Genomic DNA, 1,055,707 nt, shown 5'->3' on the forward strand with positions numbered 1-1,055,707 from the left:
TAGAGAAGCAGTTAAAGCGACCTCAAAAAAAACCAGCAGATCTATATAGTTAGCTTATAATCATAAGCTAGTATATAATTTAACTTTATAATTCTACTGTCAAAGTAACCATCATGGTAGAAAATGATGGAACCGAGGGTCGATCTAGCCCGAGAGCACGGAAGAATAGTTTCGTCTGTTCTTTTGCGAGGTTACGCCAATTGTACATCTCAAGTGCGGAAAGGTCGCATGCAATTGGTCCTTCCATTGGATGGCGCGTAATTTTTTTTCGTCGACAAAGATCGTCGCTCGAAATTAGTTTCTCAATTGCCTACCGATCCCAAAGAAGCATCTTTTGGCAAGCGTTATTCTGGACTTGAGCTCCAGTCCTACGTTATTGGTGGAATTCATGGTGGTTCCAAGATATACGAAACCCTTAACTTAATCGAATTTATAGCTGTCAACAGAGACATAGCTCCCAAGATGCGAAGAATCTTTGTATTTGGCCTCCAAGTACTTTGTCTTACCCTCATTCGCCACAAGACCAACCACTTTTGCTTGCTTTTTACGTTTGAAAAGGCTGCGCTGTCTGCCCTTTTGTTCAGGCTTACGATTTCAGTATCATCTGCGTATGTCAGTATCCTTTCTTTATTGGTGTATACACCGAATACCGGTTTTTGTGGCCAGTTTATAACTGCGCGTCAGTCGTTCTATTTTTTCACAATTTGGCGCTAATTGGTGAGTCCAAGTGTAGCCAGCATTTCTTTCATCTGGTATTTCCAACGGAGTAGAGGTCTTCTTCACCCTTTACTTGCCTCAGCGGGTCTGCGTCGAATACTCTTAGAGCAGAAGTGTTTTTATTCATTCGATCGACTTGGAGACGCTGTCTCTTATTTCGCTGAACTTAGTCAATGTATGTCTCGTACATCGTTCCTTTGATAGAGATATTCGCCGTGTCCAACGCGCAAAGGATCATAAATCTTCCGCAGAACCTTTCTTTCGAAAACTCGTAACGTCACCTCATCAGATGTTGTCATCGTCCCTGCCTCTGCACCATATAGCACGACAGGGATGATGAGCGACTTGGACAGTTTGATCTTCGAGTTCGTCGAGTGAACTCCTCTTTACTTCTCAATCGCTTACTCAGTCTAAAGTGGCACCTGCTAGCAAGAGTTATTCTGCGTTGGATTTCGAGGCTGACGTTAATGCTGGTTCCAAGATAGGCAAAATTTTGTACGACTTCAAGGTCAACAGTGACGTGAGAGCGAAATCGACGACTGTTTGTTTGATGACAGAAGATATTTTGTCTTGCCGTCGTTCACTACCAGACTCATTTGCTTCGCTTCTTTGTTCAAACTAGAGAAAACAGAACTAACGGAGTGGATGGTATGATCAATGGTATCGATGTCATTGGCGTACGACAGCAGATGTACTCTTGTAGAAGATTGTACCTTCTCTATCAAGTTCTGCAGCTCGAATTATTTTCTCCAGCGGTAGATGAAATAAGTCTCACGATAGGGAGTCGCCTTGTCTGAAGCCTCGTTTGGTATCGAACGACTCGGAGATGTACTTCCCAGGGGGATACCAAATTCAGACATCGCGGCATAAAGGCAGCTCTTTTTCGTGCTATCAGAACCAGATTTAACGTCGACGAAGAGTGGGTGAATGTCGATCCTCTTATCACGAGTTTTTTCCAAGATTTGGCATATGATGAATATCTGGTCACTCACTCTAAATGAGTTTATGAAAAAAAGCACAGTTTTTCAACATGTCAGTGAATTCGCATAGTTGGCTAAAAATTAGACTAAATATTCCGGTTTCAAATAAAATATGTATTTATAAACAATGGATGCATTGTCTAATCGGGGGCATGAACTTAAAACGTCAGTTTTTTCCGCTTTTGCTTCATATGTGTAATACATAAACAAATTTAAGAACAACAAAAACTACTGTTAAACAAAACTGACGCTTATAAATATTTTCCACCAACTTTCGTAAACAAATGCAAGACAAGAAAGCGTGAAGTCAGAGTATGTATGAGTGTAGAAAGCGAACAAAGCGAAGTAAATAAAATTTGTAAATTAAGGCGAAGCGCAAAGAAAGCAAATAAACAAAAGCGAATGGCGAAAGCAATGAAGAAATTATGTCAATATTCAAAAGCAATAAAGAACTACACAATCAAGCGACGCGGCGGCGGCAATGCGCTTGAAATTTCTCAATGAGCCGATACGAATATACTTATGTACCTATATATAACATATATTTATATTTGTAGGTACATATATACAATATTTTATATACATACGCACATATCCAATGAGAAAGCTCAATATGTGTACTAATTGCTGGCAAGAGTCTTATAGACGCAAAACAAACTTAATTTGCAGTTAACTTCAAAGAACACCATTGCAGCCAACTTCTCTGCCAGCAATTCGCATTAAAAGACAAATTTCATTTTTAACAAAACTAATTGAATTTCGTTTAAATTCGCATTGCAATTTCCATTTAAAACCGGCTCAGCTTATAAGCTTATTCAATTATTCCCGTTGTTTTTCTATGGCAAACAATTGAATTTCATTTTTCATTAAAATAATTCAAACCATAAACATTGCGCTCGTTCTTTTAATGCAATTTCCATAAACGGCAAAACAGCAAGTCACTTTGTTATTATTAATTAATATAATAGCATAAATGCGGGCAACAACAAAACAAATGGCATTTTCAACCATCAAAACTAAAATCAACATGTGAAGTCGACTAATTTCATTTTGTTGCCGCTTAAATTTAATTTAGGCAATTTGATTTTTATCAATCGACTGACAGTTTTGGCCTGCCATTCATGCCCCAATCACCGCCCAATTGTGGTGGCGCTTCCTTTGTTGTGGGGTACTTCACGCAAATACTGTCACATGACAAGTAATTGTCAATCGTTGCGCTGATAATCATGGCTACAGGGGTAAAGTGTGGCTAATTTAAATTTATTTTATTTAACTGGAATAGTTTTTCCATATTGTGGCAAGTTTGATGACAAATGAAATTTGAACTCAATTAATTGATACTCGTTGGATTGCGTATCCTTCAACGACGTCTAACTCTTTTTGGCAAAGAAACTTATTATGAAATCGAAATTCCTCATTTTTCTAATTCCTATCTTCCTTCATCTTTCAACTCAATAATACTTATTCGTCAGTTCTCTGTATCATTAGTTTTTTTTTCTAATTAGACCACAAATCAATCTTATATTCATTTAATCGAGATTAAAGCATAAAACTCTCTGATTGAGACGCTGCTCTCCGTTCTTCCCCTGAAAGAGCACAAATATTATATTTAACAATAATTCATAGCTAGTCGATTGTCTCTTGAAATATACCTCAGCGATATATCTTATAGATAGGTTAGATTATGTTGGAGTTAGCTTAAATGGTCACCTCTAAAAAGGGCATCTTACTTGGGTGGTCCATTATGATACTTAAAATTTTTACAAAAATTTGTCTTAAAAACCCTCATTGCGCCATAAACAAAGCTCTTTGAACCGATCAGAAATTTGCTGAGACGGCTAATGTCTTCCGGTTCTTCGAAGGTAAGAGTACAGAGCTTTTTCAGTCTCAGTCTTGCAAGGGCTACACTATTGTGGAGAAGTGACTGAATTTTCCGCCTCATCTTCTTTCAAACAACTCTGCTAATTTGCATCCGAATAGATTTTTATTATTATTGGACAGTGTACAGTTAGAACTCTTACCATTGCTGCAAAAGGTACTTTGTTTATCCCTTACATTCTGCTCTAGATCAGAAAGATCTGGCAGTCGCTTAGGAGTTGGTTATAGATGAACGCCTGCGAAGCGCACGTGAGGTCCTCAGGACCAGTGCTAGAGCGCAAGTTGACAACGGAGATCCGACTCATTCCCACTCGGAAGAGAGCTAGGTATGGATATCATGCTAGCGCATCGGCCATGCTGTTTCCAGCGAATCCGCTATGATCATGCACCGAAACAAGTGTAATGATGAGGAGGCATGATGCTATCATATTTCCGGTGAGGACAAACTCTCCTGGACTGACTTCGAGCGCATAATTAGCCAGCTCATTGCTGATATCGCCGTTCTGCTGTACACCACGACACGCTCACCTTCCTGAAAGAAACTCACTGCAAAGCAGTAAATCTACTGCTACCTTAATAGCTGCTACTTCTGCCTAAAAAATACTTCAGTAGTCCAGTAGTCTAAAGCTCCTTTTTACAAAAGACTCGCCCTTCAACTTTGCCTCAACACAGAGTATAGCATGAAATCATATAACTTTGGTGGTGAATTACCAAGTCCACCTACATAAGATCGTTAAATTATGTACGTTAAGTTAAGTAAGTTCCAGACCAGAGGTCGAAGACCAGTTTTGGTCCTTTGCGATACCAGACGGAGATCACTAGCTAAGTCCAAGAGAAGTAATCATCGTTTAGAATGCCTGCGCTTGACGCGAATTGTAACAGAGTCTACGCCCTACTCCAGTGTGTCATACTGTGGAGACCCCAGATGCTTACAATGTAGCTTTGCCAATGCGGGACAAGTGCACAAGAGATGTTCCATTGTTTCCCTGGCGCCCTGCTCTAAGAATTTCCTGCAGTCTTCTCGAACTGTCAGCCCCAGACTGTGACCAGTTAGTGTTCCGATCATGTTCCTATAGTCTTTTCCATCGAGTACCAATTGGATCGTTGAATTAAGTCAACAGTTTCAATGGATACTTTTAACCATTGAACACATAAACAATAGTTATTTTTAAAAGTGTTCGATTGTAATTTTTTGCGCAATAATTTGCAAAATTACACTGAATGTCAAGCGAATTCGTTTACTTTGACAGCTGATTTGACGGCTATCTCTCTAGGACACACCATACCTCAAAGCACACTATATTTTGTATGAGCCCTAAATACAGTTGTATGTACATAAATAATGAATTTTAATTATATACTTAGTACATATAAGTATATATTATCTATAAACTTTTAACTGCCTATTAACCGTCATAATGAATGTCAATTTTGTTTGTCTGTAAATCAATTGTTTTTGACAGCTATCTGTCATTGCAAACTGGCAATTTTAAGTTCGCCCTCAAGTTAATGAAGCAAATGTTACCTAAATTTGGTATATTTTTATAACTATTTACAGCAAATCTAATACCATTCAATCAGTTGTAAATGCTCATTTAAATAGTTTTTTTCGTTTACGAGCAATTTTGAACCCACGCAACGCGTAATAAAGAAACCTTTTATTATTTAGCGTGTGATTTACGTTCCACGGACAATTGAAACAAATTAAAAACTGGTTTGACTTACATAAGCTCATTTGACGAGCATTTCATATGCAAAGAAGACACTTGCGGTTGCGCTTATTATAGAGCGTGTAAAGAGCAACTAGTTTGTAATGAAAATAAAAACAACAACTGCAAAAAATAATGCTACAAACAAGCTTTCGTAACTGGTTTGCTTTAGCGTTAATCACATCAATGTGTGCGATGTGTCAGGTAATGATCATAATTCTAGCGAAAAGGGAAGCGAAAGTGTTTCATTGCTTGCTTCTTACTAAGCTGCTTCAACTACTTTACTTACTATGTTATGTTAATTTACATAATGTTTGTAACATACAAGTAATTACTTCTAGCAACATAATTGCGCAGCACTAAACATCATTAGTGTAACATACTATTACAATTTTTTGATTTTTTTTGTTCTATGAATATATACATACACACTTCCGGATTTGAGTCGCATTTTCCTCCATTCGCCATTTATTTTGTGGAATTAAAATTCGACTCATGTCCCATCAGTTACGCTGTTGTTAAACTACTGTGTAACTAATTCTTCTTCATAAGCGTATTAAATGAAGAAGGCCGGCAAATCACCTGTGTTCTTATGTATAGACAGACATACTCGTGTATACTTTTAAGATTATATTTGGCGCGAAAAAGCAATTAAAGCTATAAATTTATACATATGAAGGCAGTTTTTGTGAGGTGTGTCGTACAATTTGTTAAAATTTTGGAGCAAAATATTTATTTCTGAGTTTCTTATTTCCTAATAATATTTTTTTGCTATGAAAAATGCTGGAAGCTTCTAAGAGTTCGCTAGATTAATAAAATAGACAAAAAAGATTCAAATACCAACCGAAAAGGCTTTAATGAAAATATATCAAATTTTAGATTATATTGAAGATCCAGAATTGAGAATATTAGAGCATACTAAGAGTAGCAATTGCGAAAAATAATATCCTGCTTCTATTAACACCGTCTTTACGAGACAACTTCTTCTTTATTGGCGTAAACTTACGCGGATATAGACGAGTTTACAAAAGCGCGCCAGTCGACCTTCCCTTTCGTTGTTTGACGCCTTCCAACGGAATGCATCCCTCCGCAGGCACTGCGTCGAATACTATGAGGGCTGGAGTATTTTCATCCAATCGGATGATAAGACCCAGCAAGCGTACCCACTGTCTCTTACTTCGCTGAACTGACTTGTAGAATTTCGCCTTTAATAGTCGAGAGAGGACTTTATTTCTCAATTGTCTACTCAGTCTGAAGTAGCACCTATTGGCAAGAGTTACTTGGCTTTGGATTTCGAGGCTGACATTGTTTTTGCTGTTAATATTGGTTCGAAGATAAACGAAATTATCTACGACTTCGAAGTTATAACTGTCAACAGTGACGTGGGAGCCAAGTCGAGAGTGCAATGACTGTTTGTTGATAACAGGAGATATTTCGTCTTGTCCTAGTTCACTAACAGACGCATTTGCTTCGCTAATTTGTCCAATCTTAATAGAGCAGAACTAACGGCACGATTGTTATGGCCAATGATATCGATATAATCGGCATACGACAGCAGTTGTACATACTTGTAGCAGATTGTGACTTCTCTGTTCAGATCTACAGAACGAATTATTTACTCCATGAGCAGATTCAAGAAGTCGCACCATATAAAAACGCCTGGTCTGAAACCTCGTTTGGTATCGAGCGGTTCGGGGAGGTCATTTCCGATGCCGACAGAGATTTCGGTGTTGCTCAACGTCAGTTTACGCAGCCGTTTTCTGGTGATACCAAATTCAACGCGACATAAAGGCAGCTCCTTTTCATGCTATCAAAAACAGCTTTGCAATCGACGAAGAGTGGTGTGCATCGATCTTCCTTTCACGAGTCTTTTCCTAAATTTGGCGCATGATGAATGTTTAGTCGGTTTTCGATTTTCTAGGCCTGAAGGCACACGAATAAGGTCCAATCAGTTGATTGACGATGGGTTTCAGTCTTCCACACAACACGCTTGAAGAACCTTAAATATGACGTTGTGGAAGCTTATTTCCCAGTAATTGGCGGAGATTGTGGTGGCTCCCTTTATGTCGATTGGGCAGAGCTCACTTAAATTCCAATCGTTGGGCATGCTTTCAGCCGACCATATTGACCAAAGATGCTTATGCATGCTCCTTATCAGTTCTTCGCCGCCGTACTCGAATAGATTAGCCGGCTCCGCCGCTTTGGTATTCTTCGGACGGTAATTGCATGAGACATTATGTTTCGATAATCAGAAGTAAAGGTTTGATGTCGAGACATTTAATTTATTACACGGAAGCATAGATCTTTGAGTCTCTTACATATAAAAACGGTTTAGTAAGAAAGTGTTAATAACTTCATGCTCATTAAAAGTATGTTGTGGTCTAGTGTTAACCGGACATTATATTTGTAATCAAAAATTAATAATATGAGCTTGAATATTGACCTACATACAATTTTGCTGCAATGATTCCGAGTTTGTCGAAAATATTCGAAGAAAGGTATGAGCATAAACAGTAAAACAGCAAGCCAAAAATAGCGGTATAATGCGCAGGCACACGACTTTCGAAACACATCTGCTACACACATGGCCCGTTATACTTCTTAATAATAATTTTATCTTCGGAAGCGTCATGCCACTTTTAGCAGCGAGTGCATACGTTTTGCGCTGAGCGCAGCTTTCTACCTAACCACAAGGAAAAATATATTAAAAATGCGTATGAGACCCCATTTGCAAATATCTGCGATCCTGGCTGCCATTGAACCCAAACGAACTTTAAAAGCTAAATAAAAACTTTGTGAAATATTATAACAAAAGAGAAAAGTTGCTAAATAAAAATAACTAATAAACTCCGCGGAAGGCGACAGCATCAAAAGCGCCAACAAAAGCACGCATATAAGAAGTGAAGAAATATAAAAATGATTATACATACATACATGTACCGCAATAAAAAGCAGAAATTATCAAAGCGACTGGAACTGTAGTGAATTTAACCGCAGCGAAACGCTCGTAAAAAGGGCAATTAACCAAGTGAGTCACGCGCGCTGCCGACAAAACACCAATCAGACGAACTTGCAGCGCGCGCGTCGCGGCGCACAGTCGCGCTGTGGCAAGTGTGCGGTCGCGCTCGCCTTAATGAGCAAGCAGCATAAGCGCAGATAACTGAAATGTATTAATGTGTATTTGTACGTGCACAAACAGGCGCAGTTAGCTTTCGCGCTGATGGCGGTTACGCATCACACTCGCCAAAGCGCCGCGTCGCCGCGCGCGTGAACGCGCAACATGAAAAACGTATTACAAAGCGCATGCAGCGCGCAGTGACAAAGTGTCGCGAATGCGCGGTGGTTTTGTATATTTTTTTTATTTTTCTTCTTCTCTTTCTTCTTCCACTGACACTGATGCACTATAAAATAACAAACGCTTCCGGTCGGCGTTCCGCGTTTGCTTTATCGTTTTTTATTATTATTTAAATATTGTGTATAATTTAGTTTGTGTATATCAACATTACAGTTGCAAGCAGAAAGCCGGCAGTAAATATTTACATATATACATATATGTAATTGCATAAAAACACAGTGAAATATATCAAATAATTCCTAGAGATCAAACTCAAGTGAAGTTTAAGTGCAAAATGATACGTTACTAAAAACGCAACGAATTCAACGAGTGCTTACAACGAGCAGCGTGCGCATTCGAACCGCAAACACGCCAACACCATCACTCACACCCACACCATCGCAATCGTCACAACCTGCAACGAAGGCACAAGCTCAAGCGCCCACCCAACAAACGCCACATTAGACGCACACCAAACCGCCAGCCATTCAGCCAGCAATTAAGCATTTCAACATGCCACGCCCACGTTATGCTGCGCGCCTACGCCTACTACTCAATTCGTTGCTCTTCGCCGCCATTATCGCCGAACATCGCGGCGCCAACGCTGCAGGCATCGCCATCGACCCAGAACTGTCGTCACCATCACCATTCACCGTCGCACCCACCGCTGCGCTACCAACGGCAGCACCGACACCAGCATCAACAACACCCAATACAGTGCCAAATGCCAGCATTGCTGACAGCAAACTAGCTTACGAGGACGGCAGCACAACGACCGTCAGCAATATTTTGGATGTGAATGCTTATGCCGTGAATGGCGTCGGCTTGGACGCCAAGAATGTGCTCGCCGCTGTCGCCGATGATGATAGCGAAACCGTTGATACTGATTATCAACTTCCAGCTGCTGCGCCCACCTCGCCCGCTTCCGTGGAGCAGCAGGACCAACCGCTTGTGCCACCCACTACGCTGTCTTTTGCCAATATTGCGCCCGCCAGCGGTTTGGATAGCGATTTATATAGCGGTGCTGGCGGTGGTGGTGGTGGCAGCATTACCGGCTTTGAGTTTAGCGATGGGGATGGTAAGACGGCCACCACGTCAGGTGATGCAACACCGCCATATGCGGCTGTGGATGATAAATACGGTAAATATGCAAATTCACATGCAAAGCGCAACAATTTATCAATAAAGCTTTAATTTTTTATATGGGCAGGAATGTAACTAGTTACCTAGATATATATAAAATTCTTGCTTACAATATATATAAAGTGGTTGTGTGAAATAACCACGCAGTACTTATAACATTTTAGAATTTTAAGCATTGAAATATTGTTCGTAAACCTCGTAATGATGCTTATGAGACAGAAAGTAGCGGCAGAAAAGATGTCACTATAAATTTTTATAGATTTTACGGTCACCAGAAATGGTTCTTGAAGGAATTTTTTGGAAAGAGGTTTTATATTGGAGAGAAAATTGGTAAACTATAAAGAATATTAACCAAAAAGCTCTCCAGTCGCTAACCAATGGTCACTTCATTTTTTTTTTTCCAATTTGCTTCAATTTTCCAAGCTTCAAGAGCTTCAGCTTTTAGTCGGCTTTAAACTGAGGGAACCAGGATTTTCAGGCAGTAAACTATATTTTTTTCAGTATTTTTTATTTCAGTTTTTTATTGCTAATGAAGCTTCCGCTTTTTCACATATAACCAATATATAACTAATATGTAACATATATATAACTAATATGTAACCTATATGTAACTAATATGTAACCTATATATAACTAATATATAACCAATACATAACCATTTTATAACCAAAACCCAAATTTTATTTTAACATGCGCGCTTTTTAGTATATTGTTTTCCTTTCGCCTGTAAACTTATAAAAAATGATGTTACATTATTTTGCATTTTAAGTGACGATAGACGTATGTTTATGGTATACAGACCCTCATGTCATTCAGCAGCTGCCACCATAAAGAGTTCTAGAATTTGTATTATACTCAATTGATTATTATAATTTATTTTTCCATAAGCTTTGTTGCATTAAAATATACCATTATATACATACAAACATACATACATACATACATAAGTACCTATGTGCACACAATGTTTGTTCTGAGTTGAAAAATATGTACATTCAAAGTGCATTCGCTGCCTTTCAATGTACAATAAATCGTCGCATTTGTAATCGCTCTGTTGTTGCTTAACAAAACAACAATTGTTGATAGAATTACTGAGTCACTCAATTTCACTGGCGGATGCAAGTCTACTATCTACAATTTATTTGATTGACTTTAAGCTTATACACAATGGAGAATATTGATAAAGCCGCTTTATGCCTACCTAGTAGATTCTTCAACAGATTATACTTACTTTCCTTACTTGCTTAGCTTGCTTATATAAGCATATAATTCTTTTTATAATTAATAATACTTAATTATTTTCTCGCAATTTTTATGACAGCTATTACAAGTAATCCTCTCTACACTCAAATAATTACTTTTCACCAAGATCTCTCAGAACTTCCTGCTCTATTGACTGAATATACTACAAAAATACATAGGCAGTGTATTCGATAATTTTTCTACAACATATTTTATCAGTATTCTTTTCTATAACATATTGTCACCGAACTGTCAATGACCACTTTACTAACATAACAGCAGCCCTTTTATTCTGTTAGACGAATATTTGGTCCAAAAAAGGCACTAGAACTCTCAAAAAGTCATCTCTTTGTGCTACCAGAATTTTTAATTAATCCTTTAAATCAATTGAAACGAAATATATTAACAATTGTAGGTTAAGTTTACTATCTGAACACGCATGTGGAACGGGATGAGTTCTTAATGAAAACTGTTTTAGAATAACGATAATTTAAAAGTCAACAAAAAGCAAAGCTGTCGCAATTTCTTATGGATTATACTAAAAGTCAACTCAGAGAACTCCTTTTAAAAATGTAGATTATTTTAGAATTGTTCCAGTAATCAGATCTATGGTTTCTAGCATTTTTCCGTCCAAACATTTTTAAATATGGTCCTTAGTTCTGTAATATACTATTATTAAGCAACTGCAAAAGCAATCCAAATGATTAAATTATAGTTGGCTGCTTCAGTGAAATTACATTTTCACTGTCAGTTATTATTTTCATAATTGTCACTCCAACAATTATAACATTTTCTACATGGTTTGTTCTATACAAGAATAGGACCGTCGAAACAACCTCCGCTTTGAACAGGTAGCCATCTAGAAGCCTACTGATCTGAAGTGATTGCAAGTTTTCTTTTCCTTTGTCAACTTGATACCATCAGACAATTGGATTGTCCTATCCGTCTTCAAAGGGTTTATGGCTCTTATGAGAATATAGTTTTTTATATATTAGTTCTTATAATCGGTTGTACATTGCGATATCGTTCGGGAACTGGAATAGAGTTCAAGTTTTACAAAACCACTTTACGTAAAACTAACTTCGTTACAATTTCGAAACTAGGTTCGTTAAAAATAACTGGAGCGCTTGAACACTCAACATAACTGATACTACGATTATGAAATATCACACCTAACTGGCATTATCAAGGGCAGAAAATATTGCTCTGTCATCACGAATACTGTACTGTCATCTGGAAAATACACAATAGTGTTGTGAGACAGTTAACTGAATGCTTTTCCAGAAAGACGTTTCGATGTAATATGCATCAGAAAGAGCTTTGAATGATAGCAAAGTCACCATATGAAGTTGGTAATATGTTGGTAAAACGTGGGATACCCTATAAAGTATGTATATCGGTAAAAAATTATCAGCATGACAGCATGACAAGCTGAATCGGCTAGGCCATGTCTGTCTTCCTGTATATGTACGAACTAGTCCTTCAATTTTGAGATAGATAGATAGATTAATGAGGTAATGCACCGCGACCTAGGGTCTACTTTGCCCTCTCCTATATCACATGTCTTCCCAGAGTTCCAGCAGCCTGAATAGTTCCAGGAGCTTGCGGGCGCTACTGAGGTGATAACCTTCTAAAATTTTTCTTTCGTAATTTTCTCTTCAAAATACTGCTCATTTGTCGGAACCGCCGATATCGGATCACTATAGTATATAGCTGTCACCAAGGTCAGCTGTAGTGAAAACAATTGGTGGGAGAATTATTGAGAGATATGGAAAATTACTAATTTTGCACCAAACATCCAAATCTTCAAGAATAACCCAAATTGTTTTGTTTATAGATTAGCAAATCCGCTACTTTAGCGCACTAATATGTGGTGAACCCCACATTCGCCCGGTTTACTCAATTCAAGGCTCAAAATGCGTCGAGCAGCGAGATAAGCTTTATTGCGACCACAAAAGGCAATTTAACTAATTTACACGCTACTAAAAATATAAACACTTAAATAAATATGTATATCTATATGCATGCAAGTGTGGATGTTCGCGTGAGCATTGACTTGCGACTTAATATGTCAGCAACTAAATAAATAAATGTAGTGTAGTCTAGTGTTGTGATTCACTGATACAACTCACCAGCTCAGCCTTTCGGATGCACTCAATTCAATTTCATGCTGCTGGCTGTGGTCGGGTCGTAATGTGTGGCAGGAGTGGCGTGTGCGACACGATAGACCCACTTTTTTATATACCCACTATATATATGAGAGCGTACATATAGTACCGTTTATATATTTGTTTGTGAGCGCGCCTATGAAGTCATTAGGTTTAAGTGCTTAATGTCATCGCACAGCCATCGACAGCGCGTTTTATTTATTGTACGAGCGGCTTAGGGTCTTCCAAGCAATTAAATTTTAGTGGCGCGTTTACAAATCGAAAGCAGAAACAACAAAAACAAATAAAAATGGGCAAAAAAACTTGTACAGATGTGGCCAGTAGGCCGAAGCACAAAAACAGTCTATATACTCGTATGTACAATCTCAACTCTGCTGCACTAAACTCAAGCGAAACAGCCGTTGCACTTAGGCTGCGCAATTTGTGTAAAATTTTTAGTCATTTTTATTGTTTAGACATATGAATTATTAACGTTTATTTCTTTGTATTTTTGTTTATCTTTATTTTTTTTTCTTTTGTGGTTTTGGTTTTACAAATTGGTAGCGTGATTTATAGCCAATTAAACAAAGTTGTATTACAAAGTGATTGCCCACCAACATATGCACGCATAAAATGCATTAAAAATGCATCAATATACTTACACATACATACATATATCTGTGTATATACATATATCACATTCAGAGTCAATTACTTAGCCACCAATAACTTTTTTCCATTTATAAAGCTTAATTCGTTTGGAGTAGAGGTCAAGTTTATTGCCGCAACGATTTTAATTACAAGCAACTGCATACACACATATAACGCATGCTGAGAATTTTTGACGAGGCATTTCTGTCATAAAATACATTAATTGAATACATATAATTTCGACTGAAAAATTTTATCCGTTTTAACTTGTTTAAAAGTGTACTAAGGCAACTTTTTGAGATGACAACACACTCGAACTCTTTAACTAAATTGGCAGATTTGGACTCTAAATTATAATATAATTTCATAGTGAATTTTATACAGGGTAGGCCATTTAAAGTTGACCCATTTGTTTCTAAAAAAAAAGAACAAAAGAAAACAATGTTTTTTGTTCATTTCAAAAATAATTTATTTTGGTCCAAGGGGATTTGTTTCAGCTAATATTTAAAAATTAGATCGCGTAAATGGGCACCTTTAGCTTTGACAGCTAAATGCACTCTTTTTTCGACATTTTCCATGACTTTGGCCAATGTTTCGGATGATATGGCGGCTGTTTCACGTCGAATGTTGGCTTTCAGTTGAGCTAAGGTCTTTGGCTTATTAGCGTATACCTTGGATTTCAAATAACCCCACAAATAAAAGTCTGGTGGCGTCAAATCTGGTGATCTCGGTGGCCAGTCAACATCACCATTTTTCGATATCAATCGCCCGATGGCCCATTTGCCAAAATTAAGGCGTCGCGGATAATCAGCTGGGTTTAGTTTTTGTGCCATTTGAATTTTATATGGAAACATCTTCAAATCGTTATGAATTATGCGTCGGAGAGTGGTGCGAGAGATGTCTAATTCCTGAGAGCGGCGATAACTCGATGTCGATGGAGTCTCCTCAATACTGGCTCGTACAGCTTCGATATTTTCATCAGAACGTCTTGTGCGTTGTCTGGATGCATGACCGGCATTACTGAGATTACCGGTGTTCACAAATTTTGCGTATAAAGACTTAATTGTGTTCTTAACTGGAGCACTTTTCACTTTATTTTTTTGCGAAACGCACGTTGAGTTAACACAATTGAAAAGTTATTTTGAATATAAAGCTGAACAATTTCAGCGCGTTCTTTTGGAGTGTACTGTTCCATGGTATAAATTGTCTTCGAATGACGCTTCTAACGCGGTATGACATTAGCCGATTTGTCAGCGCTGTTAAAAGTTACAGCGTTGCCAGATGGGTCAACTTTAAATGGCCTACCCTGTATGTTTTAAGTACGAACAATAAGCCCATATTCTAAGCCAAATTCTTGAAAAAATAGTAAAATATAGAAAATAATTATGAGTAATAATTCAACAAACAGAGTCCAACTTATGGACCTTGTGAATGTTGGTCTACATTTTGATCGCTAAAATGTATATTGGTTTCAAATTGTGGTCACTACAAAGAAACATACTAATTATGCTCTTAACCTTGCCATACAAACATGCTTATCTAAATCATTATCTTATCGTTCTAACACGTAACACTAAGTACACACTTATTTAAAAATAAAAAAAAGTAACACTCACTACTTTAATAGATTTTACTAAAAGTCAACTCAGAGAATTCCTTTGAAAAATGTGCATTATTTAAGAATTCTTCCAATAATCAGAAAAATATATGGTCTCTAAGATCACTGAATTAAAACTAGAACTAATACTAAGTACAAAATAGCTCCATTATTCCTACTCTTTGCCTTGCTGCAAGCTTAAGTTAACTGAGCTTGCAACCTATCAAAATGAAAAACTATAATGAGATTCAAACGATTCAGTGACCTCCTTCTCTTAGCGCCACTAATAGATATCAATCGTCCACCTGTTAAAGCTGCATCCCGAAAACCATTAATTGATTACTTGTTAAATAGTTGATTGCTATCCGCTGTCAGTATACTATCCGCTGGATAAGTAATTGGACTTTTTAAAGATTTATAAATGCGTTTATACGCCGTAATATTTGACGGCATGTCTTCATATGTCTAGCTGTGTAATTCTTTTACTTCCTTTCTTCAAAGAAAAATATAATGTGGCTATGCCACAAGCCGTCTGGGCATAGCCGTGCCTTACTAACCCACCAGCTGGCTGCAATTTAAGCTTTCAAAGCACGTTTTGATGATCGAAATGAAGAAAAACATTTCGATTTTATATTTACTACATATATACATACATACAGACATGTATGCGTGTATGCGTGAATGCGTGTGTGTGTGTCATGCATGTCGCGTAATTTACTTTGCCGTCGCGCTTGGCGGCCACGTTAACAGATGAGCAAACGCAACGTTTATTGACAAACGCTGATGAATTGCCCAAAATGTTAAAACAAAAACAACAACAACTGCAAATTTTACACACATCAAAAAGGCAAGAAAAAGGCAAACAAGCAATTATTTGAATTAACAGTCTACGTAAAAAGTGTAAACACGTAATACGCTCGAATAATAAAAATTTCAATTGCATAAATTTACAATCAAGTTCAAGGCTATGAGCGCGACGGGCTTGTAATGCGAATTTTTTCAAAGGTTTTCAACATTTTTCTGTGAACGCTGTTATTTGTATATTTTTTTCTTGGTCTAAACTACGTGTCAAGCTGCAAAGCGTCATTAATAAGTTTTTTCCCTAAATTTATTGGATTTTTATTTTTATTACACATTTGTGTTTAGTTGGAAGCAACAAAGAGCGTTTACTTCCCTAAATTAATTAAATTTGATGCTTCGCTGTCATAAATGATAGTTGAAAAATATATAGTTGTTGTTGCGTAATAACAACTTTTATATCCCTTACCATGACAATCAGTTTTATAAAATCGAAACCGACCCAAATACATACCGCCAAGTCCATGTACAGACTGCTACATGTCCGAAGGAGAGCTTTCATCTCGCCAGTATCCTTCCAAAATATCTTGAGATGGTTTTAAGTCGCTATGATAACAAAAATAAGAGCTTTCAAGAGCTTTCACATCTCCAGTATCCTCTTAAAATATTTAGAGATGACTTTAAGCCGCTAAAACAACAAAAATAAGAGCTTTCAAGAGCTTAGAGATAATTTCAAACCGCTGAAGCAACAAAAAATAAGAGATTTCAAGAGCTTTCAACTCACCAGTATCCTGCTAAAATAATTAGAAAAGATTTTAAGCCGCTCCAACGACAAACAATCAGAGATTTCAAGAGCTTTCACATCTCCAGTATCCTCTTAAAATATTTAGAGATGACTTTAAGCCGCTAAAACAACAAAAATAAGAGCTTTCAAGAGCTTAGAGATAATTTCAAACCACTGAAGCAACAAAAAATAAGAGCTTTCACCTCACCATTATCCTCTTAAAATATTTAGAGTTGGCTTTCAGCCGCTAAAACAGCAAAAATAAGAGCTTTCAACTCACCAGTATTCTGCTAAAATAATTAGAAAAGATTTTAAGCCGCTCCAACGACAAACAATCAGAGATTTCAAGAGCTTTCACCTCACCAGTATCCTCTTAAAATATTTAGAGATGATTTTAGGCCGCTAAAACAACAACAACAACGGCTTTCGATATTTTTCTAGACCTCACACGCTAAAATCGTTGATATACATACATATGTATGTATATCCTTACATAAACAAAAAAAAAAAAGTAAATTTGTTGTTGTTTTTTTTTTCTTAATACTACGTAAACAAAATTATAGCTAAATATTAAAAAATATATTATTAGTAATTACGAAAGCAACAATTTTCTAAAAGCTTTTTGAACTTTGAGCTTTAAATTTTGAGCATCGATCTTTTTTATTTATAATTTTATATATACTTGTACTCGTATATATATTTCAATAGTTACATAATCTTATATATATGTGCACGTAAATACTCTATGAAATTACCATCGAATATCTTACGTAAAGTACAGCTTACAATTAAACCGCCTTCGGAATCATTACAACATCGCCTTTGATCTCCGAAGTGCACTTGAAGCTGTCAGTTGTTTATGAAATCTGTTACATGCATTTACCATTTGCACATTACACATTTATATAGATAAGTATGTAAGCGTATATAATATATATATATAAATAATTTTCACTCTACTCCTGTATAAACAAGCACACAAACATATTAACATGTAGTCAGCAAACGAGTATTGATTTATGCACTTTAGATGGATTGCCAATAAAGCTCGTCAACTCAAAACGCATATAAAATAGCTGCGACGCGCGCAACAATAGAGATTCTCAAGCGTTTCGAATTGCTGCCGCGCTTCTAATTTGCATAACAAATGAAGTGTATAAAATAAATATATTTTTATGTATTTTTTTTATATAAAAACTTCGACTTGAGCACACAACCCATTTGAGATTCTTGTGCACCCGACAGTCAATCCAACGAGTAATAAATTACTTTAGAACTAGTATTAGTTTCCAACTGAACTGCAAGTGCAACTAATCAACTGACTTCATTATTTCATTCACTACATAGCATAGCATATAACACGGTGTAGCATAATTTAATATAAAATCAAAGAGCACAACATGCCATGATGCTTTATAGCCCAACATAATTTAATATACAAAGACATAATACAACACAATATTACATGACATAACATAGCGTAACAGAACATGACAGAGTTAACATAACATACATTACATATGAGACAATTGTTTTACTTAAGTTGGCATATGGGAGCACCGATCCACTCCCATTCTAGCGATAACACCTCTAGGATGCCTTTTCTTGTTAACTCAACATCTCTACGATTTCGTGCGATTACGCTGTGGCCTATACCAATCTTATAACAAATACACTCAATACTATTGATAGCGAGGTTAGGCACTCATTAACAGTGCATTCAATACTGGTCGGTCTGATATCTGAGTGGATGGTCACTACTATGAAAGAAACTGCACTCCGGAGCACTAAATCTACTGCTACCTTAATGACTGCAAACTCGGCTTGGAAAACACTGCAATAGTCAGAAAGTCTGAAGCTGAAGTTGATAGAGTAAACCCCTCCACCAAGCTACATTCGCTACTATATATCGAATATTTAAATTGTTTCGGTATAATAGTTCACAGAAGAGACTGAATTACTCGATTTGAAATTTCCGCACGATCTTCTTAGAGAGATTTCTCAGGTTGTTCGTGGAATAAGATTTTCAATAAAAATTTCGTTTTGAAGCCACTCAGCAGTAAGTGAGTGGCTTACGTTTTAATTATAATTTTTACCAGTGCCTCTAATGTTTCCCGTATTCATCTACATATAATAATAATAAATTTTGTTGACTCATGGTTTGGGATAGAATTATAAGCAAAAAATTCTTACACTTGCCGAAAAACCTTTTTTGGAGATCGACTGTGGTCTTTAAGAAATCCAAATTTAAAAAAATCGTCGATTAATGAAATTCTTTAAATTATTCATTAATTTACATTATTTTTACTTATTTATTAAATAATATGCCTCTTTAGAAAAAATTTAGCAAAAAACGCATTTTTTCTGATTTATAAGTTATGCCCGACGACGGTGTTGAGTGCTTAATATCTAAATAACTCATTTACTATACATCTAAACTAAGTTAGCAATGTAAAAACCCTTAATTTCACAAAAAAAAATATATACGCAACTCATTTGCGTGCAATTAATATCTTATCAAGCACAAAAATACCAACCAACAGCTGAGCGCCCTCGGATAATGCTTACACTCATTTCATCGATTTTTTTCTATTTATCTATTATTCCATTTCACAATAACTATTTTCTAATTGCTGTTTCAAAAATATTCAACGCAATATAATGTATTATTTTTTATTTCAGTTAATTTGTTAAATATATATTTTTTTATTCTTTTTGCCATTTTTGTTAGTGAACTTTCCTAGAGTGTTGAGTGCCGTTGTGAGCTTCAGTCGCGGTGTCCATAATCGCGTTGTGATTTGTTTTTGTTGCTTATTTGTTCACCATTTGTTTATGCAAATATTTGGCTTGCCTTTTGAGAAACAACGGCGGTATATTTGTATACAAACTCGCGGTTACATATATATATACATTTCCGTTTATAGCGCTCATTTGCTTTATTGAGGAACTACCGCTTCTTTCACACTTTTTGTTCACACATTTGCCAATCAAAGCAAATTTTTTAATCACTATACTTAATTATTGTTATTACTTTTTTAATATGCGGTGTGACGATTAGCGCTTGTTTATGAAATAAATTTTTGATTGAAAGTGTGATTAAACAAAATAAAAATTTAGAATATTACTTGAAGAAAAATAGAAACGGCGTTAAATTTTTGCTTCTGTGATCATTATACATTTATAATGCGATTATGGTAATTCTATGGAAACGCTAGAGACTAGGTAAAGTTTGAAATGGCTGTGGAAGTTAGGTGCGCATTTAGATTTGCATCAACTATTCAACGTCAAGAGCTGCGGTTTCAGTAAAAACCAAAATTTCAGTAAAAACCAAAAATTTCAGCAAAAAAACAATTGTAAATCAATGGAAACAGTTTTTTATCAAACATTCCCATTTTCCTGTTACTTCACGTCGTATATGTTGTCACAAACTGCCAGAAATCGCTGGATTTTGCTTTAAAGTGACACCTGCCGAAGTTTGCTGCCAAATGTGTATATTGTGACTTTATCGATAGACATCAAGTCCTCATCTCAACTATTTTTTCTTAAAACTCATTGTTATAAGATACCTATTTGACTGTATTTTGCTCTACCTCCATTTGAATGACTTTTACTTCTAGTTAGAACAAAGTAGAACAATCGATTTGTCCTAAACTTTACCGAAACATTCTTGCAAATATGTAGCAGCCTCACTCAAGCAAATCAACTAAGTAGTTTCGAATTTAACGGAAGTGGAATTACTAGATGTTTAAATCTGGAATGGTCTTTGGGGACATACTCTTTATATCAATTATATATGTACAATAAATATATATAAATCAGTTTTATATGACTGTTATTCCCTATTTTAATTTTATTAAACAAAATTTATTGCTTTTGCTGATGAAAAATTGAGACGAATGTTGGATTTTTATGATATTTTCAACATTTTTTCTTTTTCAAATTTTACAATTTTTATAATGTTGCCAACACAATGCCTTAAAATTCGCCAACAGCGCAACTTTTACACAAATAAAAGTCAGTCACTATATCTAAAAATCAAAAAACATTGCCTACATTTAGGCGCATTTAAAAAATGTATGCAAGTAAAAAACTTTTTTATCCAATTCCAAATCCAATTTTATCCAAGTCGCACACTAAAACAAATTTATCATAGTTTGGTAAAATATATATTTAGGCTAAATATACTACCACATATCATCAGGAGAGGATTCTCCCTGAATTCCAATTGTACATCTCATCTATGTATATATTTACCGATATTTTCGATGAAAAGTCAATTATAGATACTAAGGGCCACATACTCGATACCTAAGGGCTTGAGCAGTTTTGGTTGGATTTGAAAATTTTTTAGTTATAAGTTGGGAAACTTTTAAGAAATTATTTGGGCCAATTTTTATACCGTCAAATTAATTACTTCTTGATTTGCATAAATTTGAAATTATTAAATGGAATATAAAATTGTGTTATACGGAAAGTAGGCGTGGTTTTAGTCCGATTCTGCCCTTTCTTGTACTGTGACATAAGTATGCGAGAGGAAGGGCACGACTAAATGTAGTTGAAATTGGTCAATTGAATCCGGAGATATGTGATTTCATCTAAAAGTGAGTAGTACGAGTAGCACGCCTATTGGCCACTTTTACCTCGGCTCCCATAAAGCCTTCTCATTTCTTCTCGGTAGTAAAATTTAATGTCTCTGGCATATTTAGTTATTGATTTTTCGCGCTTTTGGTACTGTATCGTTATATAAGGGGTAAGCAGAGTTATCATCTGAGTTCATCCCTTTTCACACTGTCGGTAGTAGTTCTTATAATTTGTGATGGGCGAATTTTGTTGTTGTAGCTTTAATGGCTTAGCAGATATGTACATTAAGCTGATTAGAGGGTGGAACCACGCCTACTTTTTCAACAAATTTTTGTCCGCAGATACCCTTAGTACCGCGATCCCATCTTGATCATTTATATACATATATAACTCTATATCTATCCCGCTTAATCTTAGATGATACAGCCGTACAACCGTTGGGTGAACAAAACTATATTACTCTATAGCAACAGGTTGCAAGAGTATAAAAAGTAAAATACGCGAAATTTCATTTTATTTTTCTTAAAAAATCCCTTTCGTTTCAACGTTTTCTTTAATCTATGCTTAACTACACACCATATTCCTTCCAAGCGCCTATTTGTATGCTAATTTGCCTGGCGCGAGCGGCATGCAGGTACACATTTCCGTAAATCAAATTTACACCAAACCAAAATATTTGCATGTTCAGCAAGAAAGTTGCGGCAGCGCATAAACCAAGCAAGCAACTTTGAAAACTAAACAACGCTTATGCCTGCGCCAACTACAATAATAATTCCCACAAATAAAGCGCAAATTTAAAGGGTAAACAGAAAGTTGCGGCGCACCCACACACAAGTACTACATGCATGTGTATAACGGTAAATAACGCCACTAACTAGCTAATATGCATGAGAAAAAGCGAAAGCAAACAAACGTATAACGTTGTTGTGCGCGCCGGCGGAAGAAAACCTCCACATACAGCAAAATATAACATAATTTTAGGCTTGTTAACAACTTTTCGCTGAAGTGTATGCATCTGTGCGTGTATATATGTGTGTATAGGTGAGTTTATTATAGCGCACGCCACCTCCACCTCTATCATGTTGATTTTTCGGGCTGAAAAGTTCGCTTATAATATGGTAAATGCAAAACAAACCCGCGCCCTAAAGTATGCTACATTCAAATGTGTGTATTGCTATGTATGTGTGAGTTGTGGTATGCCAAATATTTATCAGCTGCCACAACTCAAAAGCAGCCTGGGCTACCGCACTGCTACCACGCTAGCGCTTTCCACGCAAATCGCATGATTCACGACGAGCGACACTTAATTAACGGTTTCGCCCGCCGAACGGTGCGCCAATTAACAGCCGCAAATGCGACCAACAAATGTCGGTGAAATAATCGTAAGTTCTGCGTGCACCGCTTTGTAATGCCAGCAAAATATTTGCGTAAATGATTTGACATTCTGTCATAGTGGCAACGGCAACTAAACCATATGCCGCGCCGCGTCGGGCTGTGACATTCTCTATAGTCGTTGCATACTTGTGGGCGCGAAATGCGTAAAAGTTCGCTACAACATGTTAAAGTTAACAAAGTCTGAGTTAAAACAGCAACACGCGTCACATAAAATATGATTTTGACAGCGTTGACAAACTTTGGAGTCCTAGCGTACGCTCCAACACGCTAACACACGCCGAGCACCGCGCGGCTGGCTGCGCTATCAGGTGTAAGCGATCGCGATGAACCTGTCAGCAGTAACAACAACACCAATCGTATTATTTATTTATGTACTTGCCTATAACGGCAGTTGCTCTTTGTTCTTACACTTCTCGTGTGCTTTTGTTGAGCTTTTTTCTCGGTTTTCGCCTCGCTTAATTCATGTTGACATTCGCACAAAGCAATTAACGAAATGTCTACCCGCTTTCGTGTTTGCAGCGTTTTATTTACGGAAAGTGTTACTCAAATAGCAATTACTTATTTTTAATCACTCTTTTATGTTCCTTTGCTTTTGCTCCTAATTAACAGTTGCGGGTTGCTTGAATGGTTGAATGGTTGAGGGTTTAACGAAGGTTGAATTTATATAGATACATATATGCATGGATGAAAGCTACTTTTAAATCAGAAATAGAATTTTGAAAACCGCTTACAGTTACTTACAGTTACTTACAGTTACTTAAATTACTAAATTTAGGCATGTTTTGAAAGTGAAGTGAAACTTGAAACCATTTCATTATATAAAATCATTACATTATATAAAATTATACTATAATATATAATATGGGTTCTAAACAACGGATGTTAGCGGAAGCCTTTACGTTAGCATTGCCAACTGTTTAAAAATCTCCATTCACTGAAATAGTTATGATAAATGAGTTATTACCTAACAATATAACAAAATAAAAAGATTCAGATGCAAGCATTTGAAATACGAAGGCTGCTATATATATTTCTGGCCTAATAATGAAAATCGGAATATTTATCAACGAAAATGGTTTTATTGTTTTTCAAAATATTCTCCTTCAAGACTTATACACTTTTGCATGCGCTCAAACCAATTTTCGAAGAACTTTTTCCACTACGATTGAGACACCTCCAAAATATGGTTTTTGAATGCTTCAACAGCATCTTCTGGTGACGAAAATCGTTGACCACGCATTATTTTCTTGATGTGTGGGAATAAAAAGAAGTCATTGGTTGCCAAGTCAGGGCTGTACGGCGGATGACCCATCAATTCGACGTTTTGGGCGGTCAAAAAGGCGCTGGTTTGAGCCGATGTGTGAGAGCTCGCATTGTCATGGTGCACAATGATTCGTCTTCTCTTGTTCGTTTTTCGAATTTCTCCGAAGACTTCAGGCAAACAAATGGTGGTGTACCACTCAGAATTGACCGTCCTACGTTGCTCAAGCGGAACAGTTGCCACATGACCAGTTTTGCCGAAGAAACAGGCGACCATTTGCTTCGAAGTGCTTCTTCCACGAACAACTCAACTTTCGTTGGATTTGGCTCCTCTTGGAAGACCCACACGGTCGATTGCTATTTTGTTTCGGGCTCATATGCATAGATCCATGATTCGTCAGCTGTGACGATCTTATAAACGTCTTTTGAAGCACCGCGATCGTATTTTTTCAGCATTTCTTTACACCAATCCACACAAGCCTTTTTTTGAGCGATTGTCAAATTGTGCGGAATCCAACGAGAACAAACCTTTTTTACGGCCAGGTGTTCATGCAATATCGAATGTATACTGGTGGGAGAAATGCATAGGCATGCCTCTATCTGAAGGTATGTTACATGACGGTCTTGGATTATCAGTTCACTTACGGCATCGATGTTTTCCGGCACAACGGCTGTTTTTGGACGACCTTCACGGAATTCGATTCACGGATAGGATGGTGCTTCATAGCCATACAAAGATTTGAAAATATTGAAAATTAACGTCGAAAGTTGTGAAAAATGGTCGCACGAAAATGTTCACGAGTTAATTCCATTTTTTGGCCGAGATGAATTTTTTAATTCCCTGTAAATAAAACAATTCACGATTAAATGACAAAACGTGCTGAGTGAAGTTATGCTAAAAAATGTCAGACTTTCCAATGGAAATGTCAGATTGCACCTGGCAACACTTAGTGTTGCCTAGGCCAGAAATATATAAAGCAGCCCTCGTAATGCTTACAAGGGTTACCACCTATTTCAAAATTATAATTCAAAGATTTTCAAATGATATTTTAATTAAATCTATATGAATATCATGCTAAAAACCTTAAAACATTATAAATTTTAACGAATTTTTAGAAGTGTTACCACTTACTTACAAATTCCAATTCATAGAAATAAATTGCTAGTTTCAATTTGTATATTATTACAGCTTAATATAAAGAGTTTAGAATGTTTGAAAATATTTGAAAAGACTTTGGCGAAAGGTTGCCACCTGTTGAAATATTATAATTCCTTAATAATGTATGAGAAATGAATTATTACAGATGGCTTTAAAATTAAATTTGTTTAAAAATGCCTGCAATTACTCACATTTTTGGGAGGGGTTGCCACCTTTAAATTTTTTTCATTCAATAATTTCAATAATCCAATATAAAATTTGAGTTATATACATACATAAATATTTATAGTATGAGTAACAAATAAGGAATTTTTCCACAAGCTTACTCTTAAAAATACCTTTGAGAAGGGCTGCCACCTTTTCAAAAATTTAATATACATCATGTTGGATAAGTTAAGTAATTATTACGTATGGATTTAAAATTAAAATTTTGTGAAAATGAAAAATTTTTTGGGAGGGGTTGCCACCTCAATAATTCGATATAATATATGAGTTACTAAAGTAAGAATAACAAATTATATTTTAAAATACCTTTGAGAAGGGCTGCCACCTGTTCAAAAAAATTTAAGCCGTTAATACCATTAATAAATTAACATTGCTGCGCTTATTGGCTAAAGCGATTCAAGAGACTTTCAGCTCAAAATACTTTTGAAAAGTGTTGCCACCTATTTACATTTTTTACCGATTAAATATACAGATTTTTTTATTTTTAGTTGGCCGATTTAAATAACAAAAGACTCCTAAACCACAATTTTTCTTTAATTTTCCAAATTTTTCCGATTTTGGAATTTTAACTTACATGATGTGTTGCCAAATTAAATACAACAACAAATAATTATAACGAAAGGCGGAAATGTATCGAGATCTAACATCTGCAGATGTGCTTGTATATATACAATATAACATTTGTTGTTGCTGTTTATTGGTAAAAAGTCATATAATTACAAAAACAACAAACGACGGCTGTGACTGGCAAATCGCTGTGTTGTTGCGCTTTTCGTCACAAACACTTAAGATGCAGTTAATTAAATTGGCATTACTTCCCAATTGCATTGCGGAAAGCACACAAAAAAATGCGCACACACACATATACACACAAACAGCTGCAGCTGTAGCTGCGATAATTTTATTTCTCTCATGCTATTTTTACTAATTTTCAAGCGTTCGTCGAAGCAGCTTTTGTTTATATAAAGTGGCAAGTGGCAGAAAAAATGTAGAAAAACAAAAACAGCACAAAGCATAAGCGATTATGTCAAACACATACATACACACGTATATATGTATGCATCTATGATATGAAACTATTTGCTTGCATTAAAAAGCGCGCCAAAGCGAAGCGTTGTGACATAAAATTGAGACAAATATTTGATTTTTACAGCTATTTTCATAATTACATACATAAATACAAATGATACAGTGGAAAGCCAGTTGCACGAAGCTTAGACTCCAACTGTAAATAGTGACATAGAGAAAATCAAATGTCGACTTAAGGCAACGCAGCTGATTTGTCTCAAAAAAAATTTTGTAATGGTCATTAACAGCACAAATTTACACGCACACTTACTCATACAATACTTATATGTACATATATAACATGTCCACGCAGTGTTTGCGGTGCCACCATGACGGCAGCTTTGCCCCACACCGCTACGTGCTTTATTTAATTTTTTTTCCTTATTTTAAGCATTACTTTTCCTTTGGTTTCTGCCGGTTATTTGCCGCCACACACACTCTTACCATATATATATACACGCACAGGTGGCTGTGTGTATTTGTCTGCAATATTTTGAAAAATGGTGTTGACACTTCAGCGCTGATGGTCCGGCAAAACTGTGACTGCCTTGGTGGCAAGTTCATGCCTGGTAGTGCATGAGTACATGTGCGTATGTGTCTGCAGTTGCCAAATTTTCATTACTCCCACTTAGTTGCTACATGTGGCTGACGCTTATGGCACTTCAGTACTGACAACTTTCGTTCGCCGCCACTTTGCTTGTGTTTTTTCGGCACTCGTCAGTTTTTTCTCTCTCCTTTTTTAGCTTTTTTTATATTTTTTTCTTTTATTTTTGTACCTTTTTTTAGTTTTATTTTGGCCGGCATCTACTTGAAAAGTAACATGTTGCCATTGCAGTTGACAGCGAAATGTTTGTCCACAACAGTTGTTGGGTGCAATCAGCGATTTACTTGGCTTCACTTGAAGTGCAGATGAAGTTGCGAGACACTTGTGACAACGCTGTAAGCTGTAACGGTGTAACGGTGTATTTTGGTAACATTTTTTTATTTATTTGTTGTTTTTAAAGAGTGGTCAATTTTGTCTGTTATGAGTGTGCGAAAGCGGGCTTAGTCCACACTTTGAGCAACATCAACATACATTTATTTATTTATATCAGTGTTCTCGTGCGCTTAGTGTCACAATACATCAATTTCAATATGTTTACTGAATCGCAACAGTGGCACAGAAATGTAGGCAGCGAATGAAGAATATTTTTGGAAACTCTAATATCTAAAATATTATATAATTTCACTAATTTTTCTACTTCCCGTTGAGTTACATACATCCATTGTTCTCAAAGTACGAATTACTATTCCAATAATTTTTTATCGTTCGAATATTAAAGAGGAAAGTCGATTATTTTATCGATTAATTTTTATATTGTTTGAACCTTCCGTTTAACATGTATTTTTATATTAACATGCTTTCTCTATGGAATATTTGAAGTTGATTATTTCATCGATAAATTTAACAAAAATTTCCATTCAAAAATGTTTTTCTTTCGAATATACTATAAGAGAAAAGTCGATTATTTTATCTATAATTTTTTTTAAGATTATATTAATTTTCAATTTAACAAGAATTTCCATTCCAATATTTTTTTAATTTTTCGCATATTTAAGAGAAGACCTGTTTATTTAATCGATAATTTTTATATTGTTTGAACTTTTAGCTTAACATGAATTTTCAATTCAATATTTTTATCGTTCGATTACTCTGAGAAAAGTATATTATTTTTTCGAAAATTCTTTATATTATGTGAAAATTCAGTTTTCATGAATTTTTATCGCAAAATTTTTCTCTTTCGATTATTTAAATAAAAGTCGATTGTTTTATCGATTAATTTTTTAAATTTTTTGAACTTTCAGTTTAACATGACATGCCATTCCAGTATTTACTCTCTTTTGATTATTTAAATAAAAGTCGATTGTTTTATCGATTAATTTTTTAAATTTTTTGAACTTTCAGTTTAACGTAATTTTTTATTTTATATTTCCTCTTCCGATAATTCAAAGTCGATTATTTTTATCGATATTTTTTTTTAATGTATTATCGAAATGTTTTTCTCTGTCTACGGCTTGAGAGTTATATTTTCAAATAAATAACATGTGTAATATTTCTCATCATTGCGAAATATTCGCAAACGCTCAATTTGTTAAAAATATCAAGTAAAATTATTTACAGAAATCAATAGTAAATATCAAGTGTATTATTTGTATATCACTATTGATTATTTTCACAAGTTGTGCTTAAATAATTTTTCATATCCATTTATTTTCCTTAGTCATAGTATAAGGTAAATAATTTTAAATAAATCGTGGAAATTTGCCAATAACTCATAGATATTTCTTATAGTTATACACCAATATACGTTGTTCATTCTTGTCATTTCAATAGTTATCGATTTCGATACAATTCTTTTGTAATTTCTATGCAATCGTGTATAAAGTTGGTTCTTACAGAATGCTCGGCTTACTGTCTGCGAAAAAATGTATTTAGTGCGATTATTTATTTTGCAATAATTATCGATATTAAATCTTCGCTATGTTAGCCATCCATTGTTTGTGGACAGCGTTAGAGGTTCTAGAATTAAATTTTGTTACATTTTCTTGTCGTCTAAACAAAAAATATGCCATTACAATATATTACGAAAACAATCGATTTATATTTATAATCGATAAAAAATATATATCGATTAATTTTTGCGTATATATACATATGTTCATACACATATCAAGCAGATATTAAGTTTTCGAGAGTTTAAAATCGATAACAAATAAATATCGATTAATTTTTGTGTGCATGTGCATATCTATATACAAATCAAACAGATAATAAATGTTAAATTTCTAAATAATTTTGGGAAACGATTTTTACGGACTGATTTCAGAGCTATTTTCACTTCATTTTACATATGTATACCTACTTACTTGTACATAATATGTATATATATATGTATGTGCCTTAATGACCATGTTCCGCATAAATACATAAATTGTCACATTTAGAACTGTGAAAAAAAAACTCAAGTACACAAAAGAACAAACTTTGAGAGACTCATCTGCGTTGTCAACAACAAACTGTGCTAAATATTTGACAAATGATTGCCACAGCAACAACGCCTTGGATGGAGGATTTAGCAAGGAGATTAAGAAACTTAGGCGTTGGCTGGGGTGAGAGTGCTAGAAAGGCGCAGAACCAACATACAAAAGTACAGAAGGACCACCAAAGCTTTCGCCTGATCCTAATCAAAAAGAATAAAAATTCCTAAAAAAAAAGTTAAGACTAAAGTTGGTAACAACCGCTGCTGGGGCACTGAGGCAAAAATTCTGCAAAATAACAAACTGAAAAATATTAAAAAAGTTCCAAAAGTAAGCGTATAGTGGAAAAATAAAAAGTTATGCTGGCAACTCTATTCTGTTTATCACTTTCTGTGGAAGTGTGCAAACGATTATGGAAAGTTTTCGTTCAACATTTTTGTTGTTGTTTTGTTCTTTTGATATTTCACTTAGAAGAATGAATAATGAAGAGAATGCTAGCGTGTCAGAAATTAAGTTACTCGACTCATTCATGCAATGCCAGCTCGACAACACGTCAACACAAGCGATTCAGGTCAAATGGCAAGGACTAGGAGTGGAAATAAATGGAAATAGTTGTCGAAATTCGCACAAAAAAATAACAAATTTCTAATTTTAATAAAATTTTATTTCTAGAATTTTTCGCACACTTTTCTTGAGCGCTTTGTCGGCGTAGCTATTTGCCCCATCATCGCTGTATAATTGTGTTTGCAATCAATCTTTTTTTCCGTCCATTCTCCAGCTGCGCGCTGACAGTTTTAAGCAAAAAGTATGCCAACAAAATAAAGTGCTTAGCAACTAATTTATGAAGAACGCACATGTTGGAAGGCGTGTCAGAAAAATATGTGCGGAAATTATGAATTTCACCAAAAAGCGAAAAATTTAATTAAATGCTGCATTTTCAATTTGTTGTTACTTTAAAGTTTAGTATCGAACGCCAGTCAGCCGTGGCAGCTGGCGAGCAATGCGGGCAACCGAGCAGATGCTAATTCTTCTGATGGGCAGTCAGTTAGCCGCCAGTTTAGTAGCAAAAACTTTAACATCTCTCTCCATAGCTGGTGGGATTTTCAGTATTTGATTGTGTTTGTGTGTTTGCATATACTTGTGTATTTGAATGTGTTTGTGTGTTTGTGTATGTTTGTGTGTTTGCTTGTGTTGGTGTTGTCTTCAGCAGACGATCGTTGAAGTAGTTGACTTCGTAAGTCCAGCCATTCTTCTTCGCAGTGTCTAAGCATGTGCTATGTTTCGAAGAAAAAACGGCTTTTCAAAGATTTGCGGCAAGTTGTTGTACGTGTTGAAGTTGCAATTGTGGCCGATGCAGTGTCATGGCAAGTTACACTCCGTAAATTGCATAACAAAGTCGAAGCATAAAGTTAAAAAGACATTTCATGAGTTGCCTATTACAACGGAGCTGCATACAATGGAACGAATGGCATAAAATATTAATACAAATAAATAAGTAGAGTTGAAGTTAGTCGCCTGAGTAAGTGGGTTTTTTAGCTTTGACTTCGAAATTTTATAGCATAAATCGATTAAATCAATTTCTTTAACGATAATTTTTGCACTATATGTATATCGATTAAATCAAAGAACTTATTATTTTTATCGATTATATGCATTGCCTTTTTACGAGAAAATTAAATTGAAATTTTGGTGTTTTTCATTAAATTGAGAGATAAAAGTTTTTCGGTTATCGATTAATTTAGATTTATATTATTGAAACTTTCAATTTAACATAAATTTCCCTATCACTTAAAAAAAATCGATAATTTATATCGATTATTTATATCTCATTACATACTCTTTCAGTTTAACATTATCATTAAACAATATTCTTTCTGTATATATTGTTTTAGAGACATATTTTCCACCAACGGTTTATCGATTACCGATTTATTTATTTTTGGTTTCAGGAACTTTCAGTACATCATGAATTTCAATAGCAATACTCCTTCGATAATTAAAAAAAATCGATTATTCAAGAAAAAAATCGATTATTGTATCGATACTTTTTTGCGTATTATTTACATTTATGTATATATCCGATTTAACATAAGTTCTGATACAAAATTTTTTCTTTTCCTATTTTTTAAAACATATTTTTTTTGCGGAAAAATCACTCGACACTGTGATACTCGTATATTCGAAAAAAATAAATTTAAGAATAATTATTAAAAAAATAAACGAAGACAAGTGAAATGTTAGAACTGAGAACCCGAACGTAAAATATTTTGAATTTTTAAACTTTTTTATAAACTCAGCAATGCTTTTTATGAGCCCATTAACAAATCTTCTGAAATATACAATCTACTTTTAGGCGCATAAATTGACAACCACAAGCAATTCACTTGAATAACACTCTAGCTTCCCACAAATGTCAGCACACAGACAATTAATCAAAAATTTGTTTGCTGTAGCAACACTGTGCTCGAACGCCTTAAAGTGTGCTTCATGTGAAAATGCTACATCAACACTGATAAGCATGTGTCTTATGCCACATCTGCAGCATGCAACTCGAAAGTTATGAATCGACTTGCCAGCTTGTTTGCCGGCTTGTATCTCATTTTCAGTGAACGCATCACTTCACACGTAGAAGTTATCACCCACACACGCACACACTTACACCCACTTAGTGGCACTTGGTCAGCCATTGCGCTTTTGCAAACGTTCACAACAGAGCATACGCCAGCAAAACTCTCCACCCACAAGTCATGTCATCATTTCCTCATTTATTTCACTGTCATTTGCAGCCATTGCTAAAACTCAACTTTCCACAATGCTTATTATTTTACAACAACACGCATACACACACACGCGTATAATATAGAAACTTTTAAATTTTCAAAAAATTTTCGCTTAATCTGGCATCGCTGCTTCTATGCCGTAGTCTGTGGTTTTGAATACAAGCGGCAGCTATCTGCAAGAGACATCTTTTGAGGATTTGATGTTTACGTTGGAGGTATATATATATATACATATATATATTGTACATATAATACATATGACTATATGTATCATATACATATGTAAATTTGTTTGTATACAAATCATACACCATTTATGTCTGCGGTTTCAACTGCTGCTGATGAGTATTTGCCGAGTCAATTTCCTCGAATGTGTTCGCCTCGCTTCTACGAATCCTTATATAGTATGTTGCTTTCAACATATCATTTAAGTGGAATTCAAATATTCTTCCTAGCGTCTTCTAATAAATTGCGAAGAATTCATTTCATTCGAATTATTACTAAAATTCACCTTTTCGCATATTTCTTTGAAACTTCAAGGGCAGCTTTGAGGTTTTAAATTTCCACAGAATACCATGACGATTTATATGCATGACATGCATAACCCAGGGAAAATTTCTATTCTATGAAAATACAAAAATGTTATATTACATAACAGACTACATATTATATATTAAATAATCCTAAATGAAAAGCCATCATCAAGAAGCGAAAAATGTTACAGGTGAAGTCAAAACATCAAATAAAGCTATCAATTATCCTCCATTCGTAGGTATTTATATTAGAAAGTAAGCCGATACAGGCGCTACTAGAGTAAATTTAAAAGCACAGACCTTCCTTTTAAGGTAAATACTTTGGTTCGAAAAAACTTCATAATAAACTCTGCAGTAAATTTTATAATTTTCAGAAAAATTAACGTTTTTATAAAACCAAAAACTACTCGAAATATCATTATTATCGCTTTGGTATGTGTCCTTGATACTTAATTATTGAAATGCGCCTAATTGTATACTACATTTTTTCAAGTTACATTATAATGGGAAGTACTCTATCTTCTAAACTAGCACATACGTGAATTAGAGGCTCAGGTTTTAAAACATCAACCTGGAATTTTGCTCATGACTTTTTCTCATCAAGTAGCTGTTCATTTGTCGAAACCGCCGTTATTGGGCCATTATGGCATAGAGCTGCCATACAAAATGAACGATCAAAATTGAATTTGTGTGTGGAGAACTTTTTCATTTGACAAGATATCTTCTCGAAATTTGGCATGGATTATTAGAGAAAGCAACGGTGCAATCTGAAAAGAAATTGTTCAGATCGGACCACTAAAGAGGACATACAAAGTGACCTATCAACACATGGATAAAGAGCTGTTTATACCTATACATATATAATAATTATACAAAATGTACCTGTAAAAGTTATTAAAGCTTCAGCCTAACCGAAAATAGCTTTTTTGTCATGCTATTGTTTAATTTTTTCTTAGATATTGAAAAATAATGACTCCCATGACCATGAAAGTAAATCTTTATATATATAAATCTTCTGACCGTGTGTTTGCATTTGAACTGCTCCTAAACGGATGGACCGATTTTGATGAAATTTTGTGTGTATGTTCAAGGAGATTCGGGAATGGTTTAGATTTACAATTTGGTCCACTGGAAAATGTTTTTTAAATTATTTTTTTCATTTTTAATCAATTGTTAATTTTGGAATGTTTGACCGATAGATGGCGCTACCATCGCAGTGTCCAATATTCTAACCTTAAATTGGCGTTAACGTGCATTAAAGAAAACGATGCCAAAGTAAAAAGCGACATCTGTGGATCAAGTTTTTATATTGTGGACAGAGTTGTTCGTTCTTAAGTAATAAATTGGGTGATTCAATACATCTATGGGTAGCTATAACATTTTTTTCATACCTGCTAACTATTGGAGGGGGTATCTTGACAGGCAATTTAAAATTGCAAAAGGTCTGGCATAAAAAAATAGCGGCATAACTGAATTGTTGATAAAAAATTTGAGATATACAGAAATCTTTTCGAAGCATTGCACAGAGCAATGCAATATTTAAACGGGAACGATGAATACATATGTATATGCGTACAATTTCAAATTGATCCTTCCTGAAAAATAATTAAATTGCTAAATATTGGGAATGGTAGAATAGAACTGCAATCAAATACACAATGCAATGAATTAAAACTGGCTCATTTATCATTCGATGAATAATATACTACGGGCATCCCAAAAGACTGATGCCATAACCTTGCCAGCCGATTTTTTTGTCTTTCCACGCTTGAGAACCGTTTCTTAATATGCAGTCCACCAGGCTGACAATCGATTGGACTCGATTGATTTCACTGATGCACAGCCCAAATTCAATAGTATTTTTACCCCAAAAACCAATTCTTTCTTAACGCACGAAATGCTTTTTCATTCATTTTTGTTGCTTCATCAAAAATGCGATTATTCCTTAAATAATACTTATAATCTAACTAATAGAAATCATATAGATGGTATTAGTAGTACTACCTATGTATCAGCCACAGTAAAACGTAGGCGGGTCCTCTAGTTAAATTATATAATTTCTTCCACAAAAAATACTTTTAAATATTATAAATTTTATCAGAATATCGTTCACTGCTTTCGTTCACTCTGTCAGTCTTAAAGAAACATAAAATGTTAACAATAACTGAGTGACCATGTGCCTTTACGTCTTAAATATTGCACTTACTTCCCCCTCTTCAACTCTCGAAAATGTTTTTTTAGATTAATGTTCCAAAATACATTTACCCTTCTAATAAAATCAAAAGCAATTATTTTGATACCCAAAATGAACCTCTCACAATTTTCGCAGAATAAAAATAAATTTAAAAACAACAAAGCGCTGCAACTTTGCAAAGGTCCACTTGAGTCAGCTAGCGACGTAATTGCTTGAAAATATGTACAGGATGTTTTAGCAAGTACATACATGTGTGTGTGTGTGTGAGTAAGCATGCTTTATTGTCTATACTGCTTTCAACAACAATCAACGAATTTGTCACAACGACAGCACACATGCGCGCATATACAAACACACACATGTATACACATATATAATATATAAACGAGTTGAAAGCACCATATCGCCACCTACAACGGACACTGACTGTTGGCAATAAAGTGAATTGTTTTTGTTGTTGTTGCAGTTTCAACTCATGTTGATTGAAAAACAGCGCCCACATTGTCAACGCTTACCACGCCTACGCTAGCGCTGTTGTTGCTGATGCTGCCGCGGCTGCTGTCGGGGCTTAAGGATCATGACATATCCGTTACATACAAATTCAGTGACATCTTGATGGAAATAACTTCCGCCCGAGCTGCTAGCCAGCTAGCGCTGCACATACACTACAACTACATACACATGCACACACATATATTACAACTCACACCCAAATATTTTACAACAAAGTAAAGCTCTCTCCCTCACACCTTCCGAGTTGCGCTAACCCTCCACGCATGCTTGCCTCAAAGTAAACAAATAATGACAACAAAAACAATGCCACTAGCGACAACAATAACAAAAGTCGCTGTAAAAATATAGTAAAAGTCCGGAAAAAGGACAAATCCCACACCAGCGCGTCGCAGCCGGCAGCAGAGGGCGACAGCAATCAGCAGGCAAATGTGGCGACGTCAGCTGGTGTTTGGCTCAGCGCTTTGCTGTGCTCACTATTTACGAGCATGCGGTGCTGTTTAGTCACCGAGACTTGTTAAGTTTGCATGAAGCCACCAGCCAAACAGAGCAATAGTCAAAGAGCAAGCCAGACGGACGGACGGACGGACGGTGAGCCAGCAACTCGAGACTGTGTAGCCAGCCGGTTAGTTAGTGGCAGACTTTTTGTTTGCCGCCTCGTTTGCATCAGCGCACAAACACAACAAACACGCACACTGCTGAAATTTCGCAAGTATTTTATGCGTGTGTGTGAGTGTGTAAACTTGTCAACCGAGCTCAGCATGTCACACTCGACTGCCGCCAGGACATATGCTCCTGCAGGAGTGCTTTTTCGTTAGAAAAAACAACACACAGAAAAACACTCTTTCAATTCGGCATTTGCATGTGTGTTTGTGTATGTGTGTGAGTGTGTTTATGGCCGCTGGTGCAACGTACGTGACATTGATGAAATTTAATGCTGCCAGTGATATCCGGCGCATATCCTCTACACGCACACACACACACAGACACAAATGCTAAGCACTCCAGCAAACATTCACTTACACGAATTTGTATGTGTGATGTGTATGTTTGTGCAACAAAGGCCGCCTGCACTTGTTTGTATGTAATTACTTGTGTATACTGTTGGTTTGGCGCTTCCGCATCTTCTCTGTGCCATTGTGCCGTTTGTCTTGACGCTTGCCACCTTGAAGCGTAAAATGTTGCATGCTGCATCCTTGCTGCGCTGGCTTTGCATCTTTGTGCTTAAGATTACTCGGAATTTTTGAATATGTTTTTGAAGCACACTTACTGTTTGCAGATAGATCATAGCTGTTTGCACATATGGCGTCTTTGCTCTTAAAATTGCAAATAAATCATGGCTTTTTGTTGATGTGAATGCTCTTGCAGTGGAATTTGTCTTACCGACATGGCTATGTGTGCGTATATGTGATTTATGAATAGTACAAAATTTCAAAATTTCTATTTTTGAGAAATTGGCTTATATGAAAAGCGCAAGGTTGAAACAGTTGTAAACTTTCCCGAGTTTAATATTTTTTTTTAGTTAAATGAAGCTTGAAGTCTCACCTTTCCAACATTATATTGTATGATAGAATATGGTTGGCAACACTGGAGATATACGACTGCAAAGACATCAATTGACAAAATACGAAAATACTTTTTCGACTACCCAATATTTTATGAATACAGAATGACGTTAGCAGGTCGCTTGCACCGAAACTATAATACCCTTAACATATATAGAAGTTTCGCATAAGAACTTAATTTTTATCAGGTAATTTGTACCGCAGCTATATACCATAGTGATCCGATCAGAAACACACCTACACCCGCACTCCTCAAAGCTATCAAAATAGCAATTCGTAGTAAAAACCAAAAAAATCAAAAGGAGCGTAAAAAAAGACATAAACTATAGTAAACAAATTCACAAAGAAATAAAAAGAACGCGTATCTTCTTCTTATTTAAGAACACAATAATAAAAGAATCGCGCATACAAATATTTTTTGACTTAATATATAAAGTGATTTTTTAAGAGCTTGATAACTTTTTTTAAAAAAAAAACGCATAAAATTTGCAAAATCTCATCGGTTCTTTATTTGAAACGTTAGATTGGTTCATGACATTTACTTTTTGAAGATAATTTCATTTAAATGTTGACCGCGGCTGCGTCTTAGGTGGTCCATTCGGAAAGTCCAATTTTGGGCAACTTTTTCGAGCATTTCGGCCGGAATAGCCCGAATTTCTTCGGAAATGTTGTCTTCCAAAGCTGGAATAGTTGCTGGCTTATTTCTGTAGACTTTAGACTTGACGTAGCCCCACAAAAAATAGTCTAAAGGCGTTAAATCGCATGATCTTGGTGGCCAACTTACGGGTCCATTTCTTGAGATGAATTGTTGTCCGAAGTTTTCCCTCAAAATGGCCATAGAATCGCGAGCTGTGTGGCATGTAGCGCCATCTTGTTGAAACCACATGTCAACCAAGTTCAGTTCTTCCATTTTTGGCAACAAAAAGTTTGTTAGCATCGAACGATAGCGATCGCCATTCACCGTAACGTTGCGTCCAACAGCATCTTTGAAAAAATACGGTCCAATGATTCCACCAGCGTACAAACCACACCAAACAGTGCATTTTTCGGGATGCATGGGCAGTTCTTGAACGGCTTCTGGTTGCTCTTCACCCCAAATGCGGCAATTTTGCTTATTTACGTAGCCATTCAACCAGAAATGAGCCTCATCGCTGAACAAAATTTGTCGATAAAACACATTTCGAACCGAACACTGATTTTGGTAATAAAATTCAATGATTTGCAAGCGTTGCTCGTTAGTAAGTCTATTCATGATGAAATGTCAAAGCATACTGAGCATCTTTCTCTTTGACACCATGTCTGAAATCCCACGTGATCTGTCAAATACTAATGCATGAAAATCCTAACCTCAAAAAAATCACCCGTTACAAGTAAATTGGGCCATTTCTCGATTATACATATGAGAAATTCAAAAGAAATGCGGTAGTCATCTACATGAACAGAAAAATTGTTGCTTGGAGACAGCTAATTGCCAAAGCAAATCTAAAATATAATAAATACACATAACAACCAGCTATGGACACGCACACACGCACATATACACTTGAGTCAAGCGTTAAGGAATTCCATGACAACCATGACAGTGGCTATTGCCAAGGGATAAGGTGTTGCCATAAGATTCACGCGAACAAAAGCAGTATGAGCATAAGTAAAAGAGAGCAAAAATAAAAAAAGAAACAAAAAAAAGAACAAAAACAACAAACGTGTAACGTAAAAACACGCGACTTATCGGTTGAGCGAGCTAAAGAAAATACAAATCTAATTAGTCTTGAGCACAAACAAGCCTTCTCAGCTTGTCAAGTGTTATGTACAATACAGTTGGAAGTAGGCATGTGTGTGCATACGTATATGTATGGATGTGTGGCCACGCTGATAAGCAGTAACTTTATTGTGAACGCTTGGAAAGGTCGTCTGTCGTGTTTTTTGTAGATTTATTCAAACGAAGTGGAAACGCGTTGTCATAAGTGCCTCGTTAAATAACAGGAAAAGGCAAAGGTAAAGACTAAAGTATGTTGTCCAAAAAGGAGATAAGCAAGATGACAGTTTGTACTTTTATAACGTCACCTAAAATGCAAAATAACGTAACATCACTTTCCATAAGTTTACAGGTGAAGAAAAAACGATATAATAGAAAACGCTCATATTGAAAAAAAGTTTTAGTTATGGGTATAAAATGGTTATATATTGGTTATATATGAGAGCGGGAGCTGAAAATTATATGCTACATATATGTGACGTGATTTAGTGAATCGTAAGCTATAAAAAACTCGATTTCGATTTTTTTGTTGAGACGTTGTTTTCCATTTTTACGATATATACATATAAAAAATGTGTATTTTCAAGGAACAAAATGACGGTTGGTTAGTAATATAAGTATCTTAAGTAAAATTATAAGAAAGTGTTCGTTTTATATTTTTCTTCAGGAAAATATAAAAAAATCGAATGCATTTGCCATGAAAAAAATTTGCAAAAAATATAGTTTTATAAAATATATTTTAAAGAGTACTCATACCGATCCTGGAAGCTTGTTAAGTCAATAAATATGTAATGCTTCAGTATTAGCCAATTTGTTGTTGCTTTTCTCTTAAAAATTGTGTGTTTATAAACTTTAAATAGATTCCGCCAACAAGGTGTCATTGGTCTGAATACTTCAGCTATCTGAATTGTTATAGTGTTCCACAAACCTTGTCCATACCAAGTGCTTCCACCAATAATACCTATTTAGCTACTATAAAAAATCACTTACTTACTCTTAACTATTTGAGACCAGTTAGCATAATGTAGGTTGTTAGTATACTTGCTTATATTATTCCTTCTCCCCTTTTTTCAGATAAGATGCAATAAGAAAGTATTTTCAATAACTCGAAAATTAGTCATGAAATCTGTTCTACTATAATATGTTCTAGCGAGTTCTTACTGCATCCGTATTTCACCAAGCTCATATTGTTTTTATTTCCCAAAGCCTATCTTCTTCACCATAATTTACTGAGCAGTCTATAATTACCCTTTTTACCTTTTTAATACCTTTCTCTTTAATTTTAACACATTTGGCCATCGAAGGTTTGTGCTTACGGGAATCTGTGATTTACCTCACTGAATTATGAACGCCTAAATGTAGACTATATTTGCTTATGAATTTAATTCCTATATATGAAAAGTTACTCATACGCCTAGTAGCTTCCATTTTAAGCTTTAAACAAAATTCGTTGACGGCTTCATTTTATTAAATTTTCGTCTTAAGTAAGGCGATGTCGATATAAAGAACATAGATATAAAGATACAACGCCTAAATGTATACTAAATTTTATTATTAATTTGTATAATATATATAAAAAGTTATTCAGCTTTAGATTTTTTATACTCTCTTCTGAGATTTAAACGTCTGAGATACTATATTATATATATTTATGTAAATAATAAGTGTGACAAACCGAATCGATATAACCACGGCCATCGATCTGACTGCATATACGTGAACTAGGCCCTCAGTTTTTGAGATATCGATCTGAAAATTTTCACAAGTTCTTTTCTATCCAAATAGCTGCTTATTAGGTAGAACCGCCGATATCGGTTCACTATAGCATACAGTTGTCATAAAAGTTGACCGATTAAAATCAAGTCGTTGTATGGAAAACTTTTTCTTTGACAAGATATCTTCACGTAATTAGTTTTATTAGTTCCATAGGTTAATTAAATCTATCATTTAGTTTAATTACTTTAGAAACTATTTTATTTCGCAATTTCTAATGAAACTGTAAATCTCAGTAGAAATTTCAGTCTCTTGCAGCTCTTTGTGCCCACTCCATCGTTCAGCTTTCGCCATCAAACCCTTTTCGCTGCTCGTTAATTTATTTGCTCTTTTGTAAAGTCATAACTTCTGTCATTTATGTGAGACAGCTAACCAAAGCTGTTTGACTGCTAAGCTCACCCACCCACACACACACACACACACACATACACAGGTACACACAACCACTGTGCAGTGCAATAGCAAAGCAAATTGTACAATGACAATGTAACAAGCCCTAAGTGTAATTGTCATTCCTATTACCAGTGCATCAACCACCGACAACTCTCGCTTCACTCGCATGTCCTCGTAACTTTATACACGTATTTCCCCTCCAGCGGCAGCTTTGTCCAGCCACAATACTGCTCGCATTGCCATAGCTTGTCGCAGGCAAATTAAAAGCATCTCTACAACAATGACAATGTGTCATGACAGTCGAGAGTCAGTTGAGAGTTGCCAGTTGGGAGGCGAACAAATGTCACCGTGGCATCAACTGCAGTTGCCATGGACTACTGTTTGATGCGTTGCTTGCAATGTGCGTGCTTTGTATGAGCTGGAGTTGTTACTACCTAGCTACCGTTAGCCGTTAGCAGTCAGTTACCGCTGCATACATATAAGCTTATCATTTTGCTGTTGTACTTCTCAACCGTTTAACAATGTATTTCCTTTATTTTCCTACCAACAGCCATACTCTCTTACATTGCATGCATTTATTGTATGCTTATGTACCGTTATTTCATTTCTTAATATTACCGTTAGTTGCTACAAGTAGCTGTGTATTAATGTTTTTATGCACTTTTTGCTCACTTCTCGGCGATTAAAATGTTGCCATTGTTCTTATTGTTCGAATTTATTTGCTCAACTCAATGCCCCGCTTTTCTTTTTACTTCTTCTACCTCTCTCTCCCTGTTCCGCCGTGGTATTATTTGATTGCGATCATCCTGCTACGCTGCGTGTCAGCCGCTGTGACATTAATAGCGAAGCAACACTTTAAAATGTCACGTAAAACGCTTGCCGTCAGCCGAGCGGACAAAGAAAAATGCGTACAACAAGCGAAAGCAATGTCTGAGTGTGTGTGCGTACATATTACACCATATATAAATTAAGGCGGCGTGGTCTAAATAAATGCTGGTGCAAACTGAGTGACACTTTGTTGAGTTGTCAGCCTTGTTGTTAGCTTGTTAGCTTTTTATTTGATTGCTTAAATGACAGCTAATTGTTGTTATTGTTCTTATTGTTGCTTCTGTGGCTGTTTCTTTATTATTTGAGCGCATTATCGGCGTAATTGTGTTGTTACACTCACATTCGTTGAAGTATTCATATTAATTCAGATAAATTCAATGCAAACGCATTTACACACTCACATATACACATATGTATAAATATACTAGTATGCATATACATATGTACATTAGGGTATAAATTATTTTCTAAGTTGGTCTTTTGTTTTACAGTCGATCCGTAAAGTTTCAGGCTTTATTTTCTATTTAAATCATATTTCTCTTTCCATAGATGTATATAACATGGGTTTTTTATTATTTTTCATTAGGGAAGAAACTCGCCAACTTTGAAATTCTTCTTCGTTCTACATAACATAATTTGGTGATTTGTCCCATAAAAACATTACTTTAAAAGTTATACTCAGTCAAAGTTATGTATCAAATGTACTGACCGTTCATACAAATGGCTTATAAATGTTGTGTTACTCATACGACATATTGTACCGTATAAATTCTCCGTTACTTAATTACTAACCCTCAGCGCATATGACGTATAACTTTTACCGCGTATAACTTTTAAATGTACTGAGCACTCATTCAAGTGACTTATAAATATTGTGTTGCTCATACGACATGGTGTACTGGGTGAGTTCTCAGTTGATGATTTACTGAGACGCAGTGCATTTGATGTACAACTTTCAAAGGCATATTTTATATGGAAAAAATCATTTAGACCTTGTTTGTAGAGCAGAGAATTATTAATAGAATATCATTTTTCAGGGTTTCAGATTTATTTGCTTTGAAGTTAAAAAATTTATTGCAAAACATCAAAAAATTTCCATGTCAAATATATATTTTACATTAAAAACGGTTTGAATTGAAAAAAGTGGAGAATAATCAACTTGGGAAATAACGGACACCCTAATGTACATACAAACACATATATAATTATGTAATATATATCAATCATGTGTTTGTTTTTTACGATTCTGTTAAATTAATTGCCTTCAAAATTTATTAAAAATCAAATCGAAGTTATAACTTTTAATTATTAATTAAAAAACCAATTAAAACCAAATAATTAATAAATTAAAAGTTAATTAGAATTGTATATTATGAAAATTAATAGTATGCTTAGCTCAAACTGTAGGTTCACCAATAATATTTCTGTATGAAAATTTGTAATTTTTGCAACATTTTCACGTTTCTTTTTTCCTTGCAAACATTTGCTTTGGTATGTAATTATAATATAATTATTAGTTATTAGTTCACTACATTGAGCTTCAATTATTTGCTCTGAAACAGTTTTTTCGATAGCAATAAACTTCTTAGTCAATAATTAAAAATACTTTATAATTTTTATACTCTCGCAACAAAGTTGCTAAGGAGAGTATTATAGTTTTGTTCACATAACGGTTGTTTGTAAATCCTAAAACTAAAAGAGTCAGATATAGGGTTATGTATACCAAAGTGATCAGGGTGACGAGTAGAGTTGAAATCCGGATGTCTGTCTGTCCGTCCGTCCGTCCGTGCAAGCTGTAACTTGAGTAAAAATTGAGATATCATGATGAAACTTGGTACACGTATTTCTTGGCTACATAAGAAGGTTAAGTTCGAATATGGGCAAAATCGGCCCACTGCCACGCCCACAAAATGGCGAAAACCGAAAACCTATAAAGTGTCATAACTAAGCCATAAATAAAGAAATAAAGATATTTTATATATGAAATTTGGCATAAAGGATCACATTAGGGAGGGGCATATTTGGACGTAATTCTTTTGGAAAAGTGGGCGTGGCCCCGCCCCCTACTAAATTTTTTATACATATCTCGGAAACTACTATAGCCATGTCAACCAAACTCTATAGAGTCGTTTCTTTCAGGTATTTCCATATACAGTTCAAAAATGGAAAAAATCGGATAATAACCACGCCCACCTCCCATACAAAGGTTATGTTGAAAATCACTAAAAGTGCGTTAACCGACTAACAAAAAACGTCAGAAATACAAATTTTTACGGAAGAAATAGTAGAAGGAAGCTGCACCCAGACTTTTTTTTTAAATTGAAAATGGGTGTGGCGTTACCCACTTATGGACCAAAAACCATATCTCAGGAACTACTTGAGCGATTTCAATGAAATTCGGTATATAATATTTTCTTAACACCCTGATGACATGTACGAAATATGGGTGAAATCGGTTTACAACCACGCCTTCTTCCAATATAACGCTATTTTGAATTCCATCTGATGCCTTCTCTGTATATATTATACATTATATATATATATTATACATTAGGAACCAATGATGATAGCGGAATAAAACTTTACACAAATACGGTATTTGAGCTGAGGTATCCCTGGCGGAAAAATTGTCGTGATCGGACTATAACTTTTCAAGGTCCCTGATATCGAACACGAAGAACTCAGTGCCTAACCTAACCTAACCTAATTTTTCACCGAAAATGTCGGTAAATCTCTCAGAATTTAATTCTAATTAATTTTACAACAAAATAAAAAAATATGTAAATGACGGATAATGAAATCTCGATTATCACTTTATCATGCGAGAGTATAAAATGTTCGGTGACACCCGAACTTAGCCCTTCCTTACTTGTTCTAGATTAGGTTAGATTAAGCTGGTTAGCCAATGAGTCACGCATATACCACTCTTAGTCTTCTGCGATACCAGATGGAGTTCAGTTACTTGGTTCATAAGGAATAGTCATACCTTAGGATGCCTGCGCTTGACGCGAATTTCAAAAAACTCTGTGTCCTCACTATCGAATCCTTCTCCAGTGTATCATACCGTCCTTTTTTAAGTTGTTCAATAAAAATTATTTCATGTGCATTCCAAAATATAGACGACATAACCTTGCCAGGGAACTGCTACGATATTTCACTCTTTGAAGCGGGTTCATCGTGTGCAGTCCACTCAGATAACCCTCGATTGACTTCGGAGTGAAATTATGGAGTCATGTTTCATTCATTTTTACGTATCAATGCAAAAACTCGGTTTATTCCATCAGAACATCACCAAACCAGCTCAAGCGGCACCCACTTTCCACAGACTTTTCTCTTACCCAAATATTCATGAATAATATGATGTACAGGTTGAGTTATTATGTCTAGAACAACTTCACTTTATGGTTATTTTACAACAATCTCTTTGGGGCGGTCATTGGGTTCACCGTTATTGGTGCTCATTTCACTTTTTTTACCTTGATGATTAGTTTCCTTGGAGCAGTGTTCGGAAACTCGTCACAATTCAAGTTTTTGCTTCCATTATATTTTCTTCGCAAGTTCTTTTTCACAACAACAAAAGTTGCTTCCCTCAATATGATTTAATTTATAAAATAATGATCCGACAGCTATCAACGCGCCTTTTGAAGGTTAGGGCTAACTAAAACTCATATGAGTTTAATTCTTGCAGTGCTATCTATGTATGTGCCAGCCCGGGACTTTCTATTGACCAGCTATCGTCAAATAGCATACATAATTTCTTATATCAAAACTGTTAACTAAAAGTAATAAAAAATTTGGCGATTGACAATTCTTTAAATTTTTTGCTTTAAATAGCACTTAATTTAATTAAAAGCTATGAAATAGTACAATAATGAAATTAAAAAAAAAAAAAATTTATTGCCAATAGCAATTCGAAAATATTTATGAGAAACTGAGATAAATGATCAACTAACAGGAGCATAAAGAGAGATAACAGTAAAGAATAAAGAAATTAATGAAAAAGCACCGAGGATATCCTTGCTGCCACAACGCATTGAATTTTAAAATAATAAAAAAAATCGCTTGCGCTTACTCGTTTGCTACAAACAGATAGAGCTTGCCACAGCAGCGCAAGAGTAAGTCACAAAACATATGCATAATCTTATATGTACGAGTATCTGTGTGAGTAGTTTTGCTACTTGAGGTCAGCGCTTATTGCCTGCAATTGATTGGTTGAATGGCCAAGTCGTAATCGCCGTTAGTAATGCATGCGATTGTTGTGGCATGTGGGGCAACTGAAATTAAGTTGCCCGTATTTTTGCGATTTTTTCCCACAATGCTTTCGCCGCCATATGAAAGTATGCATGTATGTTTGTTCTAAGAGTGGTTATCAAATAGAAGGCAATGGCGGAGCAAGAAAACAGCAAATGAAACGAAGAAGTGCAGCAAAAACATACAAAAACACAAATGGCTGGGGCGGGAGGGTAAGTAGTGTATGCGGCATGTGCAGCATTCAAATGTGCTTCATTTATTGCTTAATTGATTTTAATTTCAATTTTTCTTTCCCCAACGCTCCAAAGAACCAACACAAACATACACATATGAATGTATGTGTGTAACGGCAGCCAGGTAAATATAGCTGTCATTTGTTGCAACGCCAATGTTTATTTGACTGTATCAATACACATGCAAACAAACACACACACTCTCATATATATGTATACACGCTCGTTGGTGTATAAAGGTGTGTTACCTTCTCTTGTGTGTATGAGTGTGTGCGTCCGCATCGTTACGATTGCTTAAGCATGTGTGCGAGTGTGCCAAGGATGCCGCTGAGTGCCTGACCGTTAGCCAGCTCGAGACCAACAACAGCAGCGGCAGTTATATACATACATTGATACATTTTTCATTGGTCGTTCCACGTACGAACGCCACGTATGCGCCACTTGCCGCACACCGCATGCCACACGCTGCCACACGAGCTGTAAGCTACGAGCAAACAGCCACTTTGCTGCAACACTTGTGGACAAATGACGCGCTGATTCAATACCATTTCCTGTTGCCGTTATAAATTTGCACATCCGTTTCCGTTCCATTCAAGCGCAAACGAGTAGAAGCAAACACCCGCGTGCATATATTGTATGTTCATGTATGTGTGGGTGTGTGTGTGCTGCATTTATAACGTGTTTGCCACTGCTTTCGCCATCGCTGACGCCGAGCCGAGCTAAGCTGCCGTTGCTTTGCAGTTTTTGCCACTTTTTTTCATTCCTTCTGTGCTAAATTAATTCTTTTCTTTTTCTTTCATCCTGTTCTTTCAATTGCTCTCGCATTCGTTGTGTGTTGTGGATTTATTGAATTGCATATAAAAAATGCATTTCTTTTATTTCTGTGCGATCAACCGACTGTGCGCTGCCATTGCTCGTTTATTCTGCGCTTCCTTAGATTACTCACAATGGCAGTTTATTGAAAGTTGTCCATACCAGTTCGCGCACAGTGGGCGGAGAATAGGCAACATTTAAGCAAATTTTTATTTAAATATGAATAAAAAAATTTAAATGAGGTAACTTAAAAATAAATTAGTAAAAAAAATAAAGTAAGATAAATTAATTTAAATTAAAGTAAATTAAATCAAATTAAATGAAAATTAAAATAAATTACATTAAATTATATTAAATTAAATTAAATTAAATGATATTAAATTAAAATAAATTAAATCAAATTAAATTAAATGATATTAAATTAAAATAAATTAAATCAAATTAAATGAAAATTAAATTAAATTATAGTAAATTAAAATACATTAAATTAAATTAAATTAAATCAAATTAAATGAAAATTAAATTAAAATAAATTAAATTAAAGTAAATTAAATTAAATTAAAATAAATTAAAAAACCTAATTAATCTAAATTAAAAAAAAACAAAGTGTTAACTTGGGTTCCACCTATAGTAAGCTATAAAACAAAAATTTCCTTAAAGAACTTAATTTAGGCCGATAAGCTTGTATGGCAGCTATAGCCTATAGTGATCCAATCTGAACAGTTTCTTCGGAGATTGCGCCGATACTTTTGATAATAGATATATTCTCAAAGAAATAGCTGTCCATACAAGCACTTAGTTCTGATCGTTCAGTTTGTATGACAGCTATATGCTATAGTAATCCGATCACAACAATTTCTTCAGAGATTACGCCGCTATCTTTGATAATTCCGGCCAACTTTCGTAGAGATCCCTCTTCAATTGATTCCAATCGTTCAGTTTGAATTGCAACTATATGCTATATTGGTCCGATATCTTCGATTCTGACAAATGCGCAGCTTTTTGGCGACTCAAAAAATGAGGCCCGGTAACGGAGTAAAAGGTAATCAAAAGAGTCTGGGCTATAAGGCGGGTGAGGCACAGCTTCCCAATGGCTGCTTTCCAAAGAGTTTTTAACTGTTTTTATAACATAAGGCCGATCGTTATCATGATGGAGAATTTTTGCCTCGCATCTGTTCGCAAATTCCGGTCATGTTTCGGCAATCGCTCGCTTCAATATGATGAATTAGTATCGGTAGCGTTTCTCATTAATGGTTTTACCCAGTTTTTTTTGGGTCTCTCCAGCAGCCCTTGCTGATCCCACTAAATACAGAGCATTGCCTTGGCGTTTTAGTTACTCAGCTTTGTCTTAGATTTGGTAGGTTGGCGAGGTTTCACATATGATTTTTTGCATTTAGGGTTAGGACCCTTGCAAGACCCAATCTTCATCACCATTACAGCAACATTACAGATATGCAAAATCGGTTTTCAAAGTGTCTTTACTTAAATCCATATGGCATCCGAACGTTAGATAGCCTGTTATACGACAATGCTTTAATTACAGTTCACAATTGTGGAAAAACCAGAAATTGAATCATAATACTATTACGTATACCTAACCACTCCTGGTTGGCATACTTTTTCCTCCTTTTATCAGCTGCCGCCCATGTAAGCGCTCCAACGAACAGCGGATAGGTTCTTTATACCCTTTTTACATGCATAATCGAAACAAATATCTCATGAACATACAAACACACCTACATGCTAATGGCTATTGGTGTTTCAGAAACTATGTGTGTGTGTTGGTGCACTGACCCGCCTACAGAACGGCTACGGAGCAGCGCTCATTTGTCATATGAATGAAATTCAAGCGGCTGCCGCCGTGGCATGGTGCCAATACAGCGGTACACAACCACAAACGCGAGCTTATAAATGAATTTGGCTATATATATATATATATAGTATATATAGAACGCAGAAATCCAATATTTATGTATAGGTGTATATTCCGTTCAAAGGAATTGGATTTGCACTCAGAGTTTTACATCTACACATCCTACACATATGTAGATGCGCATACAATGAATGCGCACATATATGTGTGTGTCAACGTGCTCACAGGCATAAGCTTGCATACAGACTATAAAAAAAACACTAGCGCTCTTGTTGTTTTTGCATTGAAATCGTTAGCTTTAGTTTTTCCATGTCGAATGCTTGCTTGCTTCACACGTCGCTTCCGTTCAATTTTGTAAAAACGTATTTTATCCTTTACGATATTGTCCACTGATCACGGCCAAGCGCTGACTCAAGTACATGAGGCTTCAATATGCATGTGTGTATATATGTATGAGTGTGTGCTTGCTCATGTGCACAATAACATATTGATTAAAATCCCCTTTTCCTCTTATATAACATATTCTGTTTCCTGCCACACTCCCTGCGTCCCCCTCCACGCCCCTTCTCTACAGTAGCCTCTTGCTGTAAATGATGACCACTTCGATTATTTGACTTCGTTTGATCCTTGCACAAAGGAAATATAATTGGCCATTTCCATTTGAGCCATTTCAGCCAGGGCTTACAACTCTTCACGTTGCTGCTTTTCATCAATTTCGTTGAAAGAAGTGCGCTTGCAAGTAAAGCCGTGTTGCCAAACCTTGCCTTGGCTTCATAAACACACACACACACACTTAAGCTTATGCATATCCCTGAGCATTTATCTATTTAAATATTTGTTGTAGCAGCACTTGCTCCCTCACTTCGCCTCGACGCCGACGCCTTCTGCTAAGCATTCGTTGCAGTTGACTGGAATTTAATTTGAAAATTGCACACTATACACTATTCACACTCATACTCTTGCTCTTGCTCACACTCACACTCACGTTGAACTGATTAAATATTTGATAGCTTACTAAGCAAACTCGTTGTGTCGTGGCCGGAAAAAAATTCAATTCTGATTTCCAACTACGAAATGTGTCCAAAGCTCATTGTCGGCCTTCAAATATACAATAGTTGCTGCTGCTGCTTCGTTTTGTGATCGCCGCCTTATGCGCAATTTCATTTGAGCAAACACACCGTCACATACACAAGCACTACTTGCGAGCGCTTGCCTCGCTTAAACGCCACAAAATATGCAATGGCATTCAGTAATATTTTATTATGCCATTCGCTCATCAATTCAACTGGCTGTTTGCTTGACTGCTTGCCAGCCTACACGAACACACATATATATAACTGTATATATGTACATAAGTGGCTTCAGGCCGTATATTCTTCTCTACAAACCGTGTATATAACCTTGTGCCGCTACGCTTTCTAACCCTACGCCTACACAATTCCTTAGCAGTTTCCCTCAACCACTCTGCACGCTGCCTTCCTGCCTGCCGCACTACGCTTCCCCGCCTCACTTCATTATTATTCCTTTGGCAACAGCCTTTTCCATGTCAACTCAATGATTTTTCCACTCGTTCTCAAAATGAAATCGTTGTTGTTGCTGGGCGTGTTCTATTTAACCAGTCACCAAATAGTAGCTCACAAGCTCACATCTATAGTAACAGCTTCCCGAAATACTAGCGACGGAAAGAATTGAATTCAAAGCATATAAAGTGAATTGTTTAAAATTCTCTTGTAATTTTGCTTTTCTTTCTCTTTCTCTTTTTTGCCTTCAAATATTTTAGTCACTTGTCAGTGCTTTGTTATCTTTGGCCGCTTTATTCGTTTACTTAAGGCTTTTGGAAATGACTTTGCTGCACACATTGGTGTGCGTTCGTGTATGTGTGTGTGGCTTTAACCTTTTAACTCAATAGTCAAGTGCGTTCTTATCTTGTTTACAATGCTCTATAACCTCTACAGCCGCTGACCTTAAGCAAATGCTATTGACTTTTATTGCGATGCAGTCAAACTAAATTGAAGAGGAAGCAGCTCTAACAGTCACACTCATACATACATATATAAACGAATACATGTATATTGTCATATTCGTACGAAAGGACACTTGTTTAAATTTTGTTATTGTTTTTTTTTCACGAAGCCTTTTAAGTATTTTTAGTCAAGCCTTCTTTTTCGTTTGTTGTTCAAAGGCCTAAAGCACTCAAAAGTCACAAATTTGAAGCTTTTTGAAGCTGCTTTGTTTTTGTTGGAAGCATAAACAAATGTTATCAAGATATTGTATATGAGCTTGGGTACTTAAATATTTATATACATACATATATACAACGTGCAGAAAATATTTTCTTTTTCTGTTTTAAAGCGTACCCTCATAGGGTGTGCAACCAATAAAAAAACTTTATTACCAAACTCTTACATTTACTCTGTATTTTTAACCAAATATTAGAAGGTCTGCTTAATATATGACATTATTTTCTTAAAGCTTAAGAAAAGTAAAATAAATTAATATTTACGGTTACAGTAATCGAACTTTGGGCAATTGCTGAAAGCTTTAAAAGCTTCTGCTGACAATCAAAAAACATAACTTGTAAAATGCCATCAAGCCTTCACATAAATATACTCTGCACTTTTAGCTGAAAATGTAAAGCTCGGCTAAATATATAATACTGTTCGGTTAAAAGCTCTTAAAAGTCATTTAATGTATTATTCACAGCGACAATAATCAATCTTCGGACAATCGTTGAAAGCTTAAAAAAAGTCATCCAGTGATCGAAACACCAAATAAAAATCATAAGAAGAATATGCTCGCAAGCTTTTGCACAAAATAAATACATGAGTTCAAAAAGTTAGAGAATAATTAATATGATACCTTATTTCAAATAAAAAAAATTTAAATTCCATCTGAATTGAAAAATCGTAAAAGCTTTCCATGCTACCAAATGTACTTACGAAGCACAATTTTTGAGAATAGTGCTTTTATAAGCTTTTCACTAGATTATTAAAAATTATGTGGCATATTTCAGCAAATATTGAAAGTTCCTAAAGATGTCCCCCTGAAAGCTTTCCCACAAAACCTATCCTATTACAAATAAAAACTTCGAAATTTCAGTTGAATTAAAAAATAGTGAAAGCTTCTCACGCTGTCAAAGAAACGTCGCAGTGCTTTTATTAGCTTTTCATTAGATACAAATTGGTACGTAAATTTGAGCAAAATTAAAAAAAAATTTTAAGATGTTCCCTACCAACAGCTCAAACCTGAGCCAGAGACTTTAGGTCGGATCTGAAAAAGATTGTGAATACTATATACAATATGAACGTTTCAAAAAAAAGGAATTCGATGGTCATGAATGAACTTCATATTTTACTGAATTATGAAAGTTTTTCTGAACAAAAAGCTATGAGTGTATTTTATGACAATATTTATCCTAAAGCACATTTCGCTTGGGATTTTGTATACTTCAACTTTAATAAAATAATATTACCCTCAAAAAATCTACTTTTTAACATATTATTTACCACAAATATTTTGTTTTTTTTTTCATTCCAGTGCCAAGTAAACCATTGAATTTAACCGTTTTGAATGTAACATCGACCAGCATCACTATGTCATGGTATCCACCAAAAAATCAAAATGGCGCCATTGCTGGCTACCACGTCTTTCATATACACGATAATCAGACTGGTGTGGAAATTATGAAGAACTCACGCAACTCGCAGGACTCCCTCATCATTTTCGAGCTGCCTAACTTAAGTAAGTGATTTTTAAATTGTAAATAATATTTGATGACTTTTACGTTGAAATGGATATTATTTACTTAATGCAATTTGCATTTTTCATTTGCAAGAAATTTGCAACCCCAAAAAACTAATAACCTACATAGTAAAGGTTTCAGCAAGCGCTGAATGTAATTCAGCTTTACTTCTTATTCGTCTTCATAGTCTCAAGACTAGTATTTAACAACTAAAAATAAATAAAAATAATAATAACACTAATTCAGCAAGCGCTGAATATAATTAATTCTTACTTATTAGCACCAATTTATTCTAAATTTTGGAAAAGCTATTTACCTGTATTTATAACTACAGAAATGCCGAATATTATTATTTAGGAACAAATATCATACAAGAGCATTAAATAACTTAAATTTTCCAGTGTAGCATTCAAATACCGTGCCAAATTCCCAATTCAGCATGCGCTGCATATTACTTAGCAGTACTTTTTTACTATAGAAATTCCGAATATTATTACTTAGAAACAAAAATCATGCAAGGACATCAAAAATACTTTATTTTGCAATATAACATTCAAATTCCGTGCCAAACGACCAATTCAGCAAGCGCTGAATATAATTCAGCATTACTTTTGGCCAAGTTTCTTACTGAAAATGTAAATAGTTGTATTTTTATGAGTGAATATTATGCGCTGAATATCTAATGCAAGTGATATTAAGTAAAATAGTAAGAAAGTATCATCATATTTAACCATTCCGCAGCCATATTATAATTTTGTGACTTAAAAAGATTAGATCTACGGAAAAATTCTCATTGCGTTCCCGTGCATATAATAAATATATTTACTTTGCTAACAATATACTACAGTTTTTGGGGCTTAATCTGCAATATTAAATATAATAGTAGAGCTCATATGAATGATGCCACAAAGTAAGTGGAGCACTTATGCAGCAAGTGGCTTATGTTAATAACAGATTATCACAGCAATTCCACATTCAGCGTTAATACCGCATATAATAACACTTTAAGCATTCTCTATGTTCATTTCAACAGCAATTTCGAATATATTGAGATACATTACCCAAATGGTAATTGAGTTTAAGCGCTTGAACCAACCGACTTCTTAAAAATCGCTCAACAACCAACGTTTAAACTTTATAAAATATTCTTCGCCAAAATTTAACTTTTCACTCACTAGTCACAAAAGCTTTGCGCTATGGTGGCTCTTAGTCAACTTTGACTGCCTGTAAAGAACTTTTCCCTAAACTTTCACTGTTAATTACCAATATTTCACTTCGATTTGCTATTATTTCCGCCCACAATCCACAACTCAAGTAGGCAATTATGTGATGAATTGTTAATGACGCTAGAAATGCCACGAATTTCAAATTGTGAATAGCGGCACCCCCCAACAGCACCCTCTCCAGCCATCAAGCTTTGAAAGTTCGGGACAAAATATGTAAAATAGCAAGCGAAAGCCGCATACTTAATACTCGTACTTATAACTTTTCGGATATTGTTGACGCTTTAGGTGTTCTACTGTAGTTGTTGTTGCTTTTGTTATTGTTGGAAGCCTCTACTACTATACTCGTGCATTGTATTATTGTATTGCCATGTCGAAGTGCCTACTTTTAGGCGTGCTAAGTTTTGCAATTATTGCTTGAAGTGACATTGAAGGCGACATTTTGGCTCTTTAATTGCCGTTTTTTGCTTTTCTGCTGTTATTTCGGGATTTTATTGACATTAATGTAATTATAACTTGGTATAGGAAAAGTCTACATTAAGTCGATTAGCGTTTGCGCCTAATTGACTCTAAGTCGATCTGGATATTATTGCTTGTATTACTCTTGAATGTTAGCGTAGACGTTTATGGAACAAGTGTGATATAAAACGAAGTGTGATATAAAAGCCCAATGGAGTAACCCTTAGATTCATTTGGAATGCGAAGTCGAGCTTAAATATTTTTCTGACTTAATTGCTCCTTGCATTAAATTTTGACTCATAAAATAAAGTAATTTGAAATTTGAGTAAAGTTCTTTGCTCTAAGAAGACACTTTGAGGCATTCATTTAAATATTTAATTTAATTAGACAATTAAACTAATTTAAATTAAATTTAAGCAATAGCTCTTGCAGAGCATGATTAAAATCTAGTTTGTGAGAGGACAATATTATCTGCCAAAATCTCTTAAAAATTAATATTTCATTAAAGAGAGGAAAAAGAAATTTATTACTAGCAACGGAGTTTAAAATTTACAGAATAGCTTAGACCCCTGCTTTTAAAGGAGCCTAAAACTGTCTAAACCGTATTCACCACCTGGACAAAGAATTCATCTCAACAATTGTTTCGTTGGCGTTAAATCCAGACACTAAACAACGTCAAAAATTTGTGTGTTACGTTTGATAAGTCTACACTCTTTCATTCCCAATACGATCGCGGTCATTAGCCAATTACTAAGGCGCAACAAGATTCTTAAGTCGCTAGACTAGCGTAGCTTTGCTCAGAACACTGTGGCATGTTGAACTCCTACCTTTGCAGAGTACACCCCGACATACTAAACATTTGTTTCACGTATGACACTAACCATACGATATTTCTACATTCCCATTAAGCCCACACACTTAATCAATGAATTCTATTTCATCCGTCCTCTTCGACACAGCTCTTTTCCTGCTCTACGACTAAGTGATTCGTTGACAGTTGATTTTGCACTGACCCCCAAACAGGGCTTAAATACACGCTACAACAACAGCAAGAAAATACCCTAGGAATTACTTTTGCACTTCGAACTCTCCAAAAGCCCTGCCCAGCTATCAGTATCGCTATGAGTATACTTATTCCAGAATATGAGCTCTACTGAAAGCAGATGAGATCTGCTTCTTCAAACAGCTCATCCCATTAAGCTTACATTCTATCATATATAGACCAGGACACATCAGTTTCTTTCAGTATCAATTCCTTACTATCTTTATATATATAAATCTTCTGACCGTGTGTTTGCATTTGAACTGCTCCTAAACGGATGGACCAATTTTGATGAAATTTTGTGTGTATGTTCAAGGAGATTCGAGAATGGTTTAGATTTACAATTTGGTCCTCTGGAAAATGTTTTTTTAAATTATTTTTTTCATTTTTAATCAATTGTTAATTTTGGAATGTTTGACCGATAGATGGCGCTACCATCGCAGTATCCAATATTCAAACCTTAAATTGGCGTAAACGTGCATTAAAGAAAATGATGCCAAAGTAAAAGGCGACATCTGTGGATCAAGATTTTATATTGTGGACAGAGCTGTTCATTCTTAAGTAATAAATTGGGTGATTCAATACATCTATGGGTAGCTATAACATTTTTTTCATACCTGCTAACTATTGGAGGGGGTATCTTGACAGGCAATTTAGAATTACAAAAGGTCTGGCATAAAAAATATCGGCATAACTGAGGTGTTGATAAAAAATTTGAGATTTTCAAAGCATTGTACAGAGCAATGCAATATTTCAACGGGAACGATGAATACATATATGAGTACAATTTCAAACTTATCCTTCCTGAAAAATAATAAAATTGCTAAATATTGGGAATGGTAGAATAGAACTGCAATCAAATACACAATGCAATGAATTAAAACTGGCTCATTTATCATTCGATTAATAATATACTACGGACATCCCGAAAGACTGATGCCATAACCTTGCCAGCCGATTTTTTTGTCTTTCCACGCTTGAGAACCGTTTCTTAATATGCTGTCCACCAGGCTGACAATCGATTGGACTCGATTGATTTCACTGATGCACAGCCCAAATTCAATAGTATTTTTACCCCAAAAACCAATTCTTTCTTAACGCACGAAATGCTTTTTGATTCATTTTTGTTGCTTCATCAAAAATGCGATTATTCCTTAACTAATACTTATAATCTAACTAATACAAATCATATAGATGGTATTAGTAGTACTACCTATGTATCAGCCACAGTAAAACGTAAGCGGGTCCTCTAGTTTTTATATATTTTTTTATTACTTCTTACTATTTTTACAAATTTCGTGTATCGAAAAGTTCATCCGATTATCTATGCACTCATTGAAGAGGAAATTGGAGGTTATAAATTTGGCTTCGATACGATGTTTTGGTGCTCGAAGGAGTTCGAGTTAGTACTCTTATAGAACTCTAGACAGTCCGAACAAGCTAATATTTTTTTTTTGTTTTGTCATATTCTTCAATTTCAAAAACTCTCTTCATACACATGCCTTTTGATGCAACTCTTCGTCGGACAAAGCAAAACATATTGCTCCAGGCTCGGCCGGGTCATCAAACTGTATCCATTAATAGCATTGACAGACGGCAGACGGTAATACTCCTGATCTGGTACCATGGGATATGGCTTGATACTTCGAACTCTATTTCATAAATTTTTCTCCCACGAGCAAGAAGGTGCTTTAGACAGGGTTTTTGTGGAGAATCTATATGGTCTTACAGCTCCAACTGCTGAAACGGTTGCAGAACTATAATTCCGCTGCTAGACTTTTGAGACTTTATTAGTTAGCTTGCAAGATTTTCATAATGAGGCTCATGCAATTTTAAATGAAAACCTCGAATATAATTAATGCCACCCAACGAAATGCTACCCCAAGCGCCCAAAAGCCGACTACAGCTGGCGCAACTTTTCGTCATGCCACCAACTTCGCACATTGCAACAGCAGCAGCAACAACAAAGCTGGCGTCATTCAACACCACCGGCAGCCGTCAGTCTTCTCAGCCGTTTTAATTTACTTTCATGTGAAAGAAAAATAAAATTAATTTGCAACTGACAAATTTGCATGCACAACAGCATGCGACGCAGCACATCCACGCACACACACATACACACACGTACACAAGTGAGTATGCAGCTCGTGCTGCGCCCACTTGTCAAAGCATATTTGCATAAGTGATGTACATATCCGCTGTCAGCCGGCGCGCGATGCTAGTAATTAATTTGCCTCGCCAGAAAGCGCAAAAATAAGCAAAGAAAGCGCTTATAAAGAAAAGTCACGCTGCATGCATTGTTACTGGGCGGTTGCGTCTGCATCTACGTGTGTGTGTGTGTGCGTGTGGGTGCCGAAAAATATGCAATTTCATGCAGCTGCAAGACAGCAGCGCGGCAGCGGAGAAAACGGGAGTTTAAAAAATTGCTAACGAAATTTGTGACAAAGCAAAGATGCTGGAAAGTTCAACAAGGAAACAAAAGCGGTGTGAGTGACAGTGGTGGGGGCGGGGGTTTGGCGCGTTGGCTGTAGTGGCGGCTGTGAAGGCGCTCAAGTGCAACTATTGTGAAAAGGCAAGCACTTATGTAATTTGCATATAAGGAGTTGGGGGCGTGGTCGTAGTGTGCATAAAACCGTCTGTATGTGTAAATTTGTATATGCTTGTGTGTATGTGTTTGTCTCCCTTGTATGTGAGGGTATGCTTTTGTATATTTTCCATGTATCTGTGTGTGTAGTCTTTTGTATATTTTCTATGTATGTGTGTGTATGCTTTTGTATATAAATATGTTTGCATACGTGTGTTTGTGCCCAGCAAACGCTGATGCAATGTGAATGCATTACTAACGGCATGCCTTTGCATTCATCAAGACAGCATATACTTGCGCGCACACATACACGCATGCGGGCACACATTATGCGTGGCAAACAAGCAAACACAAACTTGCCACATGCACTTATGCTGCAACGCAATTTTATAATTTCAACATTGCCAACTTTTTCCGCCTGCAATTTAATAAAATATTACCACTCCTCTTTCATTTTGCCTTGCTTGTGCGGCTTTAGTCTGCTTTTCGGCGCTATCAAAATTAATTACGCCCAGCGCTGTCATGTATGCGCGCACACAAGCGTCAATGTGTACGCGTTATATAATATATGTATGTAAATATGCATATTCGCGTTTGTAATTGAAATTGAAACTATCTTTGCCGCAATGCACAGAGATTTTTTAATTATTAAATGCTACCTTTTTAAAATTAAAATACTTCATTTAAATATTTTCACATCTATTGTCTGTGTTGTTTTTGCTTTATGTATATTTTTGCGTACGCTGTACTTTGTCAGCTTTCGCATGTTCGCCCGATTTTATAGGTGACAAACCGCGCGCGCATATTTTAATTACATTAAGTTGCATGTGGCAACGTTGGCACTCCAATAGTGCAATAACATGCATTTCGCAAACGCGCGCAAACACACACATATACATACATGCGCATACTCGGCAACAACTTTTAAATATTTCTGTCATGCAAACATTGCTTGAGTTGAGTTATTTGCGCATGCAACACTTTATCTTCATTGACAACTGCACTCATACACTGCCATAATTAACAGGACATGGTATTGTTTACACGACGCGAACACGCAGGCACGCGCACTCATACATGTAGCCATATTTCCGCGCGCTGGTTGTTGGCATTGCGCGCTATGCACTTTAATTTGACTACCTTTTTGCATTTGCTGCAAAGCTGTCAGTCCACATTGGCAGCTCGTATGGCGCGGGCATCGCTTTATTGAGCAATAAATGCAATGGCATACACATATACAAACATATAAATGTATACATGCATTCATACATATATATACATACACACACATGCATATATATACATACACACACACACCGTTCGCTGCAGCAACAATTGCAAATTCTCCGCATAAATTATTAAAAAAATCGCTCATACGCCCTGTCGTACATTGACACTCATTGCCCGTACGCCTGTTCCGTGCGCGTCCATCGACTGACTTACCTTTAGCCACATCCACTTAGCCACTCAATGCTTACTTGTTTGGCTACTTAACATAAACACTTATTAAACGAGTGACATTTTTCAACATTAAATTAATTGCGACTTGTTATTATCGCTGACATTTTCACCGGTACGAGTAATTGTTGTAATTGTTGTTGTTGTTGCTTTTGAACGCATGAGGAATTCCATTGACCGCTGTGTTGACTGTTGAGTCGAAATTGCAGGCGGTATGCTTGCAACCGCATTAACTGTTATGTTGTTAAAATTTTCATTTAATTAAAAAACAAATGGGAAAAATTAGTGGGAAATGGGGAAATACCGGCAACAACAATAGCAGGTGCAAAAGTTGTACAATAATAATAGCAAATGCATATTTAAGCATAACAACAATTCATATAGTTGACGGTTAACCCAAAATACGACATTTTCTGAATTTATTGCTTTTTAATAATTCATTGTACTCACACTCTCTCTCTCCGAGTAAATGAAATTCATGTGTAGACATATATGCACAGTTACACAAATTGTCATGTCCGACTCTTTGAGAGAGCAGTAGTTTTCATGGTTGAGAGAAAATTCCTACACACCGCATATAAATCAAGTCCGAACTCAAGTGTACCTCAATATGCTTCAAATTGATTGTGACATTCGCTGTGTGGCTTGTGTCGCTATCTAATTGGAACCACATATTGTCCAAGTCCATATCATCCTATTTGGGCCTAACACAGTCCGTTATCATTGAGCGGTTGCGATTCCCGTTCACGGTAACGTGGCGGTCTTGATCATTAGGGAAGAAGTACGGCCCAATGACGCCGCCGGCCGATTAACCGCACCAAATCGTAATTTTTTCGAGATGCAATGGTGACTCATGGACTACGCGTGGATTACTGCTTGATGAAAAACGCATATTTTGCTTATTGACGAAGCCATTCAGCCAGAAATGAACGTTATTGCTTAAGATATGTAATTTTTCGTTGAAAATCCGAATAATTTTCAAGTTGTTGCTCAGCCCAATTCATGAACATCTGACAATTCTGGTGGTCAAGCGGCTTCAGTTCTTTCGTCTGTTTGATCTTGTAAGGATGTAGGCCAAAGTCTTTACGCAGAATTCGTCACAATGACGTCACAGAGATGCCCAGTGCTTGAGAACGACGTGTGAGTGGGTCTTCTTCAATTGATGCGCTAGCGGCAGCAATATTCTTGACACAATAGGCAATTCTTTGTCTCACTGTCTCGTGAACATTTTGTACTGAGTCTGTGAATTCAAATTTTTCCACTGACTTCGAATTTCGATAGTAAATTTTAATAATTTCGACTCGTTATTGGAACGTATATCTTTCCGGGATGAAATGGCAAACTTTACTGAATAGAAATGTCAAAAGAGCGCGAACAACTATAGCGTCCTTTGCTGTCCTTCTTGAAACATCCATTATATAATTAAAAAAAAATATATATATGTATATATTTCAAAAAAGCTTCGAAACTGATGTGAGCGACAGAAATAAAGTTAAAAAAAAATATATTTCAAAGTTTGCAAATAAATATTTCCTCTACGGCAGCCACTTATAACAGCAAGCCACAACCGAAGTTGAAAAACCACGATTCAGTGCTAACACAGCTTTTTTAGAAACTATGTATTATACCAAGATATATGTTTAAATTTAATTTAAGCTTAACTAAATACAAGAAATCAGTTCCAATATACATTGTGACAAAAGCATCCAGAAATTGTAATTAAATTCCTCGGGTAAACAATATTTCAAAAAAAGGATATTTTACAAAGTTGGTAAATTAATTCGGGGAAGTCGAAAAAAAGTTATAGCTGTTCAAAAATGCGTGACATTATTGAAGAAATTCGCTATATTTTGAAATTTTTGGGTCGATGCTGTATCAGTTCGTGTAGCACATAGTGATAAGCGATATTTCACTACCGGTGATTTTTTCACTGTGATTGAAAAATCGCAAATCGCAACTGCGATCACTTTTTATAAATAGCAGTTCGCTTCTATGAACTGCGATTGCGATCGCAGTTCGAAACTGTGATCGCAGTTCGAACCAGTGAATTGCGATCGCAGTTCGAAACTGTGATCGCAGTTCGAACCTGTGAATTACGATCACAATAGCAAATAGCAGAAAAGTAACAACTTTCTTCAGGGTAAGTATATATATATGCGTATATATGCTATTTTTCATCATAGCGGTTTGAAGTTTTAAGTGCAACGTTCTAGTTTAGAGTACAAATTAAAACTCTTTTCATGGTTGCAATATTCATAAATATTTAATTTAAGTTTTTAATAACACTTATTAATAAATTATATGAATTTTAATAAAAATGGAGTTACTTTTACTGTTGTATATTTATTTATTCTTTTATTAAGAAGCTCTTATAATTATTTCGTTTAACCGAATATAAATTAATTTAAAACAAGAATTGTAATTAATTAATTTCAGAAAAAATTATGGAATAAAAAAATTACGGGTTTTTAATATTTTCCCAAAAATTAGGAAATTCCCGTTATTAATTTGGTCTTGAAAATATTAAAAGTGGGTATTCTAAGCAAACAAATGATCAACCACACTAATGGTAATCCCTTCTAAAAAATGTGTGAAACCATCATACCAACATACAAATGAACTATACAATACACTCTACGGGTCAGGTAGCCGAACCGCTCCAACATTTGCGAAAATGTTGTGCAAGGAAAGGCGGAAAAACTTGACTCGAGTTACAGGAGCTAAAAGAAAATTTACCGCCAATAACGACAAAATGTTTCCGTCGTTCCCACGACAGTCGGGTCTACGTAAGTGGAACGAACCCAGACGATCTGCCGCTACAACAACAACAACAAAAGGTCTCCGTTTGAACGTCGACTTAGTTGCGATCGCAATAGCAATTTAAAATCACAGTGATTTAAAAATAGCAATCACTGAAATCACAGTGATTTAAAAATCGCAATATCGCTCATCTCTAGTAGCACAACAATGGTTTGCTCGCTTCCGTTCTGGAAATTTCGATATGAATGATGCACCTCCCTGTGGTCAACTTAACGTTAAAAAAGCCCATAAAATTATAGGAAAGTTTGACCAGGACCATCACATAAGCAACTTTGGCATCGCTAAGGAACTTAACATTCATCACCAAACGGTTTTAAACTATTTAAAAAAGGGTGACTACAAAAAGAAGCTCGATATTTGGGTACCACTTGTATTGTTTGTGATAAACTGAATGGACCGAATTAACATTTGCGATTCTTTGCTGAAACGAAATGAAATCGAAGCATATCTGAAGCGAATGGTAATAAGAGACGAAAAGTGGATCAAATACGACAATAATGCACGAAAAAGATAATGGTCCAAGCGTGGTGAAGCTCAACAAATGATCGCAAAGCCATGATTGACGCCTTGAAAGGTTATGCAGAGTGTTTGGTGGGATTGGAAAGGAATCATCCACCATGAGCTGCTCCAGCCTGATCGAACGATTGATTCTACATTTTACTGTCAACAAGTGATGAGATTAAGGCAAGCAATAGAAAAAAGCCGTCGGAACTGACCTTGCACCGTCGGATTACCATTTGTTTCGGTCAATGCAGAACTCGCTTAATGGAGTAAAGTTGGCTTCAACAGAAGCCTGAATGAACCAAAAGAAAAAAAAATTGTCGGAAAATAGTAATTATTTACATTTAAATCATCTACATTTTTATTGCTCTAAAACGCACGAAAAAAACAAATCCCTTCTGAGCACTTACTTTATTTGTAACATTTTACTCTCTTTCCATTGACTGAAATAAATTGGCAACCGCGCATCCATACAAAAAAGTTAAAATTTACACAGCAAATACGGAAATTATTCGTTACTGCATTGCTTGCAATGAAAATATGAAAAATATTTTAATATCAATTTAATAATAATGGCTTTTCAACCATTTACATATTCCCCTTGTAATTGTAATTATATAATTTTTTTAACGCTTTTCTTTTTCCCTTCGTGTCGTTTCATTGCAGAGCCATTCACCGATTACCGTGTCATTGTCCAGGCGTTCACCATGAAAAACGAAGGCAACCCCTCCGACCAAATTGTACAGCGCACCGATGTCGCCGGCCCGAGTCCACCGTATGTGGTTAACCTGACGTGTCACTCGCAGGACGCCATTGCCATACGCTGGCGGCGACCGCACGAATTTTACAACACCATCGATTTTTATATAATTAAAACACGTGTGGTGGGCCAAGACAACCATCGCGACATACGCATCAATGCGTCGGCAAAGGAGCTGGAAACAGCGGTAAGTCAATGGTGTTGAGTTAAATGCGTCAAATGTGATACATTATGTGCCGATAGTGATACAGTTGTCTTAAGCAGGGCGATGGATAGTCGAAAAGTAGGGAGTTTATTGAAATTATTCTTGAAAAAATATAGGAAAGGAAAGGAAATGTCGTTTTTTTCATGAAGCAAGCGTTTTGTGAATTTTTACATTTTTGTTAACAGTTTTTTAAAGAATTTAAGTTATTTTAAGTTGTTATATTTGAGTTCCTAAAAGACTGGCACGAATATTCATTACTATCTAAATGGTGATCCATTTCGAGGTACCAATTGATCAACTCAAAGCGTGAAATTTTTATGCTCACCGAAATGTTTCCTCAATAAATCAATTAATTGAAGCGATGTGAAGGAAGTGGTGCCGTGTTGTTGAAACCAAATGTCGCCGAGATCACAGGCTTCAATTTCAGGCATCAAATAGTCGGTAATCTTGGCGCGTTAATGGTTCTCATCGGTACTCACCGGCTGCTATATTTTCATATATGCTGGGCGTGGTCTATTTGGTCGAATATTATCCAATAATGAATGCTGGGTCTCAAGATGGCTGATGGTGTTGGGAATAGTACGCTCGGTAGGCTAATTACGTCGACCATAAGTAGAGTGAAACACACTCTTTACAGAACATGAATTTTTATAATAAAATTGATCGATTTGTAAACGTTGTTCAGCCGTAAGTCTTTCCATGATGAAAATGCAACGAGAACTAACTTCGGAAATAAAAAAGAAATTCTCTTTTTTCCTGTTTTTTACTACAGCAAGCACCATCTATTATGTCCCTATGTAAGCAGTGAATAAATTTGAAATTTCAGTTGTTTAAAAATGTTATGGAAACCGCGTCCCAGTGTAGTTATGATTACGAACCACTGAAGTGGAGCTGTCCAACTGCATGCTACCTTTGATCATACCACAGGAGTGCCTTTCTGCTGCTGCACTGTACTGCTCTGTTCCCTCTTGATTTGACTTTCTTGGCAGAGTTGCCATCGCTTTATTCCGTAAGCGATCTCTTTTCTTTCCATTTCAGGAAGCTTTCATACTCTTTCACTATCTGCTTCTGGCGCTTTAATTTCTCATCGTCAATTGAGGTTTCGATAGTTTGGTCTTTAGCAATCTTACCCAATATAAAGACTTTTCTCTGGTACCGGCTATTCTTCACCTGATTTAGGGGTTCATTTCTTTGCTTACATTGATCCTCTCCATTAGCAGCCACTGTTTTTTTGGTGGGTACTCAAGGCAGATTTAGAGATGGAGTGTTCCATAATAGTGCTATGGGTACTTCGGTTGCTATCCGCTGTATTCACTACCGTGGTATCTAGCTCTCATCCAAGAGCACCGTTCGCGATTCGCTATTCTAATACCACCCGTTAACCATTCTGACATCAGCAGGTATACCTCGACACTTTTGCTTAGCGTCGTATTGGTGCACTTATAACGGTGCCACAGTTCGACCATCCTGACTTGTAATCGTCCCGACAACGCTTTCATTAGAAAGACTATGTTTAACCAAGACTTCACGCTTGCTGCTTGCCATATTCCTTCATATGGAATTTGGCTAAGTTGAAATCGCTCGACATCTCCAAGTAAATACCTCTCATTAGGAAGTATTTTGCAAACTCTGTGAGGACCTTAAAACTTGAAGGCAATTTTTTTACATACACCTGGTATACTTATATAATTTTTTACCACAACAGAATTTCCTTCCATATACTTTCTTCGCGTACGATATTTATTTTTCAGCAATTTATTATGATTTTGAGACTTTCAAGCATTTTCTTCTTCCTTATCTCTTATTTCTGCTAAGTCACGTTCATTTTAATTTAAGAATTTTCTTCTAGACTTTCTCTAAGAAAGTCAACGATGACTACTAAGCTGAATTTTAATTTATTTATTTCTTAAAAAAATATATATAAAAATACATAACCATTTTCATTGTCATCGTTATTGATGACTTGAACGTACATTATTGATGCAATATCCACAGAAATACATAAATTTCCATTACAAAAAAGGTACCAAAAATGTTTAATTAAAGAAATCAGAGAATATACAATGTAATATTATTTGTCTCTTTCAATGTCTTTATGTTTATATATACATAGCTTGACAACAATTAAAGCTTACCATTACAACAAAAACCATATTATTTTACACAAACATGAACTTGAAGAAACATCGATCTTAGAAAATCCTTTTTCCTAATCCTACAAAAATAAATAAACAATTTATTTGCTGCCACAAAAATCACAAAACAGATTTATATTTGCTAAAAATATGACTCTAGACTGAATTGAAGCTTTATAAACACAAAATTTATTTTTACTAACGTCAATAAGCGAGCATAACTCACTATATCAGTGTGTGAAGAATAAATATAATATTTTGGCCGAGTTTTCCACTCAATTTGGCAGGAGCAAATCGCTTTTCTATAAAATTTAATATCATAACTTCAGCCGAGAGTTGAGACTCAGAGTAAATATCAAAAATGATTTCAATTCGACTCGCTTTATGCAAGTATATCAAAACGACACGTATTTATATACAGGTATATACATATATGTATATAAATTCAGAATTATAGTGAGTCACTTAAATTCTGGAAATCTTTTGCGGTTAAATTTTAAGCCACAACCAGACACACACACGCATAGAAAGTTATACTGATTGCATGCACACATCGGTATATTTATTTGTGATTGTGTGAAGATCATTGCATATTTTTCGGCGCAGAAACCAAATAACTGCTTTATTCACAGAATTTCGTATGTATATCATATTTATTTATTTTTCCTAAGCAAATAAAAGTAATAAAATAAAAATAAAATAAGTCTCACCAATGTTGACGACTATCTCTCTTACTGCGGTTGCAGCAAAAGCAGTGAATATGCCAAAAATATAAGTATTACAATATATATTGTAAGTTTATACACGCTATGCAGCCTCAAAATACATATACACACATACACACAAGTAAAGAGCGATACTTTACTTGTAACTCTTCACTGCGCCACCGACTCACATTTCACAAGTTCTATGTGCACACACACAACCATATCTTGCGAAGAGTTCAACTCATATTTTCTGATTTACTGATACTTCTTCTTCTTTCTTTTTGGATTTACTTTGCAGATGATACTACAAAATATAACAACACACACGGAATATGAAGTCAGAGTTGCAGCTGCAACTCTAAGCATAATAAATCCAAAGAAAATCGTACTGGGCAAATATTCCGAACCGAGAAAGGTAAGTACTATGAAAAACTAGCAAAAAAGAACAGTTATGAATAAATATAATATACAGCCGTAGCCATGTTTACACGTTTGTTACGGCACTTAGAAGAGTTCACAATGTCAGGCACAACGAAATGCTGAAACTTAACTTATACGAGCTTACCTTATAACTTGCAAAAGCAAAAAAGGAAGCCAAAAAAAATATATAAAAGAATGCGCCACAAATATTTCCATTTGCCACACCAAGGCTCCATCTTTCTCGCCACTTTTTGGTATTGTTTTTGTTTTTCTACTCACATGCTCCGACATATTGCTATCTCTCTGAGATATCAGCTGCTTGTCTAAAATAAATTTCATCGAAAAGCTCCGCTAACAGTGTGTGGATATGAAAAAGTTGCACAATTTCTAGAGTTGCAAGAAAAAAGTGTGAGAAAAATGTGCACGAAAGCGCCAAATAAAGGATGAAAGTGTAAAACTGCAACTCGGGCGGCATAAAGTTGGCAAAAATATGGATAAAATGTCACGCCAACTAAACTTCGTTTGGCTTTGTTTGTAACCGTTATAACTTGTGTGCTTTCCTTGGATTATGTCGCAAAAAAATGTGATCTACGGAATGGTCGGTGAATGGTGCAAAATATCTGAATTTCATATGGTAAAAAAGAATTTGTTATTGCACACTCACGAAACCTGTCAACATATTTGGGTCAGCGGGCGTAAGCTTTCGATAAATATTTCAATTTCGTACAGAGGCAAATATTCGGAGACAAGTATGGTTAAGTTATAAGATTTTTACTCAAACTACTGAAATATGTGTCGGAATATATATTTCAGATAAATATTTGGGAAGTTTTTCTTTTATTTTATGCAATTTAGACAAAATGATGATAATTGACTATCTAAGAACTTAACATTTAAAGCTTATCAAAGTTACTCTTTAATCAAGTGTTCAGAAGACAGATGGCGCTGTGATCGAAAAAATTTATAGTTTTGCTCTATTTTATCCAAAGCTCTCAGTTATTAACAAAAATCTGGTTCATTCTATAACAACCTGACAAATAGTATCGCTGGCGATCAATCCTAACGTTTGAGAGAAATTTCCCTTATCGACTCTGAAAACAGCGTTCGAAAAACCCGATTATACAAAGTTAAAAAAAATTAAAAAAAATACACATTAACTTCAAATGTCCGCAGAATATATTTAGATATGTATACATATATTTATATATAATATCCTATACCTCAGCGCACGCATATGCTAGTATGTTCATAGGTGTTTCCAACAATTTGTGTGTATCCCATAATGCTCGTATTTACTCAGGTATGAAAGTCGAAAAATTTGAATGGCAATAAACTTCCGCTAGCTCCACAACATGTCATCATAACACATCACATCAATCATCAAACTATTCCACACACTTAAACGCTTTTTTCTGAGGAAATTGCGGCAATGGCAGTCGCTTAAGTTGTCGCTTATGTGTTGACGCTAATAAAGCGTACAATCAAGCAGCCAACGCTAAAAGAGTCATCAGCAATAAGCTTTCAAAAAAATCATACATAAAAACCGGGACATTTTACGGAAATAAGCAAAGAAGAGAGTGGTTATATAATATAGATGTATTAACAACTTCTTATACACAAATTATCAAATTCATAGAAAAGTTTAGAAAATGAATATAAAATAAATTAAAGCAGTTAAGATTTACTAGGGGTGGAAAAAGCTCATTACGGACTGGTGTCATGACGGAAGGAATTATTTTTATGGCAAAGACTGACCAATTTATTCCACTTAGTAAAGCGCAGGAGCTGCAGACAAATATTAAGTGCAGTTGATTTAATAAAAATATTTGTTTTTTTTTGTTGCGCACAGCAGCAAATGAGCAAATTTACCTGTTGTTGGTCGCATTAGCTTTCAACAGAAAAGCTGACAGGCACTCATTATGATGCGATTTAACCTCTATGCGGACTAAGCGCATTAGGGTGGTCGTTCCATATAGTTAAAATATTTTATACATTGAATTTTTTATCTCAAACGCTTCGCCGATATCACTTAAGGGCGTATTCTAGTCTAGGGGCTCGAATTTCGAGCTTTTTTCAACAATTAAGAAAAAAGAAGCACTAGATATTTTTATCATACGTTTTTTTTTATTATTTCTTTATTAAACTTAGAAGAGTACACAAAATAAATAAAAAAAAAAAAAAATCAACGAGTTATGTGTCTTTAAAGAAAAGGGGGAAAAAAGAGACCGTGACCTCATCGCCATGATTTCTACACTTGTCGTCATCTGAAAAATAAAAATAGGACAGATTCTTAATGAGTATGAATGTCGCTATGTCATGAAGCAAAAAAAAATTTTTTTTCATAAACAGGCGGCTACTCAAAAAAAAGGTCGATTTTTTCACTAATTTTTCAATTTTGTCGATTTTCTTAAAAATATTATAGATTTCCATTTTTTTATTGCTTCTAGTGATAGAGATATATTTAAACCATATTCATGCCAAATTTTAAATAAATCGACTGATTAGTAGAAACTCCCCTCCCTATTTGCGTAGAACTCGGACAGCCACTTTTCACAAGCCTCGTTTGAATTCAACTTTACACCAACAAGGGCGTTCGCCATGACAGGAACAGGTGATAATCACTTGACGCTTTGTCCGGGCTATATGGTGGATGCCATAAAATCTCCCATTCGTGCTCCCGTAGCCTCTAACGAGTCATAAACGAAGTGTGTGGTCTGGCGTTGTTCTAGTGGAACACTACACCCTTCCTATTGGCCAATTCTGAACCCTTCTGGTCGATCGCCTGCTTCAAGTGGTCCAATTGTTCACAGTAGATGGTAGAATTCAGCGTCTGGTCATATGGGAGCAGCTCTTAGTGGATGATTCCCTTCTATTCCCACCAAAAACACAGCAAAACCTTCCTAGTCGTCAATCCCGGCTTGGCCACTGTTTGGGACGATTCACCGGCCTTCTACCACGGCCGTTTTCGCTTGATATTGCCGTATGTGATCTATTTTTTGTCACCAGTCACCATCCGCTTAAAAATGGGTCGAGTTCGTTCCATTTCAGCAGCATATCGCAGGTGTTGATTCGGTCTAGAAGGTTTTTTTGCATCAAATCATGCGGCACATCAAGCTTTTTTGTGTATCCAGCCTTCTGCAGATAGTTTAACATGGTTTGGTGACTAACTCCCATCTTCTGGGCGATGTCACGAGATGTCACATGCCGGTCTAACTCGATGTTTTCCATGATTTGATCGGTATTCGTCGTCACAGGTCTTCCGCCGGCTGGCTTATCCATGGTGTCGTTTTTACCCGCTCTGAATCGTCGAAACCATTCCTCTGCAGTTCGAAGTGATAGAGTACCATCCACCAAAACACAGTCCTTTAACGAAGGAAAACTTTAAAATAGCGCGAATCTCAGCGTTAGTGAACTCCATGTTTACTCGTCTATAACTGTTGAACGTAATATCCAAACTAATCATGCATAGCGTCGTTTTGTAGGTTATGTCAAGACCTTTCTAAGATGTATGGTTTTGTCAGATACGAGCTCTGTAGCGCTTTATACATAGTCGCGAAATTCAAATGACAAAAAGGCGGAAAGGAGATATATATATAACTCTAATGGTTTTTCAGATCGAATCACTATATCATATAGCTGTCACACAAACTGAAACATAGGTATCAAGTACTTGTATGGGTATTGTTTTTATTTGACGAGATATCTTCATGAAATGTTTCATGGATTATTGCCTAGATAACGGTATAGTCTACGAAAAACTTATTCCTATCTGATCACTAAAAAACAATTCTTACATACAAACCTACACACCAACATCAACTTCTTGTATAAAAAAATTGTTTAATTGTGATTTTTCGGGGTTTTTCATACTCTTATTACCACCCTAATGATGTATATATAAATCTATTTTTGCAAAACAGTTACATACAAAGCCTTAAATCCACGATCATACAACTTTTTCATTTATTTATTCATTTCATATATGTTTTTTTTTAAGTTCTCCACAGTTGTCTTACATCAGCACTCTGCACCGCATCTCTGCCGCTGACAACTTATGAACATGCAATATATTTTGAAGCGTAATTTTCCACATTTTTCACATTTATTTTATTTCAACCCACGTAGCGGTTACCGTAACGATGTAGCACTCCTCCCACGCACACACACACACACACACACCTTTACAGTTATGCTCATGAAGCGAGCAATTTTTATAACCGCTACAACAACATTCATATCCTGTTAGCTGTGCCGCAGTTGGGCTTCCACTCCGCCTTGCAAATATGTAATATGCTTGTTGTATATTTTTGTAGTTGTTGTTTTGGTTTTTTTTGCGACCAAAAGTTCATCATAATCCTTCAGCATACCTGACGCGACCGTCTGCTACTGCCACTTGTACAAATTTATACAGTTTTGTTGCAGTTGTTACCGTTATTGCTGTCAGCGCGCGGTAAGCTATGGCCGGGATGCGTTGCGCTTGTAGTTATTGTTCTTCGCCTTTTTGCATTTGCTTGTTTTATTGCCCATTTGTGTGGCACGTCATTTCCTACGCGCTACTGCCATATCTATTTGCTTTCTCTACTGGCGCTAAGCCACGGCTCAGCCAACAGCACATCGCCTACAACTGCTTTAGCGCTTTCGTGGAAGTTGCCATAGTTTCAGCCGCAGCTGCTGTAACCGTTAGCGCTTGCCAACTGCCGGGATGATCGCTGGCTGCTGGTCGGTTGCGTCCGCAGTCTAATGGTCGTAGTAATATTTTCTCTTTCGTATGACTCGTACATCTAACGGAATAAATGGTAAAACCACAACATGTTCCGCTAAAAAGCCAAATAATATGCCTTAATGATGTTTATATGGGAGCAGTTGCGCTCCTGCTTCGTTGCTAATAGCGAGCTGGGTTCTTCCTCGGCATCACACGTGCAGCTATATTTATTTAATTTTTTATGGTTTTTTGTTGGCAACCTTCTTGCGCATAAATCTCTGCCGCTTCCGGTCATGGTAGCCTTCCGCCGCCGTGTTGTGTTTCCGTTTCACTTAGTAACCGCCATTGAAGCCAGCAAAAACAGCAGCTAACTCACTCGCCGACTGCGCTCGCGCTCATTTAATTTATTCTTTTGCATTTACAACAACAATTTCGTACTTTAAATAGCGCTCTCGGCTTAGTGTTCGGCTGGTTGTTGTGGTGACAGTTTGCTGGCAGATTCAAATTTGTGGCAGTTGTGTTGACATTTGCGATTAACCTGGAATTGCTTTAAGCGCCTTCATGAGAACAACGAAAATAGTGGAGGCGAATTTATTTGATTACCAGATCATAGATAATTAGTTGTCATATTTAGAATATCAGTCCATGTGGTTGTTTTTGTTCTCTTTAAGCATTTATGTTATCTTTTTAGATCTACATCAAGAACTATTTCTGTTTTTAAGTTTTGCATTTTTTGCTAACCAGGGACTCTGGTCTAAAGAAAGGCGTGAAAGCTTTCGATATCGAAACCATAGAATTCATCACCTCGGTTCCACAAAATTTAGTCATCAGTGAGTTACCGATCAGAAAATGTTTACTTATGAAAATAATGCAAAAGTGGCGACCTAAATTGTTCCTTACTCTAAGCAGATCTATTCTAGTTCAATAAAATATCTCGAATTAACCACGGTTAAACTATAAAATTTTCAATATTATTAGTAATGGATTTTATAAAAATACAAAATAATTACAAAGTGCGAATTTAACATTTTCCAATTTTAAAAAATTCAAAATAAATTTTTTCTTTTCAGATTTCCTTACATCCCAACTGTGAAAAGATTCAATCACTACTACGTCAATCCCACAATGATTATAATCTCGCTGTACTTGTCGGCATCATATTCAGCTGCTTCGGCATTGTGCTCATCGTAATGGCATTCTTCTTGTGGAGGTAAGTGGTGCTCCTGTATATGTATATTCCATACATACATATTTATATAAATAATTCACTAAAAGTGATAAGTAATTAAATAATGCAGAGAGACGTTTTGACATTTAGCGCTAATTTTGATCGTGAGAATGATGGCTGAATAAAGTGCTGAATTTTAGCTGAATAAAGTGCTGAATTTTAACTGAATAAAGTGCTGAATTCAGCTGAATAAAGTGCTAAACGTCAGTTATCATTCTCATTAACTGAATAGAACTACAAATGTCAAAGTGTTGGTAAAGTCATACTTAAAATTTTAATGGGTTTAATTTAATATTCTAATTTGGATTACTAAATGTCAGAAAGTTTCAATTTTTGTTCCACCGCTAAAACCAAATTTTATTGATAATTTCCATTTAATTTTGGAGATTGTAATGCACAGCAAAATAGTTGCATTTATCATTAGCAAAACGCTTAAAGAAGTAATGTTATAGCATATTGAAAATAAATTTAAGTTGAAGAGCAACTTTAATTAAATTTTATCAAGATCAAGGTGAAAAAGTACTTTTTTCCAGTCGATATTGAATCCCAATAATCCCTATAGTTATCTCAACTTCATGAGGAGTCACATGATAATATTTCAATACCAGTTTGCGCACAGAATCAATAGTTTCCGGAACCGCAACTTATTACGGACGACCTTCACGAAAATCGTCTTGGAGTGATCTAAAACCTCGACTGAATTCACCATAACACATACAAACACTGGTCTTTGATGCAGCTTCTTCGCCAAAAATTGATTTTATTTCCTCGATGCACTGTTGATGAGTTAAGATTATAAAAATTAATCGCAAGCAAATTTTCGCATTTTGATTCAATTTTTTTAACCGAGATGAATATTTTTAGTTACTGTAAACAGCACAAATAGCGCTCGTATGTCAAAACATTACGAATATGTACTATATAACATCAAAAAGGTCAAACTTTAATAAGTAAAGTTTTGAGATTGTGAGTTGCCATATTGCAACACTAATGTTGCCAATTCACGAAATATAAAAAGCAGTATACCATTTCAAGGTTCTCTACTTTCTTTAAAGAAAAAAAGCAGAAACTTCAACTTTAATTCCCCATGTTTATTAGCATTCGAAAGAACATTCTTTGGCATTTATTTCTCAAAGACTATCTCTTTCAAATGTTGGCCGCGGCTACTTCACAGATGGTCTATTCGTTGAGTCCAATTTTCGATGACTCGTTCCAGTATTTCGACTGGTAACTGGCGAATGACACGCGTGATATTTTACACCAAGGCCTGAATCGATGATTCCACCGGCCCACAATCCATACCAAACTATTATCTTTTTCTGGATAAAATAGCAACTCTTGAATCTCTTCCGATTGCTCTTTGTCCCCAATGTTGCATTTTTTCTTGTTCTCAAACCCATTGAACTAGAAATGGACCTCATGGCTGAACAAAATTTGGATCGGAAACGTCGGATCTTCTTGGAAATTTCAAGAGCCCATAGAGGGAAGCGATGTCGAATGAGAAGGTTGATCAGCTTCAGTTTTGTACGCTTTCAGTTTAAGATTTCGACGTAAAATGCGTCAAGCCATTCCATACGTCAATCCGATATGCTGCGAACGCCGCCGAATCGATTCACCACGGTCTCTGTGTACACTCTCAGCTACGGCTGCTATATTTTCTTCACTGCGTGCTGGACGTGGTCTACTCGGTCAAAGATTATTCAATTATGAATGTTTGGTCTCAAGATGGATAATGATGTTTCAAATAGTACGCTCAGTAGGACGATTATGTTGACCATAAGTTGAGCGAACCGCACGAAACACATTCTTTATATAACGTGAATTGTCGTAATAAAGTTAAAAGATTTGTAATCGTCTCTCCATGATAAAATGGCAAGCAAGACTGAATAAAAATAACATGACAGCTTGACACGATTCATGCGTGATCAGTCAAAAAAAGGCTATTGAAAAAAGTATAGAAAAAAAGTATAAAAAATCAATTTTTTTTTTTGATATTCAGATATTCATAAATTTTTAATAATAACTATATTCTCGATATGTAGTGCCTAATATTATTATTATTAATTATTTTTTCAAATACTTATCATTTACAAAATTAATTTATTTCCTAAAAATCAGTAAACTTAACTTTGTTAACCGCACAAATTATTCTCCCCCAAATGTAACCGTAACCGAAGACTTCCTTTGTACACTGCACTTTCGCCGACAAAGCCAAAGCGTTCAGGCAAAACCAGTGCACTCACTTCAACAATTCAAGTGCTATTTGTATTTATGGCAACTTTCTCAAAAACTTGCTTGTTTATTACAGTTTCATTATTTTTATTGCACTCCAACGTGGCAGTTCAAAGTGACTAAATGCGTTTTCGTAAAATATTAGAAAAAAAATATGAAATCAAGAAAAGGCGCAGCATGGAAAATAATAAAAAAAATATTTCATTTAACTCTTTAGTTCGAAGAAGCGCTTTCGACAAAATTTCAAAGCTGCAGCTCGTCGATTGCTGTGTAAATTGGTGGACGTGGCAAAGAAAACGCAAAAGCATCAACTAATTGCATTACTCCTACTGATTAAATGCTTTACAATTACAATATTTCAATACATATATATAGACGTTTATATATAAAATATAGAATATAGGCAGTAAAATGTACATATGTATATAGTACATAGGTATGTTATATACATATACATAAGTGAGTTTTTCAAAAGGATATAATAAGAAAATTAAGCTCGCCTTAGAAGTGTACTGTAAATAGACAGCTGCTCCAGCGAAAGGTTAAACAAAAGCAAGTGGCTGCTGGTCAGCAAAGAGGTTGGGAAAATATTGCATAAGCTTTGAAAATGCGGGAATTTACATTAAAGGCTTCTTCGAGAAAAGGCAATTGCGTACTTACGTTTGTGTAGCTAAAATACACTTAAGTTTTAATGAAAGCCACTTCTGTAAATATTAAATGGGAAATCTGTATATTCTGTTATGCGGGTAGTCGTCTAATTAGTGATTTGAAGCCGGAATTGTTATACAACTCAAGTGAAAGTAGACAAAAATATAGCAGTTTAATATTTTAGTTTAGATTATTTAATATTAGCAATGAAAGCAATATGGTCTGCGTTTGGTTAAGTCAGGTTAGGTTCTGTGGTTAACCCTGAAGTTGGAGAACGCACTTGGAGCATTTTATACCGATGTAACAGATCTTATAAGTCGACAAGGCACCTTGAGGTCATTATAAATCTGTTTATACGTTCTTTTTGTGTTCCCACTGACCCACGGTGATGTCTGCAAGAGTTCTATGCCTTATTCTGAATTTGGAGAACGCACAAGGTCTGTAATATGCGGATATATATGAGATCTTAAAAGTCGGCAAACTATTACACAACTGCCTAAACGATTTATTCGTATTCTCACTAGTTTTCGCATAGATCGAAGAACTCACAAAAAGATCTTGCGACGACGCATGAAATAATAGTCGCCCAATGCTAAGCAATTTCCCTGAAGACCAGCTATACAGTAGGAGAAGTCATAAGAGAGATATCTCCTATCCCTTACTATATCCCCAGGATGTCTATCAGCTCCAACTCGTTTAAATGATAATTTCGCATAGGCATAATAATAAAAAATAAAATATACCTAGCAGGCATAAGATTTTCAAACCGACCGCATGCACACCAATGTGGCAATGACTAGTTATAATCTTAAAAGAACCTAAAGTTGCTAAGAGTGAAGAGCTCACTAGTAGATATTGCGATATTGCATGAAATAATAGTCGCGCAGCTCTAACCCATCTATCCTAAACCCAGCTAGCCAGCAGTAGAAGTCCCAAGAGAACGAACCTCCGACCTCTGACTATAGCCAACCTAAGGTGCCTTTTTTGGCAGCTAGTCCATCTTTGCAGTTTCCTGCGATTCCACTAGACGAAGTTTAGAAATTTTTTAACACGCCTTGACCGCAAGGCTAATGATTTCAAATCTAATATTGACGTACTTTCAAGGGATGCGAAATTTTAAAATTATGTGAGCAAAACTGTATGCCGCTTAAATAGTAACAAAAACAATGGTTCTAGATAAAGACTGTTTCAATCTACATATTATCTCATTCTATTATATTTACGTACACTCGGCCGGTATAACGTCCACTTTAGCACCAGTCTTTGCGTTGAGCTCCTCAACTAACCAAATATTGATCGATTATACATTGATTTTCAAATTACCTAACATAAAGATGTTAGAGGAAGTAAATATAGAGATTTGGGTAGGCAGTCAAAGCCATCTATTTTTGCTATCAGACGATCAATGCCTATGTGATCATAAGTCAAGTGACTTCGACGTGCGGTCCACAATGTACTTGTTGTGAAATTCACTTTGTATAGAATATTAACTTTATATAAAAAAAATTGGATACGTTAACATCAAAGCCCGCATTTTGCAAAACTTTTTTTCTAATTCGAAAATTTTAAAAATTTTACAAAATTTTACTTATATTTATAAAATAGAGTCATTTCGTTTTAATATGCCAATATCCGAACAAATTTCAAAAAACATACATTCATACACACATTTCCACATGCCTATAACGGTAACCACTTCATCAAGCACATTACATTTAAAGTTATTTACCTCAAAACCAAAAACAAAAACAAAACCCAATCAACTTTATTTTCTTCACGTCATTGCACAAAAATGGCTACTGCCAACTTTTTCATTTCCATTTCAGGTGGTAAATATTAAATTTTTTCACAGTCCCAACTTTTATCAAAGAAGTTTGTCATATACATATTTTTCCTTTTTTGAGGTACTTTTAGTATTCTTGCTTTGAGATAAGCGCGCCAAAAAAGTTGCGAAAGTTGGGAACTCAAAGTAGCACACATGTGCACTCACACATATAAACGCACATATTCGTGAGTGTGCGTGTCTGCATATGAAAAAAATGTTGGCGAAAAGTTAAAGAACTGTGTGAAAATACGAATATCTGAAAAATTTCTGTTTGGTCCAAATTTACAAGCAAAAGACTTTACACAGATTGACATTGACATCTTCAGTTAAGAAGAAGAAAAAGCGTGTAAATGAAACAAATATAGTAGAATTTGTAATGAAAGAATGTCAATGAAACAAGAAAATGATAACATAATAAAGAATTCAAAAGAGAATAACTGTTTACTGTGCTAAATCTCACAAAAGGAATTAGCTAGCAAATTTAAGATATTTGCTGGAGAATTAAGCTTGACTTACATTTTCTACATTTTGAAGAATGAAAGTTGGTTTAAGGTGTTGCTTAAAGTTTTGAAACTTAGGAAATTCGATTTTAGGCAATACCTATTCATACATATAGCAATACTTCTCGTTAGATCGGACTTCTCATATCTGTTTGTCAAACTCAAAAATCGTCACCCTATATGGCATAAATGTATAAAGTTAAACTATAACGTTAAGCTATAATATATGTAGTCCCTAAAATTACCTACGGTCGAAAATAAAGTCAAGTGTCCGATTGCACTTTGGAAGCCCGTAGCTCAAAAACTGTTTGAGATATCGATTTGAAATTTTAAAGAGTGATCCATTTCAAGATTCCCTACTTTTTTAAAGAAAAAATACAGAAACTTCAATTTCATCATTAATTCCCCATGCTTATTATAATTCCAAAGAACATTCAAGCGTTGGTGGTCCATCCAAGAGTCCAATTATCGATGGCTCATTCGAGCATTTCGACTGGTAATAGGCGAATGACACGCTTGATGTTTTTATCAAGGCCTGCATCAAAGCGGGATTGTCCGTATAGACTTCAAACTTTACCAGTCCCCACAGGAAAAACTCTGACGATTTCATATCACATGATCTTCGTGGTCAATCGATTGGACTTCGGTGAAGCGTTTTCTCAATAAATCCATTGATTCATGTGATGTATTGAAAGTCATGACGTCTTGTTGAAACTAATTATCGTTGAGATAACGAGCTTCAATTTCAGATATCAAATAGTCGGTTATCATGGCGCAATAACGGTCGCCATTGATGATTACGTTCTCACCGCCATCATTTTTGAACAAATGTAGACCGATGTTTTCACAAGCCACACCGAACCGTTGTTTTTTCTGTATGAAATCCCAGCTCTTGAACTCTTCAAGTTGCTCTTCGTCTCAAATGCGGATATTTTGATTGTTTACATATCCATTGAGCCTACAATGATGAAATGTCGATCTTCTTGGAATTTTTCAAGAGCCCATAAAGCGAAGCGATATCGCTTAAGAACGTCAAGCGGCTTTAGTTCTTGCACAAGCTGTATTTTGTAAGCTTTCAATTTAAGATTTCCACGTAAAATGCGCAAAGTCGTTCTATACGTCTCTACGTCACTTTTAACTGCGGCTGTCATATTTTCTTTACTGCGTTCGAAACGTGGTCTGTTCGGTAGAATAAAATCCAATAATGAATGCTGGATCTCAAGATGGGTGATGGTGTTACGAATAGTATGCTCAGTAGGCCGATTATTTTGTCTATAAGTTGAGCGAAGTGAGCGAAACACATTCTTTACAGAACATGAATTTTCGTAATAAGGTTGAACGATTTGTAAACGTTGTTCAAGTCTTTCAATGATGAAATACCCAACGCAACCCGCGATCGATCTGTCGAAAACAACTATTGAAAAAAGTAACTCTACTTGGATCACCCATTAGCATGATATGTTTAAAGGCACAACGTATCGACATATGAAAATTTATTTCCAACTAGGTATGCCTCTTAACTACTAAAGGCACCAAATTCTCCCTTCTTACTGAAAGGTTATTTGAATCAACAACTTTTTTTTGGAATTTTCACTTAAACTTCGAGTATTTTCGTGTTAATTAAAACCGTTTATGTTGTCTTTTGTCAGAATTAGTTGGTACGTCTTTTAACTGAAGAAACTTTAAGTTGTCACCGAGATCATCAAGCCATATTCCCAGGAAACGTACTGTTTCGACGGGGTCAGACCATAGGGAGAAGGGTGTCAGTTGTGTAGGGTTAGCTTCGTAAGCGAAGAGGTGATTAATGTCATCCGGGGACTCTGGACAAATGTATATTTGATATGTCATCCTGCTAATACCCCATTCACTGAGAAAGAGCCGATGAAGGTGTTTATGGCTCCACAGTGATTGGCGGTCAGTGCATATCTGAAGCTTGTTGCGTCCGAAGTCTGGTCGGCGTATTGTTTTATGTCGTCGTCGTAGTTGAGGAAGGACCTCTTGATGGTCCTAAGAGACGTTTCCGCTACAGGCGGGGATGATTTTTCATGAAGCATTCCAGCAGAAACTGCTGGAGAGAAGTTCATTATGCTCCTTAACTGAGAGCATGCGGGCTTCACTGTGCAGGTGTTCGATGGGAGACATCAAGAAGCATCCTATTATAGTCCGAAGTGCAGTGTTCTGACATGTCTGAAGCTTACTCGTCTGCATTTTCCTGCATTCAGGCGAACATATTGGTGCGCCATAACTAAGCAGCGGCCGATTGCCAACAACGTTTCTTTGTTGAAGTGAAGGAGCACCGGTTATTAAATGACACACCTAAATCTTAGACAGTCGATATTTTAACGCCATGGACTGCAATATTGAGGCCAAATCTGTACTCCTTCGCCCAGTTAGTGAAAATGGTCGCTGTGAATTTAGTGGGGGAGAGTGTTGGATTTTTAGTCTGTATACACTCGAACTAATCGCTCTGTTTTTAAAGTATCGATTTGAAATTTTGTGCATGTCCTTTTCTCTTCGAGAAGCTACTTATACATATGGTGTATATATAAACTGAATGATCGGTATGAACTGCTGGTGTGGAAAATTTTTTTTTGACAAGATGTCTACACGAAATTTGGCATGGATTTCTGTCTAAGGCAGCGAGGCAACATCGGAAGAAATTCTTCAGATCGTGTTACTATTGCCTGTTTATTCAGTTTGTGCTATAAAAAATGCGCCTGCAAAGGGTGTTATAGCTTCGGTGCACATTTTTATTTATTTATTATTAAAACTAATTATTACTTTATTGTTTCGTCCCCAATTCGGTTTTAAATGAATATTAGTTTATCTTTCTTTTACTCTTACTCTTACTAGTTAACCTTTCTTTTATATGTCTTCATTCTCTTAACCATTGCTTCCCCAAAATAGCACATGTACTTATTAAATTTCATTCTCCACAATAACTATTATTAAACGTTTCAAGTAAACGAAAAAAAAAACAAACAAGTCGGCAGCATTGTTTACGGATTGCCCTCCATTCGCTTGAAACAGCTGATCTTACTAGCCGCCCGAGCGCCTACAGTTCGCCTCACATGCTACTGACGTCATTCATATTAACTTACATGAGTATACAAGCAAACGAGAACACTCTTACACTTAGCAAGCCGACAAGCAAAGCATTTTTTCACGCCGCCAAGCAGAAACAAAGAGCACCAAACGCTTTCGCGAGAGTGATGAAATGTATGTACGTCAGTACGGGAATAAGAGCGTTTGCCACTCGTGCACTTGGATACTTGTATAAATATTTCTAGCACCTTTGTAGTAAAGTAATTGAATAGTCTTATTGGTATAACAAACTTCTTCAATTAGTTTGCCACAGTTCCCCACACCTGCCGCCTGCCTCCAGATCTATATTAATTTTATATATATGTATATATACATATATTAGTATTTTGGAGTAATCATTTCGTTGTACTTATTTCTTAATGCTCCAATATAGGGAGCATACTGAGTGGCGCACTTTTCTCACAAGCTCCCAGCCGGTCCGCTCTTTTCTTCAGCAATTTTCTGGTCCGCTGATAGTCAGCCAGCGAGACACCCAGCCGCTGGTGATCGTTTCTCAAATCTTTATCGTGCTTATTAGTTAACAATTGAAATTTGCGCCGTGTGCACTATCAAAATTTCTGCGCTTAATAATACCTTTCGTGCGCGCCACTTGACACTGTGTTATGACTCTACCTGACCAACTGTCTGAGTGACGTTTGTAGTGACACTTGAATACGCGAGTGAGAGCGTGCTAGTGCTGTGTTGATTTTTGTAATAAATGACACACTTTTCGTCATATATACGAACAAAGAAACGGCGCAAATTGTAGGACCGCCGCTTGAAGCCACCCACAGTGGTCCGCGCCCAACTTGGCGTCGAAAGTCAAAATTGTTGTTGTAAAAAGTGTGTACGCACATTTCCTTTTTGACGTGCATCTGTTTATTATGTATTATTATATTGACTTTTTGTTGTATTTGTTGGTTTATTGCGTGTTCTGCGGCTTTTGTTTATATCTTTTTCCTGTTTTATTTTTTTTTGGGTGGATTTTTTCGCTCACATGCAACGAAACTGAATGTGACTTTTCGCTTTCGCTCGCCGAATGCCAGCCAGCATTTAGAATTGCGAACGCGTCGTGTAAACTTTGCTGTTTATTTATTGTTTATACGAGCGCTGCGAGTTGCCTGGGTTTTTCACTACCCACTGTTATTGTTATTGTTAGTGTTTGCTGGGCGTGCAACGTTGTGCGAATGACGCAATGTTTCACTGTAAAAATACACAAAATTTCCGAAGAAAATTGTTCTAAATTTTGAATGCAAGTGCAATAGAAAACCAAAAATAATATATACATATGTATATATATGTACATATATATATAAAGAAGCAAATATCAGTTGGAAAAGTGTTATGCAAGGTAAAATGCATAAAAAAAACTTCAAAAGTGAAGTGAAAAATGAGAAAAAATAATAATAAATTAATTATAAAAAAATTTAATTAATTTAATTTAAAATAAAAGTTGTTACAACTAGTTTATACAGTGCAGGCAAAAAATGTGCCACTAATTTAAAACAAAAAATAACATAAAAAAATTAACTAAACATCAAAAGTGCAGTGAAAATTTCAGTAAATAAAAAAAAAATATTGAAAATCCAAAAAACGTAAAAGTACTTATCAAAAATGTATACAGTGCATACAAAAAATATGCAGTCAAATTCAAATTACAAAATATACAAAAATATGCATTAGACCTCAAATAATTTACTCTCGGAAAACTAAATATTTTTGCACCCATATGCCCTTACATACATACATGCGTGTATATGTAAATTGCTGTTTTTGTGCATCGCAAGTGCAGTCGGCGTAAGACACTCATTCAAATCTTTGCAATTTACTTGCTGCTGCCGCGAAATGACGGAGAAACGTGCGTCTGTTTTAGAAGCTACGCAGCATAAAAAGAAAAAGAAGCGCGGAAATTGGTTCACGTAAGTGTGTCGTTCGTTGCCCGCCTGAGTGCGCATGTACTCATAAATTTAAATATTTATTTTTTGCCCAATTTTTTATTCTTACATACAATTTGCTTTTGTTGTTTCTTTTTTTTATTTTCTGCCTTTTTAGTTTTCCTGTTAGCTTTTGAATTTTCTTTTTGTTTGTTTTTACCCAATTTTATATTTTTACATACAATTAGGCTTTTGTTGTTTTTTTATATTTTTGCTTTTTTAATTTTTTCTTAGTTTTTTTTGTTTTGTTTTCCGTTTTTTTTTTTTTGCTTTTTTTGATGTGTCTGGCGCTCTAGCCATATTTTGATACTCAAGGGTCATAATGCGCTTATTAGAGCATAAAACTATAACATTGTCGTCGCTCAGCCGTAGAATTTTGATTTAATTTATGTCATCAATTACTATTATTATGTATTATGTAAATGCCATGACTGCTCACTAAACCTACAAACATAGCTATGCAAATTTTACTAGACTAAACAAAGATAAGAGATTACAAAAAGCGAGAAAAAAGAGTAGATTAAAAAAAAAATAAAATTTATTTTATAAATTTATAGCTAAATGAGAATTTGCTTCAGGTAAATTATTTATAGTTATCGAATTAACTAGCCTCTTTCTGTTTTTTTAACAAACTTATAAAAAAAATATTAAAATTTGTACTTAATGAATCGGCGTTTTTATGTCAACGCAGATGTGTACAAAAAACTTATAAGGGGGCGGGGCCACGCCCACTTTTCCAAAAAAAATACGTCCAAATATGCCCCTCCCTAATGCGATCTTTTGTGCCAAATTTCACTTTAATATCTTTATTTATGGCTTAGTTATGACACTTTATAGGTTTTCGGTTTTCGCCATTTTGTGGGCGTGGCAGTAGGCCGATTTTACCCATCTTCGAACTTAACCTTCTTATGCCAAGAAATACGTGTACCAAGTTTCATCATAATATCTCAATTTTTACTCAAGTTACAGCTTGCACGGACTCAAGTTTCATCATGATATCTCAATTTTTACTCAAGTTACAGCTTGCACGGACGGACGGACGGACAGACAGACATCCGGATTTCAACTCTACTCGTTTTAGGACTTACACACAACCGTTATGTGAACAAAACTATAATACTCTCCTAGCAACTATGTTGCGAGAGTATAATAAACATAAGGTTCTAATATGTTTTGAACAAAAGTTACAATCATATTACCAAGATTATTCAATTGCCAGATTTTATAAATGTCAACCTAAAAGTATACAAAGTATTTTTTATTTCCATATCTTTATATATATAAATCTTCTGACCGTGTGTTTGCATTTGAACTGCTCCTAAACGGATGGACCGATTTTGATGAAATTTTGTGTGTATGTTCAAGGAGATTCGAGAATGCTTTAGATTTACAATTTGGTCCACTGAAAAATGTTTTTAAAATTATTTTTTCATTTTTAATCAATTGTTAATTTTGGAATGTTTGACCGATAGATGGCGCTACCATCACAGTATTCAATATTCAAATCTTAAATTGGCGTAAACGTGCATTAAAGAAAACGATGTCAAAGTGAAAGGCGACATCTGTGAATCAAGTTTTTATATTGTGGACAGAGTTCATTCTTAAGTAATAAATTGGGTGATTCAATACATCTATGGGTAGCTATAAAATTTGTTTCATACCTGCTAACTATTGGAAGGGGTATCTTGACAGGCAATTTAAAATTGCAAAAGGTCTGGCATAAAAAAATAGTGACATAACGGAAGTGTTGATAAAAAAATTTGAGATATACAGAAATCTTTTCGAAGCATTGCAGGGAGCAATACAATATTTAAACGGGAACGATGAATACATACATGCGTACAATTTCAAACTGATCCTTCCTGAAAAATAATAAAATTGCTAAATATTGGGAATGGTAGAATAGAACTGCAATCAAATACACAATGCAATGAATTAAAACTGGTTCATTTATCATTCGATGAATAATATACCACGGGCATCCCAAAAGACTGATGCCATAACCTTGCCAGCCGATTTTTTTGTCTTTCCATGCTTGAGAACCGTTTCTTAATATGCAGTCCACCAGGCTGACAATCGATTGGACTCGATTAATTTCACTGATGCACAGCCCAAATTCAATAGTATTTTTACCCCAAAAACCAATTCTTTCTTAACGCACAAAATGCTTTTTCATTCATTTTTGTTGCTTCATCAAAAATGCGATTATTCCTTAACTAATACTTATAATCTAACTAATAGAAATCATATAGATGGTATTAGTAGTACTACCTACATATGTATCAGCCACAGTATTAACATACTTTTAGGATTAAACACCAATTTGGAAAATTGTCAATCACTGGCTTATCAAACACTCACATGAGTTATATTACAATACGCTTACTTCAACATTCTTTAATCAAAATAAAACTATGGCACCAATTTTTTTAAAAAATTATATAATCATTTTCAATTATACATAGCATACCTTTAGGGTTGTATTTAATTGTCATATATATTACTACTTTTTTAGCCAAAAATATTTGAAAAAATTGTATTAGAATATGAATTATGTAGAACTTGTGAGTAAAGTTTATATTTTTTCACATAATTTCAGCCAAAATGTAGGCTAAATTATAGTATTTTTTTTTAAATGCTTTAATTAAATAAAATTTCTTGACATTTCGTCTTGATAAATTTTTTGACTTCATTTTTAAAATTCAAATTTCTTTTGTAATTACCTAATAAAGGCGTTCAAGTGCAACAATTGCTTCTGTAAGCTCAATTATAAGCCGGTTAACGCCCTAAAATGATCTTGCTTTACTGTCGACCGCTTTAAGTTGCGCTGATCGCTTTTAAATGGCGCTCCATCTGTGCTTATTAATGATTGTGCCTGTCATATATAACACGATACGATCTGCTGCGCACCCTTTAATAGCCATAATTCATCATTAAGTTATTAACACCAAACGAAAGTCATTGAAAATTCACTTTCCGATATCAGGGCGAACTAATAATTTTATAATTATTTTTCATACTATCTATCATACAAAAAAAAATATTTAGTATTTAAAAAATATTTAAGTCTCAATCGATATCAGCACTGACATACATTTCGTAATTGGCACTTGAAAATATATTCAACATATAAAAATACGCAAGTATTCATACATATACATACATATGTGTAATGTATATGCATTTGTCTATAGTTTTTCAAAGCAATAAGTCTTTTATATATAATTATAAAAAAGCGAATTGATATGACTTTTATATGCAGCAGCATATTATAAAAAAAAACTGAAAGTTTTTCCCGCTAAAAATAGAGTATATATTTACATACATACATATGTATATACCTGTCTGCGTACGCGTATAACTCCACCTTTCCCTCTAGGGGGATTCCAGACAGAATTAGTTATCGTTTACTTATACATTCTCTACCAAGTTTTTTACAATTTCCTATGGTCATTCAAAATATCCGCTCCTAAGGTAATAAATCGCACAGTTGTATGTACTTTTGGCTGACTCATATCCACTACAAGCGCTGCTTACATATGGTACAATATTAACTTGTGTCACGTGACAGCGAAGCGGCCAATAATGTGCTGCTTAACTACGCTATTTCAGCTAGCATGCCGATATTAAAGCTTCAGCTAAATATTGTTATATGAAAAAATAAAATTTCCATGGCAACATTTTGCCAGGTGTGGGGCTAACTCATATTGAATACAGCGAGTTAAGGCGAGGGTGCGCGCTAAGTAGGGTTAGAGAGTTGTAATATTAATTAAGGCAACTCAAGCAGATATGATAAGCTATTTATTTTTTTAATTCGCTAGAAAAAATCGCATATGTTTCACTTACATTCGCACACACACACACACGCGCTTAGTCGTTATCGCTGCTTGGCGATAACAAACTAAATAAATACTCGCACACAAATACTTGCATACATATGTATATATATATTTGCGAAAATGCGCATTTTTCGAAAATTGTTATGTACAGATATATGCATGGTGATGTATATATGTATGTAATTATATATATATATGTATGTATATGTGTATCTGAATCTTCTACTCATTGCATATTGTTGTCAGGTACAAATGTACTATGCATACATATGTATGTATGTATATGTATGTATGTATATGTATGTATGTATATACTTATGTATTGACGTTTGAAAATTATATTCTTATTTGCTTGTCATTAGCACTATTTACGTAATTCTGTTTTTGCAATTAATTATTTTTCTAAGAATAAAACAACAACTTTAATGCGCAGTAACTTAAAAAAAATGTGATAGCAAAACAAGACATTTAAAAGCATAGCTGGTGAAATAAGTTTGTAATTTATGAAATTTTTAAGCATATATGTACATAATATATATACTATATAATTACACTAACTAAAATATTATGTCAATATTTTGAGGGTTTTGTTATCAAATACGCATTTGAAAAATCACACGGTGTCTCCCTCCATACTATTTGTTATTTCTCCATATAATTTGCATATACTATATACATATATATGCATGCATGTGTGTGCACATATTATAAAATAACAGACAAAAATAAACAACAAATAGCAGACAATATGCGTAGATAAAAGTTTACGGCTGGCTTGTATGTAGGTGTGAATGTTGAACATATAAAAATATATTAACATCGGAGATATCAACACACACACACCGTTGTGCTATCTCACTTTCATCTATACATACATATATACCAGATATAATAAAAATACTCATAAGGAAATGTATATGTATGTTTGTTCCAACGCTTACCTTGCCCGGCGCTGATAACGATAACAATTGTTATTATTTTTTTGTCGTATCTTCTGGGGAAGTTTTCTTGTAAAAATTTAATTAAAGGGCTTTTTAATGTGTTTTTGTAATTCTTCGGAAATGATTACTGGAGAGTATGTATTTTTAATGTAAATAAAAAATACTTTTAATTGTAAATAAATCCGGAAAAAGTTTGATGAACTTAGTGTGCTCATTATTAGCTATTTTTATGGAATTAATAAAAAAAATAATACTCTTCTCAGTTGCATTTCTTATAGTATAAGAGAGTATAAAAGTATTTGATGTTTCAGTTTGTATGTCAGCTGTATGCTACAGTGGTCTGAATTGAACAATATTTTTGGAAATTGTAACGTTGGCTAGGAAAATTGTCTGCACAAAATTCTGTGAAGATATCGCGTTAAATAAGAAAGTTTTTTATACAAAGATTATGTGAATAGTGTCCGATATCGGCGGTTCCGATAAATGAGCAGCTTCAGAGATCGGTAGACGGACATGACTAAATTGACTCAGCTCTTCACGTTGAAAGTTTATATACACATATACATATATTTTTTATCCGGCACCGACAGGGTTTCCCTTTGTCATTTACAAGCTACATACTTACGTGAAAAAATTCTAAGCTCAAATTCCTCCCGAAGATTTTCGTTTTTACTTTTCCTATATAACATACGTACATATATAAACTTAAAAATAACTTGAGCGCTCAACAGCATTTTTTCCATAATTATCTTTGTAAAGTTTAACTAAATTCATTTTTTCTCAACAAAATGTGCCTAATAAAATATAAAAAATTGGTTATTTAACCTTTAGAAACAACAATAAATATTGATGTCCACGCAAACTGCCAATTTTATTTGGCACCATTTTTCCTTTTTGGCGCATGTCATTGCATACTTTCGGGATGAAATGCTTATGAAAATGTTAGATTTATTAGCATTTAATAGTAAATGTCTTATACTATGTTCGGACCGACATTGAAAACATTTTGAAAACACATTTGTATCTTGTGGAATGTAAGTCGTTCGGACCGACAATTTATGTTTTCGCTGAGTTTCCACTGACAACTATCAATACGGGTATTCTCTTGCTCTTGCAAGATTGCACGATGACACAAAATGCAAAAATCCTATACCAAAATATGCAAGGCCAAAAGAGCACCCATTGCAGAATCTAGTGATATATGACGGTACGAAAATAAACATGGGTTTTGGTCTGACATATTTTACGGCTATTGCAAACAAATTTTTGCGTGTGTTTGTTGTGCCGTTGCACCAAGAAGAAAATTCTGCAATTGATGCACCATGCAATGGTTTTTCAAGAACAAGAGAATCCCCTTAACAGTGAGCAGCTGTATTTTTATATGGAATGTAAACAAATATATAGTAGCAATTTAGGGGCAGCAAAATATGTCTTCCAAAAAAATCGATTAAACTAGAGCAGGCACCGATTATAGTGAGTGGAATGTAAGTTTTCAAGTAGTTTTCAGCGAAAACTGTGTTTTCGTTTGACAGATTTTACATGGACGAAAACACAAGTTTTCATGAGAAAACCACTTTTTCCCCCGAAAACATGTTTTCAATGTCGGTCCGAACATAGCATTAAAAAGATTCAAATGCATCTTAATTTGTCATAAATTTGTGATGTGTGGGATGGGATTTGGTGTTAATTAAGAAATTATTTAATACAATATATGACAGCCAAAAAGTATACTACAAAGGTTTAGTTTTAATATTTTCTGTTTGAAATATTTCAATATTCAAAAGATATCAGCTGTTTTACATTCTCCCACCAAGATTGTTATAATTCTTTTTTATTCTATTATGACTATAAAAAACTCCTATAAATATCAGCTATCGCTACCAGTAACGTAATCTAAGATAATTGTTATTTTAATTACTTTTATAATATTTAATTTTTCTTAATTTTTGCAATTTTTAAATAATGAAAAAAAAACATTATAAAAAATGCTTTTGTTTTTCCTACAGGGAAATTAAAAAAAAATAATAATTTAATTTTCACTTTTATCGTATTTTTTTTTAATTAATTAAGTAGTTAATTATTTTTGATTTTTTTTTAATATTTCGAATCGAAATAACGAAAAAAAATTAATAAAAAAACTAAAATAATGAAAAAAAGTAAATTATTAAAAAAAAATTATTTTATTAAATTTTTCCGTTTTCACTTTTTCTTTTTCTTAATTTCCTAGCTTCTTAATTAATATTTATTATTTTTTTAAGTTTTGGAATATTTAAATTATGAAAAAAAATTAGTTCTGAATTTTTTTTAAAATAATTAAAAAAAAAAAAATAATTATACAAAATAATTTAGGTAAACTTTTAAAAATTAATATTTAAAATTTATTTTATTAAATTTATTTTTAATTTTTTTTCTATTTTTTTTTTAATTAATTAATTATTTAACATTAAAAGATGAACTAATATTTTTCATCCCATATACATATATCAGTATAGGAAATAATTCAGCTTTATTACGCTCTGCGACCCACACTTATTCCCTATAACTATCAACTTAAAGCTAATAGCAAAAAACCATAAACTAGTTAAGAATTGCAGACAAATATGAACGAATTTATGCGCAAAGTACGTTTCTTACTTTTGTACATGCACATACACACATACATATAAACAAAATCAAATATTATATCTCCAAAACTTATGGCTGACATGTATGATTTCCTTAAGTACTCCCCAGCCGCAGAACAATTTCTTTAAATACCACACCTAAATACTTGAAACCCACTCTTTTACTTTTCCGGCAACTGGTAGTATCTAAAAACAACTACATTGACGCTTTCCTGCACAAGAACCGCAAACTGCGGCAGATTACTACTTTGATTTGCGTTTGAATTCATATACATACTATATATGTATGTATTTATATATTTGCTGTAGTACCGAAGAACCTCAACTCTAACCGAAATATGCATTTTCATATACTTTCGGTTGGCAACAGTAAATGGCTTTAAGTTTTCCACCTAACCCTGTGTTTTCTCATACATTTCCTCCCGCACAGTCACTAACCGCTAGCCAACCGCTTGCGCTTGCCTTCTAAGCCAGCTGTTCTTATCTTTTTCATAATTCTTATATAAATATTTATGTAAAAACTTTGCTTCCTTAAGAAACTTTAAGCCAAATGGTGCGAAGTAAAAGTTTAGATTCCATTGTTAAACAGCTTAACAGTTATTAGTTCATCAATTGTTGAGCTTAAAAGATTATAAGCTTACTACAGCTTTGGGTTTAAGCAGCAAAATAATAAAACTTAGACACGCTAATATGACTGCAAATGAAACAATGTTGCTAACGGTATCTTAGTGCACTTTTACTAAGTAAACTGAAACACCTAATAAGAGAAGATATGAGCTTTTTATTTGCACTTCAAGCGTGTGTTTTTTTAATTTTTGAGATGTAAAAGTAATTCGATAGATCAGTTGGCTGATTTTAGTTTTTTTTTTTTGTGATTTTTTTAATTTTTTTTCTAATAGCTTGCTTTATTCCATGTTAAGAGATATACTGAATTTAAGTTAAAAATATTTTAAAAAATATTTAAAAATTAATGAAAAAAAAATTAAGAAGTAAACAAAATACCAAAAAAATTAATAAAATAACCAAAAAAATATTTTTAAGAATTACGAAAAAACTTTCATTATAATAATTTTAAAAAATTAAAATATTATTAATTTAAAGAAAAACTTCTATAATTTAACTAAAAGTGTATTATTACACATTTTTCTATTATTTAAAAAGCTAAAATAATAGAATTATTAAAAAATGTAAAATTGCGAATTTTTGATTTTTTTTAATAATAATAACATTTATCTCAAAGCTTTCAATCGCCGATTTACACACGAAACCCAGTTTAAAATTATGAATGTCACTTTTCCGAGAAAAATTTATAAAAGTAAATCAGTAAGGCAACAAATTATAATAAATTTACATAACAACTATATATATTTAACGGGTATAACCAAATGAGTGCCGCAATCAAGCTAATGATATTTATAAATGAGTATTTCTTCATAATTGAAAAATCACTTGCGAGCTGTACTGTATATTTCCCAGAACTAATTTGTATGATAAAATGATTTCATCATTAATCTGAGGTAACGCTGAAATAGCTGCTATATTTCTTAACACAAGTTGCATTTACTGTGTTCTTATCTGTCAAACTAAAGTGCAACGAGTTGAGGGTCAAAGTAAGCCGTGTAGGAAATAAGAGACACAAAAAGTAATTAGCTATAAATATGAATACAATAATATTATAAATTAAATAACGGGTGATTTTTTTGAGGTTAGGATTTTCATGCATTAGTATTTGACAGATCACGTGGGATTTCAGACATGGTGTCAAAGAGAAAGATGCTCAGTATGCTTTGACATTTCATCATGAATAGACTTACTAACGAGCAACGCTTGCAAATCATTGAATTTTATTACCAAAATCAGTGTTCGGTTCGAAATGTGTTTCGCGCGCGTGTTTTGTTCAGCGATGAGGCTCATTTCTGGTTGAATGGCTACGTAAATAAGCAAAATTGCCGCATTTGGGGTGAAGAGCAACCAGAAGCCGTTCAAGAACTGCCCATGCATCCCGAAAAATGCACTGTTTGGTGTGGTTTGTACGCTGGTGGAATCATTGGACCGTATTTTTTCAAAGATGCTGTTGGACGCAACGTTACGGTGAATGGCGATCGCTATCGTTCGATGCTAACAAACTTTTTGTTGCCAAAAATGGAAGAACTGAACTTGGTTGACATGTGGTTTCAACAAGATGGCGCTACATGCCACACAGCTCGCGATTCTATGGCCATTTTGAGGGAAAACTTCGGACAACAATTCATCTCAAGAAATGGACCCGTAAGTTGGCCACCAAGATCATGCGATTTAACGCCTTTAGACTATTTTTTGTGGGGCTACGTCAAGTCTAAAGTCTACAGAAATAAGCCAGCAACTATTCCAGCTTTGGAAGACAACATTTCCGAAGAAATTCGGGCTATTCCGGCCGAAATGCTCGAAAAAGTTGCCCAAAATTGGACTTTCCGAATGGACCACCTAAGACGCAGCCGCGGTCAACATTTAAATGAAATTATCTTCAAAAAGTAAATGTCATGAACCAATCTAACGTTTCAAATAAAGAACCGATGAGATTTTGCAAATTTTATGCGTTTTTTTAAAAAAAAAAGTTATCAAGCTCTTAAAAAATCACCCTTTATATGAAGTAGATATGTATAACATTAAATTATAATCAACGATGAAAAATTATTTGACAGATAACCTGAAAAATTCCTAAATAAGTTGTAGAGTGGAGTAAAAAAATTGATTATTTTTTTATTTTTTTAAAAGAAACTTTTTTCTTTAAAAACAAGAAAAAACTTTAAATGAAGCTATAATATTGCCCACAACTTTTTTTTTCAATATTATTTTATTTATTGGATTTTTTTTTGTTTAATGAAAAAGTTTCCATAAATGAACTTGATTTTGATGGGTCAGCGGGTATGGCAGCCATATGGTATAGGGATCCGGTCTGAAAAATTTTATATATGTATATATATATTTTATATAAATTATACCGTTTCTTTGGAAAATAATATAAGTAAATTTTCGTGAAGATATCTTTTCAAATAAAAAAGTTTGCCATACAAGGACTTGGTTTTCATCGTTCAGTTTGTTTGACAGCTAAATGCTCTAGTGGTCCGATACGGGCGGTTTGGACAAATGGGCTGCTTCTTGGCGAGAAAATTATGTATGCAAAATTTGAGTTCGATATCTCAAAAACTGAGGGATGAACAGACAGACATGGCTAAAGCGACTCAGCTTATATACATATATACATATAAACATATATTTATATTTATCAGACGTTTCCTTCTATGTGTTACAAACTTGGTTGTACATTTAATGTAGAGAATTCAATTTCCTAATAGAAATATAAGAGAAAATATATATAATTTTTTTCAAATAATCGATACTGGGATATGAAAATTTCATTCCAATAATAAGGATAAAAAAGGAAACAGAAAAACCAAAACTATTAATATTTAGAAAGCATACTTAAAGAGCATTTTTTTGAGGAGTCTAGCCACCAATTTTCCAGAGCGTTCAATGAAGAAATAGTAATCGATTATTTTAACCCCTCTCTAGTAAAGTCCAATATGTATGTATTATCTAAAATTTCCAATTCTCTCTCCCCTTTTTGTTACTTACAATTTTTTGTTGCCCAATTTTGAGTACAACATAATTTTTGGAATAAAAATGCTAATGGCAAAAATTCACCAACCAGCACACACACACACAGCCAAGCGCATTGATGAACGACTTTACCCGTCAGCCAGCGCTACATTGCAAGCAGCCATACACATATATACACACACATACGCATACAGGTATAATATTTTTTAAGCGCACAATAATGGCGCAAATTAAAATGCAAAATATGAATGAAAGTATATTCAGCGGAGACGAGCACCACACAAAAGCAAATTGCTATGAAAACTCATATTCACGTGTGCGTGTGTGTGTGAGTGAAGATAAAACGTTGCGCTGCAGTGGCAAGTGGTGGGGAAAAAGTAAATGAAAGCGATTTTTATGCTAAATTACAACTTGGCAAACTGATATGCAGATCAGCGTGTGGAAGTGGATTTTTTGCGCTCGTTTATATGCACATGCAAATACAGCAACAACATATGCAAAAATATTCATAGCCACCTACACACACACACACACAAGCAATGAGAGAAACTTTCACATGTGTGTTTGTGTGTGTGTGTGTGTGTGTGTACCTGCGATTTTATATGCACATTATCCTTTCATTTTTCGGCGTGCATAACTGTATGCACATATAGAGCGATTTAAATGCGAAATTTGCCACATTGCAAAGACCCTGTGCGTGTATGTGTGCGCTTGTAACGCACATTTGGTTGTTGAGTCAAGCTATGCATTATTTAAACGCTTCCGAAAAAACAGCTATCACACAACTCTAGCGCTCGAGCTTAGTCATAGTATTACCAACTTTTAAATATGAAATGTTTCGTAAGTACTTGAACATGTAGCTTGACAATGAGTTAATACAGTAGCCAAAGCACGAGTTGCAGACCAGTTGGAAGAAGAAGCATCTCTTTTATTGGCGCAGACATCGCTTACGCAGAACCTTTCTCTGCTATATAGCAGGTTGGGAATGATACGTAATTTTTATTTCTTTATTCGTCGAAAGAGGACTTTTACTTCTCAATTGCCTACTAAGAACAAAGTAGCACCTGTTGGCAAGAGTTATTCTGCGAGGCTGACGTTGTTGTTGATGTTAATGCTGGTTCCAAGATAGACGAAACTATCTACGAGTTCGAATCTATGACTGCCAACAGTGCGACTACTACCAAACCCATTTGCTTCGCTTACTTATCCAGTTTAGAAAAAGCAGTCTCAGAGCGATCCTTCCCGATCCTAACGAAACTTTTGGTATTGCTCAACGTCAGTTTATACAGCCGCAGTAGTTTTTCGGCGTTAGCAAATTCAGACATATCGGCATAAAGGCAGCTCCTTTTCATGTTGTCAAAGTCAGCTTTGAAATCACCAAGAGGTGGTGTATGTCGATCCTCTTTTCACGGGTCTCATCCCAGATTTGGCGCATGATGAATATGTGGTCAGTCACTGACAAGGTCCAATCAGTTTGTAGACGGTGAACTTAAATCTTTCACACAATACACTTGATAGAGCCTTATATGCGATGTTGAGGAGTCTTATCCCACGGTAGTTGGCGCAGTTTGGGGGGTCTCCTTTTTTGTGAGTTGAACTGAGGAAGTGTTCTTTCTATAATTTCGGTATGTTCGTGGCAACAGTCACTAGACCACCTCTGGGGGTTCTACAAGAGTAAGCTCCGGTCTTGAAACCCGCTGTTAGTTGCCGCATCTTTTCATTACTCATACGCCATGTAGGTCACCTACATAAATATATTGTGTACTAAATGCGATAATATTGAAAAAAGCTAATCAGTTTTGATTTAATTGATTATTTTTAAATTTAAAGTATAACACTATAAATAATTATTAAATAATAATTATTAAAAATTATTAAATTAATTAATAAATAATTATTAATAAAGGAAATACGAAATATTAGTAGAAGGTGAGCCATGTCGTATGAGCAACATTCAGTCAACGACAACTATAAAACATAAACACCGTGCTAAAAATATTAAACTTAAGACTATTAATGCCTTGCAAACACCATTAAAAATAATATAAATTAACTGTGAAAACTTTGAAGCACAATTTAAACCTGAACTCCACTATAAACTAACGGAATACATTCGTGATTTATGCATATGCGCCACCTTTAGAGCATTTCTCAAATTTTATTTGACAGACAAACACATATAATTATCCTGCAGAAACACCTAACAAAAGAGAAGTAATTATTTATATATAACAAGTATCATTATATATTTTAAGTATATATGCCTGCACCGGAAGTCAGCAAGAACCATTATGTATGCCTGTCAAATTAGTGTACTCTCTCAGGTTTAACAAGCCCGCTTTGGTGCTTGTAATGAGCTAAAAATTTAATGGCTGCTCTACATTTAGTAATTTTTATTACTTAATTACAATGAGTATAGCAAAAATGGCTGCTTGGAAAACGTCAACCCATAATTAACATAACCAAATTGTCAAACCCAAAAAACGGCTGCAACTCGCCTTACATTGCACACACACACACGCAAATACAAACAATGACATGAGGAATTAGGCAAATTTTAAGCAGCACAATAAATCAGCAATATTAATTTGAGCATTTTGTTGGTGGCGGCAGTGGCTGGTTATTACTCTGGCGCACCCTGTCTGAATCCTCGCGAGTCCTATTTCGTTCTGGTCTAATTTGCAGCTTACACCGTTACACCATTTTAGCGCATAATGACTTTTACATGAATGGGAAATATAATGCGCATTGTGGGCATTATAAAAATTGAACTACACTAATTGCAACTATTTTTTATTATTTTTTCTTTCATTTCTATACTATGCGCTTGCTAAAAAAAATTATTAAAAAAATATGAAACGCCATTCAATCCACTTTCCACATTATCAGCGCTTTTCTCCCTCATTTAATTGAGTGCTTGGGGAGCGCTTACCCAATAATTGCATTTATACATTTTTATTCAGCTTTTTGTTGTTGCTTTTTGTTTTGTTCCTTGTTTTCGCTCATCTCTTGTATCTCAACGCTGCTATTTCAATTCACATTATAAAAAATTACACTTCATTTGCTAAAAGCGCATTTATTCAGCCAGCTTTGTATGCTAGTAACTCACCACAACTCAATATATACAAACCGTTATGCTTACATACATTTATATTTATACAGTTATATGCATTCAGCTACTACTTAGATGCCCAAGTATGATTTTTAATATTTTTTTGCGTGCGTTTGTCCATCATTAGCGCGCTGGCAAACAGGTGGCAGCACAAACACCGTTACACACACAAACACATGCACTCCATTACGTATACATATATATATTATTTTATGATATTTCGCTGAATGGCAGCATTTGTTGAGGCGCACTTGCAGCTCTACAGGCAATTTAATGTCATTTAATCTGCTCTAAGTACAGCTATCAAAGTCTGTTAGTGTGTATGCTTGCGCAAATACATATGTACCGCGTCACTTTTTTATAAATATTACGGTTAATAAACTAAGTCAAGCCTTTATTGGTTCATTGCTTTATTGGCTACTTATGAAGTTGCACGAGGCACTCATTGCCTTTCAGTCGCAATATAAATATTTGCATAAATGCGCGCACTTTGATGTTGCATTCATCATGTTGCCATTGCGCAAGCCATTAAATGCGCTACATTAACCTCGCGCATAAGCAATCAATTAAAAAAGAATCATATAATATAAATCGATTTGAGTGCAAAAACAAACACAATTACTCACATAAAGAAATCCCAGACACAGCGAGAATTATCAATCAATTTATCGTATTTACATATTGTGAGTATATAACCATGAGTAGAGGTTACTCACTTCAGGAGTGCGTTGAGTGCAGGCTGTTGGCTATTGTGTGCGAAGGCAACACTCCAATATTTTTAAGCCAAATTTCTGGAATGATCGAGGTAAGGCCAAGAGATGAAAACTCGGTCTTAAATAGGAGACTGGTCTCATAATTATTCAGCTTACAAATGAAGTCGAAAATGTTTGAAAGATGCGGATATATTTTCTCAACAAAGTGTCTTCTTAGATCGTTAGGTTAGGTTAATTTGGCAGGCTAATAAGCCCCGCATACATAAGTTTGGTCGTTTGCGATAACAGATGGTGTTCACTTGCTAAGGCCAAAAGTAGTAGTCATCGTTTGCGCTTCACGCGAATTTGAACAGACACTGCGGTCTCACTGCCGATATCTCCTCTGTGCGGACCACAAATGCTTACAGCGTAGTCTTGCAGAAGAGATGCTGGTGCCCTGCTCTAGGCATTTCCTAAAGTCTTCTCGGTCTGTCAGCCCTATCTTGTGGGTATGTGTCGCCATCAGACAGTGTTCGGTTGATACTCCCATCTTGTTCCTGCAGTCTGTTCTATCGTGCACAAATAGGAATTTTGTGTACTTCAGATTTATATCGTTAGATTTAACTCAGAGATTCTGCAACAACAGTTTTTAACTGGTCTAAGAGATATGTTTTCTGTAGATTTTTAAAGTAAGCCGTGGTGGCAAAAACTTTCTTGTTTGACTCATATTTCTTACCGGTGAATGACTTTTTCAAGAGTAACGCGAATAAGATAGCAGTTCATAGGCTAGTTCGAGCTATTCGGTAGTGGCAATGGTGGAAGTGTAAAAGAGTACGTTTTTATTCGCCAAATGGAACGGTGTTTCTGCAATTCTGCACCTAAATTAACTCAAAGTTTTTACGTAATAGAGCGCTGTGTCAGTTTTGGCCTTGTACAAGTAAAAGTAAAAGGTTACCATGCACTTTCGGGCTTATAGGCTACTATTCGTCTTTTTTCGATGAACTTTTGTTCGGTGAAGTCCATTGTTTCGACTGTTCCTTGTTATTTGATGTGAGCCGGAGAATCCCTATTTGGTCAGTGATAACAAAACCATGCAGTCATAAAAATTCGACTTGCGATCATGTTAGAGTTCCGCAGCTAGGTATCTAAAATTTTCGGATCACTTAATAGATGCTATAAGCTTACATTATAAGCATCAGTAACCCGCTTAGGGTTCCCAGGAACATGGCAATCAGCTAAAATGTATTTTGCTAGATACTTGTGGCTCGCTTTGGCGGCCATTAGCGTACGAACCGGGTACACAAGATAACTGAAACTTCCTTATTTATATTGTAGGCGGTAAAGCGATTTCTTTTCCGCAAGCTAGGCAAAGTATTTTTTGGACAGCAGTATGATACTAAATTATCTTTTCATTCTTTTTAAAGCAGTTTTTCAAAAGCAGCCATGATATTCGGTTTGAATATCCTACTTTCTCAACCAATTCATTTTTAAGCGTTCTTCTTTACTATTATTATAACCTTTTCGCACAGCCAAATTAATTTAGTACATTAAGACTATAATTGATTAACAATTAACGATAGGCTCGATTAACAATCATTTTGTATTTTTTATAATCTTTAAAGTTCATCAGTTGATTCGTATTTTATCACTGCTCTAAACCAAATTTACAGCTTGGACAACAACCGACAGAGTTCTTATTTCTTGTGTTGAAATGTTTCAACCGCTACAAAATGTAATAAAATATTTAAAATAAATATGTAATACTTAATAAAACTTAAGTAATTAATAATTACTTTTACATTAGATTCGCCGAAATAATTGAAATAATTTTTAACACTTTCTCTCTTCCCGCCATTTTCTTTCTTCCAGCAGGAAATGCTTCCATGCCGCCTACTACTACTTGGACGACCCGCCACACCATCCTAACTTGCCGCAAGTCGACTGGGAGGCACCCGTCGAGGTGGCCGGTGAGATACGCGCCGCTGTGCCGGTCAACGAATTCGCCAAGCATGTGGCCTCGTTGCATGCCGACGGCGATATCGGCTTTAGTCGCGAGTACGAGGCGATCCAAAACGAGTCGATTGATGATTTACCCTGTGAACATTCCCAGCATCCAGAGAACAAGCGCAAAAATCGCTATCTCAATATAACAGCCTGTAAGTCGCAATATTTAATAATTATGAAGTAAACAAAGCTATATACTTATTTTTAACACACAGACGATCACAGTCGCGTACACCTGCATCCCACGCCCGGACAGAAAAAGAATCTTGACTACATTAATGCCAATTTCATTGATGGCTATCAGAAATCGCGCGCCTTCATCGGCACGCAGGGTCCACTGCCAGACACGTTCGACTGCTTCTGGCGCATGATTTGGGAGCAGCGTGTGTCCATAATTGTAATGATTACCAATTTGGTGGAGCGCGGTCGTCGAAAATGCGATATGTATTGGCCGAAGGATGGCGTCGAGACTTATGGTGTTATACAAGTGAAAATGGTCGATGAGGAGGTTATGTCCACCTACACAGTGCGTACGCTACAAATCAAGCACTTGAAGGTAAAACAGGTATGAACACAACGCTTGAAAGTCCATTCTCTCAAATTAGATTTTAATATATTCTATAGTTAAAGAAAAAGAAGCAATGCAATGCGGAGAAAATCGTCTATCAGTACCACTACACAAATTGGCCCGATCACGGCACACCCGATCATCCACTGCCAGTGTTGGACTTTGTGAAGAAATCCTCCGCTGCGAATCCCGACGATGCGGGTCCCATTGTGGTGCACTGCAGGTGAGTACGCTTCTACATAAAACCAATCGAAATCTACTACAATTTCTATTATTTGTTTCGATTGCGCGCTCGTAGTGCCGGTGTTGGTCGTACGGGCACCTACATCGTCTTGGACGCCATGCTTAAGCAAATACAACAGAAATTAGTCGTAAACGTATTCGGTTTCTTACGACACATACGCATACAGCGTAATTTCCTCGTACAAACCGAGGAGCAATATATATTCATACACGATGCGCTCGTCGAGGCGATTGCCTCGGGCGAAACAAATTTGCGTACCGAGCAAATCGAAGAACTGAAGAACTGCACACCATATCTGGAGCAGCAGTACAAAAATATTATACAATTCCAAACGAAAGACATACACATTGCATCTGCGATGAAGCAGGTGAATTCGGTGAAAAATCGTGGTGCCATATTCCCCATTGAGAGTAGTCGTGTCCATCTGACGCCCAAACCGGGCGAGGAGGGTAGCGATTATATAAATGCGTCGTGGCTGCACGGTTTTCGGCGTTTACGTGACTTTATCGTCACACAACATCCGATGTCGCATACCATGAAAGATTTCTGGCAAATGGTGTGGGACCATAATGCGCAGACCATTGTACTGCTGTCGTCGCTCGATGAGATTGTAAGTTGTTAGCCGAATTTTCTTTTGTTGTTTTACTATACTAACGGGTTTTTTTCCCCATCTCCCGCTTTGCAGAATTTCGCACAATTTTGGCCAGATGACACGCAACCCATCGAAAGCGATTACTATCGCGTCAAATTTCTACGTAAAACGAACAAAAGCGATTATGTTAGTCGTGATTTTGTCATACAATCGATACAAGATGACTACGAGCTAAATGTGAAAATGCTACACTGTCCCAGTTGGCCGGAGATGTCGAACCCGAAGAGTATTTACGATTTCATTGTTGATGTACACGAACGTTGTGCCGATTACCGCAATGGACCAATCGTCGTTGTGGATAGGTAAGATTTCAATAAGCGCAGTATATTTATATAAATTCGATGAAGCCTTTTGGGCACACTATGTCACAGAAATAAATGTAGAATCACTCTTCAGCCAATCTTTAGGTATATTTATGCCCGTAAAACTCTAGTATAGTGAGAAATTACAAATTGCAGTTGAATTATTGAACTTGCTTTAGTAATATGGGCGCAACAGGTGGCTTAACCACAAAACCTTTAAGCTTTTGATATTTACATAACTCTCTTCAGTCTGTTTCGGTAACGTAACACCCTGAAAAATTAGTTATTGCTGAGGTATTGAGCCAGCGTACCACAAAACAAAAAAAGCTTTCAAAATTTCACACCAGGTGTGCGCCTTAAACAATAGTGAATAATAAATGTTTTATACTTTTTCGAAATCGAATTTCTGAGATGAAAGAATATCAATTATTTTATATATACATATTATTATTTTATTAAAATCGATTTCTCCTTCTTTTCCGATTGCGCCGAATTCATCTTAACTTTGCCAAATATCGCACACCAAACTCACCACGAACACCATGAAATTCAACACAAACAGATATGGCGGCGCACAGGCGTGCACCTTCTGCGCTATCTCGTCCCTGGCGATGGAAATGGAATACTGCAGCACGGCGAGCATTTACCAGTACGCGAAGCTGTACCACAACAAGCGGCCGGGCGTTTGGACCTCCAGCGAGGACATACGCCTAATTTACAATATACTCTCGTTTTTGCCACGCAACCTGCAACTGCTCGAACGCACAGCGTTGCGCACGGAATTCGAGGATGTGACAACGGCCACGCCGGATCTCTACAGTAAAATCTGTAGCAATGGTAATATAAATGCCCAACAAAATTGTAATAATTTGGTCTATCATAATCATAGTAGTAGCGTAAACCATAGTAATAGTATTAGTAATACAAATGTGCTAAATGCAAATGCTTGTAACAATACCAACAACACCACCACAAACAATCTGAATACAAATTATACAACAAACACTATAACAACAACAACGACGACTGCTACAGCAACTACACCAACAACGATTGATACTAGTGGTGGCAACATAACACCACCAGCAACGCTGACGCCCACCACGAGTGCAAATAGTTTACAATATCAACAACAACAACACCAACAATCACCACAGCAACAACCTCATTATGCATCACAACACATGCAGTCGCTCAATTCAGTACAGTCACCAACAACAACAACAAACAACACACCAGCAACATCCAACTCAAAGACAGCAACACCATTACCACCACCATCATCATCATCATCAACCACAACACCAACAATCTCAACATCACCAGCCGCACCACTAGCATCAATAACGTCAAACAATAATAGTACGGCTATGTTTACAACAACAACATCCGATTTGACCAATCTGACGACCAACAGCAACATCAGCAACAACACTAACAATTGTAATGCTAATCTAATTGGTAATGCTAATTATAATGAAAATTTCGCTAATACTAATACTACTACTAATGCCTACACTACTGCCACCACCAACACCAACACCACTAACCAACATAATACAATACCCTATTGTGTAACCCCCAATATGAATGCAAACACCAACACCAACACCAATACCACTTTCACCACCAACACCGAATCCGTTTCCACAAATCATTATATAACAAATACAACAACACCCACTTCCATTGCTGCTATTTCCACTAATGGTGAACGGTTTTCTCTTGTAAATAATTTGGAACAACAACAACAACACCAACACCTTAATGAACAACTACAACAACAACCACACCAATATGAACCAACTCATCTGCACCATCACCATAACCAACAACAACAACAACAACAACCATCACAACTAACTTCGTTAACTGACGCCGTCGGCGAACTGCAATTGCATGGCACAAATGGTAATTCAAACCTTACAACACCAACAACAACAACTAATGGCATCGATTGTTACGCAACAACAATGGCGCTACCGCCACCACCACCCGCTTTCGACAATGAACCGGATTTGGCTCTACAACAACAACAACGACAACAAATGCATCAACATCTGCAACAACTACAACACGACCACCAACTGGATCCGCTAAATTCGAACGCTGACGCGAACGCTTCAATGATATCAACGCCCTGTTCGGATGACATAATTGATGGCCTAACACCACTGTTACCCCCGCCACCGCCACAATACCCCAACAACGCCTATGCAAATAACACTTGCAACATGGCTGTTGTTAACGCCACCACGCCGTTAACAAAATCCTCTTCCAACACTTCTTTATCTTCTGCAAACGCAACGATTAATTTCAATGGTAATGGTTACGGTAATGGTAACGGGAATAATAATCAAATCCAATTGCATGGTAATGGTAACGGTTTATTAAATGCTACTAATACTAATACGAAACAAATGACAAATCTAACAACAACTAAAGCAGCGACTGTTACAGATGCTCAAAGTTTAGATATTGTAGGTTAGAATTACAAAAAGTAAACAAACAAAACAAAAATTAAATATAAATATATATGTATAAATATATTAAATTAAACGTACATACGTATAAATATGCGTAGCAGTTAAGGGTAGCTATTAAGGAACAAGTGAAATTTATAAATAGACTAACAAATTATTTTTATGCAAATTACAATTAAAAAAGAATAAAAACAGCAAAGAGAATGAAAATGAAAATGAAAAAGAAAATTCGCAAATGCTCGCGAGCCTATGTAGGCGTGATTGTAAATTTTTCAACGAAAACGGCAGTCAACTGCTGATTAAATAACAGTATATACAATTGCACTCCACATGAGCAACACTGTTGCGTAAGCGAGCAGTAAACCTTTACTGAATATTTATTTTGAGTAATATTTTTAAGTAATTACTGTTTATGTATAAGCATTTGTTTATGCTAGAAATTTTCTAAAAATATTTTTATGCTATATTTATTACAATTAACTGTCTAACTGTCATATATTTATGTATAAAATAAATTAATTTAGTTTCAGTAATTTATTATGTACGCATTGGGATTGTCCTACAAGTTTGTCGCAAACTTTTCAATATTCTTTCGCCATGTAAATGGTTAAAAAAAATAAAGTAACTAAGCCCATTTATACCACGTATTTATAATTGTCTTTAAATATATTGTTTAAATTTTAAATATAATGTAAGCAAAGCATGTGTTAAAATTATGTTTTGTCAAGAATATTTTCTTACAAATGATTTTTATCCCGTATCTTCGTACACACACCCAGTCTTAGTCTTATGAGCGAATGTATACCGAGCAAAATACAAAAGAGAAATTATTAAAAAATAAATTAATATATTTATATTTAATTATCAACATCACAAGCGTTTGAACGCCTACCATTGTATAGTCATAATTCACAAACAAAAAACACAAACAAAAATAAAATAAAATCCATCTCATATGTTAAATAAATAATAATACGAAAAATATATATATGCAAATTAAAAAAATGATTATCCAACAACTTTAAATGCATGCACTTTATTGATTTCTGTGTGTTAAGTACTCGTAAGTAACCACCAAATACATACACATACAAATGTTGCATTTTATATGAATGTGTTTCTGAATATTATAATTTCTTCGATTTCTCTTAGCGCTTTCGTGAACTTTCATATGATTATGTATAATAAATTTATAAAATATTGCTGGCATGTGAAAATTTTTGTTAAAAAAAAACGCAAACATGATATGTTAGTAAATGTTGCTAGCAACGTGTTGCAGAAAATACTTGCATTTAATTATGTGTAGTAAAATGGTCAAATATTGCTGACATATTTAAAGTTTTATGCAAAGAAACCGCAAACAAATATTAGTAAATGTTGCTAGCAGCATGTTGCACCAACAATTTTTGGTATGTGTTACACATAGACAGATATTTCTGGCATATGAAAAATTATGTTTACAAAAACCGCAAAACAAATATTAGTAAATGTTGCTAGCAGCATGTTGCACCAACAAATTTTTTAATGTGTTATATATAATCAGATATTCCTGGCATGTGAAAATTTTGTTTAAAAAAACCACAAGCGTATATTAGTAAATGTTGCTAGCAACATGTTGCAAAAAAAATTTTATTATAATGCAATAAATAGTCATTTGAATTTTGGAAATTGGAAAATTTGATTCAAAGAAACTGCAAACAAAAATTACTTAATGTTGCTAGCAACATTTTGCATAAAAAAATTTCATTATGTGTTACACATAGACAAATATTGCTGGCATATGGAGGATTTCATTCAAAGAAACTGCAAACAAAAATTACTTAATGTTGCTAGCAGCATGTTGCACAAATAACTTCAATTATTTGTAATAAATATCAAAATACTGTTGGTAGATTTTGTTCAAATAAACTTCTGATAGAAATAGATAGATGTTTCTAGCAGCATGTTGCAGAAAATACTTTAATTATTTGTAATAAATAATCAAAATATTGCTGGCTTGTGAGGGATCGCGTTTTAAAATATTTAAGACAAATATAGCTAAATGTAGCTAGGAAACAAGTGACAAATTGTATTCAAAGCATCCGCCAAAAAATATGAGTAGATTTTGCTAGCAACAAGTTTCACAAAAATTTGTATCGACATCATTTATTAATAATCTATTTACAGTTTTTTGCTGTTAACTGCAACATGTTGCACTGAAATTTTGCGCAACATTTACCAATAATATTTACTAAAGAAACACCATAGTTTTTACGGTTGTTTGAGCTATTGGATTTTTTTTTTAACCAGAATGAGAATTATTTTCATCAATATCGCCAAAAGATTGCAGTAACAAATGTTGCACAACATGTTTTTGGCAAAAAATCTTGCTTAATTGTAAACAAATTTCAATTCAATTGCGGTATGCCAACTAACTTTTAGTTTAAATATTATAAGAATATACTGCAGTAATAGATATTGCTGCGAAAAATATTGCGCAATACTTTTTACGATTTTCTTTACAGAAACGACAGTGGATTATATCTTGAAAAAAGAGCAAACACAAATATGTTTGTTGCGGTGCCAGCAAAAAAAATATTTCAGTAAATTGTTGCACAACAATGTTGCCAGCATTTCGAAAATTTCTGCTTATATGCGTAGCCAAACATTTGAAGTTTTTTTTTAGCGTCGAGCAGTTTTAGCTTAAAATATTCCGGTTTTCGGTTGGTCATAAAAATTGCTTTAAAATGAACTGTGTTAGTAAGCTCTACATAGGTTGGACCATGATAAGGAGACGAGTACTTTATGCTAGCCTCCGGCTTTTCATTCTGCGTGATGTAATCTCTATATAGAATCACAGTATGAAAAGCCGAACCTGAAAACTTATTGAAATAAAATGAAAGGCATAACCTCAATCAAGCTCTGCTGAAGTGAATTAAAGCTCAAATTTAGACGACATCTTTTATTGCTAAATATAGAATGACGCAAAATTACAATTTAATTATTTTAATTAATTTATATTTTTTAATTATTTTTTTTTTATTTATTTTTTTTATTTTATTTATTTATTTTTTTTAATTAATTAATTTAATTTTAATTATTTTTTTTAATTAGTTAATTTATTTTTTAAATTACGTTTTTTAATAAGTTAATTTTTTTAATTAATTAATTTTTTTTCTAATTTTTATATTTCCGTAATTGGGAGTTAACTTCAGGTGTTATTTATGCCATAACTATGCTAATAAATATATTTATATTTTCCAAAGGCTTCAATAATTAAAGAATAACTGATTTCGTTTTGTTTTAATTTAAATTTTACGAGATAACTAAATAATTTACTTATTTCATTTTGTGCATATATTTTTGTGTTACTTTTATTTATTTTTTAGATATGAAAAAAGAAATAATTATTGATTATAAGTAATTATTAAAAATATTTATATTTAATGAAAATAATAATTTATAATTATTAATAGTTAAAATAAAAATTAAAATTGCTAATATAAAGACAAAAAAAATCATAATTATTATATTATATTATTATTTTTGTATTTTTTTTTAATAATTATAATAATTTTACTTTTGTGTGGTTTTATATAAAAAATTTTAATTTTTTTTTCAATTATTGATTAATAGTAGTTATTATTATAACAAAATTATTACTTATTTTATAATAAAATTATATTAATAATTAATTAAAATAATAAAATTTTATTATAATAATTATTTTCTATCAAATTTTTTTCTATCTACTTTGTATAAGTTCTAGCCGTTTTAAAAATGACAATTGTTTCTTTTTGTGCAAAAATTATAAATAATAATTTATTATTAAATAATTATTTGTTATCAAATAATAATTTATGAGCTTGTTGAGAAATTCATGTCAATATATTTTACATTTTTTCAAGAATTTCATTAAAAAAATTAAAACAAAAATTGGTTTTATATTAAAAAAATCTAAATTTTTAATATGTTTTTGTTGTTTTTTTTTTTACTTTGTGTGTGTTGAAAATATTATAGTAATAACTTTAACAAAAAGTAATAAAAATGAGGAACACATGCCAGCAATAAAAATTTATTGCAACAAAAATTATTTTCACAATTTATACTTTTTTCACCTGGAACTATGCATAAAGAAGCATAAATATTTTCTACTTAAAAAAAAAATAAAATAAAAACTAAAAAAAAAATCTATTTTGCATAACAAACATAAATGTCAAACTACTGAGTGTCCTTGTCTTGTTTCTCATTTGTGTATATTCGTCCGTCCTCATACTTTTCCTTTCAACACAAAGGCATATTTACAAAGAGAAAAATGAAAACAAAAACAAAAAATTCGAAAAGTAGTGTTTCTCAATGCACAAAAAAGTCACGCAAAACTAGCAAATACTAAAAGAAAAAATTAGAGGAAAAGTAAAACTAGACGATAAAAGCTGTAAACAGACAGATATTTAGTATAAGTAAATTATTTATAAAGAGAGCGAAGACGGAATCATGTGTACAATTGTAAATTTGACCACTGTAAACTAGAAACTACTAAGGAAATATACATATAAGCAGACATACACGCTATGTACTATACATATATGTACTATATACTATACATATGTATATGTATGTATAAATATACATATATATAAATATATATGCATGTATATGTGTGCACAGACACAATTACACAACTGCAGCAGTTTGCTGCTTAAATAATAAACACTAATGCATAGGTTAAGCATTAATGTAATTAACGTGTATGTATGTATGTAAGTGTAGTGCGCAAAATGTAGTGAGTAATGAAGCGTTGACATAAGGAATAATGAGCGATTGCATTTTTGTAGTTTTGCACAAGAGAAATAAACAAACACCATAAAACATTAAGAAATGTAAAAGAAAATTTAAAAAAAAAGTAAAATAAATTAAATAAATTAAATATTTAAATAGTAATTGCACAAGAAGAAATATGAAATTAAATAAATTTAATCAACTCGCGGTAAGCATCCAATCACGCGTGCGTGCCGTAATTGTAGTTGCACCTATACATACATACATTACTAAATGGCATAAATGCAAATCACCACTGTAAATACATACATACATACCATAGCTATAGCCGACACTTAGCTATATACGTAGATATGTATATGCGCGTAAATACCGTAACGTAACGAATGGTGTGAATTCAATTTCAATTAACGAATTTGTAAAAAGTTTAATAATTACACTAAAAAAAATAAAGAATGCAATTAGCAGAGTAATTGTGTATGTATTGTAAAATGGAGTATAAAAACTAAAAAAAATGTTAAGCTAAGTGCAAGGAAAACTGAAAATGTGCAGGCTATTAATTATAGTTGGCAAGTCGCAAGTGTGCAGCAAGCTTGAAGATGCACACATACATACATATATATGGCAATGTACGGTCAGCATTTGTATGTATGTAATGATAACAGCGAATTTTAGCAAGCAGGCGTTAAAAATTAATTAAATATTAAAGCTAATTGCGGCTCATTTTCGCTTGAGAAAATTATAAACCACTGCAGAGCAAGTATTATTAATAGTTAATTAATTTAATTTAATAATTTTTATTTCTGTTTTTTTTATTTTTTGTTTTATACAGGCGCGAAATTTTTAAATAGAAATAAATTTAAAAATATGTTTAAATTAAATATAAAAAATTATTTTATTTTTTAATTATAAATAAAAAAAAATTAAAAAATTTTAATTATAAATTATAAAATAATTTAAGAATTTTATATATTCTTAACCAGCAGTTGAAGCAAAAACAAAAAAATCAATTTTAAATAAAAAAACAAAGCAAGATAAAGGGTAATCCATTTCGAGGTTCCATATTTTTTTTTTAATAAAAAACAAAGAAACTACAAATTTAGTGAGGAACGTTTATTTTCATTTGAAGGAACATTTTTTGGCATTTATTTTTCGAAGATTATCTCTTTTAAATGTTGCCCACAACTACGTCTCAGATAGTCCATCCGTCGAGTCCAATTAGTCGATGACTCGTTCGAGCATTTCGACGTAAAACTGACGAATGACGCGCCTGTTGTTTTGCTACAAGGCCTGAATCGAAGCGATATTGTCCACATAAACTTAAGACTTTACATATTCCCACAGGAAAAAGTCGAATGGTGTGATATCACATGATCTTGGTGGCCAATCGACCGGCCCAAAACGTGAAATTAACTGCTCAACGAAGTGTTCTCTCAATAAATCCATTGTTTTATGCGGTGTGTGGGAAGTGGTGCCATCTCGCTGAAACCAAATGTCGCTGAGTTCACGAGCTTCAAATTCAGGCATTAAATAGTCGGTTAACAACAGCATCTTTTGCTAACGAAAATATACAACAGTAAGTTCTTAACGCTCTAGTGGTCAAAAATTTGATCCTAAATGTATGCTAAGTTTCTTAAAAGCTTAATATTTAAAAATAAATTTACATTAAAGGGCTGCTGAACCCAGATTTTTATCAACTTGGCAAAATAAAGTTTTTTAACCAAATATTTTTTATAAAAACTCACTTTGAAATTTTTACAACAACAACATTAAAGCTTAATAACGGTCAAAAAATAAAACTTTCGTCTCATTTATGAAAATAATAACATACAGGTGTACATACATACATAAGTGTTAAGTGTTCGCAAATGACAGTAAAAAACAAAACAGAAAACACATTTTTATTTAGCAGATAATACAAATAAATTTCATATACGGATGAGATTACTAAAAAAAGGTTATTCAACGTAATTAAAAAATTGAGAAAATGTGATCTACATGTCGATGTAAAATACATGCATACAAACATATATATGTATAGGCTAAGCGATTTAGTAGCATAAAGCATATTCATAATACAACAACAAAAACAACTGCGACTGTCACAATTACTTTCAGTTACAATTAGAATGTTTCTTGTGTGCGCACCAAAACTTGTAAAATATTGAAAAAATTTATAAAAATCATAATAAATAATAAAAATTCTGCACAAACACATTTACAATGCAATGCCTATATTTCTGTACTGACTGGCGAAGCAAAGCAAAGCTTTTAAAGCTGTTGCAACTATTCAGCTTCTAACTATGTATAACCATATACATACATACATACATGCAACACATATGTATTTATGTATTGATGTGAAATAGTTTGTAAATTGTGCGAAAATGCATAATTGAATTCACACATACATATACACATAACTAAACAAAATGCAGGCGACATAATTATAAAGCGATGGAAAAGGGAACAGAAATGAAATATGAAATTATTTAGCTGCTAAGCATAAGGAGATAAGATTTATGAAAATATATACATACATTATAAATATAGTATATATACAAATATATTATATTAATGAAAACAGAACATGAATTGAAATGAATAAAAATATGAAATAAACTAAAAAAGAATAAATCAGAAAAGTTTCGTGATTTTTATTTAAAACATTTAAAACAGGAAAAAAATCTTAACTTCGGCTGCAGCGCAGCTTTAATACCCTTCACAGGTGCATTTCTTAGAAAATAAAATTAAAAAAAAAGATTATTATCCTCATTTTGGGGGGTCAATTTGTATGGCAGCTATATGTTATAGTAGCTCGGTCTGAACAATATCTTCGTAGATTGTAGCGCTGTCTTGGAGAAGAATCCATGCCAAATTTAGTGAAGGTATACTGTCAAATAAAAAAGTTTTCCATACAAGAACTGGATATGGATAATTGAATTTGTATGACAGCTATATGCTATAGTTAGCCTAACTGGAAAATTTCTTCGAAGATTGAATTGTTGCTTTAAAAATTATCCATTACAAGTTTCGTAAAGATTTCTACTCAAATAAAACAGTTTTTCATAGAATTTTTAGAAAGAAGGATGTGTTAAAATTTTTGGGTCGTTATTTCAAGAACTGAGGGACAAGTTCGCGTATAGACAGGATTGCATATGTATATGTATTCAATAAATAAAAAAAATATATATACATATGTATATGAAAACCACTTCTACTAAAGTTAAAAAAAAAAAACTCTGAAAACCATTTTGTATAAGAAAGGCATCCCCCTATAGGAACTCCTTATAAACGTATTTTTTTAATAATTAATCATTAATTTTTAATATCTTCTTTATTTTGAATGTCTTTAAAATTTTAAGTTCTTCACGCTTAAATATAAATATTATAAATTAACAATAACATTTACTAAGAACGCAATTTGCTTAATTCAATTACAAAAGGAAATTATATGATCAATGTTAGCAGCGAAATTAATTAAATGATATTGATAAATAACGAGCTATAAAAAATGATTAACTTTTATTTTAGTATTTTTCACTCAGTTTAATACACTATATACATATATAGAAGTAAGAGTATCACGTGACTTATCAGCTTGCTATGCTGAGGTATTTATTTAACTCTTTCCGCAATCGCTCTTTGCATTTCCTCTGGATCCTGTACACGCACTGTGAATTCCAGTTTCAGTATGCCATGGTGACTCTTTGGAAATGCACTGGGTAGCCACTCAAGTTTAAAACTATTTTTATATTCCTGAAATAAAGTAAACGAACATTTTATTGAAACCAGTAGACTAAAGACTTTATGAAAACATTGGAAACTTACGCTGCTGCCACTTTCAAACCAAATATGTGTCTTATATAGCGACATTTTGGGATACACCCGCTTGTATTTGCCGTCGGTAGTGGGCACAATAGGTTTTATGACATATGGCACAAATTCGCCATCGGAGTTGTATTCAAAAATGCGTTCCGTCTCTAGCGAAATCTGCAAATGTGGGCACAAAAAAAATTTAATGTGTGAAAACAAAATTTATTTGGATAATCGTAAAAACACTATTTCATTTTCTTTCATTGCTATCAGCGGCGCTTACATTTTTGGTGGTGAAAATGCGACGCACAGTCGATGCACTTGTAAAGTACCAAACGTACTTTATAAGTCCTTTGTATTTTCCCGTTTTTATGACCGTTGTGCTGCTAGGCATGCGCAACTTTACGCCGGTACAGAAGGTTTTGCTAAAGTGTGCAAATATTTCCTACAAAATGTAAAATCCCCGAATTAAAACATAATTTGAGTTGCATATGCGGTTAACAAACCTCATGTACATGGAACGTATGCTCTACACTCCTCTCTTCTACAATACCAACACTGTCATTGATTACTTCAATGACATAGTCCAACCACGATGAAAAGGCTAGCGATGGTTCGTCGCCACTTGAAACTATACTTTCCACATGTGCTGAATGCTGTTCTAAAGTCTTTACACCGTTAACAATTATCGATCTCTTTTCCGGTAGTGGTGGAAATTTACGCGTATGTACACTATTCACCAAATCGGAAGCTTTAACTGGACATTTCTTGACCACGGCAATGGTGGGTAACTCGATTGGTGGTGCCTCGACCACATTATTGGACTTTAATAACGAATTATTATCGTAAATGGTTGTAGAATGCGTTAGATTTGCGGTTTCCAGAGTTGTCGACTCTGTAGCGCAGCTATCGATCGGTGTGGTATTATTAAGTATTGGCGCTTCCAATATACTTATACCATTACCTAGCCATGTATGGTCCTGCTGCAACGTGATGTCATCAGTTGTCGATAGGTCAATTTGATCGGTTAGTTCAAATTGGTCCATTAGCTCGATTTTGCAATCACTCAGTTCCAAATGTGCAGTAGTAACATTGTTGGGTAGTGCTGAAGATGACAGAGATTTAACGCCATTGATGTATGGAGCATCATGAAATTTGATATCTTCTATGTCCTCTGCAGTAATAGCAAAGCTTAAACCTAAATTCGGATCACCAGGATGTAGTATATCGTTGTGATTGGTAGTAGAATTTATTGCTATAGAATTATCCATTATATTATGTTTATGTAGTTGTTCTATAGGGTTTGTTGGATTACTCAGAATAATGTCTTCGAAGTCCGGAATATTCTGCCGTGATAGTTAAAGAAATTTAAAAATTTTAATTTAATTATACATATCCATGGTATTGTGTTTTGACTCACCTCACCAGACATGAAATCATTATTATAAATAAAAATGTCATCGCCTGGTCGACTATCACCACCGCCCATGTCAAAGTTTCCACCGATATCTATGCTCAAACCAAATAGCGCATCCTCCTGTGTTGAATCAACGATTGGCGTCTCAATATAAGTCGGCATCCAATACGATTTCAATGCGCTTGCGAAATTTCCAAATAACGCTTTTCCTTTGCGGTTACTTAAAACCGCTACCAGAACTAACAAGATGTGATCGCACACCTCTTCCTGCATTACAACCGAATTATCAGGTTCAACAATGATTTTCAGTTTTTTGCATGAACAGGAATATATTCCTTTTTTTGTTGAACAGCCATTACTGATAGCTGTGACATGTAATCTACCAGCTGGAAATACTTTTGATACATCACACTTGACTACAAATAAGGAATTGGAAATTCGTTGCACTGCAGGCACATTATTCTCTTCTTGTTGATATGTATTCCACAAACGTTCTTTATGCTCATTATCTAAGCCATTCAAGTTCCATAACACATCGCGGGAAATACTAAAGACTTCCGCTTTCTGGAGCGAATCTGGCTTGGTTGTACAGGCTAAAATATGCTTGCAAAGATCTGACGTAGTTGGTACACCTGGGCTGCAGGTGTAACATTCGTATTTTGTCGCATTGCTTTTGCTTGTCGCTGTAAGTAACACAAAGTTGCGAGGTTGTGCATTTTGTTCCTTTTTACGTAGGGAGTATAGTGACTTTTGTTTATTCAGACATTCCAGCTGCACTGGATCTAAAGGTATATGCGTACGAAGCGCCTCTTTTCGTAATTTACAAAATTGATTTCGACAAATAGAACTGCGTACACCATTAAGCTGTCCACAGCCGGCGCACCGCCTCACCCCACGTAGTGATCCCCTAGAAATTGGCGTTGTTAAGAATTCAAACTTCTTTGGTAAATTACTTAAACCCGCGCGCACTTGATCCGTCATTATGCTAAATTCAACGAAATTTTCCCTAATCTTTATGTTTGTTGTGGTCTACATATTTTGCAAAAAACGAAGAAAAAACATATGTCGCAGTGTTGTACAAGGTTTTAAAACATTGCTCAGACAATATTTCATAGTCCTGTTTCCAAAATAATCGCAATCATAATTTTAAACAACTTTTCAGGATTTATGCAATCCATTAGTGAGTGCTGGATATAATTACAATCAAAATATTATTAAAAAAAACTTGTTTTGGATTTCCTTTTAAATATAAAAAAAATTTACCAAACAAAATTATTACAGTATGGCAACATTCATTAAATTTTCGTGACCAAAACAGAAATAAGAGCTGACAAAAGAGAATATTCAACATTTTTTTAAGAATCACGTTTATTAATTAAATAATAACAGTACAACGGTCTTTACCCACCTGGCCATAAACGCTATCTGTCCAAAGCATTCAAAACCATAAATTGTTATAATGTTCCTCTTCGTAACCATTGCTGTACTGTGCCTGTTGTTGACCATTGTAGGCGACCTGGTTAAATTGGTGAGTAACCAAGTGCCACCGGCATTGAATCAGCAATATATTGTACATCAAATAAGACTATATTTCTATATTACAGTTACAACTGTCGAAAATTTTCCGATGCGTTTCTGGTTCTGCCTCCAGTGATGAGTTGCAACAGCAGCTAAAAGAGGCCCGTGAAAAGGTTGAACGCATTCGCCAAGGTTCGGCTGGAACAAGTCACTACACTTACACTGTGAAATTAATGCGTGCCGAAAATGAATTAAAAACTATTCAGGCCAAATTGCGCAGTGAAGACAATATGCTGCGTTTAAAAGGTGCCTCCGTTGAACTTGTGGTGGGCTATCTACTGAAAGGTATCCTTTCACTGGCACTCTTCATTATTACAGTACGCAATCGTTACGCACCGGTTATAGTGTTTAATGAAAATATTAGCTTTGAACCACTTGGAGGGCTATTGAGCTTCCCAACAGGTGTTCCCAATGCAATATCTGTGCCGTTTTGGGCATTATCCTGCAATAGCGCATTCCGATTGATCCTCAACGCACTCAAGGGAAAGTGATTGTACTGGTTTTGGCAATATCATTGGCATTTGTTTCGGTAGCAGTGAATTAGAAAATAATATAAGATTGTTTATATGTGTATGTACATATGTATATGACTAGAAATTGTTTTAGCTTTATTGTGGTACAAAGCAGATCATTGTACTTTTGTCCCAATATAAATAGAACGTGGAGAAGATCTGAACTGCCATAAAAATATTGCATTTCATACGTTTTCATTAATTTAAAGGGTATAAGTTTATTTATTGTGAAATAGTTTGCAGTCCAATAGAAAATATTTTTATCGAACAAAATAAAATAAACTGATTAAAGTTTTCTAAAAAAACTAACTTTATTTGTTGTTGAGTAGCACAAAAAACTGACAAAAAGTGAAAACTTTAAATTAATGGAGATAAAAATAAGCACATAAATTATTTTGTACTCAATTTTGATTAAGTTTTTTAAAATGTTTTTAAGAAAAAGAATATTTTAGATTTTATTATCAAAGCTTTTACAAAGTTCATTATTCAACAAGCGTACTGAGTTTGTAGAAGTTATTGTCGGTAATGTTGTGCCACTAGACAGCTTAATAACAAAATGAAACTCTGCACATGTGGGTTACAAGGACGAGGTGGCCGAGTGGTTAAGGCGTTGGACTGCTAATCCAATGTGCTCTGCACGCGTGGGTTCGAATCCCATCCTCGTCGAACAATTTTTTATTCACCATATATTTTATTTATTAAATATTTTAATGTTAAATGAATTATTACTATTAGTTTAGTATTTGTAAAACTCTATATCGTTCCAATTAGAAAAAGCCGACCGTCGTGTACTTGAAATTGTGATAAAATTTTACAACAAACATTAATAATTGCTGATTACTGTTGTCATTAATGCAACAATTGGAGTTACCACGTTTGATTAAGATGTACCGATTTTTTGGTATAGTGTTTTAAACCGTATTTTCATTTTTAATTATTTCAAAATAACAAATATTTCAACAGGTTCGATTCTTTTCAACGCTTTGGAAGGAACTAGTTTGGTTCATAAGTGGATTTTGATTCTATAAAAGTTCTGCGCTATACTAAAATTAAATTTATTTATTTTTCAGTTCGTCCTTACTTTCCAAAGACACGTCTAACACGACACGTCTGGTGGAAAATATGTAACATTTGAAGAAACGCAAGTTTTGGTATTAAAAAGTGATTGAAACGAAAATTCTTGATGATGTTCCATAGTCTCCACTCCTTCTACCTCTTAGCAGCTTCTACAATAGTCATTGTACGTAAGGTGTTCTCAGAATGCTGCGCATATTATAAAGAAATTAGATGAGTATTACCTTTTCTCTGCGACAGACGAAGCAATAAGTACGTAACTGGAACGAAACGCTACAAAAAGAGCATGAACCAAATAGACTCAGATTATCATGACACTTAAATACGAGTATTTCATGAATATTTGGAATTGCGACAAAATGGTTGCCGTGTGAACTCAACGAGCGATCGATGATCGGTTTTACAAAGGAGCTTCGCATAGCGTAGTCATTTACTATATGCCCTCCATTTCTACCCCTACATATATATTTTTTCCAGTTCCCACAACTCGAGACAATAGTGGCTGAAACTGAATTTTGTATCCAAACACAAGAGTACCTAAAAATTGGAACATCGTCATGTCTGTTATGTAAAAATATGTCTCCCAATTTATTTTTTTCTTGTAACTTCCGAAGGCCAGTAAATTCCAATTATTCCGACTGTATATAAAAAAAAACAGATTATAAGCATTAAGCTAAGGTGCAGTTCTAGTGTGACAGTTTAAGCAACTTCAATTTTGGGAAATTAAAAAAAATACTTTCTCGATTGTTTTGAACTTTTTTGAGTATACTTATACATGTTTCATGAATACACAGTTAAAGTAAAAAAAAAATTATCTACTTTTTAAGATATCTCCGACGATCTCTCCATCCACTTCTGCAGTGATTCCGGCCGTGAATGAAACATTAAAATTAAAAATTCTCGCTAAACTAGAAGATATCTTCCATACAATAACTTAAAATTAAAAAAAAAGTAAAAAATTTACAAAATTGCCTTGTTTTAAAAATTAAAAAAAAATTAATTTTAGCCCACATGTGGGTCGTTTTTGCCCTGACAATATTCGATTTTTGATCCCATCAAAAAACGAAGGTCAACAGTAAGAAATGAATTGAATAATGAACGGAATATTTGTCTTGCCGTTATCACTGCAGAAAATTTAATAAAAACTGTTTCGAGTAAAACGTCCTTAAAACTGTTAAAGCTGATAGAACTGAACGGCTACACTTCGGAAGGCTGTAATTCAAAAAATGTTTGAAATATTCATGTAAGATTTTAGTATGGTATTTTTAAATATGTAAACTATCGAAATGTGCAAAAATTAGAAAACATTTTTTTTTTTTTTCAATTTTACACTACATAGGTGTGCTCTATGTTAACTTTATGATTCTCATAATTCACTCATATGCGTGAATCTATGTCTCTCTTTCTCTTCTTTTGCACGCAGACGCAGCAGGTCCGGGTTGGACTCAATACTACCACGAGTCAGGAGGATACGGAGTAACTCTACTGCAACGAGTTGCTACACTGATGACAAACTTAATCTAAAACTCATGATCCAAATGGGGTTAGATCTCTGAAAAACAGCTTTTGGCGGGATAAAATTAGAATCAATTCCAGTAACGTAGAACAAGTTGTAGTGGGAATTGATGCTTCTCTCGCTTTGTCTTTACTACCAAGCTTTACACTCCTGAATTATTAAAACTATGGCAATGTCGCGGTCTATACGTAGTAGTCACAAAAATTCATATGAAACGACAAATATACATACATATGTACATATGTCGGGTAATTAATATAATATACGTTACTTTCTTAAAGTTATGATAAATTTCAGTGACGAAGTCATTGTTGTTTTTAAAATATAGAAACTTTAATAAAGCGTTCTTATGATCCGCTTAACACATATTATACTACGGTGCAACCAGAGAACTTAGAAGTTTAAGTTTGTTTTTAAGCTCCATGATACAACTTGGATAAACTTAAAACCTTGAATCCCATAAGGTATCAATAATCGCTGATTTTAACACTTTTGCGCATAAATAACACTAACTAAGAAATTATGCTTTATAAACATGTATGTATGTAACTATAGTTTTATACTATAACCGATATAAAAATGCTTATTTGCTTTGAAAGTAATAATATAAACGATCTCTTCCACTTTTACCGACTCTTTGATGGTAAAGCAGTGCTTGCTGTGAAATAATCACACGAGTCAAATAGTATACAACGACGAGGTGGCCGAGTGGTTAAGGCGTTGGACTGCTAATCCAATGTGCTCTGCACGCGTGGGTTCGAATCCCATCCTCGTCGAATAATTTTTATTTAACTTTGAGAATTAAAAATTTAAGAGAAAAGTTTTCTAAAACAAACTTTAATGCCGTTGAAGTAATATAATGCTGATAAAAGTTCGAAAGTTTTATACAATGGAGATCTAGTTGCTGTATTGCATATACCAAATGTACATATGTGTATGTATGTACTTGAATGTTTGCAGTTAAAACAAAACTCAATACAACACATCACAGTGCATTTGAATGTGGTGATAACTTTAAAGCTATTTCGTGGTAAAACACAGATTTTGAATGCTTTTTAATAAAAAAATAACTTGCCTATAGTGATATTTATAATATATTAGTGCATGTATAAGTTTTCTATAAGTTCAAAGTTGCCTCATTATGACATAAATTACTGATTTTCGATTTGCATAATTTAAATAGAGAAATTACTGTTAAATATATTTTTTTTTATATATTATGCATATTGTTTAATTAACTAAGCAAAAAAACAATATTCGACGAGGATGGGATTCGAACCCACGCGTGCAGAGCACATTGGATTAGCAGTCCAACGCCTTAACCACTCGGCCACCTCGTCTTCTTGGAAAACTTTCGCCGGCAAACCGTTTCACAATCTATGCACCCTACAATCAGTAAACAACAAATTATAACAACAATTAATAAACAAAAAGCTAGAAGATATTTTGTTTTAAACTTCAATTTGCTTTTGCATTTGCTGATCTTTGCCCAAGTAGATGGATGCACGGTGTTATCAAGTGTTCTAGTTAACTGATAATAAGAAGAAGATAATAAGATTATATTTAATTTTGTATGAACATCTCGACGAGTTAAAGACTTGAACTTAATTAATATTATATACAAAAACAATCCACCCATATATACAAACATACATGTATGTATGTATGTATGTGGTTTGTCAAGTACTTATTTTCGCAAGCAATTACTACTCTGCTCGGCATAACTGTTCTAAATGCTTTTTAAAGCAACAAATCACATTAAGCGTAACTTTCGGAGGTTTTGACATGAACTGTTTTCTGTTATTTATTTTCTGCTTTTATTTCTTTACTTTTTTATTTAACATTTGCGTCAGCTATTTGCATTTTGTTACTTTCTTATATCTCTGTCAAAATATGTAAGTTCAATGGGTATTGTACTTGCTTATTATCACATACATATGTATATAGTATATAAAAATCTCTCTATATATACATAAATTCATACATAATTGTTGATCTGTCTGTAATTGTTCAAAAGTGTTTACACAAACATTTAAAAACCCATTGAGTTCAATAAGCGCCGGTAGCTGCTGGTAAATGAACTAATAAAAATATTATAAGCACACATACATACATATGTATATTTGGTGGTTCTCATTTCAGCTGACCTATTTCCGATTTCGTTTTCATGCAGTCCGAAGAGTGACCCTTGAAAAACTCATCGAGTCAAGTTGGCGATTTCTCAAAGCATTGAGAAATTAATTATTTATTTTTTCTGGTTTTAAATTCAACTGAAACTTGTATTGATTGCACTCCCTCTTGATTCTTAAGGCACAATAGAAAAAAATACGAGGGTGGATCAACGAATATTATAAATAAATAATAAATATCCCCCCACCGCCAGATGGCGCCGCTATCGCTGGAGGAATTTACTATCGTACAATATATAATAAAGGGTGATTTTTTAAGAGCTTGATAACTTTTTTTTAAAAAAAAACGCATAAAATTTGCAAAATCTCATCGGTTCTTTATTTGAAACGTTAGATTGGTTCATGACATTTACTTTTTGAAGATAATTTCATTTAAATGTTGACCGCGGCTGCGTCTTAGGTGGTCCATTCGGAAAGTCCAATTTTGGGCAACTTTTTCGAGCATTTCGGCCGGAATAGCCCGAATTTCTTCGGAAATGTTGTCTTCCAAAGCTGGAATAGTTGCTGGCTTATTTCTGTAGACTTTAGACTTGACGTAGCCCCACAAAAAATAGTCTAAAGGCGTTAAATCGCATGATCTTGGTGGCCAACTTACGGGTCCATTTCTTGAGATGAATTGTTGTCCGAAGTTTTCCCTCAAAATGGCCATAGAATCGCGAGCTGTGTGGCATGTAGCGCCATTTTGTTGAAACCACATGTCAACCAAGTTCAGTTCTTCCATTTTTGGCAACAAAAAGTTTGTTAGCATCGAACGATAGCGATCGCCATTCACCGTAACGTTGCGTCCAACAGCATCTTTGAAAAAATACGGTCCAATGATTCCACCAGCGTACAAACCACACCAAACAGTGCATTTTTCGGGATGCATGGGCAGTTCTTGAACGGCTTCTGGTTGCTCTTCACCCCAAATGCGGCAATTTTGCTTATTTACGTAGCCATTCAACCAGAAATGAGCCTCATCGCTGAACAAAATTTGTCGGACGTAAAGCGCGAAACACATTTCGAACCGAACACTGATTTTGGTAATAAAATTCAATGATTTGCAAGCGTTGCTCGTTAGTAAGTCTATTCATGATGAAATGTCAAAGCATACTGAGCATCTTTCTCTTTGACACCATGTCTGAAATCCCACGTGATCTGTCAAATACTAATGCATGAAAATCCTAACCTCAAAAAAATCACCCGTTACTATCATTGTTGCTGTAGCGGAAGAATTCTGACGAGTTGACTGTCTTTGGGCAGATAAAAATACGAGTCCTTTTCGGTTACGTACACCCGACTGCCGTGGGAACTGCAATATACTATATTATCTTAGACTGTTACGGTCAAAATTTCAGCCTAAGAGGACTTGTCGTTGTGCTTTGACCAAGTGCGGAAGCCGCTGATGATTTTAAAAGTATGCAAAAATATCAATTTAGGTTGGTGATTCGATTCCTGTTATGGGTGCCCTGAAAACGGCATCCTTGTATGTAGGTAACATAACAAAGGTCCACAATATCGTATTAGCAGACCGCGGATCTAAGGTGCTATAGGCATCTACGATGACTGCGAAGATGGAACATCGTTCGGACTAGTGTAAAACAAGACTATAATGAAAAATTAACAGCAAGTTTTTCTAAGATTGTTTATTTATTTTTTTAGACTAAAGATTCAGAACTACAACAGACACAGATCCCAATAAAACGATATTCTTTTAATAAGATGGATACATTTTGGGATACACCAAAAGAACTGGTTAGAACAAGATGAGTTTGGCGAAGTCACGCCAGGATTTTCACCTACTACAGTAAATACTTAGGTTGAAAAAGCAAATTACCGATATGAAGAAAAAATTTGTCAAAGCATTTTTGGGGATTAACATTGACAATGACAAATATCGCATAAAATGGAACTTGTGGTTGTAGATGAACAAATACGTCACATCCATGTTGAAAAAATCAGAAGAATTCTCCTTGAATAGTAAGAATTTGGAAAGCGAAGAAACGACTATCGATTTTAATTGATCTTAGCACCAGTCACTTAATTGTCTAGGTAGGATGCTCCAATTTTTTTCCTCAAGTGTTGTATTCTAGAAGCCTGAATTTTGAGCGTTTTTGGCAATTGGAAAAAATCAATTGATTATTTTATTACTCCTTTTTATACTCTTGCAACATGTTATCGTAATAAGCTTGCCACGATGATTATAACACCAAAAAAAACGTCAAAGTCGCTCTAAAGTGAACGAGGTTTGACAATTAAGTAATGAGACTGATTTTATTGCCGCGCTTGTGGTAAACCTGTGACCTTGAAATTCTATCTTCTTTCTCTTTTTCCGACATCCTTCCCCCTCTCCATTGATATATGTAACATCGCTCTAGCTTCTCATTGTCTCAGCGCGCCCCCCGCCCGAAAAAAGCTTTTTTGATAGCCGTGGAATCGGCCACAAAGAATTCGTTCCACCAGGGAAAACTGTGAATCAAGTCTACTATTGCCAAGTACTCGCAAGATTGCGAAAACGAGTCAACAGGCTGCGCCCAGACATCGCTCGTTACTGGATCCTTCATCACGACAACGCGCCGTGCCACACCGCCCTCAGCGTGTCCCAGTATTTAGCCTCTAAAGGGATCGCCGTGTTGCAACAGCCGTCTTATTCGCCCGACATGCCATCCTGTGACTTTTTTTGTTTCCTAAAACAAAATTGGTGGTCAAAGGAATCCATTTTGAGTCGATTACGGACATCCAGGTGGCCGTGACGAGGGTACTCGCGGACAAAACGCGCTGGAATCGCTGTATAGCTGCCCAAGGAGACTACTTTGAAGGGGATGGCGGAGTTGTAAAATAATTTTCAAATATACGGTTTTTATGGAATCAGTCTCATTACTTAATTGTCATACCTCGTATATACTATAAACTATCATCGTGACGAGCTGAGTCGATTTAGCCATGTCTGTATTTACTTAAACATATGTTACTAGTACATATATCAGTTTTTAATATTTAAATTTTGCACCCGTACGATATGAATTGAATGATTGGAATTAAGTGCTTATATGCACAACTTTTTCTTTTGACATTATGTACGGAACACGATTTGTTTTGCCTGGGCTACCACGGGTATGCCTACAGAAGTGCCGACGCTGAACCCAAATTTCGCCTTGGTTTTCAATAAATCGACTGTGGCAAAAGTGGTCGACCAAAATGGTACATATTTGGTTCATTAAAGTTCATTATAAATATAAAAAAAAAAATAAGTTGAAGTTTGATGAGAAATACGAAAAGATTTTTTCGACTATCCAATAATTTACGTTTTTTTAACAAACCGTATGTCGAATATGTCGGGCAGTGCATAAGTTGTTTGTTTATTTAAGTGCTGGGATTCCGATCTTCTAGTTGACGTTTTGCACCTAAAGGTATTTCCCTGGCTTTAACTTAGTCCCTCATTACTTTTGTTCCGCTTTTGCCCATTTGCAAAAACAATCTCTGAAAAGAACAAGGATCTGGTTTACAAAGTTTTATCAATTCATCAACACTTTTACTCAGGTCATCACTTATACGAACAGACTACCGTAAGTGACAGGCACGCAGTTTTACTATAGGTGCTACAAACTACCGTTAGATGAACAAAGGTATTATACATTTTGCAATAAGTTGCGAGGGTATAACAATTGTACAAAAATGCTTGTAGTGTACTGATATAAGTACTAAAGTAAATTGTATACTCACTGCTAAATACTCCAATTAATAAAACCTATCAAATACGATGGACTTCCAACAAACTTGTGATATAATAACGCATTCATAGAAACCAGATAAGATTGTGCAATGAATTATGCATATGATTACGTAAAAATCAACTACAAATATATGTATGTATGTACATATGTATATGCATAAGTACCATGGAAATTTGCGTGTTGCGCCGCAATTTAGCGCAACTCTTCCAAGTAATTACAAATAATACTCACATCCAGAATATTTTCGCAGCTTCTTAATGAGAGAAGGACAAATAGGGCCAACGGTCAATTAATCATTCGCTTATGGAATTTAGACAATTACTTTATTTAATTAAAGCAACAGATGTTTCATTCATTATTGAGCGGCCGACCTGTCAGAGAGTCCAAGCGTTAGGTAGAAGGACAGGATAAGGTGTTGGCGTAGCACTACTTACATATGTATGTATATACATACATGCTTTATAGTACTTATGGCATATACTCTTACCATATGTGGGCCGCTGGGCTAGCGAGGGGCACAGTGAGGGCTTGAAAAAAGAACTTGAACGATCTGTGTGAACTTGTTTACAAAACAGGATAATTGAAATTCTTCGCGATGAATGCTACACGTGCGAAGGTTTCTGCTTAGAAAAGTGTTCTTTCACTAAGTGTCCGTACTCCCGGCTATGTAGTTAGAATGTTGGTGATATATGTATGTACCATATATACAAATGTTCGTGTGTGTTTGAATGTGACTTGACAGAAGTGCCACAAATAGCTGGCACTCCAAACGACTTGTTATTTTTAGATTGTTAACTGTGCGGGAATTTAGGTGCAATTATGTGTGTTTAAGGGCATCGAACGTTGACTATAAACAATAGCATACATACATACAAATATGCCAAGTAGCTTTTTAACACTATAACAAGGACAAGGACATTCTACGACTAATTACACTGAGCGGAGCGTTGACACATCGTAAGCATTGCATTTTATTTTTATCTAGTGTGAGGAGAGATGTGGTGAACACTGAGACCTAGAGTCGAGTGTTCTTCTAATGGTTGGAAATTATTTATTGTTAATTATTTTATTTTTTTTTACTTTAAGAAATGGTTTACTTAAAGGAAAGACAATTTCTGCCAGTCCATATAAAAACGACTGGATTCGAAGAAAAAGTTGTTCGTAGTAGTCCCGTTTCGATGGGACCTTGAGTTTAGTTCTAGAGCATAATCTTACAACAGCGACTGGTAAGTACTTAGTCTCACCACCCGATAGGACAGATAACAGAAAACAAATTTACTGTCGTGCACTACAGTCTCGTAGACGGGTGATTCCTACCGAATCGGACTCATAACTAAATTAAGACCATGTGTGCATGGAACCATGTTGGTGAATTTTAGAAAAATAGAAAAATGTCAACGGAGATGTGTAATTTGATTCTTGTTTTCGGTGATTCAACGAGATCGTACCTCGTATTTGATTATTGACGCCTAGATGTCCCTAAAACTTTGGGAAAAAACCTAACAAAAGTAAAATAGCGAAATATTGGATACGTGAAAGGCGTCGGCGCGTTGGATATCGAGTTTACTCACTCCGAATAACAAGCGCAACCGTGAGACCACTTCACAGTAGTTCGTGACGCTGTTTAAGCGCAATCTGAAGGAGTTTCTTGACCGTCGACGAAATATAAACCCTCTGAAATACACCAGAGACCGAACAAAAGCTTAACAAGCGGACCTCACACGGCGAACTTGCTCCGAAAAAACTAGGAACGTATTGGCTACCATATTCAGCGACTCAAATGGACATAGAAATCCTCTCAAAGGCAAAACGATTAGGGAGATATACTGTACCGAATAATTAGATTTACATGCCATTTGAAAAACAAATCAAGTTCTCTGACAACGCATCAACCTCACCTCGAACGTTGCTACTGCCAAATTGGCCAAATTACAATATGAGCTGCTGTCCTATATTCTCCAGATTTCGATCTTTTGATTGTCAAGCTTGAAAAATTTCTTATTGACAAAGCCATTCAGCCAGAAATGAGCCTCATCGCTTAAGATGATTTTTCTATGAAAATCCGGATAATTTTTATGTTGTTACTCAGCCTAATTCACGAACACGCAACGATTATGGTGATCAAGCGGCTTCAGTTCTTGCGTCAATTTGATCTTATAAGGATGTAGGCCAAGATCTCTTCACAAAATTCGCACAACGACAGAGATGCCCAACGTTTGAGAAGGACGTGATATGGATTTTCCTCAATTGATGCCTTAGCGGCAGCAATATTCTTGACACTATGGGCGCTTCTTTGTCTCACTGGCACGGGAACATTTTTTACTGTGCTTGTGAATTAAAATTTTTCCATTAGACGCTCAATTGTTGATCTGACAAGATGATAATGACGACCATAAATTCGACGTAGGGCTCTTAAAGTTGAGGCCACTAACTTCGAATTTTGGTGAAAATTTTTATAATTTTGACTCATTGTTGGCTCGTATATCTTTCCATGATGAAATGGCAAGCCTTACTGAATAGAAATGTCAAAAGAGCGGAAGAAAATATGGCGTCGTTTGCTGTCCCCATTGATCTACTTTTGTAGCGTTCCTATTGAAAAACTGCTTATTTAACAACACACCTCTTTGATTTAGTGTGTGAAAAGGATTCCTGTAATTAAAAAAAAAAACCCTAAAATATATTTTTAACATTATCAAAAGTGATTTCACATTGCCATTACTAATTCAACTAAATCTGGAGTTGGATGATCTAACTCAAAGCAATAGCGCCACCCAAGAAAGGCAAACTCCTCAACCAATTTTCATAATAAATGCAAAAACTTAATAATAATGATAAAAATGAGGAATTTGCGAACAATTTAACTTAATTTGTGAGAATCACAGAATAAAAATTACTACCAGAAAATCTTCTTAAATAATAAAAATATGACCAGGCTTGCATTTCTACACCAATTAAAAACAAATTATGCCAATTATGTTGGCAATATGCATTATATACGTGCACTCTTACTTTAATCCCACACTGAACTGAATACCTTGGGAGCCCTAGTTCTAATGGCAGAGCCAATGACCTTCAGCTCATTAGCGCCAACAACATCTTAAATTTTTTTAGTGCACTTAAGGCTTAGACTACACGAATGTCATGTGCATACTAAGATCTAATAAAGATGGCATGATAATCTAACGAAATCGTAGATACTCCACTTGCTCAAATCTGTATACATAGATATGCTATGTTGATATGCACAAAAGTATCGCGGCAATAAAAGACTTTACACCTTCGTGACAGATAATTGCTTTTCACTAATTCCACATTTTGAATAACAAGAAGAGGCTTAGAGATCATTTGCTGTCACACCCTTTGATTTGAAATATTATCATATTGCATTTTTAATCAGAAAAGAGGCGGAACACAGTAGCGCCATCAGCAGTCAGAAAATATACGAGGGCTGTTTGATATATGTACATATAAGGTTTCCTTATAGATTGGAAAAGCACGACGGCGATCGAAGCAATTTGAAGAAAAGATGTACGTTCAAACCGAGCGCCTGAATATATATTTTACTAATATGTAGCTATACTAAGTTCGACAGCGCTGTCGGTGGGGAATTTCGCAAAGATTTACAATAAATGTCTTAAATATTCAACAGAAAGAAAACAATATTAATTTTGCAATAATCAAGCGGAATCAGAACAGAAAAATATTGTGTAATATATCTGTAATCAGATATACGCATGACATTCAATTAACTGTAAGTAGCTGTCTTTTATAGAATTTTCTACCTTATACTTACCAGTATAACCACCCAATTCCTCATAATTGACCACCACAAGCCACTCTTTCTGCCTTTAAAAACATGTAAATGAGCTTTTGATTGGCCTGTTTATTTGTGTTTACAAGAATACGCGTCTTAATATCAAAGTGGGCACATCTTACGGCCAGCTGTTTTCCTTTCGTGCTAACACGATGACGTTGCGCATGCGCCTCTGCGCAAATATAAAGAACTGTCTCAGCGCCAATGTGAAGTCATTTTAATTTCGCGGTTTGCAGTGCGCAGTACTTTCGAGTGTACAAATAAGTGTTGAAAGTTGGAATATTTTTCTTTACAAGAAAGGTGAACACAATTTTACAATTAATTCAATGAAAATTAAGAATATTCGAAGAGAAATGAATAATGTGTTTTATAACTTTATTTGAAATATAAAATAATTTTTTTTATTTTAAAAATAAAATAATTTAACATGTTTGAAAAGTTGAAAAAATTAAATTAACATTTTACTGCAATTTGTAAAATATGGATTTTACAAAAATATTTCACTGTGAGAATTTGCACAAAGTTTTATTAAATATTAAACAATTTAAAGAAACTTAATAATTTTTTATCTAACGAAACGTTTTTTGCAAATGTTATGTTTTGAAATAAATTTTTTCATTCGAAGAAAAATACATTTTCATGACTTTTGCTTTTAAACTTCTTCTAAAATTATTTTTTATAGTTAAAGGTTTTATATAACGTCACCTAAAATGCAAAACATCGTGTCAACAAAAAATCAAATTTGAGCTTTTTCCGCTATCGGATACAACCAATATTTAATCAATATATGTATAACCAATTTATAACCAAAATTGAAATTTTTTCAATATAAGTGCTATCTATTGTATCATTTTTCCTTCGCCTATAATCCTATGAAGAGTGATGTTACGTTTTTTTTGCATTTTAGTTGACAATGTGTCTAAATTTTTAACTTTAAAGATTATTTTATTAAGTATACGATAAAAGTTAATAATTAAGAAAAAAACATTGACTTCGCTGGCACCTTGCATAAGCAATATATTGCATAATAATAATACCCTTCGTAAATAGACAAGTTTTCCAAGGACTTCATTTGGGTCGTTCTGTTTTTGTGACAACCAAATGCTATAACAGTGTGATCTAAACAATTTGTTCGGAGATTAAACCGTTGTCTTACAATATTATCTTACCCAAATTTCTTGAAGATATTTCGTAATTAAAAATCGCTTTCGTTCCCTCGGGTAATAATATGTACCAACTTTTGGTTTCATGGTTGATCAATGGTATTCATTGACTTGTTTCTGACTTTAAATTCGGTCACAATCGTGGCTCGATTATCATCGCCTAAAACCCATGAATTGTTCTTCCCAATTATGGCCGTTTTCGACGGATGTTCTGAAACGCCTCAATGCGACCAAATAGAACTCCTTATTCACCATTTGTCCCTCCGAAACAAATTCATGATGCACCAAACCACGAATGTCGAAAAAAAAGAGCATCACCTTGATTTTGGAGCGGTATTGACGTGTTTTTTTTTGTTTAATTGTTGACTTGTTTGCAAACTCATAAACCCATGTCTCATCTTCAGTTATAATGCTCTCCTGGAATAAGGGATCGGAATTCGCACGACCAAGCGTGTCCAAAGAGACCCGTTTGCGGTACTCTTTTTGAAAAAAAATTCAACTTTATCGAGACGAGTTGAGCAATAACGCATTTCATACCCGAAATATACGCCAAAATCATTCGAACGGAGTCATCTCTCGGGGACGAACTCTCTTGCCATCTCTCTAACATTTGTCTGCCCATTTTCAAGCACCATATCCTTCACTTTTTTAATATATATTTTCATCAGTTAAGAGGTTGGAGATCGTCTGGAACGGGGCATGTCTTCAACGATCTCTTGAACGTCTTTGAAGGCTTTGTACCACTGGAGGATTGGAGCGCTATATAACAATTTCGAAAAAGATTTAATCAAAGTGAAAACGTCAGGAAACATTATTAATGATTTAAAAACAAAGCACAGAGCATATTTCCAATCGCAAGTTTTTAGATGCACGATGGTCTCTAGGTGCGGCCCTCTAGATTTTCTGATATCAAATTCCGCAAACTAGTGTATGTATGTAATTATATGAGGATATCGCACAATATGTAGTGTGCTCCCAAATGTTGTCTTTCAAATGGAAAGACCTACAAGTTTTAAGTCGATTTGGAATAGTTTTAGCTATTTCCTGGCACGTACATGAGCTGTAAAGAGTGAGTTAGTAAATATCATTGGCATCTCAAGTAACGTTTAGCTGCTATCATTGAAGAATTTTTTTCAAATGAAATAAAAACTTTGCTGCATTGCTCATTTGACCAAGTCCAGCCTCCGACTTATCCAGCATTTAACACGACCTATAAGCAAATGGAATTGATATGAAAATTATACTCACGCATAGCTTTAAGCGACTATTTCTTCGTTCTTATACTTTAGAATTTCTTACTAAAATAAGGTCTCGACTTTCGCAAAAGCTTATTTTGAAGACCACGAAACTTCACGCAGTTCAAAGCGCATCGATATATTGGAAAAAGTTACAAAAAAAAAAGCATTACTCTAGTAGGAGATGATTTTGTTGTATAAAGTCATATTTTTGGGTCAAAGGCTTTTCAACCCTTGTCGTAATAAGTAGTAGTACACACATCTAACCATTATAACGAAACGAAGGTTAGTATTATTATTATTATGAAGCTTAGATATACCAAATATACATATATACAAAAATAGCAATACATACATACATATCGTTATCAAAAATGCAGAAATCAAAAAAAAATCGAAATCGAGTTTTTTATAGTTTACGATCGAATACATCATATTACTTATACTACTTGTATGTATATGTACGTCGCAAAAAATTTTCAGCTTCCGTTGTCAATTATAACCAAAGCTCAAATTTAATTCCATTGTGAGTGGTTTCTATTACATTATACTATTGTATATCGTTTTTCGTTCGCTTGAAAATGTATGAAAAGTGATGTGACAATGTACATACATATGTTATGGATTGCTCAAAAGTAATTTTCACTGTTTATTAAAAAAAGAAAATTGTATTTAAAAATAAATGAATTTGTTACATAGCTTTCCAAGAAATGACATGCAGTTGATGTTATGTCATACTGTGCAATATGTTGCATGCATGCAAGTTATTTTGCACTGTTCGTATACCTTGATTTTTAAGTGCATTGGGGGTGCACATATGCCGCCGAAGTGTTTTTTTTTTATTCGCAAATAATTCTGCTTATCGAATTGTTTGCAATATACTAATATTAATAATAAAACACTTTCGTTAAGAGCTTATATGCACTTGCAAGTCAGAAAAAATGCCTTTTTGCTGATTTTTTTTTTTAATGGGTATTTTTTAATAGGTATTTTATTTAACAAAAAATAAAAGACATCGAATTTACAAAATTTCCTAAACTTTTATAATGGGAGATTAATTTTAAATAATTTTGAATACGCTCGCATACTTAGCTGATCTTCGAAAGGACCTCTGAAAAAGGCATCTGTCGGCGAACGAGCATTTTTTACTTAAAATTGTCTCAAAGCCAAAAACCAAAAAGAAAATATTATATTGTATCTATAGATGAATACAAGTAATGTTTGAGCAACTATTGAAATTTTACATTTTATTGACAAATTTTGGTTTCTAAAAAAAGTAATTTTTTTAGGAAAAAATTAAAAAAATCCTAATTATAGTTAAAGTATTATTTTTTTTTATTGCCTGAAAAATAGATCAAAAATGGTGGTTTCCATTTTGGAGAAATAGTATTTATGTATGTACATTCGATATCGATCTAGTAAGTTTATGGAAAACTCTTCCGTATATACCATGACTAACAGATATATGAAGAATAGTTATTCGGGAAATGAAAGAGATATTTGGTAATTTTAAATAATCATAATTAATCATTTATTCTGTATAGTAGGTTTCAATTTAGCAAGAAAGGTCTACAACTTTGCTTCCGCCGTTTTCCAATAGATGTCTCTAGGGTCAAGCACTGGTCGATTAAATCGTTTTATATCGATCTTAGACATTTGTGTCAACATTAACTCAACAAAATATTGTTTGAGATCTGTTTGCATCTCAAACTTATTCTCAACTGAAAATGTCACTTTTTGAGCCGAATTCTCGACATTTGATATCAAACATTTAATGCAGGAACAACCCTAGTGCACAAATGATAAGTTTGCTGCTCATATAACAGCATTAGTTTTAAGCAGGTGACAACACTTGTCACTGTATGAGGTAATTTCGAGAATAGCTGGCGCTAAAAATAATCACAAAACCATAAAAACGTAAGGGGAATCAAGCAAATATTACAGCAAGCATTTATGAACGCATAGCCCACATTTGCTTATAGTCAAAGAAAAACATAGAAAAAGAAAAAGAAACGCGTAAAGAGGCAGAGGAAAGTTGCGGGTCTACTAGAGCAATGGATTTTGTACCGGTAAAGAATGAACTGTTAGCTAATAACTACATATGTATGTACACATGTAGTCGCCGTATTATCTCATGGCTGATATGAAACATACACACTCATATATAGTAAGTATAAATGGTTAGTTGTCTTAACACGAATACTAGACAGCGTATCTATGTAAATAAAGGTAACGTTCGTAAGTATTAATCGGCCGACTTACGCGATTTAAGCATCGAGGATTACTCTACTTGCACTGATGGGCCGTTTGAAGTGCTAAGTCACGGTCGGGCCATTGAAATGCTGACTTGCCTGCACTGACGTAGTAACGGGTGATTTTTTTGAGGTTAGGATTTTCATGCATTAGTATTTGACAGATCACGTGGGATTTCAGACATGGTGTCAAAGAGAAAGATGCTCAGTATGCTTTGACATTTCATCATGAATAGACTTACTAACGAGCAACGCTTGCAAATCATTGAATTTTATTACCAAAATCAGTGTTCGGTTCGAAATGTGTTTCGCGCTTTACGTCCGATTTATGGTTATTTCAGCGATGAGGCTCATTTCTGGTTGAATGGCTACGTAAATAAGCAAAATTGCCGCATTTGGGGTGAAGAGCAACCAGAAGCCGTTCAAGAACTGCCCATGCTGGTGGAATCATTGGACCGTATTTTTTCAAAGATGCTGTTGGACGCAACGTTACGGTGAATGGCGATCGCTATCGTTCGATGCTAACAAACTTTTTGTTGCCAAAAATGGAAGAACTGAACTTGGTTGACATGTGGTTTCAACAAGATGGCGCTACATGCCACACAGCTCGCGATTCTATGGCCATTTTGAGGGAAAACTTCGGACAACAATTCATCTCAAGAAATGGACCCGTAAGTTGGCCACCAAGATCATGCGATTTAACGCCTTTAGACTATTTTTTGTGGGGCTACGTCAAGTCTAAAGTCTACAGAAATAAGCCAGCAACTATTCCAGCTTTGGAAGACAACATTTCCGAAGAAATTCGGGCTATTCCGGCCGAAATGCTCGAAAAAGTTGCCCAAAATTGGACTTTCCGAATGGACCACCTAAGACGCAGCCGCGGTCAACATTTAAATGAAATTATCTTCAAAAAGTAAATGTCATGAACCAATCTAACGTTTCAAATAAAGAACCGATGAGATTTTGCTAATTTTATGCGTTTTTTTTTTAAAAAAAGTTATCAAGCTCTTAAAAAATCACCCTTTATAAGCAATGGCTAATCGAAATGAGCTCGCAGATTCATTGTTTACGGTTATCGCTGCAGATGCATTCGTCACGTGACGAGATTACTTAATAAGCAATTTTGCAAACCGCAATGCTGCTATCGCATTAAAAGATGGGTTTAATTTTTGTATGGTTTATCTGGGGATATGGTCATCAATATATTGTATAACTATAGATTGAGATTGACATGCATTTACATATATTTCATTTAAGTTAAAACTGTAAACATAATAATAAAAAAAAGCTAAGGGGGTATTTTTACTATTAGTATTGTATGGAAATTCTGTACAACTTTTTTCTGGGGCGGACCTGAGCCACAATCAGATGTGTTTTAAGTAATATGTGGAATTTGCCTGTAGATAATATACTTTAACTGGGTTATAGGGTCCTAAAAATAGTATTCATTTGGTGATTGTTTTTGCCTCTTCAATCCGTTTTAGATCAATCATCTTCGACGCGTAAAACTTTAAACCTTAAAACCATTACAAATTTTAACTTTATCTCCACACTAGCATTATCTGCCAATGCGCAAAGGATCATAAATCTTTCGCAGAACTTTTCTCTCGAAAACTCGTAACGTCGACTCATCAGATGTTATCATCGTCAATGCCTCTGCACCATATAGCATACGGATAGGAATGATTTATAGAGTTTGATCTCTGTTCGTCGAGAGAGGACTTTACTTCTCAATTGCCTACTCAGTCTGTAGTAGTATATTTTAGGAAGAGTTATTCTGCGATGGAGGCTGACATTGTTGTTGGTGTCAATACTGGTTCCAAGATAGACGAAATTATCTACGATTTCGAAGTTATGACTGTCAACAGTAACGTGAGAGCCAAGTCGCTAGTGCGACGTTTGTTTGTTGACAGGTGATATTTTGTCTTACAAACACCGTGATTGTTGAGGCCAATGATATCAATATCATCGGCTTACGCCAGCAGCCGTACACTCTTATAAAAGATGGTAATTTCCCTATTTCATTCTGCAGCTCGAATTATTTTCTCCAAGAGTAGTCGCACGATAGGGTCTCCTTGCCTGAAACATCGTTTGGTATTGAACGGCTCGGAGAGGTCCTTTCCGATCCTGACGGAGCTTTTGGTATTGCTAAACGTCAATTCACACAGCTGTAATATTTTTTCGCAAACTAGTCCTTCAGTTTTTGAAATATCGATCTGAAGTTTTGCAAACGTTCTTTTGGCCTTAAGCAGCCACGCATTTCTCATAACCGCCAATATCGCACCACTATAATAAAGATCTGTCATATAAATTCACCGATCAAAATCAAGTTCTATATGGAATACTTATTATGTAATAAAGAAGGTTCATGAAATTGGGTATGGGTCCTTTTCCGCATTTGTATTCAAGGCAATTCAGCAATTTTCGAATACATTGAAGCGCGAGTTCTTAGAATGACCGTCGTCTATAGATGTCATCTTGTAAAACTCCCCAATTAAATATAAGCCTGAGCCGAGCTCGAGCCCGCTTTCCTTTCTCCCAATATAAATTCTCAGAGTAAGAACTTTTTTCAGCGACTGACCTAACCGCTTTAATTTTCCGTGTAAGGAAATTTTGATCGGCATCACCTTTCGATATTTTTAATTAAATCAATTTAATTTTAAAAAACAAATTTTGACAACAACAAATTTTATTTTTCTTCCAGCTACTTGGGAATTTGACAAAATGTTACTGCAACTTAATAGAAACAGTTATAGGCTGAGAGCACTGCTCTTCATATCCTTCACCTTGCTTTCACTGCTCAATCCAACGAAGGTTGCTGGCGGTAGTATACCATCAACACATAAAAATCCAGCACAACAACAGCAAATAGTCGCACAACAACAACAAGCACATATGCAACAACAACAACATCCACTGCAACAGCAGCAACAACAACAACAAGCAGCAGAAATTCATCACAGCATGAATCAACAGAACACCAACCCACAGCTGCGTCCACACGAACAACCGGAACAAATGTTGTCAACACTATCACAACTATCAACAATAACAACAAGTGGCAGCAATAATCCAGTCAATCATGAGTACATCATGAAAGACGTTGGCGTAGATGAGGAGCTGAATGATCCTTATCAATATTTGAGTGACTTAAAGGCAGAACCACGTTTGACCACTGGCAATAACTTGCCATGGAATCCATATGTGGCTACCAATCCGCCATTCGCCCATATGCCAGGGATGTTGACTAATTTTCCTTACAACCCTTATGGTGCAATCGGTGGTGGTGGCGCACTACCACCATTGGTGACACCACGACTTATGCCGTTCTTCAGCTATCCGCAGCCAGTTTTCATACCGTTTCCGATGTATTTCGCACCCACAGACCTGCTCTATTCAGGTTATGCCGGCCCTAGTGGTAATGAAATCGAAGAACCAATGCCCCGTGCAGCTGGTGATCACAGAGCACAATCTACACATTTCGACACCACACCGTCAAGTGGTCCCAGTGCAGCTACCGCTCGTAATTCACAAATCTACTTCATGCGTTTCGCTCCAATGCCTTACATGCTCATGCCAGGCCTAGGCTTTACATCGGCTCAACCTGACCTGCCCCCTTTCCAACCATTTACGGTACCAGCTATTAGCCCGGTTTTGAATATACCACTGAATTTTGTGGCGAATGGTAAACCTACAAATATTTATCAAATGGGTGGCACCCCAAATGATTTTCAAAACTCCGCTAACTTTAATAATGTTAATCCGTTCGGTATGCGCCCTCCGTCACCGTTATCCTCAGCGTTTGCTTTTGTCGGCGCTCATAGACCGACGGCTGCGAATATTGCGAGCAGTTATTCGTCACATGGCGCGTTTGGCCCATCGACATCACCTCAGTCTGCTTTGCAGTCGCTTCAGCAGGACTCGAAAATGACGTTACTAAAGCGACCCTTCCTTTTCAACGGACGTCCGGATGAGATATACACATTGCCGAACAATTTTAATCCACTCTACTCAAATTCGGCATATTACTAGGAGCAAAACCGTTAAGTGCAGCATTGGAACTGATTTTTAAAAGTATTATGAGCGAATTTAGAGAAACTAAAAGACTATACAAGTATTTTAATAAAATGATCAAATATTTCTATAAATTAACTTGTATTTATAATGTTGGAGAATTGTTATTCACATTGAAGGTGATATAAAACTGCTTTAGGTATTAATAATTAAACCAACGAATACTCCCCTCCCGCCGAACCGACGTGAGAGATGTAAACCGTTACGAACGGAAATTACCGAGTGTCGATATGTTGGCATTTCGTAGGTAGGGTTCTATATTACGGAAATAGATTCCAATATAGATCAAAGTGCTAAAAAGAACTTTAGTAATATACGGATCTATAAATTGTTTACCAACTTTTCCCTAAAAACATTGAATAATTAAATCTTTTGTGTTGAAGACTTTGATAACGCATAGCAAAAACAATCAAATATTGTCGGGCGAAAATCAAATTAAAATAACAATCTTTAGAGTTTACTCAATTATCCGGGGTTTTCCCTAAACGAACTTTTGTGGTATCACACGAAATTCTACCATTAATTTTTAGAGAAGTTAGATCTTGACATATTTAGAAATTATACATTCCTGCCGCTAGCTCTCAAATATATGTATTATTTATAAATCTTGGCTAATCTATTTCACTTAATGTTCGCTACAAATTCTAAATTTTCAAGTCGAAACTAACCTGGAAAAAGCTTTATGATATACATAACTAATAAATAAATGATTCAGCCTATAGTCGAGGATCCGCCATGGCGAGCACTATAGCCATCCACTTTATGAAAGATTTTACGGAAGGATCTCGTGCAAAAAATTATACCGAATGGCCTTTAAGGCTCAAAACGAGCTGACCTGCGATTTCTATTTTTACCAAAAATTTTTAATCAATGATGAAACTCACTTCTGGTTGAAAAGGTTCGTTAATAAACATAATTGACGCATTTGTCGTGATAATAATTCAGCCATTGTTGAGACGCTGTTACATCCTCAAAAAGTCACTGTGCGGTGTGCTTATAGAGAGAGAGAATCATTGGTCAATATTTCTTTAAAAAAAAATGCAGTGGGGAAAGCTCCATTATCAATGACTTCTTCGTAGCTGCATTGATGTTGATGTGAACGATCTTTGGTTTCTACAAGACGGATTTATTGAAGTAAAATTTTTATGTGCGCATTTTTCGTGGGATTGCATGGTCGTTTATCCATATAGTCCAATACGATTGACGTCATGGAAGAATATGGCAAACCCTTATGTTTATAAAAAAAGCTAGGTTCATGGCCATAATATTAAATTACTTTTGATTTATTTCTTTTTAAAAAACATTATTCTTCTTTAATGGCGTAGTCACCGCTTACGCAGTTGCGCAGCAACAGCGCTCCAGTCGTTCTTTCTTTTCGCTGTTTTGCGCAAATTGGGTATTCCAAGTGTAGCCAGGTCCTTCTCCACCTGGATTTTCGACGGCGTGGAGGTCTTCCTCTTTTTCTGCTTCCCCCGGCGAATACTGCGTGGAATAATATCAGAGCTGGAGTGTTTTCATACTTTCGGACAACATGACCTATCCAGGGTATCCGATGTGTCTAATTCGTGAACTCCATCGAATGCGATATTCGCCGTTGCAAATGCGCCAAGGACCATGAATCTTCCGCAGAACCTTCTCTCGAAAACTCGTGTTTGATGTTGTCATCGTCCATGCCTTTTTACAAAAATAATGAGTAATTTATAGAGTTTGGTCTTTGTTCATTGTTTTCAGTGGGCTTTAATCTTTCACACAATACGCTCGATAGAACCTTATATGCGTAGTTGAGGAAGCTTATTCCACGATAGTTGGCGCAGATTGGGGGGTTTCCATTTTTGTGGATTGGACAGAGCACACTTAAATTTCATTCGACAGGCATGCTTTCGTCCGTTCATACTCTAATCAGTCCTTCGAATACCACAACCCCGAAAAATCTTAAAATTTATCACATTGTGTTCTAAGAAATGGTCTTAACTTTAAAATTGGGATTATATAGGAACAGTATACTCTACATATATATACTTATATTTTATAAAAAAAATAGATGCATATTTATTTTTAAGTGTGTTTTAAGCCTAGTCCTCGAAAAATGCTAAAAAAAATCTAAAAATATACCACTACACAAAAAATACCAGTATTTTCAAAGATGGATCCATTCGTTTCATTTAGCACTAACTCTCAAGCGAGCCCTTCAACATTGGATTCAGTTCTTGAAATTCAGATTTTCGGATACTTATGTATATGTACATAAAAATTGATTCATTGAGTCGAAAATTGAAAAGTTTTTTTTAGAGAATTATTTATTAAATTATTAACAGAAGCAAAAAATTATTAGCTAACATAAAGCACCCTACTGCACCTGCAGTCTAACTACCACGAACAAATTAACAGAAGAAAGTTAAATATTTGCAAAAACGCATCAAAACAAAAGTTTATCCACCCACCACAATTTCTGGCAAGCATTCGATGGCTTCCAGCCAATTTATTGTTGACGCCCTTTGAATAACAATTTGCTTTACCGTTGCATACAACTACAGAGCGGCTCATACATGGAGCGCATGGCAAGGCAGGTGTAAAGTCACGCCGAAATTGATCATAAAACTAATTGCGCTTGACCGTAGCATTGGAGCACACGTGAGTTGCGGTAAATAAAATTGAATTGCAAATAGTAATTACAATTGTAATGAATACATCAATAACAAGGATTCAATAAAGACACACATAAAAGTGAAAGAAACCAACGCATGTAAGTCGCTAAAATTTAGTGCAAATTTCTAACAATATCACGAAAACAAGGAGTAAGATGAATTGCCAACGAAGGTCACTCCTACTGTTGCTCCTTCTTGTATTGCTTTGCATTTGCGCGGAGTGCGATGCCAAAAAGTGGCGATCGCACATTAAGAAGAAGAGTAATGCACCCAAAATATCAGCGACCTTCCGCACAGGTGAGTTAAACACGACAACATTTGTTACTGTATTCATAAATATCCTATCTAATATTTAGTGCCACCGAAACGCAAGTCAACAATGCCAAAACATCACGCAGCACCACATAAACGTAACCCGAAAATGAACTACTATCATCCGTTGCCCACAAAGTGGCCCACGCATATGTCCAGCGCATTGCCATCGAACTACTACTTGGCCTCGTCGTATTACCCACGCTGGCGTTCCTACCACACAGCACCGTCGAAGACGGCTCTCAAGAAAATCGATTTGACGCCACCATTTACGCCTCTGCCCTTTGGTGGCTATTCAATGCCACTGCGGCGCTCGGATGATTTTGATGTTTCGGATAGCAGCAGCGATGCTTTGCCGTCCACCACTTTGGTGGACATGAGTGCCTTCAATGCTGCAATGTCTGATGGTTTCTTCGATACTGACTTACCACATTCTACCACTAGTGGTGAGTTTATGGCACCGGAAATATCGTTAGGCGGCTGGACACCGGTGGATTACAAGTCATTTATGGCCGATGCCGATTTAAGTCTCTGGAACGAGCAGTTGGGTCTGAATCGTCGGCTCGATATGGATGAACTTATGTACAGTAATCCTTATGAAATGCATTTTATTTGATTACAGTTATTTAGAATATCCAAATCTTTACCTATGATGTCTCAAATAATTACCCCTTAAAATATTAACTTTAGATTTAATTAAACCAATGACGCAGAATTTGTTGCAATAAAAAAAAAAAACAAAAAAATGTATTGAAATAATATTTAAGTACAATTGTATTTCTTCTTTAATCAAAGTATTACATACAAGTCAGATTGTTTTGTTGCATGAGAATTACTCGATTGGGCACTCGAATATTCAGTTCTCAAAGTAATTATCAGCCTTTCCGGTATCTTCCATCAGCTCCTGTTTTTTGGCATCTTAACTTCGTTCAACGATTTAACGCATTCAACGACTTCTTTTTGTAGGGAACTCCTAAATGTGTTTCGAAATTTGATATTTTTAGCTATGACTTTTAAATTGCATTTATTAAGTTGCGTCGCCATTGCTGTTGACGTTAGGCCATCAAACCATGGGGATATGCCGTTGGCATCTGCTAACAAAGCTCTGAATCTTTGAAGTAAGTCGGTAAGGTGGTTATTTAACCAATATTTCTTTAGCAGACTTCACTTTCACTTTTTTAATATTTAAAAATTATAATTTTCAAACAAATTTGTTGTTGGGAAATAGATAACTAAGAAAATTATAAAATAGTATGACACTTCCGTCGGTTCACAGTTTAAATTTTGTAAACTTCATTTTGTATACCATATATTTACTTATTAGTAACTCCATGATTGGTGAAACATAGCATACTCGTAGGCGTATTAAAATTTCTACTTACCTTATATAGACATATGTATATACACAGATGATCAAAGTTTGTTTACCGTTTTTAGTTAAGAACAAATAAGGAAGGGCTAAGTTAGGGTGCAACCGAACACATGTATGTATTATACTTTTGCAACTTACACGAATCAAAGCCAGGGAAACACTATTAACATGCCGCATACTAAACAAAATAATCATATAGAGTAAAGTCAGCGGGATTTTCGAAAATCCCGACATTAGTTATATGGGGGGTAACTCAAGTTTTCGCTCAAATTTATCTATTTTAGACACAAAGATACAATCTTATGAGTAAAACATGCTCTGTAATTTTTATTGAGATAGCTCAAATATTGGCCGATATCATTACATTAGGTATATGGGAGCTCAGGGAAGTATTGACGCGATTCAACCCATTTTTGATACACAGACATACCATTGTCAGAGAAGTACTGCCCCTGAATTTGAATTATATATCTCACACATTGACCGATATTTTCGATCAAAAGTCAACTATAGATGTTCGAACTTCCGGGTGACTTTGCTCTATATGATTATTTTTTTGTATGTGGCATGTTAATAAATAGTATGTGGTATTGGGAGAAATAGATAAAGTCTAGTCGATACTAACCCAACTCCCATATAGTACATAAAATAATTTTCGTTCTTCAAATAAATTTTATGTGTCTGTCAGTGTACTATATGAGTTATATAAAGTATATGTACATAAAATTGCTTGGATTTCGGTCCTCAGGTTGACATTTTACATCTTAAAGTGTTTCCCTGTCTTTGATTTTGCAAGAGTATAAAATGTTCGGTTGCACCTTGTCCTATCCTTACTTGCTTGGTATACATTTCACAGAAGAATGTTTTAATTCGTGACGTCATGAACAACAGAACAGACAGAATTTGACAGATTGTTCGGCTCATGAAATAGTGCGTTGTAATTTCTTGACTTTCCGTATACTTATAATTGTACATACATATATGTATAATAATAAAAATCACTCAGCTCGAATATGAAACAAACAATTTCTCATCATAATCATAAGAAAAGTACATATGTTGAACCCGTTCACTCAAAATTTCACGAAACTTTAAATAAAATAAGATTGCTACCATGAAAAAGTGGTTAAGGGTATGCTAAAAGTACTGCTGGACCTTGGTTGGAACCCAATTTCCAGCTAACACCAAAAGCACAATGGACCTTTTGATGGGCGCGCGTGGAGCTCTTGTTCTTCCTTTTTCAAACAACCAACCACCACTAAAATATATTAAAGACCTACTTTACTAAATTAATGATGATATTCTAACATAAAATAACAATTTTGAAGCAGCTTAACGCTTCAGCGAATTCAAGTTTTAGGGCATTTACAATATATAATTAATTTTCATAGAAACAGAGGATAAGCTATAATACTCGTATAATATTTTTTTAATGATATGAAATTTGTATAAATATATTATGATATAAGAAGTAGTATAAATATAATATGACTTCACAGTAACTGCATAAATATGATTACAGCAACTCATACTTCTCATATTGAGTGAGAGGGCGACGTAATGCCTCATGGCCTAAAGTCAAACATACTGGACTGTCTCTGTACACACCCTGTGCCTCCAGAACTGCATGTGGCGCACAACGCCAAGGATCCGCCGTATTCACTTGCCACTTAAATAAACGAGCACTTAACTCCTCGAATACGCGCTGATATTTGGATTTACCGAATAAATTGTAGCGCTCCAAGGGATCCGCTTTAACGTCGTACAACTCCCATTCCGGTCGTTCATAATATGTTAGCAGCGTCTTATACCATGGATATGATTGTTTGGCGATTGTTGCGTTTAAAAGTTGCTGAAAGGAGGGCGATGTGTATAGATCTTGATCGATGGGGAAGTATGACCAAAAGTTTAAATTGTGTATTAGTTTATAACGACGCGTGCGTATCATGCGCATTGGATAGGTCATTGTGACCTCGTGGAAATTCTGACTACCAAACACTGCATCACTCTCAACCGGTTGCGGTTCTTTGTAAAGTATTGGCAATAACGATTTCGTAGCATCATCTTTGGACGTATTTGCCGTAGGTGTATAATAGTGGAACACATCCAGCACTGTATTGAAGACATCCAATAGACTAGACATAGCACCAGTAGTCTCATGTCGACGCGCCTGGTCGGTTGGCGCCGCAATGATCATTGGTTCACGCACGCCATGCTCGTAGAAATTCGTACGTCCGCCCGGAAATGGTGGTCCATTATCGGATGTGTAAATAACTAAAGTATTGGCGTCAAATCCATGAGCTGCGAGCTCTTTCAGCACGACACCCACACCTTGATCCAAGCGCGATGTGGTCATATACTGCGCGGCCAACTCCTGACGTACCATATCCGTGTCCGGCAAATGCGGTGGCACTTCCAAGTTGCGCCAATCATAGTAAATCGGTTTCCAATCGGGTATAATGCCCATACCCTCCTCACCGGAACCCCAACGCTCACAGAACTCACCATATTGCGGCGTTATATGTCCACAACGATGTGGATCGTGAAAGCCGACAAGCAAGAAGAACGGACGCGCCTCCTCGCTCGCCTTGGCAAAGAACTCACGCGCATAATGTCTTATTCTCGTTATGTTGCGTCCAATTTGATTGATTGAATGCTGTTCCTCGGTCTGCTCAAAGTCAAATTGGAAATTAGCGTTAGCGCCAACATGTTTCTTACCGATGATGCCGCTAAGTATCCGTCCCTGGGACTTTTCGCGCAGCACATTCGGCAGCGATGTGATGCCGGGCAACACATTGAAGTTATGCACGCCCTGGTGCAATCCATACATGCCATTGCTGTGACTCGCCTGACCGGTTAAAAGTTGTGCGCGGCTGGGCGAACAGCTGCTCACCGAAGTGAAAGCGTTATTGAACAGCAAGCCGCGTTCGGCCAGAGCGTCCAGATTCGGCGTCTGACAGAACTTGTTTAGATAAGCGCCCGACTCGAAGCCCGCGTCATCCGCTAGCAGTATTAGAACATTCTTTATTTCATCATTCGCCGTCGCGCTTACACTTAGCATTAGGCACGAGGCGTTGATAAGCGCCAGCAATGTGATTACACGCCGTGTGGTCAGCGACATTTTGCATACGTAATCGCCCGGTTGTTTTGTTTGTTTTAGTTGTTGCACTTTGTTGTTGAATAAAGATAATTGATTTCTAGTTTTGTAAGTGAAAATTTTAGCAATTTTATAAATTTTAATTACAAATTTAATAACAACTATTGCAGAGCGACACTGGCCATCTGCAACAAGAGTCGCCGGCGTACTAACTCAAGTCCATTTATCCAGCTATGACTTAAAGCTGAGTTTCACACATTCACACAGTCATATGTGCATACATACATATGTATTTGCTTGCAAGCTAGTGCACAGGGGTCACGTTTCTTATCCCGTTTGCTCTATTATTCGTAGCTGAAGTCAATCTCCAGCTGCGCCAGTTAAACTAAATGGCAAACAATGCCAAGCTGTACTCAATGAAAAGCGCTTTCGTGAAAGAGAATGTTTTACAGTGGCATGAGTACCATCAGTTATTGGTGAAATGTGCTTTTTTTCTTTCTTTCTAATGCAGTATGCCACTTTATTGAAATATTTATAATATTATTATTTATTTTCGTTTTTTTGTATTATTTTTTATTTATTTTATTTCATTATATATTTAAATTCTGTAATAAAGCGTTTCTTACTATTCCTCAAAATATGAAGCCTTGATTATTTTCATAGAATAATATGAGTAGAAAAGCAATCTAATCTTTCAAAATCTCAATAGCGGGAAGATCTATTATCAACAATTCCAAGCAAAAGTAAACAAAAGCTTTTTCCACCATAATAAAATCCCAAAAGCAAGCCTATAAATCTCAATTTCTTCTTCTTCTTTACTGGCGTAGACACCGCTTACACGATTATAGCCGAGTCAACAACAGTGCGCCAGTCGTTTCTTCAATCTCAATTTATTATCAAATAATTTAATAAATTTTTTCTAAGTTTTTTAGACTATCCTTAATTACTATGCCCAAAATGAGCATGATATGTCTCCACGTTTATTTATAGCAGCTGCTTAAGTCGGAACACGACAGTAGTACGATGGATAAAAACATCGAACAAAGAATTTGTCTCAAATATTATTTTCAAACCAAATTTCGTGTGCGGAATGTTGGAAAAGGTTTTCGATGATTCAGTTTTATAAAAGCCTACGAGTGGTACAAAGCCTTCAAAAACGGTCAAGAAATCGTGAATTTTTTTTAAAAAGAGTAACTTTAACAAGTCTTTTTGGACATGCATGGAATAAACAACCCGAATCAAAAAAAAAAAAAAAAAAAAAAAAAAAAAAAACAAAAAAAAATCACGCCAGAGCCACTCAAAAATCAAGGGGATGCTCATTGCTTTTTTCGATATTCGTAGTTTGGTACATCATGAATTTGTTTCGGAGTGACAGACGGTCAATTCTATTTTGCCGTATTGAGCGTTTGCGTGATAACACCCGTCGAAAGTAGCCGCAATTGTGGAAGAACAATTCATGGACTTTACACGATGATATTGTAACATCGCATCGAGCCATGATTGTGACCGAATTTAAAGTCAAAAGCGCAATGAATACCATCGATGAACCACCGTATTAACCAGATTTGGCTCCGCGTGATTTTTCCTTGTTTCCCAAACTAAAATTTCCTATCCGTCAAACCTGTTTTCAATCAATCGAAGAGTTAAAACAAAATGCGCTGAAGGAGCTGAAGGCCATCCCAAAAAGGGATTATGAGTATTGTTTCGAGGACTGGAAAAATCTTTGGCATAAATTGTAATACATTTGATTACATCTGGTGATGATTACTTTGAAGGCGACCAAATAAATATTGATGAGTAATAAAATATTTTGCGTTTCCGGATAACTTTTTTGTATTATTGTTTTTTGAGTTGAGTAATTACATGTGAATGTTTATTTTTACTAAAACATTATACTATTTGACGTAGAGGTGAAATGAATTTTGCTGATTTTTACAAATTTTCGCCGGAAAACAGTAAATTTTTTCTGTTTTAACACCATATCATTTCTGTATTTATTTAATGTTTATACTTTAATATAATCAATAATATATAACCATTTTTCAATTCTCTTTCAGCGCGCATTAAAATTCACCACATAAAATTCTAGAAATATTTATTACTCTCCTGGCCCACTGTTTTATTACAAAGCGTTTGCTGACTAATTTTGGCGATTGTGCGTTTTAACTTAAAAGTTGTAGCTTGCTTTCAAGCAGAGAAGGTAGAAAGTCAAAAACAAAAACACAAAAGATACCACGACATACAACTCATTATCTTGCGAGCTAATAAAGTTGAAACTTAACCCTTCACTGTATGAAATTTTAGAAAGAAAAACAAATTGGCAAAAATTGTGGAGTTATATTATATAATAAGTAAAAATATTTTTTAATGAAATTTTGGTCAATTACCTCAATGGAAATAAGACGGCATGATATATTGTTAATGTAAATATAAGTAAGAAGTATATAAGTGTTAGAAGTACTTTATCGCTTAACCTTTAATTTAACCAAAAACATAAAAATTATTGATGAAATTCAAAACCAACAATATAACAAAGCTCAGAATTCACTTTCTCACTGTATGGCGATTAGCAGAAAGTAGTAATAAGTAGTAAGTATTACATTTGACTTGAAAAAAGGTATCGTTATGATTAGAATATTTTATTTTTGAAGGAAAACAAATATTATATAGAATTATTTGAAGTATTCGTATAAATTGCTATTTTAATCAATCAATCCGTCATCAAAAAACCAAAGCCATCTACCATCAATACTCGAGGGATTAGTTACAATATTAATATATTAAATATTAAAAAATATATTTCCTTATAAAAAAAAGTTATATACAAGTTATTACATCAAAAATACTTATTAAAATTAATGACTTTATTTTAACTTTCATTTTCGAGTTCAAGAATTATTTTTCAGAAATTTGTTAAGACACGAGCAATATCAACCATACCGACTGAAACTCTTAAGCTAGCTTTACTCTACGTACAAAATTTAAATATATATTGCAAAAAAATCGGTTTGAAAATTTCCATCGAACTATAAAAACCTGTTCTCTCCAAACTATTAATTAATTTCAGTGGTTGGCCGCCGTCTGTTTTCTAGAACACTTTTTTCTCATACTATTTGCTTATGGCTGTGTGAGCATCAAACATTTTGAGTTTCAATTTAAACCCACGTGAGTTCGGTACGAATGCATATCGTATACATATGTATGTATGTGTATGTAAGTATTACGTTGCCGTCATTTGACAATTCCAATATTTGCAATGTCTGCAACAATAATGCGACGGATTGTCGCTCGGCTTTTAATGCAGCGCTTGAAAAACGCAACGAAGCAAAGTGACTCATGGGTAGTCAGCTGACAGAGAATGTAATATAACATTTTGGCTACATTTTTAACAGGTCTTGTGTAATGAAGTAAACGATTTCATCATCAATTTACTATACTTTATCCGCTGACAGCCGAATAGTGCGAATTTTCTCATTCTCCATATATGCATGTACGGGCAGCTGCCAAAACAAGAATACTCGTATCGATATTTTACGAAGACAAAACTTTGAATTTCTCAAGTTAAACAATTTGAAAAAACTTAAAAGCGTGAAGCGCAAAGATTTCGCACAGCAACACGAGTACGCCAAAGCGGTGTACGAAAGTAGCAAGTCAATATTCCAATTCGCACTTTTACACTCTCAGTGGAGAGAAACACTTAGGCAGTGTTTGGCATAAACATTTTTGTGCTGGTATTAAGTAGTGAGAAGACAAATACGTAATGATGTTGCCACATTAATATAGAAATATAAAGAAAAGTATTTTCTTTAATAAAAAACTTATCAAAATTTTTTTTTCTTCATTTTAATACATTTTTTTTTCAACGGATAGAATCACTTTTTTTTTTACTTTTCATAGCATAATATTCGATTTATTCTCAACAATTATACTTAGTGTAACCATTCTGTTCAAATTATGTGAATTCTGAAATACTAAATACTAATATTGTTAGATAGTACTTGTTGTCAATTTTAACAGTTTTAATAAATTATTAATTAATAATGGAAACAATTCAGTAGATTAACGAAATTCCACGAAATTTTTATAAAACACGCGGGTTCCGAATTGTAAAACTACTTCCACTACAAAGACAGTATTTATGTTTAAAACATGTTTCTAAGTTCCCTCTAAACTATAACTTAAGCACATATGTATGTACATATATTGCAAAAATCCACCTGTTTTCGAGTTTTTAAAACTTTTGAAAAATTAATTTAGCTGGCAACATTGAAAATATTCCATAAGGTGCCAAGGTCAACCAATTACAGCTTATCCAGATTTGCATTTTTTTGTGGTTATCTTTGTTGGTTATTCATTAAAGTATGTCCTTAGCCTTTACAAAGGAATAAATATGGGTTACTGAAAAAAAAATATCAGGTAATCAGCTCTCCGGCATCGATATACTATATACCACAAACATAGATTGCAATTGGATAGTAAAGTGCGAACTTCACAGATATTGAAGTGTGTCTGCTCAAACAATGACATTGCTAATGCAAGTCATGTACTTTTGTACTATGTACTCAGAGAATATTTGAAGAACTACATATGATAGCTCTACTTAAGTTAGAAAAACTATATTATGTAATACTGTAATCGTAAAAAATACAGAAGGAAAATGTTAAAAAATAAATTGTATATAAAATGAAATTGCCAAAAATATTGGCAATCCGGATTTTCTAATAGCAGACGCAATTCTGTCGGTATTATCTAAGCTTAGATTTCTTATATAATATTTTATTATCTTGAAATTTAAAAAAAAAGTATTAATAGCTTAAAAACAATTTTAAAATACAGCTGAACTTCCAAAATTTGAACTTCTGTAACTCGAAGCTCTCCGTAGCTCAAACTCTTGAACTGACAATACAAGTCAAATTTCATACAAATTTACTTTCATAATTTGAAGTTTGTTGTGGATTATGGTGATTAGAGTTAAGAAAGTTCAATTGTATATCTTTTTAAAATTTAAATAACTTTCTCTAGAGCTGAACCTAAATTACCGAACTACTAATTAGAAAACCTTTCAAAGAAAATGACGTCTCCACAAGAGCAAGCTCATCGGTTTTGTTGATTCTGAATCTTCTGTACGAAGGAGCATGTTAAAAGACTTGTGATGTGTTTCTTCCCTTGATAGAGAGCTAGAAGACTTAGGAAGGTTTTTTTCTTTGATATACATATGTCTAAAAGACATATGACGTCTTTCTTTTATCGAAAGGAACTTTTTTCTCCCGATTTGCATCCAGTTTAAAATAGAATCTACAGCAAGAACTGATTTCATATGATTTAAATTAATTTTAGATATTTGTCATGGTTCCAAGATAAACTAAATTATCTAAAACTTCAAATTTTGACTGTAAACTAAGGTTTGTGTGCTAAGCCTTAAATGCTATTACTATTTATTTGAATATAGGCGAAGTTTTCTATTTGAAAATGTCAAAATATATCAAATATTTGAATAAAAGATTTTCCAAGCAACAAAGTTTGAATCAAGGCCAGCTTAAAACAAATGCTCTTCCAAAAACTACGTTTTTAGAATTGACAAGTATAAATTTCATTCGTGTGGCACACCATTCGCCAATATTTAAAAAACTTATATGTATGCATGTAACTATGTATATACTCGTATATTTCCACATACAAGCCTCTACTTGAATGAGAGCGTGTCTACTGACTCTCACATAATTCCTTTACTCTTTGCGACCTTAATCACACACACACACACACACTGAAGCACAAACATGCCTTACCTGCCTTCAGCCCCACCACTTTGTTGTCTATGGCATAACTACAAATACCCAGTGACGACAGCAAACCCACTTTCATATTCACGCGCAATATTCGGAATTCGGAATTCGTATTTCACTATCACCAGCCAGCCATTGGCAGCGAGTACGTTCCCAGCAATATTCTTAGTATCATATTTACGTTCAAAGTGTTCAAATCGCAAAAGGCAAATCATACGCAAGCTCGCTCGCTTCTTACAATAATAAAAAATCGTTCAACCAAAGGCAACGTGGATCAATCAGAAATAAATGCTAAATATCTAAATAAAAAAATTCAAAAATCAAACGCGAAGTTTAGTTCATACAAAGGTCGTCGACAACTGCAGTGTCAATTGCAGTAAAAAAAAAAGTTTGTTTTCGTGGAATATTCGGATCAGCTGTGCTGTGCATTTGCTGAGTTCGTCTAATATTACATCGAATAAAAGCGCAACCGTTTTCCAAAGTGAAATTCTTGAAATTAATCCAATCAATCGCTACAGCAATAAAAGCTAGATAACAAATCTCATGCCCTCACAGCGTCATAAAGCTCTCTGAATCGCGTAAAAAAATTCCATGTGATCTTAATGCTCGAATAACAATATTAAAGTGTTTAACTGAAAGCCTTTTAGTGTTTATTTTAACAATTTTTGTGTGTGGCAATAATTACCACACCCCGCGTTGTCTTTAAGAATATATACCAAGTGAATCTCCAGTAATAAATCCAAAGTCTCAATGGCATCACCGGCCTGTGAACATCGCTACAAGGATTTCATTTTCATAAGTTATTAGATTTTGTCTTTATACCCGTTTATAAAAACAAGAACAAAACTCTCAATATATATTGAGAGCCCAGTTACAAGTGTTATATATTGAAACGTGTTTTAAACTCTGCGATAGACGCATTTTAATGTCAAATTTTGTTTGTGCTGAAGCAAGTATCTCAGATAAAAATACCTAGATGCATAAAAGCTACAAATCAAGCTCGTAACAATATTTTCTGTACCGAAATTGAGTGTTAAGCCCACTGTCGCACACACATATACATATATATATATATACGTTAGTGAAAAACATTAGCAGCGCAAAATTTTAGCATACTTTTTGGCTGCAAACACTATAGACGCGCCTACAAACACACTATAACGCGACACACTGGACGTGCGTAAAAAGTTAACGGCACTTACCGTGAACTTGTCATCTGATTATAACAACCACACACACGTAAAGGTTTGCTAAACAACTGCAGCCCACAGTTCGATTGGGTTCCGCTGTAACTGTAATTCGCATCTACGTTAGTGCTATGCACCATTCGCGTTCGGTGGCGCAACTAAAACAACAACAACACCGTATTTGGCAGCGCGACTATCGCGCCTACATTCGTATGTGTGCATACTATCGGCATCGTTCCGTAGTAGGCATAACCGGCGGCGGCGGCGGCGGTACGTACACGCCCACCCACACACCCACCATACAAGCGCATACGCAATATTTTATGTTGAACATTCAAAAGCACTTGCTAAAACGTATGAACATTTATTGTCGCAATATAGCGGTAATTATTCACAAGGTGAATACGATCAATAAGTTTAAGTTCGACAAGTTTAGCAAGAAGAAAAACTCTCGTATGCTACAGGGTGTAATGGGTTTACGTGTGACGTCATCAATGATGCGACATTGCATCATGATGCTCGGTAAGTAGATATACACTCTTACATGTATACATATCTACATATATAATACAGATTAAAATTATACCTCTCTATATGTACTTGACTCTCTTTTCGAACCTATGTTTATATGTATTTGATGTTGCCAGATCTGCAAAAAAACTAAGTTTTTCACAAAATTATCTTTAAGTATTATTTTACTGAATTTTGTAAGGTAAATTAGGTAGTGATTACTTAAATACATTGCATTACTTAATTATATAAGCCATACTAACTTTTAAAAACACATAAGTGGAAAAATCAATACTGAGGCAAAATGCATGATGCAATCTATGTATTTATGTATAAAGCCATTTTGCATCCTTGACCTACATACGTGTACTTCAAATAACAAATTTGGCAACAATGCCAGCTCTCTCATCTTCAAGTTTCTAACAAACAGCTTGTGATTTTAGCATTGGATGAGTACCAAGAAATGGATGAACATAGAAACATTAGAAAAGAACAATTCTTTAAATTCTTACCGTGAGCCACCCAGATGCTTAAAACGTAGTTTCCCCAATGCAGGACAAATGCACAAAAGATGCTCCATTGTTTTCGTAGTGCCTTGCTCTTGACATTTCCTGCAATCTTCTCGATTTGTCAGCCCTATTTTATCCGTTCCTATAGCTCCTTCTATCGAGTGCCAGTAGGAACTTTGTATGTTTCCGATCCACACATGACTTTTGGCGCTTTGCACCCGGGTATACCCAATTGAAAAGTGGGATCATATAGACGGTGCTTGCCAAATCACCATCCATTACCAAGCGAGCTACGCCAGAATGTTCCATGTGTAAATTCTCCTGCAGCCAATTGTCGCCACGGCAATTTGGTCCTGCAGATTTAACACTAGTACTTATACGTTGCGCGGGGAGCCTTTGATTGTCTCGAGCTTCTGCCCACACGCATGTTAGGCATTGCTGGCCTTTCTCAAATTGTGCTTCATCAGTTTGCTATTCAAGACTAAGACTAAGACTAAGACTAAGGTATTTGGTGGGGTTCTGGTGGGAGATTTCTGCCCCCTTTTGTCGAAAGGAGCCTCCATGGGTGGATTTTAAACTTCCTAGTGAAAACAAGCAGATCATTTTTTTCTGGATTTAACCCCAGACTTGCTTGAGTTGTCCAATTCTGGACTGTATTGAGGGTTTTGCTCATAATACTGCTACAGATGTGTAGGCATTTTTCCGTTATTAAGATGGCGATGTCGTCTGCATATGTCACTATCTAATTACTTTAACAGTTTATTTTAACCCATCTTGCGGAATGCCTCTACAGCCTTCCTTGGTCATTTTAGCGTCGTTCCCATCTGCTCTATTCTTCTTATTCTTCTATATCCGACATAACGTTGTACGAGCATTCATTGGGAAGGAAGTTAAGCTCATAGGCCTCTGTCGAGTAGGTTGGGTTGTTTCTACCTGCCTCCGGTATGAAAACTACTCTAACTTCTCTTAATGAATATTGGCTGTGTACCCCAGCCACGGCACGGATAAGCATAGCGCATTTGGCAACATGGCTGGAATGATTCCATCTGTTGAATACTGTATAGTTTAATATGAAAACCTATCATAATATTCACTAGAATATTAGACATTTTCGATGTCATATTCATAAACCGGCGTCTCATCAGCAGTCGTAATGTGTTTGATGATAGCGAGGTCCTCAGCTACGTTGTCAGGCATCCCTTTCAAGATCTCTACTCGACACCGTGGATTCTGCTCTTTGATACTAGTCTATCGTTCTTCTCCACTATCTTTCTGATGTCAACATGACGATTTTCAAACATTTTCTTTTACATTTTCAATGTTATCATCACAGACAGATGGATGGATAACTCGCATGAGTCAAGTTTTCGATGACTCCACGACCTGTCACACAAATATTTATGTTCGTGATGAAGAATACTCTCCAAAAACCTTCTGCAATATTTTCAAGCCTTGTTTTGGAAACATAAAACAAACCTTTCGGATCGTAAACAAAAAGCCGCCAAACGCATACTAATTGACATGTACATATGTATGTATGTAGATCAAACTTCACACGAGGAAACTTCGCAACGAGGTCTACACACCTATTGTTTCCAATGTTGAAGAATTTTTAGGCCACCCTGTATTACAAGTATCCAGAATATTCTGACTTTCTGACTGTATGAATGGATATGTTTGCAATTTGCAATAGTTGAAAAAAAGCTTTGCTTTTTTATTAAATTTAATACTTCGGCGCTAGTTTCTTCTCTTTAAAGTAATTAAATAAGCTTTCACAATAAATAAGCTTATATGTACATATTTTTTATTACGACTTAATTATACATTTATTCACATTTTGCTCATTTTTTATCAAATTATATCTCGCATATATAATTATATTTAATTATACGACGTGTATGTAAATTGACGTGTATTTCTAGCTTCATTTCATGCTTCGAATGCGTGGCTACTAAGCTTTTTATAATGTTTTTACAATTATATACATACATACATATGTATTTATACAAAAACTCTTATCTACATCATACATACATACAAAACAACTACTCAACAATATATTTACTATATACAAACATACCTTTGTACATATATTTAATGGCACTTATACATGTAATCGTATATACTTGTAGCCAAATGAAAACTGCGCTGATAAAGATCTCAAACTTTTTGTAACAATCATACAATATTAAAAAAAAAAACTCTTATCTGTTTACAAAGCATTTATTGTTTTAAAGGCAAACATTAATTTAGACGTCAAGTTATGTATACATATGTATGTACATATATTTGTGTGTTTCGTATGCTCATAAATTAGAGTACTGACTTGGCAAAAACTGAATGTCATGGTAAAGGTTATATGGTAATTAGACTCTATGTCTAACACTGCAAACATGCAAATTTTTTTAATTAACGAAATTTTGTTTTAGATTTCTTATTTTACGTACAGTGTTCACTGTTTAACTGTAACAAATCGCTTATAGATTTCAATAGTAGCCTTCAATGAGCCACTCTTCGGCGAGGATACCAAGTTCACACAAATCGGCATAGAGGTATGGTGAAAATCTGGTCAGTAGAAGACTTTACAGGTCTAAAGCCACACTGATAAGGTCCAATTAGTTTGTTTATATTAAGCAGGCTTATCTTCTCAAAAAATTTGCGGGTGAAAACAAAAAAGAGTTGTACCAGCCATCATCGATTCGCAATTTCTCTGCTCGCTATATTTGAACGCAAGTAAAAGCGACAATAAAGTTAGAGAGTTAAATTCAACACAAGCGACTAGTTGTTACTCGTACTCCATTATTGTGGCACATTCTAATGGATTATATCGCTATTAGTATATTAGATTATGTCAGTCTATGGCAAATTATACCAGTGATTTCCTATTTCTCTTAGAGTATGTTATTTTATAAAATTTATACCAATTGTTTGTTCGATTCGACACTGTTCAAGTTATGATAAGCAGGGTTAAAGTATTTTAAACTGAAAACGATTTGTACTAGGTTTAGCAGCACATATAGGTAGTTTATACTTGTGTCGAAGATTGTTCGTTGTAGGTTAGGACGTCTCATACGTGTATATGTATATCTAATCGTAATCACTGTTAATAGTAAATTATTTTTTCAAATTTATTAATTTACTTTATCATTCATTATCCGCATTTTACCAAAGTTATTAAATATGTTTAATTAATAACTTAAACTTTTTAATTGCGAGAAGAAAATATGGTAATCTTCCAAAATAAGGTCATGTACTCATGGCTTGTTTTTTCGAAATTATTTTTTATAAGTATTACGAGTAAACTTTATTGTATAATAGAATGCTGGTAATTCTTTAGAAGTTTAGAAATAGAATTCTTGAAAAACGAAGCAATGAAACTTTCGATCATTAAAAAAACAATTACAAAAAACAAAAATGGTAAATTCGTTTTCACCGAATTATTATATTCACAAACACAATGAATCCCATTGAAGAACTTGGGTTTAGCATTTAACATATAGCTGTCGCTGACTAACCATCAGTTTCGGTTATAGTGGTCTGATCTAAACAATTTGTTCGGAGATTGTACCACTAAATGAAGATATCTCGTTAAATGCAAAAGATTTCCATATAAGGACTTGAGTGTGATCGATTAGTTAGTATGACAGCTATATGTTACATTAGTCCGTTATCGGCGGTTCTGACAAATGAGTAAGTTCTGGGGATAAAAAAGCCTTATGCAAAATTTCGGATCGATACTTCAGAAACTGGGAAGACAGACGCACAGACGTCTTGACGATCATTTATACTATGTGTATATACATATGTATGTATATTTCATATTGTCCCCGATGTGTCATTCTGGGTGTTACAAACTTCGTGTAAAATTTACCCTGTTCAGGGTATAAAAACGAAAATATCCGGAAATGATTACAATTCGTTTAATGACATATACATTGTATAGGGTGGGCCATCTAACGTTTTAAATTTGAATTATCTATATTTCGACATTGGAAACGTCAAATACCATTCGGAAGGTGACAGATATTCAGTAAAAAGTCTAAAATTTACGAAATGGGTCGCTATTCACTATTCTACAGTTTGTAGATTGGGCAGACGATCGTTTGACCGAGGATGGCCAATTTTACCGAAAAATCATCTTTTCGGACGAGGCTCATTTCCACCTCGATGGTTACGTTAACATGCCGAATTGTCGCATTTAGGGCACAGAAAGCCCGCACGTAATCGTCGAGAAGCCAATGCACCCAGCACGAATCGCTGTATGGTGCGAATTTTGGTTTGGTGGAATCATCGGCCCATTTTTCCATCAATGGTGAACGATATCGCGAACCGAACCGAATTTTTCTTCAATCAAATTGAAGAGGAAGACTTGGACAACATTTGGTTCCAGCAGGACGGCGCTACGTGCCATACAGCAAACGCTCACTCAATCTTTTACGCCCTACTTTCGAAATTTAAATTTTTATATGACCCACCCTATATATAACTGATCGACTTCCGGTCGACCTGACTTCCTATTAAAACTTTTCGAAAATATGCTGATTGAGCCAGTCTTTTGGATTGAGTGCATAAAAAATGATTTCCAACAGGCATAACTCCTCGAGAGGCAATGAAAATGAACCGCCTTTATTTTCTAAACAGTAAAAGTTTATAGTCTATATTTACATGTACATATCTACTTTTAGGACATTTGTCGAACAGGGTATCGAAAACATGGAATAGCGGTTGCTGTCCAACTAACATTGATGGTGGTTTATAGGCTCTCTCTTATTATTCATACTACATTCCTCTATTGTGCATTGACTATTTAATTGCGATTAATAAAAATGGCGTGCACAAACAAATATGTATGTATTTGCACGTAAATACAAAAATTTATACCAGGGGAAGTACCATACGTACACCATATAAAAATTCTCAAGTTTGCTTTAACACATTAACGTTAAACTAAGTCGATATCCCTATATACAAGTTCGTATATAGTAAGAAGAGCCAAATACGTGGCACATTGTAGAGATATATTTGCAGTTTTGTATCAATTAAAGCTCCCAACATGACTCCTCTCCCTCAATGGCGGCAACTTTTGCACTTTGGCACTTGTGTGGCCGACGATCGTGTGTATAAAAAGGGCAGCTGCTTGCATGCCGAGCACATTTGAAAACTTATTTTCAGAGTGAATGCAACAACGGCGAGCTGAATTCTTCCAAAGTTGAAAGATTTTACTGTTATACTCATACTTACATATTTGGTTGCAGATAAACGTCAGCTCATTAGTGCTTTATGTACATACAAACTTATTAATATACTACATATTGACTTATCTATGTAAATGCTTGAGTAAAGCGAGCATACAGAATTGATTACTTCAGCTGAATTCTGAATTTCACCACAAGGCAATTTGTTTTGCCCAAAAGCCTTATAAATTATATTAATTTTTTTTAGAGATTTTCTTATTGAAGTTTTTAAACATGGAAAAATTCTACGTATTACAAGTAAGCATTTATTTTTAATTATACTTTCATATATGATATTTGAATATAAAAAAATTGTATGATTTCATATGGGAATTATTCAAAATGAAAATATTGCACAGTTAATCTTAAGCATACTCAAGGGCTCGGTGTTTAAATATTGGCTACCTTATGTGTTATGCCCTAAATAACGTTCCTTCGATCTACAAAATTTATAGAAATTTACAATATACTTAACGCTCTGCCTTTATGTATGACGTTATGTTTGAAGTTGGAAAAATTTTTCATTTTTATTCTTAACATTTTTAAATTTACTAAATAATTTGTTTTTAAATTTGGCTACGTAAACGTTCTTCCGAAATTAGATTCTATTAGTGTTATTTCAAAAAAAAATTTCAAACAAATTAACAGTAAATATATATATATTCTATATATTATTATTTCAAAAAAAAATTCAAACAAATTAACAGTACATACATGTTGTACATAAAAACAATTTAATTTTGAAAAATTCGCAGCATGACATGGCTATTTGTTTGCGAGACGCCATTTTATACGCTTGACGAAAGTGCAAATGATCGTCTCTCAAAATAAGTAGCGCACACATATGCATATGTACATATGTATGTACATTAACACATTTATATTTCTAAGAAAATTCCGTTATTCGCTTCAGTACAGTTCAAATTGGCGTACACTTGTCATATATTTTATAATTAAAATTATTTTTAGTATATTTAAAACTAAAAATATTTTCTTCAAACAAATATGCCACATATTATTTCTAGTATAAGTAATTAGAAAAATAAATATTTTCTTCAAACAAATGCCACACGTTACACTTGCCCACTTATAGCGAATATTATTTTCCAAGTAAAAGCTTCCCTCCTCCCCTGACACTAATACATACATACATACATTGTAATATGGTATTTTTCGATCGTTATTAAACCGAATATCCAAGTACTCATTATATTTTATGTATGTACATACATACATACTATGTAATCTGCCGTCACATGACGTGTACTCAGCGAGTCGAGACCGAGAGCAACGTTTGTTTCTGTTCTTTGGTAGTAAGATGACTCATCCGCTGAAATTGCGTTTCGCTCACCAATACTTGCGCGCATACAAGTGTGCTGATGTGGTGGTGCATAAATTTCCCTATTTTAATTAAAAGCTTTGGCAAAGCTTTCTCTGCTTCCGACGCACTTTTGCGCATGTGTTGGCGAAAGCTTTTTTCAAAGCACCATTGTTCTTATTGTTGTTAACATATTTTGCCATGAAAAATTCCCCACTAAATTTTAGTGTAGTGAAACTTGGCATATTCGGATTCGTTTTAGAAATACCGTTGCGAAAGTAGGAGTATTTGCTAAAAGCAAAGCATATTTTAACATTTCCCGAGTATATATGTAGTATGTGAAAAGAATGTTGAAAAAAATTAAAAAAAATCAAAAATTTTGGTATTTAAAAAAAATCATGAAAACTTTATATTTGGTAACTCATTTTTTTCAATTTCTCTCTTTCTAAAGTTACGAATTACTTCTCAATTCGTTTATAGCACCTTATTGAAGTTAGGAAACTTGAGTGTTGCTTTTAAAATTGTCATAATAATAAGAAGTAATAGCTTCTTTTAATTTTTTATTGCTTTATTATTGATACGTGCGTTCTTTACGCTTGAAAATATATTCTTTACATCAAGTTTATAACTACATGCTCACCGCTTTATTAAAGCTATATTTTTTACTTCAATATTGGGAATGTCAATGTATGAATATGCAGTTATCATGTACCCACCCATTCGACGCCGGCCATTATAAGCCCTTAGATTATACTACTCTACTCAAAAGAACTTACTTACATAGATAAAATTTGACTCGGCACTTGCACTCGTGTGAAGGTGTTTATTTGAATGTATTATCGATTAGCGATGGGAAAAAATTAATGAATTATATTTTTTTAAATAAATAGTAACCCGTAACCGAATTGGCTCTGGTTATAAGTTGATATACGAGTATTCTGCATTGAGAAAAAATTATTGAATTTATAAGTATTAGTTACCTAAAACCGAATTGGCTCTGGTTACAAGCCGATTTATTGCGCATTAGCGATGGTGAAAAGTATTAAATTCAACTTTTTACAATTAAGTAGAGAGCTATCATCAAAAGGGTTCGTATTATAAGCCACTTTATGCAGTCTTTGTATAAGTTCTTTCGATTTTGTACTTTTTGTTACAAAACATACCTTTTGCTATAACTGTTTTGGTTTAGAGAAACCCAAAAACGTATTATCAAATTAATTTTTAATTATGAAAAACTTGTTCAACTTTTTCCGGAAAAGAAAAGAAAATCTGTATTCATACCTACAATTATTAATTTTCCAGAGTTATTATTAAATAACCACATTTATCTATGTTTAGTTTTTTTAGAACTTTCCTTCTTCTTAAATATTTTTCTATCCATAAATATAGGTACATTAGATCATGCAAAAATTTCTGTACTTATTTAATAACATTCAGTATGTATCATAGAAATGACTTCTTGCTTTGGCTTGACTTCTGGTTTTCTTCGCCAAAAACTTCGTTCGTTGCCGGTTTTGTTCAGCTTTTGCATTTTATCCCATCACCGGCACTTGCAGGGAATTTATTGTACACACACAATATAGAAGAATAAAAACCGGTTTACCACCAGCCATAATTTCGCTTTGGCTCTTCAAAACATACACGCATATGCCTTCACATATACGGTGGTAATTTTGCTGAGTATCTATGTGTGAGGCATATGTCTGTGTATCACACTCGTGTAGGGGGCCTATGTATGTAGTGTTATCATTGTGAATGTTTTGTAAATACGACGAGCACTTTGACTACGTTCAGCGAGTGTCGATTTTGAATTTCACAACAGATTCGTGGAGTAAAGCAACTTGACGTGCCGACGGTCTTTTATTCCGTGTGTTATTTAGGTGACTTGGCTAGCAGCGGTGATATTTTGTGTCATTTTCCATATAATAGCTAAAGCCAACGTTTGGTGTTTGCTCAGCAAAAACTGAGTTGTGAAATCTACAGAAAATTGTGTAGATTAAAAGGCGAATAGACGGCACTTTATTGGGTGCACGCCGCCAATAGTGCACAAGGCTCTAGCGTAAAGCAGTGAAAGCTAAAGAAAAAAATATAAGTGTGGCATAAAGTTATAAATTAAAAAAAAAAGAAAAAAAGTCAAGCACAAATCGCGCATAAGTCGCAAATTTTGCAAAAGAAATAACGTAGTAAAGTTTTTCGTATTTGGTGGAATCGTCGGATTTCCGCCGATCTTATAGACATATAAACGAAGTAAAGTAAATTCGGTTGACGTAGTTCCTGCGTCTGCCGAACCGCGTTTTTTTCGCGACAACAACAACAACACCCACCGATTGGTTTCTGAACAGTTTATGTAAGTTTCCATTTTACCATACACCAAATAGTATCTAAGACCACATATAGTATATACCTACATATGTAGGTATATTATACCATATATAGTATATGTATATCTAAGTATTTTTATACATCTAAAGTAAAAATTGACAAAAATTTACATACAGTAAAACCCGCTGAAGTACCTCTCGCTTAAATACCGATCCCGCTTAAATATCCAACATTTTCGCGCTTAATACTCACTTCGAAAGACTTAAGCGGGTCTTTTAAGCACCCTACCCACCTAAGAACCTCAAAAACATGGAATTTTTGCGAGGCACTTAAGCGTGTTTTACTGTATTGGACAAAAGGAAGGCGGGCAGCATGCCATTGGAGGGCGAAGCTATGATAACCGAAAGTACTGTGTACTCCAGGGTCACAGTTGGACCTTGTATGTTATATAATATAAAGAAAAAAATATTTTTTTCTAATCGGAATAATATGATTGAGGGTTATGTTTAGCACATGACTACCATGTGGCTACCATATGATAGTACTTACATACTTATGTACATATGTATGTATATCTAATAGTACTTCTATTAGTACTCGAAAGTTCTAATGATCGCTCAAATTGCATGGCAAATCTAGCGTGGGTGGTTGAATTTTATAGAAAAGCTATTAGAACAACAGGTATAATAACGCAAAGTCAATTTTCGAAAACCGTTTTAAGGAAGTTAAACTCTGAATTGGATAATATATGTATAACTGTCGAACTTTTATGAAAATCCTTGCAATGCTAGAATTATATACATATGTACTCTTGAAGAAGAAAACATACATATATATATTGAATCGAATTTATACTAAATTTGTATGGTTTCCTACCGCACATACTTATGTACATATGTATGTAATTTCAGCGCTTAGAATCAAGCTAAATCATACTTATTACAAGCGAGATTTTTAAGTGTTTTAACCTTATAAGAAGAATGACATCATGCCTCAAAACGTAAAATCAAGCTGCATAAGTTAGTAACAAGGTACATACATATGTACACATTATATATACATAGGTACAGCTTAGCATCATCGTTATTTTCCAAAATAAAATATTTGGTCAACAAGAGCAGCGCTGTGTTGGCACGAATCCATACATTTACTACTTATGCCTATACTTTATGACATATACATACATATGTATAGTTAACCAAGGTACTTAAGATGGTGTTTTCCCACACCTTCCCGCTTGCCTCCAACCCTAGGTCAACACCTACTGTAAGTGTACGCAACTAAAACGTAAGCAAACGTTTGCTGGTCTCACCAATTTTTCTTAGAATTGCCATTACCATTTGCCATGCATACACACTTATAATTATTTATTTGTATCTGCCATACCTACCATATGCTACCTACACGCATGCAATGAACTTGCGCTTTACTCTTTCGATGAGTAATATCAGCAAAAAAATGGCCATGTCGTGCCATGCACGAACATGCACAATCTTGCTTCGATCGTTGTTGTTATACAAAAAGCCAAACGAAAGCTCGACATCAACTCTTTGCCCTCCCAGGGGGCGTTGGGGGCCAAGCATACATATATACATACATATGTATGTATGTATGCCTGTTCGTGCATAGCGAGCTTTTTCTGACGCAAATGGAGTGCTGTTGGTCGTTTGTACATTGAAACGCAAAACAAGTAAACACCTATAATTCCTGGAACTGATAAAGATATTTATTTGTCTGCTTGTAATTGAAATTTTTACAATACCATTTTATCTAACGTACATACATACATACATACATACATACATATAATGTGAGTCGAATGGTATCTGCAATCAACACGACCCATACAAATTGCTTCGTGTAAATGCCAACACCAATAAGCACTTGTACGCTTACTAGTTGTGTTTGTATTGTTTGGTGTGTTTATTTATTTTGTTGTGTGCGTCAAAAAAGCACACACTTAAGTTTCCAGCTTTCGGCCGATTGTTGTGAAATTCATTTTTGCTGAAGCAGTGAAAACTTTTGCCAACAAACGAGTACGTTGGCCGCGCCGCCATCACCTTTAACTACATTTGTATGCACACACACTCATACGCACTTACTACGATAATTAGGTGGGGATTTTTCTGCTCACTTCAGTTCGTTTTTTTATTTTTTTGGTGGGCTACTAATTATCTGATTGCTTTTATAAGCACGCACATAATTACAAATAATTATATTTTATACGTATGGATTTATGTACATATGTACATACATAAGTACACATGTGCATGTATGTATGTATGTATATATTGAAGCACGTCAGTCCACTCGCTGACAGATGTTATCAAATAGTTTAATATTTGTTCTAAGCGTTATATAAATTCCCAACTGTGCGAACTTAAGCACATGCACACAAACACATTTTCATATATACACATGTACAAATGTACATATGCTTGCATGCAATTATCAAAATTGAAAGTCACGACTTAATCGTATACATACATACATATATGTACATATACAGGTACATGTGTATGTATGTAAATTGTATATCAAAATAATAAATGCGCATGCAGGCGGCAATTAGTCCAACACAACAACAATATTAGTTTAGATAATTTTGATGGAAAACACGCGCTGTACTGCTGCTATCACCACGTATGCAGATATTTTCAATTTTATTAGCTTTTGTAATAATGTAGATCCACTTAGATTTTTGCAAATGGCGAACGCCATTTTGTAAGCTAAAGGTTTGGTGAAATTCATGTACATACATATTTGTATTAACATATACATTCATATGTATGTACTTACTTATGTATTTAGCTATGTATATGAAAAAAAAATTTATGACTTCATTAGAAGGCTAATATCACATTCAGCTATAGCAGCCTAAATTTCTGATATAATGATATTAATATCACATATTATATAATAATATGAAAAATTGACACATGTACATACATACTTATGTATGTATGCATGTCTTCAATAGTCTCGAAAATTTTAAGTAATTTATGATTATTTCTGTCATTAACTACAATATTTTTTTCACTTTTAATTAACATAATTTAAGTATCATTCAAAATAAAGCATTATAAATAATTATGTTGTTATTCTCTCTCTTCTCTTTACAGTCTGAAGGGAAACTACATCTAAGGCTCTATTCAGAGACCGTTTAGAGGTTCCCCTACAATTTCTTTATTTCTTTATAACAGTGAGTTAAAAGTAAGTAAACCGAATTAAATAATAAATATTATCATAAATATTCCATATGCCATATGAATAATTAAATGTTATACTTAAAAATGTAAAAAAATACTTATGAATTTGAATAATTATATTTAATAAAAATCGAAACAGTAAAAATGTTTCTACACTTTGAAAGTCATGAACAAATACAATTTAAATGACACAGTGCTGTTAAATGCGTCTTAAATATCAAATACCTTAATCTAACTCCACTTCTGCAAAAAATACGTTCTAAATCTATAAACAGTTTTGTGAGTCAATAAACATACAATCATGAGATGAGCGCCTTCTCTGCATTGTTAGCAGTATTGGCTAGAAACTGTTCATTTTTATTAACAGAAAATTCAAATTCTTATTTACACTCTATATTTAACAAAAATATAATTATTTTATTTTTACAAAAACAATTTAAATTCTTTCATATCCTAACGTAACGTAACGTAAAATGTAAAATAACGTACCATCACTTTTCATGAGTTCACAAGTGAAGGATAAAAAATTTAATAAAAACTGTTTTTGTTATAAACTGGTTATATATTGGATATTGTTTTGGTTATATATTGGATATATTGGACAGCGGAAGATTAAAAGTTTATGATATTCCAATTTCGAATTTTTGATGTTACGTTGTTTTGCATTTTAATTGACGATATACATTATTTAAACTTTTTACTATATATTATTAATACGTGGATACAAAATATGGTAAAAACTGAAGCAGACTTTATAACCAGTTATTATATATTATGAGACTGAAAAATATGGAGACTGTTTGAAATTTTGCTCTCCCAACTAATGGAGATTATTTCTTTAGCTAACGGAAAATGAAGTTATAAAACCTGGTTAATAATAATAACCAGGATAAAGGATATAAATAGTCTATATTTAAATAACTATATGTAGAGTTTATAAATATAGTGTTAAGCGCTTTTTGTTAAAAAAAAAATAACACAAAAGTACTCTAATTTTTCTTGAAATTAAAAATTTATGTTTTCTTTCTGGAAACTCGTATTTAGGGACTTTAAACTTGGAATTTTTTGTCAATTCTAAAAATTAAAAAAAAAAAAGAAATCTGTATACAATTGAACTTCCTTAACTCGCATCACCATACTAAAGAAAAAATTTCTAGTTAGAAAGACTTCGAGTTATAGAAGAAAATTTGGACGAAAGTTGACTTTTATTGCCAAGACAAGAGTTCGAGTTATGGGGAAAATGTTGGTATCGAAAAGTTGAAAAAAATTTAGTTAGTCCGAATTTTAAATATATTAAAAAAAAAAAATTACAACGAACAATATGTATTTTTGTAATGACTATCATTATAATATCCGACAAATTCTGCTTTATTTATTTTACATATCCATGTATATATGTATGTATTACAGCTGTATATAGTATACACATACTCACACCAGTCCCTTTGTTCCATACTTCATCGTAAGCCATGTTCATCGTATGGAATGAATATGTTTATAAAACATTATGTTTTGTTTTACTCTGTTCGCATTTTCGAATTTTTATTAATACTATTTTTCTCTTTTATCTATTTTTCTTCCACATCGAATTTGCGTTCGCTCCACTCATATGAAATATAATAAAAACTCTCTGTCGAAACTTGGTGTTAATTTGCGCACACAAAAACAAAAATAAAACAAAAAACTGAATCCCAACGAATCAATTTATGCACATGGATAATAAACTGATGAATGAAATTTTTTTTAAATGAAAAATTTGAAAACTAAAAAATCTAATTGAAAATTTATTGCGTTTTGCCGCCGATCTTTGTTGTTGCTACTATTATTATAACCTCAACGAAAAAAATAAATAGCCCTGTTCAAAATGGCATCATTCAACGCCGCCCAGTCTAGCCAAACACGGCCCACAAGCGAATCCAACAACAACAACAACTGCAACAACCAGAAGAACAATTGTACTACCGAGGACAACAACCAGAGCTACGGCATTACCAAGAAGGATTACGAATACGTCAAATTCAAACAAGATAATATTGATCCGGGAGCAACAACAACAAGAGCAACAACCAACATTAGTGCAAACGAATTTGTGTTCCCTGAACGAGACAGAGGATCACCAAACCATAGCGATACAATTGAAGCCATCGCAAAGATTATTGGTGATAACTTCAGCGCCCACTACTGGCCAACCGAAAATCTATCAAGTTCGCAAGCAAACGCCACAGTTGCAACAGTCGCAACTGTCGCCACAAACGCAACAGCAAAGACAAAGGAAGAGTATAAGCTTACAACAGCTGCAAAGAGCACGCTTAATAGCGAAGCAAAACAGAATAGCATCGTCGAGTGCCTCAGCAATCAGGGTACCCTTTTTACCAGGCTCGCCATCAACGCTGCCTATACTGAAACAGAGTTCGCCAATAAGGAAAAACTCAAACTTGCTGGCCTCAACGTCCCCGACATTGATAGGAGATCCAATAGCAAGCAATCCAAATACGATTACGCAATTAACGCAAACGCAAAGGCAAACGCCAGCGGTGAATACGTTGACCGACACCGTCTACTATACGACTGTGTTGGATTCAACCAATCTGACCCAGGTTCAGGAGCAAAACAAGAATTCGGAGATAATATTGACACACTCCGACAATATTATAGACAATTATACGAATTTGTGTGCGCCGTCACAGCAACAGCAACAACTACAACAGCAACAATCGTCGCATTCATCTGTGCAATTTACGCAACCGCAAACGCAAACGCAACCACCAAGAACACTGGCCGCCATGGCTGGGATTCAGTTGACAGGTGCCGACGAGCACATGTCGCCCGCGTTCATGAGTGGAGCAACGCCTACTGCTACAGTTGAAGAGATAAATGTTCCGGTATTCATAGATGGTGAGTACTGTGTTTGTGTGATGTTTATGACGATGTTAACCGTGTACGCATACCGATATGAACCGTTGCAAGTGCAAATCAAAAATATATATTTTATATGCAAAAAGCAAATGAGTAATCATTTTACCTAGAAACATGCTAACTGGTATTTTCGTAAAAACAAAAACAACCATAACATACAGATATACTCTTATGTAAATACCATGTGTCAGTGTGTAGGTATGTAATGACTCGCTTGGTTCAGTGGCATGGTTGGTGGATGAAACGCCTGTGCCCAGCCGAGCTGGCGCTGCGGCGTTGACTTCTCCGACCCAAATGCCGATTTAGGTGGTACGCGATGTTAGAGCACAGTGCAATGACCCAGGAAGAAAACCTTGGAACAGTGTCGGCGCAAGAGATGTGAGTGCGGAGGCGCAGAGAAGAGCAGTACGACACCGACTACAAGTTGGTTGTTGTCTAATTAGCAGAAATTTGTTTTTTTTCTTATTAATTTTATCATAATTATTATTATATATTTTTTGCTGCATTGCAATTGAAGAATGCAAATCTTTACATAGATATGTACTTACTAATAATCGAAATGTGATTTAAATGTATATATGTTCCAAAATTAAAAAAAGAAGCAAAAAAACTACTTTTCCAAAAAATGTTTAGCGCCCTTTTCTCAATGTCTGGGTAACAGCCATCTATCAGTTAAGTTCTGGTTAACTTAACCACGACTCCATCTTTTAGTTAAGAGCATTTTTCTTAACCAGAATTTAACTGACAACTGGCTGTTCATCGGTCATTGAGAAAACGGCCCTTTGTGGTCTGTTGGTAATATTTATCTCGAATAAATATTACTGCAAGGACATACATAACTCTAAAGAGAAACTAATTTAAAAATATGCTCTTCTTTGGCGGTGTTTTTTCTATAAAAAAAAGGTCTATAAAATTAGCTTATCCAGCAGTTATACTTATGTACTTGTAATTCAAAACATGTTAAACAACCACTTTAAAGTGTGAGCTTATACTTTTGCATATTGGTTGCCATTGGTGGTCTAATAATGCCCCAAGGGTGACCCCCTGTAGTCCAACGCTTATGTGCTTGTCTTTTCAAACAACCAAAATTAAAAAGTAAAATCAAAAGATCTTTCATTTTAATATTTTAAACGCAAAAAAGGTACTCGAAAATTTGGATTAATGTCAAAAATCTACGACAATTTCAAGTTTTAGAATTTATTTCTTAAGTTGGTGGCAAAAAAAAAACAAATATTATTAAATTAATTTTCATGTCAAGACACAACAACAAAATAACACTGCGTAGTTAGTGAAAATATCTTGTTTTTGCAAAAAAAGAAACAAGAGAAATTCAAGTTTTCGAACAAAAACTGGGAGAGTTTGGCTGGGATGTTTTCATGCATCCACCATATAGCCCTGATCTTGCACCATCGGACTACCATTTGTTTCGGTCACTGTAGAACTCTCTTAATGGAGTAAAGTTGGCTTTGCATCAGAAGGCTGTGAAAATTACTTTTCGCAGTTTTTCGCCGAAAAACCAGAAAAGTTTTACACTGATGGAATAATGTCTCTAGCGGAAAAATGGCAAAAGTGGTCTACCAAAATGGTACATACATATGTACATATATGGTTCATTGAAGTTGATTATAAATATGTATATATACATATGTACAAAAAAAAGTTGAAGTTTAATTAGAAATGCGAAATGACTTTTTCGACTACCTAATATATTATATTATATGTATATACATATATTAATATTTTAAAGTAAACACTGTAAATATATATAAAATATTAATAAAAAATACGTTCCAAGTTCTGATCATCAAAAGATCTCCCTTACCTTTTCTTAACTGAAAACGCTAAATCAGTCATAACTTTCGCCACATTTTCAATCGTTGACGTGTCTTCCAACAAATAAATCACGTGCACATGCAAATTTACATATACTGTATATACAGTGTTTATACATACATACTATGTATGTATGTAGATACATAGTATGATAGATACATAGTATGTATGTATATGTATGTATAAAGTAACTCAAGTAATTTCAAAGCTACGTGCGTAAACAGAAGTACTTTTATAATAAACTAATGACTGGGCAAGTTTTTAGTTTATCTACTAGATTCTTTATATAATCAAACATATAAGCATACATATGTATGTATGTATGTAATTATGTTAAAAAATCACATCTACACTCATACATATGTAATTGTGGAATTCAATCTAATGTTTTAGTGACAATGATCACGTTCTCCATCACTTCACCACTCTATTTCGCGCTCCACCTGTTTAATCGATTTTAGTCACATGTGCAACAGATGACTCATGGCCTTTGTCTATCGTGCACCGATGGGCCAATTAAAAATACACAAAAACTGTCAACAGTAGGCACAAACACGCATCTGTGTGCATATCCATACGTGCATATGTACATATATACATACATATGTATGTACATACTTATGTACATATCTACTCTTCTTCATACAGACTTATCTACTTGCATGCCTATATTTGTATATTGGTTATTTTCAATACTCAATTTGCACCTGCAATCAGCTAAAATATTGCCAGTCAACTGCTTAAAAATGGATTACATTTTGTTTGCATAATAACTGTCTCCTCGTTACGAGTGTTATGACGTGTCGTATACGTACTTACAAGCACGAAGCTCATACGCCTAGTAGAGCGACATATCAACGACAATTTGTGTAGGCACTTGTACGCATGTAAGTACATGCACAAACAAACTAAAATATCTGCGCAATTTATTAAAAATTTAAATATATAATATATATTCATACAAACTAAAGTTTACTATTTACTACAAAAATGACTTTGGCAAAATTTCTACAAAACTAAAATATTAAAAAGAAATTTATTTTTTTTTTAATCGAAATTTCGTTATTGAATTATTGAACATACATATGTATGTACATATGTACTTATATGTATATGTATATATGTACATATGCTATAAATGTAAATTAGCGTTTGGTAAATGCAACGTAATTAAAATGTTAAAAAAGTGCATACTATATATGTATGTATGTATGTATCTAACCAAAAAAAATTAAATAAAAATAATAAGCATAATATTTCAAGATAACATAACATTAATAGTTCAAGTACATGCATAAATACATAAATATAATTTACTAATTTACCTACATACATAAATATTTCAAGTATTTATAATATAAAACAAATATTTTCCTACATATGTACACATGTACATATGTATGTAAGTACTTCAAGTATTCACTCATATTAAGTTAAAAAAAAACACAAAAATTCTTACAATGACAATGAAATCGAATCTAACCTCAAAATTTTGCAAATCCCTTCTTGTGAAATTCACTTACCCTTCAAACACCTTCGCTCCTGTTTCACATCAACACATAATCACGCTCTGCTCTCGTTTTTGGATAACAAAAATACAAGCCGAAAGAAGAGCTGTTGGTAATCGCCTTCATTCACGCATATCTATAAAAATATATACATACATACATCTCTTTCGTGTATGCGTATTTACTTCCCCATTTACGGAGACCATGAGCGCCTTCAACTCTTAATTAATTACATATGTATGTATGTAATGTGTGTCTTTGTCTCGCAACACTTGTATTTTGATATGTTAACATGAAGTGAGTCCAGACCATGATCAGCAAGAGTTACTGCTGTTTCACACTAACAACTAAGAATGTAGGTCAGTAAAAACGGAAGAGAACTACAACCGAAAGAGCCAAGTATAGCCCCAATAACATTAACAGACTACCCCAACTCACAAATACATATACTAAGTATTTTTGTTTGCTAGACTTTTTTGCTTGAAAAGTACTTTGTTGAAGAAATTTTTATCTTTTTTTGATATTTGAATGTCTTATGAAAACCAATATGATTTCTTAAAACTTTTGTGTAGACCACAGATGAAAAATCTAAATGATCTAAAATTTGGCATATAAATGTTCGCAAAAATATATGTACGTAAATAACTGCATATATTTGTGTATTTGTATGTATGTATGTATGTGAACAACAGATATGTCTGCACATGTGTAGATTCTATTTTTAATCAAATGTACATACATACATATTTACGTACAGTATTTTATATTTTCCAAGAATCTCGAAAAATTCGCCATTTTCCGCAAACCGCCATTTTGTAGTAAACACTAAGTGTACTGGCAAAATGCATTAAAACCAAGATGGCTAAACGGATGCTTATTTTCCGCCATTTTATGTGCCCACAGAAACAAAGAAGCTTAGATATTTTGCAACTCAAAACCTAGGCAGCGAGGATGAGCATCTTAATATGATATTTTATATATGTACATACATACATAAAATGTAACAACGCTTCTGTAAGAAAATTGTTCGCATTATTTTTAAAAGTCAGACTTTTGTGTATTATTTATACAGGCATAAAATTCCTTAATAGAATTTCATAACTAACGCAGATCAATAGACACAAATATTGCCCCTGATAAAAATGCAACAGATAGCTGTCAGCCAAAATTACGCTTCCCCAACTGCCTACCCCTTTCAGAGTGCTGTTAGAAGCATTGATTTCTCACCACGCTGTTAAACACGTCACATTTGCTATTTCCTATACACCTCTGCATACATCTTTTTCACGCCTATTGACAACAATTAGCAATACAATTTAGAAAGGGATGTGAAAAGTAGCTTAACATAATACAACATAACAGTAATTCACTCATAATTCGGGTCCCCTTCTACTGCTGACAATGTCAACAGCTGATAGCGCTGCAAAAAGGCACGTCCATTGAACTAAAAACACAAACAAACACATAAGTCAATGAATATGTATGTATGTGTGTGTATGTTTGGTGGAAAAATCACTTTCAAGATCACCACCTGATATTGTACCCACTCGCTCTTAAACACCTCCACGTTGTTGAAGGGGGCACAACAAATACGCAAGCAGTGACAGCTATATCAACAACAGCCCCAACTCTCTCGCTCTCTATCTCTCTCTCTCTATTTCTCTTAACCTTCATTCGCTATACATTTGGAGCTCTCCCCTTTAAAATTTGCGCGCGCCGGCATGCATTTGTATTGTACAAGCACCATAGCCACGAACGTGTTCATTCTTGTTCGCACGTGAACGATTTCTCCTTCCAATTGCTCTGCCAGCCAGCCACTCTGCTTATCGTTGACGTGAACGAATGCCATATATTTGTTTACGATTCTTCACTTGCTGTTCAAAGTTATTTCAGCAGCCAAGGAAGTAACATCGTTTGCAGCAGCGCACAGCTCAAGGTATTTACACATTCAAATATATTTTGAAATTGGCTGCAACGGGTTACAATATAATAAAATGCAACATTGAAAACATACATAACTTTTATGTATGAAATGTAAAAACATATTTACATTTATGTACATACATATTTATATTGTGGCTGGTTGATTCTAAGTTTGACTTATTTTTGTTTTACAGCATGACTTGTGATTTTTTGTGCGTCCGAAATGTTAAATACAAAACAAAAAATTTTATATTCAAATGTACAAACACACAGCACATACAATAATGTGTGTAGTTTGTTCATGCCTAAATTTTTTGCATATCATCCTATTAGGTTAGAAATGTTTTTTTTTAGTTCGAAAAAATTAGAACTTAAAGAAAAAAACTTATTATGCCCTTGATCTGCGTCTTTAGGTTATTTTTTCTGTTTGCCAACATTTCTGACCTTTTCTAATTAAAATAAAAATATTTTTAAAAAATATTTGCAAAAATTTTCGAATTGGATTATTTGAAAACGAAAGCTGCAAAGCAAAATTTAAACATTTTGATTTTTGTGTTTTATGTTGCAAGTGACTCAAATTTTTTTTCTTACATGCATACCGTGTACATAATACATTTATGTATTTAGTGACATACTAAGTGCATACACACATACATATGTATGTATTTAAAATGTGAAGAATGGCTTTTGTCTATAAATTGAAAAGAAGAAGTTTGTTTCTTTTCAAGAAAGGCTCAATGCGTTGGATGTAATTAAATGTATGTACATATGTATATATGTATTTGAAATTAGATAATATGCAAGCACATATATATGTATGTATGTACATAAGGACATACTTATGTTTATGCGCAATATACTTAAGTATGTATGTATGTATATTTATACATATACTTATGTATGTGGATATGTGTGAGTGACATTTGATGTTTCCTACCGGTAAATCGCATGCAATATTTTCAAATAAACCATTTTCCGATACTATTTTGAATATACATAAATATAAATGTATGTGCTTATGTACATATGTATGTAAGAATATAACTTTGTTTGCATATTTAAATACATGTACATACATACATAAATGTAAGCCACGTAATTTTTACTTCCCCTAAAGGCCAAACATTATCCAAAGCCATCAGCTGTTGCGCACCTTTTCGCAAACATTTTTACTCCGCATGTTTAAAATCAAAACAAAACATGTTTTAACGTGCTCAACTCGCAAGCAATTTTCACACGCACACCTTAATACATGTCAATATATGGAGTCAATTATTCTGGAACAATTTCTGTGTTATGAATGAGCTTTCCTAGCAAGAGGCTGGTGGCGATGACTCACGTTTGTTCGTGTGCCAGAGAAAGCCCTGAGAACCAGCAGTGTTATTTGCAAAAATTTTGAGAGAGCAACAGCGAAATTGCGTTGAAAAGAGTGTAATAATTAAGAGCAGAAAGAGCACATGAAAGCACAATGGCAAGCATGTGCCAAAATGTGCTACACATACCCACATACATAAAGGTAAATTTGTTGCATCGCCAATAATTTTGCAGTGAAACACTTTTTTATTACAGATGTACATATGTATGAACCTTTTACATTTTTTTACTAAAAAAATTTAATTCGATTTTACAAAAAATCACGAAAATCTTAAATAAATATTTTTCGCTTCAACAAGTTGCATATTGTTGCTGTCAATTTCACAACAAAAGTATGTATGTACATATCTTCGTGTGCGCGTAGGAGAGTTACTGCAAAAACTGCACTCTTCGTAATAAAAAAGAGCGACTTTGTATAAGAGAGTGATAACAAGAGCATGTATTTGCCGGTTATTTTTTATTGATGTATGTATGCGTTCTCTGCAAGGTAAGATCGAACACCCACAAATGGCTTTGCTGCCCATTGCCCAACTTTATTAAGTGCCATACTCTTCTATTGAACGGATTGTAATTGATTTGCTTATAAAGGTGCGCTTAAAACTATGCTGCAATATTTTGAATTACTTGTGTGTTTTAAAAATATTTAATTATGTTTGAAAAGAAATATAATTTTAAAAAATATTGATTGTTCGAAAATAAAAAAAATACTGCCTTTTTAAATATGTACTTCGCGATAAATTTTCTTGTCTAAACAAATGTGTGTGCGTGTGCACAAACAAGCCAGCATTGAAAAATTACAATTTATGTAATTACATATTTGTAACAAAAAATATATGGTTTTAAATAAAATAATTTAATAATTATTAATAATAATAATAACAATAATAAAAGAATTTAAATTAAAAAAGTGGCCAATTTAATTTAGGAACTGACCAAAGAGTCAAATGCAAATAGTATAGCAATAATTTTTTCATTGGCCTACTTCGAATATTAAACATCAGAATTTAATTATTCGTAACAAAAAATATATTTTTAATAAAACAATTACTTTAAAAAAGCGAGCTGAATAAAAAGTCAAATGTATATATATTTGCCCTTTAACTCATCTACTTCTAAACCTAATTTAAAAACAAAAGAATATTTTTTTTGTAATTTGGGAATTTGAAAAATAGTTAGCTACGTGGCAAACGCAAGCTGGAATCAGTACCTTGGGTTAAACGAGGATTATAGTTTCTTTTGCGCAATGCCAAAAATATATTTTTTTGAAGTTTCGTACTTGGTTTTCTTAAAGCAACAATGCACCTAAATATACTACGTACCTAAAAGGTACATAAGTACATAAATATGTACATATATGCTTGTAATATACATGTAAATGTATATTTGTGTATATATGTATGTTGTACATTTTCACAGAATTCAAGATTTTATTATTTTTTTATTTATATGTAATGTTTCAATATTATAAAGGATTTTGCTGTGTACATCGATCAGTCGGTTGTCATGTCAAAGTGTGCGTACACAAAATAATAAAATAATGTAAATAAATATTGGCTACACAGATTATCTATAACTAACGCTTAAAATATCTTATCTCCCATAAAATTTTGTAGAATATCTACAGCAGCCAGCGGCTACGCATACTGAAGCAGCAACCAATATCAACAACTACAGCCAAATCAGCAGCAATAGCAGCAACAGCAGCAGCAACAGCAGCAATATTTGCCATAGCATCAGTAGCGGCAACGGCAGCAACGCCAACAACAATATCATAAACGGCAACGGATTTGTAGATTTTGAATTTGACATTGATATGTTTCTGGACGGCAGTGACGCAGAAACTTATAACTACGGCAACAGCAACAATAACAACAAAAATAACTCTAATACCACCAGCATGAGTAACAATAACTTGAACAACAACGGCAACGTCATGGCCGACTCCGATGACACCTTTTTAAGCTTTTTTAATAATACCAACAACAACAACTATATTATTAATAATAATAGCAACGCCAATAATAACCAGTGGCAACAACCCATCAACATTAAATATGAGAATTCCGAAAATTTATCAGAATTTGATTTGAGCAATGATCTCTTACTGAGCACGGATATTTCGACAGCTATTGATGATTTGAAATCTTTTGAATGCAGTGAGCAGGCGATCAATATCAATGGTTTGGATTTGGGCAATCTGTTGAACAATTCACAGGATCCAATGTTGCCTTGCACCAGCAGCACACCGAGCAACAGTCAACAATTGTCCGTCAATCGTTTGGAGCCCATAGTTCCGAAAATCGAGGAACGCGACGAAATACCATGTGACGATGATAATATGCTTGTAGAAATAGAGGATATGAATATAGTACCACCAATCATAATACCGTCATTATCATCACTGCCATCAAATAGTAGTCGTATGCAACAAAAGCGTTTAAAATTGCATCTACCATCTGCGCATATAGCAGATCCACTCTCAACACCTACCGTACTCGGTGGTATTGCGGATTTACAGGTACGTTCATTATTATTATCTACTTTTCGTTTTTTTTTCTTTTCGTATAATACGTTCGTGTTTCGTTTGGTTTCCTTCTTCAATACGAACACCGATCGACTGACTTGAGAGTTTTCAGCTTTGCCATTATAGATTGCGTCATGCTTTTCGCTTAGTTACCGTGTCATGTTGGCTAACTCGGTTTGTAGCTTGCGATTGCTTACTAGGCGCAGAACGTTAATTTCACAATAGGCGTTCACGAGTGCATTACTTAGCAACTTCTTTTTATTATAATTCGGAATCTCCTTTATTAAATGTAATATGGTATATACGATTTTTTTACTTTTAATATTTGATAATATATTTCTTTTAGTTTTAATAATGGCTACATTTTTTCTTTTTTAATTTCGAAATTTCTTTTTTTAAATTTTATTAATTGTTAATAACTTTTTTTAACTTTAATAATTGTTAACAATTCCTTTTTTTAATTTTAATAATGGTTAATTTTTTTTAATTGTAATAACTGTTTAAATTTTTTTAATATTAATAATGGTTAAAACATTTTTTATTTATAATTAGAACATTGTTAAATTTTATTGTTTTCATTTTATTATATTTACATTTTGTATTTCTCTTTAATTGCAGGTCGAACAAATGGCTATTGGTTCTACAAATTACGGTGAAACTACCATCGATGACATTGTAGAAGTCTTACAAGATCCCAGCAGCCATCCGCTCATATACAATGAAGAAGATTTGCCACCAACGCCGCGCAGTTACACCTCCACATCCACATATACCAATGAATATACGCCCAGCTCACCATCACCATCCAACATTTCATCCAATCAGCAAATGAGCAGCAACAAAAAGAAACGCGGACGTCCTGCTAAAGAGCGCAGCGATCAACCAGATCCCTCAACATTGTTGAAAATGTCCGAGGCTGAACGTAAGAAGCTGATGGATCGTGCCAAAAATAATGAAGCGAGTCGTGTATCGCGCCGAAAGAACAAATTGCGCGAGGAGAGGGAAATACGACTGGAAAACGAACTGCTTGAAGCAAACAATCTGAGGCAGGCAGAGCTGAAGAAACTAAATAAGATCAAGGATAAGCTGAAACGCGCTCTGAAGCGTGGACTGTCCAACACTAGACCACGTAGCTTCAAATAATCATCTAACGAGATCTATACATTTATTACATTTGTTAATTGTTAATTGTTTCAAATTTTAAGCAGCAAATTATCGTATACCTGTATTAAGTATAAGTATATTAAGGTGTCATTCTTAAGTTGTTCCAATTGTAAACAATTGCATGTGTGGAAAATACTCCACGTTTAATGTTGTTTGAAGAGATATGATAAAAACAAGTGGAGATTTATATTTTGTAATCAATTAAATATATATTATTTTAAATTCTTACAATACATATACATATATATTTTTAAGTTTATATGGAAAACAAGATTATCTTAAACATAGTTTACAAAGAATACATATAGTAGTTTTAAATAAATGGAATAAAAAATAGATCGCAAGATCATGAAACCAACAAAAAACGAAATATTTTTATTGCGCGGGGGAAACATTGTGAGTAATTAAAACAAAAAACAACAACGCATTTGATATTTATATATTAATGACATTTCTACAGATTTCAATTCGACTTGGCGGTGTTAAGCAAAAGCGAAGAGTTAAATAAACCTTCTGTGTTTGCAACAACAAAACCTAGCGATAAGCATGGAAAATGTTTATGAAATTGAAATTTATTTTAAATAATTAAAATCATTAATTTCTTGTAGCAATTAATTAATTGAAAATCTAGACAGTTTTTAAACCCGTAAAACAAAACGTTGAAAATTGTTTTAAAAAAAACGAAACGAGTAGAACATAAATTAACATTGTTTCTATATCCATTAACGAAAACGCATAAACGTACATAAAATTGAGTATATTAGACGATTTTAGAAAATTTTTATACAAAAAAAAAATATGCAAAGCAATTTACGATATTTGCCCCCTGTTAAGATGTAACTTCAGAAAACAAACACTCCAAGTATATTACGTACATATGTATGTATGTATACTAAATATAGTAACTACTTCGCGTATTGCTATGCGCTAGTTACATACATATATATGTATGTATGTGTGCGTTATGGCACGAATTTAATATAACAAACTAAAAGAAAACGAAACTAGAATATAACTCTAGCAACATGTTGCAAGAGTATAAAAATTAAGCGTACGAATTTCACAATAATGCGATCAAAAGCATTTGCTTCGGGATGAAGATTTACTGCGATTATTATTGACGTTGGTAGAGGCTACACTCTCGCTGGTGGTAGCTGATTCATCTTCATCTAATACTGTTTCGTCAACACTATCATCGTCCGGTATGTCTTCCTCGCTATCGTGTTCTCGTGCGCCACTGTCGAGTGTGTTCTGTAAAATACAAAGTTACAATTTATAAAACTATGGGAAGAGCACACACAGAGGTAATGTATACATGTATATATAGATATATACTAGTTCAAAATCAAACAACAATTAGTGAATAAAGAAGTTAGGTTATAATTCACAGATATGAGGTGCTACAGTGCATTCACTAAAATTTTCGTGAATGAAAATGTCTTTTTTTTGTAGTTTTGAAGATATGTTTTAAGTGTTAACACAAAAGTTGTAAATTTTTTATTACCTACAACTTTGCGATTTAATTTTTTTCATAGGACTCGTAGTTTTGTCGCAAACCGAGATAAACCGTTTTTAACTCTTGAAAAATAAATCGACCTCAGATCGACTGTAAACTATTTTTCTAATAGGTTTTATTATACTTTAATTTTTTACTTTTTACCACTTTCAAAGGCTGCAGCACTGGCTTATAACAAATTTTTTCGTTAGTAAAATATTATTTAACTGATACATGACTAACAAAATGTATAATTTATTTTATATGATGTCCAGTTGTCAGGCTCAAAATATGTAGAAGCGGAGGGTTGATTTTTATGTTTAAATATTGTTAAATATTAATAAAGAGCCAGATCCTGAAAACTTGTCACGGAGACTAACGAATACGGCCGGCGGCTGTATTCCTTTTTTTTTTGAAAATTTTCAATTTTGAAAAATTTATTTATTTGTACTACATAGTGCTAGCTTTCAGTTGTGTGAACTCAACGGACATATTAGAAATAAAATGTTGATCTATACACTATATTTCTTGTTGGGTGTGATTTTCGATCGAGTACGGGATAGGAAGCGATCGTCAAAGTCCCCTAACGATCCCAACTAGTTGAATGAGTAAGCAAGAAGTGATTCTAAATCTGAGAATTACAACGATATTTAGACTATTTGGCAATTTACATATTAGTATAAAATAAAGTCGGTGTTATATGTATTTACATAAATAGGTATGTCTATATATGAGTCTTTAGGTGAATAGTATTTCACTGTATTTAATTAAAATGTTTGGTTGGTTAAATTCAGGATAGTTAAAATGTGCAGTTAGTATATTACAGTAGGTATGACTTCTTACCTCAGACAAGATTACATCGCCATGAAGATCCTTATTCTTCAAATTGCCCATTGTAAATACTGAAGAACATTTATTAGATGTCATGAGCGCTTTCACGCGGAAAACTATGGTTTCAACGGTTTCACGTAGTGCGGGAATTTGGCCAACTATTGCGGTATTTTGAAGCGCCTAGAAGAGCGTTAAAAATTATTTTCACATTGAATTAGCAGCAGCTGTTTTTATTAGTGACATATTTTGATACACTTTTATAGTATTAATAATTACAAAAAAAGCTCTAATCATTTATAACGGTATTTTTTATAAATATTCCAAATATTAAAATATTTCTGAAACTATAAAGACTGCGAAGAACAATAAGAGTGATTTGATTCTAGAATTATTGATAACTTTAAAATTGATGCCACGGCATTTAAAAAAAGATACAAACATACATTGAATTCTGGTTACTAATAGTAGGGTAATTTGATATCAAAAATTTATACACTCGGTCAACAACTTTGTATATAATATATAAGAACTTTCTCTCTTGTCGGAACCGTAGATATCGGGTCGTTAAAGAATATAACTGCCATACAAACTGATCAATCAAACCCAAATGCTTATATTGAAAACTTTTTTATTTAACGAAATATCTTCTCGATATTTGGCATGGGTTATTATAAAAGAGGCACAACTTCCGAAGTAATTGCTCAGATCGGACCACTGTAGCATATAGCTGACATACAAACTGAACCATCAAAATCAAGATAAAGATATATTAAAAATTACAGTTAGCATTTCAAATCTCTGATATGCATATATTACTATAGTTTACCTTGGAATGGCAGCATAAATTATGTAAAAATCGAGTGACAGTTTGTAAATTTTTCAAAAATTCGCTGACACGTGCTGGCTCCTCGCGCAACAAGTTATCGATCACACGTAAGCCATGCTGCAGGAATAGTTTCAAGTATACATGGGCAGACTGAAATAGAAAGAGAGAAAATACCACAAAATATATAATAACAAAGCATTAATTTAAAAATAAATGGTATATAAAAAATACGAAGTATGCAAAAAAATCATAAATTAAATTAGAAACAAATATATATGCTAACCTTTAAAAATAATTGAAAATTTCTTGGCACCTCCAGCGATTTTACAATGTCAAGCAACACATTGAAGAGCTCACAACTTTTCTCCCACATCTTCATTTTGTCAGACTTTTGATTGGTGCCCTGGTTTATCGATTCACATAGATAAGAAACCGTCGTCTCACACAACGCTCGAAACAGTAAAGGAAAATTCGCTCTAAATGGATGTAAATATGTTTAAAAAAAATGATCTAAAGCATTTGTGCCACTTACTTTTTGAAATTTGGAAACGATTTCAGTGCATTATCCTTGCCCTTAAGTTGTTTAGACTCTTCCAGTAAAGCCCATAAAATATTACGTAAACGATCGAAATCGGAATTCTTAACAAACTCTTTTACCAAAATATTCAAATATATATTGCATGAGGCACCCTTCTCCGCAATACCTTCATAACTAAACCACTTCCTTTGTAAGAATTTCTTACACATAGCACCTTGAAAATGTTTTATATTAAAAAATTAGCATTTAGCATTTAAATTGGAGAATCTGTTTCAAAATACTAACGTATATCTTTGTCATGCCTTTCAGACAATGTTTTGCGTTGCTCGAGTTCATTGCTCTTATTGGTGGTACATTTACTGGAGAAGCGTTTTAAAACTTTCAACAAATCGTGTAAATACACAGCGGTTTTCAAATCAATTACAGAGCTTTCAAATGTAAGCATAGTGTCGAAAGCCGCGGCGGCAACATCAGCAGCTGGTTTTTTATAAAAGCTCTTCCGCTTGGAATCGTCTAACAGCACAAGCAACGATTCTATATAGAAACATTGAATATGAGTATTTGAAAGTGTCAGGATAAAAATACATCGTACTTGAATTACCTTTCAAGAGCGTATCCGCAGAATTACCATCACTGAATTGCGGCCAGGAGAAGAACATTGCCAACAAGCGTACACATAAATTAAAGCAAACTTTTATGTAACTAAAATCGGTGGAAAAGAGGTCTCCATTACTGTAGACATGCTTAACAAGATCCAATTGTGCATTGATCTCTTTCGAAAGCTGAAATATTGTCAAATAGTATAATAGCGAATTAAAATGTTGCATTTGCTCACCTTTGTCATGTTCTGTAAAATGGTTTGCAAAAACTTCGATAAATCGGACATGAAATACTCGGGTTTCGCAACATGTTGTAGCGGCAGCTCAATTTGTAGCTTTTGCGCATTATTGATCGACTCCAATTTACACACCAAATCATATAAAATAAAACGAAATTCAAGCAAACCAATTCGCTTGCCAATATCCTCGCTTGGTAATGGGTATTTGATTACTATTTCCTCACGTAGGATTAACATAATATCGGAATCCATTTGCCTAACCATAATGTTGTACAACCAGAAGTAAAGAATCAATAATTAATAATTTTTTAGTATTTACATATACATTATACCTGTATATTTCACGTGGTCTATATAGAACATCAAACTTATTTTTATGTTCTGTGCTTTTCGAGCGCCCAATGTTTGCCAATTTGGTGGTAACATCGCCCGCGTTTGTTACATTGCCGCAATGTGTATCATTGAACACTATAGATTCAGAGTCTAGAGATTTGTCTTCCTGTTCTTTGGCTTGCTCACCTTTGGTTGATGCAGCAGGTCCGCTGCGAGCTGGGGAGTAAATTATAAGTATATAAAAAAGAAAAGATAAAATAAAAATTGTACTAGAAAAATATATATACCTATTTATAATTACAATAAATAATATTAGCAATCAAAACAGAATATAAATGTAAATAAAATATAGAATATATAATACATAAAAAACATTAATAATATTACAACCAAAATACAAAATTTAATTATTATTAAAAATAAATAAATAATATTTATATTTCGTCTTGTTCATCATTTATACATAAATACACATTTTTACAGGGTCTCTGACGTTTTCTTCTAGGTATTACGAACTTCATGGTAAACTGAATATACCCTACTCCGGGTAAAAATAATAATAACAATTAAATTAAAAAATAATACCAATATAAAAAAACAGAAATTATATTGCTTCCACATAAAAGGAAAAAAAATAACAAATAAAAAAAATAAAAGTATATTAAAATTAAAAAATATATGTATAAAGAGTAAAAATAATATTAATGAATTATACAATTAAAAAGTATGTTTTGGAAATTAAATAAAATTCAAAAATTACCAACCGTCAGAATTATCTGTTGCATGCCACTTATTCGAAGTTATAAATTGTGCTTGCGGCGGTAAATAACCATGTGGTGCTTTATCCAACAACAAACGCAATTTATCTTCGGTCGCAATTAGTTCGCTTAGACGGTGCAGCACCTAACACAAGATTATTGGAGGTAAACACAAAGCCATATAAATAACAAATGATAACTACCTTAGAGCGTATCATCGGTTCCTGCTGCGTTGAAAATGAGCTGACTGTTTCGCGCATCCAGTTTACACAATGGAAATAAATGTCTAAAATGAGTTTTTGCAATTGTTCGTCGTAATCATAGAATATTGCATCGCTATTGGACTCATCGAAAAACGTAGGCAATACTATAGCACAACCAAGTAATGCATTTATTTGCTCCAAACTACCTTGATACCGTTGCAAATGCAATGAACGCACTAAATTGAAGAGTGGAGCAAGTACCACAATCGAAGATGAAGAGCTGCAATGCAAACATATAAATCAATTTTATACTCATAGCATATTATTTCGAAATGTTACATACACAGAGCCCGGCTTCAGCACCAATTCTGCTATATTAATCGCAATTGATGGTATCTCACTTTCCTCCATATTAGCTGTGTCATCGATTGTATTAATGCATTTCTGGTAAGTCAATTCAATACCACTAAAGTTAACAGTAAATAAGTATAATTTTTAGACGAAGTTAGATGTGTAGCTAAGCAGACTTACAATGGTTTGGTGGGTGAGTGTTCGGCAACAAAATTATTCTGAAAATAGAATGTCATAACATCGCATAACCAAATCAAATACGGTTTGTCAAGTTGTGTGGATGTTTCGCGTTCGCTGGGCATACACATGCAGCTACTTGCAAGTTCGTCATAGAATAGTGCTAAGGATTCCGAACAATGCACACAGGCCGTTTCCACAAGCACTACAATTGGATATTAAATTAAATTGTGAAGAAATCATAAAATTTATTTATTTTTTATAAAAATATTTACTTATAAAATTTGCTGCCGTTTTGCCACGTCCATCAGGCAGCGCACTAGCGGTTGAATATGAAGTGTCGAAATCGTCATGTTCTATAATAGTATCCTCAATACGCGCCATACAATCGATAAGTTGTACAGCGCCAATGATGCCTTGCTTTCTCACACTTTTAAATAACAAGCATTATTATTTTATCATAGTATGTGCGTTATTTGCTATAAACTTACTACTTATCAAGGTTTATTATTTGCTTTTTCAAAACCATATCTAGCTGGTCCTGCAGCACAGTACATTCCGAAAGCGGTGGTGGAGGATAGGCTATTGAACAAAGTACCTCCATCGCCAACCGGGTTTGTGAAAGTGACAAATCGCTAAGCCGGTCTAAAAGAGGCTTTAAAAATGTGCATTGTGTAAACAAAAACAGGAAAAAAGTAATTTTAGTTGAACTGAAGCTATAACACTCTCCACAAAAACAGAAGATTCCACACAAGAACTTGATTTTGAACGATCAGTTTGGAAGGCAGCTATATGCTATAGTAGCCAGATCTGAACAATTTTTTCGGAAAGTGTTCGAAAGCCTTGGGCAACAATCCTCACCAAGTTTCGTGAAGATATCACGTCAAATAAAAAAAAAAACCTTACAAGGACTGGATTTTGATCGTTCAGTTTATATGTAAGTCAACTTTATGTTATGCTAGTCCAATAACTATGGTTCCGAAAAATGTGCAACTTCTTGAGGAGAAAAGGATGTGCGCAAAATTTCAAATACAGACAGACGGACAGATCAATTCCCACAACAGCCGGCTCTACTTTACCGGAATTGACCCGAATTTTATCCGGCAAAAGCTGTTTTCTCGGCGATCTAACCCCGTTTGGAAAATATGCAGACGGACAAATGGTGAGACGGAAAGATGGACGGACAGACGTAATAGCTAATAATTTAATTATATATTTTAAAGTGTTACAAACTTCGTGTCAAACCTAATATACGCTATGATATTTCCATTTACCATCAGGAGAGTTCCCCAATTTTGTATTTCAGGACGATATTTTCTTTGTAATTCTCGAAGTAGTTCCAAAGATAGAGTTGCTAATTTAAGCGTTGATTTGTCACAGGTTAACTGCAGCAGCCGCTTGAGTATGGTGCGTTGAATAGACTCACAAGTCTTAAACAATACACTGAAAGTAAGTTAAAAGGTAGCAAAGTTAAAAAATACATAACATCTCTAGATTATGTACATTACCCAAATGATGATATGGCGAAGCCTCTAACCACATTATGATTTTCTCTTAAAAAATCATACATCAACTCCATAAGAGTGTGCGTGTGCTGCTCTAAAATTGCAGCATAGTTAGACTTCATTTCAGCAAATATATCCACAGTTATATGCTCTAATTTTATGTGTCGACGTAGCTAGTAATAAAATACTGTATGTTGATCTGTATTTTGGCAGAAGAATTTCATTTTACTTACAATATTTGCAATAAACAAATAATTATCTTCTTTAATATATAGTAGAAGTAGAAGTATGATAAAATCCACAGATCTAAAAAGTACGTAAAATATATTATAGAGAATTCCCGTTTAATAGGGAAAACATTTTATTGTACAAACCTGAATTGACTGCCTGGCAAAGAAGCCAACAATTTTTGCCAAGTAGTATAGAACTTCTTGGAACGCACAAAGGCCTGTTCAATAAAAGTGAAAAGGTCTTGCTGTGTTGGGCAATCCATGGGCGTATTCAAACGCCATACCAGAATTTGACGTGTTGTTGTAACTAGCTACACAAGTATATATTTGTTAAAAATTAAACAACTCGAACCATACCGAACACTACCTCAATGACATTCTCATCGCTGCTATCATTTAATGCCTTAAAAAGAAAATTCACTAATAACGGTAAAACCTGAAAAAATTGTAAACATTAATAACGCCATATACATACATATACATATATTATGTAAAAAGAAAAATAACAATCCAAAGAAAAAGAAAAGAGAAAAAACTGCCGCATACCGTGTTATTAAAACCATCTTCTTTTATATAATCTAATACACGATGGCGTAGCTCTGACTGCATGCTGCGGCCTAAATTCAGATTTGTCAAGGATTTAATTGAAATGGAGTTAAACAAGTCTTTGCTCGTGGGTAGATTCTCTCTAAGAACGTAACATAAATATATTAATATATATTAGTAGTTATACTAATAGTTAGTAGTAAACGGCGCTTACAATAACATTTGTACAAAATCATCATGTTTGCTTTCGTCCAAAACGAGCTCGGCGTTAACTATGATATCCTGTCTAGCTGATTCACTGGCATCTTTAAATGCGCTTGAGATTCGCTCGAATATTAAAGTACTATGCGACTGCGCGACATAACGCAACTGCACCATAAGCAGTGGTAGTAAAGGAACGGTACCATTTCCGAGAAACAAAGGTGTTCTGAAAAATTTCAAAAGTATAATTGTGTAATTCACAATGTAATAGAATTGTTAAATTTAATTATTAATTACCTTTGGCTTGCAGCTTCCGTTATTTTCTGAAGCAAAACTTCTACAACGGCATCTTGTAAAAAGTCAACCATTAAAAAGTTCAAAATCATACTCTCCTGTGATTGATATTCAGAATTATGGTCAGGCACCTTGATTGTACAACCGCTTAACAATTTCAAACTGTATTTACATTTCGGCGACAATGCATCATTTAAACCTGTTTTGAACATGTCCACATTTTCCATATAATTTGCACATTTCATGAATACTTCACGGAATTTATTAACAAACGTAATATGATCGCAAGCTAATTTTTAAATATAAAAGATTAATTATATTTTCATATATGTATGCATTTTATTATACAAACATACATAAAACAAAATTGTCTGCTTCGTCCAAAAGCACACCAGATTTAATTAGTACCAATTCAAAGTAACTTTTGGGTGGACGAACACTTGTGTTACGTGATTGTGTACGACTTAGTGACGAAGCGATCGTGCTACGTTGTGATAAGTAACGCTGTGTAGCCTCTTGGGAGGCTGGTATATTTTCTTCGCTACTGCCACCAGCACTACAAATCTCAGCTGCAACAACAATCTTTGTCGATGGCTGTGTCTTCCGTTGACTATGGCCGAGATTTAAGGAAGTACGCTGTGATATTGAATTTTTACATTTTGATTTTGAAGTGCGATTTTGAAGTGCGATTTTGTTTAATCCACTGCCAATTGAAACCAGCTTAGGTATACTTACTGCGAATTTGACCGATGCATTTTCATCTATTGAATCTAAATGCCTTTTGTTTTCACTAGACCCAGACGCATTTGTATCTTTGAGGGTAATTTTATTTTTACCAAATTTTCGGTTTTTGTACATTTTACCTATTATTTAAAAAATACCACTGAACAATTGTAAAAGACCGGGAGAATTAAATTAGATTTCACAAACCTACACAGAGTTGCATTTTCGGCATTTCATTTGGCAAGTGATTACACTGACGGCCGAAAGATTGCGAATATTTTTGGTGATATACTGATTAATAAAAATAGGGACAGTTACGTGCGATTTTTTCTGTTTAACAAAAAGTATCGATGAAAATAATCGAAAGATTATGTTTTTGTTTACATTACTGTGAAATTGTGACAGCTTCTCTGTGCTTCCTTTTTATTTTTGAAAAACCCGCATATGTATAAACAACAATATTCCTTTTGTTAATATATATTAGAAAATTATGATTACTTGGTTTTCATGTCAACCCAAAATGTAAGACCTTCTTTAAAACATCCAATAGCAAGTACGGTCAGTGTTTATTAATCATTTAATTTTTATTAAATATTGTATCTACAACTACAAGCTTATTCTATTATTGCTTTATCATCTTAAAGATGTTTTTAATTTAAAATGGCTATGTATCTGACTATTCTTTTTTTATATTGCTCAATGTTTTATAGTTTAATTTAGCCATAGTTAAATACGGTTTCAAATGTGTATTTTTCATATGTATCATGATATAAAGTGTGTATTGTTAATTAATGTTTAAATTGACGATGTGCTTAGTCCAAGTTATATAAATGTATTTTTTTTTTGTGTTATTGGAAAGTTTTGATAATAAGTGTTGTACAATACATACATATATGACATTTGGGTTTTAATTGATAATTTTTACTTAGTTCCACATATTGAACCTACTTTTACAAGTTTTTAAATACTAAAAAATTTAAATGTTTTGCCAACACAATATTAAGTGGTTAATATAACTATTTACATACATGTAAATTAATCTTGAATAATTCGTGCTCTTAAAACCATACTAGATTTTAGTTGTTCAAACTAATACTGTAATGTAACTTTTTAAATGTTTTTTTAATTTTTTTTATACTGATAATCATATTTAAAAAATTCCGTTAAAGTGCTTCTAAATTTTTTGTATTCATGAAAATATCACTCTAATATATTTGGTTTTTAATTTTTTTCTAAATTTTATATTTGTTTTTTCGTGCGGCGTCGTTTGAAACCAGTCATTTGCTTCAGTAATTGCGAGTTTTCATCGTCCATATCTGAGCTGGGCTCCCACAAGCGTAAACGCCTAGGTATATAAATGAGTCCAATTAATGTAATTGCTGGAATGGATAAAAGCATATGATGTAGTATTACAATCCGATATATTTGAAATCTTAAAATATATACATATGCATAAATATTCATTCATATGATTGTTATCGACCTGTACTTACAATTTAGAACGCAGGGGAAGATCACATAAAAGTTCAATGTACTCGAACGAAAGTATAAAGCTTCGGAAGCATAAAGAACCATGGTTAAAGCCAATGAGCAGCCACCCATGCTAACGACTCTGTAAGAAATGTAATTGAGAATATTTGTATGTAGACTATGGCATGCAGAAGCCATATCAAAATAATTTTACAAAAATTAATTATATTATGGAGTAAGTTGAACTTTCTCATAGTATATATTTTAGACCAATTTTAATTCTACTTCAATTATAGTTCAACACTTACTAACTGCTATTAACAGGGTCATAAGATAATTAACGGACAAATTTTATATTGATATAAAAATAGCCACGAAAGTAGTACCATCTAATCAAATACTCTTTACGAGTATTATTGGCGTAAAAACTTGCCAGATTTTCAGGTACTTACGGTCTGTAGTGAATGTAGAGCGTGCAATGAACTAAAGCAATCGCTTTAAGCAAACAATACATGCCAATTATGCGGGATATTGTGTAATCGCCTGAAAATATGCAATATACAAATTATTATATAGAATTATATTATTAATAATAAAAAATAGTTATTTAATATATCAATAACTTAGAGTTGTTAATAAATAATGTTAAACTAATATTCATTACAAATTCACGCAAATAAATAGAAAATTATAAAAATCTTAAATTAGTGGAATTAGTCTTTCTCACCTTCGATAAATTGAGTATCCGTATGATCCCCAAGGAAGCTCCGCCTTTCTATATAACTACGAAATGCCGTTCCCAAATCCATAAAAGCAACAAATGCTATCCAGCCCCGAAAGGCGTATAGCAATTTGCGCTCCATTTTCGTTTGGTACGGCGTTTTGACGATTTTTTAACCTCACAACAATGTAATATATTTATATTAGGTTTATATAGAATTCTGAGCTGAAATAAAAATTAATTAATTAAAGAGATTGTAATTATTTCAGGTTATTAAGAGTTAAGCTGTGTTATGTCAGTACACTGTTTTTGGAAAGTTGAGTTTGTTGTTTTCGTAAATATTTCAAACTTTTCATTGTTCCTTTTTTAACACGTAGGTCTTGATTTTCCACCATGTTTCTTAAATATTTGTGATTTGAAATTATTCACATATTCTGTCCACAAAGTTAGTGGACCACTCCACTAAGTAGAAATTTAGTTTAACGTCATACCGGAACACATTTAATATTTCCTTTCATAATTTTTATGGTTACCGTAATATACGGCGGAAATAATTAATACACATTCAGGGTGCACAACAAACCACACATGCATACACACGTTAAGGACTTGAAACAATAAATAGCTGTACGAGTATAGCTTCAAATGGCAAATAAAATCAATAAAATGAACCCTTTTGCAATTTAGTAGCGAATAGACTAGGTAGCAAGCGATATTTATGCCACAGGTACACATCCGCCAATAAATCGCGTGACATATCCGATTTTCTGCTCCATCGCAAGCGTAGAAAAATCCATAAAACGCTGATCCATCCCGATAGCAATGTGCAACTTGCAAACATTCCAAGCAATTTAAGGTTTATACACGACTTTACATCAATATCACCTTTGATTTCAATTTCATTTCTACATTAATAAATATGAATAATATTATTTAAAATATATTCTCTTACCTTCTACTTTCGTTTGTTTCTTTTCACTTTTTAGCTTAATAAGTATTCTTAATCAAACTGTGGATGCACTTGCCGAGTACCCGTGCATTCAAAATATGTAGATTTTCTTGCTTTAATTGTTTTATTTTATTTTTAATTTTTATGTTAATTTTAGATGTGTTTCCCAGGCTAACTTCATGAACTGTTTGCTTGTATTTTTTTTAATGAATTGTCTGCGTATTTGGTTTTCCGGCTTTTCCACGCTCTCGAAATTTGTTTATATACGTCGAAGAGAAAAGTTTGACTGTCTGACTGCATTCTCTACAGATGCCAATGTACCATGCCGAATGCTGATTGTTTGCTGGCTGTTTAGCAATTTTTTTTCCGCCGGCACATGTGACGGACTTGCGCATTGAGTTGTTTATAAATATATGGGTATTCCCTGAGAATTTATGCAATATACCGTAAACTTGACTAGCTTTGGTTAGAAATGCTGAATGTTATTTAACTTTGTAGGCTTAGTATTTGTAAGCTGAAATTTTAACAATTATGATTTGAATAAAAACAAACCTTTTGTACTAAATAAAGTTAAAAAATTTTATTTAAAGAATCAACAAATGTCTACACACGTTAAAAAATTTTATGGCTTCTTTTTATCATCACTAGATTGAGCATCCTCACTTTTTCGGTACTCTGCGTAATCGACATAGCCATCATTATTCAAATCCATTTGCTTTAGCACATAATCAACTATGTCAGTCAATTGTTCATCGGAGTAAATTTTGCCTTTTTCCTCTTCCTCAGTCCCATGATGCTCATCCGCTTTGTGGTGCGCGCCTTGAACTATGGTTGAATGAAAATTTAATGCAAAATGTGGTGTTATTTTACTTTTATTACTAAAGCAACATTTTGAAATGTATGATGAAACCATGCTTTTTAATCAATTTAAGCTCACCAAACACCAAACCCAGCATAGGCACCAATTTTAAGTACCATGTGTCAGCATTTATGTTGTGCTATCTACTACTAAGCAGTGTAGACAAAAACAATGAAAACTTAGAAATATTTAAAAATATACCTTTGGTTGAAAAAATTCGAGTAATATAAAAAAAAACATTTTAGATCACAAAGCCAATATTAATATTTCATAATTTTAGTTACATAAATTGTCTAACAAGTTCTATATTACTGCAATTGTTACGGATTTTATTCAATTTAGGACTTCTTGTAGAAAAATCGTAATTCTAACCCACTTGAGCTGGCATGCCTTGTCGGTACAGATTTACTAACGAAATAAAAAAAAAAATATATATTTTCACAGGTAGGTGTTTTTTGTGACATTGTGTCACAATCAGTCAATTTTCGAACATGTATTTCTGATATTTGCATTAAAAGGTTAAGTAAACATTTTTCTTTTTATAATTTTTGTCATTCTTTTTTTCGTTGAATATTTATTTAATTTAAATTTTTGTAGAAAATCTAACTTTGTTCACATTTTATGTAGTTGTAATGAGCACAGTTCTAAAATACCTACATACAAATAAATTTACCTAAGATAATTAAATAAATTAGGTATCCAAAGAAGAAAGAGATTCGAGAAGGAACGGCGAAATTAATTTGCTAAATACTTATATAATTTGTTCATGCGCACAGCTATATCTAATAGAAAAGTTTCCTTTTGTTTGGAATGACGAAAATGAAAAATTGTAAGCAAAAAATAGAAGAACTAAAGAAATTGCAAACAAATTGAATTCAAATCACAATTTTGCGCCAAAAAATTATGTCATGGAATCATAAGAATCCTTAAGTAGAATAGGAATAACCTAACAACAAATAATAAGAAACATGTTTCATTGCATCTCTTATTTTCCACTTTGCGGCTGTTGCTGTTGTTGCTGCTGCTGTTGCTGTTGTTTTTGTTGTGATGCTGCCACAGCCTTTTGTTGTGCCTTTATAAATTCTGGATAGTCAATATAACCGTCGCGTGACGTATCATCCATTTGAAGAATGGGATCGATCAATGCCACTAGCTCTTCATCAGAGAAGATCTTTTCTTCCACATGTGGCGTCTGTTCGTTGTGCGGTTGCTCTTTGCTTCCTTGCTCTATTAGTTAAAATCATTCAAATCAAAATACCGTAAGATTTCCGAACATGCGATTATGCGTTTGATTGAATGAAATGAAAGCATTTATTTTTTTCCAAAACCAATCCATTCACAGAGAATTATGGTTGTTAATGATGAAAGTAATGTACGAGTATAGTTTGATGTATGTTTGTTGATAACAAATTCACGGTTCACATGTAAATAAAAAATAAAATATGATTAAATGATTAGATTAAAAATTAACTGTACTTGGCATTTTTTGTCTTTTTTAAATAAACTGTTTATATTAGCCACACGAGCTTTATGTATCTACAGTTTAGGTCATATTTTTTAACAATATTTTTTATTGCAAAATACATATGTATACATATGTACATATGTATATACATTAATATTTTTAAAACATCAACGAATTGACTTTTGAATTTGATATACATACAAGTTATATGCATATGAATTTAATATTTTAAATATTCAGTTTTCCATATTCCGCATAAGTAACAGAAGAAAATTACTAAAGCTCTATATCATTTTTCATTAACATAAGTTTATAACTTTTTTTGCAAATTGAAAAACGAGAGGATTCGCACAAATGTTTTTTTTTTTTCGTAGTATATACAAACACAATTGTTATGGAACTTTACATAAAGTGTGTATGTGATGTCAGTGTAGAAAATATAAAATATTGCATATGTGGGAATGTTCCGACACCGTATCAACAAGCATACACACAAAAATCCATATGTAATATAAACAATTGAAACAACATACCATGCCAATGAATAAGTGATTTTATGAGCTCACAACCGTCCAATTTGTTGTTGTTATCAGAATCGTGCATTTTGAAGTAATGGAATTGCAGCTCTGCCTCAGACATTTTGCTCGTATCAATCGGAACCTGCATATGTTCCTGAATGTGACTAAAATTATATTATGATAAAATTAGTTTTGAAATAGTTCTTGCTTGTATATTCCAATCAGTAATATTATAATTCCTACGTTACTTACGCTCTCTCATCTTGTATGTTGCCTGCGTTCAACACTTGCTGCTGGCCATGATGAGCTTGATGAGGTGTATGTGGCGCTTGTTGTTGTACCGGTTGTGGAGGCTGTTGTTGGAATTGTTGTTGTTGTTGAGGTGGTTGCTGTTGTTGAAATTGCGGCTGTTGTTGTTGTTGATACTGCTGTTGCTGTTGTTGCTGTTGCACGGGCACCTGCTGATATTGCACTTGCTGTTGCTATATTTCAATACAAAATATTTCATTATATTAATCGGTTCTAATTGCTTTTTAACATTTTCGCTCACATAATGCTGAGGATTGACATTTGGCGCATGGTGTATTTGTTGCTGTTGTTGTTGTTGATATTGTGGCTGCTGATTATGCTGCACCGGAACTTGTTGCTATATATCGTCCAAATCCATGTTTATCATAATTTTGTTTTATATTTTGATTAATGTAGGTAGTTTTACTTACATAGTGTTGTGGAGGAACTCCTGGAGCAACCCGTTGAGCGGATGTGAATCCAAATAACATTAACGATAACAGCATCAGCGAAAAAGCTGGTAACTGTTTTCGGTGGAAAGACTTGATTTCAGGACGCATATTGGCACACCTACGTCAGGTAGGCTGGGAAGAACGGCAGTGTAATAAATCTTTTTAATTCTTGACTGAGACTTAATTTTTATATTAATGCAGCTTAAATAATACGAAGGGAATCGAACAACCACGTCAAACAAAAAAACCAGAGAAATTCACACGTATACACGTATACAACTTTGAAATGTCAAAACACTAGAGCTGTGATACTATACGATAGGTAAGAACAGAAACTAGTGTTATCGACTATAACTCTGTAACTGGGATACAACCGCTTACACAGGGCCTAAGTTATTAACCATATGTAAATATCACTTAAGCTTTCGCCAAATGTCTAGATGAGCTTTTATATGATTTTTCTCTGTATGATTAATAACATTGACCAGTTATAAAAAAATCCATGTTATCGATAATCTAGCATTTCTGGACTTTTGAGATTTATTTATATTTATTTATTTATTTTATTATTTTTGAAAACTAATAATATACTTAAAAAAATCGATATTTCATTTCTACACCGCAAATTACTTATTATTTTTCACTCACTAAATATTTTATTAGTTGCCTAAAAAATGTTTTCACTCACTGAACACCCTCTTAAAAGAAACGTCACGGTAGAATGGAGAACTCTCCAATGTGAAACTTTTTTGTCACAGTTTTTACTTGAGTATTTTGTTTTGTTTCACATATTTTCATTTTATATTTTCATAAACCTATCAAATAACTATAACTGTATAGATTCTGAAATTTCCTGCTCAAGATTTTCAAGTGTTTTTAGAAAATTTCAGTAATTAATATTTAAATAATACTTAAATGGTAAGAAAAAGTTTTTATGTAAATATTAAAAAAAAATAATTACAAAGCTTCACTAATTTCGAATAATTGTTTATAAATTCGTAGGCTCGTTATTTCAAGGAACAGGATATTGATGGTATGGAAATAACTTATTTTACTTTAATAAGGTTGAGTTTACTACACTTCAGCCATATTTGGAAGTTGATACTTTCTAATTGCTTAATCCGTATACTTTCGATGAGTAACCTAATTTATCTTATCATTGCTAGAATTCCGTGAATGTTTTTATCTATTTGCCCGATCGGGACAGATAACTTCCCTCGATGAATTGACAGTAATTATGCGATCTCTTGGTTTATCTCCAACCATCCAAGAACTGATTGCTTATTTAAAAAAGAAAGGAGGAAAAATGAGCTTTGCAGACTTTTTAGAAATTATGCATCAACATTCCAAAGTCGAAAAAATCCCTGACGAAGTCATTGCTGCATTCAAAGCGGCCGATCCGCAAAATACGGGAACTATATCTGCAAGGCAACTAAGAAATCTATTGCAAAACTGGGGAGAGGGTTTGTCAGTCCGTGAGGTAAATAGAAAATGATTACTTTGTAGACAATTTGTATTTAATTGAAAATCTTTCCCAGGTTGATAACATTTTCCGTGAAGCAAATGTGAACAACAATAGTATGGTCCGATATGCCGATTTTATAAAAATCGCTTGCGCTCCAGTTCCAGACTACTATTAAAAAATCCATGTTATTTTAACTTGATTAAAAGTAACTGCTTACGAAATATATGCATTCCTTAACTTCAAATATCATTCAAGATTAAAACAAATAAAGCTCAATTTTATATACAATAGAAAACTGTATATTTTACTATTGTTTCAAAAAATGCATTGTATAAAAAGTTATACACGTTCTTTTTTAGTTGGCAATTGTAACCTCAACTTCTACGCCAGCTTCAATGTTGATTGAGGTGATCTTCTTTACAATCTCAGATGGTGAATGCAAATCGATGATACGCTTATGGATTCTCATCTGAAGAAGATAAATAAGTATAAGAATTAGTATATGGCGTGTAGAACAGTTGAGCTAAATATTATTTATGGATATTTGTAAAACTCAGAGAGCCATTTAGAATGAGCAATATTTTAAATGGACTATGTGAGTGCGTTTTTTATGGGCAAGTACATTAATACTGAACGAAGTGTGATACATACATCTAAGCTCTATATTATATTTGCCATGCATTATTATTATGATATATTATAATAAATTACCTGGAAGCGATCCCAAGTTTTGGAACCTTCACCACAAGGTGTTTTACGTGTGGTGATGCGTAGAGTCTTGGTTGGCATGCGTACTGGACCCTGAAATAAAAAAATAATTGATTTGTTTTAAAAACTTGATTAAACAACGGAAAACACGTGTAGCTTGAACATAAATATCTTTCTCTGCACAAAAACACATAGAGAGATAATGTCCAATTCAAGCCGAATATATTATAGCACTAAAATAAAGACTAGGCTAAGCTCATTATTGTAAGCAAAACCTCCAGGAAAGTGCATATACAATTAACTATAAAACATACGGCATGCTTACCTTGACACGCAGATTCTGGTTCTTGGCACTATTGATTAAATCACGGCACACATTTTCCAAAGAACGTACGTTCCTAGAAGTTAAAGTGATGCGAATGCGGTGAACTGATGCAGAATCAGCGCCTTGGGGCTTTTCGATATCCTTAGGTACGGCAGACTGAAATAAACGAATTGAGGTTATGCTAGTTTAGTTACACGTGCCCACTTTTACATCGGAAATCTTAACCGTTTTATTGTAATAAATGCATATTATTGTCAAGTATGCATTATGTTAACAAAAGCGGATGAATGCAATATTAAATACATACCATTTTAATAAAAAATCCTGGTCGAGATATTCAAATCTTTGACTATTGAACAGCGCTGAACCAGAGCTGAGAACGGAGTGAACGAGAAATAGGTTAGCAATCGTTGTGAACGAGACACAGCGAATTGGAGAGATATCGATAAGTCGATTATAATAATAATAATAGTAATAATCACAATCGCGATATTGGCATACGCCTTATTTTGTTGTTACAATTGTAATTAATTAATTCTGATGGTATGTGCGTTTTTAAATAAAAGAAAATCCCTATGATTTTAAGACGTTAAGATGTTATGAAATAACGTCGATTAGTGAGTGGTTATTCTCAAAAATTGTCCGAAGTAATTTCGATTTTATCGATAAAAATGTAGAATATTCCCAGTATTACGTGGTTCGTTTGCAAGTTTTATAATACATATTTGTTTTAATTACTTTCTAAACTTTTTAAATTAGACATTGTATGTTACTTAAATATGCATTAATTATTTTTACTTCCAGAGAAGAAGGTGATATCTTTGGTTAAAAAAAACAGTATTTTGCAAAATACTTGCTTTGTTTTGTGCACACACACACAAATGCATACAAGTAAACAGGACTTTTTGAATCTAGCGCCCTTGTAGCGCCATCTATATGTCGTCTTGTACGTTAGAATCTGCTATCTTTATCGATTGTCCAGTGAGAATTTCACGACATTTCCTCAATTCGAAGTGAAGTTATTGCGTTTTAATGCCAGTATGTTTGTGTTATCGGCGTGAAAATTAGCTTCGAACAAAGAGCCAACATTAAATTTTGTTTTAAAATTGGTAAAACTTTTACCGAAACGATTCAATTTATGAAACAAGTTTATGGCGATGATTGCCTATCCCGCAGCAGAGTGCACGAGTGGTTTCAACGTTTTCAAAGTGGCCGTGAGGACATAAATAACGATCAACATGTGGGCCAATCTAAATCCGTGATCATCGGAAATTTCATCGAAACTGTACGTGAATTCACAAAAAATCAGCCGAAATCATCATTGAAATTCATGGAAATGGAATTGAACACCTCCAAAACATCGATTTAAAATATTTTGACCGAACATTTGGGCTTACAAAAGCTGTGTGCACGGTTTGTTTCGCAAAATTGCTCAGAATCCAACATTCGAAGGACATCATTAAAGAGGTCAAAAAGGATAAAAACTTCCTTTACAATATTGTGACTGGTGGCGAAATGTGGTGTTTCCAATATGATCCCGAAACGAAACGCCAGAGTGCTGAATGGAAGGCACCGGACGAGCCGAAACCCAAAAAATCGCGCATGGAGAAGTCAAAAGTGAAGACAATGCTGATTTGTTTTTATGAATCCAATGGTATTGTCCACAAAGGATTTGTTCCACCCAGTCAAAACGTTAATGCGGTATTCCACCTTGGAGTTTTGTAGCGTTTGGTGCGCCCTATTCGACGTGTTCCGCCCAAATATCGCGAAGAAGTGTTCAAAGCCAGGACCATAGCATTAGTCAGGATTGAAATCAACTGAGCCTGTACCGACGTAGCGTCGAACGTACTTGAAGCCCTGACGGAGGCGCCTATGACATTACACTGAAAGCCATTTCCGCAAGATGTCACTCTTGCATACTGAGGTAACAGAATGCCACAGCCGGAAATTCCATCGAAACTGTGCGTGAATCCATCAAAAATCAGCCGAAATCTTCATTGAAATTCATGAAAATGGAATTGAACATCTTCAAAACATCGATTTAGCGCATTTTGACTGACGATCAAAAATTGCTCTCATCGATCGACGCTTGTGACGGATTATTTGATCAAAAATCATATTTTAGCCAGTAACCTGTATTCACCTGATATGGCACCGTGCGACTTCTTCCTTTTCGGAAAAATGCATTTGCCCATGAAAGGAAAGCGTTATGCAGACGTAGAGGCCATTCAAAAGGCTTGCACCGGCATACTGGAGGCCATACCGGCCAACGAGCTAAAACACTCGTTCGACATGCTTTTGGACTGTGCAAAAAGCTGTATTGAAGCAGAAGGAGACTAACCATTTGTTCTGTTTTTATACCCTGAACAAGGTATATGAAGTTTGTTCCGAGGTTTGTAACACCCAGGAGAAAGCGTCGGAGCCCTATAAAGTATATATATAAATGATCAATATGTTGAGGTGAGTCGATTTAGCCATGTCCGTCTGTCTGTCTGTATATATGCGAACTAGTCCCTCAGTTTTTAAGAAATCGTTTTGAAATTTTGCAAACGTCATTTCCTCTTCAAGAAGCTGCTTATTTGCTGGACTGCCGATATCAGACCACTATAACATATAGCTGCCATTCAAACTGATCGATCGGAATCAAGTTCTTATATGGAAAACTTTCGCATTTGACAATGTATCTTCATCAAACACAAACAGGTTATTTTCTAAGATAATAATGTAATATACGAAGATGGGCTTACTATAGCATATATCTGTTGCATGGGAACTTGCTCATTTGACGATATATCTTCACGAAATTTGGTATGAGATATTGTTCACAGAAATAATGTAATTTTGGAAGAAATTGTTCAGATCGGCTCACTATAGCATATACATAGTTGCCATACAAACCGAACGATCGGAATCAAGGGCTTGTATGGAAAACTTTCGCATTTGACGTGGTATCTTCACGAAATTTGACATGGAATACTGCTTAAGGTAATAACATAATCTCCGACAAAATTGTTCAGATCGGATTACTATAGCACATAGCTTCCATACAAACTGGACACATAGTTACTAAAAGAAATGCACCTGTGAAGGGTATATTGGCTTCGGTGCAGCCGAAGTTAACGTTTTTTCGTGTTTCTTTTTTTGTAAGTCCTGTTTACTTTGGAAGGCACCTTGTATATCTATTTCACGGGACTTTTCATACGATTCCTTCTTTACACTTCGCAGTATTTCCTGTTTGATGTACCCGTATATTACTGAAATGCTTTTATGTTAAAGACTATAATTAAAAAGTGACAAATTGAAAGAAAAATAATGTTTTATCTTTAATGTTTATCTCATATATGTATGTGTAGGCAGGATATGAGCAGAATAAGTTGTTAAGTGCTTTGAGTGCTGTTTTCTACAACAATAAACTTGATAATCTTATACATATATGTATGTATTTACACCCAACCCGATAATAAGTTATGAACTAAGAATTAATTCAGACAAGTATTTGTATTATTTTATATTTATATGTATTTTTTACAAACAATAATACATTTAAAATATTATAGTACAACTTTTGATTTCGCATCTGTTAAGGCTCGTTATGATAAATTATAAAAAAGCACATTTCTTAATTAATTTCAAATACACTAAAGACTTTTAACATTACACTTTGTAGTTCGCTCTATTGCATCTGCTTTTCTTGAGTTTCGACTTTTGTGGGTTAGTATATAATAAATTTCTAAGTTTAAAGTGATAATATAAGTATGTATATCAAGTAAAACTCAAAACAAAATATATTTTTATTAACATAATCCTTAAAATTCATTAAAGTACACAATCGAAGTTTCTGTGCAGTTGACAAAGCCAATTATGCAAAAACACAAGTTTCGTGTTAAAATTAATGGATGTTAATTATGGACTCACGACCTTTGCCAACTCCAACCCATTGTACTGGTACACTCAGCTCACTTTCTAGGAAACGTACATACTTTTGTGCATTTTCAGGCAACTCCTTAAAGTTGCGTATATTTTCAGTGCTCTCTTGCCATCCGGGCAGTGTTGCGTATTCAACAACAATTTCGCCCAATTCGGCAATTGTGCCTGGGAAATGATCCAAAGTTTCCCCATTAGCGCGTTTGTAACTATAAAAAAAAATGTTTAAAAAATTTGTTACCCATTTGTAATGCAAGCTAAATCGTTGTGTACTTACGCAACAGCCACCTTGATCTCTGGTAAAGTATCAAGTATATCAAGTTTCGTCAAGCAAATGCTTGTATAACCGTTTACAAGTGAGGTATATTTAAGTAACGGAATATCTAACCAACCACAGCGACGTTTTCGCTTTGTTGTAACACCAATTTCGCCACCCTTTGTCTGGAGCAGCTCACCAATTTCCTAAGTACAAAAAAACGGGAAATAAAAATTAAATCCATACGATATATTGTTAATACCTACATTAATTTGTTCGGTGGGGAACGGACCATCGCCTACACGTGTAGTATAGGCTTTAACGACTCCAATAACATCACCAATAGTCTGAGGTGGTAGACCCAGACCAGTAAGTACGCCACCTATACTGCAATTGCTGCTCGTCACATATGGATAAGTGCCAAAATCAATATCCAACATAGCGGCATTGGCACCCTCTACCAGTATCTTCTTGCCTTGGCGCAATGCAGTGTGAAGGAAACAAATGGTGTCTTTTACATAGGGCCGAATCTTTTCCGCATACTCCTTGTATCGCGCTAACTCAGCTTCAACGTCGATATTAATAGAAGGGAAAAGACGCAAATGTGTTGCAACAATCGATTTAAACCTGAAATTGCATTTTTTTATAACACAAAGAATATAAATAGTAAAAATTTGCGGTACTACAATTGCAGATATACACTTACTTATCAGTGAAGATATTGAAATCCCCCAACAATTCGCCTACGCGAATGCCATTACGTGTAGCCTTGCTGGAATAAGCCGGACCAATGCCTTTCTTGGTGGTACCAAGCGATTTGCCACCCTTTTCGGCCTCCTGCATACCATCCACCAATTGATGGAAGTCAAAAACCAAATGCGCGCGATCCGAAATAATCAAGCGATGTTCGAGCTTTTGCAAACCCTTTGCCTCATTTTTAGACAATTCTTCGAAGAGTGATGGTAAGTGGATGACAACACCGTTACCTATAAGTAATTAATAAAATTAGCATTATAAATACATACATATAAATGAAATTAGTGAGAAGAAGTTTATGAGAATATTATATAACTCAATAAGCTAAGTTTAAAAGCCAAACAGTCCGCGGCAGCAGAACTTAGAATTCTGTAGTGCTGGTAAATGTTTATCTCTTACAAATAAAAAACATGCCGAGATGACCATATATCGCTCATTTGCTGCAAGACCGGCTTAAATCAAAAAACGTGATTTTTGAGTTAATGCTGCAGAATTGTTCGTTATATCATACTTCATGTTGAGTGAAAAATTCATATGAAAACCTCTTATATGCTCCGCTTGAGAAGAGGTGTAAGGTTGGGGTCACCGTGTAACGTTCTTGTCAGTTGAAAACTTTAAACGCGTTTTCTGGAAAATCGATTTTTTTGACTTATGCCAGTCTTGCGGCAAATGAGCGATATGTATGTTGGAAAAAGTTTACGGTGATTCAGTTTTATCAAATACACAAGTCTACGTGTGGCACAAAGCCTTCAAAGACAATGGAGTAGTCGTTGAAGACATGTCTCGTCCTGGACGATCAGCTGATGAAAATTTTAAAAAGTGAAGGATATGGTTGTTGTTGTTGTTTTTAATATCTAAACCCCGTTAGGATGGTAAGGGTCACTTGTGTTGTCGTCGACGTGATCTAACGGGAGGCCCAAGAGACGTGCTGTTTCGACGGGGTTCGGACCAGAGGGAGCAGGGTGTTAGATGAGTAGGGTTCGTAGGGCAAGCAAAGAGATGGCCACTGTCATGCTGAGACTCGTTGCATGCAGGACATACATTGGGTATGTCAGGGTTTATTCTGGATAAGTAGGAGTTTAACCTGCTACAGTATCCAGAACGAAGTTGCGCTAGGGTCACTCGCGGCAGCTGGAGCTCTTCGTCTGCTATGGGTGGAGATTTGACTCCAAGAACGCCGTTTACGGGAAGGGAGTCGGTGAAGGTGTTGAGATGGCTGCAGGGGTGATTTCTACGAAAACATCCCAGCAGGAACTGCTTGGAGAGGAGTTCATTATGCGCTTTAACTGGGAGCATAAGCGTCTCACTGTGGAGGTGTTCGATGAGAGACATCAAAAGGCATCCCGTCGTGGTCCGGAGTGCAGTATTTTGACAGGTCTGAAGTTTTCTCATCTGCGTGCCACTACATACCATATAGGTGCTGCGTAGTTAAGGACCGGCCGGCCGATTGCCTTGTATGTTGCCAACAACGTTTCTTTGTCTTTTACGCATGTGCTGCCGGCTAGCGTCTTGAGGATTTTGTTGCGGCTCTGTACCTTACCTCTGTACAATTCCCACGACAGCCGGTTCTACGCACCGGAATTGACTCGGATTTTATCCGACCAAGGGTGAGTACTAATTTGTGTTTAAAGGATATGGTGCTTGAAAATTGTAAGGCAAATGTTAGAGAGATGGCAAGAGTGCTCGAATTTCATATCATATCTGAAAAAGCCTAGTCGCTCTGCTTTTTCAGATATATATTACGCGTATATAAAGATAGATATACAGACATGTTTAAATCGACTCATTCACGTTATTTGTATAACATTATATACCTTTTTCTGGGCATAAAAAATTATTAATAATCATTAAAATAGTAACAGGGTGGCGAAGGGTGGTGAATCACTACAATTTTAATTATGACATAGTCTTGTGACATTCGCCGACAGCGCCGCTTTAAGTTAAATAAAACATTGATTAAACATTTTGAAAATGAAGTGCTTAATCTTGCGAACAATTACTCATGCAAAGATCATAAATATACAAACACATGTACATACAATATATGTATATAGTATATGTATAAACGTGTTGTTGTTTGCATTTTTCTGCGTTGTAAGTCCCACAAATTCAAATCAATGCTGATTCCTTTGCGTGTCAAATGATAATTTGTCGTTGCGAAAAATGATTTGGTTGCCGAAATAACTACCGTAATTATGAAATTATCCCTAACTATGCTTTATTATAAATATTTATATATGAATAAATTAAAGTGGCAATAAACGCATTTATAGTATTTGTGTAGTTAAATCCGATATGTGTTATCTTCTACAAATTTCTTAAGAAAAGATAAAAACACTGATAGCTCGTATTGCTGAAACAAGAATAAGAATATGTACATCCATATGTATGTATAAAAGGTTCACTTTGTCCTACAATTTCGTGATTACCCTTCAAAAGCTGTAAATATGTACGTACGTATACATGTTTTCGTTTATTAGATAAAAAAAAAGTGCATTTCGGCAAAAAATGTGCTCGTTTTGGCCGTGACCGTAAACTAATAGAATAACTGACACAACTCAGAATCACTCTTGAGATACTACATTCACCTAGACACTATGTTGGCCACATAGTACACACACATTTAAGTGTAGATGTATATTTATTTTTGCTTTCCATTGAAGTAACGTATGCAAAATGAGTGTGTGACTAGAAGAGGCTCTTGCCAACTTTTTTCAAGAGCAAATTTTATAAGAGGGATGTACGAAAGTGGCGATGTTTTTCTTATATACATATCTTATATTAGTTACAAATACTAATTATTATTCTTTTACATCCTCGATAATTTACTTACCAATCACAGATATACACTTCTCATTTACAATTCCACTAGGCAGCAAATGAAAATCAAATTCGGTGCCATTAGCTACAACGGTGTGTCCAGCATTATTTCCGCCCTACAATAGATAGATATGAATTTATATTAAGAAATATACTCGTATATTATATTATGTATAATTTAAAGACTATGACGTGCATATGTATATAAACGATTGTTGTATGTATGTTCCCATACAAAACGTGAAAATAAAATAGTAAAATTATTTATCTTAAGTGTTTGCGGATTGTTAGCAGGAAAGTGCATATACATACATATGTAGTATTTATGATCAACATACATATGAATGTCTAGCAGTATAATTCAAAGGTTTAATATATACACAAATTAAACCCGTCACTAAGTTTTCATTTACCTCTTAGTAGAAATACTAGGATTAAGCAATGCAGAAACTCATATTCCTATTATATTTGACCAAATGGAGGAGTATAAATATGTGAACCGAATTATGTGGACAATTTGTTGAGTAGAAAAAATCTTAAAATTTGAAATTAGACGGAACTTAATATAATATAATGCGACATAAGTTTGCCGTTGAGGCAATGTGCTCCCTACTTGGATCTATGGATTCAAGGACCGTATACCGGAATTTATAATTCGTTTAAACCTTACAAGGTTATAACCTTGCAGTACAGCTTTGCCTGGCGCTGACATGTAGTTTACCAGTATTTATTTCCGTCCTCTTTTCTTGACGACGCATCGTGGCAGAAAACTACCTTAATTTTGGGAATTTCGCCGTGTTGACATGAATGTTGTGTAGAAATGAATCCGGATGAGATCCGGTTACGTAGATTCTATTGATTTGTGAACGGCAACAAATATAACAACAATAGTAGATGAATGTTATATGTGGAGATAGTCCTTGAAGGGAGTTCCTCCAAATGTTACTGGATCACGGAACTTTTGTGCACTCAAATATACTATGCCTATTAGCGCTCGCCCGGAAATAGTCTAATCTACTACAGGGAGAGATAAAATATATGTATACACATGTATATTAAACTAATGTATATACCTATATGATGGATATGTGCATATAAAAGCATACATAAACATTGTTTGGCAAAAGTGCAAAAAGTACTAAAATTTGTAGTTTGTATATACATACATATATGTACACATTTTAACAAACCATGAATATCACATAAGTATATGCTTACGTATCACACATTATATGAATATAATATGAATATAATACATGTTTATATATTTATATATATCTGAAAAAAAAAATTATATTTTCTATCCAATCGTAGTGATTGACATGTATGTTTAAGCAACTACAACTACATTTACTATAAAAATCCGTTCTCACGACAGTCGGGTCTAAGTAACCGGAACGGACGCAGATTTTTATCCCCTCAAGGACTGTCAACTCAGTACCATGCCTCGAAATTGTTTCAGGAATATTTTCGGCAGCTACAACAACGACAACTATATTTAATATAATCCCTAAAGGAGCAACTCAATAAAATGTCTTGGAACAAATTGTATTACCAAATAACTAAATGAAAAATCTGCTTTTTTCGCACTGAACTGCTATTATGCTTATATTGTTGTATCATTTAGTTATCAGTCGTAGACGGAGTAGTAATGTATGTATAGAGATCGTGCATTCACCCGTGAACCGACTCTAAAGTTTAATTCTTCAAGTTGACACATAAAATGTATGCATACATACTAGCCCACTTGTCTTACGACATTTTCAGTTTTAACCGCTTATTTATTGTCGGTAAATGTGTGTACATACATATGTATATATATAAATGGTTACAGAAATTTCCATACAGTTTACAAAGGTACAGAATATGTACGTATTTATATGCACATGTATGAACAAATATATATAGGAATATGGCTAGATAAGATAAATGGTGTTAATTATTTACTCGCCCCTAAATGTGTGTTAACGATCAGTTTTATGTAAGAACACTCCTGCACTTTAAAACTTGTAATCATTCGGAAGCAACATAGTTTCCAAAGAAATATGCTCTATAATTAATTAGAACTAATTAATTATAAACAAGTACATAAATTTAGTGTAATAACTAAAAATGTAAACAAGACATACTAGTTTTAAGCAATTACTAGCGCGGTAATATATACATATATATAGGTATGTACATTGCTTTCATATGTAGAAGTAATTAATAAGAAGAAATGCGAATATTTGTGTGTGCTTACCGTCCAGGCGAGCTACGCGACAAAATGGAATCACAATTGTCGGTTATTCACCAACTCAAAGTCAAATAGAACGCAAAACTATATGTTATGTAAACATTAAAACGCCAAAAACACAAGTATAGAAAAATTTGCTGAAGTAATCATGCGTATCCAATTTGTGTATGTGTTTCATGAATGAATGCTGCGGCAGCCTGTGAACAGATTGCCACACACAAGGAATAGCGGGAATTATTTCATCAGAATTAACAAATATTACTCGGTGAATTCTCAAGTATGGGTTTGATAATATTCCAATTGAACAACTGACAATTATTTTACTTTTATTATCGTTTTCCGCGTGACTTGTATGCCGCTGCTCAAGTACAATGTGTATTACTCACCTGACACCTGCAAACAATGTCCACTTCCAGCGCTAGCATATCGACAACTTTGCCCTTGCCTTCATCGCCCCATTGAGCTCCTAGCACAACTCCAACCTTGGATTTGTACATGTTGAGACGTCCTTGATGTAATGTCTCATAGTTACTCCCATTCACAACACTGCTACTGGACTCCGTCATCTTCACACGTTTGGTCGGCGTCGGTGGCGCTATTTTGGTAGATATTCTGCAAACGACCAAAAATACACAAATCCCGATCACTGTCACGAACGTACCCTAAGTACTTTTCTCGACACAAGCAAAACTTGTAAAGAAATCACAGGGAATAGAAAAGCACATTTATCGGTCCATTCAGAATGTGTGTGTCAGATGTCAGCTGTCATTTGTCAAGCATAAGCATGCGTACTTGACTTTTTTTAGCAGAGTTGTCAACACTTATTACTAGAGAACTGCCTTCGTTAGCAGCAATTTTGCAAGGCGTTTTTTGTGGGAGACAAAGTAATCAATATATTATCATTATACCTAACAATTTATGGTAACAATCATAAGAGCTATTCAGTATAATAAAAATAGCTAGCGGTAAAACACATAACATTGCATTTTAATATGTTTTATCGTTCACTATTAAAACCTTTATCATTTTCGATATCTTAATACATTACTTTTAGAACATATATATAATTATTTTTCATTTTTATACATACATACAGCAGCTTTGATTACCCATTTCAACTATATTCCATATTTTATATGTATATTAATTGTATGTCTTGCTACTTTCGAAATCACGTCATAAAATATTGCACCATAACATTTCTAACTGGCAATAATTATGGCAATAACAGCTTTTTTAAAGGAGTCTTCAATAGCAACTTGTATATACATAGAAATTAATTTCATTTTAATGTGTTAACGTCGGCTCTTTGAAATTTATTTATTTAATAATTAGAAATGAACATTTCACTTTCATTTGCCAAAAGCTTCAATTTTGTGCCTATTGGCACACAGCCCACAGCATAGAAAAACGCTTGGCATCCCTGCAAAAATTAAACATATGTGTTTAACCATTAGAAGTCGCTCTTGACCAAACCTATTTGGGTTATGCCAATAATAAAAATAAGAATTATATAGTCGCGTCTGGTTTTGTTATTTATTTTATTTGGTGCAGTTTCCATTAGTTTAATATGGATTCACCTTATACAGTTTGTCAATTGTAAGTATTTATGTATACTTTATAAATTTTCTAGTTTTAATTTCTACTTTGTTTTTAGCTGTGAAAAGGTTGCATTTAAATATACATGTCCAAAATGCAATGCGCTGTATTGTTCTATCGCTTGCTATAAGACTCCAGAGCACTTGAAATGTACAGAAGCATTTTATAAATCCTGTATACAAGAAGAATTATCATCAGATGATCGCAATGACATGAAGAAAATATATGAAATATTAAAAAGCATACATGAGACAGATGCTGGAATAGAGCATGATTTTAATGCAGAAAAAACAGAAAGTGATTTAGATGAGGATGATATTTCTGATGGTGATGGTGATAACAATGGCAATGACGATTACGATGAGGAAGATCTTGAAGATATTGCTACACGTATGCAAAATGTTGATATAAATGACGCGGATGAGGTCTGGGAACATTTGTCAATGAGTGAGCGTGCTGAATTTAAAAAGTTAATTGAGAACAATAAAATAATGGATTTGGTACCAGAGCACAAACCGTGGTGGTCTTTAAAGAAAACAAAAATAATAGACATAAATAACACCAATAATGATACTCTCGTACCTGAAATTGAAAAAAATATACCAAAACTTTCAAGTATTTTTAGTAAAGCGCCATCACCGTGTTTGCATTATAATTTATGGAATATATTGTGCTCATATGCAGCGATGGTGCGTCACTTCAATGGCGAACACTCTACAACACCAATTGAAGCTGTTGCGCATTTGGTAAATTTAAGTTTAACTTTAAAATTTGGAACGAATTTTGAGAGTGTTGACAATGCTCTAACAACTGTGGAAATTGAAGCGCTTAATACGAAAGATGTTGGCCTAGGCAGGTCAGAAAGTTTCGAACCAACTTATTCGGTGGCATTATGTTCTCTTTTAAAACATGATACTGAATCCTTAATGTCGTCCTGTCATAACAAATTAGCAGCACTTAGCGACATATACCATTTAATAAAGAAGGCCACAAATCAGTTAAAAATAAGTGATTCTAAAAAAGACGGTGATTTTTTCAAATTATTCGCCGTATGTAATGGAAGTGTTATGCTGGACCGAAAAAAATTATTACATTTATCAAAAAAAATTCAGTTTCTACTATCTTACGTTAATATTGACAATGAAGAACTACTTGAAAAGAACAAAAACTGATCTGTATAATTATAAATATAAAATTTTGAGTAACTTTGATTTGTAAATAGGTGTGAATGGAAAACTAAGATTTTAATCCTAATTTTTTTATTAACTACTAGTAATGCATCACGTAAGTTGATTGTGTAAATTAAAGTGCTGAAAATATAATAAATAAATGTTTTTAATTTTTCCAACTAAGTATCCGGGCAGACAATAGATGTTCCGATAATTTTATTGCTGCCAATAAAACGTTGCATCTCAGCAGGCAATAACTATATCCACCAATCAACTCACCAAATCTAAATTGGGCAATAATTTTGTGTAGGCATTTGTTATCCGGATAAAACCATTTGTCATATGACGTTGGACAGGTATGTTTGAGATGCTATTGAAACATTTTAGCATCCCATATTGAATCAAAGCTATCTATTATATCCATTAGAGGGCGCAATGTAGTTTTAAGCGAAATATATCCATATTGTGTATTTATGGCATTTTATAAAGTTGTTTACAAGTCAAAACATTTTTTATTTTGTGATTTATTTAATTTGGTTCATACTTCGCTTGGAAAAGTTAACTTTAGTTAAATATGGATTTAGCTCACTCAGTTTGTCAATTGTAAGTATTTGTGCTTTGTAAATTGTTTAGTTTAAATTGCTACTTTACTTTCAGCTGTAAAAAGGTTGAATTCAAATATACTTGCCCAAAATGCAGTGCATTGTATTGTTCTAAGAGCTGCTTTAGGAAGCCAGTGCACAAGAAATGTACCAGTTCATTTTACAACATCTTTCGCCAATCTTCATCATATAGTAAAAAGGAACGTAGTGAAATAATGATGAGATATATGATTTTGAGAAAAATACTTGAGATACAGAATGGAACCATGAAGAAAGACAGAATAAGTGAGAGTAGTAACGAAAGTGAACGTAGTGTCTGGACTGGGGATATTGGTAATATTGGTGAAGATGGTTTCTATTCTCATATTGGTGATGATTCTTTTGATATTTGTGAAGAATGTAATGATGATGCTGATGATTCCAATATTAATAACTTAAATGAAGGTGGCGGGCACGTTGAATTTGGTGATGATAGTGATAATGATGATAATGGTGATGATGATGATATTGATGAAGATGATGATAATGATGATACTGATGATGACAATGATAACGATGGTGATGACGATGATGTTGATGTTGATGATGATGATGTTGATGATGAAGACGATGACGATGAAGATGATGCCGGTGATTCTAATTATGAGAGTGGGATTTCTAGTGATAACGATTTTGATGACGTTCATGATGCTTCTAATAATGATGGCGATAAATATAGTGGTAATGACGATGGTGACGGCTTTAATGATGATGGTGATAACAAGGGCAATGTTGATGATGGTGATAACGACGGCGATGACGATGATGATGATGATGATGATGATGATGATGATGATAATGATGCTGATGATAATGATGATGATGATGATGATAGCGATGAAGATGATGATGATGACGACGATGATGATGATGATGATGATGACGACGATGATGATGATGATGATGATGATGATGACGATGACATTGATGATGAAGATGGTGAAGACGATGATGATAGTGATAACGACGCCTATGGCGACGATGATGATGACTATAATAATGATGATGGTGATGACGTTGATATTGGTGATTTTGATTACTTTGGTGATTTTAATAATTTATGTAATTATATTGTTAGCGATGATCTACTTGAACTTACAAGGCAATTTTGCTATTCGCTGAAAGCGCGGATATTAGAAAGACGATCGAAATCATTAAAAGCAAAGTTCGATTATTACAACATACCCTACTGATTAAATGCAACATAATAGTTTTTGGTGTGCATTATGTATTATCATCTCATATTATATTAACAGATATTTTATTTTCTAGGCAATGGTCAATACCGGTTCAGTATTATATCTTTGGAGTGTGAATACCCTAATAACTTGAGTTTTGATTTTTTTTTTAAAACGATTCCGTATTTGAACTAGTTGCCCGTTCATCAGAAATTTTTTTCTGTACAACAAGTGAAATGTTGGTTAAAAACTTGCCGCAACAATGATTATTTTGTGCCTGCAATTTTACAAAGCCACTGCAACTTTGACACTAATACGAGCGTACCTAGTCCTATAGGTATATCAAAAAGTTTCGTATAACTTAATATGGTTCTGTTAAAAAATAAGAAGCACTGTGTGCATATGTCGCCTATTAGTTAAAACCACAACTCATAATATATTATTTTTATTATTTGTCATTTAGGTTGTAGGACTACTGTGTAGATAAATAAGTAAATAAATATATCGAATATTTATTATTATAGTTTAATATTGATAACACTATACATTGTGTTTGTAGCTGAAAATCTAAAGATAATATACATATGTACAAAATACGTTTTAATGACAAATAAAGACTGACCTACATTTTAAAGGCTTTATTTTTATTGCACTTGTAAACAGGATTTTGTGGATACTTTTAAAATTTTGTTTACGTTTCTTTATAAAAAATATGTATGTCATTTTAATATTGAATTTCTTGTTAAATAACAGATTTTGTATGCCAGTAATTCACAATTTGAAGAAAGCGGATTTAATTCATTTACCTTGTTCTTTTTTTTACACGTAAAAGTGTTGACAAGTGTTGGCGGCTAAAATGTCTAGGTTACTTCGCTAATATGAACCATTTAAATAAACATAATAAATAGTCCGAGCAACTTTTAATCGTGAAAGAATGCCGTTACCAGGTCGTTTTAAGGCCTGGCCGTTCAGTTGGAATTCACTGCATATTTTCGTGAGAGTAGGTCTTTAAATTATGTATATCTGTTCTAGACTTCAGCCGTTATGGATTGTCTGTTCGAAGGAAACATTGGAAATCCTGTAAAATAGTTTCAGTTCAGTTCCTGAGATATGAATCTGAAATTTGTCAGTCCCCGTTAGGATGGTAAGGGTTACCCAGGTTGCCGTCGACGTCATCTAGCGGGAGGCCCAGGAAACGTGCTATTTCGACGGGGTCGGACCAAAAGGAAAGGGATGCTAGATGAGTGGGGTTGGCGGGGCATGCAAAGAGGTGGCCAGTATCATTGTTAATTGAGTATTATCATTGCCTATGACGACAATATCCGAAAAATATTTTCAGTTTCGAGTATTAAAGCTTAAAGCTGCTATACGAAATGACCGATCAAAATCTAACTTCTGTGCAATTGAAATGAACATTTTTTTTTTGAGAAAGCAAAATGGAGATTCTTTTCTTGCAAAACCTTTAGACAGATTGCAAGTATTGAAAATGCAATCATTGCAGACTGAAAATTGCTTTAATGACACTACAAAACACACGCAAGAGAAAATATGCAATAGCTGCAAAATATACTACACCAAAACTCATGCTAAATTTCATGCAATGAATCGTAGCAAAATAATTGCAACCCTGTGCCAGCTGCTATATTACAAATACATATGTACATATATTAATTTCGCTGCTATTTTATTGAGAAAGGTAAGTTGTACACAATTTTAAATACTTGTATTTATATAAAGCTTGATTTAACATTTTAGATAAAAATGACTGAAGAAGGCGAACCCCCCACAAAAAAGAAAAGGCAACAGCCAAACAAAAAATGGAAGGAGCGCGAGGTGCTCCTGATAATTGACTACCTAAAGCAGGAACTAGAATTTGAGGTAAGTTTATAAATTTGTTTAAATTTTTAGTCTAATTAATTTTTCTTTCTTCTCAGGCGCCAACTGCACGATTTTACTATAATCGGTTTTTGGAAAAGTCGCAGTTAGATGCCTCTTGGGAACTCGTGCGGTGGAAGGTGCGACATTTGAAGGCGCAGTATAGCAAAGTTAATGACTGGCTGGCTTCAAATGGTGCAGGTCTTATGGACAAAACTTATGAAAGAACCATTGCAGGTTGGTTTTAATGTTTTAACTTATACATACATATGTATGTGTGTAATGACTTTTTAATAATTTCAGCCAAAATATCTAAAATGTGCCCATATTTCAAACAGCTCAGGGAAATTTTTGGCAAGCGCGTATCTACTATTGAGTCGTTAATAATCACGCCAGAAGTTGTTGACTCGCCTTCTTCTCAGCTGTGTTCAGCAAGCCCTGTACCTATTAAAGTAGAAGCTGAAGCTGAAAAATTAGAAACTACATGTGTTTCGCTCACAAATGTCGCAACTTCTTCTGTGCCAGATTCCACCCCATCATCCGCATTTCAGAGGACAATTTCGCGAGTGCCAAAAGCCTCCATAGGGCAGATGGCAGCTGTGCAGAAGCAAAGAATCGCAATCGAGGAAAAAAAGCTGCAATTTGAGAAGGAAAAATTTGAACACGATAAGAAAGTGCAAGAAAAAAATTTAGACCTAGAAATAAAAAAATTAGAAATGGAATATAAGTGGAAGACATTAGAATTAGAAATGAGGGAAAGAGTAGCTAAATACGAAATTGACAAAAAATATGAAAATAAATCTTAATTAAATATATTTAATGTAGGTTTGTATTTATGGTAGTTAGGTTGCATGTTTAGTTTTAGTAAATATGATCTTTTGGTAGCGTCAAGAAATATGGTATTGGTTTACTTAATACCACGTATGTATGTATATATGTATGGACATATGTTATGTACCTATCTACGTTTTATACCATGTACCTATATATATTGTAGAGAAAGTTTCCGGCTGTTCAAAAGGGCTGTAGTAAAAAAAAAATAAATCAGTCAAATATTGTTGATTGCAAAAGTAGGAAAAAAAGTTCAGCCGATTCCTCGTTATAGACAATAACATAATGTCTGCATATTCCATATCATAAGCAGTAGCTCGTATGATGTTATGTAATATGCATCAAACAATAAATCAATTTGAACATGGTTTAGGATTTCTTCGTCCTTATTAGGTGTTTTTATTTAATTTTGTTTACAATGAATAAAGTTAATTTTGTGTTTTTATAAATCATGATTTTCTGATGGAAAAAACGTCGTTGATTCAAAGCAATAATCTGATAAGTGTTACGGTAAATTTTTCCTAGCTTACTCAACGGTCAAATACTAATTTGCTAAATTTCGTCTCAGTCACGAATACGAAAATCAGTCCAGCTCATCCAGCTTGTCGATTTACTAGAAGATATTTCAAATTTGACTTTAAAAAATGTTTTTTGAAGCTTCACACTATTAATCCGCTATCGAAACGTTACTCTAGATTACTCCGATAATTGAACTTTTGGTTGTTAGCAAAATCAATCTCGCCGCAATTTAGGTGCTCTGATTGGACATTGTTCAAGAGGTTCACCCGTTCCGCGGCAAAATTTTTTTGTACGCCTTTTGCCGAATGTATGCAGGAATGCGACTTGGAATCATTTTGTCACTTTCTTCTATTTAGTAATGAACGAGAGCAAGACGAATATCTCCTGTCATCAAATAAACAGTCGTCGCATTCGTAATTTTTTCCCTAAGAAGTATGTGTCGGAAACGCCGATGTTGGATCACTATGGTATAGTATTTTCAAGAAACTTTTTTTATTTGTGAAATGTATTATAACTTCGAACTTTTTTCGTGTTAAAACTTCAATTAGACCAAATATTATTTCATTTATTATTTTTATTTTTATATGGAATGAAAATATATACATATATGAACAAGTATTTCTAATAAAATTTAAATAATTCTTAACTTAAATCACACAATACATATGTATATTGTATATGTAATTTTATTACCTTTTATTAATACTTAAAGTATGTTAATCCATCATTCTTTGTCTTTTAAGTACTTTTGTTTCAAACATTATCGACAATGCCATAATACTATTTCTTATCACAGATTATGTTTAATGATAATTCGTTTTCGTTGAGTGATCTGTTTCAACATAGTATTACCTACGCTTATAATAGTCAAAATTTATACTAAAATTAAAATTAAATTTAAAATATACATATGAACATTATCATTCTTTGCAAATGCAATATTTCTTAGCCTCTTTTAAATTAATACAGCCTGCGGTGCTTTCATATGAATCAAGTCGAGATATATCTTCAACATTGATCGAGATCGCCTTTGAATTCATATTGTAAATAGCTGTCGCTTGAAATGACGGCTCTTTTGGCAGTGCTTCGAAGGTGAGTCGGTACGTTGACTGATTTGGTACATCAAACATCTTCAATTCAGCTGAATTTAAATATTTTAAAGTCAAATTAGCGCATTTATCGCTAATATTTTTATTAACCAAATATTGATTGATTTCCTTAAACACCAGGCTGGTAATATTACTTATGAGTTCATCATTTTTATCTACTGTTTCGTATGGTACGCAAGTACACCAATGCTCCGGAATGCCGGCATCATTGCAGTTGCGATTCTCTGGTATTTCACGAAAAATGCTAGCTCCACGTATGGTGCCATTTAGGTAAGGAAATTCGTTTTCCGGTTCGGCCACCTCAAGTATATGTCTCATGGTCGCATAAATGTCGTATGGCGATGTCAAACGCCGCTGATTTATTTGTAGGTTTCTCATAAAATCCGGATGTTCGTTTTGATACCACGACGGTATCGATATAAACATTGTGGGTAATCGTTCTTCTAAAAATCCAGATTTTAACCATAGTAATGAGCCCCAACGCATTCCATGGTCTGAAAAAAATATCACGATTGAACGTTCCAGAATGCCGTCACTCTTCATTCTCGTAAGATATTCCAATATTTTCGTATCCATTGTTGCTGGCATCTCAAACGCATTATGACTAAATGAGTTGGCCCAGAATAGTCCAAAAAGCGGATCCGCAGGAAAAATATTCCCAAATTGTAGCATTAAATCAAACACATATTCAGCATGATGTTTACGACCAACACAATATTCCAGACCGGCCTCTTCCACAATATCTAAATTTCTGGTGAGGGCCATCAACATGGGCCTGAGGTAATAATCGGTCGGCTGTTGAAGAAAACCGCATTTTATATAATTAAATGTACTCATGCCATTACAATCTTCTGCATATGCTGTTTTATAACCGTAATTTTTAAAATTATTCCAAATTAAATTACAAATTGGGTCATTCAAACCACCCACAGTTGTTGGGCGACATTTTTCTTCACCTGTGGTTAAATTGTACGAAGTTAACACAGCCAGCAAATTGGGGAAAGTATTATCGCCTATCTGAAAAAAACACATGTTAAATAAGTTTATAGTAAATAGCGCTAAATTGCGTTATATTTTTATAGAAATAAATTATAACAAAAAAGGAAAACGTTTTAACTTCGATTGCACCGAAGCTTTAATACTCTTCACAGGCCCATAAAACGATTTATCAGTTTGCATGACAGTTATATGCTATAGTGGTGCGATCTGAACAATGTGTTTGGAGCTTGTAGCGCTGCTTTGGATAATTATTTATACCAAATTTCGTTAATATATATTAGGTCTAATCATGGAACCCTTTTGATCCGAAAACTGGCCGATGGGATCGAATCAAATTACGTTAAAATTATTGAAACCGTATCGAAAACAAATTTCTCGATAAAATAAATTCTGTAGAGATGGAGGAAAATGTTTAAAAAATGCTAAATATGCTTATTTCCGATTGAAAATTCTTTCCTCATCGAATTCGATTTTGGTGTGGAATGAATGATTAGACTAATTATCAAATAAAACGATTTTCCATACAAGAACTCCGTCATTTGGCAGCTAAGTATAGAGCGGGTGATCCAAGTAAAAGTACTTTTTTCATTTTCGACCGAAAAGACTACGTCCATCACGCAGTCTGGAAAATATAGCAGCCGTAGCTGAGTAGTGTACGCTCAGACCGTGGAGAGTCGATTCGGCGCAACAACTCGGACTGACGTATAAAACAACTTTAACAAGAGCTGAAGCCGTTCGACCTTACCAAGCGACGTCGTTAAAATGTTCCAAGAAGATCCGACATTTTCTAATAAAATTTTGTTCAGCGATGGGGTCGCATCAATCAATGTAATTCTTGAGAGAACACTTCGGTTAGCAGATATTTTCACGTTTGGGCCGGTCGATTGGCCACCAAAACCGTGTGATATCACATCGTTACACTTTTTACTGTGAGGATATGTAAAGTCTAAAGTTTATCCGGATAATTCCGCTCGATTCAGGCCTTGGAGCAAAACATGACGTGTGTCATTCGCAGGTTACCAGTCGAAATGCTTGAACGAGTCATCGAAAATTTGACTCAACGAATAGACCATTTGAGACGTAGCTGCGGCCAATATTTGAACAAAAAATTAATGCCAAAGAGTGTTCTTTCGAATAATAATAAACATTCCCCATTAAATTTGAAGTTTCTGTTATTTTTCTTAAAACAAGTAGAGAACTTTGAAAGCGCTGACGTGAGTGTAAAACATTAAATGGGTACTATTTTCAATTAATACACATATTTCTTCCAAAAAAATATAAACAAAAAGGCTCGTTATTTGGCGTGCAATTTTCTGGAAGTTTGTAAAGAGGCAGCTGTTTTTATATATTTTCTCGTTTTCGGCCAACTTAGTACTTTGAATCTGTGTGGTAAAATTTTCAGATAAATTTAGTTAGGTGCATACTCATATAGTATGAAAATTCGATTTTTGAAACTTTTACAGGTATTGCTAATAATCTTGAAATAAAATTTATTTAATAAAAAGATTATCTTAAAAAGTTGTGTAGTTAAGACTTACAGTAACTGCTGCGTATTTTCGAGCTCATTTAAGTTATGAGGTGACTCAAGTAGTTTCAAATTATTTGAAATTCTCAATTCTCATAAGAGCTTTATAGTTCTTTTGAGTTTTGTGTGCCTTTGCATTAATCTGAGTACTCATTGTAGATGAATTTTATGATGTGATTTTGTAGAGTATATTAAGATGCACTTTCGGAGTACTCTGAGTGTGATACTCATGAATACTGTATAAGTATATATCATTGTAAAGAACGTAACTATTAAATTTATTTTATTCATAAGTGCACCTGTTGCATAAAAACTGCATTTGAATGTGTGATAAACTGTTTTAACTTGTTTTTGCTTGTTCATGCTTATCGAAGATACTAAATCTTCTATACTCATAAAAGAAATATACATAAGTATGTAAATATGCGCAGTCACTGTTCCTCTGTTAGCGCTTTTGTGTTTAAAACCACTTGAAAGTCATCGCTTGGGCACGTTTTCTTTACTGAAAGTCAAAAAGCTTAGTTAACCTGATCTGAATATCCATGAAATTAAAAACGGAAATGATTTATAGTTAAGTATAAGAGCACATAGAGCAATACAATTTACTTAGAGCTTTTGACATTTCGAAATTTAGTTGTCCAGCCGCGATATCAATAAACTCGTAATTTGAGGAAGAAGGACTAGCATTTAAAAGACTAAATATACGCTTTAAATAACTCATTATAGAACCCGTAGTACGAGTAATACTAAAAGGAATCTAAAGAACGAAATAATTTTCGCAGGGAAGTTTTCGCTATAAAAAAGAGAAGATATTTTCGGTAAGACACTTTTGCGCAATACCGAAGAATTATATATTTTTTTAAACTTAACTGGTAATATGAAGTGTCCGACGAAGTTTGCAAGAGAGAATCGTCAGAGACCCTATAGAATGTATACCATGTAGCCATGACCGTTAGTTTTTCCCTCAGTTTTTGAAATATTGAACTGAAATTTCGCACATGTACTTTTCCCGTAAAAGCTGTTCATTTGTCGGAACTGTCGATATGGAAGCATTAGCAGCTATAGTTATGCCAAACAAACTGAATAATAAAAATCAAGTTTTTGTAAGGAAAACTATTTTTTCTGAAAAGTTATAGCTTCTGTGTAACCAAAGTAAACGTTTTTCCGTTTTGTTTTCAAAATCATATGGTTACAAGGTTACAACTTTTAGCAATTGTAAGGCAACTCAGCCGATGTGTAGCACGGATTTTCTGTTGGCGTTGGGCTAAAACTAAAACATTAGACTTTCATCTGTTTTAAACTAAAGTAAAGGGCGCGGCCGCTTTGTACTACTTTGACCAGCAATTATTTATTTTATAACAAGTTGCTGCCAGCAACCAAGCATACCGCTTTCAACGACTATTTTCAGCTTCACTAATGCGGCAAAAATTTAAATTTCATATCGTCAACTGCATTTTCATAAAACAACTCACTTTATTATAGCCTTGTAACTCGAACCAATTATTCATCTGCAAATGTTTAAAGGTCTCCGGCATGGTACGTCGTAAGTTTATACGGGAAACACTATCTATGCCCAATAATAATACATTGGGCTTCTTGCGTGAGCTTGTTGTGTGCTTATCACTCGAGTTAGTGGCACTGTTATTTTTTTGTTGAACGAATGAGAAAGCATCCTTTTGAATGATGGTAGTATTTGCATCCTTGCTCAATGAACATTCGGTAATTATATACTCAATGTGTAGAGGCACCATAAAATCCTGATGAAATGTAGAGCATGGCAGTATCCTAAATAGTTAAAATAGAGTAATAAAATAGTGTGGATATAATTTAAATGTAAGTACCATTTTTCGTTAATATATACTATAATTTAAATATCGTTAACAAAACTAAATCCAAAACCATTAAGAGCTCGTTAAAATTTGTATATTACTAGGGAATACCTTGATATAAATATTAGAGAGGTTAACAAAGAAATATGGCTGATATTAAAAACTCCACAAAAGCAAATTTTTCGAATTTCTTCGAACGCCATTGCCATCTATGTATAGGGTGATTTTTTAAGAGCTTGATAACTTTTTTAAAAAAAAAAACGCATAAAATTTGCAAAATCTCATCGGTTCTTTATTTGAAACGTTAGATTGGTTCATGACATTTACTTTTTGAAGATAATTTCATTTAAATGTTGACCGCGGCTGCGTCTTAGGTGGTCCATTCGGAAAGTCCAATTTTGGGCAACTTTTTCGAGCATTTCGGCCGGAATAGCCCGAATTTCTTCGGAAATGTTGTCTTCCAAAGCTGGAATAGTTGCTGGCTTATTTCTGTAGACTTTAGACTTGACGTAGCCCCACAAAAAATAGTCTAAAGGCGTTAAATCGCATGATCTTGGTGGCCAACTTACGGGTCCATTTCTTGAGATGAATTGTTGTCCGAAGTTTTCCCTCAAAATGGCCATAGAATCGCGAGCTGTGTGGCATGTAGCGCCATCTTGTTGAAACCACATGTCAACCAAGTTCAGTTCTTCCATTTTTGGCAACAAAAAGTTTGTTAGCATCGAACGATAGCGATCGCCATTCACCGTAACGTTGCGTCCAACAGCATCTTTGAAAAAATACGGTCCAATGATTCCACCAGCGTACAAACCACACCAAACAGTGCATTTTTCGGGATGCATGGGCAGTTCTTGAACGGCTTCTGGTTGCTCTTCACCCCAAATGCGGCAATTTTGCTTATTTACGTAGCCATTCAACCAGAAATGAGCCTCATCGCTGAACAAAATTTGTCGATAAAACACATTTCGAACCGAACACTGATTTTGGTAATAAAATTCAATGATTTGCAAGCGTTGCTCGTTAGTAAGTCTATTCATGATGAAATGTCAAAGCATACTGAGCATCTTTCTCTTTGACACCATGTCTGAAATCCCACGTGATCTGTCAAATACTAATGCATGAAAATCCTAACCTCAAAAAAATCACCCGTTATATGTATTTCTGTGAATTGGAAGGCGGGAATCAGTTTTTTTTTCATAGAAGAAGAGGACAAATATACAGGCTAAGATTCCTCTTATTGGTTAAGCTATCCCTTGTTAAGTTATTTTTTCAGATGAAAGATTAATGTTAACGTTATACAAAGATGAAATTTTACAGTGATTCAAAATGTGTGGTTATGTAGAGACTTTGTGTAAAAGTTGGTCACTATTTACCTTAAGAGGAAAGTTGAAGTTTCATAAAATAGTGTTTCAATATTCGGCATTAAATTATATTATATCAAGTATTATACATTCACTTAATTTTGCTAAGATATCTTACATACTAACCGACTTTCTTTAACCTACGTATATAGAGGCTAAGGAAGTATTGAGTATCTGATTTATTCAATTTTGGTATTACGACTAAAAAGATTATCTGTTAGTTTCATTAACGTACATTATGGAATGAACAATATCTAAGGTATACAGTTAACGAGATATGCGGTGTCGGGTGGATTTCACCTATTTTCGCACCGGAAGGAGCTGCCGAAACTAATGGGTAAGTTTGGTTAATACCGCTTTAGTGGTTTGTTTGATATGTACATTAAACAGTTTGAGGTGTCGCTGTGACGTCCACTTTTTGACACGGTTAAATCACCGTTTAATTACCCAATAGCGGCACTAAATATTTTTGTTAAAGTTTCTATAAGTTTTAAAAGGGCAAATTCTAAACGAAACTGTTGTGTAAGTGTGATTGTTCAGCTGTTTCTTACGCAAAGGCCTTATGGGTTGCACGATGTGCATGGGTTAGTTTTCGCGTTAATTCTAACGGGTGATTTTTTTGAGGTTAGGATTTTCATGCATTAGTATTTGACAGATCAAGTGGGATTTCAGACATGGTGTCAAAGAGAAAGATGCTCAGTATGCTTTGACATTTCATCATGAATAGACTTACTAACGAGCAACGCTTGCAAATCATTGAATTTTATTACCAAAATCAGTGTTCGGTTCGAAATGTGTTTCGCGCGCGTGTTTTGTTCAGCGATGAGGCTCATTTCTGGTTGAATGGCTACGTAAATAAGCAAAATTGCCGCATTTGGGGTGAAGAGCAACCAGAAGCCGTTCAAGAACTGCCCATGCATCCCGAAAAATGCACTGTTTGGTGTGGTTTGTACGCTGGTGGAATCATTGGACCGTATTTTTTCAAAGATGCTGTTGGACGCAACGTTACGGTGAATGGCGATCGCTATCGTTCGATGCTAACAAACTTTTTGTTGCCAAAAATGGAAGAACTGAACTTGGTTGACATGTGGTTTCAACAAGATGGCGCTACATGCCACACAGCTCGCGATTCTATGGCCATTTTGAGGGAAAACTTCGGACAACAATTCATCTCAAGAAATGGACCCGTAAGTTGGCCACCAAGATCATGCGATTTAACGCCTTTAGACTATTTTTTGTGGGGCTACGTCAAGTCTAAAGTCTACAGAAATAAGCCAGCAACTATTCCAGCTTTGGAAGACAACATTTCCGAAGAAATTCGGGCTATTCCGGCCGAAATGCTCGAAAAAGTTGCCCAAAATTGGACTTTCCGAATGGACCACCTAAGACGCAGCCGCGGTCAACATTTAAATGAAATTATCTTCAAAAAGTAAATGTCATGAACCAATCTAACGTTTCAAATAAAGAACCGATGAGATTTTGCAAATTTTATGCGTTTTTTTTTAAAAAAAAGTTATCAAGCTCTTAAAAAATCACCCTTTATTAATGTATTAGTCGGTAGCCGACTTGACTTGTTGGGATATGAGTTTGATGCTCGCTTGAAGTCCCATTCCAACGACTGCTGAATTTTGTCTTGAGTACATGTCAAAGCAGAGAAGTTCACTTCGCTCCCGAACTCAAGGCGTGGATATAGTTGTTCTAAAACATTATTATTTTACGATAAATTTAATACAGACATTCTGTCTACCAAAACTAGTTTCTTGCATAGTAAACAAACAATATGTGCCGATATCGTATTATCTAAATTCAACGGCCAACAACAAGCACTTCAATTCATTATTAACTCACTCAAATTCATTATCAGCATTTCCACCGCTGCCACTTCGCACAATTTGCCGATAACAACAGCCGACATCCATAGCGCTGGCATTTAGAGGTTTAACAGCTCGTTCAATGGCCTCCACATTCATATGTAGAAAGTATTGTCGTGCGTTTAGCTGATAGTTGAGTGTTATGAATGATTCGTCGTTTGTACAACTGGTGTAGTTAAAATCTCGTCGATTGAAGAGTTCCGACACACCTTTTTCGAAAGGATCCACAAATGGCACACGACATTGCGAAGTATAAATAAAATATTTTTGCAGCTCTTGTGTTGGTGATGAGGACTTTGTTGAAAATCTTGTTATTGCTGATGATGTCGCTTCGGTTATTGCTGCTGGGATTGCTGTTGATACACGTATATTAATGGAGTTAGTTGGGAACAATTAATTAGTTATGATTTTCACTTAATGAATAGTTATCAGCAATATTTTTATACCCTGAACATAGTGTATTGGCAGAGATTCTCATACTCAGATGGAAATGTAGGAGATCCTATAAAATATGCAAATAACGGGTTTTTCAATAAAGACGCTACAAAAGTAGACCGATAGGGACAACTTACGACGCAATTTTTCCCACTCTTTAGGCATTTCTCTTCAGTAATTTTTGCCATTTCATCATGGAGAGATATACGATCCAATAATGAGTCAAACTTTACTACCGAAAATCGTAGTCAGTGGCCTTAACTTTAAGAGCGCTACGTCCAATTTATGGCCGTCATAATCGTCCTGTTAGATCAACAATTGCACGTCTAGTGGAAAATTTTGAATCCACATGCACATGGAACATGTTACCGCGTCAGTGGGTTTTTCACACGTCGTTCTCAAGATTTGGACATCTCTGTGACGTTGTTGTGGCGAATTATGCATAAAGATCTTGGCCTACATCCTTACAAGATCAAACTGACGCAAGAACTGAAGCCGCTTGACCCACCAGAATCGTCGGTGTTTCGTGAATTGGACTGATCAACAACTTGAAAATTATCCAAATTTTCATCGAAAAATCATCTTAAGCGATGACGTTCATTTCTGGGTGAATGGCTTCGTTAATAAGCAAAATATGCGTTTTCGTCAGACAGCATTCCATGCGTAATCCATGAGTCATCCTGAAAAAATTACGGTTTGGTGCGGTTTATGATGATCAAGACCGGCACGTTACTGTGAATGGGAAACACTACCGCTCAATGATAACCGAATATTTTTAGTCCTAATTCGATGATATGGACGTGGACAATATGTGATTCCAACAAGACGGCGCCACCAGCCACACAGCGAATATCACAATCGATTATTGAAAACCAAGGTGAACGTGTTATTTCACGAAATGATCCAGTCAATTGGCCGTCTCGGTCGTGCTGCGTCAAGTCTATGGTCTATGCAACAAGTCAGCGACGATTTATGAACTTTGTATGAATATCGAGCGTGAAATTGCAGCAGCATCGGCCGATTTATGCTTGAAAACCGTCGAAAATTGGGCTCAGCTTTTGGACTTCTGCAAGCGTGCCCGTGATGGCCATACAAAAGAAATCAAGTTCCATACATAATGGGATCGAATGTACTTTCACAGGAATAAATAATTTCACTACCTTTGTTGTGTTCTTATTGAAAACCCCGTTACGTTAAAAGATTAGCGTGATGAGTTGAGTTGATTTAGTTATGTATGTATTATCGGATCACTATAGCATATAGTTGCCATATAAACCGAACCATCGGAATCAAGCGCTTGTATGGAAAGCTTTTTCATTTGTCGAGATATCTTCACGAATTTCGGCATGTGTTATTGTAATCTACAATCTCCAAAGAAATTGTTCAGCTCGAGTCACTACAGCATATAGCTGCCCTACCAACTGATCGAGAAAAATTTAGTTTTTTTACGAAATATTTTGTATTTGTGAAGGATATTAAGCTTCGGTGTAACAGCGTAAACGTTTTTTTTTTCACAATAAAAATTATTATCAACATAACGGTAATTGGTACACACAAATTTTTGCATTTAATATTTTCGTCAATGATATTTGCATATTACTTACATTTTTGTAATTTTTTATTATTAACTTTTGCACTGTTATCCACAAAATTAATGTTGTCTATGTCGCTAGAGGATTGCCAATAAAGCAAGTGTAGTATAAAAATGATCATACAAAATATTATTATATATTTCGATTGAATTTTTTGCGCTTTGTATGCATTATTATGTAGTAATTTATATTTTATTTTCGACATGATTGCAAGTATTTTTTAATAAGATACCTAAGCATATATTTTTGTTTAGAAGACTTTTGTTAGCATTTCGATTTGTAATATGATTTCTCACGAACTTAGTTTTCGGCACTAAAGCCCTACTTGACTTCACACTTACCTATTTATATGTCAACATCATTGCAATTTTTTATTTTTTTTTATCTCGATAACTCGGCTTTTACTGTTCGCTATTGGCTGAGTTCGCGGTTCGTTAGAAATTACATATACTTCTTATCGCTCATATTTTTTATACTAGCGGGCAATTGTGTTGCACACAAGTTTAGTGTATAATTTAAAAGTTGTGAACCGAATTGCTTGGACTTAAACTAGTCAATAAAGTAAAACCTCCAAAATCTGGAAGGGCGTTCTAGATATGTATGTATGGAACTCGGTTTCTTTTGCATGACCACCACTTAACCCAATTTTCGACCGTTTTCAAGCATAAATCGGCCGATACTGCAGCAATTTCACGCTCGATATTCGCTGGCTTGTTGGCATAGACCATAGACTTGACATAGTCTGACAATTGACTGGGCTATTTCGTGAGATAACACGTTCACCAAACTTAGTTTTCAATAAATCGATTGTGACATTTGCTGTGTGGCGCCGTCCTGTTGGAAACACATATTTGTGCCTCATCGCTGAAGATAATTTTTAGATGAAAATCCAGAGCATTTTCAAGTTGCTGCTCAGCCCAATTCACGAACATACGACGATTTTGGTGGTCAATCGACTTCAGTTGTTGCGGTAATTTGATCTTGTAAGATCCTTTCGCAAAATTCTCCACAATGACGTCACAGGGATGCACAACGCTTGAGAGACTGATTTGGGTTTTCCTCAATTGATGTGTTGGCGGCAGCAATATTCTGGATACTACAGGCACTTCTTTGTTTCACTGGCATGGTAACATTTTGTACTGTGCTTGTGGATTCAAATTTTCCTACTTGGCGCTCAATTGTTGACCTGGCAGGACGATTATGACGACCATAAATTGGACGTAGCGCTCTTAAAGTTGAGGGCACTGACTCCGAATTTGGGTAGTAAATTTTAATAATTTCGACTCGTTGTTGGATCGTATATCTTTCTATGATGAAATGGTATACCTTACTGAAGAAAAATGTCGAAAGAGCGGGAAAAATAGGACGTCGTATACTGTCCGTATCGGTTTACTTTTGTAGCGTTCCTATTGAAAAATCCGTTAATTTCCTAATAACGCATTGCACACAGGTACAAATAAAACTCAGAATTTACTCTTGGGGTTCATGGACCTCTTAATAATTTTGTTCACAGTTCTTGGAAAAAATATGCAAACATCCCAGCAAAAATCAAATACATTTGTAGCATGTCATTTATAAGTAATAATATAAAAAACTGCAACCGTTTCTCGTTTACTCTAAATATAAACATATGTTTTTAAAGCATTTTTATTATTGTTGTTTTTTTGTTCACTTATTGCAAAATGACAAAGTTTCTGGAAACTCTATTACGTAAAATTAATTTTAGTTAAAATTTAAAAGTTTTTAAATTGTTTCTGAAAGAGTCTGTAACGAGTTTTTCTATGTTGCCGCTATATGTACACACATAGCTTTTCGAAAGTAAACAAGGCGGCATTCTCAGAAGAAACTAGAAACAATTACGAGAGTTACATGTTTTAATAATTGTGCAAAAACACTTGATGGTGCACTATATAAATATCGTGAAATGTTACGCAAATTGCAATATAAAACCACTTCCGGCTTCTTGGTAAAATTATTTGTAAAACAAGAAAAAACGTTAACTTCGAAGCCATAAAAATTTTCACTGGTGCATTTTTTGCAGCGCAAAAGGGTATACAAAGAATTTTTTGTCTTAAAATTGTTCGATCAGTTCGTATATCTCCAAAACTGAGGGACTAGTTCGCGTATATACAGTCAGATAGACGGATATGGCTAAATCGGCTCAACTCCTTACAATGATTAGTCATTTATACATACAATAAGTATGTATAACATTTATAAGGTCTCCGACATTTCTTTCTGTATACTAAAAATTTCGTGGCACAATCATAATGGCGGGTATAAGAAAAAAACCCTACAAAATATATACATATTGGACATGTGGAGTCGCACTGTGGCCGGGTGCCAGGTCCACAGCACATCAAAGGTTTTACATCGGCCTCGAAGCCGACCAAGTTGGAAAAGTTGTCGGTTCCACCTGATGCATTTTGCAGAGTGATTAGGGCCTCGGACGCCCTACTGTCCGCAACATATGCATATCATGGCTTGTTTGTGGCCTGTGCCACTTATTGGACCGCGATATGGTGAGAAACAGCGATGACGGTCTCTGGTTACCGAAAAATCTTCGCGATGCTACGTTGTGTGATGCTTAACACGTCGCACCGAATCGACGTATGATTGTTATAAAGCGTGCTGTTGCATTTAGGCTTAAAAGAGGCTTGAGAGTGTAATTGCTGCGGAATGATTGGAGATCCGATGATGACGCGGAGATGGAGGTATATCCAGGGAGCAAGAGGCTTCTGGATGATAGCGTCAGGTGTAGGTGGCAAAATCGTTGGGACAATAGCCCTAACAGTCGGGTGACTTACGAGTACATCCAGGATGTTAGGGTTGTTGAGGGTAACCGAGTCTTCAGATTCTGTCTGGGTCAATGTTTTTTGCTTACAGTTCGTGGGCCTCTAAATGCATTTTTGCATCAGAGATACCTATCTGATAGATCGGGGTACTTGTGTGATTCTAGGATTGGGTGCACGTTATTCCAGAGTGAAAGATGTACTCGGACATTAGGGATCTGCGTAGTATAGGAATTAGATAGACTGATGGACGTTTAGATATTAGCGGAGTGATGTCTACTAGTCGGAATGTCGAACAGTTAGGGCCGTTTGCGCGTGAATTATTTAGACGGCGAAGGCATTTCCACTCCCATGGAGTTCGCCGCAACATACTCATGAGGACTGGTGATCGTAGTGATTGTGTTTAAAACGTGATGGGTTTCGAAAGTTACCAAGGTGTTTAGTGTGTCCATTCCACAATGCCCATTGGTATTGAAAAATGCCTGGCATTTTGTACGCTGTGCTTTTGAGCGCTGCTATAAACAGGTGCTTTGGATATCTTAGGAGGTTTTGATGCTTTCAAGTATCCAGATTACGTTCTTATTCATGAAAATATTGAATATTTAACAAAAATTTTCTCCAGTCTACAAAATTTCTTGCTGTATTCAATAGAAATATGGTTTTCGTTTCAGAAGTTATTCGCATCGATTATAAAGGGTGATTTTTTAAGAGCTTGATAACTTTTTTTAAAAAAAAAACGCATAAAATTTGCAAAATCTCATCGGTTCTTTATTTGAAACGTTAGATTGGTTCATGACATTTACTTTTTGAAGATAATTTCATTTAAATGTTGACCGCGGCTGCGTCTTAGGTGGTCCATTCGGAAAGTCCAATTTTGGGCAACTTTTTCGAGCATTTCGGCCGGAATAGCCCGAATTTCTTCGGAAATGTTGTCTTCCAAAGCTGGAATAGTTGCTGGCTTATTTCTGTAGACTTTAGACTTGACGTAGCCCCACAAAAAATAGTCTAAAGGCGTTAAATCGCATGATCTTGGTGGCCAACTTACGGGTCCATTTCTTGAGATGAATTGTTGTCCGAAGTTTTCCCTCAAAATGGCCATAGAATCGCGAGCTGTGTGGCATGTAGCGCCATCTTGTTGAAACCACATGTCAACCAAGTTCAGTTCTTCCATTTTTGGCAACAAAAAGTTTGTTAGCATCGAACGATAGCGATCGCCATTCACCGTAACGTTGCGTCCAACAGCATCTTTGAAAAAATACGGTCCAATGATTCCACCAGCGTACAAACCACACCAAACAGTGCATTTTTCGGGATGCATGGGCAGTTCTTGAACGGCTTCTGGTTGCTCTTCACCCCAAATGCGGCAATTTTGCTTATTTACGTAGCCATTCAACCAGAAATGAGCCTCATCGCTGAACAAAACACGCGCGCGAAACACATTTCGAACCGAACACTGATTTTGGTAATAAAATTCAATGATTTGCAAGCGTTGCTCGTTAGTAAGTCTATTCATGATGAAATGTCAAAGCATACTGAGCATCTTTCTCTTTGACACCATGTCTGAAATCCCACGTGATCTGTCAAATACTAATGCATGAAAATCCTAACCTCAAAAAAATCACCCGTTAGAGTGGAAGAATATAGTTTTGGTGGCATTTGTATATAATTTCCGAACTTAGTATGGAAAAGCTGAAAGGTGGAAAATGCGATGGTCCTCAAATGCAGAAATTAATGGAAGATAAAGATTATAACAAAATTATCAAAGTTCTGGAAATTGAATCGTGTACAAGCTTTGTGTTGCTAGTCGAAAATTTTGTACATACCATAAGTACCGAATTATGAAGAAATTGTGCAAAATATGCTGGCAAAATTGAGTAAGAAGTTCGACTATCTGCGCAATCATCAGGATACATTGTGAGGTGCACCAACTATTAATTATTTTAAAACTTTTTTGCTATAATTTGTTATCGGTTATTCGAGCCATGTAAAATTTGAGTGCAACAAGTGAAATTAAGTGTCGAAGCGGCTCCTTTAAAAAGTCGGAAATTGCAGATATCAGTAACTACATACATGTGTCATAAAATACTATACATATTAACTGTGTGCTCTACATATGTTTTTATACTTTGTATAATTTAAAAATATCGCTATTCTAAAAATAACTGATATTTTGAAGTGGTAATATTGCGAATGCACACAGTTGTTAGCCTTTATCAGCGCCAAATTATGTTTCTTTCTTCGATCACTTTATATGTATGATCACGATGACTGGAAAAGATGATTTTCGGGAGAAACTTGAAAGTGTTAAAAAAGCTGCCAAAGAAACGAATTATGCGAGAAACTTAAAATTGAACGAACATCAATACCAAAGGGATATATATTTTAAGAAAGATATCGAAATTAAACACAGATAGTATCTCTATTGTGTAAATTTTTGGACAAGGTTTAGTCTCAAATTTTGTACTCATAACCAAATTTCGTGTGCGGAATTGTTGCGAATGTTGGAAAACTCTTTCTGTGATTCAGTTTTATCAAAAACACTAGCCTACGAGTTGTACAAAGCCTTCAAAACCTTTCGATCTCTTCAACTGTTGAAAATATTACAAAAGTGAAAAGCGTAAATGGGAAAACCATACGAAATATTGCAAAATTGAATTTCGAATTACTAAACGTAGTAGATATTTTTAGTGTGACAATTTCGTATTTAATAAAAGAGTATTAAATAATTATAATAATAAAGGATTATTTGCGACAAATGCAGTATTTTTTCGCTTCTTTCATATCGATACAGTATGCTGTCTGCTCATAGGAATCTAGACGTGAGATATCCTCCACATTAATTTCAATTTTATTTGCAGTCCTATTAAAATTAACCGTTGCTTGGAAATCCTTAAATCCTGGCCGTACAAAGTACCACAATCGGTACGTCAGTTCATTATAACTGTTATTGTCTTTTCTGCTTGTTTTTCGCAAGGCTTGATAAATATTGTTTAACTTGAGAACAGCACATTTTGTTTCAATATTTTTACTAACGAGATATTTATTCATCTCATCAATTAATAAATGAGCAACATTTTTCACCTCTTTATCATTAATCGAAACAATTTCATATAACAAACATGTACACCAGTGATCGGCAATGCCTGCCTTGAGACAAGTACGATTCTTGGGAATTTCACGAAATATGCTGATGCCTTTGGTAGTGCCGTTTAGATAGGGGAATTCTATTACGGGATTAGTCAATTCCAGTATATGCTTCAGTGTTGCATATATATCAAATGGTGATGTAAGACGATTCTTATTCACCAGTAAGGCTTTCACAAATTCGGGATGCTCATTGCGATACCACTGTGGCAATGATATAAACATCATTGGTAAACGTTCTTCTAAGAAACCTGATTTTAATTTCAATAGTGGACCAAAACGCATGCCATGATCAGCAAAAAGGAATACAATAGTACGTTCTAAAATGTTCTCATCTTTCATTCTCACCAGATATTCCAAAATTTTCATATCCATTGTCGCTGGCATGTCGAAGGAATTATGACTAAACGAATTCATCCAGAAAAGTCCGAAAATGGGTTCATCGGTATAGGTAATCGAAAACTGTAGCGCATAGTCGAGTATGTATTGGGCATAATGTTTGCGGCCGATGCAGTCGGGTAGACCGTCTATTTTCTCAACGTGCATATTATTTTCGATACATATTGCAAAAGGTCGTAGATAATAATCGGTTGGTTGTTCCACAAATCCATACCGTCCATAATTAAACGTACTAATTATTGGTACATCTTCGGCGTAAGCGGTTCGATAGCCATAATCTCTGAAATTATTCCAAATTAGATTGCACATACGTTGATTGTAGCCACCGAGTGTTTTGCATTGACACTTCTTCTCGGCTGTAGGTTGATTGTATGAGGTTAAGGCTGCCATTAAATTTGGAAACGTATTATCAGCGATCTAATGGTGAAAATTAAATTTTTATTCGATACGAATTAATGAAGGTTGCTTGAATTTACCTTATTGAAACCCTTCAGCTCAAACCAATCATTTTTCTGCAAATGCGTAAAGGTTTTGGGCATCGTGCGGCGCAGGTTTATGCGGGAGAGGCTATCAATGCCCAATAAAAGCACACTTGGCCGTTTTATTCCAAGTTTCGAAAAATTTTTAGCATTAAATGAATCAGTTAATTTACGATATTGTATAAATGTAAAGGCATCTTTTTGGGTTGCCACTTTCGTTTCGTTACCGATATAGCACTCGGTTATTAAGTAATCGATATGGCGTGGCACCAAAAAATCTTGTTGAAATCGTTGGCAAGATGAAAGTCTACAATGAAGTAAATAATAAAGACTTTAGAGGGTTAGAAAATTGGGAATTAAGCAAGTATGGAAGTATAAAATTTTAAAACTACTTACTAAACTACTTAAATCCACTTTTATGATTTTATGGTATACTACTGTGCCCAAAAAATAAGGTGACATTGTATTTATTTTGAAAATTCTTTATTTATTCTTCCAAATCAATTTCATCCCCTTCAAAGTAATCCCCTCCCGATGCAATGCACTTATACCGACGGATTTTCCAATCTTCGAAACACTGGTTGTAGTCACTTTTCGGGATGGCCTTCAGTTCCGTCTACGCTGCGGCTTGAATCTCCTCGATCGTATAAAAACGGTGTTCCCGGAGCGGTCTTTTGAACTTAGTGAACAGCAAGAAGTCGCACGGCGCCAGATCAGGTTAATACGGTGGTTGCGGAACGATATGGGTTCAGTTTTTGGCGCAATGATCACGAATTACGAGGGCAGTATGGGAGGGTGCATTATCGTGGTGTAAAAACCAAGAATTGTCTTTCCACAATTCCGGCCTTTTTAGGCGGATAGCATTACGCAAATGACGCAAAACGTTCAAATAATATTCCTTGTTAGCTGTTTGACCGGTTTGAAGGAATTCATAATGCACAACACCACGATAATCGAAGAAAACAGTCAACATGACCTTGATTTTTGAGCGACTTTGGCGAGATTTTTTTGGTCTCGGCTCTCTTTTGGCACGATATTCGCTCGATTGATCGGTTCTTTCGGGGTCGTAGGCATAGATCCAAGTCTCATCGCCAGTTATAATGCATTTCATGACACCCTGGTAGTCGGAAAGCATCGTTTCACACACTTCAACGCGACGCCTTTTTTCCAAAAAATTCAATGTTTTCGGTACCAGTCGAGATTTGACGCGCTTGAGGCTCAAAACATCCTTCAAAATGGTATTGGCTGAGCCTTTCGATATGCCAACTTCATCAGCAAGGTCTCTAGTTGTTAATCGACGGTATTTCAACACCAAATCTTTGATTTGTTGAACGTGAGCTTCGTCGGTTGAGGTTGATGGTCGCCCTGGACACTCTTCGTCTTCGACACGTTCACGGCCGGCTTGGAACTCACTAAACCACTTGTAAAAATTTTTTTTAGACATAGCCTTATCACTAAAGGCTTTCTGCACCATCCTCAATGTATCCGCAGCAGAAAATTGATTCCGTAAAAAAAATTGACTATAAGTGAGCTGGAATAATGGAATTTTAGCACCACGAATGAAGAAAACAAACCCACAATGCCGAAAATGTTTCAAGTTATACTTGGAAAAAGTGTAGACGGATTAATTCGAAGAGTATATATTATATTATTGTTGCAGTCGTACGTATATCTCCAGTGCTACCGATCACATTGTGTCATACCATATTGTGTTGGAAAGGTGAGATATTTCATATCGTTCCGTTGAATACTTTCGAAGTTACATACAAATTTGAAAAGCTGAAGAGTGCTTGTAAGTACAAGACCAAACTTTAAACGCGTGTTTCTCAAAATGGTCGGCGACCAACATTACTCGAAAACGGTTAAACCGATTAGTTTCAAATTTCAACACGAGCTTCTTAAATATATTTTTTAGTAATTAATCGAGGAATTTTTCTCACCGATAAATATTTTTTTATAAACAATTTCAGTCCGAAGTTTGGGAAAAAATCGATTTTTTTTAGAAACCGTAATTTCGTCAAATAATTTTATTTTGCTTATTACTTTAGTTTGCTTTTTTAGATTTAACATTACTATAACGAATTTTGTTTTTTTTTTAGATTTAATTTCGGATGATTCAGTTCAGAGATATAGTAGTCACCGTAAAATGTCTTTTTGAGAGGGGCTTCCGGAGGTCAGCAGTAGTTCCTTTCTAAATAAATATTTTTACTAATACTAAGTCTTAAAATACCGATAATATGTGTAAAAAATTGTTCATCAATAAATTTAAAAGTTTTCTCAGAAAAAGTTCTGATTTTCAGCCTTCTAACTTTATTAAACCCTTAAAGTTGCAGACATATGTTTTCCAAGGAGGTACGCTTGTTTTTATTGATATCTTTCATTATCTTGGTCAAAATTAATCGATAGGTAAAACATCCGTTTTTATATTTTCTGCTTAAGTTTGTGAAATATTTGAAAGCTCTGAACTGGTATTTGTGTAAGTTTATGTTGGGGCCAAACAGAAGCTAAATATACTGTGAGTGTAATCAATAGCAAAAGAACATTTGAATATTAGTAAAATTATCTCTTCACCCAAACAAACACTTACTCATAACCTGAGGTGGTGAACTCATATATTCCTGACCGCTTTATTTCCCTATAACAGCAGTACATATCCTCAATATTGTCATCATTTGTATTCGAAACTTCGGCCATTGCCGACAAATTCATATGTAGCTTATACTGCTTGGTTTCGTGTAGATAAATTTGCTGGACGAGAGCTACATCATTTGTACAACTCACATATGTAAACTTTTTGGGATCAAAAATTTCAAGTGCTTCAGAAGAAAATGGATCCACGTAAGGTATTTGGCACTCAGATGTGAGTACGAAATATTCTGTTGGCGCTATGTCGGTTGCAGTGCGATAAAAGTGGCGAGCATCGAGCGTATATAGTATTCGTATAAACAGAATTATCAAACCAATCACTATGATCTGCATTGAGTTCATGATTATTGCCTTAATATGTGTCCTTCGTGATATGTTGCTATTAATTGGTAAATATTTCGATTTCAACATTTTGTTTATTTATTTATGTTACGTGTAGGAACAACTGAGAAGTATCTATAACAAACAAATAATAAAAGTATTTTTTCCAAAACTTTTTGTCATTGAAGTCAAAGAAATTTTCCCTTAAAGTGTTGCCAACTAGCATTTCCGATCAAATGCCTTTAGCTAGATTTAGGATGAAAAAAACGAGTTTTACGCGCTGAAGCTAACTGACCCGAGGACTTTTATGTTACAGCGTTTTGGACGAAGAAAGCTTTTTTGTTTTCATCAAAAAAGGAAAAAAATGTTCGATATTTTCAAAATACTAGAGTGTTCGAATCCATTAAAAATTTAATTTCTTTCATTACCCCCTTAATGAAAGAACTGGTCCAGACTCATGAATTTTAGGCAGTTTTTAAACTAAGATAAAAAAATTAAAAACATTTTTACTATCCATTTTTTTATATGTTTTTTATTGACATTTTAATAATAAAAAAAAATTGTAAGAAAAAAAACAAATTCGTCGAGATACGGGCCGGTGGAGAGGGGGCTTCAAAACAAAAACGGTGCGTCCTGGTTGACGTGATTTCAACCTTTGTAGAGATCTAAAACACAAAAAACAAGAAGATTCTACATTAGTAAGAATGTCGTTATCAGGTTGATCATTTACAAAAAAAAAATAAAAAAATGGCGTCGACTTGAAAAAAAAAATTTTGGCTCTTTTCGAATTTTTTAAAAATATTTCAAATCAAAATTTTTGGAAATCCAAAGCAGACACGATAGAACATTGCATACAGAAGATATATGCCAAATTTCAAAGGAATCGGTTCAGTAGAACTTGAGATATAATGTCAATCACCTCAAAAAAAGTAGTTTCGAGAAAAACGCGTTTAAAGTTTAGGAGACAATTCTAGTGAACACGGACGCCACGTCACAAAATCGGCTGTATCTCCGAAAATAATTCGAATTTTGAAAAATCCTTCCAAGGTCATATTTTTGAAAGTCTAAACTTTCAAAATATGCAAAAAAAAAATCGTTTGTTTTTTTTTTCAAAATCCTAGACCAAAAATCCTAGAGAAATCTTAAAAGTTCATACAATTGAATGTGACCATAGTCGGTTCGGTGTTGCACGGCGGCATTACGAAATGCAAGAGTAGTCAATTAAACACTAATTATATTTCTTTAAAGTGTAATGTTGGCATAAACTATCTATTCCTATCGAACTCAAGTCAGCACTTTCTTTGATTGACTTCATTTCTGTTCATTTCTGTTAAAATGTATTTGTGAACTTAACAAATGAATCGATATTATTATTACTTCCGCTTAGTGATTGAATTCGTCCTCGAGTATTACCATATACAGGTACATTGTATTTACTATCATGATAACAGAATTTAGTAGTTTCTTTTTAGTTAACATTTGACAGATAAGTTAGTTGTAGAGTGACGACTGTTCAAAACCTTAAAATACAGTACAGACGCAATGCAATTTGATCGAAGAGATACTGACCAAAAAAGCGTGTAAAATTTTGATTTGATTGAATGTACAAAAATGAAAAAATGAAAAAAAATGAAAAATGAAAATGTTATCTCTTTGTACTAAGGAATATATCTCAATTTTTACTCAAGTTGCAGCTTGAATGGACGGACAGTCATCCTGATCTTTTATATATAGCCCTATAGCTATCTCGCTTAGTTTTAGGAGATACGTACAACCGATTGCAAGAGTATAAAATGTAATTTGCTTATTACATATGTATGTGTATACTATACTTGTTTATAAAAAAATTAGTTAAAGCTTAAAATTAGTTACTAATATAAATAAGTAATAACAAAAAATTCACGAGTCATAGAGCATGTCCTCAACAGATTTATTCACAACTTCTATACCCAATACCAGGTCCTTCTCCACCAGGCCTTTCCAACGGAGTGGAGAAAGTTATGACTGTCAACAGTGACGCGGGAGCCTAGTCGCAAATGCAACGACTGTTTGTTTCATGACAGGAGATATTTTGTTTTGCCCTCGTTCACTACCAGACCCATTTTCTTCGTTTTTTATCCATTCTGGAGAAAACAGAGCTAACGGCGCGGTTGTTGAGGCGTACGCCAGCAGTTGTATACTCGTATAGAAGATGGTATCTTCTCTATTTAGTTCTGCAGCCTCCTTGTTCGGTATCGGTCAGCTGGGTGAGGTCCTTCCCGATCCTGACGGAGCTGGTTTTGCTCAAAGTCAATTTACATAGCCGTGTTAATTTTGGTGCCAAAAGCAGTTTTAAATCGACGAAGAGGTGGTGTATATTGATCCTATTTACACGGGTCTTTTCCAAGACTTGGCACATGGCTAAAAAAAAAAAGAAGAAAGCCACGCTGATAAGGTCCAATCAGTTTGTTGACGGTGGGCTTTAATCTTTCACATAATACGCTCGATAGAATCTTATATGTGATGTTAACGATGCTTTTCCCATGGTAGTTGGGGCAGATTGAGGGGTCACTCTTTTGATGGATTGGGCACCTAAATTCCAATCGTCGGGCATGATTTCGTCCGACCATATTCTAAAAAGAAGCTGATGCATGCTCCTTATCCCTATTAGTTCTTCGCCGCCGTGTTTGAATAGCTCGGTTGGCAGTCCATCGCCCCCCACGCTTTGTTGTTCTCCAGACGGGTAATTGCTATTCGAACTATTCGGGCAGTGGAACCTCTGCTCTATCGTCATCGATTGGGGAACCGAGTTCGCTTTTCCTGGCGTTATGCTTTCACTGCAATTTAGCAGGCTGTAGAAGTGTTCCCTCCATAATTTTAGGATGCTCTGGGTATCAGTCACTAGGTCACCTCTGGGGTTCTACAAGAGTATGCTCCGGTCTTGAAACATTCTGTTAGTCGCTGCTTATCGTAGAGTGTTACCCCTGTCAGCCAGCTTGCCACGATCTTCATATTCTCGCAATTCGACCTCTCTCTTGTATTGTCTGCAAATGCGTCTCGCTTCCCTCTTCAGCTTTCGGTATCTATCCCATCCCACATGTGTTGTGGTCGATTGTAACGGCAGTCTGTTTCTTCTCCACTGGGACACGGCACTTCTCATCGTACCAGCTATTCTTTTGCCTTTTCCGAAAACCAATGGTTTCGTTTGCAGCTGTACGTAAGGAGCTTATAATGCCGTCCCACAGATCCCTTATACCGAGTTGCTGATGAGAGCTCTCAGAGAGCAGGAGCTAATGTTAGGACCTCGAAGTGTACGCACATCTAAAACACTGGTTACTTTTCGATCCAAAGATAGCTAGGCAGCTTGATGAATTTTCGTATGCTGGAATCTAGCCCCGTCGAAGTCGATCAGCCTCAACCCATTTGGGGTGCGCTTAGGTGCGCTCCAAGCGCTAATAGAAAGCATCTTTGTTTACATCGTTGTTCTCTTCCGTCAGGGCGGGGGCGCAAATAAGCGATATGTTGAAGAACTTCGAACTTCCACCACGAATCCCACACCGAATTTGCCTTTATTTTTACGAGGATATCAATCAGCTGAGCAGCGGCACCTTCCCAATTAAGGGACGGGACATTCCAGGCATGCCCTTAAATCATAGCGCTGGTCCCATAGCCAGCGCGCCACCCTGATAAGGGATGGTTCACCTTCTCACTTTAGCTCGCCTTAAAACGGTTGATCTCTGGCTTCCCAGAGGATACTTGGCTTAAGACCAGAAGTCGTGAACTGCTTGAACCATATGTAAAATATTCGTTTCTGGCCACTCCAAAGTGAATGGTAATCAGAGAACTTTTTTCACTTGCGTGAGCTTCTACACATGGCTCCATCCTCTAGACTACTTTAAGCTTTTATTACTATCAGTAAAGAAGAATTAAAATGCTCAGCATTGATGTAATAAATCTTTTATATTTTCTTTGCTTCTTTTCAATTTCATAAAGTGATGTTATAATCGAGAATAAAACCGAGCAAAAGAAGCGGAAGTAAAACATTCAAGCTAAGCGGTATTGGTTTTGGAAAGTCAAGTTATAAAAATGATTTTTTCAGGCCATTTGTAAGTGAATTTGAAAAAATCCCCTTAGTGATTTTGGATAAGCTTAATATGAAGTGACACTCCAGAGATATCTAAGAAATGTCGTTCATGAATATTCGTACTACGAGCAAACAAACAGACACTGCAGAGACAGGTGTCTCAAGTTATTAAATACATTGACAAAATGATTGTAGTGTGTACAGTAAGAATCTGATAACAGAATGAGTGCCGCTGAGTGGAAATGAAATTGATGTATATAGTAATGTATACATGCATACATACATTCATACATACATACATACATACATAAATACGTACATACATACATACATACATACCTAAATACATACATCCACACAAACTATGTATGATGCTACAACAACATTAAATACATATAAGAGTATTAAGAGAACTTATCGTAACAGCACAATATTGAATAATAAGAGAAATTAGAATAAGTTCTATGTTATTTATGCTTAGTGATAATATAAGAAAATAAAGAAAATCAGTTCTGATTGTGACACTGAAGATTGTGTTTCATTAAAGAATATTAATGGCGACGAGGATTAAAACTTAAACAAAATTTAAGAAGATTTAAATATTGTTTACTCTGTGCACCTAAAAATTGAAAAATTGGTGAATTATACTAACTTCAAAGGCTTAAAAGTTATTAGGAAATACGGAACAATAAATGTGAAAAACGTCAAGTTAAATATAATAAGTAGCAGCATCAAATTATAAATTGGGTGAAATTTGTGAAAAGTGCGTTTGTAATAACGGCCTTTAATCAGGTCAATGAACTTGAATAAGGTGTTTAAAACTGTGTAACAAATCAGTTAAAAATAACTGAGTTTGAACATGACCTCTATGAAGGTTAAATACTGTCTGCTTAAAACTGCAACATATTAGTGATTTTTCTTAGTGCAAATTCAATTGTGACCTCTACGAAGGTTAGAGACTTAGTTCTTACAAAAACAAAAACTCAGAAGTGCAAAAACAATTTCGACCTCTACGAAGGTTAGAGACTAGTTTAATATGAAAACAAAAAAAAATTCAGTGATTCCTCTGAAATACAATAACAATTGCCACCTCTACGAAGGTTAGAGAAAAACTTCTTGCAAAAACAAAAATTCAGTGATTACTCTGAAGTGCAAAAACAATCGGGAACTCTTCGAAAGTTAAAGCATACCGACTTATAAAACAAAAACTACTTACATATATTTGGAATACATAAATACAAAAGCAATTAAATAATACCAATAACAAATTACGGATTCTCTCAAATAAAAATGCAATTGTGACCTCCACAAAGGACATCGAATTCAACAACACAGCACTTGTAACAACGCAACGAACGAGAGCGAGAAGTAAATTCAAAGAACATCAGAAGAAACAACAATTTCAGTAATAACAATAAGTACACCGGCACAAATAGTAGAGTCGACAATCAAATTGCAACGGGAGCAATAAGCTTAGCAGTTACAACACAAAACAACAAGAAGAAACGTACATAGGTAATTGTACGCCAAAAATTACATATGAATGTTTTGTGCTAACCTACATATGTATGTTATCACTGCGCTATTATATATTGTTTGGCTAGCCATTTATCTACATACTTATATATATTTATTGCTTATTCTTACATTTACTTTTAATAATAGTACATAACCTTTTCTTTACGTTATTATTTTAAAACAAATACACTTTTAATAATGGACGCCTTAGAAGTGAGCAAATTTAACCTTATTTTAAGTTGTATTAAAAATATTGAAAGCTTTGATGGCAATGATCAGAATCAACTGCCAGATTTTATAAGTCAAGTTGAAAACATCATACCATCAATTTTGGAATTTGACAATACTAACCGATGTATACTTTTTGGATATGTTAAAAACAAATGCGTTGGCAAAACCAGAGAAGCAATTCATAGATACACTAACGTAACAACTTGGGACATTTTAAAAGACATACTTACAAAGAACTTCGGTGAAAAACTTAGTAGTAATGATTTAATGGACAATCTTAAAACCTGTAGACTACAAGGAACTATAGAAAATTATTATTTTCAAATTAACAAACTTGCAAATAGAATCCATAACAGAAATTTGACTCATGGCGATAACACTTACACAACAAGTGAGATAAACCGAATTTCACTTAAAACATTTAGGGACCATTTACCAGAACCCACTCGCACGATGATATTCGCTAGAAACCCTACGACCTTAGAAGATGCATTTCAAATAATATTAGATGCTAGGCACCAAAGTTACACTCAATTTGGACCAGCAAAACAAGGCTATTTGAGTACAAATACTACAAGAACTGACTTTAGTAATAACTATAGAAACCCTAATAAACCTATAAAAATATTAGCTCCAAGCTATAACAGACAGTACATTAATAAATATGATGAAAGCCATAATACAGATAATGACAACAATTACAATAATCACAACTTTGTGAACAATTATACACCTTTACGCCAAAACCAACGATTTCCCACTGATAATTTGGATCAGTATTATGATAATAACCCTGGTAGCTCAAGATTCACAGGACAAACAAGGCGATCAAATTACTCACAAGCCCCAAATACAAACATACCAAAATATTCTCCAAACAATAATCTGTATCAAACTAGGCAGTCTAATTTAATAAATCATAATAAAAGTTTGAACAGTTCTAATCAACAAGTGGTACCAATGGAAATTGGAAATTCCAATGTAAATTTTCCTATCGTGGGCGAGGAAACCTTCCTTACATAATAATTAATAACCCCATAAAAAAACTAAAATTCATAATCGATACTGGCGCAGAGTTCAGTATAATTAACCCTGATATTTGCCATCCAAGATTGAAGCGAAATGTAAATGTAATAGCAAAAGCTTTAGGTACAAAAATATTGATAACAAAACTTTGTTCATTTCCGATATTTAAAGAATTCAATTTCAACAATTATTTCTGTGAGTTTTTAGAATATGCTTTTAACAAAAATTTCGATGGATTAATAGGAAATAATATTTTGAAAGACTTAAATTGCGTCATTGATTTGAATAACAGACAATTAATAACAAAAAATGCTGTTATGACTTTATATTTATCTGAAGAAGAAGAATCTTATAACGAAATGTCTTATAAGGAAAACTACTTTGAATTCTTTAATTCCGAAATCGAAAATTATAATATTACAAAAGTTATTAAATTAAACCATCTGGCAGATTATGAAAAAGAGAAGTTAGTGAAAATATTAAGAAAATATAAACATGTTTTTTATGACAAAAATACTAAATTAACATTTACAAATGAAATAAAGCATAGAATTATAACAAAACATGATATGCCAATATATTCAAAATTGTATAGATACCCTGAGATACATAAGGAAGAGATAAATAATCAAATTGAAAACATGTTAGAACAAAATATTATTAGACATTCTCATAGTCCATATAATAGTCCTATATGGATCGTACCAAAAAAATTAGACTCGTCGAATAAACAAAAATGGCGCATTGTAATTGATTATAGGAAGTTAAATGATGTCACTGTCGAAGATAGATTCCCTATACCAAATATTGACGATATATTCGATAAGCTAGGTAGATGCCAATATTTCACGACTCTGGACTTGGCCAAGGGTTTTCACCAAATAGAATTGCGTCCAGATGACATTCCAAAGACTGCATTTTCAACAACTACTGGGCATTACGAATTTTTACGTATGCCGTTTGGGCTTCGTAATGCACCAGCTACGTTTCAACGACTGATTAACAATGTATTGAAAGAATACATTGGTTCAATCTGTTTAGTGTACTTAGACGACATTCTAATTTTTTCGACAAGTATTGAAGAGCATTTAGAAGCGATTAATAAAGTATTAAAGCGTTTGAGTGAAGCCAATCTAAAACTTCAAGTTGATAAATGCACATTCCTTGTAAAAGAAACTGAGTTTTTAGGTCACGTTATCACTCCCAATGGCATCAAACCCAATCCGGAAAAGATAAAAGCTATTCAAAAGATTTTATTACCTAAAACTCAAAAAGAAATTAAATCATTTTTGGGCATAACAGGCTACTATAGGCGCTTTATTAATGATTATTCTAGAATAGCGCACCATTTGATTAAATATCTGAAAAAAGGCGCAAAAATTAACATACATGATAAAGACTATAAAGCGGCATTTGAAAAATTAAAGGTACTGATACAAAATGACCCTATACTGGTGCATCCAGATTTTAATAAAACGTTTACGCTTGTTACCGATGCAAGCAATTTTGCATTAGGAGCAGTACTGACGCAAGGAAATAAAGTTATTTCTTTTGCCAGTCGAACTCTAAATGGACACGAAAAAAACTACAGCACAATAGAAAAGGAGTTGCTGGCCATCGTGTGGGCCACGAAATATTTCCGACCATACATTTTTGGCCGTAGATTTATTATTAAGACAGATCATCGTCCCCTTGTTTGGCTCAACAGTATAAAAGAACCGAATTCGAAAATCCAAAGATGGAAAATTAAGCTAAACGAGTTCGATTTTGAAGTTAACTATATAAAAGGAAAAGAAAACGTAGTAGCTGATGGACTTAGTAGATTAAGTTATGAGCCAGCTGATAGTGAAATAGAGCTGAATCTAAATGAAATTTTTGAGGAAGATGCCAATACAGTACATAGCGCAGAAAGCGATGATACTGATTACATTAAAATAACTGAAAAACCAATTAATATGTTTAAAATTCAAATAGTCATCCAAAAGTCTAATGTCGATTCTGTAAAAACTCAAATATTATTCAAAAACAAAGTTCGTTATAACGTAAAGGTAGCAGATAAAAGTAGTATTTTAAATTTCATGAGAGAGAAACTACCTGTCAAAGGACTTGCAGTAGTTTTTTGTCCAAATATTGAGTTATACCTCGAGTTTCAATCTAACTTCATTAAATATTTTGTGAAAAATAAAAACCTTAAAATATTAAAATCAAACATGCTTATACAGGATATAACCGACAGAGAACAGCTTTTGCAATTAATAGAGAAAATTCATTATAAATATAATCACAGAGGGATAAATGAGGTTTTTGAGGAGTTAAAAAATGATTATTTTTACCCAAAATTACAAAAGGAGATACAAAATTACATTAACAATTGCAATATTTGCAAACTTGCAAAATTTGATAGAAATCCAATAAAACACAATATATCAATAACACCTACCCCAAATAAACACAATGAAATCGTTCATGTAGATATATGGTTTCCACAGCGGGGCATGATGTATCTGACAAGCATAGACAAGCTAACGAAATATGCAACTGCCCACTATCTGGAAGATAGGACGTGGGTATCGATACTCAAAGCTCTTAAGCAAAGGATTCAATATTTAGGAAAACCAAATCTGCTTATATTTGATAACGAAATTGACACTGCTACAATTAGAGAATTTTTAAAGAATCAAGACATACAATTTCACACAACAACAGCTTATTTAAAAACAGGAAATGCAGATGTGGAAAGACTGCATGGTACTCTCAACGAGCATATTAGACTCTTTAATGCTGATCCAGATAATAAAGACGATATTTCCGAAAAGGTTTATAAAGCTATAATATCATACAATAATACTATTCATTCTACTACTAAAACACGACCGATCGATCTTATAAATAACTTAGTTTCACACGAAGAATTAGCTAAACTTTCCCAAATAATACACACAAGAAAGTCTGAAAGAATACGTATGTTAAATCAGAAAACCAATAGAGTTGCAACGGAAGGTTTTGCCAATGACGTTGTAAAAAATAATAGAGTAAGTAAATCAATGCCTAAGTATAAAAAAATTACAAATTATACACAGGAGGGAAACTATTTATTGTCTAAGGATAATAAATTTAAAAAAATATATAAATCTCAAGTTAAAAGAAAGAATAATTGTTAACATAAAATTTTATTTACATTTTGAATTACCAGGTACTGTTAATTCTAGTGGTGGAGGAGTAATGTATACATGCATACATACATTCATACATACATACATACATACATAAATACGTACATACATACATACATACATACCTAAATACATACATCCACACAAACTATGTATGATGCTACAACAACATTAAATACATATAAGAGTATTAAGAGAACTTATCGTAACAGCACAATATTGAATAATAAGAGAAATTAGAATAAGTTCTATGTTATTTATGCTTAGTGATAATATAAGAAAATAAAGAAAATCAGTTCTGATTGTGACACTGAAGATTGTGTTTCATTAAAGAATATTAATATATACATATGTATGTAATTAACTGTTTGAGTTATTAATAAAACAGTACAGTAAAATGTTGTACACAGCAAACAAAAGTGACAACTACTGTTTGTCTGATTGTAGTGGAGCGCTGGGAGGCCGATAGTATCATTGGAAGCAATTGAAATTTGAAGATATTCGTTTTCGTCAGCTGTTAATTCTGGAAGTATGACTACACTAATGAATGCTACTGCATTCTACGTACATACACTTCTATTTCTATGCATGTACTTATATGGAGCCACAATTGTAGGTTATCACAGCAGACAATCTGCTAAAACGATACATAAAGGAATTGCTTGAGCAAAGCACAGTTCACACAACATTATTGTTGTTTATACATTCGAAAGGGATGTAATTAGTAAGGATGAAAAAATTCGTAATGAAATATTCATGGCCATTATACCGATCAGGCGCTCGTCTGCGGTGACAGATGCTACTGGTGTTGTCATCTAAGCGGCCTTTTTGTGGCATGCGCTCTAAATAGATAATTGCTTTGAGGTTGTGTATGTGTAAACTAGTGCACACATACAAAAGTATTTACTGTTTATTTGCTAACAATTATATCATGCGATCGATAGCTTACGTTAGAGTACCGTAATTAAGATAAGATAGACATATTAAACGGAATTGTGGTATTATTCACAGAAATCTAATTGCTAAAAAAGATATTGTTTCCACTTGACCATAACGGCATTTAGATGCATGTAGGTATGTATATACATATGTATGTATGTGTATGCCGCAATTACCACAATTACAATAGTTGATAATGCAGATAAGAAGGGATTAATTGTCTTCTAAATTACTTAGAATTGCACTTTACAAGCAGAGATTAAGACGAAAAGCAAATGATGTGTGAGAGTTTATTTCATTTCTTCTTCGTTAATTCTGCGGAATCGGCAACAGTTTCTGCAGAGCAGCAAAGATTGTGCGACCCTATCAGAAAACGAGTTCGAAGTTAATATTATTCCTATATTAAATTCAAAATGGATTATATTTGTTTATATTTACTTTACTTGTATATCACATTATGACTTATTACATTAGCATGTAATTTCATATCTAAAGGGTCTTCCAACAAGAACGACATGATGATAAATGAAATAAAATATTCAAATTTCGTCAACTTGGTTTTGTTTCGTAGAAAAAAAAACGATTTAATATTTCTATAGGTAATACCTTTAAATTCATATTACAATTAGTCTTTGAGATACCACCAAACTTGTAGTAAAAATATCTTCTAGTAATGAATTTTTTAATCTCTCAGCCACGGAGAAATTTGGAATTACTGTAGCAGTGAAAGAAATTTTTTGTTTAGCGCAGTCGGAGATCGCGAAAAACTCGAAAATATTTAATTATTTAAAAAAAAAAAAAATTGCTATTACTCTCACAAATATTATATTTTTTTTCTTTCCCGAAAATCTTCTATTATTAGGCAATCACTCTAGGAGAGCCCTTAAAAAAAATCATATATGATCACACATCATTAATAAATCATCACATGACATTAAATCACATCATACGTCATATATGTATGAACGTACATATTAAATCATCACATCACACCAAAAATAATCTCTCTTGAATCACATCACCACACACAACCACATCACCACATTAAATCACTTTGCCACATCAATGAACATCACTACCACAAATCACATCACTTCACGAGTCTACATGTTCTTATTAATAGAAAGGACAAATCGCAGACCAGTACTTTGTATCAAACCAAATCCCACTTGACTTGACCATGTCCATAACACGTACAGTCATATCAATTTATATATATTGTGACAAACAAGTACCCGGAAATTATAAATAAAACGCAAAATATTTAATTATTCATCAATATTTATTTCATCCACTTTGAAGTAATCCCCATCAGATGTAATACAGTTATGTGAATGATTTTTCCAGTTCTCGAAACACTTTTCATAAGCTCTTTTTGGGTTGACCTTCAGCTCTTTCACCGAATTTTTTTTACCTCTTCGATCGACTGAAAACGGGTTGCATTCCGATGATTGTTGACTTCTTAGCACGTCAAACTCATAAACCCATGTCTCATCGGCGGTTATTATATTCTCCATGAATGTGGGATAGGAATTCGCACGATCAAGCATGTCCAAAAAGAACCTGTCTACGGCACTCTTTTTGAATAAAATTCAACTTTATTGGGACGAGTCGAGCCAGAACGCGTTTCATACCTAAAATATCCACCAAAATTATTCGAACAAACTCGCTTGTCGAGCTCTCTGGCTATTTCACTAACACTTGCATGACGATTTTCAACCACCATATCTTTCACTTTTGTAATATTATCATCAGCTGAAGATGTCGACGATTGTCCAGACCTAGGCATGTCTTCAACGATCTCTTGACCGTCTTTGGTTTGTGTTTTTGATAAAACTGAAACACCTTAAGCCTCTTCCAACATTCGCAATTAATTCCGTGCACGAAATTTGGTTAGAAAAACAAAATTTGAGACAAATTATTTGTTCGATATTTTTATCCATTGTAAAAATCTCAACGCACTACCGAGGTATACCGACTTAAACAGCTGGTGTAAACAATCTGGTTCACAGATCGCACTCATATTTGGCATAGCAACTAAGGACAGTCTTACCAACTTAGCAAAATATCATTTCCGGGTGCTTGTGTGTCATAATGTATACAAAATTAGCTACATCATATCACTACATTAACTAAACCAAGTCGATGTCTTCTAGTTAGCCACTCTCATAATCTTTCTTTTATTTGGCTAGCAGCCAATTGGCATTCAAGTGTTTCACATATCAACTGTTAGCGAATGACATCACTTGTTGTATAATCCCATCAGCCAAGTCAAGTTTCAGCCAATCAACAGCGGTTCACAGGAACTTGATTTAAGACACCATAAAGTATAATGGCTTCCCATTAATACCTATACATATGCAATTAGTATGCTAACAATTGACTTGTGATGTTCCTCTTATGTTTAGTCATATGTCTTCTGCTTACGAAAAAACTCAAAACAATCAAACTGCTTAAAAGTTCCCCCGTTTGAAAGTTAACACAAAACATTCTTGGCAATAAATGGTGAGAAGAAACCATCAAAAACGCTACTTAAAAGAAGACGTCACTAACACAATTATATTTTATCTTCTTTGTTTACAATTTACTCAGTTTTAATCGTTTTACTATTTGGGTGGGCTTTAAGCCTGTTAATAACACTGAGTATTTGTTTTCCAACATCTGTTTTACAAGCGATTTATATTTACTGAAATATTTAAATTTATATCACTACTAATCATAGTGTTTGCTTTGTGTTTTTTTTTTGTCAAGAGGTGTAATAAAAAATGTGTAAAAAATAAATGATATTTATAGTAACTTCAAATATTTATATGAACGTGGGATTGTAAGAGGAATCACACCTACGTACATATATAAAGATTATACAAATATTCTTATGATGAGACTTTATTAGTTTATTAATATCATAAAAGATATGAAAATCTGTCTTCAATAGTTATCGCATTTTTTCATTGTAGCAAATTTTGCTGAGTTAGCCCTAGAAATTTATGAGAAAAAACTTTAGTCGTGTATAGTATTGTAAATATTATCTTTATTCTAACTATCTATCACTAACTATTATCATAATGCATATGTAAATTGGTAAGTTCTCGGAACAATATAATTCTCTTAATCCACCCTTATTGAAGTGTTTTAATTTTAAGAGCTTTTTACGGGTATACATATATTGTTTCATAAGTAATATGGTGGGTAATATAGATTTACGGTTGTTGTCTTATTAAAAATTGATGTACTCATTGTGTAGGAGGTTTTTATGCTGGACTAGGTTGAACTTTTTCCTTGAAAATGGATCGACACACACCACCTTTTCGTCGATTTCAAAGTTGCTTTTGACAGCACGAAAAGGAGCTGCCTTTATGTCACTATGTCTGAATTTAGTATCCCCTCACAACTAATACGACTGTGTCAACTGACGTGAGCAATACCAAAAGCTCCGTCACACCCGCGCTTTTAGTTCTGGTTTCTCCAGACTGGATAAGGAAGCGAAGCAAAAGGGTTTGGTAGTGAACGAGGACAAGAAGAAATATATTCTGTCATCAAACAAACAGTCGTCGCACGCGCGACATGTTTTCCACGTCACTGTTGCCAGTCATAACATCGAAATCGTAGATAATTTCGTCTAACGTGGAACCAGTATAAACACCACCAACAATGGCAGCCTGGAAATCCAGCGCAGAATAACTCTTGCCAACAGGTGCTACTTCGGACTGAGTAGGCAATTGAGAAGTAAAGCCCTCTTTCGACGAACAAAGACCAAACTCTGTAAGTCACTCATTATTCCCGACATGCTATATGGCGCAAAGGCATGGACGATGAAAACATCTGATGAGTCGACGTTGCGAGTTTTCGAGAGAAAGGTTCTGAGGATGATTTTTGGTCCTTTGCACATTGGCAACGGTGAACATCGCATTCGATGGATCGATGTGCTGTATGAGTTAAACGACGACACTGACATAGTTAAATGACAGAGGCTACGCTGACTAAGACATGTCGTTTGTATGGATGAAAACACTCCAGCTCTGAAAGTATTCGACGCAGTACCCGCCGGAACAAGCAGAGAAAAAGGAAAACATCCACTCTGTTGGAGAGATTAGGTGCAGAAGGACCTAATGTCTAATCTGATCCACCTGAATTTTCCTGCTTCCTGAATTTGAGATTTAGAAGAAACTTAATCTTTCCAAAGCCGAACCCACTAAGAATCTGTAATGAAAGTAAAGCAAAAATGATAATAATAGCTGTCCACAAAACCTATTTGTTGCTTATCTCACAAACAGTTCGGAGAATATTTTTTGCAGCTCGTTAATTAAATTTCAGCTGACATTTTGGCGCTATACTGAATATTAGTAGAAAATTGCGTTCGGTGTAAAACAGGTGGTACTCCTGACGCTGCCATATATGTATGTTAACGACCTAGCGCTGACCGTTTATGTTGAATAAAATTTCCAAAATTAATATATTTCCCCTTTTTCTTTTATTAAGATAATTTCAACATAATATAGTTACATATACATATGTACATATATACCTGCATATATACTACTATAAGATTAGGTTAGTCAGGTAGGCCAATGAGCCACGCATAGACCACTTTTGGTCCTTTGCGTTACCTGTTGGAGTTCAGTTGCTAGGCTTATGAGGAGTAGATATCCTTTAGCATTCCTGTGCTTGACGCGAATTTCAACAGACTCTGTGGTCTCACTATCGATACCTTCTCCAGTGTTTTATAGCGTGGGGACTCCAGATGTTTACAGTGTAGTCTTGCCAATGCGGGATAAGTACACAACATATGCTATATTGTTTGTCTTTTGCCTTGCTATAGACATTTCCTGCAGTCTTCAGCTCCATTCTGCGGACGTGTGTCGCCACCAGACAGTGAGCACTTACCATTTCGATCATGTTCCAACAGTTTCTCCTATCGTGTGCCAATAGGAATTTTCTGCATTTTCGATCAATCCTTTTGCGCATGACTTTTGCAGTTTAGCATCCAGTTAACTTGTTTCATCGGCTTCTATACAACAAATCCGAACTACATTTTACTACTATACTTATTTTAATTATAAATTTTGCTATTTTTAAGATTCTTATCAATAATCACAACCACAATGTTAAAACCACTTTCTAAGTTATTGTTAAAGCGACATAAAATGTAATCCAAATCATTTTGGGGAGTACCGAGTTGACCGTGCTTGTGCTGATTTCAATTCGAGTATTTTCCAGTTAAATATATCTACATAAATTTACTGGGAATTCGTTTAATTATCGCACTATATCACTTTGCGGTTCCGGACTCGAAGCGTTTGAGGAGATCGTGGACTCATAACTCTCATCTCGCTCGCGTTTTTCGCGTCGCTCACGTGCGCGACGATTTTGAAACCAAATTTTAACGCGTGTATTAGTCAACTCTAACGACTCGGCCAGCTGATTAGCTTCTTCCGCGCTCAAGTAGTTGGCTGTGCGATAGGCGCTCTCCAGTGCCTCCAGTTGGGCGGGTGTGAAAGGGATGCGTGGCAGACGCCCGGGTGTGCGTTTGGCGATCGGTTGACGTAATGTGCCTGAGCAAAATAAAATTCCAACTTAGTAATGCTAGCAGTGAGCAAAGGGACGCCATACTTACGTGACAAACGCGGCGGATGATAGCGCGTATATTGCAACCAATCGAACATGGGCATTTGCGCCACACTCTCATGATTGAATGCGCTCATCGTTGCGTCCACAACACCAGCGGCCATATTGGCCAACTCAACGGCTACGCCGGCTTGATAAGCTTCGTAAGCTTGGCGTTGGCGCTGGTGCTGCTCTTCCAATTTAATGCGCTCCACAATGCCAATCGAAGCATTTGTGCCAATATATCTTTCGCCAGCACGATGTAGTATATAATCAATGCTAAAATCGCTCATATTCACGGTTGCTAAAGACTAGGCTAGGCTAAGTTGAAAATATTCCTTTGATGTTGATGAGTTTGCTAATAAAATTGTACTGAAACTGCCTTTGCGAATGCTGCGCCTTTTTAAGGATCTTCGAGGATAGTAGCTGTGTGCTTAGCTGGACGTACATAGGTTTATGTGCCATCCCTCTCTGTCGTACAGTGTTTCTAGCGCCCAGTGTTCCCTTTATAGGATATATGAATATGTATATGTAGTTATTCCGATACAAAAACAAAATGAAAAGTACAAAACAGTAAATTGCGACTCACTTTCAATTTAAACCCATTGAGGCATAATTGATATGTTAAATGGGCGTTACCCTTCGCTAAAACCGCAAAGGTAAACCAATAGGCCGAAATACAGCCATAAACACAAACACACGCGCGCTCATATTCAGGTAGTTGCATTTATTATCTTTCAGATGCGATTAGCACAAATTGAAATGTGGTTGGTCCGCAATGGCCACTTCAGATGCGCTCATGCAAATAATGATACAACAACGCTTTGTTATTGTTTTCATTATATTTTTTCTACAACTTCTACTACTACTACGAGTACCAGTCAACTGTGCCATTGCCGGGGTTGCGCTGACGTGCGGTTTTCATTCATAAATCGGGCGGAGTACATATTGTGTGTGCTCATCTGTCTGTACGTGTGTGTGTGTGTGTGTGTGTGTGTGTGTGTGTGTGTGTGTGTGAGTACAGCACTATCACGATACGCGATGGGAAAACAAGCTGAGCGGCACATCTTAAATATTTTGATTGATATGTGATTGTTTTCGCATATACAAAATGCAAACAAAGACGACAGCTAATTCGCTAAAGTATCAATTACAGTATTTACATATACTTATTTACAAAATATAAACACGAGTGGTTGGTGGAGTCTGATAACATTATAACATACATACATATGCATGCTTTGCGATATACATTTGTTTGTATGCAGTGTTGTGTTCACATATAAAGAAATACTTTTGTATTTCTAAAAAATATAAAAAAATGTAACCGCGTTCGTAGCCTTATATCAGGCACATACATATGTACATGCTTTTATATGTGTACATTGTATATGGTACATGCATATTATATATTCGTATATCGTTGACACTTATGCTCTTATAAAGTCAGTCATTTTCTCATTCATGACTTCATATCGCAAAACCTGTACACAATTAATTAAAATTAATCTAATAGTTTAGTAAGGAGGGAAATTGGTTGAGCGAGTGTAAGAGGTACAAGTTTGAATTATTAGATTAATTTAAATTAACTATGTACAAATTTTGCGATATGAAGTCATGAATGAATAAATTACTGACTTTATAATATTATAAGTGTCAACGAATATATGAATATATAATATCCATATACCATATACAATGTACAATGTACATAAAAGCATGCATGTGCTTAATCGATTACATTTTTATATTTTTTTATTATACATACAATGAGCGTTCCAAAGTAAACAGGACTTTTTGAATCTGGCGCCCCTGGTGGTGCCATCTATATGTCCACTGGTGCGTTAGAATCTGCTATTTTTATCGATTGTCCAGTGAGAATTTCACGACATTTCCTCGATTCGAAGTGAAGTTATTGCGTTTTAAGTGTCAATATGGTTGTGTTATGGGTGCGAAAATGCGCTTCGAACAAAGAGCCAACATTAAATTTTATTTTAAAATTGGTAAACCTTTTACCGAAACATTTCTATTGATGAAACAAATTTATGGCGATGATTGCTTATCCCGCAGCAGAGTGCACGTGGTTTCAACGTTTTCAAAGTGGTCGTGAGGACATACATAAATGACGATCAACATGTGAGCCAATCAAAATTCGTGATCACCGGAAATTCCATCGAAACTGTGCGTGAATTCATCAAAACTCAGCCGAAATCATTATTGAAATTCATGGAAACGGAATTGAACATCTCCAAAACATCGATTTATCGTATTTTGACCGAACATACGAACAACTTACGAAAGGTGTGTGCACGGTTTGTTCCGCACAAGTTGACTGACGACCAAAAATTGCTAAGAATCCAACATTCGAAGGACGATTATTTGACCAAAAATCACATTTTAACTATTAACCACTCCCCGTATTCACCTGATATGGAACCGTGCGATTTCTTCCTTTTCGGAAAAATGCATTTGCCCATTAAAGGAAAGCAGTATGCAGAGGTAGAGAGCATTCAAAAGGCTTGAACCGGCATACTGGCGGCCATATCGGCCAAAGAGCTAAAACTCTCGTTTGACATGCTTATGGTTCGTGCAAAAAGCTGTATTGAAGCAGAAGGAGACTATTTTGAATAAAATAAATAGATTTTGCCGAAAAAACCATTTGTCCCGGTTTTTTTTAAGTTCTGTTTACTTTGGAACACACCTTGCATGTACACTCTTGGCCACACAAATCTTATCAGTGAATTTTTTTTTACAAATATATGAACTTTAGCTGTAATTAAGCGGTTATGTTGAGAATTGACAAAAGTTTTGTTGTAATCTGTACAAGAACAGTTATTTGACATTGAAGCGTGAAATGTTGACAAATATATTTCAATAGTTTATGAGAGATCGTACATTAAGTAGAACGCCTTACAAAATGTGCGCTAAATATAACCAATTAACGCGTGATAAAAATGGACTATTTTTACGTTAAGGAAAGAAGGAATGTCGGTTCGCGAGATAGCGAGAAAAATAGGATGTAGCCATCCAACAATTAGCAATTTATTAAAAAAAATAAACCAGGACGATCGTTTGGAGCGTTACAGTAGAGTTGGGACTCGGAGGAAGACATCTCCTCGAACAGATGGTGTTATCCATAGATTATCTTTAAAGGATCGCTCTAAAAGCTCTATAAAGGTAAGACGGGACTTAGAGGAGCAATACGATGTAACAATAAGTGCGAGAACAATTCGGAGGAGGTTGCAGGAGTATGGTTTGAATGCGCGGAAACCAGCGGCTAAACCAATTTTAACCAAGAAAATGAGAGCTGCTCGTTTGGAATGGGCAAAAACGCACCGTAACTGGTCCTTGGAGCAGTGGAAAACGGTAATATGGTCGGATGAAAGCAGTTTTAATTTGCACTGCAACGACTATTTACCGTTTGTCCGCCGATTTCCGTGGGAACGTCCTGAAAGCCAAATGGTCTTGGCGTGCTGTTCTTATTATATCCAAGGTCCTTTGCTTTTTATTGATGGGATGATGGACATCTGGGCTGTCGGGCGGCTGCGGAAGCCTTGAGATGCCGGCCTTGATTAGGTAGCTGTTCACAAGAAAGGCGGTGTGAACCGGGGCGTTGTCGTCGTGCTATTTCCAATCGGCTGCGATGTCTTGTCGGACCCGATTGACCCTTCGGTTGAGTCTCTTGAGGACTTCCACGTAAAACTTGGCGTTGACGGTTTGTCCAGGATAAAATAATATTGTTGGATGTGTGCAGCTATCGGATCATTATTACACATACACATTTGTGAATTATATCATTTTAAGTGAAGCAACTTTTGTTATTGTGAAAAAAATTGATAAAGAGGAATTTGTATGTCGATAAAATATTGAAGGGAAAAATACAGTTAAAGCAAAAACTTAGCTTGCAGACGAGCTTCCGGACACTGCCCCAGGAAAATCAACCGAACAAGGATTGGTATGTTAAGTTTATCGAACATCAAAAAATGATGGATGGATGGACGTAAAGTGAAGTTGCTCAAGATATCAGGCACTCAAAAGATATTTACTGAACGTCTAGATCATATAATTCAGGAATATTTGGGTATTAGAAAGCTCTGTGTAAAGTGGGACCTACTCGAGTACACTAAGGACCATCAATAGTGGCTATCACATAGCATAATTGGACGTACTCGAGTAGGTCCCACTTTACACAGAGCTTTCTAATACCCAAATATTCCTGAATTATAAAGGGTGATTTTTTAAGAGCTTGATAACTTTTTTTAAAAAAAAAACGCATAAAATTTGCAAAATCTCATCGGTTCTTTATTTGAAACGTTAGATTGGTTCATGACATTTACTTTTTGAAGATAATCGCGGCTGCGTCTTAGGTGGTCCATTCGGAAAGTCCAATTTTGGGCAACTTTTTCGAGCATTTCGGCCGGAATAGCCCGAATTTCTTCGGAAATGTTGTCTTCCAAAGCTGGAATAGTTGCTGGCTTATTTCTGTAGACTTTAGACTTGACGTAGCCCCACAAAAAATAGTCTAAAGGCGTTAAATCGCATGATCTTGGTGGCCAACTTACGGGCCCATTTCTTGAGATGAATTGTTGTCCGAAGTTTTCCCTCAAAATGGCCATAGAATCGCGAGCTGTGTGGCATGTAGCGCCATCTTGTTGAAACCACATGTCAACCAAGTTCAGTTCTTCCATTTTTGGCAACAAAAAGTTTGTTAGCATCGAACGATAGCGATCGCCATTCACCGTAACGTTGCGTCCAACAGCATCTTTGAAAAAATACGGTCCAATGATTCCACCAGCGTACAAACCACACCAAACAGTGCATTTTTCGGGATGCATGGGCAGTTCTTGAACGGCTTCTGGTTGCTCTTCACCCCAAATGCGGCAATTTTGCTTATTTACGTAGCCATTCAACCAGAAATGAGCCTCATCGCTGAACAAAATTTGTCGATAAAACACATTTCGAACCGAACACTGATTTTGGTAATAAAATTCAATGATTTGCAAGCGTTGCTCGTTAGTAAGTCTATTCATGATGAAATGTCAAAGCATACTGAGCATCTTTCTCTTTGACACCATGTCTGAAATCCCACGTGATCTGTCAAATACTAATGCATGAAAATCCTAACCTCAAAAAAATCACCCGTTATGATGAGAGACGAAATTGCCGAAAAACGGCCGCATTTGAAGACAAAGTGCTGTTTCACCAAGACACCGTGTCAAGTCAGTGAAAGCTCCAGGCAAAACTCCGCGAAATTGGACTTCGAATTGCTTCCACCGTATTCTCCGGATCTGTCTTCCGATGACTATTTCTTGTTCTCTGATCTCAAAATAATGCTCGCTGGGAAGAAATTTTCGTGGATTGAAAAGGTAATCGCTGAAACTGAGGCCTATTTTGAAGCAAAGGGCTAACCTTTCTACAACAAGTATGGAAGGGCTAAGTTCGGGTGAAAACAAACATTTTATACTCTAGCAACAATCAGAAGATCGAAATATAAGAAATTTACATATATACTCTATATAACTGATACACTGACCGACAAATTCTGCATAAAATTTGTTAGGAAAACGAAAATCATTATACATAAGTATTATATGGGAGTAATATTGACCCGATTTTATCTATTAACTATTATCATGCCACATACTAAAGAATGTTTCCTGGCTTTCATTTAGGTACCTTACATACAATCACCAATCATAAGGGAAAATCCTGATAATAGTTATATGGGGCCAAAGATAGACTGTTATAAGTAATGAGTCATAGAGATAACTCAAATATTAACTGATATGTCCAGTATGCAGTCACATGGAAGTGTGAAAATCTTTAGAAATTCTTAAACCCAAAAAGTGAGCGGTGCTACGCCTATCGTATAACTTTTGCATCGGCTCCTATAAAGCCCGCCCATGAAATTTCGTACGTAAAATTTAATGTCTCTGTCGTATTTAGACGTTGATTTATATGTTATATGAGGAGTGAGTGGTATTATCTTAGGTTATCCCATCTAAGAACTCGGCCTTGCTTTTTGCCAAGATAACAATAACCAAGTTTTATCAAAATATCAATTTTAACTCAACTTACAGCTGCAAGGACGAACAGACAGATTTCAATTCGACGTTTAGCAAAGAAGAAATAGAATTGTCAATTAGAAAATTAAAAGATGAAAAGAGGCATTAGAAATTGTGCATAATTAGCCTTGAGGCCGACTTAATTGAAGCATTAGTAAGTGGTTTGCAAACTTCCTTTCAAGTCAGCGAAAAAAAGTGGTACTAATAATCAAAATGATTTTGGAAGCCCGTAAATGAAGTTTATCGTGATAGCTGACATTGTAAAAATATCGAACCAACATGTTCGACGTTCTCGTCTTCAAACCTCAAGAAAATATTTGCTGGAAAGTAATTTCGTTTCAATGCCAATCTGAGATCTGAGATTAGATGAGAAATAAATATAAAAATGCTTTCGAAAACTGATTATGAATAATATCGAATTTGCATACATACTCTTATTGAAAACGCTCGGGACTGTTCAACAATTCTATCCAAACACGTATACATACATACATATGATATGTATATTGCATATAATGGGGACTAGGCTTCTACTAAAATTTAGTCAGAGATTTAGAATTGTCTGTCAAGTACAATTTGCTTTTTGCCTTTTAGGCTTGGTATTGTCTGAGTTTTAATTCCACTATCGAACGACTGGTAGCATTAATTTACTACTTTGTATACATATATTTGTACTTATGTATGTACATAAGAAAAAATTACTGAAATGGAATTGTGATAAGGTTCATTTATTCTTTAGAGTCCTGATGTGAGTACTTTTGGTAGGGTTATAGAAAAAAGAATCCTTGACAGACAATCCTAAATCTCAGAATGAATTTTAGTTATTTATATACTTGCTTGTTTCCTTTATTTTTTATTTATAAACATATGTATGTTAAATATGATGTGATGAGCATAATTTGTGAGGTGGTCTTATCACGTCATCGCTTAATTGTGAAAATCTTTTTTGACAAGCAATGAAAAATTAAAAATAAATGTCAAAATCTTTATTTTAAGTGCTTAAATAGAGATAGATATCTTTTGAATTTATCATAAAAACCAAATAAGTGTCAAGATAACTCAAACCAAAAATGGATGACAAATTATCCGAAATGTTAATTTTTTTTGTGCGATTAGAATGGATAGATAACCGATTAGTTTAACGTTAGGGCCATGTATTACGGAGATAGAGTTTGTTGTCAGTTCCACTTCCACTAAAACAGTTCGAGGACATTTTAATATATTTTTAGTGTGGTTGTTGTAAAATTTGATAGATGTTCAACACACGAAAATCGATAGGACTGATAATGGCGAAATTCACTTTGTTTTACTACAATGCAGCGTGTAGACTAACTAAGTTAGTTCAATGTTCCACGGTTTGGAAGTTATGATTTAACAATATACGAGTTATATGATGAAAGCGACATAGTTCAGCGAATTAAGAGACAGCGGCTACGCTAGCTAGGTCATGTCGTCCGAATGGATGAAAACGCTCCAGCTCTGAAACTAATCGACACAGTACTTGCCGTTGGAAACAGAGGAAGACCTCCATTCCATTGGAAAAACCAGGTGCTGAAGGACCTGACTACGCTTGGAACCTTCAATTGGCACCAAACAGAAAGAAAGGAAAAACGACTGGCGCGCTGTTGTAAACTCGGCTAAGCGGGGTCTATGCCGATAAAGAAGAAGAAGATATTAAATATAATTATTTGCGTCAAACGGTATGGATATAATGTGCATATTTATGTTAATATATACATATATTTATGTTATGATATACATATTATATATCTGATACACTTTATCGCATTAACATAGTCCGTGTAACATTTTTATTGATCATGAAGAGTGGCGAACAAACATCTGTTATAAATGTAATCTACCATTGTCAAATACATGAAACATTATATCCATCGTTTATAGGAATTGAATAAGGTATCTATATATTATCTACTATTGATTGTTTATTGCTCTGGGTGAGCACTACGAAATTAATAGAATTTACAATTGAAGAGATTGGAAGGCATATGTATGCATGTATGACAGCGAACTAAATCGCATACGCTTTGTGCAAAAGGTTTCTATCGGTTATAAAATATATTACATTATATTAGCATGTTATGGATTTCAGGAAATACTGGTCGTAATGTTCGTGCAATCGTTTGATAAATATACTTCTATACATATGTATGTATATGTCAACATTTACATTGCGTATTTATTTATATACTGTGCGTTCAAAAAATAATGTGTTCGTTTACTAAAAGTATAGATAACCTATATAGGGAAAAATTTTATATATGTTATAAATATAATTCAATCTATTTAAAAAAAATCGAAATTAAGTGTTTTATTGTTACGATTCACTACATCATGTTACATACATATGTATGCATATGTAGCTTAAAATTTTCAGCTTCCGCTGTCAGATTAACCAATATATAACCATTTTATAACCAAAACTAAAATTTTGTTTCAATATGAGTGTTTGCTTTTATAAAGATTTTTCTTCGCCTGTAAACTTATGAAAAGTGATGTTACGTTATTTTGCATTTTAGGTCACGATATTTAGAAACACTTTGCTTGTTTTAGCTGACGTTTATTCAATACTTGCTTCAATCTGCCGCGTTCCTTATTACAGCCTGACACCTAGCAACTCACGACAAAATTTTCCACATATTTCACAGACACCCACCTCCAGAGTAGCATAATCAAATCTTATGTTTATGTTAAATGTTTTCTTCATAGATTTTGGTTTTCATCAGAATCCAAGCAGTCCCTATTGGATTGGCGGCGGGTGTTTGTGATGGCCAATCTAAAGAATCAATATGGTTTCCTTATTTCCATTAAGTACGGAATCTGCTCCTATGTTTCGGTTCATTGTCTTTTTGCAATATCCAAGCATAGCCGTTTTCCTAAAGTATTTCATCTGACTTTAGTAAAGCATTTTAAAAAAATTTGATCATTCTAACGGCGTGCAGGTTTTCTGTGAAGCATCTCAAAACCCCATATTCATGAGCAGAGAAGTATCCTATTATTAACTTCCTGTGAATAAATGTTTATTCTTTCTTGGCCAAACACGTCTCGAGGGGTGAAATAACAAACAATTTGACTCATCTGTAAAAATTGCGTTGACATATCGCTCATTTGCTGCAAGACCGGCATAATTCAAAAAACGTGATTTTGGAGTTAATGCTGCAGAATTGTTCGTTATATCATACTTCATGTTGAGTGAAAAATTCATATGAATACCTCTTATATGCTCCGCTTGAGAAGAGGTGTAAGGTTGGAGTCACCATGTAAGGTTGTAGTAAGTTGAAAACTTTAAACGCGTTTTCTGGCGAATCGATTTTTTTGACTTATGCCGGTCTTGCAGCAAATGAGCGATATGTATTAAGAAGATTGAAAAACCTAACCGAATTGTACCTGTCAGTATTCGCAATTGAATATGTGTTAATTTGCAAATAAAATAAAACTTTTTTTCCGCGAATTGATCGCGCAATAGATAACGTTATTTTTTGAACGCACGGTACATACAAGCACATACATATGTATGTATGTATGTGCTTATTTATTTGCTAAGGCTTTTGCAGTCAGCAACAATTCAAAGGCCTGTTTATGTTCGATAAAATAATAATGTTGATATACATATACCTATGCACATACATATATGGTATAGTGTAATATTTATTTAGTTTTTGTTTGGCGTTATTTCTTTATGTTTTTACCAGCTTTTAAAGTACAATTATTAAGTTTATACTGCATTTCACTGCAAATTATTATAGTCTTGTTTTTATTTGCTTGATAGCAAACATAAATTAAATGCATTTTTATAAAACAAACAAAAATTTGTCCCAATCTTGTTTTATTCATACGAGTGTACTTTTTTTTTGTTCTCATACATATGCATGTATGTACATACATATATGGTAGTTTTACTTAAAACTACTGGCTTAATAATAATTTTTTGATTGATTAATTGCTCACGAACTCTTTATACACCCGAATAAAAGTTGGAATTTAGCCCATCACTACTGTTATTATTAAATTTGTTCACATCATAATTAAGCTTACCAAAAATGTGTAAATAAAAGTAAAAAAGAAGCTTTTCGAAAACTGATAAGAGGAATTAAATATATAATAATTTTTGGCCGACAGTGTCTCAGTTTAGACGAAGCGGTAAGCAAAAACAGTACGGTAATGGTTTTGTTTAAGTGTGAGAGGACAATTTATGCAAATACAGGGTGTCTTCCAAAGTAAACAGGACTTAAAAAAAAATAGAACAAAAAGTTTATCACTATATCTCTAAACTGGATCCCCTGAAATTAAAAATCCAAACAGATTTCGTTAAAGTTATGTTAAATCTAGTAATCGAAATGGAAAGTATAAGAAAAATAAATTTTTTGGACAAAATGACGGTTTCTCAAAAAACAAATCGAGTTTTGACCGAAATTTCGGCCTTAAATTGTTTATAAAAAAATACAATTTTATGGATGAGAAAAAATCTTCGCTTAATTACTAAAAAATATATTTTAGAAGCTTGTATTAAAATATGAGGCTAATCGGTTTAGCTCAAACAAAATAAAAAGGAATTTTTAACTTACATAAAACTTGCAAGTAATGTTTTAATTTTAAATCATATTTTCAGAAAATAGCGTATCTGAAAAAAACTTTACCGACAAATGTAGCAGTAAATTGTTTCTAATATACTTTACTAGATAATGTGTATGTAAAGAAACAATTAAAACTACAAGGGAATAGGTGCGCTAGTTTCCAACTAATATTCTAGCATTATTTGAGTTATTGGACAGTGAAATTTATTTCTACTGCTTCACTAATTGAGTACTATTTTTAGGGTATTGAAGTGTAAGTAAAACAAGAAAAAACGCTAACTTCGGCTGCACCGTGAATATATATCTTTAAATGAGGAAGAGTCCCATGCAAGCATTTGATTCCGATTATTCAGTTTGTATAGCAGCTATATGCTATAGTTGACCCATCCGAACAATTTCTTCGGAGATTACACTATTATCTTAGATATCGGCAGTTCCGACAAATGAGCAGCTTCTTGAAGAGAAAATGACGTTTGCAAAATTTCAAAACGATATCTTAAAAGCTGAGGAACTAGTTCGTATATATGTATATAGACAGACAGACATGGCTAAAACGACTCAGCTCAACATACTGATAATTTAAATAACTATATACTTCATAGGGTCTCTGACGCTTCCTTCTAGGTGTTACAAACTTCGTGGCAATTAATATACCCTGTTCAGAGTATACAAATTACAATTTTTGGAAATTGTAGAACGGCCTAATTCTTTAAGAGGAAAGAATAAAAAAAATTGCTCGAGAATCTGCTAACCGGTTAAAAAAATGAGTTTATTGATATTTGTAGTAATTTTAGAGTAAAAGAAATGGTAATGGCAAAAAATGGTAATAATTTCTGCAATAAATAAAATGCGTTATTTTTTTTAATTACCAAAAGGAAATCGCAAACGTGTGCAGAGAAAGGAATAATCGAAGTTTATGAACGGTAAAAGCTTTCAATAATTGAAATGTCAAAATAAGTTGACGAAAGTTGAAAAGTTATAAGCAATTTATTGCGTAACAAGTCGGATTACGATCGAAATAATAATTGCGGTAACAACAAAGTCATTTCCGTTGCTAACAAGAGTGCAATTTTAAGACAGAAAACTTACTCCCATTAATAGACCGCCAATATCCGGCTAAATGCTGGTATTCAAGTGGGTTATCTACTGTTCCAAAGGTGCTAAGGAATGCTGCTAATTCGTAACTATTAAAACTAAAGAAAAAATCACTTTTAAGTTCCCCACAAACAAAACACGATTTCATTTTGCACCCGAACATACAATCTCAGAGTCTGATTGGCGCTATATTATATTTTCAGATTAAAAAAAATTAATTTGGGAGTGCCGATATAGATTATTATTGAATGACCTTCGGAAGTAGGAACATCGGGAGGAACGAAAAAATAGTCGGGTGAACGATTTGACAATGTGGAGAGCCATCTTCTAATTTGGTAAGTGCGAACGGCAATTTTTTAATACAAATATGAAAGTAAACGCGTATAAAAACAAACTGCAATAGTTTTTCTTCTTTCTAAAAATATATTCGTAACTTTACACGCTAGGATAAAACATAAATCTTCCACAGAACCTTTCTCTCGAAAACTCGTAACGCTGACTAATCAGATGTTGTCATGGCATGGATGCCTCTGCATCGTATAGCAGGACGGGGGTGATGAGTGACTTGTAGAGTTTGGTCTTTGTTCGTCGAGAGAATACCTTACTTCTGACGTTGTTCGTGGTGTTAATGCTGGTTCCAAGACAAACGAAATACGACTTCAAAATTATGTCTATCAGCAGTGATGTGGGAGCCAAGTCGCGGTTCCGACGACTATTTGTTTGATCACAGCAGATATTTCATCTTGTCCTCATTCAAAACCAGACTCTTATCCAGGCTTCAGAAAAAATAATATAATTCCTATTTTATTTTGTAAAAAATTAGTCTGTAACAAGTAAGGAAGGGCTAAGTTCGGGTGCAATCCAACATTTTATACGCTTGCAACTTGCAAAAATCAAAGCCGAGGAAATACTTTAAGGTGTAAAACCAATCATATAGAGTAAAGTCAGCAGGAGGTTCGGAAATCTTGATATTAGTTATATAAAGGCCAGGTCAAGTTTTTACTCAAATGTTATGTGTAAAACACGCTCTCTTATTTCCATTGAGATAACTCACATATTGGCCGATATATGCGGTACAAAGTCACCCCGAAGTTCGAAAATCGTAATATTAGGTATATGGTGGCAAAGGAAAGTATTGGTCTCATTCAACCCATTTCTGACATACAGACATACCATTATAAGAGAAGGGTAATCTCTTAATTTCAATTATATATATGACACATTGACCGACATTTTCGATCAAAAGTCAACTATAGGTACCGGGGTCTAAATATTCGGTACCTAGGGGCTTGAACAGTTTTTATTGGATTGAAACAATTTTTGATCATAAGATGACACAGTCTAAAGGCATTGTTCGTGCACAGTTTTATGCCGTTACATTAACTGCTTCTTGATTTGTGTACTGGAAACTAAACGAATCAAGTGGAACTTAGAATTATGCTATTTGGGAAGTAGGCGTCGTTGTTATTCGACTTCACCCATTTTCACACTGTGACATAATCAAGTTAGAAAAATGCCACGTTTATCAAAATCGGTTGGACGGGTCCCGAGATAAGGGATTTCACCAAAAAGTGGGCGGTGCAACGCCCATCGTCCAATTTTCATACTGGCTCCCGGATGGCACATACCATATCGGTGGTAAAATTCAATGTCTGTGGCGTATTTAGTTATTTTTTAACAGTATTGTTATATGGAGAGCGAGCGAGGTTATCCGATTTTATCCATTTTAACAATGTCGGTAAAAATTCTTATAAAATTTGGGTTCAGCAAATTTGGTTGTTGTAGCTTAAGTGGTTTAGGAAATATGTACATTAAATCGAAATTTTTTTGTACCAAGGAACTCGCATATCAAATTTCATCAAGATATCTCCGATGGACGGACAGACAGACAGTCAACCGGATTTCAACTTTTCTCGTCGCCCTGATCATTTATACATACATATATATACGAGTATGAGCCTATTAGTTTCAGGTGATACAAACAACCGTTAGCTGAACTTATAATGCTCTGTAGCAACAGGTTGCATGAGTATAAAAAAATGATGTATTGTAAGCGAAAGTGTCACACTGTAAATAAATCTATATTATTATATTCAGAATTATTCGTTTCTAACGAAAGGAAAACGAATAGCTTATGTTTGTATTCGTATTGATATAAAGGCATGCATGTATGCGTGCGCGTCGCTTGTTCCGCAATAGAGTGTGTGAAGATACAATAAGTCCATATACATACATACATATGTATGTACATATATAATATATTGTATTTTGAGATTTGTAAGTGGGCACATTTAATATTGTGCATTCAGTTATAAAAGTGCGCTCGCGACTTAGAAACTCCAATTGAACGTAGGAAGTGACGAGCGATTTCTCGAAATTAAATTAGACAAATGTCGAATGCAAAATATGTACTACTGAGCAAACATGATTTTAGTGAAATTGCATATGAAAATCAAAGTCAAAATGTGTTTGAAAAAATCTTAGCATTTCTAAAGCAAAAACAATTTGCAAGAATTTTAGCATTTTGTGCGTTAATTACAACACTACAACTGCTGCATATGCGATTCTACTACTATGAAACAAATCCCGTGTATGAGACCACAATCCAAATTGAAGTGTGGGAAAGTAAGAATTAATTATGCGATTTAAAAAAAAAAAACAAAATAAAATTAATGTGCGCGAATGTGTGCGAGCAAGTGATTCTGGTATTATCACGCAGTTTCCAAAAATATGGAAAAATTAATGAAATTATATTATTGAAATATTATTGTATTATTATATTAATGAAAATTACTTTGCGTAACTAATATTCGGTAAAATTTTGCTTCTCATATAACAACGGCGCTCGAAAAATATTTCACATGTACATATTTTTTTTATTCTCATGTCTCGAATAAATAAAATGTTTTACTTACTTACATACATATGTAGTACATACATATATGGATATATATGAGTACATAAATGCTAGTTTTATCGGCACTTGTTCCATAACTCCGTACTGTATGGTGTTAGATAAAACCGAAAAAAATCTGTTACATATGTGTACATATTCATACATGTATGTACTTGCCTATATATAAAATCGTGACAAATTTGTGTTTTTTACTTAAAACTAAAGATTACAAAGTATTTTTTTTAATTAATGATGAATTTGTGCTTTCGTGTATTTCAATTTAAAAATCGTTGGTGGTAGCGATTCGTGTATTTGTGCGTTTGTGTGTTTGGGTTCAGCGGAAAGCAGTGATTGCAATGTCAAAATAAATGCGGTTGAAATTTATGAATCAGTGGTGTTACAAAATTGAGAATTTAAGGCATTTGATTTTTAAAACTTCCAAAAAAATGAAACCAAGGTTTGCATCCAATGAAAAACGTTTTGTTGGTTCTTCCTGGTAATCTTATTTGTTATAAACAACCTCAAGTCAAATTAATGTGTGAAACATTAAATGCCAAGCAAATTTTGGTTAAATCCATATTATCCTCACTGATTTTATCATAAAATGTACAGAAATCGTCTTAGTGTTTTGAAAAAGGCGGACAAAATTTTTATGTAGATATCGCGTCCCTCAAAAACATGACAACTTTGAAAGTCGAACAACCCCTGTCGCGCGATACGCGATACGGTGTGGCAGTCAATATGTTAACGAAGAAATTAAACCTTTAATGAAGATCCTTAACTTGACTTTGATCGATTAGCAAGAAGATGTATATCTTGACTTTGATCGATTAATCGATTAATTGATCGATCTGATCAACTTGTTCGAAGACCGTTGCCTTATTCAATAAACTTGAGGACTTGAGTTTGAACGATCAGTTTATATGGCAGCCTATATATCCTAAAGTGGTCCTATATCTATATATGACAGAATATGTATATTATATATCTTAAAGTGGTACTATATCGGTTTTGACACGTGAGCAAATTATTGGAGAAAAAAGGAAGTGTGTAAAATTTGAATTCGATATCTCAAAAACTGCGTGACTTTTTATCGTAAAGAGTCCACCAACAAGAAGGACGAGATGTTAAATTGAAGTAAAATACTCGAATTTGCTCAAATTGGGTTTTGTTTTTTTTTTTTATACGGATCAATTTTTGCCATTTATGATACAACTGCTTCGTTTACATATCTCCACCCATTTACGCCAGTTTTCAATAATCCGGCGATTCATTTCGGTTATGGTGTGCTGTTTTCGAGTTCCTCGAGCGTTGCTGGTTGATTGCAGTAAACCTCTGATTTAACATACCATCTATGAAACGTTTACGCCTTAAAAATGATTCGGTGCACCAAACAGTAAATTTTTGAAGATGCAAGTGTGTTTCCTTAACCACAGTAGAATTTGACTCACTCCAATCGCGTCAAACTTGTTTTTTGACTAAGCCAGAAATGGGCCTCATCTGGGAAGAAGAGCTCCTGCAGTAGCCGCCGGAGAATGTTAATTTGAGTACTAATCTTGGCGTCCAAGCGTTATCACGTCATTCTTATATATATATTTAGCATATAAAGAATTAAACGAGCTAAATATAATTAGTATAATATAGTTTAGAAAATCTTCTTCTTTATTGGCGTAGACTCCGCTTACGCGGTTAAGCCGAATTTACAACAGCGTAAGAGGCTGTTCTGTCCTTTTCATATGGAGTGTGTACGAGACGAGTCTCAAACCCAACACACAATCCTGGATAGGGATAATTTGCCTTCTCATTTCAGCTCGCCTTCAAAGGAATGGTTTTTGGCTACTCAGAGGATACTTGCTCTAAGACCAAAAGTCGTGAGCTGCTTGTGCCACATGTAAATGAATCGTTTCTGGCCACTCCCAAGTGAATGGCGCTCTGGGAACTTTCCTCACTTGTGTGAACTTCTACACATGGCTCCAGCCATTAGAAAATACGAGAGTAAAAAAATGGCTTTAATTTGCCTAAACAAATTAGTAACATTGCATCAATTAGAACTGACTCGTTGCTATATGGAGCTTCTAGTTTTAGAGATACGCTATTGGCAATATTTAATAAAGGACAATGCTAGTCGACGAATAACGCCGAATCTAGCTGTGTGATATGTACAGTTGCTAGATTAGTGATTTTTTTATGTGCGCAAAATTTTATTGACAAAACAATAAACGAATTTATTTTTCTATCGAATTGCCTTCTTCTATACAAAAAAATTAAATAATTAAAACTGAAAAATATTTTGTGGAACAGTGGGATTTTAACATATTCAGCATAATATGCTATATTACAATGGCGGTCCTCCTGGCCGGACGGCTCCCATAACTAGACAAATTTCATGTTCACAACGATTTCATTCTTATTTTCATACAAAAGCTATTCCTATAACCAGACATGAGTAAGTTCCAACAACCAGACACGCACACAATTTCGGAAATATTTCGTTCAAATTTTGACAAGATCGCATAAAATTTGTCTCAAAAATTCTCTCCAATTTACGGTCACCGCTTTTTTAAATTCTTATTAATTTTTGAGACAGCTTTTTTAAGAGCAATACGGAAAATGATCACAGCAAAAAAATTGTCTGGCGCTGAGGCCGTCTGTTTCGCGGTGACTCAACTGAAATTAAAGGAATAATTGTCTTTCAATCACTCCTGGTTGACATTGGCTCCCATTTATTAGTTAAATTGTAATATAGTTTGAGTTGCAGCTTCTGACTTCAATAATACATTTTAAACACTCCTTTTCGTGACATCCCCATATATGGACAGTTTCTTTAGCCGGCTAAAAACACTGCGACGGAGGGTGTCCGTTATGAAGAATTTCACTGTTCTTATAATTTTACATATTGAATGTGATATATATAATTTAATTAATAGGCAGATAAAAGATACATATATACAAAGGAAAACGATTTATGAAGATCACAGCTTCCCCCTCCAAACATTTACTAAACGAAACATTTTCTTCTAAATTTTCTGCATTAACTTGCGTCATAAAGCCAATCAAGAGAACGAGGGTCTGTATAATTGGCAAATAAAGCCTTAGGGAAGGTGTAAATCGACCACAATGTTCCTACTGTGTCATCAATCATTAAAACTTCATTAGCCGTGAAAACTGATTTGAGACAGAATCAGATATTTATTAAAATATTAACATTTTTGCCCCATACTTCTTGTACGTAGGAATTAAAATAAATTATCTAATTGATCACTAGTTGAAGGCTCTTGAAGGGCACAATCTGCAGATATCAAATGAATAATGATGAAGTTTCCAAGAATTACATCTACAAAATTTTCCTCGAGTAGTTACAAAATAATACGGGAAAGTAATCTCGAAAATCTTAAAGTAAACATTGAATAGCTTTGAGTAGTGAAATGTCATAAAGCATTAAAAAAAATCTGATAAATTTGATATATTTAATGCAGTGACGTGTGAAGGGGCTCCCAGTGATAACGACTTTTAGGGAACCAAAGGTGCGATACTTTGATAAACGTAGTAAGAAGTGACATAATCAGTTTATAAGTACAGTGATTATAAAAAGCAATAAGTACATTTGATTATTAATGATGTGTTATTAATTTTAAACGGTGTCCCAAAATTAACGCAATATTTAAATTTGCCGCCATTTATGCAATAACGTGTTGAAAACCCTGCAAAAAAACAAGTCGACAGCTGACAGTTTAGTCTTTTCCAAAATGGATCGTCACAATGTGTCTTCATTATTGAACAACATTTCTAAAATAATTGTTCAATTCACAACCAATCGTAAACCATCGTAAAATCGTAAAATTATAAAAAAAAACAAATGGAAAAATTTACAGAATATACTTATACAGTATGTAAAAAAAACAAGTGTAAAAATTTATAATGTTACGATTTTACGATGCTTTACGATAGGTTGTAAATTGAACAAATGTAAACTTGGCGGTCGCAGTTCGAAAAATGCATACAAACTATGGTCGGAAGAGTGTTTTAACTTCGTCAACTGAGAAGATTAATTGAAATGAAGGCAAATTTAAATCTTGCGTTTATTTTTGGGACACCCTGTGTAATAATTGTAGTTGTTGTTGCCAACATGTGTATCATATGAACATGTGTATGATTGTACATTTTTTGAGATTTCCTTAAAGCTTATCAAATGAGGTATTTCCTGCGGGCCGCAACTACTTCACGTCAGTTACCCATAGATAAATCAGTTAATTTCGGTTACTATGTACACAATAAATCAATTGAATGAAAGTATGAAGTGGTTTAGTAAATATAGAAGCCAATTAGAAGATAGTGATAAAACAACGTCCGAAAAGACTTCGTACTATATCTATAATAAAGGCTGGCAGGAAAAATCGTATCGTTAAGTAAATAGTATTTTGGAAAAAATGCCATTGTTATTCAATAAAGCTGTGCTGTCAGCGAGGTTGATAAATCGATTATTGTGATCTTCCAACTTTTAGATATCAATTTTATGGTACGATTGGTATATTGCTTCAAAATACGCGACATTCCTTGCCATTGCTTAGCACGTCTGAAAAAAATTCGCTGAGAGCCAGTTGCAGAATATGCGCTAATATTTTTAGGGTGTCAACTGTTTCAATCTAACTCAACTTACGTTCATCCAAAATTAATATATTTTGTGCTTTTATTGAAAACTTTTAGTTCTCTGAAAGTCAATGGGATTCCACGTGTTATATGCAGTTTGAAATATATCGTTTTCGAAGCATAATAGCATCCAAAAGACAGCTCAGAGAAAAATCCTCTCCTGCTAATAGTATATCTCTGTATTAAAAATGGGTTGAATCGATTCAATACTTTCCTGAGCCCATGTATACCTAATATAAAAATTTTCGAACATCCGGGTGACTTTTCTCTCAGAATTTTCGAACATTTAGCTGACTTTACTTCATATAATTGCTGATTGGATGGGAAACTCAGGGAACATATTTTTTTAGTATGTGGCCTAGTATATGTAACTGACAAAAATAGATAAAATCGGATCAATAATACCCCCAACACCCATATTTTCCTGGATGAATTCCTCTGATTTTGTTTATTGCAAGTTGCAAGAGTATAAAGTGTTCGGTTACACCCGAACTTAGTAAGAAAGAGCTAAGTTTATTATTTTAATAAAAAATAGCAATGACTTAGTCTCAAGAAGAAAATATACTATATTTTTTTGGTGAGTGAGGGAAACCATTTATCTGAAAACAGTTTCAATTCTATAAAATTGCATGTTTTCGCCTTCAAAATAGTCCCAATTTGATATATTGCACATATGGTAGCGTTTCTTTAATCGTCGAAACAGTTCTCAAATTCGAGAAATGTGACAAATCATAAGGAGAGACATTCAAAATATGAGCACTTCATACACACATCACAATGTCGCATACCGCAAGGGACACCTGTGGGGTGAAGTCATGTGTAGAAGTTCACTCAAATGAGGAAAGTTTTCTGAGTGCCATTTACTTGAGAGTGGGCAGAAACGATTCTTTTACATATGGCTCAAGCAGCCGACGACTTCCGATCTTAGACCTAGAGTATCTTCTGGGTAGTCAAAGAACATCCGTTTGAAGGTGAGCTAAATTGAGAAGGCGAACCATCCTTCCCTATGGTTGTGCGCTGGGTTTTGGGACCCACCACGTAAAAAACGGATGACAATGGCAAACGCATTAAGGATTACGATTTAGGGACATTCACCTAGAATATTCAGTCGCTTCTGGTCTGGTTGATGGCCTCGTAAAAGTAAAAGCCCACTTCACCGCCGTTCAAGAGGTCCTTGTGGCATTTGCTACAATGGCCATATAAAGGAACGCAAAATTGGTGTAGGATTCGTGGTGGGAGAGAAACTCCGTCGTCGAGTCCTGGTATTTACCACGGTGGATGAATGTCTAACCGTAATCCGCATCAAAGCGAAGTTCTTCAACATCTCGTTGTTTTACGCACACGCCAAGCTCATAAAAACATGTCAAACCTCAGCGGCTGCTAAAGATAAAGTAAACAACGAATACAGTTGAAAATTTTATCGCACCTCAGGGGCGTGAGTATGAACATATAGTATAATAAAATATTTGACAGTTTTACTCTAAAAACCGCAAAATTTTACATTTATTCCCCATTATTTTCTGAACACACCTCGTTTATACTATGCATTTATTAAATGAAGTACTATATCACTTGAACTTCACTTAATTGGGTTGCTGTGTAGTGCAATATTGTTATTTCAAGTATCTATATATATTATACAAGAGAGAAGTCTAGTAGCGCTTAATATGTGAGATAACATGTTATACGAGTATGTTGTTTATTTGGTTGCTAATTATTGAAAACACTATATTACAATTATAACTTTTTGCGCTATAACTCCAAAACTCAACAACAAAACAGTTTTAAAAATAGAAACAGGACAAGTTCAAGTGAACAAGTCTTACGAATCTCGTAAAATGGGGAAGGATATTTAAAAGGCTATTGGCAGTACTAAATTTATTGAAATGTCTCTTCAAAGATATACTTAATTTAATCAATTTATTTGTGGTGGAATGATTTCGTCTAATATTAGTAACTACTACAATATGCTAAGTTTAGTTTAGAACGTTTCACTACAAATATTTTAGTAAAGTTCAAAGAAATATATATACTATATACGGCAAATCTACGTAAGAATTCCAAATTAAAATATTCTGTGTATAGAACATGGAGGTTTAGTGAATTTAAATTGGCAAAAAATTTACCGAAATGTCTTTGGAAAAAAGTTTCAATATGAGAGTAATAACAATATAATGAGAAGAAGGAGTTTACGGGTTCCAAAAAATCGATTTTTTCATTGTATTATTAAAATCTACAACACCTCTAGAATATTGTTCTAAATAGAGCCAAGTAATAGTTTCGAAAAATAGAGTCTTGAGAACTAGGCTAGCTAGCATAAGTGCGCCGTTACAATTAAAATTATTTGCAAAAAAACAAAATTCATTGAAATTTTAATTTTTTTGTAAAAATGTCTGCTAAAAATCCAATTTTAATATTTTTCCCTTCGTCCAAGTTCTAAGTTAGGGTTTTAACTAAAACACGTATTCTTTCACTTAAGATGATCCTGCAAGGAGTTATCCTGTCAAGGTGGGCGCGTCTTCTTTTCGAGGGGTTCACGGAAATTGCGCAGCAATGGGCGAGTTTAAAATATTTTTTCCAAAAATTTTAGAATTTCTTTGTTAACAGTTTATGTTTATAACAATAAAAAATTCTAGTAAAATATTTCATTTCTTATATGAGAAAAAAATGTTGAAAAAAGGCTGTTTCTACCCGAGGAAACCCATATAACCCCTTAAGGCAACTAAATTTTTAAGTATTATATGGTCCGCTTAGGCAGAAGGTCAGGCAATCATAACGATATCTATGTATGCCAATATAAGCCTATTTATATACATGTGGCTCTTTTCAGTTATAAATCGAGTTTAGTTTATATGGTCATGTGTTCTTACTGGAGAAACCACATTTCTCTTAGCTGTGCTTTTCTAACAAGTATTAAGATAAAATTCTAAATATTATAAATAATGAAACACCCCAAGTCTAAATGGTAGCAATTAATTATGCATAAATTTGTTTACTTAAATAGTATAAAGACTTTTGTAAATATAATATATTGAAAACATGTTTCTCTTTTATTTTCTTAGATAATGTAACGACTACAGAATCTGTTCCAAATGTGACAAAACATAATGAGACTCGATCACAATACGAGTACTTCATACACACGTCACAATGTCGCATACCGTATGTGGAACCTTTCGCGGAAAATGTTCTAAAAATTTTTAATCCACTAAAATACAAATACACAAATTGTACTAAGGATGAAGCTTTCATTACAAGCATTTACCAACTAAATGCACGACAATACTTTCTACACATGAATATGGAGAACATAGAGCGCGCCGTTAAGCCGTTAAATGCCACCGCTACGGATGTGCGCTGTTGTTATCGGCAAATCGTCAGAGCTGGAAGTGGAGGATCAGCTGATTCTAAGTATAAGTGAGTGATTTGTGCAGACGATTGTAGTTTTTATCATTTTCTGGTAATGTATATAAATAAACAGTTATTTATTGTCTTTTGAGTTACGTTGAGATTGTTGCGCCTTTATGTACACCTCTGGTATCGCAAATTAACCTAACCTAAATTATATAGTGAAGTCACTATAAAGAAACAAATTGACGGCTGACAGTTTAGGCCGTAAAACTATATATCTCCAATATTGAAAAATATTTTAAATTTCATACACAAGTGGACGCATATTTTTCGAACAAAACCCTCCTAAGCGAAGAAGTACATTTTCACCTTAATGGGTTTGTTAATCGCCAAAATTGCCGTTTTTGGACTCTCATGTGATTATCGAAAAATAAATGCACCCACAAGATGTTACTGTTTCGTGTGGATTTTGGGCTGCAAGCACAATTTGACCAAATATATTTGAAAATGGGGTTGATCAAAGAGTGACTGTTTCTGGGGCTCGACATAGCGACATGATAATCCAGTTCTTTTTACCGAATTTCGATGATATTGCCAATATGTGGATTCAACAAAGCGGTGCCACATGTCACGGAGCCCGTGAAACAGTTCAATTACTGCATGAGACATTTGCCGGTCGTGTACTCACTCGTTTCGGTGATCCGGCGACCTAGATCGTGTGATTTAACACCTTTACATTTCTTTTTATGCGGTTACTAAAAAACACAGATTTGTGCAACAAGCCCATAATTAAGCCTGCTTTAAAGGAGCAGATTCAACGTTGTATCAATGCAAATCAGGCACATTTAGGCAAAATAGTCAATGGAAATTTTGAGAGCGTTTTGTGTATGGAAAGTATTGGAGGCCATTTGGCCGATGTGTTATTCTATAAATAACCCTATTATCCTATTATTATCGGAAGGCTAAAAACTGTGGTTTCTTTTTCAATCCCATCTTACGCTAATTTTGGGATACCCCTTATAATTCAAAATTAAAATTTATTTCCCAAATTTCGATTTATTTAATTTTTATTGTTTAAAAAACCACTTTTAATTTAAATGAAAAAAACTATATTACCTTTACAGCCTCTTAAACTGTGTTATATTTCATCAGGACTTCTTGGTACCGCAACATATAGACTATATAATTACGGAGTGCTACCTAGGCAACAATAATAAAAATCCACTACAGAAAGACGCTTTTTCATTTATACAAGTAACAAAGAAAACAAATAGCACAGACAACGCCACCGAATCCAAAGTTTCGGGTATAAGGAAGCCAAGCGTTTTGCTGATAGGTATAGACGCAGTTTCGCGTATCAATCTTCGACGCACAATGCCACAGACGTTTAAATATCTGCAAATGAATCAATGGCTCGAACTGCTGGGCTACAACAAAGTAAGTAAGTACATATATGTAATTTTTTCAGAATTAATTTATCTGATTTTAAATGTACATACATACCATATTAAAAAGTGATAACAGTTATTTTATCAAGTTAAACATTTTATTACATTTTTACAATAGAAAATAGGAGATTTTTCGCTTTATATACGAAAATGAGGTTATCATTTTGCAAATAGTGAAATAGTCTTACAGAGCCAACAGTTATTTGTAAGACCATAAATAAATGAAATGACAAAGTGAATTTATTTCGCAATACTTAGTTATTAGGGTTATGGAACTGTCATGATCAGTGTTTGCACTTGAGAAAACCTTTGGGTACCAAAATGCCTACCAAATCTGTTGCAAATTTTTTTTTTTTTCATCAAAACATTTTTAGTTCAATACACATTTGAAAAATATGTCTTAACACTAAATTTAGCTACATGTAATGCCGCTTTTCCCCTTCTTCAAGCAAATCAAATATTATAACTACACCCTACGAGTGTATAAACGATCTTCGCCAATGGTTCTTCTCAATGAGTTTAGAATTGGCTGAGAAGGCTCAGAGTACACTGCAGGTAAAGCGAATAAAATCCTAAACGCCTTATGAAGAATAATGGCAAATAAAAGCTGCGTATGTGTCCAGCCGGCGATTTTCGCTCACAAAGGTAATGAGATCGGTTGTATTGTATGCGACTCCATATGGATGCAGGCGCTAGGCATTAAAGCATATAACACACAAATAAGCACAGTCCACTGGCCGTTGGTACTAAGATTACAATCAGTGCTTTTCGAACAATATCAAGTGACGCTGCTGAAGTAATATCCAGATTGATGCAAGTTATCAGAGCCGTCTATAGAAGCCAAAAGAGACGAGTGAGTCAAAAGCTTAACAATATGGCAGCAGCGGTGGCAAACCTTACTCAAAGGACGGTGGACCCAAAGACTGATACCGGACATCCATTCGTGGATCGACGAATGACATGGAGACCTGAATTTTCATCTAACCCAAATACTAAGTGAACGTGGGGGCTTTAGAAGCTACCTTTACAGATTCCAGCACGACATTAGTCCAAATTGATCGACGTGTTCAGAGTGCTTTAAAGAAATTCAAAAATTATCAATTTGTTCGTTGACATAACGCAAACGTTTATCGTGTTTTCATTTACCTGACGTTGATAACATTTTGTTCGCTTAAACCGGAGGTTTTATTATTGTTTCACCTGAAAAATTATTTAATGTAAAACTAAAGTATTTATTTGTCCATGAATTGTTTGTTTTCATTTGATGGTTGAGTTGAAGAAATGCCCGTGAACATCAAATTTTTCCACTTTTCATCTTTATTTCACAGTTTTAATTATCGCTAGATCTGTCATTTTCCACACAGTGAGCACATGGTTGACAAACATGACTATTCTTAAGTTGGAAAGTATGCTATTTACATGTATTCCTTGACTTCTAAACCTTTTAGTATGGGATATAAAATAATAAATAATTAAGTATTAATCTATGACAATAGTCCATGTCAAATTATATCGTGTGGAGTAAAAATTTTTCCATCTAGGTGTCTTCCATGGCTTCCACCAAAGTGTAAAAAAACCTTTGAAAAGTGATCAAATATAGTGAACTGTTGAGTGGTGCTTAATTTGGAATCACTTGGGCGCAATCAGTCAACCTGTCATGATAGAAATGCCATCTTGAAACTATAGTATTGTGCTATGACACAATTTTGTATGCAATTATGTATCTCTTAACACCTGAAAATGTCTGCTTTTGGGCCGTATAGTCTATTAACATCCATCTATTGCTGAAATATTAATAAATAAATATTTATACAACTTTCTTTATTTCTAGATTGGTGATAATACCTTCCCCAACTTAATGGCCTTTCTGACCTCATACAATTTAACGATGGCTGAGGCGAAATGCATGCCCAAAATTGTAGGGGGACTTAACAATCCACTTTGTAACTTTATTTGGAATGATTTTAAGCGATTTGGTTATAAAACCGCCTATGCAGAGGACACAAGTTCATTAAGCACTTTCAATTATAGAAAAAAGGGATTTGAGCGGCCACCGACCGATTATTATCTACGCCCCTTAACAATGGCCATAGAAAAAGTATTGAAAGTGACCAAAAAAGCTGGACTGTCTTATTGTGTTGGCCGCAAACACTATGGCGAATACATCTATGATTATGCTTTACAATTTGCGAATGCTTATCCAGAAGAACCGCTCTTCGGACTATTCTGGACAAATTCATTTAGCCATAATGCCTTTGATATCGAAGCAACCATGGACGTGAAGGTGTTGGAGTATCTGAAAAAATTGAAAACAGATGGCATACTAGAGCGTTCAATTGTGATTTTTCTTGCTGATCATGGCATTCGTTGGGGTCCATTACTGAAATTAAAATCGGGTTTCTTAGAAGAACGTTTGCCAATGTTTTTCATATCACTACCACCGTGGTATCAGAAACAACATCCCGATTTTGTAAAAGTTCTACAAACTAATCAGAAACGTTTAACGACACCATATGATATTTATGCGACCATGAAACATATACTTGAAGTGGCGCAGCCAGAAATGGAATTTCCTGAAGTGAATGGAACAATGCGTGGTATTAGTATTTTCCGTGAAATACCAGAGAATCGCACCTGTAATGATGCCGGCATTCCCGAGCATTGGTGTACCTGTGTACCATATGAAATTGTACCCACAAAGGATGAAGTCGCGAAGACTGTAACTTTATTGGTAATAAAGGACATCAATCAATATCTGGTTAATAAAAATATTAGCGACAAATGTGCCGAATTAAAATTAGGAACAATCGACAGTGCTGAAATGAAAATGATCAAAATACCGAATGAGTCCACATACCGTATAAGTTTCGAAGCGAATCCGGAAAAAGCGAGATTTCAGGCTACGGTCGTTTATAATATAATAACAAATACAATCAAAACAGACGTGGAAGATATCTCGCGCCTGGATTCGTATGCAAAAACTTCCAACTGCATTGATTTGAAAGAGGAAAAGAAATATTGCATTTGTAACAAATAATGCTACGAATACGATTTGAGGAAAGCTTCGAATAGTTTCAACCTCCCAAGAGGTAAAAGTGGATGCAAAATTTATAAATGTAAATAGTAGTTTTAAAACCTTATTAACTAAGTACTTAGTTTTATTACATTTTTCATTTATATTTATTATGGAGAAATACATATTTTGTAATACTGTTATGGTTTTGTTTTCGTCGCGACGATGTTGAACCAAATTTAACATTTGAAAAAGGTTAATTATTTGTAGAACCAAACGAAGTAATTTCATGATGCTACTCTCATAGAACAAAACTGTTGGCTGTTCCGATCTTCACAAGCTCCTCCTGAGGCGAATTTTTCACCAGCAAAATCATTCGCAAGCTGTAAGGTGGATGTACATGAATGTGCCAACTAAGCTCACAGAGCTTCTGGCGAGTCACTATCGATATGTGTATGGCCTATTGTAACGCATTTCCTCTCCGATTTGCCAAAGCTTGCCCTGTTTGTATGCTTCCTTCAGAATTAAGAGTATGGCCGTAAAATATTATAGTATACATATAACCATCAATTCTGGCTTGGTCACCCTTTGTACTGGCTTAACGCGATTCCACAAAGACCGTTTCGCTTACCGTAAATGTAAGTGATCAACTTATTAACACATGTAATCACGTCAAGTTATTGGTTTGCAACGGTTCATGAGGTTTTTTGCATTAACTTATATGGCATCCGTACATCGAACTTCTCTTTGCATCCACCCTTACTGAAAAGCATCTAAATTGTTTTTTGACTCGAAAATTTCAATAACAATTGGTCTTTTAGAACATTGTTCACCTTTGACGTCCAAATTGCCGGAATAGAATGAACAAAACAAAAATTGCATGTGATTGACTGTTACAGTATCAGCGCTATAAATAACGGGTGATTTTTTTGAGGTTAGGATTTTCATGCATTAGTATTTGACAGATCACGTGGGATTTCAGACATGGTGTCAAAGAGAAAGATGCTCAGTATGCTTTGACATTTCATCATGAATAGACTTACTAACGAGCAACGCTTGCAAATCATTGAATTTTATTACCAAAATCAGTGTTCGGTTCGAAATGTGTTTATCGACAAATTTTGTTCAGCGATGAGGCTCATTTCTGGTTGAATGGCTACGTAAATAAGCAAAATTGCCGCATTTGGGGTGAAGATCAACCAGAAGCCGTTCAAGAACTGCCCATGCATCCCGAAAAATGCACTGTTTGGTGTGGTTTGTACGCTGGTGGAATCATTGGACCGTATTTTTTCAAAGATACTGTTGGACGCAACGTTACGGTGAATGGCGATCGCTATCGTTCGATGCTAACAAACTTTTTGTTGCCAAAAATGGAAGAACTGAACTTGGTTGACATGTGGTTTCAACAAGATGGCGCTACATGCCACACAGCTCGCGATTCTATGGCCATTTTGAGGGAAAACTTCGGACAACAATTCATCTCAAGAAATGGACCCGTAAGTTGGCCACCAAGATCATGCGATTTAACGCCTTTAGACTATTTTTTGTGGGGCTACGTCAAGTCTAAAGTCTACAGAAATAAGCCAGCAACTATTCCAGCTTTGGAAGACAACATTTCCGAAGAAATTCGGGCTATTCCGGCCGAAATGCTCGAAAAAGTTGCCCAAAATTGGACTTTCCGAATGGACCACCTAAGACGCAGCCGCGGTCAACATTTAAATGAAATTATCTTCAAAAAGTAAATGTCATGAACCAATCTAACGTTTCAAATAAAGAACCGATGAGATTTTGCAAATTTTATGCGTTTTTTTTTTAAAAAAAGTTATCAAGCTCTTAAAAAATCACCCTTTACTATTCGGGTTTTATGCCGACTTTCAAATAGAGTGAAATAAGAAATTATCTTGTAATATGTTGACCACTGCAGTTGCCAATGTCTAAACCGAATCGAATTAATCGGTTATATATCCTTAAGTCCGTTTGCGATATTTAACCTCCGCCATATTTGACCTGGTATATATGTTCCTGGGGTTTCGAAAATTTCAATAGAGAAATGAGTAGGCATTTTAGTGTTCTGTGAGTATAGTCGTTGAAAGGTATACAAGTATTTAAAGCTGATATTGTAATCTCCAAAAGGAGGCATCGTCATTTCAACTTTTCGCAGATATAAGTATAACGAAAGTATAAAGTAAGTCAATTAATTTTTATACGCTGAACAGGGTATATGAAGTTTGTCACGAAGTTTGTAACACCCAGAAGGAAGCGTCGGAGACCCTATAAAGTATTTATAAATGATCAGTATGTCGAGCTGAGTCGATTTAGCTATGCCCGTCTGTCTGTATATATACGAACTAGTCCCTCAGTTTTTAAGATATCGTTTTCAAATTTCGCAAACGTCATTTTCTCTTCAAGAAGCTGCTCATTTGTCGGAATGGCGATTATATGACCACTACAACATATAGCTGCCATACAAACTGAACGATCGGAATCAAGTTCTTGTATGGATAACTTTCACATTTGACCAGATATATTCACGAAATTTGGTATAGATTATTTTTTAAGCCAACAATATAATCTTCAAAAAAATTGTTCAGAACGGATTACTATAGCATATAGCTTCCAAACTGAACACATAGTTACAAACAGAAATGCACCTGTGAAGGGTATTTAGCTTCGGTGCAACCGAAGTTAACGTATTTTCTTGTTTTACAAACAAAAAAACACCTGCTTTGACAACATTTGCGCACAAGAATCCAAAAATAAAAAAATAACTGCGAAACAAAGCCTAAATAAAAAACCAAAAAGAGGTGGGTAAATATTTATACCAAACATTTATAAATAGATGAATAAGTAAATATAGCTGCCAGCTGCCTATGGAAATACTTTCGGTTATTGTCTCAGCAGTTAAACCCGGTACTTGTGAACCTAAAATATGGTTAAATAAATGAGTATTTCTAGATTTTAACCTCATGACTTGAAAGCATTTTTCTATAATCATAATGCGGTATATAGTATTATCTCTGATTATAAATAAATAAAAATATTTGTATGTGCATTAAGAGATACACAAGTATATAAGTAGTAGTCGCTAATAAATTGCACAAATATATTTAGAGTTACTATTAAAGAGGTTGTACTGTAGATTGTAAAGACATGCAAATCTAACTATTATATTCTTATTCACTTAATTGCCGTTCATAGAATTTTCTATATTTAGTCTTGATTATAAAAACAGCATCATATTGATAAAGTTTCAGTTATAAAACTGAGTTCGATAGAACCATATATAACCTCAATAAGGAATTATAACTACAATAAGGAATTGTAAGAAAGTGAAATAAAAAAAATAGTTATGAAAATTAAATTGCCCAATTCACAGTGCCCTGTACATGATATTAAAAAATTGCGAAATTTGTATATGCAAAATAAAGCCATATATAGTCATAAGAAATCAGTTACCAAATTTAAACAATTCACGAAGTTATCGGTGCTGTGTATGCTTATTTTAACATTACATTTGTATTGCGATTCATTTAATTATACAACTAATGTGTATCACACAGTACTTTACGGAGTGGATAAAAATGTCAAATACGGTAAGTGTGATCGTAATGTGCTTTTTATTCGTTTTCGAGATATAAAATTTATTAGAATCATAGCACTCACTTAACAGCATATTTAGTGAGAATGCCTATACAAAAATATTTTGAAGTGAAGAAAACAAATTGTCTTAAGGGATTACATGGGTTTTGTCGGGTAAAAAATAAAATTTTTTCAATAACGTTTTTTCATAAAAAAATTAAATATCTTATTAGAATTTTTTATTTTTAAAAACATACACTATTAACGAAGAAATCTAAAATTTTTTGCGTCCACGTTGGCGAGATCATGATCTTACAGGATCATCTTAAGTGAAAAAATACGTGTTAAACCTTAACTTAGAACACCTTAACACAAAAACTTATATTTTTGTTTGCAAAAGTCTAGACCTTCAAACGTTTTTGGTTTTTCCTGAGAACTTATACAATTTTTACGTCACTCGGTGAAACATATTTTGTCACTAACATAATGATGTACAGCTAACATAGTAGCTTAACATGCGTCTGTAAATAGTTTAACATTCAAATGAAATACGGCTTCTTGCGGCCAGACCTGGAACTCTACTTTCAACCAACTAACCAACATTAATATAAATATTGAAGAAAAGTGTTCAGATTTGCAAAACGCTATATTATATATGTATATATGTGCAGACGTTGAGTGTTAAGCCAGCGACTAATAAACACTAATAGAGCATGCTGTCTAAAGAGGTGTTACTGATACGCCATGTCACACAATATTATTAATTGCAACTATTTTTTTAAATCTAAATCAGCTGTTATATATTCAAAAGATTATCGATAATTAAATAACAAAAATTTTAAATTAAATAATGTTTTAAGTGTTAAATTTTTATTAGAAAACGTCTATATTATTGAAATCTTGTTTGTGAATAACAAAATATTTGTTATTAGTCATTATTTAAATTTGTAGTTATTAACACACTACTAAATATTAGGTTGTCCAAAAAGTCTTGCGGTATTTTTTTTGATTTTTTTTTTATTGAAATTGAAATGAATTTTTGATGACTCATGCCCAGCTCTTGACCGATGCTACAGCTGCTACTATGCCGGTCTCTTTCGACCAATTCAGCGATTTTATCGCAATTTTCGACGACAGGCCTTCCGGAGCGTGGCGCACCTTCGACCACCTCTACACCAGAACGAAAACGTTGAAACCATCGTTGTGCGGTGGAAATGGAAACTGTATCGAGTCCATAAACTGCACAAATTTTATTGGCGGCTTGAGATACATTTTTGCCTTTTTCGTAGTAGTACTGTAAAATATGCCGTATTTTCTCTTTATTTTGCTCCATGTTTGCGACGCTATAACTCACGAACGACTTAAAAGAAACGACAATCAATCAAACACGTGTTAGCGCGTGAAATGAGCTTTCCAAAAAGGTATAGCATGACCCGATGCGACGAATAAAACTAGAACTACGCGCTTTCAGCGCCAACTAGCGAAAATACCGCAAGACTTTTTTGACAACCTAAATATATAATAATAATAACATATAAACACATATTTTGATAGTGAGTTAAAACTTTGACAAATTAGGAAAATATTTATCTTTATTGTTAGGAATTGCGTTATTTAATTCTGAATTTTAGATAAATATTGAAAATGAATATTATAAAGGTGAGCTTCAAAGCCATGTACAATATTTACTTATTACAGACATTTTAAAATGTATGTGTGTTTGTCTTTTCAAAGGCTGGCTTCAAATTGCTTTACCCTTGGCATATTCGATTTCTAAAATTTCGACTAGTTTATACATACAGGCATGGAATTTTACCACAGTAATAAGTATGGCTTATTGTCATTGAGCGACTCACACGCGCCGTTAGAATAAACAATGCATGATGTTGTTGTTGTTGTAGCGGCAGAATTATAATGCGTGATGTCAATATGCTTGCTTATGAGAGAAACACGCGTAAGCGTTGGTGATAATGGAGAAAGTTCAAATGACTGCTATCACTAGGTACAGTATGCTTACGAAGAAAAAGCTATTGAAAAATATACACGCAAACTCTAATTTACTCGTGATGAAAGCCTCATCCTCTCTCAAATTTAACGCTCTCAACGCACTTGAAATTTTTCCAAACTTCTTCTTATCTTTTTATTTGCTGCGTGTGTAGCACAATTGGGGCTTTCAAATATCCAGAAGCTCTTCCGATTCGCATGTGGATAGAGAGCTAAACTGTGTTTGTCCTTCTTTGAATTGAAACACATGTTGTTATTTGCCAATGCCAAACCGCCAATAATTAAATATTGATATTAAATTGTTTGTTTTACTTTCTTTCTTTTAATTTTAATAAGTACTATGTCGTTATTATTTCAACGGTCGTCATTATATATTCCTTCATTCCTTCCTCTTCTTTACGGACATAGACACCGCTTAAGCGGTTATAGCCAAGTTAACAACAGCGCCTCAGTCGGTTTTTCTTTTCGCTATTACCAAGTGCAGCTAGGTCCTTCTCCGCCACTATAAGGTAGTTTATCGCCTCATATGAATGAAATCGGCCTAATTCTGATAAAGAACTTGACTTCATACAACTAATAAATGAAAATTTTGTTTTTCTCGGTTGAGATGAACTCGCATATATCTCCCAAAGGAAGTTGCCTCAACAAAATTAGGTAAGAATATTTTGATTAACATTATGCCAATCGGTTGTAATAATTATGGTACTATCTCGTATATGAAGCAGAAATTGTTAATGAAACTAAGTGAGTTTATGACCCCATATTCCAAGTTAATAACATGAAAATTATTATTCCATTTACAATATAGAATTTTGGTAACAGCTGAAAGCGATGGCATTACACGCTTTTGGTTATTATACAAAAAAAAAAAAACATTTTAACAACCAATAATTTTAATGCGTCTCTTTAGGTCCAGCGCAATCACAATATTACGTCCACACTTCGCAATGTTGTATGCCTTATGTGAATCCCTTTTCCGAGGAAGCGCTAGAAATATTTGTACCAGAAAATTATAAATATACTGATTGCACCAACGACGAGGCTTTCATTACAAGCAGCTATCAGCTAAATGCACGACAATACCTTCTACACATGAATATGGAGGCCATAGAGCGAGCCGTTAAACCATTAAATGCCAGTGCCCCAGATGTCCGTTGCTGTTATCGGCAAATTATCAGAGCTGGAAGTGGTGAAACGTCTGACAAAGAGCATAAGTGAGTGGCTTGTATTGAGTATTTTCATACATAATTTTACGAATAATAGCATTTATGAAAGATTTCAATATTAGGTGATAATAATCTTTCTTTGCAGGCTTTTAAATTGCACCACATTTGAACAGGACTTTCTGGTCCCCATAGATATAGAATATATGGTTACTGAGTGTTATATTGACACAAAATCAATTCAAGCGGACGCCTTCTCATTTATACAAACACAAAAGCATTTGAACAGCTCTAAAGCTAGTTCGAACGTTAGAAGTGCGAGACCGTCGACTATAAGAAAGCCGAGCATACTCCTAGTGGGCATTGATAGTATGTCTCGCATAAATTTAAGACGCACAATGCCGCTGACTGCTAAGTATCTGGATATAAGCGAGGAATGGATTGAATTTCATGGTTATAATAAAGTAAGTGAGAATTGTGATCTAGGATTGTGAACTAAGGCTTAGCTTATTAGATATATGTATTGGTGATTAATATGTTAAAAAAATCGGGTCAATACTCGTACTTCCGTATGCCCACATATACCAAATAGAAGAATTTTCGAATGTCCCTTTGATTTTATGCTGAACATATCGGATATCTTAAAACATTTTTGAGAGCGCCTTTTTCTGATAATAATCTGTTCTTGAGCTGAAAAAGGGACATATAATCCGCTAAATACCTCTCAATACCAATATGCCTAATATGAGATTTTCAAACTTACTTTTGGCTTTGTAATATTTGTATTGGCCAATCTGTAAGTTATCTTAATAAAAATCTGATTTTTTGGTAAAAGCCCTCTCTCTATCTCTCTATACTATATCTCTCTCTCTATCTATAATACGAGTAGAGAGCTCATTAATGAATAATTTGTATTTTCCTCTATGTAAACACAGGTCGGTGATAACACTTTTCCAAATTTGATGCCACTCCTAACGTCTTACAATGAATCAATGGCTGATGAGAAATGCAAGCCTACAACGGTAGGTGGACTTAATCAACCCATTTGTAACTTTATTTGGAATAATTTTAAACAAGCCGGTTACATAACGGCATATTCGGAGGATGTGGGGTGTATAAATACGTTTAATTATAAGAAGATAGGATTTGAGCATCCACCAACTGATTATTATCTACGTCCCATGACTTTGGGTATTGAAAAAGCTCTAAAAGTAGAATCTAAAGATGGTCTACCATACTGTGTTGGCCGCCGACATTATGCCGATTACATTTTCGATAGTGCATTACAATTCGCGAATGTGTTTACGGAACAACACACCTTCGGACTGTTTTGGATGAACTCATTTAGTCATAATGCTTTCGATACGGCAGCAACAATGGATCTGAAGGTGCTGGAGTATCTTAAGAAATTTAAAAGTGAAGGGGTACTGGAGCGTTCGATCGTGTTATTTCTTTCGGATCATGGTGTACGTTGGGGTTCATTGATGAAATTGAAATCTGGCTTCTTAGAAGAACGTTTACCAATGTTTTTCATATCGTTACCACCATGGTATCAAAACGAACATCCAGATTTCGTCAAAAATCTAAAAATTAATCAGCAGCGTTTAACGACACCCTACGACATTTATGCCACACTCAAACATATACTTGAAGAAGCGGATCCTGACATACAAGTACCTTATGTCAACGGCTCTACACCTGGTAATAGTATTTTTCGTGAAATACCCGAGGAACGCACCTGTCAGGATGCCAATATTCCCGATCATTGGTGTACCTGCGTACCTTATGAAACTGTACCCACAAGCGATGGACTTGCAAAGAATGTAACGGCACTAGTGTTAGGCGAAATGAATCAATATCTGGTTAATAAAGATATTAGCGATATATGTGCCGAATTAAAATTAGAAAGGATCAATAGTGTTGAAATGAAAATGATCAAAATACCGAATGAGTCCACATATCGTATAAATTTCGAAGCAAATCCGGAGAAAGCGAGATTTCAGGCTACGGTCGTTTATAATATAACAACAAATACAATCGATACCAAAGTGGAAGACATCTCGCGTTTGGATTGGTATGCAAAAACTTCCAACTGCATTGATTTGAAAGAAGAGAAGAAATATTGTATTTGTAAAAATAACACAACGACAAAGCCATAAACGATAACATATTACTTAGAAGACTGTATGATATTAAGTTATAAGATTCATACTCATTATATGAGCTAAAATTTAAGAATGCGCTAAATACCAAAAAAAAAAATTTAAAATCAAACTGGAGTTGTTTTTTAATATACATACAAATTTGGGATCAGTGCGTCTGGTTAAGGGGCTATACCAGTGTGACGCACGAATAATTAAAAATTAAATTTCGTGAGTTTTTTGAAGAGAAAGTACGCAATTGAATATTTTGAACTTCTTTGAACGTAATAAGGTATATTTTCAGCTTTATTTTAATTTTTTTTTTTTTTTACAAAAATATTCAAAAATAACAGAGTTATTGGCTGTCTTCGGTGGTGCCAAAAAAAATTGCTCCAACTGCTGGCATGATTCCGGCCGAATGATTTGCTGAAACAAAAAAATTTGAAAGGTTTATTAAACTTAGAGATATTTCCTATACGATGACTTACGATCTCTCAAGAATATCAGAAGTTAACAAAATATCGTAATTTTGAAAAAAAATCGCTTTTTAGGTAAGAAATGTTCGTTTTTTAATGCCAAATTGACAATTTTCAACCAATCAAAAAGATCGTAGGTCATTGCTTAGTAAATTTATTTAAAAATACTCAGTTTAATTTGATTGAGTTATGACGCCAGCAATTTTGAAAATATAAGCTATTGCAAACACAAATAAAAAAATGTTTTTTTGAAAGTGACGCTCTGGTATAATGCAGCATTTTTGGTATACGAATTCAAAATCTCAACGATAATTGCAATTTTTCATTCACTTGTTCTAGGTTTCGATCGTAATGGTTTTTAGTTTCATCAGCGAACTTACTTTTATCTAATGTTGTGAATATTTGAGTGTCAGAAACAGAAGAAAAACGGATGGAACCAAAGTTGCCTGCCGAGTTGGCTTTTACTGCACCTAGCGATAAAATTCAGTGAGAGTTACAGTTTCAATAGTGTGACTATGAAAGAGTGGTCAAATATATAATATAATACACAAATAATTCCGAAAAACCTCAAATCGGATATTAGTTCCAATTTAATGAATTCCTTCTTCGCAATCTCAGATGAGCACAGTTAATGATTAGTTTCAATAAAGCATTCCTAAACCTATGTTCTGCCCCCGGTTATGATGCAGGCTTCATACTAAAACTATCAACCGAAAAATGTTGAGTTGTTCTATAATAAGAGTCTTTCCTATCTCTTAAACAATATTTCTGTAGGCGCAGGTGGCTGGATGCTTCGTTTTCATCATTATCACGCTCCTCGCTGTTTCACTGAATATGTTATAATATGTCGCAAAAGTACTTGAGTCTCGAACAAATAAACCTTTTTTAATGAAATTTGTAAATGCTTTAGAACATATGGGATCTGTGTTTATATATTTGAGTCTATATTTACAAATTATCATATTTAGCGAGCCATAAATACAAAATAAATGCAATTATGGACACAGGTGGACGTCATTTAACAGGTATACCAGTGATGCCACTGAAAAATTTTTTTTGTAAACATACAAATTCAAAAAAGTAAGCAAACTGAAAAAAAATAAGCAAAAATTTTTTTCAAGTTCACTTTAATTTATAATAACAAAACGTATGCTTATAAATATAAGTAACAAAATAAACATAACCGTTCATTAACATTTTAAATAAGTAGGTAACTAAAAAAAATGTTTCAAATTAATGTTACTTTTTCAAAAAGTAATAGTGCACAGTTCTTTGGCCAGCATTATGTTATTAATAGTTTTTAAGCAGAGTTTATTTCTCAATTTCGTTTTTATCAGATTTAATTCAGAAAATTGCCGTTCAGCAGCTGCTGAGCTGTGCGGCAATGTTATTAAATTTTGTACCAAATTGGTCAAATCCTTAAAACAATGTTCGCCCATTCCATCTTTATGGTATGATACTTGTTCCAAAAAATCTTCAATATCCATATCCCTTTTCAAATCGAGTTTGGAAAATTTTAATATTTTCCATTGCTGTACAATTACGTCCTCATCAAATTCAAATAAATTGGAAAATTGATACAACAAGGGCTCAATTTGTGTTTGATGATCAGATAAAACTCTGCGCCCAATAATCGATTTTCTCGAAAAATCGAACCTTTTTCTAATTTGCTGCAACAGCTCCAAATAAAAATTTAAAATGCTATTTTTTATTCTAACTGTATCAGAAAAGGATAGTTTATTTTTTTACAAATGTTGTTCTGCCTTGGATCCAATGCATATTTCTTCTAGTGGTAAATAGTTTTCTTTTTCGTTGAAATTAATATTTTCTAATGATTCCAAACCGCTTACATATTCAATTTTCATGAAATTGCTTAATAATAATTTGAAAGTCGTGTCCAGATGGGAATACAAATAAGGCAAGCGAACTTTTTCCGATTGAAATTCCCTGTTGAGATCATTTATGATTTTGAGGATATATGATAAAAAAAAGTAGGTTTTGATTTCAGGATCATTCATTTGCACTGCCATCTCATTGGCTTTGATTCCATTTACTTCCAACACAGAGTCTAAAAAATAAAACTGTGATGGATTCCACTGTTCTATTATTCTGTTTATGACTGCTTCCAGTGAAAGCCATCTGGTCATGGAAATACCCAATATTTTATGTGGCTGCACCGAACAATAATCTTGAAAATCTTTAAATTCTTCAATTCTTTTTGGATTGTGTGCAAAATATTTGTAAATATTACGGCAAAGTTGTTCAATTTGACCAGGCAGTTTTTTTACACGCGTAAGCGGAACATAAATGTAGTGAATGGTGAATAAAACAAATTAACATCGTTTTAAACTTTCCTGCTAATCCATTTACCTCTGAAGCCATTACATTTGCACCATCGGTGGCGAGACCTATGATGTTCTCTAATGGAACGCCCTGTTCGCTGAAAAATTCTCTAATACTTGAATATATACTTGTTGCATCTACATTTACTACGCTTATTAAACCCAAAAATTTGTCGCTTATTCTTTTTGTCAAATGGTCAAAATATCTCGCAATTAAGACTAATGATTTCTTCGTTGATACGTCGGTAGTTTCATCAACAATGAGCGAAAATTTTATTTGTTTTAATTGATCCACAATTTTATCTCGTGCCTTATTACCTAAATAAATAAATAAATATTTTCTTGTGCAAAGAGGAAGAAAATGTGCATATAATTTATAAATATTACCTAAAATTTCCGCTACATTTGCTGACTTGGTTCTTGCCATTTGAAGAGCAGCTGCAATTTTTGAGTCCGGGCAGCATTCTTTAATAAGAGACGGCAAAGAATCCATCAACAGAAATGGCAAATTATGACATATCAAAAACATGACCAATGTCAGTTCAGCTTGACGCACTTGCTGGGAAAGTTGCTGCTTTTCCACATTCATGCATGATTCGATGCTCACTTGATCTTTTTTACTCTCAACATTTTGCAAGTTGCAGGATAAATTAGAATGCTTGTTTAAGTACCTCACGTTATTTGCAATTTTCTTTTCGCAGGCTATACAAAACTGGACCCATCGTTGTCTTGCAGCCAAGGAAATTTACTTAGCCAACTGACCTAAACTTTCGTTTAGTTTTTTTTTTGCTTGTGCTTCATGAGTGTCGCTATCAAGTATGAAAAAAATAAGCGTTTGGAATATAATAATGTTTCCAAAGAACTAACCTGCTTTCACTATCAGATAGTGGGACAATTATTTCCGATGGCTCTGATGGCTTGTTTTTTTTAATCAAATACCTATTAAAGCATAATTGATAAATAAATTAACACTATGAATTACACTTTTACTCACCTATCCATAAATGCTACTTTATTAATTACAGCAGCACAGTATACAAAAGTAAAAAATTTACATTGCCGCCACTTGCATCAATAACATGATTATGCAATGTATAAGTGCTTAACAGTGCTGTCACTTATTTAAAGTTATTTGAAATACTTAAAATCAATAAATAATACACTTCAATTTAAAAGATCTAAAGAAAAAAGTAAGCAAAATGGGGAAAAAGTGCACAACTTAACATTAAGAAAAAAAGTAAGCACTTTTGCTTACAACTAAGCAAAACGGCAACACTGAGGTATACTCTTTTCAATTGGACCTCAAACTTATTTACTGAAAAGTATTTAAAAATTTTTTGAAAAGTTTAGGAGATGTTAAGCCCTGTCATGTCTTGGAGAACAGAAGTAGATCAATGAAATGTATATGTATCAGCATAAGAGTTTATTTGACCACTGCCCGATTGTTTTTGGCTTGCTCGAGCGTTTATCTTTTTTTATTGATACTGTACTTAGTAACACTTTAGAAGGTTCGACTGTATTAACAAATATTAAAATAATCGCAACATTTTCGAATTGTAACGGTATTTATTTGGATCGATTGGTGTTTTAAATTCAGTAATTTGAAGGGCATAGAAACGTAACCACTGATAAACAAAAAACGCTAAGAAGAGTGACACCACAATTTGGAAAATGTCGAATAAAGAAGTATTAATCCGTACTAAGCACGAAATTCTTGAAAAAATGGAAAGTCGAAGCGCTTACAATGTTTTAAAAGCTTTTGCGAGAAATTCGAGAAAAGGAATACAATTTTTAGTGTGGGGCTTCTTTATCACGACTTTTCAATTGTTTTACATCCGAATGTCATATAATGTGAATAGGAGCCCTATAGAGGACACTGTCGAAATAACAGTAAATAAAAGTGCTAGTACAAGTGAGTTTTTGAATTTAAAATAATTATATTATATTGTGCTTAAATATGAAAATAAAATATAATTACATATAATTATAAAATAAAATATTGATTAAGAAATCGAACGAGTCGTATATTACTCTGAATCTAAAGGTGTATGTCTTAGAAATCCGCGAAATAAATAAATAATAATAAAAAAAGAATTTTCTCAAAACACCTGCATAAAGAGATTGTGGAGACGTTTAATTTGCGTCACAGGTGAAAAAACGTCATACCTACATACACATCCTCATGTAAACTGAAAAATAACGTATTATCACAACGTTTTAATTTGAACTTTTATTGATTATGATTTACTATATCTTATTACAAATACAAATACAATCGTCACCTAAAATGCAGCGTATCATCAAAAGCAAATCGACAATCGCTGTCAGAAATAATAACCAATATATAACCATTTTATAATCCAAACTCAAATTTTGTTTCAATATGAGTGGTTTCTATTAATCGTTTTTCCTTCGCCTATAAACTTATGAAAAGTGATGTTACATTATTTTGGATTAACAAAACTGTACAATCCATGATACTCATGATTTAATAAGATAAAGCAAAGTGAAGTTAATTTAAAACGGCTAAATCATTTTCACTACCAACGGCGGAAATGTAGACTTCACAATAGGGTCTTCTAATAACAAGTCGTTTCGCCTTTAGCCTCAATAACTGCTTTAATTCTTGAAGGCGTGGAGTTCACTAGGACCTCAATAGATTCCTTATATAAGAATCATACCAAGTCAGTTCAAACTTCACACTACATTATGTGCCATAATTGCCGAAATCGGGCGAGTTTCCACGCCATATACATATATACGAGTATGTATGCTATATCTCATAGATTGACCGAAAATTTCGGTATAAGATTTGTTAGACAAACCAAAATACGTAGTATTTGGGAGTTGTGATGGTATCGAACCGATTTTATTAATTAGTTATTATTATGCCAAAAATATAAAAAAATTTTTCCCTGGGTTTTATAAAGGTATCTCACATGGAATTGCCAATCAATCATGAGGATTTTAGGAATGTTTAAAAATGCTAGTAATATTTATATAGGGAGTAGGTCAAGTTTTCACCCGATAGTATCCATTTTATGCAAAAAGATATACTGTTATGAGTAAAACATGTTCTGTACTAATAAATGGGAATCAATGTCAACCAGAAGTGATTGAAAGATAATTATCCTTTTAAGTTTAGTCGAGTCACCGCTAACCAGACGGACAGAAAAAACAATAAGAACTTAGGTTCGGGTTCAACCGAATATTTAACACTGTTGTAACTTGCAAGAATCAACGCCAGGAGATTAAGCGGAATACCTTAAGATGTAAAACGTAGTATTGACCTGATTTTATTCATTAACTATATATCATACCAAAAACTAAAAAATGTTTTCTGGCTTTCATTAAGGTACTCACATACAATGACCAATCATATCGACTAAAGTTAGCCGGATGATCGAAAATCCTGATAATAGTTATATGGGGGCTAAGTCAAGCTTTCATCTATTTTAGGCACACAGATACACTGTTGACTATGAGCAAAACACGTTCTGTAATTTTCATTGAGATAACTCAAATATTAGCCGATATACCCAGCATAAAGACAGCTGGAAGTTTGAATATCTTTATATTAGGTATATGGGGGCTCAGGGAAGTATTAACCCGATTCAACCCATTTTTGATACATAGAAATACTATTGTCAGTAAAGGGTTCTGTCTGAATTTCAATTATGTTATACAGTGACCGCTCGGTCAAAAGTCAACTAAAGATATTGGGGTTTTGAACAATTTTGTTTGGATTCGAATAATATTTGGTCATAAGGTGGTATACTTCAAAGGAATTATTAGTGAAAAGTTTTATCCCGTTATATCAATAGCTTCCTGATTTGTTTATTCGAAAGTGGAATTTAAAATTGTTTTATGTGGGAGGTAGACGGGATTGCGGATCGATTTCACCCGTTTTCACATTGTGACATAGAAATATGAAAAAAATGCCAAGTATAAGTTTAGTCGGAATCGTTCGGTCTGGTTTCGAGATATGGGGTTGCACCAAAAAGTGGGCGGTGCCACGCCCATCGTTCTATTTTCACACCGACTCCCATAAAGCCTTCTTATGCCTCGGAGGAAAAATTTAATGTCTCTTCATCATTGCGCTTTTAGTAGTTTTGAACAGTACCGTTATAAGGGGAGAAAGTTATCATCCGATTTCATTCATTTTCACACTGTTGGTAGATCCTCTGGGTAATTTGGTTGTCCTAGCTTTAGCTCCCCCCTAAATGTACATATCTCACATTAAGTGGGGAGCCTGCTCTAGAGGCTTAAAAAAAGCAGTGGCCTAATTACATCTATCCACAAATTTTCCTTGTCCTAGGGAGCCCGCATATCAAGTTTCATCAAGATATCTCAATTTACCGCTTTCACAATCGGATGGACAGACAGACAATCAGTCACCCGGATTTCAGCTTTTCTCATCATCTTGATCATTTATATAGTATATTTATATATAACACTATATTTATCTCGCATAGTTTTAGGATAGTTTTAGTTTAGATAGGTACAACCAAAAAATCCTAGCTGTAAGACGAACTTCTAGTTCACTGACTTAATATCACAAAAAATACTTCAAACTGCAAGGGAACTTGGGCCCAACATTTGGCGAAGGAGTAAGTGCCCATTGTAGACACAATTTATGTTTACATACATACAAGTATTTATCTTTTTGTATGCGTTCAAGTTTAATATACCATACATAATATAATATGTATGTGGTTCCTTTAAATGTAAAAAAAGTTGTTATCTTAAGCCATGACAACAAATTTAAAGTAAATATGTATATTTAAGAATATATTCAGTAAATAATAAATGTGAATTTGCGAAGTAAATATTTTATCAAAACTATTTAAATAATAATATTTATAAATATGTATCTGTTGACTAGTGGTAGCTATAATACTCTAAAAGTCCCCGAAGTGGTCGTTTGAGTTTACTGAATAGCCGGAATTCACACGGAGTTAAATAAAGCGAATACGGTGCTTGTAGCACGATGGTGGTTGAAAATTTGGCGAACAACTAACGAAGAATCAATGCAGTTGTGCAAAAAGCAAGAGTTACCGGCACTTAATTCCGCCCTCTTTTTAGCCGCAAACGACGGTTAACACTCATATAGTATTTCTTGTTAAAAAGTTTGTCTGGTCGGAAGAAATTTGGAGTGCTCGATAATCGAAATAAATTGTAAACATCACTTGATTTTTGACCGGCTTTAACGTGTTTTATCGGTTTCGGCTCATCTTTGCCACAATATTCGACCGATTAAGAATTAATGTTTCGGGATCTCGAGCATATGTAGGTTCAAGACTATACTTTTTATGATATCCTGGTAGTCGAAAAATATTGTTTCACAGACGTTAACGCGACGCTGTTTTTCGAAAAAATTAAGTGTTTTGAAACTAATCATGCTTTTTCACTGATCCTTCTATATTCAAACGATGCCAGTAAGATTAGTCAGAGATCGGCGTTTTTCAAGTACCAATGTCTTTATTTTATTGACGACGTGACCATCAGCTGTCCTGGACATGGTTCGTCGTCAACGCGTTTTCAGCCCTCTTTGAATAATGTGTAGCAATCAAACACACTTGCTCGCGACAAACAATTTTTACCGAAGGCCCTTTCTAAAGTCCTGAACATTTCGGCACCAGAAGTTCGATTCCGTACACAAAATTTATTGGAACTTCTTTGTTGAATAATTTTACTCACTGTAAAAATCGCCGAATGCACTTTATGTACTTTAGAAAGACAAGCGTATACTAAACACTAATGATTATTTTGATGTGACATTTGGCACAGATGTGATAGTTATTCCAAACTAGAAAAAAAATTTCGATGAATGGGTTTTTGTTCGAAATTTAAGTTGAAAAGCCTTACTATTTTTTGCCCACATGCGTTTTTGGCTTAAAGTTGAATTAAATACAATAAAGTAACACAGTCCAACTATAAATATAATATAGCTGTCTTCGATTCGCAGAAGGAAAGTGTTGATTCGAACGCATAATACAAATATATACTGAATAGGCATCAAAAGGAGTTATACTACTCTAACGGGAAATGAACTAAATAACTTAGTTGGTGTTTTTATCTGCGAATTTTGGAAAGAAGAGCGAAGTCAAGGTATTATGTGCCGAGAAACGACGAATCAACATACTAATTTCTTAATGTTGTTGAAAAAACAATAAAAATATGTTTGTAGGTACTATTAGGAATTACTTGCAGTATACGCATATAACAAAAAATAACAAAATTAATTTTTTGCAGAGCTTTTAAATGTCACAGACTCATACCTTAACACGGCAAATGAAACGCAATTCAAATACTTTATCTACACATCACAGTGTCGAATTCCCTATGTGGATCCTTTCGACGGGGGTGTGTCAGAATTCTTTAACCCAAACGATTTTAAATACACCAATTGTACAAACGACGAATCATTCATAACAATCAACTATCAGGTTCATGGACGACAATACCTTCTACACATGAATATGGAGGCAATAGAAAGAGCCGTTAAGCCGTTAAATGCCAGCGCTAGGGATGTGCGCTGTTGCTATCAACAAATAGTCAGAGCGGAAATCGGTGGAAAGACTGACAGCAATTATAAGTAAGTGATTTTCTATTTCTGCAAATACTTTTGTGTAATTTTATGTCCTAAAAGGAGTTAAAAACTTTCTGAAAATATAATATTAATAGAAAGCTTATATTGTATATTCGATACTATCTTCGTACTTGACATTTCCAGAAACTTCCGAATATCAAAATATATTATAATTGCATATGTATACTAAAATTCGGTGATAAAATAACTGTAAACCTTTTTCAGGCTTTTAAATTGCGTCATATTCCATCAGAACTTTATCGTGCCTCAACACATCGATTACATAATTACAGAGTGTTACATTGATAAGGAATCAAAGAGAACTATACAAAAGGACGCCTTTTCTTTTATACAGACACCCACAGTGGTTCAGCTGAAAAATATTACCGGATCTGCAAGTAAAAACCAATCGGCGGTACTAGATGCAATTAAGCCAAGCGTTTTATTGTTTGGCATTGACGCTTTGTCGCGCATAAACCTGCGACGTACTATGCCACTGACATTTAAGTACCTGCAAAGTAACCAATGGTTTGAGTTGCGGGGTTATAATAAGGTAAGTTTTCTCATCAAATTTGCATCCTTTTGAAAGCGTCAATCATCAAAATTATATTTTTTATATTTGTGATATAGGTCGGTGATAACACATTCCCTAATTTAATGCCGCTGCTCACATCATACAATTCAACCACGGCGGAGAAAAAATGCTTGCCCCAGACTTTAGGTGGACTTAACAAGCCAGTTTGTAACTTTATTTGGAACGATTTTAAGCGATTTGGTTATAAAACCGCCTATGCAGAGGACACAAGTTTTATGAGTACTTTCAATTATTTAAAGGAGGGATTTGATCAGCCACCGACCGATTATTATCTCCGCCCCATGACATTAGCCATTGAAAAGGAGCTAAAAGTGGCCACAAAAGATGAACTTCCATATTGTGTTGGCCGCAAACACTATGGCGAATACATCTATGATTATGCTTTACAATTTGCAAACTCCTTTGCAGCGGAACCACTCTTCGGATTGTTCTGGTCGAATTCATTTAGTCACAACTATTTCGATACCGAAGCAACAATGGATGTGAAGGTATTAGAATATTTGGAAAAAATGAAAAGTGAGAGTATTCTAGAACGTTCGATTGTAATATTACTTTCGGATCATGGTATGCGTTGGGGTCCATTATTGCAGTTAAAATCAGGATTCTTGGAGGAACGATTACCCACAATGTTTATATCGATACCGTCGTGGTATCAAAACAAATATCCGGATTTTATGAAAAACCTACAAATAAATCAGCGGCGTTTAACGACAACCTATGACATTTATGCGACCATGAAACATATACTCGAGGTGGCTGAACCGGAAAAAGAATTTCCTTACCTCAATGGCACCATACATGGTGTAAGCATTTTTCGTGAAATACCAGAGGATCGCACCTGTGATAATGCCGGCATTCCCGAGCATTGGTGCGCTTGTGTACCATATGAAATTGTGCCCACCAGTGATGAAGTCGCGAAGAATGTAACGGCACTAGTGTTAGGCGAAATGAATCAATATCTCAATAATAAAAATATTAGCGACAAATGTGCCGAATTAAAATTAGAAACGATCAATAGTATTGAAATGAAAATGATCAAAATACCGAATGAGTCCACATACCGTATAAGTTTCGAAGCGAATCCGGAAAAAGCGAGATTTCAGGCTACGATCGTTTATAATATAACAACAAATACAATCAAAACAGACGTGGAAGATATCTCGCGTCTGGATTCGTATGCAAAAACTTCCAACTGCATTGATTTGAAAGAGGAAAAGAAATATTGCCTTTGTAAAAAATAATGCTACGAATACGATTTGAGGAAAGCTTCGAATAGATTCAACCTCCCAAGGGGTAAAAGTGGATGCGAAATTTATAATTGTAAATAGTAATTTTAAAACCTTATTAACTAAGTACTTAGTGTTATTATATTTATACTCTCGCAACAAGGTTGCTAAGGAGAGTATTATAGTTTTGTTCATATAACGGTTGTTTGTAAGTCCTAAAACTAAAAGAGTCAGATATAGGGTTATATATACCAAAATGATCAGGGTAACGAGTTCATTTGAAATCCGGATGTCTGTCTTTCCGTGCAAGCTGTAACTTGAGTAAAAATTGAGATATCATGATGAAACTTGGTACACGTATTTCTCCATAAGAAGGTTAAGTTCGAATATGGGCAAAATCGGCCCACTGCCACGCCCACAAAATGGCGAAAACCGAAAACCTATAAAGTGTCATAACTAAGCCATAAATAAATATATTAAAGTGAAATTTGGCACAAAGGATCGCATTAGGGAGTATCATATTTGGACGTAATTTTTTTGAAAAAGTGGGGGTAGCCCCGCCCCTACTAAGTTTTTTGTACATATCTCGGAAACTACTATAGCTATGTCAACCAAACTTTACAGAGTCGTTTCCTTCAGGCATTTCCATATACAGTTCAAAAATGGAAGAAATCGGATAACAACCACGCCCACCGCCCATACAAAGGTTATGTTGAAAATCACTAAAAGTGCGTTAACCGACTAACAAAACACGTCAGAAACACTAAATTTTACGGAAGAAATGGCAGAAGGAAGCTGCACACAGGTTTTTTTTTTTTTAATTTTGAAAATGGGTGTGGCGTCGCCCACTTATGGACCAAAAACCATATCTCAGGAACTACTAATCTAATTAATTTTACAGCAAAATAAAAAAAATATGTAATGACGGATAATGAAATCTCGATTATCACTTTTGGGAGCCTAACACGTTAAACCAAATTTAACATTTGAAAAAGTTTAATTATTTGTAGAACCAAACGATGTAATTTCATGATGCTACTCTCTCAGAACAAAACTGTTGGCTGTTCCGATCTTTACAAGCTCCTCTTGAGGCGAATTTTTCACCAGCAAAATCATTCGCAAGCTGTGAGGTGGATGTACTATCGTACGTGTATTGCCTACTGTAACGCATTTCCTCTCCGATTTGCCAAAGGTTGACCTGTTTGTGTGATTGCTTCCTTCAGAATTAAGAGTATGGCCGTAAAATATTATAGTATACATATAACCGTCAATTCTGGCTTGGTCACCCTTTGTACTGGCTTACCGCGATTCGATAAAGACCGTTTCGCTTACCGTAAATGTAAGTGATCAACTTTTTATCACACGTAATCATTCGGTTCAAGTGATTGGTTTGCAGCGGTCCATGAGGTCGTTTGCATTAACTTATGTGGCATCCGTACATCGAACTTCTCTTTGCATTCACCCTTACTGAAAAGCATCTAAAAAATTGTTTTTTGACTCGAAAATTTCAATAACAATTGGTCTTTTAGAACATTGTTCACCTTTGACGTCCAAATTGCTGGAATAGAATGAACAAAACAAAAATTGCATGTGATTGACTGTTACAGTATCAGGGCTATAAACATTATTCGGATTTTATGCCGACTTTCAAATAGAGTGAAATAAGAAATTTTCTTGTAATATGTTGAACACTGCAGTTGCCAATATCTAAACCTAATCGAATTAATCGGTTATGTATCCTTAAGTCCGTTTGTGATATTTAACCTCCGCCATATTTGACCTGGTATATGTGTTCCTGGGGTTTCGAAAATTCCAATAAAGAAATGAGTAGGCATTTTAGTGTTCTGTGAGTGCAGTCGTTGAAAGATATACAAGTATTTAAAGCTGATGTAGTAATCTCCAAAAGGATGCATCGTCATTTCAACTTTTCGCAGATATAAGTATAATAAAAGTATAAAGTAAGTCAATTAATTTTTTTACAAACAAAAGAACACCTGCTTTGACAACATTTGCGCACAAGAATCCAAAAATAAAAATAAAAACTGCGAAACAAAGCCTAAATAGAAAAATAAAAAGAGGTGTGTAAATATTTATACCAAATACCAAACATATATAAATAAAGGGTGATTTTTTAAGAGCTTGATAACTTTTTTAAAAAAAAAACGCATAAAATTTGCAAAATCTCATCGGTTCTTTATTTGAAACGTTAGATTGGTTCATGACATTTACTTTTTGAAGATAATTTCATTTAAATGTTGACCGCGGCTGCGTCTTAGGTGGTCCATTCGGAAAGTCCAATTTTGGGCAACTTTTTCGAGCATTTCGGCCGGAATAGCCCGAATTTCTTCGGAAATGTTGTCTTCCAAAGCTGGAATAGTTGCTGGCTTATTTCTGTAGACTTTAGACTTGACGTAGCCCCACAAAAAATAGTCTAAAGGCGTTAAATCGCATGATCTTGGTGGCCAACTTACGGGTCCATTTCTTGAGATGAATTGTTGTCCGAAGTTTTCCCTCAAAATGGCCATAGAATCGCGAGCTGTGTGGCATGTAGCGCCATCTTGTTGAAACCACATGTCAACCAAGTTCAGTTCTTCCATTTTTGGCAACAAAAAGTTTGTTAGCATCGAACGATAGCGATCGCCATTCACCGTAACGTTGCGTCCAACAGTATCTTTGAAAAAATACGGTCCAATGATTCCACCAGCGTACAAACCACACCAAACAGTGCATTTTTCGGGATGCATGGGCAGTTCTTGAACGGCTTCTGGTTGATCTTCACCCCAAATGCGGCAATTTTGCTTATTTACGTAGCCATTCAACCAGAAATGAGCCTCATCGCTGAACAAAATTTGTCGATAAACACATTTCGAACCGAACACTGATTTTGGTAATAAAATTCAATGATTTGCAAGCGTTGCTCGTTAGTAAGTCTATTCATGATGAAATGTCAAAGCATACTGAGCATCTTTCTCTTTGACACCATGTCTGAAATCCCACGTGATCTGTCAAATACTAATGCATGAAAATCCTAACCTCAAAAAAATCACCCGTTAGATAAATAAATATAGCTGCCTGCTGCCTATGGAAATACTTTTGGTTATTGTCTCAGCAGTTAAACCTGGTACTTGTGAACCCAAAATATGGTTAAATAAATGAGTATTTCTAGATTATAACCTCATGACTTGAAAGCATTTTTATATAATCATAATGCGGTATATAGTATTATCTCTGATTATGAATAAATAAAAACATTTTTATGTGCATTAAAAGATACACAAGTATATAAGTAGTAGTCGATATTAAATTGCACAAATATATTTAGAGTTACTATTAAAGAGGTTGTACTGTAGATTGTAAAGACATGCAAATCTAACTACTCTATTCTTATTCACTTAATTGCCGTTCATAGAATTTTCTATATTTCTTCTTATTTATAAAAACAGCATCATATTAATAAAGTTTCAGTTATAAAACTGAGTTCGACAGAACTATATATAACCTCAATAAGGAATTATAACTATAATAAGGAATTGTAAGAAATTGAAATAAAAAAAATAGTTATGAAAATTAAATTGCCCAATTTAAAGTGCCCTGCACATGATACTAAAAAATGGCGAAATTTGTATATGCAAAATAAAGCCATATATAGTCATAAGAAATCAGTTACCAAATTTAAACAATTCACGAAGTTATCGGTGTTGTGTATGCTCATTTTAACATTACATTTGTATTGCGATTCATTTAATTATACAACTAATGTGTATCGCACAGTACTTTACGGAGTGGATAAAAATGTCAAATACGGTAAGTGTGATCGTAATGTGCGTTTTATTCGTTTTCGAGATATAAAATTTATTAGAATCATAGCACTCAGTTAACAGCATATTTTGTGAGATCAAAGTCATGCAACTAATCTTTTGTTTTAGATAGGTTGAACTTTTGCCTATACAAAAATATAATTTTAGGAAAATATATTTTGAAGTGGAAGAAAAAGATTGTCTTAAGGGATTACATGGGTTTTGTCGGGTAAAGAACAACCTTTTTTCAATAACTTTTTTTCATACAAAAAATGAAATATTTTATTAGAATTTTGTATTTTTAAAAACATACACTATTAACGAAGAAATCTAAAATGTTTGACAAAAAATATGTTTCAAACTCGACCATTGCGACGTCATTTCCTGTGACCCCTCGTAAAAAAGATGCGTCCACGTTGGCAGGATAACTCTTTACAGGATTATCTTAAGTGAAAAAATAGGTGTTTTAGTTAAAACCTTAACTTGGAAATTAGACAAAGAAAAATAAATTAACATTGGATTTTTGGCAGACATTTTTCAACACCTGTGTAAAATATGATGAAAATCGGTTGAGTAATTCTCGAGAAATTTTGCCAACGACTTCAAAAACACAGTTTCGAGAAAAACACGTTTAAAGACGGCGCAATTAGCTTAACTAGCCTCGAGCGCACAAGTTCCAAAGCTGTATCTCCGAAGCTTTTACTGGGATCAACTTGAAAGTTTAGTTTAGTACAATAGCCTATAGGTGTTGTAGCATTTAATAAGACAATAAAAAAATCGATATTTTGAAACCATTAAAATTGTATTTTTGTTTGCAAAAGTTTAGACTTTCAAACGTTTTTGGTTTATCCTGAGAACGTCACTCGGTATAAAATATTTTGGCACTAACATAATAATGTACAGCTAACATAGTAGCTTAACATGCGTCTGTAAATAGTTTAACATTCAAATGAAATACGGCTTCTTGCGGCCAGACCTGAAACTCTACTTTCAACCCACTAACCAACATTAATATAAATATTGAAGAAAAGTATTCAGATTTGCAAAACGCTATAGTATATATGTATATATGTGCCAGCCAACAAAGAGCACTAATAGAGCATGCTGTCTAAAGAGGTGTTACTGATACGCCATGTCACACAATATTATTAATTGCAACTATTTTTTTAAATCTATATCAGCTGTTATATAATCAAAAAATTATCGATAACTAAATAAATAAAAATTTTAAATTAAATAATGTTTTAAGTGTTAAATTTTTATTAGAAAACGTCTATATTATTGAAATCTTGTTTGTGAATAACAAAATATTTGTTATTAGTCATTATTTAAATTTGTAGTTATTAACACACAACTAAATATATAAAACACATATTTTGATAGTGAGTTAAAACTTTGACAAATTAAGAAAATATTTATTTTTACTGTTAGGAATTGCGTTATTTAATTCATAATTTTAGATAAATATAGACAGATCAAAGAAAACAAATACTTTCTAATATTAGTTAAAGCATTATATAGTAAAATGTTAAGTGATTTTAAAATGTATGTGTATTTGTCTTTTCAAAGGCTGGCTTCAAATTTCTTTACCCTTGGCATATTCGATTTCTAAAATTTCTACTAGTTTATACATACAGGCATGGAATTTTACCACAGTAATAAGTATGGCTTATTGTCATTGAGCGACGCCACGCGCCGTTAGAATAAATAATGCATGATGTTGTTGTTGTTGTTGTTGTAGCGGCAGAATTATAATGCGTGATGTCAATATGTTTGCTTATGAGAGAAACACGCGTAAGCGTGGAGAAAGTTCAAATGTCTGCTATCATTAGGTACAGTATGCTTAAGAAAAAAACGGTATTGAAAAATATACACGCAAACTTTAATTTACTCGTGATAATTATGGTACTATCTCGTATATGAAGCAGAAATTATTAATGACCCTATATTCCAAGTTAAGGAAATTATTATTCCATTTTCAATATAGAGTTTTGGTAACAGCTGAAAGCGCTGGCATTACACGCTTTCGGTTATAATAAAAAAAAAAACATTTTAACAACTATATACAATAATTTTAATGCGTCTCTTTAGGTCCAGCGCAATCACAATATTACATCCACACTTCACAATGTTGTATGCCTTATGTGAATCCCTTTTCCGAGGAAGCGCTAAAAATATTTGTACCAGAAAATTATAAATATACTGATTGCACCAACGACGAGGCTTTCATTACAAGCAGCTATCAGCTTAATGCACGACAATACCTTCTACACATGAATTTGAAGGCCATAGAGCGAGCCGTTAAACCATTAAATGCCAGTGCCGCAGATGTCCGTTGCTGTTATCGGCAAATTATCAGAGCTGGAAGTGGTGAAACGGCTGACAAAGAGCATAAGTGAGTGGCTTGTATTGAGTATTTTCATACATAATTTTACGAATAATAGCATTTATGAAAGATTTCAATATTAGGTGATAATAATCTTTCTTTGCAGGCTTTTAAATTGCACCACATTTGAACAGGACTTTCTGGTCCCCATAGATATAGAATATATGGTTACTGAGTGTTATATTGACACAAAATCAATTCAAGCGGACGCCTTCTCATTTATACAAACACAAAAGCATTTGAACAGCTCTAAAGCTAGTTCGAACGTTAGAAGTGCGAGACCGTCGACTATAAGAAAGCCGAGCATACTCCTAGTGGGCATTGATAGTATGTCACGCATAAATTTAAGACGCACAATGCCGCTGACTGCTAAGTATCTGGATATAAGCGAGGAATGGATTGAATTTCATGGTTATAATAAAGTAAGTGAGAATTGTGTTCTAGAATTGTGAACTAAGGCTTAGCTTAGTAGATGGATGTATTGGTGATTAATATGTTAAAAAAGGGGTAATATCGGGTCAATACTCGTGCTTCCGTATGCCTATATATACCAAATATAAGGATTTTCGAAAGTCCCTTTGATTTTATGCCGAACATATCGGATATCTTAAAACATTTTTGAGAGCGCCTTTTTCTGATAATAATCTGTTCTTGAGCCGAAAAAGGGATATATAATCCGCTAAATATCACTCAATACCAATATGCCTAATACGAGATTTTCAAACTTACTTTTGGCTTTGTAATATTTGTATTGGCCAATCTGTAAGTTATCTTAATGAAAATCTGATTTTTTTTTGGTAAAAACCCTCTCTCTATCTCTCCTTTAATACGAGTAGAGCTCATTAATGAATAATTTTTATTTTCCTCTATATAAACACAGGTCGGTGATAACACTTTTCCAAATTTGATGGCGCTGCTAACGTCTTACAATGAATCAATGGCTCATGAGAAATGCAAGCCTACAACGGTAGGCGGACTTAATCAACCCATTTGTAACTTTATTTGGAATAATTTTAAACAAGCCGGTTACATAACGGCATATTCGGAGGATGTGGTGTGTATAAGTACGTTTAATTGTTTGAAGATAGGATTTGAGCACCCACCAACTGATTATTATCTACGTCCCATGACTTTGGGTATTGAAAAAGCACTGAAAGTAGAATCTAAAGATGGTCTACCATACTGTGTTGGCCGCCGACATTATGCCGATTACATTTTCGATAGCGCATTACAATTAGCGAATGTGTTTACGGAACAACACACCTTCGGACTGTTTTGGATGAACTCATTTAGTCATAATGCTTTCGATACGGCAGCAACAATGGACTTGAAGGTGTTGGAGTATCTTAAGAAATTTAAAAGTGAAGGGGTACTGGAGCGTTCGATCGTGTTATTTTTTTCGGATCATGGTATACGTTCCGGTTCATTGATGAAATTGAAATCTGGCTTCTTAGAAGAACGTTTACCAATGTTTTTCATATCGTTACCACCATGGTATCAAAACGAACATCCAGATTTCGTCAAAAATCTAAAAATTAATCAGCAGCGTTTAACGACTCCCTACGACATTTATGCCACACTCAAACATATACTTGAAGAAGCGGATCCTGACATACAAGTACCTTATGTCAACGGCTCTACACCTGGTAATAGTATTTTTCGTGAAATACCCGAGGAACGCACCTGTCAGGATGCCAATATTCCCGATCATTGGTGTACCTGCGTACCTTATGAAACTGTACCCACAAGCGATGGACTTGCAAAGAATGTAACGGCACTAGTGTTAGGCGAAATGAATCAATATCTGGTTAATAAAAATATTAACGACAAATGTGCCGAATTAAAATTAGAAAGGATCAATAGTGTTGAAATGAAAATGATCAAAATACCGAATGAGTCCACATATCGTATAAATTTCGAAGCAAATCCGGAGAGAGCGAGATTTCAGGCTACGGTCGTTTATAATATAACTACAAATACAATCGATACCAAAGTGGAAGACATCTCGCGTCTGGATTGGTATGCAAAAACTTCCAACTGCATTGATTTGAAAGAAGAAAAGAAATATTGCATTTGTAAAAATAACACGACGACAAAGCCATAAACGATAACATATTACTTAGAAGATTGTGTGATATTAAGTTATAAGATTCATACTCATTACATGAGCTAAAACTTAAGAACTTTACGAATATGCTAAAAATGACAAAAAATGTTAAACCAAACTGGAGTTGCTTTTTAATGTACCTACAAATTTGGGATCGGTGTGTCTGGTTAAATGCAGCATTTTTGGGACATAAATTCAAAACCTCAATGATAATTACAATTTTTCATTCACTTGTTCTAGGTTTCGATCGTAATGGTTTTTAGTTTCTTCAGCGAACTTACTTTCTTTTAATAGTGTGAATATTTGAGTGTCAGAAACAGAAGAAAATCGGATGGAACAAAGCTGACTGCCGAGTTGGCTTTTACTGCACCTGGCGATAAAATTCAGTGAGAGTTACAGTTTCAATAGTGTGACTATGAAAGGGTGGTCAAATATATAATATAATACAGTAGAAACTCGATTAACCGGACTAATTGTTGTCGATAGGCATTCGGATAATCGAAAATCCGGATAATCGAATGTATGAAGAAAAACAAATAGATATTCATATCCTGCAACGAAAATCAATGTTTATTAAGAAATGAACACTTACTTATGTATGTATGTACTTATTTTCTTAGATTACACTACATACGTAATACTAAACTGCAGCATTAATCATGAAATACAATAAAATATTTAGGTACGTATGTACGAATAATTTGTCTACAATATGTATGTATTTGGTAATTTGCATTTGGTAATCATGAAATAAGTAGGTAAATAATAAGTTTAATTTGGTTTAAAATATTTGGTAATTGTCATTTGACGTAAGCAACTTTTTCTCCTCATTGCTGCTATATCACGAATTCGTTTCAGTTGTATTAGACTCACAGTATCACTCTAGGGGTATTCTCTCGCTCTTGCAAAGCCCTTGCACGGTGCAAGAATTGCATATATTTCCTCTCGGTGCACCGGCACAACAACAAACACACTCAGAAAATTATTTTCAAGGGCTGTAAAATATGTCAGACCAAAAACCATGTATATTTGCGTGCAATGTCATGGAAAAATATAATTAAAACCCTGTTTTAGCTGACATTTTACATAAAGTCATATAGCGTTGTTAAATTGTCTCTTACGCTTTGGCAGGTTTAAATATGTAGACGTGACACGCACGTCAGAGCGGAGTCACAATTGCAAATGAACTAAAACAATAATGAAACGCGCGGGGCAGCGGCAGCGACCCCACCTGCGCGAGCGGAATATGCAAGTTCCGACACGTTCATGATTCCATAATTTCTACGTAGGTACATATAAATTGGTCGCGATTGGTAGTCCGGATAATCGCGAATCCGTATAACTGAGGGCCGGATAAACGAGTTTCTACTGTACATAAATAATTCCGAAAAACCTCAAATCGGATATTAGTTCCAATTTAATGAATTCCTTCTTCGCAATCTCAGATGAGCACAGTTAATGATTAGTTTCAATAAAGCATTCCTAAACCTATGTTCTGCCGTTGGTTATAATGCAGGCTTCATACTAAAACTATCAACCGAAAAATGTTGAGTTGTTCCATAATTAGAGCATTTTCTATCTCATAAACAATAACGTATGCGCGCAAATGGCTGGGTGCTTCGTTTTCATCATTATCACGATCCTCGCCGATTCACTGAATATGTCCCAAATGTACTTGAGTCTCGAACAAATAAACCTTTTTTAATGAAATTTGTAAATTTTTTAGAACATGTGGGATCTGTGTTTATATATTTGAGTCTATATTTACAAATTATAATATTTAGCGAGCCATAAATACAAAATAAATGCAACTATGGACACAGGTGGACGACATTTAACCGGTATAATCTTTTCAATTGGACCTCAAACTTATTTACTGAAAAGTATTTAAAACTTTTTGAAAAGTTTAGGAGATGTTAAGCCCTGTCATGTCTTGGAGAACAGAAGTAGATCAATGAAATGTATATGTATCAGCATAAGAGTTTATTTGACCACTGCCCGATTGTTTTTGGCTTGCTCGAGCGTTTATCTTTTTTTATTGATACTGTACTTAGTAACACTTTAGAAGGTTCGACTGTATTAACAAATATTAAAATAATCGCAACATTTTCGAATTGTAACGGTATTTATTTGGATCGATTGGTTTTTTAAATTCAGTAACTTGAAGGGCATAGAAACGTATCTACTGATAAGCAAAAAACGCTAAGAAAAGTGACACCACAATTTGGAAAATGTCGAATAAAGAAGTATTAATACGTACTAAGCACGAAATTCTTAAACAAATGGAAAGTCGAAGCGCTTACAATGTATTAAAAGCTTTTGCGAGAAATTCGAGAAAAGGAATACAATTTTTAGTTTGGGGCTTCTTTATCACGACTTTTCAATTATTTTACATCCGAATGTCATATAATGTGAATAGGAGCCCTTTAGAGGACACTGTCGAAATAACAGTAAATAAAAGTGATAGTACAAGTGAGTTTTTGAATTTAAAATAATTATATTATATTGTGCTTAAATATTAAAATAAAATATAATTACATATAATTTTATAATATAAAATATTGATTAAGAAATCGAACGAGTCGTATATTACTCTGAATCTAAAGGTGTGTGTCTTAAAATTAATAAATAAATAATAATAAAAAAAAATTTCATTAAGGTACTCACATACAACGCCGATCATATCGACTAAAGTTAGCCGGATGATCGAAAATCCTGATGATAAAGGGTGATTTTTTAAGAGCTTGATAACTTTTTTTAAAAAAAAAACGCATAAAATTTGCAAAATCTCTCTTTCTTTATTTGAAACGTTAGATTGGTTCATGACATTTACTTTTTGAAGATAATTTCATTTAAATGTTGACCGCGGCTGCGTCTTAGGTGGTCCATTCGGAAAGTCCAATTTTGGGCAACTTTTTCGAGCATTTCGGCCGGAATAGCCCGAATTTCTTCGGAAATGTTGTCTTCCAAAGCTGGAATAGTTGCTGGCTTATTTCTGTAGACTTTAGACTTGACGTAGCCCCACAAAAAATAGTCTAAAGGCGTTAAATCGCATGATCTTGGTGGCCAACTTACGGGTCCATTTCTTGAGATGAATTGTTGTCCGAAGTTTTCCCTCAAAATGGCCATAGAATCGCGAGCTGTGTGGCATGTAGCGCCATCTTGTTGAAACCACATGTCAACCAAGTTCAGTTCTTCCATTTTTGGCAACAAAAAGTTTGTTAGCATCGAACGATAGCGATCGCCATTCACCGTAACGTTGCGTCCAACAGCATCTTTGAAAAAATACGGTCCAATGATTCCACCAGCGTACAAACCACACCAAACAGTGCATATTTCGGGATGCATGGGCAGTTCTTGAACGGCTTCTGGTTGCTCTTCACCCCAAATGCGGCAATTTTGCTTATTTACGTAGCCATTCAACCAGAAATGAGCCTCATCGCTGAACAAAATTTGTCGATAAAAAAGCGGATTTTCTGCCAACTTTTCTAGGGCCCATTCACTGAAAATTCGACGTTGTGGCAGATCGTTCGGCTTCAGTTCTTGCACGAGCTGTATTTTATACGGTTTTACACCAAGATCTTTGCGTAAAATCTTCCATGTGGTCGAATAACACAAACCCAATTGCTGCGAACGGCGACGAATCGACATTTCACGGTCTTCAGCCACACTCTCAGAAACAGACGCAATATTCTCTTCTGTACGCACTGTACGCATTCGTGTGGTTGGTTTAATGTCCAATAAAGTAAACTGAGTGCGAAACTTGGTCACAATCGCATTAATTGTTTGCTCACTTGGTCGATTATGTAGACCATAAATCGGACGTAAATTGGATTCGAATAATATTTGGTCATAAGGTGGTATACTTCAAAGGAATTATTAGTGAAAAGTTTTATCCCGTTATATCAAAAGCTTCCTGATTTGTTTATTCGAAAGTGGAATTTAAAATTGTTTTATGTAAAAGGTAGACGTGATTGTGGTTCGATTTCATCCATTTTCACATTGTGACATAGAAATATCAGAAAAGTGTCAAATATAAGTTTAGTCGAAATCGTTCGGTCTGGTTCTGAGGTATGGGATTTCTCCAAAAAATGCGCGGAGGTAAAATTTAATGTCTCTTCATTCATTTCATTTATTGTGACTTTTTGCCGTTATATGGGGAGAAAGTTATCATCCGATTTCATTCATTTTCACACTATTGGTAGGTCCTCTGGGTAATTTGGTTGTCCTAGCTTTAGGAGATATGTACATTTTTGAGGATTTTTTTGGGAGGGAAAGAAATGATTGATTAAAGCGAAATTTCTGGGGTTTATAGTTATAATTTACACAAATTTCACAAATTTTTAGGATAGGAAATCTTTGATATTCTGCCTTTGGGAAGCAATGGCCCGATGCATCTTTCCCCAAATTCTGTACGACGTTTAGTTTCTTTTCTCTCCCGCCCGCCAATTAAGAAAAATCGTAAAAATGAAAAGCCGAGAAATCGCGCGTCAAAGTTTTCGCTTGCTGCCCAATAATTTCCTTCTAGCTTCGAAAATATTTCGAATTTACATCTGTGACTTTGGGGATATATTCTTAGATTATTTTTAAAGCGATTTAAGCAAAAAATAGATCGATTTTTTGAAGGTTCTAAAGCAGGCTCCCCTCTTAAGCAGTGGCCCGATTACATCTATCCACGAATTTTCCTTGCGCTAAGGAGCCCGGATATCAAGTTTCATCAAGATATCTCAATTTACAGCTTGCACGATCGGACGGACAGACAGACAGTCAGTCACTCGGATTTATATAACCCTATATTTATCTCGCATAGTTTTCGAATAGTTTTAGTTTAGATAGGTACAACCAAAAAATCCTCGCTGGTTCACTAACTTAATATCGCAATGAATACTTCAAACTGCAAGGGAACTTGGGCCCAACATTTGGCGAAGGCGTAAGTGCCAATTGTAGACACAATTTATGTTTACATACATACAAGTATTTATCTTTTCGTATGAGTTCAAGTTTAATATACCATACATAATAATATACCATACATAAGGAACCACATACATCCTTTAAATGTAAAAAAAAAATTGTTATATTAAGGGGTTAGGGGTAATCAGAATTTTCAAAAAATTATTTTTTTTTGCTTCTCCGTTAAGTGTATTATCTTAAAAAATATTCTCTGAAAATTTCATGTTGATCCGATAATTAGGTTTTGAGTTATTTGACACATAACAAAGAGAGCTCGGGCACTGCAAAGCGCTAGTGTGAAACTTTAATCGCGTTTTTTTTCAAAACTATGCTTTTGAATCGGTGACAACTGTAACTCGAAAAGTGCCCGGTAGAAATGAAATTTATATAGCTTTTAGAATACATAATAAAGTCGGGCCTGATCGAAGGATTTTTGTTTTTCGAAAATTTAGATTTTTTAAGACCTATTAACTGTTAATTTTTTCCCAAAAATTTAGAAAAAAATTTCCTGAGGCCGCCATTTTGTTAATTTTTGAAAAAAAAAAATCCTTCAATCAGGACCAGGATTATCTATTTATAAAACTATCTTTTTTTGTCCAATTGATTTTAGATGAATCTCCAAGGACTTATGGTTGTCACCGCAAGTACCTTTTTTGGGACTTGGTCAACACAAACCACTAAATATAACTTCTGAAATTATTATTTTTTTTTTTTTTGAAATTTTCGTGCCTTCAAGTCAACACATTCTGTAATAATGCCATATTACTACTTTTGTAAAATAACACGATTTAGTAGAAAAAAAAATACTGAAAATTCTCATTTTTTTCGTGCCTCTGACTACCCCTATCCCCTTTAGCCAGGACGACTAGCTTTAAGTAAATATATTTAAGAAAATATTCAGTAAATAATAAATGTGAATTTGCGAAGTAAATATTTTATCAAAACTATTCAAATAATAATATTTATAAATATGTATCTGTTGAAGTAGTCTTTTGAGTATACCTGCAAAAAGCAAGAGTTACCGGCCCTTTATTCCGCCCTCTTTTTAACCGCAAGCGACGGTTAACACTCAAATAGTATTTCTTATTAAAAAGTTTGTCTGGTCGGAAGAAATTTGGAGTGTTCGATAATCGAAATAAATTGTAAACATCACTTGATTTTTGGCCGGCTTTAACGTGTTTTATCGGTTTCGGCTCATCTTTGCCACAATATTCGGCCGATTAAGAATTAATGTTTCGGGATCTCGAGCATATGTAGGTTCAAGACTATACTTTTTATGATATCCTGGTAGTCGAAAAATATTGTTTCACAGACGTTAACGCGACACTGTTTTTCGAAAAAATTAAGTGTTTTGAAACTAATCATGCTTTCACATTTCTTGGGTCCAATTGATCTTCTTTTTGTTCGAAATTTAAGTTGAAAAGTCTTACTATTTTTTGCCCACTTGGGTTTTTGGCTTAAAGTTTAATTAAATATCTATACTAATATTATAAAGCTGAAGAGTTTGTTTGTTTGAACGCGCTAATCTCCGAAACTACTGGTTCGAATTGAATAATTCTTTTTGTGTTGGATAGTGCATTTATCGAGGAAGGCTATAGGCTATATAGCACCACGCTGCGAAGAAACAGTGGTAAATGTGTAAAAAACGAGGGAAATTATTTATCTTTGAGGGCTTCCGTTCCTTGCGCTGCGAAAGCGGTTCAAGATACACAAAAGTTTTGTATGAAAGAATTATTTCTCTTTTAATGATCTAAATAAAAGTCCGTGAGTACAGTTTTTGTGATAACTAATTTGGTCGAAATTATATGTTAGAGTTGTAATAACATAATAATATTAATTTCTCTATATTTATTGTTATTTTCTTCTGTCGTTACATGCAGTATAAAACTATTCAAATTTTTGAGGTAATCCGTAATTTTTGTGGTTAGCAGTCATTTTATTATTTTAGACCTTACTCGCTGATGTTAATTCTTACTCTGCTTTTCTTAGAAAATGCCTCGGAAGCGAAAATCTGGTATATCCAAAATGGCATGGTAGTTTTATTGACTGGTGATTTCCGTCAAACCCTCCCAGTAATTCAGAGGGGGACACCAGCAGATGAAATTCAAGCGTTCATTAAATCATCACGCTTATGGTCGGCAGTTGAAAAACTCCGCCTGAAAACTAATATGAGAGTGGATCTTCATAATGACATGCATTCAGGACTTTACGCAGAAATGTTGTTGAAAATTGGTGATGGTTGTTTAGCTGTTGACGTTGAAGGCTATATATTAATGTCAAGAGAATTTTGTAATTTAGTAGAAAGTGATGTGGATTTCATTGCTAATGTTTTTCCGGAATTGCAGCAAAATTTGTTTAGTGATCAGTGGTTGTGTGCAAGAGCAATATTAGCACCAAGAAATGAAATAGTTAATATGATCAACACTGATATTTTAAACGAGGTTCAAGGAGAAATGAAGGAATATTGTTCAATGGATACGGTACTAAGTACTTCATATCCTGTGGAGTTTTTAAATTCACTTGAACTATAGGGTGTACCGTCACATAAACTTCAATTGTAACTAAATGTACCAGTAATGCTTATGCGAAATCTAGATGCTCCTCTGCTATGTAATGGAACAAAGCTTCGGATAACAAAATTGGGACAGAACATACTTGGTGCTACTATTTTAACAGGTGTCGGTAAGGGAAATATTGTTATAACACTTCGGATACCAATTATTCCCACTGACTTTCCATTCAAATTTAAAAGAGTTCAGGTTCCTGTCAAGCTAAGCTTTGCTGTTACTATAAACAAGGCACAAGGACAACCATTACTGGTAGAAGGAGTGCATTTAGAAAACCCATGCTTCTCTCATGGTCAACTTTATGTAGCCTGTTCACGTGTATCTAATGCCCAGAATTCACACATATTTGCACCCGACAGGAAAACTTATAACATGGTCTGCAAAAATATCCTAGATTAATACTTTGTATTTAATTTTTTTAAATTGTTAGAATTCAGAATTATTTATTCTTGTTACGGTGAAATATATTTTAACATTAGTTGTTGCATATTTTAAGGTGTTGAATCTTCATTGTCTGTAGGAATTTTTAAAAATTGTTGATCTCAGCCAAGCAATAAAATTTAGTTATCATTTTGAGTCATTTTTATTATTATACCCTTACCCTTTATCTCTCATACTTATTTAATGGCTCTACTGCGGGCGAAGCCGCGGGTAAAAAGCTAGTATCGTATAAGTTTCGAAGCCAATCCGGAAAAAGCGAGATTTCAGGCTACGGTCGTTTATAATATAACAACAAATACAATCAAAACAGACGTGGAAGATATCTCGCGTCTGGATTCGTATGCAAAAACTTCCAACTGCATTGATTTGAAAGAGGAAAAGAAATATTGCATTTGTAACAAATAATGCTACGAATACGATTCGAGAAAAGCTTCGAATAGTTTCAACCTCCAAAGAGGTAAAAGTGGATGCGAAATTTATAATTGTAAATAGTAATTTTAAAACCTTATTAACTAAGTACTTAGTTTTATTATATTTTTCATTTATATTTATTATGGAGAAATACATATTTTGTAATACTGTTATGGTTTTGTTTTCGTCGCGACGATGTTAAACCAAATTTAACATTTGAAAAAGGTTAATTATTTGTAGAACCAAACGAAGTAATTTTATGATGCTACTCTCATAGAACAAAACTGTTGGCTGTTCCGATCTTTGCAAGCTCCTCTTGGAGCGAATTTTTCACCAGCAAAATCATTCGCAAGCTGTAAGGTGGATGTACATGAATGTGCCAACTAAGCTCTCAGAGCTTCTGGCGAGTCACTATCGATACGTGTATGGCCTATTGTAACGCATTTCCTAAAATACTATAGTATACATATAACCGTCAATTTTGGCTTGGTCACCCTTTGTACGGACTTACCGCGATTCGATAAAGACCGTTTTCGTTTGCCGTAAACGTAAGTGATCAACTTATTATCACACGTAATTATTCGGATCAAGTGATTGGTTTGCAGCGGTCCATGAGGTCGTTTGCATTAACTTATGGTCCATCGGTACATCGAACTTCTCTTTGCACCACCCTTACTGAAAAGGTTCTAACTTGTTTTTTGACTCGAAAATTTCTATAATTTTATCGATATTTTCGACAAATGGGCTTTTAGAATATTGTACAACTTTGACGTCCAAATTGCCGGAATAGAATGAACAAAACAAAAATTGCATGTGATTGACTGTTACAGTATCAGGGCTATAAACACTATTCACATTTTAAGCCGACTTTCTAATATAGTGAAATATGAAATTATCTTGTAATATGTTGACCACTGCTGTTGCCAATATCTAAACCTAATCGAAATAATCGGTTATATATCTTTAAGTCCGTTTGCGATACGAGAGCTGCTATATATATTTCTGGCCTAATAATGAAAATAGGAATATTTATCAACGAAAATGGTTTTATTGTTTTTCAAAATATTCTCCATCAAGATTTACACACTTTTGCATGCGCTCAAACCAATTTTCGAAGCACTTTTTCCACTCCGATTGAGACACCTCCAAAACATGGTTTTTGAATGCAGCAACAGCAAGACCTCGCATTGTCATGGTGCACAATGATTCGTCTTCTCTTGTTCGTTTTTCGAATTTCTCCGAAGACTTCAGGCAAACAAATGATGGTGTACCACTCAGAATTGACCATCCTACGTTGCTGAAGCGGAACAGTCGCCACGTGACCAGTTTTGCCGAAGAAACAGGCGACCATTTTCTTCAAAGTGCTTCTTCCACGAACAACTTTCGTTGGATTTGGTTCGTCTTGGAAGACCCACGCGGTCGATTGCTGTTTTGTTTCGGGCTCATACGCATAGATCCATGATTCGTCACCTGTGACGATCTTATAAACGTCTTTTGAAGCACCGCGATTGTATTTTTCCAGCATTTCTTTACACCAATCCACACGAGCCTTTTTTGAGCGATTGTCAAATTGTGCGGAATCCAACGAGAACAAACCTTTTTTACGGCCAGGTGTTCATGCAATATCGAATGTATGCTGATAGGAGAAATGCATAGGCATGCCTCTATCTGAAGGTATATTACATCACGGTCTTGCATTATCAGTTCACGTACGGCATCGATGTTTTCTGGTACAACGGCTGTTTTTGGACGACCTTCACGCAATTTGTCTTAAAGCGAGCGTCGGCCACGATTGAATTCGTTGTACTAGTTTTTCACAGTACTATAGGATGGTGCTTCATAGCCATACAAAGATTTTAGTTCATCGATGCACTCTTGTCGTGATAATCCACGTCGAAAGTTGTGAAAAATGATCGCACAAAAATGTTCACGAGTTAATTCCATTTTTTGGCCGAGATGAATTTTTTAATTCCCTGTAAATAAAACAATTCACTATTAAATGACAAAACGTTCTGAGTGATGTTATGCTAAAAAATGTCAAACTTTTCAATGGAAATGTCAGATTGCACCTGGCAACACTTAGTGTTGCCTAGGCCAAAAATATATATATAGCAGCCCTCGTATTTAGCCTCCATATTTGACCTGGTATATGTGTTCCTGGGATTTCGAAAATTTCAATAAAGAAATGAGTAGGCATTTTAGTGTTCTGTGAGTGCAGTCTTTGAAAGGTATACAAGTATTTAAAGCTGATATAGTAATCTCCAAAAGGATGCATCGTCGTTTCAAAGTATAAAAAAAGTATAAAGTAAGTCAATTAATTTTTTTACAAAAAAAAAAAAACACCTGCTTTGACAACATTTGCGCACAAGAATCCAAAAATAAAAAAATAACTGCTAAACAAAGCCTAAATAGAAAAACAAAAAGAGGTGGGTAAATATTTATACCAAATACCAAACATATATAAATAGATGAATAAATATAGCTGCCAGCTGCCTATGGAAATACTTTTGGTTATTGTCTCAGCAGTTAAACCTGGTACTTGTGAACCTAAAATATGGTTAAATAAATGAGTATTTCTAGATTTTAACCTCATGACTTGAAAGCATTTTTCTATAATCATAATGCGGTATATAGTATTATCTCTGATTATAAATAAATAAAAATATTTTTATGTGCATTAAAAGATACACAAGTATATAAGTAGTAGTCGCTAATAAATTGCTCAAATATATTTAGAGTTATTATTAAAGAGGTTGTACTGTAGATTGTAAAGACATGCAAATCTTACTACTCTATTCTTATTCACTTAATTGCCGTTCATAGAATTTTCTATATTTCGTCTTAATTATAAAAACAGCATCATATTGATAAAGTTTCAGTTATAAAACTGAGTTCGACAGAACTATATATAACCTCAATAGTGAATTACAACTATACTAAGGAATTGTAAGAAAGTGAAATAAAAAAAAATAGTTATGAAAATTAAATTACCCAATTTAAAGTGCACCTCACGTGATACTAAAAAATGGCGAAATTTGAAAATGTCAGAACAGTTTGTAACAGTTGCCAAATCTAAACAATTCACGAAGTTCTCGGTGTTGTGTATGCTCATTTTAACATTGCATTTGCTTTACGATCCATTTAGTTATACAACTAATGTGTATCACACAGTACTTTACGGAGTGGATAAAAATGCCAAACACGGTAAGTGTGATCGTAATGTGCTTTTTATTCGTTTTCGAGATATAAAATTTATTAGAATCATAGCACTCAGTTAACAGCATATTTAGTGAGAATGCCTATACAAAAATATTTTGAAGTGGCAGAAAAAGATTGTCTTAAGGGATTACATGGGTTTTGTCGGGTAAAAAATAGCCTTTTTTCAATAACGTTTTTTCATAAAAAAATTAAATATCTTATTAGAATTTTTTATTTTTAATAACATACACTATTAACGAAGAAATCTAAAATTTTTTGCGTCCACGTTGGCGAGATCATGATCTTACAGGATCATCTTAAGTGAAAAAATACGTGTTAAACCTTAACTTAGAACTTGGACAAAGGAAATTAAATTAAAAGTGGATTTTTGGCAGACATTTTTCAAAAAAATGAAATTTTTTTCAAATAATTGTTATCGAAAATAATTCCTTTGTCCAAGTATTTAAGAATTGTATCTCAAAGACCTGTGTAAAATATGATGAAAATCGGCTGAGTAATTCTCTAGAAATTTTGCCAACGACTTCAAAAACACAGTTTCGAGAAAAACGCGTCTAAAGACGGCGCAATTAGCCTAATTAGCCTCGAGTGCACAAGTTCTTAAGGCTGCTCTCCGAACCTATTACTGGGATCAACTTGAAAGCTTAGCTTAGCACAATAGTCTATTGGTGTTGTAGCATTTAATAAGACAATAAAAAAAATGGATTTTTTGAAACCATTAAACCCATGTACCCCTTAACACAAAAAATTATATTTTTGTTTGCAAAAGTCTACACTTTCAAACGTTTTTGGTTTATCCTGAGAACTTATAAAATTTTCTACGTCACTCGGTGTAAAATATGTTGGCATTAACATAATAATGTACAGCTAACATAGTAGCTTAACATGCGTCTGTAAATAGTTTAACATTCAAATGAAATGCGGCCTAGCGGCCAGAACTGAAACTCTACTTTCAACCCACTAACCAACATTAATATAAAAATTGAAGAAAAGTTTTCAGATTTGCAAAACGCTATAGTATATATGTATGTATATATGTATGTGCCAGCCAACAAAGAGCACTAATAGAGCATGCTGTCTAAAGAAGTGTTACTGATACGCCATGTTACACAATATTATTAATTGCAACTATTTTTTTAAATCTAAATCAGCTGTTATATAATCAAAAAATAGTAGATAACTGTTTAAAAAAAATTTAAATTAAATAATGTTTTAACTGTTAGATTTTTATTAGAAAACGTTAATATTATTGAAATCTTCTTTGTGAATAACAAAATATATTTTATTAGTTATTATTTAAATTTGTAGTTATTAACACACAACTAAATATAACAACACATTTTTTGATAGTGAGTTAAAACTTTGACAAATTAGGAAAATATTTATCTTTACTGTTAGGAATTGCGTTATTTAATTCTGAATTTTAGATAAATATTGAAAATGAATATTATAAAGGTGAGCTTCAAAGCCATGTACAATATTTACTTATTACAGACAGATCAAAGAAAACAAATGTTTTCTAATATTAGTTAAAGCATTATATAGTAAACTGTTAAGTGATTTTAAAAGGTATGTATGTTTGTCTTTTCAAAGGCTGGCTTCAAATTGCTTTACCCTTGGCATATTCGATTTCTAAAATTTCTACTAGTTTATACATACAGGCATGGAATTTTACCACAGTGATAAGTATGGCTTATTGTCATTAAGCGACTCACACGCGCCGTTAGAATAAATAATGCATGATGTTGTTATTGTTGTTGCTGTAGCGGCAGAATTATAATGCGTAATGTCGATATGTTTGCTTATGAGAGAAACACGCGTAAGCGTTGGCGATAATGGAGAAAGTTGGAATGACTGCTATCACTAGGTACAGTATGCTTAAGAAGAAAACGGTATTGAAAAAGATACGCGCAAACTCTAATTTACTCGTGATGAAAGCCTCATCCTCTCTCAAATTTAATGAACTCAACGCCCTTGAAATTTTTCCAAACTTCTTGTTATCTTTTTATTTGCTGCGTGTGTAGCACAATTGGGGTTTTCAAATATCCAGAAGCTCTTCCGATTCGCATGTGGATAGATAGCTAAACTGTGTTTGTCCTTCTTTGAATTGAAACACATGTTGTTATTTGCCAATGCCAAACCGCCAATAATTAAATATTGATATTAAATTGTTTGTTTTACTTTCTTTCTTTTAATTTTAATAAGTACTATGTCGTTATTATTTCAACGGTCGTCATTATATATTCCTTCATTCCTTCCTCTTCTTTACGGACATAGACACCGCTTACGCGGTTATAGCCAAGTTAACAACAGCGCCTTAGTAAGTTTTTGTTTTCGGTATTACTAAGTGCAGCTAGGTCTTTCTTCGCCTGTTACCTCTTCCTCTGCTTCCCTTCTATCCGGACAACAGGACCTAGCCAGCGCAGTCGCTGTTTCTTGATTCGCTGAGCTATGTCAAAGTCGCCCCTATCTCGTACAGCTCATTCTTTTGGTGTTGTTCAATGTCAGTTAACAAAGCGTTATTAGCTCTGCGAGGATATCAACTTCAGATATTTAAAATCTACGAAGAGGTAGTGTGTGTCGATCTTCTTTTTACAGCTCTTTTCCAAGATTTGGCGCGTGGTGAAAATCTGGTATAAAGCCACACTGATAAGGTCCAATCAGTTTGGTAACGGTTTTAATCATCGGACGTGCTTTCACTCGACCACATCTTGCAAAGAAACTGATGCATACACCTTGCCAGTTGTTCGCCGCCGTATTTGAATAGCTCGGCCGGTAATCCAACAGCCGCTCCAGCCTGAAGAAATGCTCCCTTCATAACTTCGGTATCCTCTGAACAGCAGCCACTAGCTCACCACTTTTGGTCCTACAAGAGTAAGACCTTCCATAAGTTGCCGCATTTTTTCGTAGACTTTTCGAGCAATACCCTTGCCCGGCAGCTTCTCATACTCACGCATTATTTTATATATGGACAGATATTATGCCGTAAGTACAAACATTTCGCAACACGTGTGAGTAAGAAAACTATCTTAATAATTTTCAGAGTAAAAATATTTCGAAAATACTGGAAACTACCCCATAAATTTCAACCAAAATCGCTGCATAAATCTTGCATATGTTGACCTCGGCGGCGATGAATGACTTTTACCGAAAACTTCGGTCAATTTGGGAAATATATTTATAAACATAGGAGAAAATATTTTTCGATAAATCTTCTGTCAAAAATGGGTAAAAGCTGATGTGCATATATCCGATTTCCTATGTTACTTTGAGCCCGTTTTAGTAGTCTCAGACTCTCCACCTGACTTTCAGCCACTTATTTAGTTCAAATGTGTGATATTTTGATGAAATTGAGCGGGTATGGTTTCATAACTATAAGGTAGTTTATCGCCTCATATGAATGAAATCGGCCTAATTCTTTGATCAAGAACTTGACTTCATACAACTAATAAATTAAAATTCGTTTCCTCGGTTGAGATGAACTCGCATATATCTCCCAAAGGAAGTTGCCTCAACAAAATTAAGTAAGAATATTTTGGTTAACATCATGCCAATCGGTTGTAAGAATTATGGTACTATCTCGTATATGAAGCAGAAATTATTAATGAAACTAAGTGAGTTTATGACCCTATATTCCAAGTTAATAACATGGAAATTATTATTCCATTTACAATATAGAGTTTTGGTAACAGCTGAAAGCGCTGGCATTACACGCTTATGGTTATTATACAAAAAAAAAAACATTTTAACAACTATAAAACAATAATTTTAATGCGTCTCTTTAGGTCCAGCGCAATCACAATATTACATCCACACTTCGCAATGTTGTATGCCTTATGTGAATCCCTTTTCCGAGGAAGAGCTAAAAATATTTGTACCAGAAAATTATAAATATACTGATTGCACCAACATCGGCCTCAACACCCGCGCCGTTAGTTCTGCTTTCTCCAGACTGGACAAGGAAGCAAAACGAATGGGTCTGGCAGTGAACGAGGGCAAGACGAAATATCTCCTGTCATCAAACAAACAGTCGTCGCACTCGCGACTTGGCACTCACGTCACTGTTGACAGTCATAACTTTGAAGTTGTAGATAATTTCGTCTATCTTGGAACCAGCGTAAACACCACCAACAATGTCAGCCTAGAAATCCAACGCAGGATAACTCTTGCCAACAGGTGCTACTTCGGACTGAGTAGGCAATTGAGAAGCAAAGTCCTCTCTCGACAGACAAAAACCAAACTCTATAAGTCTCTCATAATCCCCGTCCTGCTATATGGTGCAGAGGCTTGGACAATGTCAACAGCGGATGAGTCGACGTTGCGAGTTTTCGAGAGAAAAATTCTGCGAAAGATTTATGGTCCTTTGCGCGTTGGCCACGGCGAATATCGCATTCGATGGAACGATGAGCTGTACGAGATATACGACGACATTGACATAGTTCAGCGAATTAAAAGACAGCGGCTACGCTGGCTAGGTCATGTTGTCCGGATGGATGAAAACACTCCAGCTCTGAAAGTATTCGACGCAGTACCCGCCGGGGGAAGCAGAGGAAGAGGAAGACCTCCACTCCGTTGGAAGGACCAAGTGGAGAAGGACCTGGCTTCGCTTGGAATATCCAATTGGCGCCACGTAGCGAAAAGAAGAAACGACTGGCGCGCGGTTGTTAACTCGGCTATAATCGCGTAAGCGGTGTCTACGCCAATTAAGAAGAAGAAGAAGATTGCACCAACGACGAGGCTTTCATTACAAGCAGCTATCAGCTTAATGCACGACAATACCTTCTACACATGAATATGGAGGCCATAGAGCGAGCCGTTAAACCATTAAATGCCAGTGCCGCAGATGTCCGTTGCTGTTATCGGCAAATTATCAGAGCTGGAAGTGGTGAAACGGCTGACAAAGAGCATAAGTGAGTGGCTTGTATTGAGTATTTTCATACATAATTTTACGAATAATAAGATTTATGAAAGATTTCGATATTAAGTGATAATAATCTTTCTTTGCAGGCTTTTAAATTGCACCACATTTGAACAGGACTTTCTGGTCCCCATAGATATAGAATATATGGTTACTGAGTGTTATATTGACACAAAATCAATTCAAGCGGACGCCTTCTCATTTATACAAACACAAAAGCATTTGAACAGCTCTAAAGCTAGTTCGAATGTTAGAAGTGCGAGACCGTCGACTATAAGAAAGCCGAGCATACTCCTAGTGGGCATTGATAGTATGTCACGCATAAATTTAAGACGCACAATGCCGCTGACTGCTAAGTATCTGGATATAAGCGAGGAATGGATTGAATTTCATGGTTATAATAAAGTAAGTGAGAGTTGTGTACTAGAATTGTGAACTAAGGCTTAGCTTAGTAGATATATGTATTGGTGATTAATATGTTAAAAAATCGGGTCAATACTCGTACTTCCGTATGCCCACATATACCAAATATAAGGATTTTCGAAAGTCCCTTTGATTTTATGCCGAACATATCGGATATCTTAAAACATTTTTGAGAGCGCCTTTTTCTGATAATAATCTGTTCTTGAGCCGAAAAAGGGACATATACTCCGCTAAATACCACTCAATACCAATATGCCTAATACGAGATTTTCAAACTTACTTTTGGCTTTGTAATATTTGTATTGGCCAATCTGTAAGTTATCTTAATGAAAATCTGATGTTTTTGGTAAAAGCCCTCTCTCTATCTCTCTATACTATATCTCTCTCTCTATCTATAATACGAGTAGAGAGCTCATTAATGAATAATTTTTATTTTCCTCTATGTAAACACAGGTCGGTGATAACACTTTTCCAAATTTGATGCCACTGCTAACGTCTTACAATGAATCAATGGCTCATGAGAAATGCAAGCCTACAACGGTAGGCGGACTTAATCAACCCATTTGTAACTTTATTTGGAATAATTTTAAACAAGCCGGTTACATAACGGCATATTCGGAGGATTTGGTGGATATAAATACGTTTAATTGTTTGAAGATAGGATTTGAGCATCCACCAACTGATTATTATCTACGTCCCATGACTTTGGGTATTGAAAAAGCACTGAAAGTAGAATCTAAAGATGGTCTACCATACTGTGTTGGCCGCCGACATTATGCCGATTACATTTTCGATAGTGCATTACAATTCGCGAATGTGTTTACGGAACAACACACCTTCGGACTGTTTTGGATGAACTCATTTAGTCATAATGCTTTCGATACGGCAGCAACAATGGACTTGAAGGTGTTGGAGTATCTTAAGAAATTTAAAAGTGAAGGGGTACTGGAGCGTTCGATCGTGTTATTTTTTTCGGATCATGGTATACGTTCCGGTTCATTGATGAAATTGAAATCTGGCTTCTTAGAAGAACGTTTACCAATGTTTTTCATATCGTTACCACCATGGTATCAAAACGAACATCCAGATTTCTTCAAAAATCTAAAAATTAATCAGCAGCGTTTAACGACACCCTACGACATTTATGCCACACTCAAACATATACTTGAAGAAGCGGATCCTGAAGTACAAGTACCTTATGTCAACGGCTCTACACCTGGTAATAGTATTTTTCGTGAAATACCCGAGGAACGCACCTGTCAGGATGCCAATATTCCCGATCATTGGTGTACCTGTGTACCATATGAAACTGTACCCACAAGCGATGGACTTGCAAAGGATGTAACGGCACTAGTGTTAGACGAAATGAATCAATATCTGGTTAATAAAGATATTAGCGATATATGTGCCGAATTAAAATTAGAAAGGATCAATAGTGTTGAAATGAAAATGATCAAAATACCGAATGAGTCCACATATCGTATAAATTTCGAAGCAAATCCGGAGAAAGCGAGATTTCAAGCTACGGTCGTTTATAATATAACAACAAATACAATCGATACCAAAGTGGAAGACATCTCGCGTCTGGATTGGTATGCAAAAACTGCCAACTGCATTGATTTGAAAGAGGAAAAGAAATATTGCATTTGTAAAAATAACACGACGACAAAGCCATAAACGATAACATATTACTTAGAAGACTGTATGATATTAAGTTATAAGATTCATACTCATTATATGAGCTAAAATTTAAGAACTTTACGAATATGCTAAAAATGACAAAAAAATGTTAAATCCAACTGGAGTTGCTTTTTAATGTACCTACAAATTTGGGATCGGTGTGTCTGGTTAAATGCAGCATTTTTGGGTCATAAATTCAAAACCTCAATGATAATTACAATTTTTCATTCACATGTTCTAGGTTTCGATCGTAATGGTTTTTAGTTTCTTCAGCGAACTTACTTTCTTTTAATAGTGTGAAACAGAAGAAAAACGGATGGAACCAAAGCTGACTGCGGAGTTGGCTTTTACTGCACCTAGCGATAAAATTCAGTGAGAGTTACAGTTTCAATAGTGTGACTGTGTGAGAGTGGTCAAATATATAATATAATACACAAATAATTCCGAAAAACCTTATATCGGATATTAGTTCCAATTTAATGAATTCCTTCTTCAAAATCTCAGATGAGCACAGTTAATGATTAGTTTCAATAAAGCATTCCTAAACTTATGTTGTGCCCCCGGTTATGATGCAGTCTTCATACTAAAACTATCAACCGAAAAATGTTGAGTTGTTCCATAATTACAGCCTTTTCTATCTCATAAACAATATTAATGTAGGCGCAGATGGCTGGATGCTTCGTTTTCATCATTATCACGCTCCTCGCTGTTTCACTGAATATGTTATAATATGTCGCAAAAGTATTTGAGTCTCGAACAAATAAACCTTTTTTAATGAAATTTGTAAATGTTTTAGAACATGTGGGGTCTGTGTTTATATATTTGAGTCTATATTTATAAATTATCATATTTAGCGAAATGCAATTATGGACACAGGTGGACGTCATTTAACAGGTATACTCTTTTCAATTGCACCTCAAACTTATTTACTGAAAAGTATTTACAAAAAATTTTGAAAAGTTTGGGAGATGTTAAGCCCTGTCATGTCTTGGAGAATAGAAAGAGATCAATGAAATGTTTCAGTATAAGAGTTTATTTGACCACTGCCCGATTGTTTTTGGCTTGCTCTAGCGTTTATCTTTCTTTATTGACACTGTACTTAGTAACACTTTAGAAGGTTGGACTGTATTAACAAATATTAAAATAATCGCAACATTTTCGAATTGTAACGGTATTTATATGGATCGATTGGTGTTTTAAATTCAGTAACTTGAAGGGCATAGAAACGTAACCACTGATAAGCAAAAAACGCTAAGACACCACAATTTGGAAAATGTCGAATAAAGAAGTATTAATACGTACTAAGCACGAAATTCTTGAAAAAATGGAAAGTCGAAGCGCTTACAATGTTTTAAAAGCTTTTGCGAGAAATTCGAGAAAAGGAATACAATTTTTAGTTTGGGGCTTCTTTATCACGACTTTTCAATTGTTTTATATCCGAATGTCATATAATGTGAATAGGAGCCCTTTAGAGGACACTGTCGAAATAACAGTAAATAAAAGTGCTAGTACAAGTGAGTTTTTGAATTTAAAATAATTATATTATATTGTGCTTAAATATGAAAATAAAATATAATTACATATAATTATAAAATAAAATATTGATTAAGAATCGAAGTCGTATATTACTCTAGGTGTATGTCTTAAAAATCCGCGAAATAAATAAATAATAATAAAAAAGGAATTTTCTCAAAACACCTGCATAAAGAGATTGTGGAGACGTTTAATTTGCGTCACAGGTGAAAAAATGTCATACCTACATACACATCCACATCTAAAATGAAAAAAACGTATTATCACAACGTTTTAATTTGAACTTTTATTGATTATGATTTACTATATCTTATTACAAATACAAATACAATCGTCACCTAAAATGCAGCGTATCATCAAAAACAAATCGACAATCGCTGTCAGAAATAATAACCAATATATAACCATTTTATAATCCAAACTCAAATTTTGTTTCAATATGAGTGGTTTCTATTAATCGTTTTTCCTTCGCCTATAAAATTATGAAAAGTGATGTTACATTATTTTGGATTTTACGGGACTTGCGGTCAATAAAATCGCACCACCAAATATATATTTGAAACAATATCACATAAGCAATTTGTTTATAACAGTAGAATGTTGGGGCTATTTTAATTTCTTTTGCCATATAGTGCAAATTAGTTATGTACAACCATATTTCTGGAAAATGGCCAATTAATTAAAAAAATTAACAAAACTGTACAATCCATGATACTCATGATTTAATAAAAGAAAGCAAACTGAAGTTAATTTAAAACGACTAAATCATTTTCACTACCAACGGCGGAAATGTAGACTTCACAATAGGGTCTTCTAATAACAAGTCGTTTCGCCTTTAGCCTCAATAACTGCTTTAATTCTTGAAGGCGTGGAGTTCACTAGGACCTCATTAGATTCCGTATATAAGAATCATACCAAGCCAGTTCTAACTTCACACTACATTATGTGCCATAACTGCTGAAATCAGGCGAGTTTACACGCCATATACATACATATATACGAGTATGTATGCTATATCTCATAGATTGACCGAAAATTTCGGTATAAGATTTGTTAGACAAACCAAACTACATAGTATATGGGAGTTGTGATGGTATCGAACCGATTTTATTAATTAGTTATTATTATGCCAAAAATATAAAAAAATTGTTCCCTGGGTTTCATAAAGGTATCTCACATGGAATTGCCAATCAATCATGAGGAGTTTAGGAATGTTTAAAAATCCTACTAATTTTTATATAGGGACTAGGTCAAGTTTTCAACCGATAGTATCCATTTTAGGTAAAAAGATATACTGTTATGAGTAAAACATGTTCTGTACTAATAAATGGGAGTCAATTTCAACTAGAAGTGATTGAAAGATAATTATCCGTTTATTTTTAGTCGAGTCACCGCTAACCAGACGGATAGAAAAAACAATAAGAATTTAGGTCCGGGTTGTAACTTGCAAGAATCAACGCCAGGAGATTAAGCGGAATACCTTAAGATGTAAAATGTACTTAGTATTGACCCGATTTTATTCATTAACTATATATCATACCAAAAACTAAAAAATGTTTTCCGGCTTTCATTAAGGTACTCACATACTCGTACAATGACCGATCATATCGACTAAGGTTAGCCGGATGATCGAAAATCCTGAAAATAGTTATATGGGGGCTGGGTCAAGTTTTCATCCGATTCATCTATTTTAGGCACAAAGATACACTGTTATGAGCAAAACACGTTCTGTAATTTTCATTGAGATATCTCAAATATTAGCCAATATAGCATAAAGACAGCTGGAAGTTTGAATATCTTTATATTAGGTATATGGGGGCTCAGGGAAGTATTAACCCGATTCAACCCATTTTTAATACATAGAAATACTATTGTCAGTAAAGGGTTCTGTCTGAATTTCAATTGTCTTATACAGTGACCGCTCGGTCAAAAGTCAACTATATGTAGATAGTGCGGTCTTGAACAATTTTGTTTGGATTCGAATAATATTTGGTTCAAAGGAATTATTAGTGAAAAGTTTTATCCCGTTATATCAATAGCTTCCTGATTTGTTTATTCGAAAGTGTAATTTAAAATTGTTTTATGTGGGAGGTAGACGGGATTGCGGATCGATTTCACCCGTTTTCACACTGTGGCACAGAAATATGAGAAAAATGCCAAGTATAAGTTTAGTCGAAATCGTTCGGTCTGGTTTCGAGACATGGGGTTTCACCAAAAAATGGGCGGTGCCACGCCCATCGTTCTATTTTCACACCGACTCCCATAAAGCCTCGGAGGAAAAATTTAATGTCTCTTCATCATTGCGCTTTTAGTAGTTTTGAACAGTACCGTTATATGAGGAGAAAGTTATCATCCGATTTCATTCATTTTCACACTGTTGGTAGGTCCTCTGGGTAATTTGGTTGTCTTAGCTTTAGCTCCCCCCTAAATGTACATATCTCACATTAAGTGGGGAGCCTGCTTTAGAGGCTTAAAAAAGCAGTGGCCTAATTACATCTATCCACAAATTTTCCTTGTCCTAGGGAGCCCGCATATCAAGTTTCATCAAGATATCTCAATTTACCGCTTTCACAATCGGATGAGACAGTCAGTCACCCGGATTTTAGCTTTTCTCATCATCTTGATCATTTATATAGTATATTTATATATAACCCTATATTTATCTCGCATAGTCTTAGGATAGTTTAAGTTTAGATAGGTACATCCAAAAAATCCTAGCTGTAAGACGAACTACTGGTTCACTAACTTAATATCACAAAAAATACTTCAAACTGCAAGGGAACTTGGGCCCAAAATCTGGCGAAGGAGTGAGTGCCCATTGTAGACACAATTTATGTTTACATACATACAAGTATTTATCGTTTTGTATGAGTTCAAGTTTAATTACCATACATAATAAATATATGTAACAAAAGTGTTATATTAAGGGGTTAGGGGTAATCAGAATTTTCAAAAAATTATTTTTTTTTTGCTTCTCCGTTAAGTGTATTATCTTAAAAAATATTCTCTGAAAATTTCATGTTGATCCATCACACGGAGTTAAATAAAGCGAATACGGTGCTTGTAGCACGATGGTGGTTGAAAATTTGGCGAACAACTCACGAAGAATCAATGCAGTTTGCCACGATGCAGTATCGTTGTGCAAAAAGCAAGAGTTACCGGCACTTAATTCCGCCCTCTTTTTAGCCGCAAACGACGGTTAACACTCAAATAGTATTTCTTGTTAAAAAGTTTGTCTGGTCGGAAGAAATTTGGAGTGCTCGATAATCGAAATAAATTGTAAACATCACTTGATTTTTGACCGGCTTTAACGTGTTTTATCGTTTTCGTCTCATCTTTGCCACAATATTCGCCCGATTAAAAATTAATGTTTCGGGATCTGGAGCATATGTAGGTTCAAGACTATACTTTTTATGATATCCTGGTAGTCGAAAAATATTGTTTCACAGACGTTAACGCGACGCTGTTTTTCGAAAAAATTAAGTGTTTTGAAACTAATCATGCTTTCACATTTCTTGGGTCCAAATGATCTTCTAAAATGGTTTTCACTGATCCTTCTATATTCAAACAATGCCAATAAGATTAGTCAGAGATCGGCGTTTTTCAAGTACCAATGTCTTTATTTTATTGACGACGTGACCATCAGCTGTCCTGGACATGGTTCGTTGTCAACGCGTTTTCAGCCCTCTTTGTATAATGTGTAGCAATCAAACACACTTGCTCGCGACAAACAATTTTTACCGAGGGTCTTTTCTAAAGTCTTGAACATTTCGGCACCAGAAGTTTGATTCCGTACACAAAATTTATTGGAAGTTCTTCGTTGAATAGTTTTACTCATCGTAAAAATCGCCGAATGCACTTTATGTACTTTAACAAGTAAGGAAGGGCTAAGTTCGGGTGTCACCGAACATTTTATACTCTCGCATGATAAAATGATAATCGAGATTTCATTATCCGTCATTTACATATTTTTTTAAACGTGATACCTCAGCTCAAATACTGTATTTGTGTAAAGTTTTATTCCGCTATCATCATTGGTTCCTAATGTATATATTATACAGAGAAGACATCAGATGGAATTCAAAATAGCGTTATATTGGAAGAAGGCGTGGTTGTGAACCGATTTCACCCATATTTCGTACATATCATCAGGGTGCCAAGAAAATATTATATATGAATTTCCTGAGATATGGTTTTTGGTCCATAAGTGGGCGACGCCACGCCCATTTTAAATTTTTATTAAAAGCGTGAGTGCAGCTTCCTTCTGCCATTTCTTCCGTAAAATTTTGTGTTTCTGACGTCTTTTGTTAGTCGGTTAACACACTTTTAGTGATTTTTAACATAACCTTTGTATGGGAGGAGGGCGTGGTTATTATCCGATTTCTTCAATTTTTGAACTGTATGTGGAAATGTCTGAAGGAAATGACTCTATAGAGTTTGGTTGACGTAGCTATAGTAGTTTCCGAGATATGTACAAAAAACTTAGTAGGGGGCGGGGCCACGCCCACTTTTCCAAAAAAATTACGTCAAAATATGCCCCTCCCTAATGCGATCCTTTGTACCAAATTTCACTTTAATATCTTTATTTATGGCTTAGTTATGACACTTTATTCTTCTTATGGAGCCAAGAAATACGTGTACCAAGTTTCATCATGATATCTCAATTTTTACTCAAGTTACAGCTTGCACGGACGGACGGATGGACAGACAGACATCCGGATTTCAACTCTACTCGTCACACTGATCACTTTGGTATATATAACCCTATATCTGACTCTTTTAGTTTTAGGACTTACAAACAACCATTATGTGAACAAAACTATAATACTCTCCTTAGCAACTTTGTTGCGAGAGTATAAAAAGACAAGCGTATACTAAACACTAATGATTATTTTGATGTGACATTTGGCACAGATGTCGCTGATAGTTATTCCAAACTAGAAAAAAAAATTTCGACGAATGGGTTTTTGTTCGAAATTTAAGTTGAAAAGTCTTACTACTTTTTGCCCACATGGGTTTTTGGCTTAAAGTTTAATTAAATATAATACAATAAAGTACAACACACAGTCCAACTATAAATATAATATAGCTGCCTTCGATTCGCAGAAGGAAAGTGTTGATTCGAACGCATAAACTCGTATAATACATAAATATACTGAATAGGCACCAAAAGGAGTTATACTACTCTAACGGGAAATAAACTAAATAATTTAGTTGGTGTTTTTATCTGCGAATTTTGGAAAGAAGAGCGAAGTCAAGGTATTATGTGCCGAGAAACGACGAATCAACATACTAATTTCCTAATGTTGTTGAAAAAACAATAAAAATATGTTTGTAGGTACTATTAGGAATTACTTGCAGTATACACAATTTTTGCAGAGCTTTTTAATGTCACAGACTCATACCTTAGCATGGCAAATGATAATGAAACGCAAACCAAATACTTTATCTACACATCACAGTGTCGAATTCCCTATGTGGATCCTTTCGACGGGGGTGTGTCAGAATTCTTTAACCCAAAAGATTTTAAATACACCAATTGTGCAAACGACGAATCATTCATAACAATCAACTATCAGGTTCATGGACGACAATACCTTCTACACATGAATATGGAGGCAATAGAAAGAGCCGTTAAGCCGTTAAATGCCAGCACGAGGGATGTGCGCTGTTGCTATCAGCAAATAGTCAGAGCTGAAATCGGTGGAAAGACTGACAGCAATTATAAGTAAGTGATTTTCTATTTCTGCAAATACTTTTGTGTAATTTTATGTCCTAAAAGGAGTTAAATACTTTCTGAAAATATAATAATAAACTTCCGAATATCAAAATATATAAAAAATTGCATATGTGTACTAAAATTCGGTGATAAAATAACTGTAAACATTTTTCAGGCTTTTAAATTGCGTAATATTCCATCAGAACTTTATCGTGCCTCAACACATCGATTACATAATTACAGAGTGTTACGTTGATAAGGAATCAAAGAGAACTATACAAAAGGACGCCTTTTCTTTTATACAGACACCCACAGTGGTTCAGCTGAAAAATGTTACCGGATCTGCAAGTAAAAACCAATCGGCGGTACTAGATGCAATTAAGCCAAGCGTTTTATTGTTTGGCATTGACGCTTTGTCGCGCATAAACCTGCGACGCACTATGCCACTGACATTTAAGTACCTGCAAAGTAACCAATGGTTTGAGTTGCAGGGTTAGACAATAGACAATAGAATTGCCTTTGCACTGCGACCTTGGGTCTATTGTGCCCTCTCCTAACTCACAGGGACTCACCAAGCCCCGGCAAATCGATAAATTCTAGTATTTTGTTGGGAGCTAGTGAGTAGATGTGATCCCTATCCGGAAATATAATTCCAAGGGCCTTAGACCTGCGTCTGCAGACTGCGTTGCAGTCGATTAGCAGGTGCTCTGGGGTTTCAGGTTCCCTGTCGCAGAACCGGCGGTTAGAGCAAGAGGCAAGTCCTAGGTTGAATAGGTGCCTTTTCAACTTGCGACCAAGAGCCTGAGTTTGATCCTTGGGAGGTTGATTATCGATCTAAACCTATTGAGGTTGTACCCCCCTATCAGCAACTTGGCATGCCGCATACCATGCGCCCGTTGCCAATGACCTTCTCTACCCACTCTTTCTTCCTTACGGAGGAGCTCCTTTATAGTGTGGGGGCCCACCCCAGTGAACGGTTCGGGCCCTACCATATTTGTGGAGGCTGCAGAGCGGGCGAGCTCGTCAGCCAGTTCATTGCCGGCTATGCCTCTATGACCAGGTACCCAAATTAGGTGTAGGTGGAACTGCGATCCCTGTACCAATACCTTCCGACGTCTTAGAGCCGTCAGTGTACCACTTCAGTGTACTATCCCTCAGCATCAGCTCAAGAGTGGAGTCATTCCACTCGCTCTTGCTGCCAAGGGTAACCTTGAACTTCCTCGTGCAATTTATTGTTTTTGTAATCCCGTCCTTCGGGAGGAGGGCAATTGGATTGTTGCCACTTATCATCTTCATCCTCTGGGACGAGATTATTTTCCCTTTACCGCATCCCTCTGCCGTTATTTGCAGGAGTGAATGCTTGGCTACTTGATCGATCACTATGTGGAGCGGTGTGAGTTCCAGCAGGACCTCCAGCGCCGCTGTTGGGCAGGTTCGCATAGCGCCAGTTTGCTTCGATAGTTTCATCACCACCGAGGCCGTTGCCGCCACAGAGGCCCAGGACACCGCTCCATATGTGACTATCGGTCGCACAATCATGGTGTACAACCACCTGACAATCCTTGGCTTGCAACCCCAGGATTTTCCTGCCAGCCGATTGCACACCATTAGAGCCTTTGTCGCCTTGACCAGCGTTTGGTTCACATGCTGCTTCCACCGCAAAGTGGAATCCAGAGTGAGACCGAGATATTTTACCTTGCTGGTCATCTCAATCACTCTACCCCCAAGTGTGAGGTTCCTAAGCCCGGGTAGGTATCTTCGCTTCGTGAACGGGACGATGGTAGTCTTCGACGGATGCCGTTGTCGGTTAGCAGTGCTAACAGGTCGTCAACGACAAGGCTCCATAGCAGGGGCGATAGTACACCACCTTGCGGACAGCCTCTTGTTGTGCATAGACGAATCTTTGTGCCCCTGCTGTGGTCTCAGCAATCCTGGTGCGCAGTACCGCCTCTATCCATCTACGTACCGGTGCTGCCACATTCCTACCCTCCAGTGCCATTGCTACACTTCTATGAGAAGTGTTGTCAAAAGCTCCCTCGATATCCAAAAAGGCGCATAGCATAACTTCCCCTTTCTCCAGTGAACTCTCTATCTCGGAGGTCAACTGGTACAGAGCCGTGTTAGTTGATCTGCCAGCTCTGTATGCATGCTGAGCCGCATGGAAGGGTGCAGTCTTCATCGCCTTCGACCTTAAATGATGATCTATTATCTTCTCCATAGTTTTCAGTAGGAAGGAGGTTAGGCTAGACTCTCCACTGCGAGACCAGCCCTGTAGCAGGTTCATTACTGAGGGTGATGTCCAACACTTTCCTCCTGCTTATAGTTATGAATGTGGGTTCACACCCTACATTCTCTATCGCTAAATTTCTACCTACTATATATTCTAACAGGGACTCACCTCTCGCGTTGCAGTCGGTGCTGCCCCATTCCGTATGGTGGGCGTTCGCGTCGCAACCGATGATAAGGGGGAGCTTGTGCAGACTTCAGTGCTCCACCAGCCTTTCCACTGAGTCCGGGGGTGCCGTTGCTGCCTCCCCTGGAAAGTATGCTGAGGCCAGGACGAAGTCTTTGCCCTCAGTGTCCCTAGCCTGCACCGCCACCAAATCCTGCGTCAGAAACTCTGAAATGCAAAAGAAATCAATATTGCTTCTGACAACTATACACGTCCTAGGCCTCTCGCTAGAGAGGTCCCAGATTACCTTGTTTGCCTCCGTCTTAAGGCCCTTTATCTCTCCTTTATAGACCCAAGGCTCTTAGATCAGCAGTGTGCCCAGTTTCTCAGCAGTGAACCTGCTTGTTATGACAGCTGAGGCTGCCGCCGCATGATGCAGGTTCACTTGGGCAATTTCCATGTTGACGGCCATCATAATCTGGGCTCGAGGAAAGAAAGATCCTCTGCCTTTGCGTCTGCGCCCCGCACCCTCTTGGATCGGGGGGGCTCCTGCGGCGTGATTTGGCCGCTTTTCCGCTTTTCGGCCTGGGCACATGAGCCTGCGGGCAATGCCCTGCTGTCGCCCCGCCTAGCGGTCAGCGTTGTGCTGACCGGGCCACGGCCGCTGCTACCGCTGCCCTGCGCGCGAGCTGGCGCGTTGTTGTCGCGCCCATTTGCCGGGGTTACGTTGCTCCATTGGCTCTTGCTCCTGGCTAGAGCCTCCGCCGCCTCCGGGGTTTTCCCATCGCGGAGGTGCCATAGGAACTACCTCATGGTGGAGCCACTCACACTCACACCCGCCGGGTTGGCCAGCTTCTGGGAGGGGGCGTTGCCCACCTCTTCTGCGCCTTCTCCTCCTTCTCCTTTTTGCGCACGACACGACTCGCCCGAGGCCGCCCTACTGCACCCTCCGGCGGGGGTCTTGACGACGCTCGTTGACGCTGCAGCGGCACCAGGCGTTACCACCAGGTGAGCTCCGCTGCAAGAGGGCACGTCGTCATCATCCTCCCTGGCGTGCTCCTCAAACAGCGAACGCTCCTCTGGCGTGAGAGCGCCAAGGTAGCTAAACTTTCGCCTAGCCCCTCGACCCCCCTTACCTTCCGCTGCCCCGATCTCCTTCTCCTTTTCCGCTTCCGTTGTCCTTTGTCGTTGCCTTTGTCCGTCATCAAATCCAAATTTAGTGTTTGTTTTTGTGTTGTATTGTTGTCCATCTTTTTCTTACGACACTTGGCTCAACAGGGTGAGCTGTCGGGTCTACTATCTGTCTGGGGAATAGGAAGGTCCGCCACGCCAGAGCCCCTTGGCGCGGTAAGGCCACCGTTACCTCCCAATTCGGCCCGGTGTTGGGAAGGCTCCGCTAAAATACAGCCACATTTACCTCCTGACTGCAAAGTTCCAATGGGCACGGGAGTCGCATAACACCCTGGATTAGGAGGTGGTAGCTCTTGGTTAGCACACGCATGCGGCACCCGACATCCCGCATGGTCCGTGCTTAACAGCACCAACCACAAAGGATTGGGGGGGCGCCGATATGCCTTGCGCCTAAGCCCCTGCACCACGACAAGGTGCCTCCTATTCGCAGGAGTAATAATAAGGTAAGTTTTCTCATCAAATTTGCATCCTTTTGAAAGCGAAAGTATTCTAGAACGTTCGATCTATTACGTTCGATCTATTACTTTCGGATCATGGTATGCGTTGGGGTCCATTATTGCAGTTAAAATCAGGATTCTTGGAAGAACGATTACCCACAATGTTTATATCGATACCGTCGTGGTACCAAAACAAATATCCGGATTTTATGAAAAACCTACAAATAAATCAGCGGCGTTTAACGACACCCTATGACATTTATGCGACCATGAAACATATACTCGAGGTGGTTGAACCGGAAAAAGAATTTCCTTACCTCAATGGCACCATACATGGTGTAAGCATTTTTCGTGAAATACCAGAGGATCGCACCTGTGATAATGCCGGCATTCCCGAGCATTGGTGCGCTTGTGTACCATATGAAATTGTGCCCACAAGTGATGAAGTCGCGAAGAATGTAACGGCATTAGTGTTAGGCGAAATGATTCAATATCTGGTTAATAAAAATATTAGCGACAAATGTGCCGAATTAAAATTAGAAACAATCGACAGTTCTCAAACGAAAATGATCAAAATACCGAATGAGTCCACATACCGTATAAGTTTCGAAGCCAATCCGGAAAAAGTGAGATTTCAGGCTACGTTCGTTTATAATATAACAACAAATACAATCAAAACAGACGTGGAAGATATCTCGCGTCTAGATTCGTATGCAAAAACTTCCAACTGCATTGATTTGAAAGAGGAAAAGAAATATTGCATTTGTAACAAATAATGCTACGAATACGATTTGAGGAAAGCTTCGAATAGTTTCAACCTCCCAAGAGGTAAAAGTGGATGCAAAATTTATAAATGTAAATAGTAGTTTTAAAACCTTATTAACTAAGTACTTAGTTTTAGTATATTTTTCATTTATGTTTATTATGGAGAAATACACATTTTGTAATACTGTTATGGTTTTGTTTTCGTCGCGGCGATTCAAAAGGCTTAGGTGATGTGGGAGGTTAATTATTTGTAGAACCAAACGAAGTAATTTTATGATGCTACTCTCATAGAACAAAACTGTTGGCCGTTCCGATCTTTACAAGCTCCTCTTGAGGCGAAGTTTTCACCAGCAAAATCATTCGCAAGCTGTGAGGTGGATGTACTATCGTACGTGTATTGCCCATTGTAACGCATTTCCTCTCCGATTTGCCAAAGGTTGTCCTGTTTGTGTGATTGCTTCCTTCAAAATTAAGAGTATGGCCGTAAAATATCATAGTATACATATAACCATCAATTCTGGCTTGGTCACCCTTTGTACTGACCATTTTTCCTTGTCGTAAACGTAAGTGATCAACTTATTATCACACGTAATCATTCGGATCAAGTGATTGGTTTGCAGCGGTCCCTGAGGTCGTTTGCATTAACTTATGGTCCATCGGTACATCGAACTTCTCTTTGCACCACCCTTACTGAAAATGTTCTAACTTGTTTTTTGACTCGAAAATTTCTATAATTTTATCGATACTTCGGCAAATGGGCTTTTAGAATATTGTACACCTTTGACGTCCAAATTGCCGGAATAGAATGAACAAAAGAAAAATTGCATGTGATTGACTGTTACAGTATTAGCGCTATAAACACTATTCGGTTTTTATGCCGACTTTCTAATACAGTGAAATAAGAAATTATCTTGTAATATGTTGAACACTGCAGTTGCCAATATCTAAACCTGGTCCGTTTGCGGTACGAGAGCTGTTATATATATTTCTGGCCTAATAATGAAAATAGGAATATTTATCAACGAAAATGGTTTTATTGTTTTTCAAAATATTCTCCATCAAGATTTATACACTTTTGCATGCGCTCAAACCAATTTTCGAAGCACTTTTTCCACTCCGATTGAGACACCTCCAAAACATGGTTTTTGAATGCAGCAACAGCATCTTCTGGCGACGAAAATCGTTGACCACGCATTATTTTCTTGATGTGTGGGAATAAAAAGAAGTCATTGGGTGCCAAGTCAAGGCTGTACGGCGGATGACCCATCAATTCGACGTTTTGGCCGGTCAAAAAGGTGCTGGTTTGAGCCGATGTGTGAGAGCTCGCATTGCCATGGTGCACAATGATTCGTCTTCTCTTGTTCGTTTTTCGAATTTCTCCGAAGACTTCAGGCAAACAAATGGTGGTATACCACTCAGAATTGACCGTCCTACGTTACTGAAGCGGAGCAGTCGCCACGTGACCAGTCGCCTTATTTAATTATGTGGGAGCTGTAACCAAGTTTGGTGTTGGGCCGCTAATTATACTAATAATATCTGTGAATGCCGAAATATAAATTGGAATTTTGATAGAAGGCGTTTTGCCAACTATTGAGCAGCTGTTCGAACACGTCCAAAAAGTTTATTTTCAGGATATCTCAGCCCCTTGTCCTAGAGCCAAAGCGGTAACCAGGGCACAAAAATATTGAAATAGATTTTTCAATAATTTATTACAAACACTAACAGGTTACAAAACAAAAAGATTTTTATGGAATAGGGTCTCTCACGTGGCCAGGAAACAGTTCAGATCTCAATCCAATTATGAACTGCTGGCATTATTTGAGCAAAATGGTGGGCAAAATGATAAGAGAAAAGCGTCTAAAAAGTCGAAAAGAAATAGAAAACATTGTTGAAGCTGTGCGGAATGAAGAAATTAATAAAAATTATTTTTAACGCTTTTTTGAATCCCTGCCTAAACAAATAGCCGAGGTTCTTAGGAGGAGGGGGTGTCCTACAAAATACTAAGAATTTTTTTACGCAAAATATGTTATTTTGATTCTTAATGTATTCTAATGCTAAATAAAAATCATATAAAACATAAAATATGTAAATAACTTGTTTAAAAATTACATTATTGTTTATAACAAAATTTACTTCTGTGGTTTGTTATGTGTGTGTTTTTACATTTTTATCTATAACAAGTGTTAAACTATAAGTTTTTTATATAAAAATGCTTGGAACATAAACTAGATAAAAGTGGTTAACCCTCAAAGGAAAATGTTTATCTTAGAATAATATGAATCCAAGTTTTGTGCTATATAAAAGCAATCTGTCGAGTGCGTGTTTTTTTTTTCGCTGAGTGTACGTATTCAGACGTTGAGTGTTAGTTAAGCCAGCCAACAAAGAGCACTAATAGAGCATGCTGTCTAAAGAGGCGTTACTGATACGCCATGTCACACAATATTATTAATTGTAATTATTATTTTCAAATCTAAATCAGCTGTTATATAATCAAAAAATTATCGATAACTAAATAAAAAAAAATTTAAATTAAATAATGTTTTAAGTGTTAGATTTTTATTAGAAAACGTTAATATTATTGAAATCTTGTTTGTGAATAACAAAATATTTTTTATTAGTTATTATTTAAATTTGTAGTTATTAACACACAACTAAATATACAAAACACATTTTTTGATAGTGAGTTAAAACTTTGACAAATTAGGAAAATATTTATTTTTACTGTTAGGAATTGCATTATTTAATTCACAATTTTAGATAAATATTGGAAATGAATATTAATTGAATATTATAAAGGTGAGCTTCGAAGCCATATACAATATTTGGTTATTACAGACAGATCAAAGAAAACAAATACTTTCTAATATTAGTTAAAGCATTATATAGTAAAATGTTAAGTGATTTTAAAAGATATGCATGCTTATCTTTTCAAAAGCTTTACCCTTGGCATATTCGATTTCTAAAATTTCTACTAGTGTTCAAAATTGAACATGTTCGTTGCTGCCAAAAGCACGGACAACAATATTATATTTAAACCTTTTATATATTATGTTAAATAAGATAAGAAATAATCTTACTATTGATACAGTCCACTAATATTAGATATTTATGTTCAAATATATTGAACATACACACATACATATATATTTAGTTATTTAGGATATTTTGAAAAATAGTATATAAGGTTTCCAAATTACTAAATAAAACCAGAATGAAATATTCTCAGCTCGACTAAAGACGTTTTTTAATTCCCCCCACCAGTGGTAAGGATTACTAAAATCTTTGTTGAGTTTAAGTTTGATCTTACAAATCAAACAGTTTGATATATAATTTCAAACAACTAGTTTATACATACAGGCATGGAATTTTACCGCAGTAATAAGTATGGCTTTTTGTCATTGAACGACGCCACGCGCCGTTAGAATAAATAATGCATGATGTTGTTGTTGTTGTTGTTGTAGCGGCTGAATTATAATGCGTGATGTCAATATGCTTGCTGATGAGAGAAACACGCGTAAGCGTTGGCGATAATGGAGAAAGTCCAGTATGCTTAAGAAAAAAACGGTATTAAAAAATATACACGCAAACTCTAATTTACTCGTGATGAAAGCCTCATCCTCTCTTAAATTTAACGCTCTCAACGCACTTGAAAATTGTTCGAACTTCTTGTTATCTTTTTACTTGGTGCGTGTGTAGCTCAATTGGGGTTTTCAAATATCCAGAAGCTCTTCCGATTCGCATGTGGATAGATAGCTAAACTGTGTTTGTCCTTCTTTGAATTGAAACACATGTTGTTATTTGCCAATGCCAAACCGCCAATAATTAAATATTGATATTAAATTGTTTGTTTTACTTTCTTTCTTTTAATTTTAATAAGTACTATGTCGTTATTATTTCAACGGTCGTCATTATATATTCCTTCATTCCTTCCTCTTCTTTACGGGCGTAGACACCGCTTACGCGGTTATAGCCCAGTTAGCAACAGCGCCTCAGTCGGTTTTTCTTTTCGCTATTACCAAGTGCAGCTAGGCCCTTCTCCGCCACTATAAGGTAGTTTATCGCCTCATATGAATGAAATCGGCCTAATTCTTGTGATAAAGAACTTGACTTCATACAACTAATAGATGAAAATTCGTTTTCTCGATTGAGATGAACTCGCATATATCTCCCAAAGGAAGCTGCCTCAACAAAATTAAGTAAGAATATTTTGATTAACATCATGCCAATCGGTTGTAAGAATTATGGTACTATCTCGTATATGAAGCAGAAATTATTAATGAAACTAAGTGAGTTTATGACCCTATATTCCAAGTTAATAACATGGAAATTATTATTCCATTTTCAATATAGAGTTTTGATAACAGCTGAAATCGCTGGCATTACACGCTTTTGGTTATAATACAAACAAAAAAAACGTTTTAACAACTATACAACAATAATTTTAATGCGTCTCTTTAGGTCCAGCGCAATCAAAATATTACATCCACACTTCACAATGTTGTATGCCTTATGTGAATCCCTTTTCCGAGGAAGCGCTAAAAATATTTGTACCAGAAAATTATAAATATACTGATTGCACCAACGAGGAGGCTTTCATTACAAGCAGCTATCAGCTAAATGCACGACAATACCTTCTACACATGAATATGGAGGCCATAGAGCGAGCCGTTAAACCATTAAATGCCAGTGCCGCAGATGTCCGTTGCTGTTATCGGCAAATTATCAGAGCTGGAAGTGGTGAAACGGCTGACAAAGAGCATAAGTGAGTGGCTTGTATCGAGTATTTTCATACATAATTTTACGAATAATAGCATTTATGAAAGATTTCGATATAAGGTGTTAATAATCTTTCTTTGCAGGCTTTTAAATTGCACCACATTTGAACAGGACTTTCTGGTCCCCATAGATATAGAATATATGGTTACTGAGTGTTATATTGACACAAAATCAATTCAAGCGGACGCCTTCTCATTTATACAAACACAAAAGCATTTGAACAGCTCTAAAGCTAGTTCGAACGTTAGAAGTGCGAGACCGTCGACTATAAGAAAGCCGAGCATACTCCTAGTGGGCATTGATAGTATGTCACGCATAAATTTAAGACGCACAATGCCGCTGACTGCTAAGTATCTGGATATAAGCGAGGAATGGATTGAATTTCATGGTTATAATAAAGTAAGTGAGAATTGTGTACTAGAATTGTGAACTAAGACTTAGCTTAGTAGATAGATGTATTGGTGCTTAATATGTTAAAAAAGGGGTAATATCAGGTCAATACTCGTACTTCCGTATACCCACATAATAAATATAAGGATTTTCGAAAGTCCCTTTGATTTTATGCCGAACATATCGGATATCTTAAAACATTTTTGAGAGCGCCTTTTTCTGATAATAATCTGTTCTTGAGCCGAAAAAGGGATATATAATCCGCTAAATACCACTCAATACCAATATGCCTAATATGAGATTTTCAAACTTACTTTTGGCTTTGTAATATTTGTATTGGCCAATCTGTAAGTTATCTTAATAAAAATCTGATTTTTTGGTAAAAACCCTCTCTCTATCTCTCTTTTAATACGAGTAGAGCTCATTAATGAATAATTTGTATTTTCCTTATATAAACACAGGTCGGTGATAACACTTTTCCAAATTTGATGCCACTGCTAACGTCTTACAATGAATCAATGGCTCATGAGAAATGCAAGCCTACAACGGTAGGCGGACTTAACCAACCCATTTGTAACTTTATTTGGAATAATTTTAAACAAGCCGGTTACATAACGGCATATTCGGAGGATGTGGTGTGTATAAGTACGTTTAATTATTTGAAGAGAGGATTTGAGAACCCACCAACTGATTATTATCTACGTCCCATGACTTTGGGTATTGAAAAAGCACTGAAAGTAGAATCTAAAGATGGTCTACCATACTGTGTTGGCCGCCGACATTATGCCGATTACATTTTCGATAGTGCATTACAATTCGCGAATGTGTTTACGGAACAACACACCTTCGGACTGTTTTGGATGAACTCATTTAGTCATAATGCTTTCGATACGGCAGCAACAACGGATCTGAAGGTGCTGGAGTATCTTAAGAAATTTAAAAGTGAAGGGGTACTGGAGCGTTCGATCGTGTTATTTCTTTCGGATCATGGTGTACGTTGGGGTTCATTGATGAAATTGAAATCTGGCTTCTTAGAAGAACGTTTACCAATGTTTTTCATATCGTTACCACCATGGTATCAAAACGAACATCCAGATTTCGTCAAAAATCTAAAAATTAATCAGCAGCGTTTAACGACACCCTACGACATTTATGCCACACTCAAACATATACTTGAAGAAGCGGATCCTGAAGTACAAGTACCTTATGTCAACGGCTCTACATCTGGTAATAGTATTTTTCGTGAAATACCCGAGGAACGCACGTGTCAGGATGCCAATATTCCCGATCATTGGTGTACCTGCGTACCTTATGAAACTGTACCCACAAGCGATGGACTTGCAAAGAATGTAACGGCACTAGTGTTAGGCGAAATGAATCAATATCTGGTTAATAAAAATATTAGCGACAAATGTGCCGAATTAAAATTAGAAAGGATCAATAGTGTTGAAATGAAAATGATCAAAATACCGAATGAGTCCACATATCGTATAAATTTCGAAGCAAATCCGGAGAAAGCGAGATTTCAGGCTACAGTCGTTTATAATATAACAACAAATACAATCGATACCAAAGTGGAAGACATCTCGCGTCTGGATTCGTATGCAAAAACTTCCAACTGCATTGATTTGAAAGAGGAAAAGAAATATTGCATTTGTAAAAATAACACGACGACAAAGCCATAAACGATAACATATTACTTAGAAGACTGTATGATATGAAGTTATACGAATCATACTCATTATACGAGTATGAGCTAAAACTTAAGAACTTTACGAATATGCTAAAAATGACTAAACATTTTAATTCTAACTGGAGTTGCTTTTTAATGTACCTACAAATTGGGATCGGTGTGTCTGGTTAAATGCAGCATTTTTGGGACATAAATTCAAAACCTCAACTATAATTATAATTTTTTATTCAGCGAACTGACTTTCCTTTAACAGTGTGAAACAGAAGAAAAACGGATGGAACCAAAGCTGACTGCGGAGTTGGCTTTTACTGCACCTAGCGATAAAATTCAGTGAGAGTTACAGTTTCAATAGTGTGACTGTGTAAGAGTGGTCAAATATACACAAATAATTCCGAAAAACCTCAAATCGGCTAGTAGTTCCAATTTAATGAATTCCTTCTTCAAAATCTCAGATGAGCATAGTTAATGATCAGTTTCAATAAAGCATTCCTAAACTTATGTTCTGCCCCTGGTTATGATGCAGTCTTCATACAAAACTATCAACCGAAAAATGTCGAGTTGTTCCATAATTAGAGCCTTTCCTATCTCATAAACAATATTTCTGTAGGTGCAGATGGCTAAATGCTTCGTTTTCATCATTATCACGCTCCTCGCTGTTTCACTGAATATGTTATAATATGTCGCAAAAGTACTTGAGTCTCGAACAAATAAACCTTTTTTGATGAAATTTGTAAATGTTTTAGAACATTTGTGGTATGTGTTTATATATTTGAGTCTATATTTACAAATTATCATATTTAGCGAGCCATAAATACAAAATAAATGCAACTATGGACACAGGTGGACGTCATTTAACAGGTATACTCTTTTCAATTGGACCTTCAACTTATTTGCTGAAAAGTATTTACAAAAATTTTGAAAAATTTGGGAGATGTTAAGCCCTGTCATGTCTTGGAGAACAGAAAGAGATCAATGAAATGTATAAGTATCAGTATAAGAGTTTACGTGACCACTGCCCTATTGTTTTGGGTTGCTCGAGCGTTTATCTTTTTTTATTGATACTGTACTTGTTAACACTTTAGAAGGTTCGACTGTATTAACAAATATTAAAATAATCGCAAAATTTTCGAATTGTAACGGTATTTATTTGGATCGATTGGTGTTTAAATTCAGTAATTTGAAGGGCATAGAAATGTAACTACTGATAAGCAAAAAACGCTAAGAAGAGTGACACCACAATTTGGAAAATGTCGAATAAAGAAGTGTTAATACATACTAAGTATGAGATTCTTAAAAACGTGGAAAGTCAAAGCGCTTACAATGTATTAAAAGCTTTTGCGAGAAATTCGAGAAAAGTATTGCAATTTTTAGTTGGTTTGATATTACGTTATTTTGGAATCTACGGGACTTGCGGTCAATAACATCGCATTACCAAATATAGTTGAAATAATATCACATAAGCAATTTGTTTATAACAGTAGAATGTTGGGGCTATTTTAATTTCTTTAACCTTCTTCTTCTTCTTTACTGGCGTAGACACCGCTTACGCGATTATAGCCGAGTCAACAACAGCGCGCCAGTCGTTTCTTCTCTTCGCTACGTGGCGCCAATTGGATATTCCAAGCGAGGCCAGGTCCTTCTCCACTTGGTCCTTCCAACTTTTAGAGCTGGAGTGTTTTCATCCATCCGGACAACATGACCTAGCTAGCGTAGCAGCTGTCTTTTAATTCGCTGAACTATGTCGATGTCGTCGTATATCTCGTACAGCTCATCGTTCCATCGGATGCGGTATTCGCCGTGGCCAACGCGCAAAGGACCATAAATCTTCCGCAGAACTTTTCTCTCGAAAACTCGCAACGTCGACTCATCGGTTGTTGTCATCGTCCAAGCCTCTGCACCATATAGCAGGACGGGAATTATGAGTGACTTACAGAGTTTGGTTTTTGTCTGTCGAGAGAGGACTTCACTTCTCAATTGCCTACTCAGTCCGAAGTAGCACCTGTTGGCAAGAGTAATCCTGCGTTGGATTTCTAGGCTGACATTGTTGGTGGTGTTAGTGCTGGTTCCTAAATAGACGAAATTATCTACAACTTCAAAGTTATGACTGTCAACAGTGACGTGAGTGCCAAGTCGCGAGTGCGACGACTGTATGTTTGATGACAGCAGATATTTCGTCTTGCCCTCGTTCACTGCCAGACCCATTTGTGTTGCTTCCTTGTTCAGTCTGGAGAAAGCAGAACTAACGGCGCGGGTGTTGAGACCGATGATATCAATATCATCGGCATACGCCAGCAGCTGTACACTCTTATAAAAGATTGTACCTGCTCGATTAAGTTCTGCAGCTCGAACTATTTTTTCCAGCAGCAGATTGAAGAAATCGCACGATAGGGAGTCGCCTTGTCTGAAACCTCGTTTGGTATCGAACGGCTCGGAGAGGTCCTTCCCGATCCTGACGGAGCTTTTGGTCCCGCTCAATGTCAGTTTACACAGCCGTATTAGTTTTGCGGGGATACCAAATTCAGACATTGCGGCATAAAGGCAGCTCCTTTTCGTACTGTCGAAAGCAGCTTTAAAATCGACGAAGAGGTGATGTGTGTCGATTCTCCTTTCACGGGTCTTTTCCAAGATTTGGCGCATGGTGAATATCTGGTCGGTTGTTGATTTACCAGGTCTGAAGCTACACTGATAAGGTCCAATCAGTTTGTTGACGGTGGGCTTTAATCTTTCACACAATACGCTCGATAGAGCCTTATACGCGATATTAAGGAGGCTAATCCCACGGTAGTTGGCGCAGATTGTGGGGTCTCCTTTTTTATGGATTGGGCATAGCACACTTAAATTCCAATCGTTGGGCATGCTTTCGTCCGACCATATTTTACAAAGAAGCTGATGCATGCTCCTTATCAGTTCTTCGCCACCGTGTTTGAATAGCTCGGCTGGCAATCCATCCGCCCCCGCCGCTTTGTTGTTCTTCAGGCGGGTAATTGCTATTCGAACTTCTTCTTGGTCGGGCAATGGAACGTCTTTTCCATCGTCATCGATTGGGGAATCGGGTTCGTCTTCTCCTGGCGTTGTGTGTTCACTGCCATTCAGCAGGCTGGAGAAGTGTTCCCTCCATAATTTAAGTATGCTCTGGGCATCGGTGACTAGATCACCTTGGGGGGTTCTACATGAGTATGCTCCGGTCTTGAAACCTTCTGTAAGCCGCCGCATCTTTTGGTAGAATTTTCGAGCATTACCCCTGTCGGCCAGCTTATCAAGCTCTTCGTACTCACGCATTTCGGCCTCTTTCTTTTTCTGTCTACAAATGCGTCTCGCTTCCCTCTTCAACTCTCGGTATCTATCCCATCCCGCACGTGTTGTGGTCGATCGTAACGTTGCGAGGTAGGCAGCCTGTTTTCTCTCCGCTGCGACACGGCACTCCTCGTCGTACCAGCTGTTCTTTTGCACCTTCCGAAAACCAATGGTTTCGGTTGCAGCTGTACGTAAGGAGTTTGAAATGCCGTCCCACAGTTCCCTTATACCGAGTTGTTGACGAGTGCTCTCAGAGAGCAGGAGTGCAAGCCGAGTAGAAAATCGCTCGGCTGTCTGTTGTGATTGCAGCTTCTCGACGTCGAACCTTCCTTGTGTTTGTTGGCGTGCGTTTTTTGCTGCACAGAGGCGGGTGCGAATCTTAGCTGCAACAAGATAGTGGTCCGAGTCGATGTTAGGACCTCGGAGCGCACGCACATCTAAAACACTGGAGACATGTCTTCCGTCTATCATAACATGATCGATCTGGTTGGTGGTTTTTCGATCCGGAGACAGCCAGGTAGCTTGATGAATCTTCTTATGCTGGAATCTAGTACTACAGATAACCATATTTCGGGCCCCGGCGAAGTCGATCAGCCTCAACCCATTTGGGGATGTTTCCTCGTGGAGGCTGAATTTACCGACCGTAGTGCCAAAGATACCTTCTTTGCCCACCCTGGCGTTGAAGTCGCCAAGCACGATTTTGACATCGTGGCGGGGGCAGCTCTCATAAGCGAGCTCCAAGCGCTCATAAAAGTCATCTTTGGTCACATCGTCCTTCTCTTCCGTCGGGGCGTGGGCGCAAATCAGCGATATGTTGAAGAACCTCGCTTTGATGCGGATTGTGGCTAGACGTTCATTCACCGGAGTGGGGGGTAATCAGAATTTTCAAAAAATTAATTTTTTTTTGCTTCTCCGTTAAGTGTATTATGTTAGAAATATTCTCTGAAAATTTCATGTTGATCCGATAAGTAGGTTTTGAGTTATTTGACACATAACAAAGAGAGCTCGGGCACTGCAAAGCGCTAGTGTGAAACTTTAATCGCGTTTTTCTCAAAACTATGTTTTTTGAATCGGTGACAACTGTAACTCGAAAAGTGCCCAGTAGAAATGAAATTTATATAGCTTTTAGAATACATAATAAACTCGGGCCTGATCGAAGGATTTTTGTTTTTCGAAAATTTAGATTTTTTAAGACCAATTAATTGCTAATTTTTTCCCAAAAATTTAGAAAAAAATTTCCTGAGGCCGCCATTTTGTTAATTTTTGAAAAAAAAATCCTTCAATGAGGACCAGGCTTATCTATTTATAAAACCAACTTTTTTTGTCCAATTGATTTTAGATGAATCTCCAAGGACTTATGGTTGTCACCGCAAGTACCTTTTTTGGAACTGGGTCAACACAAACGACTAAATATAACTTCTGAAATTAATTTTTTTTTTTTGAAATTTTCGTGCCTTCAAGTCAACACATTCTGTAATAATGCCATATTACTACTTTTGTAAAATAACACGATTTAGTAGCAAAAAAAAAAATACTGAAAATTCTCATTTCCCTTTAGCCAGGACGACTAGCTTTAAGTAAATAAATTTATGAATATATTCAGTAAATAAGAAATGTTAATTCGCGAAGTAAATATTTTATCAAAACTATTCAAATAATAATATTTATATATATGTATCTGTTGAAGTAGTCTTTTGAGTATACCTGCAAAAAGCAAGAGTTACCGGCCCTTAATTACGCCCTCTTTTTAACCGCAAACGACGGTTAACACTCAAATAGTATTTCTTGTTAAAAAGTTTGTCTGGTCGGAAGAAATTTGGAGTGCTCGATAATCGAAATAAATTGTAAACATCACTTGATTTTTGACCGGCTTTAACGTGTTTTATCGGTTTCGGCTCATCTTTGCCACAATATTCGGCCGATTAAGAATTAATGTTTCGAGATCGCGAGCATATGTAGGTTCAAGGCTATACTTTTTATGATATCCTGGTAGTCGAAAAACATTGTTTCACAGACGTTAACGCGACACTGTTTTTCGAAAAAATTAAGTGATTTTGAAACTAATCATGTTTTCACATTTGTTGGGTCCAAATGATCTTCGTTTTGTTCGAAATTTAAGTTGAAAAGTCTTACTATTTTTTGCCCACTTGAGTTTTTGGCTTAAAGTTTAATTAAATATCTATACTAATATTATAAAGCTGAAGAGTTTGTTTGTTTGAACGCGCTAATCTCCGAAACTACTGGTTCGAATTGAATAATTCTTTTTGTGTTGGATAGTGCATTTATCGAGGAAGGCTATAGGCTATATAGCACCACGCTGCGAAGAAACAGTGGTAAATGTGTAAAAAGCGAGGGAAATTATTTATCTTTGAGGGCTTCCGTTCCTTGCGCTGCGAAAGCGGTTCAAGATACACAAAAGTTTTGTATGAAAGAATTATTTCTCTTTTAATGATCTAAATAAAAGTCCGTGAGTACAGTTTTTGTGATAACTAATTTGGTCGAAATTATATGTTAGAGTTGTAATAACATAATAATATTAATTTTTCTATATTTATTGTTATTTTCTTCTGTCGTTACATGCAGTATAAAACTATTCAAATTTTTTAGGTAATCCGTAATTTTTGTGGTTAGCAGTCATTTTATTATTTTAGATCTTACTCGCTGATGTTAATTCTTACTCTGCTTTTCTTAGAAAATGCCTCGGAAGCGAAAATCTGGTATATCCAAAATGGCATGGTAGTTTTATTGACTGGTGATTTCCGTCAAACCCTCCCAGTAATTCAGAGGGGGACACCAGCAGATGAAATTCAAGCGTGCATTAAATCATCACGCTTATGGTCGGCAGTTGAAAAACTCCGCCTGAAAACTAATATGAGAGTGCATCTTCATAATGACATGGATTCAGGACTTTACGCAGAAATGTTGTTGAAAATTGGTCATGGTTGTTTAGCTGTTGACGTTGAAGGCTATATATTACTGTCAAGAGAATTTTGTAATTTAGTAGAAAGTGATGTGGATTTCATTGCTAATGTTTTTCCGGAATTGCAACAAAATTTGTTTAGTGATCAGTGGTTGTGTGCAAGAGTAATATTAGCACCAAGAAATGAAATTGTTAATAGGATCAACACTGATATTTTAAACGAGGTTCAGGGAAATATTAAGGAATATTTGTCAATGGATACAATTATAGATACGGAAGTAAGTACTTCATATCCTGTGGAGTTGTTAAATTCACTTGAACTATCGGGTGTACCGTCACATAAACTTCAATTGTAACTAAATATACCAGTAATGCTTATGCGAAATCTAGATGCTCCTCTTCTATGTAATGGAACAAAGCCTCGGATAACAAAATTGGGACAGAACATACTTGGTGCTACTATTTTAATAGATGTCGGTAAGGGAAATATTGTTATAATACTTCGGATACCAATTATTCCCACTGACTTTCCATTCAAATTTAAAAGAGTTCAGTTTCCTGTCAAGCTAAGCTTTGCTGTTACTATAAACAAGGCACAAGGACAAACATTACTGGTAGAAGGAGTGCATTTAGAAAACCCATGCTTCTCTCATGGTCAACTTTATGTAGCCTGTTCACGTGTATCTAATGCCCAGAATTCACACATATTTGCACCCGACAGGAAAACTTATAACATGGTCTGCAAAAATATCCTAGATTAATACTTTGTATTTAATTTTTTTAAATTGTTAGAATTCAGAATTATTTATTTTTGTTACGGTGAAATATATTTTAACATTAGTTGTTGCATTTCAATACGCATATTTTAAGGTGTTGAATCTTCATTGTCTGTAGGAATTTTTAAAAATTGTTGATCTCAGCCAAGCAATAAAATTTAGTTATCATTTTGACTCATTTTTATTATTATACTCTTACCCTTTATCTCTCATACTTATTTAATGGCTGTACTGCGGGCGAAGCCGCGGGTAAAAAGCTAGTATCGTATAAGTTTCGAAGCCAATCCGGAAAAAGCGAGATTTCAGGCTACGGTCGTTTATAATATAACAACAAATACAATCAAAACAGACGTGGAAGATATCTCGCGTCTGGATTCGTATGCAAAAACTTCCAACTGCATTGATTTGAAAGAGGAAAAGAAATATTGCCTTTGTAAAAAATAATGCTACGAATACGATTTGAGGAAAACTTCGAATAGTTTCAACCTCCCAAGGGGTAAAAGTGGATGCAAAATTTATAAATGTAAATAGTAGTTTTAAAACCTTATTAACTAAGTACTTAGTTTTATTATATTTTTCATTTATATTTGTTATGGAGAAATACATATTTTGTAATACTGTTATGGTTTTGTTTTCGTCGCGGCGATTCAAAAGGCTTAGGTGATGTGGGAGGTTAATTATTTTTAGAATCAAACGAAGTAATTTTATGATGCTACTCTCATAGAACAAAACTGTTGGCTGTTCCGATCTTTACAAGCTCCTCTTGAGGCGAAGTTTTCACCAGCAAAATCATTCGCAAGCTGTGAGGTGGATGTACTATCGTAAGGTGGATGTACATAAATATGTCAACTAAGCTCTCAGAGCATCTGGCGAGTCACTATTGATATGTGTATGGCCTATTGTAACGCATTTCCTCTCCGATTTGCCAAAGGTTGTCCTGTTTGTGTGATTGCTTCCTTCAAAATTAAGAGTATGGCCGTAAAATATTATAGTATACATATAACCATCAATTCTGGCTTGGTCACCCTTTGTACTGACTTACCGCGATTCGCTAAAGACCATTTTCCCTTGTCGTAAACGTAAGTGATCAACTTATTATCACACGTAATCATTCGGATCAAGTGATTGGTTTGCAGCGGTCCATGAGGTCGTTTGCATTAACTTATGGTCCATCCGTACATCGAACTTCTCTTTGCACCACCCTTACTGAAAAGGTTCTAAATTGTTTTTTGATTCGTAAATTTCTATAATTTTATCGATATTTTCGACAAATGGGCTTTTAGAATATTGTACACCTTTGACGTCCAAATTGCCGGAATAGAATGAACAAAACAAAAATTGCATGTGATTGACTGTTACAGTATCAGCGCCATAAAAACTATTCACATTTTAAGCCGACTTTCTAATATAGTGAAATATGAAATTATCTTGTAATATGTTGACCACTGCAGTTGCCAATATCTAAACCTGGTCCGTTTGCGGTACGAGAGCTGTTATATATATTTCTGGCCTAATAATGAAAATAGGAATATTTATCAACGAAAATGGTTTTATTGTTTTTCAAAATATTCTCCATCAAGATTTATACACTTTTGCATGCGCTCAAACCAATTTTCGAAGCACATTTTCCACTCCGATTGAGACACCTCCAAAACATGGTTTTTGAATGCAGCAACAGCATCTTCTGGCGACGAAAATCGTTGACCACGCATTATTTTCTTGATGTGTGGGAATAAAAAGAAGTCATTGGGTGCCAAGTCAAGGCTGTACGGCGGATGACCCACCAATTCGACGTTTTGGCCGGTCAAAAAGGTGCTGGTTTGAGCCGACGTGTGAGAGCTCGCATTGTCGTGGTGCACAATGATTCGTCTTCTCTTGTTCGTTTTTCGAATTTCTCCGAAGACTTCAGGCAAACAAATGGTGGTGTACCACTCAGAATTGACCGTCCTACGTTGCTCAAGCGGAACAGTCGCCACATGACCAGTTTTGCCGAAGAAACAGGCGACCATTTTCTTCAAAGTGCTTCTTCCACGAACAACTTTCGTTGGATTTGGTTCGTCTTGGAATACCCACACGGTCGATTGCTGTTTTGTTTCGGGCTCATACGCATAGATCCATGATTCGTCACCTGTGACGATCTTATAAACGTCTTTTGAAGCACCGCGATCGTATTTTTTCAGCATTTCTTTACACCAATCTACACGAGCCTTTTTTTGAGCGATTGTCAAATTGGCCGGGATCCAACGAGAACAAATCTTTTTTACGGCCAGGTGTTCATGCAATATCGAATGTATGCTGGTGGGAGAAATGCATAGGCATGCCATCGGCATCGATGTTTTCTGACACAACGGCTGTTTTTGGACGACCTTCACGGAAATCGTCTTTGAGCGAGCGTCGGCCACGATTGAATGCGTTGTACCAGTTTTTCACAGTGCTATAGGATGGTGCTTCATAGCCATACAAAAATTTTAGTTCATCGATGCACTCTTGTCGTGATAATCCACGTCGAAAGTTGTGAAAAATGATCGCACAAAAATGTTCACGAGTTAATTCCATTTTTTGGCCGAGATGAATTTTTTAATTCCCTGTAAATAAAACAATTCACGATTAAATGACAAAATGTTCTGAGTGATGTTATGCTAAAAAATGTCAAACTTTCCAATGGAAATGTCAGATTGCACCTGGCAACTCTTAGTATTGCCTAGGCCAAAAATATATATAGCAGCCATCGTATTTAGTCTCCGCCATATTTGACCTGGTATATGTGTTCCTGGGATTTCGAAAATTTCAATAAAGAAATGAGTAGGCATTTTAGTGTTCTGTGAGTATAGTCGGTGAAAGGTATACAAGTATTTAAAGCTGATATAGTAATCTCCAAAAGGATGCATCGTCGTTTCAACTTTTCGCAGGTATAAGTATAATAAAAGTTAAAGTAAGTCAATTAATTTTTTTACAAAAAAAAAGAACACCTGCTTTGACAACATTTGCGCACAAGAATCCAAAAATAAAAAAAATAACTGCGAAACAAAGCCTAAATAGAAAAATAAAAAGAGGTGAGTAAATATTTATAGCAAACATATATATGTAAATAGATGAATAAATATAACTGCCAGCTGCCTATGGAAATACTTTCGGTTATTGTCTCAACAGTTAAACCCGGTACTTGTGAACCCAAAATATGGATAATTAAAGGAGTATTTCATCATAATGCGGTATATAGCATTATCTCTGATTATGAATAAATAAAAATATTTTTATGTGCATTAAAAGATACACAAGTATATAAGTAGTAGTCGTTAATAAATTGCTCAAATATATTTAGAGTTACTATTAAAGAGGTTGTACTGTAGATTGTAAAGACATGCAAATCTAACTATTCTATTCATATTCACTTAATTGCTGTTCATAGAATTTTCTAAATTTCTTCTTATTTATAAAAACAGCATCATATTGATAAAGTTTCAGTTATAAAACTGAGTTCGACAGAACTATATGTAACCTCAATAAGGAATTATAACTACAATAAGGAATTGTAAGAAAGTGAAATAAAAAAGATAGTTATGAAAATTAAATTGCCAAATTCAAAGTGCCCTGCACATGATACTAAAAAATGGCGAAATTTGTATATGCAAAATAAAGCCATATATAGTCATAAGAAATCAGTTACCAAATTTAAACAATTCACGAAGTTCTCGGTGTTGTGTATGCTCATTTTAACATTACATTTGTATTGCGATTCATTTAATTATACAACTAGTGTGTATCGCACAGTACTTTACGGAGTGGATAAAAATGTCAAATACGGTAAGTGTGATCGTAATGTGCGTTTTATTCGTTCTCGAGATATAAAATTTATTAGAATCATAGCACTCAGTTAACAGTATATTTAGTGAGAATGCCTATACAAAAATATTTTGAAGTGGAAAAAAAAAATTGTCTTAAGGGATTACATGGGTTTTGTCGGGTAAAAAATAAAATTTTTTTAATAACGTTTTTTCATAAAAAAATTAAATATCTTATTAGAATTTTTTATTTTTAAAAACATACACTATTAACGAAGAAATCTAAAATTTTTTGCGTCCACGTCGGCGAGATCATGATCTTACAGGATCATCGTAAGTGAAAAAATACGTGTTAAACCTTAAATTAGAACACCTTAACACAAAAACTTATATTTTTGTTTGCAAAAGTCTACACGTTTTTGGTTTATCCTGAGAACTTATAAAATTTTCTACGTCACTTGGTGTAAAATATGTTGGCACTAACATAATAATGTACAGCTAACATAGTAGCTTAACATGCGTCTGTAAATAGTTTAACATTAAAATGAAATACGTCTTCTTGCGGCCAGACCTGAAACTCTACTTTCAACCAACTAACCAACATTAATATAATAATTTTAGAAAAGTGTTCAGATTTGCAAAACGCTATATTATATATGTATATATGTATGTGCAGACGTTGAGTGTTAAGCCAGCCAACAAAGAGCACTAATAGAGCATGCTGTCTAAAGAGGCGTTACTGATACGCCATTTCACACAATATTAATAATTGCAGCTATTACTAAAATTAATTATAAAATTATTATCATTATTTGAGCATTAAATGAATTTTTGTATAAATCTAAATCATCTGTTATTTAATCAAAAACTAATAGATAAGGAAAATAAATGGATGAAAAACCAAAAAAATTTTAAAATTATGTTTTAAGTTTCCGATTTTTTTTTAGAAAATGTTTATATTATTGAAATCTTGTTTGTGAATAACAAAATATTTTTTATTAGTTATTATTTAAATTTGTATATAAAACACATTTTTTGATAGTGAGTTAAAACTTTGACAAATTAGGAAAATATTTATCTTTACTGTTAGGAATTGCGTTATTTAATTCTGAATTTTAGATAAATATTGGAAATGAATATTATAAAGGTGAGCAGAGCCGGAACTAGCTGCTTCAGCGCCTGTGGCAACAACCTTGCTTGCGCCCTTTCCATATAGTATAATGGAAACCGATGTTGTCCAAATCAAAAATCATATATTTACAAGTGAAAGAACGTACATCTTATTTTCAATAATAATTTATACAAGGATCGCTTATATCGTTCAGAATAATACTTTTCTGGATTTCGCCTCTGCAAATAAATCGATTATTTTATCGAAATTGAGACTCGTTGTATATAGTATCCTTCTCAATCGACAAAATAGAGATATTCGCCAACCGTTCCTGGCCTAAAGAGAAACGAAGATAAGATTTGATGAGTTTTAGCTCACTAAAAGAACGCTCGCAAGTAGCCGTCGTAACAGGCATGCATAAGAATATTCTCAGTGCTGTTGTTATGTTCGGATATACATCCTCGAGCGACAGATCGAATATTTTTTCTAATACATTCAAATAGTTCATGTCTGTGGCTTCACTCATCAGCGTCGTTGCTTGAAATTTGAAACTCTCAATTTCTGATGAAAATTCATGCGGATCCAAGTCATCAGGATATTTGATAGCGAGATCTGCCGCTATTTTGGTGAGTTCAGTAACACTGGTGTTCACAATTGCTTGACCGCTCAAAAATGCGAAATCATCGGCAACTTCATTTAAAGCGATGAACCGGGCAATCATAAGATCAAGAACTTGGATCAATCCTGCTTTGAAATGAGTTTGGGCACTTATAGATGGAGATTCATCTTTCGCTTTTTCTCCCGGCATCATTTTCTTTGGTCGTTTTCGAGTATCTTGGAAATCTGGTGTTACTTGCAATTGTTCAGCTGTCACAATTGATGATTGCAAAATTGTTGTGAAGAAAGTCTCTCGGTATATGGTTAATTGTGACAGCAATCCTTTTATCATTTTTGCGGCACGAGCAATATCGAGTTTTTGTCTTGCAGTGCGAGGTTGACACGATTGATTTGCGATAGAAGCGAATCCCAAAACTTCACTATGAATTCGAAGGTTTGTATCGACTTGAGAAGAGACTTGGCTTGTACTATTGTATCGCCTGTCTGATGATCACCTTCTGTCATTATTTTTAGTATTTCCACAACAGTAGGCAGTTGAGAGTTCAGGGCGTATCGACGCTAGCTTTTGACGACCACCGCGTGTCACAGGTTCCTTTCAACGTTATTTTTAGTTCTGCTTGCAAAAATTTCCAACGAGTTGCCGATCCAACAAAAAAATTGTACGTTTGTATATTATTCTAGAGGGGAATGAATGTTTATTCCAAAACTGAAGAAAAAACATGTATGTGTCGTTTGAAAGACAAAAATTGATAGTATTTCCGGCTAAACCGGAAGTTATACCGAAAATCAGAAAGCACCTTCCGATAGTCCTCATTGTCTATGGAAAACAAAATCTACAATTTGCACAATTTTACATCATTGCATCATATGTTATTGAAAAAAGCGTGCGTTTTGTCACCTGGATCACAGATGAACACAGATTGTGGCTGACTGGCCTATAGCACAACACACGGCACGGCCGGCAGTGGGCACAGAAACAGGACTGACAGACTCGCACTAATAGCGTGGCGCCCCCGATTTCTGGAATAGCACGTCCACGGGTGCCCTTGCTTTGTGCGCGCCTCGCGACGATTACATTCGCACTGGCACGTGTGGTACTGCCGCATTGCTGCCCACTGCACTGGCTCTGGCGCTGCAGTTTTTTCGGTCCGTTCGCGCCCTATGTCTCTTGTTTCGCCCGCTGTGGGTGACGCGCCAGTTTCAGACGGTAGCTCTTTCGGACGCTCAGCAACCGATATTTCGTCAGGCGTATGTAGGCTCAACCTACGTTGCGCCTCTGCGACTGTTGCGCCCAGGTGGCGGGTGCCACCTTCGCCACGCCCTAGTTACGGCTCTGAAGGTGAGCTTCAAAGCCATATACAATATATACTTATTACAGACAGATCAAAGAAAACACATACTTTCTAATATTAGTTAAAGCATTATATAGTAAAATGTTAAGTGATTTTAAAATGTATGTGTGTTTGTCTTTTCAAAGGCTGGCTTCAAATTGCTTTACCCTTGGCATATTCGATTTCTAAAATTTCTACTAGTTTAACATACAGGCATGGAATTTTACCACAGTAATAAGTATGGCTTATTGTCATTGAGCGACGCCACGCGCCGTTAGAATAAATAATGCATGATGTTGTTTTTGTTGTTGCTGTAGCGGCAGAATTATAATGCGTGATGTCAATATGTTTGCTTATGAGAGAAACACGCGTAAGCGTTGGCGATAATGGAGAAAGTTCAAAGTATGCTTAAGAAAAAAACGGTATTGAAAAATATACACGCAACTCTAATTTACTCGTGATGAAAGCCTCGTCCTCTCTCAAATTTAACGCTCTCAACGCACTTGAAAATTTTTCGAACTTTTTGTTATGTTTTTATTTGCTGCGTTTTTATCACAATTGGGGTTTTCAAATATCCAGAAGCTAAACTGTGTTCGGTCTTCTTTGAATTGAAACACATGTTGTTATTTGCCAATGCCAAACCGCCAAAAATTTAATATTAATATAAGATATTAAACTGTTTCTTTTACTTTCTTTCTATTAATTTTAATAATTACTATGTCGATATTATTTCAACGGTCGTCCATTATATATTTCCTCCTCTCCTTTACTGACGTAGACACCGCTTACGCGGTTATAGCCAAGTTAACAACAGCGCCTCAGTCGGTTTTTGTTTTCGGTATTACCAAGTGCAGCTAGGTCTTTCTCCGCCTTTTTCCTTTTCCTCTGCTTCCCTTCCATCCGGACAACGGACCTAGCCAGCGCAGTCGCTGTTTCTTGATTCGCTGAGCTATGTCAAAGTCGCCGCTATCTCGTACAGCTCATTCTTTTGGTGTTGTTCAACTTCAGATATTTAAAATCTACGAAGAGGTGGTGTGCGTCGATCTTCCTTTTACAGCTCCTTTCCAAGATTTAGCGTGTGGTGAAAATCTGGTATAAAGCCACACTGATAAGGTCCAATCAGTTTGGTGATGGTTCTAACTGTCGGACATGCTTTCACTCGACCACATCTTGCAAAGAAGCTGATGCATACACCTTGCCAGTTGTTCGCCGCCGTATTTGAATAGCTCGGCCGGTAATCCAACAGCCGCTGCAGCCTGAAGAAATGCTCCCTTCATAACTTCAGTATACTCTGAACAGCAGCCACTAGGTCACCACTTTTGGTCCTACAAGAGTATTCTTAATATCTTCCATAAGTTGCCGCATTTTTTCGTAGACTTTTCGAGCAATATCCTTGCCCGGCAGCTTCTTATACTCACGCATTATTTTATATATGGACAGATATTATGCCGTAAGTACAAACATTTCGCAACACGTGTGAGTAAGAAAACTATCTTAATAATTTTCAGAGTAAAAATATTTCGAAAATACCGGAAACTACCCCATAAATTTCAACCAAAATCGTTGCATAAATATCTATTGCATATGTAGACCTCGGCGGCGATGAATGACTTTTACCGAAAACTTCGGTCAATTTGGGAAATACTGTATACATATTTATAAACATGGGAGCCAATTTTTTTTTTCGATAAATCTGCTGTCAAAAATGGGTAAAAGCTGATATATATCCGATTTTCTATGTTACTTTGAACCCGTTTTAGTAGTCTTAGACTCTCCACCTGACTTTAAACCACTTATTTAGTTCAAATATGTGATATTTTGATGAAATTGAGAGGCTATGGTTTCATAACTATAAGGTAGTTTTTCGCCTCATATGAATGAAATCGGCCTAATTCTTTGATCAGGAACTTGACTTCATAAAACTAATAAATTAAAATTCGTTTTCTCGATTGAGATGAACTCGCATATATCTCCCAAAGAAAGTTGCATCAACAAAATTAGGTAAGAATATTTTGATTAATATTATGCCAATCGGTTGTAATAATTATGGTACTATCTCGTATATGAAGCAGAAATTATTAATGAAACTAAGTGAGTTTATGACCCTATATTCCAAGTTAATAACATGGAAATTATTATTCCATTTACAATATAGAGTTTTGGTAACAGCTGAAAGCGCTGGCATTACACGCTTTTGGTTATTATACAAAAAAAAAACATTTTACCAACCAATAATTTTAATGCGTCTCTTTAGGTCCAGCGCAATCACAATATTACATCCACACTTCACAATGTTGTATGCCTTATGTGAATCCCTTTTCCGAGGAAGCGCTAAAAATATTTGTACCAGAAAATTATAAATATACTGATTGCACCAACGACGAGGCTTTCATTACAAGCAGCTATCAGCTTAATGCACGACAATACCTTCTACACATGAATATGGAGGCCATAGAGCGAGCCGTTAAACCATTAAATGCCAGTGCCGCAGATGTCCGTTGCTGTTATCGGCAAATTATCAGAGCTGGAAGTGGTGAAACGGCTGACAAAGAGCATAAGTGAGTGGCTTGTATCGAGTATTTTCATACATAATTTTACGAATAATAGCATTTATGAAAGATTTCGATATTAAGTGATAATAATCTTTCTTTGCAGGCTTTTAAATTGCACCACATTTGAACAGGACTTTCTGGTCCCCATAGATATAGAATATATGGTTACTGAGTGTTATATTGACACAAAATCAATTCAAGCGGACGCCTTCTCATTTATACAAACACAAAAGCATTTGAACAGCTCTAAAGCTAGTTCGAAGGTTAGAAGTGCGAGACCGTCGACTATAAGAAAGCCGAGCATACTCCTAGTGGGCATTGATAGTATGTCACGCATAAATTTAAGACGCACAATGCCGCTGACTGCTAAGTATCTGGATATAAGCGAGGAATGGATTGAATTTCATGGTTATAATAAAGTAAGTGAGAGTTGTGTACTAGAATTGTGAAATAAGGCTTAGCTTAGTAGATAGATGTATTGGTGCTTAATATGTTAAAAAAGGGGTAATATCGGGTCAATACTCGTACTTCCGTGTACCCACATATACGAAATATAAGGATTTTCGAAAGTCCCTTTGATTTTATGCCGAACATATCGGATATCTTAAAACATTTTTGAGAGCGCCTTTTTCTGATAATAATCTGTTCTTGAGCCGAAAAAGGGATATATAATCCGCTAAATACCACTCAATACCAATATGCCTAATATGAGATTTTCAAACTTACTTTTGGCTTTGTAATATTTGTATTGGCCAATCTGTAAGTTATCTTAATAAAAATCTGATTTTTTGGTAAAAACCTTCACTCTATCTCTCTTTTAATACGAGTAGAGCTCATTAATGAATAATTTGTATTTTCCTTATATAAACACAGGTCGGTGATAACACTTTTCCAAATTTGATGCCACTGCTAACGTCTTACAATGAATCAATGGCTCATGAGAAATGCAAGCCTACAACTGTAGGCGGACTTAATCAACCCATTTGTAACTTTATTTGGAATAATTTTAAACAAGCCGGTTACATAACGGCATATTCGGAGGATGTGGTGTGTATAAATACGTTTAATTATTTGAAGAGAGGATTTGAGAACCCACCAACTGATTATTATCTACGTCCCATGACTTTGGGTATTGAAAAAGCACTGAAAGTAGAATCTAAAGATGGTCTACCATACTGTGTTGGCCGCCGACATTATGCCGATTACATTTTCGATAGTGCATTACAATTTGCGAATGTGTTTACGGAACAACACACCTTCGGACTGTTTTGGATGAACTCATTTAGTCATAATGCTTTCGATACGGCAGCAACAATGGATCTGAAGGTGCTGGAGTATCTTAAGAAATTTAAAAGTGAAGGGGTACTGGAGCGTTCGATCGTGTTATTTCTTTCAGATCATGGTGTACGTTGGGGTTCATTGATGAAATTGAAATCTGGCTTCTTAGAAGAACGTTTACCAATGTTTTTCTTATCGCTACCACCATGGTATCAAAACGAACATCCAGATTTCGTCAAAAATCTAAAAATTAATCAGCAGCGTTTAACGACACCCTACGACGTTTATGCCACACTCAAACATATACTTGAAGAAGCGGATCCTGAAGTACAAGTACCTTATGTCAACGGCTCTATATCTGGTCATAGTATTTTTCGTGAAATACCCGAGGAACGCACCTGTCAGAATGCCAATATTCCCGATCATTGGTGTACCTGCGTACCTTATGAAACTGTACCCACAAGCGATGTACTTGCAAAGAATGTAACGGCACTAGTGTTAGACGAAATGAATCAATATCTGGTTAATAAAGATATTAGCGATGTATGTGCCGAATTAAAATTAGAAAGGATCAATAGTGTTGAAATGAAAATGATCAAAATACCGAATGAGTCCACATATCGTATAAATTTCGAAGCAAATCCGGAGAAAGCGAGATTTCAGGCTACAGTCGTTTATAATATAACAACAAATACAATCGATACCAAAGTGGAAGACATCTCGCGTCTGGATTGGTATGCAAAAACTTCCAACTGCATTGATTTGAAAGAGGAAAAGAAATATTGCATTTGTAAAAATAACACGACGACAAAGCCATAAACGATAACATATTACTTAGAAGACTGTGTGATATTAAGTTATAAGATTCATACTCATTATATGAGCTAAAACTTAAGAACTTTACGAATATGCTAAAAATGACAAAAAATTTTTAATCTAACTGGAGTTGCTTTTTAATGTACATACAAATTTGGGATCGGTGTGCCTGGTTAAATGCAGCATTTTTGGGACATAAATTCAAAACCTCAACGATAATTATAATTTTTTATTCACTTATTCTAGGTTACGATCGTAATGGTTTTTAGTTTCTTCAGCGAACTAACTTTCCTTTAACCTTCATCTGCTCCTAAGAATTACTTACATTGTCTACCCTTATGCGTCGTTTTCGACACATATGTACTTCCCATTGTTTTTAGTGGAAAATTGAAAGCATGGACGGCGAAAACCAACATTAATTTTGTCGTTTTTATTTGCTTAACCGAACCGTTTTAATTTTTTTCCAAACATAAATTAACTTATTTTCTATGCACTTGACGCTTACGTTTCGGTTGGGTATGTTTTTGCATGTACCTTTTGAACAAAAGCAACAAATTGTAGTATGCATGTTATTTTTTGAAGCAAAATTACTTTCCAAACACATCGCACATCTTTGCCTTCCTTTAATTTGTGGAGGAACGCTTTCTAGCTCCCGCAGAAAGTTCTTTCTTATTGTGGTTTTTTGTGCAGTCTGCCAGTTAGGATTAATTTCCTTGAAAATGGTTAACGCATTCAAAGCCGATATGTCAATTATATTAGCAAACACAGCCATCGGCCATCTATTAGTTTTCCTCTTGCAACTGTAGCAGGAAAGCATCTTATCAACCGTATCGACACCGCCTATTTTGAATGAAAGAAGCAAATAGACGAATATAAACAAGTAAATCGGAACTCATCTATAACAAACCTTTAGTTTTGTTATAATAATTTATAATTGTTGGTAGCTTTTTAACTCCGGGCTCGATTTCTTTAGAGTTATGCAAAGTGCTTTGTAAAATTGTACACTTATTTTTTCTACCAACATATGAAACAAGCGTTGTGTTGCTTGTGAATGCAAATGTTGAATGGTACAAAGGTAGTTTTATGCATTTCAGAAGATTTGGCGGAATAGATCTCTTATTTTTCCTCATAGTTCCCACCATCGTGACTCCTTTTGTTAGCAATTCCTGACCGAGACCGTATGACGAAATTTGCATCGACCCCTAAAACCCAGCAGCTGTTCATCTACGGTAACACATTCATGAGGGTTGTAATAATCAGCTAATGAATTCGGCCATTTTTCAAAAAAATCTCGGATCGGTGCAAATTTATCGTCACATGTTTTTTGCCTCCGGCTGATGGTATCATCAAATCGGATTACTTGATTGATATATTCAAACGTCTTTTTCGGCATAATAGCCCTAAATATGGGACGACCATACTCTGCATCGAACAAATCAACCCTTGACTAGTTTTTTTAAATTTTTGTATAATGGGTTCCTAAATACGCAGCGCTATTTTACCTATATACACCAGCTAAAATCAATATACCGATATAAGCTTGCAACAGACTGGAATCAATTCGCATGAATTCGTCGCCATACTTAGCTTTGGCAAATGCATTTGTATGCTTTAGAATTATGTTTTCTAGATGTGGAGGCAAAAATAGGAGAAAAGTATCTTTTATGTCGTTGGGCGGGCTTTTGCAAATCGAGTGACGCCAGGCGAAAGACTGATAACATTCTCATTCCTAAATCTACCACTTTGCGGCTGAAATGGTTCTGGCTGCCATATTGTACCATCCTTTGATACGTACAATGGATCGGTATTTGCAGTGTAACCATGACTATTGTTAGCATCAGTTGGTGGAATATAATCCTCACCACCAGAATCACTATCACTTGAAGAGTTATCACTTTCATTAGCTTTTGACCCTTCTGGCACGTACACTTCATCACTAGCATCAGAAAAACTGCAATTATCTTCTGCTTCACTTTCATTTAGAAAAACTCCTATTTCTTCACTTGACAAATAATTTGGTTGGCACATATCGAATTTTTTCTTTTATATCTCTTGTATGTATAAATTAATCACAAATAACTTCATCACTTGCAAAAAACCCAATAACTCGCGAAACGAACAATGACAAATTAGTTTCCCGCCAAAAAAGAGATGTTTTCTCATATGCGTCGAAAACGACGCAGGAGGGTAGCCAACGTAATTTGTTTAACACAATCCACAAAAAAAAAAACTTGTGGAACGAAAAACAGTTTAAACAAAGCAAATTAATGTTATTAACAAAGTCGAGAAATTCAGTTGACTTCTTGCCGCCCCTTTTCATAAAAATAAAAAAAATGTATTGCTTTTGCGTCGTTTTCGACGCGAAGAGCAGATAAAGGTTAACAGTGTGAAACAGAAGAAAAACGGATGGAACCAAAGCTGACTGCGGAGTTGGCTTTTACGGCACCTAGCGATAAAATTCCGTGAGAGTTACAGTTTCAATAGTGTGACTGTGTAAGCGTGGTCAAATATACACAAATAATTCCGAAAAACCTCAAATCGGATATTAGTTCCAATTTAATGAATTCCTTCTTCAAAATCTCAGATGAGCATAGTTAATGATTAGTTTCAATAAAGCATTCCTAAACCTATGTTCTGCCCCCGGTTATAATGCAGTCTTCATACTAAAACTATCAACCGTAAAATGTTGAGTTGTTCCATAATTAGAGCCTTTTATATCTCATAAACAATATTAATGTAGGCGCAGATGGCTAAATGCTTCGTTTTCATCATTATCACGATCCTCGCCGAACAAATAAACCTTTTTTAATGAAATTTGTAAATGTTTTAGAACATGTGGGGTCTGTGTTTATATTTACAAATTATCATATTTAGCAAGCCATAAATACAAAATAAATGCAATTATGGACACAGGTGGAAGTTATTTAACAGGGATACTCTTTTCAATTGCACCTCAAACTTATTAACTGAGAAGTATTTAAAAATTTTTTTAAAAGTTCGGGAGATGTTAAGCCCTTTCATGTCTTGGAGAACAGAAAGAGATCAATGAAATGTTTAAGTATCGGTATAAGGGTTTATTTGACCACTGCCCGATTGTTTTTGGCTTGCTCGAGCGTTTATCTTTTTTTATTGATACTGTACTTGGTAACACTTTAGAAGGTTCAACTGTATTAACAAATATTAAAATAATCGCAACATTTTCGAATTGTAACGGTATTTATTTGGATCGATTGGTGTTTTAAATTCAGTAACTTGAAGGGCATAGAAACGTAACCACTGATAAGCAAAAAACGCTAAGACACCACAATTTGGAAAATGTCGAATAAAGAAGTGTTAATACATACTAATTATGAGATTCTTAAAAAATGGAAAGTCAAAGTGCTTACAATGTTTTAAAAGCTTTTGCGAGAAATTCGAGAAAAGGAATACAATTTTTAGTTTGGGGCTTCTTTATCACGACTTTTCAATTGTTTTACATCCGAATGTCATATAATGTGAATAGGAGCCCTTTAGAGGACACTGTCGAAATAACAGTAAATAAAAGTGCTAGTAAAAGTGAGTTTTTGAATTTAAAATAATTATATTATATTGTGCTTAAATATTGAAATAAAATATAGTTACATATAATTATAAAATAAAATATTGATTAAGAAATCGAACGAGTCGTATATTACTCTGAATCTAAAGGTGTATGTCTTAAAAATCCGCGAAATAAATAAATTATAATAAAAAAAAAATTTCTCAAAACATATGATTTAATAAAAGAAAGCAAAGTTAAGATAATTTAAAACGACTAAATCACTTTCACTACTAACGATGAAAATGTAGACTTCACAATAGGGTCTTCTAATAACAAATCGTTTCCCCTTTAGCCTCAATAACTGCTTTAATTCTTGAAGGCGTGGAGTTCACTAGGACCTCAATAGATTCCTTATATAAGAATCATACCAAGTCAGTTCTAACTTCACACTACATTATGTGCTATAATTGTGTAATAGTATATGGGAGTTATGATGGTATCGAACCGATTTTATTAATTAGTTATTATTATGCCAAAAATATAAAAAAAATTGTTCCCTGGGTTTCATAAAGGTATCTCACATGGAATTGCCAATCAATCATATGGAGTAAAGTTAGCCGAATGTTTAAAAATCCTAGTAATATTTATATAGGGACTAGGTCAAGTTTTCACCCGATTGTATCCATTTTAGGCACAAATATATACTGTTATGTGTCAAACATGTTCTGTTCTGTGTTTTCATTGAAATAACTCAAATATTGGCCGATACTTTTTCTAAGACCTGTGTATTTTGAAGAAAAAGACCAATGGTTTCATAAAATTGATATCTAAAAGTTGGAAGATCACTATAATCGTTTTATCAATCTCACTGACAGCTTTATTAAATAGCAATAACATTTTTTCTAATATATTATTTACTTAACGATACGAATTTTTACGTCTGCCTTTATTATAGACATAGTACGAAGTCTTTTCGGAAGTTGTTTTATCACTATCTTCTAATTGACTTCTATATTTACGAAACCACTTTGATTCAATTGATTTATTGTATACATAGTAACTGAAATTAACTGATTTATCTATGGGTAACTGACGTGAAGTAGTTGCGGCCTGCAGGTCCGAAAATAACTTATTTCATAAGCTTTAAGAAAATCTCAAAATATGTACATTCAAACAACAAAAACTATAAGTACTGTGGTTCCCTAAAAGCCGTTATCAATGCTAATTATATCAATAATTGTTTGGAATTTTTTTTTTTTTGGTTTTCCCTTCCTACGTCGCTATATTAAATATATCAAACTTATCAGATTTTTTTAAATACTTTTTGACATTTCACTACTCGAAGCTATTCAATGCTTATTTTAAGATATTATTTTTTATCGACTCAAGGGAAATTTTGTAGGTATAATTCTTCGAAACTTAATCATTATTCATTTATTATCTAATGATTGCAAGAGCTTTCAGCTGGCAGCCAATTATTTAATATAGATGTAAATATTTTAGTCAATATCTGATTCTGTCTCAAATCAGTTTACACGCCCAAAGAAGTTCAAGGTATTGATGACACGGTTGAAGCATTGTGCTCGATTTGCACTTTCACTAAAGTCTTATTTGCCAATTATGAAGACCTCCGTTCTCTTGACTAACTTTGTGCCGCAAGGTAATGCAGAAAATTTAGAAGAAAATATTTCGTTTAGTAAACATTTGGAGGGAGAAACCAACCAGTCTTCATAAATCATGTACTTTCGTATCAACTTCTTATTTGCCTACATATTATCAGTTTCAATATGTAAAATTACTTGTATGTGAGCAGCGAAATTATTAGTAAGCGGACACCCACCGTCGTAGTGTTTTTGGCCGGCTAAGGGAGCTATCCATGTATGGGTGCGTGACAAAAACGAGTGTTTAAAATGTATGAATGAGTCCACAAACCGTATAAGTTTCGAAGCCAATCCGGAAAAAGCGAGATTTCAGGCTACGGTCGTTTATAATATAACAACAAATAGAATCAAAACAGACGTGGAAGATATCTCGCGTCTACATTCGTATGCAAAAACTTCAAACTGCATTGATTTGAAAGAGGAGAAGAAGTATTGTGTTTGCAGGCGGCTGGCCTATCGAAATGTAGTGTAGCATCTGAAAAAATGTACATATATATTTTAACCCTCTAACAGGCAAGACCGCCCTCAGGCGGCTTTAAATAAATTGTCACAAGCTCATAGAAATTTTATTTTTGTCTACAACTATTAAAAGAGCCGTTAGATAATACATCAACTCAAAATTCCTTGATATCAACAAATGTGACGTTTCGTTTTGTTGTTATCGTCAGTTGAATGCAGAAATTCAATGTTAAAATACAATTAATTACAGCACCGATTTTGAAATTTTCAGAGATAAAATAAAAAGTGTTTTATTAAAATATTCATATGAAGAATTTTTTTTGTGAATAAGTAAGTTTATATGTTTTAAGTGAATATACTTTTTAATAAAAAATTAAAAGTATTCCGAGTTTTAAGAACACAAACACGAAGACCGCCCAGGGCAGCCTTGCCTGTTCACGCGAAATTTTTCTCAGATATTTCTTTGATTGCTAATATTTTTTAATTTTTATTTTTTAAAAAATTAAGCGTTAAACTTAATCTAAGTAAACTTAGTGATGAAGAAAAAAAAATGAATCAAGCGACTGATTCATTTATACAAACCACCGATATGTCCTTAAATATAATTTCAATTGATGGTAAACCTGTAGGACCATCAACGCTTTCTAGAATCCCTGAAGCATCTTCTCTACCGCAGCTAGGTCATTGACAGCAATACACTTTAAAGCAAAAAAAATGATCTGATTTTCATTACCAACCCTGGAAACTACTGGTCCCTTAGTCATTCCCTCTTCTGGTGCTTTTACAGGTTCAGGTATATGTTTTTCATTCAAAGTTTACGCTTAATGTGAATGTAGTGGTTTTCCGCGGCAACTCACTCCTACCGCCATGTTTCAAAAAGCTTGACATATTGAGGGAAATGTGCTGCTATTTTTTGACAAAAGAACTAGTTCTATTGATTGGGGTAGAAAAAAATTGAGCAGCTTATTCTGAAAACGTTAACAGAACGTTTAAGATAGACGTTGAAAGAATTTTTAAATACATTGGCGTACTCAGTTATATATCTGTTTATCGGAATTTAGAAAGCTATTGGGGTAAAAGTGCTTTCACTCCAATTCAAGAAATAATGATTGTAAAACAGTTTTGGCGTTAAAAAGATATTTGCATTCAGCCATTTAAAAGAGAAAATAAAAACGAGCAATCGGCCAAAGTTGCAAGCTACGATCGAAAACAATAGCAGCATATAAAAGTAAATTGCTCTAAATTATACGAGAATATAATAGCCATAAGGAGGGAGTAGATTTAATGGATGGACTCATAGGTCGTTACCATATCCACGTAAAGACTCGAAATCTGATGACACGTCTTTTTTACCATTTCATAGATATAGAAGACAAGCTGTTAAAGATGCCTGAGTCCGTGAAGAAATTGCTACTGCGAGCACAAAAAAATTAAAAAAAAATCATCTGATGAAATTTTGAGGTTTCCAAACGAAACGTTGTCCACGATTTTAGTTTTGCTTGTTAGAGGGTTAATGTCAATATACAAGTAACACATCCAGTTATGCAGATAGGGATGCTGATAGTATAATTTCACTTTAAATAGTATTAGGTTTGTTTGATCTACAATTGTATTTAGTTTCAGTGTGATCGAAAATATTTATCTACAGTTATATATTTATTTATATACAGTTAAAACGCTAAAAAAGCGAATTTTCCAGAAATTTTTTCTGAGCTGTTTTTTATTAATAAAAAAATTTGTGCACATATTATGGTATATTTTAGTATTAATAAAAATACTTATTTGGAAAAGACCTACAACTGACCTCTGGGAGCTCCTCTAATAAAACACATTTTGCGGTGACCACTATCTCTAAACTGGATCCTCTGAAATTGAAAAGCCAAACAGATTCCGTTAAAGTAATATTAAATCTAGTAATTAGTAAAAGGAATAAGCAAAATACAATCTTTTGACAGAATAAAAGTTGTAAAAAATAAAAATCAATCGACCCAAATTTCGGCCTTAAATTGTTAATAAAAAAATATTTAACGGAGAGAAAAAAGAGTTCAATAAATTACTAAAAAATATATTTATGAAGCTCGTATAAAAATTTTAGACTAATCGGCTTAGCCGTTTTCGAGTATGTAACGCGTTTGAAGTTTCGAATGCACTTCCGAGCACTCTGAAACGCCATTTCAAGCTGTGTGTAACTTTGAAAATATTCTATCTCTATGTGAGTTCTTAAATATACTATGTACATTAAGAAAATAAAATAAAAAAATCGATTTTTTGAAAACCCCTTAAAATAAACGCGACTGGCATAGTACGGCGTCCCTGACAAAGAACAGCGCCCAATCACTTTTATAAAAAAAAACCTGTGTAGTTAATCCAAATATATATATACCTGGAATATTACCTGAATCTGAGCTAAAATGTCTCTTTTGTAATAATCCATTTATAGCGTCAACTATCGGTAACGATATCACCAAAAACATAGTAGATTAAATTTATTTAAGGAGGGAGTCAACTAAAAATTTTAATACCTAAACTACTTTGTTGTGGTTGGCTTTCTCTTTCTGTACTATGGTTCGGATCATTCTCGGCTGCCTTGTAAGTAAGAGAACCACCACTACTCTAACATATGTATACTTCCTGCTTAGTATCTCTTGTGTGCTCATTGCGTATGAATTGCCACTTCAACTGTATGCAACATACATACATATCTACATAATTATGTACATACATATGTATATCTGTACTCAATATGCATACAATCTGTACAAAATTTGCTAACAATAAAATTAGGAAAATCATATTTGAAAATTCAAGCAGGCGGCGTGATCAAAACTAATCTGGAATAGGTGTTCTCGTACGTCAGCACTTCAAGCGTTAAGAGAATACAAATGAACAGCATACATACACGTATCATCCATATCTTAGCCGAATAAAGGCAGATCCTCTAAATCCGCTTAAGATTAGGGTTTTCGCAATTGTTGCCATTTTCACAGGCATTTATATATATATATATATATATATATATGTGTGTGTGTGTGAATAATATTGTACGCACACAAGCGTAAAAGATATATATTTATGTAAATATATATTTGTTTTGTACACATAGAACATATTGAATGGGAAAATTAAGTAAAAGTATCGCATTACCAACTAATTTTGTGGAGGAAGTAAGTCATGTGCGTGTGGCAACTTCCGAGTTACGGCATGAAAATCAATTTTTATTTTAGTGGAAATACTTTTATACATGTTTGTATAACATGTGTGCTCTGTAATTGAATATTATTTTCCAGCATATCATTATCCTTATACATATGTATGTATTTCAATATGTATATGAACATATATCTGTATATTCAAAATCTGAAAATATTATAATTTCTGAGACATGTGTTTCAATTACCACGCCTATTTTATAGGTTAGGTTAATCTCGTAGAGCAATAAGCTACGCATAGACCAGTTTGATCCTTTGCGATACCAAATGAAATGCAGTTGCTTATTCCAAGAGGAGTCATCTCTTAGGATGCCTGCGCTTGAAGAGAATTTTAACGGACATCACTGTCGATAATTTCTTCAGTGTATCATAATATGGGGACACCAGATGCTTACAGCGTAGTCTTGCCAATGCGGGACAAGTGCACAAGAGATGCTCTATAGCTTCCTTGGTGCCCTGTTCTTGACATTTCCTACAGTCTTCTCGATCTGTCAGCCCCATCCTGCGGACGAGTGTCGCCATCAGACTGTGACCTGCTGGTATTCCGATCATGTTCATATACTCGTAGTTTCTTCTATCGAGTGTCAATAGGAATTTTGTGTACTTCCGATCTACCGTTATGCACATGACTTTTGCAGTTTTGCACACAGGTAGATCGTTTCATGGGGTTTTGATTTTCTTTACCATGCTTCTGTCAAAATCGTCGTATAGACAGCGCAAGGATTTCCCAATGTTGCTCCCGTTTACGGATGTTAACCGCACACCATTCTTTGTAATCTGTTCCACTATTTTATTGCCTTCGATGCCTTTATGACCTGGCATCGAGTAGAAGTGAAGTATCCATTGTTGTCATGCTTCCCAAGACACTTCTGGCCAATATGCGATACGAGGTTATTGCCTTCATTGTTGCTTCGTTGTCTACGTAGATGTTTATAGTGTTGCGGAAGCTAACACATCTTTAGGCCAGCCATCTTTTTCTATGCTTACTTTGAACCTTCTTTCCCAGTTGAAAAGTGGGGTTATGTAGTTGGAGGTCTATAGGCGGCAGGTTTAGTACCACGAGCCGACGTTGGTGTTGTCCTTAAAGCTCCCGTTATGCGGTGCCTCTGAAACCTTTCCATTGACTTACGATAAAATTCAGCAAACTTGCCATTGCTTCATATCAACGGTGCTTTTTTCGCATCAGGAAACAACCAATATCTTAAGAACGCTTGGATGAAAGTTTATTAAATTATGACAGTATTCTTGTTAAGATAGGCTAGTCTTAGCCAAATGTAAGGCAAGAAAGTAGGTCCGGCCGAAGACTAGTAGTTAGTACATTTATCATTACAAAATGCGATTAAAAATTGTAAAAATTAAAAAAAAAATAATGTGATTCTTAATTTACCTGCAAGTATACCAGATCTCCACCCAGTCAGCAATAGGAAGAGTGACCGGCAAACCTTTTTGAAATGAGGAGCATCGGGAAATAAACCTATTCTCATGGTGAATGCAGTAATTTGTGCGACTCTTTTACCATAAGCATTATTAGCAAATAGAGAACAAATTAGCATGCGCATGCGCCTCCTTTTAATCCATTGTCAAACATTCTGAACAGTTAAAGAAGTAGCTCATTTGCGACAAATATAGGTAAGTAGATTAGGAACTAAAAACATTCATTGTTAGGTACATATATTCGAAAGAAGAACATCAACGTATTTGAAAACAAAGATATTGTGCTCAGATATAGCAAATGAATGTGCATTTCCTTAATAGCTAAATAAATTCTCACAATCGGCTTACGATTTATTTTAATGCAACTCTGTTTACAGTACTAATCTAGTCTTGTTTTATAAACAATAAACAATATTTACAACTATTATGTATAGTAAGAGTTTTAAATAGCAAGAAGCACTTAGCTACATTAGACATTTCATGGGATGCAAGAAGGTGCATAAGAATACTGTGACATTACGAATGTCTTTCCTTTGCTCCAAACTTTATATTAAGAAGAGTGAAACAACCAACAACAAACCTATTTGCGAACTCATTAGTGGCATGCTTATCCTTTGAACAAGAGATTATTAAAGAATAAAGTAACAAATGCGGTTCTAAATATCTATTAGCGTTGACCTAGTATACATAAGTATGGGTATATACTTTCTAATAGTCTTGTAACAATATACGCTTAAGATATAACTATTAGTACAATACAACCGTGCAACATTTGCCATAAACATGCTTTATTTCGAATATATTCCTAAACCCTCTTATAGATAAAGCAAATAAATGCCTATTTTATAGACCCCGAAGCTTCACATGAGCAGAGTGTAAAAGGACCGTTACAATACATACTAAGAGAAGCGACGTGATGTTAAAATGAAATAAAACTCTCATATTTGGGCGAAATTGGTTCTGTTTTTTATTCAGATAATTTTTTTATACTCTCGCAACAAAGTTGCTAAAGAGAGTATTATAGTTTTTTTCACATAACGGTTGTTTGTAAGTTCTAAAACTAAAAGAGTCAGATATAGGGTTATATGTATATATCAAAGTGATCAGGGTAACGAGTTGATTTGAAATCCGGATGTCTGTATGTCCATCCGTCCGTCCGTGCAGGCTGTAACTTGAGTAAAAATTGAGATATCATGATGAAACTTGGTGCACGTATTTCTTGGCTCCATAAGAAGGTTAAGTTCGAAGATGGGCAAAATCGGCCCTCTGCCACGACCACAAAATGGCGGAAACCGAAAACCTATAAAGTGTCATAACTAAGCCATAAATAAAGATATTAAAGTGAAATTTGGCACAAAGTATTGCATTAGGGAGGGGCATATTTGGACGTAATTTTTTTGGAAAAGTGGGCGTGGCCCCGCTATATACGATAGCTATGTCAATCAAACTCTACAGAATCGTTTCCTTCAGGTATTTCCATATACAGTTCAAAAATGGAAGAAATCGGATAATAACCACGCCCACCTCCCATACTAAGGTTATGTTGAAAATCACTAAAAGTGCTTTAACCGACTAACAAAAAACGTCAGAAACACAAAATTGTACGGAAGAAATGGCAGAAGGAAGCTGCACCCAGGCTTTTTTTTTTTAAATTGAAAATGAGCGTGGCGTCGCCTACTTATGGACCAAAAACCATATCTCAGGAACTACTCTACCGATTTCAATGAAATTTGGTATATAATATTTTCTTAACACCCTGATGACATGTACGAAATATGGGTGAAATCGGTTCACAACCACGCCTTCTTCCAATATAACGCTGTTTTGAATTCCATCTGATGCCTCCTCTTTATAATATACACATTAGGAACCAATGATGATAGCGGAATACAACTTTACACAAATACGGTATTTGAGCTGAGGTATCCCTTGTGGAAAAATTGTCGTGATCGGACTATAACTTCACAACTTCAAGGTCCCTGATATCGAACACGAAGAACTCAGTGCCTAACCTAACCTAACCTAATTTTTCACCGAAAATATCGGTAAATCTCTCAGAATTTAATTATAATTAATTTTACAGCAAAATAAAAAAATATGTAAATGGCGGATAATGAAATCTTGATTATCACTTTATCATGCGAGAGTATAAAATGTTCGGTGACACCCGAACTTAGCCCTTCCTTACTTGTTTCATTTATGATTTGAACAAGATTTTGGCCAAATGATCAGAACGGCTCTGTTTGCATATTTGCACCTACTGTCGCTAATTTTCGATAACCCGCTGCAGAACTTTGGCTGGAATCTCCGCGATAATTAGTGCTGGTTGATTAACATAAACCGCTGGAACATTTCTCGAAATTAACGAGTCCCCAAAATTTGCACTCATTGTATCCATGTTTAGACTTGAAACGGGGCACCATCTTGTTGAAAATTGAGATCGTTCGGATCGATTTCACTAAAAAAAACTGTCAACATCGTGTTATATTGATGGTAACGGCATTTTCTGCCTCACTTCGAAATAATTATGGCTCAAAGTACCATCCATACCATAATCTGCACCAAACATTCAATTATTGGGAATATAATTGCATTTCCTGACCCACAAGAGAATTTGACTCATCTCAATAGCCATTTTTTTTTTTGATGAAGCCATTAAACCATAAATGGATCTTATCTGTGACTGTAGTCACCGAAGAACGTGAATTTTCGTAATAATCTTGGACAATTTCCAAGCGTTATACCAAAGTGAAACGTGACAAGATAAAATAGTAAACTTTACTGAACACAATGCGAAACAAACATGGCCATGAGTAATGAAAATCTTGTCATTTCTATTGATAGACAGTTTAGATTACTCTGGATGATGCCCAAGGAAAAGCTATAATTTCATTCAAAAATAAAACGTGCTCTAATTGTTTGAAGAAAAAAAGAAATCTTTTACTTGTATGCACACACATACATATATTTCTATATATTTATATGCATCTACAATATATATACATAAATAAATATCTATATATCGCTCATTTGCTGCAAGATCGGCATAAGTCAATAAAATCGATTTTCCAGAAAACGCGTTAAAAGTTTTCAACTGACTACAACCTTACATGGTGACTCCAACCTTACACCTCTTCTCAAGCGGAGCATATAAGAGGTATTCATATGAATTTTTCACTCAACATGAAGTATGATATAACGAACAATTCTGCAGCATTAACTCAAAAATCACGTTTTTTGATTTATGCCGGTCTTGCAGCAAATGAGCGATATGTATATATAAATATGTCGATATGTATCTCTTTACAAGATATAAAGATATACCTATATACATACATACATATTTATTTTTCACCATTTTATTTGTTGAAACATTTTGCAAATTCTCCAGGAGTTTTTCTCAATATTTCACATTATTTAGCGATACCATTCGCCACTATTTCGCTTCGTTTCTGCCTCAATGACAGCCATGAGCTGGATCTGAGAATCAACTTTCCGTCCGTAATACAGTAAGCTGCTATCAATTTCGTCCGGTGTATCTACCAAATGTATTAACCAACCATATTTTTGATTCTCCGTAATCGGTGCCAGCGATCGATTTTTTAAAGCATTGGAACGTTGTTTGCTAATCAAATCCATGTAGTGATTCACTTTTGGCGAGTTTAAGAGCTTCGGATCGCAATCAAATGACTCATGGCGGGCGTAGAATTTTTCCGTTAATGCTTTTATCCGATAATTTGGACGAAAATAGTTGACATTGTGGTTAATATTTTTCGTGTTACAGCAGGGCATGCCTTACACAAAATATACAAAAGTTATAAAAATTATAAAAATGTATATAAATAGAAAATAGTAAAAAATCGGTGCGAGAGAGCAATTTATGTTGCTGTCACTCCCAATATTTTTAATTTTTAAACATGTCAATTGTTTAGGTAGAACATTTTTATAGTCGAGCATAATATATACAGGGGCATTATGATTGGAAGACGTTTCGGTTACGAAGAGCTGATTGTCGTGGAACATTTTTAAAAAAATTGCTTTCATGATCGAACGTTAAAGAAATGGTATTAGAGTGCAAGTCTTTAATGTTCCAAAAGTTGCTGTTGTTGTTGTTGATACGGTTTTATAATCCACGCTAGGGTGGCAAGGTTTAGGCTGGTTGTCATCGAGGTCATCTAACGGTAGGCCGAGGAAAAATCGACGGGGTCGCATCATAGGGAGAAGGGTGTTAGATGAGTGGGGTTTGCTGGGAATACAAAGAGGTCATTAGAGTCATGTTGGGACTCGTTGCATGCTGGACATATATTTGCTATGTCGGGGTCGATTCTGGATACACAAGACTTTTTCTATGATATTCATCCGTAAGCAATAAAAACTACTGGCGGCTCTGTTCTAACCTGAAAGTCAGGCAAAATCTCTATATTATTTCAGATTGGGATCTTATTTCAGTATTATATACAAATAAATCACCAAATATATTATAATATACTTGTATATATTCGATTTATTTAATATTTCACGTGTTCAGTTTTCTTGAAAATTTTGAATATTTTTATTTATTTATTTTTTTTTTTGTAACTATTGGGACATTCTCATTTGGTTTCGAAAAAATTGTCGATTTTTGCTCTTGTCATTATTTTACAATAGGGAAAAAAGAAACAAAAGCAGTTAAAGGTATCAAGGATTGACGTCTTACACAGGCTTTTAAGAATTTTTTCACAATTATGGCGTTCAATAAATTTTTGCGTTTGTCCAACGGCCCCGATATGCCGGCATTTGGCTTGAGATTATATCAGGTTTGTTGAAAACATAATAAGTTATGTAATATAAGTATGAAATAGATGTAAGATTAAAGCGTGTTCCAACAGTTTTCCTTCTCTCTTCTGAAATAATATTGTTAAACTAACGTCTCGAGAACATATATATGTATGTATAAATTTTAATACCTGATTTTCATCTAGGTGAAGAGAGATGACGTTAGCGTGATTTTAAATGATGCCATCGAAGCCGGTTATCGTCTGTTTGAAACTTCGCCGTCCTATAATAATCAGAGTGATGTTGGAGATGTCTTGACCGCTTGGTTAAAGGGAAATAAAATTAGACGAGAGGAACTTTTTATTGTGACTAATCTACCTGTTTCAAGTAAGTTAGCAGTTTGAGCAAAAAAAATATATGTAAACGATTCTTTTGCAGACAACAGGCCCCATGAAGTTGAAGACACGCTGAAAGAGTCTTTAAAGAAACTACAACTAGATTATGTTGATCTGTATTTAGTGGAAGCGCCATTTGCTATTAAAATGGAAAATGAAGAAGTTTTTAAGCGAGACAGCGCTGGCAATGCCTTATTAGACGAAGCAACCGATCATGTGGCCATATGGGGGGTCGGTATTCGATGACTGAAAACTTATGTTCGAAAATTTGTGATCATTTAAATCCTTTTAGATCATGGAAGAATTGATGAGTACCGGTTTGACCAAATCCATTGGTTTAGGAAATTTTAATGTCGACCAAATACAACATATTGTAGAAACCAGAAAAATGATACCACACGTTTTGCAAGTACACTGAAAGCGCCAAAAAATCTCTTCCGCTTATAATGTTATTGAAATCTCTACTTACAGATTGAATATCATGTATATTTGCAACAACCCGAACTTATAGACTATTGCAGAAGTGCCAACATCACCTTATTAACCTATGCAGCTTTAGGCGCTGTAAATAAGCCTGACAAATCCCAAAGAGTATCTGTGCTAGATAAAGACGAAATTCCTATTTTGGATCTACCCGAATTACGTGAAATCGCTGCAGCACACAAAAAAACACCGGCGCAGGTAGCATTTCGTTGGATCATTGATAAGAAAATGGCATTGACCGTGAAAAGTTCAAACAATGAAAGAATACGCTCGAATATTGATATTTTCGACTTTTCACTTACCAAAGAGGAAATGGAGAAGCTTAATGCTTTGGATAGGAATAGGCGTTTTGTGGACTTCTCGCAGTATAAAGGGTAAATATTACATACTTGGTTGTGCAGAAAACGAGTTGCAAAAGAACATGACTGATAAAGATAAAATTAAAAAAAAAAAAACATTTTTAAACTCGTTTCCAAATCATTTTGATTATTGGAAAATTGGTATATTTTTAAGATTTTTTTTTGTTTTTACAGTATCGAAAAGCATCCAAATTATCCATTTACTACGTAATTCATTTCAAGAACCAAAATTACACATGTTCTCATATAGTGCATTTGTATGGTTTACATATCTTTATTGAATAAATTTTATCTTAAAATTTCAATATAATAAAGTATAAATTTTTATCTCAGCAGCATAGAATATTATTTAAATATTGTATTAAAATAAAGGCTGATCCATTTTGAGATTCCCTAATTTTTTAAAGAAAACACACAGAAACTTTTAATTAAATGGGGAATGTTTATTATCATTCGAAAGAACATTCTTTGGCATTTATTTTTTGGAATTATGTTTTTTAAACGTTGGCCAATAACTCATTCGAGCATTTCGATTGGTAACTGGCGAATGACAAGCGTGATGTTTCGCTCCAAGGCCTGAATCGAAGCGGGATTTGTGCGTATATACTGTGTATATCCCCACAGGAAAAAGTCTATCCGTGTGATATCACACGATATTGATGGTCGATCGTCTGGCCCATAACGTGAAATTATCTGATCACCTCACCAAACCGTCGTTTTTTCTGTATGAAAAGGCAGCTTTTGAATCTCTTCAAGTTGCTCTTTGTCTCAAATGAGACAAATTTGCCTCATTCCTGAACAAAATTTGGCTCGAAAAAGTCGGAACTTCTTGGAATTTTTCAAGAGCTCATAGAGCGAAGCGTTGTCGCGTGGGAAGGTCGAACGGCTACAGTTTTTGCAGAAGCTGTACTTTGTACGCTTTTATATTATATTACGATCGCGCCGTAAAATGCGCCAAGTAGTTCCATATGTCAGTCCGAATTGCTGTGAACGGCGCCGAATCGACCCTCCACGGTCTTCGTGTACAATGTCAGCTTCGGCTGCTATATTTTCTTCACTGCGTGCTGAACGTGGTCTATTTGGTGGAATGTCATCCAATAATGAATGCTAGGTCTCAAGATGGGGGCTGCGAATAGTACGCTCTGTACACCGATTATATTGATTATAAACTGGCGAAGCGTGTGAAATATACTCTTTACAGGACGTGAATATTCGTAATAAAGTTGAACGATTTGTAGACGTTTCTCAGAAGGAAGTCTTTCTGCGATTAAATGCCAGAAAATATTGAAAAAAAAAACATGGCAGCTTGAAACGACTCACGCGTGCTCTGTCAAGAAAGGCAATTGAAAAAGTACCTCTACTTGGATCGCCCGTTATTAAATTTCAAAGTAGTATTCATCAAATGATTAAATCTTTCATTATTCATTCTGTACTCGAGCACTGGACATTTTTTTCACTGGACACAATTTTGTTCTGTAGAATAGCAACGAAACTGAAACAAAAATATTCAGTTATAGAATAAATAAAGTTAGATCAAGAAATTTTTCATATCAGACTATTATAGGATATAGCTGCCATACAAGCAGACCAATCAAAACCCAGTTCTTGCATGAAAAACTTTTTATTTAACGAGATAGCTTCATGAAATTTAGCATGATTTATCTTCCAAGCAACGGATTGTTGGGATCGAACCACTATGGCATATAGCTGATATGCAAACTAAAAGATCCACGTTCTTGTATCAAAATTGCATTTCTTTACTCTTTCTAATCATTTTTCAAAAGTATTTGTTTAAATATCGTAATATGAAAAAATATAAAATACGCTTCAGCCTCTAAGGTGAAAATTTATTTCATTTTTTGAACACACCATTTTAAAAAACGGAACGTCGTTTTTCGACATTCTACGACGATTTTATAAACAAAAGAAAAACAATATCTTTCAAACAAAAAAAAAACAGCAAATTATTAAGCAATTTTAAATTTGAATTGAGTGAAGCTCATCGACAGCGTATTTTGGCATTAATTTATTTCAAAAGTGCTCATTTGCTTTATTCAATAGATGACTGTGCCGTTTTCCTTAACGTTAAATGATGGCAACAAAATGCCATCAATCGGAGTTAACACGTGGAATGTTAGTGTTAAAAATTTACAATTCTGAAAATAAATATTCATATACATTTTCAGCTTGATATCGAGGATTTGGATTTCGTCATAAAGGAGGCGTTATATGTTGGGTTTCGTCACATAGATACATCGGTTTTCAATTTAAACGAAAGACTATTGGGAAAAGTGTTGAAAAAACTCATGGATGAAGGCAAAGTGGAGCGATCAGATTTATTTATTACCACAAAGCTTCCTCCTACAGGTATACATGAACTGAATACGCGTTTACCATGACGAATATTAGATCACAGTAGGTTGTCGTTCGTTGAAAATGTCTCAGTAGTTAGTTATAGCTATAACGATAATTCATTGTTGAAACTATCCGGCGTGCTCGTAATGCTTACGGGACGATATTAATATCGGTATTCTGCGTGAGACGATTGTCTCATGTCTCTAATTGTCACAATAGTTATTTAGTGATTCTGTTAGTCAGGGGTCTCATTTTGGTTTTCTGGCAGATACAGAAGAGTAGTATACTATATAGTAGTATACTGTATCTGCCAGAATATCAAAATAAAACTCCTGACTAACAGAGTTACTAAATGAAGATTGTGACAATTAGAGACATGAGACAATCGTCTTAAGCAGAATACCGATATAAGACTATTTCATTTCACCCCTCGTCATAAGAACGCCGACACGGCTTGCGAAAAATAACAAATACAAATACTTCCTTAAAGAACTGGATTTTGACCAGTCAGTTTCTATTTCAGCTATATATACATGCTATGCTGAATCGATTTGAACAATTGCTACCATCATAAAAATGCCTTTATAGAATCGCTCCGTTGTTTGGCCCCTATATACTATAGTGGTCCGCTATAGGCGGTTCCGTGAAATGAGTAGCGTCTTGCGAAGAAAATGATCAGATCGATATCTCAAAAATTGAGTTCGCGTAGATACTGACAGACGGACGGGTGTAAAAACATACCTTCACGTCTCTAGATATTATTTTCTTTAAAATCTAACACTGAAAGGTGTTATAGACCTTCAGTGAATAATTTATAATTTGAATTTAAATTTATTTTTCGTTCTTTTCCTTTTTTACGTTCACCATAACTTTATGGACTAAGCTAATAAACCCGAATTTGTTGAGACTGCAATGCTACAATCGTTGCATAACTTACAACTGGATTATATTGATCTATATCTAATACAGTTGCCCGTTACATTAATGCATGACGAGAGTTTCGAAGTGATAAAACGGCAAAAGGATGGCTTAGTTTGCTTGGATAATACGGACCATATACTTGTTTGGAAGGTAATGTACGTACATACTTTATTTCTATAAGATAACAACGATCCATTGAATTTATACAACAAGCTTTTGAACCGAGACGATAGGGTCTTCGCCTCTATATATATTGTCAACTGTTTGAAAAAAAGAAAAACTTTATATTTTACAAAATATCTTCACATAAAAATTGCTTTTCAATTTATGTTAATCTAATGCATAATAACTTTTGATGTTACTTGCAGCAAATGGAAGATCTGGTCATAAAAGGTTTGACAAAGTCAATTGGTTTGGCTAATTTCAACCAAAATCAAATCACCAATATACTATGTAATTGCAGTATTCCACCTGCTGTTCTACAGGTGTGCCCCTTCACTCGAAAAACTCTACGTATTTAATATTGCTTGTATGGTTATATTCATGTTACAGATCGAATATCACATATATCTACAACAACCCGAATTACTGAAATTTTGTCAGTTACATAATATTACAATAACATCATTTGCCTCACTCGGTACGCATGATATGCTGTCTTCCAATTATTTTATGACTAAACGCACGCGTTTGCCGAGCTTGCTGGAAGTGCCCGAAGTGAAAGAAATCGCTAAAAAATATAACAAGACCGAATCCCAAATACTTATGCGTTGGATTTTAGAGAAGCATGTCTCGGCTTTATTGCGAATGCACAACTCCGGTCGTATGCATGAAATTATGGGCATATTTGAGTTTTCCATCGGGAGTCATGATATAAGAAAACTGGATGCGTTAGATAGAAACATACGTACTGTAGACTTTGGCTTTTTGAATGGGTGAGTCAATTCATAAAGGGTGCGCTATCTTTTAGGTCGATATGCTGATGTTGTGTAGATTTGAAGTTGTGATTTCGGTTTGAATATTTCCTGAGCTCGTCGTTGGCCCAAGGAATACCAGCGTATAGTTTGGCTGTGAAATAAATTTGATGACGCACCCTGTAGTAACGTGTTATATTCCGTTTATTGTGTTAAATTGTTCCCAATACTCTTTTTGTACTTCTTTTCAGCATAGAAAATCATCCTCAGTATCCTTTCTAGATAAAATGTACATTGGGTATAAAATAATATCAAATAAATTATACTTAATAATTTGTTTAACAATTGTGATATTTGCAAATTAATATAACGGGTGATCCAAGTAGAGGTGCTTTTTTCAAAAGCCTGTTTTTTTACAGATCATTTTCATTTCGAAAATTCACGATCTGTAAAGAATGTGTTTCATGCGCTTCGGTTAACGGACGACATTTGGTTTCAACAAGACGGTGCCACTTCTCAGACATGCAGACAATCCCGCTTCGATTCAGGCTTTGGAGCAAAATATAACGTATGTCATTCACTAGTTGAAATGCTCGAACGAGTCAGCGAAATTTGGATTCAATGGATGAACCATCTGAGACGTAACCGCGTCAACATTTGAAAGAGATGATCTTCAAAAAATAAACGCCAAGAATATTCTTTCGAATGGTCATAAAAATTCCCTATTAAATATGAGGTTGAGATGAATATGAAACCTCGAAATAATAGGTATATACCAGAGAATGTAAAGAATGTCTTTACACCCTCTGTCTTTACATTCTCTGGTATAAACTACCTCAAAGTACAGTGCGAAATCAGTTAGTAACCACGCCTTCACCCATATAATGGTACTGTTTGAAACTCTTAGGTATATGATAACTTCAAAAAGTAGCGCAAGCTAATTATTGATTTTACTATAAGAATATATCGTCACCTGAAATGCAAATTAACGTAACAACATTTTCAGAAATTTACAGTGGCATGAATGAAACACGGAATAAAATGGAACATGAGTGAAACAAAATATTAATATTGGTTAAAACTGGTTTATATATGACCGCAGAACCAGAAAATGTTGAACATATTTAATATTATGTATATAATTTGAAGTAGTGAAGCGTAATCAATAAGACACTCAATTTCGAATTTTTTGATGATACGTTATTTTGCATTTCAGGTGACGATATGTAGTTAGTAGGCACCATTTATTTTATATAGAATAAATTAATTTCTCCAGTCATCTTATATAGAAGTATTATAGAATACAATTTGCTATGAAACAGTTATAAATTTGTGATATAAACAAAGCTAAATATTTGTGAATGAAAACGTGAAGCTCTAAGTTGCTTTTTAAACAGAAGTAACAAATGTTTCACCAAAGAATATGGCACATTTGTTTATTTTAGCAATACAAATATAACATATTGTCCCAAGGAGTGCGTAAATATGTTCTTGTGGGCGCTGGAAATTTTTTTGCCATCTGGGCTAAATAATTAAGCGTGTGAGTAAGTAAACATGGGGGAGGAAAGAAACGTCAACTTTTTGCAAAAATTTTAACACACATAGAAATAGTTTTCTGTCATATTCTGGAATACTTAACTTCCAGCTGTTCATTTTCTAAGTCAGTTCTTATTGTAAACATACCACAGAATATTTGACCCTGTATAATGGGAGAGATGAACATGTGATTTGGGAATGTTTAAGAGTGGATCTAGATTCACTTGTGTTTAATGTAGTTATCTTAAAAACTATTAGAAATATCTAAGGAGATATATGTGAAACTAATGTATTTCAGTACTGAAACTATGACATCAACCCGATGAAATTGTATCCGTTTCTTAGATGAGATTTTATATCTCGGTAGCGGTTTAAATCAAATTTAGTATTCAACTTTGTCAAAATACAGCATTAGTACTAAATCATAAATATTAAGGCACATAAACACGTTCAAAAATATGCTAAGGAGACACCAACCAAAAGACGTTAAATTAATTGGATACGCAGACGACCTTATTGTGGTAGCAATGGCTTAACACCTTGAAACACCTAGAAACACCTACTTAAATTAAATGTTATGCTATGAGTGCATAAACTGACTGCGTCAATGGTTGTCCTCAATGAGTTTACAACCGGCTGAGCAAAGACAGAAGTCTTGTGAAGGAAAGTACTTATATCTCTCATCATAGCGGAGTATGAGATTCATTCACAGCCACAATCACGGTATCGTGAAAGTAATAATCGACTCATGGCTCAAATTTAAGGATCACCTAGAATACACTGCTGGTAAAGCGAATAAAATCCTAAACTAAAAAAAGGCTTCATGCGTTCCATCCCGCGATTTTACTCGCAAAGATAATGAAATCGCTTATATTGTATTATATGCAGCTCCAAAATGGATCCAGGCGCTAGGCATTTAAGCATATGCCAGACAAATAAGACACTAAGAGTTAACAGTGTTTTAGCCAGTATGATGCCCATTAACTTCTAGGGTGACGAATACGAGCGGGTATACAATTTATCAGAGCCGTCAACAGAAGTCAAAAGAGAAGAGTGAGTCAAAAGCTTAACAATTTGGCAGCAGCGGTGGCAAACTTCACTTAAAGAACAGTGGACCAACAGACTGATACCGAACATCCATTCGTGGATAGACAGACGACATTGGGACCTGGATTTCCACCTAACTCAAATAGGTACTAAATGGACATGTGTGCTTTGTACAGATTCCAGCATAACATTAACCCGAATTGTCCGACGTGTTCAGAGCGTTTTGAAGTCTCTGTTGGGAGTAGGTTCGGTTTAGCGGATTGAAGTTCCGGCTTTTGATGCTACCCTCTACTTAAAAGAAAAAACTCGAAAAACGTCCGCATATTTGGTACCTAGGGACTTGAACAGTTTGGTTCGATTTGCGACAATTTTTAGTCATAAGGTGACATACTTCAAAGGCACTATTCGTGCAAAATTTTATTCGGATTCTTTGGTTGGTTCTTGATTTTTATACTGGAAAGTGAAATAATCAAAGGAATTTAAAATTGTGTTACATGAGAAGTAGTATGCGTGGTTGTAGTTCGCCCATTTTCACACTCTAACATATAAATATGGAAAACATGCCACCTACTAAGTTTAGTCGATTTGGCCAAGCGGGTCCCGAAATATGTGATTTCACTTCACTTTTTCAATACTCACTGATCCAAATGGGGCTAGAGTGTCGAAAAAATAGCCCTTGGGCGAATAAAATCCGGGTCAATTCCGATGCGTAGAACCGACTGTGGTGAGAATTGATGTGATTTCACCTAAAAGAGGGCGGTGCCGCGCTCATCGTCCAATTTTGACACTGGCTTTTAGAAAGGTAAAATTTCATGCTTCTGAAGTTTTTGGTTAGTAATCTATCGCGCTTTTAATAGTTTTTAACAGTACCGTTAAGTGGGGAGTTAGCGGGCTTTGATTTGATTTTTTTTTCTCACTTTCGGTGGGGGTTTATATAAAATTTGTCTTGAGGGAATTCAGTTATTTTGGCTTTAAGGGCTTATGAGATGTGTATATTAAACCTATTAGAGAGCGCGGCCCACCTTTTCAAAACTTTAGTCACACGGGTGCCCCTTCTTATAGCAATCCTCTGTGGAATACAGTTCTATATTTGGTGCTTAGTTCTATCACTTTATACATAGTATGATAGTGGTTTTGGAAAATGTGCACAAATTAATCAATAACCTTTTAAAAAATCAATGGTCTCAAAAAGTCAGAATACGCGAACTTGGGAACATCTGTCAATATCTCAAGCTATGTATTACTCGCTTTTTTTGTGATAAAATTTGATTGGGAAAATGTGTGAAATTGATTTAGTTGACTCAACGACAGCTGTTATTTTTTCATAAATAGAAAGCTTCAGTTTCAAACTTTTGATGCACTCAAGCTCATCCTTATGCAAATTGTTTAATTATCCCATTATTTTATATTCATACACACGCACATAAATATTTATATTTGTACGTATGTGAGACTATATACGAAGGCACCGACAAAAGTTCGAAGTCAATTACTGGTAGGGTAGTTTGACAAACAGTTCAATTAGTTTTTAGGTTAGGTTTGGCCAGTCGAGTGCCCTAACAACTGACATTATTATTTGGGAGTAATTGTGTTACAAAATATATTAAAAACTATTATTTGGGAATATTTGTGTTACAAAATATATTAAAAAATATCATATAAAAAATTAGCGAACGAAAAACAGGCAAACTTATTTACCACAAAATTAAAAGTAAATTATTTGTCAAAAAGGTTGCAAAATATAAAATGTTCTTACATGGTTTATCAGATAATCCAACTGTGAAGCTAGAGCTTAAGTTTTGATTTGATGCATTCGACAGTCTCCGAGTACTTTCCTCACTCGCATTGGAAAAACTAACTATCTAATTAAGAGGTTAAAATGTTATTATTGTTAGTAATATTCATATATTTAAATTACTTAATATTAAATGTTTTTCTATAAAAAGATTCATTAAATTACAAAACGGCTATCAACAATTAAGTTCAGCTCAATCTCTTTACCGTAAGGGTGTCATATTTACTTATAAATGACTTCCGTTTCAGACAGATGTTCACGTCCCCAGAGAAGTTTATGTAAGAAGAACAAAAAACAATGAAATTTTAAAATGCCTATAATTGATTTTTGCCCTTACCAGCTCACTGGCTGAAATGGCATAAATTATTCACACCTTAGAACTTAAAAAAACACAAATTGCTTGCAAACTTACTTTAATTGCTTCAATATTGCATGATTAATCAAAAGCATGAAGCCAATTAGAATAAACATTAGGGTGAACTTATTAAATATAATATTATCTAACTTGACAATAATATAAGAAGGCTTTTAATCTTGGATAGACAGGATATTAATAATAGATGTCTAAAGGATTGATGTAAAATTTGTACAAATATTTTATTAAAACTATTTTCTTATTATTACTTTTATTTTTCCTAATACATTTTTTTTATGCTGAAATTACATGGAAAATTTAGTTTTTGTATATAAATTGTGACAAAAATTGTTATTTAAATTCCACGGGTAAATGATATTTCAAAAAAATGTATTTTGCTAAGTTGGCAGGACTGTCCTTAGTATGCCAAATATGAGTGCTATCTGTCAACCAGATTATTAACAGTAGCTGCTTAAGTCGGTACACCTCATTAGTGCTTTGCGATTTTTACAATGGATTAAAATATTGGACAAAGAATTTGTCTCAAATTTTGTATTTCTAATCAAATTTCGTGTGCGGAATCGTTACGAATGTTCGAAAAGGCTTACGGCGATCCAGTTTTATCAAAAACACAAACGAGTAGTACAAAGCCTTCAAAGATGGTCAAGAGATCGTTGAAGACTTGCCGCTAAAAATATTGAAAAATAAAAATATTGAAAAAGAGAAAGGTATGGTGCTTAAAAATCGTCAGGCAAGTGTTAAAGAGATGACAAGAAAGCTCGATATCATTCGCGCGGCCGTTCGAATGATTTTCGTGGATATTTTGGGTTTGAAACTCATTCTTGCTCGACTCGTCCCGATAAAGCTGATTTTTTTCAAAAGAAATGTAGTAAACACGTCTCTTTACACATGCTTGATCGTGCGAATTCCTATCCCACATTCATGGAGATCATTATAATTACAGATGAGATATGGGTTTGTTAGTTTGATATGCAAACAAGTCAACAATCATTGGAATGAAGGGAAAAAATGAGCCGAAACCAAAAAAAAACCACGCCAAAGCCGCTCAAAAATCAAGGTTATGTTCATTGTTTCTTTTTCGATATTCCTTGTTTGGTGCATAATGAATTTATCCGGAAGGAAAGAGGGTCAATAAGGAATTCACTTTGGCCATATTGAAGCGTTTCAGAACATCCGTCGAAAACGGAGAAACATTTCATTGATGATGACCGAATTCAAAGCCAAAAAATCGCAATGTATACCATCGATTAACCACCGTATTCACCAGATTTGGCGCCGTGTAATTTGTTCTTGTTCCCCAAACTGAAATTGCGGCTTCGTTTTCAGTCGATTGAAGAGATAAAACAAAATTCGCTGAATCAGCCAAAAAATGCTTTTGAAAATTGTTTCTCGAAACACTTTGGAAAAATCACTGGCATAAGTGTATTACATCTGGTTTGAGGTTTACTTTGAAGGCGACAAAATATATATTGATGAATAATTAAATATTTTGCGTTTTATTACAATTTCTGGGTGCTTTTTTGTCACAACGTTTTTAACTTTTTATTATTCAAATCAATTTAGTTAAAGTTCTATCTGGAGATAGAAGAGCAAACAGCTCAAGATTTTCATATAAGACAGCTCAGCTATAACATACCGCTCAGAGAAGTGGCGCAACAAAAAAGGTCATTATTTTCAAATTGAAGTTCACTACATAAATTCATAAAAATTAAGCTAAGAAGCAAGTTCTTACGAAGTATATTGTTTGACGCTACAGTTTTTGGTTATGTTCCTTTCCGATCGTTTTCCACACTAATATTTGTAACACACATTTTTATACATACCCACACATATAATATTTATAATACCATATGCAAATAACTAAGCACAAAAAGTTTTAAAACTCTTTCGAAGCTGCAGTGAAAAGTAGAATAAACATTTCCCACTCTTAATGTAATTAATAAAACAAGAGCTAAAGCGCAGCGAGAGCAACAAAGTAAATGAATGGCTTTCTTTATACTTGTAGGTATATGAAAACCAGTATTTTTAACGACGATAAAGCTTAACGGTTGGCTAAAAGTGTCGTTGGTTGATACACAGTCAGCTTTCTTTCGTTGCATTCAGAGTAGAATTGAACTCGGCGCGGTCAAGTTTGTTGTGCGCGGTGATATTTGCAATCAAAGATAATACAGTGTTATTTATTTAATTTATTTACTGATAATTACAAGACATGAGCGAGCAAAAGTACTTGAACTTGAACAATGGCTTGCGGATGCCAATTATTGGTTACGGCACTTGGATGGTAAATATAATATATTTTAATAATAATATAATATATATTTTTCATTTTTCAATATTAATTACTTAGCTTAAAATTGTTGTAACCGAAAATTTTAAATAAAAAAATGTTTTTATAACGCTTTATATCGTCACCTAAATTGAGTTTTTAGCATAAAATTTTCAGCTTCCGCTAACAGATATAACCAATATATAACCATTTTATAACTAAAACTCAAATTTTGTTTCAATATGAGTGCTTTTCATTATATCGTTTTTCCTTCGTCTGTAAACTTATGAAATGTGTTGTTATGTTATTTTGCATTTTAGTTGACGGTTTTGAATTTTACATTTTGCCGCACTTAGTGAAGCTGAAAATAGTCGTTAAAAGGGGTGTGTTTGTTTGCGGGCAGCAACTTGTTATAAAATAAATACATAATAGCTGGTCAAAGTGGTGCAAAGTTGCCGCGCCCTTTTTTGTAGTTTAAAGCAGATAAAGGTCTTAAGTTTTAGTTTTAGTCAAGTATATACGCCCAATGCTAACAAAAAACGTATGCCCAATAACGGCTTAGTTGCCTTACTATTATTAAAAGTTGCAACTTTTATATGATTTTGAAAAAAGAAATAAAAAAACGTTAACTTTGGTTACACAGAACCTATAACCTTTCAGAAAAAAACAGTTTTCCATGCAAGAACTTGATTTTTATTGTTCAGTGATAAACATATCGTAGCTAATGGTTCCATATCGATGGTTTCGAAAAATGAACAGCTTTTAGGGCAAAAAAGGAACATGTGGTTTTTTTGTTTTTTTTTTTTTTGTTGTTTTTTTTTTGTTGGATTTGGCTCGTCTTAGAAGACCCACACGGTCGATTGCTGTTTTGTTTCGGGCTCATACGCATAGATCCATGATTCGTATTTTATCAGCATTTCTTTACACCAATCCACTCTAGCCTTTTTTGAGCGATTGTCAAATTGGCCGGGATCCAACGAGAACAAACCTTTTTTACGGCCAGGTGTTCATGCAATATCGAATGTATGCTGGTGGGAGAAATGCATTGACAGGCCTCTATCTGAAGGTATGTTACATGACGGTCTTGCATTATCAGTTCACGTACGGCATCGATGTTTTCTGGCACAACGGCTGTTTTTGGACGACCTTCACCGAATTCGTCTTAAAGCGAGCGTCGGCCACGATTGAATTCGTTGTACCAGTTTTTCACAGTGCTATAGGATGGTGCTTCATAGCCATACAAAGATTTTAGTTCATCGATGCACTCTTGTCGTGATAATCCACGTCGGAAGTTGTGAAAAATGATCGCACAAAAATGTTCACGAGTTCCATTTTTTGGCAGAGATGAATTTTTTAATTCCCTGTAAATAAAACAATTCACTATTAAATGACAAAACGTTCTGAGTGATGTTATGCTAAAAAATGTCAAACTTTCCAATGGAAATGTCAGATTGCACCTGGCAACACTTAGTGTTGCCTAGTCCAGAAATATATATAGCAACCTTTATCAAATAAAAAAAAAATCCAAACAAAAACTTGACTTTCGGTTAGTTTGTATGGTACTTACATATATGCTAGAGTGACCCGATCTAATTTGTTATAAAATAACAAAAATATAAATAAAATTTCGGGAATTCTACCTATGTATTAGACAGTAATCCATGCCAAATTTCATGCAAATACCTTGTCAAATAAAAAAGTTTTGCCTACAAGGCCTTAATTCCGATCATGCTGTTTCTATGGCAGTTATATGCTATAGTGCTCCGATATGAGTGTTTCCGAGAAATGAACATCTTCTTGAAGAAAAAATGATGTGATAAAAATTTCAGATTAATGTCTTAAAAACTAAGGGACTATTTTGCATATGTACAGACGAATGGACGGACATACATACCGACATAACTAAATCGACTCAGCTCGTCATGCTGATCATTTATATTCCTATATAATTTATTGGGTTCCTGACGTTTCTTTTTGGGAGTAAAAAATTGTGTGGCAAACTTAATATACTCTGTTCAGGGTATGAAAATGTAAATGGATAATTAAATTGATGAATCAATTTAGAACGTAATTGGCTTTGAAATAAATGTTCTCATATTTTAATTAAGCAGCAACAAACATGTCACGTTTACTAAAGATATTAGTTGTTCACTTTTAAAACCGGTTAGTGGTTTTTGTTTACATTTTTTTTAGTCTACAAATAATCAGCTCTCAGTGAAAGCTGTCTAAAGGTACACATAGAGTATGTACCAAAAGAGTTTTGGATGCTGAGCCAGATTTAAAAAAAAAAAACAAGCAAGAAAATCCACGAAACCGGCAATTGAAATGCTTTGTTGCATTCTTTTTGACTTTCAGTAATGAAAACGTGCTCAAGCGATGACTTTCAAGTGGTTTTAAACACAAAAGCGCTAACAGAGGAACAGTGACTGCGCATATTTACATACTTATGTATATTTCTTTTATGAGTATAGAAGATTTAGTATCTTCGATAAGCATGAACAAGCAAAAACAAGTTTAAAACTGTTTATCACACATTCAAATGCCGTTTTTATACAACAGGTGCGCTTATGAATAAAATGAATTTAATAGTTACGTTCTTTACAGTATATCAACTACTGATGTATTATATATTAAGAGTTACTCAGTACTCAGAGTACTCCGAAAGTGCTTCTCAAAAGACTCGACAAAATCACATCATTAAATTTATCTATACACAGAGAACACAAAATAATTATAAAGCTTTTATGAGAGCTGAGAATTTCAAAATTATTCTAAGCTACTTGCGTCCATAACACTTAGATGAACTCGAAAGTGCACAGCAGACACTAAAAATCTTAACGACACAACTTTTTTAGAAAATTTTTTATTCAAAAAATGTTTATTTCAAGATCATTAGCAATGCCTGCAGAAGTTTCAAAAGATGAATTATTATATATTGTATGAGTGTGAGCTAACTAAATTTGTCTGAAAATTTTACTGCGCAAATTTGAAGTACTAAGTTGTCTGTTCGCTTGCATCGAACCCATAATACTTCACAGGCGCATTTTTTAGCCTTTAGCACTCTCAGCGATTTTCAACTATGTTGTACCACGACGGCCTTTAAAGGTTTCCACGGAACCATTTCTGGCGAATAAAGTGGCTGGGGCCTCATTATAGTATTGTTTTTGGCGAAGAATTTGCGAACAAATTTATTTATCCATTGAATTGCCAGCTCATAAAATCACTTCTAACCTTAGTGGCTACTACTGGAAGATTTATCGTACTTTCGGAGCATGTAACTGGTGATCCCTTTCGAAGTTCACTACTTGTTTAAATAAAAAAACACAGAAACTACAAACTTAATGGGGAATGTTTATAGTCATTCGAAAAAACATTATTTGGCATTTATTTTTTGAAGATTATCTCCTTTAAATGTTGGTCGCGGCTACGTCTCAGATCGTTCAACCGTTGAGTGCATTTTCGATGACCCATTCGAGCATGCTCCAAGGTCTGAATAGAAGCGGGATTGTCCGCATAAACTTTACATATCGTCACTGGAAAAAGTCTAACCTAATCTTGATGGCCAATCGATGGCCCAAAAGATGAAATTATCTGCTCAGCGAAGTGATAAATCCATTGATTGATGCGAGTGAGTGGCGCCGTCTTGTTGACACCAAATGCCGCCGAGATCATGAGTTTCAATTTCAGACATCAAATAGTCGGTTATTATGACGCGATAACAGTCGCTATTGACGGCTACGTTCTCATCGGCATCATTTTTGAAGAAATATAAACCAAACCACACCAAATCGTGGTTTTTTTCTGGATGAAATGGCAGCTCTTGAATCTCTTCCTCATCCCAAATGCAGCCGTTTTCTTTGTTTACATACAAAACATCGGATATTCTTGGATCTTTTCAAGAGTCAATAGAGCGAAGCGATGTCACTTGGCAAGGTCGCCAAATCGTTCCATACTGCGCTGCGAACGGCCCTCAACTACTGCTGCTATATTTTCTTCACTGCGTACTGGACGTAGTATATTCGGTCGTATATTATCAATAATGAATGCTGGGTCTTAGGATGGGCGAAGGTGTTGCGAATAGTACATGCAGTCGGTCGATTATGTTGACCATAAGTTGAGCGAAGCTCACAAAACACATTATTTACAGAACGTGAAGTTTCGTAATAAAGTTGAACGATTTGTGAACGTTGTTCAGGCAGAAGTCTTTCCACGACTCACGCGTGATCTGCCAAAAAAAGGCTATTGAAAAAAGTGTCTCTCTTTGAATGACCTGTTATTTCGAAATAATAAAATAGAATTTTGACAATAGGACTCTCCAAACCCGCGGAGTTTTAATTTTAAAGCTATCGTTATTTTTTTTATCACAACTACAACTTGTACAACTAAGTCACAAATTCAACTACAAAAGAGAATATCAAAGTTAAGAGGGCATCGGTAGTTCAAACGCGGGAATAGGCGTTAAATTCAGATGTTACTTTTGAGGCAAAAATAGATAATATCGGGGTTTCTAAACCTAAAATAAGGATTATCAAGGTTCAGGTTGGCTTTATGTAACATATCTTAAGTGAGCGTACATTCTTAGATATGCTATAGTTTGGGGAACTCGGTAAATCCATACTACCCTAACCGCCATTTCAAGATTATGATAATCATTATTTTAGTAAACTTATCGGTCAAATTGTGAAGTATCTTAAGAAGAGGAAGTTGCAGGAAGTTAACGAAATCAGCTCGGAAGGTCTCTAGCCTCGCTGTACATAATTAAGGGAATAAATCGGTTTAGACTTTTGGCTAAACTATAAATCCTAAATTTGTCTAAGATTTGTCCTCATATAGCCAATAAATTTTGATAAATATACAGCATAACCCATATCAAGAAGAATGGGTCTATGACCTAAAATATACTCGTAAGTTGTTAAAATACCAAAGCAACGTTTCCCAAAATTGGAAAGTAAGTTTAAAAGGTCAAGAACCACTTTGACCACCTTACTTAAGTATACATATGTATGTATCATTTTGAAATCCGGCTCTTAGGACTATGATAACCATAGAATTTCTTAGATTTTGCAATAACGCGTAGCCGTTTGCTCTACAATTCCTTATATAGGCTAGTGAGGAAGAAATCAACACTGCTGTAAATGAAGCGCTCAAGGTGGGCTACCGTCATATTGATACGGCACCGGTGTATTTAAATGAAAAGGCCATTGGAAACGTTTTAACCAAGTGGTTTTCTTCGGGAAAAATAAAGCGATCCGATTTATTCATCACTACCAAGTTACCATCACCAGGTATTTAAGAATTGTATATACAAGTATGCAGTTTGTTTGTGTATCTACAAAGAGCTCTTGTTCACCCGACAGGTGCCGACAGACCCGATCTAGTTGAACTGACATTGCGAAAATCGCTTGCGGATCTGCAGCTAGATTATGTGGATTTATACTTAATACACACACCCATAACTGTGGTTGTAGACGAAAAAGGTGCATTCAAGCACCATGAAGATGGAACCGTAATTGTTGATCCCAGCACGGATCTCGTAGCTATTTGGAAGGTGAATTACACAACGCAAATGTCTATGAGTTTATGTAAAAATAATCATCTAATCTTGGTTTAAAGGAAATGGAGGGTCTGGTCGCAAAAGGCTTAACCAAATCGATTGGAATTTCCAACTTTACTATAAAGCAAATCGACAGGATCCTTCAGAACTGCACCATCAAGCCAGCAGTCTTGCAGGTCTATCCTATCTAATTAGAATTATGTTAAGATTATAATTAAACTTTGTATTACTACAACCGTAGATCGAATATCACATTTATTTGCAACAACCGGAACTAATCGAGTTTTGCAAATCTGCAAATATAGCCGTGACCGCCTATTCGCCACTCGGCTCCAAAGGTGTAGGTACCTTGAATAAGAGAGCTGGAGTGGAACGCGAATTACCAGATTTACTAGATGTGCCCGTGGTCAAAGAGATCGCACAAAACCATAGCAAAAGTGAGGCACAAGTGTTGCTACGCTGGATTGTGCAAAAAGGTATATCGGTTATACCAAAGAGCACCAATCCTAAACGCATGTACGAGAATAAGAATATCTTTGATTTTAAATTGAGGGCGGAGGAAATGGAACAGCTCAACAGTTTGGACGCAAATATACGTGTGGTGAATTTCTCATTTTTCCCAGGGTGAGTAAACCATAAGAAAATAACAGTATAAATTTAGAAAGAATATATTTTATTTTTTGTTTTTTTTTTTCTCTGCTACAGCGTTGAAAAGCATCCAGAGTTCCCTTTCTAAGTGTTTTGGTTACGCATGGCAAGCAACAGCTGATTTACTTTCTCAATATGTATGAATTATTGTAAACTGTTTCACACGAATAGACAGAATAGACAGACCCTGGGGTGCACACATAAAATAGTTTAGAAAACAACAAAAAAATAAACACATTATTAAATCGCTTCAGCAACTGGCATTAAAGTTTTCGTTATTATTTTAAGTTCGATGGCTTGGGGTTTTACTGTGCTCAGATCTTTACGCTCCTCTTGCGCCGCTGGTGAATTGTTGATTAGGGTAATGCTTGCAGCGCTCTCTTTGCTCTCCATTGCTTCTGGCAACGTGGGCGCTGGCAATGTAGCTTTCGCCTGGCTGTCTGGCACGGACAGCTCAACTTTCACATCTGTTGGTGGCTCAATGTGACAGATCTCACCATTGCAACTGATGCTGCTGTACATATACATATATATATGTTAATATATTTTAGAACTTGGCTCAAGGAGTTATTTGTAACAAATAATACGTGTTATCCGCTTTGATAGCTGTTAGATAAAACTAAGTAGGCGCGCAAAAGGCGTAGTCAGTGCACTAAATCACAGCAGCTTGGCAAAAAATGAAAAAACATTGGTGGTGAAAATAGAGGCATACACATATTAGAGGCAATAAGTATTTATTACACAAAAGTGCTTACAATATTTGCAAAATAACACATAAAATCGAGACAAATTTACATCATAAGGAGTATTGCAACATTTACGGCGAAGGAACACACCAAGTGTGAAATTTCGAAAAAATCAAAATTTTTATCCTTATATATACTTGTACTCACGCAATTAAACCGCATAGACTAATGCTGAAGCCTTTGAAAATTATAAAACAAAAATAAATTCATAGTTGATTGAAACCCATCGGAAGGCACACTGACATTTAAAAAAAAATGAATTTTCAACTTTTTTTGTTGTAAATCATAGTTAAAATTTTAAATAAAAAATACCGTATGTTTGGTACATAAAAAAGTAAGTTAACATCAAATTTCATTAATAAAAAAAAATATGTTGTAAAAGATAAAATAAAAAAATAACCAAAAACTGGGCTTTATGAAATTTCCACATACGTTTTGAGGTTATGTGAAAAGGTCTGTATGCAAAAGTTATAGATCTTTTAATTATTTTCAACATACAAATATAACTTTTTTATAACACTAGTAATTTGGCTCGAAATCTAAAAAAACAGTTTATAATCCTTAAAAATTCAACCATGTGTGGGAGCTTTCTTTTCCTGACCGCAGATTTTATCTAACGTTTCCCGTGGGTTTTATCCTACTATGATGTTATGTCCTTTTTTCCAGAGGCTTCTTTTGAGTAACATTCAACTTTGGGACCGTAGGTTTTCAGACAATATCCTCTAGCTCAGAAGATTTTTTAGTTTCATCCACGCAGAAGGCCGGAATGCAAAAATACAGGACTTTTATATTTTTTTTTTCTTTAAAATTTTTACTATTAGGCTGTTCACGGTAAGGTGGTTATCGGGTTATGTGATTATTAAATTAAAAATAACCTCTATGCTCCGTGAGCACCCTATGTTGTATGGTTATTTGCTTATTTTTACACAAACAGCTGTTCATTGTTTACAATTTTAGTTCAATGAAATTCCAACTTATAAAATGCCTAAACAAAGTTTAAAAAGCAAAAAAAAATCGAATTTAAAATAAGTTCTGCTATTCAGGAAATGGACTTTATTGAAGGTATGTGCTTATTAAATAATCCGAATTTTAAGGGTTCAAAATATGCTTTGTATAAAATTTGCAGACATCTTGCATAATTTGCTGATTGCAAACAACCACATAATCTGTAAACAAAGGCCTAGGTTGGTCAACTTTGGTTATTTTGTCATAACGCATTTTGTTGTTGTTTACTTAATCACATAACCACATAACCCGATAACCACATTATCGTGAACAGCCTATATGTATTCTTAAATGCACTTAAAATGTTAAAACAATAGATGATACACAGTTTTTGCTTTTATTACCAGAAATCGCTTTTTTAAGTTTTCACACTGGATGTGCTTCTTAAGTAATTTACAAAATGAAATTGCATAAAACAATATTCGCATATAAACAGGAAGTATTAGAAACATTTTGATTAGTCTGTTTTTATTGTTTGCTGCTATAGGAATGTTTTCTAAAAATAACTTAGTCTATACACCAGGGTTGCAAAAAATTCATAAAAAATATTGAATTAACATTATTTTCAATTTGGAACCCTTCAATTCAAAAAAAAAAAATTAATCACAAGCAAATACGTGTTTGAACAAAATTTTATCCCAAATATTGGTTTGAAGAAAGAAATGTAATCTCAAATACCCGATTAAAAAAAATTAAAATATAAATAAAAAAAGTGTTTTGGAAATTGTATATTTTCGAGTTTGCGCTTTACCATTTTCAACAAGAGCACGTCTACTGGCATCATCTTTGATATTCTAGAGCACTAATCGACACACAGAGATTTAACAATTTTTATTTGATAAAAATTTTTAAATTTTCAACTGTTAATCCCAAAAGCAGAACTAAAAATTTGAAATTTATTTTAATTTTTAATAAAGATGTTGGAATAATTAATTTTAGAAAAAATTTGTTATTATAAAATTCGCAACCCCGGTATCCACTTAAAACTTGTGGCTTGCATAAGTTCATCTTTTAATGTCTTCTTCTTAATCAATCATCTATTTGTTTGTAAACATTTATTTATTATCATTATTATTTATTTATTATTATTATTATTTATTTATTATTATTATTTATTTATTATTATTATTTATTTATTTATTATTTATTGAATATGTTATTTTTATATTAATTTTTTGCTATGTATGTATTATTACAGGGTTGCAAATAATGCATTAAAAAATAATTTAATTAACATTTGAAATAGTTTTTTTATTTGTATCCCAAATACGGGATTACAAATAATAATATCAGAATAAAAAGTAAACAAAAATATAATTTTTTTAAGTTAAAAATAAATATTTACCGGATTAAAAAATAAAAAAGAAAGGCATTAATATATATAATATCAATTAATAATGAATTAAAAAATATAGAAATTGGTTTAGAATTAACGTTTACGTATTTCATTCATATTAAAAAAAAAATTAAATCTTATTTTTAATCCCAACATCGGTATTAAAAAATTAAATTTTTATTTTTGATGAAAATGTTTTTAATTAAAAAATTCGCAACTCTTGATTAATTTTTTATGCTTGTTTTATTTATTTCAGTGCTTATTTTAGTTAAATGATGTTTGTGATTTTTATTTTTATTTTTATATATAATTTAACTTTTATTTTATTATTTTTACAGCATTTAATTTTTCATAAAAATTTATTTTATTATATCAATATAGATTTTAGTTAAACGATATTAGTGTTTTTTTATTTTTATATTTATTTTTATTGATTTTTTTATTATTATTTTTAACAGCATTTATTATATTATATTATTTTATTTTATTTTGAAATCATTTCACTTTTTATGCAGTTTTATAACAATTTACTATTTAACAAACTCAAAATTTCCGTATTGTATATTATCTTTAATCTCATTTTTTACATCGTACAAAACTAAATCTTAAGCTAAAACTATTATAAACAACTTTTCATTTTGTAAAAAAATGCAATACAAAAAACTCATTTTACATATAATTTTTTTTGGATAGTGGGCGGATAAAAATTCGTTTAACATTTTTAAATAATTATATATTATTTAGGAATTTACTACTAAACAACAATTAAATGACATGCCATAAATGTACACAGAATTTGCATTCTTTAATATCTTCATTGTTAAGTTCGTTTATCATTATTTAAGTAGTTTTATATTTCAAAATCTTCTGCTATTGCATACAACTTGTAAGCTTACATAAATATATGTATATAGCATATAGGAGTTTAGTACATTAGTTACAACATCAGTTGATAATCTCTTTATCAAACTATTCGAGGTAGTTATGCCAATTGTTTAACATTAATACATTCATTGGAAAATTCGGAAAATTTTTTCTTGCAATTAAAGTTCTTTTTAGTTTATTTAGCGTTAATAGTCATAAAAGGAATGTCTGCGTTCGCTGAAAATACAAAGGGATAATAAGGCAATGCAATTTCATACTTTAAAATCCAAAATGATGTGGTGAAATGGAATTTGATGCAAACATCAAATTTTTACTATTATTTTTTCAAATGAACCGTTAAATTGTTTGTTAAATCAGCGCATACGCACGTTAGCCCTTAATCCAATGAATGTTTATGGATTGATTTGTAAGTGTTAAATAATCAGCTGTGATAAGTTAATGTTGTATTAGCCTAAAAGTGTTAAAAGCAGCATGTTTTTGGCATTAAGATAAATACACATTACTGCGATGTACTGTTATTTGCGTTAGATGCTCATGTCATTTAGCATGTGTCAATGCATTTGTTAGGCAACTCACGTCGCGCGGGTGTCCTCATCGGAGCTGCGCCTACAAAATGCACCTTTAATTATTTTTTTACTTGCCATTAGCATAACCGAAACACTCACCTTGCATCTTCGTTGGCACGCATGGCTACGGCAGCCACTTCAAATATACCTATGAAGAAGCAGAGCATTAACGGGCCGAAGATCGCACCCTGCCAGCCAATCCAATACATGCCACCGGCGATAGCCAAACCAGTCAAATATGGATGTCCACCGCTAAAATGAAAAAAAATTGTGATTTTTATAAAAAAATAAGAAAAAACGTTAACTTCGGCTGCACTGAAGCTGTAATACCCTTAACAGGTGTGTTTTTTATAACATAAAAGGTTGTTGTTGTTGTTATATGCTATTGCAGCTGTTTTGGGAGAAGAGGGCGTGTACAAGATTTCAGTCCGATATCTTAAGTTTTTAAAAGTAACCACCACCAAGAAAGATTCTCCAAATCGACTAAACTCGTTCCGGTGCTCATTTTTATGTTAAAACATTCTTTTTTGGTATCAAACCCCGACGTTTACTTCAGAGTGTTATACATTTTTTGCCAAATTTAATATACACTGTTCTGAGTATAAAACTATTTTCACTATAGCACAAACTTACCCCTTCATCTCCGCATAGATGGCGGCCTCGAAATACGGTGGCACGAAGAATTGCAGTAGAAAGAGCACAAGTCCGGCATAGAAGCGATCTTGCGCCAACCACAACTCCAACAAAGCCGGCAGCGAACACCAATAGCTGCCCAAAAATGGTGCTGCCGACAAAATGGCCGCCAACGCCGATGGCAGGAAGACAATGCGCGCGCCAAACACTGTATGCACCAGCCATGTGAAGAGACCGGTGAAAATGGAACACTTAAACATGGAGATTAGTACGCCTGAAATGGAATTCTCCAAAGCATCGGCGATTTTAGAGCCGGACGTTGAGAAGCCCAAATATTTGGTAACCTGTAGTGGCGCATATTTCGTATTACTGCTCGAAAGCAAATAGAATAGCGCAGTAAAGAAGACAATCTGCGTGCGAGAGGAACAAAAAAATTACAAATATTAAAATCCCATACAAAATGTGTGTGTATTAGCAGATCACGTACCATATCCAGTATGAACTCCACACACGCCTGACCGCCAGACAGTAGCAGAGATAAAATATCACCCGTAAAGCTCATGATCATCGAGAGATTCGTGCGTATGATGTGCCACAGAGATTCAGCCACTTCCAGTATGGTTTGTGTGTTGCTCTTCGCCCAGCCGATAATGCCCTGTTTTGCCACTAAAACTAGCTCTTTAAAATGTCCTTTATTAAAAACACATTGCAATTGGTTAGCTTCTGAAACATGCAGTGAGCAATGAGCAAGTACAACAAGGGGGAAAACGAACCAAACGAAACGAAAATCCTTCATAGTATACAAGTAGGAGTATATGTATGTACATATGTGTATATGTACATTGGAAAATATCGTTGAGAAGTCACAGGGTGTTCCGTTATCAATGCATACTTAACACGCTGATATACTTCGGGTGTATTTGAATTAAATTTAAATGGACTTAAGATGTAGCGCGAAAGTTTCTTTTCTAAACTTTGGTATACTCACTTTATTATGGCGTAATAATTTACTTTTCTTAGGGCGTTTCTTCAGAAAAACCTCGCATTGGTTTAAATATAGCCTTTTCTGAGCTTCAAACTTGGCATTGCAGAAAGTCAATTAAGAGTTTATGGCTGTTTAGACTTAATAGAAAGTATGTGCGCATTTGTTAGAGCTTAGCAAATGTGAAAGTATTATTATTTGAAAATAAATGATGTTCGAAAAAGACAGAGCTTATTTTCCGACACCGATGTTTTTGTAGATGAAGTTAATTTAATTGAATTGTTAAAAGGTTCTCAAAAGTTTTTGACTTTTTCTTAGAAGTGTTAAATATGTATTTCAAAAAAATCGCCTTCATTCGAAAATGTCATTTTTTACGAACAGTATTGCTACATAGTATAAAGAGTATGTATGAGTATTAATGTTGCAATGTGTAAAATATATATACAATATTTTTTAAAGCAAATTGTTAGTACAATTGTCATTGCATTTGGGTCATAAGTGGATTAAAAAGACAAAACACAAATGAAGCAACGCATGTGGAAATTTTTAACTTACCAGGATTATCAACAATTTCACCGAAAGTCGTTTTGAGGGCATCTGTTGGCACACGTGGTCCATAAGCCGAGTCAGATTTATTAACATCAATCCAGTACTGTATTAAACGATCCCAGACATCTAAAATTTGTTCCTTCAGCTTAGTGGCATGTACTGAATCGGCTTCGGCTAGCCAATCATCGATGTACGTTTCGATTTTCCGACGCCCATAATGATGCGCATTATCCAAAGCATCATCAATGGATGACTGTATATTCTCAGGTAGTATATCGATCAATTCCGGACGATCAGTAATTGTTTTGTTTATCAGATCTTTGCCCAAGTAAGCAACTTCAATGGTTTCGGAATAGATATTGACACAGAAAAATACGCCAAGAAAGACGATAATTAACAGCATGAGTATTATCATCAGTATGGAAGTGACCAAGTCGACAGAGGACTTTAATGAATCGCGTATTATGGCGTTTATTTTGTAATTCAATTCAAGCACACCGGGCAAACAGAGCGGCAGTACGGCAGAATGGTGTTCAATAGCCCAACTCTGGAGGTTAATACGAAAATATGGTTTAATTTGAAATTATTGACAATTTAAAACAATAATACCTTTAAGTTTTCATAGGCTTCATTCATTTTATTTGATATGAAAGCCGTGAAGCCAGTCACATTGCCCAATGTATATAACAAATGCAGTGATATGGGTATGGCGGCCAATATGAACATCCAAACATTACGATACAAAAATGTTGCTACGCATGCGTAGAATAAGCATTTGAAGTAGATTCCACTCAGGTGTGGCACCTCATTTTCATCTAACAACTCAGTATTGTCCAGCGAATCCAAAGTTTCGCTCAAGGAGACATCTTCGGCGTCGGAATGCAAACTTTGCTTCTTCACACTGATGTTGCTTACTGACTTTTCAAAGTCAGTTTTGTCTAGCAACTTTTTTAATTTTTCTATGCAACTGCTAGATCCTTCCGCAGTGCGCATATGGTATATAATTGATACACCTACATACAACATTATCAAAATAAAGGCAGGTACTTGTAGTGCGCCTAAAAAGCTGCAACCATAACTAACTATAGCCACCCAAAGCGACTGGCCAGCCATGACGAACTTGGTGCTATTTTCTGGTTTCCACAAGAAATATACTGACGTCAAGTATACAACAATTATTGCAATTAACTGTAAAATAAATATTGTCAGTGCTTTTTAGAGTTACCGTATTGTATAGGTATGAGTACTTACCAGGTATATATTAAGAAAACCAATTAACTGCACAAAAGTACTATGCGAGAAAACTACAAAACGCCAAACGGCACACAGGAACCCTTTGGGTGCATATAGCACCAACAATTTGATACAAGCAGCTACACCCACACCTGCCGTCAACAATTGCCAGTGTTCGTGCAGCCAACTTACCACTAAACTGCCACAATGTTCGGTAGCTTCCAGCGGTGCCAAACATATTGATACCAACACATTAGAATCGCGTTCCTCCAAACGCTCAAACCAACCATTCAACAACTGCGCTAAACGTCTCTTGAAAGGAAAGAGCACTGCTCCCATCAGGAAAGCCCAGAGTAAAGGACGCACAAAAGGACCTAGTATAAAGCAGACGGCAACAAATGCTGCAATGCCGGCAGCTATTAAAAAATTGTACATGGCCGCTTTGAAGGTTTCATGATTCTGCGAACGCATACGCATCAACTTGTTAAGAACGCTGTCGAAGGAGCGATCGCGCCTAATTGAGTCTGAACGATTCATTTTGTATGTAAAAAATATGTAATGTCGGGCATTCAATTAAACGCTGCAAAAGAAAATAATTTTTAAAATAAAAGTTGTACACAATACAAAAGTTTGCATATAACTAGTATTATACTTGTACAAACATTTTAATTTACAAAAGTTATTCTAGTATTTGCTATCAACGATTTCGCAGACACATGTACTTAAGCATACATTATCGCTCTAGCATAATTCTTTATAGATATTCAACTAAAAATAGCAAAGAAATGTGGCCAAATGCGTACTGATGACGTATGCCACTTCGGCCACACCTACTGCATTAAATTAATAGCTTGGCTTATACGGATAACAACTAGAATTTCGCATCACAGCCTTGGTTTATATTATTTACGAACTAGCGATGGATGACTGTATATCAAATATATTTCAGCAAATTATTCTCAATCAACAGAACGAGGACACTAAGATGACGTCAGTGTACTTGACTAACGTTTCAAAAAGTTCGGCTAGTTGATTTGGCCTTTCGGTTTTTCAGCAATAACTCACTTATATCGTTGTTGTTACACTGCTTTACAATACTATGCTTTATCCGGCTTAATTTAGAATTCCATAATTAATTAGAGCATGGTTTTATTCACTTGGTATTTTCGTTCGTATTAAATCAATTGTTTTGTACCGTGTTTATTTTGTTTACATCAGTTAGCATCCACTTTTTATGAAATCATTCAGGGTTGTTGTGAACTCAGAGCAGTGTGGATATCAGCTGTTGTGGACACTAACTACAATCTTAGTATGATTTTTAAAAAATTGAAAACACAGTACTCAATAATTTAAATTATTTGTATTCCCAAAGAAAAGAAAGTGAGTAAAACTTAAAAAATACATATCATAAAATATTTTTCAGCAATAAATACGTTTAATACTGCTTAAGTAACCACTACAAATTGTCCTCAAGTAATCGGTTCGGCAACGTCCCTCTTATAAAATATTAATGAACACTAATCTGCACTGTCGGCATTTTATAAGAATTTCGGCAATTAAATGTTTCCTACGGTGTGGGTTTTTCCAGAGAGTATTGATCTGATTGAATCTTCTTTATAATCAACGTTCCCTGATGTTTTCTTGCACGGTCAAGATAAATGGTGAAGTTAGGAATGGCAGGTGTTTTACAACAGGTGGGTACATATGTATGTAAGCATACATACATTATATACACATACATATATCTAAGTACATTTTAAATTTGTATATACATATCCGGTAAACCACCAATACTTCATCGACGTTGAAAGTGTTATAATGGATCCCCCAAAGGAACCAGTACGTAGTACGCTTTTTTTAAACGCGGAAGTTTTTATTAAATACATAAATTACTGTCATTGTATTTCAATATTTTTTTTGTATTAAAGTGCGACAATTTCCAGACATTGCTGTTGATGCCACATTAGGCAAGTGCAAGTACCTGCTAAGATCAAACATTTTCACGTTTATTTTTACATTTTCCCTTTCAGATCTTATACCTGACCTTGGCTGTGTATCCGACTTTGAGTCCATAGACACCTCATTGGCGTGCCATTCACTTGCAAATAACTTACATAAATATTCGCACTTACTTTATATTCTTTTATTAAGTATTCATTAATTACTACCTTTCAATTTTATTGTTTTCTTCATAAGTAGCAAAATAATTTTCAAAATTTTACTTTTTTTCTATTTTAGTGTTTATTATTTGATTTATTTGCACTTTTTTGTTTGTATTTTTATTTTTCCAAACATTTTATTTATAATTGTTTATATAGCATTTTTGTAGTTCACTTAAGCGACTTAACTAAAAAAAAATTCATTTATAGTGTGTATGCTTTATACATATCTAACAATAAAATAAACTCGATGTGTTTTAATTCTATCGAATTTGTTATCGAAGATCTCTGTGAAGGGGCTATATCTACAAGTAAATTAAAAAAAATCGTTTTTGTTTGTATACTTATATATTGGATGTACCTAAAGTGTGATCCATTCCAAGTTTCCCTACTTTTTTAAAGAAAAAAAAAACATAGATACTTCAAATTTAATGGCAATGTTTATTATCATTCGAAGGAACATTCTTTGACATTTGCTTTTTAAAGATTATCTCTTTCAAATGTTAGCCGCGGCTAAGTCTCAGTTCTTCCATCTGTTGGATTCAGTTTTCGATGACTCATTCGAGCCGGCGAATGACACGCGTGATGTTTTGTTCTAAGGCCTGAATCGAAGCGGTTGTGACCGCCATTATCGGCTACGTCCTCACCAGGATAATTTTTGAAGAAATATGGACCGATAAATCCAAAGCCTTAAAGATTTATGGTGTAGTCAGATTTTTCAAACAATCGATTTTGCAATTTATTAAACCTAATTTGCTACTCTTGATTTATTCGATGATTAGCAAAGAGTTTTCGGGTGTTCTAGAGCGTCCTTGTGAAATTTCAAATGCGTTTTCCACTAAACTATGTTTTTTGAACTGATGAATTAACAGATTTTTGAAAGCATGAAAAACTAGTGCCTGACCTAAGGATTTTTTATTTAGATTTTTTTATAAACAATTAACTGTTGGCCTTTTCTGAAAAACTTCTGTTAGTTAAAAACACATTTTTTTTGTCTGATTGATTTTAAGAAAATCTCCAAAGAATAGGGATGATCCCGGCAAGAAGCTTCGGTGGGAACTGGATCAATACAACACATCATTTTTCAAATGTTCTCCAGCAGATAATCTAAGGGATCAGTGAATCCAAAATTTTTCAAAATGAATCGCCTTTTATTAAAACACATGAAATTCTGTAAATGCGCTTTATTTATATTTAAATATTTATTAAGTAAAATGCTCCTTCAAACTACAGTCTTGTTTTGAAGCTCCTCAATTCTTGTCGTTAACAGCCTCTTTTGCGCGTTCAGTGCATACTCCGTCTTCGGTGTACATTTCACCACGTCTAAACTTAGCATACCAATCCTTGATAGTTGATTTTCCTGGGGCACTGTCCGGAAATTCTTCATCAAGCCAATTTTTGGCTTCATCTGTATTTTTTCCCTTCAAAAAGCAATATTTTATCAACACGCCAAATTCCCTTTCATCCATTTTTTTCACAATTCCTTATCACATCCAAAAACACATAACCCGACAGCTGTCAAATTTATACACGCGCCTTTTGAAGGTTAGTGTTGCCATATGAGAAATTGTTTGACAGCTAAAATGCCTATAAAATCTGCTGACAAACTACCAAATTTTATTATAATGAAAACATTGGGTTTTATTTCAATTAAATTTAGTTACATATACATTGCTACATTTTTTCAAGCTAATCGAATATTTTTATTAATTCCCATTAAAGATTTGGCTTTAAAGGTCAGGCGAGAGAGAATACAAAAATACAAAATAATCAAGCATTTATCTATCATTTTATTTATTGTTTTACCTAAAGAGCAAGTCGAAAAGTATATTTAACAATTAATTGAAACAAATCTAAAGTATTTTCTTGTCCACGAGCCTTCTGTTCTTTCAGCCGTTGAATGAAGTTGAAGAAATGCGCGCAGATATCAAATTCCTCACACTTCCATTTTTTCATAGTTTCAATTATAGTTCTACGTCTGTATTTTATTGGACAGCAGATATTTTCTCGAGATGTAGGTGGCCTAGTTCTATTCTCTTGACAATGAGGTCAACGGAAAAGGAGCGGACTCGATTGTTTACTAGGCCAATGATTACATACTAGCAGTATTTCTCACAATTATGTGAAGAATAATGATTGCTATAACAGTTAGTGTTTTAATAAAAATATCATTCATCCATATTAACATACGGTGTAGTGATGTGGTGGATGCCATTATCAAAAATTTACCCCATTAATCCCCTGGTAGAGGTGCAATGGGTCTGGAGAATGGGTATGGAGATTGCCGCCCAATATAAATTCAAATGAAGTAATGCAATTTTTGGGGCGAGGCCGCTTGTAATTTTAGGACGTTGAAAGCCGGAATCGACGTAACACTCGATCTTGTTAATGAACTCCACCTAAATTGACAATGAGGCCGAGAAAAAGAGATACATTAGGAATTAAACACAACGTTTTGAATCTCCAGTAGAGAAGAATGAACCAATGGTTCTGTGATCGATAGTTCCGATGGTAAAATCAATATATTCATCAACGGATTAAAGCATGAAAAAGGAACAAGAGAGGAGTCTATTGTGGTAATTTATACACAGAACATAGATTTAAACTAAATGTCTATAATTCAGTTTTCCAGGGCTAAATTGTTGGTGTAACAAATGGCGCCAAGTCGGCTTCTGCTCTAGCCAGAAAGTCCATAAAGCTTCTAGTGGACATCCAAGCGGCAATTAAGGCTCTCTGTAGCTCCAATATTAAGTATCACTGCGTTAGGTTTTGCATGCAGGCAATAATTAGTCTCTCATTACGTAATAATATAATTGATATCATCTGGGTATTCAGTCATATTGGGCTAGAAAGAAAAGTAAACACAGAGAAGTTGACCTGCTAGGGGCAGCCCAGACCATTCAGCTCCTTCAAGGGTTGTTTGCTGCAATGGACCCTAGAAGAACACCTCACATATTGGAACACTAGCAACAAGGTTGATGTTGATGGTGGACAGATCAAAAAGCTTCTACATCTAAAAAAAAGGGAACTTAGTTTTGAGATCTCACATTCAGAAAATTGGACTCACCTGCTGTATATTCCGCATTCGCGGAGAATGATGAGACGCTGGAACATTATTTATGCGAATGCCCAGTCTCCCGCTGGGTGAGATGGAATTTATTCCACGACTCCCAATGCTCCAATTTAAGAGTCATTGTGCAGCAGGGGTTAAAAATAATTAGTTATTTTACCAAATCAATTGAGTTGCTGGATAAGGCTTAATTTGGTTCTGAGACTAATGACTGCTTCCTTAAATGCGACCGCTTGCGGTCAGGTGCTCTTGCGACCAAATAAATAAAAATATGCACAAATTTAAATTTTTTGTTTTATATCATAGTGCGAAAACGGTTGCTATTTACGGTTACGTTCTCACCTCAGCCAGCTTATCAAGCTTTTCGTTCTCACAAATTCCTGCCTCTCTTTTTGTCGTGAGCTGCTTGAGCCATATGTAAAAGAATCGTTTCTGGCCACTCCCAAGTGAATAGCAATGTTTTACTTATATTTTCTTTAATTTTTTATTTAAAATTAAAACAAATCTATTTTCCGGTAAATTTATTTGATTTAAGCTCTATTTTATACAAAATAATTTTGTTTAATATTAAATTTTTCTTTAAAATAAAATACAGTTGTAAGATCGTTAACCAACTTAAACAATATACATTTAAATACCTTTTTAAGTATTAACTCTTTTATTTACTAGAGAGATTACTTCTTTTATTTGTTTGTAGCACAAATAACTTAAATTAATACGTTAGATAACTTTTTTTCACATAATTAAAATATTAAAATTAGGCAATTAATATTTTTAATATTTTTGCTTAAACAAATGCTCACACAACCGATTCATTTTGCAAAATTGCAAAAAAAACTGTACAAAATACTTTAATGCTTTATAATATCGTCAATGGTGATTACTTACACATATATAATTGTAAATATTTTTGATTTTCTTGACATAGATATATGTTAAGGTTTCATTTTTATTACTTTTATGTAGACTGCTAAGTAAAAAATCATATAACCGCTTCGAAAAATAGCTCAATTATGTCTTTTGAATATATCACTTAGAATGTTTAGCTCAATGTTTATAATTTTACGAACAGCAAAGCCTTGCAGTGATGTAAATATGTATATAATATATATTATTTGTCATACTGTTTGATTCAGCAATTTTTCTGAGCATTTGCGCCTAATGCCACTAAAAGAGAAGCACCAAATGGAATTTGGAAATAAATATTTCTTAATGAGTTATATAATTGAACCGGTGTATATTACATAAATTTCCAATTATTTTATGGTATTTTTTATATACCTACATATATAACATTTCTCACTCCCGAATTGTTCGTATAAAAATATTTAGTTAATGTAAAACTTCGTATACATTTCCGACACTTTGCGCACAAAACTATGCTACGCTACACGCTAAGGACAGAACACACGTTGACTAACATTGCATAATACCGACGATTTACGCTGCTTAAACGATTACTTGACGCGAACCTATACTTGTTTTTTGGGTCTTGAGGCAACTTAAAAGCTAAGTTCTTGCAAATTCGAAAATTTGTGTATGAATGCCATAAACTTAAGTCTAATAATAATGCCGAAATAAAATGCTGAGCACATTTTATCAATTATTTGTATGGAAACCAATTTGTTCGCATACATTTAGCGAGCACTGTACCGCTTAGGTGTGAGGCGTTCAGCCCTCATTGTCCGGCGAAGTTTTTGCCGTTGATGTGGTGAGCGGTTCCACGCTGGCGTCCGGATCATTTGTCGAGAGATCTTCGCCCGATGAGATGGTCGAGAGTGAACGCACTGGCAGCGCGGCTGGTGCTGCCGCTGCTGTGGTCGCCACCGGTGCAGCTGCCACGGCTGGCGCTGGTGCTGGCACGACGGTGGTGGGTATTATGGCTGCTGCTACTACGGGCACCACAGTCGGTCCACCGTCTATGCCGGGCGCTGTGCTGATAGTGCGCGCCAGCTTTTGTTGTTGTCGCTGCATGCGCTCCTTCTCGCGCGCTGCTTTCAATTTGTCGAAGTCGTCGCCTTCGTCCTCGACGCCGGGCGCATCCGTGGTTGACTTCGTGTCCATGTCATCGACTGTGGGGCGAGAGTGTTAATGTGTGGAATAATTGTTTTTGTCAAATAAAATGTTTCAATAATTTCTAAATACCATGCAATTAGGGGGCTTTGATACATATTTGGAACATTTATGAGCAATAAGAGTGTAAAGTGTTAGAAAAAGCTCTGTTTACACGCTAGTATTAACTTAGATGACCTTACTGGAAATTTTCAAAAGCTAGTGTTTGACTTGGCATCGCTGTTGAGGGCCCTAGAGGTTTATGAGAATGATATCGAAAATGTCTAAAAATCTAGCCAATGACCGAAAATGCCAAAATTCGCTGAATTCATTCCAGCCAAGGCTTGTAAAAAGTGTATAGAAAATTCAGTTAGCCGGTGCTATACTTTTCTTTTGGCTCAAGAGCCAACTTTGAAGGCGTCCTGGTCAAATTTGATCAGGCAGTAGATAAGTCAGTTAATTCAGAAGGAAGAGTGTCTCATATTACTAATTGGAAGTTTTCGAAAGCTTGATTTGAATTAATTTATTGGTAATTAAGGAAAAATTATGATCAGAAATATTATTTTTCAAAAATTATTAAGTCCTTTGGCTTATAGAAGTTACCAGTAGGGTATTCAAATAATTTTTTTAACACGACTTTTGCTATTCTTCCATAGAACCACAGGTACAAATACTTAATATATTTTTCTTACAACTCGATTGCTCAAAAATATACAAAATATAGGAAAACACTACAAGATCTGTCAAAAGTAAAGTAAGTGTACATATATATATTACATATACATACATAATATTGATCAGATCCAAAAAGTTAATATTTTTGTAGAAAAACGTTGACCAATTAGAAGGAAAATACGAAAATTATCTAATTTTTACAGCTTTAAGATATGAGCTACAGTGATATAACAACAATAAATAAACAACTTGTTTACTACAAGAAGTATTTTATAAATTGTATGTATGATCTGGCGATCCTACTACTTTTAATGCTTCAATGATATGAGAGGTTTTGGACAAATACTTGGCAATAATCTAATTATCTAATTTTTACAGCTTTAAAATATGAGCTACAGTGATATAACAACAATAAATAAACAACTTGTTTACTACAAGAAGTATTTTAGAAATTGTATGTATGATCTGGCGATCCTACTGTTAATGCTTCAATGATCTGAGAGGTATTGGACAAATACTTGGTAATAATATGATAAATATTAGTAAAATGTTTTACCATTTTGCATTTTCAAACCTTGTTACAAACATATTTTGTGGACAGTAATATATATCAGAGGTTCGTATGTTAGGTTAAGTTTCGGTGTTGATTACAGTGACGAAAACTACGGAGATCCAATTGGACAGTTGAAATACCGGTATTTTGTGATATCAAAACTATCACGATCGAGATTAAGTATCATAAGACCCTTATGTATCGAATCATTTGCAGCCAATTCGCCCGGTTTACCGAAGGTATGACCTCCAAAATGTTTGAAGTCAAATCTGGAAGCGGAGGAGGAGAGGCGAAATGTTTTCAGCCAACTTTAATAATGTTGGACAAAATTTTTCACATCACCGCTCTACGCACGCATAGTCTAGTCATCTATTACACCGATAGTGTCTAGATCGGGATATAAAATAATCGGGAATCAATCAAATAGGGTTCAATAAAGCCCAAGAACTGAATAAATACTAAAAGGCAGGAAAAGTAAAATGTTGTTTCCAAACCGTACTGTCTAAAACCAAACAAGCATTCATGGTATGCAGGAGAAGGTAGATCTTGGTGCGGTCAACCGAGCATCATCCGGCAGCTGTATACCATGATCGTGAGACTGACTGTTACATAAGGAGCGATAACTTTAGTATCAAAGGCATAGATGACTTCAACTAACGAAGCTGCAAAGACTTGCTTGCGTCTTTGTGCTGCTGGAGCAATGCTGGTTGACTCTGCTGCGGCTTCTAGGATGTTGGCACCAGAATCCTGTATTACGGGGGTTTCCACATCATTAAGGATCTGCTACACATGGAGAAGAGAGTGGGCAGAGCAACAGGTAACATAGAAGGTTTTAAAACATGATAAATATGGCCAGAGACAAATTTGTCTACTAGTCACATTGTACACTGGAAACTGCAGATTCAAGAAGTATCTGGCGTGACCTCTTGTGCAAATTGCTGGTTTTTCGACATGGTACCGGAAACTCCTGCGTTTCTTATTCTAGTTCTTGAAATTCGTTGGGTCTTTGTAAGCATATATGATAGAAGGAAGGGCTCTATAGACCTTAGGCTGTGGTGAAAACCTCAATTATGCTCCATTACATTCAAACTAAACAATAACATTAGGAACATTATTAGTTGAATGGGTAAATGTAAAAGTATCTCCCTCATCAGGCATATGTATATCCTCAATTTGTCGTCGAGAAAATGTCCATTCATTTCAGCTCGTGATCTCGGCGACATTTGGTTTCAACAAGACGACGCCACTTCGCACTTATCTCATCAATCAATGGATTTATTGAGAGAACACTTCAGCGACCACTTTTGCGCCGGTCGATTAGCTACCAAGATTGCGTGATATCACATCGTTAGACTTTTTCCTGTGGAGATATGTAAAGTTCAAAGTCCCTATGTGGACAACCCTGCTTCGATTCAGGCGTTGAGTAACGCATGCCATTCGCCAGTTACGGAAGGACCTTCTGAGACGTAGCCGTAGGTTAACATTTGAAAGAGATAATCTTCATAAAATAAATGCCCAAATCTTCTGTGTTTGTCTTTTTAACGTCGAAATGGATCACACTTTACTACGGTAAGGTGCTTCCTCTAAGGTACTTAGTTAAAGCGAGGTCTTTAGTAAACAAGCGCAAGTAGAGGCTGCAAGAAGTGGATACTGTTATCTCGGTATTGGAAATTAGTATAAGAATTAAATGTTAATGTTTATATATTCTTGTATTTTGGATTGATTCATAATCATATCTGAACCATGTTCGATTCAAAAATTTGTTTTTTTTTGTTTTTTGAAAACAACAACCAAATAATCAATTAGGATTTAACATCAATTAGGATTTAACCTCATTAAAGTAGTAACACATAGCATCTATTTGTTCTATATCTACTTGATCTATTACTTTAATTCTACTTGTTTGTTCGATTCACCACACTCTAAGTTTTGGCGAATCGAAAGCATCTTTATCTACTTTAAATTTTTGTTTTTGAAAGCTAGAAAGTTTATGTTCCACAACATATACGTAATATCCAAGGCTAACGGGAAGCAAGGACAAATATTAAATGGGAAGAGATCAAAAGGATTAATAGGTTATGTAATTTCTAAGCAATTGAGCACATTACGAAACGCAACTAGCTAAATCAAAAACAAAATAAAAACAAAAACATGCCAATAAACAGTTGGAAAATGGCTACATACATATGTACGTACATACATACATACATACAAACGCAGTTAGGGTGGGAAAGAAGAAGCATAAACACTTTTCTCACTATCAAGAAAAGAACAACTAAACAACAACGAAATTCAGCAAAGTAATATAAATTTAAAAAAATTTTACCAGTCGACAAATACCATCTGAAAACCTGCGGCACTTCTGGGGGACGTTCTACTGTTGTTTGTCAGAACAAAAAAGACGATTAAATGAAAATGAATGAATTTTGCTAAAATAAATATATGAGCAAAGAGCTTTTCATGCAATTATATTGACGAAACTTACCCTGCTCGCGACTGCCCTTCTCCGTAGTGACTTGTCGATCGAAGAGCGATTTGGTGCTGGAGGGATCCGCTGGCGAATTCGGCACAGTCTGCACCATGCGTGGACTGCCATTCGTGGGTGCTGACGTGCTGAGTAAAGCTTCTACACCGCCCGGTGGAAACAGCGTTGGCTCGTAAGTCGATTGCGTACGCATATACGAAGTGGGCCGTGTCGGTATATCCATTGGTTCGGAGTGCGCAGCGTTGCTGGCTGACGTCAAGCCCGGCAGAAATATATCGTGTAAATTTGGACGCACCTGATCGTTGGCACGATGCGAAGTGATCGTAGCCTGTTCATCCACCTCTTCGATAACTTGATCTGTGATGCGCAAACTACCGGGAGGTTTCATGCTGAAATTGCCCGTAAGACTGGCCGAACTGGCGCTGCCGGGAAAGCGCATTTTCTGTGTGCCATCATCGACGGGAGTCGTAGAGCCGGGACGCTCATCACGACTAAGGAAACGTTTCAGCGCCGAGGCAACTGTGTTGACGCGGGACAAAGTGCCACTTAGGCTGGCGAGGCTAGGAGATGAGCCGTGTCGCACTTTGCCATTGCCGGCTGTGAAGTGTATGCCGCTGGCATCATCGGCCTGTGGACACATCGGTGAATAGAAATAATAAAGCAGATATGTTAGTGGGATTTTGTTTATGATTAGGCGGTTTTGTTGTATATATACAATAGTTGGATTCACCAGTACTTGTATAACCAAAGCGATATAAAAGACAGCCAATCTTAATAGTTAGACGTTGTGAAACAGAAATAGTGCGTGCAGTTAATATATAAATCCGTGAGAGAAAGACACTCACACAGCTGTGAGGTGCGTGCAGTTAAAGTGAAATTCCGGTCCTTGAAATGCAGTGAAGTGCAGTGATTAAGAACTAGTTAGATTTGAGTGCATGCGATAAGATATAACTTAAATGATAATTGTGAAATTTAATGTTTAACCACAAGATCTGATCGAATTTGACCCGATCCGCAGATTTGATTCATACCAGAGTTTTAAGTCGAGTCTAGTCTAATGATTCTGGAACTCACTTTGTTATGTATGTATATTATAAAGTAAGCAAAGTCAAGTAAAAACCTATAAGATTTCTTGGAAAGCTTCAAATAGAAACTTTAAAAAGTATGCTATTTTAAAATATTTTCCTACAGTTTATAAATATTCTATAAAGTCAAGTAGTCAAGCAGCAATCAAGGCCTCGTTTCGTGTATCGGTGAAATGTGTCTTGACTTGACCTGATATTGGTAAATACATGCATATACGATGAGCTGGACAGGAGCATGATAAGGAAGGTTAAAGCGCGATTGAACCTGCTGTGAAACTACATAAGTTATATGTAAAACGGAGGATCAGAAATGCACGAAATTGATGCTGGATAGGAATTTTAGGAACCTGGTTGGAATACTCACTATTGACTATTCCTCATGATATACGAGATGGTACTCCATCTGGTATCGCGAAGGACCAAAACTAGTTTAGGCTAGTAGACTACAATACTTAGCTAACCTATGATTCTCCATCGTTTTTTTAATATATATGTATATTGTGACAAAAAAGCAACCAGAAATTTCGAAAAAATGTATTTTGCTAAGACTGTCCAAAGTCCAAAGAAATTTTACATTTCTAACCAAATTTCGTGGCGCGGATGTCCACATGCAAATGTGGGAAAAAGCTTACGGTGATTCAGTTTTATCAAAAACACAAGCCTACGAGTGATACAAAGCCTTCAAAGACGGTCGAGAGATCGTTGAAGACTTGTCTCGTTCTGGACGACCTTCGACCTCTTCAACTGATGAAAATATTAAAAAAGTGAAGGATATGGTGCTTGGAAATCGTCAGGCAAGTGTTGGAGAGATTGTAAGAGAGCTCGACGTTACTTGCGAGTCCGTTCGAATGATTTTCGTGGATATTTTGAGTATGAAACGCGTTCTTGCTGGACTCGTCCCGATAAAGCTGGTTTTTTTTCAAAAAGACTACCGCAAACAGGTCTCTTTGGATATGCTTGATCGAGCGAGTGCATATTAAACATTCATGGAGAGCATTATAAATACGGATGAGACATGAAGTTATGAGTTTGAAATGCAAACAAGTCGACAATCATCGGAATGGGGGGAAACAAAAGAAGCTGCTCAAAATTCAAGGTGATGTTCACTGTTTTTTTTTATCGATATTCGTATTTAGTGCATCATGAATTAGGAACAGATGGTCAATAAGAAGTTCTAATTAGCCGTATTGGGGCGTCTCAGTGTGAACATCCGTCGAAAACGGACGAAATTGTGGAAGAGCAATTCATGGAATTTACACGATGATAATTCATCATCGATTTCGAAAACAAAAACACAATGAATATCACCGATCAACCACCATATTCACCAGACTTGGCTGCGCGTGATTTTTCCTTCTTCCCCAAACTCCACCCGCTGGAACTTGTTTTCAGTTGGCTGTGGTTCATTCTACGTTTGATCCACGGTAATAATAGTGTTTTTTATATACTTAGGTAGGTTTCTCAAATATTCCACAAACAACCGTTGAGCAAATAAGAGATTTCCTCGGTATCATAACTTAAGTGCTAATACTTAGTGGAATGGAAAAAGCTCTTTTGAAAAAGGGTTTACATCGAAAGAACTTTATGAGATTTATGATGTAGAAAATATATACATAAGTACATAGGTATTGAAAAAAGGAAAAATTAAATGTATCAACTAATTAAGTACTAGAATGAATGTTATGATGTCATGTTATCATAAAAAATAAAATGTTGTATAAAAATTTACATTTGGACCTCGATTAAATGCTCTTTCACAGATAAGTTGAAAATTTCGATATATTTACATTAACCTTCAGAAGACACGTGGAGTGTTAGACACCGTATGTATTTCCTTAAAAAAATTCTCTTTTAATCAATAAAATGTAGTCATTAATTATTAACTGTTACTCTCGACTTAGTTCAATAATACTTTTCATTTTAAAATTATGTTAACCAATTACTTCCAACCAAAAAGCTTGAGCTGAGTTTTTAACACGTTGGCTGCCACGGTATCACCGGTAATCACGACAAAAAATCGACTCTGAGATGCCAAGCAAAAATATACATATAGCGCTTTGACCTAGGCGAGTTGAGGGGTAGTTTTTTGTCGTGATCATCGGTGATACCGTTGCAGCCAACTTGTTAAAGCAAAATTTAAATTGAGTTGCAGTTTACCCCTCTTTCCCATTGCATGTAAACAAAAAATGAGTGTGTCCTTCGCAGGTTAATCAAATTTAAATTGTTCGTTTGTCACTGACGGACCTTTAATCGAGGTGCCACTGTACGCATAAACATATTTTTATGAATGAAACTAAGTAATGCATGCACTCAAATCTATTAAGTTGCTGTTAAATAAACTTTCGTTGGCGAAAAGTGTACGATAGTTCAAGCATTTGTACAGCTGCAGAAGAAGGAGAAAGAATCAGAATCAAAAGTTAGTTTGAAGGCTTAGTTTGTAAATATTTCTATTGCTTTTTGATATTACGAGTGCAGACCACATCAATTATATATGCATGTAAACGTATACAATCCAAATCCGTGAACTTAAATTTTGTTTTTGGCATTTTACATGCACATAAACACACACAGACATAGATAGTTAGCGATAAGATTGCGTAAAGAAGTCAATTTTGCAACGCTGCGTACGAGCAGCGGTAAATTTAACCCGTGTTGGCAAAGAAATACGCTTAAAAAATATTCAAATGTGTTTGTAAATAATAACTAAGGTAGAAAACCAGTCACCAAATTGCATGAAAAATGCGAACACTTATACCTAAATATAAATATGTAACTAGCGCATTGCAGTTGAACCGATTACCCATTGCAATGTCTATATAAAACACCAATACCAAATAGTATAATTGAATAGAACATTATAAAACTATGTGAAAGTGCACACCAATCACCGTCTGTTATGGCCAATTATCAACCGCTTGCGATTGTTAACCTCAAAGCACTTTTAGTTACAAGTAGTATGTATGTTTGTTGTTGCGCTAGTAGGTACGTGCACAGTAAGTTTTTAGACAAAAGACGTTAGCAACCCAGTTGGTACTTTCTTTCGCGTTGTACGAGCGCAACTAGTTGTGGATAAGACTAGTGACGCTTGGACCATAGATAACTTATATATGAGTTAGGTGTGAGTTAAATAAGCCAATTGTTTATCTTGCATATCAAATTGTAGTTATTGTTGTTGTTTTTGTAGCAATAGTTGAATTTGAGATAAAAGTTAAAGTTGTAATTGTTGTAATTGGCATTGTTCTCGCTGTTGACGAACAACGCGTGTTGCCATTTAATGCATACAGGAATTTTGATTCTAACCTCCTCTTCTTGTGACATTTCGGGAAATTTATAATTAACTGCTTGCATTGGTGTCTGTGTTTGGTCTGAATTTTGAGCTTGCTCATGTAAGGACAAACGCTTGGTTGACCCCCTGCTACCAACCATTTCGTCGATGCGCACGCTCGACAATGTTGTTGGCATGGCGGCCTTATTCGACACCTCGATTTTCGCTGTTGACGGTTCGGGATGCTCTTCGCGGAAACGTTCGGATGCCACCGTGTAGGGCAGTTCGTTAGGGAACACTTCATCCCAATATTGATCCTTGATGAGTTCCGGATGGTCGTGATGCATTTCATCGACAATTAAATAGGAGACCTGCAGATTACGATCCACCATCCAGTTGACCTGTTTATGTAGATAAAACATAATGTAAATAGAAATCTTATTATATAAAGAAAAAAAAAACTTTAATCAAAAAGTTGATCTTCCTTTTACCTCAAAATCATCGTCATCCTCACCGAACGGATTGATCAGCGACTCGGCCACTTTCAGCCATCCCATATAGAAGAAGAATTGCAACGTTGTGAAAACTGGAAAATATATATCGATCTTTTGAAATGCCTGCTTATCCTCTGTCCACTGTTGACCCATAACCGAGCAGAGAAAGAACGAGTATACCGCCAGTGTGACCACTTGTGTGTACACGAGCGGCACACTGATCGTATCGTACGATATCAATAGACCGCATTGGCCGCGAAACTTATTCAATTCATCGATAATTGTTTTCACCGCAAAATCATCACGTATGCGTCCCTCCTTTCGTGCTCTTGTTATAATACTGGCCGCCCATACAATGGGTAACCAATGCTTTGAATGACGTGGGAAACCCTTATTCATACTCTCGATGATCGCCTTCTCATTATCATTCAAAAGACCGGCATCCACAAGATGTGTTAAATCGGGAAATCGTTTCTTTACGCGCGGCGACACATTAATCAATACCATCGTCAGGCAGAGACAGACATAACGCATGATGGTACGACGCATAACACGTCCACGTTCGTCCTGTCCGTGCACGTTGGAGCTAACGAAGACGGCAATCGGATCGGGCCATGGTATGCTGGTGTATTGATTCCACCAACGTGTCATCACGATTGATACATAGAAACCCAACACGAATGATAACGGTATCAGATCGCTGTAACTGTAGCAATATTTGGCAACGCCTTCGAATATTCTGTGTGGTTTCGAAATGGAGGAAAATCAAGATTAATATTTAGTTGCGGTTCTTAAGACAGTCCGTTTGTGAAACAAAAATAAAGCATAAAATGTTATATTATTGTTGTTCAAAGCAGTTTCAAAATCCTTAATAGGTCTGTAAGGATGCTAAAGAATATGGGTTGCAGTTGCTGAAATGACCTTTAACTATATAATGAATATAACTGGGGTCCGGTTCCAATCTCGACAGGACAGAAACATAAAATGATTCAACTTCATATATCAGTGAAAATGGAGTCTCTAAAGATTAAGTTTGTCCCGGTGTATATGCGCCCAACAAGGGCGCTATCTTTTCAAAGCCATAAAAGGAGCAAAGGTCGGACGACAAGCTTCTATTTGAACGTTTTCGGGACATGGACGGCTTTCCTTAAACATGAATTAACTGTCTCTTAGTCTTAATTATCATTTCAAAATATACCATTGGCACCAGGACATAGTGATACTCCTGGTAACTGTGAAGTAACGAGTTTTTCAATAGGGACGCTATAATAGTAAACCGATAGGGACAGCTGACGACGCCATATATTTCCTCGGTTTTTTGACATCTCTCTTCAGATAGGTTTGTCTTTCCATCATATACGATTCAACGAGCCGAAGGAATTAAAATTTACTACCGAAATTCGGAGTCAGTGGCCTCAAATTTAACCAAATCAGTCTCTCACGTTGGACATCTTTACATCTTTACAAGTTCAAATTCACGCAAGAACTGAAGCCGCTTGACCACCAGAATCGTCGTATGTTCGTGAATTAGGCTGAGCAAGAACTTGAAAATGATCTGGATTTTCATCGAAAAATCATCTTCACCGATGAGGCTCATTTTTGACCAGGCAGCAATCCTCAATAGTAACTGAATATATTTGGCCCAAATTCGATGATATGGACTTGGAGAATGTGTGAATCCAACAGGTCGACGCCACAAGCCATACAGCGAATGTCACAATCGATTTATTGAAAATCAAGTTTGATGAACGTGTTAATGTACTTCCACAGGAATAAAGAATTTTATTAATATCGCTCTTATTGAAAACTCCATTAGATGAAATAGCTAGCAAGCACCGGCCTACGTTTACGTTGAATATATAGCCTCTGGCTCTGTGCATGAATGGAATGTGAGCCGTACATGCTGATTATCAAATTCAAAAGGAAGGACTTAAAAAATCTACTGGAAGTGCTAATAGATCACTGTCTTATTGGCAAGCATACATTACAGGTCATATTACAAAAGTATGTTTGGGCAGTGTTGATAGCGGTCAGTTCAAATGTATTCTACCTTCAGGAAAGATCTTAATTTTTAAGAGCATTTACCCCCTAGAACCTCAGCTTCTAAGTCTTGGTAATGTTAAATAGGCAAATTACAGAGCATGCACTGAGGGCAATGTGACTCTAGTACATTATTTTTGGTAATGTACGGCTCTTTGTCGATTGAGGTGGGATCTCTTCCACGGCTTCCAAAAATTCAACTTAAATGACAATGGACCACTGAGTTGCTAAATAGGGCATTAATGGCTCTCATTTGGGCGTACAATGAGCCACAAAATGGGCCCAACCATGGTCTAAGAATGACCATTTGAGGTAAGACGTTTCCACGCTTCCTTTTGAATAAACCAACCATTGCACTATAAGTATTTAATGTGGCTGCTGTGAAATAATTTCCCAAAGTTATACTTAAACAATTGGCGTCAACTACTTGAATCCTGTTCGATGATCGAATGCCTTTGTGATTAATTTTTGCTAAAAACATACTTTTTTAAGTTACCTAAAAAACTCGTTAACTTTAAGAGCCACCAAGTTGTTTGAGGTTCAAGTAAATTAAAGTTCACTTACGTCTTTTGATATTCATCTAAACAGAAACGATACACTATACTAAGTAGGTAGTAAAGAAAGAGAAATGCGATGAGATCCAGCCAAACTAGCTTGTAGATACTGCCACGCCATCTGTGAGTAAGAAAATAAGACATGTTATTTTGATTATTGTTTAGAAAGAAATCTCAATTTCATAAATATTTTGAAAGTTTGTGGTATATAAAGTAGATAATTTTCACAATTACAGAAGACTTATAGTTAAATTATATTATAGGTTAGCATATTAGCCTTGGAAAAAAATTCATTCATTCGTTTGCAAAATAATTATAATTAAAATAATTATATGCTGTTGTTGTTGTAGCGACAGAATTCTGTCGAGTTGACAGTCCTTGATCGGATAAAAACAATCCGGGTCCGTTCCGGTTACAAAGACCCGACTGTCGTGGGAACGGAATGGTCATGGTGTTCAGCTCGAATCCATTATTCTAAATTTTGAGAAATAACTGTTGCCCCTACAATGCAAAAGTCGACATTATAGCAAAAAGAAACTAGTGCTAGGTGTAATTTGATTTTATTATGTTTTGAGTTCTGGAAACAAATGGAAGTCGCTGGGGGCCAAGTCTGGTGAATACGGTGGATGCTCTAACAATTCGAGCTTTGATTAATGAATTTTAGCCATTGTCAAAATGCTCTTGTGACACGGTGCGTTGTCTTCTGCAAATCGGGTCTTTTTTTCCTTCAATTTGTCCAAAAGATTGCAATAATATTCAGAATTAATTGTTTTACTAGTTTGCAAGTAATCCAAAAACAAAATTCCTCTCGCATCAGAAAAAACTTATGCCATAACCTTCTTGGCCAATTTCCGGATACGATCTTGTTTCGAAGCCGAACTACAACCTACCCGAACTACACCACTCCTTAGCCTCTTGTTTTGATTCAGGGTCATGATTATAGACCCAAGTCTCACCTATAGTGATGAATCGACGCACAAAATCCATTTTATCCTTTTTAAAAGGCTCCAAATGTTGCTGAGAAAGTCGCATTTGAATGTATTTTTGTTCCATTGTTAGCGAAGGCGGAAAATTCGTCGAAATATTTTTTTTCATCATTAGTGTTTAGTATACGCTTTACTCTCTGAAGTATAGAAAGTGCATTCGGCGATTTTTACGGTAAGTGAAATTATTCAACGAATAAATTCCATTATATTTTCTGCCGAATTAAATTTCTGGTGCCGAAATGTTCAAAATGTTTTGGATGAGAACTTCGGTGAAAATTGTTTGTCGCGAAAAAGTGGTTTTTATTGGTAAAAATTATTCAAAGAGGGTCGAGAACGCATTGACGACGAACCAAGTTCAGGACCACTATAAACATCAACCTGATGATTAACACGTCAATAAAATAAAGGAAATTGTGCTTTAGAATCAAAGCTTTTTCTAAACAGAACCGGAATTATGGGCCCACGTTTTCGCATCACGAAATGCACCGTCGCATTGATTCTTCGTGAGTTTTATGTCAAATTTTTAATCAATATTGTGCCGCAACCAGCGTATTCACCTGATTTAACTCCGTGTGACTTCTGGCTATTCTACAAACGCAAACGACCGCTACGGGAAACCTTTTTGAGTCAATTGAAGACATTAAACGTTCACTATGCGCATTGAAAGCTATTCCACAAATTCACTTTAGCAACAGTTTCAAGGATTGGAAAAAACGTTGGCGTATTCACCAGTTGGCACAGGTGTTTTGGGACCAAGTGAGATTACAATGAAGGACGACTTAGATTTTGAAGAATAAGTTAAGAATTTTAATATTATGAACAAAGTCCTACTAATAGAATTAAAGTTATCTCAGAAGGAAAAAATACTTTTATGAAAATAATTATTTTATCTTGATTTTGATCAACCGAAAAAAAATATTTGAAAATTGTGGCGTTGCCTTCAATAATAATTTATGCCAAATTGCGTGAAGATATCACTTAAAAAACACTTCCGTAAAAGGTCTTGATTTTCATCGACCAGCTTGTATGGGAGCCAAATGGCGCTCCTGGCCTTGTCGTCGCCCATGACAACTTTCAGTATAGTCCTTAATTGCAAGAAAGCACTGAGCTCACTAAAAGACAAGCTCCACCTAGACTTGATCTGGGTTTCCGGCCACAGGAATATTATCGGCAACGAAAAAGCAGACGAGTTGGCAAAGGCAGGAGCCTTCCTAAACGAATCCGAGGCAGAGCTTATACCAAGTCCGCTAGGATCGATCAAAAGAGAGATCAATATACAATTTCAACTAGTTGCAAATAACAGATGGAAAACATAACAAAATGCAATAAAACAAGAAAAGAACTAACGACTTATTAAATAGGTCCAGGAAAAGTATCTACGGAGTAACTGCTACCATAACAGGGCACTGGCCATTTGGAGAACATGCGTCCAAAATGGGTATGGCCTACAACAACATCTGCCGAGGCTGCGAGATAGTAAGGAACAAGGAAACTATTTTCCACTTTCTCTGTGAATGCCCAGCCCTATCACAGATCCGACACAGAACACTTGGAATCCATTAAGCACCAAACCTAGAATGGGTGTCTACAAAAAGCTTGTTGGGCATTATTGGCTTCATTGAAACCTCAAAATGGTTTGAAAGAGAAGGTGAAACGTGATAGCAAATATAAATGGTATACGAATAGTGCATCAAAATGGCACAGTCAGTGCTAATTGAGTCCGAAAGACAACAGCGCTGCACTTCTACCTACCTACTTTGTTGGGATCCTATAGTGATTCCAGCAAATGAGAAGTTTCTTTGGTAAGAAAATGTGTGCAAATTTTCATATCGATATCTCTAACTCTCTCTAACTGTTAGTGTTCAGGTTTTAATAGTTTTTAGTATATAAAGGCGGAATAAGTTGCTCGGCAATCGAAGTTTAGTTCACTCAAACGAAATATTATCTTTTAAAAATCTTAAAAGCAGTCTATTTAATTAATACCGACATAGGAGGACTATCATTCGTCTTATTATTGTTTGTAGTTTTAAAAATGGGTGAAATAAAAAAAAAACTTATTATTGTATTATTTAGATTAGATAAGCGGTAAAAATAAATATTTTAATCATTTGCATATATTTTCCAAATTTTCAACAATTAAAAAAATTATGGTAAAAGTTATCAATACCTCGCAATGTTTTGGCATTTTTAAAATTCTGATGATTATAAATAGGTATGAATAGTAAGTAAATAAAAAATCAAATATATGTATATAATAACGGGTGATTTTTTTGAGGTTAGGATTTTCATGCAATAGTATTTGACAGATCACGTGGGATTTCAGACATGGTGTCAAAGAGAAAGATGCTCAGTATGCTTTGACATTTCATCATGAATAGACTTACTAACGAGCAACGCTTGCAAATCATTGAATTTTATTACCAAAATCAGTGTTCGGTTCGAAATGTGTTTCGCGCTTTACGTCCGATTTATGGTCTACAGCGATGAGGCTCATTTCTGGTTGAATGGCTACGTAAATAAGCAAAATTGCCGCATTTGGGGTGAAGAGCAACCAGAAGCCGTTCAAGAACTGCCCATGCATCCCGAAAAATGCACTGTTTGGTGTGGTTTGTACGCTGGTGGAATCATTGGACCGTATTTTTTCAAAGATGCTGTTGGACGCAACGTTACGGTGAATGGCGATCGCTATCGTTCGATGCTAACAAACTTTTTGTTGCCAAAAATGGAAGAACTGAACTTGGTTGACATGTGGTTTCAACAAGATGGCGCTACATGCCACACAGCTCGCGATTCTATGGCCATTTTGAGGGAAAACTTCGGACAACAATTCATCTCAAGAAATGGACCCGTAAGTTGGCCACCAAGATCATGCGATTTAACGCCTTTAGACTATTTTTTGTGGGGCTACGTCAAGTCTAAAGTCTACAGAAATAAGCCAGCAACTATTCCAGCTTTGGAAGACAACATTTCCGAAGAAATTCGGGCTATTCCGGCCGAAATGCTCGAAAAAGTTGCCCAAAATTGGACTTTCCGAATGGACCACCTAAGACGCAGCCGCGGTCAATATTTAAATGAAATTATCTTCAAAAAGTAAATGTCATGAACCAATCTAACGTTTCAAATAAAGAACCGATGAGATTTTGCAAATTTTATGCGTTTTTTTTTTAAAAAAAGTTATCAAGCTCTTAAAAAATCACCCTTTAGCTATACTATGTACATAAGCATATCGCTCATTTGCTGCAAGACCGGCATAAGTCAAAAAAATCGATTCGCCAGAAAACGCGCTTAAAGTTTTCAACTTACTACAACCTTACACGGTGACTCCAACCTTACACCCCTTCTCAAGCGGAGCATATAAGAGGTATTCATATGAATTTTTCACTCAACATGAAGTATGATATAACGAACAATTCTGCAGCATTAACTCAAAAATCACGTTTTTTGAATTATGCCGGTCTTGCAGCAAATGAGCGATATGTGTATGATAACGTCACTTTTGCCTGACAGATATGTGACGTTTAATTTTTTCAAAGCGAAAGTAAGCAATTAAGTTTATGCGTAATCTAATATATCAGCATACATTTGTCGGTATTTGTCCGTGTATGCCTATAAGTTGAATTGGGTGGAATAACCCGAACTAACGGAGTTATCAGTTTCTAATTTTTGTAAGTACATTAATACAGAAAGCATCTAAGCGGGTATTACACAGAGTGAGAGCCTATAAATATTAACATTTGTAATTATATTTGATAAGGTTTTAATTGGTTTCACGATTATGATTAGCGCGTCATATTTATAACAAAACATGAGCAAAGTTAACATGCAGATACAAGACAACAAATATACAAGAATATGAGTGTAACTAAATATTAGATTATTCGACATATGTAAGTATTATATGTACATGAAGTTCAGCGAATCCTGTCAATTAGCAAACACTTGTTGCACAGTGGGACAAATAGCCGAAAAATGGTTCTTAAATTGAATTGAGTTTATATATAGAGTGCTAAGTATACAATTTACTAGAGCGATTGTTGTCCATCAGCTGTTAAAGTAGGGTAAAATTATCAGTTTTACATTTATTTTATAAAGTAATGAGTCTCTTTACTGATCACATAAGGTTGTGATTTGCATCCGCTAAGCTATAAATTGGGTTCAGGATTGCTTTTCCTACCACTGATTTTTTCCGATCTAACCTTAAACGACATTTTATTTTCTTAGACCTCAATAAAATACCAACTGTAAAGAAAGTTAGATACTGGGTCATACGTTTAACAGGGTATATTAATTTGCCACGATGTTAGTAACACCCAATTATGCCTAATCTCGTTATCAATAGGAAGAAGATGTGGTGGGAGATGAAGTGATGGCTGGCGGGAGTGGGAATTAAACGCCTGTGCAAATTTGTATTGGCTACCAAGCGTTTCGCTAATTTATAAGTTAGAACACAGGAGTTCTTCTTTTACGAGCGATACAATTCTTTGATCGGCCATCTAACCTAGTAACACCCAAAGGAAACGTCGGCGACTTTATAAACTATAGCTTTTGAGATATCAAAATGAAATTTTGCATACCTGCTTTTTAAACCCAGAAGCTGCTCTTTTGTCGGAACCGCCGATATAAGACCCAACGCAACGAAAGTATTTGATTGGAAAACTTTTTAATTTGACAATGGAACTTCACGAAATTGGGCATTGATTATTATGTGGGGCATTGTTCCGAATCTCTAAAGAAACTACTTTTAAAACTGGGCGATCAAAATCAAGAAACAGATCTTTTCATATAATTTTATGTTATAAAAAATACTCCTGTGAAGGATATTACAGCTTAGGTATAGCCGAAGTTAACGTTTTTCTATAATAAAAATTTACTTGTAATTTTTAAGATTTTTTTTTTTTCGATTGGCGCAAATACCAAGATATAAACATAACCAATATTGTTTTAACAATCATACACAATGGTTCAATTTTACGATCATTCTATAACTTTCCAGTGGTAAGCAATTTCTAGTGGTAACAGGTTTTTACCGTGATATGATGTTTCCGACGTTTACATTTCGAAACAATAACATAATAAAATAAATGGTTTTTACAGCCATATAAATAATGGAATTTGGTATTTTTATAACAACAAAAGTTTTATACCTTCATATGTATCATTTGTGCTATAAATGTACATGGTGTATTGAAAGGCCTGACAATACCTCATATTTCGGAATTTGCTTATTATGAACGATGTCAACGTCATATTATTAAGCATTGGTCGATAAAGCGACATGCTTCCTCTCCCTAATTGCCAATACAGTCATTTAAACGAATGTGACCGAACGCAATCTATTTATGATATTGCCGAATTACGTACCCAATAAATCAAGGGCGAGGTTGTCACGTCTATATCATGATATTTTTTTATTGGTATTTAGCTGTGCTTAATTTTTTGTTGATTGCTTACATTTTTCGATATTTTCTATTTATTCTTTCCAATCTTTTGTTGTACTAAAGAAAATCTTATTTTGTTAGTTTCTGTTTCCATAATTAAAACCAGTTTTTTTTTATAAATTAACTAGCTGGCCCCGCAGCCGTTGTCCTGCATGAAATTATGTGTTTTGAAATGAAAAGAAAGTTGAATTTATCATTTCATTTTTTTTTTCAATGTAACGCAGCTTGATAAACAAAATTTTTTGGTTTCTGTTCCGGTGTACAGAAAAGATTGCTTTCCAACTCGTGTGCACGCCACGTATATCTGGCCGTGTGAAAAACATAGAATTTCCAAACTTATTGTATGAGCGCAAGTCTTCCGGAATTTGACTTTGTATCTTCCAGTTTAAGTCAAGAACATCTGTATTTTTTGGCAGTTAATATTGCGCGTGCATTTAAGGAATCATAGTTAAGATAATTTGGCCAATGTCCGAAGATTGGTGATGAGTTCATCTTTCGTGAATTGATAAACCGCAGATGGAATTGATATCAAACCACCGGAAGCATCAACCGGAATTGACCCATTTCCAATTTTTAGCGAATACGATGTAAAATGTCTTCGACAATGTCATTTTTGTTCGTATCTCATAATTGACGCGGATTTAAAGGCTGATATGGTGAAATGATTATCGCGAAAAGTGTGGGAACTTCAGTGGCATTCGAAGTAGCTATCGCATCGTCCAACATTTGTTTCCACTGATTATCGTGTTCCAGCAATTGTAATTGCACACACCATACCATTCACAGTACGCAATACGCCGCGTACATTAATCAGTAGCAACCGAAGGTAGAAGCAATCATCGTTTTTTGGGTGGGTTGTGTAAATTCATCCTAATGCATTAGTTGAGAACACACCTGAATGTCCATCTACTGTTCGGTCTTGCTTTCAGCGTAACTATTTCTTCGACGATGCATTCCATGAATGCAAGGTATTTTCAAATAGAGCAATGTTCTCGTAAGCGGATCACTGACGAAAGTTGAGAAAAAAACTCGTCAATGTTAGTTTTGTTGTTGGCGGTGTTACCACCGGCTGTAATGTATTCTCTGGGCTGAAATAAACTCTTTGGCCAATCTCTATATTAACTGCGAGACACACAACAATCGGAAACCGTTCATGAATTGCAAAAGTAAATATCCTACAAAGCGCTTTATTGCAGTTCACGTATGGACCGTATCGTTTAAGACCATTAAGCGCCATGTTGCTTCCCTTGGTGACGTACTTACAAACGTATTTTATAGATTACACCAAACTGCAATACTAAACATTGATATGAGTTTAGAATGTGAATTAGACAACAGTGGAGAATATAGTACGATCCATATGTTGTCAACTTCGATATTCACTACTCTAAGTTGTATGGTCGTCTGATGAGCTACGACGATGGAGTGGATATCCATCATTTCCAGTTTGCGATTCCGAAAGAAAAGCAAGCGGATAGTGTTTCGTGCATTTATTGTTAGACATATAAACCGAAAAGGGATTGTAGTGTCCGCAAGGTCCATGAACCATATTGCTTTCCACCACTTCATATAATACTGGATCTTTCACACGTAAAGTTTTCACTGAATAATTTTCAATTGTTCAATTCGCAACCTGTCGTAAAGCATCGTAAATCGTAATAGTAATAATTTTTCTCTTGAATAGCCGGAATAAAAAAGCAAGCGATCGAGACTGAACTATTCAAATAATTTCCAAATCAAAATATTGAAAAACAAAACAGAAATTGAAAAAAAATGTTTTTGGAAAAAAGTTACTTTTTGGAATTATCCAATTTGCCGACTTTTCATGAAAAGTATAAGATGTTTTTATTTCTAAACCTTCCTTAATCCACAACGAACAACCTCTTAAAATTTCATCAATATTGGTTCAGCCGTTCTCTTAGCGTTACTAACGAACAAACATTCATTCGTTTGTATGAGAAAAAGAAAAGGACTGTTTTTAAGGGTTTTCCAACAATTATTCGAATAATCCCTGAACCTAAACGAATATTTTAAAAAAAGAATTATCAAATTTCGTTCAGTCGTATTAAAGTTATGAGCGTACATACATTTTGGCGATTCATTTTTACATACATACATATTTATATAGACGAAGATGTAAGGTTGTTTTTATTGTTTTTTTTTTTTTTGAAGAAATGAAATATTGAAATGATTCCTACAAACATGAATTTTGAACAAATGCTTATGATTTGAAATATAATTTTTGTATTTATGAGTTGTATTAAATTTTGACATAAAGAGATAAAAAGTATCCTATGTCCGTCTCCTGGCTCTAAGCTACCTCCCTACCAATTTTCAGCCAAATCTGTTCTGCCGTTCTTGAGTTATAAGTGATGTAACTAACACGACTTTCTTTTATATATATAGATGACAATATTTGCAAAGAGGAAAAGTAAACGCTTATCACGCTGTCAAAAATTTTCCTCATATTTTAACTATTTATTGACTTAGTCAAAGTAGTGATAGCAGCAATTGCAAACGATCACATATTTTGAGTGTGAAAGCTTTGAGGTTTGTTTGATGTTTGCTCTGAAAGCACGCGGTTCCGTTGGACAGATAAAGATGGCAGTAAATAAGAAAAAAACTTTTTATTACAGTTTTTTTTATAAGTACTCGTATTACACATGTACAACAGTTTTGTCTTCCTATCATTAATCAACGTCATTTATATTTAAATTAAAATCTTAATTTTCAAGTAAATAATGCAGAGCATTACTTTTGGTATTTTGTGCTTTAATTGTAATGCTACGCACTTAGATAACAGTAATTATTTTGAGGAAGATGGTTAACACAAAGAAAAATCTGGCTCACAAATGAAGTTCTGGATTATGTTTCAAGGTGACTGTTGACAGTTCATAAAATTTTTTTAATTATATTGCCGTATATTTAGAAATTGCTCAACTCGGATAGAAGAGCATATTAAAATAACACCGAAGAATATAAAAGGTAGTACAAAACAAGTAAGGAAGGGCTAAGTTCGGGTGCAACCGAACACATTATACAATTCCAACTTACAAAAATCAAAGCCAGGGAAATACTTTATGGTGTAAAACGTCAACCTGAGGATCGAAATCCCAGCAATTTTATATATGCACATATAGTAATATAACTCATACACTGACAGACACATACGGTTTGTTAGAAAAACGAAAACTATTATATGTAGTATATGCCAGTTTGGGTACTATCGACCAGATTTTATCTATTTTAAAAAAACTAATCAGCGGGATGTTAGAAAATCCTGATATTAGTTATATCAGGAGTAAATCAAGTTTCCGTTCAAATTTATGTATTTTAGGCGCAAAGATGCACTGTTATGAGTGAAACACGTTCTCTAATTTTTATTGAGATAACTCAAATATTGGCCGATATATCCAGTTGAAATCACCTGGAAGTTCGAAAATCTTTATATTAGGTATAAGGGCGCTCGGGGAAGTATTGACCTTATTCAAGCCATTTTTAACATACAGACTTACTATTGTCAGAGAAGTACTATCCCTCAATTTCAATTACATATCTCACACATTGATCGATATTTTCGAACAAAAGTCAACTATAGGTACAGGGTCTACATATTCGGTACCTAGAGTCTTGAACAGTTTTGGTTGGACTTGAACAATTTTTTATCATAAGGTGGCATATGTAAGTACATTAAAGGCATTATTCGTGCAAAGTTCAATCCCGTTATATTAATTGCTTCTTGATTTGTGTACTGGAAAGTAAAATAATCAAGTGGAATTTAAAATTGTTATATATGGGAAGTAGGAGCTGCTACGCCCTACGCCCTTTGTACAATTTTTACCCCAGTCCCTTGTCCTACCATCCCGGCGGAAAATTTTTGCGTCTCTGGCGCATTTAGTTATTGATTTATCGCGCTTTTAGTTGTTTACTTTTTTGAAGATTACTGTTATGTGGGGAGTGAACGGGGTTTTCATTCGATTTCATCCATATTCACACTGTAGGTTGGAGTTCTTGTAATGTTCCTGCTGAGCGAATTTGGTTATGTATATTTAGTGAATTAGGAGATATATACAACTAACTTATAAGAGGGCGAGGCCACGCCCACTTTTTCGAAATTTTTTTACCACAAGTGGCCCGGGCTGTGCGATCCCCTGTGCGAAATATGAGTTTTATACATACATATCTTAATTTTGTGCTTAGTTAGGGCACTTTATCAGTTCACGGCGATTTGTGGGCGCGGCAGTGGTCCGCTTACGCCCATCTATAAACTCAAACATTTTTTGTACTAAGCAACCTGCATACCAAGTTTCATCAAGATATCTCAATTTTATTTATCTTAAGTTAAAGCTTGCACGGACGGTCAGACGGACAGATAAGCAGTCAACCGGATTTCAACTTTTCTTGTCACCATGATCATTTACATATATATAAAGAACTCTATATCTATCTCGATTAGTTTTAGGTGATACGTATAACCGTTAGATGAACAAAACTATAATACTCTGTAGCAACTGGTTGCAAGAGTATAAAAATTACATTGAAAGTAACATCAAAGTAAAAAAGCTCAAATCAATACAATGAAATTTTTAGATATCTCATTAAGGGGACTTCTACGTAAATCAAAAAATGTTCATTTATAGAATTTAATGTATTTTATAATGGGATATTCATTTAGAAAAATGTTGGATTCCCTCGATCGCGTGGCTGATCTCCAGCAGGGCCTCCGAAATGAGGTGTCTGGCGGTGAAGATTTTTCTGTTTAAAATTACCTTAAATTCAAAAACCAAAAAAATGTAATTGTATAGGTTCACCTATTATAGGTCAATACAGGTGATGATCGAAGGGTTAGTTACAATTAAGATTGTTAACAAAATCGGGGTTTCCGAAAGAAAGCAATCTTTGAGAAAAAATAGATAATTCAGAGTCGATTTAAAAACGAACGGTTGAGAATGTGTTGACGACGAACCACGTTCGTGACGGCCATCAACATCAACTGATGATCAACACATCAATAAAATAAAGGAACTGGTGCTTGAGAATCGACGATTAACAGCGGTCAGAGATCTTACTGGCATCATTGGAATATCGGAAGGATTAGTGAAAACTATTTTGAAAGATTATTTGGGCCTAAGAAGTGAAGCACAATTGGTTAAAAATCACGAAATTTTTTCGAAAGCAGCTTCGCGTTAATGTCTGTGAAACAATGCTTTCCGAATACCAGGATTTTATGAAACGTATTGTTACTGGCAATGTGCCTTGGATATATGCTTTCGATTCAGAAACAAGACAGACAGACAAACAATCGACCGAATATCGTGGCAAAGATGGTCCGCATTCGAAAATCCACGTCAAATCAGTTCGAAAATAAAGGTTTTGTTGACAGTTTTCTCGATTATCGAAGAGTGGTGCACTCCGGATTGCTTCCGCCTGGTTAAACAGTCAACAAGGAATACTATTTGAGTGTTACGCGTGGTTTGCGCGTTGCTATTCGTTAAAATATGGCGGAATTATGGGTCGACAACTCTTGGTTTTTGCATCACGAAATTTTCAGCCAATATCGTACCGCAACCGTGGTATCCGCTTGATTTAGCTCCGTGTGACTTTTGGCTATCTAGAAAACTCACTCGACTGGCCCGGGAGAAGCGTTTTGAGGCAATTGAAGGCATTAAAAGTGAATTGAAGACTATTCCAGAAATCGACTTAAGCAACTTTTTCGAGGATTAGCACAAGAGATTTGTGGCCAAGGTGGACTTTGAGAGGGACAATTTAGATTTTGAAGAATAAATAACGAATTTTAAAATTATTAACAAAGTCTTACTATTTTTTGCTCATAGTAGTATACCGCTTTTATCTCATTTCCTAAAGCAAATGCAAATATGTATGACAATAAAATCTTCAAGAGATAAATGTTGTTCATCATACGACATATGTATAATATATATATAGATATAAGTGTCTATATGAAATTATTCAGAAATGATTTTAATGCAATAGCAAACAATCTTTCTTTACATTTTTCGAATCAGATTGTCAATATTGACAAAGCGGCTACGGTTTGCAAATGTATGGTATGTGTGTATGTAGGCATAACTCATCTGTACAATGAACAACGGTTTATTTAACCAATAAAATCATGATATTTTATATGAACACATGGCGAAAAGTTTAAAAAGCAAATGATATACACGACAAATTTAATTAGCACATGACTGTTGCAAAAAAAAAGTATTAAATGGACCCGAAAAGTTAACTTTATTTACATTGTTAACATATTTACATATGTGCGTATACTCGTCAATTAATATCTTACTAATCTTATCGGCCAGAAGTAAGTACACCCGAGTACCCACTCATAAATTTCCGTAAGGACCAATAAAACATAGAAAGCACTTATTGAGTACATTTATTGACCAGATGTACTTGTGCTGTAATGTTATCCTATCTAGGCCATATTAAGTGGCTGATGATCAATGCTCAGCATGACATAATAACTAATATGTTATCAATTATTATCTTATTTATTAATTATACGCTTTCAATTCAATATGTTAAGGCTTATATGTATGTATGCATAAATAATTGTATATTGCATTAAAGAGGTATTATATTATTTGTATACTCTACTTAGTTCTGCCATAAGTTCGGTTACAAAGTGTATAATGCATACAGAGAGGAAAAAAGTCTTCTTAATTACAGTCGACCAGATCCATATTACGACTCATTTGAAATGATCTCTACATGGAAGCCAAAGTCTACGAAAAAATTTCCAAAGACGAAAAAATTTCCAAAGGTGCAAACTTTTATTTCAAGGGTGCAACGTGGTCACCATCCAGCTGCTGTAATATATAGTTTAGTGGAGAGTAAAAACTGGGGCGAAAGCAAAAGTGTTTACCAAGATGATTTCGAATACGTGATAAGCAATAGGTAAAAACCAACCAACAGTGGTTAAAAAGCAGTCTCCTGGTTTCAGAGCTGTAGGTAATTTGCCCCCTGAAAGTTCAGATTTAAAACTATTGAACTATAGGTTGTTGTCATACTTGAAGAACATGTCTCGTCAAATACCTCACAGAAATTTAGTCTCAGTCGTTAATACCGATAAAAACTGCGATTGCTGCTATTGATCAATGGCCGAATCGTTTGAGGAAAATGTAAAATAGTTATATTTTTATAACAGAACATATAATCTTATAATATCCACACACACTCTTATATAATCATGTCGCAAATATAAGTGTCATAAACATATAAATTGAGATTAGACGCTCAACGTCTCTTGGTTTCAGATCATAAGGAACCCAAGGTCATTGTTTCTGATTCATTTGACACAGATCATCATTGAGCAACGACCTCAGTTCACCATCTATGAACATTTTTGAACTTATTTCGCGCGGATGGTCCCTAATATCGTCCCTAATTGTTTCACTTTGGGCAGCATCTCCGTAAACTTTTTGGAGACCCCGACTAAAAATTATCTTATTAAAAATCCAAACAACAAAACAATTATTTATTTCAATAGGTTCATACAGGTATGGATGGAAGGATCAAATTTTTATGTTTGACAAAATAAAGGATGAATTTATAAAAAATGTTTACATTTCAAAGTGGGTTAAAACATCGAAATCATTATGAAAATCATTACGTGACATCTCGACCGGTTCAGCTGGGTCATATATAATCCCAAACCCCATTATTCCCATGTAAGGAAATTAAAGTCTTCCGTTTTTTCTAAATTTAGTGGCCGGTATATATGTATAAGTCTGCTTGCATATTCAATGACTGTTTTTTAAGTTCAAATTTTTGTAGTTATAAATAAGTGAAGTAGGGCCTCACAGCCTCAACCCATTCACCTGTATTTTTCTATGTTGCGCTAATTATCTTAATTACTGCAATTATCTTACGAACTTAAAGGTGTGATAATTCACATGTGGGCTATAAACAGTAAAGTGTTAAGCACAGATGTCTATATACTATATATAGCAGGCGACTACATAAAAAAGTATAGTTCTTATTGTCTCATGCACTCACCTGCTCAATAATTTCAGAAAGCAGCCAAAACCCCGACATGTGGCCACCTCCGCAGTGTAGGTTACCGTCATTTTTTCTCACTTTTAGTTTTTTTTTTCAATTATCACAATTTTTACTTATATGCTTATTTATTTTTATTTTTTTCGTTTTTGTATTAATCTATATTTTTGCTTCTTCAGCTTCTTTGTAGTTATTGTTGTTTTTAAATGTTGACACTCTTTGTCACAAAATGAGCACATTTGGCGGCATATCAATGTGTGCGAGTTGTTTGATTTGAGTTCCAGAAAATACTTCTTTTAAGTAGAGCAGCTATAACTGTAATAAATAAAAACATATAATAATTAATAACTTGTCATTATTTAGCGGTAATAATAAGCATCAAAATAGTAAGCGTTATTCATAAATCTGTATCTAAAAAGAAGGAAGTAAGATGGGCTGATTTAGCGAGTCAATTCTATATGGTTTCAGATAAGATTACAAATCCCAAACAAGAAGTATCCTAATTATTAGCCCTTTCAGTAGTGGATTCAGAGAATACAATTTAATTATTTTGCCCAAATCCTAAATATTTTGTGCTGTTTTCGCTAGAGGAACTTTTTTCTCCGAAGAAGTCATGGGCCAAACGGTTACTGTGAATGGTGAGCGCTTCAGAGCAATGATCAACGCATTGATTTGCCGCAACTTGATGAATTGGGATTGGAAAACATGTGACTCCAACAGAACGGTGCAACGGTACACACTACACGTGCCACAACCGATATGCTGAAGGATGCATTTCTCGAGCGCCTAATCACCCGTTTTGGCGATTTGCACTGGCCAGCAAGATCGCCTGATTTGTCCGCTCCAGATTTCTTTTTGTGGGGCTTTTTGAAGTCGCGGGCTTAATGGTCAAATAAGCCCTCAGACTCCTATTGCAGCGCTTAAAGACAATATCCGTCAAAAAATGATGAGGGAGGAGACCTTCGCCGGAAGTTGTGGCCAAGTGACTGGAAAAGTGCCATAAAAAAGTGACTCAAAATGACAATCAAAACTGTCGCGGGAGCCATTATATTACAGGAAATCATCTTCTCGACTTGGATGAAAAAAATTTAAAAGACCAAAACAAAAAATAATCCACAAGCAGAAATCAAAGTTTTTCTTCCAGTTTTTTAAAAAAACTTGCAGCACAAAAAAACCATAGGAAACGTTTATTTTTTTTTTTTTGTTTGTTTTTTGCGCCACCTTATAGGTACATAACCCCTTGAATTTTAACCTGGATGTAGGTTTTAAGGTGATACATACTCGTTTAGATTAAACAAAACTCTTATACTCTGTAGCAACATGTTGCCAGAGTATAAAAATATATCAGTTTCTATGCAACTAGTTACAAATCTTAGTTCATTAAAAAGCTAGACGGAAAGGGCGAAATCGAGAGCGTGAGAATTAGAGCGAAAACTATCAGCTGTTGACAACGAAACGGGATTTAGCAAGCGATGTTATGGTATTGGCTTTAATTTTGCTTGTTTTACTATTTTTGGATTAAGAAATCGTTGAATAATGATAAAATTGTGAATAGTAACACCCATCACAATCAGATGTAAACGATACTAATTGGATATATAACGGGGTTTTCACTAAAAGTGCTACAAAAGTGGTGTTTTTGAATTTTGCGGCTATGCAAAAGAAACGTTACAGAGCTCGTATCTGGCATTACAATCACATGGCATCGAATGTACTTTGCCAATTAGGACTATTAAAGAAATGCCGCTATGCATGATTAGTTATGTATTGCGGTCCAACTGATAACCTTTTTGGGAGTTTTAATATCAAATTCGCGCAAAAAAATTTTGTATCGCTCCTATTGAAAGGCAAATCCAGCTCTTAGAGAAAGTTGAGGCCGTGATTTTAATAATTTCGACGTCGTTTGTTGGATCGCAATCTTTCTAGCACTAATGAAACTGCGGACGAAACCTTGCTGAAGAGAAGTGTAAAAGAGCAGGTCCAAAACGACATGATTGCTATCCCTAATGTCGCGGGAAGACCCCTGTGACCCCGAATTACCGATACAACTATTGACACAGGTGTTTTTTTAAACTATGTAAATACTCAATGATATTTTATTTAAAATGGAATTATGACATTAAAAAGCACCAGAAGGCTGGATTTACCCATAAAGCTTAATGTTATGAGATTACCCAGTTTCCTTGTAAAAATGGTATATTGACGCACATTAACTTCTTGACGGAACGAATTCAGCCATGTTTTAAAAAACGATCTTGCTACGAAAAATGGACACCAATACGACAATATCGAGCGTTTTGTTCCGAAAACGTCCGTTTGAAATCGACTTTGCGAAAACAGTGCCCAATATCTTTTGACGTAAAATTTTTGCCTGTGTGGTAATATAGTTTCGAAAAAATTTGTACATAAAATAAATCCACTATGAGTTCATCCATATGGCCATACGCTTATCAATTTCTCCAAAACTCCATATACGGCGAACAACGTCGTGCTTGATAGCGTGCGATCGACTTTCCGAGTGTCTTTTGTTATAATTTAAGAACAAAAAAAACAACAGGAATGGTGTAGTTTTTCCACCCAGATGCTCAAACTCCACATAACCTCGTTGTATGGATCGCTCTGAGAAATGTACGGCGTGTACAATGGGATGCGATTATCGCAATGCTTAGTATTTAGCCCGGACATAGCTCATTGACACCTGTTCCTGTCCATGGCGAACGCCATGTTGTTTCCAGTTTGAACTCGCAAATTATCGTTTGCATAGAAGGACGGGGAGACATATTACACCGATGGCTAGTCATATAACCATTTCTGTAGATGCCGTCTAGAAGAAACAGATTAACGAACGAAACAAGCTGCAAAAAGCGAAGGAGAATAATTTGATTCCTTTAATAAATAATGTGTCCTCAATACAATTTTAAGTTTCAAGTGTGTTGTTGCCTTAACCTGTTCATAATGGCGTCGACTGTTACTGTCTAGGAAAAAAACTATAACATCCCAAAACACATGTTTGCAGCGGGTTTCTCTCTCGAGTTTGCTAGTATGGACGTATGATAATATGCCGTTTAACGTTTTGGTATGTATGTAACATAGTATTTTATACATATCTTCTAATAGTCCCAGTGCTATACAACACCATATGACATAAATATGATTTGTGTATTTAAGGTTAAGTTGGGTCCCTTGCAGCGTTCTAAAAAAGCAATGCATAGAATAAATTAATCTCGGCATCGCGATTTTTTTCAGTGAAATAAAGATCTAATTAGAAAATCTCAGTATTTTGGGAAAATGGTGCTTCGCTTTTCATGCTTAAGACAGAAATATGTCTTCAACCTAACATAATATAACGATCCTTCTGTGGACAGCCAGTTATACATTGAGCGTTTATTCTCATGTAAACTGGACTAAGGAATTTCTAAATTTCTGAGGTATACGAGGTATGATAATTAAGTAATGAGACTGATTCCATAAACACCGTATAGTTGTATAATTTTAGCCTGCCATCCCCTTCATAGGTTAGATCCCTTTTGGGGGCAGCCGTACAAGCGATTCCATCGCGTTTTGTTCATTGACTTATCGTAACAGTTCTGAGACTACGCTTCGACTGGGACTGATCCGCGAGTCAACCCTCATCACACGGCCAGTGACCTCGATGTCCGTAATTCGCTCAATAATGGGTTCCCATTGCCACAAAAAAAAAAAAAGATTTTGTTTTTAGGAAACTCAACCTACCGTCTTAAGGAGTCAGCAGGGTGACAATGATCCGGGCGATAGGCTGCTTATTGCAAACACGGCAATCCCCTTGTAGAGTGTTTTCCAAATACTGGGACAAATCGCAATTGAGGGGCGGTGGTGGCACTGCAACGTTGTCCTGGATGAAGCTTCCAGTCTACGAGCATGTCTGGAGCACCCCATGTTTCGTAATTTCCCCACAAAAGATCTTTATTCCCTGTAGTACTTGGAATAGTAGACTATGATTCACAGTTTTCCCCTCACGGTTGGGAAAGACTAATTCTTTGTGGACGATCCACGGCTATCAAAAACCATTGGGCTTCGCCCAATCTGGAGCAAAATTTTTAATAATCGCGACGCGTGTGTTCTCTCTCGGTTTGCAGTATACATATACTTCCATTTTCATGACGTAGCACTACAATACATATAGGGTGATATGTTTTTACAGAGCTTGATAACTATATATCGTCCCCTCAATATAAAAAATAGCGCATAAAATTTGCAAAATCTCATCGGTTCTTCCTTGGGTATTTGAGAACGTTAAGATTGGGTTTCATGACAGTTTCCATTTTTGGTCAATCAGACTTTCTATTTACTTTTGACGCGCGGCTGCGTCTTAGGTGGTCCATTCGGAAAGTCCACCATTTTTTGCGTCAAGTGACTTTTTTTTCGAGCACTTTCGGGCCGGAAGTAAACCCGAATTTCGCTTCGGAAATGTTTGTCCTTCCAGACCTAGAATAGTTTTGCTTGGCTTATTTCTGTAGACTTCTAGACTTGACTATCCCCACATACAAATAGTCTAAATGGCGTATCAGCACATACGCATGATCTTGTGGCCAAATTACAGGGTCCATTTCCTATGAGATTAAATTGAAAGTTGTCCGAAGTTTACATCACTTATCCCTCAAGAATGGCCATATACAGATCGCGAGCTGAAAATTGGTAGGCAGTAGCTTATGAGCGCCATCTGGTTGAACGGACACAAGTCAACCAATGTTCAGTTGTCTCATCATTCTCCAAAATTAGTATTTGAGCAATCATAACCAAAGTTTGTTTAGCACATGGAAACGATCGCGATCGCCATTCCCCTAACGTTGCGTCCAATCAGCATCTTTGAAAAAATAACGGTCCAATGATTCCCCCCACCCGCGTACAAACACACAAACCAAACCAGGTGCATTTTCGGGATCATGGGCAGTTCGTATGAACGGCTTCTAGGGTTGCTCCATAATCTTCTTTTCACCCCCAAATATGGCGGCAATTTTGCTTATTTACGTAGCCCATTCAACCAGAAATTGAGGCCCTTCATTGATTACCTGCACAAAATTAGTAGTCGCTAATAAAAGCGGATTTCACATTTCGACCGAACACTGATTCTGGTTCTGCGGTCATATATAAATTCAATGATTTGCAAAGCAGTTAAGACTATTTGGTTTCACTCATGTTTTTATTATTGCCTCGTTAGTTTCTATTCATGTGAAATGTCAAAGCATACTACCTGTAGCATCCTTTCTCTTCTGACACAATGTCCTGTACGTTAATCCCCGTGCATCTGTCAAAGGTGACGATAATGTGCATGTAAAAGCCTAATCCTCACAAAAATCAAACCCGTTATACGCTCAATGGAAGGGGAGGGATACGCCGGAAAAACGAAAATTTGAAAGGGAATTCAAAGGTCAACAGTTTGTTACGGGATTATTCCGAATAACTTGAGGAAACCCCTACAAACCAGTCCTGAATTACTTACTTGTCAAACAAACGATGAATGTATTTGTTTCCCGTTGCAACGCTAAGAGAAGCGGCAGAGTCAGAAACTATTGCAAACTTTTAGAGGTATATTCGTCTCCTACATTGACAGGCACATAAGGTATGTTAGAAAAACGAAAATCATTATATGTAGTATATGGGAGATGGGGTAGTATCGACTAAAAACCAATCATATAGAGTAAAGTCAACCGGATGTTCGAAAATCCTGATATTAATTATTTGTAGCGCACAGAATTATATACTACCGGGGTTCAAATATGTGGTAAATAGGGGCTTGAACAGTTTTGGTTGGATTTGAGCAATTTCCGGTCATAAGGTGGAATAGTTGTAAAAAATTATTAAAGCAAAATTTTACCCCGTTCTGTTAATTACTTCATGATTTGTGTACTGGAAAGTGAAAGAATCAAATGATATTTAAAATTGTGTTATATGGATCGCAGGTTACACTTGGAAATTTGATAGTCCGATTTCGTAGCATTTTTACCACTAGACGACCATAAAACTTAGAGTAGGTGAATATCGACCAAGTTGAAACAAACATATGGATCCACTCGGATTCTCCAACTTGTTTCGCCATCCTTATCATTTATCATTCAATGTTATAGTATTGCAAGTCCTGATATCTATCTATAAATTACGTTTTTAGGTGATACGAGCACCGCACGGTGGAAGCAAAACTATAATGGTACCGTAAACGAACGGTCCATACAGGTTACCCAGAGTATAAACCGCTTTTAGGATATGTACTTTTGCAAACACATGAACGGTTGTTTTAAAAGCTCCGCAGTTACATATGGTGTTTGGCCAAGTAGTACTTATCTGAGATACGATTACAAAGCCGGTGGTAACACCGCCAACAAGCAAAACTAACAAAGCGTCGCCGAACTTTCGATCCATTTTAAATTTCCGCTTACGTGAGACTTGCTCTATTTGAAATACCTTGCATTCATGGAATCATCGTCGAAAGAAATAGTACGCGAAAGCTGCTAAACAGTTTCTTCAGGTGGTGTTCTCAATAATTCAATATATGTAATCTATACTTTTGGCACAAGTTCCGCCAAAAAACGATGAATTGCTTCTAGATTCGGTTATAATGTTTATGTACGGCACACGTACTGTGAATGGTATGGTGTGTGCAATTATCAATTCTCTATGCCTGGAACACTGATAAGATTCAGTGGAAACAAATGTTGGAAATGCGGACGAATAGTTCAGAACTGAGTTCCCACACTTTTACAAGCTGTGACTACCCATTAAATCCGCGTCAATTATGAGATACAAAAAAATTCACATTGTCGAAGACATGTATCTACCTCGTATTCGCTAAAAATTGGAATGGGTCAATTTCCGGTTTTGATGCTTCCGGTGGTTGATATCAAAAATTAGCATTTAATAATTCTTCACGAAAGATGAACTCCATCACAATCTTCGGACATTGGCCAAGTGTTTTAACTATGGATTCGATGCACGCGCAATATTAACTTTAGCAACAAAAAATACAGATGTTCTTGACTTAAACTGGAAAGACCAAGTCGAATACCCGCGGAAGACTCTGCCAGCTCAAATACACCTCACCGATCTCAGGTGCATTTCTTTTAGCATAAAACAGTTTAAAAAACGTCATTGTACGGCAACTCGTATAAGCTATAGTTTGGTATCGACAAGCCGCAAACATTTGAGAACTCAAGTTTGATCTGTCGTTTATTATGTTTTTGCAATCTGCAAGGCTCCAGAAACGGTATACTGGACTACATAAGCTCGTCATGGCTGACAGTTATATCGAATACATATATATGCTTGATTCAACAAAGGTTCTCTTGAGTTCCAACGTATTTTCCCATTTTCCAGAATATTCCAGCGAAAACTTTATGACTAAATTATAAACCTTGTTCAGGGTATATAAAGCTCATAACCGTGAGTACCATTTTAATTCCATTCGGTGAAATTAATTGTTGCCAACACGAATTGGAAAGAGTTTATTTCTGTTACACCCAGGGGTCCAAAAAATTTTTGTTTAAAGAGCTTGATTAACATTTGAAAAAAAAAAATATGAAATGATAAATTCAACGCATAAAATTTTGCAAAATCCTCATCGGTTCTTTCATTTGACAACGTTAGATTTTTGCGGGGGGTTCCATGACTTTACTTTGTTTGAAGATACATTTCATTTAATATAGTTTTGTTTTAACACGCGGCTGCGTCCTTAGGTCGGTCCATTCGCGAAAGTTGTCCACTTCTTATAGAAGGGGGGGGGCAACCTCCGCTATTTACGAAGCATTGTTCACCGGCCGGATATGATACCACGAATTTCTTCGGAAATGTTGTCCTTCCCCCCAAAAGCTGGCTGTGGTCCATTGCTGGCCTTATTTCTGTAGGACTTTAGACTTGAATCGCCATAGCCCCATCAAAATAGCTTAATTTTTTGCTCAAAGGCGTTAAATCTTGCATGATCTTGGTGGCCACACTTACGGGTCACTCGATTTCTGGAGACTTGATTGTTCGTCCGAAGTTTTCCCTTATCATTTTATATGTGGCCCTAGAATCCGATCTGTGGGCATGTACGCCATCTTGTTAGGTCATAACCACATTCACCAAGTTTCCAGGTTCCATTTCCTTTTTTGGCAACAAAACGTTTGTTAGCCATAGACGTATAAGCGATCGCCCATTCACACCAGAACAGTTGCGTCCCAACACATCCATTGAAGATAGGTGTTTGTAAGTATACCTGTCCAAATGATTCCCCCTCGTACAAACCCACACTCACAAGCGTCAGCTGAAGTTGATCAATTTAATTCGGGATGCATGGGCAGTGATCATTGAACGGCTATGCACATCTGATGTTGCTCTTTTGGCGCCAATATTCATATCCCCAAATGCGGCAATTTTGCATTAAGTTTACGTAGCCATCATGTCGAACCAGAAATGAGGCACTCATAATTCGTCGTTGGGACTGAAATATTCATAAAAAAGTAAATAGTCCGATAGAATAACAAAACATTTTACGAATGCTGTCCGAACTGACCCACTTGATTTGGTAATAAATTCAATGCCTATTTGCAAAGCGTTGCACGTAGTCAGTCCCTATTCAGAATGATGACAATGTCAAAGAAATTACCGAGCATCTAATTTCTCCTTTGACACCGATGTCCTTAAAATCCCACGTCGCATCTGTCAACGATACATATAACGATGGCATGAAAATCCTAACCTCCAAAAAAAATCACCCGATAATTGTGACACTCGCTAACCATGTATAGAATACCATCACAGTGCATATACGCTGTTTAGCATTCGTACATACTGGTTATTTATGCTTAAGTACATACCGCTATAGCGAATCGAAAAGTCCAAAAGTCCAAGCTAAGTTCGCGTATATAGGCTGGCCTGGTATGGCTAAATCGAACGAACTTCTGAACAGTTACTAGTGATATTCGTATGCTTTAAAAGGTTCTCTGATTTATCTTTCCAGGACTATTACAAACTTATTATGACCTTCATAGTTATATACGTTTTTAAAGGTTCAGGGTACGCAGCTCATCAACCGTGATAATTGCTCGAGAAGGGCCTTAAAATATCCAATTATTTCAATTGAGTAATAGACAGGCTGAGGTTTTACGCATTGTTGAGTAGTGCGAGTATTCCACTAAGTTAGCAAGACAGAGAGAATACATACCAAGTTAACAATGTACGACTATACTCACTTTGTGCGATACTGGTATGTATTGTCTGGCTAACAATCATTTATTTTTAATCTTCTCCTCCTAAAATGTGAGATTGAAGGAAGTACCTCATTTTATGTATTGGCATGTTAAAACGATTGGTTGGTTTTCAATACAACATTTCAAAATATTTCCTAGGTTTAATTATCTTTATTAATAATGATTTCAACGTAATTTAAAGGATGAAATATTAAACAAAGAACACAGAATTACTTCGTGTGGGGCGCATTTTTAATTTCGTTCCCTCAAATAACAATGTTTGCAAGTTGTTTATTTGATAGATTGTTGCTTCTTCGCTAATATGCCTTCTTCGCAATATATCGCAGGTACACATTCGCCATATTTCACATTTTATTGCTTAGAAAACGAAAGTCCATTAAAGTCAAGCTATAGCTACTAATTTCTTAGACGCAGCTGCGTACTATCACTAGAGTGAAGTTTAAATCGCAGGAAACGTTATCTTTCTGGACAACGTTTTACTGTAGCGTTTTTTTTTTTTTTTATATGAAGTTTTTACGTTTCTTGAGAGCTGCGTACTAAGCTTAAGGCGCTGTTTAAGGAAAACCGTTATATCGAGCCAGGAATGAGTTGGAAAGCATTGTCCCCATTAATAAAATCAATGTAAGCTATTTTAACTTACAATATCCATAAACCACAAATACAACTATATGAAAGAGGGGGTAACTTTTATTAGAGACTAAACTAATTTTATGCAATTTTTGTTAGTTGCCGGTCGGTGTTATTCTGATATCGATAAAAAAAACTGAATTTACAATGCATCAGCCATTAATATTGATAAGTGCTCGCTGGGAAGAAAATTAATAGATAGAAAAAATACGCAATTAGCTGCCAAGGTTACTAAGTGCATTTCATACGAACAAATAAATAGGTGTGTACAAATAAAGTTTTAAAACGATATTTTGCTTCGTTTTAGATGCCAGATATTGAAAGAAAAGTTATTATCTTAGTATTAATAGTACTCTGAATCTCTTAAGGGGATTTTGAAAAAAACGATTTTTTTACTTAATTTTCTTAATGTACATATATTTTAGAATACACACAGAGAATTTCATATCATTCCGGTGAATATTTTCGAAGTTACATGCAAAGGTTTTTTTTAAGAGTGTTTGGAAGTGTATTCCAAACTTTAAACGAGGTTTTTTAAAGTTATGTTTTCAAGTCGGTGATCAACATTATTCGAAAAAGGGCTTCTTAAATATATTTTTTAGACCTAATCGAAGACTTTTTTTCACCGATAAATATTTTTTTATAAACAATATAAGATCGAAATTCCGGTCAAAAATTTGTTTTTTTTTTTTTAGAAACAGGCATTTTGTCAAAAATTTCGATTTTGCTTATTCATTCCTTGAATTACTTTTTACATTAACTTTAACAAAATCTTTTAGTTTTTTTTTAATTTCGGAGGATCGGTGGTCACCGCAAACGTCTTTCTTGATAAAAGCTAGAGGAGATCACCTGGAGTTCCTTTTCAAATAAATATCTTTACTAATATTAAGTCATAAATACAGTTATACCATAACATAATATGTAATAATGTGTAATAAAGTTTCTTGTAGATTCAATCGATTATTAACGACAATAATCCAGCTCTCTTGAACCGACGAAAAAACGAGGTTAAGAAGTCCTTTTTTGATTCAAAGTATCTCAAACCTAAAATCATTCTGTTCTTGAAAGTACCACTCCCAGGCGGTCGTAGTCGATCGCTTGGCTGAAGACTTAAGCTTTAAAACCTTGAAACAAACAACAACAAGTAAAAAAGGGCTAAGTTCGGGTGCAACGCAACCAAACATTTTATACTCTTGCCACTGGCAAGAATTAAACCCACCAAAACGTCAACCAGAGAATCGGAATCAATGCAATTTTATTATAAGAATCAAGTAGAACTTTTAATTGTGTTATATGGGAAGTAGACGTGGTTGTGGTCCCATTTTGCCAAGCCTACTTTATCAAAATTTTATATCCACATCATACATGTACAGGGATCTTACTTGGACAGCTCAGAATGCCGGTTCGTTGTGATACCTAAAACCCCTATATTATAGTTTATAAGATCCTTACATATCGACAAAACGCTTTGAGCCTATCACATATTTGTTGAGACGGTGTTCACCTTACCCTATTCCATACAACTTTGACACTTATTGCCGACAAGACTTTTACCCTTACCGAGTGAATGGCTATTGGACAGTGTATAGGAAGAGCCCCTACGACTGCCTGCTAAGAGCATGCGAGATCTATTGGTCTAGTCGGAGAACGCAAGAAGCGAATGGAGATCTAACTCGGTCTCATTCTGATGCCTAGCTCATCGATTTTGCAGTTGCCATCGGTTCCGCCATAATCCGGCACGGAAACGAGTAAGCAGAAAAATGCCGCCACGAGTGGCTTCTGTGACGCAGCGATCGAAGTTAGTTTTGAGGAATGAATGAGGAGAGAATTTTGGTGTGTCCTTGTTTGGACGGTATACCTACCTTCACAGCATTACTTTTGCCGGCAATGTTCCCGGGTACTATCTTTAAGCATTAAGTGCTATTGTTGGTGTATTCTGCACCGGTGTTGCCGTTGAAAACCGCTCTTTGGACATGTTCAAGCTCCTTAGCAGAGGTGCCTTTTCGACCGCTACCCACCAGACAAATACACTATAAAACATAATTGGCTTGCCTGTTACTTTTCCTCTTTTTAAGTCTAAAGTTTATTCCTAATATGAACATATTATTCATAAAATATGATATGCTTTCATTTATTGCTCTCAGAACCATTGTCATAGGAACATCTCCTGATTTCGAAAATCAGTGTCAAAAGCTGTGACAAAAGTTTCATCACAAGTCACATATTAACGTAAGGAAAAAGGAAAAAAAAATAATTTTAATGAAGATAACCAAATGCATAAATTTTGATGTTCGATAACCTCGTTGACCCTTATTTGCACACTTGGTATCAATGACAGTATAAGACGGCAAAAATATTTCGCACTTCTCACATATTTACAGAGCCATGCACGTTTTTCATAATCTCAAGAAATGCGATCTTAAATCAACGACTCAAATAAATTTAACCTCTTTGCTTATCGGTCTATAGCACAATTTCATTGAACTCAGTTCTAACAAACATGACACTTGACATTTCTCAAACAGTGGCCTGTCAAATCTACGCTGATTATAGGCAGACATTTATGTATTGGTTATATACAATATGATAGCAGTGTATACGCCGCATAACTTCGAAAAATTGATTACAATATTTATTTGGAACCAATATGCAAAGTTTATTACCACCTTCTCAACGAGTTTTATAAGCGTGGACGCGAGAAACTTGTGTGTCTCTCTATTTTTATACTGAATGAAAAAAAGTGTTGATTTATCAGTCACACAATTCTCAAACGTCACAGCGTGATAACTCATGTCAAGAATATTTTGTTGGACCATAAATTACGCTGACGTGACAGTTGACAATTCGAATTTCGCAGGAGAAGAAAAATGCCAAATATAGAAACCGCATCATTTCTATTTGTTTGCATGATTCAGTTGAGTGGTCAATAATATCATCTGATAAGAAGGTATGTAGTTGAAATAATGTATTGGTCATAAATAAAAGGCAACTGAGTATAGTACTGCCAAAAGATATAGTATCTATACTCTTTAGTCTGACGTCTCACGTGGACTTTAAGTGTTAGTTACAAAAGATTCGAGATCTCAAAACACTCTAAATTCTTCTTATAGCGGTTTCTTAAGCTGAACGAGCCATATTTATGAACATTTTCCGCGAGCTAAGGCCTCAAATCGAAATCACTCAAACCCTTACTCACCTACTTCAAAGTGCACTCGATTGTTTTCGAAGTGCTAATTAAATACCGTACTGGAGTATTGATAAAATCTAACTTGTTGAAATTAAATTATTTTAACGGAGTTTTTGCCACAATCGAAGGGGAATCTCATTCACGTCAACACATTTAACTAAACAGTTGCTTTTAATCAAAAACAAAGTTACAATTTTTCTTAGCTTTTAGCTTATATAATTATCTTCGCGTTTTATTTATTTGTCCTCAGCGCAAAATATTTCATATACGATTAAGTAGCAATAAAAAACGACTGACAGCACTTGACTTTCAAAATAATTTGCAATTAAAATTCATCTAAGTGTTGTCGTTGCGCTTATCGTATTTCAGTGTAGACTCGAGCAATTTATATGTGAGTGCATTGCTCAGATAAATATTTATTAGGAAAGACATGCGAGAGACAGTTTTATGGAGAACTTTGTTTTGTATAAACAACCTTTTTAGTTAAAAAATAACTGTGATTCCGTGTTTTTAATTAAGATTCTTTAATTTTTATTGAACTGAATTAATATTTATATGGTAATGCTTTTCTGAAAATAAATAAATTATTGTTGCAGCCAACGTGGCGTTTCAATTTATAAATAAGATTATATACATACATATAGACTTATACGTATGAGAATGCATTTGTGTTCACATTAAAAACATCAAGTTGCTCCTTTTGTAAGCTTTAACATAACGATATCAAAGGAATATGAGAAATACTAGAGCCACAGTTAGTTCTCCCGACAGTGATCACAGAAAACATGCTTCAGCTCACCACCTGCACAGTATGTTTAATCAACACTTAAAAAAAGACGACTCTACGATGTGCGCTACCGAGGAATCACCCTTTGCTTAACAGGAGTTTTCAAGCACTGGAAGACTGAAACCACTTGCAAACAAACTATTTGGATTTTATCAGTGCGACTTTAGACCTGGTAGTTTTATTATTGATCAAATATTAACGCTACAAAATCTCCTGGATGAGACGCGAGAATATGAAATCTGCACTCTTCATATGTATCATTTCCTTATTCAAGACAGGTTTCGATACCCCTATAAGGGATCGTGTGAATGCCTCAGTGTGTGAGCTTGGCCATCGAGATAGCAAGGGATCTCAGGCGAATCTGTTGAAACATATTATATATTGGACGATTTGCATACAAATTTGTGTAGCAAGCAACATTTATTCGAAGCAGTCGAAAGAGAATTAGTATGGCCGTTAATAAGGGCAAGTGAAATATGGACATACAAGTATACATTGTGACTAAAAAGTATTTGGAAATTGTAAATAAAACACGAAATATTTAATTTTTCTTCAATATTTATTTGGTGGCCTTCAAAGTAATCCCCACCAGCTGTAATACAAATATTTTCATGAGAACTTTTTGGGCTGACCGTCAGTTTCTTCAGCGAATTTTGTTTTATCTCTTCGATTGACTGAAAGCAGATTCCATGGAGCGGTAATTTCAGTTTGGGGAATAAGAAAAAATCACACGGAACCAAATCTAGTGAATATGATGGTTGATAAATGGTTTTGGCTTTAAATTCGGTCACAATTGCGTCTCCTTTTGAAGGAAATTCAGCTTTATCGAGCCAAATCGAGCAAGAACGCGTTTCATGCCCAGTATATCCATCAACGAATAGGTCGAAGGTCGTGCAAAATCATAACAAATATGAATCATAAATGCTGTAATTAGTCAAGATAAGCGCTATTGAATTCGAATGCCCCAATTTGCAAATTAAATTGATATCCAAGCACTTTTGGTGATTTTCCCACTTATATATTCGTAGTTTTTTTTTTGATATCTTTGTAAATTGCAATTTATTTCCTTGGGTCTTATGATGGTGATAGTAAAGTACAGCTTTGACTTCTTATTTTATCTAAAACAGTAGATTTTGCTTGATACATTCTTCATAGAGGATCTAATATATCATACATACAGTTTGAAAAGTAACATGACTTATGCATATATGTAAACAGCTCTACTAACAAAAAAAGTACATACATATGTACAAAATAACTTTCTCGTGCTCGCTTTAATTATGCCTTTCGGGCTGTATTTCAATGGAATATTGTTTTTTCCGCTGCCTCATAACTTATGACATACACACATATCTACTCATATTGACATCGCGTGCGAATTGTGTGGGCCCCACGGTGTAAATTGCAGTATCACGAATTAGCAGATGAATGACATAAACCGCAACATGTCAGCTGACATTGAAAATTAAATTGCAACAAGTAAATTTCCCTGCACTCACAAAATGATGCTTGCATTCAGTTTCTATGAAACGGTCGAAGATTATGGGTGTGGGGAAGTGCTTAGAAATATTTAATATACTTGTGAAGCGCTTGTATTACGATGGATCAGTTCACGGGATTCTCAAACAATTAAAAAAATATATGGGATAGTGGTAAAATGTTATTGGAGTACAAATTTTAGTAACATAAACAAAATAAATATAATAGTAAATTAAGAAAAATGATTTTTAATTGTATAAAATTTTTTTAATGAAATATATTGTTTATAGAGTAAAACGACATGGCAATGGAAAGTTGTGCCTGCGTATCTGATATTTATAGGGGCCAGAGCTGTCACGATTACAGGATTTCTTAAAATTTTCCGGGCAATGTTTTTTGCTCATACAAAAGTACAACAAACAAAAACTTATACCACTCTTATTAGGGACCTATTAAAATCAAAACATATAATTTAACGTGTTGAATAGAGACCAAAGTAATGATAAGCCAATCTTCCAAATTTTTAATATCATTATTGTGGCACATTTTTTAGGTCCAAAAGAGGCTTTAATGTTGGCGCCAGCACGAATAGGAGCTGCCTCTATTCCGCCGTGTTTGAATGTAGTATCTCCACGAAACTAATAAGTACGTAAGTGTAAACTGACTCTAAGCAACACCGAAAGCACTGTCAGAGTCGGCAAGAACCAAACCGAGCCGTTCGATATCAAATGAGGTTTCAGATAAGCTAACTAACTAAAAAGGTCAGGACGAAATATCAGTCATGGCATTCAAAACTTGGCTCCCATCTTAATATTAACACCAGCAAAAATATGTGCCATAGAATCACTTTTGCCAACATGTGCCACTTAGAGCTAATTAGGTAATTAAAAAGTAGAGTCCTCTCTTGACGAGTAAAAACTAAACTCAACAAGTTTCCCATCTCTCCCGTCCTGATATATGTTGTGGTGGCATGGACAAGGATAACTTCTGATAAGTCGGCTTTAGAAGTTTTCGAGAGAAAAGTTTTGTAGAACATTTATGTTCCTACCGCATTCCATGAAAGGAAGAGCTGTACAAAATATCAACAGATCGGGAGTACCTCCACTTCGTTTGAGAGATTAGGTGAAAAATTGCTTACCTATACTTGGTATCACCAATTGGCGCCAAATTGCAAAGAGAAGAAACGACTCACGCTGTTGTTGTTTGCTAACTCGGCCATAACCACGTAATGAGGTTCTACGCTAGTATAGAAGAAACAAAAATGCCCAAATTTCATTGCCCAAATTTTTTTTTCAACGTGTATTCGTGGGATATAGCATGTTGGGTTAGAAAATTGCGGCTTTATGAAAATTTATTTCCTGTATTACTATAACTATATTTTTGGAAAAATTAGGCTAATTAAACCAAGAAGTGGTTTGATACGTGTTGTCACAGCTCAGTTCTTGCTAATATGATGAATTAAAAAGAAAAGAGGCGGAGAGGAGACAAATATGCATAAATCTAAAAAAATTTTTGGGATGACCGTCAAATGAAGTTAATCGCAAAGGTCGACCTATTCTACGCCAAAAAGAGACTTTAACAAAATGTTACCTAAATAGATGGACCACCCTAATGTGTATATTAAATCGCAATAAAGATATAGCAGTACATATTATATATCCATTAAATATAGTGCATCTAGCTTTAGGCTAAACGTATGTACTTTTTTATATAGAAAACTGGATATACCTAAAATACACTCAACCGACGTCATGGGCACATAAAGGTGACATGTTCTGCCACATGACACACGCGATAAATAAATAAAAGTCACTAAAATTGCATGCAATTTTCACAATGCAACCATGATTAATAGTTGTGCCAAGAAATTACTCCATATTTCCAGCTAACTAACTAAGCTCACACAAAATCCGAGAGAAGCGCAAAGCATGCAATTTGCTGGCGCTTACATAACTGACATTTCCAATCAACCGATTTGTGTATGCTCTCCACACATTTAGAAAAGTAAATAAAGAATAGAGCCGTCAAGTTAGAAGAGAGTGAAGTGCGCTTACAGCTTGGCTTGGGTAAACTTTACAGACAAAAATGTCGTAATTTGAAGCTTCGTAGATAATCAAGTATATACATACAAAGTAAGTATTTGTGTGTTTGCGTGGGTAGTCCCAACTCGCGTTCAGTTTTTATTGTCTACTAAGCTGGCTGCCGCCAAGTCGACAGTCGATTCCGGTAATGAGATGACCTCATTGGGTGTTTGCGTTGGTAAGAGCCACTAAAGTTGGTACACACACAACCAAATACATTTACATATGAACATATGTATAAGTGTGTGCATGAGAACAATCGGTTAAAAGAGCACGCAGATAATTCTTCATCAATAAAAAGTAAAAAGCATTAATAAAAGTGAGCTTGGCTCAAGTAGAGCGTAGAACGAGAGCTGCGTGAATAGGTATGTATGTACGAGTATGTGCCTCTGTTATGGCTGTGTGTTACATATGCAGCAGAAACTGGATAATTAGGTTGGATATATTAATGTGAAAATATTTTTATGAACTATATGTCTGGCAATGTAGTGTACATATTTTTTAATATTCTTTGAACAAAGCTTTGCTCAAGAGATATCATAATAGTAACAAATGGGCTGAATTTCTCACAAGCGTTAGAATTTATTAATAATATCGCGTTAAGACTTTGTTTGGCTGATTTCCTCCCTCGTTTGGTGGTGTTAGTATGAGATCCGTTTTCAAAGCTTTGTCATCAGAAATGCTCTCGGATGTTGATCATTGGCTAGCCAAAAAGTAACGAAGAAAGTACGACCGTAATTGATAGTGGTAATTGAATAAGTACTTCCAGAACTATTCGCTCAGTAAGAGCTTACATACAATGATGTGAAGGTGTAATTTACCATCAGATGACTAAAAGGAAGAGAGCGAGAGAGTTATTCAAAGAGAGAGAGAGAGAGAATTTTTACCTCATAAATTTACCGTCTACTTTAAACAAAACCTTCAAAAGATCAATATCAATCTTGCTGTCCTTAAAGTCGATTAGCCGCTTCAGCTCAGTAACGCTCGTCGGTTATCAAAAGGGTACGAAAGAAGTTCGACCGAAAGATAGTTAATAATAACCGAATAACTTCGTTCAAAACTACTTTTCGTTTTGAAATTCGTTCAATAATAGCTTACAGATAGGGAGCTGAAAGGTGTAAGCCACCATTAGGGAAAAGAGAGACACGGAGAGAGAATTTTTGCTTCGAAAATATATCGTCTACATTAATCAATATCTTCGAAAATATGAATAACACTTCTCTATTTATTATCTTTAATGCCGCTTAACCACTTCTGGGCAATATTTTTCGGCTAAAACGCATAAAGTACTATTATAGGCTCTATGAGCAATCACTGCAGGAAAGATCATGGGTTATCACTTGGTTAGTAGAAAGACTGATTTTCACGATATAAAAAAATCATAGCTATAGCTATATCTTGAGACCATCCTGGACGAAACGATTTCAGCTTATCAATAATGTGGCGGCTGATTTTTATGCCAGACAAGGCTCTCAAGAAATAAGTGAAAATATCTTTATTTTATATATTTACGATGTACTCTCAAAAACTATAAGATTTGAAATCCAAATTAAAGCCGAGTTTACAACAGCACGCCAATCGTTCGTATTTTTCGCTGTTTGGCGGCATTTGGAGATTACAAGTGTAGCCAGGTCCTTCTCCACCTGATCTTTCCAATGGAGTGGAGGTCTTCCTCTTTCTCTGCTTCCCCCGGCGCGTACTGCGTGGAATACTTTCAGAGCTAGAGTGTTTTCATGCATACGGACGATATGACCTTCTGACTCATCAGATGTTATCATCGTCCTTGTAGAATTTGGTCTTTGTTCGTCAAGAGAGGACTTTACTTCCTTATTGCTTACTCAGTCCGAAACAACACCTGTTGGCAATAGGGTTTCTGCGTTGGATTTCGAGCCTGACGTTGTTGGCATTAATTCGAGTTTCAAGATACACGAAATTATCTACAATTTTGAAGTTTTTTTAATCTCTACTTTCTTCTAAGTTATATGAGAATATAACAAAAAGAAAGGTTTTTGGATTCCTTATTAAAGTCTCTATCAGGCTATTGTATTTCGGCCAGTTGCTTGTTCGGTTTACCACTTCTCTAGTTGTAGGAAAAATATACGACGTTTATGTACATTTTGTATATATATGTATGTATTTCGTTGTTTCATCAAATTTTAAATGATCTTAGAATTTAATCCCTCATATACTTGTATACTATAAACCATATGTGCACCATATGTATGTATGTATGTATATATTATGATATTTGTTTTCTACTTATCCATGAATCGTAACCAATGTATGGCGTCCACTGTTTAGAAGTGTTGCCAAACTAGGCTTGAAAGGTAATTAATGACTCAATGACTTGTTGAAGAGACACTCGTACATACCATACATAGAGGCGGAAATGAAAATCATTACAAAAGCGTAGACAGAAAAGAGAAGAGAATAAAAAGGTTAATGGAGAAAAAACAAAAATTCTACGCAAAAAATGAAATCAAAATACAAAGTCGGCTTTGTTATTTGTGCGCTCCTGTATTCGTATGGTTACACATTCGCTTGCTCTGCAGTTTTCGCGCTAAAAACATGACATCATTTCAGTTTTAAAACTCTTTTCTTATGAGCCCGAGTTGCTTGGCCTGCGAGTAAAGTTTTTATGCCTTAATGGAATGTTTTTTTTTATCGATATGGTCGAATGAAGAAGTAAATAAAAGGAATAAATCTAGGTATTTAGCGTATATATGGTAAATTCTGGCTTAAAAATGTAAAAAAAAACAATTACAATGGGGATTTGTATTTCAAATTATATTTTTGAAGCACGAACGTTAAAATATATTAAAATCGTTGATCATCAACTGATAAAAAAAGCTACTCTGAACCTTTAATATTTGTAAAAATGCCTTTGACTACATACAACATTAAGTAAACATTAGCTTTTTGATAACACAAGTAAATATTTATGATGAAACTAAATAAAATATGAACATTTATTAATATTTATTTACAGAATTTTATCGCTATTTAAATAAAGTTCACAAGTATGCTTCTATGTTGAAAATTTAATGATAATAATACAGAAATTTTCTGCCTTGAGCAATATTCAATCAAATATTTTCAGTAATGAGCTTGAAATACAAGCAAATCCAACCTCAGCCCACGCTTACCGTCTCGAATTACGGAAAAGTCTGATTACTTCGATGATACTTTATATATCTGATCACATTTGTTTCACTGTGGTATTATTTACAAACCAATGTTAATTTGTTTTTGTGGTTTCCTCATTGTATTGCATTGCCTATCAAGACATTACAGCCGAAAATATTTACGTCTGTAAATATGTAAACAAAGAAGGCTGATGTGAATCATAAAAGTGTGGTTAAGTGTAAACAAAATAAAATAATATTTTCAATCAAAGTACAATCTTTCTTGGAGAAAGTAGAAAAATACAAAATCTTTTTAAAAAACAAGGGACATACTTAGCTCTCAAAAAATATAAAAAATTAAAAAAAATCTAACAATTTTAAGTGAAGTTACATACAAGTATATCTATTCGAAAAACAAGAAAAACGTTAACTTCGGAAGCTTTATTGGCAAAGTACACAACACCATCACAGAAATTAGTGCCATAAACGCCCAGTTCATGGACTAAACCAAAAACCAACCTGAGAAGACCTCCTCGTAGCGTTGGACTTGCCAAAAGCTTTTGATACAGTCAATCATACAAACGCTATATGAAGACATAGAAAATTTCAATGCCCGTCCAGGTCTGAAGAGGTGGAGCATGTACTACTTGTGCGGTCAGCAACACTCTAAATTAAGAAGAATCAAACAAATGGTTCCACAGGGTCGTGTATTCTTATCGTTACTGTTTAACTTCTATATATATTTCGAAACTTCATCAACTACCAAAGGAAATTTCCATCACTTGACATCAGACAATGGAATCAATGGCAAGTGTTTGAAAGTAAACGGCTTCTCTCGCTTCTTTGCTTCAAGGGGCTTGAAACTCCCCCACTAAATCCACAGCGACCATATTCACGTACTGAAAGATGTCCAGCGCACAATAAGTTCCCGCATAATTGTAACTACTTCTTTGTATGTCCCTCAAACATCCCTCCCCCTATGATCCGACCCCTTCGAACAGCACTTTTTCTATGCCTACCGTTAGATGACTTCGATAAAAACTAACCCGAAGCTAACCACCCAAGCGAGAACGTGTGCAAAATTTCAGATCGCTATCTCAAAAACTGAATCAGTAGTTTGCGTATATACAGACGGACATGGTTAAATCAACTCAGCTCGTCATACTGATCATTTATATACATAAAAAGTGCTTTCCAAGTAAACAGGACTTAAAAAAAAACAGAACAAATGATTTTTTCTGCAAAATCAATTTATTTTGTTCAAAACAGTCTCCTTCTGCTTCAATACAGCTTTTTGCGCGGTCCAAAAGCATGTCGAACGAGTGTTTTAGCTCGATGGCCGGTATGGCACATGCAAGCGTTTTGAAAGGCCTCTACGTCTGCATAACGCTTTCCTTTCATGGACCATATCAGGTGAATACAGGGAGTGGTTAATAGTTAAAAAGTGATTTTTGGTCAAATAATTGGTCACAAGCGTCGATCGATGAGACGGCGCATTATCGTGCAACATCGTGTTCGAAGCTCATTTTCGCACCGATAACACAAACATATTAACATTTAAAACGCAATATTTTCACTTCAAATCAATGAAATGTCATGAAATTCTCACTGGACCATCGATAAAGATAGCAGATTCGAACGCACCAGTCGACATATAGATGGCCCCACCAAGGGGGGCACTAGAATCAAAAAGTCCTGTTTACTTTGGAACTCACCTTGTATGTACATATTTTATATGGTCACTGATATTTCCTTTTGGGTTTTACAAACTTCGTGGCAAACTTAGTATACCTTATTCAGGGTATATTTAGTTACCCTGTAGAGGCCGCACATTGAAGCGCGAATTATTTTCTATTATTGTTCAATCAGAGCTGTATGATTTCTATGAAGAATGACATATCGATGTTTCAGACTGGAGGAGACAATTTTACTTCACTTTGTGATCTATATAAATATTTATCATATCATAATTACTCCGATTCATCAGTAGTTCAAGAATGTAAGATTCAAAAATGCAATCGCAGATTGGAAACTTGGAACTTGGATCGATCCAAATTTCTTCAAAAATCGACACCATTGTTGAGAACGAAGCCACCCATCGTATCAACCAATGGATTTATTGAGAGCACACTTCGCTGAGCAAATATTTTCACGTTTTGGGCTAGTCGATTGGCCACCAAGATCATGTGATATCACTCCGGTAAACTTTTTTCTTTGGGGATGTGTAATTGTATGTCTATGCGATTCAGGCCTTGGAGCAAAATATCACGCGTGTCATTCGCCAGTTACCCGACGAAATGCTCAAACGAGCCATCGAAAGTTGGACTCAACGGATGAAACATCTGAGACGTAGCCGCTGCCATCATTTGAAAGAGATTACCTTCAGAAAATATATTCCAAAGAATGTTCTTTCGAATGATAATATTTCTTTTAATTTTAAGTTTATGTGTTTTTTCTTCATCTAGCATTCAGATCTTGCGAAAAGAGGCCAGTAAACTGATAGTAAATGATATTTCCTAAGGTAATGAGTTCAATTCGCAGGCCTCTTGCTCTCTAATCGGCGCTTCGCACTGCCTTTTTATTATAACTCGTCCAACCTAACCAGCATAACTAAATATATATTTTATAAATATTTTAAAAGAGCTTAAGGCCACTTAAGCTAGTGAAGGTATTATGATTTCTAATAAAATCCTGGTAAAATAAATAAACTAATAAATTGAAGTTCTGATTCTGAAGTATAGTTTATGATAAAATAAGCGATCGAGTCTTGAATAAATTGTTCGGGATAACTTAAATTTCCATTAATGACTTAAATCAACTTAACTTACTTTGCAGATATATAAAATTGCTGCAAACATTACAAACAAGACTCGGTTAAAACTATTTATTATCACAAACTTTGCTTGTTCTCAGGCACTTATTACATAGAGATATACCAAATATAAGAATATACATATGTACATATGTACCGAGCGAACAAAACACACAGGCCTTGAAAAGAAAGAAAAAGTCAACAAAAATAAAAGCAGATAAGTATGTACGTTTTAAGTTTTAGTAAAGCAATTGCTCAAGTATATTTTACAACAGACATTCAGCAATAAAAATGAGAACGAAACCGGCAGCGAGAGCTTTTAAATGTTTGTACGCGGAACATAGAGCAATGGAAATTAATATTATTGCAATTATAAACAATCAAAATGAAATTTATTGCAATTATATGTAAATGAAAAGCACAGGGTGACTAACGCGCCTGCCAGTAAGGGGGTTAAGTGTAAAATAACGCGCTACAAGTAGCTTATGTAACAATTATATTGTCTGTATGTATATGAAGATAAAATTTAAATTATATAAATATTTCTCGCATTTTAAGGTGTAATATTCATTAACACGCGCCAAAAAGTCGTGTTATCAATAAACGAAAAATAGAAAATGATATAATAATAAAAACAAAAACAGCGACACGCTACTTTGTTATCAAAGACGCCAAGAAATGTGTTGACGGTGGCGGCATTAAACGGGTACAAGTGTTTAGAAGATAAACCAGAATGAATGGCGTGGAAATAACGTAAAATGCATAGGCTTAACGAGTCAGTGTTTACTCTCCAGTTGAATATTCCGACAATACATGTGCATAAATATGTATAAGTATATTTATGAATGTAAGCATGCATAACAAGTAAGGAAGGGCTAAGTTGAGTGTCACCCAACTTTTTATACTCTCGCATGATAAAGTGATAATCGAGATTTCATAACGTTCGTTAACGCACTTTTAGTGATTTTCAACATAACCTTTGTATGTGAGGTGGCCGTGGTTATTATCCGATTTCTTCCATTTTTGAATTGTATATGGAAATGCCTGAAGGAAACGACTCTATAGAGTTTGGTTGACATAGCTATAGCAGTTTCCGAGATATGTATAAAAAACTTAGTAGGGGCGGGGCCACGCCCACTTTTCCAAAAAAATTACGTCCAAATATGCCCCTTCCTAATGCGATCCTTTGTGCCAAATTTCACTTTAATATCTTTATTTATGGCTTAGTTATGACACTGTTTTCGGTTTCCGCTATTTTGTGGGCGTGGCAGTGGGCCGATTTTGCCCATCTTCGAACTTAACCTTCTTATGGAGCCAAGAAATACGTGTGTACCAAGTTTCATCATGATATCTTCATTTTTACTCAAGTTACAGCTTGCACGGAGGGACGGACGGACGGACAGACAGACATCCGGATTTCAACTCTACTCGTCACCCTGATCACTTTGGTATATATAACCCTATATCTGACTCTTTTAGTTTTAGGACTTACAAACAACCATTATGTGAACAAAACTATAATACTCTCCTTAGCAACTTTGTTGCTATAATAAAATTTAATAAATTTATCAACCTACATATACTCAGCATATAAGAGAAGACTTAAAAAGAACATTACATATTCTAAGATAAAATTTTCAGCTGACAAAAATTCACCTTAAGGGGGTATTCTAGCCTAGAATTTTGAAAAAATCAATTTTTTTTGCATATTCTTAAAGACTGGACCTTTAAACCAAGAAGATTGCGAGGCTCTCACTATATAAAAATTTACTATGCATATGCATGTGTGTATGTATGTTTATATGAAAATTGTAATTTATGTGCCATTTACCTTTCTATAAAACTGTTGTAGGTAATATACGATACCGGCATGATGTTGAGCGATTGTTTGTGATATGGGCCACTTGTTTCGGCCAACGATAGCGATTGCTTAGTGCACAATTTAAAATAAGCTATGTGCATATGTACATACACATATGTATATGTGTGTATGGTATAAATGGAGAAATTATAATGAATTATTCAAGGCGTGAGTTACTGGTCAGGCGGTTGGGTTATTGACATATTGGCAACGATTTTGTTGTTTCGGTGTTTTATGACGCCGGCTTTAACTACACATTTTCTGCAAAGCAAGCGTTTTTGGCGTGCTTTTTGTTAATTTTAGCCAATTTTATTTGCATTTTTTCCATAAACCATTTGCACTTGTTTATTCTTTTCTTCAAATATAGAATTTATGTATTTAAAAAACAATATATTTGTGTCTGGCATTATGAACTGCTGGCGAATCACATAACACAGTGCCAGCCAAGTGTTATTTTTATTGTTTACTTAAGCACATTTGTACATACTTAAGTGCGATTTCATTAGAATTACTCTGCCAAATATGAAAGATTATTACACCTACGTTATTTAAGCAAATCACTGCAGGTTCTACAAGTTTTAGCAAGTCGAGGCATGAAAATATTCTTTGAATTTGAATTTGGAGAAAATTGCACACGATCAAAGCAGAATTGCCTGTTTACTTCAACTGTGCGCACTTAGTACTGAAATTTGCTTTTCGATTTTAATTATTTTATTCTCTTGGCAGCTGCGTTGCTTAACTGTGAAGCATTTTATTTTAAATTAAATGTGTTATACTATAGAATTACTTCGCCTACTTCAACTCGTTGACAGTTTGCGGAATGCGAGCACTGAACTGCACAGAATTTCTTTCCGCATGCCACCAGTGGGGTTACACTTTTGTGTATCCACCTTTGCCGGTAAAACATAACCCACAATTGTACATACATATGTATGTATATGTACTTCATTTCACTTGTTCCTTTATTTATTTTTGTCGGTGGTACATACGTCATATACCATATACGTGTGTGTGTAGTGCGCTACCAAACATGAAGAACTCACTCAATTCTCGGTAGGCCACTCACTTTGATTTACGCTCCTAAGCGATTGCTACTGCAAATGACTCATAGAATGTAATGAACTAGCTGACAGCTACAATATTGCGCGCGGAAATATGCTGCACAGTGATTTGGGTTTAGCAAATTGTGAATGATGGTCTAAGGCGCCAGTTCTATGTTAATTTTTTTGCTAAAATTATACTTATTTTCCAGCAACTCTTAAGTAGCTTAAACCCTGTTTTTATTAACCACGAGTTCCAAGAATCATCATTAGTTATACAGAATCTCTTGAAGAAGAATATTACCCCAGTAATCGTTATTTGTTATCAATATTTTTTTAAAGCTTTCAAACATATGTTAAAAAATAAGGTTTGCAAGAGTGAAATTCGAAAAACTCTGAAGTTTCAGTTTTTGCCTAAAAATAGTCCATTGCCATTCACTTGGGAGTGGCCAGAAACGATTCTTTTACATAGAGGCACTCAGCTCACGACATCTGGTCTTGAACCAAGTATCCTATAGGTACCCGTTTGAATGCGAGCTAAAGTGAGAAGGCAAAACATCCCTACCCAAGGTTGTGCTCTGGGTTTGGGACCCGCCACGTTAAAAAAAAACACCCGCAAAAAAACAAAACGGTCTAGTATTAGAGAAACCCCTTTTGATGACGATCATTGCATGAATGTTTGGCCATATATGGCTCATATGCGCCCACACTCCGACGGAAGAAAAGGACGATGTGATGATCTATGAGCGCTTGGAACACACCTATGAGAGCTGCACCAGTTACGATGTCAAAATCGTGCTTGCCGGCTTTATCGCCAGGGTGGGCAATGAAGGCAACTTTGGCACAACGGTCAGTAAATTCAGTATCCATGATGAAATATTCGCAAATGGATTGAGGCTGATCGACTTAGCATAGAAAAATTCATCAAGCTACCTGGCTGTTTCCGGATCGATAAGCCACCAACTAGGTCGATCATGTTGTGATAGACGGAAGACAGGCACGAAAGGAAAAAATCAATTTAAACTTATATAATAAACAATTTGATTATATGAAAATATAAATATAAAAATTAATATCTAATTTTGTACGTGTTTTTATCCCTTGCGTCCCACTGTAACGCACATCAGCGGAAATCCAATAGTCACGCCGGCTCTGTCGCTCAACACTGCATTAAATTCTTGTATCGCAATTGGAACTTTTGCAAACTAAGAATTTAAATATTTATGACAATGGGCAGCAGAAGTAGAACGCACACACAAACAGACAGATATACTTGTACTTGTATTTATGTGTCTACTAGTATAATGCGAGTATCAAAATAGCACAATTATTTGCAACTATGTATTAACCATAAATTCGTCGACGAAAATCAATACAGAGCACAATCACGACTCAAATGAAGAAGTGACGAAACGTTTGGAACATAAAATCCGCGACAAATGGGAGGGAACGGCTGACGGAGGAAGTGAAGCTAGTTGAATGTACAACGAATGGGGCAACCTAAATAGAATTCGCATGTAGCGCATAACATTTAGGATTACGAATCAAACACAGTAGAAGAAAGTAAGTCGGAGCCAATCATTTACGAAGATAGTTAAAATCACGCGGCATACTTTCCGCTTGAATTCAAAATATTTTTATTTTATTCTTTACTTTCTCTTTGTTCTTTGTTTGCTTTGCATTTAAATAGCCGATTTCCAATCAAGTTATTTGTTGTTTGTTTGTTATTCATTTCACAATTTAGCATATTCAGATTCTGTTTCTAAAAAGAAGCTACAATGTGTAATAAAAAAAAATCTGCCACTCACGAGCTGGAATAAATAAACCGAATTGCCGCAAAAATACGCGAAGCTAAGTTAATCCAATACAAATCCACTACTTCAGGTAACAGCACACTACAGTTGCAGTAGAGGTAGAATGCCAGCAATAGCAACATTCGTGTGAGAGGTTCAAAAGTCGCCAAAAACAAATGAAAACGCAAACAAACTCACACATACACACACACTCACGTGCTTGTCACTGCAGCGGCAATAAAGGTACGAAACCAAATGTCATAGGTAGCGGCAGCGCAGAGTGGATGCAATATTTGCAGTTGCCATTATGTCTCCCGCTCCGCTGCTCTCCCTACGTACGACTCAGCAGACGTGCGCTTGTTGTTGTTGGCAATTCACAAGTAGAGAATGTTTTTGTGCGTTGTTTGCTTTGCTTTGCTGCCTCTTTTCTTATTAGTAATATTTTTTCGGGTTATAATAATTTCATAAGCGCACTTATTTACACACAGAAATGCAAATTCAAACACTTGCTTATGTATTTTTATATTATTTACTCAAATATATTCAATTACACACACAAATTGCGGCAACAGTGCCAACGAAACGAACGCCGGACGACACTCGCGAAAACACCACACACAAATAATTTAATTCCAAAACACTTTGAACACTTTGCCCAACCGCTACTCGCATCCGTACTCGATTGGCAACGCCAGCTGACTGACTAGCAAGCATTTGCAAGCTATTGCGGAAGGCTGCTTATGGAGTGTTTAACCCGTGCGTGACTCGATTTGTCATTTTGACACACTGTTAGAAGTGAAGATGAAGCAAAATATTAAATAAATTATTTTTTCTTATTTAATTGAATGTAAGTGTATATTATGTGTGACTGATTGATATTTATACTGATTGGAGCTGATTTTCAAATTATCGAAAACATTGAGTATTTCTCGTTTATTCATATACAAATAAATTTTGAGCATTTTTAACGATATATGTATCTTATTAGTCAAGTTCACAACATTTTGAATTCATTATCACACTTATGTAGAGTACAATATAACCTCATTCTTAATTTTTTTTTGCCATAACACACTGTAATAATAGATACTATAAGAAAGAAACAGCTGTTTATATGATATGGCATGTGAAATCAGATCGAAAAAATTGTCATACAAATTTAAGAGGAATACCCAGTGTGTTAGATGCCAAAAAATATTATTTTTGGAATTAAATAAATAAAACTTTGTAAATGATTTTAAAGTTTCAAGGGTATATTTATCGTAAATATTTTAAGAATATATATAAAATTAATTAACTTATGAAAAAACTTATCAAGTTTTCTAATTACACTCGATATCCTGTAAAGATTAGGAAGTTTCTTCAATATCTCAGTGATCTCGGCCATTTACGTGACAGATACTTACCTAAATAAAACTCGTTTTGTAGATATAGCCGCATAATGAGACATACATAGTTGAAGAAAATAATTTTTTTTTTAATTTGGTTTTAATTGAAAGCTTTCGAAAGCTTGCTCGTGGTTATTAATTCCTTATGTGGATATATATGAAATTGTGGCTCTAAAATAGTTATCCATATACAATATATATTATATGTATATATATTACTATATACTTTCATATAAAATTATTTGTTTGCACTTTTTTAGTTGGTAGTTTTTTGAGAAATTTTGTAGACATTTCTTATCTAACAAACAACAATACGGCATCATTTATTAGTTCAAGTGTGACTCGATGTGCTAGCCACCGCTAGATGTCGCCACAACAAACGGAAGTTGTCACATTTAATACACAAAGAAGTGAGCTAAATTGTGGTATAGTTGGCAACGCAACCACTTTCAAATTACTGCAAAATTAAATGCTTCCAAATTCTTAGAACAACAACAACTTTTCGGTGGTAAATTATTAGTTTATATAAAAAAATCAATGAGGAGCATGAGCACAGCTAAATTAGTAGTTATAACTACGCCAATAAAAAAAATGCAGCTTATTCATCGTTTCTTAGAAGTGCAATTATACAAAAGCATACATACATACACATATACAGCGACTACTCTCACTTATATCTATAGTATACTCGTACGAATTTAAATGCGAATGTCAATAAAGTTAGCATTGTGGACCGTCTCACATTGAAGCTGAGTAATTGTTGCGCAAAGGCATTTATGAATCATTTATCACTGTTTTGTCGCTAATTAAATTTCAGACGTTAGAGTTTTTACAACTCAATGCGATTTTTAAATTTTTTGTTCTTATTTAGTTGTTGTTTAAAATTTAAAAACAAAAACCGCAGAGCTCGTTGGCAAATATTTACAGGAGAACCCGATATTAAAGCAAACTAAAAATAATTTCTTACTTAAAAAGGTTTATGAAGAAAAGTAGAAGGTAAAATAACAAGAATATTTTTTTAATTATATTATACATATGTACATAAGAATATTATAAAAAAATATATATAAAATGATTTTTTGTTTGATTTAATTAGGTAACGGTTTTATGTGTAATATATGTATATGTATAAGTTCTAGAAAAAATAAATACATTACTTCTTCAATAGACGGCTTTAGTAATCCGAGCCTTACGTTGTATATAATCGGTTTACGCTGTACACATACATATGTCGATATAAAGATAAGATTTCGTACTAAAATTTTCGCAAACAGTCCTGCGAATACTTGACTTAGCATTTTTTGAAAGAGAAAATATCATACTTTCAACTTTTTCTTTAATAGAGATAAACACACAAACCAGGCGGCTAGGGATGTAAATAGTGTTTACCGTCCCGATATTGTAACAGGCAATCGGAGGCAATTTTCGATTCGTCAATTCTGTGCCAATAATTTTGATTTCAACGACACACCCCGCTCTGGAAAGGCAATTGCCGAAATTTGCCGAATTACGAAAGGGAATATGAATCCGATAGCTCAGGAGCTAAACATTACACAACAAGAAAAAACGTTAACTTCGGTTGCACCGAAGCTAAATACCCTTCACAGGTGAATTTCTGTTAGTAACTATGTGTTCAGTTTATATGGCAGCTATATGCTATAGCTAACCGATCTGAACAATTTCTTCGCAGATTACATTGTTGTCTTAGAAAATACTCCGTACCAAATTTCGTGAAGATACCACGTCAAATGTGAAAGTTTTCCCTACAAGAACTTGATTCCGATCGTTCAGTTCCTACAAATGAGCAGCTTCTTGAAGAGAAAATGACGTTTGCAAAGTTTCAAAACAATATCTTAAAAACTGAGGGACTAGTTCGTATATATACAGACAGACGGACAGACAAACGGACATGGGTATATCGACTCAGCTCGACATACTGATCATTTATATATATACTTCTCCGACCCTTCCTTCTGGGTGTTACAAACTTAATCTACCCTGTTCAGGGTATAAAAATGAAAACAATTGGGAACCATTAAAATCAGGCTGGATATAAAATAAAAATCGATGTACTTGGAGCTTTCCAAACTAAACAGCTCCAATACAGCTTTTTGCACGGACAAAAAGCATGCCAAACGAGTGTTTTAGCTCGTTGGCCGGTATGGCCGCCAGTATGCCGATGCAAGCCTTTTGAACGTTTAAATGCAATAACTTCACTTCCAATCAATGAAATGTCATGAAATTCTCACTGGACAGTCGACATATAGATGTGGGCACTAGATCCAAAAAGTCTTGTTTACTTTGGAATACACCTTGTATGAATGGCCCACGGGTTAATGCAAAAAAAAAATAACCTGGTGATCCAATATCCATCTGCGGGTAGTAATCGAATTACCGTATGCCAGCGGAAACGCTAGGACTTAGTATCAAGAAAAATTTTTTTATGTGTTTGGTGGGATTGAAATGGAACTACCAACTATGAGATCTTTCGTACGTCAAACTTTTAATTCGGCGAACCCATACTGTCACCAATTTGAGTATCTGAAAAGTAAGCAGCCAGAAGAAGAGAAGATCCACGAAGAGCGAGGCATCAAATAAATCAAATTTTATTATTCTTTGTAAATCCTTGTCTTGCATCGTCAAGTCGGCCGTATCTTCACACATAGTTTTTTGGGGTATTTCATGTCTCGAATAAAAGTAAATATTTTTAACTTTAACTTCACTATTGAATAGATGTTCGTTTTAGCTTATAATAAATGTGTTTTCCTTCATCGAAAACGCAGTCTACTATGTTCATTTCTTTGCAAACGCTTTATAAGGGACGTCCCTAGTTATGTTTCAACATAAAATTAAAAGTTTACGCGGAAGATTTAAAAGCTTTTTTTGATTAGCCTTCATGGTGACCGCTGTAAGCTCAGTTTTTTGTAAAAGCCAAGTTTTCTTTTATAACTTAAATAAATATTTTAAGTGCTTTACATATTGTATACTGAGTGTTTTGTTTTTGAGGTATATTAAAATTAAAATAAAACACAGATAACTATTTTGTCTTAATGTTTTGACTTTATTAATCCGCAAATTTGCGGTATCGCATAAAATGTTTGAAATAATTTTCGGACGTATAGTTCACGCAACTGGTCAATCTCTTTTTTTTGCACCACGCATGTATATATGTACATATGTATTTCATATTTTCATCATAACGTATTGAATGTTAATTTTTAATTGATCAGCCCGAGATTACTTATCAACAGGGACCTTTGATTGGACGGATCTCTCAAAACATTGTCGAACGAAATTAATTGAGCATAGCACTTCATTTTTGACAATTGCTACAGCTATTGTTTTTTACCCTACAAAACTCCGAGCAGAGCAGAGCACATACTTTTACATTGTTATGTTATGGCTCTGCTACGGCTCCCGTTAAAGTGAGAACGGTAGCAATAGCAAAATGAAATGCTACGGGAATAGCGTAGCTTAAAGCTAAACGAGATAGAATTATATATACAGTCTGTCAAGTAAGAGCGTGGTCGACTTTACCGACAGTTAATGAAAGATTTCGCTCTAATTCCTTCGCGAGCCGATAGAGGGAAGCTTTGTCCTTGATGCATTGTCAACAAAGGTTCAGTTGTCGTTGATCTTTTGAAAGAGAATCACGTTAAACGCCATGAGTGCTAAGTACGCGTCGCGCTACGAGGCTGTGTTCCTTTGCATCCACCCGAAAGGTCCCAAAATGTCGCAATCAGCGGCTGCTAAATATATGAGAAAGTCGAAGGCATTTGTACAGAAGTGGATACAGCGATATAAAGTGGCTAAAAATGTCGATGATTTACCAGAACGTGGTTCGATAGGAAAATTGAACAAAAAAATGAAAAAAGAATAGTGAATCTGTTTTCGCGGAATCCTGCTTTAACACTGCGGCAAGAACAAGCGAAATTAGTGGCAAAAGGTTTAGATATATCCCACGAAACTATCCGAACTGTTCTTCATACTCATGGTCTGAAATGGCGCAACACAATGAAGAAGCTTCTGTTGACTGAAAAACTTGTGACAAAACAACTCGCTTGGGCGCATGAGAACCTTGATAGAGATTTTGAAAATGTCATTTATGCTGATGAATGTTCTATAAGGGAACATTTTGTCCTCACGCGAGCCTGGTCAACTTCCGCCAATAGGCTTGTTCAGCGGACCGTAAAACATGGAACAAAGGTGCATCTTTGGGGCTGCTTCTCAAAGCATGGATTCGGCACATTGTACCTCTTTACTGACAACCTAAATGCCGAGAAAATTATAAAAATCTACAAAAAGGCTTTGCTGCTATCTGCCAAACGATGGTTCATCACAAAAAATGAAGATTGGATTCTACAGGAGGACAACGATCCTAAGCACCGCAGCAAGCTTTTTACTCAGTGTAAAACTCAATCTGGCGTCGTTGCATTGGATTGGCCGTCGCAGTCGCCCGATGCAAACCCTATTGAAAATGTGTGGGCATATATTAAACAGAAGCTTCGTGGAAGTTGCACATACACTTTGAAGCAGTTGTCTTACGAAATTCGTCGGATCTGGAGATACTTGCCACTAGAATACGCTGTCAAATTGCATGCCTCGGAGATGCCAGGCAATTATCGACGCCGGTGACTGGGCACACTATTGACCAATTGCATCATTGTTTGTAATGTGTACAATGTATATATAAATATGAAAGTTTCATAAAATAATTTTTTTTATAAAATAACACGACCACGCTCTTACTTGACAGACTGTAGGTATACAAATTTTCAAGATAATGAGATGAGTTTTAATATCAATATCTCACATAATGAGACTAAGTGAGTAAGTGACCTGTAATACAGCTATAAGTTAATAAAATGCTAAAAACGATTGTTATCCTTTCACCTTTTTGCCGAATAATTGGTGTTGTATTGAAAAATTCGACATTTTTCTTTAAAGTCTATCATTTGTTAATGTCATTTTTTAAAAATCGTAAGTCATTGCAAGGGGAATGCTTTACAGATTTATTATACTCGTATTTTATTTTCTTTTTGCTTTCATCCACGATAAAGTCCCACATCACAGCAGTGATGTTTTGAGAAATAGCAAATAATTCTAGCTGTACCCCTTAACTTTCCTTGACATAATGAAATAAATAATAGTCAAGATTTCCAATTAGTTTATATTTTATTTTTGATTAATTTATTTTAATACAAATGTACATATTTACGCACATAATTACATACACTTTTAGTCAACAATGTTTGTATAAAATATTTTTGTAAATTTTTATTTTTATTAAATATAGATTATATTATGCATATATGTATAGGGCATGCAAATTTTTGTATATTTTATTTCAATTTTTTTTTCATTTTCCAAAATTTGTCTCAATGCCAATCGCCTTTTCAGAATTTATAGTTCGCGCTTATTTAACTAATGACTTAATTTTATCTTTCGTTATGATTTCTTTATTTAAGGAAAAAATAATACACTGGGTTAATATTGATAAATTTCGTACTTAACCTAACTTATGTAGGGTTATATATAAGTAGAAGTAGCAAAAAGACACAAGTAAATATAATACAGTAGCGCATATTGAGACAGATTTGAGTTTATTTGTTTTTTTTTTTGCTATTTTTCGAGGACATAGAAGTTATAGTGCAGTGCAAAAGTTTGAATTTCGAAAATGTATTATTAATATGGAAAAGTAACGGGGTTTAAGTTGCTTTTAATTGTTTTTGGATGAAAATTAATTCACACTCAAAGCATTGAGAGCGTTGCCGCTCCGTAAAGCTTGAGTGCACTCGTTAATATCGTAAAGCGTTCAAGGCCAAAATGAATGCGTGTGTAGAGTTTGAGGTTAGAGCGCTGAAACTAGCTTATTTACAATTTTCTTTGATTTTTTTAAGTAATTAATTTTACTTTCCAACAAAAAATCTTAGAATTGTACTTAATAGTAAGTGTTATTAGCATTATAATAATTATTATTTTCATTATTTGTGTTACATATTACTGGGTGGTCCGCGGGAGCGGTGTCCTTGCGCGTGTCCGGTTTGTCTAGAGCCGGGACGTGAATGTACAATTGCGTAATTGTCGTTATCAATGGGAATCGACCTTCAAGAATACACAATTTTTAAAAGAACTATTTGTTGTTATTGTAAATTGTTCGCACAAAGTTTTCAAGGAGTAAAAACAAAATTGTTAACAGACAGTTTTAGTAATGGACAAGTGAAACAAATAATTGAGTGACAGTACAGTGGGCGTGTAAAGTGTGTCTACCACTTTAGTATAATATTTTTTTACGAGTTTAAAAATAAAATTAGAAATAAAATATAATTTACTAACAAATATGGAAAAATTACAGTTTTTTCGAGTTGAGTTGCAGAAAGTTTTGTGTACATTATAGCTATAGTTACATTTTGAGTGTAAACTATTTTGAGCGAAAACAATTTGAGTGAAAAATATTCAAATATGTGCCCGTTGGTTAGTTACAGCACAACTCTTAATAGTTGCCAGATTTCTTGTTTTGATTTTACATTAGTATTTGTACTCTAAAATTATGGTAGTTGTTAAACAGTTACATATTACATCATTATTAACACATCCACATACACATACAACTAAACATACATTGTGGCGTATTTGATTTTGTAGTATTCACTGTACTCTGTGGTATTTCGTATATGTGTTGCTTGTCGGTGGCCCAAATGGCAGTGACAATTTTTTAATAACAATAAATTATAAATTAAAAATGAAAAAAAAAATTTTAAAAATTAAAAAAAAACAAACAAATTGTTAAAAATAATACAAAAACGATATGAAAAAATATAAAAACAAAAAAATTAAACACAGTTAAATAATAAATAATTATTTATATAAAAAAAATATGAATACAAGTTACTTAATTTGTTTTTCAAAATTTGCAGAAAAAAATGAAATAAATATATTTAAAAATAAATAAAAAACTTAAAAAAAAATTAAATACAGTTTAATAATAAATAATTATTTAAAAAAAATTATAAAAAAGAACTATTAAAAAAAAAATCATTTAAAAAAGCAAAACTTAATTTTTTTTCAAAATTTCCAAAAAATATATATAAAAAAACCATTAAAATAAAAATTATCAAAACAAAAAAATAAAGTTAATTAATTTTTTTTTTAAATTTCCGAAATTTTTGAAATTTGTGTTCTGGCATGCACTTGTCAACTCCTCGTTGTTTTGTTTTTGTTGATTTTGTTGTTGCCTTTGTCTGCTCGTGTTATCTAACACATACTAGCACATAAACATATACATACATAATTTAATGCATTATTATTTTGTTTTTGTTGTAATTTTGTTTTTGTAAAAATAAATGGTTCTTTGAGCGAACTTAGTATCTATCAGACCTATTCGAGTGTATCGTCGAGCCACCGCTTGTGTAGCCTTTATGCGCATCACGCCCATGCAGTGAGTAACGCGATCCATACTGGCTACCGTGCCAACTTCTGTACGGATCGTATTCTTCAATGATAGATGGTTCTTTTTCGATGATCTAGATTAGTGACAACAATAACGGTCGGGGAAAAAAAAGTAAATAATGATACACATTGGTTAAATTTCGAACTTCGGTATGAATGAATATGTTGTTGTTGTTGTTAGTTTTGATAATTACCTCTGTGTTCGCACAACTACAACTCATCGCGGTGCAAAGGAAAATGTTCATCAACAACATGATGAGGAAGAGTACGCCGAGAGTAATGGCCAGCCAGAGCAGCCATGGTGGGTTGATGGTGTCCTCACATGTGCTGGTGACCACTGGAAATTATATTAATAAATAAAAATAAAACAAAAACATAGTTTTTTATTTGATTTGTTTATAAAAAGTACTTGAAGCCAAAGTTGAACGTAAACAATTTTAGAGCGTCTTTGTTGGGCTTTAATATTTGCGATGCACCACCAAAACAATAATAATGACACTGAATGTCACTTTTAATGTATAAGCATTTCTAATGTTAGGTCTCTAGACCACTTTAATGCTAATAAGCAGTTAGCAGATCTATTTCTTCCAGATGTAGCTCCTTTAAGGAGGTATGCATCCATACCGATGGCGCAAGGCTATGTTCACGAAACTGGGCTAGCTAAACCACACTATCGATTACATTGAGTTCTACAATAAAATTCATAAACGTTTCTGACCTTAAGAACTTGCTGAAAACTATAAATTTGATGATTTTGCAAAGAAAAGTACTCTCTTATATACATATATGTATTACCAGACTGAGACTTAGTGGAAGTTCCGTTTACGTCTGGTTGCCTTGTCTTGTCTGTGTTTGGCTTAAACGCAAGCTCAACGAATGAAAGGAAATCTTCTTAGTTCTTACAGCTTGAAATTAATTTGCCTGCTTATGACTATTTAAGAAGTTTAGACTATAAGAACATGATTGGATTTATTCAAGTGTGACTTCATAGTTGGGTAAGTCCAACCTCGCTCTAACCTCTTTTGGCGCTCTAATTTATAAGCTGTGTTACTTACATGGCGCCTGCGAAGGATCCAGCACAAACACAGTGGTGCCCGCTAAGGAACCCTCTTCATTTGGACCCAATTTAGCGTTGCCACCTTTGCTAAAACCAACCGCACCCGCACCAGCCAAAGCGATTTGTTTGCAATCTTCATCATCCATGCAACGTCCATAACATTGAATCACATCGCACTGCAAGTGCACCTCAGAGTCTGTTTGAAGTAGAAAAGGAGAGGAGAGAACAAATTAAATAAGTGAAATTTTTTATTTAATTTAGTGTTGAAAAATATAATAATAATGAGTCTTTTAGTGAATACCAGAGGACCCCGTCCACGCTTTGTTGTGGCGAGGTTAATTATTAACTATTTAATACAATCAAATTGTATTTACGAATAAAAACGAAAACGTTATACCCAGTGTAAGAAAAACCCTGAGGATTACTATCAAATTTTACAATAATATATACTCATTTTCTTCGATTTCTTACAAATAAACATAAAATACATATTTATTTTTAATAATTTTATATTCAACTTGTAAGAAATTTTTAAGTTTTGAAGTTGTTAGTTGATAAAGCTTTTAATAATGAGGGTAGATGGATCTTAATTTTGAACAACAATATTAATAGTTTCTTAATTATAAATATATTCAATTTTAATCTCCAAAAGGCAAGAGGACCATTTCTCCATTAATATTTCCAGTCAAAAATACACAATAATATTTATTTCTTCTTTCTTTTTGATTACACTGAATAATAATAGTTGAACAATTATCAATTGATGATTATATGATGTCATTCCGGAATATGTCTAGATTATTTTCGTATTTATTGCCATCACCAAGAGTATCGAATGATTAAAAATACATCCATTTGCATGAGAAAAATTGCTAGTTGATCATTAATTTCGTCCACTTCTATATTTTTATCCACTTATTATGTAGCCCGATTTTTGAGCCAGTTATGATCCAAACAGTTAATTTTTACTTTCAGGTATACGAGGTATGACAATTAAGTAATAAGACTGATTCCATAAAAACCGTATATTTGAAAATTATTCCTCAACTCTGCCATCCGCTACAAAGTAGTCCCCTTGGGCAGCTATACAGCGATTCCAACGCGTTTTCCATGCTTCTTAACATTTCTGGAACGCTTCGACTGGGATGTCCGCGAGTACCCTCGTCACGGCCGCCTGAATGTCCGTAATCGACTCAAAATGGGTTCCTTTGACCACCGATTTTGTTTTAGGAAACAAAAAAAGTCACAGGGTGACATGTCGGGCGAATAAGGCGGCTGTTGCAACATGGCGATCCCCTTAGAGGCCAAGTACTGGGATACGCTCAGGGCGAAGGATCCAGTGACGAGCGATGTCTGGGCGCACCCTGTTTTCTCGTTTTCGCAATCTTTCGAGTACTTGGCAATAGTAGACTTGATTCACAGTTTTGCCCGGTGGAACGAATTCTTTGTGGACGATTCCACGGCTATCAAAAAAGACAATAATCATATTTTTCACCTTCGACTTGCTATGGCGAGTTTTTTTCGGGCGGGTGGCGCGCGGAGATAACCATTGTGAGCCTGGGCACGACTAAGAGCACTATCGCCATACACTCTTACAATTTTAGCGTACGTTTTCGAAGCTGTTTCGCCGAATCTGGCGCAAAATTTTATCGCGACACGTTGCTCTTGATTTCGTTTTTCCATTTTCGTGACGAGCACTATAAACACACGTCTACTCAACTGACGCAGCAGGCGAACTTAACAAGCAAGAGCGAGGGTACATATGTATATCAATGGAGAGGGGAGGGATGCCGGAAAAAGAAAATGGGAATTTCAAGGTCACAGGTTTACCACAAATCAGTAAGTTAATTGTCAAACCTCGTATCTAGATACTTTTTACATAAGGATCAGTGTTCAAAAATATGGGACTCTGGTCCCATGAACAGCAAAAAAAGTTATCGTTATACGGCGCAGGCTATTAACTCCTAAAGATTAAGTATAAGTATCAGGGAGGAAAAAAGCATGTGTGTGTGTAACGAAAAATTTTTTTGCTGTTTATGGGGTCAGAGTTTTTGAACATTGTAAAATTGAACGAGGAATCGAATGGAAAAAGAAAAGATATAGTCATTTATTTGTTTGATCGGAACACGGGTACAAAATCATGTCGCCAATTGATGGAATGGCCCATATGCGCAAATTGCTGTACTTTTACAGTGGCTATGTGTTGTCATTATCATTACATTTTTTTGTTTTGAAGTAAAAAAAATATTTAAGTATTTCCCTCAAACATGAATTTCGAGCAAGTGTTTATTATTTGATTTACCTATTTACTATTTATCTTATAACTATGAAAACATTTTTTCCGTTAATAATATGCCTTGATGACAAAAATTGTTAAAATCGGGTAAATAGTATTACTAATAGAATTTCAAATCTTTGTTTGGATATTCTGAATCCTCTGTATTCCATAAAGTAATTATTTTAATTATTCTAGCAGACTCTGTACTGACATATCGTTTATTCTGCTAGTTGTCTTCCTAAAATTGCATAAAAAGATATACTCTAGTGTACTTGATAAATGCTGAATGTTAATAAAATCAGTCCAGACCTTCTCCTAGCCTTAGAAAGCTAATATAGTTATCATATATTATTATACTTTAATTTATTTTATTTTATTTTGTTTTATTTATACTTTTCACTTTACTCACCTTCTGGGAACTTGAACATAGACTTAAGTGTCGCTTCTGCGCTGTGTCCATCCGCGCTTGGCACAAAACGGGAAATGATGTTATCATCCTTCGGGCAGCTGTGGGCGAGCAAAACACAAATTATCAGCATTTAATCGCAACATTTTACAAAGCAGGTAAAGTCATTAAGAAATTAGCAAAAGTAAACGTAAAAACAATAAAAATTCGTACAACTCACCCTCTCTCATCGATCAACTGAATGGTAACATTCTTCTTGTCAAACGCAAAACAGTTGGCCACGCGTACGCCATAGGTGCCTACACAGAAATGTACACAAGGAAGAAAGAAAATTACAGATTTACGCATTGAAAGTACTTTAATAGCGAAAACCGTTATGTGTAGAATAGAGTAAAGTGAAATGACGAAATTAATTACCATTTGGCTTCGTTAATTCTGCGCGTATTTTATACTCGTGTCCATAAACCGTTTCGCGTACGCGGCGCTCATTGTCGAAGAACTTCAAAATTACATGAGAGTTGTCATCGCTGTTGGAAAAAAGAAAAGAGAGAGAGAGAAAAAAAAATGAAATAAAAAATGTTAAAGATTATATGGAAGATATGATTAAATATATAATTATATGGCTAATATTTACTAGCGATTTAAGCATAAAATTTAAGCCGCTGCGCTGACATAAATATTTGAAGAGACATTTTGTCATTATTCTTATAATTTTTTCTCCAGTGAGAGATTTTAGTAAAGCTAAGTAAATTGGGATAAAGTACTTTAGCATCTTTTTTGTGCAACAACAACAACAATGACAACATATGCAACTGCTAATTAAATATCTGTTATTATATACAGTTCTATGCGCTTGTTCTGCCACTGCCAGCTGCAGCGACCATTAGATTATTACGTAACATTAGCTCATTGAAAACGAGAATGCAGCGGGTTAAATGTACTACAACAACACAACAACGTATATATATTTATTATATATAGTCAGGTTTACTCTATACCTGTGACTGGTGAATAGCTGAAAGCTAAGCAAACGTTGCGGAAGCGCGCATCATAACAAAAACAAAAATGCATACAAACATGAATAGCTTAAAATTGCAAAAAGATAATACTAAAAAAATAAAATAAAAATAAAATAAAAATAGCAAAATCATGCAATGCCTGCGGAAATGCTCTGTTACGCCGAACAGAGTGCAACGGCTGCGCTTGCGCCGTGCAGCGCATTTTAGCGATTTAACAGAGCATAAAATTTGAATGAAATTGCGTAATAATAAATATATTTTTTTTATTTGCCATAAACAACGTTAAAGCACATAAAAGTGTGCGGCAATTAAGTGGAAACTGAAAAGAAAAAAAAAATAATAGACAAAAGACTTAAGCAACGAACTCGATGGTACACTCATGCTTAGCATAAGCATAATAGACATTTTCAAAGCTCTTCGCCGTAAAACATAAATCAAAATCTACAAAACCTAAGCAATGCTGCTTTATTAGAGCAAATATTTTCAGTTCAATAGTTTTTCTGCTTGCGCAAGAAAGCGCTTCTTGACCTTGCTTTCAACATTTTTCGCCAGTTTATTGGCCCACGAAAAGAAAGCAGACCCAGAGTGATGTGTCTATCTGTGTATGTTTGTTGCCATATTTGAACCTTTTAAGATTCTAATCAGTTCAGCACATTTGCAGGTAGTAAAGTGTGAAGACTTGTGTGCGCTGACATCAAAGTTATACTTTTGCGTTCGTACGCACTTAATTAAGTGCCAGAAATTCTTTACCCTAATTGAGTGGCCTTGATGTTGTTGCTGTATGCTTTGATATTTTTTTTTGTATCAGAGCAACTCTGCTTGAACGCCCGCGCATAACATTCAGATACTTCTACAGAAATGAGCATACAAATATCTATATATATATATATTATAATATTGTATTTATATAAATATATATAAGTAAACATGTGTAGGAGCAGATTTATAGCTTCTTATGTGCCCGCTTTTTCATGTGTATAAAAGTCAACAATAAAAATTCGCATTAATGTCAGCCGTTCTGTATGAAGGTGTTTGATTTTGTTTGCTTTTCAACTAAGCTTTGTTTGTTGTGCACCACAACAACAACAACTACTTGCATGAGTGCCTGTAACGAATTGGGTACATATGTATGTAGACATGGCGAGTATGTTATATAGGCAAGTACTTATCAGCACGGGCATTATTAAATCACTTTTGTGTCTGTCAAAACCCACACGCAGGCGATAAACCAGAAAATGTGTGATTTTAAGTGATTTGTTGCTGATTTATATAACAGCTGAACTATATCGCTAACAGAGATCGAGATTTGCATAGCAAAAAATAAGAACAAAATAAATAATAACATTTTTAAAATATTTTCACCATAGATTAGATTTATTTATTACTTATATAAGTTATATTTTTCTATATAAAGTAAATTGAGTATAGCATAAAAATAAAAAAAAATATAATTTAATACAAATATAAAATATTTAACAAAAAATAATATTAGATGTGACGAATCTTAACACTTAATATTGTCATACATGAAATTATTGCCAAAAGGAAAAAAATTTAATGAAAGCATATTTGAAAATTTCATAAAAAAAATTAATATTGTAAAAAAATGTAAATATTTGAACTACTTAAACAAAACAAAAAAGAATAATAAAAGTATTTAAATATTTTCTTTACAAAAATTTTGGAAATTATTATAATTTTGAAAAAAAACTATAACATGTTATAATAACAATGAAATGCGTACCAAAAAACTAAAACTAAGTTTTAATAAGGCATTTTAAATAAAAACAAAAATATAATACAAAAAGCTTAATACTTTCGGAAAAAACATGTGAAAATTTAATAAATATAATTTTTTTTAATATTGTAATAACAATAAAATCTAAACATTTTAAAAACTAAATAATTAATTCTGATCTCTTACATTAATATTTTAGATTTTTTTATGCTTAGTGGTATAAAAAAATATATGAGAAATTATAAAATAAAATATTTGAATGTAAATTTATTATAAACAAGTAAGGAATGACTAAGTTCGGGCAGAACCAAACATTTTATACTCTTGCAATACCAAATAAATACTTTAAGGTCATAAAAGATCGGAATACATTTAATATATGCATACTCGTATAGCAACGAGTATATAACTGATACACTGACCGACATATTCGGCATATGGTTAATTAAAATAACGAAAATCGTTATACGTAGTACTATATGAGAGTTGGGATAGTTTCGACCCGATTTTATCTATTGAGTATTATCATGCCACATATTGAAAAAATTTGGGTAGCTTAGTACCAGCAGAGTAATACTGTTGTCAGAAAAGGATTCTGTCTGAATTTTACTTGTATGAGTTTTTCAATAAGAACGAAACAAAAGTTTTTTTAAATAAAACAAAAATTCTTTATTCCAGTGAAAGTACATTTTATGTCATTATGTATAGAACTCGATTTCTTTTGCATGGCCTCCACGGGCACGCTTGCAGAAGTCCGGATGTTTAACTAAATTTTCGTGAGAAAACAAATCACCAAACTTGGTTTTCAATAAATCGATTGTGAACCACATATTGTCCAAGTCTATATAATACAATCCAATTCGAAACAACAACATTCGGAGCGATAACGATTCTCATTCACAGTAACGTGACGGTCTGGATCATCACGGAAGAAGTACGGGCCAATAACGCCGCCGGCCCATAAACTGCACCAAACCGTAATTTTTACGGGATGCAAGGGTGACACAGGCAGTACGTGGGGATTGCTGCTTGAACAATAACGCATATTTTGCTTATTGAGCCATTCAGCCAGAAATGAGCTTCATCGCTGAAGATTCAGATCATTTTCATGTTGTTGCTCAGCCCAATTCACGAACATACGACGATTCTGGTGGTCAAGCAACTTCAGTTCTTGCATCAATTTGATCTTGTAAGGATGTAGGTCAAGATCTTTTCACAAATATGCCACAACGACCTCACAGAGATGTCCAACACTTGAGAACGACGTGTGACGGACTGATTTGAGTCTTCCTCAATTTATGCGCTAGCGGCAACTGCACTGGCACGGAAACATTTTGTATTGTGCCTGTGGATTCAAATTTTTCCATTAGACGCTCAATTGTTGATCTGACAGGACGATTATGACGACCATAAATTGGATATAGCGCTCTTAAAGTCGAGGCCACTAACTCCGAATTTCGGTAGTAAATTTTAATAATTTTAACTAGTTGTAGGATCGTATATCTTTCCATGATGAAATGGCAAACCTTGCTGAAGAAAAATGTCAAAAGAGCGGGAAAAATATGGTATCGTTTGCTATCGATCTACTTTTGTAGCGTTGCTATTGAAAACCCGCTACAATTCTCTAGCATATAATTATTTTGGTAATTTGCCATAATTTTAGGGAATGAGCTATCCAATTCTCAAGTACTACTCTGTGATATTTTAATAAGTAAAATTAGATATAAAAATCAATGTTATTAAAGATATTCTAATGAATAACTTTGAATATGAAGGCTTTGGGTGAAGTGTCAAATATTTTAAAGATATAACTATAACTATTGTACAAGTAAACTGCAGTCTTACTAAGCCGCCAAACTAAAATAGAAGAATGATAATGATTTAGTATTCTTAAAGTAATCAAGGAGTTTTCGGTATACTCATTTCGATAAATAAACTTTATTCTTGCAACTGTAATATTCAGTCTTTACTTGATTCGACTTTGTCTTTAAATACACAAGCATTATCAAATGATCTTTTCTGCTTCTTCAAATCGTTTTCTGTAACAGTAAAAACGAAAAAAATGCTGCGAACAGCTATCGTCAACTATCGATACAATTTTAGAAAATGAACTGTTTCAAAAGTCAAAACAAATGCTAACTATTCAAATAAGATTTTCAGAAAATTTTCAGCAACAGTGCCACCTGTTGGTTAATTTATGATCGAAATTCAGAAGGATGGACTCAGGTAGACATCAATTTGAAAGAGAACAAGTAATTTGAAAGTAACTAACTTAGATGAGCCAAATACCATATATTAGTTAGCTCAGCTATTTATTTTTTTTAATTTGTGCGAAAGATATTGAGACAATCCGAAAAACATCAATAAGAATTTTAATGATTTTCCAAAATATGCATATATTGTATATGAAGAAGTATTTTATTTCATATTCACTGGATCCAGTTATGTACAAAAAAAAAAATTTAAAATAATAAAATCTGTCTTTTCAACCACATATAACTTGCTGAACTAGTTCCGTAAAATATTTCTATTTGCAGGGTAGATTTTTGAAACATGAATTCTGATACATGGATATTTATTTATGTATGTAAGTGTGAATATATTTCTTTCTCAGCGAAAGCTGTTTGTTCTTTTCCAATTGATAGATAAACAGCAGAGTGGCGCAGTGGAAGCGTGCTGGGCCCATAACCCAGAGGTCCGGGGATCGAAACCTTGTTCTGCTAATAGCTGTATCGAGATAACAGTGATTTATTTTTTCCAGAAATATTATTGTAACTCGGTTAAAATCGGGTAAGCGGCCAGTAAAGAAGAAAAATAAGATTATTGTTTTATTTATGTAGGTTTGATCAGAATGGCGAGTACTCAATAAGAGTCATAAAAGAAGAACGCGATGTGTATAATTAAAAATGTATTAAAAAAATAATAATACGATTTTTATGTAAAACATAACACAAGGAAAATATAAGAGAAGAACACGCTCTGACGCTTGTCGGTTTATATGGTATATCAAATATATCCATGTTATATACATATGTATATGTATTATACGAGAGTTATCAAGGATTCTTTTAAGTAGCGTGAACAAATTATATTATTTTAATTTAATTAAAATATAATAACTCAATTAGATAACTAAGTGAGCTGAAGGTACTTCGCTTGCGACTCGTTAAGTACTATTACCATAATTAGATATTTTCGTTTAAACAAGTACTGCTCTGATTTCCGGGTGCTTAATAACCAGTTTGTCAACCGATTAATTGTTTTGCACAAATTCAAAATTAATTTGATTGGTATGCAATTGGATTTTCTTTGCTGTGACGGTAATAATGTTAGTGAAATAATTTCTTGCAGCCCGAAATATAATCTAAAGTTAAATAATCTTAAAATTTTGGGGAAAAAATATGTCTGCTTTTTTAATTTTATTCTTGGTTGGTAAAACTTTCTGTATGGTACCTACATGCTTAATTTTTTTTTGCTGCTTTGATCGGTTTTAAATGCTTCTAAATTTTTGTGAGTACTGAGTACAGTGATTATCCTAAATAAGGACATAGTACTGAAGTTTTAATTGGACATCGCTTAAGAATGTTATTTGATGGTTAAAATATATCGAAATTCGTTTAATTTTTTTTTCATTGACGAAGTAGACTGTCAAATCGTAATAAAGGGTGTGTTTTTTGGACGTGTTGTTTTCAATGAGGCAACACTTTTTATGAATTGGTCTTTTTCACAACTGTTACTTGATTTATACTCAATTTGGTTTGTAATTTTATAATTAACATACTTACTTCAAATCAAATCTCGCAAATATATTACCAAAATAATTGTTCGGTTCGCGCCACGCATCGCCGGCTGCGTTCAATATTTGGCCATTATCATCCACCAAGAATTGGTTTCGTACCATGTTGACGACAGTGGATAAATCGTGTCTTCAGACACGCCGTTCAGAGCTCACCAAATAAGCTTTTTGATGCCATGGAGCAGAGTTTCGAAGAAGACCAGAATGAGTTCATCCGCCATCGCGCGCAACTAATGAAATTGTATTTTGTGAATGAATCTTAGTTTGCGAGCTTACAAAAATCAGCTATTGCAAGAATCGATGCCGAACGACGATCAAACGCGTCGCAAATTGACCAAAACAAAATGGGCTATGCTCCCGATTTTCACAGGAGCATTTTGTTCAGTGATCAGCCAAATTTAAGTTGAATTGGTACGTTATTAAACACAATGGTCTCAATTGGACAAGTTATATCCTCAAAGAGGCAATTTTAGGTGTGGTTGGTCTATGGGCATAGGAAATCATTGGTCCATATTTATTCAAAAATAAAGCCGCCAATAATGTTAAAGTCAATGGGGAACGCTTAGTACCATGATTAATAAATTCTTCGTGCCTGATTGGGCTTCAGCAAGACTGCGATATATACCATGCACTTAACGAAATAATCAATTTACGAGGGCTGTCCGATAAATAACCGACCTAACCATGATGCACCCGACTTTTTCCAAATTTTTTTTTTATTTTTCTACATAGTCTCCTTGTAACTCCACACACTTCTCCCAGCGATGCTCCCATCTCTGCAACCCTTCCAAATAGTACTTGGCGTCTTTGTCTGCAAAATACGAGTTCACGAAAGAGATTGCCTCCTCATTTGACGAAAATCTCTGGCCGCCGAGCGCAGTTTTAAGTTGAGGAAACAAAAAAAAGTCGCTTGGTGCTAGATCCGGTGAATAAGGTGGATGGTCAAGCAGTTCGAACCGCAATTCGTGGATTTTCGCCATGGCGACTGTTGAGGTGTGAGATGGTGCGTTGTCTTGGTGGAACAAGACTTTCTTTTTTTGCAAATGTGGCCGATTTTTCGATATTTCTTCCTTTAGCTTTTCCAATAGTGATGCGTAGTTTGCTCCTGTTATAGTTTTTCCTTTTTCAAGATAGTCGACAAAAATAATTCCATGGCTGTCCCAAAAAACACTCGCCATCACTTTCCCAGCCGAATACACAGCTTTAGGTTTTTTTGGGGCTGGTTCCCCCTTTTCAATCCACTGTTTAGATTGGATTTTTGTTTCGGACGTATAATGATGAATCCAAGTTTCGTCTACAGTTACCAATCGGCGCCAAAACTCGGTCTTATTGCCTCTAAACTGAGCACTGGAAATGTTCATGCGCGCACGTTTGTGGTCTAGCGTAAGCAAACGCGGCACTCAACGCGCGGACAGCTTTCTCATGCCCAAATCTTGGTTTAAAATGTGACAAACAGTTTCTTTTGACATCTTCATAATCTCAGCTATTTCCCTAACTTTAATCCGGCGGTCGTCTAGTACCAATTGATGAACTTTAGCGATGTTATCGTTAGTGGTTACAGTTTTTGGACGCCCAGGACGTTCATCATCTTCCAAGCTCCTGCGACCACGTTTAAATTCAGCTGCCCAAAATTTTACGGTAGTAAACGATGGTGCAGAGTCACCATACACAGAGTCCAACTCATCTTTGATTTGTGAAGGCGTATTGCCTTTCAAAAATAAAAATTTAATTACAGCTCGATATTCAATTTTTTCCATTTTGGGGAAATCACCGAAATAGACTCACAAAAACGACTGTCAACAGATATTTGCGCAAGATAAATTTCTCAAATTTTGGCGAGTAGCTATTATAATATGCACAATTTGAAGTAGAAACTTTTTTTCAGATGTGCCGCTAGCTTCACGTTGAGGTCGGTTATTTATCGGACAGCCCTCGTATTAGAGATAACTTTTGGTGTGCGCATTGTCTCGCATCGAGGACAGCGGTTATGTGAGGTCGCTTGATTACTCAGATATTTAAGCCCAGAATCCGTGTAAGAGAACTATTTGGAATTATTGCTGACCTTTGGTTTCTATAGCTGCAAAAAGTGATCGAGATTGTACCGATACCTTGAGCAATAATCAATACCTTTTGAAGATATTTCGTCAAAAGAAAAACTTTTCTATACTATATTTAGTTTCGATTGTTCAGTTTGCATAGCAGTTATAAGCTATAATGGTCTGATATCGGCGAAATATCAATAACTCAGGGGCAAGTACGCTTTCGACTCAGCTCGTCATTCTGATCATTTAGGTATATGTGTATTTTATAGGGTCCGACTCAGTGGCGTAGCTACAACTTTGGAGCGCCTGGGGCCAAGGATGTTTTGCCGCCCCCTTTATCTACCTACCTACAAGTTTCATGAGGTGGTTCAAACTAAAGTGAATTTTTACAAAATATCTTCGATATTAAGTATATAAAGTTTAGGAACTAGAAGCCAAGCAAATTCTAAAGTTCCATAAGTCTCAAAATACGGTTTTTGAGGACGTTAGCGATAGCTTTAAGAATACTACTCACTATGCCTGTATCAGTTTCATCTTGTGAAAATCTTTTAGCAAACTTAAATTGATCAAATCTTACTTGCGATCGACCATAAGTCAGAGTAGACTGTCCAATCTTGCCATTCTCTCAATAGAATGTGAAACTGCTTCAACTTTAAATTACAATGATATGATATGTGATTTTGAAGCGATCAAAGCTAGAAAAGTGCATCTTTAAGTTCTATCACCATTTTTAAGAAAGATATAAGCCAAAAGATATGAGACAAATTCAAAGACTGAAGAGTATTCGAATACAAATTAATATTTTTCATTGTTATTCAGATTATTACATTGTGAGTGTATAACTCTTTATCTTTTATAATAAATTTTGTAAAAAAAGACGTTGCGCCGGGGACGGGTTCTTTACGTGACAACTTAAATGAGATATTTTATACACGAAATTTAAAAAAAAAAAGCTTAGAGTAACGATAATTGCTTCGTACTGATGCAAACTCAGGCAATAAATACTAGTAATTCTCAGTCATAAAATTTAATCCGATTGTGAATATTTCTTTGAATATTTTTTATTTTGTTATTATTGTCTACTTACCGTCCAAAACCAGATTTGCCGCATGTGATCACATAAAATTTATCATCCGCCAATTCCAGCGTTTTGTGTACACGCACCGCCAGCTGTATCGAACGCTCCTCGGTACGCTAAAATATAAAAATAGAAAATTATGAGACGAAAAATCAAGGAAGTGCTTTATGTAAGTAAGGAATGCAAAATACTAAGTCGATTAATTTATTATTGGGGTTCAGCTAAGAAGTCGCCGACGTGCAAACAAATCAAATAACTTCTTGGTTTAGAAAATCGGGAAAATTATAGGTGTAATTATGGTTTGTCTAAATTGTGCTCGTATAACTCCGGGGGTGGTGGTGTTAGTTCTTATTTTTGCTATTTTGTTTAATACTTGTTTATTTGTTGTTGTTTAATATTAATTTCATTATGATAGCATGACTGTTAAACAAAATTAATAGCTGATTAAGAAAAAATGGTGTGTATATATGTAATTGAAACATATGTACTTGTAATTGCCAAAATTTTGCAGCTAAGCAGGGGAAGGGGGAGATTGCTAAAGTACTCTGCTAGTAGTACATTTGCCACAGGATGACCAAGATTTATGGTAGAGGATCCAGTGATGGCAAGGAAAGCGGAAAGACGAGGTGGTGCTACCGCCAACCAAGGAGGGGCTAACGAGAGCAGTCTTGCCATATTTTATTCTTGAAGTGTCAGCAGTGGCAGCCAAGCGACAGAGGTCAGCTGAAAAGGCAAAGCCGTTAGGCTCGGAACTGCATTATCATTGGTGTGCTGGAAGAGGGACAGCTCGAAGAAGGAAAAAAAGCCCATTAGAAATGAGTGCAAGCTGCATTAACTAATGTGGTGCTGCAGATGTCGGATGGTGCCAGACTTAAATCAAGATGGGAGCTTTTATTGATGAGCGACAAGGCCGCAACAGCGAATTTTGGAGAGGTTTAGCACGGAGCTAAGGAAGTAGTGGTGTATAAGAAGGATATCCCATCCCGGATATACCATCGCAGCCGGACCAGATAATACAGCTCATCGGAGCTTGCAACCCAATCTGTACTGGGGAATGGACCCCCGAAGATCTCGGCGCGGAAAACGAATCGAGCCATCTGGTTGATGTTGTTGACAAAATAATCCTTAGAACCAACGAAAAGTCGAAAAGTAATTTTCCCATTACTATGGATTCATAAAGGCGAAGGTCTCAAGTCGAACGCCGATTCACAAATACAAAACGTTCACACAAGAACTTGATCTTGAACGATCAGATTGTATTGTAGCTATATGCTATAATGTGCAAATTTCAGTTCGATATCTCAAAAGACACTGAAAGAGACTAAGTAGTTACCGTATATACAAACGGATCGAAAAAAGACAAGTATTGCCAATCGAATCAGCTTTTTATGCATATATATATATATATTTTACAGGGACTCCGTTGTTTTCTTCGGGCTGTTAAAAACTTCAAAACTTTTCCACTTACGCGGTTATAGCCGAGTTGACAACAGCGCACCAGTCGTTTCTAATAAAGAATACAAATATATACCCAGCTTAGAAGGTCTTGATCGACATTTGTAACACATACAACCATATTCCTTTGTTTGATCTATATTCAACCCTTATGCCGCCTCGGCGCGCTGGATTTTTCTTCCAAATATTTAATAATATTATGACTTATAACGTATCTTAGTTTAGATAACTTTTTTTTGAGATACCGATCTGAAGTTTTTACCTGTCCTATTGTGCCAAAGAAGCTTTTGCTTGACGGAATCGCCAATATTGTACACTACAGCATATAGCTGCCATACAATATGAACAATCGGAATTAAGTGCTTGTATGGTAGAATTTTTTATTTGACAATATATCCTAATGAAATTTGGAATAAGTTATTGCCCAAGGCATTCCTAAAAACTCCGAATACATTGTTGAAGTTACCGATTTTTCTTGCGTCTGATTATGGTTATCTCTTCATATGATTTTAATAAGAAAAGTTATTGTACATATGATATTCACTCCAATAAATGGTGGAAAATCTTGCTATTAACTTTCTGAATAAATTGGTGTGCAAATCCAATGTGCACTAGAATTCCAAGAAAGTCAATTATATAATCAATAGAATAATCAATTTAGTCAACACACATACTAAGTCAATTATTCAGTTCCGATTTCGCAATGGAATTATGACTCAGAACAGTTATTAAAATTCCAAGCCACGTTACATTACGCAAAAGCAGCAATAACAACAACTGCCACAATGACCACCTACAATTAATAGCTGTCACACATACAGACAAACACTACTGCTGCCGTTCGTAATCATTCAAATATTTCCAGAGCACAAACAACAGATACAAATAACCATTACCGCTGCCATAGACAAACAACCGGCCAATCATCATTTCTACGCCTGCCATTTGAAGCATTTGTTTACTTGGCATTCGCTGTTTGTTGCACTTGTGGCACTTTAATTGCCGCGTGCTGCAATGTAATCATAGTAATTCCTCAAAGCAGTACCTTTATCATTAGCACCATTGAAACAGTGGTTTGTTGGCCCAGCCAGTTGTTTCATTGTGGAGGTTTTTCTTCATTTACTTTTTTCCGCTTATTTTTCGCATTTATGTTACATTGTAAATGGTGAATATGGTGAATATGGAGAAATGTTGAAAATCTTATTGAAAAAGCATTTGAGGAAATGTTGTAAGCCCTCAAGTGTGACGCTATGGAAGTGCAGTTATAAAAGTATATGTTTGTTTGTACATAACTACATTTTTGTTACATAGAAATTACAAGTTTTTATTCTGGAAACATTTTATATTTTCTTTGATATTACTTTGGAGGGTTATCCACTTCCAAGTCCGAAAGAGGGGCATTGGTCGGTAATTTTTTATAGGATAATGCTATTTAATAAATAAATAGAATAATAAACGTTTGAAAAATCTATCTTGCATGTTTTTTAATATTCGGTGACTTTTTTTGAAAATTTTTGAATTTCCCTGATCCTTTTTCCAAAAAAGGTGTCTGGTGTGGAGGAGAATTCTGCTTAAAATTATCTAATATTTATAGATACACATAATTATGTAAGGTTCAAAGTAAAAATTTTGATTTTTGATAAAATGGCGGTTTCCAAAAAAATCGAAATTATTATTAAAATTAAAAAAAAAAACAAAAAAAAGATTGTTCATTTGATCGTTACCGACTAATATGTCTAAAAAGATTGTGTAAATACGGAGAAATTTTCCACACAGATTTTGAAAAACAAATTTTGGAAGCCTTTACCAAATCAACTTACAATTTTCGGAAAATATTTTCAGGTATACGCACGTTCGGTGTTGAACATCATGTCAATAAAATAAAAGAATTGGTCCTTGGAAATCGACGTTTTTCAGTCAGAGATTTTACTGACATTGTTGGAATATCAGAAAGAGCGGTGAAAATCAATGTGAAAAATCATTTAGGCCTAAGCGAGGGGAAAGCATGATTGATTCTAAAATCACCAAATTTTTAATTGCTTTCCGACCGCCAGGATGTATTAAAACATATTATTACAGACGCTGAAGCTTGGACCTATGCTTACGACCCGGAAACACACGATCAATCGACCGAATATTGTAGCAAAGGTGAGCCGAAGCCGAAAGAAACACGTTCAAGCAGGTCAAAAATCAAGTTCATATTGACAGTTTTCTTCGATTATCGAGGTGTGGTGCACTTCGACTTTCTTCCGACCTGACAAACTGTCAACAAAGAATACTATTTGAGTGCTATGCGTCGTTTGCGCGAAGCTATTTGCAGAAAGAGACCGGAATTATGGACCGTATATGTTGAAAACCAAAGTACATTTTTTAAATAATAAAAGGAAATCACCTTAAAAAAAGTGAATACGACTTCCATAATTAAAAATATATAATTTTTCACTTCTTCTTTCGAAATAATATATGTTATTGTTTTATGGAATATAATATTATTGTTCTACAAATGTTAAGTTTGTTACATCCATTATTGATTTAGTAATATAACTGCAAATTACAACAACAAAATTATTGCTGTCAGTAGCCAACTATTTAAAGGTACATATTTTTTAAAAATTACTTACTTACATTCTGCTAATTGACCTGTAGTCGTTAACAATAAAAACTTGTAAAATATTATTTTTTTCTTTTTCGCAACTTTGCCACAATATTGATTATTTTTTAAATGCATCGAAACACATTTGTGTCAAGCGGCAAAGGCAAAGGTAGAAAAAAGCGCCGATGTTGTGCTGCATCATTGAAGGTAGTAATTATCGCTAAGGCAATCATTGCTTGCAATATGATGATAATGATGACAACTGCTGATGAGCTCATAACAAACAACAATTATAGACACAGTCGATTACAATAAAGTTATTTAGGCAACAATAAATTGCAATAACTCACGGCACTTTGAGTAGGTTGTGGATATTAGCAATAAAGCAGAAGAGGAACAAAAAGCGAAATACACGCTTAAATAACTAAGCAAATAAAAGCTAAATGTGCTAACTAGAATGAAGCAATGATTGAGGAACGCCTGTGGTTGTGAGCTTGTGTGATTGTGGTTATTAGCAAAGTTTTTCACGTTACTTGGTTGTGAGTTTTGTTGTTGTAACATCGCGGCGACATATGCAATTTCCATACATTTTTTATGTCTTATGTCTTATTTGTTTTTGTTTATTTGGCATATAGGCGTAAATATGTGAAACTTTTAATGTTGCAAAGCAGTTTTTGCTCAGCGGAACTTTTTATTATTTAAGAGACTCCAAACGTTACAGATGTATGCACTTGCTTACAAATATTTGTAGCATATGTATATTTATTTATTTACATACTATATGCATTTGTGAATATGTTGTTGTGAAGTCAAAATAAATTCGTATTTTTAAGCAATTTTTTATTAGTTTTATCAAGACGGTTTATCGAGCACTCAGCAGTAAGAATGAAAACCCACTAGTCTAGGCGATTGATATATTATACCTATGTACGTTTGTATACTCTTGGTTTCATGCAAATTTATTTGCATTTATGGAATACATTAATTTGTACGAATTTGTTAATGAACATAAAACTGGAGGTAGCTAATTCTCCATGGTTTATGACGAATGCTGGCATGCACTGACAAATGTATGTCGACGAAGTGATTCCGATGGTAAGCATTATACACGCGAATCGGCTACTGATACACTCAAAAGTATTAATGATATTTATAAATACTTATGGTGCGAAACAACTACCGATGTAGACTAGACGTAAGGAGCCAACAAAATTATTAAGCTCTTAAAAACTTTAATTTGCGATTACAGTTATTAATATAACTTCTTCTCTTTCAAGTAAAATAAGTATATACTTATATACATATAAAGTCTTTCAATAGGGAGCTACAAAAGTAGACCGATAGGGACAGCAAAAGACCCCATATTTTTCCGCTCTTTTGACATTTCTCTTCAGTAAGGTTTGCCATTATAGATAATAGATAGAAATTATTTAAAATTTGCTATGTCCAATTTATGGTCAAGACAAAGAAGTGCCTGTAGTGTGGAGAATATTCCTAATGCTAGCGCATCAATTGAGGAACTTTCCTATTTCTATGGTCTATGCCAACAAGCCAGTGACGATTAATGGCATTCAAAAGAGAATAAGTTCCGCGCACTTCGCTCAATTTATAAAATATAGCAGCTGAGGTTAGCCGCTCCATCTTCCCAAGCGACATCGCTCCAATTTATGAGCTCTTGAAAAGTTTAATAAGATAATTTCTGGCTCAATGGGTATGTAAACAAGCAAAATTGCCGCATTTGGGAGGACCTGAAACCTAAGGACATTCAAGAGCTGCCATTTCATTCAGAAAAACCAACGATTTAGTGTGGTTTGTGAACCGGTGGAATCATCGGTGCATATTTTTTCAAAAATGATGCCGGTGAGAACGTAACTTTCAATGGTGACCAATTTTACGCCATGATAACTGACTGTTTGATACCTGAAATCGATCCCGGAGACATTTTTTTCAACAATACGGCGCCACTTCGCACACATCGCATCAAACAAAGGAATAATTGAGAAAACACTTCGGTGAGCAGATAATTTCACATTTTGAGCCGGTCGATTGGACACCATGAACATGTAATATCACACCATTCCACTTTTTCCTGTGGGAATATGTAAAGTCTAAAATCTTTGTGGACAAACCCGCTTCAATTCAAGCTTTGGAACAAAACATCACGCATGTGATTCCAATCGACCAATCGAGATGCTCGAACGAGTCATGGAAAATTCGACTTAACGGATGGACCATCCGAAACGTAGCTGCGGCCAATATTTGAAAGAGATAATCTTCAAAAGATAAATACTAAAAAATGTTCTTTCGAATGATAATAAACATTCCCCATTAAATTTTAAGTATCTGTGTTTTTTTCTTTAAACAAATAGGGAAACTTGAAATGGATCAAACTTTATTGTATTCACTAATTCTTTTACAGAATAGAAATGAAAAAAATGAAAAAAAATATTTAAAAATTGTTTCGAAATATATTCTTAATTCACCTTTTAATGCAATTCACTTAATATTTTTAATTACATTACGCTGTTATTGTTAAGGTTTTCATATTTGTAAATGATAGTTCCCTGTTATAAAAAAATGCAGCCCACAATAACCTTCCGCCAAAATTTACCCGAATAAATTGCTGACTAATTTGGCAAATTTTTACCCACTCGCTTAACAGTAAACACAATCAATGTCACGTAATTACAGAACATGTCTACACCTTCAGTCATTGCCCGCTGAATTCTTGATACCCACTTTTTGATTTGGCGACAAGCCTTAAGTGTCTAAGCGATTGTAGGCGCATATGCGCAAATAATCACAAGTAATAAAAGACTTAAGCCACAAACTTCAACACACAGCAAATTAAAAGCGCAATTTGTTTGCGTCCGCGACTGTTTACACAAATTAACGAAAATAATAATAAAATCAGAATGTGTGCGCGTGTATTTACATGGTGCGTTAAGGTCAAAAACCATTAAAGTGACAAAAGTTACCGCTTAGTAAACAACAACAACAATAACAACAACACAACACAAACAAATAGCGAGACAACACAGCGCGGTAATTAAAGTGACAACAGTTGGTAGCACGGCTACAATTGTAATAGTTGTAATTAGAAAATTGTCTTTAGTAACGCAGCCGCAGCTGCAAATTTGATTCAGTGGAATTTCTAAGCATTTTTTCCATGAACTAAAACTGTTAGGAAATACTGACACAAATACCAAATAGTGAAGTATTTCAAACATATGCATTTTCCGAGGCAATTTTAATGTGAAAATGTTGAAAATTCAATAATATTCTCTTATAATGTGTTGCTTTGTATGTTTTATACTCTCGCAACAAAGTTGCTAAGGAGAGTATTATAGTTTTGTTCACATAACGGTTGTTCGTAAGTCCTAAAACTAAAAGAGTCAGATAAAGGGTTATATATACCAACGTGATCAGGGTAACGAGTAGAGTTGAAATCCGGATGTCTGTCTGTCCGTCCGTCCGTCCGTCCGTCCGTCCGTGCAAGCTGTAACTTGAGATATCATGATGAAACTTGGTACACGTATTTCTTGGCTCCATAAGAAGGTTAGTTCGAAGATGGGCAAAATCGGCCCACTGCCACGCCCACAAAATGGCGGAAACCGAAAACCTATAGAGTGTCATAACTAAGCCATAAATAAAGATATTAAAGTGAAATTTGGCACAAAGGATCGCATTAGGGAGGGGCATATTTGGACGTAATTTTTTTTGGAAAAGTGGGCGTGGCCCCGCCCCCTACTATGTTTTTTGTACATATCTCGGAAACTACTATAGCTATGTCAACCAAACTCTATATAGTCGTTTCCTTCAAGCGTTTCTATATACAGTTCAAAAATGGAAGAAATCGGATAATAACCACGCCCACCTCCCATACAAAGGTTATGTTGAAAATCACTAAAAGTGCGTTAACCGACTAACAAAAAACGTCAGAAACACTAAATTTCACGGAAGAAATGGCAGAAGGAATCTGCACCCAGGCTTTTTCTAAAAATTGCAAATGGGCGTGGCGTCGCCCACTTATGGACCAAAAACCATACCTCAGGAACTACTCGACCGATTTCAATGAAATTCGGTATATAATATTTTCTTAACACCCTGATGACATGTTCGAAATATGGGTGAAATCGGCTCACAACCACGCCTTCTTACAATATAACGCTATTTTGAATTCCATCTGATGCCTTCTCTGTATAATATATATGTACCTTAGGAACCAATGATGATAGCCGAATAAAACTTTACACAAATACGGTATTTGATCTGAGGTATCCCTTGTGGAAAAATTGTCGTGATCGGACTATAACTTTTCAAGGTCCCTGATATCGAACACGAAGAACTCAGTGCCTCACCTAACCTTACCTAATTTTTCACCGAAAATATCGGTAAATCTCTCAGAATTTAATTCTAATTAAGTTGACAGCAAAATAAAAAAATATGTAAATGACGGGTAATGAAATCTCGATTATCACTTTATCATGCGAGAGTATAAAATGTTCGGTGACACCCGAACTTAGCCCTTCCTTACTTGTTTATGAAAATATTTAATTCTTTTTTCATTTGTATGCATTTTGTGGCAATGCACTTTGAAGTTTTAATGAGGTTTAAGCTCTTTTAACAAATGTTTGAATGCAATGCATTGTAAAGGTTTTTGGTAGAATTGATCATCTATAAAAGTGTGTTTAATAAAATTTCATGAACTTATATTCCATTCGTTTAGTCTCACAATAGATTTATTATATAAAAATTTCCGCTTAAAACCTACAACAGTCAGTTGTAGGGGAGATATGTATATGGATATCGGAAAATAAAATGTATGTATGGGAGATGTATAGTATAGTTTTCCGATCTGGCTGATTCCGACAAATGAACAATAGTACTTGAATGTCAAAATGCATCTATGTATGTGTTAAATTTCATTCGAATATCTGCAACAGACAAACAAATTTGGTTCGAAATCAGTTTTAGACTCATAGTTCCTTAGGCAAAGTTATTCAGAATATAGCGTATAACTTTTCCAGCATAATCAACTCATATATGTATATGGGGGTTGGGGTAGTTTATTTACTGATCTCAAATAGTCTCGAAACCAAATTTGAGTCTATATTGTAAAATTTAATACCCATGCACCCAACAGTTTATAATTTATCGCTTTTTATGGAAGGAATTACAATAGCGCATAGACGTAACAAAAGTGAAAAGAATTTGTTCTAATCTCAATATAAGGCTAACTATCATTAAATATTTGTATGTAATATACTTGATAGTTTTCTGACTTTGCATAAGGGAATATGTCTTATTGAAAGTCATTAGAGACGCCAGCAATTTTGAAATCAAAACTTTTCGCAAACATTTCGATTTGTATTGAATACTAATACATTTTTTTTTATATACCAGTTAAATTTCAGAAATGTTCATTTAAATTGCAAAAGAAATTCAAAAGAATCAAATAAGATTTCAAAAAATATTCCAGCGACACCTACTGGCGGATCACGTGTGTCATTTGCAAGTAGGTTGGTAAGCAGCAGAGTGGCGCAGTGGAAGCGTGCTGGGCCCATAACCCAGAGGTCCGAGGATCGAAACCTTGCTCTGCTAATAAGTTGTGTGGGAAACATCGGTTTATTTTTAATGAATTAAATTAGTTATTTCTTTAAAAAAAATATTTTTAAATAACAATGGCATTTTTTTCCATAGAAAGTACTCTAAATTGTCATATTTCATTAATCAGCCAGCAATTACTGCGGCGTTATTTGGGGCCGTAAATATTTAATATGATAGTAAAGTATAATAAAGGGTGATCCATTTCGAAGTTCTACTTTTTTAATGAAAAAACACCGGTCTGTGAAACTGGCAGCTCTAGAATCTCTCGCTGAACAAAATTGGACTCGAAATCGTCGGATCTTCTTAGAATTTTTCAAGAGAGAGGAAGGGTGAGTGGCTTCAGTTCTCGCAGTACGCTTTCGATTTAAGATCTCCACGTAAAATGCACAAGTCATTCTATACGTCAGTCCGAGTTAATGCGAACGATGCCGAATCGACTCTCCACCCTCTATGTGTACAATCTCAGGTACAGCTGCTATATTTTCTTCACTGCGTGCTGGACGTAGTCTATTCGATCGAATATTTTCCAATTATGAATGGTGTTCCTCAAGGTGGATGATGGTGTTGCGATTAGTATGCTTGGGAGGCCGATTATGTTGACCATCAGTTGAGCGAAGCGCAAAAAGAAAATAAATTTTCGTAATAAACTTGAACGATTTGTAAACGTTGTTCAGGCGTAAGTCTTTCCATAATGAAATGCCAAACAATTCTGAACAAAAATATCATAACAGCTTGACACAACTCACGCATGATTTGTCAAAAAAATGCTATTTATAAAAGTACTCTTCTAAGATCAGCCATTATAATATGCTTAGTCAATTCATCAAATAGTTAAAATTCCAACCTTTTCTATCTGTAACTTGCAAATACTTTTTTTAAGATTAGTTCGATATGAGGGCAAATATAGGTTGCCGATAATTGTGTTGAAGACTTTAATATGAGTGGCACCCTGGAGAATATTTCTTAGAGTAGCAAGGAGTTTAGTTTTTTTAGCTTATTTAGAGATTATACCGTTTTAAAGGTCCCTAAACCAAAACCAGCTGCAAAAGTCACTTGAGATTTTCGTTTATTGGGTTGTTTATGTGAACAATTTTTACCAGATTTCTGATACACTTTATAATTATTAGTGTATAGAAAGTGATCATGCGAGTATATTTACCACATTCTTTCCAACACTACTGATTCGTCGAGACTTTAAGACCTAGACTCAAACATTGTGATAGAAGCGATAAAATAATCAGATACAACTCCCAGCTACGGCAGCTTATCAATGGCCTTATTAACTATTATAATATTCAAATAAACCTTTACTTTAAATAATGTTATCAAAGATTTTAATAAACCATGAAGCGTTTTTACTACAATTAACGTAAATCCTCAACTTATTAATCCAGGATGCGATCTTTTCATTTCCCAACTCAAAGTCGTTACAATTCTTTCCGGCCACCCAATCCCTCACAATGCAGCAACAGCGATTTTCGAAAGTCACCATTCAATAGTTGCCACATCTTTCCGTTAACGGATTTTTAATGACACGCTGTATTTCTTTTAATTTTTATTTAACTACCTTTTACCTTCACATATTCGTTTATGGCTTGTCAACGAGCGCAGAGCAAAAAATAGAAAAGGAGCAGACAAGAGTGAACTTAAAAAATCACCATTCTATTCTCGAAACCAAAGCTTGCGACAAGCCGCAAGTGGAGCTGCAGAGTGGCTTATCTATTTGTGGTGGACACACCCAGAAAGTTTGAAATTAATAAGAGAAGCGCGATTTATTTTCATGGGTCAACCGCAGTCGCTTCGAGCAGCTGCTCGTTTGCTCATGTGCTTGGGCCAAGCGATAGTCGCCAACCGACAAAGGCTTCACCAACACACACATACACATGTAGCTGGACACATGTATATAGATAATTGTATTTAAAATGAAGGCGAATAAGATGCTTTTAATTCCCTTTTATTGTTGCAGCAACATTTTTGCTTAGCGCTTCTTAGAAATTAAGGCGCGCGCGCACCAGTTGTCCTGCAGTTAAAACAATTTATTACCGCGAACATGTGTTCGGGCAGCGCAGTAATAGTCAAGCGCTTGGAAGGTTAAATATGGCAAAAAATAGAAGGGAAGATTATCGCTTTTGTTGTTGTTTCTGCTTGTTTGTGTAGACAGTGAAACAGCAAACGGAATTAATGCTTAAGTGCAGGAGGAATTCATTTGTCTTTGCATTGCCACAAGTGCGGCCACTTACTCAGGCAGCCAGCCAACTATTTGTCCAAAAATTGATGAATAGGCGACAATGCACGGTTTGTGTATAAATAAAAAGTAACATGTGTTTATATGTCTGCGAATAGATGATGCAATTAGTTTACTCGCGTGATGTTAAAGGAGGAAAATAAGTAAGGTGGGGGGATAGTTGGAGTGCAACCGAATGCGAAAGTTAACTAAAGCTCAATTCGTTGAGCTTAAAGCTTAAAAACTTAATTGCACAAGTAATATTAGTCAGGAGAGGCAAAGTGAGAGAGCAAACGACGATTTACTCTAGAAAACTTAAGCAGGAATATACATATATTCCTGAATATCTGATTGGTATTTTAAAAGCTCAGTTGAGTGAGCTTAGAGCTTGAAAGTTTGGACTCAGTAGCTTTTAGTGATAAATTTTGTAGGTTTAACTATTATTACAGTCAGTTAAAACGTTTTGAAGCTTTCTTATGGCCTAAATATTTAACATGTGATATAAAGGTTTTTTCAAAACGACGCTAAAAAAGTAGACTGATAGGGACAGCAAACGACGTCATATTTTTCCCGCTCTTTTGACATTTTTCTTGAGTAAGGTTTGCCATTTCATCATGAAAAGATATACGATCCAACAACGAATCGACATTTATAAAATTTTACTACCAAAATTCGGAATCAGTGGCCTCAACTTTAAGAGACCAACAATTGAGCATTTACCGGAAAAATTTGAATCCACAGGCATAGTGCAAAATGTTCCCGTTCCAGTGAGAGAAAGAAGTGCCCATAGTGCCGAGAATATTGCTGCCGCTAGCGCATTAATTGAGGAAGACCCAAATCAGTCTCTCACACGCCGTTGTCAAGCGTTGGGCATCTCTGTGACGTAGTTGTGGCGAACACACGTACTCAATGAGTTGCCACTGCATCCCGAAAGATAACGGATAATTTTTGAGCCGAATTTTATGACATGTACTTGGACAATATGTGGTGCCAACAGGACGGCGCAAGCCACACAGCGAATGTCACAAGCGTGTTATTGAAAACAAAGTTTGGTGAACGTGTCTCTCTCGAAATGAACCCTTTTCAGCGTTTTTCAGCATCCTTTTTGCAGACGGAAAACAGTTCACTGTTGAAAAAGTTTTCAATAAGTAAAACGATGAACAGATCTTCCAGCAAAATTGTGCTCCAGTAAGGCAAAAATATTCCTGACTTCATGTCTGCAGGTGTTTAGCCGTTTGAAGCTTAGAGCCGTCACTGTTTAGATTGCTTTCTATATACCAGTAGATCTCTGCATTGCAGAACCTTCTCCTTGCGGTTGCTTCTAGGCTTACATACCTGCCAGGGATTTGTGGTCGGCAGGAAGTCTTTGAAGATAGGGTGTAGTGAGCTTTTTGGCTTCATCAACATCAAGGTAGCAGATCTACGGTTCGAAGTGTAACTGCCTTAAGAGAGGTGTGCGCTCACTTCGATAGACGAGCGGCTATACTGACTTTAAGCTCGCTGACTGTGCGCTCCAAACTGTTCAAGGAGGCCATAACCTCATTAGCACAAGCTTCAAGTATCTTTCGTACAATACTTGTATGGGTACTCGATGACAATGAAATCGCCGAAAACTGTAAAGTCGATGAGCTTACTACTCGTATACATGACAACCTTTCCCAATTTCATCCGATTGGAAGTGAGTCGATTTTCCGATGTGTTCTTACGTACTGATGTTGGACTTTTGCACCTTCAGAGAGCTCCGAGAGCGCTGGTCAACAACTAAAACTTGTGCAATTGCAAGATCCTTCTAACTCAGAGTGAACTGTAAGAGATCCTTCGAATTACTGGCTCTTAGCAAAGTCAATCTCGCCGCAATGATAGGTGTTCTGACTGGACACTGTCCAATAGTTTCACACGCAGTGCGGCTAAATATTTTTTCGGCTGCTCTTTGCTAAAGCTGTATGGAGGAAGACGAGGCTCACTCATTTTGTCGCTTCCTACTCTCTTGCCCGGCTTTATTAAAATATCTTGGAAGATACTTTTAGCGAACCTAGCGAAGTTCGTCTATGAGGATATTTTGATCTAGTTTTAGAAGTTTATGCGTAACATAAACAACGAATATCTGTCAAAGTGGGATCTATCGAATTTGTATCAACGATCTAACCTAACTAATCTTTATAATACGCTATGCCTACTCTCTCTTACCTTATAAGCAATGCACTATCATATTATGTATGAAAGGAAGGTAAGATGAAGGAGAAGATTCGAATGCAAAATTTTATTTCTTTGGTTAAGAAAACCGCCTCAGTATTCCTCAATATATTTGAGACAACGCACAACTCCATTTTTTGTGAATACATCATTATTATTTACTTCATGTAATGAAAGAGATATCTGATATAGTCAATGAGTCAAAAGTTACATGTATACCTTCGGAAATCATAACCCACTGAAGTGACGACAAGTTTGCTCTTTACTACTTTAGGGCTAATAGGACCCATATAAAAAATTCTCACAATCTGAATATGTTGATAAATATCACTCAACGCCTTTCCAGTACAACGCACCGTTAGAAAAGTAGACAGTTGCGATTACGTAACCGGAACGGACTCGGATCTTTTTATTCGATAAGGACAGAATTTTGCCACTAGAAAAAAACAAAAGTTACTACAAACCAAACCTACATACGGATCTAAAAATGTGCATATAATGAAGTATACACCTACAAAATATGCCTATGGAAATCTACATATAAACGCCCGACAATCAAACTAACGAGCCGATCGCAAGAAATTAGCATAAGTACACGCATGCGTGGTGTCCATATGAGCTGCATACCAAACAGCTTAGCGGATGCGGCGCATTGCTTATCCAGTGGGGTCTGACAACACAAATCTCGTATGTGATGCAGATTTCGCGCATGCGTGCATGTTGAGTGGAGCCTGTCTTGCAGGCATACGCATTGACTAGGCATTAAATCATAGAATTGTATGTATATGTGTAATGCATTTGGGGCCGACATGAGTGACTGAGTGCGAGCGCCAGCCTGCCCACAGTGAAAATGTGCCGCAGGACCCATATTTCATGCTGCGCCACATTAGTCAGACGCATTGCCACTTATCTGCTCGAATTGTCCGTGTCTGCCTGTCTATCTGTTTGTCCAATCGTCTGTCTGTGTGCGAGGCATGCGCGCGACCAACGATTGACAAGCACAAGACGGGCGCACAGGCACATAGGTGGAGGCACTAAAAATGTGTACATACATACATATTTATGTGTCTGGAGCACTTTATGTGCGTATAAATAATTTTATATATGTATATAAAAATATAACTTAAGTATACACATATATGTACATATTTATTAGCAGCATAGTGCTCCAAAGACTCAGCCATAAGTTAGTATAAATAGCTGGCAACCAGCTGCGCGCATTAAAAGCTCCGCAAGCACCATCGGCGGCTCACCGCTGACCAGCCTGGTTTTCTCAATCGCATTTTTCGTAGCTCCGAGTATTTGCTGCGTTTTTGTTTCTTGTCTCTGGCATTTGGACGCGCCTTATTTTGTGTCGTTCGCTTGTCGCTGATTGACTCGGCCGGGTTAAGTACGCGGCAAACACTAAACAACTCAACATATGTACCTATACCTGTAAGATCCGTCCGACGTGTGTGCGCATGCGCAAATGTCTGTCTTGCAAATATTTGGCGCTCGTACGTGTTTTGGCTGTGCGCTTGAGCGGCCTTATTGCCGTGCATTGCCGGCTGGCTGTTGGCGTTGTGTCCACTTCGTGTTGAAATCGCTGTGTTGCACACAAAACAATTTTCAATTCAACACCCAATTGTAAATTGTATACATTAATGTCGTAATTGTTGTTGTTGTTGCCGTCTCTTGTCTTTTGGGTCACAAGCAAATCGGCTTTGTTATTGAAATTTTCTTTGGGTTTTGGATGCTGTTTTTTGTTGCTGTGTCTGCTATTTTTAGCTGCGTTTATAATACAATTTTTACGGCAGCATTTTGCCGCTTTAGTTTTTCAATTGTTTTACCTCTAAATTTGTATGTTTTTCTGTGTGTTGTTGTCGCTTTGGCGGCGAAAATTCTACTTGCGCAATTTAATATTTTTTTACCTCACAATTTCGTATGGCAGCGTAAAGCTAACGATTAATTGCGTTTATGCAAGCGTAGCTATAAAAGCGTAATGGAAACGCTATTCGCGAGATTAAGATATTAAAAGACTTAAGCAGCGAACCTGGTGGACAATATAATTGCAGCACCAACTTTTTGAGCTGAATAAAAGTTTTATAGAGCTTATATAATAACAGCATGAGAGAGTTTTGGTGCTGAGAAAAATGCATGCAGACATTTTTTTTTGAAATTGTGAAAGTAAAATAGTTGATCTGAATTTTGAATAAAAAAATTGTACTTAAAAATACTGCAAAGGTTTATTTCTTCTCTGGTGGCGCCATCTATACTACCGTGCCCAAAAAATAAGGTGACATTTGAATTTAAACTGCGCGCGTCGAAGAATTTGGAGAATTATTTTTTTTTAGGTTGGTAGTACTGTCAGTCACATTTATGTCAAATTTCATGTCAAAATATTCATTAGTGTTTGAGATTTTTTGCGATGTCGAAATTTGTATTAAATTTTGTTTACGGAATCAATTTTCTGCTGCGGATACGTTGAGGATGGTGCAGAAAGCCTTTGGTGATAAGGCTATGTCTAAAAAATATGTTTCCAAGTGGTATAGTGAGTTCCAAGCCGGCCGTGAACGTGTCGAAGACGAAGAGCGTCCAGGGCGACTATCAACCTCAACCGACGAAGCTCACTTTCAACAAATCAAAGATTTGGTGTTGAAAACCCATCGATTAACAATTAGAGACCTTGCTGATGAAGTTGGCATAACGAAAGGCTCAGCCAATACCATCTTGAAGGATGTAGTGGGCCTTAAGCGCGTCAAATCTCGACTGGTACCGAAAACATTGATTTTTTTGGAAAAAAAGGCGTCGCGTTGAAGTGTGTGAAACGATGCTTTCCGACTACCAGGGTGTCATGAAACGCATTATAACTGGCGATGAGACTTGGATCTATGCTTACGACCCCGAAACAACCGAGGAATCGAGCGAATATCGTGCTAAAAGAGAGCCGAGACAAAAAAAACCGCGCCAAATTCGCTCAAAAAACAAGGTCATGTTGACTGTTTTCTTCGATTATCGCGGAGTTGTGCATTATGAATTCCTTCCAACCGGTCAAACAGTCAACAAGGAATATTATTTGAATGTTATGCGTCGTTTGCGTAACGCTATCCGCCTAAAAAGGCCGGAATTGTGGAAAGACAATTCTTGGTTTTTACACCACGATAATGCATCATCCCATACTGCCCTCGTAATTCGTGAACATTTCGCCAAAAACTCAACCCATATCGTTCCGCAACCGCCGTATTCACCTGATCTGGCGCCGTGAGACTTCTGGCTGTTCACCAAGCTCAAAAGACCGCTCCGGGGACACCGTTTTTATACGATAGAGGAGATTCAAGCCGCAGCGAAGACGGAACTGAAGGCCATCCCGGAAAGTGACTACAACCAGTGTTTCGAAGATTCGAAAATCCGTTGGCATAAGTGCATTGCATCGGGAGGGGATTACTTTGAAGGGGATGAAATTGATTTGAAAGAATAAATAAAGAATTTTCAAAATAAATACAATGTCACCTTATTTTTTGGGACTGGTGCGTTAGAATCTGCTATCTTTATCAATTGTCCAGTGAGCGTTTTAAGTGTCAGTTTGTTTGTGTTATCGGTTCGAAAAAAAGCTTCGAATACGATGATGCGCCGTCTCATCGATCAACGCTTGTGACCGATCATATGACCAAAAATCACAAAAAGCTGTATTGAAGCAGAAGGAGACTATTTTGAAAAAAAAAAATAAATTGATTTTGCCGAAAAAACCATTTGTTCTGTTTTTTTATAGTCCTGTTTACTTTGGAGCGCAACTTTTATTTGTATGCGAATAAAATGGTCATTATTGTCACTGCCTGATATCTGATTTTCTGTTGCTGGGCTTAAATAAATTTAATTGTCTAATTTTTACTAAAATTTCTGCAAAGACAGAAAATATTCAAAAATTTGTGTTTTCAGAATCTGGTACTAAAAATTATTTTTCAGCCCGGTGCCGAACAATTATCACAACAAGTCAAAATCATAATGTCAACAACACCAGAGACTTTAAGGTTATTAATGCTAGTGACATTTTTTTCAAAAACAATTAATAATTTTAGTCTTATCGCACTTTCTGAAGATAAGAACCTGCGGGCTTTAGATTAAATGTGTGTTTAAAATATTGCTGGTTGTATAAGCCTTTAGAATGGCGTTAGCAACATTTGGCTGCCACAGGAGACAACCGATAGATACCAGTTAGGTGCTAACCTGTGAGTAACTTATGTTTTTCTGTGTAAATTGTAGGTACAAGAGAATATTTATTCCCCTCTTATTGGTTATGACTAACCAATAAACTTATTCGTCTTCATTGAAGAAACAAAATAGCTTGTATAAAATAAAGTGAAATATCAATCGCAAATTTCGAAGGGTGTTTTAGAGTTTCTTATAGTCTAATAGTTTCTTCTGCCCTGTTGCCCAAAACGAAATGTCAAATTACTATAGATGAAACTCGACACTTTAGCCTCCAGCTTCTATTTTATTAATTCTATTGTTTTTTTTGTCAGGTGCCAGCGCCTTTCAAAAGATGTTCATTAACAAAGAGCATATCTCATATATCCTTAATGAACTAATTTAACACAAGATTGGTTTGTTTGCGCCCATTTAGGGTTATATTTAGTGGATATCAACCGCTAAGAGATTAGTTATTGTTATTTAGTTTATATACATGCAAGGGAGGATTTTATTTGTGAAATAACTAGTATTTTGGCGAAATTTTGAAAATATTTCTGGTGCAAATGGATATTGATGGAAGTGATACTAATTGAATGAGGAGAAACTTTTTATACCTGTACATTATTAGTTTTTAAGGTGTTATAACTATCAAGAGCTCTCAAAAAAAAATAAAATAGAAAACACTTAAAGATAAGAAAAAAGATACCGAATTTAGCTTTCTCAGTCTTTATTTAATAAATATTTCATAATATAAGTTTTTTTATATTTGCATTTACATATATAAATTACTAGTATAGATGATACAATTAAAAGCGAATAGCTGTTAGAGCTAAAGGTTAACCTAAAAAGCGAGTTTGAGAACTATGATTGGATGAAGCGCTAGTAAAACTGCATAATATCGAATGGAGACTATTTTGAAAGCGGCCGCAGCTCAAAAACTAAAAATAGTGTTTTTAGGTCACTACTGGGTGGTTTATGCTTTGTGAACTAGCCAAGAATCTTGCAGTAAAATCCAATGCTTTCCATCCTTGGAACAACATTTTTTGCGTAGATTTTTTCGTTTTGCTTTTAAAAAAATCTTCAACAGTGTGAATTGCTTCATTTATAAAAGGAATACTTTCACTGAAGAAGCCGCTTGCATCTTTTGTTTTTGTACACGAATGAATGGATATAAAAAAAAAACGAAAATTCCTGTTTTTAAACCATTTACTGTCCTTTTTTGGGGTAAACAAATACAAATGCACTGACCTCACCCACCAATTAATAAGGATCATAAGATCTACTGCCAAAACAAATTTTGATTTTTTTTTTAAATCTTATACCCTTTATTTTTTTAATTCTTGTCTATTTGTCTATTTGGAAGAATAATTTCAATCTTTAGAAACTGTCCCGAAAGTGCTTATAAAGTGACTGGCTAAATCAAGCAAATACTCCTCTGCATTGCTCCAGTGCAATCCGAAAAGTCACTTAGCTGGAGTACAATGAATGAAGATGAGTTTAATTGAATTGAAAGGGGAGGTCCAATGATCCAAGAAATGTACATTTTTTCGTTAATTATGTGGATGAAATTTTTACTTCTAAACTTAAGTCTCCAAAAATAGCCAAATTTTTATTAAATTTTTAGAAGTTTATATTAGGAAAATCCATGTTTTGAAATTTGCATACTGACTATAAAAATTTCGGACCATTTTGTGACGTGAATATAATTCCTATACCATTTTATAGTGAAATACAAATTAATATTTAACGCACATGTTTGCTTTCCTTTTCAAAGAATGTCAAGCCTAATCAAGTAACTAACAGCAAATATCAATGAATTTAATAAGTTCCCCGAATCTCGATTGCAAGCATCACAACTAAAGCAACAAAATGTATACTCATATCCACAACAACATTCTCATCATCATCAACATTTCTTTTATCATCATTATCATCAAAGAATCATCTATTGAATTACAAGTATTGACAATGGCAAAAAAAAGGAACACACACAATCCGTTCGACGCCGTGAAAACGTGTCGTGAATTTCGCAACAACACCAAGTACACACATCGATGCATACAAATCGTTGTACAACAACAAATGTCATGTAAACAAGAAAAAAAATAACTGATTGCAAAAACAACACGAAATTAGCTTTCAAAGTCAAGTGAGTAAATTAGTGTGAATTAGTATTGGAACAATTGGTTAGCTTACATTGGCACCACTCACGTTGCTGACCAACACGCCGCAGTAATCGGGCGCACCCTGCTTCGCCAACAGATTTATGCTGAAGCCCACCGCATCGGAGCCGTCGCCCATGGCCATGCAGGCCGCATTGCGATGATCGCGCGCATGCACTGCACCCGTGTAGGGACCGTTGAATTTCACTTTGATATTCATTGTGCCCGATTTGCATGTCGCCGTTACGCGTGGCGCAAATTCATTTTGTGTCGATACTTCTTGTGTTGCCACCTGGAAGTAAATAGAAAATAATAACATTAAAAAAAAACGAGTTAAAGAATTTAAAAGACGACTTAAAGTGCAGAATTTAATTTTAAGGCAATAAAAATATTTAAAAAATACTTAATAAATAAGTAGTCGACCATTTTAGGAAAAATAAATGCAATACTTTATTTTGCTGAAACAACAGACTTGTACAGTTAAATAAAGTTGATATATGCTCTTAAGAAAATCTTGCAAAATTGGCTGATGTTTAAAATTTTTTAATCAAAAACAAATAACGCAAACATTATAAACTGAAAAGATTTCCGTAGTATTAGAGAATGTCGAGTTTTTTCGAGAAGGGTTGCCATATCTTAAAAAAATAATGTTTTTAAAATTTATTATACAAAGAAATAATAAGATATGGGTATAAAAATAAAGTTAATTTGGAATATTCATAGTAGAATATATTTTGGAAAAGTTGTTGCCACCTGTTTAATATTTCAATTAAATTAAAGTGTGAAAGTATATTATATTTTTATATTATACTAAAAACATCATTTAAATTTTAAAAATAATTTTTGTCAATGAAATTTTTAAGGGTTGCCAGCTATTTCATTATTTATGTTATTAAAATTTAATTAAATATTAATTAATAAAAAGAAATAATGCAATATGAGTATTAAATAATAGTATAGTAAAGAATTTTTACAAGAGTTGCCACCTATTTAAAATTCATTACAGTAATATTTCTGTAAAAACTAGATATTATTGCGCACCTCTATCCATGCAAGAAAGTTCATAGTTGAACAATTGTTTGAGAAGGGTTGCCATCTCTGTAAAAGTTTTGTTTAACAAAATTATTCTGACATTAAAATGCTGCAAAATTTATAGTATATGCAAATAAAAATATTTAAGCCAGTTTACATTTGATTCTTTTTTAGAAAGATGCCACCTGTTTCACATTTTTATTCAATTAAAAAGTTTACGTAAATAATATTATATTATATACTTTGGAAAAAATAGTTGAAGAAAAACTCCAGTGCGGAAAATTTAAAAAAAAAGAGTTGCCGCATGTACGGAAATTCATAAAAAAAATTAACTCACGTGAAAAATAATTGAGAAAAAAGATTTATGAATGATTTCAGTGCGGGAAAATAAAAAAAGAGTTGCCACATGTTCGGAAATTCATTAAATGTATAATGAAATCACGTGAAAAATTCTTGTGGAAAATATATAGCCGAGCTTTTAAATGAAAAATTTAATAATAATCACAGAAATGCTTTTATATGGTATATTGACGGAATGGCAATTAAATACATACATACCTGCATACATACATATGTTCATACCTGTATTTATCCTCATTCATCCACTAGAACATTAATTCCATCAAAAATGAACCTTTAAAACTCACTGCTATTTCTGATTCGCGCCTAATGAGGCGCCTATTGTCCCACTTTACACCTTTTAGCCACACTCCAAGGCCCAAAGCAATTTTGCTAAATAACAACAAGAACAACACAAGCAAAGAACGTAGACAATTTGTGCTCATCAACGTAACTTTGAAAAATTAATCAAACAAATTATGAACAAGCAAATAGGCTGACATTAATCACGGCCGCCACGATGCGCGCAGTCGCCACCACTTCTTACGAAGCTTACACTCCCAGCCACCTACTTATGACCTCCGGCTTGATTTAATGAGCAACACGGCGCGTCAAGCGCAAATAATGGAAGAACTCAACGAAGCGAATAAAGCAAATGTTTGTTTTTAATGATTACTTATTGGGAAGTCTGCTGCATTAACACAATTTCGTTGGAAGTTCTAAGAAAAACAACAAAAACGATTTTGATCAAAAGTCAGCAGCGAGATAAGTACTAATTGAGGTTAGATAAAAAGATGTAGGTAAAAATTAAGTGGAAAGTACAAAGAGCGCGAGTTATTAAAAAACTACCGTATCGAAATTCCTTAGTTGTTAAGCGAAATTAAGTGAAACGAAATTCTTTTATTTCAATAGCCAGAACGCCCCATGTGCCGGTGCAAATGTCTGCCTGTGTGTGTCTGTGCTGCCCACACGCTAATTGTAAATAACTGTACTATGGCGGCTGTGAGTGTGTAGGTTGTGCGTTTGCGCACAAAAGCACCGAAGGTTGCCCGTAACGGTAGAGCAAAATCAATTAATTTTTGAAATAAGTTTATCGACACCGACAGCTGACGTACACATACACACATACATACTTCTATGTATGTGTATACAACTATTAGAGCGTTCTTTTATGTGAACACATGTAAATGTAGCATAACTAAATTGGCTAATGACTTATTTCAGTGAATTTGCCAAGTGGAGCATATTAGAAATGTGCTGAGTTGTGTTTTGCCGAAAGTATTTTTAAAATTTCAAGATGAAATATTTGTGTTTTATCTGAATATTAGCAACACTGTACGAAAATATTTAAGTTTTTGTGGTACAAGTACTTACGCTCTTCAGTTTGTATGACAGCTGTATGGTTTAGTGGTCCGATATCGGCGATTCGGATAATTGAACAGATCCTTTGCGAGAAAAGGAATTGTTAAAAATTCGTTGTTAAGGTGTTCGCATATGTACAGACGAGTAAGGCTAATTCGACTCAGCTCGGCACGCTGTGGGCAAAAAATAGTAAGATTTTTAAATTTAAATTTCGGGTGAGAACCCACATTGATTGTTAAAAATTATTTAAAGAGGGTCGAAAGCGTGTTGACGACGAACCATGTCCAGGACGATCAACAACTTCAACTGATTATCAACACATCAAAAAAAAAAAACGAATTGGTGCCTGAACATCGACAATTAATAGTCAGAGATCATACTGGCAACGTTGGAAAATTGGGAGGATCAGTAAAAACTATTTTCAAAGACTATTTGAGCCTAAGAAATGTGATGGCACGGTTGGTTCCAAAATCAAAAACCACGTTAAAACTGGTCAAAAATCAAGTTTTCTTTGATTATCGAGCTGTAGTGTGCTATTTGACTGCATTTATGCATCGTTTGAGTGAAGATATTCGTAAAAAGAGACCGGAATTATGGGCCGACAACTATTGGATTTTCCACCACGATAATGCACTGTCGCATACTGCATTGATTCTTCGTGAGTTTTTCGCCAAATTTTCAACCAATATCTTGCCGAAACCTTCGTATTCGCCTGATTTAGCTCCGTGTGACTTCTGACTATTCAGTAAACTCAAACGACCGCTCCAGGGAAACCGTTTTGAGTCAACTGAAGACATTAAAAGTGAATCGCTACACGCATTGAAGGCTATTCCGGAAACTGATTTGGAATTTGTGTAATTTTTTCGGCAGATTTACGTTTTTTTCCAGTATTGCCCTGCACGAAATACATCAGCCGGATCAAGCACATATATGCACCCAAAAATCCCTACATAAATCAACAAGTAAAAAAATACTCAACAGCCAATACACGATTCAGGTCAAAAGGCTGCAAAAGCTAAAGTTAATACCTCAACGCTTGCCGCGTGCTCCCTGTCGATATTTAAGTAACCAAAAAACGCTTTCCAACGCCAAGAACGCACCAGCTTAGCTGATATGAGAAGAGCGTGTAGGAGCTAAGAGCGCGTTGGATAATTTATTGCCAACACTAATTTTGGCCAACTGCCTGCTGTCGCGGCTGCCAAAGCGATAACGCCAGCGGCGATGGCGAGCTTGACATTGCGGTTATAGCGGTACCCCACGCCAAGCCAATGCATATCACTGCCAAAACGATCGGCAGGTAATTGAATTTGTACTTTTGCGCCGACCAACAAATCGACTTAAGAAAGCCTTGTCACACACACACATACACAGATTTCTTTGCTCCCATTTACATAGCCATGCTCTTTTGTCTGACCTAAAGCGCTGCGGCTTAAGAGAAACAACTCCTTGGCACTTTGCTTAAGCGAAAGGTGAACGGTGAATTCGATCGCTTTGGCGCATGCGCAGAACGCTAACCATTTTAGCCATGTGGCAGCACTTCAATTGATAGAGTTTTTTGCATGCCGGCACGTTCTGGTGGCAACGATTGTTTGGCAGCCACTGCAATTGCTTGGATTGGTAGATAAATCAACCTTAAGTTTGAGGTTTCTATAGTCACCATGGCACAGCGTGTGCTTGTACGTTGTATATATAGTATTCTAAATGTTTGGCAATATTTTATTGTGAGCGGTAGAGCTGTTTAGAAATTGGAGCAAATTGTAAAAATTTGATGAATGTGCAGTTTGTCGCTTTTGTTGTTTTGTGCTGTTATAATTAAAGTAGCAGCAACATTATTTGCGAATGTTAAACTGGGTCACTCAGAAATTCGACAAATCGGTTTGCATTTATCAGATATTTTTGCTGTTAAGAGAACATGCCGGCGCTATTAAGGGCACACTTCTTCTCATTTTGATTTATTGCTTTAAGTTTTTTAGATTTCAATTACATTAATCCTATTTCTCCTTTAAAAACAAACTTGCAAATGATATATAAACAACATGCTTGGCTTTTTCATTTGTTAACTAAACGAAAAAAAACTAATGTTGGAAAATTCAACGAGAAGATGTGACATCTAACAGAAAGTTTCAAGACCGGAGCTTACCCTTGTGGAATCCCCAAAGGTGATCTAGTGACTGATGCCCAGAGCATACTAAAATTATGGAGGGAGAACTTCTCCAGCCTGCTGAGTGGTAGTGAAAGCGTAACACCAGGAGATGGTGAACCCGATTTCTTAATCGATGGCGAGGGAGCAGATGTTCCATTGCCCGACCATGAAGAAGTTCAATTAGCAATTACCAGTATTAGAACAACTAACTAAGCGTCTTGGGCCGATGGTAAGCCGGGCGAGTAATTCAAATATGACGAGTTTTCATCAGAAAGGTTCTGCAGAAGATATATGGTCCTTTGCGCATTGGCAATGGCGAATATTGCATTCGATAGAACGATGAGCTGTACGAGTTATACAACGACATTGACATAGTTCAGCGAATTAAGAGACAGCGTCTACGGTAGCTAGATCATGTTGTCCGAATGGATGAAAACACCCAGCTCTGAAGGTATCCAACATAGTACCCGCCAGGGGAAGCAGAGGAAGAGAAAGACCTTCACTCCGTTGGAGAGATCAGGTTGAGAGGGACCTGGCTACACTTGGAGTATCCTCTATCCTCCTCTTGCGACTAAACACGAGACAATAATTTTCCATCATGACAACGGTAGGCCTTATGTTGCAAGACCGGTTAAAAACTAAAAATTTTAACTTGATTTAGAAATCAGCAGGTAGAGAACTTTGGCTGCCCTAGATTTTGCGGCTTCTGATGACCAGTCGTTCAGTGTAATGCATAACGTCCTCATTAGAATACGCTTCACAACAGAATAGGGTATCAGAAATTGGCTTGTTTCATTCTTGTCTTCCAAGTCAGCACAGTTCTTTTCTGACAGTATCAATAAATTGCCAGAAAGTTGGAAAAATTTTATAGCTTCAAATGGGCAACACTTTGTATAATACTATTGTACATATTTTTTTAAATAAACGTTAAAAAATTATAAATAATTTAAGTACCAAATCTCCAGCCGATTTGGTTTGGCAGCATCTAATCACTTTATTAACAAATGTACGTCATACGGAAGATAACTGTTGTTGACATTGACAGCCGTAGAACCGCCTTTGGCTAAATGTGTACTCGAATACTCTATGTATGTGTAAAGTAGAGCTTGTATTCGGTAGTAATTCGGCATGCATCACACTCTGCTAATAACATATTAATAAGAAATTGACAAACTGAGAAAGTCAAAAATGAAAATTTGATATGTGAACATGTCGAAAAGCTATTAAGAATACAAAATAAAATATATTTTTTTATTTATGTAGGTAAACGTAAGCTTCATAAACTGCTTCTTGCAATAAGCATGCTGATACGAGTATTTAACCTTGTGCATTAAGATTTGCACTGAGGAAAACCGTTTAAAAATGAAGACCTTGCACTTTAATGGCTTTTTTATACGACTTTCATTAGCAAAATATACCAAAAAAAATCGTATGAGATCAAACTGGAAGGAAAATCGTGAAATTGCTAAAGAATAAGCACGGAAATACAATATATCAGTAAACAAAAGGAAGCTAGATGTGGCAAGTTTTTCTTCTCATGCCAGAATCAGCAATGAATATGCATACCTATGTACATACAGCTTACGAAATTTTAACGAAGGTTGCCACTCGGTCAAAAATTTTATTTCGATTTAATTTTTATGATAAACTATGGAATATACACGGGTATAAAATTGTTAACTTCTAGCACCAATTCAAGCTAAAGAAATACTGGTAATGAGGGTTGCCATTTGTTTTTACTTATATAAAATGTATCAGTAAACAATACATTAAAAACGGTTACCAAATTTAAAAAATCTAAGAACAAAAAAAATATTTTTATTGAAAGTTGCCACCTGTTTTCAATAAAAAAAACTTTAAAATGAATATTTACAATAAACACGGGTATGAAATTGTAAATTTCTAACACCAATTAGAGTTAAAGAAATACTGGTGCGGAGGGTTGCCATCTGTTTAAAATTTTTAATTCTATAAAATACATAAGATAAACGATACAATAAAAATCGATACCAAATTCAGCAAATCTAAGTGTTAAAAATATTTTTAATAAGACTTGCCATCTGTTTAATATTTGTATTTCAATAAAAATTTTAAAATGAACATTTACACTAAACACGGGTATGAAATTGTAAATTTCTAACACCAATTAGAGTTAAAGAAAAACTGGTACTGAGGGTTGCCATCTGTTTAAAATTTTTAATTCAATAAAATACATAAGATAAACGATACAATAAAATTGGATAGCAAGTTCAGCAAATCTAAGTGTTAAAAATATATTTTTATTAAGAGTTGCCACCTGTTAAATATTTGTATTATAATAAAATTTCTAGGGTGAATAATACAATAAAAACGGGTTTGAAATTGACTAATTTCAGCAAAATTTAGGGCAAAATTATATTTAAAGAAGGGCTGCCACCTGGTCAAAATACTTACTTTAAAACAATTTCTAAAATAAACTATACAATATACACTGGTATAATGAAATTTAATAGCCTCAAAAAAGTTAATAGTTGAAAATATATTTATGGAGAGTTCCCACAGTGTTGATCACTTTGAGTTTATATGCCAAAATATATAAGCGAAAATATGTACAACCACATACATATACATATACGTACATATGTACAATATAAGTATTTACAAGTAAGTACTATTAATATGAATAGTATAAAAAGCAAAGCAAATAAAGTCAATCGGAAAAGAACTTTTTCAACAACAGCAAAACCAATTGACCGAGTTTATGCCATTGCCTTTATGTTGGTCGTGAGAAAAATTGCCATTAAACTTTGAACTCCCTTAGAATCAGAAAATAAAACTCTATTAAAACATCAATATTGCTTTGAACTTCCGCGCCGCCCCCGGAAAGTCAATCACAAACACAAGCGATCAATTGCCAATCAAATGGAGCGTGTAGTGGAGAACTTTTATTGTCAACAATGCCAAGCAAATAACTGCTTGAAAGACAAATGTTGTTGTAATGATCCAATTGTTGTTGTAAAGAAAAGTTGTTGTTGTCGAAATGGAAGAGTTGCAAATAAAAGCAAGCGAATTAAAGCAAGAAAGGAAATTAATGCAAAACCGACAAACGGCAAATTGAAAGACAACAATTACAACAAAAGCAACAACAACACATATACATATGTACATTGTGGACCGGAAAAAACTATAAAGCAATATGCAAGCAAATTCAGTTTTGAGCTGAGCCGCAATGAAAGTAGCACAATCCGAACTGTTACTCTTGTTTGATGGCAGCTGCGACTGCGCCGTGGCGCTAACCCAAAATACCTGCTGCCAATTCGTACGACGACGTAGAACGTGCAACGCATTTGCCCGGTGCTTTCCACTGTCGTTCCGATATGCTCGTAAATTGTTGGTGTAATAGCGATTACACGGCGCTTTGTTGTTGGTGCAATTGGAACGTGGCTTGAGTGCAAAGTGATCCAGTAAAGGAGAGAAGCATAAAATCGGAGCGAAAAAAAGAACAAGTGAATAAACTATTAAGTGCATGTGTCTCGCATTTGGGAGTGTTCCGTGGTCAAGATTTTTGCACAAAAAAGTTGACTCGAAAAAATTACAAAAAATACAAAAAAAAACAAAAAATGAAAGAGTGGCAGAACTGCTGCTGCGGCAAGCGAAGCGAGAATGCATATAACAATAATACGGACGGACAGCAATGAAAGCAGCATGACGCATGCCACACACAAACAAGCATACACAAATTGGTTCAGCCCCTTTTTTCAACTGGTATCAAGTATCAGAAGACATTTTAGAAAGTTATTTCTAATACTATGACTATACTATATATTCGATCGTATAGTTTGACAATGACAAAGGAGGTAGTGGAAGGAATGAAAAACTGTCTTAAATAAGCAATTTTTAGCCGAAGAGAAAGAGCGAAACTATGTGCGAAGGAGCTTGAAATAAAAATGTGAAAAGTAATACATAGTTGCCAGCTGTTTGAAGAATTGAAATCAAGAAAATTAACTGTATGGAGAAACATGGTACGCAGAGCAACACACGGAGCAAGTTTGAGGAAATTTACAGTTAAAAAAATATTTAAGGAAAATTGCCAGGTGTTTGAATATTGATATTAATTAAATTTAGTGAGTGGATCAGTAATAATGGTTAAAAAATCAAAAGTTTAAATGAATCTGACAATAGCACACTATTTTTTTTAGAAAGGTTGCCACTTGTTTAAAAACTTTAATTCACTAAAATGTATAAAATAAACATTATAATAAATACATATGTTTATCACAGTAAATAAATTTGACAAAGCTTACAGTTGAAAAATATTAAGAAAGTTGCCACATGTTTAAATATATAACTTCAGTAAAATTTTTAAGACAACCAAGGGATAAATTTTTTTTATCAAATGGAATATATTAAACGAAATTTTCATTTTAAAATAAATTGATTATTCCAACAACTGTTGCCAACTGTTTGAAACAATTTTAACCGTTTCAATATTTATATCAATTAAATATGTATATTGGGTGGGCCAACAAAATGAATTGTAACAAAACGAATAGCGTTAATAAATCTGTCAATAGTACCCTATTTTTCCTAGAAAGGTTGCCACTTGTTTAAAAAGTTTAAAGCACTAAAATTTCTAAAATAAACGTTATTATAAGCATGTTTACCACACTAAATAAATTTGAGAAGATTTAAAATATTAAGAGCTGGAAAAAAATTAAGAGGATTGCCATATGTTTAAATATTTTAGTTCACTAAAATTTTTAAGAGAAACGAAGCGATACATTTAATTATCAAATGGAATAAATTAAACAAAATTTTAGTTTGGAATTAAATTATTTATACCATTAGGGTTGCCACCAGCTTAAAACAATTTTAATTCAACTAAATTCATAAGATAAACTATGCGATAAATATTTATGTATATGTCTCTAAATGAGTAGGTGCAACACAGCTTAAATTAGAAAATATATTTTTGGCCTGAGTTGCCACCTACGTATGTAAATGAAATTTCAATAACATAAAAAATATAATATAAATAGTACCTACCGTAAACCCGGATTTCATATATGATAAGTATAGGAAATTTTAGAGCTAAAAAAATATAAGTAGGGCTGCCATTTGATTAAAATTTTTAAATTAATGAAACTGGTAAGTTTGTAATGCCTACACAGTTACCAACTTGAATTGGTTTAGCAATGATTAACGTGAACATATTACATATGTATACATTGGAATTGAAACTTTTTTTTTAATTTTAAATCAATAAAATGTGGTAGATAAGCTGTATGATAGATAAGGCTTGATATCAAGTTGAAAGTGTCAACAAAGTAACTACGTCAAAATATATGTATTTCTTAAAAGAATTACCAACTATTTAAAAATGTTCTTCATTAAAATTTATAAAATGAAATATGCGATAAACACCGATATAAAACGAATATGCTATGAAGTTAACAGCTTGAAATATACTTTTGAAAAGAGTTGCCACCAGTATAAGTTTTTTAATAAAATTATTTCAACAAATTTCACGAAAAACACGATTTGAAAATTGAATGGAGCAAAGCAAAGCTAACAGTTGAAAATACTATCCTCATTTAGGAGAGTTGCCACTTTTTTGAAACCTTAAATATACATAAACAAATCGAAAATTAGCCTCTTTGCCACCTATAGTTAAAGGCTATGGCTATGCCAATTCTGTTGCGTAAAAATAACAACTAATACAGCGCAAATATTAAAAACAGATATATTAAAAGTTACGGAAAATACAACAAATGAACGTGCAAACATTTATTTTAATCACAGCTGCAATGAACACATTCTACAAATGGTTTAATACATAAGTATATACAATTTGTATACATACTATACACACATAAATTGCAACGAGTGGCCATAAAAGCGTCGAGTAACGTACCAGTAATGGCAACGCAAATACAGATTACATGCCCAACAGTTAAGGCGTTGGCGATGAAATGTCGTCATGGCAGTAAAAATTGAAAAGGAAAACCAAGCAGTCAAATAACACTAAACTGATAAGCCAATATTTGCAAAATAATTGCCAGCTACCCTGGCGGAATTTGTTGGGATTGAATTTTATTTAATTTAATTTTTTTTAATTATGATTGCGAAATTTTTCTGGGAAAAAAATAATACTTTTTATTGCCATATGTATGTACTTGAGGCATAATTGATCAAAGGTCACGGTGCATTCCTCATCTTCATTCATTCATGTATATATGTACCTAGTCTATTGAAAAGCCTCAGTTTTTGCTGTTTTTTGTTTTTATTTTTTACTTTTTCTGGCAATTTTCAACACTTCTTTTGTGGTGCAAATTTTAGGTGGCTAAATAGCTGGCACCATTTCAGGAGTTGGTTAATTTTTTAATTAGCCTTTTCATATTATCCCAATGAAATATAAAAATGTCTATCCGTGCGCATGGAATTCTGTTGTAGCCATTTATCTGTAATGACAATTCATCGGATCGTAAAAAGTTTTGCTATATCGTCAATCAAACTAAGGCATTGCTCATATCTGACATTTCTCTTTAATGTTAAGAAGTTGTAAATGATGTAGCCTAGCAGGCTTGGCGGTCGTGCAGAATTCTGATAGCTCAATATTCACAGAAAGTCCATTATTTAGTGAAAATATTTTCATTTAAATAATGTCTGTCAGTCTTCTACATATATTTATATCAAAATGTTATTTAAGCCAGTTTCATCCAAATGACGATTTTGTTATTCACTTGAGCTTTTAATAAATTATTTTCTGAAATAATAAACGATGAAAGCTTTTTCCAAACACAAGCAATTACAGAAAACCTTCTTGTTCTGACAACAAGTGTGCTTTCAATAAGAAATACATTTAGTTATAGAGATAGCCAAGCGAATTTGAGTCTCTTAGAGTTTCGTCAAAGATAGTGAAAGAATGCATTGATCCCTTAATAGATGTATCATCCTATTTCTCGATAAACACGCATTGAATTCCAGTACTTGGTGATATCCCTAATAACTGTGAAGCAGATGAACAAACTGAAACAGGCACCACGCTACACCTAGAATCCAAAACAAAAAAAATAATTCTACTTGTAGACACAAACGACAAACATGGTATAGATTTGGCTTCGGCTGGGTGGAGTTAATCCCTAACTTGTTTAACAAACAGGCAAACCTAGCATGAATTGTGCACGACTATTAAAGTTCAAAAAGAATGAATGAACCTTGTGGTATAAATTTGTTTGAGCACAATTTCTTTACACTAGCCAATATGTACGTATATTTCGCATACAGAAGGAAAGCATTGCTAAATGCGATATTCTATTTTTAGCGACATCTAGCGATTATGTTATAATAAGATAAGATAAGGTGTTTGATAAAGCGTGGCATGAATTAAAAACATTCTACCTTTAGAATTATATAAAACATTGGAGTCTTATTTAAAAAATAGACATTTTGTGGTTAAAGTAGAAGAACTCATATCCGTTGAGCGGCAGATAAGAACTGGTATACCATCGGGCGGTGTTTTAGGCCCAAATCTAAACATCATATATGTATATAGCAGATCTTTCAAATATTAATAATGTATTGACATCAACTTTTTCCGATGACATGGCTTTAGTGAGCCATAACTAATTTTACATTATATCATCAAGATTATGAGCGGAGGACTTAAGTTCTGTCGAAGAATGGCTAGCCAACTGGCTTATAAATGTGAATGAAAATTAACTTGCATGAAGATAAGAGCTGCAAATTTAAATTGGTTTTTAAATGAAAACTCACAACTTAGCTTAGACAACAAAGTGCTTTTTCATTGGGTAGTCGAAAAAGTCTTTTCGTATTTTGTCAATAGATGTCGTTGCAGTCGTACATATATCTCTAGTGCTACCAATCATATTGTGTCATGTCATATAGCGTTGGAAAGGTGAGACTTTAAGATTCGTTTAACCAAAAAAATTAAATTCGGAAAGTTGAAAAAAAGTTACAGCTGTTCAAAAATGAGTGAAGATAATGAAGAAATTCGCTATATTTTGAAATTTTTGTATAAAAATGGGAAGAATAACACGCAAGCCACCAATGAAATTTGTGAAGTTTACGGAGACGATGCGGTGTCAGTTCGTGTAGCACAACAGTGTTGCGATCGGTTCCGTTCTGGAAATTTTGAAATTTCGATTTACATTGATGAAAGATGAGAAATACGAAAAGACTTTTTCGACCCAACAGAATGCGGTCATTAAGCCGATTTGGATGCATGTCATTCAACACTGGGATACGACCTGTGCAATTAAAATTGATATACTCGTAATACAATAACCAAAAATGCTTAGGACAATCACGTGTTCGCCATGGTAAATTCGAAATGAAAATATTCATAAAGAGCTTGGTATTCCTATGATAAAGGAAAAAGTTGAAGATATCAGAAAGAAATATGTACAAGTATATGTATATATATATCTAAACTCCGAGATCACCCCAATCCATTGGCTAATACTTTGGTACATTCCTGCGATCGAAACGACTAAATGAAGAGATATGGCTGCGTACTAAAGAACAACGTATTACTACTACTCAATCTCTTGCTTGAGCTTATCTATTTTTTAAATAGATTTAAGATTATATATGTAACTTATTGTTAGGCTATAAAAAACAGATCCAATAAATAAAGAAATATTGAAAAAAATTAGGTTTAAATATCAGGTATGAGGGCACACACTTTGCCTAAAACTCGCTAGACATATTAAGTGTTAGGAATGTTATAGACGCTCATTGCGAATATTTCCTGTTGGCCATAATGCCAATTGCTGAGTGTGGCAGGGTTCAATGCGCCATCCAATGCCGTTGCGGGTCGTAATTGGTCAGCGCATTGTTGTGCTAAGCCGCCCGCGCGCTGTCTTACTTCGTTCAACAAGCCAAATGCAGCAATAAAATGCGGAGTTTTAAAAATTCAGCTGCAACTCAAAAGTTTTAAGAATATGGGAAACAATTATTTTCATTTTTTTTTGTTTGATATTATAGAACAAAAATATGCTAGTATTGGCACTTTAAACACGACTAGCCGCAAAAACAAATGCTGTTTGCTTTTTTTATTTAGTCCAATTCTTTACTTTGCTTTTAGCGGTATTGAGAATTTGTAAAAAATTGAAAAAAAACACCAAAACAATGAACCTTATATCCGTGAAATATTGCAAAGCTGAGCAATTATTATGTAACACGCTCTAATAACTTTTATGTTACAAATATATTCAATTTTTTTTTCTTTTTGAACGTCAGTGGTCTGTACAAATGCGCAGTTTTAGTAATATACTAACTAATATTTATTCAGGTATACACATATGTAAGTAAGTATGTGTTTGGTTGTGCAAATATGCATGAAAATAAATTTTCGTGTAAACAACCGCTGTTAGCTTTGTTGTATTTGTTGTGTTTTTATTTTGTTTTCCACCATTTTGCCATGAACCAAAGTTATTGCGTTACTACCTTTGTAATCAGCCTGCAGATAAGTTTATTGTGGCTTGTTCTATATTTTTACATACCAATATACATATGTACATATGTATGATATATACATAATATTTATATAAACATATATGTGATTATATCGCACCATTTGAAATGAAAGTGGCATGTGTTTGCACGATTTATTCAAATTGAACTCGTTAATATTTGTTCTTAGTTCTTCAACATCGGCATAATTGACAGTCACTTTTAGAGTGCCGTTCTGTGGTGTTGAACCTTGAATTAATTGTAGCACAGCTACAAAATAGAGTATTACATTTTATCTAATAGTTGCTTTAATTAATTAATAAATTGGCTTAAACATGCTAGCATATGCATGAAAATGCAGTCCATTAGGGTGTGCATTTTTACATAATATGTGCTTAATGAAAGTGAAAGATTTGCCGTAAAGCTGTTTAGTCAAGCGTCTACTGCATTTCAAGTAGTCTACTTTGCATGAAATATGATTCAGAGCAGTGTTTGGTAGGGTCAGTGTTGCGTCCGGTTCAAGAGCCAGACGCAAAAAGAACGAAAAGTAGTTAGTTCAAAGAATTTGAATAAAATCGTAGGAAAATTATATTATACACAAATTAATTGGTAAATATGAGTTCAATTAGAGTTGAGTATATTTCAACTCAAAAAGTTCGCTGCTTAAGTCTTTTGTGGCAAGTGCAAAACATATAAAAAAAAGAACTTATTTCTTTATTAAAAAGAAAAATTTAAACACCGTGTGACAAAATACGCGCTCTGGTAATATTTTCTGGGTATATACATATGTATACTTAAAATTTGAAATAAAATTCTTGATGAATCTCTAAAAGCTCGTAGTTTTGCTTATGGGGTTCTATACAGTTAAAATTTACAAAAATCATTTTGTATTTTTTTTTCTCAATGTAAATATATTTAAGAAGACACACAGAAACTTTCATATCGTTCCGGTGAATATTTTCAAAGTTACACACAACTTTGAAAGGCGTTTCAGAGTGCTTGGAAGTACAGGGCCAAACTTTAAACGCGTTTTTCCCAAAATGGTATTATCAAAGTTGGTCGAAAACGGCTAAACCGATTAGCCTCACATTTTAATACGAGTTTCTAAGATATAGTATATTTTATCGAACATTTTTTCTCACCGTTAAATATTTTTTTATAATCAATTTAAGTCCAAAATTTTTATAAACTATCGATTTTATTTTCTTGGAAACCGCCATTTTGTCAAAAAATTTGATTTCACATTATTCTAACGAAATCGGTTTGTTTTTTTTTTCATTTCAGAGGATTTAGTTCAGAGCTTTAGTTGTTACCGCGAAACGTCCTTTTTGTGAAGAGCTCCAGCAGATCAGCTGTAGTACCTTTACAAATAAATATTTTTACTAAAACTAAATCTTAAAATACAGTTAAAAGATACCATAGTATGTGTAGAATTTTTTTGGGCAAAAAATTTAAAAGATTTCTTCTGAAAAAATTCTGGAAATTTCGCTTTTTCGATCTTCGAACTGTATATAACCCCTTTGATCTACTTACTTGTAATATAAAGTCGGTACAAAAGTATTTTAAAATAATTTATTTTTCGGAAACTTTTTCATAACTTATAACTTAAATTATACAAACTTATATTAACTAACTCTAACTTTTCAAAAGATAAATTTCTTAAATTGATATATTAATACTCCAACTCCAACTCTTCATTACATACGTGTACATTATACCCGCTGAAAAAGAGAGCGGTTATATGCGTGATGACCAAAAGAAGAAAAACTATTGCTGAAATTACTAAAATAATTGGAAAAATTGTAGTTTTTAATAAAGATCCATGTAGTGTTAACAGAAATATATCCAGAAATCCAGATCGGGTAAAACTGACATTATAGTAAGGAAGAGCTAAGGCGATCCTTAGGTCAGCAGAATCAATTATGATCTATGAAAAGAAAGAATATTGCACGAACTTGTCTAGAGAGCTTAAATGAAATCTTAAGGTACAAATTCACAACATAAAGTGATCATGCTCTATTAGAAGCAACATGCAAAAGATCGTTTGAACGATTCAGAGATTATGATTTTGATGTGAGTAATAAAGAAACAGTTTGAAGACTAGGAAATGCAAAAAAGAAATTGATTGAAGATATCGCTTGAGGTCAAAATGAAGTGGCAACGTGTTAAATGCTGCGCAACAAACAATTTCAGACCGTCTGAAAGGAATGAAAAGATCCAAAAGTGTGGAAAATGGGTGCCACATGAATTAAATAAAAAACTAATGGAAACCCTAAAAAAAACACGTGCGAAATTTTGCTTCAAAGACACGAAAGAAAATCAGTTTTATATCGAATTTTTACTGGCGACGAAAAATTGGTTTATTTTAAATTCAAAATAGAGAAAATCAGGAGATAATCCGGGACAACCATTAACATCGATCGGAAAAACAGATTAATTCGGTAAGGAAGCAATGGTCTCTGTTTGGTGGTATATAATGAGCTTTCAAAGCCTGATGAAACTATTATTACTTATCGCTACAGACAACAAATAGTTAATTTTAAACATGCATTGATCGAAAAATGACCAGAATGGGCCAGAAGATACGGCAAAGTAATTTTGTTAGACGACAATTCACCTGCACGCTACGCAAAATCGGTTCAGAATACAATCAAAATACTTGGCGGAGAGCTGCTCACCCGCCGTATTCACTAGACTTGGCTCCTTCGATTATCATTTGTTTTCATCGATGGTACACGCAATGGCTGAGTTGCACTTCGATACCTACGCAGAAATCGAAAATTGGGTGTCTGATTAATTTGCTTCAAAGTACGAACATTTCTATTAGCATGGTATCCACAAATTGCCAGAAAGGTTATCAAAATGTATAAAAAAAAATGTGTTTGAATAATTTTTTTTTTTGTTTTCCGCTTTAAAATTAGTATTTCATTTTCACAAAAATGCTCATTTTATACTAGTAAAATAAAATTAAAAAATTTGTTTTTAAAGCCATATCCATATATGTACGTATACTAATCACTAATGCAGGGAAATGATTTTAATCAGCAAAAGTTAGTAAGGCAACGAAGATGTATTTAAGACGTTTGATTGGCCGCGGAAAGCGGGCATTCAATCCAAAAGAAATTTTATGGAATCAAAAAAATTAAGCCAATGAAATAATTAAAAAAATTTCGAGCATTTATAATTCTTAGTTTAGAAGGTTTGGTATTTAAGCTCAAAGGAGCGATGTCAAAAAAAGCTGGAAAACCTCCCTAATGTGAAGATGTAATAAAAATTGGTGAATTTAGTTCAAAATACTGAAAAATGAAACATCTTATACGAGGGCTGCTATATATATTTCTGGCCAAATAATGAAAATAGGCATATTTATCAACGAAAATGTTTTTTTTTTTCGTTGGAATTGGCTCGTCTTGGAAGACCCACACGGTCGATTGCTGTTTTGTTTCGGGCTCATACGCATAGATCCATGATTCGTCACCTGTGACGATCTTATAAACGTCTTTTGAAGCACCGCGATCGTATTTTTTCAGCATTTCTTTACACCAATCCACACGAGCCTTTTTTGAGCGATTGTCAAATTGTGCGGAATCCAACGAGAACAAACCTTTTTTACGGCCAGGTGTTCATGCAATATCGAATGTATGCTGGTGGAAGAAATGCTGAAGGTGTGTTACATTATGACCGAGCGTCGGTCACGATTGAATTCGTTGTACCAGTTTTTCACAGTGCTATAGAATGGTGCTTCATAGCCATACAAAGATTTTAGTTCATCGATGCACTCTTGTCGTGATAATTCACGTCGAAAGTTGTGAAAAATGATCGCACAAAAATGTTCACAAGTTAATTCCATTTTTTGGCCGAGATGAATTTTTTAATTCCCTTTAAATAAAACAATTCACGATTAAATGGCAAAACGTTCTGAGTGATGTTATGCTAAAGAATGTCAAACTTTCCAATATCAATTCATAAACATTTGGATATGTTTATGCCATGAAAAGGGTATATTACATAGGTTTTCCATAAAATTTTTAATGCCCAGAAGTAAACATCGGACACCTAATAATATAAATGTTGATTTAGCCATCCCCGTCTGTCTATTTGCCTGTATATACGCACACTAGTACTTAAGATTTCGAAATATCGCTCCGAAATTTTGCACACGTTCTTTACTGTCAAATAAGCTACTTATTTCTTTGAAAACACCGATATTCGAATACTATAGCATATAGCTGCCATACAAACTAACAAATCAAAATGAAGTACCTGTATGGAAAACTTTTTTAGTTGACAAGATATCCTCACAAAATTTTGCGCAGATTATTGCCTAAAGGAGCGCTACAAAATTTCGAAAAAATTTTTGAGATCGAATTACTATATGATATGGCTGTCATACAATCTGAACGAACAAAATATATTTCTTGTATTTAAACTTCTATTTCTGTGTACTCTAGCTTTAATGGTACCGAAGTTAACGTTTTTTATGTTGATTTTTAACTTTTTGTAGACTCTTTTCTATTCTTTTTCTTTTCGCTATTTATGTGCCTATGGCTGTAAGTATTCAGTTTATCTATAAAAACTGTCGATATTAAAATGCAACTGAAAAGTCTCAATTATTGTCGCTAAATTCGTAACTAGATTTTTTAATTTCCCCAATTTCTTTTTGGTTTCATATTGTACAAAAACAAAAATTTGAGCCATAAGAGTGGTGTTAAAATAGCTCCTCCAAGAAACCCACATTTTCGCTTTTATAAAGCTGCTTTTCCGGCATTTTGCTAAATATAAATAACTGAAAACACATATGTATAGTAAATATGTACCTATGTATGTATATAAATAACTAAAAATTTTCCTTAAACAAGACGACCAACATCAGCACACACACACTTCCATACATGCATGTAGGTAGATCTGCATAAGCGCGGATATTATGCGACAAATCACATAACTGTTCCAAATAGACTGTAACCAAAATGTCGAATATCTCACAAGCACAGCAACAACAGCTAACACTTCCATATAAAGAGACAACAACAAGAACACCAACAGTTCGCTAACAACCAGCCAACCAGCCCGACTTGTACACACACACACGCACACGTCAACTAAGCAGCTCGTAAATTCCACGAAAATTATGTGACACTAACGCTGGCTGACAGTCAGCTGTAAGGCTGCTGCGCGAACGGCAAATTGTACGCATACACACATATACATATATATTTGTATATTTACATATATCTAAATATGTATATACTAGCTGGTTGGTCAACAGCGCCAATTGCCTCCAATTTGCAATCAGTGCTGCACAGTTGAGCAGATTTGCCACACGGCGGTCAATAAGCTGCTTAGGCGAGCGTTAAAATCTTTTTGCCAGCTTTAACATGCAACTCCAACAACAGCAAGCGCGCAACAAGCTAGCCTGCTAGCACCAGCAAATGGCCAACGCTGTCGTCGCTATGCCGGGTGTCGAGTCAAAGGCGAACTGGCTTATGATATAATTTAGTTGTGGGCCAGTTTCGGCGATAAAGCGCAGTACAAGGCAACAGCAACAACAACCACAACAAGTTAACGGCAATAAAACAGTCACAAGACAACAAAATACAACAAAACTCGTGCAGCAAAAAGCGAAAACGCGAAATAAAGCGTAAAAATCGCGCATAGCGGGCATATGAATGCATGCAAAACTCACACACACACACATGTGAAAATAAGCTTGCATGTTGACCGCATGCAGTTGGCCACCAGCGGCTCGTGATTGGCAGCATTGTTCAGCGCGCAGCTGTGTGCATTTTTGTCTCAACGAAAAATTTGAAAAAAAAAAACAAAATCTTAAAAACATTTATCTCAACTTCATTGCTGTAGATTTGCCGATTGTGTAAATCACTGCGAACACACCTTAAAAAGTTATGCGGCTGCTGCCTGTGCGCAAAGTACAGTTTAACTGAAAATTAAACAAACGGCACAAAATCCATTAGTTGGTACTTAAAGCGAGTCGCTTAAGAGACGCCGCTAGCAGTTAAGCAGAAAAAGCAAAAGACAAGACAAAAAACTGTCAAAACACCACAAACAATATTGAACCGGAAATCGTTTATGTTTGAAGCCAGCAAACCAACGCCCTAAAGCCATTCGAACTCACTTACCACACAGAGATCATTAAAGAGCGGCATACATGTAGCGGATATCCATAACGAATTCATTAAAAGTGTTACAGAACGTGAAACCACAGAAGCGTTTTTTATTTACCGAAGACATACTGCCTTGCACTTGCGCTTAATTGCCACCGAATGTTGCACTGGAGCAGCTCGCTCACTTCATTTTCAAATTAATCTTTTGTTGTTGTTGCAAACGCATTTTATCGTAAGTGTCTATGTGTTTTTAATCCTTGATTGGATTTATTCAATTTAGTAACCTTTTTTTTAGATTGAGAATGCCTCCTTAACATGGACGTCATGGACGGTTGATGACGCTCTTTATTCTTCAAGGGGACATCTGCTGCCTAGTTTTGAAAATATAGACTTGTTTTCATATTTCGAGAAGTTATACTCTAAAAAGTACTCCACTAAAATTTAAATTGAATATTTCAAATGTTCTTTGAATTAGGTTAGGTAAGATGGCTGATTCCTCAACAAGGCGAGGAACACACTTGCACTGTTATCCATAGTTGTAAAGTCACACGAAAATGTCCTGTGGTTGGATATCAGCAATCGCAAAAGCGCATTCCATCACAAATCTGATGAGGAGTTTTTTTTATAATTCTAAAGTGGTTTTGTCTTGAGGTGGCAAAACTGGCGCTTTAGAGAAGGAAGTGCTATAAAGTTTCTATCTCATCTTCTTCCAAACAGCTAAAGCAGCTGGCGGTAAGATGTTTAATCTTACAGCATGAATCCCAAGCGGACGAACTACTACCACAACCATTGAAAGGGGACCTTGCTGAGAGCTAAGAGTTCCTTAAACCTCTTACGATTTACTCCGGGCCATAAAAACCTTGCCACTGCACTCCAGACGATTCAGTAGTGAACCGCATGAAGCTAAGGAAGCTCCAACTCCTTCCCAATATGCTGTTATTCACGGCTTCCAATTTCCTGCAATACCTTTGTAGCCGATGCTAGATATAAGCAACCTAAACGTCTTTTTATTAGTCTTGGGCGCACAGTCTGCTAACGGAAGGCTAATATGTCTCCTCTACTATCAGTAACACTATGAAGGAGACTGGGCTCCACCACCTTTACGGCAACCACCTATGTTTGAAAGAAAATTTGCAGCAACTCTCCCGGCAATCCAGAGTGCCCATACTCACAGTCATCTAAATACCAAGATTATCTGAATGTGAAAGCAGTTTTCGTATCAGGTGGCGTGCACCGATGACATCGATATCATTGGCCGTAAAACCGCGCCAAGCAAATATACTTATATATCTCATATGTCACTCATCATCGCCGTCCTGATATATGGCGCAGAGGCAAGGACATTGACAACATCTGATGAGTTGAGTTTTTTTCATGAGTTACCCGTCGAGAAAGCAGAGGAAAAGGAAAACCTCCACTCCGTTGGAAAGACCGGATGGAGAAGGATATGCCTACAGTGGGAGGAACGATTGTCGCGCTGTTGTAAATTCGGCTATAACCACGTAAGCGGTGGAGGATGGAACCATGTGCAGAAGTTAACGTAAGTAAGAAAAGTTCTCTGAGGGCCATTCACTCATATATGACTCAGGCAGCTCACGACTTTTGGTTTTAGGATAAGTATCCTCTTGGTAGCTAAATCCGTTTGAAGGCGAGCTAAAGTGAGAAAGCAAAACACCTACCCAGGGTTGTGCGCTGGGTTTGGATCCCGTACCGTAAAAAACACGCCCAATGAAAAGAAGAAAATAGCCTCGAATGAGAGATGGATGACAAACACGGCAAACGAATTAAGGATTACGTTTTAAGGGCCAGCACCAGGAATGTCGAGTTTCTTAATTGAGAAGGTGCCGCTCCCTAGCGGATTGATGTCTTTGTAAGAGAAATGGCTGACATCACCGCCGTCCAAGAAGTTCGATGGACTGGGCAAGGACTGAGCAAGGACTGAGATGGGTGGTATTTGTGGCATTTAGTGTAGTTACCATATAAAGGAGCGAAAATTGGGTGTGGGATTCGTGGTGGGAGAGAGACTTCGTCGCTGAGCCCTGGCATTCACCCCGGAGGATAAACATCTAGCCACAATCCGCATCCAAGCGAAGTTCTTCAACATATTTGCTGCTTGTCGCTCAATTTGCAATATGACCAAAGAAGATGTCTTCTATGAGTGCTTGGAGCGCTCCTATGATAGCTGCCCCCGCCATGAAGATATTCCATCACTTATTTTACATTTTCTTAGCCAATTATATGCTTTTTTCTGTGACTGCAAACTTTAGATTGTTATTACGAATATATCAAATCCCCATTTAAATATGTACTATGTTGTAGAGTTAAAGATTAATGTCTTCCTACTTTACAGTTTTCAATACATTTAAGCGCCTGCTCAAATAGGTTCAGCACATAAAATTTGTTCAATCATCTTTCCGATAATTATTAATGAGGTTGCGTGATAATCACAAACGTTATCTTGACCTAATCGTGATTAATATTCCCAAGCACCCAAATACATAATTTTTCTTTTTCTTTTAATAGTCATTTAATTTTACGCTTTGTGATGCAGCGACTGCAGAAAGAAACGCATATTCCCACAACTGTAGTCAAGTTTTGCTTAAGTTCTTTTTCTAGTCCTGAAATTAGCTGCTTCACAATGGAAACATTCAAATCATCGCATTCATCAGCAACCAAAGCAGCCGCGGCGGCGATGAGAGCAACGGCGGCGGCGCGAACAAAGTCACCAGAAATGTGCTTAAATATTTATGTTAACCTTAATACTTGAAGTGCAGCGTAAGCATTGTTTATCACAGCCACGCCAATCTAGCTAGCTGCATTCCCGGCAACGCACACACGCACGCATACCTGCCACAGCGCCGCGATCACATGTATGGCTGCAGAAAAAGTGGCGCACCCATTGATGTAGCATTACGCGGCTGCATCAGCGCAACGCGACAGGGCATTTACTCAGGCGCAATGACGTGCTAATTTTACGCTATTTAATAGCATACACACATACACACACATGCATAGTGTAATACACATGTGAATCCCAGCTTTCTGGAGTAGCCTTGCACCTCGCTCTCCTCATCTCTAGCGCTTCGCTATCTGTTTTACTTAGCAATTGTTAGCAGCTGTTTACTAGCCGCTTGTTACCAATATGCTCCAATGCTTGTTCGTCATCTCTAACTGTTTGTTGTTGTGGCATTGCTACTGCTGTTTTTGTTGTTGTTTGTAATTTTACAATGGCAATTATTCTCAATTTTTTCTAATAACACTTTCAACATTTCCTCCTCTTAATCACACACACATCACTCATGCCACAAACACACACTCACACCACACATACAAACGCACATATCCATTAGTATCTAAGTACAGCAAGTGCAGTGGGTACTCAGCTGCCTTCACTCAGCAAATGCGCTATTATTGGGCAAATGCGGTAATTTTTCTTTTCTTATTTCATTTGTTGTCTTCCCTCTTTGCCGCTGGAAAGTGTCTTGGATTACATTGAAATGCTTGTGATTGCGATTGGACGGATACTGTGCTGCTCCAGAATGCCTCTACTCATGCGCATTCGTAGGCAAGTAGTTAGCTGAAGCTTAGTTGGCACGAAAGTGTGTGGAATTTAAGATAAGTGCTCCAGTTGTTGTGTAATGTATCTGCACTTTTGCACCTAGATATTTGTAACTGATGCCTTCAATGAGCTGAGGCAAAGGTACATACATATGTATGTGTGTTATCTGATGATATGCGAACACTTAAAATATAGGATGAATGATATCGAGTTTAAGCTATCAGAATGGCCATCGACGAATATACATATATGGTTGGGAATACTCCCATTTAAATTAGATTGCCGGCAGCTATTTCTGAAGTTTGACTAATAAAAATTGAAGAATTTCCGCTAACAAAGTTATTCGCGGTATTTTTGACTTTGTAAGCAATCTCAACAGGATCTTGCACGATCTCAGCTTCTCTCTTGTATCGACTTTCCACTCAACAAATTTTGGTTAATGTTTTGGGTATGATACGTATCAATGACTTGTATCTTTTGTAAAAATGAAATTGAGCGAAAGTGTAAAAGAGATGCTTGACAACCCAGCCGTTAACAACTGTTATCCATTTCGAAGGTCATATTAAAGATTTGTTTTAAATTCGTGCAAAATTCTTTTTCTCAGTCCGGGTCAAACTTGATCAGATGGTAATTTTTTAAAAGAAAAAACTTTTTTTTCAACTTTCTGATGATAACTAGTTACGAATTCACCCCAGATGGCAAGAAAGCTCGACATCTCTTGCGAGTCCGTTCAAATGATTTTGGTGAATATTTTGAGTATGAAACATGTTCTTGCTCGACTCGTCCCGATTAAGCTAAATTTTTTTCAAAAAGTATGTGAATTCCGATGCCACACTCATGGCATGAAAATAAAGCCAACAAGTAATGAATACCATCGACCAACCACCGTATTCACCGGATTTAGCTATGTGAGATTTTTTCAAGTTCCTCAAACTGAATTGGCCGTTCCGTGGAACCCGTTGCTTATGAAAAGTGTTACGAAGACTGAAAGTCGTTGGCATAAGTATACAATATCTGGTGGGGATTAGTTTGAATACGATAAAATAAATAATGATGAATAATAAAATATTTCAACTTTAGTGTTAAGTTGTTTAGTCGAAGAGAACGAAACCCATTTGGATTTTTTACAATTTCCCTGTACTTTTTGGTGGCAATGATGAATGTCACAATAAAAATTTGTCTGTAGAAAATCTTAATGAAATGAAGTGCGTCTATTTTCCTGATAATAATATATTCTGGTGGAAGAAATTGAGACAATTCTTCCCTTAGTCCTCATTTATCTAACGTGAGGATTTTCAAAATTTTGGTTCGCTTTATATGTACCACATTCAGCTGAGTTCTAGGGAAAAATAGCTTGAGTTTACTACTTACATAAGAGTATATGCTTCAACAAGAGAGAAAAAGCTTAATTTCTTCCCCCACGAAACTCTTAGCAGAAAAACAATTTTTTTGAACCTGTCGAAAGTGTCGCTGTGAAATTAAGTACACCAACATTGTTGTTGTTACTCACAGACGCCTGACTAATTTTTTAACTAAACAGCTTTAAAATAAACTTCCGTGTGCCCTAGGCAGGCGATTTTAATACAGTTGCCGTTACAAATACGAGTGCAACAACAAACATACATTGGTGTAATTACAGATAAAACGTGAATAAACTAACATTTTATATAGCAAACACAAACGTATGTTAATTTTTTAAATATAAACAAAGCAAAACAGAATGGCAAAAGAGAAAGTGCTTCAAGAAAATTGTAGAATGCCATGACAGCAATGAAAAACAGACCACCGACTGCTGCTGCATAGCTAATTCTTTTAGTGCAATCTGGCGCTGAATAAAAGTTGCTATTTTATCAACACACTTACATATTTACATACATACATGTATATGTGTTTTGAATATTTTTTGATATTTTCAGCGATTTTTGCTCAAAATGACAAAAAATCTGATTTCTTCTAAAAATTTTTTTTATATAATCGCACTAAATTTAGTACAAATTTCTACGGTTTCAATGATATTTTGATGACAACAGCTTTTTCTCTATTCGACCCCCACTTTCTCACCTTCCATGGCGAACTTGTACTCACACTACAACGCCGGAACGAAACAATGCAACCAATCAAATAATGAATGTGCTAAGTGTAACGCAAATGTTACGCCAAATTGAATAGCATAGAATGCAAATGAGAAGAGTAAACAGAAAACAATAACAAAGTGAATGAAAACAATAGAAGAAAGTAAACGGGAGCACAATAAAAGCATAACAAACTGCAGCGAACGCAACAAAACCAAACGATTTACATCCGCATACATAGAAACATATAAATATACACAAATATATATGTATAATATACATATGTATATACATACAAATATACATAAACACATACATAGAATTGTGTGAAAATCACTTGTGGCATCAACGGTGGGTCAGGCGAAAACTGAAACCAAGCAGCTGGCGCTGGGCGTACGACGCTACGGTGGTCCGCCATGTCTGTTTTAGCCAAAGAACTTTCACCCGAAACGACCATAATTTATTTGCCACACTAATTATAAAAAATGTTGCTTCATTTCATCAAATTGTTAATAAATTTTCCACAACACTGAAACACAATCGCTTTATCCAAACTGATACTTGGGCTTTTTGCTCACCAAACAAGTGAGCCCAATAGCAAGAGCGGAAGAGGAGAAGAGGTAGGGCGGAATATGCTGGAAATGGGTTAATGTTTGACCAGTTTAGCAAAAATAGTAACTATTTTTCGTATCAAATATTATTGGGAAGATAATAAAAGCATTTGATCTCACTGGTTGCTTGTGGGTGTTTCTTACTGTAACACATTAAGCATGCATGAAAATTGTAAGTAAAGGTAAAGCTATGTTTTGCGGTATTAATACAAAAACAAGAAAACACGGCACCTTCCGGTGAACCAAAACTACAATACCCTTAATAGTAGGACAAAAGGGTATAAAAGTTTTTTTGCCGTTACGACAAATGAGCAGACAGATGGACATGGTTAAATCGTTACGCCAATCATTAATATACATACATATATATTCCTAATAAACCCTTCGTTTTCCTTTGTGTGTTGCAAATATGATGACAAATTTAGCTGGTCTAACATCTGATTGTACTTAATCGAAAGAAACAGCTGCATTGCTCTGGTCGCGTCATGTAACCCTTCTCAACCCAAATGATAAAGCAGATGACAGCTTAAACAAATGATTACTCAACTCATGACATCAACTATTATATATAAAATATTTTTACGTAAGCTTTTACCGGTGTTGGAAGCCAAACAGCTTACTCCGAATCATCAGTTTCGCTTCAGAAAATTTCATGATACAATTGAAAAATGTAATAGGATAGAACATTCTATAACTGATACTATAGAAAATAATAAATGCTACTCTGCTGTATTCCTCGATAACCGCCAAGCATTTGAAAAAGCCTGGCATCAAGGTCTATTATTCAAATTAAAGGAAAAACTATGAATGCCTTATTATTTGCTGCTAAAGTCTTAAATATGCCATTATGCTGAGTCGAATTTGAGACCTATTCATGCTCCTGTGTCCCAAGGCAGTGCACTCGCTTCTGTGCTCTACATTCTTCAACAGCAGACCTTTTAGTGATCAACTCTGACTCTACAATGACGGCAATCTATGCTGATGATAGTGCACTGCAAGCATCAAGTGGCAAGCCTAATACGGCTTCAAAGAAACTGCAGATGCAATTGAATGCTGTAGAACCGTGACTCAATAAATGGAACATTGATATCAACACCGAAAATTTGGTACAAATAGTATATACCCTTGGCACATCAAGTGCTAATTGAGCCCCATAAGGCTGCACCTACCTCCTACCTAGTATATACCCTCAAGCACACCTCAAGTGGTTTTAGGTCTCAAGATCCCGCCTTCGATCTGAGCGTATGGCATTCAAAAACAAAATCCTTTTGAGTTAACAGTAAATCACAAGAATGAAAGAAGAAGAATTACTTCCCACAGAGACTCCAACAGATTCTAATACACTAATAGGTTAAAAATTTATAATGATTTCCTATTATGAGATTTGAGCTATTCGATATTGAGTAAAAAGGAATTATAGCAGTACTAACTTTGGGGTTAGAAGACATATTAATTTATTGTTATTTGACACGACTTAATCAATTCAAAATAAGTGTTTGATCAGATAAAAGTGGTAGGTCATTGTATGGAGCAATGCGTAACTACAGAATATGCAGAAAGATTTGATAATGATCGGATGTGTTGTCTACTTTGGAGAATGTAGTTATGAAAAACTCGGTTATAACCGCGTAGGCGATGTCTACTCGAATAAAGAAGAAGAAATTATGAGAAAAACGCGTTTAAGGACAAACTGGTGCAGTTGAACAGGTTCGCTTTAGTAGACTGTAACCAAAAAATGTATAAATTATCGATTTGAAATTATAGAATGTTATTGCTAAAGATATGTGTAACGAAATATAGAAAAAAACACAGATTTTTTATTTAAATTTCACACAAGATGTGCTCCTAAATTAAGCTTAAGCTTAAGTTTAACCTTTCTATCAAAGAGATCAAAACTGGATTACAACATTGAATTCCTTCAACTGCTTTATTTTATTTCTAAATAAATAATAACAACGCTGTAATGTCTGCGTGCCTGCTGCTTACATAATCATAATTGCATAATATTATGTTTACGAAAATTCCACGCTTTGCGCTTGTTTTGCAAATAGCTTTCAAAATAATATTTGCAAAAATTAGTTGAAGCTATAATTTGGTATGACAAATCTCAAATTGTTTAGCAGCCGCAACACGCTTTGCTAACTCTGAATAAAGTTGCAAATAAAATAAATAGGCAATCAAATAGCAATTGAGCAATTGAAAGCTTTGTTGATCAAAGGTGGTTTATGATGTCAGATTTGTGGCTTCAAGTGCATTTAAAAGTATTGAATTAAAGCTAAGAATGTACAGTAAAATATTAAAAATTAATTAGTCTATTCATATAGCAACAAATTGCACTTCAAGGCCTCAAACATTTTTTTTATTTTATTTTAATTTTTTTTAATGGAAAATTAACAATTTCTGCCGCCAATAATATTTTGAAAGCTGCAACCGATTAAACATTTTATTTAATGAGTTTATTATAGTCTTACATCAACTTTTTTCCTTTCTACTATGCTAATTGAATATTTCGTCATGTAAACCAATAAGAATACCAATAAAAAATAGCTTGTAGTACTACCGGCACCATAAATACGCCTTTAGCGCTGCGCTGCAAGTCGGTTAATTCGCCACTAACACTACTGACCCAGTCAATAAGCATGATTATGACGTCAACAAGCCGCTTGACAATCATCATAAACTCAGCCAACGGCTATTTTCCCATTCAACGGAACTAATGAGCGGCGCGCAGTTCATGCTCCAGCTTGCCTAACTCGTTCGGCGGCCTATCGGAACGCTGACGGCCGCGCGTCTGCAATCGCATGAATGCAATTGATTTGTTGATGGCGCAGAGCAAGTAACATTAATGCACTCTAATTGCAACTAAGCAGCCAAGCTAGTGCAACAAGTTGGCAACAGCGCAAAGTACGTGCTACAGGAAAAGTAGGAAGAATGCAAAGTTGGAAATATGGCATTGCGTGCGCATAGCTTTGTAGCAGCCGTGGTGCTGGCGCTGTTCGGGAGTATACACAGTTATATCACTGGTATTTGATATCAGTTATGTATGAGTTAAAAATACTTGCAGCTGCTAGCTGAGACATTCGGCTTGCTTAGTGTTCTCTCTCGCTGTAAAAAATTAAATTTGAGCACTCTGTGTCTCACACAAATTGAAAATTACGATTGCCCTTTAAGCTTTTCAGTTTACTAGCTATCTAATTTTAATATTCTTAAGCATTATTACATTGCTGGTACCATTTATAGCAATAATTAATGACTCATAGCCGACGGCCCGCAGTTAATCGGTGCATAATGTAGTGACAAACGTTTGCCGGAAATGCTCGGGTTGCATCATAAACTTGTATTTTTCTACAATGTTAAATGAATGAAATGTTACTTTTACATTTTTGCTTGCTTTGAGCTTCTAGACATTCTTACATATCCATATAATTTCCCGCTTTTAATCGTATTACATAATTTATTAAAGATTTTTTTTCTTCTGAATTTTTGTTATTTTTATTTTTCGTTCTGCTTCGTGTTATTAGATATTCAGAAATGATGGCTAGTTTCTAGTATTATGCACTTATAGCAACGTTTCATAATCGTGTTCTTGTGCCGCTTGGGGCAGTTAACTTTTCCTTCAGCTTTCCACCGAAATTACCACAAAGCCTTTTTATTGTTATTATGCATTTTCTACAATTTATTGTGCTATTATGCTTTTTTATACATTTTATGGCTTTCACGTGTTAATTTTCAGTTTTAGCGCGAAAGTAAGCAACTTAAATCTAAAGAGTAGACTTTGTAAACAACAAAAGACTTAAGCAACAAACTTGTTTAGAAATGAAAACAGAAATTTTAGACTTGATTTGGAATTTACTATTATGAACACAGAGTACTTTTGGGCGAGCATACTTGTGACTTAATCGCAACAAAAGCTAGCTGACAGGCCTGAGTCCGTTCAGGTTATGTAGACCGCACTATTGTGGAAGTAGGATGATGGTATGAAAATCGAACGCGATCATCTGTCCAGTGAATTCCCTTCAATGAACAAAACCTTGAATATAATCACTGAGTTGCTAGTGTAAGTTCCTTTCAATGGGGTTAAAAGACTAACCACTTATTAAAGAAAGGTCGCAGCAAATAATAGAAATGAAACTCTGGAATAACCAACATGTTATGAATGACAATTATACTAAAGTAGATGATTTCGGAGAGTAGTGAAGGAGAAAGAGTTAATCATGAACAAGCAAGTGATTTTTCGCTCTTTATTCCTTCGAGCTGATTAAAGTAATATGGCTTTAAAGACAAAAATTGCATAAAGAATTAATCATTTCATAACGGACTTTATGTACGGATGAACAAAAAACCTTGGAATGCTTGAAAAAATTAATTGATAAATGTACTAGCGATTTATAATAATTTTTCGGTGAGTTATAATATTAATAAAAAATTTTCCGTTAATATAATAAAATGTTAACCGTAAAGGTTTTTGAAGTACATTAAATTTCTTTTAAGATCCAAAAAGTAAAACAGTTTTTGGATTTAGAAGCGAGCTACAAATTGTTCTATCTGAAGATAAGGCAAAAATAGAAAACCGTTAGGAGGAGAATCTATCATTCATATTTGAAAAGCCTTTCTTATAGGTGTCTGTCAACCAATTTTTCAGAGTACGAAGCGATAAAAGTTTAAATTTTTTTTTACCCGCCCTAATGTATATACACTTAAACATGATGTGAAGAAAATATAGTCGCATACTTTGTATTTGTAAACGCTAGATTATACAACATAATAAATGAAATTCGTTTTTTACCACCCTAATGTATATTCCACTTAAGCATGCTTTGAAGCATACTTTGTATTTGTATTATATGTATATGCTATTGTAAATGCTAGAATTTACGATATCTGTTATCTTTTACAGGATTTATACTAAAAATCTAAAATAATACAGTGAAGTCAGCGGTAAAAATTTTACATTTTTCCCCTCAAGAATTATTCTAAAAATCAATTTCCATCATGTTTTATACCACTATATCTGCATTCCTATGCAAGCTGTTCTATCTCCTCTTCGCATCCTTTTAGTATTACTTTAACACGTTGGCTGCCACGTCGCACGTTTTCATGCGACACACAATTTTACATGGAATTTGGATTCTCTGGCCTGCGGTGAACATTTTGGTGTATTTCCCATGGCCGCTGTGTATTTTTAACAAGAAATAATAATAAGAAACAAAAAAGAACAAAAATAAGTTGTTGGCCTCAGGTGAACAAAATTGTTAAATCACATTGCTACTGAACGATCAAAATTCTAAAAAGGCTTTGGCAGCCAACGTGTTAAGATTGTCATAACAAACGCAATTAAATACAGAAAATTGGCAACATGGTAAAACTTAAAGGCGGAAACTTGGCAACATGGCAAAAAAGCCATAGTAATTAATGGTATATTACCTAAAAACAGTAATATGATGTAAGAACTGGTACTATAAACACCAAACCAATAGTTGCTAGAACATGAGCACATACTAATAACAACTAAGTACATAAATATAAGTATTTGGGTTCAAAAACACAACAGAAACAACGTCAAATTACTTAAAAGGCAGTCAAAAGGTTAATTAAAAATGTTTTGTTTTTCTGCGACCATAACAATTAACATTAAAAAAAATATAATAAAACGTAAATTAATAAAAAATTCAGTCACATAATAATTAACTAAGTTATCTACAAGCGAAGTAAAATGGCGCATATGCATATGAATGTAATATAAAATAAATATAAAATAATATAATAAGTATGTACTTGCAGACACACGCCCACTTAAGTATGCATAACGTGGCATAGAAATGCCAAACGAAATGGGTTTGGCTGTGGGGCGGTGTGATAATTTTACCGGTCAACACCCAACTTCCAACAAATGGCAAATATCACATGCATTTAGCTGTCTAACAATGTCAAACATAATAATAGTGGATCCACTCTAAGGCATGTTTGCTCTGAAATTATTTAATATCATGTTAAGGTGAGCTAATTTTTATTGATGTCTTATTTCTATATGCTCCAAAAGAAATTATAGGTCTTTGAATAAGTTAATGGATTTTAATTTGTAAGTGGACAAATTGAGAATGAATAACAGAAAAGGGAGTGCAATTAGCTCACATATACATGATGTATACTAACATACAGGGTGCGCCAAATGTTACGTCACTGTGTAAGGAGTTGGTTAGACACCTACTGAAAACCTGACACTGAAAAAATAACTCGATATCTTACTATTTTGGCGATTTACCTCAGCGTTAGCGTCATTGCTTGATGAAAATTTTTGATTTTTGGGCAATGATATCACAAATAAAAAAAGATGTTAATTTTTCTGTGTTTACGTACCGACATAAAAGCAGAGGCACCCTATAAAATAAATGCACACATACATGCATATGAGGCACATAACTCCGTATACAATTTGTCATTAAACCCAAGGCACATATTTCTCCATTTCCCAATTTGGTCTCACCTATAAACGGCCGATTACGTCGGCGCGAGTGACTTCAGCGCGCCATAAGCAAAGCCTTACTTAGCCGTATGCGTTCATGTTTTCACTTTCAATTTTATAATTGTTTATTAACCACAAAAATTATGTACTATTTTTGCATTTTGGTTTATCACCCAAAAAAATGCCAACCATTTTTACACATCAAATATTTGACATTGAAATTTCGGCTTGTTTATTTGTTTGTGCCTCAAAAGCACAACACCATAACGCCCTGAAAAAATATGCTAATGGCTGACTAAACAATAAAGAAAATCCATACATACATATACTGTAATTATATTTGGCTCTGGGTACACATGCATTCATTTGAGACGCAATAAAGCACGCGATTAGAATAGTAACGACTAAGTACGGCAAAATTAATGTAGCATAGCATAGAAAGATGAGATGATTAAATAAATATTGTGATCTTTAGAGCAACCATACATATAGAATATATACTAAAACCTTTTAGATAAGTTTAGGCATTGAGTAATATGAAAATAAAGCTCTTAACGCAGTGAAGTAGATAGGTAATGGACTTTAGGTCGGACTTTAGGTCGCGGGGCAATGCGTATCTATTTATCTTTAAAGAGGGAAGGAGATCACTGGAAATTCCTTTCAATCCTGTAGTTGTCAGGGGTCCAATACTCTGTTTCACAAGTTCAATCAATTACTTTTCTGAAGAAGGCAACCCTTTCCTTTTTATCTCTGTTCAGTATAGTAATCTTAATTACTTTTAGTTTTGGAGAGTTTGCTTCCTATCAAAAATAATTCTCGGAATCTTGCTGTACGATACTCGAAGGAAGGTGGAATTTTTCAGGGTTTGCAATACTAGCATGGCTTTCTTCAATTCCAATTTTGCATAAGATTCGTCATCCGCAGCCATTTATAGCAAAATTCAGAGTTTAGTCTGAAGTATTACTTTTTGAGCAGAACCAATTTGGAAAAATTGTAGAACGCTACTCCAAAATACGAAGTTTTCCAATCAAATACTGTATCTTTAACTCATCTAATTCACAATTTAATTTAATATGCGCTACACCTTTCTGAAATATTTGGTCACCTGATTGGGAAATATTTTTATTAAAACATTTTGTTATTAATAAATTCGGTCACTCAATTAAAACCCAATAGACAATAGTTATTGGAGATTGAAATATTGATTTGATATACTCTAATAAGGATACTTCTTAAAGAATCGGATCACTGATCGATATCACTTTTGTTAAATAACTAAAAAATAAAAGAAATTAGTTTTGTGGGAAAATGTCCTGAATTATATAATTTTGGTCAATCAAGGTCATGTTTCTGATTAAATATTATATCTCAGTTTTCGAAGCTAGCGAGGGAAGGTTTTACAAAGAAAGAAGAGACAGAGAAAATATGGAGCTCTGGAGTTCTGCCAAGGATCAGTTAAGACAATTGCAATATAGGTGATGTATAGTTGCTTGTTTTCTTATAAGTCTAAATTAAAAATGAGTCCTTACGTTCTCATGGATACCAGTTAGTACTATATACATATGTATTTCCTGGAGGCCACTTTGCTTTAAAAACCCCACTCTAAAATAATATGTTCAAACTTTCGCAAGAATTTTGATGCATTTAGTAAATATTAAAAGTTAATATTCTTATTGCTTGAAATTATTATTTTTCTGTTAAATCTTCAATAGCCGCAAAAACACTGCTCTCATCGCCATATCTACACCAATTTCATAGAAACGTGTTTTATAGCCTCATTATAGTAACATTTCCATTTTACCAATTTTAAAAATTCAAAACTGAAGTTTTATTTCTCCACAGGCATTGCACCTGTTGAGTAGCGAGCTCAGTTGCTATAACGGAGCACTGTAAATGGCTCTAAATATACTGTTAGTGCACATGAATGCATATGAAACGATATGAGAGTAAAAGTAATGCAAGCAGCTACCAGCTGTAGGGTTGTAAAATTTATTAGCGTAGCTCTGTCATAAATCAACCGATTATGGCTTAACAAAAACCTTAGAACGAAAAATTATTATTTTACTTCGTAGAAGCTCATAAAAATACTTCTTCGAATTATTTCGTTGCATGTCGCACCCAAAAATTATATTTATTTTGTTAAAATATGAAATTTGTTGCTTAGAACTAAAGATTTTAAATGTTTTTGAACGAGCAAAATGTTGAATTACTGAGCTTATGTTTTAATGCGGTGCTTATTTCTTATCAGTTTTCTGCTACTTAGTAGTTTTTACTCTTACTATAAGTTCAATTTCTTTACATCTTCTACACCTTACATTTATAAAGGGTGATACATTTCGATATTCAGTACTTTTTTAAAGAAAAAACACAGAAACTTCGAATTTAATGAGGAATGTTTTTTATTATTCGAAATAACATTCTTGGGGATCTATTTTTTGAAGAATATCTCTTTCAAATGTTGGCCGCAGCTACGTCCCAGATGGTCCTTCCGTAGAGTCTAATTTTCTATGACTGATTGAAGCATTTCGACTGGTAACCAGAGAATGACACGTGTGATGTTTTGCTCTAAGGCCTGAATTGAAGCGGAATTGTCGACATAAACTTTAGAATTTACAATACCAATCGACCATTAAGCCATTGAATAATGCGATGTGTAGGCAGTGGCGCCGTCTTGTCATCGGTCACCAAACTGTTGTTTTTTCTGGATGGAATGGCAGCTCTTGAATCTCTTTAGCTTGCTGTTCGTCTCAAATACGGCAGTTTTGATTGTTTACACACCCATTGAGCCAGAAATGTAACTCTTCGCCGAACAAAACTACATTTTCTTCACTGCGTGATGAACGTGATCTATTCAGTCGGATATTATCCAATAATAGTACGCTCAGTTGAACGAAGCATGCGAAACACATTCTTTACAGAACGTGAATTTTCGTAATAAACGTTGTTCAGGCGTAAGTCTTTCCATGATGAAACAATACTGAACAAAAATAACATGGCTCAGGAGTGATCTGTCAAAAAAGTCTATTTAAAAAAGTGCCTCTACTTGGATTACCGGTTAGCTATAGCCATGCATGAAAATTGTCGCGTTAGTAAGCGATTAGGTCTAGAAATTAGTTAATACTTCCAAGAAAAAATATATTTTACTTAAACAAACAATTTTTATATTTAATTTATACTCATAAATTTTCAAATATATTAGTTATTTGAACTTTTTCTCAACTTTTTGCTAATTTTCAAATATCACGTGCCTAGCCGTGTCTTATCAACCGTTGCACCCGTGCGCTCGCCGTACCAGTTTGTTGATTATTCAACATTACACAGTTATATCATGCAACATACTCGTTTACCATACTCACACAAGCATCTACATACATGTATACGCCTACAAAAGCAGTACAAGTGCACCCATTTGGCTTTCGCTTAAATATTTGCTTTATGCTCTTATACCCTCTACTGCGTACATAAGCGTCCACATCTGCGTCTACGTTCAACTACACTCCATTGCTGTTTTGAATCTTAAAACTAGCAGTTGCACGTTCATTTCTTTTTAATAGCTTTTGTTGTTGTTACACCAGCTGTTTTCTTTTTTGAATTTTTCGCACAGCCGATTTTGGTGCGAATCATTTTTACATAATGACCGTTGCCAGTATTCAACAGATTTGTGTAGCGACACGTAGGAGACGTTGTCGCCATTGTAATTTCCACTTTTCGCCCCAAAAAGAAATTTGCAAACTATTTTTCAATCATTACCTTTAAAACAGTATATATGAGTTATTGAAATTTAGCTTGTGGACACAAACTAATGAATTATCTCCGAAATATTGAAGAAATGGCAATATGCAGAGGTTGTGTCTTACCTATTGAAGCAGTAAGACGTTAAACCGACAAACATTTAGTTCATGGAAGTTGAATAGTTTTTGACTTGGTACTTATAACCTTTTTTTGTTTATGAAATGACTGATCAGTTGTAGTCATAATTTGATTTATATATTGACTTACCGTGCGATTCTGTAACGTGAGACAGTCTCAAGTCTCTAAATTTGAGATTTTAAGTTAGAGACAATTTTTGAGACTTGAGATGATTTTGCTATTCTGTAAGTGACAGTCACAAAATCTATTACATTTCATCATTCAGAGATGTTTTTACACTTGAATGGAAATAAATATGTCGATAAGAAATATTAAATTTTCTATAACATCGCCAAAAAACATAGTTATTAAAAAAAATGAAAATATATGTTGACTTTGTTTCATAATATTTACGAAATTTATGTAAAATTGATTTATTTTTAACTTTTTCGTATTTGTGTTGCTTACAAAATATAAAAATACGACAATCGATTAATATCTATGATGATCTCTATTCAATATATTCAAAATGGCAGACAAGAGCTCATTTTAGTTTTGTGACCGGCTAACTACCAGGTCTCAATATTTTGAGACTAACGCTAGAGACTGTTTAGTGAATAGTAACTAGTCAAAAATTGAGATTTTACCTCAAAATGTCTCAAATAGAGACTAGAGACTGGTTACAGAATCCCGCTATTAATAGCAATATGGTGGAGTTTGGCCAGCCACAGAACTTTGAAAACTTTGAAAAAAAGCTCTATTTAAGAATAAGAAAAAAGGTATCGGAATTTTTCTTTATTTTGTTTAATTAAATGGACATTCGCGTATAAAATGTTCGTAGTTGTTGTTGTAATGGTTATCTAATTTCTGTAATGAAGGTAAGGTTAAGATAAGTTGTCATCGAGGTCATCCCACGGTAGGCTCAGGATACATATTGTTTCGACGGGGTCGGACCATAGGGAGAGGGGTGTCAGATGTGTAGGGTTAGCTTGGCATGCAAAGAGGTGTTTAGTATCATGCGGGGACTCGTTGCACGCTGAACATATGTTTGATATGTCGTGGTAGCTTCTGGATAAATAGCAGTTTAACCTGCTTCAGGATCCAGAACAAAGATGTGTAAGGATCACTCTCGATTCTCACAACTTGAGCTCTTCGTCTGCAATGGGTGGTGGTACGCCATTCACTGAGAGGAAGTCGGTGAAGGTGCTTATGGCTCCACTGTGAATGGTGGTCAGTACATGTCTGAAGTTTGTTGCATCCGAAGCCTGGTCGGGGTGTTTTTTTATGTCATCGAGGTAGTTGAAAACAGACCTCTTGGTGCTCCTAGGAGGCGGTTCCGCTACAAGCAGGTGACTGCAGATATTATTTTTATGAAAGCACACCAGCAGAAAATGATTGGAGAGAAGTTTATTATGGTTCTTTACTGGGAGCATGTAGGCTCCACTGTGCCCGTACTTTTTTATTTGATAAAATATGTCGCCGAAATTTTGCTCAGATTATCATACTAAGTAAGGCTACAACCAGCGAAGAAATTGTTCCGGTCGGGCACCTATAGATTATAGTTGTCATACAAACTGCCCGATCAAAAACAAATGCTTATGTGGAAAACTTGTTTATTTGTGAAGGCTATTATACCTCGGTGCAGCCGAAGATAAAGTTTTTTCTTGTTTAAAGTTTAACTTCTAGAACGAATTGGATCAGAGAAATTTTTTTCTATATTCTTTTAACTTGTATTTTCATTAAAAAAAGTACAAAAAGTTACATCTCTTATGTAGCTCAAATAGATGATTGTTGCTAGGTATAATATACAAATACTTTTGTACGTTACTGTATAAGTCTCAAACAATACCGGCAGCATGCAGCGCTTACTACAAGGTTTTCTCAGCTAAGGTTTCCGATTTCACGCGCTGTTGCAACGATTTATAAAGCTCCTACGGCGTCTTGCTTGGCTTTGTTTAACTTTTCAACAGTTTTGTTGTGCGAAATTTAGCGGTAAATGTTGCGAATGGAAAGAGACGAGAAAAGACGCTTAGATGAATGCAAGCAAAAGAGATAATAATAAATAACTGCTTCATTTCTAAAACAAAACCTTGACAGCTTACACAGAAGTCTTGATAAACATAGAAATGTGCAAACCCAAATTAACAACTCAACTTTGCGAAAAATTGCTGCGGACAACGGCAAAGTGCATAGAGTGTGTTACATAATGCGAATCGTAATTTTCAAGGTTACCATATAAACACATACCACATACACATATAGACGTCATTTTAGGTGTGTGCCACCCATGTGCTAATCAACCGGCGGTTTCAGCTGTTGGCAAACCTGTCCACACGCACACACATACACGAATCCACCCGACCACATGTTTGTCGTTTGTCGCGCATTCAACCGATCGACTTCGTCATCATTACCATTAGCGGCGCTACGGTATTACGTCATTTTTTGTCCCACAAGATATTGGATGCTTTAGCACCAGATCTGCGAGCACTTAAGCGTACGCTGCAAAAGTGGCAACGACAGGTATAAAAAAATGATAACAACAACAACATTGTTCCAGCGTTGAAGTGACACGAACATATCATTAGCTTTACGATGTGTGTTTTAAAGAATGAAATATGTTTGGTGCGATAGCTGATTGTCACTTCCCTAGAAGGCATTTACTCAAAAATCAACACACGCACACATGCTCGTATGAGAACACATACACACACATACTAACCCTCAAGCATCATATTTAATTGTTTAACGATTTGTAGTGGCCAGCTGTTGCTTAGAAGTTGAAAAAGTGAGAATAAGTTAATAATACAAAAAGCAACAAGTTAAATATAGCAAAAATAGCAACAAAACTAAAACACTTGATGATCGCAATGCTTAAAGCTGGTTCGGAATAGACAATGGAGAATTAGCAAAAGAAGCTAACCAAACTACAAAGCGTATCAATAAATAAATTTTTTTTTTAGCAGAAATGCGATCCGATTTTTTATTAAAATTGAACACCACTTTGATTTATTAAATCTAACTAAAATTCTATTACTTGGAACTAGATTTTTGAAAAATATTGTTTTGTTCTTCAAACAATTATATTATCTTATAAACTCTATGCACTTACCCAAGCGTACATCTGTCAATCTAATCACTCGACTCTACAGCAATTAGAACTTCTTTGGAGTAATTTCAAGAATAGATAAAAATTTGGCCACTGCAAATCTACTCTTCAGACCCGAGTTCAAATTACTTTCCAACTTATATCAAACGAATGCTTGCCTGATAACGTTAGCCTCTCACAATGCATTGGTTACTCTCTGAACAGGTTTTTGCAGAATTGTATCTGAAATTCTGAAACCCATTGGAAGTAGTTTTTTTATAATTTTCTAGAGCTCAAATAAGATTGTTTCATTCCAAAAATTCCCCTTTTAACGATTTCCATTCTCTTTGTGACAATTAGAGTAGTTTCACATCCTGTATTGTTATAAACGGCCGAGTGGGATTAATCTGGTACGTACATTACTGTATTTTCGGTTTAAAACTACTAATCCATTATTAACTAGTTCGACACAAATATTGTCTTCCCTATCGTATGGCTTTACTTTGGGGTTACAGAATTTACCGCTACTATATTTTTGCTTAAACGGTAGCTGCACCGTAAAGACAACTAATGGCAATTCATCCAGCGCAGTTCGAAATAAAAGTGATCGATCGATTGTTATAGTACCAACCAAATTTTCATCAGTTACAACAAAAAGCAAACAAATCAAATTCAGCGGAAAAAGACTGTAAATGATCGAAAAGTCACGCATACAAATGTCTTTCGAAGACAATTTTTGAATCTATGTAGGTTGTTCAGAAAATAACGGAATTTTAAAATTTCGCGGGTTTGCAGATTCCAATTATTAAACTTTGTTTTACTATGTTGATATAGGAGTACATGCCCTTGAAGTATGATAAAATTTTCAGCTAAATTCAATCCTTACTCCGTCTGTTGCAGCCGCTGAGGTAAGACATGTTTTCATAAACTTAGCGATTTTAATTTTTTAAAGAAATGGATCAAATAGTGGTTCGTGAATTCTTGGCCAAAAACTATACTGTAACGATGCCGCAGTGTCTATTTTCAACAGACATAGCTCCGTGTGACTTTTTTCTATCTCGAAAAATAAAGTGATTATTAGTTTTAGATTTGGTTTACAAGACATATGAAAATAGCTACAAAAGCTAATCAATAAATCGACATTGGAATATTGTAAGCGCTGGTAAAGTGTTTCTATTATGACCAATGAATTTAAAATACTTTATACAGCTGCATACTATATCGAAAAATTGTATACAGTTTTGATCGCTTGAAGCTGAAAGTAAGTTTTTTTCCGTGAAATCCTCTAAGACGGTAATTGAATCTAAACATTGGATAGTCGAAAAAGTATTTTCGAATTTTGTGAATAGAAAACGTTGAAGTTGTGCCACATAGTGTTGAAAAGGTGAGACTTTAAGTTTCGTCTAACCAAAAAAAAATTTAATTCGGGGAAGTTGAAAAGAAGTTAAAGATCTTCAAAAATTAGTGAAAATAATGAAGAAATTCGCTATATTTTGAAATTTTTGTATAAAAAAGAAAAGAATGCCACGCAAGCCACCAACAATGAAATTTTTGCTGTTTACGGAGACGATGCGGTACCAGTTCATGTAGCACAACAGTGGTTCGCTCGCTTCCGTTCTGGAAGTTTTGAAATTCCGATGAAAGTTTTGCACTGATGGAATAATGTCTCTAGCGGAAAAATTGCAAAAAATTAAACATTGTGAAAATGGACGAAATCGGAAAACAAGACCGCCTACTTCTCATATATAAATAGAACAATTTTAAATTCCACTTGATTCGTTCAGTTTCCAGTTCACAAGACAAGAAGCAATTAATATAACAGAATAAAACTTTATTTATTTATTCACTAATTTACACCCCGGTATTCATAGTTGACTTTTGATCGAAAATGTCGGTCAATGTGTGTTATATAGAACTGAAATTAAGGGATAATCCTTCTTTTATAATGCTATGTCTCTATATTAAAAGTGGATCGAATCGGAACAATACTTCCCTTAGCCCCCATATACTTAATATAAAGATTATCGAACTTGGGGGTAAATTTGTACCATATACAAGGTGCTTTCCAAAGTAAACAGGACTTAAAAAAAAACAGAAAAAATGTTTTTTTTTCGGCAAAATCAACTTATTTCATTCAAAATAGTCTGTTTTGCCTCAATACAGCTTTTTGCACGGTCCAAAAGCATGTCGAACGAGCGCTTAAGCTCGTTGGCCGGTATGGTCGCCGGTATGCCGGTGCAAGCCTTTTGAATGGCCATTACGTCTGCATAACGCTTTCCTTTCATATTCAAATTCATTTTTCCGAAAAGAACGAAGTCGCACGTTGCCATATCAGCTGAATACGGGGAGTGGTTAATGGTTAAAATGTGATTTTTGTCAAATAATCGTCCTTCGAATGTTGGCTTTTGAGCAATTTTTGTTCGTCAGTCAATAATAAATCGATATTTTGGAGATGTTCAATTCCATCTCCATGAATTCCAATGATGATTTCGGCTGATTTTTGATGATTTCACGCACGGTTTCGATGAATTTCCGGTGATCACGGATTTTGATTGGCGTACATGTTGATCGTCATGTATGTCCTCACGATCACTTTGAAAACTTTGAAACCACTTTACTACGGGATAGGCAATCATCGCCATAAACTTGTTTCGTCAATTGAAACGTTTCTTTACTTGTCTTTATAGTAAATTTAATTCTTTGTTCGAAGCTCATTTTCGATAACATACATACTGACACTTAAAAAATAAAAGTAAATTTTATATTGTAAAAATTAGTACATATTAATAAATTTTGAGTCAAAACTGGAATTTCTACTAGGTACTAAAAATTCTAAAATTCTACAAAATTTTATAAGTACTTGTTGAGATGATTGAAAACTGTGTCGTGAACGAATTAAGAGAGCCAAAGTATTTAGAACTCATTAAAAATTGCAGTCTTAAATCTGATTAAATGTATGTACCCAAAAGTAAATTCCAAATTAATATTGACTTAACAAAAAAGCCATAACCTTAATCGCGCTATTATTGTTAATATTTTTTTTACATTGTAAAAAGCAATAATTCCAACAAATCATGCACAATCCTCGTAATAGAACGCTTTAAGTCCCACTTAACGTCAGTCAAGACTAATGACACCGTTCACACGCCAAAGCGAGGAACTCTTTCCCATATCGCTGGCCAACGGCGGCGAATGCAACCGACAACAACACACGCATGCAAAGCGCAATCCTCAACTCATGATTGGCCACAATTTGATGAATCGACATATTTTTTAATTTATAGCAACAAATATATAGAAAATTTCTAAAAATATCCAAGCGGGAGAAACTGCAGTTTCACTATTGGGTTTCTCCCTAATCACAAGAAATCACATTTTATTGCACTTAATCCGAGCTTAAACTGAAAAGCAAAGAATCTTGTACACGCTAGGCTGATAAGAGCATCATTAGTGTTTACCTAAGCTACTAAAGGGTAAAAGTATTGCGGCGACAGCAATTGACACAGTAAGCCAATAAGAAGCGTAAGTTTTTGGGGTCAGTCCCAAAACGAGATGAAAATGAAAAGCGGCTGCTTCTAGCTGGACCAAATTACTAGAATTTATGGAAGTGTGTCTGTGCATGTACACAAATAATAGACGCCTCGTTGAAGCCAAACAGCAATTTCACAAGCATAAGTAGCATTAATAAAATAATAATAAATAAGCAACAACAAAATTGGAACAAAACGCTACAAATAACAAGCAATTGTGGCTAAAACGACAAGCGGCTGCTGTGACGTGACGACGGCAATGTAATTGTTACAAGAAAAAACACACAAAAACGATTTGAGCAACCAAATATCGGTCAGTGGAGCTCTACAGCGGCAACAACAACGCCAACAAAATGTTATTGTTTGTCTGTGTGTGGATTCAGTTCAGAAAAGAAAAGCTGAACTCAGCAGAAAAAACTGACACAAAAGCAGCAATTGAAATGACCGGCAACAATGAGCCGGGCGAACGCAACAAAGTGTGCAGCAGTGGCAACAACAACCACCACGGCCAGTGGCGGCAAGTGTTGCTGCGCTTGATTCGCCTGTTATTGACAATTGACCACGAGATATTAGATCGACTTGTCGGCGCATAGATGGTGCAGCATGTTGTTGTTACTGGTATTTTTTTGTGGTTGATGCTGCGGTTTTCATTGTTAGTGTTGTTGTTGTTGGTATTGTTATTGTTATGATATTTGTTGGTGTTGTCATTGTTGTTGTTGTTATTATTATTTTTGGTGTTGTTGCTGTTGTTGTCGAAGCTGTTTTTGTTATTTTACGCCACTGCCTTTTCTTTGTTGTTGTTGCTATTCTTGTTTAGTACCATTGCACTTTTTTGTTGTTGTTTTCATCAGTGTTGTTATTGCTGTTTTAGTTCTTTTACACCATTTTATTTGTTGTTGTTGTTGCTTCCCGTATTTTTCCCTTCCTGTGACCACCTCATCGTAGAACCGATTGCATTCTCATCACCTATCAGCGTTTGGAAAGCTTGAAGAGAAAAGCGGCTGCGCTCTCTACGCGTCAGAGCCGGTGCAATGTGATTATCATCGCTATAATTGATAGTACCGGCGACAGCCTAGCCAACATCAGCAGCTTGAACAACAGCCTCATCATCATTTGGGCTTTTATGCTCGCCGTTGTTCGAGCGCCACTTTTACCCATGCCATTGAGACTCGCCGCCGAAGAAGACACGCTGCACACATAATTGCTCACGAATCGAGTTTCAGTTTCAGTTTTCATGCAACGCGGCTTATTGTGGCGTGCATATGTATGCTTAAATACACTTACGTGCTTAAGACTTTTATTTAATTTTTTATTAATAATTTTTTCCTCATTTAGCGCTTCGTCTTTGACATTCGTGTAGATTTATTGGTTTCTCTTTTTTTTTCAAATCTTTTATTGTGCATCACGCTCGAACGTTTTGAGCAGCTGCTTACCGCTTTCGTGCCTTTTGCCACTTCAAAGTCATATTTTATGAGGAAACTTAAGGAGACTAAGGCAAATCTTAGCAGCCAACTGACAGCTATACGTCAAACAATCGTAAATATTGTGCATTTAATGGCTCTATCAAAGTTAAAAGCGCACGAACTTCAGCAGAAGTCCAATGGCAGATGAGCGCGAACAGTGAAAACAACATAATTTCTAGTGAAACTTAATATTTCGCTTTTCGCTGGAAGAAACGGCCGTTAGAAACATAACTACCGTGTGGTACATGGAAGTAATGGATAGTGTAATGCCGAAAAATTACTAACATTACAATTGGTATTAAAAACTAATGTGAGCTTCAAAGTGAAATTGGTTGGATGCATGAATGGAGGTACATATGCATGTATCTATGTATGTACATATGTATATATAAAAATAAAAACATATAAAAATATGTGCATTCATATATATGGTAGTACATTTGTATGTCGAAAATTATGGAATTATGTATTTACGTACATATGTTTGTATGCATTTTCATGTAGTTAGGTCTTAGCAAATGGCAGTAATCAAATTTCTTTTTGTTTAGTTAATAGCAAAGGCACATACCTAAATAAATGCTACATGAGTTTTGATAAGATATAGACTAATATAACTGTAATTTCTTCAATGCAGAGAAGGAAAGAGAAGGACCTGGCTGCACTAGGTGTCTCGAATTGGCGCCAAATTGCTAAAAGAAGAAACGATTGGCGCGCTGCTGTTAACTCGGCTATAACTGCGTAAACGGTGTTTATGCCATTAAAGAAGAGGAAGAGCACGTGATAACCAATATGTAACCATTTAATAACAAAAATCAAATTTTGTTTATTTTTGCATTTTAGGTGACGATATGTACATTAGGGTATCACTTATTTCTCAGTTGATTCTAATATGCTGTATAGGTTACCTTTTACGATATCGCGCTGAAACTTTGCACAATTTATTTTCTTTCTAAAAATTTACACATTTGCCGGAACCGCCGATATTGCACCACTATAGCATATTGCTACCATACAAAGTAAACGGTCGGAGTGAAGTGCTTGTTTAGGAAATATTTTTATTTTAGCAGGTATCTTCTCGAAATTTAACATAGATTATTGCCGAAAATATCACAAAAACACTTAAAAAAGTTTTTTTTCAGATCAGACCGCTATATAATATGCCTGCCATACAAATTGAACAATCAAAATCAAGTTCTTGTAAGCTTCATTGCAACTGAAGTTCACGTTTTATCTTTTTTTGAAATGAAACTTCAGAGTGTAATTGCAAAAAAAGTTAACTTGTGAATGACGGGCACCCTAATGTACATGCTACTACTACTAATTAACAAAGTCATGGTGCTTAATCCCATTAAATTTTAATTACTTGCCCTAAGCGCATTGTACAGTCAAATATTGAGGTAAAGACGGCACGCGCCCAGTAAACATTTAAACGATTAACAAACATACATATACATATGTACATATGTATGTATATATAAATATTAGATACAATAAGTGTATATGTGCTTGCAGCCTGCCGTTTGAGCCCATTTACGCAAAAACTGAAAAGTCAAGATTATTTTTACGAAACATTAATAAATTTTAAGGCCATATAGAGTGACTCAGTGAAAGACACATGAAATTGGCTGCGTTAAATTGTCGGGTGCAGACTTTGGCATTTGAACAGTATCAAATGGCAGCATTTTCCCTAATAAATATGAGCCCTTCATAAAGAAACTAAAACTATCTTTGTTTAGTATCCGTAAATGAAAATTTAATAAACAAATATAATTGGTGGCTTTGTTTAAACAAAAAGTAAGAAGTTTCTCTGACAATAACAAAAATTATTTTTTTATTTTTTTTAATTTTTCGTACTTTTATTTATTATCAAAAGTAAATATAGAAAGAAATTTAGAAATAATATTTAGAGCAAGAGATCATTAGCAAACGAGCAAACAATAGCAATGTTAAACGGTAAGTGTAGATCAAAAACTCATTGTAATTTTGATTTAAAAGAATTATTTTTGAAAAAAAATCTATAAATTTATCGAATTAATAATCGATAAATATCGATAAAAATAACGCAAATATTAATGTGAATTAATTTATATCAAGCGAATATTTACAATGAAGAAATGGTGGAAATAATAATCTTAGACATCGATAAAAACATTCGAATGATTATTTTTATAAATGGAATATTAACAAACGAGAAATCAATATCAACAACAGTAAATATCTCAAAAATAAATTTAAAAAATTATTTAAATTAATAATTATTTCATAAAGTTATCGATAAATTAATCGAATTAATAATCAATAAATACTGAATAAAAAAACGGAAATATTTCTATTATTATAATTAACTTTAATCCAGAGAATATTCAAAATGAAGATAGGATAGAAACAAAAATTTATAACATATGTATATATATGAATAAATCGAATAAATAATCGATAAATATCGATAAAAATATTTAAGATATTATTTTGACAAGGAGAGTATTAATAAACGAGAAATCAATAGCAATGTTACACGGTATTTTATATTTAAAGAATAATGGAAATCATTATTTTAATATATTATATGATAAAAAATATTAATAAATTAATCGAATTAATAATAGATAAATAACGATGCAAATAACGGAAATATTTAAATTAATTAACTGTTACAAAAGAATATTTACAAAGAAAAACTGATAGAATAATAATATTTAAAGAAATATCGATAAATTAATCGAATTAATAATCGATAAAAATAACCCCATATTAATAATAAATAATTCTGTAAATATATAATCTATTAATATCGATAAAAATTTTTATTTTTTTTTATTTTATAAATTATTTGTACAATACTTAATATTCTACAAATAAATATCCAGCAGCACTGGCAGCAGAGGCCTTCTGTGATAAAAATTTATTTATGTTATTAAGCAAATAAAAAATTTGAATTATTATGAAAAAGCATTGCGCTAAAGTAAATAAAAAAATACCGTTGCAAAAATTATAATTTTTAATTTACATTAAATAACTGCTTTTTTATTAAAAACGAACTGACGTATCGCTAAAAGCATCACATATTGAATGATTTTAAAGCGATACAATACGATACTCAACAATTCTTAAGTAAAAATTTGCCACTGATGTGTATCAACAATTGGACCGACTGAAGAAAGCAATCGCCTAGAAACAACCACTCTTGAAGAGAAATTGTGTTCCATCAGAAACTTGCCCAAAGCTCCGGAAGCTTGTTTGGGCGATTTTTATACATCCACCATATATGTATAATAGATATTTAGTTCTTTTTTGGTATCATTTGCTTCATGTGTGTACTTTTTCCTGTTTAAGGATAAAAGGTAAGTAGGGTATTTGACTACAACACAAAAAACTCTACGTGTCAGAAAATGTTTACTATCATTTTCGGTTTTGGCAAACCAAAATTTTAAAGAAACAGCCTCCAACATCGTAGTCGCAAAACGACTGTAAATTAGTGTTAACAGTGCCTTTTGAATGTGTGCTATAACAGAGAAACCTGACTGTAATAAAATATGTTAATTTTCTTCAGGAAACTAATTTGAACATTTTGTCAATAAAATCAAAAAAAAAGTATTTAGTGTACATATTTAAATTATAAGTATAATTATAACAAAAATTTAATGCTTATAAACTGAAATTCATTTTTAAAACCAGGCAATTTCACTTCCTCCCACAGTGTGCTAATCATTGATTGAAAGTAATAGAATTTAATTATTTTAACTTCTGCTAAAATTTCCCTCCAATATTATAATAAAATAGTACAAAAGTTATTAATATATACGCACAATTATTTCTTCTTTACGGCTAAAAGCGTACTTAAATAATTAGAAAGCCATTTTCATAGCATTCATAGTAAAAATCTGCATGCCAAGTTAAATTTCGCCGCAAAGTACACAACTTAAATATAATTGCGAAACGCATAAAAATTCCCACAGCGTGACTTACCTGGCTGACCAGCAGACTGGCGAATATTAGCAAGGCCGCGAGCAGCTGGCTCCTTGCTGCGCTCAACTTCGGCGTTGTGTGCGCTTGTGTGGTCATCGCGTTCGGCGCTTAAGTCTTTTGTTTACAAAGAGGTTTGCTTTCACTGTGCCTTTGCTGGCTGGAAATCTGCTAGAATTTACACTCTACGCTTGCGCGGCACTTCACTTGCGAAATTTAATTTTATGTTATTGTTTTTTGCTTTTGGTATTTAAAAATATTTTTTCTTTTTCACTAATGCATGAAGCGCTGCCCACTTGCTGTCGCTTGCAATTACCGCTACCGTTTGATTTTGAATGTTGTCGCACACGAAAAAAATAGTTTCGTCTGAAAATTAATTTGCCTGCGTTATTAGAATGCGTGTACATAAATAAAACCAAAAAAAAACATGTAAAGCAAAACAAACAAGAAACACTTTTGCGTGCGTGCCTATGTGTACGTTGTTGTTGTTTTGTTGTTGTTTTTTACCTTCAATCTAACTAATTTTTATGCGAGTCACAGCGGCCGTTATTAAATATTTTGCTCAGCTGCTTTTGTTTTGTAGACACTTGGCATTGTATAGTCTTCTAAATTCAGACGCTGCTAGTGTGGAGGCAGAGCGAGAAAAAAATATTAAAATCTTTTTCTTATTATTATGTGGTTTTATAATTGCTTTCGACGCTTACATTGAATTTCATAGAGCGGCGAATGCGAGTTTTGCATAAATTATTTAGTTGTGTCTATAAAGATGCTTATGAACTGTCTAACATATAAATATTTGAGTGTGTGTGTGTGTGTAAATTGAACTCTATGATAATATACAAGTTTCTCATTATCTTTGTGGTTTTTGCGATTTGACGCCAGTGATATACTCGCCACAAATTTAAGACAGCACTTCCTAGAATTCACCGCATACCACACAAATGTAAATATATATATATTTATATATACATATATACATATAGATATCTCTACATACAGGCTTTCATGCATATGGGGCATTGCAGCTTGCGTCAGGCAATGACAATCCCATATTTCATTTGAAGTAATTCAAAGCACATCTGCTGCTTCCTTATGCACACGCCATATGTGTTTGTATGTATGTATATACATAGCTACATAAGCAATATCTTTTAAATGTGTTGAGTCAATAAAACACAAATAAGAATTAAAATAAAAATATTTGAAATTTTTAAAGCACATATGTATTATTCTTAAGATTTTTTTTTTATTCTTATGAATTTTTTGTTATTGTTGTTTTTGTTTTTGTTTTTTTTGCAAAATGGCGCACATTAGCTGTCGATGCGTCATTTCACTGAACTGAGCAAACAATCAACCGCTTTGTATCAGCGTGTTTATGACAAAGGATGACAATTTATATACGCACATATATATATATATACTTGAAACACATCCATATATACACATAAACGCATACATGTGTGAATTTTATAGTTATATTATTTGTTTTTTTTTCCTGCTTCCTTTTTAAAGCTTCGGTGCAGAATCTTTAGAAAATGACTCACAGCTTCTATCATGATGCACGTTTCCCCAGTAAAGCGGGAACGGTATCGTAGAATTATTTTTCTAACGGAATCATAGAAATATTTTCTTAATATTTGGTAGCAATATCAAATATTTTCAATACCTGAAAGTAACTCGAGGAATCGTAATATGAATTTCGATCGAGTAGAAAAATCTAAAAGAACATTAAAGCATGTTTCTTTGAATCTATCAACACTACGCCTAACCTAAGAGTATGTACTACATCTAATATTTCGAAAAATCAGATTAGGTCAGGTTAAGAGGTTCAAGACTCATAAGTGGCTTCAAGCTTTTCTGATAGGGAAAAAAATCACGGAATCAGCTTAAGTTAGGTTAAGGAGCCTTCTAAGCTGCCTTACTTGAACAGCTTAGAATGCTGGTGCGTTGTAGTACCAAAAACTTCTCAATACTGGCTCATAATATCCTTACAGATCGACAAAGCACTTTGAGTCAATCACAAATTTGTTGAGACAGCTAATGACAGCTTCGGCTATGTCTAGTGGTTCGACGAAGTTAAGATTACCAAGATGTTTCAGCCTCATTTTTGCAAAGAATGCACAAAGGAAAAGAAAGTGTTTGGATATTTGTACCGCTCCCTCCTCCATACAACTTTGGTCTTCGACTAGCGCCTGCGAGAGAGGTCTATTAAGGACCAAACTCGGTCTCATTCCGATGTGAGCGAGGCAACGTTGCTCTCTCTGGCTAGCCCATCAGCTTATACATATGTGAATAGTTCCGAATTTCGATTTACCGTATAAAAATCCAAAGTTCAGATAACCAATGCTCTTCATTCATTCTTTAATGAAAACGGCCCTTAAACGTGAAGATGCTTCAAAATTCATGATATCCTCATAAAAACCGTGAATGATAACCAAGTTATATATAATAATTTTCGGGATCACTTGTAAGCTCTCCAAAAACGTTAGTCTTACAAGCAAAACGTACAGACTATTATAAAGGCAAAGCAGCAAGGATCTATCAGTGACATTACTTCTAACCTGACAATACAGCATAGATAAAAATTATTTGCCGATAAAAAATTAGTTTTTTATTCACGTTCTCAGCGTAAGTTCTCCGTTCGAAATCTCTCAAAGGTACTCAATATCAGAATTTTGGACTTGATTTTAGAGTCGAGAAATGAAAAACTACAATTTTGAGCTATAATATTTTACAAAAAAAAATTAAAAATTGTCTCAAAATGTATTACTAAAAAAGACTTCAATTCTATCTTATGAATACTCGTATATTATAATTTTATAGCAATCAAGCTAAATCCAGAAACCTTTAATTTCCAATTTATCAGGCGACGGCTAATTATATTTAAGCATAAATTATGCTCCGAATCAGTAAAAAAATGTACAATATTCTTTCGGCTCCAGCAAATTGGTTGTTATTTAAAGCGCTTCCAATTACACATAAATTATGGGATTGAAAACATATATACGTAAAACCTACATATATTTGTACATATGTCTACGCTTGTATGTATATTAACAACACATCAGTTGTCCATTATGTTTTTATGTTTTGATTTTTGAATACGTTTTCTTCAAGTGACATTTTTAAAGCTCCATAAAAGCTTCTATGGTCATAAAAATACTACAAATACGACAAATAAATGTCGTGTTCGCCTTTGATGTAGTGTCTCCATTGCTGTGCGCAGTTGATATGTAGTAAGCTGATTAGTTTTTGAATGTGTGCATCGGGAAAATTTACATTATAGATCTTAATGGCGTCGTAATGGGCGAGTTTAAAATATATTTTCCAAAAATTTCCCAATTTCTTTGTTAATAGTGTATATTTGCAACAATAGAAAATTCTAATAAAATATTTAATTTTTTATAGTATGAGAGAAAAATTGTTGAAAAAAGACTACCCATATAACGATCAGTTTTTGAACTCACGACTCTCCATGAAAATTGTCTCATACTAGTACTATGCTTATCCTACAATTAGTAGTTTCTAAGACTTTAGTTAAATATTGAAGTGAAAGACTCAATGAAACTCTTCCCAGTAGCTCTTTCTGCTATATATCGTATAATACTTCTGGATAGAATAATCCTTTCATATTCCATAAAAATGCCGCTTTTCATTGGCGAAAATCTAACCAGAGCATGGTTATTCAGGTCCTTCTTCATTAATACGCACAAGATGTGTAGAAACAGCCAGCTTTTTACTTCAATTATTTTCAGCTAAAAACCACTTAAATATGTTTGCCCTCTAAAAAAAAATTTTAACAACAACAAAAACAAATATTTTCTATTAATTAATTAAAATCAACTTGCAAAAAGTTTATACATACAGCAGGTGTATTTGCATATATGTATACATCCATATATACCAGACTATAATTTTATTTGTAATTATTGCGCCCAATGCCATAACAAAGCAATATTTCATCCGCTTTTCATCAGTCAACCATGCAATGAAAGCTTATGCAGCAGAATGGCAGAGCCAATAATAAATATACATATGTATAAATACATATGTATGTGTGCGTACAGGCTAAGCGGTGAATATAGATAATTGTTGTTAAATGTATGTAACATCTAAAATAGCAATAAGCAATTATAACAAATAACGATTATGCAAATTGTTCAACAAACCTAAATGAAAAGTGACATAATGGCCAAAATATAGGGTGCCTGAATATGAGTAGATAACTCAATTTTAATCACTTAATTATTTTTTTTTTTCAAATGTGTGTATAGTTTTTTTAGAACTTGTAATAAAATACAATTTAAATTACATTTGACAAATTATGTATATAAAAAAATATAGGGTGCCTGAATATGTGCAGATAATAGTTGGTTGTTGGATAAAGTTGATTGTTTTATTAAAATCTGTCTATATTTTTGTAAGAATTTCTAGTATTTTTTTATGTATAGGGTGCTTCAGTATGTGTAAATAATTTAAGTTTATATGATTTTTGAAATTAAAATTTTTAGATGAAGTTTATTGTTTCATTAAAAGCTGTCTATAATTTTGTAAGACTTTCTAGTATTTTGTTAAAAATATATAGGGTGTTTCAGTATGTGTAAATAATTTAAGTTATGTTTTTTAATAATAATTTGTGCAGATTTTTGTAAAATGTTTATTAAAAATAATTTAAATAAGAAAAAAACTTTTTGTAAAAAATATATGAGACTCAATAACTGTAAATATTTTTCTTTTATATTAATATTTTTCATTAAAAACTTGTGCTCAAAAAAAATAAATGCTTAATAAATATGCATCTCAAAATTTATATTGTAAAAACCTATAGGGTGCCTCAATGCGTATGGATTGTATATTATTATTTCAATATAGTTATTTTTTTTTAAAGTGTGCTTAGTTTTGTAAAATTTGTTTTCCTAAAAATAATTTCAATTAAATATAGCAGAAAATGATATAAAATAAATTTTGAGTATAGATGAATTTTCGAGTATAAAAAACATTAACTTCAATAAAGAAAAGAAATTCTTTGAAATATATTTTTATAGCATAAGTTCAACGCGTGTAATTGTTTTTGGGGGCTTAGGATTTTTTTAAATTTTTTGAAATATTTTAAATTATTTTATTTTAGGATTTTTTAATTTTTGAAATTTTTTAATTGTTATTTTTTAAATCTTAAAATTTAGACTATTTTAATTTTTAAAATTTTTTGATGTTTTTTTTATAAACAGTTAAAAATTAGATTTCATAATTTTTTTTTTAAATTAGATTATTCTATATGAATAAATATCTTTTTTTTTTAATTTCCATCTATTCCAAAGCAAACTGACAATATATTATATTTTATTCTGCTTAATCAAAATTTATTTAAATTTGTGTGCTAAATAATTTTGCTGTACATAATAAATTTTCAAAGTAAAGCGTAAATATAAACATTTCGTCGTGATTTCGCCTAAACATTTTTTTCTAAGATTTTCCATTAGATTTTAATTTTATATTCGATCCGTTGCGGATAATTTCTAGGCTCGCAATAACAAAAATTTATATGCGCATTTAATTTTAATTTTAATGCTTTTATTTTTACACTTTTTATAAATCACCAAATAAATAAAGCATAAAAAAGTGATTTACAACAAATTCTGAATGAATTAAACATTTTTTTAATGATATACTGAAATTCTCTTGAATAAATAGGCAAAAAACCGGCTAAAAAACAAAACGCAATTTTCGAGCGTAAACACGCTCTGTACCCACACTGGGCCGCGTGATTGGGATAATTGGCTGGATTTGCCTTGACATCAGGTTTCACGCGCCAATAAACTTTTCTGGCACTTTCGGCTTTGGCGCAGTAAACAAAAGCGCTGCAGAAATGAGCCAACAAAACGAAACATTTTTTAATTAAATAATTTTTTAATAATGCAGTCAAGTTTAGACGCTAGCTAAGCAACGAGTTCGCTTAAAATGCAAAAGCCTTCCGAAGTTAATGACCAAACACCGCCTTTAATTAAGTGTGTGAAAAAATGCAAATCCACTTGCACAAATGTGCATTGAAATAAACAAAAAATTGTTTGCTGAAATTCCCAGCACAAGCGAGACTCATTTCTAAGAGTCAGGCAAAGCCACGCTTAAGAGCGTGCGCTTGCGGGCCCACAATTGCAAGCATGCTCTTTACGCCTGTACACAACTTGGCTGAATATCGTGGCGCGATTTGGGCGAGACAAGGCAACTGTGTAGAAACTAAGGCAGCTTAGCAGCTTAGCAGCTCAAGTTCACTCACACAACACCAAGCGCTTAGCTCACACTCACGGCAGCAGATTATTGATGGAGACACCCACGAAATGCCTGAAGTGATTATTTGCCTTAAAATACGCTGATGACTAAAGTTATTTACGGATTTTGTTGTTTTGTAAAAAAAAAAATACGTATTTTATTCATACACAGCTCCGCTCTGCTCCTCTATTTGGCATCAAAACGTTGCTGTTGTTGTTAACTGTTCGCTATAAGCTCGCTCTTGTGGCTACACGCAACTCCTCTATTTTTGAAAACTTAGTAAATTGCCGAATTTAACAAAAAAAACAACACCACAATAACAACAATGAAATTACAAAGGCACAACGCAACCGTAATTAGCTTGAATATAAACCCACACTTTTATAGACACCAACAATATTTATTAGAATTAAATCTCAGTCAACACTTGTTGTTCAGTAACAATTTTTTTCACGTTTCCAACAACGATTCGTTGCTGTGGTGTTTGAGTCGTTTTATCCGTGTTTGTTAACCTTTCCACTCGACAGTCTCGCTTAAACTGATCTCGCCCGAGCGGTAATATTTGGCTTATTGCTAGTTGTTTTTGGCCTGTTGCTTCCACAACATTTCTACCTTGTCTCATTGTTGTTGCTACTTTTTGTGTATGTTTACGTATTTCAGTTGTTTCCAGTTGGCGTAGCTCAGTTGTTATTATTATTGTTGTTGTTGCTGTTTTTATTAGTGGCAGTGTGCTCTCTGCGCTGTGTGTATTGTTGTTATTACTTCTCACCTTTTTACCAATCCGTTATTTGCTTTGAGGCTCATTCGTGATATGTGAGGGGGAAGGTGTCTTTCCATTGCAACTTGGCTGAAAAGCTGAATTGCATTCAAGTGTTGTATAACGACATTAAATTGTTTTTGGCTTAAAAGCTTTTTGAGTATTTTACCTTACAAGCCAAACACAAAAGTTTTATTTATCTAACGGTTGTTTGTATAACAGTATAATAATGGTAAAGTGATAGTTTTGTACATAACCACTACAATAACCAAATTCGTCCATCGCAAATATTATAAGAACTCCTGCCGAGTGTGAAAATTCGACTAAATTTTTTACGTAACATTCTTATTATCAAAGGGCGAAATCAGACTACAACCACGCCTACTTCCCATTTAGCACAGTTTTAAAATCTTTTTGAAGCTTTCACTTTATAGAATACAAATAAAGAACAAATTAATATATCAAGTTAAAACTTTGCCCAAATAGTGCCTTTGAGATGTGCCACCTTATGACCGAAACTTGTTCAAGTCGAACAAAAGCTGCTCAAGCCCCTAGGTACTGAGATGAACCACGGTACATACAGTTTATTTTTTACCGAAAATATCTGTCAGTTTGTGAGATGTATAATTGAAATTAAGAGAGAATCCTTTCTTGATAATAGTTACTCTGTGTAACAAAAATGGTCCCCTTGTGGCTTCCGTGATCTCCATTTAAATATTATAAAGATTTTCGAACTTTCGGGTGACTTTATACTATATATATCGGCAAATATTTCAGTTAACTCAATGAAAACTACAGAGCGTGTTTTCCTCAAAACAGTATACATATCTTTGTGCCTAAAAGTGATAAGATTAGGAGAAAATTTGACCCAGCCCCCATATAATTAATATCAGAATTTTCGAACATCCGGCTGACGGTACTTCATGTTATTGGTGATTGCATTTAAGGAAACCCAGGGAACATTTTTTGTATGCGGAATCATAGCGCTTAATAAATAAAATCGAATCAATACTACCCCAACTCCTATATAACGGGTTTTGCAATAGGAACGCTACAAAAGTAGACCGATAGGAACAGCAACCGACGCCATATTTCCCCGTGGCATTAAGATTTGCCAATTTATTATTATGGAAAGATATGCACGTGTTGAATTCATTAAAATTTACTACCGAAATTCGGAGTCAGTGGTCTCAACTTTTAGAGCGCTACGTCCAATTTATGGTCGTCATCATCATCAGATCAGCAATTGAGCGTCTGGTGGAAGAATTTGAATCCACAGGCACGTTGCAAAATGTTCCCCTGAGTCACCATTGCGTCCCGAAGAAATTACGGTTTGGTGCGGCTTATGGCCCACGGCGTCACTGTCAGCTAGCTCAGCGCCACAAAAAATGCCATACTTCCAAGAAGTACACCGTCCAACATTCCGTCCGTCTTCGATCTATCCATGAAAATTCTTTCGCGTCTCTTCTCCAGTAACTCCGCCACAACTACGACAATAATGTGCGAAAACGATCATGATCCAAGCATGGCGGAGCTCAACAAATGGTCGTAAAGCCAGGGTGGACGCATCGAAAAGTTATGCTGAGTGTTTGGTGGTACCGGAAAGGAATCATCCACTAAGAGTTGCTTCAGCCTGATCGAACGATTGATCCTACATTTTCCTGTCAACAACTGATGAGATTGAAGCAAGCAATCGAAAAAACGGAAAACTGATCAACTGAAAGGGCTTCGTCTTTCATTAGGACAACGCTAGACCGCACACATCTTTCCTGATTCGGCAAAAACTGGGATAGTTTGGCTAGAAAGTTATAATGCAAAATGGTACATATTTGGTTCATTAAAATTATATTCGGTTGCACCTGAACTTAGTCCTTCCTTCTTCTTCTCTTCTTAATTGACATAGACACCGCTTATGCGATTATAGCCGAGTTAACAACCGCACGCCAGTCGTTTCTTCTTTTCGCAACGTGGCGCCAATTTGATATTCCGCGCAAAGGACCATAAATCTTCCGCAGAACTTTTCTCTCGAAAACTCGCAACGTCGACTCATCTGTTGTTGACATCGTCCAGGCCTCTGCACCATATAGCAGGACGGGAATTATGAGTGACTTATAGAGTTTGGTTTTTGTTCGTCGAGAGAGGACTTTACTTTTCAATTGCCTACTCAGTCCGAAGTAGCACCTGTTGGCAAGAGTAATCCTGCGTTGGATTTCAAGGCTGACATTGTTGGTGGTGTTAACGCTGGTTCCTAAATAGACGAAATTATCTACAACTTCAAAGTTATGACTGTCAACAGTGACGTGAGTGCCAAGTCGCGAGTGCGACGACTGTTTGTTTGATGACAGGAGATATTTCGTCTTGCCCTCGTTCACTGCCAGACCCATTTCTTTTGCTTCCTTGTCCAGTCTGGAGAAAGCAGAACTAACGGCGCGGGTGTTGAGGCCGATGATATCAATATCCACTTGCTTTCATCCGACCATATTTTACAAAGAAGCTGATGCATGCTCCTTATCAGTTCTTCGCCGCCGTGTTTGAATAGCTCGGCCGGCAATCCATCGGCCCCTGCCGCTTTGTTGTTTTTCAGGCGGGCAATTGCTATTCGAACTTCTTCATGATCGGGCAATGGAACGTCTGCTCCATCGTCATCGATTGGGGTATCGGGTTCGCCTTCTCCTGGTGTTGTGCGTTCACTGCCATTCAGCAGGCTGGAGAAGTGTTCCCTCCATAATTTAAGTATGCTCTGGGCATCGGTGGCTAGATCACCTTGGGGGGTTCTACAGGAGTATGCTCCGATCTTGAAACCTTGTGTAAGCCGCCACATCTTTTCATAGAATTTTCGAGCATTACCACTGTCGGCCAGCTTATCAAGCTGTTCGTACTCACGCATTTCGGCCTCTTTCTTCTTCTGCAAATGCGTCTTGCTTCCCTCTTCAACTCTCGGTATCTATCCTTCCTTACGTGTTATAATATCATAACATTCCCAAAATAATGGAGACTCCTTTTTTCGCAGTTATTTTTCCAACAGGGTATTTTCTGAAATATTTGTGTTTGTGGGAGGGAGTATAAACAGCAGAGGAATTTGTTTTCCGCCCCAATTTTATCGAATACCAATAACAGATAAAATCGTTAAACAAAAGAGCATACCACGAGGGTTAACCGACATACTCGCACGCACAGACACACACACACAAAACAAAAACTTCGAACTCCATTCGATGCTTGCGTGCCACACGCTCGCGGGCATAACTGAGCAGCGTAAAGTTGGAAAAATATATCAACAGCACTCGCCAAAACCACCTAACCACCCTTTGCGTGGGTAGAGTGCTCGAAAAGCCAAACACGTGAAGGGGTTCGTGACTTAAGCACGCTGTAGCGAGTGCCGCATAGCTACACATTGCTCTCACCGTTACTTTTTATGTTGACACGCGTAATACGTGCTCTTTGGCTGTGGGGAATTCAAGAACTTTGAAATAACTTGACATGCAGTGAGAATATTACTAACAACAATAAAGTAGTTGGGGGAGAGAAGGTGAGAGCGCAAAAACAGCATTGAATCGATATGAGCAAATGAGCGTAAAGTGGGTGGTGAAAGTACATGCGTTGAAGGTGCGCAGATAAGGAGAATTTTGGAAAGAAACTTAGTACCTTGGAGAGGTGTTTGAAGTAGCGGCGGGGTACAATTGGTAATGGAGGTTGGTGGTTGTTAGAAAAGAAAATGACGTTTCGAAAGAACTTTGACTGTTTTATATTCAGAAAAGTGATTGAATGTTTTGACCTTATCAGACGACCAGATGAGAGCTAAACACTTTTTTAAACAACATTTTTGCTTTATATATTTTTTTCAGACCATTGCAGTCGCATAACCAAGTCACGCACCATTTAACCGTTATAAAGCCATAAGTAATCGGTTTTCTCGACAGACACTAACATATCAAAATGTGGGTGGTAGCGGGCGCTTGTGAGAGCGCGAAGCACAGTGCACTCTCTTCGTAGCCGCCGCAAGCTCTTTCGCATGTAACGCTATTTTACTAATAATGTGAGCAAATTTTTACTTGGCTACGACGACTAATCGTAAGACCCTTTGCACTCAGTGAAAATTTCATCACCGTTGTAGACAGTTCATTTTCGAAAGGACGCGGAAAATTTTGAGATCTCAAATATTTTAAAGCACAATTTGGTTCAAGTTTTGGTTCACAAATAGAAGAAAAATTTCGAAAAAAATATTGTAGAGTTTAGCAAAAATTCAAAAATTATTTTAAAACCGTTAAATAATCAATAAAATATTTATATATATATACGAAAGTAAGTCAAGTGTGTATTGCAAGCAAATTTAGTGAAATATATGTATGTGTGTGTGTGCCAATACATACACATAAACGCATAGTTTTGATTATCCTGAAGCGAAAAATATTCGACTGTCGAAAAATCGAAAGAACGACGAAAAATTCTGTATCAGCAATACAGTCATACAAATATACATACATACATATACATATATCTACGATTCGTACTACTCATAGTACGAGTATAACGTGCATAGAGCGAGTGCACGCCGCAGAGCGAGTGAGTGATAAGCGCAACCCCTAAAAGCGGTCTATAAACGAGAGCAAAGCGTGTACTTACAAAAATAAAAAATAAAACACAAAAAAAAATTTAAAAAATAAAAAAAAATATAAAAAAAATTACAAAATAAGCAAAAATGTTTTGTTAAGTGAAAAAATCGAATTATTTCGTTTACGTTTTCAGCCTAAGTACGCTAAGTCAAGGCGAACCACAACAACAGCAGCAACAGCAAGTACAAGCGATTAACGCATTAAGCCGTTGCAAGAAGAGCCGAAAAACCTACTCACCTACTTTCGGTCGCACACAGCGCCCACAGCATACATACATACCTACAAACACGCACATACGAGCGCACCGTCGCATTCGGCCAGTAAAGGTGAGTGTTAATTGTAAATCGAAGGCAGTCACGATTAACTGTCATTCATTCATCTAAATTTAATGAAGTATGAGCAATACGCTGGCAGCTCCGGGGACTAAGCGCTTTAGTGTCCTTTTGATTATTTCGCATTTTCTTCGTTTGTCTTTTGCCTTTCTGGGGTACAGGGGGTCATTGATCTATTTCACTCATTGTTGGTGGTTCTCTTACATCTTGTTACATAACTAGCTTGTGGAGCGGTGGGAGTGGGTGTGAAATGTTCGTAGATGACTTACATAAGCATCACAAGCTATTCGTATATTATGTATGGATGTGCGAGTTGTCACCTCGATGGCATCATCTCCGATTTGATGCTTAAAAATTCAATATATTTTTTATTACAAGAAAGAAGCAAGTGTGAGTGTGTGTGGGTGAAAAGATAAGTGATTTCTTGGTATGCTGATGTGATGATGATAATTTAATACATATAAAGGGTGATCCATTTAGAGGTTCCCAAAGAAAAAAAGCAGAAATAGCAGATTCAATGGGGAATGTTTATTATCATTCGAGAGCACATTCTTTGTCATTTATTTTTTGAAGATTATCTCTTTCAAATGTTGTCCACGGCTACGTCTCGAGCATTTCGTCGGATAACTGGCGAATGACATGCGTTATGTTTTGCTCCGAGGCCTGAATCGAAGCGAGATTATCCGCATGGACTTTAGACTTCACATATCCCTACAGGAAAAAGTCTACCTGTGTGATTTCACACAAACTTGGAGGCCAATCGACCGACCCAAAACGTGAAATTATCTTCTCACCGAAGTGTTCTCTCAATAAATCCATGATTCTATCGGCCCACAAATCACACCAAACCGTTGTGTTTTCTAAATGAAATGTCAACTATTTTTTTAAAATCTTCAGGTTACTCTTTCTCCAAAATGTGACATTTTTGCTTATTTACATTGTTATAAAATGCGCCAAGTCGTTCCATACGTCAGTCCAAGTTTCTGCAAAAGGCGCCGAATCGACTTTCCAAGCCTTCGTGTACACTCTCAACATCGGCTACTATATTTTCTTCACTGCGTGCTGGACATGGTGTATTCTGTCAAATATTGTCCAAAAAGAAATGCTGGGTCTCAATATGGGTGATGGTGTTGCGAATAGTACGCTTAGTAGGCCAATTATGTTGACCATAAGTTGAGTGAAAAGGGCGAAACACAATCTTTACCGAATTTGTAAACGCTGTTTGGGCGTAAATCTTTTCATGATGAAATGCCAAACAATACTGAACAATAGTACCATTATAGGTTGACACTACTCACCCGATATCCACCAAAAAAAGCTATCGAAAAAACTACATCTTCTTGGATCACCTGTTGTTGAGACGTCAAAACATTCTCTGACATAATACGTTGTGAGATTATTGACTTATTTGCTGCCTGTCTAATGATATGGTATACATACATATATTGATCTTCTTCATGTTGTTTCTGGCGTTATTAGACTGCAACCACCTGCTTGTTGTGGGGAAATCACTCTTAATTTTTGAGAGTTAAATTTGACAAAAACAAGTAAGCCCTTCCTTCGGGTGTCACCGAACATTTTATACTCTCGCATGCAGGGACCGGAAATAAGTTATTTTACAATTTTTAATAAAAAAAATCATACGTAAAGGAACATCGTAGAAAAGTTTTGTTTACACCATCATGATTTTTAGGTGAACTATATGCGAAATATTGTATGATTTTTAAATTTAGATTTTTATATATTTAGATCAAAAATAAAAGTTATTTTTGATTTCTATTTTTTTAGATCAAAAATAAAAGTTATTTTTGATTTTTATTTTTTTAGATCAAAAATAAAAGTTATTTTTGATTTTTATTTTTTTAGATCAAAAAATAAGAATTATTTTTGATTTTTATATTTTTAAATCAATAATAAAAATAAATTCAAAATTTGTGGCATAATATGTTTCTTAATTTCTGTTAAGCTTTAAAGTAAAACTAAGGTGTACGGTTATAATAACAGCAAAAAATAAATAAATAAAAATTTTGAATTGATTTTTATTATTGATTTAAAAATATAAAAATCAAAAATAATTCTTATTTTTTGATCTAAAAAAATAAAAATCAAAAATAACTTTTATTTTTGATCTAAAAAAATAAAAATCAAAAATAATTTTTATTTTTGATCTAAATATATAAAAATCAAAAATAATTTTTATTTTTGATCTAAATATATAAAAATCAAAAATAACTCTTATTTTTTGATTTTTTCGATAAAAGTCATAAGAGTTACGGTCCCTGCTCGCATGATAAAGTGATAATCGAAATTTCATTATCCGTCATTTACATATTTTTTTATTTTGCTGTAAAATTAATTAGATTAGGATTTCGTGAGATATGGTTTTTGGTCCATAAGTGGGCGACGCCACGCCCATTTTCAATTTTTAAAAAAAGCCTGGGTGCAGCTTCCTTTTGCCATTTCTTCCGTAAAATTTAGTGCTTCTGACGTTTTTTGTTAGTTGGTTAACGCACTTTTAGTGATTCTCAACATAACCTTTGTATGGGAGGTGGGCGTGGTTATTATCCGATTTCTTCCATTTTTGAACTGTATATGGAAATGTCTGAGGGAAACGACTCTATAGAGTTTGGTTGACATAGCTATAGCAGTTTCGGAGATGTGTATAAAAAACTTAGTAGGGGGCGGATCCACGCCCACTTTTCCAAAAAAATATGCTCCTCCCTAATGCGATCCTTTGTGCCAAATTTCACTTTAATATCTTTATTTATGGCTTAGTTATGACACTTTATAAGTTTTCGGTTTCCGCCATTTTGTGGGCGTGGCAGTGGGCCGATTTTGCCTATCTTCGAACTTAACCTTCTTATGGAGCCAAGAAATGCGTGTACCCAGTTTCATCATGATATCTCAATTTTTACTCAAGTTACAGCTTGCACGGACAGACAGACATCCGGATTTCACCTCTACTCGTCACCCTGATCACTTTGGTATATATAACCCTATATCTGACTCTTTTAGTTTTAGGACTTACAAACAACCGTTATGTGTACAAAACTATAATACTCTCCCTAGCAACTTTGTTGCGAGAGTACATACGAGTACGTATAAAAAAGTTGGTGTTAGAAATTTCGAATTATACCTGGGATCAGATCGTTAGTAAAAGTAATACACTTTTCCTTTTTTATATTAGCCTCCAAAATCGCAATGTAGATTTTAGAAGTTTGGCTTAATTTCGAGAAAAAAAACAAGAAAAAAGTTAATTTCGGCTGCACCAAAACCATAATACTCTTTAAAAGTGCATTTCTCATAGCGTAAAAGGTTTTAAAACGATCTTTATCTTGATTTCGCGACTAGCAAAGAGGTAGTTAGGGTCGAGCGGGGACATATTGCACACTGGACGTTGCATGTCGAGGTCGATTCTGGATTGTTTAACCCGCTACAATATCCAGAAAGAAGTTGCATACGAATCACTTTAAATTCTTGATAAGGTTATCGATGGCTTTGCGATTTGGAAAATCTTAGCAAAATTTATGATTTTATAATTGCAACTTTATAAAATATTTTCCAAATTTTCATGGAAATTGCTGGCAAGTTACCTGTTCTTATCTTTCCGATAAACCTACGTCCGCATTTATTCCCTCATATTCGTATTTTTTTTTATTTTGGTTCAAACTCTAATTACCGACAAAAAAGAATTTAATTTATTTTTGTTGTATGAAACAATTTATGTAAATAATTACCTAAACGTATAAAAATAAACTGTTAATAAAGAATCTTTCGGTAAAGGTTCAGGAGAGCGGCTTTTCCGAAAACGTGCACCAATTTTCACGGGAAAGGTCTTAAAATTCGTGTTTTTAATTCCAATTTACGAATATATATGGCGCGTTATCTAATTTTATGTATTTTTGCAATAAAAACAATAAAAAATATTTCGATTTTGCACAATATTCAAGCTATAAATGGCATCACTGTTCGAAATTCAATTGAAAACTAGTGATACAAGCAGTGATCGGGTTCGAAATATCGATACTCTCGATATTCGAGACTAAACAAGAATTTATAAAAATGAGAGATATATAATAGAAAAATATTATTAATTGGAAAAATAAAAATAAATTAAAATATCGATATTCTCAATATTCGAGTTTGAAAGAAAATTGGTAAAAATGAGAAATACGCAATAGAAAAATAATAATAATTGGGAAAATATAAATAAATTAAAATATCGATATTCTCAAAATTTGAGGCTGATCGAGAATTGGTAAAAATGAGAAATACATAATAGGAAAATTTATAATTCATTATTAATGCAGAAAGAAGAAGAATTTGGACACAGAAGAATTTTGAACACCGGGGTTTTGGACCGACCAGGGATATTATTTTTCGAGCGCTCGAAAAATAATATCCCTGGTCGGTCCAAAACCCCGGTGTTCAAAATTCTTCTGTGTCCAAATTCTTCTTCTTTCTGCATTAATAATGAATTATAAATTTTCCTATTATGTATTTCTCATTTTTACCAATTCTCGATCAGCCTCAAATATTGAGAGTATCGATAATTCGAAAACGATCATGAATCAATAGTGGCCATTCGAATTTACAACAGCTGTGCCATAATTTCGAACATACCTTGCCATTTTCGTTGAATTGAAGTGATTGTAAAGTTTTTCATATTTTTATAAAAATAACAAAAAAACCTATTTATCTTATTGATTAACGAAAGAACATCAATTATTACGTGAATATAACTTATAGAAAGTATAATTTCAACATCCAAAGACGTGTAAAGTGCAAAAGTGAATTTTTGATTTCGGGAAATACGATGTTTTTTGATAAAAACAAAGAAAATACTGATTTTAAAGGCACGCGCCTAACATATTCGTAAATTAGGACTAAAAACGAGTATTTTAAGACCTTTCCCGTGAAAATTGGTGTACGTTTTCGGAAAAGCCGCTCTCCTGAACCTTTACCAATCTTTCAATTATTACATGCAGTTGTGTTTTACACATTACCCAAAAATAACAAATATTTAAATATTCTTAGTTTTAAATAACTTTAATGTCGTACTAATTTCGGCAGTTGTTTTTGGTTGGATATACATTTTGAGTACCCGGAAATTGTAAATAAAAAATATTTAACCATTCAAACAATTGACAGATCCTATTTGACATAGTTATTAAGGACAGTCCTACCAACTTAGCAAAATACATATTTTTGAAATATATTTTAACCGGGGAATTTAAATTACAATTTTCGTGTAGGAACACAGTATATTTACATTGGAATTATTTTTTTTTATTAATTTTTAAATTTTTATAACATGAATTTAGAAAATAATTGAACAAAAATTTCCTTTGTGGCAACAGCAGAGTTAATAGCGAGGTGGGAAAATATTCACCACATAATAATATGTATTGCCACATTACACCACGAACAAACAAAAGAGTAATCTCAAGAGAATTTACAATTGAGACCATTGTTTACACTACACAAATCAATAAAAAGTTCTAAAGTGATATTAATTTTAATTTATACATAAACATTACGAAATATAAGCAGTGTTTCTAAGCTCGTAAATAATTTGTGATAAACGCGAGACAGGTGCGGTGAGCAGAAACAATAAACCTTGTGCCAGCGACTAAGGAAACTAGACGCCTTGGTTACAGCATTAATAATTTGTGATATATAAACGAGTTTTCCAATATATAGTGTCTAATTGTTGCAACTAGTTGTGTACTGTTGCATTTTATTGCCTGGTTTGGGCATTCCAAAGCCTAAAAAGTCATTATTTATAAACATTCTGTTTGCAAACAAAATGTATATGCAGAACGCAGCATGAAAAACCTACCACCTTTTATTGATATGTTGAATTAAGTGTGTGTGTCTTTTACATGGTTGCATTGTGATATAAGAGAAAACTTTAGGAATATCTTACCAATTATATTGCAATATAAATTTTTTTGGTTTATATACAACGAGTGTAACGTTAAATTTCAGAAAATATGGATTTAAATGAAAAAGTGGCACAACTTACCAATGAAACAGCAGAACTGCGGAATGAAGTTACACAACTCAAAGGTAATATAATTATTTTATTATTATTATGATACTCATATTCTGAATTTTTCTCGTAGAATCGTTGACAAAGCAAAATCAAACCATAATAAGGCTCATCAAAGAACAATGTCATCTTCTGAGAAAATATGAGGAGAAAAAGCAGGATAGAAATTTTTGTACGCAGAAAGCGAAACAGTTTCTAAACATATTTCCGATAAATTCACAAGACGATTTGGAAAAGGCTGAAGAGAGCATAAATGACGAAAATAAAGGAGAATGTGTGAGTTATAAATGCATGAAACAAATAAAATAACCCGTAGTAATTTAATATATGCACAAAAATATAGATTGCGCTTGCCAGAGCACTGTTAATGCCCGGAAGTTTTAAAAAGAATTTGAATAAGATATTGGGTTGCGATGTCATTCTGGACTACAACGTTGATGGTAGACACAACAAAAAACGTATACAGGATTATCCGAAAATATTGGATGTGCTTTTTCGTAAGTAACAAAATTAAAAATATTTTATCCGTTAATTTTACAATTATTTTATTCCATTTCTAACCTGCAGAAGCCACAACAAGAGAGGGATGGAATTACAAGTACTTTTTGGACGACCTTAGGAATGGTTTTAAGTGTGCCAAAAATAAACATTTCAAATTTAATTGGGCTCAACGTAGAAAATATTCTGAACAGCCATCAATTAAAATCGAAGAAGTTTTAATACCATTTGATAATGAATAAAAAGTTTTGCTTGAATATAATCTGTTCATTTTATTATTTATTTATAATAATTCAACTGGATAAGGAACAAAAAAGTTTTATTATGTATTTACAAAGTAGTGAAGATAATAAAATCATTCCAATTAACTTCTGATATATGCATTCCAGATTGCATAGTCTTTAGACGGCATAAGTGTAATTACCTTTGCGTAAATGTTTTGTGGCAACACCAAAGCATTAACTGATTGACACTTTTTCACCTCACTCAATTTGTTGCTGTCAAATATTGGTTCGCCGGGCGAGTGCTAATATTTATGTGATTTTATATTTTTTAGATTTGCATATTGTAATGCGAAAATTTGTAAATACGCGTTTGAAATAAGCAATACAGTGTTGAAATATTTCGCCATATATAATCATATATTGATTTGGTTACTGAATATCAAAGATAAAACTTGTCGAGGCACGCGAAATACGCGGCCCTGAATTTGTTTATATGTACGAAACTACTGGTAATATCGAGTTTTTTTATTCAATTTGGGCGACGATTGTGCGCTCGTAATTGTTATGGTTTAATTAAGTAGAAGGAAATATATGTGGGGCGATGTAGCTGAATTATGCATGTCTGTGTCTCAAGAAAACAACTGCCCCCACAACATAATCTACCGCACTTTGTACAATTTACTTTGCGGGGAGAGTTGTGCAAACAAAATTCATCCAAACAAATGCTGAGCTTTTCTGAATTGGTGATTTACATCAATTCATAATTTTAGAGAAATTATTCATGATTTAAAACGTGGAAATTCATTAGTTCGTTATAATTTTACAACTCAAAATGCTTTTATGGAGTTGTACTGAAATATACATATACTATATAAAAAAGTTTTATTGTGGTTAATGTGTAACCGCAGGAGCATTCTCCAAAGAATTTTGATGAATGTTTCGAAATTGACAAGTCCTTGTCCGTTTAAAATACGAGCGTTAAGTTGACAAACTTTCAGGATGTCGTGGGTATAAGGAAAACATTTTAATTTATATTGACCGCCTCTTACTTGAACAGTAACAAGATTTATTAGTTATGCGGGGCTTATTTTGATAAAAAATATTACCTTAACTTTTTCTTGCTAGATACCGTTTAATCTTTTTAAGTGATTCCACAATAAAAACTCCGATTTCAGAAAACATGGATTTAACATCTCAAATGCAAGATTTGTCTAAAGAGATGATGGAGATGCGTGCCGACATACAACAAATAAAAGGTAAATATAAATATCATTATTACGCATAACATAGACAACAGCTAAAGAACCATTGAAGTGTGTTAGAAATAATTTTAGTTTGAAAAAAATATTACAATTTATATAAGCCACAATTTTTAAAATTATTTGCTAAATTAAGAACATACAATTTTGTAAGTTAAATTTTTTATAATGCGAAGAATTGAAACAACAAAATTGTTTACTTTCTCACAGATTTATTTTAAGAAATATTCAATGGGTCTTTAACACTTTATATTTATGTTATAATGCTTGTTCACATTAGTTGTTCATAATGTATTGGATTTCGCAAGGTTTTATGGAGCGGCAGAATGAGGTAATAGATGAGTTAATGAAAGGACATCAGGAAATGATGAAACGATTGGTGAAACAAGAAGAAGAGGCGGAAGAAGAAAGGAACATCCAAAGACCTGTTTTTCCACTGATGACGCAGGAAGATTTAGACAATGCCGAAGCTTTTATTGGAATGGACGAACGAAAGAAAGAAGAAATGGTAAATATTTACAAAAATATAAAGCAAATGGTTTAAGGTTTCGTGTGTGAATTTGAAATATAAAAACTAGTTAGAACAGTCAAAAAATATGTTATTAAAATATTTATTTAGAAGGACAAAATAATTATATAAGATTAAAGTCGTTTGTTTACTATTCTAAAAATACATATTTGTTGTCATTCTTCCGGTTTTTTTTATATTTTTTGTGAGAAATGAACAACAATATTTCTTATATATAAAACCATTCTAAAATCTTTTAAATTCACACACACATTTACCTTACGTTCATATTTTTGAAATAATTTCTGTTTTTCATAACTTTATTTTTATTACAGACACGATTTCTTAAGCCATTATTAATGCCGATTGGTCTCAAGCAAAAGCTTGTATATGTGCTATCTGAAGAGATTATTTTGAGTTATAACCTCGAGGGTACTCATGGCAAAAAGCGCATGCTGCTTTATCCAAAACTTTTAAGCGTGTTATACAGTAAGTATATGTGATAAAGAGTGTTCTTAAAATTGAAGTGTGAAGAGAGACATTTTTCAAACCATAATTCATGATTAAACAATAATTAAAAAAATAATATTTTTTTAATTGAACTTTGGTTAACTTCGAAATTAAATTTTGTAATTTTCCACTCCAAATACAACACGAAAAAGTTTTATAAACAAAGATAAATCATTAGTGTTCAAGTGTAAATATTTTAAATAGTTTGAAAACAGCACTGAATACCTTTCTCCTCCAAACAGGCGCCACTGATCGACCCGGCTGGTCCTACAAACTGTTCTTAGATGATTTGCGACGAGGTTTTCAATTTGGCAAGAAAAAACATTTTAGAAAAAAGTGCGCCTCAAACAAATTGAATAAAACGACAAGAAATCCACTGTCGAGCGGTCCTGAGGATGACAACATGGATTCAGACTACTAGAACCAGTTGACTTATATGCATATGCTTGTATTTGTAGGTTATATCTAAGCTTAGTTTAAGTTTGTACTTAACCCTCTATAACGTATGGTAGACCACAGGCAACAAACCGTTTCACCTTCCTAAATTCTACTCGTAGTAATTTTTTTCGTCTTGTCAAGCAATGTAGAATGTAGTCTACACTCCATTCCTCTAATCAAGCATAAGCAAAACAAACTAAGTGCGGTTACTTTTTTCCAATGAAGCTTTTTCTTCAGTGAAAGTCGGGCACTGGCCTCAATGTGCGGAAAAAAAATCCGATGCAAGTTCCCGAAATGTGCCGCGTTCACTCACACGGTGTGTGAAAAGTGCGGGTTAGCTTTATGCTATACCAGAAACAATAATTGTTTCAAGAACTTTCATTTGTCCTGAAGGATTTCCATTTTACTCATAATTTTGCCCACTTTCTTTATCACTGTTACTCATTGTTTTTTTGTGTTATATGTGTTATAAATAAAAAGTAAAACAAAAAAATAATAATTTCTGTATATTTTTCCCATAAAACTAACCGATTCCACTAAAAATAGTTAATTTGGAGGTTTTGAGTTATAGAGGGTTAAGTAAAAAATAAAAATTAATGTTGTAATTTTTATTGAAAAGTAGAAATTTTAACATAATTACTGTATGTATATATAAAAATAAAAAAATTATGTGACAAATTTTAATATGACATTAAATAAATTCCCTAACGGTCACTGCGTGTCGTAATTTAAGGCGTATTTTAATCGTAAATATTTACCAATAAATGCTGTCTGGTCACGAGGAACATGGGGAGCTATAATTAAAATAGTAATTAAAACGATAAGTAAAATAGTTAGTGTGTTTGTTTTATGCGGGTGTAATAGCTACAACAGCTATTACTTTTAGTGGTTTTCATATGGTGCGAATGCGTACTTTGACATCTAACACAGTTTAGTGTTTTTGTCAAGACCGCGCAGACAACGCGAAGGAGTCAAAAGCGAATCGCGTTGACACGGACACGCTCGTTGCAGCCTTGCAGCACGCTTATCATTTTTAGAGCGCACATTACAGTGCTTACCGCCGTTTTCGCCTAAAAGTATGCTATGCTAAGTTTCAAATAACGCATTCCGACTTTCCCCGCAGGAAATGCTGCCAATCTTGCTGTTAACCCTTAAATGCATGATGATGTATATATACATCAGTGTTTTCTTCCTTACATAATTTCTAAACGGTAACTCAAACACAGTATTTTTTACTTTTATTAGGTGCTAAAAATATCTGTGTTGACTTTTGAATGCAAACTTTCATGATATGACATTTCACTTTTTAATTTTAATAATTTGACAGCTTGGCGCGCCACTTAAAAAATACACACTTGGTATTTAAAAAGGAAAAACCATGCATTTAAGGGTTAAGTGTGTTTGAGAGGAAGCGTGTTTAATGTAGTAGTTTGTGCTACGCAGTTCTGCTGGCATTTGGGTGTGGTTGGCGTGTATGTATGCGGCATTAGACAAACTCGACTTGCGGTTGCATAAGAAATGCGTTTTAATCGCTATCATATAATGTTAGTTTTGCCACACAGCGTGCTAGACACGTGTTGAAGCCTCTGCAGCTACTGGTGATGTCTTTTGCTAGAGTTTCACTCAAATCTTGTGGCATTTTGAGGAACGCTTTTTATTGCTGAACATTTTGACGCTATGCAGTTGCATTAATTACGTGGTTACGCATATATAAACATACATATGTATGTATATACCTATTAGGTTGGGTAAAAATAAAAATAAAATACTTTTTTTTACCATTTTTTTTATTTTTTTAATTTTTTTCCAGCTCACCCTGAACTTTAAATTTCAACCCTACCTAAATTATATTTTTTCCATACACATACAGCGCACGCTCGCTATTGTGAACACTCTATAGTTCGAACACCCCATAATGTGAACAGACTTTTTTATGCATTGACTACTCTATAATGTGAACAAACCCAAAAGGCTCTATAATATGAACAAAATACGTTAAAGTATTTGAATGTGGTTTACACAGATCTCAGCTAATTCTGAATTTGGGGAATCCCCTAATTGTAGAATAAGACTCTGATTTGTATTGCATGTACTGCGTAGAATACTTCAGTTGCAATTTTGTATTCGCGTGGAGTGTTTCGTTTTAGATTTTCTGTTAAAAATGAATTCTAAAAAACACACGTTTTTGACATTGAAGCAAAAAGCTGATATTCTCGATTCTTTAAAAAGAGGCTCATCTATGACGTTCTTAGCAAAGAAATATAATGTTGCTAAATCAACAATTTGTGGAATCAAAGCAAAAAAAAGTGATTTTAATGTTCGTGAACAACACATACTCGGGACCTGGACAAAGAAGAACTCTGCGTCCTTCAGAGCTGCCCAAAATGGCGAAAGCTCTTTATCGTTGGTTTATCAAAATGCGGAATAAAAACTGTCCAGTAAGTGCCTTAATGTTGAAAGAAAAGGCCAAAGTACTGCATGCACAAGGAAAGGAAAATGAATCTAACTTCAACGCTAGTGATGGATGGCTTCAAGGATTTAAAAAAAGGTACGGTATTCGACTGCTGCAAATATCAGGCGAAAAACTATCTTCGCTGCCTCAGCTCGTGGATCCATTTAAGGAAAAACTTAGAGCTAAAATGGCCGAACTGGAGCTGTGTAACGACCAGTTATATAATGCTGATGAGTCAGGCTTATTCTGGAAACTTCTGCCAGAAAAAACGTACGTGTCCAGCATGGAAAAGAGAGCCCCAGGCGTTAAGTCGGAAAAGCAGCGAATCACGTTTTTATGTTGCTCAAACGCCACTGGATCTCATAAACTGAAACTTTTGGTAATAGGAAAGGCAAAGAATCTACGCTGCTTTAAAAACTTTCAATGGCCCACAGACTATAAGAGCTCAAAATCCGCCTGGATATCGTCGGCTGTTTTCAAGGAAAGGTTTCATGAGTCCTTCGTTCTATAGGTGAGGATTTATTTTGTATTTTGTTAAAGGAGAAAGGTTTGCCAATTAAAGCTCTACTCCTAATCGACAACGCTCCTTCTCACCCAAATGAAGCTCAGCTGGCAACGGAGGATGGACAAATTTTGGCAATGTTTATGCCACCAAACGTTACTCCCCTCATCCAACCAATGGATCAAAATGCCATAAAGATCACAAAGTTGCATTACAGAAACAGCCTTTTAGCCTCAATAGCAGCTACAAACTCCAATTTTCGATGAAAAAAATTACTTTACGAAGAGCTATAAATCTTTTGGATGCCGCTTGGAGTCGTGTCAGCGAAGTAACATTAGCTAATTGCTGGAAAAATATTTTAAATTTTACGGCAGATGATGACGATCCCGAAGATAGTGTTCCGCTCGCAGTTTTAAAAGAAAAAATGGGGAGCTGAACTTCGCGCCTTGATGAGCAATACCGTCGATCTCCTTAACAGTTTGAATGCTGAGGTTTGTTCGTTTTCGCAGAATCGCACAAAGATAAGTATGCAGGTTATTGAAAATGATTTTCTTATTAACCATTTCAGGCTGAATTAACGCTACCAGGCGTTCATGAATGGAACGAATTGAAGGTGATAATGCAAATGACGAGCATGAAGAAGAAGACGATTCCGATGAAGGCAGCGTATCGGAGGTAGAGGAGAGAATTAAGCGGACTGAAGCAGTTGAAATTTTCAACAAGGCGACAAGGTGGGCTGGTCATGAAGACGTCGATCTAAATGATGTAAATGTACTAAGACGTCTAAGAGAGAAAGCTGTGCTCCAACTTTTAGAAACGCAGAAGATACAGAAAAGGATGACTGATTTTTTCAAATAAAACCTAGATTTTGTATAATATGTGTTACGTAAAAATGTATATGTAATGAAAACATGAATAAAATGTGAATTCCAATATATAAATACGTATTATCCTATTCTGTTGGAGCATTCCATAATGTGAACACTTTCGATAATGTGAACTGCCTTGGTTTTAATTAGGTCAGATTATCAAGCGTGCGCTGTATACAACTTACAATATTTTTAATATTTTGTTATAAGTTTACTTTCTTTGGATTTAAAACCTTTATTGCAAAAGATCAAAAATTCGCATGGAATGTGCATTCGAAAAGTAAAATGATTTAGGCGCGGTTTAAATTGAAAATAAGGAGATTCTTTACATTGAATCAAAAACTAAAAGAAAATGTTAACTTAGGTTGCAACGGAGCTATAATACCCCTCACAGATACAAAAGCTTCCATACAAGAATTTGATTTTGAACGTTTAGTTTGTACGGCAGCTATATGCTATAGTAGTCCGATCTGAATAATTTCTTCACAGATTATATCTTTGCCTTGGATAATAATCGATGCAAAATTTCGTGAAGATATCGCGTCAAATAAAAAAGTTTTTCACACAGGAATTTGATTTGGTCGTTCAGTTTGTATGACAGCTATATGCTATAGTAGTCCGATCTGAACAATTTCTTAAGAAATTACATCCTAGCTTTGTATAATAATCCGTGTAAAATTTCGTGAAGATATCTTGTCAAATAAAAATGTTTTCCATATAAGGACTTAATTTTGATCGTTCAGTTTGTATGACAGCCGTGTGCTATAGTGGTCCGATATCAGCGGTTCCGACAACTGAATAGCTTCTTGGGGATAGAAGAACACATGCAAAAATTCAGCATGATATCTCAAAAACTCAGGCACTGGTTTGCGTATATACAGACAGATGGACAAACAGACGGACCTGGCTAAATCCACTCATATCGTAAAGAGCCGCCAGCGTTTCCTACTGGTTGTTACAAACTTCGGAGCCAACAACTTTCAGTGCAATAATCATCAATTTAGGAAATAACGCATACCCTAATGTATGTATAAGTATTGCTTGGGCGTGCATGCGTTTGCATTTTCGTTATGTAGGACAAAAAGGATGTCATAAATGTCTTCGACCTCAAGCCAAGTGTCTACACATGAAATGCATATTACATATATGTACTAAAATACATATGTATTTTCATACATTACTATATAAAGGGTGATTTTTTAAGAGCTTGATAACTTTTTAAAAAAAAAAAACGCATAAAATTTGCAAAATCTCATCGGTTCTTTATTTGAAACGTTAGATTGGTTCATGACATTTACTTTTTGAAGATAATTTCATTTAAATGTTGACCGCGGCTGCGTCTTAGGTGGTCCATTCGGAAAGTCCAATTTTGGGCAACTTTTTCGAGCATTTCGGCCGGAATAGCCCGAATTTCTTCGGAAATGTTGTCTTCCAAAGCTGGAATAGTTGCTGGCTTATTTCTGTAGACTTTAGACTAGACGTAGCCCCACAAAAAATAGTCTAAAGGCGTTAAATCGCATGATCTTGGTGGCCAACTTACGGGTCCATTTCTTGAGATGAATTGTTGTCCGAAGTTTTCCCTCAAAATGGCCATAGAATCGCGAGCTGTGTGGCATGTAGCGCCATCTTGTTGAAACCACATGTCAACCAAGTTCAGTTCTTCCATTTTTGGCAACAAAAAGTTTGTTAGCATCGAACGATAGCGATCGCCATTCACCGTAACGTTGCGTCCAACAGCATCTTTGAAAAAATACGGTCCAATGATTCCACCAGCGTACAAACCACACCAAACAGTGCATTTTTCGGGATGCATGGGCATGAACGGCTTCTGGTTGCTCTTCACCTCAAATGCGGCAATTTTGCTTATTTACGTAGCCATTCAACCAGAAATGAGCCTCATCGCTGAACAAAATTTGTCGATAACACATTTCGAACCGAACACTGATTTTGGTAATAAAATTCAATGATTTGCAAGCGTTGCTCGTTAGTAAGTCTATTCATGATGAAATGTCAAAGCATACTGAGCATCTTTCTCTTTGACACCATGTCTGAAATCCCACGTGATCTGTCAAATACTAATGCATGAAAATCCTAACCTCAAAAAAATCACCCGTTATAAACCTTTATACATATCTGCAAAAACATATTTACTCTTATATGGTGGCACTGAAGTGGTAATCCTTTTTTATTACACCAGCCACTGCTGGGAAAGTGCTTGTATCATTTCTCAGTTACGACGCTGCTTGCTATTTTTCAATTCGCCGTGATTTATTTTGCCAACAAGCGAGCTGCAATTGTGTGCGGAATATTACACATAAACCAACACGCATAAATATGCATGAAATATGTGTGCATATGTCGGTGGCATGCATTAGTCGTTGCATTTATACACACATGCATGTATGTATGTTTATTTGCGTTCGTATATGAGTTAGTGTGTCGCTTTCGCTCGAATAATTGCGAATGCAAACAATCGTAAGAAAATGCATACAAAACCCGTGAGGCGTGAATCTGTGTTTGTATATACATATGTTTATGTGTGCGTTAATGCGTGGGCTTTTCAGCGGTTTGAAGCTCAACTTTTTGTGGCATCAGATAAACTGCAGCTGATGGATTTTTCTATGCTTTCTGCGCGAAATTTATTCGCACATAATTTTTAGCAAACGACAAAATAAAGTACAGCAACCAATCCAAAACTCACATAAATAATCGATAGACAACAACAAATAAATACATGTTTGATTAAAATATTTTTGAAATTTCTATGTTGAGAGATCTCTAGCCGAAAATAAAGTAAATTTTACAGCTATTGAAATATTTTCTAAAAAGAGTTCAAACAGCTGCTCTTCAAAGGCAATTACAAATACCATAAATTTTCATATTTTCGAGCCAACCATTATTAAGGCGAAGCTTAAATCAAAATAATCGATTGTATGGGAAATATATGACATAGTGTAATGTTGGAACCAATATTTAGGCGAAATAATCTTTCAAAATGGCTTTCACTGATTTGCCCGATACTCCAACGATGCCAGTAAGGTCTCTCGACTGTTAATCGGCGATTCTCAGGCACCAATTCCCTTATTTTATTGACGTGTTGATCGTCAACTGATGTTGATGGCCGTCCTGGACGTGGTTCATCGTCAACGCGTTCTTGACCCTCTTTGAATAATTTGTACAAACATTCTAAATGTTTCGCCACCAGAGATTTGATTCCGTATACAAAATTTAATGGAACTTCTTTGTTGAATAATTTCACTAATATGGATGCCTGAATTTAGTAAACCGCAGGCGCAGAAGCCTCAGGCGTGTCAGAACATTGTATTCTTAGTAACTCCTGTGAGGCCTGGATACAAGCTGAGGCGTCTCCTAAGAGCATGAAGAGGACATGCCATAATTACGTCGACGACATTGAACAGTACGCCGGCCAGACTACGGATGCAAAAAATTTCACGCACGCACGTAATACCAAATATATGTCCTGTGTTCAATGAGTTTTCACATGACTCTAGTCACCTCTTTGAATGCTTAATGAATCCCATTTATCCAGCACCATGCTTTCTATGGTCCGACGCCGTCGATACAGCACGTTTCTTGGGCCTGCCTTTAGCTGACTACGATGAAAACCAACCTAAACAAGCGAAGATTATATTTATAGATCTTGTCTATAAACTTTTGCATTGTCTCTCAATTTATTTTATTTATTTTTTACTTACGAGAATAAAAAGAGGCCATCACGATGTCATACACGTGTTCCGAAGCACCGCTATAGTACAAGTATTTTTTTTACATTTCTCTCGATCGTGTGGGATCCAACGTAGAAAAAATTTCTACAATCACATTTTCATGCAATATTGAATGCACATTGTGACAAAAAAGCACCTGTATTGGTACATCTTAGTAGTGATATGCGATTTGTACAATGGATAAAAATATTAGAATTTGTCTAAAATTTTGTATTTCTAAACAAATTTCGTGTTCGGAATCGTTGCGAGTGTTGAAAGCGGCTTACGGTGATTTGGTTTTCTCAAAAATACAAGCATACGAGTGATACAAACCCTCCAAAGATGGTCGAGAGATCGTTGAAGACATGCCTTGTTCTGAACGACCTTCGACTTCTTCAACTAATGAAAATATTAAAAAAGTAAAGCATAGTAAGTGCTAGAGAGATGGCAAAAGAGCTCGACATCTTTCGCGAGTCCTTTCGCATGCTTTTGATGAATATTTTGGGTATGAAATGCGTTATTGTTCAACACGTCCCTATAAAGCTGAATTTTTTTTCAAAAAAGAGTGCGATTGTTAGCAAATTTAATGAAAAATACGCAATGAATACCATTAATCAATCACCGTATTCAACAGATTTGGCTCCCTGTGATTTTTTTTGTTTCCCAAATTGCCGCTCCGTTGAACCCGTTTTCAGTCGATCGAAGAGATAAAACGAAATTTGTTGATAGAGCTGAAAGCCATCCCAAAAAGTGCTTATGAAAAATGTTGTTTCGAGAACTGGAAAAATCGTTGACATAAGTGTAATACATTTGGTGGGGATTACTTTGAAGGCGAAAAAATAAATATTGATTAATAATGAAATATTTATTTTATTGACAACTTCCGGGTCACAGTATACGCCGGTCACTCCAGTTTTCTCAATCTCACGATTGGTCACAACACGATCTGGCAATATCGGTTTTCGCTCAGCAGCAATAGTTTCCAGAAAAACAACTGATTTTGAACAACTTCCAGGAAATTTGTCTCGAAGTGACCTACGACCCCGATTAAGTTCACAATAGCATAGACAAACTCTGATCATTGACGGAACCTCATCGCCAAAAATTAAAGCAAACTTACAAAAGCCACCACTATAGTTGTAATGAGGACATTCTATTTATTTATTTTTTATTATGAAATTACTAAGACAACATCGTTTCAGAAGTTCGACTGTATGCGGTAAAAAATAAACTTACTTAGCTGAATGTTCTGTAAAAACTTTATGGATATAAAATTATAAGATCCCATGAGGTCAAACTTTATTTCAACTTGTTGTTGTTGTTCACCCTTGTTTTTAGTACGTACATATACACTACCCATATTTTACCTTCGTAACAGAATCTCTTCATTAAATAATATAAAATTATCCGCTTGCTCAATGTATTTATGTTAATGTTATAGTTATGTTATAGTTTCCCTCTTTACTGCGAGCAGCTACTAAATCAGCGGCGCAAAGATTCTTGGTACCGCAAAACTTTTGGGTTATCAGAAAGTGTCGTAAAAATCTGAATATTCTGCTTGACAGCAGAGACGCCACATAAACTTTTAGTTTTGGCAATTGAAGCGGGTATTTGCGTGTGTCGAACTTGTCGATTTCCCCCGGTGAGGCATGAAAACTTTTAGCGCACTAATACTTGCGGGTGTTTCATCGATGTGTGTGTGTGTCTGTAGCTCAATGCGCCAAGATAATTATGTAATTCATATATATGTGTTTGTGTGTATAGTTTAGTGTGTAGTATACACTTTCTTGAGGTGGGAGCATTAAGTTGAAGACGCATGGGCATAAAGCTATTGAATTGCATGATTATAGTTCAATCCATCATTAAGGATTTGTTCAGTACAGCAGCACACTGCGCTTGGTTAAAGGCTTTATAGTTGAAGATGCTAGTCAGCAGTGTGTTTGACGTGCTTTTTATGTTTTTATGGCATTAAATGATTGATTATTATTTCCACGTTCTGTCTCGTGTTCTCGCTCTCTCTCTGTTGATGACGATGATGGAATGCTAAAGCTTCAAATTAAAGGTAGCAAAAGCACAAAATCTTGAAGGGTTTAAGCCCGCCTACTTTACTAAAAAGGCCTATATTTTATCATTTATTTTAAGTGGGGAAAAAGGAATCGAATTTCTTTCTTCAATATTTTAAGGAGCGCACCTAGCGTTCATGCCTACGAAGGCAAGAGAATTTTTTGGCCTGGCAAAATTCGATTTCTGATCGGATCAAAAAACTGTTAGTTTATTGCATGGGGAACTATATAAAGAGCTTGAGAAAAAATTGATATTGATTGGTTGAAGCAATCCCTAAAGCAAGTTTGAAAATTGTACTTTTGAGAAAGACGCGGTAAAAGACAAACTGAAGGAGCCGATTGAACCCAGCAGCTACACTTTAGAAGGTCGTGGCTCAAAAACTATAGACATCAATTTGAAATATTATTTAAACCAGGATTGTAAATAACCACTATTTTAATATATATTTTTCATTTAATTTGTAATGCGGAATATCTTAATTACATATAATTTTTGAAACTTTTAATTTTAAATATCGGATTGAAAAAATTAAAAATTATTTTAGTCCCAAATACTGGAATGAAAAGTTAAAAAATTTTAACATTAAAAGTAAAAAAAAATGTTGTTTTAAATAAAAAAAATGAAAAAAAATAAAACAAAAAAAAATTTATTTCCATTTTTTATTTTTTTATACGTTTACTTTCCAAGTTCAAATTTTAAAAATATTTTTTTTATTTGTTTCTTAATTTTTAAATAAAAAAAAAATATTTTCTCAATTTTTGAAATTTTATTTGAGATTTTATTAATCCCAAAATTGAAAAAAAATATTTAAAATTTAATTTTTAATTAAAAATTTTTGTATTAAAAAATTTTAAAGGCTCAGAATACAATTTTCAAAATTAAAAAAAAATTCAATATTATACTAAATGAATAATATCTTTAGGAAATAAACTGTACTTTAAGCCTACAAATTTATTTAATATTTATTAAAAATCCTTAAATGGCACAACTTTTTCTCTATCTTCTCTACATACTTCTAATTAACGGGAATGCAATTTTAATACTTCCAAATCCTTTTTAAATATTTCAGTTATTCAAGAATGTAAAAATGCAGCTCAATACTTTTTACTCTACAACCCTGTGAGTACAACAGAAAATTAAAGTAACTTCAATCGATGTTACTCATACGCCATGCACACCCTTCCACATGCGCTTTAATCTTGCCAACCTCATTCCAAGCATGCTTGGCGTTGATTTACATTTTGCCATCGTCTAAGTATTATTTGCATGCAGGCGTTAAAGAAGCTGCAAATGCTTGTGAAAGTGTGTGGTGTGCGGGAAGCGGATGTGAATTTGTAAGCGCAAACATTCCAAGCTGCACAGCTTGAATCGCTTTGTGGCGGAATTTCCGCTGAAAAGAAAAAGTGAATGCTTCAGGGAAAATGGGTTAGCTCTCGTGCAGTCCGCAAGTGTTACACCTGCTGGCTCAGCGCTATGAGAACCTATGCAGACTTGGCAATTGTGTTTTAAAGTATGCTTCTGCTTTTCGTATGTACACTGGTGTGCATTATTTGCCGTGGCACACACATGCGCTCGCGCTTTTTTGCATAATGAAATCCTTAACTGGTGAAAACGCGCTTTTTCTTGCCTCAGACACATTGCAGCGGCATTAAGAAAAGTGTGCAAAGGCTCACAATAGACCTGTGTGAACATGGCTGTGGGTGTATGAGTGTGTGTTTGTGTATGATAAATGGGCTGCTGTCCTGGTATGAGATGATTGTTGGCTGCTGCCAACACTGCCTGACATCAAGAAGAAAATGCACATTCACTTGGATTAATTTACAAAATGAAAAGGTGTGCATGTGGTCGTAGACAAAAGTGGATGATATGCATACATACATAAATAAATATGTATTGTATATAAATGCATATCAGGTTTATGGAATTTCTGGCAATAATATATGTTAATGACAAGTTGCTTTTGTGTACCATAAAATATAAATGCTTTCACCTTTTCAAGGGAAGGAACGAAAATATAAAATATTATGAAATTGTTGTACTAACTAAATATTCTGATTAATCGCTAATGTAATGTTAATATTAATGTAGTCAGTGACATGAAAAAATTATAATTTTAATTATTTTTTGCTTGTAATTTATTTAATTTTATAAAAGTAAAAACATAGCATGAAATCAAATCTGGCCTCGATTTGACTTGGCAGAAATTCCAAAAAATAGTAATTTGAAACAGATTGGCTATTTGTGTTAATCTAGCTCAAACCGAAGCTTCTTGCGTGGCCATTACACTCCTTGGAGGTTCATATAAAAGGGTAAGGGTATAATAATTATTATAATAGAAATGAGTCAAAATGATAACTAAATTTTATTGCTTGGCTGAGATCAACAATTTTTAAAAATTCCTACAGACAAAGAAGATTCAACACCTTAAAATATGCGTATTGAAATGCAACAACTAATGTTAAAAAATATTTCACCGTAACAAAAATAAATAATTCTGAATTCTAACAATTTAAAAAAATAAAATACAAAGTATTAATCTAGGATATTTTTGTAGACCATGATATAAGTTTTCCCGTCGTGTGCAAATATGTGCAAATTCTGGGCATTAGATACACGTGAACAGGCTGCATAAAGTTGACCATGAGAGAAGCATGGGTTTTCTAAATGCACTCCTGCTACCAGTAATGTTTGTCCTTGTGCCTTGTTTATAGTAACAGCAAAGCTAAGCTTGACGGGAAACTGAACCCTTTTAAATTTGAATGGAAAGTCAGTGGGAATAATTGGTATCCGAAGTATCATAACAATATTTCCCTTCCGACACCTGTTAAAATAGTAGCACCAAGTATGTTCTGTCCCAATTTTGTTATCTGAAGCTTTGTTCCATTACATAGCAGAGGAGCATATAGATTTCGCATAAGCATTACTGGTACATTTAGTTTCAATTGAAGTTTATGTGACGGTACACCCTATAGTTCAAGTGAATTTAAAAACTCCACAGGATATGAAGTACTTAATTCCATATCTATAATTGTATCCATTGACAAATATTCCTTCATTTTTCCTTGAACCTCGTTTAAAATATCAGTGTTGATCCTATTAACTATTTCATTTCTTGGTGCTAATATTGCTCTTGCACACAACCACTGATCACTATACAAATTTTGTTGCAATTCCGGAAAAACATTGGCAATGAAATCCACATCATTTTCTACTAAATTACAAAATTCTCTTGACAGTAATATATAGCCTTCAACGTCAACAGCTAAACAACCATCACCAATTTTCAACAACATTTCTGCGTAAAGTCCTGAATCCAAGAATTAACATCAGCGAGTAAGATCTAAAATAATAAAATGACTGCTAACCACAAAAATTACGGATTATCTCAAAAATTTGAATAGTTTTATACTACATGTAACGACAGAAGAAAAATTAATATTATTATATTAATGCAACTCTAACAAATAATTTCGACCAAAAAACGGTACTCACGGACTTTTATTTAGATCATTAAAAGAGAAATAATTCTTTCATACATAACTTTTGTGTATCTTGAACCGCTTTCGCAGCGCAAGGAACGGAAGCCTTCAAAGATAAATAATTTCTCTCGTTTTTTACACATTTACTACTGTTTCTTCGCTCCTGTTGTTCGCAGCGTGATGCTATATAGCCTATAGCCTTCCTCGATAAATGGACTATCCAACACAAAAAGAATTATTCAATTCGAACCAGTAGTTTCGGAGATTAGCGCGTTCAAACAAACAAACTCTTCAGCTTTATAAAATTAGTATAGATAAAACTGGGGTACTAAAAATTGTTGTATTTGTGCATTATATATTTGGAAGCATTGCTATTATTTTTGACATAAAATGTAAAGTGAAATATTCCTCGAATAAAATTTAAAATAGTTATGTTAATAACTATCCCTCACCAGATGTAATACAATTATGCCTACCATTTTTCCAGTCCTCGAAACACTTTTCAAAAGCACTTTTTAGGATGGCCTTCAGCTCCTTCAGCAAATTTTGTTTTATTTCTTCGATCGACAGAAAACGTGTTCCACGGAGCAGTAATTTCAGTTTAGGGAACAAAAAAAATCAGATGGAGCCAAATCTGGTGAATACGGTAATTAATCGATTTGGCTATAAATTCGGTCACACTTGTGACTCTATGCCATGGTGCATTGTAAAATCAATGAATTGTTCTTCCACAATTCCGGCCGTATTCGAATGATGTTCTCACGCAAAGGCCTCAATAAAGCCAAACAGAATTTCTTATTGATCATCTGTCCCCGGAACAAATTCCTGATGTACTAAAAGAGAAATATTGGAAAAAACAATGAGCAGATCCTTGATTTTAGAGCGGCTTTGGTGTGGGTTTTTTAGCTTTGGCTCGCTTTTTTCTCTCCATTCCGATGATTGTTTTTGAACCTCATAAGGAGACTCATAAGAGACCTGCTTACGGTGCTCTTTTTGAAAAAGTTTAGCTTTTTCGGTCCGAGTCGTTTCATATCCAAAATATCTACAAAAATAATTCGAAGGAATTCGAGAGAGATGTCGAGCTCTCTTGCAATCTCTCTAACACTTGCCTTACGATTTTCAAACACCATATCTTTCACTTTTATAATATTTTCATCAGCTTAAACGGATCAGTAGGCAGTCAATTGGAAAAAGTTTTGCAAAAAAGGTATTTCGTTGTTACAACTGATAAGTTGTCCAAAGAAGCTGTTCACCTCAGACACGTTTGCAATACAAAAATTGAAATCCGTCTTAATTTAAATTTTTAAATCAAACTTATTGAATGCTATCAAAGCTCGAAAACTAGCAATACTTTTCCCAAATATTTGCAACCATTTGAGAATAGTTTGCGCTTTACGCTTTTGTGTTTCAAGTGATGAACGGTCGTTTAGGGCTTTATACCATGTTCAGACCGAACATTTAAAGGGATTAGATTACATTTAATACATTTACTAATCAGCCCGTTCTCACTGCCGTTGGAAAGATGGAAAAACAGCTGTTTTTGCTATTCAAGAATTCACATCGCTTAATATTTATCATAAGAAAAAATTGTCATATAGGATTTTTAAATTAAAGGCGTCTTCTTTTAAATATTTCCCATATAATGGAAATAATGGACGCATTTTTGCATTTTTTAAGTCGATTTTCAGGTGAAATTAGATTCTTTGCTTAAAAAAAATTTGATTGTTTAGGTTTTTTCTTTTATAGTGTCTAAATCAGCTGTGATAATGTAACAGATTTCCAGTGCTGACAAGTGGATGGCGCAAAATCAGAGTCGCACAGAGAAATTTAGCGTGGATCTGTTTCAAATCACTTCAATGAAGTGATTTTGAACTATCATTTTTGTATGGCGAAATCTTGATAAATTTATAGGATTGGTAGGATAAACCACTCAACAGCCTAAATCATGTGATTAAGTGTCGATCTGAACATGGTATTAGCAAGATTTAAAAATTTTCACCGTTCTTGCTTGTTACAGGGCAGTATTTAAAGACTAGCTACACTGTGTCTAGAAGTAGAATTAGAAACAAAAATGAATTCAGATTTCAAAATAATAATTTTTCTCTTTAAGATCATTAGATCGATAAATAGATGTTTCAATGAGATGTTTCTGTAGTCTTATTAACTGCTAAGTCCTATATTCATATATTACGGCATAATCTGAAAAATATTTTTGGCTTAATGCCTATTTTTGAGGTGATTTATACATTTATTTGACATATCTTCGGCCGTAAAAGCTGCTAATAATCTATATTATACACAAAATGACCATTGACGACTCAATTTTAGGGAAGTATATGAATATCCTCTCGTAAAATACATTTTGGTATTCAGTCTTCGAACATTTATTTATGTGATTTTAAATAACCAAGCCCCATTGAGATATCTACATTTGTATTAAAATTATCAATTGCAGTTAAAGAATTTGAGAAAAATAGGTGGGTATCGCAAAATCATCTGTATGTACTTTCGATAAATTGTATACTTTTTCGAATTGTTTACATTTTATTTTCCTAAAATTAACTTTCAACTCGGTGCCTTCTTGGAAAAATAACCAATTTCTTAAAGCAGCATTCATATCAATACAAAGCAAGCACTATAATACGCCATTTATACAATACAGCTTTTGTTAGTTTTCCAAGCTTATTGATTTTCCATTTTTACCAACTGCTGCCACCAGCCAATCCACGAGTCGCTGCCAACAAACACTTGGCGAAAAACAAACGCCAAATCAAAGCACTGAAATTAGTGTGCACATACAAACATACACAATTGCTTACATATACATATATGGCACAACGGTGTGTGTGGGGTATGTAAGCAACTGTTATGTGTTTAAATGTAGCGTGAGCTCACATTGATTCTCGCCTGTTGTCGTGCCAGTGCACAGCTGTGCCTGAAAACTTACGTGAAATCACTAAGGCATTCGGTTTTTGGCAGACATTATGTCGACTATTTCTTTCATTTCGGAAATGACGAAGGCAGAGAAAATGATTTTCTTCTTGCTTTGTTTGCGTTTTCTATCTCTTTCTTTTTTCTTCCCTTTTTGTCTACCTTAAAAGCGCCGTGCAGCGCACTGATTTCCGTTATTTGTAGCTGTTTTGTTAGTTTGTGCTGTCGCCGCCAACAGATTCGGTTGTTGTTTCCGTTTCCTTTCAATTGAAACGGTCTCCTCCTTTCTCCGGTGCTCCGCACTCGCACCTGAGTATATCCTAACAACACATGCCATAGTCACATTAGTCTTTATGTATGTGTGTTTTGCTTTTTGTATAATGCTTTTTCGTATCTTTTTTTTATTTTTTGTTACTGTGCAAGTGTGTGCGTGTGTTGCCATATGTACATATGTGTGTTAGTGACTTTGAATTTGGCACCGACATTAACTGCCAAATGAGTTGTATCTGATTGCTTTGCTCCAATTCTTTTTTGAATTTTTGTTCTTGTATTCATTGCATTCCCTTTCACAAGCTTTGCGAGAGACTTGATTCTTAGAGTTTGATTTTTTTCGAATTCCCATTTGGCGTATCCGTTTCTGTCAATTTGGTTTCCATTTAATTAAGTTCTATTCAAAGAATTGTGCTACCCAGACGGTATGTGTTCCAATAGCTGTCATTATGTAATATCAACTACTTTGCCATCGGCCCAAGTACAATTTAAATGATTTTATTTACCAAGAGGCATAAAATCCATCTCTTCTTATTCGGAGAATCGCTCACGTAACCTGTTGATATGATGAAATACCTGACGCTTATCCTTGATGAAAAACTTTAAGGAAGACCAAGTGTTGAGGAGAGGGTTAAGTAAACCTCGGTTGCCTTATAGAGAAGATATAGGGAATTGGTGGGAACTCTCACCAAAGGTGGTGGTTTGGTTCTACGAAGTCTTATTCAAGCCAATAATGCTCCATGGTGTAAGCGTCTGGAGGAGAACGCTATAAAAGGCTACACTCGCTAAGAAGCGGTACAATGCGGACCACACCAACAATATTACTTAAAGCCATTTTACACATAGCACCCATGGATAGATAGGTGCATTGCTGCAAAAGTCGCTCTAAAGCTCAGATAAAAGCCTGGGCTCAGGGTCATGCTGAAATTCTCTCCTTCAATTGCATGCTTGAATACCTGGACCACTGCGTCGCAGAGGATACTCCTGCTGGCTGTTTTCCGCTCACATACCGACGAAGGATATGTGGGAGAGAAAATGATCAGTGAGCTTTTTCTAGTAGAGAAAGTTGAAGGATGTTGGACTGTCCTGCCGACAGCAAAACGGCAATAATAACGTTAAGATCGCAAAATCTGCGTTCAAAGTAAGTTAGGGAGTACCCAACCCCACTATATATAGCATAAAGCAACTTCATTATCAGGCTCGTTTAGGTGCTCTGGTCTGGTTGGTCGACGATCAGCCTCTGCGACTGTGAGATCCTTCTGGTCTAGAGTAAAACGTAGGAGATATACTAAACGACTTGCCCTTAGCAAAGATTAACTTGCATATTGGTAGAAGTTCCTACTGGACATTGTCCGATAGGCATAGTGCTATAAGACTAACAATCCAGTCAGTGCAAAGTGTCAAAGTCGTATGAAAGAAGGTGAGATGGAAACATTCAGAGACTTTCTCCTCCACTGTCCAGATTTTGGAAGTCATATTTTCGGCGAACCAGGTGCCATAACCGAAACTGACATTAGTCATCTTTACAAATTTGTAATCGGCTCAAAATGCTTCGTCGATTTATTAGGCTCTTTATGATCAATTTAATAAGAGTTTTAGGTACCACAACGGACCAGCCATAAGCTGTCCATGTGAGATTCCTGTTACAATCGACCATTTAACTTAACTGATAGTACTTAAGTAAAGTAATATGACGCGTTTAAATAAGGCGTTCTAAGGAATGGAGGAATGGCTTTGGTCCAATAAGTAGTACTTTATATTTTCAGGTTTGAATTGGGAATATAATATAAATTCTAGATATACTTCTATCTGGGACCCTTTAAACCCGTGTAATATATTTATTGGTTCAAAAAAAGTTCGCTGAAGAATAATTAAGTGTATTGAAAGCAGTCGCAGACAATCATAGGGTATTTACATATTATTTTATATTACTTTGTTAGCTCAAATCTAAAAATCTTAAAGATTTTTATAAATTAACATAAAAAATAATAATATTGTTGAGGCATGATATCAATATCATCAGCTTACATATGTCAGCAGCTGTAAACTCTTATAGAATATAGTACCCTCTCTATTTATTTCTGCAGCTCGAATTATTTTCTCCAAGAGCAGGTTGAAGAAGTCGCACGATAGGGAGTCGGCTTGTTTGAAACCTCGTTTGATATCGTACGGTTCGGAGAGATCCTTCCCAATCCTGACGGAGCTTTTGGTATTGCTCAACGTTAGTTTACACAGTCGTATTAGTTTTGCGGGGATACCAAGTTCAGACATAACGGCATAGAGGCAGTTCCTATTCATGGCGCCTTAAAAATCAACGAAGAGACGGTGTGTGTCAATTTTCTTTTCACGGGTGTTTTCTAAGATTTGGCGCATGATAAAAATCTGATCGATTTTAGATTTTCCAGATCTAAAACCGCACTGATAAAGTCTGTTGAACGTGGTTTCAGTATTTCACAGAGTACGCTCGATGGGATGTTCAGGAGGCTTATCTCATGGTAGTTGGCGCAGATTATGGGGTTTTCTTTTTCTGGAAAGGATTAATGCTGCTCGGTTCAAAGCTTTGTCTGATTATTAGTAAAAATTTGTTTCGTTTAACCTTGATGGGCCATGGAAATGAATAATAATCAATTAATTTTATTTAGCACCATATAAGTATTATAAGTATAAGAAAATAAGCACCTGAAAAGACTTACAACACCAAATGCCTTAGTAACTTTTCTTAAACCCACAGCAATAATTCATATTTTATATTTGAAATATTTATATTATTTGTCCATCACGTCATTTATAGTTCTAAATACTAGAATTGATGAAAATCAAATCTCTTTTTACAGTAGAATGAGAAATTTTATCAGAGCGTCTTTCTTTTCAAATGCCAATTCAAGCGAAATGCGAATTTACTCAGCTAAATAATCGAAGAATTACCCTCTTTCATATACAAACCCTTCATTATCATCTAAAAAATACATTTGTATCTTCGGAAACAAAGTAGCAAATTGAAAAAATGAAAAAAAATTGAAGAAAAGCTATGAATACTTTACACTTTTCTTATAAGAAAATTATGCAAAAAACCAGACCATAAAGCAAAATAACACGCAAATAAAAATGCAAACGAATTTGTTCGTTTGTGCGAAAATCGATGCAATACATTGTAACAAGCGTACGAGTATACAGGCTAGCAAGAATCAAATGCAATCGCTATACAAAGCATCGTTTATGCTAAAATGCTACATTCTTCAGCGAATAAGTGAGCAAATAAAATTTACCGAATTTAAAGTAATATTTATAAAGAATTGTGCATAAACAATGTCAAGAAAGCTAAGCAGTTTTAGGAAATGGCAAGGAATTGGTGAAATGGAGCTTACACAAGCAGTCCTTAAATGACTTAGGCTATATCAAAGCTTGAGCAGCAAACGATAAGACGAGCGATAACGCTAATAAACACATTCATACGAAATTGGTTAAGGAAAAGGTTGAAAATGAAAAGGAAAAATTTCAAGGCACAAAAGCAGGTGTAAACAAGAATAACTGTTGAGGCATGTGAATATGTATTTCGTGTATTTATGGTTGCGTAGACTTAGCTTGAGGCTTTTATAAAAGTGCTAGACGACAGTTTCACTTTCATTTTTTGCCGACAAAAGCAAGCAATAACAAATAACAATGTTTGTCGGCGGGGAAAGGGGGTAGGTAAAAGGTTAGAAAGGTTCCAAGCAAAACTCGTATATGAAAATGTGCTACAGTGTAACAAAATGTCAATTTGGATTAAATTTGCGTGCTATATTTTTTCAAGAAAATTTAAAACATTAAGAAATGATGCGTAATAGAAGAATAGAAATGTTGCCTCTTGAGATTGGCTCTAAAGCGCTTATCTTGCTTGGAGTTGATCTCGTTTACTTCATTTACTGATTTTGACAGCTAATGACTAGTGGTTATATATGTAAATGTTTTGAATATAATAAACAGCTTTTACTTTTCGGTGAAGAGCTTTTAGTATTCTTAAATATTCCAAAAGCTAAGAATCCATTTTACTTATGCTTCACTGAAGCAACTTCTATAATTTACTCTAAAACCGTATATTCGAAAGTTATTCTACAACTCTGATATCCCCTTCAAAATAGTTCCCTTGGGCAGTTATACAGCGATTCCAGCGCGTTTTCCATGCTTCGTAACATTTCTGGAACGCTTAGACTGGGATGTTCGTAATCGACTCAAAATGGGTTCCTTTGACCACCTATTTTGTTTTAGGAAACAAAAACATTCACAGGGTGACATGTCGGGCGAATACGGCGGCTGTTGCAACACGGCGATCCTCTTAGAGGCCAAATACTGGGACACGCTGAAGGCGGTGTGGCACGGCGCGTTGTCGTGATGAAGGATCCAGTTACGAGCGATGTCTGGGCGCACCCTGTTGACTCGTTTTCGCAATCTTTCGAGTACTTAGCAATAGTAGACTTGATTCACAGTTTTCCCCGGTGGAACGAATTCTTTGTGGACGATTCCACGGCTATCAAAAAAGGCAATAATCATCGTTTTCGCCTTCAACTTGCTCATGCGAGCTTTTTTCGCGGCAATAAAATCAGTCTCATTACTTATTTGTCAAACCTCATAAAGTATCATAATGCAATTAATGGTTATTGTGGTTTGTGACTCGACTTAAATATTATAAAGTTGCCAAAATGTAAGCAACAATTTACTGCAATAATTGCCCACTTAAAACAAAAAGTTATTCGAATTTTTTATCTGAAATAATTTATTTAATTGCTATCCATTTTATACCCACTGTACAGCAAGTGGCGTCTCACACTGTAGCGTTAAAATTTGATAACATTGTGTTGCCTTGTCTACTTCGTGTGTGCAGTTACGGATACTAGGTAAAAGCTACATTCCTTTGAATCAACTGATACGCCCTTATGCCGCCACTTTTTCTTAATGACAGCGATATTATGGGTATTAACGGCAGAAATCCCTTCGTCGATGCGCATACATGGCTAATGAACAGCCAGATAGTCAGTTTGTCGAGCCGAAGGTTGCCAGCAGAGCAAGGTGCTGTAAGAACGTTCATACATATGTACATAGATATATGTATAAGAGCACACATATTACTGGCATGGATATTACGAATCGCTTCACTTCCGCATAATTTCATTTATGAATTCCCTCTGACACTAGCAGATGGCAACTGAGCGATAAGGTGAAGGTAAATAATATTTAAGGTAAATCAGCTTAAAGGCATATCCGAAGTAGTTGATTGGCTTACTGGCTTACTTTGCTCGAAGGAAGGTAACTGTGAGTCGCTGTCTTTCTATTGCTCGTGGGAGATAATTATCTTCGGCTGCATATAAATTAATTTTTTCGGTATATTTTGTTTGTGGCGCCAATCTCAAGGCGCTTAAGGCGAGAATTAAATTAGATGCAGCCAGTCGTAGGAGGGGTCTGCTATTAGTTGGAATTTACGAATTTGATTTTAGAACGGAAATTTTGATTATTTAAAAGCTAATTTTTTGTTTGTTTGAAAATTCATTAACTATAGACTTTTCCAGCAAATTATTGAGGATATGATGATAGGATTTGAAAAAAAAAATCTACTATACGAAAATACATATGACTAAAATTGAGGCTTAATTCTGTTGTAACGGTTTTGAGAAATAAAAGCTCGAAAATCGTGTTTCACTTAACTAGTGTTTACGGTTTTTACTTATTGTAATGGTTCTTAAGAATAGTTGCGTTTTGAAATTGAAGAATTTCCATAGAAAAGCCTCAGCTACCTTAATATAAAAGCTGTCAGTAGAATTAAAGGCTGCAGTAAGACATAAATAGTGTTGAGAGTTTCTGCTTATCTCTCACGCTAACAGAACAATTTTCGAGCATTACTTTCTGCGTTTAAATCGTTGTTAAAGTCGTTAACAAAAGTGGCTGGATGACTCACAATTTCAAGGAAAATTCTGATTACTTCGATTTTTGAAAAAAAAAACTCTGCAAAACGATAAAATTTTACTGCCATTTGGGATACGACAGACAGAAAATTTTTAAAAGTTTGGTGGCGCCACTTCATGAAAACTAGTTCCGCATTATAGTGGAGATCTGAAAGAGAATTTGCCCTGAGATATGAGGTATATTTTGCATAGGGTACAGCATTTCTTAAGCCTTATGAGATAAAAGAGCATTAGTTTCTCTAATTTTTACCTTTCTATCTGTCTATTGAGATAGAATATTCACCACGAATGTCAATTTCCACTATAGAAGAAGTTTAGTTGGAAAAATTCAGAACATTTTAGTCAAAATATTTACTTTTTTCAAATTTTTAGAGTCTGTTATGTATAAAAAAAACTTCACGCAGCGCAATCCGCATCATTAAATTGCAAATTAATCACACCTTCCCGCTACCCGCCCCAATGCAATTAACAACAGTTAACGTTAATCATGTAAACAGCTCCAAGTACTCGTGTTTCCGTGACTGGTGCGGAAATAAAAATGGCTGTAAACACTCTCGCGAACAAAACATAAATATTTGTTTGCTTTCAAATACTAAAAAACTGAAAAAAACTGACTAGTGAACTACCTCAATATGACAACCGTTTATCTGACAATTTTTTAAATTTTTTTAAACGCCAGCGACCGTGGGGCGTTAGCCTCGTTATGAGGTGCGCGGTGACAATACACATGTTGCAACAGTTTGTACATATTGTAGACAGCCTTTCCTGAGTGGCTTTTTTGCTGTCGCCCTTTATGTATCCTTTCGACTGATTTTGAAAATATTTATACTCACGAGTGTGTGCTTTGGCTTTTATGTCATAAAAGCTGTGTTACATGCAAGCAAAACAACGCTGCTGCTACAGCAAAAGGGACGTTATTGTGTATTTTCAACGGAGGAAACAAATATTTCGTGTGTCCAAACACACACATATACATATGTACACATGTGTGAAATGTTACAACTTGCTGTAGGCGCATAATTTATGGCGCCTTTATGTATGTATGTATGTGTGTGAAAACATAATTGTTGTTTGTGTGTGTACGTAGAGTTATTTATTTAGGCATTACCTTTCAGTTCCGGGCTGAATGTAACATTTTGTTTGGCGTTTAAGGTAATAGAATTAGCGTGTTTATATTTCACCCGAATATGTGTGAAAAATAACATAATGGGCTTCATGAGATAAGTTAACCGAATATAAAATTCTTTTTTTATAAGTAAACATTTATTTTTATGTAAAGAATAAGAACTGCTTTTTAGGTTCCGCTGCGTATGCGGAATATTTGCATGGGTAAATTATTTTGAGTTTATTTTAAAGCACTTAAATTTATTTTGAAGTGTTTTTTACTTGTACGTTCTAACGAGCTTGGACCAAACTCTAAGGTCACTAATGAATAAAATTTAATAAAGCTTTTAATATTGGAAACTCAGCAGCCTCAAGTTACTTTAAGACCCGAAATAATTTACAAGCTTATATGTATATTTTGGGTATCGTTCTCAGTTAAGGTTCGTTGTTAGCGTTAAGTCTAAACGACATACTCCCTATGGACGCCATGCTTCCTGACAAAGATGAGTAGGAAATTTGTGCAGTTGATTTTTAAGAAAAAAATAATTTCAGAATTTCATATATATTTTGGAAAAAGTTCTCGCCTAGCAAAAGTGTTCTTTACAAAAAATAGTTTGTGAACAAATTTAAATGCAACTTTCATTTACAAATCTAATGAAATCAAGAAGGCGAGTCACCTGTTTCATTGTGGAAGTAATACTGTTGTTGTTGTAGCGGTAAAAAACATTCCTGAAGTAATTTTCTGTGCCAAATGTCACATCAAAGTAACCATTGGTACAAATCGGTGGATTAAAGTACACGGTCGCCCTTCTGCACTACATAAAGTGCATTCGGCGATTTTTACGATGAGTGAAGAAGTTCCATTAAACTTTGTGTGCGTAATTTAATTTTTGTTGGTGCCGAAACGTTCAGAATGTTTGAAATAGCCGTCGGTGATAATTGTTTGTCACGAGCAAGTTTTTTTTATTGGCACAAATTATTCAAAAAGAGTCGAGAACGCATTGACGACGACCCATGCTCAGGACAAAATCAACAGATGATCCATCAGCCAAATATCGTGGCAAAGGTGAGCCGAAGCCGAAATAACCACGTCAAAACAGATCAAAAATCAGGATTATGTGAACAATTTTCTTTGATTATCGATGTGTGGTGGTCTCCGAATTCCTTCCGACCGATCAAACTGTCAGTATACTATTTAAGTGTTATGCGTCGTGCGATGGCTATTCGTAAAAGTAGGTCGGAATTATGGTCCGACAATTCTTAATTTTTGCACCACGATAGTGCACCGTCGCATATTGAATTGATACTTCGTGAGTTTATCGCCAAATCTTCAACCCAAATGGTGCCGCAACCACCGTATACGCCTGCTTTAGCTCCGTGCGACTATTCAGCAAACTCAAACGACCGCTCCGAAGGAACCTTTTTCGCTACGCACATTGTAAGGCTATTCTGGAAATGAACTTTAACAACTGTTTCGAAAATTGGAAAAAACGTTGGCACAAGTTTCTTGGGGGGGAGGATTACTTTGAGGGGGATACTGAAGAATGAATTAAGCTAAGGGGAATTACTCCGAGGGAAATATTGAAGAATAAATAAAAAATTTAAAAATTATAAACAAAGCCTTAATAATTTTGGTCATGGTAGTGTACAGAACATGCACATTTGAGAGTGATTGGATAATTTGTCATCAGGTAATCACTGATTTATGACTTTAACGTGACTGAATTGGAGGATGGGGATGTGGAAGTTCTTTTGGTAAAGTAATGGCAATCGTCGAGTTTAAAGATCAGTTTAGAACGACTTAATTCAAGTTAGTAACGTCTGGCCGAAGCACGATGTAGGGATGCTCCACAAGATAACGCAAAAAGCTTATAGACCAAATCTCCATCTGCGACTCGCTGCTGAATCGCACCAAAATCAATACATTTCTGATGCTTACGTTTTCGATTGACGGTGAGCCGAGTGAGTGTGTCTTTGGCGCGATTGGCAGGGAATCATCTGATATGAACTTCTCGCCTACGGTCAAATTCTTAATTCGGATCTTGTACTGTCAATAATTGCATCGTCCGGAGTAAGAAACCGCCCAGAAGTGGCCAGATTTGGTCAAGATGAGAGGAATTGTGATCCATTAGAAGAACGCCTAGCCACTCATATCGATTTGCCTCGGCTCTAAGAGCTAGACGACCTTATAGTCCGAGCCCGGCACCAAGTAATTATAACCTGTTACTGTTTATAATGAATAATTTTGATGGTCCCAAGAGAAGCTGGTGAAAATCAACTGTTTGCTAATGAGGACAAGGGTTTATGTGAGGGTGGCATTATAATAGATACCTAGGTTTCATTTTATTTGTCCCATTTTTCTCAGTGTTGGTGAAGTTAGAAAGCCTTTAGCTCACCCTGTACGAGTATAAGCCAAATTGGATGCAAGGATGGAAAATTAATAATAATATTATGTTATAATAAGTTAAGAAGAGGTTTTAGTGACTTAGTGTCCCAACCGTGGTTGAAGAAAATTTTCTTTCATTATGTAAACTCACCTTTCATGCGTACGAAATCCCATAAACATCTTAGTAACATAAATTTAATTTTATTTCTCTCATCATTAGCTTTCAAAGGATGGCATTTATATATAAAAAAACCGCAGTTTATTATTCTCAAGACAGCATAAATAACTGCAACATTTTAATTTAATTTCTTGCAGCATTTGGGCGTGACTCGCAGGCATTTCAACGTCTCAGCACTCAGCACGACAGACAAGTAAGGGCCGCAACTGACAGCGAGGATTGCCGCGTGTGGAAATCTTGTTTAATAAAACACTTTTGTGTGTTCAATTTGCCAACTTCCTGTGTATCCGAAGCGTGGAATAACGGTATAAACGCTCGCGCCTATTAAGGCACTTGGCTCTGGTAAGCGTAGAGTTGAACAACTGCGGACCGCGAGACAGTTGAGCGCACGTGTGCAAAGCGTCTCGAACTGAACAGCGCAGCACTGTTCGGTTAACTCGCAGTTTTCTGTCAATATTAGCGCTATAGCAACTGCTGGGTGTGGGCGATACTGCGCCCCGCCACCGGTAAGCCTTAAACAATATTTGTTCACACACGCACACATTCACAAACAACTGTACATCTGCATATATTTCTATGTGTATGTAAATTCATTTATTTATACGCACTTGCACAATCACCTTTTCACCTTTCACCGACCATTTGCACTTGCACAACAACGCTTGCACGAGGTCAACTATCAGCTGCAGAGTTATTTTTTTTAATTTTTTGTTGGCTTTGTTGTTTTTGTACGTGAATTTTTTATTCATTTATTTTCTTTTTGTTGTTGATTTGTTCGATTTTATAATTTGTATAATTTATGTAATTAATTTTGAGTTAATATTCGTAAAAAGTTAAATATTATTTTTAAGTAACAGTAACAGTAAGAGTCGAGGGCCTTACGTATTGAAAGCTACTCTGTAACTGAGTTCGAAACCAGGTCTTGAAATGCGTATCTCCAACACACGTGGGCTACAGATAGTCTCAATCTAAAAGGGTTTCTGGATCCCGATTCTTTTTCACAAAACGACATGTTTTCATGAAAACACAGAAGGGTCCAATTAGCCGATTTAAAGAACTAAATAAGCTACATTCTTCTTCTTTATTTTCATAGACAGCGCTTATGAGAAGTGTAGCCAGGTCCAGGTCCTTCACCTGGTTCTTCCTCTGCTTCCCCCGGCGGGTATTGCGTCGAATACTTTCTGAGCTGACACGTTTTCGTTCATTCGCACGACATGACCTAGTAGGCGTAGCCTCTGTCTCTTAATTCGCTGAACTATGTCAATTTCATCGTATATCTCATACAGCTCATCCTTCCATCGAATGCGAAATTCGCCGTGGCCAACGCACAAAGTACCACAAATCTTTCGCAGAAACTTTATCTCGAAAACTCGTAACGTCGACTTATCAGATATTGTCATCGTCCATACCTCTGCACAATATAGGAGGACGGTAGTAATGAGTGACTATAGAGTTTGGTTTTTGTTCGTCGGGAGAGAACTTTACTTCTCAATTTCCTACTCAATCGGAAGTAGCACCTGTTGGCAAGAGTTGTTCTACGTCGAATTTCGAGGTTCACATTGTTGTTGTTACTGGTTCCAAGATAGACGAAATTAACTACGACTTCAAAGTTATGACTATCAACAGTCACGTGGGAGCCAGTCCCGAGTGCGACGACTGTTTCTTTGATGACAGGAGTCTTGCCCTCGTTCACTTCCAGATATATTTGCTTCGCTTCCTTTTACAGTCTGGAAAAAGCAGAACTAACGACGGAGATGTTGCGGCCAATGTTAAAGACATCATCGGCGTACGCCAGCAGCTATATACTCTTATAAAAGATTGTGTCTCGATTCTCGACTTAGCTCTGTAGCTCGAATTATTTTCTCCAGCAGTAGATTGAAGAAGTCCCATGATAGGGAGTTGCCTTGTCTGAAACCTCGTTTGATAGGGAACGGCTTGGAGAGTGCCCTTCCGATCCTGAGCTTTTGGCATCCGACCATATCCAGCTGTTTTATTGCATTCTCGAAAACAGGGGTTTCTTTTGCAGTTGTACGTAAGTAACAAAATGCCGATCCACGGTTCCCTTATACTGAGTTGCTGACGAGTGCTCTCAGAGAGCATGAGTTGAAGTCGATTAAAAAATCGATCGCCTGTCACCCGTGATTCCTCTACTACTTTACGGTGCTTTGGTGTGGTACACCGATGTCAGCGAAATCTTGCACAGGAAATCGTTAGTGCAAATATAGTAACTCGAGGCTCCCTGCATAACGGGAGGATTAAGAACCTACTCCAACAGCTGAACTAGAATTGTAGCGAAAAGCTCTGTAGCACGAAATTAGCTGTCAGCTTGGCAAAGTCAGGTGATTTTCGACAAAATCCTTCAGTGTAGCTTAATTATCAGGTGGTCAAATCACATTAAAAGTGGTTGGATAGAGCAGTAGCATGAGAGATGCTGGAACACCTCCTCCGTTTCTAAGGGCCTTATCTAGAACTCGGCTAAAATATCTAAGATATGAAGTTTCTCTATTTGACAATAATCCTCTATTAAACCTCACATAAAGCGTTGACGTAAACAATGGCTCTAGAAAATATTTCATGTCCTTCTCCGAGCCGTATAAAATCGACGCAATTTTTTTAGAGCTCGTTGGACCATTTAAATTTGCCTTATTCTTTGAGCTTTGACTGAAAAGCTCATTGACCAGAGTACGAACATAATTTTATATTCTTGGGGCTAAAGCCTGAAAATGGTTTATATTGCCATATTATTCTAAAGCAATGATTTGCCGAAGTTTTCTGGACATATTAACATGTTACTCCTTCCTATTGAATGTAATTTCGCAGAAATATTATATTTTATTTACAAAGCATATAAAAATTTCGAAAATCTGCTGTAAAATTTCATTTCATTTATTATGCTCTGACAAGTATTTTTATGAGCTGCACTCTCTACAAAGCGCATATTTTATGAATTGAAAATGTCGCCAGTTTTTACTGCGGTAGTAAGTTTTCCGCCTAAATGTATACTCAAAGAAAATTGATTTTCCATTTCATGCAGCAAAAGTACAAACAATACACATATGTATATACAGTTATTTATTACGATGCCAAGAAACATTTGCGCATTTCAGTCACGTCAACAACACTGCCACCTGACTAACAAGGTCGACCGCCTGCCGCTAACGAAAGGCAGGTAACAACCACAAAAATGCTTAATACTTGTGAAACATTATAAATGTGAGAAGCACATTTGTATGCAAGTATGTATGTACGCGTATTTGTGGCGGGCTTGTCGTTGAGACTGTAATTGATGTACTGCTGTCAGCCTAGCCGTGTTTAAGCGCCATCAATGACTTCTATCCAATGTCTGTAAGCGTAAAAGACAAAACTGAACTGGCGAAAACACTTTTTCTATATCTTTACAACAATAAAAATGTTGAATCTTCTTGGGGCGTATTGATGCTGTTGCTCAATCGTCGCACGCGCCATTAGCTCAATAGACTTGTGGAAATGTCGCAGGCAGACAGTTTTCTTGTCTGTCTTGTAAGGAAAAATCCTAGCAATAGTTTCAGAATGCTGCGCGTTCGCACGCGCCAAAGTTAAATGTGCAATTATTTATTATTACTTATAATGTTTTATATCGATAATTTTTCCACTGATTTATCCAACTTTTGCTTACTTATGTACGTGTGTTGCCTACAAATCGTGCGTTTTGCTTTTACTTTTGTTTTTTTCTTTTACAATTTTTCTTTGCATGCGCTCATTAAGAACTCTTCGTCATTTATTATGGTGTAAAAACATTATTTTAATGTTTGAGAGCATTAATTTTTATTGTAATTACATTAATTTGCTGCACTTTGTGAGCATGCACATTTATGTTTACTTATTTACTTTTATGCAAAGTAGCAGTGATGCAAGCAAATTTCGATAACAACGTCACAGAAAAGGTAAAATTAATTAAAAACAAAAACAAAGTATATTGAAAAGGTAGATTGCGTCAATTTTCATCCCCATCAGTTTCATGAAAATCCCTCACTTTCACTTCAATCTCAAGTACATCTCTGTCTCTCTCTCTCTTTCCCTCACTCATTCTCTTTGTATTATATATGTAACGTTCATTTTCGTATGCTGTCCTATTTATATATAAATATAATTATTATGTAATTAAAATTTTACCAAGAAATTTACTAATCCAATTTTGAAGGCATATGAAATTTTAGAAGGCTAAAATAAAAGCGTTGCTTTCAAATAGCTGCCATAAGCAACCAGCTTTTTACGATTTTTACCATCTTTCAGCGTGAAGATTTCATTTGAAGTGAAAGGGTTTTAGTATTTTTGGACTAGCTGGATAATTAGTTATGCCTATAAACCGTTTGAAAATGTATACAAAGTTGAAATTTAAGAAATTCTAAAAGCTGTGTGGCTGCCTATAGAAGTTTAGTTACGGAAGCTTATGTAAGCTGATTAATTGTGCGCCAGTGATAGCGAAAATTATGCTATAAACCTTGCTAACTTATTAGTGGGCTAAATATAACGGGTTTCACTCTTATGTCTATATAAAATTAATTATTTTTTTGTCAAAAAAAGTGTTTAATATTTATGAAATAGAGCATGTTCGAGCCTCAAGCACTGCTGCAGTATAGCAAAGCATCACATTGCAGGCGAAAGTGTTGCAGTATAATTATCAGCTGAGTATCTGAAGCAACACAAACTAAACAAGGCAAACAGTCATTTGCTTGCTCGAACATTTGCATAGCGAACATTCCGTGAACTGCAGTGTGTTGATTGTTCATCATACGCAGTGTCACACTGCTCTTTTTGCCTTTTAACCACTTATACTGAGTAAATTTTCTAAAATAACAAAGTAACACTATTTTTATACTCTCGCAACAAAGTTGCTAAGGAGAGTATTATAGTTTTGTTCACATAACGGTTGTTTGTAAGTCCTAAAACTAAAAGAGTCAGATATAGGGTTATATATACCAAAGTGATCAGGGTGACGAGTAGAGTTGAAATCAGGATGTCTCTCTGTCCGTCCGTCCGTCTGTCCGTCCGTCCGTGCAAGCTGTAACTTGAGTAAAAATAAAGATATCATAATGACACTTGGTACACTTATTTCTTGGCTCCATAAGAAGGTTAAGTTCGAAGATGGGCAATATCGGCCCACTGCCACGCCCACAAAATGGCGGAAACCGAAAACCTACAAAGTGTCATAACTAAGCCATAAATAAAGATATTAAAGTGAAATTTGGCACAAAGGATCGCATTAGGGAGGGGCATATTTGGACGTAATTTTTTTTGGAAAAGTGGGCGTGGGCCCCGCCCCCTACTAAGTTTTTTGTACATATCTCGGAAACTACTATAGCCATGTCAACCAAACTCGTTTCTTTCAGGTTTTTCCATATACAGTTCAAAAATGGAAGAAATCGGATAATAACCACGCCCACCTCCCATACAAAGGTTATGTTGAAAATCACTAAAAGTCCGTTAACCGACTAACAAAAACATCAGAAACACTAAATTTTACGGAAGAAATGGCAGAAGGAAGCTGCATCCAGGCTTTTTTTAAAAATTGAAAATGGGCGTGGCGTCGCCCACTTATGGACCAAAAACCATATCTCAGGAACTACTTGACCGATTTCAATGAAATTCAGTATATAACATTTTTTTTAAACCCTGATGACATGTACGACATATGGGCGAAATCGGTTCACAACCACGTCTTCTTCCAATATAACGCTATTTTGAATTCCATCTGATGCCTTCTCTGTGTAATATATACATTAGGAACCAATGATGATAGCGAAATAAAACTTTACACAAATACGGTATTTGAGCTGAGGTATCCCTTGTTGAAAAATTGTCGTGATCGGACTATAACTTTTCAAGGTCCCTGATATCGAACACGAAGAACTCAGTGCCTAACGTAACCTAACCTAATTTTTCGCCGAAAATATCGGTAAATCTCTCAGAATTTAATTCTAATTATTTTTACAGCAAAATAAAAAAATATGTAAATGACGGATACTGAAATCTCGATTATCACTTTATCATGCGAGAGTATAAAATGTTCGGTGACACACGAACTTAGCCCTTCCTTACTTGTTGTCAATATTATGATGCTTCTAATAGAAAGATACATAGTATATATAGCGATATATGGTCTATTGTGCCCTCCCCTATATCACATATTGTCACAAGGGTCCAGCATCCTGAATAATTCTAGGAGCCCCGCCCCCTGTAGATAAAACCTAGGGCCTTGAGCCTGCTTCTGCAAATTACTTGGCAATCCAGAATCAGGTGTTCTGGAGTTTCCTGCTAAATGCCTCCCTCTCCCTGTGGAAGAGCAACTAGTACCATCAGAGATTGGTTTGGCGACTCCGTGTTCCAAATGATTCTATATAAGAATTTTTGGAGAATACCGAGTGTTCAGATATTCAGATGAAGCCCCAAAATAAACTTCTGTCAATAACTTGTAGTTCTGTCTTTCAGTTAATATATACTTGAAGTTACATCGTTGCACTTTCGGATTACTTTTCCTAATTTTTAAGTAAAAGGACGTCAAATTAACATTAACTTTAATGCGCATAATTAAAAGTGTCATAAAATCTCAACCAACTGCATTAAAGCCGCAAATAGTCAGTTTACAAGCTTCGTATGTAGTAGTGAGCGGCATATAATCCCACAATATATAATGAAGTTTAATTTGAATTAAGCCATAACAGTATATAGAGCGTTAACTTCCGTTTATTAGACCAGGCAACAACAGCAAAATATATAGTATAGCTATAGCTAGGTAAAATATGTAGCAGAACAGTGACATACAGAAAATTGTTAAAATATTTTTGATTAAGTTAATTTCGGTTTATGCTCAGATTAGCGCAATTAAAATACTGGGTAGGCATATAAGGTATGCATACCGAATATATACCAAATATATAAGGATTAACACAACTACAAATAATGAATCAATTTATTGCACCTAAATAAAATTAGTTAATAATTTTCAATTCTGTGTCTGCCAACTGTTTGTGTTTTGTGCAAAAGACTATCATTTACTTTATTTTCATACAAAAAATGAAACACAGCTTTTTGTGCTTTTTGTAAACGAATTTGCCGTGTCTTGCTTACAATTTTTGTCAAAAGGCTTTTTTATGTTGAGAAAATTAAGTGCATTTAGTATAAAATTTAATCAGCTCGAATGTGTAATATGTAAACAGCAGATATCATAAATTATGTATACGAGTTATAGTCGTAGAATTACAGAAGAAGCACCACTAAGAATACCAGAGTAAATTGAAAATTTTTTTTTCTGCTTTCCATGCGTTCCTCTTTTGGCGTTAATGCGCTGCAGGAGCCTAAAACCAGCACCCTGAATTTCTCATCGTTCAAATCAAGCTTTACTTCTAATGTTAATTTCCTGAAGAGAAGGTAAAAGCCTTAAAAATCCAAGCAGACGTGCTCAGGCCGTCTGCCATAGCAGCGATTAGCACTAATTTAAAATTTCATATGTTCTCTCCATTTTCTTTTTTCATGCCGTTTTTATAACTGTTTTCTTTATTAAATAACCGAAAACGCTATTTGAAAACATAAAATGAACAAAAAAACTCAACCAACGCTATGTAAATACTTGCAACCCCACCAACCACCGCTACCACCAATACATACACATATACAAACACAAACTCCTACACACACACACACACACGAAAAACCGAACATATTTTTCCAAAAAACAACAAAAACAGATTTAGCTCGGGAGACCTCTCTTCCGAGCACGATGATGTCGACCCCAGTCAACTGCCGCCTGCTGCGCGGCCAATTCAGGATCAGCCCACGAAGCCGCCAATCAGCAGTGGTGGTCCACCGGTCATGCCACCGCCGCCAGCACCAGGTGTTCCGCCTGCCGGTGGCACTGCTGGTGCCCCTGGCGGTCCGGAGTTGTCGCTGAGTTTCGGCGGTGGCAAGGCAGCGGCACCAGCACCGCCGCGCGGCGTCAGCGCTCCAACCAGCCCAGCGAAGTCGCGCGAGAGTTTGCTGCAACGTGTGCAGAGCTTGACAGGCGCAGCGCGTGATCAAGGCGCTTCCATTTTGGGTAAATTCATTTTTATATTACTTTAATAACGAAACATATCATATTAAATAAGTATATTGATGGCCTATGTGATTGATGAGCGCAACAGTTAATCGGATTTTTTTTTTTCGAGTAAATTAAAACTTTTCAAAGTATGTGCATTTGTGTGGTCACTACAGAAATTTCCAGCTCTCGGCGTTTGTTGTCAGTAAGCATACATGCTCCTAATCAGTTCTTCACCGCCGTATTTGAATAGATCGGCCGGTAATACATCGATTCCGCTGCTTTGTTGTTCTTTAGGCAGGTAATTTCCATTAAAATTTGTTTATGGTCGGGCAATGAAATGCCTGCTTCATCGTTATCGATTGGCGAATCGGGGCACCATCCTCTGGTATTATTCTTCCACTGCTATTCAGCAGTCTGGAGACTCTGAGCAACGGTAGATCACCTCCTGGTTTGCCCGGCACCCTTCATCGTACCAGCTATTCTTTTGCCTTTCCGAAAAGGAATGGTTTCGTTTGCAGTTCTACAGTAAGGAACCGTAAATGCCGTCTCACAGTCTTCTTATACCGAGGTGCTGATGAGTGCTCTCAGAGAGCAGAGTGCAAGTGTTTGTGCGTTTTTGTTGCACAGAGGCGGGTGCGTATCTTCGCTGCAACATGATCGGATTGGTCGGAGTCAATGCTAGGACCTCGGAGCATACACACATCTAAAACACTGGAGACGTGTCTTCCATTCATCACAACATGATCCATCTGGTTGGTGGCTTTCTGATCCGGAGATAGCCAGATAGCTTGATGAATTTTTCTATGCAAGAAACTAGTGCAACAGATAACCACATTTCGGGCCCCCGCCAAAACGATCTGCCTTGGCCCATTTGGGGATATTTTATAATGGGTGCTAAACTTACCGACCGTTGCAAAGATACCTCTTTTACCTCATCTTTACTCAAACTTTCGGACTTTCGTTCACATTTCGTTCGAACTACACCATTGAGTCATCGTGGCTCTTACGACTTCCGTTCATCTTTGATGATATTCTGAGTTGTGAGATGCTGCTTTCATGGTGGATATACTATAGCTGACTTTTTATTTGATGACAGGAACTGCTCCGTTTTGCCCTTATTCCACACCTATTACTTATTCAATTTGATGAAATTGTACTTGAATATTATGGTTCCACTTTTTGGATTATATTCACCCGCATCAGTTTAACCCTTTCAGCCCCAAAAGACTTTTTAAACGATGTCAAACATATATAGTACTTGTTTATAAGCAACTTTGGGGCTGAAAGGGTTAAGAACATTAATGATAGTGTGTATCTCTATCTGAAAATTCTGTTTTTCATTAAAGGGATCGGAGATGTTTTGTCTCTGAAAATTCTTTCAGTGACCATTCTAGGTATAAGATTCCGAATATAGTAAAATGTGAGCCTAACTAGAAAATACAGTGTACATTTATGGAAGCAATTCTCAGACTCTCAACCTTACCGCTTGTACAGCAATAGGATAATTATCAGCTAAAGATCTGCAACTAAGGAAATGTTAGTCTTACTGGGGCGAAGAGCCCATTCAAGAGTGGAATGTAAGAATAAAACGGGCACTAACCGATTCCTATTCTACTTATAGCCGTCTGGGCTGTATTTCAAGACATATATCAGCCATACTAGTCTTATTACAAAGAAATCCGGTTATTTGATAGCTAGGTTAACTATTTTTTAACTACCCTTGACCACACAGTTAGTAAGAACAGTGCTACTATCGCCGCCCTACTATCATAGTGAATAGTCACTTCTCTGAAGGAGGTTGCAAACCGGAGTAATAGATACGTCGTTACCTTAAAGGCAACAACTATGATTTAATACAGTTGCTATAGTCAGAAAGCCTGAAATTGATCTTGAAATATAGTTTATGAAAATATATCCCTCCACCAATATTATCAAACTATGACCAGTCGGTAAAGAAGCTCAATACCTTTCTGCTCCCACCCACATCTCTCTCACATATATATATGTATGTATGAGGTTTGGTTTGGCGACTCCAAGCCCCGAAAGATACGAGCAAAAGTCAAAGTGTGGGGGAATTCCAAGTGATTTCAGATTTTTCTGAGTCTTATAGCTATTTTCGAGTCAATACACCTTCCTGGCTTAATGTGCTTGATTATGGTATCGTTAAAACTAACAATTTTGAAGGTCACACCACAGGCCCGAGGAAATTTGTACACCAAAATAATTGGTTGTTTCCTTGGCTATATGGCATGTAGCGCCTCGCAAGTCTTGTTGGAACAAAAGGTGGTCCACATTCCCATCCTCTAATTCAGGGACGTAAAAGTAATTCACAATGGCTCTATAGCAATATCTATTGACTGTAGCAATTTGGTCGAGATCGTTTTTGAAGAAATATGAACTAATGATTTCTTCTGCTTATAGAGAAAAACAAACAGTAACATTTTGGAAGAGTGGTTTGCGGATTACTGTCAAGCAACAATTTGGTTTCATAACGTATCCATTCACCAAAAGTAAGCTTCATCGGTGAACAAAAATCAACTCGTTTTGAACCCAATCGTCGAACTACGCGTGTGATGGTCATTCGGCTTCAATTCTATGCACGAGTTGGTTTTTGTAAATCTGCAAACCAAGAACCTTCCACAAAATCTTCCATAAAGTTAACAGGTACACTTCCAATTGTTGCGCGCTATGGAAGAGGGACATATTCAGGTCTTTCGCAGAGTATTGCGGAAGCAGCAGAAGCATTCGGTGTGCTCTGTGAGACATATCTGAGGATACATTTTATCCACTAGTGTAATCACTATTGAGAGATTGTTCATTGAATTTAGTATTCTATCATTCATAAGCTACAATTTTAAAAAACAGATGAGTATAAATGCAAAATAGAGTAAATTAAATTATATTTATTCACAAACTCATTTACTTGCTGTTTTGCCGACGTTAAATTGTCAAAACTTTTGCGCTCATTAAAAGTTCGTAATCCTATAAAACTCTCACAATTTTTTGCGTAAATTTAAGAACACCGGTATTAACCAACAACCAACCACTACCTTAATCACTACTAATGAAGTCTCATTAAAAATGCATATGTAAATATAGGTGCTGCGGTGCAGAGTGCCACACGAGCGCCAACCTTCAACAAGGACAAGTACTTCACGTTGCTCGTACTCGACGACCAAAACACCGACTGGTCGAAGTACTTCCGCGGCAAGCGGCTACATGGCGATTTCGACATACGCGTGGAGCAAGCTGAGTTCCGGGTGAGTAGTTGCAACAAGCGCGTGGCGACCGAGAAATTTTTAAAATGTCTGTTGCAACCGAAAGTGTGTGGCTCGTGCGTCATGCTGCAGCTTAGCTGGCCTACAGCAAACATGCGCCCACTGGTGGACAATTGTTTAGTTATTCGCTCACTTAAATTCAATTTCTTGTTTTTGTTTTACAAAATTTGCTTTGGTGGCACTTTCACCTTTGACCTTGCGCACTAAATATTTAACGAGCAGTTGTGAGTATGTGTGCGCCGGACTAATTGCGCTTTCACACCTCGATTCTCCACGCGTTTGCCACTTTCAACGACATTCCAACCTCCGTTTGCCGCTTACTGCTTCGCATATAATATAATTTAACGTTTTTGTATGTGTGTGTGTGTATTTATTTACAGGACATTTCGCTTACTGCCAGCGCCGAAACTGGACCCATTATTTCCATGGCTGTTTACCGTGGCGGCACCAGGGTGAGTAACTGAACTATAAACTTTGATTTAAACCGTTATGCCTCTTATCCACGCATGCAACATATGAGCTGGCATGCGTGAAAGTACCGTATATAAGTATGTAGCAGTTTATGTGTGTGTGAGCATTTCGTGCTCGCATTTTAATTGCTCCCTGTTGACCAAGTTGAGTAAATGTTGCCCCATCATTTATGTTATGCACAGGTATATATGTACAGTGGCGGACAAAAGTCTACATACACCCCCTGTTTTCTTCGATGTGAGAGTACAAAAACTTTTTAGAAAAATGTGTTGATACAGTTTTATTCTAATCTTCTTTCTAATAACAACAAACTTAAAAAATCCGTTAATTAATATAAAACTACAAATTTATGGAATAAAAACTCAAATATTGTGTTGACAAAAGTCTACATACAGTACAAAAATATCTTAGTTCAGTGCGAAAAACTTTACAAAATGCTAGTTATTAAGACGTTTTAGTATTTAGTTGGGTCCCCATTGGCATCTGTAACAGCTTGAAGACGCCGTGGCATTGATTCTGCAAAATTTGTCAACGCTGCAGATGTAATACTGTTCCAAGGTCCCAATATGCGCTCTTAGAGTAGAGCAGAGCTAGAAATTTGGTTCTTTCTAATTCTACGCTCCAAAATCCTCCCAGACATGTTCAATAATATTCATATTTGGACTTTGAGGTGGTGTATTTAATTGACTTGGAGTATAATAAAGCAACCAATCCTTGACAATTTGCGCCGCATGCATCGGATCGTTATCTTGTTGAAATATCCAACCGGAACCGAGCCCTAAATTATCCACCAAAGGCTTCAAATTATGTTCCAACAGAGACTTATACTTATAACCGTCCATTTCACCTTCAATAAAGTCCGAATTTCTAACTTCAGAGGCCGCAACAACTGCCCAAACCATTACGCTGCCGCCACCGAGCTTCACAATTGATACTACGTTCTTCGGTTCAAGCGTGGCGTTAGTTTTCCATCAAATTTTAGCCCTTTCATCACTACCAAAAAGGGTGAATTTAGAATCATCTGTAAATGAAACTTTTTTCCAAAAATCCATTTCCTTTTCTTTGTGTTTTTTGGCGAACTTTAAACGAATTTTCCGATTTTTTCAGAAATAAAAGGTTTCTTCCGTGGTGTTCTACTGTGGAATCCGTTATCGTTTAGAGTTTTTTTTTATTGCTCTTGGTTGGATACTCATTTGTGACGTACTTACTATGCGTTCGGCTATATTTGGAGCATTTACTTTTGGATTTTGGTCTACTTCGTTGAGAATCAGGCTGACGTCTCTACAAGATTGTTTTTTGGGCGTCCACTGCCCGGTTTATTTTCGTTGGAACCATTATTTTTAAAGTTTTTTAGAATTGTCTGTACTGTTGCTCGACTCAAGTTTAAAATTTTAGAAATTTCACCAAATGATTTTTTTTCTTTTCTTTCTTTTATCACCAAATTTCTTACATCAATTGATATTTCATTTCACGGAGCCATTATAGCTGTTGAAGTGTTTAAACCACAACTAAATTCAATAAATATCAAACAATAAACATATTGAAATAAAAGAAAAAGGCTAACGTTACCTTACTGTTAATATAACAATGTACAAAGTATGAGATTTGAACTGTATGTAGACTTTTGTCAAAGCAATTTTTGAGTTTTTCTTCCATAAATTTGTTGTTTTATGTTAAATAATGGATTTTTTTAGTTAATTGCTATTATAATAAATATTAGAATAAAACTGTATAAATACATTTTTCTAAAAACTTTTTGTACTCTCACATCGAAGAAAACAGGGGGTGTATGTAGACTTTTGTCCGCCACTGTATATGTACATATATATATACATACATATGTCCGTTATGTTCGTAAAGCTCGAACACTCAGCCTAGTCTGGGCCTTTGTGAACTTTGTTTGCACTTCGACTTTAGTTTCATTATGATGCTCGCAGTTGCAGCGAAGCCACTCAAGCGCATTTATTTCCATTTTCCGTGGTAAATTATATATGTCTACATTAAGACGGGTCCGAATCTTATCAACGAAAGGAAATCAAGAGATTGGATATAGGGTGTACTTCTTTTCATGAGTAGTTTTTTTTATACCGTACAACTCGATGCATATAGGCCGGAATATTAATATAAAACCACTGCAGTGTAGTAGTCAAATACCTTTACTGTAAAACTACTGCTCGCTTAGGTACTGGGATCTATAGAGACCTAACTTAAATTCGATTTATTATAGTATCATTAATTGTCTGAGTTGATAAGTTGCGACAGAGATCAAAAGATCTCATGAAATAGTTAGAAAAAACTCCCGTACTTTTGACTAAAGTCATGATATTCAAGATCCTTCTAAATAGCTTAGCAAAAACTAGACTGTCGAGGGGATAGTGTCGATATTATTCTTTGACTAGCCTTTGATACGGCTAAAAGTTTTGAGATTTACTACATGTACTAATTTCGGATGACGTCTGCTAAAAAAAAACATCTACAACCGGACCAAGTACCGATGAAAGCATGTAGCTCAGTCGTGCGCATGAGTTATGCTCTGAACTCTCAGAGCTGGAGAGACTGCGGTATTCACCGTCGCTAATGCGTAAAGGACCATAAATCTTTCGCAGAACCTTTCTCTAGAAACTCCTTACGCAGACTCTTAAGATTTTTTCATCGTCCATGCCTCTCATTTTCTCCCGGAGTAGATTGAAAAATTCGCACGATCGAGAGTCGCCTTGTCTAACACCTAGTTTCGTATCGAACGGCACGGAAAAGTCCTTCCCGATCCTGATGGAGATTTTGGTATTGCTCCACATCAGTTTACACAGCCTTATTAGTTTTGCGGCGATATAATCGACAAAGAGATGGGGTGTGTCGGTCCTCTTTTTTCTTCTTTTTATTAGTAGTGCTTTTTACACGGCGGGTCGCAAAACCAGGGCTCAATCCTGTAGAGGGATGATTCGGTTAGCTTTCCTACTTTAATTCGCCTTCAAACGGATGTTCTTAAGCTACCCAGAGAATACTTGCTCTAAGACTCGAAGTGGTGCGCTACTTGAGCCATATGTAAAAGAATCGTTTCTGGCCACTCCCAAGTGAATGGCGCTCAGAGAACTTTCCTTACTTGCGTGAAATTCTACACATAGCTCCATCCTCCTTCAAATACATATAGTATGCATTATACTTCCATTTTATACTTGTAATAACAATATTATTTCTTCTTAACACCCAAGCTTTTTGCTCATGCAACCGTGAGCATACCAAGTCTTATCGGCAATTAGGCTGACAAGTTTTTTTTCTCTGAACACTCGCTGCCACGTCGACTGTGAAGGTCGCCGCCATTAATGATTTACTCAGAAATGTATGCGTGTTTGCATAATGGGCCCCTGGCGAGCTGCGCGGAAACAAGTGTTCTGCGACATAAAATCATTTGTTTATAAACATGCGTGCTTATTATGATAAGCAAATGCATATAAATCTGTTTGTGGACTCTTAGCACACTAATTGGTACTTCACACTTATTTGATGACAAAATGCGTACACATTTCTTTCTAGAATTTCCTTGTATTAGTGCTTGTGTAATCAAAAAGTTCGGTATTAGAAATATCTATGACAAACTTAGAGAGCAATTTAAATAAATATTTAATTGTTAAATTGTTAAAGCAACTAATTAAACTTGTAGCCTGTAACAACTTTCTAGCTAGCCTCGCGCGCACAAGTTCTCAAGGCTGTTATCTCCGAAACTATTACTCGGAGCAACTTGAAATTTAGGACAATATTCTAGAAGTATTGCAAAATTTAATAATATAATAAAAACAAATGTATTTTTGAAACCCGTAAACCCATGTAAACCCTTAAACTTTATCACGACGTCTACATATCATTCGAAACTTAGTTATTTCTTTCTTAAAACGTTTCGAAATTAAGAATTGATTTATAATTAGCTAAGATATGGGCTAATATTGGGTAAAAGTAAGAACAGTCGTTTTTTTAAGCTATTGTGGAGATGTTGAGGATAGAAATTACAAAATTGGATTCTCGTTTTGCTCGCCAAATTTGCAAGAAAAGTAATTTCAGTTCCAAGGTATTTCGACTTTAGTTTTTTTTGTGTTATACTACTATTATGGTCAAAAAATAGTAAGACTTTGTTCAAAATTTTTAAGTTCTTAATATATTCTTAAAAATTTATCTCGACCCCTTAAAGTTATCCGCCTTGGTCCCAATACACTTGTTCCAACCTTTTTTCCAATCCCCGGAACAGTTGCCAAAGTTAATGCGTGTAGAGATTCACATTTAATGTCGTTGATTGACTCGAAACGGTTTCCCTGGAGCGGTCGTTTGAGAATCAACGCAGCAAGCGACGGTGCATTCTCCTGGTGCAAAAACCAACAGTTGTCGGCCCATACTTCCGCCTCTTTCTACGAACAGCTCCGCCAAACGAAATATAAAACTCAAATAGTATTCTTTGTTAGCACTTGGGCCGGTCGGATTGAAATCTTGGTAGTCAGAAAGCATTGTTACACAAGCGTTAACGCGACGCTCTTTTTCGAAAACATTGAGTGATTTTGGAACCACTCAAACTTTCACTTTTCTTAGGTCCAATTGTGCTTTTAAAATTGTTTTAACTGATCCGTGCCATATTCCAACGATATCTATAAGATCTCTGACTTTTAATAGTCGATTATCAAGCACCAATTCTTTTCTTTTATTGACGTCTTGATCATCAGTTGATGATGATGGCGATCTCAGATGGAGATTAGAGACGGCTATGGTATTACCACAAATTGAAAAAAAATCAGTCAAGAATGGACGAGAGGATTAAACTTAACCTTAAAAATGGTTTTAGGATATACGTAGCTCAAAACTTTTCCAACATCTTTTCAAATCGAGATAAAGATAAAAATAATGGACTATTTTTTCCAATAGATTGGTCTTTAGTAGTATGTATACCTTGAAGTATAAGAGCGATCAAGTCCATTATATTAGGCAAAAAAGAATAAATCTTCCATGAGATGGCAGCCTTTGCTAATAGGAGAGGCATTCTGTTCCAAGAGAAAAAGAGCACACACATATGGTAAATCCGTAACAGCTCACTAAAGCGATCTATTACTATCTGTTCTTGTCTATGGTTGATGATTTTGCAGTTGAAAAATTCTCCTCAGGAGAAAAATGTGAATTGTTCCCAGTATTCCCAGCGTTTTTACCAATAAGGATGAGTGTTTATATGATACCTGCAAAATGGCAACAAGTTACCGAAGAAATCATACCACATTTGGCTTAAATCAGACTCATGGATCATGCTAAATAAAACCTACAATTTTATGAAAAAATAATAGATTTCTTTTTCCTAGACTTAAACTTTCCCAACACTGTAAATGTTAAGTAAAACCCGCGTGCATGAGCAACAATTATATTTTTTTAGCTCCCACAGTTATCCTTTTGGGAGAAATATCACATTTAATTGCTCTCACGTGCATTGCCAGCAGGCTTAATTGTATTTTTATCTACAAATTGAACATTTACGTTGCATAAATGATTTAAAGGATTTCAGCAGGGACACATTAGGTACTCACGTACATGAAAGCAAAATTCACTACGGTTTTAACAACAACTATAATTATTTATTTGCAAGCCTTTTTGCTAACACTCACACACTCTTTCTCTCTCAACAGGTGGCACGCTCATTCCGACCGGATTTTGTGCTGATACGCCAACCACCACGCGACGGTTCCAACGACTATCGCTCGACCATTATCGGGCTCAAGTATGGCGGCGTGCCCAGCATTAATTCGTTGCACTCGATTTATCAATTTCAGGTGTGTAGCATATGATGAAGATTGGTTTTGATTTTTTTTTTACGTGTGTACTTACCTACTGCTTACCTTACTTATTTTTCAATATTTTTTTATGAAAAAAAAAATATTTATTTCAGGACAAACCTTGGGTATTTGCTCACTTGCTTCAATTGCAACGTCGCTTGGGTCGCGACGCTTTTCCATTGATCGAGCAGACCTTCTTCCCCAACGCTAGGGATTTGGTAAGTGCAGTTTCACTTTTCTCAGAATTCAGTTTCAATAAATTTCGAATTTTTCGTATATTTTTACACATATAAACAAGTATTATTTGTGGCTTTATTACAATAAATACAAATAACAGTTAATAATATTATATTTATGTACATACAATTAAAGCTCTAATTAGGTGAAGAGATATAGGGTAAGAGAATAAGTGAGAAGATGTGAAAGAAATGAAATTTCTCATGTGAAAATATGAATTTAAAATGTACTGTAGTACCTAGGTTGCCTCTTATATATCGAGATTAGGGAGAAGAAAAAAATTTAATAATCGAAAATATCTTTTTCGTGTTCTAAAATATTCTCAATTAAGATCTGTATACTTTCGCAAGCGTTTGAAGCAGTTGTCGAAGCGCTTTTGCCACTTTGATTGATGTATTTCAAAAACCGCCTCTTTGGGTGTTGAAAAACGTTTACCTCTTAGTTTATCTTTTATGGTGGGAAATAAAAAGAAGTCAATCGGTTCAAAGTCAGAACTATATGGAGGATAACTCATGCGGCTTAAACACCCATACGGTCAACTGCAGTTTACTTGCAGGCTCATATGCAAAAATTCACGATTCATCTCCTGTTACGACGTCATAGACTAGTTTCGAAGCACAGCTATCATATTTTGTTAACATTTCTCACGACCAATCGATGCGAGCCTTTCTTGAGCGATGGACAAATTGTGTGGGATTCAACGTGAAAAATTGTTTTTTTTTCAGTTAAATGCCCATCGAATACCTCTGTTTCACGATAAGTCACATGACGATCTGGCAATATTAGCAATTATTAGCATGAATAGTTTCCGGAACAACAACTGATTTTGGAAGACCATCACGAAATCCGTATTTTCGTGATCTACGAACTCGATTGAATTCACTATAGCATATATATAGCTGGCCCTTTTTGAAGCTTCATCGTCAAATCTTGATAAATCAATCTACATTGAAAATTGTAAGAAATGTTCCCGACTTAATTTTATTTTTTGGTAGGGAAGAATATTTTAAGTTACTGTCAGCTACAGAAATAGTGGTGTCAAAACGTTTTGAGTTTGTATAACAGCAAATATGTCAAGCTTTACGTTAAAGTTATAAGTTGTCAGGTTGCAACACTTGGCTTGCATAATCCCGAAATTTAAAAGGCAATCTAAGTAAGTGAGCCTAATTTGTAAAAAAAAATAATTAAAAATGTATAAAAAAAATTAAAAAATGGAAAACCGGAAAAACTAATAATAAAAAATTAAAATTTTTTATGTTACAACATCATTTCAAGAAATTAAAGGCTAATTTTAAAAAATGAAAAAAAAAATTTTTTTTTCTAAATTAAATTAAATAAAAAAATTAAAAAAAATTAACTGAAATTAATAATAAATCATTTCAATAAATTAAAAGCTAATCTTAAAAAATTAAAAAAAAATAATTTTTTCTAAATTAAATTAAATAAAAAAAAAAATAAATAATAAAAATTATTGATAATCTCACAAAATTAATAATAAATTAAAAAAAAATTAAAGGTAATTAATAATAATGTTTAATAATTAAATGAAATTACGAAAACTAATTAAATGTGTTTGTAAATATCAAAATGGAAATGCTGCGCGTGTACAACTACAACCAATACATACATATGAATTTCAGTGTGTACATGTATGTATATATGTAACATGTTAAAATTAAATAAGTATTATTTCGTAAAATACAGCTAAACTACCAAGAATAAGCAGCAAATTTTCGTGTAAAACTATTTCTTGCTGATTTCGCTCAATTATTTTACTGCCTCGTTTTTTATATACATACATAACTAGTATATATGTGATGTGCGATTTATGGATCGGACATGCATTTCTTGTATGCCGGCGTTCTTCGCCAGTGGCACTTGGAGATGATGCCTTCGGGAGTGCGGTAGTGTGAGGGAATACAGGCGCTATAATCGGTCTCACACTTAGCGAAGGGCGACCATTTGCACGAGGTTGCCGATTGGTGTTCACTTAAACAGCTTTGGCCGAAACAGGGTTGCACCTGTAAGAAGAAGAAAATTTTAATTACTATATTTTTTCCTCTTGAGGGGTAAACAATAAAATTCTGATCTAACAAAGCAAATCGTAAATCCATTCAAACATTTTCCAATACTCACCGAGCATTTACAACCCTTGCGATATGCGCCGGCAAACCCACGTCTCTCAACCACCGACATTTTCAGATACTCCTTAACATAGCTGCAACTGTTTAAATACGGACCACGACCGGCAATCACGTAGAGCTTGCCTATATCCAGGTTGATGCCACACATAGCATCAGAGTTGGGTGTTACTATACGACCGTGTTTGAGCAGCTTGTGACCGGCTTCGTTCATCTGCGTACACAATTTAAAATTTATTCCATGTTATTGGCGTTTTACTCAATTTCTAAGTGCTCACTTACCTTATATGACTTCTTGACTTCCACTTTGTATGCGACGTTGTCTTGCACTAAACGGAGGGACTTGCGCATTACGCGTATTATGACAACTGAAAGTTTTAAAATAACAAATGAAGTTTTGAATAATTTGTGAAAGAAAGTTTGTGAGTTATGATAATGATATGGATTTGCTAAACAGTCGCTCTCGCTACAAGTTAGCCTCATTGTTCATAATATCACATGCCCTTAAGCAATGCATTACATACAAAACTAGTTTCGAACTATTCTAATTTGAATCAGAAAAATATTTCTAGTTACTAAAGGAATAAAAAATAATAATCGGTTACCATTTAGATTTTTTATCAACTTTTATCGATTACTTCTTCTATAAAAATAGCGATTTTAGGTACTCTTTCGAATTTTAAAGAAGAAGACAAATATGTCTTGTTTTTTCGAGAAATTCATCGACTACGATTTCAATTGGTGTATGTATTAATCGATTACTTATTATTTTAACTTAAAGTTAGACGACTTTCGAATAAATTTTTAACGATATTTATCGATTACTATTTCAATCGATATCTGGATTTATCGATTACTTATTCTTTTAAATTAACGATTTTAAGTATACTTTCCTATGCATATCAAAGAATAAGGCAAATATCGCTTTCTTTTATCGAATAATATTTCAACTGACTTTTGAATTGATAACCTTTCATTGGATAAAAATTCACTAGTTTTTTTTTGGCAACCAGTTTTACCAATTCAAATCACAATCAGTTAAAGCTAATACTTTTCGTTTCACAAATTATAGTACTACAATTACGCTTTCACCTCTCGTTACGAATATTTTCCAATTTTCATCGCAAATCAAGTATACGCCACTTACACCTGCACTGCCTTTCCGATTAAAATGTGTAAGAAATTACTTAAAACGAACAAAGCTAAGCAACAAATTTCCCCAGCGTAAGAGCAACAGAATAGAGAAATATTAATGTTTATTTAGTTGCATGTTCTCATTCAAATAAAATACTACGAACTACAACGATAGAGATAAAGTAGTCTCAGGAGTTCCGGAGAACTCGGAAGTAACTGCAAGTGCAAGAGAAACTAATAACTGTAACAACAAGCTGTGTCTAGAGTAACGCAATAATCTTCAATACATATCTACAATCCCCAGTGTTAGTTGTTGATTCCTTGCAGAAGCCGCCAACATAGACGGCGCTTCGAAGCTTCAACTTTGCTTGCGCATCCAAGCGCAGCTCGTATAATTTTTCTTCAGAATCCTTTGCAGATGGTTATAAACGCTTAAGGAAATAGGGAAAATTATTTTCTTGTAACGAATCTGCAGGCAAAATGTCTTAATGCTGCTTAGCGTTGGCTCGTGCAAGTATTTTTAATATACGAGGACTGCTCGAAGAGTCAATGATTGTCTGAATGAAACATATTTTAAGACCTTTAAAAATACTCGACATACCTAGTGTTTTCTTGTAAATAGAGTTAGTAATTTTATTGTTCAATATTCCTTGAAATACGTGAAAAAAAACGATTAATTTGATCGATTTGAATCGATTACGTCTTCGTTTTTTGGATATTTATCGATTAATTGACTAATTCCATAAAAATATCGATTGTATGTATTCTTTCGTTCAAATCTTAAAGAAGAAGACAAATATCGCTTAAATTTTATCGTAAATTATCGATTACTATTTCAAATGATTCTTGGATTTTGAACATTTTACTGTAAGAAAAATTATAAAAAAGTAAATATTTCGATTTTTTGTCGAGATTTATCGATTTTATTCAGCTTTTGTCGATTATACGTTTACATTTTTTAAGAAATATTCTTCCGATTTAATCATAAGAAAAATATAAATAAATTTTTCGTTTACTTTTATCGAAATTATCGATTGTATTCGAAATATATATTCGATAACTCGTTTTTTGTTCAACAAATATTCTTTAGATTGAATTATATGAAAAACATAAATAAATATTTCGCATATTTTTTTTATCGATTTTTATAGATACTTATCGATTACTTCTTTAATTAATTTCTTAAAAGTGAATATCTTCTTGGACGTAGGATTAATAAGAGCAAAATATTAATCAAGCTTAAGTGAGACTCGATTTAATTTTAACTCAAACATATAAAAAACCCTAGGCATATCCAATTGCACTCGTACAAACAAAACATTTAGCTATCTAGACACCTCTTCGCACTTAAAGCTCTATGCTGCCACTCTACAGCGACTATGATGAGATAATATAATTTGTACGGGCACACTTTAATGTATTATTTCTGCACAACGAAGCCAGAAGCAGCTTCCTTCCTATATTTACTATACTCTACATTTTGCTACAGTAATATTTACACAGTGGCTTCCTGCCTAAAGGGGGCTACGTGTCATGTATCCTTCCGTGCTGTCCGTCAGTCACAGTGGCTGAGTGTACACGCATACCAAACCCACTCTGCTCTCCACTTACCATAATCAGCATTGCAGAAGTGTGTCTGCGGATGGCTGGGCATGCAGCTGCACGCCTTCACCGGGCTGCTGTAGAGCGCCAACAGCGAGAGCAGCATCAGCGCCAATAATCCCAAATATTTTCCAACATCCATAGTTGACAGCTATTGATTTTGCACTTGATTTGTATTTGCTTTATTTGCTTTGCCTTTTCTGGTGTCGCTTTGCCAGCGAGCGGTGGATGGGTGGGCTATTTTCTAGTGCCTTGAGTCGAGTGTGTAACTGTCACCGAGTAGTTTTGAAGCTTTTGCTGAAACGGAAAAATAAACGAATAAATATAGTACGGTATTCTGTTGAGTGTGTTGTTGTAAAATGTTTGCTAAGCTATTTTAATTAACTTAATTCGAATTGCAATAAAAAGTTTGTGTGATTTGTAGTCCCATGTCAGCTGTCAGAAACATTTCTGCTGGCAAACAAAAATGTTTTTATAACTAAATAATCCACTAAAACTAATTTTATTTTGAAATTTATTATTTATTTGCCAGCACTTATGTAACACTCTCCATCAGCTTGAGTGCGTCAAATCAATTGTTTTATGTACTACGAGTACATGCCAAGTGTGTCTTTATCACTTATGTAAATGTTTTCCCTCTCTGCTTAAAATATTGTGTCGGTAGTCATACCGACATACATACATACATATTTATTTACTTATATGTTTGCTTTCTGTTTTGAATGTCATCATGTCAAGCGCAAACCGCAAAATATTACGAAACAACAACAAGTGATTTGAAGAAGGCTTCAGGCGACACCTTCGCACAGGGTTGTATTTGTGTTTCCAAAATTAGTTTGTTTAGTCTTGAGCAAATACGTTTGAGCTTAACAAAATAAATATTAATAATATCTGTTTAAGCAAGTTTGTTCAAGCAAAATTGATTACGAAGCTGATAAGTTTTCCTACAAATCGGCTAATGTTTGAAAGCAATACATATTAATATGCTACGAACAAGAAAAATTACATGAAATAAGTGAAAAATTCTAAATTTCAAAAAGAAATTCAAAACTAAATAAATAAAATTACAAAAGTAGATCGATAGAGACCGCAAAGGACGCCATCTTTTTTCCCGCTCTTTTGACATTTCTCTTCAGTAAGGTTTGCCATTTCATAGAAAGACATACAATCCAACGAGTCGAAATTATTAAAATTTACTAACGAAATTCGGAGGCAGTGGCTTCGACTTTAAGTGTAAAAATGGAAAATTAAAGCAATAAATCTTCAGCAATGAACTCCTTATATGAAGGAAAATTAATAAAATTGAAGTAAAGCTATTACTTCTAATAGACTAATAGCAGCTTTCTTAAGTTTTGATTTAAGTCATCAATAATAGCGTTTTGTTCGTTTTTCATTAAGAAATCCCTCAACTATTAATAATACTATACATATTTATATCCTCAAATAAATCTGCACTTCTAAACGTCATAGTCAGCTCTTACGAAATTTAATCACATAAATTGAGTGTCGTTACAAATTACTACAATATTTTCAGCAACTTGAAATACAAATATAAATATGTAATCTAAATAACTTGTTATCCTTGAGATGTTGGCTCTCCTGCTGTAAACACTATTGCCCATCAATCACTTTCGTATACTACGTACTATAAGTATTTACAAAGTTGCGTAAGTCGTATTGAGTTTATGCTCAGTTAAACTGCTTTACTCGGAGACTGTAAAAGTACTTGTTTGCACATACATACATACATATTCAAACCCATAATAAGTAAAAGTTTGTGAATCTTGTTACTATCTTTAATAATAACGCAATAACAATACTGAGAAGATGTGGTGCATTACATTGTGTTTGTCAAGAGCTTAACGCTTTCAACTTTCGTTAACGGTAATAATAATTTAGCCATCACAAAATCTAGTTAATGTGGCATTTCAGCAAAAGTTCGATGTTAGTTTAAGAACTTTGTAAATTCTCGTAAATTTGCAGATTTCTGTTTGTTTCTCATTGTCTATACATTTTTGTTATGAGCCGTGCCCAAAGTAGTTTAAAATTGCCAGAAGCATCAGTTCATCACTGAGATGCGCGTGAAAAGAATGTTTTGAATAAACGCATTATCGCTCAACCGAAATGGAGTATGTCGTAAATTTCTTAAGTTCGATCCCTGTTGTCGCATTTTCGAATATCAGCTGTACTGTATGGATAGGATGCGGATAGTGTGCACATTCGGTTAATATTCGTTCGTATGATTAAAAAATCTTATATCTTTTATCATTACCTGACAAATGTAATTGAGAAGGTCGTTTTAAAATTTCAAGTAGATCGGTCCAGCTATTTCGGAGTAATTTTTCTCAGCGACTCTGAGAGCAGTGTTTCAAGAAAAAAGCGCTTAAAGTTTTGGGAGCCGATCACTTTAAGTTTTTACAAATACGCTCCTATCTCCGAAACTATATGTCGGATCACCATCAAATTTTCGGAAATTATTCACAAATATATGTAAATCGGCATATACTATATATCAAGTTTAAAATTTTTAAATTCATAAGTAGACTAGAGGACCCGCCTACGTTTTACTGTGGCTGATACATAGGTAGTACTACTAATACCATCTATATGATTTCTGTTAGTTAGATTATAAGTATTAGTTAAGGAATAATCGCATTTTTGATGAAGCAACAAAAATGAATCAAAAAGCATTTCGTGCGTCAAGAAAGAATTGGTTTTTGGGGTAAAAATACTATTGAATTTGGGCTGTGCATCAGGGAAATCAATCGAGCCCAATCGATTGTCAGCCTGGTGGACTGCATATTAAGAAACGGTTCTCAAGCGTGGAAAGACAAAAAAATCGGTTGGCAAGGTTATGGCATCAGTCTTTTGGGATGCCCGTGGTATATTATTCATCGAATGATAAATGAGCCAGTTTTAATTCATTGCATTGTGTATTTGATTGCAGTTCTATTCTACCATTCCCAATATTTAGCAATTTTATTATTTGAATCTAATTTCACCTGAAAATCGACTTAACAAATGAAAAAATGCATCCACTATTTCTATTATATGGAAAATATTTGGAAAAAGACGGCTTTTATTTCAAAATACTATATGACAATCTTTTCTTTTGATAAATATTAAGCGATGTGAATTCTTGAATGACAATAACAGCTGTTTTTTGATCTTTCTAACGGCAGTGAGAACACTGTTGGGTTATGAAATGCTTAAATGTAATCTAACCTTTTAAATTTTCGGTCTGAACATGATATTAAGAACGAACTCTGTCCACAATATAAAAACTTGATCCACAGATGTCGCCTTTTACTTTGGCATCGTTTTGTTTAATGCACGTTTACGCCAATTTAAGGTTTGAATATTGGATACTGCGATGGTAGCGCCATCTATCGGTCAAACATTCCAAAATTAACAATTGATTAAAAATGAAAAAATAATTTAAAAAACATTTTCCAGTGGACCAAATTGTAAATCTAAACCATTCTCGAATCTCCTTGAACATACACACAAAATTTCATCAAAATCGGTCCATCCGTTTAGGAGCAGTTCAAATGCAAACACACGGTCAGAAGATTTATATATAAGTATAAAGATATAACACCAAATATACAATCGAATGTATCTCCCTCCAACAGTTCTCAGTACGTGTAATCATAATAACCACTCTCAAGAAAATTCTAATCGAATTGGGTCATGAAAAGAAAGGTAGTGGAGAACATCGCAACAGTGACTTATACAAATGTTTAGAAAATGAGACTGTGATTGATTATTTTGACAGAAATGAGGATGAAATTTAATAACTGTTGTGAAGAGAAGATGAACTGTAGGCTCAGGGTCAAAATTGATGAGACGGTATATTTTCAGATATTCAGAAAAAAGAATTTTGTAGAAAAAGTTATCATATACATATGTATGTATTATACATAAACATATATACACATATACTATACATATGCTCTCTTCTTTTTCTACAAAATTAAATTCATAATATATGTATATTCCCAAATGAAAAGTGAAAATCGGAAATATTTGTGCAATTAAAGCTGAAATTATATGTAGAGAGTACATTCGTAATCAAAGTAAGGTTATAACCGCAAATGTAATTTAAATTTAATTATAGTGTATTTATGGTCATACAGTCGCAATTATAATATTCGGTATTAAATATAAATGCCGTTATGTGGCCATAAAAATTTATGCGGTTACTACTAAAGTTATCTCTGCAGTTAAATAATAACCGTGTTGCAAATAAACGGGAATATAAATTGATATGCAGACACCCACACACATGCAAATATATTATATATTTATTTTAACGGCTTTCTGCTTTGCTTGTGGCTGTATAAACAGGCCCCAAAGCCTCAGATTCATAAAGAGATGTTATGTCTACTGACACTTTGGCACCAGCGTTCATTTGCCAACTCCCAGATATTTCGTACATGTGTAGCACATACATATTTACATACATATGTGCGTCATATTTACTTGCACGATGTTGCCACTGTGTCTTTCGGCGGCCAATTGTGGCTGATGAAAGCTGTCTGTGGAAGTGTCTAATTGCCTAAACTAATGAGCTACTGCTGAAATAAATGGATACATTTTTCCAAACACACGTACATACGCATAGCTATGTACATGTACATATGTTTTCAAATGTGTGCTGTGCTCTTTGTCCTTTAATAATTGCCTAATTGTTTAACGGTTTTCTGCATTTTAACATTAATGTGCGGCTAAATTAATGATAATGTTTTTGGTGCAAAATAAATTTCATTAGAAGCAAATTTAATTGTTTACACGAGCTGGCTGGTTCACACATGTAACACTTGGGTATATGTGTGTCGCCATATGTTTTCTTGGAATTTTTTTCGGAAAAACAAGTAAACTAGTAAAACAGATTTTACTATAAGCTTCTTGTATATGTACATATATATTTTAGTTTTTTTCGTATGCTCTTTTCTTTCCAAGAAGCCTCTCAATTGTCGGAACTGTCGATATTGAACCACTATAGCGTATAGCTGCCATACAAACTGATTCATCAAAATCAAGTCCTTTTATGAAAAACTAGCTTCATGTTTAACACTGCAAAAAAGTTTGATCCAACAAAAAAATTTCTGTAACTAGAAGTTTAAATTCGAGACTTTGAATTGTTCAACCGCTTTGACGTTAAAAAATACCTGAAAATAATATCACATCTCAGAACTTATAAAAATATAAGTAGTATACTAATAGCTATTTTTTTGAGATTTTACAACATTCGTGGCACAACAATTTCCAGAAATAATAAAAATTTCCAACTTTCCAAAAATAAACTAAAATAAATCAATAACTAAGGAGAATTCATCAGCAAAGTCACGATCGCCTCTCGAACACTGAGCACATTTCCAACGGCTATCAATCGATCAATGAGCAAACTCAAAGCAGAACTGTAAATTGCACATAAATAAACAATCGTCTAAATTAACAAGCAGCGACTAACTTACAATGCTGTGATTACTGCGAGATTAGTGAATTGATTGCGGTGCATTATTTTGCAAATAAAACCGTAAAGCATAATGAAAGAGCCGCTGAAAGGCGCGCAAGGTGAATGCGAATGAGCGAATGTGCAATGTGAGAATTTCCAAGTGCATAACTGCAAATGTAAATATACATAGATGATACATAAGTATGTACATATGTATGTATATACACTAAGCATTATTGATCGTGTTGATCTGGTCGCTGATCTCTAACCCGCAATCAGCGCTATTTAGCTGCGCCTTTGTGTGTGGCGAATGCAAAATAACGCAGAACTAAATGCAAATATAACGAAAAAGTCATAAAAATATAATACCCTTCACAGGGGCACTTTCTTTAGAGTAAAAGAGTACAAAAAGATATTTAACTTGATTTTGATCGGTCAGTTTACATGGTAGCTGTATGCTATAGTGCTCCGATCTGAATAATATTTTCAGAGATTATAGCACCACCTGAGATAATAATCTATGTCAAATTTCGTGATGATACATTGTCGAATAAAGCAGTTTTCCATACAAGGACTTGAATTTGCTCAGTGAATTTGTATGGCAGCCATATGCTATAGTGGGCCGATCTGAACATTGTTTTCTAAGATTACAGAGATACTTGAGATAATAAACTGTGCCGAATTTCGCGATGATACATTGCCAAATAAAACAGTTTTCCATACCAGGACTTGAGTTTGATCAGTCGGTTTGTATGGCAGCTATATGCTATAGTGATCCGATCTAAAAAATTAACTCATATATTGTAGCGAATCTTTGGACAATAATCCATGCCAAATTTTGTGCACAGATCTCGTCAAATAAAAAAGTTTTCCGTACAAAGATTTGAGTTTGATCAGCCAGTTTGTATGACAGCTATATGTTATAGTGATCCGATCTGGAAAACATGTTCTGAGATTATAGCAATGCCTTTCAGAAATTTCAGGAAGATAACTGGTTACATAAAAAAGCTTTCCATTCAAAAACTTGATTTTGATTGCTCAATTTGTATGGCAGACATATGCTTTACTTGTTCGATATAGGCGGTTATGTCAAATGAGCTGCTGCTTGGTGACAGACTAGTGCGCGTATATGTACTCGTATATAGACTGCCATACATATGGCCAGACGGACATGGCCAAATCGACTGAGCTTGTCACGCTGATCGTTTAAGTACATACATATTTTATAGGTTCTCCGACGTTTCGTTAAGCGCATTACAAACATCCTGGCAAACTTAATATACTCCACTCAGGGTATAACTAGCAACAATCTGTTAGTTAGTCCAAGTGAAATCGGCACTTTTTTTCGTGCTCATAATTTCCAGTGAACTGCCAAGTTGATAATTACTTGCTGTTTTGTAAAACTAATTGGTTTTGTTGTAATTAATTTTAGTGTGAGCTGTTAAAGTGCAGTATTTTGCATTCATGCAAATAAATATTTTCAACACGCTATTGCATTAGTAATTTATATGTCTGTTATACCGCGGTGTGCTATGCATATCGCACAGTTTTAATAGCGCCACTAATGAGCTGTAAGTGCTTTGACTAATAAATTGCGTTTTACTTATGCGAGAATTATTGGTGGCAAATGCGAAAAGTGCACTTTGTCATATGTAAGTAGCCATAATATTTCGAAAGGCAATTTATTTCGGATCGAACTTACAGATTACACTAATTCATAATCTCACCTAAAAAACAGGCATTAGTGACCGCCTACTTGTGCATCTAAATCACGAGCTGTCAGGCATGACACGAAATGTCAACAATGTCATTTGGTTAACAGTTTCGTGTTCATGCTTTAACGCCCGAGCAATTCCCAGTCACGTCTAACCATTCCCAACGCTTGCGCCACTGCTTGTCTGCAACCAAATAGCAGGCATATTACAAATACAAAATATGCCGCAGCATCTTCGCGGCGTTCTCGTGTCAGCGATTTGTTTAATGAAGCATTTATTGTGAGCCAAAAAAAATTATAAAAATAGAAATAATATTTTTTTAATGCCAAAGCAAACAGCGCAACACCTCCGTGCAGCACATCATGACCGCTGCGAGCGATTTACTAAGCGCAATAAATAAAATAAATATTTAATATTAACTTAGGCGCATTTTCAGCAGTTGCCTTATGAGAAACTACAATCCATACGCTGTCATGTCGCGGAGATTTAAAATATTAAAATGCTATATTTAAACAAGCACACGGCCGCACACATACACACTCTCCTGCCCACTTCAGCGACAATGTTACGCTGTTTGTTTTTGTTGCTCGCTTGTTTACTTGACTTATGCATGTATATCCAACTTATTGGCACTTTTGTGTGTTTGTTTTACTTATTGTTTATTGTTGTTTTTTTTAATTATTGTTTTTCTGCGCTGCCAATAACGATAGCCTTTCCCAGAAGCCACTTCGTTGAGGTGAGTGGGTGTGTTGGCAGATTATGCGCCAGCATTCGTTCGTCATTACTCGTCACTCATCGCCCGTGCAGTCGTCATTTTGATTAGTCGCCGCTGCTTTGCGCGACTGCGCTGCTTTGTTTAATGAACGGAAATTAATACTATTATGCTCATCGGTAATTAAATATTAAATGATTTGCATTTGTTGAATTGGCTTCTGCGAAAATTTATGCAATGATTTGAAGCAATATAATTTAGTTAGGAACCTTTGGGCCTTGGCTGACTACTAAACAGCGAAGTAACAAGCATACATACATATGTATATACATATGTATACATGTATAACTTTTGTAGAGCTGAAATGTTAATATAACAAAATTGAATGCAAAATATTTCGATGAAAATATGGTCAATAACATATTTTTGTGAGCAATTACCATTTATTTTGCAGCTTTTGGATTTTGCTGAAAATGAAGTTATGCGTATTGTTTGCAATAAACTTGCATTTATTTTTGTTTTTGTAAAAATGTATATGATAATAGGTATTCTTATTCCATGAAATATTTTTTCATATCGTCCATCGACTTTTTAATGACCTTTAAGAATCCAAATTAGTCTTATGGCTTGAGTTGCCGAACATGTGTTTTAGGCTGAGTGTTACATACATAAAGCACGGAATTACTATACACACATACATGTACATATATAGTATATATAACGAGCGCTACAAAAATGGTTTCAGATATCAAAGAAAATCCTTATTCCTGTGAAAGTACATACGGTGCCATTATGTATGGATTCTTTCGCATGGTCACCGCGGGCACGCCTGCAGAAGTTCAGGTGCAGAATCCAATTTTCGACGCTTTTCAAGCATAAATCGGCTGATACTGCTGCAATTTCACGCTCGATATTTGTAAGAAGTTCATCAATCGTTGCTGGCTTCTTGGCGTCGACCATAGACTTGACATAGCCTAACAGGAAGTAGTCCAACGGCGTCAAGTCGCACCATCGAGGTGGACAATTGACCGGGTCATTTCGTGAGAGAAAACCTTCACCAAATAAATCGATTGTGACAATCTCTTTGTTGCTTGTGGCGCCGTCCTGTTGGAACCACATATTGTCCAAGTCCATATCATGCAATTCGGGCCAAACATATTCTTTATCATTGAGCGGTAGCAATTCCCATACACAGTAACGTGCCGGTCATGATCATCACGAAAGAAGTACGGCTCAATACATACCGCACCAACCCGTAATTTTTTCGAAATACAATGATGACTGTGTTGTTGTTTGTTGCTCTGCCCAATTCGCGAACTTACGACGATTGTGGGGGTCAAGCGGTTTCAGTTCTTGCGTCACTTTGCTCTTGTAAGGACTCCAAACAACCCCTCAAGAAGTAGTCTAATTGTTTTAAGCGTCACCTTATTGGAGGCAGAGCTGTTAAAAAGGGATTAAAATTAATAATCAATTGAATTAATATATTTTTTTAATTAATTCGATTATTAATTTTTTTCGAAATTCGTTGATTAATTAATGATTGACAATTAATTTAATCAAAATTTAATCATGATTAAAGGGAATTAATTTAGTTTGAAAAATTTATTTACAGATTAAAAAAATTTAATCAAAAACTTAGTTAGATTAAAAATTTTGATTAATTTGGATTAAAGTGGATTAAATGGCAATTAATATTCCATTAATTTTTAAATTTATTGTTTTTTATAAATAATATGGTGAATTTAATAATACAATAAATAAATAAATAATAACAAAATATAGTCATTACAATAATTCAACAAAAATTTAAACAAACAAATTTAACATTATTTCAATAATTTCAACCATAAAGATAAAAAAGATTCAATTATTTGCTTTTAACAATACTAATTTTTCAAATGAAAAATCGTTCAAAGCATTTCTTCTGGCGCTATTGATAATTCCTGCGAAAGAGAACAATCTCTCCACAGGCGCTGAGGATGTCAGAGGCGTATTAAAATAGAGCGAAGCTTGTTTTAACAAGTCATACTTCTGCCATACTGCGCAATTTTTTATTGGGTCCGCAAGATATGAGTACAACTGCTCCCTGATAATGCTTTCAAGCTCTACTTTACTATAGCCCAAGCTCTGTGAAGTTGTCGTTTCCTCGTCTGCATCTATAATAATAGAAACTAGTAATTTTTAACGAAAGTAACTAATTTATATAAATTTACTAATCTCTTCCAAATCAAAAACACACGTGTATAAATAAGCAATATCCATTGGCGAACATATGTTTACTACTAGTAAACAAACAACAGTAGAGTTGCTAAATATTATTAATATTGCTTAGACTCATAATATAAGATATAATAACACATGAAATAATTTAATAAACTATTATTTTTTAATTAATGCAATATTAATTGGCATTTAATCCACTTTAATCCAAATTAATCAAAATTTTTAATCCAACTAAATTTTTGATTAAATTTTTTTAATCTGTAAAATAATTCTTAAAACTAAATTAATTCCCTTTAATCATGATTAAATTTTGATTAAATTTAATTTTAATCATTAATTAAAAAGGAAATAGCATTTAATCTTAATTTAATCAGTTAATCAAGTTATGAAAATACTTTAATCAAATTATTAATGATTAAGATTATTAATCGATTATTAACAGCTCTGATTGGAGGCCAATCAATGTTACAACCAACTTCTTCAAATTGCGGCCAAAAAAATTTTGTTTTCATCGAACTTTACTTCCATTGACAGTAACGGTGTCACCCACCAGCTTCATTTCGGAAGAAGTACGGACCGATGATTCCACCAGACCAAAAAGCGCAACAAATTAGGTGACTGTCGAACTGGTTGTTCGTGAATAATGAATTCATGAAAAATTTATGGATTTTCTTCGCACCAGAATCGACAGTTCTGTTTACTTACCACACCAGACATAATCGTTTTCAAGCAAAATCAGCAAATTTATCACTTTTACGTTGGTTCAATGTTTTCAGTTCTTGAATGAGAACAATTTTACACGGATGCTAGCCCAAATCCTATATAAGACTTCGGTAGGTTGTGGTTTGAGACAGTCCCAATTCTTGAAAATGGGGAATCGACAAATTGCGGTCTTCAACAACACTTGCCTCAACAGCAGCTATATTTTCATTACTTCGAGCGATTCTTTGTCTTACTGCCACCTGAGCATTACGTAGCGAAAATTTTCAAAAATTCGACGAAGCACAGGTGGACTATTATTATAACCGAACGAAAAGTAGGAATTGGAGACCGATGAAATTGAATGATTTGTAAACGTTGTTTTTGCGTATATCTTTCTATGATGAAATTGTGAGCATTACTGAATATATAGGAAAAAAATTGAGATCAGGACATATTAAAAATAGCCGAAACGACACTAAGAAATTATATCATCCCTATTCGAAAGCCCGGTATATATTTATTATGTATAAATAAATCTTCAAAATTTGAACAGAAAAGAAAAGAATAGAAAAGAAAGCGAAGAAAAGCATTTTCTAGTAATTTTCTTTACAAAATTCTCAAAAAGCCAACTTTTTTAAGTAGTCACAGTTGGTGACATCCTTAGTGTGGACCTTCAGGAAGTAAAGTCAGTCTTAATACATATGATATGAAAAATATTGAAGAGTTATCGAGGACAACTTCACCTTGTCACTTTATCAGCGGATAATATCTACAACTTTTAAAACAATCACTTGCTTTATAAGACTATGAAACACAACAAAGAAAAGGATGATACGTCGCACATAAAAATTTACAAAATTTTTAATTCAAAAATTAGTGTAATTCAAAAAACTACGCAATTTTTCTTGCAAGTTTGATTGAGATTTTATTATTTTGTAAAGTAAAAATAAATTTGTCAGGTAAAAATCAATTTGTTCTCCGAGATGGCATAAGACCAACATTTGCACGACAGTGTGGCAGCGCCGAATATAAATATTTATATATTTCTTGCATAATATATAGATTTCTCAAGGTTCTAAGAGTACTTAAAAACCACGATGAGATTTAAGAACCTTTTTTTGCATTTTCGATTTTCAACTAATTTTTTGAAATTCTCCACAACTCATTTATGTGGCAGTAGTTGAGTGCAATGCTAAAAATAATTGAAAAATTCTCAAGCATACATTTTCCATATAAATGAAATAATAAAAGCTGGAATTTTCTAACATCTCAATAAACCCCGTTCCATTAAATCCGTAACCATTCCTGTTGAATTTTATAAGCAATTAAATTATTTATTGCAATCATAAAATACGCTGAAAGTAGCACAGTGTGTGGAGATGCACACAGTAAGCTGTGGAAAAAGAAATAATAAGAGTGCGACTAAGCATTCTAAACACAAATCTACATTAAGCATTCATATAGAATTTATTTTCTCACAAAGTGCACACATTTGTAGCAACTTAATACAGACGAGCTGCAGAGGCCATTAGTTCTTCTAATGCCACAAATTATCGGTCCGTTCTAGACTGTTCTGTTGTTATTGGCGGTGAGTGGGAAAAAGCAACTTTGTTGCCGCGAATAGTTAGTGGTCTGTTTATGATCAAGCATGGCAAAATTGATTTTTAAGCAAACAAAAAATAAAAACAACAATAAAATAGTAAGAAACCCCAGAACCAACAATCTCATAGCCTACCTGTGGGAAAATATTCAACGCATGTAAAAATGTTAGTAGTTCAGGAGAAAATTGTGTGAGCTATCCTATGTACAGGAGGGTGTTTCAAATTTAAAGAAAATTAAAATGCGTACTACTGATTAGTGAGTAGATAAGTTTTATCTGAATGAAAAACTCTTTCCATCTAGCGTAACAAACAAATGCCAAATAAACCGAGACATAAATGAGTGGTTTACGATCTTTAAAACTGATTTACGTAATGTGGCTGTTTCTGACAAGTTAACTTAAATAATGTTGGAAAACAGCGAATAGTCGAATCAGTCATTTTTCAATCTGAAAATCGTTCGTTGATTATTTCTTTGCTGACAGATATATTTGACTTAGACTAAGACCTCAATACACCAAAATCAAGCTGTGGGAGTCTCTCAATACTCAGCATGATGTTGATGAAGTCTATATGAACTTCAAAGAGGTTTGTCTACACCATACTGACAAACCTCTTTGAAGTTCATATAAATTTCATCAACCTCATGCTATTTTTTGTTATCTGGCTTGATCCTCAATTCACATAAAACAAGGTCTTAAAATCTTTACTCTCGAAGTGTCGAATAATAATTGCTTTCGGAGCTGGAATGTCTATAAAATATTTTCCTTTTGGGTATGATTCTGACTTTTAAGCGTAATGCAACTTCTTCAACATTGTATATAAGAGAAATTACGCCAAATTCTTCAAATCGTAGATTTCAGTAAAGCTCTTTGCACTTTTTAAGACGAACATTGCTTCACCAAAACCATATTTTCGCAACTTAGAAATTGAAAACTTTGAATTTAGAAATATCAGTGAACAATCAATGACATTCTTCACGCCATCAAATAACTGTTTACTAGCATTTTGAAGCCTTAAAAATCACGTTTATATTTCAAGATACCGACAAATTCTGCAATTAACTTCGACCAGTGCCCTCCTACGCTTCAGCATCAGGAAAATGTGTATTTTCTAATACAGGCAAACTGAAATAAGTCCTTTATTTAAGGTCATGAATATTACAAGTAATTGGTTGAGTAAAAGGCCGCCTTCCTACTTCCCGCTCCCTTCCAACTGCGAGCACTTCTCGCGCTGCTTTTTGTAATTTGTTTATGGCCCCGAGCATTTGCGGGCGAACGCGTTGAGCACTACATTTTATGAGCCAACAACGTTGAGTGAATAACATCACATCACAGCACTTAATGAGCTACTAAAATTAGCTAAGCACCTTGGCGGCTAAGAGCGAAATGGTTTAGGCATATTTCTGCATCGAACTGTGGGGTGTGCGGCTTCAAAATTCGTTTTTGATTATGTTGTCGGTACTTGTGTTGTTTTTGTTTTTTTATGTTTTTTTTTTTTGTTTTATGTAATTTATTGACGCACTCATTCACTTTTGTTTTCTTTTACCGTCGTGTCGCAACTCATAATCTCTTCTTAAATTGCTTTCGAATTCGTTTAAATGGAAGCATGTCAAGTCTTCTTTATTATGACTTTGACAGCTTCGAAAAGGACTCGTAAGTGGCATGAATCGTAAAATTTCGTTAATCAAATTGTTTCATTAATTATGGCGGCTTTATTGTTGTATGAATATGTGCAAGTATCTGGTCGTTGCTGGAAAAATATACATACATATATACATTATTGCGTAAGTCAAATTAATTTGGGCAAACTTGAAATTTGTTATGATTCAAGTACTTTGCAAGTCATTTTGTGGAGCCGATAAATAATTAAGATTAATTTCCACGAAAAATTATTTATTGTGCAGTAATATTGCATTGTATTACACTTCTGGCTTTCGGTTACTTGAGAGGTGGTTGTAATATTTGTTTAAGAACAAAGTTTCTGATAAAAAGCGTGAGAGTTTAGTAAGAATTAAGATTCGCATGAAGCTAATAAATTCACTATAGTAAAATAATCGATATTAATTACAAGATGCTTGTCGATTATAACAGCGCGCCAGTCGTTCTTACTTTCCTTCCTCCCCTTCCTCTTCCTCTTCAAATATCTCTGACCTTGAGTGTTTGCATCCACACGGCCGACATGACCCAGGCAGCGTAACCGCTGTCTATGTCAATTCCGTCGTAGTTATATTTCGTATAGCTCATCGTTACATTGAATGCTGTATTCGCCGTTATGAATGCACAAAGAACCATAAATCTCCCGCTGAACCTTACTCTCGAAAACTCATACCGCTAACTCATCACATGATGTCCAAGCCTCTGCACCATATAGCAGGACGGAAATTATGAGTGACTTATAGAGGTTGGTTTTTGTTCGTCGAGAGAGGACTTTACTTCTCAATTGCCTACGTAGTATGAAGTAGCGCCTGTTGGCAAGGGTTATTCTGCGTTGGATTTCGAGGCTGTTGTTTTTGGTGTTGATGCTGGTTCCTGACGAAATTATCTACAACTTCGAAGTTATGACTGTCAATAGTGACGTGGAAGTTAAGTTGTGAGTGCGACGGTTATTTGAAGAGTTGAAACCCTGATTACTTATTACAGAATCTCTAAGTATGGGGTTTATGAAGGATAATTACCATTATAGATACTTTCAGCGGCTTCATATAACTCCGCCATTTCTATCAGTTCCAATCTTTCATGCCAGAAACACAACAGTGGTTGTGGTTTTACGTGAGTATCAGCCGTCGGCCGTCTTTTTATCCCAAGATGCTTAACAGTACATACTTAGATCAAAAGAATGCGTTGATCAGCGCCACAAATAGCACATTCTTTTTGCAAATATTATTGGGTCAAGTGGACCCATCCATCTTGGTCGGGTTCGAGGCCGACCTAAAACCTCTATGTGCTCTGGGTTCGACATCCGGTCGCAGAGCGTTCCACACTTTACTGAATTTTTAATTTATCTAGCCTTTAGGATTAAACCACAGCCACGTCGAATCTCCCCAAACGACCAGACCCATTGAGTAGATTGGGGCGAACTCCAAGGACTAACTGCATCCCGTGGTACCAGATTTAAGTCAGCCGTCAGACATTGTAGCTTTGTAGCTTACCAGTTGAGTACCCATCAAACTCAATGAGTGGTGATATTTGTCGCTTGAACTTCAAAAGTCCTTTCATTGGAAGGAATCTCATTCAAAGTCTATAGTTGAGTCTTTTTGACAAGCCGATGCTGAAATTTTGAAGAATTTGTATTGGGAATTCACAAACATATCTGAGAGCCTTTGGCAAGGTACATCTTTAGCGGTCAAAGAGTTAGGTGGAAAAGTTAAGCACATTTTAAGGATTTTTTTAGACGCGACATGACGATGATTTTGAAAGAAAAATTTATAAACGGAAAGTGTCATCCCTTCACAATAACTAAAAAAAGTTAAGAAAACTGCTGCCAATTGTACACAATACAAGAGTTGTTAATTCATTTTCATAACCTGAAAATATATTTCTTCCCTTATTTCAACCAACTTTACAAAAGCCCATTAAAAATGGCTGGTCTATGCGAACGATGGAAGCTCATAGCCCGCAGTTTTGCGGAAACTTCAGCAAAACTTTTTAACAATAGCGCTACCTTATTGTTCGTTTACTTTTTTATTTTCGCTTTTCTTGTGTGTTATGCAACCAAAAGCCGTCTAAACTTCGTTTGCAATTAAGCGGCGACGAACGAAATGTGAAAGATAGGCAAAGACAGCAGACGAATGTCTCTACAACTCACGCAAACCCGCACTTAAACTATTACGCCAACAACAACCAAGCGCTATCAACAGTTACCGAACTCCCATCCATCCGTTTCAGCGCGTTTTCGCGTCAAGCAACCATGCACTTCCGGCATTTCACCGCTGGCGATGATTAAGTGCGCGTGTTTTTGCTGCCCGACCAAATATTATTGTTTTTTTCCACACTTTTACTGTTGCTGGTTTGACCAAGTGCGTAGAATTTCGGTGCCGACCTTAGTTCGGTGGTTGGACGAACACTTTTTTAATTAAAGCCACCACCACTTTGTTTGCTTCTATTTGTTGCTTTTGTACGAGTGGAAGCTGCGGGTAGCCGGATGCAAGTTCTAGCTGTGCGCGGTTACTGTGGTGTGGTAGGTGTGGGTGTTAAGGGTTACAGGGTGGTTTTAGGTATATAATATATATGTACATATGTATATTTTATATGTTCGTCCAAATGGAAGTCCTTTAGGGATCTATGCGAGGCACTTATATGTAATGGCGCATATTTTATAGTTGAGTACAACTGGAAAGTCCTATAGTGGTTATTCGATAATGGTAGACTCCAGTATATCGAAGCTTCTTCCTTTACCGGGTTTTAAATAATCGTTTCGGAGGCTGCTTTTTTTATGATTGATGTCTTAAGTTCGAGGTAGAACAGAAATCCAACAGAAATCCAAAATAGCGGTTATTTTGTATTGAGGGTCCCACTGAAAGTGAATCAATGATTGGATTGAATTGGAGGTTCCGGTCTGCGGGCTGAATGTTTTGGAGTCAGATAGCTAAACATGTTCCGAAAATCGGCAAAACATGCATTCACGAGTGATCATGTACATACCAGATATTTACGAAATTTCAATAGACGTCGGACAGTTCCGATTAGTGTCATGGTGGAATCTGTACAGAAAGATTCTAAGGCACCCATGTCCACTTAGTATTTGGGGCAGGTGGAAACTCGGGTTCCCATGTAGTTTGTCTACTCACAAATGGATATCCGGCATCCGGTGATTACCTTTGCGAGTAAAAATCATCGGTTGGAACTCACGCAGTTCTTATATTCGTCATTCTTGATAAGGCGTTTAGGCTTTTATTCGCTTTATCAGAAGTGATTCTAGGAGTTCCTTAAATTTCAGTCTTGATTATAATATAATATAACTCGCAGATACTTTAAAGTGGCTGAGAATGAATCTCAAACTTCCGTATGATGAGAGATATACTTTGATACACTTACAATCTAGTTATGAGTAAGAATCTTGTCTTGTGCCAAGCCAGTGCTAAACTCATTCAAGAGAGCCATAGGCGGAGACTTTTTATGCAATCATTGCATTTGCTTTGGATGTAAGGTGTTTAGCCACTGTTACCACAATAAGTGACATAATGGTGTCTCCTTAGTACCCCATTAAACATCTGGTTCCATAGCCGGTGGCCTAAAACGAAGCTTTGCTGTACTCAATTCGAAAGATAGTAGCTTAGAATATTTTTTAGAAGATATTGATATGTATTTTTTACAGCGCCTTGATTATGTCGGCTCATTCTGCTGAGTGGATATTTTAGCATCGCCTTGCCATCGTTTGCCATTTATTGCGCATTTCGCAATGTCGATATTGTGCAGAGCGTCAATGGTGAGCTCCTTGTCAAAGCCATATTGTCTCCTGGATAATCCACAGGCTTTCTGAATTACTAACTCCAGCGTTTCCTTACTATGCGTTCATACACTTTGCCAACAGTGTCAATCATGCCTCACCCTGTATATGTGTGTCTGTGCGAAGCCCACATTGCTTAGCTCAAAAGACAAAAACTACAACATAGTTGCGGTCAACAGTAAAGTGATAGATGGCTGGTCCAATGAAGGCAAAAGAAAAATGCCTGGAAATATCGAAAGTTCTCTCAGCAAATTGCAGTTACGGAACTCCAAAGATTTCTTTGGCACTTCCGAAGTCTTAAAGTGGTGGCAAACTGAGAACACAATAACAACAGCAAAAACCGCACTAAGCGCACAAAGCGCACAGAAGACAGCCGGAATAAGTAACTAAAAGTGATGTTTAATTGAAAATTAAAGTGCAGTTGCAGTAGCGGCAAGGTGCACTACCGTTTAAGTGTTTCTTGCTGCAACAACAAGTGCAAAGAATTAAAAAAAGAAGTGAAGAAATTCATATGTACGAGCACATAGCAGGGCATAGCGTGCCAGCGCGTTCGATTGACATACCGACCTAGTGCGCACTGTTTTAAAATTAATATAAATTTTTTCGATTTTTGTTGTTGCATATACGCCAAAAAGGCCCACATTTGTTTTGACTCGCCCAACTAATCGTTCGAACATAACTCAGCACCAGCTTCATACACAAGCAGACGGGGCTGTGCAAGACATCACACGCATATCGAGTGAGCCCAATAGATATGCGTTCACCAATCGATCGTTGCAAGTCAATTAGTTTAATTGAAACGGAATAAATCAACAGCAAAATAGATATGTGCATGTACTCGTACACATTCGATTGCTTTATTGATGCACTCGCCTTTATGTTTCTATGTTTATATACTTACATACATACATATATAGACCCCTGCATATGGACGCGTGTATGCGCCTTCGTAGCACACTTTCACAAAAGCCAGCTGCAATTGACTGTACACAATTTCTGTAAATTTAGAATTTTTCAATTACTGTGAAAAAGTGAATTCTCCTCTGCCTCCTGCTGCCTGGAGAAATATGAATTAAAAAGTGGTAATTTTTACATGGAAAATACACTTGAAAAGTCAATTCAGTGAAACTGCCAATAAACAGTCGCAATCGCTCGTACAACACATTTGGTTAAATGCATTTACCGTTACTTGGTATACAAAGTAGAAAAACATGGAAAATATTCAAAACACTCTCTATATGATTTTGAAATAATGAAGCAAATGTAGAGCAAGTTATAAAGACAGCAGCGGTGAGTGAGCTTTCAGTGACTAAAATTTCAAAACTAACAAAGATATTGTTTCGAAGCAAACACATATCGCTCATTTGCTGCAAGACCGGCATAATTCAAAAAACGTGATTTTGGAGTTAATGCTGCAGAATTGTTCGTTATATCATACTTCATGTTGAGTGAAAAATTCATATGAATACCTCTTATATGCTCCGCTTGAGAAGAGGTGTAAGGTTGTAGTAAGTTGAAAACTTTAAACGCGTTTTCTGGCGAATCGATTTTTTTGACTTATGCCGGTCTTGCAGCAAATGAGCGATATATGTTGTATGTATATTGATTTGTGTTTTATCTGCTCGCCAAACTTTGGCGCTGCCTTCATACATCAGAAATTAACAATAAATTAGCTAGTTACTTGTTCCATTCGCCATTATTCAAAAGCAGTCCCTTTCCATTTATTTTTGTTTTTTAAGTAGGGAAAACATCTAAAGCCGGAGTGCGGATATTGGAGATTCCAAGCGAAGCCTGGTCCTTCCTCTTCTTTCCTCGTCGGATATTGCGTCGAATACTTCCAGAGCTGGATGTCAATGTCGTCGTATGTCTCATACAGCTCATCGTTCCATCGAATGCGATATTCGCTGTGGCCAACGCGCAAAGGACCATCAATACTTCGCAGAACCTTTCTCTCTAAAACTCTTAAGGCCGACTCATTAGACGTTCCATCGTCCATTCCTCTGCTTCTTATAGCAGGACGGGAATAATGAGTGTCTTATAGGGTTTGGTTTTTGTTCGTCGAGAGAGGACTTTGCTTCTCAATTGATTACTTGGTCCAAAGTAGCAACTGTTTGCAAAAGTTATCCAGCGTTTTGATTTTATTAGTTAAGAGAGAATAATACATATTTTTTTAATGTTGAAAAGAGAGTCGGGTGTGTTAAAAATGCAGGAATGTGTGTTAAAAACATAGCATATACGGCGGAATGGTTCGTTCACTTACCGCGAGAAACACACATCCTACAATTTTATTGGAAATGCTCTAACATAGAAAATATAAAATTTTTTTATAACGGAAAATATCTTGTCAGAATCGATTTGATAACTAAGGTTCGATACCAATATAACATCATAACAGTCGGATCTCTCAATTCTTTAGACCATCCTCGAACAAAATTAAGTGCATCTTTAACTTTCAAAATCACTGTATTGACATGAAGGCTTAGGCTTAGGCTTAGGGTTCATGGTAAATCCAAAATTGTTATATAGAGAGGGGAACACATCTTCACGGAAGAGCTCTGAAACTAATTATTTATTATATGTATATTAAATGGAACTCGAACACAGATCACTAAAAAACGCAACACAACAAAGTTCTTGTCATTCGATATACATAAGTATGTATTATCCCTGGTAAATTTTGCACTTTCCACCTAAATAATACTTTCACCACGGTTGACTTGAAGCTTTGCTATTTATTTCGGTTTTTTTCAAGATCGATATGAGTTACCTTTGTTACCTTTTCCATTCAACTCAAAAGAATTTCGAGCCTCGTAGGTGGTAAAACATTACTCGAATGTTGCTCTTCAATGGTTTAAGAATTACTGTAAAATCTAAAGATTCGGATGTTACCTTGCTTGGTAGCTCTTTTGTTAAAATAACTAAACGTCAATACTTATAACTTTCTTGTACGTTTGGCCAGACGAAGTGCGCCAGTAGCCGCGGATGTCGATAAAAAATGAACATTTCATGTTTGTTCTAGAAAAGTGTATATTTTGGTACAAACGTAGATCATAGATCCTGAATCCAGATTCATAGATCCTGAATGGAATTTGAATTCAATAAATACTGTCAAATTACTTAATTAATTTAAAATATGAACGACATTTTTCAAAACATCACCATTTCGGGAGTATGGTTTGGTTTCAAATTAATCGAGTTTTTAATATTGTGTATTGATGTTTCTCAAACATGTCTGATTAACTCAACTTCGTTAAAGTTTTCTTCATTTACTGCTTCATCGAAAACATATCATGTATCCTTTCTTATGGCTTGTTTATAAAACTTGTAAACCCGTAAACCCCAACTCAGCAAGTTACGCCTACCGAAGCTCTAATATACAGTCCGCGGACAAAAAGATAGCACAATTAAACTTTTGCAAAATTTTCTCTTCAAAACATGTGCAAAGAGTTTGTTTTTCACTGTAGTATCTGTAATAACTGTAGTCACAACAGTCCGCTTGGTTTTGTGCACATAACGGTACATTAGTTTAAACAATGCAGCAACTACCAAAGAAAATAACTGTTTATGACGCGTCAAAATGATAGCACAAATTGGCATAATTACGTTTAGTTGCTGTTTAACCGCCAATAAAGCATCAGCTAGTGTTTTGAAAAATTATCGTATAATTTTCTAAATAGAATCGCGATATTTATTTTGAACAGGTAAGGAAGGGCTAAGTTCGGGTGTCACCGAACATTTTATACTCTCGCATGATAAAGTGATAATCGAGATTTCATTATCCGTCATTTACATATTTTTTTAAACGTGATACCTCAGCTCAAATACCGTATTTGTGTAAAGTTTTATTCCGCTATCATCATTGGTTCCTAATGTATATATTATACAGAGAAGACATCAGATGGAATTCAAAATAGCGTTATATTGGAAGAAGGCGTGGTTGTGAACCGATTTCACCCATATTTCGTACATATCATCAAGGTGCTAAGAAAATATTATATACCGAATTTCATTGAAATCGGTCGAGTAGTTCCTGAGATATGGTTTTTGGTCCATAAGTGGGCGACGCCACGCCCATTTTCAATTTTTATTAAAAGCGTGAGTGCAGCTTTCTTCTGCCATTTCTTCCGTAAAAGTTTGTGTTTCTGACGTTTTTTGTTAGTCGGTTAACGCACTTTTAGTGATTTTTAACATAACCTTTGTATGGGAGGTGGGCGTGGTTATTATCCGATTTCTTCAATTTTTGAACTGTATATGGAAATGTCTGAAGGAAACGATTATGTAGAGTTTGGTTGACATAGCTATAGTTGTTTCCGAGATATGTACATAAAACTTAGTAGGGGGCGGGGCCACGCCCACTTTTCCAAAAAAATTACTTCCAAATATGCCCCTCCCTAATGCGATTCTTTGTGCCAAATTTCACTTTAATATCTTTATTTATGGCTTAGTTATGACACTTTATAGGATTTCGGTTTCCGCCATTTTGTGGGCGTGGCAGTGGGCCGATTTTGCCCATCTTCGAACTTAACCTTCTTATGGAGCCAAGAAATACGTGTACCAAGTTTCATCATGATATCTCAATTTTTACTCAAGTTACAGCTTGCACGGACGGACGGACGGACGGACAGACAGACATCCGGATTTCAACTCTACTCGTCACCCTGATCACTTTGGTATATATGTATAACCCTATATCTGACTCTTTTAGTTTTAGGACTTACAAACAACCGTTATGTGAACAAAACTATAATACTCTCTTTAGCAACTTTGTTGCGAGAGTATAAAATAACAATTAATAAGCAAAATTTCTACAAAAATGAGTAGAGGAAAACTGCTCAATGACACAGAGGTAAAAATTGCTCTTAATCTTCGAGCAGAGGATAAAAAAATAGCAGAAATTGCGAAATTTTTAAATAGAAGTCGTAAAGCGGTTATGAATTTATTAAAAGATCCTGAAAATTACGGAAAAGCGCGTAGTAGCGGGCGGCCAAAAGCGGTAACACCTCGGCAAAAAAGATAAATTTTGCGTGTTGCATCGAATTGTCACCTCACAGCCAGACAAATCGCATTAAAAGCTGGTGTAAAAACAAATGTTCGCAGTATACAAAGAATTTTGAAAAATTCCGATACCATAAAACGTCGAAAGTTGCTTAGAAAACCATCACTTTCAGCGAAGCATCGTGAAGCACGATTAAAGTTTGCTGAAAGTCATATAAAATGGAAGAAAAGATGGCGTCGTGTGCTTTTTACAGATGAAAAAGAAACTTATGGGATTCGATTCCGAAAAAATTATTTAAGTCAATTCACAATCGTCTCACTGAAGTTTTAAAAAACCAAGGAGGATCCACACACTATTAAATTTAATATCTAAAAATTTTGCCTACTTATTTAATTTTGTGTTTATATTTATAAATATGCTATCATTTTGTCGTACTACAAGAAGTGGTTTTGTTTTTTGCTGAATACAAATAAGATTTTTTTTAACGATAGTTTCTTTTTTGTTGCTACCTTTTATTGTAAAAATAAGACATGTAATAAAAAAAGTATTTATGTTGCGCATTAAGATTTTTTTTCATATAATGGAACGTTGATATCTAAGGAAAAAAATTATTTTTTTGGCTCATCCTAATGTAATACACGTAAATACTTGTACTACCAGTCACCTCCAAAATGCGATTTCCAGGAATTGCACTTTTCCAGCGCCAGCAAGAAACTATTCATTACACTATAATTATATATAAATATTCATGTATGTTTATCAATGTAGATTTGTATGAGTGCACATCGTAAATGTTGTTATGAGCTTAAATGAAAGAATGTGTGGAAATAAAATGAATTTAGATGGCAAATCGCAAACTTGTGCAAATATTTCACACTAAAATTGCACAAATACACAGATGTATGCACATACATAAATGAAAACACATACAAACACAGTTGTATGTGCATATGTAGATATAAGTTGGCAAATATTTGCGAAAATTAAGATCACCTACTTATGAAGATTCCAACATTTTGCCACTGCGAATTTTATATACACAAGTTTATATATCACACGTATAGTGTGTATATATTGTATGTACATATACATATATTCGTATGTATACAAAGGAGAAAGTGCAAGAAAATAGTGTGAGATTGAGAAATTACTTTCGGCTTCTTGTGAAAGAAAATGCCAGTGCTCACACACACACGTATATGCGCACACACATACACAAACAAAAGCACACATGCATGCCTGTGCTCTTAAGTGCAGTGAAAATATGCATGTGTGTGTGCACTCAGCAATCATTTTGCCATCACAAATGCCAAACAAAACATTTCAAACAATAAACAATAAAAACAACAAACAGTACTGTTGTAAATAACCGCAAAATTGCACAAACAAGCCAAGGCTTAGACATTAAATGCTGTTGACATTTTCTCCACTAATAAAGATGTAGAGTGGAGAACTACGCTACACGCCGCCAAACGGCATTTTGAGTACCGAAAAGTGACAAAGAGTCAAAAGTGATTATTAGTGAGTCGAAGCAGAAGAAGAAGAACAACAAAAGTTTGCTGCCAAATAAACCGCAGAATATGGCAAGGCATAAAGTGTGATTGCAGCTGGGAGTGACTGGAGTGGAGTAGGCCGGAGGCGGCGTAGTCACTTTCAATTGGTATGCGTGCGTGTGTGCGGTATCGTTTGTTTGCCGCACGGCGCATTAACATTAATTGCATGTGAAACATTTGCCATTAGACGCAGCTGAACTACTTTTCTTGCGAAGCACGAAGCAAATATGATACTAAAAAGTTAGAGGAAGTGGTTGAGGGTAAGGGGGGAGATTTGAAAATACATACATATGTAGAATATTTATCGCATAGACTGCTTGCAGTCAGTAAATTGATATTAAATCTGTGAGTTTTAAGTCGATCGAAGTTGACTTGATTGGAAACTAAATAATGTCAAAATGAAGTAAAGTGTTATATAAACAAATGGACACAAAAAAATTATTGAAATAACATTTTTTATTAGGTGATTGATCAATTGATCCATTTTCATTATTAAACTATAGTATATTTAATATACTAGAATTGTTCAGGATGCTGGACCTTTGTAATCAAATGTGTTATAAGGGAGGTCACAATAGACCACAGATCTCAGTGTAAGGCCTCAATTTTACTCTCTATCTATCTATATTCAACTTAGGGGAATTATTGATATGAGTTTATTAATTTTTGGCACCAAGCCACATTGTTATCAAGAAAATAATTTTTATTATATACACAGTTTAAACTGAAAAGTACTTCAAACACGGCGACATCTATCGATAAAATTTTAGAAAATCTGCTTCCTCCATGTTTCAAAACATAAGCCATATATTCAAATAAGAGAGAATCAGAATCCTCAAGGATGGACTCAGGTAGATATGAAACTGAAGATGAACAAGTAAATTGAAAAATTTAAGTTTTTTGTTTAATAAAGCCATTATACCTTCTCAAAATTTGAACTGAATTTGATGCGAGAACTTCAAGCATTAAGACAACAGTAATCTTTCTTCCAGATTTGCTTCATTTCGTAATATACCTCTAAGAGAATTTCAAAATATATACATATATGAAGACATATTTAAAATTTTTATTTTTTTTTCAATTTTGTAAAAAAATCTATATCAAGTTAATAAAATCGGGGTTACCAACGACAAAGTCAGCAATCACTTGCAGAACCAGTGCAATAAAATGAATATATTTGCAGGGATGATTTTGGAAATAAATTACCCATGCATACATATACGCACCATTTTAAGTACTTGCTAAGCAGCAGAATAGTGCAGTGGAATCGTGATGGGCCCATAACCCAGAGGTCCGAGGATCGAAACCTTGTTCTGCGAATAACAGATTGGAAGTCTTTTATTTCGTTCCTTTTACGTTACGTTTATTAAGAAAAAATAACTCAAACAATCATATCATTGATTCTGAAAATCAGTATATTAAGCATATGACTGATGGAGCAAAACTTATATCCGTAATTTCTGCCGCTACAGTAAGTCTGATCAAAATAACTATTCACTTAAATTCATTAAACTCAAATTCTTTCATGTTGATACAAATATGGTATATAAAGTCGATCGAAAGCAAGAAAATCATTATTATTTATATATTGATTTTGGGAGAAGGTCTCGAATGATTTGAGTACATTTTGGCATTATGCTATGCTTTATGCTTTAGAAGTTATCTCTTTCCAATTTTAGTAACAGAATTCATACAATATCTAATGTATACCTACAATCAAATAGAATAACGAAAATCAGTATATATTATTTGGTGTATGGGGGCTAGAATGGTGTATGGTACAAATTTATTAAGGTAAAGTATATGCAAAATTATAACTTCACTTAATTTTGCTAAGTTATCTCTCAGGCTGACCGATATTTTCGTTACAACATCAACGATAGACACGGAGATGTTCATATTCGGTGGGAAAAAAGTAGTAAGATTTCTTAATTTAAATTTCGTATGAAAACCCATTCGTTGAAATATTTTTTTTTTGATATGACTGTCAGTCAGCTTGTTTTTCAGAAGTACATAAATTGCATTCGGTGATTTTGACGTTTTAGTGAAATTACACAACAAAGAAGTTGCATTAAATTTTATGTGCGGAATCAAATTTCTGGTGCCGAAACGTTCAGAATGTTGATAAAGGCCTTCAGTGATAATTTAGCGAGTAGGTGTTCGTGTTTTGTACAAAGTATTTAAAGAGGGTCGAGAAAGCGTTGACGATGAAGCACGTTCAGCACGACCAAAAACAACAACTGATGATCAACACGTCAATAAAATAAAGTAATTAGTGCACGTGAAAGCAGGTAAAATCTCAAGGTTATGTTAACAGTCTTCTTCTATTATCGAGATGAGGTGCACTCCGATTACCTTCCGACCGGCCAAACTGTAAAGAAAGAATACTATTTGTCCGTTAAGCCTTGTTTGCACAAAACGTGGCCGGATTTATGGGCCGACAATTCTTGGTTTCTGCACCACAGTAATGCACCGTCGCATACTTCATTGATTCTTCGTGAGTTTTTCGCCACCGTACTTGTCCGATTTAGCCCCATGTGTTTTCTGGCTATTTAGCAAACTCAAACAACCGCTCCGAGTAAACCGTTTTGAGTCAATTGAAGACATTAAACATGAATCGCTACAGGCATTGAAGGCTATTTTGGAAACTGACTTTAACAACTGTTTCGAGGACTGGAAGAAGCGTTGGCGCAAATGTAATGGGGCCAAGGAGTATTACTTCGAGGGGGACGACATAACTTTTGGAGAATAAATCAAGAATTTGGAAATTATGAGCAAAGTCTGACTATTTTTTGCTCATAGTAATATATTTTTCTTTTTTTAAATTAGAAAGGTTTAATTTCACTTAAGCTACTGATAAACATTTTCATTCTTTTGATAAACCTGTTCCAGACGTGCTTTCTAATTTTATCTCTAGAAAAACCTTAGTAACTTTAATAATCTGATTAAATATGGAGAAACAAAATACACGAATTCTCACTGGCAGTCTAAATACCTACGTACCTCAGTTTAAGTGGGTTAAAGATCTTTTAACACTTATATCCATTACTTTTATTTGTCAATAAATACTCTGTTAAAAAACTGGAAAAAACTGGAAATTCAGGTGTCAAGCACATATAATTGTCAAAAATGAGATTATTCGGCAAAAAATGAAACTACGGTTGTTTTTCTCATATTTTGCTAATTGTGTCAGCAGTCAACTATGTGTTATAGCAGCAATATTCAAATACTAATGGTAACAAATTTCAAAAATATGATATCAAAAAAAACATAATCCAAATTATTCAAGTCATATATATTAATAATACGCATTATCAATGAAAATATGTATTAAATTACAAAATTACCGGGTTATTATGCATATATTTTTTTCTGAAAATCTTTTATATCAATTTACATTAAATTAATTAAAACGTTGCGATTGTGAAAAACAGCACACTCGTTTAAAATTAATGAAAAAGCTTACACAGCCTTACTTTATGCATTTCAAGCATTTAAATTTTATTAAATAACCAAGCCATATGAAACATGCATACATATGTACATATATGCAGACAACACTGCGATTAAAAAAACCAATACACACAAAATACTTAAATGCAAAGACTATCGCTTTTGAATTGAAAAAGTATAAGGCTTTAAAAAAATTCTCGCCAAAAGCCAAACGAACATATAAAAGCAAATTTATGAAAAGCAAGAAAAAAAAGTTGACTACGGTTTCACCAACGATAGAATACCCTTCGCAAATAAAAAGCCCCTGTGTACAAGAAAGTTTTTTTTTGATAGACATACGTTATAGTAAATAGTCCGATATGACTAATATGTTGAGAGATTATATCGTTAGTTCGGAATAGAGCCGTTTCAAATTTCGGCAATATATAGTATAGTCAAATAACAGCTCTTCATACATTGAGTAGAATTTGATTCATCAGTTTATATGGTAATTATATGCTTTAGTGGTCCGATCTGAACAATTTCTTTGGTGATTGAAGAAAGTTTGAAGAATAATCCAAATTCAAATTCGGGTAGATATCTTATGAAATGAAAAAGTTTTTTCTTACAAGGACTGAGTGTTGTTCGTTCAGTTTCTATGGGAGCTATATGATACAATGGTCCGAAACGGGGGTTCCGACAAATTTCAAAAACTGACGGACTATACAGACGGACATGACTAAATTGACTCAGCTCATCACGCTGGTCAATTAAAGGGCTTTCCAATAAGAGCGCTTTATTCCTGTGAAAGTACATTCGAGAAATGTCAAAACGGCGGGAAAAATATGGCGTCGTTTGCTGTCCCTATTGATCTACTTTTGTAGCGTTCGTATTGAAAACCCCGTTACTTAATGATGTCTCCGACGTTTCCTTCTGGCTATTGCAAACTTCGTGCCAAACTTAAAAACTTTATTGAAGGTATAAAAATAAATGAAAATTTTCAATTCAGTTCACGTTGCCACATTGTCTTGTATAAAAAAAAAAAATTTTGCGCCCGCCTCCAATTAGTTAGTTGAAAGATATAAATTATTACGCCACAAAATTTTAAAAACACTTTATACAAATAATGCAAGCCATTAGGCACTGATATGTGTCCATAAAAGGCTATTAAATATTTAAACGTGACTACGGCTATGGTCTGCATTTAGTCAACTGACAGTTGTATGCAAATGACAATCAAACGCCGTGTTAGGTGTCAATTAATTGTTATGGATCGTCGTTGGTACGCGATAAATTTCAAATTGATTCAAATCGCTTTGAAAAACTTAGTAGCAGCCGACCGCCGAACGAAATCACGTTTCTTCATGCAACAAGATGCAAATTATTAGCTGTTGTAGCACGAATAACCGGGTGACCACAGCGCGGCTTTGTGTGCTAATGAAATGATCAATGCAAAGATTTATGAAAATAGATATAAATTTGTTAATTTGTGGGCGATTTAATTTGGTATATTTATCTTTTTTTGTGATTTGTTTTTCGTTCATTTTTTTTTAAGTGCAACAAGAGGCATTGGAAAGACTTGTGAGCTCTTAAACAACACGATATTGGATTAAAGCGCATATAGTACAAACAACAACAAAATACTCGAAAAAATGTATTAATTTTTTGTTTTTGTTTTAATGTTGTTGTGTGGCTGCAAGTGCATTCGAGTGCGCTCGTGTATTCGCACTTTGGCAGCCGGTAAGCGTGTGAGTGTCTAATTGTTACTTATGTCACTACTGACATTTGACACTACTTAGTGCGCACGAGTTATCCGGTCACAAATCTGTGTTTTCACTCTCAGATTAAGTCATTTACAAGACGTTGGGTTTTGGCTTTTTCATTACACACAAATTTCTTGATTTTATATGGCATGAACTGATTTATGTAATCTTAATTTTAACTGCCTTTGTTCGGTGTGGTGTGTGTAGAGTTCATTTATAGTTTTTGTCTCACTACTGTAACAAAATCATTAAATATGTTTATAAAAATCTAATAGCATCTAATAGAAAGTATTTCAGCTGTAGACAAACATAAATAATAAATTTGCTGAACATTTAAAGGATTTCTTGAAAAATAAATCAATAAATATTAGATTGAATTATTATTTGCATATTTATAAAAAAATATATATTAAAAAAATTATATAATATACTTACTTGGAGTTCCACTAAAAACTGCAGAGTTGGTTCAGTCAAATAACTGCAAGGAAATTCGTTACAAAATGACATTAATTTATTTTTGTTTTTATAAAATTATTTTTTTTGGTTGCAATTGAAATTTCAAAGTATATATTTAAGATAAAAAAAATATATTTTGAACGCTGAAACCATAATCGATTGCAGCTTCGTTTATATTTATTCATTATATTGCATTATCAGATATTTATTTATTATCTAAGCAAACATTTTAAAATTACTTGGTTGTCCAGCGCTTTATATAATACACTAAAGCCATCGCTTTTAACATTTCGAACTAACGCTTTGTTGACCAATCCCAGAAAAATGGACTTTCTTATTTATTCATTTATTATCGTTTAATAAAAACAATTAAACGGTTAATATTATTAATTGTCTATGAGTCCAAAAAAACACAGAAACGAGCACTAGACACTTAACTATTTTGTTTTTGCGTTTAAATTTTCAAAAGTCACTAAATGTATTTTTTAAAGCACTAAGTTGATAACTTTGGTTTTTTTAGCTTAAGTTGGAGACAGAGAGAGAGAGATGTACAGAGAGAAAAGGAGCTAAATAAAGGGCTGAAAGTCAAAGCTACCGAAAAAGTTATATGAAAAAACACTCAATCTCAATCTGGGATGATAAACTTTTCCTCAAAATTGGATGGTTTTCAGCGAATTTTTACATATCTCTTCTATCGACTGTAAACTGATTTCAATCCGGTGATTTTTGACTTTTTTGCATGTTAAACTCATCGGCAGTTATAATGTTATCCATGAATGTGGGATCGCAATTCGCACGATCCAGCATGTCCAAAGTGACCTGTTTGGTAGTCTTTAAAAAAAAAAATCAATTTTATCGGGACGAGTCGAGCAAAAACGCGTTTCATATCCAAAATATCCAGCAATATCATTTGAACGGACTCGCGAGAGATATCGGGCTCTCTTGCCATCTCTATAATACTTGCCTGACGATTTTCAATCACCAAATCATTCAGTTTTTTAGTATTTTCATTGATTGAAGAGGTGGAAGATTGTCCAAAACAGACGTGGCATGTTTTCAACGATCTTTCCACCGTCTTTGAAGGCTTTGTACAACTCGTCGACTTGTGTTTTTGATAAAACTGAATCACCGCAAGCCTTTTCTAAGATTCGTAATGATTCCGCACATGAAATTTGGTTAGAAATACAAAAATTGAGACAAATTCTTTGTTCTATATTTTTATCCACTTTAAAAATCGCAACGCACTACTGAGATGTACCGACTTAAACAGCTGCTGTGAACAAACTGGTTGACATATCGCGCACCTACTTATTTGGCATAGATATTAAGGGCAGCCCTATAAGCTTAGAAAAATACATTTATAAAATATCATTTACCAGGGAAATTTAAGTATAATTTTCGAGTGCTTTTTTGCCACAATGAATAGTATAGATCATGGTTTGAAGATTTCACGTTACTTAAATTTTGTCTCATCTGTTTTAAATAAAAGCCAAGCCTCCCTTTCCGAATTATTATTCATAGTGCTTTGACTTCGGAATTAAATATCAATTTAGTTATGATAGAGACATACATATACTATATTTCGAGCATCTAAAGCTAAAATTTTAACAGAACTGCCAAGTAAAAACCATTCGATTTTATGTCAACCGTAAAATAATAGCATATACCTCAAACTCAACAAAACTTGAATCTTTAAAAAGAATTATGAACAAATTGAAAATAGATCGGAAATTATTACTTTCCTCTTTTCGAATTCAGGACAGCAAATTAAGCGCCAATTATTCAAAAAAAAAAAAATTAAAATCTTTATCGGTGTCCTCTATAAAGAAAAATAAAAGTTTTCTTTGACTATCCTCTAACCTATGTTTGCTTTAAAATAATTCTTAGGGATTTAGTACTTTGACTTTTTAAAAATTGTAAAGTCATACGTCCATCCATTAAGTAAAATTTTCGATGATACCGATGGACCGATAATTCAACGGGCCCACAACCACACCAAACTGTTGTTTTTTCTGGATGAAATGGCAGCTCTTGAATTTCTTTAGGTTGCTCGTCGTCCCAAATGTGGCAATTTTACTTGTTTACGTACCAATTGAACAAGAAATAGGTATCATCGCTGAAAAAACGAAGCGAAGCGATGCCGCTTGGGAAGGTCGGGCGGCTTCAATTCTTGCACAAGTTATAGTTTGTACGATTTCAATTCAAGATCTCGACGACGTGGTCTGTTCGGTTGAAACTATCCAGTAATGAATGCTGGGTCTCAAGATGGCTGCAAATAGTACGCTTAGTAGGACAATTATGTTTACCATAAGTTGAGCGAAGCGCGAAACACATTTTTTATAGAACGTGAAACGTTAAACGGTTTGTAAAGGTTGTTCAGTCGTAAGCCTTTGTATGATGAAATGTCAAATAATACTGGATAAAAATGACATGACACCTTCATACGACTCACACGTGATATGTTAAAATATGACTATTGAAAAAATACCTCTATTCGGATCACCCGTTACATAAACTAATATTCTGATATTGAAAAAAATGAAAAGTCATTGTGGGTTAAAAAAGAGATTTAGTAATTATATGCATAGTACATCGCTTTTAGGAAAGTCAAACTGCCAATTCAGTAATAAAAATTTAATTAACCAATTCTTCTTCTTCTTTACTGGCGTAGACACCGCTTACGCGATTATAGCCGAGTCAACAACAGCGCGCCAGTCGTTTCTTCTCTTCGCTACGTGGCGCCAATTGGATATTCCAAGCGAAGCCAGGTCCTTCTCCACTTGGTCCTTCCAACGGAGTGGAGGTCTTCCTCTTCCTCTGCTTCCCCCGGCGGGTACAGCGTCGAATACTTTCAGAGCTGGAGTGTTTTCGTCCATTCGGACAACATGACCTAGCCAGCGTAGCCGCTGTCTTTTAATTCGCTGAACTATGTCAATGTCGTCGTATATCTCGTACAGCTCATCGTTCCATCGAATGCGATATTCGCCGTGGCCAACGCGCAAAGGACCATAAATCTTTCGCAGAACTTTTCTCTCGAAAACTCTCAACGTCGACTCATCTGTTGTTGACATCGTCCAGGCCTCTGCACCATATAGCAGGACGGGAATTATGAGTGACTTATAGAGTTTGGTTTTTGTCTGTCGAGAGAGGACTTTGCTTCTCAATTGCCTACTCAGTCCGAAGTAGCACCTGTTGGCAAGAGTTATCCTGCGTTGGATTTCAAAGCTGACATTGTTGGTGGTGTTTACGCTGGTTCCAAGATAGACGAAATTATCTACAACTTCAAAGTTATGACTGTCAACAGTGACGTGAGTGCCAAGTCGCGAGTGCGACGACTGTTTGTTTGATGACAGGAGATATTTCGTCTTGCCCTCGTTCACTGCCAGACCCATTTGCGTTGCTTCCTTGTTCAGTCTGGAGAAAGCAGAACTAACGGCGCGGGTGTTGAGACCGATGATATCAATATCATCGGCATACGCCAGCAGCTGTACACTCTTATAAAAGATTGTACCTGCTCGATTAAGTTCTGCAGCTCGAACTATTTTCTCCAGCAGCAGATTGAAGAAATCGCACGATAGGGAGTCGCCTTGTCTGAAACCTCGTTTGGTATCGAACGGCTCGGAGAGGTCCTTCCCGAACCTGACGGAGCTTTTGGTCCCGCTCAATGTCAGTTTACACAGCCGTATTAGTTTTGCGGGGATACCAAATTCAGACATTGCGGCATAAAGGCAGCTCCTTTTCGTACTGTCGAAAGCAGCTTTAAAATCGACGAAGAGGTGATGTGTGTCGATTCTCCTTTCACGGGTCTTTTCCAAGATTTGGCGCATGGTGAATATCTGGTCGGTTGTTGATTTACCAGGTCTGAAGCCACACTGATAAGGTCCAATCAGTTTGTTGACGGTGGGCTTTAATCTTTCACACAATACGCTCGATAGAACCTTATACGCGATATTAAGGAGGCTAATCCCACGGTAGTTGGCGCAGATTGTGGGGTCTCCTTTTTTATGGATTGAGCATAGCACACTTAAATTCCAATCGTTGGGCATGCTTTCGTCCGACCATATTTTACAAAGAAGCTGATGCATGCTCCTTATCAGTTCTTCGCCGCCGTGTTTGAATAGCTCGGCTGGCAATCCATCCGCCCCCGCCGCTTTGTTGTTCTTCAGGCGGGTAATTGCTATTCGAACTTCTTCTTGGTCGGGCAATGGAACGTCTTTTCCATCGTCATCGATTGGGGAATCGGGTTCGTCTTCTCCTGGCGTTGTGTGTTCACTGCCATTCAGCAGGCTGGAGAAGTGTTCCCTCCATAATTTAAGTATGCTCTGGGCATCGGTGACTAGATCACCTTGGGGGATTCTACATGAGTATGCTCCGGTCTTGAAACCTTCTGTAAGCCGCCGCATCTTTTGGTAGAATTTTCGAGCATTACCCCTGTCGGCCAGCTTATCAAGCTCTTCGTACTCACGCATTTCGGCCTCTTTCTTTTTCTGTCTACAAATGCGTCTCGCTTCCCTCTTCAACTCTCGGTATCTATCCCATCCCGCACGTGTTGTGGTCGATCGTAACGTTGCGAGGTAGGCAGCCTGTTTTCTCTCCGCTGCGACACGGCACTCCTCGTCGTACCAGCTGTTCTTTTGCACCTTCCGAAAACCAATGGTTTCGGTTGCAGCTGTACGTAAGGAGTTTGAAATGCCGTCCCACAGTTCCCTTATACCGAGTTGTTGACGAGTGCTCTCAGAGAGCAGGAGTGCAAGCCGAGTAGAAAATCGTTCGGCTGTCTGTTGTGATTGCAGCTTCTCGACGTCGAACCTTCCTTGTGTTTGTTGGCGTGCGTTTTTTGCTGCACAGAGGCGGGTGCGAATCTTAGCTGCAACAAGATAGTGGTCCGAGTCGATGTTAGGACCTCGGAGCGCACGCACATCTAAAACACTGGAGACGTGTCTTCCGTCTATCACAACATGATCGATCTGGTTGGTAGTTTTTCGATCCGGAGACAGCCAGGTAGCTTGATGAATCTTCTTATGCTGGAATCTAGTACTACAGATAACCATATTTCGGGCCCCGGCGAAGTCGATCAGCCTCAACCCATTTGGGGATGTTTCCTCGTGGAGGCTGAATTTACCGACCGTAGTGCCAAAGATACCTTCTTTGCCCACCCTGGCGTTGAAGTCGCCAAGCACGATTTTGACATCGTGGCGGGGGCAGCTCTCATAAGCGAGCTCCAAGCGCTCATAAAAGTCAACCAATTAGTCCGTGTATTATTGTAAAATATCTATGTAATTAATACAATAGTTTAATAACAGTTCCAAGTGCTTTTAGTGGTTTTTGTCGTTAAATTGCAAACAGGTTTAAATATAACTCTTTAACTTGTTATACAATATATGTAATAAAATATTGGCAAAAAGTAATCACATTAAAACATTAAATCTTGTTATTTATCATAAAATATCACAAAGCAATTTCACTAGCTGGTCTGACAAATTCACAAAATTGATAACATTATGGCATGATTGCTCTTCTATGAGCACCGTCCAAAGCAAAATATATAATTTTTGTTTCATTCTGCATGCAATGTAATTAGTTTTGTTTTCAATATTGTTGTGTTCTCAGAAATTGCTGAAACCACTTTCCACTTCAAGATAATTAATTTGCATGATTACAAGTACATAAATATGCGCAACACATGTTTAGCGAAATTTGTGTTGACAAAGCTTAATCGTCAAAGGCGAGTTTTCGTTAAAAATGTTTGACTTGAATTAAAAAGTGTTGTGATTTCTTTAGAATTTTTATTATATATACTTAATATTAAAGATAGCAGGTTTTGCCGACAGGGTAGTTTGGGATTTAGCTTATCGAAGCACAAAAACATTAAAGGTCAGCCAATATGAAGCGATCTCTTCCAGATTAAAAAATATTGAATTCAAGTTTTATTATATTATATTAGGACTTTTTTTAGAGTAGTGTCTGTAGTACTCTGTAATCTGGTACGAATTATAAAACCGAAATAGCAATTTTCAAGAAAATACAACATTGATTTCATGGCTTTCCATTTTTTTCTGCCATTCCATTATAAAAAATAATATTTTGATCTTTAATGACAATAAATTGCAATCATTGTGTGAAAATATATTTTATATTCATCGTTACTCTTGGACTTATGAACATACATAGGTAATCAAGCTCTAGGTATATAGTAAAAAGATCCATATCATAGGTATATTTGTTCTGTACGAGACTCATCAAAGCGGGTGGTTTTTGTTGAAAATAAAGAATTCTTCTGATAAGTATACATACATGACATATGTATTCCAGAAACTGAAGCATGAAAATGGGTCCAAAAGTTGTCAAATTTTTTAGTGACGGAAACCAATAAGTGTCATCCAAGTAAAAATTATTCGCTTAGAGACAACTCAATGAGTGCACTAAAAAATTGATATATTTTTACTTTATACTTAGAAAGATTGGTTGGTAGACAACTCAAAAAATTTTTCCCCCCGCTTTTCAATTATTTATTATTTCCTTATTCGTGGAAAGAAATTGATTAGTTTCAGATCGCAGTATTTTCTTTTTTTTCTCGTTTTCGTTTAATAAAAAAAGTATGGTCACACAAACTTTCTGAGCAGAATGTAATAGACAAATTATAACAATATAAGTTTTCTTTGAGTTTTAGCTAATTTTGTATAGTGACGAATCGAACAAGCAACTGATGTAAGAAGAACAGTGTGAGATAGAGTTAGAACAGTAAGCTGCTTTTCTAATTTCCCTTTCTCCCTTTCACTTCCTCCTTCGTTCCCTTTTTCGAATTTAATACCACTTAGAAACTTTGTTCTTAATTTTTGACGAAAAGCTAAGAGAGCAGAGCACTGGCGAACCGAAAACAGCTTTAGCAATGTGGAAAATGTATAAAAATATGAAATTTGATGAACAATTAAGGAAAATTATTTTAATTTATTTTTTCTCAATATTTGTATTTGATTGATACAGAAAGTGCTTTCAGAAAACAAAATATTGAAATTATTGCATGCTCAAATGGTTTAAGTGCTGTCAGCAAAGAACGCATGCAAAATAAAGAAAATGTTATTAAAACAGTAATTCCAATTTCGCTTGTTCATAACGCATCGCCTAAAAGCCCCGATTTTTTGTTCCTGCTTTGTTTTATGTTTTCGATAAGCTGAAGCTGTGTGGGCAGTAAGAAATACATATGACATTGAATTTCATTATTAAGCCTTTTATTAAATATATGGATGTAGAATATTAATGAAAAAAGTGTATGCATTAGTCTCCGTGATTGCGACGAGACTAAACAATACGTAATGCCTCTACAAAGAGCAATCATTCTGAAACAGAAACTTGCGCTCGCTCATAACAAAACGCTAGAGTTGGGGAACTGTTTCTTTCAAAGCGCTACATTTTAACAGAGTTCGCGCGATTTTCGCAAAATAAAAAATTTCATTGTTTTTGTAAAGCAGTTTGTATGTGTCAGTGTTTATTGACATATGCTAAATTATTGACAAAAATTTTGAATATTTTCGATTTTACCAGTTGTTGGTTTTGCATTGTCGCCTTCACAGTCTCATTGGCAATAAAAGTTTATGCCGGCAATTATGATTGTTGGAGGTCATTTTTGGAGACGTCGAACGTGCCTGTGCGACTGGCCGACTAGCCGACTGTCCGAGTGGCTCGCTTGTAAGGCAATTTAATTAGAATTTTTAATTGAAACTGTTTTATGATCCTTTCAACAGCTCGACTGCTCAGCAATTTTGTATGCAAACATATTATTTATGAATATACTTGTGTGTATGTTTTAAGAGTGTTTGTTTGTGTTTGCACTTTTCATAAATCGCACTGGGTTGCACTTTTTTCGGTGCCATAATTTCATACTGCCACTTGAATATGCCATTCACAAAAAATATGAAACTGTATTTGTATGTATGTATGTATGTATGTATGTATGTATATTTTTGTAAGATCTGTGTGCGTCCGCGAATAGGCCACACAGACGTGACAAATATGAATATTTTTGCATCCTCACTCAAAGTTTGCTGTTTGTTTATGCTTTGAAGACACAAATGCCAAAAATTTTTTTTTTAATGTGTATGTGCGTGCGTTCGTATAGGAATGTATTAAAATTGTTTTTGGCTCTGTAGGCTGCAATTAAGGGTTCGAAAAGTTTGCGTTGCCGGCATATTTGTCGCAACAGCGAATATTTTGCATTTTAAATGACGCGTTTTGACAGCGGCTGCGGTGGTTAGGCGGAAACCGTTACTTTTTTTAATTACCAATTTTTAACAAAGTGTTGCGTTTGCCAGTTAGAGCGTGACTTTTAAAAATGCCATAATTGAAAGATTTTTGTGAATGGAAAACAAACAAACAGTGGGCATGCACAAGTGGCGGCTTCATTTGATATTTGCCGTTTTTAAGTGATAAAGCAAATGCTTCAGAGGAAAATGTAAAAAGTGATAATTGAAATCTGAATAAAATTTAAACTTTAAGTTTAGGGATTGGGTAAAAATAGAGAATAAATTGTATTGGTAGTTGTAAGCTAAGCTTAAAAATGGTATTATAAAACATCACCCTTTTTCTATTCAAAAAATAGATAAATTGGTAATTGGTGAGAACCAGCAGCTCAATGCATAGAAAGGCAGACACTCCTTCACAAGCATGAGCGCACAGTTAGCGAGCTTAGTGCTAGTTTTGTCCTTCTACTTTTGAAGTGGTTGCATATCTCTTAGAAAGAGGTTGCACCTGGAAGCAGTATGTCTACTGCCATCTTAATTGCAGCAGCTTTTGCCTGAAAACGCAAGCGGAGCCTAAGGCTAAGATTGACGAAGGACTCCTGAAGTGTTAAAAAAAACCTCCTTTTCATTTAGGAAAAAACAACGGTTTGGTGTGGTTTGTGGGCCGATGGAATCATTGCATTTATTGAGAGAACACTTCGGTGCTAAGATGTTTTCGGTCGGTCGATTGGCCGCCAATATCGTGCAATATCACATATATTATATTTTTTCCTGTGGGAATATATAAAATCTAAAACCATGCGGACAATCTCGCTTTGATAAAGGCCTTGGAGCAAAACCTCACGAGTGTCTTTCGCCAGTTAAAAGTCGAAATGTTCGAATTAATCATAGAAAATTGGACGGACGGAGCATCTAAGACGTAGCCGCCGCGAGCATTTGAAAGAGATAATCTTCAAATGCTAAATGCAAAAATGTTCTTTCGATTGATAATAAACATTCCCCATTCTATTTGAAGTTTCGGTGCTTTTACTTTAAAAAAAGTAGGAAATCTCAAAATGATTTTATATTTTAAATCCCGAAGGATTCTCCTTTAGATGTTTGCAACGAAATTGAAATCTCCAAATCTCAAATGGGCTTACAAAAAATAGCCGCAATATTTAAAAAGCACTCAAAACCAAAAAGTAAACTTCAATTAAAAGAAAATTAACCAATTTTAAAAACATTTGCTTTTAATTATGGGCTTAGCTGATCATACAAGGCGACAAAATGCGAAAGGCATAACAAACAAAATAAAAGTTGCTGTGTAAACAATAAATATTTAATAAAAAAGATACAAAAACGAAAAATTAATAAAAGACATTTCGTAGTCAAACATTTCCTTAATAACTTAGGAAAAATTTCGACTACATATCTATGTATGTATGTGTGTATGCATATACATACATATGTACATAGAATCCACAATCGCAGGGAATCCATATTAAAAGCGCTTACAATAGACAAATTCCGCTGTCTATAAATACTCACTGAGTTATTGGCATTGCTTTAATTGAAAGACTTTGATTTTATTTGGATTCGTTGTGGGCAACGGCTTACGCATATGGGCATGCGACGCAATACAAAATGTAAATACACATCGATAATATCGAACTGTCAGCGTTGTCACACACGAAAATAGAATTGAAAACATTAAAACGATGACAACCGGATCATAGGGGTGCAGGCGACAAACTAATACTTGTAAATTGTTGAGAATTATTGGGGAGCACGCCAATTATTGATTGAAATGGAGCGGTGGACTCGTCTCTAGCTCCCTCTACTCTCCATAAATATGCAGAAATCTTTCTCAATATGTGTGTGTGTTTGTGTATGTAGTTTGTGGAAAGCCAATAATTAATTGGAAAAGGAAACTGAATCACTGCCACCGTTTACCGTCAGTAGCAGCGCTGCCGTTCTAGTCATTTAATTAAAAGCTATGCCACAGTAACCAGCACTACCCACAACGGCAGTATGAAAAAATGAATGGAGAGAGGCGAAAATCAATAACATTTAAAGATGCTTAGATGTTGGAGAGCGTATAGTAAAACTACAAATACGAAGAATGTCGACGGCAATTATGATTTATACGGCTGTCTGCTTTTTCAAGGCATACAGGCGTATAGTACATATGGACATATATATTTATGTTTAGAACGTACGTGCACACATATCGACATGTGTGCTTACAAGAGCTTTGGTGCATGCACTACATGTATGTTTGTATGTGATTACACATGTGTCGCTTGTTTTGTAGTTTGGTCTCACAGGCGATTAGTCAGTTTTTAATTTGGGTGGCTTACGTTTTTGCCGCCGAAATCTTCATACATACACACATGTACTACATACTAGCAACTGAAAAATAACTTTGAATTAAATCCAAATGTTGCACTATTTACATAAATATTAAATATATGTATGAATGTATGTATGTATATACGAATACAAATACACAAATAGGTTCTTCCATATACACGGATTTTAGAAATAGAAGAAATTATTTCATATGCAGAAATGTATTATAATATTTCGGATTTATTTAAGAAAACCTTGCTCACTTCCCATATAACGGTACTCTTAAAAACTACTTGAAGCGCAAAAACTCAGTATCTAAATACGCCAGAAATTTTAAGTTTTACCTGCGAGGAAAACTATGAGGGATTTAGGATTTAATGGAGCCGAGGTAAAAATTGGATGATTTGCGTGGCACCACCCACTTTTAGGTGAAAACATAAAAAAAATTTAGTATCTGACATTCTCATGGTTCGAGTCAATGCTTAGACCTCGGAGTGTACGCACGTCTGAAATGCTGGAGATGTGTCTTCCGTCTATCACTACCTGATCGATTTGGTTGGTGGCTTTTCGATCCGGAGACAGCCAGGTAGCTTGATGTATTTTCTTATGCTGGAATCTAGGACTATAGATAACCATATTTCGGGTCCCGGCGAAGTCGATCAGCTCCAACCCATTTCGGGATGTTTCATCATAATTGCTCAATTTACCGACCGTTGTGCCAAAGACACTTTGTTTGCCCACTCAGACGTTAAAGTCGGCAAGCACAATTTTGGCATTGTGGTACCGGCAGTTCTCATAAGTGGGCTCCAAGCGCTCATAGAAGGCATCTTTGGTCACATAGTTCTTCTCTTCGGTCGGGTTCTGGGCACAAATCAGTGATATGTTGAAGAACTTCGCTTTGATGCGGATTGTGGTTAAACGTTAATCCACCGGGGTGAGTGCCAGGACTGGGCGACAGAGTCTCCATACCACCACGAACCCCACACCTCTTTGTGCTCCTTTATTTGGCCACTGTATTAAATGACAACTACTGACAACAGTCCTTGTCCCGTTCAACGCTCTTCTTAGATGGCGATGATGCCAGCTTTCACTCTAACGAGGACATCAACCAGCTGGACAGCGGGACCGTCCCAATTAAGGGATCAGACATTCTGGGTCATGACCTTTAATCGTAGCCCTAAACACGTTTGCAGTGGTTCTCAATAATAGGGGGGTCTCCCTGAGTTCTGAGGCTATTTTCTTCTTATCAGTGGGGGTTGGTTTTAGCCACAAACCAGTACATACATACATATGTTTATTAGACATCTACAGAAATTCTAGATTGATTCATCATACAAGATAAAAATCTTATTTTACTACAATAATTCTTAATCGAATTGAACTGGAGCTGAAACTGAAAAAAACTCTGTGAGTTATTTTGAAAGCTGTAAATTTGTCTGTGTTTGACTCTGCTGATGAGTTTTAATCAGCAACAAAAAAATTCTGTATGAAGAACCCAAGCAAGCTTAACAGCTGATCGTTAATCGACCCGATTGTTAATCCAGCAGCTGGCTGGTATAACAATTATAATCTTAATGTACTAAATTAATTTGCCTGTGTACCAAGGCAAATGTAAACAAAAATTAGCTTCAAGCTTTTAGAAGTGTCCAAATATGCAAAAAAATCGAACCTAGAATCCTAATCAATCACTTAAAAACATAAAATTGTGGCACAAACAGCCGGTCGTGACAAAACTCACGTCAAAAGCGTTTGATGCTAAAACTAAAAAGCAAACAGACAAACAAAGCTAAAACCGCAAACGGCCTACATACTCGCTTTTAATGACTTGATCATAGCTGGACTGACAATGCGCAACCAGAAATGTCAGTTCTCCTTCGAGCTCAATACATACATATGTACATATACTACATTGAACTGTTTTGCTTAGTTATTTTTGGTTTTTACAATTTTAATATATATATCTTTTCAATGGAATTAGCATTTTTGGAACATAAACAAAACTGACCTTAACTATTTTTAACGCCGTGATACAGTTTTGCCAAAATTCTACGGTTATGGCCAAAGTACAAAAAACCCATTTCAAAATGTTTCTACGCAATAGAAAAATCCAAAAGCGATCAGAACGTGCTTAGAAATAATAATTATATGAGGAACATACCCATTAGGGTGATTCAAAAAAAAAATTTTTTGTTTTTTTTGATTGGTACTCGGAAAAATGGGTTCCTAGACACCTCTAAGAAAGCCTCTCCAAATATGAGTTTTTAATTGTAACGGGAAGGTCCTCCGCCTAACGGTTTTCTATTTTTTCTTATTATCAGATAGAAAAATTTATATCTCGCTTCCAACTACTTGAAAAAATATCTTGTTAATTAGGTTTAGTAGGAAATTGAATGCTCTAAAATATGGTCTCTTATGATTTTTTCGTAAACCCAACCGTTTAAAAGATATTCACGGTTGAAATTTGTCTATTTTTGGGAAAATTTTTTATTTCTTATTAATTTTATAACTCAATGAAAAAAAATTATTATGAATAGGTTTTTGGAGAGGCTTTCTTAGAGGTGTCTAGGAACCTATTTTTAAGAGTACCAACCGAAAAAAAAAATTTTTTTTTTTTGATCCATCCTAATATGCATTGATGTTTGACGATGAATATCTCGTAAACGCTTAACTTAATCGAAAAATCATAGTAGACCATTTTTATAGAGCAGTGAATTTCCTACAAAACTATGTGTTTCATCAGTCATAATAATTTTTTTTCATTGAGTTATAAAATTAATAAGAAATAAAGAATTTTTCCAAAAATAGTCAAATTTCAACCGTTAATATCTTTTAAACGGTTGGGTTTACGAAAAAATCATAAGAGACCATATTTTAGAGCATTCAATTTCCTACAAAACCTAATTAACAAGATATTTTTTCAAGTAGTTGGAAGCGAGATATAAACTTTTCTATCTGATAATAAGAAAAAATAGAAAACCGTTAGGCGGAGGACCTTCCCGTTACAATTAAAAACTCATATTTGGAGAGGCTTTCTTAGAGGTGTCTAGGAACCCATTTTTACGAGTACCAATCAAAAAAAACAAAAAATTTTTTTTTTGAATCACCCTAATACCCATATACATATGTATGTATGTATGGGTATTACTCATGCAAGAAATTTTAGAAGACGCTATGAATGTTTGCTGATGTGCTCGAATTTGGTTTTCATTACTGATACTTCTATTGCAATAATGATTATTAAGCAAATATGTACGATATTTAAGTGAGCATTTATCAAAGAATGGCAATACTCACATATATATGTCCATAAGTATACATATACCCACTCAATATCACTTTCATGATTTATATTACATTATATGCACATAAGCACACATGTGTGTTCGTAAAACATCTGCATTTATTTTCCGCTACGCTACCCGCGCTCCTCCCCACTTCAACCGCGTAATTCAATATGCTCGCATTTCAGTGCTTATTCATTAACCTGCAATCATACGCATTTGTAGCGTCTCCTCAATTGAATTCCACTTTAATTCTTCTATTGTTCTTTTCTACGGCCACTACACACAAGCACCAAACAGTCAGACAGACAGACATACCGCTTCGCTCTTCACTGCCGCCGCCTGTGCATGTGCTGGTTGAGTTCACGGATATTCTACCGTGTTATTGCACAATAATGGGAATACCCAAGTGTGAAAGCATCTGGAGTTTGATAGTCGTGGCAATTTAATTGAAGTTGAAGTATTCATTGAGCGCGACGGCAGGGGCGAGTGCGAGCAAAATTTGGCTTGTGCAGGATTTAGCGGTGATGAGTCATAAGTGTTTTGGAATTTCTGTACATATTACTTTTTAGATCTTTTTATTAGAAGTTACGCGTGTAGAATTAATAAGTTTTTTCTCTTCTCCTCACCCAATTATTGTTAGATTCCCTACAAGCAAGCTGCCTTTAATTAAACTTAAAGAAAAGGCAGATTTGAGGTTTTGTCGATAAGAAAAGGAGAAGCCAATGACCTCGGTTTATAAATAATAAGCAGACCGCTATTGTTGAGGGCGAAGTGGATGTTGCCGGAGTAAATAAAAAATTGTAGAAATAATTATATTATATCTTATATGCTCATAAAATATTATTCGTTTTTGCTATATGCGAGTTCAAATCGTATAATAGATGATCGTCTACGATAAAATGTATTTGGGCCCTAAGTCTATTTAATACTACTGCTATAGTGGAGAAAAGTAAGCACATAGATGAATAAATTGAAATTTTTATTCACGCTATTCTATTCCTATTCTTAAGGCAAAATAATCTTTTGTTTTTCTGTTCAAAACTCCAGTTCTCTGATACTGCCCAAATTGTACATTTATATGTTCATCAAGGTGTAGGTAGGTAGAGTGGCTGTCTGACGACACACCTAGGCCTTTAGGGAGCTTATTGTGAAATTACAGGGAAAAATCGCCTCACCTTCCTACTACAAGATAAATAGCTGAGGGCAGTGCAATCCTCAGCCTAGTCACTGTACTATATTTTCTCTGAACTATCCAGTACTTCTGATGAAGTTTATTAGCACAAAAAGTTGCTGTGCAACCAAAGAAGTATCTCAAGAAACTCTTAACCAATATTACTTTTCTTTACATATATTGTACACATAAGTTGTTTTATAGTCTCGTCTTTCTCTATATCCTGACAGTTTCTATAATAAACATTATATGGTGTTCCCAGTCTGCTGTTTAGAGAGTGACCTGTTAGCACTCCTTCTAGTGTGCTTATGTCATTCCTTTTGAATTTGAATCGGTGGTGGTGGAGCAACTCGTATTCCATTCATGCCACGTTTGCCTGCTTGTTGCTCCGCCGAGACAAGCATGTTTCTCAATAAATATTTGCACGTAGCAGGATTCATATAAATACCCACTCTTCGGGAAGTGCAGAGTGCTGCCCGCTATGTCTAGTTCATCTGCTTCACAGTTAGCCCGAATATCACTAGGTCCTGGAACCCATTGCAATGTTATTGTGAAATAGCATGCTAGATCCAACAAGAGATCAAAGCATTCTTTCACTAATTTTAATGAAAGACTTCCGTGATTTTATTGATGTGTCAGGTTGAATGTAATCCTCGTTATAGCCGTCCGGTAAATTGACCTGTATGTTAAGTGCTGAAAAGTGTTTTCTAGCCGGTTCATTTTTCGAAGGTACGTTATATATACTTCAGTATCATTAACAATAAAGAATTGATAGCGTAAAATCTATGTGTATACCGTTAATAACGCCTATTGATTAATCATTGCAATGAAGTCATTGAAGACTTTTCGAATGGGTTTAACTTTAAATTGTTTTATCTTAAAAGTGACTACTTTAAATGAAGTGGCACTTATTCAAGACAATAATAACTGCCGCTTATCTACTGAAATATCCGTTCGAAAATTGATGAAATAGTATTATATTTATAATCGGCGTTAGTTCTACACGACAAAATTTAACAAATACATTTGTTGGATGATTTTACTACTACAACTAACCACTTACTAGTAAATGACTATATATATAAGTCAAACAAGAAACTACTATATAACTAAACCATCGAAAATGTATTAATATTATAAACAATGAAATGTTGATTAATTAAATATTTCCTAGATGTCGATGTTGTCCATATGCTTCGAAAAAATTGAAATTCCTCTACGATTCGGCTCTGATTTTGGAACATATTGCTTGTTTTCTTAACTTTTGAATGTTCTGAGCAATCTAAGGCGATTTTTAAGCTTCAATTGACAGTTAAGTTTTGTTATTCGAAAATCAAACGCATTGGTCAAATATTTAAATTTTTTTTTAAATACAACAATATACATGAATATGGGATCCGAAGTCGCACGATCAAGTATGTCCAAAGAGACCTGTTTATTACCCACAATAGCCACCAAAATTATTCGAACGGACTATCGAGAGATGTCGAACGCTCTTGCCTGACGATTTTCAGTTAATTACAATTTCCGGTTGCTTTTTTGCTACAATGTATATATTTTTTAGGTAAATGTTGAAAATTTTCAAACAACACCAACAAGTGACAACATATTTTGCATGTTTTAAATGTGTTAATTAATAGAAATATTCAATAGTAAATAATTTTGTAGTTGTCACAGCCTGCCAGTGGTTGTTGTGTTATGTACTTCATTACTAAATCCAAATGATTTATTGCTTAAGTGAGTGGCAGCAATAAATCTTTACCGAAATACTTTCGAAATGCTTTAATGTTTTTGTAATTTTGTAATAGCAGAAATCTGGCAATGCAAAGGAAATATTTATTGTTGTAATTAAGGTGACTTAATTTTAAATAATTTATGTTTACATTCTTTTTGGATGCTAGTAGAACTAAGAAGACTACTATACAATGTTTTGAAATAAAAAAAAAAAAACAAAAAATAGGAAGCAACAAGAAAGCACTACGCTTAGTTCTAAGATTTATGATTTATTAAATTCTTAATGTATGAAATACGATTTGAGTTCTTTTGATTTATGTAAAAGCAATTCACATTACTTATATATGTATGTATATCGTTGCCTAAAATGCAAAACAAGGTATCATCAAAATAATTGAAATTGAGTTATTGCTTACGATTCACTACATTATATTGCATATATGTACATATGTACATATGTACATATGTACAAGTATGAATGTAGAAGAAAAAATTTTCAGCTTCCGCTTCCGCTGAAAGAACAAATTAGAAAGTCGTTAGATGGAGGATCTTCCCCTTACAATTAAGAGCTCGTACTTGGAGAGCGCATCTTATAGGTTTGGTAGACACCTCTAAGACCTTTTCAGAGTACCAAGCGAAAAAGCAATCGATTATTTTGACCCACCTTAATGTACATAGCGAAATAAACGCGCATATTACATACATACATATATGAGGTTATCAAAAAACTCAACAGTAAATAAAATGCATTTTGAAGTAATAATAAATTCGTATGGAAATAAATGTAAGTACATACATACATATATGTATATAACATACCAATAGCAGTATATACCCGCAAAGCTTTCTGATGGAAGCGTCTCTGTCTGTACCCCCAATATACAACTCTACTCAACTAAAAAATAATATTTTTACATCGAAATTTTTTATAAATATACATACATATGTATGTACATACATAAGTACTTTCATACTTGCATACAAATGAAACTGAATGTGATACATTTAATAATGATATCATTACTAGTAAAATGACATACCCACATATGTACATATGTACATATATGCACTTAAATTTTTTCTTAGAAATTAACTCGTACGGAAGCTCTACAACTGTTCTAACACACGAAAGAAAAACTATTGCTCACTTACATTAATATTTACATAATCAGACACATGTCCAATGTAAATTGTGTGCTGTTTGTTTGCTCAACTGCGGTGGCTACTAGAGAGACTATAACTACTTACTACAGACATGCAAAGTTACTTAGGTATATAAGACAAAATGAAGATGACACTATTTATATGTACATATATACATACATACATATACAGGTACAAAAACAGTTTTTTTGTCCGCTATCTTAGACAATAAATACGGAATAAATAGTGGAAAAATTCGCGATAGCAAATATAATAGAGATAAAGAATTTGAAGTTCTCGGAATATACATACGTGAGAGTCAAGAATGGTAATGAAATTCCAATTGTCTTACATACATACTTACATACATACACATGTACATATATGAAAACAGATTGCGCTAAAAATGTTTGCTACACACGTGCTGTTATTTCAGTGTGATCTGCTATAGTTTAACGCTTCATAAGTAAGATAGTAAAAGTGATTCTGTGTCCAGATTTCCGGCAAAGTCAAATTCCTCTTGATATGTACATCCACCACTTTTGCTACAATTTTTGAATTGAAACTCACTTGACCAAAATTTTTTATTAAGTAATGAATAATGGTTGCTATGTTTCGATATTTACAGCATTGGCAAATGTGGAAAATTTCGAAAATCTATCCTTCAATTGCAACCAAATACCAAATGATGTGATTGCATGGCCTGCTGACCTTTTTTACTCTGATCAGCTTACATATATTAAGTATGCTACGAAGTTTATAACATCTCAAAGGAAACATCGCAGACACTATAAAATGTATGGTATATGTGTATATACTATTTAAATGATCAGCGTGACGAGCTGTGTCGTTTTAGCTATGACCGTCCGTCTATTCATATGTATATACGCGAACTAGTTGATGTGTTTTTGAGATATCAGTCTGCAGTTTTGCCCACGTCCTTTTGGCGAAACCACCGACATGGGACCACCATAGCATATACATATGTACATATGTAGCTGCCATTCAAACCGAATGATCAAATTTAAGTCGTGGTATGGAAAACTTTTTCATTTGACGAGATATCATCACTAAATGTGGCATGGATTATTGTCCAAGTACCTGATATTTGTAATCTTCGTAGAAAGTGTTCAGAGCGAGTTCTTATATCATATAGCTGTCATACAAACTGAAGAGTCGAAATGATGTTCTTGTATGGACAACTTTTTTATTTGTAAAGATATATTCACGAAATTTGCAATAGAACATTTTTCAAAGTAGTGCTATAAACTACAAATGAAATGTTGATATCAGTCTACTAAAGTATACATCTCGATACAAATCGATAAATTAAAGAAAAAGAGAAAATAATTTTATATCCTTTTGCGCTATAGGAAACGCAGCTGTGAAAGTTATTATAGCTGCAGTGCAATCGGAATTAACGTGTTTTCTAGATAAAAATAAAATTATAACAAGCCTCTCAAATATACGGTAATCCTTGTTTAAAACAAATGAACATAGTAGTTGTTGATAAAGTGATTTAACTTGACGCACACATTTCAATTTCTGACTTATCTTACTAAGTGTGCTCTTTAACAATGAGTTTTGGTGTTAAGCCTTAAGATACTCACTTTAGTTGGAAATCAATTTTGTATTACTGTTTAAATATACACAAATAAATATGGCATATAATTTTACAAAATTGCACATTGTAAATTTGTGGCAATTTCCTCAAGAATCTGCTTTACTCTAAAGAGTTTAAATTAAGAAGCAACATTTGCTCAAAGGAGAGTGTTAGGAGTTGATTTGGGTGATATGGACATATAACTCAGAAATTAAGAGGAAAAAGTTTCCTGTTGACATATAAAAATAGGTTCAATACTCGTAGTAATTCGCCATTCCACCTGTGTACCGCGGTTTCAGAAAAAAATCTTTATTAAAAACCTGCAACTTCTGTTGAGAATCATTCTGCAAAAATGCTAGAAGTAAACAAAACCTTTTAAATATCACCCACAAGAAGTGACTCATTTACCTATATTTTTAATGTTTTCAATGCTGTCGTAGCGTTTATAATGAAGGTATGACGCCTACATACTCTCCTCAAGATATCAATAACAAAAAAGAAAAATAAATAGATTTTTTATCAATGAGTGAACGTTATTCTTGATTACTGATTGTTAATTGACTTTTATAGCTTTAAATAACGTGGATAGTATTTATATAAAAGTTTTTTTTTTCAAGTTTAGATATTTAGAGTTAAATGTACTACTTTAATTTTTATTTTGATTTGCTGTGTAATTCTAAACTAAGTTACAAGCTTTATCAGCGTGTGTCATAGTGTATTTGGGAGTATAAAAAATTGTAAAATTTTAATTTACACATTGAACCTTCTGTGATAATGAGAACGAGTTAGTGTTTGAACATCGAAGCACAAACACATGACTCAGTTATTAGAAAAAAAAAATATTGCGATTTGTGACCAAAAACATCTCATACAAAGCCTAAGAATATATGCTTTGATTTGATTTTTTTTTAACAACAATTGCAAGCCAGAAAAAATGTTTTTTTTTCGTGAAGTGGCATTTTATTCAAGAAAAAAATAAAAATAATACGCATTTAAAGAATGTAATGTACTTTAATAATCAGTGAGTAAATTTAAAAAGCTTAAGATTAGCTTGATCCCGTTAACAATCTTCTGGAGGAGCCCCGAAAAGAGATGTCTGGCGGCGAGGATGATTTTTCTGCTTAAAATTGCCACTGATTTAAAAACAAAACAAAAAAAAAACATTATTATTAGTGTAGATGAACTCATCTAATGATCGAGAGGCTAATCGAAATTAGAATTTCTGACAAAATTCTGGCATGGGTGCCGATTATATTAAGTTAAGTTAAGTTAAGTTAGCTTCCTGCGGCTATAACCATATATATCCGTGATCTGGAGAATCTCCTCTATCCGACCATACCCATTTTATTCCCGAAATCCTGGGACGGTATACTAAAGCCGACCCAGTTATAATATTAAAACATCTTTTTTTCTAAATTCAAAACATTATTTCTCATGAAAAGTATGGTAGATAGCAGTATGTATTTATTGATGTAAAAAATAAAGAAAACAAATTAAATTTAATGGGTTTGGTCAGTCCAGGCTATCCAATCAAAAAACTTAAAGCATGGTGATTTAGTTCTCAAAATAAATATGCATATATACCTGTGTATGATTCAAGAAATAAATGTAAAATACAAAACTCTTCATTCTCGTTTTTATTTGTACTGCTTTCACTCCTATAACCTTCCATCTATACTTTCCTTCTTTCTTATATTTCTTCGGAAATTGCACCACTGTCTTAAGCAATAATCCATTCTAAATTTGGTCAAGATATCTCGTAAAACACCAAAGTTTTTTACCCGAGCTGCTGATTCCGATTGTTCAGTTTGTAAAGCAACAATATGCTATACATACGGATAGTAACGAATTCAGAAGAAAACTGTTAACGTATACAGAAAATAATTTCTATGAAAATGTATATATCGAACACACCAATGTCAAGATTCGTTCGAGATGAACTCCATATGACTTCCTACCGACGCGTCGGTCAACTGGCCAGCTTCTCACAACGTTTTTAAAGCCAATTAGGCCCAACAAATGCAAGTAGCTTATTCAGTGGCATGTGGTCATTGGCCATGAAAGTCTTCTTTTTGCAGTTGAAAATATTTTCACTCTTGCAGAGGTTTTTAATGAGTAAAACAATGTTATTTCAAAACGTGTTCACCATTCAGCTGCAGCAAATGGTTGGGTGGGTAGTCTCCTATAAAGGCGTAACACCTTTTCACTAGGGAAACTGGGGGAAAACTGTACTAGGCACATATTTTAGAAAGCGTGGTAAAGCCGTTAAGCAATACCTTCTTCGATGTAAAGCAAAGTATCATCCAGCAGGATCAAAGTAAACCCCAGCCAGCAGTGGCTTCCTGGTTTCATAGCTGCAAATGATTGAACGCATGGAAATCCGGATTTGAATCCAATAAACTATAGTTTCTAGCGCGAGCTAAAGATTATGGCCTGTCGAACACACTACAGAAATGTGGAGACTCTCAAAAACCCCTTTAATTCGTGCAGCGTCGTCAGTACCAACAGAAACGGTTCGTTTACTTACAGAAACTATTAATACTACTGTACTATTCTCTCAAGAAAAAAACACACTCTTATCATGTATTTTTTACATAATTTTATTAATATTATTATTTTTTACTGATACAAATATTTTTTATTTTTTTTTTATTACTGTTTTGTTTTTATTTTTTTTATTTTCTATATTTTATAAATGCAATAAATTGTGCTGTAAGTGCACACTCCTGCACACCTCAGCCTTCCTGTCATGCCAGCACTTGCTGCTTGGTATTTTTTAATTGATACAAACTCGTCTAACAAATAGCTATTTGCTATGCAAATATTGACACATTCAAGGTTATTATGTGTAAATACAACGTACAGCAACAACAAATAAGCCAACGGGCAGACCGGAGCGTATGAGCAACATGTAGAGTGCTTATTTGAACACACATGCTTACATATTTATTGTACTGGTATATGTATAATACTTGCTTACATATGTATATTTGTTTGAGTACACAGTTATATGTGTTTATATGTGGTATATGAGCTCGTAGTCAAGCGCGACACTTGTTGTTTGCCGTGCATGAAAATGTGTTGTAAATAAAAGGAGTGAAATTCGAATTATGCATGCCAGGCATGTACATATGTACGTTTGTATTTACTTGTACGAGCACATATGTATGCATATATTTATATGAATCAATGCTCAATAATTCAAATAAATATATTTGTGAAACAAACTTTAAATGTAATAATCTATTACTAGCAAGAACAAGCGCCAAAGCCAACAAGTAATGCTCGAACAAATGCCCGAAAAAACAACGAGCAGAGAGCAACTGGTGTTTGGCCCTAAAAAATCACACAAATCACTAAAGCTATAAGCAAATACACAAAAGAATTAGTCAAATGCTGAAACAAATCTGCAGACACGATGAAAGCATAATGCTAAACCGCCCACAATTTCAAATGAGAAAACCGAAGGAGACAACAAAAAGTCGTTTGTTTACAAATTGCGGACAATAAAATCAGTGACGCAACCGCAGGCCAACACCAACTGAAGAAATACAATGCAAACCACAGAAAAAGAGGAAAAACAAATAATGAGCACATGAAAAATTTGTATAAAATGCGAAGACAAATTGTCTTTTAAAATTTAGGTGCACACAAACAAACTATAAAGGCCTATAAACCATTTTATATGAACTCCCTGCGGTGAATACTAGCCAAACACGGCACAAAACTCGACCATAAATAAAAAGAATGCAAACTGCGATCAAAATAAAATATTAAAATTTATAATAAAATGTAGAAAAAAAGCATAAATATATACTATGTAAGCCGCAATGCAAACGGCGGTGGTTGGCTTTAAAGAGAAAATGAAAATTTAAGAAAAAAATGTAAATAAATAAATGCGAAAAACCGAAGAAATAAAAATGACCGCACATAACTCGCGACGTTTGGGCCACAGAGGGACACTGCCAGCAAAAAGCAAGCAAAAGTTACCTAAAAATAGCGTAGAGCTGCTACTAGTATGGCTGGTGGCTGAGTCGATGCCGGAACAAAATTGCTCAACAAAATTATTTGGTGGCCGAAATAAAAGCGACGCGCATTAAATTAAGTAATAAAAAAAAAACTTTTACAAAAAAAAAAAATTAAAAAAAAAATAAAAAAAAAATATTTTGAAAAAAAAAAACAAAAAAAAAAAAACACAACACAAAAATAATTTTAAATGAAAAAATGAAAACCAAATATTCAAAATTATTGTCTCATGAAAATAACGTTGAAAGTGACGCATCGTAACCAAAAACAGGTAAAAAGGAAAAAATTTACAGAAAAGAAAAATTAAAAACAAAAATTATATAAAAAAAGTAAAATTAAAAAAAAAAAATCAATTAAACATATTAAGCATTAAATAAAAATAAGAAAAATTAAAAAAAAAATTAAAAAAGTTAAACAAAATATTCAAAATTATTTCCTCATTGAACCAACATTGAAAGTGACGCATCGAAACCAAAAAAAAAAATAAATATTATAAAAAAATCAACTTTTCAACGCGTTTAAACGAAAACACACACACACAAACACATTTAAACGACTTACTCACCTTTTCTTATAGACTGCTCGCACTGTTTTGGACTTTTTGTTTTGAATGCCAAAAGTGTCAATATTACGCACAATGTTGCACGAAAAACAACAGTTATTTATGAAAAACTGCACTACACTTTGCAACTACTCGAACGCGGTCTACGCTGCCGGAAAATTTCATATATTACTGTTAACGACGAATCTGGGCTAGCTTCGACTATTTGGCTTGGTTTTGCACACCTTGCACTTTATTGCAAATTTGCGAAATTTCACAAAAACAACACTTTCGTTACAACGCAATGAGTAACACTCTCTCCGGCACTTCGCTAAATATGTTGTTGTTGCTTTAATTTTTATTTTTACTTTAATAAATCACACGGCAAATATTTTGCTACACTTTCTGCCTAGTTGTCTATGTTCGGTTGACTATAACTTCGAGCGCTTCCAAATCGGAACGTTGCTTTGGGTTTTGTCTGCCAATTTCAACTAAAACCGAAAACGTACCGTTTCGTTGCTTAAAAATCCAATCAAGAAAGCGACAAACAAAACTCAGTAAACACCGTGTGCGCTCAAAGCACTCAATCAAAATAGGCTCATGTGCACATGTGAGTTGAGTAACCGGCAAAAAAGCGCTCAATTTTTCAAAAAAAAAATTTGAAATATAGACGACACGTCGAGCACAACACAAGTGATCGCGACGCGTTGTTATCACAGATCGTAAAATTTGAGTGAGTTTATCGACAGACTTACGCTCTCAGCGCTTTTATCAATTGAGCACGCAGGCATGAGTTGCTGAGTGTGAGTGCTTTTGTTGCTGACTGTGAGTACTTTTGTTGGTGAGCGCTGACGAGCGATCGCGCCCAAATTATGTGCCGTCGAGCGCATAATCAACTCACACTCAAAATCATGCAGCGCCACAAATTTGTGCTCATTTTTGTGATTTTGTTTTGCAGCGCTCTTAACTGGAGCAAATTCGCGCCGCAAGTGCATAAATTATCGTGGCCGCACACGCCGCGCATTGGCGGTGAGTTAGCGCGGCGCGTTGATCGACAATGCATCGCCGCTGGCAGCATCTTCACGATAGAGCAGTTAGTGGGTGGGACAAGCCGACAGCTGGTCACCAACTAGGTGTCTACCTTTTTTAATAATGAAAATAAAAAGAAAAACTGAAAGCTAAGCAATTTGTTGTAGCAACTAAGTAATATAAATCGCGCGAGCCGCTTAGGCACTAAATGTGGGTGAAGCTGCGCCGGGCGCGACAGCGCGCCGATAGTTTCATGAAAAGAAACATATATACATACATACATACTTATACATTTGTGCAACACCAAAAACTACTGCGCGCTCTAATTTGCGCGTGAGTAATAAATTCCGATTACAATTATTTACGCGTTGGGGAGACGCGACGTGCAGCGCGCTCCTCAACGATTGTCGCTCATAAATAAATACTAAATACTTATGTGCGCTGACGCTGGCGCTGGCGCTTTGCAATAGAGCCGTTGACAACGTTGATTTGTTATATGATATTTGTTTGTGTTTGTATGCAGGTGTGTCTGTTTTGATTTGTGCATCTGTGCGCTTGACTACTGCGGATTTGTAGAGTGCGCGCGTAGGTTCATACATCTTGATCTCGAACACTGTCGATTAAAAAGTTTGAAATATGCAACTCAAAAAAATACGGAAATGTTTAAGGATTGAAAATAATTTATAATCTTCAAAAATACCTTCAACTATATCCTCAAAGGGCGCAGGAATGATATATTTGTTATATTTGTTTTTAAAGCGAAACCAAAGAGTACCTGTTCAATAAATTTCTCCCAATTTCGTATAATTTTATAAAATATTAACAAATAGCCTTTCTATTCGTTCGCCTACGTTGTATCGTATTTATTCCAAAACCTCTCCGTTTGGCCATATATGCTTTAGGCGGTTATACGGGTTTATGGGTTTAAAAAATCCATAAATCTTATTAATTTCTACAATACCTCTAGAATATTGTTCTAAATTTTGATCCGAGTAATAGTTATGTAGATACTGCCTTGAGAACTTGTGCGCTTGAGGCCAGCTAGGCTAAGTCCGGCGTCTTTAAACGCGTTTTTCTCGAAACTGTGTGTGAGTTTAAAAATTTGTTTTCTTAAAAATTTCAGAATTTCTTTGTTAATAGTGTAACTATAAAAAATTATAATAAAATATTTAATTTTAACTCGAGGAAAAAGATTTGAAAAAATGTTGGTCTTTACCCGAGGATACCCAAAGTTAGTAGATCGATTCATAGAGTACGCTTCTATCATGAAATCAGAGCGCGGAAAATACCCAAAAATGTTATGGAATTTTTTACTGAAAAACATAGAAAGTGAATGTCTTTCCTAAGACCTATGCTGGCTCTGGGTCTATCACAAGATATAAGTATTCCAAATTATCTTTCTCTCCTTATCTCTGATATCTTTGACCTTCCTTTAAGTGCCCAAGCTTCTTCAATCAGAAGGGGCCCTGGGTTACCTCAATGATCCTGTTTTAAACAACATCCAGGTTGGCATTGCGCTATGCAGGTTCATCTGGACTATAGCTATGTGGGTATCTGTTACAGAACCGGCTTTTTGTTGTTGTTATAACGGTTATATAGCCCCCGTTAGGGTGGTAAGTTTCAGTTAAGTTGTCATCGAGGTTATCCAACGTGCTGCTTCGACTTGGTCGGACCACAGGTAGAGGGGTGCCAGATCTGTAGGGTTAGACAGGCATGCAAAGAGGTGGTTAGAGTCATGCGGGGACTCGTTGCAGTGGTCCTGTAATTGCTTCTGTTGCAGTGGTCCTGTATCATCGTAGGTCCCATCAGTCGTGGATAGTCCGTCCAAGAAGACTTGAACTGGTGGCAGCGGATCTTCGGCTTGCTCTACAGGTACCATGGTATCAATGCTCATTGAGAAAGACGACAGATCGCCAAGTGATAATTTCAACAGAACCTTCCGTACCTTTGCGATGTTTAGCCTCATCCGCCTTTTTATTTCAGAGTTTCATTATAAACGCACTGAATCTGAAATTCGATATTCGATATACCTATTGGCGGATTTTAATGAAAGACTGATCGTTAATGCCAATATTCAATCTGCACTTGCAGTGCAAGTGCTTTACACTGCAGCCAAACTTGCACTTTCGTCAATGCTGTTAATAACTCTCTAGGCGGAGATGTTTAAACTTGTCATTTTATGAGTTGGCGGTTTTCTACCGTCCTCTTGTAACAGAGTGCTGATCTTGTCCTCCCTTCTAGCTTCGGAGCAGTCTCCATCAGCCAGACGAGAAAACCCCCGTCTCATAGCCTATTAGAAGTAGACTTGACCTAAAGAAATACACGAGAAGGGAAGAGGATAATTACAATATTTGAACATCTCATTCCAAAATAGGCTCATGCAAGGTAGTTATCTCATCCACCTCCATTTCTTCAGGCGGGTAGTTTTGGGAAGTATCGCTATTCTTGAGCCATATGTAAAATAATCGTTTCTGGCCACTCCGAAGTGAATGATCACAGAACTTTCCTCACTTGCTTAAACTTCTAAATATGACTCCATTCTCCAAATACTCCAAATACTAGTATTTATTTAAAAATACCAAATTGAATGAATGACTTGGTTAATAAGCAACTAAGTATATGACGATATATTATACAGTGCTAATATTTTTCTCGCCACTTTGAGTGCATAGTGATCTATGGATGTGTCCGGGGTACAGCATTTAACTGAATTCACGTTGTTATAACGGGTGATTTTTTTGAGGTTAGGATTTTCATGCATTAGTATTTGACAGATCACGTGGGATTTCAGACATGGTGTCAAAGAGAAAGATGCTCAGTATGCTTTGACATTTCATCATGAATAGACTTACTAACGAGCAACGCTTGCAAATCATTGAATTTTATTACCAAAATCAGTGTTCGGTTCGAAAATTTTTTATCGACAAATTTTGTTCAGCGATGAGGCTCATTTCTGGTTGAATGGCTACGTAAATAAGCAAAATTGCCGCATTTGGGGTGAAGAGCAACCAGAAGCCGTTCAAGAACTGCCCATGCATCCCGATAAATGCACTGTTTGGTGTGGTTTGTACGCTGGTGGAATCATTGGACCGTATTTTTTCAAAGATGCTGTTGGACGCAACGTTACGGTGAATGGCGATCGCAATCGTTCGATGCTAACAAACTTTTTGTTGCCAAAAATGGAAGAACTGAACTTGGTTGACATGTGGTTTCAACAAGATGGCGCTACATGCCACACAGCTCGCGATTCTATGGCCATTTTGAGGGAAAACTTCGGACAACAATTCATCTCAAGAAATGGACCCGTAAGTTGGCCACCAAGATCATGCGATTTAACGCCTTTAAACTATTTTTTGTGGGGCTACGTCAAGTCTAAAGTCTACAGAAATAAGCCAGCAACTATTCCAGCTTTGGAAGACAACATTTCCGAAGAAATTCGGGCTATTCCGGCCGAAATGCTCGAAAAAGTTGCCCAAAATTGAACTTTCCGAATGGACCACCTAAGACGCAGCCGCGGTCAACATTTAAATGAAATTATCTTCAAAAAGTAAATGTCATGAACCAATCTAACGTTTCAAATAAAGAACCGATGAGATTTTGCAAATTTTATGCGTTTTTTTTTAAAAAAAAGTTATCAAGCTCTTAAAAAATCACCCTTTATAATTACTCGAACATTTGTTTTACCTTTTTCGGTGAGCGATTAATACCTTTGCTGTTGTTGCGCTTATAAATCAACAATTCAATTTAAACTTGTCTGCTTTATGAAGTTGTAACCTTTTCCATTTATGGATAATTGCACTTGCTGGCGCTTATTTATAGGAGTCCACATTTTTATGCGATTAGGCAACGTGAACAATTCGAAATAATTTTATAAACTAACACGTCCGCACGTATTTATTGGTGGTTGGGTTTTTGTTAAGCTTTAACGGGTTATGAGAGTTCGTAAGAAAAGCTTTTAAAATTACTATTGCATGCCATAGTTCCTTTGATTTTTTTTTTAAATTATTGCATATTTTCAATAATGTAAAATAATATGAAATATTTGTTACAATTTTCGGATGGGTTCTGATAGCCTTTAATTTATCTGCGTGAATATTGCTTCTGAGTTCTGCCATCTTATGAACAAAGTTGTCCAAACCGGCAAAAAGTAGGGCCATAACTGAAGCCCAGATATCGAATATGTGGATCAAAGTTCCAATTGCGAACTTTTTATCGAAAATATCAATATATACAAATAATTTTCAAGAGCATTCAGCTGTACTTAAGCAAATGCTTTAATTATTGGAAGAAAAATAAACGCACGAGATATATTTAAGTACATACATATGTACGGACGTGGTAGAAGACCATCTTTCAAGTATTAAAATTCATAGAAGTCTATCGCTCAGGATTAATTTATCAGACTAAATTTTTCTCTTAAACCGCATCAAATAATAGAGTGTTTTTGGATAAAAAATAAGCGCGAAAGTGTCTCTGGGAGAAGTTCTACTTCATTACTTTAATATTTTGCGTAATAAAGTAATGATTTTGGCTTGGCAAACGAAGAACGTTCTGGGTGGCCAAAAGAGCTTGAAGATGAGTCACTCAAGCAGCCATTTAAAAGCAGACGGATACATTCAAATACAAATAAATTGGGTGCCATATGAATTGGAGCCAAGAGACGTTTAAAGAAGATTTTGCTATTCAAAAGGACTGCTTCAAAGAATTCGCTTTTGCATCAGATTATAACCGGTGATGAAAAATAGATTCATTACAACAAAAAATTAAATGTGAAACCTGGCCAACCAGCCAATTCCACAGCAGACCCGAATATCCATATATGTATATATATAGCTTCGCGCAAATGACTCATAACCCTCTAATAGTATTCCTTGTTCAGTTTGGCCGGTCGGAATGAATTGGGGTGCACCGAATAAAACAGTCGACATAACCTTGATTTTTGACCTGCTTTGACGTGGTTTTCTCGGCTTCGGTTTACCTTTATAACGATATGCGGCCAATTGATCGTCTGTTTCCGGGTCGTAAACATGAACTCAAGACTCATCGCCGGTAGTAATATATTTTATAACATTCTGGTAGTCGAAAAGCATTGCTTCAGAGACGTTAACGCGACGCTGTTCTAAAAAAATTGAATGATTTGGGAACTAATCACAAATGATATTTCAAAATGCGTTTCACTGATTCTTTCGAAATTCCGATGATGCCAGTAAGATCTCTGACTATTAAGCACCGACTGGACTTTATTTTATTGACGTGTCATCAGTTATGTTGATGGCCGTCCTGAACGTGGTTCGTCGTCAACACGTTTCCGACCCTCTTTGATTAATTTGTACCAATCAAAAACACTTGCTCCCTACAAATAATAATCACCGAAGGCTTTTTCTTACATTTTGAATGTTTCGGCACTAGAAATTTGATTGCGTACAGCAAATTTAATGGAACTTCATCGGTGAATAATTTCACTCGTCGTAAAAATCGCTAAAGGCACTTTATGTACTTCAGAAAGACAAGCTTATACTTTCACTAATAATTATATTTATGTGACATTTGGCACAGATGTCACTGACAGTCATACCAGCCTAGAAATAAAATATTTCGACGAATAAATTTTCACACGATACTCGTATTAAATTAAAAAGTCTTACTATTTTTTGCCCACAGTAGTATGCAGCGCTGCAGTTTTCACATATTTGGACTTCTATATTTTTTGCAAATGAATAATGTTTTGGCACTAAGAGTATATTTTTCGAAATTTTTTAATTTTACGTATGAATAGAAATATAAATGTACTATACTATTTACATATGAATATTATCGTAACAAGAGCTTCAAGGTTAGCAAATCGGTGGAAAAAGCAATAATTTCGCAAAAACGCCCACAATAAAAATTTTATACTCTTTGATTTCCAAGAAAAGGTTGTAGTACTATATACATATGTTTATATGTACACCCACACATATATAAACGTAGTACTACAATATATTAATATTACTGTTGTTGTACAGACGACGCGAAAGTGGTGACGTAATGTGGTGTCATGAGCAAAAATGTCACACTACTAACCGCAAACCACCAGCTTATCAGCGAGCCCACGCATAAACAAGCACAACAACAACGGCAGCAACAATAGCAACATCATCAGAAATAACATCAACAACAATGTCAGTCACAGCCTCAGTCGTATACATAACACGGAATATCTACGAATGACAACAGCGCGGCGAACGAAAGTCACAAAAACAACAAGCACAACAATAGCTCGAACACCACAAACGACGTGCATTGAGGACAACCAAGTGCAATTGTTGCAGTTGCAGTCTGCTATTTGTGGCAGCTGTGCGAACGAGCGCGCTTGCCATCGCGGCAGCGGGCAGTTATTCGCACGCCCACGCAGCTGACAAGTGCGAATGCAAATTACAATTGGCTGCTAGAATGTGCTAGAGATGGTAAGAGACGACAGGCCGACAAGCGGGCGGACAACAGGAGGGCGGAGGAGTCTACATACTATAATATTTGTGTGATTGATAAAGGAATGAGTGTGTCCAAAGCAAATACATTTGCCCTAATTGGCATAATGCGACAGCGGCAACTGGCTGCAGATATAAGTACGAGTATACAGATGAGTTGTAAGCTGCTCTAAGCTGAGCGAAGCGGGTGAACGGTGTGCTCGGGTGGGCGCCACGTAGCAGGCGCACAGTTCGCAGAATTACGCTGAGAATTTACATTGAAGAATTTATGAGTAGATTTCGCAGCGCGCCACACTGATTTCCTTTTATCGCTTGCCTTAAATTATTTTCACTTTTTTTTACGGCCGCGGAATTATCTCAGCGCGCTTAAAATATCCAATTGACGCAGCGCGTGGTAGACACTTATTACAATCATACGTGCTTGCTTACATATTGAACTGACAAATAAATGTACATGGATATATAGTATATACAAACACACAGCCATTTGTAAGATGTGATATGTGAAACAAAGTCTACCTCGACATCGCTCAGTTTGGTTCTATGAAGATACCCAGTTGGTAAATGCAATGTTTGGTAAAGCGAATTGTCTCCTATTCACCAAGCGTTGGAGAATAGCTATTCGAACACAAATTTTCTTGTTTCAGAGTTAGAGAGTAGCGTATCGAAGATGTTATTCTAATCATGCAAACCTAGTGGCAGCACTGAAAATGAACTGTCGAAAGTTATCTAGATTTGATCTCACTGAATCATTCATTATAAAAAGTGTTCCATTTCGAAGTTCTCTACTTAAAAAAAACACAGAAACATCAAATTTAATGAGAGATTAACTCTATCAAATGTTAGCCGCGGCTACGTTTCAGAGGTTCATCCGTTGAGTCCAGCACACAAACCACATCATTGTTTTTATCTGGATGAAATGGCAGCTCTTGTATCTCCTCAGGTTGCTCTTCGTCCAAATGCGGCATTTTGGTCTGTTGACACACAGATCGAACAGCTTCAGTTCTTGCAAAAGCTGTATTTCGTACGCTTTCAATTTAAGATCGCGACGTAAAATACGCCAAGTCGTTCCAAATGTCAGTTCAAGTTGCTGCAAACGGCGCCGCATCGACTCTCCACGGTCTTCATGTACACTCTCAGCTACGGCTGCTATATTTTCTTCACTGCCTGCTGGACGTGGTCTCTTCGCTCGTATATTATCCAATAATGAATGCAGGGGTCTCCAGATGGGTGATGGTGATGTGAATAGTACAGTAAAGAAGCTATGAAAAATGTGCAATAATTTTGATTTTATTACTTAAATGATAAGAACGTCACATATAATGTTATAAAAATTAATAGAAGTACTCAAGTAGTATTCTTTACAAGATCAGTATAGAATCGAAGTAATTTTCAGTAAATTAGCGATTTTTACTCTACGAGTATATACGAGTGTATATATGTATGTATATATTCATAAAAACAATAAAATACACTTTTTCCAATCGGGTGTTTCTATATTTCAAAAGCAAACTCGATCAAAACTTTGTAGACAACCCATTGGAATTTAAGCCGTGCCCATCTCTGAAATTCCACTAATTGCTCATGACGTGGCTGCCTTAAAAAAGCGTTTGTTTGTTTTAGATTTTTGAACGCTTCAGTTGCACCAGTTCGTCATAAGAACGCCTCTTCCAACTCGATCTCATTGCGACAGCAATTGATACTGTCATCGCGTCATTCCTTCGCCGATTCGTAAGCCCGGCGAACACGTGCTTCGCATTACACTTCATGTGAAGATTTATTATGTATCGGCAAAATATCATTTAAAGACTGTTGAGTGCTTTAATTTATGCTCGTCTCTTCTGAGCGCACTGGTGAGCAAAGGCGGGCGGTAATCTTTAGCATGACTCAGCGTATAGATTTATCAATGATACAAGCAGCGTATAAATCTACTCTATGAATGAATAGCTACAACAATGGAGATTTATGTGGTTCATTAAGTGTTTTATTGGAGTAGATTGAGAATCAGTTTCCGTGTGAGCTTTAAGCAAATTAATTTTTATTGTTTTACAATTGGATTACTTAAATGTCTTGTTGTCGGTAGTGTAATGATTGTTTCCATTATTTATTTTGAGTGAATATCGTCGTAATAGTTTAACATGTATTGCATAATAATTTTTATGGCCAGCCTATAGAAGAAAGGACTTAACTCCAACAATTCTTCCCAAGAAAACACTTCAAATAAATAATGTATAACTATAAAGACAGGATATCGTAAAAGTCCTGCAAAAGAAAGTCCTACTTAGGCCCTAAGATTATGCAAAGAACTTTTTATATGGCTGCCAGCTTTGTGTAAATACCCGAAGACGATAATGTTATCATTGAGGGCTGTAGAGAAAATATCTTTAGAAAATGTTAGTCTTTACCCCGAAGGGTCCAATTCCGAACCCTGTCTACAAAAATATATAGCGGTGTGTCCAAAATAATGGCTTGTTTATATAAATGGATACATAGTAGTTCTGGGTATCACAACGGACAGGCTTCTCTAGCTGTCTAAGTGTAATAATTCCTGGTCTCACGAGAAATCAGCTTATTCACTTGACCTATATAAAGATTAATGGGAATAGAGAGCTTTGGGTCGACATAAACTGTGAGGTTTTGAGTAACTTATTTTAGCGAAAAACTTTGAGTTTGTGATTACTTCGGAATGCACATAAAATTAACACACCGAAAACCTCGCTTTCGGTTCCGGACAAATCAGTTTTTACTACAATAGATGACTAAGAAAATTAAGTTTCAAACTAATCACATTGTGAAAATAAATTTGAACTACAAATAACATCCGATCCAACCGGAAGAAGATGAATAACTTAAATATGGGCAATAATTTGCCAACCACAGTTCTAAGAAGCCTATGAACCAATTATAAAATTTGCTATAAATAATATTTCAATAACAAGCGGAAGAAATGTTTTTGGTTTTACATCAAAAATTCTAGTGAAATTGCGCACTTTTCCCGGTGTACCGGCCGCACTAAGAACATTGCTCATTACACACTTGTTTATTATTAGCGAGGAAAAGTGGAAAATAAAAGAAACAACTTTATGAATTTTTAAAATAAAGTACTCGCAAGTGTGCTCACAATTTCTAAATGATATTAATGCTTGTATTGATCAAATTCATTTTCAATGTAAAGGTCATTTAGGAAAAAATTTGTATGACGAAAATAAATGAAATTATGAAACTAGCTGGTATGGACAAGTAAAATTAAGACGTTTCGCGTGAGGGGCAGTTCGATAAATCTCGGAATATCAACTGAATGAAAACATTTGCTAATGGAAAAGTGGCTTACGACATGTTCCCTTTGGGCCTACATCTGTATTAATCTTATGTTGTTTCACAAATCTATAAGTTTCAGAGAAAGTATTTTTAAAAGCAGGTGCTTTTTTATTAGATTAGATTTTATATTACATTAGAAAATGTTGTGATGATCAGTCGAGTCGTACAACCTTATTAGAGTCTTTGACGCTTTTTTGCATAATAGTATGCCTGGATGATCTTCATATTTACCTCTACTTTTTTACTGGCGGAGATACTGCTTATTCAACGTGACTTAGCCAGCGCAGCCTTTGCCTCTTAAGGCACATGCTAGGTAGTCTCCCTGTCTGAAACCTCGATCCGAACGATTTCGAGAGGTGCTTCTCGATCTTTACGGAGCTTTTGGTACTGCTCAACGTCACTTTGCACCGCCTTATTAGTTTTGCGGGAATACCAAGTTCGCACATAGTGGCAAAGAGGCAGTTCCTTTTAGTGCGGCCGAAGGTCAACGAAGAGGTGGTGTGTGTCGATCTTCATTTCACGAATCCTTTGCAAAATTTGGCGCGGGGTGAAAATCTGGTCGGTAGTAGATTTTCCAGACGTAAAGCGACACGGATTAGGTCCAATTGTCGGGCATGCTTTCATCCGACTATATCTTGAAAAGAAGCTGATGCATGCAGCTTGACAGTTTTTTGGCACCGTATTTGAATAACTGTTTTACCTATAGCTCAGTAATTGTTTGATTTTCGAAATCTTCTAGCTGCAGTCTTCACATCTGTTTACCAGGAAGTACATCGTTTCAGTTTTAAGCAACAAGTAATTCTGTAATGCAAATTAATACATTTTTTTTTTTTGATCTGAAGCTACAATGTGCGTGTTCTATACACAAATATTCATAAATTTACGAAAGCAGAGTTGTATTTACACTGAATTTTTTTGTAAATTCCAAAGTTCACAAATATTTTAATCCACCCTCGTACCTAAACCAATGGGCGCCAAATGTGAAATGTGTGAATAAGTGGCTAATTGGCATTTTATGAAAAAATCCATTACATATTCGTGGAAATTTGGTGAAACAAATGAAAACCACGCACTCACCGTCAGTGGGAATATGTATAATGCGCTGATACTCGCTACGCATCGCCTTTGACCACTTACATTGCTGGCTGCAAGCCAGAAAATTAAACTACATTAAAACAAAAAAAAAATTTCTATACCCTGGATAGGGTATATTTGTTTTATTAAGTTTAAAATTTGTAACACGCAGAAGGAAACGTCAAGGTCATATAAGGTGTATATATATACACAATTGATCAGCCAAACGAGTTGAATCGATGAAACCATGAGCGTCGTATATACACTAACTAGACCCTTAGCTTTTGAGGTTTTGATCTTAAATTTTTTTCTTCTTCTTCTCACCTCGCAAAGGCACTCATTTGTCGGCATTGCCGATACTGAATAACTATAGCATATGGCAGTGTCATATTTGACACTTATCTGGAGGAAAATTTATCTAAAGTAACGATACAAGTTCCGAAGACATTTTTTTGATCGGCCCACTGTAGCTTATGGCTGCTACATATAAGCAATAAAACTGATTATTTGTCAAGATAAGCTCGCGAAATTTGGCAAGCATTATTTTCCATATAAATGCAACAATCTCCGAACATATTATTCGGAGACCGCTACGTATATAGCATATAGCCCTCAGATAAACTGATCGAACAAAATTAAGTTCTTTTATGGAAAACGTTCTCATTTGACGAGATATCTCCACGAAATTTGGCATAGCTTATTATCCAAGACAGTGTTCCAATAACCGAACAAATTGCTCAGTTCGGACATATATAGAATATAGCTGCCGTACAGCTTGGCAGATAAAAATCAATATAAAGATCGTTTTATATACATTTTTGCTCTAAGAAATGCAACTGTGAAGGGTATTATAGCTTCAGTGTGACCGAACAGTTTTTGTTTGTTTGTGGATATACTTTACATACATATGTACTTGTATATAAAAAAATACATGAAAAGAAGAAGCAGAACATACTAAAGTAGTCATATTTGTAATAAAGCCACAAATTTAATTAATTTTGGATTTTTTATTTTTAGTTTATATTTCATATTTGTTATGCAGCTTCCAATAAATACATTTTGGTATTTCCTGAAATATTAATTTTGCGGTTTACTTTTGCTAATGCAATAAATATAGTGAATTATTTTTCGAATTTTTTGCTTTCTGCTTACAGTTCAGTTGGACCAAGTTCCCGTGTGTTTTGAAGGCAGGTCATTGCCACGGTGGTGTGGCCACCGCACGTCTGGAGAATCAGAGCGCTCTGCAAGATGCAGCCGGCCTTGTCACCGGTTCGGGCAACGATGCGCACTGCTACTGCACCATTGAGCCGTACATCGATGCTAAGTTCGATGTGCACATTCAGAAGATCGGAAATAATTACAAGGCCTTCATGTAAGTATGGCAAGCATAAATGTGTGTGCATGTATGTATCAATATTATATGCATATAAGTATATATATTATGTATATACATATACATATGTTATATGCAAGTGCGTGGCGCAGACAAACAGAACTGTACTCGTATTGAGTTGTAGGCACGCAGACGTCAGCCAGACATACGAAGATCGCTTTGAAAGCAAAATATCTATATACATATGTATATGTATATAATCCATATTTCGTGTGGCATTACTTCGTGCAGGCGCGTAATTAATGCAAAGCATCGATTACTCGCTTTACTTTTATTTTGCTTTTGATGAAATGAGAAATCTTCAATCAAAATAGTAACTAGCCGTACTCGCCTATATGTATGTATGTATGTAAATGTATATAGCAGCGCAAGCGTTTTATGCTATTAATGAATCACGAATGCATTGCATCAACACTGTCAATGACCACCGCTAAAGACATGGATTAAGTTGTCCGCTGACTCGCTGACCTTGATTTTACTCTGTGTGCCACTCATCAGCGGCTGCCTAAGTGGTTGAGCGGTCGGTCGGCTAGTTAAAAAGTGCAAAGCAACAGGGCACAAGATGAAATCAACTGCCGCTCGCTGGCGTTGCAATGCAATTGTGTAAAGTAATTGAAATGCGCACCATCAGGCAGTTTGTTGGTTGGTGTAAGTGTTTGTACTGAGAGTGGTCAGCGGCGGCTTTTGGTGTTTGTTGTTGGTGCTCATGGTACGGTGGCGAAAATGTCGGAATTCTTAAAACGATTAAAAATTTTTAGTCACAAATATTTTACAATAATCAAATAGATATAGAAAATGAATAGCAGTTCACGGTCTTCAGTTAGCTTCGGGTGCACCAAACACAAAAAATGTCATACAACAACTTGATTTCGAGCGAGCAGTTTGTATGGCAGCTATATGTGATTTGATCTGAGCAAATTCTTTGGAGATTGGACTGTTGCCTTCGACAATAATTTTAGCCAAGTTCGTGGTGACATATCTTTAAGTAAAAAAGTTTTTCACACAAGAACATTGTTTTAATGCTATTAAGTAACGTTACAAGAGTGTGATTAAAATTGGCTAAATATTTAGCAAACATTTTCGATAATAGTCACTCTTACGTAGTTAAAATATCGCCAGCAATGATAGGGTAAAAGGCCTAACTGACTTTTGAGTGTCATGAAGTTCCAATTCTTTCATGAAAACCTTTTATAAAACTTTTAAAAATTGGAATGTTGGCTAAACTTCGTTTAAAATAGATCTCGAACAGCCTCATATTTCTTTTTTTTTATTCTCCTGTTCCTCAGTAAAAGTGACCTATACAGAAATAGTAATTCCATGAGAGTCGAGTACTTGGAAATTTATTTAGTAAATAAAAATCCGTGAAAGTTTCTGTTTCAGCTCTGGAGGGTGTATACTTTTACACATCACGATATATCTGACAATTTTGAACAACGGAACAGACCACAAAAAAAAGGAAAAAGGCTTCAATTGTTTAGAACCACATAATGATGATTTTTTTCTTGTTGCTGGAAGGAAGATAAGTTCGAAACTGCTAGACACTTTCTTCTTTGCTATCTAGCCAGACAAAGGTTGAATTATCTTGGTTTCTAAACTTTCAACGAACCCGGCGGAGTAGATATTCTTGTCTATGAGTTAAATACAAAGCGCCAGTCGTTCTTCCTTTTCACTGTTTGGCACCAATTGAGGATTCCAAGTTCAGCTAGGTCTTTCTGCACCTGGTATTTCTAACGGAGTCTTCCTCTTCCTCTGCTTCCCCCAGCGGGTACCACGTTGCACACTCCCAGAGCTGGAGTGCTTTCATCTATTCGGACGACATGACCTACCCGGCCGCTGTCTCTTAATTCGCTGAACTATGTTAATATCGTCGTATATCTCGTTCAGCTCACCGTTCCACCAGTAACGGTATTTGGCTTTTGCTAATTCGCAAAGGACCATAAATCTTCGGCAGAACATTTTTCTCGCAAACTCGTAATGCCAACTCATCAGATGGTTTCATCGTCCACGCCTATGCACTATATAGCAGGACGGGGATAATGAGCGACTGGTAAAATTTGGTCTTTGTTTGTCGAGAGAAGAATTTACTTCTCAATTACCTACTCAGTCCGAAGTAGCACCTGTTGGTAAGAGTTATTCTGCGTGGGATTTCGAGGCTACTTATGAGGCCATCAACCAGCTGGAGAGCGGCACCTTCGAAACTAAGGGACGGGAAATTCCAAATGCATGCCCTCAAATTGTAATGCTTAGTTCGTTAGCGATGGTCGTAATCAAAAGAGGGGTCTCTTATCCCAGGCTGTTGGTGTTTTTTTTACGTGGCGCATCCCAAACCCTGCCCACAACCCTGTGGAAGGAATGTTTCGCCTCCTCACTTAAGCTCGCCTTCAAACGGATGCTTCTTGGCTACCCAGAGGATACTTGGTCTAAGAGCGGAAGTCGTGATTTGGTTGAGCAATATGTAAAAAAAGGAAAAATATTTTTGGCTACTCCCAAGTGAATGGCGCTTAGAGAACTTTCCTTTCTTGGGTGAACTTCTACACATATCTTCATTCATCCATTGGCCAGCTCAATAAATTTGTGGCAGGCTCAAAGCGCGTCGGTCTTCTTGATCCACACTTAGGAGTCTCAGCCTATTGGTTGTGTTGGTATTGAATTTTATTGCCAGAGATACCGTGACGCCGGCGACGCCACTATAAACTGTACTCTTCAGTTCCTCTTCTTCGACTATTGGTTGATGTTCCAAATATCAGAAGAATATCTCGAACATCGATTTTTTTTTATATAAAACCAACCAAGCAATGAGAGAAACGGTTACAATAAAAAATGTACAGCTTTATTAAGTTAGTTAGAATTCCATAAGCACTATCAAAATAATATTTCAAAATTCATCTGTATTGAACGGAAAAAATGTGATATCATGAATACTGCACATAATTTCGTATATTTTTCACACAACCAGTTTGGAGGAGGTTTATTGAGTATTCCTGCACAAAGTTGTCGTATACGTCAAGAGACCTTCAGCTTATGTAATCCATCAGTCTTATATTCGTCAGTCTCCTTTCCGAAGCACCCTATTCATGAAGTTAAGTTTTCTTGCATGAGTTCTTCTTCCCTTTTTTTACCACATTTTTACCCAACCTGAACCACTGTTCAGCAGAAGTTGAACCAGCACAGGTACACGTTGGCAACGCGTTCGCCGCATAAGTTACAAATAAATTATCAGCAGCAAGTAGTGTTGCATTTGCATTGATGCCCAGCACTCGGGCATTTTGTATAGTAAATAGGAGTGCGATGAAAGAATGGAAGTTCATTACGCGAGGGCGCGCACGCAGCACTTGAGAAATCACTTCAGCACAAAGGTTCCTAAAAAAGCGCGCGAACGTGCAGCTCGTTCATGTAGTTGTACTCGGCACTTATAGCATTTACAGCATTTAGTGCGCATTGATATGCCACCACAATAATAATAACAACAACATAAATTCACAATAACAACAATGGCGTTATGAGCGCAATGAAAACAAAAGCCGCTTATGAAATTACGGCAGTCAAAGACCTCTTTTGCCGCCAATCAAGTGCCGCCACCGAAGCCAACTGCCGCAACGGTACGCCCGACCAGCCAATAACTCGATAGTCGCGTAATTTAATAATAATACCATATAAGCATTTAAGTCAGCACAAAGTGCCGCTTATTATTTCGTGATTTATGCTACAATTTTGTTAAATGAATTTATTTTGCTTTTTTTGTTAATCATATTTTGATATTTTCCCCTAACCGATATACTCTCTATCTCCTTTGCAGGCGCAAATCGATCTCAGGCCATTGGAAAACTAATCAAGGCTCAGCGATGCTCGAGCAAATCACGTTAACGGAGAAGTACAAGTCCTGGGTGGATGAGGTGAGTAGCATAAACCACAAAAGCACACACACAAACAAAATATATATGTACTGTTAAGCAAAAAATGCCGCAAAGTTCGAAAAAGTGAGACACTTTCCAGACACTGCGGTGAGTGGTTGAATGGCAGCCGCCAACGAATGGCTTTTGTATCGCTATCAGCTCATCGAATTGCAATTTGCAAATTGTCTGCATCAATCAAATCCGGTTCGATGTCGGCTTCACGCTCTCTCTCTCGCATAGCTCGAGTGCACTCACTCAAGCGTTGTTGCGCGTATCAAAGCTCGTTTAGACGCAACCGCTTAGGCGATGCTCATAAATTTACTGTAATTTACAGTTTTGACTTGTATACCCCGCCGGCGCACTAATAGTTCCATTGATTTATTTGACAAACTGTCGGTGCCGCGTACATTCTAATACAAATTTACAAATATCACTGAGAGAATGTGAATGTTAACGGCATATTATGACTGTGAGTCTCAAATTTAATGTTTTCTAATTGTATCAAAACATATTAAGTATATTACCCAAATTATGCGAAAATGGATTTTATACTAGCGGGGCATAAAGTTATAGAAAGGTTTGTGGAATATCAACATCTCCAGTTTGGTTAATGTGTTGTGTTTGAAACGTGTCAATGTTAGACTCATGCCAAATACTCAATCGTTTGCAAAATACGTGCCGAGTAAATAAAATAAGTTTGTGAATGTAGCTGAGTACCTATATTCATCAAGCGTATTATTACTGGCTACGAGGCGACTACCAGTAACTTTTTTCAAAACTAAAAAATCTACTTGCGGGAACGTACCGTGAATTCATTGACCGAATATGTAAAAATTATATCAAAGGGTTTTATCAATCAAATCAAAAATTTTATATGAACCAGTCTGAGCCAGATTGGATTTTTACAATTATAGCAATTCTAAAAACCTAGGGAGAATGAACTTAATTTTGTAATAAATGTAAGATATGCGCAGATTTCAACGAAATATGATTGAAGAATGTTAATCTGCCGTTTACTTGTCGAAAAAATCCATTAAATTATTATTTTTTTTTGAAGATTTGCTGTTATACCCCAAATAATTATTAGAGAATTTCAGCTCTGTAATTAAATAATTATACTACGAGTATAATAATATATTCTGATCAAAACTGGCGAAATACTTCTACATAGATGTTGACAAAACTTACATATGTACGTATGTGACCCAAATTCAACTGAAAGTTCAAAAATCTTTATATTAGATACATACGGACTAAGGGACTAACGGAAGTAAGTATTGATCTAATTCAACGTATTTTTGACATAAAGGTATATTAGTATGAAAGACTCTTCTCCGAAATTCAATAATATATCTCAGACATTGACCGATATTCTCCGCAAATAATCTATATATTTGGCGTCAGGGTTCTTGTAAAGTTACAAGAAGATTTCGAGAATTTTTTAACGTAAAATAAAATAAATAATTTGACGGCACTATCTTTGGAAAGTTTTATCCGGATACTTTGATTTGAGAAAATAATATGGAAATTAAAATTATCTTAGATGGGAAGTAGTAGTAGGAACGTCAGGATAATATTACTTACAGAAATTGGTTGTAAGCTTTGAAGTAGATCCAGAGTAGCTAACGAACAAATTTTGACGGTACCATGCCCACCGTTCAAATTTGACACAGGTACTGACGAGATCTAAACAATTTATACCGAGATTGTATCGCTCTTTCGACAATCATATATGCCAAATTATTGTGTATATCTAAATAAAAAAGTTTTATTTATAACGAATTTGATGATGGATTTATATGGAACCTTCATCCTTTAGCAGCTTCTTGGGTGGAGAAGGGCGTGAGCAAAATTCCAGATCGATAACTCAATAACTGAGTGGCTTATTCGATCATAAACAGATGGACATGGTTAAATCAAGTCATCTCGTCACGCTGACCATTCATACATTGTGACAAAAAAGTACCCAGAAATTGTAATTTAAATTCCGCTGGTAAATGATATTCCAAAAAAGGTAGTTTGCTAAGTTCGTAAGACTATCCTAAATTCCTATGCTAAATATGAGTGCGATTTGTCAACCAGTTTGTTTACAGCAGCTGCTTAAGTCGGTACACTTCAGTAGTGCGTTGCTATTTTTACAATGGATAAATAAATATCTGTTGAACAAAGAATTTGTCTCAAATTTTGTATTTCTCATCAAATTTCATGTGCGGAATCATTTTGAATGTTGGAAAATGCTTACTTTTATTCACACAAGCCAGCGAGCGATACAAAGTCTTCAAAGACGGTCGAGAGATCGTTTAGGATATGCCTCGTTCTGGACGACCCTTGACCTCTTAAACTGATGAAAAAATTAAATAAGTGAAGGATATAGTGCATGAAAATGGTCAGAAAAGTATTGGAGAGATGGCAATAAAGCTCGACATCTCTTGCGAGTCCCTTGGAATGCTTTTGGTGGATATTTTGGGCATGAAATGACTCGTCCCGATAAAGCTGAATTTTTTTCAAAAATAGTACCGTAAACTGGTCTCTTTGGACACGTTTGATTGTGCGAATTCTGATTCCACATGCATGGAGACCATTATAACTGTCAACGAGACATGGATTTATGAGTTTCACAAGCAAACAAGTCTACGAACATCGAAAGGGAGGGAAAAAATGAGCCAAAGCCTAAAAAACCGCGCCAAATCTGCTTCAAAACCAAGGAGATGTTCATTGTTTTTTCGATATTCCTTTTTTAGTACATCATGAGGGACAAAGTCAATAAGGAGTTCTATTTGGCCGTATTGAGGCGTTTGCGTGAAATCATCCGTCGCAAATGGACGAAATTGCGAAGAACAATTCATGGATATCATCGATCAACCACCGTATTCACCAGACTTGGCTTCGTGTGATTTTTTCTTTTTCCCCAAACCGAAATTGCCGCTCCATGGGGCCCGTTTTCTGTCGATCGAACAGATACAAAAAAATATTGATGAATAATTAAATATTTTGCGTTTTATTTACAATTTCCAGTTACTTTTTTGGGTCACTTTTTTTGCAATGTATAGTATAAGTTGGTTGATTAAATTCAAGATTTTGTGGCGAAAACTGTATTATTTGACAAATTATCTTCACGAAATTTGGTACAAATCACTTTACAAGATAACGCCACAATTTTCAAAAAAATTATTCAGATCGGAGCACTAAGCTTATAAATGACATCCAGGCCAATCAAGATAAAGATATTCATAAAAGATATTTTTCCTTAATAGGTAAACTAAATTCAACTTAGTGAAAAATATTGAAAATATTTTGAAAAATTATATCAGCATAATTTCTTGAACTACTAACTAATAAAAAAAATATTTTATTAATTTGAGCGAAAGCAAGAAAAGCCGTAAAGCGCCAGCCACTTTATGTCACGAGCCACTGTTTGCCGAAAAACATTTTCAAGTGCCACTTTAGGTTGTCATAACCAAGCGCAAGCACAATATATCAAAATGCACTTAAGCGTGAGTGTTCTTAACAAAATTAATAATAATAAATTTGCAACACCAATTTAAATACCTTTAACTCTATTAATTTCAAGGCATACGGGCAATAGAAACCCAAGGAAACCTGAACATTTGCGACTAAAATCACTCGTTTGCAGTCAAGTGCAACAGTTTCTCATACAAACTTCCACATGCCATGTAATTGTTGTCAAAAACAAGGCATTTGCACGTAATCTACACCACACCCACAGCACTTAATAGCCGTTGCACTGCCTCTAGATCTCATTGCCTTCAATTCAAAGGCGGCAAATCGGACATTTTCCTAATAAAACCATGTAAAAGCGCGTGCTTTGGCGCTTTGCCTAAACCAATTCCAGTTGCACTGCTCATATGTTGTCTAAAAATATGTACATATGTATAAAAATGTCAGTTTGTATGCATGTGTTATTGATAGTTTAATAATATTTAGAATATATTGCACTAAATGGTAATGCCTGTCAAATGACTCATTTCATTGCTTGGCATCGGCATTTTGCTGTGAGGATTTGTTTTACCTTTGGCATAAAGTGACTTGGCTTGCTTGCGTCATGTAGCTATGCTCTTGTATATTTGTGTATTTACTACTTAATTTACATGCAAAATACACTAAATATGAATGTCGATGTTGTCTGGATTATGCACGAACAGCATATGTATATACATATGTATTCTATACGTACACAAGTAAATGCCAATCTGTATAAATTGAAACAAGCATCAGTAAATGCAAATACCTGCTCTATTATGCATATGCATCAAACATAACTGCTAAATAACAATCGTGATTCAGCTCTGAAAATTTTATAGGTTTATGTTAATAATTCAAATTGAGAATTCAAAGTTTTTGATACAGATTACCTAAACCTCGTCTTTGGCGTAAGCGCTTTGACATATAAAGGGCAGTCCATTTCGCTATTACTTTCGCTATTACATTTCTTTTTTGAAGATTATCTCTTTCAAAAAACATTATTTACAGAACCTGAATTTTTGCAATAAAGTTGAACGATTTGTAAATTTTATTCAGACATACATAAGTCTTTGCATGATGAAATGCCAAAAAATACTGAACAAAAATAACATGACGACTCACGCGTGATCTGTTAAAAAAGGCTATTGAAAAAAGTACCTCTACTTGGATCACTCTTTATATAGTAAAACTGACAAGCCTTGTGAAAATATGGATTTTAGAATGTCTGCCTCTCCGGCCATCCGTTCAAGCAAGTGACAACTTTCGTAGGAATTGAGATATATTCCGAGGGGTGGTATTGTAAATTATTGAACTCTTTACAACCCAACTCAACTTCGGTTGAAATGTTACCACATTAGAATTCTCCTTAACACCTCAATTTATTCGAAATTTTAGGTTAAGTTGTCAACGTCTTACAATTGAAGGCCTACAACATAAATAACTGATACGTCTTTACTAGTACAAGTTTAATTCTCTATGACATATCTCGGCATTCTTTAAGAATTGTATCTAAAAGACCTATGTAAAACTTCATGAAGATCGGTTTAGTGGTTCTCGAGAAATCTTAACAATCGTGTGCAGTCCACTTGGATGACTGTTTATTGGTCTTCGGAGTGAAATGGTGGAGCCATGTTTCATCCATTGTCACATATCGATGCAAAAACCTCGGGCTTCGAAGTTCTCCAAAATCTGCTCTGAATCATCAATTTGTCGCTGTTTTTGGGCCAAAGTGAGCTCGCGCAGCATCCAATTCGCACAGAGCTTTCTCATACCCAAATATACGTGAATAATATGATGTACACATTCATTTCATATATCTAACGCGCCTGCTATCTCGAAAAACTTCACTTTACGGTCATCCAAAATTATTTTGTAGAATTTAACCAAAGTTGCTTCACTCCAAATGTTATAATTCATAAAGTAATGATCCGACAGCAGTCAAACTTCTGAAGCTTACGGCTAATTAAAAATCATATCAATTTAGTTCTAATAGCAAAGCTCAGTTTTTTTTCTGGACGCTTTAAAGCTCTTGCTCAGTTGGTTCAATTTCTTTTGAGCTTTAAGAACATCATAATGACACATATGTAGTTTTCCTATATTCTAGTAACCTATACCTGGTTTACCAATACGGATGATATGATTTCTAAGTGTCGTTGCGGTCATTTTTAATATGTCATGATCTGTAATTCTTTTCTTTACATAATGTTCAAGTGGCGATAAGACAAAGACCCGCTCGAAGAAATGAAAATATTGCTGACGTTCAGGCAGGTGTTGCAGAAGACTGCAAGTTGTGGATTCCAAGCCTTTCACAAAAATTGGGGCTGTCTCAAGCCACAACCTGGCGGAGAAAGGATTTCGGCTTGCATCTGTATAAAATTGTTCTAACTCAAGAACTGAAACCATTAGACCATCGTAAACGTCGTGAATTTGCTGATTTTCACTTGAAACAACTTAAAAACGATAATCACTTTCATTTGAGTGGCGCACTGTCATTTCAGGTGCGCAGCAAATCCTCACATTATTCATGAACAACAATTTTATTCACTTAAATTGACAGTTTGGTGCGGTTTTTGGTCTGGTGCATCATCGGTCCATACTTCTTTTAAAATGAAGCTGCTGACACCATTACTGTCAGTAGAGGGCGGTACATTTAGATCGATGATAGCTCACTTTTTATAGCCCCAATTGGTATAGTCGATCTTGACAACATCTGGTTCCAACAAGATGGGGCTACGTGCCACACAGCACTTGCAACAACCGAATTATGGCCAGACAAGTTTTAAAATTCGATTATTTCACGAAATTGTGATATTGAATGACCTCCAAGTAGATCATTAGATTACTTCTTCAGAGTCATTTGAAGTCATTTGTTTTTAGCAATAAAACAGGTTCACTTCAAGATTGAAGTACGACTTTATTGAGGGTAAAAAGCACTCGAAAATTGCGTTCATCGAATTCGCTGCTGTCAAAGAAGTCGTGGAGGCAATTTGTATGATGTTATATTCAGAACTTAATTGTATCGATGGTACTTGTGTGTGTTTTTTTTTTTAAGAAATCGTATCACTGTTATTGGAAAGCTCTGTATATCATCTCTGGGATGGTTCAATTGCGCTAGTTTTCACCATCATTTTGCGACTGTGCTCTTAAAGGCTGTTTCTTACTCGTTTTGCAACATTTCCTAAAATGTTAGGTTTTTATTGTAGTCAAGATGTGTAGTGGTCATGCCACCTCCATTTACTAAAGTGAACTCAAATTCGTAGGCAGGACACCTTTTAGCACACCAGTCCCAAATGTTTGCTTCAAATTCGTTAAGCAGTGTTATCAGTGTAAGTCATTCAACCAATAACAATTCTAAGTTTGTATACGTCATACATCTCATACATAGCTAGAACTAGTAAATCGATAAGCTCAGATACGTTGCCCAACAGGGGTGTTTGTTGTGGCCACATATCAACAACGATCAACTGCGTATTTTGAATAATGAATTAGCAAGCGATGTACGTATTATTTGTCAGCAGGAGAGCGGTGGGGTTAGTGCAATGCGAACCGCAGTCATTCGATTAAATACTTACATATGAGTATACAAGCTACAAATAAACAATCTAAGCTCACTAACGATAAATCGTAATGTGTTGCGATTTGGGCAAACACAGTATCATTAGTTGTTATTAGAGGGAGACTTTAGGCCAGTCGTGCCCGCAATCCCGAATTGATTAATGCATAACAGAAGTCGGTCGAATTGCAAATTGCAAACACATGTATACCACAGCAACCGCATGTTTGTCCACAGCATAGTGCATTAGCAACTTGTATGACTAAATTTTTAAACATTTGCAGATTTCCGAGCTCTTTGGCGGCATGGAGGTATGCGGCATTTCCGTGGTGGTCGGCAAAGACGGCCGCGAGCACATAATAAGTGCTTGTGATTGTACATTCGCTCTAATTGGCGATAGTCAGGAAGAAGATCGGCGCCAGATCGCCGACTTAGTCTCGGCACGAATGCAAGTGAGTATATTACATATTATATTAATGGAAAGCTGAACTGGAACTACAACTCATACATGTAAACCATTTCAGAACGTCTGCCGGCCAAGCATGGCACAGACCGGTGGACCACCACATGGTATACGTCAACCATCACGTTCATCCATTTCCTCGCGTGGTGAGAGTCCTACCGAGGATATGGCACCAACACCACCGGCACCCGCCGGTCCACGCCCAGCTCCAATGGGCGGTCCACCACCAATACCCGAACGCACTTCACCAGCAGTCGGCTCAATAGGACGTCTCAGCAGTCGCAGCAGCATTTCCGAGGTACCTGAGGAGCCAACTGCACCGGCTCCGACCAGTGTACCTGGCAGCGCGGGCGGTGTGGTCCGTCGAGATTCACAAACATCGCAGGCATCGAGCGTGTCGTCGGCCTCGAGGGTCTCGACACGTCCTCCGCAAACTCAGAGTTCCGTTGTTGAAGATGCGGAGGATACAATGAAGAATTTGCGTAAGACCTTTGCGGGGATATTTGGTGACATGTAGGAATTAGCGAACAAGAAACGCGGAAGAACAGCTAGCGAGACAAGCAGCGGTGGCGGTGGACCTGGCAGTGCAGGCGGCAGTGGCATAAGCGGCATCAGTACCGGCTCGTTTCTAGGCAAGCAATTCTCATTTGCAAGCGCCGGTGGTAAGTCGGTGAGCGGCAGCACTTCAAGCGTCGCCTCCGACGTGATCTCAGCACAGCCATCACCCAAATTGACCGCAGAGAAGCCATACGATGCACGCTCGGACACCTCGACGAACTCCACATTGACAGCGGGCAGTATGAGCGTTAGCGCCAGCTCAGCTGCTAGCTACAGCAGCAAGCCATCTTCCAGCGTTTTAGATACATTCCAAGAAGAGAACAAATACAAGCCAGTCACCAATTTTGAGCCACAAGAGCGCGTTAATCCCTTCGATAAGGGCGCACTAAAAACTTCCGCAACCAATCAAACTATCGGTAGCGCCGTATCCACCACATCATCTTCATCGATCTCATCCTCTTCGATTTCATCGCGCATCAATCGTAACGGTAATGTGGGCATTAAATCGCCACCACCGCCGACTGGACCACCACCGCCACCACCGACTGGCGCTATCGCTAGCAGCAGCTACCGCAACTCAACCTCGACCACGCCACCAAGCGCCGGCAAGGACAACCGTACTTTCAATTACGGCAGCTCAACTTCCATTGAGACCATTACACGCATGGATACTAACACAACAAACACCACAACAGCTGGTCCGAGCAGCGATGCCGCCCCTGTTGCTGGTGCACTTGCCGACGATAACAATGCAACAGGCGTTGCTGGTGGCGCTACTTCCTCCACGAGCGGTGGCCCAGATTGGAAATCGAAGATGGGCATACGTTCGGCAAGCGTCTACAGCGCGCCCGCCAATTTGCCAGCAGCTGGTGATACCTCCGGCTATGCATCCAACTCAAGCCCTGCTTCGAACGCTTATAACACTACAGCCGATCTGCCATCGTACACACGACCATCTTATTCGCGCTCCGAGAGCAATGGTAATTATCTGGCCGTGGGCGTACTGCTCGTTAGTCTAACACTACGAAAGTCTTAAGCGAAAAGCAAAGTGCAAATAATATATAGAGGCGATCGTGCAGCGCTGCAGTGCCAATTTAATTCTAAAAGGCTCATTCACTACTTAATAAAAAACATATCAGCCATACTAACCCATTATTCAAAGAAAAAATAATGTATATTTTCTATCAGCTCATAATACATCACTTTACTCATACTCATAGTTCAGTTCACATATGCATCATTACATAACCTCAAATAAGCGCAAAACTAATTAGCAGAGAAAATATTTTTTCACCTCAAATTAAGAGCAGGAATTGAAAAGAGTAAAGCATATTAACAATAATATTCTCATAAGCGAGAACAAACTAGGGAAAGTGCTTATAAGCCAACCTATGACCAATTGACTATAAGTAAAGGTTACTACTTCAGCGCCTAAATCTAGCCTACACTACTAAGATTTATTTTTAGAGCAGTGAAATGCTAAAGAGTAAGCCAAAACCATATAAATTTTCTATAAGCAAAAAAAAATATTTTCATAAACATATTAACAGTTTAAAAAACATACTCAAAACGTAAAGCTATTTCTGATACATACCACAAATATGACTGCATACAATTAAGACAACATCAAATATAGCCAAAACTTTTCCACTTTTCTACGCGCCCGCTTACCAAGGAAATCAGCCCTACTCATTAATATCCCATTAACTCATAGTCCTAAGAACTTTTAGTTGTAAGAAACAAGCCCCAAAAGAAAATTCTAAAATTATGTGCCACCCTCAAGATCCTTCCTCGACACATATGTACTTACACACATACATATAGGCAACTTAGTTATATGTAGACAAAAACAACAATATTTCTATTCTACTGTACTCTACTTTATGCTAATCAACGTTAAACGCCTACGCCAACACGCCCATAACTGCTTTTCCGTCCTCCTCTCTAACGAACTAAACTCGATTCACACTACAATATATTATACGTTTGTTATTGTTGTATTCAATCGTCATGCCGCACTGAAGCATGTCGCCGCAAAGCAACAAAGCCAGTGTTTCGTAAGTTCATAATTGTCTGAATAAATGCAACCCTGCAACTAGACAAACACTAAAGTAATATATAATATGCAATATCTTTTTATATTTTTATTTTCCTTAAAATTAAACGACATTCTTGCATCCACTATATTCGTTGAATGTCTAATTATTAATCGAAAATAATACGTGCTAAGGCTAAGCGCATAGTGGTGTGAAGAGCAACTCAGCGTGGGGAACAAGGCATAAGCAAACGAAGATAAAAGTATTTGCTGTAATATTACAAAAAAAATAGTGTTTTTGTCTTACTCAGAAGTGATGTTTTACTTCTCACGCCACTATGTGTTTAGCCTAGGGTTTTTCACGGTATGCCGCGTGAAATGGTGCATTCCTTAACCGTAAAAAGTAGCTGTAAGCCTAAAAATTGACATTGGAACTTTGCAATATATAATAATAAAAATATAAAAAAAAATATAAAATATTTCAAATGTAAATATTTTTCTTCAAATTAATTACAAACTTTACTATTTCAAAGGCAACCGTGAAATTCTCCACCACTTTAAGTAAAGTAAATTCGTCTAAGTTCGCAGTTCGAACTCTTAATTATTTGATTTCGTATTACTCAAAGTATGAGAACAACACTTCTTAATGCATAAACACCGCAATAACTGTTTTCTTTGGCTTTGGGCACTCTACACGCGGCACTTTCACCCACTTAACTACTACACACACATTGCATAATATATAGTATTATATATATGTACAAGTACTGCAAAAGTAAGGAGTGCTTCTGTCTTCAGTTGCTTTATGAAATATAAAGAAGGCTTCGTAAGCGTAATTTGAAACACGACGGCACAAATTGCTGGCTTCTTTGTCTTTTTGTCTACTTATTAATGCAATTTTTCATTTCTACATAACTGTTATTGGCGAACTCTGCATTAGAAAAAATTTACAAAATGTATTTTATGTATGAACTGTACGGTATCTTTAGCTTTCGAGTAGGCGCGGATGGGTTATCAAAGTGGATATGATAAATTTTAGTAGTAATATTAAATTTAGAGGAGCAACCTAACAAGGCACTATGGGAGTTTGTAGAGTATGAAGAGCATATGAAATGCCTTTACAATTTTTTAATTATTTCCTGTAGTTGATTAAAGATTTTTCGTTAACTTATTTAAACACCGTCTCGCTGATTCCACTTTCTGATTATTTGAAATAATCTGCATTATTTAGAGAAATTAAGAAATTGAATACGTTGATTTGTTCGATCATTTCGGCAAGTAACTAGCGGCTGATACCTGTTATGTTTTTCTCCAAGGCCCATTGGAGATCCTCTTGGAACTTTTTAGGAGACCATAGAGCGAAGCGATGACGCCTGAGAAGATCGAACGGCTTCAGTTCTTTCACAAGCTGTGTTTTGTACGCTTTAAATTTAAGATTCAGGTCCCGAACAATACCAAATATAAATGACATGACAGCTTGACACGACTCACGTGTGATCTGTCAGTAAAAGGCTATTGGAAAAAGCACCTCCGCTTGGATAGCCCGCTACTTGTTATAAGCCTTGGCTGGAATGTAATTGTTTCAACGACTTCATGGCGCGTTCTTCGAAACGAATTTTACAGTTTTGAAAATAGAAAACAGTCATGCGGGAGGGCGAACTCTTTTTTCATGTTTGGCTAAAAGTCATACAAGAATTCCTTATTGACAGTTTGACTCGTTCGAGCGAGTTCATGGCATTGTGCTGTAAAAGCTGGTCCTGCAGAGTATGCCCGCGTTCCTTCGCTTCCAAGCTGTGAATGTTATTTATATGTACATAGATATTTCATTCTTTGTTTATTAGATGGGGTCTATGGCGAGTTTTCACCCAATTTTATTCATTCCAAGCACGAATGTGCAGCGTTTGTGTTAAACACATTCTCTCAACTGTATTAAGGGGCTATACTAGTGTAACCCATGAAAAATTTGGCGATTTTCGTGAATTTAAAAAAAAAAGTATTTCATCGAATGTTTGGAAGTTGTCATGATACTCGTATAATACGGTATATTTTCATCTATTTTTTAAGTTTTTTTTTTACAAAAATATTGAAAAGTAACGGAATTTTGTGTTGTCTTTGGAGGTGCCAAACAAAATAATTCCCCAACTGCTGATATGATTCCGGCCGAATGAGTAACTGAAACAAAAAAAATTCAAAACGGTTATTAAAGCTGAAAGTATTGACCTTCGATTTTTGGAAAAATATCAATGATTAACAAAATAAAGTAGTTCTGCAAAAATTTCGTTTTTTTAGGTCTTTGTTTTAATGCCAAATTGACAAGACCTTAGGTCATTGTATAGTAAATATATTCAAAAATATTCAGTTTCAATTTGAAGTCGATGGGTAAATTTCTCACTGAGTTATGATGTCAGCAAATTTGAGAAATGCCGTTTCGGGAAAAATGCGTTTAAAGTTTCAAGAATCCGATTTATACCTGCGAGCGGTCACTCTATAGAACGCTGCCATTCAAAAACTATACAAGGTCGTATTCACGGTTTCACAAGATATTTTTGAAAATATAAACTATCGAAAAGCAAAAAGAAAAATCAATTATTTTAAAGTACCTTAAGATAACTTACATGTTGGCCGATATATGAGGTATAAAGTCACCTGGTAGTTCGAAAATCTTTATATTAGGTATATGTGGGTTAAGAGAAGTATTGACCCGATTTAACCCATTTTTAGCATACTATACTCTGGAAAAGATTCTCTCAGAATTTCAATTATATATCCTACAAATTGGTATAAGGACAAAGTAGCGTTATTTTAGCACCCGTGAAAAACTAACAGTTGATTTCAAGGCTTTTAGAACAAATGGCAGGAGTCGGACTCATCAACATTGATTTCATTTCATTATCAAAGTTTCAAATCACTTGCATTTCATTATTGATCATATTTAAAGCTATTGGCATAAATAATATTGCACAATCATCACAATATTTTGATAACTCATCCCCATCACTCATACATTACTCAGTGTCTATGCATTGAATTACCAATTTAGCGCTAAAGTATTTCTAATTTGAATTTTTTGTAAAATTCAGCAACAGCATTTTTGTAAACGCACCGCATACAGAATTTGTAAACATAATATAAATTTCATAATCACATAATGAGTAAAGTTTAATAAGTTATCCGCTACTTACAGCTTCCAACAAACAATCCGACTTGGACATAATCTTCGGCGACACCAACAACGCCAAGTCCAGCCATGGTAATGGCAAGTACACACGCGCCAGCGGTTCACTCTCCGATGCCGAACTCATCTTCGGCGGTCCACCGACCAATTATAAGGCCGATCGCTTTGGCGCCTCCAAGAGCATGAGCGTCACATCCGAGCGCAGCAACGACGGCAATGACAGCTACAATGCGTACCGCAACTACGAGGGTATACAAAATGCGGCATTTAGCGATTTTAGTGATTCGCCGAAAACGGGCAGTGTTAGCAGCATTAACTCGTTTGGCAATACGAATCGTTGGAATAAGCCGACTGTCGAAGAGGATGACGAATTGGATTTGAAGTAGGACAGGGTAATGAATCGTAGCAAAATTAAAGTTCGTTAAATGGCTGGTGTATGCATACATATATGGTATATAAATTATATATTTGTATAAGGGTATGAACGAACGCCAGTTATTAGAAAATACAAATTTGAACTTAGAAAAGTCAGAAGAAGTGAATAAATGGAGTAAAAATATATATGAAAAGTAAACAATACATACACATGCGCATCTATCGCCTCTGAAGTTTCCTGGTTTCATAGTGGAAAGAAATCTTCATAGAAGCAAGCGTAGATGAAAAGTTTAATTTCATTTTAGGTTTCCTTAATTTTTTATTACTTAGTTTAAATTTGTTTTTGTCAAAGTAATTTTACATCAAAACATATTGGACTAGTTTGAAGTATTCCTAAAATTTTTGGAGAAAATAGATTTATTTTTTAGAAAATGAACTAACGACGGAACTTAAAAGTGTATAAAATAAGATAAAAGTAATATAAAATATCTAATATCAATTCCAGCCCATTCGCTGGGTTATTAAAAAGTATGACGATCGAGATGCTTCAATTTTAGTCTGGCGAAAGCTGAACAGTATAGTAGAAAGTGTGTAGATACTGCCACCTCATCTTCTTCATTGCAATTTTGACAGGCTGCGTCCCACAAAAGCTTTAGGCTCAACCCGTGAATGTCCAATTAGGACACTTATCAATGCGGTGATGTGAGCCTTGCTAAGACCTAATACTTCAATGGACCTGTTACGTTTCACTCTGGGAAAACAGGTTTTCGGAACCACACAAATGCTGGTTACTGACAAACCCTTGCTGAGCTCGCTCGAAGCCCATAGAACCAACGTCTGAGTGCGAAGGCAGGCGAAATCCTTCTCGTTCCCATCCCGACGGATTTTGTATATGGCTGATTTTTCTTTCAAACTCATCGGCTGTACAATTTCTGACGATTCGGTTGTGGTCAGCCACCTCGGCATTTTACTGCTGGTCATGCAGTACTTGACTAACTTTTGGCTTACTGTTAGCGAGCTCAAGGCTTGTATTGCAGTTTTGTTATCGAAGTGGATGCATAGAAACAGGAGTTGAAAGAGGGCTCCCGACCGAGTACTCCCCCTCAAACTTTAACCTCGAACTTCGATCCACTGTTATTAAGTCCAATATGTTTTATCGAAGATTGTTGTTTGGTCCGACATCATTATATTATTACTTTTTTATAAGTATATCATTTCTGTTAACGTATATTTTATAAGCTTGTTTCTCTAACCATGAATAAATACTATTTTTTTATTTTACAAATATTTAAATTTTCCAAACAAAAAAACTTACAAAAATCAATTTTATTGCAATCAAAGGATCATTCTTAATATTGAATATTTTAGTTTTAAACATTTACAGACATTAGTGACGATTTTCGTTGTGACGCCTTGACTCAAAAACCAACTCATCTACTAAACCAAATTATATTAGCAAAATATTGAAAATATTTAACGTTCAAGTACTTTTACTTACAAACTATTTATCTCTAATATTCAATTGCTTCATTATCAGCCATTAAAAGTAGCATACTTCATCTAAACATAAACGACATTTCGAAAATCATATTTCAAAAGTAGTTACTTAAATAACACGTACAACTACCACCTATCTACTCAACATTAAATACTTAAAACAACAAAAACAAAAATACATACAAATCACTATACGAGTACTATATACAAATACAAACACATTACAATAATATTGACACTAGGTGTATGTGAAAGAATTGAAAGCTAAAGTGTTGCTAAAGAAAAAAAATTATTGCAGAAAGCATAAATAAAGTGAGGTTAAACTACCCGAAATCTGCAAGAAATATTAATTCAAAGTAAAGCAATTTATAAATTATACAAATGTGAGGCGTATGTGTTGGTATTGAAATTTTTGGAAAAATATTGTATTGCATTACTACTTAACATATATATATATATACATATATACTAAGGAAATCTAATATGGGAACATAAAACAAAAACTCAGAAAATACTAAAATTTGAGAAAGTTGTTCAACTATGAAATGTTAAACGGCAATTCGCTGAAGATCATTGAAATCTATTTAATGCTGAACAATTATTAACACTCATAATAAAGAACTTACTTACATACTATGGAACAAACAAGCTAACCGAAACTCAAAAAAAAACACTATAAAAGGTTAAAAAAAAACACATTATAAAAGATAAAAAAATGAAAATATAATATAACAAAATAAAAATTTGTTATTCCAACATGAGACACTAAACAACAACAACACAAATGACGCTGATTATTTGTATAAGTACACAAGACAATATATATGCAAAAAATAATTATGAAAGAAAAACAAAAAAAAAATTAAAATTAAAAATAAAAATAAAAATAATAAACAATCACTCATTAGAAAAGGGGTAGTAAATTATATTAACTTATTTCCTAATGAAAAATACATTATAAATTACTATTAACTCTAATACTCAATGACAGAAAAACTATTTGGTGTGAAGTAAAGCAAAAATTAAAATATAATATATATGTATGTATAAGCACATAAAAATATGAGTTGCTGAAATGCTGTATAAAGTATATAAAAAATGTATTTAATATCATTAATTTTGTGAACACCGCACTTACATATACAGATATACAAATAATATTCGTAGAACATTGCTTTACCCACAGACACTCTTTTTTTCAAAAGATTCAAACAATAAAATGAGAAAATAAAAACCGCAATAAGCCACAACGAACTTAAAAAAGCATAATAAAAATCAAATACTAAACAAAGTAGGAAAAAAATACCGAGCTTGATAAGCTTATGCAGCTATTTTTTGTTGAAAACCATTGTTTGAAAAGTGGAGGCACAAAGAATCTTCTTTTTCTTTATTTGCATGATTTAAAAGCTTTTATAAAAACTCCAAAGCAGTTTTTAAAAGAGTTTGAAAAGCATTATAAGTAATCTTGAATAAAATCTCTTGAAATGGTTTACTAAAGATTTTCGAATTATATATAACCACTCTAACACATTATATATAAGCTTTCATAAAAGCTCCTAAAATAGTTAATAAACGTTTTCGAAAGCATTTTAAGTAACTTTCATAAAAGCTTCTAAAACAGTTTATGGACAATTTTCATAAAAGCTTTTAAATAATGTACCAGCGTTTTAAGTAAACTGTTTTAAAAGTTCCCGAAATAGTTTACTCACGATTTCGAAAAGCATTATTAGTAAGCTTCCATTTATAACGGCTTAGTGTACTTACTTCTAAAAAATTTTGATTAAAATTGCTAATTTGACAAAATGGCGGCGGTTTGAACAAAAAAATATCGAATTTCGCCTTTTGTTTGACAGTTTTTCGTAGAAAAAAATGTGAAGATTTCAAAAAAAATAAATAAAAGCTTCCAATTTCAATCTAGATATCTTCAAAACTCTTCCTTTGAGAGTGGAAACCGTTTTTAAAAGCACCATTCTGAGAAAAACGCGTTTAAAATTGGAGTTCCCCACTACAAGAAACGCTATAGCGGCCGTAATATGAATTTCGATATCAAGTGTATACTCTCCGATAATGCAACAAACCAAAATCGATCTGTCGGAAATTTCACAATGAGGCGATCCTTTAAGGCTCTCGTATAATGAAGAGATAGCTTTTATAATTAGATAATTAATGCACAAAACAGATTTTAAATACATGTCGGAGCGAAAGTGGAAGCTTTAGTAAGCTTTTGCAAGCTACTTAAAGAATGAAAGCTCCGCAGAATTCAAAAGTTAATCGATGGTTGGGGTAAGGTAATTGTTTAAGTGTATTATTACTCATAGAAAGATCTCAACCGGATGCTTTAACAAAAATTTCACGTCTTCACTTTGTGCTCTCAAATAATTTATTTGTTTTATTTTTTGAAAATAAAGCTTTCGCCTGCTTTTGTGAAAGTTAAGGACTTCGTCTTATGATAAGAAAGCTTATGTAAGTAAAAAATTAATGCACACAAAATATTTTAAATACGTTTGGGGCGAAAATGGAAACTTTACTAGCAAGTTACTTAAAGAATGGAAGCTCTAAATTACTCTAATTAATCGATGATTATGGTAAGGCGACATAGGTATAAGAGTGTCTTACTAATAGAAAGAACACAACCTAATCATTCCACAATATTTCAAAGCTTCAGGCCTTCACGTCGTCTTCTTGTTTCTGCTTTCATAAGCTTTTCGACTTTCTATTATTATTTTTTTAATTTTTATTGTAAGTATTTTTTCTCAAAAAATACAAAAAATTAAATAAAAATAAAATAAGTATATTGTAATCAATAAATTAGGAACTAAATGTGTTTAATGTTATGCAATGTTTGTTATGCAAGCACTCACACAAATACACACATATATTATTTGGTTGTGTTTAAAGCTAATAGCAGAAATTTTATTAAATAAATATTTACATATAAGAACCCTAAGTACAGTTAGCCAAAAATACATGAATAGTTCTTAATATAGCTTAAGCATAATATAAAAATAGCAAAAAAAATTGTGTTGTTACAAATTTAACCATTTAACTTACAATCCAGTTATAGAAAAAGTTCAAAATACCCTAATTAAATGTTTTCTTCCTCAAATCAACACTAACCCCACTTTTTCCCTTTAAATGTGACATGTTTTGATGGAAATGTTTATGAAAAATTTTTTATTAATATTATACAAATACAAATATATTCTATTAACTAGTATAAGAAAGCAAATTATAAAAATTTTCAAATGTGTTTGCACGCTATCCAGTCGCTGAAAATTCCAAAAAAAACTAACTGCATATTAATGCACACAGCTGTATAGGATACATAGGTACATTCATCAGACATATTCATGTTGTTCTTGTATACTCCACAAAACGTTAGGCAACAAAACATTATCATACAACAACACATCATTAACTTAAATATACATACATACGAACAAACAAACAAACAAATATAAATTTAGATATTGGAACAAAAACAACAACAAGCAAGCAAAGTTATTAGCACAATTACACTTATTTACAAAATAAAAAGAAACTTATGATATTTAGCATTAAATAATTAACTGTAGTTAATCAATATGAAAGTTTATAGGCAATTGTGAGAAAAAACGCACCAACAAGCTAACGCAAATACAAAAACAAATGCACTAAATAAAAATAAGAAACCCACAAGAGTCATAATTAAAGAATTTGCCCCGAAAAAAAGCTGCATTTATCGTTATGCAATCATATATGCATGCATATACAAAGCGTACATATACATACACATATATAACATCATATTACACCGACGCGCATATATCAGAAGAAACATACATACATATATACAAATATTTGCTCATATATTATGCGAAAGATATAACACATCCATACATACTCCTATAGGACACACACACAACCACTCCCCTTATCATACATTTCCTCAAGAAAGAAAAACTCGCAGTTTGCAGGAAAAACTCATAAAATTTCACAAAATCATGCGACACCCCCCAGCAGTTGTTCCCAAAAGCAAATATTTACTATAAAAGCAAGTTAAGAAAAACCGCAAAAAAAAAATTATTTATGAAAAAATTATATATACTATTATGTACTATTAAACATGTATGTGTTGAATGTGACTACATAAATAAATATTATACAAAATGCATGTATACTTAACACAAATTACAAATACAAATACAAAAATGAAAAGCATTATACATATATACATACATACAACTATGAATATGATTATTACAATTATTAAATATGATGATTGACTATGAGCATAATGGGATATAATGGATACAATAATGAGTTGATAAATAAAAATATTACATTTTTAAAATGAAAAACAAAAATCTGTTTCATTTTTTTTGCTGCCAACAGACGAAAATGCAGCGTGCTTCATTTGGCAATTTCAAAGCATCGATCATTTTGTGAACCACTGCGTGCAAAAAGTAGTAAGACTCTGTATTCTTCCTCAAAGTAATCCCCCTTTGCCCCAATACAATTGTGCCAAAGTTTTTTCCAATACTCGAAACAGTTGTTAAGGTCAATTTCCGGAACAGCCTTCAATGCGCTTAGTGATTCACTATTAATGTCTTTAATTGACTCAAAACGGTTCCCCCGAACCGATCGCTTGAGTTTGCTGAATAGCCAGAAGCCGGAGCTAAATCAAGCGAATACAGTGGTTCCGGCACGTTGTTGTTCACATTAATGCAAACAAAATGCGCACAGACCATTTTTTACTCAACTTTGGAAATAAAAAGTAGTCATTGGGTGCTAAGGTAAGACTTTATGGTGGATGACTTATCAAATTGATGTTTTCAATGTTCAAAAATTCAGTTGTCTCAGACGGTATGTGAGAGTTTGCATTGTCGGGGTAAAGAGTGATTCGTCTACGACGGTTGGTTTCGCTGATTTCTTTAAAATTACAAAGAAACGTGTATATACTTACTTCTCGGCATTTACTGTTCTGCGTTATTCTTGGAAGTGCTTTGTGCGCGAACACCTTTCGTTGGATTCGGTTCATCTTGAAACTACCATACATTCGAATGTTGTTTACTTTCAGACTCATACGAGTACGTGTTAATCCACAATTCATCATCTTTCACGATATCATAGACGTGTTTTGAAGCACCGCTATAGTATCTTTCTAACACTTCTCTCGACCAGTTTCAATAGTTTCCGATGTAACAACCGATTTTGGTCGACCTTCCCGAAATTCGTCTTAGAGTGGTCTACGACTTCGATCGAATTCACCATACATATATAGACACTGGCCCTTAATCGAGTTTCATCGCCAAGCTTGAATTAAACTCAATCGCGCGAAAATGTTCGGTATTTAATTTTATTTTTTTTATCGAGAAGAATATTTTAAGTTACAATAAACAACACAAATAGCGTCTGTATATCAAAACGTTCTGAGAATGTAAACATCAAAAATGTCAAACTTCATGATACAATTATGAGAGTGAAAAACTGGTATTGCCAAATCTCGAAATATAAATGACAACATACTAATTCACACCATCTACTCAATCCAAAAAAATCGGTTGATGTATTTACAAACTTCAAATTTTTTGTGGTGTTACGGTTTTCAACCCCGTCCAGTGGGATTTACCAGAATATCAAAAAACTACAACTGCTACCATTGCTGCTATTATTTACGAAAAGTATTATTAGAAAATGGGCAGTAAAAAATATTTTATTTATAACTACTTTTAAACTATAACTTAATCAATTATTTCGTACGAATACTTAGAAAGGCAAACAACTTGTGGGGCGTGTAGAGGAAAATCCCAAGATTTCAATTTGAAAAAAGTAAAAATAAAAATTAAGACACTGTGGGAAATTCTCCGGGTAAAAAGAGAGAGAGTAATATATTCAATATAGTCGTTTTCTTGTTGAAACATATTTTCATATGGAACTCCTGAATGAAATTTACATTTAACTCAGGAGAAAAAATAAAGAGCTAGGTGTGCCTGGGCACAAGTGTAATTTTATGGCGATATATAAACTATTGCTCAAGTGTCGCTTCATGAACAGACTGACAGGCATCAAATCATCTCCTTTTACTGGTACTCGTTTCGTTGGAATATCGGAGAGATCAGTGAAAACCATTTTGAATGATCACATGGCCTAAGAAAAGTGAAAACTCAAAACAGCGTCGTTTTAACATTAAACTCGGAAAGGAAGACCTATTGGGCGGTTCGCTATGCAATTTTATTTTTTTTTTATTTTTTGATCCAGTCCTTTTGCCAACTACCTAGGAAGATACTGATTTTACGCTCAAAAAATTTTTGAACTGGTGCAAATGGTTTTTGGCATCTTGATTGATGGATTTGAAGGCTATTCCACCCAAAAAATCTACATGGCCCGGAACAAGTAATAGACCGAAAGTGCCATGTCTGGAGTACATGTTGAGTGCAGTAGCACATCTCATTAAACTGCAAAAACCTTTGGCGAGTTGGAACACTACTATTTTTTGTGACCATAAAGTAATAGGCAATATTCAGTGCGAAAATCTACTTATTATGCCTTTAGTCCCCTATGCCTTTGTATAAATAAAATTATGTTTAACTTTTTTAAGCATGAACAAAATGAAATTTTATTTATTTATTTCAAATTGTCCAGTATAACTTGATTACAGATTGATTAGATATTAATATAGAACTTAGCTCACATAAAAAATCCACTTACGCGATGATTGCCGAGTTAACAACAACATGCCAGTCATTCTTCTTTTCACAACGTGGCGCCAATTGGAAATGCCAAGTGAAGCCAGGCCCTTCTCCATCTGGTCTTTCCAACGAAGTGGAGATCTTCCTCTTCCTCTGCTTCCACGGCGGGTATTGCGTCGAATACTTTCAGAGCTGTCCTTAATTCGCTAAAATATGTCAATGTAGTCGTATATCTCGTCCAGCTCATCATTCCATCGAATGCGATATTCGCCGTGGCCAACGCGCAAAGGACCATAAATCTTTCGCAGAACCTTTCTCTCGAAAAGTCCGACTCTTCAGATGTTGTCAGCGTCCATGCCTCTGCACCGTATAGCAAGACGGGAATAATAGAGTTTGAGAGGGCTTTACTTCTCAATTGTCTACTCAGTCCAAAGAAGTACCTGTTTGCAAGAGTTATTCTGCGTTGCATTTCCAATATGACATTACGAACGAAACTAAACGAACAAACGAAATTATCTACAACTTCGAAATTATGACTGTCAATAATGACGTGAGTGCCAAGTCGCGAGTGCGACGACTGTTTGTTTGATGACAGGAGATATTTCGTCTTGCCCTCGTTTACTACCAGACCCACCCGCTTCGTTTTCTTATTCTGTCTGGAGAAAGCAGACATATCCGCGCAGTTCTTTAGGCCAATGATTTCAATATCATCGGCATACGCCAATAGCTGTACACTCTTAAAGAATATTCCTTATCGATTAAGTTCTACAATTATTTTCTCCAAGAGCAAATTGAAGACGTAGCACGAAAGGGAGTCGCCTTGTCTGAAACCTCATTTGGTATCAAACGGCTCGGAGAGGTCCTTCCCGATCCTGACTGTGCTTTTGGTGTTACTCAACGTCAGTTTACACAGCCGTATTAGTTTTGCGGGGATATCAAATTCAGACATCGAGGCTTAAAAACAGCTCCTTTTCGTGCTGTCGAAAGCAGCTTTGAATTCACGAAGAGGTTGTGTGTGTCGATTCTCTTTTCACGGGTGTTTTCCAAATTTGGCGCATGGTGTATATTTGGTCGGCTGTTGATTTGCCAGGTCGAAAGCCACACTAATAAGGTCCAATCAGTTTGTTGACGTTGGGCTTTAATCTTTCACACAATACGCTCGATAGAACCTTATACGCGATGTTGAGGAGGCTTATCTCACGGTAGTTGCCGCAGATTGTGAGGTCTCCCTTTTTGTGAACTGGGCAAAGCACACTTAAATTCCAATCCGTGGGCGTGCAAGTCGTCCGACCATAGTTTTCAAAAAAGCTGATGCATGCTCCTTATCACGTTTTAAGACATATAGTACCGTAAAAAGTAAGATTTGACCAACTATGAAAAACTCCATAGCGACAAAAAGGAAAACCTAATATGGATTTATTTTAATTAATTTTAATTATTATACTTTCTTATTTTTGTTGTTGTTTTTTCATTCATGTGTCCTTAACCCCGGAATTAGTTTGTGAAATGCAATTTTATTCAAATCAAATTATGTGTTTTAGTTCAGAAAGCGTGCAACATTTCTTTGATTGCTGAGATTGCCGCACTTAACTTCCAATAAAGACCAACAGCTGGAACGTATCACTCATGTACATACATACATACATTACATTATATGAATATGCATGAGCATGTATGATATATGTATGTGTAAATGCCATACCAATTCACAGATCGCTGGCATTCATGATTTGCAAAAATTTCAAATATTGACAGCAAATGCTATGATGGAAAAGAGCTAAATTGATTGACATAATGCGTTAAGGTTCAAAACGCAAGGGTTCAAACAAACAATTTTCACAACTACATAAAACAATTTTGTAAAATGCAGTTTAAAAATTATAATTTAATTCAATATAATGATAACATACGAAATGTAGATGTTGTTGATTGGCTATTTAGCTTCCAGCTAACAAGCTTGATAAATTAAAAGTAAGTTTCCAATAATGACTTAGATGTATATCGTTTAAATTATTGCAAAATATTATAAGCTAGCTGCTAACACCATAATTTGTAATATTAATAAAAAATGCAAGTACTCAGTCGGATGACCAGCCTTTGGATATAAGATAAAGGCATTATATAGAGTGAGTTATTTCGAGGATCCCTACCTTTTTAAAAAAAAGCACAGAAACTTGAAATTTATTGAACTTTGTCTATTTTCATTCGAAAGAAAACATTCTTGGCATTTCTTTTTTCAAAATTATCCCTTTCAAATATTGGCCGCGGCTACAATTCAGATGGTCCCTATGTTGAGTCCTATTTTGGATGACGGTAACTGGCATGATCTTTTACCGCAAAGATTTCATTAAATCCCCACAGAAAAAAGACTAATGGAGTGATTCAGACGATCTTGGTGGCCAATCGACCGGCCCAAAACATGAAATTATTTGCTCATCGAAGTGTTCTCTCAATAAATCCATTGATTGATGCGATGTGTGTTAAGGGGGTATTCTGGTCTAGGATTTTGAAAAAATCGTTTTTTTTTTTGCATATTTTGAAAGCTTAGACCTTCAAAAATATGATCTTGGAAGGATTTTTACCTATTTTACTTATTTTCATAGATACCGATGTGACGTGGCGTCCGTGTTCACTAGAATTATCTCCTAAACTTTAAACGCGTTTTTCTCGAAACTACTTTTTTTGAGGTGGTTGACATGATATCTCAAATTCTACTGAACCTATTCTTTTGAAATTCGGTATATATCTTCTTTATACAAACTATATCGTGTTTCAAAAAATTTTGATTTGAGGTATTTTTAAAAATTTCGAAAAGGTCGAAAAAATCGGGTCAAAAATTTTTATTTTTTTTTTCAAGTCAACGCCATTTTCTTATATTTTGTTTTTTTTTTTTTTTTTTTTGAAAGTGGTCAACTCGATAACGAATCCTTATAGGACCGTAAAATGCGCCATGCGCCAAGCCGTTCCATACGTCAGTCCGAGTTGCTGCGAAGGGCGCCGAATCGACTCTACACGGTCTTCGAGTACATTCTCAGCTGCGGCTGCTATATTTTTTTGACTACGTACTGGGCGTGGTATATTCGGTCGAATATTATCCATTAATATATGTATGTTTGATCTCAAAATCGGTGATGGTGTTGCGAGTATTACGCCAAGTAGGCCGATTACCAGGTTGTTCAATAAGGTTTGCCGTTTGATAAGAAAACACAATTCTATGATTCAAAATACAGTTTATTATTCAGTATAATCTCAACGAACATTAATACACTTGCTCCAACGATCCTCCAATCTGACCTCTTATTTTGATGAAAAACGTTTGCCACGCATAATTTTTTTTAGTTTTGGAAACAAACGTCCGTAAAGTCGTTTTCCTTTAATTTTTATTATCTTCCATTTTCGATGCGTTTCATCCTACTCTTATCGTTTTTTCCACCTTTTAAATGTATGATACCTATTCAAGTCTCTTAATTTCGATTATGACCATAGGTTCCGTGTCCGTAATGAAATCCATATGTGAATTAGTTTTGAAAACTGATAAAATAGTCTAATTTATTGATTTTGATGTTCTGGCTGATCTATACATAGCTTAGGGACTCTCTTGGTTCATTCTCTTTCCCTCATATACCCAATACTAAATGTATATAGTTTTCGAACTTAGCACATCTTTATTTGTTGCAAGCATTATTATTTGAAAGTGGTTATACCTAAACGAAAAACCAAATTACAAAATTAACTGAGTTTGGCTTATTCAATTAAATTTGTATTGTAATTAAAAACTTCTTCAATTATTTTTATTTGATGTTAGTATGATCAATTTATTCTTTAATAACTTAATTTTGCTGAGTTACACATAGAAATAAATAAATACGAGAAAATAATAAAATTGCTTGAGTTATTTTTCATAATAAAAAAACGAGATCACAGATTACTGAATCAGTTATTAGCAGAACAAGGTTTCGATCCTCGGACCTCTGGGTTATGGGCCCAGCACGCTTCCACTGCGCCACTCTGCTACTTATCGACCCTGCGAAACACCATGGCCATACGCTTTTCGCCAAGAAAAAAACTAATACATGAACATATGTATGTATGGGTAAACATGTTTCAAAAATCATCCCTTCAAATCTTGTTCTTTTGTGGCACCAGTTTTACAAGGAACTCTAATTGCTGTGATTGGAAAAACTGATTTTATTAACTTTTATAACATTTTGGAACAGGTATTTGGTATTGAATGCAAATCTAAGTTAGTTGTCTTGCAAATACCTGTGCACCTTGAATTTGATATCTAAAAACGATTCTGTAACCAGTAGGTGGCGCAGTTGTGTATTCCTCAAAATCATATTTGAATAGTAAGCTTTGTTTCGAAACTGGAACCCATATTATTTTCCAAAATTTGACCGCTAGATGTCTCCATACTCAAGGAAGTTCTTAGTTGTCACTGTGAATCAGAATATTTTCGGAAAGTTATGATTCCGAAAATGAAGATTCACAGAGGGACTTATGCTAAATTCACTGACATTTGGCATTCTACGATGTGTGGACACTGTAGTCGAACCAATTTAATATATAGACCACTAAATGATTCAAAATACTTAGTATAAAATTAATCTATATTTTAATAATTTTTAATCGACACAAAAAGTTTAATTTTTTTTTAATAATCCCGCTTGTTTTATTCTTAATTTTAAAAGACATGAGAGTAATAAAATCTAGAAACTACAAAAACAAAAAAGACACTGGAACAACTAATTTGGGATATTGCATTTCCAAAGCTTGCTTTTTTATATCTAAAACTGGTCGAACATTTCTTCGTGACAGCGATGTCAAATATGTATACCTCGGTGTCGAAAATATCGCTCACTCTGTAAGATATATTTAAGAAATTCAAAGAAAATTTTGATATTTATTTCTTGGTAATAATGTGACCTTACGTTACCGGCTCGGACTTACTTCAATCTCTATACGTGCCTAGTTAATATAATTTCGTTGATGACGAATCACGTCCAGTACGGCCAGCAATATCAACTGATGATCAACACGTCAATAAAATATAATAATCGGTGCTTGAGAATCGACGTTTAATGGTCAGAGATCTTACTGGCCTCGTTCAAATTTTGGAAGCGTCAGCGAAAACCATTTTGAAATGGTATTCGCCGTAAGAAAAATGAAAGCACGATTGGTTCCAAAGTCACTCAATATTTTCGAAAAACTTTGAAACAATGCTTTCCAACTACCAAGATGTCATGAAACGTATTACTAATGAGCCTTTAGATCCATCTATGGTTAACACTCGGAAAGAGACGATCAGTCGGCCTAATGACGTAGCAAATGTTAGGCGAAACCCTCGCCAAAGCGTGACAAGAATCAAGGTTTGGTTGACTGTTTTCTTCGATTATTGAGGTATGGTGCACTCCGAATTCTTTTCGATCAACCAAACTGTCAACAAGAAATAAAATTTAAATATTATGCGTCGTTTGAGCGAAGTTATTGTTAAAAAGAGACTGGAAATATAGTCAACAACTCTTGGCCGACAACTTTTGGAATTTTTGCATAATACACCGTAGCATACGTCGCTTTGTTTCTTTGTGAGTATTTCGTTAAATTTTGAAGCAATATTCTGCCGGAACCACCGTATTTGCCTGATTTAGCTCCGTGTGACTTCGGGAAAACGACCGCTTCGGGGAAACCGTTTTGAGTCAATTGAAAACATTAAATGTACATATTTGAAGGCTATTCCGGAAATTGACTTTAACAACTGTTTCGAAATGTTTGCGCAAGGGTATTACTTACAGAAGTGGATACAGCGATATACATATAGTGACTAAAAATGTCGATGATTTACCAGAACGTGGTTTGATAGGAAAAGTGAACAAAAAAGATGAAAAAAGAATAGTGAATATGTTTTCGCGGAATCCTGCTTTAACACTGCGGCAAGGACAAGCAAAATTAATGGCAAAAGGTTTAGATATATCCTACGAAACTATCCTAACTCTTCTTCATACTCATGATCTTAAATGGCTCAACACAATGAAGAAGCCTCTGTTGACTGAAAAACTTGTGACAAAGCGACTCGCTTGGGCGCATGAGAATTTTGATAGAGATTTTGAAAAAGTCATTTTTACTGATGAGTGTTCTATGTGGGCACGTTCTGTTCTCACGCGAACTTAGTCAACTTCCACTAATAGACTTTTTTAGCGGACCGTAAAACATGGAATAAAGTTGCATTTTTGGGGCTGCTTCTCAAAGCAGGGATTCGGGACTTTGTACCTCTTTACTGACATCCTAAATGACGAGAAAATGATAAAAATCTACAAAAAGGCTTTATTGCTATCTGCCAAACGATGGTTCATCAGAAAAAGTTAAGATTGGATTCTGCAGGAGGACAACGATCCCAAACATCGCAGCAAGCTCTGTACTGAGTGAAAACCTCAATCTGGCATCGTTACATTGGAAAAGTTTCATAAAATAATTTTTTTTATAAATTAACCCGACCACGCTCTTACTTGACAGACTGCATATTATATAATTTGGTGCAAAAATGGGTGAATAAAATTTAAATTATCTTAATAAAATTTCATGAAAATCTGATCTTGAATCTACTTTAGTTTAATGCCAATGCAAAGAACATAAAAAACACGCTTTAAAACTAGCCAGAGCTTCACCTAGGCAAAATTTACCAGTTAAAGTGGATCTACGACTTTACAGTTGGGCTTCATATCCCGTGATAATGATTTCCGCAGCTTCGGTTGACTTTATATATTTATATATACATATATTGAAAAGTCTCAATAGAAAATGATTCATTGCGTAGTTAGGTTAAGTAGTAGGGAAGATCTTAATTGCTTGATCTCACTTGGATAGATGCTCGTCCTTTGCGTTACCCAAAAATTCCTATAAGTATATCACCAAATCCTCATAGATCGACGAAATGTTTTGAGGTTACCACAAATTTATTTAGGCGGTTAGCTTGGATTAAGCTACTTTGCTAGGTTCTTTGAAGGCGTACCTACCGAAACATTTCAATCTCAGTCTGGCAATAGCTGGGCAATAGAGGAGAAAGTGAAAACGATATTCCGCAAAGAGCGTCCGGCCGTTTAGCCGTGTTGCGTGTGAACCAATTGGAGTCATTCTTTGGTACATTTATGGATATCGATTCGCAATTCTCCTATTAACACTTTCAATATTTCTGAACACCTAAAAATATTTCCCCGCCTTTAGTGCTTGCAAATTGAAGGAGAGAGTGTTCGGGAGTATAACATTTTCGGTGCACCGGAATTTAGCTCTTCCTAACTTATTTACTCGAACATTTGTGTTTATGCTGTTCTAACAGCATGAAACATTGCAGGTATTTTGAGGAATGCTGATGGTGGTTTCCGGCCAATTTTATACAAGGTATGTAAACAACCATATACATATGTTATGTGGGTGTTCTCGACAATCTGGTAAACATAATTTAGTTATTACGTTATTTATTATAAATCGGAGCGACGTTTCATTAACAAGCAAACGCCTGTAAACAAACGGCGCCGACTGGGCTAATGACATGCGCTAGAGCAAGTGCACTTGCAGTTTTGGGTATTTATGTCTTTACGCCAAATTACCTAACTACCTGTTGCTGTATTGTCGCATTCATAAATATGTATGCGGTAGGTACAACCGTTGGGCTAAAACCATAAACTCAACATCTTTCTTCTTCATTACTGACTTGCGGCTTCAATGTTTCATTGCAGATTACATTTGTTTACTTGCTTTTGAATTTGTTGTGAAAACTCACTTTCATGCGCAGCGATGCCTGCTAAATCAGCACAAATTATCGGCGCACATGCGCAGGTACGGCGACAGCGCACATTTTGCACCTGTGCAAATACCTGTAGCAGTGTCTTCGTCACTGCACTTGCCAGCGACGCTATTAAATGCGGAAAGCATTTCGCGCTTCTTTGGCTTTGCTCTTGAAAATACCTTGATAAAACCAGGCGTGCAGTGACGCCAAATTTTAGTCACGTTTCGTTGCCGAGCGACACACACGCAATTCGGAATCAAGTTGCGTTGCGCGTTTTTATTAAATTTGGCTATAAAATTCATTTTTCTTTGGCAATGTCAGTGAAAAGTTGGCGCCTTCTTTTGTATTGCGCGCTTGTGGCGCTACCACAAATTCATTCAGCAATCTTTGCTTACGATGTGGATCGTAATACGAGTACGAATAATTTCAATGAAGTGATCGAGCGTCCGACAGGTTGGCTGCAAGCGGCACAGGATATGATCGCCAGTCCGGCGGGGCATGTGGTGACGCAGGTGGCCAAGGAGCTGATCAATCGGTCCACAGGCAATAGTCAAGTATGTGAAGGAGAAAAGTGGTGCATAAAATTTAGAAAAGTGAAAACGAATCTGCAAGCAAGTGTAAACGATTAATGGAACTCCCTGATAATAGAGTTTATGTGAAAACTTTTCAAATATTACTACTTACAGTTAAGAACATGTTGATTTGATGTGTTCAAATATCTTAGAAGCATTGTATGTGCTTTTCTAACCCTGTGATAAAAAGATCGCATAAGAGTATAATATCCTTTATATGAGTATTTCATATGGCAATTATTTGTAGTTATTTCGCGCAACGTTCTTTGCTAATAACATACATGCAGTGGTCCAATATGAACATGTTTTTCAGAAACTGTAGCATTATCTTGCATAATAATGCATGTTTTCGTACAAAAACTTTAATCGATCAGTTCATGACGGTTATCTCTTACAGTCCTCCGATATCGGAGGAGAGTGAATAAATTTTAAAGTAATCTTCTAAATTCGGAACGGAGGCCCGTTTCTCAAAGTTAACGGAACATTTTTCTCTTGGCAAGTATTTGAGGAAAATACCTGTCGGAGACCAATAGAACGATCTTACTGACTCAAAGCGTCTACTTAGACTAACTGTCGTGTAGCCTGGTATGTTGTTGTCCGTCTTGATCAGAGAGGCACCATTGACTCCAAAACATAGCAATTCTAATAATAAAATTAATAATGAATAAATAACAGAATTATAGAATTACTGGACATAGCGAAGGACCACTGCCAACATCGTTACAATAGTACTTCTACGTGTTTCCAAAGTCTCGAAATATTACCAGAGAACTGGTAAACTTCTCGATTCACATATTTAAACTGGACTACCGGCCCTTTTCTTAGAATGGGGGACATTAACAAAAAAATCTCAACTTTTTGGGAAAAAAATTTCAAACTCGGCCATTCCGACGCCATTTCCGGCGACCCCTCGGAAAAAAATGCGCCCACGTTAGCAGGATAGCTCCTTACAGGATCATCTAAGCTGAAAAAAGACGTGTTTTAGTTACAACCTTAACTTAGAACTTGGATGAAGGAAAAAACTGAAAATTGGATATTTCGCGAACATTTTTACAAAAAAATTAAAATTCAGTGAATATTTCGCGACATATTTTTTCAAATAGTTGTAATAAAAAAAACTCCTTTGTCGAAGTCTAAGAATTGTATTCAAAGACCTTTGTAAAATTTCATGTAGATCGGTTGTATAGTTCTCTAGAAATCTTTCCAACCGACTTCAAAAACCTAGTTTCGAGAAAAACGAGTTTAAAGACGGTGCACTTAGCCTCGAGCGTACGAGTTCTCAAGGCTGTATCTCCGAAATTATTACACGGATCAACTTGAAAATTTCGGACAACATTCTAGAGTTGATGTAGAATTTAACAAGACAATAAAAAATGATATTATGGAAAAGGCAACCCGTGTAAACCCTTAATACTACACATTAACTTAACTCACCAAACATAGAATGAATAAAGATATGATGTATTGAATGAATATGTAGTTGTAGGGTTTTCTTTTAAAGACAATACTTATACTCTAACAACCCGTTGATACAGATTAATTTAGTTCTGTTCACCTACCGGTTGCACGATAAATCAATACCTAAGTATGCCAGAGACATTAAATTTTACCACCGAGATCATAAGAGAGAGCTTTATGGGAGCCAGTGTGAAAATTGAACGACGGGCGTGGCATCGGGGGATTTATTTTTCTATTTCTATGTCACGTTGTAAAAATTTTCAAAGTCGGACAATAACCACGCCTACTTCCCATATAAGCAATTAATATAACGAGATAAAACTTTGCACGTATGAGTATTTGCAATGTCTTTAGTGTGTGCCAACTTATGACCAACAATTGTTTAAATCCAATAAAAACTATTCAAGCCCCTAGGTACCGTTTATTTAGACCCCGATACCTATAGTTGGCTTTTGATAGAAAATGTCGGTGAATGTGATATATATATAATTGAAATTAAGGGATAATCCCCTTATAATGGTATATCTGTATGTCAAAAATGGATTAAATTGGACCCATATTTCCCTTAGCCCCCATATACTTAATATAAAGAATATAGATTTCGAACATCCAGCTGACTTTAGATAGAAAAGTTTTAACTCATTGGTCCACATTACAAAGTCATATAAAAGAAAAAAGTATTGTCTGGATACTTTGCCCAGATTACGAGTATTTTAATGTATATTTTATATCTAGAGTTATGGGCTCTTGAAAGGTTCCAAGAAAATCCGACGTCTTCGAGCCAAATTTAGTTTAGGGTGAGACCCATTTCTAGCTAATTGGTTTATAAACGAAGCCGCAGCCAAAATTTTAAAGAGATAATCTTCAAAAAATAGAAAGTTTTAATGTTTTTTCTTAAAAAAAAGTAGGTGAAGTAATAACATCTCAAGTATTTTGTGTTTGCCAAGTATAGTATATAACTCAAGTTATATTCATCTAACGGGTGATTTTTTTGAGGTTAGGATTTTCATGCATTAGTATTTGACAGATCACGTGGGATTTCAGACATGGTGTCAAAGAGAAAGATGCTCAGTATGCTTTGACATTTCATCATGAATAGACTTACTAACGAGCAACGCTTGCAAATCATTGAATTTTATTACCAAAATCAGTGTTCGGTTCGAAATTTTTTTTTCGGACAAATTTTGTTCAGCGATGAGGCTCATTTCTGGTTGAATGGCTACGTAAATAAGCAAAATTGCCGCATTTGGGGTGAAGAGCAACCAGAAGCCGTTCAAGAACTGCCCATGCATCCCGAAAAATGCACTGTTTGGTGTGGTTTGTACGCTGGGGGAATCATTGGACCGTATTTTTTCAAAGATGCTGTTGGACGCAACGTTACGGTGAATGGCGATCGCTATCGTTCGATGCTAACAAACTTTTTGTTGCCAAAAATGGAAGAACTGAACTTGGTTGACATGTGGTTTCAACAAGATGGCGCTACATGCCACACAGCTCGCGATTCTATGGCCATTTTGAGGGAAAACTTCGGACAACAATTCATCTCAAGAAATGGACCCGTAAGTTGGCCACCAAGATCATGCGATTTAACGCCTTTAGACTATTTTTTGTGGGGCTACGTCAAGTCTAAAGTCTACAGAAATAAGCCAGCAACTATTCCAGCTTTGGAAGACAACATTTCCGAAGAAATTCGGGCTATTCCGGCCGAAATGCTCGAAAAAGTTGCCCAAAATTGGACTTTCCGAATGGACCACCTAAGACGCAGCCGCGGTCAACATTTAAATGAAATTATCTTCAAAAAGTAAATGTCATGAACCAATCTAACGTTTCAAATAAAGAACCGATGAGATTTTGCAAATTTTATGCGTTTTTTTTTTTTAAAAAGTTATCAAGCTCTTAAAAAATCACCCTTTAGTAGCACTTGCTGAATGACCAATTCACTGTCCATGGCAGCAAGATTTAATGGAGTTGGCTTTTGATTCTTTTTAGATAGGAGGATAATTTATTACATTATACAAGTATATGCCCGTTCATCATCTAATTTATATGTCACATAATCTTCTTCTCATCCACATTTATTTATTTTTCCTTATTTGTCGAATGCAGGTACTCAGCTTGAATCTAACGAACCTACTTATCATAATTCTTCTAAAAATATTGATATTTGCTGCTGGCATGTTGGGTGCTGGGCACTGGAGTGGCTATGGATATGGTTATGGGCATGCGCGAAGTGCAGAAGGTAAGACAAAACTTTAAACTTAGAGTTTATCTCGGAGTTTCTTACTACTAATGGTTATTAAAAGTTGTGGAGAATAACTTTTTAACCCTTTCTAACTCAAAATATGTATATGTTGAAGGTTAAGATATTTTACAAGTAGATTAAAGGCATACCCCATGTCGGTTGAAGACCTATCACTCATAAAATGCAATGTTAAAAAAGCGTTTTAAAAGGTTTGTGTCTGTTAATTTTTATTTTGAATTTTCGGAATCATCTTTTTCAAGGAATCATCTATAGACGGTAGTAAATATATATAATTTTATATAAAATTTGTTGGTAAAGTAATTATGTCTTTAGCTTTATATACAAATTTAGCACAGTAGACACAGATTTGGCCAATAAAAAGTTGAAAAAGTATAACAAAATCATAAGTTTCTGGATAAGTAGTTAACTGATCCGAATGCTTCGACACCAGAAGGAAAACAAACTGCATGCTCAATCACTTTATTGGTGACTAGTCCTGCACCAACCGGCCCATCTATCTTTCAAGAAACTTTCTGATAGCCAGTTTTTCAGACATGAAATTCGGTTTTCTTGACTTTCTCCACATTTTCTGTTCCAGCTACACTATTTTGTGTTGTTATTATTTTACCAGCATAAAAATGTCTACAAAGTGGTTGAATAATTCTGCCGGGATGACACTCTTCGCCGAGTATTAACCAGGATAGCTTTATTTAAATAGAACCTACTTACTTGGTTAGGATTGCACATATTGCATCCTTCACTATCTGCTTTTACAGTTCACTTAGATTTATAATACAAAAAATTGCATATATGAAGTAGGATAAAAACAAAAATGTTGGTTAAATTTCAACTTTTTTTAAACGCCGCTAGTTTTGTTAGTTTTTGATTTTTTCTCGACCAAAGGTCACTGTAAAGGAGTGTTATCCAACATGACTGTGTGCACGTTATGCAAGATGATCGCAAGATTCTGCTTTGCTTGCCTACGAAGTTGAATACAGTAGCACAATCGTGCTTTCACAGACACTTGTCGCGACATGTTGGTGTGAGGTGTCTGGCACTGTCCGTGCGCTATTTTGCGCATAGGCCGTGGACAACGCTGCTGTAAAGAGAACTTCCGGTGTGTTTAACGTAGGAACCTGCTGGCGTCAGCCTTACCCTACGGTGCTCAAAAGCACAACGGATCAAATCAATGCGTTGATCGGCGCCCAATGTCTGGCATTGGCAGTATGTAATGGACCCACTAACCAGCAGGCAGGTTACTTACGCTGAAAACTTCCAAATGACTCTGACTATTCGGAGATCACACCGCTGACATCTAGCCGTCTCTCTGTATAGTTAATCCTCATTCTCTTAAGGTTCCTGATATCCGAGTATATTGTACATTCTGCAATGATATGTATTCAATCCTCAATGCATGCTCCACACACATTCAGTGGTCCAGGAAGTAGGAAGCCTAAGCTCAGACAGAATTTTTAGTCTGGGTTTCATTCCGCAAACCGTTATGGCTATTATCCCAACGGCTTTGCCTCTTACTATTAACCATTTAGAAGTCTCCTACTCCCTAGTTATTCTCCACATCGTCGTAAGAAATCCAGTCATTCTGCAGCAATGATACACTCAAATCCCTCCATAAACTGAATGCAACAACTCGCTGTATGACAATCAGTTCAAGAAGGGGTGCTCCTAACAACTCCTGCATTGCATCCATTGCAACATACAGGCAACCATGCAAGCATCATAAAAGACTGTATGGATCGAAGCATTTTCTGACTTGCGAAATTATTGCAGCAGAAGAGGGCTTTTTTAGCGTCGGCGGGGATGGATGTAATTCGAAAACTAAATATAAATATTTTTATTCAAACCTAAATTATGTTTAATCTTTCAAACTCCATTACTTAAAGTATTTTTATTGTAGCTTCCTTTATTTAATTTCCAAAAAAACACTTCATAAGAAGTGTGCCTTTAATTGCATACCGCCAGAACTTATATTTTACCATTAATACATGTTACTATTTCTCTTACAGATCTCCACTTTGGCTTGAGTGACGGCGAAGATTACCTTATAACCGGTTTCCTAGCAGCACAAGGCATCGGACTTGATGATTGTCTATATGCAGCGGCATGCGCCAGCCCGAATGTGGCCTATGAATATGCAAAGGCCGCAAAAGCATTAATTGAAGGCATCGAAAAGTACGAGGGGTAAGCGAACGATCATTCATATCTTCGAAAAGTGAAATAATTTTCCCTTTTTTATTTATTCACCAGCAATGCTTTCAATAATCCGCGCTACAACGATCTCATTGTGCTGCTGGAGAAGGCGGCCTATGATGGCTATCGCGGCTTGCCCTGCAACAGATCATCGAAATGCGATAATATTAACTGAACAGACTAACAGAGAACCACACCGTTATATACATTAACGAATACATTTTTTAATGATTACTTTTTATTGCATTGATACTCAATTATCAATAAGTAATTTAGCATTTTTTATTATTAATAAAACATACTATTATTTATGCTAACGTTGTTTATAAAAAAATCTTAATCGCTTGGTTGTTATTTACAGTCTTAATATGTTGCTCTGCATTGTTATTACAATAAAGGTAGAAATATTTATGTTTATTACATTATTATTATTAATAAAAAAACACATATCGATAATAACTACTTATGAGTATAATATTTAATTTAGCAAAAGGTTTCTTGGAAAAAAGCATAATGCTTACACATGTGTATGTATGTATACTTATAAATGTTTATTTTCTATATTTTCACTATTTATTGTTTACATATTTCCACTCGCTTGCAAATTGAGCTAATTTTCCTATAATTAATTACTACTTTTTCATATTTTACTCCACACACTACATTTCCTCTTTGTTTTCCGACCCACCGCTTAGCTCTATTGCCCCTCTGGCGCCCCAGTGACCGCTTTCACATATTCCGCATAGTGTAGGAAGCCATCCTTATTAGCGTCCGCGATTTGCAGGAACTCATCAATAACCTCTGGAATTTGTAAAGTCTGCTGCTCTAATGTTAAGCTTTCAAAATTTAAAGCACACTGTGGCACTTACCTATGATATGATTCAATTCTTCGGTGGCATTGTGCAGGAAATTATCTCGATCGACTTTTTTGAAGTGTTCATCTTGATGTATGGCCGCTTGTAGCATCTCCAGTCCATCCAGAGCGTTATTATTATCGCTGTCATGAATCTGTTGGATTAGTCAGTAGATTAGTCTATATCTCTTATCAACAGTTTCTGCAGTTTTGGAACTCTCAATAGCAATGGCGTTGTTTTTTTTTACAAAGTTCATTCGAGGCGAATTAATTGTATAGAATGAAAACCATATAAATCACAGCAACTCAAATCTGACAAGCAAATAATTCATTCCCACGCATGTTAAGCCTATATAACCGGAACGGAAAGTTATAACTAAACAATTAAGGATTGTCAATTCTAATTAATAAAAAAAACGTTTGGTCCAGTTCAAAAGGTGTATCACATTAATTGTATTGTTCTTGCTTTCAAGCTTTCCTTAATATTTTTCTGTAGCACAAATTTAGAAACCATGAGGCTCAAAAAATTTCAAAAATATCCACTTTAGTAAAAAGCCTTAACATCGATGACTACATCTGTTCTATAGTCAAACAGTTTCGTAACGACGAGCTGAGATTACGCTAAATTTCAGTTCTTTGACATAACTTTCAAGGGAACCAAAAAATACCACAATACTCAACTCTTTTAGCATTTGATTAAACAAGAGATGAGCGAAAACACATATGTACACAACAGTTTCGCTTAGGTTTGTCAAGTCGGTGTTAAGGACCACTCAGAAGCCTTAACATAAATTTTGGTAGCGCTTTTGGATAACTAACAGGTAACTTAACTGATAGTTAACTTAAAAATCAACCTGAAATTCGAAGGATCATAACACTCTGTAGGCAATTATTTATTTTGTATCTTAGAGGGGTATTAAAGTTTTTATCTACTGCTCAAAGTTAAGTCTTTAATTGGAATTTATGTCACCCGAAGATTTCGCCTTTAAGTCGATGATAAAATGAATTTCCGCAATTTTGTCTTCGAATGCGGATACTACGATTTCAAGATGGGAATCCTCTAATTGATAATAATTGCAGAACAACAATCCCTCTTCAGGAAAAATACTCTATGCATTACACCTCACTTTTAGTCAAGGTAATGAAAGAACAAAAAAATCTTCTGAATATGTCTATAAGTACTAGATATGAGATCGCTCAGTATGCAAAATATTTTTAACCCCAATATGAACTTATGCTCATATTTTTCGAATGAAGAGACTTAGAGCCTCTCTATATATCCTTACAATACTTTCTTTTGGTAAATATATTGTAGGATTGGCCTATAGGTTAATGGTTCCTAAACTCTCACGTTGAAATCTTAAATTCGACTCAAGTTAATTATGTATTGAACTTTATTTCTCCTATTGAATATTAGAAAAATATGTTCTTTGAAGACCCTTTGCTTACGTATGTAATTATAAATAAATGTTTCTCAGTAACTCATAACTATAATATATACAGTTGTCCACAAAAATAATAGGAGTGTTAGATATTTCGTTTTCAAAATAGACCTTAACATAAAAAATACTCACAAAATTAGAAAAATAAATATAGTTCCATAATCTAGCAGCAATTTAAACTAGTTATTATTTTACTTGATCATTGGGTTTTTCTCCAGTGCGTAGAGGAAATCATTGTACAGAGGAAACGCGGAAAACGACAAAAAAAAATTGAGAAAACTAGGAAAAACTTATAAAGAGATCCAAAAAATCGTAAAATGCTCTTCTCAAATGATAGCAAATGCCTTTAATCTATATAAATAAAAATGAATCGCCAAAATGTATGTACGCGCATCACTTTCATACGACTGAACCAAATTTGACAATTCTTTTTTTAAAATGTTCGTTGAGGTTCACGGATGGTTTATGCGGAAAAAAAAACTCGAAAATTTGCCGGAAAACCCCTAAAAGCGGCCATTTTCTTTTTCCCATAGAAACGAATGGATGTTTGTTTATTAACAACGCTAAGGGAACGACTGAACCAATCTTGATGAAATTTGCAGAGAATGTTCTGCGTGGATTGGGGAAGGTTTAGAAATAAAAAAACCTATATGCTTTTCTTGAGGAAAAGTCGGAAAATTGGACGATTCCAAAAAGTTAATTTTTTCCATACAAATTTTTTATTGTTTTGTTTTTCAATTATTTAAATCTTTCAAATTTGGCGTTTGCTTCAAAAATTTTTTAAAATTCAGTGAATATGATATGTGTTTTTCACACAAAGTGATCAATTACAGATTGAAATTTGTCATGATGCCAGGAAGAGGTCGCGCTAATATCGGTCGGCGTTCTTTTTGGCATCTTCATATGTATATTAGCAGCCCAAGGCACATGAACGAGTACTCCCAGGATACGATGACATATGTACGTGCGGTATTATGGGTCGCGATAAATCAGAAAGCGATCGCCACGATGTCACAGCAAGACTTTTAAACAGCTTCGATGGACATTATCTTGAAGCAACGCATATATGGTGCTGTTAGATGCTATATATACTCTGTTGAGTGGCAAAAGAGAGGTTTGCTGCACGAACACATTCTTTTTTTAATGGTGGAAGGTGGTTACACCAGATCAAGTTGATGAAATCATTCAATAATGCGGCAATTTCTGATGCAAAGAAAGATCCAGTATTATACAAAGTGATGAAAACCAATAAGGTTCATGAACCTTGCGGACACCACAACCCCACTTCGGTTTGTATGTCTGTCAATAAATGCACGAAACAGTATCCACGTACTTTTCTTTCGGAAACACAAACTAGAAATAATGGATATCCACTCTATCGGCGTCGCTCACTAGACGACAATGGCAGAACATTCAGCATTCAATTTAGAGGCGTGAATATCGATGTTAATAACACATGGATCGTACCATATTCGCCACTGTTGTCTAATTCACATTGAAAAGTCATGTCAATGTTGAGTATTGCAATTTGGTGCAATCGATAAAATACGTTTGTAAGTACGTCACCAAAGGAAGCAACAAGGCGATTATTGGCCTTGAACGATACGGTCGATACGTGAACTGCAATAAAGCGCTTTGTAGGATATTTACTTTTGCAATTCATTAACGTTTTCCGACTGTTGTGCGTCTCGCAGTTAATTTGGCGAATGGGCAAAGAGTGTATTTCAACCCAGAGAATACAGTATAGCCAGTGGAAACATCGCCAGCAACAAAATTAACACTGACGAGTTTTTTCTCAACCTTCGTCAGTGATGCGTTTGTGAGATCATTGCTCTATTCGAAAATACCCCGATATTATGCATGGAATGCATCGTTGAAGGACTAACTACACAGAAAGCAAGGCCAACCAGTAGGTTGACATCCAGGTGTCTTATCAGCTAATGCATTAAGACGAATTTACACAATCCACCCGAAATATGCTATTGATTAATGTACGCGGTTCAACTTTATTTGAGTCATTGCTTACTGTGAATGGTTCGATGTGTGCAAGTTTTAGAGATGTAAGCCAGCAGTTACAAATGCTGGAACACGCTAATCACTGGAATGAAAATGAAGTTCGCATACTTTTCGATATAAACACCGACATTGTCAAAGACATTTTACATCGTCTTCGCTAAAAATTGGAAATGGTACAATTTCGGTTGATACTTCCGGTGGTTCGATATCAATTCCATCTTCCCTTTATCAATTCACGAAGGACGAACTCAGCACAAATGTTCGGACATTGGCCAAATTATCGTAACTACGATTCCTTAAGTGCACGCGCAATGTTAGCTGCCAAAAAAACCGATATTGTTGACTTCAACTGGAAGATTCAAAGTCAAATTCCGGGAGACTTGCGCTCATACAAATCGATCGATCGTCTTGACTATGAAGACGACGCCGTGAATTATCCAGTGGACAGGTTTGGTATACCACCGCATCATTTGCGTCTCAAAGTAGGATCCGTCGGTATTATGTTTCTCAATCTTCCTGCGCCGAAACTGTGTAATGGAACCCAACTGATTGTGACGCACCTATCGAATACAAGGGGACAGAATGCTTGATCCTACGGATTCCTTTGAGTTCTAACGATTCGCCATTTCAGTTCAAACGTATTCCGTTTCCAGTGAAAATTGAATTTGAGATGACAGTCAACAGGACCTAAAGATAGTCGCATAGTGTGAGGCATAAATTTGGAAATGCTATGTTTTTCACACGGCCGTAACGTGCTCACGAGTTGGAAAACCATCTCTTCTGTACACCGGAACAGAAACCGAAAAATGTTGTTATAAAGCTGCGTTACATTGAAAAAAAAATGAAATGATAAATTTAACTTTCTTTTCATTTCAAACTACATAATTTCACGCAGGACAACGGCTGCGGGGTCAGCTAGTTATAGAAATAAAAAAGAAACTCGTAGACGAAAGCGCAAAACATCCACTGCAGACGATCGCAATATATAGTACGCTACTACAAAATTAATCCTTTCGCTTCAGCCAGGAGCATCCATGACGAACTAAATTCGTTAGTTAATACTGAAACTGTTCGTAGGCATTTGGATCAGAACAAATTATTTGCCAGAAGTCCACGAAAAAGACCCCCATTAAAAAAGAAACACAAGGAAGCCCGCATACAATTTTCAAAAGGCTCCTGCCCGCGTCTAAATGGCGAAACATGTTGTGGTCAGACGAATCCAAAGTTGAGTTATTTGGTAGTACAGGCTCTAGGAACTTTGTCCGACGTCCCCCTAACTCAAAATGTAATCCCCGGTTTACCACAAAAACCGTTATACATAACGATGCCAAATCATGGTACGTGGTCGTTTTTCACATTGTGGTGTTGGTCCAATTCACTTAATTGAAGGCATCATGGACCAAAGGGCATATGTCAAAATATTATATGAGGTAAGGTTAACACATGCCTCATGGAATATGCCATTGATATGGGTATATCAACGGGGTAATGACTCCAAACATACTACCAAGTGCGCAAAAAAATGGTTTAGGTCCAACGGAGTTGAGGTTATGTGGTGACCTGCTCAGCATCCTGACGTCAATTCCATTGAAAACCAGTGAACAGATATCAAGAAGAAAGTAGCTGAAGAGAAACCAATCAATTCGAGAGATTTATGGCAAGTAGTGGAGGAGTCTTGGAAAGGAATCCCAATAAAACGTTGCCAGGATCTCATAGACTCCATGCCTCGGAGATGTAATGCTGTGTTAAAAAAAATCCAGGTTATTCAACAAAATATTAATTATTTTAATATTCTGTGAAACTTTGGAACCATTATATATTAAAATTATAGAACGGTCCCGTATTACATAAAATACTCCTATTTTTTTGTGGAACTAATTTTTTAGTTTACTTGATATAAACTGCGATATAAAATTTTGTTTATGTTTAATTGAAATAGATGGCATCTGGAAATATTAATAGATCTTTAGCAAATTACATTATGCAAAAATTTTGAAAAAAAATAATATTTTTGTTAATGAAAATTAACAATTCGTTTTTCTCATGTGGTCACTCATATTTTTTTGTGGACAACTGTACATAGGTTGTGTAAAAAATGAGAAACTGCGTTGCCGAAAAGTAGCGAAGAGTTGATCTTTACAAATATTACAATATTCTAACTGGTGGGCCAAGTTCTTTAATTGAATTGCTATTCAGATCACACGTGAATCCTCTCAAACTGTCATGTTATTTTTCTTCAGTAATGTTTGGCACTTCATCATGGAAAGACTTACGCCTGAACAACGCTTACAAATCGTTCAACTTTATTACGAAAGTTCACTTTCTGTAAAGAATGTGTTTTGCTCTTATGCTTAACTTATGGCCAACATAAACGACCTACTGTGCGTACTATTTGCAACACCATCACACATCTTGAGGTCCAGCATTCATTATTGGATAATACTTGACCGAATAGATCACTTCCAGCACGCAGTGAAAAAAAATATAGTAGCCGTAGTGTGGAAGTGTACACGAAGACCATGGAGAGTTGATTCGGCGCGCATGGAGCGAGCGCATAGCGTACCAAATATAGTTTACCAAGCTCCATGGAATTTTGCAAGAAGACCCGACGTTTTCGAACCAAGTTTTTTTCAGCGATTAAGTCAATATCTAGCTCAATGGGTATGTAACCAAGCAAAATTACCGCATTTCGGACGAAGAGCAACCTGAAGAGGTTCAAGAGCTGCCATTCAATCCAGAAAAAATAAGGGTTTGGTTAATTTCACGTTATGGTACGGATTATTGTCCACCAAGATCGTCTGATATCACACCGTTCGATTTTTTCCTGTAGGAATATGTAAAGTCAGAAGTCTATACGGACAATCCCGCTTCGATTCATGCCTTGGAGCAAAACATCACGCGTGTCATGCGCCAGTTATCATTCGAAATACTCGAACGAGTCATCTTAAATTGAACTTAACGGATAGACCATCTGAAACGTAGCTGCGGCCCACCTTTGAAAGAGATAATCTTCAAGCAAGTAAAAAAACATGCACTTAGAATGCAATCGAACATTTTATACTTTTGCGACTGGCAACAATCAAAGCCAAAGAAATACCATCGGATTTCAAACATCAAGAGATTAAAGAGTCCAATGGAATTTAAAATTGTGTTATATGGGAAGTAGGCGTGGTTGTAATCCGATTTCGCCTATTTTCACATTGTGACATAGGGCTACAAAAACAAAAAAAAAAAACACGGCTGCACCGAAGCTAATATACCCTTCACAGGCACATTTCCTTTAGTAACTATGTGTTCAGTTTGTATGGAAGCTATATGCTATAGTAATCCGATCTGAACAATTTTTTCGGAGATTATATTATTACCTTAAGCAGTAATCCATGTCAAATTTCGTGAAGATACATTGTCAAATGTGAAAGTTTTCCATACAAGAACTTGATTCCGATCGTTCAGTTTGTATGGTAGCTATATGTTATAGTGGTCCGATATCAGAATTTCCGACAAATTAGCAGCATATTGTAGAGAGAATAACGTTTGCAAAATATCAAAACGATATCTTAAAAACTGAGGGACTAGTTCGTATATATACAGAGAGACAGACGGACGGACAGACGGACATGGCTAAATCGACTCAGCTCAGCATACTGATCATTTGTACATACAAGTTTATATACTTTATATGGTCTCTGACGCTTCCTTCTGGCTGTTACAAACTTAATACACCTTATTCAAGGTATAAAAACCCCGAAACGGATCACCCTGTATATTGAACTAATGTTTAGAAAAGCACAAATCATCAAAATCAAAGGAAGGCTTTTAAATGCATTGCTTTCCACAAAAATCTTCAAATCGTTTTAGACCATTTATATTATATTATATATAAATTTATAGATACTCACCTTAAAATAGTAGAAATTCTTCTCCTCGTCGGACATGCTATCCAAATTGACATTTATGCCCATTTCCTTGAGATCCTCATCGATGCGACTGCATGTAAAGTAGGAAAGTAAGAATTTGTGAATAAATATATTTTTTATAGCCAAAAAACAACTCACTGCTCTTCGTGCGTTAAATGCTCATCCACTTTACGTGTTTTGGACTGTTCACTGCGCGGGTGATGCGGTCCGCGCTTAATAGCTGCACAGGGGTCCATTGTTTGGCTGAATGTCGCTACACAGATTATAAAATTAACAAAATTCAACATTTTACACATTTCTGCACGAAAACTAAAAGTTGCGGTGCAATTCGGTTGAAAATTTTGTCAAATAGTGCAGCTCTAACCCTGAGCAACTTGTTATTTTCACGACAAATATATGTGCAAAGGGAAAATCGGCAGGTGTGTTCTTCACTATTGCTGAAATCAATAAAAGATGCAAACCGCAAAGGAGAGCAGTGCGCAAGTCACGCAAATGCGCTTGACACTTCAAACACATAGACACAACCCCCAAAAACTGTGCGTTTTGACAGCTCACAGCAACTGCAGGCAGTCAGCTGTTGCACCGTTAACAGGGTGACGGTTACGTTAGCGCTCAACTGAAAGGGTGAGTATTAGTTACAGCTTTTTAATGTGTTGCTTCGCTTTGGTGTTCGTTAGCTTTCAAATTTCTAAACTTTCCAAACTTTTCGAACTTTTTCTATTTTGTTGCTGCAGCAACAAATGGCTGTTTTGTCAATTGCATTTCATTCAAACCCTTTCAAACAAGCTCTCAAGCGAGTATAAATTCCGAATCAAAGCCAAAATATTTTCACAACTTTTACGCGTCAAAACAAATCGTATTTAAAAGTCTCTTTCAACGTTTTTTGAACAATTTTTTCCATTAAAATACAAGTAACCCGGATAAGCATTAATTTAAAACCGAAATGTGCGAGCATTATTGTGATGATTTGGAAACCTTCAATCCCGAAATTGAATACCAGAAGTTTCTGAAACGCAAACCCATCGTGCAAACGGCCAAGTTGTATGAGCAATTGCATACGCGTGAGAAGATCAAATGCCCGTGTGAGTATTGAGCGCTAAGCGCGAGTTGAATCCTATCAGCCCTTAACTATAATGAGTTTTCTTCCTTGCAGACAACTTCAAAGGCTATGGCGTGGAGACGGACAAGAATACAATGTATCGCACTTGCAATTCCGAGTATGGCTACTATGCACCGAATGCCTACACAATACCTACGCGCTACTTTCCCCTCTCACAGAAATTCTCCAATGAACTTGCTCGTTGCGGCATGTATCGGAATTTCTCTCTGAATACTTTAATGGATCGTGCATATTTCTGAGCAACTCTTTGGTTGGCGTCGCATTATTGCGGTATTTAAATTGGGAATATGTAAATTGCGCCTCCTCAAAGCCAATTTAATCATCCAAGTATTTGTTTGTGTGCCAAATGCTGGATAATTAAATTGAAAATATTAATAAAATCAAGAACATAATAAAATTTAAGTATTTTTTTTTTATCCTAAAAACTATACAACCTACATATCGTCACCTAAAATGCAAAATAACGTAACGTTTCCGGATCTGAACTTTTAGCTGGACGCCGGAGCTTCTGGCCAGTCACTATCAACGTAAGTTGCTTGGGCAAGCTTGGCGACTTCTGAGCAATCACCGCCGGCTCACCGGCTTCCAGCGGGTTTCTCTTGACGTTTTAATCACCCGTAACTATTCGATTCAAAAACAGGACGATTTTGTTGCGTTGCAGCTGCGATTTGCGGATGGAAACTCGGTTAATGAGATTTTTGCATTGATTCGTGTGTCAATCCATGTATCGAGCTTGTTTTTCTACACGTCCAAATTTTTATGGTTTACAAAGTTTTTTGCACAATATTTAAATCCTAGGCAATCGGAGTTCCGTGATATTGTATGCAGCACCAATATGGATACAGCCGCTGGGCATAAAATTATAAACAAGACCTATAAAAGCAGTGAATAGGCTTTCTGCAATCCGAGTAATAAGTGCTTTCAGATCGATATCAAGCGATGGTGCTGCAGTACTAGTCAACATGCCGCCTATTGACATCCAGCTGGACCGATATAGCAGTTATCAGAGCCGTCTACGGGGCGGACTTGTATTCCAAAAGTGTAGGGCCACGCTGTCAAATTACCGAAACGGAAACGACAAAACCAAAATCGCAGCTATGTTAATTGACTACTTATTATGGTACAACGACCATAACGCGACGAAGCTATAAGAATATTCTCTTAACAGCGAATTTTAAGGTAACGGAGTTGAAGACTTGACCACTGAAAAAATCATTATTAGGGATGTTTATCACAAATCCGAGTAATTTTTAACCAATCACATATAGTTTTTCAGTCAATTTTTCAATGCTTCAGGCACAAAAAAAGGAGCGGCATAAAAAATAGGTTTCATTAAAGAAAGTATGGAACTCGACGCTTAAGAATTTCGAAAGAATTAGTAAACATGTCTCACACATCACTCTACCAAAGCAAACCTTCTAAGAAATTTATATCATGAATAGGGAAAAGGGTCGCCAAAACAAACACTGGTGGCTCCTTCTCTGTCCATACACCGCTGAGGGAGTTATGGGAGATGCCGTAGGAAGAGAGGGGCAATGAGCTTCTTTACAGATAGGTCAAAGCTTTGAGGGGGAAAGTTGATGGAGAGGTTTACTGTCAGAAACTCTCTATTAGCTCAATCTTTAGATTTCCTGCATCCATTAAGGTAGCAGTAGATTTTCTGCTCCGAAATGCGTCCTCCTTCAGAGAAGTGACCATTCACTCAGAATCAAGGCGGCGGTACTATGTAGCCTTGAACTCATTAATAGTGCCTTCAGGGTTGGTCAGGGAGTGCCTAACCTCGTTGTCAATAGCATCGAGTTTCTTTATGGAAATCCTGGTATGAGTGGACTGGAAAGAGCGCAATTGTTAATATGATAAGCTTGCAATGAAAGGCGTCCTAGGACTGCTTTCAGTAGAATGGGAGCGAGTCGGTTCATCCGTACCCTTTTGTGTTCTATACCTAGATAACTGAGCTTAGCGGAAGCTTGGCCAGCACTGAGCAATCATCGGTACATGCGCTGTCGCAAAATCCTTTTGGACCAAGATCAGTCTCCCTCAGTCAGGCTGTGGGGTTTAAGTAGGCCATTGCGGTATGTAAGGTTGGGAATCTTACCAGATGCCATCTGTATCTACAACTCAACACTTCCTTCTTGAATATCCCGCGTTTGGGAGGCCAAGGCTTAAACTCTTGGCAGCGCATACCTTCAGACATCCCACCGAACTTGCGGGTATGGAAATTAAACGCCTCTTTTATTGGGAACTGAGTGTTTTGCTAATTTATGAGTCCGAACGCAGGAGTTCTTCTTTTCTTTAGCTTCACAAAGGACATATAGCATACATATAGCAGTCCACATACGATCTCTCTGGATCAGCAGTCTAACCTAACCTAATAAAGGGTATATTAAGTTTGCTACGAAGTTTGTAACATCTAGAAAGAAACGTTGGAGATCCATAAAATATTCATATGTACATATACATACAAAACGAGGTGACGAGCTGCGTTCATTTAGCCATGTCGAACTCTCAGTCCATCTAAATGTATACACGTGAACTAGTTCCTCGGGTTTTGCGATATCGAGCTGCCATAGAGTTGCGGTCAAAATCAAGTCCTTGTATGGAAACTTTTCTTCTCTTAATATATCTTCCCTAACTTCGATATGAATTATTTTCTAAGCCAATGTTATAATCTCCGAACATATGTCTCAGATCGGAATAAGGAAGCATATAACTACCATGGAACATAATAGACCAAATCGATCAATAAATATATTCATAAAGGCTAATTATTCCTTATTAAGCTACCTTAATTCGAGTGGAAGGTTGTTTAGAAAAACTAGTCAAACCTTTTCCGTTGGATGGAAGTCGTTGGCCAGTGCAGATTTTATTATACCCAGGTACTGGTATATCATATTTACCCTTTACTACTAGTATTATTTAAATGTAATATCGGTGAAATTTCATTGTCTTTAATGTGAATACCGTTGTTCAAGTAAACGCAAACTTGTTTTGAACTTTTAATGACATAACGTTTTTTTCCAAACAAAATTTCAAAGTCACTGCATAAAATAAAGTCAAATTAAAAGCAAGAAAAAAGCAATTCAATAACACAAACCTGATAAAAATTCAAATTTCTTAGTAATTCATGCAGTTAAAGCTTTGAGCGAGTAAAGAAACTACCACGCAAGTACAACATTGAAACAGAAGCGCATACAATAACAACAATAGCATGAGGTAAGTATTTATGTTTGCTAAAGTTTCAACGACGCTGATAAGCGGAATCAACGACGAACTTCCAACGACTTCTCACGCCCTACACGCATTTTTTCTTTGTTTTTGTGTTGCCCAGCGAGGTGAAACAATTGTTGAGCTCACTTTTGTGGGACATTTACGGCAAGCAACAGAGAGAACAACATTCAAGGCGGTTCAGCAAGTATAGCGGTAAATTTAGCAAAGACGATCCGGACATGTTCGACTTCAGTTCGTTGAAATTCGCTAGCTGCGCTCAGGACTTGGAGCATTTTAGTGTACGTAAGCTCATTGATATTTCGGCCATTTTAAAAGTCGAAATACGTTTGATGGGTCATTTCTTGGAACGTGTGCTAATCTCACGTGAGCGCAATCGAAGGCATCAGGACGCTTTGTGTGGCTTCGTAGACGCATTGCTCTATGTACGATACCGTGAGTATATTTTCAATAAGATACAGTTGTTTAGTAAAATTGGAAACGAAAATGAAAATTTTGAAATGAATCAATCACATTATATCACTTCTAATTTTTGCGATTTTAGAGCTAATTAGAAATAGCCTTATTTTATTGATTATTGAAACCGTTGCCAGTAAATTCAGCGTGTGACTAGGTTAGGGTTAAGTTAGGTTCGATGACTGAACATCAAAATGTAGATTTCACTTGAACTACTCCTCCTATTTCCGAAGAACAATCAAGAAGGAAGTGTTGAGATGCACCAGGTAACCGGTAAGATGCTCAACTTTATAGTGTGGACGCTTGTTAGAACTCCCACAACCAGAAAGGGGCTAATCTTTCTGAGGGTAAAGAAATCACTGGATCTCTTCCCTCGACCTTGGGACAAAAGGATATTGGAACAATGCAAGAACCGATCAGCACAGAAAGCGATGGGAGAGCAGAACCTCGACGCGTTCCAATTCTACTGATAGCGGATCTAGGTCCCTTACCTTGCACAGCTCGTCAGCTTTATATTTACCTAGTTGGTATGTGACTAATCTATGGAAGATCGTGAGTTCAAATAACGATAAAAGATTGGTTATGATTTACCGGCCAGATCAATCAGTCTCATTCTTTTTGTAAATGGTCGTCATGAGCTCTGAATTTTTCAAATTTCAATTCTATCAGTCATATCGTCATAAACCTGGGAAGTGCAACTACCTATTCCTATCTATTCAGCTCCTATCACAATGTCAATATTATAGGAATATATCGTCCTCTCATTTCTTGTAGTTTACTAGTAGTTGACTGACCCACACGTTAGCTTCGCGAGCGCTGATCAATCATTAGGTCATGAAGTCATAAGATCCTTGTGGTTCAAGATAAATTGCAAAATATTTTAGTTAGCTTTTTGCGTTCAATAAGGTTCGAATTTCTATCGTTTAAGTTTAAAAATCTGTAGCCATATTGGCGGATGTTACTTGTAGGAGTTATTTGGTATTCTACATTAGTTCGCTTATCCAGGTGAACTTGCGCGAATAAAGTTAATCCCAGCAGCTTTTCATGCGTTCAATCAAGATGCTTTGCTGACTCTTGAGGTCCAATTTTAATTATTTTATGGCATCATGAAGCTCTATCTCTCACTTTACTCTCTCACATGTTGCCACAAAAAGTTGAATAATTGTACAAGGCAACGAGATGAGTTGAATTCCGACTGACTGTCTGTCCGTCCACCTCTTCTTGCAAGCCATTACAGTTAAATTGACGAAATCGTTTAAGACAAATATTTTCGGCAGCCTCTCAGTGTAGTTAAAATGTATTAAACTGAATGGGAACCACGCCCATTATGCTAAAAGTGCAATAACTCACTAAATAAATGAGTCAGAAACGCAAAAATTTACACCCAAGAAAGTATGATTCTACTTCATAGAAGAAAGTAAGAAAAATTGAACAATTGTTTTAGAGCATTCAATTGCATCTGCAGTATTTTGGAACCAGAAACAGGGCTTCCTCTTGATGCTAGTAGTGCAGTGTAGTATCATCAGCATAGGTTGTCGTCATTGTGGAGTCAAAGTTGATCGCTGGAAGTTCTGCTGTATACAGAATGTAGAGCAAAGAGGTGAGTACACTGCCTTGCGAGCCAGCATGAACAGGTCTCAAATCCGTCTCAGCATAATGGCATGTAACGTCGCTGATTGCGCAAGTAATACTTTAGCAGCAAACGCATTGCTAGTTATACCCTGGACAGGGTATATTAAGATTGCCACGAAGTTTGCAATACCCAGAAGGAAGCGTCGGAGACCCTATAAAGTATATATATGTGTATATAAATGGTCAGTATGTTGAGCTGAGTCGATTTAGCCATGTCCGTCTGTCTGTCTGTCCGTCTGTCTGTATATATACGAACTAGTTCCTCACTTTTTAATATATCGTTTTGAAATTTTGCTAACGTCATTTCCTTTTCAAGAAACTGCTCATTTGCGGAACTGCCGATATCGGACCACTATAACATATAGCTGCCTTATAACTAACTGAATGATCGGAATCAAATGCTTGTATGGAAAACTTACACATTTGACGATATATCTTCGCGAAATTTGGGTTGAGTTATTGTTCATAACGGGTGATTTTTTTGAGGTTAGGATTTTCATGCATTAGTATTTGACAGATCACGTGGGATTTCAGACATGGTGTCAAAGAGAAAGATGCTCAGTATGCTTTGACATTTCATCATGAATAGACTTACTAACGAGCAACGCTTGCAAATCATTGAATTTTATTACCAAAATCAGTGTTCGGTTCGAAATGCTTTTTTATCGACAAATTTTGTTCAGCGATGAGGCTCATTTCTGGTTGAATGGCTACGTAAATAAGCAAAATTGCCGCATTTGGGGTGAAGAGCAACCAGAAGCCGTTCAAGAACTGCCCATGCATCCCGAAAAATGCACTGTTTGGTGTGGTTTGTACGCTGGTGGAATCATTGGACCGTATTTTTTCAAAGATGCTGTTGGACGCAACGTTACGGTGAATGGCGATCGCTATCGTTCGATGCTAACAAACTTTTTGTTGCCAAAAATGGAAGAACTGAACTTGGTTGACATGTGGTTTCAACAAGATGGCGCTACATGCCACACAGCTCGCGATTCTATGGCCATTTTGAGGGAAAACTTCGGACAACAATTCATCTCAAGAAATGGACCCGTAAGTTGGCCACCAAGATCATGCGATTTAACGCCTTTAGACTATTTTTTGTGGGGCTACGTCAAGTCTAAAGTCTACAGAAATAAGCCAGCAACTATTCCAGCTTTGGAAGACAACATTTCCGAAGAAATTCGGGCTATTCCGGCCGAAATGCTCGAAAAAGTTGCCCAAAATTGGACTTTCCGAATGGACCACCTAAGACGCAGCCGCGGTCAACATTTAAATGAAATTATCTTCAAAAAGTAAATGTCATGAACCAATCTAACGTTTCAAATAAAGAACCGATGAGATTTTGCAAATTTTATGCGTTTTTTTTTAAAAAAAAGTTATCAAGCTCTTAAAAAATCACCCTTTAGAAATAATGTAATATCGGAAGAAATTGTTCAGATTGACCTATTATATGTAGCACAAAAGACAAAGTCTGAGCATTCCGTTAAATTGACAATCATGCTGATTACGTTTTCGGGTAGCGCTTTAAGTTCAAACACATTAATTCTATCATAACCTGGTATCTTTTTGTATGCCAATGCCTTGATCTTCTTCTTCACCTCTACAACCTCTATTTCAGCAATCGAAAATTTGACAAGCAACATCCAAAATCTGTCTGACTACCGCATTTCTAGATTCACCACTAAACTCGTTAGGAGTAAACGTATGTTGGGGAAGTGTGGCAAACACCTCGACTATCTCTGTATTAGTCCTGCAACAGTGAACTCTGTAGTTTAAAATTGGTGTGCATCTAGTTATCGGCTTATTGTTTTATCTAGTCGCATTCTAAAAACTATTTATTAGATCTTCTGGTTTGGCAGCAACCCAAAACGCCTCTAGAAACTTATAGCGCAATTTGCAGAGAACATGCTTCAGCTCCTTTTGTGACACGATTGAGAAGTCTTTTGTCATTAGGATTTCTACTGACTTGCCATGCATACCGTATACATTTCTTCTCTCTTAGCATTGTCATTACTTCATTGGACCAGAGGTATCTGGTGGTCTGGTGGTCTGGTCTGGACGCTCTGTGTGGTTCTAGCTTCTAACGTATTTATATGGACGCCATTGTTTTGCTTCTGGTCAAAACTTCCGCATCATAATCGATATATGCCTCAGAGGATATGAGATGTTGGGGTCCACATTGTCTCCTTGGGAATTGCGATAATTTAAAATATTTGCAATTACTCTGGTAGGTTTATTCACTGCGAGTAGAAGCGCTTTAACTTCGTGCAAAACTGCACTGTGATCAGATAGGAGGTCCGAACAAATGGTAGAGGGTATGTACCTATAATTAAAACCATTCGAAATACCAAAACCATGAACATCTAGAATTTTTATTAGGTCTGATGGCCTGATGGTTGGTTCACCAGCTGTATACCAGATTTAATTCATGCGAGAGTATAAAATGTCCGGTTACACCCGAACTTTGCGCTTCCTTACTTATAATCTTTATTTTGAGTCTTTGAAGAAGTCTACTTAGAAATTTATTTTCCCCATATGCTTACCACGAAATACTCCATCAGACCACTATTATTATTATAATAGAGATGAGGGCTCAATATTGACTCAGTTACATGTAATAGAATTCCGTTTTCGAGTATTTCCCGGCGTAAATGAGCAGTTTTCATCTACTTGATGAAATTACGTTACAGATAACCGAATATACAATACCAGAAAGTTACACTTTATTACCCACTGTGCCAACTGTCAGTATCAGATATCTTGTGACCACTGCGCAAACTCGAAAACTGTCAAATATAGGATTCAATGTCAAAGTATTGACTAATGGTATTAGCACTTCACACAAAACCATTCAGTCACGTCGGACGTCTGCTGCTAGTAACAACGCTTGGATCCGGAACAGAATACAGTGGTTACAGTTAAGTGTGCGAGGAGCAAAAAACAAACTGGTGAAGCATTGACCGCAAATGCGCCTCCACCAGCAACACACCGCATAACCAATAATTGCCAAAACAACAACAAATTGTGTAAGGTGCGAAAATGCAAGAAAACGTAGAAGGAATTAAGCGAAAAAAGCAAAATAATGAAACTGCAAAAGTTTACAAAACAAAAGAGTGCTTGAAAATAGTGGTGGAAAACAAAAGAAGAGTGGTGAAAAAAAGACAATTTTTGTGATAACTGTGCAAAAGCAGCGACCACAGCTGCTAGCACGACATAACAGCATTCCAACATATAACCAAATCACGCACACATATACATATAAATATATATAAGGTTTAGGAAAGGGAGCGAGTAATTCAGCGAACTACACAACTCACGAGTTGTGTGTGATAGATGAAGCGCTGAGTGGGCGCAGAGGCGAAAACCTTTCGCACTGCAAGTGGGCACGGTTAGAAAGCGGTGTGTGTGTGTGTGTGCGATAACGCAAGTACACACATGCATATTACCCACCATCGTTAGCCTTGATATTCTTGCTGGTGGGTTGGTCGCTTGGTTGGATAGTTCATTACTCGTTTTATTTTCAACCGTGAGGGGCGCAGCGTCACAACGGTGTTTATTCGTACATATATATGTATGTATATCAGCATGTATGTGTGCCTGTGTTGGCTGGTGTGCTAAAAACGTGCTGTCAGCTGAGGTCGCCGTAGTGCAGCGCATTTGCTTGGCGTCCGTTGCAGCGTTCTGCTGCTTTCGAGCCATTTTCCGTTTTGTTTTCGAACGCCTTTCGCAAGCTAATTTTTGGTCACAAAATGTAGCAATGCATACTGGTTATTAAAAAAACTGTGTCGAAAGTGTATGTGCGAGTGTGTGTGAACAAAACAAATGAAGAAATAAAATAAAAAACAAACGAAAAATTATTTTCTCCAAGAGAAGCGCGAATCAGTGTGTTAAATAACCGCCAATCGATCGCAGTGCTCAAGCAAAAACCAAAATGCAGAGAGCAGCAACAAATCAGAAATTTCCTTCACAACGCACATCCGTGTTACTCATCCGCCATGGCGTACTTTGAGTCGAAGCTCAACTTGCCCACCAGCGTGTAACTAGCTCAGCATCGTTGATTTTCGTTATCTATTTGGGCAGCGTACTTTGCTTTTATTGGAAACTCATGAATCCGTTACGTGGCAAATCCGCTGCTACTGCTAGCTGCATTTCTGTGGGTGTGTGTGTGTGTCTGTGTACGTGCTTGAATATTTCGGCGTAGAAATCTTACTTCAAAAGATTATCAAAACATGATGAGTTTTTTAATAGAAATTTGTGGCGTTAATCAAAACTTATTTATTTAATAATAACGGCATATTAATAAGCAGGCATACATATTTCTCCTTGTTTTTAAACCAACAATTTTTTCTGGGTGTGAATTTTGTGTGGCAAAATTTAAAATTTTTAACTTGTAATGCGAAGTATTTCGTGTAAGAGTCTAATGGATCTTATTTTTATGTATTTTTTTTTATAAAATGTCTTAATCGTTTATCACGGCAAATACCTTAAAAAACAAGAAAAAAGTTTAACTTCGGGTACACCGAAGCGTACCTGCAGGAATAACAAAAATTTCATACAACGACTCGATTTTGATAGATCAGTCTGTATGACTGCTTTGTATGACATGCCGTAGGGGTGCGATCCTTAAAATTTCCTCAAAGAGTGTTACAAACTTAATAACAAACTTAATATACGTTGTTCAGGGTATATAAACTTACATAATTTAAACCTTAAAAATAAATAGTGATAATGTACATTGTGAAAAAAGTACCCGGAAATTGTAAATGAAACACTAAATATTTAATTGTTTAACAAAATATTTTTACTTTTTGCTTTCAAAGTAATAACCACCAATCCTCGAAACACTTTCCATAAGCACTTTTAGGCATGGTATTCATTTTATTCAGCGAATTTTGTTTTATCTCTTCGACCGACTGAAAACGGGGCGGCAATTGCAGTTTGATGAACAAGAAAAAATCGCATGCACATAGTCAAATCTGATGAATAAGGTCGTTGATCGATGGTATTCATTGCGTTTTGGCTTTAAATTCAGGCACAATCGTGGCTCGATGCGAAAAAAATGCAGCTTTATCGGGACGACTCGAACAAGGACGTGTTTTATACCCAAAATGCACACCACAATCATTCGGACGGACTCTCGAGAGATGTCGAGCTTTCTGCCCATCTCCCTAATGCTTGCCTGGCGATTTTCAAACAGCCCATCCTTCACTTTTTTATATTTTCATCAGTTCAAGAGGTCGGGGATCATCCAGAACGAGACATGTCTTCAACGATGTCTCAACCGTCTGGGGTTTTTTATTTTTAATCTAAAGATATGTCAAATATTTTAGAGAAACCATTTTTTGTGCTCAAGCGAAATCTTCTGCTCCTTGGGCACCACAAACGTGGGTCGGTCTGGACCGCGAACTCGAAACTTCGACTTCTCAAATGAAATCATTGCGTGAAATGTAAGCAGAAACAATGTTGATTGACCTTGAAAATATCTTTTGCTTCTATTTCCCGCCCTGTTAGACACAAGACAGGCTTATCTCCTGAAACGACCGGATTATGTAACAATGTCGCGCAGTTAGCTGACGTTAAGTTTCGGTACGGTTTTCATCTACCACAAAATTACGTTTACGTAGCGTAGACAAGCTGTCACCGCTCTTAATCTGGCTTTGTACAGTAAGTGCTTGTCCTCAATGCGGCAAGTGGAATGCAAGTAAGCAAAAGCAAAGCGGCAAATCCACACATTTGTTGTTGGTGCTATTGTTTTGGCCGAAGATTGAAATGCATTTGGCCCACGGTAAAGGGGTGAACGGAGGAGAAAGTTGCCTAGTGGATTAAATGTTCGCAGTCGGTGGATTATGTGTGCCAAATGCAGTCATGGAACGAGATGATAAGTAAACTTTTTTTGAGGAAATCGGTTAGTAGTCTGCAATGTATTGCTGGGAGTATACAGAAAATGTTATTTATAACAATCCATCACTCTCTAGGCGGTGACTCAAAGCTTTTATGACGCTGGATATTTAAGATTATAGATAAACCTATACAGATGCTTTAGAGGCGTTCCAGCGTCTCTCTCCTGCCTACACTTTCTTCTTGGTGCGTATGTAAGATAACGTAGATATCTTCTTCTTTATTGGTGTAGGCACCGCTGACATTATTATAGCCAAGCTTACAACAGCACGCCAGTCGTTCTTCCTTTTCGCTGTTTTTCGCCAATTGGTGATTTCAAGTGCAGCCAGGTACTTCTCTATTTGGTCTTTGCAACGGAGTGGAAGTCTTCCCTTTTTCTGTTTCTACCGGTAGGTACTGCGTCGGATACTACCAAAGCTGGAGTGTTTTCATCCAATCGGTTGACATGACCTACCAGCGTAGCCGCTGTTTAATTCGTTGAACTATCTCATTGTCGTTGGAGTAAAAAGTCGTCTGTTGAAGTTTGCGCAAGTGAGGAAAGTTCTCTGAGCGCCATTCACTTGGAAGTGTTCAGAACGATTCTTTTTCATATGGCCTAAGCAGCTCACGACTTCCGGTCTTAGACCTAGGATCCTCAGGGTACGCAAAAAGCATTCGTTTGACGGCGAGCTAAAGTGATAAGACGAAACATCCCCTACACGGAGTTTTGCGCTGGATTTGGGATCCGCCACGTAAAAACACGACCAAGGAAAAAAGAAAACAGCTCTAGTTAACGTATATATACATTCTGAAAATTTTATAAACTCCGTTTTTTGAAGTAGTGTATGAATATGGAAAAAGATCCTTTAAAAACTTAAGATACACATAATAAGCTTTGACTTCAACTTCGGATAAATTCAGTCACTAAACCGTCTTCCTAAATATGGATTTAATATATAAAATACTGAGCGTGTGGCTTTCTTTAGATAAATTCCATCTCTATGCTTTACTCTAAAATATCAGTGTGAGGTCTAGAACACTGAAGCTTGACCTAGAATTTTGAAAAATTTAGTTACAAAATCTTATTTTACTAATCGATCCGACTTTAAAATCAGTCACAACAGTTTTTTTTGTATTTCGTACTTATACTCTGCCGAAGTTTGATATCCGGCAACGAAGAACGTTTTCCGGTTGATAATTTGTCGGGATTTACTTTGAATGTTTAAGACATCAATTCCGTTCTTCCCAAAAACCTACACATTTGTCAGAACCACCGACGTCGGACTATTGTAGCATTTAGCTTTCATACGAACTGAGCAATCAAAATCAAATGCTCGTAGGGAAAACTGATTCATTTTACAAGGTTTATTTACGAAACTTAGCGTATGTTGTTGCCAGAGCAACGGTGCCATTGACGAATAAATGATTGAGATCGCACGGATCGGATCGAACCGGATCACCATAGCACATAGCTGCCATACAAACTTACCGATCAAAATCACGTACTTAAAAGGAATCTTTTTTGTATTATAGCCTCCGTCCAATCGAAGTATTACGTTTGTTTTGTTTTTAAAATCATTTAATAAGTGGACACCTCAACTCGGTCTTTAACGTTCATAATATCCACTAGGCAGCTAAAATCATATATCCCTTGAATACAGAATTTAATTTTGCACGAATTTCAGCTAGTTATCCTAGTAGAAGCTTATCGATCTGAGCAAATAAAATTCATTTCCCAAGACATGTGATTTTCTTAGCGCTTTTTCAACATCGCACGGATTTTCTTTTGAATTATTTGCGATTACGCCGCAAACGCACGAACTAGGTCAAGAAAACATAAAAATAAAAAAACAAAACTACTGAAGAAATCAAACAAACAAACACATAAAAAGCACGTCAGTGCAAGCTGAGCGTTGTATGGTGCAAAGATAATCGCTGAAATTGCTTAGGCAAACACAACAACTCGCAAAGTAGTAACGCAAATGTATAAAATCAAAATGCTTACTCAAAGGAATACAGCAGAAGACTATAGCAGAATGGCACAAAGAAAAGGAAACGAAAATAATTGTGTGGAATTGTTTGTGGCCAAGCTATATAGCGGTACATATAAGCGTACAATCGCTTTGTTTGCCCCCACACATGGGCTCTATCTCTATTTAACGTTCCTTCACATTCGCTGCCATAAAATTATGACTAGTAGTACTTATATGGACCCCTCCGCACTGCCTTACAGCACGGTTTCCGCCACACCAGCGTCATTCTCTCTTTTATGAAAAAGAAATGCATGAAGATAATGCAAATGAGTGGCAAATTGTGAACGTCACAATTGTTAAGCCAACATTAGCAGTCTAAGCTGTGGAAGTGCGCCTTAAAGTATGCAAAGAAGTGCAGCAAAAGGTAAACTAAAGTTTCACTTGCAGTTTTCGGTAAAATGGAAAATTAAAATTTTTATCACAGAGCAATTTTTTCAATGCGCTAATTCTCTTTAATGCCATTCATGGCTTTTCGGTTAGCTTTTTATTGCAGTGTAATAGCAAAAAATTATCGCTAATTGCTGCAGCCTTAGTTTGGAGAGTGCTATCCACTTTTATGTGAAGCATTCTTTTTGAGTTTTTTACTTTATATACTTTACTTTTGTGTGTATTGCTATTGCAATCGCCGAAAATAGTTTTCAAGGTAACTTTTTCACTGCTTTGAACCGTTTGTAGATTCCGCTGCTCTTCGGTTTTTGGCGCACGTTGGCTTGTGCATATCTACCTATATATGTATACAAGGTTGTATTAGGTTTTTTTAACTATTCATTTTTTTCAATCTCATCATGAAATTACTTGGAAATACCCTAAAAAAATTATTTGAAAATTTGAGTCCTTAATATTAACATTAAGGACTGGACCAAGGCATGTACAAATTTTCTATTGAAAATACATGACAATCGTGATAAAAATCAATTCTTTAAATTTCTATGGCTCAGAGACATTTTATGGCATCGTTTTAACTTTAGATTCGAATTCTTTAGAATTGAATACTCTATAAAAGTGCGCAATTCGAAAAAGTCGAAACTCACACCGGCGAGGTAGCACGCGGTTCTAAACCTGATTTTTTCACGAAATTCGCATTTTTTTGTATATATCTCGTAAATGACACGAGCTATGGAAAAAATGTTCGAGATATACTTGTAGCAATTTTTTTTTGCTACAGAAAAGGTCCGAGCTCAAAATCGCTATCATTAATTTTTCTCGAGATATTCGGCTTCTTAAGTAAAGCTCTATAAAATTTTCATAGATGGTATGTTCTAAAAAATCTTTGAAAATTCCATACATGATCCGATTTAGCCAAGTCCGTCTGTCTCACCGCCTGTACGTAGGCAGACTAATTCTTCAGTTTATGAGATATCAATATGAAGTTTTGCACAGATTATTTTCTCTTCAAGAGCCGATGTCGGAACACAATATCATATAACCGTTGTATTTGTCGATTCAATGCAAATTCTTATACGGAAATTTTTTTTTTTTTTGTGAAAAATTATATTCACGAAATTTTGCAGAGATTATTGTGTAAGACGACAAATAATTCATCATAGTTAAGCAACTTTTGAGGGTTCTAGATTGGTGTTAACTACTTAAGGTATGCACCAGAGAGCTGCAGCGAGTATGATTAAATCAGAACAAACACTTGTGCCAAAAGCACAATCAAATCAATGCAGTTCGTCATAGACAACATTGTTGATCAATTCGAGTACCCGCCAGCGTCAACTGATTTGATGCAACATGAACAATCTGTTCTTCGGCAATCACGATCAAGTAAACGGTATGTCTGGCTTCGGTTCAAATCGTATCATGTCAATTCATAGCGTTGCGGCGATTGTTTGAATCGATGTGAAACTGCGGGTAAACCACGAGTACAGCAAACAACAACAATTTTCTACTGAATTGATTTGAATCAAGTGTGGCAAAAAATGTATCAACAATGAAAATGTATTTGAAATAGAACAGAAGTGCGCGAGTAAATCAGTGTTCAGCGGATGATATACAAACCGAACCGAACGCTGTCGATCATTTCAATCATTGAAGCATGAACTTTGGGTTTTTAAAAGTGAATCACTTTACGCCTAGAAGGCTTTTCCCGAAATGGACTTTAACAACTTTTTCGAGGATTGGAAAAAATGTTGGTGCAAGGGCATTAGGGCTAAGTGGGATTACTTTGAAGGGGCGACATTGTTTTAAGAATAATTTAAGAATTTTAAAATTATGTATAAAGTCTTACTAATTTTCGCTCAAAGCAGTAAATATTATATAATGATATTTTTTACATCATCGAGCGCCATTACAACTATATATATAAACACATATAAAAAGGTGATACATATACCTGCTTTAAACTAGTTTAAGTGTGATTACATCAGAGGTGGTATGTCAGCTGAACTTGCTTGGATGTCTGGCGATGTTTATTGCCACTGTGTTAAACGAATGAAATTCTATACGCTTAGGAATGTATGCTTGCACACATGTGGTACTACACACACATATATGCCCTCATAAATTGTATTATTGCATAATCTTAGGCGCTGTGACTGTGAATACCAACAAATGAGCAACGCAAGCGAAATGCGTAACCAAAAATAAATTTATGCCACACAATTACGCAATAAACTATTTAAAAAAATCGTGTTTAATCAATAAAACAGTGTTTCACAGTGTCAAAAAATTGCATGCCAAAATTAACAACAACAACATGTAAAGCCAACTAAGCATCTCATCCCTCAAACGCTCGGTTCAAGCGTGCGGCGCTTGTTGAGCTTGTCCACCCACAACATAAGCGAGTGAGCAAGCTTGCCACCTTGGATGGATCATGGGTAAATATGAGCGTTTCACACATATTAAAAAAGAAACATTTTAATTACAAACAAATTTAGCAGAGCAATATTTCTTTTAAATAAATATTTTGTATAATAGCGAAGCAACAAAAAGAAAGTAATTGTTTAGCAAGCGCAACTGAAATGTGCCGTTTAAATGTACTCTTTCTCTTTAGACATTTTAATTTTCAAAATATTTGTACAAAATTACTAACTAACTGTAAAAGTAACTGTAAATTTATTTTTCTCAACACTTGAAATTATACACAATATTTACTTAACTTATAAATAACCAATTTAATATTTCATGAATTTTTGTGCAATGCAAAAACACTTAAAAACAAAAAAACCATAAAAATATTTATGAAAAAAATACTAAAAAAAAACTCAACACGAAAATAATACAAAAACGTCCGAGGCAGGTAAATTGATTATTACATATTTATACTCAAACGAAATATTCGATTGCTGCTAAAAACACTAATTGGTTGACGCCTTCATTTCATGACATTTGTTCGCATACCAAATGCATTTTAAAATGTTTAAAATAAAAACCTTCATTGAAAATTTTGTCAACATGCCTTTTTGATGTTTGAGTCATCAAGTTACGTTTAATGCATTTTCATTGCCTCTCATTTTATGAAAACTACCGGTTTACCTGCAGTTTTTTAAATATTTTGCAACTGTAATTTTTCTACACAGATTTCCAAGCATAACTGTTATCTACTTTCACAATTTTATGTTATGTTGTTGCTTTTCGCTTGACATTCTTCAGTACTTAGTATTTGTTTGTAAAAATCCATTTTCATTAAGTTTGTTTCTCGAAAATTCTTAAGTTGACTGTCACCAGCATGGAGATTTTATTAAAAAAAAAACAAACAACCTCGACGATTTTTTTATAAACATTATTAAGTTTTCATAAGTTCCCAAATCTTACAGGCTTGATCACTGAATTGTTAAAAAACTGATCACCAAATTCATCGTACAACAACTTAATAGTTAATTTCAATATTTTCTTAATACACAGGCGGGAATATTATACTTATTTTCAAAGTACTTCAGACTGTAAGTGTTCTAAACAACTGTACTTCGAGCAGTTTGCGACTTTGCGCTTAGATACCTACAGCGTTTTGACCACACTTCTCTAGAAAGTTTCTATTGAGAGCTACTTTTTTCTGCCATAAGTTCTGTTACAAGTTCAGGTCGTTATAAAAATAAAACTATATTCAATTTTTTTTTTTAAACCTAACGACGCTGATCGGACCAAAGATTTTTCCAGACTCTGTCGAGTATACGACAGACCATGTTTTCCAAGTTTGACCACAAATTGTAGTCCAATGGATTCATGAATAGAATGTTGATACATTTTAGAGCATTATTTGGTGGTTTTTATCTTGTGTGCTGAAGCAGAACCTTGTTGTAAGATCGAATAATCTCTATCGAAGAGATTATGGTTAACTGCTTCATCAAGCCTTCTAAACCATCCTCCTGGTACAATTTTGTCTCAGTTTTAAACTCGTTTTCAAAGAAGTAAGGAGGTGTAACGCCTTTAAAGGAGACTCCCTCTCAAACCATTACAGCAACTAGAACGTGACCACGTTGGATCCTCGGAATAATATTATATTTTTGCGTCTTTGGAAGTACATATATTCATTGGTTTTGTTGACCAACGATAGGTTTTCTTGCGGAGATTACCTTTTTTTCTAAGCGGATTCCTGCGTATGCGTTCACGAACAGTTTTCATGACTAAATTAGTTCGCACCACGCAAGAGCGAGCACTTCTCTCTCTGCCATCTATTATATGTAGATGTTTGCAAAAACGATCAATAATGAAATAAACAAAGATTCTCGAAATATAACATGTATTTAAGAGTTCCCCTTTCTTATAAAAAATGTGTGGCCGAACGGAGTAGTTAAAGTAGACGAATGGTATGGATCATCGGTAAATACCTACGAATATTTTCCTTGCACATTTGTTAAAAATTAAAGGAGAAATTAAAGGTTGAATATAAAGGGTGATCCATTTCGAAGTTCCCTACATGTTTAAAGAACAAATGGGTTTACAGTTCTTTGAAGATTATCTCCTTCAAATGCTGGCCGCAGCTTCATCTCTGATGGTCCATCCATTGAGTCCAATTTTCGATGACTCGTTCATGCATTTTGACGGGTAACTGGCGAATGACACGCGTGATTTTTTGCTGCAAGGTCTGAATTGAAGCGGGATTGCCTGCATAGACTTTAGATTTTACATATTCCCACAGGAAAAAGTTCAACTGTATAATACCACACGATCTTGATGGCCAATCGACCGGGCCAAAACTATTATCTGCTCACCCAAGTGTTCTCTCAATAAACTCATTGATTGATACGATAAGTGGGAAGTCGAAACCAAATGTCGCCGAGTTCACGAGCTTCAATTTCAGGCACACATGGTTATCAAGGCGCGATAACAGTCGCCATTCACGGCATCATTTTCGAAGAAATATGGACCGATAATTCCACCGGCCCACATATCACACCAAATTGTCGATTTTTCTGGATGAAATAGCAATTCTTGAATTTTTTCAGGTTGCTCTTCGTCCCTATTGCGGCAATTTTGTTGTTTTCCATACCGATTGAGTCAGAAATGAGCCTCATCGCTAAACAAAATTTGGCTCGAAAACGTCGAATCTTCTCGTCTCAAGATGGGTGATGGTGTTGCGAATAGTACGCTCTGTAGGCCGATTATGTTGACCATAAGTTGAGGGAAGCGCATGAAACATATTCTTTAAAGAATGTGAACTTTTGTAATAAAGTTGAACGATTTGTAAACATTGTTCAGGCGTAAGTCTTTCCATGCCAAATGCCAAGCAATACTGAACAAAAATAACATGACTGCTTGAAAAAGCTATCTTTACCTCTCTTGAAAAAGATACCTCTACTTGGATCACCTGCCATCTATATAGTTATCTGTTAGCTGCTTAAGCTGAATCAAGTAAAATAATAAAAATTTCGCTTTGACCTGATTGCACAGATTTCGAATCAAAAACAACAAGGTAAAGGACAAGTTTCTGCGAAAATCATTTTTCAATAGCTCCCTAGAGCAAAATACTTGTTCCTCCTTTTACGAAATGTGTTCGTCCGCCATGTTTGGCAGCAACTCCTACCTTTATTGTCTTCTTAGTATATACATACAATATGTAGGTATTTGCAAAACCTTGGCTCACCATATGCCATTACAAACATTTTTTTTTTTAGCTTTTGGCGACCGATATTCGATTTTATTATTCCCTTTCATATTTATTCTATTATAAACGCTAACCTTCAAGTACTACAGCGCCTGTAAAAACTAACAAATGTCATCATTCTACGCCTCTTACTTCACCACACTTCTGTAGCAGTGCATTTCTTCTTTTCCTTCCATTTCTTTCAATTTTTCTATCCCTTGTTGTATTATCTCTTTGCTTTCACCAACAACTGTGCGCCTGCTGCGCTGCCACCACAACCACCACAAAACTGTAAAATATCAAGCCAAGAACCACCTACGCATATTCACGCACACACAGCTACATACATTTGGGCAATCTTGCATAATCATATACCGTTCGAAGTTTTCCTTGTTGATTTTGAGAATTTTCTCAGCAAATTTTACTTATGACAAAAACAATTTTCGCCCACCCAAAAAGTGCCTACACATATTCCTAAGCCGAATTTGTATGTGCTCACCGTCGCATGTGGGTGTTGCAGGCACACATCCAAACATATACACAGTCCTGAAATATCAACACACTTTTCTACTTAGAAATTGCAATGTTTTCCGCACACAATAAATATACTAAATGTTTGCACAATTTTCCTTAACAACTAACTGTTGCATGTTCGCCTGTCACGCGGTCAGCACGTACATGAGTACATACATACGAACATCGTTTAACTGTAATTTACAAATTTTCTGCTAATTATTCGCTGTTGGCGCTACTTGCTCGTAAATGTGCTTGCCGAGGCAGCCCCTTATCGCTTACTGCTGCTATTTCATCGAATTTATTGTCATTAATTTGTTGGCGTTAATGTTTGTTTACGGTTAGTTTGTACAGTTATTGCTAATTAATGTTATTGTTATTGACTGCGTAAAGCTCATACAAATCGAGAGTGACAGTGAGAAGCAGTTATCTAATTCAGATAAGTTGGTTAATATATAAATAAAGTAGGCTTTTTGTGAGTATATTAAGTATTATGACTTTGAACTGCCTCAAAGAGAGTATCTCCCTAAAATGTCTATCTATTTTCTTTTTTTTGCATGAAAATGTAGAAAAACTTCTTAACATAAAGTGATTACTACAAACGAAGGTATTATTCTCATCGTTCAGATTTATAAGAATCAATTCTCCATCTGAAACTTTCAGTCCAAGATCTCGTCTACGCTTCAATATCTTGCAAGAACATTTTTATTTTTGGAGTGGCTATCCCACGGCGCACCTAGGTCTTAAGGAGGCCCATTGTGAAACCACCGGTATTAATATTCCCTCACTACATTGTCTGCTCTCTGACGAAGTTCATAAGGGCAAGAAATTTTATTTTTGCTACTTTGGAAACCATGCCCAGAAAATCTCGACAAATAGTTGGGATTCTTTTTCTGAACAGCACTTTTCAATAGAATAGAAGATGATTTACTGTCATCTCTTTTTTTACGTCTGACAGCTCCAACAATTGTCATTGCATGGTACACCTAGTCTGCTGGCATATCTCCCAATTAAACAGGAATCTATTAGTACTCCTACTAAAGTTCTTATAACAAGGGTTTCCATAAGAGCGGTACAGAAGTTTTTTTTTTTAATAAAACAAGAACAATTTGGATATCAATTCTGTGAAAGTACATTCGATACACTCGAATCTTTTGCATGGCCACCACGGGTACGCTTGCAGAAGTCCAGACGCTGAACCCAATTTTCGACAGTTTTCAAGCATAAATCGGTCGAAGTTCATCAATTGTCGCTTGCTTGTTGGCATGAACCATAGACTTGACATAACCCCACAGGTAATAGTCCAATGGCGTCAAATCGCACGACCTGGGCCATTTCTTGAGACAACACGTTCACCAAACTCGGTTTTCAATAAATCGATTGCGACATTCGCTGTGTGGCATATGCCGTTCTATTGGAACCACAAATTGTTCAAGTCCAATTATTCGATTATCATTGAGTGGTAGGGATTCCCATTCACAGTAACGTGCCGGTCTTCATCATCATGGAAAAAGTATGGTTCAATGACGTCCACGGCCCATAAACCGAATCGAATCGTAATTTTTTTGGGATGCATTAGTGACTCATAGAGTATGTGTGGATTACTGCCTGACCAATAATGCATATTTTGCTTATTCTCATTCAGCCACAAATGTGCCTTATCGCTGATGAATTTTTCAATGAAAATCCGGATCATTTTCATGTTGCTTAGCCCAAATCACGAACATACGACGATTCTGCTGATCAAGCGGCTTCAATTCTTATGTCAATTTGATCTTCTAAGGATGTATGCCAAGTCCTTTTCATAAAATTCTCCACAACGACGTCACAGAGATGCCCAACGCTGGAGAGTGACGTGTGAGGGGCTGATTTGGGTCTTCCTCAATTGATGCACTAGCGGCAGCAATTTTCTCGACACTACGGGCACTTCTTTATCTCACTCGCATGGGAACATTTTGTACTGTGTCCATGGATTCAATTTTTTACATTAGACGCTTAATTGTTGATCTGACTGGACGATTTTTACGATCATAAATTGGACGTTGCACTCTTTAAGTTGAGACCACTGCCTCCGAATTTTCGCAGTAAATTTTAATAATTTCGACTCGTTGTTGGATCGTATATCTATGATATATGTAAACCTTATATATGAAATTGTAAACCTTATGGAAGAGATATGTCAAAATAGCGGGAAAAATATAACGTCGTTTGCTATCCCTATCGGTCAGTTCTGATGACATTTGTAGGGGCACTCCAACTGATGTCCCTAAGGACAAAACTGCTCTATACGTGGCTCACTTATGAAAACTAATTAAAAGACTTCACTTCCAGAATTTTCGATATCTTATGTTGAAAGTCTAAATACAGCGAAAAAACTAATATGTATAACGTTTAAATACAGTCATAAAGCTCTGAGGTTTATAGGGTTATCTAAAGAGGAGAAGTTTTTATATTTTTTATTATGACTTTGCTAGAAGAATATCATAACTCATAACCCCCTAACAACAAATGTTATAAAGTAAAATTGCCCATTTTAAACTCTAGTAATCCTTATGTACTGCGTGTTCCACTCTAAAGTGTTTTTAAGTAAGCGTATACATTTTAGTAGCAAATATTTTAATTTGCAAGATGTTTGATTATCTACTCAAAAGTCAGTCACATTACCACTCCGGTTGGTTGGTTCTTTCAGTGAATTTAAAGTTTTATTACTATGGCACCGAAATTTTAAATGGGCAAGATAAAATTTACATTTCGACCATTTCAATGCAAACATTTCGATAAAATAATACTGGCTGACCCCCTAGCAATTTTATTTCCAGTTCACATTTCTGAATGCGTGTTGCTGACAGCAGCGTCTCATATACTTCATATACATAGACAAGTATCTAAATATGTACGCATATCATTTTATTGAACATCTTCTCGAGAATTGCGTCAAAATGGTTTCCTTGTAGCCAGTTTCTTACAACCACAAACGTGATAGCATCGCAATGATAACGAGAAAAGCAGCGCTGTGGAAAACGACAGCAACAACTGACGTCAAGACCGGCATCTACTTATTTGAATTTTTATGACGATTGGGGCGAAATTGAGATTTGCTAGTTAAATAATGCAGCTGAGCCAGTGGACATTCAAGTGAAGCACACATTTTCCTTTCGTGCCATTTCTTTTTTAACATCCTTTTTATTTTATACACTTTTTATGTTCTTGCAACAGAAGGTCAAATTGCTCGTAGGCCTTCCAAATTAAAAAACAAGGCCATAAAAACATTTCTTTCTTAATTTGTCTGCGCTTGTCCCGTTATTGGAAGGAACACACAAATTTGCAAATTATGCCATGGCAAACGTGTGATACCCATTATGTAATTATCTTATGCTTTAATCAACTTACTGTTTGACACTTTCTTTCGTTAACTTTTTTAGTTCCGAGAAAAAATTTGCTGATGCATAAAATTAAGCTGGCTATTAACTAAACAGCTTACACGTTCACACTTTTTTGTTGTTAAGGGTCTGCTTAAGTCATGCATTAATACAGTGCGTATTTTTCTCAAACTCTATGAATATTTATGAAAAACTTTGACACACGTGTATATTTGTGCTGTTAGCGCTGGAACTAGGCACGGGACTGCATATCCGAATATTTTTACATATTATCCGTAGTCACGGATAAAATTCGGATAATGTGGATAACCGGTTAATATTAGTTTTTCCAGATATTTACACTAACTCTCCGTTGACATGGATAAAAACTGGATAAGCCGGATAACGGGTTAATATTGCTTATTGTTTTTAGCATAGGTTGCTTACTGAATATACTTACGCATTAAAGGATATTTCTTAGCAGCATTTATTTAATACAATCCGATAAGTATTAAATTAACTACTTTTTCATATACGAGTGCACTTAAATTTTGTGCACCTAGAAAGTAAATTTTTTTGATTATCCGGATAATGCGTATATCTAATTTTTTCATCAAAGTTCAATTCATAAATATTTGGTTAATTTTCTTTGTAATGGTCTTATCTAGTTTATTAAAATATTACTTATTTTTATTTCTCAAATTTTATGAATATTTATATTCTTTATCCGTCGCACGAATGAAATGGGGATAATGCGAATAACCGATTACTAATAATTCTTGTTTGTAGAAAAACTTTATTCTTGAACATTTGCGGTTATTATCATCTTAACTGCTTATCCTTTTATAGGGATGTAATCTCGATAATACGAATGTGCGTTTAATATTCAATTTATCAGACCTCAATTCCTGAATATCTGTATATTCGTATTAACGGACGTCTTTATATACATATGTATATTATTTTATTATCTATTTTTCGAAGTACAAAGAGATGGGCATTAATTCAGCGACTTCATGGTATAGGTAAAGGGTGATTTTTTAAGAGCTTGATAACTTTAAAAAAAAAAAAAAACGCATAAAATTTGCAAAATCTCATCGGTTCTTTATTTGAAACGTTAGATTGGTTCATGACATTTACTTTTTGAAGATAATTTCATTTAAATGTTGACCGCGGCTGCGTCTTAGGTGGTCCATTCGGAAAGTCCAATTTTGGGCAACTTTTTCGAGCATTTCGGCCGGAATAGCCCGAATTTCTTCGGAAATGTTGTCTTCCAAAGCTGGAATAGTTGCTGGCTTATTTCTGTAGACTTTAGACTTGACGTAGCCCCACAAAAAATAGTCTAAAGGCGTTAAATCGCATGATCTTGGTGGCCAACTTACGGGTCCATTTCTTGAGATGAATTGTTGTCCGAAGTTTTCCCTCAAAATGGCCATAGAATCGCGAGCTGTGTGGCATGTAGCGCCATCTTGTTGAAACCACATGTCAACCAAGTTCAGTTCTTCCATTTTTGGCAACAAAAAGTTTGTTAGCATCGAACGATAGCGATCGCCATTCACCGTAACGTTGCGTCCAACAGCATCTTTGAAAAAATACGGTCCAATGATTCCACCAGCGTACAAACCACACCAAACAGTGCATTTTTCGGGATGCATGGGCAGTTCTTGAACGGCTTCTGGTTGCTCTTCACCCCAAATGCGGCAATTTTGCTTATTTACGTAGCCATTCAACCAGAAATGAGCCTCATCGCTGAACAAAATAAAGCGCGAAACACATTTCGAACCGAACACTGATTTTGGTAATAAAATTCAATGATTTGCAAGCGTTGCTCGTTAGTAAGTCTATTCATGATGAAATGTCAAAGCATACTGAGCATCTTTCTCTTTGACACCATGTCTGAAATCCCACGTGATCTGTCAAATACTAATGCATGAAAATCCTAACCTCAAAAAAATCACCCGTTATAAATGTTTGAACTATTCACAAATTTTTATATACGGATAAAATTCAGGCGATGCGGATAACCGTTTTATATTCGCTTTTGTTTGTTGCAAAGCCGATTGTTGAATATTTGTTTGATAATCGTATTCAGTATATTATTTATAGCCATTTTTTACAGCCTGAGAGGTATCAAATTAAGTAATATTCTTAAACTATATCAATATTTATCAAAATCTTTAATTTAAGAATTTATTCATAGCTTATACTATATATTCGCTTATCTGGTCAGTCATACTGATTATCCGTTAACATTGGATGAAAATCAGATAATACGGATAATCTAGATAAGACTGTAAGAATTATCGGCTATCCTAGCTGTGGTTGAAAAAAGTTCGTTAAATTGTTGGATAACGGTTTCTCATCAATAATAAAAATCTTTTCGAGCTTTCGTATAAATAAAAAAGCTCTATTGGAACTTAATAAGCAAAGTTCCATTGACGTCAAGTATCGCTTCATTAAATTACATTTTTTCTTCTTTTACAAAAAAAAACTGTTGCAGTTCCATTTTGGTCGAAATTCACGTGAAGTCAATGTGGAAAAAATTTAAACTTTTTTATGTTTTCAACTGCCATGCAATTAATTTTGAGTGCCATAACTGACCCGAATATGAGAATCGCTATTCCATCACTTCTACTTCTTAGAAAACATGCCGTTATATTGCAAATTTTCAATTCCTGTGAATCATTCAATAACGAAATTAATGGAAGTGGAAATTTCAATTTCCAATGAATAAGGAAGAAACAAGTAAAAAATAAAAAAATATCAGAAGCATACTTCTAGGCGCTTACGCGAGTACTTGGGGGTCTAAATAGAAATTGTGTCGCTATACAAATTTATTGCGCAGAAGTGTGTATGTTTGATATTATTGACAAAATTTTCTTCGACCGAACATAAATCAGTGTTTTAATGCTCTCAGTTGTATGAGCAGTCATTTGAGCACACATACATTCATACATTTATACAATGAAATATGCACACACATATACAAATATACAAATGTGTATATGGCTTACTAATGTATTTGGCATATTGTTCTACTTTTCGCGCAAATTTGAACTTTTCACCAACATTTCCATTAAACTGTTCGTGCAGCAGCCAAAGTTTTCAAGGACAAATATGAAATTAAATGGCAAATGGTGCAATTGCACTTTTCCTTATATTTCTTCTTTCATGTTTTGTATTTTGTGACAAAAGTTTTGCAGATTGGTAGAAAAGAATGTAAATGATATGAAAAGTGAGTCGATCAAAAGAAAATCTCGGCACAGTTTGTACAGTTAAACGTGAGTTGTATTATTCGAAGAAAAGCGGAGAGTAAAAATATTACACAACATCTTTCCCAGGCTTTGATGCAATAGGGGACTTAGCATCTACCTAAAATGGTAATCGTTTTTGAAAAAAAATATGTTGCTGAGAATGCGCATTAACCACTAGAGTAAAATTGGTACAAACCCGATCCATGGTTATAATCGCTCAAACCGAACCATAACTTTGGTGGCAAACTTGCATGATTTTCAAGTGTTGTTGAGGAATACTACTACTGCGGTCAAAAAATTTTAAGACTTTGTTCATAATTTCAACATTCTTAATTTATTCTTCAAAATCAATGTCGTCCCTCCCAAAGTAATCTCACAAAGGCCCAATACATTTTGTTAAGATTTTTTCCAATTCTCGAAACATTTGTTAAAGTCAATTTCTGGAATTGCCTTCACTGCGCGTACCGATTCATTGACTTAACCGGAGAGGTCGACTGGGTTTGCTTATAGCCAGAAGTCACATGGCCTTAATCAGGTGAATACGGTAGTTAAGACATGATATTGGTTGAATATTTGGTAAAAAATTTACGAAGGTTCACCGAAATATGGGACGATGCATTATAGTGATGTGAAAACCAAGAGTTGTTGGTTCATTACTCCGGTCTCTTTTTACGAATAGCTTCCCGCAACCGATGCATAACACTCAAATGATATTCCTTTTTGACAGTTTGTCCAGGAAGGATTTCGAAGTGTACCACACCATGATAATCGAAGAAAACTGTCAACATAACCTTGATTTTTGAACTGTTTTGACGTTATTTTTTCGGCTTCTGCCGTGTCATCATGTTGTTACTTCAGCGTATACTACATACTAATGATTATTTTGGGGTGGCATTTGGCACGAATGTCACCGACAGTCATTCCAACCTAGAAAAAAAAAATACTTCGACGAATGTGTTTTTCACGCGAAATTTTAATTTATAAGTCTTACTATTTTTTGCCCTCAGTATATTTATATGAAAGGGCAAACCAGGCACATTTTTTACATTACCTTTTATGCTACCAATCTGAAATCATCATCAAATATTCTGAAACGAATTCAAAGTGCTTTAATTACAATTTCCCAAAACCAGTGTTGGCAGTGTTCGCTTTCGGCCATTTTGTACCAAAAATGTTTTAATCTAAATGAATTTACAACAGCCGACAGCGAATTTCGTTAAATTGATTAGCGAATAATGTAATTCAATATTCGATAAAGCACACAATGCAGGCATGCACTGAGCTGTATAAGCCCAGAGGTGGTGTGCTTTGTTGTGGTGTCAGATTACCTGCAGGAAAAAAGTTTAAAATTTGGAAAATTAGAAGTTTACATTAAACGTTCTGTTATGTTTACGTGTGTTTCAGTGAATAAAATCACAGCAGCCACATTGACTAGCATACGAGGTACGAAAGAAAATACGGTATTTAGTTATCGAAGTATTCAATGTATTACCTGCTGGTGTTAAGGTGAAGAATAGACTTTCCTACGCTGAAAAGAAAAGAGTATTCTTTCACTAGCGTTAGCATATTTCAAACAAGAACAAGCCAAGCATTGAGTACTAATTCTTGTACCATAAATCCAATATGCAAGATGCCGCTTCTTGCGGTTGTTAACTCGGCTATAATCGCATAAGCGGTGTCTACGCCAATTAAGAAGAAGAAGAATATGCAAGAAACAAGAGATAAAACTTTAATTTTTTAATTTCTTTTTCGAAAAAAATTAATAGATAGGATTAAAATATGATTACTCCAGACTTTTCGCATCTATTGATATTCTTCTTCTTTATTGGAGGTGGCATCGCTTTCGAGGTTATTGCCTATTTTACAATAGCGCACCAGTCATTTTTCCTTTTCTCTGTTTGCTGCCGATTGGAGATTACAAGTGTAGCCAGGTTCTTCTCCATCTAGTCTTTCTAACGGAGTAGAGGTCTTCTTTTGTCTCTGCTTCCCCAGGGGGGTAATGCGTCGAATATTCTCACAGCTGAAGTTTTTCATCCATTCGGACGACATGACCCAGCCAGCGTAGCCCATGTCTCTTAATTCGCTGAACTACGTCAATGCCGTCTTTTATTTCGTACAGCTAATGGTTCCATCGACTGCTGTATTCACCGTTGCCAAAGCGCAAAGAACTGTAAATTGTTTCAATCACACAATTTATTTATTTTTTAAACAAAAGCATTCAAATTTTTATGAAAACTCCTTATTAAAGCGTGCAGATTTTCCAATATAAATATTGATGTGAAAGGATAGTTTGCAAACAACCAATATATTGATCAAGGGCCACTCACTTCCAAGACTTACGAGTATGCATACATCAATTCACATGTAAACGCAAAAGTGAATGTCTGTTTACAGTTATTAGCCTTGAGTGCAAAATTACCTAGAACTTTTCGCTCCTCCTCCTCAAACAACTCAGTACAGATTTAATTGAAACGCTACAAATGAAATATTCTCTGCTTGAATGCTACTAAAAGCTTCGGAGAAGCACCTCAGGTCACATTAAAGTGCGGTAAACAAGCATTGTTGGAATGCTCTCAGAATGCTATTTATATGCTTCTCGAAAGCATTAAGAGCTCGGTATAAAAATTTAATAACAACAGTTGGCTGGAGCATGAGTGGGCCATTTATCATAGGAATAACATGGAGGAAAGTGCAATGCAAATAGTCTTTATTTATGAGCCATAACCGCTTTATGATGGTAATTAACGAAATTAAGTTCGGTCTTAAGAGTGCAGTAAAACACCAACAAAGATGTGAAGCAATTAAGGCATACATATGTACATTTATATCAATTTACGCCGGTGTTGATTGTATGTGTGTGTATGAGATAAGAGAATGCATAAAAATGTTTTTAGGTGTTTCTTTATTTGTTTATCTTTCTATTTGTTGATATACATATGTTATGCTTATAAAAATTTAAAGTCTATAACAACTGCGAATAATTATAAAAAAGTAGGTAGGTGTGTGACTCTACTAAAATATGCCAATATGTAGGCAACAAAATAAAATCAACCTATATTTCCAGAGTGCGACTACGTTGAATCAATTATTCTTGAAAAATATATAGCAAAGGCTAGACACGCCAGAGACCCGCCAATGTCGACGCTTTCTTACAAACCACCTTCTAGCATCGTTTTACATAATTTGTAGTGAAAGTTTCGGCTTTACTCAGTATGTAGACATATAAGCAAAGTCCTGACCCAGAGATCTTTTCGAGCTATGGTTTCATTTCATTGGCTTTGCAAACTTCATATCGCAAAATTTTCAAGTTTAAGACGCCTCACTCCATAAATCGTTCATTTGCGCGTTGCCAATGAATTTAGTGCACCAATTCAGGCATTTCTAATGTTTCTACTGGTATATAGCTACACATATCCGTATTCATGTGCAAACACCATTTTCAGTTTCCGCAATTAAAATGGAAAATTATTACGCAAGTAAAGCCAGATTTCAGCAAAAAACAACATTCGTATAATGTATTATGTATGTATATGTATTATATACCCTGTAGGGAAAGTTCGATGAAGCTTTAAAAGTTAACAAAATCAGAAGACTTTCATTCGTTGTCTAAAGATAAAATTATACACATTTTCAAAACTTTAACTTTACTACTGATTCTCCACAATAGCACCGTTAACGCCATCAACTATCTCATCGGTAACCTGAGGGATTGAGAATTTCAGCCTATTTTAATCACATATTCCACCTATGAATTAATGAATTCAAATTTATTTGCCTACTCCCAGCATCCAGTAAAAACCTTCTAAAAACCTTTCCCACTAAAAAGATGAGTCTAAAATTATCATTCCTAACTAAAAAATTTTATTTGAATTTCCAACAGTTTGAAGATTAACTTAACTTAGTAGAAGTTTAACTTATAGTTCCAGTTAGTAGGCCGTATTTACACTCTGTCTGCAATTGACCTTTCCTCCGACGGGAAGTTTTAAGGGATGATCCATTTTGTGGTTCCCTATTTTTTAAATAAAAAACATATAAACTTCAAATTTAGTTTTGTTTTTTTATCATTCGAAAGAACATTCTTTTGTATTTATTTTTTGAAGAATATTTCTTTCAAATTTTGGACGCAGTTACGTCTCAGATGGTCCAACCGTTGAGTCTAATTTTCGATGACTCGTTCGAACATTTCGACTGATAACTGGCGAATGACACGCGTCATGTTTCGCTGTAAGGGCTGAATCGAAGCGAGATTGCCCGCATAGACTTTAGGCTTTACATACCCTCTCATAAAAAAGCATAACTGTTATAATAGTACATGATCTTGGTGGGCAATCAACAGGCCCAAAACGTGAAATTATATGCTCACCGATACCGTCTTGTTTAAACCATATGTTGCCGAGATCACGAGCTTCAATTTTAGGCATCAAATAATCGGTTATCATGGCGCAATAATGGTCGCCATTGACTGTTACATTCTCATCGACATTATTTTTGAAGAAATATGAATTTGATGATTCCATCGGCTTACAAACCACACCAAACACTTGATTTTTCTGGATGAAATAGCAGTTCTGGAATCTCTTTAGGCTGATTTTTGTATCAAGTGTGGCAATTTTGCCTATTTACATAGCCAGAAATGGACCTCAACGTTGGACACAATTTGGCTCGAAAACGTCGGATCTTCTTGGAATTTTTCAAGATCCCAAAGAGGGAATCGGTGTCGCTTGGGAAGGTCGAATGGCTTCAGTTCTTGTACAAGCTGTATTATACGGTCTTCCTGTACACTCTCAGCTATGGCTGCCATATTTTCTTCACTGTGTAGGATGATTATGTCGACTATAAGTGGAGTGAAGCGCGCGAAACACATTCTTTACAGAACGGGAATTTTCGTAATAAAGTTGAACGGTTTGTGAACGTTGTTCAGGCGTAAGTCTTTCCATGACGAAATGCCAAACAGTACTGAACGAAAATTGACACAACTCATGCCTGAACTGTCAAGCTATTGAAAAAAGTACTTCTACTTGGATCACTCGTTATTTAAGACAACCTTTTATACTCTAAACATAGAAGTTCTGATATAAAAATCGAATAATAATTTGACGTAATACTCTTTTTTCCTCTGAAAGAGGTTCTAAATAAAAGCTTCGTTGATTTTATTCTGTGTATTTTTATCTATTTTATCTATCTTAATCTATTTTACATATCTACTAAGTTCATGAATGGCTTTAACTAAACCCCACTGTTTATTATCCACAAAAATATTATTTCGAACTTCCAAAAGGGAATCTTGAGGACTCTATAAAGTATATATCGTCCATATAGTCATCAGCATAGTCGTTTTAGCATTGTTTATCTGTCTACACGCGAACTAGTTCCTCAGTTTTTGAGATATCAACTAGAAATTATGAACATGCTATTTTGTTTGACAAAGTATTGGCATGGATTGGTATTTGGGGCATCCTTACCAATTTCGAAGAATTTGTTTGCATCCTGCAGCTATAGCAACTCAAGTTCTTCTAGGGAAAGCCTGTGACATTTGACAATGCAACTTCATTCGTTCCCACGATAGTCGGAACGAACCCGGATTTTTTAACCGATCAAAAACTTTCAACTCGACAGAATTCTGCCGCTACAACAACAACAATGCATCTTCACCAAATTTTACACAGATTATTATCTCAGGCATTCCGAAGGAATTTTTCAGATTGGATTAGTATATCATATAACTGCCTTACAAACTGACCAATCAAAACAAAGATCTTCTCATATCTCTTTATGTTATAAGCAATGCACTTGTGAGTGGTATTATAGCTTTGGTGCAGCCGACGCTAACCTTATTTTCTTGTTTTTATAAAGAATAAAAGTGAACTCGTCGAATTTAAAGTTTTAAGACAACACCGAGTTATTAATATTAGCCGACCACCTCCATATAGAACCTTTAGAACCATGTGTTTCATAGTGACTTACCATTATTGTTTGCCAGTTCGTATGAAAGTTCCTACAGGGTATGCATATGCTTGAGTGAGCAAATGGTACGCCGGAGCGACAAAAAACAGTGGCAGAGACTAAGCGTCAGCATGTGTTTGCAGAAAAATATAGAAGAGAATACATACAGCTATGCATACGTAAATACATGTGGAAATACTACAACCATGCCACAACCGTCATGGCGTCATTAAGCGTGTCAAGGATGTCCCAAACTGACTGGCACGGCAAACACGGCTGCCTGCCGTCGACTGCGCAGCCAAACGTTTTCATATTTTTTTGCATTTTTGATTTTTTTTCTTGTTGGCAAATGTTTGCCATGTGCCATGGCCACTGAAAGCCGCAGTGGAATACACGTATCCTACTTACAAACACACACACACACATATAACCATTGCATATATACATATGTATGTATGATTGGCACATGTTTATTTGTGGCTGCGGCGTAGCTTTGGGCGACACGTGAAGCAGCAGTAACAACAACAAAATTGTGTAGCTAAAGTCACGTTCTATTCAGATTGGTTAGAAGTGTAAAGCGCAAAAGATAGAACCGACGCCACAACTATTAAAAACAAAAGGCAAAACCGCTATGCGCAGACAAAATCTGATAAAGTAGAATACACCTCAGAGGGTTCTTGTGTATTTAGAAAACTAAGTGCAAGGAAAATATGAAATATTTGCAGAATTTAATGTGATGACGTCTGAATGACTTATAGCTAGTGAGTGTTTTTTTACTTTTGAGGTAAGTTCTGAGCTAATGCGAGTACGTGCCCCACAATATCATGAAAATAATTCATAAGAGGTTTGAGTCTTTGGTTAAAACTAATCACTAGTAGGCTGAAAAGTCTTTTTCCTTTGAAGAGGTCGCACCACAAAATTTATTGGTCTCAAAGTGAAACTACCTTTGATATTTTTATTTACAATAAAAAATAATAATAATGTCGAGTTATATGCTAGGTTAGGTTAATCTGTTAGGCCTATAACCCAGACCAGTTTTGGTCCTTTGAGATACCAGAAAGAGTTCAGTTTTCTAGGTCTATAAGGAGAATTTTTAACAGACTCCGCGGCCTCTGTATCGATACCTCCTCTAGTATATCATACCGTGGAGACCCGAGTTGCTCACACCGTAGTCTTGCCAATTCATGTTAAACACACAATAGATGCTCCATTGTTTCCCTGGTGACGTGCTCTAGATATTTCCTGCTGTCTTCTCGATCTGTCAGTCCCATTTTGCGGGCGTGTGTCGCCACCAAACAGTGACCAGTTAGTATTTTCGGATGTTAGCCTTACACCATTCTTCATAGCCCTCGATGCCTTTATGGCCTGGCACCCAGTAGAAGTGAAGTTGCCTGCTTCTAGGAACCCTTTCCAGTATTGCCCTGCTTCCCAATAAACTTTTGGTCGATTTGCGATACGAGGTTACTGCCTTGATTGCTGTTTGGCTGTCTATGTTGACGATGGAATTGCCTACAGCTGCATTAGAGACCGGATCCGCGGCTTTCGCAATAGCAAAACCTCAGCTTGAAATATACTTCAGTTGTCTGGCAACTTAAAAAGTTACCTAATGTCTAATCCTGGACAGTATATTCCCGCACCAACCCCATTTTTTTCTATGTTTACTTTAACCTTTTTTTCCCAGTGTAAAAATGGGATAATGTAGTCAGTGTTACATATAATAAAACACTGTTTCCTGATGGGAGAAAGAAACGAATTTTTGCGAATGAAAACTTTTGGAGGATTATTCAGTCTTTCGTAGATTCAAAAAGTGGCTTGCCAGAAAAAAAAATTAACTGAAATGAGGAAGTCAAGTTGGAAGCAAATATCTATTTTAAAAGTGATGTGATCCCTTTTTAGAAGCATGGATCCAAGGGTCTTTATCTTGCGTCTGCAGGCTGATATGCAATCAATTAGTAAGTGTTCTGGAGTTTCAGCATTCCTGTCGCAGAACCGGCAAACAGTCGAAGAAGTCTTTTCGTATTTCTAATGAAACTTCAACTTATTTTTGTTTTAATTATAATAACGTTTAATTAACCAAATATGTACCGTTCTGTTCAACGACTTTTTTGCCATTTTTCCGCCAGAGACATTCTTCCATCAGTGTAAAACTTTTCTGTAAGTAATTTCCACAGGCTTCTCTTGAAGCCAACTTTACTTCATTAAGGGAGTTCTGCATTGACGGAAACTAACGATGGTGCAAGGTAAAGGCTATATGGTGGATCCATCAAAACTTCCCAGCCAAGCTCTCCCATTTTTGCCGAGTCATCAAAGATGTATTTGGTCTAGCGTTGTCCTTATGAAAGACGAAGCCCTTTCTGTTGATCACTTCTGGCCGTTTTTTTTCGATTGCTTGCTTCAAACTCATCAGTTGTTGATAGTTAAATGTAGAATCAATCGTTTGACCATTCTGGCGCAGCTCATAATGATTGATTTCTTTCCAATCCCACCAAGGACTCAACATAACCTTTCGAGGCGTCAATTATTGCTTTGCGACCATTTGTTGAGCTTCACCATGCTTCAACCATGATATTTTTCGCACATTATAGTCATATTTGATCCACTTTTCGTCTTCTGTTACCAAAGAATCGCAGACGTAAATTCGGTGCATTAAATTTTTAAAGAAAATTCACGTGGCATCCAAACCATCGAGCTTCTTCTTGTAGCCAGCTGTTTTTAAATGGTTCAAAACCGTTTAATGATAAATATTAAGTTCCTTAGCGATGTCATGCCTGCTTATGTGACGATCCTGGTCAATCTTGTCCATAATTTCATCGACTTTTTCAACGATAGGTCAACCAGAGCGAGGTGCATCTTTCACATCGAAATTTCCAGAACGGAAGCGAGCGAACCATTGTTGGCTACACAAACTGTTACAGTACCCCTTTTTTATACAAAAAATTTAAAATATATCGAATTTTTTCATTAACTTGTAACTTTTTTCAACTTTTTTTTGTTAAATGAAGCTTAAATCACCTCACCTTTCCAACAATATATGGTATGACACAATGAAAAAAGACTTTTTCGACTATCCAATATAACTGGCTACCTTTCATGGTTATCATTTTGACCTGCATTTAATACGAAATTTTGTTGGTTGGACCTCGTAATTATAATATTTAATACTTTGAAAATAATGCAGATACTATTTTTGTTATTGACGTTTGCATTTTTGACCGAACTTCTCACTTAATATTGTAATAAGCTTCGACTGTATCCGAGAAATTTCAGTTAGTTAAACCATAAATGCTCACCACCCGCCAATTGCTAATCACACTCACAGTTCATTCTGTCACTGCTTTTATTTTTGGAGAATGACCTAGTCTAATTGTACCAAATTTCATTAACCCAAGTCTCTGGAGTTTCTACAGAAAGTAAAATTACTTAAAACCGTGTTTTAGATTGAAATTTATTATGAAACCTTGTGGATGAAGATTAAGCATTAGAAACAATAGTAAAATTGATCAAAATGTATTTATATACTATTCTAGACCTATATTTTCTGAGCATATAATTTTTTGCTTTATTGCGATAGGTTTAATATATTATCCGCGAACCTTTTTCGAATTCATTTTCAAATGCAATATATTTTTACTATTAATAACTATAACTGTAAGACTGCAACAGTTCCTTGGATGGATTTGTTCAACCGTAAAACATTTCAGGTTTGTGTCTTTACTAACACTAGATGGTAAATGCGCCGAATTTTAGGCAACATTTTGTAATGTTCTATTTATATAATGAAACTTTTTCTCGAGTCTGGAAAAGTATTCAATATGGCTTAAGTCAATTTAAGGTAGTGGAAGTAGCTCGAATTATTTTGGCTATAATCTGAAATCAATGTAGTATTTTATTGTAGAAAAGCTTTTGAATGTGAAGCTTCAAATTACGATTAGAAAAAAACTCACAACTTTAACTAAAAATCAAACACCTACCCACCTTGCCGTTTTCAGTTATTTTAACCAACTCAGTATATGTTTTTGACACATTTATCCTTTTATACAAATAACCTAATAATTAATTCATGGATGTTGTGCCGTCTTAAGTCTTTAATACTCTTTTTTCTAATTGCTTGTTATTTTGTGCTTTACCACTGTTCAACGACATCCCCGCTGTGCATGTGCCGGGCGGGTCGATTTATGAACTCTCTTCACTAATATGGGGACGAGAAATTGTTGTGCAAATAACGAATAAAAAAATAAAATAAATATCAGAAATGAAAAAGAGCCGCTCACGCACACATCTAATCGAAATTCCCAGACGTCGTTTGAATTTGTCCTTTGGGTTGTCGTACACAAGACCGCAGCGCACGCACTCATGTCACTGGAGTTATTTAAAGCGCAATTTTTCTGAAAAACACACTTACATATATATTATTTAGACGTTGAGGCGCCAAGAAGTTTGTATAATTCGGGTTAGAGTGACACAACACAATTCAACAATTGTTATTGTTTTTCCATTTCTTTGCATTTTAACGTTTTGTATAACCTTATTTTATACACGCGTATATACTTACATACATATGTATGTATTAGGGTGAGTCAAAAATGAATCTAAATTCGATTATTAAAAAGCTTTGAAAACTTTTTGATGCTATGAAAACAAAATTACATTAATTTTGCTAATACTTCATTCAAGTTATCTCTGATGAACGAAAAAAATTTCATAAAATTTGCCAAGAAAACTGTGTACAATTTATAGGTTTTCAAATTCTCATTAATTTTTGTTGTTTTAAGACAGTTTTTTTTAAAGAACAATATGTAAAATGTCCACAGTAAACAAGTTGTCTTGCGGTGCCGCCATCTAATGGGATAATTGTCATTCTTTCACTCCTTTTCTTCCTCCAAGAATACATATTAACCATTCGGCGTGGGCCATGGCACCGCCATATATGGGCAGCTCCCTTATCCGGACAAAACTCTTAGATGTGTCCGGTTATGAGGAATTTTGAGTTTAAATACCTTAAAAAATAGTACATTGCAGCTGCTCTTTAGAAGTTTAATTACTAATAACTTGCGGCCCCGCCTTTAGCTTTTATGACTGCTTTAATAAGGTCAGACATAGAGTTAATTAGATTATCTAAAATTTCCAAACTGTTCAACTTGAGTCCAGAGTTCATCTATGGTTTCTCGTGTTTCTCTCTGAACAATTAATCGTTTTTTAACAATCATCCATAACTTTTCAATAGGATTCATATCGAATGACACAGCACTCCATCACCCGAATTCTGTTATTTTCCAACCAAGATTTTGTAATGCGGGCGGTATGTTTAGGGTCATTGTCTTGCATGTATAAAAAATCAGCGGATTCACATCCAAAAATCTGGAAGATTGAGATAAGTGAATCCTCTAGAATGCTAATATAATCTGTAGTCCTCATTATTCCATTAACGCAGTTTTCTCACCTTTTCGCCACAGAAAAACCCCACATCATAAGTGAACCACCTTCGAATTTATGTGTGCGCGTGCATGATAAGACGCCGAAAAGTTCTTTCTGTTTCAAGAGTGAGCTTTTTAGGCCTGCCTAAGCTTTTTGGTGGTGAGTTAATATTGTCTCTATTATTTCTATAGTTAATTACTTTAGGAAATTCGTAAAATGTTATTTCGAGAAAAACACGTTAATGTTGAACTGATTGAGTTGATGAAACTAAACAGTAACTCTTTTCAAGGTTGTAATTTTAAAAATGTTTGAAATATTCATTAAAATTTTTAGTATGGTATTTATAAGACTAAGGATTGCCGAAATATGAACAAAAAAATCGATTTGTTTGCATTTTAGGTGACGATATATATAAATATGTAAATTGTATAAGTATCCCACACTGCACATTTGGTTAAAAGGAAACGTACTCTCAATTTCATTCTTCGTTGTATAAAAGTAAAAAACTCATATTGTCCATTATACACCTGCAGAGTTTATTCATTTTTGTCAAATAAGTGTCAATATCGGTAACACACAATCATGACAGTTGCCAATAAAAAATACGAGCAATACATTATTTCAATCGTTTGCATTTTGCAAAATGCACATTAACAATGCTGAATCACGCGCGGCTATTTTTGTACATTCCGCGCGGAACGACACTCAACACTCAGCAGAAAAGCAACCAATCCGTGCAAAGCAATTGAATTGAAGCATAACTCATACGCCGCATAGCACCGCACTTAAAATGCGTGGCACAGGCATACACGAGCATACACTCACATGCATACTGGGTAGTGTGTGTGCAGACGCTTATATAAGCATGCTTGTGTGTGTGTTTTTCTATTTTTAACTGCTTGCTAGTAACACTATCTAACTGTTATAGTCCTTCTGCCCATCAATCAACTCAAATTACGATAATATCAATTTGCCACGCTCCGTTCACTACTCATTTGTGACGGTATTAATACTACGCGTTTCAAAGCTTTTGAAGTGTGCGTGGTGGTATGATAGTGTCTGGCTCAATTGCTTAAAAATAGACTTCGCTGCTGATTTCTGCAGGCCTCAAGCAGCTCCTTACGCAAGGGAGCCTTTTTTCGACTTATTTCTTTATGCTGTATTCCTTCTCATTGTAATACCCGCCTTGTTGTTGGCGCAGCTCTATTTTGTGCGGCGCGCTTTACGCTTTCTGCTTCTTGCATTTGCTTTATTCTCTTAGGAGCACGGGTTCTATGCATTTTTATTATTATTTCAATGAATTTTTATTCTTTCTCTGCTTACTTGATCTCTGCACTGCAGAGTCGTGTCACTCGGTGGCGAGGTCATTGTTCTCGCATAGCTTCCGGGAGCTCGTTTGCGATTTAACTTTTTAATGCGCATCAACATCAGCATCAAAACGACGTTAACGAGTTGAAGAGATGAAAAGTTATAATTTAATGAAATACAGAGTGGCATAGGCAGATTAAAGAAAATCTTAAGGAAATTAAAATAGTTTTTTGTATTTTTACTTATTTTTCTTTTGGATTTTACGTTTTGAAGAAAACGTTTCTTTTACATTTTCTTCTTTCAAGAGTCTAGTTCATTTAGAGAATCTAAATCTAAAACAAATTTGAGTAAAAGTAGTCATTATATAATAAAAGTAGATGCTTATATGCGTAGACAAGCGTCTTAACATAACCCCACTGGCCACCACATAAAAGGTGATCAATTTCGAAGTACCCTTTCCTTTTTTAAAGAAAAAACTCAGAAACTTCAATATTAATGGGGAATGTTTATTATCATTCGAAAGAACATTTTTTGGCATTAATTTTTTGAAGATTATCTCTTTCAAATGTTGGCCTCGGCCACGTTTCAGATGGTCCATCTGTTGAGTCCAATTTTCGATAACTTTTTTTTTAGCAACAGTTTCACACTATACTCTTTATCACCCTTTTTATCGCACGCAACTTTATATATATTTGAATGTGTCAACATAAAAACCACTTTGTGCGTTTTTTGATCCCAATAGTTGACCCTTGGGCATGTTTAATCCAGTTTCACGCTGCATTGCGCTAATAATCTTTTATTACTTAATTATGCATCCCAAGCAGAGACAGTTAATGACACTCATTATAGAAAGATATGAAATATTAAAAGGAAATAAAAATGCAGTGATTGCGATAACTTCAGTGAAAGTACTTTAATTTTGGGTTGTGTTTTCCTGTTAAGTTAGAAGATTATGTTTATATGTCAGAAAAGTCGTGTATCAAGATAAACTCAGGCAAAAAGGAGATATTTATTATATTTTGTTTGAATGACAACCAAAAACAATCTATAAAAAAGCACAAGGTAGAAAATTTTTCTGCGGATTCTATCAAACGGAAAGGAATAAACTACTTATTGGAGCTCACCCGTAGTGTTTTATGCCCCGACAGCAGAAATAACTCTTAGGTCCTCAGAAAAGGAATTTTAGTTCACACAATCTCCTCCACTAAATACAATTACTGAAATCATATCAAAAATTTCGAAATACAGACTAAAAATTCTTATACTTTTTTAATTTTTTCATATCTAAAGCCCAGTGAGTGAGAGACCGTTAAAAAGTTATATTTCCAAAGACCCCTATTAGAAAGTGCATATAAAACCAACTCTTTTGAAAACAGGAATGAATCTGATGCTTAAGAGATACATCTAGTTTCATAAAATATTTATAAGAAAAATATCTCCTTAGCGTTTATTAAGCTAAATATTCGACAAAAAGATTTAAATTCTACAGAAACAGGTAAGAAAGGGCTAAATTTGTGTGCAACCGAACATTTTATACTCTTGAAGCTTGCAAGAGGCTGTTGATAATTATACTCTCGCAACAAAGTTGCTAGTTTTGTTCACATAACGGTTGTTTGTAAGTCCTAAAACTAAAAGAGTCAGATATAGGGTTATATATACCAAAATGATCAGGGTGACGAGTAGAGGTGAAATCCGGATGTCTGTCTGTCCGTCCGTCCGTCTGTGCAAGCTGTAACTTAAGTAAAAATTGAGATATCATGATGAAACTTGGTACACGTATTTCTTGGCTTCATAAGAAGATGGGCAAAATCGGTCCACTGCCACGCCCACAAAATGGCGGAAACCGAAAACCTATAAAGTGTCATAACTAAGCCATAAATAAAGATATTAAAGTGAAATTTGGCACAGAGGATCGCATTAGGGAGGGGCATATTTGGTCGTACTTTTTTGGAAAAGTGGGCGTGGCCCCGCCCCCTACTAAGTTTTTTGTACATATCTCGGAAACTACTATAGCTATGTCAACCAAACTCTATAGAATTGTTTCCTTCAGGCATTTCCATATACAGTTCAAAAATGGAAGAAATCGGATAATAACCACTCCCACCTCCCATACAAAGGTTATGTTGAAAATCACTAAAAGTGCGTTAACCGACTAACAAAAAACGTCAGAAACACAAAATTTTACGGAAAAAATGGCAGAAGGAAGCTGCACCCAGGCTTTTTTTAAAAATTAAAAATGGGCGTGGCGTCGCCCACTTATGGACCAAAAACCATAACTCAGGAAGTACTTGACCGATTTCAATGAAATTCGGTATATAATATTTTTTTAACACCCTGATGATATATACTAAATATGGGCGAAATCGGTTCTCAACCACGCCTTCTTCCAATATAACGCTATTTTGAATTCCATCTGATGCCTTCTCTGTATAATATATACATTAGAAACTAATGACCATAGCGGAATAAAACTTTACTCAAATACGGTATGTGAGCTGAGGTATCCCTTGTGAAAAAATTGTTGTGATCGGACTATAACTTTTCAAGGTCCCTGATATCGAACACGAAGAACTCAGTGCCCAACCTAACCTAACCTAATTTTTCACCGAAAATATCGGTAAATCTCTCAGAATTTAATTCTAATTAATTTTACAGCAAAATAAAAAAATATGTAAATGACGGATAATGAAATCTCGATTATCACTTTATCGTGCGAGAGTATAAAATGTTCGGTGACACCCGACAGCCCTTCCTTACTTGTTTTTCATTGGTAGTGTTTTTTACGTGACGGGTCCCAAACCCAGCGCACAACCCTATGTAGGGGAATAAGGAAGCAAAGCAAATGGGTCTGGCAGTGAACGAGGGCAAGACGAAATATCTCCTGTCATCAAACTAGCAGTCGTCGCACTCACGTAACTGTTGACCGTCATACCTTTGAAGTTGTAGATAGATTCGTAGATTTGGGAACCAGCATAAACAGCACCAACAATGTCAGCCTGGGAATCCAAAGCAGGATAACTCTTGGACTGAGTAGGCAATTGAAAAGTAAAGTCCTCTCTCGACGAACTATATGGTGCAGAGGCTTGGACGATGACATCAACTGATGAGTCGACGTTGAGAGTTTTCGAGAGAAAAGTTCTGGCGCGTTGGCCATGGCGAATATCGCATTCGATGGCACGATGAGCTGTACGAGATATACGCAGACATTGACATAGTTCAGCGAATTAAAAGACAGCGGCTGCGCTGATTAGGTCATGTTGTCCGATGGACGAAAACATTCCAGCTCTGAAAGTCCTCCGTTGGAAGGACCAAGTGGAGAAGGACCTGCTTTCGCTTGCAATATCCAATTGCCGCCTCGTAGCGAAAAGAAGAAACGACTGGCGAGCTGTTGTTAACTCGGCTTAATCGCGTAAGCGGTGTCTACGCCAGTAAAGAAGAAAGACCTTGCAAAAATCAAAGACAAGTAAACACCTTAAGATGTAAAATGTCAACCTGAGGATATTCAACATAACTCATTCACTGGCCAACATAGTCCGTATTATATGGGGATTGATCGGGGTTATCTTCCGATTTCGATTTCCATTTTCACAATGTCGATAGGAGTTCTTATAGTATTTGCGCTGAGCAAATTTGGTGGTTGTAGCTTTAGTGGTTTAGGAGCTATATACATTAAACTTATTAAAGGGCGGGCCACACCCACTCTTCAGATTTATAGGAAATTGAAGTGTTCAAAAAAAGTTTCAGAGAATTAAGTTTGTGGTCCATTTAAGCTTATTTGTTAGCTCCTTTGTAAATGTCATGAAACTTTCTTTCTCTCTCTCTCTCTCTCTTGAAACTCTCATGAGTCAATTGAAGCTAATTAGCTCTCTCTCCTTGAATCAGAGCAATCCAAGACCAACAGCTTCTGGCGAAGGCATTTCAAGAGCAATTTCTCATTTAACGCAAACACTTTCGTCCTTCAAGTAAATGTCAAACAAGGCTGTCCATTATGTAACTTGAATAATGCACTACCACAAACTGACAATGCCATTTCATATACATATGTATATCGCTATACATCCAATATATATGTATACTTATAAATATATAATATTCATATACATATATGTATTTTTATGTGTATCCAGTATCACAGTACATATGTCAAATGTCTAATATTTCTTACTTCCTGATACTGATATACTAACGGTACATATGAACATAATCAAGCATATGAAAATTCATTCAAATGCGTTGTATAAAATTTGTCAAAGTTTGTTTGTATGTATTAAAGCACTTGTAGGTATGTACAGGTCTGCGCAAATGTCATGGTCAACTGAGTGAGCGAAAACTCCTTTCATGCTGGTAACGAGCACTCAACTAACGACGTCATAAACTTGTATATGTGTATAAACGTGCATACGTATATACATATATAGTACACACAAGTATGTATGGAGACGTACATGTGCACCTAACATTTACATAACAACAAGTATAAAGTGTCAATATGACTTGGCAATGTAAACAAAGCGTGACAACCCTGTGAGTACCTCTGCGTACCTCCGTGATAAGCATGAGAGGGTGTCTGATAGTGAAACATTGCACGTGTGTGCGTGTGTGACACATGCTACCAGCCAGATACTCACATGCATCATTCAGCAGAGGAGGAGGCAAGGGCTCAGTGCACTTCAATATACATCGATATTTAATAAAATTGCCTGTTTATTATTCAAGTGCATGCATAATTATATTTTCGACCTGCATCTGCATCTCTTGCCTATCACTCGCTTTATTCTTCACTTGTTTATTTAAATTCGCTTATACGAGAACGTAAAATAAGTTATGTAAATAGTATTTTTCTAACTAAATGGGAAAATAAATTTAATAAAAGCATGCTATGCTTTGAGGCAAATGGTTGTTTGTTTTCGCCACTGGAGAAAAGGAAAATTAAAAGTTGAAGGCAGAAAAGTTCAAAGGGAGAACTTAGCAAACTTTTCTATTGAAGGTTTAAAATTTTTTAATTCAATTAGTCTTATATTTCATGATTGAATTAAAGTCACTTCAAATGCCGGGCAGCTGAATAATTTTATATCTAAAATCAAGTCAACTTTCATCGCACTGTAATTAGATTGGCAACTCGTTAAATACTAGAATAAGTTTATGTAATTAAAATTGGTTGCTTCCAGCAATCGAAGAAAATTATTGCTATATGTATTAGTAAATGGTGTAGCCTTCAGTGGTAGCTGTGAAAGAAAACCTAGTAAATGTTAGGTCAATTGAAAAGTGCACGGCCTGACACACAGATGGCGCTAATTTAATTAAATCGGTCTGATTTTTAGTTCGCCCCAATCTTCAAAAGGTGCGTTTATAAATTTGAGAGCTGGCGGATCATTACTTTGTGAATTATATCACTTTCAGTGAAGCAACTTTTGTCATCTGAAAAAATGTTTAAAAAAAGAGTTTATCTTGATAAAATATTGCTCTTCGAAAGAAAAAAATACAGTTAAAACAAAAACTTGGCTCGATGACGAGTTTTCGGACACTGCAGAAAAATCATCCAGCTATGTTCAGACGTGGTGAAATGAGTACCGAAGACGGTGAACCCAGTGTGGTGGAAAGTCCACAAAATAATTTTGAAAGAGCTTAAAGTCAAGAGCAAACACTTTCAAGATATTAACTGACGTATACATCATATCATTCACGAATATTTTGATAGGAGAAACTATGTAAAAACTGGAAGCCGAGCGAACTCACTTTTGCCCAAAAACATCGACGAGTTGATGAATCCGTTCCCACGATAGTCGCGTCTACGTAACTGGAACGGACAACGATTTTTCATCCGGCCAAGAACTGTCAACTCGACAGAATTTTGTCGCTACAACAATAACAACAGCAACAACGAGTTGATGCATCTGAGCAATGTTTAAAGATGTTCAAGCGTAATAAACCCATATGTTAGGCTGAGGTCTTTTCAATACCGATTTACATTTAATACGTACTGTAAAACCCAACACAATTCCTTTTCTACTAACCAATGAGGGTAGTTTCTGGATGAGTACTTCATTCATAGGGTCCATTTGTTGACTTTACTGTTCTAGATTAAGAGTTTATCCGTAGCTAAGTAACTCATAGTAGACAATTTCTTCCTTCCTGACAATCAAACCCAGTTACTAACATAAGGGTTAATGCATTTATTCACCCATTTGGACAGCCATTCTCCATGACTGTGAAATTATTATACAGGCCTACAAAATTTTAGTTTGCTTCAGCTCTGTCCATATCTATAGTCGCTAAGATAGGCAGTCTGTCAATCTGATAATCACTTTTATTACATTAATAGTAAAAATATATTATTATATAAGTTGAAATGAGATATTTTGGCATTGAAATCGGCATTCAAGAAAAGAAATCCGATGTGAGAAAAGTTACTGATATTTTCATATAATCTCACAAAATATACCAAAAATAATGAGGCACCAAAATTAGTGTAGGCCAGTGTTATTTAATATGGATTTATTTCAGGTTAATTTACAGAGAAGGGATACGAAATCTATGATGAATTTATTGATGAAATGTCTTAAAATGCAGCTGTCATAACTACAGATATTTAGTTCAAGAAGAATTGCTTGATAGCAAATTGGAGTTTCGATGCTTTAAAAGCTTTTATGAAAAATATCATTTAATCTGGATTGATAATGAATGTCGCAAGGAAGAGACCTCGTCTCCATCCACTTAATCAAATAAATAATCTATCCGAAGAGTTTCCAGGAAATATACTTCGAATCCGATTTTCTACTTTTATTATTTTTATACCTTTCAACTAACGATTGTATATATCACATAAAACCAAAGGAGATAGATATAGGGTATTTATATTTATGTAGAAATGATCAGGACAAGACAATTTGAAATCTGTCTGTGCAAATGACAACTTGAGTAAACATTAGAGTAGATATTTTAATAAAAAGAACAGGGGATTCTTGACAAAAAAGTGAGGACGAGTTCGTAGATGGGCGTAATCAGACCACTGCCTCGCCCACAAATCGCCATTAACAGAATACGTATAATATATAACGTATATAACAGCACTAAATTAAGTGTTTCTACTTGACTTTTTATCGAAAATAACGGTTAATGTGTCAGATACACAATTGTAATACAGACAGAGAGTTTTTTTCGATTGTAGTATGTTTTTGTGCTAGAAATCTGTTTAAGACAGTCAATATTTCCCTTAGCTCCCATATACCTAATACTACATAAAAATTTTCGAACTTCCGGGTAACTTTATACCGCATATATGACCAATATATGAGTTATTTTAATAAAATGAAATAATGTTTTCTTCTTATAATCGAGCATCTTGACCTAGCCAAAGCAGCCGCTGTCTCTTGATTCACTGTGTTTGTCAATTTCGTCATATATCTATTGCTGCTCATCGTTTCATCGACTGATGGGAATGATGAGGTACTTGTAGAATTTGGACTTTGTGCGTCGAGAGAGGACTTTACTTCACAAATGTCTACTCAGTCCGAATTGGCACCTGTTGGCAAGAGTTATTCTGCGTTGACTTTGAGAGTGACATTGTTGTTGGTGTTAATACTGGTTTCAATATAGACGAAATTATCTACGACTTCCAAGTTATGACCGTCAACAGTGACGTCGCGACTGCAATGACTGTTTGGTTGATAGTAGGAGATATTTCGCCGCCTTGTTCTCATTCAAAACCAGACCCATACGTTTCGCTTCTTTATCCAATCTGGGGAAAGCTGAACTAGCTTCGCGGTTGTTGAGGCAGATGATATCAATATCATCGGCTCATTTACAATAGTTTATTTCTCTTATCAAGTGTGTGCTGTAGCTTAATCTATAATATAAACTAAATTGCAAAATAAGTTGATCATACATATCATCACATAAAATACAATATAACGTATAATCGCAAAATTCAAAATTGAGCTTTTTATTGCCTACGATTCACTACATGTTGTTATACATATATATTTATCCATAAAATTTTATATATATATTTATCCATAAAATTTTAACTACCGCTATCAGATATAACCAATATATAACCATTTTATAACCAAAACTCCAATTTTTATTTCAATATGAGTGATTCTATTATGTCGATTTTCCACACGATTTTTTTTACGTATTTAGATCACTTTGTAAAAAAAATTAAATGTATTACCGTTATATGTTTAAGAATTAAATTAAAAATCGCCCGTTGTTGCATAAAAGTTGACACAAATATTTAAACACATGAAATTATCCTCAATTCGCTTTGAAACCGTCTTGCCGCTAACATTTGTACATTTATATGTGTATGTCGCCTGTGGCTCCAACAATTTCATTTCGCTTTCATATTTCGTTCGCATAAATATTTTTCGCCTAAAGCATAATTCATTTCAAAATTAAAAATTTATACGAAATTCAAATATTGTTGTTGTTTTTTTCAAAAAATATTCAAAAATAATATAGTAAATTATGCTGAAATTGTATGTAAATTTTCTCTATGTGGTAATTGTGTTCTACTTTGGTTCTAAAAGGATTCTTTTATGTTTTTGTTTCGTTTTTTCTTGTTTTCTCAAAAACGAAAAAAACGTGTCTTTTTCCTGTAAAAATGCTAAATGCCAAACTACTACTACTACTACTGTACTACTACTCTCTATTTACCAATAAAATTAACTAAAAGTTTGCATACTGCACGGATATTGTAAGTCTCACTCGAAACCGTCATATATATACATATATATATATAGATATATATTAATGTAAATTTATTTATATGATACTGTATTTATGTATGTATATGAAATATTTTTACTCTTTCTCTCTACATACAAGTGAATTCTTTCTCTCTCTCTCTCTATCATTCTAAATTTCGTAAAATTACATATGCGCCTTAGTATATGCTAAATCAAAATTGTTATACTTGCCAGAGCTGCATTTAATATGAATTTCCGTTTTGCGCTACAATTGAATTTCATTCGAATTTGCAGACAATGTTCATCCAAAAATGCGATTCAGTCTCTCACCACCACCATCATCCAAGTCCGCTTCCGTCATAACATCGCCCACCAACATGCAGGCCAATTACGCACAAAGCAATTACAATGAACCACGTGCTTCCGGCGTTGGCGCCCGAAGTGACGATGATATCTCGCCCGCCAAAGCCACGCCAGCAGCAGCAGCAGCAGTCGCTGCAGCGCCAGCTAAGCGCGATGTAGACGATGAGGCGGCATCCGACTACAATCAATGGTTGCATGCCATGAAGCTGGTGGCGCGCTTGCCAGGCGGCATGCCACCGGAATTTAGACGCAAGGTAAGCTTTAGTCGCATGCGATTGTGGGCCAACCCACTGGGCCGGAAATATTTATGTAATTGTTTTTTAATTGAACTATTTTTTTTTGCATGCTATCGCACTTACTTTTTGGCTGCCTAGTTGTGGCTATCGTTGGCAGATAAATATTTGAAATCGAAGAATGTAGACTGGGCCAAAGAGGAGGAGAAATGTTTCTGTGAGAAGTGGCGCGAAGATGACGAAGAGCTGGGCATACAAATTGTCAAGGTAAGTAGTTCGTGCATATGGAAACTAGTGCGCTTTAAGCGAACTGTCTGTTGAGTTTTTAGAAAACCTAATTTTTGCAGGATTTGCACCGTACCGGCTCGAATCTGTGTACCGGTCCGGCCGGTTCGATCAATCAGGCCAAATTGAAGCGTATACTTTTGGGTTATGCGCGTTACAATCCGGAAGTTGGTTACTGTCAGGTAATTTCTATTAAGCATTAAATTACCTGACCCTTTTTCATATTTCACCGCCGCGCAGGGTTTCAATATGCTTGGCGCGCTGATATTGCAAGTCATGGAGAAGGAGGAAGCCGAGTCCATGAAGGTGATGATCTATTTGGTTGAAGGCGTGTTACCACCTGGCTATTTTCATGGTTCCATGGGTGGCTTACAGGCCGATATGGCGGTATTTCGCGAGCTGATGCAGACGAAATTACCGCGTCTGGCAAAACATTTGCAAAAGCTACAGGGTCCGAGTGAAAACGCCTTCGAGCCGCCACTAACGAATGTTTTTACTATGCAATGGTTTCTAACGATGTTCTGCACCTGCTTGCCAATGAGCTGTGTGCTCCGTGTCTGGGATCTTGTGCTCATCGAAGGTAGTGACGTGCTGCTACGCACAGCGCTGGTACTATGGAGCCTGTTAGAAGAGTGAGTACTTTGAGTAGAATGATCAGTGAGCAAAGTATCGAACACTGCCCTTCATTACAGTCGCGTGCTGAGTACACGCACAGCTGATGACTTTTATGGCAAAATGGGTTCCTTCTCGAGCGAGTTGCTTAATGGACATCTGATTGACTCGAATGGTTTGATTGAGAAGGTGGTGCAGCTTGGTCCGATACCGGATATACAGAAATTGCGCGACAAACACCTTTACAACATAACTCCGCTGCACCACAAGCAAGGATTACAGTAATTTCACATACATATGTGTGAAGGACCTAGAGCACTAAATGTATTTTTTATTTCAGATTCTATTACGATGACGAAGAGCCCGGCTCGGATGAAGAATCACGTCTGGCTGTCGCCACTGTTTGGGGTATGCCTTGGGGTCGTCGCGGATCTCAAGGACAAACTGCTAACGCTACCAAGCAAGTAACCGAGAATAAAGAGCGTCTGGCTTTAGATATTTCACTGCTGAAAAAGCAATACGATCGTCTGCGCGAACGCCAACGTCAAGCACACATTATTTTAACCACCGCCTGTTCCACAGCCCGCCAGAGCGCTATCGCCACAACTTCCACACAATCCAACCAGTCCGTCACTATGAATCAATTACTTTTAGGTCGCCCTGCCATCGTCACGAACAAAGGTAGACGTCCTCCGCCAGGCGCTATACCACCCGCGCGTAAGCCATCGCTGCCCACAGTGCTGCACTCAAGACCACCAGAGCGGCAATTGCGTCGTGGTGAGACTTTACACTGGCGTGATGCCGATATAAGTAAACGTCGCAGAGACAGTCTAACATGGAAAGAGATTAAGGCGGATCGTGCTACATTGTTGCGTGATGGTGTGGAAGCGGTACCAAAGTCACAAAAACTTCGTTCGCGTATCGGCAAAAGCGACTCATCGTCGTACAGTGAAGAAAGTGAGGATGACGACGAAGAAGGCGGCTCGAGTACTGATACAAGTCTTTGCGATGAGGATGATCCCAATTCGGGCGCTGATAAAACACATTCCTCTTCAATAGAGAATAGTCCCAAACGTAGAGCGAAATCATCCCGTAAAGCCAAAGAACTCTCCACGAAGCTAGAAGCCCTAAATGAACCCAGTGATAGTGAGAAAGAACGTAAACGTCCTAAGTCTTGGGCACCTTCTTCAACTGAGATTCCTTTCATGCTTATGACATCAGATTCTCCGACATACAGTGGTGATGAGCAAAAAACAGCACGTTCACATCATTTCGAAGAATTGATAAAGGAGGAGGAAGATAGCTCGACGGAATGCGATCGCCTCGGTTATAAAGGTGCAACTGCGTCAGTGGATTGGTCTGACACTAAGTTCTCATCTATCGCTGGCGATTTGGCTACTACGAAGCTGGGTGCATTACAAATTCAAACAGATGTCTTAGAGCTTCCTGTGATAACAAGCACAAGTCAGCTTTCTCCGATGCCAGATATAGCTGCCTATCTCAACGGTTCCAATATTAGTCCGTTGCCAACACCGAAACCACTCTTCCTCGACTCAACCAACTCCCTAGGTAGTGGTGATGATGGCGAGGAGGGTAAAAGATTTGCTGTCAGCGATGATGGTGTGACAAATCAGTATTTCGAACGTGTCAATAGTGTAGAAAGACCCACAAAATTAGACTTGTTTTATTCGCTCAACGAAGAAGATGGCATACGTCGAGATGTTGAAGAAGTTACTGACCTAGTAGAGGTTGAGAAAAGTGATAGAACGGCAGATACAAATACAAAAGTTGTCTGTGAAAAGAGTGGTGCCGACGATGGTATCAAAGGACTAGAAGCCACGAATGAGGACTCGCACAGACGCATGGAACTATTAATGGATTACTCTGAAAAATCGTCAGCAGCTTTTATCGCTGAGGCGACTACTGAGCTATCCACATGTTTAAGACAAGACACAAATAAGGATTCCCACGAAACAGCTGATTTTCGCAACACAATTCACGGGAAAGTAGAGAGTGATGGAATATCTAGAGACACAATTAGAGATGACAATATACCTGGCAAAGCAGCTGCACAATTTGAAGAACACTCTGCAAAAGTTGGCGAACGCAAGGTATATGAAGACAAGGTGAAAGCAGTAGGTCCTAAGAAATCAAATATACTGAGCAGCGCTTATAGAAAACGACGTGATCCCAGACGTATGACGTTAACACGCTCTGCAACTATCGAAATTGAGGAGCGCTTTCAGGCACTGGAACGCAGAATGAGTGAAGATAGTTTTCGAACAGACAAAATGAAGACTAACGGTGAGAATATGTTCGTTGAAGATAGCGCAAGAAAAATTCCAACATCAGCTGAGTTGGACAAAAGGTTGAACACACTGGAGAATGACGCGAAAGTTAAGAAAAGGTTTGCAGAAAGTAGCGAATTTAGAGATTTGGCTAAACACAAATCCACAGAACTAACGAACAGCCCTTTTACAGAATCAAAACACGTAGAAGATTCAAGCAAAAACTTGAATGAAAATTCCAAAAGAGAAGATTTAGAAGTTAAGGCCCTCGATACCGATATTAGTAATCGTATACCTGTTATAGTAAACTTTCAGAAAACACCTGAAGATACATTGCCCAAACGAGCCAGCAATCACATACCTTCAACCACAGAACTGGAAGATCGCTATAATGCTTTGGAGAGACAGTTAAGCTCGAATGGTTTGCCAAGCAAAAGTTCAATGGATTTGCGACGAGATGATAAAGCAGACAGCAGTAAGGATATACCAACTCCACCCAATACGCCAACTGAAAGTAGGAAACAACATTCAGAGAAAGGTGAGAATCAAAAGAAACTGAAAAATGAAATTGAGACAGATGCAGACTTGGACAAAGAACAAGAAACTGGGGAAACCGAAAAACCACCGTTAAGGAAATTGCCGTCTACTGCCGAACTGGAAGACCGATTTAATGCGCTTGAACGAAGAATGAGTACACAAAAGTCAAGTCCCCGCAAAACAAAAAAGGAGCCACCTGACGAAGCCGACGTTGAAGAAAGAAAGGGCACAAAAAAGAAACCAAAAGATGAAGATAGCGAAGTTGAAAGTGCAATTAAAGAAAAAACAAAAATTCCTAGTGATGAAGATATAAGAACAGAAGAAGTTAAAGAGAACGTGCACTTAGCCGAACAAGTTGAATTAGAGACGAAGAAAGGTACAACTGAAGGTACAACTGAAGAAGATGCAAAATTAAATGCGCAGAGTGAAGAAGAGAATAAACTTGAAAAAGAAAATGTAAAACGTACGATGGATAATGAGGCAAAGTGCTCAGGGAAACATTCCGAAGAAAAAGATAAAGAAGCCAGGGATTTAGAACGTTCGGGCCACAGTGACAATTGTCAACTAGACACTAGAACTACCGCTGAAGCTACAAAACCAGAAATCGATACAAAAAAGGTAATAGACACTAATAAATTAGAAAACCAATCAAACGAACGCGAGGGTGAAAATAGTAAGGCGGTAGTAGAAAGCAAAGGCGAAGCAAAAAATGCGGGGAAAAAATCGCCGCCCAGTACAGAAGAGCTTGAGAAGCGCTTTAAAGCTTTGGAAAAGCAAATGAGTAGCGCCAGCTTGGTGAGTAGCAAAGAAAAGAAAAGCTCAACAGATAGTACAAAGACGCAGGAAAATAGGAACAAAGATAGTTCACACAAATCTGCGAACACTGTCCAAGAAAAGAAAAGCTCAACGTCAACTGAAACATGTCAGACAAAGTCTGAGGTAAAAGAAAGTCCACCAAAAGCAGAAAAGATTGTGGAAAAGTCTAACAAAGAATTAGAATTGTCAACAGAATCCGAAAAAGCAAAGTCGAAGAATATCGAGAAGAAAAAAACTGCAACACAGTCCAAAGAACCGAAGGCACAAATTCAATTAGGACAAAACAAAGATATACCAAATTCCGAACGGACAAGAGATGTTAACGCAATAAAAAACTTTGAGGAAAAGTGTAAGCAAGTCAACATAGAGTTAGCTAAGCAGGATGGGGCAGACATCGAAGACACACAAAACAAAGTAAAGACACCAGATCCTAAGCTAATTGAGGTCTTTAAGGAAAAGTGTAAGGAGGTCAACGAAGAACTAACGAAAACTGCTGAAAGGATAGAAGTCCAGGTAGAAACTGGGGAAAGTAGCAAAACTCTTAATGTGAAAAGTAAACGTCGCGCCTCTGAACCGCCATCTACAGAAGACTTAGAAAAACGTTACGAATCCTTAAAAAGGCGAATGAGCACCAAATCGGTAGCTGAAAAAGAGCACGACGTAAAAGTAAAATCTGAAACAGTTGTAGAGGAAGAGTCCCACGAATCACCAGAAGTAAGAGTTGTCACCAAGGAGGCGAAGAGGAAGCCTTCGGAACCGCCAAGCACTGAAGATTTGGAAAGTCGATACGAGGCATTACAACGGCGAACAAGTGAGCAAAACGCACAAAAAGTCGAAAAGAGACACGAAACAGGGAAACGAGAAGAGAAAGCAACAAATGAAAAGACAACGAAAACTACGAATAAAGAGAAACTGACAAATGCACAAGATGATGAACAAAAAACCGCAGTAGTAGACACAAAGGTGGCCTCTAACATACCCATTGCGCCACCTATGCCATTAAAAGATTCAGCAGAAACACCATTCAATGACGAACAACACCGCGCGCTCATAGAGGAGTTCCAGAGTAAAATTAAGGTACAGCCCAATGGTGACAATCTAAAACCGAGCGACATTAATCCAAATCGCCGAATAATACCAGAACGACAACGAGCATCGCCGTTCGATGGAACCTCGGAAGCACATGCAAACACCGCTTTCTTTAGATCGGAGAATTACGAACCCTGGTACCATCAATCATACAAAATGGTTCGTCGTTTCTCCGATTTACCATCAAGAGCTGATCTTGAGAATCGTTTACAATTTTTGGAAAGACAATTGATTATGAAATTCTACAAGCAGCGCTGTGCAAGTGATTCCGAAGTGGCATCGAGGAAACAATTTGCCGATTTGAAGAGTCAGTCCGCAGACGACGAAGTACCCACCACATCCACACGTGCTCAACAGCAAACAGCCGATGATTTGGAGAGGCGTGTTTTAGCACTGGAAAAGCAGTATAGTGAAAATAGCCTCAAATTGCTAGAAGCTGTGCGAATAAAGGAACAGCAAGCAGCTGTGGAGACAGACTCACCACGGCGACTCAGCACAGAGACTGTTGATGCGACCGGTAAAGAACTCGTGCGCTATGTCGGCGAACTCGAAGACTCTGGTGCCCTCAAACCGATCAATATAAGTATTAATATTAAAATGATGCTCAAGCGCAATGAGGACACTGAGGCGACTACTAAGCCCAAAGATAACCTCCCGACAGCTGCCGAATTAGAAAAACGGCTCGAAGTGCTAGAACAGCAACTAAAGTTGTCCAGGTCACGACGTGAGGGTAGCATCGACCAATCTAATGCTGATGCAACGCAGGAATTGAAGAAATCGGTAGAGATATCAGATAAAACCGTACCCAGCGAAAAGGTTAATGTTGAAGTTGTAAAAGAAACGCCTGAAATTAAAAAGGTTGTAAAAGAAGTGTTAAATGAGGAATGTAAAAATGACAATAAAGTTGCAGAGAATGTAAACACTGAGAAAGTTGACAAGGAAAAGAGCCAGACAGAAGCTAACGATCCAGAGATTTTAAGTAATAAGAAAGATGAGAAAGAAAAAAGTCAGGCAAAAGCCAGCGCTTCAGAAAATGTAAATAAGAATACAGAAGATAGAGAAAAGGGTCAAGTAAAAACTGATGCTTCAAAAGCTGAGAAGACATTGGAGAATCAACAAATTGCACGCTCAAATAAAGAATGTATTGATAATAAGGGAAAACCTAATGATAAAGATACAAGCAATACGAACTCAATACCTCAGCAAGTTCACGAGCACAATGACAATAAGACACAGAGCTTGTCAAAAGAAGAAAAACCAACCGAGGTACTCGTTCGTGAGAAAGACGTACTTGCAAAGGAGGTACAGCACGAGAGCAATAAGGAAACAGAAAAAGTTAAAGAGCACTCAGCGGTGCAACAAGATTCCAACAAAGAAAAGCAAGATGATAGCAAAGTTCCAAACGAAGGAATTGAGACTCATGAAGCCACGAAGTGTATAAGCGCTCCCACACAAACTGCCATACAAGTTGGAACATCCGATCCCAACAATAAAACGATGGTATTGTTGCTCGATAACGAACCTAAAGCTGTTAAAGTTCGACGATTGACACGCGCTAACACAGAGGAGTTAGAGAACCTATTTCAGGCGCTCGAAAAACAGTTAAGTGATCGTAATCTTATTAAATCTGAGGATGGCAAACTGATGCGAGCTGCCGAAAAGTCGGAAGTGACGACGTCAGAAGAATCTAAAGCGATAACTCAACTCTCGAAGGAAATAGAAGATTTTACCAAATCAGATAAAACAGCAAAAGAAGAGGAAACAACACCCAAAAAAGCTGCTGATGTATCCAAAACACCGACTGAGGATTATGATTGGGGAACGGACCCCGTAAAACGACATTTGAAACGTAAAACAGCACATCTCCCATCAACCAAAGAGTTAGAAGCGCGTTTCAGGTCACTGGAGCGACAAATAAAACTACTTGAAGATGTGGAAAAAATCGACGTCGAGCAACGTTTAAATGAAATTGAGCGCAAAATCAAAATGCAGTACTCATTATCGCATGAGAAAGATTTGACGAAGTTCTTAGAACTCTGTGAAGGCAAGAATCTGGACGAACTGCCCGAAGCTATATCAGCTGCACGTGATAGATATCAGCCAGACGAAGGCAGTGCTACTAGAACACCTACACCTAAGAAAGATCGTTCACCATACACTTCTCCTTCGCGAAATAAAGAAAAGACACCTTACACATCACCTGCGCACACACCGCGCGAATCCCGAAGTCCCAAAAGACATACCTCGCCCGGACGTGTTAGATATGAAGACATAAATGCGTCAGGTAGCAAAAGTCCCAAACGTCGTGCTTCGCCCGGACATGTTCGATATGAAGATCCAAATATACCATCAACAGAGGATCTTGAATACCGTTTTAGAGCTTTGGAATTGCCCAGATCCAAATCGAGAGAATCGTTGAATAGCAAATCACAAAGAAATGTCTCAGATTCCAAGAAATCACTTATACATCCATTGGAAATGTTGCTCGATCCCAGCCCAGATGAGGATGCCATACCAACAACCGGCGAACTGGAGCACCGAATACGTGTACTGGATGATAAAAGAAAAACAACATCGCCTTCTCGACGACCACGTTCACACTCGCCAACCATTGAAGATATCAAAAATAGAAAATTAGCCGAAGAACAGCAACCGAGAACGCCAATACATAACCTGGAAAAGCTTGTCGCTTCACCAACTAAAAGAGAATTACCTACCGCCGAAGAATTAGAAGCACGTATGCGTGCACTAGAAGAAGAGCATTGTTTCGACTTTAAAATGCAGAAATCATACCAGGAATTCAATCGAAAATTAAAGGATGCCGTGTCGCCATCACTTTCCTTTGAAGAATTCAAAACATCAAAATCACGCGAAGAAAGTCCCCGACGTGGCGAATCTAATCGCTCAACTACACCGAAATCTGCGCTACGAGATACCGCCAGCAGTTATGAAGATACACCATACAGATCCACCAGTCCCAAGGCAATACGATTCCGTGACGAAGAAGCTGATTATGTGCCTTGTATGCCGTATAGGCCCAAATCGCGTACTGACATACGTGATGTCACTGGACGAACGGTGGGCACCAATAATTCTGGCGCTTTAGAACAAATTGAAGAAAATTCTAAATACCTTCAACGTATTCTTAAGCAGACTCTTACAGATTCATGCAGCAGCATAAATGCTATCGGACACACGACGGAAGGACTTGATGAGTTCGGCAGTCGACTTATGAGGGTGAGTTATACGTCACACTTATAGTTAGATCACTAACCAACTTTGTTGTTGTGTTGCTGTAGGAGACTTCACCGCTACAACGTACCGGCAGTCACACCGGCGTACCGCTGCGAACAAATGACAATATCAACGAGCGCTTGGATTCCATAAAGAATACGATCAAGTCCATCGATACGTTGTGTGAAGAGAAACCATATCGTAAGGAACGTTGTCAGCGTTACATTGATTCACTGTTTTCCGACTCGATACACTTCGCCAGCAAGAAGACCTCGCTAGAAGATCTCTCACGCTCAGAGAGCCGTGCGCACGAATATGGACCCACCATACGTGTCTCAGATCACAGCCAAAGGCATTCGGACTATTTGTATGGACGTGCGACGGGTTCGGCGGACTCCATACGTTCGACGAGTCCATTGCGCGCTGCCAGTCCGTTGCATCATCGTTCAAATCGGGATATACGACGCGAAATTTCACCACGCCGGCGACGCGAGGAAGATCGCGCAGAATACGAGAGTAGGGTAAGACGTGAAAATATGTTGCCAAATTATTATTTATTTGATAATCATAGAGATGTAAGTAGTAGTAGTTTAATTAAGTTTCATAAAGTAGATAGACAACTAGACACATACAAATATGATGATAGAGACAGATCAAGTTCACGATCGGCCTCCAGATCGCCGTTGAGATCGCCGTATGGATCGAGGGAGACTATGATGACGACAGAAAGGATGTTGCACGACAACACCAAAGCCAGCACACTACAACACAACACTAACACCAACCACAGCTGTCACGACAACGACCGCTACAATACAAAAACACTAAACGATAAAAATTTCGAATTGGATTTGGACAGACAGCAAGCGTATACAATGCATCATCACACTACGGATAAGCTGCTGGGTCTCGATCCACTTAAACGCTCCATCACACCCGTCTATGCGCCCGGACGACTCGATATACGTCACACCACCGTAACGTCGACCTTCTACGATCGTTTGTTGGCGGAAAAAGAGATCGAGCGAAAATTTTCTCGGCCATCTAGTCGTTCGCCCATCGTTTCACCTTCGGTCACGTCGAAAAGTTATGTCGACTTGGCCAGTGCAAGCGCTAAGGCTCTATATCAAGACAAATCTCCAACAGCTGCGGTAACAATGCGTTTAGATAGGTCCACTGGCTTATCCAGCTTCTGCAATACAGAAAAAACACAACACTATCGTAATTCAATGACCGGCAGTTATCCGAGTAGCGCTTATAGCGCCACCAACCAGACAAACCTTTCGAACAGCAACACGACTACCCCGAAATTTAGTACCAACACCGACACCCATACCAACATCACCACCAACAATTGTACTGCTGCTACACTAAATTCGGCCACAACAATCACAGGTAATTCAAGCACTTATTCGTACGAAAGCACTAAGCTCACGCGGTTCCCTCGGGTAACCGAACCTACTAATATGGACTTACGCATACAAAGTTGTGATAATATACTGATGCAATTGAAATCTGCTTCTATAACTGCAGCTGGGGTAGGGTATATGAGTAACAGCACAACAACGACTACAACAACAGCAATAACTGCAAATACGACCGGGACGCCGACAACAACGACTGAGATCACGACCAATTATCGAATTGCTGGTCTGAGCGGTAATACAACTAACTACACCACTAATTTCACCTCAACACCAGCTACAGCAACAACAATTACCAATTTTTCCTTCTCCTCTATGAACATCACAAATACGCCTATAACTACAACAACAGCAACAGTATCAAACTTGAATAGCAAGCATAGTTTCACAATGCTGGACAGATCAACAACAACAACAACAATACCAACAACAACAACATTATATAGTACTGAAACAACGACAATGACGACCACAACAACAGCAAATACTTACAATTTGTATAATCTGACTACGACGATTACGACGGCGATGACGACAGCTATGACCACAACAAGAACAACAACAAACACCACAGCTGTTGGCAGTGAAAACACCAACAAATTCATCACAAATAATTCGTCTCCATCATTTCTGTCCTACAACGCGACTAGTGGCGGCAACCCATACACGAGTAATACACCCCTGGGTATGGCTCTACCAACAATGCAACCAACTTCCGTTACAACAACATTCGCCTCTTTGGGCCTTTACACTAGTAATTTAAATAGCTACAACAATAATAACAACAACTTTGGCAGCAACAACAGCCACTTGAATTAGTACAACAACAGCAACACAAAAATTTGAATGAAGTGAAAAAAGAAACTATTGAAGAAGACCCTTGGAGTTAACCGAGCTGCCTAAATATATAAAACAAAATAAAAAGAAACCCGAAAAAACAAGTGATTGTAGTGTGTAGTGTAGGGAAGCAAGAAAGTGCTGAATGCTGTGTGTCTGTAGTTGAATTGAGAGAAAAAATCTTGTTAACAAGTTTTTAGTGTCGGAGCAAAGTAAGATAGAAATTATATTTACATACATACATACAAACATAAACGTAGTTATACATACGTATACTGTAGTGCGAAGGAACTTGTAATCAAATCCAGTTTCGGAAAATCAATAGAGCGTTTATTTATTTGTAGCAGTAATATAGGACCGATAATGCCGGAATAATTATTGCAGTCGAAATTGGATAACTCAAGCGGAAAACTACATAAAGAATACATGATCCTAGATCCTTTATAACAACGAGCATGTCGAAAGTTGAAACATGAACTCTTTTTAAAGCCAAAGAGCGTTCCTACCAATTTTTCTTGGATAAGGAACTCAAGTCAAGTAAAGAATATATAAGTACATTTAAGAACCGTGCAGTACTTTCGAAGAAGAATTTTCCAAAAGTAGATTAAAGTGATCATATGACACGGTATAGCTAGGACCACAAAATTTTTCAACGTTTCCATGAAACTCAGACTCGGTGTTTTGTTTCCAATGAGCATTCTGTTGAGATCTACCGGTAAAACGTAGCTTGGGGTCAGAACGAGTTAGAACCGAGAACAAGTTAGAAGAGGAAGGAATTCTTGGCATAGGTGAGAGCTTTCCAACGCGGAAAGATAGCTGTGGTCGGATCCGGAAAACAAATTAGAAGAAGATGCAATTCTAAGCTCGAATCATGCATTTTATCTTCGTTGCCTTGATGAAACAGTACTTTCTTCGCTTTCAAATAAGATCATTTTTTGCGATTTTCTTCATCGAACAATCCAATTATTACTGTACAACAAGAGTTTTTATTGGCCTTTTCAAGATAGATTCGTTAAAAATTATCCCTTGTACATGCGAAAATATAGTATAAAGCCAGCAGTCTTCTATCTTTTTTTACTTGGGGTTTGGCTCGGATTCTTTGATGAATTGACTTGGGTTCTCAAATTACCTTAAATTAAAGTGGAGTAAAATTAAGGGATCACAATGTTTCATTCTTTCTGATTGTTTACCATAGAGCCGCTCCAAACAGCACTCAAAAACATCAATTCGTTGTTACTTGTAGTTGATTATGAGTGAGCTGACGTAGCTCTCACTTTAAAAAGAATTAAACAGACAACATCTGTCTTTGATAACTTAAGAGTGTCAGCTATCGGGACCAACTTCATATTACTTTCATCCAAAATCGTAGATCCTTTTGACGTTTCTCTCATACCAGCTCTTTTTTGTTGTCTATTGCTTCGACGTTTTTAGTACACATATAAACAAGGGACTTACGAATGCCTGCTCTCGCTGACCTTTTCCAATATTCTGTACGTTTCAAAACTCATACGGCCCCTTTTTTGTTTGAGTTATCCGATTTCGGTTGTCAAAAGAATATTTGCACTTATAAAACTCAGTAGTTTAACCCGAGTACATGAATAATCGCCTTGCACGAGTTTTAGGAGAGTAACCGCTTTTTGAAAATATGTAGCTAGGGCAACTATGAGTGATACACATATAAACGAGAAATGTTGGCTTGTGGCAGTGTGGGTAGTAGAGACACACGCTTAGCATCACATGGAAATTTTATACTCGACTTTATGTCTCAAGAAAATGATAATTTTACATTTAGAATGCAGTGTTTTACCCAAAAATTTGTTGGCTATGGGACAAACATGGATAAATTGTACTTAATTTTAAAGGTTTTAGAAAATGAGCGACAGTAATAAGTCTCTTGTTATCAGAGGTTTCAATATTTAGAAGAAATGTGTCAATTTGATGTACTCTTCATAAAATTTTAACTAATTCTAAACATCCTAACTTTCATACTCGATTTGTTTTCAAATTTTCAACAGTGATTTTCATGAATTTTTTTACCAGAAAATCTTTTTTATGATAAAGTGCTTACATAGCTGGCTGTAATTCTTTAAAATTCAATTAAATATGTATTACTTTGTGAACTCCATTTATGTAACAAAATATTTAAAAAAAAATTAAAAGTAATTATGAAAAATATGATAATATTTAAAGTGTACTTTTCAAATAACTATATTTTAAGGAATTCTCGGAGTTTTCCATTGAAATAAGCAAAATTGAAATGATAAACGTTTTTAAATTAAATAAACTAGCATTATCTTATAAATGTTTTAGTAATTTGCTTTTAAATTAAAACAAATTAATTAAGTTTATTTTGATCGCTTCTTAACTTATTCAATCTTCGTATCGTTTCTAAATTGAAGCTTCAAGATTTGCATTTCCTCACGCTTCGAATATCAACGCGTATTTCCAAGTTAAGTTGGGTTAGATTAGTCTGGCAGGCTAATAAGCCAAGCACCGACCAGTTTGGAATCTCAAAAAAGTGATTATTCTGCAAGATTTCAACGCTTAAAGGAAATTTCAATAAAATCTCTGTCACGTTTTCGAATGACAACCGTCACCACTCTTTGCAATCTCATTAATTATTTTATTGCGCTTGATGCCGTACTTCCTTTAGGATGCCAGCGCTTAACGCGAATTTCATCAGATTCTGCGGCTTCACAGCTGATACCTCTTCCAGTGGTATAAGACTCTAAGAGCCCCCAAATACTTTAAACGTTGCTTTGCCAATAGATACTCCACTGTTTCTCTGGTATCTTGCTCTTGATATTTCCAGTTTATTTCTACCACTTTACACATCACTTTTACAATTTTACACCCCGATGCATCACTCCATCGCATTTTGACCTCTCTTGCCATGATCGGCGTAATGATAATGTAAGGGTTTCCTAATGTCGGTCACGTTTTCGTATGACAGCCATAGACTCTTCTGGGCAATCTTGTTCACTGCCGTTATAACGTAAGCCCCGCGGCTTTTCCAATAGCAAAGACCTCTGCTCGAAGCATACTGCATGAAACATAATTTCTGGCTATATTAGATCGCATTAATTGCGTCCCCCATTCTCGAGATCACGAACTTCAATTTCAGGCTTCAAAGAGTTGGTTAGCATGGCCATTAGCATGGCCGGTCGCCATTGACGGTTAAGGTCTCACTGACATCATTTTTGAAGAAATATGGATCGATGATTCCGCCGACCAACAAACCACACCAAACAGTTGTTTTTTCTGGATAAAATGACAGCTTTTGAATCTCTTCAAGTTGCTGTTCGGCCCAAATGTGGAAATTCTATTTATTTACATATCCATTGAGACAGAAATAGGCCTCATCGCTGAACAAAATTTGGCTCGAAAATGTCGGATCTTCCTGGAACTCTTCAAAAGCCCATAGAGCGAAACGATGTCGCTTGGAAAGGTCGAGCGGCTTTAGTTCTTGCACAAGTTGTTTTTGGTACGCTTTCAATTTAAGACCTCTACTTAAAATGCGCCTAGTCGTTCCATACGTCAGTACAAGTTGCCGCGAACGGCGCCGAATCAAGTCCCCACGGTCTTCCCGTCTTCGGAATATTCTTCCGAAAATTATCCAATAATGAATGCTGCGTCTCGAGATGGGTGATGGTGTTGCGAATAGTACTCCCAGTAGGTCGATTATGTAGACCATAAGTTGAGAGAAACGCACGAAACTCATTTTTTACAGAACGTGAATTTTCATAATAAAATTGAACGATTAGTAAACATTGTTCAGGTGTAAATCTTTTCATGTAGAAATGCTTTCGCTTTGATCAAAAAAGAAAAAATAGTTTACTACAATTTCGTTCCTTTACTTCTTTTGTAATGCGGTTGGCTGAAGAACTAATGGTTCGTGACGTCGTGAAAGAACAGAAAAGAAGGTTTAGTTTACAAATAATTTAGTCCACAGTTCCATATTCGAAAGAATAAGAAAACGCCAAAAAAGTGACACTTTCAAATGGGGATGACGATCGTTGATATTCGTTGGTGTTAAGAAACGCAGAGTTTGCAGTTCAATTTTTTATTGAAATATTTTCTTTGAAAAAATATTATTTCTTTAGTGAAAACGATTTCAAATCTTTAAACTATTAATTTTTAAATTGTTTACATAACAGGAAGAAAAATGCACTCAACAAAGGTGCTGAAAAGGTTCGTCATTCTCATGCGATTCCTTCTTCGATCTAGAAACTAGCAAACTTGTATATTAAATTATTGAAAAGAGAACCATTATGAACGCGGCTATAGAATTTCACGCTGAATAAATAGAAAACTACACACACACACACTTCTGAAGCCCTAAAATTATACTGACAATTATAAAGCAATAATGATAGAAATATTTAAAAATCGAGGAGTTACAGTTAGCAGTCGAGAAACAGCAATAAGTTAGTCTAATTATATAGACAGTTAAGTACTAGATAATCGCGCACCAACATTACTCTACTTCTTCACCCTCCAAAACTTCTTTAACTGCACGCATTTTAGCACTCATATACATAGCAAACATATAACTGTATTTACATATATAATAGTAAACATATATAAATGATTTAAAATCAATAAAGTTTTTCGAAATTTTGCACCTGAAAACTGGTTGGGCCTAGAAGCATAGCACCACTTGCAACATACCTCATATATTCATACATACAAGCATACATACATACACATGTATATGCTTAGTGAGCAACTTACTTGCGAATAGCTATAGAAAATACTATACCAAAATAAAATAGCACTAAAAATAAATTTTAAGCAATCTAACTACTAATACTACACACTTAAAAAAATTAATATTCAAATAAATTTCTTAGAACTCTTACTTGCCTTTCTCGCTCGGTATTTACTCGTAATGTAATGCGTTTGAAGTTTCCTGTTATACACAAATACTCGTACCAACACACTTACATAGTTCAGTGGTTTTTTGAAGGTCTCGCAAAGCGCCTATCTAACTACTAACTGAAAGTATTTAAAATTTATAAAAAAATACTTTAATAATGTGTTTTGCGAATATTTAAAAAAAATGCTCAACTTCAGTAACCAAATACAGCATTCAATTCCGAAATATTGTTCAAAGACCCAATTAAATGTTAATGACTGAATTTCCATATATATGTAGTAATTATAGAACAAATTACAATAACAAAAACGCATATATATATATTATATATTATATTAAATTATTAATTAGTTAAATATTTTGGACATAATGTGAAATTTACAAATAGTAATGAGATATTTATAATTACAGTTATGAAATGAAAAAAAAAATATTTAATCAAACATACAGAAAGCTTCGTTTCGAATAATATATATGAGCGATAAGCTGGACAAATGTCAAAATTCCAAAAGAAAAATTGAAAAATATATACATAAACAAACTAAAAAAATACATAAAAATAAACTTAAAAAATATATAAATAAATATCAAAAAAAACTAAAAATTATTTAAATAAATATCAAAAAATTAAAAAATATATAAGTATATATAATAAATAAAAAAAATAATAATAAATAAAAATTAAAAATATACAAACAACAAAAATCGAAGCAAATTCACTACAACAAAAAAATTTTATTATATACAATAATAATATTTTGCGCGTGTGTGAGTATTAGTGCAATGCAAGTAGGTATATTAAATATACAAAAGCAAAATTTTAGTTAAATTTAAGCAGCAACAGATGAAAAATATATTTATAGCATAAAAATATTGAAATAAATATATAAATCTATGTATAATGAAGTTTGCTTAAGTTAATTAAATTGTTTTAATGTTAACAAAAAAAAAACGCGGTGAAAAAATATATATAGAAATGCATATGTTGTTAATTTATATGTAAATTGAAATTACTATTTTTCATATGTTTTTCATAATTCAAATTAATTTATAAAACAAAAAAATAATTATGTATCATACTATAAACTATTGCAACAATTAAAGTTAAAAACGTGCCATTTTCCGAATATTTAATAGCCCTGCTATGCTATGTTATGTATGTGTATGCACCATGTTGTATAGTTATATAAATTTATTTTGTTATTTAGTTTGTGTAATTTGTTTATCTTATTCGTTTAAGGCATTAAGAATAATTATATCGATAATAATAACAAAGAAAGCCAATAAAAGCGCATTAAATAAAAATTATTAAACAAAGTTTATGACTTTTACTCAAGCTAGTACGTAAAGAAAGTTTTGTACAGCCTGTGCCAAAGAGGATAGGCACATAACTGTGATATGTAAAGGAAACGAACTGTCAAACTTTCATAATAACTATAAAGTCTTTCGCTTTTTCACATATGCCATTAAAAGCTGATGTATTTTGTGTCAAGTGTACTGGAAAACAAGAAAAAATCTTTACTTCGGCTTCACTATACTTACAGAGGTGCATTTCTGATAGCACACTTCTTCTTCTTTGTTTGCGTGAGCACCGCTTAGGTGGTTATATCCGAGTTTACAATAGCACGTCAATCGTTCCCGCCGCGGGTACTGCGTTCAGTACTTCCAGAGCTGTAGTATTTTCATCCATTCGGACGACATGACCAAACTCTAGGTCTTTGTTCGTCGAGAGAGAACTTATTTAAAAAGTAAAGTTCTCTCTCGACGAACAAAGACCTAGAGTTTGGTTATGGTATGGTCTACTCAGTCCGAAGTAGTACCTATTGGCAGGAGTTATATCGCGTTGGATTTCAAGGCTCATTCACTACCAGACCCATTTTCTTCGTATCATTATCCAGTCTGGAGAACACAGAACTAACGGCACGGATGTTGGGGTCAATGATATTAATATCATCGGCGAACGCCAGCAGTTTTACACTCATATAGAAGACTGTACATTATCTGTTCAGCTATGCAGCTCTAACTATTTTATCCAGGTATCGGACGGCTCGGAGAAGTCCTTCCCGATTCTGACGGAGCTTTTAGTGTTGCTTAACGTCAGTTTACACAGCCGTATTAGTTTTGCGGAGATACCAAATTCAGACATAGCGGCATAAAGGTAACTCCATTTTGAGCAGTCAAGAACACCCTTGAATCGTTGTGCTTGTTGATCCTCTTTTCAATGGTATTTCCAAGTTTTGGCGCATAGCAGTTGATGGTTTTGCAGGCCCAAAGCCATATTGAGAAGGTTCAATCAGTTTGTTGACGTTGGGCTTTAATTTTTCACACAGTACGCTCAACAGAACCTTATATGCGATGTTGAGGAGGCTTATTCCACGGTATCTGACGCAGATTGTGGGATCTTCCATTTTGTGGATTATGCAGATCACTCTTAAATTCCTTCCACAAAGAAGCTAATGCAAGCATCATCGACGCCCGCCGATTTATTGTAATTGGTAATTGCTCTGATAGCATACTCTTGTAATCAAGAAATAAAGTGAATTTGATTTTAAATTAATAATTCTTTAGTTTTTCTACAAAATCAGTTTCATCCCCTTCAGTGTAATCCACTCCCGATAAGACGCAATTTTGCTTTTACCATATAGGCTTCAGGACCTTCTTCGATTCGATATTTCAATTTGACCGAAAAATCGTCTTTTCAGACGAGACTCATTTCAACCTCCATGGTTACGTTAACAAGCAGAATTGTCGCATTAGGGGCACAGAACACGTAATCGTCGAAAAGCCAATGCACCCACCGAATCACTGGTATGGTGCGGATTTTGGTCTGGTGGAATCATCGGCCCATTTTTCTTCGAAAATGAAGAAGGAACCGCCATAAACATCAATGTGAGCGATATCGCGCAATATTAACAGAAATTTTCTTCAAGCAAATTGAACAGGAAGACTTGGACAACATTTGGTTTCAGCAGGACGGCGCTACGTGCCATACAGCAAACGCTACACTCAATCTTTTACGTCCTATCTTCGAAATTTAAAATTTTTATGGCCCACCCTATATATAAATGATCAGGATGACGGGAAAAGTTGAAATGCAGTCGACTGTCTGTCCGTCCGTTCGTCCGATTTTTGGCGATTTTGTTCATCAAATAACGCTATGTCATAGTCACTGTTGATGGCTTTTCCTTATTCAAGGTAGTCAGTAAAAATACGTATCACAAAATACAGACCCCATAACCTTGCCAGCCGATTGCTACATTTTTCTACGCTTTGGACCGGGTTCATCGTATGCAGTCCGCTCGGATGCCAGTCGATTAAACTTCGGATCGAAATGATCTAGCCATTTTTCATCCATTGTCACATATCGACGAAAAAATTCGGGTTTATTACGCAAACACTGCTCCGATTCATCAACTGGCCGTTATTTTTGGTTAAAAGTGAGCTACCTTACCTACTTTGCGCCGAATGCCCTTATACCCAAATATTCGTGAATGATATTATGTACATATTCATCACGTCTAAACTTGGGGCCGTGTGTAGAAACTCGTCATCAAGGCAAGGTTTTGCTTCATGTGTGTTTTTCCCATCAAAAAGCAAATTTTTATCAACACCCGAAATTCCTTTTTCAGTTTTTTCTCAATAACAAAAGTCGCTTCACTCAAAATGGTATAATAACAGCGCCATATTTATGCACGCGTCTTTTGAAGGTTAGGGCTAACACAAAATAATATGGAGTTAGCATCTATGTGTCAGGCCAAGGACTTTTTACACTCATTAACCCTTTAGATTTGCCCGCACGGAGTTAAATTAGGCGAATATGAGTCGAGTTTTTTGCTTAAAGGTGACAAAGAATCATTTGATTGATTTTACCACCAATCGAGATTTTAAAAGTTTGAGACAAAAACATTTTTCAAAATGGTTTAAGCTGACCCAAATGCTATTCCTCGACGATTTTTAACAACTAAATCTTTTTTTTTTTAACGGAACGAAATAGATATTAATCCGACGCCATGGATATTGGATTTTTACTTGACATTTGCATTTTTTATGAAGTTATTTGAAAAGTAAAGGTCCCTAAATTAAACTCGTCCTTAAACAACGATATAATGTCTGTTTTTCTTTCTCTCAATAGTATTTGTATTATTGATTTTTAAGGCTCATTCAGATAAGGTTTCTAGACATTCCCATAAAAGTTCCCAGCTGACTCTTCAAATGTTCAAACATTGCAACTTCTTTGTAGAATATGGTATGACGAAAGCATGCCTGACGATTAGAATTTAAGTGTGTTCTGCCCAATCCACAAAAAGGGAGTCTCCAAAATCTGCGCTAACTACCGTTCGATAAGACTGCTATGTGCTGTGTGAAATATTAAAGCCCACTGTCAACAAACTGATTGGGCCTTATCATGGTTGGCTAAGTCTTGAAAAAACCAGTAAAAAGAGCATTGAGTGGTCCTTTGCACATTGGTAACGTCGAATACCGCAGTCGATGGAATGTGCAAGATATACCACGACATTGACATAGTTCACCGAATTAAGAGACAGCGGCTACGCTGAATGTCGTCCGAATGGATGAAAAACCTCCAGCCCTTAGAGTATTCGACGCAGTACCCGCCGAGGGAAGCAGAGGAAGAGAAAGACCAGGTAGAGAAAAACCTGGCTACATTTTTAATCTCCAGTTTGTGCCAAACAGTGAAAAGGAAGAACGACTAGCACGCTGTTGTAAACTCGGCTATAACTGCGTACGTGGTGTCTACGCCAATAAAGAAGGAGTTTAATAAAAAATTAGGAATTCTTATTTCTGAGTTGTAGTTATATTTGAGAAAGACTCAAACGTGCCTTAGAAAGTAATGACAAATATTATACAATTTTGGTAAATTAATTACAACAGAATTTAATTTCATTTACTACGATATTAAAGGTTATGTTAGCAAATGCCTAATATATTTGCATCCCATATTTTTCATTGAGAATTTTTCCTGCAGAGATCTTTAAACCAAACACATAGAAACCCAACGAACTGTGAGATAAGACTAGCAAAATCTTAATCAGTGGAAATTTCAGACAATGCTTGCTGCTGATAAGAGCAAATGAGCGCTTAAGCGCAGCTTAGACCACTTACTTTAGTCTATACGCCAATGGCTCGTTTCAGTTAGTCGGTGATCAGCAGTTGGTGGCGGTAGAAGCAATTCTCTTGAGAAGATTGCTTCACATCTGAAGTAGTGGCGGTTACTTGCAGTGAAAACGAAAGTGCAGTGAAAGCTTAATGCTCTTTATTTAGTCAGAAATCCTCTATAATTTTTGTGTTTCCATAAATTGAAAATATTCATAATAATGCAACATTTAAACCGCATACCAACGCGCCAACTGGTCGCGCTCACGCAGTCAACGCATAAATCTTGGCAGCTGCCACGTGTGCTCTACCAAACACGTTGCTTAGCCACCGTGCCTGTGGGTGAAGTGTTGTTTCCCTCGAAATCTGACTTCCCCAGCCGTCATATTGGACCGCGTAAAACCGATGTGGTCGCCATGTTGGATACGCTGGGCTTTAAATCCTTGGAGGAGCTAACGGAAAAGGCTGTACCGAAGCGCATACAATTGAAGCGTGATCTCAACTTGGAAAAGCCTTTAAGTGAGTATTTGTTGGAGGAATATTTTGAATTTCAAAAAAAGTTCATGTCGAATTAAGCCCTGGTTCTAAGATGCATCTTATTCCGAAAAAAATTTGTATCGTCGTGATATTCCTTCGCTTTTAATCGCGATTTTTCATTCACTTGTTGTTTGTATTACTGAATCGGCAAATAGTCAGCAGACCCCCAGCGGTTTTCGTATACACTAGCACTGATAAGAGCGTCGGGTCCAGTCATTATAATACGCATAGGTCGGCGGTTCAACAGCGCTTATCATTGATTGTCTTCGGTTGTTAGGGCATTGAAGACGTGTTTTGCGAATCTCCCATTTATTTATAATACAACAAATTATTTTTATTTTTAACACAATATTTGAGCTGACAACGTTTCCTGGTGATTGTACAAATATTGTATGAGGGCTTAGTGATTTACTAAAACTCGCACAGACACAGCGTTTAGGTACACTTTCAAGGCGGTATCATGTGGTCAGACTGTTTAGCTCGACTCAAATTTACGTCTTGATAACAAATAATGGCATTTGTGAATCTTATGAAGCGATTTTGCTTGGCATAAATATATTCGGCGTTTGGTATTGCTTGAAGAATGCTTTAGCAAAAAAATTTTTCACACGATTTAAGTTTAGTCTCGACCATGGTTTGAAGATAAGACGCACCGTCGGTAAATATACATACTTGTATACTTGTATTGTGACAAATAAGTAATGAAATTAAGAGTAAGTAAGACTGTAAATTAAACGTAAAATATTCAATTATTCATCAATATATAGAATATTTGGTCTCCTTCAAAGTAATCACCTCTTGATCGAATACTATCGAACTTATGCCAAATATTTTTCCAGTTCTCGAAACACTTTCATACGCATTTTTGACTTTAAATTCGGTCACAATCTTGGCTCGATGCTATGGTGCATTATCATTGTGTAAAATCCATGAATTGTTCTTACACAATTCTACCGTTTTTGACGGATGTTCTCAGGCAAACGCCTCAGTACGGCCAAATGGAACTGCTTTTTGACCGTTGGTCTCTCCGGAACAAATTCGTGGTACACCAAACAACGAATATCGCAAAAAAATTAGCATCTTGCCATCTCTCTAATACTTGCCTGATGATTTCCAAGCACCATATCCTTCACTTGTTCTATATTTTCTGGATCGTCTTTGAAGGCTTTGTACTACTCGTATGCTTGTGTTTTTGATAAAACTGAATGGCCTTAAGCCTTTCCAACATTCACAACAATTCCGCACACGAAATTTGATTAGAAATATAAAATTTGAGACAAAATCTTTGTTAAATAATTTTATCCACAACCACAATAATAAAAGAGAGGACATTCGATAATTTTATGAATAAATTCGTACTCTGGACATTTGAAAACATTCAAAGTTTTCACAACTAAAGGCAGCAAAAAAAATTTTATGGAACTATGTTACTATCTGTCGGGGGGTTCTCCATCAAATCCAGCTTCAGACTTCCCGACTATTGCAGTGATTTCCAGGCTGAGGTTGCAGCCATCAAGGTAGTAGCAGATATGCTGCTCAAGAGAGTGTCTACCTTCAGAGAAGTGACCATTCACTCAGATAGCAGAGCGGCGATACTAGCCTTGAACTCATTCACAGTGCGTTGAGGGCTGGTCGAAGAGTGTCTGGCGTCACTGTCTCTGGCGGCGAGAGCTTTTATTATAAGACTGGTATGGGTGCCGGGCCACAACGGAATCGCAGGTAACCTAACCCTAGAATCGCTATCGGTAGAATGGGAACGGGTAGGTGCTCCTGCATCCTCTTGTGTTCTACTACTGGATAGCTGGGCCTCGCGGATGCTTGGTCAGCGATGGACCAGCATTGGTACCTGCGCGGTCGCAAAAGCCTTTTGGCCCAATATAGATCGCAGGAGATCTAGTGATCTCTTTGCCCTCAGAAAAGCTAGCCTCTCATTAGTGATGGGGCTCTTGACGGGCCACTGCCCTATTGGCATACATGCTGTAAGACTGGGAATCTTACCGGACGCCGCATGCAGAAGCTGCTTGGAAGAAGATGCAGTAGAAACTAGCCAGCACTTCCTTCTTGACTGCCCTGCTTTTGGGAGATCAAGACTTAGGCACTTGGGGGCACATACCTTCAGACATCCCACCGATCTGGCGGGCATAGAAATTAAGCGCCTTTGCAAATTTGTATTGGCTACTAAGCGGTTCGCCGATCTCTAAGTCCGATTACGGGAGTTCGATTTTCAATGGCTTCACAAATGACTACATCTATTGGTCCATGTGCGATCTCTGATCAGCCATCTAACCTAACCTAACCTACTATCTTAACAACTAGATCATCAACTAGTCTATGGGAAACCTTCAAAAATCTAACCTTATCGAGAAAACACTTGTAACCCATGGTGTCTCCCTCTTCTAGAAGATCTATTTAAGGTCAAGGTATAAGGTTTCTTAGATTTGATCTATAATAAGATTAGCCATATAGGCTTTACAATAGCGCACCAATCGTTCTTCCTCTTCGCTATTTGGCGCCAATGGGAGATTTCAAGCGTAGTCAGGTCCTTCTTTACCTGGTCTTTCCAACGATTGGAACTACTACTTTCAGAGCTGGAGCGTTTTCATCCATTCGGACGACATGGCCTAGTCAGCGTTGCTTAATTCGCAGAACTATATCAATGTCGTGGTATAACTCGTACAGCTCAGCGTTCCATCTAATGCCAATGCGCAAAAGGCTGTTATCGAAAACTGGTGACGTCGAATCATCAGATGTTGTCATCGTCTATGCCTCTGCGCCATGTAGCAGGACGGGAATAATAAGCGACTTATAGAGTTTCGTTCGTCGAGAGACGATTTTACTCAGTCCGAAGTAGCACCTGTTGGCAAGATCTGCGTTGGATATCGATTGTTGTCGATGTTAATACTAGTTTCAAGATAGACGAAATTATCTACGACTTCGTAGTTATGACTGTCAACAGTGAGTGCGACGACTGTTTGTTTGATGACAGGATATATTTCGTCTTGCCGCCATTCACTACCAGACTCATCTGATTCGTCTCCTTATCCAGTCTGGAGATAGCAGAACTAACTTCCCGGTTGTAATGGCCAATGATATCAATATCATCGGCATACGCCAGCAGCTGTGCACTCTTAAAGAAGATTGTACCTTCTCGATTAAGTTCTGCAGCTGGAATTATTTTCTTCAAAAGCAGATTGAAGAAGTCGCATGAAAGGGAGTCGCCTTGTCTGAAACCTCAATTGGTATCGAACGGTTCTGGAGGTCCTTCCCGATCTTGTCGGAGATTTTGGTGTTGCTCAACGTTAATTTACACAGCCATAATAGATTTTCGGGGATCCCAATTTAGACATCGTGTCATAAACACAGCTCTTTTCGTGCTGTCAAAGGAAACTTTGAAATCAGCGAAGAGGTGGTGAGTGTCGATTCTCTTTTCAAGGGTATTTTCCAAGATTTGGCGCATGGTGAATATCTGGTCAGTTGTTGATATTCCATGTCTGAAACCACACTGATAAGGTCCAATCAGTTTGTTGACGGTGGGCTTTAATCTTTCACACAATACGCTTAATAGAACCCTATACGCGATGTTAAGGAGGCTTATCCCACGATAGTTGGCGCAGAATGTGGAATTGGGCAGAGCACACTTAAATTCCAATAGTCGGGCATGCTTTCGTCCATATTCTACAAAAAACTGATGCATGCTCCTTATCAGTTCATTGCCGCCATATTTGAATAGCTTGGCCGGCAATCGATCGGCCCGTCGCTTTGTTGTTTTTCAGAGGGGTAATGGCTATTCGAACTTCTTCATGGTCGGACAATGGAACGTCCGCTTCATCGCAATCGATTGGGAGTTCACCATCTCTGGATGTTATGCTTTCACAGCCAATCAGAAGGTGGAAGGAGTGTTCCCTCCATAATTGCAGTATTCTCAGGGCATCAGTCATTAGATTATCTTTAGGGGTTCTACAAAAGTATGCAGTAGTATCAAAGCCGTTTATTGAAGCGAAATACATTAAGATCATGTTAAATATTGTGCATGCTTAAAGAGGGAGTTTCTCTTGAAAAGTTTTGGTTGTGGAATATTATATTACTTCAGTTTCTGGATATTCCACCTACAAAACGTTCTTCGTCAAATGGGTAGATACGTAAAGAGTAAAGTAGCCTTGTAAATACCCTACTGTCAAATATCCTATACCGAAACGTCTGGACAATATACTATTGTATTTGGCATGTGAAGCCACACATTTTGTTACATTCAGGTCCTCTTCCTTAAAAAGTACTTCTGATTTACCAATAAGCAGGTAGGAAGTTTTGAAACAATTCAATAACTCGAGCCTTGACGAACAACACAATCATAAATCTGTGAGGCTAACCTAATTATAATTACTGTCATTTTCGTGCCCAAAATTTCGAAACAAACTATCTTGTATCATACGAATTTCCTCAGAAATTTCTTAGATAATAATGTTCTAAAACCTGATTTCTAATAATAATTTCTCTTAACATGTCACAGACGAACATGAGCTCGTGCGCCATATACGTGAAATCGCGAAGCGCAATGAGATTTGGCGTTCCTACATCGGTATGGGTTACCACAACTGTCATGTGCCCCATACGATTGTCCGCAATGTTTTTGAAAATCCTGGATGGTTTACACAATACACGCCCTATCAGCCAGAAATTGCCCAAGGACGCCTTGAATCGCTGCTTAACTATCAAACTTTGGTTGCCGAGTTGACAGGTTTGGATGTGGCGAATGCATCGCTATTGGACGAGGGTACTGCCGCCGCCGAGGCCATGAGCTTGTGCACGAGGTAAGTTTCCACAAAGGAGTCTTAATAGAATAATGTAATCTTTTATTTTGCGTCGCAGACACAACAAGCGCAAGAAGATCTACCTGTCAAACAAGTTGCATCCACAAACTTTATCTGTGGTGCAGACACGCGCTGAAGCTTTGGAGTTTGTGACAGAAATTGGACCGGTCGAGAACGCTGATTTGGAGGGACGTGAAATATCAGGCATCCTGTTGCAGTACCCCGATACTTTTGGTGATGTTAAGGATATTGAGGATATTGCAGAGAAAGCGCGTAAAAATGGCGTAAGTCGATTCGAAATCAATAACTTAAAGTATGCGCTTAGTAATAATTTTCCTCGTAGACTCTAACTGTGGTCGCCACTGATCTGCTTGCGTTAACACTACTCCGTCCACCCGCTGAATTCGGCGCCGACATTGCTATCGGTACATCGCAACGTTTGGGCGTGCCGCTGGGTTATGGCGGTCCCCATGCTGGCTTCTTTGCCTGCAAGCAGAGTTTGGTGCGTCTAATGCCGGGCCGCATGATTGGCGTTACGCGTGATATGGATGGCAACGATGCCTACCGCTTGGCATTGCAGACACGTGAGCAGCATATACGTCGTGACAAGGCCACCAGCAACATTTGCACCGCGCAGGCTCTGCTCGCCAATATGTCTGCTATGTACGCCATATACCACGGTCCCGAGGGGCTGAAAGAAATAGCTAATCGTATACACCACTTTACGCTGGCGCTGCAAACGGGTCTGCGCGAAGCAGGCCATCAAATAAATAACAAACACTTCTTTGATACACTGCATGTCACACCGTCGGAAAGCTTGTCGATTGATGAGATCAAAAAGCGCGCCGAGCAGAAACGCATTAACTTCCGCTACTTCCCTGACGGCAGTCTAGGTGTAGCACTAGATGAAACTGTGGGTCCGCAAGACGTTAATGATCTGTTGTGGGTCTTTAAGTGCAAGTCGTTGGATGAAATACTAGCCACACAAGATATACTCACAAACTCTATCGAGCGCTCCAAGTTTTTGCGCACATCTCCGTTCTTGCAGCACCCGATATTTAGCTCACACCACAGCGAATCCCGCATGGTTCGTTACATGAAACGTTTGGAGAATAAAGACATTTCTCTCGTACATTCCATGATACCACTCGGCTCCTGCACCATGAAGCTTAATTCCACTACCGAGATGATTCCATGTTCCTTCCGTCACTTCACTGATATACATCCGTTTGCGCCCGTCGAACAAGCAAAGGGTTATCATCAAATGTTCAGCGAACTCGAAAAGGATCTCTGTGAAATTACCGGTTATGATAAGATTTCTTTTCAACCAAACTCTGGCGCTCAGGGAGAATATGCTGGTCTACGCGCTATACGCAGATATCACGAACACCGCAATGAGAGCCATCGCAATGTCTGCTTAATTCCCATCTCGGCCCATGGTACTAATCCCGCGTCTGCACAAATGGCTGGCATGAAAGTCGAACCTATACGTATTCTCTCCGACGGCAGCATCGATATGGCACATTTACGCGACAAAGCGGCAGAGCACAATAACGATTTGTCGTGTCTGATGATCACCTATCCATCCACAATGGGTGTATTTGAGGAGACTGTTGCTGATATATGCGATCTGATCCACAAACATGGTGGACAAGTATACTTGGACGGCGCTAATATGAATGCACAGGTGGGTCTATGTCGTCCCGGCGATTATGGCAGTGATGTCTCTCACTTGAATCTACACAAGACTTTCTGCATACCACATGGTGGTGGCGGCCCTGGTATGGGTCCTATTGGCGTCAAAGCACACTTGGCACCCTATTTGCCAGGTCACCCTGTGATTAGTCCTCTAGAATGTGAGCAGGAAAGTTTTGGTGTAGTTTCGGCAGCACCATTTGGCTCCTCTGCAATTCTGCCAATTTCCTGGTCTTACATCAAGCTTATGGGTAGCCGTGGACTTAAACGTGCAACCCAAGTTGCCATTCTTAATGCGAACTACATGTCTAAGCGTTTGGAAAATCACTATAAAACCTTGTATAAGTCATCGAAGAGTCAACTTGTGGCACACGAGTTTATTCTCGATTTGCGCGATCTAAAGAAGTCGGCCAATATTGAGGCGGTAGACATTGCGAAACGTTTAATGGACTATGGGTTCCATGCGCCCACTATGTCTTGGCCTGTGGCAGGCACTTTAATGATTGAACCGACAGAGTCTGAGGACAAAGAAGAGTTGGATCGCTTCTGTGATGCGATGATTTCAATACGTGAGGAGATTACCGAGATCGAAGAGGGACGCATGGACAAAGTCGTGAATCCATTGAAAATGGCACCACACACACAAGCACAGGTCATCTCGGACAAATGGAACAGACCATATACCCGCGAACTGGCTGCCTTCCCAGCGGTAAGTAAACCACTTTATTATTCTTTTTTCGAAGCTAATCGCATTTTTGGTTTTGCAGTTATTTGTTAAGCCCGATTCAAAGATTTGGCCCACTGTTGGAAGAATTGATGATGCCTATGGCGATAAGCATTTGGTTTGTACTTGTCCGCCCATCCTACCCGACCTGTAAACACCATATTGCAATTTTCTCGTTTGAATAATGTGTTCTCTTTTAATAGTGTAAATTTTAAGTTCAAATATTCAATTAACTGTATAATTAAAAAATATGCAGTTATTAATCTAACACCAGAAGCTCTATGAAATGGTTTCAGTAGAAAAGACACTTTTCACATGGGTCGTTGTCTGTTGGTTTGATATCCTAGACTCGGTTGTAGGCAAAGAAGACTAAGTATTGCAATCATCCGACGGTAGGGATTGAAATATGTAGGAAAGGGTCTTCAATGAGTCGACTCGAATAGCATACAAACAGCAAGTTAATAAAATGGGACTCAGGGTGACGTCTGGATAAGTAGGATTGCAATTACGAAAACAAAACTCCGTTTTCTTAAGGTAACTCGCGGTCTTGATCAGCAATAGGTAATGATTTAACACTTAGAACTTTATTTAATCTTTTTAAATATCAGTCTGCCCGATGTCCGGGCACTCAACGTCATCATAGGAAAGAGCGAGCGAAGGAATTGGAAAAGAGTTCCATATTCTGCTAAGATATAACTTTATTTGTAATTTGTTTATCTTAATGCAAATTTAAATCTACATTCTCTGTTATTATTGTTATTCTAGAAGCTACCATAGTTTTCAAACTGTCCAAAAAGTTTGTACTCACAAAAAGCTTCGCGTTCCCGAACACATGTTGCTTCGCAACTGTCAGTCGTTTGACAACCGGCTGCTTATTAAAATACAATAGCAACAATAGCGTGCGCCGCATTAAACGTCGAAAAGCATTTTAAATATTCTAGAAAGAGATTATATGTTTGATCGATAATTTAATTTATAAGAAGTCATTTACGTGTAAAAACTACAAATCTCATTCGGCATGAAGATCGAAGAAGTAAAAAGTACTGTGCGAACACAGCGTATTGCGGCGCATAGCCACGTGAAGGGTCTCGGTCTCGATGAGAGTGGCGTGCCACTACCAATCGGAGCAGGGTTGGTAGGCCAAAAGGCTGCACGCGAAGCCGCTGGCATCGCAGTGGATCTTATAAAGTCAAAGAAAATGGCAGGACGTGCATTGTTGTTAGCTGGCCCGCCGGGCACTGGCAAAACAGCAATAGCACTTGCCATAGCACAAGAATTGGGTAATAAGGTGCCCTTCTGCCCCATGGTCGGTTCTGAAGTTTTCAGTAGCGAAATCAAGAAAACAGAAGTTTTAATGGAGAACTTTCGTCGTTCAATTGGACTACGCATACGTGAGACTAAAGAAGTGTATGAGGGCGAAGTAACTGAGTTGACACCAGTCGAGACGGAAAATCCAATGGGTGGTTATGGCAAAACTATTAGCAACGTAGTAATCGGTTTAAAAACAGCTAAGGGTACAAAACAATTAAAATTGGATCCCAGCATTTTCGAATCGCTGCAAAAGGAAAAGGTAGAAGTCGGTGATGTTATTTATATCGAAGCGAATAGTGGTGCTGTAAAACGTCAGGGTCGAAGTGACACCTTTGCCACCGAATTCGATTTGGAAACCGAAGAATATGTGCCCTTACCAAAAGGCGATGTACACAAAAAGAAGGAAGTGATACAGGATGTCACTTTACATGATTTGGACGTGGCGAACGCGCGTCCACAGGGTGGACAGGATGTACTTTCAATGATGGGGCAATTGATGAAGCCGAAGAAAACTGAAATCACAGGTTTGTAGTTAAGTAATTCACATTATATTTCATGGTGCCAGCATGATTTTTGCAGATAAGTTGAGAATGGAGATCAACAAAGTTGTTAACAAATACATAGATCAGGGCATCGCTGAACTTGTGCCGGGTGTGCTTTTTATTGATGAAATACACATGCTTGACTTGGAAACATTTACGTATTTGCATAAGTCACTCGAATCGCCTATTGCACCAATTGTCATCTTTGCAACAAACCGTGGACGCTGTGTCATTCGGTAAGCTATTTAAGACTTTTATTTAATTTACATATTTTGTATGAATAATCTCTTTGCAGTGGCACCACAGATATTGTATCACCACATGGCATACCTTTAGATTTGCTGGACCGTTTGCTAATCATACGCACATTACCATACTCATCCTCGGAAATGGAACAAATTATTAAATTGCGCGCGCAAACTGAGGGCCTACAGCTGGAAGATACTGCGTTTAGTCGTCTCAGCGAAATCGGCAGTACATCTACCTTACGTTATGCGGTGCAATTGCTAACACCGGCACACCAGATGACCAAAGTGAATGGACGCACGCAAATTACAAAGGAGGATATTGACGATGTACACTCATTATTCCTGGATGCGAAACGCTCTTCAAAACATTTGTCAGAGAAGAACAACAAATATATGTTGTAATCTGATACTGATAAGTTAGAATATACATTAATATTACATTGTTTATTTTTTTTTTAAACATTTCCAAAAATATATAAATTGTATGAACTAAAATTTGCAAATTGAACATTTATCATATATATAGTGTTGCGAAGAGTACATCGTAATGCACTTGTTTCGTTTAGCAGTTAACAATTTGTATAGAAGATAGGTTGATTTTTGTCCAACGTTGTTGCAATTATTTATGTCAGTTCAGTGTTTATGAGCATGCACTTATCAATTGTAAGCATGTATTTTTATTTTCTACTAAATATTAGTAGAGGCTCTACAAATTTCTGTTCCTTCATTAGTGCTATGAAGCACCTAAGGCAACGTTTTCTATGCTTAGTAAATTTTTGAGAACTTTTATATCGACGCAAACATATATTACATCGATGTAAACAATTTGTTTTTGTATAAAATGGCCGTTTAATTACTATCGTTTGATCGAGTGTAAAAGTCACACAAGCGCGTCGCCGTCGCATGCGGAAGTGCCTACGTAAGTGTTCATTTAACTCTTTCGTTGAGGCATTCACGGCACCACACCAAAACACGGGACATTGTCTGTACATCTTTTTCCTCTTTTTACTTTTGCGAAGTCGTGTTTTGCATTGATGCAACGACATTAGCCTGCGATGTTCAAATTGTAAACCACAGAGATGGCACAGCGCTGCAGGGCCCCAATGGAGTGCTAAGTGCGAAAGCATTCTTTCTATTGAGTCCTCAACTTCTCCACATAACATGCACTCGCGTCTTCCATTCAAGTAAAATATAGAATTTTCTTGTGTGAATCTCAAAAATTGCTGTTCCTCAGCGCTTTTCTTTGCTTTCAACTCATTCTCATCAGTTGGGGCTTCCTCGCATTCCAAATAGTCATCTAAATTGCATTGAATGCCTACCGCTGCAGTTTGTATTAATGTTTTTGTTGTTTGTTGTGCCCGATCGCGACAGGGATTAGGACTGTCAGTGTTTACCTCAACATCAACAACATCGGGTTTTGCTAGTGTGCCTACCTCTAATAGTAGTGGTGGCGTCTTCGTTTGTCCGGTGTTTGTACAGGTCTCCTGCGCGTCTAGCTCAAATCTATAATCAGTTATTGGTAATAATGTTTGCGCAGAATAGATACGATTTTGTGCAGCTATCTGTTGTGTAATAAAGCGCGTCTCTACAATGATCAACTGCGGCAGTTCTATCCAAAAATTCTGTAAAGTAGGAAATTTAGATTACAATTCGGCCAACTGAACATGGTGCTCTAATAATGCATGTTAAAGTAACTTCTGCAACCTACTTTTAACGGAGTAACACATTGTTGTAAATTGTTACTCGGCCCACCGTTTATTAATAGACTCCTAGTAGCAGCATCGAGATTAACAACATTAGCGTCTCCATCTACAGGTTTAATAAGTAATAATTGATTTAGCAAAGCGAGGACATTCATTATTTTGATTACTAACCTGCGGACTCTAGTGTAACTGTGATGATGGGATCTGCTGAGCTATCACTCATCTTGCAACGTTTTCCTCGACTTATGGAACATATAACTGCTTCATATTACTTTAGATTTCTGTTAATATAATATTTTGTTGATTAGAAATATAAATAATAGCACTTTTCATAGAATTTCTCACCGGCGCGAACATTCGAAAGCCACAATAAACATTTTCTTTATTACACCCGCAGAAGTTGAAGAGTTGCATTTTTATTTCAAATAGTTATCGATCCTCAAGATACAATATAAACAAATTAAGGTTTTGTCAATCGATCGTACAGAGTAAAGATGGTGAATACTGTTATAATAAGACTTATTTATTTTGTCCCCAATAATAAAAAATGAATTTCACAAAAATCGACTAACATATTACACTTTGACGTCTCATTAAATTAATTTTTATTTAAACTCTAATTTACGAAAATAAGATATCGATGTTTATCGACTACTTATGGTTAATAAAGAGGTTTTGATATTTGCCTTCCATCAGATATTTTCCTTAATAAATTAGCTTTTCTGCCTGCAGGCTTGGATGGTATGTGATCTCAATCTTTGACACAAAATCATCTACCGTCTGTCGGTTGGTTAATTAGGAATTATCGCCTATTTAAGCACATCATTCACCTTAACACCATATTTTTGAAACTCATTTTTGTTTGTTGGGGCCTCATAGTTTTTAGTTTTATTTGATTGAACATACCCTCAGTGTTGCAAATCAGCCGATGGACAATGTATTCAACCATTAAAAAAAGATTAAGTAAAATTAATATATTATGAAAATCAGTGACTATTTAAGGAACATAATATAAACGAAGGATCTTCGTAAATATTGCCTAAATTTTTCTGTTATTTTTTTCATACAAAAATAGTGTCATTTTAATTTTTGAAAGCTTCAAGTGTGTTACAACGGCAACACTGATGTACATTGACAACGGCGACGCAATGTTCAAGGCGCAGCGTCTACGCTTCAGTCGGCTTCGTTCACCGTCTCGATGCGGTTTGTTTTGTCTGATTGGATTTAACAGTGTACGGTGTCAAAAAGTGGATATAATATATAGATAAATGTGTGTAGCAAACAAAAACAAATGTCAATTAGAATTTGACCAAGGCTTACTGCCGCCCAAGAAAGCTAATACGAAAAATATTTTATTTTCCCTTAGTACAAGTGAAATAGCCAAAAAATTGTTTTGAAAAAATTGGGCAATAAGTTGAATTGTGTAATTTTAGAAACGTCTGGTGCACAACATTTTCGACTGTAGCGTAAAAAGAGCGGACACAGACGAAGTTGCAGAGCAAGAGCGTACACCAAGTGGGAGCAGCGCACGATACTAGAGATCCATTTTCAAATACTTATATCAACTACGCCCCTTACCGCACGCAGCTACTAAATATACGATGTAGCCATCGGTGGCATTAAGAAACGTATGTATATTTTCAGAGCATCCTAAATACCCAACGACAAACATCTATTTGCGTTCTTGGTCAATACGTTGTTGTTGGTGTTGTATATGATCCCCATACCACGTACGGTGCATTTTGCTCATTTCCCAAGTATTCACATTGTACCATCAGCGCCAATAAGAAAAATATTACATTCACTCAATGGTAGCCACCCACACTAACGCCCAAATCAGATGCTCTACGTATTTGTTATTGCAGTATCGTTAATTTAGTCGCTATTCCGCCTTTGCCATCGCGTTCGTTGTTGTCTTTTTAGCGCCTTAACCAACGACTCGTCGTTGTATCGAACTTTTGCTTTTTTTTTGCGCTTTTGTTAGTGTTTAGATAATTTTCGGTAATTCTTTGTTCTACCAAGCGGCGCTGCCAACGTCGACGCTGACAGCGGCAGCATTTAATCTTATTTAACAACACAGAATGAAAACAAAAAAATAAAAAGAGTTGAAAAATAAAACGAATAGGTGTTAAAACTATAACTATATAATATTGTACCTTGTGTACAATAATCTATAGATGCAAATGTGCAATTTTCCAAACAAATCTAAAAATAATTTATGTATAATATATTTCAAAATAAATGCGCCTAATGTTAAAATTTGGTAAATAATATTAGACTGTGTACAGGAAACTCCACTGTAGTTTGTGATGTTCTTAAAAGTGTTTTGTTTGCGTACGCATCATCAAACACCAGTCGGAGTGCTATCAAACGCCAGCCTTAAAAAATAACATTTCTTATACGTAGGACTGTCAAATCCACTAAAGGAAATATAACTACACAGCTAAGGTGCAGGAAGTCACGTTTCGTCCAACAATTACACAAAATGCACGTGTATATATGCACAGTACATATGTAAACACTTTAAAAGACGTCACGCTGTCGCCAAACTTCCAATTAAGCCAAACCGTATGGATTGTACTTTGGTGAAAAATTTTTAACGTAAAGGCACACCAATCTACTGCCATCGGTAAAGTGCAATAGTGAAGTGTAAAAAGTGAAACGTTAAGTCCGTACATTATATGTACATATGCATGTATGTACATGACACAACATACATATAAATCTTGGTTAAGCTGCTTTCCTTAAAAGCGTCCGACGAAGTTATTGCACGCCCATCTGTACATACCAACCTACTGAAACGAACGAAAGTGAAAATCTACCAAATTCATGCTGCACATTCAACGGGTATGTAAAACGATAAAATTATTACTTTATTATTTAATTACAATATCGCTATATCTCCTAAAAGGTTACGCTGTGCGAAACGAAAGTGTTTCCACCCAGTTAATTTAATGTTGAATGCGTACACTTACATAAATATGTATGTACATATGTGTCAATGCTTAAATTATCCAACGTTATCTTAAGACAATGCTTGGCATTCTTTACTGACCTCCTTAACGCACACATACACATGCTTACACATATTACAGTACACTTCGTATTGACTTTTTTCGCTTTCTTCGAGTATTCTGTTCTACCACCAACCGGCTCCGGCGGCCTGTCAATTCCATTGTCTGGCATTTGTTTGACCGTCTGCTTGTCTGTCGTACATATCATTTATCTCACTTCTTGCCGCTTTCGCCTTTATTTGCAATTTTTATTTATTTATTTATTTATATTTTGTTCTTGGGCTTTCAGCGCTTTTCACACAGAAAGTCGGTATGATAAATTGACGCTTTTGTTCCTCGCACATACATATGTACATACATGCATATATACTTTATATTTGTACTTCTGCTCCTATATATTTTCGCATGTACGTACATACATACATAGGTAAGTATGGGTACTTGTGTGCTCCCTGTGTAAACGTAAATGCTTAAACGCCCACTGCTGAGCGCTAACTTTGCTTGGCCGCAGCGGCACGTCGGTAGCACGCAGAGCAGGCGCTTAAGTTTACTCTGTCTCAGTCGACGCCTCGGTGATCTACATATGTATGTATGTACATATGTACCTGGGTATATGTTGAATATACACACGTTGCTATGTCGCTGTAGGCGCTTTTCATCTAGCCATGTTCGTTTGTATCTAATTAGTTGATCGTATGTGTGTATGTATGCACCATATTTTGCTCACTGATCGTGTTGAAATTTTTGTTATAATTATACATAATATATGTAGAATACAAATGTATGTAGAATTAAAAATGGAAATCGATAAATATTGTATGTGAAATAATATGAATTAGAAATGTGGCGTTATAGTATTATTAAAAATTATATAAGAAGGTGTCACTACCCTAAGCCACTGTTCGATATCCGTGTAACTGATCATGTAAATTACCGAATTATAATTATTATTCACACACTTCGGAAGTAACTCAAGTTATTCTGCGCCTGGCCTAAGGTTCCAAGAGACACACACACAGGACACAGCGTTGCACTGATTTAAAGAATATATGAGGCAGATATCGCCGCTTTAGCGGATGATGTTTTCACAAGTATTATTACAATATACGTCGGTTTTCTTTTGGGTCATTTAGATCTGACTGATATGCATACGTAGATAACGGTAAATATATAAATATGAGTATATTAAAACGGCAATGTTATTTGTCATCTGATTAACCAGATACAGGTTACAAAGTTCTTCGGACGGTAAACGACTTCGATGCCTAGACGAACCGAATCGAAGGATATATCTTATATAAAATTTTATTCGCATTATTTCGTGAAAAACAGCTCAATTGAAGAGTTTCCAATTGTTCTAATGGTTTAGGGTTTATTGACCCGCACACTGCGTTAAAAATATACACACATACACACATGAAAGTATATACTTACATACATGCATGTATGGTTGTGTGTATGAACTCGTGAGCATCGCACATAGACTTTCATCTGAGCTGATCGCTGCTATATTTATTTTCGCTTGCAACCAAAAACCAAACTGGGTCCAGGAAGAATGTGCTTTCGCCAACTGAAATTTGCCCAGCATTAAATTCCCCGACTACAAGTGAATTTGCATGGCATACACACGTACATATGTACATCTGCGGCAAAGAATATATGTGTGCAGAAACGCAAGTACGCAAACAAATAATTGTACTTCACAAACACCCCGTAGGAAAATTTCATAGACAAGAAATACTATTTTTATCATACATACATACATACATATGTACATACATATATATTTTGTTTTTGTTGTTTTCTAATTTTTGTTTGTTATGTACATACATATTTATCGTTAAAACTGACATTTTCAACTGCAACAAGTTTTTATATCCCATTTTGTTTTTTCCTACAGGGCACAAGCATACGAAAGCCATTGCGTATAAGCTACTATTTATCTTCTTGGTTCTTTTTTTGCATCCGCTGTCGTTTTTGTAATTGTTTTTTAGCTAACTTACGCCACAATTCGCAAAAGTATGCATGTTTCTAGCTTTGTATGTGTATTTGTGTGTGTGCATGTTTTTCGACACGAGTTTCAAAATCTATAGTAGAAAAGTCGAACGGCCAACATTCATTGTTTTTTGGCCAAAATAAACAAAGCGCGTTTGCTGGCGTACGTACAAGTACAAAAACAAACATTTTAGCATGCTAAGCATACAAACACATACACGCACACATAGAAGCTTTCGTACAGGATTACACACATAGCGAGTATTTTGAAAACATAAAACCCAAAAAAGATAGAAAAGAAATTGAATTAAGCTAAAATATGCACGCACACATGCATACTCCCATTTTGTGTGCATATGCAAGTCTATATATGTACATACATATTTGTGCGCATGTTTGTATATAAGTACATATCTATGGATTTGAAGATAAATGGCTGTACAGCCATGCACATTCTGGCGCAATTTGTTTCGCTTCTATATACTTATGTACATATACATACATATATATATATCACACATACACACATGAACCTATATAATATACTCTCCGTTAGGCGCCAATAACCATCCTCTTTATGCCTACGCTGTCGCAGTTCTCTAGTCTGTTTTCTTTCTTTCTTTTTTTGGGTAGACTTGTAGCTAAATGACGTTAATAATTTCGCAATTGTTTTCTACTCTACATAAATGCCGTTATTTAGGGTATTTAGTATTTACACGATGGCGACAAGCGCCAAAGATCAGCAGATCAACGAATTGGTGCTGAATGCCGGCATTTACGTCCACAACATAAATCTCAAATGTTAATACATATTTACATACATATTTATATGTACATATATACACATACATATGCAGAACTAAATTTTTGTTTTGTGGCGCTAACTCACTATAAGCGGGTACATGTGAGGGTACTAGCGAAATTTCGGTAGGTTGCTGGGAAAAAACTTGTACATTTTGTACATAATTCCTATTATTTGTAATTTTTTCCAAGTAATCAATATTATTATTATAAACATCTTTAATTTGTGGTTCCACTGTTGACATAAAGACCCCAAAATCGCTGTTCAAATCTATTTAACTAAGCTTGTATGCTACCGTAGATTTTTCTTCTTCGCTCTTTCTCTCTTCTGAAAGTAATAAAATGTCATACGGTTCCAACTTCGAGAAATATGCTACCGGTCTAATTTTTTGTTGCCTAGAATGGTAAAAAGTTATTTTAAATTTCAAATTCTCTTTTTTATTTCATGTTATGTTTGCAACACCCAGAAGAAAACGTTGGAAACCCTATAAAATAGATGTGTATGTAGTGCAAAGATCAGCGTGATGAGTCGATTTTGTCATGTCCATCTGTCGGTATATAGAAGAACAAGTCAAGACTCGGTTTTTGAGATATCAATCTGAAATTTTGTACACATTCTTTTTTCTCCCAAGAAACTGCTCGTTTATCGGAACCAGAAGAACATACCTGACATACAAAGTTCTTGCATGAAAAAACTTTTTGTTTGGCAAGATATTTTCCCGAAATTTGATATACTGAAATAACTGAAAATTTTTACCAGATCGAATCACTATATCATATAGCTTGCCATACAAAAGGACCGATCAGAATTAACCTCTTGTATAAAAACTTGTTTATTTCTGAAGGGTACTAAATATTGCTTCGAAGCAAACGAAGTTAATCTTTTTTCTTTTTTCAACAAACTAGCTATCTTAAAGATTTGGTAAGCAAAAGCTATTGCATTTTTATTCTTATCCAATATTCATGGTATTTATCGAGTTCTTTAGATAAATTTCGTATTATTATGCTCTCTATACTTTTTCTATAAATCAGTTTCTAGACTCGTGATCCATGGAAAATAATTCCAATCGGGCAGCGTTAGGTTAGGTTAGCTTACTCGTAAGAGGTCGATCCTAGCAACGATCTGACTTGGACAGCTAAGAACGCCAATCCGTTGTGGTATCTAAAATCTCCTATATACTGGATCATAAGACTCCTGTATACTGAATATAAGAGCTTTGAGCCTTCCACAAAATTGTTGAGGCGATAATGTCAATTTCGAGTATGTCTTCTTTCTAAGAAGGTAAGACTACCTAGCTGTTTCAGTCTCAGTAGTGCAAAGGCTGGACAATGGAGGAGAAAGTGCTTAGATTTTACTAGGTTTTCTATTCGGTTCATTCGGACGACAAACCTTTATCTCGAAAACTCGTAACGTCGACTCGTCAGATGTTGTCATCGCACATGCCTCTGCTCCATATAGCAGGATGGGAATAATGAGTGACCTATAGAGTTTTGTTTTTGTTCGTCGAGAGAGGAATTTACTTCTCAATTGCCTACTTAGTCCGAAGTAGCACCTGTAGGCAAAAGTTATTCTGCGTTGAATTGTCGGTGTTAATGCTGGTTCCAAGATAGACGAAATTATCTACGACTTCGTCATAACGACTGTCAACGGTGACATAGGAGCCAAGTCGCGAGTGCGACGACTGTTTGTTTGATGATATGAGATATTTCAGCTTTTAATCACAATGTAAGAGAAAAATCAAGCTTCAAGTCAGTGATATTGATTTCGATCGTCAACCCAAGACTGTCAATGTCAATGCTCTTATTTTAAGCCTTCAAAAAGAATCAGATAAGTAGTATTTTTGGATAACTAATTTTTAAAAATTTAAAATGATTTTCTTTTCTTGTGGTAGCTTATATGCAGTTATAATCTTGAACCATGAGCTTGTACTTGTTTGTCCATATTATTGTATTATTGTATTTTTGTATTTTTTATGTTCATGTTTTCCTTTGTGCCTTACCATCACTGAGAGTACCCGTACATAGGCAAATGTCGGACTAAAAGCAGTTGCACAAAGAAGTACCGCCTTTGTCGCTGCTTTGCCTTTGAATCCAATTCGTACAATACCGCACTTTTTTCTGCTTGTCACTGCTGTCCACAGAATTTCCACGAAGTCTTCTGCAAAGTACACACATACTCGTAATGCTCAAAAATATATATTTATTATTTAGTATATGTATATAATATGTAAGTATATGCATTTTTCGTGGGTGGTACAGTGAAATTTTCGCAGCAGCAATTGAGTAAACACTTTGCTTGTATTTACTTTTATAACAAAATTTTGTCTAAAAAGTCTTTTTCGACTTGACATTCTTTGAAAGCTTAGTTCGGATCCATGATCTGTATTTATGTTCATAATCACTGTGTTCTATAAAACGATGACTAAATTTATTTCTCTTACACAAATTTGAAGAGTACTCCAATTTATACTTTTGACGTTTCATCTCATCCTGGAGTTATTGGTTCCTTAACATTTCCATAGGGTGGAGTACTTTTTTCGTAACCTACTATTTGACCTACCAAGTTTTAAGTTTTGCGTCCACAAGCGGTTCTCATGGACAACACTGGTGTCTAGCAGAGAGATCGTTGTGCCGAGTTGACAGTCCATGGCCGGATAAAAATCCAGGTCAGTTCGGGTTATGTAGGCGCAACTGTTGTGGGAACCAAACAGAGGTCATTCATGCAGGTTACCCAGAATGCTGTTGTTTTAACATCAGAAAATAACACAAACTAATTTGGAAGGATGTTGCTGAGATGACAATGCTTGGTACGATAAAAGTCGGTTCGGCAGAATAAGCTTTATGTCGGTATTCTGCGTGAGACGATTGTCTCATGTCTCTAATAGTGACTATAGTAATTTAGTGATTCTGTTAGTCAGGAGTCTCAATTTGGTATTCTGGCAGTTACAGTATAGTAGTATACTGTAAAGTAGTATACTCTATTTGCCAGAATACCAAAATGAGACTCCTGACTAACAGAATCACTAAATTACTATAGTCACTATTAGAGACATGAGACAATCGTCTCACGCAGAATACCGATATTAGTGTAGTACATCGAAATCATACTGCTAGAACTGTCAAATGGCGCTATTCGAATATTATTTTCTAAATATACACGAATAAATGTATTTGCGGGACCGCAATCTGAACACTTGATAACTTGACGCGAGGGTGTGGAATCTTGCGATTAATGTAGTAATGGTTGGGGCCCCTCCGAAATACCTACCATTATTAAATTTAATACAAAACCCATTGAGTTACTGAAATAAAAGTAAACTAACAGAATCCTGAGGTGGGCACATTCAGGAAAGAAAGAAAGTTATTATCTCGTGCCGTATAGATAATGCCTGGGTTTTTCAATGTTGATCACGTTTTCTGCTGAAAGTCGTACACCGCTCTTGGCAATCTCGGCCACTATCATATTGCCCATGTGAGCTGGCAAGCAGTAGAAGTGCAGTTTTGGTAATTGCTTACCAAGACACTGCTGGCCGATATACGAAATGTGATTAAAGCATTTTTGGTGTTTGGCTGTTCCCGTAAATTTTGACCCTAGAGTTACCTGCTGTTGCTATTTTTACGAAAAATCGTGTTTGTGAAAAAAATTCACACTTTAGAGTAGCTTAAAAAATCGAAATTATTATCAAAAATCTTATTCCTGACATTACCGTTACCTGGCACAAATGTATGTGTATCACGAAGAAGTCGTGTAAAAATTTAAATTTTGCATACTGGGCTATGCCTTAGTGGAATTTTAAAAATATTGCTCCCAATTGTAGGCAACGCTTTACGTTAGTGTTTACAGTTTCACAAGACAAACATAAACTGTTGTCTACATTTACGAGCTCTTGGCTAACTAGCGATTTTGGAGATTTTGAAGGAGTGTAGCTAGGCGAGCGTTCGAAAAATTTATCCGGAACCTAACTAGTTTCATATAGTTTAATGTAGATAAGTGTTTAGTTACAATATTTCTACTTTTAATTTTAATAGCTGTAGTCAAAGTCCAGAAAATGCAGTCGTCGGAGAATTTAAATAAAGTTTCGCTACAAGTATTTTCAATCTACGTTTTAGAAAATAACACACCATACGAAAAATTTGCAATGGTTTTGTTTTTTACTCTGCTGAAGTGCTGCCATGTCGCTTCAACTGTCTAGTTATTGTTGTGTGTGTTGTAAAACATTTTAATGCAGTTGGTGTTGCCGCTACTGTGCGGCATTGTCTTGTTTGTGCCACCACAGTTTTCTTCCGCAAAACGTGAAGCTACGTTTTGTCTCTGTACACATTCATCCGGGTCTTGTCTTGTCCTTAGCTTTGTCTTTGGCTTCATAGAAATGCCAACGCACAGTTATTGCGGTGCAACAAAGCTGCGAATAGACAGACAGCGAGCGAGCGAGCGAGCGAGCGAGCTATTCTAATAACTGTATACGTATAAGTATGCAGTGAATGAATACTTTCGTAGATACTTCTGTGTGTAGCTGGTATGCGCTTAACCTGTAGTAAACATGGAGGTGAGCTTGATTTTATATAAAACTAGACTTGAACATTTTGATACAAGCTTAGTGATGCCGGTGAACATCACGGCAGCAAATTCGTGAACGGAAATACAGGTAGAAAGTCTCAGACTATATCATACAAACCTCGAGGGTAGTCTAGTGCTGATCTAATATGTATATTGCTCAGCATAACCATTATTCTTACGAGCTTCGTGGTTTTCGCTCTTTTTGATATTAATCTCCAAATTTCCGAAACCAAAAGGGTTAGAGCAGTTCATCATCTTCAAAGAATTGATTTGGGTTCCTTTATTCCTGAAGAGAGTTTGTCACGTAGGAATACCCTGTAAAGTATATGCGGGTCATTCCATTCAAAATTTACATTAAACATTTTTCTCGAAAATGGTTTTTATATGGAATAGCCAATTATTATTCATCATTAATTCAAAGAAAAAGATGTGAAATTAACTTAAAGCGCCTTAATCATTTTCGGTAGAAATATAGACTTCACAATCGGTTATTCTAATGACGAGTTGTTCTTCCTTTAGCTTCATTCGCATAATGGCTTTCATGTGTTGGCTTTTGTTCAATAACTTCACACGTCATAATTTGTGCCATAAGTACTCAATAAAAATTTAAATTTCACATTTTTCGATTGAGAAGCAATGTTTCGCACCAATTTTAGCCAAGACCTTCTCCACCTCATCTTCCTATTCCTCTGTTTACTCCGGCGGGTACTGCGTCGAATACTCCCAGAGCTGGTTTTCAATCATTCCGACGATATGACTTGCCGGGGTAACCGCTGTCTCCTCATTCGCTGAACTATATCAATGTCGTCGTATATCTCGCTCATCGTTCCATCGACTGCGGTATTCGTCGTGCCTAAAGCGGAAAGGATTATAAAATCTTTCTCTTGTAATCTCGAAACGCCGACTCAACAGTTAGTTGTCATCTTCCATGCCTCTGCACCATATAGCAGTACGGGCATGATGAGAGATTTTTAGATTTTGATGTTTGCATCGAAAGAGGGGTCTCTTATCCGCGGCTGTTTTGTTCTTTTCATTGGGAGTGTTTTTTTTTTAACGAGGCGGGTCCTAAACTCCGCGACAACCCTAGGGAGAGATGCTTTGCTTTCTCACTTTGGATCATCTTCAAACGGACGTCTTTTTTGGTACCCGGGGAATACTTGGTCTAAGACCGGAAGTCGTTTCTGGCGACTCTCAAGTGAATGGGGCTCAGACAACTTTCCTCACTTGCATGAACTTCTACACATGGTTCCATCCTAACTCTTATGTACCATCGGAGTAACCAAATTATTACTTTCTGAGATTTAAATTTATTTCACACATAACCCTCGTCTTTCCTAAGCGCATACTAATGTATTTACTTATATCGGAAAAGACAACCGATGAATTATGAAGTCCGTCCAACAGTTCAAGCTACAATACCGATTTAACCTCCAATTTGGTCTCTGTTCATTTGCATACCTGAACCAACTCAATGCACTTACAGAATTTCAGCTAAAAGCCAAACCGGGAACTCTCCGCTACACCATCGGGTATTTACCGAGGCGCACACTTGAAGAGTTACGAACACTAAACTCTCTGCCGCGTTATAAAATTGTTCAGCATATTTGCATACCGGCGCATGTATGCGGTGTTTGTGTGCTCGAGAACAGAAACAAGTTTTCAATGAGATTATAAGCCGCAGTCAACAACAACAGCAACATTTGCCCACCCACGTACGCGGATTCAGTGAAATTTCGCGCTACAAGCAACAGCCAACAAGCAGCAAAGCAGTCAATAAAGCCACAATAAAAACAGTACTATGAGTATGAAAAACAAAAATAACAAAAACAGCTGTTAAGAGTGCGTCGCTAGGCAGTCAGTCAGTCAGTCAGTTTGTCACTGTGCTGTGACTACGATTATGCATGCGATGTGAACGAACGACTGAAAGTGCTCATATGCCGACGCATGATTGCCAAGCACCGCTGACGGATGGACTGACTAACTGCCTGAATGACTAGTTGACTGACTAACTCTATGACTAGTTGACTGACTAATTTTATGACTAGTTGACTGACTGACTCTTACGCTGGATGCACTGGCTGCATGGCTGAATCCGACTCCACCATGGTGTGCTGCATCACAACCGCAATTCCCGACCTGTGCTGCGCAATGCTCACCCTCTGCCAACGGTCGGTTGCCAGCCTGTTGGGCGTTTGTAATCACAGCTCGGCTATAACGAAAATCCGTTCGTGTCGGCTCACGTTTGTTGACTTTATGCGCTTTGTTTGCATGCACATCATATCTAGGCATGTGTGTGTGTGTGTGTACGATCGCATTTGCGGTTGTTCCAGCTCGAAAACTAGAATTTCAGCTTTGCAGCGAAACCTGGCGAAGAATTGTGGTTTGCGCACGTATGGGTGTGTGCACACGCCGCTTGCGTCTCCAATTACTTGCACTTTCTACCAACCCCCCGCCACCGCATTGCCGCTCATAAATATTGTTGTTTATTTCGTAATTTAGAAATGTGCTTCACGTGGCTTCGGGCGCGTGCACTTCAGTTCAACGGTGTCAAATACCCAACTATGTACATACATATATATCTATGTATGTGTGTATGTGTGTATGTCTAATTACAAAAACAACTGCACATAGTAACTAAATAGTAATTTCACCAGCTGTTAAATAATGTGCCTTGTTAGTTGCTTCATTGGCGGTTGCTGGTTTACTTGTGGTCCCTTCGTGTCGGTTCTCGCAGTCGTCAACAACTCAATTCTCATTGTTGCTGTCTTTCGCCGTTCTCGTTTCGTGCAAATGATTGCGTAAAACAGTTTTTCGTAATTAACTTTCGTCGTCGCTCAGCATCCGATATCGATTTCATTCCAAAAAATATCTGTAAAGACCTTTCGGAGCGCTTTAATTGGCCGCCAATAATAAACGACAATTTAATGTAGAAGTGCTTATTACAGTTATGCACGGTTAGGTGGGGCAACTAATTAAAATTAAATCCTAAATTGGCGCCTCAAGCGCCCAATAACTGCGGAAAAACGAAATTTTCTAACAATTTCTATCGAATTCGTTACGGCGGAAAGTTGGCTGCTGTAAGTTTATGATCCTAAGAGAGAATGAGAGATACTCGTATGTGTACATATTTTAATTAAAATATACAAAGTGTGGCAGGGAAAGGAAAATTTAAACTTTATAGACCACGCGACGGGTGACGGCTTCACTGTTAATGTAGGGGTTTCAAAGCATTTCGAATTTGTAAATCCTCTAGAAGAACCATTGCCACAAACTTTGATTTTCGACTACACATATTTTATTGACTCCACACAAGTGTCAACCGTTCCATACTAGCATATGGTGCGCTGATGTGTTGAATGACACGAAGTCGCAATGAAAACTGACCTAAAATACATGGATGTTATTCACGACATCTGGCCAGTACATATTCAAACAATGTCAGGCTCGGCGTCATGGCGGGCATGCACTTGAGCTTCCTACTCAATTCGGGTTAAATTGATGAACGAACAGGAGATCTATGAGGAGTTAATTACAATGTGATCACTACCCAGTAGAAAAAAGTGGACTAATGATTATGTGCTTAACAGTTATAACTCCGAACTCTATTTATTCAACAAAGGATGAAAGAGTGAAATACGTTGTTCTGAAGGTGGCTTCAAACTAAATACAATTCAGTCTTTCTGTTCCATCGTCATAATAGAAGGCACTAGGTATTCTGTTTCTAACCAGCAATTCCATTAACCTAGTGCATAGCCTAGCAGTAATTAAGGCTAAGCAAGACTTTTATACAGAAACTCACTGTTTTAGGCTATGCAAGGTGTTAATTAGACTCTGACTGGAAAAGTCGAAAAAATCAATTGAAAAACCTTTGTAAAAACCAATCTGCTATATGCACCTGCGACTTAAAAATTTAGAAAAGTGGTCGTAGTCCCGCCCTTTAATATGTTTAATTTACATATCTCTCAAAACGTTCAAACTAAAGTAACCAAACCACACCTACTTCACATATAACACAATTTTAAATTCTTTTTGATTCTTTCACATTCTTGTGTAGAAATCAGGAAGCAAATAACAAGATAAAACTTTACTCGAATAGTGCCTTGAATTACGCCATCTTATGACCAGAAATTAACCAAATGGAACCTAAACGGTTTAAGCCCCTAAGTACAGAATATGTGGACCCCAGGACCTCTAGTTAACTTTTGACAGAAAATATCGTCCAAGGTATGAGATATACAATTGAATTCAGAAAAAATGCTTTCCTTAAAGGAATGAATCGGGTCAAAACTTCGCTCAGCCCCCATATTCCGGGTGACTTTATACCGCTTATATCGGCCAATATGGGAGCTATCTTAATACAATTGGGAGAGCGTGTTTTATTCGTAACAATGTATCTTTGTACCTAAAATCAAAATAAAATTAAGCGAAAACTTGACCTAGCCCCCATATAACTATTACAGGAGTTTTCAAACATCCGTCTGACTTTACTTCATAGGATTGGCGATTTTATGTGAGAAACTTTGATTAAACCTTGGGAGTATTTTATTAGCCAAAAATACATAAAATCGGGTCAATAGTATCTCCTATATATCTTACATAAGATCTTTAAATTTGTGAAATTTCATATTAAATATTGGTTTTTATCCAGCTAAGATACACTGGAAAAGATTCTTTGTATATATCAGAAAAACAGCTGTTGTCCGGATTGAATTCTGGTGATTTCGTGTAACGGAAAACGCCTACCGAAGGAAAGGTGTTCCATTTTTACTAATATTAAACGCCATTCACTAAGGAGCTATTAACACCTTTCACGACTATCTTTAATTGAATGGCCTTCCGTGAGTTAAAATACCACCTACATACATATATTGGACGAGGAGGTCGAGTTACCCTACGAAATAATTTATTCAAAGTAAAACTTGACGTTCAAAACATGCCCTGTTTTCAAAGAATCCCTGCATTATATTGGGTTGTCAAAAAAGTCTTGCGGTATTTTAATTGAATCAATTCGTGTGGCACCCATACATCCAGCTTCTTAGTGACTTCAAGCTTCTTCAAATGGTTTATGTTTGATGACTACTATGCCGGTCTCTTTCGACCAATTCAGCGATTTTATCGCAATTTTCGACGACAGGCCTTCCGGTGCGTGGCGCATCTTCGACCACCTCTACACCAGAACGAAAACGTTGAAACCATCGTTGTGTGGTGGAAATGGAAACTGTAACGGGTCCATAAACTGCACAAATTTTATTGGTGGCTTGAGATACATTTTTGCCTTTATCGTAGTAGTACTGTAAAATATACCGTATTTTCTCTTTATTTTGCTCCATGTTTGCGACGCTATAACTCACGAACGACTTAAAAGAAACGACAATCAATCAAACACGTGTTAGCGCGTGAAATGAGCATTCCAAAAAGGTATAGCATGACCCGATGCGACGAATCAAACTAGAACTACGCGCTTTCAGCGCCAACTAGCGAAAATACCGCAAGACTTTTTTGACAACCCAATATATTAATTTTTATGTTTATTATTTGCAATAATACATACTTATCCAAAATCCCCTTTTCATATGGCCGCCAGGTAATCAGACTACAAAATATCACACTTAAGGTTTTTCTAGATTGTTTTGTGAAGAATTATTATCCCAAACTCATTCCATCTAAGGACAATATCAATGGATCTGGATCCACGGGTGAATCTGCACTCAGTCGAAATTGGTAAAGTCTTTTCTATACCAAATGAATATTACCAATTTATGGGGAACATTATAGACCCTTCGCCAAGATCACGATCTTCAATTTCAGGCACCAAATAGTCGGTTATCATGGGGCGATAACGATCGTCTTTGGCGGTTACGTTTTTATCGGCATCATTTCTGAAGAAATATGGACCGATGGATCCACCGGTCCACAAACCACACCAAACCGTTGTTTTTTTCGGGATGTAATGGCAGCGCTTGAATCTTTTCAGGTTGATCTTCGTCCCAAATGTGGAAATTTTGCTTGTTTACATACCCATTGAGCCAGAAATGCGCATCGCTGAACAAAATTTGTCCCGAAAATGTCGGATCTTCTTGGAAATTATCAAGAGCCCAAAGAGCGAAGAGGTGTCACTTGGGAAGGTCCAGCGGCACAAGCTGTATTTTGTATTTTTTTTTTTGCGTTGAACCGACTCTCCACGGTTTTCGTGTACACTCTCAGCTGCTATATTTTCATTATTTCGTGCCGGACGTAGTCTATTCGGTCGAATATTATTCAATAATGAATGCTGTGTCTCAATATGAGCGATGGCGTTGCGAATAGTACGCTCAGTAGGCCGATTATGTTGACCATAAGTTGAGCGAAGCGCGCGAAACACATTCTTTACAGAACGTGAATTTTCGTAATAAAGTTGAACGATTTGTAAACGTTGTTCAGGCGTAAGTCTTTCCATGATGAAATGCCAAACAATACTGAACAAAAATAATATAACAGCTTGACACGACTTGCGCGTGGTCTTTCCAAAAAAAGGTTATTGAAAAAAGTACTTCTTATGGTATAACGAGAGGTGTTATATTTTGAATCGACTGTCTGAATTCTCTTTTCCTCCTGAGTTTTATTAATAAAGTTTTATCAATTCAACTTTTCTAGAGAACTGGATCTCGTTGCGTTAAGGTAACGAAGAGGCTCGTTTAAGCTCGTGGAGTGTGATAATTTAACTATTGAAGTACCTCCAATCTTACTTGTTGCAATAATTTTCTCCCATGAATATGCGCTTTTCAAGTTTTCATTTAATTTGCTGCCACCAAAGCGTAAATAGTTCAACTTCTATCGAATCGCATGAATTTCTATTTCGCTTTCAACGCTTCGCAGTTGATTTCATTATTCCCAATGCAATCGCAAAGCACGTTTCGGCATTCTCGCAAGAAAAAACTAATACTGTAAAACGTGTGGGTGTCCGACACACATATACACACAAATACCCACACAAATGAGTTGTGGCGTTTGCATTTTAATCCGGCGCAAGGTTAGCTGAGTTTTGCGAGCAGGCGAACAAGGCGAAGCAGCAGGTGAACCAATTGTTAGCACCACTTTGTTGCATGTGCATGTTGCATGTTGCACGTTGCAAGTTTGTGAGTTGAGATTTAAAGTTTCGCTCGCTGCCACTACAACGTTACACACACAAACACACCTAAGCAGCGAATTCGACTTTTTGTTGGTGTCATTTTGTTCGCTTTTTCGTCGCGCATTCGGCATTCGGCATTTACAGTGGCAATCTGTAAGTGTTACTAATTGAACAATTGTGCTAAAATATGTAATTGGGGAGAGAAAACTTTTCATTACTACTTAGTCACTTAGTTAGTCAGCCGATTAGGCGTTCGCCTGCTCGTGTGCACGTGTGTGTGCGGGAGTGGGCGTGTGGGCGGGTGGAATGCCAATTTGTGTTATTGATATGCTGCTAGCGCGCAGTTGGATGCCATGCAATTAACGTAAATTATAGAGGTTTATAACCACTTTTTTGTTTTTGTTGTAATGTTTAGCTTGCAATGTAAAAGTTTTAGAAATTCTGCGAAATTAATCGGTTTACAGACATACATATGTATTTGATTGCTGGTTTCGCTGCAGCACGCAATTAATTGCTGTAAAGTTGGGAAGCTGAGACATATACATACATAGATTCTCACAAATTAAATTAATTTTAAATGCAAAAAACATAATTTGCGAATTTAATGATTAAAAAATTATCGAAAGGAAGAAATAATTATCGGTCGGCGCAAATTCGGGGGACTATAGCGGTTGGGGTAGGGCTTCCGGCTATAACCGCGTAAGCGTTTTCCACGACGGTAAAGAAGAAGAAGAAGAAGAAGAAGAAGAAGAAGAAGAAGAAGAAGAAGAAGAAGTAGAGCTTCCCATTTAAGCGTTAGGCTCCGTAAACTTGTTGGAGTTCCCGATGTGCTTCAGTCGCCGATTCCTTTGACTGAAAAAAAGAAAGTTAACAGTTCCCACAAATAACGATTATTTGGCGAAAATCGGACATACATATTATTAGGTTAGGTTAGGTACATAAATAAGCTGATTCCTACTTGGGTAGCTTCAAAATCCTATCCGTTGTGATGCCTAGTAAACTTAGATATGGATCAAAAAGACCGTCGCATGTCTACAAAACGCCTAAAGCCGGGCACAAATTTTTTGAGGCCGCCAATATCAATTCCAGGCAATCCGTCTTGTTTGCAAAAACAGCCGAGATGCTTCAACCTTAGTCTGGCGTAAGCTGAACAGTACAGGAGAAAATGTGTTCACCTCATCTTCATCATTTTAATTTTGAAAAGTTGCGTTCTCCAAAATCTTTCGTCTCAACGCTGGATTGCCAATGGAACAGAGTCCAGTTTTGATATTTCTGCGATGTGAGCTCATTGAACCTTTTACTTTCTACTCTCAGCCATAAGGCATTCGCAAAGTCACAAGATATACAACACGTGCATGCACAAAGACAGTGGATTCTCTGCTCGTTCCAGGGGGTATTTTGGTAAGGGTGCTTTTTCTTGCAATCTCATCGACTATACAGTGCCGAGTATTCCGTTGTGGTCAAGCACCGCTTACGCGATTATAGCCGAGTTAACAACCGCGCGCCAGTCGTTTCTTTTTTTCGCTACGTGGCGCCAATTGGATATTCCAAGCGAAGCCAGGTCCATATCCACCTGGTCCTTCCAACGGAGTGGAGGTCTTCCTCTTCCTCTGCTTCCCCCGGCGGGTACTGCGTCGAATACTTTCAAAGTGGAGTGTTTTCGTCCATTCAGACGACATGACCTAGCCAGTGTAGCCGCTGTCTTTTAAATCGCTGAACTATGACAATGTCGTCGTATATCTCATATAGCTCATCGTTCCATCGAATGCAATATTCGCCGTTACCAATGCGCAAAGGACCATAAAGCTTCCGCAGAACCTTTCTTTCGAAAACTCGTAACGTCGACTCCTCGGTTGTTGTCATCGTCCAAGCCTCTGCACCATATAGCAGCACGAGAATAATGAATGACTTATAGATTTTGGTTTTTGTTCGTCGAAAGAGGATTTTACTTCTCAATTGCTTACTCAGTCGATAAATATTACAGGCGAATCTTTGTCTAGAACTTGGTTGCATTTGCTATGCTCTAAGTTCTATCCTTTTATTACAACCGTCGTAACTATATTAATTGTTGCATAAAACACCTACGATTTTTTATATCCTTACAGAAATACAAAATCTTCTATTGTTTTTTTCGTTCTTTCGGTCGCCATTGTCATTGCTAGAATATTTTTGCTTTGCTCGTGATGTAACCAAGAAGCCGTGGCTGGCGTTTTCAAATTTCCAATCTACACTCTACAATTTGTGCTGCACCTTTTTTTGAAACGAAAATTACAGTTCACTAGCTACGAAGTCAGGAAGCAGAGGAAAGGCTAGAAAGAAATGACAGTGTAATTGAAGCTAGCTACAAGAGTTTGAAGTTCGAGAGGAGACATTCGTGTGAAATTTCTAACATTTGTTTTTTAATTACTGTTACATACGCATACAACTGTATATTCATACATATGTACATATATATGAATGTAAAACTTCTTGCTTTTGCGGTTTGCAGCTGAACGAGGTTCTTCTGTACTATCTTTTCACTTTGTATCGCTTTGGTAAAAAATGTTGACTCAGACAAGCTGAAAATAAGTAGATTGGAGTTTAAAAGGAGAGAAACATATGTCCATGTTGATATGTATGATTTTATTGAATTATAGTGTTTTTTCTTTTATTTCGACTTATGTCCTTCTGTTTGCAAAAACAGCAAGTGCAAATTTAATCAACATGAGTAGTTTAAGAGTCAAGTCAAGTAAACCTTAAAAACCTGTTAGAAAAGTCGGCGTTTCGAGCGTTTTAAGATTTATGATTTTTTCATAACCCCTCTTAAAGCTAAGGAAATATATTTTTAACACTTTGGATATCGAATTGAGTAAATAAATCATCTTCAGTTATAACATTCGACTACAGTGAGTCCGTTATGGACTAGTCGTCATTAGGCTTGACTGAATGAAATTGTTTAAATGGTTGCTTGTACTTGTGATAAGGTGCAAAAATTACTCCATTATTGTATATTTCTCTTACCTCTACTCTTTCGCACAAAAAACACACACATTCGCACTTAAGTGTATTTAAAATATGTTTACTCATTAGGGTGATCGATTTTTTGAACCGTAAGCACTTTCTTTTTTTTATTAATTACAGTGAAAATAGCAGCTTTCAAATTTTTTGTTAAAATTTTTGTTAGTAAAAACACATTTCCTTCTTAATAGGCCTCTAACTTGATGATCACCGTCATTAAATGCCTTTGCAGCGAACATTTCTATGAATTCAGAGAACATGCATGATTTGGTAGAAGACAAACGGAATATACGGTGCCTGCGAAAACCAAGCGGCACAGTTTTACTTTATCGGTCTGTCGGAAGCTTGTTAGATTACCCTTATAAAGGTGATCCGTTTCGAGGATCCCTATTTTTTTAAGGAAAAAACACGGAAGCTTCAAATTTAATGAGGAATGTTTCTTATCATTCTTAAGAACATTCTTGGCGTTTCTGATTTGAAGTTTATCTCTTTCAAATGTGGGCCGCGGCTACGTCTCAGATGGTCCATCCGTTCAGTCCAATCTTCGATGATACGTTCGAACATTTCGACTGGTAACTGGCGAATAGCACCCGTGATGTTTTGCAGGCCTGAATCGAAGAGGGGTTGCCCGCATAGATTTTAGACTTTACATATCCCTACAGGAAAAATTCTAAAATAGAGTCTGCGACTCATTATGGTAGCTACTTCAACATATTCCATAAACATTCGTTAACGTAGTTAACGTTTTTCTAATTTATTAATATTTATATCAAATTAATTTTATAACAGCTTTTACGGACCAAAACCGCTTCGAAGTCGCACGCTAAAATATAACATTGTATGAAGTTTTTTTTTTTTAAATTGGTCCACCCTAATGCGCACATGCCCACTGAAACATTTACAATTATAAACAACGGAGTGTGAATTTTACGCGACACATGTTTTCTAGCATTCGCACGATCTGACAGTCAGCTTGGTTTGTGGTTTGCAAAATGTCGCCACATTTTCACCCGCCAGCACTCCTTTAACAATTACGCTTAATTCGCCAACTAACGAATATGTGCAAAATTCACACACACACCCACACACATTAAATTTCCCTCTCTCCATTTCTCCACCTGGCTTCCTCTTTACTGAAATTACCTGTGCTTGTACGCTGGCTGAAGTGACTTGGCGCACTTACTGTGTGCCATATCGTATTCCAGCTTTTGCTAATGGGCTTTGTGTCGTCTTTAAGTGCACCTATACATACATAAACACACATATACATATGAAAGGCTAGTATTTACTTAGTGGTTATGTGCTTAAAAAATTTCACACACTCATTCTTTGACGTGAGGCCCCATAATAACTGCTGTGGGCGCCCGATGCATTGCCGTACCCTTATCAGCACCATTTCTGGCTGAGTGAGTGAGCGTTGAAAAATGCCGGTATCGCTTTATTTCGTTGGGCAGAGTTGAAAAATTGTGGCAAAAACAAAAACGACACTGTTTACCCACATACATACATACATATACTCGCCTCTACATATCATATATACGCCACTGAGTCAATTTAAACGCATTTTCGCTCTTGCAATTGAATAGAGATATGTATCTCTATGTACATATGTATGTATGTATATGTACCATATATGCACATGTGATATTCCCGAAATTGGTGTATACCACGAAAAATCAATTGACTTTCTGTTAATTTTTTTTTTTACTTTTATTTGATCGCTGATTTCGTTGTAAAATCGTCTGAAACTTTCGAAATTCTACGTATTGCTGATTTATTTAATTGCCAAACGTTCCGTTTTAAATTTTACTTTTTGTAAATTGGAGCAGCACACAGGAGGCCATTTCACACATTTTGTGATTAATAAAAAAATAATACGCAACGTTAACTTTCGTTAAACCAAAGCTCTAACATCCTTCACAAATAAACAATTTTTTATCAAGCACTTGATGTTGATTGATCAGTTTGTATGACAGCTATATGCTATAGTGATTGGATGTGAACAATTTCTTCGGAGATTGCAGCTTTGGATTGGACAATAACCGATCCCGTTTTTTGTCAATATATCTCGTCAAATAAAGCAGTTTTCCATACAAACACGTGGTTCCAATCGTTCATTTTGTTTGACAGCTGTCAATTGAACAAATATCGGCGGTTCCGATAAACAGTCAGAAGGTTTTACGTCTGACCGCCGGTCTGTATATACCCGAACTACATTATTATGACTATTAAATAGTATACGATATAAGAGAGATATTAGATTAATACAAAGCTTAGTTGTTATTAAAATTCTGAAGCTCTTTCGGTTTAAAGAAATACTTCTTAATTCTCCCATTTCTATTTTTTAACAATTTTAATTTGCAAATATTGGTATATATTACTGAAATACTTCCTTTAAAGATTAAACTAATTGCTAAAACTACTTTTTTTACTGTCCAATCCCACTGTGCAGCTCTAGCTGTTAGCGCCGCCAGCAAAACACACTGTTAAAAAAAAATTATTCCATAAAGATTGTGTGTGGGTTGTCGCATTATTGAATAAAAGCGAATTTTGCATTAAATATTTTACGACCATTTTTGCTGTATTTCTTTAACATAACACGTCAGAGCGTTTTTTCAGAATTCAGAATTTGGCGCTTTAACAAATTTGTTCATGCATTTTATGACTTAAAAGAAATTTAATAATAAACTTGTATTCATTTGACTTGATAAATTTATGGCATATTTAATAATGAGCTGTTATATTGAAGTTTTCGGAACATAATCAAGTTTAGCCTAGCCTTAGTCTAGTCATTTCGTCAATATTACATATTGGGTTGTCAAAAAAGTCTTGCGGTATTTTTACTGAATCAATTCGTCGAGCTTCTTAGTGACTCCAAGCTTCTTCAAATGGTTTATAACGGTTTGATGACTACTACGTCGGTCTCTTTCGACCAATTCAGCGATTTTATCGCAATTTTCGACGACAGGCCTTCCGGCGTATCTTCGACCACCTCTACACCAGAACGAAAACGTTGAAACCATCGTTGTGCGGTGGAAATGGAAACTGTATCGGGTCCATAAACTGCACAAATTTTATTGGCGGCTTGAGATGCATTTTTGCCTTTATCCTGGTAGTACTGTAAAATATGCCGTATTTTCTCTTTATTTTGCTCCAAGTTTGCGACGCTATAACTCACGAACGACTTAAAAGCAACGACAATCAATCAAACACGTGTTAGTGCGTGAAATGAGCTTTCCAAAAAGGTATAGCATGACCCGATGCGACGAATAAAACTAGAACTACGCGCTTTCAGCGCCAACTAGCGAAAATCCGCAAGACTTACTCCACATTTTTCTGCATGAGTGCGAGATTAAAGGCAGAATTGTCATTTGACGATCTGTCTCAACGCTCGAAGCGTTCAAAAGAACCGATTCCACGTCCATTCCCTTTTTGGCCTCATTCTCTTGTCTTCAGTTGTTTTTGGAGGCTGTAGGATATCCGCCCTAGCATCGATAGGAAGGATTCTAAAGACCATGCCATATCTGATGGCACACGTTTCATCGGAGAGCGCAAAGGTTCGGGACCAACCTGTCGATATTATTCTTCAGTTTTCTGGAGCTTAAGAGCCTTCCAGTATCTTCGCTAGTCAAAGTTTCGAAGGAAAAAGCATAGGGAGTTCTAATAGTTTCAGCTAAACAAATACAAAATCAAACTAATTCAATAGGAAATAAAATTACCAAAAATCAAATTGTTTTTTGATAAAAAAAAAGTCTAAAATATTATAAATTCCAATTAAAAAAACAAAAGACTCCAGCGGGAAGCCTTGACCAAAGCCTCTAGTCTAGTTTCGATGGTCTCCTTGTTCAGAAGAACCACCCACCTGTCTATATGGTTCATCAGTTTTGTCGAGCCTAAAAACCCTCCAGTCTTCTCGGGAGTAGAATTTTTGGAAGGAAGCCAGACGCGAGCGGGAAATCTAAGACAAAGTCTATAGTCTAGTTTTCCTACCAACTTCTCCAACCATAGTTACAGCTTCCTTCTACCGTTCTCGCTGGCGCTAAGCACATTATAACCCACTCGAGGATTCCTGAACAGTCTGCTTACTACCATAGCGGCTGTTCGCCTTCCTCTTCCTGGCTGTCGTCTGCTTATTTTTATCTATGCCTGTGCTTTCCGAACCCTCCATGAACTTATCAGAGTTTCTTCTGCTGACCGGCTTATCGTCCTTAGGCGGAAATCACGCTTTCAAAACGAAAGTTCTTCCGCTGATTTTCGAGGCCCAGGCAGTTACCCAACTGAGGCACAGTCCGATTTCAAGGTCGGTTTCGACCCTTGTTCTATTCTCCATTCACAATTCTTCGTATTCAAGTTAGTTACTATCTTAATAGAGAGAGAGTGCATATTGGTGATGCTAATTTATAAACTTACTTTTTCTACACGTATCAATCAAGGGCATATTAACTACCATTATCAACATATCTATTTCCTACAATACTCCAAATTTTCCATAAAATATTCAGAACAAATATGCGTGAACCCAATTGCGGTCAAATCAAGTTTATCTCACTGGTTCGGCAATGTTCAGTATTAAAATATGCGAATTGTTTGAAGAGCGAAAACACCACATGACCTTTAGCACGATATCGACCTGCATACGTAATTAAGTAACTGTCAATTTTACCTCGAGTCAACTAACGATTACGGGATATACTCAATTGAGAATCACTTTCGGTGTCACTCAAATTTCGTTATACAACAAGGATAGCAGACAGAGAATCTACAGCTGCCGCAGATGCAAAGAAATGAGAATAATAAATGTCTAGATAAATAAAACATGAATCGGTCGCTTACATGCCTCCGGCAGCACCGTCTATGATGGGCCCGTAGGTGGCAATCAGCTGGAGCGTGTGCGAGAAGTCAAGTTGTGGCGTGTTGCGAAAAGCAAGCGGAAGCAACTGAGGCGCCAAGTACCTCTAAACTGGTTTAACTAAATGCAATTTACTTTCGAATAAATACTTTTCGAGGCACACACGTCAACTTGTGCGAACCACCAGCGTTGAGCTACAGTTAGGTTAACTACGAGCGTTTCACCGAACACGTAACTTACTGTTAGGTGTGGTTAGTTTTGGCGTTTCATGCATTTATAGGTACACAGGGTGGTTCATGTGCATTTTGGTATATTAGTAGTTCATTCGAAACCTCAAACAAGAAGGGAAATTGTTGAGTTGATGCATTGTTCCATTTTTTTTAAATGCTTTCAGCAGTTCACTTTGAATACACAACGGAAAAACGGAGCGGGAATTTCGATGAGCTTTTGATTCGTACATCAAAAAAGAATTCTTGCAGACACCAGAGTCCAGTCGGATAATACGGAATAGACGCTTTGAAAAGTACTTGAAGACACGCTCAGATATGAAAGTTCCACTTCTAAATAATAAAAAATAGCGTAAAAAGACTGTCTTTCGCAAAATGACACCCGTCACAACGTGAATAAGTAGTCGGTATGAAAAAAAAATTCGGAAAAAATATGCAAGGACGCCAAAAAGTACAGTCTTTGATTCCAAACACACCATAAAAGCTGCCAAACATGGGGAGGCAATATCACGTTATGGGGATGCCTCAAGAGTTAGTCCGATATTCTGTATAAAAAAAATGTGCATTCCAGACTACGTGAATATACTAAGCCGAGGAAGCAATGGCCTTAAAATGAGACCAAACATTCCTCAAAACAAAGAAGAAACCAAAGAATAAGTAAGAAAAATTTAGTCCGAGTGGTATCCTTTAACTTGTACCCATATGGTTAATGCAACGCCTCGACGAATCGACTTCATCATGGAAAGATTTACCCGAACAACGTTTACCAATCGTTCAACTTTAATAGGAACACTTTTGTTCTGTAAAAAATGTGTTTCGCGCGCTTCGCTCAATTACTGGTCAACATGATTGGTCCACTAACATACTATTCGCAACACCATCACCCATCTTGAGACCCAGTATTCATTATCGTATAATATTCGACCGTATAGATCACGTCCAGCACGCAGTGAAGAAAATATAGCAGCTGTAGCTGAGAGTGTACACGAAGACCATGGAGAAGCGATTCGGTGTCGTTCGCAGCAACTCGGACTGACGTATGGAACAACTTGGCGCATTTTACGTCGAGATCTTAAATTGAAAGTGTGCAAAATACAGCTTTTGCAAGAATTAAAGTCGTTCGCCCTTCCCAATCGCTTCGCTCTATGGGCTTTTAAAAAGTTCCTAGACAATCCGACGCATTCAAGCCAAATTTTGCTCAGCAGCGAGGCCCATTTCTGGCTCAAGGAGTACATAAACAAGCAAAATTGGAGCATTTGGAACGAAATACAACCTGAGGAGATTCCAAAGCTTTTATTTCATCTAGATAAAATAACGGTTTGTTGTGCTTTGTGGGCCGGTGTAATCAACGGTGATCTCGGCGACATTTGATTTCAACAAGACGGCACCACTTCCCACATATCGCAACAATCAAAGGCTTTTTTGAGAGAACACTTCGGCGAGCAGTTAATGTCTCGTTTTGGGCAGGTCGATTGGCCACCAAGATCGTGTGATATCACACCGTTCCTGTGGGGATATGTAAGGTCTAAAGTCCATGCGGACAACCCCACTTCTATTCAAGCCTTGGAGCCAAACATCACACGTGTCATTCGCCAGATACCAGTCGAAATGCTTGCCTGAGTCTTCGACGCTTGGAATCGACGGTTGAACCATCTGAGACATAGCCTCGACCATTATTTGAAAAAGATAATATTTAAAAGTAGAGAATCTCGAAATGGATCACGCTTTAGTATCGGTGCAACCGAATATAAGGGGTTTTCTTGTTGTTTTATCTCACATAGTACAAACTTGTAGGTTAAGCGCCGTTTGCGGAGATCTTCTTGAAACTCATGGTTTTAAAATATTAGTCTTGTTTTCCTTAGTTTCAATATAAATCGTCAAATTGAGTCCTTCTATGGGGGCTTAGTCCTAAAGCAAAAATTATTATTTGAAACACCCTTTATACATTTTCTGGCATATTTAGTCTGCTCGGTCCACTCAGCACACTTAGAGCAGATTAATATTAAAAGAGTTGAAATCAATTTTGTAAGTTTCCGTCTTTTCTCTGCACTTTTTCGCAAATGAAAAATGGTGAATATTAGATTTGTGCACACAACCGCAAATGTATTAACATATGCACATGCACATGCATGTGTGTGTGTGCGTGCGTGTGGAAATTTGCAAATAAATGAAAATTTTTATATATGCGGTTGTAAGCTCGGTTTAAGTGCGAGTGTGTGCTGCAATACGTCACACCCGCTCACACTCCACAAGCACACTGTGGTGCAACTAGCCTGTCAGTCCACCCGTCCGTCCGTCCGTCACTCAGCGCGCCATTTATCCATCCATTCATCCAACCAACCAACCAGCCGCTCGCTTTACTTTGCTACTTTCGAATTTTCCAACATATATTAGTTGGCTTTATGTACTTATGCATGCATGTGAGCTTTTATTTCAGGGTACAAACCTGCATTTGGTTTTATGTGTGTGTGTGTATGTGTGTGTGGCAATAGCAGCTAGAACGCTAACCGACGAGCTACCGGCACCGAATATCGGTCAAGGTTCTTTTTTGCTATATTCGTAAAAATGATGTATATATACAGTACACAGTTGTTGTTGTTACGAAAATAGTGTTGTTGTTGTAGTTGCAATATAAAAAATAGTGTTGTTGTTGCTGTTTTGTCGTTACGAAACGTGCAGTATATTCCACATTTTTACGGCTGCAGCAGCGACTGCCGCCCTGTCGAAATGAAATGATATACAAGCGCGTCTGCTTGGCTTGGCACTGTGTGGCAGCAAGCCGAAATGTGCATGGGCATGCAGCAGGCGAATAAGGCCAAGGATTCGACAGGAATATTATTTGCACGTAAAAGGCATTGCACGAAGCAAGCAAATCTCAACTGCCCGTTGGCGATTTTTATTATCCATTTGCCTGCGTCTTCTTGTTGTTATTGTGTTCGCTCTTATTTCGTACACTTTTTGCTGCATGTAACTGTGTGCAAGAAGACAACAACAAGCAAAAATAGAAATGTGCAAAAATATTGTACGGAAATGACAGCAATGAATGAAGAGTTGTGAGGAATTTGTGCGCGGCGCACGCGATGCGGACAGGTGGTGCACGCGGCAGTGGCCAAACGGGCGCGCCAGCCGTCAGCGGAAGTGAAGGTACAAGCAATCACAACTAAAAGGTGCAAACTCTCGAAGCACCCGAACGGTAGTGGCGCGCGCAAAGTACACAAAAAATGGAGCATAGTAAAAAAATGTGTGTAAAACAGCAAAACAAAAAAGGAACGAAGAAAAAGTTAACTTCGGCTGCGCTGAGGCTGAAATACCCTTCACAGGTGCATTTCTCCATTTCTTGTAACATAAAATGTTATAAAGAGCTTTTAAGATTGCCTTCGCTCAGTTTGTGTGACATCTATGTACTCGTTTATACTATAGTTGTCAGATCTGATATATATTCAGGGATTGTAGCGTTGTCTTAGATAGTTTTGTGAAGATATCTTGTCAAATAAAAATTATTTCCAAACAAAGACTTGTTTTTGATAGATCAGTTTGTATGGCAGCTATATGTCTTGTCATCCGATAGCGGCGGCTCTGACAAATGGCTAGCTTCCTGTGGAGAAAAGGAAATTTGCCACAATTTCTAATCGCTAGCTCAAAAACTGATGGTTTAGTTCTCGTATATACAAACAGACGTTCCGACAGACGGAAATGGCTAAACTCAGCTCATAATTTCTATATACTCGTATATACTTTCCTATTATTGCCACAAAATTCGTGACAAACTTAATATACCCTGTTGAGGGCATAAAAGATAAGAAATACTAGTAGCAAGCCAGCAAAAACTTGACTACCGAAAGAATTTTCGCAAGCTATTGAACTTGTGCAGGATTAATTAGCGCAATTCGCAAGCTGCCCATTTGCACACTTTTTCATGCTGTCGATTCTCGCTTTTTATCGCCTGCTCATATTTTTTAGTTACATCCAAGATTCCATAATTCACAAGGGTTTTATGGTGATGCGATGAACATGGACCTCGCAAAACGTATACAACTTAATGTAATAGCCAAGAATTCAGCTGTATTCTATAGACAAGGACTTACAAATAATTTTTAGAAACGATTTCGAGCATAATTCGAAACGCCACGGCTAGCTTGAATACAAGTAAGGCTTAATTTTTGAAGAAATGTCAGCCTCATCGTTGAAAAAAATTTTCTAGTGAAAATCGGGATCGGTGGCCATTTCCTATGAGCCAATTCACCGAAGGTACGACGCGCTTCATGGTCGTTCAGCTTCAAATTTTGTACGAGTTGCATTTTAGAAGCCCGCAAATCAAAATCATGCAAAATCTTCCATAAGGTGGAGGCAGCTGAACACATTCGGATTTTCTTCGATACTCTGCTCTATAACAGAAAGGCTTTACGTTATCCACTAGACTATTCACGTATCTCTGTGGGTGTTTCCATACCCAAACAATTCGATCTGCTATACAAATATTTTAAGCGTTTATTTCTTCTGCTTTTTTATTGGCGTACCTAGACTCGTTCGGTATTCGCCGTTGCCAATGCGTAAAGGACCATAGATCTTCCGAAGAACCTTTCTTTCCAAAATTCCTAACGCCGACTCATCAGATGTTGTCATCGTCCATCCCTCTGCACCATATAACAGTATGGGAATGATGAGTGATTTGTAGAATTTGGCCTTTGTTCGTCTAAAGGGGATTTTACTTCTCAATCGTCAGTCCGAAGTAGAGCTTGTTGGCAAGAATTATTCTGCGCTGGATTACCAGGCTGTTGTTGTTGTTGGTATTAGTACTGGTTCCAAGATGGGCGACTTTAAGTTATGACTGACAACAGTGACGTGGGAGTCAAGTCGCTTGTTCGACGACGGTTTGATATCTCGTCTTGTCCTCGTTCACTACCAGGCCCAAACGCTTCTCTTTCTTATCCAGTCTGGAGAAAGCAGAACGACGTGGTTGTTTAGGCCAATATAATAATATCAATATCATCGGCATACGTCAGCAATCTTCTAGAAGATCATATCTTCTATATTAGCTCTGCAGCTCGTATTATTCTCTTCTTCTATAGATTGAAGAAGTCACACGATAGGGAGTCTCCTTGTCTGAGATATCGTTTGGTACCAAACAGCTCGGAAATGGTCAATTCCTTTTCGACGATGAGATGGAGTGTGTCGAGATTCCTTTCACGCGCCTTTTCCAAGATTAGGTAGATATGGTGAAAATCTGGTCGATCTGGTTTGTGCTGCCCGGGGCTATTAATCGCAAAATTCAAATTGCTTCAATTTTTAAAAGGCTAATGACAGTTAGTATTATTCTTTTTAGATAACGCCGTGTCTATCAAATTGTTCGAGTGATAGTAACAACAGCAAATAACCACTGATCTACGGTTACTTGATCTATATAATAAAGTTTGTATACATTAGCCCTCATAATTGCCAGCCTCATAGTCTAGACACTTACAAACCAGTGAAATTCTTAAAATTTTTTAAAATTTCCGAAATTTATATATACTTAGTCGATATCCCTTAATAATCGGTTTCGGCCGAACATAGTCGCTCCACAGTTGTTTTTCTTAATTTATTTGCGTTTGCTGCGCTTAATTGAAGTGCCAACTATCTTTCTTATGTTCTGCACTTTTTTTTTTGTACTTTTTTGCACCTATTTCCGTTTTTAATTTCGCATTTTGTCACTGATTAAATTCCTCGCCTGCTGCTTCCTCATCTTCTACTTATTTCTTACTTGCTGTAATTTCTCTCAATGGCTTCTCTTATCATTTAATTTCCAGCAGTCACTCAGTGTGTCTCCGTGTCTGCCTGCCTTCCGGTAATAAGTCACTTTCAGCCTCCTTGCATTTAATCTCACTTCAACTCTCATGCATTTTCTTCATAACTTTCTTCATTCAGCTGAAGATTTTCTTTCAATTACTGTTAGTTTTTCGCTCAGAAGTGCATTAAAATTTCACTTTTGTTTATTTTGCCGGCGGCTGCTGGTAAAATGTTATTAAAGTAAAATATTAAAAGATAATAAATTATATATTCACATGTGATATGAGTATATGGTACACATGTAATATGGAGTGTACATTATTTGTATTTACGAGTCTTTTAATTTCATCATAAAAATTAAATTATTCACTGTTGGTCTGCAGTAAATATGACGAATATTGATTTTCCTGCGTAGTTGATGTCATGATATTAAGGTACAGTCTGGCAGATTGAAAAGTTCATATTAGTATTTTAAAGGGAAAAATAAATTCGATTTCATTACATTAGTCCGTGATATAAGACCGATTTTGTATACATATGTATTCACAATTCATGAAATTATCAATTTTCTTATACTTTTAGACCCTGTTGCAACCGCTCTCCTTCTTCCTCACTGTAATTTCCGAAATTATCCGACAATTTTTCCAGATGATTGCGCAAATAAATACTTTTTGAGTTTTTGCCAGCATAATTTTTACAGTTTATTCATAATTTGGTGCTTTTTGGTTGCCTAGGAGATATTCGATACAATACTTCTCCACTATTCTTCTTCTTCTTTACTAGCGTTGGCATCTACAGAATTATAGCCGAGTTAACTATAGCACGCCAGGCGTTTCTTTTTTTCGCTATTTTGCGCCAATTCGAGATATCAAGTGCAGCCAGGATCTTCCCCACCTGATCTCTCCAACGGAGTAGAGGTCTTCTTCTTTCCGGGCTCACAGCTGTATTAGCTTTGCGGGGATATCAAGTTCAGACATAGCGGCAAAGAGGCAGTTCCATTTCATACTGTCGATGCCAGCTTTAAAATCGACGAAGATTTGGCGCACGGTGAAAATCTGGTCGATTGAAGATTTTCCAGTTTTAAAGCCATACTCATAAGATCCAATAATTTGTTGACGGTGGACTTCAGTCTTTCACATACTACGCTAAGTAAGGCCTTATAAGCGATATTAAGGAGGCTTATCTCAAGGTAATTGGCGCAGATTGTGGAGTTCGCTTTTTTTGGATTGTGGAGAGTACGCCTAGCTTCCAATCGTCGGTCAAGATTTCATCCGACCATATTTTGCGAAGAAGCTGATTTTTATTATTAGTATTTTCTGTAATTTGTCTTTCAAACACTACAATAACGTTATATTATAGTCTCTGTTGATTGTTTCTAACTTCTTACCACAACACCAAACGCTGCTTAGATCTATAAATTCGTTGAGGTTTTCGGTCGCTGGTAGGCAATCAAGCACCCTCTTGGCACAGAGCTTTTCTTCTCCTCAATTTTCTTCATCGATGTGTTGTGTACATTCCTTTGATACCCTTAAAGTATCGGTTATTTCGATCAACTTCATTTCATGGTCAACAAAAATTTTAAATTATGTCTAGTTTTGAGTGTAAAAACGTCTTTTGTTAATCATAGAGAGATGCTCATCTACATATGTTAGTCTCTAGTTTCGGTACGAAGCATTAGAGTGGTTTCTGTACTCAGTGGAAGCAAGAAAACCATGCTGTTGCTTTAGATTGTAGCAGCAAACACTAATCCAATGGAGAATGTTAAGCTTCAAAGAAAGATAAAATGTCAAAAAAAAAGAAAACGATTTAATAAAACATTTCATTCGGCTAGTCCAACATACCCGGAGGGCGCTTCCTGTAGAATATGCGGAGAATTTAGTTGAAAGTTGCCATCAAAGATATGGTAAGCTATGATAGACAACGCGTAAGATTGGAGCCAGTATTGACTAAATGTCGGACGGTCCGCTATAACAAATCTCATCAATCTATTAATGATGTCTGTATTCTCTATAATGAGAACATCCTTTTCAGCAAACGACCTTGTACAACGAAAATATTATTTTTGACGATACGTGTATTGTGCACGAAGTAAAACATTTCTCTTACACAAATATTGAAAAGCTCATCAACTAATTTAATAACTCCATTTGAATGAAAAAATTGAAATCTGAAAATTCATTAAATTATTCTATTTATTCAACCATGAAAGTTTATCGAAAGCTTGCAGTTTATGTGTGCTTATTTCTGGCTTAGTGCAATCGTAAAAGCTTTTAACGCGGCAAAAAAGTTATGAAAACTTTTATGTGAGTGTAACTTTCAGCACAAACATACGAACATAGCAGCAATGAAATGACTTATTAAAAAATGTGCCAAAATGACAAAGTCGAAAAAGATATCTTTATAACTATTTGCTTAGGAGGTTGAGAGCGCTGTCATCCGACTTTTTTTTTTAGGGGTTCGAGTCTACTCGTATATGCTTTATAGGCCTTTCAATTTATTCTAACCCTTAGCGAGAATGCTTTTCTGAACTGCACGGGAGTGTTGCTAACGTCATATGAATGAATATGATATTTATAATCCAAGTCGTCACGGAAGGTATTGATTTAGTGGAATGACGTTTTGCCGGATTCTGTTTCGAAGTCATAAGGAGGCATCCACTAAAGTCTATATCAGACGCGCGTTGTAAAATGTAGAGGATTATACCAACCCACTCTCAGGAAGCAGCTGATAAGTGCCTCACAAAGAAAAAGGCAAAACAAACTATATTATCTAAAAGTTCTTCATCCTGGCAATAAGTTAAAAATTCAGCACAGTTTGAAAATGAAACCTTTTATTGCCAGCGATGAGCCTCATCACGTCAAAGTAGGTCAAAAATCCAAGTATTCTTCGATTGTCGAGTCCTTGTGCACTCCGAATACCTTCAGACCCGCCAAACTGTCAACAGAAATATTACGGAGTGTTATGAGTCATATTCGCGAAGCTATTCGTAAAATGAGGCCGGAAATATGGACCGACAACTCTTGGCTTTTGTACCACAATAAGTCCCTGTCGCATTTTGCATTGATTCTTCGTGAGTTTATCGCCAACATTTAAAAAAATATCGTGCCGCAACAACCGTATTCGCCTAATTTAGCTCCGTGTGGCTTCTGGCCCTTCAGCAAACTGAAGTGACCGCTCTGCGGTAAATGTTTGGAGTCAATTAAATACATTAAACGTGAATCGCTACGCGCATTGAAGGCAATTCCTGAAGTTGACTTTAACTACTGTTTCGAGGCCGTTGGCACAAGTGTATTGGTGCCATGGGGGATTACATTGCGGTAGACGACATACTTTGAACGATATACATAGCTTTTAAAGAACGAATTAAGAATTTTAAAATTATGTACAAAGTCTTACTATTTTAGTTTTAATGTACGCACTTACAAAATTTTATGTTGCTCCAACATGTCTTCCCTTCAAACTTGCTGAGTGCTCTCTAAATCCTTTCAGTTAATTGCCATTACTAAGTATCTCCATGCCGTTGTTGTTGTTGTTATTTGTTACATCTTTACAATGCAAACATCAATTAGAATAAGCTGTAGCGTGTTTTGTTGTTGTATGTGTTGTCAACCTCCTTATGTGCTTTAAGAAAATTTGGGTCGACTCCAATGTTGCATTACACTTCATTACCTAAAAATGGGTGATCCATCTTTCGCTCTGCGTACACAACAACAAACATAGACGCCTTACATATTGAACGAATGTAAGGGGGCCGAGTGGTAAATACTCGAGTTAGTCACACATCTGCTTAACACGTGTGTATGTGTGTGTTTAATGCATTGCTTTGTTGGTATTTGTGACCATTTCCCAGTGCAGCCGAAACATGGCCAGTACAAAGGCACCAGGCTGCATGTAATTGTATTTGTCAACTCGTGTTTGTGCAGTCACACGTTCTACATATGCATGTGTGTATGTGTGCATAAGGCACACACTTGTATTTATATTTGTATATGTGTCGCACAAAATCCTTGAGCTGGCTGAGAGGCTTGCCATATCACAATGGCGCAACGCTTCAGTTGTGGCATCTTCGACGTTGCCTTCATACTTGTCGTCATCTTCGTCGTCATCGTCGACATCGTCTTCAGCTTTAAGTATCTCAGTATCTTACTGTGCCTTAATCCATTTTCATGTTTCGTGTTTCGAGCATAAATACACGCGAAGGTCGTTTGATGTGTCAGTGACTCCTAGCAAAATATTTGTCTTACATTTTTTGAAAGGAAAAGCTCTGGATCCGAATTTCAAACCTAGAAAGTCTTGAATAATATTTTTTTTCTTTTGGTAACCTCCAAAATTCTGATAAGAAAAAGTTATATGTAAAAAGCTGTTTCTTGTTCGTAAGCTTTTTAAAGCTTAATTGGACGAGCGCTGTTTCCTATGTATCATTAATGTATGTTGAGAACCTGGAATCAGACATTCGCTTTAGATCTCTTTATTTGACTGCCGATCTACTTCCTTAAGTTTGGAAGCAAAGAAGTGGCTTTGAATTCAAGGCACTTGAGCTTTCAGCCAACTACCGGCTTACTTTCCCCAGTTTGGTAAGAGAAAAGTGAATTCAAGAACTTTGAACGAGACATTTACTTGAGAGCTGTGCATTCGACCTATGTGTGCTAAATTTTTACAAGTTGGGGAAACAAGAAGCAGTCCTGGTTATTCAAGCAGGGCGGTATATGTTTTAAGAGAACACAATTGGGATTTACGTGTCTTCACAAAAGTCAGTGACCTATTCTGCTGCCCTCGTACTATACATATATGCCTATAGAAAGAGTTGTTTCTTCAGAATTTTTCTATCTTAATAGCTACCCTGTAGGAAAATGGCTTATTTAAACTTAATAAGTATATTGTTTTTTATGATTACAATAACTGATAAACATGATAACAACAGTGAGACATGAGTTTTCTATATTTTAGTAGTAGTACTCTCTAGTAGTAAAAAACTTGCCAGGCGACGAAAATATAATAAATTAGCTCCTTCAGCTGTCGTTATCGAGGTGACCGATGGATTAGTTTGATATTTTCCCGGTTTTGGGTAAATTTTTTGAAGAAACAGAGACCAATTTTTTTTTCGTTCCGTCGACTGTGGTATTCGCTGTTGCCGAAGCGCAAAGGACCATAAATCTTCCGCAGAACCTTACTTTCGAAAACTCGTAACGTCCACTCATCAGATGTTGTCACCGTCTACGCCTCTGCACCAAATAGCAGGACGGGAATAATGAGCAACACAACGAGTTTGGTCTTATTTGTCGAGAGAGGACTTTACTTTTGCTTACTGAATTCGAAGTAGCACCTGTTGGCAAGAGTTGTTGTTGGTGGTAATACTGGTTCCAAGATAGACGAAATTATCTATGACTTCGAAGTTGAACCATTTGCTCTAAGCAAAGTTTATCCCATTGCTAGCGCACATTTTCCAAAAAGCATACATGTATTGAGTTCAAGAAGCATTGATTCATGCCAATAGTCATAGTTGTCTGGAAGAATTGGAGATAGAAAGATCTCGACAGTTTCCTCTGCTGATATATTATATATTAGACTCAAAAGACTTGGTTAATACACAAGAGCTTCTTAACTCTAGATTCAACTCAAATGACCAGTGCTTCAACTGTTCATGTGTTATGTCTGAAATCTCCAACTTGGGTATGAACTTTAAGGCCTAAGCTAAGTTCCGCATACATTAATTGCAGGATATCTGCAATCTACCTAGAACCGGTAGGAAGTTTTGAACTAGAAATTGGCCCACTTCGTATTTCTTGCAGGGAAAATAGATACTCACATGCATTTCTGTGGGTGCCGTATGTTCGCTGTCGCTTGTTCGGTGCAGAAATCAAAGTCCCCGTTGAAGCATTGAAGAGCAAACTGTTTCCAGCACTTTTGCTTTTCACTTTTACTCTCCTTTTTCGCGTTTTCTTTTTAATACATAACACTTCTTAAAGGTTTTCCTTACTTTATGACAAACATATACTTTGTTCTTGGTGTTTTTTGTTTATTGCTTTGCGGCTGTTTTTTCTTTGTAGTTGGATTTTCCTTCTAGCACTTATTCTACATACTATATATTATTTATTTATTTATTTTTGGTTTGACCCACATACAAGTTGTGGTGTGAGAGTGTATGTGCACTTGCCAACTGATGCCTGATGGCTGATGGCCACGACTGGGGTATTTCATTTGACGCATTTAACGAGGCGTTCTACTCGCCACCACTCCACCCACCGGCCAATTCCCACACTCTTTTGACGATTATAATTTTAAGCTTTGCTACAACTTGTTCCTCTCCTTGTTATTGTTTTTTGCTACTCAAACGTATAGTTTTATTCTATTGTTTTCTTTTTTTTTTTTTTTGTTTTTCGCTTGAGTTTAGCATTCTTAGAGCGTTAAGGCCCGTAGCTTTTTTCTGCGCTTCCCTGCGGGTTTGTTCGGATTGTTTTTCTAGCATTGAACAAAACGTTTTGCGGTCGTCTTTGGTGGTTTCACTTTTTGTTCGACTTGAATTTTTGCAGCTCGTTGAGAGATCTTCTGACTTTTGTTTGCAAATATATCATTTACTGGCCATCTATTATTTCATTTATTTATAGTTGATTTGTTCTTGGTTTTCTGATTTTTGTTGTGTTCTCGTAATCAGTTAAGTAGTCGGATTTAGTGCTGGTCTAATAGTGTCGTCCAATTTGCTACATAATATGTGTAACTAGCAAATAATAGTTTTTCTTGTATAATATTGCTCTTTGCATAACTTTCTTAACTGTTCTTTTGGGTTTCGACGTTTCAAAAGGATCGTGTTTTTATCACCTTCTTTTTCTTTATTGGCGTAGACAGTGCTTACGAGGTTCTAGCTGAGTTTACAACAGCGCATCAGTCGCTCGTCCTTTTCGCTGTTTGGGGCCAATTGGAGACTCCAAGTGTAGCCAGGTCTTTCTCCACTTGGTCTTTCCAAAACATTGAATTAAATTCATCGATGTACTTGAAGATAAAGAAAAAAATTTTGTTTGTGACCCGATTTCTCCGGCAGACCAAGGAATAATTAGGTCACTGTTGCTTATAATATGACACTCTTAGGGTTATAACGTGTGGGTCATCTAAGGTTTTAAATTTGAAATATCTATATTTCGACATTGGAAACGTCAAATACCATTTGGAAAATGACAGATATTCAGTAAAAAGTCTAAAATTTACGAAATGGGTCGCTATTCACTATTCTACAGTTCGCAGATTGGGCAGAAGATCGTTTGACAGAGGATGGTCAATTGTACCGAAAAATCATCGCACAGAAAACCCGCACGTAATCGTCGAGAAGCCAATGCACCCAGCACGAATCACTGTATGGTGCGGATTTTGGTCTGATGGAATCAGCGGCCCATTTTTCTTCGAAAATGAAGAAGGAACCGTAACCATCAATGGTGAGCGATATCGCGCAATGTTAACCGAATATTTCTTCAAGCAAATTGAAGAGGAAGACTTGGACAACATTTGGTTCCAGCAGGACGGCGCTACGTGCCATACAGCAAACGCTACACTCAATCTTTTACGCCCTATCTTCGAAATTTTAAATTTTATATGTCTCACCCTATATATTAAAATATGATTGATGTACGAGGGTTGAATTTTATATATCGGGTATAAAGAACAAAAACAAATATGAATAATCGAAAATCGTTTTATTGTTCGGATGCGTTGGAACCAATTGTATTATCAGTTTCAGTTGTAGTAAAAAGGAGTCGTTCGTTGTCAGGTCAGAACTATGCTAAGGGTGGCTCATCAAATTAATGGTTTGAATGCTCAAAAATGCAATATTTTCAGTAAGCAACTCACAAACAAATGGTTATGTACAATCCAGAATTTACTGGTGGTATGGTGTCCAATTTTTTCCATAAAAAAACATGCAAAAATTTGCTTGAAAACGTTTCGTCCGCGAACAACTTTTGTTCTATTCGTCTCATACCTTCGACCGCGGTTAACATACAGATAAAGTCACGATCTTTCACCCATCGCGATGTTATAAAAATGTTTCGAAGCACTGCTATCTTATTTTCTAGTATTAAGTTTACGCCCAGCATCACTAGTTTCCGGATCAATAGCTGATTTTAGAAGACCTTCAATATCTACGACTTCGATATAATTCACCATACTATCGAAAACACTAGTTCTGGAGGTAGCTTCATTGTCAAAAATGTAATTAAGTTCATCGATGCTCTGTTACTAAGTTAATCCCTGTCGAAAATGTTCGAGATTTAAATAGATTTTTTGGTCGAGAAGAATATTTTAAGTTACTCTAGACAATATAAATAGCGCTCATATAGTATGTAAAGTGTTCTGAATATATGTACAAGTAAAAATGCCAAACTTTACGATGAAGTTGAGAGTTGCCAGATTGCAGCAAGAGCATTGTCAAATTCCGAAAGGAGACAGATATCTTTTTTCCCAAGACTCTTAGCCCCAAATGAAACTGACAATAGGTGTAATATGGAAAAAATAGGACGCCCTAAATTTTGGATCACATTATTTACCAACTATTAGGGTTTTGACAATTTCGGAATGGCAAAATATATACACATCCATTCGTAACTTGATTGCTTAATTCTTTAAAACTTGAAATAAGTATTTTTCTGACTATGTTTTTATTAAAGTTCTTTGCTAGTTCTTGAGATATCGATATGAAATGTGCTATTCTTTCCGAGAACCTGCTCATCTGCCGGATCGGCCGATATCTAACCACTATAGCATATAGCTGCCATAGAAAATGACCGATTAAAATCAAGTTCTGTATGGAAGGTTTTTTGCAACCGAATTAAACGTTACTTCTTGTTTTGTGACATAAATATCTCCATGGTTATGAAAGCCAAAAAATAACGGTATCTAATCATGCCCACACTATCCAAAAGTAGGGTTATTTGTTGAGCTTTTAGTACTATTTCTATTCCCACATGTCAAGATAATTGGCGACAGACCACACTCCAAGAGTCAAATACTAAATAGTGTGACAGACGAGGAACTTTTCTGACAGAGTGTGCAGAGCGTATACATACATACATATGTAAATACACATAAATATATTTAATGTTTGACAGCTGGAGAAATGAAAAACTGTCAACAGGCGCATTTTTTTTACCCACAACGCGACATTTTTGTTCTTTTATATTTATATTTTCTGTTGTTTAGCCCCTCGTAAACACCCAGAGAGTGAGTGGGTGGAGTGCAATACTTTACCGTTAGCGTTTTAAACAGGCAGAGGGCACAAGCAACGATTGTCGTTTACCGCTACTTGGCTCATTCGCGTATTTGCACACTTTTCGAAAGCGGAGCGGCCGCCGCTGTCCCAGCAGACTGACAGCGCCCGTCGCAGAAGACGTGAGGCGGCAAATGGCAGGCGACATTAACACATCAAACATTCATAGTTTGCGCAATAAGCAGTGAAAGAAGAAGAAGACAGCGCAAAGCACACTATTTTTGGTGTCACTTGCGCTGTGCGCCATGCTTTACTTACAACAACACGAAAAGCGAAATATCAAATGCAAAATTTGCATGAAATATTTATGCAAATAAAGTGCATGGGAAGGCATTACAAGCAAGTTACGTCATTAAATTTAAGTTTTGTCGTGCTTTGCATTCGCTTGCCTCTGCTTTTGCTTTCGCTGAAAATTGCTCTTAATTACTTCATTTCGCTGCTCCTACTTGTACCGCGTGAATATGCTTACTGCCTACTTACAGTTGTATGTAGTTGTTGTGCTGTTGTTGTTGTAGTGTTGCAGAGCGCCGACCGCGTGCGCGCGCAAAACGACCAAGACTTGTACTAGTAAATTATAATGCCTTAATGACGTCGTTTTACCGAGCCTCAAATACGAGCAAGCGCTAGTGAGTTGGCGGCGTGTGGGCGGTCAGGGTGTAGCGCGCACTTTTGCTTTGTGTTGTGTTGTGCGCGTAAACCTTTTGTTGTTGTAGAGCAGCTTATGCGCTATGTAGTAGGACGCTGAGCAATTAATACGTTTTCCACTTGACTTGTCTGACCAGTTTTCGTACTAATTACGCTGCTGTGTGGCCATAAAAAATTATTGTGATGACATTTGGTTTCCTCTGCTATTAATAACTGCACATTTAATCTCGTGAATGAGTTAGTTCCAATTATTACTACGCCGATTTGCATATGAATTCATAATAAATACACGAAATGCAGTCTTGCATCCGATTACAGTTACTTTATTTATAGAAGTTTACAATATTTTCAGCTTTTTATTTAAAACAAAATAGTTTTTCTTTTTGCTATTTGAATATGTGAATGCACTCGCTTCTTTCATAAGAGCACACTTAAACCCAGGACCCTTGTAAATTTAAGGTTCGTGCTAGGTGCTAGAGACGTGGACCTTAGGGCCTTGTTTCTGCGCCTACAGATTGCTATGCACTCTAGCAGCAGAGGCAGCAGAGGACCCAAAGTGGTAATCTAATGGCGGATGTTTAGAGCATACTGAAGTTATGAAAAGGACGCTTCTTCTTTCTGCTGAACGGCGGTGATGTAACGTTTAGAATTAGCGAATCCGCTTCCCCAATCGATGGCAATGGAATAGATGTTCCATTACCCGGATAAGATGAGGCTAAAATAGCAATAACATGCCTGAAGAACAACAAAGCGGCAGGGGCAGATGGATTACCGATGGATACGCCGGCGAAGAACTCACAAGTTCTACCCAATCGACAGAAAGGTCGGACCTCAAAAAAATTACCGTGGTATAAGCCTCCCAGGATAGAACTGGACCACTATCCACCAGATTTTTACCATGTGCCATATCTTGGAAAAGACCTGTGAAAGGAAGATCGGCACACATCACCTCATCGTCGAAAAGGAACTACCGCCATGGCGCTATGTCTGAACTCGGTATACCCGCAAAGATAATACGGCTGTGTAAGCTGACGTTGAGCAACATCAAAAGCTCTGTCAGGATCGGGAAGGACCTCTTCGAGCCGTTCGATACCAAACAAGGCGACTCTCTTTCGTGTGACTTTTTCAACCTACTTCTGGAGAAAAAAATTTTAGCTGCAGAACTAAACAGAGATGGTACTGTCGGCATACACTTAAAATATCGAACCTCAAAATGCCGACACATCAAAATACCGACAAAATTTATATATGCAGCTTAATCAAAATACCGACAAATCAAAACACTGATAATTACGATTCTGAGCGTGGTCGTGGCCGGGAGTCGAAGGCCGCGTCTAACTTGGTATTAATAGTAACAACAATGTCAGTCTTGAAACTACTTTGGACTGAGTAGGCAATTGTCCTCATCATTTCCGTCCTGCTATATGGTGAGGAGGCATGGACGATGACAACATCTGATGAGTCGGCATTACGAGTTTGCGAGAAAAGGGCTTTGCCGAAGATTTGTGGTCCTTTGCGCATTGGCAAAGGCCGAATACCGCAATCGGTGGAACGATGAGCTGTACGAAATATACGACGACATTGACGTAGGCTAGGTCATGTTGTCAGGTTGGAAGAGAAGACTCCAGCTCTGAAGGATTTCGATTCAGTACCCGCCGGTGGAAGCAGAGAAAGAGGAAGACCTCCACTTCGGTAGAGAGATTAGTTGGAGAACGACCTGGCTGCACTTGGTACCTTGAATTGAAGAAACGACTGGCACACTGCTGTTGACTGGTGGCTATTAATAAATCGGCTATAATCGTTTAAGGGTTTCAACGCTAATAAAGAAGAATAAGTACATATGTATGTATATCTTTCCAATGCCATTTTGTTTGAATGTATGTTAAATGTGCAACCTTTAGTGCGTCTCTAACTACACACACTATATCACTCTAAATCAAAGGCTTTGTTTCCTTTGGCTGATCGTGATTAACGCTGACCTTTGTATTAAGAGTGGCCATTTTTCAATGTTAGCCAAAAATAAAGTACTGGCGTGTCAGTGTTGAAAGTAACGCTGTTAAATAGAGTTGTCATTTCCTGCCAATGATGTGGCCTGTAGGAAAAATATATCAAATTTTGGCTGGCCTGATTTAGGTTTAGAACATTCAATGGACCAGATCGTTAATTCGGATTGATATTAATAAAAAAATACAGACATAATTTTTTGACAACTCATTGAAAGTGATGTAAGTAATTAAATCGAAAATATGAAGGTTTGAAACGAGTATTGGCCATTTTCAAGCTGAAGTGCGTCTAATATAACCCTAAATTAACATATAACCAAAAATTTGGGTCTATTCCTAGATGTATTATATAAAATATATCACAGAGTAGTTTCTCGTATTCCAAAAAATATATATTCTAACAGATGCCAATATTGATACAGGCCTTTTGGGAAATTTTTATCAGGTAAAGCGATATTTTCTCGCCCAGTTCCAGAAATGCGAATATATTATTGCTTCTCTTATATTATTTTATCAAGTGAGTACCACTCGATAGGGTTTGCGATCGGGTTCAGCTTATTTGAAGTATAAATACTTGGCATAACTAAAGGTTCAAGTTAGAAGATCCCTCGATTTGTGACATGCTATCAGTATACACTTGATAAATGGGAGAGTGTAGGTCTTCAACGCTTCCATTAAAATATAACTGTAATATAATTAATAAGAGGTTTCCATCATTTCCGAGTGGGTTATCACCAACTAGTCTAGACCGAGTATTTTAGGCCGTAACGTGTATGTCAAGGTGTATGCGCCCATTTTTCGCTGGTAATTTAGCTCTGTCCGTGCTTAATGTGTGTCACCTTAACCGCAAAGTTTGTCGTCCACCGCCGACAAAGCCGTGTGTATACACACGGAGCAAGTACATACCTGGTCGAGTAGTGGTTGGTGGCGTAGGGAGTATAAGGGCCATGAAACTTTGCCAACTCGTTGCGATACGCTCGCACGTGAATTGCACAAAACGGACCTAATTTGCGCGCAGCTGGGTCCCACGACATGGTGGATTCGGGCAAACAAGCACACACATACGCCTACTTTTGATGCAGCAACCGAAAGCACAGCCGGTGGACAATTGTTTGCGTAAATGGCTCAGCGAAATTGTTGCTGTCGCTATTGCTGTCATTGCAGTTAGATGCTCGCATGGTTCATGCCAGCGGTGATGCGCAGTGCGGGGTCTGCTCGCGCTATGCAAATTTGTGACTAACTCGCTAACTCGCTGAATGAATAAAAGCGCGGTGCAACGAGCGAATGGTCGTCAACGGACGTCCACGGTCGCTAACTCGCCAACCAACCAGTCAGGCAAGTGCAAATGCAACACCGAAGCAGAAAACTTTTCCACTTCACGTTACTTAAGTGAATTCGCTTTGTTGCGCCATGGAAATCTCAACATACAGATATACAAGTGCACACATAAATACGGGCCGGAGTGTGCGCGTGGGTGGGCCAAGTGTGCGCGCTAGGCCAGTGGCCCTGTGTGGGTTTCATGTGAGTGCAAGCACTTTTGTATTTTGGTGCTGCATACACTTTGCCGTCAAAAAACGCTGTTTGTACGCCAGTGTGTGGTTGCACTGTCGTAACCAACGCAGCAACAAGCGAAGTAAAAGTAATCGTGCAACGGTAAAGGTTGAAAGTAACGGGACAATTCCTGTGAACTAGAAACGCACTGTGGAATGCTTTAAGAAAGAAATTGAAAACATTTTTGAAGAATTCGATAGGACCACATTCATTCTTGATCTGATTAGTCTGGGTATAGCTTCAAAATTGACTCAACCGGTGTATTTATTTCTATGATATATACTACATACATATGTAAAAGAAAACTGAGTGTTTCTCCGCTTCATGATCAAAATATTCCTTATAAGTCATTATATTTACTGATCACATTCCGGCAAAAATCAAACTATTTGTACATTTTAAAGCAAAAGCCGATGGATCTCACTTGGACAGATATTCGTTCTGTTTGTTACTCATAAACTACTGAAAGTGGATTACCAGAGCCTCATAGTTAGACATAGCGATCTTTTGCTTCAGTCTGACACAAACCTCACAATCTTTCCACCTTTTCCTCCTCTATAGATCTTTAGCAAAGACCATCCGACAAAATATTTAGCCGCGCTGCTATTCTATTGGCCTATGTCCAACAGAACACCTCCAATTGCGGGGACATAAACTGCAAAGAGCAAGTAGTTCGGAGGACCCCGTTAGGTTCACTCCCCGCCAGACTGATCTCATAGTCGCTCAAGTTCTAGTTGTTGACAAGCGCGTGCCAAGCACACTAGAGCGCCGTAGGTGTAACGATAGAGCGCAAGGGAATATCGAACGACCGACTCGATTCCAGTCAGATGAAATAGGGGCAAGGGCTACCTAGCTAGCTCATCGGTTTTGCATTTTCCATCGATTCCACTCTGACCGGGCATCCATACGAATCTAATAGGGAAGCAACTTGAATCTATTGCTTACGAGGTCAGGTTTTCCTTGATTAGTTTTTAGCTCACAGTCAGCGAGCTCAAAGCCAGTAAAGCCGCTCGGCTATCAGAGTGAATGCACACGTCTCTGAAGGAGAATGCACTTCGGAGCAATATATTTACTGCTACCTTGAGCCACATCTGCTTAAAAGACGCTACAATGGTCTGCCAGTCAGAAACTAGAGAAGAGCTCCCGACAGTAGACATCGATCCATCCGTAGAACCCTCATTGGAACTCTTGTCCAACGAATTCGCCTAACCCACAAACATCTCGTAAGTTATGCATTTGAAGGAGTGGAGAATTTCAGTATATCTCTGCCTAGGGACCCTCATATACCCATCTTCAGTTTAAGAGTAGCCTTCGCCGTCAAGGAACCTACCTACAGGTGCAACGAGTAGAATGACATTCAGTACCATTGTACCGATACTTAGTCTTACTCGAACTCCTATTATGTATTCAAAGCATTCACTCGTATGCGGTTACCTCCAATACTTCCGGGTGGTGAAACAACAAAATGTTGGCTTTGAAGTTTGGCCTTATGTTAATGGCGACACCTTTTTATGCGGATGTGAAGAACAGCAGATAAAGATTATATTGTACATATGTTTGCCTGTGAACGAAATAAGATCACTGAACTGACAACAAGTGCTGGAGTCCCCAAACATTAGGAGCTTTTTTAAAGAAATTTAGAAAAAAAAAATTTTTAAGACAAAGTATTGAACCAGTTTTATCTTCTAAAAGCTCGAGAAGTTTAAAGAATCTCTATGCTTTTTTTATATTCTTTGTATTATTTCATATTTGGCGTCTTCCGAATCGAACTACGACTACCATCGCTTTAACAAACATAATAGAGTGACGAATCGAACAAACCACTGGCATAAACCTTCAATTTTGTCATACTGATGTATGGCTAGAAAATAAAAATGATATGCCGTTTTAATTTAAAATCTATATGATGCACTCTTTTAGTAGACACAAGAGAATAGGTATGTTCCTTGAGCTTAAGTGTAGCGGGCTGAGAAGTGTCCAATTGGAAACGAACTATACATTCAAAGAGATTTGTGTTCGAAATGGGTTGTAAAGAAAAATTTTAACTTACAAAGACCCACTTGCTGATAACGGTTACCTCTATGATGTGTGTCTTGACTTGAAATTTAGAGGCTTACAATTTTAAAGGCGCTATTGATCTGCTCGAATGCATTCATTGAGTCAATAATGATACGCTATACACAAACTCAGGGTCCAAAGTGCGACAAATAATCACGGTCTACACTCAACACTCATCATTCCCCGTGCGTGTTTGTTATAAACTACAACAAAAATAAAGAAACTTGATAGTCACTAATAGAGTTTGGAATCAATTGAATTTCGCATTCAACAATCTCCACTCCACTGTGTGTTGCGGCGCATACAACTTTTTCAGCGTTCACTGCCACCGGCACTACAAGCTTGTACATTTCAGTGTTGGCGTCAATATGCACGGTGCTGGTGTGTTTGTGTGCGCTTGAGCGCTTAAAGCCAGCTGCTGGTAGTAGGATGTCAAGCGGAAATGACTGAGAGAATACACCGCACGCTAGACTACCTTGAACTATAAACGTGCAAGCGAACTTTTTCATGCGGTCGCTGGGCAATACTTGCAGTTAAAACGCGACCACTGACTGTTGCCGCTGCTACAGCTGGTCTTCGGCTGTGGTTGTGGCTACACAGCTGTGACGTGCGCGATAATAACGCGATGAGCGTGCCGTGAGCGGATGATGACGTTCGTGTGTATTTACATAAATATAGTTTTTAGTAAAATCATACATATGTAGATATAATATATATACGAGGAAGGTGCGTTAAATACTGAGACTTAGCGTTCAATGGTGCCACTATCGCAAGAGTACATTCTCAAATACTAATGTTTCAAAATATCAGCTACATCTGATTAATAGTTTTATTTTGATCGCGTGGGAAAGTAGACGTACGTAATAGATTTAAGAATATTTAAACGGAGCAATATTTTTTGATCTTTCAATAATTGCTTTTAGAAGCGACATCGTGTGTTAAAATAAAAGAGCACTTGAGTTCTTCTCAAAGTCCCCTCTCGGCGAACTCTACAAGTCACTCATTATCCCCGTCATTCTATATGGTACAGAGGTATGGACAATGACAACATCTGATGAGTCAACGTTGCGAGTTTTCGAGAGAATGGTAAGGGCGATAACGTAGTCGATGGAAGAATGTGCTGTGTAATATAATATATACGACGTCATTGATCAGCGAATTAAGAGACAGCGGCTACGCTGGCTAGGTCCTGTGGTCCGATGGATGAAAACACTTTAACTCTGAGAGTATTCTACGCAGTAGCCGCTGGTTGAAGCAGAGGAATAGAAAGAGGAAGACCTCCACTCCGTTGAAAAGACTAGGTGGAGAAGGCACTGGAAATCTCCAATTGGCGCCAAACAGCGAAAAGGAACAACTGGCGCGTAAACTCGGCTATAACTGCTTAAATGTTATCTACTCCAATAAAGAAGAAAAAGAACTCTCTATACTGTGACCTTGATAGCACGATTTTGTTTTTTAATAAGCTAAGTGCTCTGAAAATAGATGGATCACGGTGAAAAGATCACGTTGGCTGTTTGCTACGGGATATAGTGGACGTGGGAAATGTCTCGTGTTCACTCTTAACAACAGCCGCAACCAGTTCACAAAACGGGAAGAATTTCAACATTGTTTCATGGCAGTTGCCGAAACATAGGTCCATTAGTTAGAGGGTAACAGACCAGAAAACAGTTGAAATGGTGGGTTTCACTCAGCCAATATGCTCTGATAAAGTCGAAGACCGTGCTATCGGTCTGATTCATAAGATTGGATCCACATTGACTCCATAAAAAAAGGCACTTAACAACAGCTGCAACCTTGGGACCGGTCTGTTGAATAATTTTTAAGCACAATGCGGGAAGAGTTTCAATATCGTTTCATGACAGTCGACGATTTATAGATCGCCTGGTACCCACTAAAGACCACAAAATAGTTATAACGTTGAATTTCACCCAAACAAACTGTTCTCAAAAATCGAAGTAAATCTGCTGGATTCGACGCCGAATTGCTGGCGAAGAAAAAATCTTCTTTAACTACCGCCACTTCCAAATAGGTCGAGTAAGGCCACGATCCTCAGTCTTATCCAACATATTCTCACATCGACTACATGAAGAAAGATAATACGGTCATAAAGCTCTCCTATAATGAATTATCGGGTCGATTCGAATCGGAATTGCTGGAAACACGATCAAATTTACTAAATAAAAAAATGTTCTTTAACTATTGGTCAAATAAGACTACGATCCACAGCCTCATCCAGTGTATCCTCCATATTTGGACTTCGTGCGTCTACTTTTTGTTTCCAACCTTCAAGAAATCATTTGGAAATTTTACGCAAATGCGGAGGTTATTGCTGCCAGGGAGGTCTACTTTTCAGACTCAAATGCTGAGTCAAGTGTACTTATCAAACGGTTCTCGTATATTCACTGAAGAATACAGACGCAGAGACATTATATGCAGTTGCAGATGATCGTATAATGTTAGTGATGATGATAATCTTATGATGATGGTGATGATCATATGATGTTGAAGCTAATGATGATGATGTGTAATAATTTGGTCGAGTCGCCACAATAGTTAAGCGCGTTGCAATCACTATGCGCTGCCTGTCGAGGTGTGAAATGCGCCATAAACGTTTCTTGCTCGGGCAGCTGTCACGAAACGCCCCGTGAATATGAAAATGGCAATTGCGTGAACTTTCTTGCTATTGCTGCCGCTTTCTGTTGCCGCTGTTGCATTATTACAAACGCAGAGGCAGAATTTAATTTCAATAATTTTCACATTTTCTGCCTTTTCTTTCACCGCATTTCATATTAATTTCTGTTTTGTGCGGAAAATGCGGGTAAAGTTTTGCCGCGAGCGCGCGCTCTCTGTGTACGTGAGTGCGTGCTTGCGTCTGTGTGTGTGTGTGTGTGGCACATGAATGGAAAATGTTAATTTGCACTGCACAATTTTCTATGCTTAATTAACTGACTGATGCGCACTTCATCTACAAAGCACAAACACATACATAGCTACATGTGCATTTGCATAAGTTTTCACGCGCCTGTAGTGGTGGTGCGGTTGCAGAGTTGACTGACTGATTGACTAACTTACAACTAATGAACTATCTTGTGCGCGCCGGTGTATGTGTGGTGTTGCATGAATATGTGTGAATGAATGCGCTTGCCTCTCAGCTGCTGGGCACCTGCTTCCTTCCAGCAGTCAGCTACACACACATACACAAGTGCGCACCTGCCTTTTCAGCCAGCCATTTGAATGAAATTTAATTATTCTCATTATAATGTTGCAACAACATTTGCTTTTTCGCCTCTTCCCCCCCTTCTGCCTCGTCTTCCTTTTGCACTTTAACATTTGATGACTGCAGCAGCAACATTTTTCATGAATGACGTGAGCCATTTGCCATTTACAAAGCCGGGTTGACACTGACGCTGACATCGACGGCGGCGTTGGCGCTGATTTTGACATTTATGATGAGCGCAATGTTACTGTGAATTTATGGAATGAAAAATGTTCGTCACAAGCAATACACATATACATATGTAAGGCTGTAATCACATTTGTACATGTATGTGTATGTGTGTAAGCATGTAAGCAAGTAATTTTGCTGGTGTTGCCGTCGCCGACGACATGCTTTTACTGCCTATTCAACTGTTTTCTTGCCTTTGAGGTGTGAAATGAGTTGACGTTTGTAAATATGTACTTACATACATATATTATAATTCATTTACATGTCTGTATACATCTACTTACATATATGTATATGTATGTATGTATATTTATAAAGCTGCGTTTGTAGGTGTTTAAATGAGTTTGCAGGTGATAAATGTATGCGTCATCGCTGAATATACCGATTTTGTTGTTATTACTGTTATTACGGCTGTTTAAAATGTGTATTTACGCCTGAATAACTGTAGACATACATATATAGGTACTTATGTGCATGTATGTATACATGTGTTTGTACAATTTTATCACTCGAGTGGTGTAGTTTACGAGCGTTATTAATAAATGAATAAATGTATGATAGCGTTTGTAATTACAGTTACTAATATATTTAATTTTTTGATATTAGAGTGGGTCGTTTTTGTTATAAAATCGCGTATGCGGCAATGAAGAAAAAAGAAAGAAAAGGTGTAGTTTGATGATCCGTCAATAGCTATTGCAGTTTGAATGGGATGTGTTGCCGCACCCTGCATATTCTCCCGACTTGCCACCTTGTGATTTTTACTTGTGCCGATATCTGCAAAAATTTTTAGATGATGCAACCTTCACCTCAAATCATTACATTAAAAACCAGTTGAACAAGTTTTTGCCTGAAAGGATGAAGCATGTTTTAAGCGTGGAATTAATATTTTGTCCGAAAGATGGCAAAAGCTACTAGATCAAAATAGAAAATATGTTAGGTTAGATTATACTGACCGGCTATCACGCCATACTTAGACTTACTGGTCCTTACTAATGTCGGATGCAGGTTCAGTTTAATTTGAGGTGAAGAACTTGTCTCCCAAGACGCCGACGTTTTTTCTGAACTTTAAGAGCGGCATGAAGGCTACGTTTTATACTGCGCTCAGTCTCCGAAGCTCCTAGATGCTTGAGCTGAGTTCTAGATAGTGCTGGACAATGGCATATGAGCTGTTACAGTGTCGCTCTCATATCTATTTCCCTGCACTTTCTGCATGTTATCAGTTATGCTCGCATGTGATGGTAGTAGGTTGTGGCCTGTCAAAAGTTCTTTCGAGAACGTGTGCGTAAGAAACAAGCGAGTTTTCCTAAGGGTTTCTTGTACTTGATCTTGGCGATCCTTCATGTACTTAAGTCGTCCCATCTCTTTCTGATCCTCCTGTCGGTCCTTTCAGAAATTCCGTTTTCTTTCGCTTTTAGCGGCTTTCGTATTTTCTGTACTCGTTTCGTAGTCAGAGCTGCTTCGTTTCCCGGAAGTCCTTTGTGGCCAGGAACCCAGTATATATGCAGCCGTTTTCTGGCAGCCGCTACATCTGCTGCTTCTAAGGACATTCTCTGACATAATGAGATGTTATATTATTGCCTCAATTCCTATCTGGCTATCGACGTATATATTTTTCCCGCCTTGTTAGTTATCTCGGCCGCTTTCACAACTTCAAATACTTCCTCCTGGAAGATCTGTAGTAATCCGAAAGTTGAAAGGGTCGCCCGAGACCGAGCTCTGAGCAGTAAATTCCGGTTCCCACTTCATTAGCCATTTTGGATCCATCTGTTTAGATGTTGTAAGTTCTGCTATTGTGTCGCAGGTTTCTACGCCTTCCATCTTCCTTTAGTGTGACTTGGAGCATTCTTCCCCAAATAAAGCGTTAGAAGTATGTGGTCTAATTTGTTCACCAGTCCCCCGCTTATTGAGCTATGTCCGAAGGTTCTTGCAGAGAACTTACCTAATCCCGTTAATATTGCAGGTTATTTAGCCGTAGAGCTTTCTACTTTAATGTCATTCCTATCACCCATAGGTTTGGGCCCCCACACGATAAAGGAACTGCTCCGTAAGGAGGAAAGAGAGGGCAGAGAAGGTCATTGGCAACGGGCGCAGGGCATGCGGCATGCCAAGTTGCTGATAGGGGGGTACAACCTCAAAAGGTTCAAATCCATAATAAACCTCCCTAGGATCAAACTCAGGCTCTTGGTCGCATTTTGCACCGGCTACTGCAAGTTGAAAAGGCACTTGTTCAACTTGGGACTTGCCTCTTGCTCCAATTGCCGGTTCTGCGACAGAGAGCCTGAAACCCCGGAGCACCTGCTGATCGATTGCATCGCAGTCTGTAGACGCAGGTCTAAGGCCCTTGGAAACCCATTTCCGGATAAGGATCACATCGACTCACTAGCTCCCAGCAAAATACTGGAATTTATCGATTTGTCGGGGCTTGGAGAGTCTTTGTGAGCTAGGAGAGGGCACAATAGACCCAAGGTCGCAGTGCATACCTCAAGTAATTCTATTGAGTAATCATTCTATTGGCGCCATTGGAATAGCGAATCGCTGTACCCGTTTTATCGGTTTCCTCTATGAAATTTTGTTCATAGCGGTCCATTACACCAGATCACCATAAAGTAAGATTGGCTTGTCTACCGTTGTGTAACACATGATATAAAAAGTGTGGGGCCAGTGAACTCTAGCATTTTCTTACATGCGAATAGGGCACCACTGGCCTTTATCACTCTCTCTCCACATTAAGTTTCCACATCACTTTGCTGACCAAAAGTACTCCCAGGTACACGTTATGCTCCTTGATTGTCAATTCAACTCCATTGGGTCTCAAAAGTTTCCTCCATGTAAAGATTACCATATCCGCCTTATCAGCATTTACTCTGGGTTGGCCGATTTTTACCTTAGAGTGTTATTAATGGGAACTCAACCTGTCAAAAGGGTTTGGTTGAGTGGTCATCGTATTCTAGCTTTTTTATGGCGCTACCGTTTGCTAGTATAGCGATTTACAACGCCATCAAAAAAGCTAACAACTCAAGACTATAAGTAAGAGAGGATTATAGCAGTTGTTTTCTACAAAATTTTAATAAATCTGGCATGCTGGTGGACAAACCATTTAAAACTTTAATCAGCATTTTTGTTCAAAAACATAGAAAAGTTAACAATAATATAGAAAACATTGCAACTAAAAAGAGTTGTCGTTCTTATTGACAAAAGTTGAGTTGTTTCAATTTCAATTGAACTCTAGGCGACTCATTGTATTATTTAAGATTTTAATTTAACTGTAATTTATTTTTATCAAGCATTATATTTTCAATATATTAGTAAATAAAAAATATATAATTTTAATAAAATATACACTTTTCTAATCTTTCCATTTATTTTAAATTTATTTACAGAAGCAGTAACTCTTTCTACAAAAGGTGGTAAGTTTCCAATTTATAATTTTATAGAATTTACCTCAGTTTACCTCAGGACCCATTTTATTAGTAAATATCGAAAATTGAATATCAAAAGTGCTACGTATAAATAAAGTGAAATTTCTAATCAAAAATGTTCTACTTCCGAGTTAGAGCTTTACTGCCTAGGAGAAAAATCTACTAGAAAACAAATTTTTTTTTTTTAATTTTTAAATTTGCCTTAGCGGAGCTTTGAACCCATGAACCACTGAACGTAAATCAACCTGTCAAGCTACTCAGCTAAGACGAGTATGATTTTCCGTCCCATTCCGGACTCTTCAAATATAAAATTGCTATATCGAAAAATCACTTTACCTCAGATATTTCCTGAATTGGTAATATAAAATTTACATTTGTTTATTTATACGCAAGTTATTTTAAGGCTGCCCTAATTGTTCTGATAAAGTGATTTTTGTTTGTTTTTAGCGAATGAGTTTTTAAATTTAATTCAATAAATGACAAATTGTGTGTCAACATATGAACAGCTCTGTATAAACATAAGGAGGAGGAAAATTTCTAAATATTCTTATGCATATATGTATGTACCTTAGGTATATCGAGTTATTTGTCATATAACAGCGCATAGGCATATGCAGAGTTGCACACAAATATACTTTAGTATTAACCAAGCGTGAATTCATTTCATAAAAGCCTATCCACATTTTATAAATTCCCAATTTTTTGGCCTGTATTTATTTCGATGCAAATTTGCACAAAAAGTTCTCTTGTTTTTCAGTTTTGCTAATGTTCTCAGTGCATGAGCGTAAATTAAAGCAAATAAATTCCTCATAATGACTTATGTATTTGATTTCATTCGATTATATTTGAATGAACATATTTTTCTGACAGTCTATTAAGTGGGTTAAAAAATTTAAATAATTGCCTACAATTATGGTTGAAAGTATATTATTCTCATTTTGATTGAATATTTCTGTTTTGTATAACTTTTAAGCGGAACCTATGTGGTAGCCTTGTATGAGCAATGAAAATTCAAACAGCTTACCATAGTACACAGTGAGCATTATCTACTGATATTGATGGATTCTTCTCAGCTTTAAACTAGTTGTTAGTACTAGCTTAGATAGACGAACAAAAAGCTGGATATCTACAACAGCGAACCTCATTCCCAACTGTACATGATGTGAAAAATATCCATCGACAACTCCACAGAAGGGTATTCGGCTGACCTTGCATTATTACCGCAAAACGTCACTAAACTGCTATCAACTAACATTCTTTTGATTCTAAGTAGGTGCTAGTAAGGTTTTGATGCTCAATAGTTTATTTGAAACCAACCAGGTAACCAGTAACTGGACTCCACTCATATAGACTGGTGGTATTCTCAATGACAAGAAAAAACATTTACATTTTTAATAATGTTCGTTAACTAAGTAATTAATCAACACATTTTTTCGACTTAATACGCCTCAATCTCAGGGTTGCCGATGGAAAAATTTTCGGACAAATTCGTCAATGCTGGGTCTACATTTCCATAGGGAAATACCTTCAGGTATATAAGGTTTGTTACTGATATAGGAATAGGGCCAAGCTTTCACAATTTTATCCTGTTTAGACATAAAGTTATAAGAAAACACGCTTTCTCATTTTCAATACGATAACTCACATATTTGCTGATATATGCGGTATGAAGTCAATCGGAAGTTCGAAAACCTTAATATAAGGTATATGAAAGCTAAGGGAAGCATTGACCCGGCGTTTTAACCTAAATGTGGTGGTACCACCCCATCGTTGAAATTAGACATCGGCTCTTACAAAACCTCTGCTACTATCACGGGTGTGAAATTATATGTTTCTTTCAGTTTTTTGCAAATCCGAATTCATCCATTTTCAAGGATATTTGCCTTGAATGGTTTTGGATTGTATATTAAACTTATTAGAGAGCGTGACCATGACCATTAAAAAAAAAATTAATTAAAACATAGATGTTTCTCTCTACTTACTGTATATGAACACATTTTTTGTCAAAATTGGTTTTTTTTATGTAATTTAGGTCCCTTCGAGGTCAATATATTGATTATAGTGGCCATCCAACTTTTCGATACCTTTTTTTGTCGTACGATTTGTCCTTTACTTCAAAATAGGCCTCAGTTTCGGCGATCATCTCTTCATTTGACGAAAATTTCTTTTCACGAGCATTCTTTTGAGATCTGATAACAGGAAATAGTCGCTGGGAGCTAGATCTGAAGAATACATTGGATGCGGATTCATGGATTTTTGACATCGTTATCACTGACTTCTGACAAGGTGCAATGTTTTAGTAAAAAGCGTACTTTCTTTTCCTTGAAATGAAGATATTTTTCGGCAATTTCGACCTTCAATCGATCCAATAATGGAATGTAACAGTAATAGTCGCTGTTCATGGTCTTTCCTTTTTCAAGGTACCCAATAAAAATGATTCCATGCGCATCCCAAAATACAGACGCTATAACCTTGCCAGCGACTGTTGCGTTTTCAACCCTTTGGTGTGGGTTCATTATGTGCAGTTCACTCGGGTGACTGTCGATTAGACTTTGGAGTGAAATGAGGAAGCTTTGTTTCATCCAATGTCACTGATCGTCGCAATTCCGAATTGCGAATTAATTTCTAACTTTCTTTACATCTTTTCACTGTGATAACTGTAATATAGCGAGATAAAATAATGGTTTGAACAGGAGAACTAGATATTTCAAGAGTTATCCACCTTATTGAAATACATATATTGATCAACTAGAAACTTAATTGTACTATATAAGACTCTCACTAACAATGCAAATAAGTTGTCTCCAGCTTGCCTTATCCTCGAAAGTTAAATCTTAGAGATTGTACATAGGCGAACTCGTTCGGAATATGATCTAAAAGTCTTTACAAAATGTCACTTACTCGTATATATAGAAGCAAGATCCACGGCAGCTTCTAGTTCATATCACACATAAATTTACCTAAATTATTCGGACTTACATCTTCATGACTTAATCCTGAAATTTTGCTCTAGCTTTGGGTTCGGTATTTAGGTTGGTCCACAAGTCGAAGTTGAAAACGCCCCACATAAATCGGGAACGAGGGGCGGCTGTCTATTACATATACATACATTCGATAGCCTCGTCTCTCCATTCTTCCAATACGTCTTTAAAAACTGTATTCCAAAATAGGAAGAAAAGTAAATCTATGCAACAACAATTAATTGAAAATTTTGGGTCACCCTGCGTCTTCCTTAGGCCAATCGAATTCGAGCCTATTGAATAATTATTACAAATGTGCTCTGTGCTTTAATTAGATTATGCCCAATATGCATTAATTAATTATGTTTAGTTATTCGGCTGTGGCTCTGGTGGCACACATGTTGTGCAAATTTCTACAATTGCCAGAGGACCGAATCTTTGCTATTGTTGTTGTTGCTGTGTTTATATTATGTGCGCGCTCATTTGAATCAATTTTGCTGTAAATTTTTTTACTGTTTATAACACAATATTTAATAGCATTAATTAATGTGAGGCCACAGGCAGTTTGTTGTTGCTTTGGTTTTCTGTTTGCCGCTTTGGTTTGTGTTTTCGCAATTTTTTATTTCGCTTTTGCCGATATTTTCGGATATCAACACTAGTTTATTTAATTAATTTATTTTTCTTTTTTGGTTCAAATTTATTTCAAAGGTTTAATTGCTTGCATTGGTGCCAATTTATTTAACTTTGCGTTTCCGCTCTCTGTGGCGGTTCACCGAATACATATGCGAACTACAAATACATACAATTTATGTGAGCCTACATACGAATCGGTATATATTCGACATACAATGTTTCTATAAACGCAACAAGCAATTTATAAATGAATTTTTCAAATTATGTGCTAAAAGTATATATGTTCATATATGTACATATATGTATGTATATACTGACATGTTTACATACAGTGTTGGTAGAAAAAATAGTATTACGATTATTATTTGACATATATGAAAACTTTAAAATTTTTCACGCTTCTGTTCAGTAATTTGAACGTAATACTCTTATTTGTAGGCGATTCCATTCTCTCTATCTAGACAATAATTTATTGTCTCACAGAAATATACTTGGAGTACAAACAAGTTTAAGCGATTATTTCTCATTACAGTATATAAATCGAAATCTGCTATTTAAGGTATGCGAACTCACGTGCAAAAATAGTCGAAATCGGACCAAAAATTTTGTAGTTCCCAGATACCGCATATGTGAACCTCAATGCCTGTAGCTTAGTTTTTACAGGTTTTACAGAAAATATCGGTGAACCGGTGAGTTACCTTAAGGAAAGTCAGAAAGCGTCGATTTCAGGATATAATATGTCACAGCGGCGCAAGCAGAAACAATTTTCAGTGGGGTTTCTGTTAAAATTTTGCATCATGTTAAAAAAGGGGTGAGAAAGATAAAAATAGTTGGTGCTTAAGATAATGTCGTCTCAAAAAATGAAGGTCTAAGGGAAAGGCACAACCTTCTTCGTAGGAATGGCGTTACGAAGAAATTTAGAGTTACTCTCGGCAGTAAGGCGGAGTTGAGTGACTCTACGCTCGACCACTAGTACACTGATAGGTCGAAAACACTGGAAGACATTAGAGCAAACATAGTGGAACCGCATAGTAAACTATTCATACCAATGGAACCTTTTCCGAGCATTTTTCAAGCAGAATTTTTTGCTATAAGTCTGTGTAATGAGCTGCTCGCGGTAACGTCCAAGATGATGGAGTCAGAACCGTGCATTGCGATTAGACCCCACACAATAAAGGAGTTATCCGCACTGAGGAGAGAGTGGGGAGAGAACGTGTCGCCACGACAAATTACTACTGGGAGGAATCAACCTTCCGCTAAGACAAATTCCGTCTCCTTGTCGAGTTCTATACAGGGCACTACAGGCTCAGGAAGTACTTGTCTAACATGGGCATAATCTCTTGCGCAAACTGCCAGTTTTGCGACATGAAACAGGAATCTCCAGAACACCTGATTCTATATTGGATTACATCACCCCAGCAAGCTTCTGGAATTGTTCAGAGTGCTGAACCTTTGTAACCATACGTGATATAGAATAGGTCGCAATAGGCCATAGGTCGCAGTACATAGCCTCAAAATCTTTGCTCGAAACATCAATACCTGTCTGGATATTGAGAAGATCACACCGTTCAATTTGTCTTCGCATTCCGCAAATAAGTTCTCGGCCTGCGAAGAGTCGAAAACGATCTTTCACTGGGAGAAGTTTGAACCAGTATTGCAGCGATCTGCAGATATCGATGCACAGTTAGGTAGAACTTTTTGCCACACATTTTTGGAGTTTCAATGAATGCTTTTGGCTCGTCTCCACCTAGTATTCTCATCAGAATCTGAAGTTCAAAATTTTTTTATTCTGTAATAATATTTATTAATTTATCTAACAAATTAAACTATGCAAAAATTCATCGCTAAAATATAAAGGATTATCTTGAAGTGACTGAAATTTATTTAAAGAATAAATAAGGAATTAACATTTTATAAACAAATTTGTCTTATATTTGGATCACAGAAGTATGTCGTCTATTAATTTTATTACATAGTGCCATTATTTTTTTCAGCACTGTCAATATACCTACCTACAAAATTACAGAAAAATGTGTGTGGGCTGCAAGTGGTGGCGTTTGCGGTGCACGAGATGGCGGCTATGTTTTTAAATGTAATAATTTCCGCCTGGTTAAGTCCATTTTTGTATGCGAAACAAATTTTATAAAGCAAAAAATAAAAATAGAAAAAGCTTGCGCTGTCGGCTTGCTGTTATTTAATCTTGTGAAAATAGTGTTAAATAATTAATATTTATTAAAAGCGCTGAGATTTCAATATTTTTGCACTGACAAGTGTCACTTTGTGCTCGCACAACAACAACTACCGCAATCACACAGATAAACTGGCATACAAACAGACATTTCTTTATGAATTGAGGCAGTTGATTTGATAAGCGAATTTTTATTTACTCTGACACTAGTTTCGTTAATTTTATTTTATTTTTACACTTTGTTGTCGGCTTTTAGCATTTCTATTTTTACACATACATATTGTTTTAGAACTCTTTAATGCTAGCTGGTGTTCTTTGCGTCATGCGCTTTGTTTTGTTTATTCTTTTATAGCTTCGGTTTGAAAATTTTCTTTCATTTATGCTCCGCCGGCATTATTAGCCACTGGCAGAGCAGCAGTGACAGCGTAATTGCTGAGCGAGCACGAGCGTTGCTTCAGTGACGAGGTGGCCGAGAGGTTAAGGCGTTGGACTGCTAATCCAATGTGCTCTGCACGCGTGGGTTCGAATCCCATCCTCGTCGCAAAGTTCCATTTTATATTTTTTTCTTTAAAAATATTTTGTGTTTTCTTACTGAAATAGTTTGAGTGTAGAACCAAATTCTCTTTACAAAATGCAAAACAATTGAGTATTTGATTTTCAGCAAGCTTAAGGGTGTTTAGCAGCTTTGTGAAATAGAACTTTTTATTGCGGTAAGGATCTCGTTTAGTTAAATACGTTCAGTCAATGATTCGATTTTGCTGATGTTTTTCTATTTAGAAATTTATTTTAAAATAAAATATATAATAATAAAAACTTGAAGCAACGATTTCCCGATTGGCACGAAGTCATTCCAAATCAGAAACTCATATCAGGGTTTCATAGCAATTTGAAATCAATATTGAATGAATGTATCGAAGTTTTTTCCATCTAAAATGTATTTCAAGATTTGACAGAAATTTGAAGCCAATAGTACACTTTAGGGCTTGGCAAACATTTCTAAGCATTATAGAATGAATTTTTTCGAAATGTTTTCTATAAAGAAATTCATTTAAGGACTTGATGAAAATTTGAAATTAACATTGGTCAAATATGTCGAATCTTTTTATCCATAAAGGTTTGATAAAAGTTATAAACATTTTCCGGACCGATTTGTCGAAGTTTGTTCTATTCAGAAATTCGATTCTCGGTTTGATAGAAGCTACAACTCAATATAAGATGCATTTTTTTAAGGGGTTTCTATCTTTAACTTAATTTAAAAGATTTTAGAAGTTTAATATCAATATTATGCCATATTGTCGAACTTGCTCTATCCAAATTTTATTAAAAAAAAAAATTAAAATTATAAAGCATTATTGAGGGACCCGTCGAATTTTTTCTGTACAGAAACTTGTTTCAAAATTTTACGATAGTTTGAAACAAATTGGTCAAAATTTTTCGGTCTAAAAATTCACACCAAGTTATGACCGAAGTTTGAAGCCGATATTACACGATTTGCTCCAAGTTTTTTTCTGCCAGAAATTTGTTTTAAGGTTTGACATAACTGAGAAACCGTTATTGGAGAAATATGACTAAATTATTTCTAACCCGAAACTAATTTCAAGCTTTGAAAGGAATTTTAATTCAAAATAACTCAAATTAATACCGTTTTCCTATACAGCTTTGACTATAACAGTAGTTCCTGTAGCTGTGAGGATGCTAGGTTTGCCATTTATATATATGCCCAAAAAATAAGGTGACATTGTATTTATTTTGAAAATTCTTTACTTATTCTTCCAAATCAATTTCATCGCCTTCAAAGTAATCCCCTCCCGATGCAATGCACTTATGCCAACGGATTTTCCAATCTTCGAAACACTGGTTGTAAACACTTTCCGGGATGGCCTTCAGTTCCGTCTGCGCTGCGGCTTGAATCTCCTCTCTCGTATAAAAACGGTGTCCCCGGAGCGGTCTTTTGAGCTTGGTGGTTGCGGAACGATATGGGTTGAGTTTTTGGCGAAATGATCACGAATTACGAGGACAGAATGGGATGGTGCTTTATCGTGGTGTAAAAACCAAGAATTGTCTTTCCACAATTCCGGCCTTTTTAGGCGGATAGAGTTACGCAAACGACGCATAACGTTCAAATAATATTCATTGTTGACTGTTTGACCGGTTAGAAAGAATTCATAATGCACAGCACCACGATAATCGAAGAAAATAGTCAACATGACCTTGATTTTTGAGTGACTTTGGCGCGATTTTTTTGGTCTCGGCTCTCTTTTGGCACGGTATTCGCTCGATTGATCGGTTGTTTCGTGGTCGTAAGCATAGATCCAAGTCTCATCGCCAGTTATAATACATTTCATGACACCCTGGTCGTCTTCCACACGTTCACGGCCGGCTTGGAACTCACTATACCACTTGTAAACATTTTTTTTAGACATAGCGTCATTACCAAAGGCTTTCTGCACCATCGCAACGCATCCGCAGCAGAAAATTGATTCCGTAAACAAAATTTAATGCAAATTCTGTGCTCAACAAATTTCGACAGCGAAAAAAACGAAAAACTTCCTTTTAGCAGCTCACAAAACGACACGTATCTCAAACACTAATGAATATTTTGACATGAAATTTGACATAAATGTGACTGACAGTACTATCAACCTAAAAAATAAAATAATTCTCCAAATCCTTCGACGCGCGCAGTTTAAATTCAAATGTCACCTTATCTTTTGGGCATAGGTATAAATCTTATAAAATTTAAACTATGTGGCATTTCTTTGGCTAAAATTTCCAGATCCCTAGATACATCGATCATCTGTTCATTCGTTATGTCCACAAGTATAGGTATTCCAGTGGTAGAGGTACTCGCGAGGTCGGCAACAGCAGCTTTGCGACGTTCCCTAAACCGTCTCGCTCGCTCGATGCCGGACATTGGGGTAGCTATGCGTGGCCCATTGCCCCCTCTTTGTAACGATAGCCGTAATTTATATTTCTGGTTGGCTCTTGCACGAGCTGAGACCGGCATTCCAAAATTTTTATATATATATCATTACTTTCTGGTTATTTTCGGTTTAAATAAACTTGACAAACACACGAAAGAATCACCGCGTTATATAGTCGGAGTCACGAGTTACACTGAATAGAAACAAGCGAGAGAGCCGGTTTCGCAAAGTTAACACAGTATGCTTCCCCCGTGCCCCGCTCGACCTCGACACGAACTAAGTGTCATAACAGCGAGCTGACTAAGCGAAATATTCACCTTTACCCAATCTTATCGGTTTCTCACCTTCATTATTTAGTCTTCCGATTTAAATCTATGACTGCTGTTCAAGTATTAAAGTCGGTCTGAAAGTCGAGACTCAAAAGCGCTGTTGAAGGACCAGTGACTAGACTACAGATACAATCAATAGTTTGATATTTCCGTTTTTCCTAAACGTAATTAAAAACTTCAATTCCAAGTAGGATGGAATTAAATTTAAGCAAATTTAGCAATAAATTTTTTATTATAGGGCAACTTGCGTATTATTTAGGTCAATAACTAAACACGTTTAGTCTTACGCTAAGGAAATTGAATAAATAGTAGTAAAATTTTGCTGAAATGAAAAAGTGAAGTTTGTTTAAAATTAATAAAAATACTAATTTTAAAGAATTAAATAAAATTAAAACCAAAGAACTTAAAAAAATATATGACAACTTTTTAAAAATCTAATTTTTAGTATTGTTTTAATTTTTTTGTCGTTTTATCAATAATTACCTTCGTTTATCTCAATATTTATAAGATACAAAGTTCGCTGTTTAGGTTTAATTATCTTTCAATATAAATTTGAGATTCCTTTTTATCATTATTTATCATATTTTTATGCGTTAGTTCATCAAAATATTCAAAAAAAAATTTTTTTACTACATTCACTTATTCCTACAGAAGTGAAATTTTATTATATTATGTTGGAAATTTTATTACCCACTATGATTTTATGTTTTCTTTTTTATTACATTTTATTTTTATTTATGTTATAACTCTTCATGCAGATTTTTATCAGAGGTGCCTTTGTTGATTTGGTGATTTTAGATTTTCATTGCCAACGCCCGCCATTGTTTGTCTTTGCCAGCGACATTATTTTATTGCCAATTGTTTAATCTCTTTTGCAAGTTTTTTGGTTTTGTTTTGGTCGATGTGTAGTTCTTTTCTTTTACACTTTCATGCCGCTGCACATTTTCATTCATTTCATCTATTATTCATGCAATGTTTGCTCGCCTCCGTTACTCATTGTTATGCAGCAGCACACTCAGCAATGCAAATAAAAGAATTCTCTGATTTCTTTTGTATATTTTTCGCTCTTTGTCGTTTTTACTTATTTATTTATTCCTTTTTTGTATAGTTGATTGCTAATATTGCTGTTGTTGTTGCTGTTTTTGCTAACGCCCAGCAGCTAGTTTAATTGACAGAACAGCTGGTGCGAGCCAAGCGGCGGATAACACGCAGTACGAATCAATCAAATGTAGCATTACGGCTTAAGCTCCGGGGAAAAGCCCGGTAAATGCGTAAATTGATTGGAAATATTTTAATAGACACTTGTGTTGCATTAACTATTTACGACTATACCTGATATTTATAATTCAGCTGCTGTTGTTTATCAACTATTTACATGATCGGCTTAAGTGTCTACAAATTTTTAGCAATATTCATTAATAAATGCATATGAGAGTGGCAAAAGAACGCACAACTCGCCTAAAGTCTTCCATACGGTGTGTGACACCACTCTGGAAAGCTGTCAGAACAGCTGTCAAACATAAGTAGACTGGCTTCGGTTTTAACTGATTACGACTGCGTTCTTTATTTCATCCGGCTGGTACATCGGTACATGCGAAGTCTTATATGCTTTAGCAATATCGTTGAACTCGATGTAAGTAGACTTTCTTAGAGAGATCTTAAACTGAAAGCGTACAAAGTACAGCTTGTATAAGAATTACGTATTTTATGCGAAAAAAAACAACAGCTTGGTGTGGTTTGTGCGCCGGTGGAATCGTTGGCCTATATTTCTTCAAAAATGATGCCGGTGAGAACGTAATCGTCAATGGCGATCGTTATCGTGCCACGAAAACCGACTAGTTGGTGCCTGAAATTGAAGCTTGTGACCTCGGTGACATTTGGTTTCAACAAGACGGCGAAACTTCTCACATATCGATCAGCCAATGGATTTTTTGAGAGAACACTCAACGCGGATAATTGCGCTTCGATTCAGGCCTTGAAGCAAAACATCACGCATGTCATTCGCCAGTTACGAGTGGAAATGCTCGAACGAGTCAAGGGAAATTGAACTCAACGAATGGACCATCAGAGACGTAGCCACGGTCAACATTTGAAAAAGATAATTTTCAAAAAATAAATACCAAAAAATGCTCTTTCGAGTGATAATAAACATATCCCATTAAATTTGAAGATTCTGTGTTTTTTCTTTACCCTAGAAATGGATCACCCTTTACAAGTATGCTTGTTTCAATCATAAGAACACATTTTAAATTTTGATTCGAGGATGAAATAATGTAAATAATAATTTCATTCACCTTCGTCTAATTGGCTCGGTAAATAAAACAAGCAACGATGACCCTCTCAAGTGCACTCCAGCAGCAACTGCTAAACCGGCTTAGACGACAGTGTGCACACACATACAGCATTTTCATGCAAATTTCAATCATTCAATTACTCTCTCGTCGAATTTGCAAATTATTTTGAAAAGATGTTTTGCTTCATGCTCGAGTAGTGTCTTCTTCAAACAATTTTGCTTTAAAATAATTTGTTTGTTTTTACCTCCAGTGTATTTGTTGTCATGTGCTTGCAAAGGTACATATATATGGGTGTACATGTTTGTTTCTGAGAAATGAAGTAGCAGCTGTGAGGGTTTCGAGAATTTTGTAAAATAATATTTTACACTTCCGTGTTCTATTGGAACACTGTGCACGAAATTGAAACTTATTTGAACATGACTGTAATCTATCTATCAAATGAGTGCGGGTATACTAAATTAAGTATGTATTTAAAGTAATTTTTTGGTCTAGATCCCTTAATTGACTATTATCAAAATCAAGTTTTAGGCAGGTGTCTTTGCTGAGAACCTTTTGTTTTTCTTTTCGTCGGAGTTCTTGTATCAAGAATTATTGCCAACAGTCATTTTTTCATAATAATTTTCATATTAAAAAGACCGAGAGTTCCCCAAAATGTCTAAAATCCTTTATTTATGTAAAGCAATCGACTAAAATTAGTCAGTAATATTTTTTAATGGAAATGCTTTTCTATAAAGTTCAGAGCAAATGAAAAAATATACCATCCATAATTTTGTTAGTATTCAAAGAAAACCGTTTTGAGTTTCATTCCAACAGCCGACAAAAAACTGTGAGAGTCGATTAACTTAAGTCGAATTTCTCATCAGAAAAATCATTCGCCATAGGTACTGGTAAGCATTACCTGGTTACAGGTCCTATGAAGTGGTCTAATGCTCCTAGAGCTTCTGGTTAATGACTATCGACGTGTGTGGCCAGGCATTGCCCCAATGGAACATAATTCCTCTCCTATTGGTCAAAGTTATTAGTTTCTGGGCGATTTCCTCCTTCAGATAGTCCAATTGTTTGATAGTATCATCTTTTTTATTGGCGTAAATGTGGTTATAGGCGAGTTTGCTTCAGCGCGAAAGTCCTTCTTCCCTTTGTCATTGTCTATAGATTGAAGTAGTCACACGATAGGGAGTCTCTTCGTCTGAAAACTCGCTTAGTATCGTACGGCTCGGAAAGGTCCTTCCCGATCTTGACGGAGTTTTTAGTGTCGCTCAACGTCAACAACATAGCCGTATTAGTTTTTCATAAATTGTTTGTTTTTGGGTTTTCCTGCATTAATTTTCATCCAAAGCGTTCTGAAAAGATATTCAACTACGACGTTGCAAACAGAATAGACCAAGAAACTTGATAAACGGTTAAATTTCTCATAATTCCTATCTCTATTCCGAGACCATTTTATGCTCTGAGTCAAAATTTTATGATATATTCAGGACTCTAACAATTACTGTTTCCTTCCTGTGCAGCATGAAACTCTAGTAAAGCCGTTAGAAAATATTTATTAAGCATGACAGCGTTGTATTTCTACACTAATTTCCTTTCGACTTTCACAACAAATACAACTACAAATTTACAGCAAAGAACATTTCTTAGTTCTACAAATAATTTTACTGATCGACGTGGTACAGATGTATAGATACAGATGTCTCTAAGATACATAGGAGCCGGAGCAACAATACAATTCCAAATTCTCTGCATGATGCATCGGCAACACTCGGCCGCAACTCGTGTGTGGCGCGTGCCTCTCTTGCTTGCGGGCATTATGCTCACTACAAGAACAATCATCACTCACCTACATATTTAATACATAATCGCACAGATCGTCACTCTCTCGTGCTTAGCCGTGCACTGCACATAAGTATCTATAGCCGATGAGGTTCGTGGCTGAAAATAAAGCATTCATACAACCGATTTATTTTTAGGACATACGCTTCATGGCAGCCAAAACCGTTGAAAACTCTGTCTGCTCGAGTCCAAATTGAGCGTGTGTATTTAGACGGCGCGAGCACATCGTGGCTGAAAGGTACTCGCGGCAAGTCGGAAAATTGTGAAAAGTCGGTGAAAATACTATATAGAAATATTTATATATAATTGCTTAATACAATCCGTGCAGGCCGCAGCCCTAGCAGTAAAGTATTTGCTATAAAGTGCTATTAAGTATTTAATTACCTGTGGGCTCGAGTGTAAATAATTTGCTGTAATAATTAAATATTGTAAATTCGCAATCATAAATGGATGTAGTACATACTTAAATATGTATATTTACTATATAACGAAATTTCGGTGAGCTACGAAAGTGATCGGCAAAATCGCCTTAATACCCAAGTGTGTATCTATAATAAAATTCGTGGCGTGTACAGCGTGTGTTGCAAGCGTAAATGCCTCCAACGCTGGGCGCGCGTGTGTGTGTGAGCAGATACTCGTAGCAAGGCGCCTGTTGTTGTTGGCTATATATTTTGGATTGAATTTGAATTTGTGATTTCGGCACGAGTCCACCATATAGACGACGGGTACGTTACGGAACGGCTTGTACTTGTGCATGGATGGCTCAACAGCTTTACGCTTTCCGCTTTGCGCTCTCGTTCCTGACTGCGCTGCACACACACACATACATTTAGCTATATACTGTGTATTATATGCTTTTCAAATGAAAATTCTTCTTGCGTGTTAGCTAAAAGTTATTTTTATAAAATATAATACATATATGTTTTGTATAAAGACGCGACTGCCAGAAAAATTGTGACCGCATGTGTTTAAGTGTTTGTGTGTGCGTGCGTGTGTGCAAGCGCATTATTCTATTGTCGGTATGTGCATGTGTGTGTGCGCGATTGCTTTAGTGCCATACGAAATCTCGGCAATAGCTTGTTAAATCTTATAGCAGCGTAAAGTTTATAGAGAATAAGGCAATTAAAGTGTATTGAAGTAGAAAGTACGCAGTGAAGAGCCCAACCCCAAAAGTAACAACAACTAACACAAGGGTGTATGCCGACAGGAGCCAACGGAAAAGGAAACAAAGTGGGAAAAGTAAAAAAAAAATATTAAAAAAAATTTTGGAAAAAATTACAATAAATTAAAAAAAAAATTAGTTAAACAAAAAATATTAAAAAATAAATTATATAAAAAAAAATTTAATTTAAAAAAATATTAAAAATATATGTATGTATATAAAAATATTAAATAAAAAAAATTTTAATTAAAAAAATATTAGAGAAAGGATAAAAAAAAATAAAAACGAAACAAGTTTTAATTAAAAATAATTTAAAAAAAATTAAAAAAAAAGTTTAAAATATAATTTAAAAATATTTAAAAAAAGAATAAATTACAAAATGCTCTAAAATAATAATGCAGTGACAATTAATTTTTTTTAGGTGCGGCATTTTAAAAACAGTTGCTACGAGTTGACTTGCAAAAAAAAAATTTTAAATACTTAAAAAATCAAGCGTGTGTAAAATTTTTTCCTTAACTGTTTTTGCAAATTTTCACACACAATCTTATCGCCTACGCCGCTGCTGCATGCATTTGCCGAAATTTGTTACTACTCCCACGACAATAACGTCGTTTTCAACTGCACCAGGCTTAACGGTTAAGGCGAGGAGCATGCGAACACTATTCGGCTGCAGTCGCACACACGGTTCACGGACACTCGCTTAGCGCTGCGCTAAGTCAATACTCTTCGTCGCTATTAAATTGTTTCATCTCGTAATACACACACCGGCACAACGCACGGCAACTAGGTATGAGAAATATATATAATCACATGTATATATTTACATATAAACATAAATGTGTGTAGAAGTCACTACCCATTCTTATGCTATGAATCACTAATTATTATTTTGGCTGCTGAGCACGACCACCCTCCCTCCCTGTCAAGCAAGCGCTGCCGTTATTACCTGTGCATGAGTGCGTCGGCGAGCGTTTAGCGTCATCGTGTTTGCCGAACACGTAAGCTGATTGAGAATGTGTTCTGATAACGTTTTGTACCATTTTGTCTAAGTTGGTCAAATACTTTCAAAGTCACGATTTCGCTGTAGTATTATTTCTGTTGTATGATGTCATGGCTTTTTTTCCGAATCATTAAGTACTGTTGTGACAAAATGCCTTGATAGCAGCGTTTTACGAAGAATATTTGTTCAAGAGTTGTGTGTTTTTGTTATTGGCACTTCGGAATTTCTCAAGAGACAGCTGAGTGCGTTCTGAGTTGCACTCGTTAACAGTTAGTTCGACGTTATCAGCTGTTCATTTAAGTGTCTCTTATTAATCAAACGCGATTTGTCATTATTGTTTACTGTTCCGATGTCCAGTTTGATAATTTCATTTATGATCTCCCAGTGTGAGCTACTTACTGACGTCACTCGTGTTATAATACTCAGTGTAGCTTCCAATCAGTACGAATTACAAATACAATTTAAGATAGTTACGGTAAAAACAATAAAACGTTTGTTCCTGGGTTTCTAATGGAATAATATTTATGTCGTTGTTTGTTCGTTCCCTCTCAGAGTTAAAAAATATGTTTCTTGGAGCTATTACACATTCTATGTTTTTATACTCTGGCAACATGTTGCTAAAGCGTATAATAGTTTTGTTCATCTAACGGTTGTTTATATCACCTAAAACTAATCGAAATAGATATATGTATATATATAGAATATACATAAATGATCAAGTTGACGAGACGAGTTGAAATCCGAGTGACTGTCTGTCTGTCTGTCCATCTGTAAATTGAGTAAAAGTTGAGATATCTTGATCAAAGTGGTATGCGCGTTCCTTGGCAAAAAGAAGATGGGCGTAATCGGACTACAAAACCCACGAAACGACATTAACCGAAAACCTATAAATTACCATAACTAAGCACTGAAGTAAGATATATATAACTGCAATTGGGCACAAGAGATCACTATAGAGATTTTTTTTTTGAAAAAGTGGGCGTGGCTCCTTCCTCTAACAAGTTTAGTGTACATACATCTCACCTAAACTATAAAGATGCAACAACCAAATTTGCTGATTACAAATCTTATAAGACCTCCAACCGACAGTGTGAAATCGGAAGAAAGCCCACCTACTCCCCATATAACGGTACTGTTAAGAACTACTAAACGTGCGATAAATCAATAAATAAATACGCCAGAGATATTAAAATTTACCACCGTGGCGGTATAAGAGAGCTTTATGAGAACTGGTGTGAAAATTGGACGATGGGCGTGACCCCGCCCACTTTTTGGTGAAATCACATATCTCGGGATCCGACCGACCGAGTTTCTTCAATTCCAGCCCATAAATCATTAAAATATTTGAATGTTTTGCTTGCTATTTTGGTCTTGACAACATTTCATAAATTTTCTTTTCGATTCAAGACCGGGCTCAGCATAGGCCAATCCAATATTCTTAGTTTTTCATTGTCGAGCCAGTGCTTTATTACCTTTGCGGTGTACTGCGGATCATTGTCTTTCATAAATGTCCAGTTTGTGGGCGTGCACTCAAATACAAATGGCTCCATTTTATCTTCCAGTAAATCTAAAGACTGAAACCGGTCCATTTTATCATTTAGACGAACAATTGGCCCGACGCCATGCCATGAAAACGCGCCCCAAACCATGATACTACCACCGCCGTGCCTAATGTATTTTCTTGGTATACTTAGAGTTAAGGGCTTGACCATGTGGACGACATACAAATGTTTTTCTATCTGGAAGCATCCTACTTATCTTGGCTTCGTCGCTCCAAAGCAAGTTGCTCAAAAACTCTGCTGGTTTGTCTCTGTGGGTCTTTGCAAAAGCCAGTCAAATTTTGTCGTGGCGTTTTAACAGCAGTGGTTTCTTCCTGAGCTTGTTTGACTCGTCTACGTACAGGCTTTCTGGACACGTCCACACTAAATTCGTCATTAACTTTGATAATAATTTCTGTGACTGGCTTAAAAGGCTTTGCTGGCTTTGCTCTTCCGAACTCTGGTTTTGTCAACAGTAATATCGGTTTTATATGGTCTTGGTTTTCTTGGTATTTTATTGTTGACACAAGATGAGTCCTTTTTGTTACATAAAGAGCATTATAATTACTATACAAATAAAAGGGTATTTTTCAGCAGCGAAAAGGGCTTCATAACGGTAACAAGTGGACAACTACTTTACGATTAAAAAAATTAAAAGCAATATTGGATTCGGGTTCTTGCGATTTATGTACATATATGTCCATGACTGTATATAGTTCTCAATTCAAGTGAATAAGTCGGAAGTATAATAGTTCTGCTGTGTCTATTTTCAATTCCTCTCACACAAAATCCATTTATTAGTTTAAGAGTCAAAATTTTGTAAATAACTCATTGTCCAATTAGTTCTGCTTTCTTTCAATGCACTTCCTCTATTTGAAATGTGATCGTAAATATATATGCATTTAACACATTCATCATGTAAATACCTATATTTTATATACATACATACATGCATCTCGCTTGCACATCGCCTGCGATGGCATTTTGTATGCCACAGTCGTTGTGGTGTAACGACCTCAGCTGGCGCACCCGCCGTCGCCGCCCATCAACACCTCATCGGGAAGAACAATTTTGACATTTTGAAAAATAGTGTAGGCAGGAAACTGTCGTATTGTCTTGTACGGAATTTATTGTGCCGTTATAAACTAAAATACTCATTCGAATGGGTGTGTGTTTTCACTGCCGAAATGTCAATGCGAAATGCAGCGAGCAGCATTAAGGAATAACGGCAAGAAGACAAGCTGCACGGCAAGGCAAAATAGAATTGACGAGTGAACTCAAAAACAAAAAAGCAGAAACAAAATTTTGAAAAGACAAAAATATTTCGGTGCGACAAATAACTGCTGTTGCAACAACAATTACAACAACAGCGAGTGCATTGCCAGCACGACAAGTGATTTCGAAGAATTTTCGTATTTGCATTCGCATTGTTGCTGCCGCACTTACGAACAACTGACAGACAGACGACTGCAAATTGTAAATGCAGTGAGGAGCGTGCGAAAAACAGCAACAAAAATTACAATAAATAATGAAATAAATTGTGTGTTGCCAAAATAATTATTGAAAATGTTGCGCGACATTAGTGGCTGAACGAGTGCTTACCGACTTGTTGTTGGCTGCTTAAACAACAATGATTTGTTCGTTTTTGTGGCGGCGTGTTGCTGGTGTTTTTGTTGGCGTCAAGCAGAAGCGATCTTGACTCGAAAGCAATAAAAATTAGCAACAATAAGCAAACTTCTAGTTAATATATAGACATACATTATATATATATATACATATGTATGCATATGTATGTTTGTATATGCGCTTATATACTTTTCATTGGGCACCGAATGTCGCCTGTGGGCGTTCGCCACCATTTGACAGACTGACAGCTGAATTGGAGACAATGCAAAAAATAAATCAGCTCAAGGGTGAGACATTTTACGCGTGCGAATTCCTTGCTTCGTTATTTTTAGCACCGAAATTAAATTCGTTAAGAAAGCATAAATTTAAATTTTTTAAAAGAAATAAATAAAAAACAAGACAAAACCCTAGTCTCGGCTGCATCGAAGCTGGAATACCCTTCACAATTAAATAGAGCTCGTTTTATCGCATGCCTTATAGTGCTCTGATCTGCTAATTTCTTTGAATGTTGTAACATTGCCTTGGGTAATGACGCAAGAAGACCCATAAAAGAACTTAAGCAAAATTTCTAGAATAAATCTTTCCAAATAATAAAGTTTTCATACGAGAACTTGATTCTAACCGTTCAGTTTGTGTGACAGCTATGTATATGCTAAAGTGAACCGATATGAATAATGTCTTCGGAGGTTGTCCCGTTGCATTGGCCAATAATCCATGCCGAATTCTGTGAAGATATCTTTGAATGAAAAAGTTTTCCATACAAAGGCTTGATTACGATCGTTCAGTTTCTATGGCAGCTATATGCAGTAGCGGTGCGATATCGCCGATTCCGATAAATGAGCAGCTTCATAATGAGAAAAATGCGTGCAAAATTTAAAATCGATCGAACAAAGCGATATTTTAGACTAAGGGACCAGAGTACAGGTCAGACAGACTTGGCTAAATCGGCTCAACTCATCATGCTGATCATTTTAATATATACATAAATAACTTATTATTACTGGCGTTGTGTGTTGGATCTATGTTTCCGACCCGGAAACAGACGATCAATCGACCGAATATCGTGCCAAAAGCAGCCGAAGCTGGAAAAAACACTTTAAGGCAAGTTAAAATTAAAGGTTGTGTTGACAGTTTTTTTTCGATTATTGAATACCGACCGGCCAAACTGTCAACAAGGAATACTATTTGAGTGTTATGCGTCGTTTGCCCAAAGCGGTTCGTGAAAAAAGGCCGGAATTATGAGCCGACAACTCTTAGTCTTTGTCCACATATATTCTTCGTGCGTCTTTCACGAAATTTTTAACCAATATCGTGCTGCAACCACCGTACTTGGCTCCTTATGACTTCTGACTATACAGCAAACTCAAACGATCTCCCGGGAAAACCGCTCTGAGTCAATTGAAGCTATTAAAAGTGAATCGTTACGCGCATTGAAGTTTATTCCAGAAATTGACTTTAACAACTGTTTAGAGGATTGGAAAAAATGTTGACATAAGTCTATTGGATCCAAGAGGGATTACTTTGAGGTGGACGGCATAGATTTTAAAGAATAAATTAAAAATTTTAAAATTACGCACTAAGCTTACTATTTTTCCTCACAGCAGTATACGAGTACATGGATTTCCGACACTTTCTTCAGAGCGTTACAAAATTTTGAGCAAAATTATTATAAGTTATGGTTGCGAGTTGAAGGCGAAAAAGTTTGACCTATTGCATGAATTCATGCATACCTATCGATTATTATATATACATGGTACACTTCATCCATACATAACATATATATATACATATATCCCTACCGCACTCTGTCCCTCACTCACTCTCTATAAATATTGCCAAAAATCTGCACACTCACTACATGCTCAGCCTCCCGCCGCCATTTTCACTAATTCGCTCACTCAATTAGAAAATTGCCTGTTAACTGTTGCCACAAATTGCCATGTCTATTTCATCTGAAATTGCATCATGCCTCGATTCACAGTTGAGTGAGTGGTGAGAGCATGAAAACTGCTCCTCTCCTAGTGGGCGCTGACACGAATATGAGATTTGTTATATATTTCACACATGACTTATGTATTATTTGTACTAATTACGAATAACAAAACATTCTGCATTGTTCCTTGAACCCATTTCTTGTTTAGATCTATTTCGTTTAATTTTATATACGCCCACCAGTCTGTGAGCAGCACAGTTGAGTTAAGACTCAATTGAGTTTTGGAAACAAATTTATTCGTGGTATCCGAATGCTCCACAGCAGAATTTATATCTTGTTTTACTTTAAGAGATTAACACTTAAGATCTGAGCATCTGAATGAGCTTTGTGGCCTTGCACCCAATTTGTGGTAGAAGTTATTATGCGATATTAGACATTATGCCATCACAATGACCAAATAATCTAGATCTTCGGCTATGTGATCGAGTATGACCATTCTAGGTTTGGGTTTGATGGGTCGAAATAGGATTATGTATTCTTATTGCAGAGATGTACATGTACAGTTTTTCGGCCAAAGATTACTTCATCGTTCCCTCATGAACGATGACAAGTTCAATAATTTGGCTTGATATGTCTTTCAGAAAATTTTTTTACAAATCTTTCCTTTGTACTTCCGCTTGACTTGGCAAATGAAAAGAGAGAAAGAGATTGTGAAACAATACTTCTTCCCATTTAAGTACGTCAGTTTTGCATGTTAGCATTACCTATTGAGCCAGAAATCGGCTTCATCGCTGAACAAAATTTGACTCGAAAACGTCGAATCTTTTTGGAAGTTTTCTAGAGCCCATAAAGCGAAGCGATGTCGCTTGGGAAGGTCGGAGTGGCTTCAGTCCTTAGACAAGTTGTGTTTTGTACGGTTTCAATTTAAGATCTTCAAGTAGAGTGTGCCAAGTCATTCCATAAGTTAGTCTCCGTTGCTGCGAACGGCGCCGATCGAATCTCCACGGTCTCTGCGTACACTCTCAGCTACGGCTGCTATATTTTCTTCACTGCGTGCTGGACGCGGTCTATTCGGTCGAATATTATCCAATAATGAATGCTGGGTCTTGATTTGGGTGATGGTGTTGCGAATAGTACGATCAGTAGGCAGATTATGTTGACCATGAGTTGAGCGAAGAGCGCGAAAAAACAAAAACGTGAATTTTATTAATAAAGTTGAACGATTTGTTCTTCAGGCGTAGTTCATTCCACAATGAAATGCCAAACAGTACTGAACAAAAATAACATGACAGCTTGACACGACTCACGCGTGATCTGTCAAAAACAGGCAATTGGAAAACATCACCACTACATGGATCACACGTTAGCTGTCATACAAACTGACCTATCGAAATCAAGTCTTTGTATGTAACTATTTTGCTTGTTAAAGGTAGTATTGTAGTTTCGGTGCAACTGAAGTTATTTTTTTTCTTTTTAATATATACATAAGTTTCACAATTTCGAAACTACCAGTCCCGGTACTGAACCTTTATCATCTGCCTTGATTCGTACATCAAGTCTTCGAATTGAATACACGAATTGCAGACGAAAAGTTGTACGACACCTTGTCACAATTATAAATTACTCAATTTCGTGTAAATTGAAAAACAAATTCTCCTCTCGGTGAACTCTAATTATAATGTAATTTGCCACAACGTTTTCTCCCCACAACAACATCATCATCATAAAGTGAAGCGTTTCGGAATTGAGCTTTAAAATTCGGGTGCCGCTACCTAATGCGAATTTCGTTGTGCAAACAAATTGAGCGACATCCTTGAATTTGTATTCAGGTGACCTACACACACTGACGTTATTGGCAACACCGGCAGCGCTCTGTCGTCGCAACCGCAAGGCAATAAAGACAAAGGCAGTCTCCTCTCATATATGTATGTATGTGTGTAGTATACCTATTCATACATATGTACGTGTATCTATAAAATTATCTTTGTGTATGCATTATACTATATATTAACATTTAATGTTAATTCACACAGATGTTTGTTGTTATTGCGCATGTTATGCTGTTGTTGTCGTTATCGTTGAATGGGTTGCTGCTCGCCTGTCTTTGTCTCGATACGCGTCTAATTTTAATTTATACTAATTGTCTTTGATAAATGATTATTGTTGGTGGTTTTTGTGGGCGTGTCGCTCTTCGCGAAAACGAAGCTACTTACATGCAGACAAATGCTCATATGAAAGCACTTATACTCACACACACTTACACAACACTCGGTAGCAGCATTTATTAGCTTGTTATATTGGGTGTTTGTTGGTGACTGTCGCGAAAGCAACATACACACACCCCAAACAAGTACCCTGTAGGCAAATCAACTGGTTATAAACTAGTTTATGTTTAGTATGGACTCTAAGCGCTGCAACAAAAACAGGTTAACTGATTTTTTCCATACAAACTAACTCGTGGTTTTTCGTGTTAAGTGGTTAGATCATACTAGGTTAGATCATACTAGGTAAAAAAAAAAGGATTTTTTTTGGTTTAAAGTACACTTTAGGGTTCTGAAAGCGTTAATCACTGGTAGAATATTGAAAAAAGGTGCATGTTTAAACCTCTCTTGTGTCCAAACATTCGAGTCAGTCAGCGTTTTTCACGAAACTCTATATTTCTAGTCGAACGAAGTTGGTTTTCTGAAATCGATGATCGTTATTATAAGTTAAAAAATCTAAAAACTATTATACTCATACGTATGTACATACGTCGGGAAAGGTCCCACGCGAGTTCCTTCCTGGTAGACGCCCGTAGATGTTCTTTTATGCGGTTGTGTTCACTTGTTTACTTCAAAAACTCGATTTTTGAATATGTATCGAATGTATGTATATATATTTGAAAATATTCTTCGAAAATACAAGTATGGGCAAATAGTTTCGGGTTATTTTATTGTATCGGCTCTCAGAACTTTAAACGCATTTTTTGCGAAATGTTTCATGGTCGCTGAGTAATACATACATATATCCCGGAAGTGGTTAGGCCGATTGATATGAAATTTTCTTACGATCTTCTTAGATATGATTTTCAGATAATACTCGAAGAAAAGAGATTTTTTTTGGAAAACTGCCCCTTTGTCAAAAATCCAAATGTTGACTATTTATTCGGTCATTTCCTGTAGTCATCTATTGTAAGACTAATTGTGTTTCGCCTTTAGATTTTAGATAATTTAAGGCACAAAAATCTCCTCATAACCAGACAACCTTCTTCTTAGGTTTCGGTGTTACTGCTCTGGGCTCAAAATCATATTATCACCAGACACACATTTTCTTAGGTCCTCCTGTAGATCGGCTGCGGCATCAGATAGGCGGTAGTATTACCAGTCTGGGCTCAATTAGCGTTGAAGTTGCCTCTTATACCCGTTATGAGTTTTGTGGACAGCGTTCAAGGTATGGTGCCTGAAGGGTTGCAAGTATTCTGTGTCTAGTTTGAGCTACAGCTGGTATTTCACAAAGAAAGTAGAATACTGATTCCTTATTCCCTTTTAGCTTGCAACTGCGGCAAATGTTGTTATAAGGCAGGCAAATTTCTATAGCATGTTTTCCAAAACGCCAAGGCATCGACATAGTAGCTGTAAGTTCGTAAATACTATTCCTTGACCTATGCAATATACTCCTAGTTCTAAACTCATCCTATATAGGCCATATCTGACTCGATATTTTGCAGTTGGTTATTGATTTCCATCTGCTCTAAGCTATTTGTTGAAAGTGAGTATAAAGCCCCTTTTTGATTGTTCCAAACGGGCTTGGATAGTAGAGTTGGTCTGCCAGTGAGCATAAAGCCTTTCTGCAATCGTAGTCAACAGATTCAATTAATAAGCGACGCCCACAAGACTAACAATGCCACCTGGTTATACATCTATAAGGTTGCTTTCTGTATCCTCCCGAAGTTATTCTGTAGGACACTGAAGGCCTTTTCTTTACTTAGTACCAACGCTTAGCAGATGTTGGCTGAGTTTGGTGGAGAGAGAGAGGCATCGAGACCATTGGAGTATATACACTTCCCTATCCCGTAGATAATTTTGGACTCGTCGATGTGGATAAAAGGTTCTATCACTCTTCCCTGCCATTTGTTTGTTTATTGTAGCGCTAAAAATCATTCCTGAAGTAATTCCGAGGCATAGTGCCGAGTTGACAGTCGTCGGCCGGATAAAAATTCGGGTCCGTTCCGGTTACTTAGACCCGATTTCCTTTTTTCTTAATCAAAAGAAAAAGTCAAACTAATGTTTCTTCTGAGGGCTTCTTGGTTGGCCTAATTAACCCTTTATGGGGCACAAGATGCCAACAGATTTCAGTCACGAATAAACTAATCCTATACTGGTCCAAAACAATATAGTTCAGTACCGTTTTTAAATTAGATTTTTTTAAGGTATTCCGTATTTTTTGATTAAAAAAAAACTTTATACGGCAACTTTTCGGTAAATTGGTAGAAATTACCAACTTTTCGAACTAGTCCGATTTTTGTCAGCAGATGTGGCTTGCATCTGCTACTTTTCCAGATTAGCTTAATGCTCCATTGAGGCGTATGTAAGGTATGCATAGGCATCTATGTCTACATGTACTATAAAATCGCATGCTAAGACTTACAGACTACTAAACTACGTGCTTTTCACGGTTTATTGCGTTTTCCGTTGCTACTTTATGGTCATGTCGTCAGACGCCGCGACGTACTTACCCGCTCCTTGTCACTTCCACCCACCACCACTACCCCGCTCACTAACTGTCAATTTGACTTTTGGAATACTATGCCGCTTTCAGTGGCAAATATTAATACGACTCGGTACATTTATATGCAAATTATGTGCTGCCATCTTTGCTCGGCGCTGGCGGATACACCAACACACGCACGCTCTCACACACACCTACGCGCCTCAATTTATTTGTTTGCACTGAAGTTAAGTAAACAAACAGTTTTCCATGCTTGCCCCATCAACACTCGCCTCAATACATCGCAAACGTGCCACGCAATTCCACAGTTGGTAGTCGTCGTGACCCAGAAAATTTATTTACAGACTTTTCAAAAGCGAGAAAATCCGGAATTTCGCACAGAAAGAAAATCAATTGCTAAAATAATGTGCTTATAATAATTGTGCGTGAATTGTCGGCGAAGTCGGAAAGTTTTGTTAATATTTTATTGTTGTTATAGAGACATGCACATTAAATACATACAGCAGTATGTATGTAATATCGTATGTTATATACAAGACAGGCACGAAAGAAAAGCGAATATATGTAAGGAAAAAATATCTTAAGTTCCCTTAAAACCCATAAAGAAATAGAGCGAGTTTTCGCTAACTATAAATGAGATAGAGAATATTATACAATTTGTGAAAATTACCATATATTTAAGTACTAGATTTGCTAGATAATATTTAAATTCTCCAGTCATTTTAATAAACTTTTTATTAGTTTGTGATGCTGTGGTCAAGATTTTTGAAAATTTTGCTTTAAATTTGGGCTTTATTTGTTATCGTAATCCCTACCAGATGTAATACACTTATGTAAACGATTATTCCAATCCTGGAAACACTTTTTGGGATAGTCTTTACCATCTTCAGTGAATTTCGCTTTATCCCTCCGAAATTGACTGAAAACGGGTTCCACGGAGTGGCAATTTCAGTTTGGAGAACGAGAAAAAATCACACAGAACCAAATCTGGTGAATACGGTGGTTGTCCAATGGTATTCATTGCGTTTTTGGCTTTTAATTTGGGCTTGATGCGATGGTGCATTTTCATCATGTAAAAACCATGAATTGTTCTTCCACAATTCCGTCCCTTTTCGACGGATGTTCTCACGCAAACTTCTCAATATGACCAATATAGCTCCTTATTTACCCTCTATCCCTCTGGAACAAACTCACGATGCACCAAACCACGAATATCGAAGAAAAAACAATGACCATCTCCTTGATCTTTGAACGGATTATGCGTGTTTTTCGCTCCATTCCGCCGATTGTTGGCTTGTTTGCATGTCAAACTCAAAAAGTCATCTCTCATCAGCAGTTGTATTGCTCTTCATGAATGTGGGATCGGGACTCGCACGATCAAGTATGTCCTGTTTACGGCACTATTTTTGTAGAAAATTCAGCTTTATCGGAACGAGTCGAGCAAGAACGCGTTTCATATCCAAAATGTCCACCAAAATCATTCGAACGGACTCGCGAGAGACGTCGAGCTTGCCATCACTTTTTTAATATTTCCATCTATTGAAGAGGTCGAAGGTCGTCCAGAAAGAGATATGTCTTCAACGATCGCTTGGCCGGCCGTCGCTGAAGTCTTTATACAACTCGTATGGTTGTGTTTTTGATAAAACTGATTCACCAGAATCCAACATCCGCAACGATTTCGTACAATTCGTTCGTCGTTGGCTTAAAATACAAAATTTGAGACAAACTCTTTGTTTGATAAGTATTTTTATCCACTGTAAAAATCACAGTGCACTGTTGAGGTGTGCTGACTTTTTTTTGGTAATATTTCTTTATTTATTGAATGTGCTTTTTGTATTAAAAGCCTAACAACAAGTAATATAATCTTAATTCTATTTAAAAGCTAGACAGGCTCAAGCAAGTGATTGAGCTGTTTTGGTGATATGTTGCTCTTTAATACGCAGGCATATCTCTTCTTTAAAGGCGTTTCTGATCACAGGAATGTACCAAAGCATTAGCCAAAGGGTTTGGGTGATTTCGGAGTTTAGATATATATTTAATTCTGCTGTCTTCTACTTCTTTCTTTACCATAGAAATACCAAGGTCTTTATGGATATTTTCATTATGCATGTACCATGGTGAGCACGTAATTGTTTTAAGCATTTTTGATAAGAACCTTTGTATTATATCAATATTGGTTGCACAGGTCCTACGCAAATTGGATTTATGACCGCTTTATATAAAAGTACTTTGTTGTCTACGCTAAATTTAGAGTTTTTATTTAAAAGCATTTCACATTTATAAGCCAGTTGGCTAGCCATTCTTCGACAGAACTTAAGTGCTCCGCTAATATTTTTGATGCTGTAATGTGATATTTGTTACGGCTCACTAAAGCTGTATCATCCGCAAAAGTTGAAGTCAATATACATGTATCATTAGCTGTTGGAAGATTTGCTGTATATATGATGTATAGAGTTGGACCTAAAACACTGCCCTATGGTACACCAGCCCTTATCTGTCTTTCATCAGATATGAAATCTCCCACTTTTACCTTAAATTGTGTATTTTTTAAATAAGATGTCCAATGTTTTATACAATTCTAAAGATCTTATATTAAAGGCCTTCATGCCACACCTTATCAAATGCCTGATCCACGTCTGGAAATATAGCTGAACAGTACTCTCTGTGCTCAAATGGCTTTTTTGGGTTAAGTTCTCTTATTATTCTAATAATTTCAGAAGCTGAAGTCTTAAAAGACTCGAGTGACTCGTTAGCTGTGTTGGGTAAGCTGGACAGCTTAAAGTTGTTCTTTGGGCAATTAGGTTGAAATACTATTTCTAAGTGATTAGCCTTTTTCTCGTCGCTTCGAGGTCAATTTCCACCCAAGTCTCGTATAGGCATGTTGGAGTCGATTGGTCGCTTCATGGACTTTTGGGCTTTCCAAAGGCTGACTTAAGCAGCTGCTGTGAACAAACTGTTGACAGATCGCGCTCTTATTTGGATTAAGGATAGTTATACCAACTTAACAAAATACATTTTTTGAAATATCATTTACCCGGGGTACTTAATTACATCTTGTGTGCCCTCATATATTAGCTTTGGTAGAAGATTTTTCACCAGATTTTTGATTATTGCTTAAATTTGAGACTCAATTACAAAAGTAAAGTATTCAGACGCTAAAATAACCACTCACAATGCATATTAAGGTGTTGTATCAATCATACATTAAATGTTAGGACTTAAATATAAATGGCCACCCAGGCAAAGTACTTACTTTAATAAATCCTGATTAATAGACAATTAAGTTGAAATATGCTAAACATTTCATCAATTCAAATCTAAGCGTGCCAGTGTAAATCAACAAGTCCTGCACTCATGAGTCAGCGCCTATTATTTAGTTTACAGCGCGAGGCATAACGCAGGCAATCTTACGCACACACCACCCAAATTAAGAGCTCGCAAAGCTAATTGTTTGGACACGATATTATCCATATGCCACAACCCAAATATTACCCTCAGAGATATATATATGCATATATGATATAGATATAAATATATGTATGTCTGAATCTATGAGCGTATGTATGTATGCGCCTAGCAAACACTTTCCACCCAACAAGTAGGCAGCACGGCTAGACGGCGAGATCATCGAGAGATAGCGTTGAGTTCGCCGCTTTACCACGATCACCGGCCACACTAGAAACAACCAACAGCGCGGCGTGAATTTGTATGCAACAAGTTAGGTACAACGGGCGCTGATAATTATGCGCCGCCATAGTGGGGTATGGCGGGAGGCCGGTGGAACGGGTTCAGCGCACTTTGAAATAATTCGTTTCATTTCGATGCGTTACATTTTTATTGTTTTGTTTGTTTAGTTGTTGTTATTCTTATTGTAATCGCCTTTAGGTTTTCACTCGGCTACTTAATTGTGTGTGTGAAACCGAATTAAGTGTGTGTGCGTGTGGATTTTCTTCTCCTGCGTCTTACCCGCCAGACTGCTTGTGTGCAGATTTACCGCCTGTCTCTCTTGATTGCCTGCCTGTCTGACTATTTGCCTGTCGTTTTCACTTGTTAGTTTCTATGTTTCGCCTTTTGCTTCTCTTTGCCGTTGCGAATTTAATTACTTCACTTGATGTGCGTTCCTTAAATGTCGGGCTGACTGACGGCATGCCAGCCTCTTGGTCTCTGGTTGTCTGCATTTTCGAGATGCAGTACAGTGGGGTTTAACGAGTTGCTTTAGGTGGGAATTTTTGCTAAAAAAAAGAGTTCCAAAGAAATTTAAAAATGTCAATCAAACGTTTTGTGTTCAAAATCTTTAACTTCGATATTAGCCAATATTCCTCTTCTTCTTTATTGGCGTAGACAGCGCTTACGCGGTTATAGCCGAGTTTATAACAGCGCGCTAGTTCGCTGTTTGGCGCTAACTGTAGCCAGGTCCTTCTCCAGCGGGTTTTTCCAACGAGGGTCTGCTTCCCTCGGCGTTTACTGCATCGAATACTCTCAGAGCTGGAATGTTTTCGTCCGTTCGGATGACGTAGCCGCTGTCCTTTAAATCGAACTGAATTATGTCTCGTATACATAACTCATCCAGTTAATCGTTCCATAGAATGCGATATACGCCGACGCCAACGCGCAAAGGACCATAAATCTGCCACAGATTCTTTCTCTCGAAAACTCGTAACGTCAACTCATCAGCTGTCAGCTGTTGTCATCGTCCATGTCTCTGCTTCATATAGCAAGGCGGGAGTAATGAGTGACTTATAGCGTTTGGTTTTTGTTCGTCGAGAACTTTACTTCTCAATTGTCTACTTAGTCCGTAGTAGTACCTGTTCGCAAGAGTGATTCTGCGTTGGATTTCGTGGAGGGTATTGTTGTTGGTGTAAATACTGGTTCAAAGATATTATTTACGACTTCGAAATTATGACTATTTGTTTGATGACAGGAGACATGTCGTCTTGCCTTATCCACGGCACTTATTGAAGCCATTAAGCTGGGCAAGAAGCTAGTGAGTCAGAATGAGTTCCTTTTGAGCCAATACAAGCATGTCAAGCTTATTACTAATTTTCATATCCTTGTTAAAACTCTCGGCGGAGATCATATTTAGTGAACGAAATCTAGTTGAAAAATCCAGGAAGTTTCTGCCTACTTATCTGATCGTTTACGACGAATTGCTTCACGAATTACTTCACGAATTGCCAAGTGATATTACTTATTGACGGTTTGGCCCTGTGGAACGAATTCGTGAAGAACCAAATTTTGCCAATCCACGTAAAAGATGAGCACTGCTTTGATTTTGGACCGACTTTGTCATGGGTTTTTCGGTTTCGGCTCACTCTGGGTGCGACATTTACCTGAGCACTACCCTGATTTTGGACCGACTTTGTCATGGGTTTTTCGGTTTCGGCTCACTCTTTGTGCGCCATTCACCTACATTATCAAAAACCCACGTCTCGACATTGATGCCTTTAACTTTGTTTGCCAACTATACTCGACGTCGTTTTTGCAAAAACTTCAGATTTTTTAGTACATGTCTATATCTCTAATGACAACTGAACGATTTTTGAAGAACTGTGTTACATTTATCGTCATTAAGAAAGGTGGATGGACGACTCGCATGTGACCAGTTTTCGATGACTTCACGACTTTCATTTAGTGCTTCGAGGTTCGTTATAAAATAGACTGCCAAAACACTTCTGCAACATCTTCCACAATGACTTCCATCGATTCCGTAGCCGTGATTTTAAGGGAAACACAATTTTTATCGATTCGGATCAGCTCAGTCCGTGTGAAATTTGATCAGATGGCATATTTTAGTTTGTATTGGTAGTTTCTATATAAACATTCTGTTTTCACCAATATTTTCTTATTAGATACATTATTATTAATAATGTTTTGTTGAACTAAACATTTCTATTTTATTTTCTAAATATATTTTTTTAATTTTCTATATATTGTTATCATATCCACCCACTGTGCACACAAACACGCACGCCAACTCCCATATACCAGGCCTTATCTGCCTATACTCAAACTGTGCTCGCTACTGTTGCATTAACCACTCAAATGTCGAAATGTATTTAGTGTGCACTCAACCACCCCTCCCTACCTGGTTCCCCTTAGTTCCTTTACAATTCACATTTCGTGCTAATTGCACTGAATTGTGTTTGTTGTTCTATGGCTTTTATTGACTTGTGCCTTACTTTGTTTCAATTTACTTCACTTAGCACAGAGCAGCCGAAATGTCTACATATCTACAAATATATATGTATGTAGTATACATATATACATTTGTATACATATATTGTGTACTCCCATGTGCATTGCTTTGCTCCCAATCCGTCAGCTATCTGTTTATTTATGTCGTTAAATTAAGTTTCCTTTGCATTTGATCGGCTTGACGAACGCATATTTGTCAGCACCCTGTATTAAGCGAGTGCATTCAGTTGAATTTTCAGTTGTTTCTTTTAACTTTGTTGTTTATTTGGTGTCGATGCTGCGTTTATACACGGAGCAACATGTGACGAAGTGTATTTTCAGCCACATGTCCTTCTAAGCGAGTGGCAAAAGAACACACAAAAGAACAAAAATAGCCAGAGGGTCTCCAAACCAAAAACATTAACTCGGCTATATTAACGGGTACTGTCTGATAGTTGATAAATTAGCGTTTTGAAAATATATATTATATATAAACAGGTCATTATACATTTTGGACATATTTTTTGAAAAGTGTTGCCAGCTGTTTGAAAATTTTCATATAAAAATTTGGCAAGATAAACAAATTGCTAAAGTATGATTATAAAAACGAGTTTGAAAGTATAAAAGTGAAAATATATTTGACTGGTGTGGCCATTGGTCGGATAACCGTAAGTTATCCCTGGTATGATTTGTGGAAAGGGTTGCCAATTGGTTGCGAATTTTCAGTAAAAAAATTTACAAGATAAATTTTACATTTAAAGCTGTTTCTGACAGAGATGGATTGGATAACCGTAGTTTATTTATGGCATTTTCAATTGGAGTATAGACATAGCAACTGTGTTCTAAAAATAACGGACATTTTTGGACACAGAATAATACGGCACTATATTATCGTTGAAAGGTGTTATTTAGCGAAAATAGGTTTCTTTACCTCCTCTACAAGTTGCATCTATAGATTTTTACGCCCCAAACGCGGTATATTAAGTTTCCCATGCAGTTTGTGACACCCAGAAGAGAACTGCGGAGACCATATAGGTGAAGTTTCGAGATATCGATCTGAATTTTAGCACACGGCTTTTTCTCCACAAGAAATCTCTCCTTTGTCGGAATCGGCTAAATCGAACCACTATAGCATATAGCTGCCATACAAACTGAATGATCGGCATGAAGTTCCTGTATGGAAAACTTTTTCATTCAACAAGATATATTTATTATCCAACACAACATTACAATCTCTGTACGAATTTTTCAGATCGGACCACTATAGCATATAGCTGCAATACAAATAGGCCGATCGAAATCAAGATAACGATATTTGTATGCCCCTTTATGCCAACTTCGCTCAAAATTCTTCAGATGAAGCGGAATTTGAAAATAATGGCATAGTTCTCGGTGACCTTGTTTTAAGCCAATGGACAAAAAAAGTTTTGTTTGATGGAATTCTAGCATTGGCGGAACCATTTATTTAAAGCTTGTATAGTCTAATCGAGGCATTTCTAATGTCACTTCGACTTACTTATGATAAAGAATTTTTGTTTACTAAATAACATAAAAATTAGCGCGCACTTTTAGTGCCCACTGAATGCATAGAAAAAAATATAAATAATAATGGTACTTTCGAAATATTCGATACTCAATTATACTTTCTAAAGATACGCCTTGAAATTGTTTAGTTCCGCTCGTCGTAGGCCACCCTACTTATAGTAATACCAGCAATGCACGGCGCGTGCCATCACTCAGCAGCAGCAGCAGATTGCCGTCGTTGTCTGTCGCTGGGGTTGTTATGCTACAGGAATACTGTTGTTGGCTGTTTGTTGCTGTTGTCATTGCTCCTATCTTTAGCAATCTGGTATTTATCGCCGTGTTGTTGCATTTGTTGCTGCTGTTTTTGCGTTGTTTGCACGCTTGTCTTTGCCTTTGCTGCTGTGTGCATTCTACGGATCAGTAGTTGCCACCAGCCGGCATTTACACGCAGCTATCAATGTATGCATGCAGTTTATATGGAGCATGTGTGTGTGTTTTCTCGACACATATTGCTCCGCCTGCAATTCTCTGCTCTCACACACTTAATAAACGCCATACTCGCTCATCTCGGCATCTGTCTGCTGCCACGCCCGCCACACCGCCCGCTACACCGCCCACTCACTGCCGGCACACACATGAATTGCACCGTTAAGTGTTCACTTAAATTTGCTAAGCACAGACGAATCTACAGCTGCTTGCGGTTTACCAGGTATTCCTGCTGCTGCTGCTGCTTGCGTGATTTTTCGCCACAACACTCGCACACACACACACATGCAACTCTTACTCAGCTATTTGTGGGCTAATGTATGTGGCTGTGTGTGTGTGTGTGTCGGTGGCACAATGCGATCATCCACTCTCGGCGCTCTGCTTATTGTTCTGCATTTGTGTCCATCAAGTGCATGTGCAACTCATTATTATTACTGCATGATTTTCCCTTCGAACATTACTTATGTGTGCTTACGCACACGCTTATGCCTTCACACATGCGTACTTGCATACTAGTTCGCCATGAGTAAATACATATTTACACTTTTATATGCATGCCCACACATATGCTTTGTTGTCTTTCCTCGCACTTGCCACATGCAACACATGTTCGCCTTCTTTCATTGCACTCAAGATTTACCGTTAGCTGCTTGCTTGCACACAGCAATAATCTTGAGTGCGTGCCAGAGTGTCTTTTAAGTGATTTTCATTTGAACGCTTGGAAAAGTGCAACAAGCGAGCCAGCACACACACACATGCAAACTATATTTACAGCTGTAAGCATTTGTACACGCTTGTTTATGGTTGCAAATTAGCAAATTGAAACTACAAAATACTTTAAATTAATCATGCAGTTGCTTATATTCACTTTCATGCCAGCATAATTTCGCACATCGGCCCTGGCAGGTTCATATTTACATGCAATACATATGCAAAAGTACATATATACATTTGTACATGCCTGCATCATTAGCACCGCTTGGTCTATGGACTCCTTCGAGCCGCAAGTGTTGCGAGTTTGTTTGCCATCAAGAGCAATTGATTGCAATCTTACATAATGTGCTGCATTTTAATTGAATTTGCCATTCAACTGGTGTTTCAAAAATGGTCTGCAAATGAATAATTTGTGGGTTTTCATTACTTTTCGAATTCATTGAATTTGATTACAATTGATTATTTTAGGATAATTAATATTACATTTTACATTATTGCTCTTGCTGTTTTTTTTTATTGAAAATGCAAATTCATTGTAAAGAAATGGTTGGAAATTAATTATTCGAAGTATTGCCCTACGCTGGTTACACCTTTTTCCCAACTTTCAGGCAAAACTCGAATACCATTACGACAAAAACTGTTCATCTTGTGGTTAGGTTAGATGGCTGATCAAAGATTGCACGCGAAATGCTGTAAGTAGTTCTTTGTGAGGCCATAGAAAAGAAGAACTCCTGTGTTCGAACTTATAAATTAAAAAAAAATCTTCCTAGCCAATACAAATTTGTAAAGGTGTTTAATTTCCGTACCCACGAGTTGAGTGGGAAGTCCGAAGGTGTACGCTCCTACATAAGTGTATAAGCCTTGACCTCCCAAACGCGAGATAGTCAATAAGGAAATGTTGAGCTGTTTCCACCTCAACTTCTTCCACACAGCTTCTACATACGACGCCTTGTAGGTCCCTAATGTGTGGACGCCAATAGCGCAGTGGTCTGTTAAAAGCCCCACAAATAGGGAGAGGTTAGCCTTACAGGGGCAAAGTCGTGCTATCCAAGAATTAAAAGATGTCGAATTGTGAGTAGAACTGCTCCTGAGCCAGACCATGTGCTATCGCGCGAATAAATAATAATCAGACGGTACAATATCTGGCGCGGTCGGGGTAGGACTTCTCATTTAAGCTTTTCCCGGGTTTGATAACGTGAAGCTGAGCGTTTTCATGCAGCAGAATCACTTTTTCAGGCCTCTCCTGGTATTGCGGTTATAAATAATCCAAGTTTCTTTTTATGAATTATTCCCAGCATGAAGTCGCTTTGTTGTTGTTGTTGTTTTTGTTGTAGCGGCAGAGTTCTGTCGAGTTGACAGTTCTTGGCCGGATTAAAATCCGGGTCCGTTCCGGTTATGTAGACCCGACTGTCGTGGGAACAGCATGAAGTCGTGTTTGAAGGACTTGGTGGGTGACCCCCAATGCTGCAGCAAGCTCTTCTTGCGTTTGATACGAATCCTCGTCGAGCAACACTTCCTGTAAATTTTCCGCCTTCGAAAGTTTTTGGCCTTCCTTCACGTGAATGTTCGTCTTTAAAATCGAAATCGCCTCCTTTGAAGCGACGAAACCAATCCAGTGCACGTTGTTTCACTTGAGGCAGCACTTCAGTAAACTTTTTAGAGTTCTTGATGTGATTTAGCCGCCGGTTTCTTTGACTTTTGAAGAATATGTACATTCTATAGATCTGCATAAAAATATGCAAACTCTAATACTCAACTTAAGGCAAAGCTGCGATTACGAAAGGATTATGAAAGTTGATGGTTAAATGTCTGCTAGTTCTTGGGAAACCGGTGAACCATCTCTAAAAATAATCGATAATGTTCTAAAAATACTAAAATTGGATATTTCTACCTATGCTACACATGTTATAATATTTCAATGATAGCGATATTACTCAATATCATATTGTGTTTGTTTAGTTTCCGCTGGTGTAGTTTTCAGTTTTGCAAATACCGGAAAATATGTTTTTTCTATTTGATTTGTTACATAAATACATTTATACTTACGTACAGTATATTTATGACCACATGCTATTTGTGTCTGAGACATAAATATACATATATACGAGACTTGCAAGTTTAAATATAACCTTATGCTGGTGAATTGCACTAGGAATGCCCGTAAAGTTTTATGTCGAGGTATAAAGAAGTCATATAACACTTTCGACACCCTAAAACATAAAACTACAGGGTGCACTTTATTTTACTTCTGTATGTAAATAATGGTTAACTTTGACATTTACTAACCGATTGAGTTGGTTAAACCTGTTTTAGAATCCTCTATTATGAAGTCCAATAATTAAATGTTTTTTCACACTGAGTTATTCAGTATAATTGCTGGGTGTCGAATTTTGCTACGAACGGGACACTGAAAACCCGTCAGGAAGTTTAACAATTACCAAGTCACTCGAGTGAACTAATAGAATCTCTATCGGGTTGCATCGCCATTTCGGTCAGCAGTTTGACGTCAAAGGAACTACTTTGTGTTTTTTTTTTACGGATTCTTTCAGTTCATTTCAATATAAATGCCAAATTAATACAAAATCCAATGCCAACTGATCGCTTATATCCTTTATAATACTGTCCGAAAGTCGATTGAAGAACTCATAGTCATTCTAATTTCTATAAAGAAACTGTGAAAAAGGTATTTACAGTTACTGATCTCACCAAGGCATTCTGAAACAAATCCCTGCATTTCTGTAGTCGATAAGATATATATTGGCAATTTAAGCTAATACATTCTAATCCCACTGAAATCTTTTGTAAGAATATTAACGGACTTTCAAAAAGATTTTTTTTATTTCCGCCCATTGACCATAGACTTGACGCAGCCCAATAGGACGGCATTAAATCGCACGACCGGGCCATTTCATGAAATAACACGTTCATCAAACTTGGTTTTCAATAAATCGATTGTGACATTCTCTGTGTGGCTTATGGCGCCGTCCTCTTGGAACCACATATTATCCAAGCCCATATCATCCAATTCGGGCCAAAAATATTCAGTTATCATTGAGCGGTAGCGAATCCAATTCACACTAACGTGCCGGTATTGATCATCACGGAAAAAATAGAAGTAGAAATGTCAAAAGAGCGGGCATTGTTTGCTGTCCCTATCGGTCAACTTTTGTAGCGTCCCTTTGAAAAACCCTTTACATTAAGAAAATAAAACAAAAGAAATCGAAATTTTGAAAATTCAAACTGTGTACAACCCCTTAAAACATTTTGACCCCCTGATTTCTTTTGTAAGAATATTTGAACTAGTCCCTCAGTTTTTGAAATATCCATCTGAACTTTTCCACATGTACTTTTCTCACCACGAAGCTGCTCATTTGTCGAAATCGCCGAATCGGATCACTATAGCATATATTTACCACGCAAACTGATCGATCGGAATCTAGTCTTTGTATGGGAAACTTTTGTATTTTATGAGATTTTTGTATGAAGTTTGGCATGGGTTATTATGTAAAGCAAAGGTATATAGTAACTCCCGTAGAAATTCTTCAGGCCGAACCATTATGGCGTATAGCTGCCGATATTGTCTGAAGTATATAACTTTGCTTCAACTTCAAGCAAGCTTACTCAAATTACTTAAAGGAAAAGACAATAAATATTGAAAAATTTCAAAATAAAAGGACACCCCTAATACAAGATATGTATGTCTACTAAACACTCTACAACATAGTACATTACCAGCTTCTGCTTTTCGATTTACAACCTGCGCATGCTGCAGAGTTATGATTTAGACAAAGTGACTTAAGCTTCCTGGCACACTTGGCAAGCTTGTCACCGGTTGTTCCGCTGAATGCTTTTCAAATGCAATACTTTGCTTTAGGGCAATAAAGTTGCCATAATGAGCTCAATAACTCACTGCAAAATGAGGCACACACACACCTTTATGCTGCTGTAAGTGTGTACACTTATATATGTATGTACTATATGTACAATCCAACAATAACAAATACATATTTTACTGTCACTGATATCCTTTCGAATGTGGAGCAACCTCTACACATTGCTGCCACCATCTCATCCCACTTCAACTTGGCGTTGCCGCTTTTAGGAGTGTGTACGTGCAACATTGCACTTTAAACCCAGTTTTTGTGCTTCCTACTATTTTATGGATGTTTTTGCTATGATTTATCTACAACTTAGCTGTCTACTTTAAAATATTTTATATTTTATTAAACTATTGTTGAATTGCATATTTATGTCTTGTTCTTTGCTTTGTAATTCTCTTTGCAGTGCACTCCACAGATAAAGCTCCAAAATGGTGATAAGCAATCCGGATGCAGTGGCCGCCGCCGCCACCACGAACAATACAGCTGGCGATGCGGTTGACTTGGCACATCCATCGGGTATTCCACGTGATAGAATCGATAATATAATGAGCGGTATAGCAAATACGGGCGATGTGAAAATGAATAACCACCGAAAGAAGCTGCGTCAGAGGTGAGTTCGATGGTGACAAGAGCTTTTGGTATTTTGAACAGCTTTTCATGTGTTTATATACCGACTAATGAATCTTCTTACTTCGCTGTCCTTCCCTTAAGGTTTGACATTATTAAAAAGTTAGGTCAAGGCACATATGGCAAAGTGCAATTAGGTATAAATAAGGAAACCGGCCAGGAGGTGGCTATAAAAACTATAAAAAAGTGCAAAATAGAAGCTGAGGCAGATTTGGTGCGCATACGTCGTGAGGTGCAAATTATGAGCTCGGTGCAGCATCCCAATATCATACATATATACGAAGGTAAGCGGAGATTTTATTTCCTATTTAATACATAGATAAATCAAAGATGTTTTTATATTAAACTACTACTGTGGAAGAATCAGTGAAAATTTTGAAAGATCATTTGGACTTAAGAAAAGTGAAAGCACGATTGTTTCCAAAATCACTAAATTATTTCGAAAAGCTGTGTCGCTTATATGCCTATGAAATACTGTTTTCCGACTGCCGGAATGTCATGAAACGTGTTATTACTGGCGATGACTTTTGGATCTATGCTTTCGACCCGGAAACAAACAATCAATCGGCCAAGTATCGTAGCGAAGGTCAGCCGGAGTCGAAAAAACCACGTCAAAGCAGGCCAAAAATCTAGGTTATGTTGATTCCAATTGGTTGTCATCGAAGTGATTGAGATCGTTTCCTTGCGCTTCATCATTAGATGACTTCGATGACAACCAACTTGAACCCTACCCAAGTGGGGATTAGATAAACGTTAGAACAACAACAACTACCACTCTGAATAGCAATACTTGCCGTATCTCCATTGTCTTCATTCCGTATATATCTTTAAATATATAATATACTTTAACAGAATTTGTTAAGATTGACTTGCAACCACAAATGAGGTTAATCGGTATAGTTATGGTATATATTCGCCTATCGCCCGAACTTAGCTTATATATATATAGCGAACTTAAACAATATATATATTTCTTTAATCTTGCAGTATTCGAGAATCGTGAGAAGATGGTGTTAGTTATGGAATTCGCCGCAGGCGGTGAACTGTATGACTATCTCTCGGAACGTAAGGTGCTATCTGAAGAAGAGGCGCGTCGCATATTCCGGCAGGTGGCTACGGCTGTCTACTATTGTCATAAGCACAAAATTTGTCATCGTGATTTGAAGCTGGAAAATATACTACTCGATGAACATGGAAATGCGAAGGTTAGCGAATGCAACTTAACCTCACATTTACACATTTCCAATACATTTCATTTACTTTTACAGATCGCCGATTTTGGTCTCTCGAATGTGTTCGACGAACAAAACTTACTATCCACATTTTGCGGTTCGCCGCTTTACGCCTCTCCCGAAATTGTTGAAGGTACTCCCTACCAAGGTCCAGAAGTCGACTGCTGGTCCCTTGGTGTGCTCCTCTACACTCTAGTCTACGGATCGATGCCATTTGATGGTTCCAATTTTAAAAGACTTGTTAAGCAAATCAGTCAAGGTGATTACTATGAGCCAAAGAAACCGTCGCGTGCCTCAACGCTCATACGTGACATGTTGACGGTGAGTCCACGCAAACGTGCCACCATCGAACAGATCTGCGCCCATTGGTGGGTGAATGAAAATGATAACGTCTCATGTTTGGACTTGGCTGAAGAGCTAGCGACACAAACACCGGTGCGTTTGGATGTCTTGTTGTCGTTGACACCGGCCGCTGTGACGGCCGATCAATTGGTTGTGCCATCCGCTGATGCGGGTAAAGGAGAACGTGTGCCACGAAGCCACTCGGTGGGATCGATACGTGATATGGGCGGTAATACGGAAGCGGAACGCAGAATCTTGGACATGGTGGCTGGTATGTTGATACTAAATGTATTTATATGAGCATAAATGCAATTTAGAGAGTTCAGCAGAGATTGTAAAACGTAAACTTTTTTGCATACATATCCTATGTAAATTGGTGACTTTTACAAGCTCACCGCTCGAATATTTGTTTGAAGCTTTCACATTTTGCTTAAATCTATTTATATGTGTGTATGTATTTAGTAGCTGCAGCTGTCCCGTTGTCTGTAAATAGCTGATAACTGTCTTTTCCTACTCTTCATGTGTCTCAACTTTACTCCTCACTATCATTTCTGCGCTCCTCCGAACCAAACTTATTCCTATATACTGTATATTACTAAAAAAACACAATTTCTTACATTGAATTCTGCCCATGTACACATTCAAGTGGACTAAACTTGTGTTTCCATCATGTAATAACCCATAATTCATCGCATCACCTCTTCTCTCTCTTTTTCCACATATCGCTCTACCACTCTAGCTGGCGGCGAAGCAGCACTCATGCCATCACCAACACGCACAATCACACCCACGCAGAGCCCAGTGCAGAGTAAACGCAAACTCGAGACCACAGTCTCCACGGAGAACGCACATGGTGCGGCGCTCAAGAAGAAGGATAAACTCGGCAGCAGCTCAATGGTACTCGGAGAGTCCAATCTGCCACCACCACAAGAAATACCCATGGAGACGGAGGAGGACGAAGCTGCAGAGCAGGAAATTGACGAAGAGCCATCGGTCGCAGGAAATGCAATGCCATCGAGCAGCTTCTCCCAAAGAGATATGGAAATGGTGGGTGATCTATGCGAACAACTGATTAAGGAAGAGTCAAAATCGGCGATCGCTGCACCACTGACTGAATCCAGCACACCTGTCACACCTACACATGGCGGTGTGCCGCGCCAAAAAACGATCAGCAAGCTAGAGTCGTTGGAAGAGGCGCCTGAAGAAAAGGACGCCACCAAAGTTATTAAGAAATTCGTCAATAAGCACAAAACTGCTGATCTGGTTAATGCCATCGGTCAGATAACACCGACAGCTGAAAAAACCAGCGAACAGTCTACGCCCACACCTGCTACAACAACAACCAACAATGCCAAAAGTTCAATAGCGAAGCCAACAGCTGGTGCGACAGCCTCCTCCGCTACACCAGCGCCCTTCGTGCGCAAATGCAGTTTGCAAGATGAAGGTTCCTTGAGTAAGTTCAATGCCGACCGACGAAAGTCGCGTGTGCTCGAAACCACCGAAAAGTTACAGCAAATGAATACCGGCAACGCTACCGGCGGCGGCGGTGAGAAACCGAAGAAGTTCAGCATACCCGGCGTGAGCGTCGGCAGCTTTAAGAAAGAATTTGAACGTAAAGCTACAAATCCGCCAGTACAACAAGGTCCTACACCAGGTGAGTTACGCGCAATGGAAGAGGTTGCAGCTGCGGCCGCTGCCGCCCAAGAATTAGAGGCAGAAGAGCACTCGCCAACAGCTGACAGCGCGCAACAACCAACAACACCAGTGACAACAGGTCATATTGAGTCAAGCGATTCGAAAAATTCCGTCGCTTCGTTGTCACTGGAAGACGCGCGTCGCTCCATGGAGAATTCGATTGCGTTGCTGCGTCAGGCGCAAAGCGAATCCTCGAAAGAGGTGGATCAGCTGTGCGCGCAAACAGAAAATATCGAAGTCAGCGAGGCCAGCAGCCCAATAGTGACGGCCGAACGCGAGCGGAAGTTGAAGAATGCGCGCGCCATTATCGGAAATGCCATACAGCCAGGTAAGTGCGAAGCAAACGCTGTTAAAGACTTTGCTGTAACTCAAACAATAACAATTAATGCTAATGCCGGAATGTGTTAAAGTAAACAATTGAGAAACGTTATGCAGTAGTACACTACTTCACATGCTTGCCAGTAATGTGCTTTGAATAACTATATGGGAGTTCTAACCAAAATTGTCCAAAGTTTATAACAAGTTCTCTGAGTTTAAGAGATAAAATTGAATTGTTTAGCATGCAATCGCTACTTTTGTAAAGCGAACGGTTAGATAACAGTCACAGCATCCTCGATCTAATGAGTATTTATTTAATTGAGGAACGCGAGACGGACTGCTTTACTAAAACATTCCTTAGACTGTCCTTCCGCTTACCTCGCTATTAATTTCACTTATTAACATAACTTAAATCAATTAAACTGTGCTCTCTTCTCTTGCTAAAACTTAGCATTTTGGAGGAAGAAGTGAGAGATACTTGTATATTATAAACTGTATCCCGATTTAGGAATTTAGAAACCCTTAAGTAGTGAGCCCAGTCTAGAGCTCTTGACAATTTATTCAATTTATTATAAATTTGAATGTCTTCAAAATTTTGTTAATAATTTCATAGAAATTGTTGGCTACTCGGTAATCATCGTTATGCCATTTTTGAAAACGGCCTCGACGAAGCAACGGCGATTCAACGGGAGCTTAATATAAAGGTGTATTCGTTTCGAGTTTTCCTACATTTTTAAAGAAAAAAACACAGAAGGAACATTCATTGGCACTTATGGTTTTAAGATTATCTCTTACAAATGTTGGCTCCGGCTACGTCTTAGATCATCCATCCGTTGAGTCCAATTTTCGATGACTCGTTCGAGCATTTCGACAGGTATGTTTTGCTTCAAGGCCTGAATAGAAACGGGTTTGCCCAACGGTGTAATATCACACGATTTTAGTGGCCAGACGACCGGCCCAAAACGTGAAATTAGCCGGAGTGTTCTCTGTATTGATCCATTGATGTGTGGGAAGTGGCGCCGTCTTGTTGAAACTAAATGTCGCCGAGATCACGAGCTTCAATTTCAGGCGGTTGTCATAGCGCGATAACGGTCGTTATTGACGGTTATGCTCTCACTGTTATCATTTTTGAAGAAATGTGGACGATGATTCCTCCGGCCCACAAACCACATCAAACAGTTGTTTTTTTCTGCCTCAAATGGCAGCCCTTGAATCTCTTGAATCTCTCTCTTGGTCCCAAATGTGGAAAATTTCCTTGTTTACAAATTCATTGAGCCAGAATAGGCCACATCGCTGAAAAAAAATTTTCTCGAAAATCTTCTTAGAACTTTTCAAGAGCCTATAGAGCGAAGCGATGTCGCTGGGAAGGTTGAGTGTCTTCATTCTTGGACAAGCCGTATTTTGTACGCTTTCAATTTAAGATCTCGACGTAAAATGTGCCAAGTCGTTCCATACGTCAGTCCGAGTTGCTGCGAACGGCGCCGAATCGACTCTCCACGGTCTTCGCATACATTCGCAGCTACAGCTGATATTTTTTCTATACTGCGTGCTGGACGTGGCCAATATTATCCAATAATGAACACAGGTCTCAATATCCGTGATGGTGTTGCGTACAGTGCGCTCAGTAGTCCGATTATATTGACCATAAGTTGAGCGAAGCATGCGAAACACATTCCTTACAGAACGTGAATTTTCGTCATAAAGTTGAATGATTTGTAAACGTTAACAATACGAAACAAAAATAGCATTTGTTTGGCACGACTAAAAAGGATATTTAAAAATTACACCTACTTGGATCACCCGTTATAAACTTTTATGTACATACTAAATGGAACGGCTCGACAGTATCACAGTTTTGATAGGGATTTTATGGCCCTAAAGTGTGCTTTAAGACATAAAAATCCGATTTTATTTCGAGAGCTCTAGTCTGGTCTAACCCCGTAAGAGTGAGCTAAAGAAACGAACGACAATTTGATTTTGCCTTAGAACTCCTATATGTTCTTTCTCCGCACGGCATTACATACTTACCGAAAAATTGGTCTTCTTAACGGAAATTTTCAAATAGGCATTTTTCAAAATTTTGTTAAACCACATTTTAAAAATATTTTTCAAAATTTATTAAAACCCCATTTCAAAATATTTTTCAAAATTTATAAAAAATACACAAGCAATACTTTGGCCCATCAATCATACGAATTCGTCCCCTACGACATAAAATAAAAAACATTTTTAGTAGTTTCATTTTGCATTCGTTCATCACTTTTAAGTACTTCCATACATCCCACAAATACATACACATACTACATATAATTTCAAACCGACAGTAGCACACTCACACTCACCCAAACCGACACACACACTCACACGTACGTTCATTTGCATCATCTCATCATTGGTTCATTTATTTTAGTTATACGCAGGCCACCATCACAACCATCCTTTGGCAACGGCGGCGGGGGCTACGGTCAAATGCGTGCAGCCAGTGGCGGTTTTATTGGTTTTGGCAGCAGTGGCAGCGGCATCGGCAGCGGCAGCATGAACGGCATGGGTGGCGACAGCGGCTGTGGCTCCATGGGCGTCCACGCTCCATTTGGCATCGGCAGCGTCGGTGGCTTTGGCTGTGGCGTCGTTGGCATCGGCAATAACAATGTTATTGCCAGCCATGCACCACCGCCACAAATGTTGGCGTACAATATGAGCGCCGCTCCGCAGACACCGCCGCCTCTGTTGACATCGAATGCAAATGCAAATGCGAAGGCAAATTCAAAATCGAACGCGACCGCGAATGTGAATGCAAACGTCGCCCTCGCCGCTGCACGGCAGCACATAATGGGTCGTTTGGCAGCTACGGCTACGGCTGCTGGTCAGAATGAGTACCAAAGCGAGTTTTCACCGTCCAATTATTTCATACAGTCACCTCCCTCCACTCCCTCTTCCCTGTATAACAGTAATAATGCGAATATCCAACCACACCTCCATTACCAACAACCACAAGAGCATCAACACTATTCACAACAACAACAACAACAACTGAGACAAGCACAAGCACAGCCCAGTCAATATCAAGCTACTAATTCTTTGCCGCAATCAACACAAAATCAACTCTTGCAATTCCAACAAAGACTACAACAATTACAACAACAAAGACAGAGACATCATCAAGCGCTAATAGAGCAGCAAAAAGAATTTGAATTGCAACAGCAGCAACAACAACAACCACAATACCAAAAACAAGCATTTCCCCAACCATTAATGCAACAATATCAAAATAAACAAGCTCACAGCATGTCAATGCCACACACACTAGCCGCATCTGCCACTGCCACTGCCGCCAACGTCAAAAATACCGCCATTTCCTCTACCGCCGCCACCGCGAATAGTGTGCCAAAACCGTTTTATAATGCACCACCTCCTTCGATATTCTACAAATGTAAGTTTAGTTGTCGTTCGTTCGCCCGTTCGTTCGTTTCTTAGTTCGTTAGCTGGTTCGCTAGTTCTTTCTTATACTCTTTTGTTTTTTGTTTTTTTCTTTCCGTTCTTTTCCTATTTAAGCCTTTTTGCTGTTGTTGTTATTTCCTTTTCGAAATTTATGATTTCCAAAATTGTAGACGTATTTTAGATATATATATATTATTTTTGTTGTTTTTTCAGTTTTTTGCTTCTTTTTGTTTAACCATAAACACATATATAAATACAGGGTTTTCCAATAAGAGTGATATGATTTATTTTCATAAGAAAACACATTAATTTTTAGGGGAATTCAAATGTTTTTTATTTAAGTGAGGAACAAGCGATACAATTAAGTTTTGAATATAACTGCATTCAAAAGGCCTCCACGATTTCTTTTGCAGAGTTCAATGAACCCAATTTTCGAGTACTTTTCCACTAAAGCAAGTCGTATCTCATAAATAGCACCTTAAATATTGACTTCTAAAGCTCGAAGCGAGTCTGGTTTATTGCTAAAGACCAATGACTTCAAATAACCCCACAATAAGTCGTCTAATGGTGTTCAATCACGACTTCTTGGAGGCCGCTCAATGTCAAAATGTCTTGAAATAATCGAAACTCCAAACTGTTTTCCTAATAATCCGGTTGTTGTACGTGCTGTGTGGCACGTAGCCCCGTCTTGTCGGAACCAGATGTTGTCAAGATAAAATTTTCCAATTGCGGCCATAAAAGGTTGTTTTTTGTCGATCTATAGTGCTCTCCATTGACAGTGCGGACGGAGTCACCAGTCTCATTTCGAATGAAGTGCGGACCGATCATTCCACCAGACCACTTTAGGTCACAAACTGTCAATTTAGGTGAATGTAATGGTTGTACATGAATAACTGGATTTTTTCGCACCAGAATCGACACTTTTGTTTATTTACCGCGCTACTCAGTGGAAAGTGAGCCTCATCGGAAAAGATGATTTTCCCAAGTCAAAATCAGCAACTTCATGACGTTTACGTTGGTCCAATGGCTTCAGTTCTTAGGTAAGAAACAATTATATACGGATGCCCAAATGTTTCCCAAAATCCGCCGGATCCCAACTCTTGAGAACGTCTTGGAATCGACAAATTGAGATCTTCAGCAACACTTGCCTGAACGGAAGCAATATTTCCATTACTTCCAGCTTTTCCTTGTCTTATTGGCACTTGAACTTTATGTAAAGAAAAGCGCAGGTGGATGAATATTACGATCACAAAATGGCAAAAACGCACGAAAAGTTGCAGTTCGAGAACGATTGTTTTGATAATAAAATTAAATAATTAGTAAAGGTTGCTCTTCCGTATGCATTTCCATGATGAAATTATAAAAAATTACAGAACAAGATATATTAAAAATGGCCGAAATGAAACTTAGAAATCATATCACCCCTATTGGAAAACCCGATACATCTCGCAACGCAAAGCCTCTCAAAACACACCCTGGATTTTGTAAATACACACAGCTGGTACATAAAACGAGGTGTTGTTTAGTATTGCTCTCCTATTTCGGTTTGATCTTCGTAGAAATTCGGCGCTATAAATATTCCACACTCGACACATCCTTAGAAACTATGTGAATATCCTTGGAGAAATAGTTGAAATTTTCGATGAAGTTTGCGCACGTTGATTATCCCTCACTAATTTTGTAGTATATCCTCTATTTGCGCTTTATGTTTTTTAATCAGAACTACTTGATAAGAATCTTCCTTAAATGTGAAAGAAAAATGTATCCGAACATGCGGTACATAGTTATGTACGAATATACTATACATAGTTACACACTGTAATTCAAATAACAACTGCAGTGCCCATCGGTTTCTTACGTAGACTCTAAAATCGATGCGAACCTGCTGTCTACTCCAAAAACAAAGAACTAGGACCCTTCCCTCGTGCCTACGTAGCCGGGGTGGACGCCAAGGATTGTTAAATACCAAAAATTGGGTCCATTCCTGTGGTGTGGACGCGGAGTTTTTCCCCCCAAGGATTGTCAACTCGATATCATTTTACAATTTACTTCTTGACTGCTTTCTGACACAACAACAACAATCAAAAGTAGTTTTTGTCTGACTTCAAATTATTATTTTTGTAACAAAACCTTTCATAGATCGGGATTAACCAGTTATCGATTACAACACTATCAACCACCTTCTAACATAGAGGAGGCTAATGGAAAGCCTAAGCTCTGCACTTACTACCTCGACGAGCCTCCTCAGCTGGTATAAAGGAATCTAGTTAGGTCTACTATGAAATTAGGTACGACCTCACTTCACCAAATAAGTTAAAAGTCGTATGTGTCTTAGATTATAGCTGTATTTCATTTCTCAGACTTTGAGAGTAGCGAATCGATACAATCATATATGTGACCTGGTCTACGGAAAGGGGGCTTAGGTGCCAAAAAATCATTTTTTTGTGTTTTTTTTGTTTTTTTTTGTTAACAGCCTTTTCCCAGAAAACTAGTTTTCGCACGTTAGCTCCCTTTTCGTAGACCAGGTCACATACATATATGTATATATAGAAAAGTAAGCAGCTAGCAGTTTAATGAGGTATCCCCATACTCTTTTGCGTTAAGCTCATCTGGTTCGCTTTCTCTCTTGATTCCAGTTGTAAATATTTGATAAAAGAGTAGAGCTTAAGTAAAGCGATTTGAAAATGGTAAGCTAAAGACAAGATCGTTTTTGTCTAATCGTAATATACCGTTGAAGAGTTTTAAAGCTGGTTTTATTTTTTTTTTGAAAGGATTGACCGAATGAACGAATAATTCGGATTTCATTTTGTCAAATTAGCTGTTGCTCGTAAAAATAGAGAAGGTCGCCATTTCGAGTCCAAATATACAGAAATAAAAGCAGTACTTTTTTTGTAGGCTTAGGCTTACGAAAAAACATTAGAGACATTTTCTCTATTAATTTTCGTCAAATCTTCCACAATTCGGACCACAAAGATCTTTTTCTGTGCAATTTAGGTGCTGTGCAGTTATAATTTCTATGAAGGACATTCTAGTAAATGTTTTCTGATCTCACTCATTTACCACAAGTATTACGGTATCTTGCGAAACTTATTCAAGTTTTACTGACTTTCGAGAGTTTTTAAGTTAAATAAAAAGCAGGGTTGAAGCGCTGATACATGTTGTGTGTTTGAAAAATGAAAATAACAAAAAAACAAAAAAAAAAAAAAAACACAAAAAATCATTTAATTCATCCTTATTTTATTTTGTTTGACCGGAATATGCATATTTCTTTCACTGATTGTTAGTACACGAGCACAATATCTCTTCAGAAATAAAACCTTAATGTTTGCTTTTACTAGTCGGAGTCCTCAGAAATTGTCTCTTAATAAATTGGCGTGCATATTTGAGTGTTAAGGTGCTAAAATGATTTATTTATGTCATGTATTCCCTTTTGTAAAATTTTTTCGCACGTTACTGTATATTTATTTTGTGTATAATACGGTCCAATGGCAAAAATATTTCAACTCTTGGCACACTCTGCGAAATTATTGGTAACTTATTCGTTATTGTTTTCCCACATTCATGCAATAGGTTGGTGAAGTATACATACATACATATGTATGTATGTATATCTAAAGTCCCCTCACGTGCTTGTAAGTTTTTTATTTTTATTTTAGCTCATTTCATTCATACGCTTTTTTCATGTCGCCTTCTCAATATTCATACTAATCATAAGCATTTCGCACACATTGTCGCTTCGGCACACAGTACAGTTATTTACTGAACCTTTTAAAATATGCTTTTCATCAACATTTTCTTATACCCTCCCCCGCACAGCATCACCAGGTGGCGAGCCGAACAACACCGTGAAGACATCCACCGCTACCATAACACTGAAATCAGCCACATTGCCGCGCCGTAAGCCGAGCGCCAAAACGGAAATCCAATTAGAAATAAAGCCACGTATTGTCGAACAACCGAATATGCGTTTCACAACGGAAATGCAGCATCCTGTCGCCGATTTGCGCAGCGCGCCGCCGCGTGAAGGTCCGGCGCCATACAGTCCCATCAAGACGATGTTGAATGCGCGCGCCACAAGCCTCGAACCCAAGGAGCACATTATACCCATACAGCGACCACAAGCGCCCTATGCGCGCACAACATCCAATACAACAACAAGGTGAGTGCCAGCTAATCTACTATACTATATATTTATTTGTTGCTTGCTAAAACTGCGTTTTTGCTTTAAGGTCCGGTTCACTATCGCGACAATCGACCAATGATTCTGAATCTGATACAACAACAACGGCAAATATGTCACAATCCACCGTTACGGGCTCATCACAACCGATTAAGAAGAGTCCACGCGAATTCATTATACCAATTGCGATGGAGGGCGGTGGCTTCATAACACCGCGCGAGGGCAGCATTGAACCATCAGAGTCTAGTCATACCGCCTCGAGTCGTTCGACCTTCAATCGACTGCGGCCAACTCGTCGCATTGGGTATGTTTAGCAATAAATTGTGGCTTAAATGTGTATACTAAGCGCTTTATTTGCAGCAGTTCACTGCTTAACGATTCTGGCATCGACGATAATTCGCCATTCCAGAAGTTCCGCACCTCGTCCGGCACCAGGGAAGTCGATGAGGAGCCACGTTTCACGCTGCACAGGTTAAGGTAGGTGCACATGCACGTTTGAGACGCTTAAATATGGCAAATAATTTAATTTTTCTTTTCTACATGGCAATATGTAGAAGCTCTAGACCGGTGAAGAAACTTAGTCAGGAGAACGATTCACAAAGTTCCGGCGAAGAAGATGACGACGATGGCTTTGAAATACTCACCGCTGAAAATCTCTTCTCCACACTACTACAACGAGTATTTTGCTTTCACTTGCAACGTAAAGAATTATCTACTAAATCTCTATTTTTTGTTTTTCTGTTTTGTGTCGTCCTCGTTTAGGTGCACGCTTTGACACATCGCATGAATGTCGATAAAGATTTAACTGCAGGCTTTTCGAATTCAAGCCGCCTGCTGAGCAATATGCGGCATGGTCCCTTCTGGAATCAAGAACCTTTTGGCAGGTGAGTTCGCTGCGAGTTGTATTTTAAGGTTATGTTGATATGTTTGTGATGATGACTAATTTATCTTGCATAAATAAATCGAAAATTATATTAAACCTTTTCATACTTATTTCTGTTTTCATGCTGCGTGTGCTTTTGGCTAAAAAATAAACTGCAACCAAAACAAATGTTTTTTGCTCACATAACAATAATAATAATAACAATATTAAATTTCATCGAATCGAATAAAATAAAAATGAAATACATACATATATATTTGGTTAAAAATGTCGAACCAAACTAATGCTTTTGCAATTTTTGTTGAATTTCACAACAATAACAAAAAATCATTACCACACACATTGTTCAATTTTATGTTAAGATCTCAAGTGAGTTATACATACAGTGAAACGGTCGAAAAGAAACAAGTGTAAGTATGCCACAAGCAGGAATATAATTTAGATTAGTATCAAACTCTTTTCAACTTATAGACTGCACTACTTCGTTAGCTCCTTGTCATTTTGTTCTCTCTTTCTATCTATCCTTAAAATCTGATCTGCTTTTTAGTAAATTTTGGTTTCGCAAGCGATGCTTACGACTTATTTTTGATTTTTATACTCTTGAAACCAGTTGTTACAGAGTAAGAAAGTTGTGTTCACCTAACGGTTGTACGTATCACCTAAAACTAATCGAGATAGATATAGGGTTAAATATATATATAAATGATCAGGGTGATGAGAAAAGTTGAAATCAGTTTGACTGTCTGTCTGTCCATCCTCCGTCCGTCCGTTCGTGCAAGCTGTAACTTAAATAAAAATTGAGATATCTCGACGAAACTTGGTATGCGGGTTCCTTAGTACAAAAACAGTTCGAGTTCGTAGATGGGCGTAATCGGACCACTGCCACCCCTACAAATCGCCATTAATTAGTATTAAAAAATTATTTTCATAAGAAATCGAAAAAGTAAATTTATCATTAGTTCATAAATCGTTCAGAGCTCTTGACACGTGACAGTTGTAGCTCATGGAGAGTTTTCGGTATTGTAGAAAGAAAAAATTTCAAAACAGAAAAAAATTTGAAAACGTTTCAAATCACGTCGTTCCGAAAAGAAAATGTCGAAATCATATTTTCCAAACTTATTGCTCTAAAAAGTTCGCATATGAACCTTATTTCATACCAATAACTTGAAAACGAATTTCAATATTTAACTCTGTGATCTTGTAAAGCTAAATTTCTAATTCACGAATTATCTACTGCGGAAGATCCACATTATTTCCCTATTTTTTCGACATTTTAATTTTCAAAACGTGATATTCGACTTTTTATTTCTGAAAACCTTCTTTCTACTATTTTTGACCCTTTCTTTCTCAAAGCCTTCCCTTCTACCGTTTTTTCCATATTTGTTTTTAGACATGTTTCGACATCCGTTTATGACTATTTTCTAAAAATATTTTTATCGAAAAGTTTCTTTAGAAAAATGTCCTATTATATTTTTAATGCTTGCATTCTAAGTTCCACAATTTTTCACTATCTTATTTAATTCTCAAGATTCGTATTAACCGTTTTTTTTTTTACTAGTTTTTCGACATTTTATTTCTCACAAACTTTCTTTCGACCGTTTTTGAAGTATTTGTTCACAACCTTTTATTATACCTTTTTTCTACCTGCTATATGTATTTTCAATACTTTATTTCTCAAAACCTGCATTTCAATCATTTTTTAATATCCTTTTCTATATTTCATTTCTCAAAAACGTTATTTTGACCTTTTTGAACTACTTATATATTTTGACATTTTATTTCTCGAAACCTTTTTTCTTCATCGTTTTCTTTGAATTTTTTCGACGTTTTATTTCTCAAAACTTTTCTTTCTCAACACTGTTTTTTTAACTTTCCTTTAGTCCATTTTTCTACTTTATTTTTAACGTTTTAACCTCACTCTTACCTCCTAAAACCTTAAGCTCAACCATTTTTCTACTATTTTTCACCATTTTATTTCTATTTTTTTTCGAATGTTTTTTTCTCATAACTTTCCTTTCGCCATACTCGATCAAAGAAATAGTTTTCAAACAGTTAAATAAAATTCAAAGCATAAGTAAGCATTTTCTGCGAAGTGACCATCAAATCAATTCTTATCTACTCATTTTTCAACTATGTGACTTTCGTTCTTGTAATAGTTAGCATCTCGTCCATTGTTTCTACGCATGCATTGTCTTCCACAGTATAAACTCACTCTTGTATTATGCTTCTATAATATTTATTTGAAGCTTATAATCTATGAAATATTTTGTTTTTTATTATTTTCTCAATTGCTATAGATCGATTTCGATTAGGCAACGAGTTAGAAGGGGTCTTGCCAGTTTTAAACGTTTAGTTAGATTTTTATTCAAGTTCAAATCACATTGCTGCTTGTAAGTTGAAAAAAATATACATATGTATGTATATGCCTGAAATGTGTTTGTTTTCATACAGTGATCTAAGTAAATGTTCAGTAAGCGCCGGTCATGGACCCATCGAAAAGCATGACCCACTCTGCAAACTGACGGCAAAGTCAATACATTTTTTGGAGAGTAGTAGCAATAGCGGAAGTTCAATATTTATCACCCTTTAAATGCGAAAAGAGTATCTGTGGAAGATATATCGAACTTATTAGTGGTAGGGACATACTTAAAATGACTTTTCCGTAAAAAATTAGTATCACTAGTTTAATTTTGGTCGAAATTGTAGGTGAATATAAATCTTTAAACTTAAGCATTAGAAGTCAAAGAAATCTAAAAAAATTTAGCTTTTTCTATAATTTAAGGCGATTTCAAAGACATAAATCTAGATCTAAGAAGTATCTGAACAAATGAACAGATCGAACATGAAAAGATGAAACAACATGGGTATCAAACTTATTTACTTTGAAAAATTATAATTCAGACATGCATACATACATACATAGGGATGCCAACAAGGCTAAAAATTGCAAAATATTGTAATTTGTAAGACGAAATAAGGCGCTTACATTAGAATAAAGTAGGAAATAAAGTTGCCGCCTTAAAAAAAGGGTAAAACTAAAATTTATTCAAAATTGTTCGGCTTGTGCCCGCAGCGCTTTAGTCACCTTCTCTTACAAAAACCTTTTAAGGCGCCTCAATATTGTTTAGAGCTTTAATACAAATTTTGGAGATTTTTTATATCCTGGATTAGGGTATGTTATATTTACCACTATTGCTTGTAACATCCTAAATGAAACGTTGGAGACTCTATAAAATATAATAGTAATAGGTAATGTTCTTCTGTCCGTTCATGTGTATATACGAGAACTAGTCCCACTGTAAGATATCCATCTGAAAATTTGCATATGTTCTTTTCTTCCCGAGAAGCTGTTAATTTTTTTGTGAGCGCCGATATCGTACCACGATGACATATAGCCGACATGCAAACTGAATAATCAATCGTGAAGTTTTTGTATGGAACATTTTTTCATTAGGCGAGATATATTCACCAAATCTGCCATGGATTATTATCCAAGACAACGCTACAAGCTCTGAAGAAATTATTCTGATTGAATCACTATAGGATATAACAGGTGAAATAGTAAAACTAGTTTTTTTGTATTTTGTTTTTATTCAACCTAGTATGTACCCTTCAAGGGCGAGACACTGATGATTATAGCGACTCTACGATTTTTCTATACCACTTCTGTAGTACGATTTGTCCTTTGCTTCAAAATAGGCAAACTTTTTTATTTTTTTTTTTATATGTGAAGGGTATTTTTATAGCATCACTGCAATCAAAGCTAACGTTTCTTGGAAATTCAAAATTTTCGATTTTTTTCGAAATTTTAAAAATATTATTTTTTAGAAATTTTAAAATTTTCAATTTTTTTTAGAAATTCTAAATTTTCGATTTTTTCTAAATTTCAATTTTTTTTTTGAAATATTATTTTTTTATTACAAAAATCACTCATCAGAACCATTAAATTAAAACTATCTATTCTGACTAATTCTGCGTGTGAATTCAAATTTCATGTTGACTGTTTTGACTTTTTTTCTCGTTTGGAGTTTTTATCAGTCTATGTTAGTTTATAACAATTATTATTCAAATTGGATTTTCTATTCATATAAATCTCAAATACCATTTAATCTACTCACAACAATTATTCGTAAACCTTCAATGTGCTAACACAATGGCTTCGTCTAACATAATATTAAACTTATTTCAACTTTTCGCGTTCTCAACTTTTCAGCACTTTTTGTATTTTCATCTGAAGTAAATTAAAAAGTAAACTTCTGCTAATTTTTTGCTTTGTTTATCTCTCTTTCGCCTTGCAGCCGTCTCAACAGCGCCTCCGGCAATAATGTGGGCGCACCATGGCGTCATAGCATGTCACGTGATTTGGGCAACGATATGGACTCCATATTTTCACGCACTGGCGCTACACTGCCAAGAGGTGAATATCACAGATTAAAGAGTAAATTTTTAGATCAATAAACAAAGCAAATAAATAATTTACAAAAGTTAAAACTCAGTAACGAAGTATAAACAAAAACAAAAAAAAAAAAACAAGTCAGGCCAAGTATATAGTGTGTTGAAAGCAAAAAATAAATAAATTATGATAACAACAAACACAGTAAAAAACTAAGTGAGCAATTCTAAGCAATAAATAAAAAGTAACCTACTACTACTACTATATTAGCGAATAGTGCACTGCAAAGCAGACGAAAATGCAAATGCAACAAACGTTAGTGAGCCAAGCAATAAGATGTATGTAGTTGTGTTGTTAGTTCGATGTTGATTAGCTATTTGCTATATTTTGTGCTAGTTTGCCAAACGGTAGTGAAAAGAATGCAAAACTAAAACAAATACACATATACGCGCGTATTTTTTGTTGTAGTGTGCCAGCATAAATAATGTTCTAGTTAAAAGTGTTTAGTAAACGGTAAATAAAATGAAGTAATTAGTTTATAAAAATTGTCTAAACGTTGCTATGAAGCATTGCAAGTGGTCTAAAATAAAAAAAAAAACGTTATAAATATATGTAACTTGCGCAGTTATGTTTATTTGCCACTTTGGCCGACAACAACATCACATGACAGCCAACTTGCAATGCCTTCATTTATGAATTATTGTTTTTTTGAATATAAATTAATTAATTTGTGACCGTTAACAATGAATTTAAGCAATAGAAACGTATATGCACTGAAGTGCAAAAACACTCCTAATTTTTTTAAATTATTTTAATTTATTTTTTTATAGTTTTTTTTTTTTAATAAATTTTTTTTTATATATGGTTTTAAAAACACCGAATTTTTTTAAATCTAATTTTTTAATATTTTTTTGTAATTTATATACACATATATATTTCATTAATTTTATCATTTTTTTTGTTAGTGTGTCGCTCACGCACAATATTTCTTTTATCGAATTGTCGCTTAAATGAAAAAGAATTGCCATTACAAAAACAAAAAAATAGTTTAGCGTTCTGAAACTACCAAAAGCCAACTTGTTGCATATTCGATTTTTTTTTTTAATAATAATAGAAAATATATATCTTTGTTTCAATAATATTTCTTCAATTAGCACAGCAGCTGTTACTTTTGTAACTACAGTTATCCAAGTAGTAATTGTAAATGTGTAACACGCCCACAAATGGTTATTAATTCAAATTTCTCTATAAAAATATGTTGATTTTTCTATAATAATTGAATTGAAGATTGTTTCTTATTTGCTTCTGACTTTTATGTTTTTTATTATTTGACATTTCTACATATAAAACAAAACACCGTTTTCGTTACTTTACTCTACTACTATTTTTTACTATTTTTTTCTTCTACCGCCTGTTTCTTAATACTGTTTAAACAATTTCGTAGTTAACTGTTAAGGAAGTAAAACGTATTCAAAGTTTTGTACAGCAAGTGAGTGAACATTTTAGTGAGCGGAATTGTGGCCTTGAAAGTGCCACAGTGCGAGAGTTTGAGTATCGAAGGTTTGGTTGCTGAGGTGTGGTGTGTTACGCTGAAAGGTGGCGTTGGAGTGATATTATTTTTTATTTATTAAATAATAAAATTAATTGAAGTTAATAATTTATTTAAATTATTTCATGCTTGGAAAATTTGTGTGCCTTTGAAACTACTTTTAGTTACAATATTTCGATATATTATTTCAAGGCGATACCAAAGCTTTAAAATTCAAAAACCTTAAACTAAAATGTACAGAAATTTCTGGAAAAAACAAATTTTTTCTTCTAATTAACGTTGCCATTTACGTGTATGCTGTCTAATTCAAATTTCATTTGAAATTGTTTTCGAAAATGTCGAAATTTAAAATTTTCGGATTTTTGAAATCAAAAATTTTCGAAATTTAAAATTTTCTGACTTTCGAAATTGTACATTTTTCGAAATTTAAAATTTTCGTAAATTTGAAATCTAAAATTTTCGAAATTGTAAATTTTTTGAAATTTTAAATTTTTGATTTCTTTGAAAATAATCGGTTTTTTATTATAAAAATCACTCATCTGAACCGTTAAATTAAAACTACCTACTCGGGCTAATTTTAGGAATGGGTTCAAATTTCATGTAAAATCATTTTGGAGACATCCTTTTCAAAAATATCAAAAGTTCAAATTTTCGATTTAATTGAAATATAAATTTTCAAGTTTTCAAATTTTCGAATTTGTAAATAATTTAAAATTTTCCATTTTTTCAATTTTTTTTGTTTTTTTATTATAAATATCACTTATTAGAACCTTTAAATTAAAAATGTTTGGTCCGACTAATTCTGCATAAGAATTCATATATAAATTGTTTCAAGACATATTTTTCGAAAATTCAAAATTTAAAAATTTCGACTATTTTCAAAATCAAAAATTCAATTTTTTCGAAATTCCAAGTTTTCGATATTTTTTTTGAAAATACTGTGTACATAGTTATTAAATTCACTAATCAGAACTTAGAACTAAAAGTACCTACTCTGTCAAATTCTGCGTGTGAATTCAATTTTAATTTTAAATGGTTTCCAAGACATATTTTTCGAAAAACTCAAAATTTCGATTATTTTGAAAATTAAAATTTTTCGAAACTTTAAACTTTTTCAAAATATTAATCTTTTCGAAATTGTTTTTCGAAGTTTCAAATTATCGATTTTTTCGAACATAATCTGTTTCTTATTTTAAAAATGACTCATCAAAACCATTTAATCAAAACCACGTACTCTGACTAATTGTGCGTGTGAGTTCAAATTTCATTTCAAATTGTTTCCAATCTTAAATTTTTATATCGTAAAAATTTCAAATTCGAAAATGTCCACAAAATATACCAAGTAAGTATGTCAAACATATTCCAAGTTATAGTCACTCGAACACCATAGTTCTATGCAGCACCCACACTGCTCAAAAAATCAAGCCAAACCGGATCTACGATACCATTTACGATAATGTCTAATCTCACTTCCGTGAAATTCCTAAACCCACTTTAATAAAAAGGAAACACAAAGTGCTTACGGCACATGTCTAGGGTATCATAAAAACAACAACTAACTAACCTTAAATATATACAAAGCAAATGTATATTTGATACGATATTAAAAAAAAGCAAATATTAAAAATAAAATAAAATATTTACAAATATTATAAACATATTAAAAATGCAGTTTAGTAGAAAATTACCGAATACATTTGTAGAATATACATACTTATATATGCATAATGCTGATGACAACCAAAAATGAGAACTTGATTGAAATAAACGATTTGATGCACAATATTACAAAAATAAAAAATGAAAAAAGCTGTTTTTTGTTATTATTTGGTATCACTGTTTCTTTAGATTTCGAGCAGTTAAACAACAAAAACAAAAACACACATTGTGCCAGTGCAACAGCGCGCCGCCGTTGAATGCGTGCAACCAAAAGAATTGTGTAAATAAATTTAAAAAAAAACAACAACAAAAGCAGTTGATTTTACAAATATTATATATACATATATCTAAAATTTTCTGCCTATTTATGGAACAACTTGTAAATTTGCAATGGCCCCGCTACCTTAAATTTGTTTTTTTTTTCTTTAATATTTTTAACTATTAATTGCATTAACCACAAAATTTACGTTTTACAAACACTAACGCTGCAGTTCGTTTATAATATCCCTCGTAAAAATTTATTTGTTTACCAATTTTAATCTATTAAATAGTTTTTTTTTCGTTACTGTTGTTTATACACCTGATTGCGCTTTGAAGTTGTTGTAGCAAGACAAAAAGTGCGCGGTTTGAAATTTAAAAATTTTGTCTTCAGGCATTACTTGACAGTGAAGTTACTAAAAAATCGTATTCAAAATAAAATATAACCTATTTATTTTAATATAAAGGAGTTAAATCATTATTATCAATCTATAAATTTTAAATTAATTTTTGGTTCACATAATTAAATTTAAATTAAAGTTAAAATCCTTTTTTTAATTAAAAAATCTTTTGTATAAATAACTTGAAAAAATTTATTCTTTAACAAAAAACAAAATCTATTATTCTTATATTCAATTCGGTCTACATAATTTAAAATAGATTAAAATCATTATTTAATTAAAAAAAAGTCTGATAATGCCAAAACATTTTTATTTTACCAAATTTAACAAAAAAAATCAAAATAAAAAAATTCTGAAATAATGATTTATAATGATTTTAAAAATTATTTAAAATATGATTAATTTGCTTTAATTTTTTTCGGAAAACATACTATTTTCTTTTAATTAACGACATCACTTACATGTGTACTGAAATTTGTTATTTCAAATATTGTTTTTGCGAAAGATTTTTTATTCAAAATTTAAAATTTTTGAAATTTTTTGAAAATAATGGTAAAAATTATTATTTCAAAGACTAATTTTTGTAAAGTTTTTTTTAATGAAAATTTCGAAATACTTTGTTTTAAAAGTTATGCTGACTTTTGTAATTTCAAAAACTATTTTTTCGAAAGAATGTTTTTGCAAAATTTAAATTTTTTTGATTTTTTTTAAATAACGGTAAATTTTCATTTTTCAAAATCTAATTTAAAAAAATATTTTTTTGAAAATTCAATATATTTCATTTTGAAAACTGTTTATTCAAAATTTAAAATATTTTGATTTTTTTTAAATAATGCTAAATTTTTCTTTTTCAAAACTAATTTCAAAAGTTTTTTTTTGAAAATTCGAAATATTTCATTTTGAAAATTCTGCTCACATTTGTTAATTTAAAAAGTATTTTTTTGAAGACAACATTTCCGGGAAAAAATTAGAATAAATAAATTATATCTTATTTAAATTTTCAAAATTCCACACCAAAATGTTTCAAAAGTTGGCTTAATTAGAGAAATATCAAAGAAAAATAATAATAATCATCAATTTAAAGTAATTTAAAACTAATATTTGGACCAAATAATTTAATTAAAATTATACTATGTTACATAGTGAAAAACTAAAAAAAAATTGTTTCGATATCAAAAAAAATAAATGTTTTTGAATTTTGATATATTGAAAAACAAAAAAATTATGTTACCAATTTAGGAAAATAGTAATTTGATATTAGATCATTAAAAACCTTTTATTAAAAAAAATTAAATAACTTATTTTGATTTAAAATTTCGTATTATGTTTTGGTCAAGTTTAAATTGAATAAAAAAATATTTTTATTAAAAAATTGTTATTTTCAATAAGAAAAAAGAAATTGTTTTGGTATTAAATAAAATATTTAATGGCAGCAAATTAAAAAAACAAACATTCATATTTTCAAAAAAGATCTTCAAAAAAAAAAATTAATAATAATAAAAATTAATAAATTGTAATATTAATAAATTGTAAAAATTCTAAAATATTAAAAAATTAAAATCAAAATATTTCAAAAGTCAGCTTCAGCCGATAAGCGTCAAAGAAATTTTAAAATCAATTTAGACCCAGTTTTGAGTAACTTTTAATAAAATTATTTTACAAATTTATTAATTTTTTTGCGTCATTGTTGTTACAATTATTTGAAAATTTACTCTAGTTACTTATTGTGTGTTGAAACTTAACTTAAAAGGCAAGAAACGTTTTCCAAACTAAACTGCGACTCTTTAAGTAATACGAAAAAATAATTTAAAATTTGAAAATGTTTAAAAGCGGAAAATTTGCTGCTTTGTGTAACTTTATTCATACTAAAAAGTTTTTTGTAAAATTTTCCAAAACAATATTTTTAAATTCCGAAATGCTAACCCAAAATACCGACTTAGCCACTAAATATAAAAATAATAAGCTAACGTTCTGTAAAAACTTATAAACAAATTAAAAATTGTTTCTATAAATTTTATGTTTGTTCGAAAGTGCGCAATTTGCTAAAAATTATTTTTGAAATTTCAAAACGCAAAACTAATTTTTTATACTTTATATATATTTTGCTATAAATACTTATGCAATGTGCTGTAAAAAGTTAGCCACCAACAATTTATAATTGATACTAACAAAATTATTATTTTTTTTTTAATTTTAACTTTTCATTGAAACATTTTTTGTAAACTTGCTGTTTTTAATACTAAATTACATGGAATTTATAGAAACATTTATCATCTCATGCATTAAAAGCACAAACAACAACAACAACAACACACGCTAATACAAATTTTAAACGAAATAGACATATAACAAAACAAATTTCTGAGTTCTGGGCTTTTTTGAAAATTCAATTATATTTATATATATATGTACCTTTATACATATTTTAATGCAGTTTGTTGCTACGCGTACATATACCAAAAACTATTTGCGAAGCATATACATAATTATTGTTTTTTTTGTAAGCAAATTATTTTGAACTCAAAATTTTTGAATAATCCGAAAACAGCATAAATCTTTTATCTTCAACTTGTTTCTGTGTCATTGCTTGCCGCATGAAGACTGTCAATGTGGCATATTAAGTATTTTTGCATAATTTACAAATTGTTAAGCTGAAAATAAATGAGACGAATTGACAATTACAAATTGTATTTGAGCGTATCGAAGCTGGTATATAATGATTTATATAAAATCACTATTTAAAAAGTTAGAAAAAATGTCCAAAACTTTGAATACGACTATTTTGTATGATGTTATTATAATATTAATAATATGATTAATTATGTTCAATACTAATTGTTCAACTTTGTGCATACATAGCTCATACATTTGCTTGAAATTGTGCGTTTTTTTCAATTTCAATACATTTTACTAGTTTCTTAAGTTTTTTTTTGTACTACGCGATTGTGTGACAAACGTATATTTTATTTTACTAAGCAAGCTAAATCAATTTATTGCTAATACTAATGCGTGCTATTTACCGTTAGTGAAGTTTTTTCCCCCAAAATAAAATTAAAATGTAAAACAACAAAACTAATATAAAAGATACATGAGTTTTCAATAATTTGAATTTTTAATAATTTTAATTTTTAATACTTTTAATTTTTCATAATTACCGAAAAAAAACATTTTTTTTTGCTAAATAATAATAATAAATAATTTTATTAACGCCCGCTTTCCCTTTTTCTACTAATTATTTGATTTGTCATTCTCCTTTTGTTTTTATATTTACATTTGTGTTTTTGTTTTTTATTATTGTTTGCAGTGGGTTTGCGTATACCTAAAGCGCATGCGCTACTTAATAGTAAACGCAGCTTTCCTAATACAACAACAACTACCACAACTACTACCATAATGCCAAAAACTAAAACCAATATCTGTACTACCACCACAATCAGTACTACCACAATACCACAAAAACCAAACCATCAACAAAAACAACAAACGAAAATTATAACGCAAACAAAAACCAGTAGCGATCCCGGCATTGGCATCGGCAATCTCAGCGGCATCAACAATATTCGTAACATTAAACCATTAATTGAAAAGACGCAATCAGCCAACACCGCCACCATAACGGCAACGGCGTCCAAGCCATCCAACACGAAAGTGTAGCCAACAACATTAACATGCAATAATGAAAACAGAAAAGACAGCAACTACCTAAATTAAACCACACAACAACACTAACAGCATAGCATTAAACAATTTGGCTTTAAATAATTTTAATAAAAGTGTTTTTTTTTATAACTATTACCTTTAATATAATATAGATACATCATATACTCATAAATTTTGTAGTATTGAGTGTGTAGAGTGAATTAAAATTTTTGGTTTTAACATTCATTTTTCTTTTTAATAAACAAACTTTTGATAAATGTGGCGTTTTTAACTCGTAAGCTTAACAATTATTTAGATTTCATGAAACATACATGCATACATACATACTTACTTACATACAACCAAAAGTTTCCATATATAACTGTAATACTCGCAGCAATAAGGTTTAAGTGCCCAACTTTGAAAATTGTTTGATATAAAACTTTTTTAATTTCTTTTTATGCTTTTTATGCTCTTTCAATAAATAATATTCCGGCATAGCTCAAAGAGTCACTTAAACCTTTTATTTTTAATCCGCTGCCACCTAATATTTCCTATAAAATATTTTAGTTTTTTTGTCCACACACATGTACAGGTATTAAGCAATAACAGCTCCATTCATTTACATTCGGCAAGTTTTTAAGCAATTATTATAATTCTTCGACTCATCATACATAGCGAGAAAAAAGTACCCAGAAATTGTAAATAAAACGCAAATATTTAATTATTCCTCAATTACTTACTTTGTCGCCTTCAAAATAACCCCCACCAGATGTAATACACTTTTCGCAAGCACTTTTTGGAATGGCTTTCAGCTCCTTCAGCGAATTTTGTTTTATATCTTCCATCGATTGAAAACGAGTTCCACGGAGCGGCAATTTCAGTTTAGGAAACAAGAAAAACTCATACGTAGCCGCTTCTGGTGAATACGGTAGTTGATCGATGGTATTCATTGTGTTTTTGGCTTTAAATTCGATCACAAACGGGGTTCGCTGCCATGGTGCATTATCATCGTGTCCATCCATAAATTGTCCTCCGTATTCGATGGATGTGCTCACGCAAACGCCTCAATGCGGCCAAACAGAACTCCTTATTGACCGTCTGTCTGAACAAACTCCTAATGCACCAAACCACGAATCTCGAAAAAAAGCAATGAGCAACACCCTGATTTTTGAACGACTTTGGCGTGTTTTATTTTGGTTTCAGCTCGTTTTTTCCCTCCATTACGATGATTGTTGACCTGTTTGCATGTCAAACTCATAAGCCAAGCATGTCCAAAGAGACCTGTTCAAGGTATACTTTTTGGAAAAAAATCAGCTTTGTCGAGACGAGTTGAGTGAGAACGTGTTTCATACCAAAAATATTCACTAGAATCATTCAAACGAACTCTAGGGAGATGTTTTAAATTTTTTCATCAGTTGAAGAGGCCGAAGGTCAGCCAGAACGAGTCATGTCTTCAACATCTCTCGACCATCTTTGAAGGCGTTGTACCACTCGTGGGCTTGTCTTTTTGATAAATATATTTTGAATCACCGTAAGCCATTTGCAACATTCGTAATGAATTCGTACACGAAATTTAGTTAGAAACACAAAATGTGGGAGAAATTCTTTGTTCGATTGTAAACATCACAGCGCAATACTGAAGTGTACCGACTGCTGTAAACAAACTGGCTGCCAGATCGCACTCAAATTTGCTGTAGTAATTAAGGCACACTTGCAAAATACATACATTGTTTGAAATATCATTTATACTGGGAATTTAATTACAATTTCCGGTTACTTTTTTGTCACAATGTACGTAGGTCGTCTTTTATATGTCAGAATTCGAGAACAAAAGGAAGTTTGAATCATCGAAATTCGCTTAATTGTTTTTCAAAATATTTGCAATTAAAATCGATACACTTTCGCAATCGTTTGAACTAAAGTTCGAAGAACTTTTGCCCATATGACAGAGATGTCTCCAAAACAAGCGTTCTAAACGTAGTAACCGCCTCTTTCGGTAATGAGAAACGTTGACCTCTTAGTATATATTTTACTAACAGGAATAAAAATAAGTCACTCGTTGGCCAGTCACGGTGGATATGATGGTTTGAATGCACAAAAATGAAATTATTGCAGTCGATGCTTGAGAACTCGTCTCGTCTTTAAATATCCACACATTTGACTGCTCTTTACTTTCGGGCTCATACGCTTAAAACCATGTTTCACCATCTGTCGCGATAGAAATGTTTCAAAGCACCGCTATAGTATTTTTTAACCCTTCTCCCGACCCATGCACACTTGCGTTTTTTGAGTGATCAACAAATTGTGTAGGATCCCACGTGAAAAAAAAATTTTACAGTCAAATATTCAAGCGACATTGAATATACATATGCTAGGCTCATAGCTGTCTCGATATCACCATAGGTCACAAGACGATCTTGCAATATTAGTTTACGCACAGCAACCTTGGTCATCGGAACAACAACTGATTTTGAAAGACCTTTGAACGAAGATGAAAACCGTCTTGGAGTGATCTATCACTTCGATTTAATTCATCGATAAATCCTGGTTCTTGATGGAGCTTCATTACCAATAATTGAATTAAGTTCGTCGATGATCTGTTACTGACTTAATCCACGCTAAAAGTTGTAAAAAATAAAGTCTCAGAGATTTAATTTCATCTTTTGTTTTTTGGTTTCTGAATATGTACTTGTATAACATCAAAAATGTCCAAATTTACGATAAAATTGTTTGTTTCCAGATTGCAATACTAGTGTTGCCAAATCCCGAAATATAAAAGGCAACCTACGTAGTAACTTGGATAGTGACGAACCGAACTAACAGCTAGCTTAATCAAATTCGTTTTGTACTTTGGAAAATAGATTTTTAGACACCGCTAAGAAAATCTCTGCAAGTATGAGCTCTCAAATGTTACGCGAAGGTACTCTGCCTTACAGTTTTGCATTTTTTTATAATTATAAGATAGAACAAATCAAATCTCACTTTCGACCGATTGAAAAATATATCATTTCATAGATTTTGTAGGAAATTAAAAGTTCTACCAAGGGTCATTTACGATTTTTTCGTAAACATTACCTTGTAAAGGTATTAATGACTAATTTGATAGTTATTATTTTAAGGCAAGTTCTTTCTGCTAATGAATTGTATAGCATATTGGAGAACAAATAGTTTTGAATTGCAAAACTCAGAGTATACTCGTAGTAGGGAATTTAATGATCTAAAAAATGGTCTCATAAATTTGTTGATTAAGTTGAGCGTTTTCATCGAAGAAATTCATCGTCAAATATAAATGGTTATCAACAATAAAAAAAAGAAAACTAAAAGAAAAAATCCAGTGGATTCAAATCAAGACTTCCTGAGAGCCAATCATTTGCCACTATAAATCCAAGAATATTCCGTTTAAGCCACTTTCAGTCTTGTGTGCTGGAACAGAGTCTTGCTGAAAGGTCCGATGATGTCCTGTATTGTAGAGACCCAATGGCCTCCGTCGAAAGGAGTATTGCTTAACAGCTTTACCACGCTTTCTGAATCATTCAGTTGGTACAGTTTAATCCCAGCTTTAACCCCTTTTCCATAGAAGTAAAGAGGTGTAAATAAAGAGGTTACAACCTGTTTAAATTTATAACTACACAACACCCACTTATTTCCTGATATTTTTTATACGTAAATGTAGAAGTATCATTTCTATAAATTAAGTAAACATTTTATAATTTTATACAAATGATTTTATGATTTATGTACATAAATTTACTTATTATTTCCTACTTTTATTTTACCTTCAACTAACCATATGACTGTGGCTACAAGGAAAACAAGGAAACTAATTTTTTATTAATTAAAAAAAAAAAACAAAAAAAAACAAAAAAAGTATTGAAATGTTTTACAATTTAATATTTAAGTTTTGGGCTATATAAGCCAGTTTTTATACAATCGAAATACTGGTAGATCATTATTGAGAGAAACAGATAGCAGGTATTTTTCAGACGTGTGGTTTTCAATGAGACAATATCTTTTTCGAAGTTTTGTCTTTTTGACAGCTGTCAAAGCGGAACCGAGCAACATTGGATGGGTTTCGCACCACACTTACTCGAGTGGATAACGTGTAACGTGCAGAGCTGCCGAAGACGCTATTTCTGGAGCATAGTGTCATAGAAGTTCCGAATGTGTTCATCCACAAGAAATTTCGTTTGGCGATAAAGTTAACTTTTCACGTTTCTGTTTCCTGCTTCAATTTTAACAAGAATCTTACATATTTACACATATTTGTTTTTCCTTGTGGCCTCAGTTAAATCAGTGATCGATTTTTTCCCTTATTTTACTTTAATTAATTTATTATTTTCTACCTTTTTTGCAGTGAATATTTGAACTAAAATTTTAAAACCCGCAAAGCGTTAATAATTTACCAATCAATACTATGCAGTTAAAGATAACCTAAAAAAATATTTGCCGAAAAAAGTAATATTTTTTGCGCTTCTTTCACAAACACAAACATATTTGCGATGTATGCATACATTTTCTATTGTTTGTATGTATGTATGTAATTGAATTAGTATTGGTATAAAAGTGTAAGCCCGAAAAAAAGACGCAGGCACTCATTAATCAGCATGTTGTTAAGCAAATGACAGCACAATCAAGCATAAATGTATACACATGCATCATGCAATAAATTCGCAATAAATCAAGAATACCTTAAAATGCTTACACCTACACATAGACGCTTGTAATTCCACACAAGCAACGTTAAAGCGGCTACCAGCGAGTTATTGAAGAGGCGATGCTCTTACATATATTTTCTCTATCCTTTTGCTAATGTTATATAATTACGCCTTAAACAATTTAATTGAGTATGAAAACAAATAAATAACTGTAACTGTATATTAAAAAAAATAACAGAAACAATCAAACAAAAGACATAACAAACACAATCCATAATACTTTATATACCATATACCTAATATGCTTTATTTTTATATATATTTTTATATTATCTAGTACGTGTGATTTAAACAAGCAAAAACAATAAAATTGTGAAACTAATATTAAAAGAAAAAAAACAATTTGTTAATTATAAATATTCAACTTTTCGTTTTATTTTAATTTTATTTAAACATTTCATTTCAATGAATTTTAGTTTTTTATTTTCAATATTATTATTTTTTTATTTAAATATTTTTTAATTTATTTTAATAGTATTTTTTTATTTATTTAAATATTTTTTACATTTAAATTTTTATAATTTGAATTTTTTAAAATTATTTTTACTTTGATTAAAACAAAAAATTTATATTTTTTAATTATTAGAACTTTTTTTAATCTTACTATTCCTTCCATTAATTTAATTTTTGTGTAATTAATTTTTTTCTAAATTTTTTTTATTTTTATTTTAATTTTACATTATTATTTTTAATTTTTATAATAATTATTTTTTTTATTTTAATTTTCATTTCTTTTAATTAAATTCTTATTTTTTAATTACAATATTGTTTTATATTATTTTTAAAAATTTCATATCTTTTAAAATTATTATCATTTTTCTTTTAATTTTATTATTAAGTAGTATTAAAAGAAAAAAAAAAAACAATTTGCTAATTATAATTTTTTTTATTGACAAATTATTTAAATAAATTAAATTTAAATTTTGTTTCATTAAATTTTTTTATTTTAATTTTCTCGCTTTAATTATTTTATTATATATCTTTTTTTTAATTTTATTATTCATTTCAAAGTAGTATTAAAAGAAAAAGAAAAAAGAATTTGTTAATTATAAATTTAATTTTTAAATTTTTTAATTATTAAAACAAAAAAAAAACAATTTATTAATTAATAATATTTTTCTTTTAGTTTTACTATTATTATTTTGTTAATTACTCATTTTAAAGTATTATTAAAAGAAAAATTTTAAAGTTTAATTTTTTAAATTTTGTTTCCCATATTTTTATTTAAATTAAAATTCTTTTAATTATTTTTTTATTATATTTTTTCTTTTCAATTTTATTATTAATTTTAAAGTAATATTATAGAATAAAAACAATATAATTAAATATTTATCTTTTCGTTTTGTTTTAATTGGTTTTTTCTTGTATTTTTATTAATATTTTTTAAAGCTTTTTTTCAATTCGATTTTTTATTATTTTATTTTAAATTATTATTATTATTTTATAAAAGAAAAACGATTTATTAATTACTATTATTTTTCTTTCAGTTTTATTATTAGTTTTTTTTTTAATACTCATTTTAAAGTAATATTAAATAATTAATAATTAATTATTATTTAATTATAAATTTTTATTTTTTCGTTTTATTTTAATTAATTTTTTTTATTATCATTTGCAATTTATTATTTTTTTATTTGATTTTTTTCTTGTATTTTTATTATTATTTTTTTAAGTTTTTTTCAATTCGATTTTTTTAGTATTTTTTAGTTTTTGTTTTTGTATTTCATCGTTTATTTTTTTTAATTTTATTATTTATTTTATTAATTTTGATCTTTTTTTAATTTTTCTTTAATTTTGTTTTTACTTTATATTCGTAATTAGGCTATTCTCATGCATTTATTTGTACTTTTACCTTTATTAATATTTAACACTTGTTGGCCCAAGCATGTGTTTGAAGCCCCAAACCCGATTCCTGCACTTGCTTCCCGTTCCCGCAATTTGTGTTTTGCAACTGAATATGTTTGTAGCTGTTAACAGTGTAAGTTTTTGTTGTTCCGTTGTTGCTATGTGACCTTGAAGTGTTAATGCGTTGCTGCAAGAGCCATAAATATGCTCAGCTTTCTGATTTTGAAAGACATTCTTTTGGTTGCATTGCTCGACAAAGAAATTTTAATATACCCAGCAAACCGAGAATGTTTGTTCCATATGGCAATGTGTGTCGAAAATCTGAAAAAGAGGTAAGTTTAATATATTAAGGCAATCGGTGTTAGTTTTTTGAAATTGAGTTAAATTAGGTAGGTTAGTCTGGTAGGCCAATAAGCCACGCATAGACATAGACTAGTTTTCGGTCTTTGCGATAACATAAGGAGTTCAGTTACTAGGGCCATGAGAAGTAGTCATCCCTTCGGATGCCTCCGCTTAACTCGAATTTCGACAAACTAAGTTGTTTTCTGTTGCTCTGCTCTAAACATTTCCTGCAGTCTTCCCGATCTGTCAGTCCTATCCTGCGTACGTGTGTCGCTACTAGACAGCGACCAGTTAGTATTCCCATCATGTTCCTACAGTCTCTTCTATCGAGTGCCAATTGGAATTTGGTACACTTCCGATCTACCGTTTTGCACATGACTTTTAAAGTTTTACGCCTATGTATCTCGTTCCATTGGATTTTTATTTTCTTTACTGTGCTTCTGTCTAGATCGTTGTATAGACACTGCATGAGTTTTCCAATGTTGATTCCGTTTTTGGGTGCTATCCGTACACCATTCTTGGCAATCTCGTTCAATATTTCATTGCTCTCGATGCCTTTGTGGCCACGCACCCAATAGCAGTGAAGTTGCTTGCTTCTGCCGCCACTTTTCACTGCTGTCCTGCTTCCGAAGACAATTCTGACTGATATACAATACGAGGTTGCTGCCTTGATCTTTGCATGACTGCCTACGTAGATGTTGATCTGGCGCAGATTGATATCAACTCAGGTCGTCCTCATAGTCTCTTATATATAAGTACATACATTATTTTAAGGACCTCCGGCGTTTTCTTCTGCGTGTTCACCGTTTCCAGAGTATGAAAATAAGCTCTTTAAAAATCAGAAGAACATAACATGAGAGAAAGAGAGAAAAAGTGATATAAAATCTAGCAGAAACTGGGGAGAAATGAGTAATGAGTGAAAATGAGTTTACTTTCAAAACATTTCTGAAAAACGAAACTAACAGGTCTTATGCCTAAACACAGTTGCAAGGAAAATGCACTAAACTTATACTTTGGACATATAGGCGAAGCGATGTATTGAAAATAATGACGAATCAATTCGTCTACTGAATAGGTGTACATAAACACCCTCCGAACCCCAAGAACAGAATGAGATTAGCAAGTTCCGTTTGAGTATGAATTATTTTACTCTCATTTTAAGTTTATGCCTGAGGTTAATATAAATATATTATTCAATACATGAAGCAAGCAAGTGAAGAAGAATCAGATAACAATTGTCGTTCCTTAATACAAGCATCAAGCTAACCGGTAAGTACATTTTGAGCTTTTTTTTGCAATCAGTTTTAAGTATACGGATATCAATTTTACATCGAATCAAATGAAGTCTTCTTAGTGTTTATCCGTCGCGCCTTTTTGCCTATTAACGCATTTATTTATATTTCAGGTACAAAGGGGGCAACCAAAATTGGCCGTCCGGCCACTATCGCCGAACCTAGTAGCACAGTTGACGGTCAGGCAACGCCAGCCCTAGCCACGGATGAGCCACTCGATTTGGCTGACTTAGATCTCTCGCGTCTACGTTTGAGCAAGAAGGATCTAGAAACACTATCCAGCATCACACCCGGTCTACCGAAATGCTTCCAAGAGCAACTACTGGCCAAATTGCCGCCAACACAGGCGCGCAAATTGTCACGCACGTTGAGTATGCAAGGCGGTACACAAACTGCGCCGGTTAGAGTTTATAAGCGCAGTCAGAGCGGCGGACGTGGTGTGTTACACACCGGTGCTGGGCAGGATCTTAAAGAAAACGTCGCGGAGGAGACCGCTAGCAGCAGCACAACGAGCAAACGTAGCACAGATAGCAGCGAACGTCGGCACTATGATCCCGTATATCGACGGAGTCTCAGTCGTACGCGTTACGATTACGAATCGAGTATCCCTTCGTCAAGCGATGTGGTTTCAAAAAGCCGCAGCAGCAGTGTTTGTCGCGATGATTATGGTAAATCGATGTGCTCTACCTATACAACTGACATCAATGATCGCTACAAATACTACTCACCATATCTTAATAAAACGGCGCCTAAAGATTCGTCTACCGAAAGCGGTTCCATATCGCCGCAAAAACGTTATAGCACTTTAGGTATTCCACGTGAAACAGTCAGTTCTGCGCAAGGGCGTCCACCAAGTGGTTGTTTATCGCCGCCTATTACATCAGCAGACGGTGGTAGCAGCTCATTGCGTAGACGCTCTTCGCAGAAACGTATCTCACGATTTTTGCGACCAGACTTTTTCGACGAACCACTCGATGAGAATCCATTTCAACGTGAAAAGAAACAGCGTGAACGTGAAACTCAAAGTGTGTTGCGTGAAATACGAGAAAGATCACGTGAGCCTAGTAGAGAGCGCTGTAATTACAGTAGTTTTGATGCGGAAGACGCAATGTCACGTAAAAATAGCTTACCCAATGCGGAGAGCTCGGGTATACCACTGAAAATGGAACCGAAACATGTGCGTAATAAAAGCATGGAAATCTATTCAGAATATCAGCCGGCTAGCAGTTCATCTCAGGAAACAATTAGGCACAACCGACGTAGTTTGTCGCGTCCACGTGAGTTTACTGAGGAGTTACGTAAGAATGAGCTGGCTGATAAGATTTTGGAAGAGTTACAATTACTGTCAGCTACACGAACGCAGCAAGATCAACAGCAGCAGCAGCTAAGATCGGCGCTGCCAAGAGAGATTTCGGTAGAGCGTTCTTCGGAGACGACCACAAAGTCGGTAGTCGAGGGGCCAGGCAGTCGTGCGGAAATTGAGGAGAAAGAGTCCTCATCTACAATAAAGAAAATTAAAAAAATAAAACCTAAAGATAAGTCCAATACAACGGAATCTAGTACAGATGCGGATGCGACCGTCACTACATCTGTAGTGAAGAAAGTGAAAAAGATCGTGAGAAAGACTGAAACCACAAAGACGACACTAAACGAAGCTGCCGCCGCTAATTCGAGTACAACAGAGGATAATACACTCACACCAGCAGAAATAGAGCAGTCTAGAAGAGAATCTAAGCTTAAGCGACCTAAGTCGTATCCAACTAAAGAGCCAAGCACTTTGACACCCAAGTTACCTAATAAGCCAAGCACTATACCAGAAATGACTGCAGATTCAAGTTTAGAGGTGTCCAACTCCCAGGCTACGCGTGAAAGCCGACTGATACGACCCAAAAGTTACCCAGCATCTAAGCTAACACCCCCCAAAGAATCGAGAAAAGTTACGCGTAGCGGCGCCGCAATCCCAACAATAGCCGAAGGCAGGGTGAGAAACTCAACGCCACCACTAGCTGTTGAAGAGAAATTCGAGCCACAGACGCCAACATCAAGAGGCACTGTAGAAACTTCATCTTCGAGTGACACTAAACCAACAACAGTTAAGAAAATCGTGAAAGTTTCTAAAAAATCAAAGTTAGCACAACCACTGCCAGTCACACCCACAACTCCGACGCCAGCAACAACGTCCACAACGACTACGCCAGCCGAAAATTCTAAGGAGTCAAGTCCCATCGTTAAAGAAAAATCTCCCGAAAAGAAACCGAGCAAAGGCCTGCTCTATGCTATTGGACAGAAATTCGAAAAACTACGCGATTCTGCTATGAGCAAAGAAAAGAAAAGCGCAACCTCCAGTCCCGCTTCTTCGGCAAACGGTGCGGTGGTAAAGAAAAAGTCGCCAGATAGTTCATCACCAGACAAAGTAAAGGATAAATCCACCTTACTTAAAAAGAAGAAATCTCTAGATGGCACTTATGCAAAGACTGCCGTTGAAAACAATACAGCCGTTAAGCCACCTGGTACGGAAGGTGAAATGAAGGAGAAACCAGCAAAGTCGGATAAGCGCTCGAGAATTGACGCAGTAATCCGTTCATTACGTGAGCGCTCCGTACCACGGTCACGTCCCGCAACCGAAACAAACTACATAAAGCGCGCCGTCAGTGTAGAGGATATGCCGGGTACGTTTAATAAGAATGCAGTTAACCGCGTATTAGGTCTTTTTAAACGCAATGATAAGGAAGCAAATGGCGCAGAGCGGCGAGTACAAAGCACGCGTTCTACCAGCAATATTGAACGTCAGATACGCGAAACATCGCCGTCGCCCATCTACCAGAACACGGGCGAGTGTCATCGTTCCAGTAGCATTTCAGCCGCCATTGCCGCCAACTTAGGCTCCGGACGGAAACCAGAGATCACTGCCACATGTAGCTGTGAAATTGCACCGACGCCTAGAGTTAACACAGAAGAAAAACAATGCGCCGAATGTTTACAGGACGCCGTAGCGCTACAGAAATCCAAGAGCAGCCGCGATGAAAAAGATGTCGTATTGTCGAGCAAAGAACTGACACAGGGCAATAAGGACAAACGCAAGGGACTCATGTTGGACCTTACCAAATTGGATAAAATTGATAATAATACTACAACGAATCGCAACAACATAAAAACGACCTACATGAACGGTAACGGCATCTACTCGAATCTGCCACCTTACCCGGGTGCCGTGAACAGTTCGTCAAATAACAGCTCCAGCCAGCAATCCATGGATAATGCCACTAATAATAATAACTCGTATATGACTAATAATAATTCATCAATGCAGACCTCGCAAACATCAGGTTATCGCACCTCGTCCACACACGAGATAAATCGCAATCATTTACTAACTCCATCTACTGAGAACATTGCCAATTACTCATCCGACTCGCGCAGTTATCAAGATGATTGTGCCTCAACTTCGACGTTCCTATCGCCAACTGAAGAGCCTGAGCTCTATTTCGATAACTGGTCTGTGTGTTCGGAAGATAACTACATGCTACACGCTTCACCTTCGCCAACTGTATCGCGTCTCTCACGTGCATCGCAGCTCTCATCACCGACACGTGGTGAAAGCTCCGATCCAAATGAGAGCGTAATTGATCGCATCAAACGTCGCAGTTTCTATTGCCGCTTTAACGATAAGAAACCTAAGCGCACGAGTAGCATTGTTGGACCGAGTGCAGTGCGCGACTACTATCGTGAGCAACAGGCCGCCGTAAAAGCGCGTTCTAGCACTAAAGTAAACACCAATGAACGCGCCAAATCACCAGACATTACACAAGAGTTCTTCAGACCGTTGAAGTTAAGTCCGGTTGGCACTGAATTGAAACCACCCATCTACAAAGCACCGCTCGACTATGCCACCAACATCACAAAGCCGCGTAAGAGCCTCAACGATATACGGCCTACCACATCACCATCATTGATCAGCAAACGCTATGGCTCCACTGCCGACAGCGATTATATGTCATTAAGTAGTGGCGTGCCAATACGCTATAAGTCATCTGCCAGTTCAAGTCCTTACGAGAGCAAAGGCTCTTCGGCGACTGGTGGCTTGAGTATGGGTGTAGGCACCAGTATTGGCGCTGGTACAGGCGTCGGCAGTACCTACTACAATACCTACAGCCCGAAACGACGTTCCTCATATACATTCAATGGCACTCTGCCCAGTGGTGCTACACTCACCAATTCCACTTTGGACGGTTACGCGACGGTGGGTCGGCGACCTATACGCGCCTACGATCATCGCACCATGTCATTGCTCGATCCTACAACCACTCCTCCGTCGACCGGTGTCAGTAGTAGTTTCAGACGAGAAGCACGCACGCCAGTACGGGACTACACTTCAAGCATTTCGAGGCTAGTTGTTGCACTTACCTAAAATTGTGACACGCCATCAATATTTTTAAATTTTCTAACCTCTTTTAGATCGAGTTCACGTTATCGAACTTCATCGGCCACACGCAGTCCAACAAACATTTGATGTACAACACCGCAGAATGGCTTCTGTATCTTCTGCTATTACTCGAAACGGAATCGTGGCAGCAGCACGCATACCGCTTCGTCGTCGGCGTCCTCAAGGGCTAGTGGCGACAAGAAACTGCAGGAATGCACAACGCGAATTAGAAATAAGTTTTAATTCTACTACGACAAATAGTGTTTACTAAGAAACTAATTTAATTACCAAATATACATACAGTATGTAGGTATGTACATATATGGTAGCGTACACTTACTTAAGTCTGATTCACACCGATCGATAGATGTGTATATAGGTCCACATGGAGGTACAAATGTAGACAGAGTTCACACATGGTTCATGAGAGCTAAGAAAAGCCATTATAAATGGACCCTTTTTGGAGTAAATATAGTTAGGGTAGAATTTGAGAATGTAGCGAGTTGAAGACTTTGATAAACCAGTTCAGCTGGACGAAGAAAGGAATTGTAGTGATGTAAATACAAAGTATGAGTACAATATGTGCAGCTGTTAATTTAAGGTTATTCTTTGGCGTCTTTCGGCTTTAATCTGAAGCAACATATGAAGCTTAATGGTATCGAGAGTATAGTGTTGGAAGGTTGTGTTTGCTGAGTTACTGAACGCTGTCTTCTTAAATACGAAGCTGCATCAAAGCGTTCTAAAATAATTCATTAATGTGCACGACATGTTTCACCAAAAGTATGAATCAAACATTATTCTCAATTAAAGTGTTAATGAACTCGTATTTCCATGGATGCAATTTTGGGGCTTTGCGTCATTTGGGGAGAGCAGGCTGCTAGGGTGTTCTCATCTGTACCACACTTTAAGTCATTTAGTTCTAGTCATCTTCGACCACTCTACAATATGATCACTATTTGGGTTACTTAATTGACTAATTTTCAAGGTTTGCTTAATTAAGGAAGTAATGGAGCTCAATTTACTAAATATACATAAAGATTTTATCATTAAATGATTCGAAATTTTAGTTTATTTTCAACGAAATATTATTGATTATAAACGAATAAAATGTAATTGTCTCAATTAACAGTCGATTAAGTTCGATTTAACGGATAATTGAGCTCAATTAAAAAAAAAAAAATATTAAAATATTTATCGTCAGCTGATTTCAAATTTTGGAATTCATTATAAACGATTAAAAACAGAATTGTCTCTATCAACTTTATCGAATAAAAAGGTTAATGGCCATATCGAAATATACATAATTTTGGGACTATTCGCAATTTGAGAGCTTCGCTCAATTTCACTGAGAAGTCCACATTATATTCTCAACTTTTAGATTAGCGTAGAAATTGGCAAGTCGGTCTCGAAAAGTATGTTCTCTTAGGTTACGAAGTCAGGTAAGATTATAGTAACGAAATGTGTGGAAAAACTAGATTGCCGTTAGAAATATTTTAAATAATTAAACTTCGAAAAAAGAAAAGTATAAAAAACACTCTATCTACCCTAAAAATCTAATTATTAGGCTCCAAAAATATTGTATATTGGTTTGCATGTCAGTTGAGAGCAATTATCTGGCTGATGATCGAAAGTTCAATAAAAGCTCCCAGTTAGTAGTACAAATAATGGAATTAGTGAGTTGCCAAAACAATTGTCATTATTTTGTCTCACCGCATTGAGCTTCCAGCAAAGAGTTATGCAACCGCGAAGATTTCGGTGTGAATCATACATTTAGAAATCTTTAGAGAAATTAAGTAGTAACGAAAGCGATTAATAACTATATTTATTAAATTAATAGACTAATTATGATTACGATATGAATTATAAGCAGCTACATACTATATTAATAATGACTGACTTAAAAGAACAATAATACAATTTGAATTGAAATATCAAAAGCTTTTTGGTTTTTATTATCTCATAGAACCTTTAAAATGTGCCTTTTTTATTTGGAAAATAATTTCAGTGTTTAAACAACTATGAATTATTAAATAAAAGTTATGTAATGTTGAAGAACTTGGCATAAATATTGTTAGAGTGTTGCATGATTTGAAGAAAGAGAGAGAGAGAGATAGCGAGAGAGAGCTTTTACTTATATTTAACGGCTTGAGATGTCAGAAAAGAGTGTGCATTTATGAAAGTTTTGTATTTGAAATATGCTTTTAAAATGTGTAAGCGCCTCACAAAGATTTCAATAAAAAGTGAAAAGTTTACGATAAAAAGTAGTAAGAAAATTGAGAAAAACGTGAAAGCTAAATAAATAAAACAAATTTCGGTGTTTGTAAATGTTTTTAACAAAACATGAAAGCTTGCATTAATTTATTTTAATTACTCAACAAAAATGTACCTTTCGCAAACTGGTGCCAAACATTTTATAATAAATGAAAGCTTTCGAAAAATTCAAGTTGAAGGTTTCGTAAACAATTTCATTAATCTTTCCGCTGTTGAAGAAACAAACTACCAAAAATTGATTATTGAAAATTTAAAAATTGTAAAAGCGCTAAAAGCTTCGAAAAAATAGTGAAAGCTTTTAAGTAACAAATCAAAGTATGGTTTTAATTTCTAATTACCACTTCAAACCACTCTTAACAAATAGTAAAAGCTTTAAAAGCTCAAACTTTAAAAAATGTGAATGCTTTTACGTTATCAACGATATTAATATATTTTGTTACATTAATTTCCAATTACCGCTTGTATGAAATGACTGTGAAAATATCGTAATCAATTGAAGCTTACATTGAAATTGTTTTTAAAATACAGGTTTAATATAAGGGTACAATAAGTGACATCGGAAAAAGACATTCGCTGCCAAAAACATGCCTGAAAGCTCTTAAAAGTTAAAGAAACTGCAAAAATATCTTTTTTTCTACATTTTTTAAGTTTTACAAGTGCTTTTGAAATACCAAAGTAAAACAGGGTGCACAGTTTTGTGAAAATAGGTGAAAGCTCGCAAAAAGTTAGAAAGAAATTATAATCATTATGCGATAATTTGACTTTACATATTTTAATTTTAATGAAAGTTTTTGAAATTTCATGAAAGCTTTTAAAAACAACACAAAAATGCAATAATATCTTGTTTTATAGCTTTTTTAAGCTTTGGAAGGGCTTTTTAAATACCATAGGAACTATAGTTTTTGAAAAGAGGTGAAAGCTCTCACGAAATTAGAAAGACATCTGTAATCACTACGTTACGATTTGATTTCATATATTTTAATTTAATATCTTCTTGTATACCGTTTTTAAGTAACCAAAAAAGGGTTTATATTTTTTGTGAAAAGAGATGAGAGCTCACAAAAATTCAGAAAAAAATCTATAAATATTTTGTTATGATTTCGTTTTATATATCTTAACTTTAATAAAAGCTTTTGAAATCTCATGAAAGCTTTTAAAAACAACACAAAATTGCTGTAATTATTTTATTTAAAATCTACAGTGAAACTATATGCCTTTAGTTTTCGAAAAAAAGCTTCCATAGTCCAACGTGTGAAAGCTTCTAAAAAGTCACACATTTTTTGCTGATCCACTTAATTTTTAAAAGGAATGTAAATCTCAGTTACCTGCAGGCTTAGATTAAAACAAACTTGTTAAATACCACTTCGAAGAAGCAATTTTTTTTGGTTCCTTTCGAAATTAGAAACTTTCACATATGTGCATATGTATATCGAATACGAAATTTATGTAGTTTGACTAACTTTATGTACACCAATTTCTCACTGGTGACACTGTCATCAGAACATTTATTTAACATAACGGGAAAAAGTGGTTGCACAGCCATAACCGAATAAAAGTGGGCGTAAATGGAATTTTTTGTGAATTATGAAAAGAACTGATTTTTTAGAACGAGCACAAACACAAAAGTAATAAAAGAACTATAATCCCAAAGGTAAATAAAAACACAAAACGAAATAAATGTGTATGTTTGTAAACCTGCACTCAAATTTAATTAAGAAATTTAATACAAAAATTATTTTCGAAATTAGAAAATTGTTAAATCATAGAAATGTTAATGCTATTATATCTAATAGCGTAAATTAACGAAACATATTGGTAGGCGGACACACTGTTAGTGTAATTGTGTAAGACTTGTATGTGGTGTGAATACCCTCTTTAGTGACAGCGAATACGCATAGCGAATTTTCGAAACGAATGCAACAAATACGTATGAACTCAAAACAGGCTGATAGACTTTAACAATGGAATTGTAGAGAAATTTATTAGATTTGAACTGTCTGCGTACTTAAAGGCACGGCATGAATGAAAAACGTAGCTACTTGTTTAGCGAAAATGTAGTTAAGCCTAGATATAAAAACTAAATAAGTTGAAAGTATAAAAAATTAAAAAAAAAAGAAAAAAAAATTATACAGTTTAAGAAATAGTTAATTGAATATGTATTTAGCAATAGCAGATGCATGGATTTGAAGAGTTAACTAGAATTCAAGATTAAACATTTGCCAAGTTCATTGAATCAAAAACAAATAAAAAAAAATTAAATAAAAAAAATAAATTTAAATATAAAAAACAAATAAATAAATAAAAATAAAATTATATTTACTTAGTAATAAAAATCTAAAAAATGCGCACAGTTGTTTATTTGAATTACAAAAACAGCTACTATTTACCCATAGTGCATATTGTTTAGAGAATTTTTCAAAAAAAAAAAACTTTATTTTTATTCTCCAATAAATAAATAAGAATGAAGTGAATGGCGAAACACGAAAACAAACATTTTTTTTTTTTGTGGGAAAATAAAAATTCATTAGAACCAATTTCAAACTGTTAAAATTAGCAACATAAGCAATGTAGACACACAATAGAAATAAATAGTTTCATAAATAAATAACAACTATGTAAAATTACAGAATTAAATACTTTTGTAATTAGCAGTTATATTGAAAAACACCCCTGCTTGTAACTGCAGAAGAGTACTTATTAAAACATTTAGAAAATCTGTATGAGCAAATGTACTATTAGACTTCCATATACGTATATACATACATAGAACTGTTGCGTTATTTCTCATTTATGGAAATACGAGTACAAGAAGCAATTTATTTAATAAAAAAATAAATACATTTTTGTTACTTTCATTTGAACTTTTTTGTTTCAATAAAAAGGAAAGGAAATATGCTAATTTCACTGCATAGCAAACTTTTAACTTTTTGCATGAAAACTCCTTTTAAATAAGTATGAATGTAAAAAACTTAGACGTCAGAAATTGCCGTATGACATCAAATTACAAATATATTTTTTTAATAGGTACAAACATCAGCCTCTTTTAGAAAATAACTGTTAAATATAGTACAATAATATTGGTAATATTTGGCTTCTTGAAGGTCTTTTTCAAGTCTCTAACCATAATTTTAGAGCATTCCTGCGCTCTATTTGCATTGTTAATGCTTCTTCATTATAGAGCTTTCCTGATGAAACTTTTCGTTTTGTTTCTCCGGCCTTCGTGTTTTTAAATACAATCCGAAGCTTAATGGGGCAGTATATGTTCTTTATTAAGCCTTCGTAATTTTCCGATTTATGGTTTTCTTGAAAATATTGGACAACTTTTATAAAACATTTCCAGCAAGTTCTTCCTGATCATTCAGTTTTTCTCTGTTGCCGTATTTGTGGGCCTAGAAATAGCCCCACTTTAATTTTTGCTCCGTTGAGTTTGGGGAATTTCTCTTTCACCTCCAATGAAAAAAAGATAACAGCCTCGTATAAAAGATCGCGCTTTTGGTGAGCATCTGCTAAGATATGCGATGGATGGGAAAAGAATGATTACGAGTAGATCTTTGTGACATTTCTTACAGCGGTCTTATAAAGGAGCGTAAATTTGGTGTGACGTTCTTGGTTTGAGAAGATGCGTAGAAGTGGCGACAAAGGTAAGGTTTCAAAATCGGATCCTTTTATTATAGGACACAAAGAGTTGATGTGCAGAGTATAGTCAATTTATGGCGAGAACAGTTCCCCACCCTGCTGAACAGCAGTGAAAGTTTAACATCGCCATCTCACCCACCTTAGACAGCACGAAAAGTAGCTGCCGCTATGTCTGAATTCGGCATCCCCTTAAAACAAATATCATTCTATGAACTTATTGTAAATAGCACCAAAAGTTCCGCTAGGATCGAGAAGAACCTCTCTGAGCTGTTCGATACTAAACGAAGTTTTAGACAGGTACATTTCCCATCTTTAATCCATTGCAAACAATGCGCAGAGCTAGGTACTCGTCTATAAGAGTATACATCTGCTGGAACATGATGATATTGATATCAGTAGCCTAAAAAACCAGTACCCGAGTCAGTACCCGCCCGGGAAAGCAGAGAAAGAGAAATACCACCACTCCGTTGGAGAGATCGGGTGGAGAAGGACTTGGCTGTACTTGGAATCCCCAATTGGTGCCAAATAGCGAAAAGAAGAAAAACCTGTCACGCTGTTCACTTAGCTCTAACTGCATAAACGGTATTTCTGCTAGTGAAAAATGATTTAATAATTCTTCCGCTTAATTTCGACTAAAGATGTGGGCTTTCTGTCTATAAAACAAGCGAAGTTTTACTCTTATCTCTTATTAGTATCAGTAGCCTTCAGATGCAAAATATTTATATTATATTATAGAAAACAATTAACTCTAATAACAGTCGCTACTCATAAGCGAGTACAATAAGATTTGAGACAAAATTCACATCTGAAGTAGATAAAATTAATAAAAGCTTTTAAGTTTTACTTTTCCCGGAAGCTTTAACCAAAGAAACGACCCGGAATACACATACACATTCATAACTATATTAACCTTCGTGCAAGCTCCATAAGCTTTCGTTGGAAAGCTTTTATAGCATTACTGTTAAACGGACCGTAAAGTTCAAAGTTAAATTTTGGGATACTGTAAAAATTGGGAACTGCGATCCAACTCACATCACCAACCGCTAACTTACACTAGAAAGCGTTTTGACTAACTTTATCACTTAATAGATTATTTGGACATTTCAAAAATTTTCGAACCCGTTTTTTGACAAATATGTGTACCTGATAATGCTTTACTAAATATGTCACATATATATTTACGTATAATATATACTCGGCTTAACAAGAAGAACGTCATGTCGTTTAAATAAAATAAAACACTAAGATTTCGTCAAATCAGTTCTGTTTTTCTTTGTTATGCAGATTATTTTATGTAATTTATGATTTAAACAAAATGACGGAAAAAGACCACCACGTCTTCGTTCTCATAATTCCACTCCTTTACGCCCATTTTCCTTGACGCGCTGCAGCATTTCGGCTTTAGTGCGCTGAATGTTGTCTTCGAGCTCCTTTAGCATTGCTGATTGATTGGCGTAAACCTTTGATTTAACTTATGACCTTAGAAAATAGTCTAGAGACGTTAAATCTCATGATCTTGGCGGCCATTCATTCTCGAAATTAACGAGTCGGTAAACTTTGCACGTTATGTGTCCATGTGTAATGGCATTTTCTGCCTCATTTCGAAAGAAATAAGGCCCGATGATCGGGCCGTACCACAATCCAATAGCGACAATTTTGTTTCCTGACGAAGTCATTAAGCCAGAGAAAAGTTAAGTTTTTTTCGAGAGCGAGAATTTATCAATAAATCTTGTAAAATTTCCAAGCATTGTATCAAAGTGAAATGTGACACGTCCAACAGGCAAACCTTACCTAACACACTGTCAAGATTTGACACGTGTCCGTAAACAAACATGGCAGCCTTGAGTTGCCAAAATGATATCATCCCTATTAGTAGATCTTGTCAGTTTCTAAAACCTTCTAGAGTCAAAGATAACTCAAATTTATTATGCGCAAAAAATGGTCAAGGTGAATGTTTAACAAATATGGAAACTCTCTGTTTCCTAAAAATTATTTCGAAAACTCCTATTGCTGAAGTTATAGAGTTATGCTGGCGTTGAATACTATAATACAATTGTTTTTTTGGAAGGCAACAAAAGTCGGTGTACTTGAAAATATAAATACAAACAGTGATTTTATTTGAGGTCTGATTTCGATATTGTTAAGTAAAGGCAATCATTTGGGATCAAATTACATTCTATTCGTGTGTTTTTGGTGTTTATGCACAAATTTGTCCTGATCACCTATTTTGCAGGTGGGTTTATTGTAGTTTTAATAACTTGAAAGAATTCTATTTTTTAAACACAACACAATATAATAGTCTCCTTGTGCTTCAATACAGCTTTTTGCACGGTCCAAAAGCATGTCGAACGAGTGTTTTAGCTCGTTGGTCAGTATGGCCGCCAGCATGACGGTTCAAGCCTTTTCAATGGCCTCTACGTCTGCATAACGCTTTCCTTTCCGAAAAGGAAGACGTCGCACGGTGCCATATTAGGTGAATACGGGCAGTGGTTAATGGTTAAAACGTGAGTTTTGGTCAAATAATCGTCCTTCGAATGTTGGATTCTGATCATTTTAGGTCGTCAGTCAATTTGTGCGAAACAAACCGTGCACACACTGAAAAGTTTCAAGCGTTTTTGAAACACGAAAATTATTTAGGGATGCGCAATTTTAAATTCCCCAATTACCTGTCGCGAAAATACTTATTACTTGCGAATAACGAAAAAGGCGCGTGCGTTCGGTTGTACGGTTCGATTACAATAGCTTCTTTATTTCACTTAATCTAATTGCTAAGCCTAACTTAAAACTAACGGCTTAAAGTAGTGGTAATATAAATATGTATTAAAAAAGGGGTACATCTGATTATCTTCAACTTATGTTCAATATTGTAATAGATTACGTTGAGGTAAGTAAGGTGAGTATTACAAATGGATTATTAAGGTAAGTATACAATAGATTTTCTTAATTTAATTTTTAACAATTCAATATTTTTATAATTTTTATAATTCAACATTTTATAATTCATTTATTATTTTTATTTCAGGTATAAATTTATAGATAGGTCGCTTGACGTAACACCGGCCACCTTGACAGGATCAATTTCCTTCAACCTCCATTGGAAGCAAGGCCAGCTTGTGGATGGGACGCTTAATTGTGCCCGCCTTAGTCGTCACGTCTGCGACTCGCACCTTGCCGTCTTGCCCTTCGACGGTGGCGACGACGCGGCCGAGTACCCACTGCTGTGGCGGCACGTTGTCCTCGTGGACGAGGACGAGGTCTTTGAGCTGCAGATTGCGAGTGGGGTGCAGCCACTTGTTGCGTTCCTGAAGGCCCGTCAGATATGTTTTGGACCACTGTCGCCAAAACTGTTGCTTGAGAGAGCAAACAAGTTGCCATCTCTCGCAACAACGAACCGGATCCACTGGCACCTTCTCTGGGGGTAAAGCCCGCAGGGAGCATCCTATTAGCAGATGCGCTGGGGTTAGTGCCTCGCCGTCGTTGGGGTCCTGGCTCAACGGTGTTAGGGGGCGAGAATTGAGGATGGCCTCCACTTCTGCCAGTAGTGTTGACAGTTCCTCTGCGGTCAGTAGCGCGTTGCCGATTACGCGAACGACGTGATGCTTGGCGGACTTCACCGCGGCTTCCCATAACCCGCCGAAGTGCGGCGCCCGCGGTGGTATAAAGGTGAAGCTGCACCCTTCGTCTGCTGCGAATCTCTGCAGTTCTGGGCCCATTGCAAGAAATGCCTCCTTCAATTCGCGCAGCTTGCGATCGGCGCCGACGAAATTGGTGGCGTTGTCGCTGAATATCTTCGTCGGCATCCCTCGGCGTCCAATGAACCTTTTTAGGGCGAGAATAAATGAATTAGAAGATAGGTCCGAAACTAATTCTAAATGTACTGCTTTTGAAGTGAAGCAAACGAAAACTGCAATATATGTTTTTACGGGTGGTCGACCGCGTATTTTTAGAGTTGTGTATATCGGACCACAAAAATCTACGCCACATATAAGAAAGGGCCGTAGTGCTCGAAGTCTTTCGACTGGCAAATTTCCCATTATTTGGTTTTGCAACTTCGGCTTGTAATGGAAACAATGTATACAGTTTCTTACGGTTCTACTGCAAGCTTCTCGGGCATTAATTAGCCATATGCGTTCTCGAAGAAGCGCAACCAACGCTTTAGCCCCAGCGTGGTGATTTCGAATATGCAGGAACCGTAAGTACGTTATAACGAAGTGCGAACTTTTATTTAATAAAAGCGGAAATTTGGCATCGTATGGGAGAGGTGCATTTAATAAGCGACCTCCTACTCGGATTAATTTGAATGACAGCGACATATCCGAGTATTCATGCAAAAACGGGTTGAGTTTTTGCAAGTTTGCGGGTAGGGTGGTGCCTTTATGCAATTTTTGAATAACATCCGAAAATTCTGAATGTTGGACCACCTGTGCAATTTTTAGAAAGCTCAAGTTTAGCTCTTCTGAAGTCAGATCTTGGCCTCTGGAGGATTTTGGTGGTCGCCTGATCCATCGTAATATATATGCGACCACACGAAGCAATTTTTTATGAGAAGAAAATTTTTCAATAAGGTCCAATGTTGAATTTTTCTCAGTAGTCGAAAGTAATGTAAATGTATTTTTCTTCTTCTCTAATGCTTCGTCTTCTGGTGAGAGCTGGAAGTGGTTATTAATTGGCCATAATGCAGGGTCTTCTAGGAGGAACTGTGGACCGCCAAACCATATTGAATTATTCAATTCATCCACGTTACAACCCCGAGACACTTGATCCGCAGGATTTTGTTTCATTGGCACATGTCGCCAATGTACTTTGTCAGTCAACTCTTGGATTTCGGACACTCTGTTTGCGACGAAGGTTTGTAGTGAAAATGGATGTGTTTTAATCCAATGTAAAACGATTTCAGAGTCTGTCCAAAATGTAATATTTTCGAAATGTCGACTCAACATAGGCGCTACTCTTGACCATAATTTCGAAAGAAGATGTGCTGCCGAGAGCTCAAGACGCGGAAGAGATTTGGTCTTCAGCGGAGCCACTCTAGACTTTGCAGTAAGCAGCATGCATTTAATACCACTAGCAGATTGGCTTCGTATGTATATGCAGCATCCGTACGCCCTTATTGAGGCGTCGGAGAAGCCATGTATTTGGCAGATGGCACTCGACTGAACGTTTACGTAACGAGGAATGCTTATTGATGAGAGCTGCATTAGGTTGGCTTTAAAGTTCTGCCAGCTAGTGTCAAGGCGCAATGGAATCGACTCATCCCAATCTAGTTTTTGGATCCAAAGCTCTTGCAATAAGATTTTTGCTTTGGTAACTAGTGGGGCTAGTAATCCAAGAGGATCAAAAAGGCGAGCAGAAACTGACAATATATTTCTTTTAGTGGCTCGCAGATCATTAAAATTGTCATCTAAAACAAATCGAAACAAATCCTCTTTCGGCAACCAATGGATTCCTAACGTTTTTGTAAAGTTTTGGTCATTGAAGCTTAATGACTTTTCAGTGCAATCACTGTCGAAAAATTTGGGGTGGTTCGAAAACCACTTCGTTAAGGAGAATCCTGCCGAGTTTAATATTTTAATTACCTCACTTCTCAAAAGATCTAGAGACTCAAAATTTTCGGACCCTGTTAATAAATCATCAACATAAAAGTCTCTTTTGATGGCCAATGAACCGAGTGGGTATTTCATTGTATTGGCATCACTGAGCATTTGCAAACACCGTGTTGCGAGAAATGGAGCAGGCGCAGTGCCGTATGTTACAGTGTTGAGACGAAAAATTTGAATTTGCTCAGAAGGATGCTCTCTCCACACAATAAGCTGACAATTCCTGTCTTCTTCGTGCATAATTATTTGACGGTACATTTTAGTAATGTCCGCAGTTAATGCATACTTATGTAAGCGAAAACGAAGAAGAGATGAGTATAACTCTTCTTGGATGGTTGGACCTACCATCAAAAGTTCATTCAACGCTATTTGAGTTGAAGATCGACTCTAAGCATCAAATACAACACGTAATTTGGTTGTTGTGCTCTCGGGCCTTAAAACGCATTGATGCGGAATGAAGTAGTGTGGCTCACTCGGGATCTTATTGTTCGTTGGGCTCATGTGACCCAAGGCTCTATATTCATTCATAAAGTCCAGATACATTTTACGAAGTTCTGGATCTTTTAATGTTCTTCTCTCCAGGGCCTGAAACCGCCGAACTGCGGTTTCATAGGAGTGACCGAGTAACTTACGGTCAGCTTTAAAAGGCATTCTGACTTGAAGCCGTCCTGAAGGCAATACTTGAGTAGTATTAACGAAAAAATTTTCACACTCTTGATGCTCTGGTGTGAATTTGATGCCATTTGATTCTGAAGGTAATTCTTCTAGAGCCCAAAATTTTTGGACTACTGAATCGATTGTCGTTAAGTCTTCTTCAGCTTGGCATAATGTGCTATATAATCTGGGAGGAGAACTTTGATTGCTGACGTATTTGCCAGATACAATCCATCCTAAAAGGGTTTTCTGAAGTGTTGGTTGGTTAGGACCATTTTTAATTTGGCCAACAGCTAAAAGGTCGAAAAATGTTTCAGCACCCAATAGGATATCCACTTTTTTAGATTTATGGAATTCTGGATCCGCCAATTCAATATTGTGCGGAATTTTCCAGCCATTAACATTGATGTTATGGTCTGGATGATTTGCCGAAATGCATCGCATTACCCAGAATTCCGCCAAAAATTCAAAATTATTTAACCGCGACTTGACAAACGCATTTAGTTTTGACCCCACTTTTGTATTGGAATTGCCAATTCCAATTACACTTAATGTTTTGTGCTGACGTCGAATCCGCAACTTTTGTGCCAAGTCCTCCGTCATAAAGTTGACCTGGGAGCCTGAGTCCAGCAAGGCTCTCGCAGGCAGGTAATCTCCGCAGCTGGTCCTCACTAGAATTACTGCTGTTGCCAACATGACCCGATCCGGCATACTGGCTGTATGCATGGCATGTGTGGTTGATGGTTGCGGATGAGGTACAGCGGGGAAGGACACTGGATACTGGTGCAACAGCGAGTGATGGGATCGATTGCATATGCGGCAACGATCCGCCCTGCATTTGGAAACGGTATGTCCCTTACGCAAGCAATTTATGCATAAGGGTACCGATTTGACGAACTCGAACCTCTGCTGCACCGGAAGCGCCTTGAATGTGGGGCAGGCAGTCAAATGGTGATCCCTCGATTTGCACTGTTGGCAAAGAGGCTGCCTCGTATTTGCAGCAACCAGCGCCGATTTGGTCCTGTCCATCTGTTGTTGTTTCCCATGATGCGCACTGCTTGTAGGTATGGGCTTCGTCCTAGAGTGTGATGCTCCTTCCGCTGACAGCTGCTGGTATCTTCGATTTAAGGTGGCTTCACAGTCCTTCCACAGTGGCAGTTTGTCATAGTCCAGCGCTTCTTCCCATTTGGATCGGGTGGCAGGGTCAACCTTTGTCATTACAATATGTATGATTATTGCGTTCGTTATTTGTTTTTCATCGCCCAGCGATAGCAATGAATCGTATACCGCGGACACTTCAAACGTCAATCATTGAACGCAGGGAAGGCGCAGAAGGCTTTGGGATTGTTGGCAGCTCAAAAAGTTTAGATATTGTATTGAAAAATATCAAACATTTATTATCATAAACTTTTTTGAGACTTGCCAACGCTTTCGGATAATTTTCATCCGACATCTGGAACGCTTTAACTGTTCCCAGAGCCTCTCCAGATAGACAATTTACCAAATGGTTAAACTTTTCTATATCTGGGATATTTGGATCGTTATGAACCAAGCTCTCGAACAAACTCATAAAATTTTTGAATTCTGAATATTCTCCCTTGAATTTCGGCAAATTCATTTTAGGGAGTCTTGAGCTGTGAGAAGCTACAAAAGATGTTTCGGCAAGTGAAGTTTTATTTTTCGCTAAAATTGACTTAATTATGGACTTCGTTTCAACGATTATGTCCTCTAACTCCCCTCGGGCCATGTCGTCCTCATCAATTTCTTCAATCTTTGATTGGCACTTCATTAATTTTTCACTATGTGAATTTAATATATCTAGTCGACATTCCAATTCGATTGGATCTAAAGACATTGTCTTTTCAAGAAGGCCCGTTTTAATGCGCAAAATACTACTCTTCGCAACCGTTCTTTGACGTCTTAACGATTTTAAGTCCGTCAACTCCTTACTTGGAGACAGGCTTGCGAGAGTTGGCTTTGGCTTGCTCATTTTGCTTGTTCGAATAAAATTTCCGAAAAAAGACTATATCGGTTGGCAACAAATATACTGAGAATCGATAACGAAAACGAAAAATAAATGTTGATTCCCAAATATACGAAAGCCAAACTAATCGCAATAAAAGTTGGCAACAAATATATTTGGAATCGGTGACGAAAACGAAAAAAAAAAATAATATCGATTCTCAAGTATACGAAAGCTAAACCAATAAATGCGCAAAATGAGCAATAGTACAAAAAAAGTAATTTAATCGGAAAATGTCCGAACAAAAATCGACAAAAATTGCGAAAAAACGACCGATAATTACAAACGCGTTTCGATAAAATTGCGAAAAAATATATAATAATTCAATTTTGAAATAAGAAATTTTCACCTTTATTTTAAAATAAAGGGCTACCACAAAATCCCAAAATCCCTTTGATTCACTTCAAATTTATACATTTAGATGTAAACATACGTGGGGTTCAATTGTATAATATATAATATATGTATATATTGTTATATATGTATGTATGTAAAAATGTCAATATAGTGAAAAAAAGGGAGAGCCAAAAATTGAAAGTGTGCACTTTGTTGTTTATTTGAATTTTCGTTTGTTTGCACCACTTTCAATAATCCGCACTCGTTACCTGGTGCGTCGGCTGTTTGCCGGCGCTCACTTCCCTTTTGCACAGAATGCAGCGGCAGCTCATTCCCACGACGGCAGCGGCGTTGTAGCAGCGACGGGTTGATGGCAGCGGCGACGATGGCAGCGGCGAAGATGGTAGCGGCGAAGATGGCAGCGGCGATGATGGCAGCGGTGACGATGGCAGCGGCGACGATGGCAGCAGCGGTTTGATGAAAATGTTGAAACGTTACGTACGTTATCTGTTTTTCTATTGCGGCACTTCACACGGCACTTTTGACGCAACGGATACTTATGTAGCGGCACTAAAGATCTTTACGTTCAAAACGGCACTTTTAATTTTAATAATTATTAATTTGTGTCACGGTACTTTCAAGCGATCCTGTTTCAACGCTTTGGTAGAATTTTTTGTAAATCACTGTACCTACCGGTTTTCCAGTTATGTTTTGTTTGTCTTTTCTACTTCTTTTTAGAAATTTGGTAGCACAGGTAAGTATAAATTTTTTCTTTGTTTTTAGCACACACTCTGTATCACGTATGTATTGCAGTTATGTACATATGTATATAAATTGGTATGTATTTTTTATTTATTATAGGTAATTTTATTCTTTCTTCTGTTTAGTTTTCAACGATTTGCTGCTGCACATATGTATCACTTCACTCACTGTATATAGGGATCACTCCACTTTTAAAGTAACTCCTTAGTATTTGTATGTATGTACGTAAGTATCACTTTTTTTTTTTGTATATGTATATATATGCCTTGCCTTTTCGGCTTTTTTCTTTTTTATTTTATGTGTTTAAGGTGTTTTGGGGTTATATTTGTTTTATATATTTTTTCACTAATTTCACTGTCAAGCCGAAAACCGAAAGCCGAAAGCCGGAACAGGTAATTGGTTCGAAAGAATTTTTAAACCACTATTAATTGTATTTCAGTTTTAAAATAATTTTTTTTTTTTTTTTTTTTTTAATTTTTAATTACGCACTTGTCCCTGCTCGGGCGCCATGAAAAGTTTCAAGCGTTTTTGAAACACGAAAATTATTTAGGGATGCGCAATTTTAAATTCCCCAATTACCTGTCGCGAAAATACTTATTACTTGCGAATAACGAAAAAGGCGCGTGCGTTCGGTTGTACGGTTCGATTACAATAGCTTCTTTATTTCACTTAATCTAATTGCTAAGCCTAACTTAAAACTAACGGCTTAAAGTAGTGGTAATATAAATATGTATTAAAAAAGGGGTACATCTGATTATCTTCAACTTATGTTCAATATTGTAATAGATTACGTTGAGGTAAGTAAGGTGAGTATTACAAATGGATTATTAAGGTAAGTATACAATAGATTTTCTTAATTTAATTTTTAACAATTCAATATTTTTATAATTTTTATAATTCAACATTTTATAATTCATTTATTATTTTTATTTCAGGTATAAATTTATAGATAGGTCGCTTGACGTAACACACACCTTAATCCATATTTAAGAAATAAATTCGCAAAAAAAGGCTTTTTTTACCTTAAAAACCTTACTCTCCTCTTAAAGCAGTATGCGACGGTGCATTATCGTGGTGGAAAAACCAAGAGCCTCGCGCCAACGACGTACAACACTCAAATAATATTCCTTGTGGACGGTTTGGCCGGTCGTAAGGAATTCGGAGTGAGTTTTTCATACAATTGCAAGTTAGTTTCCATTTAAGAGAATATCGAGTAGTCATTGTGAGTTTGGAGCTGGCTCACCTTTTCTATAATATTCGGCCGATTGATTGTCTGTTTCTGGATTGTAAGCATAGATGCAAGACTCGTCATCATTAATAAAATGTTTCATGACATTCTGATAGTCGGAAAGCATTGTTTTACAGACATTAACCTGACGGTGATTTTCGGAAAAATTTAGTGATTTTGGAACCAATCGTACTTTCACTTTTCTTGGGCCCGAATGATCTTTCGAAATGGGTTTCACTGATCCTTCCGATATTTCAACGATGCCAGTAAGATCTCTGACTATTAATCGTTGATTCTCAAGCACCAATACCTTTATTTGATTGAAGTGTTGATCATCGGTAGATGTTGATGGCCTCTCCACCCTCTTTGAATAATTTGTGTCAATCAAAAACAAAGAAAATGATTCCGCACACAAAGTTGAATTAACTTCTTTGTTGAATAATTTCACTCATCGTAAAAATCGCCGAATGCACTTCATGTACTTCAGAAAGACAAGCGTACACTAAACACTAATGAGAATATTGATATGAAATTTGGTACAGATATCACTGAGAGTCAAACCCACCTAAAAAAACATATTTCGACGAAGCGGGTTTCGCGCGAAATTTAAATTAAAAAGTCTTACTACTTTGTGCCCACAGCAGTACATACATACATATATTTACATATGTTTCTATTAATTTAATTGTCTTTAGCAATCTGTGCTGCTTTGTATTCTCGCGTTGCTTTATTAGAGCTCTGCGAAATTAGTGTAAATTGTAAATACAGCTCGCGGCGTTTCGTAATTAAACACAAATCGTTGTTGACACGGCCAGGCAGCACTTTCGAACTTTCCCGTACACATGTATAGCTATGTATACAAGTGTTCTTATGTAGTACCGAAAATAAACGAATCGCTGTAACTCTTTAACCATGGCAAGTATTTTCGCAATAAACAAATAACCTGCGGATAGAATTATGTAATGAAATCAAATGAAAAGTGATTTTAATTAAACGCGCTCTTTGCCTCTGCAGCGGCGTCTCGTTGGCGCGCAAAGTTCCGCTGCTGCTTCTCTTCTACGTTTTCCCATTGCCTGGATATTAAATTGTCTTAGAACTGATGGAATGTGATTGCCCGCAGCAGTTTTCATATTAGTTATTGCTGCCACTGAATTGAAAATTCGCAATTAATCGGTTATCGTTGGCAGGGATGATGGCGTTTTTTACATTCCTACAGCTTGTTAGGTGACAGCTCGGCAATTGCTTTAATCGCATTAGTTTAACTTTATAGCTCTGTTGAGTTTAACTTACTTACTTACTTAGCTGGTGATAGTTGCAGTGCTAAGTGACTTTGGTTAACTTAAGGCTAAATGTATAAGCTGTGATAGTAATTGGATGACATCCAAAGGTGAAAATATGTGTGCAATAAAATACCAGCTCAGGAGTAAGTTATTGGGGGAAAGGCATTATTTGATGGGTTAAATGTAGCAGTCATAAAATATAGCACAGCATAATAAAGCATGATAAAATATGAAGCCAAATAAGGCATCATGAATTGAAAATTGGAGATTCCAAGTGTGGCCAGGTCCTTCTCCACCAGGTCTTTTTAACGGACTGGAGGTCTTCCTCTTTCTCCGCTTCCCCAGTGGGAACTGCGTCGAACACTCTCAGAGCTGGAGTGATTTCATCCATCCGGACAACATGACCTAGTAAGTGTACCGCTGTCTCTTAATTGGCTGAACTATGTCAATGCCATCATTTATCTTGTACAGCTCATCGTTCCATCGAATGCGGTATTCGCCGTGGCCAACGCGCAAAGGACCGTAAATCTTCCGCAGAACCTTTCCCTTGGAAACTCGTAACGCCGCCTCATTTGCTGTTGTTATTGTCAACGCCTCTGCACCATATAGCAGGACGGGTATGATGAGTGACTTGTAGAATTTGGTCTTTGTTCGTCGAGAGACGACTTTACTTCTCAATTGCCTACTCTGTCCGAAGTACAACCTATTGGAAAGAGTTATGCTGCGTTGGATTTCGGATGACGTTGTTGTTGGTATTAATGCGGGCTCCAAGATAGATGAAATTATCTACGACTTCGCTAATATCATCGGCATTGTCTTGGTGGAACACTACACCCTTCCTGTTGGCCGATTCTGGACGTTCCTGCTCTATCGCCTGCTTCAAGCATTCCAGTTGTTCGCAGTAGATGGTAGAATTAAGCGTCTGGGCATATAGGTGCAGCTCATGGTGGATGATTCCCTTCCAATTCCATCAAACACACAGCAAATCCTTACTGACCGTCAATCCCGGCTTGGCCACTGTTTGAAACGATTCACCGGCCTTCGACGACGACCGTTTTCGCTCGATTTTGTTATATGTGATCCATTTTTCGTCGACAGTCACCATCCGCTTCAAAAATTTGTCGAGTTCGTTCCGTTTCAGCAGCATATCGCAGGCGTTGATTCGGTCTCGAAGGTTTTTTTGCGTCAAATCATGCGGCGTCCAAACATCAAGTTTATTGTGTATCTAGCCTTCTGCAGATGGTTTAATATGGTTTGGTGACTAACTCCCATCTTCTGGGCGATGTCACGAGATGCCACATGGCGGTCTAACTCGTTGTTTTCTATGATTTGATCGGTATTCGACGTCACAGGTCTTCCGCCGGGTGGCTTATCCATGGTGTCGTTTTCACCCGCTCTGAATCGTCGAAACAATTCATCCGCACTTCGAAGTGACAGGGTACCATCCCCCAAAACAAAATTAATCTCTCGGAACGTTTCTCTAGCGGTTTTGTCTTTAACGAAGGAATACTTGAAAATGAAATTTTATACAGTACAAGTAAGCATTAGCAGACTTTCATATCAACTTACTTAAGTTTTCAGAATAATTTCAATAGTTTCCTTACTTTTAGATCAACTTCAATTTCCAACAAGTTGCAAGGGTTTATACGTTGATATTTCAAAGTACTATATATCGCTTATAAAAATATTAAATGACAGAGTTAAGAGGTAGTTGCAAAAACCTTGTGTAACCCCATGAGATAGCAGCAAAAACACTAATACAATGGTACAGTCATTACTGTGGCTTGCTGTTGCATTTTATAATTTTTTAATTCACAAATAAGTTATTAGTTGGATTTTTATTAAGTATTTTTTGAAAACAGAATTCATTAGTGCATTATTGTGGCTTTGATGCGAAAGTATTTTTCAATTATCTTTCTTTGAAGTGGAATTATTTTTTAGTGGCATGCATTAAAAAAAGAAACTATTTTTTCGACTTCATCATGTTTAACGGTGTTTATTCATATTTGTATTTTTAATAGAAATATTTGTAAAATTCTTCAAAATGGTGTAATTTCGTATCAATACAGTATCTGTTTCTATACATTGGCTTCAGACGGGATGTCAACGAAATTTCTTTAAATTTTTAGAGAACAGTCATTAAAATTTTAATTTAAAATTGAATAGTATAGTATACATAGTTTTTTATTTTAATTTAAAATTTGAATAGTATAGTATATATAGCTTCTTGTAAACTTTTCTGAGTTAAATCTGAGGACAAGCACGCTTTCTCAGTGCTCAAAATCTAAATAGAACGACGAGTTCGACTCGCCTGTACTTGAACTTGACAGGAGCTCTCTAAGAGCGTATACTACCCTATATCTTATAATAGTGGCTCCAGTGGTCCGAAAGGGTGAACGTGTATAGAACCCCACACCACATATCCTATAGGCATTTACTACGGAAAAAAGATTAATTAGTTAAACAATGCTCGATGGACCCTCTGCGTAACTCTCGAAATCTGTGCTGTACTTATGTAAGATTGCGGTATTGGGACTTTTGTTATGGAAGAAATATTTTTACAGTTTTCTATGAGTTACCATGTGGCATTTATGTTTTAAGCTATCTCAAGATAGATTATGGTAGGTGTTGGTTTAGAAAGAATGGTTGAGATGTAGAACCGATATAAGAAAATATTTTGTATGTTTCTGCGGTTTAGATGTATGATATTGAGTTGGTCAGATTATACTGCAATCAGCTGCCTAAGAATATTAATTCTAAGTCTGCATATAAGCGAATTTCATCGGGTATTTTATAGACGTCCTTTTCTCTTCACGATGTAGCTGCCTTACAAACTGAACGAATGAAGTCCTTACATGGAAACATTTCTCATTTGGCAAGACTTCATCACGAAATACATATTGTATAGATTATTAGGCAAGGCAACGCTACAATCTGGCTAGCTGCCATATAATTGCATCGATCAAAATAAAGATAAACAAGTAAGGAAGGGCTAAGTTCGGGTGTCACCGAACATTTTATACTCTCGCATGATAAAGTGATAATCGAGATTTAAGTATCCGTTATTTACACATTTTTTTATTTTGTTGTAAAATTAATTAGAATTAAATTCTGAGAGATTTGCCGACATTTTCGGTGAAAAATTAGGTTAGGTTAGGTTAGGCACTGAGTTCTTCGTGTTCGATATCAGGGACCTTGAAAAGTTATAGTCCGATCACGACAATTTTTCCACAAGGGATACCTCAGCTCAAATACCGTATTTGTGTAAAGTTTTATTCCGCTATCATCATTGGTTCCTAATGTACGAGTATATATTAGTAGAGAAGGCATCAGATGGAATTCAAAATAGCGTTATATTGGAAGAAGGCGTGGTTGTGAACCGATTTCACCCATATTTCGTACATGTCATCAGGGTGTTAGGAAAATATTATATACCGAATTTCATTGAAATCGGTGTAGTGATTCCTGAGATATAGTTTTTGGTCCCTAAGTGGGCGACGCCACGCCCATTTTCAATTTAAAAAAAAAAGTCTGGGTGCAGCTTCCTTCTGCCATTTCTTCCGGAAAATTTAGTGTTTCTGACGTTTTTTGTTAGTCGGTTAACGCACTTTTAGTGATTTTCAACATAACATTTGTATGGGAGGTGGGCGTGGTTATTATCCGATTTCTTCCATTTTTGAACTGTATATGGAAATGCCTAAAAGTAACGACTCTATAGAGTTTGGTTGACATAGCTATAGTAGTTTCCGAGATATGTACAAAAAACTTAGTAGGGGGCGGGGCCACTCCCACTTTTCCAAAAAAATTACGTTAAAATATGCCCCTCCCTAATGCGATCCTTCAATTTCACTTTAATATCTTTATTTATGACTTAGTTATGACACTTTATAGGTTTTCGGTTTCCGCCATTTTGTGGGCGTGGCAGTGGGCCGATTATGCCCATCTTCGAACTTAACCTTCTTATGGAGCCAGGAAATACCTGTACCAAGTTTCATAATGATATCTCAATTTTTACTCAAGTTACAGCTTGCACGGACGGACGGACGGACGGACAGACATCCGGATTTCAACTCTACTCGTCACCCTGATCACTTTGGTATATATAACCCTATATCTGACTCTTTTAGTTTTAGGACTTACAAACAACCGTTATGTGAACAAAACTATAATACTCTCCTTAGCAACTTTGTTGCGAGAGTATAAAAAATCTTGCCGACCCTTTTATGCTAAAAGGAATGCACCTATGAAGGGTATTATAGCTAAACTGCTGTAAGGAATACACTTGTGACGGGTATTATAGCTTCGATGCAGCTGAAGTGATTTTTTATTTGTTTTAAGATTACGAAAGTTTCTTCATTGAAAGTATTACTCATACGCCTTGCTACTCTATATGAGATAGGTACTTGCTTACCTAAATAAAAAGTACAGTAGACACGAACTATTGTTACAGAAAAAACTGTTAATGGCTTATGTTAATCTACAGCACGCAAATGATCAGAATTGCTTGCATATTGAGATCTCCATATTTTATTCTTTTTACAATAATTTTGCTTATAGAAAATCAAATTCTCTGTTTTACGCCCTTTGCGTTTCTTACTTATTTCTCTTTTTTGGCAAATGTTAAATAGAAGTAGAAAAGACAAAGCTTTTCGATTATTACATCACTCTTCAACACAATCACTATATGCCAGTAAAAGTAGTTTAATAATTTTATCAGCAAATATTTGCGAAATCTATTTTAATACTTTATCCATTTGCTACTAAATTTGTAAAGTTTTCCTCTAAAATATTACGCATTTCCTTTCACATGTTCGCTTAAGTGGCCATCATAACCATTCTCATTAGTTCCCATAAGCCTAAAGACAAGTAAATTGTCCAGCAATTAAGGTTAATAGTGATACGCATTTAAACTTAACAAATAAGACATAGTGATGGTCAGCAATTTAGAGATTGTTGCTTTCGATCTGCCTTCATTTGGCACACTGGCCGCTCTTTAATGGGAAAAGTTTAATAGCCTACGACAATAAAAGTTTCGCAACAATAAGCACAGTGTCTGTGCTCCGCTCCACATGTATTTCTGCTATGTACTCATATTGGTAGGGTTGTTTATGAACACGTACACGTCTGCTAAGTTGTGATGGAAGTTAATAGAAACTAGCTGCCGTTGTGGTAAATTAAATGAAAGTTTAATCAATACGGGCTGAAAATGAAAGGAGTTTCATCACATATGCTGAGATAAGCAAGGAAAAGCAGGGTTTTGTGAATCAATAAATATTGTATAAATATGGGAATTTTATTTCAATTTAGTTTATTTATAGTTGGATTTTTAATGTGGAGATTTGGACAATACAAGGCTATCTATAATATACATATTTTTTTTTTATTTCTATCTTATAAATTTCTCTTTTTAAACCTCGTACTAGGAAGTCTCCATTTCGTTCGTACGTTCTATGCTTTAGAACTGACCCTTACTTTTTGTTAAACCTTCACTACTTAACCGCTATAAATAATATTATTATAGGTTAGAAAAAATAGTCACTGCAATGTTAATGGGTGCTTTCATGATTTTTCTGAATTCAGTGAGGTTAAGTCGATTGGATACTTGGTGGAGTTCCTTTTACTATTTCTGAAAATGTTTCAAAGACCATCCTATCGGCCAACAGTGCGTTCGTAAGCAACTTTTTTATTGTTAAAAATTGAAGATATTTGTACAATTTTTATTTTAAACTGAACCACGCAGAAAATTCACAATGTATCAACCAATATATTGTCTGCCAAGAGCAATGGTCGTGTTGTCAGACAACTGGGCGACGCCTGTTGTTCACTACAGAACCCCAATTTGTAATATATTTAGTGCTTATGATCTCAGTGAAATTAAACGATCATGAACTAGAAATGAACAAGATTAGTTATCATTTAATGGGGGATCCAAGTAGAGGTACTTTTTCAATAGCCTTTTTTCGTCAATCTGTCGTGATATTTTTTTTCAGTCTTGTTTGGCTTTTCATCACGGAAAGAATAACGCCTGCACATCATTTACAAATCGCTGAACTTTATTACGAAAATTCACGTTCTGTAAAGAATTTATTTTGGACGCTTTGTTCAACTTATGGTGAACATAGTCGGCCTATTGAGCGTACTATTCGCAACGCCATCACACATCTTGAGACCCAGCATTCATTATTGGGTAATATTGGACCGAATAAACTTCATCAAACATATATTGGTAAAGATATAGTAGCCGTAGCTGGGAGAGACCATGGAGATTCGATTTGGTGCCGTTCGCGACATCTCGGACTGTCGTATGAAACGGTTTGGCGTATTTTACTGAGATCTTGAATTGAAAGCGAACAAAATACAGCTTGAGCAAGCCGCTCGACCTTCCAATCGATATCGCTTTGCTCTATGAGCTCATGAAAAGCTCCAAGAGGATCCGAAAGCCAAATGTTGTTCAACGATGAGAACCATTTCTCGCCCAAATGATAACTATGTCAACAAGCAATATTGCCGCATTTGGGGCAAAGAGCAATCTTCAGAGGCTCAAGAGCTGCAATTTCATCCACAAAACAAACGGTTTGGTGTGGTTTGTAGGCCGGTGGAGTTATCGGTCCATATTTTTTCAAAAATGAGGACCGTGACCGTGCCATTGTAACCTTTTATTTGATGCCTGCAAATGAAACTCATGATCTGGACATCTTTGGTTTCAGAAAGAAAAAAATATTAATAATCTATCAGTTAATAGGTTAAGTGAAGTTAAAGAAATTCCGCATTTTCTAATAGAAAGCTTTGTAAAAGTGTGTTCGACTTACGCTTACGTTAGAAAGATAAGATTTTATACTAAAAAAAATCTCAGGCAGTTTTGTGATTGTTTGACTCAATACCTTTTGAGTCATACGTCAAGGATGGGCTGTAGCGAAGAGAAAAAAGCTAAATGCAATACAAATATGATTAGTGTTTATCGTACTGACAGTGAAGGAGCCGATCAAGTGCAATTTTGGTTTCATCGATTGCGCTTCGGTATGCTTGACGTGTGGGTACCCACTTGTTTCAAATAACACTGAATGGTATATATTATTGCTGCGGAATCGCAAAAAATCGTTGTAATGGTGACTTACGGGAACATCAAGACAAAACGGTCGTGGGAGAGCTGGTGTGAACGATAATGCCAGGATTGGTCGTTAGAAAGGTTTTGCCTGTACTTGGTGGGATTGGTAGAAATCAGCTACCTTGAACTACTTTTCTACGGCCAAACTCCCGATTCGGATTTGTAATGTTAAGCCAGAAATCGCGCAAAAAAAGCCAGGTTTAGCCAGATTGAGAGGAGTTGTGGTCCATTAGAACAATGTCAGGCCAGAAATATCGACGGTGACTCGCCAGGAGTTCGGAAAACTTGATTGGGAGATTCTTATCTCTTGTATCTTGTAGTGCGAACCTCGCACCAAGTACTCTTGTCTTTATAGAATTGCTGGTGAAAAACTCGATACAATAGAAGTTTGTAAAAGTCGATTGTGTCAGCTTTTTCGCAATAGGAACTAGGGTTTCTATGATAGTCTCATTAATAAATTATCTATGAATTGGCAGGCAGTTTAAAGTAATCGAACAAAAATCATGCATATTTGACCAAGATTGTATCATTCGAAGTTTACTAAATATAGCCTTCAATTTAAATGAAAAATAATGCATTTCTTTTACAAGATTTTGTAACAGTCCACATAGAAAGTTCTTAGTACACAAAAGTAGTAGCAAACTTAAGGGTTTTTACATAGTCTATTCATAAAAAATATTAAAATTATTATAATTTTACTACTGATATCTAATATACTTTTCATAATGCAGAGTTATAAGGATATATGGAAATGCATGCAAATTAATTCAAATTGTTGGACAAAAATTCAAATATCGCTTAACCCTTGGATAAACATTAAAAGAAGTCATGAGCAGGATGAAAACAAAATGGTAACTTCGATTCCACCAAAGCACTATGGCCGAAATTGGGATTTTAGCGGCAAAAAATACTTCCTGGCAAGCTAGCTTCACCAAATTTGGTGTGTAGACTACTAATGATAAAAAAATCGATTTGAGAACAAAATGGGCGGGCCACGCCCCTTTTTTCAAAGTAGTGGCAAAACGTACTTCCTGGTACAAAAAAGCAACTTGAGAAAAAATTGAACGGTCCATGCCCTCTTTTTCCTATATCCAAAACCCAAATTGTTGCCAAAATTACTTACCGAAACGCTGGCTTCATCAAATTTTGAAAACGGACTTCTTCTGACAAAAAAGGCTTTAGAAAAAATGGGCGGTCCGCGCCCACTATTAAAAAAATATTGAATGCTACTAAGAAATTAATTTATTTTTTAATTCATAAATTTATAATTTTAAAGAAGTTGTAAATGCTTATGGATTAATCTTAATCTTCGTTTTCAGCCGCTTCTATTTCCAATGAATAATTATTTATCGACTCTAAGCTTTCATCGGAATCATAACTATAATTGCAGCCGGAGGCTTCTTGAGATGTTGAAGGTAATAACAATTCTGGTGGAAATTCAGGCATTTTAAATAGATCAATGACTTCTCGAGGAAGAGGAAGTTTTTTTGCACTATTTGTACGTTCTTGCAAACATAAACTTGAAATATATGGGTCAGAGCTATCCATAGCTCTATGATACATGTCAAGTATGTTGTGCACTCTTGAATCCTTTCGAGCGTGACCAGTTCGATCTTTTTTATAAAATTTGTTTCGCGCCTCAGATGCATTTTCTGCCAGGACACCTACGGGTACTACTGAAGCCTCAATTATTTGTGACGAATGCACTAACATTTTGTGTATTGTGGCAGACATAGAGTACCATTCGTAGTTTTGGAAAAATATTTCACTGGTTTTAATGCAATAATCACGAAACCTTTGAGCATCAATTTCAAATTCAGAGGAGAGAGCAATTAAGATTATATGTAAATGTTTCAAAAAATCAATATTTATACCAGTAATAGATGCTAAAAGGTCCGTGCGACAAAATGCTCTTCTAGCTGTGTTGCCATCGTTGGTGTTGCCGCTGCCATTTGCTTTCGGCTTATCGACATGAAGCCCCATTTGAAGCAAAAACTCTTTTTGAATTTTTTGTTTCTTTTCTGCAAGGATTCTCTTCTCTTCTGCTCCACGAACTTGCCATTTTTTCAAATCTAGCTTGTATGAAAGTTTTAAAACAAACTCGAAACTACGAATCCACGCATGCAAAGGGCTTAATCCATATTTCAAAGCGTCGGTCTTCGGTTCAAAATAAGGAGAATCAAAGTTTCTTATAGTTCGAAAGTCCTTTGAACCGGCATGACAGATGGGACATTGCTGTGCACTTTTAGTTTCTTTCCCATCTATTAATGTCATATATAAATTATATTTTACTTTAATTTTTTTCCCATTACTTAGTGTGTATTGTAGTGGTTTCAACTCCTCAATCTGTTTCTTTATGTTGTGGTTTTCAGTTAAAATGTGCTCTTTTGTTTCTTTAACAAACTCCACTTTTAAAGGTCTACAAAAGCGTACTGACTGAGGTGTACGGTTTACCCAAATGTTATACCCTGCTGATGAAATTATTTTTATTGGAATGACTGATGTCACAAAAAGGGAATGATCGAAACTTTCCGAAGTATTTTCTACAAATTTTTGTTTAAACAAGCTGTGACCGGTAGAACCATCAAACCCGTAGCTCGAAATTAGGATCGATTCTTCAACATTCATTGTACACAATACTTCATCTTGATATTCAAGAATTCTTTTAGCTGTGTGGTCTAACAAATTTTGCAACGACACTTCGACAGAGCTTTCATTCGCTTTGATTTCATCCGGTCTACATTTCAATTTGCTTTCATAAACTTTAACATAAGTCGGATAAATACTACAATTTTGTTTTATGTTGTGTAATCCGTTTTCTAACACAAACATTAGAGCTTCATCAAGTGATACTGGCGTAACTTCTTTATGGCTAGTATTAAGAACTTCTCGAATTTTGGATGGGCGATTTGGAGATGTAGCAACTTGCTGTAGGACAAATTTCAATCCGTTGCGTGGGATTTTTTGGCAGATATAGAGGCAGCATGAACTAATAATTGCGCATTGTCTCCTTGCTGGGAAGCTAATTCGGAAGCTAATCTCCTTTTATTTCTTTCGCAGCTATCATCATACGTCAGTTTTGGTCGCCCAATAGTATTAATCTTTTTCGGTATTACAAAAATTGTTTCTCCACTCAACCATTTCTTATTAAATTTTCTAAATGCATTCTCATTGGATTGTTTATTCCATTTAAGTTTAATAAAATTAGATAAGTTCCGAGCTTTAGTACATATCAATTTACTTAATTCACTGTCAATATCGTATGAAATCTTTCCTTTTATGTAATTCGAAACATTCCTGTTGTTTCTCAACCAAAACTCAAATAGTTCAGAATTTTTGAACCTGAGTGTTTCTACAAAAGTATTAAAAATTCGTTCATTAGCAGTCAAATGCATACACTTTTACCATGACATGAAACTTGAGTTTTCTACAAACAATCACATGTAAATAGTTCCAATGACACTTCAAAACATTTTTAGTTTTACTCCACGAAAAACGATAAAACTCAAAAAAATACATACAAAAAACCACCAAAATAAGTACGAAATAAAAAAATTTAGCAAACTATATTTGTATATAGTAAAATTACTCACCTCGAGTAATAGAACTCATATTTACAAAGTTTTTTTACAAGAATATATTATTAAAAAACAGTTTTTAATTTTATAAAAATTTTGCTGCTTCACTTGTATTAACACGTACTAAAAAATTTATAAACATTACCAGCTGTTTGTACATAAACAGGGTTGCCAACAGTAATTTTTTTTAATTTTCAATATGGTATTGAACACCATCAAAATAATTGCAAAAATTTAAATTTGAAAAATTGACTTTTTGCCGCTAAAATCGCAATTTCGGCTATAGTGCAAAGCAAAAATATTCGTCATAAATAAAAAAGTTATATACGAAAACTTGATTTCGATAGGTCGGTTTGTATGACATAGCATATAGAAAGGACGTCTGCAAAATCTCAAAAACCGATATGTGAGTATATAAACAGACAGACGGAGATGGCTAAATTGACTTGGCTAGTCATGCTGATCATTTATGGTACATCTGTATAGTCTCTGCCACATTTCCTTCTGGGCAAACTTCGTGGCATTATATATATTAATATCTCCTTTATGTTTATGTCAATATGACCCCACATCATTCACACAAGGTTAATCTCTATTAGCACTTTGCCATAGTAGCCAGACTCCAGGTAACTTTTGTAAATGCAAATTATTTCAAACATTCTTCGACGACAGAAATTATTCAACATTTAAGCATTAAAATTCAAAAGTTTCCACCCACACACCAAATACTTACAAAATATGCGCGCTGTTAGTGCCGTTGCTAAAACAAAACTTGGCTTTGATATTCAATTTACATGCATTTGTGTATGTGTGTGTCGCATCATTGGTTTACATACAAGCACTCCCTTGGTAACGCACTTGCCTTCTTTGTGTTGCATACTTTACGGCGCTTAGCAGGATATCTCCTTTTAACATAATCATTTACATAATTTGACGCTGCCATTTGTAAGCAGATATCTTACTTACAAATTTAATGTCTTTGCATACTTTGTGGCATACTTCTATTCCAGATGAGACGGAGTTGCGCCGGTTCCTAAGTTACTTGGCGCGACTTTTATGTGAAACGGACATTTGGGCGTTTATTGCATTTTAAAGTGGCAGCGGAATGTTGCGTAACATATTACATATTCGCAAGTAACTTAGGCACCGTCAAGCATATATACCAAGATAAGAAAATTTCTAATTTCAAAAGGCGAATGTGAAACTCAGGGTGTTTTAAGAGGCTTAACTGAAAGTTTGTATGTAATCCAATAATGATAAGTTGTTGGTATTGTGGAATATAGTTTCAAGTATTTTAGTTATATGAGTCTTAAATAGCCTCGCCGAATAACTTATATTATGAAATTCTGTTTTGGAGTAAGCGACAACTAAAAAGCTCAGAAGAGATACGTACTATCATAAAGTAGACTCCTTTAGATGATTACTACCAAAATTTCTGTCGAATAGTTTTGTTTTGATCGCGTGTAAAAGAGGGTGTGTTCGCGCATTTTAAAGAAATGGAAACGCATCCGCGAAAAATCACAGTCTTAGCAGTCGAATAAGACTACCAACTTTCACCAAATCCACCATATCCAGCGTATTCTCAGAAATTCCCAACCAACACAGAATGAAAGAAATGAGAAAAACAAGAAAAAGTGTCAACTTCGGTAGCATTGAAGTTTACATACCCTTCACTGGAGCATTTGTTTCAGCATAATAGTGAAGAATATATGTTTATATTGATAAATATATGATTATATTGATCGATAAGTTAGTATAACTACTTTGAACAATAAGGCATGCCAAATTTCGTGAAAATATGATATAGTGGTGCGATATCGGCAGTTCCAACAAATTAGCAGTTTCTTGGTGAGAAAAATATGTGTGCAAGATTTTAGATCAATATCTCAAAAGTTGAGTCATTAGTTCATATATACCGACAGCCGGACAGATGGATATGGCTTATGGGGGCTTACATGGGTTTCGCCGGCTAAAAAATAGCATTTTTCAAAATTTTTATTCTCCTATAAAAAATGAAATATTTTATTAGATTTTTTTATTGGTACAAACATACAATACTTACAAAGAAATTCTGAAAAGTTTGGAAAAAATATTTTAAACTCGGCCATTGCGATGCCAATTTCATGATATCTCTAAGTGAAAAAATACGTGTTAAAACCCTAATTGGACGAAGGAAAAAAATGAAAATGGATTTTTGGCAGACGTGTTTACAAAAAAATCCTTCATTCAAGTCTTTAAGAATTGTAACTAAACGACCTGTGTAAAATTTCATGAAGATCGGTTGTATAGTTCTCGAGAGATCTTGCCAACCGACTTCGAAAACAAAGTGTCGAGAAAAATGCGTTCAAGGACGGAGCACTTAGCCTAGTTAGCCTCGAGTGCTCAAGTTCTCAAGGCTATATCTCCGAAACTATTACTCTGATCAACTTGAAAATTTAGAAGAATATTCTAAAGGTAATGTACAATTTAATATGACAATAAAAAAAATCGATTCAACCAGTTTACAACGCTGATCATTTGTAAACACGTAGCTTGCCTTTAATATTTCGGAATTCGCGAACAAAGTAAATTTTAATAAACGAGAATCACTTTAATGGTTTTCGAAATATTCTCCATTAAGATCTGTACACTTTTGCATGCGTTTGAACCACTCGTAGAAGCTCTTTTTCCACCCTAATTGAGGTATTTCCAAAGCATGCCTTTTGATCGCTTCAACCATTCACCTCTTAGTTTAATACCATACTGAGAATGACTCATCAAATTGATGGTTTGAATGTTTTTTTTTTTGTTTTGGGCAATACGCGTAAATTCACGATTCACTATCTGTAACGACTTCTCAAATGTCCTTCAAAGCACCGCTGTCGTATTTTTTGTACCTTTCCCTCGACCAATCAACATGAGCTTTTTTTGAGCGATTAGGGATTGTATGGGATCTGATGTGAACAAATTTTTTTTACTATCAAATGCTCTATATCCTCTAGAGTGATCCTACGACCTCGATTGAATTTACCACACCATCGTTAAGCCCAGGTCCTTGATGGAGCTCCATCATCAAAAATTGAAAGAAGTCCATTTGTGTACTCTTGATGAAATAATTAACATCGAAAGTTGTAAAAAATCATCGCGCAAAACTGTTTGTTTAAATACGTTTTTTATCGAGAAGAATATTTTAAGTTACTGTAAACAACACAAATAGCGTTCGTATGTCAAAACGTTCTGAGTATGCGTAGCATCAAAAATATCAAAATTTAGGATTAAATTTTGAGTTTCTAGATTGCAACACTAGTATTGCCAAACTCCATAATACAAAAGGCTACTTACGTACATGTATACTATCCTTTTGGATATTACATATATCGTGGCAAACTTAATATTCACTGTTCAGGGTATAACAATTTTTAACAAACCCTGTAGGACCCACATACATACATGTGATATAACATATACCTGTATAAGCTTTCATAGTTTTACCAAACAAATTTAAACCTACAGATATTTTATACGTAAACCAATTTGTTACTATGTATGTGTGTACGAGAAAACATTTCACCGTTTCGGATAGCCACCGGCAATATTATGACTCGAGGGAAATTCCGTTTGCCATGTTTACTTGAAATTGCAAAATGTCATAGCTTTGACACACAGGTGACCGGCATATGCTATTATTTTTGTGAGGATGGCAATTGTTTCATTGTTGGTGTCTCTCATACGAGACAAATGAAATATTCATCTAACAAGGCAAACGAAAATCATATGAGCAGAGCGGAACAGAGGTACACATACTCGTACATGTAGTAAGTAATAAATGTTATGTATATGAGTGCATATCCGGAAGTAATTTAAATATATACCATATATAAACATATACAGTTTGTTCGTCGAATTGTGCAAATAAATAATTGTAAATACGTACTTACACGTTTTACACATTAAATGCTTACACACCATATTCATAAGAGGGCAGTTCAAGGAAAATGGTTAGTCTAAAATGAGATTTTCTCAATAATTCTTAAGGGTATTTGAAATATGATACATGAGATAGATTCATTGGTAGATATATAGATAGATCGCATGCACTGCGACGTAAGATCTATTGTACCCTCTCCTCTGGCACAACGAATGACCTAGCCCCAGAACACTGGCAAATTCCGAGCTTAACGTCGCAGAAGCTTTCGCAAGAGGCTATACACACGTTAAATATGAGCTTCTTGAGCTTACAGTGTCTGGTGAAAAATGTTACAAGTAGCCGAAATTTGTCTCTCGGTATGTTGCTTTCTTTTTTCTCCTTAAGAAGCAGCTTCTTTATGATATACCAACCGTAATGCAGGGTTCTGTTCCTACCATTCTTGCAGCAGCTGCAGTGCTTATCAGGCAGTTCGTTTCCGGCTACATCCTTGTGACCTGGTACCCAGATGAGCTGCACTTGGTTGCGAACTGCACAAAAAGTAATGTAATCCCGTTAGCTGAAATCTAGTGCCCCTTGACTAACGCTGAGTATGAAAATAGTTTCATTGCGAGAGTATTGTTAGAGATTTATTCCAACACACCTGGTAATAACAAAGTCTTTCGATTGAAAAATGCTCGAAAAAGTTCCATAAATATGGAAAGTTAAGATGAGCGGTCCTTCGACAGCCGTCCGTGGATTTCAATATGTAGTGCTACCCCTTAGCAGTAGGTCATTATTAGAGGTATCCATCCGCCATTCCGCCGGTGGCAATTTTAAACTTCTTTGTAAGATTTATCGCTTTGGTAACGCTTTTTCTCGGGTGAATAGCCAACTGGTATTTCATCACCTAGGGTCTTCATTTATTGGGACGAGATTGTCTTTCTTTGACATATCTGTTGTTATTTGAAGTATCATAAGGAGAGGAGGGAAATATCGCTTAACTTTTCCTCAATTTTATATAAAAGAGAGACTAAAAAATGTATAGCAAAATGCTAATATACAAAATTAAAACAAAAAAAAGAAAAACAAAATAATGAAAAGTTCAAGAGCACATAGTAGAGGCTATGGTATTAATGTGTACACAACAAAGTAGTTGGAATCAGCTGCCTGAAAGTACCAATATACTTTTATTGAATATTAGTTTCTGTAAAATTTTTCAGTATTACAAATATCAGCATTTGTTTTTGTTTTTTCACATAAATGCTTCAGATGAACTATCAACATTTAACTTTGCCCTGTGAGCTCCTGTATCCACATATGTATCTACATATGTTTGTGCAATTCAAGAGCTTTATGAATATGGTTGACTGCATTTTCAGTGGATTTAGTTCACATGAATTTACAGTTTGCAATGCATTTCTTATTTACATTGCATTTAAATTCAAATATTGTCTTTGTTGGCTTCCGGTTTTAGTAATTCACAAATTACGGTTTATATTTAATGAAATACTGATTAAAATGGAGTTGAAAAAACTGTTGGAAAATATGAAATTACTGTTTTTACATACATATATTACTAAAATTTGGGAAAATGTTTTGAATAAATTGAAAATTAATTTTTAACTAAATATTAGTCCATGTGCATGGCAGTCGTCGCGTTGTTGTGGCTAGAGGGAATAGCTTGTGACCGACATAAAAAGTTACATTTAACATCCTGGTTGATACTTTTTACTTGATGAAAAAGTCCTTAGTCAATGCGTCCCAATTAATCGTATTAGGCTACGAGCTACAGCTTCATCCACCATATTATGCAGATTTAAATGAGCGATAGCTTTCGCCGCCACTGAGACGTACAAGTATTTTGCCGACATCACCTGTCAGTCGGCCGAAAGAAGTTGGAAATTTTTTTTACATCGAGCTAAATGGGGAATGTTTTGAAAAATAAATCGTTATTTTTGGTAAAGCTTTTCCTACCCTTTGGTATGCTGACTTACTAGTACTCGATCTAAGCTGTTTTTATTTCGTAGATTTCGATGATTCTTAAACGACTGATACATATGATTATTTTTCTATAATATTTCTGCTATAAAAAGGCTACTATGTATTCCATTAACCATTAGGAAAACCCCTACATTACATTCATTACATTCAATCATGGAATAAAACCAACTCGCACATCACAATTTGAAAGAGAAGCTTGACTAATCAATGTTACATGTCCCTGAGCAGCCCTTTCCGGCAGAAAACTCTTACAACTTATAAGTTCAAATTTGAATACGGTTTAACGACCCGATATATCATCATACTATATAGCATGTTGCTAAGTTTTTGACTGTCAAATGAATTAGAAATAAATTTATAATTTTTACGCCCTTCGTTAAAGAAACTGAAGCGCGCCCATTGACTTTATGTCTAGGTGTTAATATAAATGTATACTTTTACACACTTCAATATTTGCACAAACATATAGATATTTACATGCATACATTTGCTTATAATTTTTTACCACCACAATCGAATTAATTTAAATTATCGATTATTGCCTAATAATCACACCTCAACAAATTGAATTTTCTAAATTGAAAATTAAAACAACCGTTATAATAATGAAAATGAATTGTTTATTTATTTAAAATTTAATTGTAACATTTGCTAAACAATCATTAAAAATACTAAATACAGAGAAAAATTGAAAATTAAGTAATTTGGAGCAATAATTTTGAATTACTGTTATAAAAGGCAATTCAAGTGAAGTTTGTAAAATTTCCATGTAAAAAATAAATGCAAATAAATTTTAAATTAAATAATGCAAATGGATGAGCTAAACTGTTGGCTTAAAATGTATATGCACTTGTAAATTTCCTGAATATGTATTTTTTGTCCTACCTATCGAATCAACAAATATCTGAAAAAATTCATTGTCAATTTTAGGATTGTTAGGAAAACAGGGAATACGATTTGCATACTTGTATATGTGCTAAAAAGAATAATAATTTTAGTCACTTAACGGTTGTATGTATTTTATTAGCGTAGAAAAGCTTTACGTGGTTATAGCCGAGTTTACAAGGTGTTTTCCAAAATAAAACGGACTAAAAAAACAGAACAAATGGTTTTTTCGGCAAAATCACTTAATTTAATCAAAATAGTCTCCTTCTGCTTCAATACAACTTTTGCACGGTCCAAAAGCATGTCGATCGAGTGTTTTAGCCCATTGGCCGGTATGGCCGCCAGTATGCCGGTGCAAGCCTTTAGAATAGCCTCTACGTCTGCATAACGCTTTCCTTTCATGGGCAAATGCATTTTTCTGAAAAGGAAGAAGTCGCACGGTGCCATATCAGGTGAATACGGGAAGTCGTTAATGGTTAAAATGTGATTTTTGGTCAAATAATTGGTCACAACCGTCGATCGAATGTTGGATTCTGAGCAATTTTTGGTCGTCAGTCAATTCGTGCAGAACAAACCGTGCACACACCTTTCCTAAGCCCAAATGTTCGGTCAAAATGCGATTAATCGATGTTTTAGAGATTTTCAATTCCATTTTCATGAATTTAAATGATGATTTCGGCTGATTTTTAATGAATTCACGCACAGTGTCGATGGAATTTCCGGTGATCACAGATTTTGATTGGCCCACATGTTGATTGTCATTTATGTCCTCACGACCACTTTGAAAACATTGAAACCACTCGTGCACTCTGCTACGGGATGGGCAATCATCGTCATAAACTTGTTTCATCAATTGAAATGTTTCAGTATAAGTTTTACCAATTTTAAAACAAAATCTAATGTTGGCTCTTCGAAGCTAATTTTCGCACCGATAACACAAACATACTGACACTTAAAACGCCATAACTTCACTTCCAATCAATGAAATGTCTTGAAATTCACACTGGACAATCGATAAAAATAGTAGATTTTAACGCACCAGTCGACATATTGATGTTTACTTTGGAACGCACCTTGCTTAGCAGCGCACCAGTCGTATTTCATGTTGCTGTTTGCCGCCAATTCGAGATTTCAAGTGTAGCCAGGTCCTTCTCCATCTTCACTACCTCTGCTTCCCCCGGCAGGTGCTGCGTTGGGTTCTCTCAGAGTTGGAGATTAATTCGGACGACATGACAGCAGTTACGCTGGCGCTGTGTCTTAAGAGAGCTATCGCTCTACTACTGTTTCAGAAGCCTGAAATTTCAGTTCCTCCAGATTTTTTAAATGAGAACATCTCCGCCAATCTTCTTCTGCAGGTTTCATAAAAAATCTCAATTCATTCTTTCTACAGCAAAACCAAATAGCTTTCCTAGGTACGAGCGAAAAGAAAAAAACACCACGAGTTGATTTGTGGCGCAGATGTATTGTAAAAAGGATTTGATATTGTATATTCCTCTGACGATCGAAGGATTTAGTTTCCTTCTATATGCACATCAGCTATGTATGAAGTGCAGTGCACTTACAGTCTGTCAAGTAGGAGCGTGGTCGTGTTAATTTATAAAAAAAAATTATTTTATGAAACCTTCATATTTACATATATATTGTACACATTACAAACAATGCTGCAATTTGGTCAATAATATATATGTCCAGTCACCACCGGCATCGATAATTGCCTGGCATCTCCGAGGCATGCTTTCTACTAATTTGACGGTGTATTCTAGTGGCAAGCATCTCCAAATCCGACGAATTTCGTAAGACAATTTCTTCAAAGTGTATGTGCGTCTTCCACGAAGCTTCTGTTTAATATATGCCCACGCATTTTCAATAGGGTTTGCATCGGGCGACTGCGACGGCCAATCCAATGTAACGATGCCAGATTGAGTTTTCCACTGAGTACAGAGCTTGTTGCAGTGTTTAGGATCGGTGTCCTCCTGCAGAATCCAATCTTCTTTTTTCTGATGAACCATCGTTTGGCAGATAGCAGTAAAGCTTTTTCGTAGATTTTTAGCATTTTCTCGGTATTTAGGTTGTCAGTAAAGAGGTACAAAGTGCCGAATTCCTGCTTTGAGAAGCAGCCCCAAAGATGCAGCTTTATTCCATGTTTTACGGTCCGCTGAACATGCCTTTTGTTGGAAGTAGACCAGGCTCGCGTGAGGACAGAATGTGCCTATGTTGAACATTCATCAGTAAAAATTACATTTTCAAAATCTTTATCAATATTCTCATGCACCCAAGCGAGACGCTTTGTCACAAGTTTTTCAGTCAACAGAGGCTTCGTGCTGTTGCGCCATTTCTGATCATGAGTATAAAAAAGGGTTCGGATAGTTTCGTAGAATATATCTAAACCTTTTGGCATTCATTTGACTTGTTTTTGCGGCAGTGTTAAAGCAAGATTCCGCGAAAACAGATTCACTATTCTTTTTTCATCTTTTTTGTTCACTTTTCCTATCGAACCACGTTCTGGTAAATCATCGACATTTTTAGCCACTTTATATCAGTGTATCCACTTTTGTACAAATGCCTTCGACTTTCTCATATATTTAGCAGCCGCTGATTGCAACATTTTGGAACCTTTCGGATGGACGCAAAGGAACACAGCTTCGTAGCGCGACGCGTACATAGCACTCATGGCGTTCTCTTTCAAAAGATCAACGACAACTGAACCTTTGTTACAATGCATCAAGGACAAAGCTTCTCTTTATCGGCTCGCGAAGGAATTAGAGCGAAGTCTTTCATTAACTGTCGGTAAAATCGAACACGCTCTTACTTGACAGACTGTAATAAGGTTGTTTGTGTTGCAAGTAGCGTGCTATGTCGAGATGTTACAACATTTATTAGGTACCAAGTTGATTCTAAGAATTCAATTCAGAATTGCCTCTTTAGACTTCAAAATAATACTTAATAGTGGGAATAGTGGATTCGTAGTTAATCGTGGTGATGATAATTACAAGATATGTTCTCTTAATATTTGATTCTATATAATAGGGACGACCGTAACTGTTGATTTGGCTGAGAACTCTGAGCTTTGAAAGACTCAATAGGCTGCAAGAGTTATGTTTTTGAATATAGCTATCTAAAAACCTCAGGCCTATAAACGGTGGATTATGCTATAGTTTAAACATATTTAAGACGTAAAGTTGCACAGATAAAGTTGAATAAGTTTGCTGACGGTGGGTTCTCATTGTTCTCACAATAAGTTTTACATAATCTCTTCTACCTTCCTTCGAAGTCTATTTGAACTAAATTTTGTGTGGTTGTTCAGAGAACCCTTCAAATGTCTGCATTAGCCGCATTTCTGACTATTAACCGTCAGTATGCCATGCTCTCTTCCTATCCCCATGGGTCGACCAACGCCTACGTTATTTTAAATCCGTCTCATTTACTTTAACCAATTTAATTTGCTATTTTTGTACACGCCCACAAAGCTAATTACTACTCAGACGCTTATTCCGCATAACTAGCCTTTAGTAGGCGCAAAATTGCCCGACAATAATTAGACTAAACAGTTTAATTTTGTAACTAAAAATAAACGGACGCCAACAAACAATAACTACAAATAATTGCCATCATCGAACCAACGCGGTCCGCTTTATAGTCTAACGCGCTAACTTGTTGGGCAAACAGCGTCAACCAAAGCGCAAAATATTTCGGATGGTCTGCATATTTGTCGCAAATTAGTTGAAATTATTTAATATTAACAGATTAGCCGCACGACATGCGGCATGACAGGCCACGTAACAAATGCAAAAAAAGCAACAACAAAAACGCAAAAATGTATCGGATACCTAATAGGCTTGTTAGTTTTAAACTTAATTAACTGCATAAACATGCCACTCGACATGCGTGGCGTGCGAGGGTTAGGATGTATGTGTGTGTGTGCGGGGAAATGTTGAGTGGAAAGTGGTCATTAATGAAAATACCACATACTGGGACAAATATTCAACAACTTTTTGCGCTGACAAAAGTTTGTTATAAGTATATATGTATGTCTCTATATAGACAACTACTTATAAGAGCAATATTCTTTATTTGCCTCATTACTTGTGGCCTGGAGGCAGTTGACCGGAAAAAGGCCGCTGTTAAGCAGTACTTAGTTCAAATTGGGTTGGGTTTCGACCGCTGAGACATACAATTCGGCAAAGTCTACTTGAAGAAACTATGTGCCACTACAGCTATTACATAACGGTTTGTTTGATTAATTTGGTAACCGCTGCGTGACGAGAAGTAAATGAAGCAGCCGACAGCTTTCAACCCAAGAAATTCCTGATCAGTATTAGTGATCTGACATCATGTGGTTGATGAGCAAATATTCATCTAGAAGGATTTTTCAACGACCACAGTGTTGCTCACTCAGGAACTCCACATACAAGCAAATTTCATTCCAGCGAGGGGGGAAGGAGATCAACATACATTTTTTCTGTTCACAGTAAATCAAATGGACCGGAAAGGATCACCCTTAATAAATCATTGATAAATAGTAATTACAGACTCTATTTTCCATTATTATCTGAGATTAAAAAAAGGATATAAATACGACCCAATAACCTCCAAATTCACATATTTTGGCTCCTTGCGATTCAAGAAACCTTGAGTACTAGTGTGAAAAAAGAAATTTGTTTATGAAATGTAAATTCTTTATTTATTCGACAAAATTAATTTCGACATTTTTTCTGAAATACCTTTAATGTATTTATGTGTTCGTCATATCTAAGCATCTTCATATTTTAAGTGTTTCCAAAAACACTTTCTTTGTTTAACATAAGCTCGGGATTGACAGTGACCATAATACTGTCAATTCACTTGCCAATTTGTGTTTAGCCTTACGCATGCCTCTTTAATGCTTCAAAAGCAATGAAGGCTTTACCATAGTGTTCGTTAAAAGGTAGCCCGCTCACAGAAAAGAGCATGAAGCAAAGTAAGTTATTACTTATTTCATTTTGACACGAGCATTTGATTGACAGCGCCTGAGCTCAAAGTTCAATACGGCTGTCAATCATTACCCTTTCGCAATGATATTGCAACAATAGTGAAATGGTTGGCCAAAATGAAAATGCTAAAAGACAAGTAAGGAAGGGCAAAATACAGGTGGTGTTGAAGAATAAATATTTTCGGTATTAGAAAGGTAGCAGGTGGAGAAAAAGTTTGTGGTGGCTGCAGAACTTTTTTGCAGAAACAAAAAATTTATATAATCAGAGAGTGGAAAAATCAGTATAGAGAGTAGTCTGGATTGATTTTTGGCATATATGTATATACATATGTAGAATTATTGAAATATCTCGCAAATTGACCGACACCAGCTGCATAAGGTCAACGTTAAGTTGAAAAATCCTTATATTATTTAAATTTACGAAATTTTTAAACCTAGTTTTTCCATTCTTCTTACCAGGACATACTATTGCCAGGAAAAGATTCCTCATAATTTCAATAGAATCTCGCATAAAGTGACCGAGATTTACGGAGAAGAGTTAGCTAAAGGTACTGAGGTCCCTACATTCGCTAAAACGACTTGAGAATAGTTCAATTTCAACTATTGAGAGATGTCAAACTTCGAATGCATTATTTGTGCGAAGTTTGTTTCTGAGATCTTTTTTAGTGCTTTATTTGTATAGTGTAAGATGAAAGATGGATTATAAAATGGTGTCTCATTGAAAGTAGGCGTGGTTGTAGTTCAATTTTAATCAAACCATGATGCCGGATATCCAAAGAAATTACTAATTTCCGAGCAAATAAACTTAGTTCTACTAACAGAGGGACGTAAAGATGGACTGACAAAGATCCCGAAATCGATTTATTTTATCAGCATGCTTAAATTGATATATACAATACCTTTAAATTTAGTGTTAAGAAACCATTAGTTGATAAAAAATATACTACTCTATGCAACATGTTGCGCCAGTACACAATTCGAAGCAGTGAACATTGGCATTACCTTTCATTTACTCATATTACGTATACGCCGTGTCGCCAGCTACGCTCGCATACTTTGTTAAACTCACGGTACGCAACGCTAAGCCGTATATTCTTTTGAAAACTAACTGCAAACACTAAAAGCTAACATATCGGCGCTCATAAATCATGCATGTTTTGCTGCAAAAGCACTTTGACGGGGAAGCGGGGGGAAAATAGCTCAAATATTTAACGCTAAAGTGACTGCTGCTCAGCTGGGTATGATTGAGGCAGATATTTGTTGAACTATAGACATGAAAAAATAAATATATATACACATACAGTAAATACGCACACATGGAGTTATTGGTCTGTGTTTATGTTGCAGCTGCGCATTTGTTTGCGTATTTGTCTGAGCCAGCGGAAGCGAGCATTTACACCAGTTCCGGCGGGAAGTCAGTTTTATGTTCACTTGAGTTATTGTTGTTTTTTGAGCAGCCAGCACTTGTTTCACATTTCCAATCTGCTACTATCTGGCAGCGAATGTGGCAAGAAGTCTGCAATTTTTTGGTTTATTTTCGGTTTTCATTATCCACTTTCTCCTCGTTTCCTCTGACAGACAAACTTAAATGTTCCATTGCAGCGAAGAAGTTAATAAACTGTAAATCACAGCGAACGAGTTGAAGCGGCGGTGACGTCATGTAGCGCTGCTAAAGGCGAGCGTTTAAATTTTCGTAATTATTTGTGGCGTTTCGTCACTTGTACTGTACATACATACATAGAAAGACATACATACAAGCATACAATAGTGTATTTATAAATGTATATTCTTTGTGATATAATGAAATTAATTAAGAGCAATTTTATCATAATTCTGCCGCTTATTTTAAATTTTAGTGACACCCGCGTATTTTTATTTCATGAGTGAATTTGTGTAGGAAAAGGCTGAAATTTACTTAAGATCTATGGGTGATGGGTTGCCTTTAAAGTGCATAGTGTGCAATTTATCTTTTGAAACTCTGTAGCTAGTAAAAAATAATAAATTAGGATCTTTTAATTTTCAGTAAATGTTAATATATCTGACAATAGGCTCTCTCTATCGAAAAAAGGTTTTAAAGTTAATTGGAACTGGGATGGAGTTCGGCATAGCGATAGCGGGCATCTTTACCACTACTCCCAAGTAGCTTTACTTTATTCTTTAAAAGTTTATGCTGTTAGCATCGAAAAAGTTAAAGAAACCGTTCTTGAAAACCTTTATATTGGAATCAAAGAGATAGCAGAGGATGTGAGCAACTCTCAGGGAGCACTGTATAAAGCGTGTCAATGTTAAACTCTTACTAATAAAACTTTCACATTCAATCATGATTGTGGCTGATCTTTGGCTGACTTTTGGCACAGCACGAAACGAGTTTCTTCGCTAAGTCGTCATATTCGCTAACTTTGGCTTCCTGCCACTTTCTGTTTTCAAAAACGAAAAATGCGCTTATGAGCAACGCAACGTGAGTCCTTTAAACCAATAGATAACAAGTAAGGAAGAGCCGAATTCGGGTATATCTGAATATTTCATACTCTTGCAACTTGCAAGGATTAAAGCTAGGGAGGTTCCTTCAAATATATAAGGCTTGTTAGTTATATACGAGTATGAGAGCTAAGGGAAGTATTGACCCTACTCAACCTATTTGAAGTTTACATAGATCCTACTGTCAGGAAAGAATTGTACATATTTAAAATTCAATTATAAATCTGACATATTGACTAATATTTTCGATTAAAGGTCAACTATAGGTACTACGGTCCAAATATTCTGTACTTAGGAGCAGGAACAGTTTTTGTTGGATTCTGACAATTTTTAGTCATATGTTGGTACACTCTAAAAGCATTATTCGTGCAAATTTGTATCCAATTATATTTATTGCTTCCAGATTTGTACACTCGAATGGATAAAATCAGATGATATTTAAAATTGTGTTATAAGAGAAGGAGAGGAGGGTGCAGTTCGATTTCGGCCACTTTCACACTGTAACGTATGTTGTCACATACGAAATTTGGTTAAAGTCGGTCGAGCGAGTCCTGAGATATGTGATTTTACCTAAAAGTGGGGGGGTGCCACGTCCCTCGTCCGATTTTGGAACCGACCCGTGTAAAGAGGACGCTCTAAGTCGAATGTCACGAAGCTATTTGTTTTTATTAGAAGGTCCTTAGGGTCAACATGAAAACTATTATCTGGCCTTATGCATTGGTGTTATAAGGTTAGGACATCCAACGTTTTAAATTTGAATTATCTATATTTCGACATTGGAAACGCCAAATACCATTCGGAAAGTGACAGATATTCAGTAAAAAGTCTAAAATTTACGAAATGTGTCGCTATTTACTAGAAGAAAACTGGGAAATGTTGAAAACTTGAAAAAAACCGAGGATGGTTAATTTTACCGAAAATTCATCTTTTCGGACGAGGCTCATTTCCACATTGATTGTTACGTTAACAAGCAGAATTGTCGCATTTGGGGCACAGAAAACCCGCACGTACACGCTGCACTCAATCTTTTACGCCGTATCTTCGAAAGTCACATAATCAGCAAAAGAGGTGATGTGAATTGGCCTCCCAGAAGCTGCGATTTAACTCCGTTGGACTATTTTCTGTGGGAAGCTGTTAAAGATAAATTACCAACCACCCAAAAACAATTCAATATCTATAGTACGAGATTCAAGCTGCTGTAGCTGCCATAAGGCCTGAAACCATCGAAAAACTACTACCAAATTTGGTGGATCGGACAAGCTACTGTAAACTCAGACGTGGTGGCACAATTGTCTAAAATAGTTTTCCACAAATAAATTTCATAAAACAACCTTTGAAAAATATCAAGCCCTTTTTTATATTGACTTCATAAATTTAAAATTTTGTATGGCCCACCTTTACAACGGTGGTCAAGCGTATTTTTTTTAGTGATGTGAACCGCTGCGGAAAAAGTATTACAGGTATATACAGGAAACCTTTGGAGCGAATACAGCGGCTCGCAGCTCTCTGCATAACAAGAACACTGAGAGTCACTCCAACGGATGCACTTAAAAGGTTATTCAACCTGCCTACAATTGACATTGCAGTGGAAGATCGGCAGTGAAATCAGCTGCTAGATTGGCGGTGTTAGGTGAATTTGCCACAAGAATCCTAGCACCTGCTTATGTCGGTACACCTTGCAGTTTTAACAAAGGATAAAAATACCGAACAAAGAATTTCTCTCAAGTTTTGTGTTTCTAATCAAATTTCGTGTGCACAATCCCTGCGAATGTTGGTAAAGGCTTACGGTGTTTTAATTTTATCAAAAACATAAGCCTACGAGTGATACAAAGCCTTAAAAGATGATCGAGAGATCGTTGAAGATTTGCCTCGTTCTGGACGACCCATTCAACTAATGAAAATATGTATTAGAAATGGTGACGGATATGGTGCTTGAAAATCGTCAGACAAGTGTTAGAGATTAAGAGAGTAAACGAGAGAAGTCGATATCTTTTGCGAGTTCATTCAAATTATTTTGGGTATGAAACGCGTTCCTGCTTGTTTAATCCCGAAAAAGCTGATTTTTTTTTTTTCAAAAAGTGTACCGTCTCTTTGGACATGTATGATCGTACCAATTCCGATCCCATATTCATGACAAGTGCCAATGGGATATGTTATGAGTTTGTCAAGCAAACAAGTCAACAGTCATCGGAATGGAGGAAAACGAAGAGTCGAAACCAAAAAACCACCCCAAAACCACTCAAAAGTCAAGATTCGATTTTTTCGATATTTGTGATTTGGTTCATTATGAATTTTTCCGAGAGATAGACGGTCAATAAGGAGTTCTGTTTGAGCGCATTGAGGCGCCACTGTCACCAGAGTTGTTTCCGTTTGATTTTTTCTTGTAACCCAAATTGAAATTGCTGCTACGTCGAAGCCACTTTCAGTCGGTAGAAGAGATAAAACAAAATTCCTGGAGCAGGTGAAGGCCATCCCAAAAAGTGCTTATGAAAAGTGTAGAATAAGTGGCATAAGGTTATTACATCTGGTGGGGATTACTTTCAAGGCGATAAAGTAAGTTTGATGAAAAATTAAATGTTTTGAGTTTTATTAACGTTTTCTGGGTACTTATTTGTCACAATGTTTTTACTTTAAAAGCTGCGTACATTAGAAAAATTGTCATTATTTAAAGCATTGTAACTAATTTTCTTAAAATTTTGATGACGTTGATGAACTTTCTTGAAATATTAGTGTTTCTTTAACCTCGAAATGGAGTTTCGCCTTCTAAAATTGGAAATTACATTATTACACAGTGTTTCTTTTCTAGGAACAACTGGTTATGTCATGTGTGAAGTTCGAGATAAATTTACTCTCCCCATTTTAATGTAGAACACAATCAATCAGCTGTATTCATAGTCAAATAACGTCCAGCTGCGCTTAACTCCACAATGCTTACACACAAAAGCTTAGCACATAAAAGTCTGCAAGCAAAATGAATAAATTATGCAATCTGTTGAAAACTTCTAAAACTTCGGCTTCATACTCTCAGTGTATAATATAACCGAAAATTTTGTGCCAGAAATTTATACGCAACTTTGGCTGACCTTTCTTTGCTTTAGTTACTTTGGAATTTGACTGCTTTCGCAAGTTTTGCCAGCATTTTCGTTCAACCGAGAGACGCTCAAATGAGTGATGATTATATTTCATTAATTATTAACAATTGATTACGGAAACGGCAACATTGTTGTTCGTCAAACTTCTATTTGAACTCTTGGTCTTGGCCGTATCAGTTTAACTGAGGAAATAGTTTTACAAAAGTTAGAGGCGATGGGAGGCGGTGTGCGAAGATTAGTGCAAACTTTGCAAACAAAAGTTTCACAAATTCTTTACAGATTAATTACAAATAAAGGCGGGAAAGTAATTAAATTGTGAACGTCCAGCAAACAGCAGTTGAGTTGAGTTGTGAGTCAGAGCAGCTTGCGCGTTGAATAGCATTTGTTAATCGGCTGAAGTCGGGGATAGAATATTGCCTTGTAAGGAAAATTTCTATTTTGGTAATCTTGGTGTTTCTTACGCGTAGAAATAGCCACATCTGCGCTGGAGGGCGATTGAGGAAGCGTTGGGTTGCCGGCCTTGGTTAGGTAGCTGTGCACAAGAAAGGCGGTGTAAGCAGGGGCGTTGTCGGGGTGCAACTTCCAATCGGTTGCGATGTCTTGTCGGACCCGATTGACCTTTAGTTTGAGTATCTTGATGACTTCCACATGAGACTTGGCGTTGACGGTTTGTTCTGGGGAAACAAATTCATGTTGCACAATGCCTCTGAGTAAAAACAGACAATGAGCATCGTGTCTGAGATGCCCTTTTTGGGCGAGGAGACGCCGGCGGATACCACTTTTAAAGTTGCCTCTTTGTCTCGGGATCATGCTTAAAGATCCATGACTCGGAAGAAATTCAGTCCTACAACTTTCCGGACAAACCCTGTAAGTCTTTCCATAATGAAATGGCGAATAGTACTAACCAAAAATAACATGACAGTTTGGCACGACTCACGCCAAGAACTTTGGAGAAAACTGATACTTATCGGACTTCACGAAATTTGAGTGTTTGCTTTCAACTGAGATTGTGTACAATTCCTTTGAGACAATTTATTTTAACACAGAAAAAGACCGACAACTTTAGCAAAGGTTCGAAAACCGTGACTTTGAGACACTCAAGTATATACTACCTGGTGCTGAATAGTGGCGTACATAATCTTATCTGATTCGGTCAGATTTCTTACAAGGTTTTTCTACCAACAGCTGAATTTTTTCGCTAACGCACGTGGTAATCTGTGCCCTCGGCGAGTTGATGAGCGATGGCATATTATATGTAGTCAAGTAGGTCAGCTCTGCTATCACTCATTACTCAACTCGTCCACTGCTTGAGTAAGTTAGCGTTGGTGTGCGTGTTCAAAAATTATGGCTAAATGGTGTTGATGTTTAATCGCGGTGTGGTGTGGTGCGAGCCCACTGCCGCCAAATGCTAATTATGCGCATAACAATTCAATAATATGCACACACAGATAGAACTTTAAATGAGCTAATTAAGTGCGGCCATCATTAAAATTGAAATGTTTACAACAAAGTTTGTTTGTGTTGACAGCGGAGTGAGGCTGGCGGCGATTTTAATTGCATGCAAAATGTTGAAGGAACGGCTAAACAGTAGAAGTGACGGTAGAAAAGCGCAGACTGCCACCTGAAAGAGTTTGAGTTTAGAGTCATGGCAATATTACATTCAATTGCCCTATTCATTTTCAATTTATAGTGATTTAAAAACCATATTACTTTCTTTACAAAATCATAGCCGAGTTTTTTCTGAAACTGGTGAAGGTACATATTATTAACTCTAGAGCTGTATTAAAAGTAATGTCCTAATAATAATAGTCCATTACTATTTTTGTGCTAAATTGCTTATTTTCTTTAATGTAAATATACATATTTAGGTCAAATATGTATAGTCCCTTAGAAATACTCGTCCTTCTTCTTCTTTACTGAACGCCAGCCGTTTCTTCTTTTCGCTATTGGGCGCCAATTCGAGATACTGATGCAGACAGATTCTTCTTCTCCTGATCTCTCCAAGGGAGTGGAGTCTTTATCTTCCACTGCTCCCCCCTGTGGGTACTGCGTCGAATACTCTCAGCGCTGGAACGTTCTCATTCATCCGGGCAACATGACTTAGCCAGCGCAGCCGCTTTCGTACAGCTCATGGTTCCATCAACTGTGTTACTCGCCGCAGCCAATGCGCAAAAGATCATAAATCTCCTGCAAAATTTTGTTCTCAAACACCTCTAAGCCCGACTCAACAGATGATGTCATTGGCCATGCCTCCGCACCATAGCACCTGTTGGGAAGGGTGATTTTGCGTTGGATTTAAAGCCTGATGTTGTTAATGTTGATGCTAGTTCCAATATAGACAGAATTATCTACGACTTCAAAGCATCGAACGGCTCGGAGAGATCCTTCCTGATCCTGACAGTGCTTTCAGTGTTGCTTTTCGGCACCTTACACAGTCTTATTAGCAACGCGAAGATATCACGCTCAGAAATAGCGACATAAAAACAATTCCTTTTCGTGCTGTCTAAGACGGCTTTAAAATCGATTAAGAGGTGACGTGTGTCGAACTTCTTTTCCCGAGTCTTTTCCAAGGTTTGGCGCATGGTGAAAATCTGGACGATAGTAGGATTTCCAGGTCTCAAGTTACATTGATAAGACCAAACTAGTTTGTTGACGGTGAACTCCAGTCTTTCACACATTACGTTCGACAAGACCATATATGCGAGACTAAGGAGACTTATCCCACGCCAAATGAAGCAGATTCTTTGGTCCCTCTTTTTGTGGGTTGGACAGAGCACACTTATGTTTCAACTGTCGGGCATGATTTCATCCGACTATATCTTGTAAAGGAACTGATGCATACAGTTTATCAGTTCCTCGTCGTTGTATTTGAATAGATCGAACGGTAGTTCATTGGCTTCTGCCGATTTTTTGTTTATCAGTCGGATAATTGCTATTGGAACCGCATCAAAGCCGGCCAATGGAACATTCCTACATTGATTAGTTGATTAAGTAATCGGGTTCGCCATCACTAGATGTTGCACTTTCACTGTCGTCTGAAATTTGGGGAAATATTTCCTCTATAACATCAGCATCGTTTTTAGAGTATGCTCCGGTCTTGAAACATCTTAGCTGCCGCATCTTTTCATAAAATTTTCAAGCATTATGCTGTCATCAAGCTCTTCATACATAGGAGTGCAAGTCGAGTAGAAAAGCGTATCGCCGTCGGTTGTGATAGTAGCTTATCGACGTCGTATCTTCCCTGTGTTTGTTAATGAACGTGCTTTGCTATACAGAAGCGGGCGATACAATTACGTACAATGACTGCACTGTAAAGAAGTTCCATTAAATTTTGTGTGCGGAATCAAATTTCTGGTGTCGAAACGTTCAGAAGGTTGGAAAGGGCTATTGGTGATAATTGCTTGTCGCGAGCAAGTGTTTTTGATTGGTATAAATTATTTAAAGAGAACACGTTGACGACGAACCACGTCCAGCACGGCCAGGCTATCAACGTCAACTGATCAAATAAGTAAATGAAAGCATTGGTGCTTAAGAATCAATGATTAACAGTCAGATATCTTACTGGCATCGTTGTAGTATGGGAAAGATCACTGAAAACCATTTCGAAAGATCATTTGGGCCTAAGGAAAGTGAAAGCACAATTGGTGCCAGAATCACAAATTTTTTTCGAAAAACAGCATTACGTTAACGTCTGTGAAACAATGCTTTCCGTCGATCAATCGGCCGAGTATCGTGACAAAGGTGAACAGAAGCCAGAAAAACCACGTCAAAGTAGGTTAAAAATTAAAGTTATGTAGACAGTTTTCTTTGATTATTGAGGTGTGGTACATTCCGAACTCCTTCCGACTAGTCAAACTGTCAACAATAAATAGCAGTTGAGTGTTATGTGGCATCTGCCTGAAACTATTCGTAAAAAGAAGACGACAAATCTTGGTTTTTGGGGCAGGATAATGCAATTTTGCATACTGCATTGATTCTTCGTGAGTTTTTCGCCAAATTTTCAACCAACATTGTGCCGCAACTAACCCCATTTTTTAAATAAAGACTGTGGTCTCAATTACCATGCTGTCGTAAATATCTATAGCATTGTTTACCGGTTTCTGAAAGTAAAGAATCTTGGCTGAACTGTACTTCACTTTCGCTTTACTCAGGTGCATTCCAAATTCTTAGACCCATAACAATTTTGAAACTGCTATGATTGCCAATATTTAGTACTCAAGCTATCAGCGGTTTTACATTTATTGCCTTACAAGCAGATATGATTCTTGTTTCGAGTAAAGGCCCTCATATGCTTCTGGTTAAGTTGTGTAAGTAGCCTTTAACATTTTATTGCCATGAAACTTTGCTCGGGGAAGCTATGTAAGTATGTATGTATATTAAAGCGATGTTTCACTAGATGTGAACAGAAAATATTTGTCTCTAAAGAAACTATTTATATTAGAAAACAATTTATATTAGAAATTTACAAAGCTTCTGTATTTAACTCAACTAAATCTCTTCAGAGTTATACTACTGGGCCGCATTGCATTAAACCAATTAAATTATGAAACAGGCCAACATTCCATACAAATTTCCGGTATATGTGAGTGCACATGTATGAATTATTATATATTTATGTAACATACATATGTACATATGTATTGTAAGCATACTTTCATTGTTCACTTTGCTAGTTTGCCTTTTATTTGCTCAATGTGAGTAAATACAGGTTGTGTTTGAATGGGAAAATATTTCCCTATTGACAGGCATGCGTTGCTTAGAATCCACACTCACATACACACACACACAAGCACAAAGATGTCGGTTAAGGAATTTAAAATTAATTTTGAATTTCAAATGCATTCTGATATTGTTATTATTATTTAAGGTTCAACATTTTCATTGGTAACTGCCTGACAGTATTTGCTGCACACATACATATGTACACATGAATATATAAAGGAATCTTGTAAATAGCAATTCTCACTTCTGCCTTTCCTTGCCACTGCTCAAACATATATATGTATGTATGTAAAAACGTATAAAAGCAAATAATACACAAATGATGTATGTAAATTCATAATAATGTTAACGAGTTTTGTTTATTTGCTTACGCAAATTTGCCTGAATACACACGCACACACATGCGGGCATTTGCACACTTGTAAAGCACTTTTACATTTGCAATACAATCGTTCAAGCATTTGCATGCATGTAAGTTGACAAAGAGCCAGACAGACATATACAGGCACATACACATACACACTCATATATTCACACGCACACACTTCCACGCAACTGCTTGAATAATTTGTCGTAAAAAATTTTGAGAATATTCGGAAAATGTATGGCTTGCATCTGTAATTATGTTGTGCAAATAGCCGAGTAAGCAAGTGCGCTTGTATGTATGTATGTTTATTTATATATGTGCCTATGTGCTTTGGCGACAACGTTCGGCGTTTGTGCGCGCGGTGCAAATATTTTACACATATTTCGCTCTTTTGTTCCTTTTGCTTTGCTATTCTGTGCCTTCCTTTTGTGCAAATGCAAATGCGGTCCCCTGTTGACGTTTCGAATTTTAATATTTTGCCTAAATATTTACGCAAGTATGACATTTAAAACAATTGTTGTGTCAAGTTAGCTCACTTTAAGTCTAAATTAGATCTTTGCCATTGGACACAGAGCGTGGTTATTTACATTGTTATTACTGTTTAGTTTTGCATAAGCTCATAAATTAGAGAATTGTAAATTTAAGCTGTGTGCTTAGCCTGTGAAAGCCTTTCCTCAGAGAAAAAAAATAGCTCGAAATTTAATATAAAAAATTAGTGAATGAAAATATATGCTTAAATCAGCATTTCCTGATTAAAATATAGCTAGTTAGGACAAGTAAGGAAGAGCTATGGTCGGGTGCAACTGAACATTTGATACACTTGCAACTTGCAAGAATCAAAGCCAGGAAAATACCTTAAGGTGCAACACGTCAACCAGAGGGTCGAAAGTTTGAGGATCTTATATTGAGTATATAGGAGATAGTATTGACCAGCTTTAATCGATCATTTCTAAATACTGCATACAATGAAAAAGCCACAGGTCAACTGCTTATAAGCACAGGGCCATTGAGTACTTAGGGGCTTGAACAGTTTTGGTTCGATTTACGCAAGTTTTGGTCTATTCTAACTAACTACTCGTGCAAAGCTTAATTCTGATATATTAACTCATTCTTGATTCGTGTGCTGGAAAGTGAAAGTTTCAAATGGAATTTAAAATTTTGTTGTATGGGGAGAAGGCGTGACTGTAGTCCGATTTCGGCCATTATCACATTGTAGCATATCAATGCTAGAGGAGTGTCACTGACCAAATTTGGCTGAAAGCGGTAAGGCGTTTCCCGAGATATGTGATTTCACGTATAAGTGGACCTCGGCGCTTATAAATCCCTCTCAAAGTGAGAGTTTCTATAATTTTGCATTCGATGAATGTTGGGAGATGTATATTAAACTTATCAGAGGGCGTTGCCACGCTCACTTCATTAAAATAACAAATTATGGCCTATACGTTTCCGTTTAATGACGTTTTCTGGGCGTGCTAGTGATGCGTTTACGCCCATCTACGAACTCGATAATTGTTTTGCCAAGGAACGCGCACACCTCAATTTTTTTGGACCGACGGATGGACAGGCAAACAGTCACCTGGATTTCAACTCGCCTCGTCAAACTGATCGTTTTGGGATACATAAGCTAGATCTATTTCGATTAGTTTTTGATGACACGTACAGCCGTTGGGTGGACTAAACTATTATATTCTGTATCCATGTTGTTAGATTATAATAGTACTAGAAATACAACTATATGTATATCGAAAAAAGAGACCACAGCTAATCTATATACTACATTCATACTTTTAATTTAAGCTACTATGGTTTTCAATTAGTGTTCGGTTCAGGTCATCAAGGTCTAAAGCTTGGAAAATTATTGAGGGAATAAGTTCTTGAATTAACTGTGATTAACAAGTAACCAACCCCTGATCAAGGTCGGCAGAAGGGGAGGGTTCGACTCAAAAAATCTGACACATCCTGTGAACCTTCGGCGACGAAAACAATAGATGGCGAATTGAAATGAGCATCCACAACCCTAAAGGGGCTGCTTCGAGGAAAACACGTACCCATGACAAGGAGATAACAGAGCGACGAGTGACGCTACAACAGAAGCTGTTAGACAATTAATCGCCAATTCATCCGGGGTCCTAAATTGCGGAATTGAACGGCCCGAATAACGTTGGTCAGCTGTGAATAACAAATAAGCAGCCCCCAACCAAGACCACAACACCGGTGGCATTCTAATACCTCAGTTTGAAAGAAGAGGTATTTTGCAGAAATAGCCTTCAGGGTAATATTACAGGCGGTTCTGTTTTGTTAAAAACATGGCAGGCTTTCTAATACGTTCGATGCTATACCGCTCATTTTTTAGTGGTACAGACCTACTTGATTTAAATCTTGAATAGTCTATGGTTTGGCGCCAACCCTCATGTGGTGTCCCTGCAATGCATAGATAACCACAGGGATCGATAAGGCAACTGTGGAAGCGCATGAATATAAATAATAGAAATAATGGCAACAAAAAATAGGAAAACCAAAAACTACAAACGGACAATAAATTGAAGGCAAATCAGGATTTTGTGCTCGCCAACGCAGATGGTAAACGAGAGAGCAAGTCAAACTATGTGCAGGGAAAAAATTACTTCCCATTCAGGTTTCAACTCAACTACATCTTGGTTGAAGTTGTGAAATTCGGTGTTATCGATATTAATAGTTGCGTTTAAGTGTTGACTAGACTATTCCTCGGAATATAGTCTTGGACTAAATTAAAAACTGAAATCTGACAATATTTTCATTTTGGCTTGGCAACACTAAGGCAGCTTCAACTGAAAATGGTTGAAGTACGTAATACCAAAAAGAGTTAGATTTATGTTATTTTTACTTGCTTAAACATCTACTCAATTGAGCCGAATTGAGAATAATAATAGGGGTATAAATAACTGCAGACTTGAAAGAAGTCGTAACTGAAGTTATTGCTCAGAATTTCTTATATCTTTCTAGTTAGGTTATTTACCAGGGAAATTATGTGATTGAAAGACTTTATAAATTTTAGTATATTAATTTGTTAAAGTGTATTTGATCAGGGCTGAGTGGGAGCACGTCGGCCCATGAAAATTTTTATTTATTTAAGAGAATGCGAATATCTCAGCTGATTTAGCAGATAGCCAAATGCCTATTAGAAGAAAATTTATACTTGACCTTGGCAAAATATACCAGTTTGGGTTTCCTGAAGTTAAATTAGAGCTGAAAGTCTGGTTTGGGGCAGAATTGCTTGATTAAAGACTTTTATTTGACTTTACCACAGCCAAGACAGCAACCCGTCGATTTGTAGTCGAACACTAAACCCACTCGATTGTTGATTTTAAACCTACTTTGTGATAGCATACCAACAAAGTGTATTGACTTTTAGCCCAAGAAAATGTTTACATAATTTCATTCTCAATAATTTACCGAATATTGAATAAGCAAATCTCAATTACGTAATAATTTCTGAATATTTGAGTGGCGATGATGTTTAAGAGCAGGTGAATGTGGTCAAAACAAAAGCGCAATCAAATCAAATAAAAAGGGAATCGGAATAACTCAACACAAATAAATTTACATAGGATTTTGTTGCACACTAAAGCGACTTCCGAAAAGGCCAAGAAAATACGAAATATTAAAATCGAATTTCATGCTTCAGCGGCGAGCAGAATCATTCAATACAAGCAAATCAATTTGACATAACCTCATTTTAATATGCAAGAGCCAAGCAATGGCGCACTTGTGGGCGCAGAGTTGCTTGTGCACATTAAATGGCGCGGTAAAGAGTGCGCATTGGCTGATTGCTTGCCAACAAAATGCCCAAAATAAGTGCGAAGGGTGCATGTACTTATTTATGGAAGACTTTCTGATTTCTGCGTCTAATAGATGCCGCCGGTTATTGATGGTTTATTGCGCAAATATATTTTGCTACAAATTTGATTTCATCAAAATGATTTGCAATGAAAGAAGAAACGAAAATAATTCCCAAAAATAATATATTTGAAGAGTGCGCTGGTCATTTGGCAGGCTATTGATGCAAGGTCTTTTATTTGCAAAGTATATTTGTTTATGGCATGGGAATTGCAGTGTTACTATGCGCTTGAAAATAATGGTTGTGAATTATAAAATAAAATGCAAATATTAAATTTTAGTGATGATTTTAAAAACGGCGTAAGTTCTTTATAAGAGCTAGGAGGGTTAGTTTGTCTGAAACAAGATTAATGATCTCATGTTAAGTTTGAAGTATGCTCACGAGTGTTCGTGGCATGGAGGCAACACAGTCACACATACTACCCAACTACCAATTCTGACAAAATCTAACGTGAAATGTGACTTATATGGGGTTTTAAAACTTTGAAAATGGTCAACCGATAATCTGAGAACTTCTGAAAACATAAGAATGTATATTTCGAGGTCTTAGACTTAATAAGTTTAACTTATACCATCCGATCAAATTAGATCCGTACATTTCCATTTAAACTACCTGCGCAAACCGAATCGATACAATTTTTTCCCCAGTTTAGTACAAGACCTTTTAATCATCGTGTTAGCTCATGATATCTCAACAAGCAAGTCAATCAGGCCTTCAGTATCTGCCAGGTATGGTACTGGATGAATTGAGAATTTATCGCTCGTCGCTTTGTTATCTCCCTCACGTGGGTAACTGTCCCCTAGAATCCAAAAGAATCCCTTTATCCCTAACATCAGTATATGAATAATAAAAAAACGTTCAGTGAAGGTCATGAAGTGATCTAAGGCTTACTTCATGCGAGTCGTAGAAATCTGTTAATGGCAATGACATCGAAAAAGTTAAGGAAACAATGCTTGAAACCAAAATGGACTGCGTAGTATGGCTGGTGTATACTCCAATGATTTCGATTTCTCTCTCTATTTGACTTCCAAACGCAGCACACATCTTCCAAGCGAAAGTACTAGATAAAGCGAAGGCTGTGGTATTTTATTAAATAACTACGACAGCATACAAAGAGCAACCATATATGTACATGTATAGCCAAGCAGTATTGCTGATCTTGTCGACGCCACTTATTAATTGCAGGAATGCTTTAAGCTCAGTAGCAAGACAACTCTACTTGTCCTTAATTATGGATTCCCGACAACAGAAACACTTTCGGCAACGAAAAAGTAGACTTAGATAAGAGTTTATTAAGGTCATTCTGAGGCGGAAACGTTCAAAAGTGAGCAGAATTTTGAACAAATAGCTCAGAGCAAATAGAAATTAATAACCAATGGCAAGATAATGAAGCAGATATAGCCCAACTATGATGAGAATAGAACCATAGACTTATTATATAGAACCAGGAATAGGAACGGGCACCGGCCTTTTAGAGAACATGCGCTAAAAATAGTTCTTCTCCATAACAATATTTGCCATAGCTACAAGGTAGTAGGGAGTAGGAAACCCGTTTTCCCACTTACTCTGTGAATGTTTTGCTCTAATGCAAACCAAACGTGGAATATTTGTCTTTGATCATGTCTCAAATCATGAATGGATTTCCTCACATATCATCCAGCATAGCGGATATAAGCATTGAGAGCACCAAGTGCTTTGAGCGCAAAGATGGAACGGGACAGCAAGATTATAGATGTTTTATGATAGTGCATCGAAATGGCGCATTCCGGGCTAATTGAATGTGAAGTGGCAGCACTCTCACCTACCTACCGAATGCTTGTAAATTGTCATCAGATAGACAGAAGAAGATCCCAAATTTCTTATCGGTTTATTCAACACATTTCGGTTAAAGTTTTGGTTATGAAGCGCGTCAATGCTAAAGCAAAATACTTTAATCCTTTGAAAAAATAGGTGACTATAGGTCGGAAAAGATCAAACTTGATCAGATGGTACATCTTGATTGAGTTTAAAGAAGTGGATACTACAGTTTAATAAAATCGTTGTTAATTGCTTATGTTAAAGATGAAAGTTAATGAGCTGTTAAATTTAAGAGAAAGTAGATTGATATACTTGATGAATAACTTTTGAAAGTTTTGATTATGAAACAAGGCATGAGAGAATAAAGTATTTTCTATCCGGCCAAAATATAGAGGGTTGGACCATATTCAACTTTTATTTAGTAATTTTTCATAGGTAATACGTAGATTGACTTTTATATTTCGGGATTTGGCAATCCTAGCGTTGTAATCTAGAAACTGAAAACTTTATCTCAAAGTTCGACATTTTTGATGTTGTGCCTACATACTGAGAACATTTTGACATAAGACCGGTATTTGCTGTTTACCGTTACCTTGTTGTTTACAGTAACTTAAAATATTCATCTCCATAAAGAGCAGTAGAACACATGGGTGTTTCAAGATGAGCCGAATCCAACAAATGTCGTTCGAGCATGAAGCACTTCCAAGCAAATGATTGCCAGTATTTTTAGAAAAACTGAACATGTCACAATCTTAATACCATAGCGGGGAACATAAATTAAGTGTGATGCACAACCATTTCTTTGCAAATTGTCTTTCAAAGAAATCTGGGAAGCCAACCGCTGAAAACGGCTCACTCTTCACCGCTATAATGCAAGCATTCACACATCCACTGAAACAATTGTATTTTTGAGCATTCAAATCATCAGTTTGGTCAGTCATCCATCGTCTCGTCCAGACTTAGGATCGAATCACATCTTTTTATTTCTCTACACCATGAAACTTAGAGTTCAACGTTTTTCGACTAATGAAGATTAGTCAATACCTCAATCAGAGTGGAGAAAGTGCTTGGACAATTGGCTCAAACGTATGCAAAAGTGTATGGAGAATATTTTGAAAAACAATTAAGCGATTTTCTATGAAAACTAGTTTTTTTTTCTCAAATATCGAATTACAAAAGCTACCTAGCATCATAATTAGAATTTAATATAAAGAAATGCCGGATTTCGTTTTTTGCCCAAATTTCAATACGAGCTAAGCCATACCTTTTTTTGGCTGTGGGAATATTCCTTGGTAAATATGCAGATATTTTATTTAATCTTCCCAAGTAGATACTATTTAGATATTTTTTTAGTTCGTATAAGCAATATGAGACCCGAGACGTAAGACTACGTAGTATATGTTATTATACCCTGAACAGGGTATATTAAGTTTCTCACGATGTTTGTAACACCCAGAAGGAAGCATCGGAGACCCCATAAAGTATATATATTTATGATCAGTATGTTGAGCTGAGTCGATTTAGCCATGTCCGTCTTTCTGTCCGTCCGTCCGTCTGTATATATACGAACTAGTCCCTCAGTTTTTAAGATATCCTTTTTAAATTTTGCAAACGTCATTTTCTCTTCAAGAAGCTGCTCATTTGTCGGAACGGCCGATATCGGACCACTATAACATATAGCTGCCATATGAACTGAACGATCGGAATCAAGATATATTCACGAAATTTGGTACAGATTATTTTCTGAGACAACTATGTAATCTCCAAAGAAATTGTTCAGATCGGATTACTATAGCATATAGCTGCCATACAAACTGAACAGATAGTTACTAACAGAAATGCACCTGTGAAGGGTATTTAGCTTCGGTGCAACCGAAATTAGAAAGCTTATATATAAACTACCCAAAGACTACCTGAATATCTTTACTATAACTGAGATAATATATGCTCAGGTTCGATGATAACTTTAAAAGATAGCTTTGAATAGTATTATATAATACAACGAACAGAATTGAGTACTGTCTCCCGCAAATATTTGTTCTCACAACGATAGCATTTTCTATGGAACTTCCGAGTGAAATGTATCAAACTTGTATCTAAGTAGTATGACTTAATATGTTTCCTGATCCCTGTTTTCCTTTTGGTGGACTAATTAGTCACCTCACGTTTATTAACGTGTGAGTAGTCTAAAAGCTGCCAGTCTTTATTTAAAAGTCACTTCAACGCAAAACTGTAACTCACATCACACTTCATTTACTTATTTGTTTACAGTTTACCTTTTCTCCTTATATACTTGTTTAATTTTCGAAGTTAAAGAAAATATCAGGTGTTTTATTATACTGTCCAGTCATTCGATAACAGTTAATAAGTTGGAGGCGGTAGAAAGAAATTGAAAAGGTGAAAGTCAATTTGTCTCCTGTCGTTTTGCTTTATTGTGTTTTTCCTTTGAGGTTTCCCTCTTTTTCCTTCTTTATTTTTTTTTTCTTCTTTTTTCTTATTTTGTTATGTTCATTTTTCTTTCTTAGCTAGAAAAATTAGCTTTTGTAACATATGCATGTACTAGGTTTGTATATTTCAAGGTTCTTTCTCCGTTTTTCATTTAACGTGACCTTCAATTTTTGCAACGAGCTGCTGACTTTGTTATTTATAATCTACCACACCTAACTTGCCTTTTCATTATTGTCTGTGTTAAAGTAATGGAAGACAAGGGAAAAGGACACATGTTGCACAGGAGTGCCAGCACCGATTCACATAGAGGATGACAATAATAATTAACTGCTTTAAAAAGTGTAGTAGAAATCTATTTTTTACTCCGTGATGTTTGTAGCGCAACCTAATCGAAGAAATTCACAGTCAAGCGTCCTGGAGCAATTAAAGAAAATGTGTTGACTCTTGGTGTGCTATAGGCAGGTAAATTGTATATTGAAACTTCGAATAGCAGTATTGTGTCTTGTTAATGTTTGTGGAGATTCATACCATATTTATTAGAATATCCAATATGCTTCAAAATGTCATCTTTGTGTCGTGTGTCGTGTTCGTTTCGCCATTTGTTTAATATTTATCTTAGAGAACTGGTCTCTAGTAAAAGAATACATATGGGAAAACAATAATATCATTCTCAAGTAGATTTAGAGACAAGAGAGATTGTCTGTAGGTCACTCAAGGTGAGGCAAAAAATCTTTAGGGCTGTTGCTGTTTTTGAGATTATATACAAGCGTTTGTTAATGCGATTGTCTCAAGGGCCAAGAAGCGTCAAAAATGACAGTAGACAATTGTAACAATAGCTCAGCAGTTTTTTAAAAATCTCATCGATCGAAATTAAGGTTCTTTGAAAATATCATTTGGTGTGCAAAATAGTTTTTTTGCATCAAAGACTTCAGTTCCACATATTATCAGATTTGTCAGAGGATGCAAAGGTGGCACTGTAAATGCAGAGCTTCTTCTAAAAGCTAGTGTAGTTGGCATGGTGAATTTGCGCGATTACACCAGCTATCAGAGCCGTCTACAAGACGGAAAAAAGCCGAGACAACCCAGAGCCTTACAATATGGCAGCAGCATTGGTAAACCTGATTCAATGGTCGATGGACCCATAGGCCGATCCCAGACATCCATTAGTGGACAGACAAACGACAAGGAGACCTGAATGTCCACATACCCCAAATACTGAGTGGCCACGGATGCTTTAGAAAATATCTGATTCAAATTAATCATGATCGTAGTCCATCATATTGTCCGATATATAATATAAAGAGTGCATAGAAGATTCTGAACATGCAAATTTACAATTTTTTTAGAAATATGTAAATCAATGATAAAAACTAAATTTTCCTGATCGGCAGGGCCTTAGAGAGGCGCTTGGCTATCAAAGTGAAATTATACCGGAATAACAACCCAACTGGGCGAAACCAATAGCCGAGAAATGGACAGTGACATTGACTGGGTCCTTTTAATATACGTACACAACTGCCTTTTCGAGGTAAGTGAAACCCTGATGCGGGGAAATTCTAAAATGTTTGAAATACACTGTTTGGAAGCTGAAAATGTCTATGCTTGCTTGGGAAAGTCGCAGTCGGAAATTCATGCTCTTGCAAAAGTTCTATTGCGCAGGAAAAGCTGGGACACGTAAGGTCGCAAACTTCCTAGAATTCAGGGAATCGTACAATAGATGGGTTAATTTGAGAACCTTCAAGTAAATTTCAAAGCAATAGAATGACTAAGTAAGTACCGTACTAAATACCAATTTTCACATGAGTTTCTGTTGAAAAAATGTGTTCAAAGAACTGTCGACCTCATCACATTACTTTCGCCGGTATTTCAAGCTGTCACAATAGTCAACTTTTGCTGGAACTAGCATGTATGACAAAGTTGCCACAGCTGTTCCAAAAAGTGCAAACTTGGCACTCTTAGAAGAACAATTCCACACACGCACAAAAGTGGCTGCAATGAAAAGGTAAACAGAAACGAAACTAGAAAATGAACGGTGCTTACACTACAACCAATAGAGCCTGCTTAAGTTCACATACACTTCCAAGAAAACCTGCTTGTTTTCAAGATTGAAAATGGCAACGCATCTAAGCAGCCGGCCACAACTGCAGCTGAATGCTGATGCACAGTGTTGATTGCCTGCGACTACAACGGAGCGCCGGCGTGACCATTGCCACACGCGTTCACCCATGCAGACTTGTGGGGCTTCGGTGAAAGGCATAATGGCCAACGCACAGAAGCCACAGTATTGACAGCGGATTTCTGTTGTGCTTTGACGATTACCCCGGCTCCAAACACACACCTTTTATTGCGGCAATTGCATGCCAGCGCACAAGTAGTTCGAAGCCAGCCAACTGCCGCGTGTGATTTTACAGCGCCAGTGAAGTTGCGTATACGCCATGCGGTACGCCAAAGCAGTTGGTGCTTCACAGCACAGCCGTTGGACAATAATAATGGAATACAAAAGCCTGTATTTATTGAATTCACATATAGAGCGAAAACTATTCAATGGACCTATAAAATACTGTCCTAGCTGCGGGTTGAGGGGAGTTGAGCTGTGGTTGAATGCCGGTAATACACACACACAGGAGGCGAGTAATGTGCTTGCTGCTGAAAAGAGCACATTAATTTATTTCTATTATTTTTCAGTGATTAAACTCAGTTTTTGCTATTTAAATTTTCTCCATAATTTCTTGCTTTGTATTTGTTGTGCCATTTTTCGCGGCAGGAAATATGTAAACTTTATTCATAGCAGTTTGGTAATTAATCTTTATTATAACGGGTGATTTTTTTGAGGTTAGGATTTTCATGCATTAGTATTTGACAGATCACGTGGGATTTCAGACATGGTGTCAAAGAGAAAGATGCTCAGTATGCTTTGACATTTCATCATGAATAGACTTACTAACGAGCAACGCTTGCAAATCATTGAATTTTATTACCAAAATCAGTGTTCGGTTCGAAATGTGTTTCGCGACAAATTTTGTTCAGCGATGAGGCTCATTTCTGGTTGAATGGCTACGTAAATAAGCAAAATTGCCGCATTTGGGGTGAAGAGCAACCAGAAGCCGTTCAAGAACTGCCCATGCATCCCGAAAAATTCACTGTTTGGTGTGGTTTGTACGCTGGTGGAATCATTGGACCGTATTTTTTCAAAGATGCTGTTGGACGCAACGTTACGGTGAATGGCGATCGCTATCGTTCGATGCTAACAAACTTTTTGTTGCCAAAAATGGAAGAACTGAACTTGGTTGACATGTGGTTTCAACAAGATGGCGCTACATGCCACACAGCTCGCGATTCTATGGCCATTTGAGGGAAAACTTCGGACAACAATTCATCTCAAGAAATGGACCCGTAAGTTGGCCACCAAGATCATGCGATTTAACGCCTTTAGACTATTTTTTGTGGGGCTACGTCAAGTCTAAAGTCTACAGAAATAAGCCAGCAACTATTCCAGCTTTGGAAGACAACATTTCCGAAGAAATTCGGGCTATTCCGGCCGAAATGCTCGAAAAAGTTGCCCAAAATTGGACTTTCCGAATGGACCACCTAAGACGCAGCCGCGGTCAACATTTAAATGAAATTATCTTCAAAAAGTAAATGTCATGAACCAATCTAACGTTTCAAATAAAGAACCGATGAGATTTTGCAAATTTTATGCGTTTTTTTTTTAAAAAAAAGTTATCAAGCTCTTAAAAAATCACCCTATACGTGAACAGCTATTTGATGAGTGAGTACCTGACCGGTCATACCGCTATGTCTCCCACCAGTCGCCTTATAATATTGTATGTTGTTATTGTTGCCGCCGTCGCGGTTTTTATTGGCATTGACTTTGTGGTTGAGCGCGCAGGTGGCTGCGTGCGGATTTGCGAGTAAAGTTAATAATGACACCAACAGGTACTATCACATTGCTACATTGATACAACAACAACAACTAAACGACAACAAAAACAACAACAGAAAGAACAAAAATAAATAACAACAACAATTTCAACAACGCTTGTAACACAAATTTTTACTGTTGCCCGCTAACGGTATAATGAATATTAATTTGTATTTTAAGCATCAGTTTCACCGTTGCTATTTTTATAGGCAAAGCGGAAGTTTAACGTTTTTTCCGGTTTTGGTAATTTACATTTTGATGAATCACAGATCTTTTGTGAGCTGTATTTTGCTATGACAATTAAAATTGTTTCTTTTTTATTAGCATTTTCCCTAAAGCGTTATACTTACAAGCAAGGAAGAACTAAGTTCGAGTATAACCGCATATTTCATACTCTTGCAACTTATATGTAAGTATTAAAGCCGAAGTAATACCTTCAGGACGAATCAAGAGATTATTGAGATAGCTCACATAGTGGACGATATATAGGATATAAAGTGAGCGTGAAGTTGCTTAATTTTTTTTAATAGAAATATGTCGCCTAAATAAATTACTGATATGTATTAAATTTCTATAACATATATCAAAGATTGAGCGACATTTTCATAAAGAGTTCGCAATAAGAAGGTGGTGGCGTGAATATTTGTAGTTGGACTTCGAAAATCTTTGGTCATCAAGTAGCAAGTCTCAAAGATACTATTTATCGCACCTTTAGTAGTTTCTAACAAAATCGTTATACGGGCAATGGGCGAATATCTCTGGCGAATTCGTCAATTTTCACAGGATTTGTAGGAATGTCAAATATATTTGCCTTCAGCAACTTAGATTATTATAGGTTGAATGTTTTACGAGATATGTATATTATTCGACACCATTTCGACCATAAATGTTTCAAATGCAATCAGTTGTAATAAAATGCAACCTTTTATCTCAATGTGGAGTTTAGTTAGTTTCATACTAACCTCAAATAATTTTGGGTGATAAAAACAATCGTTAGGTGAACAAAACTATTTTACTCTGTAGCAACATGCTGTAAGAGTTTAAAAATGCGAAAGAATTCAATATTCATTCTTTGATGAAATCGTATTTTAATCGCGTGAACTAAAAAAACTGTCAAATGAGAAATATGTGATATAAACTCAACCAAAAAGGCTAATTTAATATATTGGGTGGATGTAGGAAACGTCATATATTTGGGAAATGATATTATTATTTTATCATATACTCTATGCACTTACCTGAGTATTCACACCAACATCAATTGAAAATTCTTTGCAGTCTTTTCAAGAGTGAATGAAAATTTGGCGAGCGCAATTATATTCTTCAGAACCTGGGTTCGATATCACTCCCCAACGTGTCTGAAAACAGTTTTTATTTGATAACGGTAGATTGTCAACTACTCTTTGAAAAGGTTTTTGAAAAATTCTGTCTGAAATTCTGAAATCTGACAATCACTTTGTCCATTTCATCTCTATGCCAACGAATTTTCCAGTCATCATAGCACTTTGAAAAATCCTCTATTGTGATGGCCATCAAAGCCTTCTTCGATTCAGCTTTTATATCCTCATTTGAGTTAAAACGGTGTCCTCGCAGTGGTCTTGTGAATTTGCTGAATAGCCTGAAGTTACACGAAGGTAAATCAGGCGAATGCGGTGGTTGCGGCACGATATTAGTTGAAAATGTGGCGAAATGATCACGAATAACCAATGCAGTAAGAGATGGTGCATTATCGCACTTCTTTGTTCAATAAATTCAGACATAGTAGAAATCGTAGAATTAACTTTTAGAGCCTATGTGGCATAGATGTCACTAACAATACTACCAACTTACAGAAAAAAATATTTACCGATTCGTAAAACCCGCGAAGTATAAATTAAAAATTCACCTTTCAATTTGATCACAGAGTATTCTTTTCCTAGCACTAGTCAACATATAGATGGCGCCGCCAGGGGGCGCTATATTCAAAAAGTCCTGTTTACTTTGGAACGCACATTGTATGTTCATTAAACTTTTTAGAGAATAAGGTCACGTTCATTGCTTCAAAATTTGTTTACTGTTGTTTGGGACTGTTATAAAACTTTTAATCCCAAATTGTATCAAAATCGAGCAAAGTAGTGATAATGATATACATACAGGGTAGGCCATTTAAAGTTGACCCATCTGGCAGCGCTGTAACTTTTAACAGCGCTGACAAATCGGCTAATGTCATACCGCGTTAGAAGCGTCATTCGAAGACAATTTATACCATGGAACAGTACACTCCAAAAGAACGCGCTGAAATTGTTCAGCTTTATATTCAAAATAACTTTTCAATTGTGTTAACTCAACGTGCGTTTCGCAAAAAAAATAAAGTGAAAAGTGCTCCAGTTAAGAACACAATTAAGTCTTTATACGCAAAATCAACATATAGATGGCGCCGCCAGGGGGCGCTATATTCAAAAAGTCCTGTTTACTTTGGAACGCACATTGTATGTTCATTAAACTTTTTAGAGAATAAGGTCACGTTCATTGCTTCAAAATTTGTTTACTGTTGTTTGGGACTGTTATAAAACTTTTAATCCCAAATTGTATCAAAATCGAGCAAAGTAGTGATAATGATATACATACAGGGTAGGCCATTTAAAGTTGACCCATCTGGCAGCGCTGTAACTTTTAACAGCGCTGACAAATCGGCTAATGTCATACCGCGTTAGAAGCGTCATTCGAAGACAATTTATACCATGGAACAGTACACTCCAAAAGAACGCGCTGAAATTGTTCAGCTTTATATTCAAAATAACTTTTCAATTGTGTTAACTCAACGTGCGTTTCGCAAAAAAAATAAAGTGAAAAGTGCTCCAGTTAAGAACACAATTAAGTCTTTATACGCAAAATTTGTGAACACAGGTAATCTCAGTAATGCCAGTCATGCATCCAGACAAGTTTGGTGCGGTGTTTGCGCGAATATGATCATCGGACCGTATTTTTTCGAAGACGATGATGGCGCCACGACAACAGTCAATGGTGAGCGTTATCGAGCCATGATAACGGATTTTGTGATACCCATTATTCGCGAAAATGACATGGATAACTTCTGGTTTCAACAGGACGGGGCTACATGCCATACAGCTCGACCAACAATCAATTTATTGCGACCATTTTTCCCCGGGCGATTGATATCGAAAAATGGTGATGTTGACTGGCCACCGAGATCACCAGATTTGACGCCACCAGACTTTTATTTGTGGGGTTATTTGAAATCCAAGGTATACGCTAATAAGCTAAAGACCTTAGCTCAACTGAAAGCCAACATTCGACGTGAAACAGCCGCCATATCATCCGAAACATTGGCCAAAGTCATGGAAAATGTCGAAAAAAGAGTGCATTTAGCTGTCAAAGCTAAAGGTGCCCATTTACGCGATCTAATTTTTAAATATTAGCTGAAACAAATCCCCTTGGACCAAAATAAATTATTTTTGAAATGAACAAAAAACATTGTTTTCTTTTGTTCTTTTTTTTTAGAAACAAATGGGTCAACTTTAAATGGCCTACCCTGTACATACATATGTATATATGAAATATTCCAGATTTAAACACTGTTTTACTTATATTGAATTTACATAAAAATTTGTTTCACTGTCACTAGAATTGTTGTTTAACATTTTTTATTGAAATTTTATCAGAATCGTAATTATGCGATTCAAGACCTTCAATGAAAACATTTATGCAACAGGTTCATTAATTCTGTGGCCGTGATTTCATTGGAAGCACAAAAGTAAACTCGTTGTTTTTTTTTATCGAAAACTGAACTCTTTTCGCAAGTCTATTGACAGTTGTAGTCATTAAGTTTTAGTGGGTGCCCCATCATGGGCTGTGTTAATGAATGGTACATTTTTTGGTATTAAATAATCTACTATATAAAAATAACTTCTAAATTTAGATCAGAAAACTTAACAAATTTTAACTAATTGTGGCATTCTCTGAAATGTTTCGTCAACCAAATTGGAAGCACAGATAGTTTTTTAAATTTCAAATTTTTTTGCAGGTTTCTGCGGAATCCGTTCTGTAATTGCTTCACGTTTTATTGCGCCAACAAAGATTTCCACAATCCTCTTCGTTTAATGATGGAAAAAAGAAAGCACAAGCGCACCTTGTCACAGGGAAATTAATTTCAGCTTGTTTACATACAAAAACCAACTCACTTTAGCCTGCGGTGTTATCTCTCTCTCCAAGGCAAATGGTCTGCAGTGCGTATGAGCAACACACACAAAAAAGTATGAAAGCGGCTGAACGCGTAAGACGTGCTGAATAAAGGATTGACAATTGTGACACGTAAAAGCTCGCTTTCGGCCTCTGTGTCAATTAACGTGCACGGTGTTTTAAGATTACACTTTTCAGTAGCGGGTGGAAAAACAACGAAGAAACAGTTAAGAAAGAGCTAAGTTCAGGTTCAACCGACCACTCTATACACTTGCAACTTGCAGGAATCAAAACCAGGAAAATATTTGAAGAATTGAGAGCGGAGCCATTTTTTTCATTTTTAGCCCACAGGTGTTGCTTCTGTGATCCGCCATGCTAAATACATTTCTATACCTTAGTTTAGTGCTTAGTTATGGCTTTTTATTCGGTTTCAATTAATAATGTTGCGTGGGCGTGGCAGAGGTCCGGTTATAACCATCTACGAACATCGTCTCACTTGTTTGCCAAGGAACACGTGTACCAAGTTTCATTTCTTAATTTTTACTAAAGTTCCAGTTTGCACGGACGGACGGTCACAGAGACAGTCCACCGGATTTCAATTATGTATATGTATATCTATCTTGATTAGTTTGAGGCCATTCATGCACCGTTAGGTGAACAAAACTATTATACTCTGTAGCCCCATGTTGCAAGAGCATAATTAAAAGGCATAGCACTAGTGCATTGCGTGGACGTGGCGTATGAGCAACCTTGCTTGAAATTAAATGAGTAAATTTTCCTATCTTCCTGTGCAAAGGTGAAAAGGAAAATTAAAAGGCAATTGTTTCGTGCACGCGTATATGAAACTTTATCTCATTTATAATTTGCAGGCAAATATTCTGTTCTGTCTGTAAAGAGGGCGTCGTATTGAAACAGTTCTAGGTTGCTGATGAGTTTGCCTATTTAATTGGATACAGTAATCCCTGACTAATTGACATTTATTGATGTAAATTTGATTGAATTTGAAATTTGAAATACGAGCGTGCATAAAAAACGATCATTTTCGGAAGTGTAGGTATGATTACATACGGCTTCGAATTTCGAAAATTTAAATTTGTTTTTCTCAAATCAATCAAATATTTTATAATAACTTTGTCCATACTCCTTATGGCAGAAGCCATTCATGACTTTTCACCCTTCATAATTCTTGAGCTTTTCAATGCAATTTTTATCCAATATATTGATATTAATTACATTTGAAAACCATTAGGTAGGGTTTTCTGCCAAATTCTTCGAATTTCTATCTAAAAAAACGAAAAAATAGGTATTTAAATTCAAAAAAATTATAGTTTTTTTGTTATTGTATCAGAGTGGAAGATATACAATTTTGTTGCAAATTGTGTTTTTTCTGCCATCTTTCACTCTTTTCCCTTTATTTGAATAATATTTTAATGAGGTGTTCGCTCGAAGCTCGCATAAGGGTTTTTCATGTCCATCCTCTGGATATTAATAAGCATAAAATCGGCTATCAAAAGTCAAAAAAAGAGAAGGCCGATGTGCAAAAACATGTCTTTGATCTGTGGTACAATAGTCGGTAAATTCAGTCCTCACGAGGCCAAGGGATAGATTCGAGCATAGAAAAATTCACCAAGCTATCTGGCTATCCTCGGATCAAAAAGCCACCAAACAGATTACGACAAAATCGTTCAAAACTCGAAGTTCTGCTCATCGCTTTGTATGGTTTTTGTGTTATGATTCCTTGTATTCGTTCTACAGGGTCAAGCGATCTATAAAGAGATCGTTATGAGGTGTCTACATGAAATCGTAAATGATCGGATATACTCGTATTGGCAGAAATTGCTTGGATTTTTCCAGACGATTATACTTCGAGTCTAGCATGGTTTTGACTGACTTTTGTTGGTCAAAAATGAAAGAACCAACGTATTTGCCAGATTTTTCACCATTTGGTTTTTTTTTATGGTTTTTGAAAAATTCGCACCGAAGAATGTTCATTCACCGAAGGATCACTCAACTTAGTAAAGACTGTAGTATAATTATTTACATACTTTAATAAATTCGTATTATGTTGATATAACGCACTGCTGTCTTTATTTATCTGCTCGTGACTGCAAGCGGCCTTGCGTGATAGCGCCTGTGAAGGGTTTTCATTATGAAATAATTTCTTGCACTGTCTACTCTTTAATCTTCACCTTTTAATAAAGCACAGGCATATACATTTTTACATATGTATGTGTGCGTGTATGCACTCGTATGTATGTATATATGTATAAGACAACGTGAACGGCATTGCGTAAGGCCAACAAAAATTCGCATTAAAGTATTACCAACAGGTGATGCGGTAAGCTTTTATTTTCAATTTTGCTTTTGTTAAGAGCAAATTAAATTCCTTTCAACAAGAGTGTCAGTTTGCCATCAATTCGCACGAACAAAAAGCAGGTATATACAGGCGTATATTTATGTACATATACAATATACATACTCACTTCTTTGCACATATGTATGCCCGTGTATGTGGCGCACTCAAATGTTTTCGCAAAAAGTGTTTAAAGTACTTACAAGTATGGCTGCACAACTTTTATATTTGTGTATGTGTGTGTGCTTATATTTGTATATGTGTGTATGCATGTATGCAAGTGCCTGTGCTTGTGTTTATATGTGTCATTTGGGACTCAAACAATGCTTTTTCCGTTAGCAAATAACTCGTTTCGAATCACCGTCCGTAAGTAAGTTAGTCCTACAGTTTATTGCATACTTTCAGGCGTCGCCATCATACTTACCAACTACAGCTGCGTTCAAAGGACGAAGTGATGCCTTCGGGTGTCTGACCCATCACGCAAGCAAGTAAACAAACAAACTGTTGGCAAACAAACAAGCTATTGGCTTTCCGCACTTTCGCTGACACACACACACACACACATACCCAACATATTTACATATGTATACTCAAAGGACTTTACATGCCACACGCCAAAATGTGTGACCATACAGACGAGTATGTGTGTTGATTTGAGAATTTATCGTCATATATATTTATGTGGGTCTGTATATACATATATATAATATAGTATATACATGAATACTTGAATACAAAGGAGAGCTTATTCAACACTCACTTACTTGTATTTTTTGTATGTGAGCTCGTACACATACTACCACTTACGTGTATACATATGTGTGTGTCTGCTTACGAAAAAGTTGTACCTTCGCTGGCTTTACAATATTTGTTAAAATTAAAGGAGTTTTCAATACTGGCGGACCCTTGTCAATTTGTAGCTTTCGAAATGTAATTAATTTCCGATAATTTAGATTCTAAAGAGCTTTATGTGTGAGAATGCGCTTACCACAGTTAAACAAGCAAACTTAAGCATATAATATATGTGATAAGGTGTAAGATAAAATTTTCGCATTCATAAAAATCAAAGAGTTTCGAAATAACCTTTTTTTGGCGACCTTTTCATTTGCAAAGTGAAATTTTTTTTGGGATTTTTTTTTGCGAAAAGAAACGAAATGGCATGATAATGGATGTGTAAGGTTTCAAGGCACCAAAAACAATTAAAACGCAAAAAATATAATTAAAACTCCAAATAATCTATATACTTCAAGAATTTGATGCGAAATTGACTTTGATGAGCTCTACAAGAAAGGATAATGACTTTTTACTTAATTACTTAACTTTCGGTGGATATACATATATGCCTCTTTTTCTGAAAAATAGAAGTTTAAAGAGAGACTGAGAGAATGACTCATCAACCTAAGTTAAAAAGATTGTATTTTATCCACAAAGAACAAGATCGATCTATTACGATGGCTAGTGTTCGAGTGTAATCTCAGACAAGGAAAAAAGTCCGCAACCACCTTAGATTTTTCGATTTTAGCAAATCTGTTACGAATACTCAAAAGCAGAGAATTTTTGGAAACGAAAGCTTTTTAACGACGAATGTAAGAATAATATTTTCTGAAGTGATGGTCGATCTAGCGTTGGGAGAAAACCAAATACTGCGATTGTTCCTAAATTCAAAAATAAAAGTGACAGTGATGTGATTTTGGGTGACAGGGCTACATCTGTAGTTGGATCTTTGGTTTTTATGAAGGGTAACATGAATGGCTAGTTTCTAAACCAATAGTCGGCATTTCATGGCACAATTGCGAAAGCTGACTTGACACTTACGCTCGTTCAGTCGCTGTCGAGTATTTTCAAAACTTATAAGTGACAAATTATTTAGCTGTTTTCGTTGTTGGAAATAAAAGGTATGTACTACCACATAATGACTTTTTGTGAAAAAAATATTTGTAATGAAAAACATAAATGAAAACTGTCAAGAATGTTTTCGAAACAAAAATTTATTGCACATTTATTGTTTTTCGCACCACCTCTGAGGTTGCAGCAGCTTTACCAATTTTTTCACTGTTCGGCTCTCTAGGAGGTCTATTTCCACCCAAATGATATATATAGTTAAATAATATATAAATCAATCTACTTATACAAACAAATATAATTAGACAAAAATGAATGTGTAAAATCTGGAAAACCTCAGAAATATTAAGTACATAAACAATCTAAATCGAAACATTCAACTTGAAATAATTTAAACGAAAACTAAAATAAATATGTATCAACAACCGACAAGACATTCACCATTCGCCAAACCTTGGAAAAGACCCGTGAATAGAGAATCGACACGCACCACCTCTTCGTTTCAAAGCTGCTTGCGACAGCACGAAAAGGAGCCTTTATGCCGCGATATCTGAATTTAGTAGCAAACTAATACGGCTGTGTAAACTGACGTTGAGCGACACCAAAATATCCGTCAGGATCGTGAAGGACCTCTTCGAGCCGCTCCATACCAAGCGAGGCTTCAGACAAGGCGGGTCCATTTCGTCCAATCTTCAATCTACTCTTGGAGAAAATATTTCGAACTGCCGAACTAAATAGAGAAGGTACCATCTTCTATAAGAGTGTACAGCTGCTGGCGTATGTCGATGATATTGATATCATTGGCTTAAACAACCGCGCCGATATGTCTGCTTTTTCCAGACAGGTTAAGAAAACAAAGCGGGTGGCTCAGGTAGTGAACGAGTATAAGATGAAATGTCTCCTCTCATCAAGCAAACTGTCATTGCACTCGCGACTTGGCTCGCACGTCGCTGTTGACAGACATAACCACTTGAAAATTGATGATTTTGAATTGATATAAATTGAAAAGTAAAATTCTCTCCAGGCGAACAAATACCAAACTCTAGAAGTCACCCATCATCCCCATTCTGCTATATGGCGCAGAAGCGTGTACGATGACAACATCTGATGAGCCGACGCTACGTGTACATGAGCTGTTTGATATGCCGCTGCCCTCTTCAAAATCTTCAAGAAACTAACTTCAAGACGACATTTGGAGCCAAAAAATTCTGGTTGTGGTATAATCGTCTTTGTGTTCAAAGCATCATAAACCATCTCCTATGCATTGTGTGATATGTGATAAATGTGCATTAAAATTCCGAAGTATAATAATATTTGGTTACCGGTATTTCAAATTTGTCCATCACAGAAATGAAGTACGGCGCATATGGTTTGCGAAAAAGTGATTCTAAATTGATTTCCTCACAAGTATCTGTCAAATGTATGGAATTTTTTATTGTCATTAGCACTAGTGTTATTAAAGAAAGATAAAGAAAGATATATTTAAAGAGAATAACTCTTAGCTTTACTTAAGTGAATCTCTTGGATATTTCGGAATCAGTTTCTCTAAATAATTGAGCGTACCATTAGTGAAGAAAGTATTGTCAAAGAAACAAGTTGTAAGTCTTGAGAATTCCATACACAAATTTTAAACAACGTAAATTTATTTTGTTTTTTGCGAAGGTTCTGTTTTAAGCCACTATCACTCAAACATAAATAACAATGCTGAACTTATCCCATTGACGCAGAATATATCGGTGGAAAACAAATAAATATATAAAATGGCTGCTCTATTGTGCACTGCCTAATTTTCTAGATTGCATTGGCAAAGAGACATTTGTTCCATTGTTGTTTTTTCTTTGTAGTCTGCTGCATGCTTTGCTATATTAAAGTGTGTTTTGCTTTTTTCGACTTGGCAACACTTACAGCTTCATTGACTGCCCTTGCAATGCTTCATTACTCTCCAACTATTCGGTCAACATTGTAATAAAGAGAAGTGAAAACGTGCCACTACATCTATGCATACATACAAACATGCACACATATACTATATACATGTATCGTAGTATAAGCAAATGGAAAAAGTGAACGCAGACGACTGACTAGAATATTTGTGGTAGGAGTGTGAAAGCAAAATAGTAACGGCATGCCTAAGTGGACCAAACTGTAATGAAAAGAAAATACTCATTGCTAGTTGTAGGAAGTGGAGGACAATTGGAAAAACGAAAGCATTGAGTTGAAAGTGAAATCAAATAACGGAAAGTTTAAAGCAGTAATAATAAAATGGAAAATGAAGTTGGTGGCAAGATGGCTTATCCATGCGGCAACATCAAAGCTGCTCGTTGAGCTCTCTTCACTGTGTTTGGTTTACTTTCGATTATTGGCATTGGTGCCTTTGCAGCAAGAGCTATCATATAAATAAATACTATAGTGACTTTTTCAAAAAAAAATGTCGGATTTTAATTTAATTGGTTTGTTTCCGAATGGCTGTGTAAGAATATTTTTCGTGCAGTTCCTGTGACGGATTACTGATTAAAATCAATCAGAACTTCTTAACACTTTTATATGTATTATTTATAGATATTTATAAAGTCTTGGGATAAATATTGGATTTTGGAAGAAGATGTTTTTCTCTTAATTCATAAACCAAATTATTCGGAGTACAATATCTGTCAAAATCAACTGGTTTATAAGGCGACTTACCATAATGATCTTCTTTGGAACTACACTGTGGAAGGGGGAGAATATCAACAATCTCCTCCTCTCAGCAATGGTTATTTGAATACTACAAAAATATGATAGGCCTCTAAAGAATAGTTTTAGATACAGCACCTTTAGACATATTAGACAATAGGCGTGGTAACGTTATACTTCATATTTTCTAAAATGCTAAATTGTTTTGAATCTAATTGTTTTGTAACATTCTTATTAAATTTCAAGCCAAGGGTCTACATTATATATTTAACTTCAAATAAAGATATAGAAATAATATATCACAAATGGTTTTAGTTGAAATTGTAACCAACTTCCCCGTGCACAAGGTACTGAAGATGAAGATCTCAGTATTTTGTACAAACGAGGCCTGCTATATATATTTCTGGCCTAATAATGAAAATAGGCATATTTATCAACGAAAATGTTTTTTTTTTTGTTGGATTTGGCTCGTCTTGGAAGACCCACACGGTCGATTGCTGTTTTGTTTCGGGCTCATACGCATAGATCCATGATTCGTCACCTGTGACGATCTTATAAACGTCTTTTGAAGCACCGCGATCGTATTTTTGCAGCATTTCTTTACACCAATCCACACGAGCCTTTTTTTGAGCGATTGTCAAATTGTGCGGGATCCAACGAGAACAAACCATTTTACGGCCAGGTGTTCATGCAATATCGAATGTATGCTGGTGGGAGAAATGCATAGGCATGCCTCTATCTGAAGGTATGTTACATGACGGTCTTGCATTATCAGTTCACGTACGGCATCGATGTTTTCTGGCACAACGGCTGTTCTTGGACAACCTTCACGGAATTCGTCTTTGAGCGAGCGTCGGCCACGATTGAATTCGTTATACCAGTTTTTTACAGTGCTATAGGATGGTGCTTCATAGCCATACAAAGATTTTAGTTCATCGATGCACTCTTGTCGTGATAATCCACGTCGAAAGTTGTGAAAAATGATCGCACGAAAATGTTCACTAGTTAATTCCATTTTTTGGCCGAGATGCTTTTTTAATTCCCTGTAAATAAAACAATTCACTATTAAATGACAAAACGTTCTGAGTGATGTTATGCTAAAAAATGTCAAACTTTTTAATGGAAATGGAAGATTGCACCTGGCAACACTTAGTGTTGCCTAGTCCAGAAATATATATAGCAGCATACGTAGAGTACATAATCGGACAATGTATGACATCTCTTCAAATTGGCGCCATTTACATAATTCGTTTTAGTACCTATAATGCATAGAATATGTGCCAAATGTCACGTCAAAATAATCATTAGTCTTTAGTATACGTTTGTCTCTCTGAATTATATAAAGTGCTTTCAGCGATTTTTACGATGAGTGAAATCATTCAGCAAAGAAGCTCCATTATATCTTGAGTGTGGAATAAAACTTCTGGTGCTGAAATGTACAGAATGTTAGAAAAGGACTTCGTGATAATTGTTTGCCAAGAGCAAATGTTTCAGATCTGTAGAACTTATTTAAAGAGCGTCGAGAACGCGTAGAAAACGAACTACGATCAAGACGGCCATCCACATCAACTGATGATCAACACGTCAGAAAGATCGTTGGAATATCGGATTTTTTTTTTTTTTATAGTAGGAGGAAGCATCGAAAGCCGGAGTGCGGGACTTTAATCCGCTAAACCAAACCTACTCCCACCTCATGTCTCTCCCACGGGACCACTGGACAAAGTATTACTTCATGGGAGAGAAGAAGACGTTTAAGTCTCCTCTAATGCACGGACTGACTGACGCCTAATCTGTTCTAAATGTCTCAACATTGTCATAATTAGATTTGCCGCTCTGCTGACAGCTTTCCACTTTACAGAGGACTCACACATACTTATGTGCAATCAAATTTTCCACCGTGATACTACCTCCCAGGGTGGTTTTCAACATTTTTCTTATACTTGAAAACCGGCAATAAAAGAACACCTGTTCAGAGTCTTCTATACACTCTGTACACGTCGGACAGTATTGACTAAAGTCATGATGATATTTGAATTGATAGCTTCTGAAGCAACCATGCCCACTGAGTATTTGGGTAAGGTGGAAATCCAGGTCTCCATGTTTCCTACCTATCCACGAGTGTATGTCCGAAATCAGTCGGTAGGTCCACTGTCCTTTGCATGAAGTTTGCCACCGCTGCTGCGACATTGCAATGCTTTTTATTCTCCCTTCTCTTTTTGCTGTGGTAGACGTCTCTGCTAATTTATATATTCGCGCGAATTCGTCACCCTGGATGTCAATCGGTGCCATACTGGCTAATACCTCAACAGCGTCATTTGAAATGGTTCGGAAAGCACTTATCACTCGTATTGTCTAGCATGTGATTTTGTTTCTAGCGCCTGTATCCATATTGGAGCCGCATACAGGATCACTGAACTTATTGCCTTAGCTTTTAAACATCGTCGGCTGGAACGCACACATCCTTTATTTGCCATCATTCTGGACAATGTATTATATATTCTATTTGCTTTATTTGTCGCATTTTTCAAGTGTTCTTTGAACTTGAGTCTTGAGTCCACTATTACCCCAAGATACTTCAACTGCGGCTGTGAAGTAATCTCACATTCTCCGATGGTCAGCGATATTTTCTCCTCAATTTTTCTTGAGCTTATGAGCAGGACTTCAGTTTTCTGCTCAGCCAGCTCTAGACTCATGGTAGTAAACCATCGGCGCAGACCATTTATACTGTCATTGCATTTGATCCGGAGGTCATCCAGATGTTTAGCTACAACTACCACTATGAGGTCATCCGCATAAGCGATTGTTTTCACATTTTTTGATTGCGGTATTCTTAACACCCCGTCGTACATCAGGTTCCATAGCAGCGGGCCTAAAACCGAGCCTTGCGGTACTCCACTGGAGATAGTGTAGCTCTGAGTTCCCTCGTCTGTCTCGTATAGCAATCTCTCATTTTGAAAATAACTCATTATTATATTTATCAGATACTGAGGAGCGTGTATATCGTGTAGAGCTTTTATTATATTTGCCCACTTTGCGGAGTTGAACGCATTCTTCACATCCAGGGTTATTAGCGCGCAGTTTTTTTCCTACCACCTTTCCATATTTTTCCGCTTATTGCACATTTTGCAGTATCAAATATCGGAATCGGTGTAATTCATTTTGATGAGTGAAATCATGATTGGTTCCATAATCACTCAATTTATTGACAGTTTTCTTCGATTATCGAGGTATGATGCAATTCGCCACCGCTATTCAGCAAACTCAAACGACCGCTCCGGGGAAATAGCTTTGAGTCAATTAAAAACATTAAACGGGAATTGCTACACGCAGTGAAGACTATTTCGAGGACTGGAAAAACGTTGGCACAAGGGTGTAGGTTGTTCAGTATTATCTTTTTGGAATAAAAAAGGGTGATTCAGTTTAATTATATGCTTCCACCAGAAATCTGAAATATCGAATTGGCTGTTGTTGAAGAGGAGATTTTTTGTCGGAAGTTCTCCACTAATTATCACATCAATTTAGCAAACAACCAATTAAAGTAGCAGTGAATACGGCGCTTAGAAGCGCAGCTTCAATCAATGAAATGTGCATTCGAGCCGATAACAGAGCGGCAATACTGGCCTTTAGCTCGCTGACATTACGTTCAGGGTTAGTCATAATGTGTTTGACCCCAATAGCAACAACATCACATTACTTCGTTATCAGATTGGTTTGGTTTCACTGCAATGCTTATGATCTTATCTGATTGATAACAAGTCAGTGCTCCGTTGGCGTCTAGTGTTTTAGCACAGATCCTGTGGACCCCTTGTGAGCTCAGGAAGCTTTAAGGCATCTGTGATATAGCAATGATAGGAGTTCTATCCTGACACTGTATTATTTATTTCCATTCGGTGAGGCTAAATATTTTTGAGTAGGCTTGTTATTTAAGCTGCAAGGTGAGGTGGAAAAAATAGTATTGAATTGAGCATCTTATTGGAAAAAAGGCATGTGTGGACTTTTTCTGATCGATATAACAAAAACTAAATGATTAGTGCGTTTATATACAGACAGGTTTGACTAAATCGACTCAGTTCTCATTTATATATATATTTTATAGGGTCTCCGACGTTTCCGTCTGGGTATTACAAACTTCGCTTATTTTCGTAATTTAGTCGCAGTCAAATTTGTCGTTAAACTTCAGCATTATTGTGTACAAATGTTAATATAATTTAGTAAATATCTACTTTTCACAATTCTACCCTCTCTCAGCAAATAAAAAATCAGTTAAACTGAAGTGGATGGATGGTCGCAATTTTCTTCGGCTGCAATATCAATTGCAAACGAATCAATGGCATAGAAATGAAAAATTTCTACCCAAATATTTGAAAGGCAATCTGACGCCGAGGTTCACTGGCCGAATCAAAGTGTTTACTTTGGACGCCATAAGAAAGAGAGCAAATTACCAAAAAAATATGAAATCAATATCCACCAAATGAGCGACCATTAACAATAAACTCAGCACCAGCGCGTTCTAAATGTAGCATAAAATAACGGTATAAAAAATTAGAATTTGAAAGAATGAGAGTACGAAATGCCAAGTGTAGTTAAGCAGCCATAAAGGCGGGTGCGAAGGATAAGAGCGAGTCGAAATATGCGAAAATTAAAGCGAAAAGTGTCAAAAAGTGGATCCGAATATTTGCGTGAAATCAATGAGACACGCGTAATGCCATCCAGTCTAGTCGAGTCGAGTTTAAACGCGGCGTTATCACTGTCACTGCCAATGGCAAAGGCAAAGGCCAAAACGCCAGATGCCTTGAACTTGAACTGTCAATGGCGCATCAACGCTGTGCTTCGTAGCTCTTGTGGGGCTAGCGTACAAATGTATCTAGACAATGTTGCGTATAAGACTGTCTATGTGTTTACTTTAGTTCAATACTGCTGTGTGTACTCGCATCTACAAAAATATTAAAGAATCGAAATAAAACATAGATATGTATGTAATAATGTAATGAAAATAACGCGCATTGTACCCCCATGGTGTCGAGCTGTCAACGACAACACTTGCGCTGACACATGCAAAATATATGTATGTACATACCATATATACATAATTGTGTGTATAAGTGTAATTTGGTAAGGAAAATTATTGAAACCCTGTTGGAAAGCATGCATATGTATATCTAATGGAATAACCCTGTAATTTTATATATAATATATATATTTTTTAAATCATTCCAAAATAAAGTACGTTGCAATTTAGTTAAAAAAACTGCAGGGGAAGACTAAAATATGCCCTAATTTAATGAGATTTTATGACATAAATTTCGAAATTTATTAATAATCTTCATCGTAATCCCGAAAATCTTCAAGCAGTGAAAGAATATCCAAATATTTTCAAGTAAGAAATCTCAAAAACAACACGATACCTAGTTTCTATATAACCTTAATCTTTGAACACATTTCCTTGATCAGTCAATATTTTGCACACAATTCAAGCACATTCTTTTCCATCAAATAAAATAATTTCACCATGACCTAATAAAATATTATGTATTTCTTATTTTAAACATTAAATTTTATGTACTTATTTATATAATGCCTTATTGGGAGCCATTAAAATAGTATTACCGTAAAAATTATTCATGATCCATTTCGAAGTTCTCTACTTTTTAACTACATAATGCACAGAAACTTGAAATTTAATGCTGAAAGTTTATTATCATCCAAAAGAACATTCTTTGGCATGTCTTTTTTGAAGATTATGTCTTTCAAATGTTGGCCGCAGCTACGTCTCAGATGGTCCATCCCTTGAGTCCAATTTTGGATGACTCGTCTGAACATTTCGACTGGTAACTAGCGAATAACACCCGTGGTGTTTGCTCCAGAGTCTGATGTGAAGCAATACAGACCGATGATTCTGCCGAATGAAATGACAGCTCTTATGACTGCGGCAATTTAACTTGTGTACATACCCATTGAGCAAGAAATGGGCCTCATCAGTGAACAAAATTTGGCTTGAAAACGTTGGATGCTTTTAGAATTGAAGAGCCCATAGAGCTACGCGATGTCGCTTGAGAAGGTCGAGCTGCTTCAGTTCTTGTATAAGCTCTATTTTGTACTCTTTTCATTTAAGATCTCGAAGTAACGAATCTCGAAGGAATGACTTGGCGTTCGTCTGTTCGGTCGAATGTTATACAAGAATGAATGATGGGTCTCAAGATAGGTGATGGTGTTGCAAATAGTACGCTCAGTTGGCCGATTATGTTGACCAAAAGTTGAACGAAGCACGCGAAACACAATCTTTACAGAACGTGAACTTTCGTAGTAAAGTGAAGGGATGTGGTAATGTTGTTCAAGCGTACGCCTTTCTCTAGAGCTAAAGTATTCTAAAAGCTTTGAGGGTTCGATCGGCATTCGAAATAGAGACATTTCAAATCAAAAATAGAGTTAGCCAACCCAATTTCTTAAAGAGGCTATGTGGACAATTGATAAAAATTTGCAACTGGTTTAGATTCTAAAGGATGTCCGAAAATTAAAGCATGATTGGAATTAAATACAGGGTGCCAAAAAAACGTGTCTTGAACAATATTTCATAAATTATGAAAGCTTAGCGATCACATTTCGAAAACTGCATACAAAATATGGCCGAAATAATGTTTTAACTTCGTTGACAGTGAGAAGATTAATTGAAGTGGCCGAAAATTTTAATCTTGCATTAATTGTGGAATAAAAGGTGTCCTTTAGATTTATGTCAGTAAATGTTTTGAAAACATCAAAAGCAATTATGTTAAGTTAGGTTACTTGGGCAGTCCTTTTTGAAGCCATACAAATATAATTCCTGTAATAGATCTTATAAGGGCCTTGTGCAAATACAAGTTTGCTTACGCACCTAGTGTCTAGTAAGAATTTGCTTAGGCTTTAAATTTCTATTCCCACAAGCTCGGTGGGAATTCTAAAAATGAAAGCTGCTATGTGTTTAAGCCAAGATCTCGCAAAGCCTGCAGAAACAAGAAGGAAGTGCTCAGAAGTGTTCCCGTTTTCTTTAGTAAAGCTTTTATAGCTGGCATTTGGTAAAATTCTCAACCATATAGCGTGAACGTCGATAGAGCAATGAGCTGTTAGTACCCCCACAACTAGGTAGATGCTAGCAATACTAAGGGTAAATAGCTCATTTTATCTCTTACGATCGATCCAAAAATAACTGGCGACAAGGCATGACAACTGATCTTAGACCAACAAACTCGGCTTAAACAACATTATATTGGTGAGGAAGTCTTAAACTTAAGTTCATAGTGAATTCATGGCAATATAACATTCCACCACTCTGTCTTCCAAGTCTTATCTAACCTTAAAGCAGCTCAATGCGCCTCCACGTCAATCTCGCTCGCAGATATGCGAGCAGAGAAAAAGCCATGAGAGTTTTGCTTGGCGCCTGGCTAATCCAGAAAATTGGGCATAAACTCAAAGCGTGCGAGGATTTTCGAAAGTTTAGACACATGCCCAGATCCTCTGTGTTTGGTAGCAAGAGTTGTACTGTTTTACTTACAGGGATCCTTCTTAAAATGACTATTGTATATGTACATACTTACAAGTAGGCGTATGCATGACTTGAACTGCGGTTCGCACACCATTCATCTATGTAAATATGTAAATATGTTTGTATACACATATGGGACATATTGCAAGTACATATTTGCGCTGTGCTTTGTGTGGCGGGGAGCCAACTATTCGCCTACAACTGCCACAAGCAATTAAATAAACACAAATTTGAATTTATTGCGAATGCATGTCAGTATATATGTTTACACTTGTGTGCGTGCGTGTGTGTGTGTAAGCACATGTGTTCCGACATGCCCGCTTTGCTATTAAAATAGACAAATATGATTGATGTGCATTTGGTGAGCGGGCACTCGCTTGCCGCTGGACAATCACCCGTCGCTCGGATCGCTCACACTTCGTAGGGACAGCCAGCAGCTACATATTCGCACTTTTGTTGGGCGATTTGCTGTCTGTTTGAAAATTCTAATACGGAAATAAATAAATTGCTACAATACACGATACACTGCTAACTGGCAGTCAGAAGACAGCAGCGGCAGGCAAGCAGGCTGGGTGGCGGCAAGTGGCAAGGCAGCCAGAGCAGCAGTTGAAAGGACGGACAGCTTGGCAGGCGATTGGGTAAACACCAGGGCGTAGCAGCCGAGCACACGTGCGGACAACGCAGGGAACATCATCTGGTCAGACAAGCGAAACGGATAAATGGTTTAGCAGACGGACAGTGCAATTTGCTTATTTACAAACAAGTAGCTGCTTTCAAGTCTATGAAGACAAGAAAACACGGAATATGTGTGCATGTAAATATGCAACAACAACAAGCATATGCGCGTGTGCGTGCATTTCAGTTTGCAAAAACAACAAATCGTTGATCAACAAAACTGTGCGAACACAAATGCATTCACAGGCTTCGCCCTTCATATGGCGTTAACCTTCACCTTCCCGATTGCCAATGCACACGTGTGTGCGCACATTCAGATATTTATGCCGATCATGTAAATAGAAGCTTATATATTATTTTTGGATAATATTCCTAAACGCTTTGCAGAATTTTTCGCTGAACACGTGTGCATTTGGTACAAGTGAATAATTGCTTTTGACAGTTTGGTAAAACACTGGCTTGATTTTAGGTTAAAACACCCCTCTTAGCACTTTGATGAAATAAGAACCTTATTAGCAAAAAATTTTAGTTAGAAAGAGAGAGCTTTTCATTTTTTAATTATAAACTATATACATATATAGGATAATTAGACTTGAAGTGGTTTGTAGCTGAGATGAGACAAGTTTCTATTTGTAAAATTTTTATATAGATGCTATGGAACTGTTGGAGTAGACAAAATTTTCAAATAAAAAACTTTTTATAAGTACTCTTGCAACATGTTGCTGTAGAGTATAATCTAACCGATCCGGAAGTTGTAATTAAATTAATGTAAATAAAAAATAAATAAAATACTATAGTCGATGTTAGGGCTTCGGAGCGTACGCCCATTTAAAATATTGAGACGTGTCTTCCTTCTATCACAACATGATCGATCTGATTGCTGGATTTTCGATCGGGAAACAGTCAGGTGGCTTGATGAATTTTCTTATGCTGGAATCTGGTACTACAGATAACCATATTTCGGGCCCCGGCGAAGTCGATCAGCCTCGAACCATGTGGGGATGTTTTGTCGTGGAGGCTGAATTTACCGACCGTAGTGCCAAATATACCTTATTTGCCCATTATGGCATTAAAGTCACCAATTACGATTTTGACATCGTGGCGGGGCAGCGGTGCGCTCATAGAAGGCATCCTTGGTCACATTGTCCTTCTCTTCCGTCGGAGCGTGAGCGCAAATCAGCGATATGTTGAAGAACCTCGCTTTGATGCGGATTGTGGCTAGACGTTCATTCACCGGAGTGAATGATAGTACTCGGCGACGGAGTCTCACTCCCACCACGAATCCCACACCAAACTTGCGCTCATTTATATGCCACAAGGACCTACTCGTATCTGTCCTTGTCCTGTCCATCGAATTTCTTGGACAGTGGTGATGTCATCCTTCACTCTAACGAGGACATCAACCAGCTGTGCACCGGCACGTTCTCAATTAAGGGACCGGACATTCCAGATGCATGCCCTCAAATCATAATCCTTTTTTTCATTTTCTGCGGTCCTCATCAAAAGGGAGGTCTTTCATCCGAGGCAGTTGGTATTTTTTCGTTGGGGGCGTTTTTTTACGTGGCGGGTCCCAAACCAGCGCACAACCCTGCGGAGGAGATATTTCGCCTTCTCACTTTAGCTCGCCTTCGAACGGATGTTCTTAGGGTACCCAGAGGATACTTGGTCTTAAACCGGAAGTCGTGAACTGCTTGAGCCAAACATATGTAGAAGAATCGTTTCTGGCCACTCCCAAGTGAATGGCGATCAGATAACTTTCCTCACTTGTGTGAGCTTCTACACATGACTCCATCTTCCCAGTACGTAAGTTACATTATCGAAATTTGACTACAACCACACCTACTTCCCATTTAATATAATTTTAAATTCAGTTTGATTCTTTCACTATAATATACCTAACATAAAGATTTTCGAACTTCCGGGTGTTTTATACCTCATACATACACATACCGACCAATATGTAAGTTATCTTAGTAAAAACTAGAGAGCGTATGTTACTGATATTAGTCTATATTTGTGCCTAAAATGGACAAAATCAGGTGAAACCTTGACCTTGCCCCATATAACTAACATCAGGATTTTTGAACATCCGGCTGACTTCTATAGGATTGGTGATGGTATGTAAGGTACTTTGATAAAACACAGGGAACATGTGGTATTGTAAAAATAGGATAAAATCGGATCGATACTATCTTAACTCCCAAATATCTTTAATTTTACTAACAAACTGTATGAAGAATAAGTCAGTAAGAGCGTGAGTTGTGTTTTTATAGAATTAATGAAAAATCTTTTTCAAGTACATTGTAACAAAAAACCACCCGGAAGTTGTAATTAAATTAATGTTAATAAAAAATAAATAAAATACTATATCTGATAGTCAGTATTGATTTCCGTTTTTGCACCTGACTTTGAACCGTTTAAGTGGATCAAAATGTAATAGTTTAATGAAAATGGGAAAACGAGTTTTATTAAAAATTATGGTGTTTACTACTGAATAAGAATGGAATTGGTTTACACCTTGATCAAAACCTCATATCCCTAATATAAGAAATTTCGCTCCTCTTGTTGAAGGTTTTACTCTAAATTTTCAATTTAATAAAATAAAGTTAGTGTCGTCGGTTAAGTTTGTGCCAAACGTATCTCATTTGAGGATACATTTAATACAAATTTTGATGAGTGGAAGTTTTTTCGCAACATATTTTAATATAAAGTTTTACCACCAGCTGTAGGAATTTCCTGGTTTGTTTACAAATTCAGCCCTTACTTACTTGTCTTTGTTTTGCATTTTCTAAACATTTCTGATAGTTCGAAGTAAATCCGAATTTTATTTTAGAGTTATTGGATAATTAACCAATTGTTCTTGGAAGTTCCGGAACATTCGTAAACAACTTGCATTGCGCTTTTCTAAAAATTATGTACTCTATCGAATATTTCTCGATAAATTTCAATGAAATTTAAATAGTTTTAGAACACATAAAATCTAGTTTCTGATCTAAGTATACTTTTAATTTAGTTTTTATAAACGACTAAACTATTTTCCTGAGTCAGCCATTTTCTAAATTAAAAAACGAAAGGAAAAGTGAGACTTACAGATGACACCAAGTTTGCTCTCATTCATCATTGAACGTACAATAAACCTGTCGCGGTGTAGTCCTCATCTATTTATCTTATATTATCTCATCCATCAAATTTCTACGTATTGTACAAATAAGAAATGGGATAATCAAAGAACTTTCAATGAAGAACAAAGTAAACAATATACGAAAATACATATACTATTTATGGACGGTAAGAAAAACAGGTGTGTTTTCATTTCAAAGCGGGAGGCAAAGGTTCGTAAGTGGTGAACAAGGTAGTTTATATACAAATTTGATTGCAATTGCCGAACGACGAAAGAGAGAGTTAAGTACCACTGTAAGGTTCAACGTGAAGTAACGGGTGATTTTTTTGAGGTTAGGATTTTCATGCATTAGTATTTGACAGATCACGTGGGATTTCAGACATGGTGTCAAAGAGAAAGATGCTCAGTATGCTTTGACATTTCATCATGAATAGACTTACTAACGAGCAACGCTTGCAAATCATTGAATTTTATTACCAAAATCAGTGTTCGGTTCGAAATGTGTTTCGCGCTTTACGTCCGATTTATTTTGTTCAGCGATGAGGCTCATTTCTGGTTGAATGGCTACGTAAATAAGCAAAATTGCCGCATTTGGGGTGAAGAGCAACCAGAAGCCGTTCAAGAACTGCCCATGCATCCCGAAAAATGCACTGTTTGGTGTGGTTTGTACGCTGGTGGAATCATTGGACCGTATTTTTTCAAAGATGCTGTTGGACGCAACGTTACGGTGAATGGCGATCGCTATCGTTCGATGCTAACAAACTTTTTGTTGCCAAAAATGGAAGAACTGAACTTGGTTGACATGTGGTTTCAACAAGATGGCGCTACATGCCACACAGCTCGCGATTCTATGGCCATTTTGAGGGAAAACTTCGGACAACAATTCATCTCAAGAAATGGACCCGTAAGTTGGCCACCAAGATCATGCGATTTAACGCCTTTAGACTATTTTTTGTGGGGCTACGTCAAGTCTAAAGTCTACAGAAATAAGCCAGCAACTATTCCAGCTTTGGAAGACAACATTTCCGAAGAAATTCGGGCTATTCCGGCCGAAATGCTCGAAAAAGTTGCCCAAAATTGGACTTTCCGAATGGACCACCTAAGACGCAGCCGCGGTCAACATTTAAATGAAATTATCTTCAAAAAGTAAATGTCATGAACCAATCTAACGTTTCAAATAAAGAACCGATGAGATTTTGCAAATTTTATGCGTTTTTTTTTTTTTTAAAGTTATCAAGCTCTTAAAAAATCACCCTTTACTTGATGGTATGTTGAACTTTGTGTTACATAAATATCTCGCTATCAAGCGTTCTCTAGATTGACCGCAACTCTCAGGTATTGGCATTCTGGAATGAAATGACGTCAAAGCTTTCGCTACGTTAAGAAAAGTTCTCTTTCTCCTCATTAATTCTTGTGTATCTTCATATTGGTCTCTTTGAATTCTTCATAAATAAAAATCATTCAAAAAGGTTTAAGATAGAGTAAACCATTGGGTAATCAACAATGTGGGCTTCAAAGTTTCAAACAGCTGCACAGCTAGTTAACAAATGACTGGCGTTGAATGATTTGAAATAATATTTTATGGAGTGTTTCTGATGACAAACCAAAAGTCTCAAAAGTAGTCGAGACAATAAATCGCGGAAAGATTTGAGAAGATACGAAACTACTGACTTTTTAGATTTGATTAGAAATTAAAATTGAAATACTGTAATTTCTATCGCCCTTCTCTAACCTTAGATGCAGGCGTGTTTTCTTATTACTTAGTAACTTTCTACAATATATGTATTACTTGAGTGTGTGTGAATATAAAATTTCGTTGAAATATGAATCGTTCGTACAATCTCTACAAATACTTGCTATTAGTGATAAGCCTTGTAACTAGTATTGACTTCCATCTAGTTACGCTAGATTTTGGTCAGACCTATAGCAATTCATTACTAAGCTTTACCTATAGGTAAACTAATATTCTGCGGAACATTTTCAATTTGGATTTTTGTATGAGCCCCCCACCACCCTCTCTGAACCAATCTTTCCATAGCTTAATATAAATCTGCTGCTTTTCTCACTAATCCAATTTCATGTAAGAAACTAAAGTTTTAAACTACACACATTTCCTGACTACTTTGATGCTTCACTGCATTGTACTATATAGTATACCATTACATGCATACATTTGTCTCTGAAAAGCAAATTTATGTTCGCGGTCGCGCTCATGATCCGACTTCTTAGTTTCTTTGTTTGTACTCACCGCCGATAAAGTTCCATTTTGATTTATGATAAATGCGCATAGATTTATTTTCTTAGAATCTTCACTGAACCCATGTAAGACATATGTATGTACACACACGCATACGGTGCCGTGTGTGCCATCTTTGAGTCGGCGAAATTCTCGGTGGATACATTTATCGCGAAAACCAATCGACCGCAAATCAATGTGCTTACGAGCTCAAGATAAATGTTGTTTGCATAGATTAGCTCAGACGCAGATGCGGAATTGGTATTTTGTCGGCATGTGCACTTACCACACACATACATGCATGCTTTTAAAATTGGAAAATTGCTTAAAGATTTATTGAAACTCCAATTCCGCTATCGTTTTGAGCATTAAAATTATTTCACCACAGCTTGGTAGCCACAGTTAAGCAAGGGTTCTTCGTAACTCTTGTGCAATAATTGTGGGTGTGTAGTAAAATTGGATATATAGAATACGATATAATCCATAAAATAATCGATTTATTCTTCGCTACCAACCTGAAACCCAAGATATTATCCTATTAAGGAAAAACTAATCCATAATAATGATGACGGTTAAGCAAAGAAAAAGGAAAGCAAAGGTTAAGCAAAGGAAAAACTAATCCATAATAATGATGACGGTTAAGCAAAGATTTAAACCGAAATCATTTGCCATATGAAAACAGTGAGTCTTTGTAGAAGAGTTTTGAAAGTACTCCTGAAACTCTTGTAGTTACAGAAATTAGAAGTTCAATAGTTTTTTCTAACTTATGATGCTTATAATTTTGGTACCGTAACTGATAGTCTACCTTGTTTCATTACCCTTTGTTGGAATCCATTATCCATCTAGATGTAGCGTCATTACGGACGTCGAGGCTTAGTCCAATAAATTTATATATTTAGAAATAAGCTGCTTGGAGTTTTAAAGCGAACCTAAAGAGCTCTTCTAGATAAGACGTTTTACATTTTTTTACATTTAAGTTATCCCCAAGTAAATTTGCTATTGCAGATAAAAAGGAACCAAAAAGTGGACTTCTTTGCATGGGATGGGTGAAAAAAATACGGAGAGTAAGCATGGCTTACTGTCACTAATGGGAATGAAAGCTACCAACAAAAACTAAAGGTAGAGCGGAAGTGCGAGGCGGAATCGCCAGCACTAGTAGAGGATCTTCTGCTAAGTTCATGGCGGTTGCGGGGTCTCCAGGGATTGCTAAGGTCTCTGTGAGGAAACGTGTGAGCGCAGCTAAAAAGCTGAAGTCAGACCGTCGATTGGCAGTCAAAATTTTGGATCGCTCCGGTGGTATGCAGGCTGCTCAGGAATCTGAGCGGGGTCTAACGAGCCTCAACCTTCTTTAATGCGGCAGAGGTCGCAGGGGGGGAATGCTGCCTTGGAATTGGTGTTGGTACGGCATCGATGTTAAGCGGAATTGGTAAACCAGCAAAATAAAGCTGGAGTGTACAACCGCAGAAAGGAGATGGAGCCATCTCCCACGAGGAATAGAAGCTGGAGATGTTTCCGCTGTGCTTATGAAGATAGTCAGCGGAAACCTAGGTTCCCCGACTAAGTGTGAGAGTGCTAGGTGGCACCTTTGTATCCACAAAACTAATAAACACCTCGATTGACATTTAGCGGCATTGTAATCCTCTTCTTTCCATCCAAGACCGGAGGATGATTAGACTGGAGAGGACGGAGGAGACATATCGGCAATCAGTAATACTCCTAAACAAGGAGTTCCATGCTTCTCTCAGTGTCACAAAAGGAGCCATAAGTTATGACTTCGAGAGGGTGGTCTTCAAGATACTCCCGACAAATACCAGGGCGGATGACCCGCTGTTTCTAAGGGGGAGAAGACCCACTAGAAAACGTATATCGAATTTATCCTCCCGGACGCGGTGTGCACGATCTGTCGTCATTTCCTGAATACATCAGTCTCAATCGCTTGTTCGTAAAAACTAGGATCGATAACAATGATGTTGCGAAATTCGAACTACTGGAGAAGAGTTTGGAGGATGAAGATTTTTGAAATGAATCTCCAACATCCAAAAGAGGCCGAACTCTTGCTTCGTCTAGGACGGGAGGAAGCTGACTTTGTCCTTATTCAAGAGCCATGGCTAAGAAGTAAATGGCATCTGTGTATTAAGGACAAAAAGCCACAAGATTCTGGCGACAAGTAGGCATAGCATGATGTGCTGCGTCTATTTTGTCATTCTGTCTTTTCATACCCGCGAGAGACTTTTAAGATGCAATGTTCTTCCCAAGAACTGTCGGATCTTCCAAAAATAAAATTGCTTAGATCAGACCATTATAGCATATGGCTCAATACAAAATGGCCGATCAACATTTTTTCATTTCATTTCTTCATTTGGCATGGATTATTGTCTAAGGCAATAATGTAATTTCCAAGAAATGGTCCAGATTGGAATGCTATAGCATATATGTAGCTGCTATATAAACTGACCTATCGAAATCAAATTCTCGTACGGAATATTTTGCATTCGTGAAGAATAGTTATTCAGCTTCATTGCAGCTGAAGTTAACGTTACTTTCTTTTTTCTTTTTTATTTTAGTTTACTTATATTTATTTCCGTTCGTTATATTAATACTATCAAAGAGCTTGCATACAAATTGCGTACATCAGCTGGGTAATCAAAGAGGAGGCAAAGGAGTTCTTGTATTGTTTTTCTTCCATAATACTCCCAAATTGAGTGTCCTTTATTGTGGCAGTATCAAATCTTGATCACAGTGATTGTACATATATTTATTTGGCAATTTTCATCCATTGCACCATTAAGTGCACATTGCCCTCAGTCAAGCCGCTTAATCATAGTCAAATGCCATGAAATGTGGGCGAAAATGTTTCCAGCGTTGCCATTTTATGTAAATTTTTGTATGCGATCGCTTTTGCTCTTTAATACGAGCGTGTGTGTGTGTGCGCATGTGTTTAGAATTCATTTATTGCTATTTTTATGCGTTCAAAGGGCCTTTAGGTTGTGCGCGCGTATTGCGGTTAACCGCTGCTACAGCTTCCACAGCTGCATTGCTGAAATTTTTCTCTTTTCTATGCGAACTTTATTTCTGCCTTTTTTAATACTTTCGGTATTTTTCAATAATAAATTTACATATATTTATGGACACACGAGTGAGTGTATGTGTAAGCGCATATGTTGTTAGAGCCTGTGTGTATGTGTGTGGAGTTACTCATATTTCGTCTGTCTGCAGTGTTTTGCGCTTTCGCTTGGTTAGAGAAAATTGAATTTCTGTCAATAATAACCAAAGCATTGCATAAATCAATTTGGCTGTCGTCACGAGTTCACCAAACTCTCGTGCGCGTCGCTGGCGTTACGGAGTCACGGAGCGGCATGTGTTTAGAAGTATACGCCGGAATAAAAATTTGCTTGTATATGTAACACATGTGTTCTAATGTTTGTATATAGTGCAAAATATGACAGCTATCCTTTTGTGCTGTTTAAAAATCAAATTTAAGTTTACAAATCTAATGCGGAAGTTCTAAAATACTATATTCATATAATATGTGCCCATCAGCAATCACATTGCTCTAGATATTTTCAGCTATTGATATATAATGCAGTGATTGCCTCTTTGCCCTCTTAAACATTATTATTTGCATAAATGAATGTCAATCAGCTGTCGAACTCATTGAATGCTACAAACTTGTAAAGTGATAAAAGAGTCAATCAAGAGTTAAGTGAAATGTATAATGACTGATTTTTCTCTTATTTATGATACACATACAATTTAATAGCTATTATTTGAAATTCTGCTTTCGAAAAATTTATAGAAACTTTAATTAAAATTACCACCAATTTTTGAATAAATATGGTTCAGTATGGTTTACATTGTGAAATTGCAGTTAGAAGAATATTGGACTATTTTCGCCTTTGGATATTCGGTTAGTGATAATAAATACAATCCATTTACTTGAACAAAATTTGCATACAATGGATATCTTCTTCTTCTTTATTGGCCTAGACAGCGCTTACGCAGTTACAGTCGAGTTTCAACAGCGCTCCAGTTGTACTTCCCTTTTCTGTTTGGCAACCATTGGAGATTCAAGGTGTAGCCAGGTCTTTCTCCACCTGGTCTTTCCAACGGAGTGGATGTCTTCCTCTTCCTCTGCTTCCCTTGGCGGGTACAGCGATGAATACTTTCAGAACTGCAGCATTTTCAACCATTCTGAAGACTTGATCTAGCCAGTGTAGCCGCTGTCTCTTAATTCGCTGAACTATGTCAATGTTGTCGTATAACTCATACAGCTCATCGTTCCATCGAATGCGGTGTTCGCCCTTACCAATGTGTAAAGAACCATACATCTTTTGCACAACCTTTCTCTCGGAAACTCCTAAGGCCGACTCATCAGTTGTTGTCATCGTTCACGCCTCTGCACCATAGAGCAAGATGGGGATGAGGAGTGACTTGTAGAGTTTGGTTTTGATTCGTCGAGAGAGGACTTTATTTCTCAATTGTCTACTCAGTTCGAAGTAGCACCTGTTGGCAAGAGTTATTCTGTATGTCGTTGTTGATACTGCTTCCAAGGTAGACGATACAATATTTCGTCTTGCCTTCGCTCACTACCAAACCCATTTGCTTCACTTCCTTATCCAGTTTGGATAAAGCAGAGCGAACGGCGCGGTTGTTGAGGCCAATGACATCAATGACATCGTCTTAGGCCAGTCCTTTAATAAAAGATTGTACCTACTGAACTCTGCTGCTCGAATGATTTTTGCTAGGAGTAGATTGAAGAATTCGCAAGATGGGGTGTCGCCTTATCTTAAACTTCGTTTGGTATCGAAGGGCTCGCAAAAGGTCCTTCCCAATCTTAACGGCAGCCGTATTAGTTTTGCGGGGATACCAAATTCGGTTATCGAGGCATAAAGTCAGCTCCTTTTCGTGCTGTCGAAGGCATCTTTGAAATCGTCGAAGAGGTGTTGTGTCGATCCTCTTTCACAGGTCTTTTTCAAGATTTGGAGCATGGTAAAAGTCTTATCAGTTGGCAGAAACTCGTCAAGTCTTTTCAAGCGTTTTGGCATTCAGTACTTTACTCCGGTCCCTTAATTGGTAAGGTGCCGCTGCCCAGATGTTTGATATATTCGTTAGAGTGAAGGCTAACCTTAATTGAGCATGATCTGATTTTCCTGGCTGTAGCACTCACTATTTGCTGACCAAAATGTTACTTCGAATTAAAAGTTGAAAGCCCAGAAAAATTAGTATCTAAGTATATACATGATACTCGTATATATAAGACAAAACAAAATAAGTTTTAGATGTTTAGTCACTCAAGTTTCATTCTAGACTATATTATAAAGTTCTATATTTCACTTAAGCAAACATTTTAAGCCATAACAGTTCTCTTCTATGTTCGACTCAACTACTTTGACAAGTTTAGGCAGACACTGCCGTTTGCCTTCACTTCAGTAGTCCCATAAATCTACTGACTTACATATCTGCATATTTAAAATGATAAATAGGCTTTGAAGTATTCAGCGATAAAATTTCTTTAAGGCAGCTGGTGAGATAAAATATATATTTTTCATGCAAATTTTGTGGAAAATTTCTGTGGAACCACAATAAATTGCCATTGGCGTGCGCCACGCGGGGCATACTTATAAATAAATACGAGGCAATAAAATGTACAGAAGCACTTACTTGTGTATATCTACTTTATTTGCTTGTAAGTACAACTAAAAGTTTAAAGAGCTCACAGTGATGATGCCAATATCGTTTTTTGTTTTGTTGTTTTCGGAGTAAATTTGGAATGAGATTTTCAGCAGCATGTTGGGAGGTGCTAAGGGATAGTATAATGAGAACATAAGTTCATAAATAAACATAGTATATACAGGGTGGATCATGTCAGAGAGTGAATAAAACCATTCGTTGTTTTTAATACAAATTTTCTGAACATCTGCATGCCAGAAATATGGAACATTGATTAACTTAGTAAATAACTAGATTATTTGACTCCGTTTGACTTTACATTGATTTATTTTTGCCAGTTTATTTGAAAATCAAAGTCATGCCAGAAATCTTCGGATCATAGAGCTCAAGGAGAACATTCATGATGAACTCATTGATGTACCCTCTAAAAAGTAAAGAAAATATTCAAAGGAGAGCTAGTTAAAATTTAACATGTTATGGTCTTAATAAATAGGAAAATTCCAAAGTAAATAGAAATATCTCGCATATGAAAAGCGTTTGTCCTTTTTTTAAAGTTTTTCTATAAAAATAAAAAAATATTAATATAGCACACTCTTTATGTATCTTGTAAATGAGACTGGTGTTTATTGAGCTAAATACTCTATGTATATACGTTATAATGTAATCCATATTCATTTATTACAGTCATCATTGTACAGTAATAACGAAAATAGAATTATGTATGTACATTTGTTTTAAAACAACACACAAATTAAGGAAATCATTAAAGCGCGAAAAATAAGAGCAACATGTACATACATATGTATGTAGTATTTGTATTAGGGTGGACATTAATGTCAAATTACGGCTGCTTCCGACTTATCCTCTGAATTGTGTTGCTTGAGTCTGTTAGGGTATTTCACGGAAGGGTTATTGAATATCATACAAAAAAATTTAATTTTTTCGCAATATTTTAAATGTCAAAATTATCACTTTTTTTCAAAAGCCATTAATTTTATTGAAACCTCTGAAAACAATTAAAACTTATAAAAATAATAGTTTTATGAAACTAATTGGAAACGAAAGAGACAAAACTTGAAAGGAGATGAGATAAATGAGATCGGAATAAAAATAAATAAAGGGCACTGGAAGAGGGTTTGGTAGAATTTTTGAGGATTAATGTTTTACATACAGTCTGTCAAGTGAGAGCGTGGCCGTATAATTTATACAAAAAAAATATTTTATGAAACCTTCATATTTATATATATATTGTACACATTACAAACAATGATGAAATTTGATCAATAATATGTCCAGTCACCACCGGCATCGATAATTGCCTGGCATCTCCGAGGCATGCTTTCCGACGAATTTCGTAAGACAACTACTTCAAAGTGTATGTGCGTCTTCCACGAAGATTCTGTTTAATACGAGTATATGCCCACACATTTTCAATAGGGTTTGCATCGGGCGACTGCGATGGTCAATCCAATGTAACGATGCCAGATTGAGTTTTCCACTGAGTACAGAGCTTGCTGCGGTGTTTAGGATCGGTGTCCTCCTGCAGAATCCAATCTTCTTTTTTCTGATGAACCATCGTTTGGCAGATAGCAGTAAAGCCTTTATGTAGATTTTTGTCATTTTCTCGGCATTTAGGTTGTCAGTAAAGAAGTACAAAGCGTCGAATCGCTGCTTTGAGAAGCAGCCCCAAAGATGCACCTTTATTCCATGTTTTACGGTCCGCTGAACAAGCCTATTGGTGGAAGTTGACCAGGCTCGCCTGAGGACAGAACGTGCCCATATAACGGGTGATTTTTTTGAGGTTAGGATTTTCATGCATTAGTATTTGACAGATCACGTGGGATTTCAGACATGGTGTCAAAGAGAAAGATGCTCAGTATGCTTTGACATTTCATCATGAATAGACTTACTAACGAGCAACGCTTGCAAATCATTGAATTTTATTACCAAAATCAGTGTTCGGTTCGAAATGTGTTTCGCGACAAATTTTGTTCAGCGATGAGGCTCATTTCTGGTTGAATGGCTACGTAAATAAGCAAAATTGCCGCATTTGGGGTGAAGAGCAACCAGAAGCCGTTCAAGAACTGCCCATGCATCCCGAAAAATGCACTGTTTGGTGTGGTTTGTACGCTGGTGGAATCATTGGACCGTATTTTTTCAAAGATGCTGTTGGACGCAACGTTACGGTGAATGGCGATCGCTATCGTTCGATGCTAACAAACTTTTTGTTGCCAAAAATGGAAGAACTGAACTTGGTTGACATGTGGTTTCAACAAGATGGCGCTACATGCCACACAGCTCGCGATTCTATGGCCATTTTGAGGGAAAACTTCGGACAACAATTCATCTCAAGAAATGGACCCGTAAGTTGGCCACCAAGATCATGCGATTTAACGCCTTTAGACTATTTTTTGTGGGGCTACGTCAAGTCTAAAGTCTACAGAAATAAGCCAGCAACTATTCCAGCTTTGGAAGACAACATTTCCGAAGAAATTCGGGCTATTCCGGCCGAAATGCTCGAAAAAGTTGCCCAAAATTGGACTTTCCGAATGGACCACCTAAGACGCAGCCGCGGTCAACATTTAAATGAAATTATCTTCAAAAAGTAAATGTCATGAACCAATCTAACGTTTCAAATAAAGAACCGATGAGATTTTGAAAATTTTATGCGTTTTTTTTTAAAAAAAAGTTATCAAGCTCTTAAAAAATCACCCTTTAGAACATTCATCAGTAAAAATGACATTTTCAAAATCTTTATCAATATTCTCATGCACCCAAGCGAGAAGCTTTGTCACAAGTTTTTCAGTTAACAGAGGCTTCTTCATTGTGTTGCGCCATATCAGATCATGAGTATGAAGAAGGGTTTGGATAATTTCGTAGGATATATCTAAACTTTTGCCATTAATTTTGCTTGTCCTCCCGCAGTGTTAAGCAGGATTCCGGAAAACAGATTCACTATCCTTTTTTCATCTTTTTTGTACAGTTTTCCTATCTTTATATCGCTGTATCCACTTCTGTACAAATGCCTTCGACTTTCTCATATATTTAGCAGCCGCTGATTGCGACATTTTGCGACCTTTCGGATGGATGCAAAGGAACACAGCTTCGTAGGGCGACGCGTACTTAGCACTCATGGCGTTTAATGTGATTCTCTTTCAAAAGATCAACGACAACTGAACCTTTGTTGACAATGCATCAAGGACAAAGCTTTCCTCTATCGGCTCGCGAAGGAATTAGAGGGAAATTTTTCATTAACTGTCGGTAAAGTCGACCACTGTCTTACTTGACAGACCTTAGTTACAATTTGCATATATTTAAGAATATACAAAAATACATAAATATAAAAGGCAAATTCGAATAGGCATTTCAGAGCGCTTGGAAGTTTGGCCTTACTTTGAACGTGTTTTTCCCAAAATGCTGTTTTCAAACCCGGTGATCAACATTACTCGAAAACGGCTAAACCGTTTAGTCTCAATTTTAGCACGAGCTTCTTAAAAATATTTTTTTGGTTATTAATCGAAGATTTTTTCTCAACGACATATACTTTTTTTTAAACAATTTAAGAACCAAACTTGGCCAAAAATCAATTGTTTTAGAAACCTCCATTTTGTCAAAAAATTTCATTTTGCTTATTCCTTCGACTTGCTTTGGTAAATTAACATAACTTGCCGAAATCTGTTAGGGTTTTTAATTTCAGATGATCCAGTTCAGTGATATGGTGGTCACCGCAAAGCGTTTTTTTGAGAGAAGCAAGTCTTAAAATACAGTTGAAGAGGTAAGGAAGCGCTAAGTTCGGTTGCAACCGAACATTTTATTCTCCTGCAACTGGCAAGAATTAAAGCCAGGTAAATACTTTAAAGTGTAAAACCAATCACAAAGAGTAAATTCAGCAGAATTATCGAAAATTCTAATATTAGTTACATACAATATATAGGGGCAAGGCCAAGTTTTAGTTCAAATTTATCTATTTTCGTTACATGATACGTTGTTCTGAATAAAACGCACTCTACTACTACTTTATCTAAGAGACTACAATCCAAAGCTGGTTTCGCGCCAGCGATTTTGAAGGCGAAGTTTTTGAGGAATTTTTGAAATTTGTTCGTCACTTTTTGAGTTATCCCAATGAAATTTAACACTTTTCCGTCATTTAAATACCACCCTTATGATCGAAAGAATTTCTGTCTTTATGCTAAAGCGGAAAATTCGAAACATTTCGTCAAATGTTTTACCTTCAAATATAATACATTTGGATAGTTGCGCTTTTATTGCACAATTGTTAGTACACAAATTTCAAGTGTGACCAAAATAGCCAAAATATTTAAAAAACCATTTAATATTTTAATTTTGTCAAGTGCCTTAAACATGCCTGGCTCTTTTTTTTTTGTTTTAATGTGAATTTTTGTGCTGCTCACTCGTGACTAAATAAACTGTTTGCTCACTTCCCGTAAAGGCCAACGGAATTAATGTTGTTGTTGCTGTTATTGTTGTTGTCTACTTGTTCGTTTGTACTTTTGTGCTGCTTTTGTTTTTGGTATTTTGTTTTGAGTGACTGCTCGCATTGCTGTGGCAACCCACCGACTGTTTGCAGCGTCGATTTATTTTCCCATTCGAATGGCTTTTGTGGCTGGTTGGCGCTGGTTGTGGCATGCTTTGACCGCCTAACGCGCAGCGGTGCTGCAGATAGAGTGCGAAAATCGAAAATAAATACTTTCACCGCACCAGATTGGGTGGGTGGGTGTTTGTGTTGTTGATTGTGGATGTCCTGCTGTGTCTCCGGCGTCGCTATTAATTACGGACATATATTTCTTGATTTCTACACAACTATATTTTGGAAATGTGGCATAACGCTTATAAAAATAAAAACTGTTAGGCCTTAGCGGTTATTTGGCGATCTGCAAAATTTCGAAAAAAAATTTTTATTTGAAGAAGTATGAAGTTGGTGGGTATTAAACAGATTATGGCACAAACAGCAGGATATGTTTTAATTATTTAGCGTTAGCTTTTGAAATACGACCGAAGAAAAATAATAAATTATAGAAATTTGTTTAAGTATTTCTAAGTCCGTTTACAAACAGTGCCATTAAGTTTTCCATGTGGCCTTTTCATTGAAATATTTATTTAATAAGAATTTAGTGGCTTTTGAAAGATAATCTAAATACTATCTAAATATATGTAAAATGGAGTTCAGTTAAAGAAGAGAAAAAGCTTTAAACAAATTATTTTAAAACCTATTTGGAGTGTTAGCATACACTGTGAAAAAAAAGTACCGGAAGCCTACGAGGAGAGAGACCGTTGAAGACATGCCTCGCTCTTGACGACCTTCGACCGCTTCAACTGATGAAAACATTAAAAAGTGAAGGATATGGTTCTTAAAAATCGTCAAGCAAGTGTTAGAGAGATGGTAACAGAGCTCAATATCTCTCACTAGTCCGTTTTAATGGTTTTGGTGGGTATTTTGGGTATGAAACGCGTTCTTTCTCGACTCTTCCAGATAAATCTGAAATTTTTTTCAAAAAAAGGACAGTTCACAGAATAAATATTGACGAATAATTAAATATTTTTAAATATGGACGAACCATAATTTTTCCAAAAAAATTACATACTCGATATCTATTAATCAATATTGTTGTTATAGTCGTCCGAGTGAACTTATAATAAGGTTCCGTTTCCATATCACCCAATATCAATATTTTTCAATACTTGCAAAAATCCAGAAGGCCGAAAATGTTTGGTTTATGGTTATGATACTATAACAGCCAACCTTGCGTAATTTTGGAGTCATTGATTTGTTTTGAAAACCTTCATGTCCAAAATGTACCGCTCTGAAAGAGTAAGCTCTAGAAGAGTAATTGTGGAGTCCTTCCTGAATCGCAGCATAATGCATCCATTTCTGAAGCGGATAGTTACTGGCAATGTAAGTGGGTCTTTTAAGGTAAAGAGAAAATAGTCGTGTTCTAATGGCGATGAGGCGTTGCCAACGACAGCCAAGCAAAGATTAACGGACAGGATGGCTTTGCTACATGCTTGGTGGGCTTGGATGGGAATCATATGCCAGCTGCCCACCTACGGCTAAGCTCTTAACTTGGACTTGTAACTATCATCAACTTGACCGTCTGAGGTAAGCAATTGCCAAGAACTGGCTAGCTTTGGTGCAGAGGAAATGATTTGTGTTATATCAGTACCGGACTACACACACCGATGGTAACTTACGTATTCATCTTGTAGGTCTGGGTCTGTCAACAATTGATTATTCTTTCATCCTGTTTATGTCGAATGATTTTACTGGTAAAAAGTTTGCCTCACGAGAAGAAGAGATTGGATTTACTATTACTCTTTAAATGAAGCATGAAGATTTCAGATGAGAGAAAACATATACCCTATTTAAAAGTTGATGCTATGCCACGATGAAGCTATTTATACTCTCAAAATACAAAAAGTATCGCCAGAAGCTTCGGTGGTGATTCTTATTAATAATTACACAGTTTTTTTTAAGCTATACAAAATTTTTGTCTGTCCACCATTTAAACTATATACCATGATATGAAATGTGACTGCTTTACCTATGACCTATACGAGTACGACATCCAAATGTTGAGAAATTCTCACAGAAACTGACTCATTTTGTAAGACTAAGCATATTTTCAGATTATATTATATTTGCATCATGTTCAGTTCCAACCGTAAATAGATTTATATAGTTATAGATGTGTATCAAAGTGATTCAGTTGTAATTTTTCTTATTTAAACTTGAGTAAAAATTATGTGGTAACATCTATCTAAAACATTATTGCCTTCCGCTCCACTAAATACCTGAAATGAGCTTTTTAGTGAAATTAATGAAATTCACGCATTCAATGTAATTATTAATCAAATCTCGTAGATGATATATATTTCTGAGAACATCGACTATATTTCCTTCAAATCTAGTATCATATATGCGAAGTGGTAGATTGCGCTACTTAAGTTAGTTTAGAGTGAAAATTACAGATATCAATTAAGCCTTACATACCCAATGTCACCTATAGGCACTTCGCCGAATCCACTGTTATCGTTTTTGAATTTGGGATTTGAAGGGTATGTGCCCAGTGATAACTTCTACAAAGCTTTCTAGAAGTAGGAATTGTTTGACTGACCAACATCAGCTCTATCGCGAAGTAACTTTGTGGTACTATGCGCTGTTCATTTCCTTCTATTCCTATATGATCAGATTACTAGATGATGTATGCACAACGGACAGCCGTTTTTGCCGCTTTGCTGTCTACTAAAATGTTTATAGATTTGTTGGTTAGACCAGAAGACCACTTGGCACTTTCTGCGATGCCACCAATTTTGGTTTTAAAGACTTCATTGGTTTGAAGCTGCCTTCTATGTATCGATCAGTTCAGTAAAAGCTCGCTCTTGCTCTTGTTGCACCTTTTGATCCGTCAGTAAAGTAATTCGGTCGCAGAACCATTGGTCCAGTCGTGTCGGTCTCCTTTCCTGGTTCACATACCCTGCTTTGTCCGAGCTCATTAACAGGTCTAGTATGATATCATATTACACTTGTATGTTTATTGACCAGATGTTGAAAATAACATACAGAGCCTTTATTGAGGTGGTGAATAGCACGTGATAATATACATATGTTAATATGTCTATACTCTGTAGACTAGTACTTAAAATTAGAGATAGTTCCTTCCATGGCTCTGTTAGTACCGCACATTTAGTAAAATAACTGTTAAATAATGTTTTCAACCAAGACTTTTAATAATAACATAAAATGCTCTGTTCCCGCTGTTTTAAAAATACTACAGCAAAATACAAAATCACTCAATTAGCGCTCCTGCTATTTTGAGTCAACTGTTAATCTGTACAACAGCTAACCAACATGTTCCGTTTTCACTATGTTCACACGCTTGGAACACTCAAATTGCATGCGATAAAATTGTACAACCCCGTTAAAGCAGAGATAGG

General features: G+C 35.7%; 46 protein-coding genes, 1 long non-coding RNA gene and 6 other non-coding genes across 126 annotated transcripts in view; 34 read left to right on the forward strand and 19 right to left on the reverse strand.

The window, feature by feature from the left end:
* Window positions 1-105,484, forward strand: part of LOC105222126 (tyrosine-protein phosphatase 99A) — a 508,627-nt gene extending 403,143 nt beyond the window's left edge. For 4 of the 12 annotated variants that reach the window (XM_029548643.2, XM_011199323.4, XM_011199325.4 and 1 more), the window contains exons 2-12: window positions 8,793-9,759; window positions 52,726-52,929; window positions 63,684-63,964; window positions 67,123-67,239; window positions 73,017-73,156; window positions 100,075-100,361; window positions 100,425-100,774; window positions 100,834-101,000; window positions 101,076-101,631; window positions 101,707-101,975; window positions 102,538-105,484. In XM_029548643.2, the coding sequence (XP_029404503.2) occupies window positions 9,132-9,759; window positions 52,726-52,929; window positions 63,684-63,964; window positions 67,123-67,239; window positions 73,017-73,156; window positions 100,075-100,361; window positions 100,425-100,774; window positions 100,834-101,000; window positions 101,076-101,631; window positions 101,707-101,975; window positions 102,538-104,464 (4,926 nt within the window). In that variant the 5' untranslated portion in view covers window positions 8,793-9,131 and the 3' untranslated portion in view covers window positions 104,465-105,484. Of the gene's footprint in view, window positions 1-8,770; window positions 9,760-52,725; window positions 52,930-63,683; window positions 63,965-67,122; window positions 67,240-73,016; window positions 73,157-100,074; window positions 100,362-100,424; window positions 100,775-100,833; window positions 101,001-101,075; window positions 101,632-101,706; window positions 101,976-102,537 lie in introns of those variants that run through there. The other 8 variants (XM_049450359.1, XM_049450360.1, XM_011199326.4 and 5 more) reach the window with 8 other exon arrangements.
* A 7,040-nt stretch (window positions 105,485-112,524) lies between these two features.
* LOC105222127 (uncharacterized) lies at window positions 112,525-115,771 on the reverse strand. The gene is made up of 5 exons (XM_011199329.4): window positions 114,453-115,771; window positions 113,539-114,378; window positions 113,316-113,477; window positions 113,048-113,209; window positions 112,525-112,975 (listed from the first exon to the last, which is right to left on the reverse strand). Exons 1-5 carry the CDS (start codon window positions 115,428-115,430, stop codon window positions 112,835-112,837), a joined length of 2,283 nt encoding a protein of 760 aa, XP_011197631.2. The 5' UTR covers window positions 115,431-115,771; the 3' UTR covers window positions 112,525-112,834.
* Window positions 115,770-116,844, forward strand: LOC105222128 (guided entry of tail-anchored proteins factor 1). Its single transcript, XM_011199330.4, has 2 exons — window positions 115,770-115,977; window positions 116,054-116,844. Exons 1-2 carry the CDS (start codon window positions 115,909-115,911, stop codon window positions 116,516-116,518), a joined length of 534 nt encoding a protein of 177 aa, XP_011197632.1. The 5' UTR covers window positions 115,770-115,908; the 3' UTR covers window positions 116,519-116,844.
* Window positions 116,845-117,123: 279 nt separating this feature from the next.
* Window positions 117,124-117,205, forward strand: Trnas-gcu (transfer RNA serine (anticodon GCU)). The gene has a single exon. It is a non-coding gene; the product is annotated as a tRNA-Ser (tRNA).
* Window positions 117,206-119,823: 2,618 nt separating this feature from the next.
* Trnas-gcu (transfer RNA serine (anticodon GCU)) lies at window positions 119,824-119,905 on the forward strand. Its single transcript has one exon. It is a non-coding gene; the product is annotated as a tRNA-Ser (tRNA).
* Window positions 119,906-120,387: 482 nt separating this feature from the next.
* Window positions 120,388-120,469, reverse strand: Trnas-gcu (transfer RNA serine (anticodon GCU)). Its single transcript has one exon. It is a non-coding gene; the product is annotated as a tRNA-Ser (tRNA).
* Window positions 120,470-128,984: 8,515 nt separating this feature from the next.
* On the forward strand, window positions 128,985-137,660 carry LOC105222129 (ataxin-2 homolog). The gene is made up of 2 exons (XM_011199331.4): window positions 128,985-129,145; window positions 136,200-137,660. The coding sequence occupies exon 2, from the start codon at window positions 136,220-136,222 to the stop codon at window positions 137,525-137,527; it is 1,308 nt and encodes a 435-aa protein (XP_011197633.2). The 5' UTR covers window positions 128,985-129,145; window positions 136,200-136,219; the 3' UTR covers window positions 137,528-137,660.
* Window positions 137,661-139,915: 2,255 nt separating this feature from the next.
* LOC105222131 (uncharacterized) lies at window positions 139,916-141,230 on the forward strand. Its single transcript, XM_011199332.3, has 2 exons — window positions 139,916-140,511; window positions 140,571-141,230. Exons 1-2 carry the CDS (start codon window positions 140,370-140,372, stop codon window positions 141,140-141,142), a joined length of 714 nt encoding a protein of 237 aa, XP_011197634.2. The 5' UTR covers window positions 139,916-140,369; the 3' UTR covers window positions 141,143-141,230.
* Window positions 141,231-143,299: 2,069 nt separating this feature from the next.
* On the reverse strand, window positions 143,300-145,219 carry LOC105222132 (N-sulphoglucosamine sulphohydrolase). The gene has a single exon (XM_011199333.4). The coding sequence runs from the start codon at window positions 145,017-145,019 to the stop codon at window positions 143,415-143,417; it is 1,605 nt and encodes a 534-aa protein (XP_011197635.2). The 5' UTR covers window positions 145,020-145,219; the 3' UTR covers window positions 143,300-143,414.
* A 5,663-nt stretch (window positions 145,220-150,882) lies between these two features.
* On the forward strand, window positions 150,883-152,495 carry LOC109579276 (uncharacterized). Its single transcript, XM_019988939.3, has one exon. It carries the CDS (start codon window positions 152,097-152,099, stop codon window positions 152,493-152,495), a length of 399 nt encoding a protein of 132 aa, XP_019844498.2. The 5' UTR covers window positions 150,883-152,096.
* Window positions 152,496-161,341: 8,846 nt separating this feature from the next.
* Window positions 161,342-178,701, forward strand: LOC105222133 (homeobox protein 5). Its single transcript, XM_049448451.1, has 5 exons — window positions 161,342-161,883; window positions 164,981-165,071; window positions 166,921-167,962; window positions 176,235-177,139; window positions 177,764-178,701. Exons 3-5 carry the CDS (start codon window positions 167,851-167,853, stop codon window positions 178,286-178,288), a joined length of 1,542 nt encoding a protein of 513 aa, XP_049304408.1. The 5' UTR covers window positions 161,342-161,883; window positions 164,981-165,071; window positions 166,921-167,850; the 3' UTR covers window positions 178,289-178,701.
* On the reverse strand, window positions 178,493-188,573 carry LOC105222134 (Fanconi anemia group D2 protein). 3 transcript variants are annotated; one of them, XM_011199335.4, is made up of 26 exons: window positions 188,366-188,573; window positions 188,171-188,298; window positions 187,792-188,071; window positions 187,439-187,724; window positions 187,155-187,367; window positions 186,941-187,082; window positions 186,762-186,830; window positions 186,539-186,705; window positions 186,398-186,470; window positions 186,168-186,337; window positions 185,934-186,102; window positions 185,151-185,314; window positions 184,935-185,089; window positions 184,663-184,864; window positions 184,475-184,597; window positions 184,132-184,411; window positions 183,935-184,073; window positions 183,170-183,386; window positions 182,835-183,093; window positions 182,601-182,781; window positions 182,285-182,533; window positions 181,994-182,213; window positions 181,745-181,937; window positions 181,462-181,611; window positions 180,648-180,815; window positions 178,493-179,560 (listed from the first exon to the last, which is right to left on the reverse strand). In XM_011199335.4, the coding sequence occupies exons 1-26, from the start codon at window positions 188,388-188,390 to the stop codon at window positions 179,384-179,386; spliced, it is 4,599 nt and encodes a 1,532-aa protein (XP_011197637.3). In that variant the 5' UTR covers window positions 188,391-188,573; the 3' UTR covers window positions 178,493-179,383. The 3 variants fall into 3 exon arrangements, with proteins under 3 accessions (XP_011197637.3, XP_019844495.2, XP_019844496.2); XM_019988936.3 differs by having other exon boundaries at window positions 188,370-188,388; XM_019988937.3 differs by lacking the exon at window positions 188,366-188,573 and having other exon boundaries at window positions 187,792-188,045.
* Window positions 188,574-189,376: 803 nt separating this feature from the next.
* On the reverse strand, window positions 189,377-191,712 carry LOC105222135 (uncharacterized). 3 transcript variants are annotated; one of them, XM_029548647.2, is made up of 5 exons: window positions 191,302-191,712; window positions 190,356-190,569; window positions 190,081-190,171; window positions 189,652-189,770; window positions 189,377-189,537 (listed from the first exon to the last, which is right to left on the reverse strand). In XM_029548647.2, exons 2-5 carry the CDS (start codon window positions 190,489-190,491, stop codon window positions 189,398-189,400), a joined length of 486 nt encoding a protein of 161 aa, XP_029404507.1. In that variant the 5' UTR covers window positions 190,492-190,569; window positions 191,302-191,712; the 3' UTR covers window positions 189,377-189,397. The 3 variants fall into 3 exon arrangements, with proteins under 3 accessions (XP_029404507.1, XP_011197638.1, XP_011197639.1); XM_011199336.4 differs by having other exon boundaries at window positions 190,356-190,574; XM_011199337.4 differs by lacking the exon at window positions 191,302-191,712 and adding an exon at window positions 190,841-190,978 and having other exon boundaries at window positions 190,356-190,574.
* Window positions 191,713-191,851: 139 nt separating this feature from the next.
* Window positions 191,852-195,180, reverse strand: LOC105222137 (putative cyclin-dependent serine/threonine-protein kinase DDB_G0272797/DDB_G0274007). 2 transcript variants are annotated; one of them, XM_011199339.4, is made up of 5 exons: window positions 194,860-195,180; window positions 194,691-194,786; window positions 194,393-194,622; window positions 194,156-194,304; window positions 191,852-193,384 (listed from the first exon to the last, which is right to left on the reverse strand). In XM_011199339.4, exons 1-5 carry the CDS (start codon window positions 194,986-194,988, stop codon window positions 193,143-193,145), a joined length of 846 nt encoding a protein of 281 aa, XP_011197641.2. In that variant the 5' UTR covers window positions 194,989-195,180; the 3' UTR covers window positions 191,852-193,142. The 2 variants fall into 2 exon arrangements, with proteins under 2 accessions (XP_011197641.2, XP_011197642.2); XM_011199340.4 differs by having other exon boundaries at window positions 191,852-192,123; window positions 194,860-195,171.
* A 419-nt stretch (window positions 195,181-195,599) lies between these two features.
* Window positions 195,600-196,640, forward strand: LOC105222139 (calmodulin-like protein 4). Its single transcript, XM_011199343.4, has 4 exons — window positions 195,600-195,798; window positions 195,883-195,913; window positions 196,047-196,360; window positions 196,419-196,640. Exons 1-4 carry the CDS (start codon window positions 195,796-195,798, stop codon window positions 196,518-196,520), a joined length of 450 nt encoding a protein of 149 aa, XP_011197645.1. The 5' UTR covers window positions 195,600-195,795; the 3' UTR covers window positions 196,521-196,640.
* Window positions 196,618-197,846, reverse strand: LOC105222138 (40S ribosomal protein S20). Its single transcript, XM_011199341.4, has 4 exons — window positions 197,686-197,846; window positions 197,379-197,534; window positions 197,057-197,146; window positions 196,618-196,814 (listed from the first exon to the last, which is right to left on the reverse strand). Exons 1-4 carry the CDS (start codon window positions 197,686-197,688, stop codon window positions 196,701-196,703), a joined length of 363 nt encoding a protein of 120 aa, XP_011197643.1. The 5' UTR covers window positions 197,689-197,846; the 3' UTR covers window positions 196,618-196,700.
* A 3,011-nt stretch (window positions 197,847-200,857) lies between these two features.
* On the reverse strand, window positions 200,858-208,159 carry LOC105222140 (adenylosuccinate synthetase). Its single transcript, XM_011199344.4, has 6 exons — window positions 207,757-208,159; window positions 205,148-205,250; window positions 202,265-202,544; window positions 201,825-202,185; window positions 201,580-201,764; window positions 200,858-201,511 (listed from the first exon to the last, which is right to left on the reverse strand). Exons 1-6 carry the CDS (start codon window positions 207,934-207,936, stop codon window positions 201,268-201,270), a joined length of 1,353 nt encoding a protein of 450 aa, XP_011197646.1. The 5' UTR covers window positions 207,937-208,159; the 3' UTR covers window positions 200,858-201,267.
* Window positions 208,160-208,799: 640 nt separating this feature from the next.
* Window positions 208,800-210,164, forward strand: LOC105222141 (zinc finger HIT domain-containing protein 2). Its single transcript, XM_011199345.4, has 2 exons — window positions 208,800-208,969; window positions 209,028-210,164. The coding sequence occupies exons 1-2, from the start codon at window positions 208,941-208,943 to the stop codon at window positions 210,139-210,141; spliced, it is 1,143 nt and encodes a 380-aa protein (XP_011197647.2). The 5' UTR covers window positions 208,800-208,940; the 3' UTR covers window positions 210,142-210,164.
* Window positions 210,165-210,364: 200 nt separating this feature from the next.
* On the forward strand, window positions 210,365-214,846 carry LOC105222142 (clumping factor A). Of its 3 annotated transcripts, XM_049448453.1 has the most exons (6): window positions 210,604-210,741; window positions 210,796-211,996; window positions 212,052-213,653; window positions 213,713-213,835; window positions 213,892-214,069; window positions 214,136-214,846. In XM_049448453.1, the coding sequence occupies exons 1-2, from the start codon at window positions 210,713-210,715 to the stop codon at window positions 211,970-211,972; spliced, it is 1,206 nt and encodes a 401-aa protein (XP_049304410.1). In that variant the 5' UTR covers window positions 210,604-210,712; the 3' UTR covers window positions 211,973-211,996; window positions 212,052-213,653; window positions 213,713-213,835; window positions 213,892-214,069; window positions 214,136-214,846. The 3 variants fall into 3 exon arrangements, with proteins under 3 accessions (XP_049304411.1, XP_049304410.1, XP_011197648.2); XM_049448454.1 differs by lacking the exon at window positions 210,604-210,741 and adding an exon at window positions 210,365-210,494 and having other exon boundaries at window positions 210,796-213,653; XM_011199346.4 differs by having other exon boundaries at window positions 210,796-213,653.
* Window positions 214,847-215,184: 338 nt separating this feature from the next.
* Window positions 215,185-226,235, reverse strand: LOC105222143 (uncharacterized). 2 transcript variants are annotated; one of them, XM_049448450.1, is made up of 5 exons: window positions 226,136-226,210; window positions 225,916-225,980; window positions 223,854-224,229; window positions 220,288-220,600; window positions 215,185-217,308 (listed from the first exon to the last, which is right to left on the reverse strand). In XM_049448450.1, exons 1-5 carry the CDS (start codon window positions 226,141-226,143, stop codon window positions 216,103-216,105), a joined length of 1,968 nt encoding a protein of 655 aa, XP_049304407.1. In that variant the 5' UTR covers window positions 226,144-226,210; the 3' UTR covers window positions 215,185-216,102. The 2 variants fall into 2 exon arrangements, with proteins under 2 accessions (XP_049304407.1, XP_049304406.1); XM_049448449.1 differs by having other exon boundaries at window positions 225,916-226,235.
* A 4,092-nt stretch (window positions 226,236-230,327) lies between these two features.
* Window positions 230,328-235,828, reverse strand: LOC105222144 (uncharacterized). The gene is made up of 3 exons (XM_011199349.3): window positions 235,305-235,828; window positions 232,715-233,024; window positions 230,328-232,655 (listed from the first exon to the last, which is right to left on the reverse strand). The coding sequence occupies exons 1-3, from the start codon at window positions 235,772-235,774 to the stop codon at window positions 231,438-231,440; spliced, it is 1,998 nt and encodes a 665-aa protein (XP_011197651.2). The 5' UTR covers window positions 235,775-235,828; the 3' UTR covers window positions 230,328-231,437.
* Window positions 235,829-251,178: 15,350 nt separating this feature from the next.
* On the reverse strand, window positions 251,179-252,736 carry LOC105222148 (homeobox protein MSX-1). Its single transcript, XM_011199351.3, has 2 exons — window positions 252,249-252,736; window positions 251,179-252,186 (listed from the first exon to the last, which is right to left on the reverse strand). The coding sequence occupies exons 1-2, from the start codon at window positions 252,529-252,531 to the stop codon at window positions 251,891-251,893; spliced, it is 579 nt and encodes a 192-aa protein (XP_011197653.2). The 5' UTR covers window positions 252,532-252,736; the 3' UTR covers window positions 251,179-251,890.
* A 13,545-nt stretch (window positions 252,737-266,281) lies between these two features.
* Window positions 266,282-316,298, forward strand: LOC105222147 (uncharacterized). Of its 2 annotated transcripts, XR_007421504.1 has the most exons (5): window positions 266,282-266,615; window positions 274,596-274,950; window positions 276,009-276,321; window positions 278,164-279,421; window positions 316,172-316,298. XR_007421504.1 is itself a non-coding variant. In XM_011199350.4 (4 exons), the coding sequence occupies exons 1-4, from the start codon at window positions 266,381-266,383 to the stop codon at window positions 279,367-279,369; spliced, it is 2,109 nt and encodes a 702-aa protein (XP_011197652.3). In that variant the 5' UTR covers window positions 266,282-266,380; the 3' UTR covers window positions 279,370-279,548. The 2 variants fall into 2 exon arrangements, 1 of the variants encoding a protein (XP_011197652.3); XM_011199350.4 differs by lacking the exon at window positions 316,172-316,298 and having other exon boundaries at window positions 278,164-279,548.
* On the reverse strand, window positions 276,439-278,122 carry LOC105222145 (uncharacterized). The gene is made up of 2 exons (XR_007421510.1): window positions 277,228-278,122; window positions 276,439-277,163 (listed from the first exon to the last, which is right to left on the reverse strand). It is a non-coding gene; the product is annotated as an uncharacterized LOC105222145 (long non-coding RNA).
* Window positions 282,605-288,265, forward strand: LOC125776225 (uncharacterized). The gene is made up of 4 exons (XM_049447355.1): window positions 282,605-282,938; window positions 285,839-286,142; window positions 286,240-286,555; window positions 287,027-288,265. Exons 1-4 carry the CDS (start codon window positions 282,695-282,697, stop codon window positions 288,248-288,250), a joined length of 2,088 nt encoding a protein of 695 aa, XP_049303312.1. The 5' UTR covers window positions 282,605-282,694; the 3' UTR covers window positions 288,251-288,265.
* LOC105222033 (uncharacterized) lies at window positions 297,377-299,571 on the forward strand. The gene is made up of 3 exons (XM_049447358.1): window positions 297,377-297,648; window positions 297,868-298,195; window positions 298,273-299,571. The coding sequence occupies exons 1-3, from the start codon at window positions 297,527-297,529 to the stop codon at window positions 299,476-299,478; spliced, it is 1,656 nt and encodes a 551-aa protein (XP_049303315.1). The 5' UTR covers window positions 297,377-297,526; the 3' UTR covers window positions 299,479-299,571.
* Window positions 302,543-307,750, forward strand: LOC125776599 (uncharacterized). Its single transcript, XM_049449734.1, has 4 exons — window positions 302,543-303,267; window positions 305,352-305,655; window positions 305,753-306,068; window positions 306,527-307,750. The coding sequence occupies exons 1-4, from the start codon at window positions 303,024-303,026 to the stop codon at window positions 307,748-307,750; spliced, it is 2,088 nt and encodes a 695-aa protein (XP_049305691.1). The 5' UTR covers window positions 302,543-303,023.
* Window positions 316,299-319,166: 2,868 nt separating the features above from the next.
* LOC105224613 (uncharacterized) lies at window positions 319,167-326,453 on the forward strand. Its single transcript, XM_049449735.1, has 4 exons — window positions 319,167-319,329; window positions 324,053-324,251; window positions 324,349-324,664; window positions 325,136-326,453. Exons 1-4 carry the CDS (start codon window positions 319,167-319,169, stop codon window positions 326,357-326,359), a joined length of 1,902 nt encoding a protein of 633 aa, XP_049305692.1. The 3' UTR covers window positions 326,360-326,453.
* Window positions 326,454-327,389: 936 nt separating this feature from the next.
* On the forward strand, window positions 327,390-338,508 carry LOC115066318 (uncharacterized). The gene is made up of 5 exons (XM_049449736.1): window positions 327,390-327,876; window positions 333,275-333,623; window positions 333,790-334,098; window positions 337,628-337,640; window positions 337,691-338,508. The coding sequence occupies exons 1-5, from the start codon at window positions 327,636-327,638 to the stop codon at window positions 338,408-338,410; spliced, it is 1,632 nt and encodes a 543-aa protein (XP_049305693.1). The 5' UTR covers window positions 327,390-327,635; the 3' UTR covers window positions 338,411-338,508.
* A 4,268-nt stretch (window positions 338,509-342,776) lies between these two features.
* LOC125776227 (uncharacterized) lies at window positions 342,777-345,270 on the forward strand. The gene is made up of 3 exons (XM_049447357.1): window positions 342,777-343,161; window positions 343,259-343,574; window positions 344,027-345,270. The coding sequence occupies exons 1-3, from the start codon at window positions 342,902-342,904 to the stop codon at window positions 345,248-345,250; spliced, it is 1,800 nt and encodes a 599-aa protein (XP_049303314.1). The 5' UTR covers window positions 342,777-342,901; the 3' UTR covers window positions 345,251-345,270.
* Window positions 345,271-350,790: 5,520 nt separating this feature from the next.
* On the forward strand, window positions 350,791-580,190 carry LOC105224592 (uncharacterized). Of its 5 annotated transcripts, none has more exons than XM_049447370.1 (5): window positions 350,791-350,795; window positions 577,878-577,958; window positions 578,270-578,469; window positions 578,805-578,958; window positions 579,222-580,190. In XM_049447370.1, the coding sequence occupies exons 2-5, from the start codon at window positions 577,883-577,885 to the stop codon at window positions 579,398-579,400; spliced, it is 609 nt and encodes a 202-aa protein (XP_049303327.1). In that variant the 5' UTR covers window positions 350,791-350,795; window positions 577,878-577,882; the 3' UTR covers window positions 579,401-580,190. The 5 variants fall into 5 exon arrangements, with proteins under 5 accessions (XP_049303327.1, XP_029405409.1, XP_029405410.1 ...); XM_029549549.2 differs by lacking the exon at window positions 350,791-350,795 and adding an exon at window positions 576,928-577,211 and having other exon boundaries at window positions 577,828-577,958; XM_029549550.2 differs by lacking the exon at window positions 350,791-350,795 and adding an exon at window positions 576,928-577,197 and having other exon boundaries at window positions 577,828-577,958.
* On the forward strand, window positions 355,793-363,939 carry LOC125776226 (uncharacterized). Its single transcript, XM_049447356.1, has 4 exons — window positions 355,793-356,052; window positions 361,345-361,648; window positions 361,746-362,061; window positions 362,516-363,939. Exons 1-4 carry the CDS (start codon window positions 355,809-355,811, stop codon window positions 363,737-363,739), a joined length of 2,088 nt encoding a protein of 695 aa, XP_049303313.1. The 5' UTR covers window positions 355,793-355,808; the 3' UTR covers window positions 363,740-363,939.
* Window positions 378,573-380,335, forward strand: LOC105224584 (aldo-keto reductase family 1 member C1). Its single transcript, XM_011202712.3, has 6 exons — window positions 378,573-378,815; window positions 378,981-379,161; window positions 379,213-379,400; window positions 379,462-379,578; window positions 379,641-380,026; window positions 380,186-380,335. Exons 1-6 carry the CDS (start codon window positions 378,744-378,746, stop codon window positions 380,220-380,222), a joined length of 981 nt encoding a protein of 326 aa, XP_011201014.1. The 5' UTR covers window positions 378,573-378,743; the 3' UTR covers window positions 380,223-380,335.
* On the forward strand, window positions 381,523-384,545 carry LOC105224585 (aldo-keto reductase family 1 member A1). Its single transcript, XM_011202713.3, has 6 exons — window positions 381,523-382,144; window positions 382,198-382,378; window positions 383,250-383,437; window positions 383,656-383,772; window positions 383,840-384,222; window positions 384,453-384,545. The coding sequence occupies exons 1-6, from the start codon at window positions 382,073-382,075 to the stop codon at window positions 384,481-384,483; spliced, it is 972 nt and encodes a 323-aa protein (XP_011201015.1). The 5' UTR covers window positions 381,523-382,072; the 3' UTR covers window positions 384,484-384,545.
* LOC105224588 (aldo-keto reductase family 1 member A1) lies at window positions 390,977-397,691 on the forward strand. The gene is made up of 6 exons (XM_011202723.4): window positions 390,977-391,236; window positions 396,326-396,506; window positions 396,579-396,769; window positions 396,835-396,951; window positions 397,017-397,399; window positions 397,481-397,691. Exons 1-6 carry the CDS (start codon window positions 391,165-391,167, stop codon window positions 397,509-397,511), a joined length of 975 nt encoding a protein of 324 aa, XP_011201025.2. The 5' UTR covers window positions 390,977-391,164; the 3' UTR covers window positions 397,512-397,691.
* On the reverse strand, window positions 397,428-406,790 carry LOC105224586 (transmembrane protein 245). Of its 14 annotated transcripts, none has more exons than XM_011202717.4 (9): window positions 406,368-406,790; window positions 405,377-405,938; window positions 404,735-405,313; window positions 404,132-404,672; window positions 403,082-403,284; window positions 402,595-403,004; window positions 402,061-402,213; window positions 401,972-402,001; window positions 397,428-397,937 (listed from the first exon to the last, which is right to left on the reverse strand). In XM_011202717.4, exons 2-9 carry the CDS (start codon window positions 405,893-405,895, stop codon window positions 397,664-397,666), a joined length of 2,709 nt encoding a protein of 902 aa, XP_011201019.2. In that variant the 5' UTR covers window positions 405,896-405,938; window positions 406,368-406,790; the 3' UTR covers window positions 397,428-397,663. The 14 variants fall into 14 exon arrangements, with proteins under 14 accessions (XP_011201019.2, XP_019845220.2, XP_049303293.1 ...); XM_019989661.3 differs by having other exon boundaries at window positions 406,162-406,790; XM_049447336.1 differs by having other exon boundaries at window positions 397,428-397,934; window positions 406,424-406,789.
* LOC105224614 (bestrophin-1) lies at window positions 408,687-466,957 on the reverse strand. Of its 9 annotated transcripts, none has more exons than XM_049447353.1 (8): window positions 466,466-466,957; window positions 438,240-438,554; window positions 423,801-423,911; window positions 421,194-421,935; window positions 420,861-421,103; window positions 416,353-416,980; window positions 416,194-416,244; window positions 408,687-412,659 (listed from the first exon to the last, which is right to left on the reverse strand). In XM_049447353.1, exons 2-8 carry the CDS (start codon window positions 438,308-438,310, stop codon window positions 412,259-412,261), a joined length of 2,247 nt encoding a protein of 748 aa, XP_049303310.1. In that variant the 5' UTR covers window positions 438,311-438,554; window positions 466,466-466,957; the 3' UTR covers window positions 408,687-412,258. The 9 variants fall into 9 exon arrangements, with proteins under 9 accessions (XP_049303310.1, XP_049303308.1, XP_049303303.1 ...); XM_049447351.1 differs by having other exon boundaries at window positions 416,194-416,241; window positions 420,738-421,103; window positions 466,466-466,956; XM_049447346.1 differs by having other exon boundaries at window positions 420,738-421,103; window positions 466,466-466,956.
* LOC105224589 (uncharacterized) lies at window positions 473,222-564,758 on the reverse strand. Of its 9 annotated transcripts, none has more exons than XM_049447359.1 (11): window positions 564,601-564,758; window positions 557,960-558,322; window positions 508,939-509,196; window positions 488,510-488,616; window positions 479,245-479,354; window positions 479,048-479,126; window positions 478,831-478,928; window positions 476,142-476,339; window positions 475,281-475,423; window positions 475,015-475,160; window positions 473,222-473,742 (listed from the first exon to the last, which is right to left on the reverse strand). In XM_049447359.1, exons 2-11 carry the CDS (start codon window positions 558,053-558,055, stop codon window positions 473,631-473,633), a joined length of 1,347 nt encoding a protein of 448 aa, XP_049303316.1. In that variant the 5' UTR covers window positions 558,056-558,322; window positions 564,601-564,758; the 3' UTR covers window positions 473,222-473,630. The 9 variants fall into 9 exon arrangements, with proteins under 9 accessions (XP_049303316.1, XP_049303318.1, XP_049303317.1 ...); XM_049447361.1 differs by having other exon boundaries at window positions 508,954-509,196; window positions 557,960-558,338; window positions 564,601-564,755; XM_049447360.1 differs by having other exon boundaries at window positions 557,960-558,338; window positions 564,601-564,755.
* Trnam-cau (transfer RNA methionine (anticodon CAU)) lies at window positions 498,081-498,152 on the forward strand. Its single transcript has one exon. It is a non-coding gene; the product is annotated as a tRNA-Met (tRNA).
* Window positions 569,059-718,812, forward strand: LOC105224594 (synapsin). The gene is given in 14 exon segments (XM_049447333.1): window positions 569,059-569,282; window positions 569,727-569,919; window positions 605,448-605,816; window positions 612,641-612,717; window positions 613,035-613,381; window positions 616,466-616,626; window positions 617,025-617,096; window positions 622,764-622,907; window positions 623,024-623,128; window positions 695,196-695,413; window positions 699,231-699,327; window positions 706,648-706,815; window positions 706,888-708,364; window positions 712,604-718,812. Coding segments are annotated over 10 exon segments (3,042 nt in total). The 5' UTR covers window positions 569,059-569,282; window positions 569,727-569,919; window positions 605,448-605,816; window positions 612,641-612,717; window positions 613,035-613,158; the 3' UTR covers window positions 712,981-718,812.
* LOC105224591 (hypothetical protein) lies at window positions 575,316-576,740 on the forward strand. 3 transcript variants are annotated; one of them, XM_011202726.4, is made up of 5 exons: window positions 575,316-575,795; window positions 575,917-575,997; window positions 576,054-576,256; window positions 576,324-576,477; window positions 576,548-576,740. In XM_011202726.4, exons 2-5 carry the CDS (start codon window positions 575,922-575,924, stop codon window positions 576,718-576,720), a joined length of 606 nt encoding a protein of 201 aa, XP_011201028.1. In that variant the 5' UTR covers window positions 575,316-575,795; window positions 575,917-575,921; the 3' UTR covers window positions 576,721-576,740. The 3 variants fall into 3 exon arrangements, with proteins under 3 accessions (XP_011201028.1, XP_011201029.1, XP_011201030.1); XM_011202727.4 differs by having other exon boundaries at window positions 575,317-575,525; XM_011202728.4 differs by having other exon boundaries at window positions 575,318-575,520.
* LOC125776229 (jerky protein homolog-like) lies at window positions 581,302-583,280 on the forward strand. The gene is given in 3 exon segments (XM_049447368.1): window positions 581,302-582,392; window positions 582,395-582,862; window positions 582,940-583,280. Coding segments are annotated over 2 exon segments (954 nt in total). The 5' UTR covers window positions 581,302-581,681; the 3' UTR covers window positions 582,638-582,862; window positions 582,940-583,280.
* On the reverse strand, window positions 623,858-682,684 carry LOC105224593 (tissue inhibitor of metalloproteinase). 2 transcript variants are annotated; one of them, XM_011202731.4, is made up of 6 exons: window positions 682,178-682,684; window positions 658,063-658,105; window positions 628,034-628,321; window positions 625,571-625,656; window positions 625,284-625,502; window positions 623,858-625,168 (listed from the first exon to the last, which is right to left on the reverse strand). In XM_011202731.4, exons 3-6 carry the CDS (start codon window positions 628,164-628,166, stop codon window positions 624,974-624,976), a joined length of 633 nt encoding a protein of 210 aa, XP_011201033.2. In that variant the 5' UTR covers window positions 628,167-628,321; window positions 658,063-658,105; window positions 682,178-682,684; the 3' UTR covers window positions 623,858-624,973. The 2 variants fall into 2 exon arrangements, with proteins under 2 accessions (XP_011201033.2, XP_019845226.2); XM_019989667.3 differs by lacking the exon at window positions 658,063-658,105.
* Window positions 718,813-725,078: 6,266 nt separating the features above from the next.
* Window positions 725,079-725,150, reverse strand: Trnam-cau (transfer RNA methionine (anticodon CAU)). Its single transcript has one exon. It is a non-coding gene; the product is annotated as a tRNA-Met (tRNA).
* Window positions 725,151-729,115: 3,965 nt separating this feature from the next.
* LOC105224615 (uncharacterized) lies at window positions 729,116-735,826 on the forward strand. Its single transcript, XM_049447369.1, has 4 exons — window positions 729,116-729,471; window positions 733,054-733,186; window positions 735,214-735,388; window positions 735,455-735,826. Exons 1-4 carry the CDS (start codon window positions 729,232-729,234, stop codon window positions 735,570-735,572), a joined length of 666 nt encoding a protein of 221 aa, XP_049303326.1. The 5' UTR covers window positions 729,116-729,231; the 3' UTR covers window positions 735,573-735,826.
* Window positions 735,827-735,923: 97 nt separating this feature from the next.
* Window positions 735,924-744,101, reverse strand: LOC105224595 (multiple coagulation factor deficiency protein 2 homolog). 2 transcript variants are annotated; one of them, XM_049447372.1, is made up of 4 exons: window positions 743,764-744,101; window positions 743,608-743,695; window positions 736,267-736,405; window positions 735,924-736,214 (listed from the first exon to the last, which is right to left on the reverse strand). In XM_049447372.1, exons 1-4 carry the CDS (start codon window positions 743,919-743,921, stop codon window positions 736,189-736,191), a joined length of 411 nt encoding a protein of 136 aa, XP_049303329.1. In that variant the 5' UTR covers window positions 743,922-744,101; the 3' UTR covers window positions 735,924-736,188. The 2 variants fall into 2 exon arrangements, with proteins under 2 accessions (XP_049303329.1, XP_049303328.1); XM_049447371.1 differs by having other exon boundaries at window positions 735,924-736,198; window positions 743,764-744,093.
* Window positions 744,102-744,361: 260 nt separating this feature from the next.
* On the forward strand, window positions 744,362-745,153 carry LOC105224596 (piercer of microtubule wall 1 protein). Its single transcript, XM_011202735.4, has 2 exons — window positions 744,362-744,707; window positions 744,779-745,153. The coding sequence occupies exons 1-2, from the start codon at window positions 744,569-744,571 to the stop codon at window positions 744,982-744,984; spliced, it is 345 nt and encodes a 114-aa protein (XP_011201037.1). The 5' UTR covers window positions 744,362-744,568; the 3' UTR covers window positions 744,985-745,153.
* Window positions 745,154-747,953: 2,800 nt separating this feature from the next.
* Window positions 747,954-810,392, forward strand: LOC105224597 (titin). Its single transcript, XM_049449737.1, has 11 exons — window positions 747,954-747,958; window positions 748,074-748,405; window positions 792,773-793,095; window positions 793,216-793,341; window positions 793,422-793,541; window positions 793,600-793,991; window positions 794,052-794,252; window positions 794,312-801,779; window positions 801,855-801,938; window positions 802,001-803,330; window positions 803,469-810,392. The coding sequence occupies exons 1-11, from the start codon at window positions 747,954-747,956 to the stop codon at window positions 804,176-804,178; spliced, it is 11,091 nt and encodes a 3,696-aa protein (XP_049305694.1). The 3' UTR covers window positions 804,179-810,392.
* Window positions 810,393-814,212: 3,820 nt separating this feature from the next.
* On the forward strand, window positions 814,213-822,227 carry LOC105224599 (glycine dehydrogenase (decarboxylating), mitochondrial). The gene is made up of 5 exons (XM_011202744.4): window positions 814,213-814,706; window positions 819,232-819,532; window positions 819,591-819,816; window positions 819,876-821,936; window positions 821,995-822,227. Exons 1-5 carry the CDS (start codon window positions 814,409-814,411, stop codon window positions 822,103-822,105), a joined length of 2,997 nt encoding a protein of 998 aa, XP_011201046.2. The 5' UTR covers window positions 814,213-814,408; the 3' UTR covers window positions 822,106-822,227.
* Window positions 822,228-822,803: 576 nt separating this feature from the next.
* Window positions 822,804-824,547, forward strand: LOC105224601 (ruvB-like helicase 1). Its single transcript, XM_011202747.4, has 3 exons — window positions 822,804-823,786; window positions 823,842-824,040; window positions 824,100-824,547. Exons 1-3 carry the CDS (start codon window positions 822,970-822,972, stop codon window positions 824,452-824,454), a joined length of 1,371 nt encoding a protein of 456 aa, XP_011201049.1. The 5' UTR covers window positions 822,804-822,969; the 3' UTR covers window positions 824,455-824,547.
* Window positions 824,478-826,226, reverse strand: LOC105224600 (hypothetical protein). Of its 2 annotated transcripts, XM_011202746.4 has the most exons (4): window positions 826,101-826,226; window positions 825,927-826,036; window positions 825,761-825,861; window positions 824,478-825,674 (listed from the first exon to the last, which is right to left on the reverse strand). In XM_011202746.4, the coding sequence occupies exons 2-4, from the start codon at window positions 825,976-825,978 to the stop codon at window positions 824,730-824,732; spliced, it is 1,098 nt and encodes a 365-aa protein (XP_011201048.2). In that variant the 5' UTR covers window positions 825,979-826,036; window positions 826,101-826,226; the 3' UTR covers window positions 824,478-824,729. The 2 variants fall into 2 exon arrangements, with proteins under 2 accessions (XP_011201048.2, XP_029405400.2); XM_029549540.2 differs by having other exon boundaries at window positions 825,927-826,153.
* Window positions 826,227-826,901: 675 nt separating this feature from the next.
* Window positions 826,902-959,707, forward strand: LOC105224603 (STE20-like serine/threonine-protein kinase). 16 transcript variants are annotated; one of them, XM_049447320.1, is made up of 18 exons: window positions 826,902-826,987; window positions 828,162-828,602; window positions 879,403-879,429; window positions 917,745-917,951; window positions 918,053-918,252; window positions 918,956-919,173; window positions 919,237-919,813; window positions 920,282-921,565; window positions 923,966-924,985; window positions 928,810-929,152; window positions 929,223-929,477; window positions 929,534-929,650; window positions 929,728-929,851; window positions 929,936-930,057; window positions 930,419-930,466; window positions 934,355-934,473; window positions 950,266-954,538; window positions 954,608-959,707. In XM_049447320.1, exons 4-18 carry the CDS (start codon window positions 917,770-917,772, stop codon window positions 954,660-954,662), a joined length of 8,937 nt encoding a protein of 2,978 aa, XP_049303277.1. In that variant the 5' UTR covers window positions 826,902-826,987; window positions 828,162-828,602; window positions 879,403-879,429; window positions 917,745-917,769; the 3' UTR covers window positions 954,663-959,707. The 16 variants fall into 16 exon arrangements, with proteins under 16 accessions (XP_049303277.1, XP_049303282.1, XP_049303274.1 ...); XM_049447317.1 differs by having other exon boundaries at window positions 826,923-827,383; XM_049447319.1 differs by having other exon boundaries at window positions 826,926-827,025.
* Trnas-gcu (transfer RNA serine (anticodon GCU)) lies at window positions 885,682-885,763 on the forward strand. The gene has a single exon. It is a non-coding gene; the product is annotated as a tRNA-Ser (tRNA).
* Window positions 959,708-1,055,707: the final 96,000 nt, after the last annotated feature.

Source organism: Bactrocera dorsalis, chromosome 2 (assembly GCF_023373825.1).
Source record: "Bactrocera dorsalis isolate Fly_Bdor chromosome 2, ASM2337382v1, whole genome shotgun sequence".
Classification (NCBI taxonomy): Eukaryota; Metazoa; Arthropoda; class Insecta; order Diptera; family Tephritidae; genus Bactrocera; species Bactrocera dorsalis.

What these genes read in the sequence shown, in the direction of transcription:
- LOC105222127 (XM_011199329.4), bottom strand. Translation starts at nt 115,430, where the DNA reads ATGACGGATCAAGTGCGCGCGGGTTTAAGTAATTTACCAAAGAAGTTT. An exon ending in ATGATTTCATGTCTGGTGAG is followed by an intron (nt 114,379 to 114,452) that starts GTGAGTCAAAAC and finishes CTATCACGGCAG; the next exon opens with AATATTCCGGACTTCGAAGA. An exon ending in GCATTTTCACCACCAAAAAT is followed by an intron (nt 113,210 to 113,315) that starts GTAAGCGCCGCT and finishes CCACATTTGCAG; the next exon opens with ATTTCGCTAGAGACGGAACG.
- LOC105222128 (XM_011199330.4), top strand. Translation starts at nt 115,909, where the DNA reads ATGTTCCTCTTCGTAACCATTGCTGTACTGTGCCTGTTGTTGACCATT. An exon ending in TAGGCGACCTGGTTAAATTG is followed by an intron (nt 115,978 to 116,053) that starts GTGAGTAACCAA and finishes TCTATATTACAG; the next exon opens with TTACAACTGTCGAAAATTTT.
- LOC105222129 (XM_011199331.4), top strand. Translation starts at nt 136,220, where the DNA reads ATGTTACTGCAACTTAATAGAAACAGTTATAGGCTGAGAGCACTGCTC.
- LOC105222131 (XM_011199332.3), top strand. Translation starts at nt 140,370, where the DNA reads ATGAATTGCCAACGAAGGTCACTCCTACTGTTGCTCCTTCTTGTATTG. An exon ending in ATCAGCGACCTTCCGCACAG is followed by an intron (nt 140,512 to 140,570) that starts GTGAGTTAAACA and finishes TCTAATATTTAG; the next exon opens with TGCCACCGAAACGCAAGTCA.
- LOC105222132 (XM_011199333.4), bottom strand. Translation starts at nt 145,019, where the DNA reads ATGTCGCTGACCACACGGCGTGTAATCACATTGCTGGCGCTTATCAAC.
- LOC109579276 (XM_019988939.3), top strand. Translation starts at nt 152,097, where the DNA reads ATGCACCATTCGCGTTCGGTGGCGCAACTAAAACAACAACAACACCGT.
- LOC105222133 (XM_049448451.1), top strand. Translation starts at nt 167,851, where the DNA reads ATGGCTGGGATTCAGTTGACAGGTGCCGACGAGCACATGTCGCCCGCG. An exon ending in TGTTCCGGTATTCATAGATG is followed by an intron (nt 167,963 to 176,234) that starts GTGAGTACTGTG and finishes AAAATTTTGTAG; the next exon opens with AATATCTACAGCAGCCAGCG. An exon ending in GTGGTATTGCGGATTTACAG is followed by an intron (nt 177,140 to 177,763) that starts GTACGTTCATTA and finishes CTTTAATTGCAG; the next exon opens with GTCGAACAAATGGCTATTGG.
- LOC105222134 (XM_011199335.4), bottom strand. Translation starts at nt 188,390, where the DNA reads ATGCCGAAAATGCAACTCTGTGTAG. An exon ending in AAGATGGTTTTAATAACACG is followed by an intron (nt 186,831 to 186,940) that starts GTATGCGGCAGT and finishes CAATTTTTTCAG; the next exon opens with GTTTTACCGTTATTAGTGAA. An exon ending in TTTTACAGAACATGACAAAG is followed by an intron (nt 182,782 to 182,834) that starts GTGAGCAAATGC and finishes ACAATATTTCAG; the next exon opens with CTTTCGAAAGAGATCAATGC.
- LOC105222135 (XM_029548647.2), bottom strand. Translation starts at nt 190,491, where the DNA reads ATGGAGCGCAAATTGCTATACGCCTTTCGGGGCTGGATAGCATTTGTT. An exon ending in CTCTACATTCACTACAGACC is followed by an intron (nt 189,771 to 190,080) that starts GTAAGTACCTGA and finishes CATTTCTTACAG; the next exon opens with AGTCGTTAGCATGGGTGGCT. An exon ending in CTTCCCCTGCGTTCTAAATT is followed by an intron (nt 189,538 to 189,651) that starts GTAAGTACAGGT and finishes TATCCATTCCAG; the next exon opens with CAATTACATTAATTGGACTC.
- LOC105222137 (XM_011199339.4), bottom strand. Translation starts at nt 194,988, where the DNA reads ATGCGTCCTGAAATCAAGTCTTTCCACCGAAAACAGTTACCAGCTTTT. An exon ending in ATGTCAATCCTCAGCATTAT is followed by an intron (nt 194,623 to 194,690) that starts GTGAGCGAAAAT and finishes ATTGAAATATAG; the next exon opens with CAACAGCAAGTGCAATATCA. An exon ending in ATCACTTATTCATTGGCATG is followed by an intron (nt 193,385 to 194,155) that starts GTATGTTGTTTC and finishes TTTAACTAATAG; the next exon opens with AGCAAGGAAGCAAAGAGCAA.
- LOC105222139 (XM_011199343.4), top strand. An exon ending in CAAGGAACAGGATATTGATG is followed by an intron (nt 195,914 to 196,046) that starts GTATGGAAATAA and finishes TATCATTGCTAG; the next exon opens with AATTCCGTGAATGTTTTTAT. An exon ending in AGGGTTTGTCAGTCCGTGAG is followed by an intron (nt 196,361 to 196,418) that starts GTAAATAGAAAA and finishes AATCTTTCCCAG; the next exon opens with GTTGATAACATTTTCCGTGA.
- LOC105222138 (XM_011199341.4), bottom strand. An exon ending in ACCAGAATCTGCGTGTCAAG is followed by an intron (nt 197,147 to 197,378) that starts GTAAGCATGCCG and finishes TTTTTATTTCAG; the next exon opens with GGTCCAGTACGCATGCCAAC. An exon ending in AAACTTGGGATCGCTTCCAG is followed by an intron (nt 196,815 to 197,056) that starts GTAATTTATTAT and finishes TATCTTCTTCAG; the next exon opens with ATGAGAATCCATAAGCGTAT.
- LOC105222140 (XM_011199344.4), bottom strand. Translation starts at nt 207,936, where the DNA reads ATGACGGAGTCCAGTAGCAGTGTTGTGAATGGGAGTAACTATGAGACA. An exon ending in TTCAATATCTTCACTGATAA is followed by an intron (nt 202,186 to 202,264) that starts GTAAGTGTATAT and finishes ATGCAATTTCAG; the next exon opens with GTTTAAATCGATTGTTGCAA. An exon ending in GAGATCAAGGTGGCTGTTGC is followed by an intron (nt 201,512 to 201,579) that starts GTAAGTACACAA and finishes TTTTTTTTATAG; the next exon opens with TTACAAACGCGCTAATGGGG.
- LOC105222141 (XM_011199345.4), top strand. Translation starts at nt 208,941, where the DNA reads ATGGATTCACCTTATACAGTTTGTCAATT. An exon ending in CCTTATACAGTTTGTCAATT is followed by an intron (nt 208,970 to 209,027) that starts GTAAGTATTTAT and finishes CTTTGTTTTTAG; the next exon opens with CTGTGAAAAGGTTGCATTTA.
- LOC105222142 (XM_011199346.4), top strand. Translation starts at nt 210,713, where the DNA reads ATGGATTTAGCTCACTCAGTTTGTCAATT. An exon ending in GCTCACTCAGTTTGTCAATT is followed by an intron (nt 210,742 to 210,795) that starts GTAAGTATTTGT and finishes CTTTACTTTCAG; the next exon opens with CTGTAAAAAGGTTGAATTCA.
- LOC105222143 (XM_049448449.1), bottom strand. Translation starts at nt 226,108, where the DNA reads ATGTCGAAAATAAAATATAAATTACTACATAATAATGCATACAAAGCG. An exon ending in AATGCTGATAATGAATTTGA is followed by an intron (nt 220,601 to 223,853) that starts GTGAGTTAATAA and finishes TTAACTATTTAG; the next exon opens with GATACTGCCATGCTCTACAT. An exon ending in AGTTACAAGGCTATAATAAA is followed by an intron (nt 217,309 to 220,287) that starts GTGAGTTGTTTT and finishes TGTTTTTTTCAG; the next exon opens with ATAGGCGATAATACTTTCCC.
- LOC105222144 (XM_011199349.3), bottom strand. Translation starts at nt 235,774, where the DNA reads ATGTTGAAATCGAAATATTTACCAATTAATAGCAACATATCACGAAGG. An exon ending in TTCACCACCTCAGGTTATGA is followed by an intron (nt 233,025 to 235,304) that starts GTAAGTGTTTGT and finishes ACTTCATTGTAG; the next exon opens with ACTTTCATCTTGCCAACGAT. An exon ending in AGCTGAAGGGTTTCAATAAG is followed by an intron (nt 232,656 to 232,714) that starts GTAAATTCAAGC and finishes TTTCACCATTAG; the next exon opens with ATCGCTGATAATACGTTTCC.
- LOC105222148 (XM_011199351.3), bottom strand. Translation starts at nt 252,531, where the DNA reads ATGAGCGATTTTAGCATTGATTATATACTACATCGTGCTGGCGAAAGA. An exon ending in TCATCCGCCGCGTTTGTCAC is followed by an intron (nt 252,187 to 252,248) that starts GTAAGTATGGCG and finishes TATTTTGCTCAG; the next exon opens with GCACATTACGTCAACCGATC.
- LOC105222147 (XM_011199350.4), top strand. Translation starts at nt 266,381, where the DNA reads ATGTCGAATGCAAAATATGTACTACTGAGCAAACATGATTTTAGTGAA. An exon ending in CCAAATTGAAGTGTGGGAAA is followed by an intron (nt 266,616 to 274,595) that starts GTAAGAATTAAT and finishes TTATTTTCTTAG; the next exon opens with ATAATGTAACGACTACAGAA. An exon ending in AACTGCTGGGCTACAACAAA is followed by an intron (nt 276,322 to 278,163) that starts GTAAGTAAGTAC and finishes CTTTATTTCTAG; the next exon opens with ATTGGTGATAATACCTTCCC.
- LOC125776225 (XM_049447355.1), top strand. Translation starts at nt 282,695, where the DNA reads ATGAAAATTAAATTGCCCAATTCACAGTGCCCTGTACATGATATTAAA. An exon ending in GGATAAAAATGTCAAATACG is followed by an intron (nt 282,939 to 285,838) that starts GTAAGTGTGATC and finishes GCGTCTCTTTAG; the next exon opens with GTCCAGCGCAATCACAATAT. An exon ending in ACGTCTGACAAAGAGCATAA is followed by an intron (nt 286,143 to 286,239) that starts GTGAGTGGCTTG and finishes CTTTCTTTGCAG; the next exon opens with GCTTTTAAATTGCACCACAT.
- LOC105222033 (XM_049447358.1), top strand. Translation starts at nt 297,527, where the DNA reads ATGAATATGGAGGCAATAGAAAGAGCCGTTAAGCCGTTAAATGCCAGC. An exon ending in AAGACTGACAGCAATTATAA is followed by an intron (nt 297,649 to 297,867) that starts GTAAGTGATTTT and finishes AACCTTTTTCAG; the next exon opens with GCTTTTAAATTGCGTCATAT. An exon ending in AGTTGCGGGGTTATAATAAG is followed by an intron (nt 298,196 to 298,272) that starts GTAAGTTTTCTC and finishes TTTGTGATATAG; the next exon opens with GTCGGTGATAACACATTCCC.
- LOC125776599 (XM_049449734.1), top strand. Translation starts at nt 303,024, where the DNA reads ATGAAAATTAAATTGCCCAATTTAAAGTGCCCTGCACATGATACTAAA. An exon ending in GGATAAAAATGTCAAATACG is followed by an intron (nt 303,268 to 305,351) that starts GTAAGTGTGATC and finishes GCGTCTCTTTAG; the next exon opens with GTCCAGCGCAATCACAATAT. An exon ending in AATTTCATGGTTATAATAAA is followed by an intron (nt 306,069 to 306,526) that starts GTAAGTGAGAAT and finishes ATATAAACACAG; the next exon opens with GTCGGTGATAACACTTTTCC.
- LOC105224613 (XM_049449735.1), top strand. Translation starts at nt 319,167, where the DNA reads ATGTCAGAACAGTTTGTAACAGTTGCCAAATCTAAACAATTCACGAAG. An exon ending in ACGGCTGACAAAGAGCATAA is followed by an intron (nt 324,252 to 324,348) that starts GTGAGTGGCTTG and finishes CTTTCTTTGCAG; the next exon opens with GCTTTTAAATTGCACCACAT. An exon ending in AATTTCATGGTTATAATAAA is followed by an intron (nt 324,665 to 325,135) that starts GTAAGTGAGAGT and finishes ATGTAAACACAG; the next exon opens with GTCGGTGATAACACTTTTCC.
- LOC115066318 (XM_049449736.1), top strand. Translation starts at nt 327,636, where the DNA reads ATGTCGAATAAAGAAGTATTAATACGTACTAAGCACGAAATTCTTGAA. An exon ending in AAATAAAAGTGCTAGTACAA is followed by an intron (nt 327,877 to 333,274) that starts GTGAGTTTTTGA and finishes CAATTTTTGCAG; the next exon opens with AGCTTTTTAATGTCACAGAC. An exon ending in AAGACTGACAGCAATTATAA is followed by an intron (nt 333,624 to 333,789) that starts GTAAGTGATTTT and finishes AACATTTTTCAG; the next exon opens with GCTTTTAAATTGCGTAATAT.
- LOC125776227 (XM_049447357.1), top strand. Translation starts at nt 342,902, where the DNA reads ATGCCTTATGTGAATCCCTTTTCCGAGGAAGCGCTAAAAATATTTGTA. An exon ending in ACGGCTGACAAAGAGCATAA is followed by an intron (nt 343,162 to 343,258) that starts GTGAGTGGCTTG and finishes CTTTCTTTGCAG; the next exon opens with GCTTTTAAATTGCACCACAT. An exon ending in AATTTCATGGTTATAATAAA is followed by an intron (nt 343,575 to 344,026) that starts GTAAGTGAGAAT and finishes ATATAAACACAG; the next exon opens with GTCGGTGATAACACTTTTCC.
- LOC125776226 (XM_049447356.1), top strand. Translation starts at nt 355,809, where the DNA reads ATGAAAATTAAATTGCCAAATTCAAAGTGCCCTGCACATGATACTAAA. An exon ending in GGATAAAAATGTCAAATACG is followed by an intron (nt 356,053 to 361,344) that starts GTAAGTGTGATC and finishes GCGTCTCTTTAG; the next exon opens with GTCCAGCGCAATCACAATAT. An exon ending in AATTTCATGGTTATAATAAA is followed by an intron (nt 362,062 to 362,515) that starts GTAAGTGAGAGT and finishes ATATAAACACAG; the next exon opens with GTCGGTGATAACACTTTTCC.
- LOC105224584 (XM_011202712.3), top strand. Translation starts at nt 378,744, where the DNA reads ATGGCGTTCAATAAATTTTTGCGTTTGTCCAACGGCCCCGATATGCCG. An exon ending in TTGGCTTGAGATTATATCAG is followed by an intron (nt 378,816 to 378,980) that starts GTTTGTTGAAAA and finishes ATTTTCATCTAG; the next exon opens with GTGAAGAGAGATGACGTTAG. An exon ending in ATCATGTGGCCATATGGGGG is followed by an intron (nt 379,401 to 379,461) that starts GTCGGTATTCGA and finishes AAATCCTTTTAG; the next exon opens with ATCATGGAAGAATTGATGAG.
- LOC105224585 (XM_011202713.3), top strand. Translation starts at nt 382,073, where the DNA reads ATGACTGTGCCGTTTTCCTTAACGTTAAATGATGGCAACAAAATGCCA. An exon ending in TCGGAGTTAACACGTGGAAT is followed by an intron (nt 382,145 to 382,197) that starts GTTAGTGTTAAA and finishes ATACATTTTCAG; the next exon opens with CTTGATATCGAGGATTTGGA. An exon ending in GACTTTGGCTTTTTGAATGG is followed by an intron (nt 384,223 to 384,452) that starts GTGAGTCAATTC and finishes ACTTCTTTTCAG; the next exon opens with CATAGAAAATCATCCTCAGT.
- LOC105224588 (XM_011202723.4), top strand. Translation starts at nt 391,165, where the DNA reads ATGAGCGAGCAAAAGTACTTGAACTTGAACAATGGCTTGCGGATGCCA. An exon ending in TTGGTTACGGCACTTGGATG is followed by an intron (nt 391,237 to 396,325) that starts GTAAATATAATA and finishes TTCCTTATATAG; the next exon opens with GCTAGTGAGGAAGAAATCAA. An exon ending in ATCTCGTAGCTATTTGGAAG is followed by an intron (nt 396,770 to 396,834) that starts GTGAATTACACA and finishes CTTGGTTTAAAG; the next exon opens with GAAATGGAGGGTCTGGTCGC.
- LOC105224586 (XM_011202717.4), bottom strand. Translation starts at nt 405,895, where the DNA reads ATGAATCGTTCAGACTCAATTAGGCGCGATCGCTCCTTCGACAGCGTT. An exon ending in GTTTTCTTAATATATACCTG is followed by an intron (nt 405,314 to 405,376) that starts GTAAGTACTCAT and finishes TTTATTTTACAG; the next exon opens with TTAATTGCAATAATTGTTGT. An exon ending in ATCTATGCGGAGATGAAGGG is followed by an intron (nt 402,214 to 402,594) that starts GTAAGTTTGTGC and finishes TTTTCATTTTAG; the next exon opens with CGGTGGACATCCATATTTGA.
- LOC105224614 (XM_049447346.1), bottom strand. Translation starts at nt 438,310, where the DNA reads ATGACGGTAACCTACACTGCGGAGGTGGCCACATGTCGGGGTTTTGGC. An exon ending in TTAGATGAATATCAAAAGAC is followed by an intron (nt 421,936 to 423,800) that starts GTAAGTGAACTT and finishes GAAACCACACAG; the next exon opens with AATATTCGAAGGCGTTGCCA. An exon ending in GAAGGGCAGTCGCGAGCAGG is followed by an intron (nt 416,245 to 416,352) that starts GTAAGTTTCGTC and finishes GACAAACAACAG; the next exon opens with TAGAACGTCCCCCAGAAGTG.
- LOC105224589 (XM_049447359.1), bottom strand. Translation starts at nt 558,055, where the DNA reads ATGACCACACAAGCGCACACAACGCCGAAGTTGAGCGCAGCAAGGAGC. An exon ending in CCAGTCTGCTGGTCAGCCAG is followed by an intron (nt 509,197 to 557,959) that starts GTAAGTCACGCT and finishes ATTTACTTCCAG; the next exon opens with GTGGCAACACAAGAAGTATC. An exon ending in TCGACGATACACTCGAATAG is followed by an intron (nt 473,743 to 475,014) that starts GTCTGATAGATA and finishes GTATTCTTGAAG; the next exon opens with GTCGATTCCCATTGATAACG.
- LOC105224591 (XM_011202726.4), top strand. Translation starts at nt 575,922, where the DNA reads ATGGATTTAAATGAAAAAGTGGCACAACTTACCAATGAAACAGCAGAA. An exon ending in TGAAGTTACACAACTCAAAG is followed by an intron (nt 575,998 to 576,053) that starts GTAATATAATTA and finishes TTTTTCTCGTAG; the next exon opens with AATCGTTGACAAAGCAAAAT. An exon ending in AATATTGGATGTGCTTTTTC is followed by an intron (nt 576,478 to 576,547) that starts GTAAGTAACAAA and finishes TCTAACCTGCAG; the next exon opens with AAGCCACAACAAGAGAGGGA.
- LOC105224592 (XM_011202730.4), top strand. An exon ending in CGACATACAACAAATAAAAG is followed by an intron (nt 577,959 to 578,269) that starts GTAAATATAAAT and finishes GGATTTCGCAAG; the next exon opens with GTTTTATGGAGCGGCAGAAT. An exon ending in ACTTTTAAGCGTGTTATACA is followed by an intron (nt 578,959 to 579,221) that starts GTAAGTATATGT and finishes TCCTCCAAACAG; the next exon opens with GCGCCACTGATCGACCCGGC.
- LOC105224593 (XM_019989667.3), bottom strand. Translation starts at nt 628,166, where the DNA reads ATGGATGTTGGAAAATATTTGGGATTATTGGCGCTGATGCTGCTCTCG. An exon ending in CTTCTGCAATGCTGATTATG is followed by an intron (nt 625,657 to 628,033) that starts GTAAGTGGAGAG and finishes TAAAACTTTCAG; the next exon opens with TTGTCATAATACGCGTAATG. An exon ending in AAGTCAAGAAGTCATATAAG is followed by an intron (nt 625,503 to 625,570) that starts GTAAGTGAGCAC and finishes TTGTGTACGCAG; the next exon opens with ATGAACGAAGCCGGTCACAA.
- LOC105224615 (XM_049447369.1), top strand. Translation starts at nt 729,232, where the DNA reads ATGTCAGTGAAAAGTTGGCGCCTTCTTTTGTATTGCGCGCTTGTGGCG. An exon ending in GGTCCACAGGCAATAGTCAA is followed by an intron (nt 729,472 to 733,053) that starts GTATGTGAAGGA and finishes TGTCGAATGCAG; the next exon opens with GTACTCAGCTTGAATCTAAC. An exon ending in GCATGCGCGAAGTGCAGAAG is followed by an intron (nt 733,187 to 735,213) that starts GTAAGACAAAAC and finishes TTTCTCTTACAG; the next exon opens with ATCTCCACTTTGGCTTGAGT.
- LOC105224595 (XM_049447371.1), bottom strand. Translation starts at nt 743,921, where the DNA reads ATGTGTAAAATGTTGAATTTTGTTAATTTTATAATCTGTGTAGCGACA. An exon ending in AGAATTTCTACTATTTTAAG is followed by an intron (nt 736,406 to 743,607) that starts GTGAGTATCTAT and finishes CTAATCCAACAG; the next exon opens with ATTCATGACAGCGATAATAA. An exon ending in AGAATTGAATCATATCATAG is followed by an intron (nt 736,199 to 736,266) that starts GTAAGTGCCACA and finishes TACAAATTCCAG; the next exon opens with AGGTTATTGATGAGTTCCTG.
- LOC105224596 (XM_011202735.4), top strand. Translation starts at nt 744,569, where the DNA reads ATGTGCGAGCATTATTGTGATGATTTGGAAACCTTCAATCCCGAAATT. An exon ending in TGAGAAGATCAAATGCCCGT is followed by an intron (nt 744,708 to 744,778) that starts GTGAGTATTGAG and finishes TCTTCCTTGCAG; the next exon opens with ACAACTTCAAAGGCTATGGC.
- LOC105224597 (XM_049449737.1), top strand. An exon ending in TGGGCATACAAATTGTCAAG is followed by an intron (nt 793,342 to 793,421) that starts GTAAGTAGTTCG and finishes TAATTTTTGCAG; the next exon opens with GATTTGCACCGTACCGGCTC. An exon ending in CTATGGAGCCTGTTAGAAGA is followed by an intron (nt 793,992 to 794,051) that starts GTGAGTACTTTG and finishes CCTTCATTACAG; the next exon opens with TCGCGTGCTGAGTACACGCA.
- LOC105224599 (XM_011202744.4), top strand. Translation starts at nt 814,409, where the DNA reads ATGCAACATTTAAACCGCATACCAACGCGCCAACTGGTCGCGCTCACG. An exon ending in CAACTTGGAAAAGCCTTTAA is followed by an intron (nt 814,707 to 819,231) that starts GTGAGTATTTGT and finishes AACATGTCACAG; the next exon opens with ACGAACATGAGCTCGTGCGC. An exon ending in AGAAAGCGCGTAAAAATGGC is followed by an intron (nt 819,817 to 819,875) that starts GTAAGTCGATTC and finishes TTTTCCTCGTAG; the next exon opens with ACTCTAACTGTGGTCGCCAC.
- LOC105224601 (XM_011202747.4), top strand. Translation starts at nt 822,970, where the DNA reads ATGAAGATCGAAGAAGTAAAAAGTACTGTGCGAACACAGCGTATTGCG. An exon ending in GAAGAAAACTGAAATCACAG is followed by an intron (nt 823,787 to 823,841) that starts GTTTGTAGTTAA and finishes TGATTTTTGCAG; the next exon opens with ATAAGTTGAGAATGGAGATC. An exon ending in CGTGGACGCTGTGTCATTCG is followed by an intron (nt 824,041 to 824,099) that starts GTAAGCTATTTA and finishes ATCTCTTTGCAG; the next exon opens with TGGCACCACAGATATTGTAT.
- LOC105224600 (XM_011202746.4), bottom strand. Translation starts at nt 825,978, where the DNA reads ATGAGTGATAGCTCAGCAGATCCCATCATCACAGTTACACTAGAGTCC. An exon ending in AGTTACACTAGAGTCCGCAG is followed by an intron (nt 825,862 to 825,926) that starts GTTAGTAATCAA and finishes TTAAACCTGTAG; the next exon opens with ATGGAGACGCTAATGTTGTT. An exon ending in AATGTGTTACTCCGTTAAAA is followed by an intron (nt 825,675 to 825,760) that starts GTAGGTTGCAGA and finishes CCTACTTTACAG; the next exon opens with AATTTTTGGATAGAACTGCC.
- LOC105224603 (XM_049447320.1), top strand. Translation starts at nt 917,770, where the DNA reads ATGGTGATAAGCAATCCGGATGCAGTGGCCGCCGCCGCCACCACGAAC. An exon ending in CGAAAGAAGCTGCGTCAGAG is followed by an intron (nt 917,952 to 918,052) that starts GTGAGTTCGATG and finishes CCTTCCCTTAAG; the next exon opens with GTTTGACATTATTAAAAAGT. An exon ending in TTCACGCTGCACAGGTTAAG is followed by an intron (nt 929,651 to 929,727) that starts GTAGGTGCACAT and finishes GGCAATATGTAG; the next exon opens with AAGCTCTAGACCGGTGAAGA.